The sequence below is a fragment of the Lissotriton helveticus genome, chromosome 2_1, assembly GCF_964261635.1.
Source record: "Lissotriton helveticus chromosome 2_1, aLisHel1.1, whole genome shotgun sequence".
In the NCBI taxonomy this organism is placed as follows: domain Eukaryota; kingdom Metazoa; phylum Chordata; class Amphibia; order Caudata; family Salamandridae; genus Lissotriton; species Lissotriton helveticus.
The window spans coordinates 784,694,460-785,847,892 of NC_136059.1; the positions used below are offsets into that span (position 1 = coordinate 784,694,460).

At 45.3% G+C, this 1,153,433-nt stretch overlaps 1 protein-coding gene across 4 annotated transcripts; it reads right to left on the reverse strand.

Annotated features, from left to right (window-relative positions):
- Positions 1-127,490: 127,490 nt before the first annotated feature.
- EPB41L4A (erythrocyte membrane protein band 4.1 like 4A) lies at positions 127,491-909,854 on the reverse strand. 4 transcript variants are annotated; one of them, XM_078675502.1, is made up of 24 exons: positions 909,560-909,836; positions 751,097-751,201; positions 647,322-647,373; positions 621,301-621,379; positions 569,009-569,106; positions 531,104-531,224; positions 510,470-510,557; positions 485,484-485,572; positions 482,120-482,183; positions 377,680-377,771; positions 346,117-346,194; positions 321,860-321,981; positions 248,052-248,136; positions 233,661-233,744; positions 204,572-204,685; positions 189,127-189,174; positions 180,938-181,015; positions 177,974-178,024; positions 160,966-161,085; positions 143,275-143,322; positions 142,931-142,999; positions 135,142-135,252; positions 134,345-134,426; positions 127,931-128,205 (listed from the first exon to the last, which is right to left on the reverse strand). In XM_078675502.1, exons 1-24 carry the CDS (start codon positions 909,656-909,658, stop codon positions 128,071-128,073), a joined length of 2,112 nt encoding a protein of 703 aa, XP_078531628.1. In that variant the 5' UTR covers positions 909,659-909,836; the 3' UTR covers positions 127,931-128,070. The 4 variants fall into 4 exon arrangements, with proteins under 4 accessions (XP_078531625.1, XP_078531628.1, XP_078531624.1 ...); XM_078675498.1 differs by lacking the exon at positions 909,560-909,836 and adding an exon at positions 770,799-770,927; XM_078675499.1 differs by lacking the exon at positions 177,974-178,024 and having other exon boundaries at positions 127,491-128,205; positions 909,560-909,854.
- Between the last annotated feature and the right edge of the window lie 243,579 nt (positions 909,855-1,153,433).

Below are 1,153,433 nucleotides of genomic sequence, written 5' to 3' on the forward strand. Positions count from 1 at the left end.
TCCTGTTCTGGCACGAAACTGGACAAAGGACATGGGAGTAACTTCCCCACTGTCCTCCCCTGAATCTGTCCAACCCTCTCCCATGGGTACAAAAGGGCTTACCTAGCTGTAGGACCCTAGATTCAACATGGACAAGATTCTGAAAAGAAACCACTGACTTTCGACTGGCTGGACACTCTGCACTTTGCTGGACTTTGTTTTGGCCCGACTTCGTATCCCTCTCAGTCTGAAGCATCATCTGTGCCCGTGCACCATAAAGGCTGCATGCAGGACCTGTGGTGCATCAAGGACAACCAAAGATATCTCCCCTGGGGTGCTGGAGTCTCCCCTGCATTTGGAGGCACCACATCATGACTGACTGGTCTGCTGCTCCTGAGCTCTTACAGACTCCGAAGGCTCAAGCAACATAGGAGGTAGGTTCCTACTTTCCTTGATGTCTGAGCTGCCCTCTCCCCAAGTTTGAGGACAGAATCCCTTGTGAGGGCTGCAATACCCGTACCCCTGTGCACCATGTTCATTTGCAGTTGCATTTGCTTGTTGGCAATTCCCGAGCAAGTGCATTGGGCTCTGAGTAGCCTAATCCACTGGCACCATTTCCTACCAAGAATTCCGGCCCCCTCACACCGAGTGCTCCGTGGGCTGCTGTTTGGTGAAATTGCTTGAGGTCCTCTTGCTACTCCTGTGCCTCTGGCCTGTAAGTCCTCTTTAAGGTCAACTTTGCTTTTCTTGGGCTCCTCTGGTTGCTTCAGGCCTGCCCTGACTCCCTTGCTTTGATGAGTCTCGTGGACCTTGCTGGTCTAACCCGTCACCTTCCTCAACCTTCTAAGTGGGTTGCTGTTGCCAAGGCTTGTTGGTGCTCCCGCCGGACACCGAAACCCTCAGCACTCAACATACTTTGTGGGACAGCTCGTATCCGGCTCCTGATCATCCTCAACATCTCCTGTTCCCCGCGGCTGCAGAGTCAAGAACCCCCTCAATGCACCTGAAGCATCCAATATCGATGGGCATTCGTCTACTGAGCCCCTGGTCACTCCTGATTGACCCAGACTTTGTCCCCTCTGCTTTTTGGTACTCTTCAACCAGAATCCACCTTTGGATTCCAATAGAAATGTTTTTTTTTCCTTCCAGCAGTGGCTCTTCTTCAAAGTCCTCCATAGAGATCGACTGCAGTTTCCGTCGTCACTTCAGACCTATGCACCCAGCTCCCCTGGGATAGGTAACTCTGGTACAATGGAATCCACGGGTGAGGTGGCTCTCCAACCTCCTAACTTCAACTGGGTTTCTTTGAAATCCACTGGGAAGGGTCCTTAAACTTTAAAACTTCAACTGTGACTTCCCCAAAGATTTGTACGGAGCAGGCAGTTGTGTTCCCACACAGCACCATCCTCCGTGGGGTCCCTACTTACTCACCTTGGGTAGTTCATTGGGGTCCTAGTGATTCTACGACATCTAGACACTCTCTTGACTCGAGTCATGGTTCTTATAACACTATTTTAGTATATGGCCAGGTTTTCCGCTGGAGCCCACTGTGTATTAGTGTTATTTACTATTGTTTCTGGGCTACAGTATTGTGTGCTTTGAGAGTGTCTTTGTGTAGAAGAAACTGTGTCGTACTAGAGAGTGTTATATTATGAAATACATCTTTTTATAACTACTGTGTGGTTCTCCTTTCATTTAACCAATTCTATAAGGTTGTATTCTGGTAAAACAAGCTGCTTAAAAATCCTTCAAGACTAAGCCTGAAGACTGCTTCCACAGCTACCATTTGCATAGCTTTCTAAGGTTATCTTTGACCTCTTAAATCACCATAAGGGTTGTTTGTACTGGTGCAAGGTGCCCACTTTAATTAGTGGTAAGTTATAACGGGGTATACCCTAAGAACTCTCTGACCTGGGTCAGTTAAATAGATACGAAAAAGTGGTCAGAGTCTATTGATTAACAAAAACACCAAATGGCTCATATGAATATTGTCATTTGTAAATTATCAACATTCCATCCATGTAGTGCAAAAAAAAAATATTTACATTTAAGCACCTTGTTATCTCGATACTTAGTATCATTCAATAAGTACCAGAAATTGTGAAATCAAAATTAAACATTCGAGAAAGAATTATTTCAATTACTTCATTGAATCAGACAAACAATTAGGGACATAAATATCAATTTAGTGCATAGACAAAACTTCATGTGTAGAAAAGATTCACACATATTAGCTCCATTATAACATATCTCGACGCGCTCAAGGTGATGAGGAAAAGAGGTAGTTAGATGGGATGGGTGTGATTGGGTAAAGGTGGGGACTGGGTAAAGGTTGTTGTGACCATAAAACAATCACAGTGGTATTCAGTACTGCCTTTACAGTCTTATTAAGATCAGTGGTTCCAAGTAGCTCTTTAGCATAGGATCTGTATTACTCCATTAGTTCTTCCTATGGTTAGAGAATAGGTATGGTCTGGTCTACGTTTCGACCCCCGATTTAAGGGTTGGTGGAAGCCTCATGCTGGGGTCTTCTTCAGGACATAAAAGAACAGGAGCGCCTATGAATAATACAATTAAAATGAATGTATCTGGCCTCTCATAAGAATCATAATTGCACTGGGACAGGGTAGAGAAATTGAGATTCTTACTTAATGTAAGGCCGTTCAGTGGCCATTAGGGTTGGACCATCCTCGGTTCCTATGTGGACAAATAATACCTGCAATTGTTTAAAAGAGGGATCAGTGTTACTGTCGGGTAACAAAGGGACCCTATCTGTATTTGGATTAGCGAGAAATAGCAACGGGGCACTTACTGGGACATCGTGGCTTTCAAATCAGCATATCTATTATTTCTGCTTCGTAATGTGTCCAACGGAGACCATATGTGGGTGCGCGAAAAAATCTTGCAGCCCTCGGGGTTCTGGAGGACAGAAACATAGTGAGAAAATAAGTCAGAATGTTGCTTAAAATGCTGTCGTGGAGTGAAACATCGTGAGAGATAACTCAAAGTGTTGCACGTCATGTTAAATTAAGATATGGGCTGCGGGTCAGCGAACCATACAAATAATGGCCTAGAGCCATACTAGGCATGGAACATGTGTTTAAAAGGCTCACTCGTGCGCCGCGGTGTAAACCACTTTTAGCAGACCCTCATGTTATATAAAGAATACGCTCTGGACAAAGCGGGTCGGAGATCCAAAGGATACACGTTCGGTATATATTGCCCTTTGAAAAATAATGAACAAATGATGGCCAAAGACCGTAATGGGCATGGTGCATATGTTTAAAATGCTTACTCGTGCCCCGTGGTCTCAATCATTTCTACCCAAACAAAATCAATGCCCAGATACACCTTGGTAAATAAATCTAATCTGGCATGTTTAACGATTAGACAGCAGTTTCAACTGCTGAGTCGTGCATGCGGGGGTCTCTATGGGTCTCAGGGCATGTCTCACCGTTAATTCTGCTCCGAAAGGTCTGTATCCATCCTCGCTGCCGAGCAGTAAATGGTCTGCCTCGAGGTGCAGCCGCTCAATACTTCCTGTGGGCTCGTCGCTGCTTACGGGACAACTTGCCCTTCGGGCAATTCCTCCGCATCCGGAGGAACTGCACCTTGAAGGACGATTACTTTACTGAATCGGATGAACTCATCTCTCGCCTACTGGAAAGAGGATATCCCAAAAGGCTGGTTAAAAGAGCACGAAAGAGGGCGTGGTTCAGCGATAGAGAAACTCTGCTAGTGCCCAGGAACCGAACGCCTCCAGATGACAGGATGATCTGCGTCACCACGTATTGCAGTAAGAGCAATGAAATACGCAAGATCGTTAACAAACATTGGAAGATCATATCAGATGTAATCGAAATGCCAGACCCTCCTATGCAAGCTTTCAAAAAAGCCAAAAGCGTAAGAGACTATGTGGTACGTTCTATGCTTGACACCCCACCAGTCCCGACTATACAAACGATGTGGAACCTGCCTATCACATTGGGAAACTATAAATGCAGCAATTGCAAAGCATGTGCATTATGCATAGAAACCAAGACAATCACGCATAACAATGTAACTATCAATCTGAAAACGCTCACAAATTGCAACAGTAATGGAGTCATTTACGCCATTTTCTGTCCATGTGGATTGATCTACTTAGGTCAAACTAAGCAGAAAATTAAAAATCGGGTACTGCAACACTGTAGTAGAATAAGATGCCAAACAAGAGGGGCTCCCCTAGTAGACCATTTTTTGGCTAAAACACACACACCTGAATCTCTTAAATGGGTAGTCATCGAGAAAATCACTTTGGGACCCAGGGGTGGTGATCTGAATTCAATCATGAACTTAAGAGAATGCAAATGGATGCAGTCCTTTGACTCCGTCCAAAATGGATTAAATGAATTGGATGCCACTTTCTCCCAAATGGCTTTGATTAATCATGATTAATCCATCATGTTGGTTAAATAGAAATGTACACACTGACATTGTTTATTTCTTGCGTGTATTTAATAACGTAATTACACTTAACAATGACATCTCTCTGTATATACAGGTTTGCATGCGAAACGGACTTACGCTAAGTACAATACACCAGTCACACATCTCGGGTTTATAGTTCTTATTGTACTGATATGTTATGCTTAAAGAACTTGCCTCCATGTCCGAATGTGTATCAAATGATCCACTGTTTGATCCACTGTTTGATTTTACATCTTGATGATAAATGTCCTCTACCTAATTTAAAGGGTATGATCGCATATAGTTAGATGCCATGGAACTATGCATCACTTTGCATTATTGGTTTTGAATGTCGAATGTTCATTTTTGGATTTGCGCAAACGTACTCAATGTTCTAACTTTGAATGACAGCCTTTCAAACACTATGTGCCTTCTGAAACTAGCACAATTAAAACTAAGTATATTTCGTCTATTAAACATAAGTTCAAACACTCCCTTTCTACATAATCGCAAGGACATCCCATGGAGTAATCCTACTTTACAAATGTAAAACCTAGGGACCCGGCTGCCTACACGAGGGCCTTTTTAGACACTCCGTTAAGACAGCCTTTCCCCTGATTGGTCTAGCAGCGACGAGCCCCCAGGAAGTATTGAGTGGCTGCACCTCGAGGCAGACCATTTACTGCTCGGCAGCGAGGATGGATACAGACCTTTCGGAGCAGAATTAACGGTGAGACATGCCCTGAGACCCATAGAGACCCCCGTATGCACGACTCAGCAGTTGAAACTGCTGTCTAATCGTTAAACATGCCAGATTAGATTTATTTACCAAGGTGTATCTGGGCATTGATTTTGTTTGGGTAGAAATGATTGAGACCACGGGGCACGAGTAAGCATTTAAACATATGCACCATGCCCATTACAGTTTTTGGCCATCATTTGTTCATTATTTTTCAAAGGGCAATATATACCGAACGTAGGCTTCAACCAACCCTTAAACCGGGGGTCGAAACGTAGACCAGACCATACCTATTCTCTAACCATAGGAAGAACTAATGGAGTAATACAGATCCTATGCTAAAGAGCTACTTGGAACCACTGATCTTAATAAGACTGTAAAGGCAGTACTGAATACCACTGTGATTGTTTTATGGTCACAACAACCTTTACCCAGTCCCCACCTTTACCCAATCACACCCATCCCATCTAACTACCTCTTTTCCTCATCACCTTGAGCGCGTCGAGATATGTTATAATGGAGCTAATATGTGTGAATCTTTTCTACACATGAAGTTTTGTCTATGCACTAAATTGATATTTATGTCCCTAATTGTTTGTCTGATTCAATGAAGTAATTGAAATAATTCTTTCTCAAATGTTTAATTTTGATTTCACAATTTCTGGTACTTATTGAATGATACTAAGTATCGAGATAACAAGGTGCTTAAATTTAAATAATTTTTTTTTGCACTACATGGATGGAATGTTGATAATTTACAAATGACAATATTCATATGAGCCATTTGGTGTTTTTGTTAATCAATAGACTCTGACCACTTTTTCGTATCCACTTTAATTACTGGACAGCATACACCAGGCCAACTTCTCACAGTGATCTTCCCCCAAACTTTTTGTCTGCTTAACTTCTCTTTTCACTGTATCTCTTTGTTGACCGTGGGATGCTGAGCACTTTACCACTGCTAACCAGTGCTAACATGCATGTGCTTCTCCCCTAAACATGGTGACATTTGTGTATACATGATTAGCATATTTAGTGTACTGATAAGTCCCTTGTAAAGTGATATACCATATACCCAGGATCTGTAACCTGAAAGCTACTAGTGGGCCTGCAGCACTGGTTGTGTTACCCACACAAGTAGCCTTTGAAACCTGTCTCAGGAGTGCTATTGCAAGGCCTGTGTGTGCAGTTTACTGCCACTTCATCGACTTGGCATTTAACACCCCTTGAAAAGTCTTAAATTCCCCTTTCATTGCATATAAGTCACCCCTAAAGCAGGCCCTAGGGCAGGGTGCTGTGCAACTAAAAGGTAGGACATGTACTTTTACTTTCTATATTTCCTGGTAGTGACTAACAGCTAAACTCGCCTCATAGGCTAACACTGGGAATTCCTTAAAAACTTTTACGCTGAAATTCCTGATTAGAAAGGAGTAGCTGCATCATGCTTCATAACTTTGGAATGGTAATGATAAATCCTCTTTAATGGTAAAGTTGGATTGAACATTGTTGTTTTAGAAATGCCACTTTTACAAAGTGATTATATTATGCCAAGGGGGGTAGGCCGAAATATTGATGGCTAGATAGGGCCTAAATGTAATACAACAACATTGTATCTAGCTGCCACTTGTGTTGCTGTTGTCTATTTGAACAAACTAAGGCCAATAACAGATTTCATTGGTCCTGGTTATTTAGTAAACCATTATTCTGTATTTTTTTTTTCATTAAAGTGCCAGAAACAGGAAACACACTGCTTGTTTCAATTAAGTTACAATGGAAGTACTGAATAATACTCATGCACATAAAACGTGACAAAACAATACAACTATGAAGTAAATCAGTGGAAAATAAATCACAGTATTAAACCATCATTCATTTCTCAAAAGTAACAACGATGTTCATAATTTGTTTGAACAATTTATACAATCCTTTGCAAAGTTGCTGCACACTGGGAAACAAATTTCATCTAACTAAGGTTTTGGAATTTTGACCAGTCCCTTAGAGCAGATCCTACTCCTATGCATATGTTTCCCAAATGGTAAAAGATGCCATTTTACAAAGTGGACCTTTCCCCACTATTACTGCTCTTTGTACCTTGCAGCTTGTCTCCAATACATGTCTGGAGTGGGTGACAGCTACACTTCGCATTTTCCTTCTAGACGGACAAAATCAGAAAGGGTGGGTGTGACAAGGGAACTCATCTGCATTAATCTACATTCTGATAACTCTTCCTGGGCAGTGTCTTACGTCCCAACAGAGGGTTGTTTACCCCCACCAATAGCTTGGCAAACAGGGCTAGAACGAAAGCGGACCTTTACGCTTTAAGGACTTGCTTTAAAGTCACCCCCACTTCAAAGGCATAATTGGGTATAAGTACTGGAGCTCAGACCCTACCAAGAGAGTACACTACTGGACCTGTGAAGAACTCCGCCAGGAGTAAAGACTGGTGAAACAGCTATTACATCGCATGTGTTACAATGCATGCACTTACAATACAGTTGTTACAATGACCGCATTGTTACATCGCAGTAAATTACAACGTAAGTCGTTACCTTGACTTGATGTAGGGGGCGCGCTAACCTAAGGAATAGTATAATTTACTATTCCAACAACTTCCCTACTGTTGCGTACACTGGAGTTGGAATAGTAAATTATACTATTCCCAAGTCCAGCGTGCCCCCTACAGCAAGTCAATGTAACGACTTGTGTTGTAATGTACTAAGATGTAACAGCGCGGTCGTTGTAACAACCGCATTGTAATGGCATGCGTTGTAAACGCATGTGATGTAAGGTGTTATCAGGCACATGCATCAACTTTTTCTGCGAGCGCAAAGGGTGCGATTCGCAAAAATTGGCCGTTTGCGCCCACTAAAAGGGCCTCTGCGATGCATTAAACTGAAGGACTTTCGCAATTTAAGAAATCTCAATTGATTGTGATTTCTTAAATTGCGATTGCATTTAAGGAATCGCAAATTGTGATTCCTTAAATGCAATGCATGATGGAATCGCAGATAGCGATTTCGCTAATAGGGGGCGCAAATTACCATCAATTTGAACTTGATGGTAATTTGCAAAAACTTTGAAAAATGCACAAAGTTGTAGGTTACACACACACATGCCCTTGGGGCAAGTGTGTGCGCAACATGTGTGCACAGTTCAATTTCAGCGGTGCAACAGGGTTTCCTTTTGACACCCTTGAAAATGCATGCGCAATTTGCGAGTACCTATTGGTAATCGCAAATTGTGCATGCAATCTCCCATTCATTCCTTAATTGCGACTCGCAATTTGGGAGTCGCAATTAAGGAATGTTTGGTAATCGCTAATTTTATAGCGATTCCTACATGCATAGGCTTTTGCAACTCCTTAATTGCGATTCCTTAATAATCACAATTAAGGAATCGCAAAAGCCTTCCTTGATGCATGGTACCCTATATTCAAAGACTGCTGTGCCACAAGGATTGCCACTTTGCCTAACTGCTGCCTTTAAGGAACTGCTTTCTGCTTTGCTGAGCTGCCCTGCTGCCGACTGATCTCTGTCCTGCTGAGGACAAAAATTGGACCACTCTCACTTGAACCCGGCATGACACCAAGGGCTTGCCGGCTTGCAGCTCTTCTGAAGCCTCAGGGCCATCAAAGACTTCCTTCAACTCTGTAACAGCACCTGGACTCTGCCATCTGTGAGTCTCCCTCTGCCAATTGTTGCCAACCCAGTCCTGAGCCCTTGAAAGGTGATTTCTGCTGTCCAAAACCATCAAAACCGATGCAGTGATATCTCTGCACCCCTTTGAACTTATGCATTGCCCTTGCACACTGATGCAGGAGCCGAACAACGACATCACCTCGATGGACTTCTTGGCTCGATACCAACAGACAGCGCGGCTTGACATTGTCACAGTGCCTGCATCATAAAGGGGTTCAATGCCAAAGCCTTCCCCGAATAAATGGATCAGCGCCAACCCTTCACTTTCATCCACAGGATTGAGGAAGACACGGCGCCTCCTCAACTCCTTTCATTAAGTCTTTGATGTCAAAGCTAGCTACACCCAAGGTACTTGGTCAGCAGGACCTGCCTAAGTCTACTGGCTAGCCTGTGCTCTATTTTAGCCAGCCTTAACTCTGCATTTACCCTGGTCTAGTGTGACCGCAAATAAGCCCTAAATAAGCCCTAAGCGCTATTGACTTCTAGGCACTATTTTTAGCTTATTCTTTAAAAATTCTTAACTCCAGTTCTACTTATTGGATTTTTGTCAGTTGTGGTCTTGATTTTCACATAAGAATATTCTCTATTTGTCTAAACCTGTGTGGAGTATTTTGTGGTGTGTTCCATGGTGTTAGAGAAAGAGAGAGAGAGAGTGTATGTGTGTGTGTGTGTGCATGTTTGTGCGTGTGTGTGTGGGTGTGCATGTGTGTGCTTTAGTGTGTGTGCGTGTGTGCTGTATAAAGACTTTACTCATTGCCTCTTTAGATAAGCCTAACTGCTCTGTGCCAAGCTGTGAGAGGGTGAGCACAGGTTATCTTTTAGTGTGTAGCTAGCTTACCCTGACTAGGATTGTGGCCCCTTATCGGATGGGGTGCATCCCTCTGCCAACTAGAGACCCAATTTCTAACATAGGAATTCTAGGCTACTCTGACAGGGCTCTCTAAGAGCCTTGTCAGTGCAACATTTGCTCTCTGCTCAGAATGCAAGCAGAAGGTATAGATTCAGAAGGGAAGAGAGCAGGATTCCACAGAGGGTGGTTTATTTGGTGGCTGGAGGTCACCTTATTTTTACACTTGGGATAGGAACAAGACACCATGTTATTTGTGTCTTCCCATTACTCCACTGCCTGTGAGTAATAGTTGAAAGCATGTGTAGATGCTATCACGGACCACACATAACATAAAATTATTTTAAAAAATGTTCACAGGAGGCAAGAAGTACTGAAGAAATAATTTAATCGCAAGGCACAACAACCCCAGAGGCACCGAGGTCCTTCTCCCTGAGCAACTGCCTGCTCTCTGTCCCCTGGACTCCACACTCCAGAATCCAGTGGAGATGGCAACCAGATGCTGGGGCTTCTGAGATACAATTTCTAAGATACAACACATCTTCCCCCTTAATAACCAACAAGGGAAAAAAACATATCGACAAAAAAAGTAACTCGGACATTAATACAGGTTCATAATACATAGAAGATGCCTGATACACAATGATCTAAGTACAAATATAATTATTTTGCTAAACAGTTTTGGATTTGATGCACTCCATATTCTCCATATTCCTGCATTCCTTCACATTTGCAGAATTTATGTGTGGAGTTGCTGAAAATTGCTCTTTGAACCACACTTCACTCTCCAACTTATCACACATAGTCACCTTTCGCACATTCCATCTTGTTCCATCATCTAGCCACACATAGTTGCCCACTGCCTTTGTGACTCGTTTGAGTTTGGACCATGATTGTCAAAAACGTGGTCTCCTATCTCAAAGACCTTGTCTTGAGAGCCTCGAAGCTTATCAGCATAATCCTTCATTATCCTTGTGAGAGGTGTGAATGACCCGAATCTCATGAGGGTCTATTGCCTGACTGGTGGTCCATTGTGGTATCTTTGGTCCAAGAGCTCTCCCAGACAAGGTGACAGGACTTTCTCCTGTTGTGGAATTAGGAGTCAAATGGTAGGTGCGGATGGCTGGGCGTAAAGCTGACTTGAGGTCGATTCCTTCAAGCACAGCATGCTGAACCACCCTTTTCAAAGTACCCATAAATTGTTCAACAATGCCATTTGTCTGTGGCAGGAAGGTGTACTTTTCTGATGTTTGCTGTTCAAATGATTAAGAAAGTCTTTGAACATTCTGCTATTGAAGGAAGCATTGTCAGATTTGAGAATGCTATGCACATGCTGTGAAAATGTCATCCAGCCTTTCGATGACTTTGTCATGTGTGGTTGATGATAAGTCTTTTACTAGAGGAAAACGTGAGCACTCATCAACAACTACCATGAGATGATATCCATTACTGAGGGGTCCAAAGAAGTCAACAGCAATCCTCTCCCTGGCCTGCTTAGGGAGATCAGATATATTCAGCGGATGCTGAGTCATTTTGGGAGACAGGCAGGTGCACAGATGACACACTTTCAGTTCCCTTTCAACTCATTCATAAAGGCGCAGGAACCACACTCTATCCCTGAGGGCTCTTTTAGTCGTAGCACTGCCACGATGTCCTTCGTGTGCCAGATCAATAACTTGATGCCTCAGGATTTCAGGAATAACTATTCTTACCTGTCTTATTATGGCACCATCATGTGTAACAGAAAGTTCTTTTACTCCTTCACCTCCATTTTGTCATCTGCTTCTTCTATAGCATCTATTAAGTCATCGAACATTTTGATCCACGCAGTCCATCTGACGCTAATATTAAGCTTTTTGGTGGTATCGATTGGAGGTGGTGGTTTTAGGAATAAAGCAGCGCCATATTTGATGTGGTTTTCAACAGCCATTGGAGAGCTTCAAAGCTTAGACACCTTATAAGTTGTGCTGAGTGCCATCAGCCGCTTTTGCGGGGACCAACGACTTTGTAGGCACAACCCCAGTGCATATGCTTGGATTGTTTTGGATGCCACGTGCTACTTTGAGCACACCGGCCCCCGAGCCAAGTATTGATTGGAGGTTGGGTAGCGCTTTTCCCATTCTCCCAGGTGAGTACAGTTGTATTTTTAGTACCTGGTTGTCTCTGCCTCTAGTATATTCTTTCACCTTGCTATCGCTACCCTGAGTGTTTCTCTGTGCCAAGTCATCTTTGCCTGCAGCACTTTCCCTCACCTAGCTGTCACTGCCTTGAGCACTTCTTCGTACTTGGTGTCACTGTCGTTAGTGTTTCTGCTTTGTATTGGTGTTGGCTCTGTGTTATGCTTTAGCACAGTATCTCTTCTTTCGACTTACCAGTAGACGTCTGGCGGAATTTCTGACTATACGATACCGTAGGGCCCGCACCTTCTTTGAGGGCCTCTCAAGGCCCTCTCAAAAGCCGGAGTTGCGCTTTGACTCCACATACTCCAACTGCAGATCGCTTCTTGGGGTGCACGTGGCATGCACAAGTAGTTTGCTGGTTATTTGGAAAACCGAAATTAGGAACAAGGATATAATGTGGACATGGACTGACATCAGACGAGAATAACTATATGTTGACAATATGCATGGTACAAAAAATATATATTTATTTTATTTAGTAATGGTTTTTTAAAAAGAAGGTATTTTGTACGTTTTTATCTCCTTTGTATTTGTGATATATGATCTACAAATGCATACTGTTGTACATGTTTGTTCTATGTAGATTACAATACATTACATTACAGTTCATTATACGGAGACATTTTTTGCTATTTAGCAAACATATTACTACGCGCGTTTCGGCTATTAGCCTTCATCAGGAAGCCATGATTAATTTTCCAATTGTACCTATATAAACCAAAAATACATAAGAATTCATGTCAGTGTCAGTGTGTTGTCCTAATCATACAGAATTACAAAAACATATAATGTTTCAATATTTACAAAGTCGTGATTAAAAACAAGAACAAAATGCCTTGAATGTACACAAAGCTATCCTACTATATACATATATACATACATATATACATATGTGATGACATTTATTCGCTTCACATATTGACGCATACCGTTACATTGTTTTATTATCATTTCAGAGAAGATCTATGTACTTAGGCAAATACAGAGTCTCAATTCTTCATGGGGATCAATAGGATCACAATAAATAGCTGTACTGACTCATGGTGTCCTATATTGTATGCATGACAGTTTGAAGGGTATAGGATGCCTGGGGTGGTGTCTCAGGAGAAAGCAATGAATAATGAATAGCGGACCAAGGCAAACACTCAGGGAGAGCAGTCTTGTATCCTTGGGGCACGTATCCCATCCTCGTCACCAGTTGTAGCTTCCTCTCCAGTCCAGGAGATTAAATGGACCACACCACACATGGCGCTCTGGTTTGTGCGTCTTTATTCTTCAGCATGCAACTGTTAACATATTGTGTCACAAGCTTTATTAACCACACCCAACAGGTTACAGAAGGTGTCTGCCAAGGACCACTAGCGCTCTTGTACACACAAAGGACACAACAGCCCTCAGCACTCCAAGTCGGTTCCACTCAATCCAGTGCATTTCCTTGCTCCCTCCTGTGTTTACTTTTAAGTTGTAGAGGTGGGATGATGGTTGTACATGGCTGGAAGATGTTCTTAGCCACAAAGACAACTAATAGTTTTGGTGGAGATTTGAATAGCTTTCCTAGTGTTTTGTTGAGGTGTAGGTTTGGACAGTTGTTACTTGCTAAGTCGAGCTAATGCCCTTGTTGGCCCACTGAACCTCCACTTTCTTTTTTTGATACCACCACAATGGGTAAAACCCACGGCGTTGGACCAGTAGAGAGGTCGATGAATCATGCCGGGAATAATTTGGGAGAATGATGGGCACAACCAGGTGTCAATTAAAGCTGTAACGACCCAGAGTGGATGGAGCCATATGCCTTGGACTCGTGTAGAGGAGCTGGTTGGTCTTGAAATAACCCAACACTAGACGAGACAGATCCCCCTATACACAAATGGTGTGCTTGAAATGTGCCCTTTTATTAAGTAATTACACTAAATGTAACCATGTCTATCTCCCATCTTTCTAGCTATAGCATGTATTAAGGTAACAATATGACCTTTTATATAGCATAGAGGACATCAGAGCCCTTACAAGTAGCCGTGGTAATTGTAACATTGATATTATGTAACGGATTACGTGCTTTTTATCCTCACACAATTTTTTTTACCCTGCCTGCTTGGATCAAACTCAGAATGGGTTTTTTCCAAAGATCACGTGATGGTTAATTTATTAATATAAACTTAGCGGCTGTTATGTTAGTCAGCCTGTTGGAGGCTGATCAATGTCCCATTTGTTTAAATCAGGAAAACACGGCGGAGTTATCTGTGCCAGGTTAAATAATGAAAGGTGTCTGCAAGCAGCACCAGCAGCTTAAACAGCAGTGCATTTATGCTCAAAGAAAGACTCGTTACTAACATTCCTTGGTGCCTGGAGAGAGCTGTGGTTCGTTGCAGTTTGCTCTCAGTTTTTCATCTGGAAGATTGATTTGTCAAATGTTAGTTTTACATGCCTACATCTATCTAAGTATCTTTAAATCTATATGTGATGCAATGCACATGTCTATGTTTATATCTATATACCTTTAAAAATAGTTTCAGTAAACTGATGGTAATTGAGCAAAATCACCTCTCCTCCCCCGAAATTCGCCATAAAGCACACCCCGCGTGCAATGCTGATGACCTCACCACTGACATGACAGATGACATCAGAAATTTCATTGTTGGTATCACTGGTGACATCACCTATCATAACCACTTGGATGCTAATGACAAGGGTAACTTGTCATGGAGTGCCCATTCATTTCAATGGAAATTAAGGGAGAAGCATGAGAGTGCCTTAGCATCCAAGTGGTTTTGACATCAACAGTAACATCACTATGTTTAAAGAATCTTTCTTTGCATACATGTTATTATTTAATTACGTTGTGTTGTTAAGTCCTGTTATTTATTGATAGAAATATTGTGATTGCAAGGAGCATTGCACTCGGGGTAAAAAATATGGTTTTCATGGTGGCGCACAACAGATGGTTTACTCAGTTAACCATAACTGGCCAATTTCTGGGGGGTTTCAGTATTGACCAGTAAACCTAACTTCACTGTAACTGTGTTTTGTAGAATTTCAGAGATTTTATTAAACATACGTTAATATCTTATAAGCAGAAGAAACCATAACTAGCCTATAACAAATATTTTTAATTTACTTTTTGAAGTTGATAGTTGGCATACTTAATATTTGTCCCACACCTGGGGCCCACACCTCCCAACTATGGTTGAGCCAAAAGTCTAACCTCCAGTGCATCCGACTTTGGATTCAAAAGACCTTCGGCCGGACTCTATGGTCAGCCTTTGAAGCACCTAACTTCACACGGTCTATAGCTTTGTTCCATGAATGTTGTCTTCAGGCTGTATGCAAAATTTCTTGTACACCCAAGCTCTGCTACACTACATAACCAATGTGTATGAGTTCAGCCACTTGCGGCAGGCTCTGGGTGTAAGCTCTCTGTCAGCCGCCATTGCACTGAACTAGCGGAGTTTAACCTTCAGCAGCGTGCAGCATGCTCTGGGCACAGGGCCTTCCCTGCAGCAAGCCTCTGTGTCACCAAACCAGATGTCCACAACCTTTCTCAATGCATAGGGACCAGTTGTGTGCTGCTGGTTTTGGGCACACAGCCAGGCCACTTGCCAGGCAATGTGAGATGCCCCATGTGAGGCTTCTACTTCCAATGGAATTTGTCTTTTTTTCCCAACGTATTATCCATGGTGCATTTGAGGATCCAGATGAAAAGTGAATAGTATACCTTTAAAGCACGCCTGTCACTCAGAAAGGAGCATCCTGGCGCTGAACGGCAATAAAGAGGGGTTTCATGACAAATATGTGCCCAGAAAAGGAGAAAAATCACTGAATAGGCGAGTAACACTGTGAATAGGCGGCAGCGAAAACCCAAGTCTTCAGCTGCTTTCTAAAGATGGATTCTGGTTCAATAAGTCTCAAGTGACTGGGTAGCTGGTTCCAGGCCTTTGTATCCATAACAGTCAATAATTTGCCACCTTTAGTTTTGAGTCTAAAAGTAGGGGGCTTTAGAAGATTGGCATGTGATGACCTCAGGGTTCGATTGGTGGTATAATGTCTGTTAGATGGCCAGGTGGAGCAGGTGGCGTGATTGTGCTTTAGTCGACGTTATATCGCAGAGTAAAGCCCCAGCTATGAATTCAGAAGGTCAACTCCCATCAAAAGAAGGACATTGTGAAGACGGTGCTTACCCTGGGGATCTACGGTGCTTACCCTGGGGATCTATAGTCTGATAAATAGGCAGACCTTTTCTTATTCTCCTTCATGCTGCCATATTTTTTTTATTACAAAAACTGTTGTAAAGAGAATTATGGCATCACAGTGGCTTGGACTGTAAAGTGCTGGTCCGGACCCCTGGAATGCTGATGTGAAAGCCTGGCTACTACCGAAAGAGACACTACCCGCTACCGTCCTGGGTGTAAGACCCGTGCTGCAGGAGCCCGGTCACCGATGGTGAGGCTGCCTGGTCACCGCAGCAGGCCTGAACATCGAGTCTGGCCAAGAGAAGCATCTTAATCAACAATGAAGCCAAGTAAGCAGCGCCGAGGATTCAAAATGGCGGATCACGAGTAACGACTTTAAAGTTCTTTAAACGGCATCTAAACCTTTGAATGCTTATTCAACAAACTGAATCGCAAGCATTTGCCCGGATACACCTTCCGGTAGGAGGTTTTTCTTTTTTTTGCCTTCATATTTTATTCATGGACTTTACGGTGCTCCTTGGGTGACGAGGCCTGACCTTAAAAATGGTGGCCGTGAATCTATAATGTGATCTGTTTACAGCGGGGATGTGAATAACCGCTACTATAGCACTGTGACTGGTTTAAGTACACCGCTAGTCAGAGGGACTGTCTGCACTTATTTGGCGAACTAATTAAGAACGATGCCTGACCCTAAGATGGCGGATCCGTAAAGCCGAGAAGCAGTTTATATTTATTTATTTCTTTTTCTTTTTACCCCCTGTGATATGAACGCGGCTGCACTGAAGAATTTAAACTCTCCGACTGCCACTCTGCTCAAATTGCCGAGGACGGGAGCCATGAACTGTGTTTCTGCTTATTTTCCACTCGATCTCCCAGTTAACCCACCTCACCCCGCAGTAGATCAGTACTGTCGGCCGACCCCTTGGGGTAGCTTCCTCGAGGGTGAGTTGGTTGGTGATACCACCCTTGCGGTGCTGGCATGGCGAAACCTGCCCTCCCCTATTTTGTGAGACACACAAACTACCACCGGAGATCTGGGGCGGAATTCATCCACGGCGCTCAGATCACGATTCATTCTGTTAGCTCTGTTCATTTTGCTGCAGTAAGGAGACAAGTTTGTTAACTGGAAGGTCTCCATTTCACAGAGGCTCCGCCAGGACAAAATGGTGGCCGGTTGAATCGGCTTGGAGCGGAATGACTCCCGAATCTCTGTATGGGTGACAATAGCTCTGACTGTCCCCTGGCGAATAAATTGAAAAACAGAAGAGGGGCCCTGAATCTAAAGTTTAATGAAAAGGAGGGGAACAACCCGCCAGGGCGAGAATACTAAAGAGAAAAACATGAAAAGGGTGTTCCCTAAGTACCAGGAGAACAAATTTCTATTTTCACATTCAGCTAACCCACACAACCGCAACAGAAATGAATTTGTTCAAAAGATTTATTTAAATTTTATTTTTCATATATATATATATATATGTATAAATCATTTTTATAGAAAAAATAATTTCATTTAGACAGTGTAATAACATCTGAGAAACATTTCGTAATCATATACAAGACTACAGTATAAAAACTAGGACACACAATAATCATTCAAGAAGGCACAAAGTACATTCACTCATCCACTCAGACACACCTTTTGTACCATCAGATACATGCACAAACATTCACAAACATATCACCACACACAGAAAAGCGCCGACGCGCGTTTCGGACAAGTGCCAATACAGGCTTCCTTCATCAGGGCGCACTTGGAATAGAACATACAGACACAATAAATGTCGTCTGACACAAGGTCCTGGGAAGTGGTCTGCATAGGTCACATGCAGCGTCTCCATAGGGCACATACAGATGCTCATGAATATATACACTGGAGCTCCGTGACACACACAATTGAGGTTGGGCAGAAGATCGCCATGGCATTTTAAATAATAGTAGTATCACCAGCATTATTTTTCAACTGAAAAGGCGGGCTCCACGGAGCTCGTTAAAGAAATCATAAGCCTTATCACAATTACTTTATTTTAACGAACTCCATGGAGCCCGCCTTTTTAGTGTAAAAATAATGCTGGTGATACTGATTAAGACAGGCCAAACTCATTGTTTCATTTTCTCACAGTGGGTCTCAGTACTAAAAGCTACTGAAAGCCAATCCAATCCAAAAATTCTTTATTTCGGCCTCATGGGCCATAAAAGAAACAGTAAAAATACATACAGATAAAAGACAATATATACAATAAAAACCAACTGGACCTGCAGTGTTTAGAGAAGCGTGGTAAAATAGATTAAACAGACATTTTCTTTCTTATTAACCATGCTGCCATTAGGAATTTGGAAACCGCAAACACAATGTGGCCCAGGGTATTAGTTTTCAGCACCCTGTAGGCTTGTAAGTAGTTACTAAAGCCCAGATTCCGACAAAGAGGGGCTAACCAGCGCCTCCTCGGGCTCCCGTAGGCATGGCAACAAAACATTATGTGCAAGTCATCTTCTTCCTTAACTTTACAGCATGGGCAGAGCTTGTCGCCCCCTAGCGACCACTTATGGGTAAAAACTTTAGTAGGGAGCGTACCAAACCTCCATTGCAGGAACAGTTTCCTCGCCAAAAGAGGGTAGATAAAATCCATAAAAGGTTCAAAAACAAAAGAATTTTTGGAAACAATAAAACATCCTGTCAGGGTGCCACTATCATATGCACTGTCCATATCAGCAAGGGTTTTGTTCTTGTAAAGCTGTGCCAGGGTTTTGCGCGGAATCCTTCTACATCCCTGAGCTGGGTCATCCCATAGGTCTGGCAAGTTCAAGCTGGAACATTCCGATTTGATAAGTGCCAGCCAAGGGATCTTACCATTTACATCCAGCCTCAAGACATGTATGAGGTCCTGCCTATAGTGGTGCAACTCCTCAGTGGACCATAGCCGATGCCAATACTTGACCGGTTTCGACCGCAAGTCCTCTGCGATTGACGGGAGACCCAGGTCAAGTCTTAGGGGGAGGAGTGGTGTACCCTGCGGAAGAGCAAGAAGACGTCTAAGGAAACAATTTTCCACCCCTGCCATGACCTTCCCAGCTTTATGGCCCCACAGCTCACTGCCATACAAGGCAGCCGCCTTCGCCTGAGTCCTATACATTTCTAAGGCCGGGCTGACAGGCTTGAAGGTGGACTTATTAGATACCCTCAGGAGTGCGCCCGAAAGCTGGGAGAGTTTCAGCCTAGATCTCGCCACCTGGGAATCCCAAGTCAGATTTTCTTGGAGTGAGACCCCCAGGTATGTAAAGGTAGAAACCCTTTCCAGACTGGTTCCCTCGAGTTTTGGGTTGGGTCTGGTCTTGGTCGGAGGGTTGAAGATCATGAACTTAGTTTTTTCTGTGTTCACCTCCAACCCGTGTTGTCTGCAAAAGTGACCAAAACCATCCACAATCCTCTGAATCCCCATGGGGGATTTGGAAAGAAGGAGGGTGTCATCGGCAAACATAATTGCCGGGACCCTCCTTCCTGCCAAAACCGGGGCATCATTGTCCCCGACAGCGTCAAGGTGTTGAATGACGCTGTTGATGTACAGACAGAACAGTGTCGGAGCCAGAACACAGCCCTGTCTGACACCTCGGCGGACCGGGAATTTGCCCGAGGGCTTGCCATCCCTCCCACACCTTACTACCGCAAAGTTGTTCTCATGCAGTCTAATGATGATTCTAAGGAGGTGGGGGGGGACTCCTAGCTTCTGCAGAACCTCCCATAACTTCCCCCTCGGGACGAGGTCAAAGGCTGACCTCAGATCCACGAAGACCATGTACAGTCGACCTCCCTCTAACGTAACCGTCTTCCAGTACAGAAGAAGGAGGCGAAAGATTTGATCCATGGTCGACGTATTCTTTCTGAAGCCAGCCTGTAAAGGGCTCAAGATGTCATTGGCCTCGACCCAATCTAGGAGATGGTCCAAAATGAGGCGCGCAAAGATCTTTTGGGGCACATCTATGAGGCTTATGGGCCTGTAATTGGAAGGGAGCAGAGTAGAGCCCTTCTTGTGGATGGGCACAATCTCTGCCCCCAACCACGACCCAGGGATCACCATACCTCCAAGAATGGCATTGAATAGAACAAGAAGGTATGGACCCCAGATATCCGGGTGATGCCTAAATAGATCCCCGGGTAGCCTATCCAGGCCTGGCGCCTTCCCCACTGCTAGACGTTCTATGGCAAGCTCCACTTCCCCCAGGGATAATTCCATTCCGGACTCCTCAGTACCCAGTTGCATCTCCTCGGCCGGGCAGGAACTGGTATCTAGGTAGAGAGCCCCAAAATGGGACTCCCATACTGCAGGGGCTATGTTAGGCTCAATCGCTTTACTAAGATTCCCTGACCCATTATTTATGAGTGCCCAAAACTGCCGGGGATCCCTGGATTTGAGGGCCTCATAGAGGTCCTGCCAGTACTTCCAATCCCACTCGGTCCTTGCAGCCACCAGCACTGATTTATGATGGTTCCTCAGGTCACGCACTTTGGCCTTATCTGACCCCTCTTTTATGGCTGCAATAAGGTCAGATTTTGCTGACCTGCAGTCTGGAGTATACCAAGTGGGAACAGGAGTCCTTTTCTTTCGAATTGGGACCTCCGGATGAAATACCTCGGCCAAGTCCCTCACTAAAGCCTGGTGAATGTTTCCCAGTTTCTCAGAGTACTCAGCGGTTCTAGGTTCATTCAGGAGGGTCTCAACCTCCATGAGACTTGGGAGCGCCAGCTCGTAAAGTTTCTTAATTGACTCCTCCGAATTTACAAGCTTCCCCCACTTAACTCGGCGCCTATTTGTGGTCAGGAGCAGATCCCCCGTATCAGCACCTTGGCCAGCTGGGGATAAGTCCGTCAAGGGCGAAGGACACAGAATATTTAAACAGAGAGCGTTATGGTCGCTGTCTGTCCTCTTGATAACCCTAAAGTCCCGCACTTTGGGCCAGAGTGAAATATCCACCATGATGTAATCTAGCCTCGACTCGTGGCCCCTCCTGTTGAATGTACACATCGAGGGGGTATCAGAAGGAGTACGGCCGTTACACGCCCTCAGCGCGCCATTCAAAGTAAGGGACATGAGCTGTAAGGCTAGAGGGGACCAGGCTTTAGGGTGAGGGGAAGAAGAGGGTGGAACCCCCCAATGGTCGTCCTCGGCCGTAAGGGCACCATCGAGTAAACCTTCCAGGGGTTCAAAGTGGCAATTGAAGTCCCCTCCAAGTACCACCTTGCATTCACCCGGAAGTTGACCCAGGAAGGAAGCTAGATCATTTAAGGTAGGTGATTCACTTGACGAGGCAACCGGGCGCGAGTAAACGTTGACAATGACCCACGGAGTTTTACCAGGCCAAGTGAGCCGCACACACTGGATGTCCTGCGAACACGTATGTACCCGTTCCGCCTGACACCCAGTGTGACTCGCAATCCAGATTGCCAACCCACCAGATGGCCTCCCCCTCCCAGCCCATGTGGCGGGGATTTCAAAGACCTCAAACCCTCTCCTACTCTGAGCAGCCCTCGCCCAGGTCTCCTGAAGGAGAACAATGTCACATCCACCCACCAGGGAGTCCCATTCAGGAGAGCCCTCCTTGTTCGCTATTCCTGCCACATTCCAGGAGAGGATTTTCAATCCTGGGTCAAGTGGCAGGCTGCCCTTAGCTCCAGCATGAGTTTGCAGGATAGCGTTGGGTGAACCGACGTCAGAGGCGCCGGTTCCGCCGACAGTGATGACGGCGCGGCCATCCAGCTCTGCTGCCCCTGCTTGATGATGAATGTGAACTAGCCCGGTGTTAGGTGGGGGACTCAGTTGGCACAGATTATCAATCGTATCAGCCCCTCGCTCATTAGCATCCTGGAACCGGGTTAATTCCGACACGGGGATCACACCCAAACCCGCGTGGCTTTGCGCCCCATCCACCCCATTTTCATGTCCAGACAAGATTGGCCTAGTTTGTGGTCAATCAACCTGGTCCAGACAGGAAAACCTATTATGATGGGTGAAGTTTACCTGAGCAGTTGGCAAGGAGGGCCTTGGTCTGTATCGGGAACCATCTACGGCAAAGCCCACCCTAGTCCATCCTTTCTCACTCCCTCCCACCGTATTGCTACCACTAGGATAGAAATAAGAAAGGGGTACAAGATCGATTGTGGACTTATCTGGCCTTACAAGCCAGTTGCAGATGTAATTAGCAACATGCGGGCTCCTAAAACTTAAAACGATACAATCCCCTGACCTGTTCTTTTTGGTAGGGCCTATCCACGGTATCCTCCTTACCATTAGAACCTCACCCCTCAAATTTGGGGGCAACGGCCTATTGATGCTGAGCCAGCTTATAACCTTATTACGTAGGGAGTCTTGGGACTCCCTAACACCACCAGCTAGCTCAGGAACTCCCAACATGATTGCCGTGTATGGGACAGCCTCTGGGGGCAGATTAACCTCCCTGCGTCTATCTAGGGGAGGGACACAACCATCACTTCGGGAGTTTGTAGGACCCACTGTCGCCCTTGTCTGCGGCACAGGGGGCGGCTTAGACCTCCTGGGTGCCGGAACAGGGGGCCCAGGCACTGAAGGTAGCAAAGTGCGTGTCTGTGAGGTAGACACACCATTTGCTCCAGGCAATGCCCTGCTTGAAGCCTGTAGTGATGCAGAAGGAGGTAGACTGTCCCCAGATGGTTTCCCGGTGGCTACAGGGACATTTGGAGCTACGTCAGGGCTACTCCTAATAGGAATGTTTCCCCGGGACTGAAGTAAGTTCTCTATAGCCTCTAGTCTAGCTAAAATGGGGGTTAACAGGTTCTTAATAGTGGCTGTGAGGGAAATTATTACTGCATCTGAACTATTAGATGATAGCCCACCAAAGATAAATGGGCCCGCCACCACTGGTGATAACACGGGAGCTGGCGAGGCCCCAAGATTCGACCCAGAACCAGGTGAAATAAGCTCAGGGGAGACCGAGATGTCTGTACTGTCTTCAAGTGTTAATTCAGATGCAACAAATTTTGCCCTTTTTGCCCTCTTTAATTCGACTGGCCTTTTCCTTTTTAAGGGCTGGGTCACCCCACTGTCAACAGAAACTGTTGTCAAAACCACTTGACCCGCTTCCAGCGTGGTTAAACCCATACTATCCAGAACAGCAGAGTGGTCGGAAGTCCCCGCTGGCCGTGGGGAGTCACGATCCCTCTGCGTAACCGGAGTTCTTAGCTGCCGGAGTACCGACTCGATAGTCTGGTCGATACTGTCCAGCAGAGACAAGTGGGTAGCGTCCGTAGTGATGGGTGTGCTAGCATCATTTGAGGCAGATTCCTCAAGGTCCAAGAACACACTTTCGGGACCCGTCTCAAGGTGCGAGTCCGTGGATAAGTGACACTTGCTGATTTGGGAAGTCGCCTTGGGGAAAAATTTTTCCAAAGTGCTTGTGCCATGTTGTACCGACTTGCTCCTTAGAGCTCTGGATGCCATAACAAAGTAATTAAGTAAATGGGGTGCAAATTAGCGGGGGCGTTAGAGGAGTGGCCCGGTCCGGTCTCTCCCGGCCTCTAACGGCCTAAAACGGCCCGCTCTTTGCCCGGTCTTCGCCCCGGTGACCGCCCCGCGCGCGTCCCGCTGCGCGTCTGAGGCGATTCACCTAAGTATAACAGGGGGGCGTGGCACTGGGAGGGGGCGCGAGGCGCGGCGGGAAGAGGAACCAGCTGGCGCTGCCAGATGGACTGCTGGTCCTCGCAGTCCCGCTCGCCTCCGCCTCTCACCTCCGCTGCGGCCGGTCGGTCCAAGCAACAGGAATCAGCAGGAATCCCCAAGGTATGAGCGCCCAATCACTCCTGGTGCAAGGGAAGCAGGCAGCAGTTCACACTCCTAGCGCGAGCGGCACCCGCGCAGCGGGGGCCGCGAGGAGTTAAGTACACCTTCAGGCAGGGGGGCGTGGCACTGGGAGGGGGCGCGAGGCGCGGCGGGAAGAGGAACCAGCTGGCGCTGCCAGATGGACTGCTGGTCCTCGCAGTCCCGCTCGCCTCCGCCTCTCACCTCCGCTGCGGCCGGTCGGTCCAAGCAACAGGAATCAGCAGGAATCCCCAAGGTATGAGCGCCCAATCACTCCTGGTGCAAGGGAAGCAGGCAGCAGTTCACACTCCTAGCGCGAGCGGCACCCGCGCAGCGGGGGCCGCGAGGAGTTAAGTACACCTTCAGGCAGGGGGGCGTGGCACTGGGAGGGGGCGCGAGGCGCGGCGGGAAGAGGAACCAGCTGGCGCTGCCAGATGGACTGCTGGTCCTCGCAGTCCCGCTCGCCTCCGCCTCTCACCTCCGCTGCGGCCGGTCGGTCCAAGCAACAGGAATCAGCAGGAATCCCCAAGGTATGAGCGCCCAATCACTCCTGGTGCAAGGGAAGCAGGCAGCAGTTCACACTCCTAGCGCGAGCGGCTCCCGCGCAGCGGGGGCCGCGAGGAGTTAAGTACACCTTCAGGCAGGGGGGCGTGGCACTGGGAGGGGGCGCGAGGCGCGGCGGGAAGAGGAACCAGCTGGCGCTGCCAGATGGACTGCTGGTCCTCGCAGTCCCGCTCGCCTCCGCCTCTCACCTCCGCTGCGGCCGGTCGGTCCAAGCAACAGGAATCAGCAGGAATCCCCAAGGTATGAGCGCCCAATCACTCCTGGTGCAAGGGAAGCAGGCAGCAGTTCACACTCCTAGCGCGAGCGGCACCCGCGCAGCGGGGGCCGCGAGGAGTTAAGTACACCTTCAGGCAGGGGGGCGTGGCACTGGGAGGGGGCGCGAGGCGCGGCGGGAAGAGGAACCAGCTGGCGCTGCCAGATGGACTGCTGGTCCTCGCAGTCCCGCTCGCCTCCGCCTCTCACCTCCGCTGCGGCCGGTCGGTCCAAGCAACAGGAATCAGCAGGAATCCCCAAGGTATGAGCGCCCAATCACTCCTGGTGCAAGGGAAGCAGGCAGCAGTTCACACTCCTAGCGCGAGCGGCACCCGCGCAGCGGGGGCCGCGAGGAGTTAAGTACACCTTCAGGCAGGGGGGCGTGGCACTGGGAGGGGGCGCGAGGCGCGGCGGGAAGAGGAACCAGCTGGCGCTGCCAGATGGACTGCTGGTCCTCGCAGTCCCGCTCGCCTCCGCCTCTCACCTCCGCTGCGGCCGGTCGGTCCAAGCAACAGGAATCAGCAGGAATCCCCAAGGTATGAGCGCCCAATCACTCCTGGTGCAAGGGAAGCAGGCAGCAGTTCACACTCCTAGCGCGAGCGGCACCCGCGCAGCGGGGGCCGCGAGGAGTTAAGTACACCTTCAGGCAGGGGGGCGTGGCACTGGGAGGGGGCGCGAGGCGCGGCGGGAAGAGGAACCAGCTGGCGCTGCCAGATGGACTGCTGGTCCTCGCAGTCCCGCTCGCCTCCGCCTCTCACCTCCGCTGCGGCCGGTCGGTCCAAGCAACAGGAATCAGCAGGAATCCCCAAGGTATGAGCGCCCAATCACTCCTGGTGCAAGGGAAGCAGGCAGCAGTTCACACTCCTAGCGCGAGCGGCACCCGCGCAGCGGGGGCCGCGAGGAGTTAAGTACACCTTCAGGCAGGGGGGCGTGGCACTGGGAGGGGGCGCGAGGCGCGGCGGGAAGAGGAACCAGCTGGCGCTGCCAGATGGACTGCTGGTCCTCGCAGTCCCGCTCGCCTCCGCCTCTCACCTCCGCTGCGGCCGGTCGGTCCAAGCAACAGGAATCAGCAGGAATCCCCAAGGTATGAGCGCCCAATCACTCCTGGTGCAAGGGAAGCAGGCAGCAGTTCACACTCCTAGCGCGAGCGGCACCCGCGCAGCGGGGGCCGCGAGGAGTTAAGTACACCTTCAGGCAGGGGGGCGTGGCACTGGGAGGGGGCGCGAGGCGCGGCGGGAAGAGGAACCAGCTGGCGCTGCCAGATGGACTGCTGGTCCTCGCAGTCCCGCTCGCCTCCGCCTCTCACCTCCGCTGCGGCCGGTCGGTCCAAGCAACAGGAATCAGCAGGAATCCCCAAGGTATGAGCGCCCAATCACTCCTGGTGCAAGGGAAGCAGGCAGCAGTTCACACTCCTAGCGCGAGCGGCACCCGCGCAGCGGGGGCCGCGAGGAGTTAAGTACACCTTCAGGCAGGGGGGCGTGGCACTGGGAGGGGGCGCGAGGCGCGGCGGGAAGAGGAACCAGCTGGCGCTGCCAGATGGACTGCTGGTCCTCGCAGTCCCGCTCGCCTCCGCCTCTCACCTCCGCTGCGGCCGGTCGGTCCAAGCAACAGGAATCAGCAGGAATCCCCAAGGTATGAGCGCCCAATCACTCCTGGTGCAAGGGAAGCAGGCAGCAGTTCACACTCCTAGCGCGAGCGGCACCCGCGCAGCGGGGGCCGCGAGGAGTTAAGTACACCTTCAGGCAGGGGGGCGTGGCACTGGGAGGGGGCGCGAGGCGCGGCGGGAAGAGGAACCAGCTGGCGCTGCCAGATGGACTGCTGGTCCTCGCAGTCCCGCTCGCCTCCGCCTCTCACCTCCGCTGCGGCCGGTCGGTCCAAGCAACAGGAATCAGCAGGAATCCCCAAGGTATGAGCGCCCAATCACTCCTGGTGCAAGGGAAGCAGGCAGCAGTTCACACTCCTAGCGCGAGCGGCACCCGCGCAGCGGGGGCCGCGAGGAGTTAAGTACACCTTCAGGCAGGGGGGCGTGGCACTGGGAGGGGGCGCGAGGCGCGGCGGGAAGAGGAACCAGCTGGCGCTGCCAGATGGACTGCTGGTCCTCGCAGTCCCGCTCGCCTCCGCCTCTCACCTCCGCTGCGGCCGGTCGGTCCAAGCAACAGGAATCAGCAGGAATCCCCAAGGTATGAGCGCCCAATCACTCCTGGTGCAAGGGAAGCAGGCAGCAGTTCACACTCCTAGCGCGAGCGGCACCCGCGCAGCGGGGGCCGCGAGGAGTTAAGTACACCTTCAGGCAGGGGGGCGTGGCACTGGGAGGGGGCGCGAGGCGCGGCGGGAAGAGGAACCAGCTGGCGCTGCCAGATGGACTGCTGGTCCTCGCAGTCCCGCTCGCCTCCGCCTCTCACCTCCGCTGCGGCCGGTCGGTCCAAGCAACAGGAATCAGCAGGAATCCCCAAGGTATGAGCGCCCAATCACTCCTGGTGCAAGGGAAGCAGGCAGCAGTTCACACTCCTAGCGCGAGCGGCACCCTACTGAAAGCAGCAGCTGGCATAAATAAGGGTTTGGGACCAGGCACACAGTTTGCATCACTGGAGCATGTGTGTGCTCTCTGTTGCATCTTCTGCCTTTTCATTGACTTACGTGTGCTCCACTGCACTTTTGCAGTGGTGTGTGTACTCCACAGCTTTTGCTAAATTGGTGTGGGTGTTGTTACATTTGCTGCGATGGTTTGTATGTGTGTGCAGGGCTGTATTTTCAGCATTTGAAACTATTGTTGTGTGGTTAAAAAAAGTTGCATGAAAACATATTTGGCTATTAATCTTTTATGGTTTCTCACTTAACACATTTTTATTAAACAACTGTTATCCTTGTATTTTGTTACAAATATAATTATAATACCTTCATTGCATCCCAATTCATTTAAGAAAGGCAACAGGAAGTACTCCCGAGGTTGGGCTTACATCCCCCCCACCCACCCACCGGTAAAAAAATGGTGGGGAACCACTGCCAACTGCCAATTAGGTCAAGGGAGCCACGGCCCAAAAAAGTTTGGGAACCACTGGCTAAAGAGGAGATGGGCTTTGGACTTCCCCCTTAGACGTCAGCTACCCAGCCGGACTGGGGGCAGACTTCCCTTTCGTCTCCCTGTCCTATATTCCCCTTCCCCACCTTCCCTACCCCCTTACCCTTCTTCGCATCTATGCTCTTAAAATGTTTTTCTAGCAACTGATGTAACCTGATTCTAATATACTGTTTTATTTTGTGGAACCTTATGTTAAGCGCTCTGATACCTTCGGGTCTAGCCAGCGCTATATCAAGCATTTTGTCCAATGCTCGGTGGAGCTGCTCTGTTCAGCTAATTGAGGAGATCAGCCTTAGTTTTTCTCCTGACCGTCACCTGCCCAGCCTGACACTGGACACTGTTTCTCCCCTTCTCCCTGTCTCGCCCTCCCCCCCCTGCGTATTTCTGCTGTTCTGCCTTTTCCCTGTCTCCTTTCTTTCCATTTTTCTGACCGATGCCCGTTGGAGCTTCCAAGAGAGCTATAGAGGAGACTGGCCTTGGATTATCACCTGCCCACTCGGTCTTTGGGCTGACTTTTCCTTTATCCCTTTTTCATCTTCCCCCTTGTCCTCTCCCTTCTCCCTCCACTTCTTCCCTTTCCCTCTCTATTTGTCTCTCCGGACATTGGACTCAGTTCTTCCTCATCTACCTGCTATGGCTCCTTCCTCCCCTCCTTTCCTATCAATTCTCTCAAACTCGTTGTTTGTTTACTGTATCTTACTACGCTATTGTAACTGATGTAATTTGTAACGCAATGTTCCTCTGCTATAGCGCTCTGATACCTATGAGTCTGGCCAGCGCTTTATAATACTCTTGATGTACCTTCTAATGCAACGCTCCCCTGGTTATGCGCTCTGATACCTTCTGGTCTAGATAGCGCTATTCTAATAAACTAAAACTGTTTTTTCTTGAACGCTGAGACCTGAGCAACATGGCCGATGACCGGTGGTGCTGCTTGATAGCTAATGAGGAGTCTGGCCCTGGTTTTCCCCCTTGACCGTCACCTACCCAGCCGGACATTGGGCATTGTTCCCCCTCGTCTCCCTGCTTTTACTCCTTCCTCCCCTCCCTCCTGCGAATTATTGAAACATTGTTTATTTGTACTGTACCTTACTATGCTCTTGTATCTGATGTAACTTATAACGCAACTATCCTAAATGTAAAGCGCTCTGATGCCCTCTTGGGTCAAGTTCGCGCTATATAAAACTTTATAAATAAATAAATAAATAAATATTGGCCCCAAACCTCTGTAGGCTCTAAAAGTGAACAGGAGAATTTTAAAAAGGACCCTCGTATGTACTGGTGTACTGGCAGCTAGTGTAGAGCTTTTAGCGCAGCTGAGGGTGATGATCGTCGAGGTAGTTGCAGTACAAGCCTGGCAGCCGCGTGTTGTACCACCTGTAGATTCTGAATCGTTTGTTTTTTGGCACTTGCATACAGACTATTGCAATAGTCCAATCTGGATATTATCAATGCAAAGGCTACTGTTTTTCTTGCTGCCAGTGGGAGGTGATAAAAAATGTGTATTACATTGAAGTAAAACACGTTCCTGCCACTGCAAAAGCTTGTGGAAGAAAAGATAGAGATAGAGAAACATCGAATTTCACTCAGGTTTTTTGCGATCATCAGCAGGCAGCAGGGCCCTCCATAACACAGGGACAAAGGAATTGGACTTATCAAACAGCATAATCTCCGTCTTATCGGTGTGGTATTATAAATGATTGAATTGCATCCACGGGGTAACTTCAGTTAAGTAGTGTTTGAAGTTAAGCTCAGAGGCGATAGATTCTTTATCCAAAGCCAAGATCAGCTTCGTGTCGCCAGCATATGATGTAGTTTCAATTCCAAAGGAAATGATCAACGAAATCAAGGGAGACATATATATGTTGAATAGTGCAGGGCTGAGTGTTGAGCCTGCGGTCCCCTGAGGTGACCGTCTTTTCGGGGATAGAAATGATCCAGGAATAATGAGAGGATAAATTGCCAAACCATACAGAAGCCCCCATCTGGTTATCCCTTTGAAGCCTTTTCAGCGCCTTTTTGTAATGCAAAGTTCTCAAAAAATACTGAACAAATTTACACCAAAGCTAGCAAAGGCACTCCTCTAACTAATTACTATTTACTAAGTTTTGATTTGGAGCTATCAAGGTGCAAAGTGATGCAAAGAAGTACATGCTATTTACTGTCCATTGAAATTGAAGTTTTGCGCACAAAATGTGAATTTTTCTTAGAGTAGAGTAGATGCAAATCTCAGTCTTCTAAGATAGCCAGATCTGAATAAGTATCATAATCTAATCCCTCTGTGAAAAAGATGCATACAAGGGGAAATGTTTAATTTCTCAATAGAATGCTTAGGATTCTTCTGAGTTTATCTAAGCCATGAATTTGGGAATGCCCCCAGTACAAAACTTGAGCTACACAGAGCATGCTGATCTCTGCACCACTTTACGAATCTGTATGACTCGGGAAGTAGCATGCTTGTATGCCTGCGCAGGGGATGACACCAACAGAGGGTCAATCTTTGTAGATATGGACTCTGCTGTGTTTTCTTCTTTTTTCAGTGCATCACAGAAAATTGGATGCTGTGTTACAGTAAAACAGTTGTAAATTTAAGCCTAAATTTCCAATTTCAAGCCGTTTTGGTTAATTTGGTTCTGCATAGTTTTTCCTGCAGTGGAAAGTAAAGTTTCCTCTTGGAGTTAAAATACAAAGGGGCTTATTTACAAGCCCCTTGCGTCCCCCGTGTGTCCTTCTTTGTGACACACTGGTGGCTGAACCTGCAGCCCCATTTTAACCAGAACACGAAAACCCACCCAGCGTGCCTTTTCGTGTCCTTGTAAATGTGGTCCCTTTACATGCAACGCTTTGCGTGACAGGGGCGTGCCATGGGTTGTGCTGTCGGTCTTCCCATGCAACACTCCGGGCTTCTACCACATTTCCAGATCAACGAGAAATTGTAAACCTGGAAATGCGTCAGAATGCTATGCCTCCCAGGGGAGTTGTGGCAAGGCGCAACGAGGAGAAATGTTTTCATTTCTGCTCGTTTTTTTTCCTCTTTCTATGCGTATTGCATTGTGCAGCACACATTAAATGCGGAAATTACCTGTTATGATTGTTTTTGAGCAGGAAGGTGTCCCTTACTGCACATATGTTGCAGGGAAAAAGGTCCCAGTAAGCGCATATAGAGAACACAAACAATACTTTGTACTTAATTTCACTAAACCCCGATCCTCACAAAAACCACTTACCCACTCCCTTTCTTACCTTCCTTCGGGCACATTGTATTTACTCAGTGAAGAATTTTGTCATGCATATGTTTTAATGAGGAGGTGATTAAATAACATCTCTCTTTAATTCAACTGTGTAATTGTGTTTTGACTCTAAATTAAGTACAAAGTATTGTTTGTGTTCTCTAAATGCGCTTACTGGGAGCTTTTTTCCTGCAGCATTCAATACCCAGGTCCCAGTTCTTTTGGGTTTACCCTTTTGTGTAATAAATAATCCTTACTGCACATAAAAAATCATTTAAAAAAAAATCAACTTCTTTATGTGCTGCATTAAGCAGCACACATAGAAGTTCCAAAACGTCATTTTAGATTGTTTATGTGCAGGAAGGGACACCTTCATGCACATAAACAATAATTTTCCTGATACAGACACCCTTGCACTATGGTGCAAGAGTGCCTGCATCGGCGCATAGCAGTAAATTGTGCGCCAGCGCTGGGGAGACCAAAGGGAGCCGTCATATCAGTGTAGATATGACACATCCCCTTGAGTCAGAATTAATCCACCATTTACCCTTCCTTTGGGGGGAGGGCGCTGACCCGGAGCCCACCGGTGCAGCGGGCGGATTTACCCCGCTGCTCTGGTGGACATACTGTGCACTATATTTAGAGCTCTCCACCTTCCTGAAGATCTTTAAGCCAGCAGAGGAGCTGCCATTATTGCACCTCCTCTGACGACACTGAAAGTTTGCTGAGTGGATGCCATGGTTTATACAGCTTTTAAATTTCACTTTGCCTTTGAAATATGGGTTTTTAGAGCACTGCATTTTGTGCAATAAAAGTACACATACATAAGCACACACATATATATTCACTGAAAAAAGCACGGCTAAAAAGTGAGCTATGGTTCTGTCTCCTACTCATCAAGCCACTGACATTTGCCCGTTATGATTAGAAACGCACACAACACATGCCAAATCCCATGTCATCTGCCATGGCGTCATGTTGTTTGCTTGATCACTTGTTTGTTTATTTGTGTATCTTTGCCAAATTGGTGTTTTGAGCATGGTGGGTGTTGTGAGTCATGGTACGTGTTGTGTTTGTGATCCGCGCAGAAGTTCGCCACGCTTGGTTGGTTGGGCACAGGCTCTGGTCGAAGAGAATAACTTTAAAAATTGAATTTAGTATATAATCAAAAATTGGAGAATGACAAAAAACTACAGTTAAAGGAAAGTTACGGATGGATTAGTTATGTGTATAAAGAAACCCTAGAAATTCACTGAAAAGCACACTTAAACTGAAGTTATGGTTACAAAACAAACCTATAAACTGCTGAAATTCATTATTGTTATTGTTTGCAAAGGCTTTCTGGAAGGTCTCTGTCCAGATCCCCTGTCTGGGCTGCTTCTTCGAAGGCAGCTCTTTAGCGGGCCATCAATGGTGCCATATCCCTTAACAAACATATAGTATCCTATGAGGTCCAGGAAGGCCCTCACTTCATTCTGTGTTTTATGGGGTTGCCAGACAAAAGAGGGCCCCTGTAAAAACAAAATAAGGAGAAGGCAGAGGGAAAAGAAACAATGTAAAGAAACCAAATTGCCAACTCCACTGAATAAGTTGGGTAATAATACATAATAACAGGGTATATATGTTAATTGGTAACTATTTCTCCCTTTGGATTTGAATTCACCGACAGTTGGCACTCTTGGTAAGAAATATTTCGATGTATGCATATAGGAACATATAAAGTAAATATTCTGTGTAAAAAATTGGATTAATAAACAAACTTTTGAGAATGTCTGACTTTTGAATTGATGCCTTTCAACTAAGTTAGTAGGGTTATCCCTAGTAAAATGAGTGGAGTTATACCCAACTTATTCAGTGGAGTCAGCAATTTGGTTTCTTTACGTTAGGGGGATGCCAGGCCAGGATCGTCTCCATCTTGGCCTGGAGGGGCTGTACCTTGCCCCCGCCCACCATATGGGCCAGATAAACCATGGAACTGTGCCCTATCTGGCACTAACTTTCCTTGATAGACAGGCCCGCCTGCTGCAGGGCCTGAAGCACCTCATGGAGGTAGTAAAGGTGTTACTCCCAGTTGGAGTTGTAGATGGCTAGTTCATCCAGGTAGGCAGCACAGAATGCATCCTTCCCACTAGGACCCTGTTGACCAACTTATGAAAGGTGGCAGGGGCATTCTTCAAACCATAGGGCATCACTCTGAACTGAAAGTGTCCCTCTGGTGTTGAGAATGTAGAACTCGCTTTTTCCCTCTCAGTCAGAGCAATAGGCCAGTACCCTGATTTTAAATCAAAAGTATTGCAGATGTTGGTAGCGCCCAGGCTATTGATGAGCTCATCAATTTGCGGAATGGGGTGTGAGTCACTTTTTGTGACGGAGTTGAGACCCCGGAGTGGCGCCCTGTGAGGCTGCTTCTGGTACCAGCCCTACAGGGATGCACCGGGGACTGTTGACGGGCTCAGTCACCCCTAACGCTAGCATCTTAGAGACTTCCGCCTTGATACTGGGCCTCACCTTATCTGACAGCCTGTAAAATTTAGTTCTTAACAGGTGGACTGTCTCCAGTATTGATGTTATGTATGTACAGGTGTGTGAGTCCAGGGATGAGGGAGAACAGAGAAGCAAACTGTCCCAGCAACTGGTAGCAGTTCTTCTGCTGTTCAGGAGTCAGTGTAGGGGAGAGATTGACGCCTTCCACTGACCCAAGTGTGAAAACCTTTAGGAAATGCAATAATTGGACACAAAGTTTCAGCCATGACCAACATGAATCTTCTCCAGTATTGAAACCATGTTAAAATAATTGAATTGTAGTTATTCTATGGAGTGTAGAGGAGAGACCCCGCCCCCCGGAGGGAAAGACAGCAGCGGAGGTGTTGCGGCAATGGCGGTGTGCGGGAGACGCTGAGAGCGCAAACCGAATCCAGGGATAAGGGACTCGCACGTATTTGCCGGTCTCTGGGAAGCCAAGTCAGCGTCCTGCCAGGAAATTCTCTACCAAGCGCGAGCGCGGCAGAAGGACGCAATTACTGCCTCATTACTTGGAGACAACCGACCACGATACCTCGCCTGCTTTGACCGGCAGAAGTGACAGAAGTGGCAGGCATGGGGTGGATTGGAGACAGACCCCCTTCACACGCTGGACAGCGCTTTGCAAAACAGGTACCAGGGAAAAAAACACACACAAAAAAAACCAAGAGACTGTTACTTTGCACCAGAACTTTTTGCGGGAACCTTTTGCTACTTTGTCATGGCCCTGATTACCTGCCGCCCACGGAGCAAACGCCAGCACTGACAGGGGAACCCCTGGTGGAAAGAGGGGTCCCAGGGGTAGCACCATGCTCGAAACACTGCCTGCAGACTCCAGGGGAACTACAGTCCTCAGAGTGCACTGCTGCTCTGACCAGCTGCTGCGAGTGAGAGGGAGGCGGGGTCAACATGCTTATAGCGCAGCCTATTCCCCTGCGGCGGGGACGCAGCCCGGGCGAAGGGCGGGCCCGTCTAAGCCCGTTGAAGCCAGGAAGAGGCAGGGCTGTGCCAGGGATCTAACATCGCCACCTACATATCTGATTACTCCGCTTTGGTGACTACACACTGCTATAGAAGGCAGAATAGTACTTTGCTGCCGATCTTATACATCCTAAGGGTTGTTGACCTTGCTATCTATTATTGTGCAGTTTAAGGCCGACCCTGCTGATCCCCGAATCGCGATGACTAAAGAGAGAATCAAACTAGACAACGTGGGAGGGAGCCTAAAAGGGACATTGAATGCTTTCTTTATCAGGGCAGAATCAGCTTTGGATCAAGAAATTTGTTCTGCCAAAAGAAGACTTTCTTTGGACTCCAACACAGCCCAGAAACGACTGTCCATGGGGGGTTTAGCCAAGACAGAGACTCCGAAGGCTGTCACCCCGAAAAATGTAGACATTGTCATTACTTCCCACAGATCGGCAGCGAAAGCCTGTGCTGAGGCAGGAGTAATTATGTCATCTACCAAGGACATGACATCTGTAATTGTAATAAATGGAGTGGAGGAGGGAGAATCGGGCTAATCCATGTTGGCATCTACGTCATCATCAAGGGGGGGGGAGGAGCCGGGGAAGAGGGGGCGGAGAGGTCTGAAGCACCAGAGCCCTGTGGGCTGCCACCTATGGAACCTGCAGAGGTTGTAACACGATCTAAAAGGGCGCGCTTAGATCAACACATGTCTAGTAGAGATGTTATGCCCGTAAATGTCCCCACAGCCTCAGCCAAGAGCGCACGAGGGCGAGGGGGAGGACGAAATAGGGCTATCAGAAATGTGAATAAGAAAGAACCATCAAAGGAGGATAGACCCAAAGGGACCATAGAAGCCACAGGCTTCTCGCAGTGTTCTAAATGCAGAGGGATGGACTTGGGCGATGAGGAGGACTCACCATTATGGCTAAGATTGGAATTACTTATCACTAACTAACTAGCACCCCTCTACACGAAAATTAGCACGCTCGAAGAAAATATGGCCAGATTGGAAGCACAGTGGACGGGCCCAACCACATTAGTCACTCCCCGACCCACAGCAGCTCAGGATATGGACATTCGAGGTAGTGAGGGTACGGGAGGAGTACCACAGGGGGACCTAACGCAGAGAGAGAGGAATAGTACCCACTCAGGTAGTGCGCAAGCAGAATCCCCGGGGATCGGTAGAAACGAAGATACCAGAATGAAGGAGAGCGTTCTGCCCACTAGGAAGGAAGGGCATATGATGCCACAACAAAGTGGGACAACAGGTAAGAGGGCTCAGGGGGCCAGGGGGGATGGGACTGGTGCAATTGCAGTGAATGAGCCAGTAGGGAGCGAGTTTGTCAAGGGCATGACGAATCTGCCTGTTATGGATCTTCTTCCCGCCGCGAACCCTTATACAATAGTTCTGACAGGGGTTCCTGCTTCTACTGAAATTTGTGAAGAAACACCGCAGATGTTAATCAACAAGGCAGCACATTGGCTAAGTAAAAACACACATTTTAAACTGGAGCACTATAGGCAAATCTTAATGGCAAGAAGGGTGCCCTGTATAGGCCAGAGCAGAAAGTGTTTTGAAGGAGACATAGTGATCGTAAATTTTAGATCACCAGGGCTGGTACAGGACCTCCTTGCCTATGGGTGGCCTCAGGGGGGAGAATGACTCATTCATCCAAATGTTACCGCTGGGTTTCTTTTATAGGGACCCATGGACAAGTTCCCGAAGAGAGGTCGACAGGCAGACGTATAGTGGGGTGATTGGCAAGGGGCCCTTGTCTTTTACAAAAAATTGTTTTGCTCCTCTGGCAAATAGCCGGGGACTGGAAGACATTGATTGACATGAACGGAGGTCTCGCCGCGGCGACGCCCTCGCCAAAGCGATTGCTCCACGCATATATTCTAGTGGAGGCCTCCCAGTAACCCCAGAATGCACACAAACATCCATTCCCATGGAAAGTGATATGGTTAGCTGTCCTAAAGAGGACAAAGGACAGACTTTAGGAACCCATTGGACTATCCGCGGCGGTCTGACATTGCCGAGCACAAGTACCATGACCCAAGGCACTATAAAAGTTTTATCATGGAACGTAGCGGGGCTGTCAGCAAAATTAAAAAAATATGAATGGGTGGCTTATATAAAAAAGTTCCAGGTCATATGTTTACAAGAGACATTGGAATGGAACAGAGACCAGCTAGTTCTTGAAGGCTTTAAGATGTTCTTTGTCCCGGGAAGGAAAGGGAGGTCAGGAAGAGGTAAGGGCGGCCTGATGATCTATGCAGATTTAAAACTGATAAGGAAATGGGTAGACCTGAGTTGGAACTCTGATGTTGTACAAGGGCTAAAACTAAGTATGAGGGGCCAGAACATATTATTCGTGAACTTCTATAATGCTATAGTTCCAGGGTCACCACTCATACATTTTAGAGAATTGGGTAAAGGCTGGAGGGAGAGACTGATCAAGAGCGGCGCAAGTACGAATGGGTGCTCGCAGGTGATTTTAATTGTCACCTTTGCCAAAATGTGAAAAATACAGGGGGTGTCTGGTACTCCTGTCCGTTGGAAGAGGGCCCCCATTTAGAACACACTGCAGAGGGAAAAGAGCTCAATATGGTGCTGGAAAGGCATGATCTCCAACACACCATGGATTTGCTAAATGGAGATGATGAAGGGCGGATAAACCCAACTTTTAAAGGACGAGGCTGTGATTCAGTCATTGATTTTATTTTTGTATCTCACATAATTAAGTAGGACCTTTTGGGGTTCGAAATACAATATAGTGCATTTAGTGACCACAATCCCTTAGTTATCACCCTGAGGGACCCAAACACCACCAACACCCACGACAAAAGAGGTCCGAAAGGGGAGCTAATGGCGACTGATCAGGGCAGAAGGCTGAGATGGTCCAAAATTGACTTTGATGCCTTTTATGATGCACTAATGGCAGACAAAGACCATCATATATGGAGGTGCTTGAATCTTGAAGTGACAGAGGTTGAGCTGGTTAAGGCCTACGAAGGGGCAACACTGCACATTGATAGACTCCTCAGGGTCAAGCCTGGAAAAAAGAACCAAGGGAACATGGGTGGTTCGACCAGGCTTGTTCGAAGGCTCTGAGAGAGCTGAAAATGGCTTTGAAATCCTGCCCGAGGGATAAAACTAGGGTTAAGGCATGTTGAGGCTTATACAAAGATGCGGCTAAGCACCGTAAATCTTTAATGCAACAGCAGGCGTGGGAGAACCTGAGGGAAGCAGTAGATACTAAAAATATGACGACATTTTGGAAAATCATAAATATCCCTTGCTTCCAAGACAGGGATAAACCCAAGATTGTAAACCACATCTTGGCGGAGACCTGGCATGAGCACTTTAAAGGTCTATATAATCTTAGCACCCAGGAAGATTGCCTTGTGACCAATGAAGGGCCAGGAAGGGGGAACCCACAATTTTCTCTCTTAATGAGATTAAGGCCGGCATAGAAGGACTGACCAGAAACAAAGCGCCGGGTCCAGATGGTGTCCCCCCCGGCTTGTTCTTAGCGTATGCAGAGTTGTGGGCCCCGATTTTAACTAGGGTTATAAACTCCTTTGTTCCTATGCTATAGCAATGCTAACTGTACCTTGTGTTCCTTACATCCCCTTGTACACCCATGATTCCCTTCCGATTGTACAAACTTCTTGACTATGTAAAGCGCTCTGATACCCTAACGGGTCAAGTCGCGCTCTATAAAACTCTAAATAAATAAATAAATAAATGCTGCAGTGTGCACAGGCATGCCTGAATCTTGGTCAACAGCCATAATTGTGCCAATCTTTAAAAAAAGTAACAGGGAGAGCCTGTCCTGTTACAGGCCCATTTCCCTGATAGATGTGTCCGTGAAAGTTCTCGGCAGGGTTATACTTAACCGTCTATTAGTTTGGTCAGAAGAACACAAGATCATAACGGACACACAGTATGGTTTCAGGGCCGGCCGGCCGGTCTACAACGGACCAATTTCTCAACCTGTATCTCCTGACCGCCAAGTACACGATAGCGAGCCAAGGAACTGTGTACTTGGCGTTCATGGACGTCACAGCCGCATTTGATCGGGTAAACAGGAACAAACTGTGGGAACTTATGGAGGGATTGGGAGTGGATCAGGGCCTAGTAAATATCTTGAGATCCCTACACATGAATACCCATGACCAGGTTAGGTACAACGAGGAGGGCAGTCTGACAGATCAGTTCCCCTGTACGAGGGGAGTTAGACAGGGCTGTATTTTAGCACCTTTTTTATTCACCCTCTATATTAATGGCTTAGAGAAAGCACTGGCTGGGCTGGGAGTGGACTCGCCTAAGATAGGTCACAGGGGGGTTCAGGTTCTGCTCTACACAGATGATGCGGTGCTTCTGGCCCGAACCCCGCGTGGCCTACAAACTTTGTTAGACGGTTTTATCCACTTAATGGAGAGCCTGGATTTGTCAGCAAACCTAGCCAAATCCTACATAATGGAGGTATGGAAGGCGCCACCAAAGAAATATAAATACACGATTGGGGCACACTGTATTGAAAAAGTTCAGTCCTTCTCATACCTATGGATATTGGTTGACTCGAGGCTTAATTGCTGGAGGATAAATATTGTTCAGTAAGCAGAAGCATGGGGGGGAATTATGAATCACGCACATAGGCTGGGCTGTTGGGCTCCTGACCAGATCCTGATTCTCTACAATTCAATATGTTCCGCCAAAGTTCTCTATGGCAGTGAGGTCTGGGGCTTTGTGGACACAAAGTCGCTCCATACCGAAGAGAATAAACTTTTAAGAAGACTGCTGAAAGGGCCACAAAGTACCCCGGGCTTCATTGTACATGAGGAGCTGGGTGTTGCCCACATCGAGGACAGGATAAAATTAAAACCGGTTAGCTGCTGGATTAAGATCTGGTCAAACCCAGAGGCGGCCCTGACAAGAGATATCATTCAGGACTGCCTGGCACGGGACAAGGGGATGAATATCCCATGGCTCAAATATGTCAGAGATTCTCTTAAGGGCACTGGTCACCTGGAACTTTTTACTCATCCCACTAAAATCTTGGCAAAGGATAAGACCATTGTTAAAGGGGAGTTTTTGAATTTACTGGGTTGTATCAGGGAAGACCAAGAGATAACAAAACCTGCAGTGAGGAGCCATATACTGACAAAATCTTGCCCAGACATCGAACCTTACCTGTATCTCATACACAGTGCCCAGGATCGGTTCCTCATGACACGCTTCAGGTTGAACTCCATACATCACAGCCTAGCGGTGCCTGCAGGTTTTACTAAAACGGTGGAGCAGAAGGGTCCCTGCGGCTGCGATCTCCGATCTCCACAGGACACCCTTCACTTCGTGCTGTTATGCCCGTATTACATGCTCCCAAGGAAAAAAATGTTTTAAAGAGTTTTTAAAAAGGCTGGTTTTAGACAGGCCAAGGTAGCTTTACTGTGCCTGAAACTTTCTGCAGATATTTTAACATTGCACTGTACTGTAATCTTTCTAAGAGTAGCGATGCGCCTTAGGAACACAAGAGGGGATATGTGAACTGTGTATTAGGAATGGTTTTTTCCCTTTTTTATGATACTGGAGCACTTTAACAACCTTTGGCTGTTTACATAATGCACATGCACTTTATTGAATTTGACTCATTATCAACGTTAGGCCCCGCGTTCCCTATGTATTGCACATGCACTTTTAGTAAATTACAACATTTTAGACGTGCTCTCTGATCTACTTAGGAAGTCTGGGGGGTAAGCGGAGCGCTGTATGTACTGTAATGTTGTTTTAACTAGAATAACTGCCTGTTTTTCATATTGTAATGTTAGTCTCTTTTTATCTAATGGCTTGTACTGTATTTTTTAATCTGTGTTTTTTTGCTGTTTCGGACGAAATAAAGATTCTTGATGATGATGATAGTTATTCTACTCTCTAATCCATGCTGTGTCCTTACCTACATATAAACTGTGTATAATACTTCAACAGAATATTTATGTAGAAATAGGTCATGTATGAGTGCGTAAGTATGCCTGCATGCCTATAATAGATACCATGGACCAACAAAGTGTTGATTACTGAATATCTATATTGCACACATTGTGTAACTGTTTTTTACAATATATATTTCTCTATTTTGATAAAAAATTATATTAAAAAAACATGATATTTGTATAAATAAACATTTATTTTTTGATATTTCACTATACCTGGGTGTTCACATATTGTTTTTGTAAATTTGAAGGTCCACCTTTTTATTGCATTTCCTAAAGGTTTTCACACTTGGAATTCAGACCCTGATTTAGAAAATTAGTCAAGGGTGCCCCTATTTTTACAAACACCTTCCACTGACCCATCATGTTCCTGGGCAGACAGTCTTCCACTCACTCACCCGTTATCAGGACCATGCTAATTTTGGACGTTTCAAGTGAGGCAATTCATGTGGAGCACCCGTAAGGGGTTTTTAAGGGTCTTGAGATCCACCAAGTAGGTGAACGCTCCCTTCCTCTGGAATCTATACATTTTAAAAGGATTATCACAATTAGCAATAAATAGCATGTCTACAACAAATAACACCATGGCCAGGTCTTTTTAAAATGCTACATTCCAGTGTCCTCTGACGAAGGGATCCTTCCTGAAATGAATGGGGTTGTACGCATATGGATGTATTCTGAATATTTACATGGATGGAATTCAACCGGAGAGGGTTTTACCACAAATTATGAATATCAGAATTGCCAATCCAGGTCAGACACGGGCTGAAGGCGCAGCCCCCACTCACGCCCCACCAGGGACACAGAACATCATTATTTCATTGTGTTCACAACTGGATTAAAATGGATAAAAGTGTATTAAATAAGTTTACTGTTGGAGTCCAATTGGTCCACGAGCTTGCAAACAGGCTGTGCACCTTGAGACTGATGAACCACCTGGTCATCAGCTTTCATCAAGTAATTGTATGCAGCTACAAGGCAGAGCTCGCAGCAGGAGCTGCACGCCAATATTCATGCCTTTGAGTGTTTCGTAAACATTGTTTAAAAGAATTGTTAAAGAAGGAAAGAGAATGATGTGCATACTATCATTTATATTTCAATCAAAGTGTATTTTGCCAGGTTGAAATTTCAGTTTAAACTGCAAACACAGGCTCTGCAATGGCAGGCCCGAGTAATGCAGAAAAGGCTACTTAAGTGGGTGGCACACCAGTGCTGAAGGCCCACTAGTAGAATTTAATTTACAGGCCCTGTGCGCATGTAGTGTTACTTTATTAGAGAACTATAAGTCAATTAAAATATGACAATTGGGGATAAGCCAATATTACAATGTTTAGAGGAGGGAGCACAAGCACTTTAGCACTGGTTAGCTGTGGTGAACTGTGCAGAGTTGTAATATCAGAAAAAACATGGCCAGAAAAAGTGGAGAAGGAAGGCAAAAGGTTGGGGGGAAGTCCACCCTAAGGTTGACAGGTCTAAAACATGATATCACGGATGACATCTCAAATGTCCTCATCGGCCACGTCACTGATGACAGTAACAGTATTATCAATGAAGTCTTTGCTGTGGACGTTTATGATTACACAAAATGATTCCAAGTTGTTATCAATGCAAACATGTCTTTAAATAAATATTTGAAGGAAGAGTTTGAGATTTTTGTCTCTCCTGACACCACCCACTAGTACTTTTTAAAGGTACAAACTAATTTGTTGATAGGCACACAGCATTGTCTACACTAATGGCGGATACTGTTTTGACTCTCATCCGCATTTATTTTTCCCACTGCATGATTAGCTCAACTACATGATCAATAACCTTTGAGAATATTTTGCACACTTTTAAATTACACAAACACCAAGTATGCATATCTGTGACCCACACTTGGTACTGCATATCCTCTCAAGATACCTTACAGTAAAACGTGGTGTAGTCTTATCTAGCCCCTGATAGATACTATAGTCAATATTTGGCCTGCATGAAATATTATGCTTTCTGTCCTCCATGAAACAATTCCCTTGGCTTAACAAGTGAAACATTAAAGAAAGAGTTATGAGACCAGAGCCTGTCAGCTACCTTTAGTTTCTATGAGAAAAGGACTTGAACTCTGTCTGTTATGCATAGAGTGTAAATTTAAAATGGACCCTAATCGTCTTTACTATCTCTCCATATGTCGTACGAGTAGTTCACATTATGTAAAGTCCTTAGTCATACATTTGACCATTCTTTCTGTCTTAAGCGTTCACAGAAATGGGCGTGGCCATCTTTCTGTTACCATGAACATATGACTTTTTACAAATAAGGTCTGTAACTGGGAATCAGAGTAAAATATAGTTTTGAAGTTACTGGTATTTCCATTAGAGGAACTTTTTATATATTGTTAAGGTGATCTTTGGGCTTGATGTATGCATTTAGGTCGTTCATTTCCACCGAAAATGTGTCTGATCAATTATATTGCCCTGTACATATGTGTAAAGAATTGTTTCACTGAAAGATCTCATTTATTTAATTAAACATACATGAGGAAATCTGTACCACCTACGTCACATTGCGTTCTGTATATAAATACATCGACACGTACCATAGGTGTAAGCCTAATTAGACGAAACTGACTTAAATTAAATAGAGTTGTGCTCGTTTATAGTAATTCTTAGAGATTGACCTTTTGTTGGTGTAGGACACTCTCTAAGTGAGAACACTGGAAGAACAGTCTGGTGGCTCCTTTTATTGCTAAAGTGATTGATCAGGACGCCCTTGTTTATACCAATAACCCTTGTTTTTTAATATATGATTCACTTCAGTTGAGTTTAGCTATTACTTAATTCTCATCACTTAATTCTGATCACTGTTCACTGAAACTGTATGCGCATTTATGTTTTTGCATTATAATGGAAATAAATGACTCGGCTCGGCTGAGCTCTGTGACAGCACATAGACTGGACTTTAGAAGCATTTTTTTAGTTTCTGTTCTGGTTTATCCATGAATTTTTGTGTGTTTTTAATTAAATCCACATAGACTTTTCCTGTGAGAATGAAAAGAATTGCTTTTTTGAATGAATTCCATGTGAACAATTGTTATAAATTTAACTTAATACTCAGTTTGCATGGACATATGGGTTGCTCTAGTTCTTTGAAATATTGTTTTATTTGCGTCTCTATAGTGGCCTCCTCACCACTATGGTCTTGTCCTTGCCATGCTCCTTGCCTTGTCCTGGTGGCCCTACTAGCATATGGGGTCACCGTCCTCACTCTGTAGACAGGGAACATTTTGATCAGCGCATCCTCACTCTGAAGACAGTGTACATTTCGATCAGCGCATCCTCACCCTGAAGACAGGTTACATTTCGATCAGCACATCCTCACTCTGAAGACAGTGTACATTTCGATCAGCACATCCTCACTCTGAAGATAGGGTACATTTCGATCAGCACATCCTCACTCTGAAGACAGGGTACATTTAGATCAACACATCCTCCCTCTGAAGACAGGGTACATTTCAATCCGCACATCCTCACTCTGAAGACAGGGTACATTTAGATCAGCACATCCTCCCTCTGAAGACAGGGTACATTCGGATCAGCACATCCTCACTCTGAAGTCAGGGTACATTTCGATCAGCACATCCTCACTCTGAAGACAGGGTACATTTCGATCAGCGCATCCTCACCCTGAAGACATGGTACATTTCGATCAGCACATCCTCCCTCTGAAGACAGGGTACATTCGGATCAGCACATCCTCACTCTGAAGACAGGGTACATTTCGATCCGCACATCCTCACTCTGAAGACAGGGTACATTTTCATCAGCACATCCTCACTCTGAAGACAGGGTACATTTTGATCAGCACATCCTCACTCTGAAGACAGGGTACATTTAGATCAGCACATCCTCCCTCTGAAGACAGGCTACATTCGGATCAGCACATCCTCACTCTGAAGACAGGGTACATATCAATCAGCACATCCTCCATCTGAAGACAGGGTACATTCGGATCAGCACATCCTCACTCTGAAGACAGGGTACATTTCAATCCGCACATCCTCACTCTGAAGACAGGGTACCCTACGATCAGCACAGCAGCAATCTTCATGGTGGCTCCACCTGGCATACGGGCAGGGACGGATTGACTACCGGGCAGCTTGGAATGCTGCCGAGCTGGGGGCTGATTTCACTGCGGTGGGGGCTGATTTCGTTTATGGAGACCTGCGTGTGCTTCGAAATAATTACAGCAAAACGAATTTCGTTTAGCACACGCAGGTCTCCATGAACGAAATCAGCCCCCAGCTCAGCAGCATTCCAAACTGCCCGGTAGTCAGTCCGGGCCTGGGTTCACAGAGTTCACCCCTGAACACGGAAGATGACCTGATTGCTGCAGCAAATTTTATGGCGGCTCTCCTCTGGCATTCAGGGGTCACCTACTTTTCCCTGCGCACGGGCAACAATCCATTTGTGCAGCATTACAGGCACATAAAGAAGGACAAAGTTAATCGATGAATAGTAAAACCAAAATATATAAATAAAAATATGTAAATCCAAAATTGTATAGCTGAGATTATCTAAACTTACCTTCAAACATAGCACGTCTACTTTTAAATAAGCAGGGGCTTACTTATTCTTAGTGTAGTAGACATGGAAGCTCCATGGCTGAGAAGCGGGAGCTCAATGCACCCCAATTATGTCTGTGTTGTACAACCCACCCTCATTGATACCGGAACCCCCTCAATTTGTCAATTGTAGGTCTGGGAGAAAAGGGGGACAACAAAAAACAAGATTCTCAAAAGCTCCCACGTGACCTATATTTCTTTTTGGTGGGGCTAGACCCGCTCCAATAGGCTACTTACATTAGAGACATGACGTACAAAACAATTGTTTTTTTATCAAAACATTGTTTTATTTATTCAAAAAAATCATTTACTTCATTATCTGTATCAAAAAAGTTAAAAGCCATACATTATATTCATAGTTTTTTCAGTTTTCTTTTTTTACATATGTGTTGTTCATTTCTTTAATAAAGAAAAGCAATCTTTATGAATGTTTTCATCCAAGTGAAAGGTCTTTCATATGTAACCCCTATAAATCCACCACATACATACAGTAGCCTCTCGAATCCACATACACACTCACTCAGGCAAAACAGATTATCTTACCCACCCAAGTACACAAACACATAATGGTCATACAAAGGACAAGGATGTTTTAGTCTTCGTGATCGTGTTGTGGGCTGGGTGTTACACAGACAGGTCAACGCACGTTTTGGTGGTATTTGTCAAATTGTGACCACCTTCTTCAGGACTGCCAATGTTACAAACTTTAGGCGAGTGGTTGGGGTATATCATCTAGGAAAAGAAGAGTGTTGTTGTTAATCCACTACAGGGTGAGTCACTCAATATGATGAGATAGCATCAGAATTATTTGGGCCTCTCTCCCAGGAAGAATACACAAGTCTTTATTCTACACTGATATCAGTGATGTCACACTGCAACTGTCTCTCTCCGTACTAGTTTGAAATGGAGGATTTCATGGGACCCCCAACAAGTGGTATGGTTCTCACCAGGACATGTTTATATACCTTCTACTATGTAGTACGATGTTAGGTCATGTTTAATTTGACAGGTGCAGAGTATAGATTGTAGAGACATGCGGGATTGTCTGAATCTCCAATCCGCCTCTGCGGTGCAGCGTGTCTACGGGCGAGGCCAGCTCTCATCACCATGTGAACGCAGGATCCTGTGTTTCACAACTCAACCAGTAGTATCTGGAGTTATTTTCCGTGTTTGCATAAAGGCCCATGGTATACGTGTCATGACACTGCAAATAAAGACAACTGAAACAACAATGCAACATGTACAAAATAAGATAGCGGTGTGGAGTCAATCACGGTCTAAATGAAAGAGTGAGTATCCCCCTCCCTCAAGGACTCCAGTCTAATGTGAGTGACCAGCATGTCCCAGTGAAATGGAGGGAGTGAATATAAAAGAGACAGTCAGGGCCAAATTAATCAAACTTTCATGCAGTGCAGCAAGCCACCTTGCTGTGCTGCATGAAAAGTAAAGGGCAGACGTGTTGTATTTAACATTGTACATCACATTTCTGTCCTTTCCTTGCGCTGGCACTGTTTTGTCTGCCTAGCACCAATGTAGTCACCCTAGCACCATGGTACAAGGGGCCCTGCTTTGTAAGCAGGATTGTTTTTGTGCAGGAAGTGGCATCTTCCTGTAGAAAAAATACATACTGTGTGTGCTGCAAAATGCAGCATACATAGAAAGAGGACAAAATGAGGAGAAAAAAGATATTTCTCCTTGTTACGCCTCACCTGGGGAGGAGTAGCATTATGACACATTCCCAGGTCTATCAGTAATAGTAAATCTGGGAATGCCCCAAAATCCATGGGTGATGCGTGGGAACACACATGCTCCACCCATGGAACGACTCCCTGGGGCAAAGTAATGAAAGGCATCAATTTGTGCTGCGTTATGTTACTCTAGATTTATCAAGCCATCCATGGCAAAGCAAAGTAGCCATGTGTGGCTGGTGAATCTAACTTAGTAGTTGTGTCGCCCTTGAACCCCATTTCGTGGTTCAAGGTCGACGGAACTGAATGATAAATCTGCCCCTTATTGTTTTGCAAGATAGCACTGTAAATTGGCTAGTGCTCTTTAAAGGCAACATAATCCTTCCCTGATTAACCCCTTCTCTGTGGGGCTAATTCCCCCGCTGTGCTGGCGGGAGGAGGGGGGCGCGCGCAGCGCCCTGGTGCTCGTGACGAGCTCAGCTCATCATGACCACACCCTTTCCAATGGAACGCCCAGCAAAGCAGGGGAATTATCCCCGCGTGGGCGCGGCGCAACGCTCATGACAAGCTGAGCTCGTCATGCGCATGGGAGGGGTTAAAGAGCTTTATTTCTTCTAGAAGTAAGACATTTAAAGTTCCTTGTCAAAATGTGTGAGAGGGTAGATGGACCTGGAGGCACAGGATGTTATGGCAAAAGTAAGGTGGACTGTCATCATAAGTAAAGGGAATGGGTAACCGGAGCAGCTAGACAGGCAGTCAGCAGCAGGCTTTTGGATGCATGAGGAAGAGAAAAGCCAGCAGCATCCACGTCTAACCAAGCCCCTCCAGTAAACCCAGGCGATTGGAAAAGGCCACCAAATCAAGAAGATTATACCTTTGTTTGTACTGCCCCACACAATTATTAAAAGTGAATTCATAATAATGAGACAGTCTGGGGTAGGGCGCCATGCTTACAACAGTTAGAATGAGGATTCTTCCATCTGGTACTGTGGCATGAGTGGCTCTATTCACTGTAAGAGACCGCAATGCCTTACCAAACTAGGTCCCACAGAAGACATGTGAGGTTATGACAAAATTTTTACATTTAAATTCCAGACTTATACAAGAGTACTGCAAATAGTTTTTAAAAATGAGGTCCTCATTTACAATATTTTGACTGTGCTGCCCTACGTCAAAAGAAAAGGGCAGGAATGTGCTGTATTTATAAGATAAAGTACATTCCTGTCCTCTTTCACAATGCTGGTGCGCAAATGTCTGCCATGTGCCAATGCAAGCGCCTTTGCATCATGGTGCAAGAGTGTATACAATGAAATCAGGTTGCTTTTGTGGGGGAAGGGACACCTTTCTTCACAAATCAATCAATCAATCAATCATGCCATTTGTATAGCGCACTACTCACCCGGGAGGGTCTCAAGGTGCTTGGGGGGAGGGGTATGCTACTGCTCGAACAACCAGGTCTTGAGTTGTTTCCTGAAGGCGAGATGGTCCTGGGTCAGCCGAAGGTGGATGGGGAGGGAGTTCCAAGTCTTGGCAGCCAGGTAAGAGAAGGATCTTCCTCCGGCGGTGGCTCTTCGGATGCGTGGTACGGCTGCGAGGGCAAGGCTGGTGGACCGTAGCTGGCGGGTGGGCGTGTAGAAGGTCAGGCGGTCGTTGAGGTACTTGGGGCCCAGGTCGTGGAGAGACTTGTGTGCGTGGGTGAGGAGCCGGAACGTGATCCTCTTGTCGACGGGGAGCCAGTGCAGGTTCCTCAGGTGGCTGGAGATGTGGCTGCGTCGGGGGACATCCAGGATGAATCGGGCGGAGGCGTTCTGGATGCGCTGGAGTCTTTTCTGTAGCTTGGCTGTGGTTCCGGCGTAGAGGGTGTTTCCGTAGTCCAGTCGGCTGGTGACGAGTGCCTGGGTGACAGTCTTCCTGGTCTCGGTCGGGATCCAGCGGAAGATCTTGCGAAGCATACACAGGGTGTTGAAGCACGATGAGGAGACGGCGTTGACTTGTCTGGTCATCGAGAGGGAGGGGTCCAGGATAAAGCCCAGGTTGCGTGCGTAGTCGGTTGGCTTGGGTAAGGTTCCCAGGGCTGGGGGCCACCAGGAGTCGTCCCAGGCGGAGGGCGAAGATCCCAGGATGAGGACTTCCGTCTTGTCCGAGTTCAGTTTGAGGCGGCTGTCCTTCATCCACTCGGCGACGTCTTTCATCCCTTCGTGTAGGCAGGTTCTGGCGGTGTCGGGGTCTCTGGTGAGGGAGAGGATCAGCTGGGTGTCGTCGGCGTAAGAGATGATGTTGAGGTTGTGCTGGCGTGCGATGGCTGTGAGAGGTTTCATGTAAATGTTGAAGAGGGTGGGGCTGAGTGAAGATTCTTGCGGGACGCCGCAGATGACTTCGGTGGCCTCAGAGCAAAACGGGGGGAGGCGGACTCTTTGTGTTCTTCCGGCGAGGAACGAGATGATCCACTCCAGTGCCTTCTCTTGGATACCGATGTTGCTGAGGCGCTGGACTAGGGTGCGGTGGCAGACCTTGTCGAACGCAGTGGAGAGGTCCAGGAGGATGAGGGCCACTGTTTCCCCCTTGTCGAGCAGGGTCCGGATGTCGTCGGTGGCTGCGATGAGGGCGGTCTCGGTGCTGTGGTTGGCTCTGAAGCCGGACTGCGAGGGGTCGAGGGATCCGTTCATCTCGAGGAAGGCGGTCAGCTGTCTGTTGACGATCTTCTCGATGACTTTAGCAGGAAAAGGGAGGAGCGAGATGGGGCGGAAGTTTTTGAGATCGGTGGGGTCCGCTGTAGGTTTCTTCAGGAGGGCGCTGATCTCAGCGTGCTTCCAGCTCTCCGGGAAGGTGGCGGTGTTGAAGGAGGCGTTGATGATGTTCCGGAGTTGGGGTGCGATGGTGGAGTCGGCCTTGTTGAAGACGTGGTGTGGGCAGGGGTCGGTCGGTGATCCGGAGTGGATGGTGTTCATCGTGCGGGCTGTGTCTTCGGTGGTCACCGTGGTCCAGGTGCGAAGGGTGGCGGTGGGGGGCGTTGGTTCGAGGGTTGGGTGCGTGGGTGGGGCGCCGAAGCTGTTGTGGATGTCGGCGATCTTGCGGTGGAAGAACGAGGCGAGGGAGTCGCAGAGGTCTTGTGACGGAGTGATGTCATTGGTGCCGGTGCTGGGGTTGGAGAACTCCTTGACGATAGTGAAGAGCTCTTTGCTGTCGTGGGCGTTGTTGTCCAGTCGTTCCTTCAGGGATTTCTTCTTGGTGGTGCGGATGAGCTGGTGGTGCTTGCGGGAGCGTGTATGAGGGCGGTCATGTTGTCGGTGGTCCTTACACCACCCCTGGAGAGGTGTAGGCTTTTGACGCATTCTCACGTTTACAGCATGTTGTAAATCTGGGAATATGTCAAATGCCATTGGTGTTACATGGGAACATCCACCGTAACACCCTTGGCATGCCTCCCCATCGCAGTGTGAGGCAACGCCTCAACTTGTGCTGCTTTGCCTCACACCATATCTACGAGGCCATGAAGTGACATGCAGGGTGGCTTTACGAGGCCTCATTGATATGGACAAGCAAAGTGCGCTGCTGGAAAGTCATAAAAAGTGACGATCCAGCGGCGTACTGGGCTTGTGAATTACGTACATGTCCCTTGAGCCACAGGTAAGCAATTTTTTCCCATAGTAAAAGTGACACAACGGTGGCGCAAGGGGCTTGTAAATAAGCCCCTTACGGCCAGATTCATGAAACGAAAATCGGCTCGCAAAGGGCCAGATTCTCAGAATCTGGCCCTTTGCGAGCGCAATTTTTGCATTTGGGATTCATCATCCCAAATGCAAAAAATCGCTATTACAGAATTCGCATTTTAGCGAGGAATTGCATTTAAGGAATCTCTATTTGAGATTCCTTAAATGCAATTCATTAACCAATTTTAAATTGCGAATTCGCAATATTTGGTCGCTATTTACCACGAAGTCAGACTTCGTGGTAAATAGCGAAAAAAATTGAAAAAAGCACTTTAGTGCATTATTATCGCGCAACACCTGTGTAATGTTGCATTTCAGGGGTGCTCCAGGGTGTCCTTTGGACACCCCTGGCACCCTTGAAATCGCATCCTTATTTGCGATTAGCAAATTGCTAATCGCAAATAAGGAAAAACTCCCCATTCATTCCTATCGGCCTGTAGGCCCATAGGAATGAATGGGGAGTTATTCCTTATTTGCGATTAGCAATTTTGCTAATCGCAAATAAGGATTGCGTAGGAATCGCAATTTATTTAGCAATTCCTACATGAATCCCGTTTTGCAAGTCCTTAATAGCGATTCCATATGAATCGCTATTAAAGACTCGCAAAACGGCCCTTTCATGAATCTAGCTGTTAGTCTTTTTTGCTGCAATATATGTATCAAAGAACTCTTCATGTGGGGAGCTGTCCCTTCCACTGGGACTTTTTCTACTCACCCTTGAGCTGAAGACATGTCAAATAAGCTGGGTGAAAATATGCCGAATATCCATTATCAATGAATTCATTGCCTCTACATGATCAATAGTTCTGATAGTCCCATGAATCTGAGTGTCAATATAGTCACATCACGAACAAAAGAGAGGACAATTCTGTCCCAAGTTCAGTGCAACGTGGTTCCTGGAAAAGGAGATCGATTATGGGGAAGTAAAAAAACTGGTGTGTGAGCATAGTGAAGCAGGAAGCAAAAATAATCCGCTACACAGGTCTTTGGGACCAGGGCAGATTCGATCTGAATCCCGTTCATATCCTTATTTTGAAACGAGTGACTGATTACCTTCCTCGGGTGCGCCACCGTGTGGTACAAGTAGAAATCAAGCAGAAAGTGCCACTGTAAACCTTGTACACAAAAATGGAAGCACATTGTCCTGCCTATATTTCAAACATCTTTTGACACCTATATAAAAAAGCTTTTAGTAGCATGGATAAAAGCAAGAGGACCTTTAATTTTAATATCATATATACTTATGTGTCATTGTCTTTCACCATCTATTTATAGCTCTGTTGAAGATGAAAAGGAGTGGGGAAATATTGGCACTTGGTGGGTAGATCCAAGGGAAAAGACACAATTATTTAACTGAGGAGTTAGCTCTTTAAAAAGCACTGTTGTTCTCTTCTTCCTGCACAGATTTTGGTTGGTAAAACCTACCAAAAGTATGTTTATGTTTGTTTGTTTATAAAGCGCTCGAATGCCGAAGCGTCTTGGCGCTGGAGTGTGAGAGTAGAATAAGCGTGGTGGCCAAAGCCTATGTGGCTGTGAAAAGCCAGGTTTTCAGATGTTTTCTGAATAGCTGGAGATTTGGCTGGCGTCTCAGGGACCGGGGCAATTTCTGTCCTGGATGGAAAAGCACTGCTATGCAAGTTGGTCTCTTCTAATTAACAGAGACTATTCAACTTTTCAATTGTCCTCATATGTAAACGCTGATTCGTGGTGTATAGTTGCAATATTCATTTAATAATCCATTCAGTGAAAAAATATCAGCCAACGCGTTTCGTTCTGAAACCAGAACTTCTTCAGGGCGCAATAGTCATGTCGAGGCGTGACGGGTTTCCAAATTCGTTGTTTATCCCATTAATAATAGAAGCTATGACTTATATGTCTTTTTAGCCTTTTTAGACAGTTCCAGGAAACGGAAAGACTTCGTTTTCCGACACGATTTGTTATTTAATTATGCCTTGATCAAAAGGAAAACGTCCTGTATAGTTGTCAGTTTTCGTCTTCTTGTTTTTTCTGTTTTTTCCTGACAGGCGGTGGAGACGACGGCATGTTGAGATAGTAAAGACGCCGAAGGGTTGACCTATTGTGATCAACTTACCAGGTAACTACCAACTCTCCATTGTTCATTGGCTGGAAGTGAGTCAGCTTGCATTGAGGGCTGATTCTGGGCGTCACCGTGTCTTGAGATCTGATCGGGCTTGAAAAATTATTATAAATTTCCTGCACCTTCTCTTGAAAGTAGTCTGCCACTTTATTGCATAGATTTTGATCTGGCTTAAACGCTTTGTCTTGCTGGGGTTTAGCCAGCGGATTAACTGATTAAAAAAGTTCCCTAGAGGAATTGCCTGCCTCTTTTATTTTTACAGTAAAGAACTGGTTTTTTTGAGGCGATGATTGCTTCTTTGTATATTGAGATCGTCTGATTATAGATGACCTTTTTTGAGTGATCATAGTTTTGCTCTGCCCTTCTGCAATTGATTTTTAAAATTTTCAGTTCTGGAGTATACCATGGCAAAGTCGTTTTGATTCTTTTTACTCTCATTAGCTTCTTGGGCGCAACTTTATCGTCTGCTGATATTAGCCAGTCATCAAACTGCTGAGCTGCTTTATTATTATCGCAGTCTAGTGCCGTCGGGAAAAGGTTAAGTGCTAACTCAAATTAATCTCTTTGATTTTATCCCAACGCCTAATTAATACCTCTGAGACTTTAGCTTGAGTTCCAGATTGTGGTAGAATATGTTTAAGTTTAAAATGAATGGCCTTGTGATCTGTCAAGTTAGGGCTTATGTGTTGGAAACTGTGATATCGGGGTCACTGGTAAAAATTGCATCCAGCGTGTGGCCTGACAGATGAGTGGGTCCTATTACCAATTGCCTGAGAGTAAAAGCCTCTATGTTGTCTAGCAACCTAGCGGTATCAACATTATCATTTGCTTCTAGGTGATAGTTCAGATCTCCTAGAATAGTGAGTGAGAGCGAATCAGTATAGGATTCCAAAAGCGTCAAGAGGGCTTGGGAGAAGGCCGCTCTAGTTCCAGGTGGGCGGTAGATCAGTATCCCTTGGAAGATCTGAAAGTTGTTCATTTTGATGGGGAAGTGTAGTGCTTCCGCCGGGAGGGTTGAGATCATCTCGAATTCTACTTTGAGATGATTGCGATAAATGATCGCTATCCCTCCCCCTTTGCCTGTCGCTCTATCTTGAGAGAGGTATGCATAACCCTCTGGGATAGCAGCGTTCCAATCGGGAACTGACGTATTATCTGCCCAGGTTTCAGTTAGAAAGACTAAGTCTGACCGGGTGAGTTGGATAAGGTCTTCCGGCTCGTATTTATGCTTGGCTATCGAGCGAACATTAATTAGCAGGCAATTAACATATTATATTGCTGTTGCCTTGCTATTCTGCTTCGTGTGTCCCCTTGTCCTGTCTCTTTCATTAGATCCCCTACTTCTGTCATTAGAAGGTTCGTTATCCTCCACTTCTTTCCCTGAAATGGCTGTGGCTGAAGTTCCCACGCCAGTGTTGGCTGGGAGTTTGAAGGTGCAGTTTAGGCAGTGAGCCCCTACTTTACTGACAGTCTGTGGGATTATATTGTGTGGGGTACATGTATTTATTCTTAGGCGTAACAACGCTGTCTCCAACAAAGTGTGGCCAGGCTGAAATCCTACCCCCACACGAGTACGAGGGGTAATGCCCGGATTAGGTGAAAGACATGTGGAAATGAACATACAAACACTGATTCCTGCTGTCATTCCCCAATGTGAGGGAGAAATCTTGAGATGCCCTAGGATTTTTAACCCGGGATAATATCGATTCACCCAGTATCAAAACTTCCCTCTGGTCTGATGCCCAGCGCACAAGAGGGCCTTAGTAAAGTTACCATGAATCCCGTAAAGACATCCTAAATCGCATCTCCTGAAGCAAAGCCCAAAGAGAGGATTGGGGTACAACAGGTATAGGAGCATGTCTTGGGAATCGGGAGAACTTTTCTGTGTCTTGTGACCGAGTTCTACAAATTTCATATCTTGTTTATTATCGATCCTTGTCGCGAGGGAACAGGAAACTGCCCTTCCTGTCCCTCTACACAGTGATCTCTCAAGATCAGAAGGCCTGATTCACAAAAGTAATCTGAGACAAAATCCTAACTTTACGACTTTTGGTATTCACAAAGGGCATTTAGGAGTAGCAAATATAGAAATCCTACCTTTACTACTCCTAAATGCCTTTTGTGAATAACGAAAGTCGTAAAGTTAGGATTTTGTCTCAGATTACTTTTCTGAATCGGGCCCAGAGATCTTACGATAGCTGGACAATAAAACTATCTCTGGGTGAGAGATCTTACAACAACCAACAACAAAACTATCGCCCAGGGTTGGAGATCTTACAACAGCCGGACAACAAAACTATCCTCCAGGGTCCGCGATCTTACAATAGAAGGACAACAAAACTATCCCCCAGGGTCAGAGATCTTACAGCAGATGGAAAACAAAACTATTCCCTAGGTTCAGAGATCGTACAACAGATGGACAACAACAATATCCCCCAGGGTCAGAGATCTAACAACAGCTGGACTACGAAACTATCCCCTAGGGTCAGCGATCACACAGCTGGACAACAAAACTATCCCCAGGGTCATAGATCTTACAACAGCCAGACAACAAAACTATCCTTCAGGGTCAGAGATCTTACAACAGCTGGACAACAAAACTATCCCCCAAGGTCAGAGATCTTACAACAGCCGTACAACAAATCTATCCCCCAGGGTCAGAGATTTTACAGCAGATCGACAATAAATCTATCCCCCTAGGGTCAAAGTTCTTACAGCAGATGGACAACAAAACTATACCCCAGGGTCAGAGATCTTACGACAGCTGGACAACAAAATTATCCCCCTAGGGTCAGAGATCTTAAAAGAGCTGGACAACAAAACTATCCCTTAGGGTCAGAGATCTTACAGCAGATTGATAACAAAACTATCCCTCAGGGTCAGAGATCGTACAACCGATGGACAAAATAACTATACCCCAGGGTCAGAGATCTTACAACAGCTGGATAACAAAACTATCCCCCAGAGTAAAAGATCATACAACAGCTGGACAACCAAACTATCCCCCAGGGTGAGAGATCTTACAGCAGATGGACAGCAGAACTATCCCACGGGGCAGAGATCTTACAGCAGCTGGACAACAAAACTATCCCTCAGGGTCAGAGATCTTACAACAGCTGGACAACAAAACTATCCCAGGGTCAGAGATCTTACAACAGCTGGACAACAGAACTACCACTAAGGTCAGTGATCTTACAACAGCTGGACAACAAAACTACCCCCCAGGGTCAGAGATCTTACAACAGCTGGACAACAAAACTATCCCTCATTGTCAGAGATCTTATGACAGTCGTACAACAAAACTATCCCTCAGGTTACACGCATTTTACAGCTTGAGAAGTCAGTTATAGCCCATAAATCAGTCAATAAATCGGTTAGTCTGCCAATATACAGTTTTCAAATGAATACAAATTATAGGATCAAAATTTTAAATATGCTCAAACTGACAAAATACAAATCTAAATAGGTACCTGGCAGGTGATATAAATTGAGCACGCCGAAGTATGTTTTTGAGGGTCCATGATGTGCGGAAGATCACCTAAGCTGGATCTAAAAAGGACAAAGCCCCTCACCCACTGAAGTAGCATGTTTCATCTTAGGCCTCTCCTCACTGCGAACCCCTAAATAAGAGGTGTAGTCAGTGGGTACTCCCTGGAGCTCTTCAAGATGACTGTAGAGTAAACCATCCTAATAGAAAGATAACTTGGAACCTCAAAGAGGACGGTGGAAATCTATTATTTATTGATGCCTCCCTAGTGCATCAATAAAGTGAATAAGGTATCTCAGGATACTGTGATCGCCGAGGCTTGGGAGAAAAGTTATTCCTCTGGTTACACAGATCTTACAGGTTCAGGTACAGATACAGATGTTCTGCAAGGTAAGTCATCGGACAGAAGAATTAGCCTCAGGTCACTCAGACAAGACAGGAATCAGACACAAAGTGATCGTTTACTTGGCACATCTTTCAGAAGCTGAGATATCTGGCAGCAAAGCAACCCCTCAAGTTACTAGTCTTGGTTATTTGTCCAGCCTCCGAGGAGACTGGTTTTATAAATGACTGTCCCGAGACTAAGGGCCTGATTTAGATCTTGCCGGACGGGTTACTCCTACACAACAGTGACAGATATCCTGTCCGACGAATTATAAATTCCATTATACCCTATGGAATTTATATTTCAGCGGGTAGGATAACCGGCACCCTTGTGATGGAGTAACCCCTCTGCCGAGATCTAAATCAGGCCCTAAGTTGTGGAGCACGAAAACCTAAAGGCAACAAAAACACTTCACAATACAATTTACATGCTCTCAGTACATAACTTTCAAAGTCGCATTACCTTTCTAATACCACAATTCCAAAACCATTTATTCTCCTGTCTTAAGGGGTACGCACCATGGAGGACTTTCAGCCTTAGAGGTTTCACACAGACAAGACTTAGAAATAGTTATCCATTCACTTGATGGACTCCATGGATGTCAGGAGGCAGCAGTGAACAGAGTCGGAGCAGCCACATCACAAGGTGCAGCTGACGGCAGTGAAAGCTTCTCAGAGCTGGCACAGTGCAAGCAATAGAACTGCAAGCTTTCCTCAGGTAGAGCAGGTGTGTCACAGTAGTAGTACAGCCTGCCCTTGCACACAAATCAACTACAATGCAGGCAGTAGTAGGGCAGCCTTTTGTTACAGAGAGAACAGGCACAGCAACGGCAGCAGGACAGTGAAATAATACACTTTCAAAGAAATCCAGTGAGGAAGAGGATTTATTCTCAATTACAGCACCCACCGCCAGGCACTCCCGCTGCGTACCAGGATCTCCACCAACTGATCAAAGTTGGCAGAATCCTGGCACGCATCGTTCAAGGCCCGACTGTTGAATCACATTTGAAGGCACACATAAGCTATGAGAGACATTCAAGTGCAACAAGCACGAGAGCGTCCAGCATTGATGTGCAGCATACTACAACTTCTCTCTTTCTAATTAACAAAAGTGAAAATAGAACCAAAAGAAACAGAAAAACAAATTAACATATTTAAGATAAAACAAAGTCATTAAGTCTAACAGGCAATCTTCTTGAGCGAGTACCCAAAACAACAGGTGAAGCAGATGTATGTCCAGTAATATCACGAGGAACCTCATTCTGCAACTGTCCTTCATGAGGAAGCTCATTATGCAATTGTCCAACAGTTGACTCACCAGTTTCCTTTTGAGAAACAAATGGAGAAGCAACAGATGAAGAATCAGGTAACCAGGTCGTCCAATCAGATTGCTCCAACTGCTGCTTGGATAATTTGAGTAAAGAGGACACCTGTGAATCGAAAAGGCAGACAAGTGATCTTTTGTTCCACCATCCCATATAACCAAGGAATGCTGAACTTTTGCTCACATTTATGACCTGCACAGGAGAAGAAAATCTATACAAGCCTTTTATCACCCTTTTTGGATTCTTGATAAGAACCCAATCATTGATCCTCAAATCAGAATTATTAAAAACGTTCTTTCGATAATGCACATCTTTCATATGAGCTTGTTTTTCTAGAACTCGAGTTGCAAGATTTTTATCATTATGTGTACTCTTGATTTGTTTACTTTGCAACCAATTGGGGCACAACGTAGTGTGAATCTTTCTACCTCTCAACAATGAAAAAGGAGGAAGACCCATGGTGCAATGTGGGGAAATGTTATATGATAATCAAAAATGGGGGAAATGTTATATGACCATAACTTGTCATCAAGAAAATCCTGAACATCTTTACCTGAGGAAAGAGCTGCTTGAATGGCATCCTTGACCAATCTGTTAGCCCTTTCTACCGATCCATTGGATGATGGTGAGTATAAAGCTACTTTGAAATGGGTGACATCCCTTTCTGCTACAAAATGCTGAACATTTCGGAGAAATGAAATGTGTACCATTGTCACTAACAACAATGGAGGGTAAACCTTCAATGGCAAACACCTTCCTCAACAATCTGATGGCATTAGTGGAACTGGGAGAGTCACAAAACATATGATAAATCCTTTTGAAATGATAATCAATCAACAAGATAAAAAAAATTTAAATCATGAGATAAAAGATCATAAGGACCTGAAAAATCTATTGCGACTTTTTCCCATGGTTTACTTGGAAATGGAATAGGATGTAAGGGTGTATTCATAACTTTCCACTTCTTGTTTGATAAGAGGCACTCTGAGCATGAATCAATCTGAAACTTGGCCTGGGCTTCTAAGGATGGCCACCAATAATACAACTTAATGAGTTGCAAGGTTTTTGAGATGCCCAAATTACCATGATGTGCATATTTAATGATATCCTCCCTTAAACTTGATGGGGGAACAAAGGATTCATGCCTCATAACCATGCCATTGACCAAAGAAACTTCAGAAGCAACCATGGAAAAGGCTTTTAACTCATTGGAAAGTTTCCTATTTTCTTGCCAACCCTTTACAACATATTGCATGACCAGTTTAAGAAGATCATCCTTACTATAAGCTTCTAACCATACTTGTTCAGCAATATTAGGACACTCTTTGATCAAGTGCTTCCACAACACACTCTGTGTCCTCAACATCATCAATATCAGAAGCATCATGAAACGCCATGCGTGAAAGACAATCCGCCCTGAAATTTCTTCAGCCAGAAAGGTGTTTGATAGAAAAATGAAATTCTTGCAATTTTGCAAAGTAACCTGACCAATCTGGCAGAGGTTCTCCCAAGTCCATCACCATCAAGTAAATGGGCAAGTGGTTTGTGGTCAGTAAATAGTTCAAACTCATGCCCCCAGACACAAGCAAGTGCTTCGTGTTCAATTGTACTCTAATGGGTCTCTGCAGGTTTAAGCATTCTTGATGAAAAATCTATGGTGTGTTCCTTTTCTGCAACCCATTGACCAAGAACTGCACCCAAACCTGTGAGACTGGCATCCACCATTAAGGAACATTTGGAATCATCTTGAAAAGCATGAAGTGCAGGGGCTTCCAGAATGAGTTTATTGGTTTTGGCGCAATAGGGCGCGCAAAGGCTCCTCCGTCTGAGCATAACCTTTAACAAAACGGGCATAGTACTCTGCCAATCCTAAGAATGAACTAAGAGCATCTTTGTCCCTGGGGGGAACAGCATGACTGATGGCCTTGACCAGTGAAAACTTTGGCTTGATTCCTTGATAAGACAAGGTATGACCTAAATAGTCTAACGTTTGTGTGCCAATTTGACATTTGTCAGATCTAACAGTCATACCTGCATCATTCAATTGGCTTAGGACACAAGTTAGGTTTTTTACATGTGTTTTCCAGTCATTGGCAAAAAGTAGAACATCATCTTGATAAGCTTGAACCCCCGGCACATCCTGAAAAAGATTATCCATCATCTTTTGGAAGACGCTGGCCGCGGAGGCCAGTCTAAAAGGCAGCCTAAGATATTTGTAGACACCAAAGGATGTGACAAAAGTGGTGAGATCTTGGGAATCGGATGTTAAGCGAATCTGGTGATAAGCTGAGCTGAGATCTATTATGGAAAAGTATTTGGCACCCCCTAAGCTGGCAAGAAATTCATGCATTTTTGGGAGCGGGTGACAATCAATAAGGATGTTTTTGTTCACAGTGCGCGAATCTGCACATAGCCTAACCTCACCAGATTTCTACCGGACAATAACGATGGGAGAAACCCATTCTGAAGAGTTACATGGTGCAATGACCCCATCATCACACAATTTTCTGAGCGTAGACTTGAGTTCATCCCTAGCACTGAGGGGTAATGGGCGAACTTTATGTACAAAGGTTTGAGCATGTGGTTTCAATTTTATCTGATGTCGGAACCCTTTGACAGTACCCAGTTTGTCAGAGAATAAATTGGGAAATAAATCGAGAATCTTTTTATCATCATGTGAATGATCTGTGACCTCGATACAATCTAATGTGTTCAATTCGTTTTCTGACCATCCGGCTGGGGAATAACCTTGGGGAGGATCACCAAGTGCAATGGGATTATCAGAACCAGGAACAAGGTGCAGACCCATCCTGGCAAGTTCCTGCCATCCAACTATATTGCGTCCCCTAACAGCAACATAAACTTTTGTGAATATTGACTTTTCAAAACATTCCAACTTTGAGTTAAAATATCCTAACATTTCTATGTCAAATTCTCCAAACGCTTTTGGATTAATGTCTGTTTTGGTCAAGGTAATGGAATTCTGCCACTTTTCAAAAAACATTAAATCGGATAAAATAGTTATTGGAGAAGCAGAATCTGCCGTAATTGGAATCTCAATTCTTCCAAATAATGCAACACCTAGGGGACCTTTAACATGATGAGGATTGAAAATCGAATTACACTCAATTGAAACAATCATATCATGAAATTGTTGTGTACAATCCTCAATAGATTCTGTAACCTCTATACTATTGACTCTGGTAGGTCTCTTGGCAGATTTGCAAACACATTGAAAATGGCCAATTTTTGGACATGAAACACATCTTTTTCCTGAAGAGGGACACATGGGATGATTGCCAAGATGTGATCGGGAACCACACCTGAAACACATTGTGTTTTTTAAAAGGTTGCTTAGAAGATCTAAAAACATTAACGTAATTTCCAGTATCACTCGAGATTGACTTGAAAGAGTTGATAGACTGATCTTGTTGAAGGGCTTTTGATGTAATGTTAGACCTTTCAATGCGCTTAGCGAAATCAATAGTGTTTTGCAAGGATGGCTTTCTACAGCTGAGAAGACATTCTTGTGTTTTTCTGGAATAGCAAGCAAATACGAACTGATCACGTATATATATATTTCTGGATCTGCCTCAAACTCACAAGTGGATGCAAGAACGCGTAATGCAGCAATGTATTCGTCCACTGTTTCATCTTCACGTTGTTTTCTCCTGTGGAAATGATGTCTCTCAAGCATAATGTTTGGTTCCTGGTCATAACGTCTTGGCAAGCAAGCTAAGGCTTCTTTATAAGGATTCCCATGTTCCACATCGCCAGCTTCCCCAGCTGGCGTGGGAAACTTTGGTAAATTCTCAAACACATGTTGCGCAGCAAGTCCCAGACAACCATAAAGAATAGCCACTTGGCGAGCAGGAGACATTTTTACAGCGTCAATGGCAACAATATGGTTTTCAAAAGCCTTAACCCATTGCCGCCATGGAATTCCAGGTTTGCCAGGTTGTTGTAAAAAAGGAGGAGGTTGTGCAAACTGCTGAGAAGTAGTCATCAAATAAATTGGATAGGCAACATTTAGCTGCAAGTGAAATTGTGGTTAATACAGTAAAAAAAAAATTCAGTAAGTGCCTTATAATGAATAACATAATCTTCAATATGCAGTAATGAAATGAGAGTTAGTCACTATTATTCACAGTTTCAGGCAAGTCTTTGTAATAACGTAAAGATAGTTTAAGCAAAATTGATAATGAACAATATTAAAAGAAATATATGAAAAGTGCATATGAAAGGTGTGCCTGTCACCGTTGAAAAGCGCAGGCTGAAATTTAACCAAGAAAAGAGTGTGCCTGTTACTGTGAGGGTGTGAAGATTGGATCCTACCTGGGATCTTTAGATCAGCAATGCGGAGAAACAAAAACCAAGTAGTGAAGCAAACTGTAAACTTTCAGCATTGAGTTGCCGGTATAATTATGCAAATTAAAATGGCCGACAGCGTAAGGGCGTAGAGCGTGATGAGCAAGGGGCGTCGAAATGCCTCGGAGAAGCTTGCTTCCATTGCTAGGATATGCTTATGTGGAGCGTAATGAGCAAGGAGCGTCAGCTTCAAAGAGGCTTCCTCAGTTGCTAAGCAATGGAATGTCGAGGAGGCGATGTGGGCGAAATCGACGTCATCAGCCAGCCAAATTGGAAGAGGCACGCCGGAAAAGAAGATCAGCCGAGGACCTCCAAGTTGAAGCAGGGAAGAGGAGCAGAAAAAACAAATGCGGCCCAGGGGAAATGAAAATACGTCAAAATGTCCAAACTATGCTGGTGGGTGCCGGATGCGCAGGCTCGTTTTCGTCCTTGTCGCCAAATGAAATAATACGCTTTCCAAAGAAATCCAGTGAGGAAGAGGATTTATTCTCAATTACAGCACCCACACACGCTCCCACTGCGTTCCAGGATCTCTACCAACTGATCAAAGTTGGCAGAATCCTGGCACGCATCGTTCGAGGCCCGACTGTGGAATCACATTTGAAAGAACACATAAGCTACGAGAGACACTCTCGTGCAACAAGCACGAGAGCGTCCAACATTAATATGCAGCATACTACAGACAGCAACCATTCCACATGCCCAAAACTGGCACAGCACTGGAGGCATCAGAGAAAAGGGATGTGCAAGGTTCCCTCGAGACGAGGCACAGCACACATCGCTGAGGTGTGGATTTCCCCCAACAGGCACAAAGCAGGGAGCCGCAGTGTAAGTTTACCCACAAAGAGGACATCTCCAACCCTGCAGTATCTTCAGTCTGTCCTGACTGCTTCAGGTCTTGTAGATTTCTGCCTAAAAGTAGGTGGCACTCAGGCCCTCTCTCCCTCTTGCTGGATTACTTCGAGGCAGCAACCTGGTTTGACCACATCGGGGCTGCTGGTATATTCAGCATCATGCAGGAGCCCTCCTTGTCCCTTTCCATATAGAGCCATCTCCACCAGGCTGTACCCCAAATCTTTATAGAGGTACCGAGTGGTGTGGAGCTGGCCTTTGCTTTCCTTTTTTTTTAACCATCTTTATTGAATTTCGTAGCAGTACATAGCATGGAATACACTATGGTCAAACGATCCATAACATTAGATCCAGTAACTTAACAAAAGTCCCTGCAGCCCAACGGTGCGGGGGGCCCTGACTTGCGGCGGACCCCTCTGGCACTGGCAGGCCCCTGGCCTTAAAGCTTTGGGCTGGATCTGGAACATAGGGGTCCCCCTCCATGTACTTTGCAGGGTGCCCCCCTCACGTTTTGTTACACTACAGATTACATCATGCACTCATCAGTTCAAAAGGTTGCCTTTGCTTTCCTTACACCCCTCATTGAGACCCCTTTGTCCCTGAGAAGCTGCTCACCACTCTCCTGACCTAGGTGAGACCTACAAGCCAACACTGCTGGCAGCACTAGTTAGCCTTCTTGCCATCTATTTGATTTGCTCTAGTGGGAAAACAGCCTTTCCAATGAGGGCTGAGCCACGCGTGCTATTTTCCCACAAGTGAAACTACGCTTGCCTTAACCACGCATATGCCTTAACCACAAGGGTGTTCACAATGCCACAATGGAGAGCTTGGAGCTGAAAGTAACATGCCACCAAGGGGGCCATGAACAGGGAGTTTGGTGCTCTAGAATGGGATCAGTATCTTCTATAGGCCCATCATGGACAGAGACTACTTATCTCTAGAGACGAGTAAGGAACCCATCAAAAGAGGCAAAAAAACTTGTAGAATTAAGAAGTAGCTGCTGTTACTAGACATTAAAGCCTCGGTGCTTAGACCAGTGGGAGTGGGAAGACCTTTGGGCCCGATTCACAGAATTAACTTAAGACAAAATCCTAAACTTACTACCATTTTGGTATTCACAGAAGGCACATACTCATTTTGGTATTCACAGAAGGCACATACTCATTTTGGAATTCACAGAAGGCACTTACTCATTTTGGTATTCACAGAAGGCACATACTCATTTTGGCATTCACAGAAGGCACTTTCTCATTTTGGTATTCACAGAAGGCACTTACTCATTTCGGTATTCACAGAAGTTAGGAGTCCTAACTTTAGGGCTCCTAAATGCCGCTGTGAAAACCGAAAGTCTTAAAGTTAGGATTTTTCCTGTTTAGGAGTAGTACAGTTAGGACTTCTAACTTTAGGACTCCTAAATGCCTTCTGTGAATACCAAAAGTCTTAAAGTTAGGATTTTTCTCAGTTTAAGAGTCCTAAAGTTAGGACTCCTAACTTTAGGACTCCTAAATGCCACACTGTGAATACCGAAAGTCTTAAAGTTAGGATTTTCCTCAGTTTAGGAGTCCTGAAGTTAGGAGTCTTAACTTTACTACTCCTAAACTGACAAAAATCATAACATTAAGACTTTCGGTATTCACAGAAGGCATTTAGGAGTCCTAAGGTTAGAAGTCCTAACTTTACTACTCCTCAACTGAGAAAAAAAGTGCTTGGCCACTACCAGCTGTGATAATTTTGTTTATTTATCCAGCTGGTTGTGTTTGAACTTTCAGTGGCACACAGTAACATTCTAATGGTGTAAACGTGTCTTAGATAACTAGTAATGTGTGCAATTTTATTTCTCTGGCACCAAGGAGGGCCATCTTTAGCCTACATGGATTTGAAGGTCTGGCTTGGCAGTGCAACTGTCACCTGTCCTTTCAACCTACACCAATGTTATTTTAAAGGTCTTTACTTCCTTAGAAAAAAAATGTTGGTTTTCATGCTATTTAGACTCCACCTTTGTCTGTAACTACAGTGCATGCTTATTAATTGGAATCATTTCAGAGCGAATTCGTTCTTAACAAATGCAAATTAACTATTAATCTTAGTGTGTAGCTTGACGAGCTAGGTTCATTATTATTTTTTTTTGCTTTGGTGAAGAAACAGATATTTCTTACCTTGCAGTGCCATCAAGAGGTCATTACGAAAACATATGATTGAGTGATAACTTCCAAAGATATATTTCACTTTAGCCCACCATCTATGGATTAAACAAACTCGTTGAACTTCAAATATTATTCTATTTTTTTTTAAACACTATACAAACAACGTACAACTGGCTATTTAATTAAAATACACATTTCAGTTACGATCATTAATAAATAAATATGTTTGAAAAAATGAAGACAAAGACGAGTCTTACTTACACAACTCAGTCCAATTAATCACCTTTGACCAGCATCTTCAACTGATCTTTAGGAACTTTTTCTAGCAGTTTTAGGCAGTTACTTTATAAATATATAATCAGTTAATCTCCGTTACTTCGCTGCTGCATTGTGCAGTTAGACATTAATTCAGTCTCCTGCACTTTCCATAGCTAAATCGAAAATAGAAATAGTATGTACATTATCGGTTCATTAGAGGAGAATCATAAAATGTGATTGCTTCAGAAACAGAATGCTATTTAATCTTACATCGTTGAACACATAGTGGACCTAATATCAGCGTGTGCTGGCAAACACACAGCAAATGGTCCGTAGATTCGAAGTCAAATAAACATAGGTGACACGTTATGAAATAAGTGAACTTATTTCTTCCAGGAGTTTGTACTCGTCACTGGGTCCAAATGTCTCGCACAATACAGTAAAAACCCACATCTAACTTAAGAGACAATTTGTACTGCTAAATAAATCCCATATTTCATACAAATCCATACAGGTCTTTAACTTACGCAATGAGGTCATATCATCAATATAAAGATGTTCATGAGTCTCATACTTTGTATTTCCATTGGGGGCGTGGTTTCGGCGCCGACCGGGATGGCTGCGTGAGCGAGTTGCTCCGCGCCGAGTCCCGTCTTTCCTCCTGCAAAACTTCGCCCCGTACCGCCTGGCGGCTGAAATCGTGGTCCGGAGGGGTCGCTGACCTAGTGGGGAGCGTCTGACCCCAGTCGGAGCCCTGGGCGACGCGTGAGGAAGGACCTGGCGACCTGATCGGCCTGGCAGGAAAACAAAGGCAAGATGGCGGCGCCGACAGTGTGAAATCTCCGGGGGCTGAGCGGAGAGGGGCGCTGGCCCTGCTGCAGGCACCCGGAGGGCCCTCGCGAGGCCGAGGAGTGGACCGTGGGAGCAGGTCCTGAGCAGCGGAGGAGGTCGGCGGGGGAGTACTGGTGAGAGCGGCGCCCCTCCCCCACCTGATCCCTCGGACGGCTGGAGAGCTGGGCCTGGGCTCGCGCTGCGCCGGTGGAGGCGCTGCTGGAGTGTGGGGCCGCCCAGCCACTGAGTGTATCGCAGCAGGGGCCGGTACGACACGGAGGAGTGCAGCGAGTTGGCGAGGCATTGGGGGGGCGGCCGCCCACGGCGCTTGAGCCCCCCGAGAAACGGGCGGGCAGGGCGGCGGCCGACGGATCGGTCTCTGGAGGTGGGCCCACCCGGTGGAAGGCTGGGGTGCGCCGGGCTGGCAACATGGTGCTTGAACCCCAACGTGCTCTGCGATCCACGAGGGCCAGTGTTGCCGGGGGCAACGGGCTCAGTTTGCCCAGGGTCACGAACTCATAACTGACCGCCTTTTCGGTTGGGCTTGCTCCCCCTGGACCTGGTAGACTTTGCAGGCGCACTGAGAGTGACAGTGGGGCAGCACGGAGTGCACTTCTGGCCTGGAGGCTGACGGCTGAACGTGGAGGGAGGACGGCTGGCACCGCGTGCTCCCGCTTGACCTGGGGATTGGAGAGCCGCGCTCTTTGAGATATTCCGTTGGGCGATTCCGGGTGGGCCTGGCCGTCGTCAGAGGGGGCTGCTCGAGTGGCTGATTTCCCACGTTCATGATGGCCGCGCAGGGAACTGGCGACACCGCGCCGCCAGAGCGGGGGGACAGGAAGCCAGAGGACACGGATGGCGGTTTCCCAACGGGGCCCTCACCACAAGAACAGAGACTGAACCTCCGCCTTGATGCAATCTTGGCCGCGATCACTGCTACGAAGGATGAGCTGCACCAGGACATTGCGCAGGTGGCGACGGGGCTTGGCCTGCTGAGAGCAGACCACGCCAAGCTCTCTGACAGAGTGAAATCCAACGAACAACTGCTCCAGGAGCTGAAACCGGCAGTGGTCACTGCGGAACATAAGTTTGAAGACGTTATTCACCGACTGGCGATACTGGAGCGGCGGGCAGAGGACGCGGAAGGCCGCAACCGGCGGAATAACGTGCGGGTGGTGGGGCTTCCGGAGAAGATCGAGAAGGGTGACGCGGTGGCCTACATGGAGGACTGGTTCAGGACGGTGGTGGCGCCGGAGGGCCTGTCCCCCTTCTTCTCTCTGGAAAGAGCACACAGGGTGCCCGCCAGGCCGCCCCTGGAGGGCCGACCGCCCCGACCGATGGTGGTCAAACTGCTGCACTATAAGGATCGGGACCTGCTGATCCAAAGGGCGAGATCCGAAGGGCCCTTCCAGGTGGATAACAGCAAGGTGACAATTTTTCCGGACTACACGCAGGAGGTGCAAAGGAGTAGAGCTTCTTTTCTGTCGGTGAAGAAAGAGCTGAGAGAGGAAGGGATCCAATACTCCTTGCTTTTTCCGGCCAAGCTGCGGGTCATCGTTGATGACAGGACTCACTTCTTCCAAACGCCCGATGAAGCTTGGTCCTGGCTGGAACTGTACCGTGCGGGGACGGATCGTGCACACAGGCCCACCAGGGATCGGCAACAACCGGTCAAGGTCAGGAAATCACAGCGCATCCGCTCCCGGAATAGGCGCCAACGGGCCGAACGAGAGGCACAAATGCTGGCCGACAGACAGAGCGCATTGGAGGCCACGGCGAGCATCACAGGATCGCAGCGTGAGGACGCTTCCAGAGGCTCGGCTTCGGACGCGGAAGGGGAGAAGACCGGTGATGATGACTCGGAGGTGGGAGGAGCGCAGGGGCCAGAGGTCACCCCACAGACATCCGATGGTATATTTAATGGATGAGGCCAATGGCAACTGAACATTTTTGGGAGACCTGGAGGTGCGGACACTACTAATTTCTATTGGACTGCCAGGTATGGGGCTGCATTAGCAGTGTGGGGCTACGGGCGCGGGGTGGTAGCTCTGTCGTCCTGGTCTGGGGCTCCATAGCCTTCTTCAGACCCTTAAGGTCTTCTGTGGTGACGACCACAGGTTAGCGTGATGTGTTGGGTGTTTAAGGTTTGGAACGGGGCTGAAGCTGGGTTATTAGGCCCTGTCCTGGGGAGGGGGTTGGTGGTAGTTCAGGGGGATGTTTTGAGGGGGCTACACAATTGCTGCAATGCGGGTCACATTTATTGGCGTGCGCCAATGTTGGGATTGATGCTTTATGGGGACGTTACCTAACCTGAAATGTGTCACATGGAATGTCCGAGGTATTCGAACTATGGTGAAGCGCCACAAGGTACATGCCTACTTAGTGAGGCGGGGCATTCAGATAGCGATGCTTCAGGAAACTCACCTGACGCAGCAGGAGTGCGGGACATTGCAGAAGAGGTGGCGGGGTCAGGTGTTTGGTACGACATACTCGGCATTCGCCAGAGGGGTGTTGATATGGATTAGGGCGGGCACGCCATTCCAAGTCACGAGTCAGAGAATCGATCCGGAGGGTCGATATGTAGTAGTGGAGGGACGGCTATATGGTAGGGAGGTGGTGCTGTGTAACATCTATGCCCCCAACGCTGATCAAGCACATTTCTTCGAGGGTTTATCGCGCTCACTGGCGTATTATTTGGCGGGCCCTGTATTGCTGGCGGGGGATTTTAACTCCATTACTGATGTGTTGTTAGACAGGTCGCACCCACCCCTAGTGGACTCCCCGGTGCGCCGACTTGCGACCCATAGGCGGGATTGGCAGGAAAAGTGGGGCCTGGTGGATGTGTGGAGGGCACAACACCCCGAAACTAGAGATTACTCCTACTTCTCCGCGCTGCACGATCTGCATGTTAGACTGGATTCAGTGCTGTGCGGCGCCTCACTGGCGAATGTGGTAACCCACTCTGAGTATTTGTCCAGGACCATCTCGGACCATAATCCCCTGTTGCTCTCTATGCAGTGGCAGCTGGCGAGATCTGCGGTCCCAACGTGGCGACTTCGTCCGGAGACGCTGGAAGATCCGGTGTTCTGCGACGCGGTCCACCAGGGCATAGACAGCTATTTTACGGACAATGCTGGGTCGACGGCGTCTAGAGCGATTGAATGGGATGCAATGAAGGTGGTGGTGAGAGGGGTGTGTATGGGGCGGTTTCTGACCGTGAGAGGAACAGTGCTGAATGATCTTGCGAAGGCGGAGGAGGTGCTGAGAGGGGTGGAACAACAGAGACCTGAGAGGCCGGAGTTGCAGGAACGATTGTTGCAAGCTAAGGAGGGAGTGGCGACTGAGACGGAGAGATTGAGGTGTTTTGATTATAAATTGTATGCTGTCAGAGTGCATGAGGAGCGGGATAAAGTGGGTACGCTCCTTGCAAAGCTGGCTGATCCGAACCCTAGATGGTGCCCGATCATGAGTGTGCGACAGGAGGACGGGGAAGTGGTCTACTCGCAGTCAGCGGTCCTGGGGCGCTTTCAGTCCTACTATACGAGACTGTATGCTAGCCACCTCGAAGCAGCTGCTACGGAGATAGATGATTACTTGGATCAGATCCCTTTGCCGTTACTGGATGTGGAGGACGCCCGGGACCTGGGAGGCCCCATCACCCTAGCAGAAATAAAAGGGGCAATTAGTCATATGGCACGGAATAAGACCCCGGGGGTAGATGGACTACCGATAGAGTTCTACGCTAAATTTATGGAAGAGTTAGCACCCAGGCTGCAGATTGTGTACGCGGAAGTGAGCCGAGTGGGGCGGTTGCCTGACTCTATGAGGGAGGCGCTGGTAGTGCCGCTGCTGAAGCCGAGCAGGGATGTGTTGGATGTCTCTTCTTACCGTCCATTGTCTATGCTAACTGTAGACTACAAGATCTTGAGTCGTATCCTAGCTAGCAGGCTCTTACCACTGATGACCTCCTTGGTGCATAGGGATCAAGCGGGATTCATCCCCTCTAGGAGCACATTGATGAATATCCGTCGGTTGATCGGGGTCATTGATGATGCTGCTACGGCGGAACAGGGTCCGGTAGTGTTGACGGTCGATATCGAAAAGGCGTTTGACAGTTTAGAGTGGGGTTATCTGGATGGCGTGCTGCAGAAGTTCGGAGTTGGGGAAGAGTTCCGGGGTTGGACGAGAGTGCTTTATTCCTCGGCAACGGCGCGAGTGCGGCTGGGGACCATGGTCTCTCCGGCTTATCCGGTTTATAGGGGCACGAGGCAGGGCTGTTCACTGTCCCCTCTGCTCTTTGCCTTAGCAATGGAGCCGCTAGCGGCGCAGGCAAGGTCGGGCATTGTCTACGACGGGATTGCACAGGGACCTGAATCGCACTATATATCGTTGTATGCCGACGACCTGTTATTGTACCTGGCGGATTCTGGGAGGGCATTAGAAGGCGCGGTGGACATGTTGGGCAGGTTCGGTAGGCTATCAGGCCTCAGGGTGAACTGGTCTAAGACATGTGTGTTTCCGTTGCGAAAGTCCACGCTCTGCCCACAACTCACAAGACCGGTAGTGTGGGAACCCTCTTGTTTTGTTTACCTAGGTGTGCGCATCTACCACGACGCAGCGGACCTCCTTGAGGGGAATGTGGGGCGCTGCATCCGAGCGCTGAGGGGCAGTACGGACTTCTGGGCCTCTCTCCCACTGTCCGTGCTAGGTCGAGTAGCACTGTTGAAAATGGTGGCACTCCCGCGGCTACTTTATTATTTTAGAACGTTGCCGGTATGGATCCCGCAGGGAATCTTTAGGGAGCTGAGGACATTGGTGACTGGCTTTCTCTGGGGCCAGGGTCGCCGAAGGGTGGCTTTGGCCACCTTGACGAGACCCAAGTGTGAGGGGGGGATGGCAGTCCCCGACTTTGAATTATATTATCTGGCGGCGCAGCTCCAGGTCCTGACACAGAACGTGGCCAGAGAATTTAGGGGGCCTGATAACGCCCGAGGGGTCGGCGTTCGGAGACATGTCCTGTTGTCTATCGTGATGCAACAGAGACTGGCGGGAAGGGATCTCACGATGGAGGAACGGACACTGAGATTGTGTTGGAATAGGAACCTGAAGAGGGCTGGGAAGCGCCGGCCGTATGCGCCGGAGATTCCGCTGGGAATGCTGACCGCCTTGCCGCACGGGGGGATTGGTCCCCATTATTAACGTGGGAAGACCTGGGCTTGCAGATGGTGGGAGACCTCTATGTGGACGGGACGCTGGCCCCATACCAGACCTTACAGGAACAATTCGGCCTGCCGGGTGGCACCTTCCTGTTGCATGCGGCGGTCGTAACGGCGATGCAGCGGCATTGGGGGGGTGGACTAGTGCAACCGGAGGTGACGTCGGTGTGCCAATATGTGGTGATGGCCGCGGGCACCGTCAAGGCGGTGACGTGCCTCCACAGCAGAATGTTACATGAAGGACTGGTGCCTTTGGTTGAGTTGAAATCGCGATGGGAGGCCAGTATAGGCAAGCAAATCCCGGACACCGTGTGGGGTCAGGTGTTACACAGGACCTGGAAAGGGACGAGGAATGCAAGGTTTCAGCAGGTGCATTTTTTCGTTCTCCATCGGGCGTATCTGACCCCGGAGAGATTACGTCGACACTTCCAGGTGCTTGATGCCATGTGCCCGAGATGTCTAGAGCCTGAGGTAGATCTAGACCACATGCTGTGGGGGTGCCCGAAGTTAGGGGACTACTGGCCGGAGGTGGGGGAACTCCTGAACGCTGTCACGGATAGGGAGGTGGACTTTGACATGGCTGCATGTCTGCTTCTTTGGTTCCCGCACACTAAGAAGACCAAGGTGACGAGCAAATTCATTGGGATGGGCTTAATACTGGCACAGCGCGAAATCACTTGGCATTGGAAATCTAAAGAGGGGCCGTCTGTGCGGAGATGGAGGAATGAATTGTTGAAGTGGTCGGGCTGTGAGAGTGTGCTTAGGATGCGTCAAGCGACCAGAACTGGCAACGAGAAAAGTTTAGAACTGGCGCGGTCCTGGGAGCTGGTAGTGCAGGCGTTAAGGGACTACATAACTGAAGGCGAGGAGCTCGATCAGGTATAGGAAGGGATTCCATGGGGACTACTTGTTTGTCTGAATCTCCTGGTAGATGTCCATCCTTAGAGCAGGAAGGGAATATTGGAACCCGCATTAGCAGCAGTTGGTGGGGGGGGGGTTATGGGAAGAAACCGAAGGAGGGGGTGGTTGCCGCCAGGCGGCAGCCTCCCGGAACCGGGTGGCCCTGGGAGGTTGTCATAGCGATTGGTGAGAAGTGACAGTGGAGTGGCCTAGGACTAGATGGAGAGGGATGGGTTGGTTGTTATGGGGTAAAAGCAGATATGATGTGTTATAACTGACCTATGGCCCGGACAGGGCCATAGGCCACTGAGGTACCTACAGCGAATTGGTCAATTGAAGTGCCGCCCAGCCTCCGGGATGTGGGCTAATCGGCTGTGTATTGGTTTGCTGTTATACTGCGTGTTGGGGGCCGTCAGTGTATAGGTTGGCCTATTGAACAGGTTTATTTCTGTTTCTGCAATAAAAATATATTTAAAAAAAAAGAAAAAAACTTTGTATTTCCATTTTTTCGTTTCCCGAGATCGCCATGCCCTTCCAAACGGCCCTCAATCTATATTTATCGAGCACTGAATTTAAGTCATGCTTCCGACCAGATGTCCTTAACATTGTTGTATGCTTACCTCTATTCCAACTACTAAGTAAAAAAGGGGGAAACATCATTTGCCAAGCGCAGAGTATCGCGAGGCGCGCACTTAGGACCCGGCACCTCCGGGCCCCGCCCCCCCCCCAGTTATGGTTGGGCGGCCGGGCGGCCCAATCGGCGGCCGGCCGCCTCCCCCCCCTTTTTGACTTCCGGGTCACGGGCGGCGACGCACGTCCGGAGTGGTGAGGGGCGGAGACCTTTGGCCTATTTAGGGTCAGGCACCAGTGACCGGGGTCTCTGTTCCCTCCACCGCTCCGAGACTGCGTGCTGCCCCGTTGCTGCCCTCTCCGCGAGGCACGGCCTTTGAATTTAACTACCAACCTCGTGTTCTCCACGGCAGCGGATTCGGGGCAGCCGGCGTGGATGAGTCCAGCGATGGGATGCCAGGACTGAATTTAAAATGGAAGTTTGGAAACGAGCGGCCGGCTCGGGAGGTGAGGTGTCGGGTGTCCCTGGGGGCCTCGGGCAGCCGTGGGTAGCGGGGGGGGGGGCAAGGGAGTAGATCCCAACCATCCCCTGCCGCCTGCGGCTGTCGGGGGTTTTGTTCCGGAAAATAGTTTTGGCACACTCCGGCATTTCAGCTCCCGACCCAGAGCCCGGGGGAGGTGAGCGGAAACGCTGCGGGCCTCATTGTAAGGGGCAATGGGGGCTTTGGGGGTGTTTGGAACAGCTGTAGTAGCGGGATTAGCAGCGCATTGCGTAACAGGATGCCCTCAGGCTTCAGCACGGGCTAGAACAACCATGGGACAGCGCTCTAGATGGGAACACGCTCTGGCAAAGTGTCACAATATGGCTGAATTTTACGTTCTTCAACATTGTCGGTGGGTGGAAATTATGCGTTACCGCCCATAATTCTGTGCCAATAATTGAAAGAGGTAGATTTATTTCAAAAGTCGGGGCGTTATTACACGATGCCGAATGTTTTTTACAAGCGCGTGGAATAGGTTGAAAGGCTGATGAATTGGGAGGTCTTCCTTTCTGTCTTGCCATTTGAGCAGTTGTCGCCTCGGTGCAAACAGCCCAGCCAGGTAGAAAAGGTCAGAGAGTTGACGCCCCTGGGGAGAGATCTGTGTATAGTCACATGTACTTAATCCTGTTCCCGCCTAAAAAATTGGTAATGTGTTAAAACCACATCTGCGGAGTCCGAGTACAACAATGCTGACCATAGGTCCGTAATCCGTTTGTGATTGTAGCAAATTCATTCACCTTTTATCGGGATAGGTGCCCCAACAGGCCATGCGTTTTAATCACGATAAAATAGCCCGGTGTACTGAAGACTAACTGCTTTACATGTTGTGAGGTTTGTAGGTAAAGTGGCTAAGAGGGCGTTGGAAAGTAGCGGACACATAAGCGTTTGAGCAGGCTAAATGGTGCAGGAATTTGGCTGTGATTAAAAGGGCGTGCATATACTTACGGCATTTAAAGGCTATATTTAGTGCGTAATAAGCCTCGCGTTAAAAGTGCAGTTCCGCAAATTGAGGAATAGCTAAACATGAGGTGCTTGTGTTAATTAGCAGGGGTATTTTTCTAAAACTGCCTTTAGTATGGCAAGTGGTTGATTAATTTGTGCACCGTAAGCCATTGTGCTTGAACTATTGAGGCCGGTGTAGAGGTCGCCTTCAGGACATTGAATGAATACGATGTGGGGTAGGTTAGGGGAAGTGCACTACCTAACCAGTGACATGGCAGATTAAATTTAGATTTCGGAATGCGAATACATGTGTTCCACTCCCGCGTTGGCATGCAAGCAACAAGCGTGGGAGTCTAGGCGAATTCGTTTCTCTTCCTCCACCTCAAACTTTGGATTTGTATATGGAAAAAGAGTACACTCTTCCTACTGAAGCTCCTCTCTGCAGTCGGGCCTCAACGGGCTAGTCTTACCTCACTTCAACGGCACAAAAAAATGGCCTTTTGGAAAACCGGCTTGGGGGCCTTGTACCAAGTTATGCACGAGCCCGGGAGTATTTGTGGGAGCATCTAGACTAGAGTCCTAAACCGGGATATGGTTTGCAGCACTCATCTTGATAGGATTACAGCCTACGACTGAGGGGGGCAGTTGCACCTCAGTGGGTATTCTTGGCCCCTTCGAGGGCATCTATCTAATTAGCAGCCCAATTTTAAATCTAGTAAACACACAATTACCATTGGCTCTTTCCGAGTACATTGACATATCTTCAGAGGACTTCTAGATTACGATAGTAACATTACCATGTTTAATTTATTTGTATAGAGACTGGAACACGTTGTAATAGCTCTGTCTTGTCTCCCTCGTAACAAAAGTTAGGGACTCGTTTAGCGCATCGCTTGTAATTATAGATAGGTAAATTGAACTAGATACAGCTGTAAATAGACTGTTGACTGACTAACTAAAATCAGCACGGTAAGGAAGTTTAGCTGTGTCCGTGGCGCGGATTGGCTCACGCACCCACACGACGGCTTGCTCCTCCTTAACAACGTTGGAAAAGTCTCCTCTATCTACTAGATGGGCAGCAATAAGGTTGTAGGCAGAAGCGCGCATATTCGTGTGTTCGCACCGCTGGGTTGACAGCCGGGTCATGTGATCTTGAGCGGGTCGCTTATTTCATAACCGAGCCTTTGACTTGTGTGAACCTAATCCTCCACGGTGTCCGACATAACCCGAGTTTCACCAGTCTTCTCCCTGACAGGTCTCACAAAGCCACCTTCATTACTGAGCGATCCTCAACTGGAGCGCGGCAAGGGCGTGGAGTCTTGCCGCAGGTTATTTGCCGATCTGCTGTGGGTGTGAAGGAGTCCGAGTTGTGGCCTGTTTATGCCGTATGTATAGACAACAAATGTCACATGGGCTGAATGTAACAGCCATTTTATGTGAAAGTGTGTGATGGGGATGTACACGATTGCTAAAGAATGGAAGGGTAGCGATAACAATGCCTGTGAGTAATGGAAGCAGGCGCTCAGTCTACGTCGTGCAATCATGGGCCTTGTGGCAGGGGGCGCATAGCGAACGTCACTGGTGCCAAAGTAATGGCCAGGTTGTATAAAAATGTGGGGAGGAGAGGTGCATGACTGCTAGAACACTGACGGCTCCTGAGGGGAAGAAAATGCTGTGTGTACTGATAAAGAAATGGGGGGTGCAGTGTGGCTTTCCTCTGGGATATTGGTAACGTTGAAGCAGACAGTCAAACAGGAGGGGTGTCTCCGCCGCACAGCTGCCAGAGGGTGTAATTCACCTGCGGGAGGCTAGCCCATTCAGGATGGGGGGGTCCTCGGGATAGGAAAGCATTCTTTTGATAATAATGAGTCCGGGCCCCCTAGGGCAGTCATCCGGTCATCCGGTCATCCATCTCCTCGTGTCCTCATAGTCAAAGACCCACAGACAACGTTACCTGACTTACGCTAAGTTCTTGGAACCAGTGACTGTTTCATAGTGAAACCCGCCTCCAGCAGCTCGGGTCTCCCCCTTGGCTGGATACTGAATTAGCCAGTAATCGGGACTTGACTGGGGGGGTGACTGGGGTGGGAGGCCTCGGGCCACGTTCACTGGGGAATCACACGTGGAACTCGTTCTCTACTTAGTCGGAATATGTGCAGATTTATCCAAGTGAGAAGGACGTTGAGTACATAGTTTATGCCAAAAAATCTGATTCTCTCGGAGGCTGATCAGCTCCGTTCCTGGTTTAGAGTGTGTGAAGTCTGGTGGCTCTGTTTGGGCCAAGAATGCTGTCTTGGTGGCTATCGAGCGTTTTAATTCTTTTTATTCTCCCCTGTGCAGAGGAAGGCCCGCAAATGCGGTGTGAGTGCGGGGGGGCACTCGTTCGTGCGTTACGCTACGATACAACTATAGCGGCGGCGATGCCGGGAGGCTGGTCGGCCAGGTTGCGCTCAGTGACAGGCCGCCTGTGTTCTATCCTGCACCAGATGGTCACCGGTGGGGTGAGGTATCACATGAATGGAGTGCGGTCACCGGACATGGTGAGGCGACCCAGGGAAGAATTCGTCAAGGAATGGGCCGCTAGTGTCGTGCTCTGCGCAAGATGGCCGTGGTAGACCGGGGGCACCTGGCGGTCAAGGAAGCTTTACTGGCAGAATTTGCATGGTTGGGGCATAATTTTCCACCAACTAGATTGGCCTGGTCAGGCACGTTGTCAGGCAGGTCATGGGCCCGGAAGGCGGCCCAGTTCGTTGAACGTCCACTAAGCCGACTAAATGGAGAACTGGCAAGGTTGTGCTCAGTGACGGGCCGCTTGCACTACATACAGCACCGGATGATTTCTGAAGTAGCAATGTACCATCGTCATGGGGTGCAGCTGTCGGACTCAGGCACAGATACTTCTGACAAAGAACTTTGGGTTGTTTATTCTGATCGCAGGTGGGGAGGGTGGCAGACCTGAGGGCCTTGGCCACCCTTGTGGCGGAAGTGGGACCTGCGAGCAGTAAACAGTGATTGAGGGGAGGCCGATTGGCGGACTCCATAGGCCAGCTCTGAGGGGGGATATGGTAAGCTCTCCGTCTGGAGGAAGTCACCACCGGCTGGGGAGGCTAGGGCGACAGAATTCGAGCCTCCTGGGCGTCCCAGGGCAGCCGGGTGGTAGAGGGGTGGGCCCTGGTAATACCGGACAAGGACCAGGGGTGCGGGCCCACCACTCTAAGGGGCAGGTGCACGGCACCTGGCGTAGGGTACCCAGTGCGAGATGCGAGCCAGATGGGGCTCCTCCCTTAGGGCTGGGAATGTAAGAGGATCATAAGGAATCTTGGAAAATGTGTTTATGAATATCAGATATGCACGTTATTTGCTTGTCATGTTTATTCAATGTACTGATTAAACATGGCCGTTTTTACCCCACAAGAATCTCTTGGTTATTGCAATGTGGGGAATTATGCATGTCTGTGTCCATGTCAGGGGGGAGGCGGGGGCAGATCTGGAGGGTACGGGTCCTAAACTACGAAGGCATTACCACGCGTAACGTTTACTACGGTTCACTTACCACGCAAACATCTTTTTAACGCGGGTGCATTCCACGACCGTCTTTAGCACACAAGTTTAATTCCTTCCTGTCTTCGTTCCTTCGTCCTGCGTGTACGTCATTAAGTTAAAGGTCCAATAAAAAAAGGGGGCTTGGGAGGTCTCCCCCCCCCCAATAAAAAACAAGCGGATTTTAAAAAATAAAGAAAACTTACATAAAAAACGCTATTAAGTGCCTCTGTCATTCAAGGAAAGAGCCTCCCCAACGACGTGGCGTGTACGTCATTATAGAAGTCCTTTTTCAATTTTGCAAGACGTGTTTTGACGCTTGTTTCCATGGTTGGTGGAAGTAAGGGCTGCTGGTGAAAGGTGTGGAGAAGTCAGATAAGAATCTAATCTTTCTACTTAAAAAAGTATTATTTAAGCACATTTTAAATTAAATGCAATTTTAAATGTAAGGTAATCTGTTGTTTTTGATTGATATATACATCGATCTTTTGCTTTGTTCTAGAGTTTTGACTATTTTTTTAGCCTATCACTATCATTATGTACATTTCTAAGGGACGTTAGATGTTTCGTAACGTAATTTTTGCGGTGTATAATCCTGCGTTCTCAAATGCTGCCATGGTAATGACACAAGCGAAGTAAAATTTGCGTGGTAATGCCATGCGTGGTACTTGTTAGCGTTGTATAATCATATATTCGTAAAAAGGCTGCAAAAGTGTTTGATGAAGCATATTTAAAGCATATCAGATAATGGACCCCTTTCATACATTATAAGGATATTGCAAGTCACAGAGGAGTTCCCTGACCATGTCGAGGAACGGAGTCGAAGGCCAAGTTTCATTTTAAAGTTATGGAATCTATAATTATACTGGACTCTACCCAATTGCACGGATTTGATCTTGCAGGTCCACAGCCAGACTGTACATGGAGACGTTTATATGCTTGTCCTTTTTGAAATCAATAAAAACATTTAAACCATAATGTTATGGAAATTCGAGATGACAGTATCCTTATCATGTACAGCACAGGGTATTTTATTCCTTTTAATACATGTCACATCATCAACTTTCCCATAAACCACTTAAATCCTTGGTGCGTAGCTGTTTTATATGAAAGAATGAAAATCTCTAGTGCAAAAATGAACACATCATAAAATCTGTAAGATACGTGTTGCTAAAAGATATTAAACTTTGTTTAATACAAGTCAGTTTTATAAAGCAGTGGTTGGAAATAGTAGAAATATACAGAAAGATTCTATCTTTTCTGTAATTACTGAAGGAGTCGATAAAATAAACATCCTGCCATAAATATCCACTTTCTGCCTGTCAATGTACAACAAGAGGAAACAGAGCAAAAGAAAGAAAAGCCATGTTTCATTTATGCTCTTTAAACAGCTGCATTAATAATGCTCCGGGATCTGACCTGCCCTTCCACTCGGCTGCTGGGTTTGGCAGCAGGCATTGTGATGTCAGAACTCAACCATAATAAATCATTACAGCTAAGCAGCTATGTAATTTCTTTATAATAGGCAACAGGGTGCATCACAAGTTGCCTACTAGTATAAAGACATTATAGGCGTGTTTTTGCAGGGTTTGCTGAATACGAAGTCTTATAAATAAAGTATAGCTGGTTTGCATACAGGGATTGCAAAATCCTATGTATTATAAAAACATCATAACAGCCATTTTCTAACCCTATATAATGCAAAATTCAATGCATAATAATGTTTAAGAAGCAGCACTTGACTTCACAAATTAAATATGTATTATGAAGCTTCACTTTTGGTGATATTTAACGCTTGCCTAACAAATCATTGTAAACCATGAAACAGTAGAACAACAGTGACAGAAGTTTGTAAGGAAAACCATTCAATAACGGAGCCACTGGTAACCCTACATATTTGGAATGAAATATTTTAACCCATTGCATGCCATCTTAGATATATTGATTAGATTCTGAGTCTGGAAATACCAGGATAAATTTCTTATGATACTAATACCCAAGTAACACTAATGTTTTCCTGCCCAAAACTTACGCATTTAGTCACTATTTGAATTTGCTACCCTTACGAACTAATCTTAGTACTTTTGTTTTATTAACCCCTTCGCTGCGGTGGCAATTCTGCCGCAGCGCTAAGGGGGTGGGGCGGCCGCACGGCGCTCGCGTACTCGTGACGGAACCGCTCCGTCACGAGACGCGGTTGCGCTGTGCTTATGGCGGAGCGGTTCCGTCACGGCCCCGCCCGCTCTTAAGAACATTCAGCGCAGGCGCGGAATCGCTGCCGCGCAGGCGCTCCGAGCGGGCCGTGACGGAACCGCTCCGTCATCAGCACAGCGCGGCCGTGTCTGATGATGGAGCGGTTCCGTCACCAGCAGGGAAGGGGTTAATACTGATATTTAACTGCTTGTTAGAGTTGTGTGAAGACAGCTTATCCTGCAGTCTTTGCAAGCCAACTGTTATTACCTGGACGTGGAGACTTCTCTGACAGCTTGGCCTTGGCAAATCCTAGCTAAGGCCACCTTGCTCCCTCATGAAATAGACCGAAAACGATCAAGGCTCTCATTTATGGGATTTTGGCATAGGGCAGTGAAGCAAGTCACCTTGCTGCACTACCAGTCTAACACCAACGTAGGCATCCTTGCACCATGGTGCAGGGGTGCCTCCGTTGCATGGAGGATTGTTTTTGTGCAGGAAAGGACACATTCCTGCACAAAAACGATCCTAAGAAGCGGTTTCCTCTTTCTGAATGCAGCACACATAGAAACAGGAAACAATTAGGAGAAATAAACACATTTCTCCACGTTACGCCTCACCTCAGGAGGCCTACGGGTTTGGAGCTTCCCCAGGTTTACATGATTTTGTCAATCTGGGACACTGTCAAATTCCATCAGTTTTGCATGGGAAAACCCACAGCAACGCCCATGGAACACCCCCTACCTCCCCCAGGTGCAGAATGATACAATGCAGCGATTTGCTCTGTGTTGCCTTACTCAATATTTATGAGGCCATTTAAAGCCACACATGGTGGCTTTCATTGGCTTCATAAATGAGATTGAGAGCTCTGCATCACACATGTACCACTTCACGTGGTGCAAACATGACACAGGGCTCTCATAAATAAGCCCTGATCAAGTGTCTGTGATAAAGGGTCACAGTCTCAAAAGCAGGGAAGGGTCCCAAAGGCATAAAAACTCCTTAGACAATTTGATGGAAGCAGAACCAGGAATTTAGCAGTCTCAAAAAAGATTACCACAAGAGACTTGGAAACAGGACTGAAGTATAGAATCAGACTAGATCTAGAACTGGCGTGGAAACAAAGAAGACACTTGCACTGTGTTGTGGCACAGTGCATAGAGACAAAACATAATGAATATTTTGAAAATTATATAGCTTTGGGTTCGGGAGTAAATTACCAGTTTCTATGGTCAGACCACCAAAAACATGGCTCCTGCCTTGTCAACTGGAAGCAATGGTATATTGGAGTGTCGACCGACCGCCAACCAAAGCAGTGCAAAAAAACCAAGACCAAGGAGTGTTCCATTCCAGCAGCTGCCAGAAACCAGAAACCAGACACCTAAAATGCACAGGGTGAGAAAAAAGTCTCCAGGCATGCAGAATGGCTAGCAATGCAAGTGACGTGTAGACCTAAACCCACTCCCAGACCGAGGTATATCTGGATCACCTTGTTTAAGACCACAACAGATGTGAAGTCCTAACACCAAACTCTGCCTGGTCTGTTATGACCATATCATCAGTGTAAGTTTGTATAGATACTTATTGGTCCTTAAGAAACTTACCTGATCACCCATGTACAAACCAAAGAGAGGCGGGGCCAGAATACATCTTTATTTTATTTAATTTCATGTTACATTGTGTTATGTTATGCTATGTTATGATATGTTATAGGATTTGTGGAGCGCAGCCTATCATCTGTGAGGGCATCCAGGCGCTAGGAGGGTGTTTTCTGAGTCTGGTTGAGGAGGATGGAGGGACTAGCATGCTAGGCGAAGAGGCAGGTCTTCAGATTCTTTCGGAAGTCCAGCAGCGTCTTGGCATTCCTGAAGTGGTCCTGAACACATTTCCTGTGTTGATTTTTCAATGTTGTCTCCATAACTACTAAACTGCACTTTGACTCGACTACTTGAATGAAAGGCCACTACAAGAGCTAGGAAACCTATATCAATTCTCTTAGTAGACAATTTAAGCCATAATCCACCCCTATGTATACAAACAAATACTGTAGAATAGTCTACGATACAGGGAACTGACTGTTTCACCCGCTGTTTTTTCTTTCGTCCCAAAGGGAGAAAAGAGTCAAGATAGTATCTGTCATACTTACACTAATTCTAAGCCTAGATTCCTCAATGGGTAAAAGTGGCGTTCACTTGATCCAGCTATTTAGATGTTAAATGGTCGTTTTTGCATATAGTTCACCCTTGCAATCCAGTAGAGCTATTGTGTGGCAATTTGTATGACTAACTCTTGTCTCTCTATTGTGTGTTCACCTACGGTCATCCCCCTTCCAAGACTCAGAAATGCAGCAAGTTGATGAGTCAGCTGCAAAAGAGAAGATATGGGGAGAGGGTGTGGCCTAACAGCCAGATCTGCTGACTTTGGAGCTGGGGATCCAGGTTCGAATCTAAGCTCAAAATCATTTGACTCTGGGCAAAATCACTCAATGTCCCAGTGCCTAGGAACAGTGCCTAGAGACCCTTGCGGGGGATTAGCTGCACTATACAAATCCCAGTATTATTTATTACTAAAAAGTGGAAGGACTTGAGGAGCCAAGAATTTTGCATTTAATTCACCTTTAAGATTAGGACCTGATGCTCGTTTAACTGCTGATTTTTTTTTATTCTCACTTCTTGGCCCTCTAAATCCACCTTCGCTTCACAGCTGTAAATTTTGTTAAAACAAAAAGATGTACATCGTAGGGATTTGCAATATGTTATACCATCCTGGTTCTCTGTTTGCTTTCCTGTGCTTTAAATCACGATTCTTTCACATATTTAGATAGTGCTCATGCATCACTAATGGGAAAGATATTACTATGCATTCCCCAGAGCAGGGATTGGCAAGGCTAGGCATCAGGATGCAACAATTGGCTTCAGAAGTAGAGGGATCACCAGACAGGCCTGAGGGATGGGAACGGGATTTGTCTATCAATGGGCATGCTGTTCCAGATCTGCGGTCCAAGCGTTCCCTTTTGGTTTATGTACTTGGTAATCTCCCTACAATCAGGAGCCACTGCTACGTGGTAGTAGTGGTGGGGCAGGGAAGGAGGGAGGCGTGGGTGTTATGAATTTTTTTTTAAGTCGCATACCTGCGCAGTCGGCGCCGCTTCTCGTCCGTCCTCTTGATCCGGCAGGAAGTAGACTCTCCTACCCAATCACGATGCTGCTGTCGCCATGACAGCAGTGTCGTGATTGGTCTGTGCGCTGTGATTCAGCGTTCAGACAGGCAGTGGGAGCATGTGCATGTTCTCCAGCCAGGCTATGCATTACAGCCTGGAGGAGAACATGCTAAGTGTGCATGACTGCTAGGCCAGCCCAAAACGGCTGGCCAAACCGCCATGCGCACATAGAAAGTGTTCACCACTCCTCTCCTTGCTCTGTGGGCAGCCCCGCCCGCATCTTCAGAGCCTTCTGAAAAAATAAAACAATATTAAAATTAAGTTATATCATTTTATTTTTCCTGTGGGGCGCCGCTCCTCCGACTTAGCGGAACAGACACTGTTGTCAATAATTCCCCTAACTAGGCATCTGGGACAAATGCGTAGTGAGGATGCACAAGCTTCCAGGGAAATGACGTGTGCAATATTGCCCGCTCCTATTCTCGGCATGGGAGGGGTGTAAATGTCCAAAAATCCCACACTGAATACTTGGCCTTTGTATGGCTCTGACGGACAGCCACAAGTGAGATGGCCAGTTTGTAAATCTCGTTATTCACTGCTATAATTTAGGTACGAATGAAAACAAAGGTTGTTTCCCACTGTTGTTACATCATAAATGAACTCTAGCCTGCTCTGACAGGGCTCTCAGGCAGCCTATCGGTGCAGAGCTAGCTCACTTCTCTGAAGGGGAACAGACACAACAGCTTCTGGAGGAGAGTGAAGAAAAGGCACAGAGGGTGGTGAGGGTGAATGGCAGGAAGCAAGGTATTCTTTTTTGTTACATTTCGGGCAGGGAGGAGAGGCTTTATGTGTGTGCCCAATTACTTCTCTGCCTATGCGTAGTAGCTAAAAGTAGGGGCTGGTGATTTTGGGGGCCATACATAACATAAAATATAGATGAATAAAAAGTGAATACCAGGGATATTTTTCACTTCAGGGTTCTGTGTGATATCATAGAAAGCTCAAGATTCACGCTCATGGTCTATCTGACGTCACTCTGAACCCTTCTGTAAAAAGCATCCTTGTTATTCACTGTTACCCATATATGTACAATGCAGCAGGGTTCAATATGCGTCCACTGTTTGTACGAAGAAACAATCTGCTAACTGATGGTTGTTTTATTCACAATGTTTTGATGCTTTTACTGATTTTATGAACAATTTGTTTGTGGTGTGTATTCAATTAAGATTTTAATTAATCACCTCGATCATGAGTCTTTAAATGGAAGATCAAATGACTAACTATTCTTGCCTATCTATCCATCCAGGAGCTTGGGGTCCATGGACCACAGCTTGTTTTTGCTCAGACTGTTCCGCTGTATGACGATTGGCGGAAGGTGCTGTAGTATCCTCTATGGCCATTCCCTGTATGTTTGAGCTAGCGTCTGAAACGCTGAGAGTGAATGATGCAAAAGAATGATGGTGTGTATTGTGGAGTGGTAATTACGTGACTTGGACAGTTGGATGTAGGGTGGAGTCCTGACAGGACCTACCTGCTGTTGCTGTAACCTACGGGCCTAACTTAAAATAAAGAAATTACCTTCTAACTGAATAGGTCCATTCTCTTTTAGGTAGACCATGCCCTCTAACTTCAACATTTTGTCAATGATCTTAAAAGGACCTGTGCGGTGGAGACTTGGCCATCATGAAGGAGAGTAGTAAACCGATGTCTAATTGTGAAAAGTCTTGAGACATTGAAGAGAGACTACCCAAGTCCTCTTGGTTAATGTAAAAAGAGAAATAAGATGATCTCCAATGACAATCAAGACAGAAATATGACTGTGTTCATCGAGGATATACTGTGTCCTGAAATCATGAGAAAGTAAAACCTCACCTCCTGAGCATTCAATTGTGGTGTTAAAATATGACACTTAGCAGATTAATCTGTGGGGTTATTTGGCATTCATTGAGTTATTATTGTATATGCGCTGATGGAAATTGTGCTGGGTGTTAGGACCTGTAGGCAAGCCATTATTGCAGCACTGAGCCCAGATAATACAGACTTAAACATAAGACTAATAAATCTGATCCAGCATGCTTATCGCAATTTTAAACAAAAACAGCCTGTCATTGCTTTACCCCTACCTGTTTTAAATTAATCAATGTATTTTAAATAACCCCAAAGTACCGGGCAAACAATGCTAACAATGGTTTAAATAGTAGTTCATGTGCACGGGGTTGTTCTATGTACGGACTCGCAGCTCAGGGGTGCAGTTTTAACAATTGATTGCTTGTACCGTTTTATTGTTATGAATAATGTGAACCTGAAATCCTCTTTTAAAGATATTTGTTTTATATCTAAATAAAGATATTTTTGATTTGATTTGATTTGATTTGATTTGAAGTGTACTACATTTGTGTATGTGTTGGTGCAAACTGGAGTAAGAGCAGTAGCCTGTTGCTAGAGGTAGTATGTAGGGAGTAACCTGTAGTATGCGCATTTGTGGAAGCGTAGTCTTTTATTGTGAGAAGTTGCATGGGGAAGTACCCCATGGTGTGCTAAGTTGGAGAACAGTAGTACCCTGTTGTGAGAGGCTGCATGGGGAAGTAGCCTGTTGGTGAAAATGTAGGAAGTGTAGTGCCGTATTGTGACAAGTTGCACGGGGGAGTACCCTATGGTATGGGATGTGGAAGAAGAGAAGTACCATGTCATAAGACGCTGCAGGCGTGAGTACTAAATGCAATGAAACCTTTGTGAAAATGCAGTACCCCGTGGTGTTTGGGTGATCGCCACAAGTTTCACCAATGTGTTGTGAGTGATAGCCGCAAATTTCTTCTGATTTGTCATTCGTACAAATGGAAAGATTTGGCAGGTGCGTGATACAGGAGATGGAGTATGTTTGCGATTGTGTTGTGGTGCATTTAATTGATTTTACCTATAATGGAGTCGGCCAGTGTTATGCTTGAATGGCAGTGTTTGATGAAGCCCTGCTGTGCTCTAGGTGAGTACTTCTTTACTTGCTGAGGTGGTCTGTTTTCAAGGGTTGTAGTGCTGGACAGTTTCTTTGTTGTGTGCTGTCACATTTTCTGCATGTTTGTACTCAAGACTCTCGTCATCGTGTTCGAAATATATCCTAAAGTTTGTTGCTGAAGTTTCTACAGAGTGTGTTAATGGGTGCAGATTAGATGTATTGCTCAGCCAGGCAATTTCTGATGTTAGTTTGACTGGATATAGTCTCCAGCTGAAGAGCTGATATCACACAATAAAACTGAGAGTTCATAGCCAGCTGGAAAACTTAGCAGGGAGTAGTTTTTCAGCTTGTTATAAAGATATTCAAAATATGAATTCCATGCCTGGGTTTTCAAATCACCCAGCTAAGTGTGTGTGGCCATTCACCAGTGGCACGTAAAGTATCAGTACATGTTGTTGCACCCAGGATAATGTACTCCGTGGTTAAATACTTAAAAGGTCCTAAAGGCGAGACCTATTGGTTATGCTAACGCTTGAGTGTTCGTGAATGCATATCCTGTATTCTTCAATCAAGTGAGTTGACTAAGGATGTGGTGTAAGCTCCATAAAATGGGTATGCATGCAGTTTTAATGAAACTGTTTCAGGCTTTGCATTCAAAGAATTGGATAGGAGACCAATTTGGAAGTGGCAGTGCAACAAACCTTGGTAAATATGCACAATTACTTCTCATGTATGCTAATGATCTGGGTTAAATAGTACAAATCCAAGTAGGCCTACAAAGATTGATTAGTTAATTAGGAGATCATAACATTGCGAACTACCTCTCAATTTATCTGTTAAAAATCCAAGGGGCATTGTCACATGAAAATATTGGACCGCGGCGCTGTGCCAAATTTGGCCGCGCCATGTTCCGACATTTTCATAATGCAGGGATGCCCCCTATTCACAAGACTACGTCGCACCCCTGTGTTTTCCCAAGCACTAAAATTAGGGGCCTAGTGCCAACGTAGATACCCTTGCACCCTAGGGAAAGGGTGCCTGGTGCCTGTGCAGGTAATAATTGTTTATGTAAAGTAACGTGTCCCTTCCAGCACATAAATAATCACTAATGGTGATTTTTACTTCTGTGTGCGCTGCATAATGCAGCACACATAGAAGTAGCAAATCGTTATTATTTAATGATTGTTTATGTGCAGGAAGGAACACCTGGCATTGATGATATTTTGCTCTTTCTATGTGTGCTGCAGAATGCAGCACACTTAGAAAAAGCAACAACGAGGAGAAATAAAAGTATTTCTCCTCTTTTCGCCATTCTAATGCCTGCTCATGCATGGGGTTAGTTTTTGGCTCTGCCTCAGATTTACACTTCCTTGTAAATCTGGGGCAGCGTCAAAAGCAATGGGTGTTGCAGTGGAATGCCCACAGCAACAGCTCTTGCACACCTCTTTCATTCTAATTGATGCGTGTAAAGAGGCCTTTTTTACAATTCGGCATTAAGCCGAAAAAAGTGGCTTAACGCTGCTTTGTAAATATGGAGAAGTGCATATTTCCACCAGAACGTCACTAAAAGTGACGTTCTGGTGGCGATTTACAAGTGTACTACATTTACTACATTTACATATCCCCTTGTAAATATTGCCTAAATATTCTTGTTTTAGGCAACAGAATAAAAATATTAAACACAACTTTTATGTAAATGAAATTAATAAAAAAAAAACATCACTTCTTAGAAATTACTTTGATAAAATCATTAGATTGGTCTCCTTATTGACAATAATAAAGTCTAGGTTTGAAGCAATTACCTCAGGGTTATGAATATTTGATAAACAATCTGGGTAACATTCATTAGAACCTATCTTTTCTTTATTAATCATTTTTTATTTGTATTCACTATTACAGACCGATTAAAGCCAGCATTGATTAACTGCACAATCCTGCCCAGTGTATGGTGCCTCCAGACATGTGTGCACAATGAATGGCAAGTTAGATAAGAGTGAATGTCAGGCGTTTTAAACAGTTACTGCAGTTGCATTGCTCAATGTCTCATTCTCTGTTGTGCTTGGAACTTTTACAACAAGCACTGACTTACTAGTAGAGTACCATATCATCAAGCATAACTGGCAGGAATACGTGACATGTGACTGAGGATTTCGCAGTAGTGTGGTGGAAGGGCCACTGGAAGTTTCGCCTTGTGTTCACCCATTCTATTTAGAGGGAGCGCACAAATGGCTAGTTTTCACTGTCCGTCACCGCTAGGTAAGCCTGTTGGTAAGGGGCAGTGAAAAATGCAAAATGACCCCCACACCATGGGAGGAAACTCCCATGGCGAGGGGGTCATTGTTTCTTTTTATTTTCAAATACAAAATCTTGCTTTAGGATTTTGTTTTTGAAAATAAAAAAAGTTGAAAGTTTGAAGTATGGCTCTGTAATATTGAAATAGCAGCACATCAAACTTTCAACGCATTTACATAGAAACCTGGGAACGTGTCGAAATTGAAAACTATCTTTAATTCTCCTCGATTTCTTTTTGATTTCTCCAGAGGAAAACACCTCTCCGGATTGTTTTTGTGCAGGAAGTACACCACTGATGCAGATTGTTGCCACATGATCAAGCAAGAGGGCAGACATTAGAAAGTAAGCTGACTCAGAAATGCCTAGCTGGAAGGACAAACATGATGCTGCAGGAAAAGTGGAAGAAAAGAGGTACTGCATCAAGGGGCACACTAGTCAGGAACCAGACACGCCGAACCAAACGGTTGTGCCCATCTGCTCATCACAATACCACTACAGAATAGGAGCAGGCTGTCAGGTAACACATAGGCACAAAGAGAGCCTTCCTACACAGCTATCCACAGCCACTAGCTGGCTTTCAGAACCCTCACCAATTACAATAAGTACCAGCCATGAACGACCGCGAATACACAGGTGATGAAGACCCCAGTGACAACCTGAAAAGGCTGGTGAGCAGGCCGGATGAAAAGCCCTAAGGAGACATAAAATGGGACAAGGAACATCTTTAAGAATACCCATACACTAAGTGGAAAGGCTGCAGGAATCTTCTTACTCCATTCTACAAACTTATTGACCCAGCAATGGCCACTCTGAGATTGCACGTTTGGCGCTAGACTAACAATTAAAAGGTGACAAAAGAGACTGACAATGGTGTCAAAAGATTACTGCTGCTGCATTACACTGGTGGAGAAACTTTCAAGTTATTAGAAAATTTGCCCAACAACGGGGCTGGCTATGATAACGTAGTGACAGCTTTAGAGGCACACTTTAACTCGAAGATGAATCCTGTTTATGACAGGTTCAAACTATGACAAGCCAAGCTGCATGAAAATACGACCATAGACGGATTCTGTATCCGACTACTAGACTTGTTTATCATGTGCTCGGAAGACAACCCATCCACAGAGGTAATAGCGCAACTCATTCAAGGCTACTTGTCGTCCGAGCTGTGGTGCTTCATTGTGCATAAACAGGGCAGTTGCTAGAAGATATCTTAATGTTCTGGAGATCTCATGGACCATCTAATGACAGCTGGATCCATGGAATGGACACCAGCCATGCTGTCCGTCAACAGTGTTGGACTGGGACAGAAAGTATACATACACAGACACCAAAATAAAACTGGCCCAATAAATAAATTAGATCACTGAAAAAGTGTCCCATGCTTGCAAATTGGGCAGTTTTGAACTAGTAAAGACACACTGTATAAATGTTTTTTTATGGTATGGGAGACTGCATGGATTTGAACTTGCTGCTGGTAATGTTTATTTTAATATCAGGCAAATGAACTGTAAAAACCAGCTTACCACAAAACAGGTCGACAAACAGCCTAAAAGCCAGTCCACACACTGACTTGTCTGGCCAGCCCATTGAGCACTGCCTGATTGCCCTATAAGCTAGTCCAACCCTGTCCATCAAGGACGATCTGAAGAGCATTCTGACCATAAAAACAGAAAAGACTGAATCCTTCAGAGGGGACCCAGCGCAAGAGGAGACTCACACACATGTAGCAATGTAGATGGAGAATTCAGGGCCTGCAGCTATTGCAGTGCTTGAACCACATTCTGCATCCCAATGGCCTACACAAGGAAAGACATACTCTAATGGGGGAAAACAAAACACTAAGCAAGGGCAGATGCAGAGGGTGCTGTCCGCAAAACCCATTGCCACTATCAAAAAAGTGTCTGAGCCAGCACCTTGGGTGTCCCTCATGGTAATGAATATGAAACCCAAACATTCAGGCACCAATTCAATTTATATGGATATGACACTCCCTAACAAGGCCATAAATAGGAAAAGCCCACCTTACCCCTATCAACAACATATTGAAGGACCTAAATGTAGCACAGTGGTTCTCCAAACTAGACTTGAATGCGGGATACCACTAACTACAATTGGAAGAAGCCAGCTGCAACATAATCACCTTCTCCATGTGTGTAAGCCTGCACCAGTAAGTATGCAAGAACATTGTCATCATCATTAAAACTTTATTTCGGTCAATCAGGCCACAAACGTGCATAAAAGACAGTTCCCAAATATTCATAGATTATACAATGATTACTTTTTCATACTGTATGCACAGTTGAGAACACATATTGTCAAATTCAGTTTTCTAAAAAGAGCAAGACAATCATTGAACTAAACTTTAAAAATAAACGAGGGGTTCCTCAAATTGATCCTCCCCTATAGAAGTTATAAAAGTCCTCTCCTGATGTGCCACATGTCATTTAAAAACCGAGATACAGCAAATACAATAGGAGGATCAGTATTGTATTTTAAAACTCTAAAAGCCTCAGCACATCGGGTGAACCCTAAGTTTTTACATAATTGGATTACCCAGCGTTTGCAGGGTAACACATAGGCTGGGCAAAAAAACAGCTCATGCAGATCCGTTTCGGCCATTAGTTTACAGCTGGGGCACACACTCGAGGTCTCCGGAGCCCATGAACTAGTGTACGCTGCCAGAGGTAGATTCCCCATTCTAAATTGCACATACAATTTCCTAGCCATAGGTGGCTGGATCACATCCAGAAAGGGTTCCTTCATGTACACCTCTTTTACTTGTAAGAACTCCATTGTCAGCCTGCCCTCTTTAGCGCTCTCCAGTAAAGACAGCAGATTGAATTGCCTGTAATGTTTTACGAGATCCACCCTGGATATCAAGGGACAGGATAACTACGGAGACGACCAAAGCTCCTGTCTCCCAAGCATGTTCAAAACACTCCTGATATGGGCCAGCCATGGTATTTTGCTGAAATTAAGTCTAGGGAGGAGCTCCTTCAGCTCTTCTTTGAATGCATTTACCTCGGGAGTTACCCAAACCTCTGCCAAAATGTCAAGGACCTGAGGGCAATCTCTTGATCGATTGGCCTCATACCCAATTCCAAGCAGAGGGGGGCCAAAGGGGTGCTTCGTGGTAGACCTATGAGCTGTCTGATGAAGTTATTTTCTAGCTTCACAAGTCAATGGTGGAACTGTGCCCCCAGAGCTCCGCGCCATATAATGTGCCCCTCTTGCTTGAGCCTTGTACATCCCCACCACAGGGGCTGCTGGCTTAAAAGCAGATGTTCTCAGCATTTTCATTATCCCCCCCTGCTGTCTCGGTGAGCCTAGGCTGTGCTTTGGACATCTGGGGCCCCACCCAAATTGCTCGGACAATGTAATACCCAGATACTCAAATGTCCTTACTTTGTCTAGGGGGGTGCCGTTTAGAGAGGGGTTTGGACGGGTGTGCTTTGGAGTGTTGAAGACCATGAATTTGGTCTTAGATAAATTAAACTCCAAACCTCTCGTATTGCAAAACTGTGCAAACCCATCCAAAATGCGTTGAATGCCTTGGGGTGATTTGGACAATAACAAAGTATCATCCGCAAACATCAGTGCGGGTATCTTCCCAGTGGCAAGCTTTGGGGCATCAGTGTCTTTTATATTATTTTAAAAAGTAATAAGCCTGTTAATGAAGAGACTGTTTCCCAGTCTTTCTTTTACTGAAGCAAGATTTTCCTATGCTTTATTCTGGCCAATTTAATAGTTAGCCTGTCTTTAGCTTTCACAGCATTCACAAGCTCTTGTTTTGCTTTGCGGCATTTGCTGTTATACCAGGAGCATTTTGGTCGATCTATTGCGTTCTTAGATGTTTCCGGATAGAATACATCTGCCAGACTTGCTACAAGCTCCTCATGAATTATTTTGGCTTTGTCCCTTTCCTCTACGGATGCCCTCATTCTGGCTATCAAGGGTATTGCAAGCTGGTACACTTTTGCCAACTTGGGTCGGGATTGCTGGACACGATTCCATCTAACTTTCCTTCGGTTGTTAGTGATTACTAGGGCAGCAGTGCTTATTACCGGGTTTGAGCAGATGGCCGATATGCCCAGATTCCCCAGCTTCAATGTTACAATCAGAGCGTTATGGTCACTGTCCTGCCTCCGTTGAACATAGAAGTCTTGGACTTTCTCCCAGGTTCTCGCTTCCACTATAATGTAATCAATTAACGAGGGATGGCCATCGCGATTAAATGTAAATTTACCCGGAAGGTCAGACTTAGTCCTCCCATTGCATGCCCTCAGTGAGTGCGACAGCATAAATGAGTAGATTTGCATAGCCAAGGGGACCAGGCTTTGATTGGGGTGATCTGCGGGTCAGGGATTGACCAATAAAGGTCTTCTTCTGTGGGATCCTCCTGTGAATTGTCAAATAGAGGTTCAAATTGACAATTAAAGTCACCTCCTATAACCAGTAGAATTGCTGGAGCAAGGGTTGGAATGTAGTGGCCAAGATGGTCTATGGTGGCAGATTCTAATCTGTAGATCACGGGTCTAGAGTAGACATTAATTAGGGCAATTTTCATCTTGTCAGGGAATGTCAGCAGGACACATTGAATGTCGGTATTAAGAGTAATCAACTGCTCTGCTTTGCACCCAAGATGTCTGCCCACCCAGATCGTAAGTCCACCAAACGGGTGCCCCCTCACCCCCTTTATGGCCAAAATGTTAAATGGCGCAAAGCCTACCTATGGTGTTCTTCACAGGCCCACGTCTCCTGAAATAGGCAGATGTCTTGATTGTCTGCGAAACACCCCCATTCTGGACATGATAATTTGTTATTCAGTCCTGCTAGATTCCATGATAGGATTCGTAGCCCACTCTTCCTCAGATCTACCTCTATCGGTGCCTCCAGGGAGTGTGAATGGGGGGTGGGATAAACAACCTGATGGACCCTGTCTAGTCCTACAGGTACTGCACTAGAACCTCCCATATCTATACGACCCAGATGGTTATCAGGTGGGATAAAATCAGCCTCCTCACTCGGTTGGCTACCCACAGCTTGTGTGTTATGACAGTATTCCAATATCAGACTGCTAACTCCATTCGCACCTCTCTCAGTACAGTCCCCTTCAGTAGATTGGTCCGGAAGCTGTTTCTGACAAGTGTCATCGGTAAGATTACCTACCCTTAGTCAATCAACCCCCTCCAGTTTTTCATATCTGTTGTTTACTGCAATATTATACAGAGGGTGCCTGCTAGGGTTGCTCCACCTTCCTTCCATGCGGGAACCGGGGCCCTCGAGGTGGATTGACAGGAGTATACTGCCTTTATGGTCAGAGTTTGGTTGGGGGTAAAAGTAATCCAACGAGCGGAGACTTATTCCTGTGGGTGTATGATGACCTGCATTAGGGGTAGCTAGTAGTCTGCTTGCGGTCGTAGGGTTGTTAAAGTTAATGACGACACACTCCCCTGCTTCAGTTTTTTGAGCATCGCCCAGCCAGCATACTCTGTGGACCATGATTATCTCCCCCGCCCATGCGTACTCAAGGTGCTTGAACCTCGCGAGCCAGAATAAACATGTATTCCTAAGGTCAAGTTGGGATTCCTTGAAGTTATTGGCAATTTGGGGGATGCCTGTAATTATGGCAACATAAGGGGCACAGGCTGCGGGAAGATTTATACTAGGGAGGGAAGACACCTTATTCTCTCTGATGGAAACCTGGGATGGTGGCACAGTTTGTTTTCTGGTGGCCTCCACTTGCTTCCATTGTGCTCCTCCTGTGTCTAAGCTCTTGGGTGACTGTTGCAGTTTTAGCACTTGTTTCCCTTACTAAGCCGCTTAATGTGGGGATATCAATTGTGTGCACCCGCCCACCTAGTGTGTGTTGAGCACTGGGTAGCCTCTTGTCTTCCAGAGTCAGACCCCTCCCCTACTTTCCCAATCGCAGGGTCAGTTTGCGCTATTGCTCCTAAGCCTTCCCAAGCTCTCTCCATTCTATCTAAACGGGCTACAGGAGGTGCTAGTTCTTCCTTAAGGGTGGCTCTTAATTTAGTTAAGAGGTCAGCCATCAGGTTGTATACCCACGATGGATGATCTGTGGCTGGATTGTCTATTTGGGATTTGCCCTTTGTTCTTGTTTGTCAGATCCCTTTGAGTAGTCCTGGTTGTTTGCACATGATTTTTTGTTTTTTGGCCCGCACCAAGTGCTGCTTTACGTTTCACTTTATTTGAAGTGTCGGTGAGCGGGCTGGCCTTATGTGGTTGCTTCCTGGTTCGAGCAAAATGGGGCTAAGGCGCCAAGATATATATTTGCCCATCTTGGGCCCCAGTTGGCGAGATGAGAAGGTGGCCAGAAGGGGGGAGTGATAGTAAACTATGCGGCAATGTTTGAACGGTGGTTGGTGACGAGGTCGCCTCAGATAGTTGTGTGCAAATATCTGGGGTGAGAGATAGCCTTCTTTCTGTACGCTCTATTTCCGTGGACACCACCCCGATTGCCCTCTGGAGCATTTTATCTATTGCAGTGGTTGGAGGCTCACATGTTGTTTTATTTCTACTAGCAGCTACCCTTTTTCCCATTTTCCCAGCAGGTGTCGTTGCAGCTCTCCTACAGAATGTGCCTCGTCCCACCACTACCCAGATGTGACTAAACACCCTTAGGGGTTCAAAGAGGGCTCGAAATCATAAAGCAAACCACCTGTCAACACAATTGTACAAAGATTTTACCCCGTTCAGCCCCTAGTTTGTTTACAACATATCCTTCCCTCCAAGGTAAAGCTCAAACAGTAACGCCAAAAAAGACAAAATAGGGGAAGGGACATACAAGTGTTCTTGGCTTTTAAAGCAAAGTCATTGAGTTATTGTGGGCACATGGAAAAAAGAGTCTTACCCCTGGGATTGGCCGTAAAATAGGAAAAAGTGCAGCTGCTCAGAGGGGTGACCCTACCCTGCCTCTTCCTGTCGCTGACGGGTTCGTCCTTGGCCCGGTATGCGCCCGGGCACTGCCCGCCCACGTCCCACGCTGCGTGGTGCAAGGCGGCGATTTATAGCACGATGTCAGCGTCTCCCCGTGCAGCAGCTGTGGCCAATCTGGAGGGAGTGGTGCACCCTGGGACCAGGAGTCCCACCAGGGCGATGCGGCGTGTTCTTTCAGGTCCTCGCAGAGATCAAAGGCTGCCTGCCAGCAGCCACGGGCAGACACAAAGTTCAGAGGATCCCGCGCTGCCTCCTCGCAGAGATCAAAGGCTGCCCGCCAGCAGCCACGGGCAGAAACAAAGTTCAGAGGGTCCCCTAATGTCAGTGATGATATTCTTATCCATGCTGAATCTGTGCCAGCTTTATGGCAGTGCAACTGGTGCTGTCACACCAGGCGCCAAGCTCTGGCGGTGTTGCAGTCTGAAATAAACTCTTGGGGATAAAAGAACCAGATGCAGACTTCTTAGAGTGATCAGCAATGTTCAGGCAATAACAAAAATTCAAGATCATTCTGATGATTAATGTACCTATTGGATAGATCCGAGTTTTGTCTAATAGCACTTTTGACTCAACTGAAACAGTGGCGGCTGGTGAAGTTTGAGAGTGGTGAGCTGGGCTTACCGGGGTGGAGGCGGGACCTTGGGGGTTCATGTTAGTGGGGCACAGCATTTTTTGGGAGCTATAACTGAACTCGAGGGCACAAGGTTATTCAACTTGGAATGATGACTGATTTGGCTCTCCCGCTGAAGTGCAGGTTGCACATATGCTTCAGAAAATTGCTCATTAATCTGAGCCCCCAGCACATAACACTAAGTATTATCTGAACGCTGTACCAGGCTGCCACACCTATGGGGTAACCCAACACCCACAGTTGCCTTGACTAAACACCACTCTGCCCCTCATCACCTCGAATTATACCTCGCCTGAACGCACATACAACTGTCAGGGCCCATTGCAACCCTTCAGTGCCAAGTTGGCACTGAAGGTTTGTGATTGACCCTGACAGTCTCTCAGTGTTATCAATTCGATGTGCTTTTCAGCTCCCTCTCATTGATTCACATGCACTTATTCTGTAATATAACTGAAGGTTGTGTAAAGTGCTCCAAAACCTTCGGGTTGAGTTCGCACTACATAAAAACTGCAGAAAAATGCACAAAAAGGTAAAAGCAAAACCTTAACATACAGAAAGACAAATAGATACCCACTTACTTGCTGATCTGTACAAAGTGAAACCAGAAAACCTGGGGGTAAAATCGAGGCTTCCCCACTTAAATTGCATGATTTTAGGCAAATATTTTATTTCACCAAAAGTCCTTTTTTGTGATTATTTATGATGTATGAAAGTACTTTCAAATACATAAATTCAGAAAACCAATTACACAAAAAGCTAATGCTTTTGATTTATTAGACTGTAATGTTGCTCAATAATAATCTGGGCCATTACAGGGTTTACATGACAACTGTCTTGCCTCATAGTTCACTGATGGTTCAAATTAAAAACCATCACCATTAATAAGTAATTCTCAGTGCAGCCCGCGTAGATGCCTACTATTGGCTGTAGCAGGTTCCAGAGGGATATTTATGTGTGCCTCTCATCTTCATTGCTTGATTTTTGCCCGCAAGATAGTGTCACTCATATGCGTTGAAATGTCACTCATAATTACACTGGAATTACGAAAATGTCACATTGCAATCTGAAACCTTGGCAGCTATGAAACAGAGGCAAATGGGAAGGCCTGCTTAATTACTTGCTCTTTGGGGTCATCCTCCTGTGTAGCAGCACCGCCATCCGCTAGGACATTAACACCTCGTCGTCATGCCATGACGCACTGGACTTCACAATACCAGGGCGTTCGTGGGTACTTGACTACCTCAGAGGCCCTGCGGCGTCTGCACCTCCGACACCAGGAAATACGAACACCTCCGATGCTTCGACTCCGGACATTGGAAAGGGACAAGGGGGTGCTTGGCGCATCTAATTGGCATAACACTCCGTGAAATTACCCCCTCTGCCTCCTTTTCATGTGTAAAATAACCCTGAATTGAGACACTGACCTCATGCATATATTTCTGGAATCACAGTGCCAAGCGCCTTGCTATCAGGGGTGATAACATCAGAGAGCTGCAGAGAAACCGGAAGGTATGGGTTTAGGAAATCCCTGTTATTTTGCTAAACCTTATTCTGAGATCGATATAAAAAATTTAAGGGTTCCATTAGGTAGTAATACATTCCTATTAGTATAGTCAACCCCAACTGCCGAGTTTCGATTTAGATCCTGAATTTTTCCAGACCAAGCACTATGGATTACTGCCCCTGTTCCACCGCAGTTTGTGTTGCTTTTCTTCATGCCTTCCTCCCATTGTCTGTGTTCACTTTCTTCCCGCCCCCTCCCACCTTAGTTTGCATTGCCTTTCTCCCCCCCCCCTTGAGCAATGAGAACCTTTAAAAAGATGCTGCAAGTACACAAATCACCTTGAATCTAGGACAATAGCCTACTGATCTGTTACATCCTAAATGTTTCCGTGCACTCCAGTGCTCCTACTTGCTGTACCACAGACAGGCCACACTGCTGTCTCAGGTGTAATATTTCCAGACCATGTTTGGCTACATGCACCTTACCAGAATAAGACTTATCATTAAATTCAAACCCCTATGTGAAACCTTTCTTGCACATACCACATTTAAACCTCTCCAACCAGGCTTCACTCTCTGGCAGTGTTTGGCCCTTCTTGACTGGGCACTTTTTTTTGCACTTTTATATTGCACAAAGCTGACTTAAAGGTATTGGAGTGTTTGATATGAGCACCAGTTATACTACACAAGTATGAATTATTGGTTTTAATTTTAGGCAAAGGGAGATTAAGTGATTTACCCAGAGTCACAGGATGTTGAGCGTTGACGCAGATATTTGAGCCTGGTTCACTAGTTCTGAAGTTCGTAGCTCTGACAGATAGGCATATCCTCACTTACCAACTGAAAAATGCTGCAGGTCCGGTGTAGTGGTCTCTAGCAGTGGGCACCGGAGCGCCGTGGCTCATGACGAGGTCATGAACATGGGGGCACTGCGCGCGCTTCCCCTCCCCCCAGCAGAGCAGGGGAATCCTGCCAGCAGCGAAGGGGTTAAGTGCAGACGCACTGAAATTGGTGTCACGCTGATTCTCTTTTTTAACAGATTCATGGAGCTCAGTGCAGTTTGTAGTCTGAACTGAGCGAGCAGCCGCCAATCAAGGACAGTCACAAGCTGGTCCGAACTTTTAAAGACAGTGAAGCAGTGCTCACCTACACATCTGTTCATCTATAACCCCCAACAAACATGGTAGGAGGGTAGGTAAACTGTTGCTTACTTCCCAAGCCATATGGCAACTGCGATGTATTGCCGGGGGAAGGGGTCAGGCTGCTGCAGTATTGGGGCAGGAGATAGGCAGAAATTTCAAAACACTGTGGGGTTGCATGTGAACCGGATGAGGTACCTCTATCATTTCAGCAGGCACAGCAAGGGACAAGCATTGGCATAGCCAATAGGTCTCGTCTTTGGGACCTCATAAGTATTTAATCATGCAGCACAATATCCTTGGTGCAACATCAACTGTTACATGGCTAAACACTTATAATGTCCCAAAGGCGAGACCTATTGGCTATGCCAGTGCTTGTATTCAACGGCAGTCCTTTAGTAAAAGATCAGCTATGTGTTCCCCTCCAAAAATAAAGGTGGTGATTATGTTCTAAGTCCTTATCACCGATATTGAAGCCCATACCTTGCTAAAAGTCTCTTGCTTCAAAAGATGACTTTTTTTGCACTTTTATATAGCGTGAACTTGACCCAAAGGTACGAGTACAAGTTACATCACACAAGGACACATTCATGTTTGGTTTTCGGCATGGAGAGATTGTGTATTTCCCAGAATCACAGGATGCTGAGTTGACGCAGAGACTCCAGCGAGGTTCTCCTATTCCAAAGTCGGCAGCTATGGCCCTTAGGCTTCATCCACATCTTGGGGTGAGCTCATTCTCTTACTTGTCGACTGTGCGCTGCCACAAGCTATCCCTTAATCTTCACCGTGGAGTTAACCATATGCCATTTTTGAGGTCATCAGAAGTCAATTAATTTGCACTCTAGCATCCATTGGTTGACTTCAAAGTAAGTGCTAGTGTAGATACTGGTGTGCTATACTAGCTTAGTAATCAGTCAACCAATTAACAAATGACCTTCTACCAATAACCCTGGTCTGAAATTGGCACATTTTCAATCAGATTCACAACCCAATAAATTTGGTTTCATATCCAGTTTGCAATGCTTCTTTCATCTTAAATGTAAGTCCACAATTGAATACCATTTAGTTATATTGTACCACTTTTATTTAGTTAGAAGAACATTCGGGCTAGACGGTTTGAGGATGCTTCCATGACTGCAGCATATGTATGTGTTAGTAATCCACAGCAGCGATTGCATAATTGCTATTTATATTAGGCCACACCAGGCAACTGCTAAATGTGTTTTTTACTTACATCAGATGGTTATGGCTGCAGGGCAGCGCCTTCAACTTGGAGACGCTGATTCCTCTAAATTTTTAACAGACACACACACACCTGCAGTGAGTACCACTTCGCTCCACGTCATTAGTCTACTGGTTGGCAGTGAAACACCAGAGTTAAATGGCGTCCTGCATTCACTGCAGAGTGGGAAGCAGACATGGCGAGTCTGTGCAGTAAATCTGTGGAAGTCCTGATATCAAATTGTGCAGATTCAATTTCTAGGCTTCCCACCTGCCTACAGCCTCTACACCACCCTTTCCCAACTCTGCCCCCTGTGAGTTTGGAATGGGTGGGGTGACCGTATTGAGTGCTCTCCACTCCCTGATTGACGTGAAGCCCTGGCACTACAGAGCTTCCATCAAAACACCCAGGGCTAATTTTGTCCCTATAACATCAGGAGGTGGAGACTGGTCCCCAATGCTAAGTCTTTGCCGAGCTGATGACCCAACAGGCCTCAGAGTTGTGAGATAATCTGCCCGGTAAATAATCTAGACTTTGGGCCTGCCCAAAGGCAGCACCTTTAGGAAATGTGAGTGTCACTGCACAAACAAGTGCGGTGTGTGGCACTGTGCAGCAGGCTGCAGCCCCCGGCACCCAGCAAGACAGATAAAGACTGTGTACATTTTTTTTTTTAAAGAAGCAGTTTTTACCCTTAACAATTTGCTGCCTTTGACTTGCCCTGGGGGTTGAAAGTAAAGGGGCATAGCCCCGACATCCTCTACCACCAACCGCCACTGATCAGAAAGTAGCACAGATGGTTAATGTTCCTGCTGCAAAGCATATGGAAGATGCAGATAACAGAATTGTATTTCATGTAAATAGTTCAGTGAGTTACAACGTTTGGCACAGACATCCTTTTGTTAATTGCATTTCCTATGTTACCATCCTTCTTATATAGCAGAGTGAGCGATAAAATAGCATCAAAGAGCTGCATGCACACTGTAAAGGCAAATGTGTAGAACCTTATGTTTTTCCCCAGTCTTTCCTTATCCTAAGGTTGCTAAAAAGGGTTTGGGTAAAAATAAATTCTTAGTGAAGCCAACCCCAACCACTGTGTTACCTTTTAAATCAAGACTTTGTGCTTCTCCAGACCAAATTCTCCTAAAATATACTGCTTGCCAGTATGGATGACATGTGACTACTACACCTTGGAGTCCTCAGTGTCTCATGTAGCATTTCATATAAATTGATTTACACACTTGTATGATTCACTGTTACGGTCTAATGTTTGTGTGAAGTAAAGGTCTCTGACACCCTACACTGGTAGTAGTAATGCAATCAAAGAAATGTAACACACATGAGAGAGGGATTGTGGTGAGTTGAGGGGCACCCTTGGACAGTGAATGTGAGGGAATGCATGGAGTAGGAGGTAATTGGGGCAGGGCAACAAAGATTGTTGCACCAGGCGCCACCCGAGCTAAAACCAGCCCTGCGCCAGATTGTTCACTGAACATCACCAGAGGCTCAAAGCAACACCATAGAGGATATCTAACTGAGGCCTCACACAACAATGCCAGAAAGGTGCCTTCCTCATGGACAACATCCATTTCAATGGATGAGTGTAGACTCCCAGATGGTCATAAGCATTAGAAATATCAATGCCCTTGAAAATAAATCGAAAATGAGCAACTTCCTTGGGATATCTACCTATTGCAGGAAGTTCCTCCCCAACCTGGCTCTTCCCACAGACCCCCAAGCCAATAAATAAAGGCCAAAAGTCTATGACTGTAGAAGGACGAACACCCAGAAGAATTTGTGAGAATCAATAAGACCTTGCTCGGTGACAGCCATGAACTACTTCAACTCAAAGCTGAAGATAGAATTGGCAGTAGATGCAAGTCCAGTAAGAGCTGTCAAAACAGCAAGCAAACACACAGGTGCCAATGGCGTTTGAAAGCTACACACTGTCTGACAAATAGGCTTGCTCCTCTCACATCCACACAGAGGTTCTGGCTCACAAATGAAGCTGCACTCATTTTTATCACTAACTGTAAAGAACAGGACTTCAATATGTTCAGAGACCACAAACCGCTGATACATTTATTTGCAAATGACACCAAACCAGTCTCAACTGAGGAAAGGAAAATGGGCCCTACAACTACAGAAGTATCAGTTCAGTGTGTTAGACCATCCTGGTTGCAGCAACCCAGCTGACCTCTTCTCTTGCTGGTCCGGAAACCGCTAATTGCTGCAACAAGACAACCAAGGAGCACATGAGCGTAGTAGGGCGTGTGGCATGTCTAAAGGTGACATACATGGAAAACATATAAGATGCCACAGCGGGTGATACCTCGCTCCAACTCATGCTAGATGCATCAAAGTCAAACACCTGGATGGCTATCCTAGCTAAAGTCAAAGACAGAGAGCATGAAAGCCAAAGAACCCTCATGGCCCAGTGAAAAGTACAGGATAAAATCCACACAACCAAGGAAGACCAGGTATTGAGGGAATCCGAAATCATTGCCCCATCATTTGTAAGAGGACACGTAGTGCGCCTGGCACACCGAGGCCACCAAGGAGTTATGAAGACCAAGGCCCAGTTATTATTATTAATAGACAGTTTTAGAGCACAAACATACACCTAGCAGGTATCATGGTGCTATAATACAGACTGAAACTCAACAATATTTTCCTGATTTTGCAGCAAGTAACCATCCTAACCATTATCCCACTCTCCAACTTAGAAAGAGCCAGGTTTTTTAATTCGTCCTGGAGCTCTGCAGATTGTGGTTAGCTCGAAGGGGGGCTGAGAGTTTGCTCCACAGCTTAGCTGCTTTAATCTGAAAAGATCTTCCACCCGGCCTTATTTTCCTGAACCATGGCACATATACATAATTGGCCGTTGAAGATCGTAAGGATCTCTGAGCCATGTAGAAGCTGAATTTCCTTTGTAATATAGCAAGACCTGTACCACTTACAGATTTATGGACTATGCAAAGTGCCTTACAAACAATTCTCTTCCTGACTGGCAGTCAGTGTAGCTTTCTAAAGGTGCCCAAAACTCAGTCAATCTTGACTTGTTCATGGCCAGCTTAGCTGCTAAGATTTGTATCCTGCATAGTCTCTTAATAAGGTAGTCTGGTGCTCCTAGCAGAAGTGCATTGTAGTAGTCAATTCTACTTAGTACATTGCAATGTACCACTAGTTTTCTGGCTGGCAGAGGTGATAATGGAACGATTTTTCTGAGATTCCTTAGCGGTCTGAAACAGGTGGCAGCCGTCCTATTGATCTGATCTCCCATGGACAATTTCTCGTCCACATAAACTCCCAGATTCTGTACCGCCTGGGCCATCCCAGGAGGCTCCGAATTGGACAGGGCCAGAAGCTAGTTGGAAGACTTTTGTAAATATGCCACACACTGTCTCAACCTGATAAACTGTTCACAAAATGTTTTTTATGTATGTGATGCATGTTCTAATGTGTTATCGTTTTGTTTTATTGAAGTTGAGGAGGAATGCAATGTAGTACACCCCAATGTTTGGCAGAGTGGTGGTATAGTTGTTGTCACCTGCCTTTTAGACCTGGCACCATTGGCTTGGGTCTCCCTTCAATTTTTGCTGTTGCCCTTATGTATTTTTGCTGTTGTTAGATGCTTTGGGCACTGTGCCACTGCTGTCCAGTGCCACAGTGCAAGTGCTCCCTATTGTAAATTGATGTATTAATCAGTGGTTCCATGTTTGGCTATTTGGTTTACTTGTCAGACCCCAGTCTAGTGCACTGAGTGTGCCCAGGGTGTGTAAATCCAAATGCTGCTGGTGGGCCTGTAGCACTGGTTGTGCCACCCACAGAAGCAGCCTTGTAAAATATGTCTTAAGGTCTGCCATTGCAGAGCCTGCGTGCAGTCTGGTACTGTCATGCTGACTAGGCAAGTGCACCCACTTGCCAGTCCCTAAACCTTCCCTTTTCTTCATATCAGTCACCCCTATAGTAGGCCCACGTTCAGGGTGCATTGTAAGTATAAGGTAGGACATGCCCTGGTGTGTGTGGCATGTCCTAATAGTGAATTACAGCCATTTTCGTTTTTTACTATTGCAAGGCTACCTGTTCTCCATAGGCCAGAATGGGCTGTTAGAGTTATTACATTTTATAATCCTGACTCAGAGAACATGGTAGAAATTCGAGTTTAGTATGCCTGGACTCAGAATGATAAAATGCATATTTTAGTGAAATTGGTTTTAACATTCTGTGTTTGCACATACCACTTTTAGAAAGTAGGTATTTCCTTGCCTAACCTTTCAAGCCTGCCTCTGCTAGGTTGTGTATTCCTTGTCTGGAGTTTGTGAGTGACAGGGCTGGGGGATTCAAAGAGACAGGATGAGTCAGCCCAGTGGTGAATAGAGAGATCTGCATCTAGATGGGAGGGAGGGTTTGCGTCTGAACCTTGAATAGGGCTGTGCCTGCCTTCCACAATGCTGGCTCCACCTCCTGCGGTGTGGCTGATGTCTCTGCCCTGCACACTGAAAGAGGAGAAGGAGTCCTTTCAACAAAGTGCTCCAGGACTGTACTTGCCTTCCACAATGCTGGCTCCACCTCCTGTGGGGGCGTCTAATGTGTCTGCCCTGCACCGTGAAAGGAAAGCAGAAGTCTGGTAAACAGAGTGCTTCAGAACTGGTTTGGACTGGTCAAAGGCCCTTATCCCCTCAGAGAACAAAGGATTTTGGGGTATAAGTATTGGGACCCTGATCCCAAGATATTAGATCACTTTTGGACTACAAGAAGAAACCTTTACTGAGGAGAGGAACCTGAAGAAACTGGGAAGAGACTGTTCCCAAGCTGAAGTTCTGCTTGGGGATTGGCCTGCAGTGGTTGCCTTACTGCCAAAGGAAGGAGAAAGGAACTTTGTGTACTTTCCTTTCAACTTGAGAAGGATCTCCAAGGGCTTGGAAATGAGCTTGCCTCTTGCTGAAGTCTCAGGGACACAGACTTCAACCCCCTGCTCCCCAGAGTTCTTTTGGAAGTGCCTGCTGCTGTTTTGGGCCTTCTGAGGAACTGCGTGTCGCAAGGAGCTGGAAGCACGACGCAATGAGATTGAAGCGTGTCGCAGTCGCTGCTGCTGCTGTCGCACTTCTGAACAAGGGTGTCGCCGCTGGAGTTGTCGCACTGCAATGCATCAAGAGAAGCGTGCCGCAATGAAGAGGAAGCGTGTCGCCGTCGCTGCTGCCTGCCGTCGCACTTCTGAACAAGCGTGTCGCCGCTGGAGTTGTCGCACTGCACCGCATCGAGAGAAGAGTATCGCAACGAGGTAGAAGGGTGTCGCCGTCACTGGGCCTGCCGTCGCCCTTCTGAACAAGGGTGTCGCCACTGGAACTGTCGCATCGCACCGCATCGAGGAAAGCGCCTCGCATCACCGAGAAGAAGGCCGCCGTCGGAGCCGCTGCCATCGCATTTCTGAACAAGGATCTCGCCGCTGTAGTTGTCACATTGCGCGGAAGCTTCACGCATCGTGTGAGAAGAGTGTTGCAGTTGGAGCCTGTCTGCTCGTGCCAAGCTACCAAGGGGGTGAGAAGGGGTTATTTTAGGAGTGTAATCTCCTTATCCTGACTAGAGGCAAGGGCCTCTATTTGTCACAAGTACCTACCTGTGCCAACTAGAGACCCCCAATTCTAACATTGGCGGTCAGCGGTGAGGCTTCTGGACTTGTATTTGTGACTTATTACAGTGATTGGTGAACACTACTTAGTGAGTGCAGACCATAATGCAGCCACATACTTTTTCGGAGATTCCTTTTTGGATTATCTATTTTTTTTTTTAAAGATGCCTGATTCAGTTGTAGTGGAGAGAGCAGAACCCATTGCCTCTATTGATCTTGAATGGGAAGAAGAGAAATTGGAATGCTACAAACTATCACAGCTTTAGTACTTCTGCAAAAAGTTCAAAGTTTCAACCTCTGGATTCAGAGTGAAGGAAGAATTCTACAAGGTGCTGAGGGCCTGGGTAGAAGCAAGGAATACCCCTGAAATTGAGGTAGGGGGTGACAATGCAGATGTACAACAGGAGGAGCCATTGGGCTCAGGAGGAAGGAAAGTACCTTCCCACGCATGTAGCAGTGCTTCTAACAAGAGTCTGTCTCCAGAGGAGTTGGAGGACAGAGAGAGATCAAGGAGGCATTAAATGGGGATGACCAAGTTCAAGGTGAATACGCAACTGAAAATAGAAAATAGGAGATTAGATATGGAGGAAAAGAAAATACAGTTTGAGCATGAAAATGTTTTGAGGGAGTTGGAGTTTAACCCCATCGCTGCGGGCCGAATTTCCCCACGGCGCAAGGGAGAGGGGGGCCGCGCGCGGTGCCACGGTGCTCAAGATGAGCTCGGTTCATCATGCAGCACGGTGGGGGTATGCTGATGACAAGCTGAGCTCGTCATGACCACGCCCGTTCCAATGGAACGCCCAGCACAGTGGGGTAATTATCCCCGCGTGGGCGTTCGGGAACGGTCAGGACGAGCTCAGCTCGTCGTCAGCACATCGCCACCGTGCTGCATGACGAGCTGAGCTCGTCATGGGCACCCAAGAGGTTAAAACCAAAAGTTTAGAGGTTACTCCCTCTGGTGGCAGCTTACTGTCAGTGCCTGTGGAAGCTAGAGTGTACATTCCCTAAGATGTGGTGAAGGAATTTTACAAAAATGATGATATTGGTCAGTGGTTTAGAGCCTATGAGGTAGCCATGTCTTCCCACCAGGTCCCTGAGAGAGATTGGGGAGCGGGGTTGTGGGGAAGGATCCTTAGTGAGGAGCGGGACAGACTGTTAGACTTACCTTCTGAAGTCCACAATTCATACAGCCACATGAAGGATGCATTAATGTCTAGATATGGTTTGACTCCTGAACTCTATAAATAGAGGTTCAGGAAGTGCAATAAGTTAGGAAACAGAATCTGGGTTGAATATGTCACTTTCTTTTGCAGAGCATTGGATGGTTAGGTGAAGGGCAACAAGGTTAATGATTTTCAAGGTCTCTTTGATTTGATTGCATGGGAGCACTTGTCTGATAATTGTTTTCCAGAGCTGCGCCAACATCTGATACATTTTAACAGAGACAGTGGTCCCTAAACAGCCAAATCAATTCAATGAACATAGACTAGATAGTTCTATATTGATGTCCAGCCGGACAGTTTTATTCTGTTGGATGATTATTCATATCAAAATCTAAAAAATTTAAGTGGGACACCAGCCGGTGCCCGACTAAACACACTCCACCAAGGGGGACATACAACATAAATTGTAGGCAAAACAAGGGGCAGTCTGATTGGCATAAATTATATACAGACCATTCATAAAATACACATATGCACACAAAATTCTCAATAAATTAGTGACATTTGCGTATGTTGTCGACGACGTTTCGAACTTCAATTAATTAAGAGTTCATCTTCAGGACTATTGATCCTTTGCCTATTCTCAATGGCAAGCCTGTCAAACTGATAGAGAACCCACGACTGGTTTAGGGTAACTCGAAATGTCGGAATTTGTATTGCCTGACGAAAAATATGGGCGGCAACAACACCGATTACCGCGGTCCTCAGTAGAAGTCCGGTATGATTAGGACTGGAATCCGGTACCAATGCAGGAAGGGTCCACAATGGGGATTCGATTTCCAGAAGGGGTCGTTGCCCGGGGCTTTCGGAGTAGCAGGTCCTCAATGGGGATCAATTCTGCTTACGGCTGAACTCGCGCGAGTTCCCACTTACATTTTTTAGATTTTTATATGAATAATCATCCAACAGAATAAAACTGTCCGGCTGGACATCAATATAGAACTATCTAGTCTATGTTCATTGAATTGATTTGGCTGTTTAGGGACCACTGTCTCTGTTAAAAAGTACTACCCATAGGTCCCTAGCGATTGCACCTTGGGTTCCCTTGTTTTGTAAAATAAACATCTGATACATAGCAAGCTTACCAACCCTAGGAAGCTTGCTGAGGAGGCGGACCGCTGGGTGAGCACCCGGGTCCACAAGGGTCACATGGGAGACTCAGCCAAAGGTGGGCAGGGTCCCCAGCAGAAGAGTGGGGGGGACAAGGGTAAACAAAAGAAGTTCCACAAAGGGCCCCAAAGTAGTCCCCAAGGGAACCAAGGGAAAGGTTTCCAGCCTCCCCCTGAGAGAAAGCAAGGGGTCCCAACAGGTAGTCCTGTGCCACAGGGACCCCGCAAATGTTACACGTGTGGTGACCTGGCGCGCAAGGCGAATGATACCAGGTGCTGCCTGTTTGGTAAACCAGCACCCGCTGGTGCTCCGCCCGGCAGATGGCTAGTGTAGCCTTGGGGGAGGAGATTGATGCCCAAGGTGGGTGGGTTCTCGCACAGAGGACCCTTGTCTCTTTAGGAGACTGTGAGATGGTCTCAGAAGCTCAGCTGGCCAGGAACAGTAATAAATATGGGCAGTGGGTGACCATCAATGGCCAAAAGGTGGAGGCTCTTAGAGATAAAGGAGCCAGTGTGACAGCTGTCAGGTGTCACCTGTTGTCTCATGAGCAGATTGTCCCTCATGCATTTTGCTGCCAACAACACAGAGAGCCCTTGTCCAATGGCTCAGGTTCCCTTTGAGTGGGGGGGGGGGTTCTCTGGTACTCTTCAGGTAGCTGTGAGGCGCGCCATGCCTGTTGACTGTTTGTTGTGGAACGATTTAGAGAGCTCACCTTGGGAGAAGGTGGAGAAGAGGGATCCATGTTCAAATATCAATATCAAAAATATCGACTCAAAAATATCGATGTAAAAATCTTGATAACAAAAATATCGCCTCCCTATACCTAAAAAGGTAAGTACAGTATTGACTCAAAAATATCGATGTAAAAAATATCGACTTTAAAAAATACCATAACTTAAATTAAATTAATTAAATATTATTATTATTATTATTAACAAATTTAATTAATTTTAATATATATTTTAACTAATTATAACAAATAAACTAAATAGAATTAATATGAACACAAAAAAGTGTACATATACATTTACTTAAATACATTTTATTAACTATTATCTTTATTTAATTTATACATTTTATTAATTATATAAAAATACAATAAAAACATATATAAATAAATAAAAATATTTAATATATTCTATATTTAATTAACACATTAAACTATTAAAAAATACATACATTTAATAACAAAATAAAAACATTAATAGTTAAAACATTAGATAACGGGAGGGTAAAAATTACTATTACCACTCCAGTGAGTGCAATAGTTGGAAAAGCGCTGTATAGCGTAGGGGTAAAAATTACTATTACCACTCCAGTGAGTGCAACAGTAGGGAAAGCGCTGGATAGCTTATGGGTAAAACGCACTATTCCCACTCCAGAGAGTGTAACAGTAGGGAAAGCGATGGATAGCGTAGGGGTAAACATTACTATTCCCACTCCAAAGAGTGCAACAGTAGGGAAAGCGCTGGATAGCATAGGGGTAAAATTTACTATTCCCACTCCAGAGAGTGTAAAAGTAGGGAAAGCGCTGGATAGCGTAGGGGTAAAAATTACTATTCCCAATCCAGTGAGTGCAACAGTAGGGAAAGCACTGGATAGCGTAGGGGTAAAATTTGCTCTCCCCACTCCAGAGAGTGCAACAGTAGGGAAAGCGCTGGATAGCGTAGGGGTAAAAATTACTATGCCCACTCAAGAGAGTGCAACAGTAGGGAAAGCTCTGGATAGCGTAGGGGTAAAAATTACTATTCCCACTCCAGAGAGTGCAACAGTAAGGAAAGCGCTGGATAGCGTAGGGGTAAAATGTACTATTCCCACTCCAGTGAAAGCAACAGTAGGGAAAGCGATGGATAGCGTAGGGGTAAAAATTACTATTCCCACTCCAATGAGTGCAACAGTAGGGAAAGCGCAGGATAGCGGAGAGGTAAAAATTACTATTCCCACTCCAGTGAGTGCAACAGTAAGGAAAGCACAGGATCCCAAAACAATAAACAATAAAAATATCAACATTTTCAATAAATTTTATTTCTAATTTTAACATAATTAATATATAAATATAAATATATTATTATTAACAAAGATTTAAAAAAAAATGATTTGCACTATAAAATCCACAAATACCTAAAATGAATTACACAATTACAGTTAATATTTACTAATTAATTAATCAAATTATTTTTTATTATTTATTAATTAAACAATTAATTATTTACCAGCTTTCACACCATTTACACATAAACACCACAACACACACCTAAATTTAATTACACAATTACATTTATAATTACTAATTAATTATTTAAAATTCTTTTTTATTATTTATTAATTAAACAATTAATTACTTACCAGCTTTCACACCATTTACACATATATACACCACAACACAAACCTAAAATCAATTACACAATTACATTTAATTACTAATTAACTATTTAAAATTATGTTGTATTATTTATTAATTAAACAATTAATTACTTACCAGCTTTCACACCAGTTACACATATATACACCACAACACACCTAAAATTAATTACACAATTACATTTAACAATTACTAATTAATTAATTAAAATTATTTTTTATTTCTTAATAATTAAACAATTAATTTCTTACCAGCTTTCACACCATTTACAAATATATACACCACAACACACACCTAAATGTAATTACACAATTACAATTGATAATTACTAAATAAATAGAAATTAATTTTAAACTATTCAATAATTAATCAATAAAAAATTAATTACTTATCACCCTTCACACCATTTACATATATAAACACCACAACACACACCTAAAATAAATTAAACAATTAACATACTTAATCATTAACTAATTGAAATGAATTAACTAATTATTAAACCATAATTAATTAATAAATTAACGCATTCATTAATAAATTAATTTTACATAATTAAATTACTTCCCACCCTATTCCCCTATACACCCACAACCCGCTACGGAACTAATAACGCAAAATTAAACTTAAAATAAATTAATAAGTAGAAAAATTCTAAAACATATAATAAAATAACAAACAATTCTTATTAAAAACACTAAAATACATAACATTATTAAAAAATCGATATTTTAGTAAACTATATTTTGGTAAACAATATTTATTACAACGATATTTTTGAAATCGATATTACTTACCTGTCAGTCGATATTCTTGTCATCTATATTTTTGGACTCGATATTTCTTCCAAACGATATTTCTGCGGCGATATATTTGTTGCAGGATATTTCCCCGTCGATATTCCTGCTCTGCACCGGAGAAGAGTACTCACTTGAAGATGGTGGGTCTGCCTGACTGAGCGTGCGTGACCACCCGGTCAATGGCAGCCAGTAGGGGTGCTCAAGAAGACCTGGAGCCTGAGAGGGAGGCTCAGGAACCTGCCTTAGAGAGAAGTGGCGGGGCGTGGGAAACCGGACCCCGAAGTTCCCACGGCCCAGGAGGAGGTAGATACTGAGGGGGATGCCGTGGAGCCTACCGGGGAACAACTGGCTGAACTGGGGGACCTTTCTGAGCTGACCCATTGGCAGCAAGAATGAGGCCCCGCCAGGGAAGAATTCTGCAGGGAGCAGATAGAATGCCCTTCTCTTGAGGGCTTGCAGGAACAGGCTGCAAGCCAGGCAGCAGGTGATCAGTCACGATCACATTGGATTTACTGGGAGAATGGTCTCCTGTATAGTGAGCCTGAGGTTGCTGAGCCTGGGTCAGCCTGTGTGCTGGTGGTACCCCAGAGTTTCAGAGCCTTCCTACTGGGGCTGACTCATGATGTGCCGTTGGCAAGACATTTGGGGCAGAACAAGACCTTTGAGAGGCTTGTCACCCACTTTCATTGGCCCCAAATGCGCAATAGTTCAGACACTCATTGCAGGACATGTCAGACTTGCCAGGTAAGTGGAAAGAGTGGGAGGAAGCACAAGGCTCCTCTCCAGCCATTCCCTGTGGTCAGTAGCCCCTTTGAGCGGGTGGGGATTGACAGTGTGGGGCCACAGGACCCCAAGACAGCCATAAGCAACAGGTTCATCCTGGTCTTGGTGGACCATGCCACCCGGTACCCGGAAGCCATACCTCTGAGGACAGTGACGGCCCCCGTGGTGAGACGAGCACTAATGGGAATTTTCTCCCGAGTGGGGTTCCCTAGTGAGGTAGTGCCTGACCGGGAGAACAACTTCATTTCCAAGTATATGAAGCCCCTGTGGCATGAGTGTAGTGTAACTTACAAGTTCACCACTCCTTACCACCCCCAAGGAAACTGGTTGGTTGAAAGGTTCAACCGGACCCTGAAAGGCATGATAATGGGTCTTCAGGAACCCATGAGGCGTAAGTGGGATGTCCTCTTACCATGCTTACTCTTTGCATACCAGGAGGTGACACGGAAATCTCTACCTCTGAGTCTGGTCAAAGAAGGCTGGGAGCAATCTCCCAGGAGACCTCCCCAGGATGCATATAGCTACATGCTGGCCTTCAGGAACCAGACTAGGCGTTTCAGGCAACTCGCTGAGGTGAATCTGGAAGCCAGCATGGAGAGGATGAAGCACTGGTATGACCAGAATGCCACTCTGGTAGAGTTTCAACCTGGTCAGAAAGTGTGGGTCATGGCCCCTGTGGAGCCTTGTGCCCTCCAGGATAAGTGGACCAGACCATTTGAGGTTGTGAAGTGCAAGAGTCCAGTTACCTACTTGGTGGACTTGGGGTCTCCTAGGAACCCCTTGAGGGTCCTACATGTCAACCACCTTAAGCCCCACTTAGAGAGGTCTGAAGTGGGCATGTTCTTAGCAACAGATGCTGGAATGGAGGAGGAGACTGAGCCTCTTCCTGGCCTCCTGTCTGCAATGGAGCAAGATGGGTCAGTGGAGGGTGTTAACCTCTCTTCCACCCTGACCCATGAGCAACAGAATGACTGCCGTCAGTGGCTGGGACAGTTTTCTGATCTGTTCTCCCTGGTTCCTGGTGTCACAGATTGGTGCGTCCATGATGTGGACAAAGGAGACAGCTTAACTGTGAAGCATAAAACTTACAGGGTAACTGACAGGGTGAGGGCTTGCATCAAAGAAGAGGTCTCAAAGATGCTTGTGCTGGGGGTGATTGAGTCCTCTAGCAGCCCTTGGGCCGGCCCAGTGTTCTTGGTCCCAAAGGCTGCAGCGCCGGGTGCCACACCCGAACTCCGGTTCTGTGTGGACTACAGAGGGCTCAATTCAGTCACGAAGACTGATGCGCACCCCAGCCCTAGAGCTGATGAGCTCATTCATCGGCTAGGGGCTGCATGGTACCTCAGCACGTTTGACTTGACGTCTGGGTACTGGCAGATCGCCTTGACTGATGGGGCAAAGGAGAGGTCAGCATTCTCCACACCATATGGGCAGTTCCAGTTCGGTGTTATTCCCTTTGGGATGAAGAATGCCGCCAACTTTCAGAGGTTGGTCAACCAGGTGTTGCTTGGACTGGATGAGTTCAGTGCCGCCTACCTGGATGACATCGCAGTGTTCGGTGCCAGTTGGGAGGAACATCTGCGCCACCTCTGGGAAGTGTTGTTGGCGCTGTGGAAGGCAGGCCTCACGATCAAGGTGAGAAAGTGCCAGATCGGGCAGGGTTCTGTGGTGTACTTGGGACACCAAGTTGGGAGCGGCCAGTTGGTGCCCCTACAACCCAAGATTGAAACCATCCTGGCTTGGGAGCCACCCAAAACCCAAACAGAGGTGATAGCCTTTTTAGGACTCACAGGGTATTATAGGAGGTTTATCAAGGGGTGAGGCAACATTGTTGCACCCTTGACAGAGCTGACTTCCAGGAAGCAGCCCAAGAAGGTGATCTGGACTGAGACCTGTCAGAAAGCTTTTGAGGCCCTGAAAGCTGCCATGTGTACGGCGCCCGTGCTCCAGGCACCCAACTTCTCAAGAGAGTCTATCGTTCAAACAGACGCTCCAAAGCATGGTGTGGGGGCTGTTCTGTCACAGATGAATGAGGAGGGCCTAGATCAACCTGTAGCCTTCATCAGTAGGAGGTTACTTCCACGGGAACAGAGGTGAAGTGCTATTGAGCGTGAGGCATTTGCTGTGGTATGGGCACTGAAGAAGCTGAGACCATACCTGTTTGGGACTCAGTTCTGGGTTCAGACAGACCACAGGCCCCTCAGATGGTTGATGCAGATGAGGGGTGAGAATCCAAAGCTGTTGAGGTGGTCCATTTCCCTACAGGGTATCGACTTTACGGTGGAACACAGCCCTAGTACAGGACACGCCAACACTGATGGTCTGTCCATATTTTTCCACCTTAGTGATGAGAACTCTCAGGAGTTAGGGTAGTTCTCCCCACATTTCAGCTGGAGGGGACACGTGTTAGACCTGGCACCATTGGCGTGGGTCTCCCTTCCATTTTTGCTGTTGCCTCATGTATTTTGCTGGTGTTAGATGCTTTGGGCACTGTGCCACTGCTGTCCAGTGCCACAGTGCAAGTGCTCCCTATTGTAAATTGATGTATTAATCAGTGGTTCCATGTTTGGCTATTTGGTTTACTTGTCAGACCCTAGTCTACTGCACTGAGTGTGCCCACGGCGTGTAAATCCAAATGCTGCTGGTGGGCCTGTAGCACTGGTTGTGCCACCCACAGAAGCAGCCTTGTAAAATGTGTCTAAGGTCTGCCATCGCAGAGCCTGCGTGCAGTCTGGTACTGTCATGCTGACTGGGCAAGTGCACCCACTTGCCAGTCCCTAAACCATTCCCTTTTCTTCATATCAGTCACCCCTATAGTAGGCCCAAGGGCAGGGTGCATTGTGAGTATAAGGTAGGACATGCCCTGGTGTGTGTTGCATGTCCTAAAAGTGAATTACAGTCATTTTCGTTTTTCACTATTGCCAGGCTACCTGTTCTCCATAGGCCAGAATGGGCTGTTAGAATTATTACATTTTATAATCCTAACTGACTCAGAGAACATGGTAGAAATTCTAGTTTAATATGCCTGGACTCAGAATGATAAAATGCATCTTTTAGTGAAGTTGGTTTTAACATTCTGTGTTTGCAAATACCACTTTTAGAAAGTAGGTATTTGCTTGCCTAACCTTTCAAGCCTGCCTCTGCTAGATTGTGTATTCCTTGTCTGGAGTTTGTGAGTGACAGGGCTGGGGGATTCCAAGAGACAGGATGAGTCAGCCCAGTGGTGAATAGAGAGATCTGCATCTAGATGGGAGGGAGGAGTTGCACCTGAACCTTGAATAGGGCTGTGCCTGCCTTCCACGATGCTGGCTCCACCTCCTGGGGTGCAGCTGATGCCTCTGCCCTGCACACTGAAAGAGGAGAAGGAGTCCTGCCAACAAAGTGCTCCAGGACTGTACTTGCCTTCCACAATGCTGGCTCCACCCCCTGTAGGGCGTCTGCTGTTTCTGCCCTGTGAAAGGAAAGGAGAAGTCTGGTAAACAGAGTGCTTCAGAACTGGTTTGGACTAAGCAAAGGCCCCTCACCTCTCAGAGAACAACGGATTTTGGGGTATAAGTATTGGGACCCTGATCCCAAGAAATTAGATCACTTTTGGACTACAAGAAGAAACCTTTACTGAGGAGAGGAACCTGAAGAAACTGAGGAGAGACTGTTCCCAAGCTGAAGTGCTGCGTGGGGTATTGGCCTGCAGTGGTTGCCTTACTGCCAAAGTAAGGAGAAAGGAACTTTTTTTTTTTTTTTTTTTTTTTTGGTGTTCAAACTACTTTTATTGAAAAATATAGACAGTACACAGCTTCTTACGCCTACAACCCGGAGGCCGGCAGCTTGGCGTGCAACTCAGTAACTTAGTTGTAGTATGTATAACACAGCTGTTAAACCGGCATCCCGGGGCCCGGCAGCGTCAAATAGCACAATATCATAAGTGTCCAAAAGCTAGTACCGGAGGCTGAAGCATCAGGATTTAACATAGCAGAACAGGGATGTTTTGGGTTTTCGTTTTATGTGTAACCTTAAGAAACAGTCCCCAACGTAAAACAGAACAGTGAGGTCGTACAGACACACGTAGAAGTAGATTGCTAGGTCAACATAAATAGCAGTATACATCTAGGGTCTTTCAGGGCAATATATTGGCGGGTGAAAGTCACAGTGGTGCTCGTCAAACTGAAGGATTAAAGCGTAGTGCAGCGCCATAGAGCAGAGTCGGGCCTGATAATAAAAGTGTGGTGGATTGAACGGGCTAAAAAAAAGTGTGTGTCCAACAAGGGTCTAGCGATAATGTCTGCGTATGTAATGTCAATGAATAATGTGCAGGAAGGAGCTATGTATATGTGCGATCAGTGGAGCAACCTGCGGGGTAGTATGCAAGGTGATGCGCTGGGAGTGGTGGATGCACCTACAAGGAGCTGTCTGTGTCCCTAAGTGCTTATAAATCAGTTAAGCATTATCATTCCCTCCCTCAGGGATATCAGTTTCATCCACCTGGGCAAGCAGATAGTCAACCAACGGGCTCCAGATGTCTTTGGGTCGGCTAGGAATCGGTAGCAGGTCAGCAAAGGTAAGGTGCTGCTTCTGACAATAAACTATGTCTGCCAGCCACTCCTTGAATTTAGGGGCTCTGCCTCTGCCCCAACGACATGCAACACGTCGCTTCGCTAAAAGCAATGCCATGTCCACAAATTTTCTGTTGGTTTTTGAGATATGGGGCGTGTGTCCGAGTATAGCGAGAAGCGGTTCCGCCGCTATGGTTTCATTAGTCATTGCAGTGAGAGCGTCCGTCACCTGTTGCCAGTATAGACGGACAGGGGAACAATCCCAGGCCAGGTGGAGGAAGCCGCGTGTTCGGCGTGACATCGTTCACATCTGTCATCATCGGCTAGGCGAAATCTATGTTTTTTGGCTGGGGTATAATACAGTTGGTGCAAGAATTTGTAATGTATCATCTTAAATCTGCTACTGGCTGATATTCGAGCCGTCAAGGTACAGCAGTATTTCCAGTGGTCGTCGGTGAGTTCTGTGGCTAGATCCGAACTCCAGCGAGCTCGAGCTCTCGCTTCAGGTAGCGTAGCGACAGATCTGAGTTGGCGATAAAGCCCAGCAACAAGGTGCGTCCCGTCCTGCGAGCACAACAGAAAGTGGAGGGGGAGAAAAGTCTCAGGTTCCTCGGGGAACAGAGGTAGGATGTCCTTCATGCCCTGACGGAGGCGCAGGTAGTAGAAGACATCCAGGGGGGTGCGGTCGTGAGAGGCGAAAAAGACTTCTGCGGTCTTGAACTTACCGTCCACGAAGAGCTCACCCCATGAGGTGATCCGCAGTCGTTCGCAAAGCAGCCGGAACCCTCGCTCTTGTAATAGGGCAAGGTTAGGGTGAAACATCAGAGGCATTCTGGGGGAGTATGGCAGGCTGCAGGACATCCTCTTCGCTATGCGGCGCCAGGCATCCAGAGTGCAGGAGACCGAGGTGTTAGGTGTCGGTATTAGTGACTCCGGGCAGAGAAGCAGACCGTTAAGCGGGATGGGATGCACGATCCAATCCTCCACCGCCAGCTATGGCATGAAGGGTGTCGGGGCCAGCCAGTGATATGCGTAATGCGCTTGGGCGCATAGGTAATAGGCCTCGAAATCAGGGACGTCGAAGCCTCCAACCTCGCACGGCATGATCAATGTGGACCATTTTAATCGTGGGTTCTTACCTCCCCAGAATAACCTACAGAGTTCTGTCTTCAAGGATTTAAAGAAGAACGCGCCCGGATAGTACGGGATGTTGAGGAAGAGATACAGGAACTGGGGTAAAACTACCATTTTGATGAGGGACGATCGGCCGGCCATGGAGAGCGGCAGTGTGATCCAACGGTCGACGGTAGCTGCAAGTTTTGTAATCGCCACTCCATAATTAGCACGGATCGTTTCTCTTTATCGCATGAGATCATTATACCGAGATAACGGAGGTCAGTCCGACACCACTCAAGTGGATAGTCATGGGGGAAGTCAGGCACTGCATCAGTTAGAGGAAAGAATTGCGATTTGGACCAGTTAATGTGTATGCCCGACATCCTTCCAAAAACTACAAATTCACGCAGTAAGGGATTGAGGTGAAGGTCCGGGTATTTTACATAAAGGGTAATGTCATCGGCGTATAGGGACACATCTATTTGTCGTTGGAGACACTGTACCGCACCGGCTCGATGCAGCTGGCGCAGTCTACAGGCTAGTGGTTCAACCGCTATAGCGAAGAGGAGGGGAGAGAGAGGGCACCCCTGACGCGTTCCCCTAGTGATGGCTATGGAATGTGACAGATGACCGTTGACGAGGACCTTGGCGGTGGGTTGTGTGTAGAGTAATTGGACCCAGGAGATAAATAGTCTAGGAAACCCCATGCTCACAAGGACGGAGAACAGATAGGGCCATTCGACAGAGTCAAATGCCTTGGTGGCGTCCAGAAAGACAGCCGCCACCGGCAAGTCGGGGTGGACCGTGCGAAGCAAGGAGAACAGGGTTCGTAGGTTATGGGAGGTAGAGCGACCCGAGACGAATCCTGCCTGATCAGGCAAAACAATCCTAGTCATAAGGAGGGACAGTCGAGTGGCTAAGACCTTCGCTAGAATTTTCACATCACAGTGAGGAGAGAAAGTGGGCGGTATGAGCCTCGAGAGCTAGGGTCCTTGCCTGGCTTTAAAAGCGAGGTGATGACCACTTCTCGCATAGAGCAGGGGAGGATGCCATCGGCTAGCGACTCCTCGTACACTTCTCGGAGGACGGGGCCATGATGTCAATATAGGCTTTGTAGAACTCGGCAGGAATGCCATCCAGTCCCGGCGCTTTACCGTTTCCTAAGGACATTATGGCATCGCGAATCTCATCGGTTTCAAAAGGGGCGGCAAGGAAGGCCCTATCTCCGTCACTGAGCCAGCAGAGTGCCACATCACCCAGGAAGTCAGCATATGGCACCTCAGCCGAAGTGTCAGTGGTGTATAGCGTGCAGTAATGATTTGTAAAGGCATCGAGTATAGCATCCGAGTCTCTAATGACTTGGTCGTGGTCATCAGTGATTTCAAGGATAGTATTGTGGTCCCGAGGGACGCGCGTAAGGACCGCAAATGTTCTCCCCGGCCTGTTTCCCTCGCAGTACTGTCTGGCTTGCCAATGTTTCCCCCGGAATTTTGCCTCTCTATTAGCCTCCTCCTCATATTTCGATAGCTTGTCTCTGAAGTCTGCGTGGATTTCGGGACTATCCTCTTCAACCATACGGAGCTCCAACCCCCTGAGTTCCCCATGCAACGACTGGATAGTGTTTTGTATGTCTCTCAAGACCCCGAAGCTTTTGGAGATATAGTACCCCTTTACAGTGACTTTGAAAGCTTCCCAGATGCATTCAGCGGAATCCACTGACCCCTTGTTCCTGGGAAAGAAGGCGGCAATTTCCTCCCCTAGTTCAGCTCGGAACAGGCTATCTAGCAGCGCCGCCTGTTGCAATCTCCAACGTGGCCTAGGGTTGTCCCACCCGGGGACACGTGTGTGCAACAGGACAGGGCTGTGGTCAGAATATGTCCTCGGTAAGTGCGTAACCCCTAGGATCCCCGAGGTAATCCCCTTGGTGAGAAGAAAGTAGTCTAACCGTGCCCATGTACCCGTGTGCGATACAAAGTGTGTGCCTTCTCTGCGGAACGAGTGTAGGTGTCTCCATGCGTCCACTAGTGCGCCTTCCGTTATGATGCCCTCCAGTGCCTCCCTGGCCCTCGGTTGGTAATGATGTGCTCCATCCGACCGATCCAAGTGAGGTATTAGTGATAGATTAAAGTCCCCCCCCCAGATGACATGGCGAGATCCCACAGCCATGACCTTGCCCCAGAGTGCGGTAAAAAAGGAAGGTATGTCAGAATTGGGGGCATAGCAATTGATGAAAGTAATTGTATCATGGCCCATTCGTCCCCACAGTATAACATAGCGCCCCTCTCTGTCCAGTGAGTGCCCGAATTTATGAAAGGGTACTGCACGCTTAATCAGGATAGTTACCCCTCTAGCATAAGTGGAGTAGGAGGAAAATGTACGAATTCCAGCCCATTTGCTTGCAAAAGTGGCAGTAACCAATGGTGAAAGGTGAGTTTCCTGTAGCATGGCAATGTGAACATTATGTCTATTTAGATAAGCAATTACATCTCGACATTTACGAGCATTGTTCAGCCCTCTGACATTCCACGATATGCAGTTCAATTGTGCACCAGACCCTAAGCCCTCCATAAGCAACTACTTGGCAGCGCACCCGAGCGCAAAAATGACGAGACAGAAGGTATTGTACCATGTGCGGTAGAAAGTCGACCGCAGTCTTGTGTGATTTGAATGTCATCTTCATGTGCAATCTGTTTCACCTCAAACATTCCCACCCCTCCTCCCACTACTGCATCCCAATCATGCCAGCAGCCGCCTATCCCCACCCTCTTCCCCCCATCCCCCCCCTACCTGCAACTCGAACCCCCAAAAAAATGCATGGGGAACACCCAAAAGGGAAACAACAACAAGGGCGCACAGCCACTGCTCCCGCCGGACGACCTCCCAATCTGTACCGCCCTCGGGAGAGGTCGTGGCAGGGAGAGTGGTCCTAGGGGTACTTTACCATCGACGAGTGGAAGTAGTCCAGGTCAGTAGTGCAGCGTCTGCGTCTCCCGCCCTCCCGTGGCAGGGGACAATGGGCACTGCGCCGACGCGCACAAGGTCAGGGCATGCCTTGTTCAAATGGTCACTGCTCCTCCGCTGCTAATGACGGATCATCGTCCTCCAGATCTTCCTCAGCATTGCGGTCATTCCGCCGAGCCTTGTTGACTGATTTCAGAAAATCTTCAGCTTTCTGGGGATTGGTGAAAAAACGATGTTTCCCCCGATGGGTGACTCGCAGTCTCGCTGGGTACAGAAGGGCGTATTCCAACTGAGCCTCTCTTAACTTCTTTTTAACAGGAAGGAACTTTCGTCTCTCTTCTTGTACTAAGGGGGTGAAGTCAGGATAAATGGAGAACGTCACTCCATTATATTGCAAAGTCTGTTGAGTCCGGGCCGCTCGGAGCGTGACGTCGCGGTCGCGATAGTTCAGCAATGATTGGTCTAGGCGGCAATCCGGGCTTGGGGACAGGTGCCAACGACCTATGCGCTCTTTCAACTATAAAGTGCGGCGAAAACGCTTCTTCCCCTATCGAGCTTTTAAGGAGTTTCTCAATATATATCTCCATTCTGACAGTGTCTGTGGACTCCGGTACGCCCGTGACGCGTATGTTGTTGCGTCGGCTGCGGGCTTCTAAGTCCTCGTTCTTAGCCGCTATAAGTCGGAGCAGGTTATCAATGCGGGCCAATTGTGTGGAGTGGGACGATGTGATGTCGTCGTTGTCAGAAATCCGCTGCTCCGTGACCGCAAGTCGCTCCTCGTGTCGATCTACTTTATGGACAAGGGCGTCTAGTCTAGAAGTCATGCCATCCACCTTTTCAACCACAGTGGCGAACCCCTGCCTCATCTCCTGGAACAGGTTGTGCAGATCGATGTCTCTGGTGGGGGAGGCAGCGGCCGAGGATGGAGCGTCCAGGGGCCTTGAATCGGCGGGCACCGACTTGGTACTTTTCTTGGCGTTATCAAAGCTAAGTTTAGGTTGGCGATGTTCAGGGCGCCCCATTTTGACCACCGAGCGTGTCTGCACCGCCACCCTGTGTGCCTCTGCACCAGCCCTTGGGAGGATGAGGCCGCTGATTGAGTCGTTGGTTGGAGACAGGTGGTCTCAAGAGCCGCTATCAGAATGCACACTCACCCAGCACTGGTAGGAGGTTATGCCACCCGGGGTAGATGCTCCCAGCCCACACCCGCACTCAAGAGGTAGGGAAGAATCGTGCAGAGGAAGGGCACCAGTGTTCCGCAATGGAGGCCCGGCAGACGCGCGGGCGCGAAGTACCAGTCGCGCGTATGGCCGCGGCAGGCAACAAACAGGGCCTCCTAGTGCATGCACCAGTCCACAAGCCTCTCGATGTGTGGTGGCAGCAGGCCTCAGTTTGCGCTCTGTTATTGTGGTTCTCGCTGTGCAGTGAACGATGCGGGTTGATCGCCTCAGTGGAGTCGCAGCAGGTAGGCAGGCCCAGAGTCTCCCTGACATGCACCGCCGTTCGGCCGATGCCAGTGTCCCAGCGGCGCGGCCGGCAGTGGTGGGTGCGTAGCGCGTCCAAGTATCGATGCTCCTTACCCCACATACGGTGTAGACAGGTGCAATGGGCGTCCGGCTCCCCCCGGAGTCTAGTGGAGCAGCGACCGCGGTCACGGCTCTCCCTCCGTGGTACTCTCAGTCATCTAGGCCGCACAATGTGCGCGGCAGCGCCCGCCCAAAGTAGCGATCTCGAGTGCCGGATTATGCAGGCAGGGTGCAGTCGGCAGGTCGGGCAGCCAGCAGCAAGCAGGATCAGTAAGTAGCGCTGTCCCCGAGGGCCGAAGACTCTCGCGTCTCAGGCGCCAAAGCCAAGGGTGCCGGTGCGGCTCACCTCCTCGTGGCGAGCCCCGGTCTTGCGTGATCTCCTGTGGCCGGCTTCCTCGAGGAGCACGTTCCGGGGTGAACGCCGGCCAATTTTCAGACGCCGATTGCAGCAGTTCTATAGCCCCGGGAGGGCTGAGCTTCGGGTCGAGTGTCAGGGGCTGACCGCTGCAACGAATGGTAGGCGACTTAGCGAAGGCACTCGTCGTTGGCAGCAGATAATTGCAGGATTGTGCATCAAGGAACGGGAGCTGCTTAACTAGGCAGCCATTCCGCTTGTGCACCCTCTAGCGCCCCAAGGAGAAAGGAACTTTGTGTACTTTCCTTTCAACTTGTGAAGGATCTCCAAGGGTCTTGGAAAAGAGCTTGCCTCCTGCTGAAGTCTCAGAGACAACAGACTTCAACCCCCAGCTCCCCAGAGTTCTTTTGGAAGTGCCTGCTGCTGTTTTGGGCCTTCTGAGGAACTGCGTGTCACAAGGAGCTGGAAGCGCGATGCAACGAGATCGAAGCGTGTCGCCGTCGCTGCTGCTGCCGTTGCACTTCTGAACAAGGGTGTCACCGCTGGGGTTGTCGCACTGCACCGCATCGAGAGAAGCGTGCCGCAACGAAGAGGAAGAGTGTCGCCATTGCTGCTGCCTGCCGTCGCACTTTTGAACAAGGGTGTCGCCGCTGGAGTTGTCGCATTGCACCGCATCGAGAGAAGAGTCTTGCAACGAGGTAGAAGCATGTCGCCATCGCTGGGCCTGCTGTCGCACTTCTGAACAAGGGTGTCACCGCTGGAACTGTCGCATCGCATCGAGGAAAGCGCCTCGCACCCCGAGAAGCGCGCCGCAGTCGGTGCTGCTGCCGTCGCACTTCTGAACAAGGATGTCGCTGCTGTAGTTGTCACATTGCGCGGAAGCTTCACGCATCGTGGGAGAAGAGTATCGCAGTTAGAGCTGTTGCCGTCGCACTTCTGACCAAGGGTGTCGCCGCTGCAGTACACGCATCGAACCGAGAACTTCTCGCATCCCCGGAGAAGCGTGCTGCATCTGGAAGATCTTCACGTCTTTATTTCTTTGCACCTGAACTTTGCCGCATTTCCCTTGCTGCGACATTGCTTGTCTTGGAAGCGCAACGCATCGTAAGGTACATTGACGCAAAGTGTCGCATTTTAAGAACTGAACTTAACTAAGATAAAACTACCATCTTAAAGTAACAGTAGTGTGTATTTTTGTTGTGTATGGCCTTGTGGTAAATCTATATAAAGTATACTTTTTTTTAATATAAAACCTTGTGTGGTGTCCATTTGTAGTGTTGTTACTGGGTTACGGCATGTGGTCACAAATGATTTACACACTGCCTATTAGATAAGCCTGTCTGCTCGTGCCAAGCTAACAAGGGTGTGAGCAGGGGTTATTTTAGGAGTGTAATCCCCTCATCCCGACTAGAGGCAAGGGTCCCTATTTGTCACAAGTACCTACCTGTGCCAACTAGAAACCCCCAAATCTAACACTGCCTACCTTCGGTTTTTGGTTTGACTCGTGCACGGACGTGGCTGAGGCTGAGGAGGCATTCACACACCGGTATGGAACCAGAGCAGTGTCTCTGTGCCGTTTTCTGTGTGCACCGTGTGTTGTCCTAATGCAGGGGCCCAACACAACATAAGTAATGCAACAGGTGAGATAGTTAAGCATGGTAAGTATTACCTATTGACCTATAAGAGGTGGCCTGCAAGTCACGTGATTAAATATGCTAGCTTTCATCCTCCATTCTTCTGAGGGGGATCAAATGTTTCTAATCTTCAGTCGTGGTTAGAATCTAAAATATCACTTGCCCAATTATTCGCTCCTTTAAACAATAGTTTCCAAAGCTAGATTTTTAGGATGGTGTCAAAAGCAAAACAAAAGTTAATTTATTTTCTGGAGAATTTATCTAATCTAATATAAATGGGGGGTTTCAGCGAAATGCGCCAAAACATTAACGAACTCCGTGATGAATATATTCTTGTCTATCTAATAATATCCCTATTTTCTGAACACCTTTAGATGGATTTACTAATGTTCATGCGGGCACTCACTTAGCACAACTTAATTTTCCACTGTGTGTGTAGGCCTCTATAACGTGTGTTAACTAGACACTGCATGTTGTGCTGTGTTGCACAACGGAAGGGCCCTTGCAAAACTTTTGTAAATTTACTCCCTCTTTATTCAGAAATTCAACTAGAGAAAAACCTTCTCGAAAGTCATGCCAGTCCTAGAACTCACAGGTTTACACGCCTTGCGCTACACTGCCTTCTCTAAATAACCCTCACTTAGATGTACTGTGTGCCCTCCATTTCAGGTCACCTTTTCAGAAATTGATTTGTCTATTGACCCCCAGGATAGGGTGCAATAATACACTTAAGTTTGAGCCTGGTACCACACTAATCCCTCCAGATCGAATTTTCTAGATCTTTTAGTGATAATTTGAAAAACGTAAGAATGGTAGGTTTATTCATCTGCATCTTTAGAGTCACTTCAACTAGTTGGTCTACATCCTTCATTTCTAGCAGACTTTGTTCCATGGGGGTGGGGTGCACCCCTATGGATAACCCTACCCTCTAGAACTCTACTTTGGTGACCATTGTAAGGCTAGGAGGGGCACTCCTATGTATTAGTATTCCACAAACTCTATTCTGCATGTCAGGCGGTTGTAGCTGGAAAACCGACAGGACATATTTTGGCTGGCATTGGTTCAGCAGGTGCAGAAGGTTTAAAGGAAGGCTTGGGATGACAACTGCTACATCAGGCTGCAGTATTCCCCAGAAATCCTATAGAGATTATTGAGGGGTTTGCTAGTTCTATTTACAACTCATGCCACAGGTTTGGCACCATTCCAGTCCTCTTTTCCAAGGGACATACGCACTGAGGTGTTCACTAAACTTCCATATGAAATGCGTTCTCAGACTGAGGAGTAAACTTCGGAACAGAAGGGTCTATGTACTAAACATTAATGGCTCTTTAGAGCAAACAACTTGTATGCGTTTCCTAACCCAATCAAACACATTGTCGTGGGTCTGTTGTCCTCTTCCCAAATGGCTTCTAAATCTTACCTTGGACGTGCAGTGGTGGGCTCATAAAACACTTCCATACAAAGATTACGATGGACACCATCCATGGTAGTGAACTAGAGGCTATGGGGCCTCAAGGGTGGGCTGACCTCCAATCACAAGTGTTAAACACAACTGAGCCACCCGATAAACTATTTAAAACAATGCTACACCTTACAACAGCCTGTCATTGGGCATACACAAAAATGTGAGGGGATGTCCTCACACTTCACCAGGTCTCATGCTTCATCATAGGACTCCTCACACTCTTCAAAAACCCTGTTTTGATGAAGAACAGGCACACACATGGAAATCAGGGAGGCGCTTCTAAATGGACCTGTGACAGTGAAAACCAGAGTGATATGCCAAATTGACCTTTATATTAAATGAAATACCACTTAGTATTAAAGATCAATGTGAAGAAAAGAGGAACTAGGACCCCATCACCACTCAAACCATCAACATGTATCTGCCTGTTGGCTCCTGTGAGGTTGTGGCATTCTTCAGGATGGAAACAAGGGATCGCTGCATAGCACACATCCTTTTGCATGCCACAATCAGTTTAGGGCTGACCTTTGTTGACCCTGTCAAATCTTAGGTCTCTAGGTACCCCAACTTTGCGTTATCTTGGCCCCATGGAGGAAGGGCTCAGGAACCCCTGTAGTCACACATTCGTCAAGGTCTATTCCTCTCCGTAAACCTACTGGCATTGGCTCCTGCCTCCCGATGAACCTACACATCACAACACTGCCTCAGGTCTCAAGTTACAGCACAGCCTTCTTCCTTGCCCCATTCAGATTTATGTTTGTGTTCCCCCAAATAAGAGTCACCTCTTAGCCCAAGTATGTGCACACAGTACAATAGGCAGACAGAAGTCATGTTCCATACATGTAATGTATATAACATAAGGTACACGTAATGATCTCATCAAGGCCTTAACACTCCCCATGACTGACTCAATCACGTGGAAGGAGGATGGGGGCAGCATACTGGTTAAACAATCACCTTACCTGTTAAAGAGACGGAGAATTACAAACACACAGTCATCTTTTCATCAGCTGATTTGGGTGGGCATTCTGAGACTTTGCTGTTAGGCGTGGAAAATCCCAGAATGGGGTACTCTAACCCCTTATGTGTGAGACTTGGCACAGCTGCTCTTTGGCTGCTGCCTCTAGCTTGGAATCAGTTTTCAAGTTGCTTAACGTACAGTACATAAGACATAAAAACATAAAGTAACAAAGTGAGCCTGAATTCAAACTAGGGGTGGGCGGAACTCCATAGAGTTACCTAAATAGTCAGCGACATTCCGCAATGTTCCACAAGTGGCGGAATTTCAGTCCATCAACCTGCTTCCACTGATTTTTTTAACGCCAGGAGCCTATCCCACGTTGTAAAATCAGTGTGCACTGCACCATGTGGCATGCAAGAGGGCTCTGCTTCTTCCTGCTGCTGGAGTAGATTTTCTACTTTAGCGGCTGCTTTCGCAATGTGAGCGGCAACTTTTTAATGTGAGCAGTAGTGACCTTCTGCGACTGCCCACACTGAGAAATCTTGCTGGCAGGCGATCAAGCGCTCGCTTTTCTCGCTCATGCTGCCATTTTAACATTAGCGAGCCGCACACAAGAAAAACACTGCCAATGCTTTGTTGGCTGGGTTTTGCACGAATTCCGCACTCCGCGGCAAAACTCCATTAACTCTGCTGCCAGAGCGGAGTTTACCACCCACACCTCATTCAAACATTTCCTTGCCACAAAGTTGCAAAACACTCCATAAATGATTTAGTTAGGCGTCTGATTAAATGAATGGGGAATAACAATTATATTGAGAAATGTGCCACTAAGACCCCAGTAAATGCACCAATGCAAGTGATAAACTCTTGACAGTGCTGCAGCCATATTTGTGCATTCATGACAAAGGAGGAACACGGAGAAATGATCTGCAGAGTAAACCCCCACCGGACCCCACCACAAAGATATCACAATAAAAAAACAAGAAGCAAGCTTGGGTAAATTATCAGCATTGTTGGATTTAATGTCTTTTTAAATACTTCGTTGCGTTGAACGTATAATACTGCAAAATACAAATAAAAAAGTAGCAAGATAAACCATATAAAATATATTCCAGTTCGAGGGGTAACGTTTCACTTAATGCACAGGAAATGGAAACTACCAACCTGATGACCTAAGAAAACTACTTAGTAGAAATTCCAGTTAAGCGTGATAGCGGGATCCCGCGTCTTTAAAATGTGAACAATGAATCTGTCTGTCAACACGAGTGCTCTTTTTCAACCAGTGCAGGAGTCCACAATTGGCTTACGTCACATGCATACACCTGTTAGTCCGTCCAGCAGTTCTGAAGGTTGTGTTTGTGCACCCAAGAGGCTTTAATTCTTCTGAATTGACCAAACGCCTTGCAGGAGAGGCGGGAGTCGAACCTCCCCGACGCCAGGTTTACATGCCTGACCTGTCAATCAGGCGGGTTTGTGTTCAAAACAAAGGTGGGTTGTCAAAGTGCACCGTTCCCGCCCAGACTCAAGGAGCGCGTCTTAAGCATCCGTGACTGTTCTCGCGCCACGTTGTGCAGGCGCTAACATCCTATCTCTGTTTTCAGCCGCATCACCTGTATAGTTTTTATTGTCTTCACATTGTGCTTTCCGTCTAGGCTGCTTGTGGACACCGGGGACTTCCCGTCCGACAGGCTGTCTTTGGATCCATTTCTCCTCTGAAAAGAAAAAGACAAGTGAAAAATCTAGATTTTGAATATGTGGAACAAGTCGATACTAACCACCAGGTGGAGCAATTGCACAATTTATGAAAAAGCTACTGCTGGTTAAACATTCACTACTAACGCAGATATCTGTAGATTATATACTATAGCGTGCATTAATGCTGAGCCTTCAGTCGATTGACGCAGAAAGGGAAGTGGAAGTGAAGCCGAGTCACATGCACTGTGAGGGGAGAGAAGAAATAAGCAATCCTTCGCAGCAGGGGGCATGCTTCTGAAAGAAATGTAAATGGGTACAAAGAGCGAATCGGTACATCTGAAGCTACGCGGGAGGGAGCCTGTGGGGTTTTCATTGATAGAGACATCTGAAGGTTTGTGCAGGGTCCTATGCAGGTTCCACCCTTTGTAGGGGGAGGGAGCATTTAGCCCAAGATCAATCAATAACTGTGAGAAATGGGAGACTGATGTGCCCCTATTCACATTCGATTCGTCAAAGTGGACCTAGCGCATTTCAGTGGTTCGTTGCATTTCAGCCCCAGAATAATGGCTTAGGTATTTTATGTATATATTCACAGAAAAAAACATATATACATAGACGCACCTGCTTGTTCTCTTCACAAATAATGTTGCCCCCCTTCTGGTGAATTTCTACAACTCTATACATGTACCTCACATTTGTGCACCTTTCTAAATCCAGGTATAAATTATAGATTAGATCCCATAAACTGCATTTCAAATTAAAACTCTCCAAGGATTTATTTTCTTAAGCACACACAAACTGCTGGGTGGATTCACAGCAAGCTTGAACAAGAAGACAGCTTAAACTCAGATTCTGGACGCTCGTAAAATGTTTCAGAACAACAATTTGCATGAAAAATCTGATTTGATTTTCTGGGTACGCACCCTGAATAGTGAACGCACAATATCAGTCAGAGAGAATATTGTGGAAAAATATATTTAAAAAAAATATTTCAGGCATGTAATCTAGATTTTCTATACCTTTACTCCACATGTATGTACCTATGCAGCGGATGTATGACACTACAACGCATGCTTTTACAACGCATTCCATTACGTTGCAGGTTTTACAACGGAAGTCGTTACAACGACTTGCGTTGGGGAGCGCTGGATAGGATAGTGAATAGTTTAATTTACTATTCCAACTCCAGTCCCCGTGGATAGTAGGGAAGGTGTTGCATAGTAATTAAACTATTCCCTATCCTAGAGCGCCCCCCGAGCTCAATTCGTTGTAATAACTTGCGTTGTAAAAGTTGCGTCGTAATGGTAGTGCGTTGTAAAAGTTGCGTTGTAAAGGATGTTTCCCCTATGCAGCACATATATCTTCAAGGTACATAGATGTGGAATTAGGTATAATAAATCTATACTTCCCTATATGTACTTACCTTTCGATATTTTCCCCCCAATATTCTGTCTTCGATATTCTTGTCTCTCGATATTGTTGGTGCCATATTCAGTAGCACAACCGATTTTCTGAGGAGTTTTTTTCTCGTAAACCATGAAGCGATTTGCACATTAGTAGTCTCCATTCATTGCTCTTGCCATGGAAAGTGTGCACTCTTACTTCTCCCTTAAATTCATTCAAGAGTCAGGTGAATAGATTTACGATTTAAAAAGAGGGCCCGAGGCCACAGCTTCCTTGTTACTCCTGCACTGCCTGCAGGAAACGTTCATGGAATAAAGGCTGCCCCTCCGACGCCATATTAAAGAGGCAGTGATAGCATTCTGTGATGACTGCATCAGTCAGTCCATAGCATGGGTACTCACAAACTTTCTCTCTGGGGCCAAATTTACAGTGTGGTTTGTGGCCGAGGGCCGCACCGGTGGAGGCGGGGTCAGTGGGGGAGGGGGAAGGGGCGAGAAAGAAAAAAACTGTGACCATGAAGTTGAACACAGGCCCCTGCGGCTGACGCGCTCATCCACTGAGCCAACAGACCAGCATTCACACACATCTCTCTTTCTCTCTCTCTCTCTCTCTCTCTCTCTCTCTCTCTCCCTATCTCTCCCTATCTCTCTCTCCCTATCTCTCCCTCCCTCTGTCTCCCTCCTTCTATCTCTCTCTCTCTCGCTCCCTCCTTCCCTCTCTCTCTGTCTCCCTCTGTCTCTCTGTCTTACCTCTCTTTCTCTCTCTGTCTCCCTCCCTCTCTTTCCTTCCCTCTGTCCGTCTCCCTCCATCTGTCTCCCTCCATCTGTGTCCCACTGTCCATCTCCCTCTGTCTCCCTCCCTCCGTCTCCCCTCTGTCTCCGTCCCTCCCTCTGTCTGTCTCCATCCCTCTGTCTGTCTCACTCTGTCTTTCTGTCTACCTCCCTCTGTCTGTCTCCCTCTGTCTGTCTCCCTCTCTCCCTCTGTCTGTCTCCCTCTGTCTGTCTGTCTCCCTCCTTCTGTCTGTCTCCCTCCCTGTGTCTGTCTCCCTCCCTCTGTCTGTCTCCCTCCCTCTCTCCCTCTGTCTCCCTCCCTCTGTCTCTCTCCCTCTGTCTCCCTCCCTCTGTCTCCCTCCCTCTGTCTATCTCCCTCTGTCTGTCTCCCTCCCTCTCTCCCTCTGTCTCCCTCCCTCTGTCTCTCTCCCTCTGTCTCCCTCCCTCTGTCTCCCTCCCTCTGTCTATCTCCCTCTGTCTGTCTCCCTCTGTCCCTCTGCCTCCCTCTGTCTCCCTCACTCCCTCCCTCTGTCTCCCTCACTCCCTCCCTCTGTCTCCCTCTGTCTCCCTTCCTCTGTCTGTCTCCCTCCCTCCCTCTGTCTCCCTCCCTCTGTCTGTCTCCCTCCCTCTGTCTGTCTCCCTCTCTCCCTCTGTCTCTCTCTCAGTCTGTCTCCATCCCTTCATATGTCTGTCTCTCTCTCTGTCTGTCTCTCTTTCTGTCTCTATCGCTGTCTGTCTCTATCGCTGTCTGTCTCTGCCTCTATCTGTCTCTGTCTGTCCCTGTCTCTGACCCTATCTAGCTCCGTCTGTCCCTGTCTCTATCTGTCTCTATCTCTATCTGTCTCACCTCACCCAGCTCTCACTCCCTGCGGCCCTCTGTCACGCCACCCGGCTCTCACTCCCTGCTGCCCTCTGTCACCTCACCTGGGCTCTCACTCCCTGCTCTGCCCTCCGCCTCCCTCACCTGGCTCTCAGTTCCTGCTGTCCTCCACCTCCCTCACCCGGGGTCTCACTCCTTGCTCTGCCCTCCACCTCCCTCACCCAGGCTCTCACTCGCTGCTCTGCCCTCCACCTCCCTCACCCGGGCTCTCACTCCCTGCTCTGCCCTCCACCTCCCTCACCCGGCTCTCAGTTCCTGCTGTCCTCCACCTCCCTCACCCGGGCTCTCACTCCCTGCTCTGCCCTCCACCTCCCTCACCCAGGCTCTCACTCGCTGCTCTGCCCTCCACCTCCCTCACCCAGGCTCTCACTCCCTGCTCTGCCCTCCACCTCCCTCACCCGGCTCTCAGTTCCTGCTGTCCTCCACCTCCCTCACCCGGGCTCTCACTCCCTGCTCTGCCCTCCACCTCCCTCACCCAGGCTCTCACTCTCTGCTCTGCCCTCCACCTCCCTCACCCGGGCTCTCACTCCCTGCTCTGCCCTCCACCTCCCTCACCCGGGCTCTCACTCCCTGCTCTGCCCTCCCACCTCACCCGGCTCTCAGTTCCTGCTGCCCTCCACCTCCCTCACCCGGGCTCTCACTCCCTGCTCTGCCCTCCACCTCCCTCACCCGGGCTCTCACTCCCTGCTCTGCCCTCCCACCTCACCCGGCTCTCAGTTCCTGCTGTCCTCCACCTCCCTCACCCGGGCTCTCACTCCCTGCTCTGCCCTCCACCTCCCTCACCAGGGCTCTCACTCCCTGCCCTGCCCTCCACCTCCCTCACCCGGCTCTCACTCCCTGCTCTGCCCTCCACCTCCCTCATCCAGGCTCTCACTCCCTGCTCTGCCCTCCACCTCCCTCACCCGGGCTCTCACTCCCTGCTCTGCCCTCCACCTCCCTCACCCGGCTCTCAGTTCCTGCTCTGCCCTCCCACCTCACCCGGCTCTCAGTTCCTGCTCTGCCCTCCCACCTCACAGGGCTCTCACTCCCTACTCTGCCCTTCCACCTCACAGGGCTCTCACTCCCTGCTCTGCCCTCCCACCTCACCCGGCTCTCTGTTCCTGCTGTCCTCCCCCCCTCCCCCACTCCCACCCCCTCTCCCCTGTGTGTCAGCCTGGCTGACACAGCCTCCCGGGCACCCCAGTACTTCACAGGTCTTTAAACGACCATTTGTTTGTTAATGAGGCTTTGTTCACCTCTTAGCGCCCCAGCAGCTCCACTCTTGACTGTGGCTGGAATCGCCCGGGCACCCACAGAGCAGTGTCTCTGACTCGCACTGCTGCTCCCCGAGGTTTTTGCTGAAGTTAACAAAAAAGGCACAGGTGCGATGTCTCAAGCTCCGCGGGCCGCCACTGAAGGCTTGCCGGGCCGCTACTGGCCCGCGGGCCGTACTTTGAGTACTCCTGGTCCATAGGATAGGCAATTATGTTTTCCTAATAAATTGATTGAAATTGGTCCAAAACGGATGAAGCATTAAGAACATATTTTGTAGAACTGTTCAGTCCTCGGATATTTTGTATATAATGGTTAAGGCGGCGGGAAAGCTTTAGGGAGAACCTACCAGTTTTGGGAGGAACTACAGAAAAAAACTCAGTTTTTAAGAAAAGATATGGGATATGATTAGATGTTAAGTGATGGACATTTTTAATCTATTCCCTATTTTGTGATGACACACACTGTCTGTGGATTGCTATGAATTCGGCTTACCCTATTCTGGAAAACATGGGCATTGGGACCCTGGAGAAAGGGGGTGGGGCAGGGGGGAGTCACATCCACTGCTAGGGAGCATGAGCAGTCCCCAGGGCTTGGAAAATATCCTTCCCACATTCACGGATATAAATGACTAAATATAGCAACATGACTCAGCAAAAAATATAGATTGTTTTTCAATGAACGTTTATGGTGAGATAGCATTAAAGTTTCTTTGCCATATAAAAGTATAAGTAAACCTATTCATAGCATGGGCTCTACACTGGTGCCAACATAAACTGTGTGCAGGAAGATGATTTGTTTTTTCAGTACCAATTGGTACTTTACAGACAGTTATTGTTTATAGTTACAGAAAAATCCTTTTTGGATTGTCTATGTTTTTGCCTTTGTGATACAAATCTGCGTGAGATGTTGCAAAAACAGAATGTGTCCACCTGAGTTTGAGCTTGGGAAGCGGTGTGCAGGTTTGTAATGGGAAGGGATAGTGAAAAAGGTTGTAAAGTTACATTTTCAACACACTTTCTCGGACAGAAAAATTGATATGGAGGAATCAAACCATTTTTGCCTACGGGTCAAGGTCAGTCAGTACTGCAAGGGGGGCATTGCACAGTCCATGCTTTGAGGTCAGTGCCTTCTGGGCATGACCGTGTGTTGTGGCATTTAGGATGGAGCTTATGGTGCTGGGCCAAGTCAAAGGGCACATCTTCCTGCTACTTTCACCTGGGCAACACCAAATTCTGTTGACACTAGGGGCGAAGGCTCAGGTTGTATTGTTAGTTCTTGACGCAGCAGTTGGGCACAGCCAAAAAAGCAGGTGCCCACTACCCACTGGCCATGGCCTCAAGCAACATTCTACAACACAATATCGTGCAAAACATCTGCAACAATCACAATGGCTTCAGGATCAGGAGGCAGTCTGTGTGTCAGCTTGAAGAAAATCAACCACACTTCAGTGGCTCAATAACCCGGCCTCTGGTTTTGGTAACGCTCAATGTCAAACTGTTTGTTGTGTGACTTGCACAACTCTTTTTTCAGTAATGCAACATTAAGTAACCCATGTGCAGCATATCCCTTCCGGATACATTTTCAAAATTTTTGACCTGGTGCACATATCATTCTGTCATATCAGCTGGAGCAATTTCTGTTCGCTCCTCTTAGTATCACACACGCAGCAAAGATGGTGCAAACGGATGTCCCTGCTTCTTTGCACCATTGTAAAGTTTTGTGAGAAGGCCCATCGACAGTAGTACGGGTATGAAAGTTGCCTTATAACAGAAAAACTGTGCTCAACAATACACATTAATACATAGGTATATGGGAAGGGCAGGTTTTGTGTTTGTTACTCATACTGACCTGCTGTGAAGCGGGACCACCAGAACACTGTCCATCGGAGGCACGTGTCACAGGTAATGGAGGCACCAAATCATTCTTAGCGCTGAAGAAGAAAATTACAGTTTTAACTCACACAAAACTAAAATGCTATAAAAAGAACAATTCTGTATGATTGCCTTTTTCATTCCAGCTAGCAGCCTGTCTACTTTTAGGAAAGGCGATCCGACTATTATCTTGGTAAAAGTTCACGGGATCTCAAAGCAAAGTACATTTTTATCTCCTGTTAATTATCATGCGAGAACACTACAGTTTTTTAAAAAGTTTTTTTTAATTTTTTTTGAAGGAATAGCCATATGTACCCCAGATTATGAGTAATGTGGATTTATGTGGAGGGATACTTTGTGGCAGGAAATCTTTCCGGCCACTATCTCCACACATCAATCTGGCAACTATGAGTTAATCCCACAGAATGGAGGAATGCTTAAGCACACCCGTTTCTCCAAGGTCATATTCTGCATGGAATTCCTAATTCCAAGTATATTACCTATCAAATTTACCACCTGCTCTGAGACAGTGGTAAATGGATGGTGTGGGGTGGGAGGAGCAGCGGGCAGGGGTAGGTACAGCTTGGCGCCAAAAGGCCCCCCACTGAAACTTACAAAATCCAACAAGATCCCTAATCACGGGAGTGGGTACACCCCGGAAATAAGGACCACCAAGCACAACTGCCACCTACTAGAGAAATGATGGTGTGCCACCAAGAAACTCGCCGACAGAGCAGCTGACAAAACAGCCCTCAGCATCTATGTACCACTTACTTGACTTCAGATAGGACTGATCTCTCCCCATCCGAACCTTGAGAGCGTCTATTCTGACGGAAGCTCCGAGGTGAATGGGAATGCCTTATGCGAACAGGGTCCCCCTGAGTCCTGAAGATATAATAATTTAAAATATTTATTTGCACATGTACTCTGTTATTGCATTTCAAAAAAATACCACAAGTTTCACTAGGCTGTATGACAGAACACTATAGCAGAGAGACATGCTTTGCAAACTATTTTTGAGTACTTCACAATTAAATGTACTTAGAAAAAAAATATTTCATGTTAACTGAAAACATTCCTATGCATCCAATTTTAAAAGCAAGGGATTCCACCAAGATGAAGTCGAGACAGAATTTTTTTATTGATTAGACAGAGCACTTCACTCAGTAATTTAAGCAGGATATGGATGCTCAATCTATTAGGGTAGGAATGATTAAAGGGACACCGTAAGTATGCCTAATGTAGGCTTTATATCCAATACAATATTTCCCAAAAATGACAAAGCTCCTGTTTTTATTTGGAAGGCCTGGCGAGGAGTCCTCTATGACAAATGCCACATCATGACATTTCAGGAAGTGTGATGGCCAGGAAAATTCCCATTCAAAGAGCTTCTAAAATGTAGCTTAAAACTTGACAGGGATCAAAATAAGGTAAAATTTACTTATGAGTCCACTAAGAGAAGGTTTTGTGATAGAACAATGAAAATGTGTCCAGAGTTCCCCTTTAACATAATTTGATATGTTCATATGTAAATGACTAGTGTTCATTATTTCCTGCTTTAGATACGGTCTTCATCATAGATGAGGACCAATATCTACTGCATGCTGGAAAAGATAAAAATTGTTCTACCATATGTAGTACATTTGCCACAGAAACTTGTGGTGAAGACAGTATTGCTATCATATCAGCAAACACTAAGGGCCCTATTATGATGGCAGGCGGATCGCCACCGCTGGGCCGGTGGTGCTCACCGCTGGCCCGGCGGTGGCGATCCTCCCGCCAAATGTCCTTGCTTCTCCCCCGCCATATTATTATGGCGTGGGGCACCGCGGTGGGTGGAAAGACCGTCCACCGCTTTTCCACGACCAAGCCGAAAAGGGACATAATGGTGGCAGTGTCTGCAAGACACCGCCATCCATATTATGATGATGGCGGAAATTAGCCTTTCCAAAGGCATGTGGTCCAGGGCCGGACTGGCTACCAGGCGTTTCGGCATGCTGCCGAGCTGGGGGCTGATTTCGTTGATGGGGACCTGCGTGTGCTGAACGAAATTCGTTTTGCTTTGTTTATTTTGAAGCACAAGCAGGTCTCCATCAACGAAATCAGCCCCCACCGCAGTGACATCAGCCCCCAGCTTGGCAGCATGCCAAAATGCCCGGTAGCCAGTCCGGCCCTGATGTGGTCCTTGTTGTTGGTGACCCGTTGCAGGCCCCCAGGGTGTTGGGGGCGTGGGGGGTGCACATGGAGGGTACCTATGTTACCCCCCTCATTGCAATGCACTACGTGGCAGGCACCATCTGGTGCCTGCCATGTTGTGCATGGCAATGCTGTGCACACTCCTTTTACATTACGAGCGGATCTGCAGCCAGCAGATCCACCCACAATGTGAAAGGCCCAGGATGCGCCCGCCAGTGTGGCGTGCACATCCTAATTTGCATGGCGGGACTGCAGAACATCGGCAGGCGGTCCCGTGCTCCGATCCGCCCACCATTGTAATATGCCCCTAAATGTCCATGGACCTGACGTACCAAACACTAGTCGCATTTTACGATCAATGTGGAATTTTGTCAACCAACTTATGTGGTAATAGGTCAGCTTGCAAAATTCCCATTTGGAGTGAGTTGCAATTCGAGGTAGGTCGCAAATTGTGGCTTACTATGACTAAATGCCACGACAGGGATGGTGGCCTACTGGGGTCGGCAGACCACCATGTCTGCGATTACATTCAAATAAATGTACTGAGTTTAAAAAAGAAAACAGTTTATTATAAACATTTTGTTTGAGAGTTAGCAATGGTCCCCTGGACGACTATTTACTCCCCACCAACCTTTGTTTTAATTCACAAAGGGGAAGGGATTCAATGGGGACTCCTTCTGTTTTGTGCATGGCATACCATCCTAATTCCAGCATCATGAGACTACATTTCGGTCTCAAAACACTAACTCATCTACTACAGAATTGTTATTTGGAAGGGACGTCAACAACCCCTTCCAAATAAACATTCCTAAAGGAGTTGCAGCTGCGTTTTAGGAGTTAATAAGACAATTAAAAAAATAGGATTTTAAAATTTTTCTTACAGGCACAAACAGTCCGAGTCTGAACAACATTTAGTACATCAAGTCCTATTTTCTTCATTTTCTAGATAAAACCTTTAATGCATGCTTGCATTCTAAAACAAGTACAAGTGGTTCAGGGGTTAAATGAAACTGCAGAAACAGTAGAGGGCAATCCTGACTGGTTCCTTTGGTCAGACTCACATCTCCAGAAAGCAGTCCATTTGTTTGAGAATCTTACCAGAGAAACTTTATGTAAACTTTATATAATTAGAAATGTACTATTATAGAAACACCCCCCAAAGTTAATTCTTCTTAAAGGTAGATTTAATCAGAACATATTGTCAAATGCATCTAGACTTAATAAAACATGGTGATCTGGCCTATTTTAGTGAATGCATAATATTCTCTTCCTGAACTTATCAGAATCCTTTCTTCATTTAATACATCTAGACTGATTGGTGTCAATTTATTCTTTAACAAGAGAGCTCAGTCTTTTTGCCCAAATTTTGGTTAGGATGTTGCGTAAAGATAGGATGATAGTTAACATTCACACTCTTGGTGATCTTTCCCTGCTTTTGGTGCTAATGTAAAGTAAAATAGTTTCATATATTTTGAGAAGGTTTTATGTTTGATAAACACATTTACAATAAGCCCATCCGATCCAGTGATTTGCTTTTTAAATAATGTTAATTATCTAAGAGAAATACATATTTAAATAAAGACTATTTTACTGGGCACATTGAGCGATGGAATGTTCAATCTATCGCTGCATTAGAATTGCTTTTTGTATCTTTGTAAGCTTTTCAGAATGAGAAACAAAGTTATCATTATTGTTTTTGTTAGCTGTAATAATTGACCCCTCTATGTGATTATTAGTGGATCTCCTTCTTGTACTTAGCTTGTAAATATGATGATCCCTGCTTCTTCTCGACCTTCACAGGATTTTCGTTGACATTTCAAGTATTTAATTTTTGTTCTCAATAAATTAAATTCCACTTTCTTTGTGTACATTTTGGTTATTCGGTGTTTAGGAGTTTCAAGTTGCCTTTTCAGATCAGTAGATGCATTATTTATCTAAATGTCTTTGTCAGTTTTCCTGAGAACTCTATTGTCTCCAGCTCTTATTGCTCTGTCCTTTCACATTTTGATCATTTGATTAAAAAATACAATTCCCTGATGAAGCATTTGAAGCTTTCCCACACTGTGACTATGCTACTTAGGATGGAAGCACAAATAATATATTTGAGGATAAATATTACCATAGATACTAATCTATAGAAGTGAAAGTTCTACCGATAATTTTATAGATCTTCTAGAACAGAAATGCAGTAGCTCCCTATAGGGTATGGCAGATACCATGACAATGAGCGTTATTTGATCTCTCAAGATCTTTTATGAGACTCTCACTCTGTCATCGTCACGGAGACTCCAAAATTGAGCACAATTTGAAGTATGGCAAGGAATATTGAATCTTTTTCAGTACCTTTATTTTTCTAACACTTAAATGCATGCTCTTTTACCCAAGATATTATGAAGTTCAAAATATTTTTTACACAGATAACTAGAAAATTCAATGAGAACGATTTCATGTTGAGTGGGTTGCTATCTTAAACTATACTAAAGTGACTATTCAAAGCAAAAATCTGTTCTGGAAAATTGGGAGCACACGGGAAGTATTTCTTTCTATACAGTGTTAAGAGACAATGAAAGGATTTTCTTTGGATCACTGAGGAAAATTACTGTTTACGTAAACATTACTTATTTCACGGAGGAACAGACTATTAAATGTTGCGATATTGTTAGAATTTATGTTGCACTCCTACACATAACACACTCAGTAGAAAGGCTGGAGCATTTCACCAGTGAGAATAATAATTGACGGACAGGGAATCTTGTTAGCATGGAAAAGTTACTTACTTCGCTTCCTGCAGTGACCAAGAGAAGAAGGATGCATGTGAAGGATTTGCAGTTTAGGGACCTAGGATTATACCTAAAGGTTTCTCCCTACGTGTGTGAGTTTGTGATGGATGCAGGATTTTATAGCATCCTCCCTGCCAGATGGTTGTACCCAGTGAAAACAAGTTTTAATTTACTTTTAAAATATATGGAGGATAAATGAGTAGTAACCATCAGTTTCCGGCATTGCTTCTCACTTGTCTGTTTTATTAAATAGCCTTCAGGGAGGTGTATAGTTGTGGATTCACCTGCAGGTACACTCACTTAGTTGATGGCTGCCTGCGGCTGACATTCTTGTACGGGCAGTACATTAGGCTGGAATGCACTGAAATGCTCTTGCACCGCTCTCAACGTAATGAAACAGGGACCATTACCATTCTCCCCATCAAAGCGCATTAGGCACCATGTAGGGTAAAGTTTGTTGCTTGACGCACACCATTAAATGTTTTATAACTGCAGGCTAACTTGAGAAACACAATGCAACATCCACATTGTATTTACTGCTATATACATTCAATGAATAATTACAGCTCTTTTGCTCTCAAAAATAGGACTAACGCTCCTAAGGATGGAAGAGTGCGGTGGAGAACTGTAAATGGCTCATCATTTTGTAGAGTTGTAATGATTAGCTCTCAGTAAAGAATGGTCAAGGGTATAGTTCCTCTAGCCATGTGAGGTTAGTCATATTCTGTGTCTAACTTTAAAGGATGCCTCACCCAACCCAAGATAGGTTGGGCAGCGGCAGAGTTTGCAGTTTGATAGTGGCCAGTGTCGCTATATCTGATGCAGTTGGCAGTGCCGAGTTCCGCTGTTTCAATGGGAAAGTCCCATGCAGTGCCAGGGTGTGCAATCACAGCGTGCATTGTCATGAAGGGCTCCGTCAGGCTGAACAGGCTCTACTGTTTTCAGTGAATGCAGTGCCAGCCTGTAGTGTATCCAAGTAAATAGTGTTGGAGTGTGTAATACCTTTCAGAGCCTTGCCCAGATGATTTGGTTGCCGCTGAGTTTTTTTCAAATTAGTTGGCCGGTTTGTCTTGCTTTCTGTTTGTTCATGATATCCCTCACAAAAGTCCATGATCTTCTGCGTAGGATACCTAATTTAAAAGTGATATCCACTGAATGAAAGTTCATTGCCCTCTGTTGAACACTCAAGCACAATTGTGTGATGGTTTCCTCAGCTATGTTCTAAAACCTTCAGATGGCTTCTGTCATTGACATTACTAAGTAGATTTTGCTCTATTTTATTTCCCAAGCCCTTTGATGCAGCCTTGCTAACCCCAGACTGAGGTAAATAATTAAAAACAGCTAGTCATTCTTGCACAAAGTGACCATAAAACACAGTCTTCACCTGATCAGCTACTGTGCCACTAGAAAGCGAGAGCAATCATGAGTCTAACATTTTGCCCAATCTTAATGGCAATTAAAGAGTGCAAACAAATGTGCTGCAATTAGGCGGTGCATTATTTTGCCTGTACTAAGAGTTTTAATTCATAAACTGGAAAATAAGTTTTGGAAAAATTATAGTATTGTTTTTCTACATTTATGAGTGCAAAGGAACTGTAAGATATTTGCTGGCAGTAATTAAGCACATTGTCATCGTGATATAGCATATTACTGCAGTAAATACCATTCGTTGATTGGTCAGAATAAATAGTTTTGCCACATTTTTGCCACATCCTCACCTGACTGCTGGAGCTCACAGAGGCAACTCAGTGCAATCTAAATTTTGCTGATATCTTCCGAGATCATTTAAAAAGAATAACATCTCTTTTTACCAAAAACGTAGTGTCTGTTGCACACACTGCAGCACTTTATTTTCTGATGATGCCTTGTTGACCATGTAGTCAGGAAAACAAGTAAGGTCAAGGTATTTGAAAAACAGAATCAAAAACAGTGGTATAAACAATACAAAAAGTGTGTAACATGAATAAATATGTGTTTAATCGCCTGTAGGTAATGACAGATCCTTGCATGATAAATGCTTTGTTTTTTCCAGTTGTCCTTAATGAAGTAGGGAACATGGACCTTCCACTTTATTTTACTTTGTAAATAAATAGTCCATCAAATCAGACAAAGTGATCCGTAGACCTCAAAAAGATATATTCGAGTAGTTTCTATTTGTAACTTCCACCCGCCTACTCTAGGAGGACTATGCAACTTACATAAGATTTACAAAGCTGTTGCACCTCAGGCTCTTCATAATCAAGTGCACCGAACAAATGGGCAACTGTTCGAATATATCTGTTTGGATACACAGATCACTTTTGTCGGATACGGAGGACGACTACTTACTAAATTACAATAACGTGAATGATCAATGTATTCTACTTCATTAAAAGTAACTGGGAAATAATACATAGGTTTCAACTTAGGGTTTCTCTGATTATCTACAGCTGATTAAATTATGTTTCATTCTTTTAGAACAACTTATGTATTGCTGTGTATCAATGTTTTGGGTTTTGCGCAGCCTTGTCACGCACTTCTGTGTGTTTCACACCCCAACCACTGTCACAACCAACTCTTTAGGTGACAAGGGTTGTCACAAGTTTCAACACCCTTTATGGGAAAATTGTTTTTCATCCCAGCTGGTAGCAAAATTAACGCTGAGAAAATGCATGAATAAGGCTAGGCATACTTTCGTCACCCTGTTATAACTGGTTCTAATGACTACGTAACATGACAAAGAAGAGCGCGAACAGACCATGTGTGAGTTTATGAGAGGAAGGTTAACCTGGATTCGGCACTACTCAACTACCAAAAATGATCTGCAAAAAAAACTAGGCTTAAACTGAAGCCGTACTGCACTGCCATGCAGCACTCGTTTTATGGAGATGCTGTAATGGTTAGCAGAAAAGAAAGGAAAGGTCTGAGTTTTGTGTGCTCTTTTTAATCAGTAGGTCCAGTAGCTATGATCTGTAAGCTTAAATTATTGTGAGCTTAAGGCTTTAGTTCAAACTGGTCAGAACAGCATGAGCAATTCAAGCGTGTGCATAAACAGCCTGCAATGGGGAACTCAACCAGTTACACATAGGCACTGGAGTGTGCAGTAATGTCTGTTATAGACTGGGGTTTGATGCATTATTCTTTCCACCACACAGTGAGGGCGGGCAGTCAGTACCTAAAAGTAGAATATCTATCTATCTATCTATCTATCTATCTATCTATCTTTCTTCCTTCCTTTTAGGTTCTGACTGCCTTCACTTTCCTATGTTCATCGGAGATTAAGCTTTTTAGTGGCATTTCTCTTTTTCACCTGATACACCTAACTTCCTTCTTGAAGCTGAATGACATTTTACTGCCTCTATTTTGGCCTATTAATAATTTGCTAAACTCTTTCTCTTTGTGAACTCTCTGCTGCTTCAGGTACCCACCTGCAGTCTGATACTAAATTCCAGGGACCTTTGTACAACTTTGTAGGAAGACCCTAAGAGGTCCTAGGAGGTTGCACTCACATACACATATATACAATATCCCGTTCATCAACCTATGTGTGAACCTATCCAGGAATTATTCACAAAAAGTAGACAAATACTGAAAATGTATCCACTCACGCTATCTTCGTGTATGGAATCTCCTTTAATTGGTCGACTGACAAACCAGATGGGTCAACTAGTTCCTTCCTGAAAAACATTAACAAGGAAATTGCACACATTATTGTGAATGAAAAAGGAAGGTAAAACTGCTCTGTTTAAACAATATGGCCAGATGGCCCTGCCATGTACATAAGGATCAGGACATGAAGAGGGCTCCTGGCATTAATTAATGCTTCCTTCCAGCACTGGACTGCTGGGCTTCAAGGGACAGCTCAGCTCCCTGTGAAGACACTCCCTCCTCCCCAGGGTCAAGGCTCCTGTTTTTGTTATTGTACATTCTGTGGTTATGTTATAATACTCACTGTATATATTTCCACAGCTCTTCCTTCGCTTGCACATCTGGACTTCTCCTACAAGAATGCAGAAAAGAAGAGGCATTTTAGAAATCTGAAACACCTTGTGATGCTTCCTCATGCACCTGCCTGTTCTCAAGGCAACAAAGAATAGCCAGTTCATTCCCTAGGTCTCAGAACTCAAGACTTTTGATTGTAAGAAGTTGGGAAATTTGTTGAAAAAGGTGGGAGCCCCACCTCCACCCAAATAATAATCACAATCCTTGTCCGGGTGAACCACACACATCACTAAAAAAACTTGTGATTATCCCTCTGGTAGTTTGGTATAAAGGACTCAGCCTTAACTTACAGGCAATGTGAAAAGTATTTAGACAGCACTCAAACAGTAATAAAGTGAAGACACAAAACAAGAACAATTCCAAATCAACTTCGAAAACGAGATAATTTGTTAATAAATAAAATGACACAGAAACAACAAAAATCAAATGAGTAGAGCCACAGTTATGAGTTTTTAAAGTTTAAGGTGAAAATAGCTCCAAAAAGGCGCAAAGTGCCAACTGTGGCTATCTTGTTGTGCCGACCGGGACAAAGTCAAATTTTCAGGCCGACCATGACGGAGCACCGGTTGAGTATGGGACCAAGTGCAGGCCCCCAGGAGTTGCACCTTTTTGTCATTGAAACAGGACATAGTAACGCCGCATCCCATCCATTGAGCCACTAATCAGGAGCTGCGCGGTGCTGCGATGTGAGTCTCTGCATCACTCTACATCAGATCCAGTAGAGCCGTTGATCGGGAACTGCACAGTGATGCAATGAGAGGCCCTACGTCATTCTGCAACAATTCAAGTAAGGCTGCTGATCAGGAGCTGCAAGGCTCTGTTATATGGGGCTCTGCATTGTTCGGTGCTGTGCTGCATCGGATCTGGAGAACCCTTCATTTAAGCAGGGAGGCATACACACTGACTCCAGCCAAGGATCCAGGACGGTGAAGACAGCACTTGGGGAGTCGGGAATCCCTCCCACAGAGGCCAGCAGAGGGGACCAGGTCATGTTCAGTTGGGTCTGGTCACCTGGAAAGCCGGCGAGGCCTCTGGAAGCTTGTTGTGTCCTGGTAACTCAAACAGGAGGTCAGCCAACTGACCTCTCATTTTAGTCACTTCTGAGGTCCTGTGTTCAAGGCAAACAGGTGCAGTCCACCCCCTTCAGACAGCAGGCCAGTCCTTCTGAATGTACTTGGGTCTAGGAGTGTTATGATTGTTGGTTCTGAGGGTGCCACATTTATGCCTAGTGTCAGCCTATGGGTGGGGAACACCCCTTTCTAATGCTAAAAACTGGGTCTTGCCGGTTTCCCCCTTTCCACTTTGTTTGGCTGAAGTCTGTCTACTGAAACAAAGGCTAGGCAGACCCAGTATGAACTGCCTTTGCCAGTGACAGGATAGGTATCTTCTGAAGTCAGAAAGGGGCTGGATACAGTCCTCAGACTACCCTCTGAAGCCCAGGAAGGGGCTGGGTACAACCCTGCAGGCCATCCTGCTCAGCAAAAGAACACTCTTACCCCACACACACAGGTCCTTTGTCCTCTCTCAGGTAGGAATACACATCAACCCATGGAGAGCCATTAACAGTCATGTGACCCTGAACAACACAGAAAGACTCGTGTGATTTAGGCAGGAAAATGCAACTTTCTAATAGTGGCATCTTTGAAAATATTAATTTAAAATGTGAACTTACCATATAGAGGATTTAAAATTACAGTTCAGTGAGTGGAAGAAGTATTTTTCTAGCTGCTCCCATACTGAACTTACCACGTATTAAATGTAATAAGATAAACCATTGTTAGCCTATGGGATGCCAGCCATACCACAACTAAAAACAACATTGTTTTTTTTCACTGCCAGGACATGTAAAACTTAATTGCAAACGTCCTACTTTTGAAATATCATGCAACCTACTCTACGAGCCTTAAGGGCATACCTTAGGGGTGACATTTAAATATTAAGTGGAAACATTTGGGCTGGCAAAAGGTTTATTTTGTAACCACAAAATGGGGAAAAGGAGGGAGAGATAGTTGGCCAAAGGTATCACCTGTCTCTTTTTTGAGAAAAACGTGAGGTTTGTTAAAAACTGCCATCATCCACTAGATAGTGGCTTGCCTTATCATAGGGCTGCTACATCATCCCAGAGCCGACCAACGCCAGGGATGGAGTAAAGGGAGAGGAGGACAAAACAAACATGAACATGTTGGGATCCGTGCAGTAAACAAAAGGACAGTGAAAGAAATAGTCTAAAACTTACTCCGAGATACCATAAATCAAACTTTATTCTTGAGTTTCCTGGATGGAGTTAAAATATAAAGAGGCGAAGGTGGTTTGGGGGAAATTAGGGCCCCCTTCTTCTCCTGTACTGCTTCTATGTCAACATATTTCGTCCTTTACCATTGCCCATAAAGAGTAATTTCGGCCTTGTTCAGGACTAGAGACCCCTGATCTGAGTCACTCCCTTTCCTAGTCAATAACCAAATCTTCAAGGGAATGTCCGTGTTTGACGTGATAAGTGTTACCTACACACACATAAAGGGGTAGTGAGGAAAGAGAAAATGAATGACAGATATAGCATACAATGACACACACTAAGTTTGTCAAAGTTGCCCTCACTCACACACACAAGTGTGTGTGACATGCTTCATCATTGGGTCTGCTTACAATACATCCTGGCGTTGCCACGCACAAGATGGAGCATAAGGGTGGAGGTAACATAAAACAGTACAGACAGACGAATACAAAAACAAAAGGTGGGTGCACAGTGTTACCAACCCAGACTGGGAAAACGTGATAAGAACAAGTGCAGTGAAATTGTGAAGTTAACTGATCCCCTGGGGGTTGGCTCACTATTACATGGTTGGTCATGTTGACTTCTGTTGGAGGAGATGGAGGTGTGTGGGTACATGCCTCTTCAAGGTCTATTACAGTTGTGAGCCCATCTAGTACATGATTTCCCGATCTCCTGTGAATCTGGGCTCATACATCTCTTTGCAGACCCTGTCTCCATTTTTGGTTCTATCTGGAATACATGGAGGCTGTTTCTGGTGTAACTGGCTCATTGAATGGTGGTGCTTTCTATTAACTATTTACCCCATCCCAGGTTGAACATATATAACAGAATTTGTTATTTGAGTGAGGCTTTCCTGACTCCTGATAATTACGTTCTCCTTTTCCTTTAATGAACAGATATACACTTATTGGTATTCTGCCTTGAGTGGCATTCGGCCTGTTGGTATGTGCCGGTAGCGCTACATACTTCATAGTACTTGTGGCTGATAGATAAGGATTTGAGGGGGTTCCTGAGGCTTTTTCTCTAATATACGAGCCAGGATCAGCCTCCCTATGACATCACACTTGACATGCGGTCACGTGGGAGGCATGCTGTCAGGTGATTGGCCCAGGGACCGGGAAGTGTAGTATTTTGAGACAACGTCTGCCAGACCTGCTTGCACTTCACGGCAGGTCTGCGGCTGACCGATTGGGTCTGAATCTTCCCAGGGACATTAAGTTTGAACTAGATTTTTGATTCACCAAGTTAGTAATTAACCCTTGATTCTCGGTCCGTGTAATGTACGGGCTGACTATCGATTATAGTCACATCGGGGCCAGTGCTTCTGGACTGAGGTTGGGGATGGTTCAGCATGTTCGCTGAGCGTTTTTTCTCTTTTAAACCTACAGGTTGTGTCCTAGGAAATTCATCCAGCCCGCTGCCTTTTTTAGCCCGGGGTTTCAATAGACTCGGTGAGTGGGGCGACCAGGGGCTGGCTTTGTCTTTGACTTTCTCTATACTATCAGGTAACAAACACCACCACTAAAGGTGCGAGTGTTTTTAAATGGATAGTTCTTTTTGCCGAGTCTCCAGGGGGGGTTTGTTTTTAATCTCTTGGGAGCCATGATCAACACTCTGAACACTGGGTACACCGATTCAGGACCCAGTGTGATTATGTGACTGATTTTGGTCGCGTTTGGGGGAAATGTATCACATGACCACGCGACCGAGTTTGGCCGCGATTTGGGGACAATGTACTATATGGTTTAAAAGAACGCCGTTTGTGAATGGTATGAGTGTATACTACTTCATCCACAGGGACCTCTGCAATAATGTTGATTGTATGTTTCTTACGTTCACAGTATACGTTTCCCGTGATGTGAAAGGGAATTCCTCCACTAAGCAGTATATACTGCCATTCTCCCTGGATTTCAACCTTATTAAGGTAACAGGGTGGACTGGGACGGATATGGAGTCCTGAGGAAGACCGGCGTGACCCTTGAGTTTGGGCACTTAATACATCGGTCGAAACATGTTGACTTTAGCAGTTTATCTGGGGGGGGCTGATGTGAGTCCTCGATTCTCATAGATATATCCACCCCTTCACTTTTTTAATCCTGTCCATGAGACTCTGGAATAAAGGTATAGACGTAGGGTACTCATGAGGCAGTTTTAACTTCACAATTTCACTGCTCTTGTCCTTATCACATTTTCCCAGTTTGGGTTGGTAACACTGTGCACCCACCTCTGGTTTTTGTATTCGTCCGTCTGTACTGTTTTATGTTACCCCCACCCTTATGCTCCATCTTGTGCATGGCTACGCCAGGATGTATTGTAAGCAGACCCAATGATGAAGCATGTCACACACACTTGTGTGTGTGAGTGAGGTCAACTTTTACAAACTTTGTGTGTGTCCTTGTATGCTTTATCTGTCATTCATTTTCTCTTTCCTCACTACCCCTTTATGTGTGTGTAGGTTTTAATTTGAGGGTTGGGGTAGTAGGGTTGAATACCCTCTCCCCCTTATTTTTGTGTGAGGTGATAAGTGTTACTACATATAATGACCTGACTAGTCAATTTCTGTGTAGACACTCATGTGTTACTGAAATGATAAACACACCACATAAATATAGGTACAAACCAGTACAAAACAATACAAGACCTCACGTTTTTCATATGTCATTTAAAAAGACATGTGTATGTATATGCACATATCTTTTGACTAAGGATTATAGGGAATACGCCCTTCATATGTTATACCTTATCCCATGTGTCCATAGGTATAATCAAGGAAATCCCTTGACTACCACCGGCCACAGTTGTGATCACTTATCAATCAAAACTCCCATCCCATTCGTGAGTGGGAAATTGATGGTTTAGATAAATTCATCAAAGAGAGAGACATGTCATATGATTTCTGACCAAGTCTCATCAGTACGTTGCTCAAAATGGAGTGCAAGTGGGAGCATCCCCCTGTAGTCACACTCTGTGTAAATAACTGCATGCTATCACTCCAGACTCTAATCTGATGCAATATAGAAACAACCATAGAAACGGCTTTCCAGGGTGGTTTTAGCACGCTTATTGTGTTGGGTTTTAATATACATAATTGTGTCAAAGGAAAACAAACCAGGTTCAAAACAACTGACTGCCAGATTAATTATATTGCATAGTGACTCTACCAATGAGCTGAGGGACAAATACTGCTGCTCTGTCACGAGACCAAAGAGGCTATCTGCAGACACGTGTAATGCGTACACAACTACATTGCCTCATAGCAGGCTAACAAATTGCTGAACAGAAGAGTTTATTTCCAGACAACATATCTGGCTCACAATATCAGATTTCCTACCAGTCAGCTGCCGCATCAGTCTTCTGACTGCCTGCAAGAAGCCTAGAATAATCGACTCAAATGGGCGTTGCACCGACCAGGTGATGCAAGACAGCTTCCAGTCACCGCACAATCTGGGAAGCAGAGAGCTGCTCGAGACACGTGCCAAGATGGAGGACAATTAATGTGTGTTGATCTGAGATGCTGAGAGAGAAGAAAAAGAAAACAAAAGTTGAACGGACATGGGCAGGGGCTAAGCCCATTGCAGAGCGTGCTCCGCGCGCACCCAGGAGGGGATATGTTGCCACAGCGGCTCCACGTGTCGGTGTAGCGACAGGACATGAGGTGGAGGTGGGCGGGCACTGAGGAGGAAAGAACTGGGCAAGGAAAACTCAGACAGCCAGAACGAAAGAGGAGATTGAGGAACACCGTCAAAATCTGAACACCTGGGATTTACAGCAAGACAGAGAAGAAGCATAGACGTGGAGAACTGTAGTTGGTTATGGCAGTGACAAACATATAACCACAGTTTAACAATCAAGCGTGCTCAAGGCCACATTAGAGTGTTTATTGTCATTCCTCCTACTCTGTGTACATCCTGCCAATTGAAATGAGCCCATCTGAGAGCAGAACTCCTCCTATAAGTAAAGGCAACTTGTCACATCGATGCAAATGTACTCTTCGTTAAATGATGGAGCACACACCAAAGCAGCGGGTCAGTTCACAAAATGTGGGGAAAATACAGTTCACTATGATGAAAACCACTTGCAGAAAGCTTAAGCTTCCTGGGGCTGGTCAAGCTTCTGTATTCCTGGCATATATACATTCCTCTACTAACATATCAGATGTGAGCTGTGGGGTAGCATGTCATCCAATAGCTTAATCTAGTAGTATCAACCACTGGGGTTCTCTGCACGGTCGAAAAAAGGAAAATGGACTTAAACACACTCATCAGTCCCTCCTCAATAACAAGGTAAGTGAATAGCCCATTTTGGAGAGGGTTCATTAAGAATGTAATGCCCACATAGTAGAATAGCTTAATATAAGTAGTAGGTATCAAGTTGGGCATGATGGTGAGAAGTTAAAACGAGGGTTTTTTGGAACTAGATTGTTCATCATTTGATTTTAGCATTGCCATGGACAAAGGAGCCTGCCAATGCCTGCTGGCATAGGCAGAAAGGTCCAAAAGAAGTCACCTGGTGCTCATGATGTAACGTTGCAAAAAGAATAATCGATGGACAGAATGCAGAACAATGTCATACATTCACCCCAGTAGAGAGATCCGGGCCTAAATCTATTGTTTTTTTGCTCACCATGCCATTCCCTTTGGCTTTGCCATGATGTAATGTTAGCAGCTTTTTGCTCACCATACCATTCCCTTTGGCTTTGCCATGATGTAATGTTAGCAGCTGGGTTTCAAAGATGAGACTTAGAAAGGCAGAGATTGATGGTATATTCTATACTAAGAGAAAGGGCCGGACTCTGTCCTACTCATTTAGTATTTAATATCCCAGCAGCCCCTGCTCTTCACAGGGCCTGCGGGCAGGCAGGGGGAGCTATAAGGCTGGGTAGCAGAAGGGGCTGACTGGGCGGAGGGAAATCGGTCATGATGAGATTACTGCACCAAGCAGATGCTTTTCAGGAGCTACAGAGAAAATACAAATGGTGGTGCTACTAAGATGGTGCTGCAGCAAGAGAGCAACAATGCAAGAAACTCTCCTGCATTCAGAGCACCTCAGAAACAGGTATAACAGAAGTGGTGCTGAGCTACCTAGTTGTGTTATCACAAACCGGACTCCCTTACAAATTGCACCTTTTTTGAGCAAGTAATAACATGGCTGACGTAGTTAAGAATAATCTGCTGCTCACAGCCACTGTGGTGCTGGTGGTGGCAAGAGCAGCAGCTAGGGAAAGGCAGTTGTGCAAACTGTAGCATGTCTCTAAGCAAAGCCCATTTGTGAAACCAGGACACTGAGGAAAGACACCGGGCCCCTCACACGTAAGCCTCAGTTTCACTCTTTTATAATCCAAAGAGAAATCTGCATCGTGAAAATGTACACATATGCAAAATACTACTGAGTGTTCCAGAATATAAGTGAGACTTCACACAAACAATGACGGAAAAGGACTGACTCAAAGCATCCAATGGGTGAAGGGGGGTGATTCAAAGCAGCCAATGGGTGAAGGGGGTTGACTCAAAGCAGCCAATGGATTAAGGGGGCTGACTCAAAGCAGTCAATCGATTAAGGTGGCTGACTCAAAGCAGCCAATGGATTAATGGGGCTGACTCAAAGCAGCCAATGGATGAAGGGGGCTGACTCAAAGCAGCCAATGGATCAAGGGGCCTACTCAAAGCAGCTAATGGATGAAGGGGGCTGACTCAAGAGCCCTTGTTGTTATTGTGTTGATAAGCTCCAGAAATAACAGCAGTAAAGCTGTCTGTAGCCAGACCTAAAAATTAATGCAGCAAGGAATGGCACCTGCAGCAGAATCATTCACTGGAGCTGTAATGTCTATGTTCGCCTAACTCCACTTCCCAATGCACATTTTTTAAGATATAGCTCTTCGCAAATAGTCCTCAGCTCCCTAGTGCACACAAACAGCTGACTAAACTACTTTAGCACAACCACTCAAGTCATGTAAGTCACTCCTTTTCAGTCACCCTAAGCCAACACGTGTCAGGGCATAGGACCGCTCTATAAAACCCCAAAATCAAATCATCAACCTCACCACCTCTCACCTGCCCTCTGCTTCCCAGCCCAGACTATCACCAGCCCTTCCAATCTCACGAGGTGCCACTAAGGCTGTCCCTCCCAGTGCTCATAGTCCCAGAGCTCTGGCCCTGCCCCCAGCATGTTCACAAGGGTGTGACGTGGAGACTGATGGCACCGCCCCATCCTTCGAGAAAAGTATCAGAAAGACAGGAAAACGGCATAGTGAAGGGCTGGGCACTGGGACAGGGTCACAGAAAATGGACGACCTAATGCAGGAACAGCCACAGACTGCAAATAACAGTAGTTATTCCCTGAAAATTAAGCATTCTGATTGACTTTCAATGTTCAAACTCTCCACCACAAGGGCTAATGTCATTTAAAGAAGTCTCTACATGTGTGTTGTCTCTTTTCATTGATTATTTAAGTTGGTAATTGAATTTACACAACGGAAGCATCTCGGCTTTTTATGTTGTTCTTGAAAACAATGGATAAGGTGCTTGATAGTAAGGGTCCGTAATATATGCAATCTCCCTGAGTTCCAGACATTGTCAGTTGTCTAAAGTCTAAGTACACTGAGTAGTGGCAACTTGATGCATAGGTCCTACAGGGGGTATATTACAAGATTGGTAAAGTCAATGCCGCAAATTTCCAGTTGACGTACTGCGATGAAGTTGATACAGTGTATACTGCCACACTGTAAGTGCCAAAGCAGTCGTCTGATCTCAGGCAAGAAACAGCTCTGCAGTTTATCGCCAAGTCAAGCAGAACATTGGTACACAAAAAGGTTTTGCTTCTGGTAAAATTTGGTGTGAATTTTAGCGGCAGGTGAACACAAGTTCAAGGAAAGAAAGATATTTTTCGATACATATTCCTAAAAATCTAAAAAGACTGAAATAAACGTCTACCATATTTGACGTCAACAAATGCCATGGGACCTTGGGCATTCATTCAACTATATGAAGGCTGTTTTACTCTTGGTAAAAGGAAAGCTAATTTACAAACTGAATTTAATATAGGAGCATCTCTCCGACATTGACATACAATTGAATATTTTAAGGATAGACAGATTCTGAGCCTACTGGAAGTAGGTGCATGTATATGTACACCCCTATAAAAGCCCAGGCAGGCACAGACATACGCCCGAATTTTCAATCGTCCTCTAATACTTCAATCTTACTCCAGTCTTTGAATGTTTGGAGAAAGTACTTTCTTGTGTCTTTGCCCCCGTGTCTGCAAACAAGCGAGAATAAAATGGAGGCATGTCAGTGTGCAACCTTACAACTGCTCTGCATGCCACCTCAGTATAATTAGGAACACAAGCAGCACTTCTCTGGCCGTGGCCAATACTGGCACTTACCAGGAGTCTTTAAATAAACCAGTATCTGGCCAACATGTTTGAAGCCTGTTAAAGTACTTATACCTTTTGGACTGCACTGACATGCCCTGGAAAGTATCAAAGACGTGTGTGGAAAAAGCTTTGCATACATCCTGCAGTAACTACCTGCTACAGTTGCTACCACAGCTTACCTTCTGCCTCTGTCTTCACCTATGCCACTTGTAGACGTGATAGTGCCAATCTGAAATGCCACTCCCTCTTCTTGTTGGATATGATGTGTCCTCTGCTGCTGCCACACTTTTTGGCAACTGCTTGTCCTCCCAGCATCGCCACCACCTTCCAGGTATGGCCTTCCCCTGCCCACCAAGAGTACACAAGGCTGGGAGAACCTGCTCAGCATCATACACAATGCTTGTGAGGCGTACACCCTCGAATCCTGTCCTCCCTTACATGGAGTAGAGGGAACGCAGATACTCACAGGTCCATCACTTTCTTTATACCCCATATTCTGGCTCATCTGATGAGGCTGCCTGCCATCACACAGCCACAGTGTCACCTTAAGCCACTCTACCTACACAAACCCAAGCAGCAACCCCTCCTGGACTGAGCTCAACGCCTGCAGATCTGGATAGTTATGCTGGGGTTTGGCGCTGTTTTAGTGCTTTATCCATTAGACTGTCCTAAATGCCAAGAACTTCCCCAAAGCAGACACTGTGTGCCCCATTTCAATACTCAACGCCATCCACGCGTTTCACTGCACTACTTCTAACAAAGCTATGGCACCTAGGCAACTGGGGGAGGGTAGGTGTGGGGCAGTAAGTGGGGGGGGTGGGGTGGGGTGGGGTGGTGGCGGGGTCAGTGCTCAGAAAAAATTACACAAGAAAGTTGGGCATGTGTTGTACATTAATCAAGTAACGTATTTGCTACGGTACGGCACACAGAGAAACGGGAGACCTTCTGAGAAGTTGGAACCTACAAATGTTTGGGCACAGTAAACGCTGAGACGTTTTAAGGAATCAGCAAAGTCGGCTCCGGCCCAGGGGCCCCATCATTAAGCTTTCACGACAGACCTAGACAGTGGCATAGCGCAAACATAATGGGGCCCTCTTCACAATATGAAAAGGGTCTACAATATCTCATAAATATTCAAAGGCTTTGCACTGAATGGGGCCCCCCTGAAGAACTGGGGTCCCCTTAAATGTTTGGGGCCCAACGAAGATGATTGTCAAAAGATATTTGGCCCAGGCCCCCAAAGTCCTTAAGCTGTCCCTGAGTAAACGAGTGGGGTTCGTTCCATAAGGTTGGAAATAGGTTGTGCTCCCTCTCTCTGCCTGCATGGTCATGATTCTGGCAATAGCCAACCTGCCCAACGGTTTGCAGGAACAGCGAAGAACTGCGGAGTACTGGGGCAGAACGCCCCAGGTCTAAACAAATCTCTACAAACTAAGGAGTGATGCCAAGATAGGATTCCCACTGCTGGTGGGATTCACCCAGTGGGATGATTAGTGAATAAAAAGCGTTCAATGTCTCAAAAACCTTGAGGGGCACATCCACACACCAATCACCCAGCTGTCTAGGATGTAAGAGGGTATCAGCATGTACATCACTTAATGGGATAAATGGTAACTGTACATATGGGATGGTGCGAAAGGCTGCTGGTGTCTGGTGTATCTTCTTTATGCATGTCTGCGCTATGGCTAGTCCTGCATAAAGTCCACCGTAGACAGCTGCATCCCTGCATCACCACCAGAAACCACGAGAATGGTCTTGTTTCTAGGGAGAAGGGAGTTCTCACACAGCTAAGTGCACTTCTGGGAGTCCGAACATTCTTGCAGCGGAGCTGGTCAGGACTTCTAAATGTCTCAGATGTTTTTCTTTGACTGCAAGATCAGAGTGTAGCCCTCTGTTTTCTTTTCAGCCAGTCAGCGTCTGCTTATAACTACAAATGCCCAGTGTATGAGGATGCTTCCAACCACAGACAGTCGAACATTGGACACGAACATTTTTCTAATTATTCCAATGGGATAAGAAAATGCAGACCACTTCCTTTTTCGTAATGCCGCTCTCGTCCCCCACCCAAATACCTGTTTACTCATTGCGCTTCATATCCAGATCTGTTCGTTCACTTCCACCCCATTTTTATTTACTAAGTCACACTCGTCACACTCACAGAGATAACTTGCTTACCTCCGTATCAAATATTATGTTAGTAACTTTATATGTGTGATATAATAAATTAACGACAGGCAGAATTTACGCCACTCTCACAGAACTATACAACTCTTCGGCCACAGTAAACCACACAACCAGGAAAAGGTTTGTAAGCGACACACCCATCCAGTTGTCAGTCTCTTCTTTAAATTAATCTGAAGGTGCCACAGCTAACAGATTCTTCATACAGTCATTCGATATGGACTTTCTTCCACCTGACAGGGTACTTCCACTCATACCACATATTAATACCTTTGGATTAGTAACAGGTGTGGCAATTTGGTGTCTCCCTAGGGCATTTTCGTTTTATTGTGCTGCTATGTTGACAAAAGCGGTACAAAAGGGGGTGGTGATGGACGGAGCATCTGAACCAATCAAACACTCACACCCAGTCAAAAGATCTGGGTTTAATCCACCACCGTTCTTTAGCCCACTCTGCCACCCCAGTTCAGACATGGCTATATGCAAATCAGTCTGAACTGACATGACATTAAAATGTGCAAACTGCAATACGTAGCTTGTTAGCACTAGGCCACAAAATGTTTGAGCAAGCTTCATTTTATAAGCAACTAAACCAAATGTGGTGAGACGTGCACAAAATGCTTAAAAGATTGACCTTACCTGTACAAGCCTTTATTAAAAGCTTCACATCATATTGCAGAATTTTCCTGAATAATAATAACGTTTTGAAATCTTTGCTAGAAACACTTTATTGTTAAATACAATTAATTCTTATTTCACACAATAAATACAATGCAAAAATAGAAAATGTTGATCTTTTAACATATTTGTCCTCGTTTTATAATAAAAGATGTGGTGCTGAATAGTACTCGTTGCAGATGATGTTTCCATTTAACATAGACTATTGTTTAGTAAACATACAATTTATTTTACTAGATGGTTAAGACTATGATCATACCCGGGTATGAGGAATTAGGACAGGAAATCTCCCTGGAGCCTGGATAGCACATTTTGTGTGTGACGGGCGAGCAGGCATGGGAATGGAAAAAATATCAGAAGCTGTGCCTAATGGAGGCAGCAATGGTGGCCAAGAGAAACATTGCCAGGACCTGGGTGTTGAGTCCCCCCTCCCCCACGCCCCATAGGGTAGAGCAGTGGAAGTCCAACCTATACTGGTGCAGTGCAACAGAAAATGTGGTCTATGAAAGCAGAGGCTGCCCTTGGAAATGGGGGAAAATATGTGGGTGGAATATAGGGGAATTTGAAGAATAGGTGGCAGGGAAGGGAGGGGGAGTACACATAAGAAACTATTCATGCTGATGTAAAGCATATGGATGGGACATGGTCCACAGTAAATGTTGTGATATCAAACCGCAAATCTAAAATGTAAGGTTTCTATGTATTCCCAACACTCATGTTCACGTGATAATGTATACTGCAACTGACAGAACTTTAACAAAAAGACAGTTTAAAAAATAAATATATGATCATACCCATGGGGAAGGAGCTTTAAGAACCGAAAGGCCTCATACGTAGACAAATATGCCCCTAAGTGCTTTGAGGGGGAGATGGTGTGATCAAGTGGGGTGAGAGGACTCGGGGGATAATGAGGCATATTTAAAAAGAAATGGCCCAGTGCGACACTGCAAGCAATTTATCAGCACCGCAGTGCATCATTTAAAAAATGCAGGGATGCGCCGTATTCACAATACAGTGCACCCCTGTGTTTTCCCTTGCGCCAGCACTAAAAAAGTTGCCTAGCGCCAACGCTGACACCCTTGCACCGTGGTGCAAGGGTGCCCGAGTTACAGGGATGATTGTTTAGGACACCTTCCTGAACACTCATTAAAGGTAATTTGCTCCTTCTATGTGTGCTGCAGCACACATAGAAAGTGCAAAAAACAAGGAAAAATAATAATATTTCTTCTCGTTGCACCACTCTAATGCCTGCTTTTCAATGGCATTAGTTTTTGGCGCTGCCTCAGATTTACAGACTCTTGTAAATCTGGGACAGCGTCAAAAAGCAATGGGTGTTGTGGTGGAACGCCCACAGCAACACCTAGTGGATTCCCCTTGGATGCAGAAAACTGTGCAAAAGGGTACAATATTTACAATGCGGCGTTACGATACGCAAAGTGGTTTAGCACCACATTGTAAATATGGAGCAGGGCATTGTACCCAGTGCTTGAAATTGGAAAATAGAAGTGCAGGTACTCTGTAACCGAGTACCTGCTTGTTTCTGAGAAGTGCCGGTACTCTCCAATTAAAAGTATTACGTCGGACTTGAAAAGTGCCGGTACTCTCCCTCACAAAATAAAAATGTGCCGGTACTACGTACCGGGCAGTACCGGCCCACTTAAAGCACTGATTGTGCCACCGGAGACTCCTAATATGGGACGCTCAGGTGGTGGAAAGCCCTTGTAAACATGCCCCAATCAGACCCTCCAGCATTTCGCAATTCACGAAGAAATCGCGAAATCGGCTAACTAGCGCGATGGCCGCGATATTTACAATTATCGCCGCGATATTTGCCAAAGTGTCTGCAAAACAAACAATGCCCCATAATAGGCTGTGCGCGCACACGTCACTACATGCCGCCGTCCAGCCGTCGAATACCTGCTTCCGCCTGTCCAAGATCCTTGCTTGTCTGTTATTCTGACACTGGCGGATGACGCTTCAGCATGAAAAAATACTACAGTATGGAAAAGCAGAACTTTACCAGCACAGAATTCTGATGGGTACATTTTGGTTGTTTACATGTATTCAGCCAGTCAGTATCATTCTGTTATTGTTGCCCTTACCAACACGTGTAGTAGGCAACAAATTGTGCATTCTAAGCTCCAAGAGTGCACTTTTGTTCTGGGATGAATTGTATTGTTGTAATTAGTAAAATAAATCTAGGACACCATGCGTGTTTGCTTTCTACCGCCGTCAGCATTGGAGCGCTGGAGCTGCAGCCGTAGCGGTTCTGGGGCAGCCGAGTTGGATTGAACATTGGCTATTTTGACAGTGTTTATTGTGTTCCCCCCCACCCCCCCCCCCCACCCCCTTACTCCCCCTACTTTCCCCCTCGCCTCTTGTGGGTAAAGGACTGTGCCAAGCAGGTAGTTCTTCACCAATAATCTCACACAGTGTAACACATTTTAAAGTGAGCCAGGAAAAATATGTCGGAGCTGAACGTAGGGAAGGTAGTTGCAATGTCAGATGCACTTCGGAACCTTAAAGAAATTAGTATGGATAGTGTTTTAGACAAGACTTTCATTTCAAAATGCTAAACACCTTAGGTCTTCGGATCCCCCTCTTTCACCCTTCAGCGTTTCTTCAAGCAGTAATTAACAACATGGATATATCTAGTCAAAAGGCATGAGTTTGGCAAATACACGGAGACAGGAGATAGCAAGTCTGAGAACCGTAGAGGACTTTTTATTGCAGGGCTTTCATACCACTGCTACCTCAGCTACATACCTCTTTCTGGTCGGAGGTCACCAAAATGCTTTTTTGAAGGAAGCATTATTAGACATATAAGTGTAGCTTTTAAATGTAACAAAACATATTCCATTTAATAAAACTGTCATTCAATCAACTGACGTACTGTTATGTAAATACTATATATGTTTAAAATGTTTTTACAAGCAAAACAAATCTTTTAAAAACGTCCACCCAAAGACACCGATTTACTGTGGTATTAACTGTGCACAAGACCCACCTTTCTTCAAGTGACACAGGCTCATGCAAAACTAACAATCCAGCCACCTATAGTCAGCATTGTGTCAGGGGATTTATTGTACTGCCAGCTTTTAACACTGGGCAGCATGTGTCTGAGTCAGCATCTGTTTGACTGTTATTTCACGGACCTCTGTGTGCATGCCACTCACTCCTGCCCTTGATATGTGGGACCTAGAGGCAAGCCATCAAGGAGGAAAGCAGCAGGCCCCCGGTGTGTATCTCTTTGCTGCAGTTGCAAGATATTCTTAGAGTTTCTACTTGCTCAAATCGGGGTAATATCTGATATTTATCGGTTTCCCTAGACTTCATTGCTTGATTTTGTTCAGGAGAAATTGCCACTCATAGTCATTGAATGTTACACATATGTCACTCATATGTACAGTGAATTTATGAAAATGTCACACATAAGCAATCTGAAACTTTGGCAGCTATGTACCCTGCAGCAGTGCTTTAGAACTGCTGTGGATATTTTAAGGCTCCTTTTAAACCATTGGGTTTCAGAAAAGAGGATAGTTTTTTAAATGAATATCCTTGTCTTTGTCCACTCACAAATTCGCTGCATTACTTTCTAGTAAATCTAGTGCTCCAGCAGCTAAGCAGGACTTCCTCTATGGGCCATATTTGTATTATCGATATATTTTCAATGTTAAAAATGGTGATAGAAATTACTGTTTTTTAAAACAGACAGGTGCAGAAGGCAGCGGTGCCCTGGCAGGGGTACATACATGGGTGCTAGAACACCCCAGTGAGAAACAGGGCCCCCTCTAAAGAGGTACAGATTGAAGCTGTGCTTCCGTAGAGCCGCGGACACTTTAAACACGCCAGTTTTCACAGTGAAATACCCTGCTGAATCAGTTTACATTGATTTAAGGCTGAAAAGGAATGATGCCGCTAAATTTCCACTTTTGTGCCGCAAAATTTGACAATCTATGCCGCAATATCCTGGGGAGACCCAATGTGTCTACTGACGGTCGCCTTGCACTGTAAAAAGTGGCGACGTTATTCTGTAATGCACCACTAGGTGGCAGGAGCACGCAAGAAGTCACCATTTATAACTCCAAACCAACCAGTTACAATGTCACCTTAAGGCTTAACCTGAAAGAATCGCTTCTAGCGTCGTATCGCGGATGAAACTTGATCCAGCTGGTGGATCAGAGTTCAACCACTGCGGACAGTAGTACAGCTTTCACCTCTATTCAAGAGTCAGGGGATAGGTGGGTGGTTGCGCCCCCACCACAGTACACAAGGTGAGTCTCGATGGTGATGGAGCACTTAAAATGGTGAGGCCATACATAATATTGTGTGTGCTCCTTCCGCAAGACTAGGAGAAGGATCCGTGTTAGCGGGGTAGTCTAATTACCTTGCTTACAATAAAAATGAAGTCGACGCACACAATATGAAATGCAAGGTAGGTAGTAAAAACATCCAGAATGTTCACTGTATGAAGGGATGCCCTCTCCGCTGCACAAGAGATGTATGACTGATGGATGTGCTGCTCAGGAGAGTCAGCTCTTAAACAACACACGTGGCACTGCGCCAAGAGTGTGCGCTCTGCTGAAATCTGTGTCACTTGTTCACGCTGGTATAGCGCCTGCGTGTAAACACCTACGATAAAGAGCTACTTTAGCCCGAAACACTTGCTTCCAATCAAAAAGGGTTGGAGTGATTCAGTGTATTCCTTTTGCAAGGCAAGAAAAGAGCTCATAAGTTGAGTCCCACGTGACAGCTCCACCCTACTCTTCCCTAAGGAGTAATCAGTGCCTTTTCGATGACCTCACAGATGGACACGCCCCTTCAGTCTTCCAGCCAGGGCAGCCTTTAGTCTAACCTGCCAGGGAGTTCCTATATCCAAGACCATTATAATTAGTTCAGGCCTAAAAAATGTGCTTTAAAGAGTGTTCTCTCACAACATTAAAATAAAGAGTCAGAGACCTACTGTTCCAGTTTAAGGAAAATGGGGAAGTTACAGCAGGTGAGCAGCCCTCCCAAATGGCCCCTCTTACATTTACTATTCTGCCTTTCAACTTCAGGCTCACATGAAAAAGAAACTTGATCGATAGAGAAAATAAGATGTTAGGTGTGTCACTGCACAAGGATGGGAGTGTACTTACGACCGGGATCTGTGCCTGGATCTCCTGAAGTTGGGATCTGCCTGGTTTTTCTCTTTTTGTCGCCTCAAAACAGCTTCCCACTGAGGCGCAGAATCCACCATGTCATTCTCCTGCCGCAGCCTGCAAGGGAGGCACGCACAGAGTGAGCCTTTCACAAATAATGCACTGATCCCTTGCTGTACATACATCACAGTAACGTACACTAAACAATAGCAATAACAGTTATTTACAGCCCTTAGAAGCGACAGAAGTGCTGTGAGAAGCACTTTCTAAATACAAGTTACCAGGAGGCCGCTGTAGAACGGATCCTTGACACCCTGGCTGTCAGGGGCGGCTGGTGACATTTGAAAGTGGTGGGGCGTAAACTAATTTGCATAATGCACCGCAGCGAGCGAGCGAGCCCGAACCACCTTGCATCCATCCATACATCATTCATGCATCCACCCATCCATCCATCCACCCACCCACCCATCCTGCATCCATACATCATTCATTCATGCATCCACCCATCCATCCATCCATCCATCTATCCTGCATCCATACATCATTCATTCATGCATCCACCCATCCATCCATCCACCCATCCATCCTGCATCCATCATTCATTCATGCATCCACCCACCCATCCATCCTGCATTCATCATTCATCCACCCATCCACCCATCCATCCATCCATCCACCCATCCATCCACCCATCCATCATCCATCCTGCATCCATTCCTGCATCCATTCATCTATTCACCCATCCATTCATCCATCCATCCATCCATCCTGCATCCATCATTCATTCATGCACCCATCCATCCATCCACCCACCCATCCTGCATCCATACATCATTCATTCATGCATCCACCCATCCATCCATCCTGCATCCATCATTCATTCATTCATGCATCCACCCACCCATCCATCCTGCATCCATCATTCATTCATCCACCCATCCATCCATCCACCCACCCATCCATCCACCCATCCATCATCCATCCTGCATCCATTCCTGCATCCATTCATCTATTCACCCATCCATCCATCCTGCATTCATCATTCATTCATGCACCCATCCATCCACCCACCCATCCTGCATCCATACATCATTCATTCATGCAGCCACCCATCCATCCATCCACCCATCCATCCTGCATCCATCATTCATTCATCCACCCATCCATCCTCCATCCTGCATCCATTCCTGCATCCATTCACCATCCATCCATCCACCCATCCATCCTGCATCCATCATTCATTCATCCACCCATCCACCATCCATCCTGCATCCATTCCTGCACCCATTCATCCATTCACCCATCCATTCATCCATCCATCCATCCTGCATCCATCATTCATTCATGCATCCACCCATCCATCCTGCATCCATCATTGGAACACTCATACCGTGTAGATTTTTCTGCGTGCTGAGCCAGAGCCAATGATAGTGAACCAGACACAAAATATAATTGTTGATCCGTGTTTTAAAAAAATTAGTTTGTATACCCATCTTGATTGAATGTAAAGCGCTCTGATATCTGCAAGATCTTGTTTACGACTTTTAGTATGCACCTGCACCTCTGCTCTGTGTGGTGCAGCATTAGCCCATTTAACCACCTTGGCCTCAAGCTTGCTTTGTCGCCCCACCTGCTTACCCCTCACTCAGATGTACGATCTCGTTCAGTGTGGAATCGTCTGGCGACAGATGCCTCTCCTCGCGGCCTGCATGACTCGTGGACAAAAAAATAAACTTACCAGGCATCTCCATTCTCCTCCAGTACCGCGTCGCACTAACTTCTGCCCGCTCTTTTCTTTTGCAATGCTAACTGCCAAATCAGGAGACTGGATGCGCAGGGTGTCGGCTAACCCTTGTTTACTTACTCTATATACTGCCACTTGATAGGGCAGGGGGCGACTTTGCAAAAAACGCGTCACCGCCCGAGCAGGATCCTATCTCCAGACGCTTGCACCACATTAGGCATGCGCAGCATGCCTAATGGTTTGTGAATGTGAGTGAGGGGCGACGCTCCTCACTCACATGCGCAGACGGACCATCTTCTGGACTCCTCGCCTGCGTGTGCTGTGCCTTGACACATGCGCAATTTCACCCGTGACTCACAGGCCGGTCGGAAATGTAAACAGACAAATTCGTCTGCTTACATTCCTGTTGCCCAAACTGCAGTGAGCCGTTTCTTTTGTAGGGCGCTGCCCCGTTGCCCCTATGGACCAGCCGCCGTCGCCCCTGTCCACAGGGCGCGTAGCATCATGACCTGTGAACGTTGTGTATGTCACGAGGCCAACGTCTTCTCCGAAAGGATGATACATTTTCTCAACAACAAAAGATAACAGTTCACCTACTGAAGGATTAAGCACTTTTTTTGGATCAATGCTTACTGCTTTCCCTGGTAAATATTCGCATTTTAGACACTGCTGGCAGAAACCTCATTTAGTTTGCAGCAGAGCCTTTAAAGCTCAGTGGACATGGGATAGAACCCTCCATTTGTGGTTTTAAGCCGCTAGAAACTCAAGAACGGTGACCAGAAGAATCCAGGCACAGGTCACTTTTAACTACAGGGATGTATGATGGTACAACGCAGTATAAAACACCGCAGACCATCACAACGCAGGTTTTACAACGCAAGTCGTTACAACGACTTGCGTTGGAGGGCGCTGGACTTAGGAGTAGTGTAATTTACTATTCCAACTCCAGTCTACATACAGTAGGGAAGGTGTTGGATAGTAAATTACACTATTCCTTGTCCTAGAGCGCCCTCCAGCGCAAGTCGTGGTAACGACTTGCGTTGTGAAACCCGAGTTGTAATGGCACTGCAGTGTCATTACTGCATCGTAAAGGATGTTTCCCAACTACAGCAATGAAGAATCTTGATATCTTGATTTATAAAACTCGTCTTTTGCACAAGCAAAATGCACACACTCCTTTGATGTTGAACCAGCTTCGCTCTGGAACCCTCTGCCGTAAAGCCTTCATCGTCAACTTGATCTCATCATGTCCCGTAAGCAAGGCAATGCTTGACTTGTCCACTCCAATAGCAGGCTTACAACTGGTATTACAGAAAGACATGTCCACGTACATCCATCTTTCCGCCTATGTTCACCCCTTCAACCCCCAGAGCATTGTTACACAGTGCTTTGTAAGATGACTGGTAAAAGGGAGTGATTTGCGAAATCCTAATAGTATCTAAAAAAGATGGATTTTCATTTCAACTTTTCTAGTGTATCAAAAAAAACAAAAGGAGACCTATTGTAAATAATTGTGTTTATTGTGTAATGTGTATTTTGTAGTGATTGTTGTATTTAGGTAGGGCACCTGCGTTAAAATACAAACCCTCAAAGAACAGAAATGCACAGAAAGACAGACATCACCACCCTCATTAGGTACAGCTGGCAGGCTGCTTTTACGCACTCTGCTACGGAAGGGAGGAAACCATGTAGCTCATGATTCCGTTGGAACCGAATCGACATCAGGTGAAATTCAACAAGTAAGTAATACTCAAGTGCCCACTACTGGATAGTAATGATCTCTTTCTCGCTCACACACACACATTTAATGCCATGCCAGTCAAAGTAAAGGGGGGTCCAATAACACGTTATTTCAAACAAGGGCATTAATAAACACAGATTCACACATTAATTGCTATTGTGGTAAGGTATTATTACCACAAGCGTACCTCACTTGAAAAAAAATGTCAAATGCATCATATATTTCATTCACTTTACCAAAGAAAACAATTTGGGCCAGGCTCATCAGACCTCATCATTGTTGTTTTGATCTCACTGCACCAATTTAACCCAGTGTTCTAGTGACGGTTATTACACTTTACGCATCCGCTTTAATCTCTCTCTCGATATATATATATATATATTCACTGAAAAAACCATAGGTTATAGACCATATATAGTTAGGAATTAGCATTTAGAAAACCTTATTTTACTCACACAAAACCATTGAAATTCCATATATAGTTAGTTGCACTAACTATATATCGCGCACCCGCAATCCACTGCTGATGATGTCACATATTACATCATTCATGACATGGTCAGTGACATCACTGATGACATCACTGATGACATCTCAAATGACATCACTGATGACATCACTGATGACATCTCAAATGACATCACTGATGACATCATGACACACCAATACCAGTTACTACATACGCACTCACTGATTCCTACGTCTACACACACATTCACTCATTCACCCATACAATCACTCATACATACAGTCACTCATTATTACAACACTATCATATGCACTCATACACCTATGCAGACAGTCACACACTGCCACTCATCCATGGAGTTACTCACACACCAAGTCAGTCCTGTAAAGAATCAATCACACTTCCATTTCTTCATCTATACAGTTAAACACAGAACACCATACTTCAGTGACATCACTGATGACATCACTAATGACATCTGAAATGACATCACTGATGACATCTCAAATGACATCACTGATGACATCATGACACACCAATACCAGTTACTACATACGCACTCACTGATTCGTACGTCTACACACACATTCACTCATTCACCCATACAATTACTCATACATACAGTCAGTTATTATTAGAACACTATCATATGCACTCATACACCTAGTCAGTCCTGTGAAGAATCAATCACACTTCGATTTCCTCATCTATAGTTAAACACAGAACACCATACTTTTCACACATATACTAACACATACTTACTCTCTTATACAATCACTGATACAAGTACACATTGATATGCACAGAGTCACACACCTCCCAGCCAGCCACACACACACTCAGTCTTCCATACATCCAGTCATTCTTCAATATGTAAAACGTATTTAAACTTTACAAAAACACACAGACACTAGATGATGTCATCAGTGATGTCATCAGTGATGTCATCAGTGATGTCACTGACCATGTCATGAATGATGTAATATGTGACATCATCAGCAGTGGATTGCGGGTGCGCGATATATAGTTAGTGCAACTAACTATATATGGAATTTCAATGGTTTTGTGTGAGTAAAATAAGGTTTTCTAAATGCTAATTCCTAACTATATATGGTCTATAACCTATGGTTTTTTCAGTGAATTTTCAAGGTTTTGTAAATGCTAATTCCTAACTATATATGGTCTATAACCTATGGTTTCTTCTGTGAATTTCATTGGTTTTTTAACAGCTAATATCTGTAGCTGTAAAATGTATTCTTCTTTAAATCCAAAAATATATTTTATATGTTTATGAATAATTTTTTTTTTAAATATTTTTTTTTCTTCGTTCCCGCTTCGCGAATCGGGAAGCTTCCCGTTAGCTGACCTTGATGCCGCGAAATAGACCGCGAGCCGGTAAACGTTTCTTTACCGCAAGTGCCGCGTTAGAAAACAACATCGTGACGCCTCCCGTCCGCATGACGTTTCACGTTGTCGCGTGATACGTCATATGACGTGCTACGTTAGCGAACTGGTACGCGAAGCGAGTCGCAAAGCGCAGGTTTCTGGAAGCAAACCGGGAGGCCCTGCAAAGCGCTTAACGTAAACACAGCAAGTCATGTGACTTGGTAATAACACTTTTCATTGGTTCATTTCACTTTTGGTTTCCTAATGATGTAAGACTAGGTCATATAATCTAAAATGAACACTTTTGATTGGTTGAGAACTCTTGTTTTTCCCAAATGATGAAAATCCCTCCTTCTTTCCTCACTCTGACTTTCATCATTGTGAGAGAAAGACCCTTTGTGATCACTGAGCAATGGCTTCTTTAGTAGCTTCAGCTGGTGCTTCCCCACCACCTCCACCACATCCAAGGAAGAGTGGACCACCTGCTCAAGTTATAATTCAACAAGAAGAGGAAGAAGAGGAACAGGACGACGAGCACGAAGAGAGGCAGTTTTTGCCTGAGCAGCCCAGGACGTCTCACCGGAAAGAAAACTTCATTTGGCAATTTTTTAAAATTCCCAAAGGTCAGAAAAAAGTAAATGCAAGATACGTAACTTGCCTTATATGTCAAGATAGACTGTCCAGAGGAACCGAGAAAAAATACAGTTTCGGAAACTACACAATGCATCGCCATATGACTAGGTGGCATCCTAACAACTACAGTGCTGCACAGTTTCGGAACGACCTAGATAATCTCCCTATTATGGCCAGAAGATCTGTTGTACCGGAAGTAACGGGACCAGAGGGCAGGGAGATGGTGCCAAATATACAAATGAAATTTGGTGAAGTAAAACACATCTGCGTATTTTGCGATGGATTCATTTCCTACGGAGAAAGAAGCATCACTCTGATCAACAGAGCTATTGACTATCATATGCAAGTTTGTACGAAACGCCCAAAATAATAAATACTTCTTTTTTTGTTTTGTTGCTCCTGTTGAGCCCTTTACAATGAATCGTTTTCATTGCCCCCTCCAAGAAAAACCCAAAAAAATATAAAACTGTTCAGAAAAATTCAAAAAAAGTAAAAAAATGTTCCGAAAAATAATAAAAAAAATATAAAACAACAAAAACAATTAAAAAAAAAGTTCTTTTCAGAACTACCTCCCAGTTATTAAAAAATTGGTACAATATTTGGAACTGTGCCAACCTCTATTTCTCTTAGTTCGCTTCCCAGTTCGCTCGCCGGTACGCGAACCGGAAGCGAACCAAAAACAGTAAGTATAAGGGAAGGAAACAGACACTTATGTTAAAAGAAAGACAGCTATAGGGGAGTAAACTAGAGATACTATTACCCGTAATCCACTGCTGATGATGTCACATATTACATCATTCATGACATGCTCAGTGACATCATCAGCAGAGGATTGCGGGTTTTTTGGCAACGTGCCTTATCCACGGTTTAATAACGCTGCCTTTTGCTTTATATAAGTTTTCAAATTGTATGAAATATATACCAATAGGTCGTTATGAACCTTTAGGTAGTGCTTTTCTTCATGAGGTCTGGTCGCTTCCATACACATACAGATGTTTCAAAGATGATCAAGAAGTTTATCTGAATGGAGAGGAATGCACTGAGACGCCAGATCATTCACACACGGTTCATGCAACAAACACCGACCAAATATGGCTTGCGTGTTGCAAGGCACGCCAGTTCCTGCTATCATCCCCACGTTCAAGTTGTTGGAAAATGGTAGTTATTTGATGCTCAATAATGAAGATTGTTCTGAGTTAATTAAAAGTATTCCTTTTATCGTAACAGTAAGTGAACGGGTTATTTGCTGCAGAAATGTTCTATTTCCTCCCACACATGAACATAGGGAGTTTTCAATCTGGCCACAAATACCAACCTTGGGACAGATTTCAACGGCATGGCAAGAATAAGAGCTCTTTTGTCTCAGAGAGAGGTGGCCTTGAGTTCGGCCCGTGAAACTTTCGTGCTTCACATAGCGAACACCCGTACAGAGGTGCAGACCCTTTTCAATTCAGATTTGCCTTTCAATTTCAGCAAGATGGTTCCGACTATCTTTAACGCATCCTCCACAAAGGCCCTGGCGCACTTTTTTAAAGTTGTTACCAGTGGTCTCGTGACTTCATTTGAGAAAATCTTTGGAGTCATCCCTGCTTCCTTTCATTCTATTTTCTCCACTCTGCTTCGTGGATTGGCATTTTTACTTGCATTACCAGCGGACGCTCTTGTGCTTTTTTACATTTTTAAATATGGATGTCCCTCCTATGCAACCTCCCACCCTGCAGCTGCTGACACTGTTCCGCAATCGCATGCTAGAATATTATGGCACAATGCCGTTGGCGATATTAAGCACGGCATATGGATTATCTTTTCGATTCTCCTACTTCACCTGTGTCCAGCCTGTATTTCACTGCCTGACCTGTGATTTCGATTGGGCCATTGATTTGTGTCTCTGCGGACCGGTTTCTCCTGACGTCGACTTTAATCAGCGGATGACTCCTATCATTACTCACGAGTTGGTTTGTCCTGGCGAAAGGATTATGGCTGTGGCATTGATGCATGGACTACTTGGTCCCTGGAATTTACTGGCGGCAGCACAGTCTTTCTTGGAACAGAGCTTTCTTGAAAACCCACCGAGCTGTCCTCTGATGGTGATAGAGGATCCGGTGCTGGGAGAGCACGTATGTTCTTTTCCGCTTTTAAATTGGATGGCTGAACTGTTTTCGGATGAAGACGGTGACTTCCTATTGGAGGCTGTTGCAGCTTATTTTGCATACACAGTTATGTCATAGACCTTTTTCATGTTTGATATGCTGAGTACTAGCATTTCATTGACAATTCATTGACTTATTTGTCAAGTTTTTATTATTTACCTTGCCTATTGGCTTAAGACTCGATAAAGTACTTGGCTGTTTTATTTTTCTTTAGCATTAAATTTTCCTAGTTTTTAATGCTTTACCTTGCGGACCGTCCACATATAAACTTGCAATCTGCTCTCATGAGATGGCACTTCTATTATCTTATTCAGTTCGTTTCCGGATCATGGGGAGGTGTCATCTAGGTCCTGGATATCTTTACACCGTGTTAAGTTAGCATGGGCTCATTACCGGTTTAAACGCCATTTTTCCTTTTTTGCAACTTCTGCACACGACACTTAGTTGTTGCTTTAGCTTTCCACCTAGTAGTTCATCGTGGTTTACATGAGAATAATATGTTATTGCTCTACTATCTGCTTTGCTTGTTAAACTATATCTGTACAGCGAGTGCTAAAGTTTCAAGAACAACACGATACAGAATTGTTATGAGGTCTGATCTCCACGACTTCATACTCATAACATAAGTGCAACTTCTGCCAATTCTGGGCATGAGGCGGGTTTTATATTGCTTTGCCGAACACACATACACAACAGTTGATGCGGTTCACATGAAGAGAGAGCTGGTGTATGCTGATGTGATTCCTTCAAATCTAAGACACTAAAGTATGGGCACGCCCTAAACCAACACAAAGAGACCTTCTTAGCAAATAATATAATATGTGTATTAGGGAGGGTGAGATATAAGCAGCCGCGGGCCGTGGAGGGAGTTACGGTGAGGCAGGGAGGCGGGGAGGGGGAGAAGCAGGGTGGAGCCCTCTCTACCTTGCCCCTCCCCCTCCCCGCCTCCCTGCCCCACCGTAACTCCCTCCACGGCCCGCGGCTGCTTATAAGTGTTGCTAACTCTTATTCATTTACAGCATGTTAACATACTGTCACCATTCGCTTTTTATGTACTAGTAACTATGCTGGTAATTTTGCTACTGATAATATGTGTACTTGTATTCTCCACCCTGCTTCTCCCCCTCCCCGCCTCCCTGCCTCACCGTAACTCCCTCCACGGCCCGCGGCTGCTTATAAGTGTTGCTAACTCTTATTCATTTACAGCATGTTAACATACTATCACCATTCGCTTTTTATGTACTAGTAACTATGCTGGTAATTTTGCTACTGATAATATGTGTACTTGTATTATCTAAGATACTACGCCTGAGAAGACGGCATTAGTAAATAAACATTTCAAATACACATGTGTTCTTCTTAACTCCATGTTCTGGTTTCTAAGAAATATATAACGACCGACTGTTCATGAGTTCCACGTATCCTGAGGTACTATAAGTTCATATTCTGGATTGTCTAAACATTGAGAGTTTGTTATATCCAATGTGACACTGTACCTAGCTTGCTAAGGAGTTTTTGATTACTAACGTGAGTTTTGGGACACCCTAATTCGCCGAGGTTCCAATCCTCTGTCCACAGTTCTGTGTGAGAACCGAAACCCTGCGACAGGGGCACCCCCGACCCTTGCTGGAGCTTCATCACACTTGCGATACAACTCCAGCAATGCGCCACCTTTACGGCACAGATACATCACGCATCTGTGCTGTTTTTGCCCCATGATGCGCCGCATTGTAAATGCAGCACACCATAGGTGACGGAACAGCGGCACAGAATGACTAACACATCCCTGGTGATGCGCCAGTCATCATAAATGTATCCCTATGCTTCTTATCTTGTTAGAGATGAACCGCCATATGTATCATCAAAGTTTTTTGCATTTCCTAAATAGCGAACTTTAAGGAATAAATAGCGATTCTTTACCATTCCTAGTTTGCGATTAGCTATTTGCTAATTACAAATTACCCATTCATTTCCTTCATTTCCATAGGGCGGTTGGACTCACTTTTAGCTCGAACGGCTGAATGGATTTCCACGAAACTTGGCAAAATTGTAGGGACTGGTAGCCCGATGTGCCTTTGCTATGTCTCAAGATATATGCTCCAGTGGTTTTTACGAAAATTAACTTTGAAAAATATATATTGGGCTACATTGGCCTATATATATGTTGGAGCCCAAATGTAGCCCAATGTAGCCCAATGAAGCCCAATGTAGCCCAATGTAGCCCAAAGATGTCCGCCAGACACACAAAAAAACAAATGTAGCCCAAATATCAGCCAGATGTAGCCCAACTATAGCCCAGTGACAGAATGACCAATCAGCTTCGCAAACCTCCGTTACGCGAAGCGGAGCGCTGTTACAGATATATATCTTTTTTTGAACGTTAATTTCTCAAAATCCACTGGAGCACATATATTGAGACCTAGCAAAGGCACATCGGGCTACCAGTCCCTAATATTTTGCCAAGTTTCGTGCAAATCCATTCAGCCGTTCGATTATTATTATTTTTTTTTGCCCCGCGGGGCCCTTTTAAAACCTCCACATCAAACCTAGGGGGTCAGCGAGGATCTACTATGCCCCCTTATAGTTATTTCCCCCTTTGTTTTGACCTCCTCTTGTCTCTCGATCCTACCGAGAGACAAGATGGCGGCCGCTACGGACTTTTTGGAATGTTGACAGACGCCGGAGAACCAATCAGCTTCGCTTCACAAAGCTCCGTTGCGCGAAAAGTACGCGTCCTGGGACGCTGCCAGGTCCGCTGTTACAGATATATATCTTTTTTTAAACGTTAATTTCTCAAAATCCACTGGAGCACATATATTGAGACCTACAAAAGGCACATCGGGCTACCAGTCCCTACAATTTTGCCAAGTTTCGTGCAAATCCATTCAGCCGTTCGGGCTAAAAGTGAGGCCAACCGCCCTATGGAAAACTCAATGTTAAAAACACGTTTTGGGACCCCCCTTTTTTCTCGGCCCCCCCTTGACGAACCCCCCCCAAATTTTCAAGGGCTGCTCAGAAACAAAATGTGCCATTTTCCTGAAAATTTCAGCCAATTCCGTCCACAAACGCCAAAGTTATTAGACATAGAATTTTCAAAAATCCCATAGAGAAAAAATCCTAACTATATATACCTACTGGAGCCAGTAGGTAATATATATATATAGATAGATATACATTTCTATATATTTATATATTTCTGTACATATATATTATTTTTTTGTCCACAAAAACAGAAAGGTGGAAGTGAAGTATAGTTAGAGTTGATCATAACACCATAACAAATGTTTAGAACATTTTGAGAAATACACATAAAAAACACAGTTACCAGGCTGTTTCGGTTACAAATTCAAACTGAAAAAAACACTGAAATTCACAAGGTATGGTTAGGACCACAATCCACACTTGCACAACAGCCATGCGAACCATAGGTCTCACAACAAATGTGGCCATGCATAGAAATGGTTGGCCGTGGACCCTGGCCTCTAGCCAGTCTATGTACTCAACTCACTGCAGACAGCCAACACCTGCAGCCCATTGCCTTTGGATGTGTATAACCAGAGTCGGCTTTAGGGCGGTTCAACTGGTGCAGCCGCACCTGGCACTGACTAGGTGGGAGGCACTGTGTCTAAAAAGAACTTTTGGTTTAAAAGCAGTGAACTTCCTTGTGTATCCAGTTTTCAGGCAACAATAAAAATGTCAAAGTAAGTCTGGGGATTAATGTTTTTTCTGGTGAGAGATCGGAATTTTGTCTTGTTATAATGAATGTTGAAAAAGAAGAAGGCCTACTCATGTCAATGAAAGCACCAGCAGAGAGACATGTTCAGTGTTACATATAAAAGGAATAATACAGGCCTAAGCTGTCTTCTGTAGCAGAAAAACAAAAGAGCACAGATGGAGACTGGAACTGGGGAGAGGGAAGTAGATAAGAGCTTCAGTAGAATAGAGAAATATAATGAGGCATAGAACAAATGGAAGGTCACAGGTCCACTTGCAAGAATACGGATTTGAGAAACTATGAAGATAAGGCAGCCCAGAGGAGCAGAATAGGTGGGAGGTCAGGCTTTGCCAGGCAGCAGATGTGTAGGGAGTAGAGCATCGCTGTTCTTCAATTATGAGAAACATCAAGGACACCAGTAGTGAAGCGGTGAATTGGAAGCACTACTTATGATAACATGTGCACCTGAGACGCATTTTCATACCCAGGTGACTAGCTGTTTTTGCAGAAAGTATTACTTTTGATAACAATGTTGTGCTTAGCAGATGTTCACTGATTATGTAGATGTATGATGCATGATTATAAGACTATAAAAGAAGCTATCCATTGCATTGTAAGTTGAAGCTCAGATTTCAGTTCTTCAGCTGACTCACCTTCTGCTTGCGCTCTTGCTCGTTTTTATATTAAAGTCTGTACTCTTTTGCCAGCAGAAGTCGTGTTGTCTTTTTCTTAATTCGGCAACATTCTAGTGGCAGTTGTGGCTCATTGTGAAGTAGAGCATAGGATTAATGTGCCTGCTGCAAAGACTGTGTAGCATGCAGATCAAAGAACGGAGTGTGAATGAACTAGGAGTAGCTTTATATAAAAAAATTAAATGTTTGTCAGAGAGAGACTATGGAGAGATGAGGTGCACTGCTGGAGAGGGGTAGTAAAGGAATTTATGTAGGAGGTCACGAAGGGGTGCCAAAAAAAGACTGTCGCACTGGACCCCACCAGTGCTAAAGCCAGTCCTGTGAGTAACAGAGGTTGGACGCAGGGCGGGGCCTCCAGCCTGGCTCTACGCCCAACCCACCACAGGCTGCCTGACGGGTTGCGGGAGACCAATACTTGCAACATACAACTTTAGGCCAACTATAGTGGGGTTGACCACAGGGTCTTGCCTCCGGCTTGACCCTCCATCCAAAACTATATGGGTAGCCAACTCTTCCTGTGCATTTCCTCTGGCCCTGCACAACAAGGGTTGGTGCAGGACCTATCTTCTGACCTGGCCTTGCACCTAACTCTTCATAGGCAACCAAACCCTGTTGTGCACAGATTATGGCCTCCTTTCTGTTGAGATAATGAGATCCAGAATGGAATTTTTCCGGTGTATGGGGGATGAACAGAGTTGGGAGAAATTAATATTGATAACTGAGAGTCGCATGAATCTTTCCAGTCGTCCGAGTACACATTTAAATCTTCAGGGAAAATATTGCTCAGGGAGGAGATAGATTTTCCAGTGGGTAGCCAATAAAATTCATCCCTGAGGGTTATATAATCTCCTGATGATATGCAACATTGTAGACTAAGCGTTCATCATTTTTATTTCCACAGACAACCATTGAACATTGAGGAATCTGTCCATTTTCAGAGTCTTGCAGGATAAGAACTCATCTATTGAAGGCAGATAATAGGCCATGTTGGAGGAAAGAGTATGACCATCAGTGGCTGAGATGCCTTGCTTTGCCGAGGCTCCGTCAGGCAAAGAAGATCAAGATTATGAGACGTGGTCAGATCAGGAATTTCAAGGCTATGTTCAGCGGCCAGTCTACACTACAGGTGTGTCGGATGAGGGAGGATTGATTTGTGCAGGATACGAGGTTATGCACAGTAATGACATAGATGGCCAAGAATGATTGTCACAATCATTCAAGAAATTACTTCAAGCACATTTAATAATTCATAGTTATGGTTTAAGGCAAAATTGATACTCTTTTGGGCAATCGTCTCTAGCACCATTATTCTCCGGCATGCATTCATCAGAGGAGAGCTTCATACCACATTCCATGAGTTTGTTTCGGTCTGGGATGCAACAAGATTATGAGCTTGCTGACACCTACTGCCTCTCGATTCAAAATCTGCAGCACAAAATGCAACAAAACATTCCAGCCAGAGTCCACACCTCTCACCACAGGCCCTCGTGAAATCTGGATGTGTCTCTCAGCAAGCAAACACCCTGTGATGCATCCCCTTTGGAAAAAGCTTTATGTAAAACCTGAGACCTTATCCAATTACAAACCAATCACCAGACTGTAAGTGAAGACTGTTGAGACAGCAGTGATTGCTCAGCTCAGCTCATATGTAAAAAAGAGCAACCTCTAATAAACGTAGAATCTTGATTCCAGAATTGCAGAGAGACCTTCCTAATAAAGGATAAGGAAGAAATATCATAATTGCAACTGTTCCAAAATGAAGGTCTCTGGGATTCATCACTGTTGACTATGAAATAAGGGCAAAAGTACATCAATAAAAAAATCTGAAGTGGTTAGGAAATAAGAGCATTTTCACTAATAACACACACTGTTGCCCACTGCTGAAACCCAGATCCTTCTCAATGTCACGAGCTATGCTGATGACAGCATTAGAGCGCGGCTCCCTGGGACACGCTGTTGTAAAATAGGAGAACCTGTGAAGAATTAGTCACCTTTTAGAGAACATCGGATTCCTCATTCAGTCCCTCCCAGGACCAGAGGAGTCATTGCTTTGTGTGATTTACTGTCTCCTTTGTCTTAAGGTTTGTGTTTTCTTTTACCTTTGATGATGCCGCCAGGCCGATCCATATCGTCACATCACATCATCATATATGTTGACACTGAATGTAGCCACCCTACAGTAAATCTTACTCTTTCTACAGGTCCTGTCTTTTGTTTTCACAAGGTAAAAACCACAGAAGTCAGCGATGGTGTAGAATTAACAGTACTGATATTTCAGGAAGGGCAAGCTATGCATACTCCAGCTGCACAGCAGCAGCAATACCTAATCTTCCACCTAAAGAAAGGGCACTACTTACTGCGTTGCACGTGTTACAAGATAATATATAAACCATCTCAATTATCTCGGGAAGAACTTTCATTTTAAAACCTATTTCTTAAACGGTGCTATATTTTACAGGAGTTACTCTTTTTGATTCCCATATATAGTCAACAAGAAAACAGTCTTCAGATCCATTGTTCAACCAAGATTGTGCAAGAAGCAAAGAGAGTCGATTTACTCAAACCGCCAAAGTTTAGGAAACCATTCCAGCTGGCGAGAGCGCCAGTCGCACTGTGAGAAGCTTCCTCCTGACTGATCAACGTATACTTTAAAAACAGTGCTCAGGACTTGGCTGTGCCGGAAACCAAGTCATGCAAGAACTTGACAGTAACGTGGAACCCTCTCCAACTAGTGATCCATTGCCAAGAATGGTTCAATTGCAAACAAAAAAATCCTATCTACAGTTCTGATCGCTAATGTGCTGTTCTGCAAAGGTGGAAACAGCGGCTTGGAATGGACATCTGTGGTATCTACAGAATTTATTGTATGTTGTGGGCTTATTTTTTATGTTGGCACTCAAAATCTGGTTCAATCAACCCTAATCTATTGTTTGATAACATTACCTCTTGACACCTTGATTCTCTACCGTAATCAGCTGGAAGACACGACACAGTAAACATATCTGGAAACAGGCACCAGCTAATTTAGCAAAGGTGTCCTCTATTAGGTTACGTCAACTGATTCTCAGCAGCATGTCAATGCTCCAATGATGTTTCACCGCATGAAAGGTATGCACCATTAGCTTGGACCAAAGCCAATGGAGTTCAGGGCCAATCCGCTGATTAGGCACAGGCCTGCTTGTTACTGGAATACCTGCAAGCACTTAAAACCACATAGTGAAGCAATATAAGCATGAGAAGTGTGTTGCATTCTGCATCTATGGGATGCCACAGGGTTACAAAAGGTAGAGTGTGTGCATGCGTGCGTGTGTGTGTGTGTTATTGTGAATGTGTGTGTGTATGAGGGGAAACATCATTTACCACGAAGGCATTACCACTACTCACGTTTACCACGTGACACTTACCACGCAGGGTGCCTTCCACGCAGGGTACCTTCCACGACGTCTTTACCACGGGCTAGGGGTGAGACGTGGTATTCCTTCAAGTCGATCTGCGTGGGCATGGGGGGGCAGAGGGAGGGGGGGGGGCTCGGAGGGGGGCTCGGAGGGGGGCTGGGGGGGGTCTCCCCCCCCAAAAATAACAAGCAGGTTACTTTAACAAAAAAACGAACATAAATTTAAAAGAAAGAGGAAAGAGCCTCCCCCAAAGACGTGCCGTGTACGTCAAAAAAGCAGTCCTTTTTTTATTTTGGTATACGTGTTTTGACGCTTGTTTCAAAGGAGGATGGAAGTAAGGGCTCGTGGAGAAAGACGTGAAGGTAAGACGTTGCAACGGGTAGTAAAATGCTACGTTGTAAATACCAGCGTGGTAAAGCCACTTGCGAGGTAAAATTCGCGTGGTAAAGCCATGCGTGGTAACTGAAATCGTGGTATAATCATATATTCGTGTATGAGTGTGTGTGTCTGTGCATCTATGTTTGTGACTGACTATAGAAAAACAAAGAAGGGGCACTTTTGTGTATGGGACATCCAGATGGCCAGAAAAGGTATCACATGGGTAAGGGAGTGGGTCTAAGGGTTTGCAACTCGCCCTCTATTTTGCGTATTTGACCAAATAAAATAGAACAAAACATATCAAAAGAAAGGCAGGTTTTCAAAGAATGCAGTTCAAGATTAAAAAAAAAAATCCGATATCGTACACTGACAAAATATCGAATTTCATCTGCTGGTAACATTTTTACAAAATACCACTGTTGAATGCCATACAAAGAGCCGTGGAAGGGTGTGCATGCTGGTAGGAACATGAACAATGAGAATGAAGTGATGGATAATAAAGTAAATGTCGCACCATCAACACCAGAGGCAGGCACAGAAGGTGCTCCATGTATTCTTGTGCCAGCGTGTGTACAGGAGGGCTATGTTACCCCAGGGGTACAAAGGGCATTGTGCTGATCAATGGGCGTGAGTCATGCACCCTCCATACTACGTTCCCGACACAAGCAATGGGGGTGTGAAAGAGAAAAGAAAGCATCTCACCTCGTCCAGGAAAGTATGTTTTTACAGCTGATAGCCCTGAGAGAGAGAGAGCTAAAACAAAGAGGAGAAGAGAGCTCACAAAGACAGCATTGTCAGGTTACAAGGAGAATCAGGGGGAGAAACATGAACACACAACGCCCTCAGCTGCTTTCCTGGATTTCCCTTGACTCATATCTGCATCTAAGTGTACCCTGGAGCTTTTGAGATCAAACAGTGATTTACAACATGACATACAAAGGTCACCGCATGCAGACACCCCTTGTCTACGGAGTTGCCCTGTAAAGGGCAAACATCTCTATTTCAAGAGTGGGCACCTTGCTTTCCTCAGTAGAGGTTCCCAGAAGGATAGCTCGAATATGTTCAGTTTTATCTCCAACTCATCCATCTCCACCCCCAGGAAGTGGCATGCACTGAAATAAGGGTGACTAGTATCAACCAGTCACATAACGTAACGTGAGCCCCCCCCCCTGCAGAATGTATAAGAGGGCTCCAGGGTCTCCCATATCGCACATGCACGCTCTTGGGCGGAATGGAGCCCCTCAGATGGGTTTTACCCCCACTACCCCTCCACCACTCCCCCTCCACCCCCCCACCCGTGCCACAGGTGCTGCAGGGACATGTGTTAGGTCGCTGGGTTCAACTAAAAGGAACCCATTGGAATATGGCACCAGGCAAGCGAGGATGTAATTTCACTATTGGAACATGCTTTAGAAGCACGCATAATATCAAATACTGAATTCATCCAGAGGGAGTCTGTCCTGCCTACAGACTGACAAACAAGAGAGGATTCTCAAGACCAGAGAGTCATTTAGAAGGGTTTCACATTTCAAAGCAGCGATGAGCAGGAACACACTAGCACTTTAGACATCTATTTTTTCAAAGAAGCACAATTAAAAGTGGTGAAAACGAGAAATGTAGTACATGTGAAAAATGAGGGCTATTGTTTTTGTTTTTTTCAGCTTACTTTTCAAATTTGTAAACTTTTCTCCTTCATTTGTTCATTGAAAAAGGAGAGACCGAAGAAGTGGATGTAGCCAAATAAGTCACAGCCTCACCATCAGGTTAACACTCCTGACAAATCACGGAGTCGAGGGTGAAAAGAGCATCTTGAGACAAATGAGCGACCAAAACATGGCTAGAAGATGGCCGACCAAGTATGATCATGGATAACGTTGCCCTAAAATAGAAGGTAGCTACCAACTATGCTAGCACTCCTGAGTCAAAATAAGCAGCACATATTTAACTGACCTCAGCAGTTGGTAAGAGAACATGATTAGCTTAGGAAGCGCCAACAGAATTATCTCCCCCCCCCCGTCTGTACTAAGAACCCAGCTCTACTCAGGCAACATTGGGCAATTCTGGCAGCCATCTTACCCATTTGAACCTCCACTATAAGAACTGGGCCTGCTCTAGGACAGGATGAAGGAACTCTTCACAATGGCGTGTACAACGCTGTTCAGCAGTATGAATGGACTCTGGATTTTCTGGACATTTTTCAGTCACGTCTTAAACGTCTGTCATCAAAAGCATATTTTCCACAAGTCAACATCTCGTGCTAGATTTTAGATTTCACTGGTGGACTTTCCCTTTTCTTAGCTAGGAGAGTGAACATTTTTTTTTGGGGGGGGGGAGTGAGCCTGCCAAATCAGCAAAATATTAAACGACTTGTTTAAAGTCTTTGTATTTGTTTTATATATTAATTTTGCATAGCACACAGATATATCAAGAGATTCACTGCGCTTTACAAACATTTGTCATAGATCAAGAGTTACAACAGAGCAGCAATGAAGAACAAGTAATGTCAAATCCAATATGACAGACATTGGACGCCAGCTTTTGGCTTTGTCAATAAATGTTTTTGTTTTGTCATGCTTTTTGCAAAACGTTACTATTCGGGTATGTAAAAAAACAATGGTTAAAAGCAAAACACAGTTTTTGGTGACAGAAAGCACTCATTGCCATAGAAGTCGCTAGCACTTAAGGGAACTACCTTGAGTGCAGATGTGCTCCTTGTTAAAGGACAGAATACCGTCGCTCACAGTGAAGTTAGCCAATGGCCAAAGTGAGCCGACCCACTACCCCGTGGGGGGATTCTTGAGCATTTTCACATACGGCAATAAAAACTCTAGAACCAACCATGACTTCAGCCTGGTACATCCGATCTCGCAGTAGAGACTTCTTCCAACCATTAAACAACCTTTTTAAATATCTGAGTGGAGTGGATCACTTAGTATCAAAGCATTCCGCACTATTCTCAGAAAAGTACCTTGCTGAGCAAGTTTCCAAACACAGAGATCACTGAGAGCAGCCAGAGGTAATGTCCTGATTAAGACGAGTGCCTCAAATGGTGTTGACATATTTGCCCGACTAGCAGTGTCTCACGCAGAGAATTCTGCATGCCTCCATAATTATAGGGCATTTTCCTCCAGTAAATTACAGCAGGTTAAACCTGCCGAAATGAGCCTCGGAAAACTGTGCCTGGTATTTACATCATGCCGAGAACTCCTAAGGGCTCAGAATTCAGAAACCAGTGCAAACTGGAGTTCACGCTGGGATACGCGCCCTGCCCCGTATTCATAATCCGGCCTATGTTGTGGACATTGGCATGGGGTTAGAAAGTAAGTTGCTGAAGAGCACATGGGGAATCATCGGCAAATCTGTACTTCAAATACAAAACTCCTGCATCCAATGGCCCTTCTGCCACAATCAGGCAATACCTCATCATCCTGACTTTCAGATGCGGTTGAGAGCAACAAAATGTCAATCACTCAGAAACCTATCCGGAGATGCCACAAGTAAATGGTCTCAGCAGAAAAGTGAGGAGGTAATACCTTTCAAAAGATTACAAAATGAATAAGTGGTGGAACTCAGCATTAGCCACAAGACCCCTTCTAGGCTCACTAACAGGATGGAGCTATGCAGCTACAGTCCCATCATGCACTTCGAACCATGCAAGTCATTCACCTGTTTCTCTTCTTTCGATGCTCTCTGTTGCAATTTTCGGATTCACTGCCACTGCTGGTATTACAACGAGACCGTGATCTTCAGTGAGTAGAGACATTAAGGAGAAACAGAAAATATAACAAAAAAATTTAGTAAAAATCTTGCAATGTCTTAGAAAATAATAAATAGATCAGGCATTTAAAATGTTAAACAAGAACATATACTTTGAATATGTATGCCATTAATATAGCCTTTGCAAAATCTACACCTGCAGCACCAAACAGCGTACTTATGTACTGGTACAGCACGGCTTCACCGACAGCAGTAGGCAAACAACTAAATATTGCACTGAACGTCGCGCTTTGCTGCAATCTCAGAAGAAAGGAAATTTAAGGAAACTTGTTATAACATTCAATTTACATTGTGTTATTTTTTTATTGAAACTTATTCATTTTAATATGGAAAACATTTTAAAGTGTTGTTTTAATTCTGTTTATTTATTCAAGTGCTTGTGGATACACGTTATTTTTAGTTTTTTGTCTGGCGCATACACAAATAAATCAGAAGGTTTTCCGACGCGTGAGCTGGCCACATACAGTTGTCCATGTGATAAGCACGGATTCTCCAAATCTAGTCCACACACTTGCAGCGATTGTCCTTGTGCTTTGTTGATGGTCATTGCAAAAGCGTGTCGCACCGGAAACTGTAAACGTTGCGTACACAAATAAATCAGAAGGTTTTCCGACGCGTGAGCTGGCCACATACAGTTGTCCATGTGAGAATCACGGATTCTCCAAATCTGCTCTACACACTTGCAGCAATTGTCCTTGTGCTTTGTTGATGGTCGTTGCAAAAGCGAGTCGCACTGTAAACTGTAAACTTTCAGTATTGGAAAGATTATGAGGGCCCTGGGTGGCCGATATGTAACAATTTATTTTATTTTTTTGCCAGAAACCTTCGCTGGAGTGTACTCACCAACTTTTAACACATTTTTGTAAAAAAAAAAATTGCCAGAACCTTTTGCGGGAGTGTACTCAACAACTTCCCAAAGTTTCAGGGCGATCGGATGAACGGTGTAGTAATGCATAAAGGACAAACGGACATACTTTGGTTTTTATATATATAGATAGAAGATTGGTTGGTACACCATTGCAATAATACAGAGACAGGATGCCTTCTGGCAGTAGTGAGCAGAAGGAAGTTATACAGGACTCACAATATCTTATTACTGCATCATGGATTTCCAATCCCTTTCCATTCCAGCACCTCCCCGGTCTCACACAATTAGTTTCCAGTTTCTCCTATGGGGTCCAGATCTTTTCCCATTTTGTAGGGTATCCCTCTAATCTGGTAGACCACTTTCTCTGCCTGTTGGACCCAGTCTAGGTCGTACCAGTCTCTAATCTTTGGGGGAGTGGCAAACGCCCACATTCTCGCAATGTATTGAATGTTTAAGGCTTCTTTCAAGGACCAGAGCAAGAATTAAATGAAGATAACAACCACAAGATACAGGTTAAGAAGGCAGCACTGATTCCTTTTGACAGGCAGAGCGTTTGGTGAAATGAGCAAGCATCATTTTATTTTATGTATCAATAAATCTGAAAAAATAAAAAAAGATTGGAGGACTCTTCATATGGCTCCACTTGAAATGTTATCAATAAAACATTATCATAATCCAGTTGAAGTGTACGTAAATTCTTTATTCAAAGAAAAAGTAGCAGTCTACGAGTTTTGCGCCAGTGTATCACCCAAAGAGCTTTTTCAAGGCTGTGAAATATGTATATCTCATTAGTATGTGTTAAATGTGTGATAATTACTAACCCTTGGCAAAGCGCTACGCTCGCGTAGTTTGCCAAGTTTGCGCAACTTCGCACTACGCGAACTCCACGTAGCATAATGCAAACACGCGTATTGTAGCGCAGCAGTCAATTATTTCACTTGCTCGCGGTCCTCAACGTTAAGTTGGCGGCCGTGAGCAAGCAAAATGACATCCTGGCGAGACTTTTTCCTCGTTCGCGATCAGCAACATCAAGTTGCCAATCGTGAGCGTGGAAAATAAACCTCCCGGCAAGATTCTCAACGCGGGAAGGTCAGGTTTCCCATTGCGAGTGGTCGCGCATGCTCGCGACCGCTCGCGATGAGAAACTACCAGTCCGCGTTGAGAAAGCTGCCGCTCGAGTAAAAATCTACTCAAGCGGCAGATAACTACAGCTCGCACTGTGCAAGATGCCGTTTTCAATGATTGGACAGTGCCGGATGCTTGTCCGCACTGTGCAATCATTGAAAACGGCATCTTGCACAGTGCGAACATGCTACTAAGCAGTTCGCGTAGTGCTACGCGTAGCTCGCATAGTGTAAAGTGCACTTTGCGTAGCTACGCGTAGTGCTACTTCGCGAACTACGCTCAAGTTTAATAATTACTACAACCTGTGAGGTTAATGTCCGAATGGTGCCCAAAATTGTGTGCGATTTAACTGAAACGGGCACGGCAGTTCCACCACAGTAAAATATAAGCAACAGGCTTGTGGACAACAACTTAAAAGGTCCTAAACTTAATAGGAGCAAACTTAAGGAAAGCAGTTCAAATAGAACATCAAGTGTGCTATTCTTTAGTTGGAGGGAATACATAAACTCCATGGGGGAAAAGATAAACCCGACCCGATTAGTTACCCACAGGTATGAGATCAAGGATCCATTACAAAGTACAACGTATAGGTGTAGGTGAATGGTGTTAAAGCTTCCCACTGCACATCAATAATCAACATTTAAATGTATATGCTTTGCACAGGACAGAGGTGTGACTGCTTGTTAATGTTGTTGGTACCCATATATGCTGAAGATTCTTCGAATATAGTCAGAGTCAAACATTGTATGTAAATAGATGTAGTCAATAGTGTGGAATAGTCAATTTGTATATAGCAGACAAAATAATGCAGAATGGTAATAGATGACAACATAATGGTAGATTCCAGAGTATAGTAACCTTTCAGTTCATCTTGTTGTAAGTGAAATAGCTCATGACTGTCTTATCTGGAAGTACAATAAAACTGAGGTTCAGCCATGGACTTAACCAGATTAATATAGTAATGTTGGTACAACATCACAAGTCAGACAAAAGCTCTCATGGTCACTGTTTATGTCATGAAGGCTCCATGTTTCACTTAATAGTTGTCACACACAAATGGTTGAGCCTGATCAAACACAGGAAGCCATCCCGAATGTTGCCAAGTATGTTTGAGGTTGGCATTTATAAGGTGAGAAAGTGAAACGTTGGTTGCCATCTTGGGTGATAGGGCACCCTGATAGTGAAACCTGAGTATAAAGTAACACGTATCACGTTGGAGTATAAAACAGTAGGCAATAGGCCTTTAGAGGCAATGATCTGGAAACATCAAGAGGTTTACTCTGATTGAGTGCTAGTGATTGGGAACAAATGTATATGGGAAATATAATGTAAAATGGTAGACAAATCAAACCTGCATTGACAACCATAATAAGGATGATTGATTCCAGCATGATCACGCCTTGAGAATGCCAGAGTCCAGTGTGGAGCAAAAAAGGACGGTGGCTTGAGTCGCTTGATTACCAAGATCATAAACTGTGGTTGGATGCAACAACTATGGCTCGGTCTACCTTATCCTTTATTGAAGTCTACAGATGGCTGAAAGGGAGAGGTCACTGGTTGGTGATTTAGAAGCAATAAATGTGTGCTACTGTATTCTTGTTGCATGTGATGGCCTGGAGAATGGAAAAGTTGACCAGTTGCAATATAAGCAAATTGTCTTAGTTTTGTTGATGGCCTCAGGTCAAGTAATTTAATATCGATTCCAATGTAAATAAGTGAGTAAAAAGAACCTCATGTTTCACGATAAATGTTAGTCCATCCAAGCTATTCAGTCTTCGGACAGTCAATATGCAAAGTCAATGACAAGGCAGAGTATAGTGCATAAGGAAACAGCTGATATTTTAATTAAGCGGAGTGTTGTTGAAGTTTGATGAGACCAGGCTTGTGCAATGCCCAAACAAGTTCAATATTTAAAGAGTCATTTTATGGTACTAGTTCAGAATTGATTACAATATGTACCAAAATGGTCAATATAATCATGTATACATTTCTGCAGCTTTGTTGAGGCCAAACTAGACGATCTCTATTTGGATCATTTGATGACGCTCACATTTCTATAAAGGAAGTGCTCTATTTGTTCTGGGTCTTAATATCTTTACTTGCGCTGTTTCATGAAAAAAAGTTTATATTTATGTATATAATATTTGATATTTGATTACAGTGGGATGGTCAGAGGAAAAGAACTGTATATCTTCCAGGTCTCACAACAATTGTCAGCCATTTACAAAATGCAGCATCAATTGACAGAGTGAAGCAGATGACCGACATGGGAAAATAGATCAGATATCCGAACAATACAGAAGAGAAACTAAAATTACTGACTGGTGATTTCCAAGTAAAGCTTGCAGCAGACTTCAAAGTGTCTCTAAAGATGCTAGAGATGACATCTGTGGCGTATGATACAGTGTAATGCAAAAACACAATGGCTAGTTTCTCTTCAAGTCTTTTCTCATACAAAAAGAAACATTATAGCATACCCTTGCTACAAATGTACCTCACACTCACTAGATTCATTCAATGTAACCTATTTTTCCAACACCCTACTTAAATCCTTACACATGTGTTCTATGTCATTGGAAGTTAGTTTTTTTGGGAGAATGGATTACTTAAGCTACCTTTGCCACGGTTTCAGCGATGCTCCATAAAGTGAAAATCTATGACGACTACAAATATATCAATTACTATCCTTAACAAATACCATCCATTAAAGTGAGATGGTGGGACCCAGTATACTTAGGTGATAGGCATATTTTCGTATAAGGTGGAGGAATCAACATTGCAATTGATGATTAGATTTATGATTAGATGAAAACCCTAGCGTGATAAATTGTGCATGTGACTAATGAACGTTATAATTCATATGCTTGTGTAACACATTGATATAAATGTGCTCTGTAACAATGACTATGTATACATGTGTTTATGAGTTTGTTTATGTTGGCTGACTTCTGTAGGCCTAATGTGTATTTCTCCCTGCTGCTCTCACAATAGATTTGCTAGTAGAATTCATGCATATGTAGAATTTGTTCTTTCTCAGGTTTCTAGTTGCAGGTGGAGAAATGCATCTTTGTTAGTTAGAATAATGTCTTTGTTTTAGGAGTTAGGCTTAGGGGGAGAAGATACACTGAACGTCGATGCTGATAAGCTAGGATGGTGTTCTTTCTCACCGGAGGGAGACTGGGAATCAAGGTCATCGAGCCAAGACCTTTGAGCATCGCTGCCACATGGAAAGTTGCCTACGAGGAGGTGTCTGGATGGGGTGATGTTGCACAGCATTATGGGAAGTCTGGTACCCATTCTTGATTGGAGTTAGGGACAGAGTCTGGGGACTTCTGCCTTGCCTTGAGAAGAGAGAGCATCTTAGAACGAGCTCTGTAGCGCCATGCTACTTGACCCATCAAACGTGAATGGTCTTCCTAGGAAGCCTTCACGTGCTGACACCTTTTTCAGAACTTGCCTTTGGGAATGCTAAATTGGAATGTCACTTTAGCGATAGTGTAGGGACAGACTAATGCTTTTTACCTACGAACCTCCAATGAAGGGGACTCTTGACATCGGAGCTGTTATATTCTGCATAACTGAAGACTGGGTGTTTAGAGAGATTCGGGGGCGCTCATGTAAGGTTTACACACAGTTTAACACAAACCCACAATATCCTCCCATTCACTATGTATCGCCGTGCCTTCAGAAAAGGAGAGTGTACACCCAATCCCTCCTAAGGGATCAATCTAAAAGACTGAATACAAATTATAACAATTTTCCAAAGCACAGGCTACAAATAAACTGACAGTACAGAAAAATATACAAGTTGATCTTCAGATTATTATGCTTTTCTTGTTTCTTTATTTCGTTTCACTTGATCAGTGTTCTTCCACTCCCTTATGCCAACACGTTTCGTCGTTATGGGGTGTGAACCCACGACTTCCTCAGGGCTTATGTTTCCTGTATGTTTCAAAATTCTGTCCCTCACAGTCGCTGAAGTTATTTTGTTTGCTCCAGGGTAAATGATCCCTTTCCTATTTAAAAAAACTTTATCCAGTATCCAATATTTCAACATATAAATGCGCCGATAAGAATCAGACAAAAGTCCACTTCCAATCGCTCTCCCGGTGGTCTCCCAACGTTCAATTATTCAACATATGCATTAACATAGCTTCCAATATATCCAAAAGAAATAACGGTCCTCCTCTATCGGTGTCTTTGGATACCACAAGACGCCGATAGAGGAGGATCACAGGTCGCCTATATTGCAGGGACTGGAGGATTGCTAGGCGGAAGGATTGATTCAGCAGGGACCGTTATTTCTTTTGGATATATTGGAAGCTATGTTAGCCTCTGTGGATGACATATTTTACAGCATCCTGCCCATCATGTATTGTCAGAGCAAGATCATGCTGACCAAGTCATATAAGGCTTGCATATATCAGCCTAATAGGTAACGTTTATTGACACAGGGCTAAACTGGCAGAAGAAAATATTGCGCAACAACATCATCCGTTCTGTTGAATTCTCGATCCAAGAGATTAGTCGGGAAAAGTATTAGAGTCAAGCTTTTTAGCCAAACTTGTACAATGAAACTGTCCAAGATAGGGTGCCTGGTGAGGAAATTTGGATCACGAGGCACAGGCCTGTATCGTAGAGCTACTTGCCACCTAACGCTCTTGACACAGCTTGAATCCTGTTTCACAAAATTCGAGTATATCGAAAAAAATGTGAGGTCTCTAGGGGCAGAAGTAGGTAACGACCCGAGAGGTGTGCTTTGATGAAGGTGAGACTACAAGACCCTCTCCCCCTGTTGTTGACCATGAGGCAATAGTATTGCCTAACTAGAAATACGGAGTATCATTAAGTAACCGTATGTATTTGGTATATACACATTAGGTGTGCACTTCACTGTATCCTCATTATAGGGTTAATTAGGAGTGGTACGCATGGGGCTGGACCCCGTGTAGTCCTGATGAAGAGCTTGTAGGGGACAGCTCGAAACATGTTGACACAGACGCAATAATAGGGGAACCAGACTCATTGGTGGTCAGGTTTCTCCCTGGTATTAACCCCTGATGTTAACCATACCAGCTAGGGGCATGAATAAAATAGTAGCTCACTAGTTAGGTATTTTTAAGACTTATTTTTCTTTCCACTCCACATCACTGCACCTCACATAGCGCATAACCAAGTGCTCCTACGTAGTTCGCAAGTTGCAGCACGCCTCAATCCATAGAGGATTGAGAGGAACCCCAATGATGAAGCATGCCATCTAGGGGAAACCCTGGTGGGTGACGGGTCTCTAGATAAAGTCTTTTTTTCTAGGAAGGTGATTACAACAAACTTTCGTTGAATCCTAGTTCCCCCAAAGGTTAGTTTTTTTTTCGATATACTCAAATTTTGTGTAACTATATACAGTAGGGATGGTAAACCTAGCCTCAACCTCTACCTCCCACGTTTTTTTCGTTGTTTACAGCTTGAATCCTGTCGTCTTTGGTGTGGACATCGTTCCCTAGCACAGTGATAAGTTTTTGGAGTTGTTGGAAGACTAACACAGTTCGAGAGTGTTGCACAATATCTGCCCTGGAAGAGGCTGAAAGAAAAGAACTGATGTTTGCGTGCATGTGGTGCTTTTATGCAGCTCCTCAGCATCACGTCTGGGGTGGTACGAAGCCAGTGTAGACTCACATGATGCCACATAGTGCATGAGGGAGCATTCATGAATAATCCTCTATATTCAGTCTGGGCTGGAGGGATATTTTAAAGGTGATGAATCTGCGGTTATAAGTATCCATCAGAAGTGCCTGATTTCTTGCTCACATTCACTACAAAAAGGGAACTGTTTTAGACATTGCTAGGTGTTACATATAAAGCAAGCTGAGAACCAGTGGCACATGCAATCTAAATATGTATGAATATTCTAAAAGTATGGTAATTACTTTCTTAGCAATGGCTTAAGTAGCTAATTAAATATAGCTTCTCGAATCCTCATACAATTTATTTTACTAAATCAATATATGGTTCTAAACAATATAAGCATTATAATCTCACCAGATCACAACCTACAGCCTCTTCCATACTATATAACTAAATTACATACCTCCTTCTTTGTTTTAGATCGGAGGACTCTTCACTGTTTTGACCTTTCCTAAAAAAAAAGACCAAGAAAATCATTTTAGTGTTAAATCAAACTTACCAGCGGCAAATGACAAGCTCATAAAATCAGATCAAACTCCAATTCCTCTAAATAAGAAATAATATTATTCTGCGTATGCACATATTTTGAAGTAAGGATTTTTGCTCAATATGGGTCTGATGTTAAATAAAATATGTTTGTGGTCGCAAAGAATAATATTTGCAAAATTACAGACATTGGCTTTGCAACTACAAACAGTTACGTCACAGTGTATTAAGTTAGTTGAGTTGGAAAAGAATGCCTGGTTCACAAAACAACTTTTGAAACTCATTCACAATTGCACATAAGACAGGGTGTGAAATGAGTGACCCCCTATGTTTGCACGTCACAATGTAAGACGTCAGGGATTAGAGAATACAGGTGAAGTGGAAAACCACTGGGTACCACTGACCCCCGACTGGGGTGGTACCAATGCACAAAGATGAAGCTGTGTCCATGAGACGCCCCCCTTTTAGGTTTAAATCTTTTTTATTGAAATTTCAACATGCAAAAGCCATCGCTGCGGAATATATGCAACATCATGGGCGATGCAAGCCCAGAGTAGCAGGTATAATGATGGAATGAATTACAAAGGAATAAAGAAAGAAAGGAAACTTATACTACCCTCCCAAGCCACCCCCCTCCTCGACCCCTGTCTACTGAGATATCTATTATCCTTAGGCATGCCTACACCGTGTCTCGTGATTGTGAGCCCTGAACAGCTGTTGTGTGTGGTGCAGAGAGGCGCAGAAGATGTAAGTATCTTGAGCAAGTTATTTCATGGAACTCTGAGGCAAGAAGAGACAAAAAGGGTTGCCAAAGGTCCCCAAAAGCTGGACCTTTCCCTGGTAGTGTAAGGGTTAGCTTTTCCATTCCCAAAACATGCCACAAGCGCTGCAGCCACCCAGAGAAGCTGGGGATTCGAGGGGTTCCCCAATGGATCAGTATGTTGATTTGAGTGGATACCTTAAAGGGTTCGGGAGGCCCATGAGAACGTAGGCCGGGATTCTCGGTATTTGGGTGTCTAAGTGCTTGTCCACCTCATCCAGGATCTGGGACCAATATGGTTGTATGTGTGCGCAATTCCATAGAAGGTGTATCAAAGGTCCCATCTCCCCACAGCCCCGCCAACAATCGGCACTCTGCTGGGTATCCATCTTGTAAATGCTTTCTGGCGTGTAGTACCAGTAGGTGGCTACCTTCGTCAGTGTTTCGGCCAGCCCCATGTTGCTTGCCAAGTGTTGTGCCCTGTAATACACTCCCTCCCACTCTTTGCGACTGAGTGCTTGACCCAGCTCTCATTCCCAACATGTGCGCCCCACATTATATGCGTGTGTGTGTGTCGGGCAAGTAGGAGAAAAACATATTAAAACACTTTGAGGGAGCTGGCATTTCCCAAGGAGGGCACTGTATGCTCACTCTGATGTAATTCATTCCAAGTGAATATTTTTAATGTTCACTTTGAATGAATGCTAACGCTGCATAAAGGTATTCTGTCCCTCACAAGTCTCCATCCCCAAATGGACAGGCATTCACAGGGGATTGCGGGAGCCCCCTCCACATCATCAACATTCATCGGCAGGAGGTTTTGTGACCTCCTGCAAATATAAATTTTGCATAGTGACAGATTAGAACAACAGCTGGATCACAGGATGAAGCCCCGGTCGGTGTGCAATTTACACCTGCTTGTTTGTGAACAGGGATTAGTAAAAACAACCCTCATATTCTGCGGACTCATTTCTTTAGACAGCTGAGACATATGTTTGCGCGTTTTTCACATTCCGAAATTTTATATTTTCAAAATCTATTCTGTTATTTATATTTTTATGAGTGCATCACGCCTACAAACTGCGCGCAGCAGATTCTAGGCACTTGATACTCAGAACTTGAAACAACATGAAACAAACGCAGTAGCCATAATGTTGACATTCTTATGAGCACCACCGTGCCATTGGCAGTGCATGCCACCCTCTCCATGTATTCCCTTCCAGAAAGGTAGGGGACCCACCAAAGGATAGGATTCAATTGCAAAAGAGCATCGTTAGGAAAAAACTGTAAAATGTCAGCAGCATTCGTAAGATCCTTTTTTCCATGCAAAATCTGTTTCCACGCTCATTTTTGTTTGATCAAAGAAATTTGTTTGTGGATATAAACCAAACTAGTTCTACAGACAATCTCTTACTGAACAGCCTCGGAAGCTACCACATTTGTGGTAACAATAGGATGTTAAGGAATCCTTGTTCTTGCTATTCTATAGCCAGGCAGACAATGTTTGGTGCATGCTGCTCTCTAGCGGCCATTGCGGGAAATGTGAAATTCGTTTTGTTGGTGTAATTATTAGGTACTTCAGTAAAATCAACAAGCGCTGAAACACAAACGCGTGGGGCACTAAAAGCCGGTGGCTGTGTGGACAAAGGCATTCCTGTGGTGCACGGCGTTTACCTTGCGGGAGCCAGTATGATAATTGCTAACATATGGCACTGCTGCTCGCTCCTGCAAGGCAATTGCCAAACGTGCACGAGGGCTCATTGAGAACAGTGCAAAATATGCACGAGTTCCCAATAAAGCCTGGAGCGATTCCAAAAGGTCTCTAAAGCAGCGCTTCCGCGTTGCTAGGCGAGACCTAAAAAAGGAAGGAGAGTTCTGATCATGGAACGGCCTGGATTAGCGTCCAAAACGCTTGAAAAATACACCGATCGCTTTATGGTAAAGATGCGCTGACAGACACTGTGGCACATCTGGAAAAAAAGGTACCTCTGTCTGTATAAGAAGCAGAACAACTGTGCTCTCTTGCTAAAGATGTGAGTTAGCCCAGATTACAATGTGCCTACCACAACGGAGACTGCCAACTTCCTGCTTTATCCCTTTCCTAAGTGGTCACGTGCATGCTGGCCTTGCGCCTCCCTGTCAGCTGTTTATAGACCTAAGAGTCATGAAGCTAGTGTGCTGCTGCTGCCTGAGGAGTTCAGGAGAGTGGAAGCCAGAAGGATAATGGAGGTAGCTCTTCTGAGCTCAGAATTGAGGCTTCAAAGCCCTGTTAGCAGACAACCGAGCTCTTCACCCCACCACAAAGTCCAGTAGCAAAACGTAGATTGTGCTCTGAATGTTTTACCATCTAGCATTGGTTTAAGTAGGCCCTCATTGACTAAACTGCTAACATTTACTCTCGGACTTCCCTCACACCTTCTTGTGGAATTTAGTTATACATTATTACTATTTTTATTCTTTTATGATATCGGTTTACTGATTCTCTTAAATGTACTGCTTTTGAATAGTTCATCCTACAGTACCTCTCTGAGAATCAGGGGGAGGTCTGCCCATGCTACGAAAGCTAACAAATTACAGTATTTTAAGGTGACCTTTACCTTGTATCTTTGAGAGTTGTAGGAGCTCAGGCAAAGCTTACATAAAGGTATCTAACCTCTACCCCATTCCTACGCCGTCTGCTATACTTTTTACAGGTTACCAATGATTAAAATGTCTTTCTTTTGCTTGCAGTTTAACCCCGCGGGCGCGGTTCTGCGCCTGTGCGGCCATTTTGAAGAGTGGGCGGGTTCATGACGGCCCCCAGCCGTCATCAGCGCACGAGCACTGTGATGCATGACGGACGGGGGCCGTCATTAGCACGCAAGGGGTTAATTATGATCTAGAATTTAAAACAAATATTAAGGATATTCATGCTCACATCAATTACGGGTAAACAACATTTGTTAACGTGTGCAGACTAGACAGATGACGTAAAAACCAATGGCATTATGCTCTACGCACACCTCACTGCGGGATCAACCCCCATAACGAGGTTCATCTCTGCCAAAGCTAGTTTAGAGGGTGCACTGTCCCTGTGGCTTCAGAATGAAGCTCATATCCTTCGCTTTGAAAAATCACAGTACTGTTGGTGTTGGGAAGCTAGATGATCTATTTGCTTAGTTTGGGGAATTTACCTCCAACCACCCTTCTTGTTAGATTATTATCCACAGAAGGGCAGCCATCAGAAGAAGGGGTCTATGTCCAAATACAGCTTTTGTAGATTGATTCTCTTTAAAGACAAGCTATTTAAGTAATGTGTAATCCATTTATTAATTAAACATAGTTATAAAGCACGGACCTACTCATATCGTCAGCAGAGTGCTTCATGATGAATATGAATACAATATAGATAAGGAGTCAGGTGAACACTAAACATGATAACGTCAAACATAAGATGTGAGTCTGTGTGGGTGGGGAGCACACAGTGACAAAACTGAGTTTTACCGTAAACGACAGGCATGAAGAGAAACTTATGTCTCATAATTAGGGCTCCCTGTTTTCCGTTTTTACAGATTTTTACAGATAAATACAGAGAGAAAACACCGTCTCCTCTGTCTGTATTTATTTTTAAAAGCAGAAAAATACAGATAATTTGGCTTCGTTTGAGTGATTCACCCTGCTGAGATCAATTACTTTTAAGTCAGTAGCTGTACATAATGACAGCATGCGGAGCTACAAAGCTCAATGAGATTCACTTAAATTACTGCATATCTCAACATGTATATGTGTTATAACACTATTTTTTTAATGTGGGTTTATTATTTTCGTATTTTTGGCTGTGTAATGTGCTAAAACCTGACAGGCATCTAAGTATGAGTCCATGTTTATCCGTTAAATAAATTCAGAACTATACAAGTTATCACCTCATCGGTTTACAAAACACAAAATAATTATGGATAAATGAGAATAAGATGGGCAAAAAATAAATATGGATAAATACAGACGGAAATGTTCAAAAAATAAATACCATAAAACTCGGAGCCCTACTCATAATTAAGCTATGCCTAGGGAGGTCTTCAGTGTACTCCCGAATGACAACAGAATATCATGAAGTGTGAGATCCTCTGGTAAGTTGTTCCAGAGTCTTGGAGCTTGATACATGAAGACTTGGTTAAGGGTTTTGGTTTTCCTCACTTTTGTGATGTCTAGTATGAGTTGCGATTTGCTTCTGGTCTTCTCTTTTCATCTTATGTTTATCATTCAAGTAGGGAGTACATCTGGATGAAAAGTTATGTGTGCTATGCATGCCTTTTAAAGTGGATTTGGACATTCAGGGGCGATCCCTCATGGTGAGGTTGACATGGTCAGATTTCTTGACGCTCTTGACAAGATGTCATGCGGCATGTAGGGCTGCTATCAGGGTGTGGGTCTAGTTTTAGCAAAACCTGTAAGTCTTGTATTTCTGCGACTGAAGTGTAAGAGGACCAGGGCCTTAATATTGGTTCTTGAGGTCTTCGGTTGGGGTGAAGGGCTTTCGTTTTCAGAGAAGGTGGAGCTAAAATTGAGCTATTTTAGCTATCTGAAAAATGTTTATTTTCAGAAACAAAGTTTGTGAAGTGGTGAATTCCAGGGACTCTGCATCAAGGACCAAGGTGTCAGTGATGCCCAGGTCGTGTTGGAGGGATTCAGTTTTGGTGGAGTTAAGTTTGAGAGGCAATGTGTTCATCTATGTAGAAAGATTCTGCAGTAATATTTATTGAGTAGCAATAGGTTTGATAGCTTAAGATACATTTGGGTGTCATGGGAGCATTCAGTGTGCAACATTGGTCCTGAGATTGCATTTAAAGGCAGTAGCGGCTGGCATGGCTCACATGTGTGTGTGGGTGGGGGGGGTGGATGCAGGGGAGGTACGTACAAGTGGTCGCATGGGAAAGGGGGGTAAATAATAATTTTAAAACTTACCTTTTCCGGGACCTGCGTTTTCCAAGCTCCGGCGTCTGTTCCTGCTTTCCTGCCTCCGCAGCAACAGGAAGCAGGCAGCCTCCCTCCCCTCCCCTAAGCCCATCACAATGCTGCAATGGCAGCGTTGTGATTGGCTGGGATGCCAACAGCACAGGCGTCTATGGGAGGCCATTTCCTCCATGTAGGCTGCATGCAGTCTACATGGAGATAATGGAGTGTGCATGACTGGTTTGGTCGGCCCCAGAGGGCGACCAAACAGTCAGGGCCCACAACATTGGGCTAGCCATTCCTCCCCTGCCCTGTTGCAGGACCGCCCACCCACCCGCCTCTGACCAAACCCTTCTTCTGCTTTCACGCAGTGCGAGAAGCAGAAACATAAAATGGTATTTGTAATACCATTTTATGTTTCGGCTTCTCGCACTGCGAGAAAGCAGTGGGGCGACGCTCCTCCGCCCACATGGAGGAGCCGTCCCTGTTTCAAGGCTGAATAGAAGAGAGAGTTCAATCAGTCATTATGAGCGGACAACCAGAGCTGAGTCAGTGAGCATCTCAGTACTACCCATTAGCATGCCTATCGCAATGAAAAGGATTTAATAGCCTTTCTGATGCTTCTCAGGGAGGTGAGTCATTGAAGCTCCAGGGACACCATGTTCTACACAGCCTGAAAATGATAAAATAATAACAAACATGGAGTTTTCTCTGTGAGCCAGAGAATGCTGAGAGAACAAAGTGCTAATAAGTCAAATCTGAAACTTGCAGGAAGTCAGCTTGTCTATTTAATCTAAGGGGTGGCTGACCACCAATTGACTCTTGAAATGTACAAACTAGGAAAAGAGAGCCACAAAATGGAATCATAGGTTTGGGGTTTTAAGCTAAACAGAATGATTAGTAAAATGTCAAAATTCTAAAGTTGTGTCTGAAGATCAACCACTATTTATCTCCCTATTTCAAATTCATTGGGCCCAACATAACTTTCTTCACGCAAGAAGCCCAGAACTATCAAGTAGAATATTCCATGGAGGGAAAGATGGCAAGTTTCGTCTAGGCCACAGAGCTCGCTATGGATGCCACCGTGCCACCTTATGGATTTTTGGGGTCCAACAAGACATATGTTGGAGACCGCCGTTTAGAGCAACTTTGAATTTATTGCCCAATTACAGCGAATCCAAGCCCTTGTGATGCCAAACAATGTTGAACTATGTTAAACTTTCAGCAAGGACTGCACAAAACAGCTAAAGGATTTCAAACTGCCCAGAGAACACCAGCTAATTTGCAAAAATGAAAGTTTAAAAGTGCATTGATAAAATCTTGTTTGTGCTTGGTTCTAGGTACTGTCGCCTTCCAAAATCAATATTTTACATCTAATTCGATGTCTAATCAGTCTGTCCGTCCCATTGAGGACGGACATGGTAATGGTGGCTTCGTGGATTTTTGGCAAACTAGTGCATACTGCTAAATAAAAGGTATACATATAGTTCTGTAAATTGTGGCTTTAACACCTTCGATGCTGGTGACGGAACCGTTCCGTCATCAGTCACGGCTGAGCTGTGCTGATGACGGAACGGTTCCGTCACGACCACGCCCTGTTCTGGAATGTCCAGCACAGGGGCGGAATCGGCGCCGCGGTCAAGGTGTTAATTGCCGGATATTCGTAATCACAAACAAACCACCCTTCCGACCATCAACAGTGGAAATCATAACACTGCCCTGATGATTTTAACAGTCCATCAGATCAAACTTGACAATTGTATCCTTCATCCTCTTCCTCTGCTTGTCACTCCTCTCCTCCATGTGTACCCTTCTCTAGCTAAACAGTGACCCCTGATGGTTGAGTAAGAGAAATGGGAGGAGGGTGGAACACAGCAGAAAGACATGGAGGTTAAGAGAGCAGTTAAGTAAGAGTGGCGAAGTACAGGGAGGAGCAAGGTAGAGATAAAGAAGAGGTAGCACAATAGCTTTTCTAGGGAGAGACAAAAGGTAAACAGAAATGTGAAGGAGACAAAAAAATATAGAGGTAGAATCAGGAAGAAGTGGGGATGAAAAAGAGAGGATGGTAAGGTTTTAAGGGAGGAAGAAAGATTTAAAGCTGGGGTGAATTTCGAGAAAATATCTAGGCCAATCAAGGTAAAAGGTGACCCTGAATCTGACATCAAACATACATTAATGCCATTGATTACCACGTTGCATAACAACAGCTTCCTACAAACCGGTTTTAGTTCTCCCACTGCATCTTCATTTGCTCCACCAACCTTGTTACAGGCAACATTCACATTACTATCACCCAAAGTGACCATTAGAATCCTATCACAATCGTTAAGTGTGGTCTCCTGTACTAGAGATACCTCTGGCCTACACATTTTACGACAAACCCTTGCAAAAGGCCCCTTGCAATTGCATTTATAACATGTATCATTTTTGCTGAAGCCACATATTTGGGACTTCCACACCTAAAGCACACAGTAATGTCACCAATTTTATTTCATTTGCCTTCTAAAAGGATGTGTTACTTCCTGTCTTTACATCCTTCCTTTGTTTGCAGGGCATTCACACCATTAAAAATGCTTGTATCACTATGGCCCGACAATTTCTTCAAGTAAGCATCCGAATTCTCTACTGCCCTAGCTATGGGGATCGTCATTTCTGAACTAGGATCTTCAGTAGTGAGTTTTTTCAATCAGCAGGTCACAAATTATTTTATTCTTGAACTCCCTGTAATTGCAAGGGACCACTAGTTGACATAGGACTGACAAAAAAATCAGTTTTGATAATGGAAGCATACTTGTCTACCACGTTTCCCGCTACTAACTAGCAGGAAGCCCCTTCCTGGTGTAACTGCACCTTTACTTTTATTTTAAAATGTATCTACCTTCTGGGACCAAATTGTGTATGAGAAACGCTTTTTTCTTTTTGTTGGTGAATGTTTCACCAACAATGGGGTCCAAGTATGCCTCAAATTCTTTTTTCCACATAAAGCTGAAATACTTTTCATTATAAAATAGTACTTTAGGTGAAAAGAGCGCCCAATGAAATATATAAATATGCAGCCCAAAGTAAAATCGCTCTAGAACTATAGCTATGAGCCCAATCCAAAATGGCTGCTCCAGAATAGTAAAAGTGAATCCAATCTAAAATGGCCACAAGAGTTACAATAATGTTGATCCAATTCAAAATGGTTGTACTGTAACAATAAACTTGAGCCCACTCCAAGATGACAAACCTAACGAGGTTGTGCAGCGTGACTTCTACTGACACTGTTACAGCTTTGCCCACAGGCAAAATGACGGATATATACATGCACTGATGAAGGAGGAGTGGTTTGCTAATGTGGGCAATATCTGTATAGGTTTACTGCCTACAGTTAAGATGGCAACTAGTGATGCGGTAAGGAAGGGAGGTGTGGTTACTGGGCCTACCTTAACGCTGGCAAGCAGCAAGTTCAGCAGAGATGGGCTACACTGAAGAATTGTACAATCTGTGAGATGGCAACCCACTGGTGTCACAGTGCCAAAATCACAGGCATCAGGCAGAGGTGGGCATGCTGGAGACAATCCAAAATGCAGCCGCGACAGAATGTAGTGAGCTCGTCAAGCACCAGTGGCTGATATGGGATGGTGGCGAGTGATGGACTCAGCACCAGTTCATCGCCAATGAAAGATGATGCCACACACCTGAATGTGGGACTGGAGGCTTTATTTACAAGCAGATACAGCGGTAACGCCATCAGTAGATCACACAACCTCACAAGCACCATTTTTCTCCAACTGCCGTCCCGGAATATTCAACCCACAACATTCCACATTCTTTTCAAGGTTTCATCTAGGTGCCTATCCAACACAGTACCGCCCCATTGCCAATTCAGACTCTACGATGTGAAAATAGACATGGTAATTCTTGTTCTATTACCAAAGTGTAGTAATACACTGGTCATGTATCTACTAAAAAGCCTTGCAACAGCCTACACATACATACATTAAATGACATCACAAACCCTGAGGTAACATGGAATCCTGAACTACACACTATAACAGGTGAGGCAGTGAGAGAAACATAGTGCAACACGATGCAGAGAAACCAGTAATGCAGAGCAAGATTTGAGAGGTAGAGAAAGAGAGATGAGGTAGGGATAGAAAGGAGATGTGGTTAAGTAGCGAACAGAACGTGAGATCAATTAAGAGGCTAGGCATTAAGAGCAAACAAAAAGGTGGGATAGAGAGAGAAGTGAGGTACTGAGAGAGGTGAAGTAAAGAGAAGAGCTAAGGAAGATAGTGGTGAGATCGAGTGAGGGATGACAGAGGAAGAGAGAATTGATATATAAACAGATGGAGAGAGATAAAAAGATAAAGTAGAGAGATTCGTTTGAGAGAGAGAAGAAGTAAATAGAGTTGTGATACAGAAAGTGAGGAGGAAACAGCAGTGAAGCACAGAGAAATGCATGAGGTAGAGAGAGGGTAGAGACAGGCAGAGAAGTAGCAGCAGGCACAGACTGGTAGAGGTCATGAGAGAGGGAGGGAGAAGTGGATTAGAGGGAGGTCTATTGAGCTAGAGGTAAGGTAGACATAAATGAGGTAAACAGAGATGAGATAAAGCAAGAGGAGAGGTACACAGAGATACTAGACATAGGTAGAGGGAGAGAGAGGTAAAGAGTGAGGGGAAGATGCAGAAGAGGTGAGTTGAAATATTGAGCAAGAGAGAGAAATGTTTGTTTAATTTAATTGCCACCAACTGCCCGAGAGCTCAAGTGTTAAGGCTTGACAGGCTGGTAAAGCTGAGATGTCATATAAAATGAATCTGCTTTTATGCACACCCTTACTAGAGTGGGACATCTTACTGGCCCCATCATTTTACTAGGTGGCTGCAGGAAAGATGTGGGTACTCAGCCATTACCCATTATGGCCAGGCATAACAAAAGCTCTGTAGGGTGAGGTTTACAACCGCCTCCACAATTTTCACTATAGTTATCCAAACCACTTTTGATTAAACGCTATTGAATATTATTTATGGGTAACTGCTTATGTTTCAGTAGTACATGTATGAATAGGACTGCAATCATGTACACATCTGCAGTGGTTTAACTGCAAACGTCCTCTGAGTACATTTAGTTATTTCTTTGCTTGTGATCTCAAGTCTACCAAAAAGTAAATCAATATCCTCACGGATATATGTATATTATGTTAGAGGGGCTCGATTCAAAACAGATTTTGTGCACCTACGTTGGTTGCTGTGTATGCAAATGGCAGATACAGGTCAGTATTTAGAATATCTGACAGGAGGTTTGATTTTCCACAGTCAAAAATATACGGTTATTGGTGGGAACATGATTCCAAGGGAATGGAAGAGGGTTGTGTTATGTTTTAACTATTCTTAGAATGTTATGTTGAATGCTGAGTGTTTGGAATCTTGGGGGGACCGTTGATACGAAGATTTGTAGTGGCTGGCTGTGCTGCTAATTGCTGGTGTTTCAGGTTTGAATAAACTTGAATTTCTTCAACTGAAGGGTGGATCTACTTTACAGGTGGCCACTGGGAAGGTGGTACACATCCACGATGCAGTAGCTCTGGGGTAGTCACAAACCTTCTCAATGGTATTTCACACCCGATTATTGCTCCCAAACACGGTGCTATAAAGACTCGTTTATTTGTGCAAAGTAACTTTGAAAAATACTCCCAAGAAACCCATTTGCAAGGAAGAGATTACTAGGGTAGAAGAATATTTTTGGGTGGATAAAAAAGTTTAATATGCTAATGCACATTTCCACCACACTTAATAATCTTGGTTGTCTTCACTTTGGATAGCTGACAGGAGCAAGTATGCAACAGAAGGCATAATCATGGACATCTACTACTCCTTCTTTAGAGGATTTTTGTACTTCTCCAAAAAGTTAGAAATCTACTCAAAAGTTGACAGAAAATCTATGATGAACAGATTTCCAAATTCCAAAATAAGCATTAAGTAGAAATCTAGCTGATGTGTACTTAATTTAACATGCACAATGATAAATATTCTATATTTTAGAATGCAGAATGTTTTAACAGATTAGCTCTCAAACAGATCTATTAATAACAATATAAATAGAATGGGCGTTGGGTCTGCTCCTTTATACCAATTGACTTTGACCAGCCTCCTTCAGCCATTAGCTTTAGACTTTGTCAATCATGTATTTGCTCAGTACAGAATAGTATTCATCTCTCACCTAATGCTGTTGGCTGTTTGAGTGTATCCTTCTACCTCCACTCAAGTGCCTGCATTAAACTTTAGGAAGGACTCCTTTACAACTATAGCCCTCCCTGTCCCCTGCTACTTTCCCCATGCTGTGCATCTTGTTCCAATGGGGTAAATCTGCATGTGTTAATTCATTAAACCCAGACCTACTGGTTTTGCCAATGCTTATTGTTTTCTGGATCATAGAAAGGGACCAATTCTTCTATAGAAAGCAGCAATCAAAAGCAGCACATACAATGCATAGCAGTCCAGTACCTCATGCAGTGATCTCAGTCCATCCCACTCCTTGGTCAAAAACAGTTAATCAGGATGTTCAGAGATCATACAACATGATCGATACCATCGATCCATAAATGTGTGACCAAACTAAAAGCCTTCCTTCATGCTACTTATTTCCATAATCATGATCTATTCCTAAGGAGGTAAAAAACTTCTAGGGATTAATATTGAGTATCTGTGTATCATTCCCAAAAAATGCAATGGCCAATTTAGTACATTTCAGAATCATGTATGTGTCCCACTTGTGTATACTGAGATGAAAATTAGAAAATATACTGGCTTGGTACTATGAAACTCTGTTTACATTATTTATCTAATCATGTACGTTTTTCTGGAAAACCTTCTGCTACATAGGATTGCGTTCAGGAATGAATTTGCATTTCCCTTTCCTTTATCCAGGTTAGCAAGGATAAGCGCTTTACTTTCTGAGTTACTTAAAGGAGGTGGTGTATTGAGTGTCAAATGCATTAACATACGCCCATTCCTTCACCTTACAAGTGGTCAGACACAAAACTTCAACCAGATTAATCCTTTTTCAATATAAGAAACTCTCTTGTGGGTTCTGTTTATAACATGATCCTTCATCTTAGCGAAGAGAATTCCTTCCTTCCACTCACTACAAGTGGGAAACGTGTAACAGGCCACTCAAGATGGAGGTCATTTCATATTTTGATGCACACTCACAGTTTCCTATGTATCAGCTGTAACTAGACACAATATTGAAAAAAAATATCGAATAGACATAATATCGAATCTAAAATACAGAATTAACATAATATAGAATGGACATAATATAGTTGTTAATAATATCGAAATGCAGGTAAGTAATATCGACAGTCAAAATATCGAAGTACATAACAGGAATTAAAATACATAGAATTTTTAATAATATCGAATTTTTATAAGTGTTTTGTATGTTCGTATATGTGTTAAAAGTGTATATTATTTTTGTAATGTATGTTTAATTTTTCTTAAGTAATGAATTTTATGTTATTTAATTTTTGCGTAATTTAATTTTGTAGCGGGTTGTAGGTTTATAAGGGAATAGTGTGGGAAGTAATTTAATTATAGTAAATTAAATATTAATCTTTAGTATTAATTATTTTTAATTTAATTTTGCATTTTAGTTCTGTAGCGGGTTGTGGGTTTACAGGGGAATAGGGTAGGAAGTAATTTAATTGCAATTAAGTAAATATTTATTTTTATTTATTGGTATTGATAATTAATGTATTGTTAATTAGTTGGTAATTGTTTTTTATTAATTGGTCATTAATTTTTATTAATTGATAATGATGTTAATTGTATTAATTTATTATTCGTAGCGGGTTGTGGATTTATATGGGAATAGGGTGGGAAGTAATTTAATTGTAATTAATTAATTATTGAATTTATTTTTGTGTATTAATTAATTTTCTGTTAATTAATTATTAATTGCTATTTCTTGTATTTATTAATTGTTGGTATCGAAAACTAATTGGTTATTATTTAATATTAATAGGTAATTGTTGTATTAATAATTAATTATTAATTATTTTGTAACTGGTAATTGATTTTAATTAATTTTTACTGGTATTGAGAATTTGTTTTTATTAAAATATGAAATCATTACTTTCCCTACTGTTGCACTCACTGGAGTGGGAATAGTGATTTTCACCCTCCCGCTATCCAACGCTTTCCCTTCTGTTGCACTCTCTGGAGTGGGAATAGTAATTTTTACCCTCCCGCTATCCAACGCTTTCCCTACTGTTGCACTCTTCCTAGTGGGAATAGTAATTTTTACCCCTATACTATCCAACGCTTTCCCTACTGTTGCAGTCACTGGAGTGGGAATAGTCACTTTTACCCTCCTGCTATCTAACGCTTTCCCTACTGTTGCACTCACTGGAGTGGTAATAGTAAAGTTTACACTCCCGCTATCCTATGTTAAAAATATTGAATATTTTTTATTAATATTACGTTAATATATATATATATGTTTAAAAAAATTCAAATGTATGTTTATTTTTTATGTTAAAAAAATAAAGATCTATGTTTCTTTTATTTTACTTGCATTAATTATTTATTAATTTTAAGGTTAATTAAGTATTTTTAAGTATGATTAAGTTCATTATATTAATTATTTCATTAATTTTACATTACTTTTAAGACATTTTAAAAAAATTGATATTTTGACTAACTATATATTTTCTACAATAATATTTTGGATTCGATATTTTTGTACTTGCCTGTCTGTAGATAGGAATTCGATATTTTGGCATTCTATATTTTTTACTTGATATTTTGGCAGGTCGATATTTTGTTCCTTGATAATCTGTCAGTGATCCGTATCAGCATCACTGCCCTGCATCATTCACGTAAGAACTAAAGTCTACCCACCCATTTTAGCCACGTATTAGATGTGCCATATTTCAGCCTTCAATTCAAAAAGAGAGAAGGCAAGTCTACCAAATCTCTGTTTGGAAAAAAACAGGGTTTTGCAGGATTCATATTGCGCATTATAATATTCATCTCATCCACAATGGGAAATAACTTAAAGTACATCTAATAAAGGAGATATGCACATGTTTGCATGCAATCTAGGTAATGTCATAGATCATTCTGAGGACCCACGTTAAGTAAACCTTTAATAAGGGCTGTACGTGGTAGTTGGTACATTGCATGGACTGAAGAAGCATATCTATATTTGTTTTCATTAGTTATATTAGAAGGGGCAGTTCTCATGAGAATGATGCCAACCACTGTAGACTCTTCTGGTAAAAAGAAAGCATAATCTAGGACTATCTCTATGGCCAGTGAGGGAGCTACAAGTCTGAAAGTAGTGAACTTCACATTTTATGGCAATGTGTTGATTCTATGTTATGCCTATGACCCTCCTTTATGAGCTTACACCACCACTCCAGTTTTTTGTGATTTCTATGGCAGTGGCATGTCCTTGTGACTAATTACATGAAAGAAAGGAACTGGAGACTTCTAAAGCTACTGTACAACAATGACTTTATGACAGAGCAAATTCTCAAGCAACAAACGTAAGTTTGAACACACAATAAAGTAGAACATGATTCTCAAAGATACATCGTTGTCATATTATAAGAGTTTGAGCAAAAAAGAGATGAGAGAAAAACATTTGGAATGTTCAATGCTGAGATAATATGTTTGCACTTACCTTCTTCTACCAGGCTGGCCAGAATCATTGTCACTTCCACCTGAAGGGTTTCGCCGTCGAGGGGTGGGAAACTTTGGTGACTTGTTGCGGTCAGTGGGAGAATTGTACAGTCCACTATAGGGAAACAGCAAAAGCCAGCAATCAGCTTCAGAAATATAGCCAGCCAAAAAACAAATAATCCTGATGGTGCTGAAGTTTTTATTAAGCATGTAAATCATTCCTAGGAGGAATACTGGCTGATCACGCAATACAAAGAGTTTCTGTGACACAGCAATCACTTTCATCAATACACTAGCTGAAGCAATGTAGTCAAATACGCTATCTACATTGCTATTTTTTAACTACTTTCCAAGAAGAATGATAATGACGAATCGATATTAAGATAGTACTAGTTTTAATTATTAATTAAAAAGTGATTTTTAACAAAGGTATTTACTGAAAATGGCCTATTTAAAGAATATATTATCAGGATCGTAGAAAAACTGGAGCTCTTAGGTAAACAGTTTTAACTTTTTTTTAAAAAAGATTGCAATTATTAATTAAAACATTATACTTTTATTAAGGAGCTTGTAAACGTTTGAACTGTTAATTAACCAAGATTTAACAGCTATATCCAAGTTTAATCAATTTGAAAGAAAGCTGGCTTCGTAAGGTGAAATTTAAAAAGGTTTTCAGAAGTTTAACATCTTTGGATTATCAATTAAAAAACTGTAAACGTTTTGTAAAAGTTAATAGAAATTGGCATTGTTGAAAAGAATGGCATTGCTTATTACAACACCATAGAAGTTAATATGAGCTAAAAATTGGGACTGACTGAGGTATATAAAACCGGAGCTCTAATTAAGATGGAAATATATTCTTGGTGAAAAAAATGGATTTGTAAAGGAAGTAGGGTTATGTAGGTAAACATGAGAAGGAATTTTCACTTATTGGTTTTCCTGCTAGAATTCCTATAGTCACAGAAAATTCGTTTTCCTGCTGGAATATCAGAGGGAAGAATAGTAAAAGAAAACGTGTAAATTCCCCTTGTCGAAGAACCTTTGTGAACTCCCTTAGATCCCTGGGTGATTTAACGCTAGGGGGTCGATTATGATGGCGGAGGGACTTGCGTCCGTCCGCCACCCCTGAGTATGAGGGACCGTCCGCATGGGCAGCGGCGGTTCCTCCATGGCAATTAGGATGTAACCGCCACCCTGGCGGTCACATCCTGTATTCTTTACATTGCGGCGGGTGCTGCTTGAAGCAGCACCCGCCGCAATGTAAAAAATGACATCAGTGCATTTGCATGCACAAAGCACCGCGCGGTGCCTGCCTCTTCGTGCACGCAAAGACAGGGGGGTACCATAAGTACCCCCCATGTGCACCCCCCACTCCCCCTTCACCCCTGGGGGCCCGCAACGGGCCCCCAAACAAAAGTCCGTATGCCTTTCCACGGCGGAAATGCCGCCGTGGAAAGGCATGGAACAGCAGACATCCTAATATGCCTAGCGGTGTCTGATAGACACCGCCAGACATGTTAGAGCTTTTCCGCCGTGGTCGGAAGGCAACCGTGGCGGAAAAGCGGCGGACGGTCTTCCTGACCCCCCAGCCATCCTAATCTGGCGGTGGGTCTTTGAAGCCTCCGCAGCGGTTTTCCCGCATCCTTTGGGCCGGCGGATACTTCGGCCGGCCCGGAGGATGCGGAAAAACCGCTATCATAATCGGCCCCTAGGTTAGTGGCAAATTTAAGTTACTGCCAAGCACACCCAAAAGGCAGATATATGAACTTGACAGCCTAAATGGAGTCAAATTGGCAACTGTCTTCCTCTGTTGATTTCACAGGCAGGCATGGCTGGGTCAAGCAAACTTATTTCATTCTTTCTGACCATGCATCACTCATATATGGTACATTAGAATGTCTAAACCCGCAGTAATCTAAAAACAATTATAAATCAAAAATGTAAACAATCACCAGGCAGACTAGTATAGATTAAGAAAGAGACAGTAATAAATGATAATTGAGCTCATTGAATAAGGAATATGGAGTAGCCAAAATACTGCAGCGTTCTTCATGAAAGAAAATGGATCTGATTGTGGCCTTGAAATTAGAGTGTAGTTTTAGGATGTACTTTTTTGTCAGCAATTTGGTATGGACTAGTGAACTAAGGAATGGTGGCTCTAATTTATCTTAGTTGCCCGGCAACGCTGAAAGGGGGTAAATTACAATTTTAAAGGTCAACTCGTTTGCCATCAGCTATCGGCAAATTCCCTTCATCACACCCAACACTTTGAGAGTCTGTGATTCTGCCACTCCTCAAGCTCTTCAGGCCGCTTAGTTTAACAATTATTGGGTTGACAATTTGCTAGTGCATTCAATCAGCCAGTGCAAGTTAAAACTACAAGGAGCTTCCCAAATCTCGTGTTTTATGAGTATAGGCACATTAGTTATGACGTTTTGCATGCCCTTTGTCAGCACAAACTTTTCTTTATTATTGAAGGCAACGAGATCAGGATCAAGAGTGTAGTGTACACTTGACTTGAAATATGGCTTGCTTGTTAAATGGGCTGTTGTTACAGTGCAAGATCTATTAGTAGAGGCTGAGCTTCGATGGGGGGCTTTGGGAATTTGACCCTTCAAGGCTTTGGGGAAGGCCTCATGCTTGGTACTGAAGGCACCGCTCTCAGTCCAGTTTTTGATTCTGAGACTTTGGCAAGTGTTTTCCTATTTCAGGGTGCAGACTGAGAAAGATTAGTCTAACAGATTGAGGTTGTACTAGCAGCTTTGCTGTTCCTGTTTGTAGACTTCTCTGGTTCCTCTTGAAGTCTTTATTTTCTCTCTGGGCTTTCAGTGAGTCCCTGACATATTTGTAGGACGCAGAAAGTGGCAGGAAGGGTGATATCTATGAAGGTCTCCGAAATAGGCACAGTGGGAGGCTCTTTGTCCTCAGGCTGCTACTGTGGTGAGTCTAATCTTGGACTTATGCGTAAAATGATTTGGTGCAGCGGGGCATAGGTTGAGCTGGAAGTTGGCAGAGTCGCACACCCTTCTTGAGACTCTTCATTAACAGATCTCTTGGACCCTTGTGCAGAAGAGACTCATTACTTTGATCACTTTTCTCAAACATTACAGACAGTTAGTGATTGCCATAGCCTCAGTTCCTCTATCAACCCCCACCTGCTTTGGCTGCTGGAATAAACTCATCGCAACCTTTAACCACATGCACACTAGCGGTTTTCCCGCTGCGCGCTGCGTTTTTCAAAAAGGCGCGTTACATGACGAGCTGAGCTCGTCATGAGCGTGCGAGCGGCGTAACTCACGACGAGCTCAGCTCGTCATGAGCGCAGAAGGGGTTAAGCACTCCCTCTGTCACATTTGCGGAATTCTTCATAGTAGAAAATGGCGTGCTTGTTCCCTCTGCTCCTTCACCAGAGCTTCCTGGGACAGTGGGTGGAGCGGGAGGAAGGATTTATGGTGGCTGGCAGCCTCTGTGTGTGATTACTCTTCCTATTTGCACAGTCCTCTGGCCAGCATATCACTAATATTTATTTGGCTCTCCTCTCTTGAGACCAAAGGCTAGTTTTTTGGAGTGCAAAAGTAGTATAGGGAGTCTGTGGGGCACCATGCACCTTAAAACTCTTTGTGCTTCCTAGTGTGGAGGAATAGACGGGTTCGGTGATCAGATTATCAGCCTACGGGGATGGATGACACTCGTGACTGAACCTTACATTAATGCTCTGATGTGTGATAATAGTGATGGGGGGAATGCTTGAATCAATCTGAACCACCAGTCATTACTCTTGATGGATTTCATGCGCTATTGTTTTTGCTATCTTGTCACTATGTGCCCAAAGGGATTACTCATTTTCTGTGGCATCTTCTCAGTGTCTCCTCACCTAGATGAAGTTACTTTTTAATGTACCCCATCACCCCTGGCTACACAGGCCAAACACTGCTCTGCCCTTATAATGAAACTGAATTCATAGCATTATCTATACTTTTTAGGCTTGTTAGTCTTACCTATTTCGCTCTGCATGTAGTTGTTGTAATGGCTTCATTGCAATAGTTTCAATTTTTAAGGGTCATAAAGCGTCGGTTTCTATGAAGACTATTTTCTTAATTTGTTTTTTCTTGCATAGATTTCCTTTTGTTTAACAATCTTTATTGGTTTTTTTTAATACAACCCCTATATCCCAACCCCACCAACCACTTCCAGGCAGAGAAATTCATGAAAATACATCCAGCAGGTAAAAATACAAAATGCATATTTTAGTCGGCATAAAACGCTGGCTATTCTACAATAATTAAGAATTGACCCCAAATTAATTACTATCCCCACTTATAAAGTGCTATTGTGAATTATTTCACAATATCTAAATATTGACCCGCCCCTCTAATTAACCCACCTACTCATTACCATCATTTCCACTATTCTTTCCTCCTCTGACAATGCCAAAATCCAATTCTTCATTAGAGCCCAGACTTGTAAGCCTTTTATTTTTGGCTGCTCTGCCATTTCTATATGATGTATAGATAAAAGTAGAGCCCTCCATAGATGACCCGAGGGAGGGACAGGATCTAGCCACGCTGTAGCTTAGCACAGCCTTAGTACTGCCATTGCAAGAAATAGAATAGATTGGTTGGGCATGGGGGGTGGGACTTCTCTTTTTTGAACCCCTAATACAATAAATTGAGGAGTAACTTGAATCTGCAAACCCAGTTTCATCTACAGAAATTTACTGATATTTTTTTGTAATCCATCCAAACTAGGACATCTTGCAAACAAATGTATTAGATCTGCCCCATAAAACTGGCGACGAGAACAGTTCGTACCAGATTTTCCCCGAAGTAAAATAAAGATTAAACCACGTTTTCAAATGCTGTGCTTGCAGATTTGCAGACATTAATATTGAGTGAGCGTAGCCTAATGATTCTGCGCTTTCCTCATTTTCCACCTGCAACGACTCGTACCAACATCTAGTATGTTTGTCTATATTGTCAACCATCCTGCTTTTCAACAACCTATATAAAAACCAATTGCAGGCTCTTGCTCTATAATCACATCTACTAAATCAACCCTGGACAACCCGCTTAACCCCCCTCCTTTCTTCCCTAAGAAGTCCCTTAGCTGTAGATATTTGAAAAATTCCTTGTGCCCCCAATTGAAATTACTTTTAATTGCTTAAAACGTGATTATATCACTGTCCCCCACAAAATCCCCAAGAGTAAACAGACCACGGTCTTTCCAGCGTTTGACATAAGAATCCCTATAAATATCCAGTAAAATTGTGGTTTTTTTTGCAGGGCAGTATAAAAGTTACTAGGGCCAATCCTTACTTTCTTCTGAACCACGGACCATATGATATGCACAAATAAGTGTTTTAAACCTCACTCTCTTTTAGTATCCAAAGTCTAGCTGATGCAGGAGATATCCCTTAGCCTCTTCTCCTATCAGTAGTTAATGAATCGTCAGGGAGTCCCTTGCTATAGTTCTGCTTTCTTCTTTACTATAAAACATTAGAGCCATCTGTTGTAAAGCGATGGCCCAATAATATAATCGAAAATGTGTTACTGCTCACCCGCCACGTTCCTTTGGGAGTGTCACAAACTTCAATGCCCTTCTGGGACGAGACTAGTCCCATAAAAACCTTGAAAACATCTGGTCCAAAACCTTAAACCAATGATTCTCAACCTCAAGGGGGATGGCCCTAAAGAAATAGAACACTTTAGGTAAAAGCAGCATTTTAACTAAAGTACTTCTTCCGATTAGGGTAAGCTTGAGATTATTCGTTCTCCCGAAATCTATCTCAGTTCTCCTAATCAACGGATCTACATTAATTTCCACAATTTTATCGATATCTGATGTGACATTAACCCCCAGATAAACTGCATTCAACACCGCCCGCCTGACATCTAGTTGTAAATTGCAATTGGTAACAATTTGCGTTTTGTCTTGGTTTAGCTGTTAACCAGAGAAACAACCAAACTTAATTGCCTCCAACTCTATTTCCTTAAATGCTGCAGCTGGATCAAGGGCAACAACTGTCAGGTCATCGGCATATGCCAGAATTTCACTTTCCCATTCCAGAACACAGACTGGCAAAATTGCTACATTTCCCTTGATTCTCAAATCAGAGGATCAATATAAAGGGCAAATAATAGAGGGGAACATGGGCACCCTTGTCTCGTACACCTTTGAATCACCACAGTCTCAGATTAGCCGCCCATCAGCGAGATCTTAGCAGGGGGATTTCGATATAACATTTTAACTGCTTTAATATATCCAGGCCCGAATCCCTTCTCATCCATGATCACCCAGAGGTACGACCAGGAGACCCTATCGAATGCTTTCTCAGCATCCAAAAGTATTAAAGCCATAGGGTTTCCTGGCAACTTGGCCTCATCAAATAGCGTAATGACCCAGCGCATATGATCGGTTGAACCCCTAACTAGGATAAATCAGTGCTGCACAGGGTAGACTATCCTCTTTATTACCCCCAATAATCTAATAGCAAGTATTTTTGCATACATTTTGACATCACTATTGACCAAAGTAATTGGTCGATAGGACCTTAATTTGTGCACGGGTTTACCCTTTTTGGGGAAAACTATTATATTTGCAGTGGTCCTTGATTCTGGCGCATCAGTCCCTCATTGTGTTTGCAGAAAAACTTCTAACATATAAGTTTTGAGACAGGCTGCAAAAACCGCCCGGAATCAAATCCGTCTCTACTGCTTTCCCTTGCGCTGTTTTCTGTCTTGAGCGTATCGCAAGCAAATGCCCCACCCTTTCGTTATATTCATATACCTTATTTTTTCAGGCTGTGTATTTATCTGCTGCTTTCTTAACCAAAAAATCTACAATGTCGACTTTAGCTACTGCCACATTCAATTGAGCCTCTACAAATTCTAACCCCCTTGTTATGACTCCTATCAGATTCCTCTCTGCAGCCGATAAAGTATCATAAAGTTCTAACAGATGTTTTTTCTCCTTCTTCTGGCGGGTCCAACTAAATCTTGAGGTCTTCCCCCGAAATCCCCACCTTAAGAATATCCCATATTATACATGTAAAAGCACTTCATAGGTTATCCATCATAGAAATCGGGATTCAATTTTTCATATGGTTAACGTATTCCTCATCAAACAGTAAGGCCCTCTCGAAAGAACAACTGCGTAGGGGGAGGTAAGGAGCACAAGTCTACCTCTAACACAAGTGGATTATGATCGTACATTACCCTTGGATATTTATACGTCTGGCATGCCTCTAATAGCCTTTTGGAGATATAGAAATAATCCAGTTCGAGATGAACTGGATGGGGGGCTGAAAAAAAGTATACCAAGGATCCAGTATCTACTTCTCTGTCATGCAACAGATTATTCATGGGCCACCACCGTCTTACTCAAAGATCTAAAAACCTTTGGTTTGTGGCCTCGATAGAAATGACATCCTGTCTTTAACCACCCCCCATTTATGTTGATATTAAAATGTCCACAGATAACATGCAGGAGTGCCCATCCAGTCAATTTGTTATTAAGCCAATGAAACACTGTGGGATCATCCACTACAGAACCATAAACAGAGCAGAGTGTGAAAGATCCATTTACATAGCAACATTCTGCCTGGATTAGAGTCCTCTTCTGTCAAGAATTCACTAGCTTCAGAAAGATCTGAATCATCCATGAGTGAATACAATTTTTCCACCCATTGTGAAGGTAGCAGTCGCAACAAGTCTGTACTCACAGTATCCATGGGAGAGGCACTTAGGCTCTTATCGTACTCCTAGGGTGCTAATTCAAACACCCATGTACGACTAGGTCTCTTTGAGTTAAGTCCATCAGGCGTTCTGGCAAAAATCTCTGGGATCAGCATCTGCTTCTCCCTGGGCGGCTCAACACTAGACCACTGCTCTTTCTCTTTAATTTTCTGTGTCACAAGCTTCCAGTCCTCAGCTCCTCCCGCATCTCATTTCTCTATTGCAGGGACAGCAGTTTCCTTTGCCTTTAGCCCGCCCGCTGTCTTCCAAGCCTGAGTTGTCGTATGTGCCGCGGCTGAAGCCGGGGCTTTGGCCGGATCTTTCACAGACTTGTTTAACTGCGGGAGCATTCTCCAACCAAGCCAGACTCTCAGTCTACATCCAAACAAGCTGAGCACACCACCAGGGAAGCGCAGCAACAGTGAGAGGACCTCTTTCGCCGTGCTGCAATCCTCCACTCCAAACTTCTCTCTCAGGTACCGCTGTGCTCCTTAGGTGGAGGCATAAAAAGCTTCCTGCATTTCGTATTCCTTCTTTTAAGGGCTCCCTGGGATCTCTACTCCACCATTCTCTTCATTAAGGCTGGGGCTAAGGAGGGCAGCTACTGCAGCATTCAAGTAGCCGCCATCTTGCTCCCTATTCGTTAACATCTCTTGCATAGATTTCCATCCCAAAGTGTGCACTCTCAGATTGCTATATCAGAGGTTTCGCTACACCCTCACACTGCCACACCATTAAGTTATTCTGTCAATGTTCCAAAACTATAGGGTCACTCTTTTCATGTGGCTCAATCACAAAAAAGGATGGAACAATACTCATTTGTTAACAGTTTGTCCCTTCCCTTATTAGCACAGATAAGCTAACAAACAATTGACTAAATGAATACAAGGGATTTCCTTGTTGTTAGAACTATACAAGCATTTTGTTGTACCACGTGTCTGTTAAAAGGAATCTCCACATGACCAGACGTTCATCCCCTACTCGCATCCCTTCATCAGTAAAGTAATAGAAACTGAAACATGTCTGTGGCATCTTGTGTCCCTATTGAGAGTATGTGTGGTCTGGTAGTTTATTTTGGAAAGCTCTTTCGGCTGCAGGGCCTCATCTGATTTGCAGGCAAGTTGCCCTTGTTCTAATGGCACAGATGAGCAAAAAATAAACCGAACAGAAAGCTATCCAGAGAAACTGATTAAAGAGTTTCCATTCATCAGCTTTTGTTTTACATTTTCTCACACTCAATTTATCCTATATCTTAACTCTCAACTTCTTCGCATCCTTTAATATGAAAACATTTGTCCATCTAGACCTTTCCATTAAATGCCTTGGACTAGAAGAGTGTTCAAGAAAATCGGATCAGGAAACTGCATGATTTTTAGCACGAAAGCAAGGATTGTGACCTCTGAATCAGAGTCTCATGAGAGCTATGCAACAGTAGCAGTTAAGGGGTCTATAAAAAACATTGTTTTTAAACAACAAACTTTAGCAAATCCAATACATCTGGCATTGACCGTCTGCCTTTTAGAAGTTCAATTGTTCAAGAGGCTGCCAGATCCTCATCATTGTAAAAAAAACATTGGCTATAGGCAAAAATGTTTTTCGTTTAAAAAAAGGCACCCATTATCATAACACTCCCGGACACTGAACGGAACTACTTTTGTGTCGAAGTGCTCCATGTGAAAGGGCAGCATGCCACAAGTCATAGTGAAGTCAGCCAATGGCTGAAATGGGCTAATGCATTGCCCCATAATGCATGCTGGAGTGGTTGGAAGAAAAATGAGAATATCACAACAACTGAGTAATGGATGAAGTCTGGCTGAAAACCCCTATAAATAAGTATATTTTACACATCATTTCATTAAAATCAAAAAGTCTTGGCTAACAGAGCTCTTAAAAAAACAACTGGTCTGGCATTGGCTGCTAGCCTCTTATATTTGAGAAATAAGGCAATTAAGGAAAAATTCATAAAAGAAACAAATCCAGAAGGAAAGAAAGACAAGGTTGCAAAGAAAGAGCACACTAATTAGTTTATATTTAGAGTTCATGTGCACTGAAAGTAAGCAAAAAAGAAGGCAGGAAAGAAGAGAATAAAAAAAGGAAAAAAGAAGGACGGAGGAAAGGAAAAAAGGAGGAGAAAAGAAAGAAGAGGAAATAGAAGGAAAAAAGGAAAGACAAAAGGAAAAAAGATGAAAAGAAAGAAAGAAAGGTGGAAAGAAAGAAAGAAATATGGGAAGAAAGAAAGAAAGAATGAAAAACAAAAAAGAGAGAATAGAAGAGAGGATGAAGAGGATGAAGGCAAGAAAGAAAGAAGGCAAGGAAGAAAAACAACAAGCATTTGCAATACAATAGGTCTCGCATTAGAAAAGTTTGAGCTATTGGTATTGTAAATGACAAATTTTTTATTTATGTTAAAATAGTGAAAGTAATAGCTTTGTCATTTACAATGCCAATAGTTTTAACTTTCACAAATGTGACACCTATAGCATTTGTAATGCAATATGTGTTGTATTTACGTGACTTAGATGTATTGATATTACAAATAACAATGGCTTTTAATTTTTTTCTATAATTAATACTTAAAAGTTATTGTAATTTATAATGGCAATAGCTTAAACTTTTGTAAATAACTTTTGTGAAGATTATGTCCATTTTATTTTATTGTGGCGAAAATCCAAGAACAGAAGTGAAATATTAACATCTTTTTATGACATTTGTAATAAAGCTTGAAACATTGAGAGAACATATTTGAACCAGTTGTTGTTGAATGGTTGCACAGATTGATGCTGTGGTGGCGCTGAGTGGTGTTGTGGTGGCGAACAAGTGATGCTGTGGCATTCAGTGATGCTGTGGTAGCACATAGTGATGTTGTGGTGCCCCTGAGTGATGCTGTGGTGGTGCTGAGTGATGCTGTATGCTATGCTATGTTGTGTTTTGCTTTCCTATGTTTTGTTTTGTTATGCTATGCTATGTTTTGCTATCCTATGCTTTAATTTGTTATGCTATGCTGTGTTTTGTTATGCTATGTTTTGTTATGCTATGTTTTGCTATGCTATGTTTTCCTATGCTATGCTTTGTTATGTTTTGTTATGATATGCTATGTTTTGTTGTGTTTTATTGTGCTATGCTTTGTTTTGCTATGCTATGTTTTGTTATGCTATGCTATGCTATGTTGTGTTTGGTATGCTATGCTATTATATGTTTTGTTTTGCTATGCTATGTTTTGTTGTGTTTTGTTAAGCTATGCTATGTTTTGGTGTGTTTTGTATGTTTTGTTATGCTATGTGCTGTTGTGTTTTGTTATGCTACGTTTTGTTATGTTATGCTATGTTTTGTTATGCTATGCTATGTTTTGTTCTGTTTTGTTATGCTATGCTATGTTTTGTTGTGTTTTGCTTTGCTATGCTTTGTTATGCTATGCTGTTTTGTTATGCTATGCTATGTTTTGTTGTGTTTTATTATGCTATGCTTGTTTTTGCTATGCTATGTTTTGTTATGCTGTTTTGTTGTGTTTTGTTATGCTATGCTATGTTTTGTTATACTATGCTGTTTTGTTTTGCTATGCTTTATGTTATGCTATGCTTTGTTTTGTTATGCTATGCTTTGTTATGCTTATGTTGAGTTTTGTTATGCTATGCTATGCTTTGTTGTGTTTTGCGATGCTGTTTTGTTTTGTTATGCTATGTTTTGTTTCGCTATCCTATGCTTTGTTTTGTTATGCTATGCTATGTTTTGCTATCCTATGCTGGTGAGGGTGTGTGAGGGTGTGTGAGGGTGAGGTGGTGTGAGGGTAAGGGTGTGTGAGAGGGGTGTGAGGGTGAGGGTGTGAGGGTGTGTGAGGGTGAGTGAGGGTGAGTGAGGGTGAATGAGGGTGAGTGAGGGTAAGTGAGGGTGAGTGAGGGTGAGTGAGGGTGTGAGCGGGTAACAGTGTGTGAGAGGGTTGTGAGGGTGAGAGGGTTGTGAGGGTGAGAGGGTTGTGAGGGTGAGTGGGTGTGAGGGTGTGATGGTTTGTGATGGTGAGGGTGAGTGAGGGTGTGTGAGGTGAGAGGGTGGGTGAGGGTATGTGAGGGCGAGGGTGTGAGGGGGTTTGAAGGTGAGGGGGGTGAGGGTGAGTGAGGGTGTGTGAGGGTGTGTGAGGGGGTGTGAGGGGGTGTGAGGGGGTGTGAGGGTGAGGGGGTGAGTGAGGGTGTGTGAGGGTGTGTGAGCGTGAGGGTGTGTGAGAGTGAGGATGTGAGGGGCTGAGAGGGTTGTGAGGGTGAGGGAGGTGAGGGTGAGGGTGTGAGGGTGGGTGAGGGTGTGTGAGGGTGTGTGAGGGTGAGGGGGTGTGAGGGTGTGTGAGGGTGAGAGGCTATGAGGGGGTTTGAGGGGGTGTAAGGGTGAGGGGTGTGAGGGTGAGGGTATGTGAGGGTGAGGGGGTGTGAGTGTGAAAGGGTGTGAGGGTGAGAGGGTGTGTGAGGGTGAGAGGGTGTGTGAGAGTGAGGGTGAGGGTGGGTGAGGGTGTGTGAGGGTGAGAAATCCACAAAGTAAACATAACACTGTAGGGGAAAGTGCACAAACAAACACCCTTAGCAGAATTTGAGCCTCAGCATCGACTGTAATTATTAGCAAATCCCTATCTAGTAATTAAAAATAAATAATTAAACCGCGATCTCAAAGGGGCGGTGGGGAGAGATAAAGAAAAAAGAAACACGGTTGGGATGGGTAAGTGTAGCATCTGAAACAAATGATGCAGAGAATCGTGCCGGAGCCACAAATTGAACATAACACGGGAGAGGGAAGTGCTAAAACGGATGCCCTTAACAGGTTTGGAGTCTCGGCATTGGCGGTAATTATTAGCAAATCTCTATCTATTAAGTAAAAATAAATAAATAAACAGCGATGTCTGAGGTGGTAGGCAGCATTCCATTGCGGTGCGAGGTTGATGGGTGCAACGTTTACACAACTATCACACAGGGTGCATGCTGCGTTTCTTCAAAGTGCAACCATATCTTTTTCAAATACAATTAAAAAAAATACAGAAACCTGAAGAGCAGCAGACACCGGCGTTGTACAATATTCTGGGATCCCCTGGAATGTGTGTAGTTCTTAATTTTCGAGTGTCTTCGGAAAATAAGCCCGCCTCTGTTTCCAGACAGAAGCAGCAGATCACAGAGCTAAGTGATCTCACCATGTTTTTGTGTGCCATCCCAGATCCTCTCGAGCTGCGAACGACTCAAAAGGTAGCACTTAGGCTTCTGTTCACGGCGCGTTGCACTGCTCTTTCTGTGCAGCGCTGCAAAGCTGGAGATTAAACCGAGCTGACGCTTGACTGGTATGGAGCTGCCAGCACCGCAGCCGGGCTGGGTCTCACAGGCTGGAGGAGGCATGCTGGGAGCCAGAGAGAGGGTAGTGCTGCTGCGCCATGAATCATGGTCTGTTTCAAACGTATCCGTCGCACGCAATCGATTTCAATGAAACCAACTAGCAAACTGCAACTATATATGAAGTGCGGTGATTAACATGGCTGACTGCACAGATGTATCGAAGCACACAGGCAAACAGCGGCGCCATTCTAAGAAAGGCTTTTCACAACAACAACAAGTAGATAAAAGAGCCTGGTGGGGGTGGGGGGGAGCGAGCGAGGGGAGGGAGTAGATAAAGACAATGTTGGTGTGCGAGGATGGGTTTGTGCACGCATTGGCTTCAGCGAGACCTAACAAGCTCTTGGCATTGCTGTGGGGGGGCGGGGCGGGAGCGCATTGGCGGGGGAGCAGCAGCCTTTGATGTGCGAGCGAGTGGGAGGGAACACCATATGGGGTGTGATTAAGAAGTGAGGCCAAGCGCGTGCTGTGGAAGTGTCGCGCTTGAGTACCTCACATGCATTGGGGACAATCCTCGCTGGTTTCAAGAGTTTGTTTCGTCTACATTAGATCTCGACATCTGCAATGCGCAAGCGCATTGGCAGAGGTCGAGACCTAAAAAGGGAGGAAAGAATGTAACAGAGAAGGTAAGAGAAACAAGTAAGGCACACTGATTAGCTTATACTCAGAATTTATGTGAACTGATATGAAATAACAGCAGTCAGATAAACAAGTCAGCATCAAAGAAATTTACAACAGCTTTTGAAGCAGATGGGGTCTGATAAAGCTAAAAGCGCTCTTCTATCACATTAGGCTCTGAACACAAAGACAACCCTAAATTAATTCGAAACTAAAAACAAAAATACTGGCACTGAAAAGATCTAACTAGTATGCAGGTGTGCGCTTTCAAACTGAAGTTAGCCAGTGGCTTAAGCAAGATGACCCATTGCCCAAATCCATATGCTGTAGTAGGCGGAAGTAAAATGTGAAGGACACAGCAACAGACCAATGGATGTAGAGAGGTGGCTTAAAACCTCTTAAAGTATATCACATATATTATTTTAGTAAACTCAAAATGACTTGGCTAATGCCAGGCCTAAACATGGCATTATCCCCTTTCTCTAAAGCATACTTGTGTTGCCTTAGAACTGCATGGTGGGTGGGTTGCTATGAAAGCTTTATTCATTGGCCACCATCAATGAGCAAAACACAGGAATATGACTGAAATGCGGTTGGCAACATAACAGACACACGCACATCACAAATGTCTAATTCGTACAGACATCATGCCACACAAAATACATGTCTACACACAACACACTACCAACACAACTCCACATCCAGTGCAAACAGATCATTTTGCTTCTGTTTTGTAAAGTTGCACACCTTTATGTTTAAAAATGTTGTGGTCACACTGACCCTTCATGAATTCCTTAATGGAAAATTGAGAAAAAAAGCTAAAAAAATTGTTCAACAAACTTCAATGTCCTTTGCAGCTGTGCATCCGGCAGGCTCTATTAACTACACCTTAAAATAAAGACCAACGGTCTGATGTGATGCTGTGTCACATGGTCCAGCAGAAACACCGTCATTTACATGCTCACGTTTCTAAGGTTGCCTTCTCTTTTACACACAATGACTTTTGACATACATTTGTGTATGTGTCAATGCAGGGTAACATTCTCCTAATCTGCATTGCTACATTTCTAATTCTTGGGTACATTATCAAGACGCCTTGAACATATTGGGGCCCATTAGGATGGCCGGCGGATCGCCACCGCCAGGCTGGCAGTAGCCACCGCCGGCCTGGGCGATCCGCCCGCCATCCTTGCTTCGATGACCCCCTGCCATATTAATATGGCTGGGGGGCCTGCGGTGGACGGAAAGATAACGAAATCTCTGTGTGGGAGAGAGATCAAACTCCTGGCCAAGAGTCTCTAATGAGAGCAGTGAACCATTTCTCCATACATCACCCAGTTGTTCAAGCCCTATTGATTCCCACCGCGAAAACCCCTGCAGTCTTGATACCTCCTTCAACTGTTCACAGTGCCATAGTAGGGTTATAGCTGTCAATTTGGAATGCCAACCCAGGTATCGATTGACCTCTGTCTAGCTGCACACCATTGTTGCGGTATGAATCGGCAAGCCCTTCTTTGTACCTGTGTAAATGCTAATTTTGTGGTTGCCAGCTGGCATTGCAGCTCAATCCACCTTGTAAGCCTACTCGCTCAGGTCGACGTTTGCCCAATCATGAATTTGTCAGGCCCAGTAGTAATTTTTAATATCTGGGATTGCCAGTCCTCCATCATATACACCTCTTTGTAGCTTGTTCAGGGCTATGCGTGGCGCTCCCCCCTCTGCCATAGCAGCAATCTGAGTTTGTGGGCAATTTGTTTAAAAAAGGTTGGTGGGACCCAAAACAGTGTATTTTATAAGGCAGATAGCAATCTGGGAAGGGACATCATCTTGTATAGTGCCGGCATACCCATGAGCGACAGGGGAAGGGTACACCAGTGCACTATGTCAGCCCTAAGCAGGTGTAATTGAGGGGTGAGGTTTTGTTGTAAGAATAGTTGCTCGTCTCTCGTGACGAAAATCCCTAGGTAGTTATTGGTGCCACGCAGCTTAACAGTAGCCTCAGTGGGGGTCTCGACAAGAGGAATATTAATGACTTATCTAATTTATTTTGTATCCTGCATAGCCTCCAAATAGGTCAAAAATATGCAGGATATGCGCAATTGAGGCATAAGGTCTGGAAAAACAGTGGACAATATCGTCTGCGTAGAGGGAGATCCTTTCCGCCCAGCCGTCAGACGAAGGAATTCCCCATATCAGCGGGTCTTCACGTATCTACACTGCCAATGGCTCAAGCACCAATGCAAAGAAAAGGGATGACAGTGGGCAGCCCTGCCTAGTGCCTCTGCCCAAATATATGACCCCAGAAATCTTCTATTGACCCTCACCCTGGCCAGTATGGCTTGGTATAATAGTTTGACCCAGGCGCAAAACTTCTGGCCAAAACCCCATCTGGCTAAGACGGCAAAAAAATATGGCCATTCTATGCTATCGAACACAATGGATGCGTCCAAAGCCATTAATGCAGTCTGGTGAGTTGAGAGTTCTCTAGTCATTAGCAGGACTCGTGACATCCTGCGCAGGTTACGTCTGGTGCTCCTACGGGGCATGAAGCCTGACTGGTCTGCATGTTTAATGCCTGGAAAGACCCATGTGAGTCTTGCCGCTAGGGCCTTCGCCAGGACCTTCGCCTCGACGTTTGGGAGGGAGATTGGTCTATATGAGCCGCACTCCTCTGGAGGCTTACCTGTTTTGTGGATAACCACAATCATAGCCATTCTTTGGTCTTCAGGGAGGTATCCCTCTTCCACCGCCGCTTGGAACATTTCCAACGTTGGGCCTGAAATTTTACTAGATAGTCCCTTGTATAACTCTATTGGCAGCCCGTTGGGTCCCGAGGCCTTCCTGGACTGCAGTGAACCAGAACTGCTGATAACTCTTCCTCTGTCAGCTCCACTTCCAGGTGGTCTCTGGCCTCTTCCTAAAGCCCTGGGATTGTGAATTCACTCAAAATCTCCTCACAGTCTGTGTATGACCTATTACTCCTGGGCTTGTATAGGTCTTCATAATAAGCGGCGAAGGTATTTGCTATCCCTGTACTCATTGTCTGTAGGACTCCCTCCAGGTCCCAGACCCCAGCCACCCAAGACTTGTCCCTATCCCTCTTGTCCAGCCAGACCAGCAGCTAAGACGCATTGTCTCTGATCTCATGCAGTCGGTGTTGCATGGCTAAAGCCTGTAGATGAGATGTTTTGTCTGCCCGGGTTTCTCAGGTTTTGCTGCCGCAATGCTAATCTGTGCCGGGAGTCTGCGTTTCTGTCCCTTGCCACATCTCTCTCCAGCCTCAGGATGTCCTGTTCTATCGTCTTGCATGCTATATGAGTCTCCTTTTTCTTCCCCCTTATCAAGGCCTGGTCTTGTTCCCGAATTACCATCTTAAATGCCACCCAGAGAGTACATGGGATGGGAGAGAGCCCGTATTTTCTTTAAAGTATATCTCTGGTCCCGCATTCAATTTCTCTTTGATGTTCTTGTCTTTCAGGAGCCAGGGCTCTAGTCTAGGGAACCTATTGGTTTGGACTGTAGGTCACTCCAATGCCACCCCCACTGGTGAATGGTCTGCTATGACGCGCGCCAGGTGTTCTGCACCCAAAAAGCACCCGCTTGATTGTGTTGTGGCTCAGTGGTTAGAGGCGGCAGACCCGGAAGCTGAGATCAGCCGTGGACCAGGGTTCGATTCCCCGCCTCGGCAGGTCTCGGGCTCAAAAATTCCACGGACTCGACAATTCTCGCTCCGGTGCCTACTCGACTCACGGGGTCACACTCTGCGACTCTGGGCAATAGCTTGCTTAATCTCCACTACGGCCCCTCGCGGCGGGATGCCTGGCTTTCACCTTGTGAATACCCTGCCGGGGTATCTCACAGGGGAATACCAGGACGGGTTCCCTAAGCAAGCGCCTTGAGACCCCTGGGTGATTAGTGCGCTATATAAATCGAAATACATTTACATTTACATTGTCAATGCAGGATAGGGACCCTTGAGGAGCTGAATAATATGTATATTGTCTTAAGTGGGGGTTATGAGTCTGCCACAGGTCCAAGCACAGTAGCAAAGTAAGGGAGGACCCCCCTTCCGCCTGGTGACCAGCCATAATACTCAATCAGCCCATTTCAGAATACATCACATCATTCATGTCCCCTCCTACCAGGAGAATTCCAGGGGGCAATTTTAGAAGTTGAGCGCTGAACTGTGGCAGGACCTTGGTGTGCAATCTGGGTGGAACGTATAGAGAGCAAAGCTTTAGGGATCGGCCCTCGCATCTACCAGTCAGGGCCAAGTGGCACCCCAATGTGTAGGACCATACGTTCTTTATCGCTAGTGGCACTAGTTTCCTCACAAGGATGCCCACCCCCGGGAGCTGGAAGTGAAACCTGAGTGGGATATTAACTTGCATCCAAAACGGTCTAAGGTCTTGTATTGGTTTACGTTCAGATGTGTCTTGCAACAGTACAATATCAGGGAGATGGCGCCGAATGTACTGGAGAACCAGGGTGCATTTAAACTTGTTCCCCAGTCCATTCACATTCCATGACCATATGCGTAGAGTTGCTTGTTTAGAGGCTTCCATGAGTAGTCGCCAATTCCCTCATAGTCTCCCCACCACCCGCGGTTAAGGCAGTTAGTGTTCGCACCATACTTTTGCTGATCAATTTATGAGCCTAACTATTCAACCAAACACAAACAATGAAAAACCCAATTATCCCCCCTCCCTGCATCCCTGCTTAGTGAAAGATACCCCCACCACCACCCTAACTTGCAGAGTGCCTGTCAGCCAGAACTGTGCATTAAGCAATTGGAGGTCGGTATGCCACTGACCTGCATTATAAGATTATAGAAGAGATCATCTCAATCTTATGACCCCCGGCCATTGTAAAACCAGGCCAACTTTGCTTTTATCGTGTCGCAAGGACCCCTCGGACCCACCGCTCTTCGGGCCCTGCCTCACATGATGACCCCCCTGAGCCCAACCGTGATATCCAATGTGCTATGTGACAGATAGTTGCTATAAGTTACGTATCGTCTTTCATCCTTGTCCATATCTGGTTCCGACTGGCAGGCAGGAGACCCCCGGTCACTTCCTTTCTGTGGGCTGATCCTTAAGTCAGTTGGTATCTTCTGGTTTTTCCCCCTATCGGCCATCCTTTTTTCACTATTCTTGTGATGCTAATTATGTATTAAATCTTTTATTGAGCATAGGCAAACAGAATGCACCTCCGAAACATTTGTAGGGGCCGTCACCACTCCGGGGAGGCCTAAGTCAGCAACCCCTCTGACCCCTATCATAAGGCCAGCGGGCATATCGTCCGTTAACACAGCAAGCCGCCTACAACCCAACTGGGCCGGCCGCGTCATAAGAGGTGCTACAACGGTGCAAGCTGAGCAGTACTAGTGCAACCTGAGGAAACAAAGAACTGTAAACAACCCCCCTACCCTTCCCACCCCAACCCTCCCCTCTCCTTGTCCATTTCCGGAGGTAATCTATCGGTTGTGGTCTATCATTAACGGTCAGGTGGTGCTACGTGCGCAGGGCCTGTGCGCTTACGGGCGCGTGTCTTGGGTTCTGGGAGAGGTGTTTCTGCTAGGCGTAGCAGTCGCAGGTAGCGTGGGCAGCTCACCTCACGAAACTCCCCAGTAAGCAGGGCGAGAAATGGTCGCCAGAGTTCCGCAAAGTCCGCCCCCCTCCCCGCTGCTGCCAGTGATAGTTTCTCCATCCCCAGGATCGCCCAAAGCCGGTGGAGCCACCCCAATTGTTGCGGAGCCTGAACCGCTCTCCAGTGGGCCACAATGTTTTGGACCGCTGCCCCAAGCGCAAGCGCGATCAAACGCCCCCTCCAGGACTTCAGAGGGTACATGAGGGCGTTCGGGAGGCCTAGAATAATGTATGCTGGGAAGCGCGGCAGTTGTGTGTCTAGATGCGCGTCTATAAGGTCCAGGATAGGGTTCCAATAGGGGCGCAGCGCCTCACAGCTCCATAGCAAGTGTTCCAGTGTCCCTAGTTCCCCGCACCCCCTCCAGCATCTGTCGCTTACTCGGGCATCCCAGTGGTGTAGTCTCTCAGGGGTGTGGTACCAGTATGTGGCTACTTTAGTTAGTGTCTCGGTGAGCCCGGTGTGGTGCGCCGAGTGTCTGGCCCTGTGGTACACCCCCTCCCATTCTTTCCTAGTGAGCTGCCGCCCTAGGTCCCTTTCCCACCTGACTTGGCCCGCGTTGTATGTGTGCGCCTGGGTGAGAAGTAGCTGCTGATAAAGATCCGAAATCAATTTCTTGTCCGAGGTGCGCGTCAGCAGCCACCTTTCGTAGGGCGTGAGGTGCCGTTGGGCCCCGGGCTGGATCGAAGGGTGGAGCACCCAATGGCGCACCTGCAGGTACTGCAGGCGTTCCGATTCGGCCACGCCGTAGTCCGCCTTGACCTGCTGGAACGGGAGGACCCCCTTGAGGTCGAACATGTGCCCCGCCGCTCTACAGGGCGTCGTCCGCCAAGTCATGAATGCTCCGGCATCCAAGCCCGGCGAGAAGTCCGGATTCTCAAAGATGGGGTTCATGGGCGAGGGGAAGGTGGTCAGTCCCTTGGCCACGGCCACTCTGTCCCACACGCGTAGGGCGGTGCTTGTGATTTCAGAGGCGTACAGGTTAGGGGGTCGGTGTCGACGTGGCAGGAAAGGCACGCCTTGGAGGGCACGGCCGGCCACCGCCTGGTCCAGGAAGAGCCAGTGTTTGCCGGACTCCAGTTGAAACCATTCCACGAAAGTGCGCAGCTGCGCAGCCTGGAAGTACAGGGTGAGGTCGGGCACACCGACCCCCCCGTTCGCTGGGGGCAGAGTGGCGAGAGCGTGCTTAAACCTAGGGCGCCGGCCGTTCCAAATAAACCGCGACAATTCCGATTGAGTTTGCTGAAGCCAACCCTTCGGGGGATTCAAGGGGAGCGTCTGAAACAGATACAAGATCTGCGGTAGCAGTGTCATTTTAACTGCGGCAATTCTGCCTAGCCATGACAACGTGAGCGGCTTCCAACGCCGGAGCTGCTCCCGGAGTTTGAGTGTGAGTGCCTCATAATTGACTCGCGCAGTACCCCGGACAGTAGGAGCCAGGCGCACGCCCAGGTATGGAACGGCTGCATCTGACCATTGTATTTTGAATTCTGACTTAATCTCGGCCACCACTTCTGGGCGTAGGGAGATGTTCAGGGCTTCAGATTTGGCTTCATTGATTTTAAAACCCGAAGCCAGGGCAAAGGTGTGAAGCTCTACAAAGAGAGCACGCAGGGAGTGCATCGGGTCGGTAAGGGACAGCAAGACGTCGTCAGCGTACAGGCTGATCTTATGCGTGTCGGCACCAAATTTGATACCAGATATGAGTGCATGCTGCCGCACTCTCTGAGCCATCGGCTCCATATATAGTGCGAAGAGGAGCGGCGACAGAGGGCAGCCCTGGCGCGTGCCTCTGCCAATGTCGAATCTCGGGGAGGTATGACCGTTCACCCTTACCGCGGCATTTGGCCGGCGGTAGCAGTTGAAGATGCGATGGCGGAGTTTCTCCCCAAATCCGAAGTGGCGGAGGGCCTGATCGAGGTATGGCCAATGCACTCTGTCGAATGCTTTCTCCGCATCGATGGTGAGGAGCATGCAGCCCGGCTTAGTGCGCGACCCGGCCTCAATGAGGTGCAGCACCCGCCTGGTGTTGTCGCTGGTCTGCCGTTGGGGGATAAAGCCCGCCTGGTCGGGGTCTATCAGCTGCTGCATATATGGTGCGATGCGGCTCGCCAGTATGCCAGTGTAGAGTTTCAAGTCTACGTTCAGCAGCGAGATGGGTCTGTATGAACCGCAGACCGCCGGGTCACGGCCCGGTTTGGGAATAACAGAGATAGACGCCTCTAGCAGGTCCGGGTGTATGGCACCAGGCTTGTCGAACGTATTAAATAGGTCGCGCAAGAGGGGGGCAAGCTGCTGGCAGAAGGTCTTGTAAAACGCCGCGGTATAGCCGTCGGGTCCCGGGGATTTCCCTACTTTGAGGCGGGCGATAGCAGAGATGACCTCCTCCAGGCCTATGGGCCGCTCCAGAAAGTCCGCTTGGGCTTGGGTGAGGGTGGGGAGCTCCGCGCCCTGCAAGTAGGCCGGGCCGGCATTGGGGTCCAGGTGGTCCGCGTCGTAGAGCGCCTCATAAAAGCTGCCGAAGGCCGCCGCAATCGCCGCGTCCTCCGTAATCTGGCAGCCATTAGCCGACAGGAGAGAGCGCACTTGTTGCCGTTGGGTTTGCGCCCGTAGCCTGCTCGCCAGAAGCCGCCCGCAGCGGTCGCCTCCGGTGTAGTAGACGTGTTTGAGGCGCATAGCGGCGTATTCCGCCACGTCCTGATCCAAGGCCGCCAACATTTTCCGCTGGGCGCACAATTGCCGCCATGCCCTGGCCGCCCCTGTGCGTTGGTGCATCTGTTCCAGTTCCGCCACCCGTTGGGTGAGCTCGGCACGCTTCAGCGCCCTTTCCTTGTTGTTGGCCGTGGCTATGGAGATGAGTTCCCCGCGTAGGACCGCTTTAAGGGCCGCCCACTGGGTGGCCTTCGTAGTGTCATCGTTGGCGTTGTGTTCCAAAAAGTGGTCAATCGCGGCCGTGAGTCGGGTCTGGGTGTCAGGCAGCTGCAAAAGGCCATCTCGCAGCCTCCAGTGTCGTTGCGGAGCCGGCATGGCTCCCACACGAAGCGTCGCTACCACTGGGGAGTGATCCGAAAGTGCGGCCGGCAGTATCTCCACTCCCTCGACTTGTAGCGCCAGTTGAGAGGAGCCCAGAAAATAATCCAGTCTCGCATACGTCTTGTGTGCCGCCGAGTAATACGTATAGGCAGTCGTCTGGGGGTGTGTGTGTCGCCATAAATCGGTGAGGCCCAAATCTGCTATGTGTGCATGTCCTGTAGCTGTGAGCGCCCCCACCTGCCCGGATCTCTGGCCTGAGCGGTCCGCCGTGTTATGAAATACAATGTTGAGGTCTCCACCCAGCAGCAAGTGAGTGTGTGCAGTGGATGTAGCGGTCTCTAGAGCCGTATGTAAGAATCTTTCCTGCCCCTCATTCGGGCCGTAGACAGAACCCACCAGCAAGGTATGGCCTGCAATCTGGAAGCTATAAAGTAGAAGCCGCCCTTTAATTTCGGCCTCTTTCTGGAGGACCCTCCCCTCGAATGATTTGGCCACTAGGATCGCCACCCCGGCTGCCTTCTTCAGGGAGGAGGAGAAGAACTGCCATGGAAAAGCGCGTGATTTGAGTCTGTGCTGGTCGCTGCGCACAAGGTGTGTTTCTTGGAGGAGGCAGATATCCGCCTTGGAGCGCTCAAGACAGGATAGTATCGCCCTGCGTTTGTTCGGACTGTTGAGACCCCGCACATTAAGCGTGAGCACTGTTAGGTGTCGAGGCATGTCTGGGATAAGAAGAAAGATGCCAAACCCCACTCGGAGGCCGTGGCTGCGGGCCCACGGACCGTGGAAGACACTGTGCTGGGAGTCTTATCGGCTCCATCCGCGGCATCAAAACCCCCTTCAGTGGTGGCAAAATCCCTTGGACAAGGAGAGCCCCCCCCCCTCCCCTTCTTCCCCCAACTCCCCCCCAACCCCAACTGGTGTAACTCCCCCCTCCCCACAATCATCTTGGACGCAGTGTCCGAACCTTGAGAAGGGTGCAAGCACCGATGCAATTCCAAACCCCCCCCCTCCCCCCCCTCTCTGCCCATGTCAACTCAACCATAAAGAAGTCTGAACCATCATAGTCCCAGATCCAGGTGAATGTCCGCCGGACCTGTGGTAAGGAAATCACTTGGAGTGTAGGCGATGGCGACGGTGACAGCGGACAGTGCACGTCTCCGTCCAGGTCGGCCATCGAAGGGCTGGTGAAGAAAGAACGCGGGCTAGCGAGGCTTCACCCCCGCCGCCGGCGCGAGCAGTCTCGGCCGAGCCGTAACCTCTCAGGTTCATGGGTCCCTGGCCCGGGTCAGTCGTTTTCTTGATTCACCAGGCCTTGTGCGACGGTCTCCACTGCTGCTCGTTGGCCGTCTGCGATCTCTTTGGTGGCGGGACGCCGCGGCCTATGTCGCCTCCGCTGCTGCCGCCATCGGCCTGGTGCCTCTTGACTGGGGGTGCCCCCGGCTACCGGATTCTCCGCTTCGGTCGGATCCTCAATGTTCAGGAGGTTGCACGCCTCCCTGAGGGAGCGGACCTGGTGAAGATTATTGCCCATCCTGAAAACAAGCCTAAAGGGGTGTCCCCAGCTGTAGGAGATGTGGCGTTTCCGCAGTTCTGCTGTGACAGGTCGGAAGATGCGCCTCTTCTCTAGGGTCAGCGCCGCGAGGTCTTGATAAAGAGCAGGGGAGTGCGCGCCATAGGACACCGGCGCCATCTGGCGCGCCTTGTTGAGGATCTCTTCTTTGGTCCGATAGTCCTGCACGCACACGAGGATGTCGGCTGGGTGGGCCGTAGCCGCTCTAGGGGGGCCTGTCCTGTGCACTCTGTCCAGGCCCAAGGGAGAGTCTGTCGGCCGGCTTAGGATATGGTTGAACAGGCCCTGAGTAAAGTGAAAGAGATCTTCCGTGTCCGGGGAGTGCTTCACCCCCCTGATCCTGATGTTATGCCGCCTGGAGCGGTTCTCCAAATCCTCGGCGTGCGTCTGGAGGTCCACTTGCTGGTCGTGTATGCGCACTAGTTCCTGTCGCAACGCTTCAATTTCTAGATCCCTTGCGTCGCTCTTCGTCTCTAGCTCCGCCACCCTCTCGCCGATGGCGTCGGTGTCCCGGCGCACCTCCTTTATCTCGTCCTGGAGCTCTTTCTTCAGCTCCTGGATATCGTCGCGCAGCCCCTTGAAGAGCGATTCCAGAAAGGAGCGCGTGACTGGGCCCTCCGGGTCCGTCTGCCCCTGGGCTGGCGAGGCCTGGCTCTTCTTCTCGGAGCCCGCGCGGTGGCTGGTAGTTGCGACATCAGTCTTCTTTCCCACTGCGCCGGGGGTGAAGAGCTCAGCGATGGAGCGGTCCTTCCTTGTCCTAGCGTTGGACATGGCTCCCACGGTGTCCCTTGCCCAGCAGCAAGCCGCTACTGGCACTGCTAGCTCGGGCCGCAGACGCTTCTGTGTCCCCCAGCGTCCGGCACGCGGGTAGCGGAGAGGTGGCGCGCTCCGAGCGATGGTTGTGTGTCCAGCCGGGTGTCGGCGTCGCGATGTGGCCCTCGCAGTGGGGGCCCAAGTGTGAGGGTTCCGCTAGGGATATACCACGCAGGCAGGAGCTGCGCCGGGGGACGTGACCCCCCACTCGCCGTCGTCTCCAGGAGCGTCCTCTGGCCAGTGTCCGGGTAGGTGCTAGATTCGCCGCCCAGGCCTACAACGTGAGTGAGAGGACAGCGCCGGGCTATTCGTCAGGCTCCTTGGGCAGGCAGGCAGGCGCTGCGTGCCGCTGGAAGGCTCCTCTCTCGATGCGCCCCCTTGATGCAGCCCCCGTGTGGTGCCCGGGTAGGTGCGAGTGCTGGTGTGCAGGGCAGCAGCGCAAGAGGGTGGGCTGGAAGGCGGCCGGTCCCTTAGTGCCACTCACGGTGTCGGTGGCTGCAGGGCTCGGGCCAGGTCTATGTCGCGCTCCACTGCGGCCCCAGTGTCTGGACACCCAAAATGGCGGTTGTGTGCGGGAGGGGGGGGCCCGGGGTCACTGTCTCACCCCCCCCCTGTGCCTCCTCACCTCCGTGCTGTGCCGCGGGTCCCAGGGGCTGTGCTGCGGGTCCCAGGGGCTGAAGTGCGGGTCTCAGGGGCCCGCGTGGGTCCTCCAGGTGTCTGGTCGCCTAAAAATGGCGGGCTGCCGTTAGGAATTGCGCCACACGCGCCGACGTTACCTCGGTCAGGCGCGCCGGGCCATAGGTGTTGTGCGAGGGGGGGGGGGGGCCGGTATCACTGTCTCACCCCCCCCCGTACCTCTTCTCCGCCGAGCTGTCCCGCGGGTCTCAGGGGCTGTGCCGTGGGCCCCAAGGGCTCACGCAGGTCCGTCGGCGAGAGCCGGTGGCAGCCAGGCAGTGTGCACGCCGATCTCCGACGGGGGCGGCAGGTCCGCAGAAGCCTCCACATGAGACCGTGGGAGGCCTCGCACGTCCCCGTGCGGGCCGGACCCGCCGCCTCTGCTGGTCCCTGCTTCAGGCGATCCCTGGCGGCTCCGTGGCTCCGCCCCCCTCGGCCTCGCTCTCAATCGTGCTCCGGACTCTCGGAGCGCGCCAGGCCCCAACCGCCGCCGTTTCCGCGGCCGAACGCCGCAGGGGTCAGGCCGCCCTCGGTCGTAGAACCGGGCCTGAAGGTCGTCGCTGGCGAGGCGCTGTTGCCAGGGGCCCCCTGAGGTCACTCTCGGCCGGGTAAATGCTATGAAGGTGCTATGTTCAGCGGCCGGCGGCGGGAGCTCAGAGAGGCACGTCCGCTCACACCGCCATCTTGGCCACGCCCCCTTGTGATGCTAATTATGCTAATAAGTTTCATTCTACTTCTAATCGCTGCGCACATATTTTATACAAGAATCATCATGCTTCAATAAATATTGATACTAAACACCACTGGGTATGGGCTCCCAAGCAGCAAGGCCAAGCCACTGCCTTATGTACTATATAATAAAGAAACGCCAATGCTGCCTATCTCAATTCACTGTCTATTTTTCATCTCACCTTTGAATGAAACATAAAGTGAGGGGACCTTAGTTTCTTGAATCAATCCTTTGTTTTATTTTATTTTACTTCATTTGAACTTTTTTGATCATTTTTTATCAAATTTTTACATTTCAAAAGAACTTATGACACACAATATAAAAACATTCTGTACAATAAACCATTCCCCTCCTGTCAATCACACTCACTATAACTACAAATCACTGTCAAACACTCTTAATCACGGGCAACCCTCGATGTCAGTCGGCTCCTGCAATTCAATTCAGACGCGGCCTACCCACACCTACCGAATAAGAAAACTATTAGGGTAGAGTGTGTACGAATACCACGTATTAACAGTGGTCCCGCGCCGTGTTTTCTGAGGAACAGTGCAATTTGTTTGTTTCCAAATCTGGAGTGTGTGGTCCTGATGAGAACTCCGCAATAAGAAGAGTTCGAAATGCGTAGACCTTGTGTTTTCAAAGCCATAAGAAATCAACTAAAAAACTGAATTTTGTAGATTGTAGATTTATGTTTACATTATAATCTATGGCTATGTAAAAATGTGTTTTCTGAAAAAAATGAGATCTATGATTGTAAATAAAAATGGTATGATTGAAAGTATGTCTGAGAGTGTTTGACATCGATTTGTAGTGATAGTGAGTGTGATTGACAGGAGGGGAATGGTTTATTGTACAGAATGTTTTTCATATATTGTGTGTCATAAGTTCTTTTGAAATGTAAAAATTTGATTAAAAAAGTTCAATAAATATTGAAACACCTTGCTGTTTATTTCTTGTGTACTTCTTTGGGTATGCATGAGAGTTCAAATGAAAGGGTTCCAGATCTGTTACCAAGATTCCTTGGGGGATCAGGGCTGCCATGTTCTGAGGTTACATACACATTTGTTACCCTGTACGTTTAGGGCTTCGGATGGTGCACTGTGAGCTAGCAGGACTATAGGCCAACATCTCCTGGGGGGTGAGGGGTATCAGATTTGCACCATTCTAACGTTTATGTGATCCAACAAGCACAACGTTTTAAGCTCATAATACAAAATCAGTTTAACTCCAGTAAAAAAGTTTCTAAAACATCTTAAGCCAGTAAATTAAAGGTGCAGCCACAACAGCTGCACCAATAAAACATGGGTTAATTTTTTATTGACATAGAAAATACTGAAGATTCGTGCATTTTTAATTAGTTACAAAAGTTCACTTTATATATAACTAAAAATCATGAAGTCCTTTATGTAAACTTACTTGTGTAGGGAAATTCAAATATGAAATCGGAACTGGTATCTCTATGCATGTCAGAACTCACAGATTACTTCTCCAGGAGAGATATGAACACAACAGAATGATTTGAGCACAAGAACACCAGCATTTGTTGGTTATTCGGGATCCCATGGAGGACCGCAGTAGGTATCGAAGGCGGGTGGACATCCTTGACGTATGTGTGACTACAGGAGTTCGCCCCCCACAGGGATCTTTTCAGCTACTTAATCTTTGTAGCCCTTACAAGTTCATTGTCGTTGGAAACCGTAAGTATGGTAGCTTCACTGCATCACAGCACACCTTAGCGTATGTGTTCACTTTTTTTCCACTTTATTCGGCCCTATGGAAAGCCTCTGAACCTTTGTCGAGGCTGAAACATGTAGACCATGTAAAGTGGGATGAGGAAGATCAATTTTATCTTCACAGATATCCCTGCTCTGTTTTTAAGCGTGCCCTAGAAACTCAAGAATAGAAATTAACTATTGGATACTCTAGAGGTACTTTTAAATGGCAGGCCTAGCACTTTTCCCTTTTCACGCACTCAACCCAAAAAAAACGCTCCGCTGTAATTCAGGCGTTGCAGCCCAGCTGGGAACCCAATGATGAAGCATGCCACCAACTAGGTTGGTGGGTGAGGGTTCTACTAAAAAACCAATTTTTTTTTAGCATTCATGTAAATGACAGTGTGTTATCCCTCTATTTGGATCCCCCACTGGGTTTGTCCATGTTGTTGTATATTGATTGATTTCAGGGAGACACAGACAGACGTTTCCCTTATTCCTTGTTCTCTCTTTGTTATTATTTGGTGTTTTATAATGAACATATTTGATTGGATTACAGGTGAGACCATATTACACCTTTACATTAGTATGTTGATGCAGTATTTTGTCTAACAGGAACCTATAGCCTGCCTATGCTTCTTACCGGCTTCTCGTGGCTATGAGCTGTAATGATTTAGATTTGCCAGATGAAGTACAGAGTACTAGGTTATGCACCTACTAATAATGAAGTACCAAATCCAGTGTTTCGATATACGAGTTTATGATACTCATTACTCGAACATATGTTGGTATTGTTTGACTAGCCCACCTCCTCTCATACAAAACCATTGGATGGCAGTGTCAGCAATATGGCCGAAACATTATTCTTAAAGCCCAGACACCCCCCACTCGAAAGGACCATCCAATCAGTTTGCATACATCAAATTTATGTTGGAGGATTAACAGTGCCACCTACCCCGTTCCACCCCTCGCAGCCACCAAGAGGATGGGTGTTTCAGGAGACCTTTTATGGCAAAGGTCAACTGCTTTCTGTAATTCCAACCTCCCTCACCCCAGGACTGAATTTTCTAGGACAAAATCTGCAGAGGTTGAAAGGGGCAAGGGATGGGTAGAGTAAATGATTTTAGGCCTTTAAATAATAGGCTCTGAATATCAAATAGGTTAGCACTGCTTAGACAATCCTTGCTCTTTGTAATATTGTACCTCTGTGGTCCATTTCCTTCCCATGGTGTGCTTGTTTTTCTTTGTTGTGAGTCTGGGCTGTTATCACATTTTACTTTCTTTGAGCTGTAACAAGATTAAAAGGTGAACATCAAATAATATTTGCACTGTTGGATAACTGAGCAACAAGCAGGAAAATACAAAAACAATCTTTAACATGTGATGTATGAATTTATTTGTTTACTAGTCAGACTCCAGCACAAGGTTTGTTTAGGGGTTACGACTATGACCGTGACCGAGCTGCCAAGGGTATAATAATGTTCTGACCGCAGTTAAGAGATACTAGAGGATTAAACAGGGAAATGTGAAAGGCGAGTGGTGTTTTAAGTGTGTGTCTACTAACTCACCTGCACATTAACAGACTCCTAGTGGTAATCAAACAATGTTTCAGGCTCCAAAAAGGCCAGGTGTGCACAAGGGAGATCACTTCTAGAATCAGTGAGTCACGAACAGTGCACAGAAGGTAGATTTATCTGGTAATGTTCCTCTGTGTCCCTTCTACAGACACTCCGACCATACTGTTCCTCTTCTACTAACTCCAGAGACACACCACACGCATTCATTCGCTCACTAACTCCCTCATTTACTGTCCCCCAGCAGTCCAACATTATGAAATCCTAGAGCAAATCAGGCAGGGGTGTGCACTTTGCATCCTTCTACGCGTCCCAAAGAAGAGCCTATACTGTGTCCGGGCCAAGCTCTGTCCAGCCTAGAGAACAGGTGGGCTTTACCGGAGCAAACATCTAGACAACCTAGGGTTATTTCTCGATTCTAGTAGGCTAGAGAAATGCCACGACCTTCAGCACCCTAATGATCCCGTCATCTTCCCTTCCCCTGCCCTTCCAGAAATCAACCACCGTAGGGAATTATTCTTCTCCTGTTCCTGCTTGCAGTGACGCTCCAATGGGCTCAGCACACATTGCTGAAAGAATAACACGCGAGCCATTAGTATGCACCTCTAAACCAATGAGAAGCTAGTGCCTAAAGCACCCACTCACACGTTTCCAGCAGTGTGATCGATTTGAGTTGTGCACACCCTCCTGAGAAGCTTGGCTCAGAATAGGAAATGTTCTCCTGCTAATCTGTTATACAGTCTTTTGATCCATTTAACTCAGTAATGATTATCTGGAACTCATAACTGCATATGGTTTATTTGCACACACACACTGTACTTAAGTTCTCATAAATAATCCTTCCAAATTGAGCCTGGCAGAAGAGGGATTGAGAGACATACCAAAACGCTGCCTCTTGTACCAGAAAGGTGTCCCCGTCTATTCAGAGAGTAGAGGTATGTCATTCCATCCAGCAGAATTTTGCCAGTGACCTTTGTAGACAGGCTCTAAAGGAGATTCATGGATGCAACACAAGTCTTTAACTTCTTGAGATTCTTAATCCAGGGTCGATTTACAAATGCAGAGGTGGATGCAACATCCTAAACTTTGGCTGTGATGCCTATAACTAGTTATTTTAATGGCCCGAAAGTATAAAGGACAACTTTACAACATTATAACAAAAGGACAACTTAGATTACATTTCACTTGACGTCTTCCAGAAGCGCAATGTACATAATGGAAGGAGTTCGTGTCCCTTTGTGATGAATGAAAACGTAGACATATTCTCACAGACTTAGTTCTCTCTGTAGAAACGTGACCTTTGACATTGCTCTTGCTTTTCCACCTGTCTTGTGTTCCCTAACCTAACGCACATAGATATACAGCAGCTACGAGTACACTTTGATAGGCTTATTCACTTGCACAAATATACGCCCTCTCCCCAACACGCATATATTTGGAATAGTTCTACATTTCTAAATCTACATTTCAGTTGCACCCAGAGCTGGGAGCGATATATAGTCAAACTACCTCAGATTATTCTGCTTTTAGTAATGTTCTTCGGAATCACCCACCTTTGTTTTCCTTTTGTAACAACTCTTTTTGCCGATGCTGTTAGCCTCAGCAACAATCATAGGCCAACACTTTTCACAGGTGACACCCATTGGTTTTGCCAATGCTTGTTGTGACTGGAGTCCACTTTGTGATACCGTTCATTTTACTAGTAAGACGCAGGGTTCACTTATGAAATCAGTGAGGTGACTTAGAAAAAGCTGTCACACTTTCTAATATCCTTCTGTTATGTACTCTGGCCTTCCATTAAGTGATGTGTTGTATGAACTGGAGGGAATGTCTCTGCATCACACAGCGAGACGATCCAACTTAGGCTACTGATGATCTGCATTGTGTATATGGGATAGGATGTCTCTGGCTGTACTTTATCAGATTATTGCAAGGTATCAATGAGTTCCTTGATCATTTAGAGGCACCAGCCCACGACATAGTCCAAAATCCTACTAAATCCAGGATTTCACGGGTTAGAAAATGCATTTGTGTCTGTTTGGAAAAGTAGACATGACATTTCCTAGAAGGTCACACCGGATATGCCTTTGGCTGATTTATATTTAATGGCAGCTCGCCAAAACCACTGAAAGGCCCCAATGTTAGCCTGATGCCTATGCCTGGTTGGTACACTGTAGAGTTGTAGACTGGTCAATGCATGAAGCTGTTGTGTTGTCAGGCCCGGCACGAACAGGCTTGGAACGATGACATTCTGCGTGTGGTCCACTCTATGCACATATATCTATCAAGCTGTGGTAGTGCTTCCTGCCACACTGTCTCTTGGGTGGTCTCTTCACAAAAACAAAGCAGCCTTACTCTGCTTCATTCAGTGTCATCCATGAGGATCGGAGGAGTACTCCCATCATGATGCTGCAGTCAATCAATCAATCAATGCATTTATATAGCGCACTACTCACCCGGAGGGTCTCAAGGTGCGGTGGGGAGGGGGTCCGCTACTGCTCGAACAGCCAGGTCTTGAGCTGCTTCCTGAAGGCGAGGTGGTCCTGGGTCAGGCGGAGGTGGGTAGGAAGGGAGTTCCAAGTCTTGGCGGCCAGGTAGGAGAAGGACCTTCCTCCTGTGGTGGCTCTTCGGATGCGGGGGACGGCGGCGAGGGCGTGACTGGTCGATCGAAGCTGGCGTTTGGGAGCGAAGAAGTTGAGGCGGCTGTTGAGGTATCCTGGTCCTTGGTTGTGTAGGGCTTTGTGTGCATGGGTGAGGAGCCGGAAGGTGATTCTCTTGTTGACCGGGAGCCAGTGCAGGTCTCTCAGGTGTCCGGAGATGTGGCTGCGGCGGGGGATGTCCAGGATGAGTCGTGCTGAGGCGTTCTGGATCCGCTGGAGTCTCTTCTGGAGTTTGGCGGTGGTACCGGCGTAGAGGGAGCTGCCGTAGTCCAGTCGGCTGGTGACGAGGGCCTGGGTGACCGTCTTCCTGGTCTCGGTGGGGATCCACCGGAAGATCTTACGTAGCATGCGCAGGATGTTGAAGCACGACGAGGAGACGGCGTTGACTTGTCTGGTCATGGAGAGGGAGGAGTCCAGGATGAAGCCCAGGTTGCGTGCGTGGTCTGTTGGTTTGGGTGCGCTACCCAGGGCGGGGGGCCACCAGGAGTCGTCCCAGGCGGAGGGTGAGGATCCCAGGATGAGGACTTCCGTCTTGTCCGAGTTCAGTTTCAGGCGGCTGTTCGACATCCATGTGGCTACGTCTGTCATCCCTTCGTGCAGGTTGGCTCTGGCAGTGGCGGGGTCGTTAGTGAGGGAGAGGATCAGCTGGGTGTCGTCGGCGTAAGAGATGATGTTCAGGTTGTGCTGGCGTGCGATGGCTGCGAGGGGGCTCATGTAAACGTTGAAGAGTGTTGGGCTGAGCGAGGAGCCTTGAGGAACGCCGCAGATGACTTCGGTGGCCTCCGATCTGAACGGGGGGAGGCGGACTCTGTGTCCTTCCGGCGAGGAAGGAGGTGATCCACTCCAGTGCCTTCTCCTGGATTCCGACGTTGCTGAGGCGCTGTACTAGGGTACGGTGGCAGACAGTGTCGAAGGCCGCGGAGAGGTCCAGGAGGATGAGGGCCGCTGTTTCTCCGTTGTCAAGCAGGGCTCGGATGTCATCGGTAGCTGCGATCAGGGCGGTCTCGGTGCTGTGGTTGGCCCGGAAGCCAGACTGCGAGAGGTCGAGGGAGCCATTCGTCTCGAGGAAGGCGGCCAGTTGCTTGTTGACGGTCTTCTCGATGACTTTTGCCGGAAACGGGAGCAGCGAGATGGGGCGGTAGTTCTTGAGGTCGGTTGGGTCTGCTGATGGTTTCTTGAGTAGAGCGCTGAGTTCGGCGTGCTTCCAGCTCTCCGGTTAAGGTGGCGATGTCGAAGGAGGTGTTGATGATGTCCCGCAGGTGGGGTGCGATGACAGCGTCGGCCTTGTTGAAGACGTGGTGAGGGCAGGGGTCTGTCGGAGATCCGGAGTGGATGGAGTTCATCGTGCGGATGGTGTCTTCGGTGCTGATCGGGGTCCAGGCGCAGAGGGTGGTAGTGGGGGGCGGTAGTTCGGTCGTGGCGTGCGTCGGTTGAGTGCTGAAGCTGTTGTGTATGTCCGCGATCTTGTTCTGGAAGTAGGAGGCGAGGGAGTTGCAGAGGTCTTGCGAAGGGGTGATGTCGTTGTTTCCGGCGTTGGGGTTGGAGAGCTCTTTCACGATGTTGAAGAGTTCCTTGCTGTTGTGTGCGTTGTTGTCCAGTCGTTCCTTGAATGCGGTTTTCTTGGTGGCGTGGATCAGCTGGTGGTGTTTTCGGGTGGCGAGCTTGAGGGCAGTCATGTTGTCCGGTGTTGGGTCTCTGCGCCAGGTTTTCTCAAGTGCTCTGCAGTTCTTCTTGGAGCTCTTGAGTTCGTCGTTAAACCATGGGGCTTTCTTGCTGCCGGGTCTGCTCGGCGGGGTCTTCAGCGGGGCGAGGTCGTCTGCGCAGTCGCTGATCCATTTCGTGAGGTTAGTGGCTGCTTGGCTGGGGTTGGTTGTGCTGGTGGGAGGGTTCTTGCTCAGGGAAGTAGCGAGCTGGTCTGTAGTGATCTTGTTCCAGCTTCTGCGGGGAGCCTGTTGCTGGTGATGGTGGAGCGTGGTCCTTCTGAAGCTGAAGTGGACGCAGCTGTGGTCCGTCCAGTGGAGTCCCGTGGCGTGGCTGAAGGCGATGTCCTTGCTGGAAGAGAAGATCGGGTCGAGTGTGTGTCCGGCGTAGTGGGTGGGGGTGGTCACCAGTTGCTTGAGTCCGAGGTTGGCGAGGTTGTCCAGCAGGGTGGTGGTGTTGCGGTCGTTGTTGTTCTCCAGGTGGAAGTTGAGGTCCCCGAGGAGGATGTAGTCAGCGGAGAGGAGGGCGTGCGGGCTGATGACGTCGGCGATGTCTTCGCTGAATTGTGTGCGTGGTCCTGGGGGTCTGTAGATGAGGGTGCCTCTGAGGGTGGTCTTGGGGTTGGCGTGGATCTGGAAGTGCAGGTGTTCGGCGGGTGCGAGGGTGTCGTCGGTGTTGGTCGTGATGCGGATGGTGTTCCTGTGGATGATGGCGATGCCTCCTCCTGTCTGGTTGACGCGGTCTCTCCGGATGATCTTGTAGCCTTCTGGGATGGCGATGGCGATGTCGGGCGCTGAGGAGGCGTTCATCCAGGTTTCCGTGACGAAGGCAACGTCTGGGTCTGTGGTGTCGAGCAGGTTCCATAGCTCGACGGCGTGTCTGTGGACGGAGCGGGTGTTGAGCAGGATGCACTTCAGGTGGGTGCTGCTGGTGTTCGGCTTGGTGGGTGCTGGTGTGGCGTGGGTCCGGTTGCAGGTGAACTTGCAGGAGTGGCAGCTGAAGGGTCCGTGGGTGCGTCTCTGTGTGGCTCGGTAGCAGCCCGGTGTTCGGCCGGTGTTGAGTGCATTGAGGTCGGTGGCGTCGTAGGTCCGTCGGGACGGCTTCCGGCGGTGGGGACCAGGGGTCCTGGCACTGGGCGCGGTCCAGGCGCGGACGGGCGCAGGCGGGCTTACCTTTGGCGCACCTTCGGCGCTCAATCGGTGCTCCCGCTGCGCGCGTCCGCTGCGCGGTCGCTCTGGGGGCGTCATAAGAAGGGAGCCGGCAGGGAGGGTCAGCTGGGAGGCGGGGAGCGCGTGGGCCAATCCGCAAGCGGGGGGCGGGGTCGCGGCAGGAACGGCGGGAAAAACGGCGGGCTTGGTGGGCGGCCCTGAGGCGGCTGGGGTGCCGGATCGGCGTCTGGCAGGCAGCAGGTAGAGGTAGGCAGGCAGAGCAGGCGGGGAGCGTGGGGGCGACCAGGCCGTGGAGGGCGCAGTGGTCGCTCCTGAATTGTGGTCTGGGTCCCCTTAAGAAGGGAGCCGGCAGGGAGGGTCAGCTGGGAGGCGGGGAGCGCGTGGGCCAATCGGCAAGCGGGGTCGCGGCAGGAACGGCGGGAAAAAACGGCGGGCTTGGTGGGCGGCCCTGCGGCGGCTGGGGCGCCGGATCGGCGTCTGGCAGGCAGCAGGTAGAGGTAGGCAGGCAGAGCAGGCGGGGAGCGTGGGGGCGACCAGGCCGTGGAGGGCGCAGTGGTCGCTCCTGAATCGTGGTCTGGGTCCCCTTAAGAAGGGAGCCGGCAGGGAGGGTCAGCTGGGAGGCGGGGAGCGCGTGGGCCAATCGGCAAGCGGGGGGGCGGGGTCGCGGCAGGAACGGCGGGAAAAAACGGCGGGCTTGGTGGGCGGCCCTGCGGCGGCTGGGGCGCCGGATCGGCGTCTGGCAGGCAGCAGGTAGAGGTAGGCAGGCAGAGCAGGCGGGGAGCGTGGGGGCGACCAGGCCGTGGAGGGCGCAGTGGTCGCTATGCTATGCAATGCTGAGGCTGCACTCACACATGGAGTGTGACAGAGAAATATGACACACATTAGTGTGCCATGGAGATATGTACCTTTGTCCTCTGATCAGACGTGCAAGGTTTGTCTGCGAACAGCCAGGCATTTATTACAATGTATTACAATTCTAAATTCATCTATGTTACTGATTCTTGCTGGTAGTGAGTTCCAGAGCTGGGTGGTGTCTACAGAATGTTTTTTCTGAAGGGAGCTAGGGTCTGGATTGAAAACTTGAATAAGTTGTCTGACCACAACCACTGTGGTTGTGCATGTGTAGTTGCAGGAGTTGTCTGGTAGTCATGTCTTTTCTGGATTCTCTGATTCCTTGACAGCAGAAAGAGATGTCACAAGGTACAGTCAACTGGCGTAGTTTAGGCACAACAGGGTTAAGGTGACGGTAGTTTCAGACCTGTGTGGAAAGATGCAGCATAGAATTTGCATCTTGAAGAGGGTAAATTGGTTCACTGGAGCAATTTATAGCACAAACGACAGATAGGAATTCATGATCACCCCTAGATTTTTCACTTTTATCAAGCTGGTTGGTTGGGATCCCAGTTCTTGAGGCCAAATGGAAGATAGGTAATATTTTTTACATTTCCACAGGAGCGAATCACTGTTTTTGATAGGATTAGCATGTAGCATCCAGTGGGAGACCTGTTAGATGAACTGGAGTTGGTTTCCAAGGGCTTTTGAATTGAATCGGTGCGGTCTATCAGTCGAATGAGCTACGTATTGAAGAGAAGCTGTCAAACGGAGGAAGCTTGAAAGGGATGGTTATAAAAGTGCAAAGGAGCCTGGGAGAAATGCAGAAGCCTGGCAACCTTGGATCTTTCAGAGAGGCAGGAGAAAATCTAGTTCTGGGTGGTACTATGAATGCAGGGTTGCTCAGTTTCTGAAGCACAGTGATGTGCTAGGTCAAAGACAGAGCGAGAGGTGCAGTAGTAGTATTACAGCCCTTCCATTTTTGTTGATAGTAGTTTTCGGATCAACTCAAATGGCAATCAATATAGCTTATACCCCGCTGTAGTGAGCTATATTGGCCATTATAGGCCCGCTCCAGAGTCGTCTTTAACAAGGAAGCGGGACATTAATACCGGTACAGCCCAGCTACGGAGGGCTGTAAGGCTATAAGAACATACCGCCACTAGAGGGCAGAATGTTCTAACAAATAAAACAAAGGTGTCACAGAGTACGAGAGGATTGAAATCCTTTCTCGCTCCGTGAGGCCTTTGTTCACAGAAACAGCTCTGAACGACAACATTGGAATGTTGGAGCTCCACGCTTCTACCGGCCATTAGAAGCCCGGAGCACCCAAGTTTTTCAATGGAGCCCCCAACATTCCAATGTTCTAATATAGCCTTACAGCCTTCCATACTGGGCTACATTGGCCTTTAACAAGGTAGCAGGCCTTTAATGGTTGGTATAGCCCAGGTACGGTGGGCTAGAACATTCCGCCACTAGAAGGCAGAATGTTCTAACAAATATAACAAAGGCCTCAGGCCCTAGGAGTCCTTTCTTCACAGCAACAGCTGTGAAAGATAAACATTGGAATGTTGGAGCTCCGAGCTTTTACCAACCATTAGAAACCCGGAGCACTCCATTTCTTTAATGGAACTTCCAACATTGCAATGTTCTAATTTTATTTTTCAGACTGTTCTATTAAATTTAGAGTATATTCTTCCACTTCAAAGATCACAATTCTGGGGTTATGGGTGTTCATAGAACTTTCTAAACGAAAATGCCACACTTTATTCAAAGTTGAAGAACCAGTGCATTAAAAACAGAATATGATCAACTAAGTGTATAAGGATTGACTTTGTCACACCCATGTGCAGTTATAGCACATTTTCTTGGAGCACATCATACTTTAAAGAAACCAGATCAAGGAAAATGGAGTCAAAGATATAATAAGCAGTAACCTAGGTGCAAAAGCTACGGATATGGATTCAGTTGCATTTGTATTTTATTTGCGATTATGCATCTGAGTCATGTCCCCTTTCTTTTTCAGACACTATGCAAAAATTGAGGTGTTTTTGATATGCTTCTCCTGCCCTCACCTCTTCATCCTCATGTTCATCCTCTCATCCTTTCTCACATGCTTTTCTCCAATCACTTCTTCGCTCTCCTTTTCGCTCTTTACAGCAATTATTCCGCTTTTCCCTCCCCTCTGCTATTCACCCTCGTTTCATCTTTCTGCTCATTTCTATTTTCCCCTCTTCGCATCACTTCTCCATGCCACAGGTTTCGCACTTTTCATACCATAGCCCTTCTACCTAGCCTATTCTCAGTCCTCCATCCTCGATTCCCTCATAAAGGCCCTGTTCTCTTTGCTTTACAGCCGCAGCTCTTCTCACACCTCCTCGAGCACGATTTCTTTTTCCTCTCCTAACAACCCCTAGAGCACCCCTCACAGAAAGTCCTCAGAGAGTAGAGCTAGTTTGTCTCAACGAGCCATGAGTCAAGACGGCTGACTTTTACCACATAATCCACCTAATATAATAATAATAAATGAATTTGTAGAGCGCCTGGCTACTCCATTCGGAGTGTCCCCGTGCTAGGGTTTCAGAACCACAATAGAGAAACAGAGACCTGGTTTAAGATTGTCTAAACAGCCAGGTCGTGAGCTTCTTTCAAAAAGTCATCTCTGAGCATTCCTGCCTCAGAACAACAAGGAGGGTGTTACACAGTTTGGCGGCCAGAAAGCTGAACGAAAGGCCTCCCATACGTGCTCTTTCACCCTTGGAACACAGTGAGCGCTGCTTCTGCAGATCTCAGACATCTGCAACGTTGGTAGGACTTGATCAAGGGATATAGATTATGATGGCTTTTCAAATTCAAGATTTTTTGACAGAAGCATAGAGCTTTGAAGGATACTCTTTTTCTGATTGGGAGCCAGAGAAGTTTAGTCAGGGCTGGGCCCAACAAAGAGAATCTAGGAATGTTTAGCAGCTCTCATGCTGCAGCATTCTGTACCCTTTGAAGCATCCTTAAACTGCCTTGGGTGGATCCAACATATAGCACATTGCAACGGTCCAGTTAAGAAATCAATAGGGCCTGGACTACAGTCTTCCTGGCATCTTCTGGGAGGAGACAGAATGCACACAGGCTCCTAACAGGTTGTGAAAACCCCATAGGTTTTTAGAACTATTTACTCCTTCAATTACAAGACTTCTGGCCAGTAATGGCAGCCTCCGGAGACAAGTGGTGTGCCCTGGCACTTGTTTTTTCTACAAACAACCCACTACTGCTAAACCTTTGGTGATGGCTATGGTAGGAAAGTGGCAAAGTGGTGAGGACGATGTTTTTGAATACTTGGGGTGGGCATGGGTCTGTTGACACGCAAGTCCTGCTACTTCAATCAATCAATGGCCATTTATAAAGCACACAGCTACCTCGACCAAGGTGTTACGGCGTAAGCAAAACAGACTAGTGAGACTGAGCAGCTCATGATATGTCTTTCCTTGCCTTAACCAGTTTTTCAAATTTGGTGCCAGGGAGCAGCTTGAAAGCATGGGCTAATGCAGTGCGGTTTACTAAGTAGGGGAGCTGAGGTGGAATATGCCATTATATTTGAACAGGAGATAATGTTACAGACCCTTTGGTTTGGAAATATAGTGGTCAGATAGTGCATTGCAACATCTTGGAAGAGAGCGATGACGGAAGTGGTGTATTCTGGATTGTAGAATTTGTTCATGATTTTGTGCAGCCCTTTGGATGGCCATGGTGCCTTGGAAAATCAATGGGAGTAATGGGGTCCGTCTGCCTTTGTGGTGGCTGCTTTGTGTATTCTAAAGTGTTGTAGGAGCTGGTGCTAGTCTTGGGAGCAGCTCGTCTTTCTCCAGTATTTTTCATCCATTCTACTTTTAGTCTTCAGAGTCATCACATCTGGGTGGATCCTGCTGGTCTTCTGTTGGTTTTGTGGGTGTAGGGATGGCTTGAAGGGATCAATTCACTGAATGCTTTGAGGGAGTTTGTACACTTGTACTTATCTTATGTGGCTGCTTGTCCCATCAGATTTGATTGAGAGGTTCAGACGTTAAGTTTCATTCATGGTCTGAGAATGGGGTATAAGTGGATAATGAGGGGGTCACCTCTGTGGATGGGATGATCTGCTATCACAGTGATGTGGTCAGGAAGATACAAAATTACTTCAATTGTATGTCTGGTTGTGAGCATAGAAACACAAACCTGTCAAAGGGAAGTTCAGGTTTTCTAGGTCTGAAAGAAGGGATCAGGTTTGAAGCTGTTCTGATTTGCTTAACCAAATGGTCAGGATGTGGAAAAGACCAAGATTTTGATATTATTTTCTACATGGTACATAACTGCAGCGGCAAATGGGTGGTGATATTGTGTTTATGTCCATTCATTCTGATAAGCACCCTCCTTGTTCCTACTTCAGGCTGCATCCCACCCCGGTGTCCACAATGTCATTGAGGAGAGTATTATAGAAAGAGGGGTTATTGCACAGTGATGTATAGATGGCGATCTGAAGGTAAGTAGATATGCGCCCAAGTAGGTTAGCTAAAATGAGCAGAGGCAAAGTAAATATTTGTGTTATGCAGCTGAACAATCTTCGCGATTGGAGGCTGGTATGGAGTTCTTGAGGATGGATATGACTGCCCCACCTTTATTCTAAGCTGGAAAGTTTCTTATTTAGATTTGATAACCTGATGCAGTGGAGTCATAAAGCATGAGAACTAGATCATCCCCTAAATAGGTTTCTGTGATGAAGACATGGTTGTGAGGGATCAAATGGGCCCATGCGTAAGATGTTTGACTTGTCAGGAGAGCTAGATTAGTTCTATTCAATACTGGACTCGGTTGAGGCAGTTAGCAGGTGGTCACAAGTCCACTGCCTACCTAACCACGAGGCCTCTCATTCTCACTCCCCCTCGTGGAGTGGTGCAGCTGTGAGCATGACCGGACTGGGAAGTCAAAGTAGCCTTAGCAAATTTTTTAGAGAAGCCCCCGTATGTTGTGTAGCACGTGAGACTAACCACTATAAATACGTTTAGGGGAGGGGGGATTACCACAAAGACAATTTTTTTGGGGAGGGGGGGTGGATCAGGGGAACTGGAGCATCCTACCACAGATATTTCATGATCTATTCAATTATGTTTGTTAAAGCATAATAAATGATGACATTGCAGTTCACCAGGATACCACAATCTTTGTTGGGGCCCTACCATTATTTCTTCACTATGACCCTACAAAAGTGCCCCTCACCGCTCCATAGCCACTCTCTCACATGTATTTCACTTGTTTTATAGTGCCTCTCACACTAATGTAGTGTTTCAAAACACTTTCCATCAGACATACATACAGACAATGAATAATATGTGTGTAAATCAGTGTATAGAAAATGTTACATAAGACAGGGTACTATGACGAGTAGAATTCACATGTCATCAATACTGGTAGACATTTTTTAACCGTGCTTGGTTTGGAGAAGAGCTAACTCACGCTTCAGAACGTGACACCGTGTTAAGGCTTGACTTTAATAATAAGAATTTATTTCTACACAAAAAACACTTCTAGCAATATTAGGATGGAAAAACGCATTACTTTCTAACCTATACCACGCAGTTGGCATGCTACTCTTTGATGTCAGTTCATAGGTCATTGTGCTAGATTACGATTGTAATTTATGAACTGCACAGTAACAAAAAGATCTGTGACAAAAGCAGTATCCCACTGAGCTATAAACATAAAATACAGTTCTGTGATCTACATGGTACGTGTTCTTTGCAGTAGGAATATTAACCCTTTGTGCTACCTTAGATAAGTGAAAAGTCTCACTAGACAAAACTCCAATCTCTCTTCAGCAGGAAGATTAATCAGCAGAGATATCTTGAAAGTTTTATTGTTGCCTGAAAACTGCTGGACATACAAGGACCTCTGCAGAGGGTGCTTTTAACACCATAACATATTTCAAAACACAGGTAGGACGGAAACGAAAGTGAGTGCTGAGTGGATTATGCTGGATCTGCTGATTTTGTTACTGGAGGCTGATACTGCGGTACTGCTGCAAACCCGTCAACAATAACAAAACAGGGCCCCCACCCTTCCAGCCTCGCGGGGAATCACGTGATGCCCAGTATGGCCAATCCAGCCTTGAGTGGGCCCAAACTCAGCAAAATCTCAACCTTTCATGAATATTTCTGTATGCATATTTTGACTGCACTTAATCCAGCTCCAAGCACTTCCTCCAAACATGCTAGTACAGCTGTTAGACTAGAAGAAACCAATCAAAAGAGGTTTTTTTTCTAGATTACGGAACTCAGTAAAAATAATATGTTCATATAAATATATTTAAGTAAATTTGATACTTTGGCAGTTTATAGTATGGGTCCTATGTTTTTTCAAAAGAGCATTTTGAAGTCTGGTTTCACAAGTAACCACAATAACCCCAGTATGGTGCTTAGCACCACATGCTGGTGGATGTCCAAGAACAATTTAACACTCAATCTCACCAAGTCTAAAGTCGTATTCCCACAAATGATAACTTTGTCTATGGCTTCCATCGCCCTCAGCAATGGTCAACAATCCTGGCATGTTTGTTGAACAGCATATCTAGCCGAGTCAGCAGATTAAATTTGTTTTTGTTAAGAACTACTTTTTACCAACTTAAGCAGTTTATAGATGTTCATGTTTCTCTCAATTTTCCAGCGCTTCCACCACAGTCAAGGAATTGATTTCAGCCCATCTGGATTATGGAATGCAATCTGTAACTGCAGTCAAAATCCTGCTAAAACATAGAGAAGTTTGCCACGCCACAACAAGACATCACTCAGTGCCTATACCGAGCACAGGCTTTTACCCACTAGTTTTATTTAAGTGCCTTGTTTCTGGGAACCTGAGGCCCAATATACAAGTTACTGGTCGCAAAATCTGGCTGCAATTTACAAGTTATTGTGTGACCAAAAAAGTAATCAACAATACAACTTATGCATTAATAGGTGGAAATGCTAAATTCTGATTCGATGAGAGTTGTAGTAGGCCCTACCGCATAAATATTAAGGAGATAGGTCGCAAGTTGCAATTCACTCCAATTGGTGGCCATTGCAGGAATAGTGGCCTGGTTGGCTTCGCAGATCACAGTGTCTGTTATCACCTCTCAATAAAAAAAAAATCTTTCAATGCATTAATTTTCCAATAAGGAAACGATGCTGTGTTTAAAAAAAAAGGTTTATTTTTTTTAAAGTTTGTTTTTTGTAGTGCCTGCAACCAGAGACCTTGGCTGACTGAGTTCATTTCCTGCACTCTTCCACATCCTGTCCTTCTGGGGCAATGGCTACAGGACACCCCAAACTCCTATGCAACGTAGCATGTGTTCTACCCGCTACCTCCCTGTCCACATTCCACCACCCTTTCTTCAGTAGGCGGCCATTTATTACAATAGGGAGATTTCCTATCGAAATTGAAAGAAAACTCTGATTTTACTGCCATTTTGGGATGAGCTAAAACTTGTATGGGGCATTTTAATATTTTTTTAATTGTAGGTATGTATGAGTCTTTTCAAAAGTCAGTCTTTTAAAATGACAGGGTAAGGTGAGAACCTGATGACACAATTTGCTGTAAAGACACAATAGGATGAAACAAGTGCAAATGGCATGGAAGACACACTGCTTGCCAACTCACCTTTTCACTGGGGATGGAGCAATAATTTTAGTGGTTCCTTCATTTTCTCCATTTTCCATGTGTGTGCTGTTTACACTGTGCGATCCTGGGAATAAAATAAAAGAATAATGAACAATGTGATCTGCAGTTAATTGTAAACGTCTTCTTCAAGAGGCTGTACCGGGTCTATGTTACAGATCAAGATATTTTACCACGCCTATTCCAAACAAGCGGCGCCAGACATATTGACGACTAACCACACCGCCCCTATTGTAAAAACAATATAACACCGGAGAGGTGGAACCATATAAACTTTCCAACAGGATCTTCAACTTCTGTTGAATCAGTGGCATTTCACCTGTATCACAAGCTGTATCTTCTTAAATCTTCAATGCAAGGTGCAGTGGCGGCTGGCACCTATGGGGGTTGGGGAGAGGGTGGCAGCGGGCCACCTGAATAAAATAAAATCATTAAAAAGTAAACACATTTACCGAACACGTCCTCCACTCCGGATCTCGGACCGCTTCTTCAACTGCAGTGCGGGCACCAGCAAACTCCCCTGACCAATCCTGGAGCTGCACACATGCTGTTAACAAGCATGAGTGCAGAACCCTGATTGTAGAGAGCAACCTCACATGGCGTTCCCCAACACACCGGAGGCATGCACTTGCTCTCAACCCAGCTGCCGAAGACAAAGAGACATGCGCACTTATAACAGTGCACAAGCAGCCATCTACCCACCACTCCTCCCTGCTGCCACTCAGCAGGCCCCTCCCCGTCCTGACACTCGGTTCAGGATGGAATGGATGATGAAAAATAAAATGGTCATAAACTAACATTTTATTTTTCAACTCTGGAGCTTTGAGGGGAATTTAAGTGGGGTGACGCTCCTCCGCTCTAAAGGAGGAGCCAACCCTGCCAAGGTGATGTCATAAGTATTTCGCACAACAATGGCCTCCGGGATGTGGACCCAATGCTAGTTTTTTTGGGAAGGCCCAAACCTCCGAGTACACCCCTGTAACAATCTGTGGTTTACACCCATCTCCCAGCTAGTGGTAAATTACCTTCCAGCGGTCCACCATTGCAGACCTTACACATAAATGCAATGTATAGAGAGCAGTCAGGCAAAGTTCAGAGTCTTCTACAATTCCTAGTTTTTAAGAAAACTATTTTGTTATCATGAGCGATCTCATCATGAATGTGAAACCCTTCCTGAACATTGTTTTAAAGGTAAGTGTATGTACACATTCACAGTCAACGCCAGCTTTGTTGTGCTGGAAAGCGTTCAGCATGCAAATGCACTATAAATGTTTATTCACATCCCCCGCTGACAGAGCTTTTGACTCGCTTCAGGTTTTGAGTTGCAACAAAGGGTTGAACGCTGAACCCCCTGAGAGCAAAGCCCAGCCCTCGGTGCCTAGGCAAGCAGTAAACATCCTCCACACGATTCAATAAGCGCATAATAAAGGTATTCATCTGTCACAAGTGAAGTGTATGCAAATAGTCCTATAGCATTATCAGATCTTGCTGTCGCGCGCCTGATATGTAAACACAGCACGTCCAACTCAACAGTAAATTATTCTACAATTGCTAACCTTTTAAATATTTGTGCTTACCCTAACATCGAGCAGGTTTTGCATTCTAGAAGGAATGTACTATCACCATGCAACAAGGTATGTCTACTAGGGTCATATTGTGGATACCTGTGTCCCAAAAATCGAAACTGTACGAAGGGTGTGGCGTTGTGGTGTGTTGTGTAACATTTGTTCAGAACGACATTGTAGCACACAGAGCGATTGCTGGCAGACCTGTGTGTTCGGTTGGAGATTGTGTGGCTGTACTAGGTCTGCGCTGTAAAGACTAGTCTAACCCCTGACTTTAACCAGGCCGCTCAGACCTTACTGACCGCCTCCAAGCGCATGGAGGTGCCTCAGGCATTCAGATATGTCTTAGTTTTCAGAGCGCCAAAAGGTCACCTTCTGACCACTTCCAAGCACAGAGAAATGTAATCCGCATATTCAAAGATAACCTTGCCGTCAAGTTAGCAGCAGTGACTAAGGTATGCTTGATGAATGAGTGAATGGATAGGTTTGTAAAGCACTACAGCTACTCCAAGGAGTGTTCCAGCGCTGTCCGGAAGCCCAGCCACCCAGCCACACCCCTCAAAATAATCCAAGACAAATAATCATGTTTTAAGGAATTCCCTTACCAGTGTCTTATTGCTGGGGTGGGGATCTCAGCGGGAAAAGATTCCACGCCCTAGTAGCCAATGCAGAAACAGCGGTCCCTAATCTGGTGTAACTGAGCTAAGAGTTCTGGTTGTCTCATAATGGGAAACACACTCAGAGAGATGCTTAGGCCCAGAAATGTACAGAGCAAAATGGACCAGGACAATGACCTTGACCTTGAACAGGATCTGCTTTTGTTACAGGTAGCCAATGAAGCTATTTAAGATAATGGGAAACAGAGGCATGTGTAGGTATCTTCAGAATAAGCCACGGGGCAGCATTTTGAATTGACTGTAAAGGCCAATCAGTCTGCACAGAAGGCCAAGTCAAGGACTACAGTTTTGTGTGTCAAAACCGGGAGGAGGTCCAGAAACTTTTTTAGAGATCGAAGCAATGCAACACATGTGCCAACCATCGACAGAACGTAAGGCGAAAGACAGCTTGCGATGGAACTTTACACCCAGATTACTAGCCGCCATGACAGGCTACGGTGGTGGCGGTGATAGGTGTTCTGGCTAGAAGTTCATGAACAAGTTCTCCATGTCACGTCCAAAAAGTAAAATTTGTGTTTTACTGGAATTACACTGCAGATAGCTTGCTCTCATCAATTGAAGATTCTGGACAAAAAGATTTAAAAAGTGTACTGCCTGCAGGCTGACAACAGCCTAATGGTAAATGCCAGCTGTGTGTCACCTGCATACGAGATGACCTCAAAGCCAAAAGACTCAATCAGGACAGCCAAAGGGGCCAATAAATGTGGAACATGGTCAACAAAGGGAGGAACCCTGAGGTACCCAAAGTGAAGCTGCTTAATGGGGTCGCAAATTGCGCCTGTGTCATTAATATTAATGAGGCATGCAATTTGCGACCCCATTAAGAATCGCAAACAGTGTCTGAGACACTGTTGTGCACAGGGGCGAACGGTTCCTGTGCAAGGGCGTTGGGGCTCCGCCCCCTTTACTTTGACACTAAAAATAAATGCAATATTAAAACTGCTTCTTTAAAAAAAATTAAATAAAAAATATATAAACCACGTAACAGCATGAATTACCGTGGTGGGGGGCTGTTGCACACTGCCACTCACTCTGTTTGTCGAAGTGATGCTTTCCATAAACTTAGTGCCCCAGGGCGGGCCCAAAGTCAAGAGTTTTTGCCGGGCTGACAATCTCATTGCCGCCCTGAGGCCTGCGGGTTCATCAACTTAGCAAAGACACAGCCTCAACGACCTGTCTCCACCCCTAATGACGTCTGGATAAAGTTAACCCTGGGCGCTTCAAGCTGAAGCCCTGTAGTGCCGGGGTCTCCACGTCAGTCAGGGAGTGGAGAGGATGGTCGCCCCACCCTTTCCCAACTCGTGACAGGACCAGTTGGGAAAGGGTGGGATACAGGCTGCAGGAAGACGGAACATCGAGTCTGCGCAGTTGTCTTCAGGTTTTTGAAGACACACTGCACAGTCTTGAGGTGTCTTCTTCCCGCACAGTAGTTAATGCAGGATGTCATTTCGGCCAGCAGACTCGTGGCGCAGATGGAGCACACCAGTCCTGCCAAGTGTCACGTATCTGGCGTGATGCTAACGCATTTCAGTGTGGTGTCCCCGCATCACCGCACTGAAATGCATTGTCACGCATTTGCCATTGACCTCTGGCACTCAGTGTCGACAGCTCTGAAACTGGCGCCTTGGCATCGGGCTGTGTACTGTGCAGCCAATCCGGGCCGCAGGCAGCGCAGTTTTCTTGCCAGGCTCAAACAAGTAAGAGTTAAAGAAAAGATCTCAGTGCCTTGGTGCTACAATGTTACAAATCTGTCCAGACCCGGGCGGAACCTGCCCTCAGCAGAGACTCGTTGCATTTACAGACCGGCAGCTCTGTGGCGCCATGGGGGGTTGGATATGACCTCACGTCCGTTCTGGAACTGAAAGTGAGGTTGGAGAAGAAGCAGTGGGGCTGGGGTCAGACTAGTTATGCCGCCTGTGTCGTCGTTCCGAACACTGACTGGCCAGCATCAAGGCAGCGCGGCGCGACATCATGTTAGGGTGCCTTAGGGCGAGGCATGAATGATCATGGCCGGGCCTGCTGGCGTCCGGTCCGCCACGTCCGCTGGACCGGGCCCCTGCGCACAGAGACTTACCTGTCACGTAAGTTGTGAGTTTCATTTTAGTATAAATTAAACACGAATGTATTTAGAGCCTAGCTGTACTCACTGTACACAGGATCCAGGCATTCCCGCAGTTTTACTTTTGCTCATTTTCCATCAGGAGATAAAAGTAGGAGTAGTGGGGGGGCGGGTCTCCGGTGGACAATGATGGCAGGAGGGAGGCACAGTGTTGCCTTCGCTGTGCTTCAGGGAGCCGATGGAAAGTAGGCTGCAGGCAGGCCTCAGCTGTGGGCCAATCTGCAGCAGCTGCGTTGTATCGGGGCAGATGCTGCAAGAAGCATTCGCTGATGCTGCAAGAAGCATTCGCAGGCAGCAATGCCATTCGCCGCCAGGTCAGTGAGTCCTACGTGGTATGAGAGGGGGGTGGGGTGCACTCGCCGGCTGTCCGGCAGGGTTGGCTGCAAGAGCCGATGACCAAAAGCGTAACACAATTGCTCCATAGTGTGGTGAGTGGTTTTTGCTGCAGCCAGCTGCAGGCAAACACGATGAGAATAGCAGGCGAGGGTTCCAGTACAGCTACAAAGGCACCGTCTGCCTCACTGCAATGTGTGGGGGGAGTTCCAGGCTCGGGCGAGACTCAATAGCCTCTGCCTCAGGTAAACTTGCGGCCCCTGTCGCCATGAGGCCTCCCAGGCGGTGCCGAGCAGTGGTGCTTCCCTCGATGTAGTGGGGCTGTCAGGCCAGCCAGGAAGTGAGGTAGACCGGCATCGACTTAATCCCACAGTGCAGATGGGATCCAATAGCATGTGAATAAAGCATTTAGCATGCAGGGCCGCCAAAGTTTACAGACAGTCGACCATCTCGGTCGCTGCCATGGCCATGATGCCCCCTGATTTTAAATCATTATCAACCAAATTCTATAATCACTGAAAACTTGGAACGCAGACAAAAGACCCACCGAATACTCTTTAAGTTGTCCAGCAATACTGTCATGAATACAGAGCAAAATAAATGAAATTACAAAATCCACCGTGGGAATATCCGCGTGGATTTCAACCTAGGCTACCCTGGTCTCTTTGATAGATAGCTGTGTAGCTAAAGAGCCAATATATCATTTTAATTAGGTGTGCCTACTGAAGTTCCAAACTTTATCAGGGTTATGCATCTCTGCAAAGTGTTGGTCAGGCAGCCAGCCTGCCACTGACTTTAGTAGTGGTGTTACCTTTCTGAGGTTACAGGAGGGAGCACTAGTGTTAGTGCCCTTCCATTTCTGGTGCTCTGCAGCAGTTTCAAGAACTTCTTGGAGTTTCTTGTTGCTCAAATTGCTGTAATTTCTCATATTTATAAGTTTCCCTCGTCTTCATTGCATGATTTTGCTCGCGAGAAAGTGTCACTCATAGTCGTTGAAATGTCACTCATAATTTCACTGAAATTATGAAAATGTCACACACGGTAATCTGAAACCTTGGCAGCTATGGCACACTTGCACGTGCCTGTGTCTGTGCAAAGGAGGCGGTGTTGCCTAACTTGAAGCTTCCCTCGAGTCCAGACGGTGCCCTGCAGCTTTCAACCCTGTGAATGGACTACTCGGGGATGTGCGTGTTAAAAGAAAAAATAAGAACCTGGACCCGGTCAACTTAGTGTGTAGTAATAAAAAAAGGTCGTTAAAATTATCTCCTGTTTCCTTACTTCACTGGTATTTAGCTCCTTCAAACTGCCTAAATTGTTTTTTTCAAGACAGAAGCTATTTTTATTGGACGGTCTGTCTCTGTGGACTTTGTAAAGACCTTGGGCATTTGTTGAACTGCACAAAAAAATAACTTCAGTGAGCCCCAGGAAATAAATTGGATATTGGGAAGCTCAAAAAAAGGAGAATAAAGATCAAATAAATGGTACACAGTGTGACTTTTGGAAAGGTACTCAAACAACTATAATGTAAAACAGGCTTTCAAACAGCATTTAAATTAACATAATTACTAGCAGTGTGTGTGGGAGGGGTGGTGGAACCTTGGCTATCACCAAGAGTCTCCTGGAAAGGTCACTGGCACCAAAGCGAGGAGAATGCACTAGTCTGGGAATGTCCTACAAGGTAGACTTGTATAAAGCTGTCCTCACGTTTGCAGTTTCTGGGTGAATTCAAATTTCACTCTCTAACTAATCTGCAAGGAGTTAAGGGAGGCTGGGACATAGATAGAGTCTGCTGTGATGTTATTTTACTGTGAGTTGTTCCCTATGAACTTATGCACCATGGTCCCTGCATTGCTTCACAGAGGGCATCTGGTCTTGCTAAAAAAATGCAGAATTAGGAGCCTTAGGGGTCTGAAGTTCTTAGCATCAGTATGAGTTCCTTATAGTACCCAACAGCTACCAATTCCAGCTTTTCAACTCCCCATCAAACTTTGTGGTCAAGGCTCCATGCCCCTTCAATACATGGCCGCTTTGCTGGAAATTTTGAAGACTGTAGTCTTAAAGTGTTATTCAATATATTTTTCTTTGCTCCCCATAATTAGTATTCACTGTTGACTCTTGAACAGGGTGGAAGAGCCTGTATCTCTTTGGAATGTACAGTTCCTGTACATTTCTAGCCCTCATGGTTGACCATGCAGATACCTCGAGCCGCTTTGCATCGAGACACAGAGTTTCCTTGGATGCCTTGTGCACTTTCTGTGTGGGCATATCAGCACACCAATTTGTGGATACAAGTTATGTGCGCGCTTTCAAATTAAAAGGACTTGTTTTTATTTAGCTCTGCTTTCTGCATTTTTGCCGACTCTAAGCAACAGGCTTGCTTTCACTGTACACTATTGTCTAAGTGTAGTCTGTGTGTATCCAGCCGGTTGTGTATGAATGCTGTATGTTTACATGCCCCACTTTTTCAGCATATCATTTGCAGTATTAGCTTGTAGATAAGTTCCCCAGAGCATATACTATGACAATGTTCTTCGTGTTCAGAATAATATCCGCATAAACTAAGTTTAGTCCGCACGCACACACTGTGTATTGTATATTTGCGTGTGAGCTATGAATAAGTACACTATAATGTATGCATAATAGTAATGTTTTATTTTGACTCCTTGATTGTGTATAGTTTGTGTGTGTCAAACTGTACATTTACATTGTGCTTTCCTGGGAAATGGCAATCATCCTACCAAACAATATCATGACCCTTTAACGTGCCACCCCTGACCCTTCAGCCAAGCCAAGCCCAGCCTCACCACTATCAAACTTCACCAGCCGCCTCTGGTTGTGCATCCCAATTTGCAAGTTGCAAATGCAACGCAATTTGCGTTTCGCAAATTGGTGGGTCGTACATCTGGCCCATAATCTCTTATTGACTGCTTACGCACGTATACCGCTGCAGGTAGGGGGTGACTTCAGCTGTACAATAGACATACACAAGGATATATCGCAATCCCCCCATTCCATGTACAATGAACAACAGCAGTGAAAACTGGTGACGCACTCTCAGTATGGGTAACTAGCTGGGGACTTGCAGATAGCTGAGGGCATTATTACCTACGATTTTGGAGTTCTCCTATTTCTCCTCTATCCATGATCTACACACGCACAGACGTTTACATAGCCATGACTATTTAGCACGCACCCTGCCTGATCAAGACCTCTTGCTATACACACACTACAATGGGGAAGGGTGCCTACCAAAATCCCGATCTGGCAGCATTAGCTGAGGATGTTGGAAGACCCAGTATTTGTGAGCTCATTTGCAGACTAAATAGATCAATATGTCAAGTCCAATCAGGTTTCAGTGGGTAACGCTTAGGATGAAATGGGAGGCCTGCAAAATCTATCTCGGAGGAATGTACATCAAGACTATAGTGAGGATGTGGCAACACTGCAGGACCAGCTAGCTAGAGATGAAGACGAAATGCATACACTAGAGCAGGCAGCAAGCACTATTGGACATGGCACACGTAGCACAAAAATGTAAGCATCAGGCTAAACCTCAATGATTACAGAGACTATGTAGCACAACAACACTTTAACACAGACACATCAGTTAACTGTTAGCCCACTTGACCCACCCTGATGGGCAACGAGCCCCCTTGACAGAGTTGAGACATAATGACAGACATCAATTGCACACTCAGACAGACATAAATCAGCTCTTCATGTGCTATTATAGACAGCTATACTGCAGTGGGCTAAATACGGCTAGACTAGCCAAACAACACCAAAGCAAACTGAAGACTTGGAAGCTCCATTGGTAACAGAGGAAATACAATCATCCATGAAGCAATTGTCGGCGGGGGAAACACCCAACAGTGATGGACTCCTGACTGAGTTTTAACGAACTTACCAACATTAATTGACACTTGCTGGAAGTATACAGTGAGGCCACTGAGCTCTACCGTTCACAACACAAGATACAGTTATAGCTGTGTTGCCTAAAGCAGGCCATGACCCAATGTCCTGTTAGTTATATCAACCACTGTTGATGTTGATTATTGATTGCAGGATTCTTGAAAAGGTAAATTCAAAAAGGGTGCAGGGGTATGCACATAGTACACCCAGACCAGAATGGGTTTATCCCAGGTAAATCGACTGCTCCTATACACAAAGGTTCTTCAGTGTACTGGATGGTGCAACTGAGGCACACGCAACGGCAGTAGCTATCCCCACTGATATGGACAGCCTTTGCAACATTAAATTAGAATTATTTGTTTGACATGTTGGAGGCCTTTGGATTTGGGGTAAACATCAGGTTCTGGATCAAACTCCTATACACGCAACCCACAACGAGGGTAAAGAATGGAGCAACAAGGAGAAGTGGCAGAAATGCAGGGGCACGATTCAAACTGGTAGGTAATCACCCTCCAGATTCAAGCCGCTACATCTAACCGAATAGTCCATTTAAGGAGTCTAACATTCAAGAACCAAATTTAAACCATTTAATCCATTGTGATCCATATTTTATTCCAAAAGTTCGTCAATGTTATTACAAGGATAGTGTAATTCCACACTTTTAATGCAGCAGAAATACCAAATCCAGGCCTTATTCTGTAGCATGTTAGAATTCACTTTATATCCTTGGGAACGGTGCATATATATACCCAAAGCATTTCGGGCTAATGAGCCCTTCGTCAGGGGTACGAAATGTAAATAAAGCCCATCAATTAACATAATTAATTAAAAATATCCATGCAATCATAAATCCACAATTTCATTACCTTGCTCTTATACCCTATGATATGCTCTATATTTAAATTAAACTCATCCTGAAACTGAAACCCTATCATGTGACTTCCCTTTTATGAGCACCACTACTATAAGCTCAATTACAACCAAAAACGATTATGCAGGGACACCAGTCGGGGTTGTCTCCTGTCGCCAGTCGTCTTCCCCCAGGCAATGGATCCCTAAGCCAAACATATGAGAGACATCATCGACAGCCAAGACTAGAGATCTGGGGCCATAAATGTATAATTTCACTGTACGCAGACAACATACTGTTGTACGTAGGGGATGTAAACAAGGCACTACCTTGGATATTGGCTGAGCTGGAGGATGTTGGGGCTGTATCAGGCATGGTGATGAATAGGTCCATGACGTTTATTATCCCAATAGTTGGACACAATGATGGGGAAGACAGTTGGATAGACACAAAAGGCCTCAAATTCGAACATCACACATTTAAGTGCTTGAGGATTCATATTTATAGGCAAGATATTTATAATATTTATAGGCAATATAAAAACATCTTGGCAGGTTACTTTAAGAAGGTGTTGTCATCTTCTAGTGCATCAGTGTACTTCTGAACGAAACTTCCTTTGTCCATGCATAGACTGGCACTGGCCAACATGGTCTTTCTGCTGTGACTGCTCTACTTCTTCACCAGTACACCACTGGTACTTGGGAGGGTGTTTTTTCTGACCTAAAGTCAATATTAATGGATTTGATGTGGGGCACAGGCAGGTGCAGGGTAGCTCTGTAGACACTTTACTTACCCACACGCGAGAGGGGTTTGCGAGCACCTGATTTCGAATCCAACTACCAAGTGGCACAGTGGGTGCCGGCATTGATGAGTCAAGTGCTATGCCCTTAACTTGACTATGTGATGAGGGAGCTGGGTGGAACTCCAACAGAAGAATATGTATATGGGCGACAATATCAGAAGGGCTTACAAAAGAGTCTGCTGCAGGTAGCTAAACACTTTTGGGAGCACTTCTGGCAAAAAGTGGGTGTTCAACCTGTATACTCCAAAGAGCTCCAAATATGATGTGTCCTTAAACTGAGTGCGCAGCTCAACATATATGACAGACAACTTTGGGACGAGGTTCAACTCGCCACAATGGGTCAACTGTATGACTCCGGTATCTTGAGTACTTTCGATGTCCTCCAGGAGAGGTCAGTTTCTGATAAATGTAGCGATATGCAGGTTGAAAAGGGCAACGTAGGGCTCACAAATGGAGGCACCGGACACAGATCAGGTCTTACACTTGATGTTATCCCAGGGAGGTAACTGACATGCAGTAACAGCCTAGTACAAAGCAGTGAGGATATCACAGAATAGGTTCTGAGACAGAAGTGGGAAAGAAACATTGACACAAAGTTCACTCGTACGGAGTATCAAATGACTCCACAACATATGTCCAAGATCTCAAGAAATGCAAGATTTAAACTGTTACAATTGAACTACCTCCACTGCACTATCTGCCTCCAGCACAACTCACCAAAATGTATCCCCAGAACCACAGACATGCCCTAGATGCCACAAGGCTGATGCATCCTTCTATCACATGGTTTGGGTATGATCGACACTATGCAAGTTCTGATCATCGCTGATAGACCAGGTGGGTAGATGAGCCCAAAGGGAAGGCATACATGATCCTTAAATATGCCTTTTGGGTTTAATGGTCAGACACAAAAAAGATAAGTTGAACTATAAATGTGAGTATTTGGCCTTTCTACAAGCCAAAAGAGCAATATCACTCACCTGCACGGCAGCGCAGGCACCAACCTTGGAGGCTTGAAAAATGAACTCTATAAATGGTCACAGGCAGAAGAGGCTGCAGCAGAGCATTTGAGATACAGCAGAGGTAGAGATACTAGTGTGGTCAGCTGGGATTCCCTAATATTGGAAATAAAACATAAATCAGATGACAGGTCACAATGAACACCCATAGTTTTAGCCTCATGCTTGTGTGTGAGTTGCACAGGTCAGCGAGGAGGACTCGTGGGGCATTTTGGTATCTGAATTTTGTATGCCTCTTCCCATAATGCTCTAACATGTCTAGTACCAGAGCATAGCATGTTCATAGCTGCAAGCATTCAAATTTGATTCAAGCACACAAATCTGATGGAGTATCCCTTTAGCTTGACCATAATGATGGCCTCTCTGACTTTTAATCATGAATTTCTTTTCTCTTGTAACTAATTGTATTACAACAGTGCTCAACTCAAGTTATATCCTTACATACAAACTCATGACATCGAAGTAACCGGTCACTGTTTTCTTTTTGTTTATGTAAAAAAAACGATATTGATATTAAAAAAACTTGCCTTAAAGTCATCTGAATGGAATAACATTTTCTAGGCTCAGTAAACGTTGGAAAGTAGATCATTTTAGCTCTGATACATCTTCCAGAAGTGAAAGAGTAAACTTTGAGAAATCATAGGATTCAGGACAAATTCCCAAATACTTTACCTTAACTTGGCCCTAAACGTAAGGGCTGAGGGCGTGATTTGTAAGAGGGGCTCCAAATATCTATATATGGGACTAAAAGCCTTGTCAAAGGCCAAGTCAGAGACATCCAGTTTTAGCCATTTTTCAGAATCCAAAACAAAAATTATCAGACGGTGCGGTGGTTTTGCGGGTTGGCTGAATCAAAATTGCAACGTAATTGGCGGATTTTGAAACGATATATGCATAGGTACTAACGTGCAATGTATGGGCTCATTGAGAGTGCTGCAGAAAATCCTGGAAATCTCTGGTAATTTTATGTCGAATAACTATTTTTGTTGAACTTTAAGTCAGCTTAACAGTGCACTTTAAATTGTACATACTGTAGGCAAAATCCTTGATAATGTTTGTTCTGAAATTTAAGTATGCTAATTTTCGATTTCGGTCGTTTTGGAATTCAGAAAACTTTTCTAGGAAACTCCGGCAAAGGCTTCGGGTTGCCAGGCACAACCCTGGAAAACTTTTGTGAATTTCCATTGTATCATGTAAGAATGTACACCCTATATTTGTCCGTGCAAAAAACGGATAAAGGAAGTGGAAATGCAATTGCAAAACGTCCACAGAGAAACACCTACCTTGTTTTAGGGGGTGTTCCTTTCTCTTACTACCTTATAAGGAGATTTATGCCAAGCTTTCGAGAGTGCAAAGAGGTCAGAGATAGATTTGTGAACACCAACAAATGTCCAAGTGGCCAATTTAGACTACGCAAAATACTCCTTTGCAGTGAAACGACAAACAAAATAAGGTGGGGAAACCCCTAGTATTTAGATTGAAAGAAAAACTATCATACCAAACACTTCAAGAATAGGAAGAGAGCAAAGTGGATGGGCGAGGCAGAAAAATTGGATAGCTTTTATCAGCAATAATATAGAACCAGTCAGTCCAAAACTTGTCCAATACCTTGGACAAGCTAAATTATATACATTCCCCCTCAAACAGAAAATCCAGCAAACCCTATAGTAAAAGAGAAAGTTATCAAACCTATCAAAAGCCTCACAACCTCTAGATTGTGAAGGATGCAGGTCTTTCACAAGTAATAGGTCCACAATTGTCTCTTTACTGGGAACCAAGTATCCCATTCAAGCTCTTGACTATCTCAGGATAGTGAAGCAGAGCAATCAAAGGCCTACTTGGGGGAGGTAGTGTGGGCTAAAAACCTCAATTCACAGGTGCCTAACGTCAACACTTAATAAATTATTGTCCAGTCAGAGCCTTTTGTTTTAAAAAACAAAAGTACTTTTATTGCAACCCACTACTAATTACTAAACAATATGTTACAAATAGATACATTTAGAAAGCTGGCAGTACCTTGGTCACACACCCACATCATACCTCTCCTCTAGTGGGTCCTGAGCACCATGATCACCATATGCTACCCCACCTATACCAGACACCACATCATAATATAGGGGGATGTAATTAGACATACAGAAGACCTACGTGTTTTGTGAGGCTGTCACCACATTAATAACACTTGTTATTTTTCACCATTGTATAATCATTAACACCACTTTTGAAAAATCACCAGGTTCAAGTGCATTCAGTAAAAATTAAACGGAACACGTGATAGAATATTTCTACACTGTGTACAGGTCATATAATGTAGCTTAAAGACTTACCACAAACGGTCCCCACACTTCAGACCCTGAGAACAACAACTCTGTACTTTCAAATTAATAAAAATCTCTCCTGGGGTCATGTGTGCAAGGTACCAGAAAACCTAAGGCAAATTTTCGAAAAATACATTGGGGGGCTGCTGCACTTCTGCAACCCCCAAATACTCCATAGCAAACATTGGTGGTGTTCCTGCCAATTGTGTGACCACCACAAGAAATAGTACATTTGCAAATGAGCGTGCGTAACTGATGAGGGGGTCTGTGAGCTGCAAACAGCCTCCACCTGGCGTCTTTTTCACTTTATTTTTAGGCGCAGCCTTGCACCTCTGTTCTATTTTTATTTGTGGGGTGCCCTGGTCCCACTTGGGCCAACCTTGTGCTGCTTGGGTCGTTTGGTGCTTTGGAAGGATCCCCAAAGCCTTGCGGCCCCAGCTGGCTTTCCAAATGAGGAGCGGGAGCCAGCAATCCTTTTACTCTGTTCTTGACTCAGGCGCAAGCAACGCTGCCTTGCTCCAAAACAGCTCCTCCTCCTGTTCCATGCCCATCTGTGCTCTGTTCTCCCCCAGGCTGGAGCGGTGTAAGGTGCCTCTGAGCACCTGGTCTTCCTTGGTCCCCGGGGAAATGGCCCCTAGGGGACCCCGAAGAAAACCACTGGAGATGGAGGCCCCAGAAGCTCATGGAGGGGGACTACCCATGCCCCACCACAGCAGAAATGGAGTACCTCCAGATGTGCTGCTTCCTTGGCCCTGTGCCTTTGCCCACCGCAGGAGTTCATAAAAGACACCAGGTAGAGTGTCATACACTCAGTTATCTTCTTCTTTTTGCTTTAAAAGTGCAAATCATTAAAAGTGCACATCTCTGACCCAGTTGTGCCAATATTCTCCATCTTCGGTTGGTTCTTCCTCCTGATGGTCAGCCATAGCCACCAGGACCACCAGGAGAACTTCTGCAGGCCTCCTGGCCTCTACAGCATGCTTTTTGTGGGGAGCACAGTTCTATGACTCCCTGCGCTAGACCTGTTTTCTGACTGGCTCTTGGTGCTATTCTCCTGCTGGCGGGGTTATTGTGTACCGCCTCTCTGGGGCAACTAGTCAGCAACATACACACAGTGTAGTACCGCCCTCCCCCAGCCTCAGAGCCATCATGTATATTGAAGGGTACCTGTGTGTCAGCGGAGTCCAGGACCACTCCACAGAAGTCTCCAGGAGAACCCTCCACGGTTCCGGACAGATCTATTTCTCAACTGCTCCTTCTGGAGGATAAGGGTGCCAGCGCCTCTGGCCCTGAGAAAGCTCATTTTAGCCAAGGGCGTTAGGTGGAGTAAAAGTCATTAGCCCATCTTTGCAGGGCATCAGGTGGATTCTCCTTCCAACTGGGAATCCTTTGTTGTAGCACACAGGTCTACACAGGTATATCATCTTTTCCTCTGTCTCTCTATTGTACAGGGATTTTTGAGTGGTGGTGGAAAGTTGTGGATGCTACACACCCCTGGCCAATCCCTCCACCCCTGTCCCAACCCTCCAGCACAGCATTCTGGGACATCCAAGATGGCGACCAAGTTTTCTCTGGGAAGAGCTCCTTTAAGGGCCTCAGCTCTGCCCCGAGCTGACACAGCTGATTCCTTGCCACCAGAACTTCAAAGGTCTACCTCTTCTGTGTTGGCTCCAGAGGGCTCCCTCCTTTGCTCCAGTGGGCTTCAGCTGTCACTGCCCAGGAGCAGCGTGATCAGATAATTATCAGATGCAGGTTTTCTCTTCATTCCTCACCATCACCTTACCCTGGAACTGAGTCAATCTCTGTTAACTGCCTTTTTTTGTGTGGGGAGGCCTTAAATCCCTCTGCTGGGGAACAGAATATTAGCTCAGCAGATGGGAAAAACGTCTGGAATCTGATTATGAGTTCAGCCAGAGAAATATGACTAATCTTGAAGTTCCATGGGGTGTGGATGTAGGTTAATGGGGACTGCAAATTCACTCCCAGTGCCTCCTACTCTAGATGTGCAGCAGCGACCTTATCTTAAAAGGTGGACACTTGAGGTTAACACCCTCAGTCCAAATAGCATGAATTTATCAGGAGTGAGACTCAGGTAGTGAGACTCCCTCACAGTAAAAGTCTAAAATATGGGTACTCCGAAGCAAAACCTCCTGGTGGACTCAAAGGGTGAAACCGATGTGCTAAAGGAATATCAGACTTCATCTACAGTGCAGCCCAGTTGAGATACATGCCCCCCTTTGTTCCCAGAGTGAAAGGTTCCACTACACATACATTCGGCATGCAAATAAAGGGGGAGCAACTCCGGAGTTGACCCCATTTGTGACATTTTTACAGATGGCACACACAGGCCAGACCTGGTCTCAAAATTGTACCTAATATTGAGGACTGCCAAGGAGGTACCAAACTAGAACTTTCAAGGTTCTTGGGAAAGAGAACTTGGTATTACACTCACCAACGACAACTCAGTTGATATTCTTCACAACTCCATCAGGGGAACCACAAGTGTGGGTGGAGCTGAATCCAGTTCGAAACCACTGCTAAGATGGCACATCACCCCAGTGAAACTACATGCAATAGATACAATGAAAGTATCGTTGGTTGTCAATGGGGAGCGGAGCACACATGTTCTATCCAATTGCAGCAAAATAAGACTGAGATGAATTACAGGAAGCCATACACCAACTCACTGGCTTTCGGGTCCCAATTCCTGCCTATAACAAGACAGAACCACCTAAGAGAAAAGACTGGTCTGTGCCGTGCACTAATCCAGAGAGGGACTTGGCGGACCCACCCCATTGAGTTTGCTGCTGCCAGTTGAGATGTCAAGAGACCCCACGATATCCAAATATTGTACACTGCATGCTGAGCATGGTTGCGATTGCGGTTACTCAGATAAACAGAGGGGATGACATTGTACTCCCCAGCACTACCAATACTTGCCCACCCATGGCTCCCCCATACTGGACACATTAACGAAATGCACCCCTCAGCGTCTGGGCATACGTAGCATTGTTCCCTAACAGGCATGTATTCTCCCACATAGGGGACCCCCGGTTTTAAACTTCTTCTTTCATGGACCACTTTGTTCTGGCCCATATGCAGAGAGCCCTAAGAGATGCCATACCCACTTACCCCATTGGTCCTAAGGAATTTGCACCAATCACATTTATAATTGAGGACCACAGCGGAGAGCACATTATGTCCCGACTATATAAAGCTTAACTTGTGCTCATGCCGCAACACGATGCGAAGGTATGGGACGCCTGGGTAGCTGACCTATAGCATCCCCTAACTGACAAAACTTGGAAAAGCTGTTGTACACAAACACAACTAATCTCATGTAATCACAGACACAAATTGATCCACTTTAAGGTCCTAAGAAGGGCCTACGTCAAGCCACAGAAGATTGTTCGCATGGACAGCGCCAGATTTGTGCACTGTCCCAAATGTAACTTACATGCGGCCACATTTGCACAGATGACATGAATATGTACCACAATAGTTTCATACTGGCAAGACATATTCAGGGAAGTGCAACAGATGACCGTTTTGCAATTGGACCACTCCCCATTATTAGCTTTACTGGGCTATGTAGACGAGATCTAGGAGCATGTACAGATTCGTAGCAATGGCAATGTTCCTTGCAAAGCAAGAAATAGTTATACACTGGGGCAGTAAACAGAAACCCACAGTAAAAAACTGGATTAAGAGAATGATACACTATGACACCACAAGCGAGTTGTTCGCAGAACTCCAGCCCCCTACATCTCGCCCAAAGGGCATATGGCAGCCACTGAGGGAATACCTACTACAACAAGACGACCATGCCACACAACACAACTAGGAGTAAAAAGTTACGCAACATGACACACAAACGTGCACAACCGCTACATATATGCTGAGATACTGCACTGAGTAGTGGGAAATGTATTTTGAATTGGGATATGCTGCCGGGAGTAGTGAATACAACAGGGATGTCAACAGTGCAGCATGTAGAAGTTGTATAACGGTGGTGTAACGATGAGCTTGCCAAACATGCCAAAGTTATATATATCTACCAATGTGATGCCTAAAAATTTTTTTTTAAAAGAGCAAAGACTGGTATCACAGACCATAGCTTGTATTAGGAATTTAGAACTGTCACAACATTGGGGACAGTGCAACACATTTTAGTGAACAGTGGGGCTCAATACTGGAACTTTTCACTGAAAGGTTTAAACCTCTCACATGCCCAAGAACTTTGATGGAGCTGCAGCTCATCCCCCGCAACAGTTGAAAGGCATGGCTATTAAGTGACTCTGCAGAGTTCCCTGCTTAGGAGCTGCATGCCTTGAATAATCTTAGATAATTCTGCAAACCAGCCTTCCCATGATATTCATTACACACAGCAAATCACCCAGGGTGGGAGTGGGGGCCATAAGGAGGGGAAATAGGAAGGGGGTAATGGATGTATTATTAGATGTGTCCAATAATTCAAATTTATTTAAAATGTATTGAATCACAAATGTATAGAGGCACCTGCAATGGTGGATATTTAAGACATGCTACAGTGCTCAAGACATGCTTATAATCCATCAATATATCAACATATGCGATGGGTATTAAAATTGCAATAAGTACCGACCCCTGAATGTCGCCATAAGGCATACAAGTAGATAGCAAAAAATAGTGAGATCTATTTTTCTGAAGTATATTTTCCCATCACTTTTCTCCCCATCTCCGCCTAACAAAGAGTGTTTTTATTACAATGTTGAAATCTCCAATTATCTGTCCTTGCATTGAATGTCCTGTTATTGACAGGTTTTGCCGCTTTGAGACAAGAATGACAGATAAAAACATAGGTTGCCAACTGATGTTACATGATGAGTCTGTCCGCATAGAATGTCATGGTTTACCGTTGCAAATTAAATTTAAATAGAAAATAATTGCATGAAGCGCTTTCCTCACACAATGCAATTTTGTGAGCAGCTCTCTCCAGAACAAAATGTCAGCTTTTAGATAAAATTGACCTATTTAGACGCTGATGCCTGTATTTCCAAATCCCTCTGTTTTTCACGAACCTCAGGGTGCGAAGCCCACACATCTTGGGAAGTAATGATGATTTTCTAAGTTGAGGCTGTAATCATGTATAAATGTCAACCAAAGGACGAAATGTGACTCCAGAAACTGTAAAATAAGTAACTCTCGCCAGCTCCTGTGGTTTAATCCACTCTGAGAGTCATCCCACACAGATCTAGGCATTATCTGCATCTTCCTTCATATAATATATTTGTTGACAGAAACATTGGTAGCCAGAGATTGTCTGCTTGCCCATATTTGAGGGCACTTTCCTAAATGCACTGATGTTCATTGGAGGTGGCTGGGAAGGATATGGGGAATTACGATGGGAACAGGGACATCCCATAACCAGTAGTTCTCTCCGTTGTATCAGCTTTCTGGTACCCCAGAAAGTTTTATTCGAGAAGGTAGGGTCTATGGGGTGAGTTCCAAAGGGAAGAGCCTGGAACACTGGGAGTTCTAGGCCATAGGCTCACTCTGGATGCAAACAATGCTCTACAATTCCTCCCTTGTCACCCATGCAGACAATCTTCCCCACTAATGCTAGGCAAGGGCAAAATGCCCTGGCTCTCCGCTCCTACACTTAAAAAAATCTGAATAAGTAGTGGGAAAAGAATTGGCAACAAGTTTAAGGCAATATACAAAACAAACTATTAAAGGGAAGAAAAGTATTTACAACAAGAATACAAGAAAAAAATCCTCAACAGCAAGTTGGTCAAACTGTTTAAAACATAGAAAATTCTATAAATGCTAGAGCAGAAATGTAAGAACCAACCAAGAACTGTTGTATTAACAAAACATTTCTCAGCACAAAGGCGACAGGCAAGGGGACAAAATAATCGCCAATCAAAGGTCTTGTCAAAAGACCCAGAATTGCATTTAAGGTCAAACCATGCTTATTAAACTCGCAAGAGGAAACTGTGGAATTTAAAACAAACCATTGAAGCTGAAATAAAAAATAACGGACGATTAAGCTCTAGAGTAGCAGGAAGTAGAGGCAAACGCTCAATCAAAAATTCTAGTTGAGAATGCAGATAATCCTGTTCAGTTTTTCTCTGACATCATCAATGCTTACTTTGCTCAATCAACGTATCGTTTTGCTTGTTTGTCCTGCTATACAAGAAGTGATCGCTTGACCATAAAGACCCTTACATTATAAATCAATCACCAAGCATTATTTCTAGTAAACAAATTTAGAAAAAGACTCTAGGGTGGAGGAGTCCAATCACTGTCATTTCAAATATAACCGAGCTGGGAGACAAACATCTTTATTTGATATCAGAGGACAACTCCTAAAGGAGATGATGGGGGCATCTTTGTAGGTAACGTTTGATACCTGCAGGCACCAAAGATCACAATAGATCATCAGGCAATGCAATCAGCATTACTGTGGACCATTACTATACTGTTATGCTCTCGGATTAGGCCCATGTAGCGAAGCAGATTATTTCTTACATTGGCCTCACAATAACATTTCAGCCGTAAACTTTTGCACATATTTGCATGCACGACAATGTTGAATTCATTCTGAAACTACTTTGTTTACACATCTAGCTTCGCACAACATTATCACAAGGCCCCGATCATCATGTACTAGGCCTCTTTCAGTACTATGTACAAATGTCGTCCTGTCTTCATCCATGGGGCGACAGGGCTATCTATATATCCATAACATCAATAATCTACACGTACATCGCAAGGCTGCTTTCTATTATTAATAACGAGCATCCCAATTGATTAGCAGAGGAGGCACTTCAGCTGACAACGAGGGTCCCTGAATGCTGAGACTTCACCAAGCAGTAGTCTGGCATCTCCCTGAAGGGGTGTCCAGTTTGTGACCACGATGGGCTACTACATTCTCCCCCATCAGGTAATGGGGTTGGAAAGTCCCTTGTAATCACCAATTGAACAGACATGGAACAAACGAAGAGATATGTCACATACTGCTGGCCAATTAATGGACTCTAATGCACTCCACTACTGAAGGTCACAACTAGCTACATACTATGACTGCTTCTTTGCAGCTCACAAAGTCAATCAGATATGGGATGATAGTACCAAAGTCAATCCCAAGAGATCTCTCCAACAATTCTTTTGCCAACAATGCCTGATCAGGACCATACACTTTTAAAGAGAATATCTTGGATTGGACAACTCAGCATAGTAACCAGATAAATGGAGTTTGGTCATAAAAAATACTATAAAGGGACCTGCAGAACTTCTCAAAGCTACCAGCTTACTGAAAACTATAAACTGCATGCCACTCTCTCACACCTCTTCATCCACCACACTATTAAGGGCTGCATACCATAACAAGCTAAACACACCTGCAAGGTCATCGCACAGGACATGGAAATATAACTTCCCATTACAGGATAACCGCACCTTGGTGGTCATCACACACGCCATGGAAAACTTTCCGCATAGGATCAAAAACAAAGAGAACATGCAGCCCATGTAGCAAATAAGGATAGTGAAAGCTACGTAAATGTTGCAATACAATAGAATACAATACAACTTTTGTATCTCACCAATGGGCAGCTAGTCTGTTTAGAAAAAGACTGACCACAGGCCAAGAATGTGGCAATGTGTTAGAAACATATGGCAATTAATGGCAGAGTTGTGTCTGAGACAAGATTTGAACTAAATTCATTGTTTTTTTTAAGTTAATGGAGGGACATCTGAGCGGGTGAGATATAGTGTGAGCGTTCGAAGCCAACAATGAAGCAGGCGGTAATGCTATAGGCTTTTTGTTGCTTGTTCATACTTTTGTTCTGGTAATCGATTCTGGAGGTGACCATTGCCAATACCAGGACAATCCTATCAGGGAGAAATTGGAGCAGCATGATTCCATGATGGCAATTTGGTGGTAGTAGTCGTTTTCAGCCAGGCCTTCTTTATTCATGAAGAGTTACATTTGCTAATATGCTGATCCAATGCTATTTGAAGAAGTCAGGGAATCTATTTTCTATAGCAGTTGTATTTACAAAAGCTATATCAGCAAAGCACCAACATACATCTGAATCCAAAAGACTTGTTTTCATGGACCCTAATTTGAACTGAGCATCCATTTGCACTTTGAGCGCAAACTGCAATTTGCAACTGAAAAAGGAAACCAAGTCGGATGGCATTTGTAAATGTGCTAATTTCACATGTGCCATTTGACTCTGTGCAATTTGTACAATCATCGCTATTTGCCCACAAGCGAACGGTAGGTAAAATCCTGCGATGATTTTATTGGCAAATAGCCTGCAACTCTAATTTGTGCACCCTGGAATGCATTCCAGGGTGGGAAATAACAATGCTGTGCATTGCTCAAATCGAAATGTCATGGTATATGCCAATAGGTTACTTACAGGCTTTACCTGCCATAACCTTGTGGGCAAGTACTGCATCGTATGTAATCCACACATGAGCAAAGCACCTGTGCAGCGAAGAAAGAGGCAAAAGGGCACCAAAATGGCAAATACTCCCTGGCCTAGAATTCGGTTTCCAGTGCAACTGGGAGTTGCACACAAAATGGATTTAACCACCTTAGTTTGGATCAGGGTTATAGGGTATAACTGTGGAACTTGCGCAACATTCAGAGTTGGAGCTACCGGAGCATCCTGAAGTACAGTATATGGAGATACAAATCTTAAAATTATGTATAGCTTTATAGCATTAGTGCGGAGCCCTGGTTGCTTGTTCCGGTTCCAAGCGCAATTGTTAGGATTCCTGAATCCCGGATTGATAAGGATCATACCGGTTCCCAAGAGTTTCCCAACCCAAAAAGTAACCAAGTATGGAAATAAAGGCAAGCTGCATGTTTTTTTTATGGTATTCCCAAAAACATTTTATTATTATTTTTTTTAAATCTTTGAAAAAATTGTTTTTAAAACAAATTATTGAGAGCAGGATAAATTCATTAATCTTAAATATTTCTCAGCGTGATCTTTACTCTAATTTTATTTTACCTCTTGCTACAACCCCATCCTTCCCCCCTTCTCCTTCCTTGCATATATGGGACAGTTAGTTATCAACATAAGACATAAAAAAACTTTCACAAGTACACCTCGAATTTTATAACAGGATTTTTTTACTATGAAGCTTATTGAGTGGAGACAGAAGGGGAACGATAGGGGAACTTTATAATTTCTGTAGTTCTAAAAACTGGACAATCCACTCCGTTCAGAGAAGGAGACTTACACATAACTCACAAAAAATCGAAAGAATAGAAAAGAATAAAAAGAAACAAATATATAATTTGTAAAATGTCAGGACCTGTTGCTTTACCTATGATGTTGATAGAAAGGTGCATTATTTAAATTAATTAAATGAATGACCTTTTATCATCAAGGCCTCCTAAAACATGGTGGGGCAGAATAAGCACGATAAGAATGATGATTGCACCACTCCTCAACTTCATCTCAAGCATGCTACCTATAAATCTAACCACCCAATTCTTCGAGTCTATAGATAAAGTTATTACAAAATGTATATGGCAAGGAAAGAAAGCCAGAATAGCGAGCCCACTCTAAAATTGAACAAAAACAGAGGAGGTCTAAATTTGTCTGACTCCCATGGATACCAACAATCTTTCCTGGCAGCACAAGGCTACTGGTGGTTCAAGAACTCTTTGGACTCCTCACCCCCTTGACTGAAAATTGAAACACACCTTCTACATACTTTCCCACTAAAACCTACGTTAACTATGCAAAACATCAAAAATCTACCCATTTCCCACTCTTACCCCATAATAGGCGATGCAGCATCAGCTCTCCATCACATTGACAAAACACTCCCCATCCGGCTCAATGACTCTACCATAGATTCCTACAACCTCCCTCCAATTGAGCTCTACAATTTCTTAAAACTTGAAATATCAATCAGTTCTCACAAGAGCTTTCACAAACCAGACTTACCTGACCTATTGGGGAAACTTAAAAGAATAGGCCACGCGGCTTCCCACATCTACAAAATCCTATATCCACACATTACCAAAAAATTCAAAAACAAATGGTCACCCCAAATGCCTGTAATACTGTCCTCACATTTCTCAGAACGTATCTGCCACGGAATCTGGCAATCCCCCTTTCAATCAAAAATTACTCCTTTGATTGCCCAATCAAGACTCTGGACCATTCATAAATGCAACTGAACCCCCTCCAGGGTACACAAACTGGGGTTAAGACAGACCGACATATGCTGGCGCAGTGAAGATGCTTCTGGAACACACAAACATAAGTTCTTCGCCTGCACAGTGCTCCAACCCCTATGGTCCAAGATACAACAACCCATCCAGAACATCTTCAACATTTACTTAACACCGACTCTAATCACAGCAACTCACCCACCCATCGCCTTATCGCAGCAAGACTCACTCATACTCGACAATATGCTAGCCCTCTGCACCAAACGATTTTGACAGATTGGAAGGCAACCATAGAATCATCTTACGAGAAATGGTGGAACACTCTATGCCAATTTAATTCGCGAAGTTATGACACGAAACTTGCGTGTCACGAAGGAGTTGCACAGCCCTATGCACATTTGCATCCAATTTAAACACATATTTAGTAGTAAACTCGGGTCCATCCACTTTTTATTTAATGTTCTATTTATATTAATCCGTCAAGGCACAAAAATAAAGTTCAACATTTTCATGCATACTAATTGCTCTCAAATTGCACGTCAGGGCTTATTCTCAGGCACGTGTAGAAACTTCTCTAATCCATTATTTTACATCACCCAATGCATTTCGGTCTTGTTGACCTTCCTCAGGGGTATCTACAATGATTAAAAAAATTATTTAAAACCACATTCATCTACCCTATATCATTTACATATAGCAATGATTCAACACTAACATATATTATGCCTAAACCCCAAACGTTTAATTCATCCTTACTACATAAATGACTACTCCTGTGCCTCAAGGTTTCCAAATAAAGAAACCCTTTTTTCCAGTCCAAATATCACTTGTTTTTATCATTGCGGGTTGGACTATTAATAAAGTAGTTGGCAGTCACAACCACGCATTTTTAATTCTTCTTATACACTTAGCACAATTGGGTTTGCACTACATCAACACACAAAAGAACCAGCTCCGCTGTAATTCAGGCATTGAAGCACACTGGAAGGACACTCGGTCCTTCCAGTGGGAGCCCAATGATGAAGCATGTCACCACCAGGTGGTGAGTGAGGTGAGTGAGGGTTCTTTTTACCATTAACTTTTGTGTCTTTCTCATTAGGTTTCACGATCTGTCACTGCCTTTGGACTTCTGTTAAAATTTGAGGTGCCACACTGTCTTCACTCTTTTGTTGTTACTGAATATTGATGCTAGGGGTAAAAGAGTGAGTATTTATGCCCTACCTCTCTCGTTGTTTGAAATAACTTTTGGCAGCGGACAGCTGCGAGAGAAAATTATTTTGACAAACAGTGCACGTGTTCATTTTAAAAGCCTCGCAGCTTTGAAGGAATTTTAAATAATGGAGGACATAGGCCTCGCCTTTTCTAAGGAAGAGGTAGATTCCCTTTTGGGGGACACTTCCCTTTTTTCCGATACCTTACTGGCGCAAACTATCTCCCAGACGAGTGACTGGGAAAAACTTGGAGATCTTAAAAGAAGCCGCATTAGAGCCATCTTGCACGGAACGATGATTAAAGAATACCTTAACAATAATGCAGCACCAAAAGGACTTTTGGTGACCAATGCCCCAAGAATTTTCTTGGAAGATGCAGTGTTTCGCAAAGAATGGGCACAGATTGCGTGGCACTGCACCAGGGATTGGGGAATCTTAATCATCAAGACGGCACTTCGTCTGTCGGAATCCCTCTTATTAGAAATTCAAACCACTGAGTCCCATTTTAAGGCAACACTGACAGGTTATAAAAAGAAGCTGGAAGAGCTAAATAAGGAACAGAACGAGTATAAAGATAACCTAGCGCAGTCTAAGGCTCAAAAACTACAGAAAGACCTGAAACGCTGGTCATATACCCGCGTCTACCCTTACGCCAGTCCAGAATATGTTCCTGCAGCAGCAACTGATTACAACTCTGATTCCTCAGCAGATTCAAACGCAAGTAGTTCGAGTGGAGGTAACACCAAAAGAGGTAATAGAGGGAGGGGCCGCGGAAGAGGTCGAGGCTATCAGAGCTATCCCAACTTTCAAGGGTGGCCGCCACAGTTTCAACTGTCAGGACTAACACCTTATCAACAAAGTCCTTTTCAGCCCCCTTTCCCACCTATGATGGGGTGGAACCCACTTTTTGCCCCACATCCCCAGTTCCATCAAAACAATTATCAGCAGCCTTTTTTAGACAGGGGCCGACGAGGCAGGGGGAGACAAAAGGGTTTCAATCAAGTCCACTGGGAACAACCAGAACAAGTGGGGGACAACACCCGGAGCAAGACAGGCGAACAGAGAGCAGGCCCAAGCAACAAGTAAGTCTAGTGACGAACTTGTCCACATATACGCTAAATGAAGCTGAAAAGAATGTCTTGGAAAAAGGTCTGGGTTTCATACCCACCGCCCGTCTTGATCACTTCAAACTGTTATGTGAGCTCAACGAATTCTTCAGGAAACTGCGACTGAAGAGTTTCTTTACAAATAAAGAAAACAAATTAACTGACACCATCCTGAGTGACACGCCCTTCAAATTGAAATCTAACTTTACTCCTCCACAACATCTTATACCTCCTGAGATTTTAACCTTTGAGCAAGCTGTACTCCATGAAGTGGAAACTCCAACTAGTCCAACTGTGTACAAAAATTTAAAAGCAAATGAGTACCAAGCAATTCAATCACTAAAACAAAATACTACTATTGTAATTAAAAGTGCCGACAAAGGCGGAGGCATAGTGATTCAGGACAAATCAGATCATGACCGAGAATGCAAACGACTACTGAACAACAACAACAACTATGTTCTCCTCAGAGAAGATCCATCGGACAGTCTCCGTGATGAGATCAATGAATTGGTCACCACAGCAGAACGGGATGGCTGGATATCAAAACGTGAATCTGACTTCTTGATGTCCTCAAGTGGGAAAGTACCGTATTTTTATACGCTACCAAAAACCCACAAAAACATCATGCCACCGCCGGGACGTCAGATAGTCTCTGGGATCGGGTCTTTATTAGAACCCTTATCGCAGTACTGCGATTTCTTTTTGAAACCGATAATTCAATCAACTGAGACATACATAAAAGACACCAAGAGCTTGTTAGCCATGTTACGCACTATCGAGATGCCAGAAGAACCATGCTTTCTGGTTACTCTCGATATTAAAAGCCTCTATACCTGCATACCACAAGACGAGACCATCAAGGTGGTAGCTGAGGCTTTAGAGCATACATCCTGGAATTTTACTACTACTCGCCCTTTTGTAGTAGATTGCGCAACACTGGCACTCAAGAGGAACTTTTTTGAATATGAAGGCAAAATCTTCCTTCAAATAACAGGGACCTCTATGGGCAGTACTTTTGCCCCTTCGGTGGCGGGATTGTATGTATATAGTTTTGAGAAGAAGTTCATTTTGGTCCCGGAGAATCCCTTTGCTTCCAACATCGTTCTATGGCAACGTTATATAGACGATGTCCTCATGATATGGAAAGGTGAAGAAAAAACCTTACTCCCTTTTTTCACCTGGATCAACAATTGCGATCCGCATTTGAAATTCACCCATGAATATGCAAAAGAAATCAATAAACGAGAACATTTGATTCAAACGAAGACTTTCTACAAACCCTCATCAAATATTATTTATTGCATTTTTCAAGTTTCCACCCACGTCCCCTGAGGGAAAATCTCCCTTTTGGACAATACCTCCGGATTAGGAGGAATTGCAGTGAATTGGCTGACTTCAAAATCCAAGCAAACAAACTGACCAGCAAACTAGAACTAAGAGGGTACCCGAAAGAATCCTCTCCAAAAGTCAGAAGAGAGCCACAAATCAACATAGGGATGCCCTGCTGGACACATACCAGAAGGAAACATCAACGGAGGTACCATTAACTTGTGTAACCACCTATAATCCTCTGTCTAATGCGGTGAGCCGATGTATCCAAAAGAACTGGAAAATTATAACTAGCAATAACTTCGACTGGGAGAAACCTCTTTTTTCCTATAAAAGAGCTACTAGTCTCAAAGATTCACTAGTCCATACCCGTCCGGTAAAACATCAGAATAGACAGGAAGCTACTGTACTGAATGCCTGGGGGCTCCCAGCAGTGACGGGACATTTCCCATGCGGGGACTGTAGTTTATGCCACCTAACTAGTCATACCAAGTTCCTGAATATCGAACCAGGAAAGCAGTGGGAACAACGCACTCATACAAATTGCAATACAAGCAACGTTGTCTATCTGATAACATGTACATGTACCCTCAAGTATGTGGGTATGACGACGAGGCGGATAAAACTGAGGATCTGTGAGCATCGGAGCAATATTCGATGTAAGAAGAATGCAACTAAATTGACTAACCACTTTATTGAGAAGAATCACACACCTAACGACATGCAATGGACGATCATTGAACATGTTGAGGGTGGTAACGAGAGAAACCTTTTCGAGAAAGAACAGCGGTGGATTCACCGTCTTTCCAGCCACCGTTCAGGATTGAACGATGACATCCCATGGGGATCAATACTGCGACGCTAGTCTGAATGGGAATATGATTTCAATTTGATAAACTGAAACCGAATACATCAGATTTATCTAAGAGGAACTTCAATACATTTTTGACCCCGTTTTTTTTTTTTAAAACACACATCTCATCTCACCATGGGACACTTTCTACTCAGAAGATAAATATAGATGCCCTATGACAAGACATACATAACACTTGTATAGGGTTATTTTGGTGGCACCGTCACCACCTATGCACTCTTGACATCTGTTGGACCCGGCCTCGTGGCGTGGTCCGCCTCTGTCCCTCCACACCCTGTGAGCGTAGGCCTGTACCCCGCGTCCCATGTGCAGCCTCCCCGTTAGTGCAGCCTGCAAACCGCGCCTGGTCGTCCTACCCTAGTTAAGCCTAGATCCCCCTAGAACCTCGACCAGGCCTGCCGTCCTACGCTCCACTCCCGGCTCCGAGCGCCTAACCTTGCATGCCCCACAAGGCCCGGACACCATCTTCCCTTCCCGACATCCCTGTCTCCCTGGGCCTAGCGTGACCCCGGCCCCAGCGAAACCCCGTCTCCAAAGGCGCGCCAGTCCCGGCTGGGGGGTAAAGGGCTCCCGAGTGAGATAAGCCAGGGAGTTTCGATGGCACCTCCGGCCTCCCCTGAGGGGCTGGTTTCTGTCACACCTTTGGCCCTCCCCTGTGGGCCAGTTCCGATCACCCCTCTGGCCTCCCCGAGGGCTGGCTCCAGACCCGCTGGGCATCTGGGACTTCCCGGACCCATCTTTCAAAGGGATCAAAGAGCCAACCGCCGGACCTCGCCACCGACCAGCCCCCAGGGCCTGAGACCTCCGCCTGCGAAGGTCCGGAGATCAAAGAGGGAAAGGACTATAACTGGGCCCGCCCGACAACTAGCGGGGAGTTGTATCTTGGACCTGAAGCCCTACTGATCTGATCGCGGCTGACCCTAAGAAGAACTCATCTGGAACCTCGGAGCCCTGCTGACGCTGTCGCGGCTCAAGCTGAACTTGCAACCATCGGAGCCCTGCTGACGCTGTCGCGGCTTGCCCTCTAAGACCCTCGGAGCCCGACTGACGCTGCCGCGGCTCAAGCTGAACGTGCAACCATTGAGCCCTGCTGACGCTGACGCGGCTCAAGCTGAACTTGTAACCATCGGAGCCCTGCTGACGCTGTCGCGGCTCGACCTCTCTAAGACCACCTGAGCCCTGCTGACGCTGTTGCGGCTCTCACAAACCTCTCCAGATCGAGCCCTGCTGACCTCGTCGTGGCTCGAGGAGTACTCTGGTCCGGCTGGACCATCGAGATCACCATCACGACCGAGCCGACTCGACGAAGGTGAGGCAGCCAGTACGACCGTCATCCCGTACCCCCCGGCTCGAGGATTGAGAGCTGTGCGTAGGGTACACCTCGTACTGACCCAGAGACTAAAAGACTGTCCCGCTTCCCCCTTCCCGAATCCTCCAAGACTTTATGGTCCCTTGACCACTGTGTATATAAGAGTGCTTCCTTCGTTATCTGCTTATATAAAGAACTTGTTACTAGAATCCAACGGTGTGGTGTCCGTAGTGTGGTGTGAGCTCAGTGTGTACGATCCTAGACCCGAAGTCCTCCCCGGGGAGGACCTCCCAATCAAGACTCAGCAAGTTCTGTGGGAGAGGTGGATCTTGGGGTGCCCGGGTGAGCACAACCTGGCCCTCGGAGATCGCCCCTTCTAACATTATAGTGCCTAGTGTATATTAAATAACCCTTCTGTCATGCAAAATTCAGTAGTAGTATTGAGATGAATTCATACAATTCAAGGAATACCTGTTTATTATAGCAACTTCAATGGTTACTCTTAACCATTAGATAGGATACACGAGTTAAAATACAGGGCAAGCTTCATACGTTCTTACACGAGAACGGTCTGAGTGGATGCATGATGGTTGTTTTGACCATCACTCGCAGTCTAAAACTACTGAGGCTTACTGTGCATGATGACAAATAAGAAAAATGCTTCTTTAACGACACATAATTAATTTGTCCTGTTTGGGCTCTCGACAGGGGCAAGTACCAAGTGATTGCAGCTACTGAAATCCATAAATAAAGACCACTGCGTCCAGAGCGTAAACAATGATTCTTTGCGAGTGGTATAATAAAGCTCTATAACCTCGGCCCCTTTAACTTTAGAAATAAAACGAAATAGCGCCATGACGAGTAAGTCACGTGTCTAAGATTACGTGTCCCACGTCAAACGCTAGTTCTAACCAACGCGCCTGGGCTCGGTGTTCTTCCGGGCCACGGACGTGAAAGGTTAGGTTTCCTGAGGGGAGCCGTCTGCTAAAAAGTAAGTGCGGGTTAGTAATGGGATGTTCCTGCCAATCTGATATTCTATTTGAACAGCGGAGATAAAAGATGCTTTAACGCTGTCAAAAATACTTTTTTTCGCTGTACACTCTCTAGCAGGCACGACGTGAAGATAACCCCTGCCGTGTCCACCCATGTTACGCGGAAATCAAGCGTAGTTAGTAAGTTTTTGGACGATATTTAGTGTTCTCCTTTCCCCTTTTAACTAGATAAAACATAACGAAATTGTTTCAGATTCCGTTATGAGTAAAAGAATGTTTTTAATTAACGTGCAACTGTTTAACAATACATTTTCTAAACTTTCTTGTTTCTTGAGGCACAGTCCGGCTGTATTGTGTAATTTAAATACCATACAACCTCTGATAAAATGCCTCGACAATAATAGTCCTCTGGGATATAGCAACTGACTTTGTACAAAACAGTCATGTTCCTATGAATTGATATTGAGATCAAATGACATTAAAAAAAAATTTGGGGACATTCTGTGGTGTGGAGAGCATGATACATGCCAGAATGATTGAGGTCTCATTGACATGGGTGTCACCTGGTGATGGTATAAAGCACGAAATATTGCTTTGGATTTATTCACGGATATAAACTGAATTATGTGAGTTATTTACGTCTGGTATTTCCTCCCTTTTTCATCTTACAGGTTTGAGGCCCCAGTAAATTACTGAGGGTTCCTACACGGACAAACCCGTGAGTAACACTTTTTGGTTTTTTCACATACATATCCTTACGGGTGGGTGCACCTTAGAGCGTGCATACCACCGGAGGATCACACATCTGGTCCTGACGAATGCTGAGCGATCAGCTCTGAAAGCAGAAACATGTTGACCAAATTTAAGTAGGACTCAAGGTTTCCAAATAAAGAAACCCTTTTTTCCAGTCCAAATATCACTTGTTTTTATCATTGCGGGTTGGACTATTAATAAAGTAGTTGGCAGTCACAACCACGCATTTTTAATTCTTCTTATACACTTAGCACAATTGGGTTTGCACTACATCAACACACAAAAGAACCAGCTCCGCTGTAATTCAGGCGTTGAAGCACACTGGAAGAACACTCGGTCCTTCCAGTGGGAACCCAATGATGAAGCATGTCACCACTAGGTGGTGAGTGAGGGTTCTTTTTACCATTAACTTTTGTGTCTTTCTCATTAGGGTTCACGATCTGTCACTGCCTTTGGACTTCTGTTAAAATTTGAGGTGCCACACTGTCTTCACTCTTTTGTTGTTACTGAATACTCCTGTGCCTCCCCATTCATCTTTCCCCACACAAATCCTGTACCTTCAACTTCTGTGCCCTCCTCATCGTTTACCCAAAAAATATCACTCGTCCCTCTACAGATCTTATCAACCGTAACACTGACGTTCAACCCATCGGTAACACCACCTATCTCACTCTCCCCTGCTCCCCAGTTTGTACCTGTAATGATCTGTGTTAGAACCGGGAGTCTCTGGTTGGCAAAGGTAAGTACCTTGGCCCAAGTAGGGACCCCTAGCTCCGGTCAGGGCAACGGAATAACCCTCTGAGATAACCCCTGCTCACCCTCTAGGTAGCATGGCGCGAGCAGTCTAGGCTAAACTCGGAGACAATGTGGATAACATTTGCACTTAACACAACAGCAATTCCCAATCCACCACAAACTGAGACCACACAGGTAAGTATATTTTTATAAAAATATATAACTTTATCTAGTTTCAGCAAGGTAAATCAAGCAGTTGCACGATAATCAATTCTTTAGAACAGATAGCATTTCTAGTTTAAAGGTTGCACGTTAAACACTTCATCTAGAACAAGGTCGCACTTAATTCTTAATTGGTCTTTCTTAATTTCAGGAAGTTCTCAAAACCAATGTCTCTAGTCTCTTCCAGTCAGCACAAAGATATGCCAACGATTTTGGGATAAAAAAACGCTCTCAAAATGAGCAAGCAAACAATGCCAGCGTAAAACAACTATCCCCCAAGGGTCCCCTGGCTTCAGGGACCACAAGCGCTTCTTGCGCGGCTCACCCGGTATCCTGGGCGAGGGGGGACTTCTTTCCCCGTTCTTGCGGTGACGCGGGTCCCCCAGGGGCACCTCGCGGGTGCAGGCTCAGTGTTGCTCCCGCCCGGCCGGTCTCAGGACGCTCTCCGCCCGCTCTGGGTCCTTCACAGAGCAGCGGGGAGCAGAGACGGCAGGCCAGGGGCTGGAGCACTTACGGAGATCCCTCGGCGGGGTCAGGTCACTTCTTCCCGGGCCCGGCGGTGACCGCGCTGAGTCCTCGGCTTCGTCAGCTGCCTCAGCGAAGGCAGCCAATCCCCTCGCGGCTCCTCAGGCGAGCCTCCACAGCACCCGGGAGTCAGCCAATGGCAGTGCGGCTCCCGGGACAGTAAACAATGACGCTCCGCGACTCCGGCCAATCACGGCCCACTACTGCTGATGACGCTGCGCCGCACGGGCCAATCCCGTCGCGGCGTTAGTGAGGGGGCTCGGCTCCCTCCACCAATGGGAGCGCGGCGGCTTCGTTCTTCGCCGCGGCAGCGCCTGGACCTCTAGGCAAGTTACGGGGGGGGTTCCTGGCTCCGGGCCGCGGTGGTGATTTGGCGGCAAAGGGTTTTCAAGGGCGCTGGTCCCGATGAGACCCCCCTCTCGACCTCTCCACCACGTTGGAGCGGATTTCACGAGGGGAGGCGCCACAAGCCTCCAACCCTCATAGGAAATGTGCCGATGAGCACACCGATCCCTTCCTCACGCTCCGCAGTCGAGTACACCACGCCCCCGGTCCACAACAGCCCGATCTTGCAGCTGTTTTCTGGCAAAGCTTTAGGAACCTTTAGCCCTGGGTTCCCAGCAGGAGGCCAGCTCTTCTCAGGCCCTTGGAGATTCAGTAAAGACACAGCACACAGCAAAGTCTTGGTAGGTTCAAGCAGGCAGGGTCACAGCACGCAGCAAAGTCCCTTTCCCCTCTTCAGCTTTCAGTGGCCACAGCAGAACAGGTCAGCCCTTAGAGCACACAGCAAGGCAATCTTCCTTTAGTTCTCTCGCCGTCTTCCTTCCAGCAGAGGGTCCGTCTTGGTTGTAGAATTTCAGAATCTGCTCTTCTGCAGACAGGGGTCCTTTCCTTATACCCCCAATGTCTTTGAAGTTCTTGGTGCATGGAGGCCCTGGGTCCAGTCTAAACCAGTTCTGGGGGTTGCGGAGCACTGAGGTGTCTCTGGCTTTCTTCCTCCTGTCAGCTTCAGGGCCAGGGGGGTCAGTTGACCACCAGGAGAGAGCGAATGTGGGGGAGGTAGGCAGGCACAGCCCAGCACTTATCTGGCATTCCTTCCTCCCTCCTCCCAAGCAGGCAGATGTGCCCTTTCATCCCCGGGATGGTTCCGACCCTCTCCTCTGGGGCTCTGCAGCCCCTTCCTGTCACATCCAGACCAGGCAGACATTCCACAAACCCAGGCACACAGAAAAAGGTTTAGACAAGAGAACAGCCACTTTCTAAAAGTGCTATTCTCCAACACAGGATTTAAAAACACCCTTCACTAAAAGATGTGTCATTAAATTCTGAGTCCAGGGATATCTCTCATGGATGTTCCATCTTGTTCCTATAGGGAGATAGGCTGGGATCCAATGGGACCAGCCTCCCCAGGCTACCCTAGGGAGCCCTACAGCCCTACAGCAGTGAGCACACAAAGTGGCTGCTGCTCTCTACCAGAGCATGTTACCTGCACTAGTACACGCTCTACCCTATCCATTCACTGCACCCTACCCAGGGGGGTACCTGGAGCCTTCCATAGGGGTGGCTGATGTGCACAGACAGGGGAGGGTTAAGCCCAGCCAGTGGGGACACTGGCCGGGCTGACATGGCAGTCACTGACTGCATACAGGCTCTGCGCTGGCAGGCCTGAGTCACCATTTTAAAGCTACTCATGTGGGTGGCGCAATCCGCGCTGCAGGCCCACTAGTAGCATTTGTCATCACCGGCCCTGGCACACACAGTGCACTTTACTAGGGACTTCGTGGTGCTACAAATATGCCAATCAGGTATATTCATTCAATATCACAATTTACAGAGGGAGCACTTACCCTCTGACACTGATCAGCAGTGGCAGAGGGTCCAAAGCATCTAAACCAGCAAAAACGAAATCCAGCACAGCATCAAAACACATGAGTCAGAGGCAAAAAGATGGGGGAAGAACCACGCCAAAAGGTGTCAGGTCTAACACGTGTCCCCTCCAGCTGAAAGTGGGGAGAACTACCCAACCTCTTGGGAGTCCTCATCACTAAGGCGGAAGAATCTGGACAGACCGTCAGCGTTGGCGTGTTCTGTACCAGGGCGGTGCTCCACCGTAAAATCCATCCCCTGTAGGGAAATGGACCACCTCAACAATTTTGGATTCTCACCCCTCATCTGCATTAACCATCTGAGGGGCCTGTGGTCGGTCTGAACACGGAAGTGAGTCCCAAACAGGTAGGGCCTCAGCTTCTTCAGAGCCCAGACCACAGCGAAAGCTTCTCTTTCAATGGCACTCCATTTTTGTTCCCTGGGGATTAGCCTCCGGCTAATGAAAGCCACGGGTTGGTCTCCTCCCTCATCATTGATCTGTGAGAGCACTGCTCCCACGCCTTGCTCTGAAGCGTCAGTTTGCACGATGAACTCACTTGAAAAGTCAGGTGCCTTAAGCACCGGTGCTGTGCACATGGCAGTTTTGAGGGTGTCAAAAGCAGTTTGACAGGCCTCAGTCCAATTCACTTTCCTGGGCTGATTCCTAGATGTCAGCTCTGTCAAAGGGGCCACAATGGTGCCATAGCCTTTGACAAACCGTCTGTAATACCCGGTGAGACCTAGAAAGGCTCTCACCTCCGTCTGGGTCTTGGGGGGTTCCCAAGCCAGAATGGTGTCAATCTTCGCCTGTAGGGGCGCCACCTTGCCGCTCCCCACCTGGTGTCCCAAGTACACCACAGATCCCTGCCCTATCTGGCATTTACTGGCCTTGATAGTGAGGCCTGCCTTCTGCAGAGCCTTCAACACTTCAGTGAGGTGTTGCAGGTGTTCCTCCCAAGTGGAGCTGAACACCGCAATGTCATCCAGGTAGGCTGCGCTGAATTGCTCCAGCCCTGCCAGTACCTGGTTGACCAATCTCTGAAATGTGGCGGGGGCATTTTTCAACCCAAAGGGCATGACACGAAACTGGAAGTGTCCTTCGGGCGTTGAAAATGCTGACCTCTCCTTTGCCCCGTCCGTTAAGGCAATCTGCCAGTACCCTGAAGTCAAATCAAACGTACTCAGGTACTGGGCAGCTCCCAACCGATCCACCAGCTCATCAGCTCTGGGGATGGGGTGCGCGTCAGTCTTCGTGACCGCATTGAGCCCACGGTAGTCCACGCAGAACCGAAGTTCTGGGGGGCCACCGGGGGTAGCAGCTTTCTTAGGCACTAAGACCACTGGGCTAGCCCAGGGGCTGCTGGAGGGCTCAATAACCCCAAGCGCCAACATCTTGGAAACTTCTTCCTTGATGCTAGCTCTGACCTTGTCAGCCACCCTGTAAAACTTCTGTTTCACAGGCATGCTGTCTCCAGTGTCCACGTCGTGGACGCACCACTTGGTGACACCTGGGGTCAGGGAGAACAGTGGGGCGAACTGACCCAAGACTCGGCGACAGTCCTCCTGCTGTTCTGGGGTCAGGGTGGGGGAGAGGACCACACCATCCACTGACCCATCTTGCTCCTTGACTGCCAGGAGGTCAGGGAGAGGATCACTATCCTCCTCCCCTCCAACATCTGTAGCCATGAGCATAGTCACTTCAGTCCTCTCAAAGTGGGGTTTGAGGCGGTTCACATGTAGCACTCTCAGGGGCTGCCTGGGAGTCTTCAGGTTAACCAAATAGGTAACCTCGCTCTTGCGCTCCACCACCTCATATGGGCCAGACCACTTGTCCCGGAGCGCACAAGGCTCCACTGGCGCCATCACCCACACCTTCTGTCCAGGTTGGAACTCAACCAGAGAAGTATTCTGGTCATACCACCTCTTCATTTCCTCCTGGCTAGCCTCCAGGTTCTCTTGAGCGAGCTTCCTGAAGCGCTTGGTCTGGTTGCGGATGGCCAGCACATAGCTGAACACATCCTGAGGGGTTTTCCCACGGGATTTCTCCCACCCCTCCTTCACCAGAGCCAGAGGTCCTCTGACAGGGTGGCCATACAGCAACTCAAAGGGACTGAACCCTAATGATTTCTGAGGCACCTCCCTGTAGGCAAACAACAGGCATGGCAACAAGACATCCCATTTCCGCCTCATGGGCTCTTCCAGGCCCATAATCATGCCCTTCAATGTGCGGTTGAATCTCTCAACCAAACCATTTCCTTGAGGGTGGTAAGGAGTGGTGAATTTGTATGTCACCCCACACTCACTCCACAGGGACTTCATATATTTAGAAATGAAGTTTGTCCCGCGGTCCGAAACGACCTCCTTCGGAAATCCCACCCGGGAAAAGATCCCCATCAGGGCACGGCCCACCACTGGGGCGGTGACTGTCCTGAGCGGAAGGGCTTCCGGGTACCGAGTGGCATGGTCCACCAAGACCAGGATAAACCTGTTGCCTAGGGCTGTCTTGGGATCCAGGGGCCCCACGATGTCAATGCCCACCCGCTCAAAAGGGGTGCTCACCACGGGAAACGGTTGGAGGGGTGCCACGCGCTTCCCTCCACTCTTGCCACTGGCCTGACAAGTCTGACAAGACTTACAAAAGGCAGAGACGTGCGTCTTCATCTGGGGCCAGTAGAAATGTGTGACAAGCCTGTGATAGGTCTTGTCTTGCCCCAGATGTCCTGCGAGAGGCACGTCATGAGCCAGACCCAGTAGGAAGTTCCTGAAGCGCTCCGGTACCACCAGCACACGGGCTGCGCCGGGCTCAGCGAACTTAGGCTCACTATAAAGTAAGTCATCCTCCCAATAGATCAAATGCTCCTTGGACCCCAGGCCTGCGGCCTGGTCAGCAGCCTGCTGCCGCACACCAATGAGAGAAGGGCACTCCTTCTGAGCCTGGCAGAATTCCTCCCTGGAGGGACCACCTTCCTGCTGCCACTGGGACAGCTCAGGCAATTCCCCTAGTTCGGCCACCTGCTCCCCCGTCGGTTCCAGGGCATCCCCCTCTGGGTCTGCCTCCTCCTGGACCGTGGGAACAGTGGGGGCCGGTTTCCCGCGCCCTCTACCCCTTCCTCTCTTGGCAGGTCCCTGGGCCATTGTTCCAGGCTCCAGCTCTGTTAGACCGCCCTCTCTTGCTGTCATTGCACGGGTGGACACACAGATCCACGCAGGCAAACCCAACATCTCCAAGTGAGTCCTGTGCTCCACCTCTTTCCAGGGGGAGCTCTCCAGGTCATTACCTAATAGACAATCTACAGGCAAGGCATCACTTACTACAATCTCCAAAATACCGGAGACTCCTCCCCATTCAAATGGAACTTTCGCCAGCCTGCAGTAGCGCACTGAACTGTCAGCTGCCACCACAGGCCGGAGTACCTGGGGAACAAGTTGCTCTTCAGACACCCACTGACACCTAACAGATGTCACGCTGGCCCCTGTGTCTCTCAGAGCCTCCACCACCTGTCCATTGATGGTCACCTTCTGCCCGTATTTCTTAGTGTTTTGGGGCAGCAAGGTTTCCTGGGCCATCTCTCGGTCTCCTAAAGAGACAAGGGTCATCACTGCTAACCCTTCCTCCCCACTAGAGATCAAATCCCCTCCCAAAGCTACACTGGCCAATGCCGGTGCTGGAGCACCAGAGGGTGCTGGAGGTTTCTTTGGACATTTGGGGGCAATGTGCCCCACCGCCCCACATGTAAAGCAGGTAGGCGGGGGCCTGTTGTCCTGCTTGCCCTTACGGGGCCAGGACTTCTTAGCCTTGGGGGGTTGAGACACCTTCTCCTGGGAACCAGTTTGGGGCCCTTTAGAAGACTCCTTTTGATTACCCGTGTCCCCCCCACTCTTCTGCGGAGGACCCTGTCCACCCTTGGCTGGGGTACTTACCACCCCCTTGTGGACCCTGGTGCTAGTCCACCGGTCCGCCTCTTTAGCAAGCTCACTGGGATCAGTTAACTTACTATCCAAAAGATGCTGGCGCAGCTCTGGGACACACAAACTACTTAAGTGCTCCCTACTAATCAAGTGACACAACCCCACATAATCAGTAACTTTGCTGCCCTTCATCCAACCTTCCAGTGCACGCGTGTACATACTCACACACTCCACCCAAGTACTTGAATCAAGCTTCTTGAAGTTCCTAAACTTCTGGCGGTACTGTTCAGCAGTGAGCCCATACCGGAGGCACAAAGCCCCCTTCATGGCGGAGTAGGACAAAGCATCCTCTGCTTCTAAGGGTGCCAAAACATCCCTCCCAGAGGCCTCAAAATGCTTCCACAATCCTGCTCCCCAATTCTTCTCAGGCACTTCATTCATCCTTAGGGCTAGTTCATACGCTCTAAACCACGCATAAATATCATCACCCCCCTGATAATTCTGTACCAGATCCTTTGGTATGTATACCTTACCCGCCTGTACTGGTTGTGCGCTGCCACCATTAGAACTGGGCACCCTCTCTTTATATTTGATGGCCAATTCCTTCATGCCCCTCTCATGAGCCAAGTCGAGCTTCTTCTCCTCCAAAGCGAGAGCATCCCTTCTCTCCTGCGCCGCTCTCTCCTGCGCCTCTCTCTCAATTTCCAGGCGCAGTCTCTTCTCATCGGCGTCCGCTCTGAGTTTCAAAAGCTCAATCTCATGGGCCCTAGTTCTCTGATTCTCCTCCACTTCCTCTGGAGAAATATTCCTACTGGAGTGGGTGCTGCCGGCCCTAGACGCTGGCTTCGCCACTGGCAATTCACTGGGCCAAAACCCAATCTCCTGTGCGCCACCCTCTTCCATAGGAGCTTCTGGGACACCATGTTTGGCCTCCCACCAGGCCCTCAGAGCTGTCTGTAGCTCTTCCTTATTTGCGCCGCCCCTCACTGGGCATTCAAGCTGTTTGCAGACCTTTCTCAGTTGCTCCTTGTTATAGGTTAACAACTTCTGGATTTCAAATTCCACCTCCACGTCTCCATTCACGCTTGGCGCTTTCCGAGACATGATGCTTCCTACCCCTTTTTCAACTAAAAAGGTTTCACCAAAAAGAAAAAATCCTGCGCAACCTGTTCCGCTAAACTAGACTAGTGATGTACAAGAAATTACTGCCGGTCAAGTGCAATTATTAGTTCAAAATCCGCACCGCGAGCCACCAATGTTAGAACCGGGAGTCTCTGGTTGGCAAAGGTAAGTACCTTGGCCCAAGTAGGGACCCCTAGCTCCGGTCAGGGCAACGGAATAACCCTCTGAGATAACCCCTGCTCACCCTCTAGGTAGCATGGCGCGAGCAGTCTAGGCTAAACTCGGAGACAATGTGGATAACATTTGCACTTAACACAACAGCAATTCCCAATCCACCACAAACTGAGACCACACAGGTAAGTATATTTTTATAAAAATATATAACTTTATCTAGTTTCAGCAAGGTAAATCAAGCAGTTGCACGATAATCAATTCTTTAGAACAGATAGCATTTCTAGTTTAAAGGTTGCACGTTAAACACTTCATCTAGAACAAGGTCGCACTTAATTCTTAATTGGTCTTTCTTAATTTCAGGAAGTTCTCAAAACCAATGTCTCTAGTCTCTTCCAGTCAGCACAAAGATATGCCAACGATTTTGGGATAAAAAAACGCTCTCAAAATGAGCAAGCAAACAATGCCAGCGTAAAACAACTATCCCCCAAGGGTCCCCTGGCTTCAGGGACCACAAGCGCTTCTTGCGCGGCTCACCCGGTATCCTGGGCGAGGGGGGACTTCTTTCCCCGTTCTTGCGGTGACGCGGGTCCCCCAGGGGCACCTCGCGGGTGCAGGCTCAGTGTTGCTCCCGCCCGGCCGGTCTCAGGACGCTCTCCGCCCGCTCTGGGTCCTTCACAGAGCAGCGGGGAGCAGAGACGGCAGGCCAGGGGCTGGAGCACTTACGGAGATCCCTCGGCGGGGTCAGGTCACTTCTTCCCGGGCCCGGCGGTGACCGCGCTGAGTCCTCGGCTTCGTCAGCTGCCTCAGCGAAGGCAGCCAATCCCCTCGCGGCTCCTCAGGCGAGCCTCCACAGCACCCGGGAGTCAGCCAATGGCAGTGCGGCTCCCGGGACAGTAAACAATGACGCTCCGCGACTCCGGCCAATCACGGCCCACTACTGCTGATGACGCTGCGCCGCACGGGCCAATCCCGTCGCGGCGTTAGTGAGGGGGCTCGGCTCCCTCCACCAATGGGAGCGCGGCGGCTTCGTTCTTCGCCGCGGCAGCGCCTGGACCTCTAGGCAAGTTACGGGGGGGGTTCCTGGCTCCGGGCCGCGGTGGTGATTTGGCGGCAAAGGGTTTTCAAGGGCGCTGGTCCCGATGAGACCCCCCTCTCGACCTCTCCACCACGTTGGAGCGGATTTCACGAGGGGAGGCGCCACAAGCCTCCAACCCTCATAGGAAATGTGCCGATGAGCACACCGATCCCTTCCTCACGCTCCGCAGTCGAGTACACCACGCCCCCGGTCCACAACAGCCCGATCTTGCAGCTGTTTTCTGGCAAAGCTTTAGGAACCTTTAGCCCTGGGTTCCCAGCAGGAGGCCAGCTCTTCTCAGGCCCTTGGAGATTCAGTAAAGACACAGCACACAGCAAAGTCTTGGTAGGTTCAAGCAGGCAGGGTCACAGCACGCAGCAAAGTCCCTTTCCCCTCTTCAGCTTTCAGTGGCCACAGCAGAACAGGTCAGCCCTTAGAGCACACAGCAAGGCAATCTTCCTTTAGTTCTCTCGCCGTCTTCCTTCCAGCAGAGGGTCCGTCTTGGTTGTAGAATTTCAGAATCTGCTCTTCTGCAGACAGGGGTCCTTTCCTTATACCCCCAATGTCTTTGAAGTTCTTGGTGCATGGAGGCCCTGGGTCCAGTCTAAACCAGTTCTGGGGGTTGCGGAGCACTGAGGTGTCTCTGGCTTTCTTCCTCCTGTCAGCTTCAGGGCCAGGGGGGTCAGTTGACCACCAGGAGAGAGCGAATGTGGGGGAGGTAGGCAGGCACAGCCCAGCACTTATCTGGCATTCCTTCCTCCCTCCTCCCAAGCAGGCAGATGTGCCCTTTCATCCCCGGGATGGTTCCGACCCTCTCCTCTGGGGCTCTGCAGCCCCTTCCTGTCACATCCAGACCAGGCAGACATTCCACAAACCCAGGCACACAGAAAAAGGTTTAGACAAGAGAACAGCCACTTTCTAAAAGTGCTATTCTCCAACACAGGATTTAAAAACACCCTTCACTAAAAGATGTGTCATTAAATTCTGAGTCCAGGGATATCTCTCATGGATGTTCCATCTTGTTCCTATAGGGAGATAGGCTGGGATCCAATGGGACCAGCCTCCCCAGGCTACCCTAGGGAGCCCTACAGCCCTACAGCAGTGAGCACACAAAGTGGCTGCTGCTCTCTACCAGAGCATGTTACCTGCACTAGTACACGCTCTACCCTATCCATTCACTGCACCCTACCCAGGGGGGTACCTGGAGCCTTCCATAGGGGTGGCTGATGTGCACAGACAGGGGAGGGTTAAGCCCAGCCAGTGGGGACACTGGCCGGGCTGACATGGCAGTCACTGACTGCATACAGGCTCTGCGCTGGCAGGCCTGAGTCACCATTTTAAAGCTACTCATGTGGGTGGCGCAATCCGCGCTGCAGGCCCACTAGTAGCATTTGTCATCACCGGCCCTGGCACACACAGTGCACTTTACTAGGGACTTCGTGGTGCTACAAATATGCCAATCAGGTATATTCATTCAATATCACAATTTACAGAGGGAGCACTTACCCTCTGACACTGATCAGCAGTGGCAGAGGGTCCAAAGCATCTAAACCAGCAAAAACGAAATCCAGCACAGCATCAAAACACATGAGTCAGAGGCAAAAAGATGGGGGAAGAACCACGCCAAAAGGTGTCAGGTCTAACAATCTGCTGTTGTTTCAAACTGTGAAATCATCTTCTAAAAACGGCATGTTCAAACCACCCGCTCTGCAAAGCATCCGGTGTTTAAGCCGAACGCTTATCTCCCGCCTGTGTTCACTCCCGCCACATGACTCCTTCACTCCACCCTCCGGAAATTCCCAAACCAACAATGTTGGACTCCCCATCAATCCTTTAACAATATTCCCTAATTATCCCAGAATCGGTGCACTTTATCGTATGTGCTAAAATAAATATACTGAATACATATGAAAATAAACTCCCCAAGACAACGTATTCTTTAAACAACTGTCCGTAATGATATGGTTTAAACGTGTTCCTCCAAGAACATTGAAAAAAAATTGGATGAACCCGAGTTTACTACTGAGTACGTGTTTAAATTGGATACAAATGTGCATAGGGCTGTGCAACTCCTTTGTGACACGCAAGTTGCGTGTCACAACTTCGCAAATTAAATTGTCAGAATCGTGCACTAAACTGAACAGAGTGCACTTGGAGTGTATCCACGCCGAAATTGAGTAAAGTGATGAGGTTAACATCAAGGAGAAAACACAGGGTGTGCTGCAGACTTTTTGCAATGGAACACTTTATGCGCCACCAGAGGGGCCATCACTATCAAATACAAAAAAACACACAATACCAATGCCTCAAGAGGCCTTTGGAGTTCTCTTGACCTTTTCCTCCAGAAGGTTGACCCTACATAAGGACACTTGCACCAACACTGTGCCTTGCAGACCTGCTCCATTCATAACTCCTCTGGTTGTAATTACAGATCAGGTGCTTAAACCTGCCTGCCTTTCCACGCCCTCTATCCCTCTTCCATATTTTTCATTTCGCGCACTTGCACCCGTCACTAATTCTCTCTACAATTAGACTATACACCTCGATAGCATGCTTGCAAGCACAATAACTTCTGTCTTAAGGTCTCATTGGAGGAGGAGGATGCCAGCGGCTTTTCATGCTCCCGCGATGTCATGTAGGCAAGGTTTTTACAAAGTCCCCAGTTGAAAAGCTCCCCTCACTTCAGCCAACCGCAAGGAAGCAACACAATTTTGCAAGACTGGAACCATTTGTATTAATTGGCACATGGACACAGTTGAAAAGAAGTAGGAAATGTAGAGTACGTCAGTGCTGGCTCCATGCCCTTCTCCTGTAGCAGTAACTTAATAACTTGCTCCCACTTGAGCTAAAGCACCACCAGGTGAAGCTAATAACAAACAAGCATTGTACTTGGATATTGAGGAGTAAGAGGCCAGTGTAAAAGTGCATTCCTATTGGATATCTCGCTAAAGGAGTGAGCATTACACATGCAGTCAAGGGAATACAGCAGTCTACATCCGTATGACACTTCGTACCTCTGGGCTCCTGAATATGCTTTACTTTGAATTCTTCACTCAATATGAAACTGATATGGGCCACCATATTAAGATGTGGCTGCTGGCTAACTAACCTGTGCTGAAGGAAAGCCTTAGTTGCATTGGACGTCATTGTATTGCTGGCTAGCTGTCTACATCCAATCACGGTCGATGGGATCAGGTGGGGTCGTCGAGCATTATTCTCTTAATTTGATTGATTTACAATCAGGGTAGGCATTGCACAGGTTACTCCTTCATATGTTGCTGGGTTCAAAGAGACAAGGACCTCTGGTGGTGTGGCCTGACCCGTATTCCCAAGCTGCGGCTATGGTCGTCTTGTCTATTATGTTACACACGGCCCCAATGGTGACACCGTAATTTCAGACATGTACGACGTGCATGAACCTGTGCAGTTAAAAGTGTGAAGAGACATTCATCTCAGCCTCTAGAATGCACTGTTCACCCTGTGGTGTCCCTGGATGACATGCCACTGAGCATCAGATCCTCTTCAGACTCCAGTTGGTCAAATGGATGTAGAGACACGTCAATAAAATTGCACAGTGCAATTTCATCCATACATGCCAATGGGTAGCGCTTAAGTGGCACTTTGTAAGAATAATTACCATATCCAAATGGTCACATCTAACTGTTTTTAGCAAACTAAGTAATGAAGTACTTTTGAAAAGATCTTCAGCTCATCAATGTTTCAAGCTGCAGCAGCGAAGCAGGCAGCGTGCAACACTGGGCCTGGATGAAGATGTGGAACAACAGGCAGGCAACATGCAAGCACAATAACCATTTACATGAGAAATTAAGTTTAAAATTAAACCACACATTATTTTAGTGTCAAAGTAAAAAAAAAAAAATGTATGTCCTAAAGGGGTTAATAAGAGTTAGCTAGTGGAATTAACCCTTTAAACTAGACCCCCCCCCTAATCAGTGACCCCTCGAATAAATTAAACCCCTTATATGAAGTGGGCCTCCTAATAATGCGCGAACCACGATCTAACACATGGTGCTGACTGTCACCGCGCTGGCCTGAGTGACCCAAGATATGCACCTGCGATCTGCACTGTACCCCAAAGCATCCAACCCGGCAGCCTTGAATGGACTGACTCACAGGACAGGGCAACTGGTGAACTAACAGGATATGCTTGAGAGGCTGCAAGTCACCTCCTGACAGCAATTAGTCCTGCTGACACAGAATTCAGGTACAACCCACTTACCAAACTACGATGGACAACAATCATAGAACTATCAGCCAGATGTGCCATTTTCTTGTTTGCAAAATACTATTGCAATTTGTAACCAGTATTTTTAGAACCAGTAGTTAATTTTCTGAAAGACCTATGTTAATGTTAATGTTATGTATGCTTATAGAGCTCTCAATTACCAGAAAAGGCGACTCGGCGCTAACTGAGCTACTAGTCACTGAGAACCCAACCAGATTAAATGGAAGCAAACAACCATGTCTTCAAGAGTTTACTGAATGCCAAAAGATTCGGCATAGCTCTGAGATTGGGGGGTAGGCCATTCCAGATCTATGAGGCCTCAACCACGAATCCACTTCCTCCCCAATCCACACATTCAAATATGGGGCTAACCACCAGATTGGCCAAGGCCGAGCGTAGGGACCTAACTAGTGTGTGCCATGAAAAACTCTTCCTAGAAAGAAAGAGCCATGCTGATGGAGTGCCTTATGCACTAAACAGAGTGCTTTAAAAGCAATTATTTTCCTAACTTGAAGCCAGTGTAATTTCTTGAGTGCTTGGGAAATTGAAAGATAGTTAGGAATCTTAAGAAGCACAAGGGCTGATGCATTCTGCAAGATCTGCAGTTTATTCAGAACATGCTAATGTGCGTGCATATACAGACCATTACGAGAGTCAAAACGTGATAGTACCAGTGCTGTAATCACAGTCTTCTGCAATTCGACAGGAATGAAAGGTTTCTTGACAATTTTTAGAGTGGCAAAAGCAGTCAAAGTAACCGCAGTAGTTGATTCACATAACACAGTTTATCACTGAGAACAATACCCAAGTTCTTAACTGACTTAACCGAGGAGGAGGTGGTCCAATTTCAGAAGGCCACCACAAAGGGATCTATGTACACCACCACAAAGGGATCTATGTACAAACAGGTCCGTTCAGTTAGAAAAATTTAGATTTTGAGTAGGTCGCAATCTAACCTACCTTATTAATATTCATAGGGTAGGTCACAAATTTCGATTAACTCCGATTAGAGGCCATCACTGGAATGGGGGCCTACTGAGGTCAGTAGACAGCTAAGTCTGCGATCAACTTTCAATAAAGCAATATTTTTTTTCTTTATGTAGCCCATTTTCCTTAAAGAGAATAGGGCTGTGTTTAAAAAGAAAAGTGATTTTTTTTTTGTTTGATAAATGGCAGCTGTCCCATGGGCCACTACCTACTTCCCAACAAACTTTTTTTTAATTCACAAAGAGGAAGAGGTCCTAAAGGGAATCCTTCCCTTTTCCAAATGGGTTACTATTTCAACTTGGGGTTTGTAAAATGTCAGTTTTTTGCAACTGGATTTTAGTCGCAAACATTTATACCCATATAGGATACCCAGTCAGTATTTGGAAGGGACGCCCCTTCCATATATCGAAATTCATATACATTCGGAATCCCATTTTAGGAGTTGGAAAATCTTTTTTGACTCCTAAAATTAGAAGTAGTACATTGCAAAAATCATTTTATCAGTCGCAAAACACCGAATCTGAACATTTGCGATTGTTAAAATGTTTCACACATCTGGCCCTATGAGACTAGAGAGTGTTAGAAAGCAACAGAACGACCTGTTCATGCCTGTGTGAAGCCTCATGCCCTTAATATCTCTGTGAAGCGTATCCTCTCATTTCATTGCACAATCTATTTATAGTTGTCCAGCCAGAGAACCAGTGGTGGCTGTGCACATGCAAGCATACAACTGACTGATAGGGTTCCTGAATGCACACTTGGAGTACATCTTGCAGCTTCCACCATGCCTCAAGCACCCAGAATAGGGAAAGGACACACGGTGGCCAATGTATTCAGCATTATTGACTTTCCCATGTCCTACCACCTTCTCCGCTCCCCCCAGCCCTTGCCACAACATGCCGGTCCATGTTATGTTATGTTATGTTATATTTCTACGCTCGGCTACTCAAAAAGAGTGTCCCGGCGCTTTATTTAGGCAGCTCAGTATAAAAAAACATAACACCATAAAACAGAAACTAACAGGGGGGAAAAAGAGACATCCTAAAGGTTAAAAGGCCAGGTCTTAAGGCTCTTCCTGAGCCACAACCAACCCGTGTAGGTACCCCTACTAGGGCTCCCTGGTGAATACTGCTGCAGAAAGGCACGCACTGACTTCCATTGGACCCGGCGAGATTGCATAGCAGGAGGAGGCGGCACGGCCTTCTGCCACCCAGTGTGTTGCCAGCACCTTTCCTTTAAAAGGACTACAGAGGGCGCCTGCTGTCGTCGGGTGCGTCATCGCTGCTTCCAGGGTTTGGCAAAGGTGTTTATTGGGTAAATTATGCTGACTGCAGGAGTTTCTTTGGAGACGAGCGGCGGCGCTGAAATGCAATTAAACTCCTATGCAATTATGTACTATGATGGCCGGGTCAGGGAGTAATGGAATAAGGAAGGGGTGGAGAAGCTGTACCAGAGAAATGTGTATGTTCTGATTTTAAAAAGCCATTAAAGTTTTATGCTCGAGCTTCAAAGAGGTGCTCGGTAAGGTATGCATCGCGCAGAATAAAGCCTTATAAAAGTAATAAAAAACAGAGTTTATACTTAAATGAAGCCTAAAAATAATTGCTGTTCTTGGCCTGCTGGAATGTGACACACGCCCATATAAGCATTAGGGACAGCACACCTGGGCCGGGATTTCTGCAGCACAGCCGGGTTAAAGCCTCAGCTCGCGTCTGGACCATTAGCACACAGATTTATTCTAAAAATATAGATTCCCGGGGAAAAAATAAGCGGCATTTAGAGCAAAATTTTTTGGGCGCTGGCCGCATTGCACTTCTGCTCACATGAACCCGATGATCTCCTTTATGAAACAAAGACACACTCTCGGTGCCAATGACCTCGGGTGCAGCAGTGGGTGCTACAGTCTGCTAAACCTGATTGACAGACATGCGTCAGCCTTGGCTCGGGCAGCACACCCAAAGGCGCCGGCTGCCTAAACACAGCGTAGGTGCGTACACAACGAGGCCTTATCTCCAGGGAAAATCTAATGCGCCACGCTTCGCTGCCTCCCAGAGGCCTCAGTGAGGGGTTCGTTCAGCAGGCAATTAGTAACTGCTAATTTTCCTGATCGATTTCCTTTTGTGTGCGCCACATTAGGGCGGTGGGCGGCGCAGCAGCACTCCAAGGGGGTCGCCTCCGCTGCCCGCCCGGTGACTTTGAAATGCACGCCTGCGGCCCTCGGTGCGCGTTCACAGGTGCCCCTCGCGGCGCGCCCCGCCGGTGGCACCGAGCGTCTCACAATGCTCCTAATTACCGACGGCTTCTGTTTCCACGGGGCAGAGACAAGACACATCACGCGGGCTTGGCCTCCGATACCTGCCACGTGGCTTTGATAAATGAATTCAGTGTCTGCCTACTTACACCCAGGGCGCATTCCAGGAAAAGAATGGCACTTTGAAAAGAAAAACCAGGAAGAGTCGTGAAATATTAACATTCTTAAAAATGTACAGTTCGTATTGCGCAGTCTGGGTGAACAGCAGTCGCACAGAGGCATTTTAAACCCTTGTCAGCCCTGAAGGCCCTGCGGTTTCTGGGCCTGCTCGGCTGTGAGTGATACGGCCTCACGGCGCTTGTTTGTTGCTGTCCTGGGCTTAATAACACAGATGACGGACATCCCATCTGGGCGGGGCTTACTGGAGCATGGCAGCAGCACAGTCTCTGTTCTTTTCCCAACCATCAGTGCAAGAACTTAAGGCTCGATACATTACAACATTACACTCTTTGGTGGTCCCAAACCCTGAGAGTGGAAAAAACCACAGTGTTTTGCCACTGAAAACATTGCTTTCTAATGTTACTAAACCCTTTTGCAAACCGTAAAAACCTTTCTGACTAGTAAAACGGATAAGGGAATCACAATTAAGAATGTGAAAGGGGAGTCTCCTATTAATTGCGATTCAAAATGACATGTTTCAATAGTTTGTGATCACAACCAGCCGCAGTCGGTAGTGGGAGTAGCCGCCGGGCGGTGACCTGGGGAGGGGCGGGGAGGGGCACGCTGGGGGGTAGTAAACTATGGATTACGGAGTTTTACAAGTAAGTACACATATAAATAAATAAAACGAATTTCGATGCGCGCACTGCATGCCCAAATGCGATGCAGTGCAGGCAACGAAATTTGTTTTATTTATTTATATGTTTACTTACCTGTAATCCTCCGTAATCCATAATTTACTACCCCCACCACCCTGCCCCTCCCTCACCCCATGTCACCACCCGGCAGCTACTCCCACTACCGACCGCGGCTGATCACAACTGCAGTCGCACACTGTGAGAAGTTGGCCCGATGTATGATGTCTCCAATTCTGGGGGCACCTTATATCAGTCCAAACAATCCCTTATGGTGGTGGTTGTAAATCAACCTTAAAGACAAGCTATCCTAGAGGTAGCATGGACTAAGCAGCCTAAAGGCTTAACTCAAGAGGACATGTGAAGCCAGCTGTTTTACCATATGCAACCCTGTAATATCAAATGAAAGGACACCACACAAGTTATATATTATAAAAATATATGTATTTATTCTCAGAATAATCCCCAATACTCTTTATGAGCAATGAAGCACAAGCTTTTAAACAAAAGCACAGTATAACATATACAAGTTGCACAGTTATGGATGAGGCCGGTGGCCACTCAAACCATATATCAAAACAGTGGTATAAGAATCACTAATCGATCGAGGGTAAGGCCTAGGGCCTTGGGAATCGCTGGGACTACACTGGACTAACAGCAGTTAGGACGGGAGTAGCCCGCGGGATTTGGGTGCAGTGCTGAAAGCACACGCATGCACCAATGCAATGTCAATGGTGCGTAAAAGTTATCGAGTTACAGTTTTAAGAGTCTTCCGACTGGACTAGAAGGACAAAACTTTAAACTTAGACACTAGAGGTGTAAACCACTACAGGAGCACCGGCGTTCAAGAGTTACCTCACCCACAGGAAGTGGGTGCACAGGTGCAAAGATGTGTCGGGTTTCGTCACGAAGATCTATGGTGCCTGGAGATGAAGATGCTGCAGGCGTCCAGAAGAGAAGTGTCCGGTGTGATCCAAGGGTAGATCGAAGATGTAGAGTACCTGAAAGCAGAGGGGACAGAGTCTGGGTCACTAGCCAGTGACCAGGAAGGAACCAGGCAATGTCGGGCGCAATCAGGTCGTTGTCGTGAAGCTTGTCTCCGCTGCCACGTGGTCTCTGGGGCACCGAGGATGTCCTGGAATGAATCACGAGCTTTGATTCTTCAGTCTTCCACGTCGAGTGGGATGTCGAAGGGTCCAGAGTTTCGTTTCATAAGTTTCAGTCAGGATAATCTGACGTGCATCTGCACAGCTCCTACCTTTATTCCAAATCAAGGGGCTGGATTACCTGCTAGGTCCCTCCTATGGGTGGGACCCAGGAAGAGGGTGGTTACACCCCTTTCCCTTTGTCCAGTTTCGCGCCAGGACTGGGGATGGAGTGCAACCAGAACCGGTTTGACTGGATTTTGCCTGGGACACCTTGTGCGCCCCAGGCAGTGTCTAGTTTCTTTCGACCCTCCCTGCTCCAATCCACTATCTCCTGTCTGGGGTGGTGTAACACCTCCCTGTGACAGGAAACCCTTTGTCCAGGCCTCCCCTGCCAAGTTTCGGTCAGCAGCAGGAGGTCAGACTTGTGTCGGGGCAGCAGCGTCCATTTTGTGATGCTGGGGCTCTGGTTAGGATTAACCGCGTTTTAAGCAAGCAACATGTCTTCTCCATCTAGAAGGGTGGGATGCTACCCCCATCACCAGGACTGGCGAGGGGGTAGTATTCCAAAGTGTATGACACCAAACACGACATGTTTTGATAAAGCCAAACCAAAGTTAGCATTAACCGCAAGGATTATAATGCACTTAAGAGTATATGGTATGGCAGTATTGATGAAGCAAAGCTTCGCATATTTTGCGGCTTGCCGAAATCAAGAACCTCGTTTATGTGTAATAAGGTAACAAAAATGTATGTTTTACTAACATTTATTTTGTTTAAGCAAAGTTCCCGAAGCTTGCCTATGTGTATTTCTAATGAATTAATCTGTGTCCCTAAAATGGCCGCCGCTTGTATTTTAGTTACTGCGCATGCGTCAGCCACACTCACGTGTCCTGACGCGTCTGCAGAAGTGGAGGGAAAGTTATGCGCATGCGTAATTCATAGCTGTGCTTATCATGTGGTACTGCTCGTGCCACTGCTCTTGTGTCCGTATCAATGTAGCTAACATTTAGATGCTATAAGTTTATTTCTTGATGATGAATTAAAAGTACAAACCCTGTGATGTGTTTTCATAATGACATTATTATGTATTAATTTGTTTTCGCTTACTTTTCATGTACCGCGGGAAATGGGGGTCTGAGTGAGAGGAGAGCCATATTGGAGGTCCCTTCTGCGCCTGTGCGACATTCGGCAGCACGAGGGACCTTGGCTGATGGAACATAGCCAGTTGGCAGTGATGGGCGAGATGCTCCTGAGAAAGTCACCTCTGCCCTGCGAGAACAGCGAATGTGGCTCCTTATATGATACATTGTAATATTGCGCTACTGTTTGCCGTGTAACTTCTCATGGGAACCCCAAACCTGCTAGGCGGTACCCAAATATGTTAATGAAGGCTTCAATTCGTGTATTGTGATTGGTGTGTTACCCAAACCCTACCTTAGGACCAATCGAAATTGAGGGATTCTGACACTTTGCAACATTGGGGGGTGGTACACTGTCCCCAAACTGTATATCTACCCTGGGTTCACCTAGTGAACCGTCCGACTTGTCTGGTTTAGCTGACCTGTCACTGACCCAACGCACTCAATAGGTGACTGAAGATACAGAGCGCTGCGGAGCATTCTGTCCGAATTTGACCATAGACTGAGGTTCTACTGAACCTTAAAGTGCTGGCAAAGCACTTAGCTGGGAGTTCGCTGACCCAATCGGGGTTTTGATCGATAGCTGCAGAGCGGGTGGAGCGCAGGCGTTGCTTCCGAACTGTGGGTTCCGGTCCTGTCCTGAAGAGGGTCCTGTCCTGAGGGTCTGCTGTCCTGTCCTGAGGGTCCTGTCCTGATTCCTATTCCGAGGGTATCCTGTCCTATCCTGGGTGTCCATTCTGCACCTGCTGTCCTTTGAGGGGTATCCTTCCTTGAGGGTTTCCTGTCCTTAACTGACCCGTGGCCAGGGTTTGGTTTCCACACTTTTCTAGGTAAATATTGCTCTGAACCTCTTGAAATTCTTGCACCTTCTGAATTTCTAACTTTTGCTTTAATAAAGTTCAACATTGCATATGTGATATTTTCCATGCCTTTCTGCAACTATTGAAAAGTCATTTATAATTTTTCGCAAAGTTATTCTTATGCCTTCTCATTTGTTAGAAATTATATTTTGCATAGCAGTGTGTCATTTCCTGATATGGTCTAGAACTTCGTTGCCTAGATTGTTCAAAGGCCCCTTCACCTTAAGTGAAGTGTGTTATTCATTATAAGCTCTCCTATAGTCACCCACACTTAGTCTATCCCTGTCTAGATAATACTGACTTGCATAGTATTTTTCTCGCTACATTTTATTAGTACCTTGATGATTACTCTGTCATTATTTCTTTCTGCCTATGTGATTTACGTTATCTTGGTTATTGATTGCCTTATTTTACTGTACCTCATGCAAGAAAATATTGAACTTTAGATAAACATTTTAAAACTTCCAGTTGTCCGTGGTCATTTTAAACAGTATTTGAATGTTATTGGTTGGGTTTGTATTTTGCTGCCTTTCTTTTACAGCTAGCTCCCTGATTCATTGTGGTCATTAGGCACCCGCATCGGTGGATGGTAAGTCGGGTGCACCGAAATTTGGTAGCAGGGAACACACACACACCAACTTGATAGAGCTCGTGAAGTCACCTGATCGATGTATATGGTGATTTGAAAAGTATATGGGCCCTGAAGCCGGAAACGGCGAAAACTGTTGGTCGGGTGGCCTCGCGCGCTCTATCAGTTTTCTGGTAGCTAGAGGATGGTTAGGGACTAGTTGAGAGTAAGGCAGGGATTAGTTGGACTAGTTAAGTCGGAAGCTGCTATTATATTAATGCTGCTATAAGAGCGGCTGTTCTGAGGGAACTGATCACTCTCTTGTGAATACGCTGCTGAAACTCATGAATTGCTGTATTGTTATCATTCTTGTTTTTATATTGTTATATGTACTAATCCATGCGTTAGTAAACCGTATTGTTTCTTGTTGTCCGAACTCCCCGGGGAATTGAAAGGGCAAGTGGTGAATAGAATCCATTGTCCTGAGGTCACAGGTTCGAGGAAAGTTAGGTGCAGGTTAGGATAACCGGGAAGCACTAACTAGGGTTTTCTGAATACATGTGTGAATAAATGACAGTAACGGGGTTCATTGGCAAAATTCCCATAGTGGCGTAACCTAGTAAGGGTCACATCGGAAGAGTAGCAGGTTCCTCGGAGCTAGTGTGAAAGCAGAGGGGTCCGCTGAGAAACCTTAAACTCGGAATATATCCCGGAAAGAAGTGGATGAGTTTAGGGGAATAACAGGTTCACCAATGCTAGAGTGAAGGGTAGGCGGAAGAGATCTGCCCGCAGCGAGTGAAAAGTAAATGGAAGTAGTTTACTTGCAGTAAAAGAATTCTTTCTCTGTCTAGACACTTGAGCACTGTGGCGAATGTGTATTTGTTGTAAAATAACCAAGCACTGAGCACTTTAAAAGAAAGAAAGTTTCCGTTACCTTGTGAAGGGAGGGAGTCAGTCGCGAAGCGTCTCTGACGTCACTCTGTGCCGCGCTGGGATTGGTAGAAGCAGCGGGCGGGTAGCGGAGCTGAAATTGTAAAGGAGGGGTGAGCGCCGGAGCGTGGGAACTGTCTCACGAAGGGGCCGCGCACCCATTGGCGGAGCTTATTTTGTGTCGCGCACCCATTGGTTGCACGAATTTTCTGAAGCGCGTTCTGATTGGAGGTAGTTTGTAAACAAAGTTAGCGCAGAAGTCGTATGTGGCACTCGCAGACTACAGAGACTCGACCTGATCCAAGGCATCTAGGGTTTGAAAGGGATCAGTGGAAGGCTAACAGATACGATATTATGTACGGAACCAAGAGAAAAATGTCCCTTGTAAATAAGGTGAAAAATTATTTTAAAACGGACAAACCGATTAAATCTAGAGAAGGTGTTCTTGTCCCAGCACCCAATACTCCCGCCTCATTCATGATGTTTGACCGAGGGTACAATACCTGTGTGTGGCTGGAGAATTGGGTGAAGTACACAAAAGATGACGGAGTATTGGCTTTTCCGTTAGATGGTACTTTCAATGGTAGGATCTTATTTAATTTAAGAACCCGAATGAATGAACTGCATCCCAGACCGAGACTAACGCAGTATGAGGCATTAGAGGAATGGGAGATTGAGGCTTTTGAAAGAGAAAGACCCCGAATGGACAAGGGTTTGACCAAGTGGTACCCCAGGCAGAAACAGGAATCCAGGGATAAAAGGATGAAACAGTGGAGGCAGAGCATGATTGTTGAGGGTCTGTTTCCCATGATGCCTGCATGTCATAACATTGGAGCGGGTGAGAAAAGTACTGAAAAATGTAAGCATTGGGGGGCCTTGGGGGATTCAGATGATGAACTAATAGATGACATCTGTACCAGAAGTCCGCCACCTTACAATGAGGGAACCCGACCTTCCAGTGTAGGAGATGTTCCCCGACGCCACTTCCTAAAAGAAGAAGACAGGTCCCTGGGACTGGGAGGGGGTGGTCAAGTATTGCCCTATCCTGAAAAACCCGAACTGACGGGAACAAGGGATATATATCCCAAAGTGCCCGCAAGTCAGGAAGAAAAATATTCACGTACGAAAACCTTTTTTCCCAGACCCTTGTATGAAAGCGAAGAGAAACCCTCGAATTCAGGACTGCCTTTTGTTCAACCTCCATATGGGGAAGAGCGCAGGTCCTTTAATACTGGAACTTTATTCCCGAAACCAAATTATGGGGGAGGACCAAGTGAAACGCATCCTACTGCCCCGAGTTTTACTCCTCCATTGACCCCCCAGATATTACATGACACAACTCTAAGAAGGGTACTAGTGGAAAAGGAGCAAGAGGCTCTAGCTAGACAAAGAACAGAAATAATTCAGAAAATTTCTCAGTTAAATACCAGTCCTGAGGCATTGACTATTCCAGTAACTATTGGACCGGTGGTCCCGTTATATGGAAATGGTCAGGGAAATCCGATTACTCCAGTTATGACCCCAGTCATGGCAACCCCGAGACAGGAACCGATCATTATAGATGATCAGTCCAGTGAGTGCGAGTCTGAAGTTGCGTTTTTGGAATTGCCAAACAAACAGACTGGAAAGGGAACACAGCAGAGGTATAACCCTTTTAATACAAAAGAAATTAAATTAGAGACAGCAACAGGTACTAGGAATGTCTCTCTGGTAACTCCGGATGAAATTGAGAGTTGGAGTCGTGAATTAGAGAAGCAGACTCCGCAAACAAAGCCTTTAGATCTCTACAAGCTGAGGGTCGAAATAGAAGAATTAATGGCAGGAAATGTGGGGTTGGATCGATTGAATACCTACTCTGAAGAAGAATTGTCGTTCATATGTAAAAGCTTTACAAGGAACACTAGAGTGCTCCACGAAAAACTGACCGAAACAGCAGTTAGTATGGGGGTAGATATCTCAAAATCCAAACCCTTACAGAAACCGTACAGAGCAGACTTCTCAGACAAAGACATAGAACACCTGAATGTGGCAGGGAAGAAGTTGCAGATTAAAGAATTAATGGGGGTACTGCAGAAATGGGGAGATGTGGAAAAATGGAGAAGCAGGTGGGCGAAAAAGAGGGAAGAGGTTCGCTCCCGACAAGTGACTCCCGAGTTTGCTTTAAGAGAGGTAGAAAAACCTGAGCAGTTATGCCCCATGCGCGAAGTTCCAGGGGGAAAATATGTGCATGTCCCCTGGTCTAGGCAGGATATTGTGTCCTTCACGAACGATTTTCCAAAATTACGAGAGAAACCAGTTGACTGGTACAGGCAGGTGGAGAGGTTCGTGAAGGTACAGAAATGTCTGTGGAAAGACCTGGATGGGTTTTTCGACATTGTGGTTCCAGTAGATTTATGGACCCAGTGTAAAATAAACATAGACTGGCCGAGTGAGGAATACCCAAGAAATAAGGAAACAGGGGAGCCATCAAAGGATGTCATGCGAAAATATGAGCAGGTGATTCAGCATTTGAAAGAAAAGGTGCCCGCAAAGGAAACTGATTGGACAAAAATAGATAGAACAACACAGGAAAGGGACGAGACAGTGCACTCCTTCTATGAGAGGTTATTGCAGGTATTTAAGACATACAGTGGTATTGATAACATCGATTTGAAGGACATGACGCACTTTATTTACAGGTTTGTAAATGGTTTAAGACCTGAAATTTGTCAGTGGATAAAAGATAATAAAATCTGTTGGCATACTAAGAAAATGGATGAGGTCCTGCGGTACGCTAAGTACTGTGAGGACGAGATGGCAGAAAAGAAAAAGGCCCTTAAGGAGAAGGTTATGTGGGCTCAGGTGAAGCTCGCAGAACAACAGGAAAAACAATTGAGTAACATGGTTAAAAATGCTGAGAACAAAGGTCCTGGGGGAGGGGGTGGAGGAAAGCCCCGGCCCAAATTTAGCAGGGAAGAGGCTATGAAAAAATTTCCCTGCCATCAGTGCGGCGAAATTGGACACTGGCGAAACGAGTGTCCCCAATTAGTCGATGTTAATGAGAAAACTCCTGATTTAACTCCACAGACGCAGAAAGAAAGACCAAGAAAGACTCAACCCCAGGTAAAAACAGTTCAGGTGCCTCGAGCACCCAAGCAGGTATACAAGGGAAGACAGGCAGAAAATGAAGAGATAGAGGTTTGGGAAAGCGGGGAGAACAGAAATACAGCAACTTCGCAGTATCTGCTGAATGATACCTTCCTTTGTAATGATCAGGACTGACGGGGCCTGAGAGGGGAGGACGAGGAGTGCGTACTTGGCGCTTCCTTGCCGGTAGACCAGTCTGGACCATATATTGAAGGAAAGGTTGACGGAAATGATGTCACCTTTCTGTTGGACACTGGCGCTACCCGTTCTACTGTAAGAACAGTGGACGTTCCAAACCTACCCCTCTCGGGAGAAAATATCCAAGTAGTGGGTGTATCTAATCAATTGATTAGTACTCCTGTTACCGAACCAATGGAGATTTCAATTGGAAATTTTAAACAGATGCATAGATTTGTCGTCTGTGACACCAGTCCAGTGAATCTACTGGGTCGTGATTTGCTGTGCAAAATGAACTGTACCATCTTTTGCACACCAAAGGGTGTTGAAATACAGACCCCAGATGAAGACGGCATTTATAAATTATTGTTGCTTAGACCTGACTCAGAAATTAAAAGATTGACTCTGCAGGACTTGCCCCAAGAACTCCAGGAAGCCGTAAAGCCAGAAGTGTGGGATTTCACTGGAAAAGATGTGGGTTTGATGAAAGATGTGGACCCCATACAGATAGCCATCAAGGACAATGCAGTATATCCTAACACTAGGCCCTACCGAATGAATGCTGAAGTGAAAGCAGGTGTCACTCTGGAAATCCAAAAATTATTGGAAGGAAACATCATACAGGAAGTGATGAGCAGCCCATGCAACTCACCGATTATGGGCATCAAAAAGCCTAGTGGCAAGTATAGGGTAGTGCAGGACCTGAGAAAGGTTAACAAAATTGTAGTTCCTTGCTGCCCTATTGTCCCAAACCCTGCAGTGATATTATACCAGATTCCTTGGGATGCTGAATGGTTCACTGTGATTGATTTGTGTCATGCATTCTTTTCGATACCCCTGCACCCCGACAGCAAATTTCTTTTCTCATTTGCTTTTGAGGGTCACGTGTATTGTTGGAACAGGGTCCCTCAGGGGTATACAGAGAGCCCCTCTATCTTTAATCAGATCTTGAAAAAATGTCTAGAGACTTTGATCTTACCTGGGAACTCTGTGTTAGTGCAGTACATAGACGACCTTCTAGTGGCGTCTAAAAGTCACCGGGACTGTGTGGTTGACACCATTGCCCTCCTAAATCATCTGTGTGAGAAAGGGCATAAAGTAGCCCCTGACAAACTACAGTTCTGTGCGAAATCTGTAAAATATCTGGGACACCAAATAGAAAAGGGTGTCAGAAAAGTCACATCAGAAAGAGTGAGAATAATTCAAAAAATGCAGTTGCCCCGTACTCAAAAAGATGTCAGAATGTTCCTGGGTGTATTAGGGTACTGCAGGCAGTGGATTCTGGGATTTGCAGCCTTAGCCAGGCCCTTGATAAAAATGACCACGAGAGGAATGCCAGATGTTGTACAGTGGGACGATGAAAGTCTAATGGCTTTCACAAGATTGAAGAACTGTCTGTGTACCGCCCCTGCGTTGGGAATGCCAGATTATTCCAAAGAGTTTGCCCTTTTCTGTGACACTCGCGATAATTGCGCATTGTCTGTCCTGACTCAAGAACATGGCACGACCAGAAGGCCTGTGGCTTATTTCTCTGCCACACTGGACCCAGTAGCTGCTGGGTTACCAGGCTGTCTGAAAGCAGTAGCTGCTACCTGTGCAAGTTTGGAACAGAGTGAGTCCATTGTCATGGGACATCCTGTGACCGTGTATGTTTCACATGGAGTGGTAATTCTATTGACCAGAACTAAAACACAGTATCTCACCCCTAGTCGGCTGACTAAATACGAGAGGATTCTTGTGGGTGCAGCAAATGTAAGCATTGTTAGGTGCGGTATTCTGAACCCTGCCACCTTACTCCCCGACCCCTTGGAAATGGAAGGTGGGGATGATGATGAACATGATTGTATTGACCTAACAGAGTTCAGTACCAAGCCACGCCCAGACATAAAAGAAGTACCATTGCCTGAGCATGATAAAGAACTATTTGTGGATGGTTCCTGTCTAAGACATGAATTAGGAGGCTTGAGTGCTGCTTATGCAGTAGTGTCTTTCACAAAAATTGAACAAGCAGGTTACCTATATAACATCAAGTCTGCACAAGTAGCCGAATTGATAGCCATGATAATGGCTTGCAAAATTGGGAAGGACTTACGCATAACAGTGTATACTGACAGTCAGTACTGTTATGGCGTTGTGCATGACTTTGGCCAATTATGGCTACAGAGGGAATTCATGACTTCCTCAGGTACTCCCATTCGGAATGCAAAGGTTGTTCATGACCTTTTAGAGGCCATCCAGTTGCCCAAAGAACTGGCAGTGGTAAAATGTACTGCTCATCAAAGGAGCATGGACAGAGTATCACTGGGGAACGATTATGCTGATCGAGTGGCTCAATGGTGTGCCAAAGATCGGTATATTGTAAATCCAAAACGAGGGGGGCCAGGAACCAGCTGCCAGCTTCAGGTGTTTGAGGAAGTGCCTACATGGGATGAGGTGAGAGAGTGGCAGGAGTCGGCTCCTTGGCAAGAAAGAGAGAAATGGAAGGAGGATGGGTGTAGACCGAGACGTGTGGATGGTGTGATTTTGGGCCCAACTGGTATGCCTGTGTTACCCCGACACTTGCTTGGCACAATGGCAAGATTAATACATGAAGGATCACACATTGGTAAGGATGCCATGATTCTGGTATTTCAACAGACTTGGTACAGTAAAAAGTTCAGGAAGGTAGCAGAGTCCCTCTGCCAGAGGTGCCTGTCATGTCAACAGATGAACCCAGGCAAGAGGACAATGGTTGAACTGAGCAAGATTGGGAGATCAGGGGGTCCCTTTATAAAGATACAAGTTGATTTTATCACCATGCCCCGTTGTGAAGGGAAACGATATGTCCTTGTCATTGTTTGCGTATTTTCAAAATGGGTAGAAGCTTACCCTACTCCTCAAAGTGACGCACTGACAGTAGCGAAGTGTTTACTAAAAGAACTGATACCTAGGTTCGGAATACCATGCATTATTGAATCAGATAAGGGTGGACATTTCCAGAATGACATACTGGCTGAACTCTGTAAGGCCTTCGGAATAAGGCAGAAACTCCATTGTGCATACCACCCAGAGGCTTCTGGAATAGTGGAGCAAGTAAATGGAACTATCAAAAACAGACTAGCAAAGCTGACAGATGCTACTGGCATGACCTGGGTGAAGGCCCTGCCCCTGGTCCTGATGGGACTAAGAAGTGTTCCAGACCGCAAGACAGGCCTAAGTCCCCATGAAATCATTATGGGAAGAGTGATGAGACAAGCATGGGTGCCAGGAAGCAAACTGTTGAGTATTACTGATGATTTGGTGCTTGAATACTGCAGAAGATTGGGTGACCAAGTGCGTTCTATCTCTCGCCAGATTGGAGACGACGGCATCCTCAATCCAACGACTCCTCTCCACAGCTTGGTTCCAGGAGATTGGGTCAAAATAAAGAAGCACACTCGATCAAGCTGTCTGGCACCAAGGTGGGGAAAGAAACGCCAAGTAATCCTGGTGACAACCACTGCAGTAAAGGTCGCAGGTGTTCCTCAGTGGATCCACGCTGGACACACCCAGAAGGTATTGCCAGACAGAGGATTTGAAGAAGAAGGGCAACCAGCAGAGGACCCTGAAGGAGCCAGACCAGAAGCAACTGACAACGAGCAGCCCAGCACCAGTCAGGTTGCAGGAACAGCAGACGGTGGCCCAGGAGTAGTTGACTACGAACTGCCAAGAATCCAGCCTGCTGAAGAGGTCCAGGAAACTGAGCCAGGAGTAGCTGAAGACGAGCTGCCAAGCATATGGCCAGAAGAATGGATACCGATGATTGATCTGACTGAAGATCCTATCAGAACAAGAGAACGACTTAGTGAAGGTAGAGAGTGGACTAGTCAGGAAAAGCAAGGCACAGGCGAAGAACCTCAGCCACTTGAGATTCAAATCAAAACTGAGGAAGGAGAAGGTCAGACAGGGACAGAGCAGGTATTCGATACACCACCGCGAACACCTGATGCAGATAAGGGAGAGACTAGAAACAGAGTGATAGTTCGAGCAGAAGAAAATCAAGAGATCGAAGTGCTTGAACAGGATCAGAGAGGGTTAAAAGAACGGGTTCAGGAAACAGAAACAGAAATAAAGACAATCGAAAGCCAAAAACAAAATATTCCTGAACAAGGCCAGATTAGCAACCAGGCAGAAGAATTTGATGCTAGCCCTGGAACTAGCCAGATAAGGGAAGTAGGAGAAGAAAGTGGAGAAGAATTACCACAAGATAAAGAGAACAAGAGAATAAGAAAAGAAAGTGAAGTCCAAGTACCGACTAAGAGACTAAAGAAAAGAAACAACCTTGAGCCTAGGTTTGTAAAAAGATTGAGACTTAGGATAAAGACAGTGGAAGAAAAACGTGCAGAGGCAAGAAGAAGTGCTCGAATAGCAGAGCAAGAAGAAGACTCTTCCAAAAGAAGGAGTGAGCGAATAAAAAGACAAAACAAAAAGTACAAGTCTCCTGAATGGACACTGGTTTTGGAAGAACTTGAAGATCTTGATATAACTGACGTGAGCGACGGAGAACCTGTCCCAGAGTACTCAGCTGAAGAGGAAGACGAACCACCGTGAATTTGCACAAAGTAAGCTAGTTGTGTAAAAAGCCAAAAAGAGGGGTGAGAACACTCCTTCTGAGCCAAAATGTCTGATTCAACAGTGAATGGTAGTCCTAGTTGCAGCCGTTTTAAGACGTGTTGCAAGGTGTGTATATGTAGTGTAGTAGTACTGATAGTTATCTGGATAGGATTAACAATTTTCATTCCCTTTGCTGTAAGTAAAGATACTAACATTGTCCCTGCTGAAACTGTAAATACTGACAGTGAGGAGTTGACAACACAGAGTGTAGAAAGACATGAAAGAGCTTTGAGACAAACAAAACAGAACTTAGAAGCATCAGATGAGGGAGGACTACATTATCATGGAGTTAAGAACAAGACACACTTAAACGTTTTCGCAAACTTATTAATACACTATGTAGAGACTATGGAAATTGAAGATTGCTATGTCTGCATGAAGCTACCTACTTCGGTGGCTGAAGGCGTGACATACCATCATCTGCCATTGACATATGGAATTTCCTGTAGCATTTTAGCTAGTTTATTTTACAAAAGGGGACCGTTACAGTATTATTACTCTAACAATGACGTGATCTTTTCTGAACTTCCTATACGTGGGAACTTGAATCCTGTACATACCAAAACTGACACCATAAGATATATGGGAGACTACTTTCTGACTATAGGGAACATTGACATAGCAGACGCACACCGAGATAACTTGACTTGTTCTTTGCGTGAGCAGGAAAAGATGTTCCTGAACATGGCAGAGAAAAGGAGAATTAAAATTCAGAAGAAGGCTAATGACGAAAGTCAGAAAAAGCCAAAGTGGGCAGAAAACATGGAAGGCACATCATCTGGTGGAGCGGGTCCTGCTCTGTTGCTGGATTTTGAAAAGAAAGGCAAGCTATGTCTTCACCGCGAGAAGACTAGCTATTATAATAATGTTTTCATTGGTTCCAGTGAATGCGAACATAATTACAAGGTAATTGGAGGTTGGGGTTTCAAAAATGGGTCAGAGCCTGTGTTTCCTGGAATTTATTATATTTGTGGGGACAAGGCTTATTTCAAATTGCCGGATCACTGGTATGGAAGCTGCTACTTTGGCATTGTTTTCCCGAAAATATACCATGTGAATGGAAAAGCTGGAAGCAATGAAGATACTAATGGCTTAGTGCGTAGTAAAAGAGAGAGTATAGGTGAAATTATGGGTAGTATTTTCAGTGCACTGATACCTGGAGTGGGAGTGGTTCTGAACACTCACAGAATTTGCAAATTGTCTACTATAGTAGATGTGCTGTCTACTGAAACAGCTCATGGATTTCTGCTGGTCAATACCGAAATGGTTGCGATCAGATCAATGGTTTTACAAAATCGACTTGCTCTTGACACCTTATTAGCGAAAGAGGGCGGAGTCTGCCGGATGTTGAAGGCGCAACATTGTTGCACTTATATTCCGGATAAAAGTGTACAGATCAAAAGATATGTGAAAAACATTACTAATTTGGCAAAGGAACTCAAACCACTCGAGGTTGATAGTGCCTGGAAGAGACTGGTAGATGGTCTCTCAAATGTAGGTCATTGGCTTGCTAGCATAGGTAAAAGCTTATTATTCAAAATTCTGATGCCAATTGGTATTATAGGTCTTATTATACTTTCCATTTTCTTATGCTGTAAATGCCGCAAGCGCACCAAAAAGCACGAGGTAAATGCAAGAGGAGTGAAACGAAGTGTGGATGAGATTGAATTAGAGGAAGTGAATGATCAGATATACAAAAAGGTGAAGACTTCTCATCCGGCTAAAACTGAAAGAGAAAAATTAGAACGGTTGCTGGAAGAAATAGAACTTTATAAAGTGTGAAAGAAAGTTGGCATCTGGTTCCATTATAATTTGTGATGATAGTAGATATCATCAAAGAGGGGATTGATGAAGCAAAGCTTCGCATATTTTGCGGCTTGCCGAAATCAAGAACCTCGTTTATGTGTAATAAGGTAACAAAAATGTATGTTTTACTAACATTTATTTTGTTTAAGCAAAGTTCCCGAAGCTTGCCTATGTGTATTTCTAATGAATTAATCTGTGTCCCTAAAATGGCCGCCGCTTGTATTTTAGTTACTGCGCATGCGTCAGCCACACTCACGTGTCCTGACGCGTCTGCAGAAGTGGAGGGAAAGTTATGCGCATGCGTAATTCATAGCTGTGCTTATCATGTGGTACTGCTCGTGCCACTGCTCTTGTGTCCGTATCAATGTAGCTAACATTTAGATGCTATAAGTTTATTTCTTGATGATGAATTAAAAGTACAAACCCTGTGATGTGTTTTCATAATGACATTATTATGTATTAATTTGTTTTCGCTTACTTTTCATGTACCGCGGGAAATGGGGGTCTGAGTGAGAGGAGAGCCATATTGGAGGTCCCTTCTGCGCCTGTGCGACATTCGGCAGCACGAGGGACCTTGGCTGATGGAACATAGCCAGTTGGCAGTGATGGGCGAGATGCTCCTGAGAAAGTCACCTCTGCCCTGCGAGAACAGCGAATGTGGCTCCTTATATGATACATTGTAATATTGCGCTACTGTTTGCCGTGTAACTTCTCATGGGAACCCCAAACCTGCTAGGCGGTACCCAAATATGTTAATGAAGGCTTCAATTCGTGTATTGTGATTGGTGTGTTACCCAAACCCTACCTTAGGACCAATCGAAATTGAGGGATTCTGACACTTTGCAACATTGGGGGGTGGTACACTGTCCCCAAACTGTATATCTACCCTGGGTTCACCTAGTGAACCGTCCGACTTGTCTGGTTTAGCTGACCTGTCACTGACCCAACGCACTCAATAGGTGACTGAAGATACAGAGCGCTGCGGAGCATTCTGTCCGAATTTGACCATAGACTGAGGTTCTACTGAACCTTAAAGTGCTGGCAAAGCACTTAGCTGGGAGTTCGCTGACCCAATCGGGGTTTTGATCGATAGCTGCAGAGCGGGTGGAGCGCAGGCGTTGCTTCCGAACTGTGGGTTCCGGTCCTGTCCTGAAGAGGGTCCTGTCCTGAGGGTCTGCTGTCCTGTCCTGAGGGTCCTGTCCTGATTCCTATTCCGAGGGTATCCTGTCCTATCCTGGGTGTCCATTCTGCACCTGCTGTCCTTTGAGGGGTATCCTTCCTTGAGGGTTTCCTGTCCTTAACTGACCCGTGGCCAGGGTTTGGTTTCCACACTTTTCTAGGTAAATATTGCTCTGAACCTCTTGAAATTCTTGCACCTTCTGAATTTCTAACTTTTGCTTTAATAAAGTTCAACATTGCATATGTGATATTTTCCATGCCTTTCTGCAACTATTGAAAAGTCATTTATAATTTTTCGCAAAGTTATTCTTATGCCTTCTCATTTGTTAGAAATTATATTTTGCATAGCAGTGTGTCATTTCCTGATATGGTCTAGAACTTCGTTGCCTAGATTGTTCAAAGGCCCCTTCACCTTAAGTGAAGTGTGTTATTCATTATAAGCTCTCCTATAGTCACCCACACTTAGTCTATCCCTGTCTAGATAATACTGACTTGCATAGTATTTTTCTCGCTACATTTTATTAGTACCTTGATGATTACTCTGTCATTATTTCTTTCTGCCTATGTGATTTACGTTATCTTGGTTATTGATTGCCTTATTTTACTGTACCTCATGCAAGAAAATATTGAACTTTAGATAAACATTTTAAAACTTCCAGTTGTCCGTGGTCATTTTAAACAGTATTTGAATGTTATTGGTTGGGTTTGTATTTTGCTGCCTTTCTTTTACAGCTAGCTCCCTGATTCATTGTGGTCATTAGGCACCCGCATCGGTGGATGGTAAGTCGGGTGCACCGAAATTTGGTAGCAGGGAACACACACACACCAACTTGATAGAGCTCGTGAAGTCACCTGATCGATGTATATGGTGATTTGAAAAGTATATGGGCCCTGAAGCCGGAAACGGCGAAAACTGTTGGTCGGGTGGCCTCGCGCGCTCTATCAGTATCACTGGAACAGCATTAAGGAAATGGTTCCAACACTGCAGACAGGCTCAGCTCATGCTAGAGCACCATCTCACATAAAACCAAGCACTCTGCCTCCAGGATTGTAAAGGCCTTCTATAGGAGTGACTTATAGGTGCATATGTGTCCAGATATAGGTTTAGACATAGGTATACTATATCTAAGCAAGGGGTGAGTACACCACCTTGCCCCAGCTGTGTGAACAGCCAGATGTGTCGATTTAAGTACCAGCCAGTGGTGGCAAAAGATATGCTGCAGCCCCTGGTAGGCCTTGGACGCACCTATGCCCTGGGCACCTATAGTGCACTGTACAGGGGCTGATAAGGTGTCCAGTACCAAATTGGTGATGTACCTATAGTACATGGAGTCCATTTAAAGAGAGCAGATAGCCTGGGGCCCTGATTAGCAGGAACCCAGGCCAACTAAGTCGAAAACCAGCTAAACACAAGGCAAAAAATCTGGGGTAACCATAGTCAGGTATCCACCTTCCTACACACACCATTGATCAGACAGCTGGGCCGTATTACCGGAGTGCCCTGGGGGAGCAACAGGCGTTTGCACCCACTTTGCGCATCCCAGGAGCACTTTGGTATTACAGAAGGGGCTGCAGACGCTTGTGCAGCCCTTTTTATAATACGGAAAGCGCTGGCGCACATAAACCGTCAGTGCTTCCTCAAGAGGGTGTTCCCTCATCTGAAAGGGGCATAGCCCCATGCAATTGAGGGAATCTCTTTGTCTCTACACCCGCACCATATTACAGACGTGGACGGAGAGGCAAAGAAGCTCTCAGGAGGCGCACTTACAGTGCGCACCCTGATTACAGCCCTCTGGCGGGGTGGAGGGGGCCCTATAGACCCCCAGACATCCCCTTGCAGGCAGATGCAGTTACTCACAGCACCCACCTGGAATGGGATCTCTAATCCCCTTTAACAGTGGGTTTCTGCCTGCATTGTGAAAACACAAGAGTGGCTTCAAAGCAGCCATTCAGTTTTTCAGCGCTCACCCTAATATGGCACATTTTCCTTGATTGCTCCGGCCGCACATTTTAAAAGGTGTACACGGAGCAATCGAAGGAAAATGCGGCAAATGTATAATACAGCCCCAGGGGCTGAATTATTGGAGTGTCACGGGGGCGCAATGGGCATTTGAACCTGTTAGGTTCGCCCCTGGGGCACTTTGGTATTACAGTAGGGGCCGCAGACGCTTGGGCATCTCCATCTGTAATACTGAGTGTTGGCGCACATAAAGCGCAAGCACTATTATCAGAGGGTGTTTCCTCATTTGCATGGAGGCGTGGCAAATGAGGGAATCCCTTTGCAAAGAAGCCGTCAGGAGGAACCCCATGATGGCAGCTCTCTGGGTGGGAAAGGGGGTCCCATGGACCCCGCAGACATCCCCTTGCAGGCGGGTGCAATCACTCACTGCACCCGCCTGCAAGGGGTTCTCTGTCCCCCTTCAAAGTGTAGGCAGGTTTCCGCCTGCACTACGTAGTGGCTTCAAAGCAGCCGCCCCTTTTTTCATCTGAATGCGCTGCCTCCTGGGTAGTGCACGTTAGCGGCTGCCGGGGGGCAGCGAATTCACTATAATGCAGCACAATGTCCTTGTTAGCGCTGGGCGCACCTTTAGAAACGTGCGCCCAGCACTAGCCAGGAAAGTGCGCTGCATTCGTTATACAGCCCCTGTTGTGGGGGTATCTGATTCACAAAGGGGAACGAAGTATGTCAAAACTTTTAGGGAGCAGCGCATTGATCTAGAGAAACACCGATTGCTCCCCTAATGTTTTCTAAATGCAAATCCTTATCTTTTCAGTACTAGTTGCGTTATGGGACTAGGGGTGCTTTTTAAATAAAAATGTTTGCCGTTCTTAAATGCAAATGTTGAAACGAGGGTCTGCCGTTCCTGCGGGCCACCATTTGCAACCAATCACAGGGGTTGCAAATTGCAACCTTTACAATGTCAATTTGTAGGGTCTGTGAATGGACAATTGGTGATGCCACACCTTTATCCACCAGTAGCACTGCATATTGCATCCCTACTCTAAAACCAGTCAGAGTAAAAATTTGCATATGCTGGTTTGCGAACACAGATAACTGCGTCCAGCTACGCTCCCAAAAACAAAGGCTTCTTCCCTCTACAGAGCCATAAAATCTGCTAGACGGCAGTATTAACCAAAAGATTTTCAGAAAAATGTATAAGATTGTTTCTCTGCACGCTCCTGCCTGAAATGCATTGAGGTTTTATGAAAAAAAGAACTTATGTGAATGGTTTGTTCATTGTATAACTATTGTAGGGTTCCGTACCAAATTTTAGGAATGACAGAAATATTGATAATTTATACAGAATTATTCATTAATCACATGTACTCTAACACTAATTATTTCTCCTATTTATCATTAAGATCACCCCCTTTAATTAATCTGACTTAACCTAAATAATCCTAAATTTTCTACCAGCTCTTTTGCAAAATAGGTACATGTGCTCATATTTCAGAAATCCCCTCATTTTAAGTTGCCTTGCATCACATTCTGGCACTAGGTGGACATCCACAGATAAGTAATGAATAACCGATCTATGAGGGATGAAAATAAAATAAAGTCATATCATGGGGAATAGTAGAAGCACGAATAGCTGGCCTAGTGGTTAGTACTGTTTTTCTTACAAATTGTCAGGGCATTTAGGAAGTATCACTGACACAGAAAGCCAGAACTTCAGATCTTATCAAGTTAGAGTATTTGGTAAGAATTCCGTTTTAAATATATCTGGAGCCATTTTCTCGATCAAAATAAAAAGTCCAACAAACTAGATAATATCTTAGCAAAACGGGTGTCCAAACCGAGGCTCGAAACGACAAGATTAGTTTGGGTGGAGTCTTTCAGGTTAAAAATTGGTATGAATTCTTCCCAAGTAGCACTAATCAAAATATTTCACAGTAATGCTCAGGATGTCAGCAGGCGCATGGGGGACTGGTGGCACAAGGCGTGGGTCTTTCTCAAATTAGATACCTGACTTGGAGCTAGAACCCTGTCCCATGATCAGCCTCTTGAGGGGAGGGGGGTGCTCCCCACAAAGTAGAACCGAATAAAGTCAAGAAAGTCTTGACACAACTGAGTTCTGTATATTAATTGGGAAGTCAAAAAAATGAATAATGACATGAAAAGAAAAGTCTTGTTGAAGAGTGCTTCTGTTCAATACATGCGCTATTAGGAAAACGAACCAGATTTTGGAGACAGAGCTGTGCACAGGCAACCACGTTACACAGTGTACCTACGTGAAGTGTCTGTAGCACAAAAATGACTGTATGTTTTCACCGTTACCAGTAGCTCGTAACCACTGTTGCAACACAAACTTTATCAAAATGTCATCCTAGGAAACCGTGAAATCACCGTAAAATGGCAAAACAAAACATTAAATTATCTTCTTTTACTTTCCATCGACTCATCTGGGGATTCAGCTAAACCCATCCATCCATGCAACCACCATACACATGAATCTAAGGATAGATACATCAACTCACATACTTATGCTTCAATCCAGCTATGTGTGTTGGCTGTGACTGTGGAACTGTCTATGTGAATGGGTGCCTGTGCGCATGTTGCTCTTTATGCGTGTTGTTGCAGTGCCTGCAGCTCTGCTCCTCTAGCCTCATGCATGCGTATATCCGTTTACCTGCTCCGATATGATGCTTCGTCTGGCTGCATGCCCTGTACTGACTACAAACTCGCTGGCTATTGCAATGATTCTTTAACATATTCTGCTCCATCACTATTTGTTATGGATAATGATTCCTTCTTTTAAAATTGAATGACATGTAACAGAACACAATGTGAAATGCCATTGTGTTTTAACCCGTTCGCTGCGGGTGTCGACCAACGGCCGTCGCAAGCACTACCTCGGTAGTGCTGCGCACATCTGTTGGCCGACGCGGCCTGCCCGTTTTTTTTTAGAACATTCCCTACTGGGGTGGAACGTTCGAAGCAGTTAAGGCGTTAAAGTGTAACTACACTGCAACCAGAGCACACCGCTCCATTCTAATGTCTTCACCTTGCACCCCCCTTCTCTTCCAGTTCTGTTTCACGTTTAGAATGTATATTGCGTGCCTTTAAGCAGTTTTGGCATTGGGTTTGAAGCAACTGTTTCTGCTATTTTCAGTATTTATTCACAACATTTACATAGCCTTACATGAACAAGAGACTAAGACTAAAACACTGCTTAATTTGTAAAATAAGTGCCAGGGCCCTGACCAGGAGGCCAATGCAGCTTCCATCACCCATCGCCTCTGTCATCACAGTCAAAACAACTAATAACCATCTCTCTCGTCTGCAAGTGTGACAGTTCTTATTATTCTAGGTCCTCAAAGTGAAAGGAATGGCTGGGGAGGCAGGAATTCGTCTTTTTTAATGGGTATTGTATTTAGAAACAACCGTTGTTCAGCTCATCTCTAAATTAGACGAGCAGCGCCACCATGTAGCAGACTGTCTTAAATGCAGTGTTGACAATTAAGTGCAGGTGCCGAGCACCAGAAACCACCGGCTCAAATTAAGCACTGAATGAAGACTAGATGAATGTGATTGCTGTAAAACAGAGGGCCTTAACTGGCACTGTGGATTAAGAACCATGCTAACCCTTACCTGACATTAATGAGAGACGGAAGTCTTTAGAATGGATGAATGTGACTGCTGTCAAATAAAGGGTCTGTCAATCAAGAACCATACTAACCTGTGACTTACATGGATGAGACATTAAAGTTTGAACAATGGATCAATTTTAATGCTGTACAACGTATGGTGTTTGCAAGCCACTGTGGACCCACAATCACCCTATTCTGTGCCTGCATGAATGAGAGAGTGAAGTCTGAGGAATGGATGAATATGACTGCTGTAATGGAGGACCTGTGGATGAAGGACCAATGTAAACTAAGCCCTGGTTGCATGTGATTTAATAGAAAAACGATTTCATGAAATACCATTACTGGGAAACCATTTCACCTAAACTTGCAGGAGGAATTGCATTTACCATTTCATAGAAAGTGTAAATGTAATGGTTAGAGGTGTTACTTTCAGAAAATGTTTTTGTCTGGGGTATTTATTTCAGTGCTTTACTTTAGTGGACATCACTTCAGATTTATCTTTTACATTGTCAGACAATTACTTTGGATACTTATAATTCACTGACCTCCTAGCCAGCCCTAAAGACCATCCATCTGTGACACTTACCATCCATCCCTTGACCCCTCAAAAGCAGCAACCATGTCTAATCAAAAGCCATCCCTTGTACCTAAACTCCTCCCACCCCTGAACCCTAAGAACCCCTCACTAACCCCACCCATCTTTGAACCCTAAATCCCCTTTTTACATCTAAACTCTATCCATCCTTGAACCCTTAAAACCCCTCACCACCCTAAACTCCGCCCATTGCTGAACTCCAAAACTCTTTGTCCTGAAACTCAACCCACTCCTGGCTGCTAAAACCCCCCAACACCCCTAAAATCTGCCCAATGCTGAACCCTAAAAATCATTCATACCCTTCAAAAGTCTACCCATTACTAAAACTTAAAAATCCCTCACCAGCTGTCCATCTGTGAGCCCTGAAAATCCCTCAACAATCTTACACTTCACCCATCCCTGAACCTTAAAAAATCATCACCACATTTGAACTCCAATATTCTGTGATCCATAAAAAACTTTCACCACCACTAAAGTCTGCCCATACCTGATGGCTAAAAACCCTCACCACCTCTAAATCCCTGAACCTAAGCATCTTTTTCCAAACCTGAATCCATCAGTCCCATGCCACTAAAACCCCTCACGACCCATACACTCCACCTAATCCTGAACCCTAAAAACCCTTCACCACTGTTAAAGTTTATCCATCACTGGTCCGTAAAAACCAATCACCAGCGCTAAACTCCACCCATTGTGAACCCTACAAACTCAGCACTCCTACACAACACCCATCCCTGAACCATAAAAGCCTCTCACCACCCCTAAGCTCCAATATTCCATGAACCATAAAAAAAAACCTCACCACCACTAAGCTCCATCCCTTCCTGGGGCAGTATTATGAAAAGTGCCCCGGGGGCGCAACTGGCATGTGCGCCCACTTTGCATGCCCCAGGGCACTTTGGTATTCCAGAAAGGGCCGCAGACTCTTGTGCAGCCCTTTCTGTAATACAGAAGAGCAATTGCTATCACTAGAGGGTGTTCCCTAATTTGCATGGGGGAATGGCCTCATGCAAATTAGATAACAAAGGGGGGACTAAGGGCTTTTTCAAGGTCCAGCATACATGCCCTATTGAAGTCAAACAAAATAAAGTTTGCAGTTCCTAACAGGGCAAGGGAGCAGTGTCAGCTAGGTAAGAGAATACTATCCCTTAATGGCGGAGGGAAAGGGGAATCCCTCCTTTCGGAAAGGAGGGATTCCCCTTTCCCTCCATCATTAAGGGATAGTATTCCCTTACCTAGCTGACCCTGCTCCCCTTGCCATGTAAGGAGGGATCCCCCTTTCCCTTCACCATTAAGGAATAGTATTCCCTTACCTAGCTGACTCTGTTCCCCTTGCCCTGTTAGGAACTGCATACTTTCTTTTGTTTGACCTATTCAAATTAGGGAATCCCTTTGCCTCTGCTCCTGCTCCGTATTAAAGACGCAGAGGCAAAGAAGCTGTCGGGAGACACACTGATAGTGCGCGACCACAACGGTGGCGCAATGTCAATTGCAACAACTTGATTGCAACCCTCTAGAAAGGGCCCCCCAGACATCCCCTTGCAGGGAGGTGCAAGTCACTCACTGCTCCCCCCTGCAAGAGGATCCCTAATACCCCTTAAAAGTTCAGGCTAGTTGCAGCCTGCACAGTGAAACACAGAGCAGCTGCTTCAAAGCTACTCTGCAGTTCACTTGAATGTGTCGCCCCCGGGGCAGCGTGACTTTGCAGTGCCTTGGGGGCAACGCATTCAACATAATACAATATACTCTCCTTGTTAGCACTGAGCAAACGTTTTGAAAAGTGTGCTCGGCACTTACAAAGAGAGTGCGCAGTATTCTATAATACGGCTCCTGGTCGTTAGAAATTATGCCCAACTTTAAACTCCACCAATCCCTGAACCTAAAATCCCCTTTCTACACCTGAACTACAGCTGTCCCTGACCACTAAAAACCCCTCCTCACCCCTAAACATCACATAGCTCTGAACCCCAAAAACATATCCTTACCCCTAAACTCCACCCAATTTTAATGTCATTTTAAATTTCTCCCAAAATTATCTTTTCTTTACAATATTTACTTTAATTTTTGATTTTTTTGTATTTCTTTAAAATGATCTTTTTTAAATTGGCTTTCCATGATTTGGTTTCCTCCAATGTGGTTTCTTAATTTCCGTTTTTCCATTATTTCACATATATTATTACTGATCCTTACATGAATGACAGTTGAATTCTGAAGAATTGATGAATGTGGCAGCTGTAAAATACATGGCCTTTACTTGGCACTGTGGATCCAGACACACACTGGCCTGCATTACTGGGTGGCTGTTTTTAGACCAATACTGCATTTTGTGTATTTGAATGCAGCATATTTAAATGGTGCAGAGTTGCTCCAACCATTCATCACACTTCTGTGCATTGCCACACCTCCAATAACTACCAACTTCAGCCAGTGCATACTTTCCTTAGGGACACAATTCTTCTACGTTGCTCATTCCATATATTCACGAGGCAGATGGATGGTTCGGCATGTATCCCTGCCCGTATTTTCCAGCTACTAAGTCACATCCCTTTTAAATGAGAGACTACATTAACTTCTTGGATGATATATTACAAGGAAGGGACAGAGGGTGGACAACAAGCAAAGAGGAGAAGGTAATGAAAGAAACACAAGAAGCAAGCGGCACAGGCAGTAACATTTCCATTGCATGTAGGTGCTCGCCTACTACTTACCGCTCGGCTGTGAGTCCCCTGTCCTTTTCGGGTAGGTTTTACTCCGGCTCCTCTCCACGTTCTGGTTTGGCCGTGGGAGCTGAACAGAGAGGTCTCTGCTCATCTGAAAGGCTGTCCTGCCACTGAAAAGAATAACTTGTGATGAATATGTTATTCAAGAATGTAAACAAAATAGACAACAATGCATTTCAATATGAGTAAAGCGCCTGAGTCGTGCTTGCCAAAACCGCCTGGGTGATGGTGTTAACACATATTCACCTTATATGTATGTGCATGGCCGTCAAGTCACACAAATGGGTAGCCGAAATGACGTCACATACACTTTGCCTTTAATGATATCACAGGTAGTGACGTCATATGACTTTTGACCCTGAATCTTCCCAAGAAGTGACATCACATGATCTTGACCCAGATGACATCACAATAATTGATATTGCTGAAATTCCATAATAATTGCTCGATTATTATAACAATACAACACAAGTGCACCTATATTAGGGTGTTGACATGATCTTTTAATACAATACTTGCCCTAAACTGTAGCGAGTGAAGGAATTGAGTCAGACCTCTTCCAGTGGGGATGGGGAGGTTGGGGGTTTTCGACTTCAAGAACATTTTTTAAATAAATGGGGTCAAACGGCAAATTTTAAAACTCAGTGTTTCACATAAATGTGTTAAGAAGTCATGAGTTTCTAAAAGGACACTCGTTAAATATTCAATTACTTTCATGGTAGGCCAAGTCAATGAAACCTGGTACCCTCCAGGAGCTAACCCCCTTTTTTTTGGCCAAAATGCAATATTGATGCTCCTATATGTCAAAAATTAACTCTGCTGTGCAGCCAGCATTTTGTAATGGGTGCCCCCCACATGCCACGGTTTACTGATATATTTTTACAAAACAAGGGAACCCAAGGTGCAATCGCTAGGGACCTATGGGTAGTACTTTTTAACAGAGACAATGGTCCCTAGACAGACAGAATAATTCAATAAATATAGACTAGATAGTTCTATATTAATGTCCAGCCGGACAATTTTTATTCAATTGGATGATTAATTATATCAAAATCTAAAAAATGTAAGTGGGACACCAGCCGGTGCCCGACTAACACACTCCACAAGAAAAGACATACAACATGAATTGTAGGCAAAACAAGGGGCAGTCTGATTGGCATAAATTATACACAGACTAATCATGAACTACACATATGCACACATAAATTCCCAATACATTAGTGACATTTGTGTATGCTGTCGACGACGTTTCGAACTACAATTAATTAAGAGTTCATCTTCAGGACAATTGATCCTTTGCCTAGTCTAAATGGTTGAACTAAATTCAAATGCCAATAATACATATTCAATTTGCCAACAAATAACCAAAAGATAGAGAATACACAGAAATGAGAGAAGGGGGAAGAATAAAAGCAGTGCATTAGAATTTGGCATATCAGATAATCCACAGTTTTTTATCACATTTTTTCTATATATAACCACTGCATTCTCTCCGCCACTTATGGTAAAAACTAGTAATAGTTCAAACCTTACATCCCATATGACATCGTGCAAACCGAAGTGAAATTTTCACATACCATTATAGTGGGTGGTAACAGTCACCTTGGTGTGTAAAACAAAGCTGCCAATTAGTTAAACGCGACGTGAGCGACGTGTTGTACAAAGGAATTAGTGTAGTTAAGGGAAACTGGCTGGTTCGTATGCAGAGACCACCGTTTTATAACGCGCACATTTGGTCACTATTACAATGACAAGATGCCAGTTATTTACGCGCTACATGGAGGAGTCTTTTGCGACTTGCGCTTACCGGGCACGTCAAGATAGCGGAACACAAACACCTCGTCTGCAATGATAATTCCGTGTTGCCTTCCAACGATATAGTGCCTAAAAGTGTAAATTATATAAAGGGTTATATTTGCCCAATGTGTAATTAAGGCTACTCCGCGATGGATTCAATATACGGGCTTACCGGGAGTAATTTGCCAAATGTCCAAGGCGGTCGGCACACCACCATACACTCTGGTTGCCACGGTCCTGAGTGACAGTCCGGATTTCTAATATCGGACAACGAAAAACCCATAAAAATAGTGAGTGGCCTGTATCATATATTGTGAGCCAACGAATATAGGCGCAATAACCACAGCGCCTATATTCGTTGGCTCACAATATATGATACAGGCCACTCACTATTTTTATGGGTTTTTCGTTGTCCGATATTAGAAATCCGGACTGTCACTCAGGACCGTGGCAACCAGAGTGTATGGTGGTGTGCCGACCGCCTTGGACATTTGGCAAATTACTCCCGGTAAGCCCGTATATTGAATCCATCGCGGAGTAGCCTTAATTACACATTGGGCAAATATAACCCTTTATATAATTTACACTTTTAGGCACTATATCGTTGGAAGGCAACTCAGAATTATCATTGCAGACGAGGTGTTTGTGTTCCGCTATCTTGACGTGCCCGGTAAGCGCAAGTCGCAAAAGACTCCTCCATGTAGCGCGTAAATAACTGGCATCTTGTCATTGTAATAGTGACCAAATGTGCGCGTTATAAAACGGTGGTCTCTGCATACGAACCAGCCAGTTTCCCTTAACTACACTAATTCCTTTGTACAACACGTTGCTCACGTCGCGTTTAACTAATTGGCAGCTTTGTTTTACACACCAAGGTGACTGTTACCACCCACTATAATGGTATGTGAAAATTTCACTTCGGTTTGCACGATGTCATATGGGATGTAAGGTTTGAACTATTACTAGTTTTTACCATAAGTGGCGGAGAGAATGCAGTGGTTATATATAGAAAAAATGTGATAAAAAACTGTGGATTATCTGATATGCCAAATTCTAATGCACTGCTTTTATTCTTCCCCCTTCTCTCATTTCTGTGTATTCTCTATCTTTTGGTTATTTGTTGGCAAATTGAATATGTATTATTGGCATTTGAATTTAGTTCAACCATTTAGACTAGGCAAAGGATCAATTGTCCTGAAGATGAACTCTTAATTAATTGTAGTTCGAAACGTCGTCGACAGCATACACAAATGTCACTAATGTATTGGGAATTTATGTGTGCATATGTGTAGTTCATGATTAGTCTGTGTATAATTTATGCCAATCAGACTGCCCCTTGTTTTGCCTACAATTCATGTTGTATGTCTTTTCTTGTGGAGTGTGTTAGTCGGGCACCGGCTGGTGTCCCACTTACATTTTTTAGATTTTGATATAATTAATCATCCAATTGAATAAAAATTATCCGGCTGGACATTAATATAGAACTATCTAGTCTATATTTATTGAATTATTCTGTCTGTCTAGGGACCATTGTCTCTGTTAAACAGTTTACTGATATGCCAAAAATTGCATACAATATGCCAATGTCAGAATTTTCCCATTAATGGCATCTATAAAATGTATGTCAGTATTTACCTCTAGTAGGTCCAGGCCAGCATTATGTCATACTTATTCCCTTCAAAAGGCCATAGTTGTTCTCCAAAAATTACCTCCAATGTATTAGCAACACCATTTTGCCAAGGGTGCCCCATACCAAGAATTTCCTCAAGTATGCCAGCGCCAGCATTTTCCACAGCTGTATAAATACCATCAATTACTTCTGCTATGCCAGTATAATATTTACCATGGGTGCCCATTACGCCAAAAATTATTTCCAGTTTTCCAGTACCAGGACTTTTCCATAGATGCCCCATGCCAAGAATTACCTCCAGTATGCCTACCTTTTGCCATGAATGTACAATATTCCATGTATTACCTCATGCATGACAGTTCCAGTATTGTGTCATATATGGCTGTCATGCAGGGCCAGTACAATTGTGTGACGGGGAAGGACCAAATTATGCAGTAGGGTTGACTAAATAATGTGTATAGAATAGGCATACCATGCAGCACATTTTGTGATAGTATCACTTCATTATTTTGACATTTATACACATTGACACTATCTGGGTAAAGGTTTTACCCCATTAGTACCAATTTAATATGCAGATTAACACCCAATAACTGTAAAAACCTTTGCAAAGCGTTTTACACTGGGCTGCAACAAGTCACTCTGTTTTTTCTGACTTTTGATGCATTTGAAGAAATTATGCACAAGATGATGACTTGTGTGGCAAATGCGGAAAAATCAATAGTTATTAAGAAACCACAACAGTCACGGAATTGCGTAATTCCAATGGGGTTGCTCATGTTAAGAACTGCCTCCAGTATGCCAGCGCCAGTATTGTGCTATGAGTGCCTCTACAAGCCAAGAATTACCTTCAGTATGCCAGTGCTAAAGGTATATTCGCAATCATAATACCATATTCCCACTCGCATTCACTCATGTACACTCATTTAAAGTCAGTCATTTGCACTCAATCAATCTCACTCATTTATTCATTCTCACTCTCATTCATTCATCTAAACTCTTTCACATTCACTCATGCTTACTCTGATTCACAAATACTTTCTCACTCACACTCCTTTATACTCTCCCTCCCTCCCTCTCACTCACTGTGAGTTATTCTCACTCGCTCTACTCTCATTTTCAAATTCGCTCTTAATCTCACTCATACTTCCTTACTCTTATAGTCACTCTTGTTCAATCACCCCCACTGATACACTCACTCATTCAACCACATGCTCTAACACTCGTTCACACTCACTTTTCATCATTCATTCTCTCACCCATTCACACTCACTTGCAGTATCTATTACTCTGTCACTCATGCCCATTCACTGTGATTCACTCACGCTTGCTTCATTCAATCTCAATCATTCTCACTCACGTATAACTGCCGCTTACTCATACATGCTAACCCATACAGACACACACTCTCACACATACACACACTCTCACAAAAACTCTCATCTGCAAAGCACACAACATGTATTTAAAAGCATGTTTTTACTTGCCTTAGCTGCTAGAGAAGGTTCCATTCCAGCTTCTTGTACTCTATTTTTATTGCACCAATGGAGAATTATTATTCACTATTAGTGCAATAAAAATGGTCTGAAAAAAAAGGCAGATGTAGTCTTAGTGCCAATAAGGGAAAGCTGTCTTTCTTGACAATGATTTTGCCATCTCTGAGGCAAGGAGTTATGAAGGCAGTGCTAGAGAACGGAAGGGGTATGCCAGGGGTCCGAGATGCGACCCCTGGTGACCCCTAAATGACATCCATGCATATGTTTCTACTTTCCTTATAAAGTGCACGATCCACAATGAAACCATTTCAGGGGCTTCCAGCACTAGATCAATTCAATAGAAGATACGGCATGGCAATGTCAATCATGGAGGGTTCAAGGATTTTTGGTTCTCTGCGCAGAGAGGAAATGTACAAGGACCCCACTAACTTGTATACAATGTGACAATACAGAACATTACATCACCGGAAAAGCCATCAATTGACTATTTATTCTCTGGCATTGTAGAAACGACTTTGCCAGAAGCAACTTTCCTAGTGCAGATCAGATATCAATAAAACAACAACAACAACAAAACCTTACTAAAATAGGTACATATATTTTAAAGCTCTATTAAATGGAAATTCATTATATTAATCACAATGGGTACAAAGGGTTGGCTCGGGTCTCTTCAAAACGTATGTATTTACTCCAATATTAATATTTATTTGCAGAATAGTATGCCATTCTGTATGCATGTGTTAGTCAAATAGCACACATTTCATCTTACAAGAAGACCAAAAAGAACTTTCAGTGTGCAGGATTTTGTAGGTTTGTACTTCTGATTGCGTATTCTACCGGTGATTAGTTGCCACTTAATCCAGTTGATGTGCATGTTGTGGCTGAGGTGTTTTAAATAAAGAGTAATGGATCTATGGATTTGAATTTCACAACAGGCAAAATGTATTAGGAGGGGTAGCTGGTTTGAAGGTTGTTACTGCATCATGAGGTAGTGAACTTTAAATAGTTGATAATTCAGCTGTTTCTTAAAGTAGAAATGAGTTAGGGTGTCTGGACGGATACAGGGATATCCATTGTTCCAGATCCTAAGTGCACAAAGAGCCTTTTGCCTTGTTTTTATTTCTTTTGCACTTCTTCGCCTGAAGGTATCCAGGTGAAGAGAGTGCTGGAGCCACCAGCGATGGTGAGCTGTCATCCAAATAAGGGTGAAAATGGCGATGACTTTGTACATGAAGGACCTGTGAAGATCCATAGGGGGAAAATGAAGTGGTTATATTTCATCAATCTTTAATGAGGTGTGCTGCAGCATGTAGGATGACCTTGAGGGGGATAGTGGTGATTCAAATTCCAAGATTTCTTCCCAGATACCCAGTGCAAGATAAGATGTGTGGCACAGAAGATCTCTGAGCAAAAAGACGGGAAAGTAAACAAAATAGTTAAAAATAGCCTGACATCTATTAAAGGAGACACACAAGTCACTGCAGATCTGAGCAATGAGATCTAGCGAGATACATTTGAGTTCTACTATATTTCGCTTTTTAGTTGAAATATTAGAAAGTGTAGGAAAGACACAGGAAAGGGCAGCAGAGTACTGTATGAACAAGTTATAGGAGTTATTAGGCAAGAGAAGGAGGATTGTGTTTTTGGAAACTGAACTGGACTTTCCTCTAGACTACCCATGAACCACGGTCAATGAGCCAGGTACAGAGGTGGCAGCTGACATGGATTTTCCTATTTTAACACACACAGATTTGTTTCTCAAGTAGATTTTAACCAAATTTAGCTCTGTGCCTTTGATGTCGATCCTATCGCTTAGCATGCGCAGAAGAAGGTCATGGGCCAGTATAGAGATAGAGACCACGAAAATACTGTGTTTTTCAGTGTGGATGTTTTGGTTCTATGGAAGGAAGACCTGTGATGGCTCTACAGTGTTCTGGCATATTAGGGTCTAAGGGCCAGATGTACGACCATTTTTTGCGGTCGCAAAGGGGTTTTAGGCCCGTTTGCGACCGCAAAAAAACATGTGGCCCATGTACCAACCCTATTTTGCGATTCACAAACAATTTGTGACTCGCAAAATAGGGTTTAGCGACTCACTATTAGGAAGAGGCGTTCCCTTCCTAAAAGCGACTCCAAAAGCTATGTAAGAATGTTTAGTAACCGCAATTGTGGTCGCAAAACACTCGCAGTTTACCACCCGTCTTAGAAGGGTGGTAAAGCACTTGCCAACGGAAAGGGGAATGCAAGCGCAAACATTTTTTAAGGGCAGGCAGTGGTCCTAGGGACGACTGCCTGCCCTTGAAAAATGAAAATGTACATTTTTATTTTTTAAATGCATCCAGTTTTCCTTTAAGGAAAACAGGCAACATTGAAAAACCTGCTTTATTTAACCCCTTCCATGCTGATGACGAGCTCAGCTCGTCATCAGCGTTACCTACCGTGTGCTGATGACGAGCTGAGCTCGTCATGTAACGCGGTAATTCGCAAATTGCCGCATACCGCGGGAAAAACGGCCGCACGCATGTGGTTAAAAGCAGTCTCAGACTTGGAGGTCTGCTGACCCCAGCAGGACACCATCCCTGGGAGTGCCAGCCATTCCCAATGGGGTCTCAAGTTGCAGCAGCCTCATTAATATGCATGAGGCATGCAATTGCGACCCCAATGGGAATCGCAAACAGTGTCTCTGACACTCTTGTACATTGATGTTTGTGACTCGCAATATGCAGCTCGCAATATAATGCAATTTGCGAGTCGCAAACATCAATGGTCATACAACTGGCCCTTAGTTAGCATTTTGCGACAATAATGGCCAAGGCCAATTTTAATTCTTCAGGGAAGATGCATTGCTTGAGAGAATTATGATTTTCAGCCAGAAGCGAGAGAATATCCACATATTGTTTGGCAAGAGCAAGAGGGATCAGATGGAAAGCGTAAGATGGTTTGGTAGTGAATATGGTGAGTTTAATGTTGATCTGAGATAAGTTTAAAAGAAGAACATGGTGCGTTGAGGGGATTTTCTTTGAGTGTAATAGCTTTGCATTAGGTGATGGAGGAAGCAATACCTTTCATCTCTCTGTTTCCTGATTTTCAGAGTTTTGCAGTCTGCAAAATGGCTGCAATCTATATTTTAGCACGAGTAAGAGAGTTCTTATGGCATTGTTCTGTAGGTTTACTATAGGAGTTGTGGAATTTGTCAATGAAAAATGCAACTTTTTCCTCCTAGAGGGGATTCTTCCTTTCTTTTTTTTTTTGCAGAGTTTTATATAGCGCGAACTAGACCCGAACCGAATCAGGTATCAGAGCGCTTTACATATTTTTCCAGTTACATTACATGAGGACACACTTTCATTTTAGGCACGGGGAGATTAAGTGATTTGCCCAGAATCACAGGAGGTTTTGGCGTCGTTACCGAGACTCGAACCCAGATTCCCAGGTCCGAGGTCGAGCGCCTTAGCCTTTAGTCCGAATCCTCTCTTTCAAAATCAAAGGTGGCCCGTTTGGAAATGATACAAGATTTTCTTCAAGCATTTTCTGTGGCACCTAGAGCATTCCAGTTTCCATGTAGCTAAACCAAGAAACTCTCTCCTTCAAGGATTTTAATTTGGTTTTAGCAGTTGCAACTATTTTTGTGCATCAGTGATTTTTCTGTTATACTGCCCAACAAAATCAGTATAGATGGAGAAGACATAAATGGGACGTCTGGAATATAGAGACAATCGGGTTGTGATCTAATGTTGGTCATTATTTTAGGGCTGACTTCTTTCAAGGGGTTGATTAAATAGTTTCATGTGAATAGGATGAAGAATTATACTGGCCATTCTGCAATGGATGGTTTATAGAACAGTATGTATTCAGTCTTGTCAGTCTCTAGGTCCAACCTGAACCTTTCAGTGTCTGTGCATTCCAAGTACACTGTTATGACTTTTACTATTTTTTAGTGAAAAATAATTTACCTTCTCAGTAGCAAAAATTAGATACACCATTCTGATTAACGCTCCTTCGCGTCCCCAGTAACTTCTCCCTAGATAGCGAATCTCGGCTCTCACTCCGCAGTGTTATATCTCATTGCCAAGCTGAAAACTTGGATGGGACGCATTTACCAAACTCAGTTCATTCCACACTCCGGGATACTGATTGAGGTAAATACCCACACCCTACTCTGCTCAACCGAGCCTTAGTGAATATCGTACCACCATGGCCACACTAGATACAGCAACCAGCCCTGGCTATCTGCTCGACCAGCCCCCGGACAGGGGGATGGCGGTGAGGTGCTAGTGAGAAGCACCGCTCCTGATTTTGTTACTGGGGGTCGAAATTGCAGCGCCGCTGTAAACCCGGCCCCCGAAACAAAACTGGCCCCTAAGGGTCCAACACCAGCCCCCACCCTTTTAGCCCACAGGGAAAACTCCCAGTGCCCGATGATACACACTTATTTTTGTGTTATGAAACCTGGGTTCATAAAATCATGGCTCACTCATAATGATTAAAGAAACAGAAGCATTATCTCTCTGTCACGAGTAAGTTTCCATCTCTCTGTGATCTCTTCTGAAACAATCAACTCCAGTTTACCTCAGCAGTGTGCCATCATGGAAAAACAACCTTAGGCGCAGCAAGTAGGAGTGTGGAGATGCTGCAGCACACCCAAAATAATCATGCCGGAGTTTAAAAGGTGAATGAGGAATAAAGATACCTTTAGATTTAGTTTTTATCTACTCACATTTGCTGCACCTTCAAAGACAGAGGTCAAATGTCGGGCTATGTCTTCTGACAAATGTTCTCGCTCTATTCGAACGGAGGCTTTCTTCAAGAGCAGAGACCTTAAGATGCATCGGAGCCGAGAGGCCCATGTCCATTAATCAGATACTTCATTTACCGAGTGCATTGGTCACTCTCTCGCCACAGGAGCCAGCGCGCCCGTCTACGCCCCTAGCCTGAAGGCAGAGGCACTAGATCACCCCCCCTCCCCCAACTTTTTTGTCCTGAGGAAGACCCTGACGTAAGGGATGCAACAACCTACAGCTCCATAGGGTCGAAACGTCGACGTTTTACTGTACCAGCCAGCAATCAATAGATACTAATACTGTGCAACTATTATAAACATGGCGTTGTATTGTTTATATTTAAAGGGAGATTGATTGGCTCAAGGAATGAGCCTCATGTATTGTAAATAACACACTGCTTTTGATTGGCACTTTTATCCTTCAATCACTTTCCTACCCTCACTGAAGCACCATTACCTGACCCTCCCCTTTCTCACTGTGCTCCCGACTTGGGACATTGTTGCATATAATATTATGTAAATATTTCCATTAAGAGAACACTGCTCAGTGTGAATTAAACACTGTGTCTAACAAAATACCTTGTGTTCTAAGTTCTATTTTGAATATTTGTTTTGAATTTGTTTACAGTGTATGGTTGTTTTTCTGGGACCATTGCCCCTACGTATTATGGGGCTTATTCTTTGAACATGGAGATTGGTATGTTTATATGGAATAAGACTTCACATATCAAAATACATGTATTTACAAGCTGAAGGGTAGGTGCTCTAGATTTTAGGAAATACCATACCTCCTTTTTGACTGAACAAAGTGTTTCATGTTTTTTTTATCCGGATTCCCACATAACACCCTTTTGGAATTTACTTAAAATAAATATTTTAGCACCTTCTCTTTACCCGACATTCTTACTATAGATCTTAAGAAAGCACAGTTTTCTTCTCCAATCCTTCATATTATTAACAAAACACAATATTAAGTTTGGATGCAACATTTGGTAATAGACTTATATTTTCTAAGAGGGTATCTTTATGGAATAATCCTCTGATTAAACTACGTTCCCTGGTCTCTTGTTGGGAAAAATGGATTCATGCTGGTATATTTTATACATCAGATATTTGCTTTAGTAATATGTTTTTATTGTATTCTGGCTTCTAAACATCAAATTTCTGATTTTGAATACCATAGATATGTTATATTGTGTAATGTGATTGTCAATGCTTACAATACCAGATTCTAAATGTTCAGGAATGGAGTTGTTCTTTGGTATACGTAGACTTCCCAGTCATATTACTTCTAAAGAATTGAAAAATTACCTTTTGCAAACTCTATCAATTAATCAAGGATGATTGCTTTCTGGAATCCCATCTCAAATAATAACTATTCCTTACAAAAATGGAAGAAAATCTGGTTATGTATTATTTCAAATTGGCTATCATCCTCCATTTGTCGAAGCAATGCATTTATATTAAATTATTTTAAAGGAATGCTATTAAGTTGTAAAATGTAAAGTTAATTTAGAAAGTTGGTTGTTGGATTGAAAAACTGTACAAGATTCATTGAAACATATGTTATTTGAATGTCCAGTTATATGTAACTTTTGGTCTGAGGTATTGTGTACAATCTCTACATTTTTAATATTTATTGATCATCCCATTACATATAAATTATCGGCAAATCTTCACTTATCTCATTTCCACTCTTGTATATGGATGCTAAATTATGTCATTTACTAATTTCTTCTTCTATCAATTCTATTGCTATGAATTGGTAAACCTTGATTAACATATCTTCAACTGCCTTGTGGGATTGGATAGTATACATGAGAACTGGAATTGAATTCTCGTTCAATATGAATAAGAAGCCGCTTTATATTACATCATCAATTTGGGACTTTTTATATTTTTCTCACTAATGGCTAATTGCATATATTAATTTTGTTTGTATTAGACAGTGATCTATAAGACTAGCCCTATATTTGTTCGAGTATTTTCTGCTCTTTGGGTTATATAATTTGATAATATTGTTACACATTTGGTCAGCTCTTATTTAGCTTATTTTATTTCTCTGATATTTTATGTATGTCATCGTGTTCTTGTATTACAATTATCAATAAAATATTTTTAACTTAAAAAAACTAGCAAAGGTTTAATGTTGGAGTGCACAGCTCACCTTCACCTGCACACTTTAACTTGCCTTTCTGCCCTCAGAGACCCTGTCCAATAGGCTAATTTAAGAAAGACCATTAACCTTTAGCAATTCCTATCTCATCCTTCAGCAACTGCTGTCTACTTGTGCACAACTCACTCATACTGCATTTTGTTTGCTTTTTAGTTATCTCCTGTACCCTTGCGCTCGCTCCCCTGCTCTGGAACTGCATACAGGGTCTTCACACCAAAGTCATCCCCAGAGACACACCGGTCGGTGACTCATGCGCCTAACGGTTTCCTGCATGTTTTCAAAACTGATATCGTGCAGCACTTAGCGCCTCGCCTTTTGGTCTAATATTACATTTGCCATAGTTAGCTCGACTTAACATGACCGGTGATGATGGGCATCCTGTGCTATTTTTCAAATGCCATCGATATCTGCATTCTGAACGAAACTTGTTATTCCAGCCTTGCTTTTCACATTTTTAGGAAACCTGTATTGCATAATTGGACAATGTATGAACCAATGCTTCCAGTCAGTTGTCACACCAATCAAAGGCCACAAAGGCACCTAAGCAGGTAAACTTAATGCTGGTCAGATTTGTGTGCAACCCGTAGAACAAGCTCAAATCCCAGTGAGTGCACTCAGTCTTATTTATTTCCAAGGATGGTAGTAATTAACACCTTCAAGGCTACAGCAATTCTCCCTTGGTGCTGAACTACCTTGAATCCCTTTGTTCATGACGAGCTCAGCGCGTCATGAGCACACAAGCAGTGTTCTGCATGACGAGCTGAGCTCGTCATGAGCATGGAAGGGGTTAAAAACAATAATGCATCCCTTTAAAGTTGATATGACTGAAGTAAATGAATGAGGGACCTCCTAGGAAGTCGAGGGTCAAAAGATTCCAGAGATAGTGTTAGTAAGGGTCCATACAAATCCTTCACTAAGGGCAAGGTATCTTCACAGAATGTTGAATTCACTCATTACAGATTAGATCTCATGAGAAAGACTCTAGTTCACCCAAAGTTGTTTCAAGTCATGGGCAAGGTGGGCAATTTCCCAGGGCTGGCATCTTCAGGGGATCTCTCTTGCAACTGTTAATGGTGTGTATAAAAATTGGATTATATTTTAATTTGACAGATCAGCATGTTCAGCCCGCGCCACCTTAACCCTCACCTTCTGATGCTTTTGGTGGCAAGTAAATACTACACCCACCCCTGGTCTTCCTTACCTATTTCAACTTACCTTCTCAACCTAATATCTATCTCTTTTTGTCCATCTATTTACCTTATCTCAGTCTCTCCCACTCTCTATTATACAATCCAGTCTCTCCTTTTCTCTCTGACTCTATATCAATCTCACCTCTCTTTCTTTGTTGCATCTCTCTCACTACCTTTCTGCTTTTCTTTACGGGTCTCTTCCTGCCTTTCAATACATCACTCTAGCTTTCTTTTTTCCTCACTTCTCTTTATCTGACCTGTCTTTATATACATCTTATCCTTTTACCTGATGTTCTATTCCACTGCTCTCTTTACCGTTCATCCTTATATACTTCTCTCACTACTACACCGCTCAACTTTGCCTACCTCAACCTATCTCTCCTCTCTCCTCGTCTACATTTCCTTGTCCCTAACTCTACGTGTTTCTACCTCGCTCTAAAACTTTACCTATGTCTCCTTCTCTGTATATACCTATACGTCTTTCTGACTTTCTTTATCTTTACAACAATCCTTATCTTGCTCTCTTTGGGCCCGATTCACAAAGGTAAAGTTCAACCAGAAGTCTAACTTTACTACCTTTCGGTATTCAAAAGTTAAGTTACTAGTAGTAACTTTACTACTAGTGAAGTTACTATTATGGTAAAGTCTGAATGCTGATTTGCAATCCTACCTAACCTGTTCTGTTGATTGCAGTCGCTACTGCAGAATTAATTTTGCTTTTTGTGAATTTCTCTTTAGGGGAAGTTTAGCTGACATTGATTAAATCAAATTTGAGCTTTATGCTCACTCTTACTCTTGACCTTTGAACTTAAACCCCTAATGGGTTCCTGCTAAGACCCATTTTCGCCATAATCTTTAGATTAGGGATTCTTTACTTTATGGAACACGCTGTACTGCTTATTTGATGATGTGCTTTAACCAATATTTTCACTATCAATACTGTAATTTGACTGATGCCTTTTGTACTAATCAAATAAAAAGAGAAAGAAAAACCTTACTAAAACTTTTAATGGAAATAAAACCCTGAAAACAAATTAAAACTCATTATTGACTGAACTTAGTTCCTCGCACACTAGGCGCACGCGGATGTAGTCACTCTTAGTCAGGGTCCCAGGAAGCAGGTGGGTGTAGGCACAAGGTCAATTAAGAGGCAGTCAGTAAAAGGGGTTAGACAACCACTCGAGAAATTCACCCACAGGATGCAAAGCAGACACGGGCCAAGTACAATAGACGGTCATGCCAAAGAGGTCCCCAAGGGCCTTCTGGCTCCAGCCCAGTTCTTCAAAGAACAGTCGCTTGACCACCTTTTGATCCTTCTTGGAAGCGTTCCTCCAGCCCATCCCAGTCTCACCACCCAGGTCTATGCTGGGCAATACTTCATGGCAACACAGTGTCGCTGGGGAAGGCCAGGTTAGGAGAGGGCAAATAGTCCGCCACTCTGAGGGCTAAGAAATGGAACAGTATATGAATGGAGAATGAATCAATGGGGCCTCTCGGAGGAGAAGGCACTCCGGGGGGTACATGTTGATCAGTGATGCACTCAGGTAATCCAGGCACAATGTCAGGTACACAATGGTACGGGTCACACCAGACCATTGCGGTCACACACAACTAAGTTGCAAACTCCGTGCCTCCCTGGAAATGAGACACAGCGTACAGTGGACGTCAATAGTGATCGCACTGTTCCAAACACACACACAGATGCAAATTTAGGAATGTTTCACAAGGCAGAATGAGGCACTACTACAGTTATGCCCCCACCTCAGAGGTTCGCAACCTGTAAATTGGACACTGCAAGCAATGAGCATGCAGTCGACATGTTGCACGAGAGAGATGTAACACGATTGACGAAGCAGGCCACATAGGTTCCATAACTGATGAATCCGCTCACCACCAACAAGATGCTTAGACTGCCAATGCCCCCACGATGAGGAGGCCACATGCCTTAGATGCAGGCCAGACTTCAGGCTCCGCACAAGGTAATCCGGTCTTCGTGCACATTTCATAGTTCCACGCCCATGCCGCGCTACCAGTTGGAATCTAGTAAACAATGTGGGCACTTGAGAGCGGCACCACCCTTCCGGTGTCACAGGTAGATGATGTGGGTCCCTCTTAGGAGATCTTTGATGTCCCTGAGACTTCCGAAAGAACAGGGGGCAGGCTTAACAAGCCATTGGAGAGCACACTTCAGGGTCCCACACAGCAGCAGGAGGTTGGCCCAGGCCAGCCATTATTCAGAAAGGGCACATGGTCCATTTCAATGGCAGTAATCCTCTTTGTGCACGACATAGTCCTTCAGTCCTACGTCCCCATCAGCAAATCTCAGCCAGTGCTGAAGTATGGCACCAGTAGTTATACTGGAGTGTGCCTTTGAAGTTGGGGGTGGTTCAAAGGAACTCCCTTTGAACCATATATATCTCCCCTAAATTTCAGACCCGTCTGCCTTGAGGCTGTGGAATGTAGGCTTTATCTAGTGGGGCCATGATCTGATTACAGAGGTCAAATGTCAAGACTTTTCCAATCTATCCAGTCGGCCTGCATGTGGCAGAGGCCTGCCGTTCCAGTTGCATTCCCAGTGATCTATAGCTGTCACTGGGGTATGCCCATATGTGCTCTCCAGCCTCCAGTGAGGACTGGAGCCAAGCACCAAAGCACACAAAGTGTTTAGAGCACAGAAATGCCCACTTTCTAGCAGTGCCATTGCTGCACGAATTACGACAAAGCCACCTTTACCACTGGCAAGGGGTTATTGCTGGGAATTCAATGATATTAAACATCAGGAGGCTGCTCTACTACAATCCACTATTGCAGTCTGAAGTGATTTTGATCATTTCCCCATGTTAGCCAAAGGGAAGAGCAAATCTCATAAGCAGTGAAAACACGCATGGAGTATTCCTCACTACCTAGGCAGGGGACACACGTGTACCTGCCCTGCCTCTCACCTTGCACACACTTAACCATTAAGATGTACCCTCGGGGTCCTCTCAGGATGGTTAGTGACTTAAACAGGCCAGTCTGAGTAAACGCACAATTTTGCACATCAGCCTACAATAGCAGGCTGAACAAGTTTTTAAGAGCACCATCGGGGCAAAGCATGCACCAGCCTGCAATAGCAGGACGGACAAGTATTTAAGAGCAGCATCGGTGCAAGGGCGCACACTAGCCTGTAAAGGCAAGCTGGATACATACTTGCAACCCCAGGTAAGCACCACTTCCTTATGTGTGGAGGAAAGAACGCAGGTTTGAACTGTATTTATAGTGGGGGGGAAAGTCTCAGGCCTTTACACTCAAACAAGAGAAAAACCCAGAAGGAGAAAACAAAAAGCCTGGGGAAACGTTACCTGAAGGGTTCAGGTCTAACAGACATACAATAGACTTCTTATCTGTAATAAGAAAATTGCATCACTGATTAACTGGAATTGCTTCGAACGTAATTGTCTTCAGGTCGTCACACTGATTCCTCATAGAACCAAAACAGAAATCACCAAGCACTCAGTAGTACTGCTTTGAGATGGCAGGCATGATCTTTACTGAGTTGCTAGGAGATGGCATAATATTATATACGTTTATACTGAGGTACTTACTGTGATTTATTTGATTAATAATTTATAGTATTACTACAGATACGTCCACTGAAACTCCTGTGCAGTGTTTTGTGTTTCCATTCCAAGGAAATTATAGATAATGTGGAGTTATCTATAGTTTCAGAGTCTTCCCAACTTATATCCATAAAACTGTCATTGGAGGTTTTCTAAATTACAGTCAAATTTCAATGCAAAGAGAACATCTGTTACCAATGCCTGTATAATTCTGTATTTCTATGAACTCTGTATAAGTTTCCATGTACGATTTTATGACATTTACAAGGAGATATCAGAAGGTATATTATCACATTTCTGGAACCGTACACCACCCTTTTTGTGCACCTCAGATAAAGGTAAGAAACAGAACAAATTGTATCTACGTTCCACATCCTGATTCTAAGACACAAGATGGGTGAAACTATAGGATCGTAAATTGGCAGATTTCTCAATGCCGTAGGGTTATGGGTGGAAAGTGGGACTACCAGCAGGGTGGCTATTTAAAATGTATGAAACATCCACCAACACATATGTTTGCAGGTATTCACAAGTATGTGGCCTGGTCAATCTCAACATGAAAACATTGATGACAATTCTCACGAAAAGTTGAAAATTCTGTATCCAATCTGGCAATTAGAAGAAAACACCTGAAATTTTGTGGTGGAAAATACAAGCCGTGCCGGCGGTTGAAGGTGGGGCCGACCAACACTCATTTTTGGAAACCGGCACTTATTTTTCCTAAATAGACTTTGATCCGGAGAAAGAGAAAGTAAAACACAAAAGGGGGAAGGAAGGAGGATCAAGACGCAAAAACAGTGACAAAGGGAGAAAGCAGGGATTAAAAGGAACACGTAGATAAAGGTAGGGAGGTTCTAGTGGTGGATTAAAGAGACAAGAGGTAAAAAAAGCACTTCAACACCTCTTCAAAGGTAGTAAGGGATATATAAATATATATATGTGTGTGTGTGTGTGTGTGTGTGTGTGTATATATATATATTAGCTGAAATTGTCAAAGCACACCAGCCGTTTACTACAGATACCAGCAGGCTCTGCTGCGAGTCACGCCCACATGGGCAGGTATCAAGACGGGATATAAAGTGCCCGAACTGCTTTGCGCTTTGAAAAGAAATATGCCTGTGAAGAAGTGTAATGGTACACGAAACGCGTCGGCAAGAATATTTCAAGGCTCCATGAATTGATGCAAAGTATTCAGACCACTGTACTGCAGCTTCCTGAATAAACCTAAAGAAATACCTACCTACATTGTGGCTCTTCCGTTGGGGGCAACTCTTTACGTTGGATGTTTTTGCGGCCGGCCCGGCCGTGGAGGAAGCCCGCGCTTGTTGCAAGCGGCAGTAGGAGGCTGTTTTTGGAAGTGAGAAACGAGCAGCTCAGTTTGGATAGAACACTATGGCACACCCACTTGGGATTTATTAGCGGAAATTGTCAAAGCACACCAGCCGTGCACTACAGATACCAGCAGGCTCTGCTGCGAGTCACGGCCACATGGGCAGGTATCTAGACGGGATATAAAGTGCCCGAACTGCTTTGCGCTTTGAAAAGAAATATGCCTGTAAAGAAGTGTAATGGTACACGAAACGCGTCGGCAAGAATATTTCAAGGCTCCATGAACTGATGCAAAGTATTCTGACCACTGTACTGCAGCTTCCGGAATAAAACTAAAGAAATACCTACCTACGTTGTGGCTCTTCCGTTGGGGGCAACTCTTTACGTTGGATCAAGAGGAAGTTTCCTCGAAACGCGTCGAGTGGAGCCAAAATAAAGAGCTCGTAATTCTGCAAAAAGCTGGCCCAGACATTCCTTTTTTCTAAACGAAGTCTTGGATGAAGTTTGGATTTATATATATATATATATATATATATATATATATATATATATATATATATATATATATATATACACACAATTACAATACTGTACAAGACGTATACAGTTATTCATACTGATAGATGCAATGGTCTGATATGAAGAGTTTATTGGAGAATGCCTCTTTCTTACAAATAGCATATCTCAGGGCTGGGCATGTGTGGTCTGAAAGTGAATGCAGCATGTATGGAGCTATATTTGAGTATATATCAATAAGAGAAATGTTTTTTACTGAGTGGCATCATATACAATCAGCAATATAACAATTGTCTCTGATTCCACTCAGAACTCAATTTTCAAAACATTCCACTGTTGATATCTATTCACGTACAACTAATGTTGTGAATGATGGCACTTCTGCTGTGTGGCCTAAAAAACACACACATTTTAAACAAGAGCTGTTTCTGCAATGAAGCAAGATGCTAGTACTGAGATGCCGAGGTTATCAAAGGTGTCAAATATATTTCCTTGATGATATGGATGGTAAGAGCTCATTTAATGGGAGGGTGGCAGCTCACTGACCAGGCTGCGCTCGTTCTGTGCATTGGCCAATGCATGCTTCCTACTTCATTGACACACAATAACTTTGAGACTCCCAATAAGTAGATAAGCGAATAATAGAAATACCACAAATCTGATTTGGTTCTAAAAAAAGGCCCGCCAGAGGAAGCCAGGCCTTGGAAAATGCAGATTTTCCGGATTCAATTACAGGCTCCTTTGTTGCTGGGAGGGTGGAGAATACCCATGCAGACAGGCACTACCAGTTTGAGAAATCTAGAATTAAAAGATATAAATACTGGTGGATTTGAGTGCCATAACACACAGGTCAGGGCTGTGGAGGCTTCGTTCCCACAGCATCACCAGATAATTGTAAGATGCCAAGCTGGCCAGCTTTGCCCAGATCAACCGCATTAGAGGCTCAGTAATCCAGCCTTGGCGAGTGGATAAAACATGAGTGAAGAGGGAGTCCTGAGCCATGACTGGACAGTGACCTGCACTCTTTACTGTGCACTCAGATAGGTGATGGTGGCAACACAAAGGGCATGTGGGACTTAACCATGCAGACACTCTTTCAGTGGAATGCATCCTGCAGTGCCGCTGACTGTTGGACAGCAACGCTGTCCAGAGCTTAGTGCTGAAGACTGAAGGCTGGGCACAGAAGCACTTGAGGCAGCAACTGCAGACACTGGACTGCTTACTCGAGGAAAGATGCTCTGAACTGGGAGTTCAGGTGCCACAGGATTGATGAGAGGGGAGTGTGTCCTGCAGGCTGTACTGAGGACGATTTAGGAACCTATAGAAGGAAAACACGAGGACAGCTGATTGCCAATCCAAGCATCCTACAACGGGACCTGTGCTTAACGAATGCTTGGTCAGGGGCACACACACAAATTAATGTACACACATACAGAAACGTACACACACAAACACACAGATGTTTCTATAAAGAGGGAAGCCCTGTGAGAACCCACCAGTATTGCATACAAGCAGTAGGTGCACTATTATTCTTTACACGACATACATACTAAATTATACACTGAAATCATAATGTGCACTTTACACGTTGATGAAAACATCACAAATAGATTTTGTTTTTAATTAAGACAGTAGGGTTAATCAAAAATTAAAGATAAGATGTGTAGTAACTACTTACCTTTTATTAATAACAAAGGTGTCATGAAAACTAATGAGAAGTTTAGCATTTCTTTAGCTTTCAATTGCAGAGTATTACAACAAACACGACATAGGTGCAAATGAAGGTTGTTCTGAAATATACGTTTGAAACTTTTGGTATAAGTACTTAACATCATAACGAACTTATATTAATGAAAACCTATTTGTATTCATGATTTTTTGAAATAGTATACATGTTACTACCTTTTGAAAGTTGTATGAGAAGGCCATATTTAGGATCATTCATTTCTATACAATAATTACTGACAATGATTACAATGATTTTTATATGAAATGATTGATTTGCTTTATTATGTTTTGAGTCTTGATAGTGAGTTGATTAATAAAAGAAATGATGATTTCAAATGCATTGAAATTCTCTTGCTTAGGCTGTATTATTTCATGGCTTAGTGAAATGAAGTTTGACATGTTCCCTTCAAATATGACTTTAACTGTTCCTGCCTAATGTAAATATTCAACTATGAATGAAGCCTTATTCTTCCTTGTGTGTTAATGGGTGGGAACCGATCCTTGGACTGTACACATGAATTACCAATAGATACATTTTCTTTTGTAACTAACCTGTGAGGATGGCAAAGACTGAAGCTTCTCATGGCTAGCTGGAGAATCAATGCTGGAGTAGCAAAATGTACCTGGCAAATGGAAGATGACCGCACAATGTGCAGACCACTGGGTCTAATCCCTGATGTCACAACAGCATCAGCTATACTATTAAGACGGACAATCCAGAGGAGAGGAGCTTTAGGCTTCTCAAGCTTTTGCCCAGAACTTTCTTTTTGGGCTTCTTCTTCCGCAGTTGCTTATCGATTTGGACTATTTCTTTTGCGGACAACCTGATTACTATCCATGCTCCTGATTTTCTCTTTTGCAATGAACTTGCTTACTGAACTCTTTTTGGCTATCTGGTGAGAAACCAGACCTGAACTTTCTTGATTTTGCTTAATTTTCCCTTTTACCCTTGTGTGTGGACATTTCCCTAGTGGACTGTAACTTGACTCCTTGTCCCTTTATTGAAGGAGTTTTCCTTTAGAACCATTCCCCAGCCTTTAACAACAGCGATGCGGTGCATTTTCCCGCTGTGCGCTGGAAAATTCAAAAGACCGCGTTACATGACGAGCTGAGCTCGTCATGAGCGCGGAAGGGGTTAATGGTAGTGGGAATCTGAAATGCTCAACCGTTCTCTTTGAAATTCTTTGATTAAATGTGTGGTTTTATATTTAGTGCTATTGGCATTTCAACTGAGCTACTTAAAATGTTGCTTGCATGCATTATTTTGCATATTTGATACAATAACGAAACCTTCTGAATTGCCTGAGTCTGTTATTGTGTTCTGATGTTCTTCCTTTAAACTGTGCTATTAGTTTGATTCCAAATGCATTGCAGAGATATTCATAAATTATTTATGTTGAGTGGCAACAGCAGAGCTATTGGTTAGCATTATTCTAGTTAGACTAAACTTCTTTAGGAGGTTGGGTCTTCCAATTACAATACTTTATTTCTACAGTATGGTTCTTAGAGTAGTGTATCTGAACCTCATTATGAATATGTGAGTCAGCCACTAATTAATGGTCCTCATTATGTGGGTAATGATATGGACATCCTGAAGTCTCACCCCTCACTACAACCGGAAAACGTTCATCAGCGGACCAATGCCTCTTTGGGTGTAGTGTAAAATCTGTGTTTGGAAAGACAAGTGATAGTTTTATCGGCCCAGTGCGGTTGCTGAAATACAAGGAAAAAGCTTCCGGTGCATCACTGGTCAAAGAAGACTACTGCAAAACTGGTAAACCAAGATACCACAATGCATGGGAAAATTGTCTTAATAAGAAGTCAACATTAAAGACAAACTATAGCGCGAACTCACACCATCAAGTGTTGGAAGTCCCAGTGTCAAAAAACAGGAGAGTAAAATAGCAGATGCCTATGAACACTGCTGTGAGGGCTAGCAACACAATTAGAGGTGTTCCATTTCATGGAGTATTTGCTGTTCAGCAAGAATTAAAAGAGTCTAATAGTCTTTGAAGTGTGCACATCTTGAGGGGAGAGACCTAAACGATATAAGAATTCAAGATGAGGCGAAGCATTAACTGGAGAGTGTGTTCAGGCTTGTGGCCCAGAGATAAGGAGCCGCTCGGAATACTGCAATAGATATGCATTTGGGCCTTGTGATTGGGATTATAGAATTATATTTACAAATTCTTCAACAATAGAAAATATAGATGCACCACGAATAAAGCTGAAGTGAGGCTCACCAGTCAGGTGTAAGTTAATTCAACGTCAGAGTTGACGTTATAGATTATATCTTTCAAGTAGGTCTGTCAGGTAGATGCATCCTTGGGGATCACTATATTATGTAATTGACGCTCTATAGCCTTGGTAACACATGCTTAGAAATATCTTAAATTATGCCTATTTAGGGTTTCATGTATTTTACACATCCAGCTAGCGATGGAAAGAGCCTCGTCGACTGTCTGCGGTATCCTGCTTCTAAAGGTCTTACTTATTAAGGTGTGCACTGTCTAACCCAGTGATACTTACAGTACGCCCGGGGGGCGCATGCGGCCCTCCTGACCTTTACAGGTGGCCCCCAAGGCAGCAGCACTGCGCTGCTGTTCACTCGACTCAGCATTAACATGAAAACATTTTTTTAATATACAGCAAGCACTTATTTAAAGGTTAATTGCAGTTACGGAAAGAAAGTAACTAGACCCTTAACTTTAAGGAACAGCTTCATTTTTAAACACAGCAAATGAGTAAAAATACTATAGTCTATTCAGAATTCAAAAAGTGTATTTCATTGACCTGTAGAACCATTTCACCTTAGTACATCAAATTATAGCAGTGCATTCAAAAAGTTATTTTTTTAAAGTGATGGTTTTCAAACATAAATTTAAAAATGTTCATGCTTGTCCTCCTCCACCCTGACAACAATGCCATTCGTGATTACATCCAAGCACAGATGGTTTTGTACCACACACATCCTGAAGGCATTTATTTCGAGTTCCTCTTTCATTTGATAATAAAGAAAAAGGAGGGAAATTGAAATAAAACAATTGATCAGGGTCACACAATTTGGTCAAGTAGAGAAGCTAAGATTCATGACAGTTTTTCTGGTTTCACATTGCACAATTGAGTTCAGCCACTAGTTATACATGCTTTACTTCCACTACACCCAGTTTACACCCCCACTGGCATCAGTACGGCCCTCGATCACACCAAAGACCAAACTTTGCGGCCCCCGGGAAAATGTTTGCGAGTACCCATGGTGTAACACAACTGAGCATGGAGGAGGCTTTTTTTTGTCTATTATCTGCAACCACACGTAGCACCATATGGATCAGGGAAGAAAACAGACTCACCAAGCTTAATTTACTCTGGGTCTGTTTCTACACAATCGAAGGCAACCAATCTGTGAGGTCAGCAGACCTCATGTCCCCCCCCCCTGCAAATTACCTACCGTATCCAGCCTGAACACCCTGTGCAAAATCTTGTGTTATTTACTAAAACATGGACTGTGGGCGGGTGGCTAGGAGAAAACTGCTCGCAGGGCCGGCCTTAGGCATGTGCAAGCTGTGCACCTGCACAGGGCCACCAAACCCCAGGGGCCACCACGCCAATACAATCCTCTGAGGATGGATACATAGTTGCGTGGCTGCCCCTGGCAGGGATTTGGCGGCCTCCGGCTCTGTTCCACTTACAAACACCCTGACCCCCCCCTTCACCGGCCTCTGTGCTCCGCCCCGCCCGGACCCTTCTTCCGGGGGCCCACTACCTACAATCCCTGCCCAGGGCCACCATGAGCCTAGAGCCGCCCCTGCTGCGCGAAGTCTTTTTATCCCTCACTACACTATCGAAGGCGAATGGAGCAACGGGCAGGCCCTGACAGAAGTAAGTCACAGAGTTGTGGCCAAAATCTTCCTCCACATTCCCAACAGGTAGAATTGGTTACTTTACAATGTTTTCGGATAATGCACCAACAGACTTCTAAAGAATTAACACACTTTAGTACTTGCCTGAACCGATGCTTGCTACCCAGTGAACCAATCTTGCTTAGTTTCCTTGACAGGGAGCTCGAATCATTTTCTGGCAATCTGTGTTAAAAAATTACATACATGCATGAAAGGTTACACTTAAGATAGCGTCATATCAACCTATCATAGGTGTGCACATGCCATCTATGTACAACAAGAAGCCACCTGGCAGCTGCTCAAGACATTTTACTACACAGAAGAGTGTATTTCTCAGAAATCCAGGCACGCTGGACCTTTACATCTTGTACTTGCATTACAGGATTTTTATTTTCTGTGCTATTGTTGTAAGCTAAAGCAATCGTCTACAAATTGGTAATCTCCTATGCATAGCACTGAAATACTCACAAAACGTAAAATGTTGTACTTGAAACAAGTCATCAAGCATCCGCTTTCCAGCCAAAGCGCCACACTATAAGCAACTGACAGCGCTTTCATCAAACATATTTCCCTTTACATATCCACTGGACAATAATTAGAAATCACAGTATTTACACTCTTGACCATTTAAAGAAGTATTCTTAGTCTTTTTCAGAGAAGAACGTTTTTCTATCACCGATGAACAAAACAAACTTCATGTAGATCTACCAATGTGCAAATTGAAATCTCTGCATGAACGTAAAACTAAATTTTCTGCTTCCTAGGTAAATGTTCGTTTATAAATGTAAGTGTTAGAGACTTTTTTTGCACAACTCAGAATTCGCATATGTCCACAATGGGTGGCTCAATGTTCATCAAAATTGTGGATTGCGTATCCACATTTGTGAAAATTATAAATGAGACATTTGCTGCATACATTTATATACAAACATAGTGGAAAGGTATCAATGGTAGCTTAAAGCACATTACTACACAATTATCCACTTCTAAAATGTTTTAACAAAAATGGTTGCAAACTTGTAGTCACATTATCACTCCAGACAATCCCCTGCCACCCCAACCAATGGGGGAGGAGCGATAGTATCCTCAAGTGATTGTACAGCAACAACTGTGGTGGGCCAGACCAGGGTAAACCCATGCTGTCTTACCTCTTCACTCGCAACAACCATTCCCCTAGCATGTATGGGTCCGCCACGGGCATCAACAAACAACATGGTTCCATTAAAGTATTGTTTGTAAAACCTTGGGGCCTGACTCACAAAGGTAAACTTACACTTATGTGTAAGTTTACTATTCTTTTACTATAAACAAACAATGAACTAATAGTAGGTTTATGACTGCACAGACTCTTCAAGAGCGGCGCAGAACTCTGCACATAAAAAGAGAGGACAGGGATTATTATTTTGTAGAAATCCTTGTGTGGACTGCCTCTGAGCACTGACTCAAGCCGCCTTGGGACCATGAAGCAGGTCATCTTCTCAACTACCAAGTAATTAATTGATGACTCCACCCACCAGTCAAAGACTGCATGTTTTTACAGTCACTGTGAATCCATTGGTAAGTTGACAAGACCACTACGTCACTGCCCTGGAGAAGTTTGACATCACCAGATATTCTCGAAACCATCCTCATTCTGTGGGCACCAAACCACCAACCCATCTATGGCACCATGGGAGAGAAGTGATGCTTGCATGGAGCGTGGGCATAGGACAGACCTGTACTAACGGAGGAAGATTTCTTTCAACAGTGGAAAGCAGTCAGATCCAGACAGATTTCCACGGAAAGCTCCCTCACCAGCATCCTGGAAGCACTGACAACCAGATGGAGGAACAGAAGGACACAGAGTGACATCCAGTGATTAATAATAGAGTTGTAGAAGAAACAAAAGGAGGAGTTCAGGGAGGAAGTAACACAGAGAGCACTGACCTCCTGTAGAAGTTAAGAAGCCTTGCAGGAGGCATGCTGCAACTACCAGCCGCATAGGGTAGTCAACAGCCACAGGCAGCAATCCCAATTAGCCCAATGTCTTCAGGCACCCCAGAGGCTGTTTCGACCATCAATACGGACATGGCTCATGCCTTGTATGGCTGAGGCAGAGAGTGCCACCGCTGGTGATAGGGACATAACCCCAAACATCTGTGGACCCATCCCTCACCACAAATTCACATTTACCTTTTGCATGCAGACCCTCCACATACTGCAGATATCCATCCAAGCATATATGACTACATGCTACAATACACATCACAGCACATTCCCCTTGGATGCAGAATAAAACGTTTTTGTACTACATCAAACATGGTCTATTTGGTGGATGTAATAGTGAATGTGGACCATGACGTGTGCCAATGGTCTTATGAGAAGTACACGTCATTATACTGCTGTTACATGGGTCAATTATATACATAAGTTCACTCACCATTCACTCTAGAACAACTGAAGCACTGGATATGTATAACTGTGCACTGTGAACAACACGATTTAATGATGAATGGAGCAGGAAAGAGTGAATGGTAAATGTGAAAGCAAAGGTTTATGATGGAGCATGGGTAGGATGTGGCTGCGTACTGACACAGCCCAGCTTCTAAAAAATAAAAGCAGGTCTCTGTTAAGAATCATTGGCTTAACATTGATAGCTATAGCTCAAGTGAGAGGCTTCCATCATAGCATATGTGCAAAAACTATTTTAGTAGTAAAAAAAAATAAACAATATTAATGTCAGTAACCTAATCACACAAAATTCCCAGACCAATTTAATAACAAGACAATTCTAACTATTAAGACAATAAATCGATTTGGGATATAAGGAGTGGTGACTTTTTAATGAAAACATCCAGTTCCAAAAATGATATTCATCATAGTGTTAGCTAAAGTAGCCTTTTGAAGTCAGCCAAAGAAAACAAGCATTTGCAATGCAATAGGTCTCGCATTAGGAAAGTGTGAGCTATTGGTATTGTAAATGACAATTTTTTTAAATATGTGTTGGCTTTGAAAATATATAAATTAATAGCATTGTTATTCACAAAGCCAATAGCTTACACTTTCCTAATGCGAGTCCTATTGGCTATGGCAATGCTTGTTGGTAGTAAGCAAGGTGTATTAGAGTGATGTGGTGGTGTCCCAGAGTGATGTGGTGGAGTCCCAGAGTGATGTGGTGGAGTCCCAGAGTGATGTGGTGGTGTCCCTGAGTGATGTGGTGGTGTCCCTGAGTGATGTGGTGGTGTCCCTGAGTGATGTGGTGGTGTTCCTGAGTGATGTGGTGGTGTCTGTGAGTGATGTGGTGGTGTCTGTGAGTGATGTGGTGGTGTCCCTGAGTGATGTGGTTGTGCCCCTGACTGATGTGGTGGTGTCCCTGAGGGATGTGGTGGTGTCCCAGAGTGATGTGGTGGTGTCCCAGAGTGATGTGGTGGTGTCCCAGAGTGATGTGGTGGTGTCCTAGAGTGATGTGGTGGTGTCCTAGAGTGATGTGGTGGTGTCCTAGAGTGATATGGTGGTGTTGTGTGACATTCAACAGTGTGAGGCGTGCAGCAGTGTGAGGCATGCAGCCGTGTGAGGCATGCAGCAGTGTGAGGCGTGCAGCAGTGTATGGCGTGCAGCAGTGTGTGGCGTGCAGCAGTGTGAGTAATGCAGCAGTGTGAGTAATGCAGCAGTGTGTAGCGTGCAGCAGTGTGAGGCGCGCAGCAGTGTGAGGCGTGCAGCAGTGTGAGGCGTGCAGCAGTTTGAGGCGGGCAGCAGTGTGAGGTGTGCAGCAGTGTGAGGCGTGCAGCAGCGTGAGGCGCGCAGCAGTGTGCATCATGCAGAAGTGTGAGTAATGCAGCAGTGTGCGGCGTGCAGCAGTGTGCGGCGTGCAACAGTGTGAGGCGTGTAGCAGTGTATGGCGTGCAGCAGTGTGTGGCGTGAAGCAGTGTGTGGTGTGCAGCAGCGTGTGGCGTGCAGCAGGGTGTGGCGTGCAGCAGTGTGAGGTGTGCAGCAGTGCGAGGCGTGCAGCAGTGTGAGGCGTGCAGCAGTGTGAGGCGTGCAGCCATGTGAGGCATGCAGCCGTGTGAGGCATGCAGCCGTGTGAGGCATGCAGCCGTGTGAGGCATGCAGCAGTGTGAGGCGTGCAGCAGTGTAAGTGCTTTGATACTAGTGTATTCATGCTCTCGTATCAGTGCATGCACGCTCTCCTGCAACAGTTCGCGTGTTCCATTCTCAGGGTGAGTGCGTTTTGGGTTCTTACTCACAAACAGTATGAATGAATGATGAAAACAGGAAGATGGGCAGTCATGGAGGGCGTGCGTGTTTTCGAATCGGAAATTGTGAGCGAGTGAACCAACGCAATGGTTTGTAAACAACAAGAAAAGCGGACATCAAAGGAAGGGTGGGAGGAAACGAGCATATGGGGTGTGAGCGATAACGAGAGTTAATTGTTGTAAGAGGGGGAGCAGGAAGTGAGGCTGAGCGCGCGCTGGCGAAAGCAGTCTGCTGCTTTCAAGTCCGATGCCAGATGCCAGTTTCGCGCTTGAATGCCTCACATGCACTGGCCATAAACCGCATTCCAAAGGTCTTTGGGAGCATTTTCTGGTGCCCCATACTAAATCTCTCGCATAGCGATCGCTTACGCGATAGCTAGGCGAGACCTAAAAAGGATATGACTAGCAAACTAATCACCTTTCTGATCGGTGCACACTTCCTGTCTTTGAAATGGATCTTTAGTCTCCTTCACCTCTTCGTAGGAATGACGTTGCAGGCAGTGCAATGTGCAGAGCATTGGAAAACCCCCTTCACAGTTTCTGCCGGTATCCAACACACAAAAGCACAAGAATGAAAGTACCCCAGAGGCCAGCTCTCTCAGTCCGGTGGGCATTCAATCTTCAGGACACAATGAAGCTGGGATGCAGCATCTCTCAAGTTCAACTTAGCTCAACAGCCACCAAATGTGGGTGGGGTGGGGGGAATCGTGTCTAGCAGAAGGGCAGCCCAAGGAGTTCTGCAATGTAAGAAAACCCAAAGGCAGAAGAGCAAATCCTTTCCTCTCTGGTCCTGGAGGAGATTCAAGAAAGTGACAGAACCAATTCTATGAAGAGAGCCCAGTGGGAGCTAAGAGATAACATGAGGAGCAGGAGACGTCCACAAGCTCCCCCGAGTAGAATTCAACAGGCAAGCAGGTCCAGCTTCATGTCTCCAAAGCAGGACACTTTATTAGCAGCGCCCAGCAGTGGTGGATGTAACACTCTGAGTCTATTCTGGTTGAGTTTTCAAGCTGTCTACTCCACAACTTTTCAGCACTTCCTCGTTTTACAGCAATAGCTATCCCGAAAGTACTGGTCCACCGTGATGACGGGGAGTATCAGGATTTCCGGGCTTCTCAGCTACCTAAAGCCACATAGTGGCTACTAAGGGTTACCTCCCCTCTTAAAAAACTCCACCCTCAACCTAATCCCTCAATAGTGGATCCCTAACTGCCACACAAATTTGTGGTGGTTGGAGGGAGGCCTACATTAAAGGCCCTTTTCCAAAGTGTCAGGTTTGCAGAATACGAGAACGGAGTTCAGGATATCCTGCTTGACTGATGCTGCTCTGCCCACTTTCCAATGATTAGTGAGAAATGGGGGCTCTTGGGACCCTTACTTATCACTTAAATGCCAGTAGAGAAAGGTCAGGCAAGTTGATAAGAAAGATCAGGTACATATATTGGTCGGTGTAGGGTAGTATTTCAAATCCTCTGGGTAAACCCCCTGCCCACCAATTTTTTTAACTATTGATAAACACTGGGACGCTACATACCTGTTCATATTGACCTATAATAGACTGGAATCGATACAGTAATACGCATAGCTCATTTTATATTTGCTTAAAATAAGGTAAAAAAGAAGGCAATCGTTTGGTCGCATCAAGAAACTTCTGTAATCTTCCAATCAGAGCATGATGAACAGGCAGAGAGACCAGCGAAAGCGTGTTTCGGCCTCTCCAGCATGCAGGCCTGGGGCCTTTCCCTCAACCCTTCCACAGCATCGTTAACTTGGCTGCAGTGCTCCCCTTACAACCAAAGACATGTTCAGGAGAAGATGATTCTCACAGTGAGGTCTGGGCTGCTCCAACTGATCAAATAACACCCAGTTTGTAAGGAAGAAAATGAACATCTTTTCTGGAGGTAAGACAGTGGTACAAAAAATATAAGATTAACAAGGGATAACAATTGCACTGTGTAAAAAAAATGTAATTTTTTTTTGTCTATATTTGATCCAAGAAATACAAATGTGCCTATTAAAACGCATAATTGAAAGCTGCTATCAGCGTTGCGGTAAGGAACCCTGTAATGCAAGCTTTGCACAACCAAGAGGTCTCACTTCTAAAGAAAAGGCACCCAGTCCCTGCGGCTTCAAAGCATTCTTTACACATGACTCATCAACTGCTAAAGAATGTCTTTCACGTATCAAAACAATTTTAGCCTGACATGGTAGCCTTGCACGGCTATGGAGCTGCTGGCCAGCCCTTAGGCGATGCCTTTAAATTGTCGCATGGGGCGTTTTCACATTTATACCACTGACACACCCACACCCACACATTTTCTCACCTTGACTTTGGGCTTACCTGTAGGTCAAACAAGTCAATTGAGGTAGTCAAATCCACACTACATTTTAGGGTTTCGGCACATGTAGTGGGGTGCTGTTTTCTAATGTCCTACTGCCCAGAGTTAAGATTTGTGAGCTAGCCAGTCAAAAATGTGGGAACCAACCAAAACAACACACTTTCCCCTATAGTTGTTTTTAAATGATTACTTTTCTAAATGATTTTAAGACCCTCAGAAGAGCTGACAAAGAGCTGAGGTCTTGCAACCAGAACAGCAGTGTGCAGTGGGGTGGTTTGGACATGCTGATTAACTTCAGACAGAGTTCCCAGGAAAGGGAGTTGTTCCATATATTCTGTCTCTGACTCATCTCATCCAATGAAATACTCGAAACTTCTTCCGAATCACCACAACTGGCACTCACTGTTCTTGTGAAACTCTGATCTTCAGATGCAAGTCTAAAGACCTTTCCCTAATACTACCCTCTCACACTAGCTGTCCTACCCTTATTTATTTAATTTATTTTTGTCCTTTCATATAGCATGGACATGGCCCGTGGCATCAGAGCGCTTCACAATAAAGCCAGAGCATATCAGAAACAAATCACAAATATACATGGAGTGAACGTTGAAGCGCTTCACACATATTCATATCGAAACATGTACAGTACTCCGTGAGGATCATCAATAGTTTGTGCAGGTTGAGGTTAGAATGCGACTGGAGGGAGCATGAGAAGGTAGGAGCATTTTAGGCCAAGTGTCGTTCAAAGAGTAGATCTTTGCGTTCTTTTTATAGGTGACATGGTAAGTGGTCAGTTCCAGGTATTTGTGGCGTCCCCGGCAAAGGTTTGGTTCCTGTATCGCTACTGCTTAAAGGGGGGGGGGATTCTCTGAGAGGTAAGAGGGTAAAGAGCTTCATGAGTGGTACAGGGAATTTTAAACTGATCTCTTGCCTTCGTGGGGAGCCAGTGAAAGGTGCTTAGAATAGGGAAGATGTGATTCAATTTGTGGTGTCCTGTCACGAACCAGGCTGCAACAAGTAGGACTGCTCTGAGTAGATTTAGGTGGGCTTTAGAAATACTGGACAGGAGTGAAATTCCATGGAGTCTGGAGAGAATGTGGACAACAGATTTTGTCTTGTGCTGGGATGAGATCCCTGATTCGCCAAAGCATTCTTAGCTGGAACCGAGCACTCCTAGTCATAGAACAGATATGGCTCTAGAAGGTAAGATATCTGCTGTGGGTGAATCTAAGAAATCTGGCATGCTGAAGGATGGAGGTGTGGCCATCAATGTGCAGGAGGAATTCCACCCAGTCTTGGATCGTAGAGTTTGTTTTCACTGGGTAAGGTTTGAAGTGGTTGTTTGCCATCGAAGCTTGAATATTTTTCAGAAAGTTGGACAGGTGGGTGAAATTTTCAGGGCATGAGACCTTCAGGCAGGTTTGAGTGTCATTGGTATGTAGTTGGAAGAGGACTCCTAAGTTCCCGAGTATCGTGCAGTGGAGTTTGAGGTAGACGTTGAAAATGAATCAAACCTAGGTGGACTCCTTGTTGCAGGTTGACTGAATCTGAGACCGTATTTCCAATTTTTTACTCTTTGGGAGAGGGTTATTAGGTACAAGATGAGCTACTTATAGATGACACCATCAATACCCATTTGATGCTTCAGGGTGCCTAGCAAAACCAGGTAGTTCACTGTGTCAAACACAATGGAGATGTTGAGGAGCACAAGTTGACAGGAGTTACCAGTGTCAAGGATGTGGAGAGCTTCGTCCACAATCTGCAGAATTGCAGTCTCAGTGCTGTGGCCCTGATGGAATCCGGATTGAAGAGAAACAAGGAGGTTGTTATCCTGTATGTGGGATGACAGCTGGGAGGCAAGCAGCTTTCAAGCGAGCACCTTGCCTAAGAGAGGCAGGGTGAATACTGGGTGGAAGTTGTTAAGGTTGTCATGGTCCAGAGCTAGTTTTTTAGGAGCAGAGAAATTTGACCACCTTTTAAACAGTCTGGGAACGAGCCCTGATCCAGCGATGAGTTAGCCAGGGTTGTCCAAATGGGGAGAAGCAGCTTAGCCTGGGACTTGCTGATAGACCTTGGAATACCGTCACAAAGAGGGTTTCACGTTGGATAGAGTTTATAGAAGCTCAGTCTCTGAGATTGGGGAGAAAAAGGACCATGGTTGCAGTTCCTTGCAAGGCAGATTTTCTTCGACTATGTTGTTGATATTCACAGGAACAGAGGTGTTTATGTCTTTGACTCTTTTGACAAAGACCCTGGCAAAGTTATTACATAGGGTCTCAGATGCCGTAAGAAGGGAGATGGAGGGAGGGTTATTGCCTTGATTAATTAACTCAAATAGTTGCTTTGGTCTGTTCTTGGGCAAATCCGGGAGGGAGATATGTGAAGCCTTGGCCTTAGAGTTGTGGCCTTTGTAGTTTTGAATCGCAGCACAAAGCTTTGTTAGACTAAATGGTAAAGTTGCACGCCGTCAGTTTTTCCCCAGCTTTCTGATATTTTTACTTTCTTAGTAAAGGGCTTAGGAGTACCAAGGGCAAGGGGGCTTGGGTCTACTGTATTTGCTTTAGATGGGTGCCTATTCCAGATCAAAGAATCCCTAGCAGGAGCTGAAACTGCCTGTGGCTTCATTGATGTTAAGTTGGGAAACTATCAAGGAGAGGCTTGATAGGACTAGGTTAGCTATGGTTTCAGATTCGATGTTACTGGTGTCTCTGAACCATACTATTTCTTTCCTTGGTTGTTCAAGGGATTTACTCTTTGAGGAAGACACTGTCAAAGGACTTTGCAGGTGATCAGGCCAATCAACCGAAATAGGGGTCACTGGTCGACAGGAGAGGAGTTCTAGAGAGGATCAGGTCAAACGTGGCACCTTTGCAGTGTGTGGGTTTCTGGCAGTGTGGGTGGAGGTCATTGTCCTTTAGAAAAGCAGCAAAGTTGTACTGGGGTTTATTTTATTTGTAACCCCAGTGGAGGCTGAAGTCACTGGGAAAAATAATGTTGTCATAGCTAATAACTGTGCTGTGACTAATTCGATGTACTATTCAATGAAGGTGTAGACTTGACAGGGTCCTGTTCAACTTGCGATTCAAGGTAGTTTGTGAGATGATTTCCAGTGATAAGGATTATATAACTGTGTAATGAGGAGAAGCCTGCAGCTCAGAGAGTTTCTGTATATGACTGCTAGGACCCCACCTTGATTGTCTATCTAGTAGTTGTCAGAATGGAGTGGGTGGGGCAGCAGGAGAGGAAAAGCATTGTTTGTAGTATCGTTCAACTAGGTTTCGATGCGGAACAGTATGTCAATGTTGTGGTTGATGATCATGTCTGAGATCCCGAGGCAGTGTTTGAGTGCAGAGGAGCAGTTGTGCAGCATGTAAGTAAGGGAGGGCCTGGCGAGTTTGTGCCCAGTCTGATTGATAGGTAGAGTGGTAATATGGATCATGTTAGCAGATAAGTAGCAATTTTGGGTGGGCATGAGAAATGCATCTTGCATATGGTTCGAGATAATAGTGGGGATAATGAGGCCATTTTGTGTTTGGCTGTGGATCCGAGTGTCAGAGGCATTGGTGTTTTCACGCCTTTTTACCAGATTGTGTATTTTGTTTTCTTTGAGTGGGAAGTAAGCCTATTTGGGTCTGGGTGAACTATTGACCCTAAAGATTGTGTTTGAAAAGGGGCTCTTGAACTGCTCCGGATGTGGTGGGAAACCTTTGTGGGAGATAAGTGAGTTGATTAAATGAGAGAACGCCTGGGTACAGATGTCTATTTTCTTCGTGAAATAAGAAATAGAGGACAGGAGAGCAGAGAGTGAGAGTTATATGGTGTGCAGGGGAGGGCTGAGGTTGGTGTTGGGATGAGCTTGTGGTTCCAAGTAGCTTGATGCGGGTGCTGTGGAGAGGGCATAAGTGGAGAGACAAGGTAAGAAGGTTTTGGAAGGTGATTGCTACTGTTGGAAGTGATGGAGGGGAGTTGTCAGCGAGCAAAACCTGGGAGGTGGGGCAAGAGAGTTGAATGAAACATGCTCCTCACCCTAGATGCTTCTCTTTTAGCTTCGATCATCTAATTTCTCCTGAATTACCTAACCTTGCTTCCTACTTTGATGTCGCTGCTTAGTAATTCTCTTCCTATTTAATTTAAAATGTTGACTGATCAAGGGCCCTCTGCTTCAAACGTAGCTTCTTCTCTGCTGCAGATCAGTCCCACACATTCCTGCTTTTCATTCTTCAATCTTTCAACTGAACCTATGCGTGGAATAATTTTTCCTACTTGTCTCTGACAATGTATATATCCTTGGGGTGGTGGTGTGACTCCTAAGAAATCTTCTTCACTGGTGTTGCTACTTAGACCGCCCTCCTCCCACTGTTAACTCTCAGATAGGTTAGGCAGACTGTAAGTCTCACAAGAGGATAGATGTTCATGAGTTGTCACAAGCTGGTGACTTCTTCCATTATTAGCCACTGCTGAGAACAAGGATGTCAGATTCAGCTCAATCCGGCCAGTAAGAGCTATGCATGCACATGCTCATCGACTTCCTAGTTCAGAAGAACCTAACTTATTCTCATATAATTCCTTCAAATGGCTCATGATGCCATTCTTACAGACCTTCTCGTTTACATTAATTACTGCGATAATCCAGCTCTTCTACTTTAACATTCCATTTTTTTATCCAGCTTCAGACATCATCAGATGCACCAATTGCTTTAATGTTCTTTATATAGTGCATACCTAGGGTCCTTTTCTTTCTATTAAATGAGACTGACATTAATGCCACTCTCAGTGTTCTTCTTTTACAGTTCTGCTCTTAGTCAGGACATTCAACTAAACGAACATGAAGATTTCCCCTTTATATCAGATCTATTGGATCTAAGCTCTGTTCTTGACTCAGTTGACCTCCATATTGTTATGCAGGTCTTTAATATACTTGACTGATGTTCCTCTTATCTGTCATCTCACATGTATTCAAACATATTCAGTTTCTTAAAATGGTTCTTAGTCACTTTCTACATCTTTGCCCTTTAGCTTTAGAGCTCTGTTCTCAGATCACTTCTAGTCTCTGACTATAAAATCCATCTCTCATCTAAAATGGCTCCTATTATCTCTGATCATATTTCAATGCTGATAATGGAGAGGATTATCGTTTTACTCTATGACAATATTCCTTCTCATCTTTTGCATTGTCTATTAAACGAGGAGTGTCAGGACTGGAAGCTGATTATCTCAAATTAGCACATCCACAAAAAACTATTTTTTCAGACCCCGGTTCTCAAATCCTTTCAGACTGAACCACTGTTAATCCTTACAGCCTCTCTTGAGCAAGTCTAGTGCTGCTGAGGCATTCTCCCCCAGTGTAGTTGTTATTGAAAACCCTCACCCTTTGGCACGATGAGTGGATCATGATGAGTGACCCAGTACCACTGCCCCTCAGCAAGGCAGACTGATCACCTCTGAATCCACCTCACCATCTCAGCAGCAATTTTAAAAACAAATCCCTTTCAATGTTCACAAATTTCAGGAGAGACTTTCAGTTTTAAAGACTGAGCCCAGAGATTTGGGGTGTATAAAAGGAACATCCAACTAATCCCAAGGCTTGTTTCTATAAAAAAAATCTCTCGATGTTTAAGAACCCCAGAAGAGATTTAATGAAACTCAAAGGCAATACTAGATTTATGGACTTTGTCAATGTTGGATCCTGTGGCTGGGGGCACACAGAATGGCTCCAAGGGCTAGGCAGCACACACTGGAGAAGTGGATGGACAGAGGTCCTGGTGGGGGAGCAAACAAAGGGACTACAGGGTGGCACACAGGGGCTGTCAGGAGAGGAGGGGGGGCGCACAGAGGGCAACAGGGCAAGGTAGGACACAAGAGCTTCAGTACGGGTACAGCTACAAAGAATGGATACAGGGCACAATGGCACAGAGGATAGGCAGGATCCAGGCACAATGGTAACAGATGGGCTAGAGGGAATGGGCAAACAAAAGGGCATAGCACACATTGGGAATTCAAAGGGGCAGGGGAACAAGTTGGGTATGCAGGTATAGGGTCACGTAGAGGGGTAGCGGGGCACACAGTGAGGTGGCAAGGTGGGTGGGGCACATGGAGGAACTGAAGGGTTGAGAAAGGACAATACAAAAAGGTACTGCAGGCCAACACACAGGGGTTGCAGTGGGACAGGGCACAAAGAGGGGTTACAGGCAATGGGGGTACAAAAAGTAAAATGAGGCACAAATATGGGCAGCAGGGGTTGCGACATATAGAGGAGCTACAAAGGTGTGGAAGAAAGGTACACAGAGAAGCTTCAAGTGGACACACAGAAGAACTGCAGGTGTACTGAGAGGTACATACAGGAAAATGCATTGCAATCCAGGCAGGTGGCAATGGGGCAGAGGACGTGCAGCTGGGTTGGGGAGCACGCAGAACAGTTGCAGAGTTGCAGGGGAACAAAGAATTATATCAAGGGCCGGTTATTGCAGGACACAGGTGTTACATTTGTGCTGAAAGGAAGTTAAAAGCTTACCGGAGATCCTGTATGGGCCACAAAGGAAGATGCATTGCCCACATTATCAGGCAACATGTTCTGAGGTGCTCTACATGTACTGCCAGAATTCCAACCCATGTTCTTGCTCGCAAGCACCTGGAGGGGTGTTCTATGAGCTGTATGGTAAGAAAGATGTCAAACCTGGACTTTTTCTTCATTTACCACACAAACATAATTTCCAGGAAGAGGATGTGGTCCAGCTACAAAACAGACAATTTTTTGCCCAGGAACTGGCAACAATGAATCATATTCCTAAAGGAGCCAAGAAGTTGTCAGAAGCGATTCGAAGTGTAGCAGTTCACCATTAGCTTCTGGTCCAATAAAGGAAGCTTTTTTCCACTTCAAGACCATTAAAATTATCGCATTTACATTATTGCCTCTTTCAAGGATTTATGGAATTCCTTGGTTGAAAAGGCATAATGTTTAAGGCTGAAGAACAAGTTACTTACATCCGGTAACGCATTATCTGGTCATAGTCTAGCTACAGGTTCCTTAACTTTTGAATTCCCCCCAGGCACCAGACTGGATCTGGAAATTTTTCAGTATAACTCCATGATGAGATTGACTCCAGTTGTGACGCGAGTGGAGTCATATAAGTCCCCTCCGGCGCATAGACATCAGTTTCTTCTTTGAAACCTTCTGCACCACAACGAAGAGCCACTATAGTAACAGGCTCTAGATATAGTGTGCTAAAAAATATCAATGCATCTTTGTAACAATAACTAAAAAACAGAAATGAATGGTATGGTAACACCAAGTCAAGATCCATAAGGTAAGACCAAATGGTTAAATGAATCACACAACTACATGAAAAGTGATCTCTAGTGTATAAAACCAGTGCTGAAAAAGAGTATAACCCTTACACTACAGGTCGTTCGCAAAGCGAGGAGGTTGGGTAAGGCGTTAAGGAATCTACAGCTAGACTATGTCTCTACCAGATAATGCATTACTGAAGGTTATTAACTTGCTCATCTGATAGAGACATCTAGCTGCAGATTCCTTAACTTTTAAATTAAATACCATAGCTATACCCACCCCCATGAGGGCCTGAAAACTAATCCTCCAAAGTTCTCAAAGAGAACCAGCCGGTCGAAATTAACAATAGTCCAGACGTATGTAGGAATTAGATGAAGATAAAAACAACTCTACAGGCAAAGAAAAAGCATCCCCTAAGGGCAGCTGAATAATACTGTGTCAGAAGACAACAGTCAACAGTAGGACAGTAGTACATGACACCTAAATGGCAAATTGAGCTTATGGGCTAGAAGGGCCAAAGACAATAAAGAATGCCCTGTAAACAACAGTTCTCTACACAGTAAGTTTTCAAAAGAACTTGTCCCTAGAAATCCAGAAAAGGACTCGTGCACATTAGAGCCTAGATGAATAAATGCATTCATCGTAAAGTCGGAAAGACCAAATCAAGCACAAAATCAGATGCAAATGCAAGTCTATCCTTAAAGAAAACATCATTAGATAAAATGACCACTATAAGGGATTCATAATGCATAGAACTCGTAGAGACGGAAAGATGGCAATTATACAGGTATGAATCGGCCACAGACACTGATAAAAAAATTGACAAATCTATATAGTCTGCTCTCTACATATATATATATAGATCCATACTCATAATAGATATATACACACACACACACATATATATATATATATATATATATATATATATAGACATATCTATAAGGCATGACATACAGTCATATAAAACTTACAGTGAAAAGAGAAGCAAACGGCAACTCATAGTAAGATTTGCGAAAATATAATACATATCCTACCTTACTGTATATAGCAGAGCTATATAGAAATATGCACGATACAGATATATTACACCTGTGTATATGCCACATACCCATATGGATAAAATGGAAGTGAAAAACCAGCCCATTATGCCTACACAACAAAAACAAAAAGGAAGATCACACCCTCAATAATACACCCTGGGTGACTTAGCATTAAGCTAATGCCTACAACCCAAAAGTATCCTGAGAGGCTGTTACTACCATAAGCCTAAAAGAAAACACAGGATAATAAACCTTGCCAACAGCAAACAATTACGACCACACTTGGCCCAATAGGTCAAATGAAGTACAACCCAACCCTTGGAAATCTAAAAAAAAGGTATCCAGTTTGAATATTTGACTGCAAGGTAACTCATGATGTTCTTAAGGAAGAGAAGAACCATAGAAGTTAACATTCTCTTTAAGAAAAAAAGAAATGCCTTTCAGAAAAGGCTGTACATGGCCGTAAAAGTTAACCCCTTAGGGTTAAAATATTCTGATACTGCATCCCAGATAACATTACAAGCAGTGTTAACGGAACAAGCATGTACTAAGGATGAAAATAGGAAACCCAAACTTGCACAGACGGTAAAATTCAGAGTAGGTACAAAGAATAAGCATACTCGCTGTATAAAAGGTCACCCATAGAGCATAAGCAAGATGTCCTAATAAGAGATATTGAAACTATGAAGTAATGCATACTAGCATACCGAACTACTTCCAAAGAAGCATGACACATATGTAAACTTCGTAACCAGAAGAAACATTACAAGCAAATGACCTTTCAGCATGAAGCCCATCATCAGAGGAAGAAAAGGGAAGGGAAAAAAATGATGTAATAGGTATACTTGTACCACATAACCTGGCAAAGACAGTATTGAAACAATAATATCTGCTAACCACAGGAACACCACATCCGGTGTCACCAACAGGCGCAACCTATACCACCATGGCACTGCCATAACATGGCAAGCTATGTAAGAAACAAAAGATGAATATCCCCCATACAACCAGACTATAGAAAAAAACAGAGAGGTATATAATTAGAAAAAGAGAAATTAGGACTCTGTTTCACCTCGTCTATCACGGAAACGCCTTAAGCACGAGTTGGCCTGTGCACAAAAAAGATGGACACCATCAAAGAGCATATCGACCAAAGCAGCCTGGACAGTCTCTTAAAAACCTAAGGTCCATAACAAGGCACAACGCCATAGTGCCACAGAGAATGCCATGGACCGACCTACCGAACCAGTAGTATCTATGCCACATCTAATAATCAGTTTAGCTGCCTGTTGGCCATCGCAAATCAGCCGTTCAAAATTAGATCGGAGGTCATCCAGAAGTTATGGCAACATAGTCTGCAAGGAATCCCACAAAGCGTGAGAAAAACACCCAAGAACAAAAGACGTGTTAGTGGACCTTAAAGCAGAACTAGTTGAGGAAAAAATATGTTTGCCACACAAATCTTGCCTCCAAGAATCTCCATCCGATGAAACATTTAGGTAGAGAATTCATATTCTTTGAAGCTGAAGAAGCCTCAACTATCAAACCACGAAGGGTAAGATGCCTAAAGAGACAAGCTGGATCTCCAGGAGCAGACAGGTGCCTGTGATAAACCGCACGATCCACTGAGACCCCGTATCAGGCTTAGCCCAGGCACCCAACAATTTGTTGTACAGGACTTCACTATAAGGGAGGACAGATTCCACCCCTGTCTGACCTTGATAAAGGAAATCAATCAAGTGATCAGTGGACTTCTCTACTGAAGGAAGAGATCATTATAATACCGTAGCCATTCTCCTTTACATATCTGCAAAAGAGGACCTCACATCAGTAGCAAGACCAGGAGGAGAAAGGAAGGGAAGACTCCAGCTTACTAGCCTCACCAAGTGCAGATAGCCAATTCTCCTCTATAGGGGATGGAATAGCCTCAGAAATAGGCTGCAATAGCCCAGACTCTTCCCCATCACCACCACAAGAGGAAAGTGGGAAAACAGCATACCTCTCAGGTGGTTCTATTGATTCCGCACCTGGCGCCGATCGACATTGAGAAGGCGATGCCTCGACATCGAGAGGAAGAGGAGAATTGGCTCCAATTCGCACCATGGACATCAATGCCAGCGTCGGCTGATCAAGTTTGGATGCCGAAGGTGGAAACTCAGTGGAAGGTGGGGGCCCAAAGATGATATGTAGAAAACTGCAGTATTCTCTCATTTGGGCCATCGACGCCCCGGCTCCCGGAAAAAAGGGGAGACGTGGGGAATAGTCATGAACGGCCTCCTCAACCGGCGAGCAGGAGGATAAATGGGAGTTGGAATCTCCACGCAGCGAAGTTGGAGGGTGCCGCAACTTCAAACGTCTGCGCTTACCTGTGAGCGGCTCCGGCTCCTCCAACCGCCCCTTGAACAGACCTCCAAATGAGAAGAAGACCGAGGCCTACTTGAAGTCTCTGAAGACCACAACAGCCGTGCCACTAGGAGTTTTATATGACGTTCTTTGAGTGCCTTCAGCTTCTGGCAGGAGCCACAATCATTGGAGTCGTGTTGTTCCCCTAAACAGCACATACAAATGAAATGCAGGCCTGTAACCGACATTTGTCGAGTACACGACTTAAAGCCTGAGGACATGAGAAAAAGCACACAGTTTCCAACTGACAAAAACTGTTGAAGTAGGCCAGAAAATGGCCTGAGGATTTGTGTTGCAGCCCAGAAAAGAAGAAACTGCCGCCCGGCTGCCGGAGGGGACTTATATGACTCCACTGGCGTCACAACCGAAGTCAATATCATCATGGAATCGTACGACGCCATTACCAGGCACACAGAGGAAGTGTGGAAAATGTCCAGATCCAGTCTGGCGCCTGGTGAAAATTCAAAAGTTAAGGAATCTGTGGCTAGATGTCTCCATCAGATAAAAGCTTTTAATGTAATCAAACAGACATTAACTCACGTACCCATTTTAAGTCATCCTGCTACTTGAAGGAAAACCATTGTGGAGACAGACATTTGAGTTCCACATAGAGAACAAAGTAAAGCTTTTTAACTGACCCTTTCTAAGATGACCGTCAGGTCATAGTATGTTATCAGAAGAGCCTTTTTACTATGATGTGAGTTTTGGTTAAACTACATATAATGCAGCAGTATTAAGTGAAGGATGTGTGGCGTCATATTAAACTCCTAATTATTCATTTCATTCTATGCCCTTGGATTCTATTTTTGTCCCTCTTTTTAGTCCTTGCAGCTAGATCCTTTGCTGAATTCTTCCCCTGATATTTGGCATGGCTCATTCAGCCTTGCTGTCCCTTCTGTGGAATTTGGTGCTTGATATTTCTCATCATTTCGATCCATCTTCTGTAATAAAGACTCTTGACACATTTCATGTATACTACTACAATGGCTCTTGGGAGGAATTTGCCTTTCTTTAGTCAATCTAGAGGTGGAGAACCTTTAAAGCATCCAATTCCTGATAGTAGGGGATGAAGTGGGGTAGGACACATGCAGGTACTGTGGAGAGGTAGGAAGCACATTGAGGAGATGTTTCTTGGAGGGCTCACATGTTCTGCTTGAGTTGTGGAGTCCATACCAAGGAGCTGCAGGGGTGAGGTAATTTGGCACACAGAGATGGCAGGACAGTTAGGAGGGGTATTCCAACCACCATACATCCAACATCATCCGTCCACTCATCCACCTCATAAATCCACACACCAACCAACCATCAGATATCAATAGTCTCAGCACCATACATCCAAACCACCAACATTTTATGCCAGCATACCAACTATTACACATCCACACAACCCACATCACATGCTAATACACCCACCATCATAAGCAAACACGTTGTCAGACATCAGCATACAACCAAGCAACTACATTCAAATATACACACCCACCAACATACATAGATACAGCCAACACAACTTTTTCCCGGTACAGTAACCCGATATCAAAATATATATATATTTGACACCCATCATGTGTGCACACATCCATTATTTAACACTGCTCACCAGTGTCACTTAAAGGTTTCTCATGCCATCATAGAACCTTTCTTATACATATAAACATAATCAATTAGTCTCTAATAATTTAAAAAATATTTCACAGGTCACTTTGCAGCACGGGTTTCATCATCAAAATGACATCCCACTAATCACTCTGCCGAACTTTGCCATTTTAGAGACAAGAGGGTCATGCAGCAAAGGAGGATCAATCATATCTGTGTGCTTTGCCTAGGAAAACATTTTTCCAACCATCTCCTTCAGTTAAATGTACTTTTACATGAGAAGGTGCTTTTACTACGTGTGTGCTTGTTATTTGATTCTGTTGCAGCAGTTTTTATCACATAATTATGTATTTATCACATTTGCCTCATCATTTACATAATATGCAATTTCCCTAAATGTGTTTCTAGCTAAAATTAATACAAATAAAACCGCCACAGAATGCGTTGAACAATTTGCATTTTTACTACATAATTTAGACAACCGTGCCACATAATTCGGTACTTCATGCTGCATAATCCAGTAGCCCCAAGAATAGTAAAACTATGCAGAGCGGTTTGGGCTGTCAGTATGTTGATGAAATCCATATTTACATGGAACTCTGTATTATTTTCCATATTTGAAAATTTCATGTGAACCATGGTTATTATACCACTGCATTTTTTGTACAATGAAAGGGCTCAAACATGTAATCTAAAAGAAATACAGAACTAATCATGTGTGTAATATGACCCAATATTGCCATCATGGTGTTCTGGTGACATTTACAAACCACAGCACTTTGGCCTTGTGGTTTATGATGTCATTAGGATTCCTTGATGTCAATATTGGATCATATTACAGGGCTAATGCAACATGCATTCTCTAAATGTGGGTATGTGCAGGTGTGCATATATATATGCCCAATGACACGTCAGCCATGTGAGCCATTGCCCTCACCAGAGTCAATAATGGTATTAAATAGCATATCATGCTCCGCACATCTGCATATATACTATACATTTTATGTTTAGGTGTTTTCAGTGCACAAAGGGCATTGGTATAAAACCCATATTTTACAGAGTCCATTTGAAATACGGCCTTTATCAACCATTCTGCGCTGGATTACCATTGACCACTATTTAATCAAAATTCAATGCATGAATGATTAACAAAACTTGAACATTACAATTCCAGTCAGTCTCCATTATTGGCTGCGCCTTGCAGAGAACAACTTTAACAATTTTTATCCATGTACCAACAGAATATGGTTTTTTTTAACAAATCATAGGATGTTTTTTCTTAAATTTCACATTTCTAACTACATAATTCAGTATTTTTCTCACCTATATAGAACAGCTTCACAATTCATAAATCATGCACCAGTCATTCAAACCATAACTTAAACACCAAATGCAATGCTTATGAGCGCTCAATATTTATAACAATAAGTGCAAGGATTGTAGGCCACCTTTTTCAATGTTAACACCTTCATAAACAAAACATGATGCTGTATCTCTGGTGAAGTCAGGTGCACTGCATTTGATGCGTGCCTTTGGTTTGAGAGCTATGAATATATTATGCTTTATCTTCATATCAAGCTTCATATGAATGCAAGACTTCTCAACATGTATGGTATCATCGCAAAGAGGTTCCTGACAAGGACACTAATGATCGCTAACAATCTTCTTTTAAAAAAATGTCTTTGTTCCTCGTTTGAACAAAATACCTGCAGGCTTTTCCCACAACGAATGACACTCCTCCGATAGTCTATAACCCACTCGTGATAGATTTACATTTTAGGATAACGAGCTGGTTGCCGTATTTTGATCTGAAGGATCTAGCAACAAAAGAGTCATAGACTGAACCACCTTGTGAATAGCATCAAAGACAATGCGGAGTATCTTGTAATTGCGATATAAGGAATGCAAGGTTGAGACAGCGTGGCAGCTTGTTTTCTGTTTGAGGTGAGATATGCTACAATATTCTGAATGACCTCAAGTGTAGTGCTAAGTAACCTTGTCAATTCAATGCACTGTAAATTGAATTAGCCTGGGTGAGATGTGATCAAAGCCTAGATTGTTGTTTTTTTAGCTCAGATTTGAAAAATGAATCCACAGCCGCACGAAAAGAGTAGTGTTGAGAGTGATCTTGGAGCTCCAGTTGATGTGAGAAGAGCAGAAATCTTATCCAGAATGGGGCATTGTTTAATGAGCAATATAATCCAGTGCTTCTGTTGATAATGTGCATTAAAATGTTCTGTCTACTGTTTAATTTGAGCCCACGGTTGCAGATGGTGGGTCCAAACACCAATTTTTGGTGTCAAGACTTAATTTTTTTCATTAGACTTTGCCCCACAGCAATGCAAAAAAAGGTGAAATAAAGAGAAAGAACACCAGCAGAACACAGTGAATAAAGGATAAAGCAGGGATGAAAAAGCACTTGAAGGAGTGATCTAGAGAACAATACGTGTAGCCTGAGGAGGAATCAGGACAAGGAAACCTTGGTGTTTGGCAATCCTAGTATTGGGCAGAAGGCTCCTAAGAAAACGTTTGGACTCTTGCTCTGTTGTATGAGTTTTGCATTGGTTTCCTCAAAGCAGTGAATTGTACAATGAATGCTCAGGATAGGATCGCAACGTTCCACAATCACTTAGAGCTATGAGGTATTCTTAACATTCTACACGTCAAAACGTCATTGATTGGGCAGCCACCTTTGCGGTCTCTGCTACACATCTTGGGAAATGAATGTTGGAAGAAAGATCTTCAGAACACCTTTCCTAACTTTTGAATAGTTGACACCTGATTTATGTCAGCTAGTAGTTTTGGGAACGAATGTTGCCTGAAAATGCAGCTGTAGCCAGAAGAGAAGAAGGATTAACTTGAAAATGATTTCCCCAGCGAAAAAAGGGGATAGGAAACGAATACATGCATCAATGCTTTATGAGTCGAGAGTTCCTGTTACCGTACAGTGTTTATCCGAAGGCTGTGAGATGAATGTGTCAACCTTGAAATCACGCTGTGCGAGGCCGCGCGCCTGGAACATCGAACTCACGTGCAGCACGTAGAAAAACATTTTCCCACTACATTAACAGCTAAGTATATTTTTATTTAGCACTTTAATTGGGATGAAAAAGGTAGCTGGCGTAAAATGAGCGAGCCTTGAGAAACTGGACATGATGGGTGGCCTATGTAATTAACAGATGTAAAATTGCATTCTGTGTTTGACAAATTCACAAATCAGGTCCCACTGGGAAAGCACAATCAAAGTCAGGAGGATATTTTATGTTGCACCTTTATCCAGGGCCAAAAGAATTTAAAAAACTTGACAAAGTAAGTTTATATGTAAGTAGTTATATATCATTTATTCAGTTAAAATAAAATAATGTTTTAGGTTAATAGTAAACAACAGTAGCCACCTCTTCACTAGAATAGGCCTTGGTGACTTGTTATATGATGAGAATCTGAGTTGGTAGCCAAAAAAGTAGTGAAAATATTAAACAGCACTAAATTGATTATGAAATTCGTGTGTGATATCAATAACAGCCAAATTGCATTCTTGGATGTGATGATGAAAGTACAGGGGAATCACAAGGAAACTAGACTTTACAGTAAATCTACAGCTGGCAATACATTACTCCATGCTAATAGCGGCCATTCTGAGCACCTTATTTGGAGTATTCCATATGGTGAAATGTTGAAGGTTAGACAGAATTGTAGCTCACACACAGATTTTGAAAATAAACTTCAAGTTATGGTCAACAGATTTCACAAAAGAGGTTACTCTTCATGGGTATTGGATCAAGCTGAGAGGAGGGTGAGAGATAAAACCAGGGAAGAAAGTTTGTTTGGGAATAATCAGGCGAGAATCAGCCAACATACACAGGAGCCCCCGTATGATCACTGGTTTTTGTAAAAAATAAAAACTATTTTAGACAAGAATTGGAATATTCTGAAACAAGATATTACCATAGCAAATAATATTTCAAATAACCAAAGATCACATATGGCAGGAGTAGATCACTACAAAACGAATGTATGACGTTACAACGCATATATTTACAATGCATGCCTTTACAAATCAGTTTTTACATTGCAACATCCTTTACAACAAATTATTTTACATTGCATGCCATTACTTTGCATTTTCAGAAACTACCTTTACAATGCATTCCATTACATCGCATTATACCTTTACAAAGCATACCATTACAATGCACATACCATTACATTGCATTTAAGGTAAGTGTTGGATAGTACAGGGGTAATAATTACTATTCTAACTCCAGTGAGTGCAACAGTAGGGTAAGTGTTGGATAGTGTAGGGGTAAAAATTACTATTCTAACTCCAGTGAGTGCAACAGTAGGGTAAGTGTTGGATGGTGCTATGCATTGTAATGTTATGTGTTGTAATGACTTGCGATGTAATGCCTACGTTGTAGTGACATGCGTTGTAATGACATGCGTTGTAGTGACATGCATTGTAATGGCTGTATTGTAATGACTGCGATGTAAAGGATGTTGCAATGTAATGACTGCTATGTAAAGGTAGTGCGATGTAATGACTGCGTTGTAAAGGTTGTTTCCCCTACGAAACAGTGTGGTGCACAATGATGTTGTAGAAAACAAGGGGACGGGCATGGATGCAGGTTTAAAAGGGTTTTATGCCAGCTGGAAATGTAGTACAAAAGGGGGAAATGTAAAGCATATTAATACAATACTAACATGAAAAGTTTTCCAGTACCATAGGGTACAGAACAAAGGACAACTGAAAAGTAAATTTTATGTAGCACTGGATATTGGATATATGCTTTATCCTGCCCCTGTGACAAACTGGAGCATATGAGGACAATGATACGAAGGATAAGCATTACCCTGTGGCCAGCCATTTAGCAGATTTTCATATTTCTGATCGTAGTGTGCTGAAATACTAAGGTATAGATAAGACTGATCTTGATCTCAGGGGGAGGCAACCATGAGTCATTGCAGAGAAAGACAGAATCTAAACATAATATTTGCTTAGAAACTAAAACCCCGAAAGGTTTGAATACTGAGGAGGAACTGGCAGTCTATTTGGGAGGACAATTTACATGTTACTGATGCCTTACCGTTCCACATTGTTCTGATATTTATTTCCTTGTATTTTAATTGATTTTCTTTCACTTTCTTCAAGAGACGAGGAAGGGACTCTCACATGACAGGCGATCATCACCCCCTTCCCTTGTCTTCAAGTCACATGTAGTTTGGTTATATGATGTGCAACTACAAATTGATGGTGATAAAGAACTCACCATTACGTTTCTCTTTTGGCAGAACCTGACATTTGGCTATGACTTTCTATTGGCTGAAAAATATTGTCCACCTCCATTTCCAATAGAAGCTCCACCGGATGAAACTGTGATAACTTCCAGCTTTCTCCAACCGTGTTCAAGAATCAGTTTAACATGAGTATGCCTAGGAGTGGGCTCATGCACAAGCCCTGGCGTTATATCACAATAATGTAGGCTCTGATGAGGATTTGCCTGATCATATAATACCCATAAGGTCCAGCTCGAAACTGCAGATTCAGTACCCCATTAAACATGAAGCAGGTAAAGATATATTAATACAACTTCAATTTCAAGGCATCATTGAGCCTTGTAACTCACCAATGAACAATTTGTTTCCAGTAGTGAACCAGATCACTCATACAGATTAGTCTTTGACTACAGGAAAGTCACACTCACACATTTCCAGTACAAAATGTGCGCAGTGAATTACTAATTAATAAAAAAAGTGGGCAAAAAATAGAAAACCACATTAGACATTTCAAATGGCTTTTTCTGTCAAAACCAAGCACATGAAAGCAGGCATTTGACAGCATTTACTGGCTTAGGGTCACAAAAACAATTCTGACATTCGGCACAGGGGCATAAAAACAGCACAGGTTTGTTCTCAGCCCATGTAACAGTACTGTTACAAAGAATGGACAATGAAGCATTGTCCTATGCCAAAGACATATACCTTACTGATGATGACTTAGATGTCCATTTGGTCAGAGCACATTGCATAATCCTGGGACCAGCAATGGATGGATACAAATTCGATTTTAGAAATTCAAAAATTGTCTATCTCAGTGTCCTGTTCTTGGGATACAAGTTGTCAAATGAAGGCAAAAGCTTAGTGCATTAACAAACACCAACCTAAAATGAATGCCTTTATGTAAGTAGTGTTTTTGCGCACAAACTACACCAATTTCATTCTCTTTTTCTTCATGTAGTCTGGCGATGCTCCTTTTGTCAGGTTACTGCCTTTAAGAGAGAGACAGGGAGAATATATAGGAAAATGTAACAAGTAATCAAAGTGCCTTCTGGCAGTGCTTTAAGTATGCCAGGGCCTACCAGAGCCAGGCCCTGGCAAAGCAAAAAAAAAAAAATGGACATTTAACCAGGGCTCTATGGTGCCCTGGTGATGTAATGCAAGGTTTCTTCATTGTTTATTTAATGCACTTTTTTAAATGTCTACAGCACGCGCTGTGCATGCAGCACATGCTGTCTGTCCACACGTTCAGTATACCATTGTAGAGCGCTATGTTTGTCTTTAAATATGCACTCATGTCATGTCGACAGAGCGCAGTGTTTGCTCCTGATCTGTTTTAAGCATGCACTTGGTATGTATTGAGCCCGTTTCCAGTTATTGGAAACAGTAAGCTGTTGGGATCCGGGCTGGATGCACACGAAGTGTCGTGGGTCTGTAGAATTTGAATATAGAACTTCTTGAAAAGTTTTCCTGCATCCGAAACTCATCCTTACAGCCCTCTATTTCTGTCATTCCCCAGCTGAAGAAAAAACATACCTTCTGTCCTTCCTGTCATATGGTAATGCTGCAACAAAATGTCCATAGAAGTCCAATCAGTGTCACTAATAGTGCTGAATTATAAGTTACTTGGAATGAAACACTGGCAGAAATTGTAGGAATAATAAAAGTGCTCAAGGCTAAACACAAATGTGAACGATCAATCCTTTATACCAAGATATATCAGAAGTCAAGACTGCTTAAATTAAATAAAGTAAGTCCTCAAAAGTGATAACAAATATTGACAAAATACCTTGTCCCTTGGCATAGGGCTTACTCTGTGGGAGCACCACTCTAGGCACCGGTACGTTGCACAGATTGGCCTATTCAAGTGAAGAGGTGGCTACTGTTGTTTACCATTGGCCTAAAGCGCTATTTCATTTCAACTGAATAACTGATGTATACTACTTACATTTAAACTTAGTTTGTCAAGTTTTTTATTTCCCTTGGCCCTGGATAATGGTGCTAAATAAACTGTCAAAAAAATATCACCCTGACTTTGATAATGCTTTGCCCAGTGGGAACTCATTTATGAATTTGTCAAACACAGGATGCAATTTTACATCTATTTTACATAGGCCTCCTCTCATGTCCCGGTTTCTCAAGCCACCCTCATTTAATGGCCTGCTACCTTTTACATCCCACTTAAAGCTCTACATAAAAGTATACCAGGCTGTTGAGTGAGGCACATGGGTTCGATTTCCAGGCACCTGGCATCTCACAACGTGACTTCAAGGTCGACATATTCATCTCACAGCCTTCAGATAAACAAAGTGAGGTAACAGGAACTCTCGACCTAATAAAACATTGACGCAGGTATCCATTTCCCACCCTCCTTTCTCGTAGAGGAAATCATTTTTCAAGTTACTACAGGCTGACATAAATCAGGTCAACTATTCAAAAGTTAGGAAAGGTTTTCTGAAGATCTTTGTTCCAACATTCATTTCCCAAGATGTGTAGCAGAGACAGCAAGGGTGGCTGCCCAATCAATGACGTTTTCCCGTGTACAATGTTAAGAATACCTCATAGCTCTAAGTGATTGTGGAACGTTGCGATCCTATCCTGAGCATTCATTGTACAATTCACTGCTTTGAGGAAATCAGTGCAAATCTCATAAAACAGAGCATGAGTCCAAACGTTCTATTAAGAGCCATCTGCCCAATACTGGGATTGCCAAATACCAAGGTTTCCTAGTCTTGATTTCCCCTCAGTCTTCCACCATCTACACTTCTTGTCTCTTTAGATCACTCTAGCAGGTGCTTTTCATCCCTGCTTTCTCCTTTAGTCACTGTGTTCTGCCTGTATTTTCTTTCTCCTTATTTCCCCTTTTATGCTTTTCTGTCGAGCAAGGTCCAATGACTTGTGCTCATTTTCAGTGAAATGAATAAATATACTAAATCGGGTTTATAGTGTGAAATGACCATTGCAATTTACAATAAATGTTATGTCATGAAAACAGTGTATGTAGCCCTACTATACACAGGAACTATCAGACATTGGGAAGTGTAAGTGTGTAATAGTTTTTATTTTGGGGCAACAATTTTTTGGGTGCATGTGTACATGTGCAAAGCAAAATGCAGTCAATCAAAGTGGAGGCATCCAGTGGCTGGAGTGGGGTGGCCTGTTGATCAATACATTCTGCTGGGATGGAAGGGACTACACTTTGAGTGAAATGTCAACAGACCAATGGTGAAAAGGCATTGATTGGGAACCTCTTTATATGGAGAAGTAAATTGTTATTTTAACTCTTCTTTACCACGAAGATCTACATTTCAATAAACAGGAAGGGTTTTAAGTTGGCTGTAAAAACTGGCTGTGAGACTGCGCCACAATGTTTGTCTACGATGGCGTTTCAGTCTGGCAGTCGGCTCTGGCTTTATGTACCTTAGAAATACATACCACATTTAGGTTTGCTGAACGCAGTGCCCTGTGGGGTGTATGTTTTTTTTTTACTTTCTCCTGTTCATAAGCATGGCGCTTTTTTTTATGACTCGCCTAGGCAACGTTTGCGTTGTCTCTTCGCAACATGCTGCATTCAGGTATGGAATTGAAGCTCTGCCAATTTTCGCCGTTCATTTCATTTGGCTCCTCTTACTGTCCTTTCTAGATGGTGTTTTTTATTTTATGAATAAGATTAGAAGTCCCTCCTTAGTACTACCTTTTCTCATTTTGTAACCTCCCATGAGGACTGCCCCATGTGTTGTTAATAAGTATGTTTTCTTTACAGTCTGTGAGCACTATTTTCTTTAATGACTTTCTCCTATTTCATACATGACATGCTCACCTGCAACTGCTTATATATATTTTTTAAGCTGCACAGCACGCCTTGCTTTATCTTATCTTATGTTTTAGCTTCAACAATGGCAGCCGGGACACTAATGCTGCACATGACCTAATATATTTTTTTTAAAGCAATGCTTCACACCTCACTTTACTTTGTTTTTTTAAAGTCATGCTATTTTTTGTTGTTTTGTTTTATCACAAGCGCGGCACTCTTCAGGCGCAATGTTTGGATGGCGCCTTGATCTCAAGGACGCCTATCTCACAATACCCATTTTCCTTCCTCACAGGCGGTTCCTGCAGTTCCCCTGGCGGAACAAGGTGTACGAGTACACCACTCTTCCGTTTGGTCTTTCCTCCACGCCTTGGTGTTTCACCGAGGTTCTTCGGCCGCTGATCGAACGACTGAGGGCATCTGGTATGCCTCTGATCGTATATCTGGACGACATCCTGCTCATGGCGCAGTGCCCACAGGCCTTATTGCGTCAGCTTCAGTTAGCGATCACCGTCTTTCAGAGCTTGGGCTTCATTATTAACTAAGCGAAATCCACTCTTGTTCTGGCTCAGAAGGTGGTGTTCCTGGGTTTTGTGGTCGACTCGGTGGCATCCACACTAAGCCTCCCATCTCGGAAAATGACGAAGATCTGCCACAAAATCAGGAGAGCTCTTGTTCAATCCCGCCTGTCTCTGCATCAACTTGCCCGGATAGTGGGTCTTCTATCGGCCTCCATCCAGGCGATCTTTCCGGGCCCGTTGCATTACACGGCCCTCCAGCTCCTCAAGGCCCGCCATCTTTGCAAGGGTCTTTCCTACTCTCAGAAGGTCACCCTTTCGGCCGAGGCCAAGGAGGAGCTCCAGTAGTGGCTTGCAATATGGAAGCCTGGAATGGGCGGGCGATCTTCGGTTCCGCGCCCGATAACGTTATCGAGTTCGACACCAGCGGGTCCGGCAGGGGTGCGAGGTGTGGAGAGCTCACAACAGGTGGTGTGTGGTCTACGCAGGAGCAACTGCTCTGCATCAACTGTTTGGAGCTCTTAGCAGGCTCCTTCCCGATCTGGTGCTGGACCGAGGACTCGTTCTGGTCCTACGTTCTCCTCAAGATGGACAATGTATCTGCGGTCCGGTACGTCAACCATCTAGGGGGTACCCGATCGTGGGCTCTATCTGACCTGGCAGCAAACTTCTGGCAGTACTGCCTGGTTTACCACGTTTCGGTGGTGGCGGAGTACCTCCCGGGTCAAGATAACCAGGTGGCGGATTTTCACTCGAGGCATTTACAGGACGTGAGCCTGTGGAAACTCCATCCAGGTGTGTTCGTGGACTTTCAGCACATCTGGGGTCCGTTTTCGGTGGACCTCTTTGCCTCCCGTTTGGATTTCCAGCTTCCCCATTTCTTTCGCTGGAAGCTAGATCCTCTAGCGACCAGCACAGATGCCTTCCTGCAGAACTGGAGGGAGGAGGAGGGTTACGCCTTTTCCCCGTTCACCATGCTGACCAGGGTCTCGGCCCATGTGCGTCGCCAGAGGGCAGATTTGGTACTGATATCACCAATTTGGAGAGCTCAAGCGTGGTTTCCCGTTCTTCTGGAACTTTCGTGGGATTTTCCAATCCTACTCCCCGCTTCCCGACTCTTCTCCTCAATCCTGACGGAGCTTTTCATCCACTCACTCAGGGGTCCCCTGCCCTGATGGCGTGGCGGATTACTGGGATGATGGGCGGTCCCAGGCCTTTCGGGAGCAGTTGAGAAGTTCATATCTAAAGACTGGGCCGATAGTACAGTCAAGCGGCACCGCTCCTTTTGGAGAGGATGGGTTAGTTGGTGTGTGCGACGGAGTCTTAATCCCGTGGCAACAGACTTCGATCCTAAATTTTTTGGCCACCTTGTCGGAAGACGGGTTGGCCTATAGAATCATTAATACCTTTCGGTCGGCCATCTCTGCTGGTCATTCCATGGTGGATGGCTCTCCGGTGGGCGAGCATCCTCTGGTTTGCCCCCTCCTTCGGGGCATTCGCCTCTCGCTGCCATTGGAACCTCGCTATTCCCAGTTGTGGGATGTCAATCAAGTCTTGAACCTGGTCCTGTCATGGCAACCAAACCGTTCCCAGTCCAGGAAAGAACTTTTAGCCAAGCCGGCCATGCTCTTTTGCCTTATATTGTGCAGGCAAGTTTCGGATGTCCGGGCACTGAGCGTCTCCGGCAGGATCTTCTCCCCCTCCGGGGTCACCTTCACGGTCTGGAGGCGGATGAAGTGCGGGACAACTTCTATTTCATACCCGGCCTTTCTGGGTTCTCCTAAACTCTGTGTAGTGTCTTGCCTCAAGGATTACGAGGAGATGACAGAGGAATTCCGTCTTCCAGGGGAGCGACAGTTGCTCATCACCCTCAAGAAACCCCATAAGGCAGTCTCCTTCCCCACGATAGCCCGTTGGGTGCGGTGAGTGATGCAGGAGTCTGGGATTAATCTCCGGGCCTTTGGTGCCCATTCTACTAGGGGGGCCATGGCCTCTAAAGCATTTATCTTTGGGAGCTCGTCTGGAAGACATTCTCAATGCAGCAGACTGGTCTTAGGACTCCACCTTTAAACGGTTTTATTTAAAGCCGGTGCTAGATATGGCACACTTGGTGGTTAGCAAGCTTTAAACAAGCATAATCCTCGCCTCTGGTCCTGACATTGAATGAAAAATGTCCTAGCTAGAGTAACGGAAAGTTTCAATTCTATTAAGGACTCGGAGGCGAAGATTAGGCCACCCAGGGTACCAGTTTGATTGTTACCTTCCTGCCCTCGTACTGGGGTAAGTAACTGGTTTTCAGGCTTTTTTAAATTCTCTTGAGTAAGCATTGTGTATGTTATGGTGTCTTCTTTCCCCTGTAGTGTTAAACCTTAGCCACTACAATTGCTTATAATGTGCCTTCTTTCTGCAGGTAACTCTGGCAAACAAGATTCGTGAGGATCTAGGACTGGCTGGTCTAGAGCGATGAAAGAGGGGAAATGGAGAGTAACAGAGGACTACATACTCCCAGGAGCCCTGTGATTGGTGCTTTGGAAGTGGACTGTCTATCCATGGACACTCTATTGTTCTTGTGTTATTATTCCTAATGGTTTCATGGGAATAGAGTTTTTTTTTTTTTACTTTGAATGGCTGCTATCAATAAAGTGAAGAAAGATGAGCATAATCCTCACCTCCGAGTCCTTAATAGAATTGAAAGTTTCCGTTACGTTAGATAGGACATTTTTCATTCCTGCTGACAGTGCTAGTCATTTCCTTCCTTACTTCCCTCTATCCAGTTGGATAAAAATTCTGTCAGTGGAACTTCTTGTAACCACAGCTCCAAAAATGCATGAATCTGAGTCGAAACCGGAGACCATCACATATATGTTGGAAACATTCACATCTCTATCAATATTTCATGGTGCAAGAACCCTAATGTGACGGAATGAAGGCCCCTGACATTACGCCCAGCTCCTTCCTATATGTGGTAGCGCAAGATAAAGAGACTTGACAAAGGCTAATGACGCTCGAGGCTGCTGCAGCGCGCACACACCCGACTTTCAGGGCAGCCCCGAGAGTCAAAATTGTTACCACTTATGTACCTTTCTCTAAAGGGGTTCCTGAGATCCCTCCATGGAGCACAGTGGGCTTGCACCGTCTAAGCATAGAAAAGGAGAGGGGCTCACCTGAAGAAGGTGTGGTGCTCCACGCAGCATTTCCAAAGGTGCTTGCAAGCGGTCTTGCTGTGTGTTTCAAAAAAGAAGGACGTCTCATTGCACTGGAACAAAAAACACAAAACAAGAAATCACTGTGAATTATTCTCCACACGGGGCAACAGAAGACACCCGGGCTACATATCCTGCCGACCCTTACAACAGTCACTGAATGAGCCTTCACCTTGCTTGACCTTACAATTATGAAATGTATCGACCGACTTTTCTAATGGAGACTCTGCGAATGAATGTATGGGGCACTAATAAAATATACGACCTCTTATGAAACAGGTAAGGTTTTTCTAGTCCTTTTTTAACCGGCACACTTGTCTTGCAGACTAAGGCAAATTTTGGGGCCAGAAGCCAATTGGATAGATTTTGCTCTTGGTGTATCGCTTTGTTCGCCCTAAGTTGGCAGGGTATGCTCAGACGTGAGTCCCTTGCTCACTTGGCCACTGGATTCAAGATAGCCTGGCTGATGAGGATTATGAATCCGAAACCGGTCCCAGGATGCTTGTTTCCGGTCCAGGGAAGACATGGCTTGGCAGTTCGGGCTGGACTGTTCCCATGAGGCACAGGGTCAGACTGATTTGCATATGGCCATGTCTGAACTGGGGTGGCTGAGTGAGCTAAAGAATGGTGATGGATTTAACCCAGATCAGTTGACTGGGGGTGAGTGTTTGATTTGCTCAAACGCTCCGTCCATCACCCCCTTTTGTATCGCTCTTGGTGAATCACCCTGTAGTGAACTGCTGAAAACTTTCTTACCCATCCAAACATCTTACATTTCGCTAACACAAGTACCATACATAGGTTGCCATCAGAGAAAACATCTGGCAAACGAAAGTTGCCAGCAAAATAAAATAAAGCAAAGTATGTCAATCATTCTGATAATACCATGTAATTAACAACAGGCGACAGCTCATGTGTATCAACATCAGCACAACTGCAGCAGGACACTTTAGCAACAGATACCTTCAAATGTCCCTTACCCCAGCGTGAATAGTCAATTTCCTGTGACCTGATCATGCATAAAAACGTGCCGCTTACAGGTGCTTCACTCACGGCAGGTTAATATGTGACGTGAGCACATCGTCCTCAGCCTACAGGTTTACCATACCTGCCAGGCTGTATTGACTTTCCTTTGGGGCAGAATTATTCAATATGCACCTCAAAAAGCAGCCCATATTGTCCATGTATGGGAGATATGACGATTCAGCCCTCACTATTATATTTATTTAGCTACTTATGGAAATACCACAGGGTCAAGAGCTTTTCGTGTACCTGCTCACCAATGAGGCGCCTGAATGTGCTTTCTATACCACCTTCACCTATGATTTAAGTTAAATCTTTATGCTTAGAGGTTGTTGCGTTTTCAGATCATCTTTTAAATGTCGATATCTTTTATTTCATTTTTCCAACAGATTCTTCGTCCCCTGAAGCACTGTTCTCTTGACTTGAAACACCAATATCTCTTAAAAATACTGTCTTTACCACTGTACTCATCATAGACATACACATAGGGCACACACATGTGCATGCGCGCACACATATAAATGCAATTGCAATACAATATGCATGCAAACATACCAACACAAACCTTCTCCTCTCTTCAAATTATAAATATTAATATACACGTTTTATATTGCAGCCAATTACAATACTGTTTCTATTTTGGTGGTGCTCCTCTTAGAGATGCATTCTCCAGACTTAGATGCAGTATTGCATTTGAAAGTAGCTCCAAGGAATCATACGCCCACTGTTGACGCTTACAAAAACGGTTTCATATAGCTTTGCTGCTGTCTACGTATGCAGTCAGTTCACTGACATCTATACCGCCCTCACACTGCTCTGCCACTATCAGGTAGTTAGACACAAACCTGGCTAGATAAAGCTTTCATTTGGTAAACAGCAGTACCTGTCATGGCAGCGCTGGTGAGAACTGAAGCAGACACTCGAGTCAGAGCACCTATAATAATAATAATAATAATAATAATAATAGTCACATTTATAAAGCGCCTGGTTACACTGAACAAGTGTGTCCCCGCGCTGCGGTGCAAACTGCCATGTGTTCTATACAGAGGGGAAAAGATACGTTTTCAGTTTTTTTTCGGAAGATGACCTCCGAACCCTCCAGCTGGAAGCTCTGGGGGAGTTTGTTCCATTGCTGTGCGGCCACAAAGTGAAAGGAACAGGACGCTCTCCCTAATCGGCAACCAGTGGAGGGAGACCAACACCCTCTTAGAAGAGGCTCTCCTCGGAAGCATAAGAACCAAACGAGCTGCTGCATTCTGGATGCTTTGGAGTCTATGCACGCATTTAGTGGAAGCACCCAGGTACAGTTTAATACAATAATCAAGGCGCGATGTCACCAGGGCATGCACCATGGTCTTCCTGGCTGCAGTAGACAACAAATCCAAGGTTTTCCGAAGGCCCCGCAGGATTCCAAAACAAGCGCCTGCCACCCGCCTGGTATGGTACTCGAAGGAGAGCTTGGTATCCAGCCATACCCCAAGGTTCTTAGCCTGAGTGCAGGGCGTGGGGGTGGGCCCCAAACTCTGGGGCCACCATGCCGATGACCACACGGACGGAGCTTTCCCCATCACAAGCACCTGTGTCTTATTGCCATTCAATTTCAGGCAGTTATTAGCCATCCACAGTGCTAGTTCTTGCATGCATGCCATGAAGTTCAAGGGGAATTTGTTTCTGTAGAAGACTTGTGTGGTTGTTTTTTTGTTTGTGTAAGAGGAGGAATAGCAATATTCACAATAAGAATTTTGAAAGCCATGGACCAGTGTTGGCCAGTTGTAGATTGCTCTGGGGTTCAACCCACCACCTTAAACAGCATACTGTGTCCTTCTGGAACCAAGAGTCATATTAGCGGCATCTGATTTTAGTGCAACTTATTTAAAGCGACTGTGCAGTATTTTTATCTCAAAGGCGATGGTTATATTTACAGTATGTGTACCTTTGCAAGACATTGTGCATGATTTTGAAAACCATGATTAAGACTGACAAACTCATAAAATGCGTAGCAATTGGGAGGGTTTCCAGGAACTGTAGGGCTTTTGGAGTCAACCTAATAAGCACTGCTTTCCTTCTGCAGTCCCAGCTTACACACAACTACTGGACGGACTCATATGCCGGCTCGTAGAGGAGGTAGTGAATGATGAAAGCGGTGGCTCTGGCTATTGTTTGGGCCTGAAGGGAGTCACTATCAGGTTGTGACTGCCACAATTGTGTGATAGAACAACACATGCCTCGACAACGCATGCCTGAACCACACAGTCTTAACCACGCATGCCTTTACCATGTAATTACGTGGTAAAGGCCTGATTGTTAAAGTGACGTGTGATAAAGACCACACTCCTGCCCCTCTGCCCTGAGCTCTAAATTCAGCCCTCCTGCAGTCTATTTTACCCGCCACAGCCCTATAAATTTCTCCAAATCATTATCCTGAACCTTAATACTCGATCCCCAGCCCCTAAAAATGACTCAGACTACAGCCCCACTCCCTGAGCCCTAAAACCAGCCCCCATCCCCTAAAACCTACCCCATTTTCCCGCTACTGCAGCCCTATTGCCCCCTCGACCTGAAAACTGCCCCTTTCCTGTCCCCTACCCTGAGCCCTAAAACTCAGCCCCCTAAAAACTACTCTGACCCCAGCCCCCTCCCTGAGCCTTAAAACCAGCCCCCACCCCCTAAAACCTACCCCCACCTATCCTCTGCCCCAGCACAAGTGCCTCCTTAGCCTGTAAACTGCCCCTTTCCTGTCCCCTGCCCGAAGCCCTAAAACTCCTGACCCCCCAGCCGGCCCTGAAAACTACCCCTAACGCAAACTACCCCCACACCATCCCCTGCCCTGAACCCTAAAACTCCCTACCCCCAGTCCTGAAAACAATCCTTACACCCCCAGCCCCCAAAACGACCTCAACCCATACAAATCACCCCCCACCCCATCCCCTGCCCGAGTCCTAAAACTCCTGAACCCCTCCAAGCCTTGAAAACTACCCAGAACCCCTACAAACTACCCCCAAAATCCCCAAAACCCAACTTACCTAACCACTCATCCTGATGTTTCCTCTTCCTGCTCTTCCGAAGAGCTGTAGCCAGCAACTAGACCGCGCATATGCCTTAACCACACATATGCTTGGTTAAGGCATATGCGTAATTAAGGCAAGCGTGGTTAAGTTTGCAATGTCAGAACACACGTGGCTGAAGCCGCGGAGTTCCTTCTGTTTCCCGACTGCCACTGCCTCATTTTTTGTGTTGGTATATGGGGGCAATTTCTTATACCCATACTCTCCTATAGTACAGGCAGCCCACCCCTTCAGGGAATTGACCCAGCCCTGCCTTTCAAGCATTAAGGGTGGAACCCCACAGAAGTGTAGAAGGCAGTGTCTGCACGGAACTTCGTCTATAAAATGCCACATTCCCAAAAGAGAGTGGTCTTAGCAATTTCCTCAACTTTGACGGAATCCCTTCCAGAGTTGCTGACATCACCTCTACTGATTTAGGTATTTAGCCTGGACTACACTCTCTAACTTGCTCACTTAAAACCTCCTAGTGAGGGCTGTGCCTTGACTTTCCTCTTGTATAAAAAACCTATCTTTCCTTCTCTTTCCTCCTCAGTCCTCCAAATGGCTTAATTAACTTAACATGTTCTGCAGAAACCACACATAAAGGTCAGACAGGTTGACCTAGTTAGCAGTTTAGCAAGATATGACCACGCTCTACACGGCCACATAAGTATGCGCTATTTTATGTTTAAATTCTGAGAACCTGCACCCACATGGTGGGTTTCTGTTTGTCATCACAGAAACTACTAAAGGTCAATATGTCATGTGGCGTTGTACTTACTTTGTGGTTTGTGGTTTCTGCGCATATATTCCTCTGCCCGTTTACTACTTCGGACATCAGGTTGCATATCCATTGAGGTGACTGATCTCACCTGCAATATTTGAGTACACCTATATTGCGTTGCCTATTGAGTTTTGATTTTTCGTTCTCAGATTTTTCCAATATCATATGGAAGTGCAACCAGTCTACTGCAGAAAGTACTTCAGCTAGCCAGAACCTTGCCTCTAGTCTTCCCATGCCTCCCAGCCAGTGGCCCGCGATGCAGTACGGAGAGCCAGTGAATCCAAAATGAAGTGTGCAGCAGAGTAGCAATACAACATTGCAAGCAACACTGAGCTAAAAACAGCAGCTGCAGTACTTCTGCTTCTATATGTGCATTATGATCCCGGAAAACAAATTAGGACCAGTCTGCTCATGATTCTTCTTTGCACGTGTCTTAGACTCTTACAAGATGATAAATGCACCATTTGCCCTCGGACTAGGTAAGCACTTAAAAAATGATTAAAACATATATCCCACTTGGCACAGTTCAGGAAAGCCTGTGGGGATGTTTTATCTGCTACAGATTTGCCAAGCTGCCTGCAGGTATATCATGTTTTATTTAATATTAATATGTACAGTAGTTATCGAATAAGTTATGGACGGCGTAAGAACTATGCTAAAGACTCTTATCAGTAAGATTAGCAAAAATGGTCAAATATACAAAAAAAATATTTTAAGTAAAATAAATGTTTTTTTAATCTCTTGATTGCTGAGAGACCTGAAAGTCATTTGTTAATATTTGATCATGTCTACATTCAAACCTTCATAACCATTTTCTATAAGATATCCGACCTATATTTGTGTCCTACTTTACCCACGAGAGTCCAAAGACTTCTGATTTGCCTTTGACAGGCGTCAGAAAATATTTGGTTTACAAGGCGACCCTGATTTAATATCAGGTTCTTGAAAGACTAAGCTATTATCAGCCTCTGGAACTTTCGCCACCTGTCATTTGTTGCATAGAGCCAGTAGGCAGATTACCATAAACATGACATATAGTCCACTTAAACGTCTTCTGATAAAAAAATGCTCAAATCCATTCTTCATGTCAGATAGAAGGTCTCTTAACACATAGATATTAAATTCAGTAATATACTAGCTCTCTTTTGCAACATGTAGTCTTTAGTATCTGTATCTAACTTATAAAAAAACAATGTGAATAGTATCTAGATGTATACTCGCCAACATCTGAGTCTGGGCTTATTAACACTTATCATAAAACGTTGAAATTTAAAAATAAACCAGTATGCAAATGTAAAAGTTCAAAAGGCAAGCAAAGTAGGGAAGAAAGTATAGGAATGAACAGAAGTGAGTGGTTACAATAGGAGTGAGCAAATACAAAGAAGGGTCAAATATGAGGTTCATAAAAGATTCCCGTTTCATCACTCCACAGTGATGCAATATTTTCTTGATACCTATTCATTAACAGGCACCCTCCAACTATTTGAGGCCCACTGTCGTTACCATTAACAGTCCCAGTGAGTTTCTCTCAGTCATGTCCAACAACGTTTTAGTTTTTCGCACAGTTTTCTTGATTATTCTTAATAATAATATTTCTCCAATTCTCTCAACTCAAAGTTATTATCTTGTTTATTGTTGAATTGATATTTAATTAATGGCTCAAATCACTTCTTACTGAATTTTCCACTACTAATGGGTGTCTAGTAATTTCACCCTTTTCTATAGTTTCTTTTGCATTTTCACATTTTCCATTTTGCTGCTGCGCTCGATTTTCTGGACATTTTTACTCTTTCAATTTTCAGTAGTTTAGATGCGATGAATTAGGGTCTACAATTAATACCTATATCTCTTGCTTTGATCGGGGACGTCCTATCAACCATCTTAAAACTGTGTACATACTCCCTCTTACCACAGAATAGTGCTTGCAATCAGACACGTTCCTGGGGAGGCAATGCAGAGTTATCCTAAAGATACCACCCCCTAGATTCCCTCCCACTCTTCCCAGGAGTTACCTTGAAGCCTATGTGCATCAAGTTTGTCGCTAGATTCATTCCTTTGACACTAATGCTTAAACAACATTTTACTTATTTCGTACTCTGATATATGGTGGCCATTTTTGTAGTTTGTGTAAATTCCTATTTAGTCTCCTATCTTGACTTCTTCCACAGGCCAAATAATGAATTGAAGGAGGGCAGCCTCATGATTACTCAATCCTATAAAATAAGGTGGCACCTCAGCAAGTTCTCACAGGACATCACGTACAGCTCCAGAGCGGGCAGCGCTGAGCCTTATCTAAACAGAACATCATTTATCCAAGCTCTACATTTCAACTAGAGTGCACAGGCAGTGCATAGCCACAGCTTACATAAGGTGTCTTGGCACACATCCCCAAAATCCAAAATAACTGCTTGCACACTTGAGCAGCTTACACTGAAAGATACATTCAATCTGCCTTGGATACCAACATATTCCCTCATAATAAAAACGCCTCCAATAATCTCACAGCAAACCACTTCCATCCTGCTCACTTGAGAACCCATTCCTGTACACGCATGTAGTCTCTATCCTGCTGGATTCCTTTCGTTCATCTCTTAAATGATTGCAGCGTTGTGATTGGTCAGGGGAGCCTATGTGTGCTTCCTGTTGTTCCAGGAGTCAAGACGAGGAGAGTAGGAGCAGAGAAGCAAGACACGGTGGCAAGGTAAGTGTTTATTTCTTTTTTTTACATTGTGCATAACCCCGCACGCGCGCTTCCCCCCTCCCTGTGCCTGCTCCGCCACCCGCGAACCATGCCAGCTACAACTGCTCACTGCCTTACACAACTTTCGATCAAAACTATTATGATCATCCTTGTTCAAAGAGCAGACATCAATACTACTGTAAAAAAATACATCAATGTCAAACTGTCAGCTGCATGCACTACAACACCATTCTAATTAAAACAACAACACAAAAGGGGTCACCTGTAATTCACAAACGTTCTATATATGAGGCACACCAACTCAAAGCCTTTTTGATATAGTGCTGACGCGCATTTTTAATATAGTGCTAATGTGCTTTTTCTTTTTTTAAACAAACAGAGGAGTGGGTTGAGAAGCAAGTAGGGGGTGGGGAAACATGAACGGAGGGAGGGCTGAGGAGAAGAATGCGGGTGTGGGAGAGAAAGACAAGATAAAGACAACGAAGGGCTGGGGATGGAGAACCACACACAGTAGAGGTCCGTAGAGTGGGCGTTCAAGCACATGGACAACGGAGAGCGGGGCATGGGGAAGCAATCACAATAGAGGGCTGGTCAGTGGGGGGGGGCAAGCATATGAACAATGGAGGGCGTGTTGGCAAGCACACAGACAATGGAGGGCAGGAGGGCATGTGAAGAACACAGACAAAAGGGTACAAGGGCACGATTAATGGTTCTAGGCTCCAGAGGAGGGATAAAAACCAGAAGAGGAAGGAAAGCCAACAGAAGCTGATGAATAAGAAGGAAGCAAATGAGAGTATCAGTAAAGTCAACCAATGTAAAGCAATGGAGGAGCTCTAACTCCGCTGTAAGGGCAGTAATATGTTTTGCAATAGATAACGCAGTCCTTGTGTTAGGTGAGACCTACAAATTGTAAATAAAATAAAAAATGTAGAGTACATACAGAGTGCACCAATCCAAAATTCCCCACTTCTCTTGTTCAAAAAGATAACATGTCCGTTTTGGTTCACATAGGCAGCGAGATAAAAGGATGCCTACTGTAATTACCTTAAGTATAACTGTACGCACTCGAACATTGGCTTTCACTTAATTTCTAATGGAAGAGGTCTGTATCGAAACCATACAATTCCTGAAGGTAAAGGATACTGGGGAACCAAGGGTGTGGTTAGTTCCACAAGCACTGCCAACCAATAATGGATGTATTTTCAAATACTATCACTGTGACAAATGAAAACCATGTACAGCTAGTCAACAGAGTCGTCAAAGTTCAATGCCATGACTGGCTAAAACCATTGAGCTAAACTGATCGAAATGATTCCAGGACTGCACTAATTCCATTACAATCCTGAGTGTCAAAGTTTTGAAAAGCACACTACTCATTACTTTGTGAAGGGGCAATGTCCAGCTAAATCTATTACATGACCAAATATGGTCTTGTATGACCACATATAGCCTCTTACGTGCACATGCAGACTTAAATATAGGTGCAGCCATCAAATGCCACGAACAGCCCTCTATACTCAGGTACAGCTATTAACATACCCAGCTACTACTAAAACATGCCTATAACAGCCACACATGCTAAATCGTAGGTCCAAGAGCAGCTTTGTGTGCCTAAGTGTAGCCTTATACTCAGTTACAGCCTGACATACTTAGGCACTATGATCACATTACTTCTGCAGCCATACATGGCCAAGGGATAACATCACTTATAGAATGCTTTACACAGAACAGAAGACCATTTTGCAAGAAAAATTTGATCTTTAAAAATAACCATTAATTAGAAAATAAAGAAAGGTGATGTAGCTGAGACAAATGGAGTTTGAGGAGGAAATTTAAGTCACTTGATTGGTAGAAAGCAGTGGCAAGAACAAATTTGCTCTTCGACATAGTTGCAAAAGAGGATTTTTTAAATACGAGTCAAAAAGGTAAAATGTTCATTTGAAAAGAGTTAACTTTGAGCTTGAATTTATAAGAGTTTGCGATTTTACAGTCACAACTAGAAATGGCTTCTGAGGTCTATGAAGCAACTTGAGATGGAGAGCACAGTGCTCAGGGCTGAAGGCTTTTGGGTGTTTTAGAACCATGTATGGGAAGAGGGAATGATAAAGATAATACTGGCTAATTGATTTCACAGTACTGGGTAACCGGGTCAAATGTTCAGCTGCACATTCCCAGGCACTGCCATCCTATGCCACTTGGCTGTTATCGGGACGGACACGGAGTCGAGTGGCCTGCTGGATTCAGTGCTCAGCTCCCAGCATTCTTAGTCCTCTGAAACTGTCACCGTCGCAGGGTTATTAACTTTAACTCCCTTTTCTAGCATTTCATAAATCCGACACAGATTTGTGCCACACTTCCCAGAGTCCATTGGATTTGTAGGGTAATTTATTTGTTTTTCATGTACAAAGTGCCTGATTTATTGTCCAGCGATCAGTCAGCAGCAGTTACAGCAGATTAACAGCGAGGGGTGGGGCTGTAACAGCAGGGAGCTGAGCTGGCTGACACGGCTGGAGGAAGTGACGGCCTTCCTTAATGGAAAGAGAAAGAGTCGCGGGGAGGGCAGAGCAGCACCGTCCCGGGATCTCGCAGCAGAGCCGAGTCCCCGGGACAGAACAGCAGTCAGTCCTGGGACATGAGAATCACCATCCCCCGAGTGCTGCCCTCCCGCGCCAGACTCTGGGGGAAACTTTCTGCAAACTTTAGACATAGCTGCCAAGGTTGCAGATTGCGAAGTGTGACATTTTCATAATTTCAGTGCAATTATGAGTGACAATTCAACGACTATGAGTGACACTTCCTCACATGCGAAATCGAGCAATGAAGACGAGGGACAAACATACATGCCAGCAATTGCACCCATTTGAGCAAGGAAAAAAACTCGTAAGAAGACCTTAAAACATCTGCAAAGCACTGCAATTGGAAAGGCACTAACCCAGTGCCCTTGTAATGGGTGGGAGTAACGTGTGTTCTACTTATTCATTGTGTCTCGACTTGGTCTGGGATTGTTGTTTTGCATTTTGGAATGATAAATAACAGCGAACATTAGAATGCATAGAAAATTCCAGGGCTGGGTAAAACATTCATACGGTTTCCATAGCTGCTAAGGTTTCAGGTTGCCAAGTGTGACATTTTCATAATTTGACTACGAGTGACACTTTCTCACATGCAAAATCAAGCAATGAAGACGAGGGACAAACATACATGTCAGAAATGACACCCATTTGAGCAACGAAAAAACTCGTAAGAAGACCTTAAAACATCTGCAAAGCACTACAATTGGAAAGGCACTAACCCAGTGCCCTTGTAATGGGTGGGAGTAACGTGTGTTCTACTTATTCATTGTGTCTGGAGTAACGTGTGTTCTACTTATTCATTGTGTCTCGACTTGGTCTGGGTTTGTTGTTTTGCATTTTGGTATGATAAATAACAGCAAACATTAGAATGCAAAGAAAATTCCAGGCCTGGGTAAAACATTCATACGTTTTCTCCCACACAGACATCCGATGAAGAAAGTATATTTTATTGGCGGCAGCACAGCATTTCTGGATACCACTTAACTTTCAAAACTAAGCTTTTAATTCAAGAAGGCATAGCAAACCTTCATTACCTCCCGTCCCTCCCTCGCCTTCCTTCAGCACAATTGAGGCCCCGCCTCCCACCCAGACCCACCCCCAGCATAAAAACTCTGCCCGCCCCCACCTCCACCTGTTTTTTTCTGTCTCCCTAGTGTGACTTACCTTTCAGCTCCTCTCTGTGGCGGTGCCGGGGAGTCTTCGGTCTGGTTCTCTGCTACGGCGGTGCCCTCTGCAGCGTTCTCCTGGCTGTGCCTCCTCTCCTCGTCTCCCTCGTGGTATGGGGGCGGAGCGGTGGTTCAGGAATCCTCGGCGGTGTCCGGCGGTCCTCCTGTGGCTGGGGCTGCGTTTCCGGGTCGGGCTGTGTGGCTGCCTCCTCCCGGTATGCTGTCTTCCCGGAGGCCAGGTAGGGCGGGTTTCTGCCCGTTTTCTGTTGTTTTTCCCCTTCCATTCGTTGGCGCTGATGCGTTTTCCTGGAGGCCGGGGTTTGTATCCTGCCTGTGCTCCTGATGCTTTGGCCTGTCTGCCGCTGGGTCGCTTGGGGTTGGTGGGGGCATGCTGTTGTCCTCTTCCTCTGCGGCTGGGACTCCGGTCCCCCTTTGGGCGCCCTGGTCGCCTGGGCTCCGTGGGGGTTGTTCTGCCTCTCTTGTCTGGCTGGTGCTCTCCTGGATTGAGGCTGCTCGGCAGGGCTCGTGTCGGGGTACCACGTGGGTGGTCGCCGTCCCCCCGCTTTTTTCTCTGGGGGCTCGTTTACTGGAACGCCTGGAGCCGCACATTCACTCTTTGGCCTCTCTGGCGCGAGTTCGGGGCTCATTCGGACCGCTGCTCGCGTGCTGGCTTCTCTGATGCAATCGGCGTCCCCCCTCTTCCTTCTTTAGGACTTGTGCCCTGCTGCTGTCCTGTGTTCTGGTGTGTGGAGGTTCTGTTGGTGCCTTCTATCCCCTCTTCGTCCATCGGTTCCTGTGGGCGGCTGTTTCCCGTCTGGGTGCTTGGATGCTGTGGATCCTTCTCCCGCCTCTGGCTCTGTCTGTGGCTCCAGGGTGGTGGGCGTGCAGGACGTGGGTCTCTGGGCTCCTGTGCTGGTCGGCTGGGTTTTCCTCTTTCCTGCTGGGCTGGGACTCTGGGTTTCTTTCCTTGGTGTTCCCGGCCCTCCCGGTTGGCCTTGCCCTTTGGTCCCGGGGTGGGGGCTGGTGCGATGTGTGTGGCGTGCGTTGCTCGTACTGGTTGTATGTGCTTTCTGCTTGTGGCTTTGTCCACTGTGGTACTGGCCTGCTGACAGTTGCTTGTTGGTTGCCTATGGGCCTGCCGTATGGGGTCTCTCCTCTGCCCTCCGTGTTCCTTCTGCGCTGTGTTGCTCCTGGAGGGTTTTCAGGTTTCTTTACACGCTCGGTTGGTGTCTGGGGTTTCGCTTCTGTGCTGCTCATCCCTCTCTTCCTCCAGTGGCTTTGCTTCTTGGTGGGGGTCGCCCCTTTCCTCCCGTTGTGCTGCCGGACTCTGTCCTGGCCGTGCTGCTTGGTGGGTCTGCTGTTCTGCTTGGCTGCTGCTGTTGCGCTGGGTGGCCTGTTCTCTGCTTCTTCTGTGCCCTCCTTGATGTGGGGTTTCCTGGATGGGGCGTCCTGCCTTTCCCGCGTGCCTTTCACTGGGGCCTCCCCGTTCTCCCCGCTGTGGGTGTCTCCTCTGGCTTTCGGGTGTTCGTGGTTTTGGCCATTTGTTCGCCCTGGCTTGCTGCCTCCTTTTCTGGGTGCCGTGCCCTGTTGGGTTCCTGTCACTGCTGTCTGGTCGATTCTCTGTCTGTGGGTGGTCGTCTTTGGCATTTCCTCCTCTGTGGCTGCGGGACGTTTCTGTTGACGGGGTCCTGTGTGCGGTGGTTCATGGGTGCTGGGTCGGCTTGGTGCCGGTTCCTCCGGTTCGTTGCGGGTTCCTCTGCCGGTGCCCGTCTCCGGTTCCTGCTGGGTGGCTCTCCTGGACTGGGTGTCCTGTTTGCTTGCCTTTTGTTCCCTCTGCTGGGTTCCTGTCGGTGGGGCTCGGGTTTTGGGCCCGCACCGTTATGTTGCTGGGGCTGTGGTGTCCGGTGGCTTTGTGCCTGTTCCAGTTCTCCTGGGGGTCTGCTCCTGGCTTCGGCCAGTTCCCTTCCGTGTGTTGGCCTTTCGGGTGGCTTTTCCGCAGGCTCTGCCTGGTGGTTTTTGGCGTGCCCTGGGTTTTGGGGGGGGGCGCTTCTCTCCGCTGACGCTGCTTCTTTTCTGCGTTTCCTGTGGTTCTCTGTGTGGTACCCTGGGTATGCGTCCTTGCCCTTCGGCCTCGGGCCTTCGACTGGGTCTTCCGGCATGTCCGGTTGCTCTCGTGGCTCTCCTTCATGCGGCAGGGGTGTTCCCTCTTCCTTCTCTAGTCGGCCTCTTGCGACTTACGGCTGGGGTGTCTTTTTGCTCGGTCTGTTCGGGAGATCCTTTGTGGTTCTTCTGGTGGTCGGGTTTTTGGTGGCCCGGGGTGTGTCTTCGCTGATCCCCTCTCTGGGCCTGGGGTTTGTCGGGGGCCGTTTTCGGACTGTGCTCTGCCCCGTTCCCTTGTCCGGGGGGCCTGGTCTCTCTTCCTTCGTGGGTTTGGGCCTTTTTGTCCCGGGTTCCTCGGGCGGTCCTGTGGCTGGGGGTGCTGGGGCACCTGGCTTCTGTGGTGTTCTGGTTCTCTGGGCTCGTTTTCTTCTTCTCTGCCTGTTTGTCTGGCTCCTGTTGGGTTGGTCTCCGGGGTCTGTTGTCCCTGTTGCCCTTGTCGGTCCGTCCCCGGGGGTGCTCTCCTGGTGGCTCGGCCTCTGTTGCCTTCTGGTTGGGTGTTCGCTGGCTCTTCCGGCTCCGCTTGTGGTGGCTTCGGTCGCCGGCCTGTTCTGGGCTTGGCTGGGGTCGGTTCGGGTTCCGGTTCTGGTTCCTGCTGCTCTCCTGGGGGTCCTCTTGCTGGCGGCTGTTGTGTCGTTGGGGCTTGCCCTGGTGCCCTTTCGGGGGTCTCTGCGGTTCTGAGGACGTTCCGGTGGCTTGGTCCTCTGCCTCGGTTGGATGGGTCCTGTTTCTGGTCCTTGTCCTTGGTTGCCTGGGTCCTGTTTCTGTGGGCTGGGGTCTGGGTGCTGGGTTTGTCAGCTCTCTGCCTTGGTGGGTGACCTGTGTGCTGGCTGTTTTGCTTTGCTGGTTTCTTGCTTCGTCCTGGGTTTTCTCACGATTTCCCTTCCCGGCTTTTCCGCTGCTCTGGCCTTTCCTGTGCGGGCTCCCTGGGTCTGTGCTCGGGGGTTGCTGCTGCTCCCCGTTGGCCTTAGGCTCTTTGTTTTTCTCTCCTGTCCGGGCTGTGTTGCGCTCGGTGGAGGTTCCTTCCGGTGGCTCTGTGCCCGTTGGGGTTTCGGGCTCTTCCCCTGGGTTCTCTGCGGGCTTTGTGCCTGCTGCCTGGTGGTTGTGCGCCTGGATTCGACTGATTTGGGGGTTCCAGTCTGGTTGGCGGTGGCTTGCGGGCTTCCCGTCGGTCCTCCTCTTGGCTGACCTGTGCTTGGTGTTTGTGGGCCTTTTGGGCCTGGTGTTCTGCTCCGGGTGTTGTTCCCGTGATGCTGGCCTCCTTTTGGTGGGGCGGTTCCCTCCTGCTGGGGCTCTTCTGGGGTTGTCGGTGGCCCCTCTGCGAGTGCGGTGGGCGTCTTTCCGGCTTCTTGGTGCTCCTGTCTTCCTTGTCTGTTGCCTGGTTGTTTTTCCGGGTCTGCTGTGTTTGTTTCCCTGCCTTGTCCGGTCCTTCCCTTCGGGGTCTTTGCTCCTGGGGTTGGTTGTCCTGTCCGGTCCTCCCTCTGGGCCCCTTGCGGGTCTTGGGTTTCGGCTCTTGCCTTTTGGGTTGCCTCCCGCGTGGGCCTGGTCGGGGGGCTGCCTGTCCTGCTGTGCGCACTGTGGCGGCCTGTGTTCCGTTTCTTGGTCCCGGGTTCGTGTCCTCTTGGCCTTTCCTCCTTGGGGTGTCGGCGTGGTCAGCGACTCTGCTTTGGACTGTCGTCGCCCCTATGGGGTCTTGTGGGCCCTGTCTGGGCCGTTTCCCTTCTGTCTGGGCTGTTCGGATCTGTTGGTTTTGGGTCTGGTTCCGTCCTTTGTCCCTCCGGTGACTCGCCGTTTTGGCTCTGTCTCGGGTTGGTTTTGCCTGTGTTCGGTCCTGCTCCTTCCTTGGCTGTGGCTCCTTTGGTTGGTTTGTCTGTCAGGCCTCTTTTTCTGTGGTGCCTGCTGGTTGTGGTGACCTTCCAGGTGGAGGTCTCTGTTTGTTCGCTTTGGTCCGGCTCGGGTGTTTGCCTTCCCCGCTCCGTGGGGTTGTTGGTTTCGGTCCCCTGTCTTGGTGGCTTTTCCTCTGGTGGGGGTTCGGGCTTCGGAGTCTTGTCCTCTTTGCGAGGCCAGGGATGTTGATCTGCTGGGTTTGGGGCACTGTTTGTGTTCTTTGTCACTCAGTTGTCCGTCTCTGTGTTTTTCTGCTTGCTATGTCCTCAATTGTGCTGAAGGAAGGCGAGGGAGGGACGGGAGGTAATGCGTCCATTTCTTACGATAATGGCATTACTCCTAGTCCTACTCCCTCGCCTTCCTTCAAGGACCCTCCCTCCCTCCCGGTGCGGTTCAACTGAGTGCTAGCTCGGCTTGTTTGTGTACAGGTGGAGGTGGGGGCGGGCAGAGTTTTTATGCTGGGGGTGGGTCTGGGTGGGAGGCGGGGCCTCAATTGTGCTGAAGGAAGGCGAGGGAGTAGGACTAGGAGTAATGCCATTATCGTAAGAAATGGACGCATTACAAACCGAAACGACAAAGACCATCGGGACTCGCACCTCTCTGATGCATGCTGAAGTATCTTGCTAAGTGAGGGCGCGCGTTCTGCTGAGTCAGAGGCCCTGTGCAATGAGGCAACATAACCGAAAACAGGAATCTTTCAACTGTTAAAAGTTGCGCATGGCCAGTAAAGCGCTTAGGCACACTTTCTTTATTTTGAAGGCTGGACGGGTACATTCCATCAAAAGGAGCACCTTGAGGGCATGGGGACTCACCCGACGACCACCGCTCCCGGTCTACACTCTCGGGTGGTCCAACCACGCACCTCAATGCAACGAGCTCGAGCTGCCCGGTGTGGGGAGGCATCCAGAATAAACCTCCGTCTTTCCCTCACTAAGGACGGGTGACCAAAATCAAGGGCTGCTCCCGCCATGAGCCGACACCCGCCGCAATCATCTGCACGTAGGTCGGACAGTCACAGTGAATCACTGTAGGTCAATGGATGATGATTCCGTTAGGGTCTCGTCCCACCCAACCACTTAGGCGGCCGGGCGGTAAATAATAATATTACATTTTGTATGCGCAGGTTCAGGCAGCGAGGCTGTGAGTGAGCAACTGAGGAAGCCCGCACGCTCATTCTCAGATTCCCCCGCCTACCGTACTAACTTCCTGTTGGCGGCCGGACGACGTGACGCGGGAGTACCGCACATCCGGATTTAGGACCCGGCCCCCTGGTGACACGTCGGTGATCATGATTGGCTGCACTATGGAGGCAGCCCGGCCCCTGCGGTGTCATCATGTGCTCGCATTCTGTTTGAGCAACTCGATACATTTGTAGCGCCCGCCGCCGGCTCTCAGAGAGCTGCGTAGGATGCTACTTACTGTTTGGGACACAGGCGGCACCTCGAGCAGCCGAGAGCCACAGTGAGTGACGGGCACAGTGACAGGCGCCGTTGGCTCGCCTGGCAGGTGCCAAATGCGTGACATTTCATTTCAGTGCGGTGATGCGGATCACCGCACTGAAATGCGTGGGCGTCACGCGTGTTGCGTGACGCTTGGCAGGACTGTTTAGAAGGTTTCATAACCCGGAGAGCAGGCGCAGAGTTTTTCCACTCCGCAATTCAGCAAGAACTCTGCCAACTGCAGTGGAGTGGAGTTTACCGGCGCCCATGCCTAGTAGTAACGCTGAGTCTCACCACACGTGTTTTCCATGCACTGGAAATGAATCCTCCATTACCCCATCACAAATGTTAATCGCTCACATTGGCAGTGCTGTTTCACGAGCTCCAGGCATTTTCAGCGTCACCTCAATTAGAACACACATGCCATGAGCACAGATTGAAACAAACCATTCTAGGCAGCATGCGACTGTGACATACAAACAGCTGTCTATATATGCTATGCCTCAGTCTCTGCAGCTGCCCGAGGCCACCCGGTGGCCATCAAGAGGGCGGCACCTTAGTCGCCGGGGGGCTCCCCCCCCACCCCCCTTTCCGTGCAGGTACTCCCTCCTCCCTCGGGCAGGAGGGGTCCAGCAAGGAACGGGGCTGGCCCAGTGACGTGCTTCGGGGGGCGGCAGGCCGGGCGAGGGGTACTTAAGTCCCCCTCGCCATGTTCAGGCCTCTTTGCCGCCCCTCGCCACGGACAGACGGTCAATTACGACGCACTTCGCCAAACGGGACCGTCTTGTTTGCGGTGAGTGCAGGCCTAGCTGGCCGGTACCCCTCCTCCGCCCACTCCCTCCTAGCGGAGGTCGATCGGGGCCAGGCGGCCTGCTTAGGAAGCAGGCCGCTGTGGAAGTGGGGGGTGCCACAATACTGAGCACCGCTCTGGGGGTTTAGCACGGGGGGTGGAGGTCGGGGGTTATGGCGGCGCCTCTACCGGGGCGGGCGAAAGCCCGATGCGGCGGGGCTGGGGAAGCCCGACAGAGGGTCGCCGCGAGCTCTCTCTCACGTGGCTGGGCCCGCGTCGTCCCGGTAGGCCCCCGCCTTGTGGAGGGCGGGGTGGAGGCCCGCAACACCCGCTCTCCTACACCACCCCCCATATCCCCTCTCTCCACGGCCACGCATGGGGGGAGCAACAGGCGTTTTGTCCCTGCCTCCCTCGCCGTCGACTCGGTCATCGGACCATTTGGTCCAGAGGGGGAGTCCACAGGCCTTGTGTCCGGCGGCCCACAGGCCACGCGTCCGGCGGATCACAGGCCATGGCAGGGGGACACAATGGGCAGGGGGGGGGGGGGGGGGGCAGGCCGCGATATGGCGTATCGGCCCGACATTCCCCACGTGCGGTCAGGCTGGCAGTGGGGGCTAGCAGTGGCAGTGGGGTCACCGCATCCCCCCCCCCCCCGCCCCTCCCCTCCCCGCCTAGTGTGTGCCGGAATGGAAGAGCTGCCGTCGGAGCGACCGCAGGCAGCGGCTCCGGAGCTGCGTCCCCGCCAGCGTGCTGGCAACTGCGTCGGGGCCAGGCAAAGCGCTCAGACCCCATGGCCCGGCACATGCGCAAGTCGCGATAGGAATCCCGGGGGTGCTGGGGCTACAGTGTTGGTCACTCGCCCCACTTGGTCAACGTCGGTTTCCGGGGCCACCTCCGCTGGCAAAGCGGTCGGCCGCAGAGCTAGAGGCCACCGGGATCTCTGGTCACCTCGAGGTCCCCGTTAACTCGGGGGCACGGCTCCACTGCATCCCCTATGCTGGGGTAGCTGAGCCAGGGGCCCTGGTACAGCCCCATGCCCAAACACAGGCGCAGTTGCATGGCCTGGGGCACCAGTCACGCGGGCGGCCATATCTGTTGGAGGGCCTTGTGTCACCGACTCGCCATCGGAGGCGGTGGTGCGGGTGGCGGCGGTTGTCGGCCTAGCTGGGGGGGCTAGGCTAGGCAACCGGACACACTATCCCCTGTCTCAGCTAAGGGGACACGGACCCCCAGTCCGGCCACAGAGGGCAGCCCGGATGCTGGCTCTGCGGTGCGCGCTGCCAACCAGGCGTAGTGTGCACGGGTACAAGGGAGCAAGCGTGCGCTCGGCACCAGCAGCCCTGCACAGATCCTTCTTCGGGGGCTGCGCCCATTAATGCCGGGAACACCCCGAGGTCGGCCGGAGCAGGAGGGAAGAGAGCAGGCCTCGGCTCTTCACAAGCAGCTCCCGCATGCACGGATCGGCCGCCACGAGGGCCGACGCGTTATTCACCAGTCCGTTTGAATGGGAGGCATTTAAAGCACGGACAGCTACAATGGGGGGGCATAATGATTGTGGATGTTCCCGGGGCGTCGCCTCGCTCGGGTCGGGCAATAGCTCGACGCTGCGGGCTGGGGGACAGGGGAGGCCCGACAGTGTGTCAGCCCGCCAGCTCCCTCCTACGTGGCATGGCCCGCGCCTCCCGGATGGTGGCCCCCACGTGGAGGGCGGGGGGAGGCCATCCACACCAGCCGCCATCCAAACCCTTTCCATCCCTTAACGGCACCGGGGGCTCCAGGCCGCGTGTCCGGCGGCTCACGGGCCACGCAGGACGCGTGAAACTTGCCACGCGGTTTGGGTTTTGGGAGGGCTGCGTTCTGTCGCTGCCAAGCCCTCCCGCACCATACCCGCGACGTGTACTGCGTGAACTGATAGCGCTGGAAGGTACTACCTCAGCTGTCCTTCCATCGGACTGGGAGGGCTGTCCTCGCATCTGATACACCCTAGGCGGCCGGGAACTTTGGCCGAATGGAAGGCGCACGGGCAGCCTTGATGGTAACCTCGGGTAGCGCCCACACATACACACACCACCTCGCTGGCAGCAGCCGCAACGCGAGCAGGCCAAGCGCTCCGACCCCATGGCCCGGCATCTGCTTAGCTCGAAGTAGGGGAGACACGCGCGGCGAAGGCGGTAGCACGCTGGCTATTCCCGGGGGATTAGGGAGTATGAGGTTGGCCTCTTGCATTGCGGGTGCACGGTGTTATACGGTTTCACCCCCGCTTGGTGAGCGGTCGGTAGTGTAGCTAGAGACCTCCGTGTACTACGGGTCGCGGCTCCGCTGCAGTAGGGGCGCCACATCGTCGTCGGCCTGGCAGGGGTGGGGCCAGGCGAGCGGACGCGCAGGACATTGACGGCTCGTAAGCCTCTAGCGAAAGCAATCGTATCGCGCGACCCCCCAACAGATGGCGTGCTCCCAAGCGGGGGGTCGGCAGGAGCACACACAATGAAGACACGTCAGGCAGGTGGGGCCCGGCTGGGCTGGATAGGGGCAGGGGCCCGGCACCAACGGCCTATGCGTCAGAGCGACGGGGTTTCGTCAATGGGGTCTCAGATGGACGGGGGACGGGGTTTGTGTAAATTGTCTCCCCTGCCCATAGAGTGAGGGGCATCAGCTCCATCCGGCAGGGTCCTGTAAAGTGCCTTGAGTTGAATAATTGTGTCCCCTGCCCATAGAGTGAGGGGCACCAGCTCCATCCGGCAGGGTCTTGTTAAGGTGCATTGAGTTGGACAATTGTGTCACCGGCCCATAGAGTGAGGGGCACCAGCTCCATCCGGCAGGTAAAGGTGAAAGTGAACTGGAGGGTCGCTCATGGTTTCCTCTGTTTTCAGGTGCCAGGGAGGAGACGTAAGCGGGGCGTGCAGGGCCACACAGGGAGTTGAGAAGTTCAGGTAATGTTGGCCGAATCGGCTTTTGGGGGGGCATTTGTGGGGTCCGACAGCAGGCTCTCGCCACCCACAGTGCTTGCGCAGGAAGGTGGTTCCCCAGGCGCGGTGGCCAGCGGGTTACAGACCCACCGGGTCGTTCAGTTACTCATGCTCCCATTTCCATTCCAGGCTACGTCTTGCAGTGGACACACTCGCAGTCTCACCCGTGCAGCATCCTAGGCTTCATTCGGAAGGTATGTATCTTGGGCACTGGGTTGGCTCAAGAGAACAAAATGACGGGGTGGCAGGTGTGCTAGGCGGGGATGCGGGAGAGCCTCAGGTGGGGGCGGCAACGAGGGCCGGCGGGGCCCCCGCCCCTGGCTTGACCATGATGTCATCATTGGTAGCGTAGCTCACCGGGCGTTTTCTTTTCCAGGGTCGACGGGAGCCGGCGGAATGGACAGCCAGGGATCCCCTCCGCTCTTTTCCCAGACGAGTCAGGTTGGGGAAACCCCTACAGGAGCCGCCCACGATGCGCAATTGAAGGCACTCTTGGACATAATAAAGGCCAAAGGGGTGGCGTGGGCTAGTGAAGCACTGGGTGTCAAGAGCCAAGAAGACTCCGGGGTTGTTGTGGCAACCCCTGCGGTGGTACAGGAAATCACAGAAGATAAGGACACTGGACCCACGAGGTCCAAGAGAGTTAGGAAGACCACTTGCAAGGACTTTCCTGCGGAGCCGGCCCCAGCCAAAAGCAGCGCACCTGAGTTGGCTAGGAATGTGATCGTCCACGTGCCGGCAGGCCCATCCCCCTTGCAGGTGGTCCAGGCCGCGCCACCCCGGGAAGTGGCGGCCCCTCCTTCGAATTTTGCCACACGGGATGAGTTGGGTAAGCTCACCAGCTCTCTGCAGGAATTCATGAATGAAATGAGAGCAGGCAGCGAGGCGGCGGCGCAGCCGGCAGTTGAGGGTTCTGCTGCCTCCCCTGCCCCAACAGTCACATCGGAGTTGTCTTTCGCGCACGCGTGGGGTGGGCATCTTTCACAGGGAAGCATCAGCAGCAGTGGTTCAACGACCCCCAGCGCGCCAGTGTTATCCTCCTCCCACGCGGCGACTGAGCGGTCTTTGATAGTTTCTCCAATCCCTCCGGCCACGTCATCGCCCACCTCCCCCGCTGTGCCCCACCTTGCGCCACCCACTACCTCATTTTCCTCGCCGAGCATCCCTGCGCCCTCCAAGATGACCATGGCTCCCCTGCTCTCAGGCAAATGCTCCCTAGCATGGCTGGTACCACAGGCGGGTAGGGAGGCCATCTGGCGCAGGGAGTTCATAGACATGTTCTCCCTTCTGATGATAGGGGTGGAAGGGGTTGACATCAGGAAGGTGGGGGCAAAAGAGGATGAGAAAAAGGCACGATACCAGGCATGGCCCGAGAAATCACTCAAGAACTGGAGGCAGGCTTTTGGAATATTAGCGGCAGTAATAACAGAGCGCTTCCCGGAACAGGCGCAGGGGCTGTTTCAGTATGAGAGCATTATCACTGAGGAAGCGGAAAATGGGGGTACGGGCTGGTACAGATATGATTATGAATTTAGAAAGAAGATGTCCATGTGCCCCGAATTGGAATGGGATCAGATAGAGGTCAGATTGTGGATGCAGCACATGGGCAAGGGGAAGGCCGAGGGCCTTGCCAAAGCGGGCACCAGCGACAAGAAAACGGAGGTAGCAAAGGGACAACAACGGGGGAGAAAAGGTCAATTCAGGCAGTCTTTTCGCGGGGGGCGAGGCAGCGGGGCCCACAATAGGGGGGGGAAACGAGCATTTGTGGGCACATGCAGACTGTTCAATGCAGGGAACTGCACATGGGGGAAAGCGTGCAGATTCTCGCACACATGCAGCGGCTCTCACGCAGCGACCTCCTGCGAGAAACGAGATTCAGCGGGGGGACACCAGAAACAAGAGAAGTAACAGCCCCTCCTCTGGCCCTGTACAACACCCTCTCCCCCCATCACCCTGCATCCAAACCCTCCCCCGGGAGCCCCTGACCCAACCTAGGCCGTCGCCCATCACGCAGGTGGGGCAGCTCCAACACAAGGGCCCCTCTCCAATTGTCATCCCCAACCTGCTGACACTATTGAGATCTTACCCCATTGCTAAAGACAGGGTAACGCTAGCAGAAGGTTTTCTGGAAGGTTTTAGGATCCCCTACCTAGGTCCGAGGGTCAGCAGGGAGGCGGACAACTTGAAATCAGCCAGGGACCTCCCCGCGGTGGTAACTGAAAAGATCAGGAAGGAACTGCTCCTGGGGAGGGTGGCAGGCCCGTTCCCTTCCCCCCCCCCTTCCTGATTTCGTGGTATCTCCTTTGGGAGTCGTCCCGAAGAAAGAGCAGGGGGCTTTCAGGTTGATTCACCACCTGTCCTTCCCAGAAGGGGACTCAGTCAACTCCTGGCTGGCAGAGGAAGCATGCTCCGTCCATTACAGCTCACTTGACACCGCCATTGATCAGGTCAGGAGATCAGGGAAGGGGGCCTGGTTAGCAAAGGCCGACATCGAGGCGGCATTCAGGCTCCTGCCTGTCCACCCGGAGAGCCACCACCTCCTGGGGTTCAAATGGGGAGGTCAGTACTTTTTCGACAAATGCATGCCAATGGGTTGCTCTGTCTCGTGCGCTTTCTTCGAGGCTTTCAGCACCTTCCTGCAGTGGTCTCTCTCAGTTAAGTATGGGGTCGAAGCGGTGACGCATTACCTCGACGACTTCTTGTTCATTGGGAGGGACGGCACTGGGGAATGCAGTGAGGGGTTGTCGTGTTTTGTGGATCTGGCAGGTCACCTAGGGGTGCCTCTGGCGCCGGGCAAGACCGAGGGCCCAGCACAGGTTCTCACTTTTCTGGGCATCGAGCTAGACACGGTCAACGGGGTGTCTAGACTCCCTGCTGGCAAGGTGCAGGAACTGCAACGGGACATTCGGAAACTGCTCGGGAGGAACAAGGCACCGCTGGGGGTCATACAGAGCCTCCTCGGCAAACTCAACTTCGCAGCCCGGGTCATCCCGGCCGGGCGGGTCTTTGCAAGACGCCTAGCCAGGGCAACTGCGAACATAGTCCAACGCCATCACTTTGTGAAACTTTCAGCTGGAATGAAGCAGGATTTGGAAGTATGGGTGGAGTTCTTGGACAGCTTCAATGGCACTGTCATTTGGAGGGCACCTTGGGCGGACAGTCCAGAACTTAGCATGTTCACCGACGCCTCAGGGAGGGAGGGCTTTGGAGCTATTCTGGGCGAGCAGTGGTGTGCGCAGGAGTGGCCAAATGCATGGCGCAGGCGAGGCATCACTGCCAACATCACAGTTTTAGAACTTTTTCCCATCATCATTGCCCTCCATCTCTGGCCCGGCCCCCTGTCAGATCGGAAGGTCCTTTTCTGGTCGGACAACCTAGCGGTGGTCCAGGCGATCAACGGTCAGACGGCGAGTTGTCCTCTGGTCCTCTGCCTACTGAGGGACCTAGTGAGAAGTAGCCTGCGTTGCAACCTGGAATTTAGGGCGCGGCACATCCCTGGGGTCATTAACATTGCAGCGGATGCACTTTCTCGTTTTCAGTGGGACCGTTTCAGGGCGGCCTGCCCACGGGCGAGAGAGGAGATGACCCCCTTCCCGCCGGAGTTATGGCGCATCTTGGAGTGGAGCAGGAACTAAGAGCCATGGGGGAGAGGGTCCTGGCACCGAGCACCAGGAAACGCGATGGAAATCACCTTGCCACGTTCCACGGGACCGTGGATGACATGGGCTTGGGGGAGTTCCCCCTGGAGGACAGAGTTAAAGCTTTCATTGTCTGGGCCAGAAAGCTAGGGAAATCCCACTCTTGGGTCTGCGGACATCTGGCGGCCATCGGCCACGACGCCAAACTAAGAGGGTGCACTGATCCCACCCAGTCTTTTGCCATCAGGGCAGCACTGAAGGGCTGGTCACGGGATGAGCCCAGGGCTCCGGACAACAGAGCCCCCATCGACTTCCGCGCCCTGCAGGACATGCTGGGAGTGTTGCATTCGGTAGCCCGCTCGCAGTTTGAGGCCACCCTGTTCACGGCAGCTTTCTGCCTCGCTTTTTTCGGGGCCTTTAGGAGCAGCAAGCTGGTTGCACGCTCCAAGACCGATTCCTCTGGCGATGCCCTATGCCTGGGGGATGTCGCCATGGACTCAGACTTGACGGTCACGCTCAGGAAGTCCAAGACAGACCAAACCAGAAAGGGGGTTCGCATTGTACTGGCTCCCATTAGGGAGCAAACCGGCTGCCCCGTGGCAGCGGTCCGAAACTACCTCGCCCTGCGACCAGCTGGGGCGGGCTACCTCCTTGTGCACGAGGACCTCTCACCCCTCACCAGGTACCAGATGGATAAAATAATGCTGGCCTGCCTAGCCCGAGCTGGCCTGACTGGCAAGGGGAAGCGCTTCTCCAGCCACTCCTTTCGTATTGGGGCGGCCACCTCCGCCTCTCGGGCAGGCATGCCGGCAGAAGGCATTAGAAGGGTGGGGCGCTGGGAGTCACGTTGTTACAAGCGCTATGTCCGCCCGTAGCACAAGGGCCTTACAGTTTATTGGAACAATATGCATGTTTTGTTTGCTGTACCTTTTCTTTTTGCTGTGTTAAGTGTGCAATAAAAGAGCAAAAACTGATTGGTGTCTTTTGTGTTGACAGGTTCGAGAGTTTGGGTTCTGGGCCATTCAACCGTCGCAAGGTTAGGTCGATGGGCAGCCACCAGGAACTGGATGCGGGGTTTCTCCAACACGGAGTGTGTATGGTTAGGTTTCCCGGGCATGCGCTGGAGCGGCCTCTTGTCCAGACTCAGGCACTCCCTTGCGACAGGTGGCCCTCCGCCGCATCACTTGGTCATTCACCTGGGGGGCAACGACATCACCAACATGGGAAGGTCCGCGCTGTTGCATAAAATGAAGGCGGACCTGGTGGAGGTTTGCAGAATGGTGGGGAGCTGTGAGGTCTGGTGGACCGAATTGCTCCCACGCAGAGTCTGGTGAGGCGCGAGGTCAGGTGAAGCCATAGAAAGGTCTAGGAGGAGGGTAAACCGCGACATGCGCAAATTCACTTCGCAGAGAGGCATTGGTTTCATCCGCCATGAGATGATTCAGGATAAGGTAAAAGGTTACTTTGAGTTAGATGGCGTGCATCTCAATCCAGTGGGCTTGGACCTTTTACTACTAGATTTGTACGATGCTTTGCAGGAGAGAGGCTGCAGGTAGGAAGGAGCATTGTGGATGGGGGGCTTGGGCGGCGGCGGTGGCCGCTGGTCGGGCTGTGGCGGAGGTACAGGGTGATCCGGAAGCAGAGAGGTGCAGCGGTGTACCTCAGCAGGCACATAGGGGTGCCAGAGCCTAACACCTGGACTTCATGGGAGGTCCGGGTACACGTGTCGGCACCTCAGTAGTCCTTCGGGCGGTTGTGGGCCTGTACAACCGGGGGTTGCCTAGTTGCGCTCCGCCCCTCGGGGCGTGAGTCCAGTTAATTAACATATGGGGCAGCACACAGGTGGTTCCACGCTGTGTTGCCCGGCTCATCAGGCGGGCAGGTGGCGAGAATGCGGCCTGCCCTTGGATTGCCCATAAGATAACCCATCTTGATTACATATGTTGTATGTAATAAATCCTGCAGCATTTTCTTTCCAACCAAACACTGTGTCCTGTGTATTATTCCATGTTTGTAGGGTATCCATGTGTGGGGCGGGGGGTCCTGTTGCCATGAGGGGACTATGCAGCTGCCCGAGGCCACCCGGTGGCCATCAAGAGGGCGGCACCTTAGTCGCCGGGGGGCTCCCCCCCCCCCACCCCCCTTTCCGTGCAGGTACTCCCTCCTCCCTCGGGCAGGAGGGGTCCAGCAAGGAACGGGGCTGGCCCAGTGACGTGCTTCGGGGGGCGGCAGGCCGGGCGAGGGGTACTTAAGTCCCCCTCGCCATGTTCAGGCCTCTTTGCCGCCCCTCGCCACGGACAGACGGTCAATTACGACGCACTTCCCCTCCCTACCGCTTACCCGTGCGACAACTGGGGGTGGGACTGCTTGAACTTTATAATGTTTTCATTTTCGTTGCAGGCAGAGTTACAGGGTGATCCGGAAGCAGAGAGGTGCAGCGGTGTACCTCAGCAGGCACATAGGGGTGCCAGAGCCTAACACCTGGACTTCATGGGAGGTCCGGGTACACGTGTCGGCACCTCAGTAGTCCTTCGGGCGGTTGTGGGCCTGTACAACCGGGGGTTGCCTAGTTGCGCTCCACCCCTCGGGGCGTGAGTCCAGTTAATTAACATATGGGGCAGCACACAGGTGGTTCCACGCTGTGTTGCCCGGCTAATCAGGCGGGCAGGTGGCGAGAATGCGGCCTGCCCTTGGATTGCCCATAAGATAACCCATCTTGATTACATATGTTGTATGTAATAAATCCTGCAGCATTTTCTTTCCAACCAAACACTGTGTCCTGTGTATTATTCCATGTTTGTAGGGTATCCATGTGTGGGGCAGGGGGTCCTGTTGCCATGAGGGGACTATGGCAATAACAAGGCTGCAATCTTGAAACCTACCTTATGGATTCGTTAGTATTTATTATAACTGTGAAAGTATTGCAAACATGTACCAAGAATTGGGAGAGGCACCTGTAATGTCTTGTAAACTTTGCCAGATGGCCTGGCGTCGAGATCGTCTGGATCAAACATTGCCCACGAGGGGTTAAACGGCAAACCTTGCTGCCCTTTGTGTCTTATTATATAAAAGTTTTTATAGTGGCCCAGTCACTGCTGTTATTTCACTATGTCCACGGACACATTGAATGCCCAGGGCTGCGTTCAATATCTTTTATTGTAAGGAGCAGGAACCCATCATTAGGGCGCTTCAAAGCCTGGTACGAGGAAACACTGAAGCTGTGGTAGAGGGTGCCCAACATAGATCCAGGAGAGCCTATCTCTTGCAGATATTCGACATAAGCTCGTGAGAAATTTGCATATATCTGTGATCTGCAAAAGAAGCTTGGAGTTTACCACCAGTAAGGGTCCTGGGTGCTTAGACATCCGCCTGGTCGCAGCATCCTTTTATGCTAATGACATAAGTACCTACTTTGCCCTGTGTGCAGTGTGTATTTTAAATGTTACTAATGTAATGGACCTTACTTTTGTGCTGGCCATCCTTTCACATGGTGTTGTGGGAACCTGCACACTAGTGACCGCTAGCCTCCAGGATTTTTACACTGCTTGGGAGGAAGCTCCCGTCAGCAACGCATCCGAGCAAAGAAATGCCTCAGTGGGATGCCTCTTCTGTGGACTGAGCACACTTTGTGAGCAATCCTTTCACTTTCGCGCAGCACTGTACATTGCTTGCTCGAGTGTAGTCAATTTATATATTTTTTCAATATTTATTTGCATTTGGTCAACTCGCACCTTAGTGTGAACTTTAAATGATAATCTGAGTACCTAAAATAGACCAGCAGAATGTAGCAGAAAGCTTGTGGGTCTGGAGGGAGAGAACTTTAGATGAACAATAGATTTCACTGGGAAAAAAGGGCATTAAAGGGAAGTGGCAAGAATTTAAGAAAGGAAAAACTTACAATTTGCCCCAAAATGCGTGTGTGCGGCCTCTTGGTTGCTAATGATGGGCTCAGATGTTAGCTAATATTGTGCTTAACACGTGACTGACTTGTCTTAGACTCTGCTGCCTTTTTGAGGCACTTTGTGTAATAGTCTCCCAATGGTCTTGCAGACCATACACATCTGATAACCCCTGTTCACAATGGGTTCAAATACTGACAAGTTCGCTCTGCCTTTCATCGTTTAAATGTTGATGAAATAAGTGTCTGATTTTGGGTATTAATAACATATTTCAATAGTCAGCAACAAGAGCGATTTCCTCGAGTGAACACATCCTCTCTCCAAAGACTCTCGTTATGCTACAGAGCAGCCCTCCTCGGCTCTACATAAACAATATTACATATTCCGGTCTAGCTTCATTTACCTCAGGCTCCTCCTTTCATCTTACCCGTGAAGAAGAAGGAAGTCTAGGAACGGATGAAGGGCTCTTTCTCTCGGTAATCCCATAAAATGCCTCCCTCACTGTAACCCACGCTATACCTCCCCTCAGAGTGCGGGACATTTAAGGGTTACACATCAGGTTCTTAAAACACCTAAAAACACTAGGAGACCTCATCGGATTAATGATCCTGCTGCAGAGATTTCAGTGTACCCGGAGGTCACACGTTGAGTCTGCTGGGGCCTCCTGAGTGTGTTTGCGTTTGTTCAGGTGAATCCGTTGATTCGTGTATAATAAATTATGTGCACAATCTCGGAGCACTTTGTGGTATCGGCTTCATAAGAGGCCCTTTCTCCGACTTGGCTCTGTTCTTTCACTGTTTATTACCAAGAATTACTGTGTTTTGGTTCGTCAAAGATGCAGCAGCTTCTGTTTATAATCGCATCCCCTGTCCATAATATGCGCATTGTCTTTCCAAAATAGATTTGCCGTCTAACGAGGTTCTTTTATTCACTATTTTCTTTTGTTTTCGCAGTTCAACGCACTGACTCACTTCCTCTCACTTCTTTATTGTCCCGTCTCTGTCCTTCACTTTCCACATTTCACTTTTCATTTCTTTCTTCACAAACCGCGTCTCCTCCTTTCTGTTCCCAATGCTAGCTCTCCCGTTTGTTCGTTGTTCTATTCTGCTCTGCTCTCTGCTGGTCTTCACTGTGCTTTCCTGTTCTGCTCTGCTCCCTTCTGCCGTGCTCTGTTGTGCACTATTCTGTTCTGCCCTGTTCTATTTTCCAATGTTCTGTTCAGTTATATGCTGCCCTGTTCTACTATGCACTGTTCTGTGCTGCCCTGCTCTATTTTGCATTGTTCTGTGCTGCCCTGTTCTGCCCACATCTCTGCTGGCTTTTTTCTTTTGGGGGCTGTTCTGTTCTATCCAGTTTTGCGCTGCCCTGTTCTGGCCACTTCTGTGCTGCTTTTTTGTGTTCGGCACTGTTCCCTCCTACTCAGATGTTCTGCCCACTTCTAACTAGTAAGATGAAGAAACTGGGGGGGGAGGTCTCTCAAATGGCCATAGCCAATCTAATAAAGGGCTAAACATCTTTACTTAGCATAGTGTGCCACACTACTGCTATTTTGTTGCTTCTGTTATAGCATCCACATATATGATACAACAAGTAACATCACACCTACAACAAGCCAGGACTATTGGCTTTGTCAATGGCTGTTAGTTGCATATTATTACTGAGGACAATTAAAGTTGTGCTGCTTCTCTGTTCTTGTTTTATTTTAATAGCATCATAGTCTTTCAGGCCACGTAATATCTAATACTAGATTGGCATCTAGTCTCCTTGGGACTCACAAACTTCTTCTCAACCATTTCCTTATACCATCCTGGATAACTTAGCACAGGACCATTCTTCTCATACGCCAGTTTGAGCTATTGACATTGCAAATAACAATGCCTTTTATGTTTGTTTTGGATTTTAAAACATAAATAAAAGGCATTGCAGTTTACAATGCCAATAGCTTAAACTCGCGTAAATCCGAGACCTATTGCATTGCAAATGCTTGTTTCAATTAGTCTGTCACGGTGTTTGGCTGAAATCTTGTTCTGTGTGCGATAGATGTTATGTCAACTGAAGTGGCAGGTTCAAGGTCTCTTTAAAAATCAGCATTTGAAAGCAATCCGACTGACAGAGAAAAAAACAAGACCTATCCACGGAAGCCCATCATTGGTGCGTTCTGCACGCGCACTGAAAGATGCTCTTAGGAATAATAGTGTTTTTAGATGAGTTGAATCAACGGGTCACTGGCGTCCTAGTGATGGGAGTTTGAGAATCCAGAGCTGTTAGCTCGGAGAAACACGAGGGCCTCGAATAACCGGGCACATAGAGTCATATTCATTCTCACGAAGCACGAGGACACAGGGGCAAACCTTAGCCCTGCTGAGCCTTTTGTGAGGTTTTTCAATGCCCGTTTGCGACTGCAGTGACTGCTGCTAAGGGCTGATATGAGCCTCTGACACTCACTGTATCTAGAGCTGCGGCGTCACAACAAAGTTTATAAAAGAACAACACTGAAATGTTATCACAGGGCGCTCATTTCTGAATACGACAAGAACTTGGGTTCGTAATGTGAGAAAACAAAGCTGCGCATTAGTGTCTTTCAGTCACGACTTACGAGCAGTGGTCGAAGTGGGGGGAAAAAAGTAGGGGAACTGTGGGCGGAGCATCAGGAGGCGGGAATAACAGAGGATTGTGTCATGGGACGGAGTCAGAGGTGTGGCTAAAAAGAGCAAAACATACCAACTTTTAGTATGTTTTGCATTTTACTGACCAGTTACAGCTTATAACGAACGTTATTTATTACAACCAATGGATACACGTTTATTTGAGGTTTAATATATGTGTTAATGACATTAAAATACATTTACAATATGGGATACTTTTTCAATCACAGAATGTCCCAAATACGCTAATAAGTGGAACCAGACCCAAGTTGGCTCCGAGCCATTCAGTTTCTTTCATTAGCACTTCTCTCTTTTTTTAACCGTTTCTGAACATAAAATTTGGGTTTAAATTCTATGACAGGAGACCCGACGTGTTGGGGAGTACTGTTGATTACATCATTCTGTGCCCCTCTGTCAATGCAAAATTGTAGTCCTACATTTTTTATGTGCTTCACACAACATGTAATGAAGCCAGCTTTAGTTGCCTCCTGGTTTCCTGTTATTGTGTCTAGAAATAGCACTCAAAAATGAATATATACACCTAAAAAAACAGACCTGTTGGTTTTGCAGATGCTTTTAGCAATATCAGATGAATGAGAAACAATTATTATATTTGTAGTTTGTGAAATCACTACTCAAGTTAGTTAGCAATGAGAATTGCAAATGTATCAATTCTGAAATTATGAAACTCAAACAGTGGTAGAGTCAGAAATAGGTAGAGGACCTCGGATTATCTCAATCAGTTATTTTCTCCCATTCAGACTAATATCCTCTGCCATCACTATTAGACAAGTTCATACTTTGTCTCTCCACAAGCACTGTAGGTGTCTAGAAATACCACCCAAAAGAGACTGCATGAGGAAGTTCAAACATGAATGGCAAAATATCCTAGTTTGCAAATGTTTTATAAATAATTATAGCTCTGCCATATTTGCCACATAATACATCATCAGTTGCATAATCTGATGGTTCCAACTAAAAAAAATGTGTAGCTCAAACGGATCAAGACACGCAACTTGTGTTGCTGTGAAGTAGAAGGCCCTTTACAAAGGTTGACTGGTCACTGTTGTCACTGCTGCACTTGTATGTTAAACTGGTATTAATGAGGCAAAAGCTTTGCAGAGACTGTTATTATGTGTAAAAAAAGTCAAAATAATAAAGTATCCGAAAATGTACCACACAATATGCTGCAGCCTTTCTTTGCTGCATGATTTAGTCAACACTGCAACATAATTTTGTACTCCATTGCTGCATAATTGCAGTGGCCCCAAAGCAGACAGCACATGTTAAAAGTGATTGGTCTATGGTCTAGTAGGGGAATGTGCTCCCTCAGGAGAGTGGTCTGGCCATGAAGTCTGATCCTGGTTCCCCAGTTTCAAATTTGGTAGCTCTCGCCATAGTGCTACATCTCCCCCCCCCAACACCTTTCTGCCCCACTGAGATAAATTTGCACTGCCTTCAGCTACAACCCAATTTTGCCCAGTTATAAACACCTGGATGTGACTCAATTTTTGAGGGTGAGAAGTGAGTCATTGTGCTGGACAGTCCTGCTAGTTTTGTTACTGTGGGTCGGTTTTGCAGCCCCCAGTAACAAAACCAGTCTCTCAGCCCTCAGGCCCCCTGCCTCCCACCCGATGCCCATTACGCCAATCTTGCCTTGGTGCCTGGGCCTATTTGTTTTCACAGTCCGACCCTGGATGGGGTGCACAAGTGGCTCAGGTGCTCGGGCGTCACAGAACTAGACATCTAGGGCTGCTTTTTATTTCATATCCTTAAAAAAGGTAAAGAGTATTTTTGAAAAGACCACATCCCTGAACACAGACAGGGCAGCATAAAACATTTTATGAATTAAAATAAGGAAAACAGCTGATAAGACATTAAATGTTTTCTACAGTTATTTTTAGGTTTTGGCTAGGAAGCGCTTGCGCTGACTCTTCAAGACATGCTGTATTGAGGTATGGATTTGAAGCTGTATCCACTCTCCGCCCCTATTTTGTATTGTTTTTTTTTTGACTGTCCTTTGTAAATGTTGGGATTTGATTTGTTAATAGGCTTATTAGTCCCTCCTTAGTACCTCCCGGTCTCCTGTTGTTACCTACCATCAGGACTGCCCCTCTTACATGTGTCCCTGCATTCTACCTTTCATTAAGAGGTTGGATGCACTTTTTACTTAATTCCCGTCTTGCTGAAGCAGGCAGGTCAGAGGGCATAGAAATGGCACCCTTCTTGTTTGTATTTCCAGCCACGCACCATGCACGCTTTCGCTTTAATAATGCCTGCCACTTACTTTAAATACATTCGTGGGATGCCAGCTTCGAAGCCAGTTGTTGTTTCGCGCTCCACCGGCCGGCTTTGTCAATGGCGGCCGCGTGTTTATTGTTGTATAGCGCTTTTACCTTATTTAGTTTTAAAGCTAAGGATAGTTATTTGCATAGCAGCTAATAGTAAAAGAAATGTTTTGAGGCATTGCACGTCCATGCATACGAATAATGATAACGCACTTAGGGCTAGATGTAGGTAACTTCAATTTACCGACTCATAAATACCGAATTTTACCGATTCGGTATTTATGAATCAGTAAATTAGAAGGAGGGAGATGTAGGAAAAATATTTTTTTGAAATACCGAATCTGTAAAAATCGGTATTTACCGAATCGGTAAATACCGATTCGGTATTGCCCATTGATTCCTATGGGCCTTGAAGCCCATAGGAATCAATGGGCAATACCGAATCGGTATTTACCGATTCGGTTAATACCGATTTCTGCAAGGGTGCAGGGGGTGTCACTTTGACACCCTCTAGCACCCCAAATACAGGCACGTCTAACATGTGGCACACATACATGCCCTAAGGGCATGTATGTGTGTCACCTTGCACAGGTGTGCATGCACAGATGTGCATGCACACCTGTATTCGGTATTTTACCACCCAATAGGATTGGGTGGTAAAATACCGACTCTTAAGGGCCTGTGGCACTTTCTGAAGTGCCACCTACATCTCATTTACAGAATCGGTAAATTTACAGAATCAGTATTTTACCGATTCTGTATATTTACCGAATCGGTAAATTTACCGATTCTGTAAATGACATGCCCCTACATGCCAAATCCTAAATACCGGTCGGTAACGGCCGAAATCGGCCGTTACCGACCGGTATTTTGGCTCCTACATCTGGCCCTTACTGTTATATATTCTTACATTGAGTAGCATTGTGGTTTATATAAATGCGACACAAAAGATACTTGTATAATACACACCTCAATTCTTGTATTTCAGAGTGCTCTCAAATGCAATGAGGAAAAAAGAAGCACAGTCAAATAAAATATTTGACTAGGATCAAACAGTTTGGTCAAGTGAGGAAGCCAGGAAAATTCCTCGGTTTTCTGATTTCACATTGTGCCATTCATCCTCTAGATTGGCATCCATTTCCCCCTCCTGTACTTATTCTGAGGTCAATGTGTTTTTCTTTCATTCTTGGCGCTTTAGGTTAGTGTGGTGGCAGACAGAAGCAACATCAAAGCTCAGAACTCATTTTGGGATCAAGGGTCAAAGAGTACCTCTGGCTCGAGCTTTCAGTGTCTCGCACATCTCTGATTACTGAAGGGTCATCATACACTTGCACGCCTCCTTTGTAAATTAGATCTTGCCAGCACTAAAGGTGAACCAAAGTGATCCCAACAAGGCGCACCCAGATGTAAATAAGGGTACCCTTTGCCTTAACTCTAATGCCATGTTACAGCCACAGGCACAAAGGCAAAGAGTCGCCCCCTGTGAGAGGGTCAAGAACGTTTCAGGGCACCCAGGCACCAGATTGCAGGCAGGTGGCATCGGTGCTTCCATCTGCAGGGGAATATCTGCCCCCTTTGAGATGTAGACTGGGCACCCACTTGCAATGAAAGACAGACCAGCAACTTCAAATATCAGGTCTGCCTTTCACTAATGTGCTGTTCACAATGCAGGTGTGAGTTAGTGGCGGCACTCCAAACACCGCAATGAATGTGTAGGGGCGCAGTGTGCCGTCTGTGCCTGGTGTACCCAGTTAATGTACACCACAGCACAGAGAGGGGCAGTGCATCCTATATATGGCCATGGTGCATCCGATCTTGCACATGTGTTAAATGGAGCACTAACCCCTGCGTTCTCCTTTAGGAGCAGTGCACCTGAGGTGATGTGGTTTGCCACATTTTTACCCTGTGCAAGTGTGGTTTGTGGAACTGAATGGACCGCCATTTACCTAATCTTAAAAAATTACTCACTGTTTTGTTTATTACTATCATTAAGGCGTAAAATGGATAACTGCCTCAAACCTTTCCCTACTGAAACAAGCACTTGCAATGCAATAGGTCTCCCAGTTGTGAGAGTTTGAGCTATTTGCATTGTAAATGGCAATACCTTTTATTTACGTGTTGGTTTTTAAAACATAAATAAAAGGCATTGTCATTTATAATGGCAATAGCTTAAACCCTCGCAAATGCGAGACCTATTTCATTGCAAATGCTTGTTTTTAAAAGAGCCAACGTTTGGGCACAGTTTGTCACAAATACCACACCTGGACTTTCCTTGTGGCGCCATCAGTCTGATGTGACTATTGAATTGTTCACAGTGGGGGCAGGCAGGAGGGCCATTACTAAATGAGGTGTAAATCACTGCAGGAGCCGGGCCATCAAAGGAAGTCGTTTTCACTGCTGATTGATTACTCCTCCAGTGAAACACTTCTCCTACAGTGTTGTTGGGCAGGCTCCTGGCCCCAGATACAGAGGGGAAGGGGAGGAGGTCGTGGCGACTTCAGAGGCCTTCCTCAATCTTTATCATACAGGGCTGGACAGTCTCGCAATACTTTTTTCATTCAGACCAACCCTGCCGTCTCGTGACGCATTTTTAAAATAAAGAAGTAGGGGAACGGACTGTGTTAAATGTAAAAAGTAGGGGCACGCCGTGCCCTTCCGTCCCCGCCCACTTCTATCACTGCTTACGAGTGAAAACTGTGTAAATCAGGCGCGGTGCGTCCATTGGGGCGTAGGGGCGTAGCCCCACTAAGCCCCATGGACCCACCACGTCGTCGCGTCGTCACTAAAATAAAAATAAAAATACTGAATGATCGCGCTACCCGCTGGCCGGGAATCCGGGAGACACCCGATTTTTCCAGAGTGCGCAGGGGGGGGACTGGGCCTGCTGCAGCTGGAGTGACAGTCCACTCAGCTGCAGCAGTACTGCACAAGTGAATTTTTGGGCAGAAACTAGCCCGAGCATGCGCAGATAGTTTCCCTGCTGAAATTCCCCTTAGAGAGTGGACCAGGGGGCGGGCCGCAGCCCCCGGGGTTGCAAAGAGCGACTGGGCGAGCAGTCATGGTGCCCCCCTAGCCAATCCTGGCACTACATGCAGCACCAGGATTGGCTGGTCCAGTGGTCCACTTGCAGGCCAATCACTGTGTGACTTCGGGACGCCCGCCGCTGTGACGTTGTGACGTCGACTCTTAAATTAATCTCTAGCCTGGAGCTCACCTCATGCGCAGGCAGCAGACCGTGTGTGACTCCCGCCTCACCGTCACCGTCACGGTACAGGTAAGGCCACAGTGCATTATATGCGTTATGTAAGGCAATGTTTCCCGTTTTCTTTGCCCTCTTTTCATTCGTTTTTCTTGCCCTCTTTTCTTCCGTTTTTCTTGCCATCTTTTCTTCCATTTTTCTTACCCTCTTTTCATCCGTTTTTCTTGCCCTCTTTTCATTCGTTTTTCTTGCCCTCTTTTCATTCGTTTTTCTTGCCCTCTTTTCTTCAATTTTCCTTGCCGTCTGTTCTTCCGTTTGCCTTGCCCTCCGTTCTCCCGATTTCCTTGCCCTCTGTTCCGTGTGTGTGTGTGTGGGCTCTGTGTGTGTGTGTGTGGGCTCTGTGTGTGTGTGGGGGGGCCTCTGTGTGTGGGGGAGCTCTGTGTGTGTGTGTGTGGGAGAGGGCTCTGAGTGTGTGGGGGGGCTCTGTGTGTGTGTGCCAGGGGGGCTCTGTGTGTGTGGGGGGGCTCTGTGTGTGTGTGTGTGGGGGGGGGGGGCTCTGTGTGTGTGTGTGGGGGGGGGCTCTGTGTCTGTGTGTGTGGAGGGGCTCTGTGGTTATTGAAAACCTCTCAGTTCATTCAGTGTATTGTGTTTATTGTGTCAGATTACACATCTCTTAAATGCGTTCAGTTTGATCTTTTCAGGATTGGCGACTCTAAATTGGGTATTTGTGCATGCATGCAATGATGAGTATTAATCTCAGTCAGACCTATTCATACCATATACTTGTGCCTTTATCTAAGGGTCACAAGGATACTGCTCTGGACAATGCTTCTGTAATACTGGTAGTGCTGGTGGGGGCATTCCGTCATATACACGGGGCGTGCCTCATACAAATGAGGGAATCTCTTTGCCTCTGCGCCCCCGCCGTATTACAGACGTGGCACAGAGGCAAAGAAGCTCTCAGGAGGCTCACTGACAGTATGCCACCTAAAAGGTGGCACACTGTCAGTGTGGAGAGGAAGCGTGTAATTGGGGGTATTTACCTCGCGCGGCTATTGTGGTCTACGCTGCTAGCAGGGCGCCCGGGCATACTGTGCACCTTCCCGGTCGACGTGGGCGGGCCGAGGGGGGCTGGGTACAGGCAGCGCGGGGCGGCACGAGAGGGCAGGACTCTGGCAGTAGGGTGGAATTATCATAAGAAATCGGTAATCGGACCCGCTCGCAGCGAAACCGACTGGATCCTGTTAGGTGTGGTTAGCGGGTAGACCCCGATATTAAGCTGAGTTGTGAGCCAAAAATAAGCGTGTAAACAGCTGATTGATTAGCGCGGCAGGCGAGACACCACGCACATTTCGCTGAGGGACAATCATGCCAGCTGCTAAGGTTAGCCACAAGCGTAAAGATAAAGACCCAGAAATCACCCAACTACTTAATCTAGTGTTAGCTAAGCTGGGCAATGACGGGGAGGAGGACAGCGACGACCAGGGGGAGGAGACCCCAGGCGAGGATGAAGCAGGGCAGCCAGGCATGGAGGGTCGCCCACGCAGGAATGGGGTCCCACCTAAAGCAGCCTTCCCCCTTTGGTAAAAAAGCCCAGGGTGCAGCGCAAGGCAAGGGGAGGGCCAACCGAAAGAAAGCGAGAGGACTGGGGTCAGGGGTCGAAGACGTGAGACCAGTAGGTCCCATCCCGCCTCCGACCCACGACATGCCGGCCCCCCCTTCCCCATCCCCACAGTTAGTGCCCCTCCCTGTAGCGGTGCCGGTGAGCGAAGAGCACCCCGCACCTAGTGGTGGGTCGGGAGGCGCACTAGGGGACCCAGTAGGGACAGTGCTAGCTGAAATCAGGGAGGCACCGAAGGCTTTAGCGCCAGCCCCAAACAATATGAATCTAGGGGGGTATCAGGCGGGGGGGGGGGCACCGCCAGGGACGGGACCAGTAATGGTGGTTCCCCCGTCACCCAGCCTCAGCCGCAGCCTGAGGTCCCAGTAGTGGAAACGCAGGATCCTATAGCTATCATTTTAGCGTCAATGGACACCCTTTTGGGGCAGCTGGAGGCACCAGCAGGGATTACCAAGCCCGATAGCTTAGCGGCGGCCCCTTGGGTTCCCCCGAGGTCAGCAGAGCTGTGCACGCTTAGCGAGATTCAGAAATCGATAGCCCTCTTGGTGGAAACCCGAGGCTCTTCCGGTCTGGCGGCAGCAATAAACTCCCCGGCGCCAGCAGGAACAACAGTACCCATGGGAGGTAAGACCGGCGAGACCGCGACCAAGGGTTATGAAGTGGAGGCTAAAGTGGTGGGAGCCCAGGGTAACTTGCTGTCTCAGCCAGGAATGTTGGCTACACATGTCCCCATATAAATGAGGGAAAAAATCTGGAAAGGGGAATATGTTGATATTTTTGCGCTAATCAGGCCCAAGAGGAGGGATGTGGAATACAGGGAGAAGGAAGGGAAAGAAGGTCCTTAAAGGGACAGAAAACCAAGGGGGGAGGAATCTATAACTAATTGGTTGTTTGGTTTCCATGTTTTTACTACGGTAATGTTAGAAAAGAAGCCTGAGTTGGCGATATCTTTAGTGTTTTATACGAATAAGTTCTTGAAGGCACACGCTACACATGGGGGGACTGTGTGGTTGGATTATGATAGGGATTTTCAATGGGCGAAAGTGGAGAATCCAAGCATTGGGTGGGACCAGGTGGAGGTTAGTGTGTGGTTGGAGACTGTGAACAGCAAAGAGCAGCACACGAAGCAGTCCTTTCGGACATCTCAAGGGGGCCCAGGGGAGAAGAAGGGAACTTGCTGGGCATTTAACAAGAAAGTTTGAACATACCCCACGGACCAGTGCAGATTTAGACATGCGTGTTCCTTCTGTGGCCACTCATCCCACCCCGAGTTCAAATGCAATAAGAAATCCAAGGAGCGGGGGGGGGAGAGGGCAGAGAGATCAAGCAAGCCCCCACAGCCATAAGCTGCCCACGCCGGTGGACATAGGGAAACTGATTTTTTGGCTCAATCGGTATCCAGACAGGGGGGCAGCCAAGGTACTTTATCACGGGTTTTCTACAGGATTTCACATCCCTGCTCAGGGCGTTCCTCCAGTTGATCATTGCAATAATCTGCTCTCTGCACGCATGCACCCCACAGTGGTGGCACAAAAAGTTGAGAAGGAATGTGCCCTTGGCCGGGTGTCGGGCCCCTTCCCTGCTCCCCCACTAAGGGGTTATGTGTGTTCCCCTCTTGGGGTAGAGCCCAAGAAAGAACATGGTCAGTTCCGAATGATCCACAATTTGGCCGCTCCCAAGGGGGCATTGGTGAACGACGCCATTGATCCTTCTTTGTGTTCAGTAACTTACTCCTCCTTTGATGCGGCTTTATCGAAGTTAAGGGACTTAGGGCCCAATGCTATTATGGCCAAGACCGATATTGAAGCAGCCTTTCGCTTGTTACCAGTGCACCCCGATGATTACCATCTATTGGGTTTTCAACTGAACCACCAATATTACTACGACATGTGTATGCCGATGGGGTGAGCGGTTTCTTGCAAGTACTTTGAGACTTTCAACTCCATGCTGCAGTGGGTGTACACGCGCAGGACTGGTTATATGGATGTGGTTCACTATCTAGATGATTTTATGGTAATGGGCCCGGCGGCTTCCGAGGCTTGCGCGCATGCCCTGGGTGATCTGGTAGCAATGTTCTAGGAGTTTAAGGTCTTTCTGGCGCCAGGCAAGACAGTGGGCCCTGATACATGCATGTCCTTTTTAGGAATTAAGATTGATACAGTGGCTGGGGAGTGCAGACTGCCACCCGACAAGGTGCAGGCTTTCTCCCAGGCAATTAACGCGGCACTTGAGGGGCCTAAGGTGACCCTGCACCAGTTGCAAGTATTGGTGGGCCAGCTCAACTTTGCCCTTCACATCATTCCCATGGGGCGCCCGTACTTGAGGTCAATAGCTAGGGCAATGGGCGGGCTAACGCAGAAAGATCACGGCGTGCGCCTCAGGGCCGAGGTGATGGAGGACCTCAGGGTTTGGCGCAACTTCTTGAGCGATTTCAATGGAAAAGTGGTGGAAGCATCGGCTTTGGCGCAATTTTAGGGCCATCTTGGTGCAGGGCGGAATGGCCAGCAGACTGGCATAGGGCCGGATTAACTAGGAACATTACCTTCTTGGAACTCTTCCCAATCATAGTGGCAGTAACGGTGTGGGCTGACCGCTTCAGGAACAGGTCTGTGGTGTTTTGGTCCGACAACATGGTAGTTGTGGAGGCCATCAACAGGCAGGGGGCTACATGCAGACAGGCAGTTCTGAGATTGTTGAAGCACTTGGTGCTAGTGTGCTTGAGGTTAAGTCTGACATTCAAAGCTGCTCATATACCGGGGGGTTGACAATCATGCTGCTGATGCTTTGTCTCGTTCCAAGTTGCAGGACTTCTGGAGATACCACCCACAGGCGGAGGATCGGATGACCGGGTTCCCTACATCACTGTGGAAGATTGGAGCCCCGCACTAGCGGGGCTGGTAGGTGCCTCTTTGAGTGATTGCACTAGGAGATCATACCAAAAACAGTTTAATTCTTACAGGTTATTTGTGCAAGAGGCAAGAGGCTGGTATACCCAGGGTGTTCTCCAATGAGGCGATTTATTCCTTCTTACAGGGCCTGAGGAACCAGAGCAGGGCGGTCTCTTACGCCAGGGCGCACGTGGCAGCGGTGGGTTTCTTTGCAAAACTGGCAGGGGAGCGCTTCCGGGGGCTTCTTTTGTGGTCAAGAAGGCGTTGGCGGGGTGGGCAAAAATAGAGGGGCCCAGGCGGGATTGCCGGCGGCCCCTGGATATTGTAACCCTATCCAACATCCTGGAGTCCCTTCCCACGATTTGCAGCTCACCCTTTGAGTGCACGCTGTTTGGGGCAGTGTTTTCCTTGGCTTTCTATGGGGCTTTCCGCCTGGTGGAGATTGTAGGGGCTTCCAGATCCCATCAGGCCGGGGGCATCCAATTCAGGGACGTCATGTTATTCCCGGGGGGTTTGGAGGTGACCCTGAGGAAATCTAAAACGGACCAGGTGGGCAGAGGAGCCATGATCAGGCTGGGACCAGCGCTAGGCGTAGCAACTTGCCCGGTAGACCGGATGCGGTCATACTTGGCCGTGCGCCCGGAGGGGGGGTGTCAGCCTCTGTTCATACATGTCAGGGGGACTGCCTGTCACAGTACCAATTTAAAGCGGTCTTTGGTTTAGCATTGTCGGGACTGGAATTGGGAGCTTCAGGTTATTATTCCCACTCATTTAGGATTGGTGCTGCGACCTTAGCAGCAGGGGCAGGCCTATCGACCAACGCAGTGAAGAAAGTGGGGCGCTGGTCGTCCGACTGTTTCAAGAGATACATACGGCCGGAGCTGTTGTGACTGAATGCTGATAATTTGCCGATGATTGTGCTTGACTTTTCCATTTCTCTCCTATCCAGTAGTATGCCCGTGAAAGTGGTGTGGGTATTGGGGCACTCGTTCGTGCGCCGTGCTACGGTGCGGTTACAGCAGCGGCGAGTGGAGAGCCGGTAGGCTTAAAAGGGACCAAGTTCTTGTGGCGGGGCATCGGGGGGATGCGGATTCGGCACCTACAGCGGCTCGTGGAGGAGACAAAAGAGCAGGAGGGGCAGAAGTCCCCAGACTGGATCATAATCCACTTGGGAGGAAATGATATGGTGGATCGCGGATGCTTGGCAGTGAAGGAAGCATTGCTGACAGAGTTCGCTTGGTTGGGAAGGGTCTTTCCATTGGCCAGGATTGGCTGGTCGTGCATGATACCCCGGAGATATGGGGCCCAGGAGTGCGGGCTAGATCTTTGAACGTGTCGGTGAGGCGGCTCAACGGGGAATTCGCCAAAGTTGTGCTCAGTGAAGGTCCGCTTGTGCCACATTTCTCACAGACTGATCTCAGGAGATGCGATGTATCATCACGATGGAGTGCATTTGTCGGACGTAGGCACGGATACCTGGATCAAGGGGCTTTGGTCTTTTGTGCAGAATGCAGTGGGGGAGGGCGATGGACCTGAGGGCCCGGGTCACCCTTGTGGCGGTAAAGAGACTTTACATCAGTGACATTGAATTACAGAATGGACGGGAGTCCGCCTTGCGTACTCCCTAGGCCAGCACTGAGAGGGGAGACGGTAGGCTCTCCGCTGGGAAAAAGTGGCCACCGGCTGGGGTGGCTAGGGCGACAGGTTTTGAGCCTCCTGGGTTCCTGGGCAGCCGGGTGGTCGGGTGGTGGACCCCTGAGATGGCGGACAAGGATCAGAGGTTGGGGCCCACCACTCAAGGGCGTAGGTGGGTTGCACCTTGCATGGAGAAGGCCCCTTGTGCTGGGGAGGTGAAGAATCTTGCATGATAACAATGTGGTCAATATTAAAGTTGTGTTTGTAAATTGTTATTTATGCATATGATCTACCTGTCATGTTTATGGTGGATTTACTGGTGGGTTGTATGTTTACCTGGGGGGAGTGGGGAGCAAGCTGGTGGGTCCGGGGTCTATGCCAAGCGCTAATTCAAGAGCGCGCCCATAGGACCCGGCCCCCCGGCCCCCGCTCCACCTCGAGTCCCATTGACGGGCGGCTAGCCCAATGGGCAGCCGGCTGCAAAGTACTTCCGGGTCAGGGGAGTGACGCATTTCCGGTGCGGGCAAGGGCGGAGACCGGGACCTATTTAGGTTCCAGTTGCAGTGGCCCCGGTCTCTCTTTACCCTCGCCTGCACTGGACCGGCTGTACACTCTGCAAGCGCCCCCACCACCCTCTTTTGCTTTTAACTCCCACCCACCAGTCCCGTAGCTCAGTAGTTTGGGGGGGGCGAGTTGCGGTAAAGAGACTTTACATCAGAGACATTGAATTACAGAATGGACGGGAGTCCGCCTTGCGTACTCCCTAGGCCAGCACTGAGGGGGGAGACAGTAAGCTCTCCGCTGGGAAAAAGTGGCCACCGGCTGGGAAGGCTAGGGCGACAGGTTTCGAGCCTCCTGGGTTCCTGGGCAGCCGGGTGGTCGGGTGGTGGACCCCTGAGATGGCGGACAAGGATCAGAGGTTGGGACCCACCACTCAAGGGCGCAGGTGGGTTGCACCTTGCGTGGAGAAGGCCCCTTAGTGCTGGGGAGGAGAAGAATCTTGCATGATAACAATGTGGTCAATATTAAAGTTGTGTTTGTAAATTGTTATTTATGCATATGATCTACCTGTCATGTTTATGGAATATGGTTATTAAACATGGCCGTTTGACACCCCACCCAAATCTCTGTGGATGATTTACTGGTGGGTTCTATGTTTACCTGGGGGGAGTGGGGAGCAAGCTGGGGGGTCTAGGATATTCCTAGCTTACTCCTACATTTCATGCAAGAGTTACATAATAAATTGCTTACAACGAAAAAGGGGTTAATTGTTTGAAAAATGCTTGCATAAATGTGTTTAGATGGAGACATTCTCAGCAACCTTAACATTTTGCGAAACTAAGACAGTAATGCTGGTTATTAAATTCAATACACAACTTTTCAAATATTCGTATACGTATTAGTATAGCTGGGCACTGTGACAAAAAACACTGGGTACAATTCATGTACGTATAGGACTTCTCTAATTGCCAGAGGCAATACCCTCACACAAGCAAACATTGTGAACTGGACATAATCATTGGTGATGGGGCAGCAAGAAATGGTACATATGGTAGTAGCTTTAGAACAAGCAGTGTTAAGCAATTTCAGAAACTCCACAACGGACTCCGATGGGAAGTGTGTTTCTTTTAGTAATTAACCATATTTCTGGTACTCTGGCTATTGGAAAACATCTCCCAATAAAGCCTCTTATGAAAGCTCAAAAGACAAGAGCAATGGCTTGAAGCCTGGCCACTGCTGGCTTCGCCAAGTAAGCTCAGATTCCCAACCTATCTCACTTACAAAGTACATGGATCAAGGTGGCTGAGACAAAGCCCCTCTAGGTGTATTGATATGGTTCTTCACATAAGATCTTTCAGTCAGTTAAATCTGTCTGTACCCAAAGAACTAAAAGAAGCACATTTGCTAGACATTATCAACAAGCATGTTTATAAAAGAAAACTACAGAGAGGCACACGACGCAGCGACCAAGATGGCCACACCCTGAAGAGCTCTGCACCGATGAGCAGCGCTTGCTCTTGAAGGGTCCGTTTCGCGGCAGCGTTTCTGCTCATAAACGGTGGATTTCGAAGTCGGAAGCACCCCCCACCATAAGGGTATGTTCTCCGCGTTCACCAAGATGCCGTTCTGCTAATTTCGGACCGAAATGCTTCTCACTCGGTCACGGCCGCCATTTTTTTTTTTTTCTGACATTCTCCTCACAGCGTTTTTTTTTCTTCTTCGCTGCTTCATCATTACTTGCCTGCATTCTTGAAGGATACTTTTATGGAATTATTACCCCAGCTTGCAGACCATTTTGAACTACTCGAGAAACCTCTTGCAACCTTCCTTTTTTTAAATTTCTTCATCCATTCACTCTTTAAACTGCGTCATGGCCCCTTACCCTGCTGATATGTCTCCCAGGTGTCACTGCACGCTTTCAGGTCTACAATAGGGGCACTTTCATTTTTTTGCTGTGTTTTGCTCTTCTGGACTCCTTAACTCCACGGCTGCTGCCTTCGTGATTTATTTGCTTCCTGCTCGCCTGTTGGTGGTGTCTTCAAAATCCTCTGTTGTACTTACCTTCTGGTCTGGCTAGTTTTTCACGCCTTTGTACCGCAATGGAGGCTCCGCATACTTCTAAGGTCCATGGCAATGCCCCTGCTTCATGCTAAGATGCTGCAGCTACTGCTAAACGCCTTAAAAAAGACCCCCATCTCCTTGTAAGTCTCCACTCCCTGTTACATTGGAGGACATTATGGAGGAATTGCGTCTCATACGCCTCTTTATGACGGACACTACTACAACTCTCCAGAGACTTGACGAAAAATGGTCCAGTCTGGATTTGAGACTAACTGATGTGGAGCAAAAAGTCAGTGATGCTCAGGACGTCTTATCCAGGGTTGCCATTCTTACCAAGGAAGTTGACCTGCTCAAAAAGACCTTCGAAGATTTGGAAAATCGCAATCGGCGCAATAATTTGCGCATTTATGGTATTCCGGACGGCTCGGAGGGGTCAGACATTATCCAGTTCTTGAAGACTCAGGTCCTTCCCATTAATGGCCATCCTAAGCACCTAGATGTCAATACTCAAAGGGTGCATCGTCTTGGACCGAAGAATTACTCTTCTACTGCAAAACCCAGGGGCATCATTGCTTATTTCCTCCTTCATTCCGACCTCATGGCCATACTTCATTCTGCTAAACAGCATAAGCAGCTGCTTTGGTCTGGTCATAAAGTTTTTATTACACAGGATGCCTCCTCTCCCCTCTACATTGTTTCTCTTAATCCCTTTGTTCCTTTTTCTATTTCCTTCCGCTTCTCGTTCCCTGGCAATACTTCTTTCATTCTCCCTTCTTCCTTTTCTGCTTTTTCCTTGATATTCTCTATTGTGGTAATGCATTGTCTCTCCGCTTTTTCTTTTTCTTTGTTCTTATATTTCTGGTGGCTCCTTCACGTTCTCATTCATTTCATCAAGCTACAACGTATTTCTTTCCTTTTCACTATTTATTTCAACTTTTTTTATTTCACTTCCTACTTTCTTAACTGGTATATGCTTTTTCTCTTCTCTTCTCTTCTTCTCATATTATGAAAGGTTTTCGAATTATTTCTTGGAATGTTAAGGGTCTCCGAAACTCTATTAAAAAACAACGTATTTTGTCTCATCTTGCTCGCCTGAAATGTCAAATAGCCTTATTGCAAGAAACGCATCTTTCCTCACAGGATTTAGCCTCGCTGCGTAAACAATGGGTTGGAGAAGCTTACTGTTCTCCGTCTGTTCAAATACAAAATGAAATTTCTGATTCTAATGGGAGATGGTTGTTTCTGGATAGTATTGTTAATGATGTTCATCTTTCCTTTTGCAATGTATATGGCCCTAATGGTGTTGACCTATCCTTTTGGAATGAGTTTTCTTCCCTTCTTTCTTCTAATGTGAGTGATGATCTGATTGTTGGGGGGGATTGTAACCAATGAATGGGTCCTTTTTTGGATCGCAAATCTCAAGTACGATATGTCCCTAATAAAATGCAAAAGTCATTCCACAAGTCCATTTCCTCTAAAGGCCTAATTGACTCATGGAGAATATCCCATCCCGATTCTTTAGAATTTTCTTTTTTTTCTCCAGTGCATGCTTCACACTCCCGAATTGACTACATTTTTATTTCACACCATGCTTTCCAGTTTATGACTAATTCTGAAATAGGCTCTATCCTCATATCCGACCACGCACCCGTTATTTTAGATATGGATTATCCTTCCCCCATCCCCGCATCCCGCTGATGGCGTGTCAATAATTCACTATTGCTTGACCCTAATTTCACTGATCATTTTACACTATTCATGGATGAATTTTTTCACAACAATTTAGATACATCTTCTGATTTTCATTTTATATGGGATGCATTCAAGGCTGCTGCCCATGGTTGTGTTATAGATTTTGTGTCCCGTAAGAAAAAAAAGGCCCTCACTCAAGCATCCTCTTTTCTCAAACAAATTGAAGACCTCGAGCATCTTTATTTCACTCCCGATTCACTATCCTCACTGATCAAAGCTAAGATGCAATTTAATAAGCATTCCTGGGATTCTGCTTCTAACCAGCTTCTCAAATTCAATGCTAAAATGTACGGTGGACGTAATAAGGCTGGTAAATCGCTAGCGAATTACCTTAAAATCAAGAAACAGAAGTCTAAGATTGTCGTTATTAAGGACTCTCAGGTATCTCCCCCAATCCTCGGATGCTAAGATTCTTGATTGTTTCGTTCAATATTACTCTTCCCTTTACACACCAGAATCCACTCCTTCTCCCGAACAAATAGATTCCTTCTTTTCTTCTATCCCTAAACCCTCCGATACCCAGGTTGATCTTTCCTCCCTTGATGTCCCTGTTTTAGAAAAATACATTCTCACTGCACTTTCTCTTCTTCCCAAGGATAAAACCCCTGGTCCGGACGGCTTTACAGTGCGATTTTTCCTCCATTTTAAGACAGTTTTAGTTCCACATTTGCTCCATCTCATTAATCACTTCCTTGCTACAGGTGAATCCAGAGGTTCTTTTACACAGGCAATGCTCTGTCTTCTTCCCAAAAAGAATAAGGATCCCTCCCTGTGTAAAAATTATAGACCAATTTCCCTTATAAATACTGACTGCAAAATGTATGCAAAAATTCTGGCTATTCGTCTCAATTCAGTTATTCCTGACCTGGTTAATATACATCAATCTGGGTTCGTCAAAGGCAGGTCTATAACTAACAATTCCAGACCCCTTCTAAATATCATTCACCTAGCTGCCAAAATAGACTCCCCTGTTGCCGCGATTACCTTGGATGCTGAGAAAGCTTTCGATCGAGTCAATTGGGACTTTATGTTTGGAGCACTTCGTTGGCATGGCTTCAGCCCCACCGTTCTCAGATATATTCAGCTACTTTATTCTGACCCCAAAACTTCTATTTGGGTTAATGGCACTCAATCAGATTACTTTTCTCTCTATAGAGGAACCAGACGGGGTTGCCCTCTTTCCCCTCTTCTTTTCATTTTGGCTTTAGAACCCTTCTTGGAAAAAATTAGACGGTCCCCCTCTTATTCCGGTTTCATCTACAAAGATTTTGATATCAAATGTACTGCTTACGCTGACGATATTTTCCTTTACACCTCAAATCCCATGGATGCACTTCCTGCATTCTTTTCCTTACTTAATGATTATTCTTTGGTCTCTGGCTATAAACTAAATATTGATAAATCAGAGGTCCTTCCTCTTAATAAGTTATGCCTTCCTCATATGTTCGAGGGTTCTGGATTTGAATGGAATTCTAAATTCAAGTGTTTGGGTATTTTGTATGCTAATACTATTAGAGAGACCATCAAAATTAATCATTCTGATATCCTTAAAAAACTTTCTTCTCTCATAGAACGCTGGACCCCCCTTTTTCTTTTGTGGTGGGACCGCTTATCAACTATTAAAATGATGTTGCTTCCTATTGTTAATTTCTATCTTTCCATGCTTCCTGTCTCTCTTCCCCACTATTTTTTTTAATCCATTAATCGCCTTCTTATGAAATTCTTATGGAATAATCGTAAAGCTAGGGTTTTGCTTCTACGTCTTCAACAACCTAAGAACTTAGGCGGTGTCAATTTTCCTAATATTTCACGTTTTCACTCTGCCTTTTTACCCTTAAACAGATATGGCCCTTTCTTACAGATTCGTCCTCCTCTCCTTTAACGGCTTGGAGCTCCTTAGAATTAGCACAACTTACTCCCTTCTCTTTCCTCACAGCAACCAGGTTATCTCAGCCCCCTAAAAAATGTATATCCCCCATCTTCAAGCATTCCAAAGCCCTTACACTTCTACTTTTTCGTTCTTTTTCCTCTCCTTCTGATATTCACTTGTGTACTCCGCTTTGGTACAACAAATCTCTCAAGATCAACAACAGAGCGCTTTTCTGGAAGGAATGGATTGACAAAGGTATTATTACTTACTCACCAATGATTCCTTAAGAACCTTTCAGGACCTATGCGATTCCTTTTGTATCTCCAGTAAACATTCTTCCCATTTCAAATTGCTTACTCCTATCCTGTCCTCCATTATTTTACAAGACATTCCATCTTCCTCTGATACCTCCCTCCTCTTTTCTCCTCCGGATTTTACTATTCCCCTTAGAGCCTCAGCTATTTATAGATTACTATCACACTCTCCTATCGATAGGCTCAAGTCCAAATGGAACTCTTGTGGGAATTGGATATTGGCCAAGCCTTTTCCATACAAATCTGGGACTCCATTTGGTCTAAAATACATAGTCTCTCGCTCAGCTAGCACCACACAGACTTTTTATTTTTTTTATAATAGGCTTTATTATACCCCCTCTGATTTGTATAAATTTAAATTATTAGATTCAAAATAATGTTGGTCTTGTTCATGTGACAACGGTGATCTATTACATATGTTTTTCTATTGTCCTAGGGTTAAATTACTTTGGTCCCGTATTTGGTCTACACTCAATAATATTTTATCTACTGATGTTCCATTTGATAGTGTTTATATTTTTCTGGGTGGGTTGTCTCCCATTTGGAATGTTCAATGATCTGTTCGTAAATTTATTGATCTTTTTATTGCAATTTCATTTCAAATAATTACTACCAATTGGAAGGACACTACAAAAATTGCTTATGATGCCTGGTGGAATTTGTTATGTCACCATCATAGACTTGACCGTGCTTATGCCACATCTGTACCTTTATTAATCAAACGAGATTTATTATGGTCTCCCTTAACGGATTATCTCTCTAGACATGCTCCCTGACTACTTAATTGTCCCTCCCTTTCTTTAGTGATTATTTGTTAAGTTTTGATAATGAGAAATTGTATTATTTTGTTGCCTTTTTCCTTCTGTCTTTCCCTCCTTTTCCCCTCCTTTACTCTCTTTTTTCCCTATACGAAAAACTCATAAAAGCATTGTTCATTGGTATAAGGTTCTCCCCTTTATTGGGGTATGTTTTCAATTTTGCACTCTTATTATTGGATGCATTTTATTTCTTTGCTATAGTTCGCAGATGTAATAATGTTTTACGTTGTTTATTTTCACTTAATAAAGCTTTTTAAACTAAAAAAAATAAATAAAAGAAAAATACTCTTTTGTGGGCTATAGTCAATATTTAAAAGAGAACAATTCGAATAAATGAGTATTTTTAGAAATTACATTCCTCACAACATGCGAAGTGTATTGTACATGCTGTAGTGTTTGAAACTGGTATGTTATATTTACATAGTCTGATTTTTTAAATTTAATCTTGTGCAATATCTTATTCATTTTTATTCTGTGGGGGGAGAACGAGGGGGAGTGATTTCCTCTGAATTCGTCACCAAGTAAGGTTTAATTTATTAGATTTTACTAAATAGTCTAAAAAACTATACATATGTTGAAGGTAATAACTCGATAACAGTAACACAAATAATAATAGTGCAAAAAAAATGGTCAAATTTATAAATAGAACTTTAAATCAAATTAATTATATTTATTCCATTGGTTTAATCGTTAGGTCTATAGCTCTTATGTGAAGAAATAAGGTACATTTGGTAAAAGCGACTAAAAAAGATGACTTCACGCTATAGATATTGCATCATAATGATTCTCCAGCTTTAATGATACGCTTCCAAGGCTTACAGGAAATGTCAACGGTGACTACCAGAACTAACCTTTATAGATTTTTTTATCTCTAATTGTTATATTCCGTGGCAGCTAAATGGACTGCTAAGACCATTTGACCATTTCAAAATGACTAGTGAAGTGACTGGAATTACATATTTCTCCACAGTCAGCCCATTCTCCATGAATCTCTCAGACAGATAGAAAAGCTTACTGGGAAATGCAATTCTAACAGTCTGTGTGCACATTTTGACCTTCTCCTGCAGTAACAGATGTATTTGGCCTTTTTGCTCTTAGTTGGTTCTCTTTTAACAAACAACACATTTTACTTATATGAACAATGTTTAGGCGTGGCCAGGGGAGCCCTATTTATATCCTATGGTCTCCTAGTTCCTTGCTGCTCAGCCTGTGTGAGTGTGATGCAATAGAATGTTCAAGAGTGCATGGTTTGGATGAGTGGTGAGTTGGAATGAGTGGGATGAGTGGGGCTGAGTAGCAGGATGCTGTTCCTGGTGGGCCGTACCATCGTACCATCTTACCTGTGCTTGAATGAACCTACATAATCTACACTACTGGCTACTGGACCGATTACTTACAAGGGCCTAACTTTGTTTACAAAAATGGTGACGATTTTGAAAAGAACCACGCGTGAAGAGCCAAGAAATTAAACAAGAAACTAAAACAGATTTTGCCAGAGTTTGAAAAGAAGCCTGAGCAACGCCTACAACAGACAATCTACACATTGTATGTTTTGAGCGTTGGACATTTGTGGCTTGAAACCTGCCTGCCTACACACAACCTACAGCATTTCACATGGAGTAAACTGGCAGCGTTATTTGTCAGCAGTCATCTGATATTTGGAAACTAACCGGCAGCATCGTATTGGGAAGTTTTGAGCATTTTAATTTTGGTGGCAGGAACTCAGAGCAGCCATCAGTCTTATGAAATGAGAACTGGCAGCACTTATCCTTTTACCAACCGCTTCACATAATTAATACATCAATTCAAGTTCAACCGTGAGTAATCTAAAATGTATGCAGCAGTGTAACTGAGGAAGGGAGTCAGTAATTTGTGCAGCTTGATATGAGGTATTCCGCATTGGGGACATCTGTCAGGCCCCAGGGAGTGTTAGCTGATACTGAGTCAAATATGCTGATGTGTGGGCTAGCAGAAAAAAACAAGTTGTGGATTTTTGTATTTTAAAAAAAGGGAACGCGTTTGAGGCATGCACCGTTGGTGTCAACCAACGGTCACGTTGTAGTGCGTTGGGCTGCCAGGTGCTGCTTACCTGTGGAGCTGCGAGGTTGGAGTCCACAAGCAAGAGAATATTAGCAAGTTGAGACCGCACGCTCAGGAAGGCGCAATCTGTGGGTGTTCCTATGATGACCACTTCCTCACGTATTAGGATTCAAATTTACTTACAGTGCCCTCTCATCGGAATTCTTAGACGCATTCTGGCGAGCCGACATTCTCCAGAGGATTCTGCTTCCGGCATTGTTGTGATTCGCAAGCATGATGGGTGGGTGTTGCAAACCAATCCGAGGCAGATGGTCTTTGTCTTCACACGCACTTATGCGCACAGTATTATGAGACAAAGATATTGGTCTGTCTGTGCGTCTACATATCTTCAGAATAGGTGTACTGGCTACCTGCAAACTTAATTTCTGGATTTTCTTTCATCTTTTTTTTTTTACAGAGGGCTCTGGTGAGAGGTCGCTCTCCTGTGTCATTTGCAGTGTGGTGTATATAGTGCATGCTGTGTTGCATGTGGAGTTATTTATGTGTTGGAGTGTGTTGGGTTAGATCTGGTTTATAGTGTGTGTGTGTGGCATGTGGGTTGGAATATATCCAATGCATAATCCCCTGGGAGTGGGGATGGATGGGTGTGATACATACCCAGTGTTATGATGAGTTCCTTTAGTAGGAATGTCTGTGGTTGTAAATTACCTATAGGGTGCAATAGTGGAAACATGAGGGTTCCTTTGTCCTGCAAGGTATGCAGTAGTGGGAACATGAGGGTTCCTTGTCCTGTAAGTCAGTGTGCTGTAGTGGGAACACGTGTGTTCCTTTGTCCAGCGTGGTGTGCTGTAGTGGGAACAAGTGCATTCCTTTGTCCAGCGAGATGTGTGCTGTAGTGGGAACATGTGCGTTCCTTTGTCCAGTAAGATGTGTGCTATAGTGGGGACATTTGCGCTCCTTTGTCCAGCGAGATGTGTGCTGTAGTGGGAACATGCGCATTCCTTTGTCCAGCGAGATGTGTGTTGTAGTGGGAACATGTGCATTCCTTTGTCCAGCGAGATGTGTGCTGTAGTGGGAACATGTGCATTCCTTTGTCCAGCGAGATATGTGCTGTAGTGGGAACATTTGCGTTCCTTTGTCCAGAGAGGTGCACTGTAGTAGTCCTGCAGTGTGTTCAGTTGTGGATCCTGAAGTTTGTGCAGTGTGGGGTGTGTGAGGTTGCATCCTGATATATATATATATATATATATACACATACATATATCACACACACACACGTGTGTGTGTGTGTGTGGAGTTCTCTCGCAGGGGATGCAGATAAAAAGTATGTAATATTTGTGTGTGATCTATCTTTAGAATGAACTTCCATTCCTTTTCAAGGAGTGTAATTATTGATGTAATGTGGTCGACTTGATTTCATTTTTTATGTGTGATCTTCCTTTGCGATCTAAGGAGTGTTATAATTTATTTAGATTTAGTGTGATCTTTCTTGTAATTTAGAATTGGTTAAATTTTTAACGGACATGCATTGTCTTCCACCTTGCATCCAGTTGTTTGTTTTGTTTTCCGAAGGAAGGATATATGTTATAACCTGTGCTTTCCTAGTTCCTTGCTGCACAGCCTGTGTGAGTGTGATGCAATAGAATGTTCATGAGTGCATGAGTGGTGAGTTGAAATGAGTGGGGCTGAGCAGCAAGATCCTATTCCCGGTGGGGCCATACCATCTTACCTGTGCCTTAATAAACCTACATAATCTGTACTACTGGCTACTAGACTGATTACTTACGAGTGCCTTACTTTGTTTACAAAACCCCTCACTTGCCTTTTCATACCCCTGGCATTGGTCGTGGTACCCCTGACTACAAGGGGCTTAAAGGCAGCAACTGAAACAAAGCAAGGCTCTTATTTTCTGTATATTCTACTTCTAAGTATTCCCTTTTCATGCCAGCAACAAACATGAGGCTGTGGGGCTCAAACATGTGACAAGGCAATTTCCATGTGACAAATGTCGCACAATATCAATTCTGTAGCAGCTAGCATTCTGCTGAATTACTTCTAGTAAAGAGTTTTTGGGCATAAAGAAATCAGCAACACAAAATATGGAGATTAGGATCAAAATATTGAGTCACTATGGGAAAGGATTTTACATTGTGGTCAGCCGAAATAATTTCTGAGAGGAAAATTGAAAAACATGGAATTAGCCCAGAGTTTCAAAAATGGAATGAGGAGGGTTTAGGTTAAGGGGGCGTTGACGATGATGGACAAAGGGATGAAGATGGACACAAGATAACAGGATAAAGAAAGAAAATAAAGTAAATATCTACGGTGCACAGCCTTTTAGGTAGTGTGGGGTCAGGATAAACTGGATCAAATGAAATAAGCACAAGAATCCAAGAACATGCTCCCTGTGCTCTGTGCTGAAGAGCCACAGAGGATGTGATTCACAAATTTTTATCCGAAGTGCAGAAAGGCATTTTTGTTTCTAAATTACAGGTCTCCTGATCAGCAGAGTCAAGATAACTGAAATTTTAGAATCATAAAGTTCACTTGTAATGGTCGAAAATTCACTTGCCTGGCGTATTTTCAATGGGTGGAGGTTATGGGGTGCAAAAGAGAGCAGTGTAAGGGGCAGGCCATGCAAAATGCATTTAAGTACCCTAATCTTATATGTTTGTGAGTATTCACAAAATTTACTGTGACCTTTATCTTCTACATTTATGCCAAATTACCATTTGCACTCCCAAAATGAATTTAGCAGTGTGAATGACTTCATATACGATGCAGACCATAATTCAGGTTTGGTTCATAACTCATATGATTTCAGTGAAAATATACCAGTGTTCTTTGCAAAGTGGGATCTGTTATCATTAAGGTAAAGTTAAAGTTTATTGTGGACAATTAAAATCATTACAATCATCCTACTATGAACACAATCCATAGTCTGTATGTACATAACCTAAACAGAATATTAGTGCCAAGAGTCATAAAGGCAGCTAGAACTCTATAAGAACAATAAAATAGCACAGTTTCATTTAGTCTGTTTGTCGCAGGCCCCAAATATTTCACTACTGTACCTAAGGCATACGGTTCATTATTGTTAAGTGTGAATGCTACACGTGTTCATATACGTCTGAATACCCTGATGTAAAAGAAATGGCACATCCTGTACTTCCTTTCTGTGTCTAAGGCAAGAACAATGCAAATAATGTGCATGAAGTTCTCCTTTAAATCCGCTCAAAGTCTGCATCTGATTGGTCAATTGGTGAGCAAGTTTCAACTTCTCATGAATTCCCTTGAGCAGAGCTATGGTAATCGTAACTCTAATATTTCGATTCGAAGTCGCCTACAAATATTCCTGAGATAGTGGTATGTTATAAGAGTTCCCAACATGCTCAGAAAATTGATAGATAGGAATGTTGGTACAATATATTTACTAGTCCACCCCTTTCTTAAAGTCTGAAAAGGCTGGGTAACCTGGCCAAAGGGATTCTAATTCTAGATTGTTCAAGACACCTCTTAGATGGAGGCACCATGGATTGGGCCTTTCTCAGATTATTCACAAAGGGGCAAACTAACTAGGATTTTTTAAAGGCCCATTGCTAGCTCTCCTTGCCTCACAGACACATACTTCACAAACTGGCGCTCCTACACTAGGTTCTGTCTTGGAAAACAAAATTACAACCTTATCTGTGCTGGGATAGTGGACAATGGAAGCCCAAAAGCGCTCCTAAGAGGAGTGCATTTCAGGAAATTAAATATATGGCTAACTTTTCAGAGTAAGTTTCACTTTCATACACCATAGCTGGTATTAATTTTGTATGGATGACTCATAAAATACGAGTTGCCATAGTCTGGAAGTCTAATGTAAAGATGCTGAATTAAAAAATAAGTGATGCATGGGTTATGAGTGTTTGTGAACTTTAAATATTTACTAGCATGCAGTATAATATTTATATATTTTTATGAATTATATCTTAATAATTCATGCAATTTCAAATGTGTGTGCTCACAACCTTCCAAAGCAAGAACAGAATAGCTTTTTAACAGAGATCTCGGCACGCTCATTGATCGTTTGTTTCAGAAACAGGTGACTTTCAGGGAATTACAACTACAAAAGACATGCAGATATCTCAGAGGCATGCTTTAACAGTTAACAAATTCACACAGTCAACAGCCTGGAATCCCAGCCGTCACTTAATGGTCTGAGCTGTCACCCTAGTACTTTAAAAGTATCCAGAAGCAAATATACCATCACATTGCACTTCAGAGGAACGTCAGAAACGTAAATTTACTTTGGGTGTGGACTTCTGCCTATCTCATATATGCCAGTCTTCCAGGTCTAGCTGACTACATGGATGGCATTACTCAAACATTTATGGCTCGCATGAAGAATACTCATATGATCAGAGACCAAAATATTGCCCTGGAACACCGAAGCAATCCCAGGTGAAGTCCTTATATGTTACGGCTGCCAAGTAAACGTCATGGGCTGATTCACAAAGGTAATCTGAGAAAAAAGTCTAACTTTACGACTTTTGGTAATCACAGCAGTCATTTACGAGGCGTATCTTTACGTCCGCAGTCAGGCTGGAATCTCTGCACCTGGGCCGTACTCTCCATGCCGGGCCGTACTCTCCGGCTCGAGCTGTACTCTCCGGCCCGGGTCAGATGAAGTGTAATTAATGGGCCAGAATGCAATTTTTTATAAAAGGGAACATTAGGAACGGGTAATAAATAGTAGAGGAGGTTATGAAAATCAGTTTGGGCAGGTAAAAGGGTGAGGCTGGACACTACATTATATCCCAGAAAGGTTTGCTCCTTTGCATCATGGTACATGCAGTGCACAATTTGCGTTTTCCTCAGTGTTGACTATGGTGTCAATACTACAGTCAACACTAAGGGGAGCCCCTTAGTGTTGACTGTAGTGTTTACACTACAGTCAACACAGAGGGGAGAGCAATGTGTACCATGATACAAAGGAGCAAACTTTTCTGGGTTATGATGTAGTGTCTGGCCATAACCTTTACCCTGCCCAAACAGTTGTTCATGACCTCCTCTACCATTTATCACATGTTCCTAATGTTCCTTTTTGTCAAAATTGCATCCCAGCCCATCAAATACACTTCATCCGGCCCAAGCCGAAGAGTATGGCTCGAGCCAGAGAGTACGGCCCGGGTGCGGAGTGTATGGCCCGGGTGCGGAGTGTACGGCCCAGGTGCATAGATTCCAGCCTGACTGTGGATGTAAAGATACGACTCGTAAATGACCTCTGTGAATACAAAAAGTCGTAAATGACTTCTGAGAATACCAAAAGTCGTAAAGTTAGACTCTTGTCTCAGATTACCTTTGCGAATCGGCCCCCCACGTTTTTATATATCTAACACACTAGTCTTGGTACCAGGCGCTGGGTTATCTTATGTATCGATGTGAGATATTTTTATAGGAGGAACCAAGTAACACACTAACAGTGCATTGTAATTATAATTGACAACGCAATGCTCTGTACAGATGAGTACCCAAGTACCGTTACAAATTCTGCTCTCATAGCACTGGACTAGAAGCCTAAGATACTGCTAGCACCCAACCAGATGTCGGAGTGGGGCCTCCCAAACCTGTCTGTCACTACTCCTGAAGATGCTCTGTGGGGAGGACTTTTGTTCTCAGGGAGCAACAATTTGAAACTCCTTACCTTTGTCTTTTCATTTCGAGGAGTGATTCATAACCTATATAAAAACTTTGTCAAGCAACCTTTCCTGCCAAACCTAAAGATTTGACTCAGTATAAATCTTCTGCCTCTCTTCATTTCCTTCCATTTGTCCCTGCTTAGTGGTGACAGTAAGGCAACGTTCTGACTATAGTAGGGCTACCCAAAAAGCAACAAATAATAAAATAGCATGCTCTGGGTGGATCTCTTAAATTAAATTAGTGCTCAGTCTTGAGTGAGTGTGATCCCTGTCTTGCAGGTTTGATTACAACTGGTTAAGTTTACTTCACATAAAGGAGCACTCCTTGACCACTGACATTTTAAAGTTTATTTACAAGTCTGTGATTGGAGCATTGGGCTGCTATAGCAAAAATCCCTCACGCTGGTGCTCAGACTTCCTCCTACTATTCACTCAAGTACTGCTTTCTTTAAACCTGCTCCTTCAGACAGCACACAACCTGTCCAAATATGCTTATGCCTTTTTCCAAACATATGAGATAATCAGCCTTTTTCCACAATCACTATAAAAATAATCTTCTGTTTAATTAAGGGGACTGTTTGTGATGCATGCTATCCGAGTAGCATACTTTTGATGTAAAAAAGTAGCTTTTATTTTGCCAGTATAAGATGCCACATGGCTCCGCACTGACTTCATTCTGTCCCGCAAGTGACAATTGTGTCCCATGTAAGCCCCACCACTGTGCGTTAACATCAGTTTCTTTCTTGACTATGACCATGCCCTTGAAGGCAGAGACAAATAATAAGGAGAGGTACCAGTGTGCAGATCTCTAGTTTGGGACCATTTTAGATGGGAAAATAGATAATTCCATAAAACAGTGAGGTTGGTAGGACAGTGAGAAATCTAGGGTTAGTGTATCCTAATGAAAGAGCATTGGTAAAGGTAAGTATCTTGTTCTTCTGATGGATACTGATTACTGCGGATTCCTCACCTCTGAAATAGAAACCAAAGCAGTAGCTCCTCAGCTGATGGGTCTCTAGAATGGTCGAGATCAAAAAGTTCTGCAGTACTGAATAGCCAAAATGCCCTACCCATCAGACCTGCCTGTCAGTAGTGCCTTGTGAATATGAACACTGATGCCCATGTTGAGTCCCAACAGATGTAAAGGACAGGCACTCCGTGTAGCAGGGCAGTGGTAGCAGCCTTACCCCTAATGGAAATTGCCCTCATTCATTGAGGAGGACCACACAAAAATCTAATTGTCAACCCAATAGTCTTTGATGCGTGAGATCGTTGTAGAAGCTCAAGGCCCTTTTTGGGTCCAATTGATGCGGCCTCTTCTCATCCTTTGAAGGGTGAAGAGGAGAAAACAACGTTGGAGAGTGACAGAAACCTTATCATAACAGGTGACTTTTACAGGGATGGCTGGGCTTGCAAACGCAAAAGCTCGAAAGGGCTGAAAAATAACCTTTAATAGTACACACTGCAAGTCATTTCTGGGCCAGAGATAAAACAAATAGCATTCAACTGTTTTGCCTGTAAAGAGTCTGTATTGTGGGTATCACACTATGCCGCAAACTTGTCCCACCTGCTGGAGTAAACAGACTTTGTACTCGCCTGGCCACCTGACAGCAAGGATGACAGCCACAACTTTGACAGAAATGTAAAATACAGTAAAATTCCATCGCAAATTACCCATACATGGAGGTGCAGATTACACAGGTTTGTGGGCAGGACAGTGACCTGCTGCTAAAACAAGAGATCCTGCGAAAGGGGTAGACTGACGGGATACCAGATGCTATGTCCAGTTCTCCGTACCACATTCTCCTGGCCCAGTCCAGTGCAACTAGGAAGACTTGGGGCCAGTCTTTCCTTATTTCTTCAGAGCTATGTGGAGGAGAGGCAGTGTTAGAAAGGGGTACAAGAGTCCTGTGCTTCACTCTGGCAAGAATTAGTTTTAGAGAGTTGGTTTCTTGAAAACTCCAGTGTGCCAAGGTTTTGGAAATGTGCATTCTCAGAGGTGGTGAAAAGATTTAGCCAGGGTTCTCCTCATTGCTGAAAGATTCCCTGTGCCATCTCAGGATGTAATCACCACTCATGATCCTCCAGGTGCTGCAAGGTTTATATGGAGTCAGGTTTCCACAGATACGTCAGATCTCCACCTCTCTCAAGATGACCCCCCCAACCCAGCAGCAATGGATCTGACACCATTTTCAGCCCTGGGTGGGGCAGGGAGATGGGTCTGCTGCTGATCCAATTGCGGTTGAGCAGCCAACAATGCAGGTCTTCTGGAGTATCCTCTGAAACCTAAATAAAATCCGAGAGGTTACCCTAGTGTATGGCCAACTGAGACTTCAGTTTCCACTTCAGAGCCTGCATATGCCACCTGGCACAGCTGATATGCATGATGCAAGGTGCAAAGAGGCCAGAACTCTCTCTGAGGAAAGAACACAACCACCTCAGGTTCAGGAAGCGACTAAAAACCTGGCTCTTCCCCTAAATTTCCCCTGATTACCTCTCCCCTGTTTCCCCACCCTGCTGGAGTTATGGTCACTAGCGCTGGGATGCCCTAGGGTAGCTACGCGCTCTATAAATCCCAAAATCAAATCAAATCAAGTTTCACAGCAACTCTTACTGAGACCCAGGAAAGAGGCTGAAACATCGGAATCTTAGCCTGAATGTCCTGGACTCACTGCGGTGGAAGGCCCTGTCATTCACCGGATCCAGGATGGCTGCAATGAAAGGAAGCCTCTGCAGAGTTCTCACATGGATTAACAGTAAAACCCAGATATATCAAGGGGTTATCCGTAGTTTGGAGGTGGCCTATGACTAACTGCGGTGAGCACAGCCTCAACAGCCAGTCTGACAGAACCTGGGCCAGCGTGAACATCTTAAATTTGTAGTTTTGCAAGAAGACATACAGAAGGCTTAGCTCTCAAATAGGATGAAGACCAACATTCTTCTTTGGCACAAGGAAAGAACAGGTTTAACAACGAGTCTAAGTTTCCAGGGCTGGGACCCTCTCTATGGCTCCTTGGGCCAAAAGCACCTGCACTTTTTGGAGCAAGAGGGACAGGTGCTCTTCTCAAAGAAACACTTCTGATGAGGGTGGGAGATTTGGCGTATCAAAAGGGAATGGCAGGGCATAGCCTCATCAAAACATCTGGCGAACCTGACTGTTGAATGGAATATTTTGTCACCCGTGGAGGAAATGTCTTATCTTGCCTCTCACATGGTGATCGTGTGCCCAAATGCAAACAAAAGGAGCTTGGAGGCTGATGGCAGAGGAGCGAAGGACTGGAAAGACCACTGTCACCTTTGACCTAGATGTTGTCTGCTTGATCCTGGCCTCGCCCCTGACCCCAAAAGGACTGGGTTGCCTGTTACGGGGGCAGTGGGCCTTGGCACTGGCAGTATGCTACCCTGTGGAAAAGTAAATTTTGCCATGTTCTGTGTCCCTATGCGTCATCCATCATATGTTATTTGTGCATGATTAATATGCATATGTATTCCCTATGTTCGATTAAAGACGCAATTACAGTTGTGTCCACCTCTAGTATGCCAGTTTCCAGTTCTCGTGAATACTACGAATATCAGGCCCATGTGAAGTTACGTTGCCACGTTTCTCAGTGTGCACGTTATTCCATTGTAAAGTCCCCGTTTCTAGGCCTCAGAAGGGCCTGGACACCAGATTCAGCTCCTGTCTCCTGTCTCCTGAAGCCTCGCTGAGGAGCGATACAGCCCCCACCTGTATCCTCGACCCTTCACTTACTTCCTGCCTCGCAGTGCCCGGTTCAGCCTGGCTCTGCCTCTGAGTCTGCCAAGAGTATGTTATGATTCCAGTTATCAGTTCAGTACTCCTTCTCTGCATTCCTAAGCTACTGAATCGCATCAATAGTTTCCGTCATTGTCTAGCCTTTACGTCTCCACGTTAGAGAAATACTGCATTTTAATGGTCATTTAATATTCTTCATCACGCACTACATGTAGAATAATGCATGCTCCAGTCTTAGAGTCCGTTAGCCTCTCCCCTCCTGACTCTTAGTTCATATCAACATGTTCTCTAAACATCAGATACTAGATACTGCTTAGGTACATGTCGCCCTGACTCTCCAGACTTCAGTCTCTGCTCCTAGCACAGAGTTCATAGCCCCCAGCTTCTCCTAGTGATACGTCATTGCCAGTTTGCGCGCACCATCAGGTTAGAGGTCCCGGCTCCTCAGGTAGCCCCCTCCATGGTTTCCGCCCCATTCATGACATATTCTGTTACGTTTGCATCACATGTCTATGTATACGCCCTGTTACACCTCTTTTCACCCTTAACTTTCGCGACTGCTATTGATCACACCCACTGCTCCGCCTATCGTATGTATTGTAATGCAACTGTTTTAGTATATATGATCGTGTATTGTTATTAAATGTTAGCGCGCTCATCCCAGATCCAGCCCCAGCAGCTGCTGGGCCCTGCCATCCTATTCCTATGCAGGTTGTCCTGTTCCTGTCCTTATGCTGTATTAAACCTGCAAAACTCCTACTACCTCGAATCTTGACTCTTATTTATTGAGCTATCTGTTATTCATTTATTCATCCAAAAAATAGAGGTATTATTTATTTATTTACCACATAATGGCGCCCGAATAGGGACTTGCCCTTTCCCCACGCGTCGGTGAAGCCACACCGACCCCCTGACCCTCTGCAGTCGTGACGGAACTCTTCTGCGCACCGGCAGATATTTCTGCTTCAAGTATCCCTCAGGCCCACGGAGGAGACGGAGGAGGCGGTCCAGCATCCAGACGAGACGGTGGAGGAACGCGGCGAGTCCCGACCAGAGCCCAAGCCGAGAGTCCAAGGTCCGAGGTATCCGGAGGCCCACCCGTAACAGAAGTCCGAAGTTCGTCCGTCCGGCGTCCAAGCAGTCCCGTCCAGTCTGAGGCCTTCCGTTCTTGCTGCCCGGTGAGTACCGTTGCTGGGGTAGTATCTAGACAGGGTCAATCTGATTGACTCTGGTCCGTGGGTTGGTGGTACACAGTCCCACAAACGAAGTGTCCACTTCGGTGGATGCGGGTCCTGACGTGTCTCTGTATAAGACCGGTAAGTTTCGTACTGTTTCAGCAGTGCATCTAGTTTCTGTTCTAGTCAGTTCTGATCTCGAGAAAATTCATGTATTCTGTTTTCCGTATTCCAGGTAGTATTCTGTTCGAACTGTTATTTTGAATGTTCTTCATGTATCTTGATGTCGTGGAATGAGTGTGAAGTAGTTATCGTGTTTATTGTGTATCGTATTGTGTCCAGATTATAGTTCAGTCATGCCGCTCTTTTCAAAACTGCGTCAGTTGAGAACTAGAAAAGGTCTGCTAGAAGCAGCAGTTCCTGTCCCGCCTAGGGACAGTCCAGGTCATTTTATGTATCAGAAGCATGGCATAAGCGCCATATTGTATCTAGATTTATGGGTCGAGTATACCAAACAGTTAGAGGAAAAGTATAGATGGCCTGTGTCAGGCACATGGGATGCCGAGTGCATCATGAGAGTAGAAGAAGCATTATGGAAAAAGAAAGCCAGACAGTCACAGAAAGATGCCATTGAGTTATGGCGCAAAGAATCTCATAAAAGAACCGAAAAAGAAATCAGAAAGTCAGAATTAAGTAGAGAATCCTTGGAACGAGCCCAAGAAAGGGAATTAATCGAGATTGGTGAACGAGTTAAAACTGAACAGTCAGACAGACAGAGGCATGCTCTTGTTAAGGGTATGTATCCTCTTCTTGCCGAGGGCCTGCCAAAAGCGACCCCGGAGGCATCCAGTAACTTTCCGCCACCATTAGTTCCGACCAAGCTACGTCACAAACAGACCGCAGCTGATATTTTCATTTCGTCCTATTTGGACGACACAGTCCCAGAATATGCAAATCCTGTTCGCGCTCCGCCAGTCCCTGTAAATCAGGCACTCCCCGTTTCTCCAGACACCGGGGTACCCCTTGCAGTACCTGTTACGGTCCCCCCGGTCCAGCCCGCCATACCAGTTCAGCCCGCATTTCAATTTCCTGCCACACTAGTACGGAGAGGATCAGTCGACGATTCTAGTTTAGGGGCCGCAGGAGGAGGTCCTCCTCAGACCCCGCCGCCACACAAGCGTTTAACGTCAGCCGAATTACATGCACAAGCGTCACAGCGTACGCCCAGACATCAGTCTGTAGCAGAAATAAGAAAAGCCCTTAATGAATGCGGTTATGATCCAGTCCCAGGCGAGGATAATATGGTTTTATATTCATTACGTGTAAGAAAGGTGGCCGAGTATCTAGTCACCCTACCGAATATGAAAGAAGATCTAGACAGAATATATCGTTTCATCCGTACCGGGGATGATCCAGAAAGCATTGGCGAAGTCATGTCTCAAAGGAAAGCCGAGATCCAGCTCATGATACTAAAGTTTTTGATTAATTGTTTAATAAGAGAACAAGATTACCCGTCCAAAGATCAAGCCGAAATGAGAACCCTGACAAAGTGGAGTGATAATATAGCCGAGGGTAAGCACAGGACCATCAGTGCTATGGAAAGTATGTACAAGAAAATCCGTAAAGAAATAATAAGGATACACGAACAGCGTAAAGCAGCACAAGTAAGCGAGAAAGAAAGTAACTCTGATACTGAAGAGGTAGACGACGAGAATCCCGCCAGAATAGCGTATGTAGGAAAATCTAGATTTCCAGATCGCCATTTACGCCTAGAACACAAGTCAACTTTCCATCATCCAGCACCAGAACAAGGTTCTCTAGAACAAGTGTTTCAAGCTACCGATCACATTCTGAAATCACGAATCGGTTACAGTGAGTTAAGTACTATGCATGAACAAGAACTAGCCCGATCAGCAGTCCGATGGACTACTGATTCTACCACTTTTCCAGACGAAATAGTGGCACAAATGTTTCTGAAAATGCCCCCAGCCGAGCAACGACTGGCGGGTATGTATATGATTCAGCACCTCATTACATTGTATGAGGGTCAGCACTCTGATCCAGGCCCGTTACATGATATCCTGAACGAGTTACTCCAGTATAGATGGAAAGGTTTAGGTACCGATTTAATCAGTGTCATTCTAGAACAGCGTCACAAATATAGAACGTTTTTGAACCCGCATTTTGTTCATGTCTCACCCCCAGAAAGTAAACCATTTTACATAGAGAGACAGAATCCGTTACGAGAAGTCCACCCAGTTAGAGGAACGGGTGGCGAACTAGAACGAGTGTTTGTTTACACCCCGATCACAAAGATGGAACTCTTAGAAATGAAAAAATTAATCCCCTGTCATGATAAAGATCCAGCAGGGTTCCATCGAGAATTAAAAGACATGCTCCGTATGGGAGAATACACGTATCCAGATATAATTAAAATGTTAAAGGTTCTGCTGCCCGCAGGGGTGTATGAAAAGCTCAAGGAAAAAGAATGGGAGGTGGGAGAGAAAAAGATCGATTGGGCAGTTCTAGAAGCTGAAGACAAGGCACGAGTACCAGGTACCGGTCTTGGAGATAAATGTAAAGAATTACCAGAATTATTAATACAAGTTTTGCCCAGGTTATTGACAACTAGAAAGGAAGACTGGGATGCAATCTCAGCCTGTAAACAGAAACAAGACGAAGACATTAGTGATTTTTATTCTAGATTTGAGAAATGTTTTAGCATCAACAGTGGCCTCAAGACGAGTAGCGAGTCATACCCTCATCTTTTTGTTACTAAATTAGTCGAGAATTCAAGTCCACAAATTAAGAATCGAGTTTTGAAAGTCGAAAGTACCTGGCAAGCTAATACCCCGTCCCAGATGTTACAGATGCTCCAATACCACCAGAATAGAATCAGAGAAGAGCAAGAACACGAGAGAAAACGTATGAAAGACACGAAAATGAAAGTACTAGTTGCACAATCTGTTCCTCAAGACAGTCAGAAGAGGGGTCCGAATCAAGCCAGTCATCCTGCAGCTCCCGTTAAAGGGAACTGCAATTATTGTAAACAGCCAGGTCATTTTATAAACGAGTGTGCAGTTCTGAAACACAACATAGCCACTGGTAAGACTAAAGAAAGACCACGTCCGCCTAGACAAGAACAAGTTTCACAGATTCCTCAGCCACAGAATGCACCACAGACAGTTACAGCACCGCAGCCCATCGCTGCAACACAGCATGTTACACAGCAGATGTACCAGTATGCACAGTCTGAGTATCCAGAGTACCAGCAGTATTCATGAAACAGCCTAGAGAGGGAGGTAGGCTTGCCTCTCATCGAGATACCTGTAGATCAAGAAGGTCCCTATGTTCACAGTCAAGTATTAGGGAAAGACAGAAAGTTTTTGATTGATACAGGGGCAAGTAGGACCACAATTAGCCACGCCGAAGTTCCAGGGGCTCCGCTCTCAGGCTCAAGAAATGTTTCCCTTGGATTTTCAGGAAAACCCATTGTAAATGAGATATCAAAGCCAGTTACTCTAGAAGTAGGTCCATTGTCCCGCACTACTGATCTGTTACTTACTAAGTCATGTCCAGAAAATCTATTAGGCATTAAAACACTGAAAGAATTAGGTGCAGTTATATGCTGTTCCCCAGAGGGAATACGATTGTTCCTGCGTGACTTTAAGGGTCACTATGTATTACGAGATTTTGATCCCAGATTGTCCAATGTTCCGCAGCATCTATGGGCGCAAGGTCCAACTGATGTTGGTTATATGCAAATCACACCCCATCGTGTGACTCTCAAGCCAGGTGTAGTGTTACCACGAATCAGACAGTATAGATTGCCACCGGAGGCTGTAGCAGCCTTATCCAAAATTATTGACGAGCTCATCGCTCAAGGAGTGGTTGTAGAAACTGACTCCAATGTATGCAATTCTCCGATCATTCCAGTCATGAAACGTACTGATCCAAATGCACCCCCAGTATATCGATTAGTGATTGACTTACGAGAGCTTAATAAATGTATTATTCCCCAGTACCCAGTTGTCCCAGACATCTCTTCCCTATTGACAGCCATTGATTCAGAAGCCTCATTTTTTACAGTCATAGACCTCAAGAATGCATTTTTTAGTGTCCCCATTCATCCAGACAGCCAGTTCCTTTTCGGATTTTGTTTAAATGGAAGGAGCTATATGTTCACACGAGCTCCTCAAGGTTTCACAGAAAGTCCTAGTATTTACAGTCAAGCACTTAAGAGACAAATAGACAACATTCACATGCCAACTGACACTGCCCTGCTCCAGTATGTCGATGATCTACTGATCACAGCCCGTTCTGAACGTGACTGCGAGCGAGCGTCACTGACGGTTCTGTATTTCCTAGCCGAGATGGGGCACAAGGTGTCCCCTTCGAAGCTTCAATTCTGTGTCCAGCAAGTGGTATACTTAGGACACTTACTGTCCAAGAGGGGTAGGCAGTTGACACCTGACCGTATCCAGTTAATAGCGAGTCTTCCTCAGCCCAAGACCCAGAAGGAGGTACGTGCTTTTATCGGCCTCACTTCTTATTGCCGACAATGGATTCCTCAATATGCATTTCTAGCCAAGCCACTGATACAGTTAACGACACAGGAGGCAGCCGTATCGACTGTCCTCCCTTGGACATCTGAACATACACTCAGTTTCAATGAGTTAAAGAAAGCCCTATGTCAAGCTCCAGTTCTAGCTACACCAAACTACAGTAAGCCTTTTACACTTTTCGTCACAGAACGCGAAGGTACAGCATTATCTGTTCTCACACAAGATCAAGCAGGACAATACAAGCCCTGTGCTTATTTTTCGAGCACATTAGATCCTGTAGCCCAGGCTCTGCCTGCGTGCCTCAAGTCAGTTGCAGCCACAGCACTAGCTATCAGACAAAGTGATTCCATAGTATTAGGACACTCCCTGACAGTACAGGTTCCACACTCCGTGGAAGTTCTTTTAAACCGAACACAAACTCAGCACTTGACAATTGCACGTTTAACAGGTTATGAATTGACACTGTTCCAGCCACACATAGAAATCAGACGCTGCAACGTTTTAAATCCTGCTACATTGTTACCATCAATTACTTCGAATTCTGCCACACACGACTGTGTGGAAGTAGTTAACATTATGACCAAGCCAAGACAAGATCTGACAGATATTCCACTACCAGATCCCGACCTGACACTTTATGTGGATGGTTCATGCATGAGAACTAGTACAGGAGAACTAGTAGCCGCGTATGCAGTGACTACTGACACTGAAGTTATTAAGACACACCGTATTGACACCCTGTCCGCTCAAGCAGCAGAGCTAGTTGCTCTGACACAAGCCTGCATACACGCTAAGAACCGGAAAGTTAATGTTTACACAGATTCACGCTACGCATTTGGAGTCGTACACGACTTTGGAGTGCTCTGGCAGGAGAGAGGTTTCATGACTTCTCATGGAACCAAGATTCGGCATGGTCTCCTTATTCAAGCTCTGTTAGATGCAATACATTTACCGACATCCATTGCTATCATGAAATGCAAAGCACATACGAAGGTTACTGACACTATTTCCCAAGGTAATGATCTAGCAGATCGCACAGCCAAGCTTACAGCTCAGACCCCAGACATTCCAGTTAACATGACACACACCCTAGATCCGACTACATGTATGACAGTTAAGGACCCTACTCAAGATGTCATAGATATCCAGTTACATGCTACTCCCGAAGAAATCAAGAAATGGTCCGAACAAGGAGGGGTCCAGACAGATCAAGGATGGTTAACGAAAGGAAAAGCCACTTGGTTTCTCCCCGACTCTATGGTTCAAGTCATTATCAATACCGCACATAGTCCAGCACATTTAGGAGAAAAAGCTATGTTAGACAGTATCCAGAACATTTGGTTCAACAAGCATTTACGAGCTGCAGCCAAGCAGAAAGTCCGTACCTGTATGATATGTTGTCAGTTTAATCCAGGTAAAAGTGTCCCGGTGGAACAAGGTGGATTCCAACCTCCTGACCACCCTTTTGAAGTCCTCCAGATGGATTATATTCAGATGGAGCGATGTCGAGGTTTCAAGTATGTCCTTGTAGTCGTATGCGCTTTGTCCAGGTGGACAGAAGCATATCCAGTCCCAGATTACACAGCCGCGACCACTGCCAAGCAGTTGGTTTGTGAGTTCTTCCCCCGTTATGGACTCCCTAGGGTCGTATATTCTGATAACGGCCAGCCATTCTCCTCAGAGTTAATGAAGCATGTTTCCCTTTTGTTAGGGTACCAGTGGAAGTTCCATTGTGTACGCCATCCTGAAGCAGCAGGTCTCGTAGAGAGACATAACCAGACCCTGAAAATTCGCATCGCCAAAGTATGTAAAGAGAAAGGTGTGGACTGGCTAGTAGCTCTGCCAGTCGCTTTGTTCTATATGCGCATGGTCGCACATTCCAGATCAGGTCTGTCCCCGTATGAGGTCGTTTTCGGCCGCCCCCCTAACATGTGGGGTACACCCAGACCCCGAAGTATTACCGATGTTTCAAGTAATATGCTGACAGATTACCTAGCTTCCTTGATGTCTGCCCTCAACTCTTGTCGTTCACAGGTTGCCGCCGCATTTCCAGACAATACCGAGGTGGCACCGCATGAAATCGTTCCCGGATCCATGGTCTTGGTTCGCAATTTTGACCGCTCAAGTCCGCTGGAGCCACGCTGGAAGGAGCCCCGACAGGTCCTCCTCGCCACCCGTACAGCCGTGAAGTTGGAGGGCCGCAAAGGCTGGGTGCATCTTTCACATATAAAGAAGTTTTATGGACTGAAACCGGTCTCAAAGAACATTTCCCAGGATTTGAAGGATTACCAAAGTACTATTCTCAAGGACTGTCCCGCAAAGAACAATGATACTGCACCCTCCCTGTTAGAGAAAACTCCACAGCAGGAGTATAAGTTGAAACTCCGGTCTAGTAAAATAAGTCAGCCAGTTTGATTGTCTAAGTCCTCCCCTAGGTGAAACGGTTAGACTGTTTCTGACATGTATAAAATAGACCCCCATAGTGAGAGAGTTAGTCAAAACTCAATCCGATGTATCGTTTTTCTAAGTTTCATATTATTTCTCAGCATTATAATTTCCTGCACCAGTTATGCATTTTATCTGTATTTTCCAGTTTCTCATGTAAATAAGTCTGCTAATGCTACAGTAGAACACACGTTCAGTGATCTGCCTCCTCATGAACTCTCTTACCGCCTCGCTATGCGTAATAACTCTTTCATCCGCATGTTACATTATTCACACCAGACCAGCAATGCCACTAATTGTTGGGTGTGTGGCCGACTCCCCCCTTTCCAGATACCGAAGGGAGTTCTGCCACTCTTTCCTTATCCATTTTCACATAATGGTTCGTGTGGAGCATGGTCCACGTTAACGTCATCCTCAACAGATATGTCTTTTCTTAACAGTACGTGTTTTCCAGACAAGCAAGGTCTCCCCCACAGAACCGGGTTAGACCTAGAAAATGAAGTGTATAATTTAGGTAATTATTCTTCGAATTTCATGGTCCTGAATGTTCAGTCTGATACTACTCCAGACTTACCTGCAATTTCGGTACTACCAGTCAAAGGCGAATTATGTGTCCGGAATAATGGTTCTACACACGTAGGACATAGTGATTGTACTACTATTGTCAAATATAGTGACAGTGGGAAATCTATTTTCAAAGCTTCACGTCATTCTTATTTTATTTGTGGTCAGACCGCATATGTTCGTCTGCCCCTCGATTGGGAGGGAACCTGTTACATTGCCTTCCTACTGCCACCTGTTTTCCTAGCCCCACCTGATTATCATAGAAACACACATCTAGTACACATTAGACATAGAAGGGAGTCCCCCATTGTCGATTATACTGAAACTGCTCTAGAACAGTATACAGATTTCAATAGAGGTTTCTTCTTCTTTATAGGACCTATCCAGAATAGTAAGCTAATCCGTAGGTTAACCAGAACCCTTGAAGTAGTAGTCAATGAGACTGCCTCTGCTCTAGGTAACTTAACTGAAGAGCAATCTGCTATGAGATTTGTCGTTTTACAGAATCGTCTCGTCCTTGACGTCATATTGGCCGATAGGGGCGGGGCCTGTAGAGTCATCGGATCTAGTTGCTGCATTTTCATTCCAAATAACGCGCCGTCTGTTTATTCAGCTATAACCAGACTCCATAAAATTGCCCATCTGTTACACCAAGATCCAGGCACCTGGACGTGGTCCGGTTGGTTCTGGAACATAGTTTCCGCCTGGGGATGGAAAGTATTGTCATTTCTAGGTATTGCAGTAGCGATCATATTCAGCTGCTGCCTCTGTATACAATGTGGCCCTGCGATTTGCGGCATTTGTGCTACCTCTTGTATTCCTAGTCCCAAGCCCCGTTCTAAAACCCGTTCCCAGAAAATTCGAGACGAGCAAATGATACTGTATGAAATGATAGATGGTATCATGAATATTGATGTTTCCTGATGGAAACGTAGTGACAAGGAGGGAATGTGGAAAAGTAAATTTTGCCATGTTCTGTGTCCCTATGCGTCATCCATCATATGTTATTTGTGCATGATTAATATGCATATGTATTCCCTATGTTCGATTAAAGACGCAATTACAGTTGTGTCCACCTCTAGTATGCCAGTTTCCAGTTCTCGTGAATACTACGAATATCAGGCCCATGTGAAGTTACGTTGCCACGTTTCTCAGTGTGCACGTTATTCCATTGTAAAGTCCCCGTTTCTAGGCCTCAGAAGGGCCTGGACACCAGATTCAGCTCCTGTCTCCTGTCTCCTGAAGCCTCGCTGAGGAGCGATACAGCCCCCACCTGTATCCTCGACCCTTCACTTACTTCCTGCCTCGCAGTGCCCGGTTCAGCCTGGCTCTGCCTCTGAGTCTGCCAAGAGTATGTTATGATTCCAGTTATCAGTTCAGTACTCCTTCTCTGCATTCCTAAGCTACTGAATCGCATCAATAGTTTCCGTCATTGTCTAGCCTTTACGTCTCCACGTTAGAGAAATACTGCATTTTAATGGTCATTTAATATTCTTCATCACGCACTACATGTAGAATAATGCATGCTCCAGTCTTAGAGTCCGTTAGCCTCTCCCCTCCTGACTCTTAGTTCATATCAACATGTTCTCTAAACATCAGATACTAGATACTGCTTAGGTACATGTCGCCCTGACTCTCCAGACTTCAGTCTCTGCTCCTAGCACAGAGTTCATAGCCCCCAGCTTCTCCTAGTGATACGTCATTGCCAGTTTGCGCGCACCATCAGGTTAGAGGTCCCGGCTCCTCAGGTAGCCCCCTCCATGGTTTCCGCCCCATTCATGACATATTCTGTTACGTTTGCATCACATGTCTATGTATACGCCCTGTTACACCTCTTTTCACCCTTAACTTTCGCGACTGCTATTGATCACACCCACTGCTCCGCCTATCGTATGTATTGTAATGCAACTGTTTTAGTATATATGATCGTGTATTGTTATTAAATGTTAGCGCGCTCATCCCAGATCCAGCCCCAGCAGCTGCTGGGCCCTGCCATCCTATTCCTACGCAGGTTGTCCTGTTCCTGTCCTTATGCTGTATTAAACCTGCAAAACTCCTACTACCTCGAATCTTGACTCTTATTTATTGAGCTATCTGTTATTCATTTATTCATCCAAAAAATAGAGGTATTATTTATTTATTTACCACAACCCTATGGATTAGCCTTGAAAAGGGTGAAACTGTTGAAGATACTGTCTCGCAGGGGTAAAAATATCTAAGAAATGCACCATGGCCCAGCTAGGTCTAAAGTGTTTCAACGCTGAATCAGCCTTCTCACCAAACAGGGAAGATTTATCAAACGGCATGTCCATCAGAGAGGCTTGAATGTCCCCAGACAAAAGGATCTCCTCCAAGTGTGCCGCCAAAGCACCATGCATGTGCAAAGTGCTGTGCCTAATCAGTCGGCAGTGTCCAGCCCAGAACAGATAACGGGCCTGATGTACGACCATTGGCTTTTGCGACTCGCAAATTGCCAAAATTTGCGAGTTGCATTTTGTGAGTCGCAAAAGCCAATGTACAACAATGTCAGAGACACTGTTAGCGATTCCGAGAGGGGTCGCAAAATGCGTGGCTCATGAATATTAACGAGCCAATCTCAATTTGCAACCCCATTGGGAATGGCTGGCCCTCCCTGTGATGGTGGCCTGCTGGGCTCAGCAGACCTCCATGTCTTGGACTGTTTTTCAATAAAGCGTTTTTTTTTTATTGCAGCTCGTTTCATTAAAGGAAAACGGGATGCATTTAAAAAAAAAAAAAAAGAAATGCAACAGCATTACCACCTTCTTGAAGAGGGCGGTAAATTGCAAGTGTTTTGTGACCACAATTGAGGTCGCAAAACATTCATGCATGGCTAGTGAGTCGATATTAGGAAGGGAACGCCCCTTGCTAATAGCAAGTCGCAAAACACTATTTGGGAGTAACAATTTTTTGCAACTTGCAAAATAGTGTTAGTACATTGGCCATGTAGGTTTTTGCATGCACAAATAGGTCGCAAAAACTGGTCGTACATCTGGCCCAATATATTTTGTGTCACCTTGATCGTCTTGGATGATTTGAGCCAGGTTGACCCAAAATTCCTCAAGGACTGCTGGCAAGATCTTGCCAAATGTGTCCCATAAAGCATGGGTATATCTACTGAGCAAAAAGCTGGTACGGACTGACCGGAGGATAGAATGGGAGAGGAAAACATCAGTTTCCCGAATGCTTTCATTCATTTGGACTCTCTAGGGAATTCATACGGAATGTGTTAGGGTTCACGCTACTGAAAAAAAGTCAGAGTCCCCTGGCACTGGCATTTGGTGTATGGCAACCTGTCTTTTCACTGGTGAACAGGAACAAGGCTTAGACCAGGTACACAAAAGGGTGTCAGTCAGGGTTTCACTAAATGGAAGTAAGGGTTAGGATAACATTTATCCAGGTGGCAAAACGTCTGTCAGTACTTTAGTTTTGACTTCCATAGTTGACAGTTGCAAATCAAATACGTCCGCTGCCCGTCTCATTACCACAGAAAAGAAGGCACTCTCTGCTAGAGCTGCACTGGGGAGAACTCTACCCATTGTCCAGGAAAGTTCAGCCCACTGGCCTCCTGCAAGTCCATGTAGAAATTGTTATCATCATAGCGTGGTGGGAAACAATACCATCCACCTATTGCCATCCCCAAAGGTGGGATGGGCCTAATTAGAGTCCAAACCTTGGAGTTCTGGGGTGAGGCTCTGAGACAAAGGCATGGTTCTATGTGAGTTGGATTGAAAAGGGGGCTCAGTCTGGGTAGAGATTCATTTGCCTTGGAAAGAGGTTTTATTCTGGTGGCGTGAGGATCAGCATCAACACCAAAGAGACTGGCATTGATTTTGGTGCCAGATTGGAAGTAAGATCTGATGTAGGAGCGGATTCCGAGGTGCTGAGAACAGATTTACCTGTAGTAACCCAATTGGAGGCATCCGCAGATCCTTGGGGCATGAAGGCTTTCCAAAGGAGACTGAATAGTGCCAAAAAATTGCAACATAGCCTCTCTAAAGGCCTTGATCTGGTGCAACTTCCTCGATGGACCCACAATCCCAGGATGCATCAGAGTCAGTTGTAGGAAGAGTCCTCGGTTGGGGACCTGGAGCGAGCCAATGAGGCACCCTGATGTCCTCACAACTTCTCAGACTGAGTTGCGGGACTGGGACAAATCTTGCTAGGCCTTCTTGTGCTTGCGTTTTGACCTCGACTTAATGGATGACTTGGACTGCGACGAGGACCTGTCACAGCAATGGCCTAGAGAGCTGGAACAGGTCTGCACCCTCAACTTCAAATGGGAGCGGTACTGCTCAATGTTCGGTGACATACAGCTTTGCTGTGCGTTCCCAAATCACCTTCAGATTCATAAGAGCACACTCCTAACAGGACTTGGAGACATACGCCAAACTCAAACACCAGAGGCACACCTTCTGGGGACTGGTCACAGACATTTCTTCATGACAGTCTTGACAAGGCTTATGCTCTATAGTTTTAGACTGGGACATAGTTCTCCCTTGCACACTGGTAAAAAGTAAATTTTGTAAGAAAAAACTTGTCAACAGAGGAAGAAAAAAATTGGGAGCAAGCCCTGGATCCATGTGAGAAGGTGCAGAAAGAACGGAGTTGACATTGATGTAGAGCTGTGTCGCCAATTCCAGGGTGGAACAAAGTCAACATGTAGCCACATAAGTGCATACGATGAGCGGAGCAATGCTGTTTAAATCTTTCGGATCCAATCTAGTGCCTGGGGATGATATAAAAGTGAGGAACCTGGGGTTAGAAGTGCTCACACAATTCTCCATGTTCTTTGTTTGAGTGGTTCCGGGTCACAGAAGGTTCCTCGTTTCCACCAGGTAAGCATACTGTATGAGGGATCTGGAGAGAAGCGGGCTAGCGTTTGCGGAACAATAACTATGCGGGGATCAGATGGATGAAACAAAATGGAAGGCTTTATACAGCGCGAGCATTACCATCAAAGCAGTAAGTGGAATGATATAACGAGGTAAATACATCGAAGACATATCCTGACCTCGCAGGAAGAGGTCAGTTCTCCAAAACTGTGCAAGTCTCAGAAAGTGAAGACATCCTTCGGGATGATTAAAGGCTGAGGAGCTGGAGAGAATAGATTCTCAGCGACAGAACCCTTCACAGACCCGAAGCCGTACAATGGGAGCTTGTCGCGATCCGCACAATTATAATGCAGGCTTTGAGGAGGACAAATGCCTAAGCGAGACAGCTCTGACGGCCATGGCTACAGAGAACAAGCGCAGAACAGACCAAGTTCAAACACGACGCGCGGCAATTACTCTGGGAGGCATGATACCATCGCGCACCGAATGAAAGCACGGCACCTTGGCTAATATCTGGAACGTGTCCGTAACTGCTCGCTGGATGGGCATATTTCAAAGCATCAAACAAAGGGGGAATTTAAAACGATTCATTTTGGCAGGGCGTTATAAAAAATGAGCTTTCAGTGAAATGATATGGGTAAATCAGTAATGCAAAAAAACATTGAATTAACAAGCGTCTTGGCAGTCTATTGAAACAGGAGTAAGCGATTAGGTGTGGAATTAACCAGTGTTAGCTGAGTGACAGGGGTGTGAAATGCACCTTCTGTTTTTTCTGCAAAACAAGCCTTTTCACTGAAGACTGTTTAGGAGTGCTACCAACAAGAGCTGCTGTAAAGTACAGGCCTACCAGACGTTTACTATGATTACACACGATTTTCCCACCGGGACTAGCACGTTTCTTATGTGATCAAAAGGTATGCACTGCCCTAGCTGTCAAGAGTATGCAAGTTCAGGTAACTCTAAATTTTTTGCCAACAGCATTTTGCTTTCTGGGACTTGTGGGTTAATTTTCTCTTTAAAAGAATAGCGTTCTAAATCTCACCAGGCATAGTGCAGCTGGACTAAAAAATACCAGAACAGCTGGATGTGTCAAACCTATCAGGAGACACATGGCAGTCGTATGAAAGTCAATGTAGGTCTGGCCTCCACCGCAACCCCAACTAAATGCAACATATAGTCGTCCCGGTGCACTGGCGGGCAGAAACTCCACTTTACCTCCCTTCGGAAGGAAATGGACGCTCCAACCAAGCAATGACAAGGCCAATAGGTCTAACTTACATGTATTGATTGGACACAATAACAAACAACAGTACAGGCATGCAGAACATTCTCCCATACATTCATTGTAAGAAACACATGCAGGCGTGAATGAACACGAAAGTTGAATACATGCAGGCCAAACGGGGAATCATGTGCAAACCCATGCATATAAAGGCATCACTCCAGGCACAAATGTACACACTAAGGGGCCTATTACGATGGAGGATATTCCGCATCCTCCGGGCCGGCGGAAGCCACCGCCGGCCCGGAGGATGCGGAAAATCCTCTGCGGACCCACCAAAGACCCACCGCCACATTAGGATGGCTGGTGGGTCCTGGTTTCCGTCCGCCGCTTTTCCTCCGCGGTTGGCTTACAACCGCGGCAGAAAAGCTCTAATATGGTGCCGGTGTCTCTCAGACACCGTCAGCCATATTAGGATGGCCTGTGAAAAATGCTTTTCCGCGGCGGGTTTTCCGCCGTGGAAAAGCATGTGTAACTTCACTGAGGGGGCCCGTTGCGGGCCCCCTGGGTGAAGGGGGGGTGGGGGTGCACATGGGGGGTACCTATGGTACCCCCCTGCATTTGTATGCAGAAATCGGCAGGCACCGCACGGTGCCTGCCGCTTTCTGCATACAAATGCAATGTATGCATTTTTACCATTGCGGCAGATGCAGCTTGAAGCCGCACCCGCCGCAATGGTAAAAATAGAGGATGTGACCGCCAGGGTGGCGGTCACATCCTAATTGCATAGGAGGAAACTCCGCAGGCCATGCAGAGTTTCCCTCCTACTCTATGGTGGCGGACGGACCGCCATCATAATCGGCCCCTAAATACATAAAAACAATGGGCTCGATTCACAAAGGTAAGCTGAGACGAAACTCTAACTTTGCGACTTTCGTTATTTACAAAGGGCATTTACGAGCAGTAAAGTTATACTTTTATCTCAGTTAAACTTAAGTTTTGGTCTTAGGTTTAACTGAGACCAAAACTTAAGTTTACTGAGACATGTCTAACTTTACTGCTCGTAAATGTCCTTTGTGAATAGCAAAAGTCGTAAAGTTATACTTTTGTCTCCGTTTACCGTTGTGAATAGGGCCCAATGCTTAAGCATTGTCATTTTGAACAAGCATTTGCAATGCAATAGGTCTCGCATTAGGAAAGTTTGAGCCATTGGTATTGTAAACTACATTTTTTTTATTTATGTGTTGGTTGTGAAAATAGCTAAAGTAATAGCTTTGTCATTTACAATGCCAATAGTTTTAACTTTCACAAATGTGACACCTATAGCATTTGTAATGCAATATGTGTTGTATTTTCACGAAAATCCAAGAACAGAAGTGAAATATTAACATTTTTTTGTGACATTTATAAGACAGACGTCATTGTTGTTCGAGTACTTTACGCTGGTATTCTGCAGCACAGCACTGTGTTAGCTATGCTGCTCTGAGTGTCAGAGCTGCCTTCCTTGCTCTGGTCCATGCAGTCTTGGCCTGCAGGACTCGGTCTTGCCAGTCACCTACCTAGTGGCCTACCACCTAGCTGCCAGGTGTCCCAAGTCCATGCATGGTAGGATAGGCTAGTCCCAGTATTTCGTTTTAAAATGCTGGGACTTGTAGTCCTCCTTTCTTAGAATGCTTGGACTTGTAGTCCAGGTTTTATCCTGGACACAAGACTAAGGGTGACCAGGCGTCCCAGATCTCCTCGGACATTACCGGTTTTCAAAGGTCTATCCTGGTGTCCCGACACTTTTGTTAATTTTTAATACATGTCCCAGTTTTTAGTAAAGGGGTCAGGTCACCCTGCAAAGCAGAATTTAAAACTAGGATCTCTTTCCGACGCCTAGGAGTCTTTTTTTCGTTTCACAATTCTTTAAGTAGGTTTTCCAAAAAATCCAGAACAAACAACTGTCATATATCAATACAAAAATAGAAAGACATTATCATGAACAAAATTTACAATAGGAATAAGAAAAACAAGGGAGAGTAAAGTAGAAGATCAAGAAAAAGAGAGAAAAAAAAAAGGAATAAAGAACACCAAAAAGCAAAAAAATAAATTTCAATACCAAGGTCTGAAATAATCTACATTTCTGCTAGGCATCACAGGAGGAGTTTACTGTGTGTTTACCGAAGAGAGGCTTAGTGGGAAGGAGGGGGCGCAAGGTGGCGGTCCAGCTGTTTCTATTTGTAAACATAGGCTAATAAATGTGTATGCGTGTATACAATATTTACCAAGATGATATATATGTACACACACATACATACATACACACACACGTGCGCGCACGCACGCATATAAATATACACATACATTTACATGGCTGCGCAAAAAAGGGGCAGGCCAGATATACAAGTAAAACGGAAGGCTACTTTAATGTCTGCCATGTCTCAGTTATGCTTCTCCAAATCTGGTCACACTAATAAGACTACAAGTCCCAGAATTCTAAGAAAAAAAACAAGACTGCTCAATTTAGTCAGGCATGGACCCGAGAAACTTGGCAGCTATGCTACCCATCTGCCTTATATGAGCTGATCTTATTTGCATTCTCTCGATTAAGCATTCCACGGCCACTTTCATGACTGTGCAAAGTTTTAGATTTCTAGTTCAAGCATCGACTGTGCGTTACCTTTTGAGTCCGCGTCCTCATGAATACCTGCAGGGTTAATAATCGCTCACTGACTGAAGCTTCACAGGGCTCGTTGTCCAGGTGCCGCCTACAGAGAGTAAAGCAAACAGCAGGGGTCTGTCTCTACACGGGCCTTCGACGCCCATTTAAAATACTCGCTGCAGCGTATGACTTTACACATTTCTGCTGGATGGCTGCCTAGACACATTCCAAGGGGGCTAGACAGGTGCCCTGTGCGGCTTCATCGTGGATTAGCACAGGATGCAGGAATCACCTGTGCAGCCTGGAGCCAGGCACCCCAGACGGAACTCGCCGCAAGGGACCTTTGACAGCAGCAGATCTAACAGTCAACTGTACTTACATTCTAGCACATACCATGAGACTTTATGGGTACCTCCTTCAGATGTTTTATTTTTCGTTTATGTAGCGCTGGCATGAAAGTTGTTTCATAGCGCTCGAGTACCACAAAATACTGTAGCAGCACAGCAGGAGAGTTTTCATGAATTGAACGCTGTCCTCATTTCTACGAGAGCCGGTGGAAATATGAGCCTGAACAACACTGATTAACGTGCAGGTTCACCATAACTTACATGGCATCCCAGAAGCGCAACCGCGCAACGCCGCCGGCCTGCGACCAGGAAGTCAGGCAGGCCGGGCGGGACAACCGGAAACAGGAAGTAGGAGGGCGGGAGCCTACCCCGCCTCCCACGGAAGAGCCGGAAGAGCCGCGATTGTTTGCAGCACCGGAGCAGGCAGGAGCCTACCCTGCGCCCCGGTGCCGAAGAAGGGAGGAAGAGTCCTGCTGCCAGGTGAGTGGGGCTTCGCTTTGTGGCTGGCCTGCGAGGGCGGGGGCGGGGCATGTGTGTGCGCGCCCGCGGCGGCGGGCTGTGTATGTGTGTGAGCGTGCGTGTGTGTATGTGTCTTGGAGTCTGTGTGTATGTGTGTTTGACTGTGGGGGAGGAGGAGGGGGTTGCCTGTCTGGGTGCCTGCGTGTCTGTGTAAGTGTGAGTGCGTGTGTGCGCGCGTGTGTGTGTCTGTGTGCATGCATGCGCTGGGAGTATGGGAGGGCGGCGCAGGACGGAACGTGCGCGTTCGCGCACACGAATCCAGCAAGAAAAGCTCGTGCACCCTCTTGTCCTCCTTCCCCCCAGACTGATCGCTATTGGTCTCCAGCTGGACAAATGCATCCTTGCGGATGCATTGCCAGCGAGACCCAAAAAAGGAATCAAGGCTGGTCCTGTAGTGTCCTAAGGCAAGTACGTTTTTAGACAGTTTTTTTGTCAAAGGGTGATACTTAAAATACCAATCACTCTGAAGAATCAGACGTTCATTTACTTACATGTGTGGTGATCAAAAGAAGCCAACACTTTATGTCTCAAGTCTCTTTATATGCATAACATATCCACACATGTGGATATGTTATCCTGGGAAGGACCGAAGACCTTAAGGATGGGTTTATGTTGCTGGTCACACCACACTCCATATCCTGCTAGCAGAGGCAAGGTGGCTGCCAGGGAGCTCAGGCAGTAAGTGACAGATTTCGCCCAGAAAGTTATTTCTGCTGGCATTACATCTCTTCAAAATGGACAGTCCAATTGTCACCAATTCTCACCTGGCTCTCGCTGTCAATTCGCTTGAGAATAGGGAAACATGCTGCTCATGCCAGCCCGTAAGATTGGCATACAACCTGAGGTTCTTCACTAAGACAACAAAATGTGCCACGTGGTGAGGTGGGATGCAGGAGACTTTCTATGCTGTGCAGCCGACCCTTGGTAAACAGGGTGAAGCTGAATGCAGCAACAAACTATTAATAAATGTAAAAGTTGGGAAGTGGACAACTATGGCAGCCATTTTGTGAAAATAAAATCCTTTACTTTCCAGCTCCATATATCCTAACCGAGCCGTATGGTTCCATCTCAATACCATGCGGAGATGATAAAAAGCCCGCTCAGTATAATGAGTCTTCAGTAATGTCGATAGCAAGAGAAATGTACCATAATGCATTAAGTGAATAGAGGCTGTAGTTTTCTCTGTTAAATTCAGGCTGCACCTCAGACCATACAGAGGGGTACTGTTTTTACTTCACATTGTATAGCAATGCCACTAATCTACCACTCTCAACTATTATGAATGCACATAATTATAATAAAATTACTCCGTACTTCCTCACAGGCACTCTTGCCAAGGCTACACAAGCATCTGCTTTGGAAATTTCATTTTTTAAGGTCAACCTTGCCAAGAAACGTTGCATGGACATTAACGCTGTCTGTTGCCTCTGCCAACAGGTAAAGTCTCTTGACTGAAGCTCTGCATTCTTTGAAAACAACAGAAGGATCTTTACACAGCGAATGCCAAGCATAGCGTGGGCAGAGAAGAATTCGCGGCCTTTTCCGCAAGGGTAAGTAAACAGAAACTCCATTACAGAACAAATATGCCTGAGAGCACACAGTCCGGCCACCTGCAGACCCCAGAAACAATGCTCCGAGGTTGGGCCGGGCGAGGTCATCAGCAACTAAAGAATGTCGCCGGGACAATAGCTTGTTCTCTGCTCCAAACTGAGCACGGTGTGCAGCTGACGTGTGCGCCATGTTGGCCTTTTCCGCTCTTGTTGATGGCGTTGACTCAGGCGCCTGTCATCCGGGGCTCTTGGCGATGAATATATGATGATACAACGAATTCCGTTGCAACGCATGCCTTTACCACGCATGCGTTACAACGGAATTCGTTTACCACGGATAAACTTTTCCTCGAATAATTGCGTGGTGACGTCATACGTCGTTAAGAGAAAACGGCATTTTTTCCGGTTTCTCTTAAACGACGCTGACGCCGACGTTGTTTTATTTGGGGGGGGGACCCCCCCAACCCACCTTTTTTTCTTTTTACCTTTACCACATATGCCTTTACTACAAACATCGTAGTAAAGGTATGCGTGGTAAAGGCATTAGTTGTAACCACGCATGCGTTGTACTGCATGCGTGGTTAAAGATTTCGGGGAAACGGCTTCGTTGTAATGGCCGTTTCCCCTTGGCGATGCACGCGGCAGGTGCACTGGGGGAGCAGGGGGGAAAGCTGCTGCCTTTTCCAGATAACCAATGCTCACTTATTGGGTTTAAATGCAATAAAACGTTGCGAGTGGCACTGCCTAAGCAAGCAACAAATCACAGAAAAAGCTGTATGCACACCGGGGGTCTTTTCTCGACATGCTGCATTCCTTAGGTGCTGTTGCCTGCTCACACCCAGGTCAGCTCAGCCCTGTCTCCCCTGTGCACAGCGCAGATCTATGGCAAACAGCCATTCATTTCAACAGCCCTGACGAAATATTAACGGAATGCACGGCTGCTCGAGTATCTGTTGCTAACATGGGAATATCGTGTTGAATTTTAACGGGGTAACCCACAAAAAAACCTACCCGACCTGGGTCAGTATTGCAGTATAATAAGATAGTGGTCGCGGTAGCAACTCTTTTAGCAAAAAAGAAAATAATATTGCATTCACCACTCTTGCTTTTCTTGAGATGCTAAAATCAAATTTAATTCCAAAATCAAAAGCATCCAATGCGAGTCAAAGTCAAAGCATTTGTTAATGGCAACACAGTTGCTCCAACATATAACAGTGCGATAGGTATTTACAGTGCTCTTGGTATAGAGGGGAAAAAAAGAAAAGGTTGGGTAGAAGGTGATGAAAGTGTGAGTGAAGAACAGGGAAAAGGTATTGTGACATATATATACATAATTTGTACATAGTATAGGACCTTTCCAGCCTAACACAGGTCAATTGTTCCTGAATGTGTACCTAACTCCAATGAACATATTTTTTAAGAGATCTGTCCTTAGAGCTTGTAATGGAGATGTATGTTGTCAACGTTTCGACACCTAAAAAGGAGGGTTGATTCAGTCCTCACAGTGGGGTCTTCATCAGGACAAGGCTGAGAAGAGCACCTGTGAACAATCGGAGAAATGAATAAAAAAACAGGGCATTTACAGAAAGGGGTAAATGCTAAGGGAGGTGCTAAGGGAGGGTCAGTTAACTGACCCTCCCTTTCTCTCGGACTCTAGGAGCTACGAATGAGCCCAATTCCTTTTGACTGCACAGCGAAGTAATCCTGCTGTTGTCCTGAGTAGGTAATTGTTACCGGATACACCTTAGCATTCACCCCCTTTCTGTCAATGCCCTATTTTATACACTCTCCGATTGATGCTTGTTCCTCAGATATAAAGACTATGTTAAATTGAAGTAAAAGTAAAATCAACATTTTGGATCTAAACTTGAAAAACGATGATGGTCAAATGTAGTTGACACTGTAAAATAAGAATACTGCTAAAAATAAATGTTTGCACTGCTTCAGTTACCACCAAAGAAATTTGAAGGACAATCTCATGTTCAGTCACTTTGTGAGAGTGAGACAGAGTTACTTCAAGAGAGATTATTTTACTCATGCAGCATGTTTAGAGTGAAGATTAAGACAACGTGGTTACACACAAAAGACTCCTCCCGTGAAGCCTGAAGAAGGCATTGTTCACCCCAAGAGCAGAATTATTAACACTAAAAACAAAGGAATGTTATGTTATGTTATGTTATGTTATGTTATGTTATAGATTTTTATTATGCGCGCAGCTACTCCAGCTAAGGAGCGTCCTGGCGCATTGACGAGGAATAGCATGAGAAACATAACACAGCTAAAAGAGCCAAAAGGACCACCTTAAATACATAGCACATACTGAGGGTAAAAAAAACTAAAACAGGAATGTTTTCAAGGCTTTCCTAAAAGCCATAAGATCTTCTAACAGGCGCAGTTCCACCGGGAGGGAGTTCCAAGCTGATGCGCCTTTACTCCAAAGGAACGGCCACCCATGCGGCAGAGCCTATATCTGGGAACTACCGCCAGGGCCTGGCCCTGGGAGCGAAGAGTGCGCGTAGGGACATAAAAGAGAAGAGAGCCAGACAAAATTTCAGGACCCATGCCTCTCAAGATCTTAAAGGCGAGGCAGAGTATCTTAAAGAGAATCCGCTTCCGTATTGGGAGCCAGTGTAGGGAACGGAGAACATTCGCGACCAAACAGAATTTAGGGAGGCCGACGATTGCCCTGGCTGCGGCGTTTTGTACTCGTTGTAATCGAGTAAGTTCGGCCTGATTGGCCCCGGCGAGAAGGGAACTCGAGTAATCCAAGCGAGAGATGACAGTAGCCTGGATTACAAGCTGTCTAGTTGGGGCATCAAAGTACTTAAGAACAGATCTTAAGCCTCTCAACAGACCGAAACAACAAGCCGCTGTTCTTTTAGTGTGCCCTACAAAAGTCAGGCCCGAATCTATCCACACGCCCAGGTTTTTCAGCTCCAGAACCGGCGCCGGGGATGGTCCCAGCTCACGTGGCCACCATTGGTCACCCCAAAGTTCCGCTCCCCTGCCGACAACCATAACCTCTGTTTTAGTGGCATTCAGCTGGAGACAGTTTCCTGTCAGCCAGCTTGCCACCGCCTTCAATCCATCCTGAAACCTGGGGGCATCCACTTCTGCTTCCCGCTGAGAGTAACCGCCAGCTGTGTGTCATCGGCATATGAGACCAATGTTAGGCCCCACTGCCTCGCGACATCAGCTAGCGGTCTCACGTAAAGATTAAACAACGTGGGGCTCAGCAAGGACCCCTGTAGGACCCCCATGGCCAGTGGTTGGAAGTTGGACTTGAAGGGAGAGATGGAAACACAGAAGGAACGATCGCCAAGGTAGGAGCGGAACCATTGCAGGGCCAGTCCCCCGACACCTATCTCCTCGAGCCGATGCAGGAGGATGCTGTGCGAGACGGTATCGAAAGCGGTGCTGAGATCTAACAGTATCAGCGCCGCCGTCTGTCCAGCATCCAGCACCGCACGGAGATGTTCCACCATCACAAGAAGGGCGGTCTCCGTGCTGTGGCCAGCACGGAAGCCGTTCTGTGTGGGGTCGAGGGCATTAGTTCGTGTGAGGTACTCCGACAGGGCCAAGTTGACATGGGCCTCTGTGATTTTCGCCGGCCATACATACAGTACAGACAGGGCCAATGACATACAGAAACTGGTATATATTACCACATTCAATAAAGATACAAATAGAATAAAGCCATTGATCATGTGCAACTGGCATTGTATCTCTGGAGTAGATCCCAATTTGAAAGAACTCATCTTTGCACCGAGAAGAAAAAGGAATTTGAGGGAAGACCTGATAAAATTAAACATAGCGGATAAAACACACAACAACATTGACAACACCCTGATAGCTTTGAACACTGTCAACACTTTCAATAAACCTGGTAACTGAAGCAGAACACTCTTGAAAACAATTAAGCACTGCATTAACCCTTGCCTGAACCTCCTATACCACACTTCATGGACAAGTGCAGCATCATCAACAACTTTTTCAATTAGAGTTACAGGACATAACAAATGTGGCAGCTGTGCACAGAAGGTTCTGAACTCATTTTATCGAGGCAAAAACACACATTTTAAATTCACAAACTGTAAATCATGGAATGTGGCATATAATACCATCTCTCCATGTTGTAAAGGCTACTTTGGAAAAACAAATCAGGTGTTTTGCAACAGGATCACAGAGCACAGGGAACACATTAAATGTAAAGCACAGACAGAATCGATGGTTCAACTCTTCATTAGTGCACAATATTCAACCACAGATTTAAAGTAGAGCGTCATGAAAATAATTACGAGAAACAAAGAAGAATGAGACATAGAAAGGATCTCATTAGGGCAAGAAACCAAAAGAAGTTGAGGATCGTAGAAAATCAGCCCAGTGAGGTATCAGAACTAGGAAACGTAATTTGAATACCTCAAGACACACCGGGGAATACTTGGGCGATGAAAAACACTACTTTGAGAAGCAAACTGAAGGAGTTTATTAAATGATATAATCGATACAGAAGGTTATTATGAGCCACACTTAAATAGAATGACAACATATGGTGGGATTTACAACCCTAGATGCGCAAACAGACTGAGAATTAATTACGTAATCTGGCGCCTGGAAACCTGTTCCAATTTCCCACATCAATAGCATTAATTTTAATTAAGAAGAACATACTATGTATAAAAAGAGCCTCTATAAAGACAGAATGACACCAGTAAAGTTAATTCAAGAATTTCCATATAGGACATATCGAGCAGATGGAGTGATACTCTAAGTCCCTAGTGTGCGGCACTTTCGGCTTCCACAGCACAGCCACTAAACCCGGAATACACGGTTTTAATAATTTCCATGAAGCAATGCTGTGTGGACACTCCCTTTTCTGCACGGCCCCCAAGATTTTTCACCTTTGCTGCACCTTATTTCTGTTTTCCTGACTTTAGAATTGAATTGGGCTTTATCCCTGCTAAACACCAGTAAAGTGCTTGTGCTACCCCTTTAAACATGGTTGAATTGGCCGATTCCTAATTTGTATATTTAACATGCCTACAGTTTCCCACTTTATGATGTACCCAGGGCCTGGAAGTTAAGTGCCACTAGTGGACTGCAGCACCTATTGTGTCATCCACTACAGTGGCAAAGAAAACATGACTTCAGCCCTACCCTGTGTAGCCCGACTGCTGCAGTGCGACCTGTTTAAAATATAATTTTTGACAGGTAATAAAAAACCTATTAAATATTAGTAAGTCAACCCTATATGAGCCGTGTAGTACACAAAGTAGGGTGCATGGTATTAAAAGTGGGTGCAAAGAACCTAAAAGCTATTTTTTACTGTGGCAGGCCTATCTGTCCTATGTACAGGTACAAATATTAATACTATAGCAAACGAATGGGACCAGCTAGAAAAATAAACAAATCACTATATTTATAGTTATTAAAAACCCAATTCAATGGTGAAGCAGGATTTTTAATTAATATTAAGGAAAATAAACTTTTGAAAAGTTATTCTTTACATATCTGAATGGGCAGAAGGATAATTAGCATACGTCCCTGCTAGCTCTTAGTCTGTGCTTAGTCTTGAATAGGTGTTAAAAAGGTGTGAAAAATAGGGTGGGTGGGGCTGTGAGCATCCTTTTTCACACTACAGTCTCAAATCCTGATAGACACATCTGTTAAGACACATGTAGCATGTGGGGCATAGCATAAAGCAGGAGAACAGGATGCCAAGAACATTTTTGACAATACCCTGTCTGGTTGCTGATGAACAATACTTTTGTCCAATCAGACTCCTGTTTCTGTGTTTGTGGGTACAGTGTCAACCTCAATATAAATATTATTGTTAGATGTGGAAGAACATTAGCATTATCATTGTACATTTCCACACACAACCCCAGCCCTCAGAGCCCAAGTTATGAAGACTTTTGCCGTAAATATATATAATAATAATAATAATAATAATAATACTACTGACATTTGTTGAGCGCAAACAGCTACCTCCAAAGAGGTGTCCCGGCGGTAAAGAGACAAGTGACACGCGCGTGACAAGCAACGATCAGGAAACATAGGCTTAGGCTAGGTTAAAAAGCCACGTTTTAACTGCCTTCCTGAATTGTGTTTCAGAAGAGATCTGACGCAAGGAATTTGGAAGGGAATTCCATAATTTGGACGCCCCAAACATAAAAGATCTACCACCCAGTCGGGTTTTCTAGACTGGAGGAGTGCAAAGTAATTTCTGGGTGTTGGATCTCAGAGCACGTGTCTGCGTGTAAACACCCAGCCTCTGTTTCAGATATGAAGGGCACGTACCATCAAAAACCAGAAAGGCAAGGGTCAAGGTCTTCAATTTGATTCTCTGGTCTACCAGAAGCCAATGTAATTCTCTAATATGCGGAGAGATGTGTTGCCAAAAAGGAACATGTTTGATTAATCTCGCAGCCGCATCTTGGACCATTTGGAGTTTCCTGACAAGGTAAGCCGATATAAAGGCCGTTCGCGTAGTCCAGGCGGGCAGTTAATATGGCGTGGACTACGATCCGGCGGCTGCTCTCAGTCAGCAGGTGTATAAACTTACGCATATTTCTCAAGGTACTAAATTAGGCGGCTGTAACCTGCTGAATTTGGGCAGAGAAGGACAGATCAGCCTGCCATTTTACTCCCTGATTTTTGGCGCGGGTGGAGAGCACATTTCCTCAGGCCACCACAGGTCTGCGGCCGGAGGCTGGGTTTTACCAAAGAACAGCACTTTAGTTTTGTCAGCATTCAACTTAAGTTTGTTGTTATTCATATAGCCTGCAATATCTTTTAAGCAGCCTTTAAAGCTCTTAAAAGACTCCTTGGATTGATCCTTGAAAGGGAAAACCAACTGGGTGTCGTCGGCATAAGAAATTGCCTTAACTCCCCAGTTGGCTATCAGAGTGAATAGAGGGGCCAGATATATGTTGAACAGTAGTGGGCTTAGGGCCGACCCCTGTGGCACCCCGCACCATAAATGCGTGTGGGTGGACTGATACGGTTGTAGGACCACCCTTTGCGTACGCAAGTGGAGGAAAGACTTCAGCCCTGACATTTTGCATTTTGGGCCAGTGTCCAGTATCCCAAAAAGAAACTACTGAAAAAATGGGTAGGGTTGGCCGTCTGGCCTTGGCAACTTTTAACACGCTGGATAGGGAGGAGCCAGTAGTCGCCCCCATCAACAAGCCTGTGCTTTGCATAAATGCTGTGTCCTCAGGCACCCTCTTCAGAACACTTTCTGGACCTGCAGAAGACCAGAAGAGGACTGGACCTGCTGTATGTAACCAGAGGGTAGCCCTGAAGGACTGAACCTTCTCCTTCTGGTACCCAAGACAAAGAAGTGGACTTCTAGGCTAATGTGGCTGACCTGCTGCGTGGCTAAAGAGAGAAAGCAAAAGTGCTCAGCTGACCAACGGCAACTGGACACTACTGTCGGCCTCTGCCTGACACCCGGTGCGCTTGAAAGGGCCCCCATGAGGCTCTCGGGCCCTAGACGTATACTGATTTTGCTGGTTGAGACTTAAGGACTAACTTGGAAGGTAAAATCTTTGACCACGACAGTCCTGGTTGGTGTATCCGACTTGCGCTCCATCGCAGTGGGCCTCAAGTTGCAACTAACCAGCCTACTGCATCTATAAACTCTCACTGATGCTTTCTGATTCTTGTCACTATGGTCTCTTAAATGTTTTAAACACTCTTATCCTTGGTTCCTCTTATTAGATTTTGAAATTTTGGTGTCATTTTGTTTATCAAATTTTTGCCATTTTCTAATTCAACTTGGGATTTTTACTGTTTTGACTTTGAGGATTCACATCTGATATTCAGTCACCCATCTCAAAATAATTCAATTTCATACAATGCTGCCAGGAATATGCTAGACAGAGTCCATAAATCAATAATCGATGTTGCAGTACAGAGCTCTAAACCACACAGTATCTGAAAAGAAAGGTGTAATATTGCAATGCAAAGTCAGTACCAGGAACTACAAAGAATAACGCAGCAGGGTCTGCCCTAAGGAGAAACGTCGGGCACCCCAAAGTCTGGTACATTTCAATATAAATCAGCAAAATAACTAATGACTAGAGACTATTCACTTATCATGTTCTCATTTTCAGGCCCATATCAGCAACACAATGGAACCTTGGATGCGACCTCCACGAGGCCACCAGGAGTGCCTTAAATTCAAGATTAAAATGTTTGAGTGTTTACATGTGCCCCTTTTAAGAAGATTTCCAAAGACACTGTGGAACCTTGAAGACAGAACTCCACGAAAGACGCATGATTTTTAAAATTTAAATAACTCACCTATTTCACTAGTGAGACTCTAAATATATTTATTTGCCCCATTTCAGAATTTACAAAGCGGGATTGGGAGTAAACTGGTATGCTGCCCTCATACAGTAGCAGGCATGTGTGAACAAATGCAGCCCAGGCTGTCTCCATTCATAATAATTGTTTTTAATAATCCAGAGACCTAGTTCAAGGACATTATGAGCCTACATATAAATATAGAAAGGTGTATTAACTAGTGTAGTCTTGGGCCCTTAGGAGAATTATATTGAGTACATTCAAGGCATATTATAAATACTTGCATTTTGAAGAAATTGGGATACTGTCAACTCTCTTTCTCTTTTTAAATACTTCGATGTGCATATGTTAGTCCACAAAGATGGTAATAATTAGAAAGTATGACTCTCTCTCACACACACACACATACCTGGATCAACGATGATGAAAATATTGCTAAATGTGGCAGAAATATTTTGTGATATTAATGCAATTAAATCTAAAATAAGTCAGCAGCATTAGAAAAAGGTCTATGTGTTACAAGCTTAGAAAAATAGTGAATTGATAGATGACTGCTGTTTTTTGTAGATTTTTGACGCATAGGGATGTGAAAAGCTTGCCTGTGAAGATTAGCATGAGACAGGACATTTTGCCTCTGCTTGCAGTGTGTAGTGCTGATGTAGTTCACATTGCAAAAATCCATTCCTAGAAATTGCATGGGACTGGATATTGTTCTGCATTATCCCAGGCATTGACAAGTGGTGACACGTTGGCAACACCACCGAGGGCCTGCAAAAAGATGAGTCTATACTATCACACAGACCTAGTTAATTACTTTGTTAAGGATTAAGGAGCAGTGACTGCCCTCTTCATACCATGCACTTCCCATTCAGCACACTTAAATGAACAGACTTGGCTCTACATCTTTCCGCTTCCCGCCTGCATGCCACCCCTCAGGCACTTCAAATATTCACAACTATTTACTTTTCCCTCCATAGAGATTTATCCCTACACTCTACTTCTTCCACACTAGACATCTTCCCGTGTTTTGTCACAATGCAGCAACACTTGCATTGCTCCTCCCTCTCCTTCAGTTCCTGCTCAATCACCCTCAGAGCCTTATTCCTTTCCATCCACCTCATGGTAGGCTTGGACCCTCAAAACAAGTCAAATGGCGCCTACCCCAAGAATGGCATGCCCTGCCAACTTAAGGCAAACAAAGCAAAACCAAAGGGGATGATGGACGGAGTGTTGAACATTGCAAGCACTCACCTCAGTCAACTGATTTGGGTTTAATCCATCATTTTTCTTTAGCTCACTAAGACACCCCAGTTCAGACATGGCCATATGCAAATCAGTCTGACCCTGTGGCTCATGGGAACAGTCCAGCCCGAAATGCCAAGCCATGTCTTCCCTGTACCGGAAACAAGCATCCTGGGACCGGTTTCAGGCTCATAACCCTCATCAGCCAGGCTATCTTGAATCCAGTAGCAGAGTGAGCAAGGGACCCACGTCTGAGCATACCCTGCCAACTTAGGGCGAACAAAGCAAAACCAAAGGGGATGATGGACGGAGTGTTGAACATTGCAAGCACTCACCCCCGGTCAACTGATCCGGGTTTTATCCATCATCTTTCTTTAACTCACTCCGCCACCCTAGTTCAGACATGGCCATATGCAAATCAGTCTGAACCTGTGCCTCCTGGGAACAGTCCAGACTGAACTGCCAAGTCAAGTCTTCCCTGGACCGGAAACAAGCAACCTGGGACCGGTTTCTGGTGAGGGTGGCAAGTTGATTGAAGCCCAAATGGACTGGGTGCATCAATCAGCAAAGTCTCAGTTTTTGTAGGACTGATGTTTTAAAAATTGGCTTACGAATAGCGTTTCTTCCCGTAGGAATAGCGTCTCCAATAGGCACTCCGGTAAGTAATTTAATCAAGTTTCAAAATGACTTTCATCAATTCTTTGTTCAAATGATGCTTGTTAGTTTATTTCTTTTTCCATATATCGATCATCATACTATTTTGTTCATAGTATTTCAGACAATTTGTTCACATTTTCCGCCCAATGCATTTCGGGCTGGCGCCCTTCTTCAGGGGACTTAATCCTGAAAGCAAACAAGTAAAGCACGTCTATGGTAACCAAGCGATACTAAACGCTATACTTCAATGTGGTACATATATCTTTAAACTGTGAAATAAAGACATGCATAAATTTAGTGACACAAAAATTCGTGAACATTGGTCAGGCGTAACTCAAAAACATGAAAAAGTGTGCACGTGAGAGACTGTGGCTTTGTTGCTGTTGCGAAGCGCAAAAATCGTGTAAGTCCGGTGCAAGAATGGTGAAACGACCGTGCCTAAATGTGTACTAAGTAACACGTTTTTTATGGACCTTTTAGAAGTATTAGCAATTGACAAGTGGCATCGGTAGAAATAAAATTGGCTTGACATTCGGCATCTCACCATTGCTAAGCATGACATCAGCAGGGGGTCAGGGGTTTCTAATCTTGGAAGCCACTGTTGGGAGGAATTTCTCAATAAAGTTCTTGGCGGAGTGAAAACCAGCACAGAAGGAAATCTTTCTGAGTAAGGACGTTTTCCCTCTCACTCACTGCTCTAATATTGTCCGCTTTTGACAGAAATGTGGCCTCTTTACCACAGCTGTGTTTTCCTTGGATTTTAAATTATAAGCTTGATGAACCTCTGGGAAGTAGTCACTTTTTCAGTAAAGTGGTGCAGTACCCTAAAAAATAACTTCCAGACACTGTATAAAATAACCCCCCAATGCAATTTAATTGGCAATAGGCCCTCCTTGACCAACAGGAATAATTCTGCCTGACCCCACTCTTCCTCAGGATACCTTCTATATCTCTAAGCTAAACAATGATTGCTGTTCTCTGCATTGTCTCAATTACTGCACATGCAACAATAATCCATTTCAATCCTATCAATAAACTCAGCCACCCGTGGCCACCAAAATTCTGCTATTAACCTGCGAAATAGGTCAATTGAGCCCCAGAGTCTATCATTGGTGGTACTCATAAGCTTCCCTCTAACAGCTTTAGGCCGAAATACTCTATCTCTCTTCAACAAAGAAAATCATCTATTACTCTTCGCTCACCTCCATTTGACCAATAATTCTTCCGTGCAATCTTTCTTTCCAGGCCATTGGCTCTCGAGAACCAGTTCATATTGCAACAGAAGTGTGTCCTGTCGCAAACGCTCCAGCCACTCTTCCTTCCCTAGAGAATCATCCGCTACCTGAAATACTGTTCCTCTTCCTTTTCCTTCTTCTCGCTCTTACCTACCCATGTAGACTTGATATTAAAACTGACAGTGTATTCGTCTCGTCACTACATTTTTATTTTATTCATTTATTTAAAGAGTTGTATCTAGCACTCGCAAGACACAGGGTATCACAGCACTATACAGACATTGTCACGGCAGTGTTAGCAAACAAAGTATAAAATGAAAGCTGGTTGAGAGTTGGATCAGAGCATTTCCCAGAGAGAAACAATACAAATGATATAAAATTCGAGGAAGAGACTCGTTGATATGCTGAACCTCAATATGATGTCTGCATAATTGTGTGAGCTACATGAGCCTTCTAGCTGAAACATTGTCAAGCCTATTATGAAAAAAAATCCTTAGGAACTGCGTGATTTATTCTCACTTAAAACCAAATATCCCATCAAAATGCCTTGAATTAGGCAATGGTCCAAACACGTCAGAGGCTCCTTCTGTATAAGAGAATTTCACACTGTCACATCCATCTATACCCTAGATCCACCTGCAGCTGTGTCAACTCTACACCAGCGAGCATGGCTGTGTACAGAGTCATCTAATTCCTCAATCTTAGCACAGACCTAATCAATATTTGAGCTTCGACAGAACAACCCTCGACCAACTCGAATTCTGCCTAGTATAACTGTGTCCATGCAAATTTCCCACCATTTTTTTTTAGCAAAACCTTTAAATTGACCTCTTTATGTGCAAGTTAACTCTGAACTAGACATACCATTCAGCAATGCTCATGATTGCCTGCAATAGCTCATTTACTGTTGGCATCTTTTAGGTGCATGTCGCTTCCCTAAGTCTCATTTCCTACATTCTCCACCAGCTGCTACTGAATGTACATCTATGACTTCTCAAAGGCAACCCTTCCTCGCCTAGTACAGTAAACAATTTCTTTAGCCTTCCTAAGACATCAAAACTTAGAATTAAACTCTAAAGCAATGCTTCACGACTCAAAACAGGAGTGAACGTCTCTTCGGATGGCAGCAAATTAAGGTCTCTCATTCTGGCTGCACATAGTCAGTGGAGATCTACGCCACGTGATGGAGTCCCATCACCGCTAGATAAGTGGCAGGTAAAACTGTAGCCGACATGGGTTATGCGTGGGACGCGAACTACCAAGCAGAAGAAATGACATAACACATCCACATATGTGGGTGATTCCCACCTCAGCTGTGACATCCCCACCCTTCATACCTGTGTATCTACACCGACGTTGGTCAGACCAAAGCCTGCGTGCAAAAGCAAGAGGCCACGTAGTTCGTAAATGCTGCCCTATAAAAACCCTCTGCAGCATAACACCATGTACAAGAATGTAATGTATTGTTTATGTTTATTGTGCAGGGCTAGTACTTTGTGTAATCACTTTTTCAACCACTTTACCTCCTGAACACACCCATTGTATGCCCCGATTTGACATTAATTGAAAAACAGCCCAAGAAATAGGATTTTGAAACTCTACTACTTTATTTTTTTTTTGAATATATTTTATTATTTTCCATGTAGCACAAGAATTTGAACAAGGCGTCATCCAAAACCATAAATTAATAGATACAAACATAAATGCAACCATAAATGCAAACATAAACGTAGTCATTATAATACTTCATCTCAGACATATGCTTAGGGGAGAGGAAAATGACAAAATATTCAATTTATATTTATATTTACAAACAGTTCCTATACGTCCCCAGAATGCTATCCCAGCCCTGCTCTCCAATTACTGACCGGTTCCCAAATTCGAATTCCCAGCTGCCTTTTTTTCCTACCTTTCCTTGCGTAGATAGGTTTTTCTAAATTATATGCAGCTAACAAATTAGACAACCATATTTGCAGGCCTGGAGGGTTTTTATCCAACCAAGCCCTGGCAATGCATAGCCTGTACACTGCCATGGCAACGAAAATAAATTCCCGCTGTGGAATACCATCCTCAGGAACAATCCCTAGCAATATATGCACAGGACAAAATTTTATCTTAATTTTCAGAGAGGCCTCAAAGAAAGCCTCTATATCCTTTAAGAGTGTATGAAGCTGTGGGCATAGTGCAAACATGTGTATTATATCTGCTTCTACTGAATTACAGCGCGGGCAGGTAATACCTGTGGTTCCACCCCATTTCGCTATCCTAGCCGGGGTGTAATAAAGTGAATAAAGGGTTTTGTAGTGTTGCGACTGTAACGACGCAGAGCATAAGAGTGTCCTTCCTGCCTCCAATGAATCCTGAAACCACCCTGAATCGCCCTCTAATTTCTCTGCCCATTTCTCACTGTGTTTTTCAATATCATCTTGCTTTGTATCCATGAGACTGGCATAGAAACTTCGGATCGAACAGTCCCCCCCTAGCCTTATTTTCTCGATTATGTCAATTGTGTTAAAGCCCGCCTGCCCCCCGTGCTTATTCCCTAGATAACTCCTTATCTGTAGGTATTTGAAGAAGTCATGCCTATCCAATCCATACCTCTCCCTTACATCTGAGAATGCAAGGAATCCCTCCGAGTTCCTGAGATCTCCAATCTGAGCTATTCCCTTCTCTGCCCATCTTTCCATTGTCTTATCCCCAAATATCTCTACAGGGAAGGATCTATTTCTAAAGAGCTTTGTATACCGATTAAATCTCCCTATGCCCATTTTTTTCATAAAAGCACTCCATATCTTGATACCTGCCTCAACTGTCTTAAACCTAGTTCTTTTATAGTATCCATACTCAATGCATTTTAAGAAACAGTTTTCAACTTCCTCCCCCAAAACAGCAGCATAAATTCTGGAAGAGCAATCTGTTATCCTTTGACTTACCCCCCCACCTCCTATAAGTCCTTGCATAAACTGGATTACTGCAGCCCAATAATAAAGTCTAAAATCCGGTGCCCCCCAGCCACCTCTTCCTCTCGATAATGTCATAAACCTATATGCCCTACGGGTCTTGCCCTGTGCCCAAATAAATCTGTTGAGGATACCTTCCAATGTATTAAACCAATTTGCTTAAAAAAAGAGTGGAATTGCCCTGAAATAATACAAAAATTTAGGTCATATGAGCATCTTGATTATATTCGTGCATCCCATTAAAGAAAGATGGAGATTATTTAACCGTTCCAGATCCAGTTTTACACTAGCCATCAGTGGAGCCATATTGTTCTGCACAACAACTTCGACATCCGCCGATATTGCCACTCCCAGGTAGACTGCTGAGGCTACAATTCTTGGATCCGTTCCCCCCTGGACATGCTGATTACAAATTATCTGAGTCTTAGATTTATTCAGACTGTAGCCAGAAACTTGACCAAAATTCTGAGCCTCTATCTCCACTTCCCTGATAGCACCCTCATGGCTAGTTGTTAAATGGAAACTCTACTACTTTATAATCAATGTTACTGGCCTAACACTCTGAAGAATGTACATTTCCGCTTATTTTCCTAGAAGTTGGCTTTTTAAAATGGTGTTTAAATCCAAATTGTGCAGACGATTTGTTGGCTTGCTATACGTTCTGTTTCCTTTGCAAATTGTTTTAGAAAAGCATTCATGGCTTGTCCCCTATTTACGTGGGTTCTCTGGTGTATTTCTGTACACAACCCAGGACTCTGATCAGCTTCTTTGTGTCTTCTTTTATTACCAAGGCCACCTTGTGCCACATCTCTCTTCCAATCATTTGCTTGCCAGTCTTGTTAGTCATTTTTTTTGTAGTTTGTGTATCACTTATCTTTGTGTAGTGCAGTAATAAATAATGTTATAACCTAAAAGTTAATTTCTTAATATGCTCAAAGTTTATGGCAAATTTGCCTTTGCCGCTAAATTTTCCAAAACCTCTTCATAGAGTACCAATGCCATGTAAAGTGGGTTTTATGTCTTAGCAGTACCAACTCCGCTCCTCCTTTGATGTTGACACAGCCTTTCCTGCAGGAATCTCCTTTTGAAAGATGGCTGCCAAGGCCTGATGCCCTTATGCTGAGGTCTTGTGTGAAGTGTGCCTGTCTGATGTCCAACAGCCAGGCCTGCTTTTAGATTCCAAGCACACTACTCCAGTAAGGCACGTACGTAATGAAGTATAGAGCTAGCAGCTGGCGCCAATTTAACAAAAGCATGCTCACATTCAAGGTTTAATAGCAAGTAGGAGTGAGGACCAGGCTCTAATGAATAAATGATAGTGCAGAGAAGAAGAAAATGACCTACTGCAGGGAAGGCAAATATATAGCAAAGGAGGGTTAATGGCAAAAAACAGGTCTCTGTACATTCTTTGTTAGGTCAAAAGTACTGGCATGGCTTGCAGAATTGATGCTTCGGACAACCTTGCATGCCTTAGCAATTGTAGAAAATAACACCGCTTCCGACACAATTGGGAAAGGTCATTTAGTGTAAATGGATCCTCGCGGGTGGAAGATTGCACAGAATGGAAGAGCCTTCAGTTTGCGACCCCAAGGGATGAACTTACTTAACTGTTCCATTCTGATGAAAGTCATTCTGCTCTTGGTGGAAAAGTCATTGGTGGATGTGGCCCGTGTCTGACCTGAAGTGATGGAGAGCGGTCCTCAGTACATTAGCATTGCTTTGTTGAGACTCCATCCATCCTGCCCAGTCCAAGTAATTGTACCAGGGCAACATTCTGCGACAGAATCCTATTTGAATCAAATTACAGCATTGGCTCGTCCTGCATCTGTGCAAGTGTCCATCGGGCAAATGCCATCAATGTGGTGGCACCCTAAAGTAAAAAGATATAATCTCCTCCTAGAGAGTGATACTCAAAGTGCGGCCCTCCTGACCTTTACATGCGGCTACCTGGTTAACAGCAGCAATGGGCTACTGTTTCTCAACTCAGCACAAACGTTGAGAAACATGTGAAATAAAGGGGCACACATTTATTTACAGCTTAACTGCAGAAGCCTTTCATCTTAGTACATTAGATTATATCAGTGCATTGAGATTTTTTTTCTTTAAAGTGATAGTTTACAAAGATGAATTTAGAAACATTCATGCTTCGCCTCCACCCTGGCAACACTGCAAATAGTGAACTAAGAGGCAAGTCAGTTGTTAGGTTTACCACCTGAGTGGCCAGGGTTACTATTATACATGGATGACATTATAGTTTAGCAAATGAAACTCAAGAGAAGGTTTCATACAGTGCGCTTCCAGAAGACATATATTTTGAGGTCCTCTTATATGTGGTAATGAAAAAAAGAAGGTAAAGTGAAATTAAAGAATTGTCTAGGATCACACAACTTGGTCAAGTGGGGAAGCCGGGACTGATCCCATGTTTTCTTGCTTCATAATGTGCAATTCAGCCTTTATAGGTACATACTTTGTTTCCCTTATGCCCACCTTACACCACCCACGCCATCAATGCAGCCCTCAATCACAATACAGGCAAACTTTTTGGACCCCTGGAAAATGTTTGCAAGTACCCATGCCCTAAGATCTAGTAAACACCAATAGGGTATCCGCAGTGGCATTTACACTGTTCGGTACCTCCTCTGCCTCTCTAAAGTCTCCTGCCACAAAACTTATGGTGCCACAAAGTTTTACATTTTTACATGTAGGGTGGTCAGATAACCGGAAGCAGCCTTCCTCAACTCTCGGAGCAGCAAATCGATTTAGATTCGATATTAGGGCAGCAAACCTTAAGGTGTTGTAAAACAGGCAACCCAACGGCAAGATAGACGGCCGCATCAGGAGTATTCTAATGTAAAAATCTTTACTGGATGGTTAGTCATTAACAACAGAAACATATTTGCATATTGCTCAGCTGTCATTTACATTTTGCACATAGGTGAATACAGATCACCAGGCATGACCTTACTTGGTCATTGGCGATAGATGATGGAGTAAAACTTTTAAAAATACAGCCCACAAGAAAAACAGCCATGTTAGTGCCTACCAGGGCTTTAAGTGGGCCGGGGCCTGCTGGTGCTCAGCACCGAACTGAAGCAGTTTCAATATTATATACAACAAAGCCATAGTTGTTGCTTATTTGTCTTATGTAACTAAAAAACATTGACAAGGTCAATAGTCCTGGCTTGTTGTAGGTGTAATGTTACATGTTGTAATATATATCTGGATGCAGGGTCGGACTGGGAAGGCGGGCATTGGCCGATGGGCTGGTGTCTAAGGGTGACATGTGGGCCAGTTTTTAAAGGGCCTCAGCTCCATTCCTGCCCTCCCAGGCCATCGCACTTCAGGTTAAGGTGTGCGGGGCGAAGGTGTTAAGTGTGACAATCTGCCTTAATGGTGGCCAGGTGCTGCTCTATTTGTTGGGTTATGCTTGCCTCGGCCCCCCAGTGGGGCTGCAAAGCAGTGTCTTGCCCCTGATCTCTCCCCTGCCAGGCCACCACATTCTGACAATGGTGGGTGGGTGGGGGCAGGTGGGAGCATGCAGGGGCCTTCCTGGGGGAGGAGGATTTTGGGATATGAGCTATCTACGTCTCAGGCCATACTTGAGCAGCAGTAGCTGTGTCCTTTTTCTTGACCCCTCCCCTGCAAGGCCATCACCCTGAGGGTATGGAGGGCTGGAGAGGGAGCGAACTAAGAGAAGCCTTCCTGGAGGGTGTGTGTTTGTATTTTGCTAAGGCCTCTCTGTGAGGTAACCTTTATTAGGCTTTTATTAAACTAGAGAGAATGTGGCGTTGTGGCTAAAGCTGACAACTTTGGCACTCAAAGACCAAGTTCCAGTCCCAGTGTCAGCTCAACATCCTGTGATTCTGGGTAAATCACTTAATCCCCCAACGCCTAAAGTAAAAATACATTTGATCTTGTGTAGTGTAACTGTAGCTCATGTAAATCGCTCCAATGCCATAGCGCCAAGTTCAGCTTAATTAAAACTATAAAAAATCAAATAGAAAATAAAACAGCAACTTTTCTACGTTAGGCCAGAGCATGATAATTAGAGAGCACTCTTTATATAAAAATATACATATTAATTTTTAACATGAACATGACTTTTCTGTCTTTTTTCAGTTTAACTAATAGTCAATGGTTGAGTAAAGCAGTTTTAGAACATATTGTAAAGTTCTTTCAACCTATGTTGACTGTTTACATACTGATTAGAAGAAAAAAATAGAGACTTTTGCATTTTTCTTCATTTGCGCACCGGCCAGGATATTAAAATACAGGTCATGTTGGTAAAAAAAACAGCCAGGTGGCAACTCCAGCCAGATCATGTATTGTGACCCTTGGGCCATTGTATTATTTCAACTCGCAGACCTGGCCAAAATGCAGTGCTTCCAGTTTTCACCAATCTTACTAATTCTATAGGCTTTAAAATGCTTAGGTTACAAAACATTTCTCTAAAAATTAGTCCAATGAGTCTAATCAAATGATGTTTTCTGAAAGGGCACGAACCGCAAATGTAGGCCACTTTTTTGGGACAGCCCGGGCCTAATTGTAATCCCAATCCGACCCTGTCTAGATGGAATGACAAAGGCAACAGCATACCAGTTGGGCGGCACACCATGCTAAGCACAGATCTTTAGTTTACGTGTTTTAAGCCACACCCTTAATTAGATCGACCACACCCCTTTGAGAACGCCCTCCCCCACCACCCCAGTTTTTCATCCCACTTAAAGCACTGGTGTTTAGTATTTTTTCACTCGGATGCTCAGTGTGAGGCACGCGTAGTGAGAGCATGGGCCCTCTGAGCACCAGTCTCCTGTATGGGCTTAGAAACCTGCTTCAAGGAACACAAATAGCTTACAGAGCTCTGTCATCCGTGCAACGTCAACTCAGCCTGCCTCCCTTCAGAGCTCAGTAACAAGAGCAGTGCCTAGACGTACCTCAGGTTGTGTTGTGCTCAGTAAAGTTATTTTCCTTTTGTCGGTCCATCTCAGCCCAGTCTGTCCTACTCCTACAGAACTGGCAAGTAATTATATAAAATCAGCATGCCTCTTCAAACACACACACTGCTCCAGGGTATACAGTCAATAAACAGCAACCGCATGGGCCTCTGGTTTATGAAACTCGGCAGGGGAATGTCTGGAGTAAGATGGTAAATGAGGGCGTGCAGGGCTGTTCATTATCAGAAGAACAGCATAGCTCACAGACGAGACAACAGCTAACTAAAATGAAATGTAATTTATTTTTGTACATTTAGTTGAGTGCTAACTATGTAAAATAATTAAGTTATTACCAATTGTGTAATTGTTTTGCCGTTTAGTTTTCTATGGATTTTAGTATTAGTACGTGTATTACACATGCATTTTTAAAGGTGTTTTTTTTTTAACCTTTTTTGGATGAGTTGGTTGGGAAGAAAATTCTTGTATATTTTTATAATTATTAATATTTATGTACGATTTATTAATTGATAATGTATATTTGTTAACAATTTACACTTTTGTACAATCACTTTTAATTTATTCTATGGGAAGTGTTTGTGAAAGTGTGTGCTATGATATTTGTTATTTGAATTGTTTTTAATTGAAATTAAATAGGTTACTTTTTATTCCCCACTCACTTTCCCCATCTCTCCTGCCTATTCTAAAATATAAATATCACTTTTTTCCCCACTCAAGGTCTACTGATTCTGTCCATTGTCTACCAGAACCATGGACACCACCCATGCCCATATAAATGCAAGTTCAGCAGTTAAACAAACGCCCACTCCATATCTCAGACCTTATAGCTCTACAATACATAATGATGTTATCTTCTTTTTGGTAGTTACGGAAGTTGAATATATTTTATGTAATTAGATTTTTTCTTTTCTTCCTTTTTTATTTAGTATTAATTCAAATACTCCCCGACTCAAATAATTTTCCTGTTATTGGTTAAATATATTGTATTGTAATATTTGTTAATTTTTTATATTTTAAATTATTAGTTTCATTTCCTTTAGTGTTGATGGTAGTTTTAAGTCAGGGAGTATTTGATATACTATTCCCACTCCAGTTTATCCAACAGTGGGAAAGTGTTGGACTTTGGAGGGGTTAGATTTACTTACCCTACTCCAGTCAGTGCAACAGGCGGGAAAGCACTGGACTTTAGAGTGGGAATAGTAAATTGAACCTCTCCAAACAGCGCAACAGTGGGGAAAGTTTGGATTTCAGAGGGTTTAGATTTACTAACCCTACTTCGGTCAGCGCAACAGTATGGAGAGTGATGGACTGCGGAGGGGTTAGATTTACTGTTCCCACTCCAGCTTACGCAACAGTAGGGAAAATACTTCACTTCAAATGCATTGCACACATGAATAACCCTATTAATGTAGAAAATATATTAAACTGTCAATATAACCATTATTACCATAAAACATATTTGCATATGTATGTATTTACAAGATAAAAATGATTACATCTATAAATAAAAAGGAAGAAAAGAAAAAATATAATTGCACAACACATATTAAACTTCCCTAACTAACAAAAAGAAGATAAAATCATTATGTATTGTAGAGCAATAAGGTCTGAAATATGGAGTGGGCGTTTAACTGCTGAACTTGCATTTATATGGGCATTGGTGGTGTCCATGGTTCTGGTAGACAATGGAGAGAAACAGTAGACCTTGAGTGGTGAAAACAGTGATATTTCTATTTTAGAATAGGCAGGCGAGATGGGGAAAGTGAATGGGGAATAAAAAGTAACCTATTTAATTTCAATTAAAAACAATTCAAATAACAAATATCATAGCACAAACTTTCACAAACACTTCCCATAGAATAAATTGAAAGTGATTGTACAAAAGTATAAATTGTTAACACATATACATAATTATCAATGAATAAATCACATATAAATATTAATAATTATAAAAATATACAAGAATTTTCTGCCCAACCAACTCATCCAAAAAAGGTTAAAAAAAACAACATTTAAAAATGCATGTTTAATACACGTACAAATACTAAAATCCATATAAAACTAAACAGCAAAACAATTACACAATTGGTAATAACTTAATTATTTTACATAGCACTCTATTAAATGTACAAAAATAAATTACATTTCATTTTATGTAACTTTCTACCCTATACCCAGCAACCTGTACCTAAAACATAACTAAAAGAAATCAGTATTAAACAATTTATGTAATTATTAATCATTTAAATATTTAATCAACAATTAATTAATTGTTGATTACTTAAATAACTTCCCACCCTGCACCCCTACAAACTCAGCAGCCTACACCTAAAATCTAAGTAAAATAAAGCATTATTGAGCAATTTAAATAATAATATAATCAATAACAAAATTAGTGGTTAATTATTCCTGTCCTGTCATCCTGCAAACTCAACAAACAACTACAACTTTACAACTTACTATTAATAATTAAATAAAAAATTCTAAATAACAAGGTTATAAGCGATATATTTTTTAAAATGAATAACAATTATGCAAATAGTAACATAAAATTAATATAGTTAGTAAAACACATTAAAATGTTTTTAAAACGTTATATCACTGAAAACTATATTAAAATCAACAATATCCTTAAAAACGATATCACCATATATTCTTGAATTGAACTACCTTTATGGTAGCTGAAGTTGTGGTGCGTTTGACTGACAGGGATTCAAGAGAGCACAAAGGGAGCCCTGGGATTTCTGTGAAGCTGAACTGGGGGGTTGTAAATGACAGCTGCTCCTCCTCCCTTACCCTGCTGTCTGTTGCAGCATACAGCATTGTAGCTGGATGGCAAGATTTTGTTTAGGTTAACTTAGCTAGAAGGTGGATATTTTGCAGATCTACAAGGTCTGAGGTATGGAGTGGGTGCGTAACTGCTGAACTTGCATTTTATAAAGGCACAGTTGGTGGTGTCCATTGTTCTGGTAGATGATTGGTAGCTCTTGAGTAGTCAAAAAGTAATATTTCTATTTGAGGACGGGCAGGAGAGAAGGAAACGGGAGTGGGAAATGGAAGGTGTACAACAGGTGACAACAAGAGTGAAGAGAGTGGAAGAGGGAGTTAAAGTTGCAGAAAGGAGGTAGATGAGGATAGCCAATCCTGGGGGATCACAAGCAGCCACCGGCTTAATTTGACTTGCTTTTTAATAGCTAGATTAGCTGTTTGTATTACCCTGTCCCTGTGCATAGACCATTATTAATACATTTGAAGGGATGAGCCATAAAGTCTAAAACTAATAAGCACAGAAGGTACACTTGCCTTTACTCGTGGTAAAATGAAGCCGAGTGAAACAACAGAAATATAAGTTTCAAAATTCAACAGCCGTGTCTGGTGGCTTAGTGGACTAACTCATGTGCCCACTGTTGGGGTCTGTGACCTCATGGTCACAGGTTCCAATCCCGGTAGTCCACTCAGCCTTTCATTCTTCTGAGGTTGATAAAAAGAGTCCCACTGAGTTAGGTAACAATAAACATCTTTTATTTTGCACCAAGAGGCCTATGTATTAATGTGGCTTTACAAATACACGTTATGTTAACTATATATTTAAAATCACCAATAAGGATTCCACTCGATCTGCCAATATTTCTACCAGATCTTCCACAGCATTTTCGCCTGCTATATTATGAGTGCTGTAGGGTGATAATTAATCGGAGCTGTATAGTCCTCCTTTTTAGTTTCAAAGTCTGTTATTAAACCTATTTGACAAGTGTTGCAAAGAGTGACTGAATTATTTTTGTTCACCACTGTGTGACGTGTGAAAGTCCTCCATAACTGTTTCTACACAAGGGAAACAATCTGCCAAAGAGACTCAATACTAGACACCTTAATATGTACTTTATGGCCTACACGAATAAAATATTGGAATAAGTATCCAATATATCTCGAAAACGTAAATAACAATATTATTCAAACGTTCTCTACCATACCTGGAAAGTAAACTCGAGAGTTAGCAGAATAACAAAAAATAGCAACTTACATCCTTTCCGAGGACCCGGAGTTCAAATTGCGTTTCTCTGAAGTGCACTTTCGTAATTCTGGGCCTAAGAAATTGAGACAATTTATGTTAATTAAACATCTCATACAAACAAGCTACCAAGCAGAAAAGGGCAGATTTTCAGTGGGAGATGAAAGAGGAGTTATTAAAGGGCACAGGGATACATTCTCACCCACAGCAGCAGTGACAGCATCTCGAAGGGTTATAGAAATCATGGCTGTAGAAAGCACTGGTGCTGTTGCAAACCCCGCGAGTTGCAAAAACATACAGGGTTAGCTCAAGGTGCTTTGGGATGTACATAGCCTCCTTTGCAAGGAGGAAAAGCTTTTCTGATTCGTAAAAGTGGTTATTTCGCTCACTCCAAATTGCAATTAGGAGGGGGTATGAAAGGAGCAGGGACAATGCCAAAACTCAATAGTTTGAGACAGAAACTCCAGCCCTGAACCATTCATCAATACTGACAACCAAGTTGGAGGGTATGGGATACTTCCCCTCTGGAATGTGGTCAGCCTGCTTGGGGGTGGAGGTGGGTCCAGGGGCTCCTCTCCACATCAAGCCACACACCTTTTTTTGAAGCAGCACTTCTCCCATTAATGGAGCAGACTGACTTAAGAAAGGATTTCTTGTTTGGGAATATAATTGATGGGATGGAGCTTAGTTCTCCCTTGCACGCCACCATTCCTGCATTTCCAGCCAATTGAAAGGGGTCACAATATTGAACCAATTGTGACCTGCCTAACTAATTGTTCTGATGAAAATGTCCAGTAGCCGCGGTGTAGATTATAGATCATGTATTATTTATAGGTTCTTAGGTTAGATCTTAGGATAGCCCTTAGGAAAGCCCCACCAGGAGCAGCCTCCCCGCTGCTCAGCCCATACTCCAACTGACTCTCCCAACCTCACAGGCACCCAAGCAGTCATATGCATCAACAAGCACGCCAACAGTCCCCACAGCACATTCATACTGACATAGCAGCAAGCACCAGAGCACCAGGGAAGATGCATAATACAATACACCAGATATAACATTAATATTAGTTGGTTAGGCCACTGGTGACCATTTGAGGATAGTCGATTTATAATGTGACCTCTTACCAGTTGGTGTGCAAGTAGTACATTGGCTGAAACAGTGTAAACTTCACGTATTAAACATGCCAACAATGATTTGGAATACATCTGGCCGAGACGTACTCATGCAATGTTTTTCTGTCAATAACCAAAGAGGCCATAATGGCACAACCAAGAGTAAAGTTGCTCAAAATGTAACCTTTTTGCTTGTATTTCACATTATGAAGCTTAGAGTGTCCCATGTTTTCACACTGACACGATGAGAGAAGAAATCTTGAAAAAGATCAGATTTCCCCCAAAAATTGTGTTAAAACCTGTGATTTTTTGTGTCTCTTGCTTTTTAGATACTGCCTCATTCCACTAAAATCACTTGATGTTTCCTGAAAAAGCCACAATGAGGAGCACAGGGAAACATGCTCTCAGGCACGCTTTTCTGCCTGTGAAGACCACAAGTCTCGCTGATTCAACAGGATGGAGCTGAAATGATCGTGGAGCAGTATCCCCTCTTAGAAAAAAGACACGGAACTCAGAGAAAAGCATTCTTCCAATGCTTGTGTCTGTGGACGTCAAGGAAAAGAAGGCACAGCCCCCACATGGGATCCACAAAAGGTGGTGGCCAGAGGACTCAGAAGCAGTGGCGGCCGGTACAGGTAAATGTGGGCAGGCGGGGTGGGAAGGGGGGGAGGGGGAGTCGACAGACGACAGAATAGCTAAAATTAAATAAATAAATAATACCTATTCCGTTGTCTGTCGACCCCCCCCCCGCCGCGCCCTGCCTTGCCTCACTGTTTTTACCTGTGCCAGCCGCCGCTGCTCACAAGGAGTGGTGAAGAGAAGAAACAACAGAGCCCTTGCAAGGATTCTGCAGTGTGGAAAGGAGTGCTACGGAAGCGGCCCCCTCTTTCCCAGGAGACCATTCATCCAACATGGAGCCACCTGATATTCATGAATCCTCAATAGCCAGCAGCTGCCAACGCTAGAATATTTGTCCGCCAACTATCCTTACACACTAACCCACTGCACATGTGCCACTGTCCACATATTTATAAAGACTCCAAGAAAAAGGCAGGAATCTTGTGTTGCTGAAAGATATAGCATACCATAAGCAGACAATTCAAACCATGTTTCAAAACATCCATGCTTCTAAAAGCGTCCTGAGCCCCTACAGCCTGAAATATTTTATTGAGTTTCAGTTGAGAAAAACAGACTGTCCATAGGTGTAACCACATAAAATATTTATCATACAGCGAAGAATTGCGAACGATGATTTACATAGTGACTTATCTGACCATACATTCTGTAACCACTAGCGGCCATTTTACAAAGCTTGCACGGGACAAACAATAAGTAAATTCATTTTATACCAATATTTCCACATAAATAATACGTAATGTCTGGTACAAGTCATTTTACATTGGAGCAAAAATAGTGCAAACTGATTCTCCACTAATTATGCTGATTACCGACTATCTATAAGGAAATTAGCGATTTAATACTGCTCTACTTTTAAACTTCATAGCTGTTCACATAAGATGCAAACATTGTGCAAAGTCGAGATTGGCCATATTTACAAAATTGCTATGTAATACAGCTCGTCAGCAACACCTTTCTTCAGCCTACATAAAACAAGCATTGGCAAAACCAATATGTCTGTTCTTGGCAAGATGGATTCATGGTTAGTTTTATTTCTATTGGTTTTTGCAAGCATTCACTATAAGAAAACATAACACTACCTAAGCTTGGTGGCCATATGCTTTCAAATAACAATGCTATTTTTACAAATAAATTAACCATCATGTAGAATTTTATAAGAACAATCTGATAGCTTCATTGCAGGCAAGAATACTTATAACACATATAGAAACCCTTACTACACATCACAGGAATGTATGAATCATATAAGTGCAAAGAAAAGATCTTATAGGTTTTGAATTATTGTAACCTGAACAACTTAAACACACAAGGATGATTTTAAAAAAGGCTAATGAATTGAAACAATAAAGTAGATGTAAGTTAAAGATTGTCCACCAATCCTAGCAAATGTGCACAAGTGATCTGGGTACATGAGGTTGATAAGACACCTAAAACTGTCTCTGGGCCAGACCTAAAAAATGTTGTAAAATGATGCAATAAGGTCAGACCCACTGGAGTCCCAGTAAGAAACTAACAGTCAAATGGACCTGTGAGGTGCTGCACCACTACCACTACCGGGTTAAGTCTGCCCCCTCTCCCATCACGTCATGCATTCATGGTAATTCTGATTGCAAGTGGTACGTACCAGAAATACTTTCCTACTTGTTTTTTGTTCTTGTAAACCACGACTCCTACAGGTGTTAATCCTAAAAAGTACTCAGATTTGTTTTCTCCCTGAAAAAGACACAAAGAAATATATTCTGTTATTTATACATACAGTTTAGTTAATGAAGGCAATGTTTTATCAAAGTCCTGTTTATTTTCTTCAGGTGTGTAAAACTGTATGTACTTAATGCCACCCTGCCTTTAATCCACTCGCCAAATTAAAGAGGACCGCCAGCCCTGTCTACATGTCTATACATTTGTAGGAACTGCCACTGTGGCGGCTCCTGTCAATATAGAAAACATTGGACATACGGCTCCATCAAACATGATGGCTGACGATCAAACTTTTCCAAGGCTTTGTCTTTTTCAAAAACAAATACCAAAAATGGGAGCTAGTATTGAAAAATAAAAAAAATGAATGACCCTCACACCATGGTAATTGTTTCCTATGGAGTACGGTGGCATTTTTCTGTTTTTAACAGTACATCATGGCCACGATATATCTGATGGAGAGGGACAGTTAAAAAAAAAAAAAGTCAGCACCTACTCCATTGGGCCATTATAGGACATTTTAGGCCGACAGAGTACATTTTGCAGTCTGCCTGACTGAAAATTGAATGGGCAGACTGAGTATGGCAGACAGGGTACTCTGTCGCCATTGCAATGGAGTGTCTGTATCAGTGGCGTAGCAGTTTGAAGTGCAAGCAAACTCACCTGCTTGCTGCTTGCAACTGCTGCCTGCAGCGCACGCACGTGACGTTGCACGCTTGGTGGTGTGGCGCACGCGCGAGTCGCAACCGGCCGCTCTCTCCTGTGGAATGTCAACCTCCCGCGCACTTACAACTTTACCTCCAAAATAAATCCCTTGCTTTGTTCCAAATTAGATCTTCACAGTGACCTCGTGAATCAGTAGATGGTGACATGGAACCATCTCCTCGCCCCAGGTATGTGCGCTGCTTTTTTAATGCCAGAAACGTGTTCGTTAGTTAACATCATTATTTTATTTGCATGACACACCTCCGATTCAAAAATAATAGTATTCTCATATTCCGGATATAACACACCACCATAAACAATAAATCATAAAGTGGAACTAAGTTCTATAGGTGCCTTTTATGTCAGACGCGGTAGAATAACGCACTGAGCTTAGAAACTGCCATTGGTAATATGTACGAGTAATTTTACCGTGCTCCGATTTTGCTTTCCGCCTCTGTACTCCTCTTGCTACACTCCTTAACAAATACTCAGACAAGAGTGACTCCACTCCAGTTCATGTTTTCGTGATTGCAGCAAGGAACTTCTTCCTGAGCGTTCATAGTTGCGGTTTGTCCGTGGGTTTCAGAGGTATTTGTTTTTGTTATGCGTTATCTTTGATTAACCTGTTCGCTGCTGCCGTCGGCCGTTGGACGTCGCGCGAGCTACCTCCCTGGTGCTGCGCACGTCCAACGGCCGACGCGGCCGCACCAGTTTCTTCGAACGTTCAGCACTGGCGCTGAACGTTCGAAGCAGCAAATGGGTTAAATGTATGCCACCTGTCTTTGGATTGAGTGTGGGACTTGTTAATTTAGCGTGTTCGTGTGTGTGTGGGCGGTAGGCTTTGTTTTGAGTCATCGAGGCAGTTTCTGTTCATTCCTTTGACTTTTGAACCTGGGATCATCTTCTATCTCATGTTGAACTCGGGCCCTGGATTTACCTATCACATTCTGTTGCATTCTGGGTGTTGTATTCCTGATTCACTTAGCTAGCCATTTTTATTTCTGCGAGGCCAGCAGGCAGTAGAGGAATGTTTGGGGTAATGCAGAGCAATATATGTCAGCAAAATATTTAAATACAAGTAAAATGTATCCTTCTCGTTTTATTCACTTCCAAACTAATGCTTGAAATGATGTTAACATTTAGCATGACATATATTGAAGGTAAAAATCGTATTCCTGTTCCCTCGCGTAGGTATTGTATAAACCATTTTATAGCGCGCTCCATTACTGGTGAGTATCCTGGCGCGGTGTGGGAAAGACAAAGAACAGAAATCAGCCAAAGAACGCTCTAAATAGTACTCGAAAAAAGATGTGTTTTTAAATTTTTCTTAAATAAGGCCACAGTGTGCATAGAGCGCAGGTGGAAAGGAAGGGCATTCCAAGCTCGGGCTACAGTCACCGAAATTGATTGTCCACCAAGCCTTACTCGTTTAAAACGTGGGAGAGTCAGTTTAAACATAGCAGATGACCTGAGGTTACGTGAAGGGGTATAGCAGATAAACCTTTTCCGTAAGTAGTGAGGGCCTTGATCGTGGATGGCTCTAAAAGCCAGCACCAGGGATTTGAACAGAATGCGCTGCGCAACAGGAAGCCAATGGAGTGTGCGCATTTCAGTGCGCACACTCTTCCATCTCGGGATACTAAATATCAAGCGGGCAGTCGCATTCTGGATGATTTGCAGGCGCTTCACCAAATAGGCCGGAATGCCACTAAACAGTGCATTCGCGTAATCTAGCTTTGCCAGTATGAGAGCCCGAGCAACTGTCTCCTTTGCCACCCTAGGGAGCAGTGGAAAAAATTTGCGGAGCATTCTCAATGTGGCAAAGCAGGTGCCGGTCAATTTTTTTATGTGATCTTTGAATCTAAGATCCTCTGAAAACCAGATGCCAAGGTTTTTTGCTGGTCTCCCCATCTCTCCTGGGCTAGGAATGTTGGGGGGCCACAGTGTGTTTTTAAACGAGGAGGGAAAGGAACCGTAAAAAAGCACCTCAGATTTGTCCTCATTGCACTTCAGCTGGGCCCGTGTGAGCCAGCGAAATACAGAGGACAAACATAGATGCACTGCCGACACATCCAGATTACTGTCGGGCCATGTGAACAGCAGCTGGGTGTCATCGGCATACCCTATAATCTTAGCCCCACACTGTTCCGCTAGATAAACCAAAGGAGTGATGTAAATATTGAACAGTATGGGACTAAGAGTAGAGCCCTGGGGAACCCCTGTAGCAAGTGGCTTAGGTTCGGATGCATATGGGGGGATCCAGACCTGCTGGGACCTGTCAGAGAGAAAAGAAGACAGCCAGGCTAGCACAACTCCCCCAATACCAATAGCAGACAGCCTGGCAAGGAGAAGATCGTGGGGAACCGTATCGAACGCGGCAGAGAGGTCCAATAAAATGAGGACCGCTCTGCCGCCTCCGTCTAAACAGTCCCGGATTGCCTCGGTCATCTCCACCAGTGCTGTCTCAGTGCTATATGCAGCCCTAAAGCCTGATTGGGCAGTATGAAGGGCACTGGAGGTTTCAACAAAGTGCTCCAACTGTTGGAAGGCCACCTTCTCGCAGATTTTCGAAAGTGCTGGCAAGAGCGATATAGGACGGTAGTTCCCAAGGGCCATAGCGTCCAATCCCGGCTTTTTCAAAAGCGGCAGAAGTTTTGCTCGTTTCCAGCCTATGGGCACCTTGCCCGAGGCCAGAGAGAGATTAATAATCTGCGTGATCTCGGTGCAGATTGTATCTGCCACTTCTGAAAGCACACGGGCCGGGCACGGGTCGGCGGGGGAACCAGATTTCAATGATTGGAGGAGAGGCAGGATAGCACCTTCCTCAACTCGCACAAAGTTCAACAACTGTTGTCCGGAACCGGGACTAAGTGTGAAACACACCTCAGCCGCGGAATCATCAGCGGGCAAAGCCGCTAAGAGGTCCTGCTGAATCCTCGTTATCTTACTGCTGAAAAAAACAGATAAATCCTCACACCACTGCGCAGAGGATGGGAGAGTAGCTGTATCAGCAACCGGCGCAACAAAGCTTTTAACAATAGCAAAAATCTCTCTGCTATTGTTATCTGCCTTCGCAATACGCCCTGCATAGTAGTGCCCTTTTGCTATTTTAATGGCTGAGTAGTATTCTTTTTGTGCAGAACGTAGGACAGATTTAGCTTCAGGGCTATAGCTGAGCCTCCACGCCCGCTCTAATTTTTTGCAGCCAAGTTTCCTCAGCCTCAGCTCAGGAGAAAACCAGGGTTGAGAAGGAGAGCGTCGTGTCCTGAGCACGGTAGTGTGTTTTGTGGAAACCAAAGCTGCCTGCCGTACCCATTCATTAAAGTCGCCGACTGCCTCGTCCAGAAGTACCGTGGGTTTAGGACGGGCTTTAGACAGGGCCTGTCGGAACGCGGGCACATTGATTTTTTGAGTATGACATAGGGGGGGAGTAAAACCCGGCTCTGCCATCACCCACGCGAATCTAACCAAATCGTGGTCCGACCAGGTTGTTTTTTCCACGGTCACAGACTGAAGTGGGAAGTTAGAACAAACCAGGTCAAGCAAGTGGCCTCCCGCATGAGTCGGGGTAGTGACCCATTGCTTAAGCTGGGCCAAATTAAGAATTTCATCAAGCCTGCGGCCCTCCGACGAGTCGGGGGCATCAGCATGAATATTTAGATCGCCAACCAGAAGGAATTTAGGAAAACTTAGGGCCCGTGGCACTATATAGTCTTCTAGGGAATCGAGAAAATGATTAGCCTGGCCCGGAGGTCTATAAATCAGGGAACCACCTAAGGTAAAATGGGGGGAAAGTGTTAACGAGAAGTGAAGGACCTCGCTGCCAACATCCACCAATGGTGGCTCAGAGGCGAAGCGCCACCCATCCCTGAAAATAACAGCCAGTCCGCCCCCTCTCCCCCGTGGTCTATCAACCCTAACAATCTTGAAACCCCTAGGGACCGCCAGTTCCACACTCGGAGCAGATGCGCTGTTCATCCACGTCTCCGTGACGAACAGCACATCCATCTGGCCATCCACCAGAAGTTCAAAGACATCTGCAGTGTGTCTCACCAAAGATCTGGCATTAAACAGACCCGCCCCAATGATTGTGGTGTCAGCCCTGCGGACTGTGCGTGGGGGTAAGATAGGTTGGGGGAGAAAGCCACAGCTAGAACACTTCACACCAGCACAGTCAGGATCTGCACGTAAACACGCCGGTCCTCTACTAAGAGAGGCAAGCTTCATTAAATCATTGCGAGAATACTTGCATTTCCCAGAACTGGCCGTCTCTGAAGTTGGTCTAGCAGAATAACAGGCCCTAGGCCCGTCCGAGGCACAGACGGGCCCTCCTTTGGCGCTCCTTCGGCGCGCAGACGGCGCGCCCGCTGCGCGCGACCGCTGCGCGCTCTATGGTGTATCATTATTTATCGCCCAAGCCCCTCCCCGAGCTGGACCGCTAACTTCCGACCAGCCGGGTACCGGGACTCACCAAAGATGGCGCCGCCCGACCTGGCCCTCCACAACAAACGGCACAGGTAAGCCGCGGTGGACCGGGGCCCAGGGGAACCGGGAAACAGCACAGAAGGTTTTTAAACACAGTACAGTTTAAAAAACATACAACACAATTCGTTTTCAATTGAGTGTAGAATAAAATTAATTTTTTTAAAGTGCGCTAGTAAATCAGTGCTGCGGAGAGTGAGTAGGCAGAAGAGGAACCCTCGCAGTCTGCCCGTCTTTCCCCAGCGAGGTCTCAGAGTGCTGCCACCACCTAGATCATCGAATGACCATGAAAGAGCGCTCATTCAATGAAACTTCACGGGAGTCACTCGAGCAAATGGACCATTGTGATCAATCATTCTTAGCATCAAATAAATTATGATTTTAACTGCACCAGGCATAAACCTGCAAGTGCCCTGTATAAGAAATGACCCTGTTGGTCATTTTAAAGTATTGGCATTTTAATGATCATGTTCCGGAGTCAGTACGAGTGACGGTATGTTTTAAAGCAAACATTTCTGTGCAGTGCCATATGTATTTTTTAGACTACCATATGTATTTTTTAGACTACTTTTACAGCCTGCTGCACAACACACACTAGTGCAAGTACTCTTAGATAGCGCAGGCTTTTTAAGGCTCACTCTCTCAAATAGTATATATATTTGAAATAAAACTGCCTTTCAGCCGAGTTGTGACCCCTAGGCTATGTGAACTTTAATCAATCTTTTCTCCTGAGGCTTGCATGCACCCCCATGCTTAATTGTGTCTCAATGTTAATTGCTTAGACTTGCAATGCAACGTAACTTCAGCCTCAGGTTGTTAATAAATAACGGGCGGAGCCGCACACCCTGCTGTTATGAGCGTATTCATTTCTATCTAATTGCTCAATGTGTCTTTTTGAGATAAATTACAGTCTGCAGAGTGTGTACCCTTCCATTTCCAGTACTTTGCTGCTGTTTTGAGATTTTCTTACAGTTCTCTTTGCTCAAATGGGTGTAATTTCTGATATTTATGTTTCCGTTGTTTTTATTGCTTGATTTTCCTTGCGAAAAAAGTGTCACACTTAGCAATCTGAAACCTTGACAGCTATGCTTCCTTTATGTCCGGCCTGCTGTTGTTACCTGTACTTCCGGTGCCAGCTGCGCCTCTCCACGTGCACAAACCATGAGTTGAACATTGCAGGCAATGCCCTGCAACTGCAGTAACGTAGACATAATCGCCGGTTGTACAGTGGGGTGTCGGAGAACATTCCATAAAGTATAGAACCCTGCGAATGCTGGTAATTTCTAAGTTTTTATTTCTTTATATGAAATTTTATACCACACGTAGACGACGTTAAAGTACTCTACAGTTATTTTTTTACAAAAATATGTGAGAAATTATTCAAAATAATAAACATACATATTTACAAAGAAATGTTCAGGATGACGTCAGAGCATTTTGCAATTTGTAGATACATATTCTGAGAAATGCATCCACGTCATACAAATCCATTTTTAGCAAAGATGTGTTGTCTTATAGTGAACGTTAAGTCGTCAGTTTGTTCTTCACGCTACAATATTTGATTTAATAATTGCACTACATATGTGGCGGTACAGGTGCTGGAGAGAGCTGCAATTAAATGTCACAAACGTAAGTGTTAGTATGGTGGCAGTCTGTGTTCTCCTTTGTACTGCCGTTCACCGGTGTATTTAACTGTGTAGCCTTGGACCGTGTCATGTATGTGCATGTAACTTGCATGATCGAGGTAACTATTAGCGGCGATACTACGTGTCTCTCGGTCCTTTTTCTCCAGCTCCCTCCCCAGGGGCAGCAATCTGAGGGATATCCCCGGGCGCCACAAGCTCTAGCTACGCCCCTGGTCTGTATGCTAAACTCTAGTCCCACCTAATGCAAATCAGTACTGAACCTGTTGTTCATGGGAACAGTCCTTACCAAACTTTGATCATTTCACCCATTTACCCTGCATAGGACTTCTTTTTAAGTTATAAAATTTGAGACACCTTGAATCTCACTATCTGAGCAACGCCTAGGCCAGTTAAGTTACATTTCCTTCATGTTTATAGTCCTTCCATTCATATCCACTGCACTAGAAACAAAACCCAAAACACACTATTTAATCAAGCCAGTCAGATTACAATTTAAAAGATGCTATGCATCTGGTGATTGTTCTTTACCCTAATCCGCCATGCCATATGTTACCAATTCTGTGCCTTGCTGGTTTAAAAGGGCTCTTTGTAGGCTTCCACGTAATAAATATGAATTCTGATCTGAGAAATGCCAGCAGGTGATAATTGCATTGCAAATTCTGATAGCACACTCCTTCATTTACCAACATTTGTTCATTATTAGACACAGCAGCAAGCTACCCTAGGCATTCTGGTAGATATAATCACTATTATTCTCAGTCACGCACTTTTGAACAATGAGGGTCCTTGTGGCACATAGTCATGTAAATGTAAATATAAATGTATTGCGACTTATATAGTGCACGTATCACCCGAAGGCATCAAGGCGCTTGCCTTGGGAACCCGTCCTGGGTTTTTCCCCGTGAGATAACCCCTACTGGGTATCCCCAGGGTGAAAGCCAAGCATCCCGCAGCGGGTGGGCCGCCGTAGTGGAGATTAAGCAACTATTGCCCAGAGTTGCAGCGTGGGACCCCATGATTAGAATAGGCACCGAGGCGAGAATTATCGAGTCCGTGGACATTTTGGGCTCAGGACCCTGCCGCGTCGGGAATTGAACCCTGGTCCCGGGCCAGACCTCTGCATCAGGGTCTGCCGCTCTAATCAGTGAGCCACACTCCTCCTTAGTCATGAAGTTTACGTTTTTTTTTTTTTTTGCAATACGGATAAACTCGTAGCATAAATATTCTTAAGCGTATTCCATGCTCATTGGCAATCACCCAAAAAAGATTCCAACCCTTTATCAGGGTCAAGATTCTAGTATGCTCTCCCTCCATTCAATTGTGGCACAATACCTCCAAAAAATGCAGTGGTGGCTACAACTATAAAAATATGGTAGGGTGCCTACCACCATCACCATATCAACCTCACCATATACGACTCCCCCGGGTGCTCACCTCCCTCCCCGATCAGAGTCCACAAGCAGGAAAGGGAAGGACTTCTTTCCCGCTTAGTGGACACCAATACAACCAATCCTGGAGCTGCTCTCATGCTGAGAGCAGCTCCAGGATTGGTGGGAGCATGCAGACCCAGCACTCATTTTGGGTCTTAGGGCCTTCCCAGCAATCCTCCAGCTGTTTCACAGCCATATGATTGCTGGGTGTGCACTGTGCATAACCGGCTGGCCGTAGGAAACCAGCCGGCCAACCGGACATACACACTGCAGAGGCAGCTGTAATCCTGCATCTGTAGGATTCAGCGGTACCCCTATCCTCGACCTTCGGTGTTTAAGTAAAATGTCATTGACATGTCTCTTATTCGGGTGTGCCTGCTGATCTCGAGGAAGGCGGGGCGACGCTCCTCCACTCAAACATAGGAGCTGCCCCTGAAGAAATGAGTTGCGCCTCCAAAATATTGCAGATTCCAGTGGCACACCCTTTCGCCTTAACCAGGGGCGTAGTTTAAGGGGTCGTGATTGGGGTGTGACACCCCCTCCCTCATATAAATGCATTTTTGGCTTTGTAGTTGGGTGTGGGCCCAGGGGCCCAGATTCGGGTCTGTGTTAGTATTTTCTACTTGTTGAGTTGGGAAATATGAGCTTTGCACCCCCTGAATGTCACCAACTAAGCTACACTCCTGTCCTTACCCGCTCTTGCACCACATGCTGTCCTCGTGATTCTCAGTCCAATACTGCTGCGCAAGGAACATGGAAGATCAGACACACCTTTTTTAAAGTCACAGACATTACCCTTGTCTAAGAGAGCACACCAGATTTTGTGCATAGTGTTTAACACTGTGTACAGGTCATTTCTTGAGTAGCTGGCGGTGGGAGATAGAAGAGACTAGCAAATCTTTCAACTCAGATACCAGGCCTCGGTGCATAAAGAGGTGCAAACAAGCATTTGCAATGCAATAGGTCTCGCATTATGAAAGTTTGAGCTATTGGTCTTGTAAATGACAATTTTTTTTATTTATGTGTTGGTTTTGAAAATAGCGAAATTAATAGCTTTGTCATTTACAATGCCAATAGTTATAACTTTAGCAAATGTGAAACCTATAGCATTTGTAATGCAATATGTGTTGTATTTACGTGACTTAGATGTATTGATATTACAAATAACAATGGCTTTTAATTTTTTTAAATAATTAATACTTAAATAAAAGTTATTGTAATTTATAACGGCAATAGCTTAAAATTTTGTAAACAACTTTTGTGAAGATTATGTTCAGTGTATTTTATTGTGAAGAAAATCCAAGAACAGAAGTGAAATATTAACATCTTTTTATGACATTTGTAATATAGCTCTAAACATTGAGAGAACATATTTGAACCAGTTGTTGAATGGTTGCACAGATTGATGTTGTGGTGGCGACAAATGATGCTGTGGAGTTCAGTGATGCTGTGGTAGCGCATAGTGATGTTATGGTGCCCTTGAGTGATGCTGTGGTGATGCAATAGATAGATAGAGTGAGTGCGATAGAGTGAGGGCGATAGATAGAGGGAGGGCGATAGATAGATAGAGTGAGGGCAATAGATAGAGTGAGTGTGATAGATAGAGTGAGGGCGATAGATAGAGGGAGGGCGATAGATAGAGTGAGGGCGACAGATAGATAGAGTGAGGACGATAGATAGATAGATAGAATGAGGACGATAGATAGATAGATAGATAGATAGATAGATAGATAGATAGATAGATAGATAGATAGATAGATAGATAGATAGATAGATAGATAGAGTGAGGGCGATAGATCGATAGAGGGCGATAGATAGAGTGAGGGCTATAGATAGATAGAATGAGGGCAATAGAGTGAGGGCGATAGATAGATAGAGTGAGGGCGATAGATAGATAGAGTGAGGGCGATAGATAGATAGAGTGAGGGCGATAGATAGATAGAGCGAGGCCGATAGATAGATAGAGCGAGGGCGATAGATAGATAGATAGATAGATAGATAGATAGATAGATAGATAGATAGATAGATAGATAGATAGATAGATAGATAGAGTGAGGGCGGTAGATAGATAGATTGATAAATTGAGAGGCGATAGATTTTTTTATTTATTTATCACATTTATAAAGTGCATGACTCGCCCCACATGGGGCATCTCCGCGCGGAGGACCAGCGATACAACATAAAAGGAAGGAGACGTTAAAAGATATGGGTCTTGAGCTTCTTTCTAAATTTCAGATAGTTGTCATTCAGGCGGAGATCCAACGGTAAGTTGTTCCAAAGAGAAGGGGCTATATAAGAAAAGGATTTTCCTCCTAATCTAGCTAGTTTAACTCCCGGTACTACCAGTCGGCCTTTGCCCTCAGACCGAAGTGTTCGAGTAGGAGTGTATTTGATAAGTTTTTCTGAAAGGTAAGTGGGGCCATCTGATTGAGGCCTTTAAATACAAGGCAACACACTTTAAACTGGATCCTCTTACGAATCGGAAGCCAATGTATATTATGTAATAAAGGAAGAGAAGGGGTAAGCCTAGGGGCACTGGTTATCAGGCGTGCCGCAGTGTTTTGCACTACCTGTAAACTTTGCAGGTCAGAGTCCCTAGCCGAAATCAACAGGGCGTTACCGTAGTCCAAACGGGTAAGAACCAAAGCATGTATTAGTGTTTTGCTGGTACCAGTTGGAAGAAAATTAAAGATCTTGCGGAGCAGACTCAGAGCATAGAAGCAAGATTTTTTTGGTGTTTGCTATCTGGTCTGCTAGCTTAAGGTCATTATTTATTAAAACCACAAGGTTTTTGACAACTGTCTTTGGTGTGGGAGCGGTGCCCAATTCTTCTGGCCACCAACTAGGAGACCACCCCGTAACAGCCTCCTTGAAAAGCATAATTTCCGTTTTTCCTGCATTTAATTACAGGTAATTGATCTTCATCCAGGATGATATTACTTTCATGCCTTCTAGGAACGTATTCTGGTTGTTAAGGGTATTTAGATAGATAGAGTGAGGGTGATAGATAGATAGAGTGAGGGGCGATAGCTAGATAGAGTCAGGGCGATAGACAGACAGAGTCAGGGCGATAGACAGACAGAGTCAGGGCGATAGACAGACAGAGCCAGGGCGATAGACAGACAGAGTCAGGGCGATAGACAGACAGAGTCAGGGCGATAGACAGACAGACAGACAGACAGACAGAGTCAGGGCGATAGACAGACAGACAGACAGACAGACAGACAGACAGATAGATAGGAGTAATTATGTGGCGTGTAATTATGTGGCACTGAGTGGTATTTGGAGTGTATGTTGCGTTGCGCGCAGTGTAATTATGTAGCATATAATTATGTGGCACTGAGTGGTATTGTGTGGAGTGTATGATGTATTCAGTAGAGTGTAATTGTGTGGTGTGTAATTATGAGGCACTCAGTGGTATTGTTTGGAATGTATGTTGCATTGAGTACAGTGTAATTATGTAGCATATAATTATGTGGCACAGAGTGGTATTGTGTGGAGTGTGTGTTGCATTCAGTAGAGTGTAATTATGTGGCATGTAATTATGTGGCACTGAGTGGTATTTGGAGTGTATGTTGCATTGAGTGCAGAGTAATTATGTGGCATGTAATTGTACACAGACCACTAAAGTGGCTCATTCACTACAAGCATATAATTATGTGGCACTGAGTGGTATTGTGCGGAGTGTATGAGGTATTCAGTAGAGTGTAATTGTGTGGCGTGTAATTATGTGGCACTGATTGGTATTGTTTGGAGTGTATGTTGCATTGAGTGCAGTGTAATTATGGAGCATATAATTATGTGGCACTGAGTGGTATTGTGTGGAGTGTGTGTTGCATTCAGTAGAGTGTAATTATGTGGCACTGAGTGGTATTTGGAGTGTATGTTGCATTGAGCGCAGTGTAATTATGTAGCATATAATTATGTGGCACTGAGTGGTATTGTGTGGAGTGTATATTGTATTCAGTAGAGTGTAATTGTGTAGCATGTAATTATGTGGCACTGAGTGGTATTGTTTGGAGTGTATGTTGCATTGAGTGCAGTGTAATTATGTAGCATATGATTATGTGGCACTGAGTGGTATTGTGTGGAGTGTGTGTTACATTCAGTAGAGTGTAATTATGTGGTGTGTAATTATGTGGCACTGAGTGGTATTTGGAGTGTATGTTGCATTGTGAGCTGTGTGATTATGTGGCGTGTAATTATGTGGCACTGAGTGGGATTTGGAGTGTATGTTGCATTGAGTACAGTGTAATTATGTGGCGTATAATTGTGTGGCACTCAGTGGTATTTGGAGTGAATGTTGCATTGAGTGCAGTGTAATTATGTGGTGTGTAATTATGTGGCACAGAGGGGTATTTAGAATGTATGTAGCACTGAGTGCACTGTAATTATGTGGTGTGTAATTATGTGGCATTGAGTGGTATTTGGAGTTTATGTTTCATTGAGAGCTGTGTAATTATGTGGCGTGTAATTATGTAGCACTGGGTGGGATTTGGAGTGTATGTTGCATTGAATGCATTGTAATTATGTGGTGTGTAATTATGTGGCAATGAGTGTTATTTGGAGTGAATGTTGCATTGAGTGCAGTGTAATTATGTGGCGTGCAATTGTGTGGCACTGAGTGGTATTTGGAGTGTATGTTGCGCTGAGCGCAGTGTAATTACGGAGCATATAATTATGTGGCACTGAGTGGTATTGTGTGGAGTGTATGTTGCATTGAGTGTAGCGCCGTGGTTTGGTAAAGTGAAAGCACCAAGGAGATGTAAAAAGTCACGTACCAGGCGCACACAAACACACAATGGCGAGATGGCAAGTGTAAAGGATATATATGTATGTTGAGCACTGGAAGATTAAGTGCTGTGTCCGATTAATTACAAATGATTTATCACCATTGGGAGGCTGATAAACCAAGCGGACTAGCACAAATTTGAACCTAGGACTATTGGGTGTGGCACATATTCTTGCAGTTCGTAGGCACACTAGTACGCTCAGCTATCAAACCAGAATATAAAGCACCGCAATGTACATCATTGCACACACATAGCGCCGCGGTTTGGTAAAGTGAAAGCGCCAAGGAGATGTAAAAAGTCACGTACCAGGCGCGCACAAACACATCTCTTTACACTGCTGCCTTTAAAACATTGCAGAAGCGTCCACGAACGATCGTGCAGATGTGTCCTCTAGCCTTTCCCCCCTGCGTGGTATGGCAGTTATTGTCGAACCAAACCAAGGCGTGGCAGCCAGGAAGTGACTGTGGTAAACGGTTTGTTATTACACATTGGTGCGGCAGTGACTTCTCTGCGGAGAACACTAAATGTCACTGCTTTACAAGAAACAGCAAGGTCAGGACATACACCAAGTGGGAAGAAGGGAACTTAATGTCGATGGGGATAACTAAAACGACAGCTTTAGGAAAGAGGTAGCTCAGGAAATCCTGTATCATCTGGCATGGGCATGACACTCTTCGAGGGTTTCTAGGCATGTACAACAACAGCCAATTTCCTCTAACAATTCATTTGGACTGGGGAGTAACGAGCAGGTTCTGATATCAGAGGGGCGTTAGGTGTCGCAAGGTGATCTTGTCATAGACGTAGGCTGACCGGTCTCTTGAAAAAACAAGGGGAACAAGGACTGGGCGAGAAGGGAGGGGGGAATGCCAGCAGGAAGGGAGGGGGTGACAAATGGTGAGCATTTCGTGGCCGCTTTGATGTTCTCAGTGGCCGCGCGGCTCACTGAGAACATCAAAGTGGCCACGAAATTGCTCCAAAGCCTGCAGGTGGACAAATGGTGCGCGCACCCGGCGCACATGCACTGTGTCCGATCTGCTGACTTTGGGAGCATTTTTGAAAGCCCTACTATACTCTTGCAGAACAACGCATGCGCGTCGGTTTAGCGGGACCTAAAAAACGTGACCTGTACTGTCTTTGTTTGCCTTTTATTTCTCCCATAAAGGCGCGTGCATGCTGTTTCAATGTTAGTCAGCCAATGGGAGCACACGTTTAGTCAAGGCTACGCCTCCATTCTACCAGGCTTTAGCCAATGGGAGTACAAGTTCAGTTAAGGCTACTCCTCCATTCTACCAGGCTTAAGCCAATGGGAGCACAAGTTCAGTCCAGGCTACTCCTCCATTCTACCAGGCTTTAGCCAATGGGAGCCCACGTTCAGTCTAGGCTACTCCTTCATTCCACCCGTTTCACTGATCCCGCATTCCAGTACAGCAAGGGGACTTGCAACGGCTGCAAGAATCGGCTGATAAACAGCTGCTACGGTGCACTCGTGCAAGGAAGCAGAAAGTCCCATGTTCTGTCGCTTGACTTTTTAGGGCTTCACAAAGGATCCCAAGAGTATACAGAAAGTCTAAGACAGTTGTAAATGTACTACAGTATTCTATTTGCATTTACTCATGTTCAGTGTTCACTATGTGTAAAACTGTGCATCAATACACAGGATGTTAATGTGCTTCCTTGCAGGTAACCTGTAAAGAAATCTCCCCCCTATGTCCCAATAAGCAGGGCTTTAAGTGGGTGGGTCCTGCCAGTGCTCAGCACCGGCAGTTCTCAAAAAGCAGGTGCTGAGACGGGTCCCTATCAGGCTCTACATTTTTGCCCTTACCCTCATGGTGAAAAAACATCTTTGCTCTGCAGCAGTGCCACCCTTTACTGCTTTTGGTGTAACTTCAAAGAGCCTCATTGTAGTTCTTTCTCAGTCTCCTCATTTTAGAACTAAAGCATTTTCAATATTATATATGACAAAGCCATAGTTGTTGCTCGCTTCTCTTATGCAACTAACAACCACTGACAAAGCCAATAGTCCCAGCATGTTGTACGCATAATGTTACTTGTTTTTATATCTCTGGATGCAATGACAGAAGCAGCAAAATACCAGTCGGGCAGCACAGATTTTTTAGATTACGTGTTTTTAAGCCAGGCCCTTAATTACATCGGCCAAGGCCCTTTAAGGGGCGGTTCCTCTTTGAGGGCTTTGGGGCGTCGCCCCTCATAATTGTAGCCCCTATTTGTGGCCCTTCTCCCCAGTATTAAACTTAAAACTCGAGCAATTATTTTTTTCTTGCCCGCGGCGTCAGCTTTTTTTCAGCCACTTGCCAGTTAAGTGCTAGATGAAGGTGGGAGGGACTAAACAGACTTCATGTTGCACTGTTGCTCCAGTCACACACTCTTCAAAGTGGTAGTGAGCATGTCGGGTTGGGCAACACCATTGCAGCGCCCAGCCCGACTTGCGCACGAGCTGCCTCTCTCACATGCTCAACAGTAAGCCAGGGGGGGTCACAGCTGAACCCCCCTGGTCTGCTAATGAGCGCTAACGTCGCCTGCCCAATCCAATCCAAACACTGCTTTTATGCAGTATGTTGATAACATAAAGCAAAGAGCAGTGTCTGGATTGTTGCGGGTACCAGGCCTATGATGGTGACGTGAGGCAGCTGCAGTGTGGGGGTGGGTCTAAGCACTCACATGTTACTTGGTGTTCGGAAGAGTCAACACTTTCTTTCTCCAGCCGGTTTCATAGCAGGGACCCCCTGCTCTGTCAGAAAAGCTGCTGGCCTGTGCAGCGTTTCCGACCGGTCAGCCAAAATTCGGCCAGAAAACCAGGTAAGAGTCGACTCTTTCGCAGAGTAGGGCCGGGGAGGGTGATTTGCAGAGAGGTGCCAAAACCTCTTCTCGGCCTCTGTATTAGAAGGGTCCAACCGCAAAACCTCCCCATTGCAACCACACGTGGGACGCAGTAATGAGTGTCTGCAGGGGGGGCAATGCGGGGTGCTTGCCCCCCCTGCATACACCCATGGCGGTAATCACAGCTGAGCTGACTCGCGGCACCAGAATGGGCCATTAGCCTTATCGTGCCCCATTAACTAGTGAGTTCACTTCGGGGCGCTGCGTTCACACATGACATCCCCAAAAGTACAGAGTTCACCGGAACATGTCTGCAAAGCATTCACCAACGCATCCATGGTACTTACAATGTGAAACGCTTGGATGCGCAAATCTGGACAGGACTGAAGCCCAGAAGCATGACTGAAGCGCGCACCTCCACCAGCAGGGAATAGACACGCTACAAGCCGCGCAGGAACCATGAGCCTCCTCCCCTGCCACATATGTCCTGCTCAGCCCCCATTCCAGCACAGGGATTTCTCAAGAAATCTTCTGCATGTGGGGAGCCCTTTTGTTGCTGAACTTCATCTCACATTGAAGTGACCCCTCAGCCAGGGCTTTAAATGGGCCCGGTCCCCCTGGATCGCAGAGGACATTGCAACAGGTCCTTATTGGGCTCTAATGTCATGCCCTTTATTTTGACATAAACACTGATCGATTTCTAAATAATTAATGTAAAAAGGCAATCCATGTCAGCGATTTAGTTCGATTTTTGTTTGTGTTTGGCGTTTTACTTAATATTGAATTCCCTTAGAGTGTTAACGATTTTTAGGATGTTGTGTTTCTGTATTTTTTCCGTGCAGCATATTACGCTTGTAAAGTGCCTACTTTGATCGAGCCACCACCAGGTGCTAAGAACGAGCCATGGTTGAATGCTCAGCATCCGAGAATGTGGTTTTGATGACCTCTTCTAAGAGGCCCAGAACCAGCCTGAGCCAACCCGCCTCTAAACGGTTTCGGCTCCCCTCCCTGCCCCCAACCTTTGTTTTCTTTTAGACTGATGCCACCGAGGTGATATCCTTGCCTGAAGGCAGGGATTTCACCTAAGCACTTGATGTCTTGTGAATGTGAGCATGGGGTGGGAGTGGGAAGATTTGTACAGCAGGGGGAAAGAGATGGCCAGTGCAGGTGACGCTTTTCTTTTGTATCGGAATTTCTGCTGGCATCATAGACCAGGGTTTGCTCTCTGCACACTTGTATAGATGTGTATTTCATACAAGTGCACAGACAGCAAACCATTGGCTATATAATGCCAGCAGGAATTACTTTACAAAGGAAAAGCGTCACCTGCACTACCATCCCTTTCCCCCTGCTGTCTGTGCACTTGTATGGAATACACATCCCCTGCGCTGCTCACCAGATGAATGGTGAACAGGACCATGGATCTGTCTCTTTTTGCATCCAAGGGCACCGACGAAGAAGTAGAGGAGGCTCTTGCAAGGAGAAACCAGGAAACATTTGACCCACATCTTTCTACACAGTGAGACCTTCGGGAGGGGCTGGATGCCAGGACAACAGCGCTGCTGATCAGTCCGACTCCACTGAATAGTATCAGAAGAGCAGGCAGCAGTCTTTAAGTTAGTTCCAGGAACTTTAATGCATTCTACAGCATCAGCATTACCAACTGGATGCATATCTAGGTTTACTCTAAGTGAACGGTGTCCTAGACTTACATGCATGGAAACGTCAAGGAGGACAGTCCCCTCCGAATATGCAAATGTAGTGTAAGCTTGTAGTGTTCAGCTTTTAGGGTGCCAGGGGGTAACTTTAGGGTTCAGGTTGGGTGTGGGTTTTTAGGGTGCCAGGGAGTAATTTTAGGGTTCAGTGTGCCCTTGTACCTGGCCATTATTGTCATCTGCATTGCGCACCGATCACTGGCAGCCAGGTGTGCACCTAGGGTGCTTCTAAAAAAAAAAAAAGGCCTCTACGCACAGCTGCCTAGGGAACCCGGGACACCTCAGACCAGTCTGGCACTTTAACCAACAACATAGTGTCACTATGCCCTGCCATCGTTCATCACTGCCAGCCGCCATCTGTGCAGCTTCCAGTGAGGGGCAGTTTGCAGAAACCCTAAGTAAGTGTTTCCAAACTGGAGACCCTTGTAGGAGGCTCTCTGCAGGGGCGGTGGGAAGGGCTACTTTGCAGGGGGTACTGTGAGATTACTTTATGAGAGGGCATGTTGCACTGGCTCTGCACCAAGGCATGTTGCCGAGGCATTATAATGTACTTTTTGTTCATGTCTATCCATGTAAAACGATTTCTAAATAATTAATGTAAAAAGGCAATCCATGTCAGCGATTTAGTTTCTGTTTGTGTTTGGTGTTTTACTTAATATTGAATTCCCTTAGAGTGTTAACGATTTTTAGGATGTTGTGTTTCTGTATTTTTTCCGTGTAGCATATTACTCATGTAAAGCGCCTACTTTGATCGAGCCACCACCAGATGCTAAGAACGAGCCATGGTTGAATGCTCAGCATCCGAGAATGTGGTTTTTATGACCCCTTCTAAGAGGCCCAGAACCAGCCTGAGCCAACCCACCTCTGAACAGTTTCGGCTCCCCTCCCTGCCCCCACCCTTTGTTTTCTTTTAGACTGATGCCACCGAGGTGATATCCTTGCCTGAAGGCAGGGATTTCACCTAAGCACTTGATGTCTTGTGAATGTGAGCATGGGGTGGGAGTGGGAAGATTTGCACAGCAGGGGGAAAGAGATGGCCAGTGCAGGTGACGCTTTTCCTTTGTATAGGAATTTCTGCTGGCATCATAGCCCAGGGTTTGCTGTCTGCACACTTGTAAAGATGTGTATTCCATACAAGTGCACAGACGGCAAACCATTGGCTATATAATGCCAGCAGGAATTACTTTACAAAGGAAAAGCGTCACCTGCACTGACACCCCTTTCCCCCTGCTGTCTGTGCACTTGTATGGAATACACATTCCCAGCGCTGCTCACCAGATGAATGGTGAACAGGACCATGGATCTGTCTCTTTTTGCATTCAAGGGCACCGACGAAGAAGTAGAGGAGGCCCTGGCAAGGAGAAACCAGGAGACATTTGACCCACATCTTTCTACACAGTGAGACCTTCAGGAGGGGCTGGACGCCAGGACAAGAGCACTGCTGATCAGCCCGACTCCACTGAATAGTATCAGAAGAGCAGGCAGCAGTTTTTAAGTAAGTTCCAGGGACTTTAATGCATTCTACAGCATCAGCATAACCTACTGGATGTATGTCTAGGTTTACTCTAAGTGAACGGTGTCCTAGACTTACATGCATGGAAACGTCAAGGAGGACAGTCCCCTCCGAATATGCAAATGTAGTGTAAGCTTGTAGTGTTCAGCTTTTAGCGTGCCAGGGGGTAACTTTAGGGTTCAGTTTGGGTGTGGGTTTTAGGGTGCCAGGGAGTAATTTTAGGGTTCAGTGTGGGTTAGGGATTGGGGTGCCAAGGGGTAATTTTAGGGTTCTGGGTGGGTATGGGTTTTGGTGTGCCAGGGGGTAATTTTAGGGTTCCAGGCGGGTATGGGTGTTGGTGTGCCAGGGGGTAATTTTAGGGTTCAGGGTGGGTATGGGTTTTGAGGTGCCAGGGGGATACATTTAGGGTTCATGGTGGGTATGGGTTTTGGGTACCAGGGGGGTAATTTTAGGGTTCAGGGTGGGTATGGGTTTTGGGGAATAAGGGGGGGACATTTTAGGGTTCAAGGCGGGTATGGGTTTTGGGGTGCCAGGGGGACAATTGTAGGGGTCAGGATGGGTATGGGTTATGGGTTTTGGGGTGCCAGGGGGCTAATTTTAGGGATCAGGAAATGTATGAGTTTTAAGGGGCCATGGAGGTAATTTTAGGGTTCCTGTGTGCTCTAATTGTTGTCCAGTTTCAAATGCAGAATTCACCACTTTTTTTCTCAGCTTGGCCTGAGCATTACCCGAACCTGATTAACATTAGCCACGCCCCTTCATTTGCCAGGTTAGCCTTTCCCTGGAAAAATTTCTGTGGACGCCCATGGAGGCAGTGTCTCTAAAACTGGGGCCAGGGAAACTTCCAGGTGAAATTATTAGCAGGGATTAAATAGCGAGGCCTTTCCAAATTCCAGCCAAACTCCAGCCAGCAGGTTTGGGTGGAGGTGAGTCTGTGTGTGCGCAAAAAGTAATTTGTGTCTCGTTTAGTTGCCAAATAAAGTGCATAATCGCAATCCATTTTGGATAGATACAGCATGGTCCGTTCCGTGTGTCTGACGCAGCTCCTTTATGGCATTTTTTTAATAGCTTTTTTTTTGCGTGCGCCTGGGCTTTTTGCCAAGTCAACCACCTTCCCACCCTTCAAGGTCAGCAGGACAGAGAGGAGTGGGAGAGGTAGCAGAAGGTGAGGGTAAGGACTGGATGCCTCTTCCTGTGGCGCACCTGGAGGGGGGGACCTTGGAGGCTGAGTGAGCACACACACTTGTGTGTTGTACCTTTTTGGCACACAGAGAAACCCAGAAGTGTGCGTCATCTGTCTGTAATGTGTGCAAACAGCTATGTCAAAATCTGTATGTAATGTTATGTGGTATGGCAAAGGTGATTTATTTCTAGATATGTTCATTTATTTACACAGCAAGAGTTGTTTAGCCTGCTTCCAATCATCTAAGTGTGACAGCGGAGAGCGCTGAGATAAAACTATTTGCCCAGGATCATATACCTTGCTCAAGAGAGGAAGCCATGATTAGCATCAAGGTCTCCTTGATCCTCTGTGGGCACTTTCACTAGAACCAGGCCACATGTCTCCCTTATGTGCTGTGCGTGTAATGTGTTAGGTGTGCACAGCCCTTTTATGCAGCTGGCACCCGTGGCACCCATATATACCCTGGTACCTGGCCATTATTGTCATCTGCACTGCGCACCGATCACTGGCAGCCGGATGTGTACCTAGGGTGCTTCTAAAAACAAAACGAGGGCTCTACACACAGCTGCATAGGGAACCTGGGACACCTCAGACCAGTCTGACACTTTAACAAACAACATAGTGTCACTATGCCCTGCCATCGTTCATCACTGCCAGCCGCCATCTGTGCAGCTTCCAGTGAGGGACCGTGGGCAGACACCCTAAGTAAGTGTTTCCAAACTGGAGATCCGTGCAGGAGGCTCTCTGCAGGGGCGGTGGGAAGGGCTACCTTGCAGGGGGTACTGTGAGATTACTTTGTGAGAGGTCATGTTGCACTGGCTCTGCACCAAGGCATGTTGCTGAGACATTGTACTGTGCTTTTTGTTCATGTCTATCCATGTAAAACAATTGCGCTGGGATAAATGTACAGGGCACAGTGCAGGGCTATGTTATGTAGCACTGTACGATTTGACATCCAAGGGTAATTTATAGAGCTATTATGCACAGGGCAATTGAATAGGTATAATGAAGGAGTAGTGTACTTAAGACTTTTTGTATGTGCAATGGACAGCAGCATCGTCCAGGGGTTTTGTGCACTGGTCGTAGTGAAGGGGCGCCGAATAGAGAACAGAGTGCAGAGGCAATGTGTTGGTTTCTTGCAATGAAGCATGATGCAGGAGCATCATGCATGGGTATTTTCATGGCTTTTCCATGTGCAATATGATGGGGCAATATGGGCATTGAAAACAGAATTGTTTACACGAAAGGTTTTCGAATTGGACATCTGCCTCTATGCATGCCACAAATGTAAAAAGAAGTTTACAGCCCATGTCCATCCTGAGCTCAGTGGTTATGGCCTGACAAATGGCTTCGAGGAAGCAGTCTTTTCAGCCCCTCCCAAATGCAAGCAACACATTGAGGTAATTTGTGAGGGCATGAACAAGGGGCTTGGTAGTGTGTACAGCCGAGCAGACTGGCAATCGAAAGAAGCATGTATAGACTCAGGTTGCAGTCTTTGTGGTGTAAACTTTCGGAAAGGAAATCCCAGGAGGCCCCAGCCTTGCCTTTGATGCTAGACTTCTAACCGGGCCAGGGAGTTTAAAGTTATCATCTGTTCTGTATACTATCATTTGTACGTTGCCAACATAAGATGCAGAACTGAAATGGCTTTTTACTTTCAAGAAGTTGGACAGGAATGAATGGCAGCAACTGTGTTGCATGTCATCATGTGTTAATTAGTACTTATTGAAATATATCTAAAGGCTTTACATATTGCAAAAACAGGTTTATTTTGCAGTTTTATATAGCGCTTTATTAACCTACTTGCTTTCTCAAATTTGCTTGAAAATGAATCCTTTGCCCAATCTTTTTTTCGAAATTATTGTGGGGGGGAACCCCCCAAAACACCCTTATGGCGGTCAGCTCATTCGCTACCAGTCACTCATCCCAAACGTTTACGCCTTACCACTTTCAAATGTCACCAGCCGCCGCTGCCCTTTGAGAGACCCAAGTTCGTTTATCACACTTAAAGCCCTGCCAATAAGTAATGTAACGGTTTTGTTCCGTTTCCTACCCTGAAAATGCATTTACTCCTGACTTTTGCAGGAGCGAATTTGTGAGAGTCTCCAGGGTAGTAAAAGTGCCCATCAATAGTATTTGATGAAAGAATGTGTTAGCGTTTGTCTTCTTTTCCAGTGTGCCCCACCCAAAAGAATTTGTCCACAAATCTAAAACCAATTCCGCCAGACTGACGGAATTTACATATTTGTAAGTACACTCTCCCAAGGTATTATCCCAGCAATCTTGTTTCGGGTTTGATGCACACAACGTCTGCTTCTGTGCACCTGAGTTGAACCTGGTTGTGGATAGGGCTGACATGACCTATGCCGACTGATGAAGCAGAAAGAGCCCTCGGGCAGTGAGCCTGACCCAGAGACGGAGACAGCATCCAACATGTTCTCTGCAGGAGACAGAATGACGAATTAGGCTCCAGGGATCACTTTCATATTTTCGGCGGGAATGTGATCATCAGAGGCAGAGGTAGGATTTATCTGATCTGCCCAGATCTCAGTCCAACGGTGTGTTTTTGCTGCAACAGATTGCTTATCACCTGTATTTGTGAACCGGAGTCTCTATTTCTTGTTCTTCGTACAAGTATGCCGAGAATGTTCACTTCAGAAACAAGTTCTAATCATGGGTAATAATTCTCCTCCCTCTGATCATGATGAATGGAGCGCTGACCACAAGCCCAGACGCAAGGCGCCACTCGCCTCGTGACGTCTCATCTGTAGGGGTGAGGGGCAGAGTGGGCCAAACATAAAAACAGACATTTACACCCTGGCAGTGTTCTGTAGCGGCAAAGGTGAAATGGGTGAGCCCAAACCGTATCTATCATACATGTGGCCAGGTACAGCGCTGTGGCAAGGCAATGCTAGGAAGCTGCAGAGGGCGCTACCTGCAATGGGGTGCCAGGATGTTCCTGGAAGCGCTATGAGTCAGCTGCCAATGAGAAGAGGGGCTGAATAAAGCCACCTTACCTACAGTACCAAAAATCTTGGCTCCATCCACGAACAGAGTTTGTTTAAAAGTCTAACTGGGAAAATTGATTGTGTTTAGAAAGCAGAGCTTCAATTAACCCTACAAAAAAGTGATCTTCTGCCAGTAGCGGCCAAAGAGTGTTGTGGCGGTAGGAGGGGGCACGGGAGGGTGTGCGTGTGGGGGAAGCGTGTGGGAATTAATAATAAAAAAACAAATTAACCTGGTGATGCCCGTCACCTCACACCCCTTTCCTTGCAGTTCCTGGTCCCAGCAGTCCCTGGGCCAGCGTTACGGGCTCCCCATCCAATCCCCGTGCTGCTCTCAAGCACGAGAGCAGCGTGGGGATTGGCCTGAGCGGTCTGGATTAACTTTCGCTCAAGCACTGGGAGGCTGTGTTGTTTCTCCAACCTAGCTGTGCAATACAGCTGGGCTGGAGAAACCTAATTGCGCGTGTCAGTTTGACCAGCCTCAGGCAGCCGGCCAAATAGACATGCGCACTTAGAAGTGCACTTACCACTCCTCTTCCCCCCTCCCATGGCCCGGCCCTACCCCGCCCCTCCCTGCACACTCTGGCTCAACCAGCAGCTGAAAATAAAACTATAATAAAATATTGTTTTAATTTTCAGCTGCTAGCTCTGAACCAGTGAGGCGACACCTTTTTAGACTCCCTTCTCATGTTAGAGCACTGAAATTCCCTGGCCTGTTAGAGAGAGGAAATACTAGGGCTTCTGGGGCCAGATCGAACAAAGGACATGAGCCAGCCACGGAGAGGCCCTGAGAGGACGGTACCAAGGGACGGGGCGAGGAGAAGGGACGGGGCGAGGAAAAGAGAAAGGAACAGGCAAGGGGAAGAAAAAGTCTCGTCAAGGCCATCACTGCTCAGCTGACTGCCTTGCTCAGCCACCTCTCTTCATCCACATGAAAACCAAAGTCAAAGAACTGAGGATTCAAAGTCAGGTTCACATTCAGTGCTCTAGAAAAAAGCATCAGACTCCTACATGGCCTTTGGCCCGGGTGATGAGGGCAAAGGAGTGACAGGCCAGAGGCAGTGTGGCCTGAGGGAGTTTAAAAAAACATAAAAACACACATGACAGGCAGCCATCACGTAACCCTAGACCCAGCTGTAAATCTGACAAGCGACTGCTTCCATCACTGAAGGCGTGGCCTCATCACACCCTGCGAGGTGCATTATTCTATAGGTGCACCGCGGGTCTCCACTCTGTGAATGTTGCATGTCAGGTAAAGTCTGTGTACAGATGACGTAAGTGACCCAAAAGTTACAGCAATGTTGTAGTCATATTATATGGTGTTGTATTGCAACATTTATAAAGCGCTTACTTCCCTGGGTGAGGCGCTGAAGCGCTTGCCTACATATGTAGCACGCCACAGCTTGTAGGGTGTGTTATTGGAAATGTGTTGTCTGTGACAAGTACCTTCTCTGGCAAAACATGGCAGCCCTCCCACGGTCCCCGGGGCCAAGAGGCCCTGCAAATGGTACACATTGGGCTTCGCGCACAGTACAGAGAAATACCACGAACAAACAGATGCCTGGTTCATGTCATATTTAAATTATAAACTGAGCGCGCACTTACGTAGACGGGGTGGAGGTCCACACCATACATTTCAAGGGATTTGGCAACTCCTAGGTAGTTTGTTTCCGCCTCGGCAGGCACCTGCCCCCTGCGAAAGAACAACAAACAAGACAGGTTACTTCGCTCGTCTGTCTGTTCGGCACGTGTCATCTGCCCAGACGTGAGGGCCGCCATTTCATGCATCTGCTGGACTCCAGCGCGTGTCTGAGGGCCCCCTTCACCCCTCTGACACTGCAGACTCCTGGTATGCCTCTCTACTCAATCTATTACCGCGCTCTATTACAGGCTGTCACATCAGCTGTCAGAGACGTATGTAAACTCCAGCAGCAAACACTTTCACCTCTCCACGCCAGGAACTCCCTGCGGTCCTTTGAACGCAGCCGCGTCACTCATCACAAACACGGCTTTGCAGCCTCGCCGGCGCGAGACAAAGCAGATGAAAGGCTCATTGTGAGAACAGCATCATTACCAAGAGTTCATCAAGATACAAGGGCTTCCAAAGGACAATATTGTGTCTGCCGGTACGCGCTGAGCCCTGTGACATCAGCAATATATGTGCAGGTAGCACAATGGAGGCCGCACTGATTACATCAGCCAATATTTCTCAGTGTGTACGGGCTGGCAAGGCGAGGCCCGTGCATCACATTGTTGTAATGTATTTATGAATAAACCCGATCACATCACTCCGGCCTCAAACTCCCCGCACCCACCACTGACTCCTGGTAGACAAAAGATAGGATCCAATCAGAAACCTAAATATACGTGTGCATATTTGCTCACAAGTATATTTACTACTACATCTAGGGGTAACTCTCCACTGTTTTGCTATTCATCGTTTCTGACTGGAGTTTTACTCCTAGGTGCAGACTTACAGATCTCCACCCCTCTAATTAAAGGGTGGTGCCTCGTGTAACAGAATTATAAGTGTAAAGTTACTGCTGGTAAGCTTCAACCTGCTCCTGGAGATCCTTGCCAAGTAAGTGGAAATCTCCCTGTAGCAAAGCATCTAGAAAATTATAAAAGTTTATATATGGGAACAATTCTGTATAATTATTAATTCATTATTTTATTAATTTTAAAAACTAAATGAAACTTTTATTACCAAATTAAACATTGTTTAAATTGAATACATGTATAACTTTTAACCGAATATACTAAGTATTACATAAAAATAAAAATGCTAGGGAAAGTGGGCCATTTGTTTTAATCATTGTTTAAAATATATTATTTATACTTTTAAATCATATTTATATTAGTGTATTATTTAAAACATTTAATTGATGAGTTATTTGTGCTGTATTGTATTTCATTATTTCTAGGTTGATAATAAATGTTTTAAATGAATTGACATTTATTTTAGATTTTTAAATACTTTTGATACTTTTTTTTACAAGAATAATAAACTTTTATAATGTTCTATATTCTTTTCCACAAGGAGATCTCCACTTACATGGCAAGGATCTCCACGAACAGGTTGAAGCATACCAGCAGTAACTTTACACTTGTAAATTCTGCTACAGGATGCACCACCCTTTAACATTTTTAAATAATTGACATTTATTATAGATATTTTAATACTTTTGATACTTTTTTTGCAAGAATAATGCACTGACAATAACCAAAAGTTGAAGTGATGTTATACTTAGGTGAAAATGTCAGTGACAATGTAATTTTTACATGATAGTTCTCTCAAGTAACTATAACTTGTGCTCTAAAGTAACTATAGCTCATGCAGTGATGCGATCAATGATGATGCAGAATGAGTGATGTAATATGTGGGGTAATTAGATATCTGTTTCAAATGAGGATCTTGTGATTTGCAGAGGTTGACTCCTTGTGGGCTAATTAGATATCTATGAAATCCTACCTCTTAAAAGAGACATTTATTTAATAATCAACCCCATTGACTCCCCTTTTTCTGTTGAAGGGCTGGCCCCCTTAAACAACTCAGACTTACGCATGTCGTGTTTCTACAACAAAAATGATATGTAAACCTACATAAATACATAAATTACAGTGTTTTGTTTTTTCCATACCATGCATTAATACAAGTACAAAGCTGTGTGAAAAATACTGCATTATTATTTAAATATATTCTTTATTCAACAAAAAATGCAACACTGCCCTCTAATACCAGCATGCAATGGGTAAAGACACAATCCCATGACCACTGCCTAACACGTCCAACTAGATAACCATACAGATAACATGACTGGAAATCTACTTTCAGGGGCAGATGGGAAATGAAAGTGGCATAGATCTCACAATTTCACACATTACACTGCAGAACTATTTTTTTTGATCAGACATATCACACAGGTTTGGAAAACAAAACTGAAACAGGTTAGAGAGGCCTCTCCGGTTCAGACAGCAGATATATCCATAAGGTCTCACCAATTGTACAGATCTGGGCAGCAGAATTATATTTTGTGATAATAATGTTATAAAAAGCAATCACTATAGATTAAGAAATGTTTTTACAAGCTCGAGTACGGACTCCGAGCTGGTTGCCGGAGGTATTACCCCGAAAACGGTCGGGTCATAACTGATACTGGAAACATCCAGGTCATACTAATATGGACATTTAAAAGTCTCTTTATTTTTTAGCTATCTGAGCCTACATTGCCGGAGGCTCACGGGGAGCAGGTGCCCCCGTTACCTACTGAATATTCAAAATTTGGACAGTGGAACCTTTATTGAACTCGTGCAACAGTGGTCACAAGGAGGAAGAATTTCCCAGTCCATTGAGAATTCCTGATAAGCCTGGCTGGGCTTCTTTATTTAACTTCAGAAAGGGCATACGCAACTGTCTCTTGTCCTGAAGAAGACCCCACAGTGTTGTCATTGATATGAACACATGTGACAGGGGTCGAAACGCCGACATTAATGGTCTAGCAATTTTTCCCAACAAGACCTATTAAAGAAAAAGGAGGTTTTGCCGGGGTGTTCTCTGTTGCTAGGATTACAATGATATTGTAAAGACCAAATGATGTTGTGTTTTATGTGTAAATTCTTTAGTGTTGTGATGTGTACAGTCACAATCTATCACCTTTGTATGTTATTATTGTAGATAATCACTTATGTTTGTTGTGTATGTCGGATATGTGTTTGGTTCAATAGAGTGTTCAAACATATGATTACTTCAATATATCAATATATTTTGCTAAACAATTGTCTTCGTGTTTCAGTGTTGTGCTAATTTAACATTTGGTGTGGGTCCCACCTGAGGGGGACTAAACAAAAGAAACAAGTGTTGAGGTAGCAGTACCACTGTTCTTATACCGTATGGAATAAAAATAGCAGCAAATGCCATCTCGCACCAAAGAAATAATGACACAATATCAGAAATTTCTATATTGATCCCCAAATCAGCTCTGAATAATGGCTTAAATATTGGACTGAAATATATTTGGCAATGTGTCACCAAATACCAGCTTTCATTTCCTAACTATACACTCCTTTTCCCATAAAATATTTGTTTTATTTGTTGTAAATAAACTCATCTCCCCTGTTGGCAACCGAAAATGTTCTGAGCAGGCACTTCCACAGAGGTTCTATCACTGGCAAGGGCTAGTCAATGCGGGGTTGGGGAAGATCTGCCATTGACAGTGGATTATCAGTGCCAAGGAAGTTATTGTGCCTCTGGTATGGGTTAGGCATTGACAAGGACCGCATTTTACCTGTGACATGGACCTGGCATTGCCATAGAAGGATTTGCTACTGACAGGGCCCGTACACTGCTGATGATCTGACACACCTAGGGCAAGGATACACAAGATGGTCTAGGAATGAAAGTGTCACAAAATCTTCAAACTATACTAAGAAGACCATGGACTTGATTGTGACATTAGCAGAGGTGGATACACAGTCACAGATGCTGTTACCACGGCCATCACGGGAGGGGGGGGGGGGCAGAGGGGGCTTTATGCCCCAGGCCCCACACCTTTGGAGTATCCCACAACATAAAATCGCTTTCTAAATTTATAAAGCAAGCAGGCCTTTTCATTTATTCATGATAAGACAGCCACTAGATGGAGTCAAACACTGTAGCTGCTGTGTTTTCTCTGTGACAGGAGGTCGTTTTTTATAATTAAATCAGGTGTTTGTGCCCCCTGCCATAAGCAGAGGTAGTGGGGCTCCAGCATGTAGTTTTTGCCCCGGGCTCCGCCAAAAAAACAGTCTGACACACCTGACTGTCTCCCATAAGATCTGTCAAAGTTCCTGCACTACAGGGAGTGGATTTTAACTACGGAGTCCTGCAGGGAACAAGAGTCATATGCCTCCAAGAACCAAATATTGTATCTGCTGTTAACCTGGTGTACGCATGGTGCATTCAGAAATTCAGACTTCACATCTAAATTACTATCTACAGTTTTATGCGGCTAGAGAACGGTCTCCTCAATAAGATGCACGAAAGTAGATACCGTTCTTTCCTGTTTGTCTTAGCCAAATCAAAGTTCCCAGCAGGAATCCTCCAGACAGTTGAAAGCTATCCTGCTAAAAGCCTTTCTCCTATTTTCAGTGAGCAGTTGATGAAATTAATTTGTCTCATTAGCTTCATTTTCGCGATATGGAAGTAATTGCATTCAGGGCAGGGAGTGGCAGATGTTCCATATTCATGCTAGCTTGGCATCAGATCATATCAAAAAGGCAGACAGGGTTTTGAAAGAGCCTCAGCAAAGGGACCTGGCGTGGTAATTACACGGTACTAGACACACAGCAAACAAATAACGTAAGAAAAATAGAGAGCTGGTAATTGAGTCAAGAGTGGGCAGAAGAATACCATCCACAGAGCACACACAAAAACATGTGACGTGTGAATGATGAAAGGAAGACCTTGCAACCTGGAAGCCGACCCATCATTGACCTTACTTCTTCGAGTAAGCAACATATATATATATATATATATATATACATATGTGCTGCTTCCAGAATTTGCATACGTAAGTATGCTCTTAGCTATGTGAAATCAATACAAGTAAGGACAGAAGAGAACCCTATACTGACTCACTGCAATGCCTTAGAGGTTGTAAAGCCCTTTGCACATATTATCCAGTATAATAAAAGAAGGCAGGATCTGAGGCTCCAATTTAATTAGAATTCAATTGTAGCATATATATAGATAGATATAGATATCTTGGAACGGTAAAATTGCTCTTGCCAAACTCTTGCCTGATCATTTTCGACTTCAGTTATGTGTTATTCCTGATTCCGCCACAAATATTGTTTCTAGCTAAAAGGGGAACTACAAGGCATGCAGGGATGCAATATTTATGATTATTTCCTCCTTTCCTGGACGTTCCAACAGCTAAAGACATTTGAATCTTGCGGTGGAAAACTCAGTGAAAATGGAGAATTACAACTGGATTCAGGTTTAATACTCATGATTTCTGCTATAAGTCCCCATTTTCCAGAGAACACTATGGATCCCACTCCAGAAGGGAAGGTTACTCCGCATCCGAAAATTACTGATACCCAAGACATCGGCCACCTCGGGTGCTAAATCACTCATGTTGATTTACAGCAAATGTTGCAATGGAGGCCTTAATTTGCCCATGCCCTTGCCAGCTTTTATTCGGTTTCCCATTTACTGGTTCCGACAGCTTTCTGTCTGCTAACTGCAGGGCCACACTGGCCCAGGGTGCAGGGGAAAGGCCAAGGCTTCAGGAGACATGAGGCAGTGGTGACACATGAACAGAAGCTAGCAGAAATGGTTGCTACACTCTGCACTGTCTAGTCCAGGTTCCTGTCTCCTTCCTTTCGTTGGATTTGCTACCACCATGCTCAGCCAATGTGGAAAGAAGCACTGGCATTGCCAATAGGTCTGGGTTGAAAGGAGTGTTGTATGGTAATGTGAAGCATTACAAGTACACGGCATGGGAATAGATATGCATTTGTGTGGAAGCAAATAATTAAAATAATGCTGGTGGAGATTATAAGGTCAGGTGACAGTTGCACTGTCTAGCAAGACCTAAATATCCATGTAGGTTAATGACTGCCTTCTCCTATGTGTGCTGCGGCCAGTGAAAAACAACAGAATGTATCTAGTTATCTAAGACACTTTAATAGCTTTCCAATGTCATGTGCATGCCACTGAAAGTTCAAGCATAGGCAGCTGGATAAATAAAACGATCACAGCTGATTGGAGGGCAAGCACATTTGCGTGGAAGCATACTACTTCTGCCCAATCAAAACATGTGCTCCTGGTTCCCAACAAGTGAGCAGAGACAAAGCCCATCTCTTGTGATGCTCACATATTTGTCTAGTGACAGTCGCACTGTCAAGCCATACCACAAAAAGGAGGAGACCTAGGGCAGTGTTGGGTTCCATTCAGTGACTGAAGTGAGAAACGTCACGGTCTCCATATGAACAAATCAACCCAATGTTGCCTTTGAATAGAGTTTTATTAAATTAAAACAATTAATGAATAGCAGTTTATCTCCAATAAAACATTTTCGCTCCTACAATTGGTATATATTGTTATTTCCCAAATTGGAAGAAATTCAACCCAGGTCTTCTCTTTACAAGGAGATTGGATGTCTCCAAAACAGTCTTTTCCTTATTTTACAGAAATCCGATCCGGGTTTTCCTTTCACTGGGCTGTTGGATCTCCCCACTGAAGTATTTTCCTGATTGTACTGAAATCCAGGCCGGGTTTCCTTTCACCAGGATCCTGGGTCCCCCATTAAAGTATTTTCCTGATTTAACAGAAATTCGACACAGGATTTCCTTTCACCAAGCTGCTGGATCTCCCCATTAAAGTATTTTCCAATGGTTCCTGCTATTTTACAGGAGCAGACAGTGTCTCTCATAATACCCTTCTTCTGACGGGCCAATGTCCTTCCCATTCCTGGGGGCTGAGTCCTTTTCCTTTCAAGCCAGACTCTGAAAGGGCAGAAAGGGTCATCAGATCACAGCCAGATCCCCAGTGAAGCTCTAGTTCCAACCCTTCCCACTTAACTCCCCCCCCCCTTCCCTGAAAACACAGAGGGAGGTATTAGAGCAGTGCCAGGTTCCCAGTACATTTGTGAGGGTTGTGTCTCCAGAGTTTTAAATAGGAAAGGAAGCTCTTTGAGTACTTAAAATTGGCAGATACACGGTTCGCCCTATCCTTACTCCCCCTCTTGCTTTGTGATTAAATTGGGAAAATAATTCTCATCTCTGGTTAAAAATGGACCCTCCACTCTTCTTCCTTGAGGCTCCAGGAGGTAGTAGTAATGGTGTATCTGTTGCTAATATGACAATGAAGAAAGATGAATATACTTTATGAAATGCAGTGGAGAAAGGTGAATATACTTTGGGAAATCTGTCGGTTCAAACTGAATCTACGCTTTTGAGTAAAATTCCAAAAATGGGCGATTCCCCACTCTACCTACATGGGTCATTGTACTTTCCAAGGGGATCATGCAAACACTTAGGTCATGAGGCACCGGTGACCTGCAAAATAGACTTCTACTGAGTTCTAAATAAGGTATGACCAATGTACTTATTCGAGTTAAATTTGCTACACTCAGATAGTGGCAAAGCGTGCCTTCATGAGTTTAAGACAAATGCTAAGGTACCTCGCGCTCACATGCTCATACCGTGTGCACTAACACCTCTCATTGGTGCAGGGCCGTCTGCTAAACCCATTTAATATTCCCTGCACCTTTGGTAGGACACTACCCATAACACCATATTGGGTGAGCCGCCACTGGTCTAATTTCTCTGTTTAATGATGTGTTCCTCAATTTGTAATTGTGTGAATAGACCTAAAAGAGATAACTACTGCTCCACTGTTGTTTTTCATAGGCACATGAATCTCTACAAGTCAAGTCAAATCCATGATGGAGAAGAAGTCTTTCAGAATACACCATTTCCATAGTTTAATGACTGAGAATTAAAAACCCATCTGTCATTTTATCCCCATTTTTTTATAGTTATTTTATTTTTATTCATAAAGTGCACTAATACCACTTCGGTTCTTTGGCACTAAAAAAAAATAAAAGGGGACAAGAACAAACAGACAAAAACAGCAAATTAACAAAAAACTATCAGTACTTTTCAGAGCTATACATTTATCCAATGTCTTTAACCAAAGGGCATTCCAGAGTTTGAACCAGGCAGGAGCAATACCCTGCAGTCCTATCTCAGTCAAAAGGTTAACCAGAATAGCATAGTCCAACTCAAGAGATCTAATAAATATCTTCTTCATCCTGATTAGACAGACTTCTTCCGTAACCAAGAGAAGTGTTGATTCAGTCCCTCAGCCCAGACAAAAGTCCAGATGCTACTGGAAAATAATGATAGGCTCTTTCAAAACCTTTGGGCAGCCACCACTTTTTCAAAGTTTTGCACAATCTTGGAAGTAGCACAATTGGCTGGTTTTTGGCAGGGTCATCGGGGTAAGATTTTTTTCATGAGAGGATATACTACTCCTACTTTACATTCATCAGGTACAATGCCTGCAGCTAAACTGGAACCAAACAGCTTTTTGATGGAACTACTTATTGTGGAGAAGCGTGGCTCAGTGGTTAGAGCAGCAGACCCTGATACAGAGGTCTGGCCCAGGACCAGGGTTCAATTCCCACCTCGGCGGCTCTTGGACTCAATTTCCCCAGACCTGATAATTCTCGCCTCGGTGCCTAGTCTAATCATGGGTCCCACTCTGTGACTCTAGGCAATAACTTGCTTAATCTCCACAACGGCCCCAGCAGCGCTTGGATGCCTGGCTTCACCTTGGGGGTGCCCAGTAGTGGACATTTCACAGGAAAGCCAGGATGGGTTCCACAGCGGTATGAATACAGCGCTACGAGACCGCTTGGTAGAAGTGCGCTATATAAATACAAACACATTTACATTGTGCCAGACCGTGTAGCACCTCCACTGGACAAGGTCAATGGTAGACTCCCGGCTTTTCTTGAATAATAAGCTCCAAAGCTTTGTTTGATTGTAACTGCTAAGAGGCCTCCCAAATTGGGCCATTCTATAAAACTGTTACAGCACTGTTGTCAGACAAAAACAGAGCTGAAGTGCTGTAGTATATATTTTTCTACCTGGGCGATGAAGCACGAAACTAAAATGTTACAGAACTCTTGCGAAACAGATCTAAAACTGCCGAGACAACTGTGATTCAGAAAAGAAGACACTGCATGAAAGGTCTGTCGTGAGAAACTGGGTGCCTCGATAATTTTGTTGATAGGAATTTCTACTTTAACCTGCCTAAGTGCTGCAAAATATTACATACATTGGACATGGCATTCGATTTTATTGGTATTGGAGTAAGATTTCCTCTTGCATTGCTCGAATAGTCTGGGGTGGAACTTCATTTCCTGTATAGTTACTAAAAAGCAGCAGTTGTAGGCTTTAGTCACTTAATTAGGACATCTATTTGCCTGTGCTACCTCCTCCGGTGTTGAAGGCCTTAACTGAGACAAATGGAGGATGTTTCCAAATGTCATTAAAGTCACCACCACTTTCCAGAGTCTTGAGTGGATACTGTAAATGCTCTGTAGTCCTTTCAAGCTATGAAAAAGCCCAGCAGTGGATGGGAGGAATGGCTCGCTTGAACGTCTGCTGGGGGTCCTTGACGCTTGGTACTAAGAACTGAATAAGATGATGGTCCAGCCACTGTAAGGGGGTGATCATCTGACAGAACGACCAAATTAAATCCAGTGTCACACCCAGTGTGTGTGGCCTCTGTCACAAATTGGTCCAGAACAAAAGACTCCATAAACTGTTTGAAATCCGCTGCTGTGGGATCCACAGGGTGGTCAACATGAAAGTTGAGGTCTCTGGCCACAGCTAGCTTGCTGAATTTTAATTTTTTTTCAATGCGTATAACACTGGTAGTGGCGGTATCGCAGCCAGCACTATGGGGGTCTATAAAAGAGAAAAAAAGTAGCAGCTCGTGCAGATGAGGTTTGAATTACACGGGAGATCATTTTGCAATCTGGTAAGGGATGTTCTAAGACAGTTCTGTGTGTCAATTTACGGCAGCTGGTCACACACAATACCTTACTTGAACTAGTATGTTAGAATGTAGGATTGTATACTCTAGGGAATGGTTTTTAACGAGATCTGGGTTGGAGGAGTCCTGTAACTTCGTTTCTGTGAGCAAGTACAATAAGGAACTGTGAGAAATTGGGTTACTGGTTGATTGCGGTGTGAGCCCTGGTCAAGCAGCAACCACAATTCTTATCAGGGTAAGGCACAAGCAAACCCCTAACTAACCCGTGCTAAAACTCCTGGTAGCGTGGCATAGAGCAGTCAGGCTCACATTAGAGGACCTTTGTAAAGTATTTGCTCAACACTTCAAACAGTAAAACAGTGAAAACACCACACAAAAAGATCCCAAACCAGGTTACAAAAGTGGAGAACTATTTAATAAATAAAACAAGACCAAAACAACAAGAATCGAACCAGTAGAACTTAAGTTATGAATTTTTAAAGAATAAAGCATCTAATTGCACAAAGTACCACCCGAGGCCACCTTGTCTCGCTGGATCAGTTAAAAGTGAAAAACTCAGGCCAACCGCCAAGGAGCACAGGTCAGATACAGTGCCACAGTAGTCCAGCTGAAGTTGTTCCTTCTCAAGTTTTGTGTCAAGAGTCATGTTCTTGTTGGAGAGGGCCGCCAAGAGCAAGGAGACAACTGTGGGAGGCTGTTGTTGTGGTGCGAACAGCAGACCGGGCATCGCAGATGGGCGAGCCCTCAGGACAGGTTGATGCTGCAGTGTGAAGAGAGGGGCTGATGGTGCTCCATGTTCAATTTCGGTGCGAGTGGCGCAGTCTCGGTGGGAACGGGCCATAGTTGAATATGCGCTGTGACTGCGCATATTCAACTATGGTTCATAAAAAGGTTCAAAACCATGATCAATCACTGTAAATAACCATTCTTGTTGAACCATATATTCTTGTATATATTTTATTCATCACTTTGTCACCTTGCACCTTTCACTGTTTTTTCCACTAGTCACTTGCGCCGTCACTTATTGTGTCACGAGCACAACGTGCACCAAGATCCTTTGGGTTGCCTTCACAACTTATGCTCACAGTGCTGATATAACTGTCTTGTATGAACTGCGATTTCAAATATATGATGCCATGAGCACTTTTGAATAAATCATGAGTCTCCCTTTTTCCTTTTAGTAATGTCGTGTACATACATGTGTTTTTGCTTTCCTCATTGAAACCGGTTGAGACATTGTTGCTAGTTTTTGCTTACTTACCAAGATCTCAACCCGGTCTTTGGGTTTTACTCCTCTTTCTATTTACTCTACTGTGTGTACTCGCAGCATTGTTGGCAGGTGCTGCTCTTGATCAGCCAGTCATCCAGGTAGGGAGAGACATGGATGACCCGCCTGCGCAGGTGAGCAGCCTCTCGGGCAAGGCATTGGGTGGTCACCCAGAAAGGGAGCCCCTTGAACTGGTAATGCCTTCTGCTGATCACGAAACTGAGATAACGGCAATTGGTATGTGGAAATAGGCGGCCTTCAGGTCCAGTGCGGCCATGAAGTTGCCTTGCTACAGAAGCAGGATGACATCCTGAAGACTGGCTAATTGAAAGTGTTCTGAGAGGATGTATTTGTTTAGGGGATCCGAGGTCCAGAATGGGCCTGAGGGATCCATCCTTTTTGGGAACCCGGAAGTAAAGAGGGTATCCGTGCTCTGTTAGTAGTAAGGGACGAGTTCTATGGCTCCTTTGAGGAGGAGCAATTGAATCTCTTCCCTGAGAAGCCTTTGAGGTTCAGGGGAGAATCTGTGATTGTGGGGTGGCATGTTGTGTGGAAGTAAGCTACAGCCAATAGCCATGCTGGATAATATCGTACACCCAATGATTTGAGGTGACATTCTGCCAAACAGGAAAGAATCCTTCTAGATGGCCCCCAACAGATGTTGTGTGGCGGGGGGAGGTACGTAAGTCCGGGTTTTGCGGTGGTGACTGCAGTCCCTTTGGGTGAGCATCCTTTGCCTCTAGCTCTCCTGTTGGTAGCCCTAAAGGAGTCTCTGAAGTATTCCCTGCAAGAGGACCGGAGTGTGTAGGCCTGCTGTGAAGGCATCTGGGGAGGTAGTCTTCAGGCCTCCACGGTATGGTGGGCAGTAAAAGGACACACTATGGGTGGGCGTTTGGAGCGTACCCATAGCCTTTGTTGTTTCTGTATGATTTTTTTTATCTTTTCTAACATCTGATCAACCTGTAGTCTGATCAGATGCAGGTCAACAAACGGCAGATTGAGCAGAATTTGTTGGACTTCAGACTTGAAGCCGGAAATAAGCAATCATGCATGTCTGCACAACAGGACACTGGGGTTGACACCCCAAGCAGCAGTCTTTACAGCATCTAGGGAACAACGGTTGGTGGAATTAGAGATTGGCTTGCCTTCTGAAACAATCTTGTACCCTCTCTTCCTGTGCTCCTCTGGAGATATTGGAGGAGTTTCTCCATTTCATCCCATTGGGAACGGTCGTAGTAGAAGAGTTGGCAGACTGCGGAGCGAACCTCTTCCTCACAGCATCAATGCACTTGCTTTCCTTTTCTGCAGTAGGAACGCCTTTTAGCGAGGGAGCAGAGGCGGGGTAGGTCTTGCAGCGGATGCATCTCCGCGCCTTAGATGCCAATAGGCGTTCCTTCTGCTTTTTCCTCATCGGGCTTTATTCAATACCCAATTTGGGCTGATTTGACTTGTTCTAAGGTACAATATTTACCATTTAATTTGTTGTGTGACTAGTTATCCTGACCAATGTATCTTCACTGATTGAAGCCAGTCATAGTGTAGTTTAGGTTGAGCTTTTAGGTCCTGAACAATCGCCACATTATCATTTTTGACATAATTAGGTGAGAAACACATTGATCATTAGACAAACTTGTTCACAAGGCTAGCTAGGACCATTTTATCCTAAGCTAGCATATATATTTTTAATTAGGTTAGCTAGCAGATTCATTAAATAGACTAACCCCTAGTATCACTGTACCTGTTACTTACTTTCATCACCACTCTACACTACACCTGTTGAGCCCACACACCATCACTTCACCAGACGGATAACTAAAAAATCTTCGGTAAAGAACCCCCTAGTGGGTGCTCATCGGGCATTGCAGCACCAGCCCAACGAGGAGCTAGCCCAATGATGAAGCATGACACCCATTTGGGTGTGTGAAGGCCCGTGCTCCTATTGGAACACACTCCTTTTCCTGGAACCTTGGATTCTAGTTTATTTTTATGAGGAACTGCACAACCAATTTGTAATTCATTGATGTAAAGGAGCATTTGTGCTGTACCTATATTGCTTCTGGTTCCCTTTTTGTAGAAGTTCCCCCTCGATGTCCTTGGGGCCCAAAAGGTTGGGAGTGCCTTCCCCACTCCTATGCAACATCTTGAGTTGACGCGTCAGACAATCACGGAGAGTCTTTTTGGTGTGGAAAGCGACACTCGTCGCAGGCAAATTTGTTGTGCTCAGGTGAGAGACACAGATTTCAGACCTGATGGAGATCGGTGCGAGGGTATTTAGTGTGGCAGGAGGACAGTAGTGGAAGGGTATCCGTTCCATCACCCTGGAGGCATGGTAGAGTTGACGGGCCAAGAGATGGTAGGAGGCCCAACAGAGTTGATGTCCATGCACATTACCATCAAAAGAAGGCGTTACAATACCTTGTGACTCAAAAGACTTCTTTGAACTTGCACATACCCGGGCCAAACACTAGATGGCGGGAGTTTGCACAGCATGTGTATCTACAGCCACACATGCCTCAAACAAATTAGTTCAGTGGATCAAGAAGTATTAGTCATTATAAAGTATCCAAGAAAAGAGGATGTAGCTCACCAAGTGTCCTTCAAATAGGGGAAGGGTAATCAGATGGCAAACTTGTAATTTAATTGATAGATTTAACCAAAGAGCCGAACTTGAGCGATGAAGAATCTAATACCTGGCGATGAACAGCAGGGAAGTGGATACAGAGTATGTGGTCAAATCACTTGTGAAAACTGCAAAGCATTAAAACTGTGTGGGGGAAAACAGTTTAAGCCAGGTGATTCAAATCTGCCTTTCTGGCCAGGCTGGGCCACGGAACCACATTTCCGATCTCGGTCAGTACTCATGGAAGCATCGGCAAAAGGGATCTCAGATTCTGGGAATGCAAGGCAGATTTGCAACATGCACGGCAATCTATAGCCTTCTCACCAGAACTCAGCAGCATACCTCTTACGGGAAGACTGCAATGGATTCGGTCGTTGGCTCTCTTCTTTCTTTACACAGGTGTGAGCAACCTCATCAACACTGGAACACCAGTGAACAATAGAACATGGGGTTACCTTATATATAGCTACTGGGAAAGACTTATCGCACTGTTCAATCTCCTGGGGCATCACCAAGTAAATGCCTTGTCCCATCCTTTGACTATCAATAGCCTTCACATTGCTATTTGAGGCTACAGGAAATGTGAAGAGTGAAAACTATAGAAAGCAAACAAGACTCTAAGTGACAGCCTGGAGAGTTCACTTCGCTTTCTCACAAAAACCTATGAACAGTGGTGGCCGCAACTTAACGGGGGTGACAGGAAGGGGTGAAAGAAAGTACATTAAAAAAATACACATACCTGCAGGCCGGCAGCCGCCTTCTGGTCCTCTTCGGCTGACTCCAAGAGCAGGATATAGGAAGCACACAGGCTCCCAGACTCCCCTAGCCAATCACAGCGCACAGCAGCATTGTGATTGATCTGAACACCATGGTTCGGTGCTCAGAGAGGGACTGGGAAGCTGACCATGTCCTTCACCCAGGCTGTGCAATACAGCCGGTGAAGAACATGCAAAGTGCACATGACTGTTTTGCCGGCCCAAGACGGACAGTAAAATAATCTCACCACTCCTCCTCCTGTGACAGCCAACCCTGTCCAGCCCCTAACCAGCTGAGCCACAACGAAAAAATAAAATAATAATAACATTGCGTTATTATCATTTTATTTTTCCTTTATCAATGGCTCACAGAGCAGTGGGGCGATGCTCCTCTGCGTTAGCAGCGCAGCCGCCCCTGCCTATGAAAGCCATTCTTATACATTCAAGCCTCACAAAACAAGTCAGCATCCACGGTCAGGGAAAGACAACTGTCTCTGCATTCTCAAAACAAGGGAGGATTCCACTGGTCATAGGGCATAATGAGCCAGCTTTATCATATCCACGGTTCACATAGAGCACTCCAATTTCCCATTCAGGAAAAGTCTTAAGATTCGAGTCCGGGATGTATTATATTTTTAGCTGGCTCTATTATATCTCCTTAGTAGTAAATTAATGCAGTGCCTAGGGCAAACCCCCTTTATCAAAGTAGTATGAAAGCAGATTTTTTGAAGTGGTATTGTATAAGAATATTTGTGCATATTTATATAGACTCCAGCTGACGTACAGCAATGTCATAACACAAAAATCATATTACAATAAAAAAAAACAACAGCAATAAAGCATAACAACACAACTATAATACAACAGTAAATATGCCAAGTGCCAACCACTGACGTTGTTAATGCCAATGAAAATTTTAATAATTGGATTTCAAGATTCCTTAGATATGTTTCTTCCGGAAAAATTGACTCATTCTAAAATAGGAAGTAATATAATGGGATGGTTATCGTCAAAACTTAGGGATTTAAAATAGATTTGTAAGACGCACGAGAGATCTTGGAGGAAAGACTTCTCGAGCGACAAGAAGTTGAAATACAGAGAAGCAATTAAATTATACAAAGCTGACTTTAAATTAGCCCAGGTAGTTTACTACAAAGACAAAATCCTAACAGCAGCTAATTCCGCCCGTGAGATCTTTCGTATTGCCAAAACTATTCTTAGAGTTCCCACCTCCCCCTGTAATTCCTGATACCTCAGGTTCCTGCTGTAACAATTTAGCGGAGTTGTTTCTCAATAAAATCAAAACCATCTTTACCTCCTTTCCCTCGACCAAGGGCCACACACTGAACTTAAGCACTCACAGTAACCAACCTCTCCTGGAAACTATTCCCCTGATGGATAGGCCAGTACTTGATAGAATTCTGTCTCAGGTAAAAAGTGGCTCATCCAAAGACCCAGAACCTCTAAAGACACTGAGACAGGTGGCGGGAGTTGTTTCCCCCCTTCATCTTAGAATTCATTAACGCTTCATTTTCCTTGGGAGTGGTCCCTCCTCTATGGAAGGAAGCAAAGATGTAGGCACTTCTAAAAAAACCTAGCCCTGCTCCATCTGTCCTGGGAAATTACCATCCCATATCACTTCTCCCGGGGATTAGCAAAATTGCCAAAAAACAGATCAACTCAGTGTTGTCTACTTTCTTAGAGACACAAAAACACCTTCACTGTCTCAGATGGGTTTTCGACCTCCCCAGGGAACTGAAACATCCCAGCTAAAAGTAGTGGAAGATTAAAAAAAAAACTGTGGACTCCGGAGCCACGGCTGTGGTCATTCATTTGGACCTCAGCGCAACCTTCGACACAGTTAACCATCATATCCTGGTTCATAGACTCAGAAAACTGGGAGTAACCAGACTCACTCTGGCATGGCTACAGTCTTTTCTGTGTAATAGATCCTTTCAGGTCTTTGACGATGAGGGGACCTTTATACAGATGTCCCTATGTTGGTTGTGGAGTTCCTCAGGGGTCATCCTGAGCCCCACCTTGTTTAACGCTTACATGAGCTTGTTAGCAGAGTCGGTATTACCTTTTGGTGTACACATAGTGACCTACGCAGATGACACGCAACTTGTGGTGGGGCTAAATCAAGCTGATAATTCCCCTCCTAGTCTTCGCCCTTGCCTGGAGGAAATTGGATGAATGACTCCTTCCTGAAATTGAATGAGGAAAATTGTGAGATAATGATCCTGGGTCCCCCTGACCTAAATACAATATGGCCGACCACTTTGGGCCCCTTCCTCATCCCTAAGACTCAGCTAAAAAGCCTGGGTCTCTGGTTAGACCAAGACTTCACTTTTAAGACACAGGCATGTAATACGGCGGCCACGTGCTATGGCAGCCTGAAAATGCTTTGAAAAGTCCTCCCTCTTCTCCCATTCCAGGCAAGAAAAACCATGGTTCAAGCCCTTATCCTATCACGCTGGACTACGAGAATGCCCTCTATTTGGGTGCTCCAATTGCGACCCTCTCCAACTCCAGATTATACAAAATTGGGCAGCCAGATTTCTTTTGGGTACTCCTAAACATCAAGCAGCCAAGCCGGCTTTAAACTCCCTCCACTGGTTTCCCATCAGGGAGAGAGTGAACTGGGAGAGATTGAACTTCAAGGCGCTGTGCATCGTTCACAATTCATTAGCCGGAAAGGGCCCTGCCATTAACCACACCACCATCCAGCCCTATCAGGCTAACAGATGTTTGCGCTCAGATGACTTGAACTTGGTTACTGTCCCCAGGATTAAGAAAGCCAGAAGTGGGGGCCAGCTATTCTCATATAATGCGGCCAAGCTTTGGAATTCCCTTCCTCTCCACCTACGAAAGGAACCTTATCATTTGGTCTTCCGCAAATTGTTAAAGACTGGGCTATTCCTGTTGTATAGTATTTTAGGACCCTATTGTAATTTTCCCGATTCATGCCCTTATATAGATATAAATCACCATATCCTTATATAGGCATAGAAATCATAACCATATTTAGACATAGCTCATACAGTCCAAATATGGCAGGGCTACTTCCACTAGTTCCGAAAATCCACAACGATTTCTTGGAAAACTTGGCTTCAGCAGCTAGGGACTTCCCCTTGCTCGAATACTGACTTATCCAAGAACTTAGAAGTTTTCAAAGAACTGAGACTCTTTGATGACGTTATTAAGTCCACCTTTACGTCAAACTCGGTACCTTCAAGGTATAAATATGCCCACACTTGCCATAGCAAACACACGGTGGTTTGGAGCAGTTTGACTATCTACTTGCCCGACGCATCTCGCTACAGCAAGTGCCGGAGGAAGCCGACCCTACAGCAGACGCACTGACAAATCCAGCTCCAGTGTTTCTAAGCTACCCTTGCGGGTTGTTGGGAAATCGAGACCGAGACAGACCTCCTTCATTCTAAACCAAGGTACGGAGCTGATTAGACCCTAAGAGAAATCTTGGATAGATCCTTGGCAAAGGAATACTAAATGTATGCTACACCTCACTTACTTCTTCCCTCGTACTAAGCTTAGGTTAGGTACATCGGGGTAGGCGTATTTTAGAAGCACCAGTTGAGTACTTTTTAGCCTTTGTTATTTATGTATGTATTTATCTATGGTTTAGGAACCATACAATGCTCTTACGGTATTATTTTATTCTACTCTTTTTACTGTTTGCATTATATTTTGCAACCAGTTTTACGATTGTTGTAGCAGTACATTTCTTATGCTTGAGAAAGAAGACTGTTCAATTAAACCTTTTATTGAAAACGCACGTCTATCTATTTCTCTGCACCTCTGGTGAAAAGAAGCATGCACGAATGACTGAGTAAAATATCTATCTATTGTTTCCACGACTCTGAAGATCAGTTTTACCTTGGGGAAACAAAGTGGCCATGTTTATGCGGTTGTCAGAAACTAAATCCCTTCTTGTGAATTCGAGAAAGTTTCTAGTGACCTCTGAGCTAGCTGGCACTCACAATTAAGTCTAATATATTTCGATAGAGACCTAGTAGACATAAGTCCTACGTCACATCTATAGGATACATTATTCCAATGCGCAGAGCCTATTGGGCATATAGAAACCACACTACATTCCCTTAGCCTGGTTGGTTTCCTTACTATCTGCTGCTACCAGCGCTGGGATGCCTTCGGCTAGCAAGCGCTCTACAAATGCATATTTCATTTCATTTCAAATACACCCTAACAGTACAATACAATGCACCAACATAATGCAACAAAACAGCAAAACGGCAACAGAAAAATACAAGCCAACAATACAACACATCAAGACAACACAAAACACCAACACAAAACAACACCATCTATACCAATGCATACAATGCCAATACATACCAATGGAAAACACAACAACATAAATGTTCAACTATATGTGTTACACTTGGTTGTGATTTTTTTCTGGTGCTCTGCGAGTGTGCTGTGTTGTGACTGAGCATTTGCTCTACTCCGTTTTGTAAGTTTGTGGCACATTATTGTGCTGCTGTGAAATCGAATGTTTGTGTAATGCTTTTGTCTTTTTGCATTGTGTTTTTAGTTTGTGTTGCTTTGTTATTGTGGTGTTGTACTGTTATGTGTTATTGCATTGAATTTGTGGTGGTTATGGCGAATTGTATTTCTTTTTTTGTGCTTTTATATTGCATTATTTAATTGTGTTGGTATGTTGTAGTGTGGTTGTTGCATTACATTCTGTTTTTATTGTTTTACTGTGTTGTGTACTGGTAGGTTTTGTGTTATGTTCTTGCACTGTTCTGTGCTTACTTTAGAAACATCTAGGAAAGCAGCTACCTTTCCAGTCCAAAGCAGCACATTCTTGTAGAGTTCCAGTGACATACTACCAATTACTGCATGTGCTAATTTAAGGCACAGCCACTGCGACAGTTCTGTGCTGACAGATGTGTTCAATATTTCAAGAGCCAGAGCTGCGTTATGTCCCCACCTTAATCAGTGGTAAAACCCTGCGCATAACAGGAACTTTAAAGGCAAGAGTAACTTCTGGCTATAAAAGCAGCAGCATTGTTGGACTTATTGAAAGTAAACTACAGAACTTAGCACAATAACATGCAAAAAGCAACATAACACTAGTAAAAAAAAATGTAACGGCACATTGCAACAGTCAAACAGGAGGCAATACAACAACCACAGTATAAAACACCACAGTGCAAATCAACATCACACTGCAATAAGGCAGGGTCTGGTGGCTCAGTGTACTAATGGGCCCGTTAAAGGGACCTGTGTTCGACCTCATTGTCACAGGTTCAAATCCCGGCGGGTCCACTCAGCCTTTAATCCTTCTGAGGTCGATAAAATGAGTTACCATTGTGTTGGGTAACAATAAACATCTGTTATTCAGCGCCAAGATACCTACAACGTGCACTTTACAAAAACAGGTTATGTTTATAATGCAGTACAACAGACCACATCTCCACCACAACAAATATGCACATTTTAGTCGCACTTTACAACCTCCTGCTTTCATTATAATGTGTTAAAAGGTGTTTGTACAAAAAAAAGTAGCGTAACACCAAGGACATGATACAGATCCAGTCAAGATGTTTTATGACCAGGCTCCACACACTCAGTAAAAAATGTAGCAGTGTTTAATTTGAGCCGGTGTTGCTGGTGCTGGTAACACTGGCACATATTATAACAGTCCACCACATGGTGGCGGTGCCTATTTTTAAACAATTGAATACACTTTATAACCAAACAATAACAGTGCGTTCCGGGTAATTTTACGCAGACTTGTAGATAGGGGCATTTGGGGGAGATCGGTAGGACAATGGATGATGCAACTTGTAGTGGCCTTATTCGAAACATCTCCGGCCCTAGCATGAATATAAATATATATTTTTTTAAACAAATTAAGCACTGGAAGAGACCATGCCCTAAATTGAGTACTTTCAGGGCCTTCTAATACTCCGTCTTGTTACCATTTTTGCGCGTGCTCTCTGATGCCCAAAAAGAATCGAAACAGTAAATAAATGCAGTTATTTCTTACACGAGGGTTTTGTGTATCCTTTCTATGGCATCTTCGAGCTCGACCTTCTGGTCGGGGACAAAGCGGTATTCAGACACGTAGCCCGCGAGGTGCTTGTATGGGTCGTAGTCTCCGAGCTCAGCTGCAAAGAAGGAAACAGAAAACAAAAAAACACATAAAAAATATGCCATAACCTTAGAAAGCACGCGTTTTAAATCACACGCTAGCCCGTGTATCTACTTAATTTACATGTGAATAAAAAAGATGATAACAGGAGAAACAACCCTTTAAAGCAGGCAGTTTCGTAGGGCAGGGATTGAAAAAAACACGAGGAAGAAAAGCTAAAGGTCAGATAACGAACGCCCATAATAGAAGCATAAATATTTCCTGACATTTCATGGTGAATTATTTCCTGTTATTGTCAGCCTGGGAAGATTAAATTGGTACCCTCAGTGCGAATAGTCAGCCATGCTAATCACAGCTACTGCCGGCTGGGAACAGTAATTTTATCAATAATTTACTGTGCCGCGTTAATGAGGCGTTTTAAATGTGAACTTAAAGCATCTCTGCGTCCCTCGGTTGTGACCCCAATATTTCTCTCCACCTAACGAGTGAGTGTTTAGAAGCGTCATTAACTGAAGCTCAGAGACTGAAGCTGCAGTACAGCAATGGTCATATCTGCATTAGAATGTATGGCTGCACCCTCACAGCCAGGGTTGCCTCGAGTTAGGGTGACCAACTGGCATGGGTGCAAATTCAGGACTGAGAGTGTAAAAATTCAGGACAAAGGGTCAAAATTCAACACAGAAATTCAGGTCAAAATTCAGGACAAAACTTTGGGCCAAAAGGTACGTTTTAGAGACACATCAGTGCCATTGTGAGATGTAGGATGCAGTTAGTTGGGGCCTGCAGTGCCGGACTAGAGTGCAGTCCTCCAGTGGACAGCTTTACGTGTCAGATCGCGTCAAGCATTCCATTTCGGTTCAGCTGGGGATGACATTGCAAAGGAGTTAGTACAGTACTGAGCAATGGATAAGACCCATAGCGGACAGGTCTTGTGTGAGGGTAAAAGCACTAAGTAGTAAAAGGGAGTTGTTAACCAGCCTGCATGAGCTATAATTGGCTACACACTGCTGAGTGTTATGGTATTATTGTGGGTCAGAGTAATTAGATAGGAGTTGGCATTACTATACACGGACCTGGCTAGTTATATATCAGCCCTCCTTATTTTATGTGTATATTGGAAAAAGTATACTGCTTGGGCTGTTTCATTTCTGTGAGCTGTAAACTACAGACTCTCCCTGATGCACAGAAGTGTGCTACAGACTAGAAACTGTATACACAGTTAAGGCATAATTGAAGGGCAGAAGGAGGCACTGCCTTTTACATACAGAACATTTTCTACTGAATGGAAGCAAAAGGCCAACGTGCAATTTTACTGATAAAACTGTATAGCGCACAAATACTAATATGAGGAAATGTGGTTTCGGCAAATATGTATCATTTGAACATCACCAAGTTAAGTGTATGGATTGTTTTGATCCTTTTAAAACTCTGTTTCCAGCACACTTCTATATTACAAACAAGTGGTCCATTTGTGGTTTCCTAACTGCTGATGTATTTTGAAACATTTGCACAGTTCATTTGCAGATATTTAAAAGCTGTGTGTTACAAACAAACTAATAGCTTACAGTCTTTGTTTTTGCACCCCCAATAACATTTGGGAAAATATGGTGCATTCTGCAACACATTTCTCATTATATATCAATTGTAATAGCTTCTAAAGCATAGTGAATGATAACTTTACTGTGCACCAGGATACAACAGTCTTTGATGGGGCTCTTCAACGATTCCCTCACTATCACCAACAGTGCCTCTCATCTCTTCACAGCCCCTCTCTCACATGTATTTCATTTGTTTTATAGCACCTCTCATACCAGTGTAGGGTGCCAGAGCACTTTACATCACACGCACATACAGAGACAATTAATCATACATGTTTAAATCAGTGTATAGAAAATGTTACATAAGGCAACGGGGACTACAAGGGGTATGATGCACGTCACCCATACAGGTAGGTATTTTGTAAGAGTGCTAGGTCTGAAGAAGTTCAAACTCGAGATTCAGATCATAACACAGTAGTTAGCATTGACTTTAATGATAGGAATGTATTACTATCCAAACAAACCTTTTTTTTAGCAACAACAGGGTAACGAAAAACTGTGAAGAAAACATAACTTTGTAACTTGTACCATGCAGCTTGCATGCAGCTCTTTGATGGCAATTCATAGCTCACTGTGCTAGATTACATATGTAACTGATGAACTACACAGTAACAAAAGAATCTCAGTGACAAAAGCAGCAACCCACTAAGCTCTGCACATAAAATACTGTTCTTTGATATGCATGGTACACATTCTTTGCAGCACGCATATTAACCCTCTGTATTAACTTAGATGATTCAAAATTGCCACTAAAGAAAACTCCTATCTCTCTCCAGCAGGTACCTTACTCACCAGAGTTATCGTTACACTTTTATTGTTGCCTGAAAACTGCTGGATATACAAGGAACTTTGCAGTGCCAGCCCCAGTAACAATATAGCCCCCCACCCTTTCAGCCTCCCAGTGAAACACTTCATGCTGGGTATGGCTAATACGGCTTTGCGACCACTCTCCAATGGTGCCCCTCACCTTCACATAGACCCTCTCTCATGTGTATTTAATTTCTTTTATAGTGCTACTCATCCGAAGTATGTACATCAGGGTGTTGGAGTGCGTTACATCACACACATATTATATAGAGACAATGCCTCATAAATGTGAAAGTCCATGTTTGGGAAATGTTACTTAAGACAATGAGGGCTACATGGTGTAAGAGTCAGATGTCATCCATACTGGTAGGCAGTGGTGTAGCGTGGGCGGGGCCACAGAGGCAGTTGTCCCTGGTGCAATATTCTCAGGGGTGCAACATTTTTAAAGAATTTGTTTTGTTTTGTGGTGGAAGGGACTCGAGTCACAAGAGTGCTGTTGTCTGCATGTGCTGGTTATGTTTTCTTCGCCGCCTTTCCCTGCAGAAGGGCTGCATGTGGCCATGCACTTACGCATCTCTCATGGCCTCGGGGCAGGTGGAAGGCTACTTGTGCTGATTCCCGGTGGCATGGGAGCAGCACCGCCCAGTTACACAACAGCGGAACATCTCTTGTGGTACCACGGCGCCGTACAAAGAATTAGTTTATGCTTTTTGGCAGGCAGGAGGAGCATTTCAAGCCCGATGATATCTTCGCTTGTTGCCTGATGTCATGTATCGGTTTGGGATGACAGGTAGAGTCACCCGGGAGTGTGGCATCAATTCATTCTTTCATCCAGAATTCAGTCTTTCACCATTCATTCTGTCCTTCCATCTGTGTGCCCATCCATATCCAAAGCTATTCAACCATTTCCAAACCTATCTATCATCTATCCTTCCATCCATCATTTCACTCATCCATCCCTCCATCTCCCCTTTCACGAATCCATCCATCCATCATTTCACTCATCTATACACCCATTTACCCTTTTACCCGTCCAGCCATCCTTTCACTTACTCATCCATCTCATCCATCCATCCATTCACCCAGTCACTCATCCTTCCATTCACCCAGTCACTCATCCATCCATCCTTTCTTCCAACTCTTCACCCTCTCTTACACTCATGTATGCATTATTTCACTGATCTATCCTTACCTCCTTCTTTTCACTCATCCATGCACCAACTCGTCCATCCATCCTGTCAATCATCCATCCATACTTTCACTCTCCATCCCCTTTCACTTAGCCATCTTGTCACCCATACATTCACACATGAATCCATCCATTGCCCCATCACTCATCCATCCTTTCACTCATCCACCCATCCTTTCTTTTATCTATCCATCCACCCACCCTTTCACTCATCCATCCATTTGCCCATCTACCCTCCCTTTTCACTCACTCAATTCTTACATCCACCCTTTTCACTCATCCGTCCATCCATTCACCCTGTCACTTATCAATGCATCAATCCATCCACATTTTCACTCATCCTTCCACCCATTCACTCGCCCGTCATCCACCCTTTTACTCATCTATCATCCTTTCACCCATCCATCCACCCTTTTACCCATACATCCATCACTCTACCCACACATCTATTTATTTACACTCTCTCTCATGCAGTCTTCCACTCACTCATCCATCCATCCATCTTTTCTCTCACTATCCATCCATTCACACTTTCATTCATCCTATCATAATCCATCCAGCCATTCACCCATTCCTTCACTAACTTACTCACCCACCTTTTCACATTAATTATGAGCTGAGCCTTTGTGTGCAGAGTTGCAGACCGAAGAGGCCCATCATAAAATTCACCCTTGCTGATGTTCCTACAGCAAGGGGTGGGGTGGAGGGGGGTTCACTGTGCCCCTGCACATAGGCAATCTGAAAACTTGGAAGTCATGAGTCATGCATGATGCACATCGTGAGATGACTGTGACATGGGCTTCAAGAAAGTTGAAAAATGTGAGCTTTTCTCCAAAGGGTATGTCCGATGTAATTAAGAGCGTGGCTTAAAACACCTAAGCTAAAAATCTGTGCTTAGCATAGTGTGCCGGCTTACTGGTATTCTGCTACCTTTGTTATTGCATCCAAATATATAATACATTACTTCCAAAACAAGCTAGGACTAATGGCTTTGGCAATGGTTGTTAGGTGCATAAAATAAAGAAGTAGCAACTATGGCTTCTTTGTATATAATATTGGACATGCTTCAGTTCTAAAATGATGAGACTGTCAAAGAACTATTACCCCTTCTTTTTAACTTATTTCGCTGGCTTCTTTTCATGAACTGGATTCTCTACATTTCTTTCATCTGGTGAGGTGCAACATTTTTCTTTATGTACTATGAGAAGAATGTTTTCCTGGATTAAAACGAATGCCCTGCCATAGACTGAGGCAAGGGGAGGCCCACCACAGGCAGTAACAGCCCAGACTGGCCCCTTGTCATTCTGAATGTGACAATCATCAACTGTATACAGAATGACAGTGGGTGGGTAGGGCTGCTCTTGTGCCCAAAGGAAGAGTGATAGGCGGCCCTGTCAGGGAACTGAGGCTTCTCGCAGGGGAACAGCAATGCTCCCTGTAATGCCCAAAATTACGGACAAATGGCGTCCGTAAAAGGGATCCTCACAGACAACGGACGAGATCCAAATTAGGGACAGTCCATGAAATTTACGGATGGTTGGTCACCCTACCTCGAGTGTTTCATAGGGATGTATGACGATCCATCGCAAACAAACACAACGCACACCATTACATCGCATTCCTTACATCGCACACACCATTACATCGCACGCATTCACCACGCAAACCACTACATCAGACTCACTTTCACACGCATGCAAAAGACGTTTGCATCGCACACTACGACCACGCACGCTATCACACCGCCAAAAACTCCGTAATTGCCCCGCTAAACACAGTTTGAAGCCCCCGGGTGGTCAGTGGTCACGGCTGGAACAAGGGCGGTCACATGAACCGTATTTTAGCCGTGTAAGTCTTAATTTAATGTCTGTCATGCAGCCTAAAAATGTACCACCTCCGACTCCTAACCCTAAGCCCTAAAACCAAAAAAAACACCATATATGCTCCTAAACCGAAGCCCTAGCCCTAAAGCCTAAAAAACTCCCATATTGTACTCCTAACCCTAAGCCCTAACCCTAAAGCCCAAACAGTGCCATATCCGACTCCTAAACCTAAGCCCTAGCCCTAAAGCCTAAAACACCACCATATATGTTCCTAACCCTAAGCCCTAAAGCCTAAAACAATCCCATATTGCACTCTTAACCCTAAGCCCTAACCCTAAAGCCTAAAACACAACCATATATGCTCCTAACCCTAAGCCCTAGCCCTAAAGCCTAAAACACAACCATATATGCTCCTAACCCTACGCCCTAGCCCTAAAGCCTAAAACACAACCATATATGCTCCTCACCCTAAGCCCTAGCCCTAAAGCCTAAAACACTCCCATATTGCACTCGACCTTACCTGTCTCTCGCAGTGGTTCTACGTTGTCTCCCCGCCGTCCATGCCCCAGAGCCTGCGTTGTAAAAGCGGCCACGATGTAATGGCGGCCGCGATCTAACGTCGTGCGTAGTGAACGCACGCGTCGTAACGTCGCGTGCGTTGTGACAGCACGCGACGTATATGCATGCGATGCGATGGGTGTTTCCCGTTTCATAGTTATGGAGGGTCTCCATTGACCATCCCATGAACCGATGAGGGAGAGTCTGGGACTGACGTCACCTCTATTGCACATGTCTGAACACTCCATGACACCTCCACACCCACACCTGGATCGGAGCTCCCTCGTAGCAGTTTCAAAGGCTGGGCTGACCACAACTAGGCATCGTCACGGTCCAGGTGGTACCGCCACACTGCCAGGCAACTGACGAGCCACTCTGGTCCTTGCATCAGTGAAGCCTTTTCTTCCATTTAAAATGGAGAGTACCTACCGTGATCCACTTTCCTTGCCGCTTTCTCACCCAGCACTCCTCTTTCTGTCCTTTATGCTCTTTCTGTACACAACGTGGGCTACTTTTCACATTTTGTAATGCTAGCCAAAAGGTTTAAACCAAATGCAATTCTACCATGTTCTTCTACTCGTTCTGTAAACACAGAGTCGGCCCTCTCTCGCACTTGGCACCTTCACCACATTTCCCCACTCCCCTTTCTATCCACCAACACCATCGCAATTTCCTCCTACTCTATATCTAAATCTAGCTCACCACTTTTCCCCACAATGACCAACTTTTCCCACATCGCCGTGCAAATCTTCCACGTTTTCTCTCTCCCTGCCCTCTTTACCAATTCCATTAGAAAGGTCCTATCCTGCTCTCTCTCGCATCTTGGCTTCCCTTCTCGCAATGTTGCCACCCACCCCCTTTCCAATGATGCCACAAGCCTGCTTGGCACCACTTATCTTGTTTTCCCTCTCTAGTCACTCAAGGACCTGCCTGATACTCCCCTGCTTCCACCTCCTCCGACCACATGTAACTTCTTATTGACTGATCCTTCCACAATGCCCCACCATCCCCAACTCCCCATTAACTCCTCACAGGAGAAAGTAGCTAAGCTGCTTATCATTCCCTGAACTCTTATTCCTTCCAGCTTCTAAGCACCTTGCCCGAGAGATCTGGGCAGACCTTTCAGTAAAAAGTACCCACCCTTCCACCCCTTTGCTTCATCAATGTGTAAGGCCCTCGTTACAAGTTAAACATCAAAATCGCAATATATTTGGCAGTGCTTGCTAAAGTATCAGCATTATGAGTATTGCAAATAATAACGTATCCTCAGAATAAATTTCAACAGGTCATCCTGCAGCTATCGATCGGGGAAAAATGCCAGGTAAATACCAGGACATGCAGCGCCGAACGTTATTCACCATTCCCCAGGAAAAAACTCCTATTTGAGTGGTAATTTTCACACTGGTAAATTCCAACACAGTGGGCTAGCTTTTAATTGGTGTGATTTATATAGTACTCATCACCCACCGACTCATACTGAGGTTCTACGTGTTTCCCATGTCCCTCTTTCGCTCAGATCCATGTCACTATATCACAGGTAAGTGTCTCGAGAGTCATTCCATCACAGCCACGATACTGCGAGACACTCCACTGGAAAGACCTTTACATCTCAACTTTGTACTGGAGATAATTGTTTTTATGTATATTACACAGTGTCAGTTGTCACTATATAGTGTGCCTATAGCCTTTCGCCATGGATGGATCTGCACCAAAATTTGATGCTTTCATAGGGTATGCAAATATAAAGACTGTCACACCAATATTCATGCACTTTTGTTCAAGGGGAAAAAAGTCAAAAGAGGCGGCGGAAGAGATAATAAAAAGATGTTTGAGGAAAATTAAAAGAAACATTCATAGAGGGACATAGCACCTACATTTACTTCTGTAGTACTACAGACCCGCAGGCGTAAATGTACTCCAGCCAAGCCTTAGTGTGAGTAAACCACTACACATGGCCAATCACTGGTATTGCAACACACTCCTACAGAAATCAATGGAAGCAGGCAGTAACACTACCACAAAGGGAAAAATATAATGAAAATTAAATTAAAAACTGTTGGACCTGCGATGGGCAAGCCCAGCACAAAGGGAAGGGGTGTAGCTTGGCTCAAGTGTCAAGGCAGTGAAGGCTGTAGGGCTAAGCCGGCTCTGACCCAATAATAACCCCCTGCACAGTCACACCAAAAAGAAGGACACCACACCACTGCTGTAGAAAAATACGATTCCTTTATATAAAAGTTCTCTGCTGTAAATAGGGATCAATTGGGGAAGCACATTCACATTTCATTTGTTACAGCACTCTGGGATTCAGGTTGAGAATAAATACAGTAAATAGGACTTCAGGAACACTGGTGTTGCATAAATATTAGGAATAGCTCTATCAATAAATAAAATGAATATCAGGTTTATATATCACCAATACATGGAATAATAAAGCCTGGTTCATTTAAATGCATAACCACATTTTCATTCTGGTATCGCTGCCAACAATTAAATAAATCAGGAAGTTTACATTTGCAAGATAAACCCACTTTGAAAAGGATAACAGTACTTGTGGAATCATGGGGAATGCATGCGGGCTTCTCTGGATTCACGGTGCACTGGGGACTCTTTTATGTTCACGCGGGGCCCATGCGCGTGTACCTAAAGACAAGGAAACACGGTAAATATGACATTTGGCCCTCCGCTGCCACCGGGGAAGGATGTCCCCTTGCCGGTGTGGTTTACTTGAGGCTACGGCAATATCGCAGGCACCAGGGTAGCACAGTTCGAAGTCAGTAGACGAACGAACGGCTGCCAGCGGGGTCACTCAGTCTCAGCGCTCGCTCAAATCAACGCCGGTGCACAGTTCCTTGATAACGCGGCACCCCTCCAGGGGAAACGACCCACCTCACTACGGCTGCAATCGAATAGCGATTCAGTCGGGGCACAGCACTTCCTACGCCAGCATCAGGGTTCTCAGGGGCTTCACGGACCTCCCTCCGACTTCCTCATACGGGGGCTGGTCCCGCCCACGGCAACAATTTCCCGGGTCTCTGGGAAAGGGCAGGGACGCTAATCCCGCCCAATGAAGGCTGGCCTCTCCCCGCCCCGGCGCACCACCTCACCTTCGATCACTGCACAACCAGGAAGCGCGCAACGCCGGTGGGGCTCGGAGACGTCCGAGTCCCCCGCGATAGGCGCTATTCACGAAGGGGGCACTGTGGAAGGTCGCGACTCGCCTTTTCTTCACGATTTCGCCACCGGGGGGGGGGGGCAGGGAGGCACATAAACTTGGCCACAGTCTTTTGGGGCAATGAGGCACTAGCTGGGCAGGCGCTGTAGGCGCAAGGGTACTGGAACACGCCTGACTGGAACGCCAGTCAGGAATTAGGCTATTAACCTTTGCCACTCTACTGCCTGTGCTCTCAGCCACCTCAGGGGTCAGCAGGGCAGGTGTCACTCTGGTGTCAAGTCTGGAATCTGAATTACATCTAAAATGGCCGCCAGGGACTGGGCTTAAATATAGCCAGTGCCCTGAGGTACTGGCACGAGCCAGAAGGTTCTAGAACCTTCCCTGGCTGTGTCAATGGCATGGCACTTTTGAGGTGTCTTTTGGTCACTCAGAGCCACCGTACTGGGGCTCTGGAGCAGCCATTTTGTGCACCTAAGGAAAGTTATGAAATTCCTGTCAGGAAAGCGCGCCAACCAGAAAGGGCGCCAAAACCTCAAAAGGTCAGGGTTCAAGGAGGCTCCAATGGGAGTCACTCACATGAGGGAAATATGTGTCCACCATTTTATGGTGGAACACACACAGGTTGCCAACCTCAGTTTTCATGTCCACAGGTTTTGCCAGGCGCCTTGTACGTAGGTGCCAGAAACCTTGTGAGCAACTGGGTGTCAAGGAACACCTAGCCCCATGAAACAACACACAAAAAGGTCCTGGTAGACAAATAAAAAGCGGCAAATTTTGGGAGGTTCAGGGGAACAAAAGAAATCATATTGGTGAGGGGACTCTCAGAAGCAGACGGGTCCAACAAAAACTATATAATAAACGTTATTTAAACAGATGTTAATTGTATTATTAGTGGTTTGTAATGTCATCAGAACCCCAAACATGAAAAGAAATCGCAAAAATGATTGAGATTCATCTCAACAACTTCTTTATATGTAATCATAAACTATCAATCAAAGTGTGGGACTGTGATGGGTACCTACTTTTCCCCAGCTGTGAAAATTAGTCTATGGGCTGGTGAGAAAAGGTTGCTTGGGCAGAGAAGAATGAGAAATATATAGAAAAGATAACCATATCTCTCAGAGACATCAATGATCGGTTTCTAATTTGGAGTGGACCCCAGAATTTAAAGATACTTTGAAAAACTGAACAACAGCTGTGGCCTAAAATGTGTGTCTACTACCAGTGCAGTAAGCGTGTGTTTTTTGGGTACAATGACTTATATTGAAGGTGAAAAAACTGAAGCCATGTATCATAAGAAGACATCGATGAACAGTATTTTACATGGCAACAGTGTTCATCTAAAAACTCTGAATAAGAGTAATCACTATAATGAATTGCAAAGATTGAGACTTCACTGTTGAAATAATGTGTAACCCTGGCAAAACTGTAAAGAGATGAAACAAAGATTTCTACGCCTCAAGCAGTGTTTGATTCTGTATACTCCATTAAAATTGTGTACACCGCATGTTCATGATCCCTGCAATGCCACACCGCTTAAACCCTGACACCTCAATCCGCTGCCCCCAAGTGTGTCGCCCAGGAGGCTACTTATTATTATATGAGATGAGATTGCCTGAAAATGGCAGCATACTTGGGGGGAAGTCATGAGTAGGTACTCCTAACATATTGCATTAACTGTGCGGTTGACTTCATCTGCTGACTTCTGGGGAATTATGTCACTTGCATTAAATACAAAATCAAAAGACATTTGTACAGCTCACACTCCTGTTGGCAATGCGACGTGTGGTGATTCATTGACTGAGTACAAAAATCCCGGAGGTCCACAGTTTGCGGCAGGATGTGACAGAATGAACAACGGCGGAGGAAATCAGAATGTCACTAGTTAGAATGGATGATAAAGCACAAAATGATCTTGACCTGTGGAAAGCACTGTGCCGTGCAGTCATTTACCCCCAACGAATGCCCTCCTTGAAACTCTGTATGCTCCATGTCACTGTACACTTTAACAACGATGATCACTATTTGCCGATTGTAACTGTATAATATAATGTGTTCACTGTATCTTGTAGAGGACTTTGTCGTCAGTAGTATAATCTACCATGTGTTGCCTTGTGGACTGGACACCAGTAAGGTGCGTGTATTTTATGTTTCAATCCCCAATATAAAGAGTTTAAAAAAAAAGAAAAAGAAAATATTTCTACAAATAGGGTATACCAAGCATGTCATATGCATGGGTTTTGGAAAAAACGTCCCAGAGACAGAGAAGATGAACATTAAAAGTAAAAAAGACAAAGAGACACAAGGAACTAGAGAACACCTTAAAAATTATCTTAACATAAATCGAAAAGAACCAAAAAAATGCAGATGCTTTTAAAAAACATTGGAGTCTTATCAGAGAGACCAATATAGAGGTTATTTGTTAGAGAATTATCCTATAGATAATATAGAAACGCTCCATTGTTAAAGCCATTTTGAAAGTGTATTAAATGAGAACTAGGTATACAAACAACAAAAAGGATTTGTCAGGTGTAAGATACGTAGGGCTTGTACAATTGGACAAACTAAGATCAGCATCTGAGAAGGAAGTGAATTGACACTCGTCATCAACAAAAGAAATACATTACATGTAACTAAAAACGTATAGTATATGTGCTGGAATGTGCATGCGAAATAACTTATGTCAGAAGTATTATCTGTCAACTCAAAAAAAGAATTCTCGACAATATTCAAACCGTAATTAATAAAGATTCAATAAATGCCATGGCTAAGCATTACTGTAAAACACATAAAGAAGATTGGACAAATCTAAGATATTATGGCATTGACAAAATGAGGAAAAGCGGGAAAGGTGGAGACAGAGTACACCAGCTAAGAAGATTTGAATTCAAATACATTAGATTGATAACAAAAGAAACACATTGGTTAAATCTTAAGGAGGAGCTGCGTGTACATCACTAATACCATCAGGTGAATATTTATTACACTAGACCATTAAAGAAAATCATATAGAAAGAAAACTTGTCAACTGAGGGTGTGATCTATAAAAAGAGACTTTCAAGGAAGGATTTTAATAAAGGATAGCACTTCAAATAAGTTATCATATACTAGAGCAAATACTTTTTCTACCGAGGGTAGACATTATAATATAGAAGTTTTGATCTGGTTTGGGCATTGTCCTTTTAAACACTTCATTTCACTGTAACACGATTCAGCAATCATGGACCACCATTCCCACTATCCAGTTCTTAGGCAATGAATGTGAATCATGATATAGGTGACCGAAGAAAGACTGGCAGTGTAATGAAAGGAAGCGACTCCTAATGTAGTGCGAGGGGTGTAAAGGGTCCTGATACAGAGCCCTCAAAGCAATGGGTGCACCTTTCCATCACAACAAAAATCAATACAGCAGCCAATCTATCTCCTCCTCAATAAAGAACCTAGCCAGGCAAAAAAAAAACATTTCTTCCAATATACCCTCCCTCATCCGTTCCTAACCAGCCCTGTCTGATACTATGGTGCTTTATATCCTGTGCAATCCCTGACGACAAATGACACAGAGAGAGAAGTGGAGATAAATAAATATTACTATAAGAAGAGGGAAAAGGGTAATGTGACATACTCATTCTACTCACATCCAGTCCATGCAAGAGGTGTGTGCCGTTGAGAAATGAAACCCAATTCTTCACTCTACCATGCATGCTTGTCTTTTTCAAATGTTTGCAATTGCTTGCAGGGTTGTCAGGGGCCATTGTTTTAGGCTGTGGTACCTTTTGATTACATTTCATGCATGCTTGAGGCTTAGTCATTGCAGATACGCCATACCATGTCCTGGAAGTAGTTGGTATAGCACTTATCAGGCCATATACGTATGTATGTGCGCGCTTGCACATCATCGTCTCAAAGTCACCACAGAACAAGTAGGGGCAGTTGTTGAGCAAGTTCACAGGCAGAGTTACAAGAAGCAAAAAAAGTGATTATTTCCAGAAAATGGGGTTCCTCTCGATTTAAAGAAGAGCTTTGAGTGTGAAGTGAAGAGGCCCGCACATACCTCTGGACGCGTTTTGTCTTCGGTGCTCAGTAACATTACACCTGGGCCCCTTTGAAGAGATGCAGGCTACACTGAGGCAAAGCACCGAAGGGTGTAACAGAACAAGCAACTGGCTCCGTTTACTGCCTGCTTTCTTTATGAAGGGAATGAATGGGACACCAGCTTTTGGTGTTTCAGCATCTTGTACACAGATTTGATGTCATCAATTGAGTGATTAATGGGGTGTCCGATTACCTGCCGGCTTCTGACAAATAAGAGTGAAAGACGTATTGGAAACAGGGCAAAGCATGTGTGGAAACACCACGACCTCCCAGCTCAAACGTTCTATAATCAAAACTTTACCCATCTTCCATTGCACCAGCAGGTTCAAGGTGGGCCATGACAATAAGGGGATATTGACTAACTGAAGAGAGCCGAAATCAGCAAGTTGGGTTTGCAGCCCACCATCTTGGAAAAGAAAAGGCTGTCAGTCTCAAGGTGCTGCTGTAAGCGTGAGGCTGCAGGACCACAGTACCCCACATGAATTCTAGCTCTGGAGATCGGTTAGCCTCCTGGTGTAAGAGGGCTAAGCTCGCTGCTCTGTAGCACTAAAACGGACATGCCACCGCAAAAACACCCAAAGATTTGGAGGCGGTGGGCGGAGTATAGAGGTATATACTTAGAGCCCATTCCACCTAGGGAGGAGGCAGGGCAGTGGAGATGGTATGGGACTAAGATACGTGAGACAAGGAGTTTTAAAGGAACTGCTTCAATGTAAATCAGAATATAAGTGGTGCTGGAGGCGCAGAAATATGACAGTTCAATGGGGGGGAGTTAATGGGGGTTCATTTATTTGTCCTCTGGGGGGGGGAGCATATATGTAAAATCTCAATGCCAATATGTTGTGTTTAAAATGTGGCAGAAGACCTCTGGGTGGAAGGGCTCTGTATTATATGTGTTCATTGACGCAATAAAACATGTTTAGTAAAAAAAATTGAGATGCCACAGATTGCTTTGATGTTGAGCTGGAGCTACAAACATAGAAGTCATCCAGTCAGTGGATCTTGCCCATAAGAGAGACAGGAAATGTGTCCAGTCCATTGTGCTCACTCTGAAGAGCTGGTAGGATAAGTTTGACATTGTGTTGGGTTTATAACCACCTGAACCAGTATTGGTTTATAAGAGTACTATTCTGGAATTCAGGCTAGTTGTGTTTTGAAGGCTCCAGGTTCTGTGTCAGCCTTCAGGGCCTTGCAAATAAATATCTTTGTCACGAAATCTGACAGCCTTATACCCGCTGCCAAGGGCTATATCAGTTGTTAAAGGTCCTGAACCCTACAAAGTTATATGCCCGAGCAGCAGGCGAGGGCCTTTAACGGGGGAGAGGGCCTTTAACAACCGGTATAGCCAGAGGCAGAAGGGCAATAAAGGCTATTAGAAAATACCACCAACTGATGGTAGAATGTTCTAGAACGGGAGAAACATCAAGACAAACATTGAAATGTAGGAGCTCTGGTCTTATACCAGCCATTATATGCCTGGAGCTAGTCTATTGTCTTCAATGTAGCTCTCAACATTTCAATGTTCTAATATGTGTTAAATATTAGCACACTACAATAAGGCCTACATTTACAAACACTTTGTGTCAGGTTTGCATTACTATTTTAATGCAAACCTGATGCAAAGTGTAGTGGTGAAATTTGCAATCCAATTCAAATGGTGAATTGCGATGGACTGGAACGAAAAGTAATTCAAAGCTGTCCAATACCCTGCCTTGCATTACTTTGGGTCAAGGAGGCGTTCCCTGGGTAGTGCATGGTTCGATCCCCTGGAGCCTCCCATAGGTTTTGATGCAAACCCTGAGGAAAATTGAATTTTGCCTTGCCATGTGTGCCTACGTGTTCCCCATCCTATGTTATATGTGCATGATCGATATGCATATATGTCCCCCTATGACCGAATAAAGACGCAATTATAGTTGTGTCCAACGTTAGTATGTCAGTTATCCGGTCTCCGTGAAAGCAACGTGAATTAGGCTTCTAGGCCTATGTTGCCCACGTTTTACATTATGTACGTTAATTCATCGAATTATCCCCGTTACTAGGCCTCAAAAGGCCTGAACACCAGATTCAAGCTCCAGTCCCCTGAAACCACTCTGAGGAGCGATGCAGCCCCCACCTGCATCCCTGACCCTTCGCTTACTTCCTGCCATGCAGCGCGGTGCCCGGCCTGGCTCTGCCTGCCTGTCTGCCAAGAATATGTTATGCCTACAGTTATCAGTTCAGCTCTCCGTCTTCACATTCCTAAGCTAACGAACCGCATAAACATCTTCAGCTATAGTCTAGTCTTTCTGTCTCCATGCAAGTGAATTACTGTATTAATATCCATAGAAGATTCATAGCACACGCAATACATGAAGAATATATGCATGCACCAGCCTTAGTGTCAAGTAGCCTTTGCTCTGATGACTTTTAGATTCTATCAACATGTTCTCCAAACACCAGATACCAGATATGCTATAGGTACATGTCGTCCTGACATCTCAGACTTTAGTCTCCTCTTCTAGTGCAGAAGTCAGAGCCCCCAGCTCTCCCTAGTTACACGTCATGGCCCGTTTGCGCGCACCACTAGGTTAAAGGTTCCAGCTGCCCAGGTAGCCCCCTCCATGTATCCACCCATTATGACACTTCTGTGACGTCTTCATCACATGTCTACGTACACGCCTTCTTTGTACGCCCATTTTGTTCTTATCTTACGTTTGTCACTTGTTACGCCTACTGTATTCAATGCAATTGTAATGTTTTCCTATATATACTATGTAATGTTGATGAAACGTTGCAGCTGCCATTCCATGCCATTCTATTTCAGGCTGTTCTGATCCTGTCCCTTCCCTTACGCCTGATTAAAGCCTGTTCGACTCAGATACCCCGGATCCTGCCTCTTATTTATTGAGCTATCTGTTTTATTTTATGCATAGAAAAATAGTACCGGTAATTAATTATTTATTTACCACATAATGGCGCCCGAACAGGGACGAGCCCCTTCCCCACGCGCCGGCGATGTAACGCAGGCCCCCTGACCCTTCTACAGCCGTGACGGAACTCTACCGTGCACGTGCAGATATTTCTGCTTCATCAAGTCTCCCTCAGGCCCACGGAGGAGACGGAGACTGCGGTCCGGCATCCAGACGAGGCGGTGAGGAATGCGGTTCGTCCCGACCAGAGCCCAAGCCGAGAGAGCAAGGTCCGAGGTATCCGGAGGCCCACCTGTTTCTGAAGCCCGAAGTTCGTAGTGCGTAGTAGTAACCAGACGTCGTAGCAGTCCAGTCCAGTCCGAGGCCTTCAAGTTTTGCTTCCCGGTGAGTACCGTTGCTGGGGGAGTATCTAGACGGGGTCATTAGTTTGTCTCCGGTCCGATGGGTTTGGGTACACAGATCCAGTCCGACGTGTCCATCTAGGTGGATACGGTATGACGTGTCTCTTTATGAGACCGGTATGTTCTGTACTGTTTTAGCAGTGCATCCAGAAATTCTAGTAAGTCCGTTTCTCGAGAAATTCAAGTGTTATGTTTTTCAGTGTATCAGGTAGTATTCTGTTCGAACTGTTATTAATGTATTTCTATGTCGTGGTATGAGTGATTTGTTTGCCATTTCATTACTGTGATTATTGTGTATTGTGTTTAATTCAAGTACGACTCAAAAATGCCTCTGTTTTCAAAGTTATGTCAGATAAAAACCAGAAAAGGGTTACTCGAAGAAGCAGTTCCTGTCCCTCCTAGGGACAGTCCTGGACATTTTATGTATCACAAGCATGGCTTAGATGGCATATTATATCTAGACTTATGGGTGGATTATACAAAGAATCTTGAAGAGAAATATAGATGGCCTGTATCAGGTACATGGGATGCCGAGTGCATCATGCGAGTAGAAGAAGCATTAGGGAACAAGAAAGCTAGACAGTCTCAGAAAGATGCCATCGAGTTATGGCGCAAAGAATCTCATAGAAGAACCGAAAAAGAATTTAGAAAAGCAGAATTAAGTAGAGAATCCTCAGAAAAAGCCCAAGAAAGGGAACTTCTAGAAGAAGGTGAACGAGTTAGAGCAGAACAGTCAGATAGACAGAGAAATGCCCTTATTAAAGGTATGTATCCTCTTCTTGCCGAGGGCTTGCCGAAGGCAATCCCGGAAGCACCCTGTAATTTACCGCCACCATTGGTCCCGATTAAGCTACGTCATAAACCGACTGCAGCTGAAATTTTTCTTTCGTCCTACTTGGACGATACAGTCCCAGAATATGCAAATCCTATTCCGCCTGCTCACCCGCAGCACCCTGTTAATAATGTAATTCCTGTTCCTCCAGTCACTGGTCCCGGGGACCACGTTAATGTGCCAGTACCCCCGGACCAGCCCACATTAAGTGTGCCCGTTTTGCCAGTCACTTTACCAGCACGTTCAGTATTAACTGACGATTCCAGTTCAGGAGGAGCGGGGGAGGTGCTCCTATCACGCCGCCTCAAGTAAGACGACTGACGCCGAGAGAAGCGGCGTTACAGCGTACGCCAAAAGTGGCTACATACGCAGACCTCAAGCGACATCTTACTGACTGCATATACGATCCAGTTCCAGGCGAAGATCACATGATATTATATTCAGTACGTTTAAGGCGAGTTGCCAACTTTTTGGCCACCCTGCCCGACATGAAAGAACATCTAGACAGAATATATCATTTTGTCCGTACAGGAGAGAATCCAGGAAGTATTCATGAAGCTATGGCACACAGGAAAGCCGAGATTCAAAATATGATTTTACAGTTCTTGATTAACTGTTTAATAAGAGAGCAAGATTATCCTGATAAAGATAAAGACGAGATGAAAGGCCTGACTAGGTGGAGTGACAATATAGCCGAGGGAAAACACAAGACACAAGGTAGTATAGAAAGTATGTACAGGAAAATTCGTAAGGAAATTATAAGTATACACCAGAAGGAGGAAGCAAAAAGAGCAACCGAGAAAGAGAATGACTCTTCAAGTGAAGAGGTAGACAGCGAGAATCCCGCCAGAATAGCGTATGTAGGTAGAACTAGATTTTCCGACAGACATTCACGTCTAGATTACAAGAAAGTTTTTCCTCCTCCCGTACCAGAACAGTGTTCTCTTGAACAAGTATTCCAGGCCACCGATACAATTCTGAAATTACGAATAGGTTATAGTGAGCTTAGTACCATGCATGAACAAGAACTAGCCCGATCAGCAGTCCGATGGACTAGTGATTCTACCACGTTTCCAGACGAAATAGTGGCCCAAATGTTTCTGAAACTGCCCCCAGCCGAGCAGCGTCTGGTGGGTATGTATATGATCCAGCACCTCATTATACTGTATGAGGATCAGCATTCTGATCCAGGTCCTTTACATGACATACTGAACGAGTTACTCCTAAACAGATGGAAAGGTCTAGGTACCGATCTAATTAGTGTCATTCTAGAACAGCGCCACAAATACAGAACGTTCCTGAATCCACATTTTGTTCCTGTTCCACCCCCAGTAAGGAAATCATTCTACATAGACAGACAGAATCCGTTGCGAGAAGTACATCCAGTTAAGGGAGAGGGGGGTGATCTAGAACGAGTATTTGTTTACACCCCTATCACGAAAATAGAACTTCTAGAAATGAAAAAGTTAATACCCTGTCACGATAAAGATCCAGCAGGGTTCCACCGTGAATTAAAGGACATGCTCCGTATGGGAGAATACACGTATCCGGACATTATTAAAATGTTAAAGGTCCTGTTGCCTGCGGGCATATATGAAAAACTAAAAGAAAAAGAATGGGAGGTGGGAGAGAAAAAGATAGATTGGACCGCATTAGAGACTGAAGATAACACACGAGTTCCAGGTACCGGTCTTGGGGATAAAGCTAAAGCATTGCCCGAGTTACTGATACAAGTCTTGCCAAGATTACTAGCAACGAAAAAGGAAGACTGGGATGCCATCTCAGCCTGTAAACAGAAACAGGACGAAGACACTAGTGATTTTTATTCTAGATTTGAGAAATGTTTCATTATTAATAGTGGTCTGAAAACAAGTAGTGAATCGTATCCACATCTTTTTGTTACCAAACTAGTTGAGAATTCTTTACCGCAAGTTAAAAATAGAGTATTGAAAGTCGAAAGTACCTGGCAAGCAAATACTCCGTCACAAATGCTTCAGATGCTCCAGTATCACCAGAACAGAATTAGGGAGGAGCAAGAACATGAAAGGAGACGTATGAAAGACACGAAAATGAAAGTACTAGTTGCACAGTCTGTTCCACAAGACAGTCAGAAGAGGGGTCCGAATCAAACTAGTCATTCTACAGCTCCCGTTAAGGGGACATGCAATTACTGTAAACAGCCAGGTCATTATATAAACGAATGTACAGTTCTGAAACACAACATAGCTACAGGTAAGACGAAGGAGACCACGTCCTCCTAGACAAGAACAAGTTCCGCAGAATGCCCAGACACCACAGAACGCACAACAGACAGTTACAGTACCGCAGCCTATAGCTGCCACACAACACGTTACACAACAGATGTACCAGTACGCACAGTCAGATTATCCAGAATATCAGCAGTATTCATGAAACAGCCTAGAGAGGGAGGTTGGCTTGCCTCTCATCGAGATTCCTGTAGATCAAGAGGGTCCCTATGTACACAGTCAAGTATTGGGGAAAGACAGAAAGTTTCTGATTGATACAGGGGCAAGTAGGACTACCATCAGTCATGACGAGGTTCCAGGGGCTCCACTCTCAGGCTCTAGAAATGTTTCCCTTGGATTTTCAGGAAAGCCTATTGTTAATGAAATATCGAAACCAGTTTCCCTAGAAGTTGGTCCATTGTCCCGAACTACAGACTTGTTACTTACGAAATCATGTCCAGAAAATTTACTAGGCATCAAGACATTGAAAGAATTAGGAGCAGTTATATGCTGTTCCCCAGAAGGAGTGAGATTGTTTTTGCGCGATTTTAAAGGTCATTATGTATTACGTAATTTTGATCCAAGATTATTGAATGTACCACAGCATTTATGGGCGCAAGGTCCAACAGATGTAGGTTGTATGCACATTACACCCTATCGTGTCACTCTGAAGCAAGGTGTTGTATTACCACGAATCCGACAGTACAAATTGCCACCTGAGGCTGTAGCAGCCTTATCCAAAATTATTGACGAGCTCATTGCTCAAGGAGTAGTTGTAGAAACTGACTCCAATGTATGTAATTCTCCTATCATTCCGATTCTGAAACGTACTGATCCCAATGCACCTCCAGTTTATCGATTAGTGATTGACCTTCGAGAACTTAATAAATGTATCATACCCCAGTACCCAGTGGTTCCAGATATTTCTTCCCTATTGACTGCCATTGATTCCGAAGCTACGTTCTTTACTGTTATTGATCTCAAGAACGCATTCTTTAGTGTCCCCATTCATCCAGACAGCCAGTTTCTTTTCGGATTCTGTTTAAGTGGAAGGAGCTATAAATTTACACAAGCTCCTCAAGGTTTCACAGAAAGTCCTAGTATTTACAGTCAAGCACTTAAAAGACAACTAGACAATATTCACATGCCAACTGACACTGCCCTGCTCCAGTATGTCGATGATCTATTGATCACAGCCCGTTCTGAACGTGACTGCGAACGTGCGTCACTTACAGTCTTGTATTTTCTGGCCGAGATGGGGCACAAGGTGTCCCCTTCCAAATTGCAATTCTGTGTCCAGCAAGTGGTCTACCTAGGACACTTACTGTCCAAGAGGGGTAGGCAGTTGACACCTGACCGTATCCAGTTAATAGCACATCTTCCACAGCCCAAGACTCAGAAGGAGGTACGAGCTTTTATCGACCTCACTTCTTACTGCAGACAATGGATTCCTCAGTACGCATATCTAGCCAAGCCACTGATACAGTTAACGACACAGGAGGCAGCCACATCGACTGTCCTCCCTTGGACCCAAGAACATACACTTGTTTTCAATGAGTTAAAGAAAGCTTTATGCCAAGCACCTGTTCTAGCGACACCAAACTACAGTAAGCCTTTTACACTTTTTGTCACTGAACGTGATGGTACAGCATTATCTGTTCTTACACAAGATCAAGCAGGACAATACAAACCCTGTGCTTATTTTTCTAGCACATTAGATCCAGTGGCCCAGGCTTTACCTGCGTGCCTCAAGTCAGTTGCAGCCACAGCTCTAGCTATCAGACAGAGTGATTCCATAGTGTTAGGACACTCCCTGACAGTACAAGTTCCACACTCCGTGGAAGTTCTTTTGAACCGAACACAGACTCAGCACTTGACAATTGCACGTTTAACAGGTTATGAACTGACACTGTTTCAGCCACACATAGAAATCAGACGCTGCAACATTTTAAATCCCGCTACACTGTTACCTTCAGTTACTTCAAATCCTGCCACACATGACTGTGTGGAAGTTGTTAACACCATGACAAAGCCAAGACAAGACTTGACAGACATTGCATTACCTGATCCCGACCTGACACTTTATGTGGATGGTTCATGTATGAGAAGAAATACAGGAGAACTAGTAGCCGCGTATGCAGTGACTACTGAAACTGAAGTTATAGAAACACATCGTATTGACACCCTGTCTGCTCAAGCAGCAGAGCTCATCGCTCTGACCCAAGCCTGCATACGAGCCAAGAACCTGAAAGTAAACATATATACAGATTCACGTTATGCGTTCGGAGTCGTTCACGACTTTGGAGTACTCTGGCAAGAAAGAGGTTTTATGACTTCTCATGGAACCCAGATTCAGCATGGCCCCCTCATTCAAGCTCTGTTAGATGCAATACATTTACCGACAGCTATCGCTATCATGAAGTGCAAGGCACATACGAAAGTCACTGACATCATTTCCCAGGGTAACGACCTGGCAGATCGAACAGCCAAGCTTACAGCCCAGACTCCAGACATTCCAGTTAACACGACTCAGACAGACGTTCCAGTTCAGACGACTTGTATGACAGTTAAGGACCCCACACAAGACGTACTAGATATACAGTCACATGCTACCCCAGACGAAATCAAGAAATGGTCTGAACAAGGAGGGGTCCAGACAGATCAAGGATGGTTGACGAAGGGAAAAACCACATGGTTTCTCCCCGACTCTATGGTTCAAGTCATTATTAACACCGCACATAGTCCAGCACACTTAGGAGAAAAAGCCATGTTAGACAGTATTCAGAACCTCTGGTTTAACAAGCATTTACGAGCAGCAGCCAAGCAGAAAGTGCGTACCTGCATGATATGTTGTCAGTTCAATCCAGGTAAAGGTGTTCCGGTGGAACAAGGTGGATTCCATCCTCCTGACCACCCTTTTGAAGTCCTCCAGATGGATTATATTCAGATGGATCGATGTCGAGGTTTCAAGTATGTCCTCGTAGTTGTATGCGCTTTGTCCAGATGGACAGAAGCATATCCTGTCCCAGATTACACTGCCGCGACCACTGCCAGGCAGTTGGTTCGTGAGTATTTCCCCCGCTATGGTTTACCTAGGGTTGTGTATTCAGATAACGGCCAGCCATTCTCATCCGAACTCATGAAACAAGTATCCCTTCTGTTAGGGTACCAGTGGAAGTTCCACTGTGTACGACATCCTGAAACAGCTGGTCTCGTCGAGAGACATAATCAGACCCTGAAAATCCGCATTGCCAAGGTATGCGCAGAGAAAGGCGTAGATTGGATAGTGGCACTGCCAGTCGCCCTTTTTTACATGAGAATGGTCGCACACTCCCGTTCAGGTCTCTCACCTTTCGAGGTAGTTTTCGGTCGTCCCCCAAACATGTGGGGCACACCTAGACCACGTACAATTACTGATGTTGACAGTAATATGCTGACAGATTACCTGGCTTCCTTGATGTCTGCACTACTCTCTTGTCGTTCACAGGTTGCCGCTGCTTTTCCAGACAACACTCAAGTGAAACCGCACGAGGTCATACCAGGCGACCTCGTTCTGATTCGTAATTTTGATCGTTCAAGTCCGCTGGAGCCCCGTTGGAAAGAACCAAAACTCGTCCTGATGACAACAAGAACAGCGATCAAGGTCGAGGGCCGAAAAGGCTGGTTGCATTCCAGTCACGTGAAGCGATTTCATGGACTCCCTCCAAAAACTTTTTTCAAAGACTGCCCAGTTCTCAAGGACTGCTCAGATACTGACTCTAAACTTCCCCTGTTAGAGAAAACTCCGCAGCAGGAGTATAAAGAAAAATTACGGTCTAGTAAGTCAGCCAGTTTAATTGTCTAAGTCCCTCTCGGGTGAAACGGTTAGACAGGTTCCTGACATGTATGAGATAGACCCACACAGTGAGAGAGTTAGTGAAAACTCTAAGAGAATACGTTATTGTAAGAATCTTCGAAGTCGATGCATTGTTACTCTATTATTCATGTTATTTCTGAGTCTTATGGTTTCCTGCATAAGTTATGCCTTACATCTATGTTTTCCTATCGTTTCACATGTACATTTGTCTTCTAATGTTACAGTAGAGCACACTTTTAGTGAACTACCTCCTCACGAGTTATCCTATCGTCTTGCTATGCGCAATAATACCTTCATCCGAATGTTACACTATTCACACCAGACTAGCAATGCCACCAATTGTTGGGTGTGTGGTCGACTCCCCCCTTTCCAGACACCGAAGGGAGTTCTGCCACTCTTTCCCTATCCGTTTTCACACAATGGTTCGTGTGGAGCATGGTCCACGTTAACGTCATCCTCAAACGATATGTCCCTTTTGAATAGAACATGTTTCCCAGACAAGGAAGGTCTTTCCCATAGAACCGGGTTAGATCTAGAAAATGAAGTATATGATCTAGGTAATTATTCCTCAAATTTCATGGTTTTGAATGTTCAGTCCGAAACTACTCCAGATTTGCCTGCTATTACAGTTCTACCAGTGAAAGGCGAATTATGTGTTAGAAAGAATGGTTCAGTACATCTAGGACATAGTGATTGTACTACTGTGGTCGAGTATAGTGACAGTGGGAAATCTACTTTCAAAGCCTCACGTCATTCGTATTTTGTATGTGGTCAGACCGCATATGTTCGTCTGCCCCTGGATTGGGATGGAACATGTTACATTGCCTTCCTACTGCCACCAGTTTTCCTAGCCCCATCCGATTATCACAGAAATACATATCTAGTACACGTCAGACATAGAAGGGAGATCGAGTCCCCAATTGTCGATCAAACTGAAACTACATTAGAACAGTATCAAGACTTCAATAAAGGTTTCTTTTTCTTCATAGGTCCTGTCCAGAATAGTAAGCTATCCGTAGGCTAACCAGAACCCTTGAAGCAGTAGTGAATGAGACTACTTCCGCTCTAGGTAACTTAACTGAAGAACAATCTGCTATGAGATTTGTCGTGCTCCAAAATCGTCTCGTCCTTGACGTCATACTGGCCGATAGGGGCGGAGCTTGTAGAGTCATCGGATCTAGTTGCTGCATTTTCATTCCTAATAACGCACCGTCTGTATATTCAGCTATAACCAGACTTCATAAAATAGCCCATCAGTTACACCAGAATCCAGGCACCTGGACATGGTCCGGTTGGCTCTGGAGTATAATATCTGCCTGGGGATGGAAAGTATTGTCATTCCTGGGTATAGCAGTAATGATCATATTCAGTTGCTGTCTTTGTTTACAATGTGGCCCTGCGATTTGCGGCTTGTGCGCTACATCTTGTATTCCTAGTCCTAAGTCCCGTTCCAAGACAATTCGAGACGAGCAAATGATGCTCTATGAACAGATAGATGGTATCATGAATATTGATGTTTCCTGATGGAAACGTAGGGCACAAGGAGGGAATGAGGAAAATTGAATTTTGCCTTGCCATGTGTGCCTACGTGTTCCCCATCCTATGTTATATGTGCATGATCGATATGCATATATGTCCCCCTATGACCGCAATTATAGTTGTGTCCAACGTTAGTATGTCAGTTATCCGGTCCCCGTGAAAGCAACGTGAATTAGGCTTCTAGGCCTATGTTGCCCACGTTTTACATTATGTACGTTAATTCATCGAATTATCCCCGTTACTAGGCCTCAAAAGGCCTGAACACCAGATTCAAGCTCCAGTCCCCTGAAACCACTCTGAGGAGCGATGCAGCCCCCACCTGCATCCCTGACCCTTCGCTTACTTCCTGCCATGCAGCGCGGTGCCCGGCCTGGCTCTGCCTGCCTGTCTGCCAAGAATATGTTATGCCTACAGTTATCAGTTCAGCTCTCCGTCTTCACATTCCTAAGCTAACGAACCGCATAAACATCTTCAGCTATAGTCTAGTCTTTCTGTCTCCATGCAAGTGAATTACTGTATTAATATCCATAGAAGATTCATAGCACACGCAATACATGAAGAATATATGCATGCACCAGCCTTAGTGTCAAGTAGCCTTTGCTCTGATGACTTTTAGATTCTATCAACATGTTCTCCAAACACCAGATACCAGATATGCTATAGGTACATGTCGTCCTGACATCTCAGACTTTAGTCTCCTCTTCTAGTGCAGAAGTCAGAGCCCCCAGCTCTCCCTAGTTACACGTCATGGCCCGTTTGCGCGCACCACTAGGTTAAAGGTTCCAGCTGCCCAGGTAGCCCCCTCCATGTATCCACCCATTATGACACTTCTGTGACGTCTTCATCACATGTCTACGTACACGCCTTCTTTGTACGCCCATTTTGTTCTTATCTTACGTTTGTCACTTGTTACGCCTACTGTATTCAATGCAATTGTAATGTTTTCCTATATATACTATGTAATGTTGATGAAACGTTGCAGCTGCCATTCCATGCCATTCTATTTCAGGCTGTTCTGATCCTGTCCCTTCCCTTACGCCTGATTAAAGCCTGTTCGACTCAGATACCCCGGATCCTGCCTCTTATTTATTGAGCTATCTGTTTTATTTTATGCATAGAAAAATAGTACCGGTAATTAATTATTTATTTACCACAACCCCTTTCTACAAAGAATTTTAGAGCGGGATATTGGACAAAATCCTGCGCCTTCTCCAGGTCGGCATCACTGCAAGAAATGTTTTCATTTCTCCTCATTTTTCTCTCTTTGCATGTGTACTGCATTTGCATTCTACAGCACATAATCAAAGTGTGAAACACCTTAAAGCATAGTTTATGTACTGGAAGGCGTCTCTTCCTGGAACAAAAATTATGCTTACCACTACACGGCCACCCTTGCACTATGGCACAAGGCAGCCAAAAGTGGGCCAGAGCAGGGAGAGAGCAGAACAGTGTCATATCTTGGTAGATAAAGCCCTGTTCTGCTGTCCAATTCACGAAACGCAACAACTTTACTTGCTGCCCTGTGCCGCATTGTGCTGCGTGAACTGTAGATACATCTGGGCCTATGTTTTTACAAAATTTGACTGTTGCTCTAGACAGCCAGGTTTAAGGAGAAGAGAGTAGTAGATGAGTATGGTTCCCAGGCTCACAATGATGGAAGAGTGAATGCGATTAAGACTTGTCAAAACTCTGGATGGAGTGATAGATGGAGTGCTACAGGAAAGAAACTGAAAATAGTCAACCTGCAGACTCTAAGAGAGCGGCATCCCAAAACATGGTATTTCTAGTAGGGAAATCCAGAATCCTAATTCATTGAATCGATATCTGCAGATATTTTAAGGCAGACGTTGAACTTTGAAAAATGCGCCAGTCGTACAGGTTTGTCTGCCGTTGTAAGTGTGAAGGGAAGTGGGTTTTCAAAATGGAGGGCTCGTGGAGTGAAGTGAGCAAAGTACATGTGATCACCCTACACAGTGGATACTTTTGTGGGTATTTACAAGTATTTTGAGTTACCTTTTTACACTAACTGCACATCTAAATGTAGTTCTAAATAAGGCGGCAATGGAGAAGTAAGCGTTAGTAAGAGCAAACAGCTATATTTTAAGAGGGTAAGGGAAAATAAGTTTTTTTGTTCAACCGGCAAACATTTTCTTTGTGAAGAAACAAAAATAGCAATAAAAAAATATGCAAATTAACATTTTTCCCATGGAAACCTCTGTGGTAAAATGGGGAGAGGGAACATAAGTGTGGACGGAAACCCACGAAAATTGTAGACTTAACTGGTGTAAGTATGGGTCTTTATGAAAAGGGAAAAACTGCAAATATTGGCAATGTGCACACAAATTTTCACAACGGGCATTTACAACTATCCCTGTATATCAGATCCCAGTTGAAAGGGAAAAGATGGAAAAGGCATCACTGGAGGGAAGAAGGAACAGGACAAGTGAGACTAACAAAGTGAAGTTGGAAGAGAAAAGGGAGAAGGCGGATGAGTGGTATGGTCAGAAGAGGGGTGTCAGTGTAGGTCCAAGATGGTTTCATTGATGCCAGATTTTCAGGGAATGGTAGCACAATACTTTTACTTCTAGTGAATTGAAAAGGAAATTAATTACATGGAGAGTGGTTATACCGGAAACACACTAAAGTTTCTCTGGTTAACCCTGGGTAAAATAAGAGGGAAAAGAAAAAACTGTGGAAACGGGAGGTGGACTAAAGTAGAACCATGAGGAGAGGATTATTTCACCTTCTTAACCGCATGCGCGCTGCGGCGATTTTCGCGCTATGCGGCTTTTTTCAAAAAGCCGCGTTACATGACGAGCTCAGCTCGTCATCAGCGTGCGAGCGGCGTGCTCGTCATCAGTGCCGAAGGGGTTAAGTAACACTAAGCTGGGTGTGGGCTAATAGATGCTGAGACTGAAAGCTCACCCAAGGAGCACAAGGCCATCTAACCCTCAGGCCCTTTCCTGATCTACTTTATGTTACTGCTGACTTTCCTCACTCCCTTGAACATGGTTAGGCAACGCAGTGATGTCTGGATTCAATGGCAAAGGTGCTTTTCTGATATCTACTCGCAAGACTTGCACATTTGCTGGAGTCGCCTCTGCCATGTGAGAACTGCAGACACAGAAACCTCAGTTGAGATGCCTCTGTGTGGTTATCTAGGTTATACGGAGTGTACCCTGAATCGTGAACAGACCCAAAGCATTGGAAAAGATTTTTAACTCCCAGGGAGTTGTATAAGGAGTTCACCTTGGAGTGAGAGAGAACACATCCAAAATTAAGGCACAAAGAAGCCACCACACAATGTTGAATGGAGTTCACCCCTACTGGAGGCTCTGTACAGCAACCAGAAAACATCTATATGGAATTCACCCAGGAGCGAACAAAAACCCCATCCTGAAGGCACTGTTAAGGTACCAGGGAGCACTGCATGGCATCCACCCAGCAGCCACAAAGGATCAACCCTGCTGGAGGCACTGTCAGTCCACTGGTAAGTGCTACATGAAGTTTATCCAGAAGCTAATAGGAACACAATTCCTAGATGTGCTGTTAGGGAACCAGGGACAATTGTTTGGAGTCCAGGATTTCTGTACTAGGCATGTTCTGAGTGGTAGCGCAGATTCAACTGGTCGTTTTCATACCGAGGATACACTGTTTTTAATAAATGACAAGAGGGTGTGCTACATTTGCCTGGGATAAAAACTGGCAAGCTGCCACACATACACGAGCCAGGTTGCCACGGCTGCTCACCCTCCCACACAAACATGCACACAACTAAAGATTCTCAGAAACTCATTTTTGAGCTGTAATAAGTGCCCAGATTCACAAAGTCGAATGCACACCAAAGTTCAAATTACATGGGTAAATTGCATTTACAAGCCTCTCCCTGCCTTCTCCCGCCCTTGATACAATTGGAGATTTACTCATATCAAAAGCAGGAGTATATATCTATCCATGGTGGGATTTTGGAAGGAACACCCCCAAAGCTAGTGAGGGTACAGCGAAAGGGTTTTCTCCTCCGAGAAAGCTATTTATGACATGGAGAAAAAGAAAAGAAATTAACCTTTGCAAAAGCACTGTTGCTTACTCATGCATAAGTGTATATCATATACATTTACACAGGCTGCAAATGCATACCTTTGCCAGAGCTCCTGGAAAGATGCGACTACTACAGACTCACAGCAGGACTGCTGGAATTTTGAGATATTACCCTCCAAAAAGGCGAAATGTACTCACAATCTAGGTGCAAATCTTCTAGTGTAATCTTACATGATCTTTTTGCGAATATGGTCTCTGTTAACTACAGAAATGCCTGGCAACAGCCCCCTAGAGTTCCATCACACAGGCCTAGGCTCGCTCTGGTCTGCCGGACATCAAGCACTGTGAAGAACATTCAGTGCGAGCACGCGCCGACTCTAGGCGCTCGATTCTTAGCTTTAGACTCTACTTCATCGGTGACTCTGAGGCCCACTCACTTTTGGAGTTCATTGATTCTTTTTATTCAGTCCGAAACACATTACACGGTGGACGTTTCACTGTATTTAATGAAAACACTATAGCTGTTGAAGTGTTTGCCTACTTACTTGATAATACATTGCATCACCCCAATAATCGAATAAATGGGTACGATATTTTCTTTTCTTGGCCTAGCTCTGAGCGGAGATGTAGCCTTCACTGTCATGCTATTTCTGAAGTCAGAAAGCCTCTATGAACCCCTAAACTAGAGGGAGGTGGTCCCAAAAGGCAGCGCCGAGCCAGGGTCTGTCTTGGTCCTAGCTGCTAAAGTGGAAGGTGGGCCACTGAAGCACCTATTGACTGAATCATGCAAAAGATGACACTATTAAACTAGTTAATTATTTTTGTCATTTGTGCTTTACATTGAGATTTTAGCTTACATTACTGCACTGGGTGACTTTCACTCAATCCTTATTTATAAATGGAGTAGTTACTAAGGATCATATATCTTTCCGACATCGTGAAGAGCGTGCTAAAGAATGCTTCCATATTTGGTGTGAGCTGTGTAAATGGTGATGATTATGATTGCAGTCTGTCTGTAGAGCGCACTGTCACTCAAGAAGCAGGTTTCTGGAGCTGGTAACGGATGATTATTTTTAGCCCATTGGTTGGTGCTGATTGTACCGACCTTGTAAGAACAAGAGGATCTGCAGATCCACCAGGATTCAACACTGCAAGCATATGGATCAATCGAGGACTCTCCAGGCGATTCACCAGTCCACTGAGCTACCACCTGCCTGGCGAACACCACATCAGTAAAATACCCCTACTTCATAATCAGAATATTGGAAGTTATCAGGAATTGTATGACCGTATAGAGGCACATGCCTTTACAAGGTCATGAAACTCCAAGGTGACCTGCTACACCCTTTTAATTTAGATATGGGGGTATTTTGCACATAATAATACATTAATTCTCGAATACTGAATAGCTATTCGTATGTTTGCCTACATAGCAGGTAAATGTCTATGTAAATGTATATATGAAATACAAGCTCCTCCTCGAATTTCGCAGTGTATGTATATATATATGTGTGTGTTAGATATATATATATATATATATATATATATATATATATATATATATATATATAGGCAATTATCTGTCCATCGCTATTAAATGAAGTGAAACCCATGATTGGATACAATTAAGTATTGCAACTAATGTTGAAAGGATGTTATCCTTTGCATGGACTCAGTCAAGGCAAGCTGTTGGGACAACCGAATGTAAGCACACGCGCAGCTGTTAAAACTTTAGATACCAACTTTTTAAAGATCTAATCACATGGGCCACCAAGTGCGCAGCACACGCATTAAATAACACTGCGGAACATAACACAACACCCTTTTTAGGTCTCGCCCTGGAACAGGGACGGAGACTTATAGTCGGCTGATGCCGGGGAATGAGGGACACAAAACTGGCACGATTTTTAGCAGTCGGATTTGGCTGCGCGAACGCGCACGTTCCGTCCTGCGCCGCCCTCCCAGCCTACTGCGCATGCGCCGCCCTCCCAGCCTACCGCGCATGCATGCATGCACACAGACACAGACACACACACACACACACACACGTCGCAGACAGACACTCGCTCACACACACACCCCCTCCCCCACAGTCACACACACGCACTCCAAGACACATACACACACGCACGCACACACATACACACACATACACAGGCCGCCCCCCCCCCGCCTACATGCTCCTCTCCCTCCGCCCGCCCGCCGCTCAGCAACGCACTCACCGGCTTCCTCTCCTCAGCTGCAAGGCCCGGCAGCAGGACTCTTCTTCCCTCCTTCGGCACCGGGGCGCAGGGTAGGCTCCTGCCTGCTCCGGTGCTCCCTGCTCCCAACACGGCTCCAATCGCGGCTCTTCCGTGGGAGGCGGGGTAGGCTCCCGCCCTCCTACTTCCTGTTTCCGGGTGTCGCGCCGGCCTGCCTGACTTCCTGGTCGCAGGCCGGCAGAGTAACGAGGATGTTTTGCGGTATGTATTTATTTATTTAATTATGCATTTTTATATAGCGCAGACTTTACCCGAAGGCGGTATTTATTTATTTATGTATTTATGCATTTTTATATAGCGCGGACTTTACCCGAAGGCGGTATTTCTTTATTCATGTATTTATGCATTTTTATATAGCGCGGACTTTACCCGAAGGCGGTAATGCTTGCCTTAGCGTAATGGTGTTTCTTCTTAATTTATTGGTGGTGTCCCTGTTAGAATTATTCCCACTTTTAGTCTAGCAATGCTTGGCATGATGTTGGCATCTTTGGCATTATTGAGCCCATCCCTGGTATAATGGGACCACAACGTATTGTGGGCATTCTTGACCCAATTGTGCTTCTCTTCACCAGCGGTGATGGTCATCCCTGGCATGCGATGGGTGTTCATGGAATTGGATGTTGATATGTAGACATGTAAAGCCAGACTCTGTCCATGGGGCAGTAATATTCATGAGTACTTGATGACATGGAGATCAAAGATACAACTAAAACTGAAAAGCCATTATTTTGAGAGACTGTCATATTTGTTTTTGGGAATCAGAAATATTTATTAAAATGAAATGCTTGTAATAACAAGCCAATGCATGATTACCAGCTGTGATCGTGTTTTCAAAATGTTTGTAAAGTTGATATTAAAGTGATAATTCATGCTAATTTCTGTAGTCTTATTTACATCTTGTTTACAATTATACTATACTACTAATGTATGTTTACTAGCCATAACTGTACTGTTATATGTTACATTTTAATTACAGTGTTTGCCTTTTACAATCATTTTCTTACAAACTACCTCGTAAAACAAAAATATTTATGGCTAAAATATTTTGCACTGTTTGCACAATATATTTGTGATGTTTACACTTACCTATTTGAAATTAAAATGTACAAATGGACATTTAGTCAATTACCATTAAAAAGTTTAACTTTTTTGCTAAGATATTCTTGTAATCTTTTATGCAAACAAATTTAAATACTGCATAAATAATTTTAACAACAAATACTTTATATGTAGCTTTTTATGTACATAAGAAAACTATAGCATAAAGCAAAAAACATTGCCATTTACAATAATAATAGCTCAAACTTAAATAATGCGAGACCTATTGCATTGCAAATGCTTGTTAATTAATCCATCATCTAATGCAGAAAGGTCACATCAACAAATGTGAGAAGACTAAAAACATACAAAAAGAAACAACTCAATACAGCAAACAATATTCAAGGCGATTCCCTGCCACATAACGGACACCATACACAATGTAAACACTACTCAGCACACCAGCTCCTAAACACTCTCAGCACACCAGACACAGCATGCTGCCATCAAGACCCCAATCTACAAGGACACCCAGAAAGAGTGGAAACTTCACTCTTGACAGACTCAGTGCCACAAAATCATAACTATGGCAGAGGTGTGCTATACAAGTGTTGGCAATATAACTGACATACATGTACTCCAGTCTTCGCAGACAACAAGAAAAGCAGGTCAGTTCTTTATGGCCACCAGCAGCTGCTTCACTCTGTGACACTTCAAAAACTGATCTACAGACCAAAGTTCAGACACAAGGGTTGTTTGTAGGCCAGAATACTGTGAAGAAAAATCACTTCTCAGATAAATATTCTTAGTAAATATCGTTTACAAAAGTATCACTGGCTGGGTGTAGATTTTCTGTTACTAACAAGAATCGGGCTGTGTTTTTGTAGACAATATTCAGAACACGGTACTTGGGTCAGGTGATGTTATGATAAAGTTAGCCTATCACCACCCCGGCAGGGATGGGGGTCAGCAAACACTCGAGCACGCTTAGAGTGAAAATCCAAATCTGCGATGCATTTGAAAATCCAGCCTTGAATGTCCTGCTTCAGGAGATCTGCCCGTCTATATTTTGGGTCTGGCTATTCCATTCAGTGTGCCAACATCATCCTTAAGGTGGTTATCTCAGTGGCCGGCACCCGCGAGCCAGGGTTTCCATGAGTCACCCACCGTTATCTGTTTATACTTGCACTCCCAGAACATTCATCCCACACCAGCCGGCGTCTGGCTGGTTTCACTGACCCCGCTGCCATCCATATCAGACATTGCTCTACCAGGCCGTCCCTCGCCCCGCAGCTCCCACCCTGCAGCGCCTGCCTGAGCTCTAGGTGCCATGCTTTGCTTCCCAGGCCGAACTCTGGGCACCTGAGCCCTCTGTGCCTGAACAGAGTGTAATGTCTGTGCCCCTCCCACTGACTCAAGCCACCGCCTTCCCTGCACGTGTATCTCTTGTTTACTCGGACTCCTGGTTATTTACCCTGCCATTGTCTTTGGGGCACCACAAGAAGAGAGGCGTGTCTGAAAGGGTTGTACCTCCGGACAGCCATCAATCATTCCACGAAAGGTCGCCTTGGTAACTCTGTAACTTTAGTGTGGAGTTCGGTGGCCACTATCAGCTGTAATCAGAGCTGGGCCCATGCAACTCCAGGAGTGTGTCACCCGAGAGAGGCATAGACTAGAACAGGACACAATCACAAGGCAAAGCTCAAAATGGCTTCTGTGAGACACAATCTCATGGAGGCAGCTCTTGAGTGCTCCCTAACTGAGAGATCCCCTCAAACGAGGCCTAGTTCTGGAGGAGAGGAGTCCTAGATGGGGATGATGGCGAAGTTGTGTACAGAGTTGAGGATTGTGGAGGGGAGTTAGTCTGGAGCGTTCCATTAATTAGTAAATAATACTGGCGGTAATCCTACCCCTCTCTTCTGAGGGCCTCATCACGCCTTGAAATTCGAGAGAGTACAAAAGGCCATTATAGAACAAGGTATGCTATCACTAAAGACAACACTTCTTTAGGACAGATAAAATGCGCCAGTTAACTACTTTGCTCTTAAAGACATTTTTGTCCAACTAGAGCACATGTACACCCTTTAACTCAAATTACACATGGGTTTTACAACTGTAATTTTCGGGCCCCACATTCAACTTCTTGACTTTCTGTGCACGATTAACCCCTTCCGCGCTGATGACGAGCTCAGCTCGTCATGAGTTACGACGCTCGTACGCTGATGACGAGCTCAGCTCGTCATGTAACGCGGCTTTTGAAAAAACGCAGCGTGCAGCGGGAAAACCGCTAGCGCGCATGCGGTTAAAGATAAAGCTGAAACTATCCTGACATTTCATTTGTTGTTTAGCTGTGGGTTAGGTCTTATGCATAATGTATTCAGGTTTAAATTAATCGCTATAGCCTGTTAGGTGCTAGTTATGATCATCGTCTCTTGAGTATGAACCTTCTCACTACAACTCTGCCCCTTCTAACCATCATCTTCATTATAGTATGCAGCGAATGCATCTGAAATTCTTTGTGGGTCCCTAAGTAACTCCCCATCTCTTGAAGTTACTGAGGCCACTTGCCTGTTGGCTTGTTGGCGCCAGTTTCATCATCTTCACTCATTGAATGTAGGATCACATTTATTAAGACATTGATGGCTTCGCGAGCCGTTCTGGAGTTTGACTTTGAGTTTTATAGAGCGTGCGAATACCCAATGGTGTCCTGGAGCTAAAAGGACCAAAAAGGAGCAAACCAACGCCCTACCACAAAAAGAGATGAGTTCTCAGAGACTTGCGGAAGTGCATATGGCTAGGTTTTGCTCAAGTAGCTAATGAAAAACTCTTCCAAACCAGGGCAAAGGTGACAGAAAAGCTTTGGCCACCAGAAAATAAAACTATGCAATCCAAGTCTAGTAACCAGGAATCTGGAACTAGCGCGAAGCTGTCTGGGGATGGAATCTCGAGTTCAAAGGGAGGTCATATAGTTAGAGGTACCGCATCATGAACTGTTTATGGCCATATCTCAAGGCCTTAAAAATACAGGTAACCAGAGTTAGTTAATAAGATGGGATGAAATGCCAGCCTATTTAGGAAGGTCTAGTAAAAGCCTGGCAGCCACGTTCTCAATAAGTTGTCTCTATCAGATGAGATGGCAGACTGACAAAGATGTGCAATAGTGTCACCTACTAGTAATGAACGCCTGCACCACGGTTTCATGGGTGTATTGGCCACACAAGGATGTAGTGTTTGCCGGAACAGGTAGGTATACATTTGTTAATATGAAACTCAAGAGCAAGTTTGACATCGAATATGACACCAAGATTGCGCAGTATGGTGCTTGGCTCAAGAGATGTGCCAGTGCTATTAAAATAATATTATTTTTGTTTTATGCACTGCTAAACAACTTTAGTGCACATTGTAAATGGAGCTAGAAGGCATGCATGTGCCCAAAGAGATGTCATTCTGTCTTTAATACATTTAACGAAGGAGGACCTTGTGTAGATCTTTCTCTACGTGTTCTTTACAAGGACATCTAGTTGATCACAACAATACTCCAACTTTACAACAGGTTTATGGTAGTAATATCATTGATGATGTCATGTATGATGTTACCAAACCTTGCAGGTGATATGATTGTGATGTGATGAACTAGTGTATTTCAGCCTTTTTATGTTTATTAGTAAATACTATTGGTAAATAACTATAACAAATTACAATAATTGTAGCAGGTAACCATAAATTCCCTTAATTTTTTGTGGTGATATTTGGGATTCGTAATGATAAAGCTTAGAAAGCGCCTTTTATTTGCTTGCAACCCTGGCCCAGACCCCAATGCAAGAATGTCCACTAAACTGTGACAACAGAGCATCATTGCCTGTGTGCACATGCTGCACTTAGGCACTGCCCCAAAACTCACAGGATAAAGTCTTGGGCTGTGTCCAGCAGATGTTAGTCAGAAGGTTTGGCCCTTTGACTGGCATTTTGATCATCCCTCCCTGTCACAGCTCCTTAGATGTACACAAGTGAGAGGGGGTGGCCTTCGGCACCTCCCTAAACCTCAGACCCTATCCTGAGCCTGCTGATTATGATCTTTCACAATGCCCCTCAGGTTGTGAGCAGATGGCATGATCTTTGGAAATGCTCTGCACTCAGTCCCCTGGTATGAGCAAGGGAAAGGCAGTTTTGTAATCTTGTAAACAGTCATTACCACGTGGCCATACCCAGGTGTGACCGTTACAAAGAATCCATTACCACACATACACCTTTAGCACAAATATGCCATCACCACACATGCTTTTAGGACGAATTTTGCTTTTCATTCTAAAGAACAGAATGATAAAATGATATGAGTGATACATTTATATGCGAGGACAGATATGCATGGTAATGGCACATGCAAGGACAGTCAGAGGAAAAACGAAGATTTACTAACAGATGAGCATGCTGGGATTTGTAGGCCGAAACAGGTCAGTGTCGGTCAGCGCTATTGACTGCCTTCCCTCCTACTGACTCTGCTAACCTTAAAACACTGCCATGTCTGCGCGCCTCTATACTGCGCCTATCCTTAAAGCACAGCCATGATTGTGTGCCTCTATACTTTAAGAGCTTTACATTGCCTACCTGTAAGAAAGTGTAATCGGTTCAAACTCATGTGCCTTACTCATAAAGCACTATGGGAATTGGCCCTACATATCTTCCTACGAGGCTTGCATGGTACTAATAGGCAGTGAATTGAGGCCTATGCATACAGCATTATTGAACCCACGGCGCACACGTACAACCAGGTATGAAGGTCTTTTGTTTTCCTACCTAGCCCTCCACCATTGAAATAGTCAACCCTTTCATATTCGCTCCGGTTAAGGTATTGGAAGGTTTAAATATTTGCTGAAAACATCACCTTTTTAAGTACCATCTGCGACCTCACCCATAGACTGCTGTAACGCACCGGGATACTCCTCTGGGAGTGAGTTGTTGTGCTACACAAGTTTAGCTAACATAACATAACACAACACCTGAGACAGTCAGTGTCAGCACAATTCTGCCACAGCACGACTTAATCAGATTTGTAAGCCCTCACACAGCATATCCTACTTTCCCTTTGTAGGACATACCCACCTGTGCACCACACCAATCAAACATGCAGGCACAGACTTGGAACTGTTTCAGGAAAGGGGAAAAATACTACATGTTATACCCGCAGCAGGTGCACGCAAACAAATTCCAGATAACATAACATTGCATAACATAATATTCTCTAACATTTTGATCTACAAGAAAAGTGAAGATACCGTGGTAGGCAATGGTAGAGGTGTCTATTACCCACTACAATAAGCGGTCAATTACTGATCAGGCAGTGCTTATACCGCAGGATGCTCTTGAGAAAAGGACTAAACAAGCTAGACGATGTGCCTAAGATGTAGTACAGTGTTGTAATCAGCAGACACACTTACACTGAACTACATATGCTCCCAGCTGAGCAGCAATATTAAAAGGACAGGGGATGCGACCTTGTAAGACATCTTGCTTCACCTGGAGAAAAAACTGGTACCTACAAGAAACCGAGAGAAAAAGAAGACTTAGCATCACAGTCATAGAACCTGCATGCTGGTGTGATCAGTGCATACATTTTCTTTCATTGTAACAATTCATAAATGCAGCATTTAAATCCTACCCTATTTCTTTAAATAGGTTCACTTCAATGGCTCTATCTAGCAGCGCATTGAGGCAAACATATTGTTGCTGGGTATGGCAAAAGCTCTTGCAGTAGTAAATGGTTGTTTATTTCTACTATTTGAGCTATGACATTTCTGTAGCACACGCTGCAAACTTTTTTCTGTCCCACAAAATTTTTTCTGTATTCGAAAGAGCTCTCATTACAGAACCAGAAATTTGCAAATAAGTAAGATTAAACAACCATACAAGGCAAATATTCCTGCATCACAACTGCCTCCCAGGAGCTCATACATCTGTGCAACAATTCTACTGCTGCAAATTATATATTCTTTTTAAATACCCCACCACCATATGTGTACCTTTTAGATGTAAATAGGCGACGATGCGCGTATTTCTATTTTCTCTTAAGAACATTCGCTTAAAGATCTGAATAATACAATTCGCTAAGAGGCAGTGCTACTTAAAACTTTACTTCAGCAACTGAAAACTGACATCTCTCAAAAATGAATGAAAACAAAGATAAACAGATAAGAAGTGGTGGTATCGAAGTTAAAAAACATAGCTTCCCCTAATGCTTGAGCCTGGAGACTGAGATGAAAATTGTTGATAAAACGCACTCGATTGTGATACCGCGAATAATCGTCACAAGAAATATGTGTTTTCTAATTTGTAATGCAGTAGAGGTTGTTCTCACTCTTATCTACTCACCACAATCATATTGTAGAGAGACACATTATGTAAAAAAACGGGCCAGTTCAATGACTGAATCAACCTATGTGGTTTTATATCGAGCAATGATGTTGAACAGACCTACATTTCCAGGCCCTGTGCCATGTAAACACAATTAATTTACTTCTAAAACAGATATTATTTCTTAGAAAAGAATGAGGTTTATGAATTATAAGTGCGAAGGAGCAAGAGATGAGCTTTATGATTATAAATCTGAAGGCCATAAAACTGCGATGGCTGCTTTGCTTTGGGAGCTGGAAACAATAACAAACATAAATGGCAACCAATGATTGCCCGCCTCTGAGCCCATGGAAGCGTGGAGAAGCTTGGTCGATCCTGGGCCAGGCAGTGTCCATGATGGATAACACCAGCAGCAGGCACGCGCTGAGGCAGGGATTCTCCTCACAGTAATGCAACTGATGACATGGCCTCAATGCTGCTTTACGTCCGGGTCAAAGGTGAGCAGGGTATCAGTCTAAATGTTATGAAACCAGAAAGAACGGTAGTGTTTGTGAGTCCACCATCTTAAAATACTATTACGATATAGATATCCGCATTAAGGACACATGTGACACCTACCCAGGCTGTAGCCAAAGAGGGGTTCCTGGGGCCCGGCCAGCCTGGGTTGATTTTTGCACCCCCCCACCCCCATTTGAATATGGTGATAATAAAAACAATGCACAGTGTATTGTATGAATGTGCTACATATAAGTAAAGCATTGGCTGCCCCACCCTCCCACAAACACACATGTATTCCAGTTTTTAACCTTTGACGTTTTCATGGCCGGTGATGATAAAAGATCCCTTTTTCTGTGACCAGTGTGTGTGGCGCAGCATGTACAGAAGATGTGTGAGGCTCCTACATAGGGCGCAGCTACAGTGGCACGGATGTGTGAGGGGTCACCGCACGTTAATTATCGATGTTTCTGCTACCAAACCAGCGGTAAAGGTGTATTTTCCTTGCTAGCATAGAGGTCATTGACACCCTTCCCATGCCTCTGGGAAGCAACGTTGACTGCATTTTACTGATCTACAGTGAACTGAGGCATGCAGTCAGAACCTCTGAGAGCCTGACTAGTTGAAGAGCTGTACTGCAGGAATAAAAAAGTATTGGCTATTATTTAGTGACCAGCTGCCACTGACATAGCAACAAGAAGGTGCTACAGACTAGCGGTCTTTTTACGAGTTGGGCGGTCTGACCACTGTAGAACCGTGTCCGCCCCCACCGGCAGCCAACGGCGCTGGTTGTCGAAAGACTGCCATATTACGAGTTGACCACTTGGCTGGCGGTGTGGAGGCGGGGATCTTGCGGTGGTGGTGAGTAATTTTTCCAAATATATCGATGCCTATGTCTGCATTTCAACTGCATATGTGTCAGATGCACACATATGCGTGATATATGTGGTAAAATACCATATAACCATTACCGGGTGCCAGCCCGTATGTGGGCAGTCCTGGCAATGGGTATATGGTACAACAAAGACTCGCCTGTATATCGCCACACACAGGGTCGTAATTCTCGGGCTGAAGATCCTGCTGTGAAGGGGGGACCTGGAGACAGGGATCCACGTCGGACTCTGCTTGGAAGAACAATAAAGGGTTTACGCACCCCAAATCCTTTGTCACCGCCACCTTGAAGCAGGCGGTTGAACCGCTCAGGCCCACTCTTAGATCAGGACACTTGTAATACACATGGCGATGCAGCTCCCCCATACTGCCCTATAGCGGCTGCCTTTCTCCGATCACGAACCCAGCGGTCGGTGGTCTGCTCGCGGCATCGGAAGTCCAGCGAATGTCTTACTAAAGCCAGTCCGCTCAACTCGTAATATGGCGGTCGGACCGACAAGCTCTCTACGCTCAGTCCGCCACTGCCGATATGGCGGTCGAAGAGACTGCCAAACACGTAATAAGTCCCCTGATCTTGGCAAAATTAAAATTATGCTGGTATAATTGACTTAATTTTTGGAATTTCACATTATACTTGCTATGCGAAATTCATAAAATTACACTATTATGCTCCATCGCATAATTATGCAGCACTTTGTGTCTAAGTTATAGCATAGGAGAGCAGGAACAAGGCAAGCAACCAGAACGTGAGCAGGCATTTTTTCACGGCAACTGTGTTTAACATGGTCTTCGTTAGCACAAAATGCTTCCTTGCATCAAAAATTAATGCAAGAACGCATTTTATGCTAATACATAGCCCTAAAGGATAGGTTTGCATTTTGAGTACCTACATATAAATTTGTGTCATTTTCCTGCAATTTCACGTAATTATGCAAAAGTAAATTACCCAAATTTCACACAACTACTACACACCTCCATTTTTTAGCCTGAACTTAAAAAGAACATACTCCGGGAGTAGGTTTCTGCAGAAGTCCTCAGCACATCCGTAGACCTCACTAAAACAAACCTCATGCCAGTGACCTTAGAAGGATGAAAGGCTGAGTTAGCTTTATTAGGGTTTTATTATGTGGCATGAGGTTACACCTGGTCTCTACAACAGGTGCATCAAACCTATGGAAGACTGATATTACATATTCTGAGGCAATAGCAGTCTTAACACTGGCACTATCATAACGGACCCAAGAACCACACTGTCTATGAATGCATCACATGTGTTGCTCAATTTATTTTGATAAACCAAAGTGCCTAGGCCTAGAAGTTGTAGAGAGGATCACGAGTAACAGAACACAAGGAAAAGGGTAACAATAACAACTGCTAGGTACAGAGCTTCACAATTGCAGACATGAGGCTTGATGCACTATAAAGCACTATACATGTAATTTTCATACCACCATTGTTATTACAGTTTCTTGAACAATGTACTGATTGCCGTATACTCAGCAGGGAGGAAGTCTGTGTCTTCAGAACTAATCTTCTAGCGCAGTCTCATAGACTGTAAGATAGCACATCTCCTATGATGCAGAAACTTTAATTTAGTAGTTAGAAAATGTAAGATTTAAGCAAAGAACTGTCGGTCCATATTATCAATGGAATTTCAATATTTCATGTAATTTATTGAGGCCAACTGCTCTTTCTAATAATGCCCGCCCTTTTAAAATACTCCCTTTAAGAAAAGTCATAATTTCAGTGCAGGTGGTAAATTAATGCGGCCCCACAAGAAAAGTGAAGAGTTCATTGCAGCCCGGGGCGGCTCCTCCGTTTGAGATGAGGAGCGTAAAGTGGTAATAATGTTGACTTATTACCAATTTATTTTTCAGCAATCATTCCCGAACTAAGGCCCCCATTAGGATGCCTGGCTGACATCACTCCGCCCCCCACCTTAGCGGTGCTGGGACCGGCCGCCAGTATTGCGGCGGTCCTACACTGCCAATTAGGATGCGACCGCCACCCTGGCGGTCTCATCCCGCATATTCAACATTGTGGCGGGCGGTGCTGTAAGTAGCACCCGTCACAATTTTGAAAATGCACAACAGTGCCTGCCACCTTGTGAATGCCAATGTAGGGGGGTTACCATGGGTACCCCCCAGGTGCAGTCCCTCACCCCCTCCCCACCCTCCCGGGGGCCCCAAAGTAAACACTGCATGCCTTTCCATGGCAGAGTCTCCGCCATGGAAAGGCATTTCTCCGCACTAATCATAATATAGATGGCGAAGCCTGCAAGGCACCGCCACCATATTATGGGCCTTTTTCGCCCGGCAGACAATCGTGGCGATTGCCTACCGGTGGAAAAGCAGCGGACGGTCTTTCCGTCCACCGCGGTACCTCCCCCCTATGCTAATGTGGCAGGGGCTACATGGCTGTCCGGCGGGGTGTTTTGGCGGGCGGATAGCCACCGCCGGTCGGGTGGTGGTGATCTGCCCGCCATGCTAATGGGCCCCTAGGTGTCAGGATGGGGTGGGCCAGTGCTCCGAGTGGGCAGCTGGGAGCTGTGCACTCTAAAATGCACATGGCTCTTCGGCTGGCCGTCTCGGATCTGCGAGCCAGACATGAATATTTTAATGTTCTCTAACCTAGCTGTCTTAGACAGCTTGATTAGAGAAAGAGCAGGTCTCAGGGCTCTTGTGAGCGCTGAATGAGGCAGCTCTATCCAATCCGGGCGCAGCTCTCATGTGTGAGAGAAGCACCAGGATTGGGTTTTGCCGTTTCCTGGTCCGGTGCTTCCTGTAGACCCCAGACGGAGGAGGACATCGCGCTGCAAGGAAGGAAGGTAAGTTAATTGAATTTTTTTTTTGTGTGTCCCACCTCACCCTCTGTACAAGCCACCCACTACTGCCTGTAGCCACAAACAGGAGTGAGGCACAAATGTGCAGAGAAAGAATAGCCATTTCTCCACACATTCTGAACTCAGTAGCGGTTCCTGGAGGGAGTGCTGCCGGACAGTGATGCAGGGCAGGGGAGGGGCACGGTGGGGGGTAGTAAACTTCGGATTATGGCCTAACGGAAGTAAGTACACAAATAAATAAATAAAACGAATTTCATAGCGTGCGCTGCATCGCATCACTATAAGCAATATTTAATATATTTTGGATGATACGAATATAGTTAATGGTCCAGCAAGAGTGGTCTACCAATCAGATGACTTACAGCATATTCAAAATGTTATAAGCAGAGTATTTCTTTTGCATCTTATTGGTTGTCTTCCCCTGCTTCTCTGCCAATATCCTAGTCCAGGGGTCCCCTTTTTATGAGTAGTTGCATAGAGATCCTGACAGGGTACTCTCCATGAACTATGGCCGAGTCATTACACAGATCACTGACCAAGCGGCGCTGTGGGCTAAATTGCCTCTCTCACTAGCTGACAGAATCGCGGTAACTTGCTGTGCACTGGGATATTTCCGCCATTCAGGAGCAGGCAGCCTTGCGGGCACTAGTGCCAGCGGGGATCAGACAGCTGGGAGACCTGTATAAGAATGGTCGGTTTCGGTCACTTCTGGACTTGCAGGTGGGCGGGATCATGGTATAATGCTAGGTGTCACATATGTCAGGGTGCAGCAGGCGGTCAGATCTATTTTCCCTGATTATCCAGCCGAGCCAAGAACACTGATGGTGCTGGAGGCCGCGCTGGCGGGGGAAGAACGTAGGGGTCTGATAACTAAATTGTACAATGCGTCACTGAGAGAGAGTGAACTCACTAAAAAGCCTTCATACAATAAATAGAATGCGGTGCTTGGGTCCTCAGTGTCGCTGGAACAGTGGAAGTTCTGCTGCGAGCTGACTGGCCGGCTGAAGGCAAACTGCAACCTCCGCATCATTCATTTCAAATATCTGCACCAGTTATATTATACACCAAGTCAATTGCGGAAGTATGGTCTGTGGGAGAATGCATGCTGTGTGAGATGTGGGCAGGATGATGCAGACTTTATTCTTCTTGCATGGAGCTGCGACAAAATATTTGCATTCTGGACTCAAGTAACGAGAGTGCTCACTGAGGTTGTGTTAGAAAAGGTGGTGTGCACGCCTGACGTTTGTCTACTGGGATGGGTAAAGAAGCTTAAGCCATGCAACCGGTGAATTGTTGCTGTCTCGACCCTGTTTGCAAAGCGGGCAGTGGCACAATGCTGGGGCACCAAAACCGCCCCAACTGTGCAAAAGTGGGTCCGAGATTTTTTATATTGCAGAGAGCAGCTGGGGGCTGATGCAGAGGAACTACCAGAGGCCTCTAGGCCAGAAGACTTTTGGGCTCCGCTGACTGTGTACTTACTTGGGAATCCTGACTTGCAGCAGACATGATGTATGAATGGGCAGGCAGCAAATGATTGCAAGGGTGGGGTCTGCTAATGTGTGATGCCATAAGTATGATGTATAGGTTGCTAGGTGTTCAAGAATATAAACTGTAGTGCTGGGAAGGGTGGGGGTGGGTTGAGGGTATGTTTGTTGGTGTACTTTTCACACATAAAATGCTTGTACTGCTAAATGGCTACAATGGTGCGGGTCGGTTCCAGCTGTGGGACTATGTATTCACATGTTACAACCTGCTCAATAAAAATATATATATAAAAAAAAAGTACTTGGTCTCTGACCCCCTAAAGACATACACTTTTTGAACCTGTAGCTAGACACTGCTGGATCTACATCTGCATATTACCAGGACTTTTGTGCTGCCAGGAGGGACTGCCACTCTGCTAACTGCTCTGCTCTGTTCGCCTGCTGCTCGCTGATTGCTGTGCTGCAGGGAGGGTGCTGCAGCTGTTCTCGACATTCAGCATTGCCCAAAAACTAGATCAGAGAGACTAGTCACAGCCCCGCACTCGGCCAGAGGGAGGAGAACGAAGCTTTGAAAGCTCCTTCCCAGGGCCAGACTGGGAACCAAAACTGGCCCTGGCAATGTGTTTGGCCGCCCCGTCTTGCACAAATACTTTACACACTGCCTCTTTTGATAAGCCTGCCCGCTCGGAGCGAAGCTACCAGAGGGTGAGCACAGGCTATCTAAGTTGTGTATCTAACTTACCCTGAGTAGAGAGCAGACCCGGACTGGCCGTTGCGGGCACCGGGCAATTCCCCGGTCGGCCGCAAGGGTGGGGGCCGTTTTTGGGCCCCTGGGGGCCGTTTTTGTGACAGGGCCGTTTTTGCAGATCGGCCCTGTAACAAATTCGGCGGAAAAGCGGCCCTGGTAAAGAGCTTGGTGGCATCCCCCCCTCCCCCAGGGGGAGGAGGGGGGCCGGCCGAGCACTTTGTCAGTGCCAGTTTTGGTTCCCAGTCCGGCCCTGGTAGAGAGGTGGGTTCTGCTTGGCCTGGGTACATACCTCAGCCAATCAGAAACCAGATTTCTAATAGATTTCAAGATACTGACTAGGTAACATGCACACAAAGACACAAACACAGGGGTGCTGATATCACAGCATCTGTAGGGAAAAACAGGCACTGTAATAGGGGCGTTGACAGTGTGACACTGGCTTTGACTGATATGGGGTTACAGACTTGATGACGAACACAGTGCACAGGGACACTGCTAATGCTAAGGTGACATTGACAGGGGGACACTGGCATTAGAGCAGTGAGAAGGCATAAGAGTAACATAGGGACAGGAATAAGGTCAAATATAGATATTTTCAGAGGGCAATGACATTGGTAGACTGGTATTATGACACTGAAGCTGTGGCCTGGGGACAAAGGGGCATGTGGATAAAGACACAGATGTTAGAGAGTTTTAATATGAGAACAAATTATGTTTAAGTAAGGCATGCTTCAGTTAGCATAACTAGGCCGGTCGCCCTCACACACGACAGCTCAGAGCACTGTACCCCTGGTATCGCGTGCCATTCCGCAGTCATTAAGGAGGAGAGAGCTTGCCTGGGCAGAGTAATGGAGGGCTAAGTGGTACTGATTCGTGCATGTGCCTTCTAAGTTCAAAAGAGTGTATTTCTTTAACATGAGGAAACATTTCATGTAAGTATATCAGATTATACTCTTGCGAGTGACACTCATGAGGATTTTTAATTTTAAACATGGAATTAGAAACATTAATGCTGTCCCCTCGCTCCACTCTAATGAACTGGCATTAGTGAACCAAATGGCAAGTCACTTATTATATGCATCTTCTATGTAGCCTAAGTTATTATACCTAGAGCAACCGTATAGTCTATGAAATCAAACGCAAGAGAGGATTTTGTACAGTACACAACTTGATCTCATGTTTTTCAAGGTGCTCCCATTAAGGATAATAATATTTCAGAATAGCAATTTTAAATCTTAATTATCTTAAATAATGAATGTTTGTTTATTTGAAACAAAAGAAAAATTTATGAAGAAGGAAAATCAAAATGATTAACTTCAACACAGTGGGTGAAGGTGACAAACTGTTCTCGGTGCTCTCTTTTAGGTGACGCACACATGTGATAATAGTGGTCAAAGCTCGTATCCAAAACTAGAACAGCACGTCCCGTTACATTGATAAACAGTGCAAATAGAGTCGGTAGCAAAAGTCAATGCTAACAAGTTGGAATTTCCTTTTTCATTAATTTTTCTTTTGTTACAAATAAACAACCATTCAATTCTTAAGATTGCCAAAGGTGTGTGACTAGGGACCACTATTCTGATATACCTTGCATTAATTCTTAGCACATGAGGTTACAGCATAGGTTGCAGGGATAAGCCACATAAGGCTTGACTCATTTGGAATCAAGGGTCCGAAAGAACCTAGAGGTGAGCAGGGGCCTGGCATCTGGCACCAGCCTTCAGTAGCTAGCTCACCTGGCTCACTTTTTACATACGAGTGTCATGATGGAGGCTGTTTAACAGGGGAAACCGGCTCTGGTACTGCAGCACTGCCTTCTGAGCCACACCACTTCCTAAAGTCACCAGTCACCCCTGGTCCCATGGGCTGCTGCATGCTTCCCTGAATGTCCTTTTAGCCATATACAGTTTGCTAATTTGCCATGACAACGACTCCTATCTCTTTAAAGGACAATGGCATCTTGTTGTGAAAGCGAAGGCAGAGATGGAGGGAGGTCTGCTGTCCTTTGAACCCCTGAATGGATTCCGACCCATGACCATTAATGAAGAAGGACTTCAGTCAATGCTTGCAAACGTGCTCCTTGTGGTGTACTGGAGAAGTGCATCTAGCACGGTACAAAGAACTGGTTGGGCAGGCTTAGAGTTGATATGCAAGCATACCGGTGCAATGCAATCCTACGCATAGTTTACTGGGCCTTTTATAACTTTCAATAACGTTTGTCAGAACTTGTCAGAAATTAAATTGGTGAAGAGAGTACCAGTGGCGTAGCTAGACCTTCTGCCACCCGGGTCAGACCTTAAGTGTAGGTGTGGGGGGGAGGGGGGAGGGGCCGGGGGAAGGGTGGCAATGGCGGACGATGGATGATTTGTTCCGGGTAGGGGGTGGTGAAGGTTTGGTGGTCGACTTGTTCTCGGGTGGCTGGGGGTTGGTGGAAGTCAACAGACATGACTTGCTCATCTCCACTGCCCTCAAAAACAGTGCTGCCTGGGTCAGACTGCCATCCCCCCTCCACCCCCACCCCCATCTACGCCACTGGGGAAGACACAGTAAGGTAAACATAGTTTTAATGTTATCAATAGATAGGCAAAGAAGAGATGAAGTGAGGGTTTCCGAAAGTAAAGTTATGAGAAGTAAAAACAGGAAACAATGCTACGTCTCTACCCCCAGAGTAAAGTAATTGTCTTTCTCTTGTGTGGGTGGTGACGTCCCTCCCTGGAACTATCTCTTAAACCCTCTTACTTCTCTCTAATCCCATCCCATTTCAAAGTAAGTCTGCCCCTTTTTCTGCCCATTCCCGTTTCCCTCACACATTTACTACTACAACCTATATTTACGTGTGCAGAGACTGCAGCCAGGGCGGAAAACTCTGCACATATCAGTATATGTATTGTGGAGGCGTAAACTCCACACATAGGGCCCGATTAGGATCGTGGTGAATCCGCATCCTCCGGGCCGGTGGTGGCTTGAGGATGCGGATTCACCGCTGCGGACATAGACAAGACCCCCCGCCAGATTAGGATGGCTGGGTGGGTCATTTTTCCGTCCGCCGCTTCTCCGCCGCGGTCGCCTTCCGACCGCGGCGGAAAAGCTCTAATATGGTGGCGGTGTCTATCATATTAGGATGCCGGCGGAGACATGCTTTTCCACGGCGGGTTTTTCGCTGTAGAAAAGCATGTGGGGTCTGAGTATGGGGGCCCGTTGCGGGCCCCCAGGGTTGTTGGGGAGTGGGGGGTGCACATGGGGGGGTACCTATGGTACCCCCCTGCCTTTGCATGCACAAAGCGGCAGGCACCACGCGGTGCTTGCCGCTTTGTGCATGCAAAGGAAAACATGCACATTTAACCTTGCGGCGGGTGCTGCTGTGAAGCAGCATCCGCCGCAATGTTAAATATAGTGGATGTGACCACCAGGGTGGCGGTCACATCCTAATTCCGAGGGAGGGAACGCCGCAGCCCCTGCGGACGGTCCCTCCCCCTCGGGGGTGGCGGACGGACGCTGGTCCGTCCGCCATCCTAATCGGGCCCATAGTTTGAGAATTGCAATTTGTAGAAAGTTTTGTAGTACTACAAAATGTACTACAAAGTGCAATTTGTGGCTCAGACCCTAAATGTTTAAGTATTAACCTGTCTCGCATAGATATTACCCAATCTTTAGCTCATAACTGAAAGCAAATGTCTGATTTGTGGCAGGTGGTGGTCCAGGCCGCCAAATATTGACGCTATTTCACTAAAGTAATTACGCCGCGAAGTGAGAAAGCAGCAGTTTTAGAAAACTCTGGGCTTAGAAATGCTTAGCAGGTAAAAGAAAAGAACAATCCATGCGCGGAGCCTGCAAGGTGTGACCAATTACTCTGAAGTGACAAAGTGACCCGCTGACACTCTCACTCATAGCTCCTGCCGCCCACCAGCTTTTCAGGAGCCATTAGCAATCAGGGGATAACAGCAGTCACATTGTCTATGTCTCATTTTCGAATAAATTATCAAACAGAAAATCCACTCCCCTGCAGCTAAACTCGCACAGCCCTAAAATTGAAAGGGAAGAGATACTCAACAAATTGTATTTGAGGCGACATAGGGAAAATCTAACACCTCGCACTGTTTAGTGTAGTCTATAGGAATTCACTTTGAAGTTGAAAAGCGATTATATTCATGCCCGTAGTATGATCAAAGTCGAGCTTTTTTAATTGAACAATAGCTTGTTTTGGGCCTGGCCTGAATGAATTTTAGGTCCTGCTGACAGCGCAATGCATGTACAACCATAGTGGTCTTATGCAAATACCTAAGCAACGAGCTGCAAGCGACAGCTTTCTTTCAAACTTTGATATAAATGTTCACTACTGGATTAAGCCTTCTTGGCTTTTTCACATTGTTTCTCTGTGCACGAGGAAAGTATTTTGACCTATGGGACACTACTACAGCACAGTGAAATGCATCTTAAGGACACTAACTCAAAACACTACAGTGCATCCCAGCCACACTGTCACACACTTCATTAAATCCTAAAGATAATAAACCCATCATAATGCAATGCATTGCATTATTAACCACACACATTACACTGCATCCAATGGATATGAAACAACCAATTGCGGAGACTTTCACCCACTCTACTGCATACAGAGGGGAAGCACCAAGGCACCATGCAGCATCCGCGGACCACAATCCAGCTGACCACACTGACGAACATGGACACTACCCAACCACAGGGCACGGACTGTAGAAACATTGACCACTGCACTGCAACCTAGGAAAACAAACCCACCACAAAGCACTGCACTGTACTACCATTGAGCACTGCATTGCAACCTAGGAACGCTAACTCACCACAAAGCGCTGCATCCTAGAAACACCAACACAGCAAACTGTACTCTATCCTGGGAACACCCACCCACGCTTGTCTACTGCATGCAGGGACAATGGTCACCATACTGCACCCGAAAAATGGCAACATAGAACACAACACTGAATCTGAGGAACACACATGTATATCTCTACTCTACAGTGACACTGGATCTTCACACTAATCAGCATCTTGGATGTACTAAATACGAATTCTGCAATACGGAAAATAACAGAACTGTGCTGTAGAGTGTCCTGGTGACCGAAATCTACAGCACTACACACTAATGCACAACAATGTGCTGCTTTCTAGGAATGTTAACTAACTGCATTGTATTTTAAGAGCACTAACTCACCACAATGCACTACACTTTAGCTACACTGACCTACAATTCTGCACAGTACCACATGGACCCAAAACGGTTGCAACTTATTTCCACTTTGAGGCACAAACCCACAACTGTGTACTGCATAGCAGGGGTACGAAACCAGCATGTTGTGCTACATTGCAGTGGCAATTACCAATACAGAGAAAAACAGAAACATATTGAGAGCTTGGCTCGATTGATTGTTCTTTAAAAAAATCTCTACTAGGAGGGTAGCTGTTTTCCTTTGTTCTTAGAGTAGTTAAATTATTTAAAGTGCAAGAGCTTTGTGCTAATCGACCGTTGCCTAATATTCTTGTCCCAGTTTATTTACATTTTCTTACTTACAATAATAATATCTTACAATTAAAATACAACCAATTGTAAAAAACAAGTGGGAGTCATACTTTAATATTTAAAGTGCTATTATGCAGATGTATATTTTAATTCATTTGTCTTCCTTCTTGTTGTCCGGGGGTTTAAAATGTGATGGCTTTGTTTCTCATTTTTCACAACTCCTTTCAACACTTGGGTTCTATTGATTGACCTTCAGTTCTATTGCCCAGAGTAATAACTGTTCTTCCTTTGTACGTTACATAGACACTGTTAAAGTGCAGATGCATTGTGCCGATTAATCGTTATTCATGAAAAAATCTGCTGGTTTTGCTTGTGAGTTGTAATTCTTTGTCAAGGTGCAGGTGCCTTGTATTGGTGCCTTATATTTGTTGTTCTATTGCTTTCATGTTTACTTTTGCAAATTTTATTCCCTGACATACAAGTGGTATAGATGAGCCATCCAGCCAATAGGTTACCGCTTGCCTGCATGTTCGTATTTCTAGCTCTCTAAAATTCCTTTCACACTTCTTGCCTTTCTGTCAGATATCTCGGGCAAACATAGAAAATGTGTGCAAGAGTTTTTTCCTTATATTTGCATAAGCGACATTCTTTATTGGATGTCTGGTCCTTCCAGGATGGCCTTAGATCTTTTGTTTCCCATTTTCAAAAATGGTACCGCATAAACTGGTGTTTTATTTTTTAGTGAAAAGTGTGTTGTAAGGTATTCCTGGGGCCATAGTTTTTTGTGAGAATTTATCACTGTCCAGGCATGTCGTCTGAGTGCAAGGCTGGTCTTGTCTGTTAAGTATGAAAGATGTTTGTTTGTGGCTTTTATTACTTTATAAAAGGCCTGTTTCCCAATACTTGCACTTCAGGCTTCTTGTATTCCCAATTCCTCGATAGCCTGTTTTAGTTGTAGCCCTCAGGAATAGCACAGTACCAATGAGAAACAAACTCACCCCACTACACTGCATCTGAAGGACGTGAATTAATTACAGTGAATTGCATCCAGACAGTTACCCTAGCCCATTACACTGCATTCTAATGGTGCTAAACCACCAGTGTCTATGCTAGCAACATGACAAGTGACACTATACTGCACCCTAGCCTAATGACCCTCCCCCCATTCTGTAGTGCATCATATGGGGCTAATCATCACAATTATTGAATTCTGGGGACTTTAACACACTATGTTTTTTCTTAATCCATTTACATTTGTTTCTTCTTGTTTTTGGTGTTAAGGTTTTTAACTGTTAGTATGTATCTTTTATGGTTACATTTTTAACTAACTAGATTTAGACTACTAATAGTAATATTTTTTGATTTTATGATTATAATTTCAAAATTAACAGTTTATTTGTAATTTTATGGTTTACATTTTTGGAAAGGTTGAACAATTCTGTATACATTGTAGTGGGAACAGTACATTGCACCCCTTAGTGTCCTACATCTTCCTTAACCCCTTGGCCGCGGCGGTAATTCCGCGCCGCTAGGGGGCAGGGTGGGCTGTGCGGCGCCGCCATGCTCGTGACGGAACCACTCCGGCCCGAGCCGCGGTGGCGCTGTGCTTGTGACAGAATGGTTCCATCACAGCCCCGCCCGCTCAATAGAACGCGCCGCGCAGGCGCAAAATCAGCATGGCACAGGCGCGGGGCCGGGCCGTGACGGAACCATTCCATCACCAGCACAGCCTCACCGTGGCTCGTGACGGAATGGTTCCGTCACGAGCGCGCAAGGGGTTAAATTGGTTTAGATTGGAGTGGGAGTAGTACAATACTCCCCTTTATTGGTTTAGATTGGAGTGGGATTAGTAAATGTCACCCCTTTAGAGTCCTACATCTTCCACAAAATCAGTTTAGATTGGAGTGCGGATAGTAAATGTTACCCTTTTAGTGTCCAATACCTTCCTTCAATATGGTTGGATTAGAGTGGGAATTGTAAATGTCATCCCTTTAGTCTTGAATACCTTCCCCTAATAGATTTAGATTGGATTGGGAATAGTAAATGTCACCCCCTTAGAGTCCAATACCTTCCCCAAATTGCTCTAGATTGGAGTGGGGATAATAAATGTCACCCATTGTAGTGTCCAACAGCATCCATAAATTGGTTTAGATTAGAGTGGGAATAGTAAATTTCACCGCTTTAGTGATTAACAATTTTTTCACAAGTGATTTATGTTATTTATTCTGAAATCTTTTATTTTATTTGTATTCATATGTTGTCGACATATGTTTTTATTTTATTAGTATTGTTTATCAGTAATACAATAAAAAATATTTGAACATTTGCAAACAATATTAATGCGAATTACATTGTGTTGTATAATCACAATATGTCACACACATTTTTCTCATTTTATTTCTGTTTTCAAAGTAAATTTTTTACATATTTTGACATTTTTCATGGTATATATGTTATCTGAATGCAAACATTTTTATAAAGGTAAGTAAATAAAACATTTATTTTTAATTTTTATTAATAATAAAATTTAAATTATATTTACATAGTTTTGTGTGTTGTATATTTTCACCTTTTATTTTCCATTGTTCAACAGTTTTTAAGTTTTTAATGTGTTTCATATATATATTTTCTAAATTATTTCAACATGTTTTTATGTATCAATTAAACAATTATATATATATATATATATTGTGTGCTATTATTTAATTTACACTGTATACATTTTTAACTTTTTATCACAATATTTTTTGATGTTTCAGATGTTTAATATTTCTAAACATATTTATACACATCTATTCAATGTTTCTACTATTTTTCCATTCATTTTTTATCACGGAGATAGACTTTTTTTAGTTTCATTTAGATGGTAATTTTGTTTTTACCACTACCTGTTATTTTATAATCTATTTGTGTTGTTTTTAGTCTATTTTCCCGGAACCAGGTCTCAATAAGGTGCTGCTGTTTGTCGGAACAGGTAAGTCTTTTTATGGATTTTGTAAGGGGTTTCACGGTATTTATTTATTTATTTATGCGATTTTATATAGCGCAAACTTTACCCGAAGGTGTCAGAGCGCTTTACATAAGAACCAGTTGAAAAACATAGGGATTTAGGATTACATGCGTTACATAAAGGATACAAACAGAAAAAAATTGCAAATGTACAAGATGTAAAGTCACACAAGGAGGAGATACAAATGGATATACTCTAAGAGTCACATAGGAATGGTAGAGAGCACAACGGTCTACTGCATACACTAGTGATTAGAGTTATCTCTATATGCAAAGGGAAGGGATATGACTGGATATACTCTAAGAGTCACATAGGAATGGTAGAGAGCACAACGTTCTACTGCATATACTAGTGATTAGAGTTATCTCTATATACATAGGGAAGGGATATGACTGGATATATTCTAAGAGTCACATAGGAATGGTAGATGGTACAAAGGTCTACTACCTATAGTAGTGATTAGAGTTATCTCTATATACATAGGGAAGGGATACAGGTGGATATACTCTAAGAGTCACATAGGAATGGTAGAGAGTACAAAGGTCTACTGCATATACTAGTGATTAGAGTTATCTCTATATACAGAAAAGCAGAGTTCCATTAGGTGGGGTCGGAGGGGGGATGCAGTCACAGCATCAGGTGAGGGACAGAGAAGGGCAGGAAAGTGAGACAAACCAGAGAGGGGAGCAGATAGTAACGAGTAAGACAATGAAGAGCGTGTCAGAGGCAGCAGGAGAGACAATAGAAAGGTCGTTAGTACAGAGGGGGAGGTCAGAGATCGCTAAAGTGGCGGAGTAGAAAGGTAGAAGAAGAAGCGAGTCATAAAAAGAAAATGGCGGGTAACTCAGAGGTCCAGGTCCGAAAGTCCAGGAAGACGGCTGCCATAGCCAGCAAGTCCGGGGGGAGAAAGACAGTCCGCAGCAAAGTCACAGCCTCATCGTCCATGAGGAGCTGGGGTAGAGGAGTTCGATCCGGATACTAGGAGTCAGGGAAGAAAGACCACAGGCGCCAAAACAGCTGTTCGCAGAACGGGAGGCAGTCCCGGGAGGAGGAGAGAACACGCCACAAAGCCGACCCACATCATCTGGGGCCAAATGGAGGAACCTCAGCAACGCCGACGCTGGATGGGCACAGGAGGAGGCACAGGAGGAGGGATCAGGAGGAGAGCTCTTCGGGCTATGCTTAGGCAGCAGCCGATCGCGAGCTTGAAAGTCTGTCCGAGAAGTCATTGGCACCGATGTCCCGAAGGCGCCGCCATTTTGGGGTCAGGCAAGCCCCGGGGCAGAGCAGACTGGAACGCTTCTCTGAGGAGAGCAGCGAGGGCGCCCCGTTAGTTGCGATGGGGCCCGGCTCACCTCTAGTGCTGGTGTAACATGGGAGGCCAAGGTCTTCATGTGGCAACCTCCGCTGGGATGACAGGATCCGGTGAACAAAGCCGCCCGGCAGCCGCCATTTTGCCTCACAAGCACGAGATCCCCCCGAGGTCGCACCAGGGACGATCCTGCATCTCCAGAAGCATCTAAACGCTCTCCAGCTGAGCGCCGCACCTTCCGCTTCCGAGGCGTGCTGGAAACAGCCCCCGGGCCACTGGGGAACCGCCAAATTAAGCCCCGAGCAGCGCTGGAACCGGGAGCCGAGACGGATTACAACCGCCCGGCTCCGGCTCCGCCCAGATTAGGGAAGTTTAGAGGGGAGGTCTAGTAGGTAATTATAGTGTTGATTTATTTTTTTTTTTTTTAAATACTTAGATGTATTAGTGTAAGTGTTTTTCACTTGTTTGTGGTTTTGCGTTTTCTGACATTATTTAAGTAATATGTTGCTATGTTATTTTAAATTAAGGTAACCTAGTTATATTTTGATGATTAACATATCTATATCTATTTTTGGGACTGCAATGTGTTTTACAGGAAAGATTTTTATTTACTTTGCAGGCTTTTGTCGATCAACGAGTCCTATGGGCATTGAGACTTTACATTTACAAGGAAACCATTTATGGTTTATCATAAATCATTACTTTTTAATTTGATTTCCTTTTTTTTTGTTTTTCCTGGAACAGATATTTTTTAAATACTTTTTCGGGGTTTTAATGCTTTCTACATACTTGGGATTGCTTCAAGGGCATTTGAATTTGATTTGTTTCATTTTTGCATTTTGTTTTGGACTGTTTGTTCAATTAGTTTCAATTTTGGGTGGATTACTACTTTTTAATAACATGGATAAAGTGAATGATCTGCTACCCCAGAACAGTTAGGGGCCTATTACGATGGCGGGCTTTGTCTGCCAGCCACGTACCGGTAAACGGGACCGACCGCCAGAGGTGCGGCACTCTCACTATGGCAATTAGGATGCGACTGCCACCCTGGCAGTGGCATCCCGCATATTCAACATTATGGCGGGCAGTGCTATAAGCAGCACCCGCCACAATGTTGAATATGCATGTTGTGCATTGGCATGCGAAACGTGACAGGCACCGCGCGATGCCTGCATGGCAAGTACCCCCGAAGTGGAGCCCCCTACCCCCCAAACCCCCGGGGGCCCGAAACGGGCCCCCAAAGTGAACTCTGCATGCCTTTCCATGGCGGAGTCTCCGTCATGGAAAGGCATACTGCTGCACTCATCGTAATATGGATGTTGGTGCCTGCAAGGCACCGCCACCATATTATGGGCCTTTTCCGCCCAGCAGGCAATCGTGCTGATTGCCTGTGGGCGGAAAAGTGGCGGACGGACTTTTCGTCCAGCGTGGTACCCCCCCGCCATGCTAATGTGGCTGGGAGTAAATGGCCGTCTGGCGGTGCAGTTTGGTGGGCAGATCATCCGCCAGCCATGCTAATAGGCCCCTTTGTTTTCTTTCATTTTCTTTTGGTTGGGAAATGTCCTTTTATAATGTTTGTGCAAATCTTATTTGATTGTTATGTGGTATTGTTTGGTTTATGTGTTGTAATTTGTTTTTGTGATGGATTGAGTTTTTTTTACTTTCTTTGTTAATGACTAACATTTTATTTTAAATAATGTATATATTTGATTATATAAGTCTTTATTAAAATATACATTTTAATTACTTTTTTGCCTGATGTAATAAAATATTATATGTATTATTTAAAGAATACAAGGTTTCGCAAGTTGGTTAAGAAATTGTCAGAGTTTTTGAGGACTTTAGTAAGTAATCATTTATTTTATAATATGCTTTTGGCTTTCATTTCTAAGTGAACCACTCCTTAGTTATCTATGACGAGTTCTACTTTAAATTGTAAAATATCGTAGATTCATCTTGTTTATTTCCTGAATTTAGGGCCAATTTGAGTTGCAGATTGCTCCATTCTTATTTGTTGGTAGCGTTGTTCTTCTTGTAATGCTTTTATACATTTGTACTGTTTAGGTTGAGTTCTGCCTAATATTGATTGGAGGGCATTGTGCCATCCTTCCACTGCATTGTTTGTTTTGGCTTCCTGTGCCAAGGTGCTGTTATAGACAGTACACCATGGTATTTGGAAGTTAGGTTGGCGTCTGTGTCCTGAGCGATGCAGTCTGCCAACCTAAGTGTCTTCCAAATAGTCCATAAAGGGTCTAAGTTTGTCTTCATTTTGTTGTGAGAAAGGGCTTTCTATCAGTAAATTGTAGTGCGTGACTCTCTCTGTGAAAAGGACATAGGTTTGTGCTATCTTTTTTTTTTATTTCAAAGGCAAATTGTCTGCTTGTAGAATATTCTACACTGCGTGCAGATTTCTGGTGGTGCCTTTACATACTTTGATTGGAATGATAGTAACAGCCTTTTATGGCTGTGCGAGGGTAAGTTTTTAGAATGTTTTGAATCATGGGTTGCTCAAAGTCTATGATTATTTATTTTGTGGGTAGTACTTGTTTATTTTGTGTTTAATATGATGTAGGAGCTTGTACTAAGCGCTGCTTTGTTTGTTTGGTAATAGGGCATATATAAAAGGGATATTTGTGTTTTCATATTCAAATGTATGGTGTATATCTGAGTGAATGGCTTGGGACACAATATGAAGGTCCCATCGATCATTCATGTTTCACATTGTTTCAGTTTTAGTAAGTTATCTGTTGCAGAGAATATTAGGATTTGTTTTTTGTTCATTTGGTTGTCATGTAAAAAGAAAAGATCCTCTTTATGTGTCAATGTTAAGGGACTGTTCTTGTTAGGAAAGGCTCCGAATGGGATTCGGTATTGCAGAATCCAATTCGGAACTCTTGTTTCCGAACGAATCGTACACATTTCCCAACTACCGATTAGGATGCCCGGAATCGTTTGGGCAGTCCAAATTAGTTCCAAAAGGCATTCAGACAACCTGAGTCTGTCAGAGCCGATTCCTACAGCTCTATGGACACAGTTTCCGGACGAGCGATTACGATGACTGATTCGGACAGCCGTTCCGATTGTTCTGCCCGACACAAAACTGCTATCGGAGTCTGTCTTTGGGGGCCCGTTACGGGCCCCCCTGCACCCAGAGGCATCCGAATGGTGCCCGTGGGGGTACCCAAAGGACCCCTCTTCCGAACCATGCACAATGTGGCAGGCACCATGGGGTGCCTGCCACAGGGTGCAAGGTTTGCCCCACCCATCCTTTTTTTCCAATGGGAGCCTGTGCACTCGTTCTGGACACAGGCTCCCATTGAAGTCGGTTGGACTCGCAGAACCGTATTAGTTCGGAAACGATTCTAAAACTGATTCGGTCAGAAAAGTTTCCTAACAAGATGGTAATTGGCCCCTAAGTGTTCAGGTATGTGTATGTCTTGGTATCTTCTACAGGCAGGTGGGGTATGACTGGTGGCTCATTTAGTTCACGTAATTAAATGTTTTAAAGTGAGCTAGGTGTTAGTTGGCCTTTTATGTGTTTGGGGACTTTAGGTAGTATATCGTTAAGGATTTTGCTTGTGGGTTCCTGGAAGCTAGTGCTTGCTTCTCTTATATCCTGTAATATCTCTTTTACTTCTGTTTCTGTTGCATTTGGGAGGTGTTTGTGCTTTCTTACATGAATTTCAACATCATCTTTTGTAGTTTACCTCCCATAGCTTGCATTAGAATAATATTTACTACATTTCCAGTTTATAGTGTCTGTTGATGCAGTATCTTGGCTGTAGGTGTGGCCCATATTATTCATCAACTGCTTTCCTTTCGGCGAAGTGATATACTTTACAGCTTCTGTCATTGTATTTGAAAGTTGTGTAGTAGTATAAATATGAAGAATATTTTAACGTTTGTATATTTATTATTTACATTTAAAATTTTGCAATCCCTTCTATTTTGTATACCTACATGTATGTTATATATAAATGTTTCTCATGATTTTGCAGTTTTGAAGTGTGTTTTTTTTCTTTTAGGAAGTCTATGTAAAAAGAGAGAAGTTGGATAGTATTTTATTCATTATTTAACATTTTTAAGTTTAATAACAATTACATTTTAGTGTAAATATAAGTTTTACATACTTGGTTAGATAGTTGTTGAAATATATATATTTGTTCTGTAATCGTTTAATGAGAAAATCCACCAGTGTTTCCTTGTCTCGCAGCATTTGTCGTTTTTTGAAGTAGTTAGTTGTTTAAATTAGCGTGCCTTTTATATTGTTGATTTAATTCTTTGTTTCATTTTATTACTTAAAGTTGTTTATACATCTATTTCATTGGTTGGTTTAGTTTTAGTTAGAATGTTTTTTGTTTTATGGTAAATGCTACTTTAGGTAGTGTTTAGATGTATAGTATAGATTTTGCTATGTTTAAATATACCTTTTTCTATTATATATATATTGCTAAACCAGAGAAAGTTCCTTCTGAGATCGAGCCCGTTGTCGGGTGGTGCGCAAAGCCAGCGGAACCACAGCCGGACAATTAAATCCAAAAACGAAAGTCCAACAAGGTGCACACTGGGAATGATGATTTGCTTGTGCAACTGAGTAATAAAAACTCTGCACGAGCAAATCATCATTCACTTTCGTCCAATAAGGCGCACACTCTTAATATATGTTACAGTTTAAATGTCCTTAGGCTATGCTTATATTTTTGGGGAGTTTTATTGTTAGAATTTTAATTACATATTTTTGGGGGTTGAAATCTAAACGAAATATATTTTTGTTTAACTCAAGTATGTGTATAAAATGTTTTATTCTAAGTCATTGTTTTATGGTAAGTGGTTGGTTTAAATAGTCATTAGTAATTATTTTGGTGATATTGTTATCGATATTGTGGGTATGGATATTTTTTACATATATTTTTATTTAAAGGTGACAATATTTTTGAATACAATATTTTTGTTTTCTATATAGTTAAAAATGTATATTTTTATCAACTATATTTTTGTTCTCAATATTTGTGGTTTTACTAGTTAAGTATAGGATGTCAATATTTTTGTAATCAATATTAAATTTCTCACATTTTTATGTTTCATTATTGTATGGATCGATATTATGTCAGTGATCCGCAATAAAAAGTCCTTTGTGACACAATTGTTCAAGGTCATGGACCACTCCAAAACCATCCTGGCTGTGTGCATAGATCGTCACATTCAAATCTTGTTCAAGGCAACAAGCTCTTGTCAGTAAAATCAACTCTGCCGCTTGTGCTGAAGTTACCTCAGATAGGTATACTCCTTGAATTTCAGAAATGAAACATACTGCAAAGGCAACAGTTATCAATGCTTGACAATGGTCTCGCAAACAAGTACCATCTACAAACATAATCAGATCAGCCATTTCAAGAGAACATTTTCTGATGTACGCTCTTGGCTTGTTAAATAACTTATGACGTTAATGCAATCATCATCACTCCTGTCTTAGTGTTTGCTGTCTGAAACAGAAAGCAGCTTTGTAGGATTCAGGAATCTATACCTTCTGATAGAGATGCTCTTAGCTGCCAGTATGACTTGTTCATATCTGGTCAGCCGACTATTTGTTGTGCTGAGTCCGGGTACTGGTCAGCAAATTCTTAACTGAATGTAGAGCAAACGCAATTAGCCTATGTCCCATCACAATCCCTCCACTTTGCGCAATTGCAATACAAACATCGGCAACCAATTTCAAACATCCACAAAGAGCTGCGGCTGCTGGATCCAACACAGCTGATAGGTTAGCAGTTGGCCTCATGACTCCACAGTGGTTGTGAGTAAGAACAGACAAAGCACACAACCTCTCATAGCAGAAGAGATAACATTCCATATTGTAATCAGGCAGAGTTAACCCATGCTCACTGGCATGATTTCATTTTATTTTATGATGCTCATTCATGTAAAGTATTTCATATTGACACCAAAATGGGTAAGCTCATTGGTTACATTACCTTTAAAGATGTGGCCATTTTACATTTCTGTGTAGATGATTGCCCTGGTTAATGCCCTCTGCATATATTTGTTAAAAGCACACGATCAAGAAATTTCTGAATGATAGTGTGGTGGGTTTGTTCCCTTTGGAAGCCGTGCATTTTGTTGGGTGATTACTCATAGGATGTGTATCAGTATACTACATCCCTAGGCAGTGGAATGTAGTGAGTTGATAGGGTGATAATGCTTTGTAGTATAGTGGGATAGTGCCCATAGAAAGCAGAGTGGTTATTGGGTTAGCATCCTGAGGGAACAGTGTAATGTTTTGGGCTGAGTTAATATTTCTACAATGCATTGTAGTGTGGTAGAGTGTATGGTGATACTACGCGATCATGTTGATCGCGGTATATTACAACGCGGGTTTCACAACGCATGTCATTTCAACTACTTGCGCTGAAGGGCGCTGGACTTTGGGACAGTACAATTTACTATTCCAACACCAGTCTACATATAGTAGGGAAGGTGTTGGATAGTAAATCATACTATTCCTCAGCTTGCAGCGACCTCCAGCGCAAGTTGTTGAAATGACTTGCGTTGTAAAACCCGCGTTGTAAACCTACAGCAGTGTAACGACGGCATTGTAAAGGTCGTCTCCCAGTGCTTTAGGTCAGTGTTCTTAGGATGGAGTGTACTTGTCTTCTTATAATACTGTACTTCATGATGCATTATTGTCCTTAGGAGGCACAATAAAGCAGATGGTTTGTATCCTTAAGTTGCAGAGTACTTTGGTGGGTTAGTGTCCCTTCGATGGCATGTATATGTATTGTAGTGTGTTAATTTCCATTGGATGCCATGCAATGCATTGGTTAAGGTCCTCTATCGTGGAGTGCACTTGCTGTGTTAGTGCATCTTTAAGGATGTCCATACCTGTGTAACATAGCCTCACTTGTTTGAATTTTACATCTTTCAATAGAAGTATTAGAAATTGTTTTCTGGACTAGATAACATATGGGCACAACAATACAAAATGAAAAACAGTTTGGGCCGATGAATTATTAAACTCACAAGGACCAAAGGTAATCTGAGCAAACTAACCTATGGGAAAACTGATCAGGTGTACAAAGATATTAAGCCTGAACCTTGTCAGTAACTGACAGTGATAAACAAGAATCACCCATCTCAGATATGGTTCAGTTGAGGGTACTGTTTTTATTAAACAGTAAGCATGGGCAACCGATTTCTGTAGTTCATTGTTTTCCCTTAGTGCAGCGGCACAGATGGTAAAATTATGTTTGACCCACTCGGAATCTGCTTTGGTGATCTTTCAGGTCAAAGATATAAATCCAAGCGACCCAGCCTGGTAAATTCAGATTTTAAGCAGCCAAGCCAGGGAATCGCCCTTACATTAACCAGGGTAAGACAGTCCCAAATGATTACTCTGTTTAGGGTTAACTCGCTTTTGTGCCACACCAACATCCACCATGGCACAGGTTTTCATACAATGGTGTCTGAGATGTATTTGAATCTTGTTCCTCATGGACGGCAAAAGTTGAGGTGCTTTGCTGGACTGCCAGTAAATGTTTTAAAAATGTTGTATATTTTTATAAATTTAAAATATATTTTTTAAATTAAATTTGCATTTGACAGAAAATATCAAATTTCTACAATTTTGAAACCAATTTACAAAAATTATTAAAAAAATACAAAATAAAAAATTACATTTCTAAATATTGTTTTTATGAAGAAGTTTGCAATTTTTAAAAATATTTTATTATACCATTTATGTATAGCTTGATTAAAAAAATGTTTGCTAAATATTTTTTTTTAAACTATTTAAAAAATCCAATTTATAAATTTGCAAACTTTCGAAATTAACAGTATTTTCATTTAAAAATATACATATTTAAAAAAAATCTTACCCACCCTTATTCTCAAAAACCCAATCTCCCACTGCTGAAAAACAAATATTTACCAATTATTTATATTTATTAATACAACTAAATAAACAATTTTGAGACATTTCATAACTAAAGATTTAGCTTACTAAAACACCAATTAAAAAAAATAAACAGATACAAAAAAACACAATATAGTAAATGACATACTAATTGACACATTAAAACAATAGTACATATAAGGATATTTTCAACATCGATATTTTTAACAATATTAAAAACAACACTAAAAACAATATTTTTACCTTTAATATTACTGCTTACTACATTTTTGATGTCTCGATATTCTTGACATAATATTTTTGTATAACAATTTTTTTTCTCGATATTCTATCCAAACATCTTTGATTACATCCTCTGGAACTTCATTCAGAAACTATTCCTATACCCTTGATTTGTTGGGGGCCATGCAATTGCCAAAAGAAATTACAGTGGTCAAATATACTGTTGATAAGGCTGGAAAAGAAATGGTCACACTTGGAAATAAATATGTGGGCCAGATAGTGATATAACGTGCACTTAAGAATGAAGCTATGAGATCAAATGAGGAAATTACGATTGAAGATATAGAACAAAATTAATCAAATGATAATTCCAATGAAGGCGCAAAAAATTTAAATAATTTGTTGTTGAATCCAAAACAGACTTCCATGAGTGAATTGAGGGATATCCAAGAGGACGTGCCAGAGGATGAGAAAGGAAGGTGGGAAATGCTCAGTTTCAAAAAAATCTACCAAGATGTGTATATCACTCTTGAGTATAAATATAACCTACCTGATTCAATTTTTAATTCCAATGCTAGATATTTGCATACTCAGTCCCATGTGGGGAGGGATACTATGTCCAGAACTTTTTTTTTACAACTGTTTTTATTTATTTATCCTTTGGTTTTAACATACAAACAAAGAAACCGTGGCTACACGATACATCCTGGATGTCTGACATTAACAGTTGGTGTAAGGCAGAAAGTATAGCATTGATGTCCTTAAAAGAGTGCATTAAGTTAGATACAGTTTTCACACAGTTATAGATAATGAGGGTCATACATGGATCATCTATGCCCATCAACATTATGTCAGGCATAACAGTTTAAGACTCTCTCCCCGATCTCCCCGTTAACAAATCTTCCTCGTCTAATCCATAGTAGTCTATCCATGGTGCCCAGATCTTTCAAAATTTTCGCAGGCATTCCCTTGCTTTGTATGTTTTTTCCGCCACCATACATAAATCCATGCAAGTTCTCCATTCCTTAAGTGTAGGGAGTTGGTGGACGCCCCAGTATCGGGCCATATCCCTCTTATCTACCACTAGCCCCAGATTAGCCAACGTGAGTTTGGTACGTGGTAGGTCTACCTCTGTAGGGATTCCCAACAGAACATACCGGGCCTCCAATTCAATTTAGGCTTCCAGTGTGTTGCTAAGTTCCCTCAGTATCTTAGTCCAATATGTTTTAATCTGGCTGCACTCCAACAGGGTGTGTATAAATGTGCTGCGTTCTGTGTGGCATCTGAGACATTCCGAGGTGTCTGCTCTCCCAATGCTGTGTAATCTGGCTCTGTCAAAGTAAGTCCTATGTCTGGCATGTTATTAATTAGTGTTCTGTATGTCAGCGAGATAGCCTTGGTAGGCACCTCCTCCTGCAAAAGTCTGCCCTCTAGAGGGGAATATTCCGGCAGTGTTGCAGCATCCAGCCCCTCCGCCTGCCAAGCATGGCGCATTCTAAGGTAGGCATAGGTTTGGGTGTTGTGTAACTGATATGTAGTTTGAAGTTTGCTGAATGGCACCAGAGTGCCTTTCTCCATGACAACTCTCAATTTGGAGATCCCGATCAAATCCTACTGTCTAAAGCCTCTCAGCTTTCCGATCTCAGACAGTCTCGCTCCTTTCCATAATGGGGTCTCTCTCGTAGGTTTCATGGCCCACTTCATTTGCTTTTCAGCACTTTTCCATGCTTCCAACACCCTCTGAGTGGCCGGTAGGAGTCGACTACTACCCTTCCCTCCATAGATATAGTGTAGCTGTGTGTGGTCCCGGTACTGGAGTCTTTCCAGCATATATGTAGGATAAACCCTTGCGACGTGGTTCCATTTGTTAACTACCATGAGGTGGGACGCTCTGTAGCAGGCTCCAATATCTGGTAATGTTAACCCCCCATTATATGGGTTCCGCTACAGGGTTTGCAACGCTATTCTTGGATGCGCCGCTACCCTTAGAAGTAGGCGTAACTCATTGCTGGGCGTCGCAAAAAATAGTCTCTGGTATTTTACAAAAGGTGTTTTGCAACACATAAAGTAACTGGGGGAGTGTGACCATTTTGTACATGGTGGAGTTTCCTCCATCTCAAGATATCTTCCTGAAAATGCAAGAGGACTCATTTGATTTTGTGCTCTAGACTGATTGCTACGTCAGTGGTGATATAGAGCACAAGGTATGTGAACCCGCCTGACGACATTCGTAGGCAGCTTGGGTAATCCCAGGGTTCTATAATGCCTCCCACTGGGGATATGATGGATTTGCTCCAGTTAATCCTGTACCCTGCATGACGGCCATAATCTTAAAATATTTGTAAGATTTTGGGGAGTGTCTCGGCCGGGTCTGTAACGTATAATTAAATATCGGCGGCATACAGGGATATGCGTTCCTCCTCTAAAAGGTGCAACCCATCCATGAAACCGCCCAACCCTTAATAGGATCCAACCATAGATGCCAGTGGTTCCAGTATCAGAGCAAACAGTAATGGAGACAAGGGACATCCTTGCCTAGTACCCCTCTGAACAGGCCAGCTCGTTGATGTCGCCCTGTTAACTCGGACTTTAGCCTCTGGTGCAGTATAAAGAAGTGTCAACCACTCCAGAAACACTGGACCAAGACCAAATGTTTCCAGAATGTGTCTCATAAAATGCCAGTGTACTGTATTGAATGTCTTTTTGGTGTCAAGTGAGAGGAGAAAGTGTGGGCTATCTCGGTTCTTGACAGTATCCATCCAGTTGGCCAGCCTTTGGAAGTTAAAATGTGTGGCTAGCTTAGGCATAAAGCCTGATTGGTCTCTATGTATCAGGGGGGTAATAACCGCCAGGAGGCGCTTCGCCAGAATGGTGGCCAATATCTTTGTTTCAATATTGAGCAGTGTGATGGGTCTATAGGACCCACACTCCTCTGGAGGTTTCCCTGCTTTGTGGATCATCACCTCTGTTGCTGTTAGAAGGTCACTTGGAAGTATCCCTTCCTCTTTCGATGCCCAGAACATTCCAGGAGCTTCCCTGCCCTGCCTCCTGTCTCGTACAGCCGGTGTTGGGTGGCCAGCTGGCGAGCCTTCCTCTCTTGAGTCACCAACGCCTGATATTCCCTTTTCGTTATTTCTATTTGGCGAAGGGTAAGGCTATTTACTGTGGGTGTTCCGCTGCATTCCAAACTTAACAGTTTACATTTTAAGGCCTCTATCTCTTGAGTTTCTTTCCATATTTTATGGGCAATTATATTTTGTGTTCTATCTCTAATTACTGCTTTGAATACCTCTCATAAGGTAACCGCCGACTGCACTGAGCCTTAATTTTCTCTAAAGTATAGTTCTGAATCTACACGGATTTCTTTAGCCCCCACCCTGTCTTGCAAGGCCCATGGGCTTAGTCTCCAGTTCCCTCCTTTGTCCCTGCTTCTTCCTACCACTGTTAATAAATGCGGCAAATGGTCCGAAATGCCCCTAGCCCGACACTCCACACAGTCTACATTCTCGATCTCCCCTGCTGGAGCAAAGAAGTAATCCAACCTAGAGAACACTCTGTGGGCCACTGAGAAATAGGAATAAGCATGGACGTCTTGCTGGTGTTGTCGCCATAGATCAGTCAGCCCAAGGACGTCTTGGAATCTTGCCAAATGTGTAGGCCCATGTGTCCCGGAGTGTATTTGTAATCGGTCGAGAGAGGGGTCAATCACGTTATTGAATAATATGTGTGTCGGGTTCTGACTTTACTAGTATCTTAGCCAGCTTGTCTAGTGTACTTGGCTGCAATCGTGGGGGAGCATAGACACTAACAAGTAGAAGTTTATTACGATCCCATGTCCCCCGTACTGCCACGTATGTCTCCCCAGTGTTTGGTGACACAGAAGGGAGGTGACTTCTTGATGAGGGTCACCACTCCCCTAGAGCCCTTGGTAAAACCTGCATATGCAAGCGTGGTGTATTGCCCTCTCTCTAGAAAAGAGCACTTGGAGCCGTCAGATATGTCTCTTGCTAAAAGACTATATAATGCCTAAGTCTCTTAAGATAATTAGATACAGATCCTCATTTGATTTTGTTCCCTAACCCATTAACATTCAATGTCATTACTATGTACCTATCCTCTGGCATTGTAAGGAGTTCAGTGTGCCGTCCCACTTCCAGCTCTCTTTAGCAGCCCTTTCATTAATACCCATTCCCATCCCGTTCCCGGTATCAATTCAAACTAATTTAAGAAAACAGTTCCCCTCCCTCTGCGATGAACTTGTCCTATCACAGTTCATGGTGCCCAACTTGCCCCCCACCCTACACTCTTTCGTTAACCATACCACCCCCCAATTCATCAACATGAAAACTATGGAGCAGGTAAACCACCAAGAGGTCTGTAACCCTGCCCCCCACCCCACCTCAATTAACTATACAGTTACGTAGTATAGAATCAGAATATTCTTCCCCTTATCGGGCCAAAGGTCTAAAAAGTCTACTAGTCCCAGTGACTGTCTTACTGTCTTCCAGTGGCCGTCTGGCCCTGACATCTCAGTCCTCGTCACCGTTGCTGGGTTGCTGTTGAACACTTGCTTCTATCAGGATTGAGTCTGGAGCTTACAGCCGCTGGATGCTCTTGAGGAGTGGATGTTCAGTGTCTGCATCTGCTGAGTCTTCTCTCTCTGATATTTCCTTGTTGACATATTCAATGGATCTCCGAAGAGTCTGTGATTCGTGTCCTCGTGCCGTGTCGTCTTCTGAGTCCAATATTTGTGGCCTGCCCTCTCTGGGCCTCAGAGGTCTTATTGGCGTTCCCGCGGTGGCTCTACGAATCTACAACACCCGCCTCTTGCGTTTCTCTCTAGGTCGTTCCTGGCTCGGTCCCAGCCTCTTATCTGCATGGAGGTCTTTTGCTTGGGACGCTCTACGCCCAAACGAGAGTCGTTCTTCAATACATGCCCATGCTTCCTCTGTGGTCTGGAAAAATTGTGTGGTGCCCTGAAAGATGAGTTTAAGCTTGGCTGGGAATAATAGCATATATTGAATCCCAAGTGTTCGGAGTTTCGCCTTCATTGGGTCAAAGGTTTGTCTCTGCTTTTGCACATCACGTGGATAGTCTGGGAATACTATTACTCGTGTGTTTTCATATTTAATTTCTCCTTTTTGCCGCAGCTCACGAAGTATTAGGTCCCGATCTTGAAAATTCAGGAAGTGGGCTATTAAGGGGCGAGGGGGGCTGCCGGTGGTGTACGGATATTTGGCATCCGGTGTGCAGTCTCTATAATGAAGCATGCCGAGAACTGTGTGTTTGGAAGAGCATCTTTTAAGAAGGTCAGAAGGAACTGGCCTGGGTCCGCTCGTTCTGTGCCTTCCGGAATACAGATAGATCGGAGGTTATTCCTGTGGGCCCTATTTCCTGGTCATCTATTCTCCAGGCCATTTCTTTCATTGAGACTAACAATCCTGTCACGTCTTTACGTACAGTATGAGAGGTATCTTCCATTTCTGAGATGCGGTGTTCCGCTTCAGTGAGTCTCTCAGAGACTTTTCTCAGGTCGTGACGCAGCAATGTTACCTCCGAGCGGACCTCCGCCATCTTCCCCTCCAAGCTCACGGAATGCGTGAAACGCCTGCAATATAGTTGCATTTTCTGAGAGATGTAATACCTCCCTCAGCCCCTGTTGTCATGGGGAGCACTTTAGCGAACCGATCCAGCTTCCCCTGCTTCGTTGTTTTGGGCTCCTTATCCTTCGCCATCTTTAGCAATTCAGTGCTAGTTTGTAGACAGGCCCTCAGTCACTATGGGAAGCAGCTGTCTGTCAGCCAGTTGGCCTGCAGACCTCCAGGAGAGGGGATACTCTTCTTGGTAACACTCAGTCATGGGGGGGTGACACAACTCTACGTGCTAGTGATGTCCTTTAGCCCTTCTCACAGGGCTGAGTTGAGACCCAGTCAGGGCGGGCTCCGTCTTCTCCTGGGAGCCTCAGACACTTACCCGGCCTCTCTCTCACTTCACTGCAGACCACTCCAGGGAAGCCTCCAACCAAGAGTGGTGTATGTTTTTTTTAATTTTTATTTATTTTAATTTTATTTTTTTATTATATTTATATGACTTGATCAGGTAAATACTCTCAACCACAGAAGCCGCATCAATGCTTCCCTCAAAGCTCTCATAGCACCCGCTTGGCCTCTTTAAAAGTTACGCCTTGGGTTCGAATTCAGGCCCATAGACCAGCGCCATCAAGGCTGTCTGGTCCGATAGATGTTACCGTAATGTCCTCCCACCGGTACTCCCCATGAGGCGCACAGAGGCCAGTGCTGACAGGAATTGCCCTCGCCTCTCACCTTCAGGGTGCACGGTGCGTACAAATGTTGATTAAGGGGGAGGGGAGGAATCCGGCCTCAAACCCCCTGGGCACCATGCAGTAATGGAGCTCGTCCAACTATATTGAACTCCACCGGTCGGGCAGCCTCTGTCCGCCTCCGCCACCTCCTGTGGAAGCACGCCTCAGGACAGACCAGCGTCCACCGGACCACTTCTCAGAGCCCTTATTGGGGCACAAGCCCACAACACTTAACTGTTGCTCCGAGCCGTTGCCCTCAGTCCAGGCCACCACCGGTGTCGAACACTGCCACTCCACCAACATCGTTTCTCATCCGGTCAAACCGCACCACTGCCGAGCAGCACCGACCTAACAGGTCGGACTTCCAATGTTCCTTGCCGCGGCCGTCGAGGGGCGTACTATGTTCTTACTGTCGGGCCCACACTTCCGCTGCGACACAGCCCTCCCACCATCTTCTTCTCCTTCCAGGCAACCGCCCAGACTCATCGCAGCCTCAGTCCGTCTCAACAATCCGCTCCGGCGGGGCACCATCTTGAACTGCGTCGCGCGGACTCCACTCCTGAGGGGCTTCTTTCTCGTCCGGGATCCGCAGTTACCTCCTCTCGGGGTACGGCTCGTCCTCAGTGATTAATCCGTTCACCACTTTATGTCCAGAACTTTTAATAAGCATTGGTCAAATTGTAAATTCAAAAGTATCGCAGGAAAGTTATGTCAGAGATGCCTCATTTGTCAGAGAAATGATCAGGGAAAGAAGACTTTATAATTCTTCTGAACCACATTGGCAAATCAGCGGACCCATTTACAAGACTTCAGGCAGATTTCATTGAGATGCCAGTTTACAATGGTCTTAAGTACTTTCTCATGATTGCATGCTTGTTCTTTAAGTGGGTCAATGCCCAGCCCACCTGGAGGTCAGACAGCATGACAGTTGGAAGCTTTTGTTGAGGTAGTTAATACCTCATTTTCGGATCATGGCTCATTTTGAGAGTAAAATTCCGAAATTGATTTGTACAGCTCTCCAGCTTGACCAAAGGTTCTATTGTAGTTTCTGTTCTCGATCATCCAGTATGGTGGAGAGGATGAATTGCACCATCAATAATAAGCTTACTATAGTGTGGACATGCAATAGTCTGAAGTGGCCAGATGCTCTTCTATTTGCCCTGAAGAGCCTTAGAAGTACCTCAGATAAAATATCTCTCACCTCATAAAGTTATAGTGGGTAGAGCAATGACATTGGCCTACATTCCTTCAGCTGCACTTGTTTCAATGACTGATAGCATCATACTAGATTACTGCAAAGGTCTGGCTCATATCTAGAAATCTGATTCTTATCAAGATAATTTTGCAACAGCATCAATAAAGGAAACTCTATGCTATCCCTTGAACCCAGCAAAAAGAACAATTGATGGACAGAATGCAGAACAATGTCATACATTCACCTCAGTACAGAGATCTGGGCCTAAATTCATCGTTTTCTTGCTCCCCATGCCATTCCAGTTTGAACACAGCCATATGCAAATCAGTCTTGACCCTGTGCCCAATGGGAACAGTCCAGCCCGAACTGCCAGGCCAGGTCCTCCCTGGATTGGGAACAAGCATTCTAGGACCGGTTCTGGGGTTTCACCCCTCATCAGCCAGGATAGCTTGAATCCAGTGGCACAGTGAGCCCGGGAACCTCTTTTCCCTGGCGACTGCAGTACGGCATTGGCGGTCCGGCCGCGCTAATTGTAATAGGGCGTCGGAAGACCGCCACTGCCGTGCTCCCATGAGTCTGGCGGTCTGAGGATCGCCAGACTCGTAATTTGGCCCTTATAAGACTAAACTAAATATGTGTGCCGTTTGAGTGAAAAGCAACGTGAATTTGTTATGGAATATAGTAAAAAGCGTTAGAGATATGTAAAGATGAGAAGAAGATAAGAGAAAATATTAAAATGGAGGAAGAATTTAGCTTTTTGAATTTGCATCCAAGATTGAAAATTTGAGTATGAAAGAAAGGGCGAGTGGTGAATAGTGCGTCATGGACCTACTGGAGTTAATACATTACAACGTGTGGGTGAGAGTGAGTGTGAATGAAGTTATGTTGTTAGTGGTCTAGAATTTATTATGCGTGTGATGAGATTGTTTATTTCAATCTTCATTGTAATTCAGTGGGATCATGATGTTTAGATTAAGGGCCTGATTAGGAGTTTGGCGGTCCGACCACCAAAAATGCCGCATCTGCCAGAAGACCACAGTGCTGGCGGTATACAGACTGCCGTATTATGAGTTTATCGTGGTGCCAGCGGTGTGGCTGTGGAGTTCTTATGGCGGTGGTGATTAGTTTTCCATATGTATTGATACATGTGTGAGCATTTTAACTGCATGTGTGTACTGATAATTTACATGAAGCAGTAAGATTATGGATCAGGCCAATACATGCATCCTGAGAGCTAAATAAGTTTCCTACATGGGCAGCTCCGTATGATGCTCTCCTGTATTTCCACACATCACTTGCAAAGTCTTTGATCAAAACCCCAAAGATATGTAAAAACACAAAGTTCAAATCACTTTAAACGTTTCACTTTTTCTTCCAGAGTTGCTTGATTTGTTCCTGAAAAGTCGTCAACCTTCTGACCGTTCTTGTAGAAATGGAATGTCAGCATGCACTTAATATCGCACTGTTGTGCAACGCCCTGGGCATCATCCACATCCACATCCACTTTTAGGAAGACAACCACCTACCCATTGAAAGAGTCTGGCCCATATGTGGACAGACCAGGCAATAGGGATATGGTACAAAAAAGACACCTGTATATTGCCACAAACAGGGTCGTAATCCTCTGGGTGAAGATGTTGCTGTGGGTGAAGATGTTGCAGAAGAAAGGGCTCCACAGTAAACTTTGATGGAAAGAACAGAAAAGGGCTGAGTACACACCCTAAATCCTTCTATTCCGCCAACTTGAATCCTCTGTACCGTCCTATAGCAGCTGCTTTTCTCTGACCATGACCCCAGCAAGCTGCGGTGTACTAGTGATGTCGGTGGTTCCACTGCAGTCTTCCCAATAGCAATCTGCCCAACTCATAATGCGGCGGTAGGACCGCGAAGCTCACAGCAGTCGAACGCAGGTACGCAGTTCACGGACTGTCAAGCTCGTAATAAGGCCCTTCGTATATCTTAGATCTATCATGCGAATGGAAAAAATTATGATGAGGGTTTGAAACTAATGAAACATGGTTTTGGGCAGATATTATTAGATAAATATTAGGAGCTATGATTCAATCTATAGCTGCGGCTATGAATGATGTGAAAATTAGAAGGTTGTATACGCTTGTGATTCAGGTCTTTGCAGTATTTTGAGGGTTAAAGAATGCTGTACCACCATACCAGATAAGAGTAGTGTTAATGAGTTAACGGGGAAACATGGCGGCTGTCGGCTAGAGCGGTCCGCACGCTCTGAGCAGCCTTCCGAGACCCTGCACGGCTGGTAACGGAGCTATGCCGTAGGTCACAATCTTACAGAATACTGTGACATTGGAGACTGCGTGGCTGTGATTTTCATCCAACTGAACCTCGACGGATTCCTGCGGATGTGTTTGCCTGCTTTACCTCCCCCCCTACCTCCGCCTTTCTCCCGTGCTGGAGGCGGCCAGCCGTGGAGCTTAGGCGCAGCCGCGCGGCCGCTGCTCGTGGGCTCCTCGGCGCAATTTCTGACGGTGGAAGAGGAGGTGGGACGAGAAAGAAGGATATTGCCCTGCCAGGATCTTTTTCTTCTCTGGCCGGTGAGAGGTCGGTGCCGGCTGCGGACGTTGAGGCGGCTGACTCAGATGATTCGGAGGACTCCTTCCCTTCTAGATGTAAGGTGACTGGGCCGGCCAGGGCTGGAACTAATACGGGTGGCAAAAGTAAAGAATTGTTTGTAAGGGATACAAGGAGTAAAACTATAAGGCGAGGCAAGGGGCGTAGGTCGGAGGGGAAAAAACTACAGGTCCCAGGGTGCACCACAGGGTTAGTTCAAATTGCAGGTCAGGAGTGCGAACTAAAGCTAAGTGAAGCTAAAGGTGCTGCTACAAAGGAGGAAAGTAAAGGTAAAGGCGCCAAGCAAAGAAAGACCAAAAATAAAACCCCAAAGATTCCTGGTGGTATAACACCATCGTTACGTTCCTTTTTTTAAAGCCCTGCCCCAAGTATTAGACATTTCACAAGGCATGGCAGCCTCCGGGGTAGAGGTTTTGCAACCGGACTTATCTATCTCTGCTTCTGTTTTGGTCTCCCCTTCTACCCTGTCTTCTGAACCGGCAGCGCCCTCAGTCCCCTTAGACGCCTCCATTCCCCCAGCTGTTTTACCAGTTGTACTGTCAGGCCCACAGGCATTCTCAGAGACTACAACTGTGGGGGATGCACCTACCCGACAAGATGAGCAGGCAGGCGAAAGGAGACAACTGGTGATATCACTGGAAAAAGAGATAATGGGGGATGGTGCAGAACGGAATCAAGGTGGCCTGGGAGTAGGCAATACACTCGAGGCTCTGGTTAGATCTATAACTGCGATGAGGGAGGAGATCAGATGTGATTTCGCAGTCTCTAAGGCCAATCAGAACGATATAAGAGCATCCTGTGAGGTGCTCGAACATAAAGTGGATGGCCTGTGTGAAAGGACTGAGATATTGGAAAGTTCTGTGGGTCTTCTGACAGCAAACTTAGAAACTGCCAGATCCAAAATACTAACATTGCAAAGAGATGGGGAGAGTATGCGGGAGCGGATCGAAATATTGGATAATTATTCCAGACGGAATAACATTCGACTCCTGAAGATCCCGGAAGGAAAGGAAGGCGCAAATCTCAAAAACTTTATAACTAAGCTATTAAAGGACTCCCTTAACCTCGAGGAAACAGTCGAAGACTTAGATAGGGATATCCAGCGAATACACCGGGATCCTTTTCGCCTGAATCCTGCAAGAAATAAACCTAGAAAGGTTTCAATAAACTTCCTGACATACTCACTCAATGATAAGATATTGAATCTCGCACTGAAAGCCAGAACGCTACAGGGCCTAGATTTCTCTTTTGAGATACGGTCTGATTTATCCAAAACTACTCTGGAAAGACAGTGGGAGTTGGGGCAGCGCATGGACAAGTTTAGGTCATTAGGCGCCACAGTTCAGATGGGATTTCCGGCATTCTTGCGTATTATGTACAACAATAAAATGCACAACATCCGTTCCCCATCGGATGCGGATGAGTTATTAGAGAACATTAGAGATCATGTCCAGGCCCAGAGTGCAAAATAACTCGGGTCCTGTTGGAATACCACAGCTACTCCTACATGTAAGATCTCCCAGTTTCTGTAACAATCAATTAAAAATTACTAAGCCTAATAGGGTATAAGGGATAAGCTAGGATCATGATAGAAATAATAACTTTAAAAAAAAATTAAAATAAAAAAAAGAACGTATAAAGGAATAAAATTATGAAAGAACAAACGGAATAAATGAACAAATAGAAGGGGTTTACATAAAAAAAAGGAAATATATAAGAAAGGGAAAAAAACCATAAAATATAATCACATGTGGTGTAGCAAAGAATGAAAACCCCCCCAAAAAAAGTAATAATACACATAAAATGATTGAGGAGCGGTAAAAAGGAAAATCAAAAGAGGGAAAAAAAATGAATAAATAAAGAATTTTATGCACTACATTATAAGGGTATCCCTGGGATATAATATATATATATATATATATATATATATATATATATATATATATATATATATATATATATATATATACACATATATATATATATATATATATATAGATATATATAGATATATATCCTAAGTCTCTTTTTTCTGCGTCCATCTCGGTAGGTACTTGTAGATTACTTCTTCTGAACACAGCAGCAGTGTGGGGTTGAGGTGCAAGGCTGTTGGTGGGCGTAAATCTGGCCAGACATCAGGTCAGAGTAAGTAGGGGTGGGTTTCCCAAGGAGGGGAGGGGTAGGGGAGGGAGATTAAAAATAGCAAAAATTCCTCATGAGTCTGCCTGGTTTTGTTTCTCAGCCTGTCCTTTTTTGATACCTGTTCAACACCAGATTCTTAAAATGTTAAGACTAGGATTTCGCCAGTGGGGGCTAAGAAGTGTGAAGGAGCAATGGTTAGGCACGACACCATGACATCCGTTCATTATATGTCCTGGAACGTCAATGGTCTGCGCGTGAGAAGTAGACAGGATCGTATTCTACAATATTTGAGAGACTCCCCCGCGCAGATCATAGTCCTCCAGGTGTCACATCTTATTAAAGCAGAGGCCACTGCTATACTTACAAAACAGAGATGCATTGACAAATTTTGCTCCACAGACCATAATGCGAACATCAGGGGGGTACTATTTATCTTCAAAAAATCTGTAAAGGCCCAAATTCTGTATTACAAAGAAGATCACACAGGGAGATGGCTGATACTGAGAGTCTCGCTGGACGGTCAGATTCGTATCTTGGTGGGCTACTATGGCCCCAACTCAGATGACCCATAACATTCCAGGATCCGGTGATCTGGATGGGGGATTTTAATATTGTGCTCAATTCTAGGCTAGACAAATCAGTAAATTCTAGAGCCTGTAGCTCTGCTAAGTCTAGGCAAACCCTTATTGCAATCATGACCCAGCTCGGCTTGGCAGATTTGTGGAGAGAAAGAGCTGGGAATAAAATGGGGGTGTCCTTCCGGAATAGCCGTTTCAAGCATAAATCTAGAATCGATTATGCCCTTTTTAGCTACTGCTTGAAGGACACTCTGACAACGATAGATTATCTCCTCTCCCATCTGTCGGACCATTCTGCTCTAATATTCACTTTGAGATCCGACAGCAAGATTAATTTTCCATCTTGGTCGTTTGACCGGACACTCTTGATTGAGGACGAACAAGTTAATTTCTTGGTAGCAGAGTCCTCTTTATTTTTTTAATTCAATCTTGACTCCTCAGCCTTAGCTGTAGTAGTCTGGGATGCATTTAATGCCTTTTTAAGAGGTCAGATTACTAGTAGAGCCTCCTATCGGCGGAAAAAATACAGGGAAACGACAGCTAGCTTGGAACAGGAAATGAAACTAATAGAGTTAAAAATCGGCCCGTCCTTAGGATCATCAGAGGAGCAGACGGAACTGGCTGAGTTAAAAGTACAATTGGAAAACATCCTACAAGAGAGGGTAAATAAAAGGTGGGAAGCGAGCAAGATTTCCCAATTTGAATTTTGAGAAGCCGCAGGGAGGGTACTGGCATGGAAAATAAAGTCTGACCAAGCCTCAAATACATCAGAAAAATTAGGGTAGACGGGGAGGCCACGTCAAGATCCTCTAATTTAGAGATTGGCAATGCCTTTTTTGAATTTTTCGAGGCGATCTACAGGGAAGATCTTCCCAAAGACCAAGTGGCTAGGGATAGATGGTTGGAAGCAATTACGCTCCCAACCCTCTCAACAGTACAGAGCAATAGTCTAGAGATGGAGATAACGGAGGCAGAGGTGAGGAAAGCAATTGGCCAAATAAAAATAGGAAAAGCGTCTGTCCCAGATGGTCTTCCGGGAGAAATAGCATTGGAGGATGCCATCGTCCCAGTGTTGACGGCTCTTTTCAATGGCATTCTAAGAGAAGGAGATTCACCCCCAAAATCATGGGGCAAGGCCACAATTGTCCTTATCCCGAAACCAGGGAAACCTCTCTCGGAATGTGGGTCTTATCGACCAATATCGTTGCTGAACAACGACTATAAAATCTTCACATCCATCATTTCGGCAAGATTGGGCAGTGTAATTGGCACCTTAGTCCACCAGGACCAGAAAGGCTTTATTAAGGGGCGACAATTATCAGACCTAACACACGACTTGGTAGGGGCTATAGACTTTGCCTCGGCCTTCTCCCTTCCACTGGCCACCCTCACCCTAGACGCAACAAAGGCATTTGATAGGGTTAATTGGCCCTATCTGTATGACGTATTAAAAAAGTTTAACTTTGGGGAGGGCTTCTGTAGAACCATAGTCCAGTTGTACGGAGCTCCTTCGGCTAGGCTGTTAATTAACGGGGTCTTGACAGAAGCCTTCGACATCACTAGAGGTACGAGGCAGGGCTGCCCGCTTTCCCCCCTCCTTTTTAACCTATATATTGAACCGTTTGCCCAGGTCCTGCGGGCGGAGGCTAATATTCCATCTTTTAAGTTTGGGGAATGGGAAAGACGGGTAGCATTATATGCCAATGACATCTCGGTTTTCACATCTGATCCAGTACTGTCATTTCCCATTGTCATCCAGCGGGCAGAGGAGTTTGGGCGTATCTCGGGGTACAACATCAATTCAAGTAAAACTGAAATTATGGCATGGAACATACCTGATGTACGGGTGGGTGTAAACATTTCAACTTCTATGCGTTACCTCGGGATACGAGTCACTCAAGAAGTGAGTAGTATTGGTCAAACCAACTTGGATAGAATATTTAATGAGAGTAAACGGCTTCTGAAATCTTGGACTCACCTGCCGCTTTCGATAATGGGTAGGGTAAGCCTGGTAAAGATGTGTATTCTCCCTAAGTTCACGTTTATTTTTCATGCCATTCCCCTAGCGTTTGACGTCAAAATGATTGATAAGTGCCAGCGAGAAATCAACTCCTTTATCTGGAAGTATAAAGCTACCAGACTCGCATGGAAAAAGTTGAGGAGGAGGAGAGAAAAGGGAGGTCTTGCCCTGCCTGACTTATTATACTACGCATGGGCTTTTCAGATGTCTCACTCTAGGATGCTCTTAAAAACACCATCTAACCTTCCCAGTGGGTCGATTTATAGAGCCATGTTAACCGGGGCAAATCTACCAGCGGATGGGTTTTTGATTAAGTTTGGGAGCCAGAATTTTTTTTTAAAATCAAACTTAAAATCTTACAGTCATGGGCTAATGCCTGGTTAACCATCAGAAAAAGATTGGGGCTGTCTTACTACTCTAACTTCGCCCCAATATGGGACTCGCCGGGTCTACCACTATGCTTAAGAGACAGCCTATCTTCCCCATTAGAGGACGCCGGGATTATAAGATGGGGTGAGCTATTGATGGAAGGATCGGTAATAGCCTGGGATGAGTTATATATTCACATTGGCCCGGGGCTCTCCAGATTTAAGTTCATCCAACTGGACAGCTGGGTGAGAACCCAGTGTCGCAAAGGTGTACAACTTGGGAAGGCAAGCAAATTGGAGCGGCAGTTAGTGGAACGATCTAGGGGAGGAAAAGAGGTAGCCCCACGGTACTGGCAGCTGTTGGAGGAAATTGATGGGGAGTTATCCCTCCCAGATGAGCTGTGGGGGGAAGCGACTGGCTTTCAGTGTGAGGAGGTATGGCTAAAATCTTTTGCCCTCCTCTACAAAATTGTGAAACCGTCATGGTTAAGACGAAACCATCTCTTCACAGTTCATCGTGCATATATCACTCAGTTGAAACTTTCCAAATTTCTCCCTGACAAAAAATGTAATAAATGCAATCTTATGGAAGCATCTGACATCCATATGTTCATGGAATGCCCTGACATCGGCCGGTTCTGGGAGGAAGTGAATTACACTTTAAATTCCATCCTAAATACATCACTGTCAATTACTTTGCCACTCATCATTTTCGGCCTGGAAGATAGTATCCTTGGCAAGGCTAGGTCCCTCCTTTTCCATGCCATTTTGTTGGCCAGAAGGCAAATTTGTTTACATTGGGTAGAGAAAACACTCTGGCTGGCTCACGTCCCTATACGAAATATCGAAGGTTGACCTGACTAGATCATGCAGTAAACGTAACCTGGCTTTTTGGGAACTGTTGAACCAAGTGGATATAGTACCCCGGGTTTTTTTTTTTCCCGGGTCCTATGATTATGCCATTAACACTCCTTGGACCGGGTCTAGCCTCGTTACGATATTGGTCCTACAGGTTGAAATATACCTAGATGGAGTCAGCGCAAGCCCCTCTTCCCCCTGGGTCCTCTCTGCCACCATTATACTATACTCGTGTTCTGGCACAGGAGACGAGCATAAATTATTTTGCTCTACCTATAAGTCAAGGACACACAGTGTGGTTGATTTCTCCTAAATTGAGGGCAAGGCAAATGAGGACTTACATTTTTTTTTTTTTAAAAGAGTAGCGTTAATAATGCATATGTGTTAAAGATAACTAACACTTCTTGTGAAGTCCAAGCTTTTGAGGAGCATGGCTTGTGGGAAACAGTGAGTTATTAATAAGATAAGAAAGGGGTTTAGAAAGGTTGGTGAATGGTTTGATAGTTTGGGTGGTGGTAAGTTTATCTTGTTTCTAACCCATGTAATTATTGTGTTAATTTGCGCAAGTGTCCAGTTTCTCCTGTTCAAAATTTCCAAGTTGCTGTTTCTAAAATGTGGGTTTAAGGAGGTAAAAGAAAAGTCTAAAAGGAAAAGAGAAGAATCTGAGATGGAGGATACCTGAGATAACGCTTATAATCACCTAAAATTGAAGGATGAATCAACTTGAAAGAAGCAGAAGGTGGTACAGACTGGGTTATAATTTCTAGACTAATCATATTAATTTTGGGTTGATTATAGAATAATAAGAGTGGGGAAGTTGTTAAAGATTTCTGTGCATTTATATATTTGTGCATCATTACTAATGGTCAGAATGTAGTGTTAATCTTGATTACACATGCAAACACTTATATTGGTCTATTGTCTTTAAAACAAGTTTACTATTGCATGCAGAAGTGTGTTTTCTTGACTCTTGTTAACTAGGCTTCAATTGTGGGACTGGAAGCCATGCTTATCCCAATGGATGTCTCCCCTGCACATTTCACTGTTTGTTATTTCAAGCAGAGTCAGTTTATGTCCACTGATGTTGTTCTTGCTGTTCTCAATCTTTCCAACATGGCCACAATGCTGTAGTCTTCTTCAAGGACCTTCCACTCACTGTGTCCAATTAATTCATAATATAGTTTGCTGCTGCTCGTGTATCTAGTTTGCCCTATCATCTCCAGATGACATTGGTATAGCGTGGGAAGAATCAATATTCATGTAGTGGGATAGTGCTTAGGTGCTACAGCAATATGACGTTTAATAAAACTGCATTCTGGTTTGCTGAAAATGTAAAATTTTTGACCATACGTACCATGATGAATTTGAAGTTTTAGGGCCAGATGTAGATAAACTCAATTTACCTATTCTTAAATACCGAATTTTACCGATTTGGTATTTAAGAATAGGTAAATGGGATGTAGATAATTTTTCGGTAACAATTACTGAATCGGTAAGATTCGGTATTTACAGAATCTGTATTTACCGATTCGGTAATTGCCATTCATTCCTATGGGCCTAGAGGCCCATAGGAATGATTGGCAATTACCGAATCGGTAAATACCGATTCGGTAAAATGGGGGACACATTCAAGGGTGCCAGGGTGTCACTTTGACACCCTGTTGCACCCCTGAATCGTGCTTGTGTGCACATGTGGCACACATACATGCCCTAAGGGCATGTATGTCTGCCACATGGCACAGTTGAAAATGCACAGATTTGCATTTCCAAAGGTATTCGTTATTTACCACCAACTTATAGTTGGTGGTAAATAACGAATCCTAAAAGGGGAAAAGTACTCATTTGAGTGCTCCCTACAATTCAGATTCGGTAATTTACAGATTCGGTATTTTAAGGAATCGATAATTTACCGATTCCTTAAATTACCGATTCGGTAAATTACCAGATCTGAAATGTAGCCACCTACATCCCAAATGCCCAATACCGGTCGTTACCGGCCGGTATTGGGCCACCTACATCTGGCCCTTAGTCGTTTAATATGCAAGAATTGTGTATATAAGCCCTCTATTTTGTGGGTGAGCCAGAGCTTTCCTGAATGCTAATAGAGATGCTGTCTGTTTATCTATTGATTTTGCTGCTTATTTGGCACTTAGAAATGTTTCTATTATTTGCACTTTATTCTGTACACCCATTCTGCTAAGGGCCTTCATGGCAATGAGTTTATGCTGACTCTGTATCGCAATTCTTTTCAATTATTGTAGTAAAACTTTTAGGTGTATTCTGCTGATTTAGAACCTAAATATCGAGTGGACCCTTTACTTAATTAACTCAGTTTTTGATGTATTGGGAGGTACCTTACCTCGGGGACACATTGCTTTTTAGGTTTCGCCTGGCGTCCGCTGCACAGCAGCGTTCGCGCAGGCGAAATCTGTTGATCTACAGTATGGGGCTTTGTCCCGCCTCCGTCTTCCATTGGCTAGCTCCATAAATGGAGGCTAGCCATTGGAAGAGATGGGTGTCTGTTACTCTTTTCCCCGTCCCGACGCGATTCGGGGGCGTTTCTGGGTCTTTTTTTAAGTCCCGCCCCTTTTCTCTCCGTCATTCGGAGGTATGCGTTTACTCATTTCCCCCGACCGCCACCTCGGGTGAGTGCTTGTTGGCTTTAAAATTAGATTTGAATGAATTAGAGAGTGTGTACAGAAGACGGTAGGAAAGCGGGGGCATCATATCAACCAATTTTATAATATTCTTCTGCTACCACAGCTCTCCTTGGATCGGGGATGCTCTTCCTTGTATTTTGTTTACCGGTGACTAATGCAAGCATCGTTTCGAAAATGATTTGCCAGCCTGGGAGCTGTAGTCTTCTAGAGCAGGTTACATGCACACAACTCACGCAGGCCAACTACCAATCCCAGGATGCTTGGGGCTGAGCTGGCGGAGAACCTGCGGGCATGCTCAGTACAGCTGTGTGGGAGTAGAAGCTCCTGTGTTGGCTGTATGAGAACGTTCAGATTGCGAGGCAGTGGTAGGTGCTCTTACTCTTACATTTCGTCTTTTTATTCCGTTTTTAATAACAGGTCGGCATTGCGTTTGCTCTTGTGGTCTTCTGAATGAACAGCCAGCGAGCAGAAGTCATTCATTGATTTCATGCTTCGAGCAATGGGGGTGAGGCGGGGGAGGAGATTCGCTCATTCAACGATCATTTTACAGGGTGACTACCCGATGGAAGCCCGGAATGTGAGCGTTACAGCATGCGAGATTCCGAGGCTACCCACACCCCCATTGCTGACCCATTTACGAATGGAACGTGTTTCAGTGTGGTCTTTGAAAACCTGCACGCTGTAAATCACCGCAGCCCCGCAATTCTCGCAGGTTAGAAGAATTCGGCGCCGTTTGTAGCTTTATATGAAAGACGCTCTGCAAAATAGGCCCAGATCAGCTGATTTTACGTTTTGACTATAACATTGTGTTCTTGGAGAACCTTCGATCAGTTTAAATGTGGTGACTTGTTTTCCTGCGTTTCTACTGTCTGCCTTTGCATCATTGATTTCAGTGTGTCATCTCGTGTGCGTTGTGGTATTAAAACAAAGGTGTGGAAAGATCTGCGAGGTCCCAAGAGGCGCTATTGTGTTGGTGTTTGACTGCTAAATGCTAGCTCTTTGGAACAAGATGATAGTCTCCGGGCTAAATGTATTAACTGAACACAATGTGCACCGATACACGTTATAGGTGTCGGTAATCCATACCTTAAAATAGGATTTAGCACTATGAGTAGGTTGTGAGTGAAGGTATTTTGTAAGGTGATGATACACGGTCGACTCGCTGAACAGTCCAATAATGTGAATGACTTCTAAGGCGCTCGACCTCATACCTGGGGATCTGGGTTCGAGTCTTGGTAACGACGCCAAAAACCCCCTGTGATTCTGGGCAAATCACTTAATCTCCCCGTGCCTAAAAAAAAAAAAAATAATTAAAAAAAAAAAAAATTAAAGTGTGTCCTCATGTAACGTAACTGGTGCTATGTAAAGTGCTCTGATAACTGATTCGGTTCAGTTCTAGTTCGCGCTATATTAAACTCCGAAGAAAAAAGAAAAAAAAAGAAACTTGGTTATTCAATGGCCTCCTGCAGAATCTATTTGGCAATTAGGTGCATTTTATTGTACAACTTGTACTAGTCGGCCTCGGAGGAAACTACGGGTTAACTTTTGACGCAGTGTCGAGGTAGTGAAGTTGTGTTTGCATAGCACACCCCTGTCGTAGGATTACCACCAATGCTACCAAAAAGCCTTGCTGTTCTTGTAATGCAGTAGCTGTAACCTAGGTGACCATCTGTTTAATTGGGGTGTGCTGTGCCTCAACTGAAAAGGTCTGCTTTTGAGGAAATATTGATAATATGTTCTAATGGTCTGCCCTGTTCAGGCACACTCTAATTCTGAAGCCCAGGAAAGCCCTGCTGCTGGGGAAGCAGTGATCCAGAACAGGACCCACCGTCAAAGGCATTTGTTATTACCTATGCGTGTCCTGCTCCGAGGGATAAAGAGAAATTAAATAATAATGTCTAGTTATGGTATTGTGTGATTAGCTAGGATTTATTTTTCGTGAGTTGAGATATGGACAAAGGCAGGTGTTAATCAACTTTTTAGTTAAATCGCAATGATTTACCTAAGTCAAGAAACATTACTGCAGCGGTCTTTTGATTCCATGCAGAACAGGAAGTGGGTGGAGCTAAACTTTGAGCATCTTGTGTTCTCCCATGCAAAGGTAGTTTGGTTGCAAGTTGTTATTATAGGTTCTTCTGGTTGAACTTGATCATAGAACAACACCTTTAATTAGACCATTGGAGTTTCGCAGCCCAGGTGTGATTGCGGCACAGAGGAGGAGTCTTTGAGGTGTAACTTCCAGGGATCTGACGCAATATGTAAAGTGATTATTCAGTGTTGCTGTAAGTTCATAAATACGCCAATGTCAAAAGGAAGGTAGGTTTTCTTTTGGCTTGCGATGTAACTTCACCTCTGTTTGAGCTTACTGATGGGATGAGCCTCTTGTTTTCCATTTTATGTTTTTAGGTCTCGCGTGGCGTCGGATGCGCACTTGAGCTCGCGAGATTTAATGACTTTGAGTAGTCCATTGGCTGGCCTCCTAAACGGTTTCAGCCATTGGAGAAGAGGTCCCAGTGACGTTCTTCTTTGGATCTAAGCCCCGTCGTTTTCGGATTGGGCGTGTTTTTGACATTCTTTCTAGGCTGTAAACAACAGTCAAAAACATGCCCCCCAGTCTGAAAAGGACGGGGCATAGATAGTAAGAAGAACCGTTTGTCTGTAAGCCCCGCCTTTTCAGACTGGTGGGGCGTGTTTTGGACTGTTGTTTACATGCTAGAAAGAAAGTCAAAAACACGCCCCCCAATCTGAAAAGGACGGGGCTTAGAGACAAATGGCGAGCACTTGTTTTATGTGGCATCTCTTATTTTAGAAGTAGCTCAGTAATATTTCTTTTAATCTTTGGTTTGTCCCTGTAGTTGGTGGGTTTTGTTTTTCTGGTGCTTCGTTTACAAACCTTTAACTTTTACAGAAAAGAAGACGAAAAAAACGGGAGACAAACACATAGCAACCCTTCTTTTATAATGAAAAATCACAACATTCACAGTAATTTACGTGTTGAGCTGTAAAAATAAAATACGTATGTGTACCATTGCGTATCTTCTAAAGAGGGGGTGCACTGTAGGAAGGATCTGTTTTTCAGTCTAGATGCAAAGTCCCATGCCGCAGGGGAGGGAGCGCGAGTGTGAAGAGCTCCAGCCGAAGGATAAAGCGCCTTTTCGGGCTATACTCGGGAGTGTGACCCTGCCCGCCCTCTTGGGTTGAGCTGGTTCCCGGGGCAGCGAGAGGCCGCTGGGTAGGATGCACCCGACGGGGATGTGGACGATTCTCCTGCTGGTACTGGCGGCCTGGACCCTGCCGGGCTCCCGGGTGGACACCTCCATCTGGACGGCCTACTTGAACTGCACCTACACCAAAAACAACCACACCCGCTCCGACGCGGTGGAGCTGGGGATGTTCGGCCAGCACTCACCGAGTACGCGGGTGCAGGGGGTGGTGGCGGTGCCCGAGGACGAGGGCTACACTGCCTGCTTGCTCGGCGCCAACTTCACGGCACCCCCAGAGGGCGCCTGGATAGCGCTAGTCCAGCGGGGCTACTGCACCTTCTGGGAGAAGATTGAGAACGCAGCCAGCAAGGGCGCTATGGGGGTGGTGGTGTTCAATACCGACCCTGAAAACAGCGTCACCACCATGTCCCACCTAGGTGAGTGTGGACCTAAGACCAGCTGGTCATCCATCCTGCTAACAAGCCACACTGAAGACAAAGAGCCCACCAGGGGCTTGAGGATAGCCCCCAAAACTACACAGCATAAACCCGTATTGCAACAGTGTTCCGAGTGCATGTGGGAAATCATCACCAGCCCAAAATATAATCCAGTAGCCATACCTGCAGACCAAAAGCTAAACTGCAAGTTTCAGAATGCTGTTTTGTTACCTCCTGAGCCAGGACTAGCTCTCAGTGTCACCTCTTCACAGGTCTACTTGGCAGCTAGGGGTGGTAGTTTCCTTTGTGTCCCAGTATTAGTAACTTAGGCTTTCTCATAAATTCACGAGACATCTAATATATGGGATGGATTACCCTTTTCTGTGTGTGTGTGGCTCTGTGCGTGTGGCTCTGTTTGTGTGTGTGTGGTTGTGTGTGTGTCTCTGTGTGTGTGGGGGGCTCTGTGTGTGTGGGGGGGCTCTGCGTGTGTGGGGGGCTCTGCGTGTGTGGGGGGCTCTGCGTGTGTGGGGCTGTGTGTGTATGGCTCTGTGTGGGGCTTTGTGTCTGTGTGTGGGGCTCTGTGTGTGTGGGTGTGGGTCTGTGTGTTTGTGTGTGGCATTTGCGAGCGATTAAGCTATTGGCATTGTAAATGACAATGCTATTTATTTATCTGTTTTCAAAAGCAGCACATAAATAAAAATGTTGTCATTTACAATGCCAATAGCTCTAACTTTTGCAAAGGCGAGACCGTTGCATTATAAATGCTTGTTTAAATTGCGGGTGATGTTTAACAGACACAGGGATTTCTCCATCAAGGACACCTCTGACATAACATATGGAAGCCTTGTAAACAAAACATCCCAATGTGAATACTTTCTTAACACTGAGGTTATGAAAGGGAGAGTGTCTCTGTGCCTGAGATACCATTACTGATTCCACTGGTCTGCATAACAGTGCTGCTCCATCATGCACGCTGAAAATGGAACATTTCTTCCTCCTACGCTTTGCGTGCTGCAACTGGTTCAACCGCTGACCTCCAAGCCCTTCCTTAATCAGATATGGGTCATTTAGCAGCCTTGGGCTACCTCGAAATTTGAACTAAGTAGGCAGGCGATGAAATATGCTGTGTACAATGAACCACACAATGTAAACATCACTTGAGGCCAACAGGGAGCTGTTTTCTTCCTCTCCTTGGAAAGTACAAGGAAAAGGAACAGGCCCTGCGCCGTAAATCCGAGGAAGTTGTACTTTGCAAATCAACCCACTTCCCCAGCTCAATCCGAGTCATAGGAGCGGACAGATTTCCAATGGTGGAATCTCAGAAGGATCCAGTGGCAGAAACATTTGACCAAAGCCCCATGCCTCAAAGGGTCACCTGTCATTATACGTAAAAATGCTCACTGCAAGTCCAACAAACTAACCAACATACGTTTTTTTCTTGCTGACCACCGGATGTAAAAGCCTGGGAGTCACAAACATAAAAGCAAGCAAGCAATGGCAAGGCCAATAGGTCTCGCCTATGCCAGGTCTATCGGCTTTGTCAATGTTTTTAGCCGTGTTGCAATGCGGCTGCTGTGCAGTATGGCTAAAAGTAAAAAATAAAAGAGCTATGATGTGGTCAAAGCTAGCCACGTCAAAGCGCCTTTTCCCCCATTAGTTTCAGCCATTCACAAATGTTGCACAGCAGCCACACTATTGTGCAACATGTCTAACACACCATTGGAAAATCCAATTTATCTCACATTGGCGAGACCTATTGACTTTTCCAATACTTGTTTTAGGTATAAATGGAGCTTGCTCTTTAGGGCAAATGTTACTTACCCCCTCCCCCTCCTAACGCCTCTCAAAAGTAGGGAGAGAAAAACTGCATTCTGTCTGTCCCAGAGTCCTTTCGCATGCTCGTCAACCCCGCCCCCTTTAGATCAAACCACCAAAAGAAGAGGCAGATTTGCAAATTAAGCCCGACACTCAGCTTTCCTTTTCCTATTTACAGTTTTATATAAAACAAACTCGAAGCAAAGGTATTGGTTTTTTTTTGGGTAGGGCCAGGGCAATTTTTGCAGTACATCCGCCTGGCCCATACACCCAGAGAGGTCTGGACTACGTTTGCAGATGAGCTAGTGGAACATGCAGTTATGTAACAACTAGTAGACGTGTACGGTTGCAGGAAGCTGATGACGCATTTGCATGTGCCCTTGCCTACAGACATGGGAGGCGAGACAACTCACATCAGAGACCATTGGAGTGTGAATTGCCTGAACGAGATGATCAGAGCAGAACTCTGTAGAGCAGGTCTGGCAGGTGTTCCCTAACGCTAGATTTAAGCTTATCCAGTTACATTTCTTGCACAGAACATAAATGACCACCAGAAAGCTCGCTAAGATATACCCAGCAAACCCAACTGTCTGTGGTAGATGCAGACTGCTTTCAGCAGACCTTTTACACATGACATGGTCCTGTCAGCCATTAGAGTCTGGCCCCTTGGCCGTCACCTACCCAGCCGGTCATCTGACATTGTTTAGCTCTTCTCCCCGTTCGTGTCTCCTTCACTCCCCCTCCCTCTGTGATTCTTTGAGTCAAACGGTTGTAACTATGTAACCTGTAACTCGCTGATTCAACTGATATAACTATGTATCATGTAACTTGTTGATCCTCATGTAAAGCGCTCTGATACCTCCGGGTCTAGCCAGCGCTATATAAAACTTTGCAAATAAAATAAATAAATAAAATTATTGCTCACAGCAGGGTTGGTTCTGACAAGAACCATCACACTGTGCTTGAGGGGGAGCTGCCACAATGCAGGGAAACAAATACATCAACAGAGATGGTGGCACTCGGGGTAGTCCTGGCAAGGCGCCGGATTGCCATACACTGGACTTCACCCTGAGCCCCAGAGGTAAGAGCCTGGAAGAGAGATGTATTGGAGTGGGCACTTGCGGATGAGAAAACTCACCTGCAGAAATGACAAAGTGGTAGAGGATTTAGTGACTTGGGGAAGATGATTACCAAAACAATGGATCCCCCCAAATAACAGGTCTCCCTGAACTATGCAATGGTGACATTTGAGGGGACTGGTAGAGATAAAGTTAGGGTCGAACATTATGTGGAGAAATGGTCGCTCAACAACTGCTGTGGCTAGATGGGACAGTATGCTCAAATACTGAATATTAATTGCACATGTGATAATTGTTATGCTTTTGAAATTTTTTCAGAAAATGCTAACATACATTTATTTTTTTAACAAAAGGTACAGGAATGCTTCACATGGCACCTGTTACATTATAGAAGGTCACATTCACTTTTAGGCACTGGGAGATTACGTCATTTCTCCAGTTTCAAAGTCAGCAGCTCTGGCCATAACTTCACATTCTCTCCATGCAATGAACATGTTTATGATAGTGTTTCCATAGTATTTCAGCACTATTCACATAGTAACATTGATGTTTACATGGATGCTGTCACAGATTGGTTAGTTTACAACAGTCTAGGAAAGACCAGAGCCGCACCAGGAAGGAAGCCCCACTCCAGTGAACTCATACGTTTGCATGTTACATCCCAGACAACAAAGCTCAGGGGGTGGTGAAGCATCACAAATCAATGGAGAGATGGAAAGAAAAACTGCCTGCATAGATATACAACACTTATACTCCAAAGGATGTCAGAATCCATGCTGCCATTATTGAACAAGGTGTCCACACAGAAGTCAGATGCCAACCTTGCAGCCACCATTGACATGAAGTTCAGCATCAAGAATAACATCATTGGATGCAAGACTTTGGAAAGGCACTGCCTCCAAGAAAGACTATCAATTTCACACTCAGCAGTGTGAATATAACAAAAGTGGATTTGCGACACTCTACCATGCACATATGAAATGGGTCCCAATCACTTGCTCCTCCGTACATTCATACTAATTGACCTTGTCTAAATAAAATGTCAGCTCCTTGACAAGAGGCTGCTATCTATGTGCGTGTGTGTTGAATCTAAAGAGGTGAAACCAAAATCCTCCCAAAGCTGTTTAGATCGAGACCAGTAAAATGAAACCTGCAAACCAGCTGCCACTGACCAATGAAAACAAAAGAAATAAGAGTGACAAGGAAGTCAACTAATGGAAATTAATGGGTGGGTTCTAAGGCCATTTAAGATTTATATTAAGCAACAATAGATCTCAGAAGCAACCGCTCATATGCTGTCTCAGGCGAGACCTAACAATTAGAAACACACAGAGAAAACACCTAGTGAAACAAGGATTAATGATATTTTGATTTTCAGCAACAAACCCACTCTAGAATATATTTTGAAAATCAAATAATTGCAACAATATGATGGCCTGCACAGCATTCCATTTTGGTGAAAGTGCTTCTTCAAAACGACAAACAGCAAAACAATCCGCCAACATGGCAAGAATCTCTGAACTGGGCAGGTGAAGAGGTCAGGGCCTTCATCACAACAGCAGCCTGGCGGGCTGCTTGCTGTTTTAAAATCTGCCCATTAGATGTAATGCTATTGCTAAAAGACAGTGCAGCGGGGCCATTAGGATAAACATGCATTACTATACTGATTGTTTTTTTTAATACATTACCTAGTGATTTCTTCTTTAAGCTTGCAAGGGTCTTCTGTATAGAACTTGACACCAAAATAAAGGGTGTATGGTGGTCCAGCTGGAGAAAAACAAGATCAGCCAGTTTTACATGGGCTGTTAAAACTTTACACACAGTGTTAACATCTACATTATTAAAAAAATATATGAAGTGTTTTCTGTAATGAGTAAAGTTTCATAGAGACTATTAAAGTGAACTTTTAGCATAGCCTTAAATTTGGTAACAGCATCTTGGTAGCAATGCTACCAGACAACAGCTAACAAACTTAAGATAAGGCAAGTCATTCCCAAACACCCTAAACTCAGGAGTAAAACGCCTACCAATCAGAGTATTACCCATGTGAATGAGCACCAATTTAGTAGATTTAATATATTTTAAATTATGTTAGTCTGTAAAAACAATAAATAACTAAAATTATTTAATAAGAATTGTTCAACAGTTAAATAGGGAGATCAAACTGTGTTTACATTTGCCCTTACACTGTGAACGTTTTAATGTCATGTCAGTTTGTAATGATGGAACCCTTATCATTCCTGATGGACTCTGTAGAACTGTGAAGTAAGCATTACAGTGTAGTGAAGTGAATGCAGGTTTAGAATGCTGAGTTTGCGGTTACACACAGAAGAATAAAGACGTGTTATACTAAGCTCAGTGTGTGGCATAGTCATTGGCGAGTAGCCAGGCTGGGGAGGACACTACAACTGGTGAAACCTAAACACGAAAAACAGACAGTGCTCTCCCAGAGAGTGTGCTATGGTCCAGAAAACTGCTTGTGTGTGCCACATGTAACTCTGTCAAAGTGCGGAACCGACGTTTGGCGTATGTGGAGTCAAAGGAACACGGCATCCAGTGTGAAGCATTTGATAATAACAAAAGCTTCATTGAGAAGTCTACATATTGTTGCCTGAAAACCTGCTGGGAAGGCTGCAAACCTCCTATGGAATGCTAACAATGTGAACAGAAGCGCTGCGAGGCAGAGATCAACCAGGTGTCAGACAGAGCACAAAGAGACGCCTAAAATCAAAGTAATGTGGATACAAGAAACGGTCATCTTCTTACCTTTACTGAGCAAAGAGAGTCGTCGTACCACATCACTGGGGGGAGTAACCCCAGAGGAGTTGTACTTGCAGAGCTGTCCATTCCCAAAGCGGCACACCACCAAAGCTGTTGGGTGGTGGCTTAGGACAACTCCAAAGGCCTCTTGAAAGCAAAGGGCTCCCATGGATGGAGACGGTATGGATTAAGTGAGTCCTAGCAGACAGTGTTGGAAAGGACTCCACCTTCAGTGCCTGCCAATCTCGTAAATGGTTACAATGCTGCCGCCTTCTTGAACCACCCTTGTCATTCGATACCGCAAAAAACGGAATATTGGCAACCGATGGACTACCTGGATAGAGATATTTGAAGATTTCATTGATGCGATAGAAGAATCAGATTATAGGAAGATTATCAAGTACCTTAAGAATCTTGCCAGTGAAGGCATAAAAGAAGTCATAAAGAAAATGCAGAGAGCTAACAAAATTACCTATATTCAAATCAAAGCAGGCTTGAATCTCAAGTTCAATCCAATGCCAAATGTAGATTATGAAAGGTACATCTTCAGTCAAGAATTGGAGATAGCTAGTGAGATCATCCACAAATTCGCTGAGAGACTGGATACGCTCAAACACAGTAAGTTCAATGAATTTAATGATGAGGAAGCTATACTCAGAGTGATTGACAGATGCTTGTCAGATTCATTCAGACAATGAATGCTGAGAGAAACTCTTAGTTTGAAGTGAGTTCTCTTGGCTGCTAGAGCTGAAGAGTGTGATGATCGACAAGCTGCTGACATGGAGGTTGGAGGTGCCCAGAGTGAGTCAGTCATGGATTTGAAAAGTCAAAGCCAAAGCCAAAAGGCCGAGGGACACAGAGTGATGTCTCCACAGAAAAACAAGTTGTGCTTCAAGTGTGGATTTTCATTTCCACACAAAGGTAAATGTCCTGACACGGGGCAAATCTGCAAAGGATAAGGAATGTTTTTGCAAGGCGAAGGAAAAACTAAGTGTGTCATGGTCTGAAAACAAAATAGCCGGCCGAATGTTCCAGAAGCGATGTTTGGCGCACTCGAATAAGACCAAGTGACCACATCAGCTGAGGTAAACTGACTCCAAACGAAGTCGATCTACATCATCGGCCCTCGCCAAACACTTCCAAAACAAGATAGCAACCATCTATATAACCTTCGATCCCCAACTTTCCAAACTCCTTGGCATCCTATCGACCACCACCGCCGACCACCCGCTCACCACATGGGAACAACTCAGCACACTGAACACAACAACTCTTATGAACTCCATCCACTCAGGAGCACCCACCGCCCACTGCCCTTCCCTCCCCCGGCTCTTCAACCTTAGCTCACCACCATCCTCAAGGCCTCGATAACCACAGCCATCTTTTGCAATGCCTGGAAACACACAGAGGTCAGCCTTCTCAAGAAACCCAGTGTAGACCCCAGCGAGCTCCGTCTCAATGCTCCCATTCACCACCAAAGTCCTGGAGAAGGTCATTAACCTCCAACTCACTGAACATTTGGAGAGAAAGAACCTACTGGACCCTTCTCAATCAGGCTTTAGAGCCAACCACAGCACCCTACACATTTCTGATCACCGCAAAAGACGACATCCGCACCATACTCGACAGAGGAGAATCAGCTACCCTGATCCTGCTTGACCTATCTTCAGCTTTCGACACTATTTCCCACCACACACTCATTGATCGACTATGCCAGATTGGAATCACAGACGTGTATCCAGATGGATGGCATCCTTTCTGAAGGGGCACACCCACATAGTCAGCCTCCCTCCCTTCACCTCGCAAGCCAAGCACACCATCGGCAGTATCACCTAAGGCTCATCCCTCAGCCCAACCCACTTCAACGTCTACATGACACCACTTGCAAACATCAGATCGCACACCAACTCCTACACCACTGACACACAGCTCGCCCTCTCACTCTCAGCGGACCCCTACCTTGACCAAGACCAAATTCCACAGCTGAATGAAGAACGTCTCAGTGTGAATGAAAGACAACTGCCTGAAGCTCAACATGTACACAACTGAAGTTCTGATCTTCGGCAGACACTCCACCTTCTGGAATATCTCCTGGTGGCCTTTGGAACGCAGACCCGCCCCCGCAGTGAAAGACCACAACTGCAACCTCTGCATCTTCCTTAACAACTTACTCTCCATGAAACATCAGGTCAACGCCGTCTCCTCAGCCTGCTTCCACACGGTCTGCAACATTTTCCAGTGGCATCCCTTCAGCACCAGAAAGATGGTGATACAGGCCCTCATCACCAGCCAACTGGACTATGGCAACGGTCTCTGCTGTTCAATTGATACCTGCAGCAAGCAACTGGATACCCTCACAGGTGACAAGCTGCGCTCTACAAGTACAACTTGATTGATTGATAGACATCTAAATCTTCGTCAAACAGTTCTTCAGTATCATTGTCAAGTAAAAGTGAAAAAGATCGTTGTGCAATGTCGATGTTTACCTCAGAAAAACATGTGCATGTTGGATTGCCATTCAAACGTTGTTCAAAAATCACAATAAAAGTCAACGGTTGTTCAATACTTTTCATTATCGATAGTAGTGCGTCAATATTATGTCTGAGGAGAAATATAATGAACTGTCTCCATTGTCCGACTCACATCATCGAAAACTAAAGTGTATACGTGGGCTGCATAAACGCTCCTAAAATGTCATGGTTCATTTGTAGCTATGATGAAGCACATGAACAAAAACGTACATTCATTTAATTCAAGGCACAGCTGCTGCTATGGGACTGATATTAGACCTATAACATGAATGTTCAGTATGAAACACTAAGTTAATTACCTTTGTGGTTTCATGGGTTGGAAAAACTCAAGGCTATGAAAGTCCAATTAGACATTAGTGCAGACATTCATCTGATTGCTCAAAGTTACGGATGAATTGCCTTTCACTTAGAGGAAGCTATTTATAAAGAACTTGAATCCTTACTCAAACACAAAATCATTGAGTGGTCCACTGGTTCAACTCCATGGGTTTTTCCCATAGTGGTAGAACCCAAAACGGACAGTGAATGAGCTGTATGCATCTATGTGGAGATGCATCAAGCAAACAAGGCATTTGAAAAAGAACACCCAGGTCCGCACATTGCCCATGTGATAACACAATGAAATGGTGCAGAGGTATTCTCTCGCCTTGATCTGAATAAAGGATATCATTAGTTAGAACTCAAATAGAATTGCAGATACATTAAAATTTGGTCTACACATGTTGGTCTGTTCTGTTACAAAAGACTACGTTTTGGTGTGTCAACAGCTACAGAGCTATTTCAAGATGTCATTTGACGTATCATACACCCTGTCATGAATGTTTTCAATTATAGTGGTAACGTACACGTCAGACGTACACAGAAGGAGCATGACAAAGCTCTTGCGCCAGTGTGTCATTTGCTCGCTGATGCCGGTTTAACTTTGAGTGCCGAGAAATGTGGGTTCAATAAGACAAAGTCAAAATTCTTTGGCCATTTCTTTTCTGAAGATGGCATGACACCTGATCGAGTTAAAGTGCAAGGGATGTCAACTGCCGGTCCCCCACACGATGTTTCCAAGTTGTGGTTATTCTTTGGCATGGCCATCTACTGTTCTATATATATGAGACTTTGCCACTGTCAGTGCGCCATTAACAGATTTGACGAAAAAGAATGTTTGTTTCCCTGGTCACATGAATGTAAGCATAACTTCCAGAAAATAAAACAAGCTATTGAGAAAGTTACTGAGATGGCATACTTTGATCCAAAGCTTCATACTGAGGTTGTTGTTGACGCTATCCCTGTCGGGTTTGGCGTCATCCTTCCACAGCAGACATCCAAATGTTCGAAGAGGTATTGTGCCATATGCAAGTCAAAGGCTATTCACAATCTGAGAAAGAAAGCTTAGAAGTGGTGTGCATTGGTGAACATTTCCAAGTATTCTTGCATGGGAAGCCCCTCAAGCTTGTGACAGAACATCAAGCATTGTTGTTTATCTTTGGTAATCCAAGGCAAAAATGCCTCCTCACATTGAATGTTGGGGTCTGCAACTGCAAGAATACAACATCATGCATCACCCAGGGAAAGATCAGAACCCTGTCAACTACTACTCACAAGTGCCTCTACAGTCCCCTGGCACCCATCCTAAGATGGCTGAAGTCTATATAAATGTCATCATGAAATCAAGCACCCCAGATGCCACATCGTTGGAACAAATTGTTACTGCCACGAGTCAATACAGTGACATGCTAAAACTCAAGGACATTATTACACATCAGTCTTGGTACCAACACTACCAAAATCTTATCAGTGACAGTGAATACCAGATGTTTTAAAATGTCAAAGATGAACTGTCCGTCACTCAGGAAGGCATTATTCTAAGAGGTTTGGAAATTGTAATTCCGAAGAGTCCGCGACAACAGATAATTTAAGCAGCCCATGAAGGACATTGTGGAATTGTTGCCAACGAACAAGCTGTCGGAGACCAGGTCTGGTTTCCACATCCCGACATGAGAATTGAAAGAGAATTAAAGGCCTGCCATCTATGCTACTGCCTATCATCAAAAACTACTCAACACACCTTAAACATGTCAGAGTTGTCAACACATGCATGGAACGCATTGACATTAACTTCTTCGGTCCTCTTGACACCGGACATCGCCTGATGGTGATTGTTGATGGATACTCCCATTTTCTATTGATAGACGTTATCTCATACAACACTCAAGAAAGAGTAAGTGAGTGATTAGACAGCATCTTCGGGACATGGGGTGATCCTGCGATCTTAAAATCTTACAATGGCCCACCTTTCAATAATCGAGAATGTGTGCTGTACTAGTGAAAACTCAACCTTAAAACTGTCTTAAATTCGACTCTTGGAGCTTACCATTCCACCGCTCACTCGAACCACAGGTGAAATCCATGCAACCCTGATATTCGGTAGAGCCATGATGACCAAGTTACCTCAATGGACCACAGATGATCAAAAACTGAGGAAGAAACCCGCATGAAAGACTTGGATCGTAAGTGGAAAATGAAGGCCTATGCAGACATGCGCCGACATGCAAAGGACATTACGTTCACTAGAGGAGATCAAGTGCTTGTTCGTGAACATAGAAAATTAAAGTCTGATACTCCTTTCGAAGCTGAACCATTTCATGTTGTGACCAGCAAAACTGGGCGCTTATATCTAACCGGTGCTCCAGGGATTACATGATGCTAATCGTGGAAACCTCAAAAAATATATTACAAGACTTGGCGAAAGAAATAGCTGACTTAGAGGAAAAGATTAAAAATGCAGGAATAGTAGAACACATCAAGAAAACCCTAGACGATATAGAAAAAGATCTTAACTCTTATTCAGATTATCTCAAAGAGAAAAACTGATAAACTTCAAAAGGATATTAAGTTTTTTACTAAAGATACAACATATCCCTATCTTTCTGAAAACTACTATAAGGAGAGTGAGGAATCCTTTGAGAATTGGGGCAATAAATCAAATAGAAATAACAAAGTGAAAACTTTCTCTCAATCATCTGGATCTGACGATGAGGGTGTGTATTATGATGGAGGTTATCAAGGAGGAAGACCCAACACTAGATATCAAAATAGGAGGCCTTTTTTAGGGCGACGTCAAACAGGGAGAGGGAACTGGAGACCACGATATCAGCCTCACTTCCAGAGTGCCCCACCCCAGAATTATCAATTCCAAATACATCAACCTATGATGCACGAACAATACCTAGAAACCAGGATCAATCGTTACTGGAGGAATTAGAGCAGTTACCTATTTTTAACTTATCTAATGAGAATCTATCGGATGATACCATCTCAGTCCTGTCCAAAGGCCTTACCTTTGCACCTCACACAGGCTTAAATAAATTTGACCTATTTAGGGACCTACAGACCTTTTTCAGAAAGATACGACTTAAGTTCTTTTTCTCAGGCCAAGAGAATGATACTGAGGAGTTAAATCGCTCTGGGTTAAGACCGAAATCAATCTTCACCCCCACACTTGACCAAATTCCACCACAGGTGGCAGTTTTTGAACAAGTCATAAATGATAAGTTGACCAATCTCACAACTTTTATACCTAGAACCCCTTTTAACCTATCGTCCAACCAATATAAAGCACTTGAGACCATCAAATCAAATAAAAATATCACAGTAAAAACATGTGATAAGGGGGGAGGTATTGTGGTGTATGATACACCTAGATATGTGAAGAAAATGGAAGAAATGTTGAGTGACTCCGGCTTTTACACTCGCATAACTAAAGATTCAACCACTCAAACTCGAACAAAAATAAAAAAATTAACAGACAAAGCATTAAGAGAAGGGGAAATCTGTAACAAGGAATGGCAATATCTAAATATAGACAACCCCAAATTGGCAAGCATTTATGGTATACCAAAGGTGCACAAAGACACAAAGGATCCACCGTTGAGGCCAATAGTTACTACTATTGGTTCAATAACTGAACCCTTAGCTAAGTACATCGATGCCATCCTATGCCCCCACATTGCCCGAATCCCAGGATATGTGCAAGACACTAGGCAAATCATAAACCTGGTTGAAAATGTTAAATTCTGCGATACTTCTCAAATACTAGTCACCATGGACATAGAGGCGCTTTATAGCAACATCCCTATTCAAGGTGCACTAGAAGCCACTCATTGGTTCATAAGGAAGTACCAAATCCTTTGTCCATCTATATTCATTCTAGAATGCCTTAAGATCGTGCTCACAGAAAACATCTTTGAATTTAATGGTAACATCTACAAACAACAGCAAGGAGTCAGCATGGGCGCATCTTGCGCACCGACCATAGCTAATATATATATGTCCCGGTTTGAGGATAGATATCAATTTAATGAAATAGCGCCTTTCTTTGAGTCTGTGACATCATGGTCCAGATACATTGATGATGTCTTTTTCATTTGGATAGAGAACGAAGACACTCTAGAGGAATTTTTCTCATGGATTAATGAATGTGATAAGAACATCAAATTTACCAAACATGCAGATAGGGCACAAGTGGAATATTTGGATGTAGTAATCAAACATCAGGAAGGGGTCCTTGCGGTTGACCTATATGTCAAACCGACGGCAAGGAATACCCTTTTGCACTATGACAGTTACCATCCCATCGTGCAAAAAAACAGCGTACCTTTTGGTGAATTTTTGCGTCTGAGACGCAATTGTACAAGCATCTCAGATTACGATGAAAAAGCCACAATGATGAAAGCCAAATTTTTGTCACGTGGGTATCCAAGGAAAATTATAAGAGATTCGTACAAGCGGGCTCGCTTTTACGACCGACAATGTCTCCTTGCACCCAAAACAACTAAATCTGTTCCAAATCTGATTTTTATAACCAAACACTCAGTTTTAAATAACAGAATAACATGCTAATTGGCATATATTAAATGTGAACCTCTCCAAAACAGATCACTTGCCTAAACCAATCTTTGCATATAAGAGAAACAAGTCCCTGAAAGACCACATTGTTAGATCAAGAATGTTAACTCCCAAGTCTAATATACAACAACCATCCCTGAATATGCAACCAGTGACAGGAACTTACAGTTGCAGTAACTGCAAGTCTTGTGAAACAGTGATGCAGGGTCCCAGTATAACATTCAATAAACAATTGGTAAAGCCCAGAGATCTTAACAACTGCAGGACCACTAATGTAATTTACCTTATAATCTGTCCTTGCCAAATGGGCTATGTGGGCCAAACAGGGAGAGCCCTTAATGTTAGACTGACAGAACACAGATCCGCAATACGAACAAGGAAACTTACAGCACCCATGGTCGGTCACTACATAGAACGTAACCATACACCAGATAATATGTCATGGTACATTCTAGAAAGGGTTCAAGTGAAAACTGGTTTAGATTTGGAGAAAGTTCGCAAGATGCGAGAAGTATACTGGATGTTTTTGCTTGGAACAGCAACTAAGGGGTTAAATGCTGAAATCCCTTGGGAACAAGCATTATTATAAAGGTGCGCACATTCACACACTGTAAAGTCTGTTCATAAATAGCACAATATGACTGATCTGTGAAACTGTACATATATTTTTTAATGTGTTTAAAGAAAAGTTTAATAGGTAATGCTAGTAAAATTGCTTGAATTATATTTTCATTTCAGTCATGACAATCCCTATAAACATCTGAATTATGTACTATTCTCACCCCTTCCCCCATAAATACCTGCAGATTATAGCTTAAGTCCTACACTTAACATGATCGTGATATCTTCGTATACCACATGCCAATTAACCAGGCACCACTAGTTTATTACCAATCTAAGATGGCGGCGCCCTTAGACTCAGTATTGACGCTGTTTTACTCTATACATCAAGCCACTTGCTTTACATGCCCCCGTTTTGGCAAAATCCTAGGAATTAACAATATATAAATATATAGGGGCTATTATATATTTTCAAGGAAATTTAGATCGCGCAGCATATATTAGGAAACTCCTTTGCAGTAACATTACTTTTGCACTTGACGGCAGGTAATATAAACACAAACTGGCCCACTATTACTTAAATGCCGTAACAGTCATTCCCAGTTCCAATAGGCATTATACATACAGTTTATTAAGCCTGAGGTGCGCATCTGTTTTTAGCAAAACTATAGCCATGACACCGCTCTAAGATGGCGCTCGCACTGCATTAAGGATGACCATTACCTATACCATGTCTCGCTGCACTAACTACCGCGAGACCCGCCCATCAATTAGGAATTTTAGCGCGCCAAACCTTGTTTAAATATCAGGTGAACATACACGCACAGCTACGGCGGCATCGGCGAGACGGAATTCTCAGCGCGGATACTCTAAGCAAGTAAGGACATTTTCAGCCAGAACCCCTTGTAATGGCTCTCTGTAACTTCGCTCTTCGGCACCTATGTCGGGAACCACATTAATGTGTAACCGGCCACTCAATAGGTGCTGACTTAAACACTCACTTTTGAATTTTGACTTAATCTTCATTATTGGCTATCGTCACTCGAGCTAATGTAGACGCGAGCCACATGTTATGAGGAGGCCGGCTCTACATAGTTACACTCTGTTTTTTTCCTTTTTTCTATTTTTTTCCATTTTTCATACAAATAGGAATTCATCTTTCCCAGCTATCACTGCTGCCACAACAAGAAATACTACAGACACCTTGCCAAGCCTCCCCAAAAAAAAGGGACAAGCACAGATTGCCGATTTTCACAGGTATAAATTGTCATATATTTAAGATAAATTAGAACATTGGTCCCTTAGACAAGCTGTCAAGGTCTGCAACAAAATTGCTTCTTCTTTTCTTTGGTTGCAGCAATCCCCGCAGCGCCGATGACCTACATATAACCGCCCATTTTTAGCCCTGTTCACGACTGCCAAGCAGACAGGTACATATTATTGAATAATCAATTCATTATAGGAATTAACAAGGTATAAAGCAACCTAATTTAATAGGGATTTTTGTAATTTTATCTATTGACAGTATCTACATCATCTGACAGAACCTATTAACACAGGAGTACCTACTCCACTTTGAATCCATCGCCTAGTGAACTTGAGCTACATAATTGATGTCAGATTATATCAAACAGGTACTACAGATCATTTTAGGGGCCTCAATTAATATAAGCATACAGATAGACATACATGGTTTCTGATATTAGTCCCACATCTCCTCATTACAGATTTTAACGTCATCTAGGACCTATTCACTGCGTAATTCCAGATACGGTGTCCACATTGTCACTAGACACATAAGGTATGACGTATAAACATCCATTTCTGTTAAAAAAGCGACCACATCCTTGTACTAAATCTGACGCCAATCTGCAGGCGTTCATACTTCTATTAAATAGGAATCAAGATGGGGAATGGTGACTGAAATGAAAATAAAAATGTAAATATATGTAAATGTAGATTGTAAATATGTAAATTGTGATATATATAAATGTGTACATAGGAAGTTTGCCAGTTGCTAGGGTACATAACCATCAGTACTAGGAGAGGGTGCTCATGAACAATGAAAATGTTAGCTAAATATAGATATAACAATTGTCACATGTTGTTCAGTATAGACTGTTTTGTGTACAAGAAATATTAATTGAGTATTTTTTACTATTATAGTATCTACTCATAAACAACAAGAGAGATAGGGAGAGTCATGGACACTCTTAGTCCCCAAACTATATTAGACATCAACAACAAAAGAGTGTTCCTGTTCTGTTTGAGGTGGAAAAAAGCACAGAGCACAAGGAACCAACAAAGCCCATTTAGTTTGTTAGGAAAGCCCTCACTCACCGACCTGGTCGGTGACTTGCTTCATCATCGGGCCCCACCGGGTGTGACCGAATGTCACCCCGGTGTGCTGCGACGCCAGAATTACTGCGGAGCTGGTCTTGTGAGGGTGGGAGGGCTATGTGAAAAATTACGTGAATAGTGTGAAGTGGTGACTTAAAATTGCCTTGTATGTATCAAAAAATTAATTTAATCAAAGATCATCAAGGACAAAGTTAAAAAATGTGATGGTGAGTAGGGCCAACTAATTGAATGGTCTACTCCCACTAACATTAAGTGACAACGTGAATGGTCAACATGAACATGTTTCAGCCGGTGTGGTATAATTAACCTGGCATTCGTCAGGACCTAGAGTGTAAACCTCGGCGGTATGGGCACTCTAAGGCCCACCCAACCAGAGGACTTAAAAGTTAAAAAGTCTGTGAAGTGCAAAAAACAAGGGGGGCGGGCTTCACCACCCGAAGGTAGGACGCACACACCTCCTGTCTCTAAAGTTTAGAGACAAAAAATAAAAAGCACCTGCGGGAATTAAAAACAGACAAACAAAACAAGACAAACAAACAATTAGAATATTTTGTCGATAGATTTAGCCGATTCAAGCTAATTACTTGTGCTCAAGGTGCCAGGGTGCACAACTCATACATAATAGCAGAGGTGCGTGGCTCTGCCTGTGGCTGAGATTAAACGGTAGGTAGTATAGTTTATACAGTGACACTCTCATGGTAGATTGCCAAGTTGCAGAATCTAGCGGTGTGAGTGCGCAGGGGGGGTAAGATAGGTGAAAAAGGAGGCGAATGGCAGTGAGAACATTCAAGCAACACTAAATCACTCTGCGATCAATGGGCCAAATGGCCAGTGACCAATCAACAAAAAAGCAGCAAAAGAGGTGAGAAAAGGTAGGTTCTCACTTCACCAGGGATGAAAATCCACCCCATAGACCGCGGGAGGGAGGGGACGGCGCATTTGGCACATCCTAAAAGGGAAGCATAAAATGGAGAGGAAAGAGGGACAAAACCCAGTCAGCAAGCAGTAACAGTACTTAGCTTAAATGGTCCTTTGCACCCAGAGTAGTACTCACGCCCACGACGCCCGTCTCCTGCAGGTACACCTATTCAGCCCTCGGGACCGGGTCTCGTCGATCCGGATTTGGAGAGTGTGAGCGGTTTTATGAGCCTCCGGTAAGGAAACCCGCGTTCGCGCTTCCGGGAAGGGAAGCGTGCGTACTGCGCATGCGTGAAAGAAGTGGCAGAGGACTAGACCGGGAACCTCTTCCGGTAGAGGATACTCACTTCCGGAACGGAGGCGCTGTTTGACGCGCATGCGTGCCTGCTCGGCTCTTCTGGCCGAAGCAATTGAACTCGGTTAGTGGTGATTTTTGTGCGCATGCGCCGGAGTTGTGGGCCAATGCGGGGAGAAGTAAACAAAGCGGAGTTTGTTGTGGTGCGCATAGGGAGTACCCATAGATTCGGAATAAGGCAGAAATGGCCAATGGGTTAGAAATGCAGTAACGAAGGGGATTACAAGATAGCCCATATGAAATGAGTTGGATATTAATCTTATAGGTCTAACTTATATTAGTTGGGTAATTGTAAGACACAATCACCACAGACAGAGGGAGTTATTAGGAACAGATACGAGTCTGGGTTTTTTTTGGCATTATTTGAGGACAGAGCCCCAAGGTATATCGTCATTGAGGCCATTGATATGAGTGCCCAGGCGGTATACCCAACGTTGTTCCTTTTCAAACAATCTCTCAGAGATGTTGGTGCCCCCAAGGATTTGTTCAATCACAGTCCATTTTAGATCGTTGGTGGTGTGATTGGTTTGGAGAAAGTGATCACTCATTCTTGTCGTCGCTTTTTTGCACCTAATGTTGCTTCTATGCTCACATATTCGTTGTTTAATTTTTCTGGTTGTCATGCCCACATACCGAAGTGAGCATGGACATGTGACAAGGTACCCAACATTTATGGAATTGCAGTTAGTATGTGCTTTTTGCCACCATATTTTCCCGGGTTCAAGAGTCAAAGATTTTGTAGGGGCTGTCAGGTGACAGACAGAACAGTTTGAGCAGGGGAAGTGGCCTGTCACTTTGGGTAGGTTCCATGCATCAGTGACACTCCTCATAGGGGTTGCGTGTAGTTCTTTGGGTCTGGTGTGGACCAAGGCATCTCTGAGGCTGTGCCCTTTCTTAAAAGAAAACAGTGGTTTCTGCCAATCCTTCTTGCTGCTTGTGATAATTTTCCAATTCTTGTTTATTGATTTCTTCATTTGATTGGATAATGCACTGTAAGTGGTTACACAAGTTAAGGGGACTTCCGTTGTTGTTTTTATGATGGGTTCTAAGAGGGCTTCCCGTGGTTGGTTCCGTGCCCGTTTGAAACCTTTGTTGAGCAGGTGACTTGGGTAACCTCTTTGTGCCAGCTTGGTCGTTAGATCAGTTGATTGACGTTTAAAATCAACTATATTGCTGCAGTTCCTGCGGATACGTAAATATTGTCCGTACGGGAGATTCTCCCTTAACGGGCGAGGGTGAAAGCTAGAGAACTGTAACAAGTTATTTTTGGCTGTGGCCTTATAGTGGGTCTTGGTAGTCAGAGTTGTTCCACTGTTTGTGATTACCACATCAAGAAACACCACCTCCGTGGTGCTCACTGTATGGGTAAATTTCAAGTACCTGTTGAGGGTGTTAATCCAGCAGAAGAATTCCATTAGTCGTTCCATGCTGCCCTTCCAAATGAGCAGCACGTCATCAATGTACCGTTTCCAGTATGAAATGTTTCTGCCAAACGGGTTGTTGATAGACTGTATGTTTTTAGCCTCGAAGTCTGCAACATACAACCCCGCTATGCTGGGAGCAAATGTACTGCCCATCGAGGTACCAGAGCATTGCAGGAAAAGCCGTCCTTGGTAAGCAAAGAAATTTTCTTTGAGTGCGATTGTAGCGCATTCTGTTATAAATTCTCTAGGGGTATTGTATTCCCAAGTGGTAGAGTTCAGAGCAGCTTTTAATACCATGATTGTCTCATCTTGCGGGATACTGGTATACAGGCTCTCAATGTCTAAAGTGGCCAAGATGATAGTATCTGGCTCAAAAGTGATGGTCTGCAGTTGATGTAACAGGCTTTTTGTGTCCTTGAGGTATGTCGGTGTGTTTTGAACAATTGGTTTCAAGAACTGGTCACAGAAGGTGGACAAGGGTTCTAGTATAGACCCAATTCCTGACACAATCGGGCGTCCAGGGGGCGGTGATTTGTTTTTATGAGTCTTCGGGAGTGTATAAAAGTAAGGAATAATTTTCTTACTTATAGAGAGGAAGTCTGCTTCATTTTTAGATATATGTTCCCTCGATTCGGCTTCCTTAACCAAATCGGTAATGCGGTTCTGGAGTTCCGGAGAAGGATCATCGGTAAGTGGAAGGTAATTGTTGGTGTCATTTAGTAATTCCTCACAGACTCGCTCATAGTCCGTCGTATTTTGAATTACGATGCCGCCGCCTTTATCGGCAGGTTTTATGGTAATTGCGTTATTGTTTTTGAGTTTTTCCAGTGCCCGATACTCCTCGGCACTGAAATTACCGTAGTTCTGTGGTTCAGGGCTTGTTTCTAAATCCAGAAACACTGCTTGTTCGAAAGCTGTGATGGCAGCTGGTACAGTGTGAGGTGGGGGTACAAATGTTGATTTTGGTCTTAGGCCAGTGTCTCCTTTCCGCGTTTCTGCGTTAGGATCCTCTTTCCCTTCAAAAAAGGCTTTCAGTTTTAATTTGCGGAAAAAGTCAGTGAGTTCGCAATGTAGCTTAAATTTATCGGGGCGGGCTGTAGGTACAAAGCCCAGCCCTTTCTCTAATACTCGCTGTTCCACAGGTGTTAGTTGGGTATCCGACAAGTTGGTAATTAGACTTGTTGGTTGCTTGTCCCTGGTTGCGGTGTCTGGCTCCTGGTGCGGTTCCCGACAGCGTCGTCTGTTTGCCAAGAGACTTGGTTGGGGGTTCTCTTGTTCTTCCCTCTGCCTCTGCGGCCCCGTTCTAAAAAAGGCTGTTGGTATTGATTTTGGGGAGGTGGGTGATGCCACCCTGGGTTCCAACCCATCATTGGAAATTGTGGGTGTGGAAAGGGGAATGGTGGTGGCCCATATCCAGCATGTGGTGCCATTGCCCAACTTGGTGCTTGGTTATGATTCTGGTATCTCTGATTGCCTCTATGGCCCCTGTTTCCTCGTCTCCCTCCTCGTTTGAATGAGCCTGGACTGGATCCACTACTATTCGAGGAACTGTCATCTGTTAAATCTGATTCACTCAAGCCCTTTGCTGTTGCTGTGTACTCAGGGTCAGCGTAGGGGTAAATTTTGTTGAATTCAAATTTTTTGAGGTCTTTCTGGAATTTGGTTATTTTCGACTGTAATAGGTTTTCTTTATATTCATTCATTTCACGATTAATCTCATCCAGTTTCTTTTTGTAACCGGTCACAGTTATTTTAAATTGTGATTCCGTTTCCTGTATTTCTATCAGTAGGATATCTGATAGACGCAGGGCAGTCTTAATGATTAGGACGAGCCAATCACGCGTGCAGTGCCACGCGATCATGGCCCAATCTTTCCGAAATTGCGCATCATCTAGAAAGATGCGAGGGGCATTGGTCACCAAAAGGCCTTTTGGTGCTGAGTTTGAAGAGAGGTATTGCTTCATAATCGTCCCATGTAAGATGGTGCGTATACAATCACGTTTTTGTTCCGTTAGTTTCTCCCAGTCTGAGGTGTGTGCTATGGCTTGTGAAATTGCCGGGTCTGCAAATAGATTGGGATCGGCCATAATCGCATCTATTTCTGCTTCGGAGTAGGTAAGTCCCAAATTCGCCATTATGCCAACAAGAAAGAAAGTAAATAGTGAGTGGCACTATTTAGGGGGGTAAGGGTAAGCCGGGAGGACGTCTCCTGGCTTAGGAAAGGGGAGAGAAAGAAGAACTCTCACAGCTGTGCGCTGCTTAATACTCATAAACAACAAGAGAGATAGGGAGAGTCATGGACACTCTTAGTCCCCAAACTATATTAGACATCAACAACAAAAGAGTGTTCCTGTTCTGTTTGAGGTGGAAAAAAGCACAGAGCACAAGGAACCAACAAAGCCCATTTAGTTTGTTAGGAAAGCCCTCACTCACCGACCTGGTCGGTGACTTGCTTCATCATCGGGCCCCACCGGGTGTGACCGAATGTCACCCCGGTGTGCTGCGACGCCAGAATTACTGCGGAGCTGGTCTTGTGAGGGTGGGAGGGCTATGTGAAAAATTACGTGAATAGTGTGAAGTGGTGACTTAAAATTGCCTTGTATGTATCAAAAAATTAATTTAATCAAAGATCATCAAGGACAAAGTTAAAAAATGTGATGGTGAGTAGGGCCAACTAATTGAATGGTCTACTCCCACTAACATTAAGTGACAACGTGAATGGTCAACATGAACATGTTTCAGCCGGTGTGGTATAATTAACCTGGCATTCGTCAGGACCTAGAGTGTAAACCTCGGCGGTATGGGCACTCTAAGGCCCACCCAACCAGAGGACTTGAAAGTTAAAAAGTCTGTGAAGTGCAAAAAACAAGGGGGGCGGGCTTCACCACCCGAAGGTAGGACGCACACACCTCCTGTCTCTAAAGTTTAGAGACAAAAAATAAAAAGCACCTGCGGGAATTAAAAACAGACAAACAAAACAAGACAAACAAACAATTAGAATATTTTGTCGATAGATTTAGCCGATTCAAGCTAATTACTTGTGCTCAAGGTGCCAGGGTGCACAACTCATACATAATAGCAGAGGTGCGTGGCTCTGCCTGTGGCTGAGATTAAACGGTAGGTAGTATAGTTTATACAGTGACACTCTCATGGTAGATTGCCAAGTTGCAGAATCTAGCGGTGTGAGTGCGCAGGGGGGGTAAGATAGGTGAAAAAGGAGGCGAATGGCAGTGAGAACATTCAAGCAACACTAAATCACTCTGCGATCAATGGGCCAAATGGCCAGTGACCAATCAACAAAAAAGCAGCAAAAGAGGTGAGAAAAGGTAGGTTCTCACTTCACCAGGGATGAAAATCCACCCCATAGACCGCGGGAGGGAGGGGACGGCGCATTTGGCACAGCCAGGTCGGTGAGTGAGGGCTTTCCTAACAAACTAAATGGGCTTTGTTGGTTCCTTGTGCTCTGTGCTTTTTTCCACCTCAAACAGAACAGGAACACTCTTTTGTTGTTGATGTCTATTATAGTATCTAATCATCAATTGAAAATACAGAACTCCTGATGAAGGCCACTCGCCGAAACGCGTAGGATTCAGATTCGGTTTTGTATTTGGCGACAAAAAAATCAATTGCTGATATATGTATCAGAATATATATTATGAATTATTGTTATTAGGTGTATATTTATGATCACAATTTTAGTGAATTATTGTTATAAAAGAGTGTACAAAGTTGTCTAAAAAATAGAAAAAAACAATATGATAATTGTGGAAAAATGAGAAAAATAGACAATTAAAAAGAAGTTTTATAAATTTACATATTATTGTGTTCTTCAATGTCTTGAGCAACATTTGTGATAATATTTAGGAAATACACACATAACCCGGTGTCTCGGCCACTTTTTTCAGAAGTGACCAGCAAAGAATACATGGTGATTGCCCAACGTCCTGGGAAGTCCATTATGCGAGATTCCTCGCATTTCCGACATATGGCTCATCGCTCGTCAAGCACTAATGTCAATGTAGAGATTGGGTCTGAAAGGACAAGTGAAGAGCCCCTGACTGCCGCTGTTTCTACATCACAAAAAAGAACAATTGATAGATGGAATGCTGAACAATGTCAAACATTCATCCCCAGTACAGAGATCTTGGCTTAAATCCATGGTTTCTTTTTGCCGACCATGCCATTCTAGTTTAAACCCAGCCATATGAAAATCACTCTTGACCCTGATCCCAATGGCAACAGTCCAGGTCCTCCCTGGACTGGAAACAAGCATCCTGGGACAAGTTTCAGTGTATCACCCCTCATCAACCAGGCTAGCTTGAATCCAGTGGCTTGGGGAGCAGGGGCCCATGTCTCCCCCATGAGAAGCAGGGTCAAGACTGATTTAAATATGGCTGGGTCTAAAGTGGAGTTGCATGGCCAGCAAAAACAACGATGGATTTAACCCAGATATCTTGACTGGGGGTGAATGTTTGATTTGCTCTGCATTCCGTCCATCATTTGTGTGTCTTCTGTTTTGGTTTCTACATCACCAACGCCAATCATGGACAATTCTACTGCTTGTCCCCAGTTTACGAAGTCAGGTCGAGATGTGTGATTAAAGCCCAACAAAGACTCATTGAAAAGCAATGATTGTGTATACAAATGTTAAAAATTGGCGAATACCCGGGTGGGGAAGATGCTACAAAAGTGATGTAAGTTCACTACAATAGTGATGTAGGTTCAACGGATGTTAAATAGTTTCCAGAGATAGAGATGGACTGGTATTTCAGTGATTAAAGTGACCTTGAACTAAGTGTGTTAAATTAAAATGTCCAAAAAAATAACTTTAGTAGTCCACAATAGAGATAGTATTAAGGAACAATTAATGCCTTCTTGAGGAGCCGAAAACATTAGACAAAACTAAAGGCACTTACCCAAGACCGATCTGGTGGCCAAGCTTTTGTAGCGCCTAATTGTTCTATCACATCTTTACTGAAGAGCTCAGATTTTCTTCACCTTCAGCTCCCCGACATCCCACCTGAGATCAAGAATCTCTGACTGCCTCACATCAAAGAGGAATGTATGACCTCTGCTCTCTAAACCTCTACTGCTGAGATCCACCTACCTGAAATATTAGATTTTACATTATACCTATCACTACTACTATCATTTCCTCTGCTCGACACACACCTCTTATCACTCTACCAAGAATACTGGTGAGCAATATGACATCATCATGAGTTTAGTGTGCTTCGTCACTTCCACCGTCAGGGGGTTTCAACCACTGACATTCCCAAAAATGTGCCTACATTTAACTTTTCACACCACCAAATAGCTGACTAATCGTTTGATGTAGAGCAAGCTTGATTGCTCATAGAGCTTCCTATTATGCGGATCAAGTGCTACCTTCTTTGAATGCATGGATGAATAAATAAATGAATAGATGAATGAACAACTTGGTATAGTGCAAAGGTGCTGGAAAACCATCAGTGAGCTCAACAAGGCATGTTGCCATTCAACAGCAATCGAACCACAGGCTTCCTGTTAACAGATGGGAGAGGACAAGAAAACAGAAAAGCCACGGTTTAATTGCTTTCTGACAGAGCGAGCAGTTATGCTATGGGTGCTGAATGGAAGAAAGTCCTCCGGCTAGGGTGGGCGCAAGGTGGCAAAAAAAGAGTTGCCATCAAGTCCAGCACAGCAAAAACAAGGACCCATCAGCAGGTTTGAATCTAACGAGTGAAGGTTAGGCGTGGAAATGTATTGTATAAGGTGACAGGGTATAAAAACAGAGCTGGTACCATGAAATATTATCTATGCAGGTAAACGCTTCTACCAACAAAAGGGAATGGTAAAAACTAAAAAGAAAACATTAAGGGGCCCATTAGGTCACCGCCAGCCTGGCGGGGGCAATCCGCCCGCCATCCGCTCCGCAATGACCCCCCGCCATATTTTGCGACCGGGGTGGAAAATGGTTTATATGGTGGCGGTGTCTATTAGACACCGCCATCCATATTAGCATGGGCTTTAAACAATGCCTTTCTGTGGCGGCAATGCCGCCATGGAAAGGCATGCAGAGACTCCCTGCAGGGGCCCGTTGCGGGCCCCCAGGGACTCTGGGGGGTGGGGGGTACCTATGGTACTCCCAGCAGTTCCATGCACAGCACGGCAGGCACCGCGCAGTGCCTGCCATGCTGTGCATGGAAGTGCACAGCATGCCTTCCTGCCATTGTGGCGGGCGGTGCTGAGTGCATCGCCCGCCACAATGGTAGAAATGCAGGATGCGCCCGCCACTGTGGCGGGCGCATCCTAATGCTGCCCACGGAACCCCCGCCCTTATGGCGGGTAGTCCCTTTCACGGACAGGATGGTGGGTGGGAAAAGTCCGCCCGCCATCCTAATGGGCCCCTAAATGTCCAAACAGCAACCCATTTAGAGGGTTCCACTACCTACTAGAGCACAAACAATTTGTTTCAAATAGTTTCCTGGACTTTTAAAAATCTACTCTCATCCATTTAAATGGAACATTAAAAAAAAAATTTATGTCTACCAAATGTTACTATTTTCACATTAAGGACCTGTTTAGCAACAGAGAGAAAGGGTAGGCTGAAAAAAACAGATGTGGCTAGGGGATGATGGACTCCGATAGGAGTATCTCAATAACTATTTCAGCCCCTTTAAAATATAGCCTGCAATAAATGACTACAAACTGAAACTTCCACTCACATTTTTAAACCAGTTGTATTCATAACTGCATTAACACACCAATGCACATTTACTTCAGCAAGCTTCATAGCAAGGGGTTACATTCAACAGCGCCCGTTCCAGCACAATGAGCTCACTTTAGTCTTGAATTTAGACTGTTAGCACTGTTCATTAGAAACCACTGTGAAATAGCTATGATGGAACATTGGAGAGTCAACGGACAGACTTCTGCAGTTGTTGTAAGTACGTTTGTCTCAGCATGCCAGACTTTTTTTTCCCTGGCATCGATAAGGAAGATAACTGAGAAATTATAAAAAATGTGTCCTTATTTTAAATTTCTAGATCATTAACTATCATCCATGTGAAATGTTAAACTCCCTCTTTTTGTTAATTTACTGGGGTCTCTTTCATAGAAAAGTATTTCGGTTCTAGAGTCAGGAGTGCCAATCTTTGTCATGATTATAGAATGTTAGTGCTCTAGTTGTTCTTTAGTACTCTGTGCTAACGTTGCTGTAGAACACTAATGAATCAACTGACAGACTGTTGCTGGTGCTGGCAGCATGTCAGAATGTTTTACTGAAATGGATGAGCAACATATTTGAGAACTCATAGACAATGTGTCCTCGTTTTAGCTTTCTAGAGCACTAACCACAATTTCTATAAGAAAATGAGTCCTCTCATTTTGTTCATTTCTGAAGGAAATGCTTTAGGTTTTACAGCTTTGAATCCATCAAGATAGCTTCAGCTGTGCCGCAAGTTTGTCATACAAACCCAGAATGTTAGCACTCTGGTGTTGAAGCAGCAGAACACTGGGGAATCAGCTGATAGACTGTTGCTGTTGTTGGAAGTACATGTTTTACTCGGCATGTCAGACAAATGTCTCACATGGATGAGGATGAATTTATGGAAAATGTGCCCTTATTTTAGCTTCTGGAGCACCTTTAACAATTACCAATAAAATATCATCAGAGAAAACCATTTTCTGTCAAACACGGTTGTTAAATCTAATCAGACGATTCCCCTTTTTCACAGGATAAAAGATGGAGCCATATAAAAAAAAACCACACAAAAAACGGTATGCTTGTTGTAACCTCCCACCTAAATAGTCCCTTGAAAAACACACCATCTAACAAACTTTTTTTGATTTTCACCCCAAATTGTAATGGTATGGTTTACAATAGGAATACTATTTAATAGAGTGAAGGGTACTCCCAGGTAGTTATTGATTAGGGTGAAGCAGGGCCCTCAGTGTAGCCTCGTCCCAGTGACACCACTCCAGTCATTAACTTCCTGGGAGTACCCTTCCCACTTGTATAATATTGCTTAAACAAATTATCAGTTCAAACAAATGAATGTTTTGGGGGCGGGGGGTAAACTGCTTATACCCTTTGAAATAAAATCATCAACATGCTTGACTCGCCACTCACGTTGGTGATCTGTACAAAGGACACTGTGTGAACAGTTTATGAGGTTCTTCTGGTCATGAGCTACACCACAAGCAGTGAGCACTGGTATTTTACAACATCCGCTCCTATGACAATCAATATTTCTAACATTAGTGCCTAGGGAAGAGTCTATTGTGCAACACAGCACACAAGGTTGCATCTATGGATCTCCTAATGACAATCTCTTTGCACTAATTGAAAACCAATACACAAAGAAAAGAATCTAGAAAATTGCACTAGCATAGGAAATCGATCCTGAGTTCAAATATTTACAAACTGGGTTGTTTCCCCATGAAACTCAGTTGCAATGTCAGTTATGAAAGGATCAAAATAGCACGCAGATGGGTGCCCATTTTACTATAGCACACCATCACACTTAGCACTAATTAGCCCTCCTGTTGACCAGTCTCAGCAGAAATCCACCACACTTCACATGCCACTTTGCAAAGACACTAATCCATGCATTAGTCTTCAGCAAACTTGACTACTGTAACACCGTCTATTGTGGTTTCCTCACACCTCCCATCCAACCACAATGTAAAACGTGTCCTCCAAACCCTCCCACAAAACTCCAGGAAGGCTAGTTCACAACATACAGGAAGTCCATATATATGTTCCTTATTAGTATACAAATGTGTTCAGGCTCAAAGGCCTCAACCCCAGCCCTCCTCTTCTGCGGCCGTTGCTACCTTCAGCAATGAGGCCTGTCGCATCAGTTGGAAATGTAACACTGTTTTTTACACTACCAAATGTCCCCCTTGCACCAACTAACAATGTATATCATTTTCACAGTTTTCATTCTTTTAGCTTAAAAGCCCTCCTTCTCCATGTAAATCTGCCCCCACTCCGAGTAAAACCTAAATGGCTATCAAAAGAACCTTACCCAAACTGATGGCGACAAGCACATCTGTCCTCATGACTGACATCCCCCTACACACTATGCATCATGATCAATGCTTGGGCTAATGGGTGCTGTCCATCTTTTCCCCACCTCATGATTTTACCAACACGCGCATAATGAATTGTATGTAGTGCAACTGGTGTAGCTGCTATACAGTCTGTCTGTTCAAGGAGTTTAAAATCAAAACAACACAAATACAAATACAATATTGTGGAAAGCTTTAGACTCCGTTTGAATCCAGACCTCTCTCTTCACCACAGTTACAAAATACATTTCACACAGTGGCCTTTAATCACTACCTAAATGTAAATAGACCAAAAATGAAACCAACATATAGGAAGGTAGACCAGAACAAGCCATGCACCTCACAACCAGGTTATCCCCTAGATTTCAGATCTGTACGCATGGAAAGGGGATAATGCTATAAACATGGTCTCCTGGACTGCCATGGCAGGAGGTTCTAGTAATACACATTGCCTTCATTTCTATAGGGTAAACACGTTGGTGCAGCACCGTAGTCTACTTAGATCACAAACATGTAGGAGCATTCAGATCTATTGAAAGATGAATCCTTACACGTCATCTTAGCATCTTCTCGGATCGCTCCTCTTCCTTTTCTCTTTTTATACAATATATAAAACAATATATAAAACGATTGCTGTGTCTAACCCACCAGAGAGAGGCCTGTATATACACATTAATGAATCTGGTTGGGCGCTGTGCTCATCCCTTAGTAAAATAACAGCCATTCTCTCAATTTGTTGGGGGAAAAAACATGTATTTTTCTCTTATTTTTTGTTTCTGAATTTTTATGATCTGTAAGGGGACTTTGTGCTTCCTCAGGTCCTTATCCTTTCTAATTCAATTCTAGAGATGACAAAATCATATCTACTAAAGAGGTTTGAGAGTAAACTGAAGGTTCAAGGAAAATTCAAAGTGGGATTTAAGAAAACCAAGACATTGTGTTTTGCTTTGCTGTGCAGGGAAGAGGTCTTTAGTTTCGGCTAGAGATTGCGCTCATTGTACAGTAAAGGCTCAAGTAGACAAGACAAGTTTACATTTAAAAATATCAGGCGAGTTAACCATCATCCTTTGGGTGCCTTTAACTTAAGCATCCTTGCCTTGCTCACTTTTCTATCTGCATACTGTCAAAAGAAAATTACTGAAATAGTGGGCCGATGTCTGTGTTCTCTATGGCTCATAACATTAGAAAGTATCATCTTCCAAGGGCTCAATTATGTCTTTCCCTCTTTAAACATGTGTACGGTTGTCTGCTTTTTTGCAACTTTTTGTGCTTCACCGAACGTGCAACGCACTAACAGACTTTAGAAACTTGAATTTGTATTACGAAGGTTTCCTAGTCCAGAAGCACATATTGTTTCACTGCAACCATCAGTTTTCATATGCCCTTGCTTGTTATTTATCATGTGAAAGCTCGAATTTATTTATTTATTTTATTTATTTATAAAGCGCACTGTCACCTTGCAGGCATCCTGGCGCTGACTGACTCACAGGCAGACAAGTATAAGACAGGGCAAAACCACACAATAGGTCACTTAGGAAACAACCAGGTTTTAATCTTTCTCCTAAATGGGAGAAGTTCCGTGGTTTGCCTTATCTCAGATGGGAGCAAATCCATAATTTAGCAGTGGCCACCTCGAAGGATCTGCCCCCTGCTCTGACCTTCTTAAATCTAGGTACTTTCACCAGCCTGGCTGCTGAAGACCGAAGCGGCCTGGCTGGTGTGTACCAGGTAAATTTCGATTGTAGGGAAGCAGGACCAATTCCGTGAAGAGCCCTGAACACCAGACAAAGGGCTTTGAATTGTATCCTCTGTCGCAAAGGTAGCCAGTGCAACTTCGCAAGGGCAGCCGCCCCATGTGCTCTTCATGGAAGCCCCAGGGCCAGCCTAGCAGCCGCTGATTGCATCCTTTGCATCCTTTGTCTGTCATAGCCCACTTAAGGGGCTATGACAGTCAACATGCAGCCTTTCTTATCCAGACTGTCAGAGCCTGCTTTATTGCAAGACTTTGAAAAATGTGCAATCTTAAGTATTTCTATGTTAAAACCAAATCATGTTTGGGGGGTTGTGGGGAGAAAGTACATCAATGAAAGGAATGTCTCTTAGGAACAGCGAGATCACTATTTCGGAAAATATTACACATTTGGAAAAATTCCAAACGCTCACTATTTAACCAGTCAAAATCTCTCTATTTGACCAGTCAAAATCTCACTATTTAACCAGTCAAAATCTCACTATTTTCCAGTCAAAATCTCAATATTTAACCAGTTAAAATGTCATTATTTACCGGTCAAAATTTCACTTTTTAACCAGTCAAAATCTCACTATTTAACCAGTCAAAATCTCACTATTTAACTTGTCTTTCCCAAGCATCAGGACAAATGCTAGAAAAAATTAGACGCTTAGCCCTTAACACAGGTGTGTCCAGCATAGGTCCAGGAGGGCCAGGATAATGTGTGGTTTCCAGAATATCCTGTGGCTTGACTACATTAGTTCATTTAGCTTTACTGTTGGTAATTCAACCCAGGTGGTTAACCGACATTTCCAGATCTGGCCCTCCTGGTCCGTGCCACGATGGACACCTGATGCCTAATGAAACATTAATGAGCACACACTTCCAATGGTTGCCTCTCCCTGACCATGTTTACGTCTTAAAGAACTCGGGGAAGCCCTGCAGTGGTGATGAGGAGCATTGCTGCGAATGTAACTGCAGTTCGGTGCCTTCCTGACCAAACCTTAGTGATCCTATTGGCCCCAGGCGGTACTAACATCTGTCGAACCTCTTTCTCTATGGCATGCATTTCTTGTGCGTCCTGTACAAGAGTCAGTTAAATAATATCACGTACTTTGTATGAGGTCTTTGTGCTCGGAGATCGTCCTTGCCGGATCCAACCAGTACTGCAAAAAAGAAAACACAGGAAATGACACAGTGGCACAAAGCACGGCTGGCGGAAAATAGCTTCACAATTGCATCGAAACAGGTAAATCAAGTAAGCAAACAGACTTAAACAGCAAAAAATGTAAATGTGCTATTCATTTTTGTGGTGCTCAGTCAAGTGCTTCAAGCTAAACAGAGCCTTTGCCTCCCCGTACCTCACATGTCCCTCGGCGTGCAAAAAGAAAGGTGTGTGATGTGTTTTGCAAAACCTAGGAAACTTCACAAACTTAATGAACATTGTTAAATTTAAAAAATACAGCAGGAAAGTACTTCAACATAGTATGCTGTGTGATAACACAAAGTCACTGTAGTAAGTTTCCCTGCTTTTCTCTTCACCCTCAGATGAAGTATGAGAAGTTTTTACAACGTTGTCTATGTGTGAACATAGACAACTTTAATTGCTAATTACTAATCTTGGGTTGTTACTCGCTGCAAATTGCGCTTCAATGACTTGTCAGGGGTCGTAAGCGCTATATAAATGCATTTACAATTTACAATTACTGAAGCCAAGTTAGAAAATCATCTTATTCATCTACTTACGAATACTGACAGTTACTGGGCCTGTTACAATTAAGAGTACAGCGGGAGCACCGGTGCTCAGAGATATTCCACCCAGCGATGTCACCTGCTTCAAGCAGACGAGGCTACGAGTGGAAAACCAGGGCTAAACATGCCGAGGTTGCGAATTCAAGAGCTAGGTCAAACAAGCATTGGCATAGCCAATAGGTCTCGCCTTTGGGACCTGAGCACGAGGGAAAAAGTGATGAGAAAACTGTCACAGCTGCTTGTTTCAGGAGACCGCAGTGCACAAGGGAATAACTAATGCCGCTGTCTTAAAATGCATCCATGTAACAAATAATGTGTGACAATAGATAGTCTTGGAAAAGCGTGAATAATAGTTTAGCGATTTGAGCAAAAGACATACATTTTAAGTTCTATGTTATGACTACACAGCACTCTAATGAGACCGCTCGAGAGGCTCCTTGTCTACTGTGTAGATTTTTACAACCTGCAGGCCAAAGAGGAGGAGAGAGGAGGAGCGAATATGAGAGAGAAAGAATGGAAGAAGGAATGGCAGATGGAGCTCAAGTGGGAGAGTGAGTGAGAGAGAAGAGAGAGCTAGAGGAGAGAATGAAGGGGAGAGAGAGAGAGAGAGAGAGAAGGGGAGAGAGAGTGAATGAAGGAAGGAGAAAGCGAAAGAGAGAATGAAGGGGGAAGAGAGAATGAAGGAGAGAGAGAATTAGAGAGGGGGAGAGGGTGAGAGAGAGAGAGAAAGAGAATGGGGGAGAGAGAGAGGGAAGAAGTGATGCGAAAAAAGTAACAGCCAATGTTGCCTTGTTCTGTGTGAGATTAAAAAAAGCAAGAGACAGTGCGAGCAAAGTAGAGTTAATAAGGCGTTGAAAAGAAAGAAAAAGAAATGTAAGACAAATAGTGAGAAAAGGTAATATAAGACAAATAGCGAGAAAAGGTAAAAGCAAAACACAGAGTGAATAATAAAAAAAAGAAAGCCATTAGAGCACGAGGGAAGAAGTGATGAAAAAACTGTCACAGTAAAAGCTAAGAATACCTAACAAGAGCGGCCGGGAAACTGAAAGTACGGCCGGCCACCAGCCAGCCATGAATAATTAGGGGAGGAGAAGCCGCACAGCACACGCTGGGAGAAGCCCTTTGATGTGCTGTGCGGCCGCAATGCGCGCTCTGTGCTGGGGGAGGGCCATTAGCCTGCAAGATCAAAGGAAGGGTGGGAGGGACATTGGGGAACAGATGGCCATGAAAGTTTATGGGCCAAAAGCGCGTGCCTGTGGCCACGTGAACTCGATGAAAACCGCACGAAAAAAGCGGTGGTTTCACGAGGATTTTGAGCACTTGAATTCTCGCCATTTCCCATTCCTTCGGAATGGAAAAGACGAGACCTAAAAAGGGGAGACTGGCGCGACTCCCCATCCAGACAAATGGCATACTATATAGACAGGGCCAATGGAATTATAGGGCATTGGAGTGTCGTGTATTTCTATAGGTTCTGAATCGATCCCCCTATTCCTGACCCTATTCTGGTTACACTTACTAGCTAGTTAACTAACAGTCAGCCCATGAGGCAAGAAATCCCCCATGATGCAGATACCGTTATCTGACGCAGTCACACTACGGCACAGGAACGTGTTATCTGATTAGGTCATAACGCTTGAGATCTAATTAGACAAGCGACATTCCTCCAGCCCCTGATAAGGCATACGACGTTCTCATAACAAATCGAACCTATGACAACCTGGATAATCCGTGCGGCCATTGTTTTGATTTCACAGAGAACTTTAGTAAAGAATGTGCTAACGAGCAAGTCGTAGGACATCTTTATTGACGTACCTATGTCCATCCTTACGTCAATCCCGGCACCTTTAAGGTATAAATATTGCCGACCTTGCCCTATGCAAAACACACGCGTGGTGACAAGACGGAGCAGCCATACTTGCCGAAGCAGAGAGCCGAAGCAGACCCCGCAGGCAGCAGCCCCGCCTTCCTGACGCGCTGAGAGACGCGCTGCTATCTCAAGCCGAGAGACCCAGCACCGGCGCTTCTGGGCAGCCCTCGCAGGCAGCCTGGAATATCGAGAGCAGAGAAAGAGATACCATTCCTCATTCATCCTAAAATTCCAGGTACAGAACTGAATAACCCCTCCTAGAGAATTCTTTAGTTATTCACTTGGCAAAAACAAACTTAACTTAAACTGTAACTTTCTATTCCCGCCCACGCATTAGACTTAGGTCAGGTACACGGGGTAGGCGTATTTAGAAACACCAGTTGAGTACGTTTAGTCAAATGTATATGTGTATGTAAATATATTTTAATCATTTTAAACATCATATGGCTCAGAAACCATATCAATGTTTTTACAGTATTATTTTATACTATTGCTTCTAATGTATGCACTTTACTTAACTATAAGTATCGCAATAATATCGATCCATTTCTCTTGTACGAGAAAAGAGACTGATCAATAAATAACATCTTTTATTGAACACGCCCGTCTCTTCCTTTTCTCTACATTCTGATGAGACTAAGAATGCACGTACTGACTGAGTAAAATAATTGCCTTGTGCTCACACGACTCTTGAGATTGACTCTTGATTAGGGGAGAGCAAAGTTGTCATGTTCTATGGTTGTCAGAAACTAAATCCCTTCTTGTCTAATCAGGGAAGTTAATCCTTCCTTGAACATTCGAGAAAGTTTCTAGCGAACTCTGAGCTTAGCTGGCAAACCCAAAAATTAAGTCTAGTATCGACAGTAGTAGACCTAGTTAACGTCTGGCCTAGGCCTTTACTGCTGTAGGTACTATTCCAATGCGCAGAGCCTATTGGGAAAATAGGAGCTACACTACATGGCGCCCAACGCGTTTGGAAAGGGCGATAAAACTAACGTAAGACATTTAGAGTAACTCAGTCGTGCTTTCTCACTCAGACCCCTTTTTCCAAATACTCCAAAGACGTCTGGAGTGGGTGAAAGGTTATTATATCCTCCAAAACCTCGCAGGAGGGAACTCCTATGTATGGTTTTTGGTCTAGTCAACGTTGAAGGATAAAACAGTTCCAGAATATTGTGCAACCAATCTCTGTTTCCATAAAAAACCTGATCTGCAAATAAAAATAATACCATCCTGTCAGTAAAATGGGAGACAGTGATGGAGAAAGAGAGGCAATTAGATTAGCTACTGAAATAGCAGATGCTGATGCTACCATGCAAGCAGCAGACGCGGATATAATACTCATTCCGGTCACCAAAAGAAGATCTATAACCTTAAAACTTATAGAAAATGGACTGACACCTAGAGGTGGCACAGTCATATTCGTAATCGAGGCACACGAATATCGGCAGACAGAGGTATACTATACATGGATACATTTTCCAGCAGCAAATGCTGTAACAAAGTACTTCCACTATTACAAAGTAGAGGAACCTCCTAATGAGTACACTCCTTTCGAGGAGGTGGAAGTACCACTCAAATTCCAAGAGCATTTGCTCTTATTTGATGGCGCCCTAAAACATAATAATCACATTACAAGGCTCGGTCCTTTAGGAAGACCAGGAGCAACGTGGCCGGTCTTAGCCGGATACACACCACATCCAGACATCGAAAGAATGCCTGCAGCAGAGCTGTTAATACAGCTAAAACAACTACTAAAAATTCACAGACAATTAGTTCAGTATGTAATGCGGACTTCAACAATTCAGCCAGCGATTAAACTTCCACAGCTGACCCCTCACCAGGGGAACACAAATAAAATTACACCACAGAACATCCAATCCTGCCTAGGTAAAGTTCCAGCTAAACGGGAACAGATACCATTCTGGTTGGCACAGAAAATTACCCAAATAGAGGCGGTGTTTCCTGACACCACCCCGCTGGAAAAACACAGGATTCTGACTATATGTCTCCCAATGGGAATCGCACCACACATTGAGGACTGTGACACTTGGGGTACAGTCTTTGCTTCCATCCATTTCGGTAATACCAGATGTGCTTAAACAAATTCAAGATGAATACGGTCCAGAACCTGCTTTAACTCTTGGTATGAAATTACTGAAAGACTTCAAGCAGGTCTCGGCTATATTACTAGCCAACATAAAAGGTGAAGCAGCAAACGTGGCGATCCGCCAGAGGTTAAAAGAGACAGATATAGCAGACCAACCAGCTGAAATTGCCAGAATCATAGAAAAATCCTATGAAGAACTAGGCAGAGATAGTCTAGGTGGAATACCAGTAAAACCGCAACTGACTACAAGTCCAGAAAAAATGTTTTTTAATAATAATAATAATTCACCAAAAAAGAACTGGGATGGGAACAAACAATCCAATCCCAAAGAAAAGAAATTCCAGTCCAGAGGAAGGTCTCCTAGGCGAAGAGAGAAATCTCCAAACCCGAGACAAAGGTCACCTCAGAGTGACCCCTCTGGGAATAGATATAACCTTAGAAATAGGGATAATATTAAAAAACCTGATAGATATCAAGACATTGATACACGTCCCTCTCAATCTTTTCAGAATTCCTCGCAGAAATCGGAAAGAAGAGGACGATCAGAAGAGCACGCCAAGTCCAAAGACAAGGAACCTGCTCAACTGAAAAAGAAATCACAATTTCCAAAAAAGAAGGTAGCCAGTATCAAGGTAGTTAACAATGCCGAGAATACTGAGGACACAACTGAAAAACGGAGAATGGGCTCAGACAATGCTAGACAGCGCAGCAGAGGTGAGCATAGCTCGCAAAGTCCTTATGGATCATCTGGAGACAGTGGACACGAATGAATACCTTCAAGTGGAAACTGCAGATACCAGAGTTAGCAAGCCCCACAAAATATACGAGATAACATTACGTATAGAGGGAGATAAGACTAGGAAAATAAGGGGACTATTTTGGGATAACCTATCCAAAGGCTATGACATACTTCTAGCTGAAAAAGACTGGCCACCAGAGTTTGTCAGGGAGTGCCCTCATGGCGAAGAAGTAATTATGCCTGCCTTCTCGAATCAAATACCGATTCATAAAAAATACACACTTGCTAGAAAGTGGGCAGTGGCCTTAGCACCTGCTTTATATAAAAATCATGTAGGATGGGATGAGGATTCTCCTCCTCACAAAATCCAGTTAAAATCACAACCAACTGCACAAAGGCAGTACCCAATTAAGCAAGAAGCTAAAAAACAAGTAAATGAAATACTAGATCAGCTAGAATACCAGGGGGTGATTGAAACTTGCACCTCACAAATGAACAATCCTTTGTTTCCGGTCTCCAAACCAGACAATTCGTACCGTCTAGTTTTGGATTACCGACACCTTAACACATGTTGCAAAACTGTGAACAGCTGATTCTGCTGTTCTGACATAGTCAGAACAGCAGAATCAGCCTTTGAGGCATTAACAACACCGTGTAATTTACCAACAACAACATTGGATCCAGAATGGTTACAATGGGTAAATTCAATCACAACGGACAAAGTATATTACTTCTTTGATCCAGAACTAGAAGAATTAAAAAATCTAAAATATGAAAAAACGTATCCTCTGCCAATCGACATTCTGCCTCTACGACACTACGCCTGTGTAATCTATACAGACGGACATGCTCAACCCTCCGTTTGGGGAGAACATGCATACAATCCCACATGTGAGATTACAAAAGAAGTGTGGCACGGAGGTAAACTAAGACCTCTATTAACAAAATCACACTCAGTAGAAACTAATTCAGAACTACAAACTGAAATATTAGCTTTGAAAATGGCGCTAGATAATGCGGATCGCGAATTCCCGACACTTATAGTGTCAGATTCATATTTCTGCGTCAAAGCATATAACAAGGATTTGCAGACCTGGATTCAGAACGATTACAAAGATGACACGGATGCACCAATAAAGCAGAGACTGCTCTGGGAACAGGTAGCTCTTTTGAAAAAAGAACTACCAAAGACTCACGTGACACACTCACTGAGTCACCAGCGTGATGGCGTTCACGTTGTAGGGAATTCATTGGCTGAAACAGCCGCAGCGGCAGCCAGTAAACCGGCTCCCGTAGATCGGAAAAAGCGTACATTAAAATACATTGACGGCGAAACATTGCTGGCAGTAAAAACGTCATCAAAAGGCGACTGCTCGGCGTTACCGATCAACTATCCACTCAATTACACATACATCATAGATGCAAACTCCATTCCTTTTGCTCGAATCCCTGGAGTGGGGGATAGAGTGATTCCAAACATGGACAGGAGAAACTTGTTAATCGCAGACGCACACATGGGCGAGGGTCTCAGACACCTTAAATTAAAAGATTCTCTGGAAGAATTACAATCACGGTACTGGTGGCCAGGCATGAGCCTGCACTACACCATGTTTGTAAAAAACTGCCCAAACTGTAACAGAGATCGCAGTGGGGAGAGAAGCAGTTTAATACCTCGTCGTATCAAGGCAGATAATATTACCAGTAAAAAGAATGGCTTGCGATTAACATATACAGGCTAGTTCCCACTTATAATGTAGATCCACAGCACTCGGCTGACGTCCGGACTGTTATACAAGATTTGCGAGTCTAAATGGCATATACGCTAAGAGCATGCTACGTTCGACCAATTTTTTCTTTTTCTCAGGCAATCCAGCCTGGGGGAGGGAAAGAATGGCCAAATGAGCACAGCCCAGCGGGAATCTTCTCACTTCCTTCCTGAGGGTATGGGATGGTGTAAAGAAAAAACCAAGACAGAAAGCAATCTATAATAGAAAGGATATTAGGTTCGGGAGCTGGGTGGGTCAAACATCTAATAAGTGTCCAACGTAGTCTAAATAACTTGCCAAGAAATTCTCTGAAGGGATTCAGTCCGTACGAATTATTATTCGGAACTAGGATGTTGATCTCTGACCTTGATAGTCAGACTTCAGTGGTAACAGAAAAAAGCTTTGATGTCAAAGACCGTTTGGCTATTTTGCAGGACTTAAACAAAACAAGAAAAGACCTGAGCAACATACAGTTGAAAGAACAGCCAACAACCACTGAAGAATCACCACCTGTCCCAGCAAGACCTGTCTGGATTCCAAAAGTCGGGGATCTAGTCAGGGAGAAGATCGCGGTAAAGAAGGAATTTGGGCCTTCTTACAGAAAAGCAGTTCCTGTATTGTCTGTCAACGGGACAAGATCAGTTGTACTACCGCCACTTGCTGGAAAAAAGGAGAACCGAGTTGTATCCATCGACCTGGTAAAACCACAACATGTGGCCGATAACCAACGGTAGGCCAAGTGGACTCCCAATAAGTAGCAGAACACCAAGGTTTGCTACCAGTACAGAGGTCCTAACAAAGAGGCTCATCACATTCGAAACGCCTACAGAAGAACAACAAGGACTATGCAACAATGCAATAGAACTAAGACCTCTGAAAACCCAAATAAAGACATTTAGCAGAGACACACCAATCTATACAGAAGTACCAAGTGAAAATGCAAGAAACAAAAATCCTGAACCAATTGGAACAATTGACAGAACTGCATCTGGTTACTTCATCAACTTCGATGATTCCTCCGACGGTTTCAGCGAACAAAAGACACAGCCATCATCAAAATCCTTTAAAGACAAAGCGAAGGAACTTTTGAAACAACTAAAAGAAACATATCTGATTTCTCCATGGATTGAATTTTGGGTGGGTTTTGGTGCATTTATCCTCATACTTTGGCTCATCATGGTATTTACCTTGGGACGCTTCATTGAGGGAAAATATGCTAAAATGGACATAGCAAGTCAGAACATCAACTTGGTCCTCAAACCACACACATCTTCACACGTCGAGAAACGAGAACTTTCTTCAGAACTTTCTTCAGCCAACTTCACAGCAATTCCAATACCTGGTGGGGTAGCCTGGGACAACACTGACTATGAAATTTATGGTCCGGTCGAGATCCTGAAATATCCACACCAAATTAAGATCTCTTTGAGTGACTTTGCAAAACCAAACTCATTTGCTGATGATTGGGACTTTGAAAGTATTAACAATATGATGTCTGACTTAGTAATGTCTGCTAAATTTACAAAACATGATTATTTGCAGGGTTCTACAAATTATGACAGCATGTACTGCTATAACCATTATGGTAACCATTTCGTGCATAAATCTGCACAACCTAGAAATGTTTTAAGTTATAATCAATGGGAACATTGTGCTACACCTCCAAAAGGGAGCTCTAGAACCGTTTATGACAAATATTCATATTTTTCAGGTTTTAACATAACTAATGCTGAAACATTTTATTACAAATTGTCAAACAAGACAGGGATGAAAACCATGATAACCAACACAAAATTGATATATTCAGATTCTTTCTTTGAAAAAATGAATACCTTTGGATTTGATTATTGGGACAAAAATGTTGATTTGAAAAGTGTTTGGGGTACAAAAGAATGGCAAGTACAGGGTTTAGAAGCTTTGTTTAGAGCCTGCATGATCCCAGAACAAATGATATTTTTAAATGACACCGTTCAACAAACCACCTGTCTTGGCCTAGCGAAAATCAAAGATTTAAATAACCTGTCTATTCCAAAGCCAACAATGTTTAGCAATAACTCTGATATAGACATAAACCATATACTTAACCAAAACAGAACACATCCTGATTGGAAACAATGGTTGATCTGGCCCACAGATACAAATAACTGTCAAGATAGATTCCTGAATAAAACACAGGGTTTCAAAATGAACAGGCCAGACCCTAGATATCCCCAAAGACATCACCCAGGGATAATAACAACCTACAGTGTGGGCAAATTATGCCTTCAATGGCTACAAACTTCCACACTGCCTGAAATTAAGCAACACCTAACTTTACTTACTGATGGTGCTGACTTGCGTGATTTCATACTGGGACCACGCAAACAGCGGCAGAAGCGTTTCATAGCAGCCTCTGTATATGCAGCATACAATGAGGCCTGGAAGGTTACTCAAATTGAGACAGCAGAAAGAATACGGGAAATTGACCGTATTAATTTGGAAAAATCACTTTCTGTAGTGGACAATGGGTTAATGACTCTGTCCTCCAGAATTTTTTCATTGGACAGCATTGTGTCTTCAGCAATCGATATATTATCGCAAGACTTACTGTTATTACAACATGGTCAGTCACAATTGCGTTCTATTGTACAGCTTGGCTGGACGTTACAAAATCTGCGTTCAGGCTACGTGCCTTGGCGTTTAATCAACACTACGTCACTATTCCAAATCTTTAACCTTACTGATAGACAAATCGGTATGGCGCAGAAGGGTGCTGATTATACAATCTTGAGCATTGAAAAACTAGAAAGATTACCAATGACAATGTCAGAACGACCTGTCAGTGAATGGATAATCCACGGAATCATAAATATTCCAATCTCAACCTTCAGGTTTCAATACTGCCAAAAATATATACAAGCTGGCATGTACGAGAAATTGGGAAAGGGGTACCTTAAAACAACTTGGAACCTGCCCTATTCACATGCATGTGTCAGTAACAAAGGACAGAAAGTGTTTCTTAGTGGCAACAATTGTGCTATGTCACTAAGCGGCACGCTTCTGTGTAACGGTATTAGTTTGCACGGAGCCTGTGAAGGGAATTCATACAACCTTTCATGTCACCAGCAAGGCGCACCTGCAACTGAAATAGAACCATTCTTTCAAAGACTCTATAATGGGAGTTACATTCTTATTGTAGACCGCAGATGCTGTAGTCTTATGCCCGGGACTCCTTATCTCGTCACTACGACGGCGAAGGTCAAGTGCTGTGGACGTTCTTTGTTCCCCAGCTCCTTTCCAGACAGGGAGGCAAGGGCATGGCCCGGTCTGAAAATTACTTCTATTCGAATAGACACTTTAAGCAGAATGAAAACAGTGCTTCTTCAGACGCCTACAAGGCTCACGTCATCTAAAGAAACGTATGATCTACAAGTCGCAAGGACGACTGCAGAGATACATACATTATTATCAACCAATTCCCCCGTACATTTCGCGGAAATCCTGAGCGAAATCTTAAATATTTCTGATACCACTGGGGTCTCAAAGGTATTTAAGACAGTATTTTCGATGGCATTAACACCATTCAAAGCCATACTGGGTATCTTTCCAGATTTCGTCCATTCGATTTTTGGCGGACTTCCCCTGATCCTAGGACTAATTGCAGGAATCCTATTCCTGGTCCTTATTTTTCGTTATGGCAACCCATGTCACAGAACAAAATCTCACGACAATGGAAGATACGATCCTAGCCATTGGATACCGGGACCGGATATCAAAAATCCTGGGACTCTCCCGGCTTAGAGACCTAAACATGACTTGGTTTCTATCATTTCGACCAATGTGGCAAAGGTGTGTTTTACCTGTACTAAGGTGTCTGCTATGCGGAGAAGAATGCGTGTTAGACACCTGTCTGACGCTACAATCGGATGCGCCGGTGGATGCAGATACACTGTTGGTTCCTACCAAGGTTCACGCACTGTGCTGCCCTCAAAGGCTGCCAATTCTGATGACGGCATTCCTGGAATCTTCACCACTGCGATTGAAGAGTAGTGAAGTTCAAGATGAAAGCAGCATCGAACAGGTACGACCTTCTGTCAGCAATGCAAATCAGAATGTCAATGGAGACAATCATGCGCACGAATGCATGGTTACCCCTATTTCCGACTTAGAGGAACTTTCCCATGAAGCTGTTGACAGTTTTTTCGAAAGCCTGAATGATATGATGTTCTCTCCGGAACAGAAATAGAGACTTTTGAGTAAACTCGCACACGGCGTTCCCTGAATTCGGCCTTCAACTTTAAAAATAAAGTCACATGAACAATTACAATCCAGTTCACGGACAGCAACTTTTTTCAGCAAGCCCCTAAAATATTTTTCTATATATTTTTTCCCCGGGACACTGATCTTCTGCTTAAAGTAAGAAACTATTCCTAGAGAACTAAGATTTCTATTTTTTTAGATACTTTATAGACTTTATATAGACTTTAGCTGCCCGCTGGTATGTTCACAAAATATATTATGTGATGAAATGGTTTCGACTTTTTTTCTGTATAGCCATATTAAGAGCCATTTCATGTGTATTTCTCATATACCAACAAGCAATAATGCATAACAATGCGTGTTTACTTTTGCATTTAATTCATAGCTTATGTGCATACAATATATATGACTGCAATTTTTCAGTATATTTGAAAATTTCGAAATGCATTTATGTATTTTGGGGTGGTAAGGTATACACTATACTCTATAGTATGTTGTACTATGTTATACTATGCATAGATTAGTAGATATGACCATAGTTAGCGTGGAGTGGGTGTCGTGTATTTCTATAGGTTCTGAATCGATCCCCCTATTCCTGACCCTATTCTGGTTAAACTTACTAGCTAGTTAACTAACAGTCAGCCCATGAGGCAAGAAATCCCCCATGATGCAGATACCGTTATCTGACGCAGTCACACTACGGCACAGGAACGTGTTATCTGATTAGGTCATAACGCTTGAGATCTAATTAGACAAGCGACATTCCTCCAGCCCCTGATAAGGCATACGACGTTCTCATAACAAATCAAACCTATGACAACCTGGATAATCCGTGCGGCCATTGTTTTGATTTCACAGAGAACTTTAGTAAAGAATGTGCTAACGAGCAAGTCGTATGACATCTTTATTGACGTACCTATGTCCATCCTTACGTCAATCCCGGCACCTTTAAGGTATAAATATTGCCGACCTTGCCCTATGCAAAACACACGCGTGGGGACAAGACGGAGCAGCCATACTTGCCGAAGCAGAGAGCCGAAGCAGACCCCGCAGGCAGCAGCCCCGCCTTCCTGACGCGCTGAGAGACGCGCTGCTATCTCAAGCCGAGAGACCCAGCACCGGCGCTTCTGGGCAGCCCTCGCAGGCAGCCTGGAATATCGAGAGCAGAGAAAGAGATACCATTCCTCATTCATCCTAAAATTCCAGGTACAGAACTGAATAACCCCTCCTAGAGAATTCTTTAGTTATTCACTTGGCAAAAACAAACTTAACTTAAACTGTAACTTTCTATTCCCGCCCACGTATTAGACTTAGGTCAGGTACACGGGGTAGGCGTATTTAGAAACACCAGTTGAGAACGTTTAGTCAAATGTATATGTGTATGTAAATATATTTTAATCATTTTAAACATCATATGGCTCAGAAACCATATCAATGTTTTTACAGTATTATTTTATACTATTGCTTCTAATGTATGCACTTTACTTAACTATAAGTATCGCAATAATATCGATCCATTTCTCTTGTACGAGAAAAGAGACTGATCAATAAATAACATCTTTTATTGAACACGCCCGTCTCTTCCTTTTCTCTACATTCTGATGAGACTAAGAATGCACGTACTGACTGAGTAAAATAATTGCCTTGTGCTCACACGACTCTTGAGATTGACTCTTGATTAGGGGAGAGCAAAGTTGTCATGTTCTATGGTTGTCAGAAACTAAATCCCTTCTTGTCTAATCAGGGAAGTTAATCCTTCCTTGAACATTCGAGAAAGTTTCTAGCGAACTCTGAGCTTAGCTGGCAAACCCAAAAATTAAGTCTAGTATCGACAGTAGTAGACCTAGTTAACGTCTGGCCTAGGCCTTTACTGCTGTAGGTACTATTCCAATGCGCAGAGCCTATTGGGAAAATAGGAGCTACACTACAGGAGGACCAAATTGTGCGACAGGGTTGACTAAATTATGCAGCAAGAAAAGCCAAATTATGTGGCATAATGCATCACATTTGTGATAGTATTACCTATTTTTTTCTTTTTCAACATGTTAATACCATCTGGGCAAAGGCTTCCCCTCAATAGTAACGGTTTCACACTCAAATACAGCAATAAGCAACTGAACGACCAGTCATCCTTTTCAAAGGCCCTTCTACTGCATGGCAACATGGGTCACTGCATTTTTAGTACCATTTGATCTGCCTGAGCTAGAAATAAAATCGTTTTTTGTTAAATTCTAAAGATTATGCAGTAGGTGATGGATTATGTGGCAAATAATACTTTCGCGTAAAATGCTGTGGATGTAAAATCTCATAAATCCAGTGTCCCTAACTACAGAGAAAGACAAAACAAGTTCATAAACAAGTGCCAGTACTATAGGTACCATCACCTAAAGCAGCATGAAAGAGAAAGAATTACTTAACACGGACCGTGCTCAACAACACTTAACATAACAGCTTGCCCATGCCCAGGGCGGCCTCCTCCATACCCCCAAGGACTAATCTAGACTGCATGGGTACTCACAAACATTCTCTCGGGGGCCAAATTTACAGTATGGTTTGTGGCCGAGGGCCGCACCGGTGTCGGGGGGGCGTGGTGGAGGGGCTAGAGCAAAAAAAACATGTGACCATGAGGTTGAACACAGGCCCCGGCAGCGGATGCATTCGTCCACTGAGCCACCAGACCCGGCATACATACATCTATCTATCGCTCTCTATCGATCGATCTCTCTATCTATCTCGCTCTCTCTGTCTCTATCTATCTCTATCTCTATCAATCTCTCTCTCTCTGTCTCTATCTATCTCTATCTATCTCTCTAACTCTCTCTATCTCTTGCTATCTATCTCACTCTCTCTTAGTCTCTATCTCTATCTATCTATCTATCTGTTTGTCTCTCTCTCTCTCTCTGTCTGTCTCTGTCTCCATCCGTCTCTGTCTCGGTCTGTCTCTATCTGTCTCTATCTCTGTTTCTATCTCTGTCTATCTATCTCTAGCTCTGTCTAACTCTCTTTCTCAATCTGTCTCTGTCTGTCTGTCTCTGTCTCTCTCTGTGTCTCTGTCTCTATCCGTCTCTGTCCCTATCTGTATTTGTCTCTATCTCTATCTGTCTCTATCTCTATCTATCTCTAGCTGTCTCTATCTATCTCTATCTGTCTATATCTGTCTCTATCTGTCTCTGACTGTCTCTGTCTCTATCTGTCCTTGCCTCTATCTGTCCCTGCCTCTATCTGTCCCTGCCTCTATCTGTCCCTGCCTCTATCTGTCCCTGCCTCTATCTGTCCCTGCCTCTATCTGTCCCTGCCTCTATCTGTCCCTGCCTCTATCTGTCCCTGCCTCTATCTGTCCCTGCCTCTATTTGTCTCTGTCCAAACAGGAAGCTTCCCAAAAGGCCCTTTAAAAGTCAGCTGTGAAAGCGCTTACAGCTGATTTTTAGAGGGCCTTTTGGGAAGCTTTCCGATGGTGCCATGAGGTCACAGAGGCCGGCAGTAAACACAGAAGATGGCTGCAGGAGCATACGTGAATACCTATTTAATACGTAATCGCTACGTATGCTCCTGCGGTCATCTTCTGTGCTTTCTGCTGGCCTCACTAAAAACTTAGACACGGCAAGACAAGGTCTGTGGGCCGCCAATGAAGGCCTGTCGGGCGGCGGGCGGCCCGCGGGGTGTACTATGAGTACCACGGATCTAGAGCATCGTGGCCTTGTGTCAAAGGACTACACTGGTCTCTCTCCACAGTGGCGGCCCGCGGGCTGTACTATGAGTACCACGGATCTAGAGCATCGTGGCCTTGTGTCAAAGGACTACACTGGTCTCTCTCCACAGTGGCCAGCCTTTCAATCACAACCCGTCTCTGTATATCTGCCTTTTCAGTGGGGCATAGCTTACGTGTTAACTATACAATGATTGCATAATATGAGTGCCAGTGAAGTGATTTAAATTCTTGATAAGCTTTCTAATCTAATAAACATATTCTGCATGCCTTGCCAGTCTCCATTCCAGAAACCTGGCTCAATGGGTACACAATTCCTTACAATGTATTCCATAAATCATACCACGTATGCCACATCTGGGGGAGGTTGTAGCAACGAGAGGATTTCTTTGGGAGTAATGCTGGCACTCATAAAACACCTCCAACCAATGAGCCTATAGCCATTGGTTCGTGGTTCCATCTTTGTGTGCTTGCGCACCTTGAGCCATCCAGCGTCTGAGACCTGCTGTCTCACCGCCCCACTGTCTCTAGCTATTCGAGCCTTTGAATCTGCTCTAGGGGTGTTGAGCACCGTATACCTCCATGGCTAGTGATCCCTAAGGCACAGTCCCTTCCAGGGTCTTCTACAGCCTATAGTACTCATGCCTCCCTATCACTACAAACATCCTCAAGGTCCTCACGGATGTCCAACAGAAGCATGATGAGAAGCCTCCTGCATTACCCAGCATTACGCTGCTTTCACTTCCTGCCAAGGGGCCTTGGCTAAAGCGGACCATCCGGTAGCAAAGGCTGGCCCTCCAGTGCTCACCTACGCCAAGTCATCCAGTCTTTGCGAGAAGCTGCCCATTCTGAGGGCCTTTTCTGCTTATCCGCCAGCTGATCACAAGGATGAGCAGGCAGAAGGGAAAACCATCCTGGCTTGGAAAGTCCAATGTAAAGTCACAGCAGTCACTACACACAGAAGCACACATGGTCAGTGGAAGGGGATACGCAGTTGCCTGGCTTGGTTCTTGGGACCTCTGTCTGCCCATGAAGGCTGAATACAATGGTCGGATTGGCCTGGGGCAGCGCCGCTCACCTTGAAACCTGAGGTCCTGAGTTCTAATCGCGACTACTGTACGGTGATTGTGGGTAAATCATTTACACTCGCTGGTCGTAAATATTCCGTAAGATCTCAGTTGATGCATACAATATCCAAACCTGGGCTACATAAGTAGAGCTACACACACTGTCAGTCCCACTTCAGATCTCACTTGAAGGGCGCCGGATGGAAGCCACACCTGGCATTCACTAGTGGATTTCAGTTTTTGGTTAGTTTTCAGACACTAACAGGATACAACTCCTGCAGAATTAAAGAGTAGGAACACCTCTGAGGGTTAACCGGAATATTCGCTTCGACTGTTCATATATTTCTCAGGGTGTGGGACCTCCTTGCAGAGGCATGTCACTACTGGAATTCAAAGTCATCGTTCAATCTAAAAAGTATACTTCACCTGCCTGCACATTTGTCCTTCGCCAATCCTGGGATGTATTTGAATAACATGCAGGTGTACCATTCTCACCTGGGGCTGGGAGTGGGCTAGGAAGAGGTTAATCCATGCTGTTCATTAGTTATTCAGACACACATGGGGCAAAGATGACTTTAGAGGTTTCAAAACACAGCGCAAGACACCACGGGCCCTCGCTGGAGATTTCTGGAGTTTCCAGGGCCTTAATACTGCTGTGCTAAAATGAAGAACAATGCGCTCTGCAATAAATCAGCATTTAATATTATAGAATAATTATATCTTCATTTAGCCAAAAAATATAAGGACTATAAATGTGGGTCTATGTTAAACAGTTGAAAATCAGCTTGGTGAAAGTCTTGCTGATGTCTCAGATCTTAAGAATTCCCATAATTAAAGTTTTCTGTTACATTGTTGGGTTAATTGGACCAGTTCTATCGAATGCATCACCTTGTTGGCACTCCTTTGTCGTGAGTATTTTCTAGAGGGCGACCCCCCATACCTCTTCTTTCTAACACCCCCTAGCCGACCACATGAATTAGCCGTCTAGGCAGGCCGAACACCTCCAACCTATGTCTTCGTTATATCCTTGTCTTTCAACCTCTTTAGAAAAACCTCCTTGTCTTCCCCTGTGCCTCTAAGCAGTTTTACTCTCCACAAGCAAGCTTCCATTTCCATTTCCTCCTTGCCATAGTCCCGCTCTAGCTTCCTAGCCTGCTCTTTCTGTCCAAGCCAGACTGCAGTACACTACTTTGTCCTGTTTTATTGCCCCTTAATCCACCAACGCTTTGATATTAGCAAATATTAAGTAAAGGTTCAGGCAGTCCGCTTTTTAAAATTGTCTGATTTTAAAAATTGTCTGATATATATATTGCCAGTAGGTAGTTACAGTTAGAACCTACTTTCCACACGAAAGCATTTTTTGACTTGGCTATAACTTTGGTGTCATTTGACCAATCTGCATGAAATTTTCCCAAAAAAGTGTCACATTTGGTATTATTGCTATGGAAAGTTTGGGGGTGATCCATGCAATGGGGACCAAGAATTTGGGGTGCGAAAAAAGGTTGCATTTGTAACTTTAAGGATTATAGGAACCTTTAGCCACACCTCAAGTCCAAACCGCTTAACGGACTTACACAAAATTTGGCAGGGAGGTAGATGTCGGTTCAAGGAAGTGCTTTTTGTTTATTTGGTGTAAATCCATTCAGTAGTTGTTGAGAAATGTAACTTTAAAATTAAAGTGATATCTCTGGCCGCGGATATTTCTCGGTGGTTTTGTGATGAATTGCGAATGCACGTGCCAACAGGAATACTCTGATTGGCTGCATGCAACCTGAACAGAAAGTTGCTGCTGCCATTTTATCTATCGGTAATGGTTTCCGGGGCTGAAAATCTGTGTGATAGCCCACATTAGGGGAAGGGTTCAGATACTCTGCCCCTTGGTTGAGAAATGGGGGTGTTAGTGTAACAAGTTATGTGTCCAAAATAGATTTTTTAAATTTCATGCAATATTCTCGGTGATGCCGCTACCGCCAGCGCGACCCTCATGTCCCATCTCGGGGACATCGCAAATATCAATGGTGTCGCGAATATTGGTGTAAATAAAAAAATATATATCAATGAATCATTAATATGCATAATCTGGTGGTGGCTATTGAATTTGTGTTTTTGCTTTCTGCTTCCGTGACGTAACCGCAGGGATCATAACTTCATTGAGATCTCCCGCCTAACAGTGAAAAACGGAAAATAGGTTTTAGAGATAGATCTGGGAGTCATCCTCTACTCGAAACTCACCATGACCAAACAAGTCAACGCTGTCTCCTCCACCTGTTTCAGCACCCTCTGTATGCTCCGCAAGATCTACAGATGGATCCCGACAAACACAAGGAAAACAGTCACCCAGGCCCTAGTCAGCAGCAGACTCGACTACGGAAAGGCCCTGTATGCCGGTGCCCCGAACAAGCTCATCAACAGACTGCAAAGAACCCAGTATGCCTCTGCATGCCTGATCCTCGACGTCCTGCGCTGCAAACACATCACCCCCCACCTGAGGAACCTGCACTGGCTCCCTGTCGACAAAATAATCTCCTTCAAGCTCGTGATCCACGCACACAAGGCACTCCACAAGACCGGCCCAGCCTATCTCAACAGCCGACTCTCCTTCTACGTACCCAACAGGAAACTCCGCTCTGCAGACCTCTCCCTGGCTACCGTCCCACGCATCCGTAAAACCACAGCCAGAAGCAAATCCTTCTCCCACCACGCCGCCAAGACCTGAAACACCCTACCCCTCATCGTACGACAAACCGAAGACATTCTAACCTTCAGGATACAACTCAAGACCTGGCTGTTCGGCCAGTAGCAATGGCACACCCTTCCTCCCCTCCCTTCAGCGCCTTGAAACCCTTGCGGGTATGTAGTGCGCTTTACAAATTATGTGATTGATTGATTGATTGATTGTTCTAGAAATACACTAGAAAAACATGAGTTTGAAGTGTACAGTAATAACCCCCTAATGTGTAAAATACTGCAATATATGTGCATATATGTGTTTTCACTTTATGTAAAAGGCGTGATCGTTGTGGTTAAGGACGTCATCGAGACGTCCCGCATAACCCCGAAAACGGAAAATACATCTTGAATATGATTTACTAAGAAACTTAGTACAAAAATACGAGTTTAAACATGTTTTAAAAGAAGCTGGTATATAGTAATATGTGTAGGGCAATGTTCAGAATGGATTTTTTTACATATTATGGTTGGATGTGTTGGTGGCCATTAAATGTCTGCTTTTTTTAAATGTTTTTTCGACGTGTCTCCAGGTATCACGATTACCGACATCATCGCGACGTACGCTATCTTTGCAGAAACAGAAAATAGTTTTTGAAGGCAATTATTCTGTAAACTCACTACAAAAATATGAGTTTGAAAAGTACACTAACAAAGCTCTACTGTTAAATATACTGTAGAATATGTCTATATTTATGTTTTACACTTTGTATAAACCATGCACACTTCGCAACTACCGACGTCATAGCAATGACATCAGTAGTCGTAAATACAATTTTATTTTTGTAAAGTTGGCTTTCTTCTAAATTGATCAGCGAGAAAACAGTTAAAACAATATTTTCTAAGACTTAAAAAATGTCTAATTGTTTTTTCAGTATGTGAAATACATTTACTGATGACAAAATCTCCACAGTAAATGCAACAATGTTGTGCCGACTTAAAAAATTATTAAAACTAAAACCAGTTATTAATGTCTTTTCTGATCAACACATATGAAACCAAAAAATGAGTGGTGTATGATAAATATAATACACAATATCCACTTATAGAAAGAAAGTACAAAAATCTTAGAGGTTCACTTGCAAAAAAATTGACCTTAAAATTAAGAAATAGAATTAAAAAAATCTTAGAAACTGAAAAAACAAGAGGTTACAGGGATGTTATAGTTAACAATTAGCATTTTAAAAAACCTTCGAAATTCACTGAAAAACCAAAGGTTACATTGACGTTATAGTTAGGCTGATATTTCACTCGTACTAAACAAGAGAAATTCAGCAGTTATAGTTAGCTGAGCTAACTACAACTCGTGCCCCCACAATGCACTGCTTACGACCTTATATATTACTTCACTCATGACATGGTCAATGACATCACTCAAGTGAAGAACTGTCTGCTCACTTAGAATAATGTTGTTCATTGCCTGATTTATTTAAGATTCTCTCCTCTTTCCTATATATAATTTTCGTTTTTTTACTGCTTTTAATTTATTACTTGTATATTAAGTACAGATTCACACAGGTATCTGCACCGAATGCACCAAAGCCAGCCGAGCACTGCATGTATTCTTTTTAGACCACCTCAGCAGGGACTGCCTGCAGCATATAAACCCATATGAGCTGGACTTGTAGAAGGGGTGCACCACAGTCAGGAAAAACAGCAGCCCATTAGGGTAATATGTCTAACACAGAGTATCGACATGCAATATATTGTAAATGTTCACTTGGCTCGTACAGTCGAGCTTCAGCATGAATTTATTGTGAAGTTCTTGGTGAATATAATCCCCTGTGTTTTCACAGTATTCTTTTCATCATTATTTCATTATTATTCCTCTGGGGCTGGCAATGCCTTTCTTTTTATTGTAAGCACTGTACATTTAGGTTAAGTCATCCCTTTAAACCTAAACATCAGCATTATTCTCCCCAGGCAGCTTCTTTGAGGATAACTTTTCATACCTTTAGACTACCTCAGACAGTACTTTCTTCACCTAATTTGTGTTTGCCGTACCCAGTCCAAACAGCATCAACAGAAATATTTGTGTGTTTCCCGCATTAAAAGTAGGGCTGGACTGGGACCCAAAACCGGCCCTGGCAAAATGCTTGGCCAGCCCCGCAGGGGTTTGGGGGTGCGGCCAAGCTGTTTACCAGGGCCGGTTTCTGCCGATTTCGTTACAGCGGCCGATATAGCAGCTATGCTGCAAAAAACGGCCCAATAACAAAATCGGCCCCCAGGGGCCCAAAACCGGACCCTAACCCTGGCGGCCCACCTGGGAAATGCCCGGTGCCCACTATGGCCAGTCCGACCATGATTAAAAGCATAGGAGCCGCATGCGCCGTATTTGCTCCCCTCTTGCATGTATAATGTGTTACCCAAGATCCCATAAGGCATTGGGAGGATCAGTGTGATCAAGTCCCGCACCAGTATTACTCAATTCAATTCAAACATCTTTATTTCGATATATTTCATCATAAAAGACATCGTAAAACACTTTCATCTTCTAATTACAACATTTACCATAAAAAAGAAAAATATTTAACAAGCATTTACAATGCAATGGTTTCGCCTTTGGAAAAGTTAGACCTATTGGCATTGTAAATGACAAAATTGGTATTTATGTGTTGGTTTTGAAAACAGATAAATAAATGACATTGTCATTTACATTGCCATTAGATTAATCTCTGCAGTCACTCTGCAGTCCCTAGCACTCCATAGCAGTCCCTAGTCACTCTGCACTCCCTAGTCACTCTGCACTCCCTAGCCCTCCCTAGCCCTCCCTAGCCACTCTGCACTCCCTAGCACTCTGCACTCACTAGCACTCTGCACTCCCTAGCACTCCCTAGTCACTCTGCACTCCCTAGCACTCTGCAGTCACTCTGCACTCCCTAGCACTCTGCAGTCACTCTGCAGTCACTCTGCACTCCCTAGGACCGAATAACCGCAGCCGAGGGGATGCGAGGAAGAGAAGCTTTCCCGCCAACCGCTCGTGTGCTGTACATGTGCCTGGGGTCTTCTGGTCACTGGGGGTCAGAAACTGTCAGCACAGATCTCATGCTGGCAGGCCGGAGCAGACTGTAGGGGTCAAAAGAGTGTAAGCCTGCTGCTGTCCCGTGCACTGCGGTGTGTTCGTCCACTGCCCTATGTGTGCAGCGACTGCCCGAGTACAGGGCCAGTCACTCTCAGGTGTATTTGCATGTACACCCGAGCCCTACAGGTCAAGCGGCATCCAGTGGTGCATGTGGAGCGTCACCACACACATACATCTATGCGTGGAGCCACCGCAAGGGTGCACTGCCAACTTCTAGGCCATAGGTAGATTACAGAGTCCAGCGCTCCCGCCCCAGACATACTCATCAAAAACCCTTCAGTGTGCAGCCACCTTCGGGTCGTGGCGTCAGTCCCAGGTGTATGTGTGCACACTCCTTGCCTCCCACTGTCCCACACTACAATCACACACAGATCCGACTAGCGTCGTGCTCTAGTGCTTATGTGTGAAGAGTACCCCCCCCCACACACACACACACTCACGGCCCTGTGTGCAGCCCCCTTCATTACGCTCTGTCACAAACTGGTGCCTGTGAGGTAAGAGGCCTTGCTTTGACACCCCGACACGCAACCCTGTGTGTGTAACCGCCTCCGAAATGCAGGGTCAAGCTTTGCTGCTCCACACCCAGCCCCCGCAGACCCGCCCACCAAAAGCGTCTGTGTGCACCTATGTCGTTAGAGGCGCAGCGCGGAGTTCACGTGTGACCTTGGTGTGTCACACCTGTTTGCCATGCTAGTTATCCATGTGTTTCAATCATGTGGCGCCTCGGGTAAAGTGAACACGTCTGAAAGACGTGGGATCCCAGCAGGTAAAAACTCATTGGTGAGTAAAAGTGTCCCCTGCGTGGGGTGCGCAGATGAGTCCATGGCGCACATCCGTGGGGTCTCAGCACTGCACGGCCTCGGACTATCACTGAACACAAACTGGCATCTCCTACCCTGTTTAAAGGTATCTGCGCGTGACCTACATCCAACCCCCCGCAGAGCCGCGCTCAATTAGCCGCACGCTCACACACCCCGCATTTTCGGTGGTATTTCGGAGAGTGTTTGTACTGACAGCCAATTAATCCTGCTCCCCCCGGCATCAAGTTGTGTTCTGCGGTGTGTGGGAAATGAAACGGCCCAGCCTGCGGCGCCCGCCATCAATATTTCAGGCTGTGAGGAGCGCACCTCGTCCCACAGAGGAGGAGTGCCTGGGGCCCTTTACGTCGACTTCTCGCAGCCTCTGCAGGCGCCATCCTCCCGGAGCCGGCCTCTCCCGAAGCCTGTCTGCAGGGGGCAGTAGTAGGGTTCGGGTGGCGCAGTCCATATCCGGTCAGTGGCCGTACTGATCGCTGCGTGCCAGGGAGCACACCTCCACGCGACTGGCGGCGCCTTGGCAATCGGATTAACAGCTCTCAGAAATACAGTCAGAGAGAGCTGTGTCTGCCACCTGCTGGGCTCCTCGCCGCTCATTGCATCTTTACACTACTTACACTACAACCACAGGCTGCGCTGCTCGCACTGCAGCCCACAGACATTCTACTTGCCCAAAGGAAGTTGTTTTGATTCCACAACACACGCGCTGTGTGTTCTCACTTGAATTATAGCTCGCAGATGTGCTACTGCAGCTCTATCCACGCGCCACTGTTTACACTACAGCTCACCGGCCTCTTACCTTAAGCTGCAGCCGGATTGTTGCACTACTTACTCAGCCCACATGTTGCAGTACTTACACTACAACCCCCACATTGCACTATTCACGTTATTGCACACACGTCAGGCTGGTCTTTTATCAATGCAATCTGCGAAGTCGCCGTTCTACATTGGCTGTCCAAAGGGTCTGCCTACACCAGACCCCCTCCATTGCACGACTTGCCCTTCAGGCCACACGCTTCCCTACTTCCAGTACAACGTCTGGCACTGCTGACCCAGTCATGGAAGGTCTGTGCGTCTCATGTGTGGGCTGGACTGTGGCGTGGAAAGAGGAACCCGACGCAGTCACGAGAAACGCATGCGTACTTCTGTCTGTATGTCTGTCACGGCGGCGGAACGGATTTTGCGGTGCCCCCTTTCAACCCCCCCCCTCTTGCACAGTGTCGATGGGGGCTCCTTAGAGCGCGCCCTTAACACCCCCCCCTCCACACACACATACCCGGGCCGCGGGGGTTATTGTTACGCCACTGATCTGGTCCGACAGTCTTTCTGTATTCTATCCGTCGGTCTAGCCATCCCACTCTCACCACTCCCTCCCTCCCATCTGCCTCTGACTGCTCTTTCTGCCTCATCCCTGGTTTCACTATGAACTTATAGTGTACAAGCGTCATACTTCTAATATTCCTCAGAGGTTTTCAGTAATCAGTGTACCCCTCCAAGGAGTACAGCCGTCACGTGACTGGCGGGCCATAAACCGTAAGTCAGCCCTGTAGAGTGCACCATGACCAGTCATGTGCGGTGTAGAGAGCCCGGCATACTCTCACAAAGTTTCTCCTGTTTACAACCCACGAAACACTTGTCGCGCAGGTGCCCGGACAGTTGACACAACAGCACACCCTGGAATGGAAACACGACTGCTATCATATTCAAGTGGATGTCTAGTGTGTGCTTGTAAGAAAATGTAGCGACTCGACAGTGCGACAAGCCAAGGTCTTTCTGGACTGTCAAGGAAAGAACGCCCCCGAGGCCCCGCCAGCCCCACCTCCAAGAAGGCGCTGCTCCGAGGGATGCACGTACAGACAGACCTCTCTCTAAATCCAAGACTGCTCTTTTCAGTGCGCATAACGCGTTTCCGTGCTCCCCGGTGGGGTACGGTGTCAGATGGTGAACTTAGAACTTGACGCTCAGATTTACACACCTGAAACGATTCTATTGCTGTTCGTGCAATGCTATGAATTTGGCAGTATTTGAATACAGTGCAGTATACTCATGTTTATGCTAGAGTAAAAATAAAATAATTTGCAAGCAAGATGCGCGGTCTAGAGACGTCATTGCAACGATCAGGTCAATGAGACCCGGATGTCAGCCCCGACCACCCATTTGACCGAAGTGCGTAATCGGTTGAACACGAATACATCTCCGTGTACTTCACTTTCTATACCCCCAGAATAAAGTGTAGTGCCCAGAAGCGATGTACTTCTGAATGTGCGCCATTCACAACCCCCATAAGTTCACTCAGTGGAATAAAGTGATTAGCATTACAGGAGACAACGCACCTCGCTTGAAAAAGAAACAAGGACGCACTCACCTGGACATCTTCCGGCGGCAAATGATAAAAAAAACATGGCGTCCCAAAAAAAAAAATAGGAACCGCCCACCACCGCAAGGACGTTGTCAAAGGGGCAGGATGAGAAAAAATTGCCGGGAACGCCCACCAATCGCCTCGCTGAAAGACGGACGCCTCTCTCTTCCAATGGCTATCCTCCATTTATGGAGCTAGCCAATGGAACTGAGAGGCGGGAATAAGACACATACTGGTAAACAAAAGGTTTTCGCCTGCGCCGAAAAGCTGCGCGGCGCAGCTTTCGACGAGGCGAAACCTAAAAACTTAATTTAACCATAAATACCCAAACACATCTCCTACCAGTATAAAATTACACATTTGCACTGGGATACTAAATGGTTAATTGATTAATATACATAAACAGGATTAAATTAGCATATAAAGACGTCCCAAGAAATACATTACTGTTTAAAACATCAATTGATCAACAAACAAGTAGCAGTTGGGTGCCTAGCTCTAATAACCCAAGTCCAGCCCAAAAATTTAGCAACAGCTATGGCCACCGGGACTGATGTTATCGTCCTCAGCAGCCATAAAGCCTCCTGTCCCACCCGTGTTCTCAAATGTTTACAAATTGGTTTTAACCATTTTCTGCGGGGGGCAAGGTATGCGGGACAGACAAAAAAGACATGGTCAATAGACTATCTGATCACTACACCACGGGCAGGTGGCCAACGTCTGACCGCCCCATTTCTTTGTAAAAGATCTTAATGGCAATGCCCCGACTCTGAACTGGTGGTACTGCTTCCTATCAATACTCTTGGTGATAACATCCCAGTAGATTTCAAACGAGGGGTCGAACTTATGATTCAGGAACCTACCAGTCAGGGAAACTGAATCAGAGTGGGCAATAAGCTGATTCCTTTGGGCCGCCCAGTATAGATCTTTAAAAGCCCTTTTAGAAGGGAATACATTACTACCGGGGTCCAACCACAGCTGACTTAGGCCCATGTTCTCTAGTATGGATTTAACAGTCTTAAACCACGGGAGACTACCAGAACCCACTATAGATCTAACATCTTGGATTTCCTTCGCAAAGGATGCGTGTTCCGAGGTTGGCCAAATCCTCCTCCACAGGGCTATAGTCCTAAAACGTGCAACTTCATCAATCGGTTGACAGCCTAGGTCCAGTAACAAGGGTTTCATAGGAGTAGATTGGGGCAAACCACCCAGACAGAGCAAAAATTTATTTTGTACTCTAACTAGGGGGGACAAATCCGAGTAACCCCAAAGGTCCGCACCGTACAATATTGCCGAACTTATTTTAGCATTGTATATTTTAAGTGCAGGACCAATTCTTTTTGTTATTGAGGTTCTCTGTTCCTTGATAAGACACCCAGTCAGATGGGCAAACTTCAGAGAGAGTACATCAATCTGAGCTTTCCATCTAACCCTGTTTTCAAGGACAACCCCCAGGTAGGTCATCACTTCCACCTGCTCTAACCCAGTACTATTCATACTAACATAACCCGCCAGCGGCCTATTTTTCGTTAGCACCATAAATTTGGTTTTGCTCACGTTAACCTGAAGATCGTTAGTCTTACAGAATTCCTCAAATTTATTCAGTGCTATTTGTAGCCCCTTTTGGGTTTTGGAGAGGATAAGGGTATCGTCTGCAAAAATGAGGAGTGGGAACTTTGTGCCACCTAGAGCAGGAGCATCAGTCGGTGTGTCCGCAAAAAACTGCACAACTATGTTGATAAATAATAAAAACAGGGTCGGAGCTAGTACACACACCTGGCGGACACCGCGAGTAACCGGAAATCTCTGGGTAACCTGCCCCTGCCTGCCCCATCTAACTTGTGCAAAATTTGCCTCGTGCAGTCTTATAACCAGATCCAGGAGATCACTAGGCATACCCATCCTCCCCAAAGCTTCCCATAACTTGGCTCTAGGGACAAGATCGAATGCAGACTTTAAGTGTACAAACGCAGCATAGATTGTTCCTCCACCCAGGGACACCACCTTCCAGTAAATAAGGATAAACCTGAACACCTGGTCGATTGTGCTGACACAGGATCTAAAACCGGCCTGCATGGGGGATTAAATGTTCTCAGTATCCATCCAGAACTGGATTTTAGCCAACACCATCCTAGATATAATTTTTTGGATTGCGTCTATCAGACTAATTGGACGGTAATTCCCCGGGGCCGAACGATCCCCCTTTTTAAATATAGGAAGAATTTCAGCCCCCAACCAAGAGTCCGGAATCGGAGCCCCATTCGCAATTGCATTCGCAAGTATGGTAATGTACAGCACCCACATCCTGGGAGCATGTTTAAATAAGTCTGCCGGAATACAGTCCATGCCTGGGACCTTACCAGCTTTTGTTAGACCCAGTGCAATCTCTGCATCTTTGGACTCAAATACTACGGGGGCACCGCGACCATGGCAATGCGGCAGTTATTACCGATACACCACTAACCACTATTTCAGGACCCCTAAACTGGGACTCGAAATGTTCTACCCAGTCCTCCTCGGCGACATGATTAGAGGGGGTTTGCAGTTCAAGGCTCCTCCCCCACTTGACAATCTGCCAGAACTTGATCTGGTTAGTAGACAAACTTGCCTCATATAAGTCCAGCCAATAAAGATCCTCCCATTCCCTCTTTTCCTCTCTCTGGATCTTTTTATACTCAAGCCTTGCCTTCCTAATATCTGCACTAACACGGGTTTTTAATGCAGTAATCAAAACACTATGTGCCTGCCGACCCTGTTTGTTATACCATTTGTGTCCTGGTTTTACAGCCGAGATATCCAAGGGCTTGGTATTTTCGGAGAAAAGGGCTTTCAGAGAACTAAAGAGCTGTTAATGTAGTACACTTATATGCGCCAGATTATCCAAGGGATCAACCAATGCCTGCATGGCATGTAGAGTATTTAAAACTAAGTGGGAGATCTTGTCCAAAACTGCGTGGTCTTCCACTATCCTAGTCCATCTCACCCTCCGCCTATCGTTTGTTAAAATGGCCTCTGCTGTAGCACACTCGGTAACTCTAGTACGTACTGGATTACTTTCAAGCTTCAAGCTGAGGACCGGAGGGTTATGGTCACTCTCCGGACGGGAAAGAACAGACATGTCCACCAAAGATGACCAACACTCTACTTTTATGAGGATATAGTCAATTCGACTCGTTCTAACACCGTTGTCGAATGTGGCCCTACCAATTTTATCAGAGAGTGATCGGCCATTTACTGCTCTCAGCCCCCATTCAAGACAGAATCCTAACCAGTGTAGCGCAGCCTCAGTCCCATTTTTAAAAGGTTTTAGTTCAAGGGGTGGGATATTCCAGAGCTTATCTTCTAAAGTCCACGAACAGCAACCTCCCTAATAGGATGCAGGAATCCAAAAGTCTCCAACAAAAGTCATGCAGCAACTACGAACGGCACCCGCGAAGCGGGGCCTTGAGAGGTTTTTAACTGTGGAAGAGGCAGGAGCGTGGAGAGGCAGGGGCGGGAAGAGACACAGCTGCGCTGGTAACGGGGCTGCTGGTCCTCGCAGTCCCGTCACGCTGCACTTCACCCCAGAGCAAAGTCCACGAACAGCAACCTCCCTAATAGGATGCAGGAATCCAAAAGTCTCCAACAAAAGTCATGCAGCAACTACGAACTCACTACTGGCCCTTTACATTTGCATGAAAACCCGGAACCACGTTACATTAGATCACTCAAAATACTAAACTGGATTGTATATGTTTCGAGATATAAGTGCATATCAATACTATTTTATTTTCAACACATTCTAATGTACACCTTATGCAAATTATTATAAGATTAGAGGGCATGTTCTAGTGTGTACAAGCACAAACATTACAGATATGCATATGTATGTTTCAACACTGAATGTGCAAGTATGGCTGCTATTTTTGACATTGCTTTCATCACTTTTTTATGTCTGTTATTTATTTCACTGAAACACAGTATTTGTTGTTGTTGTTGGTGGTACTTATAAAGCGCATCAATCATCCCAAGGGACATCACGGCACTAGAAAAGAATGCAAATGCTAAATGGATTACTCTTGGTCTAAATTGTAGGTAGTTTCAGTATCTAGGAAAGAAAGTGGTTTTAAATTGTTTCCTGCAGAGTGCAGAATTGTCCGTAAGGCGTAGATCGAGTGGGAGGTTGTTGCATAGGACCGCTGAAAGATCGGTCACCCATTCTGACCTTATTTGTGCGTTTGACTGAGGCTAAGGCCTGATAGCGGGATCTTAGGTTTCGTGAAGGAACATGGAATTCTATCCTATCTCGTAGGATGTAGGGGCACTTTTTATGCAGTGTTTTGTGTGCAAAACACAGGAGTTTGAAATTAGCTCTTTGTCTTACTGGAAGCCGGTGAAGCTCTTTTAGGCAGCTGGAAGCCAAGCTGAATTTCTTTTTATTGCAAATTAGCTTGACGGCAGAATTCTGAACCACCTGAAGGCGGGAGACCAGAGAATCGGCCATGCCCACATTTCCATAGTCCAGCCTGCTCAGAAATAGAGCTTGAGTCACCAACTTTCTACATTTTAGGTGAATCCAAGGAAAAAGTCTTCTGAGAAGTTTTAGAATGGCGAAGCCCTTTCCACAGAACATGTGGACTTGTCTTTGCATAGATGAGGCATCATCGAAGATGATTCCCAGGTTCCTTGCGAACTGCTTAGGTACAGGGGCGGTGCCCAAGGCCTGGGGCCACCAGATGTCGTCCCAGATTGTATGGGCTCCTCCGGAATGTAGGACCTCCGACTTTTCGGCGTTTAATTTTAAACAGTGTTTGAACACCCAACCTGCAAGTTCCGATAGGCAGTTTTTGAGGTTATTCTTAGTGTCGATGTTCGTCAGCCTATTTGTAAGGGGAATCACCAATTGTGTATCATCAGCTTATGAGCAGATTTCAAATCCCCATTTCCTGCTGATGTGTGCCAGAAATGAAACATATAAGAATCAACTAGGGCCTTGACTCCTTACTCAGAAAGGCTGAGTCCAACTAGACTAGATAAACAACAAAAAAGCCAAATTCTGGAATAAATTTATCAAGTTATACAAAAAGCGCTGCTTTGATTAAAGCAAAAACAACCTGTTTGTCATTAACACCGTAAAGGTTTATTCATAATTATGACATGATTATTTTTCATATTAGCACACTATTTGTCGTGCTTGGAAAATACAACATACAAAAAGCACTACTATTTTTATATACAATATATACAGAAATATACAATTTCAAACATACTCAGCCATTCGTTCATGCACACTCCTTACAAAACAGTGAAAACAATAAAGTGAAATAAACAATACAAGAACAATGCGTCACAACATCGGTTAATAAATCAGTCCTAAATATTTCTTTTCATATTTTGACAATTTGTTGCAGTTTGTAATAGTCACAAGCACTCTCGTGAAACCAACTCTATACAAAACAAAATTAGGGATAACCAGATGTTGGACTGAAAGGTGGTCGACGCGTTTCAAACCCCTATCATTAGGAGAATACACAGAAACTGTTCCACGAAGGAAGAATATTTCAAACACGCAGAACTTCTAAAAGATCGTCTTATACAGAGAGGGTACCCCAAAAAACTTTTAAAAAATTCCCTCAAACGGGCATGGTGGACCCCCCGAGAGACATTGTTGGTCAAGAGGAGTAAACCAGACGTCAAAAGGATGGTATGTGTTACCACCTTCTGTCCAGCGTCAAATGTACACAAGAAGCTCATCATGTCCAACTGGCATCTGCTTAAGAACTTGCACGAAGATTTCTCAGTGCCACCACTTTTCGCGTATAAAAAGGACAAAAGTGTGGCCAATTACGTTGTCAGGGCGGCACTACCAACTATTAAGGCACCGACACTACAAAGTTTGTTTGGATTTCCTCCAGCCAAAGGACACCATAAGTGCGGTACATGCACCTGCTGTGCAGAGACTATTGAGGACTCAGTTTTTACGTTCGATGATGTTCATTGGAAACATGACATGTTTACTAATTGCAAGTCCAAGAACGTTGTATACGCCATAGTGTGCCCATGCCCTCTAGTTTATATTGGAAAAACAACGCAAGAAATCAGGAGTAGGATCACGCAACACAAATCGCGTATCCGCAGGGGAGTGGAGAATGCCCCTTTGGTCAATCATTGGGCGAATTGTAATCATGTAAATACTGATCTCCGCTGGACCGTTCTGTCCAAAATTGAAAAAAACCCGAGGGGCGGCGATTTGGATGCCCAACTGTCTCAACGAGAGGCAATGCTGATAATGAGGTTCAACACCGCCACACGGGGGTTAAACGAAATCTCTGAAATCTATAAGCCCACAGTGTAAGGTGACAACCATCATCTTTACATTCATTCCAGGCCTGGTTTTGGTACACAGTTCTGGTATACTTCCTTTGGAACTACATATCCCAGAAATCCCTGGGACCTGTTCACAACCAGGAAGTAGAGACACTTCCACTCGAGGACTCGAGGACTACAGCGGGTTCAATCTGACAAGCCGCCCTAGGAGAAGGAATCAAGACTTCTTGCTCACATTGGTACGTGACTCCGCATTGCGCTTTGAACACAACAGAAGCGTTCAGCGCGCCAGACATCTAACGCCGCCCCTCGGGTTTTTTTCAATTTTGGACAGAACGGTCCAGCGGAGATCAGTATTTACATGATTACAATTCGCCCAATGATTGACCAAAGGGGCATTCTCCACTCCCCTGCGGATACGCGATTTGTGTTGCGTGATCCTACTCCTGATTTCTTGCGTTGTTTTTCCAATATAAACTAGAGGGCATGGGCACACTATGGCGTATACAACGTTCTTGGACTTGCAATTAGTAAACATGTCATGTTTCCAATGAACATCATCGAACGTAAAACCTGAGTCCTCAATAGTCTCTGCACAGCAGGTGCATGTACCGCACTTATGGTGTCCTTTGGCTGGAGGAAATCCAAACAAACTTTGTAGTGTCGGTGCCTTAATAGTTGGTAGTGCCGCCCTGACAACGTAATTGGCCACACTTTTGTCCTTTTTATACGCGAAAAGTGGTGGCACTGAGAAATCTTCGTGCAAGTTCTTAAGCAGATGCCAGTTGGACATGATGAGCTTCTTGTGTACATTTGACGCTGGACAGAAGGTGGTAACACATACCATCCTTTTGACGTCTGGTTTACTCCTCTTGACCAACAATGTCTCTCGGGGGGTCCACCATGCCCGTTTGAGGGAATTTTTTAAAAGTTTTTTGGGGTACCCTCTCTGTATAAGACGATCTTTTAGAAGTTCTGCGTGTTTGAAATATTCTTCCTTCGTGGAACAGTTTCTGTGTATTCTCCTAATGATAGGGGTTTGAAACGCGTCGACCACCTTTCAGTCCAACATCTGGTTATCCCTAATTTTGTTTTGTATAGAGTTGGTTTCACGAGAGTGCTTGTGACTATTACAAACTGCAACAAATTGTCAAAATATGAAAAGAAATATTTAGGACTGATTTATTAACCGATGTTGTGACGCATTGTTCTTGTATTGTTTATTTCACTTTATTGTTTTCACTGTTTTGTAAGGAGTGTGCATGAACGAATGGCTGAGTATGTTTGAAATTGTATATTTCTGTATATATTGTATATAAAAATAGTAGTGCTTTTTGTATGTTGTATTTTCCAAGCACGACAAATAGTGTGCTAATATGAAAAATAATCATGTCATAATTATGAATAAACCTTTACGGTGTTAATGACAAACAGGTTGTTTTTGCTTTAATCAAAGCAGCGCTTTTTGTATAACTTGATAAATTTATTCCAGAATTTGGCTTTTTTGTTGTTTATCTAGAAATGAAACATATGCATTAAAAAGGATGGGGCTTAAGGTCGCTCCTTGGCGGACCCTGTGTTTAACGCTTTTTGCGTTAGAGGCAAGATCCCATTTGAATTGTTTGTGTGTGATCTTTCAAAAATGATGCGAACCATGCTAGGGCTTTATGGCAGATCCCTTTTTTGTGCAGAATTCGTAATAGATTGGTGTGAGAGACAGTATCGAAAGCTGCACTAAGATCTAATAGGATCAATGCTACGGCTCTTCCCTCATCGACAAGTAGTCTGATGTTGTCTGATATGGCTAACAGGGTGGCTTCAGTACTGTTATTAGTCCTAAACCCCGTCTGAGATGGGTCAAGTAAGTTGTTAGACTCCAAGAAGGTAGTCAGTTGTTTGTTCACTAAACGCTCCAGGGCCTTGGAAAGGTATGGTAGCTGGGATATGGGACGGTAGTTTGCAGGATCATGAATTTTAAGACCTGCTTTCTTTAGTAATGGGAAGACCACTGTTTTTTTCCATATGTCTGGGAAACAGGCTGATTCTAGGGATTCATTAAAGATTCTGGTGAGATCAGGGCACAGAACTGAGCTTAGTTGTGAAAAGATGTAATATGGGCAAGGATCAAGTAGTGATCCTGCCTTGAGCTCAGACATTGCTTTGGCTACCTGTTCTTCTGTGAACAGAGTCAGAGTGTCTAGATGGGATTGGGCCAAGGGGTTGGGTGCTAGACTTTCCCAATCAGTATCGGTATCTTCAGATGCATTGTCAAAGGACGTGAACATTATTGACACTTTATCAAAGAAGAAATTATTGATCAATTCACAGTTCTCTATTGTGGATTCCATAGTTTGTGCCAGGTTAGTGGGATTTCAGAGTTGTCGAACAACCATGTATAGTTCTTTAGAGGAACTGCCATCGATTCATTTTGTGTAATAGTTTGTTTTTGCCTTTTTTAGTGCAGCGTGGTAGTTTTTCAGTTCGACTAGATAACTTTGTCCATCTACCATGTTTTTAGAAAGTCTCCATTTATGCTTGAGAGATCTGCATTTCCTTTTCTTTAACTTTAGTTCTGGTGTGTACCATTTTTCCGAGCGAGGTTTGTTAACTATATTACTAACGCTTTGGGGCGCATTGAATCAGAGATTTTTCTATCTCTTGTTGTAGGTGCAGTATCAATGTGTTAACAGATTTGTAGTGCTGTGTAGAGGGTTCACAGTGAATGAAGTGGTTGGAAAAAGATTACTGGGTGACTAAATTCCAAGCTCTTTTACATGTCTGATATGTTGGTTCCATTCTAAGATGCTTGTTCGGAGGTTGATTAAGAAGGAGATCAATGTATGATCTGTCCAGGGCAGTGGTTTTATCTCAAGAATGTTACTGTCTTTTATATTGGTGAACAGTAGTTCCAGGATGTGTTCGGCTATATGGGTAGATTCAGAGATTAGCTGGGTGAGTTGCATTATTGCCATATCGTCTTCCAGGTGCTTGACCCCGAGGTTTGAGGTATGTTCATAATGAAGATTGAAGTCTCCAATTATTAAAAAATGATTCTGTTTTAGGCAGCGAGGGAGGAGTTGGGAACGTAAGTTAGTGCTTAGTTCGGGGTAGAAACCAGAGGGGTTGTAAATATCTGCCCCTCCCAATAATAGGCGTATCAGTTCCTCTTCCCTTACCGGCTGAAACGGGTTGGTAAAGACTTATTTTGGATTAAAACGTATTTGAAATTCCAGGTTGTGTCTGCGACATCCTTTACTTTTGAGGATTGTACTTTTGGTGATATTGGAGCGTCTGAAGCCCGACGCGTACCGCCGCGCTCAGTGCCCCTGGACTCCGGCTTCCTTGGAAATATTTATATATCCATCTGAAAATTACATGTGAAACATCATTTGTAGGGTCGATCTTAAAGAGTGCCTGTGGTTTACAGTAAGCGGAAAGTACTACTTGTCCATTAAAAAGGAGGATTTTACAACACAATAGGGCAGTAGAAAATAATATTCAATAGCAAAACACTATGGGCCCGATTAAGAGTTGTGGGGGTGCGGCGGAGGCGGTCTCCCGACTGCCCTATTACGTTTAGGGCAGTCGGACCGCCATAGCCCCTCCACAGCCGCTAGGGAACCGCCCAGGTTCCTTCTCCATGAAAACCGTGGCGGAGAGGAAACAAAGGGGGCCCTGCAGGGCCCTCTGCCTCCTCTGCATGGGGATGCACACATGGGGGCTCACACATGGGGGCACAACATGTGCCCTCCTGTGTGCATGCACCACAGTTACTGCACGGGATGGACTTTTCAGTCCGTGCCGTGCAGGGACTGTTTTTGGTGTTCCCACTGCGGTGCCCATCTTTAGAGGCATGGCTTTGGTGGTACGGCAGTGGGCGGGCCTGGTGCCACAGTCGTAATCAGGCCCTTTATGAAAAATCCTGAGGGGAATTGGCAATTCACAAACTACTATGGTATAGAGCACATGTTACAGACAGAATGAGGAGGGAATAGAACCAGACTGCTTTGTTAGAGAGAATCCAAATAAATCATTCAGTTATAAACTTGGATTCCTTTTGGACTGAACAGTGAAGAAGAAATGTTCATACATCTGGACTGAATTATATATGTGATGCTAACGGATTTATGAAGTTACACATCAATAATAAAAATCAATCCTTCGAAATCTGCTTATGATTTGTAAAATGAGTGGAAATTATATTGATTTGAATGAAGATGTAGGGTGAATTTGTGTTGTATATAAGAACTGAGGGCCAGATGTATGAAAGCATTTTGCATTCGCAAACTATACAAATCGCAAAATTCCAGCCATTTGCGGATGCAAAATGGCCTTTCCTCATGTATGAAAGGCTTTTAGGTTTGCAATTTAGGTAATCACAATATTTTGCGATTACCTAAATTGCGAATGCAAATAGGGAATCACAATTTGCGAATCCCTAATGGACATGTAGAAGCGTTTCCAAAATGCGAACTGTGCATTTAGGAAACACTAATTACCATCAACTTCAAGTTGATCGTAACCATGTGAAAACTTTGAAAAATGCACAAAAATGCAGTTTTCAAAGTGCAATGTAGCACACACATCCCCTTAGGGCATGTGTGTGCTTTATATGAGCAGACTTTCTTTTTTAGCGGTGCTTCAGAGGGGCCTTAGGACCCCAGGCACACTTGGCTTTGCAGTCGCTAAATTGCGATCACCAATTAGGTAATCGCAAATTAGCTAATGCAAAATCATGCATTGTCACTTTTATTGTGACTTTTGTTTGTCAAATATAATATGTGCTCATTAACACTTGTGGACAAGGGTCTGTCTGCTAGAGGCCCTCAGATTAGATTATGGACCACCTTCAGCGACAAACACAAAAAAAGACTGTCTTTGAAATTGATGGTGGTCTTGTTCCTTTTAGATGTGATTTTGGCAAATCATTATACATTTATAAACTCTTTTACACATTCATATTTCTTAAGTACGACCATTGGTACTTCCGCTTGTGACAAATATAATAATAGATTTTATGGTTTCAATTTCTCATTAGCGACAGATAGCTTGTTAATAGTGCGAATTTCAATTGAAGTGGGATTTATCTTTAAAGGAAGATGAACAGTGCTAAGTATGAATATGGAAGAAGAATATTACGAAATAATGTACACTTCCTTGTTCAATGTTTAAATGTTTGTGCTCCCATATGGAATTACTTGATATTTCAAAATGGCGCGACCGAAGGTATTGCCTGAGATGGAAGCACTCTTTAGAGTAAGTCCATCTTCCTTCCTGTCAATAAATTGACAGGGCACTATGACGCCCATGTAGAACACCACTTCGTGCTGAGCAATCTCAGCGCACACTCACATTGAAAAATTAGGTATGTTTCATGTCAGGTATGCTATATGAGGTATACATGTTGGGATATCACTTACATGGACAAGAATATACTCTTTCCTAACTGACAGAGTTTATTACGTTTCCACCCTATAGGGCCTACTTGGACCCAGAGGACTACCTGGTTTAAATAATTACTGCCACGAGACTGCCACGGGATTGCTGTTGGATTTATTGGTGAGTCGCACTCTAAATATTAGTATTGGTTGTGGGGTCCTTGCAGCAATCTATATTGGATATAGGGCGGAAATATTAATTACAGGGTTTTTATTTTTATTTCTTATTTTTCCAAAACCTTTATTGACAAATTCAGCATAATCAAAATACACTGTTGCATAGTCAAAATACGCTTTTTCATCAGATCAGAGCGTCGTACACAGCAGGTTGTTTGCAGAAAATCATAGATATAGTGAAAATACAATCAGACAAAAGCCTTATTCTGTACAAAGCGGCTACAGCACCATAAGCAACACATGGCTAAAGGAGATGGTGACACCACTGTAAGGATAGGAGCAGGCTCGGTCAGAGGGGGAGGCAGGGACATTAATTACGGGTTTTTCATAGATTTTAACATTGGATTGTGGACACACTGAATGGTCATACCCATGGCCAATGGTTCATTTTGAGTGTCTCTTTGAACAAGATAGGGTGAATAAATATTTAAAACTATAAAAGATTATTATTTGGCAATGTATATTTCGGGTTAGATTCGATTTGTGACAGGACCTATTTCCCCTACACTGAACTAGTGGCTTCTAACAATAGCAGGACTATGCTTCTAATGTGAATCTACTTAGAATATAAGGTAAAGGGTCTGATGCCCCTTCTGCTTTCACCTGCATGTGGGTTCTGACATAGGATCACCCTGACCTCGTGATTACCATTTACTGTAGCTCCGTATAGGATAACAAAAATGACTTACAAACACGAAACTTTAGACATTACTATCTGGTTTACTTTGCACTACTACCCACATTATACGCATGCAACTGTTCACGGTGTATGCATGCAATATGAGTTTTCTTTGTTTTCTTTGTTTGTTAAAATCTGCAGATTATGAAGCAGTACTGCAGTGTCTGGAGAGATGTCTTTGGTGGTTGCCACATAGTCAAAGTTCATGGTTCCACCGTGTCAAAGTTATGGTAGAACACAAGATGCTTGAAACATCTGAGCCTCTTTACAAGTCACTGGGTGGATGCCCCACTGCTGGGAGGATCTAAGGGTGGGTCTCAAAAGTCTCACTGTGGTGCGGCAAAATACGTTTGGAAATGATAGGACTAGGGGATGGATAAGGTAAAAGTCAAGAGACTCACGAGTCTGAGACTGCAAAAAAGTCAGACTCTGTAAAAAAATGAGGAAATTATATTTTGGTGATGAACTCAAGAGAGATGAGACAGGGATGAGGCTTTCATTGAAAATAGGAGAGTGGAATTTGGGGCACTGACTATGTTCCTGGGCGGCGAGGTATGGGGCTCAGATGGGTCCCCACCCGGGACCCTGGGCTCAGATGGGACCCAAATATACTTTCTGAAATCAATCACATATTGTTAAATATTACAGAGCTAGAGTAAGAATAGCAAAATACCCCATCCTACAAGTGGTCAGACTGGCTCAAAAAATAGGCCCAACCACCAAACTTAAAATGGCCATCATTAGCTAATCAGATACCTAAAAAGTGATCTTTATTTGTAAATCAGTTTTAAACTTGTCAAAACAAGCTGTATAGGTGGTTTGCAAAGTATGGGAGACTTTATGCATTTGTGCTTGCTGCCGGTAATGTTTGCGGTAATAAGAGGGAAATCAATGTTAAAAACCTGGCTCAATAAACCATAATATCAGCCCACAAACAGCCAAAAAAACAGCCCATTCATCGATCTATCAGACCAGCCCATCGAGCACTGCCTGATTGCCAGTAGCGGCTCATCAGTTGTGGCGGAGAAGAGTCGCCTCTCCTGCCAATTGCCTCGAAAAAGACAAGAAAGCAAAAATAAAACTATAATAAACAAGTTTTATTATCATTTTATTTTTCCTTTCTTGCCAAGTCTTTGGGGCGGTCCATGGGTATGACAGGAGGAGTGATCAGCACTGCTCTCCGTGCGCATGACGGTTTGGCCAACCATCTCAGGCCGGCCAAACCGTCATTTGCTTTGCAGCTCCCTCCAACCCGAGCTGTGGTGCTCGGTTGGAGAGAGCAGGCACAGGCTCCCAGTTTGTCGCAAATTTGCGGCACTCAAGCCAATCCTAAAGCTGCTCTCATGAATGAAAGCAGCTTCAGAATTGGCCGTAGGGCAATCGGAGGAGAGAGACAGAAGAGCGTGACGCGGCCGGCTGCAGGTACCTTTTGATTTATTTATTTTGCTGTCCCGCGACACCTATGCCCCCCATGCCCGCCCCGCCACTCGTCCATAGTACAGGCTGCTACTGCTGATTGCCCTATAGGCTAGTCCGATCCTTGCCCTACAATATTTTGGGTTACAGCATTAGAACAGTGCGGCACCTTGCCTTCTCCTCCTTCCAGGCTAACACTGGCAGACGGCCCCGCTCCATGCACAACAAGTAATTTCCTTTTAAACTTCTGTTAGGCATCAAACACAACTTTTTATCTAATTAATGACATGGAAACGTTTATCCCAGGGTTATACCCACCAATCAACTGAAACATTATGTACTTCCTAAGAAAGGTGAAATTGCTGTGATTAATGTGTCTTCAAGTAAATATATGCACGCCTTATGTGACAAGTCTGAACACACACATCAGCCGTAATTCACAAAATATGGACTTTAAAAGGTGAGTATTGAATGATGAGTAAATCCTTCAAGTACAAAAGAAAATTACTAACTGTGACTTTCTTACTAATTGTAGGAAAGCTGCATTAGGTTTAGAGAATGTCAACATGATGAAAAAAATCCTGGCATGTCTTTAAAGGTTAGGAATTCTGCATGTAAAATCTTTTAATTCCTCTTCAGCACCTGATTTACCTGCAGAGCTCGAAGGCTTCAGGAAATGGCTGCACAGCGTGGATGCCATGTGAGAGAATCCACGTGTGATGGCATCAGTACCCCTGCATCAGTCACTGCAATCCCAGAGTCCAGGAGGCGCAGTAGTCAGGGTGCATTGTCATCAGCACTCCTGCCTCTGGGATCCCAGAATCCAGGAGGTACAGTATAGGTGCAGTATTCAGTGTGCATTGTCATCAGCACTCCTGCCTCTGTCTCTGGGATCCCAGAATCCAGGAGGTACAGTATAGGTGCAGTATTCAGTGTGCATTGTCATCAGGACTCCTGCCTCTGTCTCTGGGATCAACAAAGAAGGTGCTGGACTGTTCCTTAGAGAAAGAAGTGTGTGTGTCTGGCGTGTCTGGAGGTGTGGAACTCACACCTTTGGGCATCCATTTTGTTGGACTTATTTGCCTCACACACCCTTGCAGGTGTCATGCTTCATCATCGGCGTTGCTCCTCGTCGGGGAGGCGGTGCAATCCCCGACGGGCTCACCTCAAGGAGGGGCTCTTTCGCTGAGATCTTTTTGTCCAACTGCCTTATGGTGAAGTGCGGGTATGTGGGTAATGTGATGTGTAGCCTGGGTGGTGATTTAAAATGTAGTAGAGGGTACCGGAAACAACTTTATTCTGGAGGTCCCCCACTGCAATTAAAAGCGTGAATCCAACTCATTAGGTGCCAAAAAGTTAGGTGTAATGGCCCTAGATTAGATTAAGATTTAAAAAGGTTTGGTCGACATGTTTTTCGCCTGGGTGGAGTACCCGCGATTCATCAGGACCTATGATGGATGAGAACAAGGTCTACAAACAATCAAGCAAGCATGCTAGTGTCATGTGCCTAATACCAAAGTGTGGATATTATTACCTCTGTAGCTTTATCCTATGCCTAAATGGGAAATAAGAACACAGGGTTAAATAACATATAGTAAACGCCAGAGTTACTACATGATCCGGTAGTGATCTTGCACACAGTGTCATGCTAGTGATTGTGAGTTTATAGTGGCTCCCAATTAACGTGAGCGTTTGTGTGACAAAGTGGAGTGTTACATCACACCAGCACTTTTGTGAGTGACAGAGCAGTTAAAATCAAATGAAAAACGATTAAAAAAACAACAGAAGTCATCGTGATAATCACTTTCCTTATCATTTGCAAAAGGGCTTAATTTTTTGAGGAAGCAATTCTACCACTCAATGTGCGAGGGGCTAATGTGGACGTGACCCGACTCACCTAATGGTCTAGAATTATATGCCACAACAAGGCTCAGCGGGTTGGTACATCAGGGTGGGAACCATCAGGTGTGGCTGAAGAAAGTAAACGTGAAAAAGGGTCAATGTTCGGCGCATGATCAGGACTAATGGCGTACTCTATAGGATCTAGGTAAGATCCACAGATACTGCCTTCAGGGAGTCTCCCCTCTTAAAGAAACCCAATGCGCCCCTTTGAGGGTCCTCCTTACCTCTCTACTCCCGTGTCCTGACTTCTTCACCTACCCATCGCCGCCGAGCTCGGATAGATACTGGAGCTCAGTGGCGGTTGCCATTTACAGGCGGAACACGCAAAGACGGGATCGTGACTCCGCCCACTGTATTAGGTCAGGTGGTTTACCCAGTAACTGTGGCGGCCATTGCAGAATGGAGTTTATGGGTTAACACAATCAGGTGTCGGACTAGACTTAACTAATGAGTCCTTGGTTATGTGAAGCGGCTGGCTTATGGGCCAATCAGGTGTGAATGGCATCATTACCATTGCGTTATGGGGTGACATAATGTTTAATATATTGGGTAGCAAGATTCAACCCCTTTTGTAAAGATGCCATATCTACGAAATTTTGTGGTGGCCATTCTTAGTCGATGGGTGGAAAAGCGGGCCAAATATGTACAACCGCAGTGTACGGGTCTCAACTTATCGTATCTGGTTCAGTATAGACATGTGTTTAAAGGAAGATCCTGGGCTGCAAGTTCATAGTGCATGCCACGGAATGTCCTCATTCAGGCCCCGACTGTCTGATGATAATCGGTGGACCCACCTCTGTTCTTTATGGAATAAGGCACGTTTCGAGCAATTGGGACTGGATTCTAGTATTAACCATTTAAGCGAGTCTGCGGTATGGTTATTCTCCACATAGTGTTTGCACATCTTGGTGTTTGTCTTTCTACAGCGGATGTTACTGCGGTGTTCAGTGATGCGGATTTTGATGGGGCGTGTCGTCATCCCAATGTACTGTAATCCGCATGGGCAGGTGAGCATGTAGATACAATGTGAAGTGTTACAATTGGTGTGACCCCTGAGCTCCCAGGTGAAAGTGTCAGTAAGTTGTATTATCTTATGTACTGTTGTGTATGTACATACCACACAGGAGCCACATGGGTAATGCCCTTTCACCGGAGGTAAATGCCAGAGTGTCTGTTGGGTCGCCTTCTTCGTGACTTTAGGTCTGGTGCTGATCAGAATGTCTTTCACATTCTGGGATCTCTTGAACGCAAACCTAGGTTGTTCAAAGGTTAGGTTGCCTGTGTTTAGGATTGCCCAATGGCGCTTGATCGCACTTTTGATTTTAGTTGATACAGGAGTGAACGTCGTCACGCAGGTTATCGGTTGGTTCTCAACTGGTACTAGCTCCCGTTGTTCGAGGAGAGCTTCTCGGTGGTTGTTCCTGGCTCGTTTTTGTGCTTTAGAGACATCCCTCACGGGATATCCTCTGTCCATTAGGTTCCTGGAGAGGATTGCTGACTCTTTCTTGTAATCAGTTAGGTCACTGCAATTCCGCCGAATGCGGAGGAATTGTCCAAAAGGGAGATTGGTACGTAGGGCTTTTGGGTGGTGGCTGGTGTAGTGAAGCAGGCTATTACGGTCAGTAGGCTTTCTGTACATCGTGGTGCTCAATCTTCCCTCTTTCAATTTTATTGTCAGATCAAGAAATGCAATTTCATTGGGTGATACGGACATCGTAAATCGTAAGTAGGGGTTGAGGGTATTAACCCATTCGAAAAAGGCCTCGTGTGCCGTCGGTGGTCCTGTCCATAGGATCAGGATGTTGTCTATAAATCTCCTCCACATCTTGATGTTGTTTAGGAAGGGATTGGACTGATGTTGTATGTGTCTGCCCTCAAAATCAGCCATGTAAAGGCATGCCACTGACGGGGCAAAAGTACTGCCCATTGATGTACCTTGGGTTTGGTGGTAGTAGTTCCCCTTAAACTCAAAGTAGTTCTCCGTTAACGCTATGGTGGCGCATTCCATGACGAAGGCAGGTGGAGTGACTGAGTTCCAGGTTTCGAGCCCAAGTATTTCCTCTATTACTCCTAGTGTGGCCCTCTGAGGAATGTTTGTATAAAGGGCCTCCACATCAAGGGTAATCAAGAGGTTGATCTGTCCGGTATCCTCGAAAGTATCCAGTATGCGCAGGACATCAGAAGTATCTTGGATATACGAGGGAGTATGCTTCACTAGAGGCTGCAGAAAGTGGTCACAGAACTGTGAAAGTGGTTCCAGGACAGAATCAATGCCCGAGACGATGGGTCGCCCAGGTACCGGTCTTGTCCCTTTGTGGATCTTGGGGAGAATGTAAAAGTAGGGGACCCTGGGGTCTTTTTTCACCAGAAAGTCTGCCTCCTTCTTGCTGATCCACTGTTCGCATTCTGCACTGTCAACCAGACCTGTTATTCTGATCTGTAGGCGTAGTGTCGGGTCACAGGGAATTGGTGTGTAATAGCGTGTGTAACTCAATTGCCTTATGCACTCAAGGTCATAGTCAACGGTGTTCATAAGGACTGTAGCGCCGCCCTTATCCGCCTGTTTGAATCCAGGAGGTACAGTATAGGTGCAGTATTCAGTGTGCATTGTCATCAGCACTCCTGCCTCTGTCTCTGGGATTCCAGAATCCAGGAGGTACAGTATAGGTGCAGTATTCAGTGTGCATTGTCATCAGCACTCCTGCCTCTGTCTCTGGGATTCCAGAATCCAGGAGGTACAGTATAGGTGCAGTATTCAGTGTGCATTGTCATCAGCACTCCTGCCTCTGTCTCTGGGATCCCAGAATCCAGGAGGTACAGTATAGGTGCAGTATTCAGTGTGCATTGTCATCAGCACTCCTGCCTCTGTCTCTGGGAACCCAGAATCCAGGAGGTACAGTATAGGCGCAGTATTCAGTGTGCATTGGCAGCAGCACCCCTGCCTCAATCTCTGCAATCCCAGAGTCCAGGAGGTGCAGTATTGAGCGTGCATTGGAAACAGCACCCCTGCCTCAATCTCTGCAATCCCAGAGTCCAGGAGGCACAGTATTCAGCGTTTATTGGCAGCAGCAACCCTGCCTCAATCTCTGCAATCCCAAAGTCCAGGAGGCACAGTATTCCGCGTGCATTGGCAGCAGCAGCCCTGCCTCAATCTCTGCAATCTGAAAGTCCAGGATGCGCACTCTTCAGTATGCAATGGCAACAGCACCCCTGCCTCTGTCTCTGGGATCCCAGAGTCCAGGATGTACAGTATACAGCGTGCATTGGCAGCAGCACCCCTGCCTCCATCTCTAGATCCCAGAGTTCAAGAGGCGCAGTATTCAGTGTGTATTGGCAGCAGCACCCCTGCCTCAATCTCTGCAATCCCAAAGTCCAGGATGTGCATTATTCAGTGTGAAATGGCAGCAGTACCCCTGCCACTGTCTCTGGGATCCCAGAGTCCAGGATGTACAGAATTCAGCGTGCATTGGCAGCAGCGCCCCTTCCTCTGGGATCCCAGAGTTCAGGAGGCACAGTATTCAGCTTTCATTGGCAGCAGCACCCCTGCCTCCATCTCTAGGTCCCAGAGTCCAGGAGGCACAGTCTTCAGTGTGCAATGGCCAGGGTCATAGCTTGGTCAGTAGGATGGTTGGGCAGGGTGGGTGAGCTTCCGATTTTCCAACAATCACGCCGTCATATGAAGTTAAAATGCAAATATACAACAAGCAAGGTATGTGAGAGAGCCTAAGGGACAGTGAAAAGAGAGAAGAATGCAGGTTAAAAGGAGTAACAAGGGCGAGAAAGCACAATATTTTGTAACATGACCAACATTTTTAACCTCTTCGGTGCTCGTGACAAGACCAACTCGTCATGAGTCACGGTAGAGCTGTGCTCATGACGAGCTGGTCTCGTCATAACGTTGCCGCTCCGCCCACGCGCGGTTAATTCCCTGCCTGTGCGGGCAAATTAATCAGTGGGTGGGGTCGTGACGAGACCAGCTCGTCATGAGCACAGCTCCATCATGACTCATGACGAGCTGGTCTCGTCAGGAGCACCACGCAGGTGCACCACGGCGTCGCGCAACCCCCCCCCCCACCCCCACCGCAGGGGAATTACCCCCGCAGGGAAGGGGTAAGGACGTTCAAAACAGAAAGTGAGAGAGTGTGTGTGCGTTTTTGTGTGTATGTATAAATTCCTGGTGAAATCCGACAGATACCTCACCATACCCGACTGAAATCACTTGTTCTGAACTATTTATCAGAAAATACATTTATTAGGTGGGTGTAACAACCTGAACACCCCACCCTGAAAGAAGGCCCCCGGCAATGGCATTAGCACTCCTACTGCCGTCCCTGGAACCCCAGAGTGGAGGAGGCAAAGGCAAAGGAAAAAATAAAATGATAATAACGGAACGTTATAAATTTATTTTTCGAATTGCAGGACCCGTCAGGTTAGGGTGAGGCGGGGCTGGGAATCCGTGACACAAAGGGAGGAGGAGTGGCTGCTGCTGCACCTAGAGTGCGCATGACTGTTTGGCTGCCGTGTCGGGCTGGCCAAACAGTCATGCGCACTTTGCTTGTGCTCCACACAGCCTGGGTGGAGAACATGCCCAGGCCCCCACTCCTTCTCTGAGTGCCAAACTACGGTGCTCAGAACAATCACGATGCAGCTGTCAGCAGCGTCGTGTTTGGCTAGGGGAGTCTGGAAGCCTGGGTACCTCCTGTTCCTGGTTCCTGCGGAGGAGAGGCGGTGGCTGGCGACCAGTAGGCAAGTTTTCTTTCTGCTTTATTTCTGAACCTCCCACCTTCCCCCACCGACGCCACCCTCCCCTACCAGCCGCCACTGGGAGGAGGTGCAATATTTAGAGTGCGCAGAGTCTAAGAGGCGGATGGCATCCGCACTCCTGGAACCTCAGGGCTGAAGGATGCACTATCTCTCCCCAGAGGCTCTGCAGCTAGCCTGCCTCCACCCTGGGATAGAGTCATAAAAGGAAGACAGCTACAAATTACTATCGGATGTCGGAGAAACGGTGGTGAGGCAGCATAGGGAACATAAATACACATTGTTCTCTATTCCCTCCAGGGGAGTCACCTGAAACACAAACCCTGGGTCACTCCTGCTAAGCACTGGAATCTACAACTTTCAACACCATGCAATGAGAGCAGGTAACTGGAGACAGGCGAGCTGCCCTGAATGTGCTCCTGTTTCTGTATTCCTGCCATGTTGTGTGTTTTGTGGTTCACAAGAGAGTGCAGCGGAATCATCATGGGGACTAGTTAAACAGGAGCTGCATGGCACAAGTCGGGGCCGGACGCTGGTGTAGGGTGTCTCCCCAGCTGTTTTAGAAAGCGGACTCTGTTCCCCCGAGCCCAAGGCTGAGAGATGTCACCTTGTGCCCTCAGCACTGCAGCTGCTTGTATTTGCAAACACTGCATGGGTTTCACCTGTCGCTGGATGTTTGCAAACTTCGATCCCCCAGACAGCATCATTGTACTTCTGAGAATGGACCACGAGGGGGTTATGTTTTAATCTGTATCCGAACAAGAACCTCACACCAGTAACCGTTCTATTGCTGACTTCAAATGTGAAGCACCCCAGCGGCAAACAAGCATGCGCTAACAGCCAGCTTAATGTTTACAGAAAACACACTGAGCAGATTCCGTTTATTCATCGGAAGCTGTTTGAGCATGTAACAATCAAGTTCCAAACGTCTGTTTAAAAATATTGCCTCTTTCAGCCATTTCCGAGCTTATTTAATTCGACGTGTGGAACAATATATGTGACTTATACAGTGGCGGCGTTGTCTACGGGGAGTGGAGTCAGGCGGGTGCGTTAAATAATATTAAAAAAGAAAATAAAACTTACCAAACTCTGCAACATCCTCGCTCCAGACCTCTTCTTTCACCAGCACAGGAACCGGGTGCTGGAACTCCCTTGACCACTGCGGGCGCATGAGAGCAGCGCTAGGATTGGTGGAAGTGGCCTCACTCGGCACTCCACAGTGCTCTGGAGGCTTTGGCTTGCTCTAACCCAGCTGTCTTACGAGAACTGGGTTAAAGATGTTTAAAGTGCGCATGTGTGGCTGGCCGTCACATGACGGCTGACCAAAAAGACAATCGCATTTTAAACAGTGTAATGCCTGCCCACCCTCCTCCCCGCTGCTGTCAATTAGCAGTGTCCCGCCCCCGTCCTGACACTCGGCTCAGGGGATGAAAAATAAAATAGTCATTAATTACCATTTTACTTTTCATCTATAGGGCTTTGGGAGGATTTTTAAGTGGGCCAACACTCCTCGGCTCAAACGGAGGAGCTGCCGCTGGACTTATATAAAGTAAAACCCAAAAAATGTATTTTTACAATACTTTAGGATTATGTAAATTTGTTTTTTTGTCAAATAGTCCCTTGACTGTTAAGTGAGGATTGTTATACGGGCAAAAAATCATTTCCTCACACCTCATTTCCTACCATGCAATTGTGCATTGCATATGATAACTAGTACCCCGCTATTTGCTATAGGACTTGTGCCCTTAAGAGTTGGTACCACCTAAACACTAGGGATTTGATCATAACTGTAAATACTTTGGTATTTCCACCAAAGAAAACTCCTCCACCATAGGATAGTGTGGTGGCATAGTGTGCTTGAGGTGCATTAAGTTAAATTTCAACTTAGGAGGCATTCCAAGGGTGGAGCATGGGTGTTCTTATGCATTCGCCCATGGATTTGGCGTATTCCCAGTATTACAATGACTTGTCAACCTGCAAATGCATCAAAAGGCTACCCTTTCCCAAAAGTGAGGCATAACGAGGAGAAATATTCTTATTTCTCCTTGTTATTTCCTCTTTCAACGTGTGCGGCATGCATTCACTCTCTCTCTTTCTCTCTCGTTCTCTCTCCCCCCTCCCTTTCCCCCTCCCCCTGGTGAAATCGGACAGATAGACACTTCACCATAACCGACTGAAATCTCCTGTACCCAACTATTTATCAGACAATACATTTATTAGGGGGGTATAACATCCTGAACACCCCCCCCGAAGCTACACCCCTGAGAGACAAAGGTGGAAGATAGCAAGATAGAGAGAGAGATACAGGGATACAGGATGCAGCCTTACAACCACTGCTTCTGACCTCGTAATTGGGGAACCAGTCGACACCCAATACTAAGAAATCCTCTCAGTAAGCACAATGATTCTGCCCTGGACACCTCTTTGGTCCCGGTAGTAAATGCTCCAGCAGAGACCAGGAGCAGTGGAATTGGCCTGGTATTTTCCTGTCCAGAGTCAGAAGGCACACCCTATCTACACCCAAGAGGGACCGCAGTCTGTGACAGGAGCTCAGGTCACCGTCACCGCACAGGATGTAGAGCAGATGGTGGCAGAAGTCATCTTGGCTGCACCATCACGTGATCAGGTGACAAGCATTACACTCAACACATCCTACAACCGATACTTGATTCACCTTATCAATGTGAGAAACGAGTTATCCCTGTCAATGCCACAGTATTCCCACAATCCAGATTAAATCACAATTCTGTGGTGTATCCAGACGAGGTGTACTTGGATTTGGTTCAGTTGTTGCAAACATCTCAAACATAGGCAATGGTGTGGATAAACTAAAGGGAAATACAAAGACAGCTTGAATTGTTTGTACGACATTTCTCAATATGTTGCTTTGCTTCTCTCAAAGCCAGTCAAGGCAACAGGAGTGGTGTAGCCTGAATACCATGCGTTTGATAATGTAAATCATGACGTTCCATATGATGCGGTCTCCAGAGGTGGTAGAGAGCACATCCAGTCAAATGTTTCTTGCTGAATACAAGCATTTTACGTTCTTTCTACATGAAGTAAATTTGCATCAAGGCCGTGACAAAAAACAAACCCATTAGTTTTCTAATGCTGCATTAGTAAGGAAGCTACAGATGGAATGAAAGACGGGATCAGGAAGCTTTGTTGAAATGGGCACCTTCACTTTGTTCATTAGTTTTACAAAGGCAGATATTTCCATTCAGACCATCACACCAGGAGCATGGCCGTCTGGTAAGAAGAACTTCCAGTAACTTGGCCTAGTGGTTCATACAGACCCCAGACGTGTATTGGGTTACACAGGTGTTTTGGTGACCACTTGCACTGAAGCAAAAGAACCACAAGTCACTGAATACTTCCACAATAACTAGAGTGATCTACTTGGCGAGCGCCATCATTTCCATTGTGACCAAACATAGAAAACATATTTTAGAATAGAAAAAAAGATTTTGTTTTGCTGATTCCACGAAGTCTATAGGGTGCAGGCCTGCCTCTATTGTTTACCAACTGGATGGCCCAAGAGCAATTCTGAATAATGCATCTTGAAATGAGGAAGATTTCTTGCAGACTTGGTACCTATATTCCACCTCTATCCACCTTCCCTTGCTGGAGAATGTTACTGGGGTGGAGGTGGAACAAGAATTGTGTCTTTCGAATGTGGAAAAACCGCACGTCTATAGCCCTGCACAGGAAGTTCGTCTTCAGACGCGCCCAGAAAGGAATTTTTCTGAAAGTACTGCTGCAGAATGACGGGCATGGTGTACCTCTCTAAGTGATCATAAAATATACCACCAAGGCACATCAACATGATATACTTATTTATATGACAGTTTTATGGAGATCTAAGACTTAGCATTCACTTAGACTGCCCATGTCTTATTTATTTATTTATTTATTAATTAATCTTATAGAGCGCGACAGCTACCCATAAGGGTTTCCCGGCGCTGATTAACAGTAGCACATAGTTGATCCTGAGGAGAAGAATTATTGGGCAAATAGCCAGGTCTTTAAGGCTCTTCGAAAACGGAGATGGCACTGCTCCATTCGTAAGTCCATAGGAAGAGAGTTCCACAATTTGGGTCCCAGTACAGCAAAGGAATGGCCTCCCATTCTAGAAAGTCTGAATCTAGGTACACAGAACAAATGTTGGGAAGAAGAACGGAGTGCGCGGATGGGTAAATAAGGCTTGCCGAGTGCTCGAAGATAAGTAGGAGCAACATCAGTTTTAATCTTATGCATAAAGCATAGTGCCTTAAATTTTACACGATTTTCGATATTAAGCCAATGAAGTTGCTTAATTCGTTTCGTGATAGGATCATATTTCCGACATCCACACAGGAGTCGGGCAGCAGCATTCTGGACCAATTGGAGACGACGCAAGACCGCCTTGGTAACCCCCAGATAGAGTACATTACTGTAGTCCAATCTAGAGGTCACCAAGGCCGTCACAACAGATCTCCGGGTGTCAGATGGCAGAATGCAGAAGATCTTTCTCAGCCATCTAAGAATAGTAAAACAGGTGGCTGAGACTTTATTAACTTGGTCTTTCATCGACAGATCTCTGTCAATGAGAACCCCGAGGTTCCTAGCACGTTCAGAAGGAGTAGGTAGAACGCCCATGGTTGATGGCCAGTGTCTCGGACTCCAAAGGTCAGGCTTGTTACCGAAGACAAGCACCTCCGTCTTTTCACTGTTAAGTTTTAGAAAATTACGGCTCATCCAGCGGGAAATGTCGCTGAGACCGGATTGCAGAGAAGAAGGTGAAGAAGGATCAGCTTGAGATAAAGAAAAAACAATCTGAGAATCATCAGCATAAGTGAAAAGATTAAGACCAGAAAGCTGTGCAACATGGGCTAACGGAACAACATACAGATTAAAGAGGAGAGGGCTAAGAATAGAACCCTGGGGGACACCGTGAGGGGAATAGTGGATGTTCGAAGTGGAAGTATTTGAAAAGATTTGAAAAGTCCTATCGGAAAGAAAGGACGAAAACCAGAGTAAGGCTTTGTCACAAATGCCAAAGGAGGCAAGGCTATCGAGGAGGATATTGTGGGAGACAGTATCGAAAGCTGCACTGAGATCAAGCAGAATCAGTGCAGCTGTTTGACCCTGATCCAATAATTGGCGAATGTTCTCAGTAACGCCTAATAGGGTGGTTTCTGTAGAGAAACCTTGGCGAAAGCCAGATTGGGATGAGTGAAGAAGATTGTTAGAAGTGACAAAACGTGAGAGATGTAGATGAATGTGTTTTTCCAAAATTTTAGAAAAAGCTGGCAACAATGAAATAGGCCGGAAATTGGCAGCGACATTTGGATCTGCAGTGGGTTTCTTGAGGAGCGGAGTAACCATTGCATGCTTCCAGCAATGGGGGACCGTGGCAGAAGCAAGGGAAGCATTAAGCAAAGAGCAGATCACTTCAAGTTGGGAGGATTCGAGCTGGCGTAGAACCGAAATAGGTACGGGATCCATGGGTGAGCCAGATTTGATGTTGTTTAGAATTTCTAAGAGAGTGGCAGGTACAAGATCAGGCCAGGTCTGCAGAGAGGCCAGGGGAGGCCAGGTCTTATTGAGTTAAGGTTTTATCCCTTGTCTCAATGGACAACGTCAGGCAAACAAACCTGCAAGAACTTTGATGTTTACATTCAGTGTCAGTATCGAAGGTCTAAGCTGTGCCGCCGTGTATGTGGACATGAAACTAACTCCGTCAGATCAATCAAAATACAAAGAGCAGTCTGATTTTTTTGTAATAAAAGTGTGATGGAAACAAAGATTTTAATAGAATTAAAATAAATCAACATACTGTACTTGGTGATGCACAAATGATCGCTATTCACTAAGACTCAATTTCCAAACATTATCGTTTGTGTGCAATGTAGTTTTATCAGTAAAGCTGTTTGTGCAAATTTAGTGGCCATTTCAATGGAAAATGGGCTGACAATGACAGTGCTCTACACGCGATGCTTTAGTTACATTTTAAAAAACGCCTGCCTCGTGTCCATAAAAGCTAGGTGGGTTGGGAAAGCGTGTTGTTCTAAAATTTGGGTCGTGGTTCTGAGAAGTTTGGGAAGCACTGGACTAGGGAAAATGTGCATCGGTCCCGGCTTCTCTCTCCCGTTGTATATATTTGTTAAAAATACAGCCTCCTGTTTTTAGAAAGTTATAGAATTCTAGGTTAGGGAACTTGTGGAGGTATTTTAGGGTGTCGAGTGTGAGTGGAGTGCCTAGTTTTTCTGTTTGGTTGGGGGTGGAGATGCCCCGTTCATACCAGTAGGGTATGTCCAGTGTCCTGTCTTTGTATTTTATTTTTGTGTTGAACCAGATGGACTCCCATTTGGTTCCTTTTATTGTGTTCTCCATTCTTTTGTCCACCATGATGAGTGCATTCTTGGTGTTTTTGAGGATAGGGTTGTTCGCTTCGGGCCTAGAATTCTATAACTTTCTAAAAATAAGAGCGGCAATCACCAGGGCAGACCTAAACAGACTAACACCATCAATCTTGCAATACGCGGTCAGCCTAAACAAGGAGGGCCACCAAACTTCACACTTGTACAAACTACTAAGCCCAACATCAACAAAATTAAATGCCAAGACATTAGAGTTCTGGGAAAGTCAGCAGAACAGGAGATTTAGCGACAGGGAAAAAACCCGCCTGTGGAACTCAGCAAGCACAAGCAAAGTCACCCCCATCTTGGCACAAACTAAATACTGGCTCCTCCATAAAGCATACTGGACTCCCGCCAGACTAGCAGCAGCAGGGATCCGCGACAATGACCTATGCTGGAACTGCCATAAAGTGAGAGGAGACCTGGCACACCTTATCCTCCACTGCCCCAGGGTCAAAACATTCTGGAACAAAATATTAGACTTCATATCCAGCATAATGGGATTCAGATTGCAGGCCGACCTTGCAGGGATAGTAGCCGGATTCATGACTCAGGACACCCAGTCTAAGGAAGATAGCGAGCTATTAGATATCCTACTTACTACAGCAGTCAAATCAATCCTATCAAACTGGAAAGACACAGGGAAGGCCACATTCAAGAGCTGGTTTAACTGGATCATCTCCCTCAGAGGGGCAGACAACATAACATCTAAACACACACCAAACTCAGGCAGGAAAGGAGAGATGTGGAATACCCTAGACAACTATCTAGACTCTCACAAACCTCCTTCGGCAGCTGACAGGTCCTAGACCGCACGCTCTCCCGACGCACACTCATGCTGATTCCCAGCAAGATGGCTCCAACCAACCAAGGAGCGCCAACTACCCTGTCCGCCCCCCCCTCCCTTTCTTTTCCGACCTTTTCTTTTCCTCCTTTTGAAGGCAGTATGCAATAAGACTTAACGCCAACATACCAAACCACCATAGTGCATGCCCGTACAGAAAGAATGAGCAGCTCAACCAATAAACGCCAAATGTAACCTCACTGGCGCTGGACAGTACTGTTATTACCTTCAACTTGTCTGTACAGTTCCTATAAAATTCTTCTAATAAAATCCTTTGAAATCAAAAAAAAAAAAATACAGCCTCCTGTACTGTAGACAGCTCCTACGTACTTTTTGATGTAGCTGATAAAGTAATGCACTGGATTTAACAAAACATGACAGAGGCAAGTCCCCAGCAGTGATGGAAAGAGACTGTAAAGTTTACGGCACTGCCCGGCTGAGACGAAGACCCACCCAGGACCTAAAGAAGATAAGACCAGAGCCTCCCTTCCTGGTACTGAAAGCCACTGCTGACATGAGTACTATGCCCTGGAAAAGGGAAGCTGATCACTGCAGTGTTACCAAAGACCTCTAATTTACCAGCCATTATATTGGACGTCTTTCCTCTTTTATAATTTAATAATTCACGTTGTTATATATGCTACATACATATATATACACATATAGAGCATCAAACATGGCACCTCCTAGCCCTTTCATGCGTTGGTGTGGCTCAGGAAAGAACAGGAGGCCACATATGTAACACATGCAAATGACTGCTCAGATCAACTGGGATAAAATAGTGAAACTCATTATCTATAGAAATCGGAACCCTTACAACTGGGCTCCTGACACGTGCTAGCTGCAGAGGAAAGGTACGGAGAATGGAATGCACAGAAGGGCACCGAGGCAGGTGGGTGAACTGTTGGGGCATTTGTAAGGCATACAATTCCGTCTCTGGTTTCAATACATGCATCGTGGGCACACTTCTGCCTTGCACCAGCCACCAGGCGTGCAACACCCCTCCCCCCCCCCCCCCGTCGTGTGTGGCACCCCGGGATGAGACACTTCCCGGGCCCGCTCACAGCCGCACCCGAGCACTTCACAGGTCTTTAAAAGACCTTGTGCATGTTAAAGGGGCTTTGTTGTTGTTTCACCCCTTCTAAAAAAGACTTCCCTTTCTTGGCTCCGATTTGCACGCGCCTTGTGTGATCCGTGTCACCCGCTTTCCGATCCTGCTGAACTGATTTGTGATTTACAAGTCCATATTTGATTTACTGTGCAATAAAAGATGTGCAACTTTTATTCATCAAGTAACTCTGCTATTGTATAATTTGCCCCAATGTGGGTGTATGCTATATTTACACCTGAGATACAATGGGCCGGTGTGAAAGTGTTTTTTTTTCCTTAGGTGGGGGCTCGTTAAGTTGCCCAGTGAGTGTGATATTCAGCAATAGTTGCGACAATCTAGGCCAATGTTCAAGCCCTTTAAATCTTTATTTCTCTGCAAAAACACAACAGATCTTGTCCCAGGGCCAACGAATTGTGCTTTAGGCGAATGCTCGTCATTATAACTAATTAAGAAAGTAAAATCAGCGTATGTACAAAAAGAGTTTTTGTGCTGTCTTCTGAGACATACTTCTGGTAAGGCTACTGCTTTCATCCCTACCTGGTTGTGTTTTTTCACTCGTTTCACATTGTTCTAAATATGCTGCACAGTAGTTCATTTTAGGAATGAATGTGCTTTTATTGCATTTATTAAGTGTGCTCTTCAGGTTTGCAACTTTAGTTACAATAAAAACATCCCTTTGTCTCTGTACTACTTCTCTTACAAGGCCCTCATTTTGAGTTGTCGGATCAATGCTTTTTATTCCAAAATGTTGCATTTTCGGAATAAACCGCCTTTTGAGCAGGTAAGGAAACGAACAAACTCTTTCCCATTTAATTTGCAGCCAAGTACACTGTAGCACAAAGTGATATAAAAAGTGGCACTGGATATTGCACCACCCCAGCATCACTCACCACCACCACAGCACCACTCAGCATCACCACAGCATCACTCAGCACCACCACAGCACCACTCAGCACCACCACAGCACCACTCAGCACCACCACAGCACCACTCAGCACCACCACACCATCACTCAGCACCACCACACCATCACTCAGCACCAGCACATTATCACTCAGCACCACCACATTATCACTCAGCACCACCACATTATCACTAAGCGCCACCACATTATCACTAAGCGCCACCCCAGCATCACTCAGCACCACCACAGCATCACTCAGCACCACCACAGCACCACTCAGCACCACCACAGCACCACTCAGCACCACAGCACCACTCAGCACCACCACAGCACCACTCAGCACCACTCAGCACCACCACACCATCACTCAGCACCACCACATTATGTTATGTTAGGTTATGTTATTATTATTTGTATCGCGCACAGCTGCCCCAGCGAAGGGGCGTCCTGGCGCTTTGACAAGGTAAACACAACACAACACTAAGAAACTCAAAGGGGAAAAAGACAGCAGAGGGATTTAAGCAAACAGAAGAGTTTTGACGGCCCGTCTAAACTGGAGGAGATCATCCATCGCCCGGATATGCGGAGGAAGAGAATTCCACTAAGCGCCACCCCAGCATCACTCAGCACCACCACAGCATCACTCAGCACCACCACAGCACCACTCAGCACCACCACGGCACCACTCAGCACCACCACGGCATCACTCAGCACCACCACATTATCACTCAGCACCACCACATTATCACTCAGCACCACTCAGCACCACCACAGCATCACTCAGCACCACCACAGCATCACTCAGCACCACCACAGCATCACTCAGCACCACCACAGCATCACTCAGCACCACCACAGCACCACTCAGCACAACCACAGCATCACTCAGCACCACCACTGCATCACTCAGCACCACCACAGCATCACTCAGCACCACCACAGCACCACTCAGCACCACCACAGCATCACCACAGCACCACTCAGCACCACCACAGCACCACCACAGCACCACCACAGCACCACCACAGCACCACTCAGCACCACCACAGCACCACTCAACACCACCACAGCACCACTCAACACCACCACAGCATCACTCAGCTCCACCCCAGCATCACTCAGCTCCACCCCAGCATCACTCAGCACCACCACAGCATCACTCAGCACCACCACATTATCACTCGGCACCACCACATTATCACTCAGCACCACCACAGCGCCACTCAGCGCCACCCCAGCACCACTCAGCGCCACCCCAGCATCACTCAGCGCCACCCCAGCATCACTCAGCACCACCACAGCACCACCACATTATTACTCAGCATCACCACATTATCACTCAGCACTACCACAGCACCACTCAGCACCACAACAGCATCACTCAGCACCACCACATCACTCAGCACCACCACAGCATCACTCAGCAGCACCACAGCACCACTCAGCACCACCACAGCATCACTCAGCACCACCACAGCATCACTCAGCGCCGCCACAGCACCACTCAGCACCACCACATTATCACCCAGCACCACCACAGCACCACTCGGCACCACCACAGCACCACTCGGCACCACCACAGCACCACTCAGCACCACCACAGCACCACTCAGCACCACCACAGCACCACTCAGCACCAACACAGCACCACTCAGCACCACCACATTATCACTGAGCACCACCACAGCACCACTCAGCACCACCACAGCACCACTCAGCACCACCACAGCACCACTCAGCACCACCACAGCACCACTCAGCACCACCACAGCATCACTCAGCACCACCCCAGCATCACTCAGCACCACCACAGCACCACTCAGCACCACCACAGCACCACCCCATTATCACTCGGCACCACCACAGCACCACTCAGCACCACCACAGCACCACTCAGCACCACCACAGCATCACTCAGCACCACCACAGCATCACTCAGCACCACCACAGCATCACTCAGCACCACCACAGCACCACCACAGCACCACTCAGCGCCACCACAGCACCACTCAGCGCCACCACAGCACCACTCAGCGCCACCACAGCATCACTCAGCGCCACCACAGCACCACTCAGCACCACCACATTATCACTCAGCACCACCACATTATCACTCAGCACCACCACAGCACCACTCAGCACCACCACATTATCACTCAGCACCACCACATTATCACTCAGCACCACCACAGCACCACTCAGCACCACCACAGCATCACTCAGCACCACCACAGCATCACTCAGCAGCACCACAGCACCACTCAGCACCACCACAGCACCACTCAGCATCACCACAGCACCACCACAGCACCACTCAGTACCACCACAGCACCACTCAGCACCACCACAGCACCACTCAGCACCACCTCAGCACCACCTCAGCACCACCTCAGCACCACCTCAGCATCACTCAGCGCCACCCCAGCATCAATCTGCGCAACCATTCAACAACAACTGGTTCAAATATGTTCTCTCAATGTTTCAAGCTTTATTACAAATGTCACAAAAAGATGTTAATATTTCACTTCTGTTCTTGGATTTTCGTCACAATAAAATACACTGAACATAATCTTCACAAAAGTTATTTACAAAAGTTTAAGCTATTGCCATTATAAATTACAGTAACTTTTATTTAAGTATTAATTTAAAAAAATTAAAAGCCATTGTTATTTGTAATATCAATACATCTAAGTCACGTAAATACAACACATTGCATTACAAATGCTATAGGTGTCACATTTGCGAAAGTTAAAACTATTGGCATTGTAAATGACAAAGCTATTAATTTTGCTATTATCAAAATCAACACAAAAAATACAAAATTTGTCATTTACAATACAATACCAATAGCTCAAACTTTCTTAATGCGAGACCAATTGCATTGCAAATGCTTGTTTTCTTAACCCAAGATCCGGTATACACAAGGAATGCTTGGCTGCTCCTCAATGTCTGCGTTTAAGAGCAAATAATATTGTGAATCTTGGAATGCAACCCGCCCTTGAGACGTCTAGGAAGGAATTCTGTATCTCATATGGAAATATGTGTTGCGAAAGCAAATATGTATTTCATTATTAATGTGTTTGCAGTATATCAATATTTCTGGCGCAAAATATGCATTCCAGGCGAGGAGTTGCCTGGCAGGTACATCCATAGGTCAGCTTCTGGGTTCGGTTGCTGTATTTATGATCCTGCAGTATACAGAACAGGCTTGGGCGCAATGTAGTGTGGGAAATAAAGCAGTGGTAATAAAGTCAACTCTTGTGGCATCTGGCTAGTTTTCGATCTCAAGAACTCTATCATTTCATTACTTTGCTTTAGAAAATTATATTTTCCCCGAAATCAGGAAACCCTCTAGAAATGCATTTTTAAGCATTTTCAAAAAACTCCAAACTTCACAACGTTTTGCTTTCTGTTCCCTTTCTTATTAACATGAATCATATTTATCGATGCACCATTAATAAATCCCCCAGCGTCCCTCTGTGAGGCCTTTTCTTGGGGTTCTGGGGCAGATGTTGCTGGGTGTTTCTATTGTGGTCTACCACTGAGTACTGGGGGCCCTTGACCTCGTATAAAACAGGCCTCCGACTGACCACACATTCCTCCCTTTGAGCACTGACTCTCCTGCGGTGGTGAAGTTGAGCAGTCAGTTTACTCGAGGAAGCGATAAGGTTAAGAGACCCAGATACAAGTCACAATAATTAACACTCGAATTCAATATCTAGCTTTGGCTACAGCTCCCAAGAAAAAGTTTTAATTTATCTGTACACAAAACAAGCCTGTTAAAACTAAGAAACACAAAAATCACCTTCTGTGGCCAAGACAGGCCACCAATCATGTTCTTAGTGCTTGATGCTACACAAGAAAAATACATAGGGTCTATAGCTACTGTTTTCTTATAAACGAAGCGGCTTGACTCACTGTAGTCTCCGGTGCGAGGCTCAAAGTCTGGTTTGAGGTTTTAACCTAATGGTGCAAGCGTTCCAAACAGGGAAGCACAATGTGGCCAATTGCATATGACATGCCTCCCCTCAGCTCTGAGTCTCTGGGTTCAAACCTGGACAGGTCACTGGATCTGTGACCTTGAATCTACCTTTCCAGCATAAACTGTCCTAAAGTCACTCAAAACCGACCACCTGAGGAGAAACAGCAAAGTCCAAATGATCTTGTTATTAAGGTGACCAATCCCAGCGCGTGTTCGAGTAATTGGGGCTACCAGTGGTCCAGCGCCCCCCACTTTCACAACCGCAGGACATACTTTGAAACAAGAACCATCACATTAATGCATCATTTACTGTACGCACACTGGTTTAATGACACTATATCTAAAATACACATAGGTCCTGAATTTCAGCATACACATCAAAGTTCGTTTTTTTAATACAAATTAGAATTGTCATGAGAAAGTGCTAGGTGCATCATGAGGAGCAATTAAAGACATCCAGAATCTATTAGCATGTGAGTTCCTGAACTTGTGTTGGCTCTGCCCAGAGAGGCATTTCGCTCTCATCATACGCTATTAGAGGTCTGTAGCGTCATTCTGCCTCGAGGAGGGCTCCATTGTACTGCAGAAGGTGTCATTTTACACGGGTTTATCACGCATTACCTTATTTATTTCATAAATGCATTGTGTACAGAGAATCTTTTATTGTTTTGTTTTTCACCGAAGCAGGTTTTTTTATGTTCAGCCAGCAATGTGCTAAACACACATATGTGTACACATATATGTTTAGACACACACATACAACATACACAAGGGCAAACAGTCAATCTGCTTAAAACAGAGCAAGCACTGGTAATTCCAATAGTTCTGTTTTAATATGGCAAATACAGACATGGATGAATACAGTTTGCATATAATAGCACTTTAAAAAGCACACTTATTGCCTTTGCCAGTGCTTGTTTTTAATTTGGGTTTCAGTCTGTCTTCAGCTCACTAGAATAGCCACATTTCTTGCTCTGCACTTTCTGTGACCCTGAGCTGGCATATGGAAGGAAAAGAACAGACACCAACCCTTCTCCTGCTCCTCCAGAGACAATGGAATGCAACGTAGTCAAAACCTGCCGGGAACATCCATCCTCCTTGTAGGCAAGAAGCAAAGGCCCAGTTTTTCAAGCCACACCTCATCACAAGGTAACACCTCAGTTATCAAGCTACTTGAAGAATTGCCCCTCTGTAGGAAGGTAGATCCCTGACTATGGTTGCCCCCAACTTTTTGCCTGGTGTTTTGCTGGTTTTCTGACTTAGTTGACCTGGGACCCTGCTATTCAGGGCCCCAGGCCTACTGCTCTCTCTGTAAAATGGATTCCCTGTACCTTAGGTACATATCTAAATTGGATACTGAGTCACCTTATCAGTCCCTGTACAGTGTACCTTAGGTACCCAGGGCATAGGTGTACCCAGGGCCTACCAGGGGCTGCAGCATGTATTATGCCACCCCTGGCTGGCCATCCAAATCTGACACATCTGGCTGCTTGACAGCTGGGGCAAGGTGGTGTAATCACCCTTTGCTTTAGATATAGTATACCTATATCTAACCCTAAAATGGACACACAGATCTCCTATCAGTCACTCCTATGGCAGGCCTTAACAATCCTGAAGGCAGAGTGCTTGGAATCGTGTGAGATGGTGCTCTGGCATGAGCTGAGCCTGTCTGCGGCTTTCGGGATCTATCCCTTAGCCGTTTCCATGATATCGCATACCATATACTCTTAAGTGCATTATAATCCTCGCGGTTATATGCCAACTCTGGTATCGCTTTATCAAAACATGTCGAGTAAGGTGTCATACGAATTGGAATACTAACCCCTCGCCAATTCTGGCGACGGGGTTAGCATTCCACCCTTCTAGAGGGACACGACATGTATGTAACCCCTAACCCCGGTTAAAGTCAGACAGAGCCTTAGCATCCACAAAATGGATGCTGCCACCGAGACACAAGTCTGCCCTCCTGCTGCTGGGAGTCCTCCCAGAGCAGGAGATAAGGACAAAGGGTTTCCTGCCAGGGGCGGTGCCAGCACCGTCCCAGACAGGATTTTGTGTATTGTAGGTAGGCAGGGCTTCAGAGGAAGGTGACTGCACGTGGCACCCCGGTGCTCACTGTGCATAGGCTGGCTTGAACCAGTTCCAGGGACACTCCAGACCCTGTGCTGGGGAAAAGCCCGCCAAGGAAGTGGGTGTAACCACCCCCCTCCTGGTCCCACCCCTAGGGCAGGACTTAGTCGCGTGCCAGCCCCCTTTTCCCAGATAAAGGTAGGAGCAGGCCCCCTTCCAAATTAGATCATCTTTGGAATCAAGACACGACTTTCTACGAAAGGACTTCAAGATTTCCTTCTTCAAGATTCTCCCTTGTGGCTAAGGAGTAGTCACCCTGCATCCGCAGGCACCATCAAGAACACTGCGGTCTGCTGCAAGTCCTTCCTCCGGAATCCGACTGCCCAGCTCGACGAGAACCGGCTTCCCTGGCACCTCTGACCTCTACCCACCTCTACAGCCCAGCTGAGAACCGTGGGTGCGACGAGACCTCGAGGGACCGGCCATCTGCAAGACTGCACGACTTCTGCACAGCAAGCCCGCCGAGTAATTTCCTGGTGAGTGCTTTGGGGTCCGAGAAGCCCCGACCCTGAGCAGCTCCAGCACCGAAGTGCAGCCTCCCAGCATCTCCACGATCTGCGTGGGGCCCTTCTGCTTTTTGCTGCTCACCGCGTTGTTTGGCTACTAGCCCGCTGGCTTGTGGCCTTCTTAACGACGCCCGACGACATCGCTGCTGCTGGTCTGGTTGCTCCAGACTGGCCCTTGCTCCCTTCCCGAAGAGGAGCACCTTGGACCCTCCTGGTCCACTCCAGACGCCATTTTGAGTCCACCGCGTGGGCTTGAATTAGCCAAGGCGTGTTGCCCAATCCTGGGTAACTTCGACGCCGACAGCTTCATCCATCGTGGGACAGCTCGCCTCTCCATCCTGGTCGCCGACAACGCCTCCTGGTCCGTGAGATCTGCAGAGCCAGCGTCGCCCACTCACCTAGTCGAGGTGACTACCATCCGGTGCCCTCCTGGTGCCCACTGACTACTGGCTAGTAGTCACGAACTTGGTCCCCTCTGCTTTCAGGTGTCATCCATCTTCCAGATCCAGGCTTGGATCAACTCGAACTATCTTCACTGGTCGCCTGCCAGCATCTTTCTTCCAGGCTCCTGGTCCGGCAACGAGGATTCCCGACGTCTTTTGAGACATATGCAGCTGCAGCCCCTGGGCTAGGTAACTTCGGCATTTCGGTGCCCCAGCATAGCCTCACTATCCAAGGGTCAGGATCCACTGTCGTTTTCTCCCTACCAGGTCGGGTTCGCCCGTGAACACTAACTTTAGCGTTACTAGCTTCCATAGACTTTGTCCCGCATCCCGCGTGAGAGTGCACACTCTGCACCCGAGTCCCCTAGGCCTCCTAGTAGTAATCTAACGATTCCATAGTCAAGTCCTAGCGATTCCAAAGCCTATTAGTACTGTACTTACCTGCTAGTAATTTCCCATTCCACTTTTAAAGTATATGGTTTTTCGTGCCCCTCGGGCATTTGTGATACCGTGCTAACTTAAGTATTTTCGTAAGAGTTTTGTTGTGTGCTTAGCACCCTGTCCTCATAAAGAGTACAGGGTTGTTGTGATTCTAATAAATACATTGTTTATTTTCATAACACTTGTGTGGTGTCCTTTCACTGGGTGTTCAAGGGGTAATGTGATGGTAAAACAGCTGGCTTAACACGCCCACTAGAGTCTTAGCCTTAGACTGCTCGTATCCATGCTACTAGGATAGCTGGTCTATAAGGTTGACTTACAACCAATCAATAAGGGTTGTTTGGACTGATATATAGTGATCACTAGAATAGTGAGCACTGCACATCAGGCCAACTTCTCACACCCTCCCAGTAGCAGACTGTTCATTAGCTCAAAGAGGAGATTGGCAGATGGGCCTGACTGCATTAAAGGATCTGTGAGCAACCCCTTGCTGGTTTATGCAAGTCACCTCTTGGTACACGACCACTTCATTGTAGGTATTCACATTTCTCTATATTAGCAAGTAAAAAAATGGAAATAAATGTCAGCGCTGCAATTCTGCCCACCAAAGTAATTTGTAAACAAATGTTGGTCACTCAGAGGCACATTTCAATATCTAATCTTCAAAGTGTTCGTGGGTTGCTGTCGAACATTCAGCTCATAAACAAAGGAGGGGTTGGAGAGGAAATTGAGCGGTCCACCACATGTCCTCTCAACTTGATTACTAATCTGCAACAAAGGTTTACTGTTCTGTTAGTCCACCAACACTTCACTGGTGTCAATGAAAATTGTGAAAGTCAGACAATAGGAGCATCTTTTATAGGATGCACAGGCCCTCACCCACTAAAGTGGCATGCTTCAACACTGTGCTGTGCTCTTCGATGGGGCGGGCGCTGCAATGCCCAGCGAGCTCTTGAAGGGAGTCGTTGCCGGAGAGCTTTTATGCACTCTAACCCCTGATGGATGGGTGGTAGAGTGACGCCCTTCACGTAGTTCTGGAGGGAGTGTGGTAGATTGGTAAAGATATTAAATATGGCTATGGGTTACCATATATCAACTCTTCAATATTGCAGGGAACTCACGCCAAGGTATAAAAATGGTGAACCAGTAACAAAGGCAACAAACCTTAGGTTCTTATGAAAAGGTCGACATATTTCTTGCCTGGTGTGCTCCGACTAGTCAATGGCAATTCTTCAGGACCGATTGTGAGTAACCTAATTTACCTTGAGATAGAATCTACTACTCATATATATGTTTTTAACCTAATTGTGTTCAAAGTCACATCTCATGTAGTGGTAAATGAGAATATGAAAAGTCTCACATTAGAGATCTTGAATCTGTCAGACCAATTTCCTAAGGCAAACAGACTCCTTAAAGTTCACTGGAGGATTTTTCCTTGAGTAATGTCAAGGAGTCACTTACCAACTCCCAAGGACCCTGGAGATGACACAGAGCGCAAAGCCAATGAAACCGTCAGGAGGCGAATTGACTGTGGGCCACAAACAGGTGCTGCACAGTCGGTGCTCCTCCCGAGCAAGGGAGGTAACAGGGGTTTCATGGCCCCCTCAGTCAACCCACTGCACCCTCCTGCTGGGGGTTTTCTGTCCCCCTTTTAAAAGCAGTCTCTGTGCCACCTACACTGTAGCTTCAAACAGCTGGTCTGCCTTAAGCTAATGCTCTCCCCCCAGAGCAGGTGTGAATTTGTGACTGTCCTGTGTGCAGTACATTATCTGTATAGGGCGCACTATACCAGTTTGCACCTGGTTTACCTAAATGCACGCTGTGGTGCAAACATGGACAGTGAGCTATGCATGCTAGTTAGTGTATTGCTTTTGAGGTACATAAGTGTCTGCTTCTAGTCAAATCATCTTCAGACAAAACATGTCCCTTTTGGTCTGAGATAATCAGTGCGGCGTCCCCAAACTTGGTGCCTCTGCTTAATGCCCTCCGGTAGTAAGTACCCTCCTCATAATGGCTTTAAACTGCAACATTTAGACCCAGTTACTAGTGAAATCCCTGTTTTTAGGTTTACGTCTTTTAATTGGTTTTGGTACTGAAAAAGAACAATACAAAAAACCTCTCACCTACATCCACCGGTTGGTGAGGAACAATAGGTGGAGAAAAAAGAATGGAACTAGTTGGAATCTGGGGAGTTCAGTGTTATACATTCGGTCAATGGAAGCAAGGACTTCAGCCCAGTAATGCGGAAGCTTCGGGCACTGCCAAAGAAGATGAGTTGAAGTCCCCACTTGGTCATAATCCCTCCAGCTGCGTGCGTCCCCATCCCTCCTCCACTGAGCTGCTCGCACAGGAGTATAGTACCAATATAGACTATTTTGAGGAACGTTTCCCTCCCTGGGGCTCTGGGGCTCTAAGCCAAGTCCCTATTTTCTCTCTGGCCCAATTAGAGGAGGAGGGTAAATTTTGCTTGCAACTGTTTTGCACATAGTTTTACAACAAGCTTTTTTGATGGTGGTAACTATGCAAACAAACAAAAAATCTTTCACGATTGGAAACAATATTAGCATTCTATACTCTCCATTTTTTGACAAAATTGAAAATCACAACTGTGGTGTGAATAGTTCTTTGCAAGGGGATGTTTTGACTGCAATTTACATTCTACGCCTTCAAGCCATAGGTTCTCGGTAGTAAAATATTTGTTAGCAGGCTTGGCTTAAAACGCGTCAATAACAGTTTTTTAATGGGCTACTTGATCATAATTTCTTAATTACTAAGATGTAGAAATGTCAACTAATATTTCTGCCGAGCTTTTCCTGGCAGTAAGGGTTTGGTATTTCCTTTCACACTTTACTATGCATCTTCTTCAAACACGCGACCAGCCCTGCACCATATATCGAGAGACAAATAGTGAGGGTCGTATCTGCTGATGCACAAACTAGCCTCTTCGTATCCGAGCCCCAGTCGTGAAAGAGTTTGTGGACTGCCTGCCTTCATTGCCGTACTGGGGAATGAGCTGGGCAAGAAATGCACTTTCACCTCCCCACGGAAAACAGGTGAAATATAGCATTATAGATGGATAACAGTGAATTACAGGGATCTTTTTCACCAAGAGGTTCTGAGTGACGTCAAATAGACAACAAAAGCAAAGCTGGAGTTGTCTAGGATGTCACTCAGAACCCCGCGGTGATAAACATCCCCATAATCCACTTTTTACCCATCTATAATTGTATGGCCCCCAAAATCATGTGCCCCTGCTTTCAACTGCTATGCAGGGGCTGAGAAGTAATCGCCTATGCAGCTGTACATTTCTGATTTCAGTGAAAGCAGACAGCAAAGCTGCACCAACAGCACACAGAAAGCCCTGTCAACCTGCCCAGGAAGGCCTTTATGACGTAGTAACAGTGGGTAACGCGTTTGCTACGTCATAGCAGTGAGTTATGATATTTTAGAACTGAAATAATTGCCAGAGGCTCTCTATCAGAGCTATAAATAACAACAAACTTTAGAATGAAAGATGTGACTGGCATCATATCCTCTGGCCATACTAGGAATATAGAGTGCGCCTCATCTAGGTGGTTTCCGGTAACATTGATACGTGAAGAGCTGCTGTTTCGGGTCAGGCAGATCATCTGTGCCGTGTGTGTTGTCAGAGAGGCTCCCGGTAAACTTACAGCTTCAATGCCCACTGCAGGCCGAGAAATAAAGAGGACTGCTGAAGAAACCTGAAAATTAACATTTCAATGGTTTGTGTTCACAGGGAAATGAACGACCCTGGAAAATGTCAACATTTTCTGTGTGGCGACTCTAGAGGAACTGCTGAGCTATATTCGTTGTACGGTTTACTGGTTGTTAACAGTCACAATCCCTAGGCAGAAACAATTAAAGAACAGAGTTAACAAACCACACTTTGCATTACATCCAAATACAGTTGTTGTCTAGCATGGATGACTGGATGGATGAATGAATAACTAAACCAGTTAATGAACATCTAATGGCTGAGTGAACGAACGCCGTTTCTTTCTATAACACATAGAAGTGCCTGCTGCAGAGTGGTGAAAAGATAAGGTTTCCAAAACAAATCCTCAATCCAAAAACACATCAAATTGAAACTGAAAATGTATGAACTAAGGCAACAAAGATTCCTCTCCCTTGGGTAGCCTGCATGTGATTGGTTGACGCAGAAGACCTTGGTTAACCAGCAAAGATGCACTCTCCTACAGCAAATGCCATCCCCCTACAGTGTGGAGTTCCTCAGGGCTCATCCCTGAGCCCCACTGTTTTTTATGTCTATATGGCACAGTTGGCGGACATTGTATCCCCCTTCGGGATCCATATAATAACATACGCCGATAACCAGCCGGCTAATGATCTCCACTCCAGTCTTAAGGAAGTCGCCAAGTGAATGAGTCTGTCTCACCTAAAACGTAATGGCTCAAAAACTGAGCTTATGATCCTCGGCATCTCGCTAAGCTCTAAAGTAAGCACCATGTGGCCAACTATCATGGGCCCGATGCCGGCCCCAAAAACAAAGAATAAAATTCTGGGAATCTGGCTAGATCAAGATCTCACTTTTAAAGCACAGGCCAGGAAGATTATCGCCTCATGTAATGGCCTGCTTAGAATGATCTGTAAAATCCTTCCTCTCCTACCTTTTCACGCAAGAAAACTACTGATCCAAGCACTAATTCTATCAAGGATAGATTACGGCAATGCCCTTTACCTAGTGGCCCCAAATTCAGTCGTCGCGAAACTGCAGGTCGTACAAAATTGTGCAGCAAGACTTCTTATGGGAATCCCCAATCGTTGTTCTGCAAGGCCCGCGTTACGCTCCCTTCACTGGCTCCCGGTGCAAGAGAGAAGCAACTTCAAGGCCCTGTGCATTGCCCATAAGTCCCTGGATGGGAGTGGACCTCCTATCAACAAAGCCATGATTTTCCCCTACAGGGCTAACAGAAAACTCCCCTCCGATGAACTTCACCTAGCAGTGGTCCCTAGGATCAAGAAGGCCAGAAGTGGCGGTCGGCTTTTCTCATATAACGCCTCCAGACTCTAGAATGCCCTTCCGCTGCATCTCCGCAGGGAACCCAACCACCTGACTTTCTGGAAGCAGCTAAAGACCTGGCTCTTTCCCTAGGGTGTCTGTCCTTTAGTTACATGCTCCAGTGCTGGCATGCTTCCGGGGAGCCATGCGCTATATAAAAGTCAATTCAATCAATTCCTGGACACACATCACAGGTAAGTAAGGCATATCGTAGGAAGTGACGTCCAACACTTGACACAGTAATGCGATTTCCGTTTCAGGAAACACTATACAGAGTCACCCAGCACACAAGAATGTTGATCACATACCCCAGGCCCAGAATAGGCACAATAGGGATGTTCTTGACAGCGCAACGTTTTTTCACCGCTCTGAAAGAACCTGTGTGCACATATGTAGTGCCCAGGGCTGAGGATCGGTGCCCCTTGCCATAGCAGACACCCATTGCCGTAGCAAGAAGAGAGATAATTAGGATGAATTGGTCCAATTCAGAATCAGACTTGATTGCCCCAAAATTTGCCCATGCCTTTCGCTGTGGTTGTTTTTTTTTATAGCTAAATAGTTCCCTACCACTTCTTTGAAATGAGTGATACCTTGAAAACTTTGGGGTACATTATAAAAAAATATATAATTACAAGTCTTTTGGAAATGCTCAGGCGTGAAACAAGTTATGGGTAAGCAATAGAGATTGTTGTAAATTGTCAGTAAATTGCTTCCCTCTCCGCACAGCTCCACCTGGTAGCTGTTGCCCCCCGACCCTTCCAAGTACTGAATTTGGGGCCATGACCCCTGGTGGTCCAGTGGGGAGCACCTGTGCTCAGCTGCAGCTCTTTGCCTCTGTTTCTCTGCTCTCTGCCTTTTGCTCCTATTTTCACCTTCTTTTCTATCTATTTCTGCTTTCCTTTCTATTACTGCTTTTTTTAACTTTCTATTATTATTTCTCCCCTTTTGCACATTTTCCCCTTCTTTGTCCTTGCAGCTGATTGTTCCCCAGGGCCTGCCCCCTCCAGCACAGTTTTTCTGCATCCCGCCTTCCTCCGTCCAGCTCTCCCCAAACACAACTTAATGGTGACCGTTGCGCAGCACACTGAAGGAGCACCAAAGGCAAGCTCGTCTGTGCCTGGACCATGCCCAATGCCACAGACCCTGGCCTCAGACCATTCATGGTTAAGACTACAGCACCCTCCACGCCCTCAATACCAGACATTCCACTGCATGCCACCTCTCGTCGCTGAAGTACACCCATGGCCCATTCATGTGTCACAACTGCACCTCACATCAGACCCACCGACCACACACCATCAAGAACCGGACTCAACCACCTCAGATGCATTCTACTCAACACCCCTCCCTCAAAAGACACGCCGCAGAGATCTGGGACCTGCTCGACTCCATCTCCCCAACATCACCTTCTTTATGGAAACCTGGATGAATCCCACCTTAGCCACAGAAATCGGAACTGCCATACCTGACGGCTACAAAATCATCCACAAGGGCTGCATCAACTGACCAGAAGGCGGCATTGCCAGTGTACTCAAAAACATCCTCCACCTCACAACCAGCTCTTATAACCACTCACCCGACATGGAGCACCTCCACTTCCAGATCAGACCAACCCTAATGCCACCGTCCATGGCACCCTCGTCCACAGACCTCCTGGACCACACCCCCGTTCAGCGAAGCCATATCCTACTTCATCGCTCACCACACTCTCACCGCAATGAGCTACATTCTCCTCAGTGACCTCCATTTCCACCTGGACAACCTAGACGACCACAACACCTCATTCCTACTGGAGAACCAATCAGAATCAAACAACTGTTCACAATGCCAACCCACTCAGTAGGACAGGCACTCAACCCTATTTTCTCCGCAAGCAACAACATCTGTCAGTCACACCTGCGAGACACACAGGACCGACTACCACTGCGTCCACTTCTCCTTCACCAGACCTACTGTACGCCACAACACCCACAGTGATCCTCACAGAAGCTGGAACAAGGTCACCGAAGACCAGCTCACCACCTTCCTCAGAAAAACCCCACCACCAACATCCACGGACGTCAACACCTCAGCATGCAGCCTCCACCGCTGGATCTCTGACTTCACCAACACACTGGCTCCCCTCAGGAAACCCCCAGGCAAGCAGCCCTGAGAAAGCCAGCTGGTTACCCCCCACCCTCCAAGAGTCTAGGCGCACCTGCAGATGGCTCGAGAAAAGATGGAGGAGCAGGAACATTATGGCAGACCACACACTTTCAAAACCGGCGTCACCGAACACCACCGCCCCATCAGAACAACAATTAAAGCAGCCATACAGGAACCAATCAATGCCAAAGAACTCTTCCCCATGGGTATAGAATTTGACAAACCCAGCAGAGGGACAGCAGACATTCCCCCCTCTCATGACCTCTGCGACAACCTTATCTCCTTTTTCCACCACAAGATCAAGGAGATGTAAGACAGCTTCGCAACCCAAGACCCACCCACCCCACCTTCAACCACCGCACCCAATGGCTCCAGACCCCAGCAGACTTTGCCCAACTGGAGCACCCTCACCTCGGATGACACTCTCTCACCTCGAATGACATCCTCAGGATCATGAAGTGCATCCATTCCGGAGCCCCCTCAGATCCCTGTCCTCACCACATCTTCAACAGAGCCGGCACCTCCATCGCTCCCGAACTCTGCTGCACCATCAACTACTCCATCGAGTCTGCCACCTTTCCGGAAGACTGCAAGCATGCAGAGATCAACCCCCTGCTGAAGAAACCTTCTGCCAACTAGACGGACCTCAAGAACTACTGACCCATCTCTCTGCTCCCCTTCTCAGTCAAAGTCATTGATTAAGCCATCAACGCCCAACTCTCCGAGTTCATCGAAATGAACCACATCCAGGACCTCTCCTAATCGGGCTTCAGAAGCAACCACAGCACCAAGACCGCTCTCCTTGCCGCTACAGATGACAGCCAAACTCTCCTCTACAGAGGCTAAAATGATGCCCTCACCCTCCTGGACCTCTCAGGCACCTTTGACACCATCTCCCATCACGCCCTCTGCGCAAGACTCCACGACGCCGGTATCCGCGACGAAGCCCTAGAATGGATCTGCTCCTTCCTGACCGGCTGAGCACAGAGAGTCAGGCTTCCACTGTTCAACTCAGAACCTACAGAGATCAGCTGCAGAGTGCCGCAGGGATCCTCACTGAACCCCACCCTCTTCAAAATCTCCATGGCATTGTCAGAGGCCACGGACTCAACCTTGTCTTCTATGTCAATGACACTCAGTTGATTCTTCCCGCACAGACGAACCCACAACCACCAAGAGCAACTTCCACAACGGAATGAAGGCAGGCGCCACCTGGATGAAGGACAGCTTCCTCAAGCTTAACTCAGACTAGACCAAAGTCCTCATCCTGGGCTCCACCCCCTCCAATTGGGAAAACTTCTGTTGGCCCACAGCACTAGAAACCCCCACCACACCCACAAATTATGCACGAAACTCATGCATGTACTCCTCGCTCTCCATGAACCTCCAAATCAACACAGTCTCAACCTCCTCCTTCCACACGATCTGCCTGCTTCATAAGATCTTCAAAAGGATCTCTACCGAGTCCAGGAAAATGATCACCCATGTGCTCGTCAGCAGCAGACTTGACTACGGCAATGCACTCTATGACGGCACCACCCAGAATCTCCAAACGAAACTGCAGAACATCCAGATCACCTCGGCCAGACTCATCCTGAGCATCTCACTGGCCACCTGAGAGACCTTCATTGGCTACCTATCAACAAAAGAATCACCTTCAAGCTCCCTGCACACACCCACAAAGCCCTCCACAACACGGTACCTGCATAGCTAAACCACTGCCTCTCCTTCTACACTCCCACCAGACACCTTCACTTCGCCCAACTGGCCCTAGCCACCATCCCATGGATCCACAAGATCCTTCTCCTACCTCGCTGCGAAGACCTGGAACTCCCTGGCTCTGCACCTCAGGCAATCACCATTGCTGCCACAATTCAGGTAGGACCTCAAGACCTGGCTCTACGTGTCCCGGGGCACAAGGGCTGTTAGCGCCTGCTTTTTGCAGCCCAAGGCACTTTATTTATTCATTTATAAAGTTTTATATAGCGTGAACAAGATCCCGAAGGATATCAGAGCGCTTTACAATAGGATGGAAGGGAGGATATAAATGAAATAACGAACATCGAGTGGGAAAAGGAAAGTGATATAATAAACATAGATATTTTATCCTCTAGAACCAAGCAAGCCTGGCACAGGTAAGCAACAAGTATTCCACAGTAGCAAAGCAATTGAAACACCGCCTGAATGATACTTGTATATAACTCTCCTTCCTCCTTTCTTGGTATTATAAGAGGGGTTCCAGAGCTTTGTGTGTCCCTTTTATATTACTCATCGCAAGCTGCACATTTTGAGCCAGTGCGATTACAAGGGGGCATTCCCTCATCCACCTGGACTGTGGCCCATGCAATGAGGAAAACACTATGCCTCTCAGACTACGTTGTATTACAGACGTGCTCGCAGAGGCAAAGGAGCAGTTGAGAGGCGCATTGAGTGAGCGCCACACAGCAGAATCAAGGAAAAGGGCTTCTAGGTTCCTCCCAGGCAGCCCCATGGAGACACATGCAGGCACTCACCGCACCCATCTGCCGGTGGACCTCTGCCCCCTTTTGAAATGTAAGCCAGGTTGGCACCTGCACAGTGAAAGGCAGGCTGGAGGCTTCAAAGAGCTCCCCACCTTTCACTTAAGTGCTGCCCCCATGCCAGGGGCGGATTTGGAGATTTTTCTCTAATAGGGCACACTGTCTCAGTCTGTGCCAGGTGCATCCAGTTAAAGATCACAGTGCAAACAGGGATAGTGCACCCTGTGTACAATTGAGGCCTAAGTCTGTAACCTGTTCCACACCTTACTTTGCTGACGTCTCTTGCTTTAAGTCCTTTTCTCCTATCTTTAATAGCCTATATGTTTGTGTGCTATTCCTCACAAATCTCCAGTGGAAGCTGTTGTACCAGTTAAAGGCCAACCAAACAGGAGCCCAGTGCCAGGGTATTCAGACTCCTTCCTTACCGCACGTACTCTTCGTCGTTGGCCGCAGGTAGCAGCAGCTATTGCTCCAGCCAATCTAAATTAACATTCTCATGTTGATGCACAGACTCTGCACTCTCATAACATTCATATTATTAATCATTCATCGTCATATTTCCACTGATAAAGAGGTAGCAGCGGTAAAACATGCCCTAACCTTCAGCTTTTAATACTCCTGGATTAAGCAGGTTGGTAACCTACTGGTTCGTGCAGCTCTGAGCGGTTCTACTCTTGGGAGAGACCAGAGGCCGAAGCTCACGTGGTCCTGGGGGAGGCGTGACCTAAAACCCAAAACAATTGACATGCTTTGAAGTATTAATAAACATGTTCATACTCTCGACCGAGGTATGGTATCAGTCATGACGCAGTCTAACGGAGCGATGGCCATTAAACATGTGGCTGCTGCTAGCGTGGAGGAGAAGCGTGACACACGAGGACGGATACGGGGCAGTAAACCAACATCATGGCATCCCTGTGGGTCAAGAATACCCATCACCCCTTGCTGATGGCGTGACCTGTGTAGAGCACAGGGTTGGCAGAAGCTTCACTGTCAACAGTCAAGAAATCATGGGCTTCCCAATATCAGCTACACCCAGTAGCACCTGCCCACTGTGACCACCAGGGTGGTAATGGCGAGTATTGGTATAGCGCTTAATTTGTGAAAGGAAGAGTACCGGTGCAAGAAGCTCTGCAATTAAACGTCGGCTACACAAATACCAAGGTCGGTAGTCTTCAACCCACTACCACACATTGCAGAACCTGTTTCTTTGCACTTGCAAGTTCCTGCTTTCTGTTTGTGACGGTTTTGCCATTTTTCTTCATCTGCTTTTTTATCGATCTGTGTGCATTTCCCTCTCTTGCACTAGGGAGCCTTTCCATTTCTTGCACAATGTAAATATATCCTACAGGAAAAATAAGTACTGGGTCCCAAAAATAAGTGCCGTGTGGTTCCCCCCACCGGCTCAAATTAACCACTGTTTTAACCTCTACTCTACAGTGTGCCCTTGAAGGGCCCTCGCACACTTTCACACACTCTTCTGTAAGAGCCCTCACTCTGCAGTGGGGTAACACAAAAGAATAAGCCTACTGCAGAATGTGATGAGGGGCTCTGAGTCTCTGATATCTCGCAGATATTCATTGGTCTTGGGCTCAATGAAGAGTCCCTTAAGGGTTGGAGGCCCCTAAAACGTGCCCCCCCCCCCGCACCGTAGGGGCCTGAGTTATTCCTGTATCGCTCTGGTAATCAGTAAAGTTTTCTCACCTCGTTCCTCAGATGTCTGGACATTTCCAAGGTTATGGCACTCTACCGACTCCTTTCAGCATCCTCTGTGTGAGCATCATAGGAGCTGTTACTTTTCTGTTACACATAGATGACGGTAGCCTTATTATTCTTTCTCTCACCCTTCTTAACTTTGTTTTTTCATGCCTAGAATAGCAAGCCTGTCCTTGGACAATGTGTTCATTCGTGCACAGGACTGGATGGGCCATACCAGGCATCGGGCGTTTACCCGGGAGCCTGGAAGGTTGGGGACCAGTTTTGCAGCAGTGGGGGGCGGTTTTGTTACTGGGGGCCGGTTTTGCAGCTGTGCAGAAATATCAGCCCTCACCAGGCCTGGTTCTAGAGGGTAGGACAGGTTGACCAGGCCCAGCCAAACATCACCCTTGGCCCTCCTAGTCACGGAATACAACCAACAGCAAAATGCACATGTTAAATACCACTTTCTCTGTGCCTCAATGCCAAACGTTGCAGTGTTCTTGAGCTGCTTTGGACTCAGCTGGGCAGTGCCAGGCCTCCTATCTCAGTCGCACCTGAGTTTTTCACAGGTTTTTAAAAGACTATCGGCCAGATTCATGAAACGAAAATCGGCTCGCAAAGGGCCAGATTCTGAGAATCTGGCCCTTTGCGAGCGCAATTTTTGCATTTGGGATTCATCATCCCAAATGCAAAAATCGCTATTATAGAATTCACAATTGTGCGAGGAATTGCATTAAGGAATCTCTATTTGAGATTCCTTAAATACAATTCATGAAACATTTAAAAATTGCGAATTCGCAATTTTGGGCCGCTATTTACCGCGAAGTCAAACCTCGTGGTAACTAGCGGAAACTTAGAAAAATGCACTTAAGTGCATTTTTCTAAGTTGTATGTTACACGAACACATGTCCTTGGGACATGTGTGTGTGTAACACCAGCGTCCAATGTCATTTCAGGGGTGCAACAGGGTGTCCTTTGGACACCCCTGCAGCCTTGAAATCGCAAACTCAAAATGCGAATCGCTAATAGCGATTCGCACATTGATATGTCTTCCCATTCATTTTTAGGGGCCTTTAGGCCCATTGGGATGAATGGGGAGTTATTCCTTATTTGCGATTAGCAATTAGCTATTCGCAAATAAGGAAGCTGTAGGAATCGCAAAAAAAATAGCGATTTGTACATGATTCCCGTTTTGCGAGTCTGTAATAGCGAATCCTTAATAATCACTATTACAGACTCGCAAAACGGTACTTTGATGAATCTAGGGGTATGTACGTGCCTTTGTGAACTGGTTAAAGAGGCTTTATTTTTTTCTCAATGGTTGCAATCCCCCAAGGGGTCCCAACTATGCTTATTCTTTACATTTGTATTTTACTTTTACTGCCACAGACGGAGAATGCATTTCGTGAAAAGGCATATCAGGAGTAGGGATGCCACCTTTCAAAGAGAAAAATATCAGCCATTTGATGTTGAAAGCGTCTGCTAAGGCCTGTCTGTGACACTAACCAGGGCTGTAAATAAAATCTTATGTATTAATTTGTAACATTACTTTTCTCTGTCCTTGTTTCCTTGAATTATTCGTCGTGGATCATTTATGCAGCTCTGAAAACATTTAAAAGTGCTTTCTATTTATATGTGCTGTTTGAAATATGCACAGATAACGGCTAAAAATACTGGCTTAAGGCGATTGTTGTACTGGCCATGACATCAAAATACCGGTGGTGACGGTAGAAATCCGGTCAGCTGGCAACACTAATCACAAGACTTTGTTTGGTGTGGAATCAACAAATTATTTATTTCCTCCATCCCTGATTGATGCCATAATAGCAATAGTTTAACTTGTATCTGAAACACTACTCACCAAACGTCAACAACATGCTGATGTACTCCAAGTGCCTGTGCATACACCATGCATTCAGACAATTCACTCCTCATTCCCACTGCACACGCTCACCATGCACTCACAGCGATCACACTACACTCACACTGTTCACCATGCATTCATGCTGTTACCCTGCAATAACACCATTCATCCTCCTCTCACCATGCGCTCACATGAGCACATTGATTCCCCTGCACTCACAGCAACCAACCACACTGCACTCACGCCACTCACCATAAATTCACGCCGTTCTACCCCGCTTACCCTTCAGTCACATGAGCACATCGCTCACCCTGCATTCACAGCAATTACACTGCACTCACACTGCTCACCATGCACTCATGCTGTTACCATGCACTCACAACATTCATCCTCCTCTTACCCTGCACTCACACGAGCACACTGATCCCCCTGCACTCACAGCGACCACACTGCACTCACGCCACTCGCCATAAACTCACGTGGTTCTCCCTCAGATTACCCTGCAGTCACATGAGCACATCGCTCACCCTGCACTCACAGCGATCACACTGCACTCACCATGACCTCACACTGTTCACCCTGCACTCACCTTGCAGTCACACAAGCATACTACTTATCCTACACTCATGTTACACTTTACCCACTTGTCACACTCACTGCCAACCCTGCAATCTCACTCAAACATGCACATTACTCACCATGAATTCACTCTCTCACTCTGCACTTTCACCCGCACCCAAATTCATATGGTCACATCACTCACCCTGCAGTCACTTCTCTCAACCTACTCTCACACTGGCACATCGCTCACTGTGTACTCACATGAGCACTCCCACATCTAACCCTTCACTCTCATGGCCACACCACTCACCCTTCACTCACACCATGCAAACAAGCACATCACTCACCCTGGAGTCACACCATTCATCCTCCACTCCCTCCTCACACCCTGCAATGACAAGGACACACCTCTCAGCCTGCAGTCATACAAGCACTCTGTTCAACCTGACTGCACACAGGCACAACAGTCTGCCGGAACTCACAGGGACACATCACTCACCCTGCACTAACTTCTCTCACCATGCACACAAGTCACTCCCTTCACTCTTGCCACTCACCCTGCACTCACACACAGGCACACCACTCACCCTGCATTTACACTGCTCACACCAACCTGCACTCACTCTTCTCAATCTGCACTCACTCCTCTCACCTGACACTCACATGGGCCCTCCTCTAGTACTGCATTCATTCAGCTCACTCAACACTCACATCAACACAGTTTCACCCTCAGAGGCCTGGTTATACCCCGGAGCATTCCATTCTAAGCTATAACCAGTGTAGAAATGTTCAGAATTAAGGTGCCCTGGAACACAGCTCTCAAATATAAATTACAAAAGGAAAATTGGAGTTTATCAATATAGAGTTTAACATACCGTCATAAGTAGAACAGACAAGTTTTAATCAGCTTTTTGGATTTTGATTGGTGGAAATGGACAGATCATTTAATGCATTATCAGTGGTCACCATTTGTATGTAATTGTATATTGGGGGTGGTTAGTTGAATATGAAGAAGGAGCCTAGCTCCCGCTTAGGGGCATAGGGTTTGATCTCCTGCATTAAGTGGCAATCAACTCTCATGAAAGCGGGAAACACCTTAAAGCTTATGTAGGCTGACCTGTGAGCCAGTTGCAGGCCTGGTGCTTGTGTAAATGAGTTGATTTTGGACCCTACCTCCCCCCCCCACAGCCAGCATCACTGCAAAGTGTTTTGTGTAGTTGCACTAATAGAGTAAAGGAGAGATTAACCCAGAGTGAGCTACCATGAATCTGCCGTGTGCTACGCTTTCCGCAACCAGCTTCCATTCTGTCTGTGATGAAAGGTGGCAATTTGTTGAAGGGATTCACCTTGAAATTATGATTAAATGTAATGTAAATGTAAATGTAGTGTATTTTGTAAAGCGCACAGCTGCCCCAACGGGGCGTCCCGGCGCTGAATAACGCTGTGGAACCCTTCCTGGCTCTCCCTGTGAGATGCCTCTCCTGGGCACCCCCAAGGTGAAGCCAGGCATCCCAGTGTTGTAGGGGCCGTTGTGGAGATTAAGCAAGCTATTGCCCAGAGTTGCAGCGTGGGGCCCATGATTAGAGTAGGCGCCGATGCGAGAATTATCGAGTCTGCGGACATTGAGCCCAAGACCCTGCCGCGTCGGGACTTGAACCCTGGTCCCGGGCCTGATCTCTGCTTCTGAGTCTGCCGCTCTAACCAGTGAGCCACACTTCTCCAAGGCATCCTGAATCTTATGGGATAGGAGCTCTTTGGAGGTAGACCGCTGTTACTCTGGGTTCACTCACTTCTTTTAGACCGTCAATGTTAGATGTCGAGGATATTCTTTGGCACATCTTCACTTTTTGAGCCTTTGCCGAGCCACAAGTTCTTGTAGATTTCTGTTATGTTAACCTGCTCTTTCTTATCTTCCGGAATCCCCTTACTCAGTTGACTAAGATGGTGGAACTGTGTTTTTAACAGTTCCCTGTGATATGGCGTCCCCAAACTCCTGTGCAAAGGAGAGTTGGTGATTTCAATCCCAATTCCAGCAGTTCGGTCTAGGGGTCAATACATTTAGAAAGCTTTCTGGAGGTACGAGAAGAATTCACCTGTGTGTGTGGGACAACTTCCCTTCACGGACATAGTTTCCAGTCATACACTTCAAACTAACAAATCATTGGTATTCACTGTTTATCTACTTAATTTGATAGAAGCAAATTAAGACTATAACACACAAACTGCTTACATCCCTGTACCACTCCCCACCCCATAGCCCTAAAATGAACTTTAGCTCAATTTACCACTATTCTACCCTCTATATTCTCTGTATATGCACAGAATCTACAGTTTGTGTCTGTTTGGAAGTAGATATGATGTAATATAGAACGTGTAGGCTACCTCCAGAAGGACCAACAATTGGGCCCGCTGTGGCCCACCCAAAGGCATCTTTGACCCAGCCAGATGAAAATGTCCAGCCTTCCGGAACCAGGCAGTGCTTCCCCACGTGTTGGGCCGTAAAAATTGCAAGGGCTGCTTTGGGTTCCCAGTCTCGCCCTGTTCGTGCGGGAGTCCCATGAAATTCATCTCTATCACATGCATGTGGGACGCACTGCCTTGTGGACCAGTCAAGTACTGCTTCTCTATGATGCTGTGCAATTTCGTGCAGGCACAAATTAAATAAGCCCAGAAGCTCTTATTTATAAAGAATTCATCACTCAAAATAATTTTAAGATGATGGTACTGCTCTTGGTATAACACGAACTGCGACTCATGGAGTCATGAGGCTCCAATGTGCACCGTGGGACAAGGAGGACAGTGTTCTGAATGGAGACCCTTACCATCCCAGGCGCATGCTCGATGTAGCACAAGCATCCATTGTGGCTCTCACGCCATCAGTGGTGGAGAATGCCTTGTGCACCGCGCCGGGCGCGAGCCCATGACACGGCTCCCATGCCTGGCCTGTGTGTCGCATAAGCGCCCATCCAACCAGAACATCAACTGATACATTACTCCTCATTACACCTACTGCTGTTGTCGTACCGAACCCACGCTCTCGCTCTCTTTCCTCCCCTTTGGGCTCCTGTTTCTTTCAGAGGACTCACGGTATCCCTCTCTTTAGAAAACACCTTCACTCGATCCTTCCCCTGTGTAACTCAAAACCTAGCTCCCTGATGCAGCTCTTGCCACAGTTACAGAAGCCTGCGGTACATTACTAATTCCATCAGAGTTCCTCTATAACGAGCTTTGCATGCAGTGCGCTCTGTAGCGACTTCTCTTTTACGTCAGACTAAAAATCATTATTTTTAATTATCTTCTTGACTGAATTATCGTTAGTCTGCTTTCAGTTCATTGTCATCCCGCCAGCATCTCACTGCCAGGCAGGTGCACCAGACAATGGGCCCCATTTATCAGGGCCCTTGAGCCGTCGGAACGTCACTTTTTGTGATGTTCCATGGCGCATGAGCCTGCCCTATATATACGAGGCACCACTAACCCACTTTTTTTGGCTTAATGCTGCCTCGTAACGATTGTCCCCTTTAACACGGTTTTCTGCAGTAAAGGGGTGTGCAATGGGTGTTGCTGGGGGCGTTCCCTGCACCATCAATGGAATTTTGACACAGCCCCAGATTTACGAGAAATCGTAAATCTGAGGTAGCATCAAAAACTTAAGCCTCCCAAGGGGAGGCGCAAGGGAGGCACAACGAGGAGAAATATCTTTATTTCTCCTCGTTTTCCTTTTTCTATGTGTGCTGCATTCTACAGCACACATAGAAAAAGGGAAAAGCCTCTTGTGATTGTTTTTGTGCAGGAAGGTTTCCCTTCCTGAACAAAAACAATCATCCCCTCAACGCAGGCACCCTTGCACCATGGTGTCAAAGGTGCCTGCGTTGGCGCACGGCAACCTATTGTGCGCAGATGCAAAGGAAAAGGACAGGAATGCGCCGTATCTCATATATACCTGCCCTTTTCTTTTGCCGTTGGACAGTGCAGCAGGAAGGCCTACTGTGCAGCCCTACGGCAAAATAACATAAATGAGGCCCAATGTCTCTGTGTATTCCGCCTTCCTTGATGGAAGAGTCCCTGCCAGTGCTTCAGAGGCGAGGCACACATCTGAGGTGCTCCAGTCACACACTGTGCGGCAGGGTTGGATTGGGATTGAAAATCGGCCGAGGCACGCAAAAAAAAAAAAAAAAAAAAAAAAAAAAATCGGACCACATTTGCATAATCACTCCTCAAATCACCGCTTTGGCGTAATCTTATAAAAATTAGGAGGGGGGGTAAAAAAAATGCGCGCGTTAATTTACAGTGGTGAAACAAGTTAGGCCACTTCTACTCAGCCCCCCTGCCGCCACTCAGTATGTGCACACATTAATGGGCCGGCCAGCGAGACAAAGGGAGTGACACCTCTTGCTAAACGGAGGTAATGAGTGTCCATCTGCCTCTAGAAAGGCCACTCAGACACCTACCGGGCCGCTGGCTGTATTCGAACAATAGAGACAGCGCCCAAATAACAGCAGCACTCGGACACCGGCCCCTCGGGTATTGCCCGAATGCCCGCGTTACCAATCCGACGCTGCTGAGCGGCCGCACTGCGAAAGGAAGGCCCCTTCCTGCCAACTCACATACACAAGTTCATGCAGGTCAGAGGCGCATAGGGGTTATTTATAGCCTACATAACCACCCAGAATGGCCAAACCGGTCGGTCTTAACAATGTGGCCAGTTCTTTGGGATGTCAACACAGGGTGGATGTCTCGGCTCCAGCAGGCAGGTGCCATATTGTCCCTACAGTTTATATAATGTGGGCACCTTCCAGGAAGGGGCAGTGAAATATCACTTTGCATATGTCACCAACATTTCTTGAAACCATACCAGCAGATTGACAACAATGACTGATTGCACACAGCACATTCATGGAAGAATGTCCCTTTTTGTCAACTCACACAATATGGCGAATTTTGTTATCATTCCATGTCAAGAGTTCAAACATAGTTAAGTATATATGAGAACCTGATTGCAAGTTTAAGGATAATTCGGGAGCCCTGTGCAGAGCGTATATATTTTTTAACGTTTCCAGGATCGTATATATTCCTAGGAGGCCACTGCAACTTGCACCACCTGTTGGTCTCACCAAAACTGCTGAATACTAGTATTATCGAATACTAGTATTATCGTCACCTACTAACCTTCACACTGCTACAAATATGACAATCTGGACTATAACAGATGACCTAAAGGTAAAGGAATGCCTCGTTAAACACTCCGCTCCTTTTCGCTATACTGAGCACTGGTTAACGCTGGCACAAATTAAGCAATGTCTCTGTGCAAATAGGATATTATCACACTATTGCAATTTCCACTGAATGATTCCGGCAGGACAAACCTGCTGATGTTTATAAAGAAACAATTCCAAAGATGTGGGCTGCAGTGAACTAAATACCGATTCTGGATGTTATGTCCGAATCCAAAGTTACCAATTCACAGCCAGTTAATACCTCATGCTGGGGCAATGATTTTTACTGCCATTGTACAAATACCACCCTTTCCCTCACAACCTGGAATCAAGGCCTTAGAAGCAAAGTACAGCTATGCCGGAGACAATCACCATCAATGTAAATGCTATTAAATGGAAGAATATTAACAGGGCTCGAGTTGGGGTACCACGCGGGTGGACGGCGTCCCCCCACTTATTTTACCATGGGGACGCCGTCCCCTCTGCCAAACAGCTGGACTTCACTCTTTGGCCTGTCTGGGAAAAGGAGCTCGGCACCTTTCGTGACGTCACTTCCTGTTGTGACGTCACTTTCGGTGACAGCGTCCCCCCACTTCTATTTTTACGACTTGTGCCCTGAATATTAACCTGTTTTGGGTACGCTGCATGCAGCGTTTGGTGGGGAATCTGTAAGAGATTCTGGCTATGGACGCAGCGGTGTAGGAAGCGGGGTGCGGTGGCTGCGGGCCGCCCTGGGTGTCATCACTGAGGGGGGTGAGAAAATGGCAAAAATAACACGTCCAACTGTAAGTATCTTATTTTTCCTTCTTTTAATAATTTCAATGTAGGGGGGGGTGACAAGAAATTTTCCACACCGGGTACCACCTGACCTTGTTACACCACTGTATGGACGACATTTGAAATGGTACAGGTAGATAAAATCATTTGCCGAGTGTGGTAAATAGTTATATGTAATTTCCCTTTCTACCACTGCTTCAGAATGTCCTGTGACATCATGGAATGTTAAGTGCCTGACTCTAGCTAGAGAGTCAGTTGGTCATCTCAGGCTGAGGAGCTGGAAGCTCTCTCCTGGTGGGGTTTATACTTATATCTTACTATCCTGTAACCAGCCACCTACCTACCTGTCAATAAAGAGAGATCTTATACTACAACTGGACTACGCATCCTTCATTGTGTACCACAGTTTGGCGACGTTTCTTGGACTAACCTACGCTGCACAGAAAGACGATAGTATCTCAGCTATAATGAAACCAAGGATTGTCCTAGCACCCAGTTAAAGAAAGACAGGAGTAAGCAAAAATTAAAAAAAAACAAGAGTAACGCCCAGTAAACCCCACCAGCGTCCTTTCATCTTGGACAGCCTCTACCCTGGGCGTTTGTTGTAAAAAGGAGCCAACTGCCATCTTGCTGTCATCTGGACATTGATTGTTTCCAGCTACAAAAGCAAATGAGATTCAACTAGCCTGATCACCCTACTGCATCTCTACAGATTTTGCATCTTGACAGTTCGCCTTCACTGCAACTACTATGGGACAAGTGACACTAGTGAGTACTCCCACAGTGTGGGCATGTTTTCTCATGTAAAACGCTTCTTGTGTATGTTTTCATGGAAGTGCCCGGCGCAAGCAGTACTCCTTTCCTCACAACAACCATCACTCCTCGAACTAACATGCATGTATGGATAAGCATGTTTTACCTACATTTGAGAGATTTTTCTTTGACTATTTTCATGTTCATTATGTTGCCATGGGCCAATGACAGTTTAACGGTCAACATTCGATCTGCCAAAGAGATCGCTATCTACAAGCGATGTTTCTCACACTCAATAGTTTGTTGTCGGCATCTGTGTAGACATAAAGAAACTGTCTGACAAAATGGTGAAAGATTAAACCTTTATATTCTTAAGTGACCGTAAAGAAAATTTGGATACTTTAACTGATCTACATCTTCTACCCCGTGTGAACGGACACACAACTTATTTTGTTTAGCTTTCACAGACAGTATCCTGAGATTCAATCAGATGTCATTTTTACTGTACCTACTTGGTTGCTTTGCAATGACATTGATACTCGTCATGCATCTGTCCGCTCTACAACGACATTTCTGTCTTCTGTTGTTCCGTTCGCTCCGCTGTCTGCTGCACTTCTAATGACGTATTAGAATGCTCGAGGGTATTGGTGAATCACAGTGATGACGCTCTCATGGATCTTCGATCAGCGTCTACTGTGCTAGCTTCTCATTCTATCAACGTCACACGTTTGTCTACGTGACTTTGACCAATCTCTGTTCACGTTAGGCTCACGTCACCAAAGAATCCATTTTGTTATCTCCAGCAAACGTTTCCACAGCAACGGACTCCGCGCGTTGTGGGTCATGGAATTCATCACTGCAAGCTGTTCTTGCACACCAAGTCTGACTCTGCGATACACACGCTGTTGGTGTGTCTGTCAGCTACAAGTTTCAAGATACTCTTTTCTGTGCATATATTACAGACCTCGAGGTACCTTTTGTTATTAGCAGTATTTACCTCAGCGATACACACGCTATTAGTGTATCTGTCAGCAACAAATATTTTGTTCTCATCGTCTACATGCACAGCGTTTATACCAGCGATACACACGCTCTTGATGTTTTTAGTAGTAGTATAAATGAATTACAGTAATGCTCTAGAAAAATAATTTCAATTAACACCGGTTATATACATTGGTTTTTGTTTTACGAGGAGAGTTTGTGTATATTCTTATCTTATAATTTTGTGTAATCTTACAAAGTATAACCTTTTATTGGGGAAGTTATTGGTTATGTCTAATGGATGCTCCAAATTATGTACCTTTGGATCTAAGGCAATGTTGCACCTTAAGGGGTACCCTGTATATCTTTAAATAGGAGATATTGTAGTTACTCTCACAGGATGGGTATCCTGTGTATCACTCTGCTTGTGCTGTTAGGGTGTTTATGTCTTATTAATTCCCCATCCATGTACTTAGGGTTAGTACTTATGGTGTACCCTTACTTAGGGGAAGTTATGGGGTTATGGTACCAGTCAGGATTGTGGTGCCAGTCAGTCCCTACTTTTAGTTTCCTAGGGTCTTGTTGTTACCCTTTGGAGAAGTTACGTTGCACACTTTCACGTGGTGTACCCTTTCATTAGGGGAGGTTGTCTGCATGTAACTAATTTTGTTGGAAAGTTTCAAAGATTAGTATCTTTGTGTACCCTTTTCTGGGGAAGGTGGTGTGCGTTGTCAGCGCCGCCATTTAGTGCCATTTAGTGATGTTATCTTGAACAATTCCTACATTGTTCAATGGTGTACCCTTTTATTAGGGGAGGTTATCTGTGTTGGTCTAATTTGCATCACTCTGTGTGAGTAGTTGAGGTGCGTTGTCAGCGCTACCTCTTGGTGTAGTTGTGCCACTTTGGCGTAGCTACTGTCTACTTTGTTCCAGGGGCGTTAGGTTCCTCTGGTGTTCCCTTTCCTGGGAAGTTTTTTTTTGTTCCACGGTTTTAAGGTTGCCTTTCTATATGTACCCTTTATGGAGAAGTTGTCAGTGCATATCATACACTAGTCTCTTTTGCAAGGCATTCCTTTTCTGTGTAGGTTGATAGTTTATCGTTTTGTGCTTATTTCCATCTGCACTCATTTTGTCATACAGTTGTTACATCCTGCTTGATTTGCCAGGATCTCTACCTTGTTTTTTTTAACGAGGGTGGATGGGCATGTAATGTAATTTGCATTTTATTCATCTGTGCATCTAATGTTTATCTTTCTACATGCCTCTTTTATTGTTCTTTGTTTCTGCTTTCATGCTTGACTTTCCTGCTTTTCAAATTGTCTCTTTTACTAGCTCTAAAGTCTACAGTCTCCTCTGAATCCTTCTGCTCCGTCTTGACTTCTTTCTTGCTGCTGTTTGTTAACGGAAGAGGATGTGTGGTAAATAGTTATATGTAATTTCCCTTTCTACCACTGCTTCAGAATGTCCTGTGACATCATGGAATGTTAAGTGCCTGACTCTAGCTAGAGAGTCAGTTGGTCATCTCAGGCTGAGGAGCTGGAAGCTCTCTCCTGGTGGGGTTTATACTTATATCTTACTATCCTGTAACCAGCCACCTACCTACCTGTCAATAAAGAGAGATCTTATACTACAACTGGACTACGCATCCTTCATTGTGTACCACACCGAGAATCGTACTATTTGGGTACGTGAGAAAGCCAGGATTAAAAGAAGGGTCTCATACATCCGGTGGTAAGAAAAAATAGCCAATAGAACACAGATGTACAAAGGAAATTTGTAACATTGCAACGGTGTTGGAGGCGCTAGGGGGCGCACAGCGAGATGGCTGCCTGAGCTGCAGCTCCGCCGGGCGATCGGCAACTTTGGTGGATCTCGCCGGTTTCGCCCCGGCCGCCGATTCCCCGAGCACCTCAGCGGATGGGGGAAATGCTGGGGCATTAAATGCGGTGAGGAGGGACCCCCGGCGGCCATGGATTGCTCCTTAACTCGTCGATACAAATAGCGGAATGTCCGAGAGCCTGACAAGATGGCCGCCGTTGGGGGACATCGGCACAGCGACGATGGAGCAGGCAAACCTCGATCGTCCATCCATGCTCACCGCAGCATTTCGGAGGTAGGGTCTTGATATCTGGCCCTTCCGCTGCCGCTGCAATGTCCTTTTTCGCGCTGTGGAGCACCAGGAACCCCCGTAATAGCGCCGAGGCAAATGCCTGACAAGATGGCGGCCGCCTCTGAGAAAACGCGGGCATAGCCGACCCCTCTCCGGACCCAGGGACTGTGCCACGACCTTGATGGTGGTCCGGTGCAACGGCGGAGGTGACTGCAATCTGCGACATACCCAGCGTGGAGGGCAGGACTGACCGCAGGCACAGGAGATGGCATGTACACACGCCTGACGGGTGAATAACGCTGGCTGGTAGCAACACGCGCTGAGGGTGGCGGTCAGTTTGCGCTCGTCTGTGCTGCCTACTGCACTACAGGAGTTCACCCTTGCTCCAGGAACCTGTCGACATCGCTGCTCTGCCCCTTCGGCCCACGAGAGCACGGTGCTTTCATTCTATGGCGCCCAGGTCAGTGGCTGACAGCGTAGCGAGGGCTGGCTAGCGACCACGTGCGTGGCTGCCCCTCTCAGTTCGGCGCACACAGACCCCGGCTTTGTTGGTCCACCAGGGCGGGAGCGGAGGTTTGCAGCTTGTCCTGCGATTGTGCCTACGGGGAAAGCATACCTACTGCGATGGCTGCTTAGAGGTGCCGCATACGGGGGGAGAGTGAAGTGCCTCCTGTGACTACACGCCGCCTGGGGGGTCGGTAAGGCCCGAGGGCTCATCTACACAGCGAACTGCCGCACCGGATCGCACATTCTGCACGGCTGAATGACCACTGGCCGACTGTGTTGAGGGGGTTTGCTGGACAGCGGAGCAGTCAGCGATTAGCTGGCGTTCGGCCAAATACCCTCACACTCAGGAGAGTGTCACCTTCATTCTTTACGAAAGGCGGTGGGACGATATCTTCGACGGCAGGCATCCCACGGGTGAGGGTCACCACGGCGACAGCGACCAGAGTTACGAGGGCTTCGGGGCCCACGTGCAGGAAGACAGTGTCCCCGAACGCCACCATGGGCAAGCCGGACAAAAACCAACAAAAGCTGTCCTTTGAGGCCAAAAGAACGCAGAAGTCCACTGACGAGATGGTGGAGGATGAGGCAGGGCCTGCGCCCAATAACAACATAGAAAAGATCCTACTGGCGATTCAGTCGAACCTGCAGGACATTAACGGCAAGCTGGATAACTTAACTTGCAGAATGGACGGCATGGCAGCACGACAGGAAAAGCATGGCGAGCGACTGGATGAGGCCGAAACACGCATATCCGCGGTCGAAGATGAGGCGCGAGCCTCCACCTCAAAATGCGCGGATATGGAACGGCTCCTGGAGGTGATCAGAGCGAAGGAGGAGGATTTGGAGGCACGCTCGAGACGCAACAACGTACGGATCGCGGGCCTGCCGGAGTCCACCAACACCGGACGGATGGAGACCTACGTGGAAACGCTATGCAGAGACCTGTTCGGGGCTGAGGCCCTATCGCCCCTATTCATCGTGGAGCGTGCACATAGATCACTGGCCCCGAAACCACCACCCGGCGCAACGCCAAGACCGATTGTGGCGCGAATCCTCAACTACCGCGACAGGGACACGATCCTTCGGCTAGCGAGAGAAAAAGGGAAGATCCAGCATCAAGGGAACTCCTTGGAATTTTATCCTGACCACACAGTTGCGGTCCAGCAGGCCCGGAAAGAATACACCGCAGTGAAGGCAAAATTGCGTGAGTTGAACATTGTGTATTCCATGATGTATCCGGCGCGCCTAAGAGTGGTGTGGAAAGAGAAAGCGACTGTACTGACGTCACCAAAGGCAGCACAAGAATTTGTCAAGAAGGTGCAACGGGAGATGAGGGACAACTCGCAAAATGAACAGCGCCGTGACTCGGACTGAAGGCGTGGGGTTGCTTCTTGGTCTGCCACTGGTGAGTCTATTGTTCTGTCCAAAAACATGCGTTTTAGCACGGCCACTGTTGTCCACACTTGACTGGCCTGCATGCTCCTGTTCTCCTGTGTGAACGATTGGGGTGTTGGTACAACATAAACTGCGTGTTTGGATGGAGAGGGCCTACTGGAGCTCGGAGACTACTGTTCGATAATGCGGAATGCAGCTGACTTTGGTTTGTGAATGCCCCGCGATCCATGCACTCTTGATGGCTCAGTATTAGCTAACACTGACAAGCGACACTGGTACAATATGGCGTTTCCTCTGTGCAGGCTGGCTCATGTGTGGCGGACAACTGCCCCTTGTGTGATGTAATCTGCTTAATATATGCTGGCTTTGGGACGCCTCAATCACAGACTACCTGCGGTCTCCGATAGGATGTGTGGCGATATCAACACAAGTGGGAGGCGGTGGGATCTGTTCCTTGCTGTTTAAATGATGTAACTGCATTGGGGTCGCACTATTCCGGGCATGTTGCTCAACCAGTGGCTCTGTTGATGGTTGTTCGGGGGGTGGTGGGGGGGGGCGGCGAGTGTTCACCTAAACTGCGATTCATACAGCTTATTTAGCATCGCCCACCCCGGTACACCGGGTGGAGAGTTGTGCCCCTGGCGGACCTCTATGAGGGTATAACCCAGTAAGAGTTTGGTTCTGGGCACTGTATTTATGGTTGTGAAAGTTACAGATTGGTGCACTGGATGGGAATGGCTTCGGCAGGTTGGGGTTGCTGGAGTGGGTGGGTTACGGGGGGGCGGGTTGTTTGGATGTATTGTTAGACCGACAGAGTATGTAATGTCTTTTCATGCTGTTTCCCCGTTAGTCCTGACTACTGCTGTGCCAATTGAGACTCCTAAGGGTGAGGAGCTGGCAATACCTATGCAATTGATTGGGAGTATGCGGTCATGCCTTATGTCACTCAGATTTGATGGGGGCCAGGGAGTCGGGTAGACGCAGCTTAAACGTTCTCACATGGAACATTAGAGGTTTCTCGCAGCCACGTAAAATACGGCAGATATTTGCCAGCCTGACGAGGTGGAATGTGGACATAGCATTCCTACAGGAATCTCATCTGGCCCCGCACACACACGCACAGCTGGGGTCAAGGTGGGCGGAAGAGGTTTACAGGGCCTCGTACTCTTCTTACTCTAGAGGGGTGATCATTTTGGTAAAGCGGGGGGTGGGATTCGAGACTCACACTGTAACACAGGACCCATCAGGTAGATTTTTGCTGGTATCAGGTACATTGAGAGGCCAGAAGGTGACGTTGTTGAATGTGTATGGTCCTAACACAGACGCCCCGGACTTCTTCCGGGAGGTGTGGGGACACTTGCAGAAGCACAATAGCACGCACGTGTTATGTGGAGGTGATTGGAATGTGACTCTACGTGACGGCTTGGACCGATCAGCTAATTCCGTAGAACAACACAAACAGTCACGCACACTGGTGGGACACATGATGAAAGACCTGGGCTTGGAGGATCTTTGGAGGTTGAGGAACACTGACGCATCTGGGGCCACGCCCTTTACGGCTTCACACAACAGCTGGTCAAGGCTGGATTACTGGCTGGGCACCAAAGACCTGGCGCTATGGGTTCGGCACCTGCAGGTGCTCCCTCGCACACTTTCAGACCACAATCCCGTCCTCTTGCAATTAGACATTCCAAGATACACACCCCCTCCCTTCCAATGGCGTTTTAACTCGCGTGCTCTAACTGACACGGTCTACGCAGACACGATTAAAAAGGCGATTAGGGATTATTTTGACCTTAATGCTCCATCGACTGATGACCCTTGCGTCCTCTGGGAGGCATTCAAGGCCACGCTAAGAGGGGTCTGTATTAGCACCACGTCGGGGGTTCTGAAGGATATTAGAGCCCAGATACGCAGATGCGAGCAGCAGATGAGAGACCTGGAATCCCTATATGAGTCCACTCAGGATGTCCTACACCTAGCTAAACTCCGGGAAATACACACAGAGCACGTAGACTTTCTCGACTCCGAAATGAAATATCTGAACCGTACACATGAGGCTAGAGCCTTTGGGGAAGGAGGTAGACCGGGGGCATTTTTAGCTCGGAAAATATGTACAGGTCGCGGTCCTACTGCGATACTTAAGGTGAAGAATGAGGAGGGAGACACACAGACCCATGCTGCAGACATCTTGAAATGCTTTGTTAATTCTTTTGGGTCCCTCTACAAGTCCCAGCCCACTGCTCCGGCTGCTGACACCTATGACTACCTGCACAAGGTGGCGATCGGATGGCTGTCAGATGCGCATAGGGAATACTTAGCAAGGCCTATCACGGCGGATGAGGTGACTGAGATCATAGGCTCACTTCCGAATGGCAAGGCGCCTGGCCCGGATGGGTTTACCTCGGAATTTTACAAACAATATGCAGACATCCTAGCGCCACACTTAGTGGACATGTATGGCACCTCCTTTGAGAAGGCGGTGCTCCCCCCCACACTACGCGAAGCCATGATTATCGCTCTCCTGAAACCTTCTAAAAATCCGGAGGAGTGCGACTCGTACCGGCCGCTGTCATTAATAAACGTTGATTCGAAAATTCTTGCGAAGCTTATAGCCAAGCGGCTGTCACCACTGATGACCAGTTTGGTCCTGCCGGACCAATCTGGCTTTGTGCCCTCAAGATCAACTGCACATAACACTAGGACTCTCTTTGCACTCTCGCACTACCTGCAACCTTCGGTCAAAGCAGTAGCGGTCATGCTCGACGCGGCAAAGGCGTTTGACTCCATTGAGTGGCGGTATATGATCACTGTCCTCAATAGAATGGGGTTTCCTAAGCGATTTGTACAGTGGGTCTCCCTGCTTTACACGCAACCGCGTGCCAGGGTCAGAATCAATGGATACGTTTCGGATCAATTTGCAGTTGAGCGAGGGACGAGGCAAGGTTGCCCGCTCTCGCCTCTATTATTCGCGTTAGCACTGGAACCTCTGGCATGTCTGATACGGCAGAACTACAAGGATTCGGCACTGCACTTCATAGCCAGGCCGCTTCACATATCCTTGTATGCGGACGACATGTTACTGTATGTCCGTGACCCTGAGACTCATTTGAACGCCCTCCTCCGGGAATACATCCGATTCGGGGGACACTCGGGTCTGGCAATAAATTGGTCCAAATCCTCTATAATACCCCTCACCGACACCACCTCCCCCTTTGTAGTGGATTTTCCGCTAGAGTGGCAACAGGACCCGATCAGATACCTAGGGGTCATGTACCATAGAGATCCGGATGAGGTGCTTCGGGCGAACTACGGTGTGGTGCTCTCGAAGCTGGAGGACAGTGTCAAGCGCTGGATACATCTACCCCTTTCCCTAGCCGACAGGATAGCGGTTGTTAAAATGAACATACTGCCCAAGCTCCTATACCTGTTTAATAACATTCCAATCACACCACCGCAGGCTATATTCCGTCAAATAAACTCCCTGGTGAGGACCTTGATTTGGGCGGGCAAACAGGCCCGTGTGGATCTGCGGACTCTTACACTTCCACTTGCGAGGGGGGGTTTCGGTGTACCTGATTTCCTCCTATACTACCTATGCGCGCAGGCTCAATACGCGGCGTATTGGTACCATGCAGTTCCATACCTCACTCACACCGCTATAGAGGAGAGCGATGCACACCCAGTTCCCCTCACAGCAATAATCTCACACACCCGCCCCCCGCTACATGCTAGGGATATCAACACAGTGGACACTACGGTTAGAGCCTGGCATAAACTGGGGCACCTGGCACATAAGACCCCACTGTATGCACCGGCCATGATGCTACACCACCATCAGGAGCTCTCAGTAACTGGGGAAAGCGTCGGAATGTCCCTACTGACCAGAGCTGGTATTGATAGGATGGGGGACGTGTTTCAGGGAGGCGAATTCGTAGGCCTCGACAAACTGGGTTATGTTCAAAACCAAACATCCATGTTTCGCTTCACGTATTTCAGACTCACTAGAGCCCTGAGGGAGCATTACCCTGCGTTCCCTTCGGAACCAGAATGCCTTGCACCACTGCAACTATTAATCACAACTAACGATTTATCACACCTGGTGTCTAGGCTTTATTCAGCTGCGCAATCAGAACTAGATGGGCATGAATTGAAGGCAAGGGGGCGGTGGGATGCACTGCTCGACACACCGTTGTCGGATGAAGAATGGGCTAGCGCCTGCGCCCTAACACAGATACTTACACCCAACGGTAATCTGAGGATAATTCACTTTAAATTCCTTCACCAAATTTATTACACACCAGCAAAACTGCTAAAATTCGGGTTTCAGGAGGAGGACAGATGCAAAAGATGTAACCAGGAGGGTGCGGGCTTCGCGCATTTGGCGTGGGATTGCACCAAGGTAGGGAGTTACTGGGTAGAGGTGACTACCACATTGTCTGTTATGCTGGGGGAGGAAGTACACTGTACACCCAAAGTCTGCTTGCTGGGGATAGTACCACAATTCAGGGCTTTGAAGCGAAAGTTCTGTGCAGTAGCATTATTATTAGCTAAGAGACAAGTAGCACAATGCTGGCACAGTCGTAAAGTGCCGAAGATAAAAACATGGTTGCATGACATGTCCACCTGTCGCGACAAACTACAAACTTATGAAGAGTTGTTACCAGCTAAGACGAGACCAACAAATATGTGGGTTTATTTAGAGGATTATCTTGCTTCCCTACAGGATGATGAGGAACTTCGACCCTTGGGCTGAATGGGTTGGACGACTGAATGGGTAATCACGGGGCAGGTGTAGGATGACGGCGGGAAGTGGGGGGACCTATGAGGGCCGCCACAACTACCGTGTAGCACGTTGGGGTTACACTGTACGGTCTGAGTTGGGGTATGTTGTTCTATTGTTCTTGTTATCAAACGAGAAAATGTGAGACTCAGTTCCATTACCAGCTATTAGCCATAAATACGATACACTACAGTATTCTGCGTCATCTGTAACATTCACGTGCAATGTTGGTTGATGGTATTAACGTAGCGAGCCGGCCCCAGGGTTGTAGGCTCATGCTGTGTCAACTGCTTTGTTTTCAATAAAGGTCTTACGCAAAAAAAAAAAAAAAAAAAAACATTGCAACGGTGTTTCATTCTCAATGGAATTGCTGCAGGCTTGTATCAAGTCAAAGACAATTTTGAAAAGGATGTAACCAAAACAGAGGCAAAACTGAAAAGATCTTGCTGCTCATAGTATGACATGGCACACAGGGTCATGCCCCCATGCCGGTCTGAGTCTAGTCACCCGCGCATCCTGTTGCCTGTTCTGCATCTTCTACGTACATACACTCTTGTCTTCACAAACTGATAAAAATCGGTTCACAACCTGATAAAAATCGGTGCACAATCCATGACAGTTTTTGAACTTGCAGTGGCGGCTGCCACTAACAAAGAATGGTAGGGCGAGCGCGTGTGGGGGGTCGTGTTAGTGATAATAAAAAAAAGAACCTACCTGAAGCCGCCGGCCGCCTCCCGTGCCGCTCCTGCTATACTCTTACTGGTCCCTGCAGCCCCTGGAACAGACTCCCATTCAATACCAGTTTGCAGAGCAGTGCGGGGATTGGCCTGAGTGGGCTGGAAAAACGCTCCGCTCAGGTCAGGGAATCTGTGGGATTCCTCCAGCCTGGCTGTTGAATGCAGCCGAGCTGGAGAAACCTAAGTGTGCATGTGTGTTTTGGTCGGCCTGAGACAGCTGGCCAAACACATGTGCGCATGTAGGGAGAGCACAAGAACTCCTCCTCCCCCCTCCCCTGCCTCGCCCCTCCCTGCACAACCTAGCTCAGAGCCGGCAAACAAAAAATACAATTATGCTAGAACATCGTTTTATTTTTCATTTGCTGGCTCTGCGCCAGGCAGTGCGACCATGAACCTACGCCATTGCGGAGGAGCCGCCGCTGACTCCCACTAATCTAAATCTGCATTATACATATATACACACCGCCTACAGAATAAATAAAATATGTCAGTTAATGAAATCCCCACTGTTAGTGAAAGATCAAATATGTTGGCTTCTTTTTTTAAAAGAAGTGTCTGCAAAAGAATAAATGCCACAGAATCTCATGTAGTGATGAAGGCTTTATGCAAGCCCTTTGTTAGTAAGTCAGAGCTAGCACGTCCTTTGCATTTTTAATTAAAACAATAGCACTTATTAAAAAAAACTCCAAATACTTCAATAGCACCGTGACCTTAGAATTTTGCTGTGATCTTCACTCCGCAAAGCAGAATTCTATGGAATCACCCCTGATTACTGATGGCCACGTTGGTGTTGACGAGCCTCTCGACCTTGATGCTGTGCTCATTGCCTACTAACAGATTCACCTGATGGTGGTACACTTACAAATTATTAATTGGGGCCGTATTATGGAACCTACCCCGGGGGCACAACGGGCATGTGCGCCTGCTTTGCGCACCACAGGAATAATTTGTTATTGAAAGGGCTGCATACGCTTGTGCGGCCCTTTCTGTAATACAGATAGCGCTGGTGCACATATAGCACCAGCGCTATCACCAGAGGGATTTCCCTCATTTGCATGTAGACGTGGCCCCTTGCAAATTAGGGAATCCCTTTGCACCTGTGCAGTATTATAGACACGGGTGCAGAGGCAAAGAAGCTGTCAAGAGGTGCACGGACAGTGCGCCACCTAAAAGGTGGTGGACTGTCAGTACGCCCCCTGATGGCAGCCCTCTGGAGAGGGGATAGCGGTCCTATGGACCCCCCCCCCGATATCCCCTTTCAGGCAGGTACAGTCACTCACTGGACCCACCTGCATGGGGATCTCTGTGCCCTCTTAAATGTTCAGACGGGTTGCCGCCTGCACAGTGAAACACAGAGCGGCTGCTTCAAAGCTGCTCTGTTTTTCACTTGAATGTGCTGCCCCCAGGGTAGCATGAATTCAGGGCTGCCCTAGGGCAGCGCATCCAATGCAATAGGGCGCACTTTTCCTGTTTGCGCCCGGCGCACCTGTTTTAAGGTGTGCATTGACACAAACAGTGAAAGTGTGCCCCATGTGTAATAGGGCCCCTGGACTATTTGCCACCAAATGAGTCATTCAACATTCTTTATGGTACATTGTCCTGCTTGCCTTATGATATGATGATTTACAAAGCTACTCAAAGACCAATCCAAATAAGCTTGATTGCCTATAATGACAGGGCAGAATATCTGCACATTAAATACCTGACCACTGGGTCTAATGGAGTTATGCAACTTCAACTATAAAAGGGATAGAAAAGAGCACCAGGTTTCCATGATTGCTCTTAAATACATGTCATCATATTCTCAAGAGGGGTAGAATCCGTTTTTGCCCTATAGATATGGCAATGGAGGAACAGTTTACATTAATACTTTTACTGAATATGATCATATAATTTGTGCATTTATCTCATGGCTCAGAGTCCAAATACCAGGAGATACCATTTTATCAATTGAAGAGCAGGTAAAATCAGTGACAGGCACCTGTTTTGGAACCATGCGAATACTCAGAAGGATCTTTCCGTGGATTCCATTTTCGGCCAGACAGACTCTTATCCAGTCATTCTTGGTTAGTCGACTGGATTATGGCAACTCACTGCTGGTCGGGATGAGGGAGGATCTGGCTTCTAAACTACAAGTGGTCCAAAACACGGCAGCCCGCCTTGCCCTCAACAAGCCGGCACGGACCCCCTCCTCATCCCTCCTACGCCAATTGCATTGGCTCCCTATCAGAAAGAGGTCCATCTTTAAATTATAATGTCTGGTTTTCAAATCCCTCCATGGGATGGGACCAGCCTACCTGATGAAGAAGATCGAATGGTACCATCCTACACGACTTCTGAGATCCAGCAGTCGTAACCTACTCTGTGTATGGAGAATCAGGAAGGCAAGGATGGGTTGTCGGGCATTTTCGTACCTAGCACCCACCCATTGGAACACCTTGCCGGACGAGATCCGCGTCTGTACTAACTTCCGCCATTTTAAAAAGCTTCTTAAGACCTGGCTATTCAAATGATTCCTCAGCAACAGTGTACTCCTCTCCCAGGCGCCGAGAGGTCCCCCTGAGGATGATTACCATACAAATGAGTAAATAAATAAATAAATAATAAATAGGGGATAACGTATATTGTTGCTTGGGAGCTGTTTAACATAATGGTAATTGTCTATTTTATCCCTAAGGATGCAATTTTGATATATCAGATATGATTTGGGTCTAGCATGTCATGCTCATGCTGTGCCGCCTGATGGATATGGGCTCAACCCTTTGTTCCCACGCGCTCTTCAGGTGGTTGGAGCGGGCAGTGGAGCCAACTGGCTGGGTGGGAGGTTGGGGTGGGCTCTTTAAGGTGTTTTGGGGAGGTGTTCAAAGGACAGCTTTCAGGGCTGGACTGGAACACAAGAGCAGCCCTGGCAAAATGTGTCAGACCAGCCCCCATACTGCATGCAGCAAACGCAGTGAGTGAGCCTCACCACTGCAATGGGGGCTTGGGGTGGTTCTACCGCAAGAACTTGTTTTAAAAAAATGCAAACATGATGCGTCTTACAATACATTTTTCATTATCTAGCGTTGTCCAATCATTGAATACATGGATGAGGACTGGAGATATGGCTGCATGGCTCAATGAATGAATAGTTGGATATTGAGGAGTAGGTGGATGAGTTATTCAAGAATGGAGAACAACAAGTAAAAACCTTAAGTTATCTGGAGCAAATGGTCTCAGTGCACTGACAAAGGATGGTTTTCATTTTGGTTTCTGCATGAAAACATCACCTTCCTTAAACACTACTACCACCAATCCTTATGAAACATGCAAAGACTGGATGTACTTACCATAGAGCACTGATTTAGCTCCTCAAATAGTTCAACACAAAGCATCAAGCCATGATCTTAAGTTGGAGAGAGAACGAGACAACTATATAGGGGTTTAATTGCACGAAAACGTGCATCAATCTCGGCTTCCACTTAACCACATTGTGTGATCCTAGGCATTTACTTTTTCACAGTGCCTCCTTTCCTTCTTCGTCACACGAGAGCACCTTAAAATACATCAGTTCAGTGTGTGCACTGCACACAAGCAAGACTATATAGTTACTCCATCTACAGTAACACCCATAGACAGGTATAGGGGAAATAAACAGTTTTGCTTTTTGTTCACGGATAGCATCGTCGTCCGGGGGTGGTTTGGGGCATGAATGTTTCTAAGTTCATGATCATAATCTGTTATTCCTCCCTGCCCACCTTAAGCCCTTATAGTCAGCGCTTCTTGTGGCGACTGGAACCATCCATTGCAAAAACAAATATTTTAGGAGCACGATTTGTGGCCTTTGTTTTGCATTGTTTATGTATAAGGACTCGGTCCCCAGGAGCAAAACTGGCCCGACCAACAGCGAAACTGGGCTGTGCCCTGCCAGCCCACCCGGGAAACGCCCGGTACCCGGTAACGCCAGTCCAGGCCGGATGGCTTCCTCTTTCATGCCTTCATCCTCCAACAATACACAGATAAATGCAGGCTTCCATGCCATTTCTTTGAAAGCGCAGACATTAAACGGGCTTATCGGCTCAGAGGCACGTGTCAACAGAGTGCCTGTAGTATCTTCATGAAAGCGAAGTAGACAAGTAGAGTTGAATATCCAATTTATTTATATTAAGTAAGATGCAGGAACGAAGGAAACAAGCAGCTCAAGTGTAGCTGACTGCATAGTCTATTGAATAATAACATTCTAAAGAACACAGCAACAGTGATTACATATACAGGATTCTACAGTCATGAATTCCACATTACCTGTACAGAGTACTACAACCACTCATGAGGAAATAAGCCCTTACTACACATCCCCCTTTTTTCAATACTGTAAAAAAAAGAAAAATAATAAAAAGGAATTAAAAGAAACAAAAATCAGGAACGGATAAAATCCTGAAATTTCTTAGGAGTGATTACACGTCTTCCAACCCTGGTGGATTTGTTAACACACACACTATCAGAAACCTCCATACCTTCACCAATAGAAGATTTTTCTCTAAGCAAAGGATCCTGAGAACCAACAAGATGAGAATCACGAATAGCATGTTTTTTTTTGGGTTTTTTTTAAAGTCCATGTGATCCCATCCTGTCGCCAAAAATGTGTAGTATCTTCATGAAAGCGAAGTAGACAAGTAGAGTTGAATATCCAATTTATTTATATTAAGTAAGAAGCAGGAATGAAGGAAACAAGCAGCTCAAGTGTAGCTGACTGCATAGTCTATTGAATAATAACATTCTAAAGAACACAGCAACAGTGATTACATATACAGGATTCTACAGTCATGAATTCCACATTACCTGTACAGAGTACTACAACCACTCATGAGGAAATAAGCCCTTACTACAGTGCCTTCATCATGCATTTTTATGGCTTCATTGTAAAGGATTTTCTACAGCTGAATACTCACATTAAGCAAGCCTGAAAAACCATCAGGGACGCTGCAGAGTGTGTGGAATGGTTAAAGAGTGGGTCTGCCTGGCTACTGGACCAGACACGGTTGATGCCCTCCCCGGGCGCCTGGTCAATTCTGAAAATGAATCACTGTGTACAGGTGATGAACCAAATGATCATGTGCCCCATTGAGTGCAGTCTGCCCCGGGGCCGATGCACCAACAGAATGTGCGCAACTCGTGTGTTTCGCTGGTTTGCTGCCCTTTCTCCCTGGAACGGAAGGCATTTAGGGTGGTGGGACATGGGTGACTTGTTTCACTGTTTACCGCTGGCTTTGGTGGGAACAGGGAAGGTCACTGTCACTGCGGGGGACAGGTCCAGCTCTTCTTTGAAAAAAGAAAGGGAGGGTGGTGCAGTTACAGGCAGGTAGGGGGATAGGCTCCTGGAAGGGAACGTCAATTCTGGGAGGGGAGGGGCTGTTTGGCAGTACTGAGCTGTGAGGCTTTGAAAGTTGAGGAAGACGAAGATCAGGGCTCAAGTCGGGGGTACACATGCGTACACGGCGTCCACCCACTATTTTCACACAGTTGGGCTTCACAAAAATATGTTGAACATGTCCCAGTTCAATTTTGAGACACCGGGACACATTTAGCAGCTCCTGCACGTTGTCTGCTTTCCATTCACAGCAGCAACTTGCAGGCAGCAAGGGGGCTTTTTTTAACCTCCAGCTGGACAAAGATAAAGACAGAAATTAAGGGGCCATCAGGCCTCCTTTTGATCGCGTATGGGGCTGGAGGCATCCTGGAACCTCACAAATTCAAATCCACCAGCAAGGAAACAAAACCACACAGCTTCTTATCTCTTCACAGGTACTTAAGAGATGCATGCTTTTTACTTTCTTGTATATAAGTGCATGCACTGTAAGAATGTCAGATGGGTTGCTGTCCCAGTATTTACACAAATACCAATTTTAACAGCACTATTTTATTTCTTTTATAGTGCTACTCATCCTAATGCAGAGTGTTTTGAAAGCTTTACATAACATACACATTATCCATTCCAAATAAATCATGTAAGGGTGTAAATCAATTTCCAAGATGTGTTACATGAGACAGTCAGGGGTACAGGGTTAGGAGTCAAATACCCTTCATAGCGAATATATCTCTTTACTACGCATACGATACATCGTATGCCATTCCAACGTGGTTGTTACAATGACCGCGTTGCTACATCGCAAACCATTACATCGCAAGTTTTTACAAAGACTTGCTGTAGGGGGTTCCCTGGACTTAGGAATAGTATAATTCACTATTCCTACTCCAATTTTGCAACAGCAGGGAGGGAGTTGGATTGTAAATCCAACACCTTCTGCCCCCTACAACAAGTTGTTGTAATAGCTTGCGATATAATGATTCACGATGTAACGACCGCGTTGTAATGGCATGCGATGTATCGCATGCGATGTAAATGCTGTTTCCCCCTTATAGCTCACTGTGGTCTACTAGAAATATTACAATGTATTAACTGCAAGTAACAAAAGGATCTCTGTGTTCAAAGCAGTAATCCACTTACCAATCTACATAAAATAAAAATCTGATCTGCATGTCGTATGATATGCTTTCCAGGAGACAACTTTTTTTTAAGGCATATTTTATTTAATTTTCAGTTGGCACATGTTATAACATACACATATCAGAGCATCACTTCCAGTGGGGTCACTTTCTGTGATCAAACACACTGAAGGGAAAATGTTCCTATGGAGGTACGCCGGCCTACGAGGCTGCGGGTAGTTTTTTCAGAAGAGAGGTGAAGATAATTTATCTAAGATAGATAGGTCTCAGGTTGGATATCATAGATAGTGGGGAAATTCCTCAAATTTGAAGAGTTGCCCTCACATACCGGCTCAGGTGTCATGCTTCATCATGGGGTGTTTTTGTTCCTTGTGGGGTTATCGCTGCAGTCCCCCACGAGCCCAACGACGGGGCTCTTTAGCAGAGATCTTTTAAAGGGAGAACACCATAGTGGTGAATGTGGAAGTGTGAGGTAAGTGCAATAGTGAGTTAAACAATACCCCAAAAGGTAATTTATTCTTGGGACCGTCCGTTATGGTTAAAAGCAAAAAAACTAACTTTAGAACTCACCAATGAAGAGATTTAGTTTGATTCTAAGAAAGTGAGTAGTGATCAAGGTCATCGGGTCGACATGTTTCACGCCCTTGTGGTCCAAACCAGATCCTTGCCATTTCTTCAGGACCGAAAAGAGTTAAAAATAAGTTAAGTGTGCATAAAAATAGGGATCAAGGATAGATGTATGCCCTGTGGGACAAGCCAATATTAGGCTTGTGATGATGTTGTCATGAAACAGTATTCCACAAACACCTCAGAGAAGTTATCCAACCTAAAGGGGACAAAGGAAATAAAGAATGCATGTGTAAGTGTATAAGACGCAGCGTGAGGTTCAACCTTCCTGCTCTCCTTAAAATCTCGCCATGGCTGCCATCTCTTCTCCGGCTGCAGCAGAAGTGGGTAGGTGCGATAGCTACACACCACTGAGGGTAACTGTGAGTACTGAATCTTAATTCCGTACTGCTTTTTAAGGGTCACACGTATTTTTCATGTGTCATCATTGGTTACCACTCTATCACCTCACTTTCAGGTAGCCCTCAGGTACGCCTGCTTTCCCCCAGAGAGGCCCACCCCTCCATCCTCTGGGGTAAGTGAGTACTTTCCATTTTCCTATGTCATACATTTACTTTGTACATGTTATGAATTTTACAATACGCTGGGGGCAACGATTACTCCCTACCCACTGTAGCGTTCAACCCTGTTGTATGTCGCTTATCGTTACGCTTTATTGGATAAACGATTAGTAACTACAAACTATTGAACATACCTATTCTGCTATAAAATACCTATCTGTTTGCGGCCTGCCAGCAGTTGAAATTCCCTTTTAATTTTAATGTCATTCTTATACACTTACAAATGCATTCTTTATTTTCTTTGTCTCCTTTTGGTTGGATAACTTGGGAAACATCCTTTATAACGAAACTTTCACAACGCGGTACCATTACCATGCAGGTTTTACAACGCAAGTCGTTACGACTTGCACTGGAGGGCACTGTAGGATAGGGAATAGTTTAATTTACTATCCAACACCTTCCCTACTATCCACGGGGACTGGAGTTGGAATAGTAAATTAAACTATTCACTATCCAGCGCCCCCCAATGCAAGTCGTTGTAACGACTTGTGTTGTAAAACCTGCGTGGTAACGGTACGCGTTGTGAAAGTACACGTTGTACCGTCATACATCCGGATAACTTCTCTGAGGTGTTTGTAGAATACTGTTTCATGACAACACCACCACAAGCCTAATATTGGCTTGTCCCATAGGGCATACATCTATCCTTGATCCCCGTTTTTAATGCACACTTAACTTATTTTTAACTCTTTTCGTTCCTGAAGAAATGCAAAGGATCCGGTTTGGACCACAAGGGCGTGAAACATGTTGACCCGATGACCTTTATCACTACTCACTTTCTTAGAACCAAAGTAAATCTCCTCATTAGTGGAAGGTCTAAAGTTTGTTTTTTGCTTTTAACCATACCGGACGGACCCAAGCATAAATTACCTTTTGGGGTATCGTCACTGTATTTTTAAACAACCCTTGCACTTACCCCACACACCCGCACGCACCACTATGGTGATCTCCCTTTAAAAGAAAACCGCTAAAGAGCTCCCTTCAGGAGCCAATGAGGGACTACTGCGCCAACCCCACGAGGAGCAAAAACGCCCTATGATGAAGTATGTCACCTGAGTCGGTGTGTGAGGGCAACTCTTTAAATTTGAAGAATTTTCCCACTATCTATGATATTAAAATCAAAAAAGAAATTGAACTGCTGGCAGGCCGCAAACAGATAGGTATTTTATAGCAGAATAGGCATGTTCTATAGTTTGTAGTCACTAATCGTTTATTCTGTAAAGCATAATGATAAGAGGCATACAACAGGGTTGATCGCTACAGTGGGCAGGAAGTAATCGCTGCCCCCAGCGTATTGTAAGATTCATAACAGGTACAAAGTAAATGTATGACATAGGAAAATGGAAAGATCTTGCTCACCCTAGAGGATGGAGGGGAGGGCCTCTACGGGGGAAAGCAGGTGTACCTGAGGGTTACCTGAAATTGAGGTGATAGAGCGGTAACCAATGATGACACATGAAAAATACATGTAACCCATAAAAAGCAGTACGGAATTAAGATTCAGTACTCACAGTTACCCCTGGTGGTGTGTAGCTGTCGCACCTACCCACGTCTGCTGCTGCCGGAGAAGAGATGGCAGCCGTGGCCAGATTTTAAGGAGAGTTAAAGAGAAGTTATCTTTATCTCTCTTCTGAAAAAACTTCCTGCAGCCTAGTAGGCTGGCGTACCTCCATAGGAGCAGTTACCCTTCAGCGTGTTTGATATGTATTCTTGGGAGCTCTTTTGTCTGCTCCCTGTCTCTCTCCTTGTGAATTATATGTCACTTCCTGTGATACCACGTGGAATGTCACGCGTCGTGACGTCATGTGCCTAGATGGCACGCGTCAAGATGTCACTTACACACTGCGTAACTTGGTCAGTACCCCCACTTCTTTTTAGGACTTGGGTCTTGACGAAGATGATTATACAGAAAGTTTCGGGACGGGCAGAAACAACAGCAGGAGGGCAGTGATAGTGTTGGACGGTGGCCGGATATGGAGGGGAAAAGGAAGACATCAGTGGGAGGAGTTAGAGATGGCGATTCTATTAGTGAGGCGCGGTTCCTTTATTTGTGACAGATTAAATAAAATATTTAGACATATGACCTGTTCTAATTAAAGCAGGCTTACTTACTATAAGAGAGTCTTGCACCGCGTCAGCTTGAGACCTGTAAATGATAGTAATGCACTTGTACATCCATCAGTGGTCATTTTTCAAGGTACAAATTGGCCAGGTAGGCCTAGATGTGGGACTGGGTGTCACCAGAGGGGGCTACACGTCTCTGGAAGGTGGACCGTGCTGAAATGGTTCTCTGTTCACTGCTGCTTTGACATTCGTATTTTTAGCCCGACAGCAGTGCCCAAGACCACTGGCCTGGGGAGCGGACACCTGCACCGGGCAAGCTTCCATTCCGGAGGGAATACATGATAATTAGGACTATAATGACAGTTATCACATTGGTAGAGGTTCCTACTCACCGTTTGATGGCTCTTGTCGCAGTAGCGCAGTCCGAAGTAATCGATCTCCGCGAGGTTGAGGTGCCGGAAGACGTAGTCCAGGACAACCGAGCCTTTGGTTGACTTCTGTGGGAAAGAATGCAGAGAGGCCTTTCAGAGGGAGGCGGGATCCGGCTTTGCGCTGCCTGCTCGCCGCGCTCACGCATTTACTGCTGCTTTGTCTGGCACAGGGGACGCTTTTATTGATCAGCAAAAGGTTACTTGTGAGCCACCAAGAAGCTATGCATTGAGAGCGCGCAGCTGCTGGCGGAGTACAAACCTGTCCGCCACAATGGGCTGGGACAACGGCCTCTCTGGAGACACTTTCTACATATGGGACTGCGCCATTGAGCCTATGCGCCTGGGGGACTAAACCAATAAGAAAACACGGGCGCCACAAGAATCTTTTCGCAGCATCATTAAAGTTACAAACCTCTTAGCAACAATATAGAGAAACGCACACAAAACACGGGGGATGGGAGACAGAGTAGAGCAGGTGCATTCCGAACCGATATTTAAACAATTGATACCCAGAGGAGGGTGGGCACAGAGGGGCAGAACCCAGGCCGCTTCCTCATTCACTCTAGTGGAGACAGCCAAACTGCCAAAGAACAAGGGCGCTGCTAATCTGGCTCTGTGCACTTTCACACTTCTCATTTATCACAATTGTTAGTACACTTGCCAAATCGTTTTCTTTGTAACCCATTTAAAAAAAAAAAATCTTAATGGCTGTGCATCATGAAGGGAAAAAACTATTAGCGCTTGTTGCAAAGCTGTCATGTAAGTGCATAGGTAAGTAAAGTTGTAGAAAAGTGGTAATATGTCTCAAGAAAGGTCAGGATTCACCAAACCAAACGTGTGGCGTTGCACAGTGATACACAGGGCCCAATTCTCAAATCGATTTGCCCACCTAAATTCAACTGAAGCGAGCAAGTGGCCTGGTTCTCAAGACCAAATCCATTCCTGGCATCACAGAACATGCATTTCAACGTGCAACGGATTCGCTGGCACATTCTTGTAAAACTTTACCAAGGGTTGGGAGGGGCCTTTCCAGGGTATGAATGTCAAGGAAAGTTTTGCACAACCACACATTTCCCAGTTAATTTCACCTCTAGATATGATCAGCTATTTACTCCTGCAAAGAAGAAGTGTAAATCCAAGTGCACAGTCAGAGTGGGGAGGGATCCCTCCCACGGTTGTGGTGGAGCAGGGGTAAGGGCTTCTCTCTCAGAAAAAGAGAAAAGGAAAGAAAGATTTTGTAGTGCAGTTGTACTATATAGGCTTATAGCCCTTCTGCCTTGGGACGTACCAGTAGTTAAAAGCTCTCTTCCAAATTATAGGCCTGAACCACAGGTGAAGGCCTATAACAAAGGAGAGGGTCTTTAAAAACTGGCATAACTCAAGGTAGACGGGTTAAGGCTATTCAATTATTCAACCAATTTGAGGTAGATGTTCTAAATTACAAATGAAGAAACAGAAAGGCAAGTTTTAGAAAACTGGAGCAGGCGGCCTATACAACCCATTTACTGGCCCTAAGTAACTCACTGTCTTCAGTGGAGCTCTCAGCATTCCAGTGTTCTAATATGTGTTATATTTACTCATGAAGTTACATTGTGGAGGTTTAGGCATGCAGAAATACTTTTACAAAATAATTCCTTCAGAAATACTCCTCAAAATTAGAAATTTCTAATCACCCCAGGCTTTCTCCTTGATTAATTTGTGAAATCCAAAAGTCAGTTATTTACTCCAACTGTATGAGTACATTCCCTACTTTTTACTGTGAATGAGGCCTATTGAGGCTTACGACTTGACTTTCCGGCCAACCTTCACGATTTCTTCAGTCCTTTCTTATTTTTCACTTGCTTCCTTTCCAGGTACTCAGCAGCATGGCTGAGAAAAATGGTGAAGAGTCTCTGCACTAGACCTAATCCCTGCGGCAATCCACTGACCTGCAATCCTCACTGTACACTACTGTCACTGAACTAGCTCCTACAACAGGTGTAAATATAATAGTGGTCTCCATGTTGACAGCTTGTGAAATGCTGCTCTCTGTATGTCAGTAGCTCCGCAGCATCCAATTTCGGCCATGGATTCTGCTTAAAGGTACTGCACTTGACACGCTTTGCACACAGATGTCAACGGATGAAGTTATGTACAACCAATACCCAAATTAATTCTGTAGACACTGATAACATTTCTTTAGATAAGTGACACAGAACAGGCTTATTTTTCAAAGACACAACATGTCCACAGATTGCCATCATTGCTTGAGGTTAAACGACACAGCCTAAAAATATTTAGTAGAATTTTATAATTTCAGTGCAAATCGAGTTCCACATTAACACAAGACATAAAAATGAATAGACACACACTTCCTTCCCGCTGCATGTGTGGCATGTTGAGAGCAAAATTATGCCTATGTTAGGATGATTACTGAAGCAGACAGTTTTGATGGCCTACCATGGCTTCTGGTCAATTGTGCCATTGAATTTTTGTCTTTGTGCAGTCGATGAACCGAACCACCGCTGTGTCTCATTGTCTACAGTCTTTTCTGGCTCATGAAACCACACACAGCCAGCCAACACAATGTGAGTCAGTACCCGCCAGTCACAGAATCTCTCAAACACAGCAGTGAATCAAGCTGGCTTTGGCTGAATTTTGATGAATGACTGCCAATGCATGCTCTTTACGCAAGAGGCTTTACAATAAATCCTGGATAAACCATTTTCCGAGGTTAGCCACACCAATAGTCAGCCAACAGCCGAAAACCAGCCATAATGAAAGCAGGACCCAGTGAGAAACGGCAGGGTCATGCATCCACAACCAGAGCATTCAAAAGCAGTTGAAAACCCTTCCGCCTTTGTTCGCAGTGGGTGATCTGTGGGGAAAATGTACTAGGCTTCTGTAGTAACTCATGCGTTGAACACCGGATTTTGTAATAAGAATGTTTATTTGTCGCAACTGCATCTGGAGGAGCTGCTAAGAAGTGTCCCTGCATCAGCGTCCATTCACAGCCACTGTCCCAGTCTTCAAAAGGTAATATTCGATAAACAATGATGTAATATAATTCTGCTTAGAACATTACATTTCCCCTTAGCAAAACATAACCGGAAAAAAACATAAGATTGCTATCACAAACATATAAACAAAACAATGCAACCAAATCCTACTAACCAAACATGTAACACTAAATAAAACATAACATAATGAGTTCAATAATTAAAAACATTACAACATGAAGTTAATGAACACGTATACAATTATAAGCGTATCTACATTTCCATGGAAGGCATATTATTTGTGTGCTCCTGCTTACAGAAACAAGACTGTTGCCCTGTTCCTGTTTATATTGAAGATCAGACAAACTAAGCCATTTATTAACATGGTCTTAGACATTGTGAGAATAATGCCTCACTACTCTTACAGCATCCCACCAATTATTACCATTAGCCCTAACCACACTGATACATACTTTGTCAATAGCCAGAGGCTCTCCAAACTTCTCTTCATCCTTTTTCACAAAACCACTTTCCTAATGTATACTACATCACTAACATTGAACACACATGGGCGTACATTCTTCCTTTTCTCAAAATACATATTTTGAGCTTTGACCACATTGTTTCTAACGGTGGCACCCGTTTCTCCAAATTTTCTACCAACTTCACAGATCTAGTCATCAAGCTAGGGCACACTTTGGTGGTTGGTTTGCAACCTCTTTATAAGTCAAATGGGGAAAATGTAATGTTAGAATGTGGCCTGATCTGATAAACCATAAAAAGAACGCATTCACCATTACACATCTGTTTGAAATAGCCCATTGCACACATTGAACCAAAGCACAATTCATCCGTTAAACCAGATCATTACTTTATGGATGATATAGACAGCTTCTCAAATGGTTGACATCGCCAGACTTTAGAAAATGTTGAACTGGATCCCATTGTCCTAAACCGAAAACTGTGGAAAACTTCACCTAAGAAAATATCATTAAGAAAATCTACCACATCTTAGAATTAGGTTCAACAATAAATCTGACCTCCGGCAACTTTGAGTAAAAATCAACCAAGACCAACACAAATCGTGAATATGAAAGTAACAAATTACATGGTCCCACAAAATCAAGACTAATTGTTTCCCAAACTCTTGATGAGTACTCTATAGAATGTAAAGGTGGAGAATACCAGCTCCTTGAGACCCTTACGAGTGAGTAGTTGCACTTTACAAGCCATTGATTGATTGATTGATTGACCTTTAAAATTCTTCTCAGCTCTACACCAATCATGCATGCACTGAATGATCTTATCATCAACGTCCTTATCCATTGAAGGTCACCAAAACATTTGTCAAAAACGATGTTCAGTAAAAGTGTGCCCCAAATGTCCCTCATGAGCAGTCTTAATAAGTCTAAATCTTAGGCCAACAGGAAGAACTACTTTCTTACCACAAACTAGAATACCATCCTCCACTCATAACTCAGAATTAACTTTTGTCAAAGGCTAAACCTCAGCAACATAAGATAACATTTGTTTCATCACTTCATCCACACTAACTACTCTCCCACATTGTTCTTCTGAAACAGCACACATCTCTTAAAGATCAATGGATGCATTCAAACAGCTCTTGTTGTCCTCAACACTTACATCACTATCATCATCGTTTCCCACAACAGAAGGAAATCTTGACAAGTAATCTTCCCTTACATTCTTAACCCCTTGGATGTGAAAAACTTTAAAATGATATTGGAGTCATTTGGTGGCTAATTAAGCAATTCTCAGTGTTTGATCTTTAATTTTCTCACCTCTCAGTATGGTTAGCAAAGTTTTGTTATCAGTCTTATCAATAAATTTCATACCCCATACATAAGGATGACATTTTTGAGTAGCCCACCAACAAGCCAGCAATTCTTTCTCAATTGTGGAAAAATACATCTAATTGTCCCTAATCACTCTAGATACATATCCAACAGTGAACTCATTAAAGTCACCCCCTTGTGTGAGTGCGGTACCCAAACCAATGTTGCTAGCCAGCGATTTTACAAAACTTGAGGGGGGTCCCTGCCAATGACATGGAGGGGGCCCCCCATGCTCCAGATCCAGTCAGAAGCTCTCAGTCCAGGGGCCCACTATGCATGCAGTGCCGTGGGTGGGCACCCACACCGTGGAGGCTGCAGGGGCTACTGTTATGCCACTGTTGCTAGCGTCAACAGTGATGCAACACTGCAGTGTCGGATAAAAAGGTTTCAACTCCTTTGAGCTAGCAAGATGTCTTTTGGTACACTCAAAAGTCTTCTCACACGTGTCACTCAATTAAAAAGTGATATTTTTCTTAAGTAAAACCGACAACGATTTAGCATGAGTAGCATAATCATAAAGAAATCAAGCATAATATTCGTATGAACCCAAAAAGGACTTAAGACCACTTTTATCAGTTGGTGCCGGAGCATTAATGATGGCCTTGACCAAACCTGGCCTTTGTTCAATTCTATCTCCCAGCACAACATGTCCCAAATAATCCATCTTTGTTCTACAAAATTTAAATTTTTCTTTTAAAAGCAACTCCCTTCTCCCGCTCGATGGACAGCATTTAATCCAAAATCTTATCGTGTTCTTCTTTAGTAGAGGCAGCAGGAAAGGTAAAAAGTGGTGAAACCAATTCAGTGAAATGTTTTGGCTATGGCTCTAAAACAACTTTATGATGAGCCGAAGCTTAATCAAAATTATAAAATCATTTGGAGTCTCCAATTAAAGCCAACAACTCAGAAATTTTAGGTAGGGAATGTGATTCAACTCAAATTGCCTTACCTAGGCTTCTAAGATCAACATACACCCCTAAGCTCCCCATTGCCCCTCTGAAGACCCCGCCTAGCAGACCCGGTAGCAAGAAAGCCCCATGGTTCACCGACGAACTCAAGAGCTCCAAGAAGAACTGCCGAGCCCTCGAGAAAGCCTGGCGCAGAGACCCAACGCCGGACAACATGACTGCCCTCAAGCTCGCCACCCGAAAACACCACCAACTGATCCACGCCACCAAGAAAACTGCATTCAAGGAACGACTGGACAACAATGCCCACAACAGCAAGGAACTCTTCAACATCGTCAAAGAGCTCTCCAACCCCAACGCCGGAAACAACGACATCACCCCTTCGCAAGACCTCTGCAACTCCCCCGCCTCCTACTTCCACAACAAGATCACGGACATACACAACAGCTTCAGCTCCCAACCGACGCACGCCACGACCGAACCACCGCCCCCCACCACCACCCTCCGCGCCTGGACCCCGATCAGCACTGAAGACACCATCCGCACGATGAACTCCATCCACTCCGGATCTCCGACCGACCCCAGCCCTCAACACATCTTCAACAAGGCCGACGCCGTCATCGCACCCCACCTGCGGGACATCATCAACACCTCCTTCGACACCGCTACCTTCCCGGAGAGCTGGAAGCACGCCGAACTCAGCGCTCTACTCAAGAAGCCATCAGCCGACCCCTCCGACCTCAAGAACTACCGCCCCATTTCGCTGCTCCCGTTTCCTACAAAAGTCATCGAGAAGACCGTCAACAAGCAGCTGGCCGCCTTCCTCGAGACGAACGGATCCCTCGACATCTCGCAGTCTGGCTTCCGGGCCAACCATAGCACCGAGACCGCCCTGATCGCAGCTACCGATGACATCCGAGCCCTGCTCGACAATGGAGAAACAGCGGCCCTCATCCTCCTAGACCTCTCCACGGCCTTCGACACTGTCTGCCACCGTACCCTAGCGCAGCGCCTCAGCAACGTCGGAATCCAGGAGAAGGCACTGGAATGGATCATTTCGTTCCTCTCCGGAAGGACACAGAGAGTCCGCCTCCCCCCGTTCACATCAGAAGCCACCGAAGTCATCTGCGGCGTTCCTCAAGGCTCCTCGCTCAGCCCAACCCTCTTCAACGTCTACATGAGCCCCCTCGCAGCCATCGCACGCCAACACAACCTCAACATCATCTCCTACGCCGACGACACCCAGCTGATCCTCTCCCTCACCAACGACCCCGCCACCGCCAGAGCCAACCTACACGAAGGGATGAAAGACGTAGCCGAGTGGATGATGACCAGCGCCTGAAACTGAACTCAGACAAAACGGAAGTTCTCATCCTGGGATCCTCACCCTCCGCCTGGGACGACTCCTGGTGGCCCCCCGCCCTAGGCAGCGCACCCAAACCAACAGACCACGCACGCAACCTGGGCTTCATCCTGGACTCCTCCCTCTCCATGACCAGACAAGTCAACGCCGTCTCCTCGTCATGCTTCAACATCCTGCGCATGCTACGTAAGATCTTCCGATGGATGCCCACCGAGACCAGGAAGACGGTCACCCAGGCCCTCGTCACCAGCCGCCTGGACTACGGCAACTCCCTCTACGCCGGAACCACCGCCAAACTCCAGAAGAGACTCCAGCGGATCCAGAACGCCTCAGCACGACTCATCCTGGACATCCCCCGTCTCAGTCACATCTCCGGACACCTGAAAGATCTGCACTGGCTACCGATCAACAAGAGAATCACCTTCCGTCTCCTCACCCACGCACACAAGGCCCTACACAACCAAGGCCCAGGATACCTCAACAGCCGCCTCAACTTCTACGCTCCCACACGCCAACTTTGCTCGACCGGCCACGCACTCACCGCCGTCCCCCGCATCCGAAGAGCCACCACAGGAGGAAGGTCCTTCTCCTACCTGGCCGCCAAGACCTGGAACTCCCTCCCGAACCACCTCCGACTGACCCAGGACCACCTCGCCTTCAGGAAACAGCTCAAGACCTGGCTGTTCGAACAGTAGCGGACCTCCCCTCCCCCAGCGCCTTGAGACCCACCGGGTGAGTAGTGCGCTTTATAAATGCTGTGATTGATTGATTGATTGATTGCGTCTACGTGCTACTACCAATGGAGACAACCACAGCAATGACTCAATAGGCTCAAAAATCCCCTTGTTACACTATACATCTAGTTCTTTATCTAAATCCTCTTTAACAAAAAAGGCACATTACATAACTTATGTTTAATGGAACTACTCCCTCTTTTACCTTAATCTTGTGCTGAAAACCTTTAATAGTTCAGACAGTGTTAGAAAAAAAACTAAATAATAATTCATAATCGCCTCCTCACCTACATTGTTCATGGCCGAAAAATCTTGGTCCTTGGTACTAGGACTCATCACCATGTGGAACACACCCTGGTGGAACCCACCTAAAATACAAACTCTTTTAATTGTCCCATAAACCTTTCCAAAGATATTTCTTCCTCTGAAAACCAAAATATCTTTAAGAAACTGACAACACTATTCTCCTTTCCTCATATGAAACGGGCACGATCAGGAGATTCTAACTCAATACCTGGCCAACTCTCCTCAAACATCTCCTGCGTAATAGTAATTTTGGCTCATGAATCAACCAACAACTTCAAGATGGTGCCTCTAACTTGTACCTCAATGTAAGGATCAGCACACTCACTAGGATCACCGAATACAACATCGCCATACTTGACGACAAGCACCATGTCCTGAAGTTCTTCTTACATCTTAAGGAATCAGCATCACCCTCTTCAGATGAATCCAGCATTGATCAACTTTTCGCCTTGTTTCTTTTGCCTGTGGCAAGACGTTCACAAAATGATGCCTTAGGGGTTCCTTATTTGCTGCTACGTTTGTTCACACATTCGCTGCTTTTGCTTATTTGCACACAGTTTTATTCTTCATTTCGTCATATCTGCATTTTAAAAAATTGAATTGGATGCTTTTACATATTTTAAATCGGTTTCTTACCGCTTCTTTGTATGGTGCTTGTGGGAGATAGTTGGGGCAGATCACTTCCGGGATTCCCCCGGTGCCGCTGAGAGACACCATTTTGGTAGTTGGCGCTCTAGTTCTTTAGCATACAGGCTTATTTAAACTTGCGCCGTACGGACGTGCAGTGCCTTAGGGGTTCCTTATTTGCTGCTACGCTTGTTCGCTCATTTGCTGCTTTTGTTTATTTGCAAACAGTTTTAATCTTCATTTCCTCATACCCGCATTTAAAGAAAATTGAATTGGATGCTTTTACACATTTTAAATCTGTTTCTTACCGCTTCTTTGGCTGGTGCTTGCTGGGGGTAGTTGGGGCAGACCACTTCGGGGATTCCCCTGGTGCCGCTGAGAGACGCCATTTTGGTAGTTGCTGCTCTAGTTCTTTGGCACACAGGCCTATTTGCGTGCTGCACGGACGCGCAGCGGGTGCTCCTAAGGCAAGCCCGTCTGCGCCTGTCAGCGTCCTGGAGGCGGCCAGCGGCAGCCATGCTGCCCGTAAGTCCCCAGGGGCTGAGCTATGAAGGAGCTATTCCGGAGCCGATTTACGGGCCTTGGGACTTCTGACGTGCCGTTATGTTTGCGGCTGGGGTGTGGCTGAGGGTTTGATAGATGCTTGTTCGGTGTGTGGTTTTAAACTGGGTCGGGGGCTTGCCCCTTTGGCTTCTTTTGGTATCCCTCCTGGTCATTCGTCCAAAGACCCTCCCGTTCTGGCAGCCATGATTAATGCTTGCTCGCTGAGCAACCATCATGTTGATGTGTTTGACCTCTTGGAGGACAACTCACTTGATTTGCTATTCCTGACGGAGACCTGTCTTGATTCTACTTCTGATCCGATTGTCTCTTTCGCCATGCCAGTGGGCTTTAAAATTTCTAGAGCAATTCGCTCGGATGGGAGAGGAGGCGGTGTGGCTATTATCTATAAGAATAAGCTGGACCTTTGCTTGGGGGATACTACTGCCTGGGTAGGTTGTGAGATGCTGGATTTCAGTATCCGGTTCTCAGCATATTTCACCCTTGGTGACTCCCTAATTTATAGGCCCCCTGGTCCGGTGGGGACACTATTATTCCCAGGGAGGTAAGATGTTCCCACTATATGATTCTGGGTGATCTTAATATTCACTTAGATCGACCAGATAACAAGGAGGCGCTTGACCTACTGGAAATATTACATCTGGCGCAACTCGATCAGCATGTCAACCTTCCCACTCACTAGGCCGGCCACATACTTGATCCCATCTGTACAAACTTCCCTATTGCTTTAAGGGAGCCTTGCCCGGGTTTCATGGTTGGATCACTTTGTATCCTACTTTTCATGGGGAGTGTCTAATGTGGAGACATTGGCGCGTTCTCGCCGTAACCCAGCTTTTAGAAAAATGTACCCACTCGATTTTAAGTTGGCATTGGATGCCACTAGGCCTACTTTGACAGGGGAGCTAGAGGAGTGCTTAGCAGGGTTTACCGGGTGGGTGTCTCGGGCAGTGAACACTGTGGCCCCTCATTGGCCCACCAGGCTGGCCAGGGAATCTCCTTCAAAACCCTCGTTTAATTTGGCCCTTAAGTCTGCAAATCATGAATGCAAGATTCTCAAGCGGGCTTGCCGTCGGAATGGATACTGCCCGGCAGTCAAGCGGAAGCTCAGAGATAAGCAAAAAATATACTATGAAGCTATCTCATTGGCTAAAGGGCAATTCTACGCTGCCCGCATTGAATCTGCCATTAATAACTCTCGAGAATTCTTTGCCATCGTGAAGAGCTTCATATCCCCTCTGGCCGAAGCGAGTGTTACTTCATCCTCTCCTGCCTGGTGTAATACCCTCTCCTGTTTTTTTAGGGACAAGATTCTGAGTATTCAGGCGACATATATAGCCTACGACAGCAGTAGTGGGGTATTTCCGGAGATTATGCCTGTTGTCTCGACTCACTCATTGTCGGACTTTACTCCGGTTGATCTTTCCGAATCTCTCAAAATTCTTAGGTGTCTCATGTCTGGTTCACCCTCAGACCCATGTTCTGCCAGGCTTCTGGCTGCAATGGCTGACAGCATGACTATGGCAGTTAATTCCATTATTAATATGTCACTCCAGAAAGCCCTGGTACCTCAGGTCTGGAAGCAGGCTATGATACAGCCTCTTTTAAAAGAAACATCTTTGGTCCCTCTTAGCAAAGGGAATTATCGGCCTATCTCCCTCCTTTCGGCTCTTCCCAAGGTGTGTGAGAAGGTGGTTAATAAACAGCTTACAGAATTTGTGGAAAGAGAGACACTTTTGCATCCTTCTCAATCAGGGTTCGGGGCATCGCACAGTACTAAGTCAGTTCTTGTGGAGGTGTCTGAGGCCATCCGGGAGTGTCTTGACGCCGGTGGGAGAGCCGCACTGATTTTGCTGGACCTCTCAGCGGCGTTTGACACGGTCCCGCAGGCTCTTCTTTTAGCCGACTGGCCAGTCTTGGAGTGTCAGGGACCGTCTGGGGCTGGCTTAGCTCTTTTTTGGAAGGGCGTGCTGAGCAGATTTGGCTCCCTCCATCTTCCTCCTCCCCTCAGCCTGTGACAACTGGTGTCCCTCAGGAATCTTCCCTTAGCCCTCTTCTTTTCAATATCTATGTCTCTCCACTGCTTTACCTGGCAGAGGAACTTGGGGCTAAAATTATGGCTTATGAGGAGGATACCCAGCTGCTCTTCACTTGGGACAAAGATGCAGACTCTGTTTCATTGGTCCAACACTGCTTAGCCTCTGTCTTTAAATGGCTGGCGGATGCACAACTTAAGTGTAACGATCAGAAGTCTGAGATCTTGCTATTTGGTAAATTTCCCCCCAATTTTCGAGAGCGGCTTTGACTGCCAAATCTTTTACTGCCTCCCTCCTCCGGGAAGCCAGTTAAAAATCTGGGGGTCTGGTTCGATGTGAGCCTTTCCTTCAAGACGCACATTAAGAAGTTGGCAGGATGTTGTTTCGGCCTTCTTAAAACTTTTAGAAAATTCTTTCCTCTTTTGCCACAGCAACGGTTACATGTACTCTAATTCTGTCACGGCTGGATTATGCCAATGCCAGTTTTGCTGGAGTTCCAGGCTACCTGCTGAAAAGACTTCAGATGGTTCTGAATGCGGCAGCTAGATTGCTACTGGGCTTTTCAGCTAGGAGCAGCGTTCACTATCAGCTGCGTTCTGTCCATTGGCTCCCCCGTGGTGGATAGAGTTAAATACAAATCTTTGGTCCTGCCGCATTGTGCTCTACACGGACTCGGTCCTCGCTATCTGCAGAGTAGGTTCTCTTTTTATGTTCCTTCGCGAGCTCTCTGATCAATGACCCTACACCTTGCCCTGGTCCCCCGTTTTAAGTATCAGAGGCTTGGGGGCAGCTCCTTCGCTGTGAAGGCTGCAGTGGCCTGGAATGCACTTCCTCTTGTCCTGCGATCCATTCAGGACCCATTGGCTTTTAAAAGTAAATTAAAGACTAACCTCTTTACCTGTTAGCTTCCCTCTTCCCCCCTCAGGCATCATGCCGGGACACTAAGATTATCTGTGCACGTTATAAATCTAGGTAACATAACATAACAAAATGACCAACTTTATCACAACTCCTAAATGTTGTGTATTTGGCTGGACATCCCTTCCATCCTTTAACATGAACAAGATTACCACACCTGAAACACATATTGGGTAAATTGAAAATCGATCTGCCAGCTTTATTACTTTCTTTGGAAACTTTGACCTCCATAACACTTTTGTTTTCTTTAGAATGTATAACCTTTTCAGCATCATTACATATGTCGTTCAATTCCTTTACAGATATTTGAGCAGACTCAATACTTTTAGCGGTTCTAATTGTTTCTTCCAATGAGGGATTTCTCATAGACAACAGTTTTGTTGGATTTGTTTCTTCACACATTGAAAACAAAAACTGATCACGCACCAATTGGTGCATAAAATGTTCAGATTGTCAATCAACAATGAGATGCCTAAATGCAGAGGCATAAGTCTACATGTTCTCCTTTAAGTTGTTTCCTTTTAAAGAATTTGTGATGCAAAACAATCAGAATCGCTGCACAGCAAATCAGAGTTTAAGTTTTACAAAAACTTCCCTCTGCTCATCCAAATCCTCTCCTTCACCCGAACAATCTCATGAAAGTGTTCAAACACAGATCTGGCCTTGAAATCTAACGAGTGAGGCAGAATACTTTTTTTTCAATCAGGTCTATATCTCGAAACACCTATACATATGGGACGCATCAAGCCAATTCATCCAAGATATTGGCAGATCACCTGGTGTTTCCAAAAATTACAGTGGATGAATTACAGTTTGCAGTGCAACCTTTTTTAAAACTTTTTATTTCAATAAACACTAGACGATGTCGACCCAATACAATATAACCATATAATGTGCATATTACTGCTGAATAAACTGCGTAACTCTTGTTTCACAGGTAGATAAGCAAAAACGTATGATTAACTTTGTTGCGAAATTTCTCTAGAAATAGTGTGGAATCTCTATTGAAAATAATGATATATCACAAGATAACCTACTGAAATGAATGCCCCACAGACACCAAGTATGCACATCACTGAAGACGCAGATATTATTATGCACCTAACCCATCAAATGCGAGTACAACTCAAAAGTGTGCACATCACTGAAGAAGAAGAGGGGAAAGTTTGCCATGAAAAACTTTTCCAAAACAATAACCACAGTTTGACAGGTCTATAGTGTATAAACCAAGCGAGCTTAGAATCCACGACGACGGGTGCATGTTTATACTCCTTAAACTGACGAAAGCAACCTGAGATCAGATGCGCATGCTCCAATTCAGCTCGTGCCAGCGCCGCGTCTCACGCATTTAACAAAATGCAGGGCCAAGCAGCTAGCAGCACTTCCCAAATATTCGGGACCAAACGTATCCACAGCATAGTACATTTAAGCGGACTTTCATAGGCTTAAGTATGGTTTCTCTTAAGAAATGTAGGGCCATATGTATGAACACATTTTCCCATAGACACAGAATGGGTAAAACCTTTTGATACATCTGGCCCGTAGTCTTGCCAACCTGAATCAGCCTGTGTGGATAGTCTGAAAGCTGGCAGCTCCACAATCTCCGTCAAAAAATGATGTACTAACTCATGCATTGAACACACGATTTTGTAACAAGAATATTAATTTTTTTGCAACTACACCCGGAGGAGCTGCCAAGGAGTGTCCCTGCATCGGTACCTATCCACAGCCAACCGTCCCTTTTTTTCAAAATGTAACATTCTACCAAAAATGATGTGAATGTATTCTACTTAGAGCACTACAGCTTCATTTTATCAACTAAGCTTACACAAAGTCGGCAAGCCAAGCAGGATACTGTAAAACTATATGAAACAAGGTACAGCTGGAAATGGTAGTGAGTGTACCATCCTTCTTGGTAATGCATCTACTGTATCATCAAAACACATCCCAATGTCTTTGGGTCTTAGGTTTCCTGTTTTAAGTAGATGTAGGATGTGTCAACCATGTGTTGCCCTACACGGGCAAGCCCTCACACTCTCCCTGCCCATCTACTGCCTCTGTGCAAGGGTAATGAATGTAAAAAGCCCTTATTACTTCTCCACAATACACAGTAATCTCAGTTTACACACAGCACACTGGAGAGGCAGCTCAGGAAGTCGAGTGGACCCTTTGAGAGGTGCTTCAACTGGTCGACTGAATTTGGTTGTAGTTGATAGTTGGGGTTTCTGTATTCCTCGTAGACAGGCAGACACAATAGAGAGCTTAGGTGTGCGTGGATGGGCCATCACTGGCAGAGTGGAAGGTCGGAGGTGCTCACAGCACTACTTACAATTGAATAGGCTGTGTCCTGCCTCCACACAAAGGGATGCATACCCCTTGTAGTTAGTCTGGAGCCACGACAGGGAAGGCAAGAGGCCTGAGGACTTCAAAGGGAAACCTCTAGAAGCTTCTCCCCACTGCAAAGGCACAACTGGGTATAAATACTGGACCTTAGACAACAACCTTTCAATGCCAATACAGACCTGTGGATACTCTGCCAGGAAGGAGGACTGCTGGGCTGCTGAAAGGACTACCACTCTGCTGGACTGCTGCTCTGAAGGAACTGCTGCCCAGCTGCGCTGACCAGCTGCCTGCTTCCCTCTTGCCTGGATGAGAAAGACTGGACCTGCATTTGTTAAACCTAGGACCCCCTCCTAACTTAAGCCTCAGAGACAGAAGGCTCCAACAACTTCAACCCCAGTATCTGGACTCTTCCATCTGTGAGTCTACCCTGCCAAGTGGTGCCACCCCAGCACTTGGAAGTGGGCCTAAGATGTTCTGCCAGTCTCTGTGCATCCAGATGAACCATCGCGTCTTCTCTGATGTGCGGCACAACCCCACGTAGAACCGATGCATCGGCGCTGCTGCATGCATCTCCACCGTTGCAAAGACCAGCCTCGTTTAGCAGCCAGACACCTCACTAGAAGAGCCGTTGTGCAACGCATTCTCAGCGCAGGCCCTAGCATACCTCGTAGATGGCAGCCTTGATGACAGTGCCAGACTCCACATTGCAGCCTAGCAGCTCCTCGGATTGGACGCATCGCCCAGCTTCACAAAGCATCCTAAACGCTAGACTCCACATCACAAGCCCTCGTTGACAGGATCCTCAAGGACCTCATATAGCAGCCTTGTCGCATGGCGGAACCTAAACATCACTTTAGCGGCGCGCCGCATCTTCGACACGGACCCTCGCAATGCTTTGCATACAAGGATTTAAGGTACTCCGCTCAGCTGGCCTATCTGGGTCCCTGAATCTGGACCACCCTCAATCGCTGTTGGCCTAAACGTGCAAGTTTTATCCAGTTTGGCACGACTAAATATCAACAAGTGGCACTTTCTGCTTTTTGGCGCGATTTTCTTTGAAATCTTTAAACTCGCATATCTCTGGTTCTGCTGATTGGATTTTAGTTTTGGCCTTGTTCTATTTATTAAATAATAACTCTATTTTTCTAACTTGGTGTGGGATCCTTTTTGTGCGTTGTTGTTCACGTTATTACTGTTTGAAATGTTGTACAAATACTTTACAAATTGCCTCCAACTTACGCCTGACTGCTCTGTGCCAAGCTGCCAGAGGGTTGAGCACAGGTAAATTTAGAGTTGGCGTGTGCCTCACCTTGACAAGGATTGTAGTTGCTGCTTGACCAGGGCTCCCACCCCAGTCAGTCAACAACCCATTTTCTCACACAGACCCATTTGCCCTGTTTTTTTAACCACCTGTTGGGTCATCTAGAGACTATCGTTTTTGGTTTTACCTTGACAGTCCAAACATTTGCAGTTTTTTTAGCTTTATGTGCAATGTTGGGTCCGCTGTATCAAATTATTTTTCCGCTTTTAAATCATGTGATGTGCACAGTGGATGGTTTTGCAAGGGTGAGAAAGAAACATGTAATGTATTAAAGTGTCACTGTGAGTTTCAAATGTCTTGTTTATCGCAAGAAAAAACTGGATGCAATGTGACATCTCCCTTTTCATTCGATTCACAAATAAATCTGTCATTTGTTTGCAACTGCTAAGGTGATCCAGAACACTGAAAGTCTACACATTTTGTACAACATTTGCAAAGTGGAAGCTGTCCATAAAAGACGTCCCACTGTCTAAGTGGTAGGTAAGGGCATTAGGAGGAGTCGAGAGGCATTCCACGAATCGCTGCATGCCCCCAGATGTTCCTTTCACAGTGTTCGCTTTGTTTTGGCATTGTAACCCCAGTAGTGCAGGAGTGGCGATACTGGCACTCTCTGCGAATGTGAATATAGCAAGAGGAAGCCTGAAGTACCTTACAGTCTCTTGCAGGCTTCCAGCTCTGCATTCAGGAATGTTAAGGAGGAGTGGCTTCCATGAATGCGTGTGAATTGCTACTTCATGTTTTGCTGACTGATACCTCTCTGACACAATCTAAAGATTTGTGCAGGTCACTCCACAGGCACTGCACAAGAACAACACTGTAATGCAACCAAGCCAACGATGCAGCACTGATTCTGATGGCCATCACATGTGTATGTGGACCTCTCAAGAGTGCCCACTTCTGAACAGGGTTTATCACCCAATGCCTTTCTAGCACCTCTCAAACACTACTACATTCAGACAAATCCCACCTGGCTTGTTCTTTCTTTTTTTTAAAGGGTGAGAGTGCCCCTGCCCTTAAGAAGAGGCACACAAGATGGCATCTTCTGGCGGTCATTCGGGAGCCCAAACCTAAATGACCTAAGTTGGCTTCCCAGCGGATGTCGCCGCCCTGTGCCGGCACATGAGCTGGTATTCTCTGTTTCGCCTGTGCTGACTACTGGTGGGTTTCTGCAGGACTGTGCCTCGGCTCCCGGCTCCCCAAGGCACGGCATAGGTAGCTGGAGGTGGTGCAGCTAAATTCTCCAGGGGCTTTGGTATTCTCGGAAGTAGACATTTTTGAAGTAAGGTGGCACTCACTTGTGCTACGGTCCTCGGGAACTGAGGGATCTGGAGACACCAAACTAAATGGAGAGCCACAGAACCCATTCCTTTCTGTGTCGCTCTCCTGGGCACTGGAGGCCGCCTGGAGACAAGAGCAATTTGTGGGTGGGGTGGGCACACTTGTACCCTTCCATTCTTTTAAGTATCTGTGCTGACACCCAGGGGACTATACTGCTGGGCTCGGTCCCCCAGGGTACCAAACTTGTTCTTTTGTTTTCTCTGGCCTTATAGGGCAGATTTCGATGATCTTTCTGTTGTTTTACTCCAGGTGGTCAGCTCTAGCCACCAAGACAGTGGCCGTTTCTCTTAAGGGGCAGAAGTGCATTAATCCATTGCTTTGATCCACAACCCACTTGGAAATCAAAATATAATAGTCTTAAATGTGAGTTCTAATTTTTGGTGCATTTAAAAATTTGCGTTGGGTGGGGCTTCCTACTAAAGTAAAGTAAAGTCCACATTTGTAAAGCGCACAAGGTCTCTAGGCGCTGGGGGCCGTCGAGAAGATTAAGCGAGCCCAGAGTCACATGGTGCTGGGCTGACCTACCGCCGGAGCCGGGGATCGAACCCTGATCCCCAGATTCCAGCGTCAGTCGCCCTGGCCGCGGCTCCACACCTCTCCCCACTAAGGCAAGGTTGGGCTGCAATTAACTGTTTTGGAAATCCCATCACGAAGGGAGCCGGAGTGACTGTTGCCACGGAGAGCTGCAGCGCTCTGTACTGAAAGTGCATGTGACAGACTGACTGGCCTCTGTACTCGGCCAGCCTGACATGCGTGTTCCAGACTTCTCAGTTATAAATCCACTTTGCCTAGAAGGGAGGGGTGGGCCAGCTAACGCAGCCCTCTGCTTCTTCAGTGGAGCGCTGCGTTATCTTGTACACCCAATCCCGGCGCTGCTCTCATGCTATTTATATAATGAATATCATAAAAGCTACATTGGCATTGGCCCTTGGCACCCAGGACCCTCAAGCTCGGGTACAGAAGAGCCAGACGGCGGAGGAGCAGGAAAAACACACAACAGGGCCACTTATGGTGCCACTTTATTTTTAAGTGCGCAATGATTTTTATTATTTTTTATTATGCTCTTCTAGGCTTCCTTCAGGCAGTATGCATGAAGCGGGCTACAGTAGTCCATGCTGACAGCAGAGCAGTGCAAGTGCCTGCTGTCGCGTGAACGTGTGCAGGCTTTGCTTGCCTTACTTCTAATGCTTCTACAAGGTGACACACACTGCAGACAAGTAAGGCGCCTGCGGTAACCGAAACAGACAAGTGCACAGTGGTTTTATTTGGTCAGATTGAGAGGTGAGATGAATGTGTGCGCTGCAAGTAATTAAACAGGAGCTGAGTTGGACGGCCCTTATAGAAACAAACAGGGTGTGAAACCGGCACCGTGAGAAATGCCTTCTCAACATGTTCGCATTTTTTTCACTAATTGTTATATGGAAAATTAATCTATCATACGGCAATCTGATTTAGAATTGGGCATAAAAGAAGCAAAAAGAATGTGCAACACCAATAACAAAATGTTTACAGCTGGCCTCGTTTCAGGCTTACTTTCTTTACCCGAGACATTTAGTGCCAAGAGAAAGATTTTTTTTAAATGTGCAGTACTGAAGGAAACGAGATGAGATAAAGTGCTTATTTCAATTCAGAGACAAAGAGAGTCTTTCTGTATGTCAATCTGGGTTGCGTGCATTTTTGTCTGGTTCCAGCTGGAATTAATCTATGTGGTTAACATTTGAAATGTACTGCTTTTTAATAAGTATACAATCTTTTGGTGTATTGTAGTACGGGAACACTACTCCCACAAGGCTTGTAACACTATTGTGTCATGATAGTGTACACACAATCATCTCATTTGACAGTCCCAGACACCAGTCACTTTGCACCGGGACTCAAAACTACAATTCACTTCACCATCGCCCATAAAAAGTCATTATAACAAAAGGAGCTAATTTGAAATAATATTGGTAGTGCCGAAGCAGAACTGTTAAATTCAAAGACGCATTACAATATTACTGTCTTATTTGTGTGTAAAGTGCCTCTGCATACATTTGCCTGCCTTATTAATGTCAAGATCATGGTTTTTTTTTTTAGATCTTCTGAAGCACTGATGACTAAAAGCCATGAACTAGCTAGTTTTGTGTTGATTGGAAATTGCCTTTTGCCACAGTGGCCAGTTACTCGATCACAGACGTCTCTAACCACACCTGAAACAGCCTTGTACTCTACCAGTGTATGGCATACTTTCAATAGATAAACTGGTATGCAATGAACGTGCAAGTGCAAACACACTATTCTATGCATGTAGTAACTGGGTAAATTATGACAAAATACTAAATGCTGTCCATCATTTACTTAAGTTGTTTAATATAGCGATTATAATTTGCCTTCTTACCCCTTCAGAATCATGTTTTGGGATTAGGTTATTGTAAAGCCCAGCTGCATACATTCTCCTGCATAGTGAATGTGGAGACAGTGCCCTTTAGCCTGAAATCCCCTTGGGTCCTTTTGTGTCACGATGACAGTCAAAGGTGACTTTCATGCCTCACCACTTTCAAAAGTTACCAGCTGCCACAGCACCAAGAGTATTTTCTTTAGACCTTCTGGCCTCTACCTTTTATTTTTCTGCATGGAGCTTGGTATCACTGCTCTTCTTCCAATGAGGAAGAGCCCCCGGCCTGCCCTCCTGCCCCTTAGTTCTGGATGCTGAACCTATCCTCTGCTCCTGGAGCCTGCCTCCTTCAGCAGCTTCTCAACAGTCTGCCAGTAGAGAAACCTGCAAGCAGCACTCCTCAAGCATGTGGGCTTTGCCTGTCTTGCAGAGTACGTGTGGGAGCAGCAGAGTCAGTAGCCCCCACTTGATGGAGGTCATCAGTCTTCAAGGCCAGTACACAGAAAATCCAGAGGGCTCCTGCAGATCCCCCCGGGAGTTCCACCCCCTTCTGTCCCTTAGAAGGTTAAGGGGGCCAGGTCGTAAAGGGCACCAGGCATTTCCCTAATGGGCCCGAGGGGTGGGGGGCGATTTTGTGCCCATGGGGGCTGGTTTTGTTACTGGGGGCCGGTTTTGCTGCAGTGCCGCAATATCAGCTCCCTGTAACAAAAGCAGGAGTGGTACTTTTCGCTAGTAGGGTTGGTTGCTGTTACCAGTCTGGCCCTGAGGGGGGCCAGCACACCTGGCCGTGGGAAAACACTCATAGTCCCTCTGTACTAGCAAGAGTCCAAAAGTTCTTAAGCCCATCCTTGCAGTGGAGTCAGGGGTCTCCTCCTTCCAGTTGAGCATACCTCCGGCGGCTCTGCTCCAAGGTCCTGACAATTTTCAAAAGTCTCTCCCTTGCGCAAGGGTTTTGAAGTGGCGATGAAAAGTTGCAGAAGGAAGACACCTCTGTCCATCTTAGAGTGGCATATAATCACTCTACCCTTGACCCAAACCTCCTGAACATCATTCTTGAACATTCCAACATGGCTACTTGAAGTTGTCTGTTAAAGTGGTCTTCTCTGAAGGCCTAAGCCCTCTCCTAACTGCTGCATCTCTTCATTCCAAGACGTCAAAGGGGAGCCTATTCTGTGTTTGGTTCCAGAGGGCTGGTCTTTCTCCTTTGTTTCTGTGAGTTTAGGCCTCCCCAGGCCATGTGCCGTGTCAAACATAATTTTCACATGTAGATTTCTTCCGGACACTTTCTTTCCCAGAAACAGGTCCACGCTCTGGAAAATGACCCTGTTGTGTGGGAAGGCCTTCAATCCTCCTTCTGGCCAACACAGTCATTACCTTGGTCCAGTAGGGGAACAAAAGCAAGACATGAGAGACATCTAATTAGAAGCAAAGTCAGAGAAATATGACAAATATGCAAGTGCCATAAGGAACACAGTTATCACAAAAGTGTCTGTTGATCTGTAGTCAGAGTATATTTTTACCCTTGGATTGGTATCTCACCTGTATCTGTAGGCCTAAGTACGATGAAATTGTAGTTTCGTGCACATTTTGTCCCTAATGTATAATCTAATGTAGCGTACAAACATTTAGTAATTATTACAGATGTACACTATGAACAACCCACTCACTTTATGATACATCAGGTCAGCATCAATCCGCCAAAGCTCCCTAATGCAACACAGTGCCCGTGTGCAGATACCGGGCTGAAAGAGACCGTAATCTTTGTGCTACCAGCCCAGATCCTCCTACCCTACCTGCACAGCAACAGACCTTATCTTAAAAAACAAACACTGGTAGCTGGCACTCAGTCCATTTGCAAATTCCAGAACAGGGTAGTACAAAAGCAAAAAAAGCAAGGGGGTTAAATGGTTGAAACCCATTTGCTACACAGCCTACAAATCTTTCCATTAAAGTAAATCATGGGAAGCTCAAGACTTACTCCTAGGGACAAAAGCTTTGCAAATAAGGTCCATGAGTAACCCACATCTAAGTCTTGAGCAAGACCCAGTTACACCCATTCTTTGTGAAGCAGGTGTGTTAAATATGCATGTTTCAATCCTTGAAATTCGTGAGCAGTTCATACAACATAACTACTCACAAAAAACCTTATGACTCCAGCTTGGGAAATCAGAAGAAATTCATACCTACAACATAAATACGACACGACTACTTACAGAAGAAACTTTATGAATTGGGTCATGAACCACAATCTGTTAATAAAGGTAGTGTGCGGCTGAAAGAAAATAAATCTGGCTTTTGAAAAATGTAATGAAGACTGTGGAAAACACCATAAATGGATGGAAGGATAGAGAAATATTGTATGGTTAAAATCCATCGAGGGTTATTTATAATGTTTCCTTGTCATAGTATAAGACTTGAATTCTGCTCATTAAGGCTTGCCCTTCTTTTGTGCTGACCTTGAGTTGGTAGTCGAAGGAAGCTTAGCATGTGTAACTGGCAAATTAATGCCAAATGAAGGAATTGCCCTGTGCGTCTGCAAAGTCAGAACTGTACAAGATTATTTTTAATGATGGCAATATGAAACCTTTTCCAAACACATTCCAAAAGTTAAGTAAAATTGGCAAACATTGTTTGGAGTGGTTAAGGATTCTCCCGCAAAGTGTGAGTTTAACCTGCAAAAGCACTAGTCTCAGACGCTTTTTGTTTTTTACTATAAGCTCAAAGATTCACAAAATTGAGAACAGATCCTTTCAGTACTTTTAAGGCTGATAAAATGAGTATCACTATTGTCATATCCTGGTGTAAGGATCCGCAGGTAAATGAACACACAGACACCATTGTCTTACTAACCTATTCTACACCCATGTCTTACTAATCTATTCTTTGCTAATTAAAATATCTCTGTTATTGTTTCTCTACTTGTGGGGGAGCTTGTTTCCACTCGTGCTGGGTCTGTTCTCCTCTAAATTAGAATACCCTGCTTCTTCCTACACTTCCTGTTCAGTCCATGGGCAGGAAGGGGTGTCCAGTGTCCCCTGGGTGGTGCCCTCCCTCCTGTAGGGTCCCATTGTAGTCATGACATGACATCCATGGAGCACTTAACAATAACACTGTATTGAGCACAAAGAGTGTTCAGCCTGAAGGGTAAGCTTTGTAAATCTCCAATACTATAATTTCAGAAAAAACAGTTACAAAGCTACAAATGTTGCATTTTTAATAAATAACGTTAAACAGAAACACTTAACAAAATATAAACTCCTCTTAAAAGAAATAGCAGTGTGCAACGCGTTTTATTAATTAAATGAGATGCTAAGCAGGTGGGTTGTTTATCTCACTCAAGTCTCCTCGTCCTGTGACCAAACTAATTGAAATTCAAGATTACTTTGGCTGTGAATCATAAATAAGCATAGCCATCATTTCCACGCTGACTTTTGTAGGAAGTGACATTGCCCACAAATTTATAGATGTAAATTATGCAACTATAAACTGGTTTTCAAACTGTAAATGTCAAAGCACTAGCTATACATTCTTGTAATGACAGACACTACTTTGTATTTAGATCAGATTCGCTGCAGGCTAACAGTCTTGGAGGAAAACCTTAGCGGAGCAAGTTTCAAAAGAATGTCCCCCACTTTTAATAATTCAAGCGTATTTTTATTGTTAACATGGATTATAAACCAGATTGACAGGTTTTTGCTAGCCATGTTTATGTTTATATTAATTTCGGTCGAAACCACGTTTCCACTTTGAAAATAAATAAATATAGTTGATCAGTGGCTAGTGATTAACACAAAAATATCTGAAAATATCCACGGTAGAGAGTATTTAAAGAAGTTGCAATCCAGCATGGCTCGCTATTGATAGGACGCAACTGCTGGGTACACCGGATAAACATGTACTGTCTCATTTGGAGTTGGATGTTAAAGGAAATCCTTTAATTTGCGGATGAAGTGCTGAAACCAGAAGAGGATTTGCTAGTGGAAATTACTTCACCATACGGTTCAATGGTGGAGTTAATCCTACAGCTGGATTGTCCACCGGAGTTAGAATTCCAGATATTTATGACACCACTGATAAGAAATTGGTGCATTCAGGCACAATTCCAAACCATGGGATAGGCTATATCTTCTGAAGTCGATTTCGTACTACATTTAGAGAAGATTTGGGATTTAAGGAGTGATCTATGAATATGCCCAAGAGTACTGCTGAAAATCTACAAGGATTGTAGATTTACAGTTGTTCATCTACTGACCAACATTTTGTTATGTGCATTTTTCACTATGTTCCACGTTCAAATTAACCATGACACATTTCTGGGAAATACACACAAACGTGCAGGTTTATTGGTATTCCATACATCTTCCATACCTGTCCCCTGAAGCTCCCCACTTCGAGCTCAAACCTAAACTTTGTTTTCTTTTTTTGCTGTGATAATGCCCTTCACAGTTCTAAAATTCCAATTACCCTTATTCTCTAAATAAAGAATTAGAAGTTACATACAAAAATCACTAGAATCAGGCCCAAAATAAGATTTCCCTTACATAAGTTTACAATAAGGGTCTGAGATCCTGACCTGGCATCTAATTGGAAGTGATGAGAGATGCCAAGAGAACTTTACAAAAAAGGAACATTGCTGTGTTCTTTGCCCCTAACCAATTACACGAATGAGCTGAACATTCAAAATGTTTTTCTTTTTACCACATAGGAGGTTAAACCCAATCTCCTCTCTTCAATATGCAGGTCCTTTCTATTTTGCGCACTATGCCCCTTTGAACTTTGTATTTACTTAATCCCTCCGGTCGCCAGTAGGTAGTTACAGTTAGGACCTAGTTTCTATCAAAAGGTGATTTTTAGTTGCCTATATCTTTGGCGCCAGTTGATGAATCTTCATGAAATTTCTCAAAAACATTTGCCCATTACTTCAGGCGCTGTTTGGAAAGTTTAGGGGTATTTCGTGTAGCAGGAGCCAATAAAAAGGGGTGGGGTCCCAAAATGCGTTTTCCCCATGTTAATTCCCATAGGACCTTTAGACACAACTACAGCTCAAACTGCTGGACGAAATTACACCAAATTTGGCAGAGAGCTAACTTTTGGTTTGTAGATCGTGCTTTTCATGATTTGATGTCAATATTAAGGGAAATCCAAAGTGTATATGTAGAGAGGCGGATCTTCCACCGATCCGGCAGTCCCCGCGTTGAAATCTGATTGGCTGCCAACACTTGCAACAGGAAATGTTGGCAGCCATCTTGGGACTCAGCTGGGGCTGAGTCCCACAAAGAAATGTACAAAATAACGAAAGAAGGGCAGTATAGGACTACCCTGACCCCATGGAACCAGTGGTGGGGTCCCACAGGGACTCCGCCAAGGGTTAAATCGTTTTTTAAAATCAATTTTACAGAGAAATCGCTAGTGGTTCTGCGGATTCGCAGCAAATATAAAAAATAAAAAAAAATACTACAGGCTCCTGCCCATCTTTGTAAGGAAGCCACCGAGAGGGCCAAATCCCAGGGTCATGAGGGCATTATAAACATAAAGGAATGCTTCATAAAAGCCCAGAGGCCTGCCACCTTCCCGGGGCAAATGTTTTTAAATAAATGGGAGGGGGGTGTATGGCCCTCCTGCAGCCCCAGGGACCACGACCTACCCGGGGGACTTTAAATTATTCAATGTTTATGTACTTTTGAACAAAAATTGGCCCGCCTGTACCCTAGGGACAGCCACCTACCCAAGGCAAAACAAAGTAATAATGCAGGGGAGCCAGTACGGCTTCCCCCGCAGCCCTTGTACTGCCACCTCCCCAGGGCGAAACAGCAAATTAATGTGGGTGGCCCTTGCAGCCCCCCGCAGCCCCGGAGACCACCACCTCCCCAGGGCCTTTTTTAATTTCGAGGTGGAGGGCTGCGTGGACCCCCCGGAGCCTCTGTAACCATCATTCCCCCAGGGCTTCTTAAAATTATGATGTGGGTGACTGCGTGGACCCCACACCCTCCCCTCGAGCCCCAGGGACCACCACCTACCCAGGACTTTTTTTAAATGATGTTGCAGGCCCATGCGGGACCCCCACTGAGCCCCGGGGACCACCACCTCCCATGACAAATAGAAGAAAGGAGGGGCCTATGCAGGCCCCTCTCCTGGAGCCAATAATGGCCCTGGGTACCATCAAACCTCTGGTCTGCTCCTGCTATTTCCTGGGGTGCCAACTCCCAGACATAGCAGTTTGCTCCGACTTGGCGAAAGCTTTGATAGCTCCCGCCAAGTTAGAGCAAACACTCTGCAATGATGGGCTCTCTGGGGCCAAAATCGGCCCCGGGAGGGGGGGAAGCGCAGTCCCCGTCGCCATTTGAATTTGGCCAGCCCCCAGGTCCTCGGGGACCAACAACCCCTCATGGTACCTCCTGTAAGTCCCACACAACAGGACTGCTGAGAGGTCATCTGAGGCCCGTCCCTTTCTCCACCACTCTACAAACACATCTCCTGGTGCACTACTGGTTGTGCTATGAAGTCCCCTTAGATGTTGAAGGTCCTTGGGGGCCAACAACCCTTCCAGTTACCTCAGTAAGTCCCACACAGCAGGATTGCTATGAACTTGTGGGAGGCCCTGCCTCCTTAATTCACCACTCTGCAAATGCACCTCCTGGCGCACTACTTGTTGGGTGATGAAGTCCCTTTGGATGCGGACGGTCCTGGGAGACCAAGAAGCCCTCCTCTTACCAGCAGTAAGTCCCACACAGTGTGATTGCTGAGAGCTGGTAGGAGACCCCATCCCCTTTCTTCACCTCTCTGCAAACGTGCCTATTAGTTTAACAAACATAGAAAGTCACGTAAAAAACCAAAGGTGACAGGAACGTTATAATTATGAAATCGTTTGTTTTTTTATACTGTAAAAATTCACTAAAAAACAAAGGTTACAGGGACCTTATAGTTAGCAAATATATTTATAATCAGCATTGGTAATGCAGTGGTTCACGCCTACATAATGAATAAAGCGTTGTTTTCATCAATCATCGTCTAGAAGAAGGAAAAAGCTCCCTGACAGAGTGGAGAGGATGTGGCACAGCAGCCAGAGCTGCTGACTAGAGAGCTGGGAATCCCGGTTCAAGTCTCGCTGCGCAGCGCAGCATCCTTTGATTCTATGCAAACCACTTATTCTTTCCGGTTAATAGCTGTATAAATATACTGCAATAGTAAAAGGCAAAACTTAATGAAAATATAATTCCACCAAAGCGGATGTTAACAGTATTTCGGCAGCAGGAAACTGATAAGAGAAGCAAACGAGAAACAAACATTGGTAAATGCAGGAAAATATGCTACAGCCAAAACAAATGGAGGAAAGGTAAATGGCATGCACAGGAACCAATGAGAAGCCAGGAAAGATTTCTCAAGCACAGCGCAAGCAACACCTAAAAACCATAGAAATTCACTGAAACAAACAAAGATTTAAGGGACGTTATAGTTAGGCTCACATTTTACTTGTACAAACCCATAGAAATTAAGCAATTATAGTCATCTGAGTTAACTATAACTTACGCCAATGCAATGCATGGCTTATGAACTCACAATTGTGGCATCACTGATGACATCTCCAATGACATCATTGATCACATTGTTCACAGAACCACTCACAAACCCACTCACATGCCCATACATATCGTATGCCCACTCACACACCCACACAACCACTTGTATACCCATTCACATATCCTTATCAGTACTCATACACCCATTCACTCCTCCATAGAATAGAGCCATTCACAGAACCATTTACTTACCCATACAGCCACTCATACAACCAGTCACTCACCCATACAGCCACTCATACAACCAGTCACTCACCCATTCAGCCACTCATACAACCAATCACTCACCCATACAACCTCTCACACAGCTATAATCTCACCTATACAGCCACTCACACACTGACTTATTCACCTATACAGCCACTCACACACCCACTCACACACCCTTACAGCCTCTCAACTAAGCCAGTCACTCACCCATATAAGCACTTACACACTCACTCAAATACCCATTCACACAGACATACAAGCACTCCCATATTTGCTCACTCACCCATACAGTCATTAACACAGACAGTCACTCTCCAAGTCATTCACACAGACAGTCACTCTCCACACACTGACTCACTTAACCTCTTCACTGCGGCGCAAATTCCGCCTCAGTGCTGGACATTCCAATCGCGGGCATGGTCATGACGGCTTCCGGCCCACCGTGACTCATGACAGCCGGGAGCCGTCACGAACATGGAAGAGGTAAACCAAACACTCACTCAAACAACCACTCACTCATACAGCCACTTACACACCCAGTCACTCATCAACATAGACACTCACACACCCACTCACTCACCCACACAGCTTCTCACATACCTACTTATACACCCATACAGCAACTCACACACCCATACGACTGACACAGCCACTCACTCACCTACAGAACTAGTCAGAAATCCACTCACTCACCCATACAGTCACACATGCATGCACTAACACACCCATACAGCCACTCACACACCCACTCACACATAGATACAGACAGTCACATACTATCTCTAACTTGCATGATATGAGTGGGTATCACCCATTAGTAGGACAATTAGTATACTAATCAAACTTTTGTAGTAGGTTAGTATACATGTTTAATACCCATAAACTCTTAAAAACACTTACACTCACTGGATTATGTGTCATCTGTTATGTCACTGACCATGTCATGAATGATGTAATATGTGAGGTAATAAGCAGTGCTTTGCGGGAGGATAAGTAATAGCTCAGATAATTATGACTGCTGAATTTCTATGGTTTTGGATGAGTGAAATGTGGGCCTAACTATAACGTCCCTGTAACCTTTGTTTTTTTCAGTATATATATATATATATATATTTGAAATAGTTTGATTATTTTGACTATTTTGAGGCTCGATCAATTGGCATTAGGAGTCTATGCCCACTTGGGCCCAACAATTGATTTGATCGCAAAAGAATGGCTTAATTTGATCATAAACTATATATGCACTGTATGTTACAACTTGCATCCAAACAGCATAATTGCATCATGTTGGTTCAGATCCAATTACTTTACCATTCCATAATGTCTGCCACGGATTTACACTTGGGGGTGAGTTTGAGGTAATCCTTTGTTTATGTTAATACTTTACTTGTATGTAAAAGGACTACGATTTTGGATCCATAACACACGTGACTAAGCCGTTAGGTGAAACACGTTGTTTGTTTTGCTGCCAAATAAAATACTTTTTGAAGCACAGCAACTCCTTGAGTGTCGTTGCACGCTTTCCATTGCATGGGAGATCTGTTTCAGATAATCGGGCAGCCGGGACCCCAACGACGACCCACTCACGAGCAGGTACTGGCCGAATACCGGAAGTGTGACTTTGTAATATATATATATACACACACACACACACACACACACACCACAAACCAAGGGCTGCAGGCACGAATGGCAAGCAACATGCGCCTCAGGTACAAGGGTGGATAAGAACTGGAGAATGTGTATGGCATAAGAGTGAGAAGACATCCCAGAGGTCAAGAGCTTCACGGAGGAAGTAGCATCACTGCCTGCCAGCTCGGCAACAACTTCCCACTTTTTTCGGACTACTTGGTATAAACTGTTTTGTTTCTGGATTTCAGTAAGAGTGGCTTACCTATGTAAAAGTTTAATGGTGCCTCGTCCATTTCTCCTGGTCATTCCAATATTCAGAGGTGCTCCGCAGCTTCACTGCATAGTTAGAGTGCCTCAGAAGTACATGGTAAATACTGCACGGTTGTAATGGGCTATTGGGAAATGATTGGCCAGTCACACATGACATTTGCACAGTTTGGAGCACAGACGTACCAGCAAACACTTAGATGGCTTGGGCTGAAAGGGTGACTGACATGTCACCAGCCAAGCACTGTATGTCAGCACCCAGTCTCTGAATCTCTCTTGGCGTGATTGACTGTACAGACAATTTCATACAGATACATGGTATGTGGCTTTAGCAATAATGGCTGTATCACAGACCCTGTATTGTCAACCATATTGCTTGTATGTGTTCTGGGTCTGCTATACAATTCGTAGTGGGAACTTGAAGCAAGTAGGACTTGTAACATTTTATAAGTGCAGAGTAAGTAAAAGGTCTTGATTGATGCAGGTCACTGCACAATGATGGTCCTGTCAGAATGGTGATTGTTCATTGCATATTTTGGTCTTCCATGGCATGATGATTTCCTCAGGTATAATGCCAGCCCATGGTAAAATGGTGGTATTTCGGGGAATGCTGCATCCATCCAAGGAATGATCGTGCCCACTCTGGCGTAATTACGTCGCTGGAATAATGGGGGCAATTCCTAGCATATAGTGGGCATCCTTAGCTCAATGGTGCCCAACAGCAATAAAATGTTTACCGCGGCATAGCTGTGGTAATTTTGGGTATATAATGGTCATATCTGGCATGAGATGGTGAACCATAGGCATCCAAGGCAATATCTACATATGTGTGAAAGTGATGCAAGTGAGTGCTTAATGAAAATGGTGGCTGGGTGTTGGGAACCAAACACATATATACTAAAAAATGTTTTACATTTGTTTAAAGTGTTTTAGGTAAAAAAAAATCTTGCTTTTTAAGAAAATGACTAGCTTTGGTTTTGGGGATATGGGTAGATTTAAGCAGTGTGCAGTGCTCCGTTGTGCCACCTACTCCCCCAGCACCCCCCCCCCCCCGGCACGGTATTACCATAGCATTCCTGTTTACATGGGTCGATAAAGGGGAGATAATGTAGTAACACCCCATGTTTTCCCAATTTATGCTGCAACACGTTGAGTATTTTCTACTACTGCAAATGTTTTGACTGCTACAATTAGTGTGGAAAACCCCACGGGTCCCTGAGGTAATTTTGCACTGCTTGATCTTGGTCTGGCCACAGACTCGTGCTTGTGCCTGATTTGCGATTAATGCTTAAACAAAACAGGGGACCTGATGTTTATGATCATCCTTATCCAGCCCGGATATGACGTACTGCTGTTTTCCATACGTGCCTACGGATCTTGCTATCTTGTTCATTCTGAGAACTTGCTCTCAGGTTTCATAAACTTCTGGTGACCATAGCAGCAGTTCGCCTCACTAGCTCCTTTTACCAACTTTGTTTCTTCTTGGAAGAAATGTTCTGTCGCCATTCAGCATAAGTGCCAACATCTATTGCAAAAGCACCACAACAAGATATGCAGCCATGGCAACACTAATCCACCCTTTGTTAGCACACCTCCCTGCACTATCTGTACCAGACAACATTGTTGTGAGCACTACTTGTGCAGAAGCATAGAAGGAAAGCCCTCTCACTGTGGCCTGCTGGGCCTGTCTTTGGTGCAGCGTGCCCTATGAGTCTGGCTGCCTTCCTCCCCGCACCACCCCTTGGGAAGTCTCGGATCACATGATGCACAAGAATACCCAGGTGCCGCCACTGGGGCCTGGAGCACAGAAGCCTATGCATTTACAAAGCCAGCACAGGTGTCTTTTCAAATGCAAAATCATAAATGTACAATGCACGGAGGGGCTCTGGGTCTCACAAGTGCCACCGCCTTTCACAACGTACACACTGTGAACCGCTTCAAGAAAAAGGCGGAATCAAAGGGACATTGCCCCCTCTCAACAGAATTCTCTATTGAATGCAATGCCTTGCTTTGGCTTATTGAGGTGCTAAATCTTCACAGACTAAAAACAGCCCCTCTTTGACAGGTTGCACTCTGTGTGTGCAGGCTACAGACACAAGGGGCAGACAGTATTCCCCCCCGACCACTGCATGCTCTCCCCTATGTCCAATTTATATAGGGCAAGCGTGTGTGTTTCTGTAACCTCTTGACGCTTTACAGGTCAAGGGTCGCAGTGCTTGCGAATTCTGAATGCTGGAATGAAGGTTTCTAGTCCCATGCAGGCCTCTATGCCAACGTCTGATACTGTTCGCAATGAGGCATAACGTACATTTCCTGATCCACTAATATTAATGATGCGCTCGGTTTGCGCCTCACTGCAAAATCTATGTATGTATATGTATAAACCATTTTGTAACGCGCTCTGTTACTTGGGAGTATCCTGGCGCGATAGGGAAGAGGCAGAGGAAGACAGAAAACAATCAACTTAAGTCACACTCCTAAACAGATGGGTTTTAAGATTTTTCTTAAACTGGGCCACACCTTGCGTGGATCGTAAGAAAAGAGGAAGTGCATTCCAGGCGCGAGCAGCCACTATAGCTATAGACTGGCCCCCAAGCCTGGTTCTCTTAAAGCGAGGAAGAGCCATTCTAAACATGGTGGATGATCTGAGAGCTCGTGAGGGGACATAAAAAGTGAATCTCTTTTTTAAGTATGCAGGTCCTTGATCGTGGGTTGCTCTGAACGAGAGCACTAAGGCTTTAAACAAAATGCGTTGAGATACTGGTAGACAGTGGAGATTACACAGATGGGAACAAACACTCTTCCATCTCGGGACATTAAATATGAGACGGACCGCGGCATTCTGAATGACCTGCAAGCGTTTCACCAGGTAGGCTGGAATACCGCTAAACAAAGCGTTCGCGTAATCCAGCCTTGCTAGAATGAGTGCGCAAGCGACCGTCTCTTTAGCTTCTCTAGGGAGCAATGGAAAGAATCTGCGCAGCATTCTCAGCGCGGCAAAGCAGGTTCCGGAAAGCTTCTTTATATGGTCCTCAAATCGAAGGTCCTCACCAAACCAAATGCCCAGATTTTTCGCAGGACCACCCATCACCTTGGGGCTAGGAATGTTCGAAGGCCACAGCAATTTCTAAAATTAGAGGGAAAAGAGCCATAAAAAAGCACCTCGGATTTGTCCTCATTGCACTTCAACTGAGCCAAAGTTAACCAGCGAAAAACTGAGGACAAACACAGCTGAACAGATGAGGTATCTAAATGATCGTCTGGCCAGGTAAACAACAGCTGTGTATCGTCAGCATACCCTATAACCTTAGCCCCATACTGCTCCGCTAGATACACCAGGGGGGTGATGTAAATGTTGAACAGTAGGGGACTAAGGGTAGATCCCTGGGGGACCCCGGTGAGAAGTGGCTTAGGTTCCGAGGCGTGGGGCGGCATCCAGACCTGTTGCGACCTATCAGATAGAAATGAGGACAACCAGGCTAGGACACCTCCACCAATGCCTATAGCAGACAGCCTGGCCAGAAGGTGCTTATGGGGAACGGTATCGAATGCGGCAGAGAGGTCCAATAAAATCAGGACCGCTCTACCGCCTCTGTCAAGACATTTCCGGATCGATTCCGCCATCTCCACCAGAGCTGTCTCCGTGCTATAGGCCGCCCGAAAGCCCGATTGAGCTGGATGGAGAGCATTAGAGGACTCAACAAAGCTCTCCAATTGATGGAAAGCCACTTTCTCACACATTTTTGCCAAAGCAGGCAGGAGAGATATGGGATGATAATTCCCAGGGACAGTAGCATCCAGCCCAGGTTTTTTCAGAAGCGGCAAAAGTTTTGCCTGCTTCCAATCACGAGGGACCTTAGCGTAAGATAGGGAGCAATTCACAATCTGGGTAACCTCACTGCAGACAATATCTGCCACCTCCGAAAGCACCCGGGCAGGGCAAGGGTCAGAGGGGGAGCCCGACTTAAGAGATTGGAGGAGAGGTAGTATATCACAGTCCGTGACCAGCGAAAAGTCCGTGAGCTGTTGCAAGTCACAAGGGCGGGGCATAAAGGAAGGGCCAGCCACGGAACAGTCCGCTGGTAACGCTGAGAGTAGATCCTGCTGGATCTTAGTTATTTTGTTGATAAAAAAATCAGACAGGTCCTCGCACCATTGTGCAGAGGAAGGGAGCATGGCGGTGTCCGCAACAGGTGATACAAAACTTTTTACAATAGAGAAGATCTCTCTACTGTTGTTTTCCGCTTTAGCAATTCTCCCTGCATAGTAATTCCCCTTAGCTATCTTAATAGTAGCATAGTAGTCTTTTTGGGCTGTGCGTAGGGCGGACTTTGACTCCGAGCTATACCCAAGTCTCCAGGCACGCTCCAGCTTTTTACACCTTTTTTTCAACTCCCTTAATTCAGGAGAAAACCAAGGCTGGGAGGGGGTATGTCTTATTGTGAATCATTTGCAGCCACAACTCAAATGACTGCCCTCCAAGCACACTCTATCTGCATCAGACTTCAGGTGCCAGTGAGTGCCATGTACGCCACAAACCACCACATGCCCCATATACACCAAATGGTAAAACCTGGAGGCCACAGAAGCTGTTGTGCAACAATCCATTCTTTTACCACTGGCTTCTAAGGTTACAAACACAACAAATAAAACAGCAATATTAAAATCACTTTAAACGTTCCTACTTTGCCCTCTCATGTGGGTTCGGTTACATTTTTCCAACAGGGTTATCATTCACCAAAAGATGAAATCCTGTTTGAGGAGTGGAAAACTGAGACACTTGCAGGTAAAATCGCTGTTAGAACTTGAAGGAAACCGAATACTTGGCATTACATCGACAAAGTTATATTTCTGTTTGTCTTTCTGTAGGGTGAAGCCAAGAATAGGAGCTGTAAGCATGATGATGCCAAAGGTATCCCAGCCTTCATCCGAGGAGTTAGTCCTCTTACACACTCCATCAGCAGAACGTGTTAATTATTAACGGCAATCTTCATATTTTTCGTTTCTTTACATTTCTGGCAGGGTAATGTCTGTACGTAACGTACAGTGGAGGCATCTGAACGCTTATTTGCAGCAAAAGAAAACTACTTCATCAAAATGGAATGTTTTTGTAGGGGACTGGCCAATGTTGGGAGTCTACCGTTATCTGATACTCATTGACACGTCCTCACTCCTTCAAATAATAATGTACTATTCTGAGAAGCATGAGGGAATGTTTCATAAAAGCGGTGTTTGCCCCTTTTCCATTGAAATGAACATGCATAAAAAAAAACCTATGAAAGAAATGATAGTTAAGTATTCACAGATCAATACAACAAGCATTTGCAATGCAATAGGTCCCGCATTTAGGCGAGACCTATTGCATTGCAAATAGTAGGCATCACGGACAACGGGAGGGTGGGCGATGGCAAGGACAATAGGAGGGACGTTGGGAGGGGCGAGAAGGCAAGGACATCGGGAGGGCGAGCCGGGAGAAGGCACGAAAACGGGAGGGAGGGGGAAGTAAAGAAGGCACCAAAGCATGTTGTGCCTGCAGTAGGAGAACCTCATTAAAGGAAATAGTGCTCACAGTCTAAATAACATGTGGTGTGTAACAACCAAAGTAATGGGGCCAGTCACCATGGGAGGTGACAATGAAGAGGAGGCGGTACTAGTGAGGGACTAACAAGCCTTTTGACGAATCAGAAGCCAGCATTTAGGACGGACTATGTCAAATATGGGTGGAGAATGGGCGGGGCTTCTGTTCACTATTCCTCTACAATAAGTCTTGCAGAGCAGCGCATGCGCGCTAGCTCTAGGCTCGACCTAAAAATGAAACTGTGATGCCTTTGTGGAGTAGTGTGGCTCACTGGTTAGAGGCAGCAGGCCTGAGAGCAGAAGTCAGCCCGGGACCAGGGTTCAATTCCCGACGCGGCAGGGTCGTGGACCTTGGTCAGCGGACTTGATAATTCTCGCTTCGGTGCTTACTCTAATCAGGGGTTCCACTCGGCAACTCTGGGCATTAGCTTGCCTAATCTCCACAACGGCCCCACCAATTCCGGGGATGCCTGGCTCCACCTTGGGGACTCCCAGCAAGGGACCATCCCACAGGGAAAGCCAGGACGGGTTCCCCAGAGTTATACAGCGCCGGGACGCCCCGTTGCTGGGGCAGCTGTGCGCTTTACAAGTATACTACATTTACATTTAAGTGAAGCTTGAGAAACACAGTTCTATGGGGCACATTCCCTTCCAGTTCTAGATGTCCTTCAGCGTAAAGATATTTCTCTTCTGATGAATGCACACAGGTATGGATCTTTAGACAGGCCAACAAAGGATGCGTCACCTGTCTCTTGCAGAACCTGACCAGTGGCAATCTATAGCAGTCGCTCGGTTTTCAAATCTTGATTAACCTTCTTCGCTGGACACTAAAATGGTACCTCACTGCTCATTGATGTGATAGACTATTGGCATCTCTGGGTCTCTCTTCCAGACATAGCTTCACACCTGCATTTGTGGGTCTTCTTGGCACCCCCTGTAGACGACGAGCTCTTCGTTGCTGCCTTGTTAAACAACTGTTTCCTCGAAGGCGTCTCGCCCTTCAGTGGGCTTACAAGCATTGCTTGGAAGAAGCCATTTTAGTTTCATGAGTTACCTTACAAAACTAGGGCTCCACTTCTGTCCTGTTGACAATCTCAGACTCTTCCTTACTTGAGATTATCAATAACATCCTACCTTCCACTCATTAGATGAATATATTAACAGAGAATTGATTAGCAATGGGATGATAATATTATGAATCTTTTAAAGTGCACTTGTTTCCCGAAACAATTGTTACCCCACTGCAGCTACTTCTTTCCCAATGACTCACTTTTCAATTTAAAGCAATATAATGGTGACTGTTTCTCCCATGCGATCACCTCATTCAACAGTGTGACTCCCATCTCTGTTCTAACACAAGCGGTCACATTTTTCTACAGAAATGCACATTATGGAGGTTATTTTTGACGAAAGGTGTTGTTATAGTGAACATTGTGGCTACAACAAATGTGTTGTGAGCCTGTTCATAGTACTTGATATATGCAGTTGATTGTTGGTGGTGGGCACCTGTACTCATTTATAGGGACCAGGACTTATTTTTCATCGTCGGAACTAGAGCAAGAGAAATAAAGTCAATACAATGAAGAAAGGAGAGTGAAAGAAGAATGAGGACTGAGGGAGGATCAAAAGTGGGCAGTCTTGGTATTCGACAACACTTGTATTAGTAAGAAAAATCTCTGATCCCTGCACTTTTTTTTTTACATATTAAGCAATAACTGTTCCACTCTGACAGCAGTGAACATGTGTCCTATAACTTTGTCCACATAGAATCACCGATCACTCTCTAGGAAGGGTCCAGAAACTCTTTGAAAAAAATGTCTATGGTTTACAGAAGACTAGAATGGATTGAAGCCATTTAACTTTTACATGATTCCTCCACAACATGGGAAGTCGTATAATATAAAATGTGCCTGGGAATGGAAATCCATGTTGCTAAATGTGTGTTGCTGGGTAATACGGAATGGCGGGTTAGATACTGAAGCCCGTCCGACTGTTACTGGCTCACATGTCTTTCCAGGCTTGGCACAATGGGGGTTGTGAACAACTTGAAGACCTGTACCCAGATGAGCGCTTCCTTTCCTTTGATGAGGCCCAAGATACTTTTATGACTGGCCCTGGTAATTTCCTGCAGTATGTCATATTAGCAGACATTGCTAAAACAACATGGCCCACTTATCCTAGGGCCCCCACGTCCACCGAAACCCTGGGCATTATACTGTAGCGTGGGGGAGGAGGGGTCGACACTTAGTTACACTCCTGTATAAAGCTATGCATGAAGACACAGTAGGGCCTACTCCGAAAGCGCACTTGGGCTGGGACATGGACTTAGATACACCCTTCACCGACAGGGCCCAGGCCCAGAGTTAATGATCTTATACATACGGTATCATGCAATGCGCGTTTTAAATTGACACATTACACTTTTTTTGCATAGGACCTACCTTATACCAAGAGGACTCCAGCACTTTAATCCTACCCGCTTAGTGGAATGCTCTAGGTCTGTTTGGATGGTCCGGATTTTTTACACTTAGCCTGGCGGTGTGGTAGGGTTCAGCTGTACTGGGCTCGGGTGGTGCCGGAGATTTACAGAATGGTGCACTTTTAACCTTACTCCAGCCTGCTGGGTAATACTGCAAGACCAAAGGGTAAGAAGATGCCTATACATTTTTGCAGCTGACCTTGGTCCTGGGCAGGCGCTTGGATCATCACTTGGATGAGTCAGGGAGCCCCTGACTTTGACCTCTGGTGCAGAGACTTTATGGTATGGGCGGTGGTGGAGGAAACTCACATGAGACTTACAGGCAGGACCATAAGGCTGAGGAGGATATCACTGTGGGTGATCTGTGTTTTCGGTTCTTGGACCCCGAAGTCGACACTGATATTGAGGATACTGAAAGTGCTGGTGGTTCTGGGATTGAGTAACCTACTCTAGGGGGTCCCTGTTCTAGTAGCTAGGTGCAAAATCTTGATCTAACTGGCCCGCCCAGTAAAGCATACTTTTGAGCAGCTAGATTAGTTGAGACACATTTTCTCAAATTGCAAGCTAGTAAAAACGATATGTGATTTGGTCCAGGGAGTGCTTTGCAAAATATGTTCCCAGAGCACACGCATGGTTTTAACACAGGTATTCATAAGTTAAAAAAATCCTAAACTATGCAAACGCTTCCATTAATAATTTGCAAACATTTCTGCTTTTTTTTGCCCACTCACAAAATCATACAGGAGTATGTCTGGAAATCTACAAAAAATAATTTTCTACAAATTTTCTTTCCTTCATGAGAAAAATATTCCCTTTGAGAAACCTCTCTAAAACATCTGCATAAAATGTGTGGGGGTACCTTATCATTTCCCACTCTGGAAATACACTTACGCCTGCTTTGAAAGCAAAAGCAATACAAGCATTTCCAGTTGGGAAACGATGCTCAAAATGCGTGTGACTACCCATACATTTTGAAATGGCATTTTGTTAGGTCTCTTGTAACCCCGCCTCTCCCAAACCTAACCGTAAAATTAACCAAGGCAGGATGTTCTCCACATTGGCAAATTGTCTCCCATCATCAGTCACTTTGCACTTTGAACATTCAATTGGTCCGGATTCGGTGAAACTGGCGAAATTCAAAACAGCAAGGAATTTTTAGACCTTAAGTTGTGCCACAAGTTGCAGGTGAGGCCCACCAGCACTCTTTTTTGGAGACTTATTTCCAATCAGTAGACTTTGGCCCAGAACAACAGAGAGAAAAGCTGCAGAGGGTAAAAGAAGTAGGAAGAGAAAGATCGAAAAACCGTGCAAAGGGAGAAGGCTGGTCTGAAAAGGAACCTATTAGAGTGCGGAGTGGGTAGACTGGTGGATGAAAGAGGCATGTGGTGAAGTTAATACTAATCCTGATGTTCAGCAGCGGCGCAAACGGGCTTAGAGACATTTGGGCCCGGTGTCTTCTCTTTTCCATGTCAGACACTGGTAAAGGTTCTTTTGTGGAGAACCATGCGCAACAAACATTAGACTCTGGGCCCGTATAGTTTAAGTTGAAAATGACGATCGTTAATTGCCCCTCTCCTCTGGTATTCGTGTTATGTAGCCTAATATCAAATACACGTGTCTGACACGGCCCACAGTGCGGTTGTACTCAATGCACAGGAGTCACTCGAAAAACACATTCTACTTATGCGCTTTCATTTCGAGCTGCTACAACTGTTCTCTTCCAAGGAAACCTCCAACCCTCTTCAATGCACTATTGTACTACTGGAAGGCCCCAGGTGTGCTGCAGCTGGGCATGCGGCCAGGCCTGCAGACAGTGAGAGCCAGATTTAGGCTGTCGCAAAGGGTAAGTGTACGTCACCGTTTGGCCCAGGTATAGTATATCCTCTGCTATATTTAGGTGTTTTTGCAGAAATCTGGCAAAGTTGCTTTTTTCCTCACTTTCGTGTTTGGTTGCATTTTTTAAATTAGGCTTCACAGTGGACTACTCTATATGGGGCAACAGCCCATGGTACCCCATCGCCTGGTTCCGCAGGAAGGTGCTTTTGTGCCCCAGGGCCTAGTTTATAGCACGAAAGGAGTGCCACAGAAGCAGAGAACACAAACAGTTGCTGAAACCGTGCAGGGTGAAGCAGCAACAGGGAAACCAGCAGGACGGACTAATGTACACCCGTAACTAAAGAGGGACGATGGACACATGTGCAATCTGTGTCACCCCAACACAAGGACACAGGCACATAATACGATGTTATAAACCACTTGCCTCTTCTAATCAAGCTGAAATCAGAAGTTGAAATGGAATTATAGAAGTGCAGGTATACACTGTCCCAGGGTACTTGTGTGCTTCTGAGAAGTACAGGTACTCTTCCATTAAAAGTACTGAATGTCCGCTGAGAAGTCGTGGTACTCTCCCTTTCAAATGAAAGAAGTGCAGGTGCTCAGTTCCTTTGAGTGCCTGCCAATTAAAGCACTGCCTGGAATCATATCTAAGGGCTCACAGCCACTGTTTAACACCCTCCCGCTTCTCATCTCAGTTTATGCCATACAAATACCAATACAAACAAACATCTTGAAAAATACTCTTGATGGGATGGAGGAAGGCGAGGATGGCAAAAGCACAGGCGTATCTTCCCCAGGCGAAGGGAGGTCTGGGGCTTCCCCATCTGGTTATTGTTATTGTTATTGTTAATTCCGGCTTTTATAGCGCCAACTCACCGGCAGGTCTCAAGGCGCTTATGACCGAAGGGCAACAACTACATAATTATCAGAAGGAGGAGAGCAACATCATGTTTAAACTGAGCTCAACGCATCCCTAAACAAGAAAGTTTTCAGGATTTTTCTGAAGCGAAGGAGATTACCTTCCTTACGGAGGGTCTCAGGTAGTTTGTTCCAAATTTTTGGGATCAGAGCGGAAAAGGATCTCCCCCCTTTTGTGGCCAACCTAAACCGGGAGCACACCAACAACTGTGCGTCTGAGGACCTTAGTCTTCGTTCCGGTTTATATACCTCCAACCGTTCCTTTATGTAAACGGGTGCTTGCCCGTAAATTGCCTTATGGGCTATACATAAACTTTTGAAGACAGACCTTTGCCCAATAGGCAACCAATGGAGGCTCTGCAACAGTGGAGAGGCATGGGATCTTCTTGGGAGCTTAAAAATGAGACGTGCTGCGTCGTTTAGGACCACCTGCAATCTGCTGATCAGGATTTTTGGAAGGCCCAAGTAAAGGGCATTTCCATAGTCCAGCCTTGAGATTATCGTAGCAGAGACTACAGTGCGAAGCATGGACTGGGATAAAAGAGGGACTAATTTACGCAATTGTCTAAATAGACCATTGCAGGTGCCTACTATGGAGGAGATCTGACTACACATTGACAGTTCGCTGTCGATCTTAATGCCCAAGCTTTTCACCTTATCCACTGGTGTAGGAGTTGGACCTAATTCCTGGGGCCAATACAAGTCACTCCATGGGGAACATGTAGATGATACAACTAGAACCTCTGTTTTTTCAGGATTGATCTTCAAAAGGTTCATAGTCATCCAACTCACTGTAAATCTTAGAACATCTTGCGCGTAAGTCTGCGCCAACACTGTGTTCTCTATGCTCAATAATAGTTGGGTGTCGTCAGCGTAATTAAATACGCGACATCCCATCTTTGCCAGGGAGCTTATCAGTGGTTGCAGGTATAGGTTGAAAAGGAGTGGGGACAATGCGGAGCCTTGAGGGACCCCGCATGTCAGATTTCCCACCTCCGATACCTTATCCCCCAGCTGAATCCTCTGTGTTCTCCCTACTAGGAAAGATTCCAACCACCTATAGGCCATGTCTCGAATCCCGAAATTAGCCAGTCTATCCAGGAGCAGGGTATGGCTGACAGTATCGAACGCCGCCGATAGATCTAAAAGTATCAGGGCGCTCGGTTTCTTGCTGTCAGCCATCCCTCTGAGCTCGTCCAGCACCGAGAGCATCACCAACTCGGTGCTGTGGTGTGCACGAAACCCCGCCTGCAGATCATGGAGAGAGTGGTGTAACTCCAGGAACGAGGCCAGGGACTTCAGTACATGTTGCTCAAGGATTTTTGACAGGAACGGGAGTTGAGAAATAGGCCTATAATTTTTCAGAATCTTAGGGTTCGCTCCTGATTTCTTCATTAGCGGCTTCACTCGAGCTTCTTTGAAGCTAGCTGGTAGCCGTCCTGTGTCTAATGAGTTATTCAGGAGGGAGAGGATGTGGTCTTCCAAGGTAGGGCGTGCTAAACGAAATACACTAGGGGGGCAGGGGTCCGCCGAGGAGCCAGATTTAACTTTGCTCATGAGTTGCTCAAGACTCATCGCATCCATCAGAGGAAAATTTGAAATATGGGTTTCCACAGGAGTCTGGGCGGCCTGCGACTTGATGGATTCAGTCACAGTACCATTCCCAATGTCCTGTAAAATAGTCTCTACCTTCTCTAGAAAGTAGCATTGGAAAGTGTCGCAGCTGATTGCTACTTCCATATTTTCAGGTTTTTTGCTCAGTTCAGTTAATATTTTGAAGGTTTCCTTCTGGACATTTTCAGCTTGCTTTATACGATTTTCATAGTATTTAGCTTTAGTGTTCAGGATGAGCTTCTTATGGATATTGTGCAAGGTTTTATATTGTTCTCGACTTTCCTCATCTTTTTTCCTCCGCCAGTTTCGTTCTGCATTTCGAAGCTTCTTTTTATGCTCCCTTAGGTCAGATGTAAACCATGGAGCTCCCTTTCCAGCTCCTTTTACCCTTTGCTGCTTTTCTGGTGCAATCTGATCAATTGCTCTGGTCAGGTTGCCAGTAATGTCCCTATACTCCTGATCGAGGTCAGTATTAGGGGCGATAGGGTAAACCACTACCAAGCTACCCAGCTGAGGTATATGGTCAAATAGTCCCACCCCCAAACGGAAAAACACTGGTGTTTTATTGATCAAGAGGTGGCAGGAGTCTATATATGGAAAACACCCTGACTAACTAAAGCTCATCGACCACCTGGGGTGTACATTTCGCTGGTGCTTCGTGCCACTTAGGGGCTCTGGGACAAGGTCCAAGTGCAGAAGGGATTGTCTACTCCCATTTCTCCTCAAACACCATTTCTGGGAACCCGGATTTCCCTCCGGTGTTGCAGGGCCCCTTTTATAATGAATGGCAAGAAGCTAACAGCAAAATATTTGGGGAACTTCTTGATGTAGGGGGCCTTATGCATTTTTATCAGCTACAGAAAGCATTTGGCCTCTCTTCCAAAGCCCTTTGGCAATACACTACGTTGAGTCATTGGGTCTCCCAACCTTCGATTCGACCTCATGCCAGTAGACCCCCTACGTCATTCGAAAAATGGGTTCTTACATGTTACTCTGATAAACGATTGCTTTCCGATATATATGCTTTTCTTATTACACCACTGAGACCCAAAACAGCACAACACAGATGGGAGGTAGAGTGCAAGCACACTTTTACAGAGAGGGAGTGGCGGGACCTATTGCATCGGGTCCGCGCCTCTGCGTGCAGTACCTCCAGTAAGGAGATGTTCCTTAAGGTTGTGCATTACTGGTACTACACCCCAGCGAGAACTGCGCATTGGAAAGTGGGCAGGGATAGTGCATATTGGTGACAATGCGGACAGACGGAAACATTGACTCATATCCTATGGCAGTGCCCCAAACTTGACACTTTTGGGCGGGAGATACTAGATGCTGTGGATACAATTTTTGACACAGAAATCCCATGAATTCCTATTTCTATCCTACTGGGGCTCCTGAACCCGTTGACATCCCCCCTGAGATCATCAAAGGGCTGAGCTATTACTTTAGCATTAGGAGCGGCAAAACAGCTTTTACTGGCACGATGGGACTCTGATGGTATTCCGACAACAGGGATTGGCTTTATAAACTTTGGGGTTTACTGGGGGTGGAGTAATTGATAGCGATAGCTACACAAACGCAGCCATCCTTTCATAAGATGAGGGCACATCTCATACATTATCTTTCGGATAAAATCCGAGAGCTAACGTGTCCCACACACCTCTGTGTTCTGCGCCTGACACGGGCAGACCCAGATTCTGTTTAAAGGAGCTATCACTCAAGGATGCCCTACTTAGTACTCATGCTTCCCACTATGCCTTTAGGTAAGTCACACATAGTATAACCCTCGCCATTTTCACTCTTTTCTCTTTCTTTCTTCTACTTTCCGTCCTCTGTTTCTTTTCTTTGTTTCTTTGTTCTTATTGCACACCGGCCGATGGATGTAGATGGGAAATGTTGTACTCGTTTAAAACTCTAATAAAAGATCCTAAACCTAAAAATACTTCCCAAGGTTCCAATCTAATGGTCCTCCACAGGTCTCCTTTACTGACCTGCCAGCCTTGAAAAACGTTTTCACCGTGGAAGAGAGAAGCAGGGTCCTGGAGCAGGAAGGCCTGGAAAGCGTGCGTGGCGTTCAGCCCACCACTACCTAAGAAGTCATGGGGGGGTCGGGGGCACTGAAGGGGCAGGGCTAAGAAGGGGGATAGGTCCTTGTGAACAGGACTGTCTAAGGAACCACCACAACTCTCAACCATAAAACACTGCCTCCCTTCTCTTGGGAAGCTTGCAAAATGCGAAATACATTCTTACTCTGCAGAGCCCCCACACATTCGCTCATAGCCTACCCTGTGTAGGGGTCTCCAGTGCACCTTGTATTAACTGTGTGATATGGACTCTTCCCAGGCGGCTGAGGGATCAGATGGGAGCACTGTGTGAGTTTGATGGCCGGATTCCCGTGTCTAATTTATGAAGGTAGTTAGGTGGTGGGCACTGGTAGAAGGCTGCCTTGTTCTTCAGGCATTCGCTAGCCACAAGCTCCTACAAATAACCTTTAACCCCGTCACAATTCTCCCCTACTCCCCTCCACTCCCTCCCAAATTGAACACTGACACTACTTAAAATTCAACTGAATAGCCACAGTTTCAACTCGAAGTTGCACTTTTTTTTGTGCGGCACTTTGTTAAAATTACTAAAGTGACGATTCCACTGTGATAAAACTTCTTGCACGACCCCTTAAAAAACAAGGCCATCTGCAAAAGGAGTGTGCAAATCCACCACAGAAATACTAATGGCGAGCATTCAGCTACGGTAGTCCAGACGGGACGGACCATATACATCATGACAATTCTGCCCCTCGGGTCAACACTGCACCGATCTAATGTCAGCTCTCTGCCGGTTTTGTGAGGTGGCACAACCTACAATTAAAACCACTTAAAAGACCCTGGAGCTCCGGGAGTGACCCTATACTGACACGCTGCCTCTTTACTTAGGCTAATGAAGCGGAAACATGCAACAACCGGCGCCACTGAGCCCACGCGAGCCTCCAATGAAAGGGAACGAGATCACTGGTAAACGTGTAGAGTGGAGCTGCAGCATTCCTGCACAAGTGACCGACCGCTTGCGCCTGTCAAACAAACTCACATCTCCGGTGAAGCCCATCGTGCTGACAGCCGCGAGGCAGCCGAGCAGCCAATCTCCTCTCAGCCCCCAAAGCGGTTACAAGGCAAGCCAGGTAAATGACAGCGCGGCAAAACTCAGCTGCTTCTGGGTCGGCGTGACAAAAGGTCCATCATGTCCATTTATTTACATTTGTTAAACAGGGCGAGCCAGATCCGAGAGAGAGGTGACAGGGTACTTCATGAAACAGGGTGACAGCAGGGCTTTAAGTGGGATGAAAAAAAACTGGAAGGGTCACTCAAAGGGTCGTGGCCAACGTAATTAAGGGCGTGGCTTAAAAACTATAAGCTAAAAATCTGTGCTTAGCATAGTGCGCCGCCACACTTGTATTTTTCTGTTTCTGTCATTGCATCCAGATATATGATACAACAAGTAACATCATACCTACAACAAGCCAGAATTATTGGCTTTGTCAGTAGTTGTTAGTTGCAAAGTTAAATAAGCAGCAACTATGGCTTGTATTAACCCCTTAAGTGCTCCCGTCGGCCAACGGCCGTCGCAAGCACTACCTCCGTAGTGCTGTGCACATCCGTTGGCCGACGAGGCCCTGCCCACTGATTAAAACCGCCGCACCGTGGCAGAATTTGCGCCGCGGTTAGGCGGATAATATTGAGAAAGCTTCCTCTTAAAGCCCTGGTGACACCGCAACAATGTTGCTGCTCCTGAGTTTCAAAAAGAGAAGGGAAATCAAGAGAGAAAATGACTCTCTTTAAAGGGTTTCACTTCCCCTACAACGCTCACCTGTCATGACATCATGCCGTAACTTCCCCACTAGTGAGAAGTGAGCACTGTGAGCTCGCACACATCGATGTGCCTGCTCTCACTGCAGTCCTGAAAAAAACGGACGGCCTGAGCCAGGGACAAAACAGAGCCCGATAGAGCACAAGCATAACGAAAACTGAGAGGCCCTCTCCGCACGGTACGCAGAGGGCCCCTCTCCGGGCTCAATCAGGAGCTCTCCGGCCAGAGTGCGGTGCCGACGGGGCTCCCTGGAACTTGGGGCCCCCGCACCGCGGGTGCTGCGGGGGCCTGTGTTACGCCCCTGCGATAGAGACCCATTTCGAGGCCTCCTCAAAAAAACTGCAGGTGCTCAGACCCTGTGAGATCAGGCCCATTTAAAGCCCTGGGTGACAGGTTATTAAGGAAATAGGTATAAGGCCGGTGCATACAGTGCAATGAGTGACGAGAAACTCCTAACAAAATAAACGACGTGCGCATGTAACATACATTTGGTGATGAGGAAATCCGGCGTCACCTTGATAGACATGTGGTTCTGGCAGTATAGCTAAGAAGATAAGAGCGGAGGCAATATGTAGACGTACACATCGTAATGTTTTATATAATGGCAATCTTGAGTGCGGGACAAGTCTGTGACTCAAATATATATTTATATTTCCATACATACATTTATATACATACACAAATATTCATCCACAATTGTTAAAAGTAGAATATGGTTTCTTCTGCTCATGTTACACTGAGATATGCTTATAAAGCACTTAAAACAAAGTTAAAACAATTAAAGTGAAGCTATGGTTACAAAAAAAACCTGAATTGTGCCTCTTATGACTGGCCATTCAAGTCATAACTCACAGCCCCACCATGCACTTTTCCACATTGCACACATGATATCATTGATGACATCTTAAATGACACTATCAACAAGATCAAATATGGCCTGTCAAATTGAATCTTTAGATACATCACTGATGAGATCATATATGACATCACCAGTGAGATCAGAAGAACCTGTGGGTGTGCACACAGATCCTGAAAGTTCGTAGACTTCGTGAGAGAGTTGTTCCAGGATTATGCCATGCAGCCAATACATTACATTCATTCATTCTAAACTTTATTTCGGTTTGTTTATGAACCATAAAAGTACAACAAAGAGAAAAAAAAAACACATTTTAAGCAATGAAATAATACACATGTTACATCCCAGTTCATATACATAGTCCATAAGTTTCCATTTGGTTGTGGAGTCCCGTTAAGATATTTAAGACAATAAATTATATATTAACAGATTAAAAGGTTAAAATACAATAAAAACCCAAAGTTTTCCTGGGAGAGTTATCTAACAATAAACCAGGAGGCTAATACATTACATGCAACTAGAACACAGGGAACTTGATTAATTTTATTTTCTCAAAACTAAATAACACATTTGGAACATTACATAAAATTACAAGGAAATTATGCAAAGTACACCTTAGGCTATCCCACCTGAAAAAATGAACATGAAGGCATACCTTGTGTTCACAACTCACTCAAGATACAAGTAAGGACCCTGTTTTGCAGAAACAAAGTTTCCAGGTAGACATTTGCACACAAAACAGACCTATGCAATAAAACTGAGATATTTCACGTTGGATTAATTTGTAACATTTCACGTAAATTGACTAATGTAAATTATGCTAATGTTCCAAGTGTAATGTAAAATTTGTTTGCAGTGACTTTACAATGGATACCAAGGTCATCTACAGTCCTCCCGGGCAGAACAAGGACCTCATTGTTGAGTTTCAGATCTCCTCCCCACTTCATACATCTGACATGCCCACACCACCCTCTTGCTTGACTTCAACCTCACAGACAACACAAGCCAAAAAACAAAAAAAAACACTCTTCCCCTCCATATACTCAACATGGTGCAGTATGTCAAACAACCACCACACTGCCATCCCCATTTCCCTGCTCAGCGTCATACCAATAAACCAACGTCATCACAAAAGAGAAGATTAAACCTTCATATCCTTTAAAGACTTCTCCATATACAACATAATGCTTGATCTCATCTTTTACACTATCAACTCCCCATCTAAGGCCAACGCCATTCTAAAAACGTAAACAATTTTTGAAGAAGTTATGTGAACATCCATACTCAATACAACAAGCAAGCTAAAGCCTTCAGCACCCTGGTACTTTAAAGACCTTGCTACCGATAAATGAGCCATCTGCAGACAGGAAAGAAAATTAAAGTAAAACAGAACTCCTAATGACCTCCTGATATTTGAGTCCCTTCAGCTGGCATGCAGACAGCTCATCACATCAGCCAAAGCAAAGTACTACACCAACACCATCAATAAAACCACCAACAGAAGAAGAATGCTGTTCAAAACAATCAACCACTGTATAAACCCCCTGCCGGACCAGCCTATTTGTCACTCCACAGAAAAGTGCATTATCATCAACCTCTTCCTCAGTGAAAAAGATTACACAACACATCAATGCACTAAGATTTCTTCATCTCTTACACCCACCTCGTCCCATAAAATTCCACAGTAGGCATCCTTCAAAGCACTTTCTCTCCCAGGTCTTGTGACATTCTTGACTCCCTCAAAGCCACGTCTTATGAATATGGTGCTTACCACTGTCCTTCATCAAAGCTCACTCTTGGGATTCTCTCTTGCCCCTACTCACCACTGACAATGCCTCCCTCATTCAAAGTATATTCCTAGAAGCTCTCAAGACAGGCCAGAACCCCCCACCCCTTAATAAATTAACACTAGACCCTGATGACCTCCCAACTACTGGCCTGTCATTCACCTACCCTACATTGGCAAGATCACAGAAGAAGGAGTCTATATTCATTTCCAAAATCAAAATCAATGCTATCCAGGTCTTGCACGACTACCAAACTGGTGTCAGATCATATTGCAACACGGAGACCGCTATCTCACACATAGTCGACCACCCTACCCTCATATGCACTCTGATGTCTCAAATTCAAATTGTATTCAATGTTTCTCCTCCTACCTTTCAAACTAATACCAGTTTGTTAACATGGGCACCTTCAGGTCACAAAACACTGTATCACCTGTGCAGTCCACAGGGTTCAATACCATCACCTAGCTTCTTCGACCTTGAAATGGAGCCGCTAGGTGCTTTACTCACAGATAACAGCATCAAGATTTACCAATATGTGGGTAATACAAAACTCTGCTTAGAAGTCTCCTCTGCTTCAGATATCCAATGCCTCAAACCCTGCTTGCACATCATCCAGACATGGATGTCCAGTGCCTATCTCAAGTATAATCCAGCCAAGAGAGAATTCCTGTTACGTGCCAAGAACTACAAACAAGATGCAGTATAAGGTTTGCTTAATAACATGAACCTTGATGGCTTCGAACCCCAACTTTCATAGAATGCCAAGTCACTTGAACTCACCCTGGACATTAACCATACCCTCAAATATCACACTGCCAATAAAACAAAGACGGTTTCGTACCGGCTCTCTTTTCTACACAAAGTCAAACTATTTCTTCCAGAAATCAACTTTAGAACCGCCATACTCCTGCATTGGATAGTGGCAATGTCCTACTTCATGGCCTCCCAGACGCCACGCATGAACCCCTTACAGGCATTCTATACACTGCAGCGCATTTTAAGCAGGGCATGAAGAAAAATGATCACATCACCCCATCCTGCAGGCACTCCATTGACTCCCCTTGCCAGCCTGTACCATCTGCATCATTTACAACAAAGAAGATATAGTCTAAACCTTGCTCAATAACATGAACCTTGACAGCTTTGAATCCCAAAAGCTTCAAACCCCCAACGTTCATAGAATGCCAAGTCACTTGGATTCACCATAAAAACCAACCTCACCCTCTATGAACACATTGCCAAACAACAAATTTGGTCTGGTACCAACTCTCTATTCAAAAGAAATTCAAACCCTTTGTTCCAGAAAGCGACTTTAGTGCTGATCAAGCTTTTGTACTCTCACATGTGGATGGGGGTAAGGCCCTACTCCATGGCTACCCAGACAACACAGTGGCACCCCTTAGGAGAATCCTACACACTGCAGCACATTCAAACAGGGCCTGAAGGGCTATGATCACATCACCCCATCTCGAAGGACTTCCAGTGGCTCCCTTTGCCAACCAGCTCGTCTTCAAAACAAGCTGCATCATTTACAAAACCATCGCGACCAGCACCCCAGCTTCCTAGCAGACAAGCCCTCCATTCCTGGTGGTTCTTAATTCACCCATCAACAGGACACAATTAGACTAAGGATTAGGATGTGTTAAATTTTTTTTAAAACAGACAGGATCATGAACAACATTCCCGTATCCATTAGGATCGCCTCAATGCTGCTCCAATTTGGTGAAAAGTTGAAGACTCACTTCTTTAACCCCTCCCATGCTCGTGACGGAACCGTTCCGTCACGAGCCTCGGGTGGGCTGTGCTGGTGACGGAACGGTTCCGTCACGGCCTGCTCGCGGCGCCTGCGTGGCGCGAATTCCGCACCTGCACTGACGTTCTAAAGAGCGGGTGGGGCCGTGACTTTACCGTTCCGTCACAAGCACAGCTTACCCTAGGGCCGTGATGGAGCGGTTCCGTCACGAGTACGGGAGCGCCGCGCGGCCCCGCCTCCCCCTTAGCGCTGCGGCGGAATAGCCGCCGCAGCGAAGGGGTTAAAGAACACTATGATACAGTGCATCATCCATCTACAAGCCAGCGTCCACTCCTATTAATCCTTGACTTTATGCTCGTATTAGAAATTGGGATCTCTATTTGGCAGAGGCTGGCGCCGAGGTCCAAATAGGGATCCTTCTTCCTAAGTCAGACACCCTTTGATAACCCCTGCTCAACCCTGTGTTAACTTAGCACGAGCAGACAGGCCTATCTCGGATGCAGTGTGTGAAGCATTTATGACCATACACAGTAACGCAGGAAGGACGCTACAAACGGACACCATAAGTAAGTATAGAAAAATAGTTATCTTTATATAGACTGAACACAAGGCTTAAAAGCGCTCAAGGAGCCACAATGCACGTAATTACAGATTCACTTCAAAGCAATAAAGGCACTCAAAAAGCATGTGGAACGAACTTAGTTCGAGGCCGGTGATGCACAATGTACCTGGGGTTTAAAGGGGCACGGCACGCAGCCTCACAAGGAAGCTGCGGTGATGACAGGCTGACTTGCAGCGGCCACAGCTCCCAGCTGTAGCGGTCCGCGGCATGCACTCACGATAATCCTGGGACAGGGCTTAAAGGTGGGTACCTAGCGGCACACGCAGGTGATAACAAGATCCTCGAAGTGGCTCAACTGCAGCGACCCGCGATAGCGATGCTTCTTGTAGGATGGCAAATGTGGGCACTCAGCGGCAAAGCTCCTCCGCTGCAGCGGCCCACAATAGCGATAGCGATAAGTTTGGTGACACGGGGAAATGCGGGCTCTCAGCGGCAACATCTCCTCAGCTGCTGCGTCCCACAATAGCGATGACTTTGGTAACATAGGCAAATGCGGGCTCTCAGCGGCAACAGCTCCTCAGCTGCAGCAGCTCACAATGGCGATAGCAATGACTTTGGTAACACAGGCAAATGCGGGCTCTCAGCGGCAACAGGAAGAGGGGTCTTCCATCAGATGCACAGTGGGAGGTGGAGCCATCACTCACCTTGCCAGGCACAGCCCTGCTCAGATCAAAGGTCACCCCTCCCCATACTCCAACTGCAGATCTGTCTTTTCAATCCAGGTCGGGCTTAACCTTCCCTCTCCCTCCAAAACCAGACAGCCAATACACATAACAGCAGAGCACAAAAGTGGTATTTTCAGCCAGAGAATATAAAAATAAGCTTGACTACCAGATGCACTTTAATATTGTGAGCTCAGGCATACTAAATCCGGCTTTCCTATCATGTTCCTTGGGTCACTTAGGATTATAGAATGTAATACAGTCAATTTACAATGGGGAGCATTCGCACTGTGGCACTGAATGGCAGTGGCACAGCGCCCAGAGAATCTAACACCAGCAAACACAGAGGAGACAAAAGCAAAAAATGGAAGGGAGACCCACGCCAATGGTGCCAGGTTTAACATTCATCTTTGACCCTGTGCAGCACTCCGTTGTCTTTTGGCTACGTTCTTGCTATGGAAATATTATACGCATACATTAATACATGAAGACTTGAACATGACACCATAGAAAGTGTGAACCAGACCGATAGAACTTTTAACTTATGTTCTGTGAAGAGTTTTGGAAAGTTTGAGGAGTATGGGACTTATTCGTCTAGAGCAGTTTTTTCCAAACTGTCACTCGATCTGAGGTCAGGGCTCTAGTGTTCAATAGACAGGTCCATGAGTCCCACTTCCCTCTCACGAGCTGTAGTGATTATTCCCCATTCACTATAGGCGACATTCAGGTTAGGCCCTTTTAGCAGTTTGAGTCTCAGGAGTCCCCCTCCAACTCTTTTAGAAAAGTGAAAAGTGTTACAGAGCCAAACCTCTATCTGCCAGACAAGTTCCAGACCTTTGAACAGTCTAAACCCACCAGCAGAGATTGCATGACCAGGGCCTCTGACAGCATGTTACTCGCATGTTTAAGAAAGACAAGGGAACCCAAAAGGTATGCCATAGGGACCTTGGGCAGTATCATGTTACAAAAAACAGTGGTCCCTACTCGTGGACACAATGGTATACTGAGCTAATAATCACACACCTGATAAGTGTTATGTCTTTTGTCCAGCCGGACAAGGAATTTATTTAACAATTTTCTTAATAAAAACTGAATGAACACATTAATAACAAGTGGGCACAGCCGTGACCCACAACATTCAGACAAAACAACGAACAGAATGATAAAAGTAGCAAAGCAAAAATATGTCTGTGTACTTGTAGTCTGTGTTACAGACAGAGATTGCTATAACCACACCATTGCATTTCACAATATTTTAAATGTCATATTGCATAAGGGGTTTTTTTGGTCGACGACGTTTCGATGCATAAGTTAAATGAGGGGCATCATCATCAGGACAAAAATATAGTCATTGTTGTCTTTAAATATTACACTGCCTTTTAACCCAATTCTATACATTTATACATTACATGGGAAAAAGGGGGGAAAAAAGGGGGAGAAGAAATACATGAAATTAGGCATGTTGTATTGGAAACTTGCAACCTCATCTCTTCCATTAAAACAGAGTATATTTATGTGCTCGTGGTGGAAAAAAACGGCGCATTTGTGGAACTCAGTGTCCAGGACTGTGAAATACAAAAGGGAAATGACTTCATCGTGTGAGAGGGGTGTATTTGAGTGCCAGTGATGACAAAATAGCGGCGCATTGAGGAGAAAAATAACAATTCCCGTGAGGGCAGACTATTTAGGCGCAGTGATGGGGACAATTGTTCCGAATTTCGATGTGACATAGTGACCGGAGTGAGAACGGTCGGAAATGAGTAGTTGATGATGGCTGGCAGTGAAGGTCTTTATACTATAAAACACAATTGTGGACGGAGGCTGAACCGGGTTCCGTGGGGCAGTCATGTAGTGAAGGGCACAACCGTTATTAGTGCAGGTGAACATTAACACGGAGCATGCGACTGGGAAAAATAGAGGCTAAAACCTACGCGTATCACATCAGGCAATTCAGCGGATAAGCAGATACCATGAACAATGGAGGAATCTGGAAAAATAATGGTTGAGCATTAAAAGGGGTCGAGTGCGACCGGGGGGGGGGTTGAGCGGCATGGCGTGCTACTGGTAGAATAATTACCGGTACTGCCCTTTCCAGCGTGGAAAAGTCATCTGGATTGGGAGCGTAATAGCTCGATCTGGGGAGAAAGTTCAATGGAGTCAATTACCCAGCGGGGCATGGTGGGACAAGAGTGATAAGAGAAAAAGCGCTTGCGGGTTACTTACATGCAGAAGTCGGCGGCGCTGTGGCGGACGGTGGGTTTCTGGTGTTAGAGAACTCACGTGTGGCAAGTTTTTAAAGGGCCATGTGGTCTGCAGAAAGCGATGGTGGACTGCGGAAGTGAGAGCCGGTTAGGCTGTGAACAGTGAAAAAGGACTGGGGAAGTCAAACCTCTAGTCATGGTGTGTAGACGCGGCGGCCATCTTAAGGTGGTGAATATTGTGAAAAAAGTGAGCATTGTTCAAGTTAATCAGGCACATTGCAGTACATAGAGTAACAATTTAAGGGTTATTTCATGTAAGCTTTGTTTACAGTAGGGAGGTCCAATCTTCAAGACGATTCAGGCCATTCCTGATGCTGTTGGTTTTAACGATCCAATGGAGTTCCTCCTTGTTGAGTAAAAGGGACATGTCTGCCCCTCTAGAGGGGGGGGGGGGGTTTGATGATTGTTATCACAGTCCATACCAAGTCTTTGTCACTGTGACCTTTTATTGAAAAATGTTCAACAAGCGGTGCATTAGCTGTCTTGCACCTTATCCTGCTTCTGTGTTGGCCAATTCGTAGTTTCACTTTCTGGCTCGTTTGGCCTATGTAAATGAGCATGCATGGACATAAAATAGCATATACAAGATTTGTGGAGTTGCAGTTAGAAAAGTATTTACGGTCAAATTTTATATTTCCATACTCAAAAGTTTTGCCTTCGATGGTTGAGTCGCAACATACACAGTTTCCACATTTTGAATGGCCCAAGAGTGGCGGCAGACCCCATGCATCATTTATTGTGGTTTTGAGGGGTTGCTGTGGTAGGGATGCTCTCACTAAATGGTCCTTTATATTCTTGGCTCTTTTAAAAGCAAACATGGGGCGGTCCAGAGTCAGTTGACCTGCATTGACTGACTTTTTCTGACTGCATTGGAAACAGGGGAAAAGGTGGTCACACAGATTAGCCTATCTTGTTCTTTCTTTTGTTTGGGTTCCAAGAGGGCTTCTCTAGGGCAATACCAAGCCCTTTTGAGGGAGCGACGTACCAATTTCCTGGGATAGCCACGGTTTCTGAGTTTCTTACTGAGCGTTTTTGCCTCTGTGAAGTAATCTTCTTTAAAATAGTAGTTACGCCTGATGCGCAAAAACTGGGAAAAGGGGAGTGAGTCCCGTAAGGCCCTGGGGTGGTGGCTACTGTATTCTAGCAGAGTGTTTCGCTCTGTAGGCTTACGGTGTAGACAGGTGGTAAGACGACCATCAGTGTGTCTTATCTCCAAGTCTAGAAATGCGATGGATTCAGTACTGGTGGACAGGGTGTATTTTAAACCTCCACTATTGTTGTTCAACCAATGTTGGAACAGTAAGAGATTGTTTGAGGATTCGGTCCATAACATAAATATGTCATCTATATAACGTTTCCACAAGGCAATGCCATTGTGGAAAGGATTAGATGTGTATAAGATGTTATTGGTCTCCAAATGGTCCATATACAGAATGGCCAGGTTAGGGGCAAAAATTGCTCCCATGGAAGTACCCCAGACCTGGCCATAGAACTGCCCCTCGAAAAGAAAAAAGTTTTTTGTAAGGCAGATTTCAAGTAATTGTAGGATGAACAAGGATGGAACATAGTGAGGCCGTGTCCTTGAATCAAGTACCTTTTCGATCACACGTAAAGAGTCATACTGTGGAATGTTAGTGTATAGTGACTCCACATCCAGCGTGCACATGGTGCTGGATGTGGGGTCAAAGGGATGTTCTTCTATCATGTTAATCATGTTCATGCTATCCTTGATATAGCAGAGGGTTTCGGGTACAAAGGGTTTAATGAAATAATCAATATAGTGGCCCAGTGGCTCTAAGACAGACCCGCAACCAGAAACTATGGGGCGTCCTGGAGGGGATAGAGGGTTTTTGTGGATTTTGGGTACGCAATAGATGACCGGAATGCGGGGAGACTTGGTGTTGAGGAAATCAAATTCTTTTTTTGACAAACAACCTGAGTCGAGTCCTTCTGTGGTAACCTTACTAATCATTTCCTGAATCTCTGTTGTGGGATTTCGAGGGAGTTTGCAGTAGTGCTCGGTTTTGCTCAGTTGGCGTAATATTTCCTGTTTATAGAGTTCTAGATCTTGGATCACAATACCCCCTCCCTTGTCTGCAGGTTTTATTATGAGAGATTGGTTGTTTTTGAGGGAGGAGATTGCTTGTTTTTCTTCAAGCGTGATGTTGTATGGTATGAAGGACCTTTGGTTCTCAAGGTGGCTTAGATCTTTGAGTACTAATTTCTCAAAAGTTGGTATCTCCGCCGGGATCATACCACCAGTTGGGGAGAACTTTTGAAGTGCCCTCCCCTCTGCCCTTCCTCAAGAAAGCAGTATCTCACAGCAGAGCAACTCCAAATCGGATAGCCCCACAACACAGGCCATGGGCTTAGATTTGAGGATTACTGTTTTTTAGGCTCTCCTTCCTCCAGTGTATGTCCCACCCAGCTCATAGGAAAGCAGCAATCCACAAATCTGTCTGTGGAGATTCCTCTACCTTCTCATGCTCTTCCAGTCAGCCTTGGGTCCCAAATCGGAACCACAAATCTTCCATTAATTCTACCAAAGGCTCTCATACACTGCACAGTACTAGACACTAACTTCATGTAGGCTAAAGGTGAGCTAAGCACACAGCAGTCGAACTCTACAAGAGAGCATACAGACCTCACTCCAATAGCACAGGTAAAAAGGCATGTTCACTTCTAATGATCACTACACAGTATGCTGCCACCACCGCGATTGTTCCATCAGTATGAGGGTAGCACTCTGGGCATCCCTCCTGGTCCAACAAGACCGCAATCCGAGACAGGCCTATGTCAGAGTGCCCACACGTGATCTGTGTTCACCCAAGAAAACAAACATCAACAAGAAGGATCCAAACATAATTACAGCTTGGGTACTCAGGACAAGGGTATATCTCAATCACAATGCAAGGGACTCTTCCATCCTAACATATAGTTTTATTAGTAAAACTGTAGATCTGTGCAAATTTAGTAGCATTTCAATGGACAATTCTGTAACCATTTCAATAGAAAATGTGATGCTCTACTAATATATTTAACCATTACCACTCTCCTGCTGAATACATGTGCTACACTTAGTGTGAAGCTAGGGGTTTCACAATCCCTATTACATCAATTATGCAACACTGATGTCCGCACCGCCACTCTGATACTTGTTCCAGCACCACTGGTGCAAAGGTGCTAAACTATGTAGATAAGTCCAGTTTTACAACAAACCCTTTCAAGCATTCTCAAGCAAGACTCTGGGTGACCCTTCCAGTAATTTTAGCTGCTGTTCTTTTAACTTTACAAAGCCATTTCAACAGAGAATGTGCTCACTATGCATACTCATACAAAATAATTCCACTTGTGTATGACTTTCACACATTTATTTATTTAGTTAAACATGTTTGTATAGTGCAAACTAGACCACAAGGGGTATCAGAGCGCTTAACAGATTGGCAGTTACGAAGGTACAAGAAATGTAAACAATAGCACAACCGGACAAGAAAAGAACAAAACAGATCAAAACAATCATAACAGTTCAATAAAGACAAAATAACACATTGAGAAGTATGGATGTGGCCAAACAGCCAGAGCTGACGACTTTGGAGCTGGGGAACCAGGTTTGAGTCTCGGCATTCGGTCTGCGCAAATCACTTAATCCCTCTCGCTTAAAATAAAATGAATCTGACCTTATGTAATATATTCTGGTAATCATGCAACAAACTCCAATGCCCTTTGGTAGTTAGTGTTCATGCTATTTAAAACTACAATATATACGTATTTGGAGTTCAAAACGCACCACTGGGCCTGGTTTACACACAAAAATACATGTGAGCACTTACCCTGACCTCTGCTGCAGATGTTTTTTTTAATTTGCAAGCATCACTGGTATCAATACCAAGATTTTTCAGAAGCCTTGTGATTTCAGTGAAGAGCTGTCACAGGCCAGCACCCCAGTCTGAAAAATGTTCCAGCTCCAGTGCAGTTCACAATCTGCCAATTTTATGGGCAGATCAATATCTTGGCCTCAGTCTGATAAAGACATATCAAAGAGTGTGGTAAATGTTCTGACATTTACAAAAAATTATTGCTGTTAGAGAGGAACAAAAAGATTGTAAAGACTGTTATGTTGGGAATTCACAGCGTTTTGAAAGCGTGTCTACTATTACATTAAAAAACACCTGACATGTCTGTTAAATATGTTCTATAAATTGGGTCAAGTTTGGGAAGCACTGCATAGAGTGAGTTTTGAGAGGGATGGTTTAACAGAACAGATTCTCAAAGGACTTCCAGAGGATCTAGCAAAGGCATCTGCTATCAACCTAATTCCATACAACGAAAACATTGTACAGAAATCGATTTACAAAATGTAATGTTTTATTATGAATGTTCAAAAATGGCGAAATAAGCACCTTATATCAAACCACACAGTGGTGTGTTCTTACTACCAGAAATATGATAATTTTTTTAGAATCAAACTGTTGTGGCTTTATGTGGGAGGATGGAAAAAACACGACTGAATTTTGTCTGACAGCAAGAAAAGTGCCAAGTGCAGTAAAATGCAATGCGCCAGTTCACAGATCAAAGGTGGCTTGTGAAATGAAAAAACATTCAAGCTCTAGGTGGTTTTGCACAGAGCACGAGACCGCGAAAAAGAAGGGAAAAGCGAAGAGGATTCTTCACATATGCCACTCAATGTCATCTGTAACAAAGGAAAAGAAATGCTCCTAGTCTTGGAACCAGCTGAAGAATAAATATTTAGGACTAAATAATGTATTAAGGAAAAAACAGTTTTCAAAATGACCTGTAAGAATTTCGAAAAACCAATGAGATTTTCAAGTGGCTAATAAGACTTTAGAATGGCTTCAGTTTATCTCATAAGTACTTAATTATTCAGAATTTTCTGTGAGCAACAATAGGCCCCTGAAAGATCCCTATTTTTTAGGCTTACCTGCGGCAGTGCATGCGCTGTCGATTGCAAGACATTTTGTTTAGTTATAGGGGGCTTAAAGCCTCCTCATTGCTTTCCAGTGGTTGGCTTCAGCGTCACTCTCCTTCCCTTGCTTCTCTTTAGTCGGCGCATGCTGGCTTCCCTTCCTCTTTGTGTGTTTGTCCAACCCCTTGAACATGGCCCAAGTACTGCTTCGTTGCCCAGAGTCCTTCCACTGCTCGCCTATGGGGAGCTATTTTTTCTTGTAGTTGCAGCACTTCATAAGGTTGCATGTGATTGCAGGCCGTTACTCCCCCACCACCTCGCCCTGTCCTGCATTACAGTTTTTTTTGTTATATAGCACGAAATCGGCTGTGACCATTGAAGGGCTTTACAGGAGCGCCACATTACGTTACACAAAGTATGATTTTTTTGTTTTGTTGCTGGTCCCCTGTTTTTATGCATTATTTATTGCCCCCGCTCACCGCACTGTTTTCTACACCCCCAATGTTACTTGTACTCTCCCAATACACATTGTTGTTTGTCCTTGTTGTGTTGCTTCCCCCTTCCAACATCCTGCATTTTCATTGCTTGCACCCTCCTACCTTCCCGTCCTTGCTTGCCCCATCCCACCATTGCTTCCACCCCTTCTACCCTCCCGTGGTAGCTTCCACCCCGCGCAACAGGAAAAAAAGCCCTGGCAAAGCCATTAGTTTCCGCCTACGCAACCTACTGACTTTGTCGATGTTTTCAGCCAAGTTACGTAGAAAGTTGCACAGCATGGCTCAAAGTCTTTTTTTTATAAAGCACTGTGACGCGGCAAGCCCTTTTTTTGGTCATGCAGACTGTAAGGTGGGGTGAGAGGCATCTACACTCAAGTGGCAAGTCTTCCTTCACTCCCACCGAGATGCCTCCCACCCTGCTTTCCCACCACCTATTTAGAAAAAAAGCACTATGCCATGGCCAGCACTAGCCGCATCATATTGCTTTATTTTTTTTTTAGCTTTCTGCCATGCTGCGCAGCAGGCAAACTGCTATGCAACATTGCTATAACATTGACAAAGGTAAAAGCTTGTATAGGCGAGACCAATTGGCTTTGCCAGAAGGTAGGAAAGTGCTATGGAACTGCTACAATACATTTGTTACTGTCTTTTACACCCTCGATTACAATCTCCCCAGAGAAGCTGTAAAGGGGCAGGGTGAGTCAATAGAGGAATGAGTTGTCCTGAGACAAAGACATAACGAGAGCTGCAGATCTGCTTCTTTTTATACTCCTGGGAAGGGTATCTGAGAATGTGGAAATAAGAAGTGGCATTACGGAAGAGAGCAGGTATTAGCAGAGGCTGCCTTATGTAGAAACACCAATCAGTAGAGCAAAACAACGCATACATGCCTCAAGTACGAGCACCAATCAATAACATGATATTTGATTATTTCAATCTTGCCACGAGTGGGTCAAGGAGAATGCGGAGACAGTTCGACTGAGTAAATATGCACCATAAGACCTTTCAGGCCTCACTTTTCATAATCTCAGTTCTCTTGGCTCTTGTTACTGCCCTGTTCGGCAGCACCGGAGCACCATGAAACAAAAAAAAACAAGAATGTGCAATGCAATGAGTCTCTCATTTGCAAGAGTTAGGGCTAATGGCGTTGTAAATGATCATGTCTTTTACCCATGTGTTTTTGTTTGAAGTGAAATGACTTGCATTTGTTCTAATTCAACCCCTTTTGCTGCTCAATATAGCCCCAAATGACTGACCCTGGCACGGGACCAGTGGGTAAGTAAATCTGGCAACCAGAGATGACATAACTTACACAAAAACTCAAAAGAAGGACAACTATAAAGAATGGGATAAACAGTTTCAAGTCGTACAAGGAAGGGAAAATATAATTTGACTAAATACCGTATTTCTAAGTTTAAATCAAAATGGGCACCGAAGCTGCTGTGCCCAATCAATAAAGGTAGCAAGAGTAGAGCTATTGGCGTTGTAAATGACAATGTATTTTACCCATGTATTTTGACAGGAAGGAGACAGTTACGGTGAGCAATGGCTAAAGTGGAGGCAGACAAAAAAATAACAAATTCCCAATTACAACTTCATATCGTAGGGAGGCATGCAATTGCAAACAGATGGGAGTAAGTAACATGTGGTGGGTGCGAAGTATGCAGACATAACTGCTTGTTAGGTAGATAGCAGGTAGAGACTATGAGAGGTCAAGGAAAGCAGGTGCAGTGTCATGTCACGAGTTCACATTCATTTTCATTTTCGGTTTCATTCTGTTGAGCTAAAAATTCTGAGTTAGAAGAACAGGCTGATTGACAGTATTAAGAACTTTATATTTGAAAAACTGGAAGCCAGGGATGAGCCAGAGGCGAATCGGATTGTAGTGTAGCACTGCTGAGCCTAATACTATTGTACCCATCTAAAAATCGATTTTTTTCACTAGAAATCTTACTTTTCACAGGGTAATCTTGAAAATCTTACCTGAAGCCTGTTCCGCAGTTGAAAAGAAAGATTCCCTGAAGACTGACAAGTCCACCCAGAGTCTGTTTTACCCCTTTAACAAAGAATCCACGAATCCCTCCCCCTGTACCGGCAGAAGAAGGGAGGGCTGAGAACAGCAGGAGGAGGGAAAGACAGGATCAGAGGAAGATACAGGATCAGAGGAATCGACAGTGGGTGAGAGAGCAGGAAGGAACAAGGAAGTCAATAGGTAGGGAGAGGCAAAGAAATATTAGGAAAGGGAGAAGAAATGAGCAGATTAGGAGGGACAGAAGGAAGGGGGAAGGTGGAGAGCAGAAAAAAGGAAAGATGGGAAAGGAATAAAAGTGAGATAGTTGCCAAGCAGTAAATAAGGATGGAAATGGAGACAGAGGAAAATTACATTTCACACAGGGGAAAAGAAGAGAGAATGGAGGAAAGATGGAATAGACAAAATAAGACTAATCCAGAGATAGTCCTAGAGGGAAAGGGAAACATAGATGAGTGGGCGGAGAAGAGACTGAGACAGGGAGACACAGGGGAAGATAGGGCTTTGATGAAGAGGGGCCGAAACAGAGAGTGATGAAGACAGACACATCTTTAGCTGTGTGAAAAGACAGCGGGCCTGGTTAACAGAGGTAAACTTACACTTTTGTGTAAGTTTACTACTTTTCAGTATTCACAAAGGTAAACTTGAACCAACTGTCTAACTTTAATACTTTTTGGTATTCACAAAGGTAAACTTAGACCAAAAGACTAGCTTTGTGAGTATCGAACAGTAGTAAACTTGCACAAAAATCTAAGTTTACCTTTGTGAATCGGGCCCCTCATGTCACCAATACACCCTTTACAATATAGAACATATGTTATCCATGGTGCAGATAGAGAAGGATGATCTTGCTCGACCATCTTCAGCCATTGGCTCGTTTCCTCCAGCTGCTTTCCAGTATTGGTTGGCATTGTTGCTTATCAAGTTTGGTATCATCCCATCATTTGCAGATGCATAGATTATTGAAAAGTATTTCTTTTTTTTTATTGTTGTAAAGGTTATTATAATACCTTACAGATTTTTAAATCATCTTTCCAACTGTGGCATCTTCAACTACTGTGAGGTCCCTGTTTAACTTAGGTGCTCTATGGAGCCACAGCTTCCTCTGTTTCATCTCCCCAGCAATAGACTCAAATAGAGTCATGGAGTCCTCACTGTCAGAACTCAATGGACCAATATGACTGCTCCACCTCCCAGCACTGACTGACTGTTAAACCCTCTGTTAACTCTTTAAGCCTCTGCTCCTAACTGATCCCAAAGAATGCCAAGTGTTTCTGGTGGGATAACACCATTCCTAGTCTCATTGGCCACCTTCCTCCCTCCTCTTTGCATGCTCTGTTCAGCCTGACACTGTTAAGCTGGCATAGTCAAGTAAGCACATTTGAAGATGTGGCCAATACTTGTGTTCTATGCTTTACAGCTTCAAGTAGGTCCATCTGCAGGTGGGTTCTAGCACCATGGATGGGTTTTAGCAGGAGTCTCACGGGGAAGAGACAGATCATGGCTGAGAGGCACACAACTGAAGAGCACTCACAAAGTAAGCAGAAACGGAGTGAAAGTCACAGTGCCTAAATCGAATGAATTATCATTCATCATAAGAATTGTGTAAATACAAAATATACCATAGGAGTAAGCAAAGCTGAGTCAGGCACAGTCAAGAGGGTATAAACCATACTTATGCTGCAGGTGGTGCTCATTGTTCCTATGCTCGGTCAGCGCAGTGGGAGCAAATTTGTCAGAGCAGGGAAAAGGGCTGCTGTGAACGGAGCTGCCATCCCTGGTGCTTCTGAAATCCGTTTGTGTTTGAGTGTGTATGAGATGCTAAGGCGCCCGCTGCTTAGTAGTACCCCGATCTACCTGGCTGCAGTTATAGCAATGGTGCATAAATTCACATTTTCTCACTAAAGACTAAAAACAAGCCCAATCCCCCTTAAAAGGAAGCCCAAAACCAAACTAATATCTTACCGAAAGAAGACCAACTGACAGTTGACATGCAAGAAGGCAAAAAAAATACAGGCAACAGAGCGGAAGGCAAAGCACGGAAGGCAGCACTGAAGCAACTGTGGCATTAAGAGGAGGTGGGAGGGAGGAGTGCTATGTTAAAATGTAAGTAGCTATGGTGCCAAAGTTGAACACAGGCAAACAGTAACAGAGCAGGAAATCAAGAAAAAAATAGTCCCAGAAAGAACAGAAAAAGAACCATAGACAGTACTTAGTCCCTGCTCCATGGGAGGAACGGAAGACAAAAAGGAGGGACAACGAGGCAGAACTGACCACTAACAAGCAAAGATTTTTAAAGGACACTGACATAGACAAATGAAGGACAATGGCAGGCATTGGTGTGGAGTTTAACCCCACAAAGCATATATAATAGGTTGCTAAGCAACAGTGCAAGCACTGTCTAAGCTCAACCTAAAAATGGAACGAGGCAGCCTCAGTCCTAAGCCCACAATAGAGCCGGCTCTAACCACTAGGGGTTCTGTGATGATGACATTAGGAGCGGCAAAACCGGTCTGAAGGAATTCCCCTTGAGGCCTCAGGTGCACCTCCCTGAGCGTGTTATTCCAGATGCTTAGTTTGAGGGAGGGTCCGTTTTGTGCCACAGGCCTCTGTCGCATTGAGCAACAAAACATTTGGATAGAAGTAGCCGTAAAAGTATAGAGAGCCAAACTCAGACGACTTCTGTGACTCCTGAGCTATTATTTACAGAGGAGTTTCCATGTGGCTGTCTAACATAAACCAAACATAAGTTCCTGCAAAATACATTTCGCACACAAAGATGTAAACTAAAAGTGTGTAATATACATAATCAGTGCTTTAAATGGGCAGGTACCGTTTGGTACTGAGTATCTGCACTTCTTTAATTTGAAAAGACAAGTACCTGCACTTCTTAGCACTGCTACAATACATTTAATGAGAGAGTACCAGCACTTTTCAGAAGCAACAGGTACACTGGATAGTGAGTGCCAGAGCACTTCTACATTTCCATTTAAAGCACTGTGTATAACGTATATGTAAATTACGCAATCCTATGTTCCATGTGGATATCTCCAAGTGGGCCCTTCCAGGAGCATGTTGGAAGAGTAGTCTGGGACAGGAATTTCACATTAAACAAAGAGTATGTGAATGCACATGTGCTGTCTGACGAGGAGACTTTTCTCAGGGCATATAGCTAAATAGTGCGATTAGGGGGCACCAGAGAGCAGGGGCCCAGGACGGCCATACAGGTGTGAGGCTCCTGTCGCTGTTATCCATCATAATCTGGCTGATTTCAGTACAAGATTCTGCAATGTAGGACTGCTCCTGGTGGTCATACTAGTGACATTCCTGCTGGCCTGAATTCAGCACCCAGGCTCAGGGCTGGCTCATCCTGTGGTTGCCTCCTGTTCACCTGGAGGGGCCTGCCTGCGTAACCTCCATGGACGTGCGACTGCTGGTGTGCAAGTGTTTGGAGCAGTCACCTGCTGCATAAGTCCCCCAGGGGCCCCTTTACATATTGAGAGCACTTTTCCTGTTTGTGCCACAGTGCACCTTTAAATAGGTGTGTGTAGCGCAAACAGGGTAAGAGCGCTCTATTATCAAGAATGCCCTGCCCTCAGGGCAGCTCCAAAATCGTGCTCCCCTGTGGTCAGTGCTTTCAAGTGAAATAGGGAGCAGCTACTTCAAAGCAGCTCCGTGTTTCACTCTGGAGGCCGCAAGCCACCTGCACTTTCAAAAGGGACTAGAGATCTCCTTGCAGTTGAGTGCAGCGAATGACTGCATCGGCCTGCGAGGGGATGTCTGGGGGGGGGTTCCCTCCTGAGGGCTGCTATTAAGGGATGCACTGACAATGCTTCAGTGAGCCTCCTGATAGCTTTTTTCCTTTGCGCCTGCAGCCATAATACGGCGCAGCGGTAAAGAAATTCCCTCATTTGCATGGGGCCATGCCCGCTCAATGCAGATGCGGAAACGCCCTCTTGAGACAGTACTGGTGCTACATGTGTGGCAGCGCTATCTGTATTGCAGAAGGGGCCACACGAGCATCTGTGGCCCCTTCTGTAATACCAAAGTGCCCCGGGGTTGCCCAAAGTGGGTGCAAACACCCGCTGCACTCAAAGGTCACTTTCGATAGTAAGGCCCCTGGAGAAGGTGCACCTGTGGCTCACTGGGTTGCTGTGAGTGGAGCAGGGGTGTGGCCGTGGAGCAGTGATCCTGGAGGGACAGGGCTGTGGTGCGGCAGGCAGAGTGAGATTAGCTTACTCTGCCAATCTGGGTGTGTGCAGCTACTTAGATTGCTTGGGCCACCCTACCTCTCTGGACTGCAACACTGAAACTGGCTGTGATAGAGCAAAAGTCACCTGGCCCCGGATGATGTTCGCCCTCGAGTGGCCCCCAGTGATGGGTCCAAAACCATCTGAAGTGCGCAGTAGCATGTGAAGAGGGCCCAGATTTTACAGTAGAACTATGGAATACATTTTGCACTGTTACACATGCTGCAGTATGTACTGCTGTCTCTAAGAAGTGTGTATACGGGCCAACATTTTAGATTAGGAAAGTAGAAGATTTAGAAAAAATAATAATTTGGGGAATGCATTTTCCCCATATACGTTTATTGAGGCGGAGGCAATTTCAGGCAGGAGAAAACTAAAAGAAAGCCATTTATGGCTTGAAAAAATCGGGCGCCTCCCGAGTGAATCGGGTTGGTTGGAATGTATGCGTGTGCTGAAATTTAATGCAACTGAGATAAGGGAACAAGCCAGGCATCAATATTTCTCAGCGTGAGGTTCACACACATTGTGAGCAGCAGAGGGGTCTATTGCTTCTGCAAATTACGCTGCATACACCACAGGCTACAGTGACAGCTCAGTAAACTTTCTTTGCACACAAGGTTGTAACTAGGCCTGGGTGTTAAATTCCGCTCCGTTCGCGGAATTTGGGTAATTACGCGTTCTGCGGAGAACGCAAAATTGCCCATAATTCTGCATTCCGCGGCTTTGCGAAATTTTTTGCTTGTTCGCGATCTCAAATACGTGTTCGTGAGATATTTCTCCCCGAGCACGCAAGCAGCGATTGCGAACAGTAAAAAAGCATCGCGAACAAGTAATTCCACATTTTCGCAGAATTTCTGCATGTTCGCGGAGATTTTCTACCGTTTCGAGGAGATTTGCGTAGCGCAATTATGCAAATTCCACCCACCCCTATTTGTAACTAGCAAGATACAGCATATCAACACCATCAACTCTGATTCGGATAGTTGGTTAAAAGGTGGACCACCTCACAGAGAGAAGCATGGCTTGCGTGCTGTAAGGCCACACATCTCACGTAAAACGAATACACTTCTGTATAAAACTAAAAAAAGTAGTAAAAATTATCAACGCCAATCCACACTATCTTTTGAGCATAGAAAGCAGAGAACTGTATCTGAGGACAGGCATGCAGGACATGGAGGGGCAGCTGACTGACATGTCAGAAGTCATGACTGGTATTAAAAAACGTCTCTTGGACATGCAGAAGAGTCTCTCAACAAATGACTGCAAGATCGACTCTCTAACCTGAGGGTGGAGGAGTTCAAGGAAAGGATGGGTAGACATGCTGAAAGGACCGACATTGTAGAGCGTCGGATTGCACATGCAGAGGACTCCATAATGGAGCATGACTCCACTTTAACAAAAATGGGTAAAGTGCTGGCTGTTATCGAAGCCAAGAATGAAGAAATAAAAGCCTGGGTTGTGTGAAACAATCCAGTGGTAGTTCATATTCAGTAAACATTAGAACAAGTCCCATTTTTATTAAGTGGATGAAATTGCTTTATGCTAATCTTACGGCTAGACTGCGAATAGACAATTTAGATTCCCCTCCCATTAGTATTCAAAGTGGTACAAGGCTGGGGTGCCCTCTCTCCCCATTACTATTCGTATCTGGTACTACTCTTGCTTTCATGTTATGACAGCACCACATGCATTGGAGCCTCAACTTCACAGCGTGGGTTATGCTTGTTTTTCGTTCATGCTGATGGTTCTGCTTTATTTGTTAAAAACCATAGAGTAAACCTATCCCCAATCAGCACAGTGACATTAAGATTTGAAGACATCTTTGGGCGAACAATTAACTGGGACAAATCCTCTATATTTCCTCTGACCTACAGCATGCGCCCATGTGCGTTGAATTTACATCACAATGGAGCATATCGTCTGATAGGTGTCTTGGGATTCAAACTCTTTCCTATGAGGATTCCATATTAAAGGAGAATTATGCTAGAGTCCTTGTTAAATTAACCGGTCGTATAGACCTCCATTGACGTTGGTCAAAATGATCTTGATTAAAATGATCATTGTGCCCAAATTCCTATATTTCTCCAACAACGTTCCGTATAGCCATCTCATCATTTTTTCACCACATTTCAGACACTACTGAGCAGATTGATATGGGCAGGCGAGCAACCCAGGACCAAAGGGTTCATACTGATTCTACAATTTCAGAAGGGAGGACTTGAAGTGCGAAAAACAGTTCCTCATTATAACTGCACATAAGCACTATTTAGGTGTTATTAACACCACCCCTCTCCGATTACACAACATTTGATGGTGAAGATGGACGTAGCTGCTCCTACACCTCTGCAATCCATACTTTGTCAAACAGTGCCCAAATCTTCCAAAGATATCAACCCAGTCCCAAGCACAGTCAATGCATGGTGCTACCTTACAAAATAGGTAAATATCCTTTACACCGACTGGTTTACAATGCATGTCATTGTCCCGCATTGTTTACTCTGCAGCAACTGTTACAACGCAGGACTTTACACTGCAAGCCATTACAACGCATACCCCGTTACAACGCCCTGGTGGATTTAGAATAGTATATTGCGTTGTAATGGGCAATGCGTTGTAATGACTTGCGTGTAAAGCCCTGTGTTGTAAAAGTTGTTGCGGAGTAAAAAATGCGGGGTAATGGCACGCGTTGTAAACATGTGCGGTGTACAGTGTCATATTCTATAAAACAGTCCAAGATACTGCATCTCTACTCACCTCACCTGTCCCCTCATCTGTAAGCCTCTGGTTCCACCTGCTGTAGAACAGAGAGCTGGTCTCCAATTCAGCAATAATGGGATTACCTCGATGGGTAAGCTATACCATAGTGGCCAGTTTCTGGTGCTTGAAGAATTCGCTGAGGCTGCCAAAAGGTCCCCATTGGATGGTTTCTTTATTAGAGGGTCAATCTCGCATTCAGCTCTTGAGGGGTTTCCTTTGACAGTGTTTGCATTGTCTCCACCAACACTCCCTGATGGTTTTGTTTCGATTCTCTAAGCATACTATAGTAAAAAAAAAAAAACAGGAGACGCTCAAGAGAAGTATTAGTCAATGATTTTGGTCACTGACATTGTGTTTAATGACCAAAACAAAGAAAGTTCTAGCAGAGCCATGATTTGCTTTTCATCACATCAAGTACATGGTGCAATTGATTGAGTATATATGTGCTTCTGGTATCTTCCCTGAAAACAACATGGGTCTGTGTTTCTTTTTTTAGTTTCTTTAGGAGGGGGATTTAAAGTTTTCTTGTGGAAAAAAAACAGAGAAACAGAAAAACAAAGCAAATCGTGTATGTGACAAGTCATACTTCTTACACTTTTAATGTCCAACTAGGGTTGAGAGTATATGTGGTGTAGACATTGTCTAGGGTTTATTGACACCAATTAGGTTTGCGTTATTTCTATTTTGTCCTGGTCATTTCACTTCCCAAGTCTCTTTCGAAGGCTATCCTGGAGCGTTCTGAGTGGCAAGGGTGCAGAGAAGATTTAGTAGAGACCCATCTAGTGGCATCCGTGGGTCAGATAAGCTGGGTCAGTGGGGTGTGGTCTGCGGGTTCCTCCATAAACCCCGGTAAATGCACCTGGCTGTGGGGCATAATCTCAGAAGTAATCCAGCGGAGGCAGATCATCGCCCAGCATGAACTGTTCTAGCGTCGCAGACTTGTGGTGGTGATGCAGATCCCCAAATTCATAGGCATCCCATTGCGTCATGGTGCGCTGCATCAAACTCTTTTCATGAGTGGCAATAAAACAGGTTGTGTGGGAAAGGGAATGCCGGTGAATATAAATTATGGAATCTCAGTCAACGACTTAGTCTTTTCCAAGCCTAACACATCGCAACAATGTTGTTATTTCCCTTGGGTCTCTGGGTAGGACGCGTAGTAGCAATGCCTTAAGCGGGATGCCATCTGCCTGGTCGTGTTTGGCTTAAGATATTGTAATCTGACTGGTGGAATGGCACTGCACAACTAGGTAATAGAACTCTAGATCCGAGACTTTCAGTTCCCCTTTCTCAGATGGTAACATGAGATTGTTCGAGCTAATCCGGGGCTGCCTCCCAACTAAGATCAATTTAGTTAAGGAGCTTCGAAGTGTGGCAAAGAAAGTTCGTAGATGCGGATGGGTATGTTTGCAAATAAGTATAAAATCCTAAGCAGAATTACCATTTTAATATCAACCATGCCCACAGGGTGTAAGGGTAGTTTGATCCACCCCTCTATTTGTACCTGCAATCTATCAATTGCTAGTCTGTAGTTTAGTCGCAGGACCGCGTCTTTGTCTCGATGAAGATGTACACTCAGGTATTTTACCAAGTCCTCTAACCACTGGATGTGGAAATCCAGACGCACCGGTGAGAGGGAGGAGCTCTGACTTTGCCCATTTTATGGCCAGTACAGAGTAGCGGCTACAGCGTTTGACCTCTCGACTCAAGGCTGTGAGATTGCCATGAGATTGTCTCTGACAGTCATGGACAGTAACTACCAGTCAGTGCAGAATGCACGCCCCCTGGGGAGGTGATGTTCCTGTAGTATTTGCACCAGTGGATCCATAGCTAGCATGATTAGCAGGGGTGCACGGGAGCTGCAGTTCTTACTATTGATGGTTATAAATATTTGAGTTGTGAGATGAGTTAAAAAAAGCCAGTGTTTGCTTTAAAATTGACCAGACCACCCCTGCTGCCAAGGTGCCTCTTCCGATGGGTCACACTCTTAGCTACTGCTGATTTTTTAGCCAACCACGCTTTGCTTTCTGGGACTTGTATTTTCATCTTTCACAGTAAATATATAGCTCTAGGTAGGTAAGCATTGAGTAATGTTGGCTAAAACCCTTAGAATGGCTGAAAGTGTCAGACATGGCAAGGGCTTAGGTTGCCATTAATGGTCAGTCTGGGGCACTGCTACACTCTCTTCCAGTATTTCTCATTAAGAGCAGCTTTACTCATGATGCATAGATACAATGTATATTTTAATTAGTGCGGTCCTTCAAAATGAAGGTTTTAAGTAAAGTGAAATACTCCAGTAAAATAATGATCTTGTCACAGCAGAAATAGGGAGGAAGGGTGGACAGGAGGATACCCATGGTGTGTGGGCGCTGGCGACAGACTTGCTTTGTATAAACCCAATCAGGTTCGGTTTTGGCCCGGCTCACCCCTCACCAGATCACGCTGACATGGCTACGCCACTGCGTGTAGGCCACAATATGTGTGTTTGTAAATATCCAACAGTTCTACACCGTTCGCGTGCCTAGATGTAAACTGAGCATTGTAATGTTCAACCTGCTTTCATGAACTGGACTCTAATAGACCCGATTCAGGAAAATAAAAGCATGAGGATGTCTGGAGATTTCTTAGCCCACTTGGACTCTTGACACTTGTCTTTGAATTCTCAAACATTCCCAGTAGTATGTCTGAAAACAGTGCCAAGCACACCCCTGCAACATCCTGGGCCTTTTTGATGTGGGCATTCCCCCAATGCAGGTTTGATAGTCCAATTCTATGTTGAGAAAAAATAAACCTGCTTTGGCATTGCAAATGTTTTCATTGTTTTCTTTATTTTTTCTTCCAGGGGCAAACCGTTTTTCCCCACGGTGAAAGTCTTCTTCTACAACGCCACAATGTTTAGGGGTGTTCGTCCCACCCTAGAAAGGAATTTTCTCCTACATGTGACTGGTGTGAATTTCCGTCTATTTCCAAGGTGGGAAGGCTGAGAGAGGTTTGTGAATGCCTACAAAGTGACAATTTCAGGTGTTCACAAGCCTACAAATCAAAGTATGCCGTTATATGTAACGCTGTCGTGGCTTTCAATTACACTTGAGAACATCAATTTATGAAAGCGAGGTAACCTTGAGTGAATACATGTGAATCCAGCTATTTCCAGCCATAAACGCAAGTTTTCCCCAGAAACTCCCTTCGTGCATCGGTCCTGAGACAATGAACTGCTGTGACTGCTGATGCAATGGACTGCCCAGCTGCTGGCAGCGGCAGCTGGACCAGACCCCATCAAGGAGCCATTAACTGGCCTCTGGCTGCAGAAGCAGAGGTCTCTTTGTGGGTGCGAGGCCCACTCCCCCTGCAGCACTGGTGGGTAGTGGGAGACAGAAGATCTGGAAGGTGAAAGACCACCCGGAATCTGGCACCTGGCCAGGCATGGCATCCCTGCAAAGAGGGCACTGCTTTCTTGCTCTGTCAAAAGCAGCCTTATCTAATCTAATTAATATGGATTCTCTGTTCCTCATTACAAACCCATTAGAGATTTAATTGGCTCGACTTGCTAGGAGACAGAAACAAACACATGAATTATAATAAGCATGAAAGGCATCTTCCTTCAAAAAGAGATGGCGAGGGAAAGCGGCACCTGTGAAAGCTTTTGCTGCAAGAAGAGCGTCTGCGATAAGAAAGTGATAGCTGATTGATACAGGAAGAAAGCATCAGCCTGGCATGAAGAAGCTATTATGGAAAAGCTCTCAGCTTGGGGGATTATGCACATATTCGAGCTACATCCGCATTGCCAGGTGCAGCATCGTTCTTGAATAAAGGGGAAAAAATCAACTTGTGCATAATAAGCATCACTGCTATACATATGTATGCATAAGAAGTTGATATAGTTCTCGTTTACCAGAAAACAGTTGCATCCACAAGTGCAATCCTCATTTTACAACCCACAGGTTAGAACAACCCCAACCAGTAGACAGCTTCAATAGGCAGGTAAGCTAAGAAGGGCTGACCTACGGTTTGCCTTGGCATTATATTGTTATGTACTTGCATATATAACAGTTATGGCTCACAATACTAAGACCATAATGTGCAGCGGTCAGTAGCAAATTATATCTTATACCTCTTACATTCTGCTAAGAAGGTTGTCCTTCATCAGCACTGTGAAGCCAAAAAAACACAGACATCACCAAACAAGCAGGCATGGAATAACTGAAGAGATCTGTCGCAGTGTTGGACAATTCGGAGGACTTTAATGTAGTAACCCACACAGCAGGTTCCAAATATCTATACACTCTGACACCTTCTTATATACATCTCACAACGACACTCATATATGGGATAATAATAACAATGCCCACTTCTCTCTCACTCCAACCATTCCAACTCAAGACTACAACTATGCACATAATAACAGATTGGACAACTCATTGCAGTAACCTACTAAGCAGACTATATCGTAAGAAATACCATAAAGGCACCTGCAGAGCTGTTCAAAGCTAACAGCATACTGAAAACAATAAAACTGAGCGTCTGTCTCACACACTTCATCATGTTGCGCATTGTGTACCATACCATGATAACCGCACTTCGGTGGTCATCACACATGACATGGAAACACTTCCCACATAGGATCAAACCAAATACATTATCCTTCAAATTACGCACCCCACACTTTATAGCGTGCTACCCATGTAGGCAATTACTCAGGGCCCCACATACGGGTAAGTAAGCGTTATATAAATGCTGCAATAAAATACAAAACTGCATCAGGCTTCTTGGCCCTCAGACCAAAGTCTTCCGACCTTTCCTGCAAGCCACATAACTGGTGGAGGGCCCTCAAGAAACGAGAAGAGAGGAGCATCACGAAGGAAGCTGTACTGAGGCAACCACCTTTTCATTCTAGTTGTGCAGAAATATGGAGCAGGTAAAAGAAACTTGGGATAAGATCACTCAAATCAAATGAGCAGGATGCCACAGTGAGTTCTTGTAAAGTGTGAAATCCAACAGTAGCTAATGTGGAATTTGTAATACTTTTATTAGTAAAGCAAAAGGAAAATTATGAAAGATGAGTGTTACATGTGAGGGTGCATAACGCATTTCTAAGTTCAGCACAAACTTTAGAAGTCCCTCATTTATGTTTCTCAGTCATCCTGAACTCATGTAGATTCCCACTGCAGGGGGAATCTGTGATTCATGGGATTGCTCAGATCAGGATTCAGCAGGTTTGAGACTGTACCCCTACGTCCATATATCTCTACTATTCTAGTGTGGGGTATAGTTCAAGTGGGTGAGAGCCTGGATTCCTTCATTTTTTATAATCTGGAGTGCATTAAGTTATTCTCCTTGTGTAACGAAACAAACCCCTTTTCTGTTAGGTTTTCTTACCGGCTTAGATGCTTGTTTCAAATGCCCAAGAAGACTGAAATCAATTTAAGAAGGTCCCTGCTGCTGATCCCAACAGACATAACTTGTGCCACATCTCACGGTTGGAAACAAAAGAATACTTCTTCTTCCACAGTTGGGGGGAGGGGTTATCCTTTGCAAAATACCATGAGACCTCTCACCAGAAAGAGCATCCCAAGACCCTTTCACAAGACAGAACATCTATAAATAGGGAGCATCTGAGACCCTCTCACAAAAGGGAATATCCTGGGACCCTTCACAAGAGAAAGCATCTTGAGACCCTCTCACAAGAGGAAAATCCTGAGACCCTCTCATAGGAGAGAACATCCTGGAACCTCTCACCGGAGGAAGCAATCCAAGACCTTTTCAAAAGACAGAGAATTACGAGACCCTCTCACAGGAGGAAACCGCTTGGGACCCTTTAAAAAACAGGAACATCAGGAGACCCTCCCACAAAAGAGGGATCATCTTGCCACAATTTTTTTTACATAAAAGAGCACCAAATGTAAGTCTCACTGACATCTACACCAGCGGCAAAGTGAACATATACCTCTAATATTTTGTTATGCACACAATTAAATCTCAGCTGGCGCCTTGCCGAAGCAGAGGTCAAACTATACAAGTTCCAAATCTCTCATTAGTGGACTCTGTCCTCTGACACCTGAGGCTTCTTCTGTTAGCATTATGAGTTTTCAGCTGCTTGCTGAATTGTGAATGCCACTGTTTCATCTCCAGGGTGTATTTAACTTGGGTGTAGACTTTGAATAACCTGATTCGTTGGTTTGACTGGTTGCATTTCTTTTAGAGCACAAACTGACAAAACACGTGGCTTCACGATGCTAAAGACACATGCAGTAAAATACACAGAAACTGCCACGGCATCAGCCATAAACTATATCAACAAATAAAAATGCTTTGAGGCTTTCCTGAAATTCAGCTGGTGTTTAAGCTTCATGGGTGCAATGGAGGATTGTTGAACAATGTAGGCCCATGCAGCCTGGAAGATCAGCCTCCTCTTCTTTTTCGTTTGATCCAGTGGTCTTTTAGCAGTAGCCGATTCTAGGATCAAGCAAGTACATAGGGGCAGGAATAGTTAGCTAGACCTAAAGTCTCAAAGTTGTAAGAAGCTTTGTGAGTTAAACAAAGGCTCTTAAAATTAATCCTGCTGGCCAGCGAGCCAATGAAGACCTCTGAAGGACTGCGACATCGTGTTCGTACCTACAGAGGCCAAAGATCAACCAAGTAGCTACATTTGTGACTAGTACAATTTTACCAGTGCCCACACAGGAACTCCCCGGTAGAGATTTCTAGGTTCCATTAGCATCATATTTTTGTGCCCAGAGCAATCTTCAACGTATGGCACATTGTTACCTGTAGCGAGATGATTGTATGCGGTTTACAACCATTACAACGCAACTATTACAACGCAGTGCTGTTACAACGCAGGTTTTACTACGCATACCATTACAACGCATTACACTGGGGGGCGCTCTAGGATAGGGAATAAGTTTAATTTACTATCCAACACCTTCCCTAGTGTCCACGGGGACTGAGTTGGAATAGTAAATTAAACTATTCACTATCCAGCACCCCCAAGTGTAATGCGTTGTAATGGTATGCGTAGTAAAACCTGCGTTGTAACCGCATGCGTGGTAAAAGCATGCGTTGTAACGTCATACATTCTTGTATGCCTAGTCATGTTTATTTTCATCTTTGCAACACCTTCTAGGAAGCGTGGTTGCTTAACAAAGACATTAAACAATGATCCACATTACTGTCATGTCATGGTCCCATTAATGCAGTACATTTGAATCTATCCAAAAATACGTTGAACAAAACTACAGCTGGGCTGAATAAGAAAGCACAATTAATTATGGGCTTGAAAACACATGATGATATACAGAGGACCTGGAGAGATCTAATCTGGCTAGAAATTTAGCATCAAGCTCAGATACAGGTGATTTGCATAGTGTGAACATTTGAACATACATTCGCTCCTACCGCTCTCTTTAGTACGCTTCAGATGTTGTGGCAGCAAGCAGAAGGCCACAGAAAAAACTGGTGGGATAGAGTAAAGTGTGATCTCAGGGAAACATTTTCAAAGTCTATGGCTTCAAACTGTGGCAACGGCGCCCAATCCAGCTGGATGGCATTTTCATTTTACCAAATTCCATTTCTTTGCCTTTGTGTCTTTATGGAGTCTTTTTTATTAATCAAATATAAAAGGACACTGGTCACCTCTGTGAGACGTCCAGATGAACGCTGGTATCTGTGGCTTTATAAATAACAACCTACAACTAAAGACACAGAGAGCAGCTGTAAGGTCAGAATTGTGACTACAAGAATATTGTGCTATAAAAATATGACAGCAAAAATGGCAACAACTAAAATATTAATAAGGTAAGTATAGATTTAATATTCGTACCTCCACATCAGTGTACCTAGACAATTACACAACACCAAGGTACACAGATGAGAAGTTAAGTATGCCAAAGCTATTGTATACCAAACTTACTCTAACCTCTATATACTTATTTTGCCAAGATTTTATTCGTCAATGTTTTTGCTACAATAATTTTGTAGCAATATTTAGCACTTGGTATTCTGATACTAAGAGATCAGGAGTGTGTGAGTGTTGGAACTGGGGGTTGCCCAAGTCTCAAAGGGGGTAGCATGGCATCAAGCGGGCAGGCCAAACTTCGAGGACATGTGAAGCATTCACGCAGTAACCACAGACGACACACCAGGCACACTACAAAAGAGACGCAACTCCACCTTTGGTTGAAAAAGAAGAAGTTTTTAGTGATATCTCCAACCTGTAAGGTAAAAAGGGAAAAATACACTGGTAATCACAACAAGGCGCCAACTGACACCCAAGCCAAGTACTTCAGTGAGGGATTATTTACATGGGACAAAAAGGGTTGAGTCCAAAGTCCATAGCTGAAATAAGAATGGTTGGTTAAATTAACATTAGACCTGGGGCCAACTCAGGCTTTCATCCTCGGGGGTAGGCTGTAATTGCAAAATCCAACATTATGCATGAATACACCTCGGGCGTTATAACACCAAACCCCGCCCCTGTAAGGGAAAAACAGAGCATCACAGCACATTTAATATTAGACAGGAGCACCTATCATGAATCAACATGGCTGGCTCATTAACCAGGGGCATGAACAGGGACCTGGAATAACTTGTCAGGCCAGCGTAGGGGCACCCCTGCAGTAAAAGGGAACACCCAGATTTACTCCGCCCTCCACCTACGGGTATAAAACAACAGGTAGGAAGGCACCTGGCATTCACCAATATCTGAGGTATACACCCTAGGCATCAAAGGCAACCTGGGAACATGGCTTTTCAGCCCCCAACCAACAACATAACTTTAGGCAGTGCGTTGGCAACAACTCTTCCTGGGTCACCTTAGAAGAGACAATATCCCCTGGGGCATAGAACCATAGGCCTACAACCCTCAACATAGGGTAAACCCTCCTCGGGGCATAACATATAAATTGAATGTTAAGCCTAACCTCTAGGGGCTGGGGCACCTGTACATGAGCTTCACGACCTGTCTGGGACCCTATGCACCACAGGTGACAGGCAACCACTAGGCATCATTGTCAATTCACTCTTCAGATGACTGCCCACTCCAGGGTCCACCTATACTGTCCGAACTGGACGCACCTACCACCTTGGGCCCTTTCACAAGGTGGCTTCAATGTACAAGTCATGGGTGGGGGCGAGCACCGACCCTGTGCCCCGCTGCCCTCTCCACCCTCTTCATAGGCCCCACTCACCGGTTACTCCTGGTTTCTAACTCCGGGCTCCATCCACACTGCTGACCCCTTTATCCAGGGGGGGGGCGATCCGGAGGCTCCACGCGGCCTTTTCATAGGCCCCTCTTATCTGGTGGGGACCCAGGCTGCAAGGCGAAGAGGCCAGGCACCGACAACGTGCCTCGAGGCCCCCTGGCGTAGCGCACGCAAAGGGAACTTTTCTCCCCTCACCACGGTCAGCTGGCGGCAGGCATGGGGAACATGCGGGGCTCTTCCTCGGCTTCCCCGGGTCCCTCCTCCCTCACGAGGACCCGGGACTTCAAAGCGGCCTTCGTGAGGCGGCCGGCTCCTTTGAGTGCGGGGGCCTAGTGCAAGGGAGGCTCCCGCCCAGCTCCTTCACAATAGCGGGGCTTCCCTGTCCAACCGGGGCCCTCTTGCAGGCAGCTGTCGCCCTTCGCGCAGGGCTCCTCTCTTCACCAGAGCCCCGCCGACACCGGCGCTCTTCCTCCTTCCTCCCGGGCCCCTCCCTCCGGCCCGGGGCACTCACCGGCTGGATGGCCTCTTCTCTGGCTGCCGACTCAATCGGGACTCCCTCTTCACCACGGGAGCCCCGAAACACCTCCGTTGGCTTCGTCCGGGTTCCCTCGGAGTCACGGGAACCCGGAGCTTCTCGGCAGCTTCCGCGGGCTTCTTCCTGCTGCCTGACTAGGCAGCCAATCCATGCGCGGCAAGGACGGGGGCGCGGCCAATGACGCGGCCGGGCGCCCCCGTCATGTGACGCGGGCCCGGACAGCTTCAGGCCCCAGCGCGGCCCTCACTTCACATCGGCGGCCCTCTCCTGGCACCGGGGGCCGCCGCGACGATGCCAAACACGGCGGGAGTTCCTCAAGGGCAGCGCCGGGCGGCGGCGGTAACTTCCGGCGATAACAAGGGGTAGGCTCCCTTTCAATTACTTAATTATATGGCGGACAGCGCGCCTCCACAGACGGCGCTATTCACAGGCTGTCAGTCTCCTCAGGAAAACAGTGAAAACGGCGCTATTTACAGCGCACCACTCCTTCCTCGGCCCATACCACTTCCAGGGCCAATAGCACTCCGGGGGCCACACTAGCCCCAGCGCTTCTCTCCCCACAGCGCTTGATAGGCAGTCCAGGGGCAGTCTAATAGACACAGTTCCTCGAGGGCACACTCCTCCCTGGGCATCAACCTCCCCAGAATAGCGCTTGCCGGGCAGTACCTCACAAGGGACAACAGTTCCTTCAGGCAGCTCCTCACGACCCAGTACTTCCACAGAGTCACAGCTTCAGCAGGGGGAGTGGACAATCCTATTTCTCGCCTCCTGGGCGCTTCTTCATCACAGCGCTGGCGTAACTCCCGGTTCCCACAGTGTCAGGGACCTGGGTAGGGGCCCTCCCTTGTCAGGGGCCCATGGGGACAGCAGAGGGGGGTTTTATAGGGGTGCAGGGCCCAGCTCACAGGCCCATGTGGCGGTAGCACCTCACAGCAGGTCCCCTCTCTTCCTTGTCCCAGCGCTGACTGACTCTCTGGTGACACTTCTCCCTATTTATACCCTCCTCCCTCACAGAGCCAGCACCTTCCGGAATGTTGGGGATAACTGGTTCACACTGGCTCAAGGGGAGGGGTTGAGCACCCTGGGTGCCAGGCTTTCCCTCCAAAACTAGGGGTAGCTGGGTAATATTATCTAGTCCGCTGACCTATGTCAGTCCAGTGGCAAAACCCAGGGCCATGGCATCCATTTTAAATACAATACATTTCAATCAGGTGCAGTTTTAAAATGGGGGATTTTACAAGTGCTCACATTACTTCATGTAATTACATTTTCCACCAGGGGTCTCACACCACTCATGGCCTATACAGGTTTAATCCCATGGGGGAGACAATCTAGATAAGGGGGTCAAAAGCGAAAAATTTGGGGGGAAAAGGCCAAGTCCAACAGTGAGGAATCCTGTAAATGTCAACACTGTGCAGTAAATGGCTGAACTGTTTCTATGCACCTGCCAATAGTCACTTACAATATCAGCAGGTTAGGGAAGTGAGCTACATTGCCGTAGGGGGCCCTTTCACAAAGCAATGATGGGTATGGGAACTAGGACTGCAGGGGGTCTCTTTTACATGCTCTTGCTTGCTTTTTGAATTTACAACAAAACGGCCAAGTGGAAAAGGGAGCAGTCCTTTCTAGTTTTACTCATTGTGTATGAACATCGCGGGAATATTCCCATTCTCAATGATTTGAGAGCAATTTACAAAGTCATGTAAGAGTATTTAAAGGGAACTACAGAAGCCGGGCTGTGTGATTATCCGAAGAGCACACAGCATTGTCAGCTGGGGAAGACAGGATTAGAAATGGGCCCCCTTGATTCCGAAAACAGCACCTTAGCCACTAAACAACATTTTCTCCCTATGCCTTACGTGTTTGTTTTAAAACTCTACACCCTGGGCTTTATGGGAAACCGAGGGCTTCCGCATTAGAGAATATGGTGGTTAGGTGACCTCTCGCCTCAGACCCTCTACCCCTACCTTGCCGGATGTGGACTAACATCGGTTGGGTGAGGCAATCCAGGACTGCGCTCCTGCTTCCTCCAGAGGGCTGGCGTTACGCAATCGGTCACAGGCCTTAGAGTTTGACCATCATAGGCTAAGGGCCTGTTCACACTAGGTAACACGCTCTGTTATCTTCAAAACACTGAACATTATATCCTAATTACCCCTCAGGGAGCACGTAATAAGACTTGAGATCAGGTGTCAGACCTCGAGGTTTGGTCCATCACACCCTGAGGCCTTCTCCAACCTCCTCCGTCCCTGTCCAGTGATGCCCTGAGCAGGGAGGCTGACACAGATGGATTACAAAGAATTGATGGAAAAGGGTGAAGTTAGCCCCCAGCTAAAGGATCAAACAGCCCATTTTTAGGAGATTACGGATTCTTATAGAAAGAACCGACAGTATAGAAATGTCTCTATGGGGACATAAACTGGAATAAATGCCTATATTAGAGATTGCACTAGCTAAAGATAAGACGCATACCCTGAAAGCATTTAAAGTCATGAACGTCTCAACATTACAGTGTTCATATTTGCCCATTATGAGCAATATATATGCTGAATCTTGTACTGGGAACGATTCCACTGACACTAATAGAGGCAATAAAATATGTCGTTTTTGGCTGACAATTCATTTTATTAGGAAACTTGTGTGAAACGCGAATTAATCTAAAATGAACTATTTACAATCCTTGGAATGAAGCTTTTAAATAACTGCGTATATGCATGTCAACACTGATAACAGTAACTATAGCATTCATAAACAGAGGGAAAGACACAGAATGTGTAAAAACAAAAAGGTAAAAGCTTCCACGGAAAGATAATGTCAGAAGTGGGGGTGTTTTAGAAACTCCCTACAAAATGTATTTGTGCTCCAGAGAGTTCATGTGCTGAAATAGTTTCTGTAATGGAAATACGCAGCAGTCTGACAGTCTAAGGGTTAAAGAAATCATGCGACCCTTCATCAAAAGGAGCAGACTGGATTTGGAAGTTATGAGTTCCTACTTTTGAAAACAGCAAATGCCAAGGGTAGCGAGCCGTTCTCTAATGTAAGTTGTATCGCATTTGCATTTATATTATATAGTGCTGCGAAATCCTCATGGGACTCCGAAGCGCATTGCACCAGGGACACCCCAACAGAATGCGTGAAGACCAAGGCCTTGACTGAGAAAGGTTGTCAGGGGGTTACCGCAGCGATGCATACAAATGCCCTGGAGACAGTTATTTATCAGGTGCATTACATAATGATAATTACATGTTGTCATACACTAAGGAGTAATAAATGTAGGCTTCTGTTGTAATTGTACCAAAAAAGCGTCGCTGTATTTTCTAGGCCTTTGTACACTAGTAAATGACGTCAGGTTTGACCTGCCAATATTTACCTCTGAGGGGGGTCAGAACGCTCCAACACACTTGTAACTGCGACACTTGTGCAAACGGGTGTCTGCTCGTGTGCTCCGACTGAACGCAGCCTCGCAACCTAGGCCTACGTCTCACGCGTGACCTGTTTGTAGGGAACGCAGCGCACCTGTAGGCTGTTTCTAAGGACTAAGACGGCCTCCACCGGCATCCTCAGGAAGACAAGAGGTACATGAATGCACCGTGTTCATCTCGAATGCCACTGGTTCTGCCTGGGCCTAGTCTGGCCGAGGCTCTGAACGTGCAGATGTGCGACTGATGTGCTCCTGCAGTGGAGGGTCTGAGGGTGAATTGGACTGAATTCACTGCACGGCTCTAGTTACGGGTCCGCTGCCTTCTGGGAGAGGAATAGCCAGCAGGTGACCAGACAAAACAGCCCTGCGGGGTTCTGTCAGACAGACCTCCTTCAGGACAAGCTAAGCCTTGGAATGTCTCTCCTGGAGGCCGGCCAAGACCCTCCGGACCCAAGGGCCGAACGGTCAGGGTTATCGTCTAGACACAGGCTTGCACAATGTTCCAAGACCATCCTGGTCCAAGAATGATCTCTTGTACGCACCGAAAAAACACCTGGTGAATTCTAGAGGAAATGGGTGGCTTACCACACTGCAGTCATTTCTTGATTGGGCGACCAACATCATAGGTGACTTATAACACCGGAAGAGAGCGTGCTCATCTGTCCGGGAGTAGGCCCTGCCCCAAAAGTGGCCCACAGCCAAGTTGTCCGGCATAGGAACATTCAGCGTATCATTTGCGAGCTTGGGAAGAAAGGCCGACACACTGTCACAAATGCCTCTATTTTGCCTCCCAGCCCTTTGTCCTCCACCCTTTGAGAACGCAGGAGATGCTCTTGAGAATCTTGAGTAATGTGGGAGATATTTGTAGATTACTTTAAAAAGGGCAGAGTTTGCCCCAGTCCTGAGTAGAGGACTAGTAAGATTGAATTTGTTTAACAGGTTACACTGCAGTCAATGAAATAGGTGCAAGGACTCTTTGTATTACAAAGTCCCAACCTTTTGTGGAATAAAGACCAGAGGCTGACACACAGCCAGCTGAGAGCGAGAGTCTTTATTATTTAGAGGTGATGTATAAAAGAAGGGCCCCAATAACCAGATGGAGGCAAATAGTTATGGTGAGGGATGCTTAGACATATACCGAATCAGGTACAAGCCCATGTACAGGAGAGTGCTATAGACTGGCATACCGCCTGTGGAAAAGGCTGTCCTGGTTAGAGAACTTATTGATGCACTAAGTACACAATATAATCAAATAAGAGTGTGAATCTACTTCACTGATTTACAGACAGTGAATTTGCAATTCTGCATGTGTCTCCTCCCATAAACGTTTTTGCCAATATAGCAGAATTGCTATGTAAGGAAATATTCTCAGCTGTCATGTTATGGACATGTGAGCATTTCAGGTTGGGGACAGGTGTCAAAGTATGAGAACACTTATTGACTTGAACATTTTTGGTTATTCACAAAGGTTTGACAAGCACAGTCTACCCTCAAAGTGTTTACTCCTGTCAGTGAAGGTAACAGAATATTGTTGTCAAAACATCGTCTGACTCAAACAGCATGGCCTACATAACGTTTGCAAAAATGATAGCCCAATTTGTGTCAGTAACAGAAAATCTACACCTATTTGGATGGTATTTCTGTAATTTATACTTATAACACAATATTTATGTCAGATAATAATTCTGTAGATGATATTCCGAAAATCAAATACCAAGGGAACAAGTAAGTCTCTTCAAGGTGAGATTGGGACAAGAACACCATAAAATAGTGGGCTGGAGGAGAACAGGTTTCTCGGCAAACATGGGTCCCCTATAGATATAGTCTGAAAAAAGAAATGTGTGCTTTATGACGGAATGAGACCACCCCACCAATTCCCACTGATGCTTTGACTGAACGGATATGGTCCCTGAACATACATCACTGTGAGTTGCAGCACCTCAAGCGATACTGAGATGTGACTGGAGGTAGAGCAACTTTATCTATAAATCCCCAAACGGACAGGCTACTTGTCACTTGTTCCTCCAAATCAATGCCCTTGGGAGAGTCGAACCAGCACTCAGATGAGGCGCGGACTGAGGGATGAACAAGTTACTTCAGACTGCCTGTATTGAATCTTACTTGTTTGCCCATCCTACCTCGTGCTGTAAAGTAGCAATGAGGTGATGTACTGTTACTATTAAAAAAAACTCAGAAGTGAATAAATATATGATGTGGCTCAGGAGTGACAGGCAACCACAGTTATGCAGAACGGAAAAATAAAAAATTGCATTACATTTTTCTTAAACATTGGAAAGAAACTAGGCCCAGTAATCAGAGCAATTTTTGTAATTCCGCATTACTCTTTGACACGGAATTACCAATAATACCGAGATTTCTCCTGCTTGCATAAATAAGAGTAATTTGGGGGGAAATTCCTAATTCAAGAGTACATTTAGTGGGCCCGAACGGCTTCTCGGAGTTTTCTCCATTGAAGGGATCTTGCTCAACGGGCTGTGAAGGAGCACCCATCCTCTGTTTTGGGATTCTTTAACTCTACACTGCACTGCCACTTTATTTAACTTGAGGCCTTGCAGTTGTTTGCCTCTGTCATTGAGATTCCCCGATGGTGCTTTGGTTTATCTAATCAATTTGTATAATAATCATTTTTGGCAGGGCAATTTCTTTCCATTTGGGTGATCTCTCAGAATTTGTAGAGAATATGGAGAATGAACTAAACAGTTCCTGTTTCACGTCTTCAAATGTTATTGTAATCAGGACCTTGAAACCAAAATTGGGTTTCTATTAATTGCATGTGAGACAGAAGTCTAAAATGGCATGCCTGAAGTGGTCATTCGGGACCGTATGATAGACTGACAAAGGAAAAGTGTAAATTCAACTGTGTTTATTTGGTACACACATTCTCACACTCAACTACCAGGGCTAGTGGTACAAAAACAAAGGAGATTTTTCATAGATGTCACGGAAACCCATAACCTCTTTATTTGTTAACCCCTTCGCCGCAGGGGTAATTCCCCCGCTGTGCTGGGGGGCGCGCACAGCGCCCAGGTGCTCGTGAAAAGCTCAGCTCGTCACGCAGCACGGTGGCGCTGTGCTCATGACGAGCTGAGCTCGTCACGGCCACATCTGTTTCCTCCAAACGCTCAGCACAGCGGGGGAATTATCCCCGTGTGTGAGCGCTCCGGCCGTTATGACGAGCTCAGCTCGTTACGAGCATGACCAGCTGAGCTCATCATGAGCACGCATGAGGTTAAGACAATTTGATCAGCTTAGACTGGCTCTTATCGAATACATCAGAGACTCTAACAATGTATTGGGTCTTGGAAATTAAACATAGAGTATAAAGCAATAGCTTCTCCCTTGAACAAGTGTGTATCTTTTCCTGTATTCACTCTTGCCACAGCTGGCACAATCTTTAAACCACAGGCGGAAATTAACGGGTTTGAATAGATCAATAACTGGTTTGCAGATATACTGATAAGTTGGATTCCTTTTCAGCCAGCTCCCTAGCAATACAAATTATTTAACAGGGCATTAAGTAAACCGGTACGAAGTGGCTAAATCCTTCTTCAGGCAATAATTGGGGGATATGGCACCAGGAGAAAGACACATCAGGGTTAAAGCAGACAAGCCTGGAACAGCTTAAGAGCCTTGTGATGCACCAGTTACTCATCCGTAAAAGCATCGTATGCTTGAATCAGCTCTGGAGGTTGTGATCCCAGAGGACAGGTGATTTAAGCATTTTGTCAAAATGTGCATAGCTGCCAAGTTGCCTAGGACCATGCTACTCCAGTCTAGATTTTTTCTTTGATTTCTGTAATGTATAATCCTGTTTTATAATGTAATAAACAAGACTACAAGGGTCATAATTCAAAGAAAAACCTGGACTGGAACATCACATCATGCATGGACCTGGTAAACTTGGTAGGGCTGGAAATGTGGTACTTACAGCAGTAAAGTTGTGGCACCTAAGCTTCAAAGGGAAATGTCAATACTTGCTATACACTGGAGAGGATAGCCAAGGTGATTCTAGTCAGTCCCATAAACAAACATCCTGACTCAGATGAACTACCAATGGATGTTTATAAATAGGATTTAGATCCGAGGACTCACTTCCCCATGATCCCTTGCGTGCACATCCTTGGGGAGATGAATTATGATTAACATTTTTAAATATGGCAGCACAGCAGGCCTATGCTTTTATCATCCAAAAGCACTTATAGGTCCAGCGGTTAGACTCCTATGGAAGATCACACTGGACAGGGTGCAGGATTAGGCCAGGAAGGAAGGTATCCCCTCAGATGTACAACTCAGTTTATAACTTAGGCTCTAAATAAAATATTAAGACAAATCACCTGATACATTTGAGAAAATGAGAAGAATTTCGAAACCCCTCTTCATCATCCCCAAACCTCTGTTGTTCACTAGAAAGAACAATCCCCTGCCCTATGCAGGGCGCTCTACGCTTAAATGATTACTCTGAATGGATCCTCATAACATTTAGCATAGGCTGAAGGGGGCTGAAGGTATGCTAACCAGTATATGTTTGAACATCTAAATAAACAAGAACAAATTCCTTTTCTTTGCCAAATGTCAGAAATCAAGCGTATGCCTCAGTTACAAAAGTTCCACCACCTCTTTTTAAAACGACTTATTAAATATAGCAGACCAATCACATATTAAGAAGAAAATGGTGCCCTGCTCCCTTAACCCCATTCCTTTTCATCGGTCTGCATGAGCAAGTGGGATACAGAAACATATTTCTTGTTTTGTGACTACGTTTTGGAATATTTCATTTTGCACTGTAAAACTTTACTTTTCTATATGTTGTCAAAAACTGAATTAAAAAAAGGAATTAGTGGATCTAGAGTTATTGTTAAAAATCTTAAATTTAAACCATGCTGTGGACCATGTAGAAACTGATCAAATACGTTATATTCTATGAAAATAGCAAGCTATTTGCAATCATTGCAAACTGCTACATTGACAGGTGTATGTGCATGGGTGCAACCCACCCACTGACGTAAGTTTCAATTACTCCAAGGCAAGGATTATAATATGATGACACACTCCATACAGATTCCAACTCTGCTTTTGTAATGGTAAAAATCGACTGCATGGTCTTCCCTAAGCCCTCAGAAACACCCTTGACTCAAGTGGATCCCCCCCTGAGTCAAGGAAGACAGTCACCCACGCACTCATCACCGGCAGGCTGGACTATGGAAACACACTCTACACCGGCATCAACGAGTCCCCAATCCGTAAACTTCAGACAATACAGAACACGGCCACCAGACTCATCCTCGGCATTCCCCGACACGAACACATCAGTCAACACCTACGAAGTCTCCACTGGCTCCCCGTGGATAAAAGAGTCACTTTCGAAATCCTCATGCCTACAAATGCCTACACAACAACGGACCCAAATATCTCAACGACCAAATCAACTTCCACGTACCCAAAAGAAACCTCCGATCTTCCAACCTCGCACTGGCCGAAGCCCTGCACTTCCACAGAGTAGGCGGAAGATCCTTCTCTCACATTGCAGCCAAGACCTGGAACGAGCTACCGGCAGACATCAGATGCGCCTCCTCCCTAAACACCTTCAGGAAGACCCTCAAGACCTGGCTCTTCGGCTAAACAGATCCGTGCCCACCCCCCTCTCAGTGCCGGAGACCCTCACGGGGGAGTAGCACACTTGCTGGTTGATACATATAGGATTTTGCTGACTGTTCTATTACAATAAACCCCACTGGAATATACTTGCACCGCAGCCTCATACTTGCATTATAGACACAGAAGCCAGGGTGGATATTAAGGGCTATGGGGGAGCAGCAGGTTGTGGTACTGCATGAAGGTCGATCCATCTTCCTACTTGCTCTCAGCTTCTCAAATCTGTTCCTTATCCCGGCACCAGCATTACTCTACTTTTCACGTAGCAGAATATGGCCTTCAGCATGGATCATTGGTCCTGTTTATTGCAGAGTGGTAAATAGAGTTACTCCAGGTTGTTAATCTGAGAATGAGGCTCGAGATAAAGGCTAGAAATATATTTTAAATCCCTAATTTTGGCATATTGGAATAAAATGCAATTCTTATTACAGGCGATATTTAAATATATCTCTTTGTTTTGTAGGTCAAATACATTATTTATTCGTGAGGTGTGGAGTACAAGCAGGCAAATGCACGCAACCGATGTATTGCCTCAACATACTTGAAATGGAACAGGTAAATGGAGCAGCATCTCCACCATCCAGGACCGAAGTGTGGTAATAGCGATGATAAATGAAATGTATATATGTTTAGGAGCTATTTGACTTCACAATGGTATAGTCAATTCATTTTTTAAATATCATAGTAAAAATAATATTTTGTAATTTGAGTTTTCTGAAATTCTTTTATTTTTTTTCATCTTTATAAAGTCTGCACATTTCAGTCCTTTACATACTTTAAGAGACATTCATCGTGATATAGAGGACCACATAAACTTGGACTTTCACAACAGGATGCTTGGAAAATGTCAGGAGGTAAGGTAGGGACTTAGAATATTGTCTGAGTGTTTGTAAATGGATTGATTCCCTTATCTTGGTTTGCATTCTCGTGGGTTGCCTCCTAGGTAAGCGATAGGTATGTTAGGGGAGAATCTTTTTCTGCCGCAGGAATGCATTCAAAGCGGAATATCATGGTTGTGTCAGACACAATACTGTTGCTTGACTGCAACAAAATGCATGAATCAAACAAGCCAAAAGGAAAAATAAATCATTAATTTTTGCCCTTGACCCACGAACCCAAAGGAGACAGCATGTTACACTGCCACACTGAATTCCTTAGTCGGGCAAAGTAACTTCAGTAAGTCAAGATGAATTCCCAAGCAGGACATAAATACTCACAGAAAATTACTTTGTGAATCAGGCCAGGAAATGATTGAGTAATTCACACCTAAGACTAGGGTAAGGCACAATTACTTACAAGTAAAGAATTTGTGAATTGGGCACTAAATGAGAGAATGATCCATGATTCAAAACGTGGACAATAAAGTCGGATTTGCTGCATCACGTCGTCAATTAAAAAACTGATCACTTGCTCCTAAATGATTTGAATCTTGGTTGTGAATGCTTCAGTTTTTTGAAGATATGTGAAAGATCTCAAACCAAGACACCAGTTAGTACCAATCACTATTGTGGAGCTCAAACGAGCGAAAGTTTGTTTGATAGAACATGCTGGAAAATTAATTTATGTTTTAGCATTATGGATAAACATTATGGCTGATTTAACAAATGGATATACCAGCCTATTGAATTGTTTGAGCCTTTGAACCTGGGAAATAGCATAAAAAGTTGCCACAGCAAACTTTTAAAATGTTTGCATTTTGACAAAGTTTGTGTGTATGGAGTGCTTGAAATGGAAAAATAGAAGTGGAGATACCCTTTATCAGAGTGACTATTTGTTTCTGAGAAGTTCCATTAATCTCCAATTAAAAGTATTATGTCACTCTTCAGAAGTACAGGTACTCTCCCTCTTAAAATTAAAAGGTGCTGATACTCAGTACCGGACAGTACTGGCCCATTTAAAGCACTGCGTGTGTATGTTTGTGTGCATCTGTGTGTGTCTGTGGTGTACGCGTGTGTCCATGAATAAAACAATATATTGTATGTAGCTATCAAGCCCTGAAAATCTCCTCTGCCCATCTCTCTATTTTTTTTCCAAGCAACAAAGGTGAGAAATTGCTGGCTTCTAAATCCCTAAGTGATGAGAGCCGACTCTGCACTGGTTCTGCCAAGACTTTCATCTTGCTCAGCTTTTGTAAAAGATAAAAAAAGTGCATGAATAATCAGGCTGGAGAGCACAGTCTGGGTTTTTCTACTCATCGACATTACTTTAACAAGAATCAAAGGGTTTCAATTCTCCAGTTAGGGGCTCTCAGGGAAGATCACAAGACACTGGCCCGCAGAGAGAGAGTCTTTATCCCAATCAATACTTCCAAGTATGAGACCCAAGCAGCCCGCTCATCATTCATTGCGCAGCCATGTATCATCTACTGAGCAAGATGTTGCCACCAATTGCAGGTACCATATACAGTTGTGCCATATAACAACATATAATGAAAAAACAATGGCCTATGTCTCGTACATGTGTCAATTCCTTTTCAGTACACTGCCAAGTACCAAAAGCGGGAGGGCCCTTGAGCGAAATGCTACAACGCACAAGAACAATGGTTTTGCAGTTTCGGTCCTCATGACCTCAGTGGTGTCAGGCACAAGAAGTTGATATGTGGAGACATTATAGAGTTCCAACAATGGAAATGTGAAAATTATGTTTGCAGGCCTCAACTGCTCACGGTGGATCCGGTTTGTCAATCCGAATGGTTTAAATGTGCTGAACCAGAACGCCGGTCCTTTGTCATCCCTCCTCTCCAGACCTGCCCGCGTACAAGACAAAGAGAGCGCAGATGTGCTCATGACTGCATCCTTTGGGACGCAGCTGGAAAGCACATGAAGGCACCATAAAACGCAGTCTGCACAGAAATTGGCAGGAATATTGAAAGTGAGGGTCCTTTGTGCTTTTGTGATTATATATATTTTAAAAATAACTGGCATTTGAAGTACAGGTTAGCAAAAAAGTGACTGTGGTGCTGTATTGAATGCTTATATCACCAGGGAATGTTGTGTGTTGCCTGCAATCCCCGCCCCCTTCATCCAATGCCTTTGTAGAAATAATTTGCTTCACTCTTGGCAGAGGCAGCGAGGCGCGAGGCCTTTGCTGAACGCACCCCCCTCTTATGTGGTGGTTTTGAGTACCAAGTTTATTGGCATGGTGAGCAGATCGTCTTTGAATGCCTTGAACCCCCATGATAGCAAGAATGCCTACAGGGATTTGCTTACAATAGATCCACTGTAAGTCAGTCAGAATTAACAAGAATGCAGCAAGGAGACTGGATCTCAGGGCTTATATCTTAACTGCAACACGATTAGATGTGTGCTTCAATCTTTGGTTTCCCAAGCTTGACAATATTAGTAAGAGCTCTATAAAAAAAGCTTAATATTTACAATATTTAACTAGTGGTCATTTTTACGACTGTTAGAGTTTAAGTGGGGGTCACCTGCCAGTACTCCACTCTTCAATCTATTTATAAAAATAATTGTTCAAATAATAGAACTCAAATACATTGATTAAATGTATGAAGCAAGTATAAAGAAATATAACAATAATAAAGACATTTATTGTTTTCAATACATGGCCAAAAATAAACATGAGTTGATCATTGTGTTTGCTATAATAAGGTGTGGACATATAACACTATATTAATTTACTCCTGAGCAAAAAAATAGTTCAGGAATGTGGCTAAAATTACCCCAAATCTTTTTCTTCGTTATAGGCATACATTATCAGAGGGCAGCATATGGGACTGTCTTTAGAGAGAAACCATCAACCTAGCAATACATATACACATTTTATAGGAGACTTTAACTAATTGATGAACAGTTTCGCAATCAGAACAACAACAGACATAGTGCAGAACCATGAGGGGGTATGAAATGCAATGTAAGGACTCCTCTCACACAGGTAACCACACTTTAGGTTTAGTTTTCTCCCACGACTTTGAAGTAGTAAACCTAAAAGTACAACCACAACTTTGAAGTGGTGAACCCAACCGCACATGTTTGATGTAGTAAAGCCAACACTGCAAAAACAGGTACAACCACAGGTTTGATGTCATCATTCACTGGTCGCTCTCCTGTTCATAGATGCTGACATTGCAAATGCAGCAAATCCTCTCCTCGCTCGCTGCCATGGTGTAAAAACACATACAGAAAAGACAACGTAGGACTGCAAATAGAGCAATTCCTAAGGACTTGCTAGGTTTCCTTCACTGTTATGTAACCAGTACATCTGTGCCTCATTTTGGAGAAAATCCAAAACGCAAAACATCATCCTGGAGTAGCTGGTGGAACTCTTTTTTGGGTGAAATTTCAAAAAGAGAAGAAAAAAATTCCTCGAAAAATTCAACAAAAATATTAAAAAGAAAGTGGGCACAGGGTACAGGAAAATGGTAAAAGAAAACCGGAAAGATGAAAAAGTGGCAGGAACCGTTATAAAGGAAGAGACACTAGGGTAGATGCACGGATAGAGGTACTATAATATGTGCGGCCTAGGGTAAAGTTTATTTATTTATTTTACTTTGGGAGTTTTATATAGCGCAACCTCGACCTGAAGGTATCGGAGCGCTTTATATAAGCACCAGTTTTGCTACAGGCGGTCACATTAATTTTCTTAGGCAAGGGGAAACTAAGTGATTTGCCCAGAATCAAAGGATGTGGAGCATCTCTGCCCAGCCTCGTACCGGTTCCTCAGCATCAAGCCTTTAGGCTGAGGTACTACAATACAGGCAGGTACAGATGTACTAGGGTGCATGTAGTGGAAAAGATAGGAGGAATAGGCAGGGGTTGTATGCTGTACTATGTACAGATGGGGAAGACATACTACAGTATTTGTAAGGGTGGAGTTACTAGGTACTAGGTATAGGCACTGGTAGAGGTACTAGGGCAGATGAAAGAGTGGTGATACAGAGGTATATACAGGAATAGAGATGTACTAGGCTTTAGGGAAGAGGCCAGAAAAAAGATCTAGGCATGGGTAAGGATATTATAGTATAGGTATGTCACTGAGATACTAACGCATAGGTAGGTGTAGAGGTTCTAGGTATAAGTGGGGGTAAAAGTATTAGGGTAAAGGTAAGAAATGCCACGGATCTTCTAGCCTTTAGGAAGGGCTTAAAGACCTGGGTTTTTCCTGAATAGACCTCATTCGCTCCATGCTCTTGCCTTCAGGATAAATAATTTGTGCCAGGCCACCTACAGGTAACCGATGCACTTTAAAAATACTATTAGAGCCAGAAGCAATAGTGTATATGCAGGGGTAGACGCACCGGTCCATAGGCAGAAGAACTTGTGTATAAATACAGCTAGCATACTAGGGTACAGGTAAAGCATAGAGAAGCCGTGTTATTGGTAGCAGTAGGGGCACTAGGATATAGACACAGGCAGAGGTACCAGGGTATAGACCTGCATAGTATACTAGAGCAGCATTAAGGAGTAGAGAAACAAGGGTACGGGTATAGGCAAGCGTAGAGGAAGGCGTAAAACAAACGTAGCAAAGGGAGAAGCAGGCGGTTGGGGTAAACGAAGACGGTGAAGAAAGAAAGGAGAGAAAGAGTAGAGCTGGTAAGATAAGGGGGAGATGGAAGATGTTCCCCTCTAAAGAAAAACACGGGTATCGGTGATCACGGGGGAAAAAAGCCTGAAGGGGATCTTTTCATCATTTGAGTCATTCGCCAGGATGGATCCAACATCCGGTGAAGGCAGCGGATCCTTTGAAAACACTGGAAGAGACTAGAGGGAAAGAAAGTATCTCAGAGTAGGTTTCCACAGGAGCTTTTCCCTGAAAACCCACACAATCGACTAATAGACTCTGTGCAGAGAATGAAGTAAGAACAAATGTTTTAACATAAAACTCGCTAATCCCACAATGAAAATGAGAAGGAAACAGCAGTACTCGGCAATAGACTGACATAATTCATAAGAAAAAGGCTAGCGCGAGCTCATATGCCGTAATGCTGTTACATGCTGAAAAGCGTTTGATTACATGAGCTAGAACTTAATTATGCAAACATTAAAATGTATGAGATTTGAAAATACATTTTGCATGGATATTATCACCCTATGTGAATGCTTCATCTGGTGCAGGATTGCATGCTCTGCACTAATGTCTGAACTCAGTGCCTCATTTGATTTGCACTACATTGCAAAGGTATGTAAAATGGGCTAATACTAAAGCACGCAGGAATATATATACACTAAATATTTCTTTACTCTATCAAGCTGAAGATAAAGTGTTTTTGTATCAATTTCATTAAACATTAACAATTTGTCAGGCAAATCATAGGTGTTGTGTCGGATTGTAACTCGTATAAGATTCATACGACGACATTAAAATTTAATTTCTGCTCCAAATGCTGATACATCTCTCCATATTTTAAGACGTATCTGTGGATTTGCGGTTTAATAGCAGCACTGAGCTCGACAGAGAACTAAATAGAGAAAAAGCTAAGTCAAAAAATCCCCAAACTTTCTCTCTTGACCAATATCCAAGTCCAAAAGTGCACGTAAAATGTAGCTGAGAGGTACATGGAATCCGAAGTGGGCCATCGCCAGCACGCTACACAGTCCCAGGACCTGTTGACCCAGCATCACACTGTAAACTGCTGCTGAAATAGACAATTACACTAGCGTCCTTCCACTGCCCTATGCAAGCCAGCATTAGATATACAACACCTTAATCACTCGCCCCATGCACGATTTTAATATAATCACAGACATGTACAGCCTCCATGTCGGACACGTTGTATGACTCCAGAACAGGATAATTGGAACTGGAAACGCTTTTGAGATGGGAAAGCCAACACCGCGGAGGCAATGTAAGCTTCAGGGCTACATTATTAACTGTGGCATTCCACAGCAGGCAGGAGTTCGGGTCCTTACCCTCTGGGTGATAAATGGACCATGGTGTCTAGCCGGGCATGGAAGGTTACCGGTGAGCTATTTATCTGACTGACAATAGATAACATGAATTTACTCATAGACTGGACTGTCCTATCAAGGTTAAGGCGATAAATGGGCGTGATGTTTGTACAGGACTCGCTGAGAAACTTTAAAAAACAGAGTTTACTTGCCACGCAGAGGACTGCTGGTAAATTCGGAATATTGTGCTAGGGGGTAGGTCTGCTGTGCTGCTAGCCTGTTTTTTTCACGATAGCTGCCCAGGAAATGTGAGGCCAGTTCTGAAATGTCTAGGACCAAATAGTACTCATAAAGCAAAAGGCCATTGTCAGTCTGAGACAATGCTCCGGGTGAGGACAAGGTTGGATTCTACAAGCAAGAAACCTGAACTATGTACTACTGTTACAGACAGGTGTCCTTGAAAAGTCAGCTCTTCGGTTTGTGGCCCCCGGCATATATTCTGAGCTGCAGATTCTGCCAAGTCAATCTTGCACACAGAGTTAGCCGGAAGCACCATCATCTGTGGGATCTTAAACTTGCATGGACAGCTCTGAAGCAAAGGGGGCTACTTTTATGTACAAGCCTCTCTTGTGTCCCATTCTCTCCCTCGCTCATGCCCTTTCTCTGATTTTACGTTTCACATAATGCACCTTGAGGGAAAGTCAATAAGAACAGACAGCTAGCCTCGGGCATCAGCGTAAGATCCATAGTAGATTCACTTGTAAATCTAGGTTTTTTAGATTGTGTCCTTCACGTTCCTCCAAGTGGAAACCTCCTGCTAGATCAGCACTCGTCGCAGCGAGTCAGGTAGGACATAGGGTGAGGCAACAACACACGGCACCAAGGCACACACAACCCAGTTGGGGCTATGAGACTGGACATCAACCTACTAACAGGCAGAACTCTGGGTGGGGTTACAAGACATGGCTCCTGACAAGTAACAGGCAGAACCCGGGTCGGGCTACGAGACAACATGCCTGCAACATAACAGGCAGATCCTGGAGAGGGGCTATAAGACGGGGCACCTGCCAAATAACAGGCTGACCCAGGGTGCAGCTACGAGATAGGGTCCTTGTCAAAGAAAACACATGTGCAACTTATACGTTTCTATGTGTCTTTGACGAGCAAAAACTCGACTAAAATATTTCTTAAGCAAATTTGCCTTAAGACGTGCTTAAGCAAAAGTATAGCTTCCAATAAATTGGCTAATTTAACGAAAAATACTTGTAGAATTCCTTCCTGATTAAATAAACCAAGTGCTTAATTTGTAAAAACAATAAGTGGCAGGACTCTGTCAGGAGCCCACTTCCGCTTACAGCACCCATTGCCACTGTCAGCAATGCCAAATACAGTTTCAACACAACTACTAAAACACAAACTCCTACAAGTGTGACAATTCTGACTATTCCAGACCCCCAAAGCTATAAGAATGGAGTTGGCAGCAAGTATTGGTTATTTTTAATATATATTGAATTAGTAAACAATTGTTTAGCTGTGCTTGGCATTATGCTAGACAAAAAGAGCCACCATGTGGCAGCCAGTCATAAGTGCCAGTGTTAACAATTAAGTGCCGGTTCCCAGCACAGGAAACCACTGACTCAAATTAAGCACTGAATGCATACACCCTCTCCTCTCTGAGATTACTCCCTCATAGTATCCATTATTTTTTCTGTTTTCCTGCAGCCTCGCAGATACAAGCTGAACTCTATCCGCACTACTTTTGAAGACTGTATAAAGATCCACCTTTCTAGTGCTACAGATTTGTTTCATCTGAAACCCTTTGCCCACTCGTCCCCTCCCTTGCACTGTCTCTTGAAACCCTGGAGGTGGAGACATTTTCCGTAACAAAAACAATAGAGCACATATTGAGGAATGGTGAGACCTCGCTGTGCTTGTGGTTATTTTTGTTTTCCTAGCTTCAATGGGATTCAAATTATGGGTGATGTGTTCCCTTAGCTTAGCATCACCCTTTCACCCTTATTTTCATCAGGTGTGTTTACTTTGAGTTTATTTCAACCCGATTTAAATAAACTGCTTAAACACTAGATATAGGGTTCTGCCTTGAGACTTAGCAGGAGGGTAGGGTGAGTTTGTTTTTAGGGACAGTCTCTCTATTGCTTAATCTCATTTTCGAATCACTGGAGAGGCCGGAACTCCCTGTGGCATGGTTTCTATCTCACGGAGGTGCTGCAGATAGACATGGGATCATGGGCTTTCCATGAGGAGTCAGATTGGTTTCACCTCTGATTTTCTGTCGTGACTGCCATGTTTCAGCTCAGAGTGTGCAGAGGAAGTGGGCAGGGCAAAGGAAGCATACTCCCTGAGAGCATAACATCAGGATGTTGCCTATTTAGAATAATCATGCAGTTATGAGTCCTGCTCTGATATGCTTCAACCACCATAAATTCACCCCCTTCCCTGTAATTCTTCGCCCTCCCTCTATTTGGGTTTCCTCAGACCTGGAACCCCGATTTCCAAGCAGTTCCATGTTCAATGGCTGTTGGTTCCTAGGGGACACCCCCCGCGGCCATGTTCGGCCACAGCTTTGTGGACTTTGTTAATACACAAGATGGACGTTGTCTACAGAGGTTGTAATATGCCCCGGTTGAGTGACTGTGTTGTATCCAGACAAAATAGGGATCCCTTAGGCAGAGGACAGCTTTCTCATTCAGCATCTGAAGAAAGAGAAAGAAATGAAGAATCCCCATACAGGAGCCGCCTTCCATGCAACATACCTGAGCGTGATGGCATCGAGAGCAGGATTTGGTCTGTAGCCCTCTCCATCTTACTACTGTGGATATGGTGTCCATTTCAGCCGTCACTCAAAATAGACAGGCTGAGGTTAGCTCCAGGCATGGTTTGTAATTGCTTCTTTATCATTGGACGTGACTGAACACATCCAAAAGTGAGAGACGCAGGGCCAGCACACATGAACATAGCACGAGGAGTTCATTATGACTTTCTAAGGTAAACTTAAAATGTAAGTGCTGGGTTTACTTTAAACAGCCCTATTAAACAATGTATAAAATGTTTAAGATGATGAATTATAATACATGCTCTGGGCCAGGATTCAGCGTTTCCTTCCTCTGGACTACGGAAGTCAGTCTGCTTGCCCAGATGAGCTCAAATTATGCAGTGCCCTATGCTCGCTTAGGATCACTGCAGGTCTTAATGCACAGGGTCCATCTCAGCCTTTTGGTCTTCTGAATCTAGCCAGTCCTTCAAAGAAACCGACACCAGAGAAATCGAATATGGTGGAATGTGGGATGTTTCACCTCCCATTGCAAAGAAGGAGCATTGCTCAAATCTCTTGGAAATACTTCTTTCTTATGCTGATGGATGAGGAATAGTGCTCTACTAGGGACCCATCCCCCTTCAGCTGCTCTTGTATCCCGGCCTCCAGGGATCAGTCTGTGTTGGTTGTAACCACCAATCAAGAAAGTGCACACACCCTCCACCGCCCAGCCTTTTTAGTGGGATGAACAGAGTACCAGAGGAACTCATATCCCGAGAAATATTCTTTTAAAGAAATATTCTTCTTAATAAACTATTGGATTTCACTCCCTATGTGGCTCTGGACAATTCGCGTACGGCTCTAAGGCATGATTATTTGGGTTCTTCTTCATGGCAGCAGCCGACTTCTTGGACCTCCTGTATAGCAGGCATGTTAGATGTCCTAGGGAAGACAATCTTCCTGACATGCATACAATGAAATTGTAATTCTATGCTGGCTGTTATGGTGAACGGCTGCATATTAGTTTCATTGTCTGTTTAACTAAGGCTGCATTCCACACTAATTTCACCTGCGTTTCTTATTAGGCTGGATTAGTCCAGAGACCCCATGGTGCATGGAATTCCTAAAATTTGCCTATGGCGGTCACTGATGAGATGTGGCCCAGTGGACACCTAGCTGGCTTCAGCATATGCTAACTTAGCTTCAACATTTGACCAAAACAAATTGTCTGATCTGTGGTAAATAATTTAATTTCCAAGGTCTTCAAACTGTGACATATATGTAATCTTGTTAGCTTTGGCAAATGTTCCAAAGGCAGCTGGCTTTATGGCTCACAGTGCACAGGGTTGCCTGGAAAGGTTACTGGATCAAGGGCAGCAAGGCGTCAGCTGGTTCTAGTAGCAGGAAAGACACAGTGATTCAATTTTTGGGTTTTGCCTGCAAAGCGCTTGTGAAATCCCTTGTATGTTTTTTTTTAATCTCAAAAGGGGCTTAGACCCCACTCTTTACTTACCTTTACTTACCATTGGCTGGCTCCCATGTCGCTCTTGTTGCCTTGCTTACTATTTATCAGCACCTCTTCCTCATCTCCGTTTTCTCTTGGGCTTCACATCTTCGTCTTCATCCTGCCGTCCTGCCGTGGAGCCTGGACCAAGTACTGCTTCCGGTGGGCAGTGACCTTCCACTGCAGGCTCCTGCAGTACAGGCACTTAAACCCTTTTCTACATGCAGCCATCCTCATAAGTATGCCTCTGTCCTGCTGCGAAAAACTATGTGCTCTGCTATGCACTTGGATCCCCTGGCTTCCCACTAGGAGCTCCTCTAAAGGTAAGCACTGAAGCACTGTCGTGCCCGCTGCTCCAGGTACTTAAAAAATAAATTGTATGCCCTCTATAAGAGGGCATGGCTTTGTAACGTTTCCCCGGCCCCTTCTGTATTTTTCTGCAAACAGAATGGTGCCTTTCAAACCAGTTTTAAAACTGTTCGGGTTCCCTCAAGCACTTCCGACCAAAACAATTGTACTCACCGAGCCCTTATCTTTTTTTCTTTTTCAGTTTTTTTATACTGCAAAATCAACCCGAAGGTATTGTAGCGCTTTACATGAGCACCAAAACACGTGCACACCAGTATTGTGACAATATGTTCTTCCTCTGTAAGGGAACAGTACTTTAATTATTTCCCCCATTTAAACTGGCAATGCGCAACATGTAAAAAAGCATTGACACATCCAATACGGTTCGCATAGGCGAAACCTATTGGCTTTGCCAATGCTCGTTAGGTCTTGCCTACAGATAGTTTTAGCTGTCTGTTGTTGAAGGCGTATTGTCTACAATACAAACACTTAGGGCTCGGGTGCAGCCCATTGCTTACCATGGTTTAGCTTTCGTGTCAATTCCATTTGCTTGCTTCTAACTGGACGGCTTTCCTTCCTCTTCGAGCATTAGTTCTACCCCTGGAGCATAGTTCTTTGCCATCCTTTTGACTACATTACTTATATCCTTCCACAGCTCTACATCAGGGAACTAATTTTTTACTTTAAGCACTCTATGGGAGTGCATGCATTTTTTTTGCTCTTTTCCAAATGTGCTGCTTCTGTCATCACATCCTGGCCCTCATGCTGCTGCCTCCCCAAGCTCATGCGTGGCATCGACATTGCCTGCCTCTTGACATCTCTTGTTCATTTTTCTTTTAAAACCTCACGCGACAGCTCTTCCCGTTGGTCACCCACCCCTCCTGCTTAAGATGCATTCTTGCACTTTTTATGTTTTTTGTGTAAATTATGGCTCCAAGTTGGGTATCAATCATCCCGGAGCTATAAATTAAAAAACATTTTAAAAATAAGGCTACCGGAGTGCTATGACGCATATGTGTGCATGCGTGGTGATGCACATGTAGACATCATCACGCTGGAGTTACTGTAGCATCATGATGTGTACGTGCAGGTATGTGTATAAATCATTGCGCTGTTTTTTCTTTGTTTTTTGCAGATGGATGAAGAGCTTCTGAAAAAAGCACTGCCAATGCCAAAAGTCGAGCCCTGTTGACTTTGCCAATGCTTGTTGAAAGTACATGGCATGCCATGATCCCCGTCTCTGTTGGTCTTAAGCTCTTCTGCAAGTGCTTTAAGGGGTTGCAGTAGTACTTGTACTCTTGCTGGTAGTGAATCCACTTCCCAGTCCTCAGACGCACTATTCTATGACCCGTAGGTTAATACATTTTTAATACTGAATCAACTGCTGTTTCAAAATTATATTCCAACATATGCATTATTTAACAAAAATCTTCTTATCTGTCATCTTTTTCCATTGATTTTTGCAATGACATTTCCTATCTCCACCAAAAAAATCATATACACCAAAGCAATCCAATTATATCGTCAGGTGATTTCTCAGACCCAATGCATTTTGGGCCATGGGACCCTTCACCATTGGTCTCTACAACACAACAAAATAAATCAGTATTTAGCACTGTAAGTACTACATCTTATTCAATTACCATAAATACAATGACTAAGGTGCAGCTTCACCCTGCGACTGTGGTGAATCTCGTGAACTTGGCTATTTCTATCATTATAATCGAGTGACCGAAAGTGCGAACAAACAAGTTATCACCATAATATCATGCCAATGAACCTCCAAAGAATTACTCATTGTTTAACGGAACCCGCTCGGTCTGAAACTCATACCCAAATAATGCCAAACGCTTCATTAACAAAAGAGTACTGTGTTGAACGTGTCAATTAAGTGCATTGCCTCTGAAAAGGAAAGGTTATCAAATGTTAAGAAAAACTATGCATCAATTGCAATTTCCTTTAGTTCAAAAATCCATGCCAAATTCACAGTGTAATCGTCAAACCAGGGTGCTCATGCTTTCACGAGTGCAAATGTGTAGATCATCATTTACACACTTCCGAGTCCCCAAGTGTGCATGACCATCATGCAACACTGTTAATAGGAATGAACTTACAATCACCAGCCATGCATGGAAGATACGCGTCCGTTCCCTGAATTATTACTTCTTCATGCCCTGCTGAAGGGCATTGGGCTGTGTTCCCAATCATGTGTGCTACCCAGAAGTAATAACCAGTGCCCCGCGTGATCATAAGGCAGGAGAAAAGACTGTCCCTGCACCAAGCCAACCCTGCAACCCTTGAACCCAGTGCAAAGATATCTTCATTTACAAAAAAAACATTAACAACAAAAAAATGGTCGAAAAACGAAATAATGACCTTGTTCACTGAGAAAATCACATGTACATAATTTCACAAATCTCTAAATTAAATTCTGTGTTCAATCAAAGGGGCAATATTCACAAGGAAATGTGTGAGACATCTGTCACAATAGTTCAGGGTTAAAAAAACTAAATTGCACCTGACACCACTCCATTTCATGAACATTGTAGAAAGAAAATATTGTATGCCACAAATTGTTATACATGACATCATGATCACGATCATGAATTAGCACAATTCAACACCATATACATGAATCATAAATTCACAATGAGCAGTCATCTTAAAAAGAAATCCGAACTTAAAAGCATAAATGAGTTTAAACAGCATCTGTGTGGGTGATGAAACTATTGCTATATAGGATGTGTAATTCGATTATCAAAGAAAACATGAATATTCCAGCTTGGCATTCATGCCATGTGGTTGCATGTAATCTCTTTATCCAGAAAAATTCAGTTTGCAAAGGTTTTTTGCAATTATCCATCACCATCTTAGGTTGACTACTTCCAATACTTAGAACCGCAACTGAGATATAGTTTGACCTGCGCTAAGCCAGTGGGTGGACACACCAGTTCTTACTTTTAATGCACATATTACTTTTAGGTTCTGTAATCCGAATTTTGATCTTCCTTTCTATCTTCCCAACATATATCACTCGGCATGAGCACTTTAATGCACATACCAAATTCTTAGTGTTGCAATCAGCAGAAAGTTTCAATCTAATAATGTTACTATTTCTGGGGTGTACCACTGTGTTCCCCTATATTACATTATTGCAGTGGACGCAATTAACACATTCCAATGTACCCCGATGTGTACCATCTTCCTTCTGACTTCTAGAAGGTAAAATCTCTGTAATGTTTATAGATCTGCTGTGTGTAAACAATGGTTACTCAGCAAATAATCCTGCCCACTGGTGCATTGGCCTTTCGACGCTTTTTTTTTTTTTTAGTTACGCACTAGTGTTTTAGAATAAGTCTGGTAGGCTATCTCATGCGTCACCCTCATGAGCGCCCATGTCTCAGGTTCCCTCATGAGAGTAGGGTTCAGCATGTCAGTCCCAGTCCATTGCGTGGGAAACCTCGGGACCCCAGGTACGGGTCTTTGAGAACTGAAAATTCATTTTTTTCTTTCACAGTTGAAAGCTCTGCGCACACCGCCAGGCCTTTGGCGTTAGAAACGAACAGCCATTCAATAAGTCCCAGCAGCCAATACAGGGCAGAGCACGTGACTTTCCACAAGATAAAGATTTCCCACTCAGGAATGTGTTCAAGGAGCAGGGCCCGCGCGCTCACCCCAGACAAGCAAAGGCCGAGTTAAAAGTCAACCCCGGGCTGACCTCTGTTTGCCATTGCCAGGGTTGGCAAACATGTTGACACCAATGAGCCGTGCAGGGGAGTGTAGGAAACCTTCTTTCACACATTCCTCCCAATAATTATTAACCGCGGCTTTATTCGCATCCTGTTCAGGAGTGAATGGGTGACTGGGCTGGAAAGCCCTGCCCTGTTCGCATAGTAGGGATCCTGCGGGCAGGTGTGCCACCTAAGAGGGATGGAAGCTGAGACATTCCTGCCGGTCTAAACTGGAGCCTGCCAGTGTCCGGGGGTCCCTGGGGACGCAGCCCCGCGTGGCAGGGCTATTACCTGGCATCCTGGGTGAAAGGGACATTCTACCAGCCCCGCCTTAAGTCAGGCTTTAAAATAAAAACAGACAAAAAACCCTGGCTTACGCCACCAAAACATAAGGGTTCATTAGTATAGAGCTGTCTTCAGAAAAACACAAGTCCAGATTTCTGGAAGTCACAAAATATAATGGTGAAAACTCTTATGTGACTATTGACCTGCCCTATTCTTTCAGTCAAGAGCAGTAAACCAGTGTTGGGTTGGGAAGGCGGGCACTGGGGCAATGGGCCCATATCCGAGTTGGCCAGCGTGCCCGATGTGGGCTGTATCTGTGCTGTTCAGATGCCGCCAGCAGCCCAATGGGAGCCCGGGCGGCCTTTCCAGAGGCGAATGGGCCACTGCGTCTCACAGATCACTACATAAGGCCAGAGTGAGTAATGTCCGTTTAGTAGCACTGCCACTCACCCTCTGGGACACAGCGACGGGGAAGGAAAGCAGCTTAGTGCAGCCCAGCCTGGGATCGGATGAAAGGCATGGCAGCGGCACCAGGGTCCTGCCCTCTAATGGCTGCTGCCTCCGCGCGCCGTCGCTAGATGCATGAGCATTGGTAGGGGCCGTCCGTTTTTCCCCGTCCGGAGCACACAGGGGCGCTACGAAGCGTACACCCTGCCCCAAACGTGCTAAAAGTAGCAGCAACGGGGAAAAGTATTTTTAAAGGACTACAACCTTTGCTAATTGACACGCTGGGAACTGAGGCACTACGGCGCTTTGATCTTAAAATGGCGGCTGCAACTGAGGTCGAGAGAAATCCGTCTGCTCAACAGCTAGTGAAATTAACCGAACGACTTGGGTAAGCGCGTAATCAGCTGATTTGATGTGACTGTAAGAGCGGCTGAGCGCAGCGGTTTGAAGCGGAGACCAGACCCAGCTGTTGTCTCAATCAACTAACTGTGCCTGACCCCGTTAAGGCCGCCAAGTAAAGACAAGCAGTGCCAGCTGCACCATGTTGGCCTTTTACAGCTGCGCAGCAAGTAGTGCCAGCTGCACCGTTTAGGCCTTTTACAGCTGCGTAACAAGTAGTGCCAGCTGCACCGTTTAGGCCTTTTACAGCTGCGCAGCAAGTAGCGCCAGCTGCATCGTTTAGGCCGTTTACAGATGTGCAGCAAGTAGAACTGTTCCCAGCTGCATTGCTTAGACCTTTTTCAGCTGCGCGGCTATTAGTGCCAGCTGCACCTTCTAAGCTACTTTTCCGTGGGGACAGGTCTGATTAAGTTGGAGTCCTGCTGCAGGAACAGCACCATTGACACTATGGTTTCAGGGCATTTGAGTCCCCCTCTGTGATGGCCAGTTGGCCAGGGAGTCTGCAAGGTTTGTAGGGTCGCCAGGCCAGTACTTATGTGTTGGTGCTAGAAATTGCTTTTCATGTAGTATGTTCTACGCACCCTGTTCTGAGCACCTCTACAGATGGTCTTAAGATGATGAGGCTGTTGTGCATACTTATGCTTTGCTAGCCCTGGACGGCACATTAGCTCCGATATTCTCACCTTAACGTCTGGATTATGTGCCCCCTTTATGCCCTTTTATTTTTCTTCTCCACCGCCCTCCCAATAACACCTTCCTCTTATCCCCCCATCCTCCTCCGCCACATTTTCCCATCATGGCCACCACTCGAGTTAAGGTTGGAACTAATTGCTACAAAATAATTTATCCTCCCAGCCTGACTAAAGCTGCAACAAAACGATTGAAGCATAACACTATTGAACGTTTCCCAGATTCCCTTTTTGTTGATCAATTTCACAATAGTCGTTTTGGGAGGCTCAAAAATGATTTCATTTTCTTCACTCAAGACACCTCCTCTTGGTCCACCAGCTTATACAATTCCCTTAACGTCACCTCCTCCTCCTCTATCCCTCATGGGAAACAGCTAAAAATCTTCCCATCCACGCGTTTCAATGGTTACCTCACTATCTCACTCTATAACAACGGTACTGTCATGATCCAAGGCAATGACACCTGTCTCTCGCTCTTTGACCACCTCTTCCCCTCCCTACTCCCCTCCTCTGCGACCGGGTTTTCCCCCGACAGTCCTTCTAGCTCCAACCATTACTCCCTCTCTCCTCCCCTGACCCCCACACACTCCAATTGGCTGCACTCTCAAAAATCACAGGTCGGGCCTCTTCCCGCCCCCTCCCCTGTGACCTCCTCTCCTATTCCTCCCCCCTCACAATATGCCCCCTCCCACTTCACTCTAGCCTCACCGCTAGCTAATGCGCTCCTCGTCCAATCTGCATCATCCCGGTACTCCAATCTCTTCTCCTCCCCCATTTTCCTTCCAGTCACCCCCCTTTTTAGTCAACCTCTCCTCCAACCTTCTCCCCCAGTGAACTATCCCTACGCTCCCCTTATCCCTTCTTCCATACTTCCTGTCCACCTCCCCCTCCCCTCGTTTTTCCCCCGGATTTCGCCTCAATCCTACTGCATCTCTCTCCTCCCTCCCACTCCCCCAGCAATGTTATGCTACTCCCTTTCCCCCCCTGGAAAAGGGAGTTTTCCCTCTGGTCCAACAGTACCACTTCCTTTTCCCAACTTCCCTTTCTCCCAGCCCCCCCACTCTGCCAGATGCCCGTTCCCTCACAGCCTCCTCTCCTACCTGACATGCCCTCCACAACCACCTCACCTCTTTTCTTCCCAAACCTCCTTCATTCCCATGACTCCACACAGTCCTCCCCTCTCCTTCTTTCCTACCGCTGTGTTCCGCACCCTTCTCCCACTAAAGTTATCCCTAATTCCTCTCCTTCTTGCAACACCAACAAAGGCAACTCTCCCTTAACCTCCAATTCATTAACTCCCGCTCTCAACCTCCACCTTTCCCCACTTTTGAACCTTACACCCCAACTCACCTCCTACCCCCCCACCTCTCCCTGCCTTCCACCACCAATTCCACCCCCACCTGTTTCCATCGATCCACCCAACCTTCCGTGCTCTGCATTACTCTCGCTGGAAAATAAGCTAGGTTCCCTTATCACCTCCATCTCCCAGCTTACAGCTGCAATTTCACTTCTAAGCTCTAAGATCTCCACCTTTCCTTGCACCCCCTCTCCTTCCCAACTTCCTACGAGATGCACCTCGCCCCCTCACCTCAATTTAGCCAAGCTCAATCAGTCGTCTGCAAACTTTGTTAATTCGCACAAGCCTTTGAACGCCGCCCTTCCTCAACCTGCATACCCTACCAACCCTACTATCTACACTATTCCAACCATCTCCTCTGTCAGAACCAAGCATCCACCTAAACCCTCCCGAGCACCCCCACATAAGCACAACATCCCGATGACCCTTCAGAGCCCAAGTGCCCCCGTCACCAAAACAGTCCTGACAGAGCTGCGCTGTCTGCTCCACAACTGCAGATTTGCAGTAAAACACAAACTTGAAATCTCAGATACCAACACCCACCACAATATTGACATGCTCTTCCTCACAGAGACCTGGTTCAAAGATACCTCGCATTCTATGTTTGATCTCCTATTACCTACAGGCTACTCTATACTTAGGAATGACAGAACTGACAACACGGGGGAGGTGTTGCAACTTAAGGCCTCTCCTATCAGCTCCTTCCACACCTTTGAATGCCTTTCTTTTGAGTTACAAGTGCACCACCGTTCACCCCTTAGTTTCCATGTCATTTACCGCCCGCCTCGTAGTGGCCCTGCGTTTTTGGAGGAACTCACTGACTTCATCAGTGACCAATACTCTCAAAGTGACAATCAGACCTTCGTGGGTGACTTCAATCTCCACTGGGGCTCACCGCAAGACTCTTCCGCAAACACCCTGGCCACCTTCCTCTCTTGTAACGATCTCATCCAACACTGCACAGAATCAACACACTCTAAGGGCTCAATCCTGGACCTTGTTATTTCCAAAGCAGGCATGCTTTCCATCACTACTCCTATTCACGTAGACTGGTCTGACCACCTCCTCATCCCATTCTCTACTCAACTATCACACGCTATTACACTTGGCCAACCCAAGAGGGCTATCTCCTGGTTCCGTGATGTTAAAAATATTGATGTCGGTCCCCTTTGCGAATCAGCTTTGTTATCACTTCCAAGGCTAGACCCGAACCTAGATGTTGACGATCTCACCTCCCAATGCCTCACAGTTCTTGCAGATGAAATCAACAACGTCGCTCCACTCAAAAGCAAAAGGTTAAGGTCCACCCCCTCAGCACCTTGGTTCAACAAATCCCTCTATGAAGAAAGGAAGCAGCTAAGATTCCTGGAGAAACAATGGAGGCAAGTGCCCTCCACCGATAACTTGTCCACGCTTCGCTCCGCAAGATCCAAGTACCACAAACACATCTTCCTTGGGAAAGCGGCGCACTTCAAAACCCTCCTTGACTCAGCCAAAAATAGACCCAAAAAACTATTCGATCTCATCAAGAGTCCTGACCGCTCTCCCCCTTCCTCCAAGTTGGAGGATTCTGCAAAGAGAGCAGCGGATTTTGCAATATTCTTTGACGAAAAAGTGAAATCACTTGTGGATCAGGTCGCTCATCCTACCCCTCCAGAGGAGTGCAAGTCCTTAGCCATTTGGCAAAACTTTGACCCCATATCTGAAGATGCCCTTCTCAAGTGCATCCGCGAAACAAAGCCCTCCAACCATCATCTGGACCCCATCCCCAGTGCCATTGCCATTGACTTTTATACCCTTTCCCTCTCTTACTGGACCACTCTGGTCAACCTCTCCCTCTATCAAGGCTCCCTTCCTGTCTCCTTCAAAACTGGGCAGGTCACCCCGCTTCTTAAAAAACCAACTGCTGATGCGTCTGACCTCAACAACTTCCGCCCCATCACTAACTTACCCTTTCTTGCGAAGATTACAGAAAGATGTGTAGCGAAACAACTCTCTCGTCATATCAAGGACAATGATCTTCTTGACAATTTCCAGTCTGGCTTCATTCAAAGCTGCAGCATTGAAACCGCCCTACTGCAAGTGGTTGATGACGCTCTGAGGATCCTCGACTCGGGGGGGGTCCCGTCTTCTAATTCTCCTTGACCTTTCTGCAGCCTTTGACACTGTCAATCAAAACACCCTCCTCAACATTCTTAAACAGAGAATGGGCATGGAGGGCACTGTGCTTAAATGGTTTGCCTCCTTCCTCTCTGATAGATCACAAATGATCAAAATAGCGAACAGTCTTTCGTCTCCTGTGGCGGTAGGTCAAGGTGTTCCTCAAGGCTCTATACTTGCACCCACTTTGTTCAACCTCTATTTAGAACCACTAGGAAATCTCCTAAAAAAAATCCGGGATCCACTATCATCTCTATGCTGACGACACTCAAATCTACCTCAAGGTTGCCTCCACTCACGATCTCTCTATCCTAAGCTCTACTCTCGACTCCATTCATAACTGGATGTTTACTCATCAACTGAGTCTGAACCCCTCCAAAACCGAATTCCTCCTCTTCTCCTCTTCAATCTCTCCTCCCCCGGTGCAATCATGGATGGATTAGTTGAATCTATTGAACACTAAACCCATCATTGCCGACAGCGCAAAATCCCTGGGTGTCATTCTCGACAAAAAACTCAATCTAACCCCCCACATCAATTCCATTGCAAAGTCTGCTCGATACCATCTGCGCCTTCTTTGGGGAATCCGTTGCTTCTTCCCGGAGCAGGACCTTATAACCCTGGTGCAATCGCTGGTCCTCATCAGACTTGACTACTGCAATTCTCTTCTTACTGGCCTCCCCAAATCCCACCTGTCCCCGCTTAAATCGGTTTTCCATTCAGCAGCTCGTTTCATTTATGGGGCCAAAAGAAGCGACCACATCACACCAATGTTATCCACCCTCCGCTGGCTTCCAATCGAGGCTAGAGCCATCTACAAGACTGCTTGTATCACCCACAAAGCCTTGCACTCCTCCTCTCCTCGCTACCTGGCGAATAAACTGAAACTCTCTGGAGGCTCTAGACCATCACGTAATGCGGAAAATCTTCTGCTTGAACCTCCCACTTTCAAGAAGGGAAGAACGATGGCACAATCCTTTTCAGGCAACGCGGTGAGAATCTGGAACTCCCTTCCGCCGCAGCTCCGGACCACCACCTCCTCCCAGGCCTTCAAAACTAACCTCAAAGTTCTCCTCCTTCAAAGACACTTCCAATTGTAATCCATGCCCTCTCTATTATCTGAAGGAAGCCCTTCCATTATAGAAAAATCTACTTTACATGACTATGGAAGGGTCTTCCCAGTGTGTTCTTGTGGTTTGAGAGTCTGCCATTTATTGCAGTATTATCTTTCTTCCTGTGTTTGGTACTCGTGTGTAACATGCATCCGTCACTTTCTCTTGTAACACACTGTTTTCTACCTCTTACATTTGTTTATTTTCTATACCTACACAAGTGCCACCATGGCCTACGTAACGTTTGTTCTTGTGCTTGAGTGCCCTCCATATATTGCAGTATTATACCTCTATGTTTACTTTGTACGCTTTTGTAACCTGCACACGTCACTTTTTCCTCCTGTAATGCACCGTTTGCTACCTCTTGTATTTTGTTGGCTCACGATTGTCTTTTTTGCTTCATTTAATGTAACGTTTGCCTTTGTATTTTGGTCACTTGTAATGTTCTCATGTATCAGTTCTGTTCCTATTGTGAAGCGCTCTGACACCTTCGGGTAAAGTCTGCGCTATATAAAAACGCACAAATAAATAAATAAATAAACTGTTACCTCCCGTTTACCTACAGGGCGGAAGTGTCATTCCTGGTCTCTTGCTGGACAGCTCATTAATGTATGCAGGTTGAGCAGAGACAGAGGGCCTGAGCAGAAGTGGCCTCACTCATATTCAGGTGTGGTTCACCATTGTCACGTGAACAAAGAGTCTTGGCAACATTTGCATTTACGAAAAAATCTCTGTGAAGTTGAGAAGACATGGACCTTTTAGACACCCTCTACCCTTCTTTTCATAATATTTAAAACATTGAAGCCGTGTCTTGCAAAAAGGCGCAATCCACAAATATTGGGAAATTTTTTTAGGGTGCCCGGGCTTACTTTTGATCCCAATCCAACACTGCCATAGGAAGGGCTGCACCATCAATGTTAAAAATAAAAGAACCCGCATGCGTGTTACTGCATGCTACATACTAGTGACTGAAAAATCAGGACTGTCCGACAGCCCCTCTAATGCCATGGGGCCTGATGGCAGTTGTGCGCGCGAGACTGGGTGTCAGAAGCCATCGTTCACGGCCGAATGGGTGCGTTTACAATTCTTGTCTGATACGTCTTCCGGATCACTGTGACATTTTAGCCAGTACTATGTTTCAGCCAACTACAATTTGCTTCTTCCATTGTAAGTGTGGGCCTATAAATCCCAGCATTAATAACCCGAGGAGGCTTGGCAGCCAAGATCGCATAACAATAGAGAACATTTTGACATTTTTGAAAATTTGCCTCTACTGCGACAAAGGTAAGGTCAATAAAAATCTCGACTCAAAAAATCTTGATTAAAAAAAAAAAGTGTATAATCACGGCAACATTTGTGCTTGATTACTTTACATAAAAGGCACACTACACCACAGTTTTTTCGTTTTCAGGACTAGTACGACTCATAGGCTGCACTGCACGGGCAGCTGAGGTACAGACAGGGAGGGAGCTACTGGAATTACACAGTTAAAGACGACCACATAAAGTGGCAGGGTTGAATTCATTGTGTGGCAAAAAATACCAAATATGTGGCATGACTCAGAACAATCAGTGACCGTATTATTTCAAATCAGGGACATTTGTATAGCGCACACTTCACTCAGGAAGTCTCATGGCGCTTGCAGATGGCTCTGATAGAGATGCTAGCTTAATTATCAAATAGCCATGACTTCAGCTTCTTGCGAAAGCAGCTACGATCAGGGATGGTGCGTAAGTGTGGAGGAATTTTGTTCCATGATGCCGGCGCGAGAAAGGAGAAAGACCTGCCTCCTTTTCTGAGGGTGCGAATTCTGACAGGGGTGAGCAATGACTCATTACTGGACCTGGACCTAGGGTATTTAACTCTTTTTCCATTGCAATACACATTAATACTGTCTGAGCACATTGTTCACCCCCTATGAATAATGGGATGTGATGGGATGGAATGGGAAGGGCAAGGATGGAATGGGCAGGCAGAGAATGGCGCAGGTGCTCCCATGGCCAGCTAGATAAACAACATGGGGAGGTGAAGTGAGGCAACGGGAGACAGCAGAAAGAGGGATTTGGGAACTGCAGTGCATGCTGGGTATCCTGGCACAAGAGGGAGTGAGGAAGGACGAGAGAGTGTCTAAGAAAGGTGGGTAAAGAGGAGGAGGCATCGCGAGTGCATAAAGAAAACTAACTGAGATAAACACGGTAGCACTTAGGACCACAAGGCCATTGGTCACGTTAAACTCATTCTTTTCAGCTCCGGCTATTATCAACTAAGCAGTTTATGTTTCTTAATAGCATAACCTACTTTAACTGGTACTTGAAGTGAAACTATAAAAGTGCATGCACCCACTATCCCAATATAACTGTTTGCTATTTAAAAGTGCCAGCCATTTCCCTCTTAAAGTCTTTCCACCCTTCTAAGAAGCGCGGGTACTCAGTAGCTGGCAGTGCCCACCCATTTAAAACATTAACACTGACATATACTGTGGGTCTCTCTGCCAGCTTGAGCTGAATGAAGGACAGGCACCATTGACCAGCAGACGCTGAGAAGAAGAAAGACTAGGTCGTGGGTCAGAGGTTGGAAACTGAAAATTGAATTTTGCATTAGGTGTGGAATTCTGAGACACAGGCAGAAAACGATGAGCAGCTGTTGTTACACGTTGTTGATACAGATCAGCACTTCAGACACGTTGGAAAGGTGAAGTATGCCTTGGAGGCTTTATTAGCATAAATAAGCATTCCAAAATGGCACGGGGGTGGGGCCTAAGCTGATGATATCGGCTGTCATTCAACAAACACAATGTGAGGGAGGAAAGAGTGAAAGTCGCACACTGAGCAAGTGCACGTTTGCTGAGTTGAAGTTTAGACATTTGAGGGGGAATACCGGCAGATGTGTACGCCCACAGGCAGCCTCTGGCCAAATCTTGTCACAAAACGTTTTATCTCCAGAAATGTGACGCTGCAGGATCTCTGCCTGAGACTCACTGAACACCGGGGGTTTCGTTCAACAGAACTCGTTAATACAGTGAAATAAATGGCGGTTGGACCTTTGAAGTAAGCATGCACGTCCATCATATGTATATTTCAATAGTGGAGCAAAATGTATTTTTACACTGATTCTCATCAACCCAAACAGTAAGGTCTCTAGTAATAAATATACAGAAATACGATTAGTCACTAAAACGTCACAACTTTATATACAATCAGTTTCCGCTTTCAATTAACAGACAGGAAAATCAAACGCAATGTCCCGTCTTCACAAACCGTGTATGTTATGTAGTTTGTGTTTTTTTGGATAATGTCTTTCAGAAGTTAGTCAGGTTGAATTTCTGTGTCTGTAAACGTAATTACACATTTTCAAGTAAATGTTCTTTGTGTGCGTTTGTTCTTGCTCAGTCACCCCCCTCTTCGAAGTTTACTTTACAATACAAAAAAAACTTTGATCCTGGATAAAAATATAAATTACACTAAATGTAGCTGCCTGCACAATTCAGTGATTTTGAAGCGCGTGGGAGTGAAAATTAGAAAAAAAAATCCAAGTTGAAAAAAGCACTCAGTAAACTGTGTAGGTCACACCTTCCTCAGACTGCAGAACTAGCCCACCTGGTCACATATTCTAGCAGCCTCCACTGGTCCAGGTCGCCTCCTACTCTAGGTGACAGCCAGGTCTGAGAGCACTTTGCTTCAAGGCGCTACTTGACTGTCCAGGCTCCTCTGTCCTCCAGACAGAGGAGGACAGAGGAGTCTAGTTAATTATAGAACACTAGAACTAAACTGGGAAAGACGTGTGACAGATATAGATCCTCTACCATTCCAATGTGACTCTTAGAGTATATCCATTCGTATCCCTTTCCTATGTATATAGAGATAACTCTAATCACTAGTATATGCAGTAGACCTTTGTACTATCTACCATTCCTATGTGACTCTTAGAGTATATCCATTCGTATCCCTTCCCTATGTATATAGAGATAACTCTAATCACTAGTATATGCAGTAGACCTTTGTACTATCTACCATTCCTATGTGACTCTTAGAGTATATCCATTCGTATCCCTTCCCTATGTATATAGAGATAACTCTAATCACTAGTATATGCAGTAGACCTTTGTACTATCTACCATTCCTATGTAACTCTTAGAGTATATCCATTCATATCTCTTCCTTGAGTGACTTTACTATTTGTACATTGGCAATTTTTCTTTCTGTTTGTATCTCGTTCTTGTGTGACTTTACATCTTGTACATTTGCATTTTTTTCTGTTTGTATCTTTTATGTAACGCATGTAATCCTTAGTCCTTAGTTTTGCAACTGGTTCTTATGTAAAGCGCTCTGACACCTTCGGGTAAAGTTTGCGCTATATAAAATCGCATTAAATTAAAAAAAAAATGGTTTTTTTTTTAAAAAGGCACAAAGTTTCCAGATTCTTGGGATCCAAACTGCAGGCAGTTCTTGCCTCACAACCAGTCAGAACCTCCACTTAGCCGGGCGGTCTGTCCAGGGTTTGGCTTGTCCAGTTTGGACAGCAAAGTAAGTTTGAGTGCAGAATGAACATAAAATAAGGGACATCAGCTCGTGTCTTGTTATCAGGGAATCAAGAATATCGTTCAGTGCAGGCCTCCTGTGATAGGGCGGGTTCAGATGTACAATCCTTCCCAGGCAACTCTGAAGAGTAGCGCACTCAGCGGTGGAATCTCAGTCTTCAAAACCATCCACAAAAAGAACCAAGGAGTGCAGAGATTTGCCATCCTTTCCTGCCAATATGGAAAAAGTTCACCTCTAAGACCCTGACTTGAGAAATAGATGTCCGTTGTCAATTTAAGAAAAAATAATAAACATCACCATAACAGGTAATTTCCTAGTCCAGGGTTTCTGTCCAGACCCTCCCAAAAGCACTTGTAAAATGTGCGTCCAGAGATCCCCCGAGGTTTGGTGCATTATAAAAATGCATCCAAATACTACAAGTTGCATCAGTACTAGAAGTTAAGTACTAGTAGTAGTACAAGGAGGGGCAGGAATAGTACTAAGCAAAGTTTGCTCCCATTTTGGTGCTCTTACGTAGTCTATTGGTGGATTTTCTGGCCATCGTACTAACTAAGCAATGCCTAAGAGGGTGGGGACACCCTACTATTAGCATGTGGCAAGACTTCGGTCTCAAAGGGTTGTTCTAAAATTCTTTCCTCCTAGGACAGCAGTGGCAGCTGCTAGCTGTGTAAAATCGGTGCAGCAGCATACGTGGGTGGAAGAGGGAGGGAGGAGGGAATAAAAAAAATAAAAACTTATCTGCAGCTTGATGTCTGCCGCCTCGCCGCCTCTTCAGACAATGCCCACACAAGCTCCCAGAGTCCCCTACACCAATACAGACGCTACTCTCATGCTGATATTACCCAGCATGAGAGAAGTGTAGGGATTGGGCAGAGCAGGCTGGTTCCATGCTCCAGCAGGGACTGGGAGCCTGTGCTCCTGAGCCCTGCTGATAGTTCCAAGAAATATCCTGGAGATATCCAAGTGCGCCGGTCGGTTTGACCGGCCTAAGACGGCCGGCCAAACCTACATGCGTACTGGCAGCGCCCTGAGCCCACCACCACTCCTGCTCCAGATGGCCCTGTCCTCAAGACTGGGTGGCAGCTCTGGAGTAAAATAAAATGATAATAAAACAGTTTTATTTAATGCTTTATTATCATTTTATTTTACATGCGTCAGTGGAGCGACGCTACGCCGCTCAGTGGAACCGACCGCTTTTCCTCTGTTGTCAACTTCAAAGAGATGATGTTCCCAATGGCCAGCTGCCAGTGGTGTGGTCAGAGCCACATGAAGGTGCAGGATACCCACAGAGGTGGTTAGCACTACTTCAGTCAACATAGCGTATTATCAACTAATGACCGGTGGTTCCCCGATCTTGATTAGCCTCCCACACAAAACTCATGTGAAATTAAAAAAAAATACTACTCTTGTTGTGTTTTTTTGTTCCAAAGAAAAGAATTCCAGACTGGAAGATGGCTATCTATTATTACCAGACACTGAACTCCCATGGAAGGATAGGAAACACATTTTCAAGAAATAAACCTCATTGAGTCCTCCTGCCAATGCAAGAATTGGACTCTTGCTGCAGACACGCAATGGACACAGGCCAAGTTTGAAAAAATACATTGTGTCTGACACTGAACCTAAACAAATGTACCACAAGCACAACAGTCAAATTAACATTCAGCAGATCATCAGCTTAATGACACCTCCTTTACAATACTTCTGACTGTACACAAGTCTGAAGACAACTGAGTGACTGGACTGACTATTGATAGCACTTCCCTCTTCTCCACTGGTCTCTTGGAGGAAATACCTTCTCCTTAGAATTCTCACTGATAAAACCATTGCTTGCATGGAGAATTACCACAATGCTCTTTCTCTCAGGACACAAGGATTGGTGTGCCTGTCCATTAGTAGAAAATGCCCCCAGGTCCATAATAAGATAACTCAGAAGAGCACATATTTCCACGTACATTTGCCAGGGGCTCACCTTGATGAAGTATTACCAAGTCAGGAATAGCACACGTGCTCCGCAACTTCACCGAATGTCTAAAATCAAACTGGTTGCATCAACCGAGGCCCAGTTTGAAAAAAGAACGTCTGAGTTTTCTTAAAAAACCCATGCAGTAAAAAATAAAAAAAAAATAAAAAAAACACTAAACCCTTAACCAAATTTAAATCAATAAATGGCGATTAGAGCCGGAACCATGACGACCTATCACCTTAAGAACTGGGAATGGATATCTGTAAATGAAAGTAAAGACGGAGGCCAGGACCTCACATCATCTCACACCTGGCCTCACATCATCTCACAATCACTGGACTCCACCACTTAATATTTTGAGGAACCGAGGTCAGAACCTCCCTTCACCCCAAGATCTGTGAATGCATGCCAGTGACTGTGGTGAAGGACAGGCCAAAACATCCATCCAGCTCAAAATATATGAAAAGATTCCAATGATTTGATGAAGGAGGGCGGCCTGGACATTCCTCACCTCAAGATCCGCACATACACAGCAATTTTATTAAGCATAATTAACTAAAATCATTGGGTATTGTGCCAGATCACCGTAAAAAGGATAGAACATTATAAAACTAATGCATGCAGTACAAAATCACCATACAAAAGGTTTATAATTATAAAACACTAGAACTAAACTGGGAAAGATGTGTGACTTTGAGAACTATGCAGCAGCTGTAACTGACAACAGAGGTCTATTTGATGGAAACACACACTAGTGAAAGATGGTGAGAGACCGAGGCCACAACCTCCCTTCATCTCAGGATATGAGTGGTGAAGGAGCATTGCCAGGACCTACCCTCACTTCAAGAGCTATGAATTGACACCAACAAAAGTGATAAGAGAATGAAGTCTGGACCTTCCGTCTCCTTGAGATATTTGAGCAGACACCAAAAGAGGGTTTTGAGGGACCAAAGCCAGAAGTCCCCTCACCTCAATAACTGTGAAACATGCCAATGATAGTGGGTAAAGACTGAGGCCAGGCCTTCCCTGACCTCACGCTGTATGAACTGATACGAATGGATGGTGAGGTGGGATCGAGAGCAGGACATTCCCTACATCAAGATCTAGGAATGGATAATGAAAGGTGAGAAGGAGCAGATGTCATGTACTTGACTCATCAAAAAATGTACAGGGAAAGAAAACTGAAAGACATTTAAGGGCAATAGGAAAACTATTTTTAGATACGTGGTCCAGGATTTTTGCAAGTGTGGCACATTGGTCTGTGTGTAAGCTTTAAAACACAAGCAGTGGCAAAGCCAATTTGTCGCCTCTCTGACCTATTGTCTTTGCCAATGCTTTATGATGATGCTGTGCAGCATCAGCAAAAAGCAAAATTAATTTGCAAAATAAAGAAATGCCTGATGATGAAATGCATGCATAGCAAGCTTGCTTCATGGCGCTATCGGTGTTGATTCAATTAGCAGTTAGGTGCATGCATGATAGCGTATGTGCCTGCATGCACACACCTACTGACTGCCATGGACAGCATTTTCTTAATTATTTTTATTTACCGATTCAAGATGCTGGCTGCCACTTGAAGCAGTAAATCATTTAAAAAAACTTTTTTTACTTGTGTGAAAGTGCGTTTTGAAAAGCAGGCCAGCAACAAATGGCAGCTGACGGATGGCAAAAAATATTTTACAAAACTATGTTTTTTTAATGACTTAGAGGGATGAAGAAGCAACGAAGGACAGGTGGGAGGGAAGAGTGTGGACGGGGTAGCAGCGGATATGGGGAGGATAATTAAAAGTCAATGAGAAGGAAGCAATGGAGAGGGAGCGAGCATCACAGAGCACGGTGGGTGGAGGTTGGGTATGAGACAAAAAGCACATGGTTTAGAGACGAAGATGATTTAGGAGGGAGCAACATGGAGTCCTCAGGTAGGAGCAGCATGAGGATTTGGGGGAGAAAGCAGAACATGAGGGTGAGATACTGAAACCCAAGGACTCTCACAGGATGTGTAAAGAAAAAGAAAAAAAAGAGTTCACTAAATGTGAGAAGTAAAGAATACAAGTCAATCAATCAAAAGGATGTTAAAGATGCCGTGCATCAGGGGAGCGAAAACCACAAGAAGAGGAAGGCAAGCCATTGAATGAGAAGGAAATAAGAGTGACTAGAAAGCCAACCCATGGTAAGCAGTGTAGATTTTTGGTATGGTCCAAAAGAGGCTTTTGCCTACAGACAGCTAAAAGATGTCTTGTGGATGAGACCTAAAAAACAGGAGCACACACTTGAAAATTCACGAATTAGGGCACGCTTAAAGAAAAACCCACGAGGAAAGACTGATGGAAAAGAGGACGCAGAGGGCTGGGTTTCACATTTCCTAGTCTGAGAAATTAGGAGATCTGCACTTAACCGCATGCGTGCGGCATGATTTCCGCCCGTACGCTGGATTTTGCGGATTCGCACTTTACATGACGAGCTGGGCTCGTCATGAGCGTGCGAGGAGGCTACCTCATGACGAGCCCAGCTCGTCATGAGCGTCGAAGGGGTTAAAGATCCTGCCGAGCACCATCAGTGTTGCAAACTAGCACTGACTACATCAACGAATGGGTATTAGCACGTAGCAAGGCCCCATTCATTGCTGGGTCTCTTATTGTCTATCACTGTGCTTTGCAAACATTTCGAATGGGTAATACCGCTACATTTCCGTGATTTGCAGATTCCACTTCTTGATTTACTCAACACAATTTGAAGATGGCTTCCCAGACCTGCGAGTCTTACAGACAGAAAAGCTGCAGCCTTATTTTCCACATCTCCACTTCTCAGTCAGTATTCCTTAAACAGCAGCTTCGAGAGAAGAAAAGTTCAAAAGGACTTCTCTTCGCATGTAGTTACCCCGCATGCACACTGCGGACATGCTGCCCAATACAAGGGAGTCCAAGGGCTGGACATCAGCCACAGGCCCTGCAGATGGCAGACATGAGAAGCAGTAGAAGTTAGAACCTCGGTGACCAGAAGAGGGTCTTGGAATCGTTATATTCCTTTAGGAGACTTCTATTCCTGAGGAGTTCATGTGTTCCTCTGACACTGTGAATATATTCCTTCATTAGGCACGCCTGGTCCCGCTCTCCATTACTGTGATACAACGAAGAGCGTCACTGCATCATCCGGCGACATGTTCTGGGTTTGGCACCTGTTGCCAATCAGTGGTCTCCTCTTATTTGTCTCAGCTGTCGAAGTATTAACTGCAGTTCAGCAGTGGACAGCACATGAATTACACAATGTGCAGTAAGGAGCTGCTTCGCATAGTAACTAAAATAGCTTTTTAAACACACAAACTCTTCCCGTCATGCTGTTGTGGTTACCTGAGAAAGTTAGACCAGAAAAGAACTGAGACACCATTCCATTAAAAAGCTTGCGTGCAGGTGGCTTCCACCAATGCTACCACCCTTTGCAACTAACTGCCACTCCCAGTAACATTCACACCAAACTTCACTTGTTCAGCAGGAAACGGGCAATAACCATTGGGCAACCATCCCATCTAAGAGCAGCGGCCACAGTCAAAGTGACCTCCCATGGATATAAATCCAGACTGGTGCCCTGTGCACTGTGTGCATGTTTACAAGATACACTATCAGTAGGGGAATTACAGTGTAGCAAAATCAAAACAGTTTTTTAAAGCAAAAAAATGCACACGTGATATTGCAGGGATGATCCCTTTGTTAGGTCCACTCCTTTTGCAGGCCAGGACCTTGCAAGATCACTCAGACAGCTCTCTTAAGCAGTGAAGGATCCTTTGTATTTTGAGAGCTAGCAATCAACAACAGGAGATCGCATAACAAGGGGTCCCCTGTACAGGATGGTACATCCTGCTTAAGGCGTGTTAGCAAGACATCTAAATGCTCACATTTGCTTCCCTCAGGTTTCTGTGACCAACCCACATTGCATCCACCTGTGTGTATCCGCCTTCCCAACCATTCTGGTTATCTGAGCTGCAAGGCTTGGCCACTGTCATGTTGCTAGATCCCTACACCAGGACACCTTGTTTGCAGTCCTGGGCTTTAGTTATCAGGCTGGTTAGTGCGATCGTTTCAATGGAGGCACACAAAGGCCGAAGCTCCTAAAATTTCTTGCATAGTTCAGCCTCAGGCTTGTAACCTTGCAACCCTACCCAGCCACAGCACTATATGCAGCTGAGAATTAGCTTCACAAATACCCCTCACTAAACTAAACAGAAGTACAATGATTTGTTTTGTCCAAAATAGTCTTTGTTGATGCCATATACATCGGAGATACAATGCTTGTGCACATTGGTCATTACTGTAGTGAGAATTGGTCCCTGAATTACAGAATTTGAAAATCCATAAAAAATATTGTAAATATACACAGTGAGAAGCGATCTTTGGTGGTAAACATCACCAGCCACAGCTTAGGTAAATTGTTGCCACAACCAGTGCAGTATCTCCTCCACAGCACTCGAGTGGAGAGGTGAAGACTGACTGGCCCGTGGACTCTCCCTCTGGAAGGAAGGCTTCAGTTCATTTCCGATTCGGCCCAGGGACCAGTTTACATTTTATTTACGGGTCATGAGAGACCTACAGGGAGTACCACAATGGGAGTAAAAGAAGCACCATACGAGACTAAGGTTGGGTGACCAGAGGAGACAACAGATGATCAAGGTAAAGAGATCACCGAGCAGTGTCAGAAAAGTGGGACGTGAGCAGGTGGACCGCACCTTTTTTCCCCACCAGTATCCTCACATATCTATAGTTACCGCATCACCCACTTCATCAGGTGATTGTTAGGAGACAGGCGAGGCATTCAATACAGATGAGATCTTGGGAGTGCGGTCCATGCATGGAAAGAGACTGTGCAGCATCAAAGTTACATCCTGAAGGATATCAAATCAGCCAACCTGTTGCTTAAACAGTTCTTCCGTCCTTGAACACAGAGGGCCTGCAGCATTCTGCTTGTAAAACTAAACAAGCGTTGTTTGGAACAAGGTCAGAAATCAGTCACTTGCAGTTTACTCACAGCCAGGCAGGACTACAAACCATCCACAGTCAAACCAGCCAGAAAGAGCAAAGGGAGAAAACAAAGAAACAACAGGGTGCAACAGCTGAACAAGAACATGGTAGAGTCAAAAGACAAAAACACACTGCCTTCCACGAATAAAAAGCAACACACAAGTGTCTGAATACAGTATATTCAGCTCATCAAAAGTCAACCAAATGAAAAACTGGCTTCACGCATCACTTGTTACTTTGCACTCACATAATTATGAGATGCAAGGTTAAAACAGGATGAAGTCACTCCCTCTCTGCAGCCATTAACCTCTCCAAGTGACAAAGTGCAACCGCCCAGCAATCATACACATGTACCTAATGCACTTCTGAAGTGAGTGGTGCAAAAGGCCATAGACTGATGCTACACATGAACATTGAAGTAGCTATAGTCACCTTTTTGCACTGGTTACTTCCCCACGTGTAAGAATAAAAGCACCAATGTAACATTATTCCACTAAAGAACGTGTTTTGTCCTATTTAACCAATAGACAGTTATTAATACATCAGTAAAGGTTACAAACAACATGTTTCCTTTTGTCCTCCCTGTGGCTTCGTGTTCAGTGACTAAGAAATATGTAATTAGATGTGGGCACCAGCAAGTACAATTCAACCAGCTAATTTTCTACCTGCTCTTGACACATACAGCCTGCATCACCTCCATATTGCCCCTGGCATTCTTGGCACTGCTGTTCCACGTGCCTACCCAGATTATTTAAAACGGACTTACTTTTTATGCCTCAGAACCTTCTACTTCTGCTCTGTTCTGTGGATTCAGTACTTCCACTGCCAAAACCCTCTCTTTCGTTACTCGTGCGCCTCCCACCCTCTTGATCCAGGCTTATAACGCGACCTCTATCTACCGATCCATGGTAGGCATTCATTCTGTCGATACATATTAAGTAAGTTTCCCTGGCTTCATTAACCCTCCTGCCCTCTGCCTCCACCGCGTCCACCCTCTTGGGATAGTTCGGGATGCACAGCTGCGTAAACGTCACTATGCGCAGAGGCGCCAAAACAAATCACTTGCGTGGCCTCAAACACGCCAGCATTAAACTGGTTTCCAAATAACTACAGGGCCTAACTACAGGGCCACAAAAAGAGAGGCCATCTCATGGCACACTCAGTAAAAAGGAACCAACAGGGACACCCCAAACTTCCCACCTACAACTGGTGCTCCACACCGCACGCAGGATGTCTGCTGCGCTTCTGCTCATCTCAGAAGACCTCATCCACAGAAGAAACGTAATCTAGGGACATACTGCAAGTTTCAGTGAGAAGGTAGTATATTGTTTGACAAAGTAAACACATGGTGCCTTAAAGATATAAATCAACCATACTTTAAAACCAGTTATGTGCATCTGGTTTCAGTTCCATCTATGCACTTGGCATTCATGATGTCCTCAAGGCGCCCTTCAGTGGGAGAATCCCCTCTAGGCACTCCATTATCTTCAACTTTGGCTATCCTTTGACAATCCACGAAGCACAGAGCCCTTGGCTTGGCCAACAAGCCCTGTCTTGAAACAGAATTTACAAACCAGGGGAGAAGAGTTGGCCTAACGGCTAGGGTGGTCGACCTCGAATATGGGGAACTGGGTTCGAGTCTCGGCAATGATGCTGAACATCCTGTGATTCTGGGCAAATCACTTAATCTCCCCTGCCTAACAAAAATGAATGTGATCACATGTAATGCAACTGGTGCTATGTAAAGCGCCCTGATACTCAATTCGGGTCAAATTCGCGCTATATAAAACTCTGTTAAAAAAAAAACATAACTGATGCACCGACATTCGACCTAAAAACTGCACCCTCCACTCTAAAGCCCAGTTATGCACAGACACAGTTAATAACACATTAAAAAAAATAATGAGCAGCAATAGATTATTTCCTAACCGGTTGTTCTCTCTCTGCACCTGCACATTGCTTCAGCGATTCTCAATGAAACGGCAGCAATGGCTCTCAAACAGGCCAGACAAGCATACATAATTAAGTACTTCCAGCAAGAATTAGATGAAGCAAAAAACAGATCAACATTTTTTTTGACATGGTGAACTAAAACGCTAAATGTGAAACAACCTCTGACCACAACAGACACTTTGAAAATCAAATACAGCCAATGCACCAACTTCTTCATGGGCAAGGCACACATAATATCCAAATAACTCCGTCTAATACCCCAGCTCCAATCTAATACTGAAATCTGTGATCTAACGAGCCTCCTTTTTTAGCAATTTCCTCGAACAACTCCCAGATAAAAAGCATAACACCCTGCAACCTTCTTCACATGATAAAGAGCCTGTTCCAGCTCCCTTAACTGAATCTTTAGCACACACATATCATCTCCCTGTTATGCATGCTTTGCATTAGAAGATCATATGGTGAATACCAGATCCTAAATCTGGTTAATCACTGCAATGTTGTAGCAACAGAGGGAATAAAGTTGTTTCCCACTGTTGCTAGGACATAAAAGAACTTCAGGATGTTCTGACAGGGATCCCAGAGTGCCCGCGGGTGTAGTGCTGGCTCTACGCAGCTTTGGGAGGGGATGAAGATGGGTGGACACAGAGGGGGGTGGGGGTGGGTGTAGGTGGGCCAGGTATTATTTGATTTGATTTTGTTTTACAAGTGAAAAGAGGAAGATATGCCACGTTATGTATGTCTATCCATTACTCCCCTGCCCCGGAGTAGCAATTTAAAGCACTGAAAGATGATTTGGATACGCCATTCATAACATAACATTTAAAATAGATAACAGTGAATAATAAGGCTGTTTCTCACCTCGGGGTTCTGAGTGACATCATTGACAGTTTAAGTTTCACCCTTATTTTCTTTTTAATGTCACTCGGAACCCCAAGGTAAAAAAGAATACCTTTATAAATAAAACATTAGGATGCACACTAAAAGAAGACTGTGCTACTCTCGCCACTGCATTCCTGACAACCGAGATCGACTTACAGCAAGACAGAGACCTGCTTGATCTCCTACTAACAGCGGCAGTCAAAATAGTACTTACCAACTGGAAAGACACCTCCAAGGCAACTTTCAAGGGCTGGCTTAACTGGGTAACATACCTTCGAGGCGCTGACAACACCGCCCTCCGTGACTCACCATGGAGAAATCCCAACAGGGGGATGTGGGCGTCCTTGGACAAGCTCTTAGACCCATACGACCCGCCATGAATAAATACTAACAAATCTAACAAGCGGCTCTACACTACACCTCCACACCTCCAAATGGTCAAAGACTCTGCCGTGCAGAAACTAAACTACTGTATGCTAGCTCAGTTCTTTCCTACCTTAGCTCTTTTCCTTTCCTTTCCTCATTAATTCAACAGTTGATGAGGGGCAGCTATACCCATATACGGTATAACTGTTTCAATGACAACATAGCCAATGTGGCTGCATCCTGTACGATTATGCGCTGATGTTTATATGTTGTATGTTCTATGTTTTGGAAAAAGAACAATAACGATAATTGAAATTAAAAAAAGAAGAAAAACAAAGAATTATTTACTGTTATCCATCTTTAATTCTTTGTATTGTCTAAATGTCCTACATTTTCCACAGGAAGAAGAAACATTTACGGCCTGATTTAGAACACAGCGGGAGGCTTACTCCGTCACAATGGTGCCAAATATCCAGTCTGCCAAACTCTTAATCCCATAATGGTGACAGAGTAACCCGTCCGGCGAGTTCTAAATCAGGCTCTTAGTTACTGCCAAAAAGGCCAAGTCAGGCACCTACTAAAAAGCATTCTTCAGAAAAAAAGAGCTTAACTTCAGGCCAGCAAATAGGCATCCTCTCTTCAGCAAAACACTGGCGAGTGTGGTCAACAAATAACAAAAAGATCACATTAAGAATACTAACTGGCTGGACCCAAATCAGTCACACTTTAGAGAAGGGTGCAAAACTGAGATGCAACCCTATCTGTCTAGGATAATATATTTTAGATATTAGAAAAAGAAGAATCCTACCTTCTAGTTCTCCTTGACCTCATAGCAGCCTTTGACATGGTTGACGACAAGACCCTACTCAACATTCTCACAATAAATATAGGAATGGATGTGGCTGTTCTGAAATGGTTAAGATTTTACATAAAAAAACAGACCATCTACAATTGAAATGGGACACTCCTCCGATTCAGCTGACCACAGTATATCACACCATTTTATACTAACCCCTATGCTGTTTTAACCTTTATGTAGAACCACTCGATGAGGCAATCAGAAAAGCAGACTTAAACATAGGTCAATGCTACCAACACTCAGCTCGACCCCAAGAACTGCTTGGAAAAACGATGATAACTTAAAGAAAGGCCTTGCATTTAAGACCACGTAGCGTAAGCACTTCCTAAAGCTCAGGTCCGACAAAACTGAGTGCTTCCCCATAATCACCAAATTACAAACTGACACCTGTCCACAAATGGATGTGAAACTCTTACTCTTTAAGAGCTAGACCATTGTTAGTAAGTAAAGTCAAGTTTTTAAGCCTTACACTGTAAAACAAACTTTTGTTAATAGATTACGCCAACAACATCGCAAGACATGCTCAACGGTCATTACACTCCATCCAAAACTTGAAATACTTGATCTCAGAACAACATCTACAAACTAACGTCCAGCATTAAGCCTTCTTCAGACTGAACTGTGGTACAGCATTTCTCACTAAACTGCCCAAATCAAGATTCATTTCCCCCAAAAAACTGTACTAAACTCTGCAGTGGGGCTAATCACTAACTGAAAAATCAGAGTGTATCTCACGAGTTCAGCGATTCCTGAAGTGGCTCAACATTGAAAAACATTGCATATGAAGGAAGACATGCATAGCATAAAAGGCTCCATACCACAGCACCACACACTTTTAGCACAAAAAGTCCAGAAATTCCAGAAACAAATGAGGATTCTGCTTGAAATTCCACTATTTAGAAAGCAAATGGTGGAATAACCAGGATCTGGAATAATATTTCACCGTACATGAGGAAGGCCCTTCCATACATTGTGTTCAAGAGAAGACTGAAAGAGCTATCCAAACAATAAATGACACCATGACTCCAAACCTGTGCAGACATGTCTATACAGAATATGTGCTGCCTTTCAGCCTTTTCTCTGTGACTAGGAGTATCTGTGCAACTGCATCTCCGTATATAAACTGCAGTTTGATTCTGTTTTTATGTAAAGCGCTCCGACATAGACTTGATGTGGTCCATGCTAAAAAAAAACTAATAAAAAAAAATTATAATGCGCTCCTTTCCGCACAGCATCTTTGGCTCTAACTCATCATAATACAAACTTTATTCGACTTAAAAAGTCATGAAAACACACAGCATAATGCGAAATTTCATATGCAATACAAATAATACATCAATAAAACAAACCCCCCTTGCCCAACTGTCAGAAGGTAACAATTATCTAAAATGCTTCCTAATGGAAAGTGCTTGGATAATAAAAACCTAAAATCATCTTGGTGAAACTATGCGACCTTTAAAGAGGGAGTAAAAACGTTGATCTTAAGGTTTTGTAAAGTGCACAGAAAAGTAAAGCGTGCAATGTACATTGTCAATGTGCATTGACAGGAGGTATTATCACAGGGGCATAGGGCTAAGGTTTCCAGCCTTTTCAGCTGGGACTGGGAATGCGACTAAAAAGTGAATGGTACCCAGACCAAGCCTAGTTCTATAAAATCTGTATTGGGGAATTTAACATAAAAAATAGACAGAACTGCAGCGCTTCACTAGGAGGAACATCGTCATTGTTACTCGGGGGAATTCACTGAGGGAGTTGTTGCTGACAGTTAAGCTGTGCCCTTACAAGATAAGCTGTCTTTAGTTGGTCTCTGGCTGAGGGACAAATAAGGTATAGGTCATCAAAAAACGCCTCAACACCTTGCATGCTGCGCGGATTTTCACGTTGTGCAGCCGATTTAAATAGTGAGTGGGATTCGTCCTCCGCACACGCCCACCGTGACGTATGATGGCCGTTGGCGGCTCTTACTCATCTTCCATTTATTCTAGCTACAAATGCCTTGCGGAGAGTATCAAAGCCTCTTCCTCACTACATTCATCGCCATTTATCACAATACATTTCTTCCTTTAACAGTGTATTTCCCACCAACACCACTCCCAGCACCTTCACTTTCACTCCTCCACTTACAAACCCACGCCCCACATTAGGCTCAGAATCTGTCACATTGCCCTCAATCCATGAAATCCTATTTCCATTATTTATGTTAGTTGTTTTGTTTGAAGATTCATTAAAGGTGCTGCAAGAGTGACAATAAAAGGATTTATGCCTAATGGTAGCCTCCAGTCTTTAAATAAAATTATGCCCCTCATTAATAGGTGTAGAACGGAGTATCGAGCAACTCTTTAAAAGGACGTTTTTTAATCAGGTCACAATTCCTAAAAAAAAGAAGTGGCGGGAATAACCAAGTTAGGCAGTATGCAAGTGACATAATGGCATTTGACATCACAGCATGTTACATTGCACGTAGCATCGCTGGAAGCGGCATCACAACTCATGACCTCACAGGAAGTGACATCACAAGAACGGGCATCAGCTCTTATGACCTCACACCTATGTTTAGCAGATCTATCATGAGTACATTTTAGTGCATTACAATAGTTAACAAATTAGATGTTGCTTTGAGGTTGTGCCAAAACAGTGACACAACCCCAACGCAAAATCTGAGCCTCAAGCTCTACATTTATCTTTTAAAACCCGCCACAAAGAAATTGGCAACAAGGAGAAACATGGCAGTAAATCTGTTCTGCTTAATTGGTTGCAAAGTCTGCATTTCAAAATATCTTATGGGAGTAAGGCACTTGCTGCAGAGATCTTTGTGTGCCCAGTAAATCTAGGGGAAAAATAATGGTAAAATAACTCTGGAGGTTAACATATTTGCTGGAAAGATTTGTATTTTGTCTAGTCCCAGTTTTTAATCAAATTAGCACAGAGAAATAATAGGTCTCCTGCAAAGCACATCATGTAACATGCAGATGACCGAGTTTTCAATTTATGGAAATAGGTAAGGGAGTTACTTCTTATAACATAAAGAGCCTTTTGTTACTTGCAATAATAAATTGTAATCTTTCTAATATAGCACAATGAGCTATGAAGGACTTTCGACTCATAATCCTTGTAACCCTCACTGTCTTATGTAGCACATCCTGTACAATGGTTTACACAGAAATAATGCATTGTCAAAGTATAATGTACACATGTGATGTAAAGCGCTCAGACGCCCTGCATTGGATGAGCAGCGCTATGGCACAATAAAAGTAATAAAATAGTGGTATTTAAATTGTTATTGGTATAAATACTCAGGCAGACCAACACATCTGACATTCATACAGTACATGCATTTCTCTTATATACATGTACTGAAAATGTCAATCCCATGCCTTTTTTAAGCACTTGTGGAGAAATAACTAGCTGTGTGCCTTTGTTTCCCCTCCATTGTATTTGCATCTGTGTTTGATGCTCCAGATAGCTCTCGGCCAAGGCCACTCCAACAAATAGAGGCCTGATGGGTCCTTAACTTTGGCCTTTGTTTTGGGCCCAGCTGGGATTTAAAATTACAAAGGTCCTCGCCTGCACGGTGCTGCTTAGAACAAAGCAGGCACGGCTGAATGTGTGTGTCCCTGTGTCTGAAATTACATCAGGGCAAATTTATCATATTTCTGCAGGGTCCAACTTCTTGGCAGGGTAGGTGGTGTCCACCATACAAAAAAAGAGTGGGGAGACCCGCGTGTACCCTCGGCTCTGCCCTGAGTTTAATAGAGCTGGAAGGATGGCACAGTGGGTAGAACACTCGCTGAAATATGGGGTGATCTCAAGATCACAAGCTCGACTACTCGGCCTACCCTCCTTCCAAGGTTGTTCAATGGTGTACCATACATTGGGCAATTGTACCATCTGTTTTTACAGCACTTAGACATGGCAGGAATATCGAATGAAGTGCTATATAAACAGGTTATATTCATATTATAGGAGTAAGAGCGAACCACTGTTCCTTAAACGCTATGTTTTGACCACTTTCTTCTCAATTACATAGCCTAATAGTGTTAGCCAATGACAGCTGGTTGTTTCTGGTAGTGAAAGCCAGCGTAAATAGCTTTTAAGGACGAGAATGTCATGATTCCTCACACAGAATCACGATCTTTACCGTTACCGTGGACTATTAAAATACAATCTGCCAACACTTGTCTTATGTTTTGTCTAGAGACCTTTTTGTATTTACATTTTCTTTGTTAAAATGTCATCACAGTGCTCCATTCATTCGAACTCTGCCTTTGTTAATGTTTTCGCTGCTTCCAGTTTGCAGACACGCTTTGGACTTTCCACAATGAAACCCTGAAGGTGAAATCCTAAGATAAACAGGCAACTGTTGCCTCACATTTTTTGGTCTATCATTCAGGTCTCACCCCGTGTCAATCGGAAATTTTATACCAGCCTCGTGTGCAACAATTTCCAATCATGACCCGCCCAACGACGTCACCCATCCTCCGGCGCACTCAAGATTGCTTTAAGTTTCTGTCACTTTAAGACAGGTCCCCTCAGTTATCAGCAGAGCTACGGATGCTCAATGCGGACAAACACAAGTGTGAGAGTGTCCTGACACAGCCAGATGCATGCTCAAAGAGGCCAATGCATGTACAAGGCACAAGCGGGTCTGCTCACCATCAGTAGGTAGAAAAAACTTGCATTCAAAAGGCATTTTTATAAGTTTTCAAATAAGAAAAAATCGGGCAATTTCTTTAGAAAAAAAAGGCATGATATAGAAAATCAAATACAGAACATGTATTCCGGTACACACCCTAAAAGCTACTTTGAATGCTATGTACAAGACAGTCAGACAATACGTTTTCCTTCAGCACTTTGTGTAAATAGTCTGATTTCCAATTTCCCTCTTTGGATGTCTTTGCTTACTTTGAATTTGTTTCCCTACACATTTCCACACATTTCCATGCGTGTGCCACTTTAGACTTATATGGCATTTCTCCAGGTGGACGTGTATGGGCCTTTTCACCAACTAGGCTTTGAACTGACTTCTAGTTCTATTGGCATTTATCTAAACTACGAATCTCAAACTATCCAGTCTTTATATATGTAACTTTGGAGACAATTTCAATCTTTTACAACATATAGGTCTTTAACTGACATCTGAATTTTCTTAGATCCCTTTAAGCTCAGAGTTTTAAATCTGAGGGTGATGAACCAACCACAGTTAATTCCACAGTCCTGGATGCTTTCTGAACCTTGGTGCTAGAGTCTCCCATGAGGCCCCTAGCTACAGTGATCTTGAGAGCCCATATTGCAGACCCCTAATGTCCATATGTATTTAAAAAGGCATTCAACATTTGTACCCCAATGGCCATTCAAAAGGGCAACACATGGATCAGAGAACCTCTGAAAGTGGTTGAGAAGAACAGAGTTTCACAAACAAAGATCTCAGGTAGTGGCAGAGACGTTCCAGCGTAGACAGTACGAAACTTGCAAAAGAATAAGTGATAGGGCCCAAATTCTTCTCAGAAGCCCGCCAGTACCACTGCCAAATGTTGTGGTTGCCAAATACCATGGCTTGAATTCACCTCATTCGTGTTTCTTGCACAAACATATTCTTGCAACCTCCTTTCCATCCCTGTGTTCTCCTTTTGTCACGGTTTTTCAGTTCTTCTTTGCGCCCTCCTTTCCCCCTTTGTTCCCCTTATACGCCTTGCTCCAGGTCAAAGTCTGCTGGTTAAAAATAAGTCCTGGTCCCCAAAAAAGAGTGCTGATGGGCCTAACTTGCAACTACTGCCTTAAATTAAGCACTGAGTGTAAGAATATGACGTAATGTGGTTAAGTCTACTGAAGATCAGGTTGGGTATTAAATGATTTAAATGTAGAGTTTCATAATTCTGTTCGGCCAAGCACACGTCTGCCTTCCACGTGTCACTGTCTTATTCATTTGGATAACATTGCTGTATTATATTTTAAAAGAAAATTGGCTTTGTGATTGTGTAGAAGTATTTGAAATCTTGCAGACACACACTTATCTAAAGCCACTGCTTCCCCCATCCACAAGCCCATGCAAAACACAACAAGGTCGAAATGAAACCAGGGCAAGCCACCCACGCTCAAAATCTTATTAATGCCAGGACTGCCCACACACGGCACAAAACTCCTTGAACAAGCACTACAGTAAAATGCATCCTTATAAATGTGAAGTCAGCACAATCATACCTGCTGACCTCATTATTCACACCAGAGGCCTGCTCTTCATCACTGACATTTAGTTTTCATCTACCTACCCTAGGACAATTGGCTCCTCTGATACAAAGTCCATCAGCAACAAACCCTCTGGCACGTGCTACGAAACGGAACTCAACACCAGAAATATATCAATAAGGAATCTAGAAAAAATACAGAGAAAAGTTCATACTCAAAGGGCACATTGAAAAACAAAGAAAAATCCATACACCGAATACGATTAACAAAAGTAAAATACTACAAAAAACTGAACAAGCTGTGATCTTTCCCAGCGCTCTCTTCCAAACTTTCTGACATTGCAGCAGTCCCACCCAGCAATCTAGAACAGCAAACTCACTTTCCATTGCAAACAAAGATGCCAAACTTTTTGCACAGAAAATACAAAAAGTCTCACTCAAAAACAAACCTCAAACATTAGCTTCCCGTCACTTACAAATAGGACCACCTCAAAATGGCTGTTCCTTCAGATAACTAGACACAAAAAAATGATTTCAGATCATATCCTCCACCAGTTCCTCATCATATACTGATAATTAAATACTAGTAACGTCAATAAAATGCTGTGACCAAGACTCCACTCCAATAACTCTAAATACTCAACCCTTTACAAGAATAAAGCATCTCTCTTTCCTTGCTAAATTCTGGCCGTATGTATCTGTTGTTAGAAAAACCTAAATTTGACCCCCGTGACTTACAGAATCTAAGATCTGTTTCCAAGCATTCCTTCCTGGCGAAAAGTAGTAAGAAATCAGTTACAATCAAACTTCGGACTTACCCATCCAACAATAACCTACTAAGCACATCTCAAACTCAAAGATGTCTGAAAAGCAGCAATGAAATGTCAACACAACAAATACTGGATTACATTTTCTGTATGCTGGACAAAGAGGACGCCCTCCTTCCTTCTGTTCCTCAACCTTCTGGTGGCATCGGACACAACTGACCATAAGGTAGGCTTGATATCCAGGGTGGCAACAGAAGATGAAGTCTTGGACTGGTTCCAATCCTTCTCCACATCAGGATTCAAATTTGTAAACAAAAATAAAATGTATGCTCACACATCCTCAACACTTCCTCCAAAGTGCTGCACCCCAAATGGTATTATTCTTACATTTATTTATTTTATTTATTTATAAAGTTTTAACTAGATCCCGGAAGATATCAGAGCGCTTTACAGTTGTAGGGAAGGTTACAATCAGAACTTGAGTCAAACATGGGTAGTAAAATAAACATAAGATCAATAGTTCACGCATAACAAATCAAATATAGTCCAGAGAGGACAAGGGGCTATATGATGTAGCATGTTGATATAAGGGTATTAGGTGAATAATCAAAACATGAATAATAGTCAACAATATAGTAAAATCTAAAAATGAATTATATGGGGCTTATACTACGCGTTGAATTAAGAGGTAAGCAGCCAGTAGACATTTACAATCATGGGTGCATGTGCGCTGGGGAAGAAAAATCATATACAAGGGTGAATCATACTATACAATGAATGACACCTTTCGGGCGGAAAATAAAGTTCAAGAAAGGTATATATAATGTCCCTCCTATTAAGGTAAGAATTACTTGATGAGGAATTTCTTTGCTTCCAGTTAGAAGGCGTATTAATTAAATAATCAAACAGGAATAATAGTCAATAATATAGTAACACCAAAACACGAGTTATATGGGGCTTATACTAAGAAAATGTCACCCTCATTCATCAATCGGATGATGACACCTAGCTGTATCTCAATCCTTTCAAACTTTTCATGGGTGCACTCTATCCTCTCACATTGAGCCAGCAGGAGCTACCTAAAGGCGGCACTCTGTTCGAGCACCTGCCATCACCTTCAGCTATCATCTCAAGCTGCAAACATAGCGTCGCCATCTCTAGAAACGCCAGACACAAGAAGGAAGGCATACAGAACAAAAGACCCACTTTGTCTTACATCCATACCTAACTTCGCTGTTAAACCTGATTATCTAGATTCCTGGATGGCCATAAACAGTGTCGGGAAAACACTTGCAGGAGTGAAATAAATGTCTAATATGATATATGTATTAACACTGACACTGACATTTTAATTATGAATCCACAAATGATGCACACATGCTAGTTCAATGATCCCAGCTTGTTAGAGTGGAAGCTTAGAATGCACAAAACACATATTTTACTTGAGTGCTCCAGGCTGGGGTCTGTGCATCTGCAAGGATTCTCTCTCCTCCTCTGTTAGAAGAGAACAAAGCAAAGGATCTGGGTCTCGTGAGTGTCACGATCCTTCCACAGCAAAAGGCACTGATGCTCGGTCTTTTTGACGCTCTCACATTACGTTTTTTTCCTGTACGTTCTTATATCAACAGAGGAACGCGGAGGCTGATTATCACTTTTATTGCACTGGCCTGTCTGAAACCAGCAAAAATAAAGTTCTTCTGGGGACAATTGGTGGCTTCCATCTGCTTTTTATGGTGCAGTGCGCAGCATTGGGCAGATGCGCAAGACGAAACTGACGACTCATAAATGAAACGGTTAGTTCATGCTGCCATGTATGAACACCAAGGGGAGAATCAAACTGGATGGTGCACACATCAAGGGCATTAAAACTACCAGCAGCAAGCGATCGAGAGACAGACACCAATCTGCTCATGCGTGAGGGGGGGCCAGTCAGGAGGAAACAAAAGCATGCTGATGTGTGCCGGGCTGTGTGAGGGGTCACAGCAACACAAAGAAGAAAGGACAGGGCCACTGATGAACTAACGCCACGGGCACAGGTGCCAACAACTGAGACAACCCAGCAAAACGACCTAAGAGTAGAAAGTATGTTTGCCCATTAAGTCGCCCTGCAGTTCGGATTATTTTAGGAACAGGGCAGCCAAAAATGATAATAATCATCAATGTTGTTCACTTGGCAGCCAGGGATGGTCAGAAGGCACAAAGACTGGACTTTTCAATGAGTGTTTGTCCTTTGTAGAATCTCACAACCTCGAGACTGCAAAGTACAACACTCTGTAGAGCTTTAATGGAATGCAATGATCGATGCAATCATCACCATCTTGAATATTTGACTCCCATCCCAGCTTTTAAGATATGTGTCCTGAAGATGCCCCTCCCCACATGTACAATTCATTTATTGACCCGCACTTACCAGACCCCCCAACCGTCAAAAGGCGCGGTACCATTCTTTGAAACAATACCTTGTATTGGAGACCCACCCATTCCTCACTGCTCCCAATTCTGTCAGATAAATTAATCATTGTATAGAACCCAAGAGTCCTGGTTTCACCACCGACCACTAACCCCACCACTACTGACACTTCTTTCAGGGAAGGATTGCGGAGGGATCTTTTAAACCACGAGAAGAAACTCTCGGTTTGTCCCTACTTTCAGAAAGTACCATCTCAAAGAAGTCGCACTTACTGTACAAACATTTTCGCACCTCCCTAAATACTCTGGAAATTCGCTAAACATGCCATTCAAATATCTGCTGCCTTGTGGATTCCCACATGCACAAGCTGCAGAACAAAACCATCTTTCCTGCACATACAAGAACCTTGAGCACTCACAGGATCTCACAGACAAATCTCCATACGCAAAGTGAAGAAAATACTTCTAATACCAGTTGATCACCTTTCTCCAATAAGTCTTACTGAAATCATGGCACAAAGCCAATATTGAAGCATCAACTCAAGCGTGAGGCCCCTGGTATTTACGGTGTCGAGGACAAAGGTATGGACAAGCCCTCTTAAGAAATATCCAAGGGCTTGACTGTAACCACAACCAGGAAGGAGGTACCAAACCTGCCGCATAGTTGGTGTTCCATTTCACTGCTGCATAAACAAGATCTTGAGAGTCCATCCTGAGAGCAGAGCATGAAATGTCAAATACATTCAACACTTCAGACTAAGACAAAATGGAGTAAACGTGGACCTGAATGAGCAGACCATTCCAAATACTAAAGACTTGCGTGCACTCACAGGCTCAGAATGTAAGGAGGAATGGGTCAAAAGAACAGAAAATGAGATCTCAAATACCAAATGCGCAAACCCCACCTCCAGGGGCACAGGTCCATTATTCACAAACAGGACATTGACATTGCAGAGGCTGGTGGGATACATGGTACACAAGCCTGCTCCCCATGAATGTTCAGAATATAGACATTTGCTTGGTTTCTGTGCACGCATGAAGCCGCATGGACCTCACAAACTGCAGGAATCAATCAGGTGACCAGAGGGTTCGCAATCTGTAGTCACATTACCGTATTACCAGACCATGGGGGTTACAGAGTCAAATGCATCTTGAGTTCAAAATAATTCAGTGCACATTAGCACTGGATACCAATATTCATTGGTTTTTCCTTGGTCAAGGCCCTTCACAGGCAGGGATGGGTTTTGTGCAGATTGGGCAACATATGTATGTGCACAAATGCTCGGTGGATGTACCCCAGAAGATACACACTATGTCATGTCCAACATCTACCGGCCATGCCGCAGGCAGGGACAAGGGGGGCTTGTTGCGGCTCCTGTATTTCTAATGGAAGTTTGAGACAATTTTCATCAAACCCAAAACTACTGAAAGTCACTGAACTTGTCAAATCAAAGGGAACATGAACATCGACTTCAATGTAGCAATTTTATGCGCGACTGACAAGCGAAATGTTCAAGCTGGTGTGAATTAAGAGGGCTTGTATCTGAGATGGAACACCCCCGGCACAGAGCAGGCTTCCGCAGATTATCATAATGTGCACAAAAAATAGACATTCATTTCCCAAAATGTTAAGCTGACTATTTTGTCCAGAGAACGTGCAAAGAGGCCGGGGAGTGGGGGCTTTGGGAAGGAGGGTCAGTAAACCATCCCCGGGCAGAGGTTCTGTCCACAAGTGCTGTCCCAGCAGCAGTCACAAAATAGCCAATGATCACATCTCACAAATACACAGCCTCTCACACACTTACTGCACCCTTGTGAGGGGGATTTACACCTTCCCAAGCCCTAATGATGGGTCATTTCTACCACCGTTGAGAAAGCCAGTCACAACCAAAGTCTTCCTAAAACGCCACGGAATTTCCAAGTCACTGCCACATTCTGTCACAGGGCCGTAAGGAAACCTTAAGGCCCCCCCTGCAAGGAATGGTGAGAGAGGCCCTCGGAATACCCAAATCCTCAAGCTAACTAGCTGAGCAGACCCCCTTTATGTTGGGAAGACAGGGGCCCCCTCCACACAACCGGGGCTGCCCGTTATGTCACTAGCCTGCAGTCCTTGGGCAAAAGTGTTTCCCGCTTTACGGCCTTAGAATGGCTGCTCAAGCATGTATGCGTGTGTCCTACCTGCACACATGGCTGGGGGAGGGCTTCTTCCAGCTCTGACGTGGCAACACACCACTCACTCCACAAGGAAGAAGGCTGCACAGTTTTCTGGTCGGGTAACAAGTCCAATTGAGAGGACCGCCTAGACCACCAGTGGCATAAAGCAAAAAGATGAGACACCCCTGCAGAATGTTATGAAGGGCCCCTAAGTCTGCCATATCTCAAAAATACTCATTGGCCGTGGTCTGTATAGTCGGCTTCCCTGAAGGGTTGGGGCCCTCAGCGCTATGCCCCTGTAGACTCCTGCTTATTGGCACCACTTGGTGGTCCCATTAAAAATTAAATGTTTGCTGAAGCCACTGGCCTGGAATTCTGCAAGAGCCTGCCAGGATCAGTCATTAATTGCTGCAGACTGCCAACCTAAGCATCAGGCCTTCACTCAGGTGCTAACACAAACCCACTGTTATCACAGTGTGTGCCGTTCCAAGCCCCTCTTCAGTGTCAGTGTCAGAGGTCCAAGCGTATGCAGGTAAACAAGGTGACGTGGAATCATTGCGAACATCAGTGTCCACCATCACATTTTGGGGCGTGGCCCAGGTTTCTGCAACTGCTACACTGTAACTCTTCTTGCTGCAGGGGTTTACCCAACTGCATGGTTGTGCAGCATATGTGAGGTTTGAATCGATGCCCCCAGTAACACAGCATCACAGATACTGAAACAATGCGCCTTTAGTTGGATGTTGCGTAACATTTCTCCACAGGATCGGTTTAGTAGCAGCACATTCCACTCTCTGTCCCCCATCACCACATCACTATTAGCAACAGTGCCCCCATCAATCTCAGACACCACCCTCCTGCCTGCTGCTACCTTGACTTACTTTCCTCAGTGACTAGACGACGGCGGAGCAGGTAAACCGGAGGGCTTTGTCACTGGCAGGTACAGTGCTGATCATCTTTGGGAAATAGCTACTGGTGCTACCTTCTATTTTAATTTTGTTTTTGAATTTATAATTTATTTTATCTCAGTACGTATCAAATTCTTGCGGACAAAAAGGAATGCACTAGTAACCACTGAACGGAAGAGCAACAAGTGAGTCCTAAGCCAAGGAGTTCTAAACCCAGTCTTAAATTTGAGGTGAATATGTTTTATTTTTATTTCCTGGGGTGGTTGGTTACCACAAACCAATGGGCTCAACGGGTGCCATGAATTACCTATTGTAAAACCTGTGCACTGTGAGCAAGAACTAGAGTGTCGCCCCAATGAGATTACTCAAACTCATTTATCTTTAGCCAGCTTAAATTATACTATTTGCAATTAACTAAAAGGCCTGGGTTCAAGTGTCGGAGCATGTGTAACTGAAAAAACACACCCTAAAAAGATCAAATTAACTATTTCGAACTGACTTTAGTTAGTTATAATGACAGCGTATTGGAGTCAGTAATAGAGAAATATTTAAAACTACATCTGAAAATATGCCCCTAATTCAAAGGGTAATGAAGGGGAGTGATAAGGTATAAGCAGTAAAGAATGGAGACCCCGTGTGGCTCAGCACCTCGAACCCGTCCTCACAGGTGGAAGGGACCGCTCCATAGTGCGACGTCTGAAATCATGGATGTCCTGCCTTCCCTCCACCTCTCCTCTAACCCTGCAGGTATATCTTTAAGGTGTGTTGTAAGCATTTGTTTATTGGTGTGCACTGTGCCCGGTTTACAAGCAGAGGGGAATGCCTCTGAGAAATGTACTGTTTCACCTCTGTGGAGCTCTTTTATCTGCATCTAAGGGTGACTCATGCAAGACGCCTTTCCTCCTGGGACGAGGTACACTTGTGTGATTTCCGTGTTTATCGGTAGTTTACAAGTTACTGGGGCATTTCCTGACAACCAGCAGAGAGCCTTCCACTACAGTGTGAGACTAACCACTTGAACCCTAGGACGGATGTATGACGTTACAACGCTTACCTTTACAGCGCCTACCTTTACATCGTAAGTTTTACAACGCATACCATTACAACGCATAATGCTTTTGGGCGCTGGCTAGTGAATAGTTTAATTTACTATTCCAACTCCAGTCCCCGTGGATAGTAGGGAAGGTTATTGGATAGTAAATTAACCTATTCCCTATCATAGAGCGCCCCCCAGAGCAATGCGTTGTAATAGTTTGCGTTGTAAAATTTGCGTTGTAATGGTAGTTCGTTGTAAAAGTTTCGTTGTAAAGGTTGTATACCCCCAGGACACGTCGCCCAGTCTGGATCAGTGCCTTCTGTGGCACATCTAGAAGTATCTGGGGAGACCATGCCAGGGGTCTTAGTAATCTCTCTTTTTACTTACTGTGGTCTTGGCAAGCACAGATCTGAACATCCACTCACGCATTTAAACATGGGTGTAGCTTGGTCAGTAAGACTGGGGGTGGGGTGACATTCAGATGACTATCACGCTATAATATCATGCAGGGTTAGGGGCAAAAGGAAGAAATATGGATTTTGAAGGATACTTAAAACACATGCATTTTGTAAATAAACATGTTTTAAGACCTTAAAAATTGTGTGTGTGTATGATCTTGTCCGTGTGAGTATTTAAAAGTCCCAGGTGAAATCCGAGAAACACCTTGCCATAACCGAAAGCTCCTCTACCCAAATATTTATTAGATCATGCAATTATTATCCCCTGTAGCTACGTCCCAGCATTAAAACATAGCAGGAGACCGGGTTGGTGTAACCAGTTAATTCATAAACGGCTATGGACAGTAAATCACTGGATTACTAAACACTTTTACACCAATAACAGCTATAAGCAGAGGGATAAGACTGTTCATTGGCTCTACACACACTCATCAGCCTGACTTGAAAGGCTCTTGATCACATCATCTTCCTGAAAACATTGAGGCCGTGGCCCATTGAACGTGTTCCCGCCCTGCTCACAGGAAATACCTCAAAGACCCCGCAGTCTCTGTGGTAAGCTCTATAACCCGCCAGTGCTCACCACTCAATCACCAGCAGACCTCAGACCGGTCTGCTGAAAGAGCTTCTAGCAGGAAGTCCTGGCTTGTGATCTCTGAGGTGTGCAGACCTTACACAATTGCATGCGGTGTGTGATTCACTGCTCTCTGACTTGCAATCTTTAAGCATAGTGCCTGCTTTTACCTGGATACAGGGAGCAAGATTAAAGTGGTCTACAAAAAAAAATATCCTGAAGGACCCAACATGAGGGTTCTCCTCGTCCATTATATCCTTAGTAATTGAAGTGAGCTTCTAGGAGGACTCTCAGTGAGAGTGGCACACGACTGTGTGGATAGCGGAAGTGCAGAGTGGTCAGATGTGCATATCCACGTGCACGCCGAAAAGAAATGAAATGAAAAAGAATTTGCAGAGATGTCAAAGAGCTGAGGGACAACATTTCTGCTGCACTCTACAAATGCCCCGACTGATACTAGGAAGATTAAGCAGGGAAAAGCCCTATTTTCAAGTGTTTTTTTTTTTTTTTTAAATGGTCAGTGAATCTGTTTCAGCAATGTGAGCAGGCAAGGTGTTCCATAGTTTGGCCACAACAACCAAAATGGAACAGCCTCCCCAACTGGCCTTCTGAAATCTGGGAATTATCACCTTCTTAAGGAAGGAAGATCTGAGAGGCCTACTAGGCGTGTACTAGTGAAAGAGATTATTAAGTTGACTTCTGATGCAGGGCAAAGAAGACCATACAGAGAGCCTTGAAGGTGATCCTCTTTATGACTGAAAGCCAGTGGAGAGCGCGGATCCCGTCTCTAACCAAGAGGCGTCTTGGGATGTTGAGGACAGGGCGAGCAGCCTCATTCTGAATGGTCTGTACCTTACTGATGCTGGAAGCTTTGATGTTGAGATAAAATGAGTTACAATTGTCCAGTCGCGAGGTGACAAGAGCGATAGTGAATGACTGTTGTAGCTCCAAGGGGATATATAGAAAGATCTTTCTCCGGGTCCTAATGAAGAGAAAACAGGAGCTCTTGGTCCGGCCGACCTGAGCCTCAAAGCTCAAGGTGTCATCAAAAATGACACCTACGTTTCTGGCTGATTTGACCAGAGAGGGAAGCGGTCCGCAGTCCTGCGGCCACAAAATGTGGGACCAGATGGATTCCTGAGAGCCAAACACCAAAACCTCAGTCTTGTCAGCATTGAGTTTTAAGGCGTTGTCGTTCATCCAACCACTGATGCCCGATATGCAGAGATTGAACTTCTCTGTAACAGATTGGTTGTTAGAGATAGACACAATGATCTCAGTGTCATCTCCATGCGACAGTACATGGAACCCAAAGAAGCGCACCAGCTCTGCAAGCAGGACCACATACACATTAAAAAGGGTCAGGCTCATGAATGAGCTCTGGGGCACCGCACAGGGAAGACTGAAGGATTCTGCCCTGAAACCCCCACAGCTGGCAATTTGAACTCTATTGGTCAGAAAAGAATGGAGGAGCCTCAGGGCGGTACCTGGTACATGGACTTGCTGCAGACGTTGGACCATGCGTGCAGGCCATACGGTGTCAAACGCTGCAGACAAGTCGAGCATCACCAAGATGGCCACTCCACCCTGGTCCCCCTGGCGACAGACATAATCTGTATCTGTCGTAGGATCGAAAAGAAGCTTGCAAGGGTGTCATACTGTAATTTACCACTGTGCAGGCAAGGCATCGATTACGTGTACCTGAGTATCTGAATATTGGTACAATATTTATCAAACCCAATAAAGATATTCTGGGAATTAAAAATGTATTGGATGTGATAAACAACGACAATAACAAGTTTTGCCAGGATAATTGGGAATAACATGCAGATGTTGGTGCTTACTGCACCAAAATCTGCATGTTCTGATTTTCCCGATCTTTTTCTCCAGCAAAATATATTGGCAAGTTTGACATGCCAATAAATAACTGTAAAAATTATATGTGGTAGGAAAACTAATTTGTAACTGTAACACCCTTGGAAAGATGGTTTACACTGGTGCTGAAACTGAACGCAGCACTCGTAATCGAGGCCCATATATATTTTTTTCAATTTTATTAAATACTGTCTTATAATTGGATTTGTTTTACTGTTAATTTAACTATTAATTACAATAGAGAGAGAGGTCTCCAGAAGAAACACTTACCTGATGCCACTATTTTATTTGGGGTCCAAAACAGAGAATGTGAGAGTATGTTTGATCTAGTCAAGTCTAGTCTAATCCAGGATCTAGTCAGTCCTCACCAATCCCCATGTGTTACCCTCTAGATGCTGGGTAGGATCACGTGCGTTCAGTCAGGAGTGGTGGTATTTTCCAGGTGTGGTAAATAAATACCCAACCCTATTCATCATAACATATTGAAAGCCTTAGTGGCACACCACAGAATATCTGTCCTATAAGTTCCATACAGAATGGAACACAAATGTCAACATAGACACATCTTTGGATAGACTTAGTAATTACGACTCAACACCTTGCACCCTGGAACTGAAAACATCTCTTTGCAATTGAATCCACTCCACATGCAGCTGTTTGTTAAAATAAATAACACAGAGGGCTGAGGCCCCCAGGAGCCCACAATGGTCGTGAAATCATGGGGCTCACAGGCGAACCCAAGTCTGCCAGCCATATTCGGCCCCTGGGGGTGGCCTTGAGCCCGCCGGGGTGGTTCCTTATCTGCTGAAGGAGTTGAGAGCCTGTTGTGATGGCTGAATCTACCTACAGAGCCGAGCTCTGAAGAAAATAGCTGAATTTTCACCCCACTACCCACAACAGCCAGCTTTAAGGTCATGGGATAGTTTTGGGTTAGTGTTGGCTGACCAGCACAGCTTCCCCTAGGTAGGGGATCCAGTCAGAGGCACTGGCACTGTCTAAGGCGCAGAGCTGATGGTAGGGAAGGATTACTAGAACAGCGCTGTGGCTTTGCCAGGAATGTGTTGGCTTTCATCTGAGCCCTGAACAGCTGACAGAAGGTGCCATAGGAGAGAAGTTAAGGTCCTTAGTGGGCGGTGAATACTGATGGTGTCCTGGTATATATGGGGCATTGTGGACTGCCAGAAGTCAGGCCTGCCCTCTGCTGATTCCCTAGGAGACTTCATCCTGGACACTGAAGCACCCTGCATTGAATTGTGCTGTCTCCAGCATTGGTTAGGCAAAGCAGCCATTGTACATAAGCCATGGCGGACCTCAAAAACCAGAAAAGGGGATTTCTCTTACCCTTCCGCCTCAGGTGGGAAGAGCCAGAAAGACTCTGTGGCAGATGTGCCTGGTAATGATATTCTCATGCCAGGGGAGGGACTTTACTGAAGGCCATTAACACGCGGCATGTAGATTTGGCTGGCAAAACCTCAAAAATTGAGGCAGCAGTCAGGATGGTAGCAGACAAATTAGTGGAACGGCTGGCAAAGCTCAACATTGAAGCAGGCTGTGGACACAGAAAAAAAATAACAATAAAAAGATCCTGGAGGCAAACACATCTGTTGACGAGTATGTTATGGCGGACCTGCCTTTAAGAACGGCGCGGTTGGATGTATGGAGAACCAAGATGAGCCACTGGTGCACCTGGCTAGGCAGCCAAACGTTGACACTTTGCTCTCTGGAATAGAGTAAAAGTCATTCTGAAGGCAGCGACCCACAGGAAGATGGCACAATCGAGGGTAGAACACGGAGGAAAGCAATATGTTTTTGCACAGGCAGAGTTACGAGTGGCTGGAACAGCCCCAGTTATTTGCTGATTACAGAATTACAGTTACTAGCCGTCCCAATAATTCCAGGGGCCGGAAAATAAGGGAGTGACACGTTTTGAGGGAATAAAATGTGGAATAATACATACCCGGTTGATTCCCACGTTTTTCCCCTAGTATTCCACCTGGAGAGCTCACCTGTGAGCAGCAGGGGAAGTCTCCAGGTGGATTACCTCTCACCAGCAGAGTTCCCACTAAACTTATAATTGTGATGGTCCCAGTAGCTGCAGCGACTGGGTTCACAGAATTACCGATCAATCGAGATGAGCGGCCTAGAGGCACTGTCCATGGACTCTGGGTAGGGGACCAGGCATCTCGGATTTTCCCGGACAGTCCCGGTGTTTTCAGATTTCAGGGAATTAAGCTCATGTCCCATTTTTTTTAGAGGGTCGGCTCAAAAGGGTGGGAGGTATTATTTTATGTTTCGCAAAGCAAGAATAGTTAGGAGCTGTTATAGGAAAGCAATTTAATTAACAGGCATACAACTGGCTTTAAAAATGGCATTATATGCATTTTCGTACTGCCTTTTCTGTAATTTTCTGCTAAGGAGCACTGTCATTCTGTGCACCGTGTTGAAGTAAAACTGTAGTCCTTCTTCTATTTTTGGGAATGTCCCGTTTTTCTCCTTTAAAATTCTGGTCACCCTAACTCTGGGTGACTGTTGACCTGTTGGGAATGGGATATTGCTTTGTCTAGTTTCGTGATATGGGGTTGGAATTTGCCATGGTTAGGAATTGGTGGTCGCACCGAAGATCCTTATCTGGCGAGCAGGGGGAGAATGTGTTAGCATTTGTCTATATTGTTGAGTATTAATATGATGCATTTTGTCTCTCTGCTATCATCCTCCCTTCGCTTGCCTGTCAAGGCCTCTGTGATGGTGATCAATAGTTTACCTGTATAGGGATTTATAGTAACTCCTTGTCTAGGCCCGCAGTTCCTTTTTCACATTAATAGGGTGTTACTGAGTGGGACACTGTGATGCTCTTGAATATCGCATTCTACTGTGGCCGTCCCTCTCTCTTTTCAAGGTCCTTTTGGGGGGGGGGATGTCTTTTTAGCCATCCCATGATGCATTTCAAAATAGAACTTGTACAGAAACTAAAGTACAAAAGTGCAGCACAATGTTAATATACAGCAGTAAAGAGTGACATAATGAGCCACTATCCCCAAAATAGGATTGGAGACTGATTGAAGCTGCAAAGTTGCGACACGTCACATCTGCTGCCAATGCACATGCACTATGTGCACGCGCCTCAGCAGGGAAACAGGCGGGGGCCATTGACATGCTGGAGTTGTGAGTGCTGAATTCATCTCCAACACACTATCGACCAATCAAAGGACAGTCTGAGACCTGGAGTGGGGGCTCTTCTGTCTGTGTGGGTTCCCTCATAGCACAGGGCCGGCCTCTCTTCTGCCCTGGAAGTGGGCATGCTGGGCTTGGCAGTGGCATGTTATCTGTTTCTCGCCCAGGGACAGAGTCTCGATCTGCGTCCTACAGAAAAGGGCAATTCTTGAGTACACTCAGCACCATGGCAAAGTGGAAACTCCCATGGAACGTTTCTAGGAGTAATGTGTAAACTAGCGTAGTGGTGTGGAAGCTAAAGTGAGCTTTTAGGAATCAATCTGAAGCTGGTACGAGAATGTACAATCTGTGAAGTCAAGTTACTGTAGGCAATGTAAAAAAAAAGTAGCATGGTGATGTGCACTTTACATTGGCACTTAGTGAAGTGGCATGGTGCTGTGGATACTGGGCAGACATTTTTCTGGCTGCAATCAAAAGTAGGGTTTCCTATAGAGAAAAAGGCCCACACTCTTAAAATAAAAAAATATTTCAAAATGCGAGTTAAATAGAGCAAATGTTTAAACTAAGGAACATGCTGTTTAGACAGGCCTACAGTTGAAGCATTCTAGCTGTCCAATGCCCCAAATTGGAAGCCATGTTCACATTTTCAGAAAATTCTTACACTTGCAAGGGTATATTTTTGCTGAAAAGCGAAGTTCAATGATAAACAGGGTTATTCCATCACTTTTAGAGGTAATTTAAGAGAAGAAAAAAATCAATTGCATTCAGCCAGGCTTCCAATTTCCCTCCTATTGTCCAGTTTTTATTCATTTCAAACATTTAATGATGTAAAAATTGCAGAAGACCTTTGCCCCGCGTCCATCAGAAACAACTAGACATGATAAGCACCTCGCTAGGGCTCCACAGCGCGAGCTCTGGTAATATGCAAACTCCTTTAGCGCGGGGACATAACTGGCTGCTAAAACCTTCAAAACGGACCATTCCTTAAGTACTCGTCGCGCTCAAAGCTCAGGTTGGGCGCGAGGCGGCTTCATTAAAAACCTAATGTGTTTCTGTCGTGCTGTCACATTGCTTTCATTCATTTAGTTACGGGCTCGCGGTCGGAAGTGTCTCGGGGTGCCTTCATTAAGCAGTCTATCCTCGCGAGGGCCAGAAATTGTTGGTCTCATCTGTAAAAGACAGTGGGGAAATTGCTAATCAATTTCAAATGTGTGACAGTCATTTTGAAGACTTGATAATTTATGGCTTGCCCCCCCCCCCCCCCACAAGCCCTTTGTTCCTGTCCGTTCTGCAGACAGTACAGCTGAGGAGTTGGGTGTGTGTGTGTGTGGGGGGGGGGTGTTATACTGCTGCGCACTCAGCTGTGGGTAATGCCGGCAGCTGCCAACAAACCTCACAGGCAGCCTCATGCATGGGTCATGTGTGTTACATTCAGAAACCATTCCCCACACTTCTTGAGGCTTGCATTTTTTAACCACCACGCCCCTCTTGCAGATTATATATTAGGTAGGCCTGGGAATCTTCCGCAATTTCCTGCGTGTTTTACTGTCCGTCCCTTGTAATGGGAGGCTGGATTGTCGCAGTAAAGAAATCCTCATTTCTTTTACTTTAACAGGTCTTCCAAAGACAGCCATGCTGCTGGCCGGATTTATCGGTGCCTGCAGGGTTGAGAAGGTGACACTAATAACTATTAAGGGGCATTTATGGGGATAGAAAGTAAAAAACAATTCCACCCGCCTCTTTTCAGCCCCATTTACTGGTCTCCTCGCACTTGCGGCTGACCTTTGCCGCTCGCCGTGACGCATCCGTAATGGCTCCCCGGGCTGACCCTGGGGTGGGCGGCGGATGATGAACGAGGCGCCGCTGCGGGGGCGGGCCGTCCTCTCCTTTCATCGACAAGTCAACCTGCGCACTCTGGGCTTAAGGTGGAAATGGGGGCCGAAGTCGAACTGGGACAGAAAATAGGCCCGGGCACCAAAATAAAAGTGGCCCCCATTAGGGAATCAGACAGATTAAAGGTGGCCCGCTGTCATCGGGGCAGTTTTGAGCTTGAACAAACACACTATTTAAAGGGGTTTTGCAAGGTCTGGGAGAATGCGTGCATTTGTGCTTGCTGCAGATAATGCTTGTGGTGATATCAGTGAAAGCAACCTTAAAAACCAGCCCACCAGGCTAAAACCAGGCCCACGAAATAGGCCATCACACTGACCTGTGAGACCAGCCCCCAATGCGCTGTCGGATTGTCCTACAGGCCCGTTCCAACATTAGGGCCGGACTGGCCATAGCGGGCACCAGGCAATCCCCCGGTGCGCCGCACGGGTGGGGGCCGGTTGTGGGCCCTTAGGGGCCGTTTTTGCAGCATAGCTGCAAAATCGGCCCTGTACCAAAATCAGCCGAAAACCGGCCCCAGCAAAGGGCTCGGCAGCACCTCCAACCCCCCCGAGTGGGGTGGGGGCGCCGGCCGAGCACTTTGCCAGGGCCGGTTGTGGTTCCCAGTCCGGCCCTGGACGCCATCTTTGATGAGCCAAGGAAGCACCCTTGCTTTGATCAGGGCCGGACTGGCTACCAGGCGTTTTTTGCTGGGATGGAAGGGCGGGGTCCAGGTTCACTGCTGAGTGGCTGATTTTGTTGCTGGGGAGCTGCTGGCACTTCTAAATGAACAATGCAAAACAAATAGCTTTAAAGCGTACTTTTTTAAACATTTGTTTTCATTGTTTATTAAGGAAAGCCTGGTTGCCAGTCCGGCCCTGCTTGTGATGATCATCTTCACTGAAGGTCCGTCTGAACAGCACATGCCCCAGGAGACTTTTCAAGAGGCCATGGTTAGATCCCTTCTCACTGTTGAGCTGAGGGCATCTCAGAGCCTGGCTCATGGAGCTCAGATACCCTCCTGCCAGGCTTCTGCAGCATTTGTTTTGAATGGCAGATCAGGAGTACTGACCATATAACTCTGGTCACTAGTGTGGACAAGCTCCTGCGGCTGCGAGGGCCTGCGATCCACCGGGCCGTATGCACTGCACAGAGAACTGTGAATTGAATTCTCCATTTAAGTGGAAGAAAATTGAGAACTTGCAAGGTGGTTCTCGTATGCTCAACCGGATCATTTCATTTCACATTTGCTGCAGCCTGTCTACGAGTTTTATGGGCTGGCCGATGTAGATAATAATGGAATAATGAAGACGACCGTGAGCAGACTTCTAGCCAGTTCCCTCTACTGGTTGGTTGTAGGAGTTACAAAAACTTGCAGAGATGGGAAGTTGAAAACTAGCATCCTTGAGCACTTTATCAGTTTGCAGCATAAATGTGATTACAGAGTCTAAAGCAATGCTTGGATTATTTTCCTTCTTTGCTGGGACAGGAGTTTTTGCCGGGATTAAGGGTAATGGAAATGGGATGGATTCTCCTTCGTACCGCCTAGAACCATGATTTCAGTTTTGTCACCATTCAAGCAGAAATGGTTGTCCTTCATCCAGAAGTGGAAATTCTGGACACATATTGTTTGGGATTCGGCCAATATTATGGACTTTAGGGTTTTAGTCTAAAACATTTAGACTAAAATTTGTTACAATGGATTAAAAGGGTTAGATTTACAAAATGAGAGTAAACTTTTACCATAAATGCTAGGTTTACCAATAAGGGATTAAACATAGGTTTAGGGGATTGAGTCGCACAAGTTTTGGTTTAGGGAGTAACCTTAGCCTAGAGGTTAAAGTAGGGACAAATGGTTTAGATTTAGACACAGCTGCTGTGATTGGGGCTGAGGAATTTAAATGTGGGTTTAGGGAAATAGTTTTAGATTCATGAGGTTAAACCAAGTATAAAGAGTTTAAGGCTTAGGAGCCTGGTATTAACCTAGAGAATTAGAAATATGTAGGTGGTTTGCCTTAGGTATCAGATTTAGAAGTTTAGGTTGATTGTGTTTCAACCGCCATTTGAGCTTAGCATTAGGGTTACAGTCTTAGACTTGCTGTTTATGTTTAACATTCAGTGCTTAGGTTTAAGTGTTTAGGCATCTTTTTGAGGCCTATCCTATATGTATGAATGTAGGAGTTTGGGCTTGAATGTGTATCCTAAGGTTTACTCTTACCCTGTGATACTTAGCATTCATTTTGGAGTTGTAGCACTTAGAGACTAAGATTGCATTTAGAGTTAGAGACTTTGTTTTAGGTTTGGGTCACATCTGGTTAAACTTTGATGTTTAGAGACATGTCTAAAATTCTTTAGTTTAGGTTCATTGGGGTTTAGCCTTAGCAATGAGGATTAAGATTCTGATTAGGCAGGGGCATTGGAGCTAGGCATTTGGAGGTAAACATAGCTTTAGAACTTGAAGTCAGACACAGACAGTTAAACTTGCATGCTGTGGATGGAGGTTATGTCTGTTTAGTTTTAGGAAGAACAAGTGCAAGTCTATGGGGTCGAGGTCCTTGTAAATGATTATTCAGGGCAAGGACAGACTTTTCAGGTATATGTTATGTAATGTTATGTTATGCAAACGTATAAAGCGCATGGCTGCTCCAGCAACGGGGCGTCCCAGCGCTGAGACAGACAGGTGGCTAAAGGGAAGGATTTAACTAGAGGTTAGAAAAGAGCCAAGTTTTAATCAGTTTCCTAAATGCCCAGTGATCTTGTGTGCCCCGAGCAGCAAGAGGGGCAGAGTTTCATAGGGCAGGTGCCATGGCCTTGAAAGAGCGCTCCCCTCCTCTTACAGATAAAGAGAAGGAGAAAAGGATCTTCAGATGCGTCTCTGTAGACAGTGGAGGGCGGGGCTTAAAGACTCGTGTTGGGAAGGAGAATCAACCATGGCAGTGTCGGCCAAAGGAGGTATGTCTAGGAGGGCCAGGTCCATTCCAGACTTCAGACTACCAACATCAAATACATTTACATACAATTAAGTTATGATGGGTTGTTTTATGCTACATTGGTTTGTTCACCAGGGTTTCCTGGCCTTTAAGGGGACCAATTAACATGCTTTACGGAAGAGCCAGGTTTTCAAGCCCTTTTGAAAGGTTTATGATTTATGGCTCCAGGTCTGCCTATCATGTTCAGGTTTGCTTCACACCCTGATTGGGTCATAATTTCTCAACTATGCTAACTCATCTTTTCAAAGAGGTGCTGCACGCGGTACTCCTTCCCTCAAGGCGCTGTTAATCTGGCTCGGCGCACCTCTCATACAATTTTGGGTGAGGGGGTTTCAGGCCAAGATAAGTTTCCACTTCTCTGTCACGAACACACTTGAACACTTTACCAGCTTCTGGTGATGAGTCGCATTTTTTGAGTTGACCTTCATATAAAAAACACATAGGCAAGCGGCAAACCAAAAGTGTCACTGTAAGAAGCTACGCCAGGGTCTTCGTTTCCAATGAGCAGCCACCGCTGTGACACGGTCCGCAGACACCACTCCCTTCAGGATACCTCACTTTTCACCATCACCACTGCACCCGAGCACGGGACCCCCTTAATGAGAGCGTGCAGTGCAGAAGCACATTCAGAAAAGCGGCTTACTACCAGAGCGAAGCCCTCAGAGCCGGGCCGTGGTGGGGGCGAGGCCACGAAACCGGAACACTGGGCCGTGTGACCTCATGGTCAGGTCGTCGAGCTCTTTATTGCTGCTGCTGGTGCTCAGAGAGCTGTGTGAGGCCTGTGCAGAGGCCAGAGAGCGAGGTGTGCGTGTTGGTTTCACGCAGAGTGTGCGTGTCGGGCGCGCCCAGCGTGTGTGTGTAAGTCTGTGGTGTGCGCGTGCCTGCAGTGTGTGTGCGTGCACAATATAGAGACTGGTATCCAAGTCAAACACCACCATCCAAACAAAGCACTTGGACCTGACTTGAGCCCGTCCTGCGTGAGCTGAAGCCACCCCACGACCCAAGACCAACTCAATGGCAAAGAGTCACGCCTGCCCTCCTCCTACACTCCACCCTACCGAAGCCCTCCTACCCTCAGATGCCTGCGCAATCCAACCACTGCCTATGACCCACGCGCCACCAACTCACACAATCACTGTGGGACTCACACCAACACCGAGGGGCACATACCACAAGGATGCCACACCGGCAGACGAGCATGAACTCAGCCCCAGGCATCGGGCTGCCAGCTGAGCCCAAGGTCTACACCTCCAAACAGGCGTGTTAAAAAAAACACCACACTACACGTGTAAATGAAGACACGTGACATACAACGCCATCTAACATCAGGCCCAACCAGACCATGTATCAATGTTTAAATTAGAAACCGACTGCTGTGCGACACAGAACAATACAGACTGCCAACAAGCAGCAGCAAAACACCAGACTAGCAGCAGGCGAGCCGAGCGCTAGACAACTACCAAATCTCTACGGTCATCATCACGCACGACACAAAACATGCCACAAACAATAAACCCGCAGGCCTCCAAAAAGCACATCCGACATAGTGTATAGCGCCATCTGTCCTCCAAAGGAGCGTCAGCGCCTTCTGAGTCCATGAAGCGCTAGAATGGCCAAATGCAACTTCGATGCAAGCAGGGACGTCATAACTTAACAAGCCCGTGGAGCTGAAATTGCACAAGCCCTGAGCAAACACATCCTCTGTAGTCAAGACACTCCTTTCCTCCGACGTGATTTTTCGCTCTGGGGAATCACTTTCAGGTGTTGGAACAGGAAGGTATTTTTACGGAACGTGTGACATTTCTTTGCTAGTCAAACATTAGCAAAAGCAGGTTCTAAGGTTATGAAAACATTTCTCTTGCCTAATCTCAAAGTGAGAAATATTTTGGAAGCCAAGTCACTCATAAAGCTGTGCTGTCACCTTATATCGTGTTCTTGAAAAAATTACCACTTGACATCCCGCAGTACAATTCCTCCCCTTCAACTTACTTAAGAGGGTGGTATTAACCTGTTATCTTCCCAAAAGAATTTTGACACGATGTATCCGTATTTTAGCAACCTACCTTCTCAGAAGAGAGGGAGCGGCTGAAAACTATTTCGCTGACATTCTGTACACACACATACACCATGCACACACTTGTGGGTGTGATCTTGTGCAAACCACGGTGAAACATCTTGCTACGCTTAAATGAGTGACACTTCTCAAAGTTCGGGCAACTTGACTATGGGACGACTGACTCAACCGTACGCTGCTCGGGGGGTCCTGTTTGCTGAAATCCGTTTTGAGTTCTATCTTTACATCGAATAAGATCCTACTAGATATAGCTGGCTCACGCGGGTCCTCACGATCACGCACTTACCTCTGCGTCGCTATGCCGCTGCCCTGCGGGGATTAACCTGGGACCCCTTGTCCAGTGGTAATCGAGGCTCTGCCCCCTGCGAGAGGCCGGGCGCGGGTCCTATCGTGTCCTTCTTCCACGCCTTTATATGTAAATAGAAGTGCCGGTACTCAGTATAGCACATGTTTGCGAACCCCTCAGTTCGGACTGGGCTATCAGGCAGGTCCCGAAGGGCTGGTCTGACAGATCCCTGTGTGGGACAGTTTTATGGCCATGCGGGTCGGGTACGAAAATGTCCCTGATATTACTCCTTATTCGCTAACAGGGACCTCTGTTATGTTGGTGTACGGGTCTAATTGTTGTCCCAGTCCGACCCTGCTGAGCCGTGCCGGTACTCTCCCATTCCATGTATGGCAGCAGTGCTGAGAAGTGCAGGCACTCGGTACGGACAGCTCCTGCCCTTGAAATAAAGTACTAGGCTTTCTTCTCAGATAATACATAGTTGGGGGATCGAGGTTCACCTGCCGGAAGTCAGCTTTCGCCTCACAAAGGTGTCCCTTTCCTGTGTCAGCGCCGTTCCAGTGAAAGTGCTGCAGGGCCTGTATCGAAGTGCGGCTGCCCATGTGTCTGGCAGAATCAACCCGTCGAAGCGCTGTTTTGGTCTTCAGGGAATGCGAATGTTCACAGATGAAAGGTACAAGCTTCTGGAAATGTCTTGAAAAATCCCCGTTTGGTACAAAACCTAAAATCCAATTAACCATGCAACAGCGCTTTGGCTGGACACAGGGTTGTAGCAATGGGCTGTGAGTTCCTAATTCAAGGAAAACATCCTCTTGTTTGGTAGGGAAAAAAGCTATAACTGGGGTGTAGTGATCTACTCAGACCCCTGACTCTGGTGTCACTGCCCCTGCTGCACTATTCACACATACCCTCTCTAGGTAGACAGCGGTTTCCACAGCTGATTTAAAACACCTGGACCGGCCGGAAGCATCTTAAGGCGCGCGCACTGAGCGCCCTGTCTCTGGATCCGGTGAGTGTGCACGTGAAGGGTCGGGTGAAGTACGTCACCTCGATGGTGCAGTGAACACACGAGCAGTGCACGTGCACAGCAAAGACAACTCGAATGCGAACATAAGGTGTCAGAGAACTGTGAACTAGATTAAGGGGCCCACAACATTATGCGTTAGGCCACTGGTGCCAGGGAAAGCAGTTTTCACCTTAAAAACACCACAATGAATATTTGCCAGACAGGCATACATCAGACTCTGTTATGACAGGGTGACAGGAGCAGTCGCTATTTCTAATTCAATGCAGACGAAGGCCCGAAGCCTGCCGCAGCGTCTGCCCAATGCAGGCGCTGGGGGATTCCCTCTGTATCTATCGATTGCCGCCTACCTGCAGCACAGACACAGAACCCTTCCGAGACAGCAGCGGCGGATCAACAGAACATACAAACAGCACAAAGGTAGTGCAGCGGGTAAAGCGCCTGCGGTGTATAACCCGCAGCTTCGAATGATACGTGTAGAGTTGATTCGGCATTTCATCCATCGAGGCTCGCCAGAAAGAGCACCGCTGGTGGGATAATAATATTACTTTATAGCGAAGGGCTGAGAGTGATCATTTCTTGGTGGACGCTACACCAGTGTCTGCGAATCTCACTCAGTGTCTGTGACTCTGTCCCCAAATTAACAAAACTGGCGGCTTTTTCCATTTAAAAGTGGATCCCATGGCAGGGTGGAATTCAGAACTTAAAGGGCGAACATTTCGGGATGGCTGAGACCCCGACCCCGCTTCCCACCCCTCGGTTCCTTCCTGTAGAAATCGTGTCTCGGAGGGGTGGGAGGCGTGGACGTTGACACGGGCCATCTACTTGTTCGAGGCCTCCGACTTTAGGAGGAACTGCACGGACTGCGGGTGATCTTCCCAGTAGGAGGGCCACTGCCCCAAATAACCCTTTCCCGAGCGCCTCCGTTTCCTTCCATGCAGCGAGCGGCGCTGCTTCGGGCCGCACCCCCTGAGTGCGCCCTCCGCGACCCTCCATTGTGCAGGGACCGCCCGGCCTCTTCCTTCGGGACAGGTCAGCCCGGATACAGGAAGCAGCGAGCACCGCCTGCCCTCGGCTGCTCCCCCTCCCTTTGGGGGCCGCCGAGGAGCTTCACACGGACAGAGGGACAACCCTTGGACAGAGGGACAGCCCTTGGACAAGACAGAGGAACGGCCCTTGGACACTGACAGAGGGACAGCCATTGGACACTGACAGAGGGACGGCCCTTGGACACTGACAGAGGGACGGCCCTTGAACAAGACAGATGGACAGCCCTTGGACACTGACAGAGGGACAGCCATTGGACACTGACAGAGGGACGGCCCTTGGACACTGACAGAGGGACGGCCCTTGGACACTGACAGAGGGACAGCCCTAGGACACTGACAGAGGGACGGCCCTTGGACACTGACAGAGGGACAGCCCTAGGACACTGACAGAGGGACGGCCCTTGGACACTGACAGAGGGACAGCCCTTGGACACTGACAGAGGGACAGCCCTAGGACACTGACAGAGGGACAGCCCTAGGACACTGACAGAGGGACGACCCTTGGACACTGACAGAGGGACGGCCCTAGGACACTGACAGAGGGACAGCCCTAGGACACTGACAGAGGGACAGCCCTAGGACACTGACAGAGGGACAGCCCTAGGACACTGACAGAGGGACAGCAGCCCTAGGACACTGACAGAGGGACAGCCCTAGGACACTGACAGAGGGACAGCCCTAGGACACTGACAGAGGGACAGCCCTAGGACACTGACAGAGGGAGGGCCCTTGGACACTGACAGAGGGACAGCCCTAGGACACTGACAGAGGGACAGCCATTGGACACTGACAGAGGGACGGCCCTTGGACACTGACAGAGGGACGGCCCTTGAACAAGACAGATGGACAGCCCTTGGACACTGACAGAGGGACAGCCATTGGACACTGACAGAGGGACGGCCCTTGGACACTGACAGAGGGACGGCCCTTGGACACTGACAGAGGGACAGCCCTAGGACACTGACAGAGGGACGGCCCTTGGACACTGACAGAGGGACAGCCCTTGGACACTGACAGAGGGACAGCCCTAGGACACTGACAGAGGGACAGCCCTAGGACACTGACAGAGGGACGACCCTTGGACACTGACAGAGGGACGGCCCTAGGACACTGACAGAGGGACAGCCCTAGGACACTGACAGAGGGACAGCCCTAGGACACTGACAGAGGGACAGCCCTAGGACACTGACAGAGGGACAGCAGCCCTAGGACACTGACAGAGGGACAGCCCTAGGACACTGACAGAGGGACAGCCCTAGGACACTGACAGAGGGACAGCCCTAGGACACTGACAGAGGGACAGCCCTAGGACACTGACAGAGGGACAGCCCTAGGACACTGACAGAGGGACAGCCCTAGGACACTGACAGAGGGACAGCCCTAGGACACTGACAGAGGGACAGCCCTTGGACACTGACAGAGGGACAGCCCTTGGACACTGACAGAGGGACAGCAGCCCTTGGACACTGACAGAGGGACAGCAGCCCTTGGACACTGACAGAGGGACAGCCCTAGGACACTGACAGAGGGACAGCCCTAGGACACTGACAGAGGGACAGCCCTAGGACACTGACAGAGGGACAGCCCTAGGACACTGACAGAGGGACAGCAGCCCTTGGACACTGACAGAGGGACAGCAGCCCTAGGACACTGACAGAGGGACAGCCCTAGGACACTGACAGAGGGACAGCCCTAGGACACTGACAGAGGGACAGCCCTAGGACACTGACAGAGGGACAGCCCTAGGACACTGACAGAGGGACAGCCCTAGGACACTGACAGAGGGACAACCCTAGGTCACTGACAGAGGGACAACCCTAGGTCACTGACAGAGGGAGAGCCCTAGGACACTGACAGAGGGACAGCCCTAGGACACTGACAGAGGGACAACCCTAGGTCACTGACAGAGGGACAGCCCTAGGACACTGACAGAGGGACAGCCCTAGGACACTGACAGAGGGACAGCCCTAGGACACTGACAGAGGGACGGCCCTTGGACACTGACAGAGGGACGGCCCTTGGACACTGACAGAGGGACAGCCCTAGGACACTGACAGAGGGACAGCCCTAGGACACTGACAGAGGGACGGCCCTTGGACACTGACAGAGGGACGGCCCTTGGACACTGACAGAGGGACAGCCCTAGGACACTGACAGAGGGACAGCCCTTAGAAGGGCCGCCTATAGGAAGCGCTCACTGCCTGTCGTTTAGAACGACTTTCAAGAAAATACCGCGGGCTTGTGGCTAAATTGCCGGCCTTTGAACTGAAAGTTGTAGTCTCTGATCCCTGCTTCCACGTAGAAGCGAAAGCTTGAAATTTGGGCAAATTGCGTTTGTTCACATATTCCCTTTCTCACGCGCGTTCACGCTCCAAATGTCCGTGTTTCCATCTGTGCTACAATTTGGGTGGAGCAGCTTTGGAAAGGCAGAACAGAAGTACTACAGTTTGACCGCATTGGTCAGTCCGGGAGCACACATTGGGGATTCGCTTTGTAGTGTTGCGCTATACAATACAATACTCGACACTAACCAGGCTTCATGAGGGAAACGGTGGTACTGACAAGAATGTTGAAACTCCTCCCTCTCCCCCACCCCCTCGTCTGACCCCCTACCACCAAGGGTCATCACAGAACCTGCCCTGCACGTATATTTTGTTTTTACACTTACATTAGCACACCTACATACACAAACGAGGTGTGACGCACTCCAGTGTTATAGCACGTACGGACAGGTACAGCTTTCCGCCAGGTCACACACCCCACACGCGCACTGTGACTAAGAGTCGTATTTAAGGCTGCAAGTTGCTGGAAAGTTGAAGTATTGGTACACCCTTTTGGATAATAAATGATGTGTGAAAAGGGGTTTGTGGTAGTTCTCTAACTTTTTCCACACACTGTTTCAGCCAGAATGTGTGAGGTATGTGCTTCATATGTGGCACGTAATGCGATCTGCGATATGAGTACTTTCGTATGTAGCATGCCATAAATTACGTTCTTACAACCTATAGAGCGCATTCACAGCAGCCAGTCAGGTGTGTGGGCGCAACATCTGCCCCGCCCGTCTGGAGATATACAAAAATAAGAATATAGCGCGACTGTTCAAGAAATTGCGTTACATACAACTGATTTACCATGCCCTCTACTCCAGCCTGATCACTGTATCATTCCCTGACGAAGTACCATTCTAAGCAGTCAAAATGCGGAAGTGATGTCAAGAACTAATAAAGGACGACTGCCATGGTGGGAAATATATAGTCTTCTTAGGACTAGTTTCTAGTGCTTGTTATTATTTTTGCTAACAAAGAGTGTCTATTGATTTCAACCGCTAGGATGTGAATGTTCCGCCCCTCAGCTGTCTGACAGCTCATAAGTAATGTTCAAAATACCACGTCCCACAAATGGACTCATTTGGTAACATGACTACGAGAATTTTCTTTTGCGTAGAGGCGAACGCCAATCCCAACCTGGTGATATTTTATTGGCAAAGCAGGCAAGACAGGTCTTGCCAAGTTAAACACACAAAGTGCACAGAGAGGTCTGAGCTGCCAGTTTCCAGGCTGGTTCACTGTAAGTGTTGTATGTGCCATGGTGACATGCACAGGCATATTTTGCTTAGGGGCAAATAAAACATTTATTGTTTGAAGTGCCAAGCAGAGACGTTTTAAGGCATGGGCAAAGTGGGCTCCGGCCCAGGGCAACAGCCTCTCAGACCCCCCCCCCCCCTTAGAACCAGCTCTATTCCGCAGAGTCTTACCCTAATTACCTTTAAGAATTCTCAAACCGATTGTTTTAAATACCGTTTTCCTTTAATTTATTTTTTATGTGGGCGATGTGCGAGTTTCTATTAGAGGCATTTTAAAGGCAAATGGCGTGTTTATGTTTCATGCAACATCCATAACGTTTTCTTTTAGCTCAAAACAGGACCTCACATATGAGAAATACTGGCCATACAAAGAAAACAGTGAGTTAAGCGCTTATGAGTATAGCTCCGCACTGCAAGTCTTTCATGCCTACGAGGGTAACATTCGGAGTATTATTAAAAGGGGTAATTGTTATTCACAGCGCTAGGAAATAGCAAGGCTGCAGTAGCAAACGCTATATTGAAAGGGGAACATGTCATACTTCTTATTTTCCTTTAAAAAACACACACACACACACACCTATGTGCACAATATTTGCTGGCAGAAATCTAGCAGAAAAATTAAAACTTCAGTAAGAAAGGTCAGTGGGTCAAACAGTCACTTTGAAATCAGTCGTTCAAACCTTTCAACGCCAAAGCAGCGTTTCAGCATTCCGAGATCCGTTTACTTTTGTTAATCACTTTTGTCCAACAGTATTTATATAACATAAAGAAACATAAAAGCAGGGAAAATCCCTTAAAACCAACAACTTCCTGGGTCAAAAAACGAGTCCTGCTTTACAGCGCAGCGAAAGGTAACACTGCCAGTTATTATTACCACCAGGCAGAGCAGGGTATGTTTGGACTGCATGTTGGTCCCAAGCAGCAAACCAGGCATTTTCTCCTGAAGGAACCGGCACTTTCCCAGCACCTTAAACTTGAGCGGACTCTCTCCGTCTGTAAAGAGGGCGGCGTCTTGTCGAAAGCACACCCCGTGTCCACGCTTGCGATCTGTCAACAAATGTCGCCTTCCTTAATTAACAGCGACACGGAGCGCAGCCGGCACGGCTCTCGCCTTTGTTCATCGCCTTAAAAACGAAAACAAAGGGAAGCGCGTAGAGCCAGAGTGCAGCGCCTACCCAGACACACAGCACAGCAAGAATGAACAGAATGTGCACAGAAGAACAAGAGCGGCTGCTTCTTATATCTGCTATAGGCTGTGCAGGATTAAAGAAGTACAATAGGGCTGCCAAGGAAACCTAGGAGGACGGTTTTACAACCAGCAGTTATAGGTGTCTGTCCGCTGCCCGCTCCGATCAATCACGCCCTCCACACAGAGCATAAAACACCTCTCGGAAGGGGGACTCCACCTTACCACGAGTTTCTGCACTGTAGGCGCGCCTGGCCTCAATGCGCTATAAATTACATATTCCAGGAAGCGCATTTTAGGACAAGTGGTCTGAGGGAGACTCTTATAAATAGTGGTAATATTGCCATTTTCAGAGCAGGGGTGATGTGCGTGTCATTGTGTGTCATGCCACGCAGGTGTTTTGTGCGCTCTGGGAATTAACAAAACAAGGAGACTAATGCTGTCCAGTGGTGCAGTTGATTATTTGGAACTAGGATCGCCGGGTTCTAATCCCGGCTATAACTTGAACACAGTGTGACCCTGGGCAGCAGCTCTAGCTGCCAGCAGCATCCCTAATCCCAGAGAACATAGAAAAGCACAGGTGGGGTAAAACTCCAGTCTAATGCCGTGTGACAGGTCCTGCAGGAGCTCACGCACACACTGGGTCAGTCACGCACACACTCGGGTCAGCGCGCCCCTCTCCGCCCCCGCACTGCTCCAGGCTCAGACAAAGCCCGAGCTGACCCCAGCGGCAGCCGGACGCGGCTCCTACCTTGATGCCCTGCTGCTGGCTGGTGAGGCTCAGCTTGGACTCGTCCAGGAGCAGAACTTCACAGTAGAATTCCTCCGGGACGGCGCAGAAGCAGCCCATCCCGGCGCGGGGGGCTCCGGCAGAGCGGGCGGCGGGGTGCGCATCCAGGCTGGAGGGCGCGCGGGCGTCAGGTGCGGGCGGGCGGCGCGTGCATGGCGGGGCGCGCGGCACCTGCAGGCTATGAGCCCGGCTGCAGCCTTCCCTCCCTCGGCTGGAGCCCGGCTCACGCCTCGCGAGGAGGATCTGCCGCTGGAACTCCCCCGGGAGCGCGAGCCGGCTCGGGGAGGCGGGGCTCACCATAGAGGACGAGTCCTCCAGCGGCTAGAGGGGGCCGGCCTCTTAAAGAGACACTGCAGCGCGCGGTTTGGGCCTGCCGCCTCCAGCCTCATTCATTAATAACCATCTATGCAGGACGCAGCCGCTTTAAGGAGGGGCGTGGCCGAAGCAGGCATAGTATTTCCCTGCTTGCTCTCCAGACAGATAATGGTCCTCGGGATGGACAGGAGCTGTCAGGCTCCCAGGGGCTGGCCGAGGGATGACCGAGCCCCTTTAGAAATGGACAGTGGTGCCACACCTCTGAACTAGTGAAGACACCACCAGAAATCACCCACAAAATATTGTGATTTAAATCGAATCCTTTACAACACTTAAATGTTATATGTACAGTCAAACTAGCAGTTTCATGCAAACGTGTCGTGAAATAATCCTCCATAACTGCATATTTGAAAAATCTTAATTCAACAATCTGGTACATACTTTCGTCCTGCTAACTGCTTGGACTCTTTACTTTCGCACCCCCTAGTCTAGAACCATGACTACATCTAAACATGTACCATAATTAGGTCTCCCATTTTTTTTATATTTCCGTCTGTATTTATCCATATTTATTTTTCAGCCATTTTTTTGTAATAATCCACATTTATTTTGTGTTTTGTGAACAGTTGATGTGATAACTCGTATATTTCCACATTTATTTAACAGATAAACGATCACTCATACATTGATGTGTCAGGTTTTAGCACATTACACCGCCAACAAATAATAATATAACAAGCCCACATAAAAAATTTAGCATAATAGCACACATACATTTTGAGATATGCAGTAATTTTAGCAAATCTTTTTGAGCTTTGTAACTCTCCATGCTGCCAACATACACATCTGTTGCCCTGAAAGTCATTCATCTCAGCATGGAGAGTCGCTCGAAATAAGCCAGTCAGTCAGTCAGTCAGAATATCTTTATTCGACTTGTTCAAAGTCATACAAAGAAACAAATGCAATTAAAACATGACATAAGAAACATAATTAAGTTTCCTAACATCTAAAAAACATCATACTCGGTATACATTATAAATACTATTTACACAATTTAAAAAGGATACATTTATATTTAAAACAATGCACATAGTCTCGTTAATATAAAAAAAAAGAAAATCTTTTAGATCGGACATTGGCCAACAGCTTTCGCCCTAGAAGCAGCGACTAAAAAGTTTGCTAGACTAAACGTTGTGCATGGGTTTGTCATGAGCTGTAAATAGAGCAGCGCCGGGCGCACCTGTGTGAACCCTGCTTCTTTAAGTAAGGGGAGCAAATATTTTTTCCTCTGCTCATGATATAGACTACAAAACATGACAAAGTGCATTGTATCCTGCACGGAGAAATTGTCGCAACTGCAAGGCGCGGCTAGTTCTGGCTTCTGCCATCCCTTAAAAGAACCTAGGTGGAAATGAATAAGATTGAACCTAAGTTTAGTTAATAAAAACCTATGGTAAGGGATTGTTACAAAACGAAGATAAGGTGCCAAATTAGGAGCGCTAACCAATAGGTAGTGAGCCCTAACTGCTGGTTTCTGCAGCTCAACTACCTCACGGCAGGCTTCCTTCCCTTCTTTGAATGCCTTTTTTATAGAGGCTATATCTTGAGCCCTAATATTCTCTGGACAGAGGAACAAATCTGGGCGACCCAAATCTTTAAATGATTTACTTAAATAGGCCAACCATGGGATTTTACTATAATTATCCATTGATTGGACGTCCCTCAAGATTTTGTGATTCAGTGGAAGATCGACATTTAACCACATTTTCAACCACATGATCAAAGGTGCTACACTCAGTGAGTCCGACAAATATGGCAGGCCAACCTCCTTGTGTATAGAATAAGTTGGGGTTGACTGGGGCACAGAAAGGAGAGATCTTATGAATCTATTTTCTACCCTCTGAATGGGGTCTAGATTTACATACCCCCACAGAGGAGATCCATATGAGGCAATGACAACGGGTTTACTCTTATAGATCTTCAGCAACGCTTCCATGGGCCTGGCACCCAGCTTGCCAGCAAAACCCAAGAGTGCAGAAGCAGATCTAGTGACTGCCAGCCTCTTTGCACTTATCTGTGGACCCCAGGTGCCTTTTTGGTCGAACAAAACTCCCAGATAAGGGAATGTGGTTACCTCCGAAACAGGGATCCCACTACAGAAGAAAGATTTGTGTCTTCTCTTCGTACGCTCTCTGCCCATAACCATTGTGTGCGATTTGGACGCATTGACCTTAAGGTCCAAATTTTCCATAAAAGAGCCAAAGGAGTTAAGAAGAACCTGTAGCCCAATTCCCGTGCGGGCAATCAGCACGGCGTCATCCGCGTACAGGAGTGCCGGGATGTGGGTTTCTCCTGCACGTGGGACATCCGTGCCCAGGCCTCGCAGGTGAGCCCCCAGGCCGTTAATATAGATGGTAAAAAGCGTGGGGGCCAAGATGCAACCTTGCCTTACCCCTTTCAAGGATTTAAATAAAGGGGTACGCCTGCCATTATTGGAAACTCGAACGGCTGCAAAGAGCTCCTGGTGCAGTGTGGCCATGAACATAACCAGGGCTTCATCAATACCTAAATCCAGGAGGATCGACCATAATTTGGACCTGTTAACGAGATCGAAGGCCGAGGAGAGGTCCATGAATGCCAGATACACTGAACCCTCCTTAGCCAACGTGTACTTAGAGATGAGTAGATACAAATTAATGCATTGCTCAATTGTACCTTTACTCTCTCTAAAACCATATTGTAGTTCACACAACCCACCGCACCCCTCAACATTCTCCCTCAATCTTGATAAAAGGACTCTCCCCAAAATCTTTACGGTTGAGTCCAAAAGGGATATAGGCCTGTAGAATGCTGGGTCGTCCCGCTGCCCTTTATTTTTATAAATGGGGACGATGGTAGATGTAGCCCATGATGCAGGAGCTGATTTACCGTTAACTGCATTAAACACGTTGGACAATACCCTCGACCACATTTTAGGTGAGAACATAAAAAAGTCGGCCGGAACTCCATCGGGGCCAGGTGCCTTGTGTTTAGTGGTTTCCGCAAGTGCCTTTTCTACTTCTTGGGGGCTAAAGACAATTGGATGTACAGGCCCGTTGAGCAACAGGCCACTGTCAATATACTCATCAACTATGTCACCCCCATATACATTTTTGAAGAAAGACAACCATTTATCTTCAGTAATCACACAATCCATTGGTAAGTTGCTGTCCTCCGAAAAAAGGGGCTGCTTAATAAGTTCCCAGAATCTCCTGCTGTCCTTCAACACCGCCGCCGAGAGGAGGTTATCCCATGTTTCACGTTTAATGGATTCTTTGCGGTTCTTTACTGCAGACTTATAAATTTTCCTAAGCCTCGCAATTTCCTCTTTTACTCTCGGAACAATTTTTAGAGCCACCAACAAGTCTCTGTGGGCCTTCGAACAAGCAGAATCAAACCATCGCTTGTGACCCTGAGCTCCCTGAAAGGGTTTAGCTAAAAGTTCGTTAGAAACCTGGACACATATTTCCTCATAGGCTGATACCATGAGGTTCCCTTGGGTGTCAGGGTTCTGACAGAGCTCAACCTGAGTTTTAATCTTAGGGAAGCATTTTTTGTAGAAATTTTCCAGGATCACATTCGCCCATTTAACTCTTCTGTCTTGATCTGTAGTCCTCAAGGAATGGGCTGGTTTTACAATCGATGGTGATGCGCCCATCTGGCTGCCCCACACCACTTCAAGTAGTACTGGATTATGATCACCGAAGTGGGTTACTACCGTGCTATATGCGGCAGTCAGAGTTAGAATTCCAAGAGAAACAAAAATATAGTCTATCACAGACCCATGGTGGCTGCCGGTAAAGGTTGGCGTTCTCAGACCAAAATTAGGTTCATAGAGGTTGAAGTTTGCAAGTAAGTCCTCAAGCTCCTGACCCTCTACTGAATGTTCGAAATGAGGCACTACTGGGGCAGCATCATCATCTTCGCTGACTTCTCTTCCCTTACAGGCTAGATTGCATAAGTGTATATTAAAATCACCTAGTAAAATTAACTCAGATGCAAAAGAGATATTCTGTAGGACTGAAATTAAAATACTATCCAAACTGGCAATATTACGCCCTTCATATGCGCTGTTCCCAGAGTTATAGAAGTTAACATATAAGGTCCTACTGGTTTTATTAATGACCCTTTCGACAATCAGTATATTGTCAGATTCGGACCTAATCTGCCTATAACTTCCTTTTAAATCCAAGGCGAAAAAAAGCGCCAACCCACCTTTAGCCCTACCCGTTCTGCTTGGGACAGCAGGTCTTATAAAGCTAGTGTATCCATCCCACCAGATATTACTAGATGTGTCCCAAGTTTCTTGTAGGGCGATAATGTGGTGCTTTGAGATAAAGCTCCACCATACCGGGTCCTTGCGTTTGGTGTTCAAACCTGCCACGTTCCAGCTTATAATCTTACATGACTCCCTACTAGTCATTAATTACTACCACTCTCTGAATCTCCAACCACTGCTGCCTGCGATGGTGAAACCTCGGTGATTTTTGCTTGACAGTAAAGCTGTATGCCCTCACCACCCAAACCCTGATTAAGGCCAGACTCACCCCCAGATGAGGTTGCTTGCTGACCTAGAGTAGTAGATGATTGGGGCTTAATGGCTGCATTAGGCATAGGAAAACTAGGGAAATCATTGATACTTAAACCATCGCTACGAGAATTTAGATTGATCGAAACCACATTATTTTGGTCAATTCCTGGTTCAAGTCAATCGCAAGTATTAAGGTCGGATAGGGGGCCAAACCTATTACCTGTAGTAAAGCCCCAGGCCGATGGGGTAGCTAACTGAGCCTGACCGTTATGAGCTAAATTCCACAGGGGGTGTGGGGTAATTGGATGAATCAAAGAAGGGTCCATTCTCTGCCACCGTGTTGGCATGATACCCCGTGCGCTGTGATCATACCCCAGTGCACCTGGCCCCCACCCGTTGGTTCCCCTCCCATACGGATGAACCGGCTGAATATTTTCCTCATGCGAGTAAATTGGTCTGCCTGACTCTCGCTGTACTACTGGCAGGAACCGGTTATTTGCATATCGCTGGCCCATGGCCCCTCCCCAGCTACTGTTATTACTATACTTGTGCTGCCTGTCAATTTTACGTATGGTGGCGGGTTGAGGCTCATTGTAGAAAAAACCAAGAGTTAATGGGACTATAGAGCCGTTGCGCCGCTGAGGTGGAAAGACATTGCTCAAGATTTCAGGAAGGACCTCGGCGTTTGTGAAATTTAGAATAACACAATCGCCTTGAAACTTTTTCGGCTTGCTGCCAATCCAAGGTACCCTCCTAGTCGAAACTATGTTTCCTGCCAATTTATCAAGCCCTTCTTGCGCCATATACATATTATTTGAGAGCCAATGTATGGTTTTATCTTTAAGACCCTGATTTGACTCAGTTTTGTCTTTCGGCAAAGGTGGAACATTAGCCAACACCAAGACTACCGGTGAGGCCTCCTCGATAAATTGAACTGGACTGTCCTCTTGATGGCTTGCCACTGTTGCAACAGTGGAGATGGTGTGAGGGTCCCCAGTTGCGCCATTCTGATCCGGGACAGTTAATATTAATGATGAGGGTAGGGGTAACAACCCTTGTTGAGTGGGCTGTAAATTACTATCAGTAGAAGGGGCCTCCTCATCCGTGGAAATTAAGTCCGCGACGAGGGAAGATAAATTCTCTAGCTCCTTAGTCAAGTTACTATGAACCCCCCCCAACTTTCTGACTTCGGCAGTTAATTTGTCCACTTTCCCGATCAGAGGTTTAATGATGGTCTTAATTTTGATATCTATCATATCTTGAAACCTGTTGAAGAGGTCATCATCGATAATGCGCTTGGACTCAAGATCAACCTCGCATTCTAGATGTTTGCCCAAACGCCTGGAAGGAGGGGTGGCAGGCTTCTTCCTTCCCAATTGTTTCCCCCCTCGTTTTGCTGTTTGTTTCCTACATGCTCTAACAGCACGAATAGATGGTGGCTGGAGCTGGAGGCCCTCTTCTATGGCTTCTATCTGAATGCTTGATTCAGAGATGGCGTTGTCAGATAGATCGATAAGATCTTCTCTATCTTCACTATTCATAGCGGAATCAGAGACAGTGGTGGCCTCCATGTGGTTGACTAAAGGATTAGAGTCAGAATCAGCTGGGTTATGCTGTACACTTCCAATCAGGGAGTCGGACATAGCTGTACCTGCAGTACTTGTAGGTGGGCTTTCTGCAAGCAACACAGGTGATTGGCTTAGGCCCAAGGATTGCCTTCGTTTGCTATTGATACTGCTCACCACTTGGACCAGATATGAATCAAGAGTATTCACGGGTTCAATAGGGGGTGGTACCAGTTTTTTCCCCATTCCTTAGATTCTTACTCTGAATGGTCATACAAACAAAACTAGTGTTAGTGATAAACCAGGTCAATAGCTGGTCGTCGCAAGAAATACTATAGGTTTAGACTGGCTAAGGAATGATAGTTAATAAATGTCATCTATAATATAATAAGTGCCAAGTAACAGGCCGAAAACAGTACCTTATTTCCACAACAATGTTTTCCGGGGAATAGCCTTTCCTGGCCTTTCCGTGCCTCGGAGGGCCTCAGAGGGCCCGCCCTTTGCCCGGGCTTAGCCCCGGGCGTCCCGCTCGCGTCCCGCGACGCTGAGGGCTCACAGCTTTGTAGAGCCCCTCCCGGCGCTTTTGCCGCGTCGGGGAACGCGCCGCCGCTGAGCCTGATGGGAAACGTAGTCCCAAGGCGGCGGCGCGGCTAGTGGCGGGAATCCGAAGATGTAGACTGGTCCGTGGAATAATTTACTCCTAGCGCTCCCTCGTTCTGGCGCTGTCAGGTAGGATTCTGGGCAGTAATGCAGCAGTTTAAGGCAAAATAAGCCAAAGTATCTGTATTTTTCTGCTTTTAAAATTAAATACAACCAGGAATCACAATGTTTTCTGGCTGTATTTATCTATGTAATTAAGTAAAAAACGGAAAACAGGTTGCCCTAGCTATAACAGACCATTACAAATAGTACAGCCCCCACTATATCACACATGACTATAAGTCAACGCAGCACATTACCTTTCCTTAAAACAATATTAACACATGCTAAATAAACAAACCATGCTTGTAAGGAGAGCGCAGTAAAATGAAGAACACAAAAGTCACTAGGAGTAACACTTTCACATAGACTTCAAAACAAATTATAAATACAGTCTTGCAACTTCATATATAAATTTAATTTTATACACATTGATGACCCCTTTGACTGCTTATGTGGAATTACTTTTCTTTTTACCCTGTCCACCTTACCATCCTCACTCTGTGTGCTAGTCATTCTTATCTCTTCAGTTTCACTCCTCACATTTTCTACCTCCTTCAAACTTTCTCTTGTCCCAATCTCAGCATCCTTGTTCCTATGCCTTTCATGTACACCTTCTGCTTGGTGGAATCCAGCACATCCTTGTTCCTCTATATTCCGACACATCCCAAACTCTTCATCCATCCATTTATACTCATCATTATATAACCAATTCCCATCCCTGCAAGGTTCAGCACATGCAACAACACTGCACATATGTTAGACGTTACCATCCGACAATTGCACAGCATTCCTTAAAACTTCGACTTTCGTTCTAGGTTCATAAAACATATTTTCACCTTTGGGCGCTCTACCTGGTTTCCTCACTCTCACCCATTTGCCAACGACCAGTTCCAATTCTTGCACATTTTTCCTTTTATCAATGTACTTTCTGTCCTCCTGCCTTTTCTTTTCCATGCTTCTGTTCATCGTTTCAACAGACCAATCTCCCTTTTCAGCTTTATAAAGCCTTTCAGGACATTTCTTAGATTTAGGAAATCTAGCTCACATTACTTCAAAAGGTATAGCATTAGTGGCTTCATCTTTTGTGGCTCTATAAGACCATAACGTTTTCCTAATTTGTTCTTCCCAATCTAAATTACATTTCATGTCTAACAGAATAGCACCTTTGAGTACCCTAATAAAACGGCCCACTGTGTCATTTCCAATTAGATTGAATAAAGACGAGGTTCTATGTACAACTCAAAACTTCTTAAAGTAACTCTTAGCCTTGAAAGAATTGTACTGCATTATCACCAACCAATTCTTTTGGTACTCCTTCCTCCTGAAATACATCATCCAGAACTCTTAAATACTGTCCATACAAGTACTTTCAATCACTCCTACAACTGGCTACTTACACAACAAATCTATCTTAACTAAGACATACTTGTTATACACACCAACAGGGTCCATGCTGTCCACAGCCACGCTTTGCCATGGTACCTCCGGTGCAGTATCCACATTCTAGGTTTACATTTTTTCAAAGTTTTGTCAGCACTCATGCATTTTCCACAATTTTGTACCATTACTTCAATTCCTGAATCAATTGATGGCCACAATATACATTTGTTATTCCTTGCTTAGTTCTAACTATGCCCAGATTCTTCACCTGACCCTTCACCTCATTTAAAATGATGTCCTTTTGCATTTTGTTTCCCACTCTTCATTTCCAATAGGAATAATACCATTATTACATATCAAGGCCAATTGGCAATCATCCGACTCTTTTAATTCAATTTCAACTCATCAGTCTTTATTTGATCATTAATAATCATTAAAGGCACATAACATACATAAAAGTGTCAGTAAAAAAAAGTGTCATAAAAAAGAGGCATCATTAGGAACAAGCAATCCATACAATAACATACAAAATTTGATACCAAACATTATCGAATCTTGAAAAGGTATATAAAGCTAAAATCATATAAAATCTTTTCCAAAAAAAAAACTTTTAAGATATACTATTTACAATATCACAATCAAGAGCTAAATCTGATTCCTCAGCAGCCATCAGGTTTTTTTCCTCAACACCCATGCCAAGTTCAAAAATTTTGATATAGCAATGACTATATCTGGACTAGTATTCGTTACCCGTATAAGCATCGCTGTCATACAGGATCTCGTACCAAGGTTTGCACAGACTGGCTTAAGCCACCTGCGTCTTGGATCCTGATACACCGGGCACACGAAAAGCAGATGTGTTATTGTCTCTACACTAGAGTAGCAGGATGGACAATTGATCGATAAAACCCTGTCCCATTTAGCTACAAACGATCTTAATGGCAGAGTACCCACACGGAATTGGTGATATAATTTTCTATCACCACTTTTTGTAATTATATTCCAGTATGGTTCTGCTTTTGGTAGAAACTTGTTGTCATAGAAGATACCTGTAAGTGACATACTGCTCACCTTTGACAGGTTCTTCTTGGTTATAATATCACAGTAAAGCTCTTTATAGTCATTTTTGCTAGGGAATATATTACCTACTGGGTCAACGCACAAATGGCTGAGGCCCATTTCAGACAGAGTGTACTTGATTTTCTGGAGCAATCTTATTTTGGACGCTGAATCTACATTCCTAAGATGCAACATTGCGTTAGCATAGGATGCCAATTCCACAGTGGTCCACAATCTCCTCCAATAAGCTAAAGGTCTAAAACCTGCTACCTCATCAATGGAGGTGCATCCTAAGTCTAGAAGCAGAGGCTTGATTGGGGTTGATCGAGGGAGGGCAGTCAGGGATCTTAGAAATTTATTTTGCGCTTTAACTAGGGGTGATAGGTTTTCAAACCCCCAAAGTTCAGCACCATAGATAATGGAGGATCTGATTTTCCCGTTATAAATTGCTACAGCGGGCCCTATGGGCTTTGTATAAGACAACCTATGTTCCTTTAATAGGGCCCCCGCTAGCTGCTTATGCCTAAGAGCTAGAAGCTCAATTTGTGGTGCCCAGTTCATCTTCCTACCCATAGTTACCCCTAGGTAAGTAAAAGTGTCAGTTTGCTCTAGGGGTACATTATCCATAGTTACCTTGCCTTTAACTAATTTATGCCTATGCAATACCATATACTTTGTTTTGTCGACATTTACTGCCAATTCGTGGTCATTGCAAAAGACTGTGAATTGATCAAGGGCTTGTTGCAGACCAAACTGTGTTTTTGATAAAATCAGCGTGTCGTCCGCAAACATTAACAGGGGGACCCTTGTTCCGGCAAGGGAAGGAGCATCTTGGATAATTAGAATAATAAGCAATAACCCTGTTTATAAATAAGGAAAAAAGGGTAGGAGCGAGAACACACCCTTGGCGCACACCTTTGTTAACTGGGAATGCATCAGTCAATTCACCCTGCTGCCCCCATATTACTTTCGCATAATTTGCCTCATGGAGCTTAATGATAAAAGCGAGGATTTGTAAAGGCATCCCGGCCTCCTTTAGTGAATCCCACAGCTTAGAGCGAGGTACTAAGTCAAATGCTGATTTTAGATCAACAAATGCTGCGTATAATGTTCCTCCCGCTATTATTACTGTGGACCAATAAATCATCGTAAATCGGAATACTTGATCGATTGTACTTACATGGGGTTGAAAACCCGCTTGGTAGGTAGATAAAACATTCTGCTCAATGATCCACTCGTTAACTCTACCTAGTACAAGTCTCGCAGTTAATTTCGGTAAAGTATCGATTAGACTTATCGGCCTATAATTACTGTGACTAGCGTGGTCTCCTTTTTTAGATATGGGTATAATTTTGGCCCCCCCGCCAGGTGTCTGGTAAAGATGCACCTTTGGCAATAGCATTTACGATGATAAAAATGTACTCAATCCAGATTTTCCTGTCCTGTTTATAAAGGTCGGCTGGGATACAATCTGGGCCGGAAGACCTCCTTGCTGGCACCCTATCTAAAGCTCCATCTATCTCGCTTTTAGTAAAGTGGAGGACTTCCTCTGCCTTGACCTCTGGATACTCGGTAATACAATTAAGTGGGGAATCAAATTAGCCCTTGAAATGCTGGACCCAAAGTTCGGGAGGGACATTATTGTTAGGTGTTTTACTACTCACATGATTGCCCCACTTAACTAATTCCCAAAACTTGGTCCAGTTCTTCCCTTCCGAGGCCTTAGTTAGGCCTGCCCACCTATCTTCATCCACGTCTTTCTTGGCATTATTTTGTGCCCTTTTATAATTTACCCGTGCCTCTTTAACCTGTTCGTGGTCTCCCAACTTTATAGCTTTGGAGAGGTTTTGAAATTCACTGCCACAGTCCTCATTATACCATTTACACCCTCTTATGGGCTGGGGTTTGGATGGTTTCCTCCTTTTTGTTAACAGGGACTTTAGTTTTAAGAAGTGGTCCTCATGGGACTTCATAATATGTGAAAGGTTATTGCCCTCAGCATCTAGCGAGCTCATTCGAGCGAGGGTCTCTTCCGTGGAGGATCTAATCTGGTTCTGTAGGCCGTCATCCCTCACAACCACTGCCCATTTTAGCCGGTAGCATTCCTGAGATAGAGTCACCTCTCCTATATTGGATGCAACATTCATACTTGGCCGAGCTGTACCAATCCTTGCTAGGGACAATAGTAAGGGGTCATGATCACTTTCAGGTCCACGGTGAACCTCCATATACTCTAGTCTGCCCCAAAGTTCGAGACTTAGAAATATGTAGTCAATCCTACTATTTCTAGTCCTGTTATTATATGTAGAGCAACCATCTGGATCTGAAACAGTTCTCCCATTGGTAGCTCTTATCCCGTGCCCCAATGAAAAACTTTTCATTTGGAGTGCCGCTTCAGTCCATTTGGTGATTGGTGATAATGACAATGAGGGTACCCCCCAGTTCTGGTCCTCTTCCATAGTGAGACCACATCGTCTATGCCCAGTGGCTCAAATGTGCACCTACAATAACAAAAACACACAGGCCAACTAAACCATCCATAAAAGTCTCTAATTGGGCAATGACTGGTGAGGCTTTCCCACCTGGTAACCCATGTGCATACACATTGATCAAGATGAAATCTAGCTCACCCCTGGAAGAGATCTTAATGGGGAGAATGTCTGGGCTATCTACTGGTAATACCTTTACTTGGATTGATTGCTGTTGTTTGACCCATATACCCATTCCCGCTGGCTCTCCCATTTTTATTTGCAATGGACTCTTTACCATACGCCAGGTAACCTGGATGACAAATCGTATCTAGCGACCAGGTCTCCTGTAGAGCTATGATGTCATGCCCTTCAACCATGTTCACCCAATCAGAGGACATGGCTTTGCTAAGAAGCCCAGTAACATTCCAAGATAATAAAGATAATGGATCTTTGTGCGAATTCCCCTGATTAATACTAGGTGGGGACAAGGTCATAATGTGATTCTTAGTCTCCACATTATGGGATCCATCGACTATAGTTAAGTCAGCAGTAGGGATAGAAGCAGAACATGCTGCCATTGGCGTAGTAGGGGATTGTAGTCAATCACATAAATCCAAGCCAGAGAGGGGGGCAAATCTATTGGATAATGGGAGCTCATGTGATTTGTTGCTAAATCCCAGCTGTACCCTGGGGCATCTGCTCATCTCCAGTTGGGTCTCAGGGTAGAACTTGTTAGGCCATGGTTTATAAAAGTACCCCAGTGGAACTACAGACATCCCACCCACAGCCCTTCCCCTTACCCCACACAGATTATCCAGCAAAAGTTTTGTTGTATGCACATTATTAAAATTAACGACAATGCAATCCCCATACTCGTCCTTCCTAGAAGGACCAATCCAAGTTGCACTCTGGCCATAATAATACATTTATCAACTCTCTCCCCCCAGAACCCAACTTCCCTAATTCTAGCATTTAGCCAATGCAGAACTTTACACAGCAATTGTTCTGTAGTTTCAAGCTGATTTTCTCGTAGCGGTGGAACGTTTTTTAGTACAACTACTAGGGGTGTTGCAGCAGGAGGCAGGTTGATTGTCAAACAGTTTGATTGGGCTACACCACGTCCCGGACCTCTCCGTCCTTCTGGTGCATTAGGTATCAATATTTGCCGATCCGAGTGATGTCTGATGCGGGTGTTATCCCTTTCTAAGGCTGTTAAGTCTCTGCCTTCCACTGGGCTACTTGCTGTGCATTGAGCAAATTCACTAGATTGGTTCCCTAAATCCTTGTATGCCCCGGGCTCATTAGAAGACCTTTTAGGTACTACTACCACAGAATTGGATGCTGATATTGCCACTGATGGTTTCATAGTTGCCTTACTTGTGGCCTGGACATTTGGAGGGTCCGATGTTACCGACTCATTCCCTTGGTTCACGTTTTTGTCCATACAAATTTGCTTGCTTTTCTTAGGTTGTGCAAGTAAAGCCTCGAGAGCAGCAAACCTTGACCGTGCCAAAAATTAATGTTTGTCCAAGCGTTCCTCAATCTTAATTAGTCTGCGTGTAATAGGGGCTAACTGAATAGTTAAAATACTCTCAAGTGCCTTCCCCAGTTCTATATCGCAGTTTGGGATAATGCCTTTTCCCCCTTTCATATTCATGTTACCGTCAGCCAGGTCAGAGCTAGTAATAGGGCTGCCTTCCTCTGATTGAACATGGACGTGGGGTTTGTTCGACCTTGCCACTTTTGCTATGCAAGGCCTCTGCGGTCCTCCTCCCCGCTTCCTTTTTGTTGCCGGTGTCAATATTGGCCGTTTAGTTGCATTTTTTTTATTAAGAGACTGGGCTGATGCACGTGTAGAAACACAAATTGATGTACTATTTTCGGTCAATGACGATTTTGATGTGACCTCGTGCCTCCAAGGGAATTACCAGCCTCAGTGCCGGCTTCGTTGTTTGTCTGGGAGACAATTTTAAGTGCATCTTGGTGTACTGGAGACCGAGCTGTGTGGCTATTGACCCTAAAGAAGATCTCTTATTTGATATCGGGTCCATGGACAGGCATCACTCGGTCAGCTGGATCTCCTTCTCCAGGACCGAGGTCGCCCTCAGGATAAATTGATGAAGCGTCCCCGCCACACTACCACCATAGGAGGCGCCTGTTTTTTTCCCGTCACGTTTACTCATCCTAACGTCCTGAGAACACTCAATCCGTATGGACAACAGGAAATTAAATAATCTTAGGTCTTAGCAGATTGCCCCTCGTTATTAGATGAAGAATATAAAATCGACTGACCTTCCAGGCGATGAAAGTAAGAGGGGGAGCCCAGCCCAGCCTCGGCGGACTCGGACGGGCTCAGACAGGCCCGCCCTTGGCCCGGGCTTCACCCGGCGCGCGACCGCGTAGCGGGAGCGGCAATGTCTTTTCTAGCCCCCGCTAGACACAGGTGAGGTCGATTGTGCAAGCAGGCTCCTGGGTCCTGTAGTCCCGGCAACAGCAGCAGGCAAGGTTGTGGCTCGACACGGCTCCTGCGAAGCGGGAGCGGCAATGTCTTTTCTAGCCCCCGCTAGACACAGATGAGGGCAAATGTGCAAGCAGGCTCCTGGGTCCTGTAGTCCCGGCAATAGCAGCAGGCAAGGTTGTGGCTTGACGCAGCTCCCGTGAAGCGGGAGCGGCAATGTCTTTTCTAGCCCCCGCTAGACACAGGTGAGGGCGATTGTGCAAGCAGGCTCCTGGGTCCTGTAGTCCCGGCAACAGCAGCAGGCAAGGTTGTGGCTCGACGCGGCTCATTCACATCACACTCTTTCACTTACTATTGCACCATGCAAGAATCCAGAAATAAATGTAGTTTTCCTGGAACATAAATCACCTTATACATAAAATCTTACAGGCATATTCTAGGAGAAGCATTTATCATCCCTTCTGTAGTGAGTACAATAGTCAATGGCTTATGGTCACATCTCAAAACTAATGGTCTTCTCAAAAGAAATGGCCTAAATATTCCATAGCCCACACACGGACAAGTGCGTCCCGCTCAATGGCTGAATGTTTTCCTTATTTCTGGTGACGGTGGTTGTGAAGCAAAGGCAACAATACATTCCTTCCCTGTACTATCACACTGTGACAATATGGCACCAATACCCTTAACACTAACGTCAGTGTTCAATATACTAATAACTTAATAACATGTGGTTGAAGCCCTTTTGAGAATGGTCCATGTATAATATCATTTGTGATTTTGTAAAAGTCTTCCTGACATTTTTCATCTCATACAAATTTAACTTAGCAGTTAACTCATGTGGTATGTCTTCTCTGGAAAATATGGACAACATGGTTCTATCTGCTTATAGCTTTTTTAAGAGTAGAATCAGTTTTGCCTGTTTTCAAATAGAGGGAACCAGCCCTGTCTGAAGAGAAGTACTGAAAAATTGATTGAACATGTGTTGAATTGATGATAGCCGCCGCCTGAACTTAAATAGAAAAAGGACAAGCATGTCATGAAGACCCTGAGTGACAGACCACAATGGCCTTTCTTGATTATTCAAGATTGATGGGCTTGAACTGAGATAGCTCACAGGCTGGCGAGGAGTACTTTCTTGAGGTAGAATGCCCCTGCCATTACTGGCGGAGATTGAAGATTAATGTGAATTTGTATGATTTTTTTCTTCAAGGAAGTTCACTAATTTATTACACAAATCAGGGCAAGAAGTTATAGGAGGATCAGAGGCTTTAGGAAGTTAAATGCTAGTAACACTTTTATATATTTCATTTGACTTATTGTTGATTTCAGATATTGTAAAAGAAAAAAACTTTTTTGAACAGTCCTTCTGGCCACGTAATATGTCTTCAAAGCTCCTGATACTGTATTTTGTCCATCTAAAAAATATCTCTTCTGTCAAATCCTTTCCAAAATTTTACATTGTCTTCTCGCCTCTGCTTCCTCTGCTAAAGTAGGTGTAAACCATGGTGCAGAAGAAGCACTAATTTGTTTAGAACGTGTTTTTGGTGGAGCTGGATGATCAGCCTCTGGCTGCAGCCAATTATTGACTGCCAGCGCATCTTTCTTTACATCAACCTCTAATCTAGGTAAGGAGACTGCAAGAACATCAGTCAATTCAGAGGACTTAACTTTCTTCCAAGCCCGAAAAGAGACCAGAATATCACGTGACTTATGAGAACGCTGGGATATAATAATCACAGAAAATTGAATCAAACAATGATCAGAGCGTGTGATCACCATAGGGTTCCCCACCACGATTGTAGTATTAGATAAAATAAAATCTATGTTGTACCCTGGTAATATAGTGCTAATATGACCGCAGACAAAGTTTCAACGCATGCTGCCGCTCAGGAGCCATCGAGTCATCAACATGCAATTAGAAATCTCCCAATAAAGTGAAGTTGGCATGTTGCAAAATCTTTTATGCCAAAGCCTTATCTAGAGATTTAATAAACTCTGCGCCGGATCCAGGATTTTGTGCAGATTACCATATTGGACACTTACTATACAAATTAGCATCCAACTCTTGCAAATCTATGCTTGTACAAGTAGTGCAGGTCTACAGATACAATTTGTTTTGCTAAGGATGAGGCTTGTGGTCACTTCTCAGTAAGAGGATGTGATAACCCTTCCATTAAATACAAAAACCGAAGCCTCAACAGAAAAAAGACTCCTCATTTGTGTAAGGGCCTACACGCACACATATATGAGATACAAACTCTTGCACTGTAACTTCTCCAAGTCTTACATGATTGGCTGCCTACAACATAGAGAGAGTTACTGTTCATTTGCTTCTTTACTTTTGCTGATACAGTTGTTTATGTATGATTTCCTCATCACATATTTAATTATTAATTCTTTTAATAAATATAGCAAATTCAATATCCGATATTCAAAATGAACATTTCGCATGTGAAAACAAGCATTGGCAAAGTCAAAGGGTCTGGCGTTGACTTCCAGCGTTTTGGCTTTGTTAACGCCTATTTTTTATTGTCATCTTTGTTAAACGTTATTGTTGTGAGAGCTGCTGGGTACTGGCTAATATATATGCAGGCTTAACCTTCTATCGCCAGCGGAAAACGGAGATGCAATTGTTGCACATCATGTTCCTTGTTATCAAATTGTAAACTTGGGAGATGCCCAGTTAGGGTCGGAGTTCCCTGGACTGAGGTTGAAAACCATGCACAGTCTGATTGATACATGCCAGGTGCAATTGGTGGCGATTTTGGAATTACTGAGATCTAGTTGTTATATACCCTGGAGGATTGTGACAGAATCTTTTAATTTTTATTTTTTTATTTTTAGAGTTTTCTATAGCGAGAACAAGACCCAGATTAGGGTATCAGAGCGCTTTACAAAAAAGCAGAGTAAGAATACAACTTTTTGCAAACAAGATCAGAGAACGTATCAAAACACTTTTAACAAGTTTAGGCAGGTAGCAGAAACGGTAATAGTGAGGGTTTGTAAAGAGCAGTAGGAGCAAGTTCGAGTACGAGTAAGTCAAAGAGGCGTAGATGTCAATAAGGGGAGTATGGAGACAAGTTTGAGGTAGTAGACTGGTACAGTGCCTTGTAAGTCAGTGAGAAGGCTGGTGTACTAGTAGGGCACCATATGGTGAGGCATGTGTGGAGTTAAGGGAGGAATGTGCTCATCAGGAATGATTTTGCTTCCCTTTTGAATAATGGTGTAGACGAGATTCTTCTGATGCACGGAGGTAGAAAGTTCCAAATTCTTGGTGCCACTCCGGAGAACGCTCTGTCTGAAGTTTTTTTCTTACTGAAGCGGGAGGGTTTGAGGAGTAGGTTGTCGGAGCTCCTAGGGTGTCTGTTTCCTCCAGATACTGTGAGTTTCTGGGATATGCACTGGGTGGTGTTGTGGTCGAGAGCTTTATGAGTAATGCAGGCCAACTTTAGGTGGATTCTGGCTTCGTAGGGTAGCCAGTTGAGCGCCTTGAGGTGTGAAGGTATATGGTCACATTTCCTAGATCCTGTTAAGAGTCTTGCTGCTGCATTGAGACAGGCTTTTAGAGGGGATGTTGACATTTTGGGCAGCCGTATTCCAACCTCGATATGACTAAAGCCTAAACTGCAGTTTTGAGGTCAGGGCTCTCGATGAATGGTTTCATTTTTCTGAGACAGCTGAATATATCTCTTGCCTTGATCGCAGACTAGTCAGTGGACTGGTGACTCCTCTATATGGTAGTATGTCGGACCATATTGTCCTGAAGAGATCCCAAGACACTTGGTTATTGGTCAATAAATGTTCCACATGTTGAAATTCTATTTGCACATGTTAACTCTCTGTCAATACCCATAAACAGTGCATTTCTTACATTGTGTGTCTTTTGTGTATATTTTGTATTTGTTTAAACACTGGAGCACTGCGTCGCCTGCACTTTTGTTAGTAGTTTTATCAAGAAATAACCACATAAACCCTTGTCTGCAATTATTTGTAACTTTAGTATGAAATACTACCTAAGTGTGTGTGAACTACTTGGTTAATGAGTAATACATTGAATGGTGGCTTCCTCAAACAGACGCAGATGAGTTGCTTATTTTTTTTTTTTTTAAAGATTCCCATTGTGTACTCAATATATGTGTATATACAATATAAACAAATACAAATATTGGCTAAAATATTTTTGGATGCAAAACACACAGATTACCCTAGTAATCTCTGGCACTGAAGGGAACTACTTTTTGTGTGGGTGTGCTCCTTGTGAATTGTCATAGTGCCATCACTCACTACCTACCTCGAACCTAAAGCAACAGTTGCAATTTCACTAAAAGCACTTGTTGGAGCACTTTCCTCTGTGAAAATTTGGGACCCATAAAGAACTCACTGATGCACAAAGTTCCACACCTTAGGCTGGTCATTAAATCAAATACATTCAAATAACATGAAGGCTCGACAAGAAAGATAGTGAGTGGTGAATTTTCAAACAGTAAAGGTTTATTAAAAGATTTAAAGGTTTACAAAAAAAATCACCAACTTAGTATCCATCAAAAATCAATAAATGAATGCAGAACGCAGTTATGAAGTTCAAATCAAATACACTCATATAATGAAAGGCACATCAATATAAATTTATCTCAAGAGGAAAAATGTTAAGTAAAGTCAGTTCTCCCATAAAGATAGCACCCCACTGTGCTCTAAAGTGTCTCAAAGTGGGCAAATGCATATATACAGTATGTCTGCAGGAGATATCTAAATAGGTTCTGTAAAGAAATATGAATGTTCGTCTACACTGCAGTGGCTAAAATCACACAATTCTAACATTTGATACACTCAGTGGTCGAAGTTGGCGGGATCTGAGGGGCACAAATAGACGAATTGCGAGCAGACTAATATTCCAATTGGGGAATTATTACAGCTGGATGCCTGACCGGGGTGCTCTAGCGGTAAACGCAGTTCTCCAGTCTTGGGAAGGGACCAACGCTTATGCCTTCCCTCCATTTGTAATGATCCAGAGTGTCATGCAGAAAGTGAGACATCAGCGCTCTTCCATTGTCCTGGTGATTCCCTTTTGGCCATCCCAAGCCTGGTTTCCAACTGCCCTAGAACTGACTTATGATCTTCCCTTCCTAATTCCTTTCGTCGCGGACCTTCTTACAGACATAGACGGTCAAATTCACCCTCTTGTTCAAACAGGGAATTTGAGCCTTCTTGCCTGGAGAGTCTCAGGTGGTCAATTGATCTCGCAGGACTTTTGTCCATAGCTTCAACTCTCCTCAGTGAATCGTGGGCACCTGTATACACTACCAGTACAACAACATTTGGAAAGTCTGGTTTCTTTGGTACCTGGAAAGGAACCTGGATTCCGTGGAAGCACCTATCGTGGAACAATGCCGAGATAGAAAATGACAAAGTCTTTCGCCATTTAAACAGCAAAGTCTTATGCTCTATGCCTGAAAGGGTTTTGTTTTGACTTAATACTGGGTGCTCCCTTGTGTCTGGACAAAGCTATACCTCTCTGAAGAGCTCTAATTAGAGCGAAACACTGTGTCAGGGGTTGCTTTATTCATTTCAGGTTGGCTTGAGTTGGTATTTTACCAATTCAAAGCTGTAATATTGTGCCTGGAGTGATAAATGGCTTTTGTTATTTGACAGCTCGGCAAGGACTGCACTGTACTAGTCCTATGCTTAAAGACTTTGCTGTTTAAATGGCGAAAGACTTTGTCATTTTCTATCTCGGCATGGATAGCACTGTCTAATCCTATGCTTAAAAACTTTGATAGAAAAACAGACATTTGAGGTGAGCAGATCTAGAGTGTCGCTGGTGTTGAGAGTGCTCCAACAGGAGCTGCTTTCCACCTAAACTGAGACCTACCCAGAGTTCTCTCCTTTTTTTTTGCATATATATATATGTATATATATATTACCTACTGGCGGTCGTCAGTAGGTAGTTATAGTTAGAACCTAGTTTCCATAGGAAAAGCATTTTTTTATTTGCAAATAATTTTGGCGTCGTTTTACAAATCTTTGCGAAATTATCCAAATAAAAAGTCTATCCAGGTCAGCTCCTATCCTGAAAGTTTGGGGGTGATTCGTCAAGCGTGGGCTGAGAAAAAAGGGGGGTCCCAAAACGTGTTTTCCCCATGTTAATTTCCTTTTTTAAAACAATTTTTTATTTTATTTATTGAACAACTACAGAAAATGCAAAACACAGACATAAAAGAGACAAAAAAAAAAGAGTCTATACCGTAGAGGAAAAAAGAGATATACAACAAAAACGTAACAATAATATACCATAGGAAAAGAGAGCACAGAATATAATAATAGTATGCAACTAGGGAGTTGAAAGAGTAGGAAGAAAAAAACGAAAAGAACATGACAGAGCAAATATGTACGTAATATCTGCAATGATACAAAATAAAGCGAAAACTTTTAAGCTCTCAATTTGGCATAAGTGCGGTACTCCAGGCTGTAATGGGAGACCAGATCTTATCACCCCGCCGTTTAGATTTCCTGCCCCTGGTAGCATGGATTGCTTTCTCATGATTATATACCCCCAAAAAGCGAGTTAGCCACATTTGAAAGTTAGGCGGGTCGGGGTCTTTCCACAGTGCAGCAAGTATAATTCTGTAAACTGCTGTTATAATAAAGAGAATGGCTTCCTCGTCTGGATTTAGTTCTAGCATACTATCATATCCCAGCATATAGATTGTAGGGGAGTTTGGCAGTTCGCGCCCAAAGACCTCCTCCGAGAATTCCCAGATCATTTTCTTAAATAATAGAAGCTTATCGCAATCGTAGAACATATGCAGTAAAGTGTCAGGGCCTGCATTGCATCTAGGGCATTCATCATTTAGTCTCTTCCCCCATGCATGTAGTTTGGCGGGTGTGTAATACAGATTGTAAATAGTTTTGTATAATTGTGCTTTTAAGTTAGAAGAAAGCAGAAAACTTGAGGTTGTTGTCAGAATCATATCAATGTCAACGTCTGGGTTATCTAGCTTACCGGCCAATAATGTTTCGGTGCGCTCTGTATCATCTTGCAATTCTTAAAGGAGGGATGTATAGATTGTACCAATTCTTGTGGAGGATTTATTAATAATTTCAATAAGCGGTACCCTGTCCCATTTAATACTGGATATTTTAGAGCTTACAATAGTATTTATTTGAAAAAATTTGAAATAGTCAGACCCGGAGATATTGAACCTATTTTGGAGGTTAGGGAAGGTTGCATGCATGTCATTGCCTAAAAAATCCCAAAGAAGTCAGGCGTCTGCTGGAGGGGTTGCGGGATGCCTGGGACTCTGATCCATTTGCTATGGCGGTGCCCGAAACTGGAGTGCTATTGGACGGCGGTCCTTTTTGATTACTCTTCCATGACTACCTGAACATACACTGCTGGGGTTACCTCATTCCACATGCTAAGCTATGGGGCCTTTTCCTGCGACTCCTGTCCAAAGACTTACGGGAAGTGACATGCCCGAAGTATCTACAAATCTTACAACTTATCCCATTAGAACCCGTGGGCGCCACTCCGGGCCCTTGAAGGACAATACACGTGACTGGACTGGTTGGTAGGATCGCAAGGTTATCTAGGACAAAGCAGAGCTGATGCGGAGTGGGGTGGGTTTGGGTGGCGGGAGGACGGGGGGCTTTGGCTGGGTGGGGGTTTGGGAGGGGAGGGGCACTGTTTCTCTTTTGCCTATTATTTTTGCTGTGTTTCGTATAAAATGGTGGCTGAGTTGCAAGTGGGGCGTTGGAGCCTTCATTAACGCGGGGTCGACCTCCGGGGGTGCAGACCCATACGCCGTGTCTCTGATTTGTGTATCGCCCTGCCGGCAGGTTGATGTAGGCAGCTGGGCTGTGTTATCCGATGTCTTGCCGCTCAATAAAAATGTTTGAGTCTAAAAAATCCCAAAGTGTGATGATCCCCAACCTTTCCCATTTGGTTGAGATCACATCATTGACATGCTGAGGGAACAGTGATGAATGCCAGAGAGGAGTATGTCGATTAAATTTAGGTATTTGCATATGTTTTGCAGCTTTCGACCAGATTTTCCATGCACTGAATATAGTTTTAAATTTAACCTTCTTAAAGTAGCTAGGTTCTAGTTGTCTCAGAAGGAGCCCTTTGGCCTTATTACCAAGTGCTAGTTCATAAATTGAAGGTATATCAAGTTCAACTGCATTCTGGGCGGAGGGGGCAGCGTTGATCAGTGGTGTAAGTTGTTGACAACAACTTGCACCCCATGGTAATTTCCATAGGAAGTGCTGAACAGAATTACCCCAAATGTGACAAAAAGGTAGAGCTTGGTTCAGAAAGCAACATTTTTTTTTAAATGGTGTAAATCCGTTCAGTAGTTTTTGAGAAAATCAAAAAATAAGAGTCAAAAAATCAATTTCCCATAGGAAATTTTGGGCAAGGCTACAGCTGAAAATACTAAACGGAATTACCCCAAATTTGGAAAAAGGTAGTGCTTAGATCAGAAAGCAACCTTTTTATTCAAATGGTGTAAATCCGATCAGTAATTGCTGATAAGTTGGAAAAATAAAAGTTTCAATATCTGGGCGGAGCCTAAGTCCAGAGCACAATCTTCACTGTGATTGGCTGCCAACACTCCAAACCAGGAAGTGTTGGCAGCCATCTTGTGACTCAGTGTTAGATTTGGGTGTCTCTAGTTGGCACAGGTAGGTACGTGTGACAAATAGGGACCCTCTCCTCTAGTCAGGATAAGGGGATTACACTCCTAAAATAACCCCTGCTCACCACCTTGGTAGCTTGGCACGAGCAGAAGGGCTTTGCTTCAGAGGCGTTGTAAGTTAAGCAGTTGTGACCACATACTGTAACCTAGTGACAACACTACAAATGGACACTACACAGGTTTTATATATAAAATAAGTAGACTTTATAATGAGTTACCACAAGACCATAAATGACAAAATACACACTAGGATTATTTTAAGATGATAGATTTGAGTTTAGTTCAGGTCAGTTCTTAGATGCGACACCCTGCGTCAATGTACCTTAGGTTGCGTTGCGCTTCCACGACAAGCAATGTCGCAGCGATGGGAAATGCGGCAAAGTTCAGATACAAAGAAATAAAGACGTGAAGGTCTTCCAGATGCGGCACGCTTCTCGGGGATGTGAGAAGTCCTCGGTTTGATGCGTGGACTGCAGCGGCGACACCCTTACGATGCGACAACAACAGCTTCAGCGGTGACGCTCTTCTCCCACGATGCGTTAAGCTTCCGCTCGATGCGACAACTACAGCGGCGAGATCAAAGTTGCGACGGCAGCAGCTCCGACGGCGGCGCGCTTAGCGGGGATGCGAGGTGCTCTTGGTCGATGCGGTGCAATGCGAGAGTTCCAGCGGTGACACCCTCCTATGGAGTTGCGATGGCAGGTACAGCGATGGCGACACGCTCCGACCTTGCTGCGAGATTCTTCTCCTGATGCGGTGCAGTGCAACAACTACAGCGGCGACACCCTCCTTCGGAGTTGCGACGGCAGGCACAGCGACGGCGACATGCTTCTTCTTGTTGAGTCACGCTTCCTGCTCCTTGTGACACGCAGTCCCTCAGAAGGCCATAAGCGTGGAAGGGTATACTCAGATGTGAGTCCCTTGCTCATTGCACCATCAGGATTCAAGCAAGCCGGGCTGACAATGCCTGAAATGGCAGAAACCGGTCCCCGGAAGCTTGTTTCCTTCCCAGTACAAGAATTGGCTTGGTAGTTTGGTTTGCCCTGTTCCCATCATGCACTGGGACAGGAACAGACTAATTTGCATAGAGCCAAGTTCTGAGCTGGGATGGTGGAGTGAGCTAAAAAACGGTGATGGATCAAGCCCTGATCTTTGGACTGGGTAAGAGTGGTCTGCTTAATTCAGGCACTCTGTTCATCACCACCCCCTTTTCTGAATCATTTTGTCCACCATAAGCGTGGAAGGGTATACTCAGATGTGAGTCCCTTGCTCATTGCACCATCAGGATTCAAGCAAGCCGGGCCGACGACGCCTGAAATGGCAGAAACCGGTCCCCGGAAGCTTGTTTCCTTCCCAGTACAAGAATTGGCTTGGTAGTTTGGTTTGCCCTGTTCCCATCATGCACTGGGACAGGAACAGACTAATTTGCATATAGCCAAGTTCTGAGCTGGGATGGTGCAGTGAGCTAAAAAACGGTGATGGATCAAGCCCTGATCTTTGGACTGGGTAAGAGTGGTCTGCTTAATTCAGGCACTCTGTTCATCACCACCCCCTTTTCTGAATCATTTTGTCCACCATAAGCATGGAAGGGTATACTCAGATGTGAGTCCCTTGCTCATTGCACCATCAGCATTCAAGCAAGCCGGGCCGACGACGCCTGAAATGGCAGAAACCAGTCCCCGGAAGCTTGTTTCCTTCCCAGTACAAGAATTGGCTTGGTAGTTTGGTTTGCCCTGTTCCCATCATGCACTGGGACAGGAACAGATTAATTTGCATATAGCCAAGTTCTGAGCTGGGATGGTGCAGTGAGCTAAAAAACGGTGATGGATCAAGCCCTGATCTTTGGACTGGGTAAGAGTGGTCTGCTTAATTCAGGCACTCTGTTCATCACCACCCCCTTTTCTGAATCATTTTGTCCACCATAAGTGTGGAAGGGTATACTCAGATGTGAGTCCCTTGCTCATTGCACCATCAGGATTCAAGCAAGCCGGGCCGACGACGCCTGAAATGGCAGAAACCGGTCCCCGGAAGCTTGTTTCCTTCCCAGTACAAGAATTGGCTTGGTAGTTTGGTTTGCCCTGTTCCCATCATGCACTGGGACAGGAACAGACTAATTTGCATATAGCCAAGTTCTGAGCTGGGATGGTGCAGTGAGCTAAAAAACGGTGATGGATCAAGCCCTGATCTTTGGACTGAGTAAGAGTGGTCTGCTTAATTCAGGCACTCTGTTCATCACCACCCCCTTTTCTGAATCATTTTGTCCACCATAAGCGTGGAAGGGTATACTCAGATGTGAGTCCCTTGCTCATTGCACCATCAGGATTCAAGCAAGCCGGGCCGACGACGCCTGAAATGGCAGAAACCGGTCCCCGGAAGCTTGTTTCCTTCCCAGTACAAGAATTGGCTTGGTAGTTTGGTTTGCCCTGTTCCCATCATGCACTGGGACAGGAACAGACTAATTTGCATATAGCCAAGTTCTGAGCTGGGATGGTGCAGTGAGCTAAAAAACGGTGATGGATCAAGCCCTGATCTTTGGACTGAGTAAGAGTGGTCTGCTTAATTCAGGCACTCTGTTCATCACCACCCCCTTTTCTGAATCATTTTGTCCACCATAAGCGTGGAAGGGTATACTCAGATGTGAGTCCCTTGCTCATTGCACCATCAGGATTCAAGCAAGCCGGGCCGACGACGCCTGAAATGGCAGAAACCGGTCCCCGGAAGCTTGTTTCCTTCCCAGTACAAGAATTGGCTTGGTAGTTTGGTTTGCCCTGTTCCCATCATGCACTGGGACAGGAACAGACTAATTTGCATATAGCCAAGTTCTGAGCTGGGATGGTGCAGTGAGCTAAAAAACGGTGATGGATCAAGCCCTGATCTTTGGACTGGGTAAGAGTGGTCTGCTTAATTCAGGCACTCTGTTCATCACCACCACCCCCTTTTCTGAATCATAACAGAAGCAGGCACTTCCAAAGAACTCTGGGGAGCTGGGGGGGGGTGAAGTCTGTTGTCCCTGAGACTTCAGCAGGAGGCAAGTTCTTTTCCAAGCCCTTGGAGATCCTTCGCAAGTTGAAAGCAAAGTACACAAAGTTCCTTTCTCCTTCATTTGGCAGTAAGGCAACCACTGCAGGCCAAATCCCCCAAGCAGCACTTCAGCTTGGGAATAGTCTCTCCTCAGTTTCTTCAGGTTCCTCTCCTCAGTAAAGGTTTCTTCTTGTAGTCCAAAGTAATCTAATATCATGGGATCAGGGTCCCAATATTTATACCCCAAAATCCTTTGTTCTTTGAGGGGAGAGGGGCCTTTGCCCAGTCCAAACTAGTTCTGAAGCACTCTGTGTACCAGACTTCTCCTTTCCTTTCACAGTGCAGGGCATGCACATCAGACGCCCCACAGGAGGTGGAGCCAGCATTGTGGAAGGCAAGTATAGTCCTGGGGCACTTTGTTTACAGGACTCCTTCTCTTCTTTCAGTGTGCCGGGCAGAGACATCAGCCACACCCCAGGAGGTGGAGCCAGCATTGTGGAAGGCAGGCACAGCCCTATTCAAGGTTCAGGTGCAACTCCTCCCTCCCATCTAGATGCAGATCTCTCTATTCACCACTGGGTGACTCAGCCTGTCTCCTGAACTTCCCCAGCCCTGTCACTCACAAAACCAGACAAAGGAATGCACAACTAGCAGAGGCAGGTTTGAATGGTTAGACAAGCAAATACCTACTTTCTAAAAGTGGTATTTGCAAACACAGAATATTAAAACCAACTTCACTAAAAGATGTATTTTATTATTCTGAGTTCAGGGATACTAAACTCGAATTTCTACCATGTTCTCTGAGACAGTTAGGATTATAAAATGTAATAACTCTAACAGCCCATTCTGGCCTATGGAGAAGGTAGCCTTGCAATAGTGAAAAACGAAAATGGCTGTAATTCACTATTAGGACATGCCACACACATCAGGGCTTGTCCTACCTTATACTTACAATGCACCCTGCCCTTGGGCCTGATTGACTGATATGAAGAAAAGGGAAGGTTTAGGGACTGGCAAGTGGGTGCACTTGCCCAGTCAGCATGACAGTACCAGACGGCAGGCTCTGCAATGGCAGACAGTAGACACATTTTATAAGGCTGCTCCTGTGGGTGGCACAACCAGTGCTGCAGGCCCACCAGCAGCATTTGGATTCACACGCCTGGGCACACAGTGCACTAGACTAGGGGCTGACAAGTAAACCAAATAGCCAAACATGGAACCACTGATTAATACATCTATTTATAATAGGAAGCACTTGCACTGTGGCACTGGATAGCAGTGGCACAGTGCCCAAAGCATCCAATACCCTCAAAAATACATGAGGCCACAGCAAAAATGGAAGGGAGACCCACACCAATGGTGCCAGGTCTAACACTCGGTAGAAGCGAGTCACCAGAAAACAGAGAAACAAAGATATAAAACACGAGAAGGGGGCAGGGTAGAAACACCCTGACCCCTTAGGCCTTCTAAGGGGTCCCAGTAGGACCCCCAGGGCAAAACAAAGCATTAAAAAAACACAATTTGGCGCAATTCGCGCTGGGGTCGCGAGTTCCCACGTTTTATTTTAATGAGGCCCCTGGGTGGGCTAGGTCCTGGGGGCATTTCTTAAAAAATAATAGCGGGGCCCACTGGGGCCCCCGCATCCCCCGGGCTTTACTCATGTTGGGAGGGGAATTCAGTAGGCTGTTGAAATTATATCAGGAAAACAACAATGCACCATATTGCGGCCTTCCTTTAATATAATACGGAATAATTTTTACTTATAATGCAGTGTTCACGTTTATCACGGATAGTGTCACTTTATTACAGGAAATTTAATAATACGTGGGAGGGCATGTTCTCTATCTGTGCGCGGAACAAAATTAACGTTTAATTGGCTGAGGTGTTTCAACAACAAGCTTAATGTTCATTGGCTGCGAACCATTGAAAGTAGAAGTGTTTCCAGCCATTCACTTTCCCTCCTCGGAGTAGCAAGGACATCTGATTGACTCGCATGTTCTAAGGAGGACCTTCCAGAACTTAATGTTCATTGGTTGCGTACCATTGAAAGTAGAAGTATTGCTAACTTTTCCTTTCTCCTCCGCTGATTAGGAGGGACATCTGATTGGCTGACGTGTTCTAAGGAGGAGCTTCCAGAGCTTAATGTTGATTTGTTGCGAAATTTTGAAAGTAGAAGTGTTGCCAGCCATTCACTTACCCTGCGCAGAGTAGGACGGACATCTGATTGGCTGACGTGTTCCAAGGCGGACTTTCCCAAGCTTAATGTTGATTGGCTGGAAACCATTGAAAGTAGGAGTGTTGTCAGCGATTCCTTCCGCCTTCGCAGAGTATTAGGGGCATCTCATTGGGTAATGTGTTCCAAGTGGGACCTTCCCAAGCTTAATCTTCATTGGCTGTGAAGCATTAAAAGTAGAAGTGTTGACAGCCATTCCCTCGCCTTCTACGGAACACCATGGACATTTTATTGACTAAAGTGTTACGACTACAAGTTTGCTCCTTATTGGTTGGGAACAGTTCACTGTTGTCAGCCATTTTGTGATGCACTTCAAAGGAGTACGGGAAAACAAAGTAGTAGTGAGGAGTGTAGGAACACTGTTAACTCTGTACAGTGGTCACAAGGTGGTGGACAGGGACTGTGAAGGTAAATTTTGCGGGACCTTCCCAAGCTTAATTTTTATTGGCTGTGAAGCATTAAAAGTAGAAGTGTTGACAGCCATTCCCTCCCTTCTGTGGAACACCATAGACATTTTATTGACTAAAGTGTTCCGTGTACAGGGGGGCGTGGCTTGGCCGGCTGCAAGATGGCCACACTCTAAGTGGGCTCTGCCGGCCAAGCTTCTTTATCCACCACCATCCTGCAGGCATCTCTACCTATTCTGCACTACATCGCGATTCCCTGACTCTGGGGAGCACTGTGCACCTACCTGCCAATTCCGGTGCTCCTGCGTGCCTCCCTGGCGGAGATTCACATCTTGTGGTCGGCGCTGGGTTCCTATGCCGGGAGGCCGCCTCCGGTCCCCTCGAGGCTGTCTGGGCCGACAGAGCCTTGCCGAGGCGGTTGGAGACGTCGGAGACCTGATGCTGCTGTAGGCGGTGAGTCACGCAGCCGCTGTTGGGGATTGCCGGCGGGGCTGGGGGCCATCCATTGTGCTGTCCGGTCCGGGGGTGCCGCGGCCTGGTTTCGGCCTTCCGCTACTCCCCCGCTTCGCATGAATGCTGTGGCGCCTGGGCCGGGCTGAGGAAGCGGCGGACCCCCTTGCCTCCCCCGCTGGTTTTTTCCCCTCTAAAGCGTGCTGGCTGCAGATTCCCGCCCCACCCCTGCTGCGCGGCGTTGGGAGGGTCGACCGCCCTAGCGACCCGGCCGCCCTGAAGTCTTCTGCTCCCGCTACGCCCTGGGGCCTACCGGGGACCTTCTGCCTCTAGCTTCGTGGCCCGCTCCGGGGTGCACGTCGGGGAGGACTCCAGCTGCTCTCCGGCCTGTATTCCTACGGGGACGCTTCTGCTCTTCACCTCGTCTGCCCCGGGAGGTTCCCGGCTTGCCCCCGCTGCACCTCGGCGCTTGAATCCTGCATCTTGAGGGCCCTCCCCCCTTGGCGAATCATCCTGGCTGCTTTCTCCTGCTTAACCACGGACCTTCTTGCGGTGGCCGCCTGAAACCAGCCGGGTGCCCAGCGCTAGACTTGTAATTTGGCGCGACACCTACTACAGTGTGCCACTTGATCCTTCCTTGCTCCCAGGGATTGCGTGTCATTCCTTCACACCTGGCTGGGCTCACTGGTTGCCGGGTTCGCCTTGGCCTCGGAGTCACCTGCATGCCGTTCTTGTCTGGGGCGCCCCACACTGTGTTGTGCTCCTGCCCCTCCTCGTACGTTACCGTCTAGCGGCGGCTGGTCAAAGGACTGCCTCGCAGGCTCCCACCCTCTACCTCTGATTGTCAGCTGCTTGCTGTACTGTGCTGCCGGGGACGTACCCCCAGGCCTGCTGGAACTGTCTCTCTTCTGGTGCCCGGATTTCCCTTCTTGCTGGACCCTGTGTTGTTGATTGCTGATTACTTGTGTATATCCCCCCATCTCTGGCTCACCTCACACCCTGGTTGGCTAGGTGTCCACTTTGAGTGCCCATTGTTATGGGGAAATCTGACCCTAAGCAGTCAAAGATCACCTCCAAACTTAGGAGATCCTCACGTCATGATGGTGCAGGCTCAGACGGAGCCGACTCCACTGCAACGATGGACTCTCCCCCCCCCCCGAGCCCAGATTACGACCTTAAGGCAATTATGCTTGAGGTAAAGTCTACCGTCACCGGAATTGCGTCCCAGCTTGATCAGCTATCGGCTTGCTTTGGCTCAGTGAAGGCTTGTGTTGACTCCCACGATAATAGACTGCTCCATGTTGAATCCAGGGTGTTGGACGCCGAAGATGCGGCCACCCAAGACAGGCAGAAGCTACTCCAAATGGACAAGATCCTGGCCGTAATTCGCGAGAAAAATGTAGATTTGGAGGCTCTCTCCAGTCGGAGTAACCTTCGCATCATGGGCCTTCCGGAGTCCACCAACATCTCCAAAATGGAAGACTTTGTCGAGCAGCTAATTAAGGAGCTCTTTAGGGATGTCTTGTCCCAATTCTTCGTCGTGGAACGAGCCCACTGCTCCCTTGGCCCGCGCCCGGGTCCTGGTCTGCCACCCGCCCCATTGTGGCGAAGATCCTGAACTTCCGAGATCGCGATGCTATCCTTCGGGTGGCTCGCGACAAGGGCACCATCACACACCAGAAAAACACCCTCTCCTTTTACCCGGACTATACCCCAACCATTCATGCTCCCAGGAGAGAGTTTTTGCCGGCCCAGCGCATCCTCCAGAAGCACAACGTCTCATATTCCCTGGCCTACGTGGCCAAAGTTGAGGCTCCAACAGGGTTCCAAGACACAATTTTTTCCTGACCCGAGGGAGGCCCTGGCTTTCACCAAGAGATCCTCCTCTTCAAAGTCCCCACTTGAAAGTGCTAGCCGCCTTAGTGACAATGATTGACTGTGCAGATAATGTTTCTTGATCAGCATGATATCTGTTTTTGATGCCGCTACCTAACCCAAGCTTGGCCACCCTGCTTTATTGCAGGGGTGTCTGCCGAGTCCTGCCATGCCCCCACTGGGATGATTCTCACTAAAGATGCTATGTTGCCCCCTCCAAGCTGTGGCTCCCTGGGGCGGCGTGAGTGGTATTCTCAGCCTGATTGGGGAGTTGGAGTGGGTGCGGGTGGATGGGTTTCTTTCCGCTTGGGTCGGTGGGGATGTTTTGGGGTGGTGGGTGGTTGGGATTGCGGGTTTCTTCCTGTTTGGTACTTGACACTGCATCATGTTTCCTGCACAGCACCGTCGCAAGTCGACTCCAGTCCGCATTTTGTCTTGTTTGGACTGTTACATTGCACAATGTCCTCCGATTTGTCTTGATTGTACTTACGGGTTATGTATTACGGTTCCTTGTGCTGCTCCACTGGTTCCTCCCTTTCTCCCTAGGCTGCGCCCTCCGGTGGACAGGCATTTTGGGGGATCTCACCACCTGCCGGAGTGCTTCGCACTCTCAGCCACACCTGCCACTCAGACACTCATGCGCCTTGCCCAAGCTGCTCTGTAGGTGGCAACCCATCGTTAGCTGTCTTTCTTTCCCTGCGCTGCTCTCCATTAGCATTTTCCCCTGCTTCCACTTGGCTCCCTTACTCCACATGTGCGCTGTGATGAGCTGCGCTGTCTGCTGTCCGCGACGCAAGATGCTGCACCCTTCCCCGTCCCCTAATGGCTGACATCGTCTGCTGGACTTGGAATGTCCGCGGCCTGAATACCTACCGCAAGGCCCGTCTGATACATTCCCACCTACAGCGCCACAAGGTGGATATCTGCCTCTTACAGGAGACGCACCTGTTACCCGCTCCGTCTCCAGACTTCACTCTCGCAACTGGGGGGAATCCCACTCCTCAACATACCGTTCGTACGCCAGGGGAGTCTCAAACTTGCTGCGCCGTGGCCACCCTTGGCAGACCTCCCGGGTTCTCCTCAATCCGGAGGGTAGGTATGCAATTCTCCATGGTTTACTACTGGCCCAGCCTGTCACGATTGCCAGGGTTTACGGCCCCAACTCTGATGACCCGGAATTTTTTAATCATGTTTGGCACCTCATCTCCTCTTGTGGCTCCGCGGCAGTAGTTTGGAGTGGAGATTTTAATGCCACTCTCTCAGCGACCCTGTATCTTTCTGGCTCTTACACGTCTCATCCGCGCGCAGCAGCAACTCTCACCTCTATTTTAATTGACAAAGCACTTTATGATGGCTGGCGCCACCTCCGACTCAATGCCCGTGAAGGTACTTGGATAACCGGCACGCAGGCCTGTTGGTCGCGAATTGATCTCTGGCTGACCACGCCGGATGTCCTGTCTTGGCTCGCTGATGAAGAGTATATGGCTCGTGCCTTCTCCGATCACGAGCCGGTCCAGATTCGTCTTAGGCCTCCCCATTCCCAGCGACGTGCCTTTACTTGGCGTCTTTCTCCCAACGCCCTCCGGGACTCCGTGTTCTGCGGTGAAATCCATACAGTGATCACCAACTATTTCGATCTCAACGCGGGTTCTGTCGACTCTGCCTCCACCCTAAGGGAAGGTTTCAAGGTTGTCGTTCGGGGTGAGTGTATTTTCAAACAGGCGGGCGTCCTCTGCTCCATTTGCTCCACCCTGGCTAAGCTTGAGGGGGAAATTAAGGATCTTGATACGCCCCAGCCCTGAGACGCTGGCGCTGCTACGCCAAAAGCATACCGAATCCTCGGATGAAGCCGGCCGTGAACTGTCCTTCCTTGGTAGAGAGGGTCGAGCGCGCCACTTTGGGGAGGGGGACCGCCCTGGGCGTACCCTTGCTAACCTCCTACGTCCACCTCGTGCTGCCTCTATATAACGGCTCTCAGTGATGGCGGCCCAGATAGGACCACCTCCCCGGAAGATATAACAGACCGTTTTCTCGATTTTAATTCTCAACTCTATTCTGCTGGCACTTTCTTGCCACAGGAGGAGTTCGGCCAATATTTTGAGTCCATTGCCCTTGTCTGGTTCGAAGACTACCATCGAAAATTTCTTGATGAGACATTCTCCAGGGAAGAAATATTGGCAACCATCAACAGCCTACCTAGTGACAACGCCCCAGGCCTGGATGGCCTGCCTGCCTCGTTCTACAAATCGTTCGCTGACATCCTGGAACCGCATCTGGGGGCCATGTATAACGAGTCTTTTGACACCGGGCTTTTCCCACCGTCCCTGCGTGAGGCATTGATAACTCTGCTCCTTAAACCTGACAAGCCTGCCGACCATCGTGACTCCGACCGCCCTCTCTCCTTAATAAACATAGATAATAAAATCTTTGCCAAATTGATCGCCTCCCATCTTCTTCTATTAATGCCCACTATCGCCCTCCCCGATCAATCTGGCTTCATACCTTGCACAGCAACCTCATATAATCTTTGCACCATTTTCTCTGTCTTACATCAAATTAAACCTAACCTGCCGGCCGTGGCCACACTACTCGATGCCACCAAGGCGTTTGATATGTTGGAGTGGCCTTTCCTATTCTACATCCTACCGCGTATGGGTTTCAGCGCTCACTTTCTGCGTAATATCAAACTCCTTTACACCTGTCCCTCTGCACGTCTCCGCATTAATGGTCAGGTCTCCGACCCCATCAACATTGCCCGTGGCACTCGCCAGGGGTGTCCGTTATCGCCCATGCTTTTTGCCATCGCCATGGAGCCCCTGGCCACCAGGCTACGGCAGCACCATACACACAGGGGCATTGGTTTCTCGTCCCGCTCTCTCAAGGTCTCAATTTATGCGGATGATGTTACCCTATATGTCCGCCATCCCCAGGAAAACCGTAGCCCCCTGGTTCGGGAAATCATACGTTTTGGTGGGCTTTCCGGCATCCAGGTGAACTGGAGTAAGTCGGTCCTATTTCCCCTGACTAATGCCACTGTCCCCTTCACACCGGACTTTCCATTGGTGTGGGCATCCGGCCCCATGTGCTATTTGGGCTTCTGATTAATAAGGGATTTGGATAAATTGTGGAGGTCGAACTTCGGGGGGGGCTGTTGATTGGCTTGAATCCAGAATCCCTTCGTGGAGCCGACTGCCATTATCTTTGGCGGGCAGTATCGTCATAGCAAAAATGGTGGTCCTTCCTAAATTCCTCTCAATCTTATTGAACATACCTATCCCCCTCACCTCTCATTTCTTTCGCAAACTGTGTTCTTTAGTCATCTCGCTTGTTTGGGCGGGTAAACAACCCAGGGTGGCCTGTGATATCCTCACTCTTCCTATGTCTGCCGGTGGGATGGGTGCGCCTGACTTTCGGATCTACGCCTTATGTGCCCAGGCCAGCTTCCTGCATTTCTGGACTCACCCCACCCCACATCAGCCCCACGTCGCGGTCGAGACCGATGTGGCTTCCCCCTGGCCCCTGTCCACTGCTCTGTTTGTGCCTGCGGTGCGCCCCCGGGCGGAGGTTGACACGGTCGAGACGCTGCGCTGGGCATGGTCTTGCCTGTGTCGGCTTTCCGGTCTCTCTCTTGTCTCTGCCAATGCCATGCACATTGTAAACCACCCAGATTTCCCCTCACTTCAGTCTTCCAGCATGTCCCGACATGCGGCGCGATTGGGTCTGAGAACGGTGGCAGATCTTTACCCGGGGAACCCCTTTTACTCTCTTCCAGAGTCTCCGGGGTTGTAAGACACGCTACTGTTTTATCAGTTACGTGCCACTTGCCGGAAACTGAACTCCACATTCCCTCAACCCCCGACCACCCTTACGGCTCTGGACTTCATTTATACTTCCTCGTCGCCACACAAGTTAGTCACCAAACTGTACGCTTTTTCCCTGGTGTCTGCCACCATCTCCTCGGATCGTGCGAGGGAGACATGGAGTGCGTACCTTGGAATTGATAATTCGGAGGCCGACTGGCTGTATTGCTGTAATCAAACCAAAAAGCTGGCACCGAATTACCTGCTCCGCCTGATCCACTTCAAGTACTTGCACAGATTGTACCGCACCCCAGTGAAACCCCACCGGCTCGGGCTCACCCCTGGGGATACATGTATGCGCTGCGCTGCTCCCGCCGCGGACTTTGCTCATTTAGCGTGGCTCTGTCCCAAGGTTTACGAGTTCTGGCAGACAGTGTGCTCCACTATCTCTGACATCACCGGTGCTGCAGTGCGCCCAGACCCTCCCATGTGCCTTCTTGGCTTCGTTAAGTTTTGCCCTGATGCTTACCGCCGCCTGATTTCGATGCTACTAGTCCTCGCCAGACGTAGGGTGGCCATGTGTTGGGGTTGGCGGCCTGCTCCTAAGTCGAGAGTTGGTTGGAAGATGCCTCCCGATGCCAGACTCTCCTCTCTGAGTTTTGAGATTTAATGCCTGCCATATTCCGCCCTGTCGACATTTGGGCCCCCCTGGTCGCCTATCTCCTCTCCCGCTCCCACCCCAGAGGCTCTACCTCTCCCGCACTCCCCGCCGGCCCTGGGTCCGCGGCGGTTGCCGGTGTTGGTCAGTGAATGCTCCCCCCCCCCCTATTTCCCTTCAGCGTCCCTGCTGCTTTAGGCTCTCGTCTGTTATTGTGCTTTTATGCGTGCTTCCCCTAGGGGGCATGTAACCCAGGGCTGTGGAGCTGTGACTTCAACATTCCTGGTTTTACTAAATTGTTGTAAACGTAACCTGACTGCAACTCAATGTCTGTATTGTAATCTATCTTGCTACTGCGTGCGGTCGTTCTGCACGTTGTATTGTGTCTGCCATGTTTATATTCTTCAATAAAGGTTTTTGAAAAAGAAATGTTTTAAAAAGTGTTCCGAGTACAAGTTTGCTCCTAATTGGGTGGGAACGGTTCACTGTTGTCAGCCATTTTGTCATGCACTTCAAAGGAGTACGGGAAAACAAAGTAGTAGAGGGGAGTGTAGGAACACTGTTAACTCTGTACAGTGGTCACAAGGTGGTGGACAGGGACTGTGAAGGTAATTTCTAAAAATATATTTTAAGGGCCATTTATATAATTTGCGTGGGGCCTACAAATCATGTTGGGAAATTAACAGTGTGTTGCGGTCTTATTTTTATTAAGTCAGCGGGTGGGATACTTTACAGGAGCAGTATTTACTAGTAATGTAGCGGTTACTTTTCTGACGGGGAGTGCTACATCTTTGGAGCTAATGTTATAATATGGAGGAGGGGGTTGAAAAAGAAAGCGTGCTCATTTAAATAAGGTTCTGAGTAACCTACTTCTCGGGAGCAATGTTTACTTATAATGTATAGTTATAGTGCGGTGCTTACTTCTGTTGCGGGTAGTGTTATTTCCTTGCAACAAAATAGTAGGTGTGGTTACGCTGCTAAAAATTAAGTCTAGGTTTGAAACTGTTTTTATTAAGCAATCACAAATACACTTTCGTAGGAAAGTGTATCAGAGGGGTGACAAATAAAAACGCAATTCATAAAATATCCCTTAAGCGTGGCCACACCCTCCTTTTTTTATGTCGCCTAAGTGTTGCCCCATATTCTTGTTAATATAAGAGGGCATCAGTTACTTTTAGATAAAGTAGAAAAGAAGTGATACAAGAAACATTCCCACCCTACATCATCTCAGGTCAGAAGAACAATAACAAGTAAAAAACAGTTAAACATAAATGACGTCATATTATCAAGAAATGTACGCTTCATCAAAACATTAAATAAAGCACTATGTATACAGTTATTTTTAAAAGACTACTGTTTTATAAAATATTAGCAGTGTTACAAACTGTGATGTAGTAAGTTATCAAGGGAAATAACTGTAGTAAATGTTATAAATATCTTGCAGACACAGATCTCCAAATCCTCTGAAGTACTATAGGTTCACAGTATTAAAATATACACGGTTACATTGTAGTATTCCACAGGAGAAGAAGAATAAGGAGGACAAGAAGTAACCCAACATTTTTACAATCTCTATTCTGTAGAAGTCGGGAAAGTTTTGTCGTAGTGCTTAGAGTCGCTCGCTGCTCTGTTAACAGATCACGTAGTCCATTAAGAATATATAGAAAAGTAGTAATATATACAATACTATTCCTATATACTCTATAGGGAGAACGAGAATAGGAACCACAACAAAGAAAAAGAGAAATAAGAAAATATCAATTAAGAAATGTAGGGTTTATCAATGGCATTCAGTAAAAAAGTATCTATGTAATAATCTTTTTTTAAACTGCAATTACGAAAAATATTCTCACTGTAACAATATCTGATCAAGTAAGTTATAAAGGCCAGTAGGCTGTATTTGAGATGATTTACTCCTGGCGGCGACAAATCTCCAATTCCTCTTGTGTGAAAATATGACACTCTACTACAATATAGAGAGTTCCACTGATGCTACACAAGACCAATCGCCAAATATTTTTCAGAGGTGCATATGTTCAAAGCTTTTTTTTCCGGAACTTCGAAATCTTTCGTCTTCACGTCGACAGCTCATAAACTCCTCTCAGATCATAATGACTTTGAATCTTATAATATACAAATTCACTGTTCCTTCTTTGCCATGTAATGAGTAGAGCTGCCTCAAAATGCAAAACATCTGACAAGATGGCAGGGACTGAAAAATGTACTTCTTCTCGCCTCTCCACCTTAGGGGTGGAGTTGGCAGAGGTGGGCATACCTACTATTCTACCTAGGTTTTCCTGCCCAAAGTGGGGGTGTAAACCGGGGGCAGCCACATGCTGCTAGCAGCAGAGGCTGGGGGTCACATTACAAAGGTGGCAGGCTTTTTAAGCTTCCCTCTCGAACGCTGTGCCCATCTTGGAGGAGGAGTTGTGACCCCTCTGCCCAGAATGTGCCTTGTCTCTGGTCCCAGAGAGCAGAGGCTCTCAACCCAGGGGTCCAGAAACATGTCTGGTGGTGGCAGGCAGCCTAAAGCCAGCAAGTGACCACACCAGGGTTGGTAGGTTTTCAGGGGGCACCTCTGAGGTGCCCTCTGAGTACATGTTTAATAAATCCCACACTGGCATCAGTGTGGGTTTATTGAGAGGAGTAGTTTGGTAACAAACACTCCTGGGTTCAGAAAAGCCATCATTGTGTTCAGGAACTTGAGTTGCCAACTTTCCAGCCCATGTACTCCCTGTGGCTTCCCTGGCACTTGCAATATCTAAGAATGGAGTTAAATTTTGTAGGTTCATATATGCTTATGCAGGTATGCCCACACCAGTGGTATAATGCAGCATGCCATGCCTTAGGGCTGTAAAGCCTGTTAGAGGGGTTACTTACCTTTACCTTAGGCAGCGCTAGTTGGCATGGCACACAGTGCCATGTCGACTTGGTTGTTTTGTCTGCACCAGGCCAGGAATGCTGCAGTGGCAGTCTGCATGGCCTAGATGAGGGCTTCTTGGGGGACCCGCTTCAGACCCAATGCCCTAGGTACCCAGGTACCATGTATTAGGGACTTACAGGGGGTCTAAAGGTGTCCATTGCAGTACAGTTTAAGGAAAGAACACTGGTACTGGAAACCTGGACAGCAGGGCCCCAGTTCAGTCAAAGTTGCATTAAAAGTCAGGCAAAAAGTGGGGGTTACTGCAACAGAACCCCATTTTCTTACAAACATGTTTGACGTTTGTCTTTTGTGTAAGGACAGGGTATAATGTAGTGACATGGTGTGATTGTGTATGCCTGGCTGGCCAGATGTGATGTCAAATTTTAAGTGTGGTTGTGGAAGGAAATGTGACATTGCATGGAATGTTGGGGTGCACATGCTTGAAAAAACTTTGGTGCTGGAGAAAGGATGGAGTTCAGACAAGAGCTATGGAGCTGTGGCTATAACTTGGGTCTAGTCTGTAATAAAACATTTTGTAAGACCATCCCTCCAACTACCACATATGCCAATCCTTAATTAAGGGTATACTTTTGTGGTTCAGTGTGTGCAGATAGTTAAACTCCCAAAGATGTTCCACTGAAGTTCAAAGACTGAGATTCCATAGCACCCGTCAGGATATAAAATAGACTTGGAATGCACACACAAACACATACAGACATACATGTGTGAGAACAAACACACATGCATGTGCACACTACACACACACATGAGCATATATGCAAAAGTGTGCAAACATACACACATATTTTCAAAACCATACACCTAACGGACCAGGCTATCTGTTCAACGACATGCAAATATGTTTTTTAAGCAATGGCAGAAACCAGGGCCCCTCATCTGTGCAACCACACAGGAAAACATATTCCTCAAGGAGAAGACAACATTGGGTTAACCATTTCTACACATCCATTTCCATAATTACAAATCAAACCATGTGCAGCGTGGAAGCCAGAACACATTAAATGACTTGAGTCCGGTAGGTTATTCCAGTTAAATGTAGGTCAAACATTTCTATGCACTTCCCACTGGATCTTAGGTGTTTCCCTTCTCATCCTATGGTGTAGCTGATGCCAACAGCTGTAATTCGCGGAGCATTGCCCTACAGAACACTAGCTGTGTCCCAGCTGAGGGAGAAGGGAGGTAATGATGGGATTCTGTTTTCATAATGAAATGTTTTGCATTATATGGACATGAACATGTAAACATGAATATACCATTCATGTATATTATTCACATTTAGATTGAAGTAGCTAAAGTAGGCCTGTATTTAGTATGGATAGCGTTTGAAAGCCATATTGCTTCATGCCACATATGTACTAGGAAAAGGTGAACTCACAATTAACGAGCGCAATGTGTCTTTGCTTTCTTTCTCATGTGAAATGTTTTAGTTTACATGATAACTGTAGAATGTTTAATTAGGTACTACTGTGAACCTGCAGAGTACAGGCTGGTCTAATGTCTCCTGTTTGTTATAGATAACTGTAAGTGTGCTGGACGCCTTGAGAAGCTTCAATGTATTGGATCTGGAGAAACTAAAGAGCCTAGAATATATCTGGCACCTTAACCTAAATTGACTGTTTTATGGGAACCATGTGCAGGTGTAGAAAATGTTAGAATTGTGTGATTTAAGCTAGTGCAGACCAGAACATTTCCACAAGATGCTTTTGTCCCCTTCTAAGACAGCTTAGAGCAGGGTAAGGTGCTCTCTTAAAGGGAGAACTGATTTACTTAACCCTTTCCTTTTGAGACAACTAATACTAATTTGATTTATTTCTTATATTGTTTTTATTGATTTGAATTTCATAATTACTAAATGAATTCATGTATTGATAATTGATTTACGCAAATTTGATGATTTTGAAGTTGCAAACATTTAAACCTTTAATAAACCTTTACGTTTTGAAAACATAACCACTTTCTGTCTTCCTTGTTAAGCCTAATGTGCTTCATGTTAGTTACATGTATTGATTTGATGACTAGCCACTATTGTGGATTTTGATTCATTAGATAATGCTTTATGGGCCCTGCATTTGCACGGAGAAAAGCGCTAACAGTACATAGAGATAGGACTCCGGCTGGTAGGTGACAGACCCATCCACAGGGCACAACTACACAGCATCGCTTTAGGGCAAAAAAAACTTACAATAATCACACACTAACAGACAGTTCCCTAGCACTTTTTATACGTCTCTGTACCTTAATCTTAATTCGTTGCTCACTTTGACCTAATCTTTCATGTTACAAACGAGTGCATTTATTTGGCACATCTGACACATATCTTGCTGACTGCCTAAGCACTTTCTTGATAAAATTGCAAGTATTGTGCTCACACTACACCTCTGAAGGAGATTAACTGTGCCCCTGGTTCACAAACCATTTGCTCTAACTTGTCTGTGAAACATTAAGCAACAGGTGCATTTCACTAAATGCACTGGTTGGAGCGCTTCCCTCTGTGCAAATTTCGGGCGCATAAAGCACTCTCTGATTAATAAAGATCCAGATCTGAGGCTAGTCATCAAATACATTCAAATAACGTGAAGCACATTAGATTCCAAAAGAAAGACAGAGAGTGGTTAATTTTAAAACCGTAGATGTTTATTAAAAGATTTAAAGGTTTACAAATGAAAATAATCACCGACTTAGTATCAATCAATAATAAATAAATGAATGCATAAAGCAGTTATGCAGTTTAAATGAAATAAAATCATGTCATGAAAGACACATCAATATAAAGTAATCTCAAGAAGAAAAAAGATTAGTGAAGTCAGTTCTCCTATAAACAGAGCACCCCATTGTGCTCTAAATTGTCTCAGAGTTGACAAAAGCACCGTCTGGGCAAAGACCTAAAAGGGATCTGTAAAGGAATATGAATGTTCTTCTACACTGCACTAGCTAAAATCACACAATTCTAACATTTGATACACCCAGTGGTTGAAGTGGGCGGGATCTGAGGGGCACACCGTGCCCATATTTTTCTAATTAAAGCAAAACAGTTCCCTACGTTTTTCTGAAAAGAGAACCATCCAGGGATGGTTAATTGTAAGAGATAAAATGATACAGCTGAAATGTATGGCAGGAAGTCTCCTGTGCTGTGAAACGGAGGGAGGGGCAGACAGCTAAAGAAGCCTTCTTGCCAGAAAGAAATGTTAATGTGCACAACTGGTTAATCTGCAAATGTAAATGGTGCCTGGAAGCCGGAACTGGCTTCAATTGATAGAAGCTCTTGAAGCTTCCTGATGACACATAATTATTCTTTTTGAGTGGTATGGCAAAGGATTTACCTACTGAGTTGTGAAGTGTTTTACATTTAAAGGACAGTCTGGCCATTCACAAATTTAGATTTTAAAAATGTTGTCGATTTGAAAGCAGCGTTCGACATGGTCCCAAGAGAGTGTTTATGGTCATAGATGATTAAATGGGGTATCCCCCCAAGCTACTTGAGGCCATAGTCAATCTTAACTCTGAGACATGGGTCCATGTCAAACTAGGTAAAGGCGACAGGACTACAGTGAAGATACGTAAGCACGCAGGTCTAAAACAAGATGCGTTCCCGCCCCAAGCCTATTTAATATCTACATGGCGGATCTGGATGCTCGGTTGTTGGAATCTCTAAGCGACCCGCCCAAATGAGCTAATCATGCAGTGAGGTGTTTACAATATGCGGACGACATAGTCCTATGCAGACAGAAATTCAATTGGATGGTAGCAGGGAAACAATTTGACCTGGTTGGATCATACACATATCTAGGGGTGGTCTTGGATCCTAAATTAAAATACAAAGAACATCTAGTCAATAGGCGGGCCCAGGTGAAAAAACAAAGTTGGGGTGTCTGTTCCATGCCTACCTGTTACAAGTAATCAAAGAAAAGTTTCTACCTACCTCACCTACTGTTCAGAACTCTTAAAGGGCAAGGACGTGACTACCTTGAATCAACAGCAATCCACTCTGTTTAAATGTACCTTCCGCATACCGTGATTCATCTCTCAGGCTCAGGTGCGATTGGAATTTGGCTTATTCCATCAATCCCCGGTTCGGATGGCCGCACTGACCAAACTGTGCTGGCGACTGAGAGCTGCACTGCCAGAATCGCTGGCCACCTTATGCTGGACAGAAATAAAGAGTCAGCCAAAATCCAAGAACAACTGGCCAACAGTGCTTCAACAGGCACTAACATCCCTTACACTAAATAAAGCATGGGACCTCAACATCATTTTTACTGCCATTAAAAAAAATGCCAACAAAGCATCTAAAACACTAGCCTGGTCACTCGACAAAGCTGAGCTGGCAAGGAAAAATAATGGATGGATGGTACTGCAATCATATACGAGTTGGGGCCCTCAACCCTACAGTATAAGTCACATATCCCCATCAGTACAGCATTCGCTTCTCCTTATTCGCCTGTGAGCATTTGCAACAAAAGATCAGGTCTCATCTTGGAAACAAACATGGCCGAACCCCCTTTGCAGGATAGGCGGCACTTCTGAAGAAACTGTATTACATCAGTTGTACATCTGCCCCTAGATTGGTCGGTGGAGACGGCAATTATTATTACCAGCACTCCGGTCTCTTCAGATAAGATCCTGCCGACCAACCGTGATGACACTCTTGAACAGACAGTTTCAGCAACTTGCTTGTAGGGCAACAAGGTTTCTCTAGCTAGTAAATAAACAGCTAAAAACAAAGCAGAAAGAGAGTGAGAAGTCTGACAGTGCAAATAAGGCACTTGGAAAGGAATTCAATATTAAAACCATTCTCGTCTAAGCTTCAACTGCACGTCAAAAATGAACCATGAAATTGCATTCTTTTGAGTAGCTCAATTAATGCACAAGGTCAAACCTGACCAGGGGGCTACACTTTGAAGAGAGTTGACAGGCCACAGATGAGGGTTCTGTGGCAAATTGAACTTTGAATGAATCCCCTGATATGAGGCACCGTCGGGAGAGCTCTAATAAAAGAGAGAGGGACCCCACAACCAAAGGGATGGAGTCGGGAGAGCTCCTCCCTCCTTGAACTAAAACTCACACCCATAAACTGAAGTGACATTCAATAAGAATTGGCTCAGCCTAAGCATTTAGATGGCTTTAAGCAGGTTCATGCACCTTAGTTGAACAATAACACCAGTATGGCTATTTAAAAAAAAAGCAAAACAATTTTTTATCCTTATTAGTGCACAGCTTTTTATCTTTCTATACAATTTTGTTAACATTAGTTGCTATGCATATGATGTACGTGTTTGTAAAGGTATTAATTAACCAAATAATAAAGATATCTCTATATATATATTTAAGAAATACTTTATCTAAAATCTTTTTGCTCAGTTAGTAGCAGCTTACTCTGTGTATGCAAGTTTAAAATAATGATTTACATATTCACAGTGCTTTCTGTCACAGACTGTGACCACATAGTACTTAACATACACAAGTCACTATTTCTCACTACATCAACCAAGATTCAATTCCATGGCTCTCTGGTTACAGACACAGACCTCTGCCATGGTTTAACTAATAAAGGTTTCATAATGTACAATCAGCCTTTCCCGCTGATTAACTTAACTTGAATTTATTTTTCATTTAAGCTGTGCCTTATTTCATATGTAGTTACATGAAGGTGAAAGACCCAAAAAAGTTACAGCATATTTATTTTTGTAGCCATGCCTCTGACCATGCCACCACACTCACTCACACCACCCCATTAGTGCACAGCATCCCAGTTTCCATACTTTTTAACACACTTGGGCCCCTGGATACACCTATAGATGGTCCCAACAAAACGCTCCAATCAGGTGAAAGCATGAGAAAATAAGCTAAGCTCGTTATTTTCTCAGGATTATTCACAAAGATGCTTCTTTAAACGTATTTCTAATTTATAGTTATCTGCAACATAACAAGATACATTGGACAGCCTGTATTCTCCAGGTGCACTTGTTAAAAGTAATTTAAACTTTCTACAGTTATCACGTAAGGAAAACATTTCACATGTGAACGAAAACAAGGACACCACTTTTCTTAATGTGGATTTAGTTTCTGCTAGAAATAAAGACACATGATCTGAAACAAGATGGCAACTATACCTTAGCCACACAGTTAACAGATTTTTGTGTGCGCATGTTAATGTCAATATGAATGCAAAACTTTTAATATAAAAATAACTCTATCACACAAGTGAAAAGCAACTTTTGCTGCTCACACCTACATTTACCTGGCCCATATTTGCAATAATAATGCTGCCCTGCAGTGTTTCCAGCAGTATTCAAATACTACATAAAAAGATCTGTCTTCTCTGTTGTCTCCTGGGCTACAATCCCTTCCCTTCGGCTACTGTGCAAAGCTTCGAGCCCCAGGCACTCTCAAAAAGACGGCTGTCTGTGATATCAGGTTTGCTGGTTGAAGAGGAGTAGTGTTTGTGAGTGTTGACAAACGAGCAAAAGCTCCTATTACAATTCCGCTAAGAGTACTCAGATGTGTGCATACTTGGATGCAGTGTGTATTAAAACAGCACATTTAAAAATATCTCTAGAATGCCTCAAGACTATCATCTCTAATACATTTTTGACAGAATATCCTCTTACACAGTCCCTCATTTAGAGTGGCCTGTCGAATCAGCAATAATTTCCACAATGTGGTGATTACCTTGGCACAGCCAATATGTGCTATTATTCCATCATTCCATTTTGCATTTTATGCACCTAAGTGCAGGGTCGGACTGGGACCAAAAAAAAAAGGCCTGAGCACCAAAATAAATTTAGCCCCTGTTAATGAACCAAATAGCTATTAAAAGTGGCCCACATTTGCAAATGAGGTCAGTTTTGAACTTGTAGACACAAGCTGTATGACTATTTTGTAAGATTTGGGAGAGTGCATGCATTTGTGTTTGCTCTAGGAATATGTGTGGTAATGCCAGGGAAATCAACAGTAACAACCGGCCCACCAAACCATATTACAGGCCTTCAAACGACATAAAAAACAACCATACACTGGTCTGTGTGGCCAGCCCATGGGGCAGTGTCTCATTGCCCCATGTGCCAATCCAACCCTTCTTAAGCGGAATACCTAGGTGAAACATTCTTTCTGCATTTTCCCCGCCTTTTTTGGGAAGGCTGCTATTGGTTAACAGACAACTTAATGTTTTTCTTAAAATCACACAGAACTGCAGTTTTGCTGATCATTATGTGTACTCATGCATCCCACACTTAAGATGCTAAAGCTTGTTTGAGAGGCTGCTTGGCCTTCGGCTCACCTCGCCCCCTGGGTGACCTGCGCAGTATTTTCTCTCTACGTCAACTGCCGGCCCGGCCGGCCCTTCTGTCGTCAGTCAGCCCTCCGGCGAAACTAAACAACCTTACCTCTCCCTTAACCTTGCGTTTGTTGTGCACCTGACATCTAAGGCAAGACGGCCGATTGATTTAATGCAGGTCCATTTTCAGCGTCCATCACATTCTGCCACTGCCTCGTTTAACTTCACTTTTGCATTTTAATTACATGTTCTTTTACATGGTCAGCCGTTCCGTTTCAAGTTGTATCTCGGCGCCCGCCCACGCCCTGCGCACCTCCTTCAGTCATGTGTAGCTACGGTGGCCGTGCCTGCTGACTCACCTCACACACCCACGGTTTCTTGTTACCTACACTATGACCATGTTGCTTTGCCATTCAGTCTCTGCCTACTTTCTTCTTCTCGTCTTTCTTTATATCCGCTCTTTTTGCCTTTTCTGGTTGTCCATTTCTGTGAGTGATGGGTGTCGTGTGATGACCCCGTTTTCAATGGCCCGGAAGCACAGCGTGCTACATCAGAGGCCCGCGCTTGTTTACCGCTGTGTGTCTTGCCACTAATACGCCTGCGTAGATGTATTTGTTTGAGGTGGTCATTTTTAGGTCTCGCCTGTCGATGCGCATGCGCATCGAGCAAGCGAGACTATAGGGGCTCATCCAGACTTTATCTAACTTGCAAGGAATCGTGGCGATTCCTTGCAGTGCCCGTGACTTTTAAGCTCAATGCGCATGTGCATTGAGCTTAAAAGCGCGTGCACATGCACCCAGCCGCCTACTCTCTCTCTCAGCCTTCCCACAACTCCGCCCCCTCACTACTTGATTGCACGGCCGCTAGGCCGTGCCTCCCCTACTCTCCTCCCCCCTCCTCCTCTCCTCCCATGCCTGCCTGCCTCAACTCTCCGCCTCCCGCCCCCTCCCCCTGCACGGCCGCTAGGCCGTGCCTCCTCTACTCTCCTCCCCCCTCCTCCTCTCCTCCCATGCCTGCCTGCCTCAACTCTCCGCCTCCCGCCCCCTCCCCCTAGTTTACAACGGATGCATGCAAACATGTTTTTTCAGATTGCAACGTTATTTTAATATTATATTATAATCTCTATATGTCATACTTACATGGGCAGGTAAATCCCCAGGAAGTACAGTGCCCGGTGGGTTAGTGTCCCTGAACGAAATGCCAACCGTACGGATATATAAACCGACTTCCTGGGTCGCAGGGCCGGACCCGGAGAGCGAAAATGTGTGTGGCTATGAGCCTGAGGACGCTGCTGGAATGAAACTTACTTCTCTGAGCATCGGGTTAAACTCCGAGGTCACGCGCCTCGGGCTGTCTCTGCCCCGACGAGCTGGGACACGTGTGCTTCAGACCCTGAATGCCCCGGACACGCTACGGGAGTCTCCCCTCCTCCCACCCTCCCAAGAAGCAGGTCCCTAAATTGTTCAGACCCCGAGACCTCCTGGGCATGTCTCACGGGGTCTCTCCCTCAACAAACAAGAAACGCGTGTTGTTCAGACCCTGAGAGCCGCAAACACGCAGCTAAGTGCCCCCTCCCCCAGCAAGCTGTTTCACTGAGGGTTCAGACCCTGAGCCAAACCCCCCCCCCCCTCCAGCCCCCCCCAAAAGTAACACCTTTGCTTGATTTCGGGTCCTCCGCAGAGAGGGGCCGGTGCTTACCTCGCCCTGTGCCCGGCTCAGGCTCCTGGGGTCGGCACTCGCTCCCTGCCTGGGACTCTCCGCCGGGCTCGACTGGCACAGCTCGGACAGGGCTGCAGCCTCGGTGGCGTGCCCCCTCCCGCCCCTGCACAGCCCCCGGGCTCCGCTGTGACACTGAGCGCACTGCTCACCTGACTGACGGACAGCCCCCGCCTCCACTGACTGACTGACACAGCTCCGGGACACAGCTTTCAGCAGCGCCTCGTCCTCTTCAGAGGCACAGCTCTTCTTTCAGCAGCACCTCGTCCTCTTCACAGCCACAGCTCTCAGCAGCGCCTCGTCCTCTTCAGAGGCACAGCTCCCCGCCTCCACTAACTGCCTGCCACAGCTCTCAGCAGCGCCTCGTCCTCTTCACAGCAACAGCTCTCAGCAGCGCCTCGTCCTCTTCACAGCCACAGCTCTCAGCAGCGCCTCGTCCTCTTCAGAGACACAGCCCCCGCCTCCACTGACTGACTGACACAGCTCCGGGACACAGCTCTCAGCAGCGCCTCGTCCTCTTCACAGCAACAGCTCTCAGCAGCGCCTCGTCCTCTTCACAGCCACAGCTCCCAGCAGCTCCTCGTCCTCTTCAGAGGCACAGCTCCTCGTCCTCTTCAGAGGCACAGCTCCTCTTTCAGCAGCACCTCACTCTCTTCACAGCCACAGCTCCAATTTCAGCAGAACCTTGGTCTCTTCACAGCTCCAATTTCAGGAGAACCTTGTTCTCTTCACAGCCACAGCTCCAATTTCAGCATCATCTCATCCTCTTACCAGCCATCGTCTCAACTTTCAGCGGCACCCCATTCGCTTGCTAACCCACTGCTCGACTTCAGAAGCATTTGCCGTCGCCCCGACCCCACAGCTGCAGTTTCAGCACCACCTAGCCACAGCTCTAAATTTGGTAGCACCTCATCGACCCCCAGGCTACAGCTCCAGATTTAGCAGCACCTCGCCCTCATCAGGAGTCACAGCTCCAGTTCAGCACCGACCCACAGCTCTCCAATTTTAGCAGCAGCTCCCCCAAACCACAGCTCCAGTTTCAGCAGCACCTCGCCACCCTACTGAGCCACAGCAACTGGATAGCAGCACTCCCCTCCCCCGAGCCACACCTCCAGCCTCAGCAGCACATCACCCTTCTCCCAACATCGTCTCAACCTGGTCCGGATCCGGGTCAAGAGCACCCCACCGTGACCCTCAGCAGCACCTCACCCTGACCCTCAGCAGCACCTCACCCTGACCCTCAGCTCCAGTTTCAGCAGCTAGAAACTCGATCTTCTCCGGTTCCACAGCTCCACTACCAGCAGCGCCTAACCCTATTCCCAGTCCACAGCTCCACTCCCAGCAGCACCCGCCCTATTCCCAGTTCACAGCTCCACTACCAGCAGCGCTCCCTTCTTTTCCCAGTCCACAGTTCCACTCCCAGCAGCACCCGCCCTATTCCCAGTTCACAGCTCCACTTCCAGCAGCGCTCCCTTCTCTTCCCAGCCCACAGCTCCACTCCCAGCAGTCCCAGCAGCCCCACCCTCCTCCCAGTCCACAGCTCTACTCCCAGCAGCCCCGCCTCTTCCAAGTCCACAGCTCTACTCCCAGCAGCCCCGCCCCACCTCCACTTTGTTGTCTAGTTGGCAGACTCAGCTGAGAGGCCAACAACTGAATGGGTGCATGCAATAGGTCTCGGAGCATTTGAGTTAGAGCTTTTAGATTTGTTTATGGCTTTTTTTCTTTGTAATTCTTTAGCATTGCCTACAGGAAACAAAAATGCTAAAGATAAAAAAAAAAAACCATAAACAATTCTAAAAGCACAAACTCTAATGCTGCGAGACCTATTGCATTTCCAATGCTTGTTCACTTTATGGGCATCTCCCCCCTCAACGCCGGGCAGATCCAGTTCTACACCGATCAATAGGAGCGAATGTCCGGATCAGATAGGGATCTAGCGGCAGCTGGTGCTGAGAGCACAACAGTGACGGATAAAAGATCCGGCATTGTGTGCACAGATACTCGATACACCTGGCTTCCATCGAGGGCATGGAATGCGCCATTTGTACTGCAGTGCAGGCTCAGGACTGGGAGGAAGAAGGAACAAGGAGTAGATGCAGAACAGACATTCACCCAGAGACGCAACCACATAGACACACCGCCTCACTCACAGATTTCCACACACATACATACGCACACGTTCAATACACGCATGCAGACATAACAGAAGGTGAGTGGATCATTTTCATTAGAAAGATTGTTTCACAAGCACATTAACTTGACTTAGACCAGTTACAATGAATACAGTCTCTGTTTTCCATTCTGTTTCTCTCATTTATGAAACATAAGGTGATAAAATCGACCCTTGGGGTAAGTGTAACAAATGTAAATGGTGAATTTGCAGCGATTGCGCTCGCCTTCTTGTTGACTACTAAAAGGCGTTGGACACGGTCTCTTGGCCAACGGGCGGGCTTTGGACCTTCCTTCTGGAAAATGGGGGCTTCCTTTACAACGCCCCTATTGCCCAGTTTGGGTTAACGGAATTCTGTCTCCGCACTTTCCAATCCGCAGTGGCACATGTCCCCACTGCTGTTAACTCTTTCCATAGAGTTTTGGCACGTTTTATACGATGAGATGCGCGAGTCTGGGGCTGGCGGTGGGAGGGGGCATTGAAGACCACATTGCTCTTTATACAGAATATGTCCAGCTGTTCCTCAGGGATATACAATCCTCAGGCCCCAGATGTCTTGAACTTCTCGGTCCCTATGAGATGGCTTCTGGCCTGCAAATTAATAGGTAAATCCATCTTAGTGGTGGCGGCTAGGGAGGCAGTTGGACAACCACGGTGTCCTGACATACCCGCCAGATGAAACTCATTTATATATTTGGGGATTCACATCTCCTGCCTTCCAGACCTGGCCTGGTCCCTCAATATGAGCCCCCTTGCGGCTGCCTTAGATAGGGACTTACGTAGATGCAACCGGCTGCCATTTAATCTGATGGGGTGCACTGCAGTATTTAAAATGATGTGCCTTCCCTGATATCTATATAGTCTAATGAATGTCCCATTACTCATTCCTCAAGTGTGGTTTTGCTCCCTGACTTCGAGACTGTCGTCCTCTGATTGGGCAGGTGGGCAGCACTGGGTGGCCTTTGCCTCAGCACGGAAATCCCCATTCGGTGGAGGCCTTGGCATGACAGATATTTATGGATATTATCTTGCTGCACATTTGGTTCCTATCAATAAATGGTTTACGGGGGGATGGGTCGACCCCGCATACCGTCTTGAACTACACTTTGTTGGGTTTGAGGGTCTTTTCTACTTGCTCTACGTCGATCCCATGCCCTCAACATGGCCCTCGTGCACCCAGGTGACAGTGCTCTGTTGGAGAGCGGCGCTGCACTTTATCCGATGGCATGGAGATGGCTCCTCTGTGACAGGGCAACTGGCTTAGACAGGTATCGGGCCTGGCAGGATTCGCCCAGTTGGACCGCATAGGGATCACATACTTAAGGGATGTCCCCCAAGGGGAGACCCTGATGTCCTTTCAAGAACTGCAAGACGAATATAACTTATCACATACACAATTCTTCTGATATCTTCAACTGCGCCATACCCTGCGAGTTCATCTCCTGATAGATACCCAGTCCCTGAATACAACCTCTTGAGGCGAAACTCCTGATGGGGTGCTTAGGCAAGGGAGCCATATCGACGGTTTACCGCTCACTCATAATTAACGTGCCGGATAACACTCTTCCTCTCTGTGGAAAATGGGAGTGTTGAGTGGGTGAGCTGGATGATGATGACTGGAGGAAGGCATGCTTGGCCCTAGAGAACTGGCGATCTCCTCCCAACTGCAGAGTAATCAAATTAATGATCTTCTCGCTACGTATCTGTCTCCCCACAGGCTACAGCGGATGGGCCTCTTGGTACAGGCCATGTGTGCACAGGTGCTCATTCACCAGCACCAACTTCTTTCATGGAGCTTGGTTTTGTCCAGCCTTGTGCTCCTTTAGAGTGGTGTGAACCGTGAAGTTTCTGAGACGCTGGGCCGCTCCATTGATTTGGGTACCCGGGTTGCACTACTGGGTCTTCTGAAGGAAGTTGTAGGGCCACGCTCCAAAAGGACCTTCATAGAAGTGGTATGCTTAGTGGCCAAAAGGGATCTTGCCCGCCATTGGAAGTGACCCAATCCCTCTTCACAGGTGGTTTGGAGGAGGGGGATTGCCTGGTGCACGCGTCAGGAAAAACCAATATACGAGACAAGGGGGTGTCACCAAAGCATGATAAGATATGGGGTGGGTGGTGGGCATACCATAGGCTACTGATGTATTAAAGATTGGTGTTCAGTGTGATTATACTGTTTCAACACTCTGTCCAGGAACTGACATAATAAAAAGTATGTACTGCAGAGGATGCTATGTTAGTTTACTCAATACAATTTGGTTATTAAAAAAATATATGGATCTACTCATTTTTCTCTGTGGTATGCAAAAAGCTAGTATCAATTTCAGGCAAAGCTTAAAAATAAAGCAATACCACATTGTACACAAAGAACGTATCATTCAGCACAAGGGAGGCAAGATGGCGTCGGTGTGATCGGAGCAGCAGGTTGAGCTCCGCGAGGTCTAGACCCCTGTATGCTATGATGCTATGATGCAGAGTACTGTCGCCCAGGAGGTAATCTACAACCTGGTGAGATGGTAACCCGGTTAAAGAAAAGAAAAACGGTGAATGTCTGGCGTGAGATTACCCAGCGAACAGCGAACAAAAGAAGGAGCAGGGAAAGTGAAGGAGCAATACCGTTGATTTATTCTGTGTATTCTGTGTCCGGGACCTGGATCTGGATAGATCAGACGGCTTCAACATTCAAACTTCAATCAAAAAAAACTTCGGAGTTGACAGAATACAGCGCACAGTGTCCTGATTGAACGACAAGCAACGAGGCGATGAGTGACGGTGAAAAAGGGTAACACGGACATACGGTAGCTGACCAAGTGGCTTAAGACTCGTACAACCTTACAATTCTTATACAATTCTTTCATCATCTGATCCTTAAACTGTAAAGTAAACCTAAAAACTATACCCGCACCCATACTCGTACCTGCTTATCACCTGGTATTTTGTGTGACAGCAAGGGACAGCGCGGGGGTTCCCCAGCAAAAGGCGTTGAGGCTCTCTTGCAGAATATTGCTCTGAGGGGGTCTATGGCTACACGGCACGGCGGTTCTGAAAAAAAAACAGGAGCGGTCCTGTAGTTGAGTCGTGTATGGCCGTGCGGTTACAAGTAGCCACAAACATCGGGGTCTTTGGGTCACCATCTACTCACTCGCTGCCACTGTCAGGTCCAGGTCCAGGTCCAGGTACAGGGCGTCTGCACCCGTAACATCCCGCCGCGGTCCAACTCACTCAAGCCTCGAAGCCGATTGACGGTTCGACATCCGCATAGACTCGGCGCTCCACTGCTCTTCTGTTTCCAAGGAGACGCCGCTCGACACCGCCAGGAGCTACCCGTGCTCGATGCAGAGCGCGCACAGAGGGAATATTCGAACAGGTCCTGGTCTTGGTCCGGGCTCGGGCTTGGGGCGGCTCCATCCAGGCTGCGCTCCCGGTGGCTTGGGTTGCCTGGTTGTAGCGCTCCTAAGGTACGTGCTCCGCCTGAGGTATGGAGGCTCCATGAAACTGCTTTTTCTCGGGTCTTTTTGCCAAAATACACTAAGGGTCAAAAAGTTCAGGCATATTTTGAGATCTACGGTACGCTCACGCACCAGCCAGTGTACAGTGGCCCAAGAGAAACTACGTGATCTAACTGAGAATCATCAAGTGAAACTACAACAGACCCAGAACCAGAAAATAACAGCGGGAAAAGTCACCAGCATGGCAGGAGCTGAGGGGCCCAGTATCGGGGGTGCATTGTGTGAACTGTATAGTGAGAACGCTCGTAGTGAGATAACTAGTACAGATACACTGGGGGCAGGAAAGCGCCTTGAGGATGTAAAACCACAAGGCCCAACAAATCTAATGAGGCGGCCCGAGACAAGGGGGGCCAAAAACAAAGAGGAAGAGAAAGAGAAAGAGAAAGAGGTAAAATCAAAAATCAACGACAAAGAAAGGGATAAAGAGAAACAGAAGGTGCAGAATGATATGGAGAGGTCTAAGGACAAAGAGAAGGACAAGGCGAGAGACAAATACAAAGACAAGGAACATGATTCAGACGTGGGTCCCGATAATCCGCAGGCAGCGGCCAAGATGGAATTATTGGCCAAAAAAGCGAAGCGGCTTCAAGCTATAAAAAACCTAAAGTCTGCCGCCAGAACTAGCGGTCAGGCTAGCGATGCTCAACCCCGGATCTCGACCATCTTTTCCCCAGTAATTAAAGAGCAGGGGAAATTAACAGGAACAGACTGCAACCTAAGTAATCCGTCCAAAAAAGCCGTCAATCTGAGTAAATGTACATTAGCCGTCGATGGAAAAACAACGACTGGACCGATAACCGAGGTATGCAGCTCGACAATGATTGATCCTACAGGAACTAAAGGACCTGCAACAGGCCCGATAGCTGTTCCACCGGCAGAAATTATACAGACAACAAGCCTAATTGTCTCAGCCTCCTTACTATCATCGCCTTCAAGCATGATCAGCGCAGTAATGGAAAAAAACGATCATCCTCTAAGCCTTGATCTAAACCTCGGTATTATAAATCCATCCCCAGCTCCAGTCAAGCCCGGTTCTGAATCAGAGCTAGAATCAGAGACGGAGTCCGATCTATATGAGACTGGGATGTCTACCTCAAGTGAACCACATCGATCGAGAGATGAGCAGATAAATTCTGGAAACCCAGAATCCTCTGATTCCAACTCCAATACTAATTCCAAAAAGACGAATGATTCTCCTAAGGACAACAGCGCAAGGAAAAAGCAAGATAAAAAGAAAAGAAGACAAAGGAGACACTATAATCTAATAGATGAAGATACGACCGATCAAGGCAACAATACAGATCAGATCGATCATCGCCACAGGAATCCATCAACACAAGGAACTTCAAAGTCTGAGCCAAAATTAAGTTTAAAACACAATCCGCCAAGAGATTCAAATATGGACATGCACAAACCTTCCGATGAAGGGGAAGGTCAATCTGAACCTTCTTTGGGCGATATATTTAACTCAATTATGAAATTTCAAGACACTGTGGCATCTGATAATAAGAAACTTCAAGGCGCCATCAATAAAGTGGGTCAAACCTGTCTCGAAATCTCAGATAGAATGGCGTCTGTGGAACTACGGACCGAGAATCTTGAAAAGGATGTTTCTTCCCTCCAGGAACAAGGAAAAGAACACGAAGGAATCGTTCGAGACCTAATGATGAAAGTAGAAGATCAGGAAAATAGGTCCCGGAGGAAAAATCTACGCCTATTGGGAATTCCGGAGGGAGTTGAGGGGAACGATCCCAGGGGCTATATGATCTCCCTATTCAAAGAATCTTTCCCGGAACTGACCATATGGGATTGGGACAAAGAGGTTCAGCGGGCTCATCGCTTTCCTCTTACTTTAAACAAACGTCCACATTCGACAGAGAAATATCCAAGAGCGTTCTTGGTTTATTTTGGCAACTTTCTCCTACGGGAAGCAATATTTGATCTGGCGCGACCAACACACAAAAGAGAATACAAAGGATATTTATTTTTCAGTAGACCTGACTTTGCCCACGCAATGGTAGAAAGAAGATGGCGGCTGTGGCAACTCTTTACCCCTTTCGAACAACAGGGAGCTACCGTATATCTTCAAAATCCTGCCAGACTCAAGATTATTTACAATGGTGTTACCAGAAGTTTCATTAGTGAAATTCAGGCGCAAACTTACCTAGAGGAGATTACTGGAAATTCCAACGGCAAGGACAAATTTAAAAAAGGAAAACAACATAACAAATAGTCATATCTAATGTTAATCAACAGGGCATCGGCGGCATTAGGCAAAAGTCATTTTTGAGTAAGGGAGAGGGAGTGGCGGTTACATAGATTGCATATACAAAGGTTATGTTTGTGCCTACTGAGGATAAAAAAATTAGCATCTCCATAAAAGTATAATTACCCCTCCACTCCCTTAGCAACAGGGGTCAGGACGCAGAGATGCCTGCTACCAACAAATCACATGATGCCCACAACCTGGTTCCTAGGGAACCAGGTAACCTCACAAGATGGTGGAGGGGGGTGGGGGGTGTCAGGGAGGGGGCAATTGTAGAGGAGTTTTAGGGGGTGGGGGCAACCAAACAGGAAACAAAGCAAGTCAGAATCTATGACTTCGCATAATAGCAAGAAAGTGGAAATCAAAATATATAAAAGAATTCTCTTAGCATCTATAAATGGCTAAAATTAAAATATTGACCGTCAACATATGTGGGCTCAACGATGCTAGAAAAAGACAAAAAATAGCAATTGGTCTTCAATCAATAAAGGCAGATATAGTTTGTCTTCAAGAGACCCATGTTGAGGGGTCCCAAAGACATCTATTAAGAAATTTGGGTTATAGATTAGTTGTAGCTACAACACAGGCAAATAAAACCCGTGGGGTGGCTATTTTGGCACGTGGTGGTGGAGTCCGCTTTACAAGATCTGCTGAAGACTCTTGTGGCAGATGGGCAATTGCTGAGGGCCAATGTACCATGGGGAAAAAGTTCACAATTTGCTCAGTATATGGCAGCGTTATTGACGATCCTGAACTACTACTATTCTTGTCTAATGAACTCGCACATTGGCCGGTACCCATGGTTATGTGTGGCGATTTTAATCTTAACCTCCCAACAAATTGGTCCTCTGGTCATAATTTTAAATATCAAGGTCGGAAACCGAAAACTTTTAAAGCTCTGGAATCACTGTGTCATACTCATGGGCTAACAGATTGCTGGGAGAAAAAACACCCCAATAACTCTGGTTATACTTTTTTTTCCCATCCCCGTCAAAAACTGACCAGACTGGATTATTTTTTTGTCTCACACACCATTGTATCTGGCTCCTCAATAGACCGGCTACCAAGGGTTCTCTCTGACCACAATCCTTTAATAATTAGTATCAATATAGGGACGATACAATCCAATCGTAGTTTATGGACTTTCGAAAGAGCTTTATTGCGTAACGACAAATATTGTATTCATATGGAAAAGTGGATTCCAGAATTTTTAAAGTTTAATATGGGTAGTGCCCCCCTGGAGGTGGTCTGGGACGCATTGAAAGCAGGTATAAGGGGTGAAACTCTCAGATTTTCCATTAACAACAATAAAGAAGAAAAACAAAAACTAACAATCCTACAGGAAAGCCTAATTAGAAGGGAAGAAGACCTAGCTAGAGCAGTGCAAGATGGAGATAATGTAGAAAGGGCACTAAGAGAGGTAGCTATTGGAAGGAACTTAATATCTGAAATATTTACCACCAAAGCAATCTGTAAAGCTACAGTGAATAGGGAAAAAATCTACGAATTGAGTGAGCGGGTGGGCCATCAATTAGCTATCCGTATTAGACAGCAGAACTCAGACAATACGATAAAAGCAATTAGAGACCCAATCCATGGACTAACTAATGACCCCAATGAAATCAGGGAAGCTTTTAAGCGGTACTACTCAGACCTATATACGGAGATGGGTAATTGTCAGGATAATATTGAGGAATATCTAGAGTTAGTCACACGGCCCCGCTTACCTCAATCAGATCAAGATATTCTATCGAACATTCCAGATTGGATAGAAATTTTGCTCTCAATTAATAGTCTTCCGTCGGGTAAAGCAACAGGGCTAGATGGAATCCCCGCTGAATTTTATGCCAGATTTAGCAAAACATTGAAAGATATTCTAACCAACTTAATGATTCATATCTTTCAAGGAGGACGCCCTCCAGCATCTTGGGCCCTGGCGAAAATTATCGTTTTTGCCCAAAAAAATAAAGACCCGACGGAACTTGGGGCATATAGACCAATCACATTTATTAATAACGATTCCAAAATATATTCTAAATTATTAGCCAGTAGATTGTCGCCACTAATCCATAAAATTGTATCTGTTAGGCAACATGGATTTGTCCCAGGGAGATCAACCACAGACCATATCCAGAGGGTGATCACGCTTTTTGACATGGCAGAAGTAGCAGGAGACCCTATGGCCATGATACTATTAGATGCAGAAAAAGCATTCAATAGGGTCTCCTGGCAGTATCTATGGACGGCCATGTCAAAAAGTGAGATCGGTGACCAGTTTATCAAAGCCGTTAAGGCGATGTACACCACCCCTGAAGCAGTGGTAATGGTAAATGGGGACATTTCAGATACCATCAATGTGACTAGAGGTACAAGGCAGGGTTGCCCTTGCTCCCCACTATTATTTGCTATTTTTATTGATCCTTTGATCTCGAGACTAGAAACAAATCAATATATACAACCCATGAAAACATCCAATGGTGAAACGAAGACATTGGCTTTTGCCGACGATATCACAATAGTCACAGCCGATCCTAAGGCAGCAGTTAAACAAATGGAAAAAGAAGCGAAAAAGTTTGGCGCCATTTCAGGGTATAAATTGAATCAAACCAAAACTCAGATTATAATCAATAGCCAAATTAATTATTCAGATGATAGAGTGGTAGACAATGCAGTATATCTCGGTGTCAATATCACCTCCAATCTAAGCAATCTAGTAAGCCTTAATTTGAACCCACTTCTAAAAAAGACTGAAAAAAGCCTAATTAGCCTGCATAATCTGCATCTAACAATCATAGGAAGATGTAATCTTATTAAAATGCTTTTCTTTCCAAAATGTCTGTATTTTTTTCGCACCATCTGTTTAAATTTCGACTTATCAATATTTAAAGATATTGATAACATTTTCACTCGCTTCATCTGGGGATATGGAAGAACGCGTAGAGCCCAAAGATATATTACATTACCAAGGGAAAGAGGTGGTCTGGCGCTTCCCAACTTTAAAATTTATTGGTGGGCTACTATTCTTAAATATAGTCGAGCTCTCTTAACCCCCAGGCAAGAATCCAATATAGATAGGTTAGTTCCAACCCCACAGGAACTGATCCTAGGTAAAGAGACAAGCGATCATTTGTGGAGGCTAACTTATGACTGTCATTTAAAAAAAGTGCGTTTTAAAACACTTAAAGGTATTTATATCGTGTGGAACCACGTGCGAAAACTGTTGGGACTTGGTAGGTTTTCGCACTATACCCCTCTTGACAGTAATACAAATCTCCCAGAGATTTTTTCCGATCAATGTATGACACGATGGGTCAGATCGGGAATCACACAATTCGGCTCGCTATTTGATCGTATGGGTTTCTGCTCTTTCGATTCCCTAAAAATGAAATTTGGGTTACAAACGCGTGATTTCTATAAATATCTACATGTTAGGGATTACATTGTTAACAAGCATTTGCAATGCAATAGGTCTCGCATTAGGAAAGTTTGAGCTATTGGTATTGTATTGACAAATATTTTATTTATGTGTTGGTTTTGAAAATAGCGAAATTAATAGCTTTGTCATTTACAATGCCAATAGTTTTAACTTTCGCAAATGGGACACCTATAGCATTTCGAATGCAATATGTGTTGTACTGGGGAAAGGGGGCGGGGGGCTGGTGGTCGGAGGATCATTGGAAGAGCCAGGTCATGAGTCCCTCCCTGAAGTGGTTCAGCTACGCTGATCGCCAGAGGTGCGAGTTAGTCAAACCAGTGTGGGTTAGAGCAAGGCTATTTGTGAATGCCCAAACTGGTGTGAAGGCGCGCCAGATGTGTGGGCGCTTGACGGGTGCATCCACATCTGGAACAAGATGAAGTGTGGTGGATGAGTACGTAAAACCACTCCTAGGCCAATTGTGGTGCTGCCTAGAAGATGCCTCAATAACAATAGCTGACTTACTTTAATGTCGTGCTGGCCACGCCCCCCTCCTCACAGACACAGATAAAATGGGGTTGCATCGGAAGAGAGTCCTCGCCTCCGTTCTGACTCTCAACTCTCAAGGCTGCGGCCTTCGGAGCCTCAAACTGATTTAATGGAATTTGTATGTCTGAATGAAGATAATTTAATTGTGTTTTCAGTTCTCGTCCCCCGCCTTCCACCCGGCATGGAGTGGGAAGCTCTGGCGAGCTGTCGGTTCGGATTGGGGAGGACGGAAGGCCGCTCCCCGAATCATTTTGTCCCTTTGCCGGGGTTGTCACCACTGACAGGGCTCATGTTTATTTCATGGAGCGTCGCGGCTGTCTCCTTCCCCCGATCCCCCGATGTCATTAACGTGCAGAGAGCAAACCCTGCAGCGCCGGCCTTAATGAATCCGGCCGCGGCGGCCCGGCCGGCCTCCCTACCTCGTTACCAAAAGCTCACCGCGTCAAATTAAAGCAAGGAGGAGGGGAAAAAATAATAATCACAAGATGAAAAACAAGCCGTGAGCGTGCACTCTCCCGAACTTCCGGTCTTGGGATGTGCACGATAACGCCAGTCGTGGGGCGGGACTTCCGACTTTGCGAGAAGCCCGCGCCCACAGAGTCGATGGCAGCAGAAGTAAGGAGAGGCGGCTGAGACGGTAAGTGGGGCTTGGCACCTGTGTGTGAGCGTGTGTGTATGCAGTGTGTGTGTGTGCGCGCTGGCGGCGGCGGGGGGAGGGGGGGTCTTTGTATGTGTGCGTGCGTGCGTGAGTGTAGGTGCGCTGGTGTGTGTGTGGGGGGGTCTCTGTGTGTGCGTGTAGGTGCGCTAGTGTGTGTGTAGGTGCGGCGAGGGGGGGTGTGTGTGTGCGTCTGGCTGTGTATGCGTGTGGCTGTGATGTGCGCATGCGTGAGTGTGGGTGCGTGTGCACGCAGTGAAATCCAGCCGGAGAGCGCGTGGCACTTTCTTGTCCTTCATTCCCCCGAGTCAGCTAGCTATAGTTCTCCACCTGGACCGCATCCTTCGGATGCGTGTATTCCAGGCTCGACCTAAAAAGGGCGGTGGCAGTATGGCCATGAATAAAATCTCAGCAATTGAAACAGTGCTGTGTACGGAAAAGGTTAAAATTGGTGAAATCTATAAAGATTTGGTTATAAGTCTTCCAGACGACTTAGATAAACATAACCTACATTGGCAAAACAAACTAGATATAACAGAAACCCATATGCAAAAAGCACTAGAAAACTCAAATTGTTTATTAATGTCAACCAAACTACAAGCCCAATTTTACAAGACGTTCTTCCAACTCTATTATACACCAGAGAGAATATCTAAATGGAGCACAGGTAAAGGCACTCTATGTCCTCGATGTACAAAGCCCAAAGCAGATCTGGTACATATGCTGGCCACATGTCAAACCCTAAGTACTATAAGACAAGATATATCTACGTTTTTGTCTGGAATTTTTGAGAGTACTATTGAGATCACTACAGCTGAAATAATACTAGGGGTAGATAAGAACGCCAGACCCGCCAACATGCAGGGATTGCTGTTTATCTCAATGGCAGTACTTAGAATCTGCTTAACTTCTGCATGGTTGGACTCGTACCCGCCTACATTTCAGCAATGGAGGGCACAACTCTTGGCCACCTATAGCCTGGAAATAGCCATATACAAACATAAGGGCCTAAAATAGAAAAGAAAAGGTTTAGAATTATGGTATCCGGTTACACAGTGGATCGAGAGATTGGATGTTTAATGCTGATTAACTGCAATAACAGAAAGGTTTCTTTTTTCTTTGTATGTATTTTTGCTCTTCCAGTGCGTTTCTTGCTTATCGTTCTTTTCTTTTTTTTTTTTGATTTTGCTTTATATGTAATATTCTTGATTATATATTATTGCCTGTATGGTGGGGTTGTTTTAGTGTCGGGTGGGGTGGGGTGGGATTATACTGCAAAAAAATCTTCAATAAAGAATTGTTAAAAAAAACAAAAAGAACGTATCATTCAGAATGTGCATATTTTGTAAACCCCCAAAAAGATGTTAAAAAGTGCAAAATGATAATAATGTCATAGAAATGAGAATGTATCATAGCGCACTAAACACATAGCAGCATGCATGAATACTAATGTACAGCGATTGTGCAGAGCCTGTAATTGAGACTTCTGTAACTGATGGTATGTTTATTATAAAAGCCAATAAAACATATCATAGTGACAGACAGACCAGATGTTAATGAAACCAAGTATGCTTTTCTAGCAAGAGGAAACTCAACCTCCACATTGAACTGTGTGATCCACCAACCAAGACTACTGAGGTGCCACGTGATACTTTTGAAATGTGTATCCTTTTGAATATTTCATGTGGTTCACTATGAACAATTATGTCATACAGCAACGGCCATTCCATATACCGCCCTTACAACGTCCCCGGTCAAGGAGTAGTATAAGGCAGCATGGAGAAAACAAACCATACCCACTCTATGGTACAGAAAGGTTTTTGCAGAAGGGATATGAGAAAATAGTTTGTGGTACCATTGTTAAGCACATACAAAACACTTGTTTGCTTAAAAATCATCTTATGTGGATCCCAGTGATTTTTAGCAATGGATCTCTACTTCGTGAGCAACAATTAAAAAAAAACACACGGGACACATTCATTTACCAGTGATTTTCCTACTTCTGTCATTAAAATGGAACAAAATGTGTTGGCCTCAAAGCTAGTCCCAGCCTTCAAATTTGTAAAGTGGTGCACATATTGTCCACTTTTATTATGTCGAAGGAACAGAAATGTGAAATGAATCTGTGTCATACTCGCCCGGCTACATGTACCACCTGCTCCAGTCCGTATTGCAGTAGCTGCAAAAGTGGTGCCAATGGATTTGCCCTGCTCGTTTTCTACCAGTGCAGTGATTCTGTAAAATAGCGCCTGGGCTTCATCGGTTTGGCTAGTCTGAGCTGGTCTACTCTGGACTGGATCTGATTATCATTACTCGCTCCCTTGCGCATCAGAGCGCTTGATGTGGAGCCAGGTCAGACCCATATTACCACTATCCTGCATGTCAAGGGCATCAGCAGTTCGAGGAGAGGAGATGGCCTAACGGCTAGGGCGGTCAACCTCGAATCTGCGGACCTGGGCAATAGTGGCTCGTGGAGGGAGTATCGCTGGCCAGTGGGCGGGGGAGGGGAAGGGTGAGGGGTAGTAGACTCCAGCTCACGGCCGACCCGAGTAATTTAAAGAAATAAATAAATAAAACGAATTTCATTGTGTGCTGAAAAGCCAAATGTGTTTCAGTGCGCGCAATGAAATTTGTTTTATGTATTCATTTCTTTACATTACTCCAGTCGGCCGTGAGACAAAGTTTACTACCCCCCACACTGCCCCTCCTCCACCCAGCCCCACCGCCCCGCAGCACTCCCTTCACGAGCCGCTACTGGCTAGTTGGTATGGGGCAAGCATCAACAGGTGGTGAGGGGAGCCAAAAAAATGGGCAAGCAAGGACGGGATAACAAACAACAGGGGAATGGGCAGCAAGACAATGGAGGGCAAGAAGGCTCAGGACAAACAATGAGAGGAGTGATGGACTGCAAACACATGCACTTGTATGGAGTGCTTGGAAGAAAGTTAAAAATAAGTACCTCCACAAATGGCAAGCCAGGGAAGACATTGGGCACAGGAAGCAACACTTGTTCCAGGCACCACAGCACCGCAAAGGAGGCGAGGAGAAGGCGCTGAACAGCAAGGAAACACGAGTGATTTGGGAGCCAGCCAATGGTAAGTATAATCATGTGGGAGCCACATGGGAGCCAGCCAATGGTAAGTATAGTCATGTGTGAGCCACATGGGAGCCAGCCATTGGGAAGTATAGTCATGTGTGAGCCACATGGGAGCCAGCCATTGGTAAGTATAGTGATGTGTGAGCCACACGGGAGCCAGCCATTGGGAAGTATAGTGATGTGTGAGCCACATGGGAGCCAGCCAATGGTAAGTATAGTCATGTGTGAGCCACATGGGAGCCAGCCATTGGTAAGTATAGTGATGTGTGAGCCACATGGGAGCCAGCCATTGGGAAGTATAGTGATGTGTGAGCCACATGGGAGCCAGCCATTGGTAAGTATAGTCATGTGGGAGCCACATGGGAGCCAGCCAATGGTAAGTATAGTCATGTGTGAGCCACATGGGAGCCAGCCATTGGGAAGTATAGTCATGTGTGAGCCACATGGGAGCCAGCCATTGGTAAGTATAGTCATGCGTGAGCCACATGGGAGCCAGCCATTGGTAAGTATAGTCATGTGTGAGCCACATGGGAGCCAGCCATTGGTAAGTATAATCATGTGGGAGCCACATGGGAGCCAGCCAATGGTAAGTATAGTCATGTGTGAGCCACATGGGAGCCAGCCATTGGGAAGTATAGTCATGTGTGAGCCACATGGGAGCCAGCCATTGGTAAGTATAGTCATGTGTGAGCCACATGGGAGCCAGCCATTGGTAAGTATAATCATGTGGGAGCCACATGGGAGCCAGCCATTGGGAAGTATAGTGATGTGTGAGCCACATGGGAGCCAGCCATTGGTAAGTATAGTCATGTGTGAGCCACATGGGAGCCAGCCATTGGGAAGTATAGTCATGTGTGAGCCACATGGGAGCCAGCCATTGGTAAGTATAGTGATGTGTGAGCCACACGGGAGCCAGCCATTGGGAAGTATAGTGATGTGTGAGCCACATGGGAGCCAGCCATTGGTAAGTATAGTCATGTGGGAGCCACATGGGAGCCAGCCAATGGTAAGTATAGTCATGTGTGAGCCACATGGGAGCCAGCCATTGGGAAGTATAGTGATGTGTGAGCCACATGGGAGCCAGCCATTGGTAAGTATAGTCATGTGTGAGCCACATGGGAGCCAGCCAATGGTAAGTATAGTCATGTGTGAGCCACATGGGAGCCAGCCAATGGTAAGTATAGTCATGCGTGAGCCACATGGGAGCCAGCCATTGGTAAGTATAGTCATGCGTGAGCCACATGGGAGCCAGCCATTGGTAAGTATAGTCATGTGTGAGCCACATGGGAGCCAGCCATTGGTAAGTATAATCATGTGGGAGCCACATGGGAGCCAGCCAATGGTAAGTATAGTCATGTGTGAGCCACATGGGAGCCAGCCATTGGGAAGTATAGTCATGTGTGAGCCACATGGGAGCCAGCCATTGGTAAGTATAGTCATGTGTGAGCCACATGGGAGCCAGCCATTGGTAAGTATAATCATGTGGGAGCCACATGGGAGCCAGCCATTGGGAAGTATAGTGATGTGTGAGCCACATGGGAGCCAGCCATTGGTAAGTATAGTCATGTGGGAGCCACATGGGAGCCAGCCAATGGTAAGTATAGTCATGTGTGAGCCACATGGGAGCCAGCCATTGGGAAGTATAGTCATGTGTGAGCCACATGGGAGCCAGCCATTGGTAAGTATAGTCATGCGTGAGCCACATGGGAGCCAGCCATTGGTAAGTATAGTCATGTGTGAGCCACATGGGAGCCAGCCATTGGTAAGTATAGTCATGTGGGAGCCACATGGGAGCCAGCCAATGGCCCTTAAAGTGATGTGGGAGCTAGCCAATGGTAAGTAAAGGTAAGTAATGGGTGGGGTCTAAGCCCCTTTTAAAAGATTCTTTTTTAATACAAGAGTTTTCGCAAGCAAGCGCCGTGCAGGCGAAACCTAAAAATGGTAACAGCAGGGTTCTGACCTGAAAAGGCTAGACTAAAATGTTCTTAATACAAACAAGCAAGAATGTGGGAATTAATACACTGGACACACATACATACTCATGCTGTCATAATGATCTGCTATGGTTGTCCAAAAGGGTTAAATCGGAGCTTTAGAATTACTCACACCAGTATCCCTAAAACTAGGTGAAAGCAACCAGCTACACATAAGCCATCAGCTTTAATGGCAACGTAATAAGAAGAGTGGGAACCCTTAAGTAGCTTCAGCATTATATAAGTTAAATGAGAAAAAAGTTGTAAACTGTCCCTAGCACACTCTGTGGTACTGGTATCAAATCAACAAGTACAGGGGAGGATGCCGAATGTCAGAGAGGGGTGTATACGTGGCAAGGAGATACATTATTGTGTCTTGGGAGCATCACTACGATGATGGAAGTTCTACAAATATGTAGTAGGCTGGTTTCTATTTATTAAGCGGTTATACCAACTCCCTCGAAAAATTACAATAAAATGTTTGCAAAAAAGTGACAGTACTAACTGTCCTGGATGTGGCAGGCTGAGTCCAAGGATAGTAACAGTGCTCAGGAATAGAGAAGGAAAAATACTCACATGACTTGACAGGATTTTAGGAATCACTCTATGTTCCACCCCGTTGGGTCCAGAAACAAAGAATGGGTTTCATAAAAAATGATGACTTAAGTGTTGCTGGTTGTTTTTATTTAGCTTTAGCTAAACTGAAATATATATTTCTACAAGTTTGACAGACGCGTTTTTACATCCATAGTGGGTATCCACGGTTTCAAGTAGTAAATGTCACCATGGCTAGGGTACAAAACTTGATTTACACTATCTGAAAACAGCCGCCTTTCGACATAAAGCCGGTCAGTCAGCAGACGGTCCTGCTTGTCCACGTGCAGTGTGAAAGTTTGCCAGGCTTACCATGGAGCAGGACTTCAGTAACAATGCCGGTGTGGATCTCTTCCTGGGGTGTTTGTGTGATATTTGTGGAAAAAATACAGTTAAATGGAGAAGTGAAGAAAGAGACGGAGATCGTGTTTGATGGGAAGGGTAAAGGGGGATATGAGACGGGGCAGGGGGGTAGAAAGAGAGAAGGTGGATGTTGCTAGGTTTGTGAATAATATCCAGGTCAGACAGGCCGTTGCAATTTGCAGTATCATAGGTTGGTGGGCTATGTTTAGTAAAAGGTAATGTAGCTAAACACTGAGTAATAAAGATCAAAGTAATAAAGATGATTATTTGGGTACAGGTGCAAAGCATTTCTCAGTTGTATGTGAGATGCTCAACTGCAAGGCACGAGACAGGAGCGTGGCAAATTAGCAACAAAAATAAACAAGCAATGGCAAAGCCAATAGGTCTGGCCTATGCCAAAGGTATTGGCTTTTCCAATGTCTTAGCCATGTTGTACTGCAGCGTGGATGCACAGCATGGCTAAAAGTCAAGTTATAAAAAAAAAGTTATGATGCGGCCAGCACTGTCCTCTACAAAGTGCGTTTTCTTTCTTATGGCGGTGGGAACCAAGAGACAATGGGAGATGGGAGGGAAGAAGCCACACAGGCAACGGAAGAGTGGGGGAGGGAGAAATGGGAAGAACAAATGAAATAGTACAAGAAGCACAGAGTCCAGTGGATGGGCCGCGGAAGAACACTAATAAAAGCAAATCAATCAGTACTTGGTTGCTGCTCCAAACTGTTGAACATGAAGTGATATCAGCAAGCGCTGGCCAATTAGAGGCAATGAAGGCAATGAATGATAAACAATGGGTGTGCTCCAAGCCTCTTAGAGTAAAAAATACCCTTTGCAGCAACAGTGCATGTGCTGTAGGCAGGCGAGAATAAGACAGGAAGGAAGAAGAGTCTGCATCAAAGGTGTATAAAAGCATGCACAGAGGGCGGCATGGAAAAGCAAAGTGGGGAAGGAAGAAGGAATACAATAGTGATTATGGGAGTTCTCCCATTACATAAACGTGGCATGATGGGGAATACAAACAAAAAACGTAAATAACAAACCAAATTAGGCAAATATGGGTTGAAGATTTGCTTTTTATGTGAATGTGATTAAATTAAACTATCGGATTTGATGCAAGAGAGAAGTGAATTCTCTCAAAGAGACAACTGAGTCAAGGTATACTATCTCACGAGTGAATCTGTTTTTGGGAGAGAGTCGCGTGTAACCTGCTGATCACATGGTCAAGTCAGGACATGGTTCCATCATTCTAAATCTGATGAAATTAGTACGATTTGGCTGTGTTACTTCAAAATACCAACAGACTTTGGGTGGAGATGCCAGAATTAGAATGTAGGCCCTGCAGGTGAAACAGAGACCTCTTTAGCAGTTGTAAATACATGGTTAGCTTGTCCTGGGAGCACCCTCTTGGAAGTAGAGCAGAACACATGTAACAGAATAACGTTATTTTTGAGCGATTGCTATAGGCACACACGCCTTGCTTTTCTTGTCTTTGTTAATATATTTTGCCAGTGTACCAAACAAGGGGAAGTTAGACCCTTATGAATCAACACATTCTTTCCATAGACAGAGAATGAGTAAAAACCTTTGATACGTCAAGCCCTTAATTCTGTAACAAGACTTTGTATCTGCCACTCAGGTTACTCAGGCATTGTACGACTACATTGCATGGAAGAATATGGCAACTTGGTTATTGGGCACTGTTACCATGACCGGTATCTGTCTCGTGTGGCATAGTGGCCAAAAAAGCTACAGCCTGGAATATGTCCAAGATAAATTACCAGGAGCCGATATTAAGTCAAACATTGTACCCACCATTTTTTTGGTTTTCTAAGTAAGACACCTTAGGTGATATAGCTATGCCCAGTGGTGGGTCCAGTGCTCACTGTTCTAATAAACTCTATCTGCATCTTATTAGGAAGAGCCAAAAGGCCTAAACTAGTCTGGGAATGCATGTGTTCCAATGTAAAAAGGACCTGGCCTTGCATTTCCGACTTAAGTGTAGCTATTTGAGGAGGATCAAGACTGATCTGCACATAGCTTGTCGCTGGAGTACCGAAAAGCAAATGACTGGAATGCGGCGCAGATAATTACCAATGGCTAAAGCGAATTCAAACATTCCACCCACCTTTTTGTGTTCCTCAGAAATCAGGGCCCTATACAGGGTAAAGTGTATGGCTATCATCTCTTTCTTGCATAAGTGATGGGTTTGACTAGATAGTAATTGCCTTGGATGTTCAGCCCACAGCTTGGGGGCCAGCATCACAAACAATCTGTGTCCAACTCAGTTCTTTGACGCAGTTAATTTTGAAGGAGAAGGTTGATGGATTACAGAGGTCTCTTGTGGGGGGATGGCGTGATCTTGTCTTAGGAATGAGGGAGCAGTTCCTACAATACATTTGTATCATATGATATTTATCTTGAATTCATGTTGTGGTTGTCACTCGAAGACAGTAGAGTCTTCAGAGGGTGGAGACTCTTATCGTAGAGGAATACTAGGCAGAGCACTATTGATGCTCCTTAAATGTTTGATGGAGCGGGCACACTGGAGGTTTGGGGTCATTTAGCTGGTTCTTCTCGTGTTGCTTGAATGTAAAAGTACTTTGGAAGGCCAAGAATCCTTCAGACAAACTCAGACCACCTCCACTGACTTTCCTGCAAACAGTCCACTCTTCCTGGCTACCCTCATCCAAGCTCAGAAGCTGGGCGGCTTCCTCTGACAGTCAATTCCAGCCGGGTCAGAGCAAACTCTCCCTTTCGCAGTAGGCCGGGCAAGCTCCCAGGTGAAAGGCAAACCAGCATCTCTTCCAGCAGGATGTGCATACTTCAAATGATGTCCCCTCTCCTCTGGGTAATTGGCTGTCTTTCAGGCACTAGCCTTAGATCTCTGGCGCTCTGTACTCTGTGAAGCACTTCATTCCTTGGTCTTGAAGAACTTGGAACTAGATCAAAGTGGGGTAGTTTGAGACCCACTTTTATACACACTTCCCAGAGAAGGTATGTTGATCCCACTACCAATGCACAGGAACCTGTTTTTGGGTGGGTATTTTTCATATTTTATGTTCTTTCTACAGCACAGTCACCCTTTGCCAATGGTGATGTCTCTCAAAGAAGGTAATGATGATTCTGGTTTGTGGAGACATACTCACAAGAGATCATTAACAATCAATAACATAAGAGACCTCTGCACCTGGCTGGTGTCAGCCTCCCTGAAGTAATGCTCAGAGAGAGACAAAAGTGGCAGGCCATGCCAAGAAGCTTCCCTCCCTCTAACAACAGATTCTGATGACTCACCTCCATTGCTCTACCATTACCCTAAATGACAGTGCTCATGGAGGAATAATCAGCAACACCCTGCTAAACGTTCATCCAAAAATATCTTAAGGCAGCTCTGTCTTTGTCCTCCCACACTTCAGTGTCTAGGGTTACGTCCTTTAATTCGGGAATGCTGGAAATACATTTCCACTGTCTAGGAAGGCCATACCATAACTTATATCCCCATTTAAAACCATGTACAATCCAAAAATTGATCCTGCCACTCTCAGAAATCTTACACTTGCATGGTGTCCTACTGCCATGCATGCTTTACAGAATACGGACTCAACTTTCACATGGGATGTTAGCAACTGGGTCTGTGTATCTCCTTTAAGTGGAACTTTACATAAGTGGGGGAAGTAGAGAAAATCTGTTCAGTACTAGTATTATAAAAAAGGATGTGCTGCCACCACCACTTCTTGTTGACAAGCTAGAAAGTGGACAATACTCCCATGTCAGCTAGCGCTTGGTGTACTCTTCCAGGTCTCAGAACCAGGCTCTAGACCTATGATTCAAAGGCTGTGCCTAAGCATGCATAAGCCTCCGTGTGCATGCTGTATTAGCTGGGTCACAAAAGGTCAGAATACCAGATATCACATGCATGTGTATGTGTGTGTGTGTAAATATTCACTGAAAAAAGAAAAAGGTTACAGGGACATTATAGTTAGGATGACATTTGGGTCACTAACTAAGTTGTCTGAATGTCTGTATCAGTCTGTCAATTGGTGTCGTAGTGGCTGTATGGGTTGGTGAGTGGGTACATGTGTGGGTGTATGGGTGATTTCTCGGTCGTTTTACCTGTATAGGTGTATGAGTGTTTGTGTGGGTAGGTGAGAGGGTGTGTGATTGCCTGCATTGATGAGTGAGTGTGACTCAGTGGGTGTATGGGTTAGTGAGTGTAAGGGAAGGGTTGTATAAGTGGCTGAGTGTATCTATGGCTATGTCAGTGAGTGAATGGATGTGCCAGTGGTATATGGGTGAGTAAGTGGGTATGTGAAAGGCATTATAGGTAAGTGTTGGAGTATATCAGTTACTGTATGTGTGAGTGGCGATTGTGATAGAGGCTGTATGGGTTAGTGAGTGCGTGTGTGAGGGTTTGTATGGGTCAGTGATTATATTTTAGCATCTGTATGAGTAAGTGAGTGGGTGTGTGTATAACGTTATAGGTGAGTAAATGGCTGTCTGATTGACTATAGGTGAGTGGGTAGGTGTGTGAGTAGCTCTATGAGTGACTGACAGTGTGTGAGTGGCTGTATGGCTGTATGAGTGGATATATCAGTGGTTGTAGTAGTGAGTGATTTGGTGTATGAGGGCCTGTATGGGTGACTGAGGGGATGTGTGTGTAGACCAATTAATCAGGGAGTGGGTATGTAAATATGGTATGAATGTGTCAATAGTTTTGAGAATTTTAGTGTGGAAGTTGCAGTGGGTGTATGAAAGGTTACATAGGGTATAAGTGGGTGCGTCAGAGATTCTGTGTATGATGTCATCAGTGATGTCATTTGACATAAAACGACAATCCCGTGCACACACACAGTTGTTAAAACAGACAATGCAAATGTAAATTGTGAGCAAATTAGTGAAAAATCCAACGTAGATATCTTGTTTTTCTTTTTAATCGGTAGTTACACAAAGCAGCCAGCCGACACGTGTTTCATCAGAGAAACAATGGTCTCTGATTCTTCAGGGCTGAGAATGAAACAAAACATGACTTGATGACAATGTAACAGGTAACATATAACAGGGAGAACACTTTCTCATGCACGAGGAAATTCACATCAACCGACACACGTGGAAACCATATCTGAGAGAAAAACCCACAATATTTGGTGTGGGGCATACCCCTATGGTTACAACTGCATCTGATTATACCAACATAAGTGAACTGTTAACGGTGAAAGCCTAAGCTATACAAATCACAGTTGAGAAACATTGTAATTGTAGTAGGCATAACCGCCTGAGTGGAGGGCCAGAAAGCAAAATTCAATAAAATAGAGGGCGAGAGAGACTGTTAAAGAGGAAGTTAAATCACAAAGTACCTGTGTAGAGAGTTCACAACTCAGTGGAGTCTAAAAGAAATAATATAGGAAAAAATGATGTCGGTAGTCGATACACCGAATATGTGGGCCGTTTACATGACCATGGTGGTACTGAAGATTATGTCTAAAGCGTAACAGTAAAATTCTTACCCCTCAGCTGGTGATAATTCCAACCCGGTGGGGTACAAGTCCATCAAAATGGAAAGTAATTGCGCACTAGAATGCAGGCATCTGAAGAAAAATATATACACAGAGGGAAAGGAAATGAGGCTAAGGCCAATATTATCCTGCTAAATGCAAAAATCCCCAAAATTATCACCGACTTCACGGTGAGAAGTTTTTGCATTCTTTGCACGCACCTACTGTCATAGTACTTGTACTGTGATTCTCCGTGGCCCATTCCTCATTCCATTTTTTCTTCTCTCTCAATTTCTTAACACTTCTCGCCATCTGTGGCCTTACTTGACAGGTAGTTCGCATGCTTAAAATTTTGGATTTTTGCATTTCGCAGGATAATGTTGGTCTTAGCCTCATTTCCTTTCCCTCTGTGTATATATTTTTCTTCAGCTGCCTACATTCTAGTGCGCAATTACTTTCCATTTTGATGGACTTGTACCCCACCGGGTTGGAATTATCACCGGCTGAGGGGTAAGAATTTTACTGTTACGCTTTAGACATAATCTTCAGTACCACCATGGTCATGTAAAGGGCCCATATAATCGGTGTAGTGACTCCCGCCATTATTTTTTCCTATATCATATCTTTTAGACTACACTGAGTTGTGAACTCTCCACACAGGTACTTTGTGATGTTACTTCCGCTTTAACAGTCTCTCTCGCCCTCTATTTTTTAAATTATTCAATTGAATTTTGCTTTCTGGCCCTCCACTCAGGCGGTTATGCCCACTAAAATTACAATATTTCTCAACTGTGAGTTTTATAGCTTAGGATTTTACCGTTAACAGTTCACTTATGTTGGTATAATCAGATGCGGTTGTAACCATAGGGGTACGCCCCACACCAAATATTGCGGGTTTTTCTCTCAGATATGGTTTCCACGTGTGCCGGGTGATGTGAATTTCCTCGTCCATGAGAACATGTGTTCTCCCTGTTATATGCTACCTGTTACATTGATCTCAGGTCATGTTTTGTTTCATTCCCAGCCCTGAAGAATAAGAGACCATTGTTTCTCTGATGAAACACGTGTTGGCTGGCTGCTTTGTATACCTACCGATTAAAAAGAAAAACAAGATATCGGCGTTGGATTTTGCACTAATTTGCTTACAATTTACATTTGCATTGTCTGTTTTAACAACTGTGTGTGTGCACAGGATTGTCATTTTATGCCACGTGGTAGGGTCCCCCTATACAAATCAAGGGGTTATTAGGGTTTCACCTTCCCAGTTAGCTCCATACTAAATTTGTTCTATTCTTTCACACACCAACGTCAATAGGCTGAGTGCCACTTCTTCCTGAATACAAAAACCCTGTTCTCTGACACTAAGTGATGTCATTTGAGATGTCATCAGTGATGTCACTGACCATGTCATGAGTGATGTAATATATGAGGTCATAAGCAGTGCATTGCCAGGGCGCGAGTTATAGTTAGCTCAGCTAACTATAACTGCTGAATTTCTTTGGTCGTGTATGAGTGAAATGTCAGCCTAACTATAACGTCCTTGTAATCTTTGTGTTTTTTCAGTGAATTTCTAAGGTTTTTTAAATGTTAATTCCTCACTATAATTTACCTGTAACTTTTGATTTTCTGTGAATTTCCATGGTTTTAAGTAGCAATGGTGTTTGCAGAATTCTGTGAAAAGGAGGCAGAGCCTCTGACCAGTTCTCAGAATCCCGCTGAGTAGGACTTATAGAAAGTACCAGGAGGGCTTCTTGGTCCCAAAGCTCCTTTAGCATCCAAGACAACTTTATTCCCCAACCAGTAGTGTGCCAGGAGATGTGTTGCGGAGTGGTGCAGAAAAGGGGTGTGGCCACAGGCCACCTCTTAGCAAACTGATGTGTACAACTTGCTGGAGGTAACAAGAGGGATACTTGGCCCCTAAATACCCTCAATAGCCATGGGGACTTCACCCTCCAACTAGTACAATGCCAGGAGGCACGTTTGCTGAGTGATTGTAGAAAGGATGTCCTTGTTGACTGAACCGGTAGTACCTCTATGATTCTATGAGTGCCATTGCCAAGGACAGACTGCGAATACCGGGTGAAGTGTAAAACACATATATAGATATATTTGAGATAAAGTTTTAGTGTATCTATTTAGTAAGATACTAATACAACTTTACCCTTTGCATTCATTTGTTGAATTAACTACATCAAACATGCATTTTCTTCCTTCACAGCAGGCAAAGGCAACCTCCTGGGCTCTAGACAATGCAAGCAGCTGGCAAGAGAGTGCCTTGCGTCCAAGAGCTGGCACAGTCCCACAAGAGCTCCTACAGGTCTCCCAAGTGAAGCTGGGCTCTGGAATGCATTCAGGCAAGATCTTCTCCTGAAAGTTAATCTTCTTCATATACAGGAAGCACTCCTCCATGCACTGGACAGGGGGTGGCAGTGCTCTTCTAGAGTCTAAGTCCAAGCTTACCCCCTTACCTTACTTAGAAAGGAAGCTAGCCACCAGCAGAGTGCCATCTCTGGACCACAGGTCTTCTCTGCTACACTTGTGGGAGGATCTTTGAGAATTGTGAACGTCCCAGAACAAGTACGTCTTGCAATGGCAAGTAAAAATCATTAGAATTCATGCAATGTTTGAATTCTGAAGTCTTTTTGCAGGAGGCATGATCACAGCATGATGAGCACATTCAGCGGTCATGGGCAGCAGTTCCTTCTCCTGCATTGGACACATCATTCAGAGTTGAGGATTAAGGAAGGAAGAGTGGGAGGAGGGAAAGCACCTGGCAGAGACTCTGCCCCAAATTTGACGGGGTGAGTGCCTGACAGCCCCATCCACAGGAACATGTGCACTAGAAACTAGAGTGAAAGGGATAAAAACATTCAGGCTCCAAGGTGAGTGCAACCTGTGAAGATTCATACAAGGCCTGCTACCATATAGGACTGGTACACAAATTCACCCTCGATACATGCCACACATAAATGGAGGTAGAGGGGTACAGGCTTGGTGAATCTTTAAACGGGGGAGGTGAGTAGGCATGTCCACGTGAAGGGCACAGGTAAAAAGCCATGTTTCAACACTAGTATTCCTGCTGCAAACTCACAATGCTCAGGTAAAGAGTGCAGTAGCCACCCTCTGAAACATGGGGTCACCTCAGAGCACAGGTCTGTGTCTGTATTATGTATACGATGTACTTTCCCTGTTTGAGCCATGGCGCACCTTTCAATAGGTGTGCAAGGCACAAACAGGGACAGTGGGTCCATATTAGAAAGAGTGTGCTACCCCAAGGCAGCCATGAACTCGCGTTACCCTCAGAGCAGCACATTCAAGTGAAATATGGAGCGGCTGCTTTAAACCAATTCTGTGTTTCAAAATGCAGAAGGCATGCCACCTGCACTTTGAACACGGGAGAGGGATCCCAAATGCAGGTGTGTGCAGTGAGTGACTGCACCCACCTTCAGGTGAATGCCTGGACCATAGAATCCCTTTTCTCACCCCCAGAGAGCTGCTTATATGAGGCACACTGAAAGAGTGCCACTTTTTGTGGGACACTTTCAATGGGCCTCCTAAGGCTGTTTATCTCTGCGCCTGCATCCATAATATGGCACACAACATTTGCATGGAGCCAAGCCCCCATGCAAATGAGGGAGCACCCACTCATGATAGCACGGGGACTGCATGTACGCCAGCACCATGAGTATTACAGAAGGTGACACACAAGCATTTGAGGCCCCTTCTGTAATACCATTGTTCCCCAGAGGGACACACAATGGGCCAGTTATATATTCCCCAAGTATTTTTAGGACAGGTTAGTAATTTTGAATTGGAGAAAGTTCTGCCTTGAGGGCGCAGCTCAGGGAAAAAAACCTAGGAATTCTAAGCCCACGCCTGTTGTGCCCACCAGGGTACAAAGTATAATAAGGTCCCTGGTGTCTTAAATCAGTAAACAGGGAGAATTCTCAGTGTCCTTGTATGATTGTCAGTCCCAGTGGAGGAAAATAACAGAAACTCCACTGGACAGAGTAGCATGGAGCTCCAAAGCCGCGCAGGGGACAGTCCCTCCCTGCAGCATGTAGGGGAGAGGAAGGGGCTTAGCAGAGATGCTTAGGTGAGTGCATATATGTTGGTGGGCAAGCTACCCAGTTGAAGAAACATGGGGGCATATTATCTAGGAAGTGGAGGTAAGAGGCGTTAGCCTCCTTGGCTTAACGCCTCTCATCGCCACTTCGGAAGCGCCAGGCTGCACCATATTACCACGGCTATGATGCAGCCTGGCATTTCCCCCTGCAATGGCACTAACTCTCACGACTTAACGCCAACGCAGGCACCCTTGCACCAGAGTGCAAGGGTGTCTGCGAGCAGGGAGGTTTGTTTATGTACAGGAAGGTGTCCTTTCCTGTACATAAACAAATCTAAAATGCCATTTTGCAACTTACATGTGTGCTGCTTTATGCAGCACACATATAAGGTACAAAATGGCATTTTAATAAAAGGTTTGTTTATGTACAGGAAGGGACACCTCTTCCTGTACATAAACAAACCTTGGCATTTTGCTTTTTACATGTGTGCTGCACAAGACAGCACACATGGAAAAAGCAAAAACGAGGAGAAATGAAGCATTTCTCCTCGTGTCGCCACCTTAAGACTACGATTTTCCTGGTCTTAAGTTCGGTGCTTCCACCTATTATCGCCTCTCTTGATAATAGGTGGCAGCGTCGAAGTGAATGGGTGTTGCGACGGAACGCCCACCCCAACACCCACTGCACTCCCCTTTCACGCTAATTTTAGCATGAAAGGGACCCTATTTTCAAGGCAGCGTTAAGCCACTTAACGTGGCTTTTAGCCACGTTATGTGGTTTAACGCTGCTCCACGTTATGTGGTTTAACGCTACCTTGGTAATAGGGCGCTGAACCTATTGCCACCACAACGTCACAAAAAGTAATGTTGTGGTGGCGATAGGGGCTTGGTAATATGCCCCATGGATTATAGAGGGGCTTCGTGACTGAGCAATAGGCTACATGCAGTCACCAGTGCACCTCCTGCAGAGTGACTATGTGGATATGAGGCACTCAACATTTCACAAATATGTACGGACAATTTTGGCACATTATAAATTTGCACCATAGACATTTTAATATCAAACATGTACTTCATCAACTTCCCGTTTAATCCTAAACTATATTAATCGGTTCTTTGTTTAACCATTTAATATTCTACATCCTAAAATCCAATAAGTGGTTTCTTTTGAACACTTGCTAAACATAATTACCCTCTCTCTGAGTGCCACGCTGATCACCTGCTTTGGCATGCATTGGCAGGGCCTTTTAATGCGTTTCCAGCTGTTGCCAGATCTGAAGCTCCCTGCTCTCTGGTTCTGCATGGGCGCGTCTTTAGAAGGCAGATAACAGGCGACTGACTGACTGCCTGGCCTTCCCTTAATGAGCGCCGAAATGCAAACCCATGAGAGTGATTCCACGTCAACCAACTATATCATTTATTCAGTCCTGTTTATTTAATTTGGGAGAGGTGTATAGTGCATAACCGTTTTTACCTTCTAATATATTTTCAAATTGAAATAGGCATTATTTTCTATCAAAATGCAAATAAATGCAATTGTTCCACAATGGCGTGTGGTGATCTGACCATGTGTCAAACACGATCAAGCGCCTTAGTGGAGGAGATGCCCCTTAGAGTTCAGTAAACTGAGTGTCTTGACATCAGTCAGATAACAGCAATAACTGTATTCTACAGCTCTTAGAAACTCATAGCTTGCTTGTGGCGCACTATTTAAAAAGCAAGTTATTTAATTAAACTTCCCCGTGGAACTTTCCCAAGGGGAAAAGTAGCATAATTACGATACATCAGACGGACGACAATACAGCTACAAGGTCAACAGAGGGCGAACTTTTTAAAAATGTCAGATGCATATTCTCAAGGATTTATCGCCGAGTTAGTGGCACTTTATCACAGCCAAAGTCACAATAAATGTATCACCCCAGTCACAAGCTGGTGCTAACAGCCCACAGCACCAGTTTACCTGCGATAGCAGCCGCAAAAAAACATCGCCACAGATGAGCCCGGCAACTATCGCTAATGAGATGCAGATTAGGCGTTGCAGTTGAAAAAGCGGTACAAAAGTGGGTGGTGATGGACGGAGCATCTGAACCAATCAAACACTCACACCCAGTCAAAAGTTCTGGGTTTAATCCATCACCGTTCTTTAGCCCACTCCGCCACCCCAGTTCAGACATGGCTATATGCAAATCAGTCTGACCCTGTGCCTCATGGGAATAGTCCAGCCCGAACTGCCAAGCCATGCCTTCCCCGGACCAGAAACCGGTCGTTTCCGGTCCAGGGAAGGCATGGCTTGGCAGTTCGGGCTGGACTGTTCCCATGAGGCACAGGGTCAGACTGATTTGCATATGGCCATGTCTGAACTGGGGTGGCAGAGTGGGCTAAAGAACGGGGATGGATTAAACCCAGATCTTTTGACTGGGTGTGAGTGTTTGATTGGTTCAGATGCTCCGTCCATCACCACCCCCTTTTGTACCGCTTTGGCCGCCATAAGTGTGGCAGGGTATGCTCAGACGTGAGTCCCTTGCTCACTTTGCCACTGGATTCAAGCAAGCCGGGCTGAAAACGGCTGTAATGCCAGAAAACGGTCCTCGGAAGCTTGTTTCCAGTCCAGGGAAGGCATGGCTTGGCAGTTCGGGCTGGACTGTTCCCATGAGGCACAGGGTCAGACTGACCTTTTGTACCGCTTTGGCCGCCATAAGTGTGGCAGGGTATGCTCAGACATGAGTCCCTTGCTCACTTTGCCACTGGATTCAAGCAAGCCGGGCTGAAGACAGCCTTTTGTACCGCAGTTGAAAAAGCGGCAACAACACAACTCCGCAACATTTGCAGTGACCCGCCAGATCGGCGAAAAGATTTCAAAACAGGCGATAAGGTGCGTTTGCAGCAGGAATTTAACACCTGCTCTGACCTGGTGTAAAGTCGGACGACAACCTGCACCAGAAAAGGGAGCCCAGCCCAAAACCACACCTGAAGAACAACAATTGCCATGCAGCCATTGATCATGCAGCTCGGACACCCAAGAATGCCACAACACCCACCGCCACCACCCCCAGGACCCCCCCCTCCCCCCAACCCCGGACAAAGAATTGTTACACCAACTTCATGAAATCATGAATAAAATAATTCGCCTGATGTTGCACAATTACAACACGTAACATGCATGTGTGGTCAGAAAAAGAAGAATCACCCATTCATCTTCCCATTACCAAACAAAACATTTTATTCCAATAAACTCAAAACAACTATTTTGAAGAGTCATGGCGGGTCATCTCAGGGCAATCTGTAGGTCACAGCCTGCAAGATAAAATGCTATATAAGAAGGTGTGTCATTCGTTAATCAAAGGACAGAGATTGAGAGAGCAAATGAGAGAGAGAGAGAAAGAGAAGGGGAGAGAGAGAGGAAGAGGGAAAGAGCGAGAGAGAGAGAAAGAGAGGGAGAGAGAGAAAGAGGGAAAGAGAGGGAGAGAGAGAGAGAGAAAGAGGGAAAGAGAGGGAGAGAGAGGGAGAGAGAGAGAGAGAGAGAGAAAGAGGAAAAGAGAGGGAGAGAGAGAGAGAGAAAGAGGGAGAGAGAGGAAGAGGGAAAGAGGGAGAGAGAGAGAAAGAGTTGGTGAAAGAGAGAGAGTGCGAAAGATAGGGAGAGAGAGAAAGAAAGAGGGAAAGAGAGGGAGAGAGAGAGAGAGGGAGAGAGAGAGAGAGAGAGAGAGAAAGAGGAAAAGAGAGGGAGAGAGAAAGAGAAAGAGGGAGAGAGAGAGAGAGAGAAAGAGAGGGAGAGAAAGAGAGACAGTGAAAAGAAGAGAGGGAGAGAGAGTGAAAAGAAGAGAGGGAGAGGGAGAGGGAGTGCCGACACTGCGGAACCAGGCCTCACTGCTCACCTGCTGCCACCGGTGTCTCCAACCACGTGCCGGTGTGCACTGCAGTTCAGCAGGTCCCTTATCTGAAACAGAGTCCAGATTTATGAATGGCAGAGTACATACAATTGCACACGTCATCATCGCTTGCTCGCCCTGCGCACACACGCTGCTGCACCCCAGCCCCTCCCGCCGCCCAGCGGTGATTGCCCGCCCCTGCGTACCCAGGCCTCACTGCTCACCTCCCGCCACTAGCTTGTCTCCAAGAGGGCCACCACGTACCGGTGCAAGCTAGAAGCCCGGGGTCCGCGATCTTGGCACGCTCCATATCATGCCGCCCGCTCCGTAGGCCCTCAGGTCACACACTTGATTCTGGGTCTAGATTTTGCTATGGCAGAGATCATATCAGTGCACACGGGATCATCGCAGCCCTTTAGGTGCCACTAACTCTGTGACCCGCGAGGCAACGCCACGTTGCGGTAGGTCAGCACTGCCCGCTGGCTCAGGCCTACACTGCGGTCCAGCAGGGCTCACACAAATCCTTACCTGTCTGGACCGCCAGGACGGGGCATCATCGCATGCTGCACACCCGCTCAGCACTTAAGTGCCCCTACCTAAGTGCACCGAAAGTCACTGTCCCGTGGCGGTGTGCTTGTGCCGGCCACAGGGTATCCGGTGCCACTAAGTCTTTGCTCCGCAAGTCATGGACCCTTTATGATTGAGTCTCATGGTGCGGCGCCATCATGTCAACTCCGGCACTGGGGAATGTGAAGTAGCAGGGCCCTAGTTCCTCATGCATGAATAATAACTTCGCGGCTACACCCAGATAGAGAGTGGAAATGGCATCCAGCACGTGCGCCCAGCTCTTGTTATTGGCAGGGTCACATGTTCTGTGGCGCGTGTGCTGGATGGGTGTGGTGTGGTTGTAAACCACCTGTGGGGGAGTGGCTGTGGCATGCTGACACTGACAACTAGACCAGTGATCAGCAGATCACAACAGGGAAGACCTGGGACATGTAGCGTTGTCCCCCCCCCTGTGAGCGTAAGCGGAGTGGGCTGGCCTGGCGTATGCCAGTCCAGCGTAAGTGTGTGAACAATGGCCCTGGGGCTCTGGGTGTGGTTCCATACTGGGCTGGACAAGGAAGTGATTAATGCATGTGTCTCTGTTGTAGTGTCAGCGCCACCCGGACCACAATTGGCAATGTGTCACCCTGTGACCCAAGTCCCACAACATGAGCAACATGGACGTAAGGGGCAACCACTGACCCTACATTCATCAACACTTCCACACTTGAAAGATCAGAGACATGACACATCTTTGTGAATATGAATGTTTAATGCACATTCAGTGGAGTGTTATAGCTGGAGTAGTACAGGGCTATGCAGACCCCACTTTACATAGTAGGCCCGTAGAGGGCCAGCCAGAGTCCTTTAGGGAATGACAAGTTCATTGGAAGATGACGAGTACAGTCCGCAGTCTGAATGCTGTGTCATTGGTGACCAAACAGAATATGGCAGTCCATGTCGAGGTCCAAGGTGAGTGTCGCAGAGTGTATCGGAGGACAGTGAAAGGTGATGATGCAGAGGGCGGAATCTAGCAGAAACCGGCCCTATGGCGGAGATGAATGCCACTGCTTCCTTCTTACCAAGAAGGCATATTCATCCTCATCTTCATCCTCTGCTGTTTCATGTGCCTCACATGTGGGTGGTGGTCTTCTGTCTCCAGCACTGTGTGACAGTGACACATCAGTGGCCGGAGGTGCAATGTCTGATGTCTGCCGCACTGTGTGGCACTGACACTTAAGGGGGAAGAGATGTGATGAAGTGGTAGCAGCAGCATGCATCAGCGCAAGGACTTGTGGCAGCAATGCCATGAGGAGGGTCTTTAGGGCATTGAGGAACCCAGCTACCTCTCGCTGGTGTGCAGCCGTGGCAGCTGCTCTTTCCGCCTGTGTCCGCTCCATGTTCTCCATGATCCTCCGCATATGTTCCAACTCCCGGGTGACATCGCTGGAGCCACTCTGACTAGACAGTTGTTCTTATCTCAGAGTCAGACTCCGGCAATGTCAGCCATGCTTCATTGAAGAGCATGAAGCGGACTGTGGGTGTCCATTAGGGACTATGGGTGGTCCCTGATGGGACTTAGACACCCACGTACGGTATTTAGTTTGGTTGCCATGCGGTCGAACCCAACCCACACCTGTTCAGCCAGCTTCTCCTGGCACCCCAGCACACGGCTTTGGAAGGCCATGTGTTCTTTGTGGGGGTCCTGGGAGACAGCCGTGGTGGTGTGTGCTGCCTGCTGTGTGGTCTGTGCAGGGGGTGGGGTCTCCTCGTAGCAGTTGGGCTGCCCTGTTCCTGGAGGTGGGGTGCAGAAGCTGTTCACGAGCTGTTGGAGGGTGTCGGGGTCAAAGGTGTGGTGGTCCTCTTCATCATCAGAGAAGAGAGGTTCGGCCTGCTCTGCAGGAGGTGTTGGATTTTCCTCTGCAATGTGAAGAGGAGATGTAGTTTAACATTGTGTTCACATGCATGTTGACACATTGGCTTTTGTTTGTATTTTTTTTTCTACTTTTCTACTGATTTTTCCCGCCTGATGTGTGTGACTTGCAGGCCTGGGGAAGATTATCGCAGATTTTTTTATCGCGTTGGGCCCATCGCAACTTTTTTTCGCGTTGGGGTTTACTGTTTTATCGCTATCCCGGTGACTTTATTGCTGTCATTTGACGCGTTATCGTGAGACTATCTCATGGTTCCACCGTGTTGAGAATACAAAGTTAACACGGCGTTATATGTGAAGAGTTGCGTTAAGCTAATTTTTGCAATGATTATCACACGTTCTTGAGAATATCCCCCTCAATGTCTTAAATGGCGTTGGATATGTATACCTCTAGTTTCTAAAACATGTATAGAAGGTAAGAAAGGACAATGAACCTGCAAAATTACGTTTAGGTGGTGCATTAAACAGGGATCCTTAAATCATAGGTATAGATAATTTTTGTTTCTCTGTGACTCTGTGAAGTTAAGAATCGCCAGTTCTGCTCGCAGGATTAACAGTTATTTTATAGGGGTATCAAAGAAGTAAGAAAGAATATGTACGGACCTTTCAGGAAGTCCCGCAGTGGGAAGTTTCAAGTCTTCATTTTATCACCCGTCCCACCTCTTTTTAGATAGCAATGTTATTATTGAAGCGACACTGCCATCTACTGGTTCAATAAGAGAAATGCCGACCAAAAAGTTGCAGGCAACTACAAAAATAATGGATCAGACTACATAAGATTTTGACACAGCTGAAAAAATGTTTTGGGGCTAAAGTCGTAATGAAACGATCATGAAACTTAGAATCAGCATGTTTGACCTGTCACACATGGCTTTACAGTGAACTAAAGGGGAGGTTGCTGTAATAGAATTGCAGTTTAAAGAAAAGACCATTCGGAGTGCAGGCTGACATTAAAAGCATAGGAGATTTGGGGTAGGAGCTAGAGTGATAGAAATATAGTTTACAGATTAATTTAGAAAGACGAGATCATGTGCATTGAGGGAGCATATTTTGCCCGAAGCCAATTTACTATGGTAGTATACAAGCATACATTTTATCAACGTATGTTTTCATTTTAATTAAGGATCAAAAACATTAATCAATTTTTCAAGGTGGGCAAGGTATTTTGCAAGGAGGCTCATTTTCATGGAGCTCTTACATTGGTTGAGGCAGAGACATAGTCTGATTGATGCAGAGATTGGGTTTCCATTGCATCAGAAAACTTGTGTGGGAGAAGATATTTTCTTCGAACAATGGACCTGGAAACAAAAGGTTCCTTTACTTCTACCCGTGAAGGAGCTCCCTTCAAAGATGGTCAGTTTGTGAAACATATAGTCTGGGGTATTTAGGTGTAGGGGCTTGCATGTTAGGCTGTTTAATACTGACATCTTGAGGGCCGTTTTAAAGAACAAAGGGCCGGTGTAATAGGTTCATAATGACAAGGCTTTGAGACTAGCGGGGCAGCAGCATGGTGAATACTTTTTAACAGTACCAAAATCTTTTTATGTAGACAGGTTAGAACTGCGTTGTTATAATTGATATGGGAGAGTAAACATGTCTGCAAGTTGTAGGTTCTCAAATAGTAAGAATAGATTGCAGGCTTGACGTGGGCTTCTATGTCGAATTCTTATCTCTTATGAAGCCCTAGTATTTGGTTGATTCTACAATTGGGGGCTAAAAGTCTGCATTTTGGATCACAATTATACAATTCTCATTCATGTGGAAGTTTGGGTTTAGAGAGAGAAGGCAACATTTTGTTTACATTTAATTTCGTTGTAGGTGTCTACTTTTCACCTTTATTCCCACGCCACTTGAGAAGGATGTCAGGGGTGAGTGTTCAGAGTTTGGGGTAACTTTAATGTCTAACTGGACAGTGCATCTCCAGTATTGCAAGCATGACTCCTAAGGATTCAGCATAAGTGGTCATTAGCAAAGGTGCCAGTATCCAGCCTTGGAGTGCACCAGATGGACACCTTCTCCAATGTTTACCCATAGAAGCCTCTTTGTAAGTAAGAGGTAAGGAAGTGTACTGCAGTATCATCATTTTCAAGTCTTTCTTTTAGTGCGCAGAAGCGTTCATGCTCCGCCATGTCATAGTCAGAGGATAACTCGAAACAAATCACTGGGCAGTTTTAATTTTCCTTAAAAATATTAGGCTTTCGTTAACCACTGTTGCATTGGAGTTTGGAAGAAGAAATATCCCCGAATGGGATCAACAGGTTTTTATAAGAAAATAAGGGTTTCTATCCCCTTCATGACAAAAAGAAGGCCCGCGACGAGCTGATAGCTGTCATGGCGGTTTTGGTCGTCTGGTGTTTTTGAGCAGCAGTCTTGCATATCAGTCATTAAAAGGACTTACCATTACAATGTTTGAGAGCATGTTTATGATTTCTAACAAGTTAGTAATTAGGATGTGACTGCTTTCAGATTAACAGGTATAGGATCCACTAGACAGCTCAACGTTTCAAAAAAGATTTTTATCTTTTCGGATGTTTGCTTGAAGTGAATCCATGATGAATTTGCTTTCTTGAAATTTGAGTTTTTCGTAGCAGGAGGGCGACATTCCTATCTGGCAACGTTTATTTTGCTTTGAAAAATCGTCAAATTTGCCATTGTCTGTCTTGAGCCCTTGTGTAATTGGTAACTTAAGTACAAGACTAAGGGCCTGATTTAGATACTAAGGCCTAGATGCATCATTGAGAGTTGCATTCGCAAACGGTGCGAATCGCAATTTTCGTCCGTATGCGAATGCAATTCTCAAATTTGGGATGCATCATGCTTTTGAGAAATCGCAATTTTAGATTTCTTAAATGCAATGCATGATCATTTTGAAATTGCGAATTCGCAATTTGGAAGGGGTAAATTAACATGAAGTTGAACTTCATGCTAATTTACCGAAAACTTTCAAATATGCACAAATTACTTTGTTGAAAGTTTAATTTACACACACACATGTCCTTAGGGCATGTGTGTGTGTAAATTGCACTTAAAGTTAAATTTCAGGGGTGCAGGGAGGGGTTCTTTGGACCCCCCCTGCCCCCTTGAAATTGCATTTACATTTTGCGATTCGCAAAATGAAATTCGCAAAATGTGAATGCCTTCCCATTCATTCCTACGGGCCTTTTGGCCATAAAAATCAATGGGAAGGGTTTCCTTAATTGCGATTCGCAAATTGTTAATCGCAATTAAGGAAAAACACCGATTCGCCCAAAAATGTGCGAATTTTTTATGCATTGCCATTTGCGATTTCTAAATTGTGATTCCTTAATTTTCGCAATTTAGGAATCGCAAACGGCAACAATGATGCATCTACCCGTTTGTCACAAACGTGACAGATATCCTATCTACCATATTACAAGTGCATTATATCCTGCGGCACTTGTATTATGGCGGACGGGATATCCCTCACGTTTGTGACGTAGTATCCTGTTCCCCGAACTCTGATGATCAGGCCCTATAAATTGTAACATTTTCTAGCTCTGTTTTTCACACAGAGGAACTGGCTTAAGTACAATCATCACGTGCCGAGGGTAGCTCGAATACCCAGTACACCCTCGTCTTCCCAGGGTGAGCCAGAGGCTTGTCTATGTGCTCCAATGCTTTGGCCATATGCTAAAAAAGAATAACTGGTAGGTGTAATTGCATTTACTGCTGCATTGGTACACCCACAGCTGCATATAAACTAGTAAACCACGCGTAAGAAGTGGTGAGTGGACAGATCATGGTATGATTTTCCTTGAGAGTTTATGAGTGTCAACAAACTCTTTAGCCTGTGAATATTCACAAAGCGCTTTCCAACTCTATCCTGTCTTGGTAGCGATCAGAGATTCGCTGGATTATAGGGCTGGGGTAAATCTCCTTGCAGGGTGGGAAAAAAATTTAAGCCCCAAATGTTCTAGGCGTGTACAGGAAGGGGTTTCTCCATGAGAAAAACAAAGAAAAAAATATTTAATTGTCCAGCAGGGCTGCCTTGCTGAATACGTAATTGGGGAAATGGCAACAAGTAACAATATCACATGACATTGCAGTTATATCCCTGGAAAGCTGAGACTGGTGCACCTTTATAGGTATACTACTGCCAATGGTTTAAAATTCCATAAGGTGGCGAAACTTCACCTCTTCAGATAAGTCATTCTAAAGGTGAAGATTCATTACTTTTATTATGAATTGGGCCCTAAAATTAACATGTTTCAAGTGAATACTTTCTTTTCCGTTCCAATTGTAAATTTTTTAATGCTTTTTACAAGATTGAGTATAGGAGATCAGAGATAAAGTACGTATTTGTTTCTTTATTTGATTGGCTTTTAAAGTACAAAAATGCAGTAAAACTATGGGAAGGGGTAATAGCTTTGCCAGAGATATGGAGTATCCTGAGTTAAATTTGAGGAAAGAGCGAAGAGGGGTGGAAAACTGTAAAAGAAATGGAAATAAATATCATTTGTTGTGAGGAAAATTAAAGAGTGGATCAAAGGCAAATTTAATGGGGCAGGAAATCCAAGAGAAAGGAACCAGAAAGTTCGAAGTAACAAAACAAGAGGCAGGGCAGAATACGCAATGAAAGTAGCAATTAGGAAAAAAAGAACAGAGAGGTCTTTAGAGGAAATAAGGATTGAGAGAAAAATGGGAGGGAAGAAAACCATTATTAGATTTCATAATGGTGCAAATATATTTACAAAATACAGTTAGATAGCTAGTTAGGTAAACAGGAGTGTAAGACATTAGATTATTTGTTGAAGGGGCTGAGAACAAACTTTAAATAATAATCCTTGTCAGGGTGAATTACAAAAGTCACAAAATAAACCTGTGCGTAACCCTCTGGTAGCTGCTCTGTGCCCACTGTGTCAGATCAGGAGAAGCCTTCAGTTAGAAGCTATGCAGCTCTGCAGCGCTCTGCGTTGCATCCAACGAAACCTTCATCTAGGGATAGAGAAGTGTACTCTGACTATAGCGACAGGTCCAGGACCTTGAGTACAGCACTTGAGAGTCAGGACTCCCTCTCACAGAGCTCAGCAGAGGGGACCAGATCAGGTCCAGTTCGGGATGGTCAGCTGCGAAGCAGGAAAGGCCTTTGGGACTTGTACCTCTGTAGTTCACACAGAACGTTGGCCAACTGACCCTTGGAGTCACTTCTGGGGTCCTGAGTTCAAGGCAAGAAAGTCAAGTCTTACTTCAGGCTTCAGACTGCCAGGCAGTCCTTCTTCTGAGTCTTCACAGGCCTAGGAGTACTCTGGTTTTAAGTTCTGGGCATCCCACTTTTATGCCCAGTGCCAGTTTGTGGGTGGAAGACAACCTTCTGTCTAACTCTAAAACTCGTTCTGGTCAGTTTCTCTCTTTCCTCTGGGTTTGGCTTCAGCCTTGCTAGTAAAATAAAATTAGGGGAAGGCCTGGTGTCATGTTCTTCTGTGTGGGCCAGGGAAGGCCACTTTGAAGTGCATTCAGGGCAGGGGTACAGCTTCTCCCCTGCTATCCTGCCAGGAAAATCCCCACCTCCCCACACCCAGACCCTTTGTCCACTCTCTGGGGGGAATACACCTCTCACTCAAAGGACGCAGCAATTGTCAGGTAACATCTGGACACTGACAGAAAGGCACTTTTAGGTTTAGGTAAAAAATGCCAACTTTCCAAAAGTGACACTTTCAAGATAGTACTTTAAAATCCAACATGACAATTAGGCTGGATTTAAAAACCCTATTACAATGAGCCCTTGAACCACATGTTTCAGCTCGTCCAAAACTGAAGTTATGCATTATAAGGCATTGCAATGTAAGCTAGTGATTTTCAATGGGAGTTCCAGCCTTGCTGCAGTGCAAAATGTCTTTGTAGGTTTTTCCCAGCCAGGACATGTAAAACCTTAAATATACACACCCAATACATGCATACTGCACTGTGGGCCTTTAAAGCCCATCTTGGAGCATTACAAAGGAATGTTTAGGCCTGGCAAAAGGTTTATTTTTTCAGGTCTAAATGGAAGTTCAAAACTGCACACACAGTAGGCAAAGGCAGGCCTGTAGACATTAATACACTACTTTATTGGGTGGCACAATGAGTGCCGCAGCTCATTTGTAGCGTTAATTCTACAGGGCCTAGGTACATATAGGACCATATATTAGGGACTTATTAATACATTAATGTGTTAATTAGGTATATGCTATTTTCACCATGTTTAAAAGGCAGAGCACAAGCACTTTACTACTGGTTTCAGGACTTGAATGTGCGGAGGGTCCTATGGCCAAAGAAATGGGTTCCGCTGAAGAAGGCAAAAACCTTGGGGAAGACCATGCAAAGGATGGCCATTTCTAACAAGGAGGAGAAGAGAAGAACTGGAAGCAGGAAAGGAGCTATAGAGTTTGATACAATTTGGTACAATATAATAGAAGAATAGATATTGTGGCAAACAAGAGAGAGCTGTAATAGTTGAGTCAGGTTAGATGAAAATGTGTGGGATTCATTTAATTTCAATTGATGTATGTAATGCCGTTTTGATTATAATACATACTCATTTAATACGTGGGAGAATAAGCTTTCCATTTTTACGTTAAGCCTACCAAGCGGTGGAAGCTGTCTGGCCGCGAAAGACCTTTTGTTGGCTTACCAATAACATACAGGAAATTAGAGACCACTCAAATTGCTGCCGGCACTCCACAAAAGCACTTTCATACACTTACATTTTTTAATTATGTAAGTGGCACAAGCTATCTTAGATAGGTCTTTAAAAAAATAAAATAAATGGCACCTGCATGATTCTCTAACTTGCACCTACAGTACAGCATCCTTTTTAGGACATCTTCATTACTTACTCCTCATCCCTACTTCTCATCCCTATTTATCATCCATCATCTGTACTTCTCATCCCTGCTTCTTCCCCATCAACCCTAATCTCATCTCTTATTCCTGCTTCTCATCCCTATTTTTCATCCCTAATCCCTACGTCTCATCCCTATATCTCATTCATCATCCCTACTTCACATCCTTTATCCCTGCTTCTCATCCCTACTTCTCATCCATCATCCCTATTTCTCATTCATCAGCCCTCTTTCTCATATACCATCCCTACTTCTCATCCCTACTTCTCACCCATCATCCTTACTTCTCATCCATCATTCTTACTTCTCATCCTTACTGTTCATCCATCATCCCTACTTTTCATCCATCATTCCCTACTTTTCATCCATCATTCCCTACTTCTCATCCATCACTATTACTTCTCGTCCATTATCCTTACTTCTCACCCATCATTCCTACTTCTCATTCATCATCCTTCATTCATACCAACACACTGTCAATGTTGTGAAACACTCCTTCACACGGATTGGTTGGAAACAGCCAATCAGAGTGAAGAGAGAGGACTACATTTTATTTGGTACAGCAACTGAAGAAAACAGCCTTCTCACTGCACATGCTGGTTGAGGACACAGGTGAGGAAATACAGCGGGGGTTTGCTTCCATTGAATCCAAGACTGTACAACATTTCATTGTATTTAATTAAGTGTTTTTGTGTTGACACAGGCTTCTGTGGAAAGCTCTGATGCTTTGGGGAAGACATGGGGCCTCCCACCTGGGCCTAAATAAACACTTGGGGAGAGAGCTACAAAGCTCATCAGAAAACATTCTCTGCTTCAGTTTCATATGCAACAACTCTGTCCTGGTTTCCTACACAACTGGAGCCTAGCCCTTGAAACTTGCAAACAACAAAGAAAGAGAACGCAGCTCTCAGAGCTAAAGGTAGCCCCAGGCTAAAATATTTACTTTATTACAAATAAAACTGAAATCAGAAAAGGTTTCAGATGAATTGTATTGCCCTATATCCAAGAGTTGAATTAAAAAATGTATTTGTCACATGTTAAACTGAAGCCAGGCAAGGTTTCTGATGACCTGTATACCCCTGTCTCCGAGTGTTCATTTATGGCCCAAGCCCAGGCCCCTTGTCTTTCACAAACAAGACAAGGCAAATTCTAGAGTTAGCGCCATGAAACCTATTGGTGTACGTGCGCTGTATACATTTATTATTACATAACATAACAAACCATCAGAGCTTTCTGCAAAGGCCTGTGTAAACAGAAAAACATTTAAATAGAATGAAATGCTGCACACCTTTGGATTCAATGAAAGCAAACTGCACAGTGTGCAATGAGAAGACTGTTTTTCAGTTGCCAGACCAATAGAATGCAGCCCTCTCGCTTAACTCTGATCGGCTGTTGCCAACCAATCAGTGTGAAGGTGTGTTTCACAACATTTAAAATGTGTTGGTATAACTGAGGGATGAGAAGTAGGGATAAGACGTAGAGATGATGGATGAGAAGTGGGGATAAGGGATGAGTGCTTCATGAGAAGAAGGGATAAGAAATAGGGAGGCTGAATGATGCATGAGAAGTAGAGAGGAGAAGTATAGATGATGGGTTAGAAGTAAGGAAGATGGATGAGAAGTGGGGATGATGAATGATGGATGAGAAGTATGGATAATGGATCATTCATGAGAAGTAAGAAAGAGTGATGAGAAGTAGGGCTGATGGATAAGAAATAGGGTTGATATATGATATATGAGAAATGGGGATGATGGATGAGAAGTATGCATTATGGATGAGAAGTAGGAATGATGGATGAGAAGTAGGAGTGGTGGATGAGAAGTAGAGATGATGGGAGAGAAGTAGGGAGTAAGGATGAGAAGTAAGAATGACGGATGAGAAGTAGGGTTGATGGATGAGAAGTGGGGATGATGGATGAGGAGTAAGGATGAGAAGCAGGGATGAAAAGTAGGGATGATGGAAGAGAAGTCTTGATGATGGATAAGAAGCAGGGATGAGAAGCAGGGATGATGGATGAGAAGTAGAGATGATGGGTGAGACATATGGATGAGAAGCAGTGATGTGAATAAAAGTATGGATGATGGATAAGAAGTAGGGATGATGGATGAGAAATAGGATTGAGAAGTAGGGAAGAGGAGTGAGGAATGGTGATGTCCTAAAATGGATGCTGTACTACAAAATGATGTGACTGCCAACAGGATACAGATCATCACATTTTGTTTTGTTTTTCACCAATAGTAAACAGCTCCGGCAAAAAGCATTGTTTTTTACCAATGCTGTTCAGCATTGCCAAAAGAATTGGTAAAGACAGTAGGCCCAAAATGCAAGACCTATCAACTTTTACAATGCTTGTTTACATTGCTTTACATATACGTGTTTGGAAAGCAGAAAGAGTGAGATAAAAAAAATATAATCAGGGGATTAAGTTTCCCCATTGACTTGTATTGAAGTGAGGAGAATGTCAGCCGTCAGAAAGCAAAGGAATGTAAATTACCGCCATTTCTGGCTTTGCAAATTGGAAGTCTCCCACCCGAATTGGGTCTGTTGACATGTATGCATTGCTACCACGCACCGTGAGCTGGTTGACTCTTTATCGGGCACAACACATACTTCAAACAGCTGTGGAGTCAGGCAAAAACTGGAATCAAAATGGTGACACAAGCTCCTTTACGTATTCCCACCCACACTCTCTAACCACTGCAAGTGTGGCTTCATGTCAAACCACAGTTATTCCTGGTAACTGGATAGACCTGAAGAATGTCTATTTTGTGATCCTCAACTTAAAGACTATCAGTAATTTCAAACATTCCAATAGCAGGACAAGACATGACACTTTGTTGTCTTTACCAAGATCTTATTTTGCTTAGTTGTCCGTTGCACATCAGGACCATTATCCTCCTTCATTTATCTGGAGCACATCTCGTTGACATCAAGCTATGCCAACACACCAGCTTATGATCTCCCATCTGCATGTCATGGGTTTTCTGAAGAATTTAAGAAAATCTTCCTGTATTCTTTCACACACCCTTTATGTGTTTTACAGAATAGAGAACCTCATTTAATCAAAGACTTCCTCCAAAGAAGATCTCCTTGATTAAATCATTTTCTCCCCTGAGAGGCCTAACTTACTTCAGTTGCCTCTTCCCTGTCTCCCTCCAAGTCATCGTCCTGGCCCTGCTCCATTAATGAGCTATGCAGTGCTAGAAAATCAATGATCTCTGATTTCACTATTCTGAGGTTTTTTACAAGGGTTGCAAGCGAGGATGTGTGTCTGAGTTTGGAAGGCCACCAGGTGGAGTCCCACAGTGAGATGCCTTTGCTGAAGATTACTGCTTCCATCGTGTCTTTGTTGAGGTTGAGGCAGTTGGTTGTCATCCATCTGGTGACTTTAATTATTCAGGCAGAGAAATCAGTCCAGGTGTTTGGCATCATAACGGAGTGGGAGAATATGAGCTAGGTGTCATCAGCATAGGATGTAATGTTGATTCTGTGGGCATGGATGATGCTGGTGAGTGGGGTCATGTAGACATTGAACAGAGTGGGGCTAATTGAGGAACCTTGTGGAACTCCATAGATGAGGTTGATGGCATGTGAGATTAAGGAGGCCACACTGACCAACTGGGTGCAGCCTGTCAGGAAAAAGCGAATCCAGCGAAGTGTGGGGCCTTGTATGTTGGCTTTGTTCAGTCGTTGGATAAGGATGGGATTGGAGCCAGCATGAAAGGCTGCAGAAAGATCCAGTGGAGTGAGACCAAGATGTCACCTCTGTCCATGATCATTCGGACGCCATCTGTGGTAACAATGAGGGCGGTTTCTGTATTGTGGTTGGGCCAGAATCAAGATTGAGTGGTGTCGAGGAGTTGGTTTTCAGCGACGTGGATGGCTACGCGTTTGTTTATCATCACAAGTTATCCGAGATTTCTCTTGACTGAATCTGAACTCCATAGTCAGTACGAATTGATGGAAGTAGAACTACTCTCCAGAATAAATCAGCAAGGTCCGTCTCTCTAAAATAAATTGTCAAGGAACTTTAAAATGTATTTGGCTTCCACCCATTCTACTACCTTCACCTTAATCCACTTTGGGCACAACTTTAAACAACCAAACACTTATTTGTACCATTGTCCCAGTTCACCGGTACCTCAATATCTCTCACTAGCACTTCTGAAGGCATTGTGGGGCCTTACAAGGGCAACTTGGGCAATCTCATTGTCTTTTGCATTTTATCAGCCCTTTCATAATCTACGCATTTCCTAAGTCGTCTTTCTGTTTCTAGCTCAATTCCAGGCCACCAATACAGGTCTAGTATCCATTTCTTCATCTTCGAAATTCCAAAGTGACCCTTGTGACAGAGATATAACATGTTTAGCATATCTAAACATTATAAATGTTGAAATTTACAGGCATTGTCTTCCCATTCTGTTACCTCATTCCAATATGGCGCTGAATTATGGTATGGATTACAGTGACTTTCACTGTTGCTCCTCCTTTCATTTGCACTATTTCCAATGCACTATGTTTTGTCTTTAAAATGGGTGTGTGTTCACAATGTAATCACTAGTGAGAAAGGCCTCTGCTGAAATATGTTAATTCCATACTATCTTAATAAATACATTTTTTATCAGCAATATCATGAGTGCGCTGCTTCCTTGACTTCGGTCAGACTTTCCACTACTTTTGCTAATGGACTCCTCTAAGCTGTCACAGCAGCACCATTACCACCAGGGTCCTTGATGGCCATACATCAGAGGAGTTTACCATTATATATATATATATATATATATATATATATATATATATATATATATATATATATATCATCACACAAGTTCGCCAAAGCTTGGAAGAGCCTCACACAGGTAGGTAGAATAACGTGCTTTTATTCATGAAGGCTGCAGGCAGTTTCAGTAACAACCAACATCTTGTGCCGACGCGTTTCGAGTCCTCATGACTCTTCTTCCTGGGCAATAGCACGTATGCAAAAAGACCGATTTCAGCAACCATTTTTGTTCTGATAGTCCCCGCCCCAGTGGGCGTTACTGGTTGCAAAGTATTGTGGTGCTTGTGGTTGCTAGTTCTACTCAAGTGAGTCCGTCTTGAAGCATTGTGCAAAATTAAAACCAACAGTGGGGAGAGGTAGTTGATGCCTCTATCTGCCGCACCTTAAGTCCTTCGTGAGCACTACCTTCTGTGCTGATCACACAGGGTGGCGCGATCATTGCTGCTATACAGCCGGGCTTCCTCCGCGACCTAGGCCGGCCGCTAAATAACATCACACAAGTTCGCCAAAGCTTGGAAGAGCCTCACACAGGTAGGTAGAATAACGTGCTTTTATTCATGAAGGCTGCAGGCAGTTTCAGTAACAACCAACATCTTGTGCCGACGCGTTTCGAGTCCTCATGACTCTTCTTCCTGGGCAATAGCACGTATGCAAAAAGACCGATTTCAGCAACCATTTTTGTTCTGATAGTCCCCGCCCCAGTGGGCGTTACTGGTTGCAAAGTATTGTGGTGCTTGTGGTTGCTAGTTCTACTCAAGTGAGTCCGTCTTGAAGCATTGTGCAAAATTAAAACCAACAGTGGGGAGAGGTAGTTGATGCCTCTATCTGCCGCACCTTAAGTCCTTCGTGAGCACTACCTTCTGTGCTGATCACACCGGGTGGCGCGATCATTGCTGCTATACAGCCGGGCTTCCTCCGCGACCTAGGCCGGCCGCTAAATAACATCACACAAGTTCGCCAAAGCTTGGAAGAGCCTCACACAGGTAGGTAGAATAACGTGCTTTTATTCATGAAGGCTGCAGGCAGTTTCAGTAACAACCAACATCTTGTGCCGACGCGTTTCGAGTCCTCATGACTCTTCTTCCTGGGCAATAGCACGTATGCAAAAAGACCGATTTCAGCAACCATACGCCCATTTGCCAATAAGGAATAGAGACTCCATTGTGTTCCCCTATTGTGGCCTCTGCCTTTCTTTGTGGAGGGTATTTTGGATACAGTTTGCACTGCTAGCCAGCGGCGTGCTACAGGGGCCCCTGCACTCAAGCTGGCCTGGTCTTCACTGGCGCTGTTTTCGCTCCGGCAGAAACATTTTCGTATTCCGAGGTATCGGAAAGACCAGGCCCACCACTGTGCACAGGAGGACAGGAAGCGGTGTCGGAGTCACGGAACTCTGCCCTGGGCGAGGCGCACTGTCGCACTTGCCCCCGCGGAACACATACCTGGTTGCGGTGGTTGTGCAGTCAGGGGACCCAAGGAGCCACGATATTCCTGCAGGCAACACGGGACATTGGGAGAGAGCTACTCGAAAAAACCTGCAGTCCCCACAACGTTGTTGCCGTCCTATCCTGGCAAACCATTGCATGCTGGGAGTTGCAGTTCCTTTGACCATCGGGAAAATGAAGCAGGTGACATCAATCATCGCTTTCAGGGCGGAGACTATTATAACTAGCTTTGTTGGGGCAGGACTTTTTGGCAGCATACTCACCTCCTGTTTTATTCTGGGCGCTGAAGAGGCTACACAGCCGAAATGCATACGCCCATTTGCCAATAAGGAATAGAGACTCCATTGTGTTCCCCTATCGTGGCCTCTGCCTTTCTTTGTGGAGGGTATTTTGGATACAGTTTGCACTGCTAGCCAGCGGCGTGCTACAGGGGCCCCTGCACTCAAGCTGGCCTGGTCTTCACTGGCGCTGTTTTCGCTCCGGCAGAAACATTTTCGTATTCCGAGGTATCGGAAAGACCAGGCCCACCACTGTGCACAGGAGGACAGGAAGCGGTGTCGGAGTCACGGAACTCTGCCCTGGGCGAGGCGCACTGTCGCACTTGCCCCCGCGGAACACATACCTGGTTGCGGTGGTTGTGCAGTCAGGGGACCCAAGGAGCCACGATATTCCTGCAGGCAACACGGGACATTGGGAGAGAGCTACTCGAAAAAACCTGCAGTCCCCACAACGTTGTTGCCGTCCTATCCTGGCAAACCATTGCATGCTGGAAGTTGCAGTTCCTTTGACCATCGGGAAAATGAAGCAGGTGACATCAATCATCGCTTTCAGGGCGGAGACTATTATAACTAGCTTTGTTGGGGCAGGACTTTTTGGCAGCATACTCACCTCCTGTTTTATTCTGGGCGCTGAAGAGGCTACACAGCCGAAATGCATACGCCCATTTGCCAATAAGGAATAGAGACTCCATTGTGTTCCCCTATCGTGGCCTCTGCCTTTCTTTGTGGAGGGTATTTTGGATACAGTTTGCAATGCTAGCCAGCGGCGTGCTACAGGGGCCCCTGCACTCAAGCTGGCCTGGTCTTCACTGGCGCTGTTTTCGCTCCGGCAGAAAAATTTTCGTATTCCGAGGTATCGGAAAGACCAGGCCCACCACTGTGCACAGGAGGACAGGAAGAGGTGTCGGAGTCACGGAACTCTGCCCTGGGCGAGGCGCACTGTCGCACTTGCCCCCGCGGAACACATACCTGGTTGCGGTGGTTGTGCAGTCAGGGGACCCAAGGAGCCACGATATTCCTGCAGGCAACACGGGACATTGGGAGAGAGCTACTCGAAAAAACCTGCAGTCCCCACAACGTTGTTGCCGTCCTATCCTGGCAAACCATTGCATGCTGGGAGTTGCAGTTCCTTTGACCATCGGGAAAATGAAGCAGGTGACATCAATCATCGCTTTCAGGGCGGAGACTATTATAACTAGCTTTGTTGGGGCAGGACTTTTTGGCAGCATACTCACCTCCTGTTTTATTCTGGGCGCTGAAGAGGCTACACAGCCGAAATGCATATGCCCATTTGCCAATAAGGAATAGAGACTCCATTGTGTTCCCCTATCGTGGCCTCTGCCTTTCTTTGTGGAGGGTATTTTGGATATATACAAATATATATATATATATATATATATATATATATATATATATATATATATATATATATATATATATATATATATATATATATATATATATATATATATACATATATGAAGAAAGCAGCCCCTGCTCCGTCAGTGGTCGGCGGAGCACAACAGGTTTTAGACCTCCAATGGCCCCACAGAGTACAGCGAAAATCCGGCCCAGAAATCAATCCAGCCTCAAGTGAGTTAAATATATATATATACAGAAAATCAAGCAGAGAACTCTGGGTAGTTCTCAAGTTTAGTTGGAAAGCAGCTACTGTACAGAGCACTCTCAACACCAGCGACACTCTAGATCTGCTCACCTCAAATGTCTGTTTTTCAATCAAAGTCTTTAAGCTTAGGATTAGCACAGGGCCATCCATGCAGAGATAGAAATGGACAAAGTCTTTTGCCATTTCTACAGAAAAGACTTTAAGCATAGGACTAGCACAGTGCTGTCCATGCCGAGTTGTAAAATGACAAAAGCCAATTACCACTCCAGACACAATATTACAGCTTTCAATTGGTAAAATACCAACCAAGCCAACCCGAAATGAGTAAAAGCAACCCCTGACACAGTGTTTCGCTCTTCAAGACCTATAAAACATGATCACTTGTCGCTCACCTTGGGCCTCATCTTGTTCCATCTGTATGTGTAACTGTTCACTGCTAAAGTGCCAACCCTGAATTTAATAAAAAGTGTTCTGGCCCACTGCAGAGTAACCTCACCAAGATAGGGTTTAAACTGAGGGAAGAGTTTTATACAGTATTACCAACAAGAGAGTCAGGGTTATTACAGTCGCTCCTGTACCCCTATTTAAAGTATATATTAAACAACCAAAGAGTGACTTAGTGAATAAATATGTTTTTTTTGGGGGGGGGGGGTTTAGACAGATTTGGACAGACCACCAAAGGTCAGCTATTCCTTACTGTCACAAATAAAGATTATACACCCAAAACAAGGCAAAACACTCCCATTAAGGGCATACCATGCCCTCGTGATTAGAAAAAAGAAAAAAGAAGAAAAAGAAAAAGTTTTTTCTTTTTAGAAGAACCCTCACTCACCACTAATTGGTGACATGCTTCATCATTGGTGCTACAACGCCTGGTTACAGCGGAGCTGGTTCGTGGTGTGTGAAAACAGTGCAAAAAAAAAAAAACTAATGAGTGATTTTAAACTGTGTGTGACCCTGGAAGAGTTTTATAGACAGGAACCTTCCAGCAAGGCTGTCACTATCTCATTTAATGTGTCCCCTAAATACTTTCTTCACAAGAGTCTTTTTTGAGGAATTAATGGGAGAGATTGGTCCACAGGCCTTCCAGACCCACAGTAAACAGACATATTTTAATATAAGTTAGCCAAGGAACAGTGGTGTCCCTGTCCAAAAGAATCAGTTAGCGATGGCCTTATCTATACTATTCAAGCTCGGAGCATGACCATAACCTAACTCAGTATACCAGGGGTCTCACAGAGGCTAGGCCGACAATCCACTGCAGAGCTAGGTCAAAAAACAGAGGGACGTGTGGCGTGGATTGGGGAGGGAATAGTAAGAACCTTATAAAATAATTTTCTCTAACTGTAAGGGCACCCAAGGGACCTGTACCCAAACCTCAGCCCTTTAGAGTGCACCCAACGAGACTGTAACCTTATAGACCTTCAGTACTGGACAGACAGCTCTCTGGGTGGAACCCCTCTGCATCCTTCCAATGGCCGCTGATTTGTGTAGTAAAATAGACCTGGAGTTTTCAGTGTGGGATAACCATGACATGGAGCTGCTGAACCTTATACCAAGGTATTCAAAGTGTCTGATTCCTCAAGTACCACCTCAGTCCCCAATGCTAGGTTTCTATGCCATCTTAGGGTCATACATTTAGTTTTCTTTACATTGATCTCGAGCCCCCTGAGACTACAGAAATCCTAGAATTTGTTTAACAAATTCTGAATCCCAAGAGGGGATCTAGAGCTGAGGAGCATCTCATCGGCAAATAACAGGCCGGGGGCGAAGAGACCACCAACTTTAGGAGAGTCATTAATAGTCGTGGAGGAAATTAAACGCGTTGTTAATATACAGGGAGAACAGCGTTGGAGCAAGTACACAGTCCTGTTGCACCCCCCATGTGACACTACTCCTCTCTGTTAGTGGCCTGCCCCTACCCTAACACACTTGTGCAAAGTTGTTCCCATGCAGCCTCTCCAAGATCCCTACTAGAGTTGGCGGTACCCCCATTGACCTGTGAGGGTATCTCAGAGACTAGCTCTGGGAACCAGATCGAATGCTGCTCTCAGATCAATAAAGGCAACATAAAGGTAGCCCTTTATAATCTTGATATACTTCCAAAGCATCAATGAAAACCAAAATATTTGATCCACAGTTCCCATATTGGATCTGAAGATATTGAAACTGGTGGCCCCCATCTGGAGTTTGGCAAACACCTAGTGGCAGAACACCTTCTGTACCTGTCAATAAGGCTAATAGGCCTATAATTACTTGGGTCGGATCTGGCTCCCTTTTTGATAATTGGAATTATCACTGCCCCTCTCCATGAATCAGTGAGCGGAGCACCTGACATGATCGAATTGGACAGGATATTAATATACGGGGCCCAGATCTCTATCTCTGCGTGGTAGAAGTCACGAGGAATAAGATCTAATCCAGGTTCTTTCCCCGGTTTCATGGACAAAACTGCTTCCTTATTGTCCTCTAGAGAACAAATAATGGGATCAAAACACAATTTGCATTAGCCTGCAGGAGCAAAACAGTGTTAGAAGCCAACTGGGTTAAGGAGGTTATGAAGTAAATATTGCAAAAAATATTTGACCCAGATCTCTGGTTGGATATGGTTGGCATTTGGAGTTCGAGCTTCCAAGCTGCCTTGGGCAATTATATGCCAATAGGAGCAAACATCCTTTCTTTTGGAGGCTTCTAACAAGTCCAGTACATTTTTCTCCTGCCAAATCTTTTTGCTGGGCTCCATCACCTTTTTATACAAATTTCTTGCCTCACAAATCTGCTGGGGGGATAGAGATCTAATAGCGGTCCGCAGACTTGATTTAGCCTGGCTTCAGCCTGTAGAGAACCAGGGGGCAGAGTCAGAGGTGGCTCTTTTTAAGTTGCCAGCACCCACCCCCACCTCAACAAGACAACTTAAAGAAGTGAAGAAGCGGCCATGGATGGTTGTGATAGGAATCTTGTCTGTATCGACATCCTCATGTGGAGAAAGAACTATATCAAATGGGTTGTAAATAGGGGCAAGCCACATTGACCAGGAATTCATTTTTGGCCACTTAAGAGCCCTCCTAGAAATTCAAAAATGTACATCCCCAGGTAGCCTGGTCTGATCCAAAATCTCATACAACCCTTTTTTAAGTGTTGAGTATAGAGAATTATGATCACTCTTTAGCCTAACATTTAAATGGTGGCAAGTTAACTTTTGCAAAGTGTCTTGCACTGTATTGCATATTGCATGTGCAATGTTAATAACTATAGAACCATTTAAGCAAGAGAAAATATATTCAAATTGCCCTCTTTACAAATACATGCCATGTTATAGAAAATGAAAAGTCGAGGCCTTAAGTTCCAGAGCCTTCCACTTTGTATTAGCCTATTTAATATTGTCACAGGTTGGGTGACTCTCAAACTCCTTGAAATGGATAAGGCCCTGTTTCCATAAATTCATTAGGTAGTGTTAATTGTGAGTATGTGCATCCCAGAATTTATGTTATCAAAAATAAAAATTATTTTCTTGAACACATCACACAACCCTTGATATGTTGGAGTATACTATTAATTTGCTTCCTTCTGCTAGCAGTCTTGAGGTGGAGTAATACAGAGTTCATCAACAACTTGTTTCACCCCATAGGGCATGTCTGCTTAGGGCTATCTCAAGGCTGAAAGTTACCAAATTACTAGGTCAGTTACATTAACTGAACAACACTGATGCACTCTTAGTTACAACGGAGAGCAATACAAACATGCAGTGATAACTGCAAACTGGGAATGTAAACAGAACACACGTCAAAAATGATTTATTAATACACATATACATTTCCACTCGATAAATGAAGGTGGGGCACTGAATGCTAATTTATTTTATTCACGGGTATGCAGACAACAACTGTCTCTCAGGACGCATTTCAGCCCTGGCTTCATCAACATGTTTTTCGCCATTTTGCAAAGATACCCTCATACATGTTGCGGGGCAACAGTAAAGCATAGAAAGGGAAATGTTTCCACAATACTGCCCTAGTGGATTGAAGGTTGCAACAAAACAGTTAATTTTACACCTGTTTTCCCCACAGGTGTGTGTATGCTTAATAATAATAAGAAAGCAGCGTACAACTGAACAGTAAACCATAAGAATAAACAATATTGTAAAAGGGGCCAATATGTTACCTTAACAATGTCTACATAGTAAATAGCATCCTCCTAGGTTCCCAGAGAATTATAAACTGTTACTATACCCATGCAAGTACGGGGTAACTTCATGCTCAAGTAGATTAGTAGTCTTAATCGCTGCTCTATCATCTTTGATGTCTACTCTGAGTACATAAGCATTCACTTTAACCTGCAAATAAAACAAATAAAATAAGACATTAGTTGTCTAGTCACAAAAGACTATAATAAAACCTACTAACTACAAAATAGGCTGTTTTTCAAACTGCTAGCATATCAGGCCATTCACTATGTTCATTGTAATAGAAGCACACTTAGGGGCCGATTAGGATGGCGGTTTTTCCGCATCCTCCGGGCCGGCGGAAGTGTCCGCCGGCCTGGAGGATGCGGAAAAACCACGGCGGAGACTCCAAAGACCCACCGCCAAATCAGGATGGCTGGTGGGTCTGGAATTCCGTCCGCCGCTTTTCCGCCGCGGTCGGCTTCCGACCGCGGCGGAAAAGCTATAACATGGCAGGCGGTGTCTATGAGACACCGTCCGCCATATTATGATGTTGGTGTAAATATGCTTTTCCACGGCGGCTTTTCCGCCATGGAAAAGCATACGGACATTCACTTTGGGGGCCCGTTGCGGGCCCCCTGGGTGAATGGGGGGTGGGGGGTGCACATGGGGGGTACCTATGGTACCCCCCTGCATTTGCGTACACAAAGCAGCAGGCACCGTGCGGTGCCTGCCGCTTTGTGCATGTAAATGCAACACATGCATTTTTAACATTGCGGCGGGTGCAGCTTGAAGCTGCACCCGCCGCAATGTTAAAAATAGAGGATGTGACCGCCACCCTGGCGGTCACATCCTAATTGCCATGGAGGGACCGCCGCTGCCCATGCGGACGGTCCCTCCTACTCAGGGGTGGCGGACGGACGCAAGTCCGTCCGCCATCCTAATCGGCCCCCTAATGTCTAAATCTAACATCAATATAGTCTTACAGGTGTACATATAGTTCCTCAGCAGCATTGAGCCCTTTTGACTCTTTGCTATTGAGGGCCAAGATGTACCTGGATTCCAGAATCCTAAGTCTTTTTTCTTTGTCCCCCCACCCTCTTTCATCTAACATTATGCCATCATCACACTGTACTTGATATCCTTCGTTTCACTGTCGTAGTAGGTATGACAATATCTTGCTAGGGCATAACTTGTTTTTAACAGCCCTCAAGTGTTGCAGGATGCGTCTGTGCACCTGCAGAGCAGTGCCGCCTACATACAGTTTTTCACACCCACATTTTAATACATATACTACATATTCACTTTTTAAGTGCTGTGCTCTCTGATTTTCTGGGTTCTGTTGTTTACTGGGAATTCTTTCATATTTTCCCCGTTTGTGCAAGCTTTGCATTTGCTGCACCTAAAAAAAAGTGAAAGGTCGTAACCATGTTTCTTTTTCTACTCTCACATCACTGTGGACCAGCAGGTTATGGATTGAGTCTGCTCTCTTGTATGTGATCAAATGTTTTTCAGTATATCCATCCCTATGATGGGGTCACTTTTGAGTAGGTGGCAATTTTTCTGTAGTATATAGTTTTATGTGATGTATTGTAAGTAGTAATGAAGGAGTGTTTCCTTTATTTTCTATTTTGCGCTTTTTTCTGTAAAGGAGAGCTTCTCTAGGTGTTCTCTCTACACTCTCACTAGCGTTTATAAGGTTGTGTTTGTGGTATCCATCTTCCTGAAATCTCTGGGTCATTTCTGCTTTTGCCTTTTTAAAACCCTCATCCGAGTTACAGATTCTCTGGCTCTTAGGTATTCACCATAGGAAATACCTTGTATCTGACTGCTGGAGTGGAAGCTCTATTCATGCAACAAACTATTCCCTGCGCTCGGTTTTCTGAATTGGGAAGAAACAACTTGATGGAATCCACTTCTATTTTAACAGCCAGGAACTCTTCCATAGTCTTACTTATCAGGCTTGTGAATTTGAGATTTAAAGTATTCTCATTGATTTCACTAACAAATTTCTCTGCACTATCTGTGTCACCTCGCCAGATGATAAAAACGTCATCAATGAAACAGAGCCATGTCACGATGTTATTGCTCCATTTCTCTAATGGGGAATTGTTCAACACCTGATCTTCCCAGCCTTCCATGTGCAGGTGCGCAAAACTAGGGGCAAAGCACGTACCCATGGCAGTCCCTTGCTGTTGCTCAAAGATGTCATTTATAAAAAAGAAAATGTTGTGCCTAAGACACGAACTCATCCTTTCAGTCAACATCACATTGTGTTTGTAAAATCTGATATGTCTCTCCTTGAGAAAAATGTTCTGTACTTCTGATGCCCTCTTCATGTTTTATGCTTGCATACAGTGACTGGACATCTAGGGGCTGATTACGATGTAGGGCGGATCGCCACCGATCGCTTGACGTTGACAATCCGCCCTACATTTCCCTTCGCCCGCCACCCATTTCCCCCGCCATATTAGTATGGTGACGGGACCTCGGCGGGCGAAAAGATCACAATATGGTTGCGGTGTCTGTGAGACACCGCCATCCATATTATGATTAGTGCGGTAATGAGCCTTTTTTTTCATGGTGGTATTGCCGTCATGGAAAGGCTTGCGGTCTTTGCTGTTGGGGGCCCGTAGCGGGTCCCCATGGTGTTGGGGGTGGTGGGTGCACATGGGGGGTACCTATGGTACCCCCCTCATTGCCATACACTACGTGGCAGGCACCACATGGTGCCTGCCATATAGTGCATGGGAATACCGTGCACAGTCCATTTACACTGCGAGTGGGTCTGCAGCCAGCAGATCCACCCGCAATGTAAAGGGGCCAGAATGCACCCGCCAGTGTGGCGGGCGCATCCTGATTTACATGGCGGGACAGCCATGTCCTTGGCTCCCCTATGGCTGCCATCGTAATGGACCCCCTAGTGTCTTGAGTAGAAATTCCTCCTCCCATAGCGTATTGTGCAAGTGCCTCAGGAAGTCTGTGGTGTCTCTAATATATGAAGGTAACCCCTCTATGAGTGGTCTGAGGAAGTGGTCTATATACACTTAGACACATTTTCAAATAGAATCCCCTGTGCTGCAATAATAGGCCTACTCGGTGGTCTGGAGGCATCTTTATGTATTTTGGGGAAGAGGTAGAAAACCGGAAGGTTCGGTTTATGAACTTTCAAAAAGCTATATTCATCACTACTAACAAGTCCTTCATTTCTCCAGTGCACTAGTCTTTCACCGAAACCTTTTCCCACTTACTTGCAATGTGTGATAGTAACCTTTCTATAGCATGCACAGTCCCTCAGATGGTTGTATGTTTCCCCCTTTGTCAGTATTTCTGAATACTACATCCCATTCTCTGATATTTTCTTAATGGTTTCCCTCAGGCAGATTTCTCTTTATCATCGTTAAGGGTAGGTGGGAGTGCTCTGGATCTCGGTCTGAGTGCTGAGCCCCCCTCCTCGGAGACCCAGACACCTTCATTCTCTAGCCTTGCCGCTATCTGGTCATGCTCTGTGGGGCCATAATCTGTACCTTCTAATTCCCATAACTCCTGCATAACCTCGATGTCTCCTGCTACCAGATTCTGCTCTGGAATATTCATGACGGCTGGTGGTTATCTTCTTGGGAGTATTCATTTTATATAGTTTTGCTAGTTTAAGTTTCCTAACGAATTTGAAAAGCTCAATTCTAGTCTCTACATAGTCAAATTTCTTTGGTTCACAGTATGATAGTCCCAGTGTCATGTTTTTTTGGTCTTCATCTGTCAGTGTCATATCTGAAAGGTTTATTACCGTCATAGTTTTGTTGTTCAATATCTCCTGTTGCTCCTGGTCACTTTGCCACTGCTATTTTTGGCGTTTTCTATTTCCTTGGCCACCTCTTCTGTTCTTCCTCTTCCTTTGCCTCTTTGTCTAGTATTTCCTCGCCAGGGTCTGTTGTTTGTTCTCCTGTCCATCATTAAAAAATCTAATTCATCTTGGAGTGAAGTGTGGCCACCTATTCTTCTGCCTTCCTCATGATCCGTGTCGGGTGTACTAGCATCACTTGGTAGGGGCGGCTCTCGCTGGGTTCTTTTCACCCCTTTCAATCTTTGCCTCCTCAGATTATCGAAGCACTTCGCAGGGGTGTATATTTGGCCAGTTTGATAATCGATTCTGTCTCTATTGAATATTCGTGCCTTTTTTTGTACAATTCAATCTTCTACTGCTATTATACTGTCATTCATGGCTTTCATTAGAGAGTGGACTAGTTCCTGATTAGTATGTTTGTTGATCTTTTCCTCCATCTCTTTGATATTGCCTAGGATCTTTTCTCTGTCAAGCTTGTCGTATTTTATCAAGATTCTAATCATACCAGCCGAACAGTTTGAGTTGTGTTCTGCCACTCTCTCAGCATCTCAGGGTTCGGGTTTTCATTGCTAGGCATTGCTAGGATTCTGAGTCCTTTGGGCACTCTCTTCACATAAAGATATTTTTGTAGGGAGTCACATGCCCACAATTTGTTAAGTTCTGTCTTTTTTAATTTTTTTAGCAGTTTGAACTGTATGTAAATGTTGTCGCTGTTTCCAGGTGCTCCTCCAGAGGTATTACTGGCACTCTGTCCTGTTATGCTTGACAAAATAGTGGCTGACCGTAGCTGCCTCACAAAAAACACCGAAGTTGTGTTCTCATTCATAGCTTTCCCGGGACTCAATATATGAGCATTCATGGCCTTAGTGTCAAATTCCAACACTCTCCGGTCGTGCCCCATTCCGCAGTCCAGTATCCACACAACAACTGAGGCCACTCACCTCCGAGAAGCGGTGCTCCGTAACGGCCGTCCTCCGCTATATATATATAAGTATATATATATATATATATATATACATACATACATATACATATATATATATATATATATATATACACACTACTTATGTACAAATTGTCTATACACACAAATCAATCTGCAGAGTTACAATTATAGTCTGTAAATAGAACAACACTGGCTGCCTAATTACGATGTCGGTCGGAGTTGCCTCCAACCGACACCGTTTCGGGGAAGAAACAACTCGACCAATGGTCGGAGGTTCTGACAAACCTATTGGGATGCGACTGCACATGGTGCGGTTGCAAGTTTTATTTTTTGAATGTGAGCTTGTGCAGAAGGCCAAAACCGCCTGCAGCACAAGCTCCAATTGAAAAATGGAAGCTTGTAAACATCCCTGCACCATGTGGCAGGCACCATGAGTGCCTGCCACATGGTGCAGGGATGTTTTAGAGTGGGCCCAAATTCGTAGAGCCAGGGGGCCCTACTATGGGCCCCAAGAGCCAGCTTCCTAAAGCCAATCCATGTTGGAAAGTCCGACATAGATTGGCTGTCGTAAACCAACATCATAATCCCAATGGCTTTGATTATGGCTTTTATTATTAATATATAATATATGTATTTGCAAATTGCCCTTTCATTGACATTTTACCCATGTCTTATGTTTGATGGGAATTGTAACTCGACTGGAGATCTTTTCGCTACTGAAAGTATGTCTTCAATGTTCATGCGCAGTTGGGAGGAGCATGTGTACACGTTTTGCATTTTAACTCGTTGGTTTCTGTGTGCATCATGTGATCAAGACCGGGTTGCCCCGGTCGAAACGCGTCATGCTGCCAGAGGAGGAATAAAGCACTTTTTCACTTTAATCTGCACAAGAGTGGTCTGTACCTGTTGTCCGTGGATTTCCTTAAACTTCAGGAGTTTGTATTCTATTTAATTTGGCGGTGTAACTGCACCGCGAATACGGACCCTCTCTTCATAAGTGGCTGGTGACTTGCAGTTTGTATAGCGCTGCAAAATCTTGTTCAACCCGGAAGGAGTTTGTTGTGTCCAGCGCCCCGCAGCCAGGAAGTGGAGTAATTGGTGGCATCCGCAGTGCATCCTTCAGCCGGAGCTCGAGGATTGTTTGTGGAGTCGAAAGGCCCCCCGAGATCATTAGGGCAATGATTGAGGTGAGCCTTTGGTAATGCTACCTTCCGGAAGGCGATTGGTGGGTTAAGAGATTCTGTGCAACGATAGTTTGGGAATTGGTTTCACAGATATTTCCAAGTCCTATTCCTTGTGCATAACTATCCTCCTGGGGAATTGTTTTCTGTAATGGCAATGGCAGCTGATGTGCTTAGGGACCGTGAGCTTGTAGCGGATGCCTTATTTTTTAACCTACCGGACACTGTGGAAACTAACAAAGGGGTTGCTGGTACGGTAGATAAAAACGATGTCAAGAGTAAATTAAAACGATTGGAGAAATTGCTTAGGACTGAACTCACCAAATGTCCTTGGAAAAATATAAGGAGGCGGGCAGAGTACCTCGGGGTTGAGGGTTCTCATTGCTCCATCATTTGAGATCCCCAACCCCCTTATGCTGAAAGAGTGGGCGGGCAACAATTTGGAAGCATCAATTAATATGGTGTGTATACTAATCGAATACGCAGAGATTGACAGATTGGACATTGTGCGCCAAATTAATGTATTGAATACTGAACTCGACGCTATGGAACAACAGGATTACATTATAAAATCAAGGGATGAGATTAAGACATGCCTTGAAAAACACGAAAGCACTATCAAAACGCGCAAGGTTTTTAAGTTTGCTCGTGACCGAGCTGACTATGAACAAGGACGTATTTTTACCTTTTTTTAAATTTTGAGAATGTGAAACGGGAGGCACTAACAACAAAAGCTGCACCATCAATGCAGGTGCAACAGGATGTAAATGTGGAAACCTCTGATACCAATTTAAGTTCAGTTTTGAGTAGTGCTGAGTCGGATGACTGTAATTCAATGGCTGGCCAACAATCAGTTATAAGCGGTTTTACCCCTTCTGAAGAGTTGGGGTTTATGGTAGAGGACAGACGGCAAACTTTGAGGCTGAGACTTCTTCCCCAGATGAAAGGTGGTGTCAACTAAATAAATGTCGCAAAGAGAGGAGGAAACAGAGGAGGGTTCATGAAGAAGAAGAGAGAAAGAGGAGCACCCCAAACCAAGTGAACTCTGCCATTGCCCCTAAATCTGTAATTGAAAATACTGTCATTAATCTTACAAATCTTGATTTGGATACATCGGAAACCCAACTCTTGGTCTTAGGTTTGTCTTATTGTCCCAAAAATAATTTTAAATACGTTCAATCTCGTATTGACGTATTTAAATTTATACGTAAATTAAAGTTGATGAAGTTCCACAAATTGAATAAAGTTGTAAATGTTGCCAATACTATGATTGCTGATTCTTTACATAGTAAGAACTTGCTAATCTCTGATGTGCCAATCTTGAAAACTATGCATGTGATTGTTGATTCAGATAATGTTAATGAACCTCCTTTGGCTGCTACTCAGGAAATTTTGAGGCAATGGGGGCTGCCAGTAGTAGCCCAGTAAGCAGTCCATTCTGTCCTTGTTCTACATTTTTCCCCATGATGCCTAGGGACGCGATTGGTGTTTTTAATGATCGAATGGTTGAGGATTTGAAGGAATTGAACAAATCTATAGCTCTGAAACAAAAACGTAGAAGTTATGCAGGGATCAGATATTCCACCCTCATGCGTAAAATTAACGACCATGGTAACATCATCATAAAAAAGGCGGATAAAGGGGGCAATGTTGTTTTGTGGCCTCGAGATATGTACATTAAAGAGGCAGAGAGGCAGTTGAACAACCCTGTTGCTATAGGAAGGCTTCCTTTAGTGAACTCAATAGAATTAAGGACTTAATACAGACACAGTTGACTCAATGGAAAAGGGAGGGTCTTATCACCAAGAATGTTTTTTTGTATTTGAAAAAAGATCACCCTATAACTCCAATATTATATCTTTTGCCCAAAGTCCATAAAGGGTTGTCTCCTATACCGGGGCGTCCTATTATTTCTGCCCAGAATGGTTTACTTGAACCGATCTCTAAATACGTTGATTTCTTTCTTCACAGTTATATAGAATCTTTACCATCTTATATTAGAGATTCAGGTCATTTTTTAACTAAACTTAAGGAGGTCACTTGGAGTCCAGATTACCATTTTATTGTAATGCATATCTGTTCACTTTTACTTTGATCAATCATCTGGACGGTTTACATGCTATTCAACACTTTTTGTCAAGTAGAGAAATCAAATTTTATGAACACAGTAAAATGCTAGTAAAGATGATTGAGTTATGCCTTTACAATAATGTTTTCCTTTTTAATAACGAGGTTTACCAGCAGCTACGGGGCGTGGCCATGGGCACATGCTTCTCCCCCAGCTATGCATGTTTACACCTAGGTTGGTGGGAGGAGCATGTCCTGGGTCGCGCCTCGGGCGTTGTAGGAAACCAAGGCACTGGAATCATGCAAATTTGGCATTTTATTGATGATGTGTTTTTAATTTGGCAAGGATCTAAAGAAACTGCTGAGCAATTTGTGAAGAATATCAACAACAATATGCTCAATCTAGAATTCACGGCTACTGTTAGCAAAGTGAGGGTTGATTTCCTGGATGTGGAGGTATATATTTGTGATAACATAATTCACACTAAACTCCATAGGAAGAGTACAGCTGGCAATTCAACTCTCCATGCCTCCAGTGCCCATCCCCACCACTTAATTAAAAGCATCCTCTTGGGGAGTTTTTAAGAATTAAGCATATTTGCAGCAATGAGAAAGATTTGGAACTATGCTTAAATGAATCATTTCAAAGATTTATGAATCGTGGTTACAGAGAAATTGATCTTAAGAATGCATTGAAGAAAATGTTTTTAACATCTAAAGCCTCGCCACTGGTGACTAATATTGAAAATACACCCTCTATGGGTGAGGTAGTGCCTTTGAAAGAGGACATGACTGTTAGATTACTTACTACTTTTAGTAACCAGGAGAGAAAGATTCGCAATATCCTCAAATCCAATTGGCCTATCCTTAAGACTGACAATACTTTGGCACCACTGTTGAGGTAGGTCCCCAGTGTTACTTTCCGGAGGGCACCCTCTATACGGGATGCTCTAGTTAAGACCAGTCCTGAGGTAGTGAAATCTTCCAATTGGCTTTCCAATCGTACAGGCTTTTTTAAATGAAGCACCTGCAGGGCCTGTAAGTTTGGTAGTAACACTAGGGAGTACAATGATGCCTTTAGTCAAGAAACTATTAAGATTAAAGGTTTGTTTACCTGCAAAACAGATTATGCCGTCTATGTTTTAAAGTGTACTTGCAATTTGCAGTACATTGGGAGCACTAAGCTCCAGGTTTACAATCGCATCTTACAACACCTGCGTGCAATTGTCAACTCCGATCCCAGCTACCCAGTGGCGCGTCATTTCAAATTAGTGCACCCAAATAATCTCAAGGATTTGAGTTATTTTGTTATTGACGCAGTCCCAAGCTCTAAGAGAGGTGGTGATAGGGAGCGCAAACTTAGACAATTGGAGAGCCATTATATTCTTCTTCTTGACTCCAAAATTCCGAACGGTCTTAACACAGGGGATGATTTGTACAATTTATTATGAATATTTTTACAATATTTATATTGAGTATTCGGATTCCTGTAATGACATTCTTTCCTGTTGAGGAGCAGGCTTGCCCCCTTAATATAAACTGATTTAATTTGTCTTTTGTTCCTCTTTTCATTGCTGCTATTTGATATATGAATTTTTAAGCTCTAATTGTGTTTCAATGAATTTTATCTGGGACCTTTTATCATGTTTTTATCGGATTTTTAACTAGTTTTTCTAGTGTTTCTAGTTTTACTGGTTTTTTATCTGGTGGAGATGTGGTATTGGATTTTGGTGGCTATTTATTGGACATCTATTGATTAGTGGCTCTTTAGAAACTCATATGATGGTTTGAACCCTCTTTGATGAGAGAAAAAAATATTGGGCATGACATTTATTTACGTATGTATTCAGACATGTACTCATTGACTTTTCTAATGTTTGGCAACCAAGATGATGTGCACTATGTATTATCCGGGGTTCAACATGAATTATTTGATTATGTTTATTGATTTTTGAAATTGCACTTGCACTGTATTGATGGTTTAAGGCATACGCGATTGAGATATTTGAGTGAATGTATCTCAGATTTAATACTTGATTTTAATAGCACTTTTGCACGTATTTATTGCGATTGTTCGCACATTTTCCTTTACCCTACATAAATTATGTATATGTAGCGTATATTTTAGATCTGTTGAGTGTAGAAGAAATGTGGGCACTTGCACTTTATTTTTTGTCTTTGATTATGGCTTTTATTATTAATATATAATATATGTATTTGCAAATTGCCCTTTCATTGACGTTTTACCCATGTCTTATGTTTGATAGGATTTGTAACTCGGCTGGAGATCTTTTCGCTACTGAAAGTATGTCTTCAATGTTCATGCGTAGTTGGGAGGAGCATGTGTACACGTTTTGCATTTAAACTCGTTGGTTTCTGTGTGCATCATGTGATCAAGACCGGGTTGCCCCGGTCGAAACGCGTCATGCTGCCAGAGGAGGAATAAAGAACTTTTTCACTTTAATCTGCACAAGAGTGGTCTGTACCTGTTGTCCGTGGATTTCCTTAAACTTCAGGAGTTTGGATTATATATATATATATATATATATATATATATATATATATATTCACTGAAAAAAACATAGGTTTGACACCAGTTATAGTTAGCTGGAAATTTTACTGACATAAAACCATTGAAATTCCCACGTTATAGTTAGTTGGACTCACTATAACTTGCGCGCCTGTAATGCACTGATGATGACGTCACATATTACATCACTCATGACATGGTCAGTGACATCACTCATGACATCACTGATGACACCATCCAGTGAATCTGTGTCTTTCTGAAAAATAAATATGTTTTATACATGTATATGTAAAGGTCGATGGAAGAATAAATGTTTAAGTAAGTGTCTAAATGGATGTTTTTTTTTTAAATTGATTGGTTAACTGGCTTATTAAGTGTATCTTAGTGAATACATATATTAGCGAGTAATGTTTAAATATTTAAATATATGTATCAGTGTTTCACTTTGTGTATAAGTGGCTGCATGGGTTGGTGAGTAGCTACATGTGTGTGTATATGGGTTATTAGATGTTTTTTTAGTATCAGTATGAGTGTCTGTATGGTTTGGTGGGGGTATTACTTAGCACATAGATGCATCAATGACTGACTCACTGTTTGTATGTGTTTTGAAGACAGCATATGTGCAGGACTGTATGGGTGGATGAGTGTGTATATGTGTGTGTTAGTGAGTGAATGACTGTCTCACTAGTGTCTTTATCAGTAACTACATATGTTTTAATCTAGTATATGTGAGTATTGATGTATATAAGTGAGAGTGAGAGATTGTAAGAGTTCCTGTTTAAATAAGTATGTGTTTCTATAAGTGTTGTTTAAGAGAGTAAGTATGTGTAAGTTTCCTTAGAAGTACGGTGGTAGTGTGTGTATAGCTGTATATGCAAATAAATGGATGTTCAATAGTTTATTTGCATGTGTGAGTATGTGTGTGAGTAACTTTTGGATGACTGTCGGTGTGTAACAGGATGTATAGGTGTATCACTACATATGATGAGTGAGTATATGTATGAGTGACTATATAGAACTGTTGGTGAATGAGTGGATGTGTATATAGATGGTGGAATTACTGAATTGGTTGTTGTAACTGGTATGGGTATCTCCATTTTTTTGAAAATTTTAGTTTCTATTTTTGAATATGTGTTTCAAGGGTTACATTACACTGAAAGGAGGTCTGTCACTCTGTCACAAGGATGGTGTCATCAGTGATGTCATGAGTGATGTCACTGACCATGTCATGAGTGATGTAATATGTGACGTCATCAGCAGTGCATTGCAGGCGCGCAAGTTATCGTGAGTCCAACTAACTATAACGTGGGAATTTCAATGGTTTTATGTCAGTAAAATTTCCAGCTAACTATAACTGGTGTCAAACCTATGGTTTTTTCAGTGAATTTAATAGGTTTTTTTAAATGCTAATTCCTACCTATAACTGGTGTGATACCTATGGTTTTTTCAGTGAATTTCATAGGTTTTGTAAATGCTAATTCCTAACTATATATAGGGCCTCAAACCTATGTTTTTTTCAGTGAATTTCAAAGGTTTTTTAATAGCAAATTTCTATAGCTTTGGAATATAATATTTTTTATAATGAATCCTATATTGTATATTTATGTAATACTATTTTTTTATGTATATTGTTCATGTTTATTTATTTTTTTTTGCCCTGGAGCGCTCCCCGTGTGCGTACCGGTGAGCGTCCCGTTAGCGCTATTGCAGCGAATGAAAACATCATCGTGACGTATGGGGTAGCCGCGTGATGCGTCTTATGACGCACGGCGTAAGCGCACCCGGAAGCGCCCGAGCGCATACGATCGCGCTACATAAGCGCCCCCGGGGCGCGTCGGGTCATGTGACCTGAAAATAACACTTTTCATTGGTTCAGAACAGTTTTTTTTTCCAAATGATGAAAGCCCCCACCTTTTTTCCTCATTCTCACTTTGTACTTTGACTGAGGAAGACCTGTTTGCAGACCTGTTTGTAGTAAGTGCGAAATGGCTACAGTAGCAGCAGCAGCAGGAGCATCTCAACCACCACCACCACAAGGACCACCACAACACCACAGTGGTGGTGAAGAAGAAGAGGAGGAGGAGGAGGAGGAGGAGGAGAGGCAGTTCCTGCCTGAAGATAATTCCCCCTATAAACCCAAGGAGCACTTTGTGTGGGAGTTTTTTAAAATCCCAAGGGGACAAAAGAAAGTAAATGCTCCAAAAGTCACATGTCTCATCTATGGCACTGTACTTTCCAGGGGGAACCCTGCAAAAAAGTATTCATTTGGCAATAATACAATGATTCGCCATATGCAACGCAAGCACCCAAACAACTATGCTGCGGCAGAGGTCAGAGAACTGACAAGAAACTCTCCCCAATCTTCTCCCAGCACCTCCAAAAGAAAACAACCCACTCCATCGGGTCCAGAGACAAGGGAGATGGTCCCAAATATCCAACCCCAGTTTTGAGATTATAAAATACTTTGTAAATTTGCGGGACTATAATTTGCTATGGAGAGCAAAGTATCAAACTGATCAACCGTGCTGGAGACAACCACAACTGCAAAAAGAAACCTTAATTTTTTCCTGATTTTTTTTGCTCCAGTTGAGCCGTTTACAATTCCCTGTTTTTTGTTTGTCCCCATAAAAATTACAAAAAAATATAAAATTGTTCATAAAAGCCAAAAAAAGTAAAAAATGTTCCAAAAAACAATACAAAAAATATAAAACAACAAAAAGAATAACAAAAACAGTTCTTTTTAGAACTACCTCCAATTTATAAAAAAATGCGACATTTTTTTAAAACTCTGTCATTCTTTTTTCTCCAGGGTACGCCTACCGGTACGCGCACCGGGGCGCGCACCCAAAAAAAAAGAATGAAGGAGTGAGCATGAGGGAAGGGGACAGAGAGAGTGATGTTAAGAGAAAGAGAGCTAGAGGGAGCAACACAGAGTGACTGTGTAATAGATAGTAAGACAGAGAGAAGGTGTAAGAGGGTGTAAGTGAGAAAAGGAAAATGAATAAGGGAGCGAAAGAAGGGAAGAGTGAGGAAGAAGACTAAAGCAGAGGTACTGGGAGAATGTGAGTGGGTGTTGAAAGTAAAGGGAAGGAGAGTAAAGGATGGGGAATGAGGGGTAGTGACGGAACCGGAGTAAAGGAACAGCGGTGAGGGAGGGTGAGAAAAGAGCAGTGAGTGTAAGTAAAGAGGGTTGAAAGAGGGTGGATAAAAGTGAATAAGGGTAAGACATGGGGAGTGACAGAGAAAGGACAGAGAGAGTAAAGGAAGGAGTGACAGAAAGGGACTGAGTGAAGCAGCAAAGAAATGTAAGTGAGGGAGTGTGGGTGAGTTATAGGGAGTGAGCATGACGAAAGAGTAGTGACAGAGTGAGGGGACAGAGACAGTGAGGGTAAGAGAGACGGAGTGAGGGAACGGGAGTGAGGAACTGAGGACAGAGGGACTGAGAGAAGGAGTGAGAGGAGTGGAGTAAGTGAGTAAGGGAAAGGGAATGAGTGATATACTTCCTGCCTGATACCATACACTGCCCAAAGATAACTTCACTGTTAAAAACTCAGAAGTACCTGTCTGAACTTAAACCCAACAGTGCCCTAACTCTACTGATATAGTTATTTTGTATGCAATTTACAGCAAGAAAATGGAAGGTAAAGAAGAGACCATTAATATTTCTTTTGCAATTATGGATGAGGACATTCTTGAAGATTTTCTTGACTTGGATTTCATGGATGAGTCTCTGGGCCAAGAAATAATTGACTGTATAGAAACCATTGAATCATGCAATCAAAATTTTGAGGAGATTCCAGATAATCAGATGTTGGAAGTTCTATTAAATTATGAAAATTATGAACAATAAATTTATATTTAATAATTAAAAATTGTTTGAGACGTTATTCATTTTTATATGTAATTCATGAAGTAGTACCAAAATGATTATAATATAAAATGAGACTTATAGTATACTGTGCAACTTTTTTGTGTTACATAGTAAGTTTGCTCATAGTTACTTCCTTTCTCCCACTATATTATCTCCAATGTGTATTTGAGATCTCTTTTTCATCTCCTGCCTCCATTCTCTCACTGTCTGTCTCTAATGCACCATATCACCGCCAATTTTGTGTAGATTCAGAAGAGAGTAAAATGTAATAATTGAAAACATCATAAGGGAGCACTACCCATGATCCCCTAGGCCTTCTCAGGGAGTGAGTGCTTAAAGGATCTTTCCTGACAGACTATGGTATGGATTCCATATACCACAATAACTTCTGTAACAACATGCAAGATATCTACAGAGGAGACGGTGTACATTGAATTTAAGACTCTGCATTGGTACCTACATGTTGGTACTTTAATCACCCACACAACACAACAACTCTATTCAGAGCTACCCTACCTGTAAGCACTTTAAAATATTATTTTACTGTTTCACTGGGTTTTTCCCATGGTACGCTCCCCGGTGCGCGTACCGGGCGCTCCCCCCCGCGAAAATCGAAAAAAACAAAAAACATTTTTGCCCCGCGGGGCCCTTTTATGGCCCCCACATCAAACCTAGGGGGTCAGGGGGGGTCTACCCTGCCCCCTTTTGGTCATTTCGCCCTTTGTTTTTGCAACCTCTTGTGTCTCGATCCTACCGAGACACAAGAAGGCGGCCGCTCCGGACTGTTTGGAATGTTGACAGACACCCGAGAGCCAATCAGCTTTCCGGACGCGAGCGCCCATTTAGATATATATATTTTTTTTAACCTAAATTACTCAAAATCCACTGGAGCACATATCCTGAGACATAGCAAAGGCACATCGGGCTACCAGTCCCTACAATTTTGCCAAGTTTGGTGGAAATCCATTCAGCCGTTCGGGCTAAAAGTGAGTCCAACCGCCCTATGGAAATTAACATGGGGAAAACACGTTTTGGGACCCCCCCTTTTATCTCGGCCCCCGCTTGACGAATCCCCCCCAAACTGTCAGGGAAGGAGCGGAGCAGAGCTGGCCATTTTCTTGGAGAAATTCAGCCAATTCCGTCCATCAACGCCAAAGTTATTCCCAATAGAATGTTGCGGATTTCCTATGGAAAACGATCCTAACTATAACTACCTACTGGCGACCGCCAGTAGGTAATATATATATATATATACCACTTATGTACAAATTGTCTATACACACAAATCAATCGGCAGAGTTACAATTATAGTCTGTAAATATAACAACACTGGCTGCCTAATTACGATGTCGGTCGGAGTTGCCTCCAACCGACACCGTTTTGGGGAAGAAACAACTCGACCAATGGTCGGAGGTTCTGACAAACCTATTGGGATGCGACTGCACATGGTGCGGTTGCAGGTTTAATTTTTTCAATGTGAGCTTGTGCAGCAGGGCAAAACCGCCTGCAGCACTATCTCCAATTGAAAAATGGAAGCTTGTAAACATCCCTGCACCATGTGGCAGGCACCATAAGTGCCTGCCACATGGTGCAGGGATGTTTAGGGTGGGCCCAAATTCGGAGAGCCAGGGGGCCTTACTCTGGGCCCCAAGAGCCAGCTTCCAACAGCCAATCCATGTTGGAAAGTCCCACATAGATTGGCTGTCGGAAACCAACATCATAATCCAAATGGCAGAAAGACCATCCTTAAGGGATTAGGAGTGCTTTCCGACTGGTCAATGGGCTCTTTGAGCCCCTTCGGAACTGCGTCGGATTCCCTTGCCGGTTTAAACTCTGACCGCCATCATCACAATACGGCGGTCCGACTTTAAACCTACCATGTCGGTCAGAACCGACATCGAAATAGGCCCAAAGTATCTACAAATGTTTACAATTAATTATGCATATATTTATCTCACACCATGCTTGGTATTAAGGAGAGAGGTTTATCATGGACTCAAAAAAATTCTCACAATCAGGTGAACATCCATAGCAATTTATAATTTAGGCATATCATTTATCTTCAAGTTTTCTAAACTTAAGTATAAAAGAGAAGCATCCTACAAGGTAGGTATTACAGAGTTCCAAAGATTTGTGCCATGGGCCTGCAATGAAAGAATGTGAAACAAAAAAACAGGTAGTTTCAGTGGGTGCCATGGTTCATGTATGAGAGACGATGTTTGGACAAAATATTGAGTTGTAAATATCGGGAGACAGAAATATCGGACATAAAATATTGTGATGAAAAAATATCATGAGGCAAGAATATCTTTGTCTATAGTATTGTTTTCAAGAATACTGTTGCTTTTAGTATCATTTTCAGTAATATAGTTGTATAAAATATTATATTTTAATTATTTTAATGTGTTTAGTCCTTATATTAATTTCATGTCGTACTATTGCTTGTTTAATTGTTATTTTTGTTAAGTTTGTAATTTTAAGTGATTTATAATGTTTTATTTAATTGGTTGTTGGGCTTGTAGGGGAAAGGGTGGGAAGTTAATTAAATAATAATCCATTAATAATTTATTAATACTTTTTTATTAATCATGTGATTGATATTCATTATGTAAGTTATGTACTACTGATTTATTTGAGCTATATTTTAGGTGTGGGTTGCTGGGTTTGTAGGGACATAGGGTGGGAAGATAATTAAGTAATAATTATTTAACAAGTAATTATTCACTTAGAATGAACTATTTAATTGTTTAACAATTATGTCAATTATGTAATACTTCTATGTTTTAGTTATATTTAGGTGCAGACTGCCAGGTTTATAGGGGTATAGAGTGCAGTTAATTAAGTAATAATTAATAAACAATTAATTAATAATTGTAATTATTTAATATATTATCAATTATCTAAATTGTGCTAGGCTGCTACGTTTGCAGGAGTTTTAGGTGGGAAGTCAATTATGTAATTATTAAATAAGTTTTGTATTGACAATTAATGACATTGATTATTAATTATGTACATTGCTTAATTGTTTTTTATATATTTTTAATAAAAACATGTTTTAATGTTAATTAATAATGTTAATAGTAAGAGTTTGAGCATTTTTCTAAATTAATAGGGTTATTCAAATATGTAATGCGTGTGAAGTAAAGTACTTTCCCAACTGTTGCGTATACTAGAGTAGGAATAGTAAATGTACTCCGAAGTCTAACAATTTCTGTACTATTGCACTGTTTGAAGTGGAATTTGTAAATGTAACCCCTCCTAAATTCAACACTTTCCCTACTGTTGCACTGTTTGCAGTAGGAATAGGAAATGTAACACCTCCAAAGTCTTGCCCTTTGTCTACTGCTGCATTACCTGGAGTGGGAATAGTATATCTAATATTCCCAGACTCCAATATTTTTCCTAATATTGGTTACATATCTTATTTATTATTTGTTAATTTTTTTATTTGATATTTGCTTATATTTTTAATATATTATTTACATTTTAGTGATATTTCTTGCAGTTTTGTAATTGTATTAATTAAATATTTATATTCATATTCATAGATAGATAAATGCCTTTCACAGTAGTAAATAAACAAAATGTAAATATATGGCTGTAATATGTAAAATATATATTTTTAATAATTGTGTTACACTATATATACATATATATAAACAGGTATATATATATATATATATATATATATATATATATATATATGTGTGTGTGTGTGTGTGTGTATTAATATAAGTATATATCTATAGTACTATTTATTAGTAGCATTTATAAAATTTACAATGTGATAATGTTATATACAAAAGAATTTCAGTCAGTCAGTCATAAACTTTATTTCAATTAAAAAAAATCATAAAAGTCAGAACAACGTACAAGGGAATAAAAACAGAGGGTATCCAACATACATTAAAACAAATATTTGACTAGATTTAAAACAATCACCCTGAAATTTTATGATATTACAATAAATACCTTAAAAACACTTAATCTCACCCCAACAGCACTACTGTCTGCAGAACCACCCTTCATTGATCACCATTTGGGGCAGCATCATACAATAAAGTGCATAGTACTAGATTGTTGATATAAGCCTACAAAACATAGGCGTGAACATTTACCCAGTCGTTCTTGCTTTCCAACGGATCACCCATACCCAGCCCAGGAACTTTGCGACAGCGATGACTATGGGACCTTCCATAGATGTTTTTAAGATCCTGAATGCCTTGCTGTTGGACCTGGTCCCCATGTTTGAACAGATGGGTTTCAACCATCGGGACCTGGGTTTACGGTACAATGGGCAGGCAAAAAAAATGTGTGCCACTGATTCCTTCTTATCATCACAAAAGGGGCAGTTACTATTATTGGAAGCGCACCATTTGTTGATAAAATAATTTGTGGGAATCGAGTCTACCCTAAACTGATGATACAGTTTCTTGTCTCTGGGGGTGGTGATTAGATCCCAATAACCCTCATAAGAAGCCTCATGCTTGCTGTCAAGAAAAGATTTAGACAGAGAGGGGTCAATGTTGGCTGAAAACCGTCTCATGACTATCATGTTCCAGTACGCTGCCTTTAACTCAATTTTAGTTGGAAATGTACTTTCGGCAGGTGCTGTCTAGAGGCGGCTCATCCCCATCTCACTAAGTATATCTTTAACACACCGTAGCCACAGAATTTTCCTGAAGACGTCCAGTTCTCTAACTTCTAACAGGGCCAGTGCATAGTGTGATAGCTCGGGAGTCACCCAAAGCCTCCTCCAGTAGGCGACTGGCCTATAGTGTGCCACATCTCTAACCGAATGGCAACCCAGATCCAAATATGGGAGTAGTAGCGGGGAAGACTGCAGGAGGCCAATTATGGACCTCAAACATTTATTCTGCGCTACCACCAAAGGGTCCAGGTTGGCATAACCCCACAACTCTGCCCCATATAGGATTGAGGTGCCAATTTTGAAGGTATAAATGTGTAGCAAAGGAGCAATTGGTTTGGTGTGTGAAAATCTCTGCTCCTTCAGCAGAGCACATGACAGTTGCGCGTGCTTAACAGTGAGCAGGTCTATTTGGGGTTTCCCGACAAGTTTTTTATCAATTGTAACCCCTAAATAAGAAAAGGTCTCCGTTTGCTCTAAATTCCCCCCTTCATTTTGACAGCACCCACAGTATTCTTATTGTTTTGTAGGACCATATATTTAGTTTTATCCACATTAACAACAAGATCATGATCCTCACAAAACTCCTCAAACCTAGTGAGGTCACTTTGAAGGCCCTGTCTCGTCTTAAAAAGAATAAGAGTGTCGTCGGCAAACATTAGTAGGGGGATCTTAGATCCAAAATACAAAACAGTAGGGGGGTCTAAGTGGGTTGGTTTATTGACCATAGTACCTCACAACCCTGAGCATAGCAACAAATACAAAAGGGAGGTACATAGTCAAGAGGAGCGTGTGCTGTAATGAAATCAAGTTATGTGGAAATGAAATTACACTAGGCTGAAAAAATTCCGATCAGCCCACCATCGTGGCGGAAAATCGTCATGTGGGATACGGATGGTATATTCCAAATCTCGCCCAACCCATCGATTGATGGTGCAGAGACAGGAAGACCGTGATGACCTTCTAGCCACAGTGTATTTCAGAGTGGTGCTGATGAATGTGCAGTGCTCAGTGAATAGATGTGTGAAAAAGTATTAAAAATAGCTACCAGAACAGAAAATGTGTTTATTAGGCACTGTTCTAGTGTTATGATTAAAACAGGCGCTATATAGTCTGAAAATATAACTATAATACAGCACACTGCACTGCCTGGATTCTACCCAATACCAGCCTTGCTGACACCTTTTGAATAAAATCAATAAGGCTTATTGGCCTGTAGTTCCTAGGTAGGGAGTAATCCCCTTTTTTTGTGGATGGGGAGGATTATTACTCCTGTCCAGGTGGCGGGCATAGGTGCTCCATTAGCGATGGCATTGGCAAGAAGCTGAATGTATGATGCCCACATGTCTATATAATGGAGGAACAGGTCAGCGGGTATGCAATCGGGCCCTGGCGCCCTGCCTCTTGGGACTAAAAGTAGTGCGTTTTCCACTTCTTTCTTGCTAAAATGTAAAGTGGAAGTAAGGGTAGGCAGTTCCAACTGGTCTTGTGTATCTCCAACACTTGCAAACTGTGCTTTAAAATAAGAAACCCACTGGTCTGGCTCTACGTGATTCGTGGGCACCTTACTGGGTGGCCCTCTGCCCCACTTAACCAAGTGCCGAAAAGCAGTCATATTTCTTCCCGAACATGCATTGAGCAATTCTGCCCAATGTTGTTCATTCCAGTCCTTTTTGGCACGATGTTGAGCAACCTTATATGCAGCCCTGGCCTTGCAAATTTCCTCTCTATCCCTATCTTTTGACCTAACTGCCACTGCTAAGCTCCTATAAGCCTTACGGCAGGAAGTATTATACCAGGCAGCAGCTTTGTAGCTCAAATTGATCATGGGTTTCTTACCTTTTGTAATAAAATAGCTTTTAAGCTTTGTAAAAAGATCCTCATGGACTTAGACAACAATAGAATTAAGCTCGTCCTGGGTAGCACATGTCTGTAGGGTACCTAGGGCTTTAACAACCTAGCTACTCATTTCTTCCATATGCTCTACCTTTGTACTCACATTCGCCCATTTCACTCGTCTGGAGTCGTTTGTCAATTGGGCCTCAACATGATCTGTAGGTGGTACTAGCCTTGCTCCATGGGGCAAAAACAATGGACATAGGGAGAGTATTAGTGGGTTGTGGTCACTTTCGGGTCTTTCGCAGACCATCATATCTTTTACATTTGGCCAGAACTCCATATTTAGTAGAAAAAAGTCTATTCAGCTGGTACGCTGCCCAAAGCTAAAGGTAGGCGTACCATGTTTGTTGGAGACTGATCTCCCGTTAACAGCCCTAACCCCTTGGTCCAGGCAAAAAACTTTTAGGTGAAGTGCCGCATTTGTCCATCTTTTTATTACAGGAAGATCCAGCAGAGGAATAGACCACTCGGTGTCCTCCTCTTCATTAAAATTTAAATCGTGAAAGTCCAGGGGTTCAAAAGTACAATTAAAATCACCTGCTATTATTACGTGTTGGTCTCTCCTGTGTTCTACTAAAAAAGAATCTAAGAGTGTCACCGTAGGGGAGGCTTTACCACCTTGCAAGCCCCTTGAGTAGACATTAATTAATAGCAGGTCTGGGGGTATGGGCCCGCTGCAACCTAATTATAAGAATGTCCTCTGAATCAATATAAATCTCCTCCGACTTAAACTGATCACATTGTCTTATCCAAGTGGTCAGTCCCCCTTTCGGTCTACCACGCTGCCCCTGCTCCGCTGCTTTGGAAAAATGTAAGTAACCATGGCGGAATACTTGGTCCACGGCCCAAGTCTCTTGGAAGAACAATATATCTTGCTCCTCGATAAATGTGGACCAATCTACAGAGGCTATTTTCTGTGAAAGCCCCGTAATGTTCCATGACACTAGTTTAGTATCTACTATGTCACACAGATGAGAGCTGTAACCTAACTGCTGACTTGAGCCACACTTCACCAAAGGAGAAATAACCCCTTCAAACGAGTGGACGACTACTGTTTCTGAACAGCAGTCCCACCCCATACCACTCCTATGTGGACCAGGAGGTATAACAATATTCTATCCGTTTAATATGGATAGAGTGGAACTGCCTGTGTTATTAGAGCCTCTGAGCCCATTACCCTCTTCCCACTCAACTATTGGAGGCAAGATGGGAGCAGAGACTAATGAACTACTCAGTCAGTCTATATCCTCCAAGTTGGAGAAGAGCTCAAATCTATTGTGAGTTGATACATTATAATCATAGGGGCCTTGTGTTTGAGCTACGTCCCTGGGTCCATCCCTTCGTGTTGCTTGCATTAGGGTGTTGCGATAAAAAAAAACAGAGGCAGAATACTGATAGTGTCCCTACTCTGGTACCTGACCCTCGCCCTGTCCAAAATGGTTTTGACTATCAGTCGTGACCCAAAATTCAACACAACGCAGTCACCTCTAGAGGATTTCAATGATTTCCCTACCCATGGAACTCTGCGTATCATTTTAAATTCCTGAAATAAATGATTGCCCAGCCCAGTTCTTGAATTCAACAAATGAAGTGCCTTGTTCCTAAGGGAAGACCAATGCTCCTCATCCCCCGGAAGAAGAACTGGCACATTGGAGAGTATAATTGTATAAGGCGTGGCTTCGGGCGGTAAGTTAAGGGAGTCACTCGGGCTCACTAAGCCGCCCTGTGGCATACCCTGATTTTGTCGCCCTTCAAATTCCCTCCTGGGGTCAGACTTAGCTGTAGTAGTCGGTACACTACAAACATTAATGGAAGGAGCCGACACTACAGCATTTGTGCAGCGGCCATTCTCAATGGGGGACAAACTTGTTGTGAGCTTCATTGCTGATCCTGGTTCGGTTAGACAGCCAGAGTTTCCATTAGGCAATGGGGGCTTTAGGGAAAGAAGGTGCTGCTCTATCTTGGACAGTCTTAGATCAATGCCAGACAGTTTAGTAATTAAGGGATTAAGCAAGACTGCAAGTTTCTCTTCAAATTTTGCTATGATGCAATCCTCAAAATCATTAGGCATCTACCACCTGCCGAACTCAGAGTACCTGGGGCCATAGCTACATGGGGACTACCCTTATTGCCCCGGGCTGTCCCTCTGGTTTTAGCCACTTTGCTAGCCTGGTGTGTAGTTTGGGGCAACGCACACACTTTCCTTTTTTTGTTTAGTTTTGTGCCCTCCCCATCCTTTGTTTGCACAGATCTTTGTTGGCGCGTAAGAATCTTAGCACGGGGGATAGAGGAGGTGGTGTACTAGCTGAATTAGATATATCTTTAGGTTGGGACGGTGAAGACTCAGAAACTACTGGCAAAGCAGAGACAGATGGTATATCTTCAATAAGTAAAGGGCCTGGTAGAAGGGCTTCGGAAGAGGCGCGGCGGGGACCTAAAGAGAGACGCCGTTCCATAAGCTCTATCTCATGTATTAAAATGGACTCTACTCGCGTGAGAAACGCGTCCAAGGTACCTACGACCCCCGGACCACCTGCCCCCTTGCAATAACCTTTACTCATGGCAGCTTGGTAGGTTATAAAACACAAAATTATAAATATGTGCAACACTACAAAATAATATACAAAGTCAAAAAACGACTGACCATGTCCCAAGTAGGCCCGAGAAGTTCAAAATATCACATGAAGGGGGGGTGGCCCAGCCCTGCCTCCTCCTGGCTCTGACTGGCGCGGACGGGCCCACCCTTGGCCCGGGCACGCCCGCGCGTGTCCTGCGCTGCGGGAGCCCCTGTGCGCTTAAAAACACCTCCTAGCACTTCCCCGTGACACGTGAACGTGCGCCACACAGGGAATGCTGGGAAGTGTAGTCCTGGGAGCGGGAGCAGCGTATGGTGCAGGTTCGGCATTTCGGTCCCCTCAGACCGGGTCGGGAGAGGCAGTGGCAGCAGGTAAGATCCGAACAAAGGCAGCAAAAGAATTTAGGATTTACTACTTTAAATTGATGTGATCAAGGCTACCGTGTTGTAGCCGAAACGCGTCATGCTGGGGATTTGGGAGCATTAAAACTACCTTGAACTAACTTTTTAGCGTTGCTGTGGTCTGTACCTGCGTTGTTGGATCGGCGTCCAGAGCCGACCAGTGGGATTGGTGAACGGATATATATATATATATATATATATATATATATATATATATATATATATACACACACACACACACACACTTATGTGTTTGGATGATATTAGTGTTCAACGAGATTTTATTTCCAAAACTTCTGTAGTTACCATTATAAGTAGAGGGACACAATCTTTTGCTAACCTGTATTTTTTACATGATATTTGTGTCAAACGTTATTGTTTACCCCAATACTGTGTCAGTTATCCTGAGGGATGGTAAGCAAATAATGTTTCACAATGCATTCTATCTTAATTATAATTTTAGTAGGTGCTGAATGCCTACTACCTCAGCTAAGAAAGACTAGGTTTAGAAATGAGCTGTGTGAAACCTTAAGGGTCAAGTAGTAAGGACAAGCCAAGGCCAAAAGATAAGGAGTTTGCTTACCAAGAGAATTTCATATGGAGTCCTAAAGGAGGTGCTCAATAAACAATTGTTTACTGCCAGACAGGATAATGTCTTCTATTAAAATAAAGAGAAGTATACTGCTGTGTTATATCCTTGTCAAACTCAGTGCAAACAGCAATACCAAGAGCTTACTATACATAAGCGGTCCCCTGGAAAGAAGCGGTAAGAGGAAACGCAGGACCAGGGGAGAGACACTGCTTAAACAATCAAACCTGCCTACTCCACCGTATAGTATTGGTATAACTCATAACCAGAAGTACAGTGATATGTTCTTGAACCAAAACATGTACAATAAACTTATATATCATTTCACATTTTGAATATTTTGTTGACTTAAGTTACGTTTTTTATCATGCATAAGTCTGTATTTATGTCCAACTCTATATACATTGCAACTTTGCTACACATGTACTACAAATAATGTTAAAACAAATATATAAATCTTCACAAACCACCTGACATTCCACTGACACTAAAATATTACATTCACATTCACAAATATGCCAATCATACTTCATTAATTCTGAAACACTTTAAAAACAGCATACGATGTGGAACCAGGCCATATCATATGATGCAGGGTATATCCCCAGACAGATTTCTTAGTACAATACAATAGAATTGACTATACTGAATTCAAGTTTGCCAGTAGATTATACAAAACACTGATCTACTAATCAAATAATTTGGTATTACCATGATTGAGAGTTTTCCTGATTCCTATTCAAGTTATAGTGGCACTGATGTGCGTTTCGGGGCAAGACCAAAATGCGGTACCGCCTTCTTCAGGGCGCTATAAAACCAGGACTTAAACAGCGTAGAGAGGTAAGACCGGGGGCATCCACAGTAATTTGACAATATCTGAAAAATAGGAAGGGCTCAAGTTAAACACAATAATAACTCGTATTCCTAATGCTCATGTATTCTAACCACCAACACACAGTGGGGATAGAGGCCCAACTTACCATGCCCACTACATGTAGGGACTTTTACCTGTGACTCACAAAGAGTCACTTGTTAGTTTCACACATACAAGGTAATGAATACATAGGGTGTGCCACTGTGTATTTACAGAAATAGGTAATCCACTGTGTGAGACAAACACAAGCCCAAAGGTGAACATATAACAAATCCGTTATGAACCCTGTAGTGATAATATCCTTCACCAGAGGGGATCCTAGGAATGGAAGCTAACAAGGCATAAACATATCTATCTGGATTCCGTGAATGTATAATGTGGAGACAGAGAATAACCCAACACAGTTAGCCTAGGACTCAAGTGAAGGCCGGCATTGGGACGACAGCCTCTATGACAAACTGGAGGAAGGGAGGAAAAGGGAAAAGCTTGTTAGGCCTATAGTGGATTTCATATAAAGGGTAGCAAGACTCTGCAATCAAAATACACTGGGCGCTTACCTGGAAACAAGAGCTCATGCATAGTATCATATGCTCCAGGTGTATAGATGAGGAAATAATCCACAGATGAAAATTAGGTCGATAATGATCCCCGGAATAGGAGGGGAGGTGGGGGCACTTCAGTGTTAAATCACCAGATGAACCGTAGTCTGTATGGAGATCGTCGACGCAGGTACTACAGAGAAGAAAGACCAGGAGGAGAAGATCTGAATAAATAACAACAAGCCCCAGGCTAGTCCCCTTAGGCGTCGGCATGGTACTGGGAACTGGAGATGGACGCCAAATGCCATGCTAAGCAAGGCGTACGCTCATACAAATCCCCACATCGGGTCATCTAGTAGCTGTATATTGTCGAAAAAAAGACATCATATGTCTACACATGGAGTTAAATATTTTCCCTAGGATAAAGATGCTACAAACTACATCACCTGAGTTCTCATGTCTCAAATAAGAGGGGGGGGGTTGCACAAATCACATGATTTGAAGTGCATAGACTGGGGCAAAGACTGCAGGGGCCACTGCCATGTAATCCGATTGAGGGGCTCCAAAAGGAGGCAGAGGAGGCCCAAAGTATGGTCAAAAGTAGTTCAAATACGAGAAAACAGGCATTAATTTACGGCATTTTCTCATGGGATAATTTCAATAAGTCCTTGTTTGTGGGTCCCGAACGAAAAGTTTCAATAAACTTCCCCCCTCTTGCACTGTTGGATCGTATCCTGTCCCTGGATTGGTTTCATTTTCTCTAAAATGATTCAAGTGAGATCTCTTTCTGAGTGGTTCTCCGTTATCCAAAGTTCAACCAGTGGTGCTCCAGCTTTATTAAATTACGAATGGTGGATTTATGCTTGCTGTACCTTACCCTACATTCACAGCTGGTTTCGCCTACATAGCCCAATGAATACGGGGCCATAACCAGTAATGGGATTGTCTTTTTACATTCTTACTCTTTTTAATATTTAACATTTTAAATTATTATTAAGTAGACAATATACATGTATATTAAATGGATTGTGTGATAAAGTGAATGGGATTATCCTTCTAATTATTGGGATTTATGCTATTTATAATCAAGTTTCCTTTTAAATAATGATATCTTATGTACTTTTATGATCTTGTGTGTAAGATCGAATAAAGAGATTGAATTGAAATTGAATTGAACACGGGCACTGAATCAGATATACAACGTTAGATGATCTACAGTCCGTCATGCTTGACAGGGGGATTTTTCTTTGTCTCCATTGTAAGGAGTCCACTACCATGGTTCAAGCATGGCATGAACCACATTCATTATTTCTGTTAATGAGTCTCTGTCCTGTAATAGATTTCTGCCCAAAATATTTTCTGCTGTATACCTTGGGTTTAACCAGGATATTTCTCAAGTTTCGGTTGTGCTTCAACGCAAAGGTCGGTTTGGGTAGCTTCTCAGACATGGGAATCTATATTGAGGATGTTACATTGGGAGTTTACTATTTGCCGGATCTTATGAGCAAGATTTGAATGTCAGACCACATATACCAGTTTGCCTTTATTAGTTCTTGTTTGAAACATACTGTTTGTGCCATAACATCTTGCACGCTTCCGTGAATCACGGACCAAGCGCCTAGAATAACCACTGGATAACAGTTTGTTCTTCAGAATCTCTGCATTGGCCAGGAAATCCTGGATGTTCGTGCAGGTCCTCCGCAAGCGTAGGAACTGGCTAAAGGGGATTCCTTGCTTCTGGCACTGTGGATGAAAACTGTTGAAGTGTAGCAGAGTATTTCTTCCTGTGGATTTCGTGAAGAGAGAAACCTGGATCTGCAGATTATGATGCTGTATCTATATATCCAGGAACTTCACTTGTTCCCTGTTGGTTTTGGGGGTAAATTTTATTTTAGGATCACACAGACTGATCCATAGAAGGAATTCTTGGAGTTGCTCCTCCCCCTTCCAGATGAAAAAAATGAATCTTTATAACTGGCCCACTGCTGTATGTTTTCCTAGAAGGGAGCAATTTAATTGTATATGAATTTTTCTTTGAAGATCCACATGTAGAGGTGCACCACGCTTGGGGCAGAAGCCACTTCCATGCTTTCTCACTTCGTCCTTTGGTAAATAATGCCATCAAACTCACCGACAATTTCACTGAGTACGATGGCTAGACATTGCATCAGAAACTCATAGTGTTTATTATCCCCTATTTTAGTGAGGGTTATTCTAACTACTTCCAATGCTCGTTGCTGAGGTATGTTTGTGAATAAAGCCTCAATATCCATTGTGACCAATAATTCTGTCCAGGGCCAAATTCCATGCCCTCCAACTTGAAGATCATGTGTCCTATGTCCTTGAAGTATGCTGGTAGGGCACTCACTAAGGGTTTGAGGAACGTGTCCACTAATTTTGACAGTGGTTCAGTGGCTGCCCCTATAGTAGATACAATGGGGTGTAAAGGTGCCCTGAGTGTTCTTGGGAGTCTTGGGAACTCCATAGATTAGAGGTAACCTAGTATTGGTATGTTCAGAAATTCATATTCCTGCTTACAAATTATCCCTTTTTTGGCAGCTGCTTCATTAGAGATCCGAGCAATAATCTTCTTCTTTGGGTCACCCTTGGCTTTACCACAGTAATCTGGGACATTCAGCATTTGTTTCATTTTAGCCTTGTATCCTTCTGTGTTTAGGAGGACTATCCCCTCTCCTCTGCCACATGGTTTGATTGTTATTTGCCATTTATCCTGCTCGGCATTAAAGGCTCTATTCTCTTGGGTAGATACGTTATACAGTGGTTTAGGTACAAATGTAATTGTTTTGTTTCCTGAGCGACACCGCTTTCTCAAAAATTTTAACTACTAGGCTCAATTTCTCATGGGTGGGGATAAAGGTATATTATGGTTTTTAAGCCTGAAATATTAGTTTCCATTGCTATTTCTTTGTCCATTACATTTTTCTTTTAAACTGATCCTTCTGAAATAGAAAAATAGATCCTTGGAAAGTTCAAATGTGTCCAGGATCATACTTGGTACCAATGAGAGTCCCTTTGTGAGGCGATCTTGACTGCTTTGGTCTACTATGGCAGAGAACAGATTAAATATAGGGATAGGGTTTAATCCTCCAATATTGTTGGTGTCTGGTCTTCAGAAAATGGGGTGAAGGATCTGTGTTTTGATACCTACCCCTGGATTGATTTCTGAATCTGGTCTTGCAATTGCCCTTTCTGGATCCTAACAAATGGAAGTTCCGATTAGATCCCTCAAATTGGCCTTGTCTGTTGCCATGCGAGTCAAATTGATTTGAGCTCCCCTCACCTTCTGGCTCAGATGTATCTGAGAAAGTTAGGATTTTTTTGCTGGTCCAATCCTGGTTATCAGGTGGGTTTGTATATTCTCTCGAGGAATTATAATAGTTCTCACCGAGATATGGGTAAACTCACTCTTGGGAAAAGAGTCTGACATCTTTTTTGGGTTTATTGGTCTTCTTCTTGAGCAGGTAGTCGCTAAAGGAATCCAAAATTCGGTTAACTTCCTGTATTTGTTTTTTTCGTTTCAACCAAGGCATTATATTTTTCTCAGGTTCTCTTCTAGTACCACAATTTCTTTCATCAAGATAGCCACTGCATCTATTGCTGTGTCTATGGTAAGGATCATACAGTCGCAAGAGCAATGGTTAGATATCAGTGACCACATCTCAAGAAATGTCCTGCTCTCAACAATAAGCCCTGGGACATTTCTTACTCTTAATCCATTGGGTTTAATGCCTGCCTTTAGGTACTCTAACATTGAATTGGCATGTGATTCAGTTCTCTTTGCCTTATCTTTAAGGTTTAATAGTTTGGCCCATTCATCATTAATCCCCATTATGGAAATGGGTCTATCATCTCAGATTGACTGGCCCAAAGGTCTTGTGAAATCTTTGACACTGGACCAAAAGGTTTCAATGCTTTGCATGGAAATAAGGAGAGTATATATAGCTAGGGTGATTCAGTCTAGGTGATGAGGAGGTGACTATATGGTGTGTAATGCTACTCAAGGCAAAAAATTAATGCAACGCAAGGATGGATTGTAGCTTGCAGATAACTATTCAGGGTTTGAATTTCACCACAAACCACCACAATTAAAGTCTCGGCACCAGTGGATATAGATAAAGAGTAAAAGAGGAGTAAACAAACAAATAATTAACCTAAACCTTAGTAGATATTCACCACAATATGTTGTTGGTATACTTTGCTCTATCAATACAAGAACCCTCACAGCAATGTCTTTGCCAGAAACTACACATGTTCAGAGGAGGAAGGAGCTCCCCCACTCTGACTGTATGTTGCATAGTTGGCTGGCTCTCTTTGCCTAGTGTGGTCTGGTCTTAGTGCTCAAATGTACATGGAGGGGAATTTTGTGAGCTGGTTCAAACACCAGTTTGGCTGTACTGCAAAATTCAGTGCTGAGTGAAAGGAGTCAAACATAGGCGTCTTTGCCCGCTGGGCGAGGGCCATGATTTCAAGGAGAGGGATATGGATACATTTTATAAGCTGCCTTTTCTAAAATGGTGGTTCGCTCATCCAATCCAAGATGAAATAGAGTATTTTCCTATGATGTTAGTTCCCACTTGAATTAAATAAATGATGCAAAAGAGGAGTATGTACTGCAATTTGTATCCCTGATTTTTGCATCTACTAGTTGAAACTTCTTCTAGATTCTACTTCTGGGTGTTAATCCTGACTCTTTTTTCTTCCCTTATGTCCTGTTGAGTTTCATTTAATTTATCAATTTTAATCTCCAATTAAGAACTGCAGGTTTTGCAAAAATATTTTTTTTACCCTTTGTGGTTTATCGTCCTAATTGGGACCCTCTGAAGAAAACATTGCATTAGATTGCAGTTGGTGGGAGGAGTAGCCCTTTCCTCAGGTAATCAAGAAAGGGACTCAACATAACTTGTCCAGTATCTTATTAAAATGTGCTGTTGTAATATAATAAACATTACGTTTTTATAACTTGCGACAACATACTAATAGTGTTCATACCAGCTCAAATATAGCGCAGCCTGGAGGATGCCGAAGTATGCAGTAGATTTAATAACATGTACTGGAGGGGACCCTGTTGATGTATTAGAGTACTGTGTAGGGCATCAGAAATAACTGAGGGAAGGGACTAACAAAGTGAGGAACATAGATTGTGCCATGCTGGATGGGAGAAATTAATATGGGAAGATGGTTTTATAGACGGACAGATCCCTTCAATGGCCTGCATTTCAGAGAATTCGAGTTTTAATTGTCTGACTTCTAATTTAAATAAAACTAGCAACTTTTCTTTCTTAAAAAATATTTTTTTCAACATGTTTCGGTTGACCATTACTTTGTTCCAAAATACTCCAAGGGAATTCAGTATATCCATGTTTCTTAATCTACAAATGAGATATTAAATTGGTGGAGGACTTAAGATGCTTAAATGTATTTGAATGTTTCTGCATCCCTGCTCTGATCTTACACATAATTAGTGCTCCCTGTTTTAGGTATTTTTTTTTTTTTTACATTTTCATCTGTATTTATCCATATTTATTTTTTGCAAATTTTATCTGTATTTATCCATATTTATTTTTAGTTTTGTAGATAAACTATGCTGAAACTAGTATATTTCCACATGTATTTAACTGATAAATGTGCACTTATACTTGAATACCTGACGGGTTTCAATGTTAAAAACACCAACATATAATGTCAATGCACTTATATGAAAACATGTAAATTTTAATATCAATATTGTGCATATCTCCTGCTGTTTAGGCCTCATTATAAAAATGCTTCTCTTTTTTAACGCCCTTACCTGTCAATACGTAACTCTGTTGGCCTGCCAATCATGAGTGGCAGCATTTAGAATCACTCAAAAAAAAAACAATTTCCGTTTTTACCACATTTACATCTAATATTACATTCAGACAGAAAAATAAATGGTTTTCCGTCTGTTTTCTTCCGTACAAAATCAGGTAAAACAGAAAACAGGGTGCCTTACACATTACCAAACGTATGTATAAGTGGAATTACAATCTATGAGGCATTTCTGTGCTCAGATATTACTGTCTTTTAGCAATAATTTGATGCATTTATATGTGAGAGGACACATATTGCACACAATACAAGGAAAATGTCCAGCCAAGAAATCTAATCAAGAATGTTAACATTAGGTTCTATCTTTTGGTTGCTTCTTGTATGTACCAGTTGGTCCTTTAATTGTTTTGCCTTTTAAATGCAAAATAAGGTGCAGGAAATGTTTCATTACTTATCTGTAAGGTTAAAGTTTGTGACTAGGGTGAGTTTTTCTTGAAAAGTATCCTCATTTTTACTTCAAAATTAAGCTTCCCTGGGAGTATTAGTAGCACTTTTGTATGCTCTGTTGAAAGTATTGCAAGGATGTTTTTTTTATTTGATTTTAGAATTTAAAAACTCTGATTTCTAAACTAAATAGCATTTGCACAGTTACTGTTATAGTGAAAAAGCTGGTCAACTATAGGTTATTCTGTAAAGTCTTGGGATGAAAGACCCATAAAGTAACTGAGTTTCTGTCAGTTGTTTTTCTAAAGATAGTAGTGTTAATTAATGTAGCCAGAATGTGATATCATAATTAAGAAGTAAGGTAAACAATAGACGAACACATTGCGCACTGAGCAATGTACAGGGGTGTTTCAATTCGTTTTAAGTGTCATTCCATATTCACAAGACAACATCTATATAATGTCTCCATAAGGAGATATATGAATTCTATAGATTATTGATGTTGTACAAAACAAGCTCTTTAAACTTCCCTACATAAATATTTAATAGGCTTTGGGCTACAGTGGTCCTCAAACAAGTACTGGAGGTCTGGCAGCATTGCTGTTTCAACAATTTTAAGATAACTTCTGGTCAACGGCAGTTTCACACATTACAGTACAAAAGCTTTATTGGTAGTTAACGCCTTAACTGCGCCTGCGATTTTGCGGAAGTGCGGCACTTGCGCAAAACGGGCGGGGCCGCGTCGGCCATTGGCCGACGGCAGCACTGGGGAGGTAGTGCTGCCGTCGGCCAATGGCCGACGGCAGCACGGAACGGGTTAAACTACTTGGTATTCTCTAGTGTTTTTTCAACAGCCATCAACGTAACCAGCCATATTTGATCTGGCAGTATAAAGTGACTCTCTTGTATCTGTTTATTAAGATCAAATATCAAAAAGTGAGGTGCATTAAGATAGTTATGGTGTCTTTTAAATATGAAAGTTGGGACAGGACCCATTCTATAAAAACTAATCTGAATATTTAATTGTGTGCTAAAACAGACAGTTTTATCCTTGGGGACTTTAGAAAGGTGGAACAAGTTGGCATCATCACACTCTTCTCAAGTAAGAAGTTTGCTTCCTTTTCATTTAATACATTATCTCCCTCAACCTTGGGAACAATGTTCTCAGTGATACTCTGCAATTTGTTTGTGTTATCTTTAGTTAAAGAGTATAATGTACCCTAATGCTCAGTGTCCTTGTAATTCCAAACAGGAGTGTAATTGATTCTTAAATTCCAAGAAGTGCGCAAATGTAGCTCCTGTATGTGTTTGCCAATATAAAACTACTGAGGTAGTACCTGGCTAAAATTGTGGGAGGGGGGGGGGGGGGGGGGTCACGGGGGGGGGGGGAACGACACAAGATTTATGGTATGCAGTAGTTTAGAACGGGAAAAACATACAGTACTACTTGGTTATCTCCATGATACCTTGCAGGGCTAATAATGAGGAAGTAATAGCATACCCTCTTTATACCCCACCTTGCATTAATGGTATATACTGTGTGCAAAATTTGTTCTCGGGCTACCAGCTGATGAAACAAAAAAAATGGTTAAGGAGGAGGCAGTAAACTGGGATCAGCATGCCACACCTATCAGCCTATGGAAGTACAACAGAGAATTTAGTCAAGATGTTATCCGCAGTTGTTAAATAAAACATCTAACATTGTAATGTAATGTAAAGTACATTTCTATAGTGCACTATCATCCTACGGCAGTGGTTCCCAAACTGTGCGGCGTGGCTCCCTGGGGAGCCGCCAAACCTAGCCAAGGGAGCCGCGCACCAAGCACTTTCATGCATTTAGTGTTGAAGGGTCTGTTGGGTTCAGTAAAAATAATTAGACTTAAACGCATGATGTCCATGATTTGTAAGTGACATGCCTAAAGCTGTAAATGTGGTTCTTAATTGATGGCATGTCGAGGGAGATGACCTCCATATTTCACTGGATCCCCATGTTTCAACACTCTCAAAGTAAGCAGAAGATGCCAGATTTATTTTGTTAGACTGGTCAATAGTTAATTTTTTTCTAAATGCATTATACACCAATGCAAGTTATCAGGAAAGTACAGTTGTCCTGTTATTTACACACATTAAGTATTGACACTTGTACTTGAACCATAGGTACTTCTGGTACATATTTCTTTCGGTACACACCCACACATTTCCAGACAGGCCTGCTCGCTCCTTGAGCACAGGGAAGTAAAACACCGCATACAGCATAATGCCAATATTTGGAAGACAAAAAGAGGGATGTTTAAAGAAAAAACAATCTAAGACATGTATTTGGATTGCATAGCAATTTTAGGGAGGAGATAGCAAAAATAAAGCTGTAAATGGTTTAAAAAAGTCATTAGTCACCCTACTGAGATAGGTGTGTTGGCACGTATGACATGGAATGGAAGTGCATGCAAATATTCTTCAAGCCCAAAAACACTTTGGCAATGGGGCCTACATGCATAGGGGTGATATCTAGCACTATAAGTGAGATATACATGTTTGAGAGGGTACTCTAAAAAAGGCATGGGCAAAGAAGTGTAACTAGGAATATTTTATGAGAGGCGCCACCTTAGTAACACGAAACACACTACATATATGATTATAATACTTTCATCAGCTTCATCCCAATTATTTTCAGGGGAAAAAATCCAAGTACTCCCAAGGCTGGGCTTACATCCTCGCTCCCCCCACCCTCCCAAAAAGTAAAAGTGGGGAGCCTGAGCAATGGCCAATGGTGCATGGGAGCCACAGATCGAAAAGGTTTGGGAACCACTGCCCTAAGGGTATCTGGGGGCTGAGAGAATACCTTGTTGTTATGAGCGTGCTTGGTCAGTCACCCTAAAAAAGAATACAGGAACTTTGTATCTAGAAGCTGGTCTTTCCTGGAGTGCACACGTAGATTCTACAGTTCTAAGTGGCATATATTCATTACTTTCATCTGATTACATTATTGACTCAATTTCCTGGAATCTGAAAGCCAATTTGGTAGGTTTCATTGTACCTTAAGAAACTGTTTCTGGGAATGATTTCTGGTTGTTAATTGTAAACCTACCCAACCAGAGAGGCAACTTAGAACACTGGTATTAAACTGGTTTTAATTCTACATAAACAAGATCATCTTATTGTGGAAAAGTAAATTTTGCCATGTTCTGTGTCCCTACGTGTCCTCCATCTTATGTTATGTGTGCATGATTAAATATGCATATGTATCCCCCATGTTTGATTAAAGACGCAATTACAGTTGTGTCCATCACTAGTATGCCAGTTTCCAGTTCTCGTGAAAGCTACGAGTATCAGGCCTATGTAAAGTTACGTTGCCACGTTTCTCAGTGTGCACGTTATTTCATTGTAAAGTCCCCGTTTTTAGGCCTCAAAAGGGCCCGGACACCAGATTCAGCTCCTGTCTCCTGAGCCTCGCTGAGGAGCGATACAGCCCCCACCTGTATCCTCGACCCTTCACTTACTTCCTGCCTCACAGTGCCCGGCTCAGCCTGGCTCTGCCTACGAGTCTGCCAAGAGTATGTTATGATTCTAGTTATCAGTCCAGCCCTCCTTCTCTGCATTCCTAAGCTACTGAATCGCATCAATAGTTTCCGTCATTGTCTAGCCTTTACGTCTCCATGTAAGAGAAATACTGCATTTAATGGTCATTTAATATTCTTCATCACGCACTACATGTAGAATAATGCATGCTCCAGTCTTAGAGTCTGTTAGCCTTTACCCCGATAACTTTTGGATTCTATCAACATGTTCTCTAAACATCAGATACTAGATACTGTTTAGGTACATGTCGCCCTGACTCTCCAGACTTCAGTCTCTGCTCCTAGCACAGAGTTCATAGCCCCCAGCTTCTCCTAGTAACACGTCATTGTCAGTTTACGCGCACCATTAGGTTAGAGGTCCCGGCTCCTTAGGTAGCCCCCTCCATGTTTCCGCCCCATTTATGACATATTCTGTTATGTTTACATCACATGTCTATGTATACGCCCCTGTTACACCCATTTTCACCCTTATCTTTCGCGACTGCTATTGACCACACCCACTGCTCCGCCTACTGTAATTCATTGTAATGTAACTGTTTTAGTATATATATTTGTGCACTGTTCTTAAATGTTATGCCGATTCTGATCCTGCCCCCGGCAGCGCTGCCATCCTGTTCCCGTGCAGGTTGTCCTGTTCCTGTCCTTTATGCTGTATTAAAACCTGCAAACTCCTACTACCTCGAATCTTGACTCTTATTTATTGAGCTATCTGTTATTGCTATGTCCAGTAAAACCTAGATCCGGTATTATTTATTTATATACCACATAATGGCGCCCGAATAGGGACATGCCCTTTCCCCACGCGCCGGTGAAGCCACGCCGGCCCCCTGACCCTCTGCAGCCGTGACGGAACCATACCGTGCACGTGCAGATATTTCTGCTTCAAGTATCCCTCAGGCCCACGGAGGAGACGGAGGTGGCGGTCCAGCATCCAGACGAGGCGGTGGAGGAACGCGGCGAGTCCCGACCAGAGCCCAAGCCGAGAGTCCAAGGTCCGAGGTATCCGGAGGCCCACCCGTAACAGAAGTCCGAAGTTCGTCCGTCCGGCGTCGAAGCAGTCCAGTCCAGTCCGAGGCCTTCCGTTCTTGCTGCCCGGTGAGTACCATTGCTGGGGTAGTATCTAGACAGGGTCAATTTAATTGACTCTGGTCCGTGGGTTGGTGGTACACAGACCCAAAACGAAGTGTCCACTTCGGTGGATGCGGGTCCTGACGTGTCTCTTTATGAGACCGGTAAGTTTCGTACTGTTTCAGCAGTGCATCTAGTTTCTGTTCTAGTCAGTTCTGTTCTCGAGAAAATTCATGTATTCTGTTTTCAGTATTCCAGGTAGTATTCTGTTCGAACTGTTATTTTAAATGTTCTTCATGTATTTTTAATGTCGTGGTACGAAAGTGGTGTAATTATCGTGTTCGTTGTGTATTGTATTGTGTCTAGATTACAGTTCAGTCATGCCTTTATTCTCGAAACTACGTCAGTTGAAAACCAGAAAAGGTCTGCTAGAAGCAGTCCAGGTCATTTTATGTATCAGAAGCATGGCATAAGTGCCATATTATATCTAGATTTATGGGTAGAGTATACCAAAGAGTTAGAGGAAAAGTATAGATGGCCCGTATCAGGTACGTGGGATGCCGAGTGCATCATGAGAGTAGAAGAAGCATTATGGAAAAAGAAAGCCAGACAGTCACAGAAAGATGCCATCGAGTTATGGCGCAAAGAATCTCATAAAAGAACCGAAAAAGAAATCAGAAAGTCAGAACTAAGTAGAGAATCCTTGGAACGAGCCCAAGAAAGGGAACTAATCGAGATAGGTGAACGAGTTAAAACAGAACAGTCAGACAGACAGAGGCATGCCCTTATTAAGGGTATGTATCCTCTTCTTGCCGAGGGCTTGCCAAAAGCAACCCCGGAGGCATCCAGTAATTTTCCGCCACCATTAGTTCCGACCAAGCTACGTCACAAACCGACCGCAGCTGATATTTTCATCTCGTCCTATTTGGACGACACAGTCCTGGAATATGCAAATCCTGTTCCGCCAGTCCCTGTAATCAGGCAATTCCTGCTCCCCCAGACACCGGGGCACCTCTTGCAGTACCTGCTACGGTACCCCCGGTCCAGCCTACATTACAATTTCCCGCCGCGCTGGTACGAAGAGTATCAGTCGACGATTCCAGTTTAGGGGCCGCAGGAGGAGGTCCTCCTGGTACCCCGCCACCGCACCAACGTAGAACGTTGGCCGAGTTACATGAATGTGCGTTACAGCGTACGCCCAAATTTAAGTCCGTTGCAGAAATCCGACGAGCTCTCACTGAATGCCGCTATGATCCAGTTGCAGGTGATGATAGTACAGTAATATATTCCATCCGTGTAAGACGGGTGACCGGGTATTTAGACACCCTACCAGATATGAAAGGAGATCTAGACAGAATATATCGTTTCATCCGTACAGGGGATGATCCAGAAAGTATTGGCGAAGCCATGTCTCAAAGGAAAGCTGAGATCCAGCTCATGATATTAAAGTTTCTGATTAATTGTCTAATAAGAGAACAAGATTACCCGACTAAAGATCCGGCCGAAATGAAAATCCTGACAAGGTGGAGTGATAATATAGCCGAGGGTAAACACAAGACTATCAGTAGTATAGAGAGTATGTACAAGAAAATTCGTAAGGAAATACTAAAGTTACACGAACAACGTAAAGCAGCACAAGTAAGCGAGAAAGAAAATGACTCTACTGAAGAGGTAGAGGACGAGAATCCCACTAGAATAGCGTATGTAGGAAAATCTAGATTTCCAGATCGCCATTTGCGCCTAGAACACAAGTCAGTTTTACATCATCCAGCACCAGAACAAGGTTCTCTGGAACAAGTATTTCAAGCTACCGATCACATTCTGAAATCACGAATCGGTTACAGTGAGTTAAGTACTATGCATGAACAAGAACTAGCCCGATCAGCAGTCCGATGGATTACTGATTCTACCACTTTTCCAGACGAAATAGTGGCACAAATGTTCCTGAAATTGCCCCCAGCCGAGCAGCGACTGGTGGGTATGTATATGATCCAGCACCTCATTACATTGTATGAGGGTCAACATTCTGATCCAGGTCCGTTACACGATGTCCTGAACGAGTTACTCCAGTATAGATGGAAAGGTTTAGGTACCGATTTAATTAGTGTCATTCTAGAACAGCGCCACAAATATAGTATGTTTTTGAACCCGCATTTTGTTCATGTCTCACCTCCAGAAAGTAAACCGTTTTACATAGACAGACAGAATCCGTTACGAGAAGTACACCCAGTTAGGACAACAGATGGTGAAATGCAACGAGTGTTTGTTTACACTCCGATTACAAAGATGGAACTCTTAGAGATGAAAAAGTTGATTCCCTGTCATGATAAAGATCCAGCAGGGTTCCACTGAGAATTAAAGGACATGCTCCGTATGGGAGAATACACGTATCCAGATATAATTAAAATGTTAAAAGTCCTGTTGCCCGCAGGGGTATACGAAAAACTCAAGGAAAAAGATTGGGAGGTGGGAGAGAAAAAGATCGATTGGGCAGTTCTCGAAGCTGAAGATAAGATACGAGTACCAGGTACCGGTCTAGGAGAGAAATGTAAAGAATTACCAGAACTGTTAATACAAGTTTTGCCCAGATTATTAGCCACTAAAAAGGAAGACTGGGATGCGATCTCAGCCTGTAAACAGAAACAAGACGAAGACACTAGTGATTTTTATTCTAGATTCGAGAAATGCTTTAGTATCAACAGTGGCCTCAAGACAAGTAGCGAGTCATACCCTCATCTTTTTGTTACTAAATTAGTCGAGAATTCAAGTCCACAAGTTAAGAATCGAGTTTTGAAAGTCGAAAGTACCTGGCAAGCTAATACCCCGTCCCAGATGTTACAGATGCTTCAATACCACCAGAATAGAATCAGAGAAGAACAAGATCATGAAAGGAAACGTATGAAAGACACGAAAATGAAAGTGCTGGTTGCACAATCTATTCCACAAGACAGTCAGAAGAGGGGTACGAATCAAGCCAGTCATCCTGCAGTTCCCGTTAAAGGGACATGCAATTATTGTAAACAGCCAGGTCATTTTATAAACGAGTGTGCAGTTCTGAAACACAATATAGCTACCGGTAAGACTAAAGAAAGACCACGTCCGCCTAGACAAGAACAAGTTTCACAGACTTCTCAGCCACAGAATGCACAACAGACAGTTCCAGCACCGCAGCCTATTGCTGCAACACAGCATGTTACACAGCAGATGTACCAGTATGCACAGTCCGAGTATCCAGAGTATCAGCCATATTCATGAAACAGCCTAGAGAGGGAGGTAGGCTTGCCTCTCATTGAGATACCTGTAGATCAAGAGGGTCCCTATGTTCATAGTCAAGTATTAGGGAAAGACAGAAAGTTTTTGATTGATACAGGGGCAAGTAGGACCACCATCAGTCACGCCGAAGTTCCAGGGGCTCCGCTCTCAGGCTCTAGAAATGTTTCCCTTGGATTTTCAGGAAAGCCTATTGTAAATGAGATATCAAAGCCAGTTACTCTAGAAGTAGGTCCATTGTCCCGCACTACTGATCTGTTACTTACGAAGTCATGTCCAGAAAATTTGTTAGGTATTAAAACACTGAAAGAATTAGGTGCAGTCATATGCTGTTCCCCAGAGGGAATACGATTGTTCCTACGTGACTTCAAGGGTCACTATGTATTACGAGATTTTGATCCGAGATTGTCTAATGTTCCGCAGCATCTATGGGCACAAGGTCCAACTGATGTTGGTTATATGCAAATCACACCCCATCGTGTGACTCTCAAGCCAGGTGTAGTGTTGCCACGAATCAGACAGTACAGACTGCCACCTGAGGCTGTAGCAGCCTTATCCAAAATTATTGACGAGCTCATCGCTCAAGGAGTAGTTGTAGAAACTGACTCCAATGTATGTAATTCTCCGATCATTCCAGTCATGAAACGTACTGATCCAAATGCACCCCCAGTATATCGATTAGTGATTGACCTTCGAGAACTCAACAAATGTATTATTCCCCAGTACCCAGTTGTCCCAGATATCTCTTCCCTATTGACAGCCATTGATTCTGAAGCCTCATTTTTTCAGTCATAGACCTCAAGAACGCGTTTTTCAGTGTCCCCATTCATCCAGACAGCCAGTTTCTTTTCGGATTTTGTTTAAATGGAAGGAGCTATATGTTCACACGCGCTCCTCAAGGTTTCACAGAAAGTCCAAGTATTTACAGTCAAGCACTTAAGAGACAACTAGACAATATTCACATGCCAACTGACACTGCCCTGCTCCAGTATGTCGATGATCTACTGATCACAGCCCGTTCTGAACGTGCTTGCGAGCGAGCATCCCTTACAGTCTTGTATTTCCTTGCCGAGATGGGGCACAAGGTGTCCCCTTCTAAGCTTCAATTCTGTGTCCAGCAAGTGATCTATTTAGGCCACTTGCTGTCCAAGAGGGGTAGGCAGTTGACACCTGACCGTATCCAGTTAATAGCGAGTCTTCCTCAGCCCAAGACCCAGAAGGAGGTACGTGCTTTTATTGGCCTCACTTCTTACTGCAGACAATGGATTCCTCAGTATGCATTTCTAGCTAAACCACTGATACAGTTAACGACACAGGAGGCAGCCGTATCGACTGTCCTCCCTTGGACATCTGAACATACATTTAGTTTTAATGAGTTAAAGAAAGCTCTATGCCAAGCTCCAGTTCTAGCAACACCGAACTACAGTAAGCCTTTTACACTTTTTGTCACTGAACGCGAAGGTACAGCATTATCTGTTCTCACACAAGATCAAGCAGGACAATACAAGCCCTGTGCTTATTTTTCGAGCACATTAGATCCTGTAGCCCAGGCTCTGCCTGCGTGCCTCAAGTCAGTTGCAGCCACAGCACTAGCTATCAGACAAAGTGATTCCATAGTATTAGGACATTCCTTGACAGTACAAGTCCCACACTCCGTGGAAGTTCTTTTAAACCGAACACAGACTCAGCACTTGACAATTGCACGTTTAACAGGTTATGAATTGACACTGTTCCAGCCACACATAGAAATCAGACGCTGCAACGTTCTAAATCCTGCCACACTGTTACCGTCAGTAAATTCAAATTCTGCCACACACGACTGTGTGGAAGTAGTTAACACTATGACTAAGCCAAGACAAGATCTGACAGATATTCCATTACCAGATCCCGACCTGACACTTTATGTGGATGGTTCATGTATGAGAACAAGTACAGGAGAACTAGTAGCCGCGTATGCAGTGACTACTGACACTGAAGTTATTGAAACACACCGTATTGACACCCTGTCTGCTCAAGCAGCAGAGCTAGTTGCTCTGACACAAGCCTGCATACACGCCAAGAACCTGAAAGTTAATGTTTACACAGATTCACGTTATGCATTCGGAGTCGTACACGACTTCGGAGTGCTCTGGCAGGAGAGAGGTTTCATGACTTCTCATGGAACCAAGATTCAGCATGGTCTCCTTATTCAAGCTCTGTTAGATGCCATACACTTACCGACATCCATTGCTATCATGAAATGCAAAGCACATACGAAAGTTACTGACATTATTTCTCAAGGTAATGATCTAGCAGATCGCACAGCCAAGCTTACAGCACAGACACCAGACATTCCAGTTAATAAGACACCGACATACACTCCAGATCTGACTACCTGTATGACAGTTAAGGACCCTACTCAAGATGTCATAGATATCCAGTTACATGCTACTCCCGAGGAAATCAAGAAATGGTCCGAACAAGGAGGGGTCCAGACAGATCAGGGATGGGTGACGAAGGGTAAAGCCACATGGTTTCTCCCCGACTCTATGGTTCAAGTCATTATCAATACCGCACATAGTCCAGCACATTTAGGAGAAAAAGCTATGTTAGATAGTATCCAGAACATTTGGTTCAACAAGCATTTACGAGCTGCAGCCAAGCAGAAGGTCCGTACTTGTATGATATGTTGCCAGTTTAATCCAGGTAAAAGTGTCCCGGTGGAACAAGGTGGATTCCAGCCCCCTGACCACCCTTTTGAAGTCCTCCAGATGGATTATATTCAGATGGAGCGATGTCGAGGTTTCAAGTATGTCCTTGTAGTTGTATGCGCTTTGTCCAGGTGGACAGAAGCATATCCAGTACCAGATTACACAGCCGCGACCACTGCCAAGCAGTTGGTTCGTGAATTCTTCCCCCGCTACGGACTCCCTAGAGTCGTATATTCTGATAACGGCCAGCCATTCTCATCTGAGCTCATGAAACATATTTCCCTGTTGTTAGGGTACCAGTGGAAGTTCCATTGTGTACGCCATCCAGAAGCAGCCGGTCTCGTAGAGAGACATAATCAGACCCTGAAAATCCGAATTGCAAAAGTATGTAAAGAGAAAGGTGTAGACTGGCTAGTAGCTCTGCCAGTTGCCCTATTTTATATGCGCATGGTCGCACATTCCAGATCAGGTCTGTCCCCTTATGAGGTCGTATTCGGCCGCCCCCCTAACATGTGGGGTACACCTAGACCTCGAAGTATTACCGATGTTTCAAGTAATATGCTGACAGATTACCTAGCTTCCTTGATGTCTGCCCTCAACTCTTGTCGTTCACAGGTTGCCGCCGCATTTCCAGACAATACCGAGGTGGCACCGCATGAAATCGTGCCCGGATCCATGGTTCTTGTCCGAAATTTTGATCGTTCAAGTCCGCTGGAGCCTCGCTGGAAGGAACCCCGACAGGTCCTCCTGGCCACCCGTACTGCCGTCAAGCTGGAAGGCAGGAAGGGCTGGGTCCACCTGTCACATGTGAAAAGATTTTTTGGATTGAAACCTGTTTCAAAGAACATTTCCGAGGATCTTAAAGACTGCCAAAGTACTATTCTTAAGGACTGTCCTGCAAAAGACATTGCTACGAACCCTTCCCTGTTAGAGAAAACTCCGCAACAGGAGTATAAGCTTAAACTAAGGTCTAGTAAAATAAGTCAGCCAGTTTGATTGTCTAAGTCCTCCCCTAGGTGAAACGGTTAGACCGGTTTCTGACATGTATATAATAGACCCCCACAGAGAGAGAGTTAGTGAGAACTCTAGAAGTTGCACTATTATTTTATGTTTTCTGCTATATTTTAGCATTATGATTTCCTGCACCAGTTATGCATTTTATTTGTGTTTTTCAGTTTCTCATGTAAATAAGTCTGCTAATGTTACAGTAGAGCACACATTTAGTGATCTGCCTCCCCATGAACTCTCATATCGTCTTGCTATGCGTAATAACTCCTTTATCCGCATGTTACATTATTCACACCAGACCAGCAATGCCACAAATTGTTGGGTGTGTGGTCGACTCCCCCCTTTCCAGACACCGAAGGGAGTTCTGCCACTCTTTCCTTATCCATTTTCACATAATGGTTCGTGTGGAGCATGGTCCACGTTAACGTCATCCTCAACAGATATGTCCTTTCTGAACAGTACATGTTTCCCAGACAAGCAAGGTCTTCCCCACAGAACAGGGTTAGATCTAGAAAATGAAGTTTATAATCTAGGTAATTATTCTTCGAATTTCATGGTCCTGAATGTTCAGTCTGATTCTACTCCAGACTTACCTGCTATTTCAGTATTACCAGTCAAAGGTGAATTATGTGTCCGAAATAATGGTTCCGTACATGTAGGCCATAGTGATTGTACTACTATTGTCAAGTATAGTGACAGTGGGAAATCTATTTTCAAAGCTTCACGTCATTCTTATTTTGTTTGTGGTCAGACCGCATATGTTCGTCTGCCCCTTGATTGGGATGGTACATGTTACATTGCCTTCCTACTGCCACCAGTTTTCCTAGCCCCACATGACTATCATAGGAATTCCCTCCTAGTACATACTAGACACAAGAGAAATCTCCCGATTGTCGATTATACTGAAACTGCTCTAGAACAATACATAGATATCAATAAAGGTGTCTTCCCCTACTTAGGTACTGTTGTGAATAGTAAACTGATACGTAGATTAACCAGAACACTTGAAGCAGTAGTGATTGAGACTACTTCTGCTCTAGGTAACTTAACCGAAGAACAATCCTTTATGAGAATTGTTGTGCTCCAGAATCGTCTCGTCCTTGACGTCATACTGGCCGATAGGGGCGGGGCTTGTAGAGTCATCGGATCTAGTTGCTGCATTTTCATTCCAAATAACGCGCCGTCTGTTTATTCAGCTATAACCAGACTCCATAAAATTGCCCATATGTTACACCAAGATCCAGGCACCTGGACATGGTCCGGTTGGTTCTGGAATACAATTTCCGCCTGGGGATGGAAAGTATTGTCATTTCTGGGTATTGCAGTAGCGATCATATTCAGTTGCTGCCTCTGTTTACAATGTGGCCCTGCGATTTGCGGCATTTGTGCTACATCATGTGTTCCTAGTCCCAAGTCCCGTCCTAAATCCAGTTCCAAGAAAATTCGAGACGAGCAAATGATACTGTATGAAATGATAGATGGTATCATGAATATTGATGTTTCCTGATGGAAACGTAGTGACAAGGAGGGAATGTGGAAAAGTAAATTTTGCCATGTTCTGTGTCCCTACGTGTCCTCCATCTTATGTTATGTGTGCATGATTAAATATGCATATGTATCCCCCATGTTTGATTAAAGACGCAATTACAGTTGTGTCCATCACTAGTATGCCAGTTTCCAGTTCTCGTGAAAGCTACGAGTATCAGGCCTATGTAAAGTTACGTTGCCACGTTTCTCAGTGTGCACGTTATTTCATTGTAAAGTCCCCGTTTCTAGGCCTCAAAAGGGCCCGGACACCAGATTCAGCTCCTGTCTCCTGAGCCTCGCTGAGGAGCGATACAGCCCCCACCTGTATCCTCGACCCTTCACTTACTTCCTGCCTCACAGTGCCCGGCTCAGCCTGGCTCTGCCTACGAGTCTGCCAAGAGTATGTTATGATTCTAGTTATAAGTCCAGCCCTCCTTCTCTGCATTCCTAAGCTACTGAATCGCATCAATAGTTTCCGTCATTGTCTAGCCTTTACGTCTCCATGTAAGAGAAATACTGCATTTAATGGTCATTTAATATTCTTCATCACGCACTACATGTAGAATAATGCATGCTCCAGTCTTAGAGTCTGTTAGCCTTTACCCCGATAACTTTTGGATTCTATCAACATGTTCTCTAAACATCAGATACTAGATACTGTTTAGGTACATGTCGCCCTGACTCTCCAGACTTCAGTCTCTGCTCCTAGCACAGAGTTCATAGCCCCCAGCTTCTCCTAGTAACACGTCATTGTCAGTTTACGCGCACCATTAGGTTAGAGGTCCCGGCTCCTTAGGTAGCCCCCTCCATGTTTCCGCCCCATTTATGACATATTCTGTTATGTTTACATCACATGTCTATGTATACGCCCCTGTTACACCCATTTTCACCCTTATCTTTCGCGACTGCTATTGACCACACCCACTGCTCCGCCTACTGTAATTCATTGTAATGTAACTGTTTTAGTATATATATTTGTGCACTGTTCTTAAATGTTATGCCGATTCTGATCCTGCCCCCGGCAGCGCTGCCATCCTGTTCCCGTGCAGGTTGTCCTGTTCCTGTCCTTTATGCTGTATTAAAACCTGCAAACTCCTACTACCTCGAATCTTGACTCTTATTTATTGAGCTATCTGTTATTGCTATGTCCAGTAAAACCTAGATCCGGTATTATTTATTTATATACCACATTATGTTAGCTGGATGCTCTCTACATTGGTGCCCAGTTTATGCCAGAATACAGTTTAAGATCCTGAGCATAACCTTTATCTGTAGACATGGCTAATTCTACAATATCTACTTAACACAATTAGTAGCTACAAACTTGGTGGCTCTTAGCAACTTATGATAAGAATATAGTTGCCTTTTAAACTACAGTTGATGGATGAAAGACGCCATAGCAATATAGGAGCCAAATTGTGAATTACACTCCGGTTATACTTGTATAGTATCACCAGCCTGCTCTTTTTCAACAAAAACCTAAGACCCTGTCAGGACAGATATGCAGCGAGGGAGTAAAAACATGTGTCTTCCTACAGACAGAACTTGGCAGCTATTGAGAGTAGGGAGATTGTGATTGCATTGCCGTCACAACCAGGGTGCGCTGACATGGAAGTCGAAGCCAGTAGCTCCTTCTCCCCCTTAGGACTCCACCTACTCCTCTGACACAATATCAAAAGCAGGAAGGAGGACTCACACTTAGGTTAAAAGGTGGTTAGGAGAACGATGTAGAGACTGTAGGAGAGTAGGGTCTGCTTCCTATGGTCACCCCCACTTTTTGCTGTGATTCTCTGGTTTTTCAACTTTAGTGCAGCTGTGGGCCTGCTAATCAGACCCACAGCCCAGCTGGTCTCTCTCTAAATTGATACCATGTACTTTAGGTACATACCAGATTGGTTACTGGGTCACCTTTGTGAACCCCTGTATAGTGTACCATAGGTACCTAGGGCATAGGTGCACCTTAGGCCTACCAGGGGCTGCTGCATGTATTGTGCCACCCCTGGTTTGCCTTCCAAACTGACACCACAGGTCTGTTCACACAGCCTGGGTAAGGTGGTGTAATCACCCCTTACTTAGATATAGTATCCCTATATCTACCTTTACATATAGTCACTCCTATGGTTAGTCTCGACAATCCTGGAGGCAGAGTGCTTGGTTTTATATGAGAGGGTGCCCTAGCATGAGCTAAGCCCCTCTGCAGCTTTCGGAACCATCTCCTTATAGCTGTTCTATGATATAGCCATACCATATACTCTTAAGTGCATTATAATCCTCGCGGTTAATGCTAACTTTGGTTTGGCTTTATCAAAACATCTCGTGTAAGGTTTTCAAACACTTTGGAATACTACCCTCCTCCCCCCGCCAGTCCTGGCGGCGGGGGTAGCATTCCACCCTTCTAGAGGGAGAAGACATGTAGTTACTGCTATACCCGGTTAAAGTTAAACAGAGCCTCAGCATCACAAAATGGATGCTGCTGCCACAGACACGAGTCTGACCTCCAGCTGCTGGACGAAACTCCGGCAGAGGAGGCCTGGACAATAGGTTTCCTGTCCAGGGAGGTGCTGGCACCTCCCCACACAGGGGTTTTGTGTATTGGGGCAGGGAGGGCTGCATTCAGTAAATGCTTATAGACATTGTGTGGGGCACACAAGGTGCTCCATGCATAGCCCAGTTCAAAACGGTTGCTGGGGCACACAGCCCCAGCTCTGGCGTGAAACTGGACAAAGGGAAAGGGGTGTAACCACCCCCTTCTCAGGTCCACCCATAGGAGGGACCTAGCCAGGTAGTCTAGCCCCCATCCTTAGTATAAGGATAGGAGCTGTGTCCCTAGGACTTTAGATTACCCTGGACGAATCTTTGAAAGACATATCCTAGACCTTTGATGTTCCATTCTGACTGGAAGATGGAAGATATCTCCCTTGTGGTCAAGGAGTGACCACCCTGTTCAAACAGGCACCAACAGCAGCAACTTTACCGGTCTGCATTTTTGAGGCTCCCACCCGATCCCGAAGAATCTGCGACACAGGAACTGGACTTCCAGACTTCTCTGACCCGGCCCACATCCACAGCAAAGCTGAGACCCGTGGCAGACACGAGAGACACGGGACCGGAACTCCTGGACAGCCTGCATTATGCAAGCTGCACTCCTTCAATGAGGTATCTCAAAGTTGAGCTTTAGGGTGCTTGAAGCACCAGCCCCGAGCACTATTTGCACCGAAGCCCAGACCCCACACTCCGCGAGTGTTCCGTAGGCCCCGCTTTTGCATTTGATCTTGACGTGTCTTCCCGGTTCCTAGTCCATTGGCTAGTGATCCCCCTGAAGACCTTTCTTTGAATTTAACTTGGTTTCCTGGTTGCTCCTGGCTTGTTCTAGCTTCCCTGAAAAGGAGAAGCGCCACAGACCTTGCTGGTCTGCAACAGAGTCAATCTCAACATCCTGCATGGGTTGCCGTTGCCAAGGCTTGTTGGGTCCAATCCGGATACAAATACCGCAGTCATCTAGATCCATTGTGGGACAGCTCAAATCCAGCGCCTGGTCATCGTCAATGCCTCCTGGACATCGTGGCTGAAGAGACAAGTTTGGCTTCTTCACCTGAAATCACCCGACATCGCCTGGTTCCTTCCTGGTCACTGGCTAGTGACCCAGACTCTGTCCCTTCTGCTTTCAGGTTCTTCAGATCTTTGATTCACCCTTGGATCCACCCGGACACTTTTCCTCTGGTCGCCTGCAGCACTTCTTTGCAGCTCTCCATAGAAAACGACGACCAAACCCGACACGAAAAGACACCCATGCACCCGGCTCCCCTGGGTGAGGTAACACGAGTACTCCGGTGCTCCCGTGGGTCTTGACTCTCGAAGTGTCCTAGTTTAAAAGGGTTCCATCCTAGTCCATCCGGAAGTGTCCTTAAATTGTATATTTGTAACTATTACGAACTTCATAGAAAGTCAATGGTAACCCGCGCCTGTGTTTGGACACTGCACGCGGCTCCCGTGGGCCTCCTACTTCCTAACCTTTGGTTGATTAGTGTAGCCCCAGCGATTTTACAGGCCCTAGGCCTACCTTCTAATTCTCTCATGGTACTTATACCCCTTTCTTAGTATATGGTTTGTGAGGCCCCTAGGGCATAACGTATACTGTGCAACTTATCGTATATTAACTGTGTGACTTGTATTGTATTTTGACCTCTGACCTCATAAAGAGTGCAGAGGGGTTGTGTTTAGATTAAATACATATATATTTGATATATACCTTGTGTGGTGTCCTTTCATTTGGTACTCAAGGGATTATAATTGGTAAAACAACTTGCTTAACTCGCCTACTGAAGTCTTAGCCTGAAGACTGCTGGTTCATGCTACCACTAGGATAGCTTTCTATAAGGTTGACTTTACAACCACCATCAATAAGGGTCGATTAGACTGGTGCAAGGTGCCCACTAGAACTAGTGGACATCATATGCCAGGCTAACTTCTCATATTGGTATTGGGGCGTGGCCACGGAGGCGACCGAAATGGCTGCCTTTGCGTGAAGCTCCGCCGTCCGGGCGCCCATTCCCGCTGAAAAGCATGTAATCGGCTTGCAGCCTGCCCGCATCACCTCATGATCCGTCAGTGACAGCGTTTCTGCACCCATTGATGGTTCCGGTGGCTCTGGGGACCGCGTAGGAGGAATTATTGGCGGAGGGGAGTTTGAGCCTGCCTGGCCGCGACAGCGTCCTCCCTAACTGCGCCCATCCTCTGGGTAAGTGTTTGGCCTGGGACTGCCTCGCCGCGCTCGCTCCCTGCTCGCTCGCGTGCATCTGCCCTGTCCCCTCCCCCCCGTGGCTGGCTTGGTTGTGTTACCGCTGCGGGGGCTACGGGCTTTCAGAGCGGATCCGCGGCTTTAGGGCCTGGACGCGTCCGGGAACCGGGGCCTCAAGTGGTGGGCTCGCCGGCGGGCCTCGGATTTCGGGGCCGGGCTTGGTGGTCTGGAGTCGGGCAGGGGGTTTTGGCTGCGGCGTAGGACGCTCCGGGAGACACCCCCGGTTGGGTCTGCGGCTGCCCCGCCTGTTCCCTTCGTGGGTGTTTCCCCCCCACCCCCAGAGAGAGCGTCTGGGAGCCGCGTGGATCTGACTGAGGGGCATTGGCGGTGCCTTCCACTCTGGACGCAGTCGTCACTGGAGTGTTGCCTGCTGTGAGGCGCCCGGCGGCTGCCGGGACACTTTTTTCCTCCTTGCTGGCCTGGCAGACGGGTTACTTGAGACCGGCCTGACACCTGTACGCCACCTGATACCTGGCATTTCGGTCCTGTGTGGTCTGCTGCCCGGGTGTGTGTGTCATCGACGCACCCCGCTGCTGCCCCGCCTCATCGCTGCTACTGCCTGCTGTGGAGTGACCCCCTTGGGCCTCAAACCTGTCTGGGATCCCTGTCGTTTGATCGCCTACCTCTGGACACTTCCTCACATTACTGCTTCATTGCATGTGCTGTGGGGTATCGTCCCCACGCCCGCCGCCACATCGCCTCCGGTTCGACAATGGTCAAGAAAGATCCTAATCAGCGTAAAATTTGTTTTGACAAATCTTTACTCCCCGCTACCGATGTCCCCCCGGACTCGGTTGCTGGGGCTACTGGGTCTGCGGAGAATGGCGATGCTGCGTCACTGGTCACCGCCATGCTTGGCGAAATGCGTGCTGGCTTTAAATCACTTGACAGCCGTTTCGATAGCCTGGAGCAAAAGCTGGCTGATATGGGCAGTAAGGTCCAGGCACATGACCGACGCCTGGACGTGGCGGAGTCCAGGATCTCGGACGCTGAGGACAATGCCACGAAATCGCTGAAACGCCTGGAACGCGTTGAGAAGATTCTCAAGGAGGTGGCTGTTAAAAACGAGGATTTAGAAGCGCGAAGCCCCCGCAACAATATCCGTATTATAGGCGTGGCGGAGACAACAGCTACGGGTCGCATGGATACTTTTGTTGAACGCCTGCTCATTGACCTGTTTGGTAGAGAGACTTACACAGACAGTTTTGTGGTGGAACGCGCTCACAGGTCTCTAGGGCCCCGTCCTCGCCCTGGGCTACCGCCCGCCCGATCATAGCCAGGCTCCTGAATTTCCGCGATCGGGACGCTACACTTCGCGCTGCACGTGAGATGGGTGAGGTTCAGTGGCAGGGCAGTTCCCTGTCCTTCTTTCCTGACTTTACACTGGTGGTCCAGGAGGCGCGGCGCAAGTTTGCCAGATTCAAAGCGACCTTGCGTAATCTAGGCCTTAAATACGGCATGATGTATCCAGCGCGGCTGAGGGTGGATGTAGCCGGAAGATTTCGTTTTTTGACTCCCCAGCGGAGGCACAGGAATTTTGTCAGTCCTACAGGAAGCAGGGGTCTCAGGCTACATCCGACACTGCATCACGGTCCCCTGCCCATGAAGCTTCGCAGAACAGTGTTGACCATTTTGCTGCCCCGGACCTGGGGTGCTGACTCTGATTGCAACTTTCCTTGGTATTGCTCCTTGTATTGCAAGAATTGATGCTGGCTTTCTATGTGGGCTTGATTACACATTGTTTGGCCAGTCCTTAAGGGATGGGATGCCCTTTAGGCGGTGCGTTGCTACCCTCCATGGCGTATGCCCTCTTGTCCTCATTTCTCTGGGGTTTCTTTCTAATATCGCATTGTTTCACTACACTGCTGTTAGCATGGGGATCCTCCAATTCCATTATAAGCATGACCGGGGACTGCCTCCGGGGGAGTATCAGGAGGCTGGGTGGTGGGAGGGGGGTTGGGTGTCTTTTGTTTTTGTTTGAAATGTATTATGTTGGCATTTATGGTGCGGTTGAGACTGGATTGAGTAGCACACTGTTCACTTTGTCTCTTTTCTTTTCTGCATTATGACCAAAATAGGACTTCAGTCGGGACCTTCCCGACTATCTCTTATGTCATGGAACGCTTGCGGCCTAAACAACACCAGAAAACGCAAACAGGTTTTTAATTATGTGTCACGCCATAACATTGACATTCTTTTCCTACAGGAGACACACTTGACGAATGCGGACTCTGCATCTGTTGCTAGGAACTGGAGTACCCACAGGGTATTTTCGAATTTCAGCAGCTATGCCAGAGGCGTTGCCGTTCTTATACACAGACGGGTGCCTTTTGTGTTGTCCAGTTCCATTTCTCACAGCGAAGGTAGATTCGTGGTTGTCACGGGTGTGCTCTTGGGCTATAAGATTACATTTGTGGGGGTTTACGGCCCCAATGTGGACTCCCCCGCCTTTTTCCTGGATTTGCAGGTGCAGCTCCTCAAGGCCGACGTGGACCTGTTGATTGTTGGGGGGGATTTTAAATTTCTTATGAACCCCGCTAGGGATAGCAGCTCCCCTTCCCCCGATGTTAAATCCCGCTCTCGCTCAGTGCTGTCTGATGTTTGCTCCCACTTTTCTCTCATTGACATAGAGGCCCGACTTCACCCACACGTACCCGCATATACTCATCATTCCGGTTATCACAACACGAGCACTAGAATTGATTACTGGCTCCTCTCCCCGGGGGTCGCTGGCTGGGTCGATGGCCTTCTCACCCTGCCGCGCACGCTGTCTGATCACTCCCCTATTGTGTTGACACTGCTCATTCCCAGGCTGGGAGGCTATGAGAGGCAATGGCGGTTCCCCAGCAGGGCCTTGACTGACCCGGTTTTTACTGAGGAAATCCGTGGCGCCATTGATGATTATTATGACCTTAATACCGGATCCGTGGAGTCCTGGGCTACACTTTGGGAGGGCTTGAAGGCCACTATTCGTGGGGCATGTATTGCCAAACACGTCGGTGCATTGCGGGATATCCGGGCTAACTTGTCCCGTATCGAGAAAGACATCTCAGATATAGATGGGGAGCTGCTGGTTGGCCCATCTGCGGCTGTGGAGGCACGACGCCTAGAGCTATTGCTGGAGTTTAGGGAGACTGCGGACAGGGAACTTCGGTTCCTGAGCACACAACACTCTGCACGCAGGTATGGCAAAGGCGACAGACCCGGCAGGTTACTGGCGCAGATGCTCCGCCCTCCGCATCAGACTTCTTACATTACGGAGATTGTGGACGCACAGGGTACGCGGCACTATTCCACCCCTGACGTTTGTGCCACTTTTTTGTCCTACTATAAAACTCTCTATACTTCCACACTGTTGGGGGACCGAACGGATCCCGGGCCTTATATAAACGAGATCGCCATGGTTTTTCTCGAGAAGCACATGCAAGAATTCCTCGCATCACCAATTACACCGGACAGCGTCGTGGAAGCCATTGACGCACTGCGGGGCTCATCGGCGCCGGGACTTGACGGCTTCTCCGCCGACTTCTATAAAACATATAAAGAAGAGCTGGTCCCGCGGTTGGTGGAGGTGTACGCGGAGGCGTTGGAGGCGGGCATACTGCCTCCGACATTACGAGAGGCGGTTATTGTTCTTCTTCCTAAACTTGGACGCGACCCCACCTCATGCGGTTCATATCGTCCCCTTTCCTTATTGAACCTGGACTATAAAATCCTGGCCAAAGTCCTGGCCATCCGACTCTCTCTTTGATGGAGTCCATTATATCGCCTGCACAGTCGGGCTTTGTCCCACATCGCTCCACCTCCTTGAACTTGAGAACGCTGTTCTCGGTTTTACATAGAATTGAGCCCTCCACCCCTGCCGCCGCCGTGCTACTGGACGCTGAAAAAGTGTTCGACTCGTTGGAGTGGACTTTTTTTCTTTCTGTTATGAGACGCATGGGCATGCCAGAAGTTTTTGTGACCACGGTTGCTTTATTATACACCTCGCCGACGGCCCAGATACGCTTGAAGGGTACCATCTCTGAACCATTTTCATTGTCACGTGGCACTTGCCAGGGCTGCCCCCTCTCCCCTCTAGTGTTCATTGTTGCGATGGACCCCTTGGTTCGCCATTTTCACGAGAAACATCTCCATCGGGGCCTCCAGTTTCGCACTGGCCCTCTCCTCCTCCCTTTGTATGCTGATGATACGATTTTATATGTCAGAACCCCGCAGGTTAACCTTGAACCTTTGATACTTGAATTAATTCGCTTTGGTGAATATTCTGGCCTGTGCATCAATTGGCACAAGTCAGTCGTCTTTCCGCTCACTCCCTCCACCTTTCGATGGGAATGTGCTTTCCCCTTGCAGTGGAACACAGATTCAGTGAAGTATTTGGGGATCCATGTTCACCTAGATACGGTCTCCATAGTTAGGTTGAACTATGGCCCAGCCCTTGACTTTTTGGAAGATCACCTGGAGCGATGGGTCCGTCTCCCTCTATCCATGGCTGGCCGGATTGCTATAATAAAAATGGTAGTGCTTCCTCGTTTTTTGTATCTTTTTAACAATATCCCGGTTCCACTCACAAAGGGTTTTTTTTCGCAACTACACTCCTTGTTGTTGAGACTAATTTGGGGTCCCGCGAGTGTCTTGGAGCGTCTTGACGCTCCCATACGATAGAGGCGGCTTTGGGGTCCCCGTTTTTTATCTCTATTTCTTGGCTGCGCAGTGCTCATACGCACATTCTTGGTTCCACCCAGATGCCAGGATTTTGTATTTAAAGCCCGAGGCTGACCTTGCGCTACCGGTGCCTCTCAACACCGTCCTCCCCAGGGGTATTCTTCGTGACCCGCTGGACATACATACTGTCTCGTCCACATGCTGGGCATGGGACAAGATGCGCAGACTGCTTCAAATGGATCGTTTATATTCTCCCTCCCTTCCTTTGCCCAACGCCCATTGGCTCCCCATAACCGGTGAACCTGTAGTACAACGCACATTGTCCAAATATCAGATCCACACGATAGGCGATCTTTCCCCCAGTAGTGGCTGGTGACATTTGAAAGTGGTGAGCTCGTAAAACAATTATCGTACTTCACTGCGGTGAGTGAGCAAGCGTGAACCACCTAAGGGAGGTTGGGGGGTCTCCCCCGAGAACATTTTGAAAAAAGAGTGGGCAAATGGTGCATTTTCAAGCAAACCAGAAGGTGTGAAGAACAGCACTGGAATGCTTTCTGCCCAGAACTCTTCAATGAGGCTTTTCTAGCCCTCTACAAAACTCACAGAATGCCCCCCATCTCATGCAAAGAAAAAGTCCCTGGAAAATGTTAAAGTGCCGCAGTGGAGCTCTGTGAACTGAGTAAAGAACAAGTGACCTGAGCCAGTCAGATTTTGCTCATCCTGTACGTATGTGGGGTTTTTGGTTACACATGAAATACATCTAGACTTAATGTCCAAAACAGCATTACAAAGTGGCTACTAGCCAAAAGTCAGCACACAACATTTCAATTAAATACATAAATAAATGAAGTGAGAGAGATCCCGCTGAAGCGCAGCGACAGATGTAAGGATAAGAACACCACTCTTATCATCTGCCCTCAGAACCCCTCTTCCACCTCTCATTTGCACAGAGCTCTCTGCCCTCAGTACCCCTCAGTCCACCCGCCACGGACAAATACAGCTGTCTACTCTAGTAGACAGTGTGGGGCATTACGTGGAATTTGAAGGCGGTTCCTGCAGGGCAGCCACGAACCACTTAGCATAAGAAAAACATGTCTTTTAAACACAACCTGCAGGTTTGCTGAATCTGCACTTCCATGGGTTATCATAAACAATTGTGGGTGACACAATCCGGTATTTTCACTCAAGTGAATCGAACACTCAAAAGCACTGAGTGAGTGACGTGCAAATTATGCAAAACAGAAACTCCCCAAGTTTAAGAGAGCGTACGGTTCCGCCAAGGGGATCCAGCCAGCGAAATTTGAAAGTACGACAAACGATAAACACAATTATAAAAAAATATCTCCGCGCAGCTGCCTGAAACTTTGATATATATTTTTTTCTAGGCATCCCCACAATCTGCATAAACATGCTACAATAACCAATCCATAAATAATAAATCGGGATAGCCAACAGCCGTAGAGCTTTGCCATATTTTGACCTTTAGCCAATGGCAATCTTTAATACTTTTTTTATATTTCCAAACGATCTTGGCAGTCATATAAAATGAAACCTCGGGAGTTTAGCGAGCCACACAGTTCCCAAACCTATGCCTGCGTGATGCATATAATAGTAAACCATGTCAGAACAGAGCGGGCAACTGGAAAGCGAAAGGTTCATAGTGAGAGGGAACGTGCAGTGCAAACATGTTTTTAAAAAAATGCGCTCTGACGCAGTAACATTAATATGACAGCTAAATGGAATGCCAGAGTCTGAACTACAGGTCATGAATTACCAGGTAAGTGACGACTCAGCTGTGACTTATTGCACGTCTGTCCATCAGGATACAGGAAATGCATCACCAAACTTCATTCAACAAAGAGCTACAAAAAATGCACATTCGCATTAGCAGTGTTTGCTAAATGCCAGTCTCAGCTGTTACAAAACATTTAGGGGCCGATTAGGATGGCGGACGGACTTGCGTCCGTCCGCCACCCCTGAGTTGGAGGGACCGTCCGCATGGGCAGCGGCGGTCCCTCCATAGCAATTAGGATGTGACCGCCACCCTGGCGGTCACATCCTGTATGTTTTACATTGCGGCGGATGCTGCTTGAAGCAGCATCCGCCGCAATGCAAAAAACGAAAGGTGTGCATTTGCATGCACAAAGCGGCAGGCACCGCGCGGTGCCTGCCGCTTCGTGCACGCAAGGGCAGGGGGGTACCATAGGTACCCCCCATGTGCACCCCCCACGCAACCTTCACCCAGGGGGCCCGCAACGGGCCCCCAAAGTGACTGTCCGTATGCTTTTCCACGGCGGAAAAGCCGCCGCGGAAAAGCATGACTCACCCTGCATCCTAATATGGCTGGCGGTGTCTGATAGACACCGCCAGCCATGTTATTGCTTTTCCGCCGTGGTCGCCTTCCGACCGCGGCGGAAAAGCGGCGGACGGATTGGGAGACCCACCAGCCATCCTGATTTGGCGGTGGGTCTTTCAGGCCTCCTCGGCGGATTTCCCGCATACTCCGGGCCGGCGGTGGCTTCCGCCGGCCCGGAGTATGCGGGAAATCCGCCATCCTAATGACCCCCTAAATGTTAAGGCGCCGAAGCTCGGAGTGTTAGCAGCCGCGACTCGCGGCGGGGTGGGGGGGGAGGAATGTCACGGGGATTAGGGGGGGTAAAATTAAAGTATTACAAGAAAACTCACCAGGTCCGCGCTGCCTCTGCCCCTGGGCCGGGGTCTCGACTCCCTTGTTGGCGCCTTCTCAACATCTTCGTCTGCCGAGTGGCTGGAACCCCTCTCAGCCAATCCAGACGCTGCTCCAGCAGCGCGAGGATTGGCTCGAGCAGGGACTGTCCCTGCCCATAGGAGACCGGGGGCTGCGGCCACAGGCCGGTAGAAACCCTTGCTCGCTCTCCTAATGTGCACCAGGGCACTGCAGGCAGGCTACTATTGCGCATGTTTGGGCAGATCGGAAAAATGATCTGCCCAAACTCGAGCATGCGCACTAATGCTGCTGCCCGGCACTGTGCTGTCAGTCACAGTTACCCTGTAGTGCTGCCCCACCCCCTTCAGCAAATCTGACTCGGGCGTCCGGCCGTCCCGATTTTGAGTGGACTGGTGAAGTGTATGTAATGCAGGAAGAAGCTGTGGCATTAGTGGGGCAACGCCCCAACGCCCTCAATGGACGCACCGCCACTGCTTTTCCCTGAGGGCCATGTTTTTTCTATGACTGAGGACCCACGATTTGTGGACCGTTCCTTCATGGACTCTTTTATTTTGACTAGACTTCGGTCCATGTTACGCTCTAAGTTCCCCACCTTCCCAATCCCCCCGATGATACCATTCCACTCACTTTTCTTATACAGAACCTGACAGGCTCACACATGGTCTCTAAACTGTACAAATCGTGTGTGGCCTTGCTTCCCTCCTTGGACTCCAGGGTGCGCGCTGCGTGGGAGGACGACCTGGGCCGCCCAATCACCGACGACCAGTGGGCACAGTGTTGCAGGGCCACGAGAGATGTGTCCATCAATATTAGACACAAACTCATACACTTTAAATTTCTTAGACGACTCTACCACACCCCAGCTCTTTCCCATAAAATTGACCCATGTAGACCTCACGGTTGCCCTAAATGCAAGGCTCCATATGCTGATTTCTCTCACTTATCCTGGACCTGCCCTCACTTACATTACATGACTATTGGGTCCAGGTACACCGCATTCTTGGCGATATGCTAGACATGACACTCACTCCCACCCCCGAAATTGCCCCATTGGGATATGTAGTCAATTTTCCACGTCCTGTTCGCAAACTTGCGGACCTGGGTTTTTTGTTGGCAAAACGTGAGGGTTCCTGGCTTCGAAGCATGGCGCACTGCAATGTCAACTGTGCGGAGTACTCCGAGCTAATTCCACCCGCTTCCTGCCCGGTGGATATTTGGGGCCCATATCGCTCATACATCACTAAACTCACTGGGGAACAGCAAGCCCGGTCGATTTCCTCCATTGACCCAGAAGGGGATGGGTAGATTAGAAAGCGTGGGTATGTACATGTTTCCTTTGGGTTTTTGCAGGACTCCAGCCCTTTTAGAGGTACCGAACTGGGTGCATAGTTGTGTTGTTTTTTTTTGTTTTTTTTAAGATGTGTGTTTCTTGTGGGCCTCTACCACGATCTCAGAATTGTCAAACTGTTATGTTTAGTTTTTCTGTGTATGTTTGTATCATTTTTAGGCCGCTGCTACATTTGATCGATTTGTTCTTAAATATTGATCTATGGTTGTCCTATTATTATGGTCTATATTATTGTGGACTGTGGCTGCTCTCCCTTCTTTATGCACCTGTACATTTGTCATGTTTTCGTTTTTAATGCAATACTTGTACATCTGCATGGTAATGCGCTATTTTCGTTTTGTTTTTGAAAAGGATAAATAAAGTTTAAAAAAACAAACCCTTCTCACATTGGTGTGCAGGGGTTGGGATAAGATCTTGCAATTATTTTACCAAATAATCTTGGGATATCATCTATCAAGGTACCTGTAGGTACATATAAATCAAGTCTTATATATACATAAGTTTCACTGAACTTAGTAGTTGTAGGTGGTAAGGGCTTAGCACACCCTGACTACAACTCCTAGAGAGGTTCTAGTAGGAAAACAAGTAGTGTAGGTAGGTGCACACACCACACCTCACTAGCAATGTCCTTGGAAGCAGGGCCTATGGGCCTCTGCCAGAAGACAACCAAAGGTTGCCTTCTAAGTATGACACATTCTCTTTTCAGGAACTGAGAAGCTTGTGAGTGGTCAGAAGACTGAGACAAGGACAGAGTCCAACCTTTAACCACCTGGTAGATATCGTAGTGGCTCATGATGTAGAGAATGCATCAGACCCAGGTAACCAAGGTAGTAGAGAGGGGGGCCATCCCTCAACAGAAGAAAATACTACTGGGGCAGATCCAGTGGTCTCTGTTGATGAAGTGGATGCTGAACAGGATGAGGTTGATGAACCTGACCTGGTCAACTCAGGACTATCTGGAGGTGGAGAGGGCCATGGTAGGCCCCCTCTAACCTTCCAAATAGGCCTAATGGTGGAAACAGAAGGCGCAGATCACTTTCCAGTGGGTCTGATCATTCTGATTCCTCAGTAGGGTCCAGTGCCTCTGCTCTGAGGAGGATGACTTCCCCTCAGAGGAGAGAGCACAAAGCTAGAATGAAAGAGGTCAAGCTGAGGATCAAGAGGCAAGAAGTTGCCCTTGCAAAAGAGACCCTAGCTCTTGCAAGTGAGACGGAATTGTGTGGGCTAGAGCCCACTGGTGGCAGCATAATTCCTAGAGATACGGAAAGGTCTCATGACCATAGAAACCTGAACACGATTGTCCCTCTTTATCAGATTGGGGATGACATCCACAAATGGATAACTGCTTTGGAGAGGGCTTGCAAAGTACAGCCGGTACCCTAAAGTCAGTGGGCAGCAATCTTGTGGCTCTCCTTTGCAGACAAAGGAAGAGACAAGCTCCTCACTGTAAGAGAAGAGGATGCTGACAACTACTATGTCCTGAAGAGTGCTCTGATAGATGGGTTTGGCCTAACCACTAAGCAGTACAGGTCGCTGTTCAGAGATACCCAAAAGACACAGACTCATGACTGGACTGATTTTGTAGATTGTGCTACTAAGGCTCTGGAAGGCTGGTTGCTGGGCAGTAAAGTAAGTGACTATGCAGGATTGTATAACCTTATCATGAGAGAACAAATTCTTAACAACTGTCAAAACCAGTTATTGCATCAGCACTTGCTTGACTCTGATCTGACCTCTCCCCAAGAATTGGGAAAGAATGCAGACAAATGGGTCAGAACCAGGGTGAAGCGGAAGGTACAGAACCAAGGTGGTGATCAGAAGAAGCAAGACCAAAAGGGTGGGGAGAAAGCAAAAGACCAGAAGTCTTTTCATGGTCCCCAAAAAGCTTCTAATGGTGGGGGTTCCCAACAATCTAAAAAGAAAGAAGGCCCAAAGAAACCATGGTGCAAAGTGTGTAAAGTAAATACTCACTGGACCAGTGATTGCACCAAGAAGGAGGCAGCTCCAGCCACCATTGCCCTTAACGAAACTGTTCACCCTAGTTCAGCTCCAAGTGGTGGTTCTCAACAGAAGGGTGTAGTTGGGTTAACCCTGGGAACTGAGATCGATTCTGGCCTAGTCAGAATACCAACTCAAGCTGTTTTGATCTGTGATGGGGACACAATTCTGTCCTCTACTGCGAGTCCTAATAACTTGGGCAAGTACAGACAAACTCCTTTAATTAATGACAAAGTGTGTCAGGCCTACAGGGACACCTGTGTTAGTGTCACAATGGTGATGCCTGGCTTTGTGGACCAGGGCCGGCCTAAGGCATGTGCAAGCTGTGCACCTGCACAGGGCCGCCAAACCCCAGGGGCCGCCACGCCAATATATATCCTTAGATACATATTTGCGTGGCGGCCCCTGGCAGGGATTTGGCGGCCTCGGGCCCCCTACCTACACTCCCTGCTCAGGGCCTCCGTGAGCCTACAGCCGGCCCTGTGTGGACCCTGGACATATCATACTAGGTGAAAATTACCTAGTATATCAGAAACAACTGAGGAGTGATTATGTGAAACGTAACCTACGTGAAAAGCAAAAACAAAAACAAAAACAAAGTGACAGGTTATTCCAGGACCCCTACCTGGTTCAGGCAAAACTAGGATTTGGCATGTCCAATCCTAACAATCAGGAGGCAACAACCCTGTTGGCAAGAATGACTGCATCCAACAGGGAAAGGCAAGTAACCTCTTGTTTAGAAGGACACTCACTCACCACTAGTTGGTGACATGCTTCATCATTGGGTCCCCGCTGGGGTGGCCGAATGACGCCCCAGCGTGCTACAACGCCTGAATTACAGCGGAGCGGGTTGATGGTGAGTGTAATAGTGATTAAACTCAAAAGAATGTGCAAAATATGTGAGTGCAAGATTAAAAAATACAAGGTTGGAACCCAAACAAAATATTTAATGCGGGCCAACCCGTATTAGGGTTAAAAGCGTGAAAGGCGGACAACCAAAGGTTCTTTATTAGGAGACCTGTGTCCTTAATTACAATACCTGGTCAACATGTTTCTGCTGTCAAAAAGCGGGATCGCACAGCATTCGTCAGGACCACACCTAAATGGCACTCCGGTGGTATGTACGCGCTAAGGTACACCCTCCCGTGAGGCACTTAATGTGAAAAAAATTTAAAAATTAAAGAGTGAAAAAATAGTTACTCACGGATATTACCCGTGCCGGCACACTGTGGAGTACAGTAGCCAAAGATACTGATTCGAGGAAGAACAATGACTTCCTGGGTCAGAGCGGTATGGGAAATGTTCACGCGGTGTCCTCTTTCTACGCTCGCGACTCCCCGCCCAGCACCTATATTTTTACATTTTTTTCACATTAAGTGCCTCATGGGAGGGTGTACCTTAGCGCGTACATACCACCGGAGTGCCATTTAGGTGTGGTCCTGACGAATGCTGTGCGATCCCGCTTTTTGACAGCAGAAACATGTTGACCAGATATTGTAATTAAGGACACAGGTCCCCTAATAAAGAACCTTTGGTTGTCCGGCTTTCACGCTTTTAACCCTAATACGGGTTGGCCCGCATTAAATATTTTGTTTGGGTTCCAACCTTGTATTTTTTAATCTTGCACTCACATATTTTGCACATTCTTTTGAGTTTAATCACTATTACACTCACCATCAACCCGCTCCGCTGTAATTCAGGCATTGTAGCACGCTGGGGCGGCATTCGGCCACCCCAGCGGGGACCCAATGATGAAGCATGTCACCAACTAGTGGTGAGTGAGGGTCCTTCTAAACAAGAGGTTACTTGCCTTTCCCTGTTGGATGCAGTCATTCTTGCCAACAGGGTTGTTGCCTCCCGATTGTTAGGATTGGACATGCCAAATCCTAGTTTTGCCTGACCCAGGTAGGGGTGCTGGAATAACCTGTCACTTTGTTTTTGTTTTTGTTTTTGCTTTTCACGTAGGTTACGTTTCACATAATCACTCCTCAGTTGTTTCTGATATACTTTATGGTGTACAGGAGTGTTTACTCGAGCCCTATCTCTCTTGTTGATATAAAGAAAATTACCTAGTGACCAATCCTAGCAATGTCACTACCACTCACAGTATGGCAATTGTTAATTTCACCTGGGGAGGGGTAACTGGCCTCAAAAAGGCTGTGGTTAGCTCAGACCTCCCTGTAGAATGTTTGCTTGGAAATGACCTGGAGACTTCAGCTTGGGCAGAAGTGGAGTATAGGACCCATGCAGAAATGTTAGGGATATCAGCACATGCCCTTGATGTGACTAGGTCACAGGTCAGAAATTGCAACACTGAACAGGCACTGGATTCTGGAACAATGGACCAGTTGCCTACCAGGAGAAGCATTAGGGTTAAGGCAGTGCCTTCCCCCTTGCCTCAGGAAGAAGATCAGCCTCCTGAGGAAGCTGATTGTGAGACCCAGGAAGAAACTGTCCTAGAAGAGCTTGAGCCTGATCAGGTTGAGTTTCTTGGGAGAGGGAGACCCTCCAGGGCAGATCTGAGGCAGGCGCAGTTGGACTGCCCTTCTCTTGAACCCCTCAGACAGCAAGCTGCTGCTGAGGCTGCAGGGAATGCTAGTGGGACCCATAAGGTTTACTGGGATGATGGGATCCTGTATTCAGAGGCTAGAGACCCCAAGCCTGGAGCTTCCAGGAGGTTGGTCATACCTTTGGCATTCAGGGCCTTCCTTCTCACACTAGCCCATGATATTCCCCTTGCATGATATCTTGGCCAGAACAAGACTTGGGACAGGCTTGTCACTCACTTTCACTGGCCTTATATGTCAGAGGATACCAAGGAGTTGTGTTGCTCCTGTGTCACCTGCCAAGCCAGTGGCAAATCAGGTGGCATCACAAAGGCCCCCCTTATACCTGTGGTAGGGGTTCCCTTTGAACGTGTAGGGATTGACATTGTTGGACCAATGGATCCCCAAACAGCCTCTGGGCACAGATTTATTCTGGTGGTAGTGGATCATGCCACCAGATACCCAGAAGCCATTCCCCTGAGGACCACAACAGCACCTGTTGTGGCAAGAGTCTCCTGGGAGTTTTCTCAAGAGTGGGCTTTCCGAAGGAGGTTGTCTCAGACAGAGGTGCAAACTTTATGTCTGGATATCTGACTGCAATGTGGAAGGAGTGTGGAGTGAACTACAAGTTCACCACACCCTATCATCCACAGTGCAATGGTCTAGTTGAGAGATTCAACAAGACCTTCCTGCCTTTTGTTTGCTTACCGAGAGGTCCCACAGAAGGGGGTTGGCTACAGCCCTTTTGAACTTCTGTTTAGGCATCCTGTAAGAGGGCCCCTTTGTCTGGTGAAGGAGCATTGGGAGTTACCTCTCAAACCTCCCAAGCAAGACATTGTGGACTATGTACTTGGTCTCCGCTCCAGGATGGCCGAGTACATGAAAAAGGCATCCAAAAACCTTGAGGCTAGTCAGGAATTGCAAAAGGCCTGGCATGACCAAAAGGCTGTGCTGACTGTTTACCAGCCAGGACAGAAAGTGTGGGTGTTGGAGCCTGTGGACCCAGCAGCTCTCCAAGACAAGTAGAGTGGACCCCACACTATTGTTGAACAGAAGGGAGAAGTCACCTATTTGGTTGAACTTGGAACTCCCAGGAGCCCCCACAGGGTGCTTCATGTCAACAGATTGAAACCATATGTTGACAGGGCAGACATGAGCTTGCTCATAGCTACTGATGAGGGACAGGAGGAAAAGAGTGACCCTCTCCCAGGCCTGCTCTCTCAGAACCCTGATGATGGTTCAGTTGATGGTGTAGCCTTGGCAGGCAGCCTCACTGATCAACAGCAGCAGGACTGCAGACAAGTTCTGCAGCCCTACAGACATGTGTTTTCACTGACTCCAAGTCAGACTACCTGGTGCACTCATGAAGTGGACACTGGGGACAGTCTGCCTGTTAAAAGTAAGATTGACAGACAACCTGATCATGTTAGGGACTTTATCAGGACAGAGGTCCAAAAGATGTTGGATTTGGGAGTCATAGAGCCCTTGGGCCAGTCCAGTAGTCCTGGTGCCTAAACCTCACACCCAAGATGGTAAGAGAGAGATGAGGTTTTGCGTGGATTACAGAGGTCTAAATGCTGTCACTAGGACAGATGCCCATCGAAAACCCAGGGCAGATGAGCTCATTGACAGATTGGCATCTGCCAAGTTCTTGAGTACATTTGACCTGACAGCTGGCTACTGGCAGATCAGAATATCTGATGATGCAAGGCCAAAGACAGCATTTTCTACCCCTGGTGGGCATTATCAGTTTGTGGTGATGCCCTTTGGTCTGAAAAATGCACCTGCCACATTCCAAAGGTTGTGAACCAAGTCCTCTCAGGTCTGGATGACTGCTGTGCAGCTTATTTAGATGATATTGCTGTCTTTAGCTCCACTTGGGAAGATCACCTGATCCGCCTGAAGAATGTTTTGGAGGCCCTGCAAAAGGCAGGACTAACTATCAAGGCTACCAAGTGCCAGATAGGGCAGAGTCAGGTTGTATACATGGGCCACATTGTAGGTGGAGGCCAGGTTCAACCATTGCAGAGCAAGATCCAGACCATAATGGACTGGATTGCTCCAACCACCCAGACTCAGGTCAGAGCTTTCTTGGGCCTGACTGGGTATTACAGGAAATTTGTCAAGGGGTATGGTTCCCTAGTGACACCCCTTAATGACTTAACTTCCAAGAAAATGCCAAAGAAAGTTCAGTGGTCAGCTGTCAAAAGGCATTTGTTGACCTGAAGCAGGCCATGTGCACTGCACCAATTCTGCAAAGTCCAGACTACTCCAAAGAATTCATTGTTCAAACAGATGCTTCTGAGTTGGGGTAGGTGCTGTGCTTTCACAACTGAATAAAGATGGTCAAGACCAGCCAGTAGCTTTTATTAGCAGGAGGCTGACCCCTAGAGAGAAACGTTGGTCAGCTATTGAGAGGGAGACCTTTGCTGTGGTTTGGGCCATGAAGAAGCTGAGGCCATACGTGTTTGATACTCATTTCAAGATTCAGACAGACCATAAGCCCCTCTTGTGGCTAAATCAGATGAAGGGTGAAAATCCCAAACTGCTCAGGTGGTCCATTTCCCTACAGGGGATGCACTTTACAGTGGAACATAGACCTGGGAATGACCATGCCAATGCAGATGGACTCTCCAGATATTTCCACTTAGAACATGAAGACTCAACTGGTCAAAGTTAATTTACTGTCCCTGCGTTGGGGGGGGGGGGGGGGTTGTGTAGACGAGTAGGGTCTGCTTCCTATGGTCACCCCCACTTTTTGCTGTGATTCTCTGGTTTTTCGACTTTAGTGTGGCTGTGGGCCTGCAAATCAGACCCACAGCCCAGCTGTTCTCTCTCTAAATTGATACCATGTACTTTAGGTACATACCAGATTGGTTAGTGGGTCACCCTTGTGAGCCCCTGTATAGTGTACCATAGGTACCCAGGACATAGGAGCACCTTAGGCCTACCAGGGGCTGCAGCATGTATTGTGCCACCCCTGGTTTGCCTTCCAAACTGACACCACAGGTCTGTACACACAGCCTGTGTAAGGTGGTGTAATAACCCCTTTCTTAGATATAGTATCCCTATATCTACCTTTACATATAGACATATGTACACCTATAAGTCAGTCCTATGGTAGGCCTCGACAATTCTGGAGGCAGAGTTCTTGGTTTTATGTGAGAGGGTGCCCTAGCATTAGCTGAGCCCCTCTGCAGCTTTTGGATCCATCTCCTTATAGCTGTTATATGATATAGCCATACCATATACTTTTAAGTGCATTATAATCCTCTCGGTTAATGCTAACTTTGGTTTGGCTTTATCAAAACATGTCGTGTAAGGTGTCAAACCCTTTGGAATACTACCCCCGCCCCCCCGGCAGTCCTGGTGGCGGGGGTAGCATTCCACCATTCTAAAAGGAGAAGACATGTAGTTACTGCTTTACACGGTTAAAGTTAAACAGAGCCTCAGCATCACAAAATGGATGCTGCTGCCACAGGCACGAGTCTGACCTCCTACTGCTGGACGAAACTCCGGCAGAGGAGGCCTGGACAATAGGTTTCCTGTTCAGGGAGGTGCTAGCACCTCCCCAGACAGGGGTTTTATGTATTGGGGCAGGGAGGTCTGCATTCAGTGAATGCTCCCAGACACTGCGTGGGGCACACAAGGTGCTCCATGCATAGCCCAGTTCAAACCGGTTGCTGGGGCACACAGCCCCAGCTCTGGCACGAAACTGGACAAAGGGAAAGGGGTGTAACCACCCCCTTCTCAGGTCCACCCATAGGAGGGACCTAGCCAGGTAGTCCAGCCCCCATCCTTAGTATTAATATAGGAGCTGTGCCCCTAGGACTTTAGATTACCCTGGACGAATCTTTGAAAGACATATCCTGGACCTTTGACGTTCCATTCTGACTGGAAGACGGAAGATATCGCCCTTGTGGTCAAGGAGTGACCACCCTGTTCAAACAGGCACCAACAGCAACTTTGCTGGTCTGCATTTTTTAGGCTCCTGCCGGATCTCAAAGAATCTGCGACACAGGAACTGGACTTACAGATTTCTCTGACCCCGATCCACATCCACAGCACAGCTGAGACCCGTGGCGGACACGAGAGATGTGGAACCAGAACACCTGGACATCCTGCATTTTGCAAGGTGCACTCCTTCAATGAGGTATCTCGAAGTTGTACTTTGGAGTGCTTGAAGCCCCAGCCCCGAGCACCATTTGCACTGAAGCCCAGGCCCCCACACTCTGCGAGTGTTCCATGGGCCCTGCTTTTGCATTTGAGCTTGACATGTCTTCCCGGTTCCTAGTATGTTGGCTAGTGAGCCCCCTGAAGACCTTTCTTTGAATTTAACTTGCTTTCCTGGTTGCTTCAGGTTTGTTCCAGCTTCCCTGAAAAGGAGAAATGCCACAGACCTTGCTGGTCTGCAACAGAGCCAATCTTGACATCCTGTGTGGGTTGCGGTTGCCAAGGCTTGTTGGGTCCAATCCGGATACTGACACCGCAGTCATCTAGATCCATCGTGGGACAGCTCGAATCCAGTGCCTGGTCATCGTTGATGCCTCCTGGACCTCGTGGCTGAAGAGACAAGTTTGACTACATCACCTGAAATCACCCAACATCGCCTGGTTCCTTCCTGGTTCCTGCCTGGTCCCTGGCTAGTGAGCCAGACTCTGTCCCTTCTGCTTTCAGGTTCTTCAGATCTTCGATCCATCCTTGGATCCACCCGGACACTTTTCCTCTGGTCGCCTGCTGCACTTCTTTGCAGCTCTCCATAGAAAACGACAACCAAACACGAAAACACACCTATGCACCCGGCTCCCCTGGGTGAGGTAACACGAGTACTCCGGTGCTCCCGTGGGTTTTTATTCTCGAAGGGTCCTAGGTTAAAAGGGTTCCATCCTAGTGCATCCGGAAGTGTCCTTAAATTGTATATTTGTAACTTTTACGAACTTCATAGAAAGTCAATGGTAACCAGCGCCTGTGTTTAGACACTGCACGCGGCTCCCGTGGGCCTCCTACTTCCTAACCTTTGGTCAATTAGTGTAGCCCCAGCGATTCCACAGGCCCTAGGCCTGCTTTCTAATTATCTTGTGGTACTTATACCACTTTCTTAGTATATGGTTTGTGAGGCCCCTAGGGCATAACGTATACTGTGCAACTTATCGTATATTAACTGTGTGACTTGTATTGTATTTTGACCTCTGACGTCAGAGGGGTAGTGTTTAGATTAAATACATATATATTTGATATATACCTTGTGTGGTGTCCTTTCATTTGGTACTCAAGGGATTACAATTGGTAAAACAACTTGCTTAACTCGCCTACTGAAGTCTTAGCCTGAAGACTGCTGGCTCATGCTACCACTAGGATAGCTTTCTATAAGGTTGACTTTACAACCACCATCAAAAAGGGTCAATTAGACTGGCGCAAGGTGCCCACTAGAACTAGTGGACATCATATGCCAGGCTAACTTCTCACAGAGACATGCCCCACAGGTTGGAATTTGTAAAATTCAGACCGGATATACACAGCACAAGGCCCGTCATCACAAGCATGGATTGACCAAGTCTCCATCTATATGCATAAGAACACACATCAGTGAAAAGGCCAAGAGGGGAAGGATAACATATAAACAGAAAAAGAGTGATTGGACTTACCCTGTGGCATCAATAGATGCCCTGTAACTAGTCCCCATGCATATCAGTGGTCCCGCTAAAGAACCATTTATAAATAGAATACCACTGTAGCACCAGGAAGGAAGAAGGTTGATATAGGGAAGACGACTGTCACACAATAATGAAATTCTTCGAAAACGGTGGTTCTCATTGGTATCATTCATTTTAATCCTTACAGTAGACAGTAAAATCACTATGCAATTAATGCTTAGCTGCCACAATATATGACCATTACACTTGTTTCTTATTATTGACCAGCAGCGACCCGGCCTCAAGGGCGGAGGGGTCACGCCTCTGCACTTTTTGGACATGAAGAGTGTCTGTCAGGCTGAGCAAAGGTCAGCCTCACATACACTTTTTTTTCAGGTCAGGCAGCCAGGAGCTAGGCATGCGCTTAATGCTAAGTCTCCTAGCTGCCTGAGATAAGGTTGTTGAGGCCCTCCCCCTCATAACGAGGGAGAGTGTCAGTGATAGCCTCATAACTGAGCACTTCAGTTTTAAGATCTGAAGTACCCAGGACCGAGTGTGTATCACTGACACCTCATCACAGAGTGGGTGCTGACCCCATCTTACTCTGTGGTGAGGTAGGGACTGCTGCCTGACGTCAACCAATGAGGGGAGGTAGCGGTCCTAACCCTCCTGGCACTTCCGAGGCTTCCCACCCCGGGAGCTGCATGAGGTAAGTGTTGCTTTTTATTGGTTGTTTGGTGTGTGCATGTATGTATGAATGTATGTATATTTGTGAGTCAGTATTATGAATGGGTGTGTGTCTGCCTGTGAGTGTGCATGTTTGTGTGTGCCCCCCGCAAGCGAGCGAGTCCGACCACTACAAGAGGGTTTGGGGGAAAATGGTGCATTCTGCAACACATTTTTCGTTATATACTCAATGGTATTTGCTTTTAAAGCATAGTAAATGGTGATATTACAGTGCACCAGGATACAGCAATCTTTATTGGGGCTCTTCAATAATTCCCTCACTATCATCACCCTCCAACAGTGCCCCTCATCTCTCAATAGCCACTCTCTCTCATATATTTAATTTGTTTTATAGCACATCTCATACCAGTGTAGGGTGTTGGAGCAGTTTACATCACAAACACATACAGGGATAATAAATCATACATGTGTAAATCAGAGTATAAAATTATTTACATAAGATAAATGTGTCTACAAGGTGTAGGAATCAGGTCACCCATACTGGTAGGCATTTTTTACCATCCCTTTGTCGAGGGAAGCACAAACTCAGGATTCAGAACGTAACACAGTGGGTAGGATTGATTTTATTAATATTAATGTATGTCTACCCAAACAAACTCTTGTTAGCAAAATGAGAATTGTGAAAACCTGGCGGAAAAACATAACTTTCCAACCTAGATTATGATAGGAACTTATGAACTGCACAGTAACAAAAAGATCTCTTTGACAAAAGCTGTAACCCACTGAGCTATGCACATAAAATACTGTTTTGTGTTCTGCATAGTGCATGCTCTTTGCAGACATATTAACCCTAGGTGTTACCTTAGTGTCAGAACTGGTAAATATCGTTGAGTTCCTCAGGAACGGTACCTTCAAGAAGCCCACCTTCCAGCAGCTTTGACTCAAGCTTAATTACACTGAGGATCAAACTGGCTAGACGGGGGGAAGGGGTTTGGGAAGGGTACTGCGGGGAGGGAGACCTGTAACGAGACGTTGTCCTCGATTAGATTTCCTGATATACCATGTGAACTATTGGGCTAAACTAGCATTGTTAAATAACAATACCATACCTGTAAAGAAAAGCAGGTTACTTATGAAACAGTCGTCACTCTAATACCTTCTTCACAAGGAATGGAATTGCTGTTCCTATAATTCTCAAAACAAAATATAACGATATAGACTCTATGATTAATCTTGTGCTTGCATAAACACTATGCTCCAGAGCAAGTCACACTTTCATATAAAAGAGTGTTATAGCTTTTGTCACCACTGTCTCTTAATTTATGATTTGCATGTAACACTGTTAAGAATCACAGTGCTATTTCCAACAAGTGTTTTACTAATGCACAACAGGTTTCAAATGCAAAGTTTAATTTAACCTGTAATACGAATATTATCAATGCACATGCCCGAGAAAGCACTTCAGTGCAATGTGCCACGTTCAATATGCAAATGTACAAGAAAGCGCCTAAGCGCTTTGTGCCAAAGTCAATATGCAAATACCCAAGAAGTGCTCCAGCGCGATGTGGCCATGTCCAATATGCAAATGCCCAAAAATGCGCTTCAGCGTGATGTGACACATTCCAATATGCAAATGCCCAAGAAGCGCTTAAGCGCGATGTGCCAAAGTCCATTAAACAAATGCTGTATAAATTGCTTCAACAAAAAGAGCTCGAGTCAATATACAAATATCAGCATGTTGCTCCTCTAAACAAAATGTAACCATCCTACCTGTTGATGGTCAAGGGAAGGATCTACAACCTGCATTAAGTTGTCAAAGATCTTCACACTAAAACTGGAGATCTGCTGCTGCTGCTGCTCAAGCTCAGAATTCTCAATACCCAGCAAAGAGAACAGGGTGTGGCCCCTATTTAAAATCTTTCTCAAGAAGTTTCCAGAGTACAGCTCTCAGGTAAACTACTTGAGCTGAGGAGGGCCAATAGACCATGGTCAGCAGACTATGAGTTTGAATTCTGCAACAGTCTGTAACAAGCATTGGTACAAACAAGTGGCAGGTCAACAATAAGCACTGGTAAAAGCAGTAGGAAAATGACGCCTGCAACAGTCTGTAACAAGCATCGGTATAAACAAGTGACAGTGCAAACAATAAGCACTGGCAAAACCAATAAGCACTGGTAAAAGCAATAGGAAAATCATGACACTTAGATGAGTCAAAACTGCCACTAGGCAAAACTCTGATCTCTTTCCTGCAGGTACATTTTTCATCACAGTTATCTTGGCTCTTTTAATGTTTCCTTAAATGTATTTGATATACAAGGAAGTTTGTAGTGCTTTTAAAAGTGTTTCACTGCTACAAATCCAGCCTCTAGTAACAAAAGTGCCCCTCCACCCTTCCAGCCTCCCGGGGAAACGCCCGGTGCCCAGTCCGGACAATCTGGCCTTGCAAATCAGGAAATAAAGGGGACTGAGGGAACTGGAGATGGAGAAAGCAACAAAGGTGAGAGAGCAGAATAGCCAGATGCAAATCAAAGCAAGTAATCTTAGTGAGAGAGTCTGAAATATCTTGTGTGCCACTGACAACCCGTGTGCCCTTGTGGGGAGCAACCCACCTGTGTCTAGGGCTGCATGGCTGACTCTTGGAGCTGTTTTTCTGGTGGTGTTATTCCGTATTGTCTATTATCCTGTTCCCCATCTTCTCTATACTTTGTGTTTGTGGTCCCTCTTATGCCCTAACCTATCTAGTGACCTGACAAATGAACAGATAAAAGCTACGAACAAGGCCACCCTAAGAAGTAAAAGCAGTGTCACTTCCGAATCACTGCAAGGCCTTCTGGAGCAAAGGGGCAACTAGAGCCAAATTTTGGAAGGGGCTAATAAAAATTTCGGGGGGGGGGGGGTAATTCTTCCAGCAATAGGCAGAGTGGAAATGCAGGGACTCTAAGGAGGGGTGAAAACACAACAAAGCCTAGCTAACAAGTACATGGTCTTTTAAAGACCTGTGAAGTACTCGGTGCGGCTGTGTGTGTGCCCGGGAAGCTGTCACAGCCCGAGCTGACACACACGCAGGGGGGGGCTGAAGCCCTTCGAGCCCAATGGGCGTTGCACGCCTGTTCTGGGGCCATCAGAAAATGTATAAGAACACTTTAAGATAGAAACATGATGCCTTTCAATGTGTCTTGGTTGCCTCTGGTGCTTTTGCTGTTAGCCACGTTCGTGCCAGGCCTCGAAACACACAGTTCTGCTATTTTCCTCCGTTTCCCCTCCTTTGTTCTCTCTTCAGCTTGCTTTTGGGCACGCTCCAGTCTTCCACAGCTCCTGTCTTCCCTTTAGTCACCGGTTTCCCGGGCTACAGGGTTGGTATTCAGGTCTTCCCTGTTGGCATGCATCACTATTGCTACAGTAGAAGCCAGTAAGTTATTGTCTAAATCCCTTGTTGCTTTATGTCCCTTGCTCTTTTACCTTCTATTCCTTGTGATGGGGTCTGAGTCAGAGGCGCAACTAGAGCCAAATTTCGGGGGAAGGGCCTGCTAAAAATTTCGGGGGGGGGGGGCTACTTCTTCCAGCAGGGGCTCTAAGAAGGGGTGAAAACACAACAAAGCCTTGTTAGCAAGTAAATCGTCTTTTAAAGACCTGTGAAGTACTTGGGTGAGGCTGCAATAAGATGGTCGCTAGACCAGCCATCCCGGGAAGCTATCTCAGCCCGGGCTGAGACACACGCCGGAGGGGGCTGAAGCCCTTTGAGCCCAATGGGTGTTGCGTGCCTGGTCTGAGTATGCCTTTATAGTGTTACTTGACAGGTTCATTTCATTCTCTATACTATTATTTATTTGGCGCTCTTTTCTTCTGGTTGCCCCAGTGTCTCCTCACAGTACTGGATTTGGGGCGGCCATCCTTCTGTGCATTCTATGTTTGCAGCACAGTGTAAAGACATCACTTCTTTTTCCAGTCACTGGTTTCTTCTCGCCACCCATGCGTCTGTTATGCCACAATATGAATCCCAGGAGATGCTCGGGCCCACTTCAGCCACGACTTTTTTTCATGCGTACCTCACAGTCAAACACAGTCACTCATTCCATGGCCCACCTTCTCTCTAATTTTCAGTTTCTTTTTACGCGAAAAATGTTTAATGTCCTGGTGCACTGGGCCAGTACACCTGGGCACCATACAGAACAATTAATGTGATAAAACACACATTTATTCAAACGAAGGTACATCATTTTGAAATAATTAATTAATGTAGAAGAGAAGTTCTAAACGTGACGAGGCATCGTTTGGAAAATCCAGAGCCTCGCGACAGATGCCTTTGCGCAGCTTTCAGAACGCAGCCGCGCGCCGTACAATGGTTCTCATTACCTCAGAACGCGTGATGTGGCGCACTTGATGAGCTCCAGGGACCTTCATTCATATGGATGGGCCGTGCTTATATTTACATATGAATTATGGCCTCTCTGGTGGACCGGGTCTTATTGTTCTCTATTGATCTCGTTAGCGGGTGGGAATTGCCCACTTGAAAGCTTGGAATGGCTGAATGAGGTTGCAGAACAGTTTTTCTTTATTTTTGTCTGCTTTTTTTTTCTGCTGCCTTAATCAACAATTCCTCGCAGAGCTGGTTTCTTCACTTTCCTCACCAAACCAACCCTTGGCTGCAGCATTTACTTACATGGCGGATTTCGCTCCTCATAGTAGAATATTTCCTGACCCAGCAGACTAGATACACGAGGCTCGTGCCTCGCCGGTTTCATGTCAATGCTCTGTGAACCTACATGAACCAATGAGGCTTTCAGGCTGGCCAGGTTGTTCTTTTCGAATTCGTTACTCCGTATCTTCCAGCCTTAACCCTGGCAAACCACAATTGGATGTTTGCAACCTTCAAATAACCGTGGCATGTTATGTAATAATAGGGAAAGTAGATTGTGTTTGTACTTTTATTTGTCACGCATTGCAGTTTCCTTAGTTTATAGAACGTGATGTATGGTAACGAGCATGAGTTCCTTAAAGGGGCCAGTCTTACCATGTTCTTCTTACCAGTACCTGAAGCATTTTAAAAAGAGGAGTACCGAAATTGTTTTGTATTTTTTTTTATTCGCCCTTTAGACTTTTATTATAGCTGCCTTGGCAGATTATGGCCACTCCACGGTGCTAAATTAAGCAGAACCTCAGAACAGACTGTGTATCTCTCATGGCTGTTGATTGTCCAGTTTGTCTGTGATGTAGTATTAATTCCCGGTAGAGGACAGGTCCATATTCACTGAATTCCCTCCTTACTTTGGGGCAGGGGGTGGGGTTGTGGAGGATAGGTTACATCAAGAGCTGATTGTTCACTTCATGTTCTTCTTGAAGGAAGGGAAGATGAGCCGGGGAAGGTGCCCTGTGTTACCTCCAACTTGACCAGCATGGAAGTTCCCCATCTCAGGTTTTGCTGTATGATATAGTAGAATGTCAGTGTTTGTAGGAATTCTACACAAAAATTACAATAATAGCAACAATTACTACAACATTTCTAAGGCGTTCAATAATAATAACACTACTTTAGGACTTATACGCATTTTTGGCAACCAGAGCATGCACTCTTTCTAAACTATGGTTAGAACCAGAGTTTTACGTCTGATTATCCATTTATTAATTCTGAGTTTTTTTATAAAGTTTCTGCAATTGGCCTTCCAACCAGTTTGGTGTGTAAGCAGAGTTAAACATAAATGGATAAATTACTTGGCAATGTAAATAACACTATTCAGGACAGACAGTGGCAAGGCATGGGAAGAACCTCAAATATTTACTTAAGGAGGCTTGAAAAGAGCTAAAGGCGAGTTTTGCGACTGGAAGTAGGGAGATTTCATGGATGGTGAGTTTAAATATTACCAGGTGGTATTGCTATGTGGAATCTAGGGATTGACTATAATTTGAGTTACTCCTAGCCACTGCTCACCCAGAACCCCTGCAAACATTATACTGGAAGCATTGCTCTTGTGCTCTGTCCTACAACTTCAGCAGTCCCTGCTGAGGCAAGAGGGACATACCCCTGGCCCAGAAAAATGTAAGTGCATGAGACAACAGCAACAAGGCGAATATAGCCTAGTTACTTTTCCTCTATCCCATTTACCAGGTACCACACAGGAATTGTCTAATTCTCCTCTTTGGATCTTTCACTTTGTGTGCTTGTGTTGATGCACTGCACTACACTGTTTAACTAGCTCACGATTTGCACAGCATACAGTCACTTCCAGTGTTTGGACACCATGGAATTTGAGCAGTGAATCATTATGCATATGTAGATTCAAACTTAAGCTATTTTATTATATGGGCTACTACGTTTCAATTGTGGTTTTACCCTTCTAGACACTGATCGACTGACTCAAGCTGATGTGTTCTTTTTTTTTGCTTTATATCCATGTACGTTATGGTTGATTGGTATAGTCGTGGTTGCCACAATACACCCAATAAAAGCAAATAAGCAAATAAAACTGAAGAAAAACATAAAAAGACATTTCTGGACCAAACAGGATAAGCAGAAGGTCAGTTGAACTAGAAGACCCTCGGATTGAGAAGAGGAACTCAAGAGAAAGAAACCGTTGACTAAAATTATTTAAAATGGTGAGACTGAATTTCTTTATTGTAAAGTAGCAGAGACACAAAGGGGGTGACTGTTCCAGTCTAAGCTTTCTTAGTCAGTGTTTCCCAAACTGTGGTTGAGTCGCCATCCAATTTTTGGTGGGTCGTGAAAGTCTAAGCAATACATAAAGATGCCATTAAATTCTGAATTTATCTTGGCACATTTATTGCTCTTCAAAGTCAAATGTCAAGTTAGGTCTTCTGACTAACTTCTGCTTAAATTGTTCACATAGAGATTGGCCATTTACAAACTCCTCTCACTTTGCAGCCAGAGAAAGAAAAGATATGTGAACTATGTGACAATCTTGCTGGGGGCTCAGTGAGTATGAAAATAAAGGCTGTAGGGTGTAATTTGTTTCGTAACATACCACAAAATGTGAATATCTGTAAATGAACTACACACTTTCAGCAGTTAGGAAAGCAACAATGAAGCATGATTTGTGTAATTCTGAAGTGTGATAGAAACAAAGATTTTAATAGGATCAAAGCAAATTGAGAAACTTTACTTGGTGATACACAAATGATAAATATTCACTTAAACTAGTTTTTACACATTATCATTTGTGTGCAATATAGTGCTATCAATAAAACTGTATGTCTGTGCAAACTTAGTGGGCATTTCAATGGAAAATGTGCTGTCTGTAAATAAGAGACTGTTGGACTTGGCCCTCTCTGCAGGGTCACCCTCAAACGGTATGCCTTCTTCCCCTCCTGCTATGCTGAATTTGCTTTTGTTGGCCTTAGGACTCTATGCACTTTACCACTGCCAACCAGCGCTGAAGTGCATTGGCTCACTCCCTAAAGCATGGTAATATTGGCTTATACCTGATTGGCATATTTAGCTTACTTATAAGTCCCTAGTAAAGTGGTATACCATATTCCCAGGTGCTAATTGTGGGTCTGTAGCACTTATTGTGTCACCCACTTAAGTAGCCCGTTTAAACATGTGCCAGGCCTACCATTGTAGCCTACAAGCAGTTTTAAACTGCCAGTTCGACTTGGCAAAATAACCTATTTCCCAGGCCTAAAACTCTCTTTTTAATACATATGATTCACCCCTATGATAGACAATAAAAAGCCCACAAGGCAGGGTGCTATGCATTTAAAAGCTGGACATATATTTTTAAGTTTTACATGTCCTGGTAGTGAAAAACTCACACATATGTTTTTCACCAATATGAGGCCTTCATCTCCAGTAGGTGATAACTTTTGTTTGGGAGCAAGTAGAAATATCATGTTTGGTGTCTAGGAAATTGTAATTCAATATTCTCTTTAATGGCAGGATAGGGAGGCGGAACTGTGCACAGCCCCACTTGCACTTCAAAGATCCTGCCTCAGCTCATATGCAAAGAACTTCACATTAGGCTATGTGACTCCAGACATCCAGGCAGGAAATTCCAGACCCTTCTTGGGGGCTGCGGGGATGGGGCTCAAGAAGTTTCTTCCACTTCAAAGTGATTACTAGGTCTGAAAACCCACCCTTCAGTTCACTTCTGGACCTGCCGAAGGAGTCTCAGAAGATTGCGCTGCTGCACCAAGAGGACTGTCCAGCTGCCTGAAGCCAGCCCTGCTGCTTGAGATCTGCTTTCCTGCTTAAACCCGAGACTTCCAGACTAACTCCAAGGGCTAGTCATCTGGCCTTTTGATCAGAGTCATGTGGACAGAAAAAGTTCCAACCATTTTGAACTTGCACCTGGGGTGGTTCCCCCCTTAGGGCGGAGGAGCGTCCCCTACCTTCTGCAAGTGCAGCAGTAAACCACAGTGAATACATTAGTAATATGATGTCATTTATCTACGATGTGCTTACCAGCGAGTGGGAGGGCGGGCGTGCTTGCTGCTGATTGACAGCAACAGCTATGACACTACAAGTGCAGAGTGCGCATGTCGGATTGGCCGGCTGGCTTGGTACCGCCAGCCCGACATGCGCACTTCTGCCTCACCAATCCAGCAGCAGTGTAACAGCCGTGGGATTGGAGACTCAGGCCCCCTGTTGCAAAAGTAGCATTGGGTTTGCCTGTTCCATCCAATCCACTAGCATCTCTCATGCTGAAAACAGCATAGAGAAGCTACGGGAATGGTTATAGGCTCAAGTTAGCGTAGCGTGACCAGGACACAGCCTCCGTGGTAGAGCAGCGTGCGGGCTCTTGGGGAGTACCTCTCCTTTGTAGGGTAGTTCCTCGGATTTCAGTGGATGTGGTGAGAGCCCCTCCCTCACCTTCCCCTGAGACAAGACTACATATTCTCGCCATGAGTGTAAATGCAGTAATCCGACAAGGCCACGTACAGGGGTTTTACTTGATCTTACAATGATCACTGTCACGTCGCCTTGCGCAGTGACTCTCACTTCAACTCTGCTGGGTCACCGATCAGGACAGCACACCTTCATTGATGAAGACCGTCGGAGCTGAGGTACGTGGTGAAAGTGGTCTATATGCAAGTTACTTTAAGAAGATGTACTGTTAGAAATGGGCGGTTCTGGTATTGTGTATTCCTAGTACATCTGGGTGATCAGGAATAGCTGGTAACATGCAACCATGTTGGTTACTAATGTTGTTGGCAGAGGCGTTTTAATGCATGGGCAAAGTGGGCTCCGGCCCAGGGCCCCAACCTTTTAGGGGCCCCCCTGACAGAGGCAGCTCCGTTCTCCAGAATTTTGCCCTAATGACCTTGAATATGTCTTAAACAGATTGTTTTAAATACTGTTCTCCTTTAATTTATTTTTTATGTACCTAATGTGTGAGTCTAGTACACCCGTTTGCAGAGAAATGTTGTGTTTATGTTTAATGCAATATACATAAAAAAGTTTCTTTTAGATCAAAACAAGGCCTAACATAAGAATTGGGAGGGCGTCACAGAGATTATTTGCAGTAATATTGGTGAGCTGCTGCTGTGTTACAATATTGAAAACACACATAACTATCCCTGAATATTAGATGTAAACACATTTATGGCCTTATTTATGAGAAGTGATGCATCACAATGTGAAAACAGGGATGTGTCACTTCTTAGTGCGCCCTCCTTACGACATGATGGATGCGTCATATTTACTGTATGACGCATCATGTCTCAAGGAGTTACAGATACGTCAGTATTTCTGATGTATCTGTAGGCGCAAAAGTGACGCATTGCTGGGATGTGTCTGAAAATAGACACAACTCCAGCAATGTGTCCTTTGACATGGGGCCTGCATCAGTCTTACGCCTGCTGTGAGGCAGGTGTAAGATAATTACGCAATGGCATCCTAGAAGTGGCTCACTGAGTTCTCATAGATTTCAATGTGCCACTTCTACAAGGCTTTTTGCAGGGGAACACTCACCCTGCATACATTATACCTGGTGCAGGTATAATGTGGTGCAGAGGTTTACAAAGTGACGCATCTGTCTAGATGCATCAGTTTGTAAATAGGGCACAACATTGAAAAATGTTTACGCTGCCGGTGCGTCACAAAAAGTGAAGCAGCAGCGGCATAAAAGTGAAGCAAAGCCTCATAAATAAGGCCCTTAGAATTTGGATGAGTGTTCCTTTACACTGTCAGGGACCTAATGAAATGAAATAGTGTATTTAATAAAGCGCGCAGCTACTCAGACTAGAGTGTCCTGGCACATGACAGCAGGAGGAAAACATGCGTAAAAACCCATCAGTTATGAAAAAGCCAGGTTTTTAAGTTCTTCCTGAAAGAGAGTAGGTCTGTGGTTAGTCTCAGAGGCTCAGGGAGTCTATTCTACAATTTTGCACCTAGAAAGTCGAGGGATCTGCCTCCAGTGTGGGCACAGAATGGCCAGGTTGGCATTGGAAGATCTTAGGTGTCTAGATGTTGTGTAGCAATTAACATGCTTATTTAGGTGGCCGGCTCTTAAGCCGTGGAAAGCTTTAAAGAAGATGGTCATCACTTTGTAGTCGATCCGTTCTTTTATGAGGAGTCAGTGTAGAGACTTAAGAATAGGGGTCATATTAAATCTGGGTTTAGGTCTCAGGATGGCTCTGGCCACTGCGTTTTGTACCACTTGTAAGCGCTGGATAAGTAATTCGGTAAGACCTATGTACAAGCTGTTGACATAGTCAAGCTTTGATGTCACCATGATCTTTCTGCTCTCGAGCGGTAACAGTAGCAGGATTTTTTTTTGCATCTGGAGTATGCCAAAGCAACCGCCAGTTAGATTTTGGATTTGAAAGCACATGGAGAGAGTCTTGTCTGTGACAATTCCTACAGTTTTGACTTTCTCCTTTTCCGCGGGCGGGGGTGGCAGATCTTTTGGTCACCATGAGCTCCAGTAAGGCGTTTCAGGATTACCAAAGAAAACAACTTCAGCTTTGTCAGGATTGCATTTCAGCTGATTGATCTTAAGCCAATTAAAAACCTTTGTGAGGCAAGAACTAATCATTGCCCCATCAAAGTCGGTTCCTTTTGCACATGTAAAAATCAGCTGAGTGTCATCAGCATAGGAAACAATTTTGGTGCCCTTTTCCTCTACCAGAGATGCAAGGGGGGATAGATATATATTAAAAAGGTAGGACTGAGAATGGAGCCCTGAGGGACACCTACATTCATGACCGGAACCGGGGATGAGAAAGGGGGGAGCCTGATGTCCTGAGATCTATTCGCCAAGAAGGATGACATCGATGTTAAGGTGGTCCCCCCAGGCTGATGTTAGCAAGTCTCTCCAGGAGCCTCTCATGTGGGACCATATCAAAGGCCGCCGACAGATCAAGCAGCATCAGAACAGCCTTGCCTCTCTAAGCCAGTTTACCCTTGAGAAATTCAGTCACTTCCAACAGAGCGGACTCCGTATTGTAGTTAGCCCTAAAACCGCATTGGAACTTATGAAGGAGCTTCCCATCTTCAATGTGTTTTTGGAGGGCCTTGTTTACATAATACTTTGGAGAGGGCCGGAAAAAGGGAGATTAGCCTGTAGTTAGCAGGGTCTGTCGGTTTGGCGTTAGCCTTTTTTATCAGTGGAAGAATCTTAGCATTCTTCCATAATTTCGGCATGTTGCCTGAGGAAAAGGAAGCATAAAGAGCTGGTTTACAGTGGGGTTTATGGTGGGAGCTAATAGGTTCAGGATATTCGCTGGACATGGGTCGGAGAGCCAGACTTAACTCTTTGGGAGAGGGTCAGTGACTCTTCAAGCTGAAACTCAGGGAAAGCTGGTAAAGATGGAGGATCCAAGAGGTAAAATTTACTATTGGAACTAAGGTAGAAGGTCAGTTCTTCCTCTGAGATGTTAGTGAAGGCTTGTTGGGTCACGGAGATCTTTTCGTGGAGGAATTGAGCTATTTGCTTAGACCATTCTTCCGTGCATGGCCCTTCCTTTGTGCCAGCTTTCGGGGTGGTAAAGGATTTAACTATGCCAAAGATTTCCTTACTCTTATTTTGGGCATTTTCTATCTTGGTTTGAAAGAAGTTTATCTTGGCTGCCTTCACGAGAATGTAATGAGCTTTTAAGGTGTCTTTATACATCTTCCTGTCCTCAGGTAGAAAATATTTACGCCTTGTCTGATCCATTTTTCTACAATTTATTTTGCTAGATCTGAGGGAAACCTTAAACCATGGAGCTGGTGGGGCCGATCTCTTTGAGAAGCGGGAAACAACCGGTATTGCTGCACCAATGTTGGTTCGGAAACATGAATCAATTGAGAGGGCACCCGAGTTGGGGCAGCAAGACAGCTTCGGTGAAGAACGACCAAGAGCGTCTGCTAACATCGGGATGGATATTTTTAGGGAACGTTCTGTAATTAGGGACCCTCTGCCTTGCGTTAGCCTGAGGGGCTGTGGCAGAGTTGGGAATGACAAATTTTAATAGAATCTGGTCAGACCAGGTAATGGGAAGAGGTAGCCTTACTGATATGTCAAAGTTGTGAAAGATTTGGTCTAGGGTATGGCCCTTATCATGGGTGGCCAAAGAAATAGATGGAAACATGTTGCAGGTCTGCAGCGTCTCCAACAAGGAAATTTTTTGGGGGTCTTTTCCATTGTCCATATGTATATTGAAATCTCCCAGTATAAGGCAGTTGTTGTATTTTAAGGCCAGGGAGCTGATGGCTGTAATAGGCCTACTAATAACATTTCCAATTGCACCGGGAGGTCTGTAAATCAGAAAATCAGCTATGCTATGATGAGGGGAATAAGGTACAGCGGAAGACTGAGGACTCTCCGCCCTCAATGTTTTCCATCGGGATGGGAGAGCAGTCTAGTTTTTCATTGTAAATTATGGCAACACCACCCCCCTTCCCACTCGGTCAGTCCCTCCTAAGGATTTTATAACCTGTAGAGATGGCCGAGGTCATAGTAGGGTTGGAGGCTTCAGACAACCAGGTCTCAGTGAGAAATAAAAGATCAGGCTGTTCATCTAAAAGTAGGTAATAAATGTGCGGTTTATGCTTTTGCATAGAGCAACAATTTAAAAGGGGGGGTCTTTAAGTCCTCTGTTTTCTTATTGTTTTTACACTTATTGTTGCGTGGGAGGATCTTGGGTGTGAGTTTCCTTGGTTGGAGGAGAGGCCAGTTGCACTTATTGCATCAAAACTCCACCTCCAAGCTCGGATCAGCCACTGTACACTGACATAATGGTAGACGCCTAAGGCTAAACAGTTTTTCCCTATTGTAATATAGTGGAAGAAACTCACCGGAGGGGAACTGGGCTGCATGGCCGGCGTCGTACGCCTCCGGGACGTTTACGGGTGCTTTGGCGCACCAGTGGTGCATCAGTGGCGCACCCGCTGCGCACGTCCGTTTGCATCGGGAATATATAGTCTAATGCCTATGATGCAAACTGGATCGCTAACGCAGCTGAGGAAGCTGAAACTACTTGGGCGGAAGTGAGGAGCCAGATAGTAGCCCCAGCCCTCCGCACAATCGGTGTATCAGCCGTGATGGACCAGGACTGAAGGAAAAGCAGATGCGCATAGGAGCAGCTAAGGAGGTGTAGGCAAGCAGAATAAAGAAAAGTGCAAGTGCGCGTTGGTAGCTAAAATTGATAAAAAGCACAGAGTAATTCAGCCACACATACAAAGTATTAAAAACCTTGTAGTAGGGCAGGAAACACTAAATCCTACCGCTGTCAGCTGCGAGCGTCCGTTTACATTGGGGAATATATAGGCTAATGCCTATGAGACAAACTGGATCGCTAACGCAGCTGAGGAAGAGGAAACATCGGCTCAAATTGGATCATAAATTCAAAGCTGTTCTGAACAGGTGCCCCCAAAATATGTTTGGCCCAGGGCCCCCAAAATCCTTAAGATGTCCCTGGTTGTTGGTACCTGCCTCACTTTTCGCACCTAATCCAGGGGGACGCACACATGCCATCCACTTGTCCCTGTTGAACACTAGTTAATTTTAGAATATAAGCGCACTAGTCTACACAAATTTAACACACATACCGTAGGTGAATTCCATCAAGCAATCCACAGTTTACCCAGTACGCTATAAGTGCGGTGCTACCTGCCAGCCAGGAGTAATAACAATGATTCCAGCAATTATTCAGAGCCTGGCCACACGTTGCGGATACAAATTAATAAAACTAGTTCATTTCTCCTCAGCTCCTTGTAATTAGTGGCCATAATCCATTACAAGTGCACGCTGTCACCGAGGACGCTTATGACGTGAGGCAGGGTGAACGTACAAGATTTCTTCCCTTGGTTCCTAAATCTCAAACCTTGCAAGCAAGATACTTCGGTCTAAAGTATCTTGGAATCTTCTGAATCTCAAGCTTCCTAAATGGGGGTGAACAGTCAGCAGCCAAGGCAGAAGCAGCAGGTTTATATGTTCGAGAAACCATCATTTTGTTCTTTGTTTTATGGTCCCGGTGTCATTATTGAATAGAAAGGAACACCAGTTAGGAAAAAACACACATCAATTCATGTTGATTTCTAACTTTAACAGTGCTACAACATTTATTTTAAAAAAGTAGCTTAATTAATCTTTCCAGGATGTGATTGTATTAATTACTCAAAGTTACCTCAAGATAACTTTACATGCGAGATTATACTTTGCAATAATTATACTGAAAGTCCTAAAATAGAAAAACTGCAGCATCAATCCTTTATAAGGTTGAAACACAGAGTTTGTTTCCAAAAGGAAATGTTTCCTTTTACACCGCTCAAACTCACACCCATGGTTGAATGTATGTCTCTCTTATCCCTGCTCATTCCTGGTATAGGAGCAGGTCCATAGGTTCCCCTCTCCCCTCGTGCATTTTCCATGCTTAGCATTTCTGCTTTTATTAAATGTAGTGAATGAACATTTAGAAAGTCAACGTCTCAAAGAGCACAGAAGAGAAACTGACTGAAAGAATGCTCATGCATCAACAATTTCCTTCATTAATTTTGATGAGGCTTTAAAGTTTATTTTTGTTAATCTTTTGCTTCTGAATTTTGACATGTGCTGCATCCAATTACATTGTTGCCTAAGTATAAAGAAAACAATATACAGTAGTATGGTGACTGAAATGATGGCACAGTGAGCTGATGGTTGGATGTTAGGGAGAACGTTTTAACAGTCATAAATTCATAGCTGTCCTGGTATGTTTCTGTAATACTTACAATTAAATGGGTTTTGTATTTTACCTTACAATACAACCGTGGACGCTCTAGGAATTCAGAGGTGTTTTTATTGAAAGACCACCACAGGCACCATAATATGCAAAGTAGTATCAGCCTGTGTCAAGCGTTACAGGCTTAAATATTTTTGTGCCCTAATGATGTCCTAACTACAATTGCTTTATTAACTTTCTTGCTTTCTTAAATTTGCTTGAAAATGCATCATTTGCCCACTTAAAAAAAAAGAAAAATCCCGGAGGGTCAACTCCCCCAAACTCCCCCTTATTACAATTGGGCATACTTGCTACACTGTGAACCAGGCAGGTGTAGGTGTAGTTGGTGCAGGGGGGTGGCTGAAACTCTTCAGACACTTACACCCAGTCACAGATCTGAATCCATCATAATTCTTCAGCTCATTTGGCCATCTCATTTCAGACCCAGCTATATGCACATCAGTCTTGACCCTGTGCCTCATGGGAACAGTCCAGCCCGAAATGCCAAGCCAGGTGTTCCCTGAAACGTAAACAAGCATCCTGGGACTGGTTTCTGGGTAACACCCTTGATCAACCAGGCTAGCTTCAATGGCAAAGTGAGCAAGGGACCCACATCTGGGCATACTTTCTCGCGAGCAAAAATCAAGCAGTGAAGACGAGGGTAAAATAAATATCAGAAATTACACCAATTTAAATACCGAGAAACTCTAAGAAAATCTTAAAACTGCTGCAAAGCACCAGAAATGAATGAGCACTAACCTAGTGACCTTGTAACCTGATTGTGCTGTTAAACAAATGTGTAACCAATAACAATTAAGCAGATTCGCTGCCACAGCCAGCCTGCGCCAACCGAGCCTCCTGGGTCCTCCCTGGCAATCCATCAAATTATTGCAGCATCATGATGCACACAGAGTGTGTCCAGGCTCTCTACGTGGGACCCCACTGACTGCAACCAAACTGAAGCAGGATGTGAAAAGTCCCAGCGCGGATCTCATCTGCCTCAGCCTGCGAATACATTATGATAATCATTCACAAACATGTCATGGTAAAAGCTTTAGTCCATTAAGTCAACAGACCGGCGTTCTCATAACAGGCTGATGCCATGCTAATGCCAATACAGTGCTATGGAAAATTATATAATATTCTCGTATTTTGACATTGTGACAGAGCTATGAAAACAGAAACATTTGGATGAGATGCAATGTAAGATGACCATATCATGCAAATAAAAAAAAGTGCGGTATTTGAAATATTTCAGACATGCAGGCGACTTTGTGACTTTCAAGATTTGCTGCACTGACACGTGAACATGACATCTACTTGCCTCATGTTAATGATATGTACTAAACACGTGGTTGACATACAGTGGCGCATGAATGACAAAATGTAAGAAACATGTGAATGCCTGCATTGAGACCAGAATGGCATGCAAATAAACCTATGAAAGGTATGTACTGAAACGCAAATGCCTCAGATATCGAAACGTGAATGCAATGCATTGAAACTTCTGAATGGTAGGCAATGACACACGAACGTCACACCACACTGATTGAAACATGCAAATAACATGGGCTAAAAAACTTGGGTGGCTAATGCATTGAAAAATGCAAGAGGACCACATACTGAAACGTGAGCAGCATGAGGTCAAACATGTAAGTGTAGTACAGTGAAACATATAAATGATATTAGCCATATCTGTACTGGCAGAAACTTTATATGCTAAGGCTAAGCAGTGGGTCCTGGTTAACTTCTGGAGGGTTCGGAACCCCAAAGCCTGGGTGTTACTCCCTTAGGTCTGGTCTGCACGATTTGTAGGTACGGCTGGATGGGGTGATATGCTGAAGGTGATAGAGTGGTGGACGTGGAGTACCTGGCGAGAACTTATTCAGAGCATTCTCCCTTGGCATGCTTTTTTCGGGTGTATCCCCGCCTGGCGTTTGGACTCAGCCCTGCTGGATTGTAACGTTCTAGTGTTTCACGGGTCTCGGCTGAGACCCGGAAACACCCCCACACATTGTAGCACCTTCTGGCCAGGCGTGGCCAGAAGGCTTTAAATAAAGGGACCGGAGTCGCTCGAGACTTCCGGTCCGTACCTGCCTAGCTGTGTGTGTGTTGTCCCTTCATTGCTAGTACTGCGACCGTTAGTCCGTGGCCAGTAAGTCTGCTGGGCCACGTAGTAGCTCCCTTACACTGGCGACGAGGGCGGACACTGGTGAGAAGAGCCCTGCGGCGGAACAGCGTCCCAACAAGCGCGTCGCGCCTACCTGGTGTAACGGCCTGCGCCGGCGGCGGAGGCCCTGCTGTGCCCGGAGGGTGAAGCGCGGCGCGGAGTGGTGCCGGTAAGCAGCGTGAGTGGAGCTGCGTCAGGGACCGGCATTGTCCGTGTGGAGAGGACCGGAGCGTGTGTCAGGCCTGGGAAGCCTGCGACGGCCTCGTGTGGTGCGCGCATGCGCAGTGAAGACGCCTGGAGCGTGTGTCGGGCCTGGGAAGGGCCTGCGACGGCCTCGTGTGGTGCGCGCATGCGCTGTGAAGACGCATGGAATTGCCCGGCGCCGGAGTGGCGCGAAAGGCTCCCTGAGTGCTGCGTGTGCAGCGTGTGTCCTCGCTGAGAGGAAAAGAGCGGTTATATCGTCTGCGGAGCCCTGAGAGGAAGACAATAGCCAACAAGCATTGGCACATTCAAAAAAAAAAATAAGAAAATAATACGGAGTGATATAAAGAAAACTAAACAGATAAGGGACAGTATTAGGCAATATCTGCACACAGTGAACCAGTGGAGGTCTAACGTCACCAAGAAAACCCAACTATGTCGGGACAAGAGGGGACAGCGACAGGGGGAGCACAACAGGTTGCACAACCAGCGGCAGTGGCAGGACCAGCGGGACAGCCAGCAGTGGGAGCAGTAATACAACAGTCCCCGCACTCGCAAATCAACCCCCTGCCACCATTTAGTGCCCTCATTGAACCAAGTACAGCTGCGCCAAGGTGGGCAATGTGGCTGCGCCGATTGAACAATTACTTCACGGCGACGCGCGAGAAGGACGATGAGGTAAAGCGCTCCCTTCTATTGCATTTTGGAGGAGATGAACTCCACAAACTATTCACACACCTACCGAATACAGGGGCAGCAACAGCGGGGGCAGAGGAAGATGGCCGACCCGGACACAGCGAAAGGCTCCGTGTGGAGCATGTGGATATGAAGAACACAGCCAAAATGGCTGTCCTGCACGTGGGAAAGCGTGCGCCAAGTGTGGCGGAATGAATCACTTCGCGAGCGTCTGCAGAGGGGGCGCCAGAGGAAGTTTCAGAGGTCGAGAGACGGCAGGGAAGAAAACTCCGAACAGAGCGGTCAGACAACTGACACTAGAGGACGCCCGTGGGAAATCGGCTGCGACGGGGGATAGAACACAGCCCTGGTATCCACAATACCCAGATGAATCGTCATCGGATGAAGACGATGAGTGTTACTACGTGTCATTTGTCAGTGAGTTGAAGAGGAGACGGAGACCACAACCCAAATGCGAAATACAGATCGATGGCTCGACAGTGACGGGCGTAATAGACACTGGGGCAACGATCAACGTGATGGGGTGTCAGCACTACAATGCATTGAGACCAAGACCAAAACTGCTACCATCTAAAGCACGCATCCTCACGTACGGAAGCACGAAACCATTACCCCTAAAAGGAAAAATGACTGTGCAAGTAAGAGCAGAGGGACAGGAGCTCACAACAACATTTCATGTAATAGATCGAGAGGCAGATCTGCTCATAGGAAGCCACACCGCAGAAGACCTCAAGCTGATAGCGTTCGCAAATATAGTGAAGGCGCTACACACTGAGGAGCTCCTCCAGATGTTCCCATCACTATTCCAGGGCCTGGGCACCATCAAACGACCGCCAGTCAGGCTGCACATAGACAAAGCAATACAACCAGTAGCCCTGCGCCATAGGAGAATTCCATTCCACCTGCGGTCAGCGGTGGAACAGGAGCTGAAGAATCTTGAAGAGCAAGGGGTGATTGAAAAAGTGACGGGACCAACCCCGTGGGTGTCACCCATGGTAATCGCACAGAAGCCCCGACAACCTGGATTTGCATAGACATGAGGATGCCGAATAGAGCAATAAAGCGAGAGAGACACCTCACGCCTACAGTGGATGACATTTTGACCGATTTAAATGGAGCACAATGGTTTTCTAAATTAGATCTTAATGCGGGATATCATCAGCTCAGGCTGGCAGAAGAGAGTCGGTACATCACGATGTTTTCTACACACTTGGGGCTGAGACGTTACAAGAGGCTCAACTTCGGAATAACATCGGCAGCCGAGATCTTTCAGAACACCATCAGAGAGATCCTATCCGGGCTGAGCGGAGTACTGAACATAAGTGATGATATCCTAATACATGCAAAGACGAGTGAGGAGCATCATAGAAGACTAAAGTCGACACTTCGAAGGCTAGCGGAATTCGGAATTACCCTGCATAAGGAGAAATGCCAGTTTTTCAAGCAGTCAATCGAGTTTTTTGGCTATGTATTCGACGCAGAAGGTGTCAAGGTGGACCCCAGAAAGTCATCAGCAATCAAAAACGCCCCTGCTCCGACGACAGCTTCAGAGGTGAGGAGTTTCATGGGAATGGCACAATACTGTGCCAGGTTCATTCCGCAACTAGCCACAATTGCCGAACCGCTAAGAAACCTGACGAAGAAAGAAACGGCGTGGAGATGGACAAAAGTAGAGGCGGAGGCGTTCGAGAAAGTCAAGAAAGCGCTACTGGACAGCACGACAATGGCCTACTTTGACACCGCCAGGGCAACAGAAATTCTGGTGGACGCCAGCCCCGTAGGGCTGGGCGCACTCCTCACCCAAGAGTCAGAACCGGGGGTGTGGGTCCCGTTGGCGTTCGCAAGCAAGGCCCTCACGGCAACCGAAGCAAGATATTCTCAGATAGAGAGGGAGGCGTTGGCAGTTAAGTGGGCCTGCAATCATTTTCATCTCTACATTGCTGGACAGCCCTTCAGGATGGTCACCGATCATCAACCGCTGCTACCACTATTCAGAGGAACCGCTCCGCACCCTCCACCACGGATCGAGAGGTGGGCCATTTAAACCCAACACTACCAAATGGAACTGGCATATCGTCCGGGAGCAAAGAACCCGTCCGATTTCTTGTCGCGACATCCCACAGAGAAGGAAGAAAATGGGGGTGATCAGGAGGCACAGACGGAGGAGTTTGTAGATATGATCTCGCAGCTGGCATGTCCACGGGCATTGGTGGCCGAAGACATTGTGAGTCAATATGAGCATGATGCCACGATGGTAAAAGTTAAAGCCGCTCTCGACACAGGGTCCTGGGAGAGTTTCCTACGCAACGTGAGTGACTGGAGTGAAGCAGATCGAAATCGACTATCCCAAATCTGGAGAGTGCACAACGAGCTCAGTAAGGCCAGCAATGGACTAATCCTGAGAGGGTCAAGGATAGTTATCCCAGTGGCTCTACAAGACCACGCAACCCTGCTAGCCCATGAGGGACATCAAGGGACCAGAAGAATGAAGGCGAGAATGAGGGAAAAGGTGTGGTTCCCCTACATGGACGAGAAGGTAGACAGCGTGGTAAAGAACTGCCGGGCATGTCAGCTCACTAGTACCCCAGAATCGCCAGCCCCGATCATCACAGAGGAGCCCTCACCATCTCCATGGAGCTGGATCAGTTTAGACTTTGGTAGCTTCCCGGACGGGAGAGTGACAGTAGTGATGGTGGACAGTTACACCAAGTACCCAGTGGTAGAGTTGGCAACGTCTACCAGTTTCGCAAACATACACCCGCTGCTTAGCAAGACATTTGCGCTATTTGGCATTCCCCAGAGAATTAAAACGGACAATGGACCGCCCTTCCAAGGAAACGAATTTAAGGAATTCTTAAAGGAGCTGGGAATAAAACATCACAGAATCACTCCACAATGGCCCCAAGCTAACGGGGAGGCCGAGCGTTTTATGAGGACAGTCAACAAAACCATACAAATTGCAATGGTCGAAGGCAAAGACCCAGAAGCAGCGCTGCAACTATTCCTGAGGGAATATAGGAGTACCCCGCACAGCACCACCCAAAGGTCCCCATGGTCACTGATGTTCGCTGGACCAAGGCGGGATCGACTGCCCATGGCTGACAACTGGAAAGTGGCGCCATACCGACCCGCGGCCACTCAAGAACGAAGGCGAAAGAACAATGAACGGGCTAGCCACAGGAGAAGGGCTCAAGACAAAGAACTCAGCCCAGGAGACACGGCGTTGCTGCGAACCAGAAGACCGGGAGGCAAATTCCGTACACCCTATGAGATCGACCCGTGGGTCATCAAGACAACTAAAGGTACGGCAGTGACGGCACATAGAGATGACGAGGTGGTGACTAGGAATATATCCTGGTTCAAGCGCATCCCAGCGAGTCAGGACAACCGACAATATGGTGAAACACAGGACATGGATGGGGCGGAGCAAAATGATGGCAACCTCCATACAGAAAACAGAGTGAACGCACCTGAAGTAACGAGGAGAACAGAGCCCGGTTCACAAGCGACCAGGGGAGGTGAGAGTCATCATCTAAGACCTAACCCTCGACCCAACGTTAGACTTGCTGATTTTGCGTGTTGACTCTTGATGGTTCTGTCCAAAGGAAAACAAAGGACCAAGTTGGAATGGGATGTAACGTTCTAGTGTTTCACGGGTCTCGGCTGAGACCCGGAAACACCCCCACACATTGTAGCACCTTCTGGCCAGGCGTGGCCAGAAGGCTTTAAATAAAGGGACCGGAGTCGCTCGAGACTTCCGGTCCGTACCTGCCTAGCTGTGTGTGTGTTGTCCCTTCATTGCTAGTACTGCGACCGTTAGTCCGTGGCCAGTAAGTCTGCTGGGCCACGTAGTAGCTCCCTTACACTGGATGACCCGGTTTTCTGGGCCCCATTAGGTGAGTGGATCGCTCATCACTGGATTGACAATTTAAGTAAGGCGTTCTCGGTGGGGATTGAATGAGAGGCTATGAAGGTAATGGTAGAAGGTAATGGTAGAAGGTAATTGAATTTCTAGTACAATAAGGGTACGTGCACAACTACGCTCAGACATTCGACAGCAGGAAGCAGTTCTCAATGGGCTTGCTCAGGGTTTGGAGGAGACATCAGAGGGTAGGGAACGGCTGCTCATAGAATGGGAGAAACTCCTTGCAATGGTGGAGCGTTTGCGGCTGTATGATTATAGAGCGTATATTACTCGAGCCCACGCGGAGAGGGATACATTGTGAAGCTCTTTAGCCTGGCTCCTACGGGAAGAGACAAGGGGTATACTTTTCTTCATATTTATGACATGTTGGGCCAAGAAGTGTTCACTCAAGAGGAAATTAATACATCTTTTCACCATTGATATTGTGATTTGCACTCTATGAGAGCCGCGGTTTGCGAGGCCGATGTTTTGAGTTACATTGCCGACTTCTCCCTGCTGGTACTTGGGGCCATATGTATCAACATACAGTTTTGCGATTCCTAAATAGCGATTTTTAAGGAATCTCTATTTAGAAATCGCAAAATGGTATGTATGTAGGAAATCGCTTCTTTTTAGCGATTCCTTAACATTCCTAAATTGCGATTAGCAAATTGCTAATCGCAATTTTCCCATTCATTTCTATGGGCCAGGAGGCCCATAGGAATGAAGGGGAAATTTGCGATTAGGAATTTGCTAATCGCAAATTGCGAATATTTTCAAGGGTGCAGAGGTGTCACAAGAACACCCTGCTGCACCCCTGAAAATGACATGTTTGGGCACATGGCGCACATACATGCCCTAAGGGCATGTATGAGCATCATATGGCACCTTTGGATTTTAAAAAAATTGCTTTTTGAAAAGATTTTGCAACTTACCACCAACTAGAAGTTGGTGGTAATTTGCGAATCCTTATGGGCATTTTTGCATTGATTTTTCTTTGATACATTGCATTTAAGGAATCGCAAAATTTGCGATTCCTTAAGTGCAATCGCAAAATAAGGAATGGCAAATTTTGCGATTCCTTATTTTGATGCAAAAATGTTTCCTACATACCATTTATCAAATTAGCATTCGCAAAGGCCGAAATTCTGCAAATTTCGGCCTTTGCGAATGCTAATTTGCTTGATACATATGGCCCTTGAATCCATGATGGCGGATCGACTTGGTGCAAACATTACTGTGCAGAAAGTGCGGGGCTCGATTAAGGAAATGGCAAGGTAGGTTCCTTGGGTCTGACAGATTTCCAATAGAATTTTATGATGCTTCCTCCTCTGACCTTGCCCCTAAACTGGTAGAAATATTACACAAAAGGCGCATTTAAAGGTGCACCCAGTGCAAACAATGAAAAAGCACCATATTGTGATGAATGGGCTGTACCCAGTGCAGCCGCAAACTCGCACTGCACTGGGGACAGCCCATTCAGGTGAAAAACGGAGTGGATTCTTTAAAGCCGCAACGTGTTTTCACAGAGCAGGCGGCAACCCTCCTGCACTTTGAAGGGGGAATTAGTGGTCCCCTTGCAGACGGATGCAGTGGGGGACTGCACCCGCCTGCAAGGGGATGTCTGGGGGTCCATAGGACCCCCTTTACCCCCTGCAGAGGGCTGCCATCAGGGGCGAACTGATCGTGGGCCAACATCTTTGTCACTGCCCGCGTCTGTAATATTGCACAGGGAAAGGGATTCCCTCATTTGAATGGGGTGCCATTATGCAAATGAGGGAATTTCCTCTAAAGATATCGCTGCCGCTTTGAGTGCCAGCGCTATCGGTATTACTGAAGAGGTCGCACAAGCGTCTGGGGCCTCTTCTGTAATACCAATGTGCCCTGAGGGCGCGCAAAGTGGGCGCAAGAGCCTGTTGTGCCTCCGGGGCACTTGAATAATACGGCCCCTGGAGTACTTTGCCACTGTCAGTAGGTGGGCGAATATCCGTCATATAATATGGTAGCTCTGCCGCGGCTCCTTTACTTGTTTGCAGCCCTATTGGTGGAACTTCCAAGGGTGTTTTTTTAGTACTGGATAGTCTCCTTCTTACCTTATACTGGAGGTCTTCAAGGTGGCGGGTGGTGCTGCAGAAACAATGTTTGCCGGTCGATGAGGATGGAATGGCAGCACCGGATTTTGAGCTTTATTATTTAGCTGCCCAGTTGCAATGGGTTGCCCAGTTGCGGTCGGTACTCTAGGATATGGCGGACCACGGGGAACATAATTTGCCTTCCAAAGCTCTTCTGAACTAGAATCTTGTTAAAACCTGTCCCTGCTTCAATGGGATCTAACGGGAATGTGTTGGTTAAGAAGGCGCACTATGTATGGGTGTGGCGTAACATGGAATACACACCAGGGTACAATCCACGGGCAAGCTTCCTTTAGCGGTCGCCCGGAACTGCCACACTCGGGGGATTGGTCTGTACTGCACAAGTGGGTGAGGCTTACTTTACTGACATCCCATTGGGGAATTTCATGCTGCATGGGGCTTTGATTGGCAGGGTCCATGAGTGGTGGGGACAGAGTACTCTGGAACCACCAAAACATTAGTGCATGAGCTATTTAATCCTCATAACAGGGAGCACGAGGGTGGTCACGCTACTTTATAGGGCTCTGCTGGTGGAGGCTCAGTCAGACCTGTCCTATCTACGTCAGCGCTGTGAGGTGGATTTAGGCCCCTCTTTTGATGCCCCAACTTGGAGGAGGACTCTGGGGTTCAACCCCAAGGTGTCCTGGAATGGTACATTTAAACGCATTCAATTTTATTATCTGGATAAGGCGTACCTTGCTCCAGATGTCTGCATAGCATGTTTCCTGTTGTTTCGTTAGCATGTCCTAGATGCCATGAGGCTGACCCTGGAGTTTATCATATGGTATGGTCTTGTCCTACTTTGGCGCCATACTGGGCTACTGAGTTGCAAGATATTAGTCGAGCCACTGACAAGCTCTTTGCTTATACCCCGCAGCTCTGCCTGCTGGGCCTGTACAGGTGCTGCGCGGCCTGGAAGGAGATGAACAGGTTTGCAGATTGTTGGACCCGGCCTCGTGGCGTGGTCCTACCCCTCCCGCATGGCGGGCCCCGGACGACATCGGCCCTCCATCCAGCCCGGGTCGGCCTCGGGCACACCTCTGCACGCCCTCCAAACCACCAGATCCGCCACCCGGCGGCCCACAACCACTGACACGGCACACTCGGGCCGCCCCAGCATTACCGGTCCGGTGCCCACCCCGGACCCACATTCCAGGCCCGACGCCATCTTGGGCCCATCACGTCACAGACACGTGGTCCCGGACCAGCCGCGGCCACGGCCCCAGCGAGCCCGCCATCGAGGCACCAAGAACCCTCCGGGTGGTAGAGTGGCCACTCAACCAGAGACAAGGAGAGGGGAGTTTCGATGGCTCTCCAACCGTCCCCGGATGCCTGGTTTCGATCGACCTCCGGCCTCCCTGAGCGCTGGCCCCAACCCCTGCTGGGTGTCTGGACACCATCATCCCGGCCCCTCTGACCCCCAGGCGAGAGGGTCCGGACATCAAAGGACTCCAGACCTATATCTGGGCCAGCCCCGGAGTAGGACGGCAGTTGCATCCCGGAGTCGAGAAGCCCTGCTGACGCTGTCGCGGCTGACCCTGAGACGAACTCCCCTTGCTGCTCTACCTGGAACCTGCTGGCGCTGCCGCGGTCCATCTTCGCTGTAACCACCTTGGAGCCTGCTGGCGCTGCCGCGGTCCATTTTTGCTGTAACCATCTTGGAGCCTGCTGGCGCTGCCGCGGTCCACAATCGCTGAACCATCTTGGAACCTGCTGGCGCTGCCGCGGTCCACCCTCGCTGAATCATCTTGGAACCTGCTGGTGCTGCCGCGGTCCACACTCGCTGAACCATCTTGGGACCTGCCGGCGCTGCCGCGGTCCACACTCGCTGAACCATCTTGGAGCCTGCTGGCGCTGCCGCGGCCCAACCTTCCGGAACCCCCCAGCTCGAGGATTGAGAGCTGTGCGTAGGGTCTCCTTGCAACCGACCATCTATAAGACTGTCCCGCTACCTTGCCCCTTGCTACGAGACTTTCCAGGTCTCGGGATCTGCTGTATATATTGAAACGATACTTATTGCCCGATAAAGATTGAAAACTCTATCTACGTGTGGTGTATATTTGTAGTGGTGTGGTTACTCTGCTGTACGATTCTAGGAGAGGGCCCTCCCGTCGGAGGCCTCTCGACATCGCTCGGCCCCTTCTCTGAAGGAGGGGTAGACCTAGGGGTGGTCAGTCAGACACCTTCTGCCTCCCCCGGGTTCGCCTTTCTAACATTGGTGGCAGGTGCTGCGATCCGAGCCAACGCAAAATCGTTCAGAGAGTGATCTACCCACTACGACGGAAAAACACACAGAGACCATGACGACCCAAGGAACCAACCTACCTGCCGAATTCCAGAAAGAGAAGATAGAAGAATACAGCCACAAAGAACTAAAACAATTCTGTAAAGACATGGGTATCGCTACCACTGGCCTGAGCACAAAAGAGGACTTCAAATCGGCCCTACAAGCCTGGGTGGAAACCCGAGACAGACCACCCCAAGAGGAGAATGGCCCGAACGGGCAACAGGAAACCAGCGCACCCCCAACGGGGGAAAGAACCGCAACACTAAACGCGGACCTCATCTATGAAGACGCTCGAGAACGAGAGCGCAACCGGCTACACGAAGTGGAGCTTGCACGACTCCGGCTAGACGGAGAACTCCAGCTAGCGGAGAAAAAGATAGCCCTCGAGCAACTACGGCTGGAGGGGGATCTAGAAGAGAAACGGAGACAACGTGACCTCGAAGAAAAACGACTAGCATATGAACACGAACGAGGCCTGAGAGAACTAGAAATCAAGGCCAAGATCAACGAAGATAGCGCGGCCGGGGCCAAGACCTCGGCCCCTCCCGTGGACACCAAGGTTCACCTACCGAAAGATGTAGTCAAAGAATACTACAAGAACGATGATATCCAACAATGGTTCAAAGCCTACGAGGTGGCCATGACCGCCCATCGGGTGCCCCTGAAGGATTGGGGCGCCGGCCTGTGGGGAAAGTTCGTCAACGAAGGGAGGGACGCCCTGCTGGAACTCCCTGACACCGAAATGACCTCCTATGAACACATGAAAACGGCCCTACTCACGCACTACGGACTCACCCCCGAAATGTACCGGCAGAGGTTCCGAGACTGTAAAAAAATCCCCGGTACCACTTGGGTAGAATATGTGAACTTTTTTAGCAGAGCCTTCGAGGGGTGGGTCAAAGGCAGTCAGGTCACTACCTACCAGCAGTTGGTCGACCTGATGTTATGGGAGCACCTCTCCAACAACTGCTTCATTGAACTACGACAGCACCTCCTCGACAGCAAGTTGACCGAGCCGCGAAAGCTAGCGGTCGAAGCAGATCGGTGGGCGAGCAACCGCGTCCACCGGAACACCACAGGAGAATACGGACGAGGGTCCCCGGGGAACCACCGGCCGCGAGGCGGCGGGTCTGGCATCAGCCGAGGCCGAGACCTCCCGCCGGGGTCTTCGCCCGCCTCCTCTACACCAGCCTCCAGCCCGAGGGGGGCCCATCCAGCCCGACCGGGGCCACGCCCCAACGTTACGTGCTACAGATGCCAGCGGCTGGGTCACTATGCCAATGATCCTCTCTGCCCCATGAACCAGCGGCCCGGCACCACCGGGCCCCCCGGTCGACAAATCACTGCAGCTGCTCTGAGCGAAGAAAAGGATGAAGAAGAAGAGGTCCCTATGGAACCAGAAGAATGGGAGTCCGCGGCCATGTGCCTCGCCTCCCTGGGCGACAAAGACATGATCCCCCGAGACCAGATTCCGATCAACACCCAGAAGTACCGCCAGTGGGTCACCATCAACGGACGCCGGGCCGAGGCTCTCCATGACACGGGGGCCAGCATAACCGCCGTCCGCTGCCATCTGGTGACCCCAGAACAAATCTTGCCCCACGTTCTGTGCCCTGTCCGGTCAGCGGACAATTCCGAGAGCCTGTGCCAGATGGCTCGCATCCCCGAGACTCCTCGGGGTCCCACTGGATCTATTGGGACCAGGACCTCCTGTACAGTGAACAAAATATCGCCGAGCTGGGGGCCGGCCGAGTGCTAGTCGTCCCCCTCCACTTCAGAGACTTTCTCTTAAACCTGGCACATGATGTGCCCCTCGCCGGACACCTGGGGCAGGACAAAACCTACAGCCGCCTGGTGACCCACTTTTATTGGCCGAAGATGCGCCGCGATGTGTACAACCACTGCCGAACCTGTCCGACCTGCCAAGCCAGCGGAAAGAGTGGGGGGAAAATCAAGGCCCCACTCCAACCGTTTCCCGTGGTGACCACTCCCTTCGAGCGAGTAGGCATCGACATCGTGGGGCCCCTGGATCCTCCAACCTCTCAGGGGCACCGCTTCATCCTCGTCCTGGTGGACCATGCCACCCGCTACCCAGAAGCTATCCCCCTCTGGACTATCACAGCCCCCGTAGTGGGTCGGGCGCTAATGGGGATCTTCTCCAGAGTCGGCTTCCCCCGAGAGGTCGTCAGTGATCGGGGCACAAACTTTATATCGAAATATATGCGGTCCCTGTGGCAACAGTGCGGGGTCGCGTATAAGTTCACCACCCCGTATCACCCTCAAGGGAATGGACTAGTGGAGCGATTTAATAGGACCCTGAAAGGAATGATCAAGGGCCTAGAAGAGCCCCTCCGGCGCAAATGGGACGTTCTGCTGCCATGCCTCCTGTTCGCCTACCGGGCGGTACCCCAGAAGTCCCTGGGGTTCAGCCCCTTTGAACTATTATATGGACACCCGGTGCGAGGCCCCCTCAGCCTGGTCAAGGAAGGCTGGGAGCTGGCCGCCTCCGATACTCCGCCCGATGTTTTCCGATACCTCTTGACTCTCCGCAACCAGACTCGGAAGTTCCGGGAACTGGCCGAAACCAACCTGAAGGCCAGTCAAGAGGAGATGAAGCGCTGGTATGATGAAAATGCCTCGTCCATTGAATTCGAGCCGGGCCAGCAGGTCTGGGTCATGTCCCCGGTCGACCCCGGCGCCCTCCAGGACAAATGGACGGGGCCCTTCAACGTGGTGGAGCGCAAGAGCCCCGTCACCTACCTAGTGGACATGGAGTCCCCCCGGAACCCCCTCCGGGTCCTACACGCCAATCGGCTCAAGCCCCACTTTGTCCGCACCGAACTGAGCCTGTTGTTGGCTACCGATGACGGAGCAGAGGACGACTCCGAGCCTCTACCAGACCTCCTGAGCACCTCCGAGAAAGATGGCTCCGTCGAGGGAGTCTCCCTCTCTCCCGCGCTGACACCCAAACAGCGCCAGGACTGCCAGAAACTGCTGGGTCAATTTGCGAACTTATTTTCCCTCACCCCCGGAGTCACCCAGTGGTGTGTTCACGACGTCGACACCGGGGACAGTCCGCCCGTGCGGCACCGAGCCTACCGAGTCCCCGACCGAGTCCGGGCCTGCATCCAAGCCGAAGTTTCCAAGATGCTAGCCCTAGGGGTAGTCGAGCCCTCAGACAGTCCATGGGCCAGTCCCGTCGTCCTGGTCCCTAAGGCCGCCGCCCCCGGGGTGCCCCCGGAGCTGCGGTTCTGTGTCGACTACCGGGGACTGAATGCCGTCACCAGGACCGACGCCCATCCCATTCCCCGAGCGGATGAACTGATCGATCGCCTGGGAGCCGCCAGGTACCTCAGCACCTTCGACCTCACGGCCGGATACTGGCAAATCGGCCTCACGCCAGGGGCACAAGAACGATCCGCTTTCTCAACCCCCGATGGCCACTTCCACTTCAACGTGATGCCCTTCGGCATGAAGAATGCTCCGGCCACCTTCCAGAGACTAGTGAATCGGGTGCTGGCAGGGCTGGAAGAGTTCAGTGCCGCCTATCTGGACGATATTGCGGTGTACAGCCTCTGTTGGGACGAGCACCTGACCCACCTCTGGAAGGTCCTGACGGCCCTCCAACGGGCCGGACTAACAATAAAAGCCAGCAAGTGCCAGATCGGTCAAGGGTCCATGACCTATCTGGGACACCAAGTGGGGAGCGGCCAAGTGGCTCCCCTTCAACCCAAGATCGAGGCCATCCAGGCCTGGGAGCCCCCCGTCACCCAGACCGCCGTCCGAGCCTTCCTGGGGCTCACTGGATACTATCGGCGGTTCATAAAGGACTATGGGAGCATTGTGGGGCCCCTCACAGAACTAACCTCCAAGAGACTACCCCCGAAGGTGCACTGGACCCCCGAGTGCCAAGTAGCCTTTGAGACACTAAAGACTGCCATGTGCACCGCCCCGGTGCTCCAGGCCCCCGACTACAGCCGAGAGTTCATCGTCCAAACTGACGCCTCGGAACACGGCATTGGGGCCGTACTGTCCCAAATGAACTCTGACGGAGTTGACCTTCCTGTGGCCTTCATCAGCCGGCGCCTGCTGGCCCGAGAACAACGATGGAGCACCATCGAGAGGGAAGCATTCGCCGTCGTATGGGCCCTAAAGAAGCTCCGGCCCTACCTCTTCGGCACCCACTTCCGAGTACAGACCGACCACCGGCCCCTGCGGTGGTTGATGCAGATGCGGGCGAGAACCCGAAGTTGCTACGTTGGTCCATCTCCCTCCAAGGGATGAACTTCACCGTGGAGCATCGCCCTGGCAACGACCACGCCAATGCTGACGGCCTCTCCAGATTCTTCCGCCTTGGCGAGGAGAATCCCCAAGAAGATGGGTGACTCTCCCCTGCCTTCAGCTAGAGGGGACGTGTGTTGGACCCGGCCTCGTGGCGTGGTCCTACCCCTCCCGCATGGTGGGCCCCGGACGACATCGGCCCTCCATCCAGCCCGGGTCGGCCTCGGGCACACCTCTGCACGCCCTCCAAACCACCAGATCCGCCACCCGGCGGCCCACAACCACTGACACGGCACACTCGGGCCGCCCCAGCATTACCGGTCCGATGCCCACCCCGGACCCACATTCCAGGCCCGACGCCATCTTGGGCCCATCACGTCACAGACACGTGGTCCCGGACCAGCCGCGGCCACGGCCCCAGCGAGCCCGCCATCGAGGCACCAAGAACCCTCCGGGTGGTAGAGTGGCCACTCAACCAGAGACAAGGAGAGGGGAGTTTCGATGGCTCTCCAACCGTCCCCGGATGCCTGGTTTCGATCGACCTCCGGCCTCCCTGAGCGCTGGCCCCAACCCCTGCTGGGTGTCTGGACACCATCATCCCGGCCCCTCTGACCCCCAGGCGAGAGGGTCCGGACATCAAAGGACTCCAGACCTATATCTGGGCCAGCCCCGGAGTAGGACGGCAGTTGTATCCCGGAGTCGAGAAGCCCTGCTGACGCTGTCGCGGCTGACCCTGAGACGAACTCCCCTTGCTGCTCTACCTGGAACCTGCTGGCGCTGCCGTGGTCCATCTTTGCTGTAACCATCTTGGAGCCTGCTGGCGCTGCCGCGGTCCACACTCGCTGAACCATCTCGGAACCTGCTGGCGCTGCCGCGGTCCACACTCGCTGAACCATCTTGGAACCTGCTGGCGCTGCCGCGGTCCGCACTCGCTGAATCATCTTGGAACCTGCTGGCGCTGCCGCGGTCCACAATCGCTGAACCATCTTGGAACCTGCTGGCGCTGCCGCGGTCCACCCTCGCTGAATCATCTTGGAACCTGCTGGCGCTGCCGCGGTCCACACTCGCTGAACCATCTTGGGACCTGCCGGCGCTACCGCGGTCCACACTCGCTGAACCATCTTGGAGCCTGCTGGCGCTGCCGCGGCCCAACCTTCCGGAACCCCCCAGCTCGAGGATTGAGAGCTGTGCGTAGGGTCTCCTTGCAACTGACCATCTATAAGACTGTCCCGCTACCTTGCCCCTTGCCACGAGACTTTCCAGATCTCGGGATCTGCTGTATATATTGAAACGATACTTATTGCCCGATAAAGATTGAAAACTCTATCTATGTGTGGTGTATATTTGTAGTGGTGTGGTTATTCTGCTGTACGATTCTAGGAGAGGGCCCTTCCGTCGGAGGCCTCTCGACATCGCTCGGTCCCTTCTCTGAAGGAGGGGTAGACCTAGGGGTGGTCAGTCAGACACCTTCTGCCTCCCCCGGGTTCGCCTTTCTAACACAGATGTGACGCTCATCCTTGCCCGTAGCCAGCTGGCAATGAGCTGGAAATCTGCCAATGGACCAGATTTGCATAGATGGGGGAAAGAGCTGGTGAAATAGGTGGATTGCGAGAGGGAAGCAATCCAGAAAGAAAAAGCTAGAGGAGTGCATATAGTGCACCAAATATACTGTGAAAATCTCTGATCTGAATACCCCATTTCTCTCGGTTATGAGCAGTGTTCCAGTTTTATCTTCCATCTCTGGTTTCCGTATCAGCGCCAAGATGCTCCTTGGAGTGATAGCAGCACTATACAAGTATTCATTTACATTACATTACAATTACCTAGGGTTCTGATTTTACCTGCCTGGGATGCTATATTATTGGCTTTCACCGGATCAGATGAACTGGGAAAGATTGTGGCTGAGGAGGTTGCCTCCAGGACTCCCTCACGGGCCACTGAGGCGGTGCCTTTGTCCCCAGAACCAGGTGCCATGACCTGAAGGGTTGTAGTTCTGGCTGTGAGAGTGGCGTCGGTCAGGTAGTTGGATGTGGATGGGAGAAGCGAGGTGGGGGAAGAGTCGGCTGCCTGTATGGGAATCTGCTTACACTGTCATCGCTTATCTTTGAGTGTATGGAGCCACTGCGTGGCCTCTGTCTGCTGTACAGTACCGCTGCTCACTCTTTCGTCTGATGCCTATTTGTTTTTGTTTTTTTGCCTGAATGTAACTGTTTACCTACATGTCCGCACATGCATGCCCTATTATGTTTTTGTAATGTAGCACTGTTTGCTTGAAAATTGCAATACATTATATTTTTTTTTAAAGCGTCTGGTATGGAGCACTGAGGGCTTGATTTATTGATATTTTCAATGTAATAATTCAATGTAATAATTGTATAGAGTGCCGTTTGACGATTTAAGGGGTTGCCAGGCATGCTTAGCCAAAGGCATGTCAAGGAGGAGACAGGCTTCTGTCAGGCTCTGACACAGCTCCAGGGCTTCTGCAGGCATCTGATCATCATTTGCGTTGCACGTGGAGGGGGAAAGTAGCAGAGCGACTGCAGCAGGAGCAGTAGAGCTGGGGCACTACTGATGTATTCTATGAGGGAGATTGTGTGTCAGTGACAATCAGCAGGACACGAAAATGGTCACTCGGTGATCAAGCATAACTAGGGAATGTTTTCGAACAGAGACTGCAGGTGCAGTTTTGCAGAGAACTAATATCCGTTTTAATCAGCTAGTTTCCTACTGTTTCCTCTGGGGCGAACCCTCGACTCTCTGTGGGGGGCAGTCGCGATGTGTGTGCGTGGGGGAGGTCGATGTGCACGTGCGTTTACGTGTGCGGTTGTGCCATGGACAAGTAATTTCTTTTGCTTCCACACTCCAAACCTCTCTTCGTGGGAAGTTAGTATGGAAAATTAAAAAAAAAGTACAAAGAAAGCAGCCAAAAAAACACCAAAAAAACTGCTAACTCTTGCCTCCTGTGTTCCTTTGAGACAAAGACCTGGTTAGAGGGCATTGCATGGGCCACCCGTATTCACCGTGTGTGAAATGAAGTGTTAAACAAGTAGTCTGGAGCAATCATTTCTCCACGGCGTGGTTTCATATTCCTCGTCCTGCCACCGTCTCCTTTTTCCCATTCATTATCCAGTAGGTAATTATCGTCACTGTACTCGAGCACTTTTGTCAGACGACTAGAGTTGGCATTTTTTTGGCCTCTGTCTGCATTTCTTAACTTTCTATTCACCGCATTGTTCCCTCAACTGTATAGATGTTTTTCAGCTGACAGGTTGTCCTTAATCTCACTTATCGCTTTCATTCGTTCTTCAGCGACCTTGCGGCAGAAGATATGCTGACAGAGCTGAGCAGCGCTCCTGTTTCCATAGTAGGAGGGCAGACGCTGTCGTAAAAGCGTCCTGTTCCTGCTCACAGATTAAGATGTGCAGATTTTGAAAACCTAAAACCGGTACATTCCACAGACACAGAAGTAGGACACATTTTTGTATCAACCGAGGGGTACAGAATGATTAATTTGGCAGCGTTCACCATATAGAAAACAAAGAAATGGGGTACTAAGGGGAATAAAATGCAACTTTTACCAACAGCATCATCTGTGTTAACTTAATTGCTATATTCAAGGGGCCACTAACTAATTCTGCACTCGAACACACACAAATTGCATCCCTTGGTGATCAGCCAGCACTCTCTGGCAACAGGGACATGCTAGATTTTCTTACATTTGTTGACAGATAGTAAACAAGCATTTGCAATGCAATAGGTCTAGCATTTGGAAGAGTTTAGGCTATTGGAATTGTAAATGACAATGCCTTTTATTTATCTGTTTTGATAATTAACACATAAATAAAAGGCATTGTCATTTACAATGCCGATAGCTCAAACTCTTGTAAATTTGAGACCTATTTCATTTGAAAGAAGCAGCCGCCATTGTCCCGGGCTGCTTGGAAAGTGAAAGCGCGCATTGTGCGCAGAATGTTGCAGGAAAGCATGTTGTGCCTGCAACTAGTCATGGGTCGGCTGCGAGACAAGGCACAAAATGGGCAGCCAAGGGCTGACAGCTTGGGACCTCCACTAAGACGCCAGAGTGGCAGCATGGAGCCCCAAACGGCGACGCTTGCGGCCAAAATGGACACAGTGCTGGCAGCGGTGGAACGGATCGGCACCACCCTGGAGCAAACAAAGGAATCCTTAGAGTCAAGGATCGACAAGGTCACGTCGGACTTCACCCTCCTACACGCTGATCACCGTAAGCTAGCGGAGTCGTTTGCCATGCAGAGCCAGACACTCCAGGAGATCCAGCCTGTGATACAAAATCACACCATAGCGCTCCAAGATATGATCGACCGGGTCCATGCGCTGGAAGACCGCATAGAGGATGCGGAAGGATGCTCTCGACGCAATAATGTCCGCGTGGTGGGCCTTCCGGAGGGAGAGGAGGGCAGAAGTCCGGAGCAATACGTCGAGACCTGGTTGCGTGACCTCCTACCCCGGGGGGTGCTGTCGCCACAGTTTGTGGTCAAAAGGGTGCACAGAGTGTCAGCGCAGAAACCCAAGCTCCTTAATTATCGTGACAGGGACGTGGTGCTCCCCGAAACCAGGAAGCTGGGCGATCTCAAGGTGGGAAGTAGTCAGGTGATATTCTTCCCTTACTACACAGCAGCGGTCCAAAAGCGGAGGAGCACCTACATGTTAGTGAATTGCCAACTGAGGGAGTTGGAGTTGCCTTACTCCCTGTTGCTCCCGTCCCGCCTTAGAGTGGTCTCGAAGGAGGGGACCCGCTTCTTCGATGCCCCGTCGGACGTCTGGGATTGGTTGGAAGAGACGGGACAATGGAAAGGGCCAAGGCCCTCAGGCCCGGAAGACGACGGCTGGCAGGAGAGAAGATCGAGGAGGCGCAGGCGGAGAGGGGCCCACCGAGGCGCAGGGGCCTGGGCCATCTGCACCCAGCCTGGAGAAGATGAAGCTGGAGCGTCAGGAAGCGCTGGAGGCGGTGGCGACCCTGGGAACAGCGAGCAGCCATGGCCGCATGGAGGCTCACGGACGCAGTGACTCGGGAACTAGTGAGTCATCATCCCCATCTACTGTGTTCTCTGAAGACCTGAGTATGCCAGAGGTGACACCTCAGACGGCGGACCAGATCATGTGATCGAATGATGCTGAGTTGTACCTCTCCATGACTCCCCACTACGTGTATGCTGCACACTGCTATTCATCCCTCTCACCAAAAACACCTACCCTGCCTGTATGCCTGCATGCATGCTACTGAAATATGCTATGTGTTAGCAGTGTTCTGCCAGCAGTTGTCAACTGTGCGCGCGAGATACCGTGCTAGTCAGGGGATGTGGCGCGTTACGCAGGGATCGTGGTTGCCAGGCTATGTTACGGTGTCCCACGCCGCTCCTGCGAGACTGGTTAGCCTAAAACTCACTACACACCACTTACTGGGATGGCAGGCCCGAGAACGGGTCGTAGAGCAGACTCAATGGTGACGCAGCACACACCCCACTAGCCACTTCACTGGACTAGCTCTTTAGCATAAATGTTCCGTTCAAAGTTTGGACGTATGCCCTTTCGGGGATTCGCCCCCTCAGTTACATTGTTTGAAATTGTTACTATGTTTAAGTTGCAGCACACCGACACAACCCCCCAGCAACACGACTCTGGCCCACCCGAAGCGACCGCATTGTTCTGCGCTGCGATGACTTACCCAGCCACATGACACACACTAATGTTGTGACCTGGAACATTTGGGGCATGCACACACCACCTAAACGCTACTCCGTCTTCTCCTACCTGCAGACAAGCCGTGGGGATCGCCCTTCTGCAAGAGACCCACATGACCCAGACACAGCTTGACAAATTGCGTAGGTGCTGGAGGGGGTGCATTTATGACACAGTCTACTCGGCGCACGCACTAGGAACACTGGTCTGGGTGAGGGCGGGTACCCCTTTCATATGTGAAGAGGCAAAGGTGGATCGAGAGGGTAGGTACTCCCTAGTGCGGGGGAAACTGAACGGTCAAGAGATATTATTGGGATCCATATATGCCCCGAACGTGGATCAGCCATTCTTTTTAGCGCAGATGTCCCAGGTCCTCCACCCCTATGCTGGGCTCCCTTGGCTGCTTGGTGGGGATTTTAATATGGTATTACACGTGCACCTGGACAGGTCATTCCCCCCACTGCGAGCTACGGTGGTAGCATCCAACGCACAGGCTCTGCAGGACCTGTGGCGTACGTCGCACCCGGAAGATAGACTCTACTCTTATTACTCCACGGTCCACGGCTTACATGTCCGGTTGGATAGGATAGTGGGTTCCCAGTCCCTGCTACCACTCATTGCACGATCAGAATACCTGGGGAGAACACACTCCGATCATAATCCCCTGTGGCTCCAAATCATGTGGGAGGTGCAACGCCCGCCTGTCCCTACGTGGAGGTTGCAGCCCGCTGCACTAGAGGACTCAGAGTTTCGCTTGTCTCTGGGCACAGCCATCCTTGCGTACTTTGATGCCCATGAAGGGGCGGAGAGTAACGCCATGGTGGAATGTGATGCACACAAGGTGGCTGTCGGGGGGCACTGCATGGGAGCCACATGGAACATACGCAGGATGCTCTCTGCCTCCCTAATACGGCTGGAGGCTGAACTCCTGCGCTATGAGCGGGAGGGAGAGGGGGGAGGTAGGCCCGCTAGGAGACCTCCGCACTCAGCACGCAGAGCTTCTGGAGAAGCTGCGATGCATCAACTACGCTGCACACACGGCCAGAACACACGCCAGGGCAGGCCGATTGCTGGCCTGGTTAATCAAGCGAGAAGGGTGGGGCGCCCCAATAGGAGCTATCCACACACCGGGGGGGAGGGGGGGAGAGGGGGATTGTATACACTCAGCGCGAAATCCACCGTGCCCTCACAGACCACTACGCGCAGCTAAACAGGGCTCAGGGTATAGGCTCAGGGCGCGCCTTGGAGGGGTTCCTGGATTCTGTTCAATTGCCCACGGCCTTTGAGGGGCAGTAGGAGATGCTTAATGTGCCCCTCTCGCTGGAGGAAATAGGGGAAGCAATCCAGTCCATGGCAACTGGGAAAACTCCAGGGTTGGACGGCCTGCCCGCCGAATACTTTAAAGCATACCGTGACACTCTGACGCCGCTGCTGCATAAGTTATATACCACAGCGGTGGAGGAAGGGTCGCTGCCCCGTCTATGCTAGAGGCATTCCTGGTATCTCTGCCTAAGCCGGACAGAGACCCTGGCTCTGACTTCCTATAGGCCTCTGTCGATGCTCAACGTGGACTAGAAGGTCCTCGCTAAGGTGCTAGCGGAAATATTGGCGCAGGTGGTCCCTCATTTAATCCACACAGACCAGAACGGGTTTGTCCCAGCGAGATCCACGTCATTGAACCTCTGGAGATATTTTAGAGTGGCGGTGGAAGCCGCGCAGGAGTGGCCCAGGGCAGGCTGCCTCATGCTGGATCTGGAGAAGGCATTTGATTGCCTGGAATGGGGATACTTGTCGGCGGTGTTAGTTAGATACGGGCTGGACATGGGATTCCTGCACATGGGCTGCTTGCTATACAAGAACCCCGTAGTTTGAGTGCGACTGGGCCCCTACATTTCAGAACCGGTGGAGGTGAGCCGGGGCACCCGACAGGATTGTCCTCTGTCCCCGTTACTATTCGCGCTAGCAATCGAGCCCCTGGCCGTAGCGATTCGCGAGACCCTGGGCGATGGTATCCCGATGGGAGATGCGACTCACCAGTTGTCGCTCTATGCTGACGACTTGTTGGTGTTTGTGCGGGACGTGAGCCGCTTGTCCATGCAGCTGGCACAGCAACTGCACACCTTCGCTGACGTCTCGGGGCTCAGGGTAAACGCGGGTAAATCCTGCCTTTAGTTTTCAGGGAAGGAAGTGAAGACCCGGCATACCATCTGGAGGGTACAAGGGTCCAATGGAAAGAGGGCACCTTTCGTTACCTGGGGATACAAATTCACCGTCGCCCAGCCGACCTATTTGATGGGAACCTAGGGAGGGCGGTTGCGGCCATTAGATCGCAGGTACGCTTCTGGAGTGCGCTCCCGCTGACCATCACCGGTAGAGTGGCACTTGCTAAGATGGTCATGCTTCCCCGCCTCCTGTACTATTTTTTCAACCTACCGTTATTTATTCCGGCTTCCTTCTTTTCCATGCTTAACAAGTTGTTGCGGGACTTCGTTTGGGGCACCTCTAGGCATCGACTGGCGCTGGCGAAGTTGTTCTTGCCGACGGATAGGGAGGGTTTGGCTGCCCCTTGTTTTGAGCACTACTATCTGGCCCGCAGTTGCAATGGGTTGCTCGCTGGCTGGCGGATAGCGGTAGAGAAGCCACAGCCACGGCACTGCCGCCATACTCCCTAGAGCGTATCACAAAACTCTTCCACCCCATGGCAAAGGTCGAACGTCAGGGCCCGCTCCTCTTGGAGGTGGCGTGCCGGTGCTACAGACGAGCCTTATACCTTACCTTTGGTACGGTCCCTTATGCGCCTGCCATACCCTTGGAGGGCTCGCCTAGTGGTGAGGGGGTAATCACGTCCTCCATGCTCGCAGAGTGGCGGGAGGCCGACATTTGCACGCTTGGCGACCTATACAGGGACGGGGAGCTCATGGCATATGAGACGTTGGTGACTGAAGAAGGGCTTCCCCTGGGGAGGTTCTTGATGCACAGATCCCTGATAGCGCAACTGTCGGCTAGATGGGGTGATTTAGCCATGGAGCCCCGGCAGCACTTAACCATGCAGTACCTCCATGTCATGGAGAGGGGCAGACATCTGGTCCGATGGTTTGCGGCGTCCCTACAGGAGCATGCGGAACTTAGTCTGGACCCCCTTAGAGGCAAGTGGGAACTAGATCTAGGGCGGTCACTAACGGATAAGGAATGGGAAAGGGTGCTTAAAAGCCCGGTCCGAATTCCAAGAAACATGCGATTCCGCCAGATACAGCTCTTCATTGTCCATAGAGCCTACCTCATGCCCGAGCTGATCAACAAGTACTTCTGTCATGTGGACACACTTTGCCCCAGGTGTGGTGAGCAGGGGGCGGGATTCTTACACATGGTCTGGAGTTGCCCGGGGCTAGGTACCTATTGGCGGGCAGTCAGCGAGATGTTGCGGAGCTGCTCGGGTCACACCATACCCTTTGAATGGCCCGAGTACATCCTCCATCACTTTAAGAGATCCCCCAAAGACAAGGTGGCATCCCGCTTTCTAGACCTGGGGCTGGTAGTGGCAAAGCGCCTCCTCACAAGGCGGTGGAAGGCACACGACCCACCATGCACACGTGCATGGACTTCATCATTCCAGGCCTGGGCGAGGGCAGAGTGGACCGCCATATGCAGGGAGGAAACGATGGGGCTCAGGAAGGAACCCATAGCGACACACTGGGAGTGCATGCTTGGAGCACTTCAACAAACTGATGGGGAAGGGAACACAGGAGATGCGGAAGGGTTGGAGAGCGCAGGTGAGGGCGGGTGCATGTTGTAAGTAGTTCGCCTACTGGGATAGTCTGGCATGTTCAATTCCTGCTCCTCTGAGACATAAAGATAGGCACACCAGGGTAGCCGTAGTTGAGGAGCGCTCACAAAAATCGGGTGGGGGCAGAGGGTTGGGCCGGGGGATGTGGGGGGGGGGAGGGAGGGGACAAGTAGGGGGTTGGAGTCTTTGTGAGGTTTCCGCTGCCAAGTTAATGTTTACTGTTTCATATATAAGATATCTGTTTCCAAGCTCAGGATGACAGGACAACCCTAACCTGTACGGACTATGGAGCGGCCTACAGTCCGATACTCGAAAGGCCTTCTGATGTATCATCTAGTATAGAGCTGGTATACTTGTTTCGCAATATGTCAAATGCCAATATACCTATGTCAGTTGAATGTCTGCCATCCAATTTCTATGAGAGAAGTTTATACTGTAATACGTGATTCTTAAATAATAATAAAAACAGATTTGACAAAAAAAAAATTAAGGACTACACTAATCAAAATGGAAACATTAATAAATGGTTCTCAATGCTTTAGCCACAAAGGAGGTTGAAAAAGGCTACTGGCGATCTGACTAACCAGGATATCCTTGGAAGAATCAGGGGGTTGCTTTTAGCAATACGACATACGTTCATTTGGAGTAAAACTGATGAAGGGAAAGTGGTTTAAAAATGTCTTTGAAAATGGCTGCATTTTCTTGGGGGCAAAAGGAATCTATCGAGTTGGAAAGCAATTCAGGTAGAAATGTTAAATTCAGGACTATCAGACTTTTAAGCTCATCTGGTATACCGCAAAATTCTTTCTGGTGAGTGATTAAAGAGTCAAAATCTGTGAGCAATAATCGCATTTCAGTTACTTACTCTGAAGGGCATTGTGATGTCTGAGATATCTCCAGTATGATTTCCTGCTTGGCTTATAATAAGTTGTACTTTGTTTTCCATCGGGACAGTGATGTGTGTTTTTTAGATTCAACCAACATTTGAGGGTATCATTCAGTCTCGTCTTTACATATAACTTAATAAAATTTTGCATGGATTTAGTGGTCTAAAACAGAAGTGGCCCATCTGTAAGTCAAAATAGGATGAAGGCACTTCATCAAATCCTTATACATATGTCTTTAATTAGCATTGTTCAAGAACTTTATGTAACTTGCTTTGAGTGTGATAATTGCTAGATCAATCTATGTGTGCAATTTTCCATCTCTTCTCACTTCTCTCTCCACATTAGAAGGGGAAAGACCTTAAACAAATCTATTAAATTATACACATACGTATTTTGGTAGACGAGTTGTCCTTGACACATATTTTCCTTGGCTTCATCTTCTTCAAAAACCTCCCTGCCTGTATTCCTCTTCATTTTACAATATACATCCAGTATTTCAAATAGCGAATTAAACAGGGCATGGAATGCGGTGATTAAGTACACCTTCCTGAGCCACTTATGGGCCCAGGGGACCCCATCCCCCAGGACCAAATGCACTTAGAAGGGAAGGTATCTACTGGCCCCTGGGGATCCCATCCCTCGGAGCCAGCTGGGGACACAGTGGCACTGGGGCTCTCCCCGTGGCTACAAATGTAGTACTTTGTAGGTGCCCTGGGTGATGTAATATGTTAGGTCAAAAGCCGTGTATTGTGGGGCGCAAGTTATAGTTAGCTCAGCTAACTATGACTGCTGAATTTCTATGTTTTTTACGTGTGAAATATCAGCCTAACTATACCGCCCCTGTAACCTTTGGTTTTTTCCAGTGAATATCTAAGTTTTATTACTGCTAATTCCTAATTATAACTTACCTTTGATTTTATTCTGGGAATTTCCATATTTTATAATTAGCAATGGTCTTTGAAGAATGGTCTGGAAAGGGGGCTGACCATCTCTCAGAAATCCAGCTGAGTAGGACTTATAGAAAGTACCAGGAGGACTTCTTGGTCCCAAACGCCCTTTAGCATACAAGACAACTTTATTCCCCAACCAGTAGTATGCCGGGAGACGTGTTTGCAGAAGGTGCAGAAAGTGGTTGTGGCCTCTGAAGACCTCTTAGCAAACTGACTCTGTGGAACTTGCTAGAGGTAACAAAAGGAACACTTGGTCCCCAGATCCCCTCAATAGCCAAGGAGACTTCATCCCCCAACTAGTGGTATGCCAGAAGGTGCATTTGCAGAGTGATGGAGAAAGGATGTCCTTGATTATTGCACTGTAAGTGCCTGTATGATTCTATGAGTGCCATTGCCAAGAACAGACTGCAAATACTGGGTGTTGTGTTTTGTATAATCATGTTTATTGAGATTTTGAGAACAGATCACAAAAACAATGGCAGCACAATCAGACCTGATAAAGAGGTGAATTACATTGGAAGGAAGGACGACTGAGACTCGTATAACACATTGGAAATGAGTAGAGCACCAGCAGGCAAACAGTTTTAAAGGGCGCGTTCGTGTCCCTCAGGGCACCAAGTTGAACCATTTGCCCCTTATCTTACCAAAAAGCTCGGGATGGGTGGTTTGGCCTGAGCTCAGAGCGCCGCGATGTCGCGTTTCGCCACTACCACAGCCATTCTGAGGAAGCGCTTATCGGCCCTGAAGTCATCAAGGCCATCAAAAGTAACGGGCGTAACGGATAGTGGGGAACCTCCCAACCCAGTGTCTGTGTGAGGTCTAGCTCTACCGCCGCCCAAAATTGTGCAAGCGCAGGACACTGCCATATCATGTGATAGAAGTCTGCAGGAGCATGGTTACATCGCGCGCAGGATGGGGATGGCCGCATTCGGGCGCTGGGGAGGAGCGCAGGGGTGAGGTATGCCATGTGGAGGTAGTAGAGTTGGACTAGACGCAGCTTGGAGGAGGTCGTCAGGGTCATGGTAGCCATAAGGGCATCCTTCCACTCCGCATCCTCCAGGGGGCCCATCCACCCCTACCAGCGGGCATGTACCAGGTAATACTGGGTGTTTTTGACAAATTGTAAAACACATATATAGACATATCTTACATTGCCTTTCACTGTAGTTTTATTTAGGAAGATACTAATTTAACTTTCCCCTTTGTATATATTTGTGGAAAAAAAATAAAAATGCATTTTCCTTCTCTACAGCAACAACGAATGAAATCAGTAGTCACAAATACAAATGACAACATGTAAAACAGATATTTAAACATCCTGCAGACGCCACAGGGCAAGGGCAGCCAGTCCTCCAATCTCGTGCCAAGGTGACAGTGTGTTCGCTGGGCTGGAAGGCAACATGCTGAAGGTCCAGCGCCTGCAATGGAGAGCGATGCGGCAGTGCAGCGGGAGATGTCACACATGAATGCGCACATGCATCGCATCGCAAAGGGCATCAGTCCAATTAACAACACCATGTCTGAGGGCATGAGTGATGTGGCGTTGGCTGTGAGGCAGTTCTGCAGCAAGTTTGAGGAGGACCGCCTGTCTAGGCGCAGGGAGAGGCAGAGACTGGATGCATACACCAAGGCGGTGAACCGCCTGTCCACTGCTACCTCCCTCATGTGCAGACGCTCTATTGCCATACAGGAGGAGGTGGCACACTGTAGTCGGGACTGTTTACATTGCTTGAAGAATTATGTTCAGAAGTCAATACGATATTGTAGTTTGTCCCAGAAATAGGATATATTTGTTTGTGTTAACAAAATAGTCAGGCCATGATGGACTTGATCAGTCAGCGTGTTGAAACAACAAAATATCACTACTGGGACGGACTTGCCTATTTTTTTGTAATAAAAGTTCCTAGGCCATCACTAGAGTGGCATCTGGGACCTCGCTTGATGGGTCTACTGAGTGCGTTAAATTGTGACTACATGGAGAATGTACAAGCATGTTTCGTAGATTGCCAAAAGATCACTCCTGAACAATTCTAGGAAGGTAGGTTAATACAGATGATACACTTAACCAGGGATATTCCAGCATATCAAAGATCGTGCCATGTAGAAGTGCAAGAAAATCTGCCAATGAGGTCAGTGCATCGCAGCAGCGATTTGATTGTGATCATTGGCCAGCATCACAGTAGCGACATGTTTCCACCCTCCACCTTGTCATGATCCGGCTCTACGGAGGAAACCTATTATTGCACTCCTGGGCATCCCTCCCAAGAGTTGAGACTGCGTGAATTATTTTATAAGTGTCTACCTATTTTTAACTTTTTATCCTTCTTGTTAGCTGGGACCTTAGACTGCGTGCTTTTTCTTGTATAATGTATAATGTATCCCCCATCTTACCCAAGTGTTCCCTCCCTTCCTAACGCTTTGTATACCACCCTCAAACCTGTAAAGCGCTCTGATACTCTCGTGGGTCTGGTTCACGCTCTACAAAACCTTAAAATAAATAAATAAATAAATGTGACTAGGGGGATGGTCACAATGACCTCAGCACTTGAACTGCTACAAACAGAGAAGGTGACCACTACAGCAGAGGGGGGGGGCAGTGAGGAGGCTACTAGCCGTAGTAGCATTACGCCCTCTCCCACCGAGACCAGGAGGCGCAGCGAACGCCACAGCGCTGCACAGGAACATACTGGCAGTGCAGACAGTGGGGCCAAGTGTTGAATATTAGATTACGGAGTGAACATTACCAGTGCCATCTTGTCCCATTTAGGCCTTCTGCGAGCGCGTAAACGGCTGCCATTTTAAGACTATGGCCACTCTTGTAACATTGCCGATCGCCTGCATGTCTCCCCGACCTTGCGATCATCCCCCGCGTGCCGGCAACCCCCAAGCACATGTTGGAGCCATAAAACAGCCTCAGCGCGACCCAGCCCCGGAGCCATATCCCGTGCGGAACCCACATACCCTTTCATCTCTTTCACGCAAACGGGCCTTTTGATAACCCCCTTCCTCCGTGCCCGATTGTCCGAGCTGATCCCAGGCCATCACCTAGCCCTGCGGATGCAGTTTATTGCCCCCTACAGTAGAAACTCGCCTCTCTTCAAAGGGGCTGAGATTAATCAATGTCTTCACACCATAAGATCCGACCGATCACACATATTTCTGTTCCCAGCGGAATGTCCAGCTGCGCGATAGCCATCACATGCTGAGATTGGGGTGGGGACTTCTACTGTAGATATGTGTGGGAACGGGCCTGGAGCGGGGATTCCGAGGATGTCTTTCCGAACATCAAAGTATTGCCAAGAATGTGTTGTATGTAATAAAGCAATAAACCTGTGTATAAGAGGCCAGGCCTCAGAGATGCGGTTAGAGCACCTCGAGACGATACCCCATTTGTCCGATCTGACGTGTTCTGCTCCGGAGAGAATTAAAACCTGTTTCCTGCTTTCCAATTTCCAGCACCTGCCTCTTTATTTGATAATCGTCGAGTGGTTTAGAGGCAACTAACGCCAAGCAGAGTTAGAAAAGGTTATCCAAAGTAGCTGCTTTTCCACAATTGGCATCCCAAACGTGGGGCCCATCAGCGACACGTGGATCCAGTGGGAGAGGTCCCGACGACAGAGTGAACTGCAACGATCGGGAAGAGCTCACGCCCGATAGACCCTCGCCTGGGGGCCGATCATCCGAACTTCACTGGTTCCGAACAGACCTCTCTCGAGTGATCTACGGTCCTGACTGGGAACCCTCAGGAGTGGCGCGGCAATAACGGAGAATAGAGGACGATCGGACGCTGGAAGTGGAAGACGAGAAACTGTCCATACGGTCCGGGTAAGGTCGTGCAGCACGACTCTTTTTGTTTGATTGTTTGAAAATACTAGTTAAAAATTGTTTGAATCGCTTAACCTCGGTTGTTAAACGAGATTGGTTCTTTTTGAGACATTCTCTGTCTACAAACGGTGAAGAATAGGAATATTCTCTCTCCCTTTGCAGATAGTGAAGGATAGGTAGCGCGGACTTTTTGTCCATATCGGTAAAGGCTGATAATACGCCGCGCCTATCTTCTCCCCACTGATTGTTTGGTTCTTTTGGTTCTCTTGAGATATTCCCTATTTGCAAATAACGAAGAATAGAAATATTCTGTCTAGTCTTTGCAAGTAGCGAAGGATAGGTAGTGCGGACCTTTGTCCACCATTGTTTGAAATACTTTTTGACCGTTATACGTCGTGCCTATCTTCTCCCTACTGATTGGTAGTTGGTTTAGCCCGGACCGTTTATTAGAGGTAGATCATCCAGCTCTACTGGAGGGCACCCCTAATAAGGACATGTTCACGAAATTTGGATTAGTCGCCGTAGCCTACAGTAAGCTATGGCATAAAAATACCAAGAAAGATCGAGAAAGTCAGTGGCCACTGATGGGATCTTTTGATATAAATAAAATAGAAGCACTAGAAACAGCCCTTCTTGAACAGAAAACCACGCCAACCATGCTCGATAGCCTCGGCATGTGGCGAAAAGAAGCAATGCAGCGTAAAAAGAGAGACGAAGCAAAGACAGAAAAAGAAATGCGAAAAGCAGCCCACCTGGCTGGTCAAAAGCTAGAAGAAGAGATCAAGGAAAGAGAGAGAATAAAGAAAGAACGAGAGTCCGAAACATCGGGCCAATGCCCTGTTAGAACACCCTCTGTGCTCTACCCCGAGCTACCATCGAAGCAAAAGGCAAACGATGATTTACTCTTAGGCCCCCCAATCATCTATATGCCCCCTCCATATGCTCCCTCCCATCCCATAGCACAGCACCAACAACCCCCGACCCATATTGAAGGTAGTGCCAGGGCCTCGGTACCCACGGCCTCCGCGCCGACCGAGCCTCTGGTACTAAATACCACATCAACGGAAGCTTCAAACAAGTCTGAAGCCGTAGGAAAAGAGATTACGAGAGCAAACCGCTTGAACAGCCATGAACTAGCGGGTATTGACAAAATTGTAAAAACGCTAATAGAACGAAAAGAAACAGAGGAATATATTTCGGACATGTGCAACTAATATACTAGCAGCCATAGGCGACACTTTGTTGTACGTTTTTGCTACCACACCCTCACAGCCTATGAGGAGAGATACCAGAACAAAAGGCCTGAACGCCTTGCGAACTTGTACAGAAAGGTAGACGTAGGAGATGAGAGCGAGTGTGATGTGACGGAACTCTTCTCGCATACGCTGTAACTCTTCCGCCACCTCACTGAACAAGAATCGGTAACCAGGAACACGACTCTTGTAACGACCGAACCCCCAATAGAGAAAGTTGATACCATGATGTCAATAAAGGAAGCCGCTCCCTACTGGGTCCCCCCACGAGGTCAGAGAACTAATGACGACATTAACCATCAGGACGCAAAGGGAAGGGTGGTTTATAACTGGGTATACCAACCCTGGGATCGACAGGACATCCTGACATTCCGAAAAACCTTACCGGACTTGGGAAGAACCCCACAGCCTTTTATACAGAACTAGGTACGGCCCTAGGTTTAACAATCATGACCTTAGCAGACATCGACTTGTTTTTCGGGTTATGTCTACCATCTGATGTATGGAAGCAAATCCGGAAAGTCGACCACCTTGAGCTGTTCGGACATACCTGGATACAACACGATGGCATAGATAAACAACGAGATGCCGGACAGAAACCCTTAAAAGCTATTTTAGAACTTCCAGACAAAATCGTTCAAAAATTAAAGACACTAATCCCTGAGAAAAAGGTAGACTGGTCGATCGTAACGGCTTGCCGTCAGAAACCCCAAGAAGATGTCTCCGAATACTTTTCTCGATTCGAGACAGTGTTTTCTGACTACAGTGGTCAGGACATGACCACTGCAACCGGACATCACCTGTTTGTCCAAAATTATGTTAAAGGTCTGTTACAGGAAGTTTCACAGAAACTTCAGACCAGCGAGAGTAGTTGGGCGGCCTCCAAACCCGCGGCTATCCTTCAGATGGCCCAGTACTATGAGCATCAAAAGAACGAAAATGATAGGGCATCAGAGAAAAAGAAGAAGGACCTCAAAGAAAGAGTTATGATTGCACAGTTGCAGGGAGTGACTATAGGAAAGGAACCCTACAAAGGAAATTACCAACCGAATGCCCCTAGAAACCCGCCTCCTAGAGATAATGCACCCACATCCTACGCTGGACGTAGAGATTTGAGTGAAAACCAGTGTGCGTTTTGTAAAGGACTCGGACATTGGAAATTCCAGTGGCCGATTCTGCTAGAAATGATCAGAAATAAGGAGACGAGGGACTCCACGAACGAACCAAGAAATAGAGGACGTGGGCGAGGGTACACGAATGACAATAGCGACGAAAGGCCCGGTAAAACGAACACATTTGACCGTACCCGACAGAACCAGTGCCAACAGTCTGATTACGACAACACGTACGACTTTGCATAGGACTGCCAAAGGCAAGGGAGGGATCCAGTCGAGCTCTATGTTGACCAGCAAGGCCCTTATGTCACCGCTAAGGTCCTAGGCACGGAGTCTCCATTTTTGGTAGACACAGGAGCAACACGTAGTGCTTTATCTAAACGACTGATTCCAAGGGCACCCTTGTCTAGCTCACATGTAACATCAATAGGTTTTGATGGAACGCCCTCCACTAATCCCTTGTCCACACCAATCCCTTTTGCTTTGGAAAACAACGCTACTGACATGACATTCCTACTCTCCTCCAACACCCCCGATGCCATTATGGGTCTTGACTTGTTGAAACATTTTGAGCCACCATTAGATGCTCACCGGACGGAGTCCAAGTCATTTTATACGACAACCCCAATCTGCTCAGACCTTGTCCCACACGACACATGTTCTCTGTGACTGACGCCGACATATCATTACTCGACACCTTACCCCCATACTTATGGGCAAAGACCGACTCAGACGTAGGACGAATGATGATTGATCCTGTGCATATAACTGTACGACAGGACGCAACACTACCAACACTCCCACAATATAGGATATCTCCCGAAGGCATTGGTAGAGATTATTCAATCCTTAGTGGATGCAGGAGTGGTAGAGGAGGTGGTCAGCAACGTTTGTAACAGCCCTATCTTACAGATTATCATGAAGCAAGGAGAGGGAGATGAGAAAGCGTACCGCTTCATCATCGACCTGCGGGAGGTTAATAAAGTAGTTGTGCCACAATACCCCGTGGTCTCCGACATCACCACCATTCTGACCCTGATCCCGTCCACTGCCACCATTTTCACTGTCATTGATCTCAAGAACGCCTTCTTCTCTATCCCTATCCACCCAGACAGCCGCTACCTTTTTGGATTTACCCTAAAATCCCGCTCGTACAGATTTTGTCGAGCACCCCAAGGCTACACTGAAAGTCCCAGCATCTATAGCCAGGCCCTCCAGAGGCAGCTAGATGCAGTCCAGTTGCCGGATGGAGTGGTGGTGATACAATATGTAGATGACATCCTCCTAGCAGCCGACACCACTTCACTTGCAGTCACAGCCACCATCCAGCTCCTACATTTCCTTGCAGAGAATGGTCACAAGGTCTCCAAGAAGAAATTACAGTTCTGCCAGCCGCAGTAACATACCTAGGCCACCTCTTGTCCAAAGAAGGGAGGAAACTTACGCCCAACAGAATTCAGACCATTTTGGAAACTCCCGTCCCTAAGACCCAGAAGCAAGTCCGCTCTCTGGTAGGCCTCACCTCCTTCTGTCGACAGTGGTTGCCAAACTTCAGCCTCATTGTTAAGCCATTACTTTCCCTCCTGGCCAAAGATGTCCCCTTCCCACTCCCTTGGACCCCGACTGCCAATCTTCCTTCAAAGAATTACGAGATGCCCTCTGTTCAGCTCCCGTTCTAGGAACCCCAGACTATTCCAAGCCTTTTTACTCACGAAAGGGAGGGATGCGCTTTATCTGTCCTAACACAATACATTGGCTTCAAACAATGCCCTTGTGCCTACTTCTCTGCCACTCTTGACCCTGTAGCCGAAGGTCTGCCTGCCTGCCTTCAAGCCGTAGCTGCCGCTGCGGTCTCCATACGACAGAGTGAAGGAATTGTGCTCTCTAATTCCCTCACTGTGCTAGTACCCCATTCCGTTGACACCCTTCTGAACCAAACCAGAACTCAACATCTGACTAGCGCACGGCTGACTGGGTACGAACTGACTTTACTGGCACCCTACATAACTTTGAAAAGGTGCACCACTCTGAATCCAGCAACCTTGCTACCCTTACCCGAGAATGACCCCAATGTCGCTCCCCTCCATGACTGTGTGACCCTCACTGACGAACAGACTAGGAGCAGAGTAGACTTCCGAGATACTGCTTTCCCAGAACCTGACGGTGCACTGTGGGTGGATGGTTCATGCATTAAACTCCCCGACGGTACCACTTCCGCTGCATACGATGTCACCATGGCCCGAACTGTTGTTTAGACAGCTCGCATCACACAGCGATCCACACAAGCAGCAGAACTGATTGCCCTCACACGAGCATGCGTCCTAGCAGCAGGGACGACCGCTAACATATACACGGACAGCCAGTATGCCTTCGGGGTGGTTCATCACTTTGGGCTCCTTTGGAAGGAAAGAGGATTCCTGATCTCACATGGCACACCGATCCTACATGGAGACCTAGTCTCTGCCCTGACCGAAGCAGTTCTCCTCCCCAAACAACTAGCGGTAATCAAGTGCCAGGCACACAAGAAAGTCACAGACATTGTAGGACAAGGAAATGCACTAGCCGACATCACTGCTCGAACTACAGCTGAGAATAGGACGACAACCCGCATATACATAACTCGACTCAAGCAGAAAAATGGACAGACGCTAGAGAGACCATAAAAGACATTCAAATGACTAGCACACCACAGGAACTGACTGAATGGGCGCAGGTGGGGCTAAGAGACGATGAAGGCTGCTGGTGGACGAAAGAGACAAACAAATGGCTGTTACCCAATTCCTACCTGATCCCTGTACTGACCATGGCACACTCCCTTGCACACATAGGATCTGCCCCCATGATTGAGCTCGTTTCTAGAGTTTGGCACAATGACAAAATAGCCGACGCAGCGAAGCGCCTGGTCCAACAATGCCTGATATGCCTACAACACAATCCGGGGAAAGGGACTGTAGTACCCCGGGGAGGGTTTGGGGTCCCTGACCATCCCTTCGAAGTCTTCCAAATGGACTACATTCAGCTAGAAAGGTGCCATGGTCTGAAATACGTGCTTGTCATTGTGTGTGCGTTTATCAAATGGGTGGAAGCCTACCCCACTCGAGACAACACCGCCATCACTACTGCTAAGGTGTTGTTGAAAGAATTCTTCCCACGCAACGGCCTTTGTCGAATGTTGTGGAGCGGCAACGGCCCCCACTTCGTAGTCGAAGTTATCCAACTCATATTGAAAGGGTTGGGTATAAAACAGAAATTCCACACGGTCTTCCACCCCCAATCTGCAGGCCTAGTGGAACGACATAACGCCACACTGAAACTTAAGCTAGCAAAAATAGTTGCCACCACTGGGCTGGAATGGCCAGACGCCCTCCCACTGGCATTACTATCAATGCGCTCCACTCCTACCAAGCACCACCTAACCCCTTATGAAGTCGTTTTTGGCCGACCCATGAATATCTGGGCCGCGCTCGAAGCCAGCATCCACCCATGATGTCCCAGACATCCTAATGTCTGATTACCTACATAACTTGACAAAAACATTAACTGTTTTTCACCAACAGGTGCAGCAAGCCATTCCAGACACATCCAGGGGCCCCGGACACGACATCCAACCTGGCGACTTCGTCCTGATCAGAAACTTCCAAAGGACGAAGAGTCTGGAACCCAGGTGGACGGGCCCCTGGCAAGTCTTGATCACCACCCGAACTGCACTCCGAGTGGAAGGAAATCGGAATTGGCTTCACGCACATCATTGCAAGAAAATATCACCGACTCTGACAACAAGTGAAGACGTGGACACCCAAGAAGAGCTCCTGAACAAAGACAGACCAGCCCTGAGTTGCTACCCTGACACAGAGACACTCAAATTGGCAAAATTTCCCGATCCCACTGTGCCATCCAGGGAAGGGTACAACTTACGACGAAAGGAGAAGGCTCCGGCAAAGCAGGCCACTAACTGAGTCAACAGTCTCAGAGCGGTAGCTAACACTACAAAGGCTACCAGGAGAGACGCCAGACAAAGTGTGTGGTTCTGCCCGCTACCGAGCCCTCTTGAAGGTGATGGAAGCTCCCGGCATGAAGATGATGGAAGCAACCGGACATCCGAAGATCCACTATAAAAGTCCCGAGACTGAAAAGCTGCACAAAACAAAGACAATTGCCCTCTTCATTTCTTTCCTCTTCTGCCTCCTTCTCATGGCCACCTTCTGGATCGTGGAAAAAAGTGTACCTGCCCATAAGACTTTGATACCCACTGTACAACCCACCACCAAAAGAGAACACTATCTCATTTCACTTCCACCCCAGCTCCGAGAAAGACGCAAGGAGTTCTGGAACAATCCCTTTGTACAATTGCTACACCAGCACAACTTCGCTGCCAATGCCACCAACTGCTGGTTCTGTGGGCTGCTGCCACATGCAACTGAACATTCTATACCCTTCATCCCTTCGCCTTTTTCCGTTCATGGGTCCTGCCTTGCCTGGCTGATACTCTTGCAAGAGAGTTAGACAAGGACAATACAACTTCTGGCGAAACCATTTCACACTTCTACGATGGGTTCTGGCTGGGCAAAACCGAAAAAGCTTCCACTCCCTTTTGCCCTCAGACCTCAAACGCAACGCTTCAAATGGACATTCCGGAGAAAGAACGGCTCGAGATGCAGGTATTCAACAATCCAGCCAGACCCACTTTTTCATACCTGCGCAAACGGACTGCTGCCACTCTGACTGTGGCCCTATCTGTGGTAAATGTCTCCGTCCTTGTTTGCATCGAGGGCCACGGGACAAAAATCGTGGGGCACAGCTCCTGCTCCATAAAAAGGACCTTGAATACTGCTGACCCCCCCTCATTTGTAGCATCTCCCAATATGTATTTCGTCTGCGGCTCCAATGCCTACACCTGGCTCCCTAAAGGCTGGGGAGGCACTTGCTACATCTCCCTTGTCCTTCCCCCCCACCTATGTGGCACCAGCAGCATACCACAGGCAGAAGCGCTCATTGGACACAGAACCAGCAGATTCCACCTCTTCGCAGTTCGTCGATGCTGCGAAGGGACTCATTCCTTTCTGGGGCCCGATGTCAAACAGTCGAGCCATCCGTCATTTGACCCAAGGAGTGGAAACAGCATTGAACATCACAGCTGGCATCCTTGCTAATAATACAGCTGAGCTGCAGGCGGTCCGCCTCGTGGCTTTGCAGAACCGCCTTGTGCTCGACGTGGTACTGGCGGACCGCGGAGGAGCATGCCGCATCATCGGTGCCAGATGTTGCACCTTTGTGTCAGACTATTCACCTTCTGTCTACAAAGCAATAGAACACCTCCACAGACTATCTTCGGAAATCCACCAGGAACAAGACGGCTGGACACTCGGAGGCTGGTTTTGGACCACTTTGAAAGACTGGGGCTGGAAATTATTGATAATTGTATTGGTGCCAGTTTTTGTATTATGTGGGTGTTGCCTGGGGATACAATGCATACCGCCCTTGTGCTCTCTGTTTGCGAATTCGATATGCCCAAAGACTTTGGACAATAAGTTTGAATACATGAAAACATTGTACGAGACAGAGATCCACCACATAATGAACATTGACATAAATTAGCAAGATGTCGGGGTATGTTCAAAGGGCACACTGTTGAATATTAGATTACGGAGTGAACATTACCAGCGCCATCTTGTCTCATTTAGGCCTTCTGCGAGCACGTAAACGGCAGCCATTTTAAGACTATGGCCACTCTTGTAACATTGCCGATCGCCTGCACGACTCCCCGACCTTGCGATCATCCCCCGCGCGCCGGCAGCCCCCAAGCACATGTTGGAGCCATAAAACAGCCTCAGCGCGACCCAGTCCCGGAGCCAGATCCCGTGCGGAACTCACATACCCTTTCATCTCTTTCACGCAAACGGGCCCTTTGATAACCCCCTTCCTCCGTGCCCAATTGTCCGAGCTGATCCCAGGCATTCACCTAGCCCTGCGGATGCAATTTATTGCCCCCTACAGTAGAAACTCGCCTCTCTTCAAAGGGGCTGAGATTAATCAATGTCTTCACACCATAAGATCCGACCGATCACACATATTTCTGTTCCCAGCGGAATGTCCAGCTGCGCGATAGCCATCACATGCTGAGATTGGGGTGGGGACTACTACTGTAGATATGTGTGGGAACGGGCCTGGAGTGGGGATTCCGAGGATGTCTTTCCGAACATCAAAGTATTGCCAAGAATGTGTTGTATGTCATAAAGCAATAAACCTGTGTATAAGAGGCCAGGCCTCAGCGATTCGGTTAGAGCACTCGAGACGATACCCCATTTGTCCGATCTGACGTGTTCTGCTCCGGAGAGAATTAAAACCTGTTTCCTGCTTTCCAATTTCCAGAGCCTGCCTCTTTATTTGATAATCATCGAGTGGTTTAGAGGCGACTAACGCCAAGCAGTGTTAGAAAAGGTTATCCAAAGTAGCTGCTTTTCCACACAAGGAACGTGGCAGTGCAGCGCGTGGGGGCGCAAAAAATAGAGCCAGCCATGGTAGTACATTATTGGGTGATGTAACCCATGGGTGTATGGAGACTGTTTCAGATCTTGGTGATGTGCACTGGTCATTAAACACCATCATTCAAATACAGTAACTGTCTAGGTCTCCTTACTCACTCAGAAATAATTGTGTGTTATCTCAGCCCGTCTCCGTCTCCCATCCGGTGCTGCTGCCACACCAGCTGCGCAGGGCTCTGGCCGTGGATTGTCCTCACCCTCGTCCTCAGAGTCAGTTAGTTCCACTGCTGTTCCTTTCTTTGTGGCAAGGTTATGCAGCATTGCACACATTGCTATTATTTTGCAGCAGATGATGGGGCGGTACTGACGTGCACCTCCACCTTTGTGGAGGCAACGGAACCTGCTTTTTAGCAGTCCAAAGGTGCGCTCCACAACGTTGTGCATGCTTTTATGTGCCACATTGTATCTCCTCTCCCTTGGGGTGGATGGGTTGAGGTATGGAGTTAGTATGAATGAACGGAGGGCATATGCGCGGTCACCTAAATGGGAAAGAAAGTGCCATTAATTTGGGTCACCAATACGTTAATCCAAGGTATACATCAAGGTGTGTCACATTGATTTACCTAGTAGGTATCCTTCTCCGAATTCACCAGCAGCCAGACGTGTATAGATCCCACTGTTCCTGAATATGTAGGAGTCGTGGGTACTCCCTGGGAATGTGGCCACAATGTCAGTAATGATGAAGTTTGCATCACATGTCACCTGTACGTTGATGGAGTGAGCGGATTTGCGATTGTGGTATATGTAGGGTATCTGGTTTTAGGTTTAAACCTATAATAACTGATACAATCCAATCAAAAGGAAAATTGCCTTCACCGGTGTAAACATATCAACACTGAAAAAACACCTTTGCAACCACAAACTAAGTGTCATTCAAAGAAAGGAAAAGATGAGTGAAAGAGTAATTTTTATTTCTTCCTGAAGGGGCCAATGCAATGTCACTTTGTTATACAAGGTAGCATCAAGAAAAACTCGACTAACATTATTCTGATTTAGTTTTGCTGTTTAGGCGTGTCACTAAAACATTGTCTCTTCTTCCTTCTGCTTTTTTCAGCTTGTGGTCTTTGGTCTACAGATGCAGTGTTTAGAATCATTTTTTGGGTCTTATTTAGTTATGTTATAAACTGTAGAGAATGGGGAATATCACAATCCTATTTGATATTTTGGCTACATTTGATTTCAATGATAGGTAAAATGGCTGGTTTCATAAGAATATTTCCTAATATGTGCCATCACATTTACCCACAGACAGAGAAGGGGTGAAATCCTTTGATATATCAGCCCCCTTTTCTAGCGAGTCTATATGGATTGTAAGTGAATTGCCAAACACCCCAGGCTTTAAAAATTCAATGCAAGATGAAGTGACAGGTATATGTGAAAAGAATGTTGACACCAAGCATCTGAGATAGTGGTGAAAACATGACAATAGATGTTTGGTAAACGGAGTGTCACTTGGAATGCTGCTGAAAAAACTATCCTACCAAGTTCAATAAAGATTGGAGTGATATTGTTTGTATTTGTAGTAATTCAGCTATGTAGATGAAAAAGATGTATGTTGGCCTGTCAAAATCGATTCCTGAGCTGAAGTGCTTCCCTGTAAGAGATCCTTGTCACTTGCTTGATGGTATGCTGAAAGCATCTTTACAATCTTCAGAGTTAAAGAAGAATGCTATTGACTTTGTAGTCCATTCTGATGCAGTAAAATTTAATTGGACCTCATATACCCTGTGCACACGCTATCTAGACACAAGCACTATCAGTACAGAAAGCAAGCAATAATTAAAATTAAATTAAAATTTCATAAACACCGGAAAAACACTGTTTCTGTTGTTTTTAATGGCTTCAAAATGTGTAACCACTAATAACCACTATTTTTTTAAGGTATCGAAAAAACTGAAAAAACCCCACCAGATTTTACCAAAAATAGAAACTGAAAACAGGACAGCCTAGGTATATGTATTCTGTAGCTGCAGGTGGGCATCGATGCAGCCTATTACATGTGGGAACAGTGCCTTTTGGTAGAAATCCAGCTTGGTCTGCTGCAGCTCCACCTGTGTGCTGGGGAAGCGTATGTAGTGATGCATCTGCATCATGGCGTCCAGAAAGGAGTTGAAGAAACGGGACAGGCAGCTCTGTGACACACCACCTGCTGCGGCTATCACACTCTGGTAACTTCCTGATGCCAGGAGGTGCAGGCAACAGAGTACCTGTACATGGGTGGGAATTGCGTGCGCCCTTGGTGTCTGATGCTCCAGGTATGGTTGCAGGTCCCGTATCAGGTCAAGGATGGTGTGTGAGTGTAGACTGTACCTGCCATGGATTTCTGGCTCAGTCATTTGGAACAGTGTGACACGCAGTCTGTACACACGCTCTTCCCGTCTCCAAACCCTCTGTCCTGCTGCTCGCAAACGTAGCCGCCTTGCTATGACGTAGAGGGCCGCCATTGTGTTCACACTGTTGCATTTTGGGGCTGTTTTTATGCACTGCACCCGATTACCACCTGCTCTGGGTCAGTGGTAATTACCGATTCTTTAATACCGAATTTGGAAAAATTTGGTATTACATTGCATTACCGAATTTTTCCCGATTTGTCATTTACCGATTCGGTATATTGAGGTTTCGGTGTTGACCGATCGGTAAATAAGGAATCGGTAACTGTTTCCCTTTAATTTACCGATTCGTTATTACCGATGGCATTCGGTAATACCTACATCGCACAGGGCTAAATACCGGTCCGTAACGCAGAAATTTACCGAATTTCGGCTTTACCGATCGGTATTTAGCCACCTACATCTAGCCCATAATTGTTTAACTTTATTTTAACAACACATTTTAACAAAACCAACAATTTCACCTAGCTTTCAACATCTGAACTCACGAATAGAACATAACTAAAAAACACCCATACAACTACCCATTCTTACCCAAATTCAACAGAAATCAAAAACGTCTACAAAACTAGTGCAATGCACACTCTGAAAAGATCATGTGGGATAACGTCCATAGTGTATCATCTTAAAAGCTAACATAGAAAATATCTCTAACTGGCAATATGGCAGAGGGAAGCTGATGGATCATCAACATCAGTGGCAGCAGCAAGAATTCCCAGCCAAAAAGTCCCTTTTGAGGTACAGACTACTATAACAGATATGGCTCCAGAGTTTTCAAGAATAGCAACGTATTGCATGGACTGTAGTGTTGCTATAACAGCTGATGAGCAGTGTGTTACAGCTTTTCATAAAGCTTCCAAAAATCATACATGGTCATTTTTTTACCCATTTTATATTTTTTGCACATTTCATAAGACGAGTTTATAGTGAGCAGCAACAAGGCAACACAAGGCTGAAGGGCCTTCGACTTCAATAGCAGCACAACAAGACCGAAGCAGAAAGTCCATTCAAAAGACCAATCTCAACTTCAAGATTTGGCTCCACAGTTTTCCCTGATGGCATCATACTATATGGATTTTGGAGTTGTAGTGAATGCTGGAGAGCTGGAGAGCAATCCATAACGGCCCTTCCCAATGCTGCAAAGAATAATACATTTTGATGTTTTTTATATTTTTGGACCTTTATAGTTTTTCTACATTAGCTGGCATTTTATTACCTTACAGAATGGGTACCTAATATCTATGTGTTGTTCATTTTATTATCTTCTAATTTATTGTAACACTACTTACATATGACTTGCTGTATAGAGAAGTTTAACCGTCCCTCTACAAATAAATACACAGGTAACTTTTGCCAGTTATCATTATTACATTTTTCACTTTATAAATATAAGTCAACAGTCTGTGTTTAAATCTTCTAGTAAGTGCATCAACAACATCTACAAACATACTCTGAGTTTATAGACAACACTGTGTTAAATGGTGTAATCTCTTCTTTAAAACTATCAACTGTAATATGTGTCATGTTATGTAACTCCTTCTCTTAACAACTCTTCATTTTCCCCATAATCCTACTCAGGACCAAAGAAACCAAACTGCACATCACCACACGCCTTTTCTACGTCTGCCCCACTACCATGCAAAAGTGCTCCATTAATTTCTCCTAAAAATAAAACATGAGTTTTCACATAATACTGCCTCATACCTAAAGTTTGCATTGTTGAGTAGTATGATTTATTTTGAGTTTTAAACTTTGCCTTGGAAAGATATGTAGTAAATTTCTTAATATATCAATGAATTGCTGAATAATACTAGAAACATTACTACAATTCCATGTGTATACAGTACCCTGAGTACACCTTCCTTGTACCTCTTCTGTAATGACTTCTTCTACATTTGTAGGTACCATCACCTCTTTTGCTATATCCATTCTTTATTTCATAACATCATCCTCTTTAATCAGTACCATGAACTAATCTGTTATCCTAAAGATAGCTTTCTTCATTAAAGAAAGGCTCTGTACTAGAAGTATGTATCCATTCTCCACTTAAAAACTGTACAGCCGTTACTTCTGTTCACTAATATTTTCATCTGGTTTTGTCTCCTCATGCACAATACTAATTTGTCAATAGTCTTCATTCTATTTAGAATCAAAATGAAAAGCTTCCTCTTCAAAGCAAAGGCCTTATCAACTATGCCAAGGGTGAGTTAAGCACACAGCAGCGAAACTTTACAAAGTGAATGAGCCTGTAGAGCTCACTCCAGTGACACAGGTTAAAAAGGACCTGTTCACTCCTATTGATCACTGCATGGTATGCTGCCATCACCACGTTCATGCTGCTTAACTTCTGGTGAATGTTGTAGCCATCCATCACTATGAGGGTATCGCTTTGGGTGCCCCTCTCGGTCCAACAAGACTGCAATCCATGAGACAGGTCTATAACATAGCACTCAATCATGATCAGTGTTTTCCTATAACAACAACATTCTGTATTAGGGATCCAAACATCAGTACTGTTGGGCACTCAGGGCAGGGGTGCACATCCACTGCCATGCAGAGGATTTTTCTGTCCTAACACCACCACAATCACAGAAAACTGTAGTAGTTCGTGACATGCTCAAATGCAAATGCCACTATGATCACAGAGACCCCCTTTGTAATTGGTCAAATCAACTTTTTACCAGGAGATGAAAAAGCAGTGAAGCTCACAAAACTAAATAAAGGGTAGAAATTGTGTCCATTCTAAAACCCTGAATTTAACTAAACACCTTGTCGGCACATTTTACATCAAAAGGGTCAATTGGTGGAGAGGGGCTATGCATTAGTCTACAAAGAGAAGAACCCCATGCCTAAAATCATGTAAACTCAGAGAAGACAAGGTTACAAGTACAAACCATGAAGGTTTATTTAAAATTAGGAATCAATACCGGGGGCAAAAAGCCAATGGTTAGTCAATCAATTCAAACTGTAAATAAATGTAAAATATAATTGGAAGTAGAAGTTGAGTCCTAAAATAAAATAAATATTCTGTATTCTGATAGATTAAGGCTTGACGTGAAGCTTGTCGCTAAAAGAGCTAGGGGACATCACTGGCTTGTCTCGTTGGCCCGGCCTTGTCTAGAAGTGTATAAAGACTTATCATTTATAAGTCTTTATACATTTATAGACAAAGAAACTGTACAGTCACTGTGGATCGTCATAAAAGATACATTAAGCCATCCAAGCCACCCAAAAATAAAACAGAAAACACATCACATGGTATAAAGACGTTTATTCTATATCTATTGAATGATCCAGTATCATGCCCTACAACAGAAAACAAAAGTACATTAAAAAATAGAAACAACCACTCTGTTCGGCCAAAATAAATGGCCTTACTTGTATGTCGCTGAAATCCGTCCTTTCCCTAGAACAACATGAACAGACAATAATACATTTAAAAATTGTTACAGAGCAAGCAAGGCTGTAGAGCTCACTGAAGTTTATATAATGAATATAATAATGAAGGTCACATTTGAGGCTCATTGGTGCACAAGTAGAAATAAAGAAAATAGGATAGTATCTGACACTGCACCTCAGACACATTTTAAAGTGCAATTGAAAACACGAGTAGGCCCACTCATGCCAGCTATAAAACGTTGTTATATTAAACACAGTACAAGACTGCATTTGTGTCTCTCTGGTGTTAATTAAAAGTACAGAACCATATATGCATTTAAATCTATTAAATTAATCTCTTTGGTGCTGTTATAGTTCGACTGAACACTTCATGTAAAAGTAGAGACCGGTTGTGTATTATGTGCGGTATTGTATTGTCTTCCCCATGATGCATGGAATGTCAACTATGTAATTAGGTGGTGGTTCTGGATTGTAGGAGCTCGGGTGGTATTCAGATGTAAGACAATAGATGAAACGGTGCGTTTTAATATGTGTAACTGATGCCAGGGTTTGAGTCAAGAAATTAAAGAGAAGAAACTATTCCTCTTCTAGCGCTACATACACAACAAAGTGGCGACGACAGGTTCAAATCCCACTGGATTCATGCAAATACACAGCTTATCTGAATTATGAGAAATTGTAATAGAGCTTTCATTAAACACTGTAACTGTAAAAAGCGTTTTTTTGCAGCGCTTAACTGAGATCGGCATTGGTTCTCAAGCCCGTAAATTACAGGCTCCTGGTTTTACATGCAAAAAGAACAATTGATGGACAGAATGTAGAACAATGCCATACATTCTCCCCAGTACAGAGATCTGGGCCTAAATCCATCATGTTTTTCCTCACCATGCCATTCCAGTTTGGACCCAGCCATATGCAAATCAGTCTTGACCCTGCGCCCAATGGGAACAGTCCAGCACGAAATGCCAGGCCAGGTCCTCCCTGGACTGGAAACAAGCATTCTAGGACCAGTTTCGGGCATTTCAGCCCTCATCAGCCAGGACAGCTTGACTCCAGTGTCATGGAGAACACAGGACCCACATCTGGGAATACCGGTCACACGCGGGGTGACAATTACAAAAAGAACAATTGATGGACAGAATGCAGAACAATGTCATACATTCACCCCAGTACAGAGATCTGGGCCTAAATCCATCGTTTTTTTGCTCACTATGCCATTCCAGTTTGGACCCAGCCATATGCAAATCAGACATGACCCTGTGCACAATGGGAACAGTACAGCCCGAACTGCCAGGTCAGGTCCTCCCTGGACTGGAAACAAGCATCCTGGGACCGGTTTCTGGATTTCAGCCCTCATCAGCCAGGATAGCTTGACTCCAGTGTCATGGAGAGCAAAGGACCCACGTCTGGGCATTCCCGTTTCACTCGGGGTGACAATTGCAAAAAGAACAATTGATGGACAGAATACAGAACAATGTCATACATTCACCCCAGTACAGAGATCTGGGCCTAAATCCATCGTTTTTTTGCTCACCATGCCATTCCAGTTTGGACCCAGCCATATGCAAACCAGTCTTGACCCTCCGCCCAATGGGAACAGTCCAGCCGGAACTGCCAGGCCAGGTCTTCCCTGGACTGGAAACAAGCATCCTAGGACCGGTTTCGGTGCAGCATATATATATATATATTTTTTTAAAGAGGAATGGGTTCAACGTTAGTGGAAGTTTTAAAATAATACCTTTCTGAAAATTAAGACTGCACGCAAGGCTTAAGACTGCATGCACTGCAGTCTTGCAGGGTTCATATTTCCTTCATTCTGCTTGAGCAGCGATTACGTCACGCTCTTAGAGAAAAGAGGAAGGACTTACGTACAGGAGCGTATGTGGAAGTGCCCATTTCAGTTGAGGAGATCTTCAATTGTTCAGAGTGCTCACACTGTTAAAGAGACTTTGGGCGATCTGTGTGCGCAGTGATACACACGCCAGTTGTGTTAGATTTTTGCCCTTGTGCACGCAGTGACATGCTCACCAGTTATCTGTAAACAATGAGTGCTACTAGAATTTAGGACGATGACACGCACACCAGTTATAAAAAAATAAAAAATAAAAACAAGTAAATTATTTGATGCAATGCATGTTACTGGATTAATATTAAGGTGACACGCACATCAGGAAAAAAATACGCAAACCAGGGATTGCATTCAGTGCATTTTAAAAGCAAAGTGTCGTAGGAATACGGTGACATACACACCTGTCAAATATACTCACACCACAGAATCAAGGCGTGTCACTTGACTTACCCCAAGCATTTCCAAACAACATTCCACAGCTGAACAACGTATACATTTTTTTGCTTCATTGTACTATGTTAGGCTTGTCATGGACACGATGCCCTTACCTTCTCTTCAACCATTTATGTTAATTGAAGGTGAGCCAACATTGAAATGGGAAGAGTAGAAAGAATATTTTGTGAACTATATTACCAAATTAGACAATGAAGAACTTTCACCGGAAAGGGAAGAAAGTATTTTGTTCCACTGTCTAGGTCCAGGGGGATTAAAAGTGTATAATCGCAGGGAGAACACATTATCAGACCCTGACACATATGTTTCACCTACAATATGTAAAGCAATTGATCTATATAAATAATTTTTATCGTAGGAAGCAAGGAAATAATGAAAAAACTGAAGATTACATTAAGGAAATTAGCTCTTTCTTATAGGTTTGGAAGTTTAGGTGATAAATTGGTGAGAGACCAGGTGATAATGCACTGCAACAATCCCACCTTGCCGGATATATTATGCTGAACTCATTTCGAGATGTTCTAAGGCAGTTGTTACAAAAACAAGAAAAATGATGGGGAGAATGAGCAGCCAAAGCAGCAAATAAAAAAACTAACACAAAAGTTGAACAAGCACATAACAAGAAAAGGAGTGATTACGGAGAAAAATAGAAGGAAAACCAAGGTCCCAGTGCAAGAATGGGGGATCTTAAAAACAAGTGCAATCATTGTGGGAGCCCTAATCCCTTAGTGTATGATGAAAAGTGTCTTTATTCAGATAAGGAAAATCCTCAAGTGTTGTGTGTACAAAACAAAGTAATGGAGATTAGTAGTAACAACAGGAAGAAGCCTTTGTGCGATGTGATTGTTGGCGGGGTTCATGTTGAATTGGTGGCCGACTCAGGATCACCATATACTATATTTAACAAGGAAATTTGGATGAATGTGTTTATCCCCAAAGTAGCATCTGTTTTGGAAAAACCAGATATAAAGCCTCAAAGTTTTACAGGGGAAGACATTAATTTCCCTGGGTTTCGCAAACTGCTGTTTGAATTCGAAGTCAGGGAAGCGGACTGTAAAATGCATGTTGCTGAAAATGACCCATCGGTTTTGAGATGGTGCGACCAAGGAGAGTTAGGAATAGTACTAGATTCCAACAGTTCTGATCCTTTGCTTATAGTTCAAGACAACAAGCGGGATGAAGAAACATTTGGAAAGGAATTTCCAACCCTATTTATTAGATAAAGTAGGAGAATTAAAAGGATTTCTCCACCGAATTGTCTTAAAAAAAGATGCACACTTGAGTATTTATAAGGTAAGGAGCATACCTTTAGTATCAAGGAGGAGGTGATCTAGAAATTCAATAAATTGATAAAGGCAGGTACTATAGAACGCGTAGAATCTTCGATTGGGTAGCCCCTTTTGTGGTAGCACCGAAGACGAATGGGCATATTCCTTTATGTGTAGATTTAAGGGATTGAAATTAAAATATATTCACTTGACATGTTTCCTTTGCCCTTTATATGTGAATGACTCTCTGTACCTCTAGGTCTGAAGTGGTTTTCCACTATAGAAGTCACCTCAATGTACCACTAGCTACTTTTACATAAAGACAGTAAGCAGGGGAAATATTTTTGCCGCGGGTACCTCTCTGAAGGTACCGTATGGCGCCTTCAGTATAACATGCAGAGGTTTCTGGTCTCTTTTTGCTCACCTGACAATTCGGGGAATTTGCTGACCAGTACAATTAATGTTTGGGTGATCTTCCACTCCACTCACTGGCTGTATATAAATATTCCTTCCACTAAATCAAGGCAGTACAAGTGGATATTTCACGTCACGTTTTCACACACTTCGGTCTTGATCTTGATGAAAGCCGCTACATCCCTATGGGGATTGTCAGGCTGAAACAAGTTGACCCTTTTAATGCTTTGACAGATTGAATCTTTCTCTGTCTCAGCCTTTCCTTTTAAACCTGACCTATGAATGCCATATTAAAATTGTTCAGCACATCATAGAGTTAGTTTTAGCCACTTACACTTTTACTTTACTTACATCTCACCACACCTTGCTCATCAAGAGGTTTAGTAAACCTCATCATCTCTAATAAAACAGCCCTGAGCTCCTCCCTCTCAGTGAGGGGGTTGTAGCCTGCACTACGACTAGGTTTGTGGTGCGAGGAGATCCTCAATGATGAAGCATACCACCCAAGGTTGGGTGCGGGGAATCATCCTAAGAAAGGGATACTACAACACTCCAATGACTAACTACACCCAAGGGCCCATTATTGTGTTTTCTAGTTGTATGAGTGGGGAATCTGCCTCTGCCGGTCTCTAAATTTCCTATGGTCCTCTTTCTTGTGTACTACATTTCGTACCAAAGACAATATTCTTTGGTAAACCAAAAAAAAAGTAATGCATTGGTCACCTATGGAAATAAGAGGGAGAATGAAACTAAATCAGGTGAAATACAAATAACAGATATGATTCCTTACAGGGAGTGAAAAAAATCAACCTCAAGGTAGGACATTTTGAAAAAGGAAAAAAGGAAAATTTGACAAGAAATGTGAGAGCAGATATTCTAATCCATTGTGAGCGGAGAATATTTTGTGTAATGCAGCATTGTTGAGTGATTGCAAAGTTTGGCATGCTAAAAGACACAGATTAGATTTTATAAAAGAAATGTTGTACATAACATAAAGAAGAAACGATTCATTTGGAAAGAAGAATATGATTGGATTAATGATATATCCACGTGGGAGGAATATTCACCAGTCACAAGATTCTCCTTCTCACCAATTGCAAGAGGGTACTTCACAGGGAAAAGATGATAATACTCTTCAATTGCAGCAACACAAGAAGATTGCTGGGTGGAGACCCAGAGAGAGTGTGGTCATGCAAAAGATTGTAAGGTATCTAGGTCACGTAGACCAATTGTTAAGCCCAAAAAATACAACGATTTTGCTGGTGCAATGTAATATGTGATATTTGGTAATCCTATATTCATTAATAGTGTTCTAGAAGGAATGTTTCTCACAAATTACTAATTTCACATTATACACTGTAGAATTTTAAGCAGGGCCTTAATTTTAATTATAGCATTCAGAAATGTATCCATATTTAGATATTTTCTTGTAATTTGTCAGGGTAGTAGTCTTGTATTTTGCCATGGTTCTGTACAATTTAGTTTATATATATTGTTTTTCTTCTAAATTGTTTAAGTAAAGGGGGAAGATGTTCTTACATTTTTAATTTAAAGGCGGAAGATGTGTTTTGTATTATGCTCAGTATTGTATTGCCTGTCATATGAAGCTAGGAATGTCAATGTCATGAAATATAGAATGTATTGAGGTGGTGGTTCTGGAATGTTCGACCTCAGGTGGTAGTCGGTTGGAAGATGAGGGGTGAAAAGGTGTGTTTTAATATGTGTAACCGATGCCAGGATGTAAGTCCAGAAATAAAAGACAAGAAACAAATCCTCTTCACGTGGTATGTACACAATATCACCATCATGATCCAAGAGCTGCTGGAATGGTGGAAAGGCAGCAGCAGAGTCAGTCTCTCCTTCACCATGGAGATTTGGTAAGCTATGCAGCATATGCCAAAAGTGAGACGAGCCTGGTAATAGACTTCCCAAGGCGCTGAGCAGTTACCATGTGTCCTTTGGTCAACACCACTTGGGCAGGTTCTGCATCAAAGAGGGCATCATATTTTCTTTTCTATATATGCCATGCAAGCACTCTGTCTCCTTTCTCGAAGACGATAGGTTTCACATGTCATCATTGGTCAGTATATGTTTTCATCCATTGCTTTTGAACCAAGACCCTCGTATGAGTTGCATTCTCATCTCTTTCACTCGGATTGAACCACTGGGGTATCTTGGTTGCCATTGCACTCCCTAACATCAATGTTACCGGACTTTCACTGGTGGTCTAGTGAGGTGTTGAATTTTAAGCTCGCAATGTAGGGTTTAACACTGTATGTTGAGCTTTTCAAGTGTAGCATGCTGCACAGCTTTCTTTAGCGTACTTATTAATCTCTAAACCAGTCCGCTGGCCTGTGGCCACAGAAGAGTGCTCTTGTGATTCTTCATACTCAGATGCTTTAAGAAGTTTTTGAACTCCCAACTATTAAAAGACAGACCATTGTTAGATTTTAGTATGACTAGAACACCCCATGTCGCAAAGATGCCATCAGTTCCTCAATTACTCGTTCTTGAGTGGTGGGTGAGAGATCCTCAATTAATGGAAATCGTGAGTATTCGTCCACCGTCACCATCAGGTGATGAACGTTGTTGAGTGGATCGAAAATGTCAATATCTATTCTCTCCCAGGCATGCTGTGGGAGTTCTGACATGTTTAAGGTATGTTGAGTAACTTTTGTAGATAGGCAGTTGCATAGATGGCAGACCTTTAATTCCTTCTTGACTTACACATTTAGATATGGAAACCAAACTCAGTCTCATAGAGCTCGTTTTGTGGCAACGATTCACCTATGTCCTTTGTGAGCCACTTCAATCGTTTTATGCCACAGAGTCGCTGGAATCAAGATTCTCAACCTTCACAATTTACTCCCTCTTGAGTTATGACAGTTCATCTTTGACATTTCTGTATTTTTTATATTCATCCTCGCTGGTAAAAGGTCGAGTGTGCTGGTTCCATGACTGATGTGTAATTATATCTTTCAACTTTAGCATGTCATTATCTTGGTTATCCTGGGAAAGTAGTCAGCGGGGTACTGATCCTTTCGGGCAGATGCACAATGTTATAATTGTACTCTTGTAGTTGTAGTCCCCATTGTTCAATACGAGGAGGCATCTTGGCCTTTGGATTGCCAAATATTGTTAGTGAAGCTTGATGATCAGTTACCAGCGTAAAAAGCTTTCCTTACATGCCCAAACCATGGCTAACCATTCTTTATCAGGTTGTAAGCACGTTCTGGTGGGGACAAACTCCTACTTGCATACCCCACAACATTTCTTCGAGCATTCAGGTGTCTGCTGGGCTGTGCAAGGGTAGGACCTAACCCCATTGGGCTAGCGTCAACAACAACTTCTGCATTACATTTTGGATCAAAATAAGCCATTTCAGCAGCATTCTCAATAACTTGTTTGATTTTCTTAAAACTGTTTTCACATTCATGGGGCCATCTTTTTCGTCACCTTTCTTAATGGAACACTTACAGTGGCAAAGTCTTGTATATATCTAGAACAGTAGCTGGCCATGCCAAGAAATTAACACACCATGTAAACATCTTGTGGGTGATCAGCATTTGACATTGCTTGTACTTTAGCAGGATCTAGTGTCATACACCCCATCAGAAATAATATGGCTAAAGATTTTTAGCTTTGTCTTAGGGAACTTACATTTGTCTGCATTCAAATCAATCCTGCTTCAGCAAGTAAACAACATACTTGTAAAAGAGCTTTATCGTGTTCTTTCAGTGTAGCTCCAAAAACGAATCTGCCATCGCTGTAATTGAACGCATTCATGACAGGCTGTATGATACGGCAAATAACGTCTTGAAACAGTTGAGCAGCAGATGACACAACATAATGTAGTCTTTTGTAAGGAAACAGACCAACATGTGTAGAAAAGTTTGTAATGTAACTGCAATCTTCTTAAAGTTCCAAATGATGAAAACCTTTATTTAAATCAAGGTGAGAGAAGACTTTTGCACTATTCAGTTAAGTTATCACGTAAGCAATGTGAGGACCTGGATGTCGTTGTTGTTCAATTGCCTTGTTTGCCGAATGCTTGTCAATACATATGCGTACAGCTCCTTCAATGTCCTTGTTGGGCACTACCACGATTGGAGAAACCCATGGCGTTGGACCAGTAGAGCACTCAATGATCTCATACATAAGTAACGATTCACGTTCTTTTTCAAAAGCATCTTGTAAATGAAAAGCATTTTGCCTATGTCTCTGAGCAACAGGACGGACATTCTCATTAATATGTAACTTTACTTTCATAGTCCTAGTCTTTTGCAAACAATTACACAATGAAGGGAACTGACTTACTGGTGAACATTCATATGGTAGTTCTCGGAAATCAGTCCCATATCTGCAGCTGTGCTGAAACTGAGTAAACAGGCACTTAACTCTGTCCCTTGAAGCACATGGATGGGTGCTTGCACCTTTGATTTCTTATGTTTAATCGTCGCTACAAATGAACCGTGACTTTTTAAGGGTGTAGATGTAGCCCCTGTATACACTTTGGTTTTTGATGGCGTAAGTTGTGGTAAGGGATACAATTCATTATATTTCTCTTCTGGCATAATATTTATCTATTTATCGACGCACCACTGTCGATGATGAAAGGTATTGCACAACCATTTACATTCAGTGTAATTTCCGGACAATGTTTGATTGATTTTGTTGTTTTGGCTTTTCTTTGACTGACATTTTTCTTCACATGCGGCCAGTCCAACATGCGCACGCTTTCCTTAAGTAAACAGCGACATGGCAAAACCATCTTCTTCACTTTTACATGATACTGATATGGATGAAGTGTTTGATGATGATTTGGATGACAACCGACTTCGTTCAGTGTCGATTTGTTGTACCTGACATCTCAACTGGGTCTTGTGGGTGTGCAATGAACGTTGCTTCTGGAAGTTTCCAAGGGTCATTTTGTCTTCGTGTCATGACACACTTGTTTTACCCTTTGCTTTGCACACTGTCACAAAATGGTTGTCCTTCCCACAGCCCGACATATTTGACCAATGGTGGGACATTTGTCTTCTTGTGGAAGTGAAAATCTACATCTAAAACATAATTTCTTTCTACATAGAGACATCACCTAGTATCTTTCAGTCTTTTGCTTTCACTTGCTTTTCACAAGCATGACTGATTCATTCAGGGCACCTTCAGCCTCCATGTCAGCAGCTTATCGACCAGCACGCTCCTCGGCTCTGGCAGCTATTTAACATTCGTTCAATACTCGATGTTTCTCTCAGCATTCTCCTTCTAAAGGAATTCTACAAGCAACCATCAGTTACTCTGAGATGTATGGCTTCATCATTAAATTAATAGAACTTGCAGTATTTGATGACTGTCATGGATCTCTGCAAGTTCATAAATGGTTTCACCAACTTTCTGTCATTCTTGACTGAAAATATATCTTTCATAGTCAACATTTGGCATTGGAATGAACTTGGGATGCAAGGTTTCTTTAATCTGACGGTATGTGATTTCTTTGTCAGTTTGCAGCATTTTCTTTATGACCTCCTTCACACCATCACCAGCAAGATGTTTAAGGCATTTGAAAATCTTTCTCTTATCAGCCTCTTCAATTGCATCAATGAAATCTTCAAATGTCTCTATTTACCTAGTCCATCGGTCACTAATATTTCTCTTTTTGGTAGTATCGAATGATGATGGTGGTTTCAAGAAAGCAGCAACGTTGTAGACCAGCGTGGAACGAAATGAGGCGGAACGTGGCAATCTTTCAACCACTGTTTCTCACTCATTTTCTCCGGACCTTATAATGTACTGGCCTCTGGATCACCCTTAATGATTAGTGGAAATGGGATTTTCTTCTCGGTCTCCATCGGAACAACCTGCCACTACTCCGGACTTTCACTCTTCAAAGAACTGTGAAGTTGTTCTGAGCCCCACTCAGTGGCTTTGGTGGCTTACCTCTTCAGTTATGGATGGCTCCATAAGCAAAATCTCAGGCACTTCTCCTTGGGCTGCTGTGCCCAGTGCTGTGGTATGAAGACTCTCTTTAATTACTTGTGATAAGCAGACAACTATTTTCTTGTATCTAGGCGACTTTGCTTCTGGTGCTTCTGTGTACTTGATTACACCTGGTTGATCTCTGCCTCACAGCACTTGTAATTGCAGTGTTATCTTGCTCTTGCTATCACTTTGTACTTTTTGACAACAAGTTGATTTTGGCTTGGCAGCACTTGTAATCGCAAAGTTATCTTGCGCATAGCTGTCGCTTTGTTCTTTTTGAAACCAGTTTGATCTCTGCTTAGCAGCATTTGTAATCGCAGCATTATCACTCCACACTGTGTTTGGCTCTATGTTACGTTTTAGCGCAGTAACTTTATGTATGACCTGACCAAAAGGTTCTGGACCAACGAAGTGTAGATTATCTGTAAATGCTTTTGATTTCAACTGCTTCACAGTGGCTGGAACTGCGCTTTGATTCCACATGCATTCAGCGTCGATTTAGTACTTTGACGATAGTGCACATGGCACGCACTAGCAGTTTGCTTGGGCCACGGCAAACTCTCTGAGAGAGCAGTAACAATCTTCGGGTTACTTATCCCCTATCTTGACGCCATTTGTATCGTCTTTCCAGCCAGTACCAAAGACTACACCACACACAGAGCTTGGTATCACACGTCTTTATTCTTCTTCATGTAACTGCGAACTCAACATTCTTAGACAGCCTTCACTGCAATACACTCTATTCATTACACCATAGCTCTACCGGGTTCCATCATTGTTAACTCGCAATACACTACAACCTTCATATGCCCAAAAATGACTAAAATTTCACACTCCAAATTCAAACACATTCCTTGGCAAAAGCTTATTTCGTCAACAGGATTACATCAGTGCATAATTGCAAATAAACGACACAGCTCTGAACAGAAAGGTAAGCCTAGCTTTCCTGGTGCACAAGCATATTACGCTGTACAGAAGAGTTTCGGAAGTATGATACTTCATGAAAAACGACAGCAATTTTCACCCTACACCTTCATAAACATGCAGTGGAAAAATAAAAAAGCAAAAAATGCGGGCAGGGACTTTTAGCACAGATGGAAATGCTGCAGGACAAATCAGACCCTGACAGCTGGGATCCAAGGAGAACAGAAATCACCATGGCTCATTACCTAAAATTGGAATAATTCAGACATCCATCTTGAACAATGCTTAACTGCCAAGTTTCAGTTTGCTTATGTGTTACATTTTCATTTTTTCAGTGTGCTTATATGTGACATTTCTCTGCCATGAGTAATAATGGAGGAGACACGTATTCATGAGTATATATAAGAGTTAATCAGGTAGAGTTAACATATTAGCCCTTTTTTATGCAATAGCCTGAAAAGTACCTTGAAACCGAGGCAAGGCCCATGATGGAAGTGCTCATACAATGTCCCCAACTGATTTTCCTTTTCTAACAAGGTTTTGCTGGATATGTTTGTGGCGCCATGATAAATGTAATTTCATTGCTGTCTAGTGCTGAAGTAACTTCCCAACAAAGGGGACTTGCATTTCAGTAAAGCTGCCAAGAGGGCGCATTCACAGAAATTAACTACAAGCTTCATAAATTAACAATCAAAGGCTTTGCTGAGAACCCGACAACTAGTCAGCAAATTGAAAAAGAGGAATATGTACTACTACATAATGAAAATGTGCTTATTTTCTGTCTCCCACTTCTGTCATACGCTTTCCACTTTCTCAGTAGGAACTGTTAGTTTGTTGGCCAACATAAGTGTTGGGATGATGCCAGACTGATTCTATGCACAGGGGGTGCATAGGATATGTTGGTCTATAGACCTGCTAAGTCACAGTGCCACCATATGTACCTCTAAACCTAGTAAGGTAACAAATGGTTTAGGCAACTTCAGAACATGACAACCCTGACTTCCTAAGGAATCGTGGTAATAGATCTAGAACCCTTTCACTCGGTTACTCGTGCTCACTCAGAAAAGTACACAAGAAATACACAAAAGGGGCATTTTCAATATTTATTGAACCATTGTGATTCTTGTATAAAATATATGTGCTGCAATGATTAATAGACGGAAGCAGATAAAAGTGATTAGCAATATAAGAACAGTAATAAGTATAAACGATTCCACCATTGTGCTAAAATATCTTGACATATAAGTACTGGGTATACTGTACTCCTACTAAGCGCTCCCTAACTGAGTTGCATAGGTATGGTGTTCTGCCAAGAATCCCCTACTGG

Bases quoted from the DNA above. Each gene is read 5' to 3' on its own strand.
- EPB41L4A (XM_078675502.1), bottom strand. From the start codon at position 909,658: ATGGGCTGCTTCTGCGCCGTCCCGGAGGAATTCTACTGTGAAGTTCTG. The intron at 485,573-510,469 runs GTAAGTGCGCGC...TGTCTTTTTCAG, and splicing joins TGGACCTCCACCCCGTCTAC to GGAGAAAACAAATCTGAGTA. The intron at 143,000-143,274 runs GTGAGTATTATA...AATGTTTTTCAG, and splicing joins GAGCTGTGGAAATATATACA to GAAGGAACTAGTTGACCCAT.